The following is a 1,153,433-nucleotide window of genomic DNA, read 5'->3' as shown; positions in this document are numbered from 1 at the left end:
GAAAAAGTGAGTGAAACATACCCAGATAGTCCTAGCAAGTGAAACCCACACACACACTTCAGAGGAGGGCCAAAAAAAAAAAGCCACAAGATAACTGCTTATTTGACCTGGGGGAATATTCTGTCCAGCTCCACAACAGAGCAGAACCAGATAGCTGAGCATGTGGTTACCTTTCCAATGTCCCATCTCCAGCTGTGGCCACCCTGATGCTTCAGAGGAAGGAGAAAACAGAAACAATGGGAGAGGAAGAGAAAATCTCTCTCCAACATCTGAAATTCTGTAGCATGAGATTTTAGGAACCTTAAAAAATGGAAGGGAGTCCCAGGGCCCCCTCCCATTACAAGCAACCCTTTCATTCAATTGTGCTTATAAATTTGTCCAGCTCTCTCTTGAAACTAAATGAAACCAAGTCCTGCTGACTACTCTGATTGGGAGGCTGTTCCAGAACCTTGCCCTATCAGAAACCTTCTTCTAATTTATAGTTTGCATTTGTTCTTGGCTAGTTTACACCCATTTGTTCTTGTGCCAGTAATGAGCTTAAGTAGTTCTTTTCTGTCCTGGGTTTTTAGCTCCACTCTATGCATTTTTAGAAAGCAATCATTTCCCATCTCAGGTGTCTTGTTGCTAGATTATACCAGACATGCCTTTCTAGACTTCTCTGATAAGACATGCCTTCCATTCCCCGATCATTCTGTAGCTCTTCTCTGCATCTGTTCCAGTTTAAATTTATCTTTCTAGAACATGAGTGACAACTAGAACAAAATATTCCAAAATATTCCAAAAGAGGTCTGACCAGTGATTTGTACAATAGCATTAATAACTTCTCCATCTCCGCTGGAAATGCCTTGCCTGATACCACTGAGAATCACATTTTGTCTTTTTTTCAGCTGCATCACTTGGTTGCTTATATTTAGTATGTGACTCACCACATCCACAGGTCTCCTCTCTCCTCTGCCACTTCCAGCTGATTAGCCCCCAACCTGTAGCAGAAGGTCTTAATATTAGACCCAAAAGTCCTTGTACTATTTATTTTCTTTACATTTTTGTTGCTTCAGTTTTCAAGGTCAGTTCTAATCTTCCTATGTAATATTCCAGTTCTTCACTATATTGACTTTGTACCTCAGCAAATTTCATTAGCACAGTCCTACTTATTGTACCAAGATTATTAATAAAAGTGTTGACTAAGTTTTGATCTCAAGACAGATCCTTGAACTCCTCTAGTAAACTTCCTACAGTCCATTAATTCACCTTTCAGCATTCCCTGTTGCTTTCTCCCATTTACCCAGTTCCTTATCCACTTTACAGTGTTATATTGATCTCCATCTGCTCTAATTAATTGTGTTCCATGTGCTACCATGTCCAATGCTTTATTGAAGTATAAGTTTACTGCATCTCTTGCATTTCCCTTATCGAAAAGAATCAGTTATTTTCTCAGAAAAGGAAATCAGGTTAGGGTGGGTTGATCTACCTCTGGTAAACTCATGGGGTACATCTACACTGGCAGCTTCTTGTACAAGAACAGCTGTTCTTGCGCAAAATCTTGCCGGGTGTCTATACCGCACACGCGTTCTTGCACAAGTAAATTTACAGTACAGCGTTGGAAAACAGGGCTCCTTCAGGAAGAGTTATTCCTCTACCCAGTGTAGACGGGCAGCACGAATTTCTTGCACAAGAAACCCCTATGGCTAACATGGCCATCAGAGCTTTCTTGCACAAGAGAGTGTCTACACTACCATAGACGCTCTTGCGCAAAAGCACACCTCTTGCGCAAAAGCACATCTCTTGCGCAAAAGCACATGCCAGTGTAGATGCGCTCTTGTGGAAGACTTTTTGCACAGGAACTCTTCTGCAAAACAGTTCTTGCACAAGAAACTGCCAGTGTAGACGTAGCATGGTGTATTACATATCCCTTGTGGTGAGACGCTGATAGATGTTTGATTCCATGTGTATGTTTCATTTGTGTAATTCTCCAGTACTGTGCAGACACCTGGCACAGCAGACTTCAAGTGAACCACTGGATAACCACAAGGTCTGATAAAGGATAACCATACCTGGCTAGGTTTACTGTTGATGAAGCAGTTAATAGCACCTGGCACACTCTACAAAGTTACTAAGATGTGTATGCCCAGGACAATCGACACAGCTCAGTGCACTGGAGAACTTTCCATTTCCCCACTTGATATTGGTATGTTTTTGTGCAAGTACTCTGGGTATGTCTACACTACCCCCCTAGTTCGAACTAGGGGGGTAATGTATGCATACCGAACTTGCTAATGAAGCCCGGGATTTGAATTTCCCGGGCTTCATTAGCATAAAGCCGGCGCCGCCATTTTTAAAAGCCGGCTAGTGCGAACCCGTGCCACGCGGCTACACGCGGAACGGACTAGATAGTTCGGATTAGGTTTCCTAATCCGAACTATCTATACACCTCGTTCCACCAGTTCGCACTAGCCAGCTTTTAAAAATGGCGGCGCCGGCTTTATGCTAATGAAGCCCGGGAAATTCAAATCCTGGGCTTCATTAGCAAGTTCGGTATGCATACATTACCCCCCTAGTTCGAACTAGGGGGGTAGTGTAGACATACCCTAAGTTGTCTCAGGACTTATTGTTTGTTCCTACTATGTCCCTTACCATTTACTTTCATTAATTTAATTGTTATTTATTTCAAATTTGTTCTAGAATCTTGCAAACCATTGAGGTTAGACTAAAAGGTCTGTAATTGCCTGGATCACTTTTTTTCCTCCTTTTCTTAAATACAGGTACTTTTGCAATTTTGCAATCATAAGATACTATCCCCAAATAGATAGCTTTATTAAAAATCCATGATACTAAAATAGAAATGTGAAGTGCCTGTTCTTTCAGTATTTTGGAATGGGAATTCACCAGTTCCCACAATCTGAGTGTGTTAAACTCTATAAATTTACTTCGATCTGAGATACTGTAATTTCCATTTCTAGACACTCATTTCCATCACCCATATTATCTCCATACACATGTATCATAACATTTCCTTATTGAAAACAGATGTACTCATGCCTCAGTGAGCCAGAGCCAAGAATACCAGATTCAGGACAAACTGCTGAGAAGAAGGGGCAGACTCAGCCTAAACTGCTGGCTCGCACATTACCTTCCACATCCTAATGACTTAACCACCAAACCAACAGTGGAGGTGCTAATTGTTCTTATCAGCCTCTTGTAACTATTTGAACCATCTACTCACTGTCTCTCTCTTTTTTCTTTGCCCCTCCTTTTCTTTCTTTTTTTTAACCCTCTTTTTTCTCCTCTCCCCCCTTCCCTCATTTATTTTTGCATCTCGACTTCTAATACTCGAGTCATCTGAAGAAGTGGGCTACACCCACGAGAGCTCATGATACTATCTGCATATTTTGTTAGTCTTTAAGGTGCTACTAGTCTATTTGTTGTTTGTTTAAGTTTTTCCTAAACTGGTGGTTATATTATCATTAGATTAGACCTGGTCAGTTATAAAAGTAAACTTCTATCTCACCAGAGTGGTTAAGAAGAAGTCAAAAAGGAAGTCTCCTTTAGCATTCTAGTCCTTATCTCACCACCAAGACACTGGATTCTATAATGAGCTGTTACTGAAAACCAGTTTAATTACATATGGGCGATGTTTACACTCGCAGCTTCTTGCGGGAGAAATATGCAAATGAGGCTAAGCATGGAATATCACTGAGCCTCATCTGCATACCTAATGAGCCAGCATTTTTGCAAAAGAGGCTCTTGCACCAGAAGGAGCTGTCTACACTGCCCCTTCTTGTGCAAGAAAAACCCTCTTGCGCAACACCATTATTCCTGAAAATAATCAGCGTAGCAGCATTGCGCAAGAGGGTTTTTCTTGCGCAAGAAAGGGCAGTGTAGACAGGTCCTTCTGGTGCAAGATCCTCTTTTGCAAAAATGGCAGCTCATTAGGTATGCAAATGAGGCTCAGCAATAGTCCATGCTTAGCCTCATTTGCATATTTCTTGTGCAAGTAGTCATGAGTGTAGACATAACCATGGAGTCCTTCTAATCCCAGTAGATCCGACACATGGCTAAGTCAATATATAACTCAGATCTTAAACTATAATCACCCTACTGCCCATCGTTTGTTAACTAAAATCCAAAGGTTTATTAATGAAAGAAGAAGAGTTACAATGGTTAATATACATATAAACAAAATAATTGCAAAGTTTTTACATCACATTGTAGCAATGATGTTCTAGACTGCGGGCTTAACAGAACGTCCTCCATGCATAGTTCAGTATGACTCTTTTAGTTGTAAATCTACAGCTCAGAGAATCATAACAGAAAAGAGATAACATGGAGTTGTCCCAAGGGTCTTCTATACCTTTTATCATGTCCCTGGAAGTTTTCTGTTTCAAACAAAGTTCACAGCCCAGTATGTGTAAAATTATTGGCATAAGATGGCATTCTGGGTCATGTGAGCATATCACAGGTCCTTACATAGCTTGATGACTCATAGTGGGAAGCTATATTGTTCCTGAGGCATTCCCATGAAGATTTATATAGGTGGAATAAGTTTCTTCTGTGACCCATTAAGAATGTAAGAACTGCCACACTGGGTCCATCCATCTCAAAGATCCATCTACACCAGTATTCTATCTTTCAACAGTCACCAATGCCAGGGGCTTCAGAGGAAATGAACTGAACAGGTAATTATCAAGTGAAGTGTCCTTACTGGGCTATCATACTTGAATATAAGAAATTGATACATTCATGGAGGTTAGGTCCATCAATGTCTAATAGCCAGGATGGGTAGGAATAGCATCTCTAGCCTCTGTCAGAGGCTGAGAATGGGTGATGGGAGAGAGAGATTGCTTGGTGATTCCTTGTTTTGTTCACTTCCTCTTGGTGCATTTGGCATTGGCCACTGATGGAAGACAGGATACTGGGCTAGATGGACCTTTGGTCTGAACCAGAATGACCATTCTTATGTTTTTATGTAATATTCCACTCACAATGTGCTGGTTACACTATATGTAAATTAGTTTGTGTGTGTTTCCCCCAGGAACAAACCCACTTAAGATATATAAACATTGCCAATATTCATAACTTCAATTACAGTGACATATGGCTTGAAATAAGATAATCTTATTTCACAAATCATAACTTTTTTGCTCATACTTTATATGATGTACTTTGCACAAGATTTGTTGCAGTTATCTAAAAATGCCAATCTCATTGATATAAGTAGTTATATTTCAATCATACAGCATCACAACTGAGACAAGGTATTCATTTAGTTATTGGGTTATACTTAGACTGTGTTTAATTTCCTTCCAATCCATACTGCATGCTAACCTGTCATCCTGCTTTATTCTTTTTATATCAAGGGAGACATGAGTGCTTCTCAAATTGAGGGCCTTGTCCCAAAAGGGAGTTGCGGGGGTGGATGGGGAGGGAGGTTAGCAAGGATACTTAAGGAGGCGGTCATAATATTGTCACTTTTATTTCTATACTGACTTCAGAGCTGGGAGGCCAGAGTAGTGGGTGTTGGTCAGACACCCCGCTCTGAAGGCAATGCCCCTCCAACAGCAGTGCAGAAGTAAAGTAGCAATACCATAACATGCCACCCTTACTTATGAGTTCCTGTCTTCAGATCTGGGTAACTGGACAGTAGCAGCTGCTGGCTGAGGGCCCAACTCTGCAGGCAGCAGCACAGAAATAAGATTGCAATGCCACACCATGCTATCTTTATTTCTGCGCTGCTGCTGGGAGTGATTCTGCTTTCAGAGCTGGGTTTGCAGCCAGCAGCTGTCACTGTACAGCTGCCCAGACCTGAAGGCAGCGCCACTGCCAGCAACAGCACAGAAGTAATGGTAGTATTACTGCAACCTACCCCTACAATAACTTCCCCCCCCCCCCGCCCCGTAACTTCTTTTTTGGGTCAGGACTTCTACAATTCCAACTCTGTGAAAATTCATGAATTTTGCTATTTAAATCTGAAATTTACAATTTTAAAAATCCTATTACCATGAAATTGACAAAATTGACCATGAATTTTGTAGATCTGTAACTAAAAAAAAAATCCATTGTGTTATTTTATTTTCTCGGCAAGAGCTATTTCAACTTTACTGTTTTCACTTCTTACTTTATTCCTGTATTTACTACTATGTAACTTTTTTTTTCCGTATCAACCCCTTTTTCCATTCCCTGTAGGCTGTCTGTTTACTCCTGATAACTTTTTGTATGTGGTTATTCATCCAGCTGAGTCTGCTGCCTCTACGTTTTTTCCCCCCATTTGCTAGGGATGCATATTGTATAGCTGATTTGAAGAAATTCGAAGCCTCTTCTATATTTAAGTCCTTGAGCTTTCCAGTCTGGCTGACTTCTTTGAGTATTTCCCCAAAGTCTGCCCTTTGGAAATAAAAAAAATCTTAGCTGATACCTTGTTTTTTATTATCCTTTCATTTAATTTCAGCTGAATCAAATAATGATCACTTTATGCAAGTTTATTTCCTAAGACCTGCTCTTCTATGATGTCCTTACTATTTACTGAAACCAAGTCTAAAATTGGATCCCCTCATTTGGTTTGGTGACAATTTGATGCAAACTGTTGTCTAACACATTCAGCAACAACTGGGTCCTACTGGTATTAGTAGCATTTATTCTTCAATTTATATTTGGGAGGTTAGAGTCTCCCACTAGTATACAATTATCATTAAATATTTATATCTCTAAAGAGATTTCTATCCATAGCTGAGTCTGATGCTAGGGGCCTATAGCAGCCCCTAATACAATCCCAGCAGAACCTCTTTTAAAATCCTTCCACAAACTGATTTTGAATCAGATTCTGTTTTTTTCTATATTATCACTTCATATTTCTTTACTGTTACCACTTCGTTGATATACAACACTACTTTTCATCTCTTTCACCTTTATTCCTATTTCACCTAAACAGCACTCGGTTCTATGTATCATTTCACTCCACAGTATCATCCAACTAGATTCATTACAATTTACTAATGCCCTTTCTTTACAATCTTGCATACTGTTTTCAAATCACAGTACAACAATCTTAGGATAATAAAGTCACTATGCATTGTTATTCAGGTAAAATGGCATGAGACAGTATATTACTGCTTTTGCTGAAATGCATAAATAATTCATGTCCTGTTTTCAGTACATCCATTAATTATAATTTTTGTCTAAAAAAGCAGTTGTGTGTAGTCTATTGAAACTTATTTGAAAAGGTATCCATCTAATTGTGCGCACACTAAATGTACGAACACCTGCATGGGATGTAACATTTGAATATACATTCAAAAGATTTACATCCTGCATGTGTGGAAATGTTGCTATATGTGGTCACCATTTTTGTCACTAAGTGTGAGTGTGCAGGTTCCTGAAAGTGCACATATTTTAAAGCAAGCACACAAATACATTTTCACTTTCCAAATATAATAGATTTTTAAACCAGGAGTAGGCCCTTCTGATGATGATCTTGACTGACACAAATTTTGAACATTCAAAACTGTAGGCAAAATGAAAGACCTTTTCCAAAGCCTGAGAGATTTGTCTAATATGGACTCCAAAATATTTTGTGAGTACTCAGAATTTTCATCTCTAGACACATAATAAACACACACAGTGGTAAACTTGAACATTATTTTCAATTATTTCTGTTAATATTCACTTCCAACTGGTTAGGAATACAGCAACTCACAGGGATTCAAATGTAGCCCATGTTTTCTCATTGTAAATTAATTATCAATTTAGTTAATAATGTAAAGCAACATGGAAAGCACATCCTGTATCTAAAAATGTGTTTATAATAATCCCTCATATGTCATTCAGTATTGTTTAAGCACTGCACGAATGTTGAATGTCTGTCAACATCAAAATGTTATTCTTTTAAAGTTGTTTTCTCATTTTGACCTTGCAATTCAGTTGAAATGTCTTTCTTTCCTGGACAGATGTACAAAAGTGTTTGTAAACAAGGTATGGATCAGCAGGTCCTTGAGCTAACACCCTGCTCTAAAACTTTTCAGTTCAAAGCGTATAGCTGTACAGTGTGATAGCTAAGTGTCTCAGGGGTGAGCTCTGAGCAGATTGTGGGTTTTGAGAGGGATTTTGCAACAAATGTCATGAACTTGATGGGATTTGTAGGGGGAAGGGTTTTGACAAACTGTCCATTTTGCATCACTAGAAGAATTGTTGTGAGATTAGAAAACAGTGAATAATCACTGTACAGTGGAAATGTCTTCACATTTTCTTCACAGCCTATGGATAGCTTTATGTTATAGGCAAAATGAAAGAATAGCGTCAAATGGACTAGTTAATTTCTCAGAACTGCATACCAGCAGGAAAAAGTTCTTCTAAACTAAGATACTGTTTTTTCCCCAACATCTCAGTGGCCCTGGTCCTGTTCCCTGGAGGCATCTCCTGCCAGCAGCAGTTGGATGCAAGTACCCCCATGTTCGCTGCCTCTCAGTTGTTTAAGGGATGGAGTTGGAAGCTGGCTGCTGCAGAGAGAGATGGGAAGCCTCTAGGGAGCTGAGGAGGAGGCAGTTCAGCTGTTTCTGTGAAAGGAGATTTCATGGAAATGATTCCCTGGAGGACAGAAGCAGCCATAAGGGTAAGGGAAAGCACAGGGAAAGAACACCACATCAGAGGGAAGGGAAAATGAGGAAAGAGATGTAGCGGGGTAGTCACCCAGTGTATTCAGAAAAGTGTCCGTGATGCACATTTTCAAATGTTGGTAGTTATGCAAAAGTTGAGTTTCATCCCCTTTGCTCTTGCGTGAGAAGAGGATGAAACACATAAGTACATGGATATGGGAAAAGAGTCTAAGGGTATGTCTACCCTGCAACACTATTTCAAAATAACTAGCACTACTCCGAAATAACTTAGTCCATGTCTACACAGCAGGCAGTTATTTTGATATAGTGTCAAAATACTGTCAAGCCGGAGGACTCTTACTCTGACTCCTGTAACCCTCATTGTACGAGAAATAAGGAAAGTCGGAGAAAGAGTGCTTTATTTTGAAATAAGTGCTATGTAGACACTCCCTATACAAAATAAGCTATTTCAAAATAAGCTACGCAATTGATGTAGCTCAATTTGCATAGCTTATTTCGAGTTAAGCCCTGCAATGTAGATACACCCTCAGTAGTATCTACATTTCTTCTCCACTCACCAGAGTCTGAACCCGCAAAAAGCCCTTTTGTGTAGATACCATTTGAGTCAAGTGCAGAGGTTTCCTGTGATTATGGTTCTGAAGTTAGTTTATAATGATAGGAGCAGAAATGAGAGCGAACTACCCTCCCATAAGGAGGCAGAAATCCAGGGGAAAATGGATATGGGAATTAAGGCTAAGCCTGTCAACAATAACTTCGGTGTATGCCTAGTAAACTTCAAACCTACCCAAGGAGAGGATGGCATTGTCCGAAAGGTGGCTAGGGAGAAGAAAACAGTCTGTGCTCAAGGGTACCATGTTGTCAGCAGAGGGGGGAAGCCTATCAAAGAGCAACTTTAAGGGCATCTGTGTGTTTGTTGACTGTCTCTCTTGCCTGTCCATTGCCTATTGATCCACTTATCCAAGACCAGCTAATGTGCAGGGAATTCCACAAGTGAAAACTCAACTTCCCATGTGTCTTTGTGCCTCTGAGAAAGGTTCCAAATTTTTCAGTAGTGACTCATGAGTTCATATAATTGATAACCTTTTATAAACTTCTCCTGAACACTCTCAATCAGAACCTCAGGTAATATTAATTTCTGGTAGTAAACTGAAGTTAATGGAGCTCTACTCATTTATCAAAGCTGAACATCTATTCCATTGTATATTTGTTTACTTTGTGTAAAAATAGGTCCAAACTTAGCAATGGAATGTACTGTAGAGTAGGACCTTAGAAATTAAAAGAAAATAGAATGGTATCTAAAGCTTCGAGTTTTGATCAGTAGATGAAACCTTAAACAATAGATTATCTTTCAGCATTTTTCAAGCATTGAAGTAATGATCTCTCTCTTGTATCTGGCAAAAAGTTTAGTGTCAAGCAATGGAGTGGGAGAAAGCAAATAGTGAAAAATGTTAGAAGTTTATAAAAATAACAACCTTAAGTGGAAATTGAGAAAAGTTGAAAAGATGCTGTAATTTGTCGCATTGAATTCCACCAGAATGAAGACTGATCTTTTCCCCCACTGCATTTGAGCTGGAAAAAAAAAGGATTTTTAAAAGATGAAATTTTTATGCTAGCTCTATAATAGATTTTCCTTGATCCTAGAATGGGACACGTATTTATTCTTGAGTTTACTTTATACTATATTAGCATACATTTCTTTTTCTACCAAACAGGCACACTACAGTTGAAATAATCCCATTATGAGACTGTGACCCCCCCACACCCACAAAAAATAGGGTAGTATAATGAATTAACAGAGAGCATGCTTTTAGAGAAAGACTGTAATTCATTTATAATTTATACCTTGATTTTCCTTTGTGACTGGTTTTATTGTGGGATAATAGTCACTTCAGTAGGCATTATTCAACTGCTATTCATGCATGGAGAAACTAAATGATCTAAAACACTGAAGGTGTTTCAATTTTTTTCCTAATTTCATTTTTACGAGGGATTTTATTTTGCTTTTCCAAGCACAAAAAACAAGAGAAAGAAGCAATTTAAATCAGTAAAGTATTTTGAAATAGTTTCTTCAAATTTGATTTTATTTAATGGTTACAAAAACAGACAATTCTGTAAGTCCATTTGGCTGTTAGCAGTGTCTGCCAGGTACTTCTATCAACATCTTTTCATTCTCCCATTGTTTTTTCCCCTTGTCAATGATCACTCATTTCAGCCACATATCTAGATATCCCTTGCTGTGAATCTGCTTTGAGTTGTATTATTAGAGGATAATGAGGCTAACACTGAAACAGTACAAGCGTTTAAGAGGAAGAAGAAGAGGGGAGCTATAGAGTTGTTCCATCTCCGCCTTGCCACAGGTGGAGTGATTTTTTTTCTCTACCAAGGCTATGAAAGGAAATAGTTCCTACGTAGATAATTTTATTGCTCTCAGCTCTTTTGAGTAGAAAGAGAATTCTTCTTGCTCTGTCCAATCCCCATGCAAGGCTTTACAGCAGTATGTAGGAAAACACCTGACTGCTCCTTCTAAAAGATATTTTATGGTGTGTGTGCACTATTCTATAAATCCTGCATTTTAGAATTAAACCTTTCTGAATTAAGTAAATAAGATACATTGTGCTAACCAAATAAAACTGTGTACAATAAACAGGAAGATGACTAGGTTGTATGAATAATTAAACCTGGTAAACAGCCTGCTTAGGATCTATTTAGGTCAATACTGTATACGACGCAATGACGTTATTCTCCAAAGAAACAGCCGTCTCAGGGACAAACCTGTTATAGAAAGAGATTTCTTCACACCAAAATTTCCTCTTCTTTGGCACTTTGCATCTCTGCTTCTGCTTTTGCCTCTGTTGCTTGTTTATGTAGTGATTAGCAATGTACGTGCACAGCTAACTCCGATAGCATCCCTTGAGGTTGTTTGCTTAAATTAAACACCCATTTGTGCTTAATTTAGATAAAATCAATTGTTTTGTAAAAGCCAGTTGGCCAGTTCATCCTCAGTGTAACTGCTGAAAGCAACACAGGTACACAAGGGATGAGTTGTCTCACAAACCTAAACTTTACTTCTTTACAGCAGCTAATAAGGATGTCTCATACGCCAGTCTTCCTTTTGTCTGTTTTATGTAGAGCATTGTATGAAGATATAACTGATAGAAGCAATAAACAACTTATAAACTAGTCTGCATTTTGTCTTTCTATTGCAATATAAATTTTGGCTTTTTCCATGGCTAAGGTTTGGAAACAGATTTACATCCCGGAGGCACATTGAGATCTTTCACTTTATTCCAGTGGGGGAGGGGAACAGGGCTTCCTTTTTCATATTCACTTCTCTAGCTACAACTCTGAAAGCGTGCAAGGAATACAAACACATGAGCAATGCTATTGTTTTAGGGGGGTTAACTTCCTCTTGTTCGGCCCCTGAACAACATGACAATATCAGAAAAAAATCAAGGGGTGCGAATATGAACTGCTAAATACAGTAATAATGGTAATAGCACAAATAAAAGAAATTCTGATTATGGTATATGTGTGAATGATGCTGGTTAGGGGTGCCAGTGACATATTAGTACTACTATGAATCTAGACATTTCAGCTGAATAGCAGAGTACAGAAAACTTAACTGGAAAATCATTAAACTATTCACGTGGTTACTATATTTTTATTTGTTAGCTGTTTAGGATCAATAACAATATTGAGATGTTAATCTGTTGTATATATAATTCCCTTTTATGTCCTACAAGGCCAGTTCTTTGAAGTCCTAGACCATTTCATTAGCACAACTGATTATTTTCCCATGCATGTTTCTGCGTTTCACCTGTAATTCTTGTAAAAGACAACAGCAAAAACGAAGTAAAATAGAACTAAAGCTTTTATTTTCAATATCCATTTTCTATTCTCTCTGTTCTGCTCCCTGTTATTTAGGTGACTGCACAAGAGGATGCTGACAAATTATTTAAATTAAAGCCATGCCAGCACCAAACTCTGCCTCTTTGTGTTCTGGCTAAATATATGCTAAGCGGCTTGTACCCTTCCTGCCATCTTTGTATATTTTTTATGCCTCTTTGGCTGCTTGATTTATCTCCACACCCAGAGGTCTCCTTTATAAGAATTCCCATTGAATGAAGTGATACTTATTCATATGAGCAGAGCTGATAAACTGCAGGCCTCACCATTGCTGAACACAGTATTGTGCTGATTATTCCTCTACAGATGTCATTTTCTATTAGTACACAAAATAGGTTTAGAAACACATTTTCCCGTTAGGAAACCAGAGCAGAAAGGCTGAGATCCAACAATTGGCTCTTCAGATGATGGTAAATCACTCTGAACAGTACCTACAACACTTGACCTACCTCTATCTAGAAAGTCTCTCCATCTGTAATTGAGATTCTCAACCCTGCCAGGGAGACTCATGCATTACATTTTGGTCTGTGTCATGAGACATTCACTGCACATACCACACTCTCCTCTTCCTCTGACCTGATGCTGGGGAGAATTTCATGGAAAAACCATATAAAAATTGGACCTTGCTAGTCCAGCACCCTCAGGACCTGACTGGTCCCAGACAAGGGGATTTGCCAGACCAGGGGAGATCCCTCCCCCTGGGCCCATGCTCAAGTGCTGCCCCATCCACACACTCCTCCACTGCCTGCCCCACTGCTGCCTGGCCAGCTGTCACTCCCTGGGCTAGAGCTCTCCAGCTCCCACTGGCCCAGCTGCTGCTGGAGATGAAGCTGTGCAGCTGTGGCTGGAGCTTCCTGGCTGCCACCAGGGTCAGAGCTGCATGGTCTCTACTAGCCCCCTACTACTGCCTCATTGCTGGGGCCAGATCTCCCCGCTGTGGTGCTCCCCACCACTATGAGGCTCCTGGGTGAATCCCCGCCCCGCTTCCCTTGCTACTGCCCTGCAGCCAGATCTCCCTATACCTGAACTTGGTGGTCCAGGAACATCTGTGGTCCTGCCAGATCATGGATATTGCTGGACCAGAGAGTCCCGCTTAAGGGAGTTATATTATACAATTTGTATGGCATCTCCCATAAAGGAAAACATCACAAACCACAGCTGATTAGAATCCTCTAAAAAAGCAAAGAAGTTGTTTCAGCAATACCCCCAATCCTGCTCCTTCCCCATCTCTGAAAAGACATCTGTCCTTCAGGCTACCAAGCCAGTTTTTACATAGAATTTAAATCTGTGCTGGCTGGTTTGGGTCTTTAGTCCATAAAATGGAAGGTTCATGTAAAATTGTGAACTCTGGAACACAGACTAATAATCTGCACACATTATCTCTTCTGCCCGAGAAGCTAAAATAAAACTAAATGTTTATCTGTGTCTAGTTCTTTCTTTAATTGAATAGGAGAAAATAATATCAATAGTGTATTTAAAAATTGTGTCAAGAATATGCTTAATGTTCAGTGGAGTCCTGGTCTGTGACAAACTATTATCTATAGTTATGATAATATCTTTGTACGATGTGCACAATACATCCATATTCTTCCTGAGATGTATGTATCAAAACTGGATTGACATCAGCGGTACTTCCATGGCCAAAAATGTCTTGGCTAAAATAAACAAAGGACATATTTTGCAGTTTTAAACTGGCTAGAGAAATCATGTTTTTAATATGGGTTCCAAAATGAGATGAGGTCTGAGAGAATTTGAAAGTATAATTCAGAGTCAGTTTCTGGGCCTTTACTGTGTCAGCCCCAAACCCCTAGCAAAATGGTTTGGACTACCTGGAAATTTTCCTTATCTAAGGGAAATAGTTGGGTATGTAAAGCTAATGTTGTGGGAGAAGAGAGTGTCTGGGGGGAAAAGGTATGCTGGTATAGCTTCATGGGCCTGCAAGCAGCGAGAAATAAGTTAAACTGCTGTAGGATTCCAGACTAGCGTCCAGTTAGCTTTAAAATGTGGGTCTATTTTACCTTTGCCTCCTCTTCTTATCATAGTTTGAATACAACTACTTAACAGGTAATAACAAATACTGCTTATTGTGAAACAAGAATTCTTAGATTGAAAAGCACATTCCAACTGTAGAATTAAAGTTACCAAACATAAACATTATTTTGAAAGATAGGATCAATATTACAATCCAATACATAAGAATTTTAAAGATGTGTCTATAAAATATAGCATAATATGTATGATCTTTTAATGATGTTTAAATATGAGTATCAATTAAAACTGCAATTAATAATGATTATTTTAATCATGATTTCTTTAGTTAATTGTATGAGTTAATTGAAATTAATTATATTGTTCACTAATACAATACCTGTATAAATTTGATAAATGTTGCGGATATTTTTCTACATTTTTAAACGTATTGATTTCATAATCACAATACATAATACAAAGCCCACTGTATATTGTTTTATTACAAATATTTGTGTTGTAAAATGGTAAACAAAGAATTATTTTGGCAAGTCACCTCATACAAGTAATGTAGTGCAATCTCTTTATTGTGAAAGTACAATTTATACATTTAGATCTTTTCATTGCATAACTGCGCTCAAACAAAAACAAAGCTATATAAAAATTTAGAGACTACAAGTCCATTCAGTCCAATTTCTTGTTCAGCCAACAGCTTAGAGAAACAGTTTATTTGTAGTATTTATTTGTAGTAGATAATGTTGCCAGCTTCTTGTTCACAATGTCACTTGAAATAAAGAACAGGTGTTCACATGACACTGCTGTAATCAGCGTTGCAAGATGTTTATATGACAGATGCACTAAAGTCATATGTCCCTTCATGCTTCAATCACCATTTTATCTGATAACAGGTTTTGCTTGATAATGATTCAAAGCGGTATGGATAAGTACATGTTGATTGTCATCATCTGAGTCAGATGTCATCAGAGGACAGTTGATTTTCTGCATTGGTGGTTCAGGTTGTGTAGTTTTCTCACAGGATCCATCCTTTTATTAAGATTTCTGAAAGCATGCTTCTAATCTCACCCCTTCTAGATTTTGGAAGGTATTTCATATTCTGAAAGCTTGGGTCAAGTGCTATAGCTATTTTCTCATATTGTTTCCTCTTTGTGTTTTGTTATATCTGCAGTGAAAGTGTTCTTAAAACAAACAATATGCCTGGTCATCATTTGAGATTGCTATAACATAAAAAATGTCAGAATGTGCATAAAACAAAGCAGAAGACATACAATTCTCTTCCAAGGAGTTCAATCACAAATTTAATTAATGCATTATTATTTAGGAAGTGTCATCAGCATGGAAGCATGCCCTCTGGAATGATAGTTGAAGCATGGAATATTTAGCATATCTGGAACATGAATACCTTGCAATACCAGCTACAAAAGTGTCTCACTTTCAGATGACATTGTAAACAAACGGGCAAAATTTGTTTACATTTGCAGGTGATAAGCCTATTTGTCTGAACAACTAGCTGAACAAGACAAAGAACTAAGTGGACTTGTAGGCTATAACGTCTTACATTGTTTTATTTTGAATTATGTTACTTTATGTACATTTGTAAGTTCATTTTTCATGATAAAGGGATTGCACTACAGTACTTGTATTAGGTTTATTGAAAAATATTATTTCTTTTGTTTCCTTTTTTAAATGCAAATATTTTAAAATAAAATAATATGAAGTGAGCGCTGTACATTTTGTCGTTTGTGTTGTAATTCAAATCAATGTTTAAAATTCACAAAATATCAAAAATATGTAAATAAATAGCATTCTGTTATTGAATAATGGTGCTATTAATCACGATTAATTTTAAGCACACAATTTTTTTAATAACTCAACAGCCCTGCTTATTAATTTACATTTTAAAAAGACTTTTCCTCTCTGGGATAATACACTATTTCTCTTTCATGTCTCATGTTTAGGACTATCATGATTGTCTATTTTCAGTATACTGCTTATTCTGAATCAATGCTTCTCATAAACAATCAGCTTGGCTTAAGTTTTGTGTAATTTCAGATGAACACAGTATTGGATAAATAATCAGTGACCAAATTTACAAAAAAGGTAAAGCAGTGTGTTGACAGGGTAGACCATACAAAGTAGTTCATTGTTGTTTACTAAGTGCCAATGTTATTAAGGCTGGGGTTGGCACCCTAGGTTCCCTCTAAGCTGCATGGCAGCATAGCCCTGAATCTGCTTAATCAGCTCCACCAGGCCAAGCAGCTCCATGCATGGAGACCTAAGCCTTTGGCTGCATAGGGTTAATTAAGCAGCTGCAAGGCTGTGCTGCCATGCATCTTAGGGGGAATGCTATTGGCAACCTTCAGCGTACAGCCCGTCAGGGTAATCGGACAGCGGGCCATGAGACATTTTGTTTATCTAGACCATCCATGGGCCCAGCCCGTCGCAGCTCACATTGGCTGAAGTTCAGCATTCCCGGCCAATAGGAGCTGCAAGAAGCAGCAGTCCACATGTCTGTGCAGCCCGTGCCACTTCTCACAGCTCCTGTTGGCCAGGAATGGCAAACTACAGTCACTGGAAGCTGTGGAGGGCCCTGCCTGTGGACTGTCAATGAAAACAAAATGTCTCATAGCCTGCCAGTGATGGGTCATATGCTGAAAGTTGCCAAACCATGAATTTAAGGAAAAGTAATTGTAAGGTAGGAAAAAACTTCCTGATAATAATCAAGGTTTCAGTATTTTCAGGGGTGCTGGAATTAGAGGTGCTGGGGTGAGGTAGCACTCTCCGGGATTGAAGTGGTTGCCATTATACACAGGGCTTATAGTTTTGTTCTATGGCTTTCAGAAATCCCGCTATACAAATCGTTTCAATACCACTGGATATCTTAAGGATTTTATTTCTGCCTCTAATTTACCTTTCAGTTATGTTCCCTTCAAATTCTTCCTCTGTAATCTCAGAGCAGTGGGTGGCTGATAGATCCCAACCTACTAATCAACTCTTAGAAATTCTCTGCATGTCAGAAAAAATATATATTTACTGGCATCATTATGAGAGTTTTGTGATTACAACAATTCTGGATAAGGTTTTAATGAAAAGAACTTCATTTAGGCAACATTTCATTCCTATGGTAAACATATCCTTTGGCTACATTTTAATACTGACAGCGTTACCACTGGGGAAATGTAAAAACACAGTGTGAAGATAAGTGAATGCTGTACAAAAATTGCCACCACAAGCATCCTGTCAATCTTAACTTGACAAGCCAGACATATTGATCGGCTAGTACTCTGTAGAAGATTAAGCAGACTCAGGACACAGAGCAGGTGCTGGTGGCACACTTCTTCTCAGAAATTATTCACCAAACTAAAATGACTATTGCTCGAGAATGTGAGATTCACTCGCAGTGACTGTAAAATATAAATTGCCTCCAAGTCACCAGCAAAAGTACAATAAAGATGCATTCAGCCTAAACTGTTCTAGGGTAAATTGCTGTAATTTGCAATTGTATTTACAGGCACTGTTGCTATTGCAGGTAAATTAATGTTTTGTGCTGTGTGGCTATTAGAACATGTACATTAAGCTTTATGACTATGGTCATGCCTTTTATGTGAAGTCATAATATTCAAGTCTGACTTCTCACCAAGCCTTTTTCTACATGAGAAAAAGCAATTCATAGGTTGTTCCTCAAGTTTTGTTTACATTTTATTCAATATTCTAGGAAATCCATTTTGATTTAAGAAGATTTAAACAATCTAGAAATGTAAGGCTGGGCTTTCTGTTCGTGTTGGAATGCTTTGATTTTATTGTTGCTGCTAATACCTTAGGGCTGCGTCTAGATTGGCATGATTTTCTGGAAATGCTTTTAACGGGAAAGTTTTCTGTTAAAAGCATTTTCGGAAAAGAGCATCTAGATTGGCATGGACGCTTTTCCACAAAAGCACTTTTTGCGGAAAAGCGTCCGTGCCAATCTAGATGCGCTTTTCGGCAAAAAAATCCCCGATTGCCATTTTCATGATCGGGGCTTTTTTGCGGAAAACAAATCTGAGCTGTCTACACTGGGCACTTTGTGCAAAAGGGACTTTTGCCGGAACGGGAGCAGCGTAGTATTTCCACAAGAAGCACTAATTTCTTACAGTAGAAAGTTAGTGCTTTTGCGGAAATTCAAGTGGCCAGTGTAGACAGCTGGCAAGTTTTTCCGGAAAAGTGGCTGATTTTCCAGAAAAAATGGCCAGTCTAGACACAGCCTAGATGTGGACCTTTGCCGATAAAAGGTTTGAATGGCATTTACTTTACATATGTGTTTCCGAAGGATGTAAAAAAAAAAAACCCTGTTGAACAGTTTGGCAAGAATTCAAGTGCTCTACTGGTAAAACTTCTCCTTATTTCAATTCACTGACGGGTATGTGTAGACTGCGTGATTGAACTTGCTGCTTGAATCCATTGGGAGAAAGGAAAGATGTTTTGGGGGATTTGCATATTAATCTCTAGTTAAGTAATCCTAAATTACTCTTGATACATGCTGATTAAAATCAAATCCAGTATCCATTAATATGTCCTCAGCCAGGGGTTTGAGTCTGATCTCATTCACGGAGATAGACATTCACAGTGGAAGAGCTGTAGCTTCTCCCCCTCCAAGAATAGCCATTATATTCAATGCTTTCCCTTGGGGTGTGTCTAGACTACATGCCTCCGTCGACGGAGGCATGTAGATTAGCCAGATCGGAAGAGGGAAATGAAGCCACAATTAAAATAATCGCGGCTTCATTTAAATTTAAATGGCTGCCCCGATCTGCCGATCAGCTGTTTGTCGGCAGATCGGGGCAGTCTGGACGCGATGCGCCGACAAAGAAGCCTTTCTTGATCGACACAGGTAAACCTGGTTTCACGAGGCATACCTGTGTCGATCAAGAAAGGCTTCTTTGTCAGCGCATCGCGTCCAGACTGCCCCGATCTGCCGACAAACAGCTGATCGGCAGATCGGGGCAGCCATTTAAATTTAAATGAAGCCGCGATTATTTTAATCGCGGCTTCATTTCCCTCTTCCGATCTGGCTAATCTACATGCCTCCGTCGAAGGAGGCATGTAGTCTAGACACACCCTTGGTGTTTTAGCTCTTAAAGAATTTCTTTTTTTTTTCGCCCATCAGTCATGCAACAACAGGGACTCAGCATGGTTAATAATCCCTCTTAAAAGAATTAGCCTGCTTTTTACACTATACACATGACATTCAGTAGGAGATTTGAAGATATTTTTGTCTTGATTTTTGTGTCTGCCAGTTTAGAATGAAGAAAAAAAGGGGGACTTACATGACCACACAAGCCGTTATCTTTTTTTCTCTATGAAATGAACAGTATGTTGCCTTCTTTCAGGTTAGTTTGACCCTGGTCTTAGGGCAACAGAAGCTTTAAATGAACAACTTGATAACCACTACAAATGCCATCTCTTTTCTTATACTCCATCATCCGTAACAGTGTTGAAGCATTTCTGCCACATAGCTCTGTAATTTTGATAGTACTGTTCACTTTTTAAAATACAATGTGTCCAAACAGCCCCTTAACGAAAGAAGAAAATATGACTGAGTTCCTGGGCACCTTTTGGATGACCTTTATAGAAACATTTAAAATTACACAAATTTGTTTCTCCTTCTCTAAAATTTGTAAATTTGGTCCAGAATGAAATTTTTATCAGTAAAAATAGTGAAGGGTCTAACACCTTCAGGAAAATCTGAATGAGACCACACCAGCTGCATTCAAATTTGCCAAATCCATCTACTATATACTTGAGAGATTTTATCCCATCCCCTCCCCCCCACCCCCATTTGTCTATTTGTTCAAGATCTCCTCATAAATGGTAAGAACTAGGACCACAAATTTGGTATGCAGCTTCCTCTTATCATAGCTTAAAGAAAGGTAAGAGTTTGGTTATGCCAGGAAAATGGGATGTGCCTGGAATGGGATTGATTCTCAGAAAAACATAGAAGAGACAGAATCACCAAGCAGGTGAAAGGGGCTGACTGAGAACGCCTCCCCACTCCATGCAGGACTATTGGCCCAGCCCCAAACTCTCACCCTCCAAGTCCACTTTAGGGTGGGGAGAGGGGGCTGAAGCTTAGGGAGTACAGGGCGAAGAGAAATCTGGACCTGCCCCAGCTGAGGACATGTAACCTTTCCCTAGCTGTGTCCACTACAGCTGCAGTGGCCATAGAGAGGTACTTCTCTCCTGGGTCCAAGCTGTGGTGAGAAAGTGCCGAGGTGCTCCACACTCCCTGGAGCATCCTGCCTACTGAACCCCTCATCTTCAGTCCCACCCCGAGCAAGGATTTAAATGAAGCATGTACATTTTCATGTTATTTTCTAAAAATAAAAAAATTAATTGAATTGAGGATCTGAGCAATAACAGGTAAATCTTTTAGTCCTTAGTAAAATTAAGTCTCTTTTGTTGACAGAGGGTAAAGCCAAGAGGTAAAGTATAATCACTTCATGATACTTGTGACATTTACATCAAGATATCATTTTTCAAATATCAAATAACTAGATAGGAAAAGTCACAGAGTCTGGAAGCCTCTCTCTAAGCAACACAAAGTAAAAATACTGGACTTTAGTTTTGGAGTGTCAAGTAGCCATGGATTAGTTTAGGGTGTAAAATTACTAAAGTCATGAATTGGTGCTATTGCTCCACAGCTACATGAAACAAATTATTGAGTTGGAGACTGATGGAGAACACAGACACATTATAAGCTTTGGTTAGTGCAGACAGGTATAACTGAAATAATAGAAAAACAAGAGAGTACTGAAAGTACAGCAAAATGACCCCCTAAATCATGCATATTTACAACTGCAGGCTGATATAAGATAAAGCAATCTCCCAGCGTTGACATACATACAATTTTATAGAGACTGTTACAAGCATAGATGGAAGAAATACTCATTGGAGCACACCACAAGAGGGCTTTTTCATATGCAGGCTTCTACCACTTAGTTATTGCTGGTGTCCCAATTGGGGGTTCGTCTAATCATCTCTCTATACTCCCTTTTCCTCACATCTCTCACAAATGTGGGACTACATTTGATTTAGGTCTGAGCCCCCTTCCCAGGTTTGTCATTCCAGGGCACCATAGCTACAATTTTGATGCTAGCATAAACTATTTGTGCATACTCTTCATAATGGTTTTGATACATAAATGTGTGTTTCCCGTAGTTCCATGTCCCCCAAATCCCCTAGAAATCCATTATGTAAAGGTTCTTTGTGGTATACTTTTTTATCACAAGATGCATATTAGAAAATATTATTACATCTTATAACCCTAGGTTAAGCCTAACTCCTCGACTAATTCAGCTAAGTATCAAAATGTCTAACAGGCCTACTGTACCTGAGCTTAAAAAACAAATAGTCTAGCAGCACCTTAGAGACTAACAAAACATGTAGATGGTATATCATGAGCTTTCATTGGCACAACTCACTTCTTCAAATACCCCTTTGAAGCTCTTATACCTGAACTGATTGCCAGTCCTACATTAATTGTTACACATATTCTTATGTTTCCTTATTTTCATTACAGCTCTAATACCTTTACTATCATAAAGTATTTTAATATGCAAAAACAAACAATACATTAACAGGAGCTTCAAATTCCACATTTGGATGCCACAAAAAGAGTTCAGGGAAATTAAGAGGGTTGTTTAGGTGTCTGGAAATACTGGTTTGAGGATCTTGTCAGAAGATTTTCTGCTAAGGCATTCAGTTTGAATATCCAACTCAGAGTGAAAAAAAAAACTTCCACAGGCAGTGGGATTTCAAGAGCTGTGCAGGACTTAAGTCCTGCAAAGTGGTACCATAACTGGTGTAGATGGCTCATGCACCTGGGTGAATGACAATGACAAAATTCTCATTTATTTCCTCTCTCCTGCTGTTTTCAATGGAGGCTACAGCAAATTAAAGTTTACTGACACACTTTTTTATTTAGTCCACTTAAGTCTTTCTAGAATGTTTCCAATGATTTCATCTTGTTGGTTGACATTTATGAAATTACAGCATATAATTACTTTGGGAAAAACACTCAGTACAATAATGAAACTATGAACACAGTTCTGTTTGCTGTGCCATAAGATTATAGCATTTACTTTCCTTTATCGGACTCAGCCTTTTTAAGAGTCATTTTGTCAATATGATACTTTGGCATTGTCAGTTTCTATTCCACACGATCATCTGCTCAATGTACAAATCAAAACATGTCTTTATAACTCTAAACTGCAGGTTCAATGTCCCTTATGAGCATCAAGCTGTTCCTTTCTTCTTTATATACATCACTGTCAAGAGGAACAAAAAGCTAACTAAAAAAATTTGATTCTATAATGATTATTCTTGGTGATTCAAGATAAAGTATGCAGCAGAGATTACAATCTAATTTCCATAAAGTGTCTATTGTGAAGGAGACTGACAGTGGCAAACTAATGATTTTGACTAGAATGTAGAGCCATCATGACATCAAAATTACAAAAAGAAAGTGATTTGCCATAGATATTGATGTGAAATAGCCAGATGTAAGAAATCAGCAACCAGGGGTTTATTTCCCCCAACTTGCCCTAAGGGTATAAATAAATGAATCTATTATGAAGCCAATATATAGTGAGAAGATACTTTTTTTAGAATCTTCTCTCTCCCTTGATGATCATACTTCTGATTAGCTTTCTCAATTTTCCTCTGGGACTAGGAATAGGTAAGCATCTTCCTCTGAGCATCACACCTCTCCAGTTTGGTGATCAACTAGCCCTAGATATGTTTGCTACCAATGGAGACGGGATTTGAGCCACAAACATACAGGTGAAAACTGGTCTATCCTATTACCAAATCCTCTAAGCAATTTAATTGTCCTATAGAAAAGCCTTTAATTTCATTCCTAATATAGTATTTTAATAAGTAATCCTAATCTTCTGTAAGTAATCACTTTAATTAAAACATTACAGTTGGCTTCTTTCAAACAGTTTTATTCCCCATCATCATTTTTTTCTGTCTTCATATCTCAGCAAAATACCCTCAAGAGAACACAAATTATTTTATCTGTTGGCAGGAGAAGTGTACGTTCTACCTGAACTTGATGAAACATTTAAATAATAATTCATTATTATGGTTATAGTTAATGACCTAAGTCGTGTATATATATATATATAAAATCTTTCCTCACTAGAGCAGAACAAATTATTTCAAGATTTCCATCATAAAACCTATTGTTAGAGTTTGTATCTTTGTTAAAAGTAATGGTTGGGCATTGAAGCTTGATTTTCCTCTATACAGTATTGCAGCAGTTGTTGCCCTATTGCCAAAGATTGAGATAAAATCATTTCTGTACTTCTACTCAAGTTTCCTCAGTGTATTCATCACAGGATCGCATTTACTTTTTAGGCAACAGCATTGTACTAAAAACTGATGGTAAGTTGATTTACTATGATCCCCATTTGAGTCCCTACTTCCTAAAACAGAGTTCCCCAAGTATGGCCTCAACACGTGAATTCTTTTCCAGATTTGGGGGAGGAGGGGGCGGGGAAGGGTTAATAGAAGTTCTTAGTATACAACATTCTGTTTTACATATATAGTTAAAGTATAATTCATATGTGAACAGTTAGTAAAGTTTTCTAGGTTAATGATTTAATAGCATATGAGAAAAAAATAAATGACATGAGATATTTAAACACGAAAAAAATCTGAACTTTTTTAAAGATTGACTCATTAGCAATTTATTCATTAATATTTGAATTTCCAATAGAGTAATGTATTACTAATCAAACAGATAACATGTGTTTTAAGTATTGTGCTAATAATTCAAATGTGAATTTAATCAATTGACTGCATTGGGCCATCCTAACCAACTTATTAAATGTGTAACTGTCATTCATTAACATAATTTTTAAAATGCATGTTATCTATTGGAGTGGTGCATATTGTTCAATACTGGAGTAAAAATGTTCATTCCCAATTAAATGCAATTCTGTCAGGGCTGAATCTGGCCTATAGCTTTATTTATCCTCAAATATCTTAAGAGTTTTTTAAGTGGGTGCACTTAAAGTTCATTCTGCTTTAGAGATTACAAATGTCAGAGTTATGTGTTAAATTTAAAATAAGAAATATTAGTAATCTATCTAGAATTGGAGATAATTTTAAGTATACCCATTTCATTTTTATGCATTTTTAGTTAACAGTTAAATTATTTTCCTTACATTGCAGTAAAGGAAAAAAAAATTCATACATAAGCCATATACAATGGTGCTAGCAGGAAGGTATCATGATGGTGGTAGCTGTCCTAATGATATTCAGAAATGCATTCTGATACTTTGTTTTGAAGCTAGTCTTCTGGGGTGGTAAGTATCCTTAAGTCTAACTTAATTAAAAATAGAGGCACACAGAATAAGTGCTCAGACCTGAAAGTGTTTGCCTAATATGTATGTGCTGATAAGGATAATACTGTTGATGTAGACAAGTTCTCTTCTGTAAGGGTATGTCTATACTGCCACCCTAATTCGAACTAGGGTGGCTAATGTAGTCATTCAAGCTTGCAAATGAAGCCCGGGATTTAAATATCCCGGGCTTTATTTGCATGTTCCCGGGAGCCACCATTTTTAAATGCCCCACAGTTCCAGCTACCTGCCCTCAGCTACATGCGGCACGGACTAGGTAGTTCGAATTAAAGCTCCTAATTTGAACTACTGTTAAACCTCCTTGCAGGAGGAATAACGGAAGTTCGAATTAGGAGCTTTAATTCTAACTACCTAGTCTGTGTTGCGTGTAGCTGCAGGCAGGTAGTTCGAACTACGGGGAATTTAAAAATGGCGGCACCGGGAACATGCAAATAAAGCCCGGGATATTTAAATCCTGGGCTTCATTTGCAAGTTTGAATGCCTACATTAGCCACCCTAGTTCGAAATAGGGTGGCCGTATAGACATACCCTATGGTATTTGACACAACAGTTTGACTAAAAATCTAGAATGATGTATATTATCATGGCAGACAGTAAATGGACTAAACACTGTACAACAGAAAGGTCTCAAAATGGAACTGTGAAGGGAGAAATCATCATGGAATGAGTATGTTTCTAATGGTGTGCCACAGGGATCAGTTCTTAGCTGCACACTAACAATTTAAACAGTGATTTGTAAGAAAACAAAAGCATCACTCAAAGTTTGTAGATAACTAAAATTAGAGGAGTGATAAATAAAGAAAATGACAGGTGACTGATTCAGACTGATCTGGATTGCTTGTTAACTTGTGAAAATAAACAATCATTTTCATATTCACATTTATCTATATTAACCTCTAGAACAAAGAATGTTGGCCATACTTACAGACTAGAGGAGTCTATTCTGGGAAATAGTTACTCAGAAAAAGATTTGGGGGTTGTAGCAGGATTGGACTCAATGCTTCAATGACTCCCACTGGTCATGCTTGGAATTAGCTCAATTGTCCCTGTAGTGCCACCCTGTGGTTGGTGCCTCATTCATTGTTCACTCTTTGCTCTGTTTTCTCCACCACCTTGATCCACAACGCTCTCTAGATCATGTCATCCACCAGTCCTTTCTCTCCTCCTTTTGAGGCTATTGGCAATCATAGCCCTCTGGCTCACACATGCCTCATCAGCCAACCACAACCCCCAAAGTCTAGCCCCTCACCTCACGGGCAAGTCACAGTCACTGGTCATACTCCTTTGTGTCAAGGTGCAGTGCAAAGAGGAAATGGGGGTGGGGGGAGACCCAGTCTTGCCCACTACTCTGGGTCCTGACCCGGGAACCCTTTAGCAGCAACCATATCCTGCCCTCCTTCACTCCCCTTGCCTGCCAGTGTTCCCTGGGCAACTTCCCCTTAGACACTGAACCTACTCAATCCTTTAGAGCAGGGCCCCACAGGTACCTGGCTAGAGATTCCCTCTTCCTGCACCCCTGAGCCTGCCTAGCACTGCTTCATCCAAGGGCTATGCTTCACTGGGAACCAGTACTTCATCCTCACTGGTTAAGGCCCAGATGCCTTCTGCTCTGTTGAGCAGCTCCTTATATGTGAGCTGCCCCAGCAAACTGCTTCCTGACTGGCTCCTAACAAGCTTCTCTCTCATTGGCTGAGTTCTGTTCCAGATCTTTCCAGCCTACTTTAACCCCGCTTCTTTCAAAGTCAGACAGTCACCCCCTTACAGAGGTCGTAGATACACTAGGAACTCATGTTATCCTGAGTGACACTGTGTCCAAAAGAGATAATGCCATCCTGGAATGCATAAACAGGGGACTCTAGAGTAGGAATAAAGAGGGTATTTCATCCACATCTAGGATATTGTGGCTAATTCTGGTGCCCACAATTCAGGAAAGATGCTGATAAATTGGAAATGGCTTGGAGAAGAGCCACAAGAAAGATTAAAGGGTTAGAAAACTTACCACAAAGTGATAGAGCCAAGAAACTAAATCTATTTTCCTTAACAAAGGGAAGCTTAAGAGATACTTAAGGACTCTCAAAGTATCTACATTTGAAAATATTTCATAATGGGATCATCAGTCTAATTGAGGAATGACATGATCCAACAGCTGAAACCTGAAATTATACAAATTTAGAGTTGGAAATAAGGTATACATTTTTGAAAATTATGTTAATTAATCATTGAAACAATTTATCAAGAGTTGTGGTGGATTCTTCATCAATGACAATTTTTAAATCAATATTGGATTTTTTTCTAACAGACATTCTAGGAATTATTTCAGGGAGGTTCTATGACCAGTGCAATACACAAACTGGGGCTAGATTATCACAATAGTCCTTTCTGGCCTTGGAATTTATTCGTCTATAAGCAGACTTACCTGACATTGCCCAGGTCCTTCAAAGCAGGGGGCTGGTGATGTGGGGAGTCCAGGTGCCAGGACAGGATCTTGGGGCTGTGTGGGGAGGGAAGTGCAGGAAGGGGAGGTGTGTGTGAGATTGAGGACTAGACGTAAGGAGGGGCTCAGGGCAGGTGGTCTCATTTGGCATAGGCCTTCTCTCCCTCCAGCCACTCCCCTCCCTCGGGACATTTTTTTCCTCTTCTTTCCCTCCAGTGCTACAGCAAAGGGCCAGGAAAGGGTTTGGGGCAGGGGAGCATCTTACCCAGTGTGCTTGCGGGCAAGATGGCAGAGCCCCAGCCCTGCTGGCCACTCCCTTGGTGGTATGGCTGCCCCCAGTGGATACTCTGTAGGATAGTTCTTCCCACGTATGTCTACACTATTTCGAATTAACTTAATTAATTCAAATTAAGCTAATTCAAAATAACGCATTTATTCACAAAAACTATTTTGAAATAATATTTTGCTATTTCAAAATAGCACGTCCACACTGAGTGGACCCTGAATCGAAGTTAAGGCTGGCCGGAACCAGTGTCGGCAGGGGATCAGGTTAGGACTTAGTGTGTGGGGTTGCTGCCTGAGTCTAACTGAGCTCCGTGCTTAAAAGGACCCTACCCCCACCCTGGACAGACAGTTCTCAGGGTTCCTCGCTTGCTTGTCTACCTTGATCAGGGACAGCAAAGAAGTCCTGTCTTGGAGTGCCCGCACTCGGGACACCACAGCACTCGGCCACATGGAGCCAGAACTGCCTCTGGGCACGTCGGTGCATCTTGTGGGGTCGTTGCCATCAGCCCAACTGCACTTGCTGCAGGCTGCCATCCGGGGGGGAGGCCCTCAGGGGGCTGTCAGGATCCAGGAGGCCCTGAGGGAAAGTGTCCACCCCGAGGAGCCCTAAGTCTCCCCGGTTCTCCCCACCAAAGGCTCGTGCCCCATTCCTCCCTCATGTCCTTCCACTTACTCCTCCCTAGCCCCTCTTCCTGATGTTAAACAAAAGACACGTATGTTCAAAAATAGAAACTAGATTTATTGAACAAAACTGCGGGGGGGATGAACCTCTTGGGAGACTGGGAAAAGGAAGTGGGAGTGGAAAAAAGAGGGTGGGAGAGGGGAGGGGAAAACCTGGGAGGATGGAGCTGGAAGGAGGAAGCAAGGGGAAGAAGTGGGAGGGAAAGTTCAGGGCGTAGGGTTGGGGGTCTTGCCGGACCAACTTGACTTTCATGTTAACCTGCTCCTGGGTTTGCATGTGACCTTTGGTGGCCAGGCTGGCAGCTATCCTGCCATAGATGGCCACGTTCCTCCATCTAGTGTGAAGATCATGGACGTTGGGGACATCCCCCCCAAACTTGAATAAGGTCCATGTTCTCCACTGTGGAAGAAAACATTGTCCTCACTCTGAGTTTGTAAGCAACAAGTAGCCAGAGGCAGTTTTATTCCGAGCTGCAGCAAGGGAAAAACTGGTTCGGACAGGGGGGGGAGTCCCCCCCCCCCCACCGAGGCAGATCTTCGAATACAAGCAATTATGAAGCAGTTTATATACTGTCTATTAAATATAATAACAATAACAATTAGTCTCCTTCCCATTACAAACACCAATGGCTAACAGTTATTTAGTTCCACCCAGATGCTCCTTATCTCAAGGTCCCTACCAGAGTCAGCATTCTATCCTTATCTCCATATGGAGGCGAGAGGCGAAGGCAGCATCTAATTACAGATCTCGTGTTGTCAGGCCACAGACTTAGCCTGACTCTTGCTCTCTTGTTAACAAGACCAAGATGGCTGCACACAAATTCCCTTATTCCCTTTTCCTGCCTCCACTCTATCCTGGACCAGGAAGGCGCCCACCTTCTCCAGCCCCTGTCAGGCTCCTGGGAGCTGGCAGACTGCTCCTGGGGAGCGGTGAAGGGCTGGCTGCCAGTGGCTTGCTGGCTCATGTTTTGGGGCCACTGGGTCAGTGGCCCTGGTGGCCACTGCTGGTTCTGGGCTTGCAGGCTTGGAGCTGGCACAGGCACTGTGGCCAGAGTCTACCCCTTTAATGGCTCCGGTGCTGAGGGAGAGGAGAGTAAGTTTTCCTGGTTGTGCCCAGAGTGGCCACCAGGGCTCACTGGGAAGAGCTGGAAGACCCCTATTTTAAAATAAGTGTCTACAAAGCACTTAATTCAAAATAGCTATTTTGAATTTGGCATTACTCCTCATAGAATGAGGTTTACCAAATTCAAATTAAGGGCTCCGCTATTTTGAATTAAATTCAAAATAGCGGCTTGCATGTTTAGATGCTATTAAAGTTAATTCGAAATAACGGCTGTTATTTCGAATTAACTTTGCAGTGTAGACATACCCCCCTACAGGCTCTCTGCCCCTGTGGACACTCTCATATCAGAACCTCCGAAACAGCTGTCCCTCCCCTTGCTTTTATGGAAAATAGCCCTTTCCCCAGGGATTCTGGTTGCAGTGGCACAACCAAACCCTGAACCTGTTTTAAGTTAGGAGAAGAGGAAGGTACATAACAAAATTGGCTCTTACTATTTGAAGGAACAGATATGTACATATATATTTCTAATTATTTTACTGCATAACAATCTACTTTATAACATTTCTGTAACAATTAAAAAGCTCATAAAAATTACAAACAAACAGTATATATTATTCAAAATGTGTGAGAGGCCCAGGTTGTTTTTTGGTTTTTAGCAGTACGAGTCCCATTTAAATCATAGGGAAACAGATAACTAAAACAAAGTGTGGGCATTATAACAATAGCATAGGAAGTCGGTGTCAAAATTGAGGTGCCTTCATTTTGGTCAGACCTACATAAAACTGTTAATTTGACCTGAAGTTTTTCATGAGTAAGAGAAATAGGATTTGACCCCCTATCCTGGTCCATTGTCTCTTTATTTCAGTACATGTTGTCTTGTCAAGATAAAGAGAGGGTTAGTGGCAGTAGAATTAAACGATGATACTCTGAGACAAGCCAAAGATCCCTATTAAATTTAAGGTCAAAATAAACCCAAGATGAATTACAATGTATGTATCAGAATAAAAGGGAATTTAGCAAGTTTAAAATACCATTTCCTAAAACATGACCAAAATGTACTATATTTATGGATCAGGTAATAATAATGTAGCAACAAAAGGAAAAGAAAATACAGTTTCAATATATTATACATAAATTGATACAGGAGAATATTAATAATGTAGAAAAGGCTATTACATCTTTGTAGCAACAGTTTAGAACCCAGGTTTGTGAGAACCTGGAACAGTTAATTTAAAGTATTAGGTTTAGGTTTGAAACGATTAGATTTGTATTGGTAAATGTCAGTAAAAGTTGCGTTCACTGTATACCCATCAATAATAGAAATTTAGAGATAGGAAAAATGAGAAAAAGGTGTTCGAGAATTTATTAGTTTCACTTTTATTATTGACTTTGTATAGTTAGACTTCTGATGCTGATCATTTATGTTAAGCTTTATAAAGGTTTAACTTTTTGAACCTCAGAATCGACTATAATTAAATAATGATTTCTGATTCTAGGGGGAACCAACAGCTAGGCTGGGTTCCTGGGCAAGGTGTGGAGATTGGCTCTGTGTTCCTAGAAGGGGTAGGGCCTCAGGCAGGATGAGCAGAGCCAGGCATAGCTAGCCCTCAGTGCCAGAGTGTGCTACATTGCCCTCCAGCTCTTAGAGCCGCGTGGATTGTGCCACACTGTGCTCTGGTGGCGATTTCAAGGGCCCAGGGCTCCAGATGCCAATGCTGCTGTACCAGCAGCATTGGCAGACAGAAGCCCAGGCCATTTTGAATTGCAATTGCCCATCAAGGGGCCTGTCTGACACTGCCCATTGTGTGACTCCTTCCAAATAATTTCCTGCAACATTTAAATCAATAAAAATAGAAAAACAATCTTTAAAATAAACATTAATATTAGCTATCACAATTATTTAAAATTAAAAATGAATTCTGCCAACCCTAATTATATTTCAAATACTAACTTTAATTTTCTGCAGGAATCATTATTTGTACCATTCCTAATAGGAAACCGTATCTGAAGAGATTTTTTTTCTGCTTTTGTTTTTATGTTCCAAAATGTACTTTGAACTCCATATTTGTCAATACCTAGGATATTATATTTATTCATTCGGGTTTTTTTATGCAAGCATTTTTCTTTCACTTGGAGTCACTGAGAGTTAAGAGTCTTATCTTGAGAGAAAGTATTATTTCTGCAAATGCTTATTAAACTTTTCACATTTGCTACCATTTGAATGAATATCCAGAAGATATCTTAATACTGAGAGTGGTCAATAAAAAGGACAAAGTTCATACAGAATATTTGTATTAAAAAAAATTGTAGAACATTTGTCTTTTCTTTGAAAAAAAAAACCAAAACCTGAATATTTTCATTAAAATGTTTACTTTTCAGCCACAAAGTGTTTTTCATATTTTTAATGAAAAGTTACAAATTTTCATGGAAAATTTCTAGACCATTTCAGTGAATTTTTTGTTCAAAACCCCAATACTCCATCAAAATATTTTGAATCAGTTCTACTGAATACTCACGAATAATAAATGGAATGCATACCCGTATCATAGTGAACAGAAGAACCAAATGCTTTTTTTCAGGAAAATAGTCTTGGAATCAGTTTTGGTTTTTATTTAACCAATTGTAGAATTACTAGGAGCAATGTAGCATACTCACTACACACACAGGCTAATCTAAACTCTAGCCTCAAACAATTTTGAGAGAAATGTCAATTTCTTGTGTCATATACTAACAGAATATTACTATGTAATGTAAAAATAGCTCTATTTCCCTGGTTTCTCTCCCCTAACACTGCATTATGAAATGTCAAATAATTTACTATATTGATTATTTTTCTGGAGGCTAAGCCTAAATTCAAGTTGAACCAGTACTTTATTCCAGTAGGTACACAGAAAGTAGCCTACTGCTTTGTATTTACATAGTGGGAAATATTTCTAATCACATTAAAAATTGGAACCTTGAGTCTTATCAAGTCTTTCAAGCTCAATTCTCTGTCTTTTCACCACTAGTACTTGCTCATAAAAATTCTCAGGTGACAAAAAGTAAACCTTCAAGCTGCTTAGTCAGGCAGTATTTGATTGCAAGACCATGTTGCATATTAAAACCTTTCAAGGGAGCATTTAAGAGAAAAGACAATGTGGGGATTTGGAATATCTAATTTTTTTGTTGAAACAATAAATGGAATAAAAAAATCCCTTAATACTGGGATGACACAGTTTTAATCCTCTTCATGATTTCACAGAAAACAGGATTTTGAGAGATAAGGAATCATAATTAAATGTGACTAGAAATCAGAGTTATCTGCATCTGCACACCCTGAAATTCTCAGATTTTAATTAGAAGATAATTAGACACCTCTCTCCTTCTCTAGCATAAGCATGTTCTCTAGACTCATTTGAGCAAACATAAAATCGTCGGTTTATTTTATAGTTGAACAGAGATATAGCTCTTGTACGTTGGCAGCTGAGGAATTTAGTACTCTCTACCCTCATCCAGTCTGTTCTGCATAAAAAGGCAATGTCTGACTTCATTTGTGTATGAAATAAAATGCTACCAATCCCTTGCCACTTTCGTTCGCTGGACAATTGATTCTTGAATCTCTACTTTGGTTACCTGATTTGGTTACTTTGGTGTTCTCTCATTAGTGACAAGCTGACAATTACAATAATAGTTACACGGTTTCAGTCTGAATCCATATTTTGCCCTCCTAAATGTAGAGAGTGTCCCTTGACTACTGTAGATTATTTGCAAGATTTTCATGCCAGTTTAAAACATGCTTTAGTGATTTTTCTTTTCTTCATATTGCAGGTTACCGACCATGGCTATGGAAGAGTATGTCTACACTGCAGAGGTTTTTTTGGAAAAATGGCCGTTTTCCCAAAAAACTTCAGTTACATCCACACTGCAATCATGTTCTTTCAGAAAAAAAAAAATCAAAAGAACAGAGGGGTTTTTCTGACAGCAGTAAACCTCTTTCTATGAGGAAGAATCCTTTTAGAGAAAGAGTTCTTTCAGAAAAAAAGGCATGTGTGGACAGGGAAGAGGGAGTTTTTTCAAAAGAAAAGGAAAGAAGAAAAAGCACAGGTGCCCTGGTGGCCACTCCATCCATACTAATCACAGCTTAAATGCGAGATAGCTTTCACACTGAATGGACACTATCTTTAAAATAAATCAGATCACTTTTTCAATGCGCTTTTGCAGTGTGAATGCTCTCCCTCAGAAGAAGTTTTTCTGGAAAAATCTCTTCCAGAAAACCTTCTTCCAAAAGAAGGCTGCAGTCTAGACATAGCCAAAAAGCATTACAGAAAGAACAACCAGACAACTTCATATATACACTATTGGGGGGGGATCGACTCACCACCCTGCCTCAGTGATCCACTATCAGTCTTCATCTAGCCCCCCATCTCAGGGTAAACTGCAGTTTGTAAGGGCCATTCATCACCAGCTTAGAGTGTGGACCTGCTACCCCCTACTTACCACGGCTGGCTCTCTACAGCCTTCCTACCCACAGGCCCCACTTCAGGCCCTATAGCCTGAGAGCTTGCTTGGCCTGAGCTCCCCAGGCCCTGCCTTGCTGCCCCAGAACTCCTTGAGCTCCTAGGAGACTCCTGCTTTCCAGCTGCCAGCTCCTTACCTCTTCCCACCTGAGTGGGGAACTGCTCTCCTTTATATAGCCCGGAGCTGGGACCTCATTAGTCAGAACTGCCCCAGCAGTGTCATTGCTTCCAGTCCTTGCTCTGGGCCTGGGTTTTGCACTTAAAGGGCCAGGGCAGGGCACACGTCCTGTCACAACTATGTATGCTACTTTCTTTAATGGTTTATCTGGCGTTTTCAGCGTTTTATCTGTATTAATGCATATTATGAAAATGAAAATCAGCATTAAACTCTCTTTAATGGCTACATTCATATTATGACTATGGGCCTGTGTCTAGACCACATCCCTTTTCCGTAATAGGGATGCAAATTAGACACAGCACAATTGCAAATGAAGCGGGGATTTAAATCTTCCCCGCTTCATTTGCATAAACATGGCTGCCGCTTTTTTCCGGCTAGGGGCTTTGCCGGCAAAAAGCGCCAGTCTAGACGGGGATCTTTCAGAAAATAAAGCCTTTTCCGAAAGATCTCTTATTCCTCTTAAAATCAGGAATAAGGGATCTTTTGGAAAAGGCTTTATTTTCCGAAAGATCCCCGTCTAGACTGGCGCTTTTTGCTGGCAAAGCCCCGAGCCGGAAAAAAGCGGCAGCCATGTTTATGCAAATGAAGCAGGGAAGCTTTAAATCCCTGCTTCATTTGCAATTGTGCTGTGTCTAATTTGCATCCCTTTTACGGAAAAGGGGTGCAATCTAGACACAGCCTGGATGTTTATATGCAGATTGTCTGACAGCAGTTGTGGGGATTTTTTAAAAAAATTATTCATGTAGTGACTGCACAGATAACTACTGTATAGAGACAATTTATTTTGATTACTGAATTTTAATGAAACATAAATGTCACAGGGAGGCACTTACTCCCATTTCATTGTATATTCAGCCTTTTATTTATTTTGTTTGTATATGTTATTTGTATTAATTTAGTGATTTAGAGCCCCATTCATAGGCAAGAACCCCATAGTTTACATACTGTACATACACAAGAAAAAGAGTTTATAATCTATAGTGTAGATGAGGTGAAAGAATCCACACAACTTTTAACTCTATAGAATGTCCTGTACTACTAGGTATTTCGCCTTCATTTTTTACCTGGATTACATTTCTACAGAAATTTGGTATCACTTCATGTTGATCCAGAGCAAATTAAGCTTAATGGAAAGATTTTCCTATGGATTTCATTGGCTTAAAAATAGACTCTTAATGTCTTTCTGAATTATGCATCAGATACTATTAATCATGAAACAAATAGAAAATATTTGTACAAAGATAAATTAAGTTAACATAATAATTCAACTTAAGGTTTACTAGGACAGTGGTTAAAGGACTCAGTGCCTGGCACTAAAATACATTGTTTGCCACTGCTGCTCTAGCTCAGATCTCATGTAACTAAGGTAATTGTTTAAAGAGTGGAAGTTAAATACTTGTGAAGAAAATAGAAAGGAACATAAATTAAGTGTAAAAATATAAGAAGAAAAGCCAAAACAGAGTTTGAAGAACAGCTAGCCAAAATCTCAAAAAGTAATAGCAAAAAGTGTTTTCAGTACATCAGAAGCAGGACAATAAGGTCATGGCGGAGAAACTAAATGAATTCTTTGCTTTGGTCTTCATAGTTTAGGATGTTAGGGAGATTCCCAGAGCTGAGCCATTCTTTTTAGGTGACAAATATGAGGAACTGTCCCAGACTGAAGTGTCATTAGAGGAGGTTTAGGAACAAATTGATAAACTTAACAGTAACAAGTCACCAGGACCAAATGGCATTCACCCAAGAGTTTTGAAAGAACTCAAATGGGAAATTGCGGAACTATTAACTGTGGTTTGTAACCTATCTTTTAAATCAAGATAGCTAACGTGATGCCAATATTTAAAAAGGACTCTCAAGGCAATCCTGGCAATTACAGACTGAAACAAACAACAAATGGTCTGGTAGCACTTTATAGACTAAAAGAACGTATAGATGGTATGAGCTTTCATGGGCACAGCCCACTTCTTCAGATGACCGGAGTTATGAGTTTAGGATGTGCAGACCCAAAATAAATAGGAGAGGGGAAGAGGAGGGGGAAGGGGTAAAAAGGAAGGGGGTAGAAGACAGGGAGCTAGAGGGAATCAGTAAGTATCTGACGACTGAGTATTAAAACGAAGCAGATAAGAATCAAAGCCAATTGATAGTCTCCTTCCTGACATGGGAATCTACATGAAGAGCTGTTTGTACCTTCATCAGCTGTTAAGTTGGTAGTGCCCCAATCAACCTGCATCACGATTGAGTCCATTAGCATGTGAATTGAATTTGCAGATGAACTCTAATTCCAATGTTTCTCTGTGTATCTGGCTAGTAGAACTGGTTTGTGACAAGACACCTACTTGAAGATCTTTTAAACAGTGATTAGGAAGATTAAAGTGTTTCCCAATAGGTTTCTGTATGTTTCCTTTATGTATATCTGATTTGTGTCTATTGATTCTTTCCCTCAGAAACAGTCCAGTTTGTCTAATATATATAGCAGTGGCGCATTGCTGGCATTTGATGGCAATGATCAGATTACTGGATGGGCAGTCAAATGACCTTTTGATTTGGTAGCTTATGTTTTTGGCTCCAGTGATGAATTCGCTAGCATAGATATGTGAGCAGAATTGGCATCGTTTTTGGTTGCAGGGCTGGGTTCCTGGATGCTTATGATGTGGTTGTAGGGCATGGTTATCGGAAAGAATTCGTTTCAGGTTGGGGTGGTCTCTATAAGTGAGAATAGGATTTTCTCCCAAGGCTTCTGAGAGTGAGGGATCATGTTCCAAGATGGGTAGTAGATTATGTATACTGTGCTGTAGGGGTCTGAATTGAGGACTACGGGTAATAACAAGTGGACTTTTGTTATTTTCTCTTTTGGGTCTGTCTTGAAGTAGTTCATGTCTGGGTACTTTTTTGGCTCTGTCAATCTGTTTTTTTACTTCTCCATGTGAATATTTCAGTTTAAGAAATGCTCTGTAAAGATCTTAATCATAGAATCATAGAATACTGGGACTGGAAGGGACCTCGAGAGGTCATCGAGTCCAGTCCCCTGCCCTCATGGCAGGACCAAATACTATCTAGACCATCCCTGATAGTCATTATCTAACCTACTCTTAAATATCTCCACAGATGGAGATTCCACAACTTCCCTGGGCAATTTATTCCAGTGTTTAACCACCCTGAACTTTTTCCTAATGTTCAACCTAAACCTCCCTTGCTGCAGTTTAAGCCCATTGCTTCTTGTTCTATCCCCAGAAGCCAAGATGAATACGTTTTTTCCCTCCTCTTTATAACACCCTTTTAGATATCTGAAAACTGCTATCATGTCCCCCCTCAATCTTCTCTTTTCTAAACTAAACAAACCTAATTCCTTCAGCCTTCTCTCATAGGTCATGTTCTCTAGACCTTTAATAATTCGTGTTACTCTTCTCTGGACCCTCTCCAATTTTTCCACATCTTTCTTTAAATGCGGTGCCCAGAACTGGACACAATACTCCAATTGAGGCCTAACCAGTGCAGAGTAGAGAGGAAGAATGACTTCTCGTGTCTTGCTCACAACACACCTGTTAATGCATCCCAGGATCATGTTTGCTTTCTTTGCAACAGCATCACACTGCTGACTCATATTCGACTTGTGGTCCACTATAAGCCCTAGATCCCTTTCTGCCCTACTTCTTCCCATACAGTCGCTTCCCATTCCGTATGTATGAAACTGATAGTTCCTTCCTAAGTGGAGCACTTTGCATTTGTCTTTATTAAACTTCATCCTATTTACCTCATCTTGTAGGTGATTGTCTCTGTCTGTGGGGTCAGAGCAAATCTGGTGATATCTTAGGGCTTGGCTGTATACAATAGACTGAGAAATGTGTCTGGGATGGAAGCTGGAGGCATGAAGGTAAGTGTAGCAGTCAGTATAGGGTGCTGGAAATTTGTCTATTATTTAACTATCTTGTAGTGTCCATGAAGTGGATTTCTCATGTGGACTGGTCCAGGCTGAGGTTGATGGTGGGGTGGAAGTTGTTGAAATCCTTGTGAAATTCTTCAAGAGTCTCTTTTCCGTGGGTCCATATGATGAAGATGTCATTGATGTAGCATAAGTAAAGTAGGAGTATTAGGGGGCAAGAGCTGAGGAAATGTTGTTCAAGGTCAGCGATAAAGATGTTGGCATAGAGTGGTGCCACCATGTGAGTGCCCATGGCTGTGCCGCTGACTTGGAGATAGAAATTGTCTCCGAATTGGAAGTAGTTGTGGGGGAGGACAAAGTCGCAGGGCTCTATAATCAGGTGTGCAATGTTGTTATCAGGGATGGTGTTCCTGATGGCCTATACCATCTCTGTGTGGAATGTTGGTGTAAGGAGTATCTACCTCCATGGTGGCCAGGATAGTATTTTCAGGAAGATAACTGATGTTTTGAAGTTTCCTCAGGAAGTTAGTGGTGTCGCGGAGGTAGCTGGGAGTGCTGGTAGTATAGGGTCTGAGGAGGGAGTTGATATAGATAGATAATCCTGTGGGCTACGTCTACACTGGCCCCTTTTCCGAAAGGGGCATGCTAATCTTACAGGTCGTAATAGGGAAATCCAAAGGAATTCTTTGAAGTAGGAATAAGAGATCCTCCGGAAAAGGGCTTTTTTCCGGAGGATCGAGGCCAGTGTAGACGCTCTTTTCCGGCTTTTCTAAAAGCCGGAAAAAAGCGGCGGACATTTTTATTTAAATGCCGCGGGGGATATTTAAATCCCCCGCGGATTTCCCTATTACGACCTGTAAGATTAGCATGCCCCTTTCGGAAAAGGGGCCAGTGTAGACGTAGGTGTGGTGAGTGTACCAATAAGTCTAACATCAGTACCGGGCAAATTAGTTGAAACTATAGTAAAGAATAAAATTGTTAGACACATAGATTAACATAATTTGTTGGGGGAAAGTAAACATGGTTTCTGTAAAGACAAATCATGCCTTACTAATATGCTAGAGTTACTTGAGGTGGGTCAACAAATATGTGGACAAGGGGGGGTCCAGAAGATATACATACTTAGATTTCCAGAAAGCCTTTGACAAGGTCCCTCACCAAAGGCACTTAAGTAAAGTTAGTTGTCATGGGATAAGAGAGAAGGTTCTCTCGTGGATTGATAACTGGTCAAAAGACAGGAAACAAAGGGTAAAAATAAATGGTAAGTTTTCCGAATGGAGAGAGGTAACTATCGGTGTCCCCAAAGGATCTGTCCTCGGACCAATCCTATTCAACCTATTTATAAATGATCTGGAGAAAGGGGTAAACTGTGAGGTGGCAAAATCTGTGGATGATACTAAACTGTTCAAGATGGTTAAGACCAGAACATACAGTGAAAAGCTTCCAAAAGATCTCACCAAACTAAGTGATTTGGCTACAAAATGGCAAATGAAATTTAATGTTGATAAATTTAAAATAATGTACATTGGAAAAAAATAATCCCAACTATCGATACAATATGTGGGGACTAATTTAGCTATAACTACTCAAGAGAGAAATCTTGACGTCATTGTGGATAGTTCTCTGAAAATATCCACTGCCGTGGCAGACAAAAAAACAAACAGAATGTTGGGAATCATTTAAAAATGGATAGAGAATAAGACAGAAAATGTTTTATTGCCTTTATATAACACCTTGGTATGCCCACTTCTTGAATACTGGTCACAGATGTGGTCGCCTCATCTCAAAAACATATATTGGCATTGGAAAAGGTTCAGAAAAGGGCAACAAAAATGTTTAGGGGTTTGGAATGGGTCTCATCTGAAGAGACATTAAAAAGACTGGGACTTTTCAGCTTACAAAAGAGGAGACTAAGGGGATATGACAGTGGTATGGAAAAAGTGAATAAAGAAAAATTATTTACTTGTTCTCATAATATAAGAACTAGGGGCCAGCAAATGAAATGAATAGGTAACAGGTTTAAAACAATCAAAAAGAATTTTTTCTTCACACACCACATGGTCAGCCTGTGGAGCTCCTTGCCAGAGGAGAATGTGAAGACCAGGAGTTTAACAGGGTTAAAGAAAGATATAGATAAATTAATGGAGGTTAGATCAGGAATGGTGTCCCTAACCTCTGTCAGAGCCTGGGAATGGGTTATGGGAGATGGATTGCTTGATGATTCTCTGTTCTAATCACTTTCTTTGGTACATCTGACATTAGTCACTGTTGGAAGACAGGATATTGGGCCAGATGGACATTTAGTCTGACCTAGTATGGCCGTTCCTATGTTATGTTCTCCTTGTAAATCTCACAGGGCCAGATCAAAAACTCCTCAGTAGTAGTCTTACTATATTGCCTTTAATGAACTTTAAACCAGGCCCACAGAGAAGACAAGTATAGAATGAACATCAAGCTACAACTACCACAGAACTACTCACTGATGGACGCATTTCCTCAGGCTAGGACTAGACTATGGGAATTTATCAGAAAACACTACGCAAATTGCACTCCACAATTTGTGTAGATTTTTCCGATCGCCTTTGCGGAAGAGGCTTTTCTGCCATTTGGCCCAGTCTAGATGGGGCCAAACGGTGGAAAAGACTCCTCTTTCAGTGGAGCCCTTATGCCTTGTGAAACGAGGTATATAGGGCTCCTCAAAAGAATGCGTTTGCTCTTCCGCCAAAAAAAACGGCTGGATGTGGCGGGCTTTTTTCAGGATACCTAGACATTGCCTCAAAGACATGGTGTCATAAGGAAACTTTTACTAATTCTACCCATACCATTGCTACTTGAAATCTACATGGTTGTAATTTTAACACCTTACGTAAGCATTATTATTATTTTATTAATGGTAATACTGAAAAATCATTTAAGTGCTAGGATTCTCTCAGAATACATTATTAAGGCTCCTTTATTGACTTCATTTAAATAATATAGGAATTATGTCAATATACAAGCTGATTATTATCTGTTACTACGTAACACCAAAAAAGAATGAGAACAAAATAGATCATATGTGATGCTGTAACAATTTGTATCTTCACTGTCTAAATGAAATCCTAGCTTATTCATTTTTTTATCTGTACCATGTTCTCACTAGGAGGCACGAGCTGAGATTCCATAGTTAAAGCTGAGCACTGTTTTGCACTTAAAGTAGGGCTGGAATTTTTTTTTGTTATGTATAAATAATGCAGCCCATCCTCCCCACATGTACAGCCCTTATTCTTTGAGTAAAAAATACATCGTCAAGAATTTACAAGCAAATCTAGCAATAGGGTTATCAGTATGTTTATTTCCTATTTTAATATAGTACTGTTTCAAAAAGGAAAATTTTTGACAAAAACAAGCATGTGTGTGGTAGTTCCTATTTGGATTAGACTTTTGAGAACTACCTGCACAAATCTTTTCATTTTAGCATCAGAGAAAGAACCCTGAAAATACCCAGGCTTTGGCTCTCTGAATAGAATTCAAAATGTTTAAATGATCTCCTGAAAACAGCATCCCTGTATAAGTTACAATGTGAAAATCAAATGGCAGTTGCTCATATTATTTCAATGTTTGAAGTCCATTTTTTTAAATGATTTGCCCGTCCTGCATATCATTAAAAAACCAAACTATTGCCTGAATATGCAACTGCCCTTACACAAGTTTTACAATTTTAAGCTTAGTCCTGCTAGTCATATTCATTATCAGGGATATTCTCACCTCTGTTATGCTGGGTAAAAAGAAAGGAATGGCAGAACTGGACTTTAAAATCCCCAGGTCTAGCAAGGGGAGAATTCCCCTCCAGCACAGGCACCAGGGAGGCAGTTATAAAGTTTCCTTTCAAGGACCTCTTGAAAGCCCTCCTGTGCAAGAACTTGGTAAATATTCACATTGCTCGCCAGTGATTCCAACCTACTGTGTCTTCATTGCCATTTTTAGCCAGGTGTAGATAGATTAAAGTTAGTGTGGATTTGTCCTCCCAGTCAACATTTCCAGTTGCAGTTTAGAGATATCCTTTGAAGGTATTTTACTCTGCATGTAGTTCCACTGATGTTATATACAGTGTCAAGTACACATGGGCCCCAAGTGAAAGGCCAGCTGGGGAAGGCAAGCACCAGCCCTGTCCCCTTCTGCACATGGTCCCATCTCTTCCTCCTGAGGCCACACCCACTCCGAGCCTGATCCTTCTGGGCCATGTCTACAGCTGCGGCTGTCATGCTGTGGCCCCGACCCGGATCTCCTTGGCAGATGGGGAGCTGTTCTGCCACTCTGCGGTCCCATCCCTCTGTGGACTGCTTCACAGCAGCCCGATGTCTCCTGGGTGGTTGGGGAAAGCTGGGCTACTGCGCAGCAGCTTTGTCCCACCCTGGCCGCTGTGAGAAGCCAGACTGCCACACTACAGCTCATTGCTCCCAGCTGGCCGGGCTATTGAGCTGGGCTGCCTTCCCCAGTGGCCGGACGGAGCCAGGCTACTACACCGCAGTCCCAACCATCCCCAGTGGCGTCTCCAGCCTTAGGCAGTCGGTTGAGTAGGCAATTTTGGGAAGGCTTTGCCTACATTACCAACTGCCCATGAAAATACAGGTTGCACTTCCCCAAACTGCAATTCTCTGGTCTGGCAACATCTGTGGTCCTACTGGACCACAGATGTTTCTGGATCAGAGAACTCTGGTAGCCTAGTGGCAGGACAGCAATCCAGGAGAGGCCAGGCTGAAGCAATGGGATGGGAGAAAGGCTGGGGGTGGCGGCAGCCCCCAACAACCTGCAGCAATGGGGTTGGAGCTGGCAACAGCCTCCAGCAGCCTGAGGCACTGGGAGCAGGTGGGGCAGCCCCCCAGCAGTGCAGGAACCAGTAACAGCCTGGCAGTGTGGGGCTGGAGCCAGAGCCCTGAGCAGTCTGTGGAAGCAGGGCCAGAGCCTACAGGTTGCTGCAGGGCAGGAGCCCAAACCTCAGCTGCCAGCCGCAGCGGGACTGTGGTTCAGGGCTGGCAGAAGCCCCAGAAACCCACCACAGCATGGGGCCAAAGTCCTGAGCAGTCTACAAAAGCAGAGCCAGAGCCCGTGGGCTGCTGCAGGGCTGGGACCAGACCTGAGCCCCTGGCAGCCCCTGGCAGCCCAACCAAGTCTGTGACAGGGAACCTTCTCTGATCGGGCAAATTCCCAGGCTTGGGAATGCTCAGATCCCAAGGGGTATTATTTGCATCTTCCAATCTGGGCGCTATTTTTAAATCCCCTTAGTCCGAACTAACTGCCTGCAGCTACACACAGCAGTCAAATGTTAACTACGTCTTTAGTTTGAGTTAACTGTGACACCTCATTCCACAAAGTGTAACAGTTAACTCGAACTAAGGACTTAGTTTGACTTAACATTTGACTGCCGCATGTAGCCGCGGGCAGTTAGTTCGGACTTAGGGGATTTAAAAGTGGCGCCTGGACAGGAAGATGCAAATAAAGCCCAGGATATTTAAATCCCGGGCTTCATTTGCAACTTCGAATGCCTATATTAGCATCCTAGTTCGAACTAGGGGGCTAGTGTAGACATACCCAAGGGTGCCAGTTCCAACTTGTACTACGTGATGCAACTAAGAGTAGCAGACTCTGATCTTTCAATATCCTCTCCTTAATAGTGAATTCATGAGCATTTAAAGTACAGCACAGTAACAGTAGAGTGGGCCTACAGGGTGAATTGTCTATTTAAGCATGCAATTGCATTTTCAGTGTTATTAGTCACCTAATTATGCATTCAAATTGAATGTATTTGCACATATAAGTGATGATGATTTATTGCAAAACAACATTGACTATGTTTTGTTCTGAATTGTATTCCAAACAAATTGACCCATATGGTTGATTCCTACAGATTGTGACATTTCATTTGAAAAATGTATCGCTTTTTTTTTTTTTTTTTTTTAGGGAAATAGGGTGGGAGAGAAAATTCTCACAACATAATACATTCAGTGGTGACAAATTGCATACACAACAAATTAAAATAAAAGAAGGTACTAATCCTGCCACTCACTGTTTGACCAAAGCCCCTATACCGACACTGAGGCCAGTACAAAGGTGAAATGTAGTACACATTGTGCACTGTCATCCACTGGGTCTTTACCCACAAACCATAATGATCCTAAGGGATCCAGGGACAAGCTCTCTCCCCTATCAATAGTGCCAAGGAAGCGCTAAGAATGAAAACCCATAGAATTTTCTCACTTCCAAGGGCCATAGGCAGTTTGTTTAAAATACAGTCATTTCTCATTGAGTAGTTTTCTGTGGACCAAATTCTGATACCTTTATTTATGCTCCTTACCCCAGAAGCATTCCAATTGAAGTGAATAGAGTTACTTGTGGAATGAGATAGTACAGAGTGGGAATACATGGTGATTCATACTGAGAAAGTAGGGCAATTGGCTAGTTATCTTAGGTGCCTGTAAATGAATAAAAGAAACCTGAGAAACAAACAGGAAGAATTGCAAATCCTGGCACAGTGTGATTAGAATTATAGAGTTGGTGGGGTAACTCACATGACTGGAGCACTGTCATGGATGGGTATATATTCTTCATGAAGGGCAGGTGGGGGAGAAAAGGTGGAGGAGTTGCACTGTACATGCATTATGATTGCTTTGAGCTTTACTATGAAACTGTAGGTAACCCTGCTGAGGGTCTTTGGGTTAAGATTAGAAGCAAGAGCAAACAAGGATGATGTCATGGTGAGTATCTGCTAGATCGGGGTGGGCAATAATTTTTGCCCGGGGCCACTTCAAATATTTTTGAAGTAGCCCTAGGCCACCCTGGACGGGATGGGGCCTAAACAGGAAGGGTCATGGCCTAAATGGGAAGGAGTGGGGCTACCCCACCCCCAGACTATGATTGGTCTAGGGGAGGGGGAGTCCCTTTGCCCCCCCTTCCCACTAGGCACCCATGCCCTGGAAGAGGCTTGGCATGCTCCCCCACCCCCAGGCAAATCACGGGGTGCGCAGGAAACCTCCTTCTGCCCTGCGAGGAGCATGTGGCATTTTGAAGTGCCGTAGGCTCCTCACAGGGCAGGAGCAGGGTGCCGCCAGGGGACTGACCTGTGGGCGGGGGAGCGTGTGAATCCTCCTCCACTCTCCTCACCCCCGCCTTGTGAGCAGTGCGCGGTGCTTCAAAGTGCCATGTGCTCCTGGCAGGGCTGGAGGTGGCTTCAGGCACTCCCCTACCTCCAGACCAATCAGGGCCTGGGGGGCAGGGGAGCTGTGTGAAGCTTCCTTTGCCCTGCCCCGGCCCTGTGAGTAGCCTGTAGCACTTCAAATATTTTGATTTACAGAAAAAAACTGAAATCTTTTCAGTTGGGGGCACTAAGGAAATGAATTAATTTTCCAGAGAAAGGAAACATTTTTGAGAAAAATTTTTAGGATTCAAAAATCCAATTTTCTCTCAAAAATAAGTTCTTTTATATATATTTCTAACATATTAAAACTTGTACTAAAGCTATGATCTTTTGACACAAAGTTATCAGTTGACCTAGTGAAGAAAAATGCATGTAAATCTCTCTTGCCATTACCGTGATGAGTTAACATTTCTGTAGGAGCTGTCTGGTTGCACTGGAAATTCAATAAATCACTTTGTCCATTGGTTCTTGTACAAATGTTGTTTGAGAATGATGATGGACAAGAGGCAGAAAAATATTTGTCAGAGCCTTTCCAATAGGGACATGTGGGAGCTCTAGCTGCTAGCATTGTTCAGGTTTCAAATATCTATTCATCAAAAACAAGGCACATATTTATATTCTAGTACATCAGAATCTTCCAACTACACCCAAACAGTTTTCAGAAGGGAAAACATCTGTGATGTCCCAGGAGATATACTTTAGATAAGTAAATTCAATATATTATTAATTATTTTAGTTAATCTTTCAGTAAATTGTGGTTTGAATTAAATGTGACTAAAAGAATAATGTTAAGATGACTATACATACGGTGCATGACGCTGCAAAGACTTATGCCTCTATTTAACTTTGTGCAAGGTGAGCATTCCTGATAAAGTCAATAGGACTACTTATCTAATATATTTGAGAGATTTTTGTCTGCTTGTGCATCTGTTGTCTTCTAAATGGTAAGAGCTAGGATCACCAAATTCAGTATGCGGCTGCCTCTTATAACTTAAAGCAAGGTAAGAGTTTGGTGTGCCAGGACTATTGGATATGCCCAGAATGCAATTGTTTCTCATAACATGGAAAGGGAAGTCAGTTAGCAGGGCCCTTTATACTGTACAATAACCACAGAGGGTGGCAATGCGCCGGAGATGGGGACCGCTATAACCCCATTGAGGTAGCAGGGGGTAAGGGTGGAGAAAGGGACAGTTACCCACTATATCATTGAGAGGGTTTGTCTTTTTCTGAAGCTATCTGCGTGTCTCTCTGTCCTCCCAGCAGGGAGACATGCACCCTTCCCTGGGCTGTGGTCGCTGCAGCTTCAATGGCCTTGGACAGGTACTTCTCACCTGTCCCCTAGCTACTGCAGCATAGAGGGATGGGATTGTCCTCTCTCTGTCTTGCACAGCTTGAACACTGAACCGCTCAGCCATAGCCCCATTCCAGAGTAATGATTTAATGAAGAAAAACAAAAATTATTTAAGTTAAGGACCTGAGTAATGCTGGGTAAATCTACTAATGCATAAAGTTAAACATATTCTTTGCACAACTAGGATATGGGGTTTAATATTTTGTGGAGTGTTGGAACCATATCCTTAGTTAGGAAGAGTATAAATAAATGAAAATTGTATGGAGAAGGAAAATTTTAACATTAATAAGTAGTTTCTGTGGAGGTTTCTTGACTCCATTCCTACTGTTTTCAAGATATCTTTCTCATTTTATTTTAGGCATGATTGTTTCCAGAAAGGTAATTCTTTCTGTTCCCTGACTGGATAAGAGCAAAAATACTTCCTGCGTGACCAGGATCATATAAACATTTAATTTTCCTAAATGTCAGATACAAGTTTGAAATTTGCCTTCAGTGAACATATTTTTTCCAGATAAATGTGTTCCTTCAATTAATCCTGGAGTGTGAATGTGAAAAGTGTACGGACATAGCCCTAGATTTCATTTAAAATTGAATTCATTCAAATTTGAATAAATATTCGGTTAAAGTGTATGTTTTAGTATTCTAGTGTTAGTCAGAACAAACCAGAACTCATTTTCATTCACTGCTTTGATTTTCCTTCCACCCTTCACAAAAGAGTCAACTTTGTCTTTAGAATATTTTTTTTCTTCTTTTACAGTGGGTCTTTCACACTTGTTGAGCTTCTGCCCAAGCCAAGAGAACAAAAAGACAGCTTTGGTCTTCACACATAAAAATGTTGCAAGATTAAAATCCTTTGAAAAACTGAATATATGTAGTAAGTCCATAGTGAACTGTATCTTTAATAGTGAACTTTTCCATTTTAATTAAAGCTGTAATAGGGACTGTGGAAGTGTCTTCATAATTGCCTTATTATAAACATTTTTAATGATGCAGAGTTCACACGGTGAACATATTCCTCGTTCCATATCAATAGAGCAGAGTGAAATGAACCATTATGAACATTACATAGCCTGAGCATGACAAAATGTTTTTAATCTGCAACTCTCAATGTTTTTTTTCCATTTACTTAGTTTAATTCTGCTTGTTCATTTGCAATCCTCTAAATTTTTAATTGGCGGGATCCGTTCTGCATCCGTTTAACAGAGATTAAGCAGTTCTGCCACTTTGTGGAAATCAATGACGTGCTCTCCCCTTTTTTCACTGCACATTGCTTGCAAAGAATTAGCAAACTATCAATAAGGAAGGGAGTTTCTATAAACATACAGTGCTATAGTATATGTCTCTAAATAGCTCAACCTGAAAAAGGTATCTAAAAGGCAAACATTAAGGCAGATTGCCATCAAAATAAAGATTAGTGAGAGAGATTTTGTGCATATAGTTACAATACTCATAGTATGTGGGATGTAAGAAGGTGTAGCCCTCACATACTTCCCATTTTTAAAAAACTTTGAATTACTATTCACAGAAATAAGACATTTTAAGTGACTTCTATTTTCCAAGCCTGTTTCAACACTGGATCAACCTATAGGGCTAAGAGTCTGGGCATAAGGCCAATATTCAGATTTCAAATTACACTTCTGCTATAGCCTGGTTCAGGAACATACAACTAATTGTTTTTTTAAAGTAGGAAAATAGCAATTACCGGTAACTAATTTATGACTTTGCACCAAAATCTGACCAAGGATCAACATGTAATTGTTCTGTCTAAAGGGAATACCAGAAACAAGATTGTGACTAAGGTCACAAGATTTTGACAAAAATATTTGTTTCCCAGTACAGTAGATGTAAAATTCTTGCAAGAATTTTTGAATTTTTGGAGTTAATGCCCCCCACACACCCTAATCCCACTTGTAAGAAACCAGTGGCTTCACAGTTATTGCTCTTCGCCATTTCACCTTTGCTTGCAATACCTCACATGCTTTTACTCCCAGTCATGGAAGTGCAAACAAGTTTCATAGTTTGGTCTTTACTTTTGGCTGGGGGGGAAAACATGGTCATTTTCAACATTTCAGAAAGATATGTGTATGAGTGTGCAGAAACAGGAAATTATAAGGAAATTATTTTTGTAACTATAACTATAAATGATGTTAGATGTGCCTTCTATGGTTAAAAAGATAAAAATATTTACATAAGTGTAAAGTGGTAACCCAAACTAACAAATGCACTTGAAGATAAGTATATAAAATAGAAACAATGTAATGATGAGTAAAAGAATATCATCCTTATCCTTGAAGTAGACATTTCCTGCATGTTAGACTTGTTGACACCCCAATCATCCAAGAATTTATGCATAGAAGCAAAAAAAAAAACCCTCTACAAATAATTTTTAAGCAAGATTTACTTAAATAGTTGTGAACCAATTTCACTTTACTTTATCTGTGATAAATTCTGCTAGTTCAGAAGCTTTCATTACCTACAGAATTATATTCTCATTTTGCCGTTGGGGGAATGGTGTTTCTTTGGAATGTTTCCCTCCACAGTTACTCGTCCTCCTCCCAGGGCAATTTAAGCAGTAATCACTCAGCCCTTTTCTACAGCAGGGAGTTATTTTGAAATAACTCCTCTTACTTTGAAATAACAAGCAGATCGTCCACACTACCAAGCCCATTATTTCAAAGTAAGGGCCTGGTTATTTTGAAATAAAAACTCTTGCTTTCCACGAGGAATAACTCTTATTTTGAAATAGTTATTTTGAAATAGCGGTAGTGTGGATGATCCACTGCTGCTATTTTGAAAAAACTTCTTCCTATGGTCCATCTATCCTGCATGGCTGTTTCGGGATACTGGAGGTCTCCCAAAATAGCTACCACGTGTCTACAAAAGCCACTCATTATTTTGAAATATTTTTTTCAAAATTTCACCATCCTTGTCAACCTCGTTGCATGAGGGACAAGGGATCACTCAAAATAGTGTCTTATTTTGAAATTTTGTGCTGTGTAAATGCACCAAATTTCAAAAGAAGTTATTCTGAAACAATTTTGAAATAAGATATGTAATTTTCGTAGTGCAAATTGCACATCTTATTTCGAGTTTAGGATGCTGTGTAGACGCATCCCTAGAGTCATTCAAACTAATTACTCCCCAGTGCTTCCTGGGGCTCTAAGTGAATCCACATGAAGGTAGCCTCCCTTAGATTAATTTTGAGGCTTCATTGTAATGTGGACACACAATTTCAAAATAGTTATTTTGGGAGTTATTATTCTGAAATAAGTTATTCCGAAATAATTTCCTAGTGTAGACATGACCCCAGGCCCTAATATTTCAATTTCCATTCTCCTTTGTGGGCTCGGCTCACAAGGCATCTTTCATCTCCCATGATATGCAATAGTGATGGGCTCTGATGGGATTGCTTCCTTCATCTAGAGCAGAGGCCATGGTGTATCATGGAAAATAAAGCCTGAACATGGAGCCTGATGGTTAGAGAACATGGAGCCTGATGGTTAGAGAACATGGAGCCTGATGGACTAGATGATTCACTCAAATGACAGTTCCCCTAGAGTACTAGGAGATCATTTCTCAATCAAACAATTTGGGATTTTGGTCAAAATAATTGCTGTTTATTTTTTTTCTGTGAAGTCGTATATTAAGGCCCTATATAGAACTGTAACAAAGTGTACCTGGCCCTTTGTGGCCCTCTGTGGGAGGGATTATGGTTCTACCTACATCCAGAGGCCTCTAATATATTCTGGATGTTTTTCCCCCCTCACATTTTAAGAAATATTTCCCATGTTTTCATATCTGTAGAAAACTAATTTATGTTCTCTCTCTCTGTCTGTCTCTCTCTCTGTATAAAAATTTTGCCATGGCCTTGGTGTTTTTCATGATTCTATAGTAATGTAAATGTGAATGCTCCTAATAGTAATGACACAAAATTTTGAAATGTATTATTTGATGTAGTTATAAATGATAATGAGCATTTACAGCAACTACCCTTTAGTCAAAGCTGGAAATTTAGAATGCTAATGGAAAAAATATACAAACTATAGACCTCAAATAAGTATATTAATATACATATGTGTTTAGAAATGAATGAGAAGAAAATGTTTTAAAGGAAGTCAGGGGAGCCTTATCTGTCTGAGTGGGTTGTGCAAGATTGGACATAAGGGATTTGGGACTATGAAATAAGGAATGTCATATGGACCTAAAATTACTCATGGGTATTAATAAGTAAATACTAGCACATGACTTTGGTGGGTGCATAAAGGCCCAGATGCACTAGAACCTATGTTGGTTTTTTCCATATCTGGAGAAAAAGCACATTTCAAGAGCCCATGAAGAGGTGTTCACCTCTTGTAGAATATGTAATGGCAGGGAGTCAGTGTGATGGAGCTACTGAGTTCTCTTCAATCCAGAACCAACAGCTGTTGGAACAGTATATTGAGACCACTTTAGTTGTGAGGCATAGTTATGTCTGAAGTGTGGACCTATCATTGTTCCAAAGCTTAGGGCAAGGGGTTTCTTCCACCATGGGAATCTCCCCAGTTTCCAGCTCCACTGATATTCAGGCTAGATACTGGGAACAGGATTTAGCCGTTAGGGAAGGACATAACCACATCTTGCTCATGGAGGGCCTCTTTTGCATTCAAGTATAGTAGTTCCACTGTTAAAAGGCGGTAAAAAGGTTGACTATTCAGTAGATAAGCATTATTGTACAGCTTGTAAACTCCTTTGCCATGGTGTGCAAGAGACAGAAATTGATTTAAACTTCTAAATCTGATGTTTGCACATTTTATTTAGATTACAACTATTTGGTCCAGTTTCGAAACAGATCAACTTTTGCAGCTTTTTCCTCCTCAAAGTTCACTAGATATTACTCAAGTGTTATTTGAAATTCAAAAGCTTTGTTCCAATGTAGATCAATTTTAGCTGAGAAAATATGAAATTTTGTATTTTGATATGAAAAGTACCATTTTGCAAAAGACATTTGAAAAACAACAATGTGGAGCTGCAAAACAACCCAGAATAAAATAATGAATATTTTCTTCTAAAAAATGGAGGGAAATGGGGAGAAGGAGAGAGAGTTGTTGGAAAAATAATGTGCATATGCCCACTTAACTGAAAAGCAGGAAACCTGGGTTCAGTTCATGGTACTGAGTAAGTCAGTTAGACTCAGCTTCTGCAAACTTAATGTCGGGGCAAATCCCTCTATCAGCCTAGAGGTTTATTTTGGTAAACAGGATCTTCCTGTGTATATGAACTGCAGAATTTAATCTCACAGGGGTACTGTGAGGCTAGGTGAATGTTTGTACAGAGCTTACATATTATATTAATGAGAGCCTTAGAAAAGCGTATAAACAATATGTAAATGAAACGGAAAGATCTGTCATTTTCTATTAATAGCATTGACATCAGCAGAACATCAATGTAAAATGAAAGATTTGGGAGGGAAATCCAAATTGTAAATTATGCCCTAGAATTTCCTTGCTCTGTGGCTCCCCCTCCTCTGCATATGTTGACACATCAGTAGCTGTGCATGGGCTAGCCTACATGACTTAGTTTGGCTGCCAGCATGGGTAACAAAACCATGCAGCAGTGTCTTCACTGCTGTTTAGTTTGTAGATAGCACAAGAAACCCTGGGTGTGCTCAGCTAACTAGCCGACACTGACTGTGCTGTCATTACTGATACTGTTATCTTTGCTAGCTGGATTTAAGCCAGCAATTATAGCCCAGTTTGCCCTAATAAAGCAGCAATACTTAGCAGTATTGTAACCAAACTGCCTATAGACTGACATGCAGTTTGTGTTGTAATTTCTAACTGGACAGATCTCTCTTCAGGGTCACCTACAGTGTTGCACAAAGGAAGATTTATGTCCATTGCCAATCTCATGAATAATACTCATTCACAGTATGTTCAGACTTGAGCTAGGAGCTGCTACTTTAATGTTGCTGTCAATGATTTCAACACCTCTCAGCTTCTTTTACAACAAAGCACGGTAGGGGAAAAGCTTGTTTGCTAATCATGTTATCCCCAGACACATGATCTTATATTCCCATTCATGGAGTCACTTGTCTGTCCTTCCTCATGATTTGCCCATGCCATTCTGCATTTGATTCACACCCTCTATACAGTTAGAATCTCAAGTGATTTGTATCATAACTTGACTTTCTTTACTTTTCAAAAATTCTTTTTCCAGAATTAAAACAAACTAATTTGAATTGTTATGGTAGTTGTGACTACTCTGGATTATGACTCAGTTTAGTCCAGCTATTGTAAATTGAGGCAAAATATGCTGGATTCTGACCTGAAAAGCAGTTTATTAAATTATTATTATTAGGCAGGAGAATGAGTGCTTGAATGTCTTTGAATTAATGTTGACTATAGCTTTGCCAGGCTCTATCCATACAGAGCACACTCAATTATGTGATAACTCAGTTCAGCTATAACATGTTGAACAACCATTATTAAACTCATTTATTTAAGGTATATAGAGCAGACTTATGTTTTCAGTCTCCAAACAAACTGATCTAAAAAATAATGATCTCTATGTTATATTTTCTCACCCTGACTTTGTTCAAGTCAGAATAAATAAAATTCTTTCACCATGTTTTATTTTTTCAGGTTCACTGAAAATAGAATTCATTTTTGTGAATCTGCCAATTGACTTGTCATAAGAGTTTTTCCTTAAGGAAGCTTCTATCCAGTTCCCATTATCAGTGCTCCCAATATTCCCCTTACTGTCTAAATTTAACATATAGGTTTGTATAAATCCTTGCTTACAAGTAGATACTCTGTTTTTGTGCTTGTTCTGATTTAAAATGAACTTTTAAATGTTACAGTATCATGGAAGGTGTCTGTTTCCTTTCCTGCTTCCATCAAATGGGACAAGGCCCTTCTGAGACAAGGCACATCGGTACACCTGTTAATTTTTTATTTATGTCAATGAAATTTGAAAAATGATAAGAAAAATATTGACACAAATCTCAGGATTTTCTTCCCTCATTTTTTGATCAATTGAAACTGGTCATATTTTTCAAAAATTCAAATGTTGAGGTTTTAAAGCTTTAAATATATTTAGCATGCATCATCTTAAAAAAAAAAACGAGTTGAGCTCATCAGGTCCTGTTAGCCTGTGAACTGATTTCTTTATTGCTGGCTTGCTTAAGTAATTCAAACATTCTCAAAGTCCATATAGTATGCAAGTGGAAGTGTGACACTTTAATGTAAAGATTTTGGGCCCCTAGCTCTGTAGTTTGTCAAAAAGAGCACAGTTACTCTCAAGACATGTATAAGCAGTAAAGCAAATATTATTAATTTAAATAGTCTTTATTTACATATTCTGCATTACCTTTGTTTTTCATAAAGCTTATAGTTTTGAAGCCAGAGCACACTGTGTGGGGCAGTGCCTAGCTACATCATCCAGCGAAAAGCTATGGAGTCACTGTAGTCCTCAGGATTCCATAGCGATACCATGGCATGCCCATTTATGTAGTGCAAGTTATTTTCACCTTGCTTAGCCAGAAAACTGCTTGTCTATGCTTGAGACAAAGCAATGGCTCACCAGTCCATTTCCATTTACATGCCCTGAATGCTCACAGGTGTAAGGGCAGGAATTCAAGAAGATCTAATACAGCAAAAGAAACAGGGTAGGTCTCTTCTTATTCATCTGTGCTGCTGTATTAAACATGAGCACAAAATAACCATAAATTAATTACTACTACCAGCTCCTGGAGCACCCACATTTTCATCACTTTTTCCTTCTTCCTTGACAATTGTTCAGTTTGACTCCTTAAAAAATATTCATATTTTCACTTGACTATTTCTTATACATTTTTCAAGTTGTCTTAATCTGATTGAATTCTCACAATCCTATATATTTGGCATCATCTTCTTATCAAATAGGTTTTGTAATCTTAATTTATTTTTACATTAATTTCATCCACAATGAACTTTTCCTATCCTTGGCATGTTTATTGCTCCTTTCCATTCAGCACTTTTGGAAATAAAGTAATTGTTCCTTGAACTCTTTCACTCCCCACTAAACATACAATAGCGTTATTCAGTATTTTACAAGAAGATGATTATTTGAAATATTTCAATTAGTCACAACCTTAGAAATATTCAACATTATCATAACTCAAGAGCTTTTGAAATTTTTAATGTGAGGCATCAAGTGACAATACTTCCTTTCAATACCTGACGGTCCTAACAATTATTCACTCTTCAACCTTGTCCTTGATTTACAATTCTCATGAAACTCCTATCAAACAATTATTTCATCTGAACCTCATCACCAAAAAAAAATCAATGGGATCTCCAAGTAGATGACAGCACTGAACTTTCAAACCCTCAGAAGGCATAAAAATCAATATTTTTCCCCTTTCCCCTCTCCCTTTTTTGTGTTGTCTCATTGAGTACTGAGAAGAGTCTTACTGTACTCACGACAAAATGTTTTGGGTTATCACATTCATATGTTTTACTCCATTTAATCATTTACAAATGCTACTTATTAGCTCTTATACATCTCTGTCAGAGATTTTATCCCTTACGTATTATTAGCTGCATTACTGTTTATCACCCAGACCATGGCTTCAATGTTTAATCAGAACTACACTGTTGAAAACAATGGACAAATTCTGTTGAAAAATTGATGGTATGATATGGTCTTTACTTATTAGTGTAAAGCCTATGAATAGGAGTGACACAGGGGAAAGACTGTCTACTCTATTGGTGACAATGGAAAGAGTTGCGATCTGGAGCTTCATTTGCCTACATGTCCTACCCAGTCCTCTAGGAAAATTTGGATACTCACCCTGACTGTACAGAAATTTGGATTTTTGGGGTCAGTGGTCTCTCAGAGAAATTTAGAGAGAGGAAATGAGTGAAGTGCTCACTTCCAAGTAGTCAAGACTCTGCTAAAGAGTCTTACATGTTCTTATCATGAATAAAGCTCGGGCAGCCATGTCTATAAATTAGGGCTTACGTACAAGAGCTTAGGTCACAGTTCAGGAGTTAAAGCCAGGCAATAAGGCTGGAGGCAGAGTCCAAGAACGGAAGCCAGGGATTGGGATCATAGTCAGGATTCAAGGGAAGCCGTCAATCCAGCCTTCTGAAGTGGTATGTCCTGTGGTGTTTATCATCATTGGTCCTATTTGCTAATGCACATGGACCTATTATGGTTGCCAGATTTCAGTGTGAATGTATCAGCAAATCCAGGTTCTGGTCCCAGGAGAACCTCATATTCACTTCACTGCCTGAGATAATGCAGCCTGATGACTTTGCTTCAAGACCTGTTGCTGATTTATGGAAGAAATTTCGCAGTGAACTGGGTGATCTATGGGGATGCCCAGCTCACCCTGCATCTTTATAACAATGAAAGACTAAACTAGGTTAGGTGGTGGCAGAACTGGACAAGACGCACTCTTAGGTCTGCACATGATCTTTGCTCAAGCCTGGTTTCCTTTATCAGTATATGCATTTCCTTTACTAATGTATGCATTCCTCCCTCTCTTCCTCACCCTCCCCGCAGCATGAGAACCATGCTAACCCTAGCATATTCCTTGCTCCTTTATAATAGTGTTTTATAACTTGTTTCTAACAATTTTCAGAAACAAATTCCCTGTTCATGCTGCTTTGCATCAGCTAAAGAACTGACCCAAGTATGCTTAAACCATATAGCTAGAATGACCTTGGTGTCACAGTAAACAATGTTTACCTAAGGTTTTTTGGGGAAAGATCATATGAGTTTGGGGTATCTTTAAAAAAAACATGAAATCATCCTTTAAAAATATAAAACAATGAAATTCAAACCTATTAAATATCCAGAAAAACAGTTTTTAATGTCGGGGAAGGGTATGTTCTGTAGTAAAATGAATGACACATCAAGTTTAGGAAAACTGGATCAAGGCTTTTTAGCTATTCTGCCTGTGGAAAGGAGTGAGTATAGACATGCCAGAAGAAAGTCACAATTTAAGTTTAATGTGATTTTTACATTAATTTGTTTAGACATTTTTCAGGGGGCTTAAGCCCTGAGGACATTTTCTGCCAGCACCCTGCTCTATTCATCTCAGTGCTAAACAAAGCTTGTCACAGTAAAGACCTCAGATCTCTAAAGAAGTTGTCTTATATAAAGATCAAAATTTGCTTTATGTTTCTTTTTAAGGTATAGATAATGTTTTTAGCCAAATGATATACCCTTGAAATCTGATTCTTGCTCATCCCCTCCCTTGTTTGTTAAGCAGAAACTGCTGAATTGCCACATTGGATGGTAACAAGGGGAGCAGAAGTGATTTCAGAATGCTATTATTCAAGTTTTGCCCAAGCTTTTAATGCTCTTTGTAGAGCATTACAATATTAAGTATACTTGGAATGAAAGTAGAGAAGGTATGGTGTAATGTATTATACACAGAGAGATACAGCAATAATGATTTGAAAGAAGATGATTCTCTAAGCCAGGGACAGACAGTAGAGCTGATTTGATATCTACAGACAGTATCACTGTGGTCCCGTGGTCAAAAAATAAGTAGCAGTTACACCAAATAACTGGATCATTAATTATTTACTAAGAAGAGTGGCATTCCTTGGGTAGGCTATGAAACCACCAACCTCAGTTTTCATCTCTAAACTACACTGGAACCGTGTCTTTTAACCAATGTATTTTTCTGCCTTTCTACTATCATCTATGCTTCTTTCTGAATTCAAATGAAATAATGGTAATTAAATAAAAAAATCCATAAACTATTAATTAAAATCCTCATATTGTACATCAACCTGTGTCTGATCTGCAACATGCCATCAAAGGAGAAAACAAGGGATGTTAGGGAAAATACCTCTTCCTTCCCACCACCACATCTTCTTAGAAACAGAAAAGATTCTTACTGTAAAATTTTTCATAGAAAATATGACAGCATGGGATTTTCTCACATCATGAACCCTACAATCTTATTATTCAAATCAATCTGTACATATTATTTAATTATCACATTATAAGCTCAGTGACACAGATTTTATCCTGGAAGAGCTTCTATGGGCTTCCTTTTTTATCCCCCATCTCCCAACCCGTTGAACATAATAAGGCATTGGTTTTGTTGTTCTCTGGTTTAACACTCCTGTAAGCAGTTCATATTTCTTTATTGTAAATGCCAAATCATTACATGTTTTAACAAATGTCAAACAGAGATTATTATATTTAAATAGAATGAATTAAGTGGTAATTATTGAAATTTAACAGCATAAACTATAGGCTTCACTGACAACCCTTGTTAAACTAATACACCACTATGTTATTCTTTCATAAAGTTCCAAAATGCAATAGGTAAAAGTCTGGCAGAGACTGCCTGGCAGAGGCTACGTGTGTGTGCGTGTTTGTGTGGTAGTGGTGGGATGGTTCTCTTTAGTTCCCCTCTTTCCATGGAAAATGTCATGTGCCACTGGGTAGAACAAATATTCCTATAGAGAACATTGAATATAGCTAGAAGACCTTTTTTTCTTCTGTTGGGTTCTGTATCTGCTCCCTCTACTGGCAGGAAATTTTTGAAGCTTCAGAAATGTCTTAGTCTTACTTTCAATCCTCCTGCTGGTTTCATTTGAGATGCCCCTCCTTTCTGAGGCTATGTCTAGACTACAGTCTTCTTGCACAAGAAGCATTTTTCAGAAGAGATCTTCCAAAAAAAACTTCTTGTGAAAGAGAGCATCCACACTGCAAAAGTGCATCAAAAAAGCAATGAGCTTTTTTGAAAGATAGTGTCCAGACTGCCTGGATGCTATCTTGCATATAAGCAATGGTTGCTATGGACAGAATGGCCACTAAGGCACCGCACCTGTGGTTTTTCCTCTTCCCTCTTCTTCCAAAAAACCTCCCTCGTCCCCATCCACACAGCTTTTTGTGAAAAAGCTCTTTCGCAAAAAGGCTTCTTCCTCGTAGAATGAGAATTATCAATTGCGCAAAAAGCCCTCTGTTCTTTCAATTTACTGTCGAAAGAACACAACAGCAGTGTGGACATAACTCAAGTTTTGTCAGAAAAACAGCTGTTTTTCCAACAAAACTCTGTAGTCTAGATATAGCTTGAGTCTTCACTGTACCAGTGCAGAAGAAAAGGGAAATGAGCTCATGCAAGGAATGTGTGACTCACATGTGGGAGACTAACCTTTATTTCTAATAGCAAGCCATTTGATATGTATCTTGGAGAAAAATGTCTTTGGGTCAAAGATTGCCCTGTTCTGTCTTTGTAAGGTGCTTACCTCAATAGGATCCTCAGTCCATAACTAGAGACTCTAGCATGTAGAATAGTGATAGAGATGCAGCTGTGTTAGTCTGGTGTAGCTGAAACAAAAGATGTAGCTTTCAATATTGATCTGAGGAAGTGGGTCTGGCCCATGAAAGCTCATCACCTAATAAACCATCTTGTTAGTCTTTAAAGTGCTACATAGTTCTGTCTTTTGTTTTAGAGACTCTAGGTACTATGGTAATAATAATAATAATAATAATAATAATAATAATAAACAAATAAGTTCTCTTGCACTGTATAATTCAGGTAACTTCATATGCTCTACTTTTTGCCAATAATTTATTTTAATTCTGTGAGTATGTAAAGAAGGTGTGGCCCATAGGCATGGTGATGAAATATTGGTTTTTATGTTCTAGCTATAGTTGAATGGTATTGGCTCTAAATACAAAAGATTATACTTTTGTCATGTGGAAGGGAGTAGTATCCAACAAGTTCAACAGCTGGAGTTACACCACATGCCAGTCATAAGAGATGCAGGGGGTATTTGACCTCTGTGATTACCAAGGACAAACTTCTATTCTCTCCCACTGCTACTTTTACATTAATCCTTCCCTAACTGTGCTTCATCATACAGCAAGTAATTAACCAGCAATTCAATATTTCGTTGTAGTTCTCATAAAAAATATCTAATGGCAATAGAGAAAAACACTTAAACACTACACCACTATTTTACTAAATGAATGTCAAACAAAAATGTTTACTTATTCCCACTAACTGCTTGTCTTTGAATCTTTCCGATATTAGCAGAAAGGGCCAAAGTTTATCTCCCCTTAAAGAATTATCAAGGGCTGCATGTCGAAAAGATCTTATAAAATCAGACCTGAAAACATTCAGAAATTGCACCAAATGGATTTAGTTTCTGGAAAACATTGTACAAAAGCACACCGCTTCATCTTTGTTATTTCAAAATCTCAATCATGCCTCATTGAGAAGTGTAGTAAATATACATGGAATGACCACTATCCTGACCAACATTTAGGGATCCAGACCTAAAAGCACAAATCACTTTATTTTGAGCTAAACATCCAAGCTCTGTAACTGCAACTATGAATGGACCCACATTTTGGAGGGGATCAAGCACAGAAGACACAATACACTCTGACCCCTAGATTAGGAAATCTGAATGCAATATTCCTATTCCTCTGTACCTATGTGTAATAAACTTACACAAGTGCAAACGGGATGAAAATCATTACTATCCTAATTTACCAGTGTTTCACACTCGCCATGCACTGAGAACCTGCAGAGCAATGAAGAATCTAGAATTATTTCAAAGGTCATTCTCAATTTCTTAAGTTAATACATGCCCCCACCTTTCTAACTTGAGCTTCTAACTCATCGGTGCCAAACTGATTTCATCAAGCTTCTCATAACAACAACAACAACAATAGTCAGATCTCATATCTCATAAAAGAAAGCTCTGCCCCACAGGTATTTTTTGTTAACCTTCTAAGAAGGTAAATTTTGAGGCTGGAAATGCTTCCTTAGCTTTGCATAGTTCATGCTATGTATAAAGTAAAAAGCTATGAACCTGTGTGTTTGTTATCCAGGCTATGTCTGCACTACACTGTTCTTCCAGAAAAATCTGCGCAAATTGTGAACCGCAATTTGCATAGCTTTTTCTGCTTCTTTTTTCTGAAGAGGCTTTTTCGACATTTGGCCCACTACACTGGCCATCTATTCTGGCCCATCTACATTGGCTCATCTACATTGGTTCATCTTCATCAATGTCGGAAAAAACCCCTTTTTCAAAACATCCCTTCTTCCTCGTAAAATGAAATTTACAGAACAGCAGAAGTGTTCCCTGTATGTGTCAGAATTTTTCTGGGATACCTCTGGAGTGTAGTGTAAACTCTGTAGTGCAAACATAGACTCAGAAAGGTTGTTTTCAAAGTTCATGTTTCCAATTACTGCATCATTAGATTGTGGTTTTTACTGAAAAGACAAAAAAGAAAATCTCTTATCCCAGAATGCGATAAGCTTGTTTGGTGGAGGTGGGTTTTTTATTTGATTTTTTTTTACAGAGAAAGAAAAATATTTTTAATCACACAGTCAAATAAAAGAACTAGTGTGATTTCAATGGTTGATCTGAAGTTCAAGCCAACAAACAAGGGAACAAATTCCACATTGTCATGATCTGGTTATAACAACATTGAAGAAGTCTGTATATCTTTCTTAGGGTCACCTAATTAGACCCCTGCTTGTGGAATGGTCAAGTAGAGAGCAATACTGTGGAGAGCAATATCTCTAACCATTATGTGTGGTGTTTCCTTCTGGTAGAGGTGGGCATAACATTTGTAAACTTTGTTGGCTTATTCTAGGTGGTCTTTCAACTCCTCCTAGATGTTCAACTACGTTAAGGCTATGGATACATCAGAGACTTGTGCCTTGAATGGGTGGAACTGAAGATGGACTTTGGTTGGCATAAAAAGGACTCTGGTGGGTTGGTCTTCAGTTGCAGTTGTACTTGAATTTGACAAAAGGAAGGAGAGAAACAGTCATTCTGGAGATAACTCAGGGGTAAGTTAATACTGGGCCATAGGCGAGTTCAAGTTCCCCATGGTTAGCGCATTGCAGGCTGCCACTGCTATATTTACTTGTGTCTCCACAGGTATGAGTGACTGAAGCTCCCATTGGTCATGGATCACCATTGGCTGGGAGCAGTGATCCACAGCCAATGGGAGCTGCAATAGCCTATACCTGCAGAGGGGTAACCCTTGCAAATTGACACCATTTTGTTGCCCACACCTGTGACAACTGATAAAGCAACAGACGTGTTGCTTGTGGTTTTGATTCATTCATTCTATGTGTCCACTGTCTGTGGCTGATAAGCTGAGGGCACATGTAGATTCATATGCAGGAACTTGAACAACTCCTGCCAGAAATGTGAAATGAACTGGATTCCTCAATCAGATATAACGTTGGCCATGGAGTTTGAAGATATGGTTGAAAAACAGTTGAGCATGTTACCTCTCTAATGGTAGGGCACAAAATGGGACATTTTTGTAGGTAAGTTGACAATGACTAGTATGGTTGTGTAGTTTTGGAAACTGAGAAGGCCAGTGATAACATTCAGGAAGATTCATGATCAGGATTGAGATAGCATTGACAGAGAAATCAAAGAGCTCAGGGGTCTGGCATAGGAAATCTGTTCAAGTCCATGCCATTGGAGGAAGGCTCAATGAATGAATGCAGTTTTGGTCACCAGAATTTTCAAGACACCAACCTCAGTATTTTCCATTGGCTGAATTAGCCAACTAGAAGCTAATTATGACGTAGCTGGTGTTGTTGACCGTCTGGAACATAAATGCAATCTTTATACAAAAGGATTCCATTCGTGACAGAGAATTTTGAATCAGGACTTGGGTCTGTGTGAGTCAATATAAGTTTCTCTGAAAATGGATCTAGCCATGGAAGAGTCTTCACAAAAGACAGAATATTGTTGCCATAGCCACTCTGACAAGATGGCAGAGTTTCAAGATTGCTGCATGCTCTTGTATCCTATTGAGTTTATCATTGCTGATATCAGAGAATTCTATGAACTGCCATCTACATACCCAAAATAGATGACGAAGGTGATTTTGGATTTAAAAGGCTATAGCAAAATGTCACTCCTATAGGTTGCTGAGCATGAATTGAAGTCTGCAGGATAATATTGAAGGTGCGATTCGAACTCCATTGAATCACTGACAGAAAGCTTTCAGCAGCTGTTGAAATGCACAACTCTGAGAGACAGCCAGGCTCGATAAAGATAATGATAATGATAAACATAGGAAATGTTTAAGTAAGACCATCTACTTAAAATGTATTTAGATTTTGAGTTGCACAGGGAAAACTAAAATCAGACAAGTTTCTGTTTTGATAGGGTTTTTTTGGGGTAGAGGGGGGTAGACTGGGAGTGTTCAAGTTCTGAAAATCCTGCATGTAGTGGAAAGGTAGATTCATATGAAAGTTTGTTCCATATTTGGATCCCCTTTTGTTATTAATACTTTGTCCGTAGCTTTCACATGCTTCCTTCTGGACTTCTGGGCTTTGTGATCTGTATTGTCCCAGATGATCACAACCGTCTCAACACAGTTTCTCTATGGTATCATCTCCATGGTTTTCTTTAAGAGTATGTACATTTGTAAGATTTTCTTGCTATGGAGAAACTCAAAGCACTAACATACAAAAAGAAACTCTTTTACAGTGCCTTGCCAAACGGGGCACTGTTCATTATGTACATAGAACCCAACACATACGTTCCTTGTCCCTAGATCCCAGAGTATATTATCCTTTGGCCTTTATTGACAATGTTGTCTATTTTCTTTTACTTTATTTTATTGCCATCTCTCTACTAACAAGTGGAGTCAGCTTCAGCTTCTTTGTAAATTGCATTTTCCTCTCTAAAGCTATTGCCATACTTTGAAATAACTCTCCTAGGGTATGTCTACACTACCCCGCTAGTGCGAACTAGCGGGGTAATGTATGCATACCGAACGTGCAAATGAAGCCCGGGATTTGAATTTCCCGGGCTTTATTTGCATAAGCCGGCCGGCGCCATTTTTAAATGCCGGCTTGTTCGAACCCCGTGCCGCGCGGCTACACGCGGCACGGGCTAGATAGTTCGGACTAGCAAGCCATTCTGAACTATCTGTACGCCTCGTGGAACGAGGTGTACAGATAGTTCAGAATGGCTTGCTAGTCCGAACTATCTAGCCCGTGCCGCGTGTAGCCGCGCGGCACGGGGTTCGAACAAGCCGGCATTTAAAAATGGCGCCGGCCGGCTTATGCAAATAAAGCCTGGGAAATTCAAATCCCGGGCTTCATTTGCACGTTCGGTATGCATACATTACCCCGCTAGTTCGCACTAGCGGGGTAGTGTAGACATACCCCTATAGACTACATGTAGTACTCAGTGTTATAGTCACAGTTTGAAATTTATTATCTTTATTACATCTCCTGTATAAAAAGAATAGAAGAAATGCATTCTCCATGACCCTATAGGTTCCCATATCCAACAGAAATTATGTGGGTCTGCTGTTCAAAAGTAGATGATATTGGGAGCTTATACAAGGATTCTAAATCCTTGCTAAACTGCAGACTTTAGTTCCATTTGAGTTCCCTGAATGTTTCACACAGGATGGGATTGTGGGTGGGTCAAGAAGAGGTTGGGGAAGGAGTAAAGCTTGTGGCACTGCCTTGGTACAGATCTGCTACTCCAGAAGGAGTCAAAGAATTCTCTCTACTGGCATAATTGATTTCAAAGGAATTATGTCAGCAGAGTTGCATTCAGACATGGCTGGCACTAGTGCAGCCTCTGGGCTGGAAAGCAACTACGAAGCCTGCTGAAGAAAGTATTCCTCCCTAGATTCTTCAGAGCCACAACTACCAGGGAGGAGAGAGCTCCAAACCAAATATAAGAGATTGATTTCATTGTGCCAGAAAAACAGTGAAAATTTAATGAAAAGCAAAATAACATAATACAGTATAATTTAGTTAGCTGATAACATCAACGTCCTGTTTAAAGTAGGGCTTTTAAATATTATACATTCAATAAATGCAAAACTGGCTGGCTTTATGTATTTGCTGTGAATATGCTTGTTGTTTTTCAATTTTTTTGTGTTCCTGACACATTTTACACTGAGGTGTCCTTGTTTTTTTGAATTTTACCTTCTTTTGCATAATGCCAGTAAGGGTATGTCTACAATACAGAGTTTTATCGGAAAAACTTCTGTGTTTCCGACAAAACCTGAGTTACGTCCACACTGCAGTCGCATTCTTCCAAAAATAAATCAAAAGAACAGAGGGGTTTTTCTGTTGTTGGTAATCCTCTTTCTACAAGGAAGAAGCCATTTTCCAAAAGAGCTTTCGGAAAAAGGCGTGTGTGGATTGGGAAGAGGGAGTTCTTTCGAAAGAAGAGGAAAGAGGAAAAAGTACAGGTGCGCTGGTGGCCACTCCGTCCATAGTAATCTCAGATTAAATGTGAGATAGCGTCCATTCAGTGTGGACGCTATCTTTCCAAAAAGCAGATTGCTTTTTTGATGCGCTTTTTTGTGTGGATGCTCTCTTTGGGAAGAAGTTTTTATGGAAGATCTCTTCCAAAAAATGGTTCTTCTGAAAGAAGCCTGCAGTCTAGACATAGCCAAACTGAGGCAAGAGGATTGCTGCAACCCTTAAAAAACTGTATTGGTTTGCTGGAAGAACAGGAAAAATATTGTTGGGCAAAAAGTTGTTCAAGTAATATAAGGGGAGACCAGATGAAAATATCAAAGTTAAGAGTGACTTTGGTATTATTATTTTTTCCATTGTAAAGGGAACAAAAAAGAACAACTTGCCGTTAGGACAGTCTTTACACAGCATTTTAAGGCTTTTGACAGTTAATGTTAGACTTTTAGGAGCATAGTGTCTCCTCATTGTACTTGTTGCTACCATAGGATTTTAAGGCATGGAATGAGGGGAGAATATTTCTTTCAATGCTATTTAAACAGAGTGGGCCATACTTTCAACTGGTGTAAATCTCCATGGATTTGCACCGTCTGTGTATCAGGCCCATTTTTTAATGTTTCTAATTCCCTTAATTTAAGAAATAGCATGAATCCTTCAAGGATAATTATAAAATACATGCTATTTCTGGGAAAAAATGGAAATATCTTTGAGTATTTCAGTATGTTGACTACACATAATTAGTTTTGTAAAATGCATAGTATTTACCCAAGAGACCAAAACACATCCCTGAATATGTATTTAGAATAGAGGTTTAAGCTGACTATATTCCACATTGGTAGCTCTACTTTGGAGATGGAAGAAGACTCAGGAAATTAAAAGAAACATTATGAAAATCAGTGTAAGGAGAATCTTTATGGAAGGCAAAGAATTGCATGATCTCTAACATTTTAAACATGCATTGAGGAGATTTCCACTATCTTGCAAAGAAGTCAATTGTATTTTCTACCAATTTCTTCCATTCAGATTGTCCTCAAATCATTGTAATGCATAGACAGCTTTCCAAGGGAGCAAAAGTGGAAAAAAGCAATGTCCCTCTGTAGTTGAAGCCACATACAGGAAACAAATACCATTAGCAATATGTGGATATTGCAAAACAATATTGGATTGCATCTAACCAGAGTTCCAGTAATGGCATTAGTGATGGTGTCTTTCCCTCAATGGTATTTTATAATTTTCTGGTAATGTATGTGGGGCCGGATCCTCAGCTGGGGTTAATCATTCCAGTTGCATAAAAAACAAGTGAAGACATGACTTGCTCCTTCTGTAGCTCATTTCCTAGTATATCAACCAAAGAGTGTGAGAAAACAGAATCAAGGTCCCATCCACCCATTTTGAATCGTCATGTGGAATTGGCCTTATGCATCTGTCTAAGGTCAGTTCCATTTGAACAAAGGGCTGTTGGGGAGGCCTTCCGACATCCTGAGATAGAATCCCTTTACTAAGCATCTGCTGTAAGAGGACTCTTTGCAAGATTTAATAGGCATGGTATAACCTTGGTTAGTGAAGAGCTTCAAATAAAGCAGCTGAGCAGTTCTTCACTTATGATTCAGCCAAATCCCATGTGAGGTTCAAACATTTCAATTAACTATTTAAAAAGTAATCTTTCTTTTGCATGAATATAGATGAAATTAGAAACAAAGGTATTGAAACAGTGTGAGAAATTAATGTCATGAGAATTTTTTTTGCCAGAGTCAAAGTAAAAATTATCCAATACTACAATTAGTCAAAAAATCATGAAATGTTTACTTGGAAAGATTTTTACCTGTATATCACTTAACACATTTTTGGCAAACACGTTCTTATTGTTGAGTTATCTAGAAAAAAAGATTAAATGTTTTCTGAAAATATCAGGTTCTTGTTGTTAGGTGTTGTGTGTCTTATTGAAAGAGTTTTATAACTGAATGCAAGTTTAGACATGAGTTTTCATGAGGAAACTCAGAAAAATAAGAAATTTTCATGAGGAAGTTTCATGAGGAAACTTCAGAAAAATAAGAAAGGGAAAGTCCGGTTAAGAAAGGGAAGGTCCAATATTGAAGTAAAAAGCAAGAATCAGCCAAACTTTCAACGGACCATAGATTGACAAGAGGTGGAACAACTTATTTTGTTATATTTGCAAGGAAAGGTGAATGCAACAGGTTATGTTCACTAGGATTATGGAATCCTCCTACTAGATAATTTTGCTGGAACTTTTGCTAGGAAATATTCATTAGGGACACTTACAGTAAACAATGCAGTAGTTTTAGGTTACTTATGGCAGACTTACAAATTCAACCAGTTTTCAAGCCTGGGAGAAAATGCTCTAGTCTAGTTTGAACCTTTTTGTGCTGCCATTTCATACCTAGTACTGGCTGAGTAGAAACAAATGATTGCAGAGAAATAGCATGTGTCCTGGGAGTCTTCAATTTTGGATTGACCTTTTAGTTTACAGATGCCCTGAGCTGGGACACAGTGTTTTGCTTTGTTTTTTTGTTTTTTGTTTTTGTTTTTTTGCATCTGTTGTTATGATGACTGTAATTCTTGTCTATTAAGTTTTTTAGTGTAATAAACATGAGTAGGCACAAAGATTGAAGACTGTCATATCTACTGCATTTACAAACCTACCTTAAATAATAAATGCATCCAAACATCCATACTGCAGTCAGGCTAAGTCAGACCTCTGTGTTACCATATTGTATGAAGACCTAGTACTATGTGGTATACATTTTGACAATTACAACAAAGGAAACATAGTTTCTTGTTAGCTGTCAAGTATGTCTAAATATCCATGTGTGGCATTGCTGCCAATCCTGGATACAACAGCATTACCAGCAAAAGGGTTTCATATTTCTTATTGAAATTCACTGAATTGACAGCAATTGTGCACACATCAGTGACTAAAGCACAGGAGAAAATATAGCAAGAGACTTTTCTTATTAATTCTGTCTGTCTTTGGTATGTAAATATTTTCAGCATTTGAAAATATTGCAGCATCTGAAAATCTCACAGTTTTTAATGTGTTTACCTACACTACAACACTATGATGGGAAGGTGCTATTATATCTATTTTACAGATGGAGAACTGAGTCACAGAAAAACTAAATGACTTACCATAGATCACACAGGAGACTTATGAAAGAGCAGGAAATAGAATTCAGGTTTTCCAAGTTCCAGGCTAATACCCTGATAACTAACCATGGGACATTCTTCCTCAGTAGTTTGTCATACATGGGGGATTCTATTTCCCACATTTAGTTTTCCGTGTATATTCCCACATTTAGTTTTCCATCTCAATATACAGAGGGATGTTTGTTTAAAAATTTTGTGCATGATGATACAAGAAATGTGTGAGCCTCAAGAAATTAAAAATACAGTGTTAGGTATGCACAGTGCATGTAAGTCATTTTGAAAATGTAGATAAAAAGATTTCCAACCTTCAGAACAATATTGCTAACATAATTTACTCCCTTTTGTACTATACATAGAAAAAAAGGACATGGTTATTCCTTCAGACAGTTCATTTAAATGTCACCCATACAGTGAAAAAGACAGATCTTTAAGTTATGCTGAATTGAAAATAAGGATTTGCCATTTATGTTTTCATATTACAAGATAAGTGCTACCTTAATGGCATTCTGAGTCGTTCAGAGGCACATAAAACAGGTCCTTGAACTATACTTTATTTTCCTTACATTTTAGCTACTAAATTATTCCCTCTTCATCTGAATAAGTTTCTGTTGAACTACTAACTACAGAAGTTCATGTTTAACTATGGCAAAGGTTTCTAGCATTGCACCACAATTATATAATGAACTTTAAACTTCATAGTACCTTTGTAAGGTTTAAAACACTAGTGAAAAGAGATCAGTAGCAAGGAAAGCTTCTATTGTTCTGACTCTGTACAGCCATGATTAAAATAATATTTGAGTGGAAAATGGTTGATTTCTAGTTTCTTGATTTCAACATGCTCTAATTCTGTTTCCTTTAAAGCTTCTTTGCAGGAAACAAGTTCTCAATAACACGGGCAATTTGAAATCTTTGTCATTAACAGTTTAGACTAAGAAAACTTGTTCATTTTGAATGTCTGCTTTACATAGTTTTCCCTTCTATTTTATCAAATAGAGGCTTTATGTGTCAGAAAAGAGAATTGCTCAATCTATTCATCGCAAACAATTTATCAAGTGGCTACGTCTAGACTGGCATGATTTTCCACAAATGCTTTTAACAGAAAAGTTTTTCCGTTAAAAGCATTTGTGGAAAAGAGCGTCTAGATTGGCACGGACGCTTTTCCACAAAAGCACTTTTTGTGGAAAAGCGCCCATGCCAATCTAGACGCGGTTTTGCATAAGAAAGCCCCGATCGCCATTTTCGCGATCGGGGCTTTTTTAGCGCAAAACAATACCGCTTTGTCTACACTGACCCTCTTGCGCAAAAGCATTTGCACAAGAGGGCTTTTGCCCGAATGGGAGCAGCATAGTATTTCCGCAAGAACACTGACAATCTTCCATGAGATCGTTAGTGTTCTTGCGGAAATTCAAGCGGCCAGTGCAGACAGCTGGCAAGCTTTTGCGGAAAAACTTGCCAGTCTAGATGCAGCCAGTGTGTTTGGTCATTGAGTGTGTTTGTAAGTGTCCATGAAGTGATTGAACACATGCAATAATAAAAATGTTTGTAATTGTTTGTTTCTGTCAGCATGATTAAGCCTGTGGATTTTCATTAACTGTCTATAGAAAGCTCTTCTGCAAAGGTTCAGTGGCAGAGATCCTCATTCCACTGAAGCTAGTGGGAAGTTTTAGCACTGACTTCAAGAAGGCCAAATTTTCACCCAGTATTTGAAATCTGATATTTGATTTGTGTGACTGATCATCTAGGACACATGATGTGATTTCAATTCTGGTTGGATGTCCTAGCATTTTATAAATGATGACAATGTATGAAGACATTGATTTCTGGAGAGCAAGTCTGGGAAGTATTTTCCGGAGATAGTTGGATTAGAGCTGAATGGAACTAGATATTGTTTCATGGAGATCATTCCTGAGTTTTATTTTTTTCCACCATGAAACAAAATTTAGAGAAATTTCCCTCAAATCAAAATTATGAAGGACAAAATAGTCATTTTGGGTGGCTGAAGATGTTTCATTCCAATTTAGACTCTTCATTTAATTTTCATTTTTATATAAAATGAAAAAAAAGTAATTTTAAAATGGAAAAATAAAACATTCTGATTAGACCTTATCAAAATTCTATTTCAGTTATTTTTCTTAAATTAAATTTTGTTTATCAGCTTGTTTCTACTATGTTTTGCTTTTGAAGAACCAGTGTTTTTTGATGGAAATCTTTCTATCAGAAAATTTCCAACCATTTGTTTCCTAGATTTTTCTGAACATCACCTGATATCTGCTGTTGCCTCACATCTATTGTGGCTTTTGTTGTGTCTTGCCCTCTGTCGTTGCTGTTGCTAAGGGTTGCTCATTCCCACTTTCTGCCTGATGATGGGTCCTCTTTCCTATCAACAACTCTTCAGTATTGCATCAATGGAAAATCATACATCAGCCAAACTACATAGTAGAATGCTTATGTGTACTAGATACCTACAGTGGTTCCACAGAGCAGTTATTGCATAGAACTGATTTTTACTTCCTTTCTTAATACCTGACCATAATGCAAACAACTTGCTCAACAAACAAAGTGCTTTGGAGGTTGACTATGTTCAGTGTCATCAGACAAGAGAACTTTCTGATCTTCTCTGATCATCATCACTATTCATGCTTAGTGATAACTTGTTTTTAAATGACTAGCTTTTATTTTTCTGTTCTCCTTCTGCCTCCTAACACCAAATACATACATAAATCAAATATGCAAAAGACTGCCGGAACAAATATTGCTGGTGTTAGTATAATTGTTCCTAAGCAACTGCATTCATTTTCACAAAAATACTTGAAATCATACAAATAGAAAGCTGCTTCCCAAACATTAGTGGGTTCTCCAAAGAGTAACAGAAAAGTTGTTCAATTGAATCATGGTGTAGATTCAGCGAACCAAATTACCAAAATATTTTTCCACTTATTCACCCAGTATAGTAGTTTCTCCTCCTATAAAATGGTGGTCTCACTGACAGAATTCACTGCCAGTATCATACTGATATATTGGTATATCTCCTGTATGAAAATGCTTACTTATGTCATTAGAGAAAATGAGGTTGTGATAAACTGAGGTGCCTGTGACATGGATCACTGTGCTAATGATCAGTACCTCTAGTCTTGTAGAATTTACTGCTCCCGCAAAAGAGATTTGTAAATGCCAATTACAGTCTCACAAGGTGTCAGTTCAAGCCAGTGTACTGCAAATTCTTTAATGTTAGCTGTTCTGAGATATAAATGAAAATAGTCAATAAGTTGATTTTTTTTCTTACCAAATGAGATTTTAATATAATCTGAGTGAAATAAGATACATACTGCATGATTTGTTAAATGATATCGGCATTCTCCTAATGGAGATTTCACACCGATTAATATGACTGCTATGTAAAATGAGTGCTGGACTGCATTTAGTTCGAAAATACACATACATGTCCATACCACCTTATATTCAGGGATAGCAAAGGGCAATATGAGATTTGAAAGGGAAGATTTTTCCCTTTTCAAAGGTCTAATTAGCATGCTTAGATTCTTTGGCAAAAGAAGGTCATGTTATGACACAAGCCTATTATCAGCCAAGCTACCAGAGACATCTGTGACAGCGAGTTTAGCATCTGTGGCAGCTATTTTAGAAAGTCTACTAATAAAAGACTTCATAAAACATTCTCAAAGAGAGGATCAGTGAACTTGGTTGCTTAATTAATTTTATAGATAAAAAATGTTTTTCTAAGGTCATGCTGTGACATTATTTTCCCTGTTACAATGCATGCAAAATAATGTCATGTCAATGCAGTTACACAGAATAGCTACATTACTAATAAAAGTAGGGATATTATTTCCGTAGTTTCATTTCAGTCCAGCAGCAGTGAGATAAGCATTTTACATAAACAACAGAAGGAAAATATTCCCCAGTTTGCCCAGTACAATGAGACTTGCTGTTTCAAAGGATGGAGATTTGAATTTAAAGATAAAGCTTTAACTATGCAAAACCAACAGAGCCTGGACAGAAGCAGGTTAAGGTTTCATTTTACTCATGCAGACATTGTTGGAAATTTGATTCTTTGTTATGACTATTACTGTTTTGATGTCTTCCTTCTCCATCTTCATTGCACTTGTGATGCCATTTTTGTAATATAGATGACATCTGTGTTACTAATTAAAGAATATTGCCAATGTTATAGTTGTCACAAAGCTCCCAAAGTGAGGAACTATTGTCTTGTTTTTCCACAAATATAAATTATAATCAGGGTATGTTTGAATATTTTCCTTCCAAAGCAAAATAACCACACTAATTGGTAAAAATCCACTACCACATAAAATCTAGTGGGATACATCTAATTTATCCCGTACACAAATCCATTAAGTGTCACAGAGGAATGAAAACAAATAGTCCTTTTCCATTATCATGTTGGCATTGCTCATGAGATTATAGTTTTTTTTAATCAGTGCTTCAGTATGAGCTCTCCTATGCACAATGTTATTGGCCTGTTTTTTTTCCCCCAATGCCTTGCTCCTTGCGTAATAATTGATGCTTATATCAAGTGGCCCAGGTTCCTTACCAACTAGAATTGTTCACATCACTTTAGGGCTAACCCCAATATTTTCAGGGAATTATCAGGTTACATAGAAACAGGGTAGCAACTCTGCTCTCTTGCTCCTGAGACAATACTGTTCTGAGGAACAAAGGGTACGTCTACACTACAGTGCTAATTCGAACTAACTTAGTTCGAATTAGTTAATTCGAACTAAGCTAATTAGAACTAACGCGTCTAGAACTAAAAACTAGTTCGAATTAGCGTTTTGCTAATTCGAACTAGCATGTCCACATTAAGTGGACTCTGAACTGGGGTTAAGGATGGCCGGAAGCAGTGCCGGCAGGGCATCAGAGGATGACTTAGAGCGTGGAGATGCTGTCCCAGGCTAGCCGAGGGCTGCGCTTAAAGGGACCCGACCCCCACCCCGGACAGACAGTTCTCAGGGGTGCCTCGCTTGCAAACCAGTCCTGGCTTGGAGTGCCCGGAGTGCCCACACTGGGCACATCACAGCACTCGGCCATCAGACCGGCTGCACTTGCCGCAGGCTGGCATCTGGGGAGAGGGGGCAATTGGGGGGCTGCAGGAAAGCTTCCACCCCCAGAAGCCCGCAGAGTCAGCCCAGTCCTCCCCATCGGGGGCTCATACCCCATTCCTCCCTCAGCTCCTTCCACTTACCCTTCCCTAGCCCCTTTTCTTGATGTACAAAATAAAGGACAATTGTGTTCAAAAATGGAATCTGTCTTTATTGAACAAAACTGGGGGAGACTGGGAAAAGGAGGTGGGAGAGTGGAAGAGAGAGGCTGGGAGAGGGGAGGGCAACTACAATGATCAGGGGTCTGGAACAGGTCCCATATGAAGAGAGGCTAAAGAGACTGGGACTTTTCAGCTTAGAAAAGAGGAGATGGAGGGGGGATAGGATAGAGGTCTCTAAAAGTAGGAGTGGGGTGGAGAGGGTGCATACAGAAAAGTTCTTCATTAGTTCCCATAAAGAAGGACTAGAGGACACCAAAGGAAAGGAATGGGTAGCAGGCTTCAAACTAGTAACAGAAAGTTGTTCTTCACAAAGCAAAGAGTCAACCTGTGGAACTCCTTGCTGCAGGAGGCTGTGAAGGCTACAACTAGAATAGAGTTTAAAGGGACGTGAGATCAAGTCATGGAGGTTGGGTCCATGGAGTGCTATTAGCCAGGGGGTAGGAGTGGTGTCCCTGCTCAAGGTTTGTGGAAGGCTGGAGAGGGATGACACGAGACAAATGGCTTGGTCACTGTCTTCGGTCCATCCCCTCCAGGGTCCCTAGGGTTGGCCACTGTCGGCAGACAGGCTACTGGAGTAGATGGACCTTTGGTCTGACCCAGGACGGCCATTGTAAGCTCAGGGTCGGGGGTCTCAGTGGACCCGCTTGATTTTCATGCACACCTGCTCCCAGGTGGCCAGGCTGGCAGCTCTCCTGCCCTAGACGGCCACTTTCCTGTGCCTAGTGCGGAGATCATGGACGAGGTCCACGATGTCCGCACTAGCCCAGGCGGGTGCCCGCCTCTTGCGGTCCCGGGCAAGCTCCCGGGAGCCGCCAGCCTGGTCCCGGGAAGAGGGGGAGGGCTGGAGGGCATCGGGTGGGTGGCTCGATCCGTGCCAGGTACAGGGTCTGCTGTCTGGGTGCTGGCAGGCTTGCACCTGGCACGGGCACTGTAGCCAGCCCGTGCCCCTTTAAGGGGTCCGGGGCCGGAAGGGGGGCAATAGAGTTTCCCTGGTGTTGGCCCGAGTGGCCACCAGGGAAACCTGGGGAGGGCTAGCCTCCCACTAGTTCGAATTAAGGGGCTACACACCCCTTAATTCGAACTACCTAGTTCGAACTAGGCTTAATCCTCGTAAAATGAGGTTTTCCTAGTTCGAACTAAGCGCTCGACACCTGGACACCGTCGTGGCCAGCTTCACTGCTCTTGGCTTCCCGAACTGTGGAGGAGCACTCAATGGGACACACATCCCAATCCATGCACCACCCCATCGAGCAGCCCCATTCATTAATAGGAAGGGCTACTTTTCAATGGTACATCAGGCCGTAGTCGACCACCGGGGACAGTTTACTGACATTTGTGTTGGGTGATCGGGGCGGGCACATGATGCCCGCATCTTCAGGAACTCGTACCTCTACCAGAGACTGCAGGCAGGAACATTTTTCCTGCATCGGGACCTTGCCTTTGGGGACGTGCACATGCTGGTGTGCATTGTGGCTGATGCCATCTACCGCCTGATGCCGTGGCTGATGAAGCCCTACACCGGCCACCTGGATGCGAGCAAGGAGCAGTTTAATGCTCATCTTAGCCGAGCTCACATGCAGGTGGAATGTGCATTCGGACTTTTAAAAGGGAGATTCCGTTGCTTGCTCACATGGCTAGAAATGGGGGAACGCAACATCTCTGAGGTGGTGGCCGCATGTTGCGTTCTCCATAACCCCATGCAGAGAAAAGGGGAGTCCTTCCTCCCAGGGTGGGGTACAGGTGATGATGGCGAGGGGAGGCTATTTGAACAGCCCTGGACAGCTGCCATCTACCAGGCTCACCAGTCTGGCGTTCGCATCCAGGAGGCCCTTAGGGAGTGATTCTCTGAAGAAGCCCACTGAGGGCTTGTCTAGACTACATGGCTCCATAGACGGAGCTATGTAGATTTGTTTACTCTGCAAAGGGAAATGAAGTGGCAATTTAAATAATCGCCACTTCATTTAAATTAAAATGGCTGCCACGCTGTGCCAATCAGCTGTTTGGCGGCACAGTGCTGTAGTCTGGATGGATGCTCCATGGTCGACATCAAAGGTATTTGTCGACCTCCCCAGTAAACCTCATCCCACGAGGCATAACCCCATCTCCCGAGGGTCTCCTCTATGGGGGGTTGGCCCTGGCCCAATACAACCTTCCCTCCATAACCTCACTCTGACCCTCTTTCTAGAAATAATAAACACCAAGTTTTGTTTGAAAAGAATAAATTCTGTTTTATTGTTATCAATATCATTAACTGAAAGCATCTAGAAATGTTGCTAAAGTATAAAATCTTTTGTTCATTGTACATAGTTTTCTCTCAAAGCATAATTTCTGATTCCAAAATAAACATTTTCTTAAATAACGAACATTCTCTGTAACTGGGGTGGTGGGGGTACTTAAAACCTGGAGAGGGAGGGGGCTTAGAACCTGGAGGAGGGAGGGAGTTCAGGTGGGATGGTGCTTCCCTGCTCGCAAACTCCTGCTGCCTCACATGCCGGGACCACCATGGCCTTGGTGTCGGGTGGGGTGACTGACAGAGTGCTGGACAGGAGAGGGGAGGGGCACTTGGGTCTGGGAGGGCTGGAGGAAAGGAGGGCCAGGGGGAGAGGAGAACTGGGGGAGAGGGAGGTGCAAGAGGAAGAGGGGGTGTGATGGGGAAGAGGGGTTTGGTGGGGCAGGGTCATGGCGTGGCAGAGGAGTGGTAACAGGGACAGGAGCAGGCAAAGCACAGAACTCACGGATTGTGGCACAAATGGAAGTGCACTGCTGTACTAGCTCTTACAGCAGGCGATCGTGCCACAGACCCTCTTCCTCCGTCCTCTCTTTCAGGGTCTTGCTGAGATCCTGCAGGGCTGCCACATGCATCTTCAGAACCTCTGTATAAGCACATCAGTGCCTGCAGCTCCCATGTCCCCGAGATGGAGGTAGGGCTGGGGTGCTGCAACCCTCTTGCACAGGTGGTCCGGCTGTGGAAGAAAAGAGGAAGAGACAATCAGTCATGTGTGCAACAGCTGTCCACGAGGGCATGCCCTCGCTGTAAGGGACTGTCCTTCAGACAGGGGACTCAGAGGTTCTGAAAGTAACACCATGTGTGAGCTGGGCATCAGCCTGAGCATCACAGGGGCCCATAAGTGCCAATGGGACCAAATGCCTCCCCCCCACCGCACTGCCAACCCACCCGTGTGTGTTCTGGAAATGGCTCCTGGCACCACGTGGCACACACCTACGTGTCACACTCTACCACTGCACGTGTTTGCACATGCACAGCCAGCTGCATGATGTCCAGGCTGAGCATGACACATTTCCCTTGTGCATCACCCACTGTGCACCCACTTCCCCAACCCTGAGTGTAGCACAACCTCACAGCACTTATCTGCTGGTTCTTCCCTGATGTTCAAAGACACCCGGCTCTAGGTGAGGGTCATGGTGTTGTCATCCTCCTCCTCCTTTAGCAACAGATCTTGCTCTCCAGATTCCCTGGACTGCTCGTGCTCCTGCTCTGGTTCATCTACCACAGGCTCCGATAACCCAGACTGCACAAGACGCAGTGGAGTCTGGGCTTCCCCCCTGCCAATAATGTGTGCCAGCTCTGCGTAGTATAGGCAGTAGTGTGGGGCTGCCCCAGAGCGGGAGCTCTAATCTCGGGCCTTCACATACCCCCGGTGCAACTCTTTAACTTTGGCCTGCACTTGCTCCAGGGTGCAGGCGGGGTGCCCTCTCCTGTCCAGTCTCTGGGCTATGTGGCTATAAATTTCTGCATTCCTGCAGTGCATGTGGAGGGCTTGTAAGGATTCCTCCTTGGACTACAGCTCGAGGAGACTCTTTATTTCTGGCCCAGACCGTGCCGGTGCCTGGCATTTGGAGCCCCTGGGTGGGTCCTCAGAAGGGTCCCTGAAAGGGCCAGAATGGTCTTGGGGCTGGGACATGCCTGGGATCCTGTGGGACAGGAATAGCCATGTGCTGTGGCTGGTTTCCTGCCACTAATGGCTGGCAGGGTGCCTATCCCTTTAAAAGATGCCTGCAGACAGGAACAATAGAGGTCTAGGCATGCAAATGAACTGTCCACCAGGGCTTTTTCCTAGAGGCCTTTTTTTTTCAACGGAACTGGCTCCCGGCATCCACACACCCCTTTTGTCAACAGATCTTGTAGACAAAGGCGTTCTTTCTCGTAAAACCAGGTTTACCACTGTCGACAAAACTGCTGCGTTCTGTTGACTTACTGTCGAGAGAACGCAGTGATAGTGTAGACGCAGGTATAGTTTTTTTGACAAAAGCCAACTTTTGTCAAAAAAATCCTGTAGTCTAGACACACCCTAGATTGTGATAATATAATGATGCTTTAACACCAAATTTCTTCAGTATCTCTGGTCCTGCATGATGTGTAGCCTGAATGGACCAACACTCTAGCTGCATGTAAGATTCCTAAACCTGTAGAATTTTATATCCACTCTGCATAGGTGTAACTGTCTTCTCAAGAAAAAGCTATTTATCAGCTTGGTTTTATAATTTGTGGTCTGATATATTAAGGCTCTTTTGGCTTAGTATAGACTATCACAGTTTATCCAGTATTTTTAGCTACTTACGCCATGTAAGTCATATTTGCCACATCCAAATTCCTCAGTCAGATATCCTTTCATCTCCAAAGTCTGGATTTCAGGCTTCTTGGTGTTCTTTGTATCCTCCCTACTATCTGCTGCTATGTGAAAGCATTCAGACTTTCTCATGCTGTTTTTTCAGTCTAAGACTATGAGATTTCTTTTAAAATTACCCTAAGGCAGAACTGTATTTCACAGCTAGTTTTATTGATTTTATTGTAAGGCACCTTATGATGCTTACATAATAAAGTGTCATATAAATGATTATTGTATTGTACTATCAAATTAGTGCCAGAGGCTACAGTCCACTTGGTTCTTTTTTCCCCTTTCTTCCTTTGTGTGGCATTAATTCCTAAAATTTTTATTTCTGGCTAAGTAGCAAATACCAGCTTCAGTGTGTGGGTATCTGATAAGTACAGCTGAACATGTGGGACTGCAAATCACAGCCTAGCTTACATCCAGTTGCCCTAGGGTGGGCTGGGAAAAGGAATCCATGAGAGATTGAGAGAATCTGCAGCACAGTGTTAAGAACTGTTTTTATGCTCATTGCTCTGCCAGTTATCGTCTCGCCTTCTGTTTGTGTATTTTTCTTCATTCATCTGTTGGCAGTTTTAGTGAACAGAATACTGATAAGACAATTCTGCTAGACAATACTCAATGAAACCCTCATCCAGAAGACTAGTGAGCTGATACACAAACAACCTGGCTTACTCAATTACAATTATTCACCAAAATACAGAGGCTGAGGGCTGAAAATAATAATAAAAAATCTTCTACGGGATTTATTATTGCTGTGTATTATGTTGCTTTTTCCACATTGCATATGTCTGGCATCAACTGACACCAACATCAATCAATTCACAGTTTACTTGGGAATTTTAAAGAAATCATGTACCAAGTACTAACTTAGTCATCCACAAAGAGACGCATGCCCCCCTCTTCTAAACACTTTCTTCATGCATCCCCTGTTGTCTCTAATCACTGAAAGGAATAATTTACATTAATATAGTACTTTCCTCTAGAATAATTTCAAAGTGCTTTGCAAACTCCTTGCCATAAAAGGATATACTAAATTAGTGATTAGCAAATATAAACTGAGCCTATAGGGTCCGAAGAGCTCAGGGGAAAGCTTTGGGCATTATTAAAATACTCTCCTTCAGGATAGGCTTTCTCTGAGGAAAGATTTGTCTTGTATGTCTAGATCTGAGACTCTAGGGGCTTCCTTTTTCAGGTGTCATCTAGGAGATTCAGGGAAGTTTAGGACAATTTGTGTAGTGTAGAGAGGGAGGAGCAAATGATGATTGCAAACAAGCCCAACTTATGCTGAAACTGTAGAACTGGAAAAATTTAAATATTCAGTCAGGAAAATCCCTGTACTGAGGGGCTGCTATGAAATACGTTTGGCCCAACATGGTCATGACTACACTACAAGAAAAGATATTAGAAATATAACATGGGTGAGGTAATATCTTTTATTGGATCAACTTCTATTGGTGTCAGAGACCAGGTAGAGTAGCCCATTAGCACCTCTGCTGTGAGAGGACAAAAAGAACAAGTTAGTGGGTTAGAGGTTGTTTTAATAAGCCATAAATCCAGTGTCACTGTTCAGTCCATTATTTTTGGTGTTCAGCAGAGTAATGAATGTAAACTCTCAGGCTCATCTTTTGAAGGTGTGCTGGTCTCCTTTGAGAATGAAGACTGATAGGTCAGAGAGCAATTGCTTTGTGAAAAATGTTCAGTCACAGGTGATAGGATATGCTTGTCTTTTATCAATTTCCTGTGCGAGTTCATACAAGAGTGTAATGATTGCCTCTCCAGTTTCATCCACATCGGTGTGACTGGAGCATTTAGTGCACTGGCTGAGGTATACCACATGTTGTGACAGGCCTATGTAGAATTCAGAGTCTTGAACAGTTTGTTGAGAGGGATGTTGATCACTGTAGTTGTCAGACACATAGTATCTTCAGGTTTTGCAAGATCCGGTGCTGCTTTGAATTTGTAATTTCTGATCTGTGGGGAGCTTGCTTCTGACAATGAACGTGGATTGATTGGGGGTTTGTTTGAAAGCTAGAAGTGAGCCCCAAGAAAATATTTCTTTCAGGATGGAGTCCATATCAAGTGTGGCTCAGTTGTTTGATACTCCCTATGGCTTCAAGTGTGGGATATTGCACTACCACTTGCAGTGTGTGTTCAAAAGAGGTTTTATTTCTATATTGAAATAAGTTCTCTTGCAGTAATTGTGTGGCCCATTCCATGATGTGATATGTCTCTGGTGGATTGTTTTTGTTTGGTGAAAACATGTATTAATATGTATATCCTGAACTTTCTCCTTGGATCATATTCTAGGCTGTGTGAGTGCCCAGCTGTAGATAATGGATTTCTTGGTATGTGTGAGGTGATTACTGAATCTAAAAAGGTTGGTGTGGTGATGTTTTATGCATATGTCTGTATACAGGGGTTCCATTGTTGAAGTTCATGTGTCCACGAAATAGCTGCTATTGTGGGAATGTTCCAAAGAGAATGTAATGGATGAGTGGTGGTTGTTAAATTTATTTAAATATATAAGTTGACTCTCCAGAGGATAAAAATATCATAGAATCATAGAATACTAGGACTGGAAGGGACCTTGAGAGGTCATCGAGTCCAGTCCCCTGCCCTCATGGCAGGACCAAATACTATCTAGACCATCCCTGATAAACATTTATCTAACCTACTACTAAATATCTCCACAGATGGAGATTCCATAACTCCCTGGGCAATTTATTTCAGTGTTTAACCACGCTGACAGTTAGGAACTTTTTCCTAACATCCAACCTAAACCTCCCTTTTTGCAGTTTAAGCCCATTGCTTCTTGTTCTATCCTCAGAGGCCAAGATGAACATGTTTTCTCCCTCCTCCTTGTGACACCCTTTTAGATACCTGAAAACTGCTATCATGCCCCCTCTCAATCTTCTCTTTTCTAAACTAAACAAACCCAATTCTTTCAGCCTTCCTTCATAAGTTATGAGTCTAGACCTTTTATCATTCTTGTTGCTCTTCTCTGGACCCTCTCCAATTTCTCCACATCTTTCTTGAAATGCGGTGCCCAGAACTGGACACAATACTCCAACTGAGGCCTAACCAGTGCAGAGTAGAGCAGAAGAATGACTTCTCATGTCTTGCTCACAGCACATCTGTTAATGCATCCCAGAATCATGTTTGCTTTTTTTGCAACAGTGTCACGCTTTTGACTCATATTTAGCTTGTGGTCCACTATAACCGCTAAATCCCTTTCTACCGTACTCCTTCCTAGACAGTCGCTTCCCATTCTGTACGTGTGAAACTGATTGTTCCTTCCTAAGTGGAGCACTTTGGATTTGTCTTTATTAAACTTCATCCTATTTACCTCAGACCATTTCTCCAATTTGTCCAGATCATTTTGAATTATGACCCTATCCTCCAAAGCAGTTGCAACCCCTCCCAGCTTGGAATCATCTGCAAACTTAATAAGCGTACTTTCAATGCCAATATCTAAATTGTTGATGAAGATATTGAAGAGAGCCAGTCCCAAAACAGACCCATGCAGAACCCCACTTGTTATACCTTTCCAGCAGGACTGAGAACCATTAATAACTACTCTCTCAGGGTATGTCTACACTACAGCGCTAATTCGAACTAACTTAGTTCAAATTAGTTAATTCGAACTAAGCTAATTTGAACTAGCATGTCCACATTAAGTGGACCCTGAACTGGGGTTAAGGATGTCTGGAAACAGTGCCGGCAGGGCATCAGATGAGGACTTAGAGCGTGGAGCTTCTGTCTCAGGCTAGCCGAGGGCTGCGCTTAAAGGGACCCGACCACCACCCGAAACAGACAGTTCTCAGGGGTGCCCCGCTTGCAAACCAGTCCTGGCTTGCAGTGCCCTGAGTGCCCACACTGGGCACATCAAAGCACTCAGCCATCAGACCGGCTGCACTTGCCACAGGCTGCCATCTGGGGAGAGGGGGCAATTGGGGGGCTGCAGGAGAGCTTCCACCCCCAGAAGCCCGCAGAGCCAGCCCAGTCCTCCCCATCGGGGGCGCGTACCCAATTCCTCCCTCACCTCCTTCCACTTACCCTTCCCTAGCTCCCCTTCCTGATATACAAAATAAAGAAAACATGTGGTCAAAAATAGAATCTCTCTTTATTGAACAAAACTTGGGGAGACTGGGAAAAGAAGGTGGGAGAGGGGAAGAGAGAGGGTAGGAGAGGGGAGGGCAACTAAAATGATCAGAGGTTTGGAACAGGACCCATATGAAGAGAGGCTAAAGAGACTGGGATTTTTCAGTTTAGAAAAGAGGAGACTGAGGGGGGATAGGATAGAGGTCTATAAAAGCATGAGTGGGGTGGAGAGGGTGCATAAAGAAAAGTTCTTCATTAGTTCCCATAATAGAAGGACTAGAGGATACCAAAGGAAAGGAATGGGTAGCAGGCTTCAAACTAGTAACAGAAAGTTGTTCTTCACAAAGCAAAGAGTCAACCTGTGGAACTCCTTGCTGCAGGAGGCTGTGAAGGCTAGAACTAGAACAGAGTTTAAAGAGAAGTGAGATCAAGTCATGGAGGTTGGGTCCATGGAGTGGTATTAGCCATGTGGTAGGAGTGGTGTCCCTGCCCAAAGTTTGTGGAAGGCTGGAGAGGGATGGCACGAGACAAATGGCTTGGTCACTGTCTTCGGTCCATCCCCTCCAGGGTTCCTAGGGTTGGCCGCTGTCGGCAGACAGGCTACTGGAGTAGATGGACCTTTGGTCTGACCCAGGATGGCCATTGTAAGCTCAGGGCTCAGGGTCGGGGGTCTCAGTGGACCCCCTTGATTTTCATGCACACCTGCTCCTGGGTGGCCAGGCTGGCAGCTTTCCTGCCCTAGATGTCCACTTTCCTTTGCCTAGTGCGGAGATCGTGGACAAGGTCCACGATGTCCGCACTAGACCAGGCGGGTGCCCGCCTCTTGCGGTCCCGGGCAAGCTCCCGGGAGCCTCCAGCCTGGTCCCGGGAAGAGGGGGAGGGCTGGGGGACATCGGGTGGGTGGCTCTGTGCCGTGCCAGGTGCAGGATCTGCTGTCTGGGTGCTGGCAGGCTTGCACCTGGCACGGGCACTGTAGCCAGCCCGTGCCCCTTTAAGGGGTCCGGGGCCGGGAGGGGGGCAATAGAGTTTCCCTGGTGTTGGCCAGAGTGGCCACCAGGGAAAGCTGGGGAGGACTAGCCTCCCACTAGTTCGAATTAAGGGGCTACACACCCCTTAATTCGAACTAGTAAGTTCGAACTAGGCTTAGTCCTCGTAGAATGAGGTTTACCTAGTTTGAACTAAGCGCTCTGCTAGTTCGAATTAAATTCGAACTAGCGGAGAGCTAGTGTAGCGCCTATCAAAGATAATTTGAACTAACGTCCGTTAGTTCGACTTAACTTTGTAGTGGAGACATACCCTAAGTATAGTTATCCAGCCAGTTATGCACCCACCTAATAGTAGCCCCATCTAAGTAGTATTTGCCTACTTTATTGATAAGAATATCATGAGAGACCATATCAAATGCCTTACTAAAGTCTAGGTATACCACATCCACCGCTTCTCCCTTAGCCACAAGAGTCGTTATCCTATCAAAGAAAGCTATCGGATTGGTTTGACATGATTTGTTCTTCACAAATCCATGTTGGCTGTTCCCTATCACCTTACCACCTTCCAAGAGTTTGCAGATGATTTCCTTAATTACTTGCTTCATTACTTTCTTCCCTGGCACAGAAGTTAAACTAACTGATCTGTAGTATCCTGGGTTGTTCTTATTTCCCTTTTTATAGATGGGCACTATATTTGTCCTTTTCCAGTCTTCTGGAATCTCTCCTGTCTCCCATGATTTTCCAAAGATGATAGCAAGAGGCTCAGATGATAGCAAGGGGCCCTCTATCAGCTCCTTGAGTATTCTAGGATGCATTTAGTCAGGCCCTGGTTAGTTGCAGGCATCTAACTTTCCTAAGTGATTTTTAACTTGTTCTTTTTTTATTTTATCTTTTAGACCTACTCCCTTCCCACTAGCATTCACTATGTTAGACATTCCTTCATCAGACTTCTCAGTGAAGACCAAATCAAAGAAGTCATTAAGTATCTCTGTCATTTCCAAGTTTCCTGTTACTGTTTCTCCCTCCTCACTGACCAGTGGGCCTACCCTGTCCTTGGTCTTTCTCTTGCTTCTAATGTATTTATAAAAAGTCTTCTTGTTTCCCTTTATTCCTGTAGCTAGTTTGAGCTCATTTTGTGCCTTTGCCTTTCTAATCTTGCCCCTGCATTCCTGTGTTGCTTGCCTATATTCATCCTGTGTAATTTGTCCTACTCTCCATTTTTTATAGAACTCCTCTTTTATTTTTAGAACATGCAAGATCTCACGGTTAAGCCAGAGAGAGAGGACAGGAGAGAGGTCTTTTGTCATATTTTCTATCTTTCCTATGCAGCAAAATAGCTTGCTTTGGGGCCCTTAACAATGTCCCTTTGAAAAACTGCCAACTCTCCTCAGTTGTTTTTCCCCTCAGTCTCGATTCCCATGGGACCTTATCTATCAGCTCTCTGAGCTTACCAAAATCCACCTTCCTGAAATCCATATTTTGCTGTTCTCCCTTTTATCCTTCCTTAGAATTGTGAACTCTGTGATTTCATGATCACTTTCACCCAAGCTGCCTTCCACTTTCAAATTCTCAACCAGTTCCTCCCTATTTGTTAAAATCTGATCTAGAACAGCTTCCCCCCTGGTAGCTTTTTCAAACTTCTGAAATAAAACGTTGTCTCCAGTGCAGTCCAAGAACTTATTGGATAGTCTGTGCCCTGTTGTGTTGTTTTCCCAACATATGTCTGGATAGTTGAAGTCTCCTATCACTACTAAATCTTGGGCTTTGGGTGATTTTGTTAGTTGTTTAAAAAAAGCCTCATCCACCTCTTCCATCTGGGTAGGTGGCCTGATATATCATCAATATACCTTGAGTATGTCATTGGTTCTACGGTGTATTTTTCTAGAAATTCTTCTTCAAGGTGGTCCATGAAAGGATTCATATATTGGGGAGCTGCCCTAATATTTCAGAAAAAATGTTTATTGATTAATGTAAAATTGTTATGAGTGATGATTAAAAGGATGTGCTTGGACATGTGTTTGCTGTGGCTATCTGGAGGAACGTTAGCATTTGAATAGGTAATGCTGTGTTAGGAAAGAATTGTCAGGGAAGCTGTGTAATGAGAAGCTACAAGAGTACTTAAGAGTATAAGGACACCTGTAGAAAGAACAATGAGTACAATAAATGTGCTTATAATTTGATTCTGATTTCAGAAGTACTACTGACTCCAGTGACACATTAGAATTAATAATACTGATAAAAGTAGAATGAATTACTTATAGAAACCCATGGTAGATCATCCAATTGAATGCTTCTCTTAAGGGTCCTTATCTATATTTTTACAAACCCTAATTAAGGTTTAGTTCATGTCTTTGTAAAACCTTTGTTCTCTGATAGGGATAATAATGTTTCTATTTATATTTGAAACTTTGAGTTAGGATATAGTTATAAAGGGAGCACTAGCTAAATTGCTGTAAAAACTACCACTGTAATAATGAAATGGTCCAAACATATGCTTAAAGATGAGCTTCTTCCTGGGTGGAATTTCTGGACTCCACCTTGTTGAAACAGACAATAGAACTCTTAGCTAATATTGCCTTTCCATGGGAAGAGATCCGGTAACTTAAAATTTACTCTGGAGTGTTCTGGGATGGAATACAGAGGCTATTTTTCCTTCAATGGTGTCTGAGAACAGCTTCATAGACCTGCAGCCTGCCTCTGTCTTTTCAAAAAATGTCCTTGGTCCTGTAAATTGCTTCTGATGAATGGCAATCTAATATAGGGGCTAGCTTGACTATTTCCGTTTCAGTTGGAGAGCATCTTGAAATAACTTAATAACAGCCTATCTCACCGTTTTGTGATAATTCCAGCTTGGTCTTGGCTAGAAACCAGAAAAAAAAGACGGGGGAGTACCTGAATATTTCATAATTTCAATGTCTGATTCTTATTCAGGTCTGTAAGTGGTTTTGGAGAGTTATTTTACTCTAAGGGGTTTAGTTAGGAATCATTTACCCATCTCCTTCTCTGAATACTCATGACAATTTGTTATATTATACAGAGTACCACTTAAACCATTTTGTTTTACTTGCATAAGAATAGCTCTTCTATGTGACTATTAATATTTTCAGTTATTCCATAACCATGCATGACATCCATAACACTATGTCCCTGCTCCTGACTTTATAATCTAAGGATTTATACATGCAAACAGGTTCATGTCAACATACTCTCACTCCAACATGAAGTCTCATTGCATTAAAATACAATGTAATGAGGTTTGATAGCATTCTGTGTATGCTGGGGGAAGCCTGAACTGCGATTGGGAGGACATAAACTAGAGTGATACTCAGATTGAGGCTCGTGAGTAGCAAATGGCTTTTTAGAAAATAAGAATGGCCATACTGGGTCAAACCAGAGGTCCATCTATAGCAGTATCCTGTCTTCTGATAGCAGTCAATGCCATGTGTCCCAGAGGGAGTGAATAGAATAGGTAATCATCAAGTGATCCATCATCTTCTATCACCTATTCCCAGCCCTGATGAACAGGAGCTAGGGACACCATACCTGCCCATCCAGAATAATAGCCATTGAAGCCATTTAATGTAGATTCATATATTAAAATTGTTTTATTTAATTATTAAAAGTCAACTAGGATGCTTTAACTATAAGCTTCCTTATGAAGAACAGTTGAATATATAATACTATAATAAATGAAACAATGAATTCACACTACTGTGGCTTTTAATATAATATAAATCACTAATTTGGTAATAGGTAATATAATATAATAGGTAATATAAATCACTAATTTGGCTCTTGAATCACTCACATCTAAGTATCCCTGGCCTAGAGCAATTGTATATGTCAGGATTCCTTCAGAGCTGGAGGATGATTATCTTCCGTAAAAAGATTGATGGTGACTCCATGGATCACTAATGAGTAACATGTGGAATCCACAGGTCTTGTCACAACTGGGGCAATGGAAGGGATGGATCTGGATTGTTGAGTCAAAATATGGCAATGGCTTAGTTGAGAGAACATGACATTTTTCAGGTGTTGATTTTCTGTCATTCAAACATGGTCAGCCCCGCAGAATTGGTGATACATGATCATAGCTTCAATGGTGAAAGATTTGGGACAACACACTGATATTGGTTCATCAATCATCCCAATTGATTTGGAAGATCTTGCAGAGGTGCTATTGTGGCATCACTCAAGAACAACAGTTGGGCTACGTCTACACTGGCATGATTTTCCAAAAATGCTTTTAACAGAAAAGTTTTCCGTTAAAAGCATTTTCGGAAAAGCACATCTAGATTGGCAGGATGCTTTTCCGCAAAAGCACTTTTTGCAGAAAAGCGTCTGTGGCTAATCTAGACGTGCTTTTCCGCAAAAAAGCCCCGATCGCCATTTTCGCGATCGGGGCTTTTTTGCGGAAAACAGTACTGTGCTGTCTACACTGGCCCTTTTGCGCAAAAGTCTTTCAGAAAAAGACTTTTGCCTGAACGGGAGCAGCATAGTATTTCCGGAAAAGCACTGACGATCTTACATGAGATCGTCAGTGCTTTTCCGGAAATTCAAGCGTCCAGTGTAGACAGCTGGCAAGTTTTTCCTCAAAAGCAGATGATTTTGCGGAAAAACTTGCCAGTCTAGACACAGCCTTGCTGTGTTTTCTGTTTTATCCTTTATCCATTTTGACTGCTGGTGTACATGGAGTGGCTGTTTGTAGAACTTTATGGACCTTTCTATTTTTATATTGTATATCCAAATTTAAAACCAACTCTTTCACTCTGTTGTTTTGCCATATTACTTTTATTTTTGTTTCTCTTTTCAAGTTGGAGTATATATTTGTTTTGAGCCATTATAATGGGTTTTTAAATAGATTTCATGCAATTTTTAGGCATTTCATTCATGATTGTTTCATTTACATTTGTTTGACTAGCAGCCTCATTTCCGCATTAATGGAGTTAGTGGAGCTAATAAAGCCCATACTGATCCCAAGTAGAAAGGAGAGGAGAGACTTCTTTGCTTATAGGTAAATATTGAAATTCTCCAGAGACCTCTTCCACTCACTTCTCCAAGAACTCAGTTCATCTCCAGTTTTGCCAGTCATGTTTCTCTATTTGGCATACAGCAAAGCTGCTCTTATTGATTTCATTCTATGGGTGTGTCTACACTACAGGGATTTTTTGAAAAAAGTGGCCTTTTTCAAAAAATCTTTACCTGTGTCTAGACTGCCACCATGTTCTGTTGACAGTAAATCGAAAGAATGCAGCCATTTTGTAGACTGAGGAAAACCTTGTTTTACAAGGAATAACTCCTTTTTTCGAAAGTGCTCTTTCGAAAAAAGGCACTATGTGATGCAAACTGTACTTTTTCAAAAGAGAGCATCCAGAGTACCTGGGTGCTCTCTTTTGAAATTGCGGCTTGCTTTTTCTAAAGTACTGATTGTAGTCTAGACGCTCTTTTTCGAAGCCTCTTTCGAAAAAGGCATGTAGTCTAGACATAGCCCAGGATAGCAGATGGTAGAGAACTTAACCACACATATAAAGCTACAGAACAAATCAATTCTTTTATATACATTTACTTGTAACAGGTTGGGGGATTGACTTGGTTACACTGTAGGAACTACTTATACAAAATGCACTAACAATACACTCTCCATGTATGATTTACTTTTTTCCTCATCTTACATTGCAGGCTTATTTTATCCATTGTTCTCTTGTCTATTATAAATATTCTATTGTATGTCCACCCTTATTTTAGCTAATCTTCAGACTTTCTGTTACCAGGCTACTGATCCATTTACCCCCCTCTTCCTGTCCTCCAAGAACTGAGGCCTCAACCCTATGCAATTACTCATGTCAAGCCTATATTTCACTTTTTTATTTACTATATTAGTATACACTTTATTTGCATTATATTTCTTCGATTTTTGTGCTTTCTTTTTTAAGTTTACTACCTAGTAACATACCCCACATCAATAGTAGTTATAATCATTTGAAAAACTTTTAATACTAGGCTTAAACTACAAATGAGTGGGTGCTAGCCTACTTTCTCCAGTACAGGACATCAAGGTGTAATTCTACATTATATATTCACTTTGCTTTTAAGACATTTTCTATAAATTTAACTTTGCTTTTATTATGTTATAGAAAGCTGATACAAAAACGTAAAAATCTTTCTATTTATTACTACATGAAATCAAGGTGTGAAACCAAAAATAAGCCAATTAAAAAAATATTCTCTGGGTCCATACTAAATGTGGTCCTATTCAGCCACCACACAATACTTGTAATCATCAGCACAGGCAGTTTTTACTTTACTTGTGTCCCAGTTGATTAGTGTTACTGTGTAATTTGAGGACTATTCACCCAAACCAGACCCACATGCCTACAATTGTCTGTAAGATATTAAACTTGCATATGTAAGTGCATTTAGAGTAGCTCCATCATTTCTTTTAACAAATTATTAATTATAAAACAAATTTAGGATGACACCTTTACTATAAGATATCAATTTAAGTTTTATATTATATAATAAAATGTATTCTGTTTTTGCAGATTTTTAGCTATTGCTTTAATGGCTTAGGTTGTCTAAACACTACTCTAGTCCTGGATGTCCTATAAATTCATATTTTTATTTACTAATTTGCAGTTACTTCATTGTTTAAAAAATAATCTTTGCAAAAGCATTGACATACCTGAAAGGTTAACCAAGAAAGTTAAGACTGTTAGGAGATGTTGTCTGTTGCCCAAAGAATTTGTCAGCTTTGCATTGTGGTATGAAAGATAGGATGATTTTTTGGTGGAACACTTTAAAGGTTAATTTATCTTACTCATACTTTTTTAATGGGCATTTAAAAAAAATATGTTCCCTTAATAAATTGCGAAGTGTTTGTTTATTATGAGATACTAAAATATTTAAATTTGCTAGTGTTATCTTTGACAGCTAAGGATTTGAATATTGCCACTTTCAGGGCAATTCTTCTCTAGATTTTGGTTTAGCCAAGCGCTAAATGATTCACAGCAGACTAAGAAAGAAAAATGCCTCTGAAACATGGAGTATTTAAATCTGAGTGACTCCTAGTAGCTGAACAAGGTATTGTAATCTTTACCTCAGTCCCCATGTACTCTTTATGTTTTCAACTTTGCTAAGTAAGTCTTCAGTTGCTTAGCTGTCCAGTCAATTTACACAGTCAAAAATAGACCCCCTTCAACAAACTCTGTCTACCTCACTAAGTCCTCAGCCTCAGCTCTGAGCTCTTTAAATCCAGTTCTTCACTTCAGCTTCTAAAAGAGCATTGCCCCCTTTTCAAGGCTTAGGTCACTTTGGCAGTAGTCAGTAAGGGAAGCCACCCACTATGTCAAGTTTTAATAGAGGGACCCTATCAATAGCAGCCACATACTGCTTCACTGAATTAGTTGCTTCTACATTCTCTGGGCATCTTCCCACCTGTTTCCTTTACCTAGCCAATTACCTCGAGACTAAAGTTCTCAGGTCCTCCCACTCCCAGATTTACCAAACACAGCCCTGACAGCATTTTTGGTACCCTTCAACAGTAGTCTAGTCCCATCCAGGAGATAATCTTCTAAGGCCCTGAAGCTCATTTTCTCGGAGTCTGCTGGACTCTGACTGCTTCCATGTGTCCTCTCCAGGCAGACTTGGAGGACCCACCGCCACTCTTTCCTGGAGAGGAGTTTACTCAAAGTGTAGGGTCTCCATCATGGGCATCAAAGGTTCCAGATACACCCCATCACAGGCTTCTACAGGTTCACCAACCACTTCTTGCATTATCTTATTTTTTTATTTAAATGTGGAATTCTTCATGTTTCTGTAACTTCCAACATATTTTATTTTACTGCAGTTTTGATTAAGTGACTGTAATGCCTACATGAACTCACACAGATTGGATCTAAGGAACATGCAAATACAGTCATGTATTTATATATGAGCTACACTGTCACAGTCTATTGCAAACTTGCTTGGAGTGGTAATAAATACTCTTATATTATAGGAAGACTTCTAAAGGAATGGAACACCATAAACCAATTTCCCAGAAATTGTGGGAATGTGATAATAAAACCTTTAAGAGTCATAAGTAGACCTTGAAACACATATGGCAGAAGCTCCTTGGGGAGCTATGGTTTGCTCAGGTGCAGTATTGTTTGAAGGAGCTCTGCTGCCTTCTGAAGCAATAAATATGGCATATTTCTGACAGCTGGATATGTGCATCTCTGTCACACTATCAGAATAAAGCAGCACAGCTGTTAAGGTAGTTGCAAATACAGTATGTCCATATGCTGCTGTATGATGAAAGGATAAGATGCAAATATTTTAAGCTTCCCTATCAAAATGTCAATTATTGTGGGAGTCCTATGAATTAGAAATACAGCCTTGTCCTCTGAGGCAGTGAAACTACCATTCGCAGTCAGACAGGCAGGTAAAAAGGGAATTAAGAAGTATTCTCCACAAAGAAGATGCTTGCCTATTAAAAGAGTGGAGGTCTGTCCTTCCTTGTCAGCCACAATAAACAATATATATTTTAGTGGTTATCTACCCTATTCTGCCTACTATTTTTTTCCAGCTGGTGCTATCAAAAACTACTTCCTTTCACTAAAATTAAGGCCCAGATCCACAAAGGGAAGCTCTGTAATTCTGTGTGCTGCAATGCCTAAGTAATAGATGCCTAGAAAAACTCAGGAACACCGTGATTCACAAAAGCCTGAGTTATATGTCTAGGCTCACTGTACAATGAATGATGAGGAAAAGGTACAACAGAATGAGATCCACAGAAGCCAGAAAGCCTAAACTAGACAATGAGAGATGCCATTAAGAGATGTGTGCCCTAAGCCCTTTCACAGAGTTAGGCACATAGGTCTGGACTGAAGGGATGCACACCTATCTCTGTTAATGATCCACAACCAGCAGTCCCTCTCCAGCAGTCAGGTGTCTTAGGTACCTATGCTGTTTTTTGGGACGACAACCTAGGCACCTGCCCTTGCTCTGCATAAGATGGTTGCTGGTGGAGCTCACCTTATAACATTCAGCCCTGTGCTGAATAGGAGTGCTGGCCAGCATTTGGTGATTAAGGGGTTGAACTCAGATGGCTAGCAAGCATTTGGCAGGGGGCCAGAAGAACCAATGGGGATACAGTGCTGAAATTTGAATTATATTTAGATACCTGGTCTTCTTTCTCCTTTGTGGGGATTTCTAAGAAAGTGGGCTAGAGAGAACAGATGCAGGGATCAGAATTACCATGCCTATACGAAATATTCGGCATGAGAGTGAACTGGACCTTGAAGTACAGATCAGGATGTACCATGAGAAGAGGGAAAAGTGGCCCAGGGACATGACCACAATTATAGACTGTGAAACTTGGCAGGTAACTGCTATGTATAGGGTCTCTGGGCCAGGACCCAGAGGAGTGGAAAGGCCCTCCAAGCCCACTGCAAACCACACCTGAGATAGGGGGGCAAAAGTAGAAGCCTGAATCCTGGGTATGGACTGGACATAGACTTGCCCAAAGACAGGCAAGGAAATATTGCCAGACCCCCTTCAGTCACCAACGGGTGCTCGCACAAAGGACTGAACTTGTTACAGGAGGAAAGGCATGGATTCACACAGAGAAGTTTAAACCAAAAAACCAAAATAAAGAAAAGTACCCTGATCATGATACACTTTTAGATACACTTTTCCCTCTACTCACGATCCATGCTGATCTGTACTTCAAGGTCCAGTTCACTCCCATGTCCAATGTTTCTTATAGGCTTAGTAATAATTCTGAACCCTACATTTGTTCTCTCCAGCCCTTTTCTTAGAAACTAGCCAATTAGCCCATCATAAGACAGGATTTTCAGGTCTCTTCTCTCCGTCGGTCTTCTCTTCTGAGCCTCCGGTCTCTCGTTCTGTCTCTCTCTCTCTCTATTCTCCTCCTACTTCCTCCCCCCCCTCTCAGCTCTCCTCTGCCTCCAGCCTCTCTCTCTTTCTCTCTCTTTCACTTCTACTCCCCCTCCTGCCTCTCACTCGGGGGACCGCGGAGCACAAATGGCCGTTTGGGCTCCACACTCCCTGTGCTGCATGAGGGGCGCGGAGCCCTAACGGTCGCTTGCGCCGCTTGCTCCCACATGGCAGCCTGACTGAGCAACGCAGAAGTCAGCCGAGCGCCATGGCAGGAGGCGAAGGGGGGTGGGGCAATGATGTTCACGGCCAGGGAGTGGGGCCTGAAGCTGCTGTCACGCCGCACATCACCACCCCGCCCCCCTTCGCCTCCCACCGTGGCACACTGCTGACTTCTGCATCGCTCCGACGGGCCGCCGCAGGGGAGCAAGTGGTGCAAGCAGCCGTTTGGGACCCGCACTCCCCATGCAACATGGGCCTCCCAGAGGGAACAGCCAGCATTTCGGTGTTACAGACTCTCAGACACTGGGCTACTATATATATGATCCCCACAAACAAAGAGCAGACCACGTATCTATATCCCATTCAAATTTCAGCACTCTATCCTCCTGGGTTCTTTTGGCCCCGTGCCTACACCCTTAATAACTGAATTTAACCCCTTAGTCACCAGGTGCTGTCCAGCACTCCTTCTATCCATGATAAGCCCGCTCTTGGAATGTGGAAGATTCAGGTTCAGTTCTCTTGCCTGCCTGAGGGGTGAGAACTGATGTAACTATGGAGTGATAATGGGATATTCTGATATGGGGCTCTCTCAGTCTCTCCTTTTGAACCTGTTCCACTTTGAATAAATCATTGGTTATTGGAGCAGGGCAAGTGAACTCAACATTATATTATATATATATATATATATTATCTTCCCTCTTTCTGCCCTAGGCTCACTATCTTTGTTGCTGGCCAATGATTTTTTAATTATTTATCCAATAATTTCACTAGCATACAAAAAGGGGCAAGAGGCCCTAGCACTGACATTTTGGGAAGTCTTTATGATGCTCCTGCTCAGCCAGTACATTCACTTTCATATTCTTAATCATCTCAATTAACTCATCCCTGTTAGGGGAATGTAAAGGTTTCCGCACAGGGCTATAGTAATTTGCTGTAATGTAATATTTTTGAAAAACTGATCCAAAGCACCTGTGGAGGGGTTTGTGTCTAATCTGTACAGATCGTTATAGTAATTAAAGAACTCTTTATTAATACCTTTAAATGATGTACATAATTTACCAAGTTTCATGGATGATTGACTCTACACACAGAGGCCTTTTGTCCTAGGCAATATGCCAGCAGATTGCCAGCTTTTTTACTAATTCCATGCGTGAGAGAAAATAGGCTGACGTCAGCCTGAATGTAACTTGTTGAATTCATAGCTACAACTGATAAGGGATGGCAACAATCCGTGCTCTGGAATGAGACAAATCAAGCTCTTTTGCCTTTTTCTCAAGAGCTATCTTATTTTTCTACATTCTATCTTTTTAGCAGGCGTAAAACTAATAATTCTGCCCCTCAGAGAGGCCCTCAGTGTCTCCTACAATAATATGCTAGATTCTGAGGGTTCATTTCTGATAGGATAACAAGCCTTGTGGATAAGGGAGAAGCGGTGGATGTCATATACCTAGACTTTAGTAAAGCATTTGATACGGTCTCGCATGATATTCTTATAGATAAACTAGGCAAATATAACTTAGATAGGGCCACGATAAGGTGGGTGCATAATTGGCTGGATAACCGTAGTCAGAGAGTTGTTGTTAACGGTGCTAAATCTGCTGGAAAGGGATAACAAATGGAGTTCCGCAAGGGTCTGTTTTGGGACCCATACTGTTCAATATCTTCATCAATGATGTAGATATTGGGATAGAGAGTACGCTTATTAAGTTTGCAGATGATACCAAACTGGGTGGGGTTGCAACTTATTTAGAGGATAGGGACATAATTCAAAATGACCTTAGCAAGTTAGAGAAATGGTCAGAGGTAAACAGGATGAAGTTTAATAAAGAGAAATGCAAAGTGCTCCACTTAGGAAGGAACAATCAGTTCCATACATACAAGATGGGAAGCGACTGTCTAGGAAGGAGCATGGCGGAAAGGGATCTAGGGGTCATAGTGGACCACAAGTTGAATATGAGTCAACAGTGTGATGCTGTTGCAAAAAAAGCAAATATGATTCTAGGTTGTATCAACAGGTGTGTTGTAAGCAAAACTCGTGAAGTCATTCTGCCGCTCTACTCTGCACTAGTTAGGCCTCAGCGGGAGTACTGTGTCCAGTTCTGGGTGCCACATTTCAAGAAAGATGTGGAGAAATTGGAAAGGGTACAGAGAAGAGTGACAAGAATGATTAAAGGTCTAGAGAACATGACCTATGAAGCCAGGCTTCATGAACTGGGCTTGTTTAGTTTGGAAAAAAGAAGATTAAGGGGGGACATGATAGTGGTTTTCAAATATCTAAAAGGGTGTCACAAGGAGGAAGGAGAAAATTTGTTCCTCTTGGTTTCTGAAGACAAGACAAAGAGTAATGGGCTTAAAGTGCAGCAGGGGAGGTTTAGATTGGACATTAGGAAAAAATTCCTAACTGTGAGGGTGGTCAAATATTGGAATAAATTGCCAAGGGAGGTGGTGGAATCTCCCTCTCTGGAGATATTTAAGAACAGGTTAGATAGACATCTGTCAGGGATGGTGTAGACGGAGCTTGGTCCTGCCTTGAGGGCGGGGGGCTGGACTCGATGACCTCTCGAGGTCCCTTCCGGTCCTATGATTCTATGATTCTATGATTTATCCACAAGAACAAATCACTTTCTTTTAAAATAAAAACTTGTAATGTGATCTAATGAAAGTGAAGAATTAAATTTGCAACTACATGTCTGTTTCTTATTTGAAACTGTTATTATTCAAAGTGTTATAAGGGTACTCTGATGGGTTGGAATAGGCTTCAATGCCCCCAACGGGATCTTGCTGCACCCCTTCCCAGCAAGAGCAGCAGAGAAGAGGTCCTCCAGGCACGATAGGGTAGATATCTCTGTGACAGCCAATCAGGACCCAGAAGATAGGTATAAAAGAAGCTGTGGGGCTAGGACCTGGCAGTTCCTTTCAGGAACTCCACCCAGCCAGGTCTATATCCTGGCTGGGAGATCAGCAGCACTATGGACAGCTCCCAGTGCAAGCTAAACTCTATCTGGGTAAGGCGCAAGTCCAGGGGCTGATGACTAGCCATAAGCCTACTACAAAGAACCAATAGTACTGTGGACAGGGCTAGTCAGACCCTAGCCTCAGGTCCTTGAAGACAACGAGATGACCAGGCAAAGACCAGGGGCACTCACAAAGTGGGTGGAGCCATTACAAGTATGATCAGAGAAAGCATTTTTATCAATGGAAGAGTCAACTATAAAATTAACCTACTTCCTGAAGATCAAAAAAGGATTTTTAAGGGATTAGCACCAATGTACTGGGGAAAAGTATGCATAGTCCTTACTTGAATGTATCAGCGACCAGATATCACATATTCCTAGGTCTTTTAATACGTTATTGCAAAGTCATTTTTGTTTTGCTTGGTTTTCTGACCCTGAAAATAAGATTGGTCTACAAAAGATCAACCACAGATTTTATATAAAGTTATCAGATGTCTGCAACTTCCAGATCTCTAGAGACTAGGACAGATGATAGGAAATTAATAGGGAAAGTCAGCATTAGCTGCAGCCCTTTGAAACCTGATGCAAATCACAGTCATGGAAGGTGTAATTTTCCTGAGTATGAAGGTCAGGAGGGAGGAAGTGAGAAGAAAAGACAGGGGCAACAAATAGGAGGTATCTAGACTATAATAACCATATGCATCCATTTCCTCTCTAGCCAGTGGACACTCAAATTCCCCTCTAGTAAGAGGGTGCTTGACCTTTCTCTGCCCCAGACCTCAGCCTCATTCCACCCCTTCCCAAACCCCACCTCTTCTCCACACCTACCTCACCCCATCCATTCTTTCCTAGAAGCCTTCACCCCACCCCATGTTTTCCCCAATCCTTCCACAAATGTGCCACATTCCTGCTTTTCCCCCTCTCTCCTGGAGCTTACTGAATGCCACAAATCAGCTGTGCAAGGCACTCTGGAAGTGCTGAGAGGGTAGGGGTGGAGTTGGTCAGAGGGGCTACTGGGAGAGGAAGATAGAAGGGGGGAGCATGGCTGCCAGTCTAATTTTTTCCCCTGGTAGTTCCAGAACTACAGAAAACCCATGGAGACAGTGACTGATAACAACAACAACTAATAGCTACATTTGGATGTTAGTTGCATTTAGCAGTCAGGTAAACAAATATTCTTTTATACTTGGAGGGAAGAGGGGGAGTTGTTTTGGATGAGGAGTTCTCTGAGGAGGTTCATTTTCCAGAGTCAAACAAGTCACTTCTCCGGATATTACCTGAAACAACACAGGAAACCGTTGTAATGGTTTTTAGCCCCTTTTGCTTTGCCAATGGCTTGGTCATGACAAAAGCTGCCCTCTGCTCTGCAACTTTCCTTGCAAAATCTTGAAAATACATTCTTTTATATGGGAATTTGCCTCAGTGAAATTCTTCCCCCCCTCCTTGTTTTGCATAGAATGGGTTCTGTTGTTATAAACATGAAACATCTGATATTCAGGGCACTGTTTTTAGTCACACGGGCAAGCCTGAGGGCCAGAGACCTGTGGGTTCTTTCAATTTTGAATTTAAATTCTTTTTCTATTAAAATTCTGAGAATACATTCCTAAAATTTTCCCTACTTTGTTCCCTGATGGTCTCCTGTGGTTCTAGCAGTTTTTGCCTTTCAGAATAGCAAATTTAGCTTTAATTAATTTTCTATCTCGGAGGTGTTTCTCAGTTTGGGAAGCCATTTCCTGCATTTGAACTTATACTGAAGAAATGCGACCTTTAGACTCTCACTCGATAGTAGCTGCAAGAAGGATTCACTAGCCAACGTTGTTTAAAGTCCAGTGATAGTGTCTGAATCTACTTTTTTGAGCAGTCAACACATTGCACTCTTCTCAGGAATGGCTGTTTGACTGAGGGCAAGGAGAAAGGTCTCTCATCTTCTTCTGGATTTGAACATCAAAGAAGAGATTACCATTGCTGCTGAGTCCCCAGTCAGCATCAGCAAAATTTAGGTGCATGGGTTTGGGTTTGTGGTGGGAAAGAGTGGTACTAGGCAGTGCATGGTAATGCATACTGGTAGATTGTCCTAGAACACTTGGGACTTCATTCTGCTATGTTCTATGACCCTTCACAGGGGGTGTGTCTAGACTACATGCCTCCTTCGACGGAGGCATGTAGATTAGCTAGATCGGAAGAGGGAAATGAAGCCGCGATTAAAATAATCGCGGCTTCATTTAAATTTAAATGGCTGCCCCGATCTGCCGATCAGCTGTTTGTCGGCAGATCGGGGCAGTCTGGACGCGATGCGCCGACAAAGAAGCCTTTCTTCATCGGCACAGGTATGCCTCGTGAAACCAGGTTTACCTGTGCCGATGAAGAAAGGCTTCTTTGTCGGCGCATCGCGTCCAGACTGCCCCGATCTGCCGACAAACAGCTGATCGGCAGATCGGGGCAGCCATTTAAATTTAAATGAAGCCGCGATTATTTTAATCGCGGCTTCATTTCCCTCTTCCGATCTGGCTAATCTACATGCCTCCGTCGAAGGAGGCATGTAGTCTAGACACACCCAAGACCTCAGTACATGCCTACTCTGAATAATAAATATAAATGGATCATTGAGAGCAGGTTTTAAGACGTACACTGCTTTGCAAAGGCTTTCGCTCCCTGAAAACTAATATATTCTTACCTGTTAGCTCCTGAAAAGAGGATTAATTGGCAAAAAGCCACCACTAATGGAGATGTAGAGAAGGTTCTACCTGACTGATCTCTGAGTCATAATAATTCTTGTGTTTGATATTATGGGGACTGGCCTATTAGAGGAAGGAAGGAAGGAAGGAAGGAAGGAAGGAAGGAAGGAAGGAAGGAAGGGTACTACAGGAATAATGGTGAAAGCAGTAACAGCAATAAATGGAATTTCAAATCAGTGAACAGAAGAGGTTAATAACAGAACAGTAAGAGAACACAAATAATCGGTGGCAGGAAGCGTGAAGAGAATAGAACAATAGAGAGGGAGAACAGAGAACAATATGGATTAAACATAATACAGGCTGAAGGAAGAAGACTAGAGGAAAGATTGAATGTGAACCATAGAAGGAAGAGGAGGCCAGATTCGTAAACATGCTGCAAAAGTACAACAGTGTCTGTCTGAGATTGTCATAAAAAAATAACAGCATGCAGAGAGCAGAACACCACAGAACAATCTCTCAGAAATAGTGGGAAACTGATAATGACATTCCTAAGAGCATGAAACATACAGGCTGGAGTCTCCCAGAGGAGCTATGGCTTTCTGAGCTGCATAAAATGGAGGAGATTGTAGATTCTGTCATCTCTGAATCCTTGTCTATACTAGCCATGTAAACTCTGTTAGCACTTTTTTTAGAAAAACATGCTTAAATACATGTCTTGCTTCTGCGGTGCTATATGCCATTTTCCCCCCAGGTTGGTTGGATCATAATCTACAGCATGGTTTAGGAAACAGGTTTAAAGCAAGGTTTTGCCCTATTTAGGCTGACCAAGGAAATGATGGTAATCTAACATTTTGAAAACCAGTTTCAGTTTGCTTTCCTAACCAAATGTTGATAACACAGTTGCCCTAATCTGTGCACATAGAACATTGTACTGAAATGTGGCTCCAGCATCTTCATCTGAATAACCTTGTGCACAGAGCTCTCTGAATGAGTGAAAATAGAAAGGTGAGGTCAGTCAGCATGAGCACAAGGTGTGGGACCCTTAGTGAATGGGGGATGTAACCAACGGTATGTCTAGACTACATGCTTCTGCCGACTGAGGTATGTAAATTAGACATACTGACATAGTCAATGAAGCGGGGATTTAAACATACCCCACTTCATTAGTATGAAAATGGCCACCGCATTGTGCTGGCTGTTTGTTGGCACAAAGAGGCAGTCAAGATGGGGATCAGTCGGCAAGGAAAGCCTTTGCTGACTGATCCCTTATGCCTCATGCAACGAGATTCACAGGATCGGTCGGCAAAGGATTTCCTTGCCGACCGATTCCCTTCTTCACTGTCGCTTTGTGCTGACAAACAGCTGAGCCGGCACAATGCAATGGCCATTTTTATTCTAATGAAGTGGGGGATATTTAAATCCCTGCTTCATTGACTATGTCAGTATGTCTAATTTACATGCCCCGGTTGGCAGAGGCATGTAGTCTAGACATACGCCAAGTGACAGATGATGTGGAAAAATCTAAAGTATGCAGGATATACACAAATGCATCCAAGGGTTCTAAGAAAATTAGCTGATGTGATTGCAGAGTCATTGACCATTAGTTTTGAAAACTCATGGCAATCATGGGAGGTCCCAGAAGACTGGAAAAAGGCAAATATAGTGTCTACCTCTAAAAAAAGAGAAGGAAAATCCAGGGAATTACAGACTAGCCAGCATCCTCAGAAAAATCATGGAGCGGATCCCCAAGGAATCAATTTTGAAGCACTTGGAAGAGAAGGAAGTGATCAAGAATAGTCAACATGGATTCACCAGGGGCAAGTCATGCATGACCAACCTGATTGCCTTCTATGATGAGGTAACTGGCTCTGTGGATATGGGGGAGGTAATGGACGTGATATATCTTTACTTTAGCATAGATTCTGATATAGTCTCGCACCATATTCTTGACAGCAAGTTAAAGAAGTATAAATTGGATAAATGAATAGTAAGATGGATAAAAAAACTGGCTAGATTGTTGGGTTCAATGGATAGCGATCAACAACTCAATGTTGGGTTGGTGGTGAGTAGTATCAAGCAGAGTGCTCCAAGGGTCAGTTCTGGGGCTGGTTTTATTCAACATATTTATTAATAACCTGGATGAGGTGATGGATTGCACCCTCTGCAAGTTCACAGATAATACAATGCTAAGAGGATAGGTGGATACGCTGGAGGGTAGGGGTAGGGTTCAGAGTGAACTAGACAAATTGGAGGATTGGGCCAAAATAAAACTGAGGAGGTTCAACTAGGACACGTGCAGAATCCTGCACTTGGATGGAAGAATCCCAAGCACTGCTATAGGCTAGGGAACAACTGGCTAAGCAGTAGTTCTGCAGAAAAAAGAGCTGAGGATTACATCGGATGTGAAGTTGATTATGAGTCAATAGTATGCCCTTCTAGCCAGAAGGCTAATGGCATATTTGTGTACATTAGTAGGAATGCTGCCAGCAAATCTGTGGAAGAGATTATCCCCCTTTATTCAGCATTGGTGAGGCAACATTTGGAGTATGAGTCTAATTCCGGGTCACTCATTACAGAAAGGATGTGGATGCATTGGAAAAAGTCCACCAGAGGTCAACAAAAATGACTGGGGAGCGTTAGCACATGTATTCTGAGGAGAGGCTGCAGGATTTGGGTTTATGTTTTATACAGAAGAGAAGAGTGAGAGGGGATTTGATAGCAGCCTTCAACTACCTAAAGGGGGGGTTCCAAAGAAGATGAAGAGAGGCTGTGTTCAGTAGTGACAGATGACAGAATGAGGACAAATGGTCTCAAGTTGCAGTAGGGGAGGTCTAGGTTGGATATTAGGAAAAACTATTTCACTAGGAGGGTAGTGAAGCACTAGAATTGGTTACCTATAAAGGTGGTATAATCTCCATCTCTAGAGGTTTTTAAGACTGACCTTGATGAAACCCTGGCTTCAGATGATTTATTTGGGATTGGTCCTGCTTTTAGCAGGGGGCTGAACATGATAATCTCCTCAGATCTCTTCCAAAGCTATGATTTTAAGATGTCCTGGAACTCAGAGAACTACCTTTTGCCCTCTGGCTTCACACTTTATCCGCATCCCTTGTCCCTCTTCCTCCCTATAAAGATACAAATGTAGCTTTAATATGCCAAATACATGTCTTCATATGCTTATTAAAGGCAACAGCTGGACACATTTAGGGTACGTCTACACTGCATCCGTAGTTCGGACTAGGGATGCAAATGGAGATGACTGAAGTAATTAATGAAGCTGGGATTTAAATATCCCGCGCTTCATTAACATGATCTCGCCGGCGCGCTAGTTCGAATCACAGCTGATTCGAACCAGGAAGTGTACGCCGGGACGCGTTAGTTCGGACTAAAGCCCTTAGTCCGAACTAACGCATCCCGGCACGCACTTCCTGGTTCGAATCAGCTGTGATTCCAACTAGCGCGCCGGTGAGATCATGTTAATGAAGCGCGGGATATTTAAATCCCCACTTCATTAACTACTTCAGACGTCTCCATTTGCATCCCTAGTCCGAACTACGGATGCAGTGTAGACGTATGCTCACAGAAAAGGAATATTCTAAAGGGAGCTATCAGCAGTCTTTTGTGAACAACCTGAAATCCAATTAATTTGACATTTTTACACAGCTAATGTGTAGTTATCCAGACAAGAAAAGACAGCACATGCAGGACATCAGAGAGAAATTTAATATTCCAAACAGAGGTCTGCATGTTATTAGTTTCACAAAATAATCTGAAATGTTTGGCATTTCTACTGATTGTTGATGATAAGGAAATAAGGTTAAATGGAGTTTAAGAACTTCATTGTTTGGCTAAAAAGAGTTTGAACAAATACAGATTAATTCATCATTGGTCATGTATTTATAGTATTTCAGTTAATGACTTATTTCCCACTCCCTCCTCTGTATTTTATATTATGCCAAATTGGATCAAGCAATTTATGTCATTCAATATGGTAAAATTGCCATGTCGAATGAGTATTTACAATGAACTCAGGGCACTGAATTGTTTACTTTCAAGTGCAATGGTTATCATCACTTTGATAGCTTTCATAAAGCCCATTAGATAGCTTTGTCATTTTTTTCCTGTGGAACTTACCTCATTTTTATAAGACACAGGGAACAAGCAAGCAACAGACTACATTAATTAGATACTTTACCTCTGTAGACCAGGCAAAGACAAGTGATTTGTGGGGCAAGGCACTTCTTTGAGAAGAGTAGTGATGAGAAAAGAAATGATCCTTCTTGGCATTCAGTTGGATTTTGTAGCATGGGGCTATGTAGTAGTGAGATAAAAGATCTTAGGGTCTGACAAATAATATTCTACAAACAAACAAGGTTGCAATTGAGGAACTACAATACTCTGCAAGCCACATAAACTATGCTTTACTGACATCAAGGAGCATATGGATTCATTGTTACCATACATTCTGGGTCAAAAGCTTGCAAGACTTTACATAGACCTTGATGGCGTATCTCTATTTGGTTGTTTGGTTGTAACATGGTAACTTTTGAATGTTGCCTCTAAGCAATTCCAACATCTCAGGGAATGTGCTAAGCACCAATAGGCAGAATCATCTTGATTTTCTAAAAACCCTGAAAACTATAAGTGGAAAAGAAATGACATATGGAGCCTCTGGCAACTGGTAAACAGTGCTAGCAGCTTCAAGCATCTGTGTAATTGTCTATAGATCAAAGAGCTAGTTGATAGCAGCCAATAACACATTCCTGCTGAACAATCTCTCTCAAGTTTAGCTTTATCCATCTTCCCAATTCAGTTTTAAAATGTTGACTTGCTGACAGAGAAAGAAAGGAAAATTTAGAAATGGGGGGAGGGATGGAGAGGCATGCTCAGTGATCCTTAGACTTGGAAGGGAGAAGAGGAGACTTGCATAGCAGTACATGGACTCTCACAGAACCCTTGATGGAAGGATGAATGAGGAACACAGGCATGGAGAGGAGAGAGAGAATGGGGAAAAGGAGGCCCTTGACATGTGTAGCATGATCAGCGAATGGGAGTCAGAGAGGCCATGCTCCTTGGAGGGATTGTAACTGATATAACACAAGGTGAACAGGGAATGGGTGGAGTAGAGCTAGCCTGGAATCAACTCAGCCACATAGACCGAAGAATGAACAATGATTAATAGAATTCTTGTGGATCAACTTAACATTCAACTTTACAACCTATAGCATGAAACATGGAGGAGGTGGTTCAGCTGTAAGTTGTCTTAAGTGCAGCAACTGTATTGGAAGTTTGGCTATAATGCAAGATAGTCATAGGACACATCCTATATGTGAACTAAAGCAAAGCTAGCATGCACATGCCTGGGACTTTCCACCCAGACAGCAAAGTCAATACTCATTTATTCAGGACTTTTCACCTAGATAAAATAACTTCCAATGGCATAGGGGCTTCCAAGAATACCCTCAAATTTAGCAGGTACATCATTACTTGGAAAAATGCAAAATAACCAGTTACAACCAGACTGAATAACCATGCAGGACAGAAATAACTAATGTGATAGACAACCACAAAAGGCCCATGGTAATGAATTGACCTATATGATAATATGTTGAGATCAATGATATTCTGAACTACAGGGGGGAAAAAACCCGAAGACTCTTCATCTTTAGTAAGTTGAGGAAATACAAATAAGGAGAAAAGGAAACATCTCCTACTGAATATGTATCAAACATAACAACAGTGTACTGTACATAGTATAAAATGACATCCTACCTTAAGGGCAGTAGTGGAAGATGGGAGGTACCAGGATGATGGCCACTGGTGATGATGTGAAAGAAGAAGGTGACGAGGAAGATGATGACTAATACTTCAGGTTGTTCTAGAAAGAATGGCGTGAATATGTGGTATGGAAATATAGATGTACATTCCTTACCTATCTCACGAAATTGGGGTGTTTGTGACTGTGCTAAATTTTGCTAAATTAAATAATAAAGATTGTCTAAATTTAGATGTAAACCCTTTGGGGGCAGGAATCATTTATTTTAAATTTCTGATTATGTATACATGGTGGAACAAGACAAATATTTAATAATTATGTTAATATCCTATCTACTATTCTGAGTGATTAGTTGCCTTGGTTTCTATCATGGATTTAAATGGGCACATTGGCAGAAGTTGCATAACTATGACCTTGTTCTAGCCACTCACAGTGTATCTGTAACTTTAGCTTACAAATATATTAATCAGTTATTTACTAGCTATTTATAATCCATAGAATTTATGACAAAATTGGATGTTTTGAACTTGAAATTCTTTACCATAACTATACAGTAGTAATGAACACCAACTTTATTAGCTGTTAATTCATCTTCTTTTATGGTAGAAAATGCCTTAAATACAGATAACAGTGCAATTCCCATGATGAGTAAATGAACATTTTAAAATTCAATTACAAATGGAGACATGCCCACTTGGCTTTTATAATGTTGTAGCTATAAAACCTACTTTCTCACATGAATTCCTCTGAATATGTTTTGGCAACAATTTTTTTCACTCATATTAATAGTAGCAGACCTCTTCTTTATTACATACTGTCCTACTAATTTTGCAGTTGGGATTAAAGTATTTTAGTAGTTATATAGCCTAATAACACTATGTCTTCTGAAAAAAAGAAAGAAACAGTCTGAGTATTTTACTCATCCCAGAAATTGAACATGAATCAGACTGCTTTGAAAGTGTGAAAATGTTTGGGTGAGGTATTATCTTTTACTGGACCAGCTTCTGTTGGTGAGAGATATAAGTTTCAAGCTTACATCTAGCTCTTGTCTCCATTGTAATTTCATAAATATTCATGATATTTAATCTTGGATTCTCCTTCTGAAGTGCATGCCCATTGCTATGTATTCGTTCCTCTGACAAATGAGACAACTTCAGTTCTCCTTGTGACATCTCTTTGTATATTTCTATAAAGAGCTACCACATATCCTATCAGTTGTTTTTTTGGCCAACTATGAATGTTAATAGACTTAAACTTTCTACTTCAAGTACTTCGTACTACAACTTTGTTTTTGTGCTACTATGTAGTAATTCACTCAATGCTGTGCCTTATTTAAGTTCTAGAATGCAGTGTAGAGTGGAATAATTGTCTAGTATTTTAAATTTACTCTCATTATAACCAGCCAATTGGTATTTTCCTTTTCTTCAACAGTTAATTGTTGAATTGTATGAATTGTTGACTCATATTCAATTCATTATCCACTTTAACTGCCACATCTTACCACAGTTACCAGTTACTCCTTATATGAACTAATCTATATTTTTAAGGAATAGAAAAACATCATTAAATTTATAAATGTGGCATTATATCAATCCTCACTGAAAAAAATGAGATGGGAAAATGAATTATGGAACTTTGTTATGGTTTATCTCCCAAGGAACAGGAAGGAGGATCACCTCATAGTTCCATGGAAGATAATGGATTCCATCCCATTCTTATAACAATCATTCAAGAGGAATCCTTCATCCACTTCTATGAATGTTGAGGTATCTTCCCAAAGAGCCAATCAGTGTTATTCCCTAGGATATGCCTTGCCTTGGCAGCTTGGATCATTCAAGAATTGTTTTTCACTTGAATCCAACCTTTTGCCCTCTCGACCACTAAGGGTGTGTCTAGACTACAGGGTTTTGTCGACAAAATGGACTTTTGTCGACAAAACTATACCTGCGTCCACACTGCCTTTGAGTTATGTCGACATAACATCGACAAAACTCAGCAGTTTTGTTGACGTATGTAAATCTCATTCTACAAGGAATAACGCCTTTTGTTGACAGAGTTCTGTCGATAGAAGACATTATAGCATCTACACTGTCCTTTGTGTCCACACTGTTATGTCGACAAAGCGGCTTGCTTTGTTGACAGAACTGGATGTAGTCTAGACGCTCTTTGTCGACAGAAGCTTTGTCGACAGTATCTGTCAACAAAAACTTCTGTCGACAAAACCCTGTAGTCTAGACATACCCTAAGACTTGAGCAAGGCTTTATCTACACACTATGCGCTTTGCCAGAAGAGGCAATGCAAATGAAGTGCTGATTAGCATTTTGTCACACTTCATTTGAATAATCTATGCCAAGACATTTTTGCACAATGGGTTTTTGCGCAAAACGGACATGTCCACACTTGCGCAAAAACTCCTTGCGCAAAAACAGCTCAGAATAGATTATGAAAATGAAGTGCAATCAGAGCATCATTTGCATTGCCTCTTCCAGCAAAGCGCAAAGTTTAGACATAGCCCAAGAGACCATAGAGTTGGAGTTAATGCTGCAGCAAACCATTCTGTCTCTAAAACATCATTTGCCACTTTTAAGAGTGATCACCTTCTCCTCTCCAGTTCCTGCTGTCTGGAACAGCTGTTCTATATCTCTGCTTCATTGACTATCTATTGAGTTCCACAGTTCAGCTAAGGCCATATCTTTGCTCCCTTGCCTATACTTCATAATTTCTTTTTCCATTGGCAATTCTTTATTATTTATGAATCCAATTCTGCTTTCAGAATTGGGCGCAATTTCAAATTACATGTGAATCTGAGGGGAAAATTCACTCTAAATCTGTAAATATGTAACGTAACTTTGTGAGACATTTCGGGATATAGTCTGTATGAAATGCAATATATAAAATATTGTGGAATTGTACATCATTCATAGTTATCTTGTTAATTTATGCTTGATGGGTTTTGAATTAATCACTAAAAGGCATTTAACCTCTGATCTGCTATTTATCAAATGGTTCTGATTGCTGTAGTATGTCAGCACCCCACCAATATTAATGGCTTTATCCTCACAATATCGTTCCCAGGTAAGGAAATATTATTATCCTCTCATTTTGCAGATTGGTAACTGAAGCATGAGTCTCAGAGGGGTAGCTGTTTTAGTCTGTAAATTTAAAAACAACTTTTGAAAACAACGAGTAATCTTGTGGCACCTTAGAGACTAACAAAATATATATTGTATCATGAGCTTTCATGACACATAAGGAGATTAATTAGAGTCAGATTATGTTACCTCTCCTCATTTTGAAATATAAGATTGACCTGCCCTGTCACAACCAATAGGACTTCTTTCAGACTAAATTACCTATCATTGTCAGTAAGGGAAGATGGAGGAATCTGTGACATACTCAGGAACTGAACCCATGTCTTCGTGGGCTATTCTGGAACCCTAACTACACTATCCTTCCATTGTACATAAGGAATTTAAAACATGACTTGCTATCTTCCACTTAATGGTACACTGATTAGTAGCTTCATTTGCTGCCTCTTAAACTTCTTTTTCCATTGTTCTTTTAAAGAAATATGTGTGTGCATGCACTGTTATGTATATAGAGTAAAAATATTGTCTATGTTTTTTTTTGTTACAGTGTGTGGAATATTACTGAAATTATATATGAGCAATGTAAATGGAAAATGCTCCTACCATGAGGGTACATTTCCTGCCAAGAGCTAATTTGTTCCAGTTACACACAACCCAAATCAAAGACAGATTTAGAGTCACATAAGGAGGCTTTGAGAAACTCCTCAGAAGTACAGTTATTACTGAAGCTCTCCTAATATCCCACAGGAGAATAATTTTCTGCTACACCCATTATGGGCTTCTGCTTGCCTATCATCACCAAGTCAATAAGCAGTAGTGCTGACTGTTATGAGAGGACTAGTAGGTCTGCCTTCTCACTTCACACTACCCTACCTATTTTCAACTCACTTGCTCCTGAGGGTAGCATCTGGCATGCACCCTCTATTTTCCCCCAGCTACCAGGCATGGATATGTGCTAATGCAGCCACATAAGGTGAGAAAGAAATTCTGACTGTTTCCTGTTCACCTACATAGTTGCACCTGAGCTAGGCACAATCTAACCTTAACTTCTCCAGAAATTGCTTGAATCCTATTGGCATCAGCTTTTCAGCTAAAATCTCATGCATAAAGGTGAGACATATATCCCCATTAGTGTGTAATGCTACATAAAATGTAAATTGTTTGTGATGATTTAAAATAAGATTTGCAGGTGATGAGTCTTATGAGACAAGAGAAGACTCCTAGGATGTAGACAATATGATTATTTACTGACTGTAGGCTCTTAATCTTGCTTTAAAATGAAAGCCCACTATCTTCTGTTGAATGTAAGTTTGCAATCAAAGGGAAAGCAAACGGAAGGATCCTTAGTTCAGGAATGCATATAATCACTAATTAGTTTTAATGTGCAAACACAGCACTTTAAATTCACCAAACTAATTAGATGCTTTATGATTCAATAATGTTCCATGTATTTATTAAGCTCATAAACAAGTCTTTTTATTAGAAATTGACGAGTATTGAAATAGCTGCTTTTTTCACAGTACCCCAAAGCTCTGGGTAGATGCCAACTAAGAATGTGATAAATTGGGCCACAAGCATAGTATCCATAAAGTATGCAAGCAAGTACTCTTCATAATTTTGTTTTACTCTCAGGATGCAATACTCACAAATAACTTTGCTTTTGAAATAAATGGAGTAATTTGTTTAAAGTGTGATAGCACAACGATAGCTCTGTATCCAGAAAACACTAATTCTAACATGAATGTGTGTATTAATTTTAGGAATGGCCTTGGAGAAATGTTGTGCAGGCAACAAGGAAGTGGCAGGAAACAAAACCAAGGCAGTTATATTCACTATCACCTGGACTGGGAAGTATTGTTAGAATGATGATGTCTGTCTCTCTTTCCCTCTCTTTCCCACTATGAGCAGAAGCCTGGGAAAAGACATCAGACTGGTAGCAGAGTTTGACCCAACCTTTTAAGCAAAATAATAATACTCACAATTAATGGCACTATATGGACCATAGAAAATCACTAAAGTGTTCTCAAAGGAACATAGGCCTGTTGCCACTGGGCATTGCTACACTAACCAAGAAAATTACAATTATTGATAAAGCTTGAGTAAGGATCCTAGGCTCCCTATACAATGAATGAGAAAAGACAGGCACCTCAGAAAGGAATTAACAAAAGCTAGTACACCAGGCAGCTCCTTTCCTAATCTAGCCCTTGGACGATCCTGATGACAGCAGTGTATGCTAAATCCTGCGCCTCTCAGGGAGTGGCACCATCCTTTGCTTGAGATTCTCAGAGACACCCTTGACTATGATCCAAGGCACTGAATAGATGCCCTAGTGGTCAGCCGTGCATGGGGCTCTCCACCCTTCATGTCTTCTGGCGCATATTTTAGGAGGTCAGTGCACCTTTACCATCGACCTCATGGGCTTTCCTCAAGCAGCTCCTGGAGAAGCGTGTTCTCTGCCCACCTCTTGCCTCTGGACCTCCCCATCGGGACTCTACTTCGTGAGGGCCCTTGGCTGCCCTTTCCTCACTACCCAGCTGGCTGCACAACCTGTAGCAACTCCGTTTCTGACCTGCATGAAGGAAACAACTGTACACTTGTGCTCCATACAATTCATTTCTTCACCCTCATGCCCCACCCCAACCCCAAGAAGAAGAGATATCTCCCACCATTTCTAGAGGGTGATGAACTCCCGGGGGGCCCCTCTGTACGACACCCTGCTCCCACAACCTACTGGGTATGATGGCTCTTTCCTGGAGCCATGAACATAATAGGAGTGTGCTTGGCACAGTTCACCTCCCCTTTTGCAGTGAGTGGGAGAACTATCCCGTGGCTGAGCACTAGAATGTCCAACCAGTCCCTTGTGTCAAGTTGCAGCCCCTTTTCTGGCTACTCCAGCACCTTCTCATCAGATTCTGGATGCACTTTTCCTTGCACATCCTGTTTTATTCACACTCTATCTGTAGCCCCACAAAGTTGTAAGACCTACTCGTCTATCTCCTCTTGGCACTGGCCAAGGTGGCTGTCCACTGAAGTGGGAGAAGGATGCTGGATGGGGAGGTATTCTGTGGCTGTGGGGACTATGTCTGCTTATCCTTGAAGTCATGATTCCAGGTATAGCTCCTCTGGGCCATGTCCACTGGCTCTCTGTATACCTTCAAGGAGCAGTGGGCACTGTCTGGGGTTCTCTACTCACTGGCTCCCTTTTTTTGGTCCTCATTCCCAACCCTCTTTTCTCATTTGTTCCTATTTCATTTATTTGAGACCTGAATCTAATGACTCCTCCCTTTAGTCTGTGAGAGTAGCATTTAGATGTAGGCGGCTTTGAGCCCACCCCTCTCCAGGAATTCAATAAGTGAAAGCAAATCTTCTCTTGGAATTAGGTGTCTACACCATTTTTTTCAAGAAACTGGGAGAGGAGGAGGAAAACCTTGTAATTGCTTAGGGAACTCACTTGGGATAGGGGAGATCCACTAGTTCGAGTCCCTTCTCCTGAGGAGAAAAAGGGGTTTGAACAGGGTGCTATCACTGCTTTGATCAGTGCCTTAGTCACTGGCCTATACGATATTCCAGTCTGGGAGGTGCACACAGTCTCTCTTGTTGAAGCATTATGAATCAATACTTTAAAAAGACATTAGAGCAGGGTTGTTATGGATCTCTGATATGTATGGTGAGTACTTTAACCACCAGGATGCAAAGTCATTCTCACTGTGGCCCAAAAATCCTAGTTATTTAACACCGTGAAACAGCATCAAGAGGAGAGAGCGAGGGAGCTCTACATCAGAATATCACATAATCCAGTGGTTATGTCACTAACCTGAGAAACAGCAAATTCTGGGAGTATGGGTGGGGACTAGAACAGGGATCTTTCCCCATCCCATATAAAAACCTGGGCAATGGCTAAAAGTCATGACCCAAGCCATTTTTGGTAAACTCACCTATGGGCCCTGATGTGGAAGGCAAGCTGTGAGCCCAATCAGGCCCCACAACTTACCTTCCTTGGTTCATGGATCACTCTGGGGCTTATGTTATCTAGATACTTGGTGCAGTGCAACAGGCACATAGGGATCTTTTACAACAAACACTGAAAGAGTTTAAGCATTTATGGGATTGAGACACAGCTGATCAGGGACTCTGTGACTCCAATGGGGCCCAATTCTGAAAGTCTGTGATGTTCGGCACTTAAATCCATTTGTGAATCTATCCCCTTTGAAAGTGAATTAAAATAAATTGAATAATTTCTGAATGGTAGTGTCCACACAGGGGTTTAACTAATCCACTTCAAATTCACAACTTTAGTTAATTCAAATTACTTTTCCTACTTAAGCAAGCCCTGAGGCATTTGTGGCTACATCTAGACTGCAAGCCTCTTTCGAAAGAGGATTTTTTGAAAGTATCTTTCGAAAAAGCCTCTTTCACGAAAGAGTGTCTAGACTACAACCAGTACAAGCCGCTTTTTCGAAAGAGAGCATCCAGGCAGTCTAGATGCTCTCTTTTGAAAAAGCACAGTTTGCATTACATAGCACCTTCTTTCAAAAGATCTTCTTTTCTAAAAAAGGCATTATTCCTCATAAAACAAGGTTTTCTGTGGTCAAAAGAACTGCTATGGTCTTTCGATTTACTTTCAGCAGCTGCCTAGATGCAGGTAAAGATTTTTCAAAAACAGGCCACTTTTTTCAAAAAATCCCTATAGTCTAGACATACTCTGAGAGTGTGCGCAATTCTTGGATGCCATAATGTCAGCATAGGATCCCTTTCACCCCACCTTCATAGCAGACGTGCCAAATGGGCAGAGACACTCACACTACTCTGGATGATGTGATTTATCACCGAGGTAAGATTTTATGAATGCCACGACATCCTGACCTTCTCATGCAACAATGGCCTTGGCATTTACATTTCATAGTTTTTGTCCCACAAATTAAGGGACAATTTGTGACTAGGCCTGAAGTGACCATGTAGAAGACTGGGTGGGATTTCCCCCCCATCCTTAAAGTGTCTGCATAAGGATCAGCTACAACAGCTACACTGAGGGGAAACAACTGACTTGCTGGGCCACTGGGCAAAGTGGTGGGAGGCAGCTTCATACTCCCAGGAGGGGCAGGGCCTCATGCAAAAGGGACAGGCTGGGAGCAGCCAGCCCTTAGCACTACCAAGAGAATGCTCTGCCACACTCCCACATTACCCAACAGTCCTCAGAGCCAGCTAGAGCATGGTGCTCCAGCAGCAATTTAAAGGGCTAGGACTCTGGCTATCGTCACTCCTGCAGTAGCGATGGCAGCAATCCATGTAGGTCTGCAGGAAAAGCATTAGGAGGAGTAGAGAGTCATCTGCCTCCATCCCATCGTACACACACACTCAAACACACACACGCACACACATTGGCAAATAAAGCGCTCATCCTTTCTAGTCAAGTAGTATATTACTTGCACCTTAGCTCTATTGGGTACAATCCTTCCAGGTGCATTTCTGAAGCAGTGCACCAGAGTGTAGAGGGCATATATTCACACAGCATGAGCTACCTTTAAATTTTAAATAATAAATAACTAAACAAAATTACAGGATTTTTTTCAGTTCTTGCTAGAAATAATTTTTTAAAGAGAAGTCAGACATTTTACCCAGATCAATATAAACTTATGAGGATTTGGATAAAAGCCAAATCTAGGAGTCCTCACTTAACCCCCACACTTGGCAGATATCTTGCTACTACTGATGCTACCCATTTTCCAGCAGATGCAACTATAGGTTGGACCATCCTGGTCCCAGATGAGGGATTTTTCCAGACCAGGGTAGGCCATATCTGGGCCCCCTGCTACTGGCCCTCCTAGCCCTGAACATAAGAATGGCCATACTGAGTCAGACCAAAGGTCCATCTAGCCCAGTATCCTGTCTGCCAACAGTGGCCAATGCCAGGTGCCCCAGAGGAAGTGAACTGAACAGGTAATGATCAAGAGATCTCTCTCCTGACAAACAGAGGCTAAGGACACCATTCCTTGGACTGGCTACTGGCCTCCCCACCTGCCACTGCCAGTTCCCCCACCTTCCCTTGTAAACCAGGCAGCCCAGATTCCAGTGTGCTGGGCTCCCAGTCTGCCAGGAGGGCTACCCAACTAGGGCGCACTGGGCTCCCGATCATGCAGGGCAGCCCAGCTGATGCATGCTGGGTTCCTGGTCCTGCCAGGCAGCACCACTGCTGTGCACTGTTCTACAGCCCTGCTGGTCAGCCCAGCTGGATGGCACAGCTATGAAGAGCCAAGCCAGAGAGTCCTAGTTTACTTTGGTGAAGTATTCCACCTGTACATATATTTACTTGAAATCTAATAGCCGTGATATTCCATCTTTCCGGATATTTCAGTAAGTTAATGGATGTGTGTTAGAAGAGGCATGACTGGTTCAGTTCTGTAAAAAGCACGCTTATCCATTGCTAAATACAATGTATTGATTGCTATATAATTGATTTTTATATAACACTACTGCTACACATGATACTTTTTTCCCAGCAGAGATTCGTTATCTGCTAAAAGCATCCACTGTAATTAGAACTAGCCATTAAAAAATTCCTATACACTGCACACATCTATTTGTAATGTAAAAATTACTAGCTTTGTGCCCAGGAGTCCTAGCTTATGAATTATTTGTGAATATGTGTCTGTTCCTCCTTCCACTTATTTAGTGGGTATAGAAATGCATTAATTTCTTATCAGCTGAAATCACAGTCATTTTATTTTCTTTCTTTTTTCTTTTATATTTAAACGTCAGTTTCTCCTGTTAGGTAAGATAATAAAATGGATAGATACTAATCATTCCAAGATATGTTATAAATAGTGAACACTGAGGCTACGTCTAGACTGCATCCCTCTGTCGACAGACGGATGCAAATGAAGCATATCGAAATTGCTAGTGAAGCAGAGATTTAAATATCCTGCACTTCATTATCATAAACATAGATGCCACCTTTTTTTAAAATGTAGCTTTTTTAAAAAAAAAATGGCAGTCTAGACGTGGATCTATAATAAATAAACCCTTTTTTGACAGATCCTGTATTCCTCAAAAAACGAGCGTGGGTCTAGACTACACCTCTCTGTTGACAGAGAGATGTAGATTAGGCACATTGAAATTGCTAATGAAGCAGGGATTTAAATATCCCGTGCCTTATTAGCATAAACATGACTGCCGCTTTTTTTCGAAACAGAGCTTTTTTTTAAAAAAAAAGGTAGTCTAGACATGAATCTGTCGAAAATAAACCCTTTTCCGACAGATCCTGTAAACCTCATTTTTTGAGGAATACAGGATCTGTTGAAAAAGGCTTTATTTTTGACAGATTCGCATCTAGACTGCCATTTTTTTTCAAAAAAGCTCAGTTTCGAAAAAAGCAGTGGCCATGTTTATGCTAATGAGGCACAGGATATTTAAATCCCTGCTTCATTAGCAATTTTGATGTGCTTGATTTGCATCTCTCTGTTGACAGGGATGCAGACTAGACGTAGCCCAAGTGTCATATTATGATGAATGGGATGGCCTTGCCATGGTTCCTTTAGGGCTTCACATTAGAGGGAATCCAGACAGAACTAAATGATATTTATTGCTTAGAGGATCTATCTCTCTCTCATGCTGTCTCTGCCTACTTCGCTTATGCATTGGTATTCTGACTAGCTAGGCTGCTTCAGTTTTATAACTATTGCACATTGTGTGTGTGTGTGGGGGGGTGTTCTTTAGTATTGAAACACAATACTGCATAAAAGCATCCCTCAACTTTGGTGAAGTACTCTCATGCCACAGTTCTTCCTCTTGTTTTTGCTAGCACATTCAGTGTTCAAATAAGCACCCTCCTACTTTCTACTGTGCTCCCTCTCATACTTGGGAGGAGCTGCTCATAAACAGCAAGATAGCTATTACATTCCTCACCTTTGAATCCCTCCTTTAAAATCTCCTTTGCTATGCTGTTTACAAAACATTGACAACCATTAGGCCACTGATGTGCAGACCACTACCCAGGCTGCTGACTTATATTATCTCATTGTTTCCTTGTACTCCCATCTGTATCCACCTCTGGTCTGTCTCGTAATTAGATTGTACATTCTCAGAGGTGGGAGCTGTCACTTTAGTTTGTGTTTGTATGGAACAAATGGGTAGAGGCCTGCAAATCAATGTCTATCCACTTTGTATCTGTGGATGCAAATATGGATTCAGATATCCACAGCTCATTTTTGTGGATATGGATGCAGCTGTGAATACAGATTTTGTATCTAGAATCCTGAAATGTTGCAGCTATCTGCACCTGTGGATGTGGTATCTGCAGATCATTTCTGCAGATAACCACACAGGGCTCTACAAATGGGATCCTGGTAATTTGCCAGGTCTGGAAAGAAAGGGTATTTCAAACATAAGTTCTAAAATAATAAGTTTCATTGACTCAATTCCAATTCAGCTTAAGGAGGCAAATCTCTCATTGAATTAAAGATGAACTAGATCCATCCCATTATGTAGGAAAAACAGCTTCACTTAGTTATTTGTATGATTTTTTCCTCTTTTCATCAAGCAGGTGTGAGAGGAATACTTAGAATGTTAGTACTTTTCCCTCACTCCCTTAGCGTTTGGGGAACAGGAGGAAAAGCAAGGCGCATCCCAGAGCACACAGCTGCTGCCCTCCCTACCCTCCTGAAACTCTACCCTTGCCTCTTTACAGGCCATTCAATGGGTGGTTTTAATGTATTCGCTTTATATTTTTTTACCATCCTTTGGAGGTTTGTTGGAATAATAGTACAGGTTGAACCTCTCTAGTCCAGAGCCCTCAGGACTGACCTGTTCTGAATGAGAGAATTTCTGGCCCACAAGAGGCCAATATTATCTGGTAGCATTACCAACACACTTCCACTGTTTACTGAGCTGTTAAGGGGCATTTAGGGACAAATTAGAGCTAAATAACAGCACAGAACACTGAGAGCTAGGACTGGTGGCTGTAAATAGACTTTATGGGACTGCGGGAAACTTGGCCACACCCATGAAAAATGGACCTCTGGCTAACTAAAATCATTCTGGATGACGGATGTTTCTGGATGAGAGAGTTCTGTATTAGAGAGGTTCAGCCTGAAGCTGATATAATAAGTAATCCCAATAATGTCTGAAAAATTCTAAAATATTTCTAAAATAAAATTTTCTGTCCTACCAATACCTTATGGAGCGGTGTAAGGGTTTCATTGGCAATTTGTTTAGGACAATCTGTATAAGTTGCTTGAGAGTAATGCAGATATTCCTATCAAATCTCTCTCTAAGTACACCTAGGCTGTGTCTACATTGGTACCCTTTTCTGGAAAAGGGATGCTAATGAGACGAGTCGGAATTGCAAATGCCGCGGGGGATTTAAATATCCCCCGCGGCATTTGCATAAACATGGCTGCCGCTTTTTTCCGGCTCGGGGCTTTGCCGGAGAAAAGTGCCAGTTTAGACGGGATCTTTCAGAAAATAAGGCCTTTTCTGGAAGATCCCTTATTCCTCTTAAAATCAGGAATAAGGGATCTTCCGGAAAAGGCTTTATTTTCTGAAAGATCCAGTCTAGACTGGCACTTTTCTCCGGCAAAGCCCCGAGCAAATGCTGTGGGGGATATTTAAATCCCCCGCGGCATTTGCAATTCCGACTTGTCTCATTAGCATCCCTTTTCTGGAAAAGGGTGCCAATGTAGACACAGCCCTAGACTACAGAGATCCTGGAAAAGCTCTACCACATCCAAGGAATGCGTCTGATTTTCTGAAAAAAAATTCAGAAAAGCAGATGTGTTTTTTCAGCATCCCCGTAAACCTCATTCTATGAGAAAGAAGGGATGTTCCAAAAGAACCTTTTTTCCCAACATTTGGCCCAGTGTAGATAGGCCAAATGTTGGAAGCCTCCTTTGGAAGAAAAGTGGAAAAAGATACCCAAATTGCGGTTTGTAATTTGCATATCTTTTTCTGACTTTTCTTTGTAGTCTAGGCACAGCCTCTGTAACTCTATGTTATCTAGCTCTTCTTTGCTATAAAATAAACTTGATATTCAGTAAGTATAAAATGCAACTGAGACAAAGAGAACAGTGCATTTAACAAAGTATGAAATGTATTCTCCAAGAAGTACGTCACACACATATATTTCAACCTTTTTTGCCCCTTTGAAATTTTACATGCCTTTCTTTGTTTATGGCCAAATGCAACCAGAAGCATGAGCATACAGGAAAGCAGCCTCTTCTGATACCAACACAATGATGTTCTGCATATGAACTGACAACAGACTCTTAACACAGCAAATGACAGTTTTATTTCCTCTGTGAAGCCTAAGAACAACAGCTCTGTGATTCCCCTGAGTACAACTAACATGGGGAGGAAAAAGATATAAACTCACTTTCAAACCTCCTTTAGGGTACATGAACCACCGGTCTGCCTTCCAGGCACCTAGATGTCTGAGTAACCTTTTCTACATTTTAAACTTTCAGTTGTGAAATCAAAGTAGCACAGCTCTATTTGCCTATTCCATGTCAGAAACTAATAATTCTTCTAGCTTATTCCAGTGAAATTGGTCCTGTGGCTGTTTTGTAGCAATACATTAAACAGGAGAAAAAGAAATTCTCATTCTGTGCCATCAAGTCAGCTCAGTACTATAGAGTGAAACCACATTGTTGCTGAAAGAATGATTGGCAGAAACACAGCCTTAATCTGGACTCCAGCCATTTCAATTTTTTTCACCAGAAACAGTAATAGATTGCCATGAAGGACACTTCTCCCTGACATGCTGGCTATGGATTGGGAACTTAAAATTTGATTTTCTGTTCTTAATTTTTCTTTTATAAATAGCTAAAGAATTCATAGCATTCAGTGAATCTGGTTCTCTATTCCCAGGGGTAAATTTCAGCAGAGATAACAGAATTATAGAAATATTAAGATTACATGATACAGAGCAGACAGATAGCCTCAGAGCTTGGCTATAAGTAATAAGAAACTCACAACCGAGAATCCCAAGAGCATGATAAATATCTTGAATGAAGCATTAGGTATAGGAAGTGAAAGGTATTAATGTCAAGAAAAGAATAAAAGTGATGTAAAAATTTTATATTAACAGTTAAATTATCCAGAGACTCTAACTTACAATGCAGCAGACCACACAAAGTTTTGGAATCTAGTCTATCATTGTGTTAGACTCAATGACTTTAAGACCAGAAGGGACCATTACAATAATCTAGTCTGACCTCCTGCACATAGCAGGCCACCTGTCCTCACTCACCCACTACAACTATCAGCATCTTAACCTCTAGCTTAGCTCCTGAAGTCCTCAAATCTTAATTTAAAGATTTTGGGTTACAGAGAATCCTTCATACACTCTAGTTCAAACAAGCAAGTGACCCATGTCCCAAAATATATAGAGAGGTGAACAAAACCCAAAATATTAGCTGATCTAACCTGGAGGAAAAATCCTGCTCAACCCCAAATATGGCAATCAGTTACACCTTGAGCATGAGAGTGAGGCCCACCAGCCACACATCTGAGAGAGAATTCTCTTTAGCAATTCCTCCCCACAAAGGGGTTACGTCTAGACTGGCCCCTATTATGAAATAGCCATGCTAATTTCCAACTTTGAAATAGGGAAATCCATGGGGGATTTAAATAAACATGTCCGCTGCTTTTTTTCCGGCTTGGGGAAAAGCCGGAAAAAAGCGTCTAGACTGGCGCAATCCTCCGGAATAAAGCCCTTTTCCGGAGGATCTCTTATTCCTACTTTCAGGTAGTGGGAGACCTCACTGCTCCCTCAGCTGTACAAAGACTGTCCCCCCCAAGACACCTCTTTATATGTATGTACAAACGAGTTACACATCATGCCTGACATTGTCAGGTTACTACCCTCTGATGCTACTTAGGTACCCATCACCCTGTACCTTGTGGTTTGATTATAACATCTCTGTCCATCAGGCTATCATTTTAGACCCTTTCCTGAACCTGGGTGGGTATCTGTGGGGAGTGTGGGTACCAAGATCTTTTGTAATGAGCTAGTGTTACCAACCTTTTGTAATGTACTTTCAACCTATGCACAGTACCAACTACTGTTCTACACCTGGGCCTATTACCAATTAGTGTTTTGCACTCTCAGCCATGTTCGTGCCAGGGTCTGTAAGCAGGGGGCCTGCCTCTTGCTCACAGCTTAGCTTTGCTTTATATTAGCCAAGTTTTGTCTGTTGTTAGCTAAGCCTCAGGCCTCAAACCAGGCCTGTGCTGCATGGAATTTTGTTTTAGGCTCCCATCTTACTACACCCTGGTCTGGAAAATTCTCTCATTGTCCTGACATTGCCAGACCAGGAAGGTATAACCTATATTTCCTCTTTACTCTTCCAAAACTGTAGGAAAGGAAATTTAAAATTATGGCTTCACATTCACCCAATAATTCATGTGACTAGGTACTAGATTGATGGAGTTTAGAAATATTACTCCATGCCACAAGCTTTGTTGCAATACTTCAAGAAAATGGCAGGAGGTAAGATTGGCAACTGCTAATAGCAAATATCTCCAATGGTAGGAGATGGGACGTCATCATTATATGTCGTTTCAGATAGCAAAGCTGAGTGGGAGCCAGAATTTCCATTCCATAGGAAATTTGAACATTTTTTTTAAAAGAGTCTTTTTTATGTGGATCAAAAAACTGAAATATTGAAATTTCCTGTGAAATGAAACATCTGATTTGTTTTAAGGTTGTGACCAACAAACCATTTCATTTTAATATAATAATTTTATTTAATTTTGTTTCACCTTTTGTCATGTGAAAATATTATACAACTCAAAGGTATATAAAAAGGCTTTCTTGGAGTGGGGACATACTATTTCGATTTTGTAAAATAGGGAGTTACTAAGTCAAATATAGTTATTTTGAAATAGTTTCCCAGTGTAGACGTAGCCTAAATGTTTACACCTTGTTCACACATCCCTAAAGCTGTTTTATAATTAAATGTAAAATCTGCCCAGTCTCAAAGCTAAGACTGGGAATCCATTCAAAGGGAGTAGAAGGAAACAAAAAGGGAATACAATAAATCCTTAACATGGCAGATCAGCCTGAGCTAAAGTACAGGTTGAACCTCTGAAAACCAGTACTCTGGTCCAGCAACATCCATGGTCCAGCAGGACCACGAATGCTCCTGGACTAAAGACACAAGGGCCAGCAGCCTGGCTAGGGGCAGCAGGGCCAGAGCCCCATAGAAGTGCTGAGGACAGGCCGGAGAACCCCAGCAGCCTACAGAAGCAAGGAGCTGGAGGAAGAAGAAGCCTGGCAATCTACAGCAGCATGGAGCTGGGGAAATCTATCTGCCTGTGGCAGCATGGGGACAGGGGACTGTGGCAACACAGGGCTGGGGGCTGGAGAACCTCAGATGCCCATGGCAGCCCTGGGCCAGTGGGCCAATGTCAGCAAGGTGGCAGGAGAGGAGGCCAGAGGCAGGGGTCCTGCTGGCTCAGGGCCGGTGGCAGGGGACACTTCCTCTGTATAGTAGGGTGATCAATGTAATTAGTTAGGATTTACTGTTGGGACATCCTGACTAGGGATGTAAGCAACTAATCGACTAGCCAGTAAGCTTCCCCTTCTTGCTACCTCTATCACAAAAAGGCAGCAAGGTGGAGAAAAAGGAGGGAATGCTGGGGGGAAATGGTTTGAAAGCCAGTTCATCCCGAGCTCCATGGGAGGGAAAGAAAGAAAGAAAGAAAGAAAGAAAGAAAGAAAGAAAGAAAGAAAGAAAGAAAGAAAGAAAGAAAGAAAGAAAGAAAGAAAGAAAGAAAGAAAGAAAGAAAGAAAGAAAAAGAATTTAAGGATTCCTTTGCTTCATTGTGGAATGAAAAGGTGCATTCTCCAAATATTACTAAATGCTAGCCAATTGCTGAAAACGGTGACTTCTTAGTGTTGTGCACAGATGGCCACACAGACTATAAAATGAATGTACTGCAAGGATATTGCAGCTGCTCACCTTGATATTTTAGAGGTATCAATGGTTGTTGCACAACAAGGATTATTTTATCTTTCCAGTAAGAGCCACTTGAATCTGAATGTTTGCTACAGAGTTCAAGGAAGAGGGATGGTACCTCATGCTTTCACATATATGTCTATGTCTAGACGGCAAAGAAGAGTCAGAAAAAGATACTGCAATTTGTGTATCTTTTCCCGCTTTTCTTTTGGAGGAGGCTTTTCCGAAATTTGCCTGTCATCTTTTGACACATCCCTTCTTCCTCATGTAGTGAGGATTACAGGGATGGCAAAAGAACAAGTCCGCTTTTTTGGAAAATTTTCAGAAAAAGTATACGCATTCCTTGGACACATCATAGCTTTTCTGGGATACCAGAGGCATCCCAGAAAAGTTCTGAAGTGTAGACATAGCACCACTCTCTGCCACTTCACTACACCCTGGCAAGTATGGACAGGACCATGATGTCTGTCTTCTTGGAGTGTTATATTTCCACACAAAGAGTAGTCCCTGAAGGAAAAGGTGATGGTAATTGTAAAAAACCTCTAGTTCACCTTCAGCACATAGCCAGGCAGGTAGCCCACAAGTAGCTGTAATCTATTTTTACCCACATCATTAATTCAGCCCTGCTTGTGCAATTGAACCACAGCCTTTTAGCAGCGAGGGAAGAAATGGGCTAGATTTGTCTTTTTGAGTTTTTGGACTAGATGCATGGAGGCCAAACCCTCACGTTTATGTAGCTACTCATTATTCTCATATTATTTTAAATGAAAAAGGACTTTTCCGACATTTAGAGCTGTGTGCATAGGCCATCCAATCAACATGAGAAATGCAGGAACCCAGCTGAAACATTATGAATACAGTTCCTCTTTCAAAATCATACTGTGATAAGTACTGAAATGCTCTTGAGACTTCAGGGCCAAGGGAAACCAAGAGGCTTTGCATTTGTTCAGGCCTCTAATGAACCTGCTGGAGCAAGGAAACATGGGGTACATTTATTCTCACAGAATAAGAAGAAAGTATTTCTTTGTATCATGCCACGATCAAAAATACATCACCCAGCTGAGCCTAATCAAACACAGAAGGCATTATGTTCAAGCATTTGTGTGCAGAATAGACACACACTATGAAACAGTGTGAAACAGAATGTCTACCACAGGATTTTCCTTTCCTCAATAGAGTATTAATGTTTAAAGCCCTTTCTTATGGCCTGTTTTATCACATGAGGGTTTTATTAAAGGTTGTTGAGTTGTGTTTCATCTGACTAAAGGTATCTAGTCATGTTTCAGTGATATCAAATGTGTGAGGACTGATTCCCCATCTAGTGAATAAAACACTACACTGGAACCCTAAACACATAAGATCTAGTCCCAAAGTTTGTTAATGACCAGCTATGTGACCTCAGACAAGTTATTTCATCTGTTTCCCCCCTCACATGCTTCTCCTACCTTGTCTATTTAAATTGTGAACTCTTTGACACAGACGATGCCTCCCTGTATTTTTCTGTACAGTTCCTAGTTCAAAGAGGCCCTGGTCTCAGCTGGAGCATCTAGGCACTACTATAACACAAATACAAATAATAATAGTCACTCTCACAGCACAGCTCTGTTTTTCATTTGGTCCATAGTCAATCTGACTAATTGATGAGGAAACTTCATTGCATTCAGGGAGTATGTGGTTCCTTTGTGAGTCTAAGCAGAGTGAACATACTAAGTAGCTTTAACAGTGGTTGCTGAGCAGCAAGCAAGTGCCTGTGCAAATGCAAGAGAGACACACTGAAGATAATATGGGCATAATAAGGTTAGAAAAATAATGTGAAAATGAAGACAGCAAAAGTTAAAAAAAATAAAAATATGGGGTCTGTAGATGTAACATCAATTATTCAAATTACTGTTTGATCTTTTTTCAAACATCTTCAGTATTTCCCTTGATTCTCAGAGCTGATGGGAGGCTTTACTTATAACTGCACAGGCTCTGGAGTAGACATTTTAACATTTCCTCATTCACTCAGTCTTCCATTTCTAATTCCATGTCCTATTAGCAAGATGAGATGATTAGAAAGGAAACTATGTTCAGAAAAAAAAGTAATAAATCTGCCTACTTTTCTTTAGTTTTAGCCTGCAACTGGTCCTATCCTGAGCTTCTTTGTTGTTTCTGTTACTCAGCATGCAGCTCACAGGAAAACCACTTCACAAAGACTATACTGAGGCTTGGAACCTCTATGTTTCCTGCAAGAGATCCTCTTGTGACTGGGGGCAGTCACAGAAGACCCCTTGAGACTGCTTCTCGATGTGCTGATAAAGCCAATGGCAGTTGCTTCTTTGCTCTCTGGGGATTCTCACCACCCTGTCCTGCTGGGCCAGATCTTCTGGGTCTCCCCCAACCAAGGCACAGAGCTGAGATCAATGTGCGTCCCTCCCTCTCCCCCCGCTAAAGAGCATTGCAGACACTGAATCACTTCAAATTTGAGAAAAATGCAGTTTCAGGCACAACATCCAGGAAACACCCCCCCCCCCCCCAATGGGATCAGAACCACAAATAAATTATTCAGGCAAACCTTTTTTAACAGTGAAAGGGGGATGTACACACTGGTTGCCTCCAAGGTAATAATTATTTGCACTGGGCTTCATAGTAAATAAAAGTAATTTTCTTAACTATAAACAGTAAGATTTAAGTGGTTGCAAGTGAAAACAGGAAGTATAAAGTAAATTACAAATTTAAAAGAATAGAAAATGGATAGCTAGTTCTAACACCCTAAAACGTCTTACACACTTACCCTAATACTGTTCTTATTTCAGTTAAACCTCCAGGCCATGGAAAAATCTTTTTCTCACTGGGGTCTCTGGCTCCTACTTGGATGTTGCATGCCAAAAGCTTTGCATCCTAAATAGAGTTCGTTTTCGGAAGGAATTTTTTTTTCTGCATTCCAGCCCTCCAGGAAAATTACCTGGTTAGACTCTACCAGTAAGGGTGGTCACACGTCTTCCTAAGACCAACTCCTGTTTAAACTTAAAGGACAAAGGCTGTTTACAGGTGATCACCCAGACATTGAGATGCCCAAGCATTAAATAACTTTGATGGTTTTCATTTGCACATTTAAATCCATAAACCATTCCCTATCCCGTATCTCTAACTTTACACAAGAGTGATGCATACCCCAAAATAAGATATACAGATCTAGTGGATTATGACATTAAGATTGAGAGGTTATATAAGGTATTTTGTCCAAAGCATCTTTGAGTTATGCATATTTATTTCCAAAAGACAATTTCATAAAGCACTGGGGGGAGGGATCTGTCACACCTCTGTAGCACATAGTTAAAAGTAGAAATTTGTCAAATTCAAAACCAGATCCTGAATTTTCCAATTTGGAGAGGTTTGGATTAAATTCAGTGGTGGTCTCTTCTCTTCTCGAAGGCTAATTTTTTATTTTAAAATGGAGGCACAGCTTTTTTTTCCAAAGGAAAAGTTGAAGTACTGTTCCATTGTAAGCTTGACTTTTTTCCTTCTTACCCTTCTGGAGAATTTGAGGAAACTCTAGTATTAGTGTTGTCAAGGAGAAGTAATTCCTCTTCCAAAATTGTAGTGTAATGTACCTTAACTAACATTTCTATCTATTCTGTTCTGCTATGTTTCTGTTCAGGGCCTTGTAAGCTTGGGTTCATGACAGACACCAAGAAGCTGGTATTTATTTTTAATGTCTGAATGTTTCAAATTTCAGTTCATGTTATCTTCTCGTTATGATTATCAGTTGTAAAGACTGTACATGTGGGGATGGGGAGAGTGAAATGAGTGGCTAAAATCCTGAATCTACTTTGCAGCTTATGTCTGCACTGGCCACCTCCTGTAAACCTCCTCAAGAGGAAAAACTGAGGCAAACCATTGCCTGTTCAAATACATTTCCCCCTTCAAGTAGGTTTTGCTGGGGGGAGAGGGTGTCAAAATGTTCTTCCTTAGGGACTGGATCCATTAATCATTAATTCCTATATCTACACAAGGTTTTTCTTCCTCCTCCCTGTCTGGAGAACTCTGTAATCCCTTCACAACCCTGAAACCTCTAAATAATTGTGCAAGTAACTCAGAATTTAGCACAAGAGCTAATGTATCTAATTCCTACATTTTGAAAAAGAGAGTTAAGTATTAGATCACTCAGCTATAATAGTAATATATTCTCATATTTTGTGTTCGGCTTAACGTTTTGATGTATACTTGGACATTATTTACTAATCCCTGAATACAACAATTGAAATAATTGTAGAAAAATCTAGTTTACTTTCCACTACTTTTTTGCAGTTCACCAAGCTTAGAAGAGATCATTTAACTTTTGGAAACAGTCTCCTGGGGCAAGTCCCCGTGAGTTTATACTGCACCTGCCTGGGGCTTTAAAATACGAGATTAAGTGGAAAATGATTTCGTGTTTTTATTTGCATTTTTCTTTTTGAGTCTTTGGGTCCAATGGTGATCTCAATTTTAAGCTTTCTCCCCAGCCAACAGACTAGAAAGTTCATTTTTCTTTAAGAATTAAGGCTGAAATCATCACATATCTACTCGACTTGCAGAGCTGGAGTTTAAGAAAAACAATAATTATCACAAGATACATGACAAAATCATGAGCACTAGCAACACTGCACTTCTATTTAAAGATTAAACAAAAAACAGGACTATGTAGCACTTTAAAGACTAACAAGATGGTTTATTAGGTGAGAAGTGGGTCTGGCCCATGAAAGCGCATCACCTAATAAACCATCTTGTTAGTCTTTAAAGTGTTACATAGACCTGTTTTTGGTTTCAGCTAGACTAGACTAACACGGCTACATCTCTATTTCTATTTAAAGACTAGTTATTTTCCAGAAGACTCTTAAAACACAACAGTACAGTGACTGAGTTGTACTTCCCACAGGAGAATATTTAAAACCAAACACCAACAAAATTCCAGATTTTAAAGTTGAGAAAAAAATTAGACTTTGGTAGTCTCTCAGGGCCACTGAAAAGAAAAAACGGAAAATCAACAGGTACAGGAGTTCTGGTCAGTTTTCCCTCTTGAAAGAAATTTGGAGGGTCAAATCTCTTAGACCTTAATCAAGTAAGTTTCTATTGCATCAGTGACTCCAAGTACAGTGATTATCAAGTGCTCAGTAACAATTCAGACTTAAATACCTGAAGCATCTAATCCTTTGGCTCAGAGACTGTGTTTTCTGGCATATTCCAAACAGTGTTGAGCTTGCAGATGGTGCCCAGTGAATAAAACAAACCAAGTTTATGGATACCGTGGTTGCCATTTTTGCTCTTTGTTCTGGAATTGGCCTGGATACAACTGAAACCTTAAGAATATGAGGAGTAAACATCCAATATCATACGATACTTTCATTCCTTCCTTTTCTCAATCTGTGAACAAAAAAGTGACAGAGAAAACGACAGAACAAAAACAGCATTTTCAGTTAAAATATAAAATTGCACAGCAGCCATTTCTCTACAACTCAGCATGGGGCACAATCTGCCACCAATTGGGGGTCATCTCCTCTCATCTGACTCTCATTCTCTTTCTTTATCCTTCCTGACTTTTGTGCTGCTTTTCATGCTGTCAAACATGGCATCCTTCCCAACAGTCTGGCACTGTTTGCTGGAGTATCTAATATTCTTAGGTTTGCTCCCGTCTATCAGAGTCTCTTTATTCTCTTCCAGCATGCAGCAGAGAGATGGCGAGTCTAATGGACAAAATGCTAGTCCTGAAAGAGCTGGGTTCTCCCCTCCTCTACATGGACTTCCTACATGATCTTTGGTGGTGCTTTAGGCACATAATTTCAAAGATTTTAGTCAACCAAAGATGCAGCTTGGAATCGAGGGTTGTTTACAAAGCATCCAATCTTCAGCCTTTGGAAATCAGGTCTATGCCTCAGAGTCCCTTCTGCAGAATGGATAACAGTCCTGCTCTACTTCACTGAGGAAGATGTGAGGAAAAATAGGTTACACATTGTGAGGCACTCAAATATTATGGCAGTGAGGCCACATATGTACCATAGGTGGAGCAAAAACCTCCCTGTACCACTGCTATGCCTTTCCTGGGTTTAGACTTATTTTTCACCTATTCTTCATCACATCTCCCCCTTTTCTGAATATAACTGTTGGCTAAGAGAGATCAAGGCCAACGTTTTTCAAACTTGGGTAACAGAGCTGCCAGGGTAAGCTGCTGGCAGGCCTGCAAAACCTTGTGTGTAGCCACAGAGCCTCGCAGCTCCCATTGGCGGGTAACAGCAAACCCTGGCAGCCCAGAAACCCAGATTTCTTCTGAGTCCCGCACACTCTCTTTTCAACATGCCCCCCCCCCCCCATTTCTATTTTTCCAGCCCTTTTTTTTCTTAATCATCATGCTTCTGTTTGTAAACAAAATACTGACTCTGTCCCAGGAGAGTCTCTCTTCTGTACAACTCACATTCCACATTAAAGCAGTACTAGAGTTAAGAGCTCTACCTGAGGACACAACTTCCACATGAAATTCATTAGGAGTCCAGCCCAGCATTCTCCTTCATTGTAACCACTTCCTGCCCTTTATAAGGAATGAGCTCATTCTACCCAGGTCACGGTTGGTTAGCCTCATCCCTAGTTCTTCATGCTTTAGATAGCAGACTCCCTGTTAGAGGGCACAATTCTGAGTACTATCATCCAATTCAGCAAATCATGTGCTTAAATTGAAATATGAGTAGTTCACTTGACATGAAGGCAGATATGTGCTTAAATAATCTACTGGAATAGGCCGTAGCTCAGTCAACACACTGTGACATCAAGTCTTTGGGAAGGATTATCAGTGCCATTTGATTACTCTCACCATCAGTTGTTAGGGGACTGAGTCTTCCAATCTCCAAACAAAAATCTTAACAGACTTACAAATTAAAAAAGCAAATACTTATAAACCAGATATTCACAGCTGAGTGTCTGCTACTTCAGGTTAGTGGGCAAAAATGCTCCAGATACTAGCTGAATTAGTTAGGGGCGTTGAGAGGAAGATCCAGCTGAGAACAATCCACAACATAATTAAGAAACATCAGGGTTTCCTCTGCTGTCCTATTTATTTCTTCATTTGAAAAAAAATCTCTATTGGCTTTAATTAAGCTCACCTTAGGCTCATAAATCTAGCAGCCATGGAGAACCATGCTAAACTGACTACATGATTTTTTTAGACCATTTTACCAGACAAAAAACAAAAGATACATTTCAGTATATAGCAGAGAAAGTTGGAGACTAACGATAAGCTCTTTTGTCTTAATGGCTTTAATGGTTTTATTCAAATAACTATTTCTGTGCTAATGGCAGGCATTTTCATTTAGAAACAGATAACTGCAAGACTGGTGCACGTACGTTGTTATTCCTGTTGATATTCATATCAGACATTAAAACAACAAATAGTTAAAATAACTTTCTGTTCACTTTAGGGAATGGCTTCTGTATTCTTTCTCATCTTCTATTACTTAAATGTTTATTTAAAATTTTCGGTATATTTACTAATTATTTCCAGAAGCAATGTAATCTTAATAGGTCATATATGTTATCATGATTTATATGTACTCTGGATCTCATTACATTAGATGTAAAATGAGATTAATAAAAATTAGGTATGTCAGATGTGCTAGAGCTTTATTTGTACTTATGGTTTAAAAATTGGAATGTGTGTCATATGTCCATCTTATATGATCATATTCACTTAGTTTAAGATACATAATTTAGATATTAGATTGCAACCTCAAAAGAGCTGCTTTTTCTATACCCCCACATATAATAAATCAGCTTGTCTTTATTTAAACAGGGATTTGTAATTTTTTTTCTCCAGAAGGCTTTTGCAAAGCATCTCTATTCAACATCCCAACCAGAATTAGAAATACAAATCCATATTGAAGCAAGTGTTAGCTAGACTTTTTCTTGTTGCTGTAAATATATCAATTATACGGAGAAATGATATGAAAACAGTGCAGCATGAAAGAGTCCATACTATAAGTGTGTGAGATTATACAATACACTTTGAAATATTTAGCCATCTCAAAAATGAGGTTAGTAAAACAGAAATTAAAAGGTACAGTGACAGAAGTAAAATCCCTGCAAGCTTCATGGAAACTTTTCAAAGACACCTTAATAGATGCTCAACTTAAATGTATACCCCCAAATTAAAAAAACACAGCAAGAGAACCAAAAAAGTGCCACCATGGCTTAACAACAAAGTAAAAGAAGCAGGGAGAGATAAAAAGGCATTGTTTAAAGTAGAAGTTAAATCCTAGTGAGGATAATACAAAGCAACATAAATTCTGTCAAATTAAGTGTAAAAATATAATAAAAAAAGCCAAAAAAGAGTTTAAAGAACAGCTAGCCAAAAACTCAAGGGCTACGTCTAGATTGCATCCCTTTTTTGTAAAAGGGATGCAAATTAGACGTATCACAATTGTTAATGAAGCGGGGAAGTGTTCTTGCGCAAGAGGCCAGTGTAGACAGGCAGCCAAGACATTTTGCACAAAAGCAGTCTAAATGGAAAAAAGCCTTAGTGGCCGGTTGGACGCTTCGTACCTGCAGGCAGCTCCTGGACTTCCTGGTAACCCAAGCCCCCTTAAAGGTAGTCGCAACCTGCAGAGGCCACGAGATAGAAGCCCTTCTGCCATCTCTACCAGACAGCTCTGCCGCGCGTCTCTCCTCCCTCCCTGAACTGCCACAAGACCATCAGGATGGCCGTTCCAGGGGGGAACAACCCATACGCCCATCATAGGAGGTCCCAAGGGGCACGAAGCGGTGTGCCCCGTCCTGGTCCTCAGGAGAGATAGAGGCCCTCCTGGACCTGTGGGCCAACAAGGAGGCCCTCCATGATACCCGCTCTTGTCGGTACAACATGGACATTTTCCACCACATGGCCCAGGCACTCTCTGACCAGGGTCATCCAGCCCGGACCCTTGAGCAGGTCCAGGCTAAGGTCAAAGGTCTACACCTGGGTTATGTCCAGGCCAGCGAGGGCCAGGGGGAAGGAGCCGACACCTGCTCTCACTACCAGCGGCTCCACGGCATCCTGAGCAAGGCACTACCCCAGGGACCCTCGGTTCCTGTGGACATCAGCGGGTGCCCCCCCCATCACCAGGCCCAGCGAGGTTGGGGAGGAAGAACAGCTGCCCAGTGGGTTGGAGGATGAGGAGGACCAGGGGAGCAGCGGGACCCTCCAGGTGGAGGCCATCTCCAGCAGCCCCAACGTCTCCCATGCATCCTCAGAGGTCGGGGAAGGATCCACTGGTGAATGTTGAACTTTGCACTCACAAGTGTGGAGGAAAGCCAGGCGCCCGGGGGGGGGGGGGGGGTAGGGGAAGGGAGCATCACTTAGGCATCGTGAGCTGCATGCTGTGTATTAGCAGTATGCAACTCGTGCAACCTCGTGCAGCCTGGTGACTGAGTGGCATGTGGCTGCAGCAGGCAGCTCCAGGGCACGCTTGGGACCGTGCTGCTCACTCACATCCGGACCAGGGGGGAAGGGTGGATGCCGGCTAGAACCAGCCAGGGCTCAGGGGCTCAGGCCAGAGCCCACACCTCCGCAAGGGTACAGGACACACTGTTCCATGCCTGGCTGCGAGGCACAACCAGCTGCTCCTGGGAAAACCGCAATGTCTCAGCCCTGTGAGTGTGGCTCCCACTGAGCCCCTCGCCCACTCCCGGTGCCTTGGCTGGCCCCCCAAGGGAAGTCCCCACTGTGCCCACACATGTCCCTGGGCTACGTGTGTGAGGGCTAGCAGGAGGGGAGGGGGAAAGCACTCGGGCCGACCCTAGGGCCACCTGAGTTTTGCTGCAAGGATGGTACACTCCCTGGTCACTGTCCTGGTTCCGTCCAGGAGATATCCCATGTGATGGGGATCTGAGTGCCCAGACCACCACTGCCAGATGTGCTCCCATGCACTGTGTGGGGAATCATCTCGCTCCCTGTCAAACACCATTGATTAGCCCAAAGCTTCACAGCCTTCACCAGCAGGGAGTTCCACAGGTTAACCCAACACACGCGCCCTCCCACCCCCCAAGGGGCCAGGACACAGACCAGTGGTTACAATACATGGAGGAGGACCCTACTCCAGGGGCGGTCCTGTATGCAAATATACAACATGGAGAGAGGGGGGAACTGCGTGAGCCCAAGCCACACTACTTTGGTGTCACCTGGGCTCAGGGGTGGAGGGCATGGGGTGCAGGGACGATGGCTTGGCTGCCTGACAGACCCATCCTTTCCTCTGTTCCCTGCAGCGGGACCAAGCAGAAGTGGAGGACCCTCGAGCCCTGCAGCAGCACCCCCAACAGCCCAAGCACCAAGCCGGCGGGTCCGGCAACGGGACCAACTGCTTCGGCGGCACATGCAGGCCATTGAACGTGTGGAGGTGGTCATCACCCGGTGGGTGGAGGCTAACCTGGAGTGGCGCCAGCAGGCCTGGGGCCCCTTCTGGCCCAGTGAGTCCGCATGGCAGATGCCATCTCCACCCTCACCGCGCACATTGGCCATGCTGTACATTACGGCATGGCATTGCCCCATCCCTCCCATAGCAATGCCCGTGCCCCCTCCTCCTCCTGCCCACCTCCCCATGCTGCCTTCCCCAACGCGGCCTGACCCCCATGTCCGGGTCCGCCCACAGAGACAGTCGCAGGGGCCACCCCTCCCAGCAGTAGCTCTCCATTCCCAGTTCAGAGCCTCCCCCCTCCTACCCTACATCCCCCCATCCATTGTAAATAAAAAGTTTGAAACGTTGTGTTCCAAAAAAACCTGTTGGTTGTTTATTGGAAGGTAAGGGGAGGGGAGGAGTGAAGGGTTGGAGATGGGAGGGAGATGTCAAGGGAGACAGAGGTGACCGTACTGTGGGGCCTGGGAGAACATCTCCGTTAGGGCCTCCCGGATGCGCACCCCATTACGGTGCGCCTGGCGGATGGCAGCTGTGTGGGGCTGTTGAAAGGCCTGGCCCTTGCCTGCCATCCATGCCGGGAGGAAGGCCTCTCCCTTCCACTCCACAATGTTGTGGAGCACACAGCACACTGTCACTACCTCGGGGACATTCCGCTCCCCCATCTCTAGACGGGTGAGCAAACAGTGAAACTGGGCTTTCAGACGGCCAAAGGTGCACTCGACCTGGTTGCAGGCCCAGTTGAGGCAGTCGTTGAACCCTGCCCAGTTGTGGTTTGTCCGCCCCGTGTAGGTCCGCATTAACCAGGGCAGCAGTGGGTAGGCTGCGTTCCCCACAACATATGTGGGCATGTGCAAGTCCCCGACAGTAAATTCCAGCTGCGGGAAGAAAGCGACCACTTCCAGCCTGCCAAACAGGCCGGGGTTGTGTAAAATGCGGGCGTCGTATGCCCTGCCAGACCAGCCCGTATAAATGTCCAGAAAGTGGCCACGGTGGTCCACGAGGGCCTGGAGTATGATGGAGAAATACCCCTTTCGGTTGATAAAATGGGTCGCTCGATGCTCCAGGGCATGGACAGGGATGTGGGTTGCATCCAGGGCTCCTCTGCAGTTGGGGAACCCCAGGGCAGCGAAGCCGGCCACTGTACCCTCCATGATGCCCTCCACTAATACACACCAGTCCCTCCCCCCCAGCAGGCCTGAGCAAGGGAGAAGGGAGGCACGGCCCAAACCCCTGGGTAACGGGACATTCCCCATCGCCCCAGCCTGGAGTCTTGTCTGCCTTGGTCATGGAGTGCAGCACCCTCCCCCCCCCCAGACTTACCTGCATGACGATGGCACCGACGGTCAATCTGCCCATCCTGAACTGGTGTACCACTGATCAGTAGCTGTCTGGGGTGGCTAGCTTCCATATTGCGATGGCAACCCTCTTGTCCACAGGGATGGGTGCCCGCTGCTGGGTGGTGGTTCTCTGGAGCGCAGGGGTGAGCCAGGCACATTGCTCCAGAAATGTTTGCTCTCGTATCTGAAAGTTCCGGTGCCATTGTTGGTCATCCCATTGCCCCAGGACCAGCTGGTCCCACCAGTCAGTACTGGTGTCCAGTCTCCACAAGGGCCTTTCCATGGTGGGGTGGAGATGCCACAGGGACCCCACTGCCTCCCTGGTGAGGGGGTCCAGAGTGACCTGTGCCTCGAGGTCCTGGATGAGGAGTGTAGCAGCCTGGAGCAGCAGCTGCAGGTACTCCAAAATGGCCAGAAGGGGCCAGAGCAGGCATAAGGCCACCCCTGGCTCCATGGCACAAAAAGAGAGCTGAGGTCCAAAAATCAGCTAATGGCACCAAGGCACAAGGCTGTGGTGTCCAACAAGGCAGGGGGCAACCACAAGTAGAACTGCTATGGCTGTCAGTCCCTGCAAGAGGTCCTAAAGCTTGCAGCAGGAGAGAAACGGTTGTCCGGGGAGATACTTTTAAGCACATGTCTCAAAGGAGCTCCAGCCCCCGCCCCCGGAAAGGGCTGGTACCCTTTTGCCCTCTTCAAAATGGTTCCGGGCTCCTGCTTTTGCGCAAGAGCATCCCGCCAAAGTAGACACGCTTTTGCACAAAAGCGCATCATTCTTACGATGAGTCCTGGGCCAATATAGACACTCTCTTGCGCAAATACTCTAATGCAAAACTCTTGCGTTAAAGTTTTTTGTGCAAAATCATGCCAATGTAGACGTAGCCTGGAACTATTAACTGTGGTTTGTAACTAATCATTTAAATCAGCTCCTGTACCTAATGACTGGAAGATGGTGTTACATTAGCTAATATTTAATAAGGGCTCCAGAGGTGATCCTGGCAATTACAGACCAGTAAGTCTAACATCAATACTGGGCAAATTAGTTGAAACCATAGTAAAGAATAAGATTGTCGGACAAATAGATTAACATAATTTGTTGGGGAAAAACCAACATAGTTTCTGTAAAGGCCAATCATGCCTTACTAATCTACCAGAGTTCTTTGATGGGCATTATTAAACATGTGGACAGAAACTATAGTATACTTAGATTTCCAGAAAGCCTTTCATAAGTTCCTTGCCAAAGGCTCTTAAGTAAAGTAAGTTGTCATGGGATAAGAGGGAAGGTCGTCTCATGGCTTGATAAGTGGTTAAAAGACAGGAAACAAAGGTTAGGAATAAATGGTCATTTTTCAGATTGGATAGAAGTAAGCAACAGTGTCCTTTAAGGGTCTGTTGTGGGATCAATCCTCGTCAACCTATTTATAAATGATCTGGAGAAAGGGGTAGACAATGAGGTGGAAAAATTTGTAGATGATACTAAACTGCTCCAGGTAGTTAAGTCCAAATCAGACTGTGAAGAGCTTCAAAAAGATCTCACCAAACTAAGTTATTGGACAACAAAATGGCAAACAAAATTTAATGTTGAGAAATGTAAAGTAATACACATTGGAAAAAATAATACCAACTATAAATACAATATGATGGGGACTAATTTAACTATAACTATTCAAGAGAGAGATCTTGGAGTCATTGTGGAAGTCAAAAAAAACCAGAATATTAGGAATCATTTAAAAAAGGATAGAAAATAAGATAAATTGATTGGAAAAAAAGTGATATTGGCATTGGAAAGGGTTTAGAAAGGGGCAACAAAAATGATTAGGGATTTGGAATGGGTCCCATATGAAGAGAAATTAAAAAGACAGGGACTTTTCAGTTTAGAAAAGAGGAGACTAAGGGGGGTATGATAGAGGTCTATAAAATCATGACTGATGTGGAAAAAGTGAATAATTATTCACCTGTTCCCATAATATAAGAACTAGGGGCACTGAATGAAATGAATAGGTAACAGGTTTAAAACAAACAAAAATAAATTTTTCTTCACACAGCACATGGTCAGCCTGTGGAGCTCCTTGCCAGAGGAGGTTGTGAAGCCTAGGAATTTAACAGAGTTCAAGAAAGTTCTAGATAAATTCATGGAGGTTAGGTCCATCAATGGCTATTAACCAGGATGGGTAAGAATGGTGTCCCTAGCCTCTGTCAGAGGCTGGAAATGGGTGATGGGAAAGGGATTGCTTGATGTTTCTCTGTTCTGTTCACTCCCTCTGGGGCATCTGGCTTTGGTCACTGTCAGCAAATATGGAAAAGTTATTTACTTGTTCCCATAACTTAAGAACTAGAGATTTCCACATGAAATTAATAGGTAGCATGTTTAAAACAAACAAAAGGAAGTTTTTCTTTACACAGCTCACAGTCAGCCTGTGGAACTCCTTGGCAGAGGAGGTTGTGAAGACCAGGACTTTAACAGGGATCAAGAAAGAACTAGATAAATTCACGGAGATTAGGACCATCAATGCCTCTTAGTCAGGGTGGGAAGGAGTGGTCTCCCTAGCCTCAGTCAGAGGCCAGGTGTGGGTGATGGGAGAGGGATTGATTGAAGAGTCCCTGTTCTGTTCACTCCCTCTGCGGCATCTGGCATCGGCCACTGTCAGCAGACAGGATACTGGGCTAGATGGACCTTTGGTCTGACCCCAGTGTGGCTGGTCTTATGTTTGTATGTGTGTATATTTATAGCACACACATCCATATGTATATTTCTATAAAAGAAAATAATTTTAGAGAAAAGAGTAGGAGAAATAATTGAAAGAAAAAAAAAACACCCGGGGAAAACAAAACAACAACAGCAAAAATAATCCTGCTGCTTGGTTTTCTTTTTTGTTGGAAAATCTGAACTTTCTGAATATTTTGGCATAATATTTTAAGAAAGAAAGAAATTTTCACAATGTTTTGTGAAACACATTTACCAGCCCTAATGCTGAATAATAGCACTCCACGTAAGGCTACAGTGAAGGCTGCACAGGCATACTACGTGATATTCTACGCTTTTGAGGCATAATGGCATCCTCAGCTCCTGAAGTAGTACAGTTCCTTACAGCCCCTATTAACTTGCTTTTTCTTTATATCAGTTTGGCTTATTTCATGGTACTAAACACTTCCTTTACCACTTTGCAGACTTCAGGAAAAATTCTGTTCTCAGTTACACCACTGTAAAAATAAGATAATTTCATGTAAACCAGAAAAGCTACTTCAATAGATGAGAGCACATTTTGATCCAGTCACTTTAGAGAAACAGTGATGATAGAAGTAAGTCTCTTTAAAATTAGTTTTCTGTCTGTTGTGAATTTACTTAATCTATCATGTTAAATACAATCCACTACAAGACATTGCTTTACTGACTATCTTCCCTTGGTTTTTAAGATTGGCAGTGTGCGATCTACCATTCCTTTTGAATACACTGTGGGTCTGTGTTCTTAAGTTCTAATCTAAATTGTGTAGACCCTTAAGGACTAGTACTGAATCTACTATTTTATCCACTGTATTTATTGCCTCCTGAGGCTGCTATTTAATCACACAGTTTACTTTATATATTTGTGCTATTTATTATGTATTAATGATACAAATAATAGAAATGCAGTGCTCAGTGGCCTGAGCAGGAACTCTTTTGAATTGTATTGGACATTGAATAAGCATAAAATAAAAGACAGTCCTTTCCCTAAAGTGCTTCCAACTAAGCATTTTAATTATGATCTTTATTTTGAAAATTTAGGCATGCACCTTTATCTGTAATTAATGAGTTTAGTTAATATAGCACCAGTGGCTGAGGAAGGTTTTTTCTGGTTGCGTCAGAAATATTTTGTCTATATATAAGATGAAGACCAAAGCTTTGAGCAGATCCTCAGCTACTATAAAGAAGTATAGCTGCACTGATGTCACCAGTTAAGCATCTGGCCCTGAGATATTGGTGCTGGGTTAAGACGATAGTCTGCATTCCCTTCTGTCTCTTACTTTCTCAGGGCAATTATTCCCCATATGTTGAGTTCTTCAGGATAGGTACTTGAGAGTGTCCTTTCATGGTTTTGTTTAAATTCTATTAGCGCCTAAGTAGTCATGCTTTAACCACTGCCATCAGCCAAATTATTAGTCCCAACTCTTGTTACTTCACCACTGACTTGTTCTTATTGTCAACTTATACTGTATATGATACTTATAATTTAAGCCTTCAGTCCAGGTCACCAGTCATGTTCTCTTTTATAAGTAGATTAAAGGTATGTTCCATGATCTACACTTACTGCCTTTTGGTTTCAGGATGGATTTTAAGATACAAGTTGAACCTCTCTCATCCAGAACTTTCTGGTCCAGAAACATCCATCATCCAGAATGATTTTAGTTAGCAATATAGTCACTTTTCATAAGTGTAGCCAAGTTTCCAGTGGTCCCATAAAGTTTGTTTACAGCCACTAGTCATAGCTCTCAGTGTTCTTTTCTGTTATTTAGCTCTAATTAAATAAGAGCTGGATGAGGCCTTTTTTAAACAATTAACAAAACTATCCAAAGCCCAAGATTTGGTGGTGATGGGGGACTTCAACTATCCAGACATATGTTGGGAAACTAACACAGCGGGGCACAGGCTATCTAATAAGTTTCTGGACTGCATTGGAGATAACTTTCTGTTTCAGAAGGTTGAAAAAGCTACCAGAGGAGAAGCTGTTCTGGATTTGATTTTAACAAATAGGGAGGAACTAGTTGAGAACTTGAAAGTGGAAGACAGTATAGGGGACAGTGATCATGAAATAATAGAGTTCATGATCTTAAGGAAAGGTAGAAGGGAGACCAGCACAATTAAGGTAATGGATTTCAGGAAGGCAGATTTTGATAAGTTCAGAGAACTTGTAGGTAAGGTCCCATGGGAAGCAAGACTGAAGGGAAAAACAACTGAGGAGAGTTGGAAGTATTTCAAAGGGACGTTGTTAAGGGCCCAAAAGCAAACAATTCTGCTGTGTAGGAAAGATAGAAAATATGGCAAAAGACCAGCTTGGCTTAACCACAAGATCTTGAATGATCTCAAAATAAAAAAGGAGTCCTATAAAAAATGGAAACTAGGACAAATAACAAAGGATGAATATAGGCAAGCAACACGGGAATGCAGGGGCAAGATTAGAAAGGCAAAGGCACAAAATGAGATCAAACTAGCTACAGGCATAAAGGGAAACAAGAAGACCTTTTATAAATACATTAAAAGCAAGAGGAAGACCAAGGACAGGGTAGGCCCACTGCTTAGTGAGGAGGGAGAAGTAGTAACAGGAAACTTGGAAATGGCGGAGATGCTCAATGACTTCTTTGTTTCGGTCTTCGCCGAGAAGTCTGGAGGTGTGCCTAACGTAGTAAATACAAGCAGAGAGAGGGTAAGTTTAGAAGATGGGATACACAAAGAACAAGTTAAAAATCACTTAGGAAAGTTAGATGTCAGCAAGTCACCAGGTCCTGATGAAATGCCTCCCAGGATACTCAAGGAGCTGATAGAGGAGGTATCTGAGCCTTTAGCTATGATCTTTGAAAAATCATGGAAGACAGGGGAGATTCCAGAAGACTGGAAAAGGGCAAATGTTGTGCCCATCTATAAAAAGGGGAATAAGAACAACCCAGGAAACTACAGATCGGTCAGTTTAACGTCTGTCCCAGGGAAAATAATGGAGCAGGTAATTAAGGAAATCATATGCAAACACTTGGAAGGTAATAAAGTGATAGGGAATAGCCAGCATGGGTTTGTGAAGAACAAGTCATGACAAACTAATCTGATAGCTTTCTTTGATAGGATAACGAGCCTTGTGGATAAGGGAGAAGCGGTGGATGTCATATACCTAGACTTTAGTAAGGCATTTGATACGGTCTCGCATGATATTCTTATTGATAAACTAGGCAAAATTAACTTAGATAGGGCCACGATAAGGTGGGTGCATAATTGGCTGGATAACCGTAGTCAGAGAGTTGTTGTTAACGGTGCTAAATCCTGCTGGAAAGGGATAACAAGTGGAGTTCCACAAGTGTCTGTTTTGGGACTGGCTCTCTTCAATATCTTCATCAACAATTTAGATATTGGCATTGAAAGTACGCTTATTAAGTTTGCAGATGATACCAAACTGGGTGGGGTTGCAGCTTCTTTGGAGGATAGGGACATAATTCAAAATGACCTTAGCAAGTTAGAGAAATAGTCAGAGGTAAACAGGATGAAGTTTAATAAAGAGAAATGCAAAGCGCTTCACTTAGGAAGGAACAATCAGTTCCATACATACATGATGGGAAGCGACTGTCTAGGAAGGAGCATGGCAGAAAGGGATCTAGGGGTCATAGTGGACCACAAGTTGAATATGAGTCAACAGTGTGATGCTGTTGCAAAAAAAGCAAATATGATTCTAGGTTGTATCAACAGGTGTGTTGTAAGCAAAACTCATGAAGTCATTCTGCCGCTCTACTCTGTACTAATTAGGCCTCAGCGGGAGTACTGTGTCCAGTTCTGGGCGCCACATTTCAAGAAAGATGTGGAGAAATTGGAAAGGGTACAGAGAAGAGTGACAAGAATGATTAAAGGTCTAGAGAACATGACCTATGAAGCCAGGCTTCATGAACTGGGCTTGTTTAGTTTGGAAAAAAGAAGATTAAGGGGGGACATGATAGCGGTTTTCAAATATCTAAAAGGGTGTCACAAGGAGGAAGGAGAAAATTTGTTCCTCTTCGTTTCTGAGGACAGGACAAGGAGTAATGGGCTTAAAGTGCAGCAGGGGAGGTTTAGATTGGACATTAGGAAAAAATTCCTAACTGTCAGGGTGGTCAAATATTGGAATAAATTGCCAAGGGAGGTGGTGGAATCTCCCTCTCTGGAGATATTTAAGAACAGGTTAGATAGACATCTGTCAGGGATGGTGTAGACGGAGCTTGGTCCTGCCTTGAGGGTGGGGGTCTGGACTCAATGACCTCTCGAGGTCCCTTCCAGTCCTATGATTCTATGATTCTATGATTTTTATGAAGGTGTGTCCAGTACAGATGCTGCACGCTGACCTAGCATGGGTATAACTAGCAATATAAATGGTATAGCCTGGCTTTGCTGAATAGAGTACCCTACATGATTGATCTCCCATGACATATTCCCAACATGGGCTATCTACTCCCAAGCAGTACCTCCCATGGTTACATTGCTATTTTCAGTAGTGTGACATCCAGCGGCCTCCCCACTGCCAGAGCCTTTTTTTGCCAAGTGTAGCTGCACACCATAAGAACAGACATGAACACAACCTCCCATTCACTGGAGCATGTAGCTACCTGTAGAGTTTGTATTCTATATGTTGCTGTAAGTGTAGACATAGCTATGGATATACAGAGTGTATGCATTTTATTTTTTGTTCAAATAAATAAAAATGCTTCCATTTTACTTAATTATATCTTAGTCTCACCCTTTGGTGGCTGTCAAGGAAAAAGAGCCTGCTATAACAGTTTATTGGTTGGTCTTCCTGTTTTGTCTATCTCTAACCTGTACTTTATACAGAACATGTTTAGGAATATGGCATCAAATTTGAATATATCATTATTTAGCCTGCTACCTTGATGCCTGTTAAATAGACCATAAAATGCAAACTTTTGCTGCTTGTTTTAAATTGTTTTATAGAGAGCCTGTTTCTTATTAATCGTGGTCAGTGTACCCAGGTCCAAATGAAGAAGCAATCAGGGTCTCTCCTCTTGGAGTCTTAATATCTAGCATTCGAGGCTCCAAAGCCTTTGATTCCATTAGCTCTAAAGCATTGTTGACTTTCCTGTTGCCCTTAATAGGGGAGGTGGATTTTTGAGTGACTTTGCTCCTTTTTTTTTTGAAATCACCGCAGAAATAGTACTGAACACTTGCTCATCTTCTTGAGATATTTTGTCATATATGAATCTATAAAACTGAAATATCCATTCTGTAGTCCTCTTCTGTATGTATATGAGGCCATGAAGAGAGTTGGTGAGAAGATATGAGCTATGATATCAAATAAGAACAAGATTTTGTTTAAGACCTTTTCATGTATGTTTGTTTTCTTCATAGAGTACCAGTCCATCCACCAGAGTACTTTCCATAGAAACGTAACCTTTCAGTTTTCACTCAGAAGGTTTATCAGGGCCAGGATAGAATTTCTGGTAAAATGAGAAGTAGCTCATGGATTTGAACCTAGGAGTCCAATCTTTGTGTGATAACTACTGGGCTATTGGCAGGCGCTTTAACATTTTTTTTTTATTGTGGAGTGCTGAGAGACATTGAACCAAACTGTAAACTCTGTATATAATGGAAATCACTTCAAGGCAGCTGCACTATCCCCAGCATATGTAGCCCTACCACCTGTGACTATGAAAGGTGGTGGTTGTTGTGTTGTGTGTGTGTGTGTGTGTGTGCTTATGCAGTTTTAAAGTCTTACTTTTATTCCACAGCAAAATGAAAATAAATGACTAAACCTCAATTTTTTTATTTTTGGGGGGTCAGGCCTAATAACAAGGACCTTAGAAGTGCCATAAGAAACTACATGTCATGCAAACTAAAAAAAGAGAGAGAAATGAAATCCATTAAAGAGCATTTCACCTTAGGGGGTACTAAAATTCTCTGCCTGGGAGCTACAATTCTACTTTTTCAAAATCCCACTGGGAACTTCCTCTTGAGGATTTCCTGTCTGTGGATTGATACAGTAAATAACACTGAATTATTGAGTGAACAACACTATCTGCTAAACAAACGGAATTTTAAAGTTTCAGGTACATAGTGGGATAAGCCACGTTATTTCAGCAATAACCCAGACAGTAAACTGTCTACCCTGTTGTATCTCAGGTGTAAATGGGTTGAAATATTCAGCCATGTTGATCTGTATATCCCCAAATTTAGAGTGATTAATAAAATTGGAGTGTTCAAGGAAATTTCCCTATTTCATTGATATACCTTTCTTTCCCCCAGTTTTCTATGAAAATCTGAGCAATAATCCCCTTTTGGGAGCAGTTTTGGGATATTTGTAATGGACTCCAATAACATGGATGCCGGCACAGAACAAATACCTAGCTATAGAATAATGCTAAATTCCTGAGACAGCAGAAGACAAAACCCTGGCAAGTTCCACTCATCTTCCCATCTTTTAATTTTCAATTTCATACATTAAATGAAAAGAGAAAATGCCCATATTCATTTCTTTTCATTGTCCCTTTCTCATTGTGCTTTTGGAAGACGGACTCTCACTTCGAAACAGGTCCATACAGGAATATTTTTTTTCATTCAGTTTTGTCTTTAAAAACATAAAGTGAACACACAACATTTTCTCAAACTCAGAAGCAAAACCCTTCCTAGCAATTTACCTTCTGTCTTCCATGATATACCACTTAATCTGACTCCTCAAGCCACATACATCCTCAGCATCTTTATCTCAAAATTCCAGCAAAAGTCACAGACATAGATATAGGGTCTGACTTTTTTTGAAAGAGCTGAGTTTGACTATCACTTTTGCAAGAGCAACACTGAGCTTCCAAATCTAGTTCTTAGATATTTTGTGTGTCCGCAAAATGCAGACAACCTGTTAAAAATCAGGCCATAATGGACAGAATGAGATGTATTGTGACACTTAAATATACATATATATGTGTATGCCCTTGTTGTGAGACTGCCTGGTTGCTGGTCAGGAATTTAGAGAGAAATTGTAGCAGAGTCATATGAGGGAGTAATTACCTGAGGGATATCCTGCGGGCACAGAGGGAGAAATGACTTGTAAGTGATGTATAATATTACTAAAAAGTACAATACAGCCCCCAAAACCACATTTTGCTTTGGCTAAAGCAGCAAATCTTACATCTGTACTGAACTAAGATACCTTAAACTACAGAGCAGTGTGATCTTGAATTACAGCGGATACTGTAAATAAAACTGAATGTGTAGTAAAATAGGGTAGGTATTTCATTTTTTTAAAAGGAATGAGATAAAGGAAGAACAAGTCACCATTTAAAGTTGAGACATAGGTTATCTTTCTAGCTGCCACAGAAGGATGTGATTGCAGTAGAGTGAGTACTTCTCTACAATACTTTTCTATGAAGACAGTGAATTTCTGGTAGTATAGACTGGTGTGAGCTAGCACACAATGATCCAGTATGACACAGAGGGCAGGTATTCTTTACTGCATATGTGACATTAAATAGAGAGTAAGGATCTAATGTAAATAATTTTGGTAGACATTAAATAATTCTGTTGACAAACAGGTGGTGGCAGAGCAGCAGTCAGGATGTGGAATATTTCCTTTAAAAACAAGGAAATGGATTGACTAAGAGCTTAGAATGGCCATAAACAATGTCTATTCAATGGAGCTATGAAAATTTACAGCAAATGAGGATCTGTCCTTAGACTTCTCTGCTTTATTTCACTGCTCTGGGTAAAACCGCAAAGTGACACAAAAACACCAACATGCTGTCAGGGAGCTCAGGGTGATCTAGTCTTACATTTACAGTTCCAAGTGTGTATAACTAAAGACTGCCTCTGAGCAGTAAGGGCACATAGAAAGAGAAAGAGATCACAACCATAATGAATAAGCATGAGATGATAAAATAGCAGCCTAGCACACAGCAAGAGGTAAGTGATAGACATACATTACCCACATTGCCAGGCCTGGGAAGCAGGGTAACTTGAGCTAATTTGTGTTAGGGGAAAAAATTGAGACAAATACTTCATGGAGGAAAACACAACACAAAGGAATGTCTTGGGTTTTTGCTCAGGGGGAGGGGAAACAGGAGTTTGGGTCTCAATTTGACTTTGCAAATGTATCTCTGTGCTTACAAATGAGGGTTACTTAGACCAAGTAGTACTTGTACCCCCTTTGTATGACACAATAATTTGGATGCATCATTGCTGGTTAAATTGGGACTTGCATGCATTTAATAGCAGACTCCCGCTCTGAAAACATATTAAGAATATCAGAAATTCTTGTGTTAAACTAAAATCCGGGCTGAAATATTTATATCACTGAATGTGGTCTGTCCATTTAAAACCACTGAGCAATTTTCTAAGGATGGAAACATAATTTTCAGGATCACCATATCCAAATGCAATCATTCTGGGAGTTATTAAGAAAAAATATTCAAGAGAATGGTACTGATTTTCAGATATGTTCAGTATTAAGTGATGTGAATGAATTTCATTGGAATTTTGACACAGCACTTCTAAATATTAAGTACAGGAACACCAACAATGCCATTGTAGTTAATTGGAAGTAAAATTTACCAAGTTTTCTGTCCATTGCCAGCAATAAAAATACCAAGCAAAACCAATAAAAACAACAAGTTCATGTTTGATTAATTTTGGCACTGTAAGAGCTGATTTGGGAAATAATATTTGGGCCTTTTCAAATTAAGGCATGCTGGAGGTTAGCATTCCTTTTATCAGCCAGGATGTAATTTTTGCACGAACAAAGGTTCAATCTGTTAACCAATTTCTTAGTTAATCCTCAAATTCTTCTAAGAGACCATAAAAGAAAATAATCTTCATTGCATGACAGCATTCAAATAAGATCCAGTTATGGATAAGCAGTCTAAATTAAATAAATTCATGTTAATAAAACAGATCCTACCCCTCCCTGAAATAGGAATTTTGACTCTCAAATGGAAAGGGAATGGTACTGAAATGAGATATTGTTAATACTGCTTCACAGCCATGGGGCAATAGGACAACCAGCGAAAGGAAATTTCAAATCCTTTTCAAAGGTAGCACTGTGTCTAAATGGTGCACTGTCTCAATCCTCCATTAAGGGAAGTTTAAATAGTTTTAACATTGCCTTTTTATAAACATGATAAAATGTATGGGTTTTATTTTTCTTGAGAAAATAGGAGGCTGTAGCATGTATGCATAGATTTCTCTCTGTTTTATCTTTGCTAGCTCTGGGAGTCACCAATCTCCATCTACCACTCCTGAAATTCTTACAACTATTAGGAAATATTAGAGATTATTTCATGCCAAGCCTCTGCACTTATTTTTTTAGGGGCATTAGATGAAATGAAGCAACCCAACCAGTCAACTTTATCAAAGTCAAAAAGTCCCTTAATATGGAAAGCAAAGGCAAAGTCATTCATGGTTTAAAGGGCCCCCCCACTTGCATAGTTTCACTAGCTGAATTGCCTGATTAAGCATCACACAGGAAATTAAAATATAACTTGAGAGAAGTTAAGTTATTGGGGCAGATTTTAACTGGTATAAGTTGGTGCAGTCAAATTAAAGGTAATGCAGTTTTGCCAACTTATTCCAGCAGAGCATAGGGTCCATTTTTCAACTGTTCCTATTTGCAGCATGGAGAGTTGGTATGAATGAGAGTGAACAGATATCACATTGCCTTATTTTAGGTTTAGAGAGACCAGATTTTCAAGGTGAAAAAAAAAACCAGCTAACTTGTTCTGAGCTGGGTCATTAACCTCCTATGTATGATGGTGATATACTTGAGTTGCCTAAAGGCTCTCAATCACCACAGTGCCCAGTGTCTTGGACTCCAAAAACTCACGACAAAGGGCTGGTGTTAGGGGTAAGAGAGATTATTACTGGGAGGCTTTATTGGATGTCAGGGTAGTAATTTTATAGTACAACAGAACTGGGACAGATTCCTTGGGTACATGCATGCTTGGCCAACCATCTGGCAATGTCACCAGCCCTGTTGCCTGGACAAACCACTGTTTAAAATTTACACAATGTGGGGTTTTCAATACAGGGACATTCCAAATGACATATGGTCATTTTGCCCATTTGAACCACTGGTGCTGGAAGTTAGGAGGCATGTGTTCCCATTAGAAGTCAAGCTTGCCGTAGAGGTAGGGGGCTTTGGTTGGCTGCCCATCCCTCTCAAATGAAGGAGAATGTGAATCCCCCCACCCCCTTGCTCATAAGTGCTTCTGGGCAGGTAGATAAGGAGCAGTGAGAGGCGCATGTAGAAGTTAGGAATAACACCACATTCTGTGCTCCAGCTCTCAGCAGGTGCAGCCCAGGAGAATGGGAAACAATCAGAGCTTCGCTTCACTTTTGCATTTCCTAATTTGGGGCCTACTCCAGGGCCTCACAAAATTGATAGAGTTTTTGTGTTCCCACACTCAAGATGCCCCATCTTTACTCACACAGGAGAACATTAAGCAAAATGCAGGACAATGTAGCACTTTGCTTCAGCTACCCCAGACTAACACGGCTACATTTCTATCACTAGGAGAACATTAACATCTTTAGGACATGTTTACGAATGTCTACATCATTCATATGTATCTCCTGCATGCTGTTGAAACCCCTTTGTGCCACAGCCTAAAGCATCTGCAGCTGGAACCAGAATCTGGCATAGACTACGTCTAAATACAGCACGCTGATCATTGTGGTATCTGCATGCCAGACTGGAGGTGTGGGTAACATAAGACTGGTGACCTTAGATGTGAGGAAGGGAGGATGAAAGCAAGATCTGTGGATCTGTGATTTTGATTTGCATTTTCTGTGTTGTAATATAACAATGTGCCATTGGCAGCATAGTGGATAGAACACCAGTGAACATCATAGTTCCAAAATGTCTTAAGTCTTCCAAAAGGCAAGGACTTGAATGTACAGTAGTATGTTGAAATGTTCTGAAGGTTACCCAGAGACTGATCCATTTTTTCCCTAAATCCTGGTTCCTTTCTTTTACCCTCTTCCCCAACCCCCACCTCCCAAAATCGGCATGGTTGCACCTGTGCCTTTCATCCATGAGACATTGTATAATTCCCTTTTTTATTACCTCTAGTAATTGTACTGCCAAATACAAATTTTATGTTGTTCTACATTTCCACGATCTCATGTATTACATTTTCAAACTATATTCAAGCTCCTCCAGCTGAAACCATGTGCCTGACATCACAAAAACAGCTCTGGAGACCTCTCAGCAAAGAGGTACAGTCTTCACCCCGGGGTTGAGGTTTTTCATTATTTCTCCTTTCTTGCTATGGCACACAGTAATCACCCGTATGTTGGTTTCCAGCTGGTACCCTGGCACAATCTCCTATCATAAATTTGTTGCTGTAAAAAGCAACAGACTGGCTTAGGGCCGTTGCTAAATGCCAAGAATACAATCCTACCTATTGTAATGGTGTAGGAAAGAAGTTGCAAACAACCAGATTTGTCTGTGAGGAGAATAAATGGGAGCAATGAGGATAGTCATCTAGTACATATAAGCACGGTTGTTGATCAATCCCTTATCATAATAAGGACTTAATACTGGCCAAGTACAATTGGAATGATGGTTTAGGGAAACTCCCACCTTCTTTTTAAAAGAGTCTGTGCATCAGCAACTATGCCAGTCTGGGTTTCCATGAAACTGATTGAATAGAAATGTAATTCAACAGACCCTGAATTTATTTGATCAGATTTCTTTAATCCCTGGATAGAGGCCTAGTGTGGCCAGGTCAAGGTATGACAATCTTAACTTTTAGTTGTTCTATTGTTGTAAGTAGGTGACGTAGAAAACAGTATATTTTGTCTTTCAAACACATTTTTATCCCCAAAATGATATTTTTCAATACGACAAATTATTATTTATTTGCTGCTTATAAAAATATTTCATTTATCTTTACACATACCCTATGCCACTATAAATAAACAAATTCTGTTTGTTCAGGGCAGTCCTATGCATTTTTCTGACATTCAATTTGTTTCAGTGACATGGCATTCAGCTTTATAGAACAATGAATGGTTCATGCAGTTCTCTCCCTATCTGTCCCTCTCTCTTACTTTTTTCCTAACAATAGGTTTTGTACAGTGTGCCAGGCTTAGTAATAGATAATGCTTCATTTTTCAAAAAGTTACAAAAGCTATGAAAAGAGAACAAAAAAAACCTTGCTAAAATTTAAAAAAACCTTATCATCCAAAAAGATAGGACCTAAGTGTTTGCTACAGTATGAGGTGTTCATCTGGGATTGAAGTCATGAAAGCACTAAGCAGCAAAGTTAAAATGGTACAGGAATTACTGGAATCAATGCTGTGCAAAGAAAAGTCCCTTTGCTGGGCATGAATTTTAAACCAGTTTGATTATTTATCTGTTTTTCACCCCTTCCTTTCGAATTCCATTTTATATCCAGCTTTGGTTGGGTTTATTTCCACATTCTTATCTAAAATGTGGTACTTCATCCATGCAATGAAGTTGTGAATTTCAATGAAATGAGGCTGCTAAATGCTAATGAATAAGCGTTTGTATCGCTTCATGAATGTCAAACTTAATAAGTGTTTCATCAGAGTCAAACAAAGTGATCCTGTCTAGGGAACATGGCCTGTAACTTGATGAATTACACACAACCACAACATCAAATATTTTGAGCTTCAGAGAAAGAGAGGCAGGGAGGGGGGTGGAAAGGAAATAACATAAAGGAAAAGTATATATGCTAACAAATAACCCCTAGGTTTACCCTATGCCATTCCTGGGAGACTTTTAATTTATGTAGTCCGGTAAGTCTGTGTGGATGGAGTCAAATGCCCAAATTTGACCCTAATGGCAGAATTTTATTCTATTCTGTTGTTGCACTCATAATTGTTTGATGGGATGCTATTTAATTTTCAAGAAATTGGAAAGGACGTATGCATTTGTGGATATGGGCACCAGACTGAAATGAAAATATAGATCAGTTTCCAGATTCATAGCAATGAAACTTAGGAACCTTTAAGGATCTGCACCTCTGTGCATGAAGCCCCCATCTGTAAAATAGGATTATAGTCCTATTTCCCCCTTCATCTTTGAGATGCCTTGTGTATTCATAAGTCCTCCTGGACAGGACTATATCAGCAGGACCTGATCTAGGTTGGAGCATATGTTCTGTCGATCCGTTTTTGCCTAGGGGTTTTGTGCAAAAATAGGCAGTGTGGACATTTTCTTTTTGCACAAAAAACCCTTTTCCCACCAGATTCTTATGCCCCAAAAAAGGAGGTTCACTGATCTGGCAGGAAAACGGGTTTTTGTGTAAACAGAAAATGTACACACTGCCTGTGTTTGTGCAAAACCCCCTAAGCAAAAACGGACCAGCAGAAAATATGCAAATGAGATAATGCCAAGAAAACTTGTAGTGTAGACGTAGCCTCAGAGTATTCCTTCCATATTCTCACTCCCTCTCTTGAGGATCTGGTGGGAAGAGATGAAAGTCTTGCTCAGTCCCTGGCATGCCAAACAAGTCTGATGGTTTGGATCTGTTTTTACACAGTAGTCTGGCTTATTATAAGGACTTGAGATAGTCATGAATATTCATATGAATGCCCAACCTGTCATGTCCATCTCTAACTTTGTCATCCTAATGTTGTTGGGGAATCCTTTACTAATTTCAGCTATACTAAATTAGCATAGTTTTGTCTATCATACATGTCAGTACATTGCCAAGTTTATGGTTATGCATTTACCAATATTTCCAAATTTAGTATCATTTCTGTGCTCCTGTGGTTACTCAGTATTTGCTTTGTACAGACTCCCTGAGGGATGCCTGGAGAAGACCCCCACTTTGTTGCTTAGATCGTCTGAAAAGATTTGGGCTCACCTTAAGGCAAACCAGAGTTAGAGATCAAAGCAGCTGTGTGCCAGACAACATGCAGTGTGCTCTGAATTTGCTCCAGGCATGATATTTCCTCTTTTGCTGCTTTTCCTTCTTATTCCTGGTGTTGATAGTGTAATATTTCTTCTTTTATCTCGCTTGGCTAATTCCACAATCAAAACTCACACTGATTTATTGACAAGTCATATTTTATTTTGTGGGTTTTTTGTTTTGAATCTTGCAAGACGGGAGAGATTTTGCTGTTTAAAGTTAAGGCACAGATTAAGCCTCCTTTGTATGTTGAAAGATGTTGTGATATTAAAGATACCCAAAGCTGAATTACCATTAACAGTGGTGCCTCAATGACTCACACTTTCAGGTGGCATGGGAGCTCATTTTTAACTACCAATAGGCTGCAGCAGTTCCGAATTTCCCCAGATCTGTGGATAGACTAGTGGACTTTTTCTGAGTCCCATAACTCCTACTGAAGGCTATCATCCATCGCAGAGAGACTAGAAGTTTGCTTCTAGCTGCCACAGTGATAGGTGGGTCCTGACAGGTAAACACCCCTTGATCTGCTAGGAAGAACACTATCTGACAAGAGGGAAGCAATTACCACTCTACAGGTTGCTTCTGGTGAGATGTACCTTTTGTAGGAACAGATCCGGTTCAGTCTTTGGAAATATTCAAAGAGTAATTACTATTTACTTGGTTCATTGATATGGGGAAGGGGGTGGAGAACCATTCTGAGGGAGATACTTCCACACTGATAGCTAAATTTGCGCAAATTTAGAATTCAGCTAGCTAGGGAAATTTAATTGAGCACCTTTGAATTAGAAATTGGAGTTGAGTGGAATGGAGTCAGATGAGACTTTTGATGGGGTTTTGTTTTGGTTTGTGTTGTTTTTTTGAGGGGGGAAGGAGCGGGGAGTTAGCAAAGCTATTCCTGAAAATTTACACTCAGAAGTAACATTTTCACCTCTTATTCCTTTTGGACTATAGATGAACCTTGGGTCAGAGCTCACCTCTACAACATCTAGAATTTTACTTATGAACTGTTTTTCTGAGTTTGGTTCAACAATAGTAGGATATATGGTATATTTATAAATCCATATGGTAAATTTGGTCTCACTTAATATTGTAGTTATTGGTCTCCCCAGTCTCTCTCTCTATATCCATCCCTAAATTAACTCAGACCTCTCTGATTCCAAGTTCTGATGAATGGGGGAGAGAGGGTAACACTGTTTTGGGGATGTTCCAGCCATTTAGTTTGCTAAAATATTAGTAGCTGTTAAATCGTAGGCCTAACCCTAATTACGTTGCCTGTAAGGAAGAGCCAATGACAAGAGTGTGGGCTTTTGAACTGGAAGCAGCAACCCTTCATTTTCTTGTTAAGCCCAAGGAAGAGCTCCTAGAAGGACCTGTAAGAAGCCTTACATAGAAAATCCAGACACAGCCATGCTTAGGGAAGACTAAGTCTTGAAACTGTAGATATGTGAGAAGAACAGAGAATGTTTAATCAGGTTATTTCATGATTTCTGGGTTTGCTGGATTCTCAATGCTGAGTACATTTAAATACCTCCTTATACTGTAACTTTCCAAGCTGAATCCCAGAGAAGCAATTCTCTAGGTTTTAAAACTTTGTTCCCCCAGTTCCTCTACAATACCTAGCAACCAAGCTGTGTTTTACCAAACATTTTTTTAAATAAAAATTACCCTTTTAAGAACAAAACTTAAAAAACAAATAATAGACTAGTAACACCTCAAAGACTAACAAAACATGTAGATGGCATCATGAGCTTTCGTGGATGCAACCCACTTCTTCAGATGACTGTGCACCCACAAAAGTTCATGATACCATCAACATGTTTTTTTAGTCTTTAAGGTGCTACTAGTCAATTATTTTGTTTTTTAAGTTTTTCCTGTTACAGGAATAATGCAGCTAACATTCTGAAGCCTCATAAGAACATGATTTGATTCCTCTGTCCTAGAAGACAGGAGGATTTGTGTGGATGTGTCTAAGATTACATAGCCAGCTACTAAGAGAAAGTACAGATCCAGTTTCAGCTGATCCTAGCAGTTGGGGTTTCAAGCTCTTTCCAGAGGGAAGGATAAAAGAGCTTGAGGAAATTCCCAATTTCACCTTCCTGGGTTTTCAAGGGGGATTTACATTTGGGTGGTGGCAGTGATACCAATCCAAGGTCAGGGGATCTTGTGGAGTTTTAATACAAGCCTTTAGTAGCAAAGTATTTTAAAGTGTTTTGCTGGCCTCTACCTTCTCACTTGAAGTGCCAGAGTGAGGAAACAGCCTTGCCGCAGGTCTCATCTTTTTTACTCAAATACAATATTTACTAGACTATTTCAGGGAGGTATAGCTCAGTGGTTTGAGCCTTGGCCTACTAAACCAGGGTTATGCGTTCAATCCCTGGGGGGCCATTCAAGGATCTGGTGCAAATATGTCAGGGCTGCTACTTGGTCCTGCCAGGGGGCTGCACTTGAGGACCTCTCAAGGTCCCTTCCAGGCCTATGAGGTAGGTATATCTCCATATATTGTACTATTTAGTAGGGGCACATGCCAAATAGCTGGTTCTAAGACAACCCTTTGGTCATTAGCAGCAGCTTGTTGAATTTTCCCCAAGGATGAATTTTGTCTTAGATGCTTCTACAGTTGAATGTTCATGTATCATCACACTGCGTGGTCTTGGGCAGTCTGCTTTGCTGTTTTTCAGTATATGAGTTCTGATATTCTGATTTTGGCAGAGTCTTACCTTGAAGCAAATACAAATAAATCAAATTATAAATAAAAAATACCATTGTTCACGTCATGGTTGCTATTTGCCAGCTCCACCTTTGGAGTTCCCACAGAATGTTGTTCACAAGCAAATGTACACAGCATTTCAATGCAATAACCACATTAGGTTAAGAGTGTACCTCCAAGATGTGGTAATTCTAGTTTATAATATGTTAAACTGGTCACTCTTTGCCAGTTTGCCAGTAAACTCAAGAGTGAAAATTATCCTTTACTTACAACAGAACATATTGCAGATGTTGAGGGGCATATTATTTACTTACGGACAGTTTTAAGTTCATATGTATGACCACTTTAGCTATCTGACATTCTCATTGAGTAGTCACTGAGTTGATGAACAAACTAGGTTTTGTCCATGACAGTCAGAAATTAAAGTTTAAAATAATTCAAGACTCTTCACTACTAGCCATTACCACTCCCTATTCCCTGAGTTCACTAGAGTCTATGTGCTTCAATTTGGTTTTTTTTTTTAAACAACCAATACATTTACTTTTAATACCTTATAGAAGCCCAGCAAATTGTATTTTTCATGTAGAAGATATTGTACTGTTTCACTTTAGAGGAAGATAATAGGTGCACTAAAAACCAAAACAAAATATGAATATATATATACACATTTGTAATGCAACATTAATTTCTAAATTCCTAGATACTGGCAAATGTGAGCTATACAAAAGCTAAGAGAGAATAAAATAACATATATATATATATATATATAAACACACTATGCAGAGCAAGGAATAAAGTTATTGTAAATAGAATATGCAAAATGCTCAATATATTACCACCAAATTTAGTTTTTAGCATACAATTGTCTAAGATTTATTTTTTTAAAAAAGGTTGCCAGTTCAGTTAGCTTTAGATAAACCTTGTGTTTGTTAAAATTGAACTAGAAGCCAGAGATTTCTGGTAGTTTCTACTGTGTAGAGGGAATAATATGTCTCATTTTACTTCAACATTTTTGCTTTCAGCTAGGGTCCAGGAAAAGTGAAAGTATGTGAAAATGAACAATAGTATGTATAAAATCTTATCCACATTTTTCTGAACTCCAAAGAAGTTTCAGAAGCAATTCTGAGTTGTAATATTTTGTATCTTGTTTTAATCATGCTGGAAGTACTCAGTTGTTAGATATGTGCTTTTAGTTCTGTATGACAGGCTAACTGCAAAACACATATTCATTATTGCAAAAGAGAAAAGAGTCGTTAGTCCATCTATCCCCTTCAAAAGACCACACAAGATAAAAACAATCCCTGTGTACTAGGGAAAAAAACCAAAGCTAACACCTAGAAAGCTATAAATAAATGTCAAGCATGCATTGATAACAATTTGTTTGCATAATCCCCAGAACCAGATGAATGAGAGCAAATTAGTTTTCAGGGAAACAAGACAGTGCTTTCAGGCTCACAGATGACAAATCATATGACAGGCCCATGGGCAATTCCAAGGATGCTACACAGTTTGCTGGGGAGTTGCCAAGGAACCAAATGCTAAAGCTGGAAAGGGTTTTCACAGCTTGACATATGGCCTCTGTGTTGGCCAGCGAGGGCTCCAGAGTGGCCTCAGGTGCTGCCCCTTCTGCAAAAATGGAAAAGGTAAAAAGCCAGAAGAGAGATCAGCCTTTTCATCATTACCTAAAGCTGTTCTTCAAAAATAACTCTCAAGGTGACCTTTGTCATATTAGAAATTATATTTTGAAAATTATTACTTTTAGAAAAATTAGCTACTCTACCTCAATATTTGCTCTACTGTCTATATATTCATTACATTAAAATATGACATTAAAACAAAAGAAATCAGAATTGGAAAAAAGCTAAGGGCAGCTAGTGGATTTTAGATAGTTTACTAATTATACACTAGTGCTTGTGTCAAATATCTATGGTTTAAGGTATTTATAACAAGGTCTGGAATACAAAGAAGTTCTTAGACTCTATCTTAGTTCTATTTCTCCACCATTTTTTGTTTTTGTTTTGTTTTCAATTTTAGATCTCTCTCACCATTATAGTGCACTATTGTTCTTTTTTTCACTTACCTGGGAATGAAATATTTACTTTTGCCTTTGAAAATTGTCATCACTGTCACCACATTTGTGGAAATAGGAGTCCTTGGTTTTTTTAATGTAACAGAGTTAAAGACTTTAGTACTCAGAATGGTTACATAAGCAATCCGGCCTCTCTTTATGTTTTTTGCTGCCTAGGGCAGAATATTTTTTAATGCCCTCTGGTCCTGAAAGGCCAACTTAAAACCAAAACCAACCAAAAACAAGTTGTCACACACACACAACAGATATTGATTTGATGCCTCCAGTCTCCACCCTGATTAACTGACCCCAGGGCCAGCCTTGATGTTTAGCTCTTAAACCAGCACGGCAAGGTGCAGGTAATTTTGCAAAGTCAATTAAGGCTTGATCAAGAGTCCAAGTAACTGCAAAATATAGAGAGAGGAAATTGTAATACTTTGGAGAATCTGTTTGTAAGATTTTTGTATTTTGTGCAAATTTTTGAACTGTTTATAGGTCTTTTTACTAAGCTGCAAACTCCATTCTGAAAGGGCAGCCATTTGTCTTCTCTGTAGCTCTTTCACTTCCAGTTGGCACCAACATTCCAATGGGATAGTGGTAAAATGTATCATGATCAGTCCCCTCCAGAGACTGTGGTTGATGGGACACCAGGGAAACAGGGAATGCCAGGCAGTTAGACTGAGGCAATGCCTCCATATGGACAGAGCAGTCTTTACAGAGTTTATTAAAGTTCCAGTTTCTCAATTTAACCTGCATTCAGCTTCACTGTCAATGCAACAACAAAGAACTAACAATAAAGGGTTGTTAAATCTTGATTGCCCTCTATTCAAGAAGGAAGCCTCTTTCAAAAGGCTGGCTTCTAGAACTGGTTTAGAAGTGCAGAGGTCACTTAGCAGCAAAAGTCACTTGTTGAGGCTCACTGAGGGTCTTTTATAAAAGAGCAGCAACTGATCTATTTGCATTTTCTTTGGGTCTTTTTTCTCTTTTGGCCATCTTACAATGATGGACACTGCTGTGGGAGCTTCATGAACCCTGCTTAGTTGAACCCAAATCCTGCCCCCATCCCCCCCACACACACTCCCAAGGGAAGGGTTATGTAAAGGCAGAGGGTTTATTATATTTGCACATAGGTATGTCTTTCTCATGTGATTAAATAAAGAACACATGTTTTAGACTCAGTGCAAACTCAGTATGGTAGATACTTCACAATTACATGTGCCCCCTAAAAGAGCTAAACTGTAATCTAGCCCATTAACACCTTTGGTGGGATTGCAGGAGAGGAAGAGGTTACATTACTGGAGATTTTAGAAATCAGTGCTGGACCTGGGGGCCTAAGATAGGTGGAATGAGAGGTTCCATTTCCATAAAGGGGCAGCAGACTGAGAGTCATGCCCAGAAAATGTGTAAGAGGGAGGAAAGAGTATTGTAGCCTAATGTGACCCAGGGATATTTAAAATACATCAAAACAATGTGGTTGAGCTTAATCAGAGGTCCTGCACATAAAAACCTGAGGAAAAAACCAGGACTGAGGAGAACACTCAAGCTAACGTCTATAACTGGAGAGCTAAACACATGGGTGCCATGTGAGCCCCTAAGCTGCTCTGCCACCACACCCAGACTCTCTCCAGCCTGCCTATGATTAATCACTCATGTGGGAAGGGAAAAGTTGCAGTGTCTCAGCAAATAGGAACTGGGGTGCCAAACACACAGGCACTCCATAAGCCCCTTTCCTGCCCTGCCACCATGCTGGACCTCCACTTACCCACTCGCATGTTCCTATGGCAAGGATACATTGCACTTTTTGGTAAAGTGGGAGTGGGGCAAACACATGGGTGCTGCACAAACCCCTGCCCTGCCACCATGACTGGACCCTCTTCCCATCCCATCCACAAACTCGTGCCCTGGCCTGTCTCACCATGCTTGCCACCAAATAGAGTTCAACTGCTCCCCTAAGAAATCTGAGGTGTACCTGCTGCAAAGTGACTGCCTAAAAGCATAACTGTGGCCCTGTACAGAACATATCCCTACTGTCTTTAGACAGACTTTCATGTTGTTCTAACAGATTAGGCTTTATACTCTATTCTACTGTAGGGCTACGACTAGATTGCATCCCTTTTTCGTAAAAGGGATGCAAATTAGACGTATCGCAATTCCTAATGAAGTGGTGATTTAAATCTCCCCCACTTCATTAGCATAAAAATGGCTGCCGCTTTTCTTTGGCTCGGAGCTTTACCGGAAAAAAAGCGCCAGTCTAGACGTGGATCTTTTGGAAAAGGCTTTATTTTCCGAAAGATCCGCGTCTAGACTGGCGCTTTTTTCCGGCAAAGCTCCGAATCGAAAAAAAGAGGCAGCCATTTTTATGCTAATGAAGCGGGGGAGATTTAAATCCCCGCTTCATTAGCAATTGTGATACATCTAATCTGCATCCCTTTTATGAAAAAGGGATGCAATCTAGATGTAGCCTAGATGTTCCTATCCAAATTGATTCCCAACTAACCGGTAGTTGTCTGGCGTTGCAAGCTTCCACGGGGTTATTGCCATTTGTTTCTCCACTGTCAGACCGAGTCTCACACTGGTATTCTTGTGCTTCAGGACAGGGGAAAACAACTCACAAAATTCCATGAAAATGGCCTTATGCATACAATAGTTTTGCAGTCACTGCTGATAGTCCCCCGTCTGCATCACAATCCAGTCCCACCAATCTGTGCTAGGTATTTGCAATTCATTCCACTCAAGTGCTTTGCAGAACAGTATTTTCATGGTCTTCTGAGATTCTTCCTCATTCCAGAAGACTTTAGATATGCTCTGGACATACTCCCACATTAGGCACATGAAGATTAACATCAGCATTATAATATGTGATGATGAACAAGATTCACAATGGTGTCCATGCGCATGCCCTTATGCTATCTACACAGACAACCAGCAAGAGAAAAAAGGACACACATGGACACGCTCTTCCCACCCTCTTGGTTCACTTGACTTTGGGGTTTGAGCAAAGTATGAGTTAAAGGTGTAATTCACAACTTCTGAATTTTCTGTCTCATGGCATTGAAAACCTGTAAACACATAAAATTGGAATAATTTAAATGTACAACCATTTAAACAATACTTTTATGATCCTATCAGCTAATATAAGTTATAACTTTGCAACAATACCTGATATCCTGAAAATTTCCTGTAGCCTTGGACATGTTTTGACACGTTTTTCACCTTGTGCTCTGTGTAGGATCTTATTTTAATATATTATATTAAAACTCCATACATGAATATTGATACCAAAAGAAAAGCCAAATGACCTAACAAGAAGATAAGTTATGTGAGACATGTAGTAGCTGTCAAGTCAGAATATATTAAGTGCCTCTTATAAGTGACTACTCTTACTTCCCCTTAAAAATAATGAATATGGTATCAGGTGGTATTTTCACATCTACTTCTCTGAACAGCTAAAGCATGACATGAAAATATAGAGAACTTTTAAATTCTTTCAGATAAAAAAAAGTAACAGAGCTATTGTCAGTTTCTTTAACATCTGTGAAATAGATGACCTTAGAAAATATCTAAACACATTTTTTTCAGCATTACAAGAAAGGGTTTTTACTCCTCAGTCAGGGCCATGTTCTCAAACTTAACTACCATTTAATTTCCAGAACGGTTTTTGTTAATTTTTTTTTTCATTTTAAAATGTTTGACAAATATTAAGACCTATAGAAGACAGAATGTGAGTTATTCAGCAGAATTCCTAGGAGCTGTAGGTTGGTGGGATGAGGAAGCAAGAACCAGGGCTAGCAAAAAAAGAACAATTCCACTTCACAAAAAAAGGTGGTTCTGAATGTATTTTGTTCTATGTCAGAATGAAACAGAGAACTTTCAGAACTTTGCACAACACCACATCCAAGGACAGACCCACCCTAGAACAACGAACATCCTGATGATTAGTATCCTTCACCTAGGATGTGAGATGCCTAGGTGTGAGTTCCTCAGGTAACTAATTCAACAGATGGTCTGATGATAGAAACTAGTCTTCATATAATATAGGAAATTGTAATGAATAATTTCATATTTTGCGTACTCAGGTTGGTTTGAATAATCTTTTATTACATATTTTCATCCTTTAAATGTGTTATATGTTATTTACCTACACAAGCACCTAGAATACTGACCAGATACTTTTAAACACATTTTGAAAAAATTAAAAATAAAATGGCATCATTTTGATTCTCCTGAATGTTATAATTAAACTGACAACAAAACTATTCTTCAAGCAGAAAAATTCAAATAATTTTCTCTCTCATGGGTGTTTCCTTTTAAAAATTAAAAAAAAATGTTATAAGGTATTCTCACGGGATGGGTGTGGGCAGTTTACCTTTAGTTTTACTGAGCATTTGGCTTGAATTATACACAAATGCAGATTTTTAAAATGCTACTCAGAATCCAACTGAGAATAATATTGTCTCTGTAAGTACAGGTATAAGTCATAAGTTATAAATTGGGTTACATATATATCTTGGAGATGTAAAATATTTTGTCAAACTTAATGTAATTATAATGTCAACGTTTACTTATATTTATCATACAATGGTATTAGAGATTCTGCAATTACTCTCTCCTCTAAAAAGAAATACTGTAGAAATGAACCAACATTGAAGTTTCTTAACATCAGTAACTGTATATTCTATTTATGTTATAAAACAAAGCTAAAAATAAGTATTAAAATCAAGAAAGATGATCATTCATTCATACCATATCAACTATTCCCAGATTTTACAGTACTTTGGGAATTTATTTTTTCCAGTCTGTATCTGTGTCTTATTTTGCATTGGAGATAAAAGGTATCAGCAATTACCAATACATGTACATTGCAAAAGTGTTTCTAGTTAAGATGAATTTTGTTCTGATAATAAAGAAATAGCTAATAGTTTTCTTCTTTGCATGATTCTTTGTGAGAATTGGGATTTTAAACTGACCAGAGAAAAGTTGTAAAGGAAAATACAATTAAAGCAATTTTTCATTTGTTGAGATTTCCCACAAAAAATGTTGCAAAACAAGAGCAATGCCGCATATGTGCAAGTGAGCCTGCAGCATGTTGGCATAATCAGAAGATATTAAAGGAGGCAGTTGCAGCTTTGGTTGTTTTGAAAGGTAAGTGAACAGCTCTTGGGAGTAGAAATGTAACAGTATATGAATAAATAGGAGAAGTTGGTTAGCATGTATGTAGTATGTCTTTCTCTCTTTATACACCAGTCTTCTGATGACAGTTCCGACTCTTATTTCACAGAATTCTGGGGAATAGTTCATTGCTGATGTAGTGTTTGTAGCTAAGTAACTGAAGAAAGAACTGAAATTTTCCAAAGCATTTTAGTCAGTAGGGGCACGTCTACACTATTTGGAAGATTGATGGTGCCATGATTGATCTTCCGGGATTCAATTTAGCGGGTGTAGCATAGACCTGCTAGATCAAACTTAAAGGTTGCCCCATTGGTGCCAGTACTCCTGTTCCTCACGAGGAGTTAGGGAAGCTTATGAGAGCATTTGCTTGTCTATGTGATATAACCAGAATCAGAAGGAGGGAAATGGGAGATACACCATCACTGAATTGCTCTATGCATGATTCTACCTGTCAATGGAGTCAATCAACAAGCAGGCCCTATAGCTAGATGAGGCTGATAAAGAAAGAAAACCAGTAGGGGGATGACATATACTGGGGATACCTGAGACATGGAGGATGGGCAGTGCAATGAAGGGGAGTCAGTAATTCACCAGACCCAGACCATTTTGACCAGATCATGGAGACAACAGAGGAGGCCATCCTCACTGAGGAGAGTCTGTATGAACCTAAATGGATTGGAGAAGGGCAGACAGAGCAGGATCAGACCAAAGAGGTGCCTAGAGATAACCCACCAACTTTGTGGTGCTTAACAAGACAGTGCAGGCCATCTGTCTGGCTCAATTTGGAACAGAGGGCTGCCTGATGAAACAAGAGTAAAGACGGGGGGGGAGGGAGGATGTTGGCAAATGCTTTTGTTGGACAACATGCAGCAGGAAGCTCTTGGAAAAAGTGGGTGGCATGTACTATTCAACCAAGAGAGGGTTTTGACTAAAGAAAGGCACAAATTCACCCTTTTAATAAGTGGGGAAGGGTGCGGCCCAAGGTCCAGTGTGCTTCAGGAACTACAAGTTGTGGACTACAAACTGTGGCATGTTGGGAGAACTTCCTGGTTCCTGCCTGAATGTGTCCTTTGCCCCCATCAGGGTCTCAGCAGGGATTGAGCTGGGGGCACATAGGCTGCAAATTGATATAAGAGGTTGCTGAACTGCAATCCTGTTCTATGTTCTTTATAGATAAAAGGCTGTTCCTGGTGGTTTGAGTGGATCTGGTCTGATTGTGATCTGGTCTGAGGTGCACACACACAGACATACCACACAGAGCGTGCATAGGAGCCTCAGACTTAGTCTCCCAGAGTTGTGTAAAAAGTCACACGGCTTCCCCTATTTTGAATAATCTTGTATTGGGGTAGTGAATAGGAGGGGCTACCCTTTTAAAAAATAAAATTAGAGAAAGTTTAAATAAAAGTCATTTTGAGCTGGAAAACAATCATTTCATTTTGAAAATGTGAAAATACATTTTTTTTTAATTCATACGGTATATAGGTTTTTTTTTATAATGAAACAACTGGGTGAAACTAATTTTTTTTATTTATTTAAATATTTTTACCCTGCCTCCCTATTTGAAATATTCAAAGTGTCTTACAAAAATTTTAAATACAGTCCAAATATATATAAAAATTTAAAATACAAGACCCCAAAGAGTTTTGTATATTAAAACCTGGTAAAAACATATTGAGAAAAGGAACGTACACATACAGACTCAAACATTAATAAAAGCATGAGTAAAAAGGGTGGCTTTAGCCTGACACCAAAACAATGCTAGCGTTGGCGCCATGCGAATATCCTGAGGAAAAGAATTCCATAGTCTTGGAGCAAAAGCTGAGAAGGCCCTATTCCACGAAGATGTTAATCTTATCTCCACGAGTAGGGGAATATGACGCAAAGCTTCCGCAGCTGAATTCAATGCCCAGGCAGGTTCATATGGGAGAAAACAATACTTCAGATATCCCGGACCCAACCCATTTCAGGCTTTATAGGTTATAACTAAAACCTTAAATTGTGCCTGGAAACATACCGGAAGACAGTGCAGCTGCCGAAGCACTGGCATAATGTATTCCATATAATGAATATTAGTTAAGACTCGAGCAGCCGAATTCTGGACCATCTGAAGTTTCTGAAGGCACTTTAGAGGCAACCCCACATAAAGTACATTACAGTGATCCAGTCTAGATGTGACAAGAGCATGGATCACTGTGGCCACGTCATGCTTGTTCAGGAAGGGTTGCAGCTGGTGGATCAGACAAAGCTGCCCAAAAGCACCTGGCCACTGAAAAAATCTGGTTTTCAAATATTAAAAAAGGGTCCAGGAGGACTCCTAAGCCATGTACCTGTTCTTTCAGAGGGGGAGTAATCCCGTCTAGAACAGGTGCCATGCCACATTCCCGAACAGATGGCCTTCTGATCCACAGGACCTCAGTCTTATTTGGATTCAACTTCAGCTTGTTTGCCTTCATCCAAGCCATCACCGCCTCCAGACACCGGTTTAGATCAGTCACCTGGTTCTGATGTCACAGGGAAATAGAGTTGGGTGTCATCTGCATATTGATGGCACTGTCTTCCAAACTTCTTATGACCTCACCCAGTGGCTTCATGTAGATATTAAACAGCATAGAGGACAAGGTGAAACCTTGAAGGATCCCATAGCACAATTGCCATGGGGTTGAATAAAAGCACCCTAGCTCCACTTTCTGAAAACATCCTGACAGGTAGGACCGGAACCACTGCAAAACAGTGCCTCCAATACCCAACTCCACCAGGCATTCCAGAAGGATACCATGGTTGATGGTATCAAAAGCCACTGAGAGGTCTAAGAGAATCAACTGGGATGTACTCCCCCTGTCTATCTCCCAGCGTAAGTTGTCTACCAGGGTGACCAAGGCAGTTTCGGTTCCAAAATCATGCCTAAAGCCAAACTGAAATGAATCTAAATAATCTGTTTCTTCCAAAAAAACTTGGAGTTGCAATGCCACTGCCCGCTCAAGTACCTTGCCCAAGAAAGGAAAATTAGCAATTGGGCAATAGTTATTTAAATCATGCAGGTCCAGGGAAGTTTTCTTAAGTAACTGTTTTATCACTACCTCTTTCAAGGCATAGGGAACCATACTGGATCTAAAAGACACATTAATAATCTCCTGGACCCAGCCAGTCATCCCTTCCCGGCTAGATTTGATAAGCCATGAAGGGCAGGGGTCAAGTGAGCATGTGGTTGGTCACACTCCTCCAAGCACCTTGTTCACATTCTCAGTTTACAATAGCTGAAACTGATTCAGAGAAAAATGACTGGACAGTATGCTCGACACATTCTGTGCACCACTTAAATAGGAGCCAGAGTCCAAATCACACCGAATGTGGGTGATCTTATCTGCAAAGTGCTTCACAAATAGATCACAGTGGTGGGCCAATACCTCCATTTCATCATGAGTGCCAGACTGTAACAGGCCCCGCACTACTTGAAACAGTTCCGCTGGACGGCATTGTGCGGATGCAATACGAGTGGAAAAATCACTTTTCTTCGCTGTCAGCATTGCCACAAAGTAAGCTTGCAATTCAGCTCTAACCCACAATTGATCGGACTCAGCTCTAGTTCTCCTCCAGTGGCATTCTAGCCATTGCACAGACAACTTTGCCACCATCAACTCCCCAGAAAACCAGGGAGCAAATTTGGCTCAACTAGCCCGAAGAGGACGCTTAGGAGCAATCACGTCAACTGCCAGGACTACATAATGTTTCATGTATCAACTAGGACATCTACAGGACCATTTGCCATAATGGCTAAACAATTCCTCGGGGACCCCAGGAAGCCCTCCAGATCCCTCAGCATCCAAGGGCGGATCATTTTAATTGGTCCCATACCTCTGTGGAGGGGAAGGTCAGCAGATAGTCTAAACTTGACCAGGTAGCCACATCCTTTATCCCACGAACTCTATCACCTTTAATCCAAAAGACCAAATCGAGTATATGACCTGCAACATGCATTGAGTCAGCTATTTCTTGCAATAATCCTAGGGTGCTCATGGTATCCATAAAATCTCGAGCCGGACCAGACAGGACAGCCTCGGTGTGGATATTAAAGTCCCCCAAGACCAGAAGCCTTGGGGTCCTCAATGCCATGTCCGAGACCACCTCGGCCAGCTTGAGCAGAGTTTCTGCCATACTGCAAGGTGAACGGTACAGAAGCAGCAAACCCAACCTATCCCAGCTACCCAACATCAAGCACAAACTCTTGAATCCAACACTTCATAGAATCATAGAATTATAGAATAATAGGACTGGAAGGGACCTCAAGAGGTCATCGAGTCCAGCCCCCCGTCCTCAAGGCAGGACCAAGCTCCACCTACACCATCCCTGACAGATGTCTATCTAACCTGTTCTTAAATATCTCCAGAGAGGGAGATTCCACCACCTCCCTTGGCAATTTATTCCAATATTTGACCACCCTGACAGTTAGGAATTTTTTCCTAATGTCCAATCTAAACCTCCCCTGCTGCACTTTAAGCCCATTACTCCTTGTCCTGTCCTCAGAAACCAAGAGGAACAAATTTTCGCCTTCCTCCTTGTGACACCCTTTTAGATATTTGAAAACCGCTATCATGTCCCCCCTTAATCTTCTTTTTTCCAAACTAAACAAGCCCAGTTCATGAAGCCTGGCTTCATAGGTCATGTTCTCTAGACCTTTAATCATTCTTGTCGCTCTTCTCTGTACCCTTTCCAATTTCTCCACATCTTTCTTGAAATGTGGCGCCCAGAACTGGACACAGTACTCCAGCTGAGGCCTAACTAGTGCAGAGTAGAACGGCAGAATGACTTCACGAGTTTTGCTTACAACACACCTGTTGATACAACCTAGAATCATATTTGCTTTTTTGGCAACAGCATCACACTGTTGACTCATATTCAACTTGTGGTCCACTATGACCCCTAGATCCCTTTCTGCCATGCTCCTTCCTAGACAGTCGCTTCCCATCTTGTATGTATGGAACTGATTGTTCCTTCCTAAGTGGAGCACTTTGCATTTCTCTTTATTAAACCTCATCCTGTTTACCTCTGACCATTTCTCTAACTTGCTAAGGTCATTTTGAATTATGTCCCTATCCTCCAAAGAAGTCGCAACCCCACCCAGTTTGGTATCATCCGCAAACTTAATAAGCGTACTCTCTATCCCAATATCTACATCATTGATGAAGATATTGAACAGTACGGGTCCCAAAACAGACTTTGTTGGACCGAGGCCCTAGCCAGTGAGATAGTATCTCAAAAGACAATCACCACTCTGCCTTCCCGACCATTTCACGAGGAGTAACGGTAGTTCGAACTAGGAAGCCTAGTTCGAACTACCTAGTTCGTGCCCCGTGTAGCCGCGCTGCCCGGGGTTCGAACCAGCGGGGTTTTAAAAATGGCGGCTCCCGCTTATGTAAATGAAGCCCGGGAAATTCAAATCCCGGGCTTCATTTGCAAGTGCGGTATGCCTACATTACCCTCCTAGTTCGAACTAGGAGGGTAGTGTAAACATACCCAGAGTTATTAAGGCTGGGAACAGGACCGGAACAAGTAATAGCACATAACTATCTAAACCTCATTCCCCTTGGCTGGCCAGTCTGGATCTTGCTTCCATATCTTCCCCTACCTGTCACAACTTCCACGATGCCATCTGAACCCTCTCCCTTAGGCACCCCATCTTTGCCAAAACACATAACAGGAAGAAAAAAAAGAAACAAACACAAACCTTCAATTTGGGCAGGTAAAGGGAACTTCCTCTCACCAAGAACCATCTCCTGCCCTCCCTGCTCTTACCAGGGACTGAATGGCCACCACACAATCAACAGTGTGCTGCTCTCACCAGCACACACAAACACATACTCAATAATTATAATATCACACAAAACCACTATCACCACAACACACACCCTTGCCCTCAGTCTGCCCCCAAAGGGCCACCCTCTTTGGCTCGCCGCTTCGGGGTGGCCCGCCGGCAGCGGCCCACCACAAGGTAATGGCTGCAGGCAACACCTGCAGCTGAAAGGTCTGAGTCCTAACAGGGCGCGCCTCTTACTCAGGAGATAGGCATCAACAGCAGGGCTAGATCTTTCTTTCAGGAGAGTGGGGACTGGGAAAAATGTTAGTCCTTGTGCCCAGCCCTCACCCCTCCCTCCACCTTCTGAGGTCTTATGAATTCAGAAAACTTGTGATGTCACTGACTCTGGATTTTTTTTAACTGAAAAAGTTTTGTCACTGTTTTACACAACCATATATACCAAAGGGATACAACCAAAAAAATGAACACATATGAAAAGGACAAATCAAATTTCAGAACAGAAGGAGGATGGGGGTGGGGAAGGGGAGGTAAATGTCTGTGAGCTAATGATATTAGAGGTGATAATTGGGAAAGCTATCTTTGTAATGGGTAAGATAATTAATGTATTTGTTTAGACCGAGGTGTAAAGTGTTGAATTTAAGCATGAATGACAGTTCAGAGGATTCTCTTTCAAGTCTGGTGTGAAAAGGTCTTTGAAGCAGCTGAATTCATACTTAAATTCGACACTTTACACCTCAGTCTAAACAAAGACATTAATTATCTTACCCATTACAAAGATAGCTTCCCCAATTATCACCTCTAATATCATTAGCTCACAGACATTTACCTCCTCCCCCATCCTCCTTCTGTTCTGAAATTTGATTTGTCCTTTTCATATGTGTTCATATTTTTGATTGTATCCTTTGGTATATATGGTTGTGCCAATTTTCTTCCACTATTTGATCGGAGGAAGTGGGCCTGGCCCACGAAAGCTCATCACCTAATAAACAATCTTGTTAGTCTTTAAAGTGCTACATAGTCCTGTTTTTTGTTTCAGCTACACCAGACTAACAGGGCTACATTTCTATCACTATATTTATTCTTGTTGCTTTCCTCAACATTAGCCTGTCAACAATGATCTAGAGCTATAAATTAATATGTAGTATAATAACGAATTGTATTTTTTTATTTCATTTTGCTTTCCCTCCACTGTAATGTATTAGCTTATCCTTCCTGACCTTTCAGTCCCCACAAGGGTTAATAGTTGCAGAACCAGCTGATGATGTTCCTGTATGGTAGGTGAATGTGTCAGCACAGACAAAAAAGTCCTATTCTACATATCAGAGACTTGGGGGTATTTTGTACGGCTGCTAATATGACTGTTTGCTTGCTTTCCAAATCATAGTGATTATCTGAAAACATAAAATACATTGCTACATAATAAATATATGTTGCAAAACAAACTGTAGAAAAATCAACAAGAAAGGAAGGGAGAAAAATCAGTATGAAAGTTCAGCAGTAATACTAATGTTGCCTAATTGGGCATATTGCTCATTCAGACTATGTGGTTAACATCATCATACGCTGCGATAGCTCCTGCTCCAGTTGTTGGCAGTTGGGAACTGATTACTGAGCAGAATTACTTTATTTTGTTTCTTATTTGTTAACTCCGTTCTTTCACATATAATACTGTGGTGGATAAGATGCCTTGAACTTCCCCACCCCTGCAGAGCTGTCCAAACACATATGCAGAATACGCAGTTGTGCAGGACACCCAAAAATGTGGGGTCTTAATGTCCACCCACAATGCTTGTTCTGGGGCTCTGCTTCTTCCAGAGAGGATCTAGTGAACTTAAAAGTGAAAAAGGCTGCCAGACATATTAACAGCACATTGAACCTGTGAAAGAGCCATTCAAATGGGAATGAAGCCATTTAACAGGCATTTGCCAACCCCCGGTATATACTGTCATTTTCTGAATGTACTGTGTTAGTCTCCAGGGCCTTAATCTAATATATAAAGGAGAATGTTTGTCAGTTTGTGCGCTAATAACTTGGACACTACAAGAGCTACCACAACCAAACTTTGCATGGGAAAACCTTTCATCCAGGAGTAGGTTTTAAGGTACTTTTGGACCTAATCAGGCCTGAGCTCAAGCAGCAAAAATTAAAAAGTAACCCGCCGCGCTGTGCTACAAGGGCTGCCCCACCCCCCCTTGGTCCCATGCCCACCATTTGCAGCCCCCAGAGCCATCCAGGACTTGCCCCCCTCCTATCCACAAGATTACATAAGTGACTCTCTTCCCCCTTGCCCCCGCGCTGGCATGCAGTGCCCCGATCGCCACGCGCACAACAGCTGGGGCGCCCCTCCCGCATGTAACCTCCCCTCAACCTCGGGTTACACCCCTTCCCCCCCGGGAATGACGTGGACCTATATTTTAATCCCTATATAAATCAGTGCCACTTTTTTACCATTCAAAAAAAACCAATGGACTACTGTTTTTCTACATTTTGTTCCTCTGGTTTCCCAAGCAACGCCAGGTAACTCCAGCTAGTTTAAAATATGTTTGAAAAATATGTCATTAGTGTGTTGCTAAAGATTATAAAATCACATTTCTAAAAAATATTGGCATCCTCTCTCCCCGGCTACTATTGGGTATAAGGTTACTACATAGGGTCCCATAAATCCCAAGGATGGACATTCCCTCACTTCAAGGTTTTTCCCTGGATGGCCTTGAGAATGAGAGAGGATTATGAACTAATGTGGAAATGAAGGAAATGTTGATGGGGGAGATAAATGCATTGTTTGATTTGTTCTAGTTGTCTGATATAAAGCAGAGTGTACATTCAATGGGATTTAGAAAGCAAAGGCTAGGATCTCAGGGTTATACAGATACTTCCTGGAATAAATGGAGAGTTTTGCCTGTAGTTTCCCTTTGGGGAATGTTTCATTAGCCTATCCACAGTGGCAAGTGGCAAAGTATATTTAATATCTATATTTAAAAGATCATGGTGTGGTTTTGAGAACTCTTTTGTTCAGTGTCGGGTCTTACCAATGGCCAGGGCTTAAGCCCTCTTTCTTTTCGAAAATCCTTTAAAAATAAAACGTTATTGCATGTGTCTATTTTTTGTAAACATCAGGTCAAAATCTTGTGTGAGCCTGTGCATTGAAGGTGTGACTGCTGAGGTCCTTGCAGAGTTAACCCAGACAGAGACGTTCTTTTATTCTGTAGTCTCACTTTCTGTCTGTGCTCAGACAAATGAAACTGCAACACAGAGCATGGGCCACAAAACAGATGGCCGTTCAGTGCAATGGGGCTACACAACTGCCAGGAATCTCTTTGGGGTGCCAAGCACCACAGATGTTCATCCCATGAACATCATTGCTGCCTGCATCACAGATTTAGCAGAGTCACTATGTCAGCTGCTAGCCCAACACTATATTCATGCATTCTTTCTATTGGGGCATCTACACATGAGGAGTGAGATGTATCTATCTCATATTTGAGGGAGGGCAATGATCCTCCCTTACTGTGCAAGCTGCTTCAATTTCTCTCTACCACATTCATCACTAAAATGTCTGCACCCACCAGAAGTGAATTAGACTATTCTTTCTTTCTTTGCCAAATTTCCAAATTGTTTTCTTTTTCAGATCACTCTATTTATTTCACTTGTATCCAGACTTTCTCTCTGTAAATGAATGCTCATATACAAATACCGACCAATTCTCATCTGAAATAATGCAAAAAATAGTTATTTTAAAAAATCCATACTCAAATTTTATCTCTTTACTGACTTTGAGTAAAAACATTAATAAAATCTTATTGTTTTTTCTGAGCACCAGAACCTCAGCCCATGGGTGTTTCCTGGATGGCAGGTATGTCCATATGGTACTATCTTGCTACTGTCTGTGATGAAGGATCGTGCAGAAATGTTATTCTATGTAGTTCAGTACCCTGCTTGATCACATATGGAGAAGACAGACAGGGTGCAGGGGACGGTACAGTGTGTCCGTGTGCCCCATAAAGTAAAACACAACTGGTACAGCTAATGTTTGGCCTATCAGCCTTGATGATATCTATTGAAAGATGATATGTTTCATTTCACATCTATTGTATTAATACCTCCCTTCCCATAAATTTGGTATTTATTGTCTGTCCTTGAAAGTAACTCGAGCACCTTTCTCAGTCACTCTTAAATTCAAAAGCATTATTGATCTCCTGTAAAAACTCTCTTGAGGATTTGAGGCACAATTATAATATATGAAGCAATGTTCTAGAGGTTGAGATAAATAATGTATCAGCTAGTACACCTTAAATGATTTGTTAGGTTCGTTTTACATATCCTATGGTGTGAGTAGAATTTTGTCTGTCTGAACCAAAAAAAAAAAAAACACCCCATTTAAAAATCATTTTGGATTGACATGAAATGATTTTTCGATCTGTTGTCTCCACAAAACCAAACCTGGCAGAGGAAATTGTTTCAGGTTGAACAAAACATTTTCTCTGAACTGAAACTAAATGTTAAGGGATTTTGATTAAGCAAAGGAAATTTGGAAATGCCACTCACAAACCCGAGGAGACAGTTGTAGTGCTATCCCTTTTATACCTTATACCTGTGTACTTAGTGTTCAATTACATTGTGGGAGAACAAGGTTCAAGACCCCAATCTCCTGATTGAGAGCAGGCATTTGCACTTAGATCTCCCATGTTGAGACAAAATATGAATAACTATGTTTAATTATTTATACAACATGATTATTGGTTAGGGGACTTGCTAGCAAAATGGGACATCAATGCTCAAATGCCTGTTCTGAATCAAGCAGAGTGAGAGCTTGACCTTGCATTTCCCACATCCAAAATAAGAATTGTAATGATGCGATATAAGGGGCAGAGAGATTCCTTCTTGGTTTTGTAAACAGCATCTTTTTGTGATCTCTGCCCCCTAAAACTAAATTGGGAGAAGGGTACAAAACTATTCAGAAAATTAATGTCAAATTGCAAACAATTTTGGTTGATTCGCAACAGAATTTTGGAAAAATAAATTATTAATCTAAAAATTTTCCCCGGCTCTAGGTCTTAGTAGCTTTCAAACCAGATGCTCTAGTAAAGGTGTTATGGACAGCAATGTCACAAGAACAGATGTTCACAAGTCCTTGATTTTGGTTTGCAGGGTTCATGAAAACATTTTCTTTGTTTTCTATTCTTGCGTTATTTGTAGCCCATTGTTCCACTTAGTGAATAGCTCAGTTAAACCATCAAAGCTGCATGTTCACTTGGTTTTTCTTTGCAACTAGGACAAACTACACATCTCCATTGTTCATGGGAGATCTAAGTGAAACCATAAATCAGTACAGGCAGGCTGCATAAAATTAGTCCAAAGCTTGTATTTGTAAATGTCATTTATATTAATGCCTTAGTATACCTTTCAATGAACTTGCACTAAGGTTTTGACTTTGCAACAGAATGCATACAAGTTTGGGATTAAGATTTCATAATGAACAATTTTTCACAGTTTCTTCACTTGAAGTAATAAATCAAACTTCTCCACATAATTCGTCACTTCTATCTTGCATGGTCCAGTGAGAAATGTGCTGGGACTGTCATTAGGTTGACATATAAGAAAAGGATGGTGCTTCCAGACTGGAGATCAAGGAGGGTACAGCTAGACTCCTGTTCCTTTCAGAGACACTGGTCAGGCCTGACCTACCCTAGAAAATTTGGTCACCATAAGTACACTGCTCAATGGTGTGAAAAATCCACATCCGTGAACAACATAGTTAAGACAGCCCAAGTATCCGTATAGACAGGGCAAGGTTGACAGAACAATTCTTCTGTCAGATTATCTACTACCTCTTGGGGAGATGAATTACCTGTATCAAAGGGAGAATCTTGGTGTACCAATGTAGTGTTTTAAGTGCAGACAAGCCCTCTGTAGCTGCCGCATGCCTCATTTGCAGACAGTGGAGGAAGGTTCAGCAGCATTGAAACAAAGGATGACTTTCTTTGGCTGATGCATGTGTCATGTTACTGGATTTTAAGGGGAGCAGCCAAGATCACTGCTGCACCCATGGGGAGGTGTTCCCAGGCTGATGATGAGAGTGGGCAGTGTTTGTCTCAGATTCATAGGAAGAATGACTATGTAGCTAAGTATGCAGAGCAGAATGGCTGTGTGGTTACTCTCTCTAAAATGCAGGAGATGGCAGTTAAGCTCCCATCTCTGGACCCTTTGAACACTTGTAATCAGTCAGGAAATTTGATATCTGGTTCCATGTAGAAACAGAGGTTAGAGGTGGAAGAACGAGAGACTGTTGAGTCTACAGCTTATTGTTGTTACCCCGCTGACTGAGGGGAAGGAGAGAATGCCATGGCTATTGTAAGCAAGGGAGACACACCTAGCCAGCCCTTTGTCTCTTCTAAGCCAGGTTTTGAGTCCTCAGGAGAAGAGGGATGGGCAGAACTTGCTTTGGCAAAGGAGACTTGCAGTTTAAACCTGAAGAATCAAAACTACAATGGTGTGAAGGCAAAGATGTGGCATGATTGAAGTACTGTCACTATACCCTGGATATGGCATTGTTCCTATTACTCATGTTAACTTTTTTAACCAATGTACTATGGTTGCTGAAAATTGTAAAGATATACAATGTGCATGATATTATGGAAATACCACGTAATCTGTTAAGAAATGTACCAAATGACAGACTGTATGTAAAAGGACCTTGTGATGTTGATATTTCATGGTTAATGCCTGTAACTGGTTTTGGAACTTCATACAGGACAAAGAAGATTTCAGCCAGAATGTGCTGTGTGAAAAGGGAAACTGAGGCATGCCACCATTTTATTTTTGTGGCTAAGTGAAAAGATGCCTACACTATGTGGGATGAGAATACATACATCAATGCACTGCTAATTGGATTTCAGACTGTTGCTCGAGCTGGCCTGGATAAATTCACTATTTTCTTCAGCTCTGGGCAAGATCACCTGACACACATAGGGATCATGCTACAAAAGCAGATCCAATTAGCTATGGTTTTTACCAAGTAAGGACGTGGTTGTTTTTACAACAGACCCTGCAGTGATGAAGCCTATTTTGGGCAAATTTGGTTTTCATACAGTTGTCCAGCTCTGTACTGTTGTTTCTAAAATTGGATTAAAACCTGTAATGACTCAGAGCCAAAACATGGGGAGTCCTATGATGCTCTCAGTGATGTTACTAGCATCACTTCCTGCATCAATTTTGGGGGGGTATCACTTTACTAGATTTTAAGGAAAGCAGCCAAGATCACTGCTGCACCAATGGGAGGCATTTGCCCCAAAAGTGTATACAAGGGGGGACATGTGAGGTGTCAAACAAAAGCTTACCTTTTACTGATCTGTATATGGATGCTGGAAGCTTCTCTGTCTGTGGTTGAACAATGGGTGAGGAATGCTCGGCCAATAGATATGCTAATGAGCGAGGCTCCAGGGACAATAGATATCTAAATGCCAAAGACACACCTGGGAAATCAAGCTACAGGCCTGGCCGCTGACCATGTGACACTCAAGCTGGGAAGAGACTAAGGAGGCATATAAGTGCCATGTGGCATCCCCTATTTTGGGGTCTTCAGCTTTGCTCCAAATCCTAGATGCAGCCTTGCAGGGAACAACAAGCTGGAAAGAACTGTGGAAAGACCTGTCCTGACATAGGATGTACAGCAGAAACTTTTAAGATAGCAGTTTATAACATTTGTGCTAAGAGCCTGCATCGAGAATTGGGATTCAATTCATGTAGGCTGCGTCTAAATTGGCATGATTTTCCAGAAATGCTTTTAACGGAAAAGTTTTCCGTTAAAAGCATTTTCAGAACAATGCATCTAGATTGGCACGGACACTTTTCCGCAAAAGCCCTTTTTGCGGAAAAGTATCCATGCCAATCTAGACGCGCTTTTCTGCAAAAAAGCCCCGATCGCCATTTTTGTGATTGGGGCTTTTTTGCGGAAAACAAATCTGAGCTGTCTACACTGGCCCTTTTGCGCAAAAGCTTTGTGCAAAAGGGACTTTTGCCTGAACGGGAGCAGAATAGTATTTCCGCAAGAAGCACTGTTTTCTTACAGTAGGAAGTCAATGCTTTTGCGGAAATTCAAGCAGCCAGTGTAGACAACTGGCAAGTTTTTCCGGAAAAGCGGCTGATTTTCTGGAAAAACTGGCCAGTCTAGACACAGCCATAATGTATTATTCTTTAACAACCTTACTCTCATGCTTTTCTTTCTTTTAATAATAAACCTTTAGATTTTAGATTCTAAAGGATTGGCTCAACATGATCCTGTGGCTGAGATCCAGAGTGTAAATCGACCTGGGATCTGTGGCTGGTTTCTTGGGACTGGAGAACCCATTCTGGGTAGGTGAGATTGGGTCCTATAATGCCTCACCTGTGTGTTAGGCCCAGGGCTGATTGGGGTACGGATAGAGCTGGAGTATCAGAGGGGTTTTGCTTGTGAGGCATCTGTCTGGCCAGACAGGCAGCTGAGGCACTCTGTGCGACTGGTTTGTGGCCTGTTTGGGAAGGGCCTCCAGTCTGGGGCTGTACAGAGCCCTGAATTTGAGCAATTTGCCCTGAGCAGACACCCTCAGCTGTGCCCAGATCCGGCCCAGTCTGTCACAGCATGCCCATGTGCAGAACAGGATCCAGGCCCAGCCAACGTTTAATCATGCTAAGCAGGATACACTTGTCACTGAGCTATACAATTGTTGTCTGTGGATCTGCTGAGCATGTGTATGCAGTTCATCTCTGACTTATCTTTGCCTGCCTGTGCTGCTGAGGGGTTCCGGCACAAGCCTCTATAAGTATTTTAGTTTATTATTATTTTATCTTGCATTGATTTCCAGTGGCACAGATTCATCTTCTAAATGACTCAAAGATTATCAGCACTCTTTAGTTTTTGATAGCTAGGTATCCATTAAGAAATAAGGGTGTCAAAATTAGAGTTCGCAGACAAACGTTAAAGTGACAGCATAATGTCCGGCAGCTGTAACTTTATAAATGACGGTTTATTATAGAGTATTAAGCCTTCCATAACATCATGTAAATTACTTTAATGTAATAGAAGCTGGTGCTTTTTGCATATCTTGACCATTAAAACAGGAAAGTCTTCAGTTGCCTGGTAATGTATTTTTCCCTTCATTATCTGGCAGGTTTTGTAGCACAATGTATTTGCTGTTGCCTAAGATACCTTTTGCTTTGTAGCCCCATCATTTTTTGTTATTTTTACTTTAAATTCAAAAAATAATGGATGTAAAGATAGATACCGAGTGATGTAACAAGCAAGAGAGCAAATTACACATTAGAAAATCATTTCATTGTACTTAATGGTAATTTCCATCAGCAAAAACTACTGCTTTTGTTATTGCTTAATAGCTTTTTTTCTGGAATGTTCTTATGTACTGAACTCTCATGGATTCAGTGGTTCATGCTAAGGGACCTTAACTATCAAATTAGGTGGACATAGGAAAAGAATGGACACACTTAATTTCCATTCCATTGAGAGTAGTGGGACTTAAGCATCTGTTTAAAGTGAATCACATGCTTAAATGGTTCAATGAACTGGGGTCTTAGCACAGAAAACGCCTTGTCTGGATATGAATATGCCTTGGATTGGGATATGATTTTGGGTAGATTCAATTAGCTTCGGGCACATCTGCACTGCACGTTTATTTTTGAATAAGCTGTTTTGGAGGAAAAATTCCAAAAAAGCTTATTTCAAAATAGCGTGTCTACACAGCAAATGTCCATCAAAATAGCACTGAGCTATTTTGAAATAGAGTGGCCACACTCACTAGACACTGAATCACAATTAAGGCTACCCAGAAGCACTTCAGGAAGGGCATCAGGACAACAGTCACTTACCAGAGCTGCTGCCTGAGACTATCTGAGGCTCATACTTAAAGGGACACCCCTGTACAGCCATGTCTCAGGCTCTTCTCCTTTGCCTATCTCCTTGAGGGACAGCAAAGCCTTTTCTCTATTGGCTGTGGTTGCCCTTGCAGACACCACAGTACTCCTGACATGGAACCGGACCTGCCTCCAAGCAGTCGATGGCTCCTATTTCACATGCTGCACCTCCAGCTGTAGTTTCTGAGGGCTGCTTTCTTGGCCATACAGAAGGAGGACCCCCAGCTCATTATGAGGCACCTGCTCACCTTTCTCCAGGTGCTGCTCATGCAATTCAACCCCACTCACCCTCTTCTACATGTTGTGCACCGCCGCTGCTAGCAACTGGACACCAGTTCCGAAAAGTGGGACCAGATCATCCTGGAGTAGTGGGATGATTAGCAGAACTCCAGAATTTCCACAGCACAAGGACACCTTTATGGAGCTGTGTGAGTGGCTTTCCCCGGCCCTAGGCAACAGGACACCCACATGAGACTCACCACCCTCCTCCAGAAGCAGGTTGCCATTGCTATCTGGAAGCTCACCTCGTCAGACAGCTCCAGCTCCATCGGGAACCAGTTTGGTGTGGTGAGATGGACTTTTGTGGCCATGGTCATGCAGGTATGGTGCTCTTGTGCCAAGAAGGTAGTGAACTGGGTTCTCTTAGGAAGTGGGTGTGGTGGTGGAAGTCACCTCCCCTGGAGGTTTTTCAGTCAGGCCTTCACAAAGCCCTGCTGGGGAATGGGGTAAGTGGGGGATTGCCCCTGGTCTGGGGCGGGGAAGGCTGGGCTAGGGTTCTGGCAACCCCATGATTCTCTATGTGTCTCCTTCTATAGGTGCTGAGAGCCATCAACACTATTTTGCTGCACAGGGTCATCAATCTGGGCCACGTGGACCCCATTGTCACTGGCTTCACCATCATGGGCTTCTCCAGCTTCGAGGGGGGGTGTCTATTGACGGCACCCATATCCATAGCTGGGCCCCCAGTCTCTGGCATCTGCATACATCAACTACAAGGGGTACTTTTTTATGTTCCCACAGACATTCTGTGGCCAGTTCACAGGCATCTACATCAGGTGGTTGGGGAAGGTGCAAGATGCCTGTGTCTTCCAAAACTCCAGCCTCTTCCCAAACTGCACCATCAGGGTCAGGGCTGTGGACATGCCAATGTGACTTGTAGGGGATGCAGCCTACCCTCTGCTCACTTTGACCCCACCAAGGAATGCATTAAAGCCAGTCTAAGCAGGGCCTGCACTGTTGTGGAGGGCACCTTCGGGCACCTGAAGGGGGGGAGGGTTCTGTTGCCTCCTCATTTGGCTAGACCTCGACAAGCAGAACATCCCCCAAGTGGTGGCTGCGTGCTGTTTCCTCCACAACCTTTGTGAACGTAAGGGGGAGATGTTCCTGCCAGGATGGGGGCAGAGGCCAAGCAGCTTGGCAGGGCCTTTGAGCAGCCACACACAGCTGCCATCCAGCAGGTCCATCAGGGGGCTGGGCGCATGCGGAAGTCACCGAGGGACAGTTTCTGCTAGGGCCGGCTCTGAGACACTCCAGTGGACCTCCTCACAAGTGGCCTCTGCAGTGGTCCAGTGTGCCTTTCTTCCCACACCTTCCCTTCCCCTGCTCTCCCTTCCCACCTTTCTCTCCTCAATCCTCCTCCCCTGAAGACACAATAAACCATGCTTTTTGTTTTGAAAGAATAAACTGGTTTTCTTTAATTGGGGGAAAGAACCTTGGAGGGGCAGTCAAGTGGAAAGGGAAGGAGGAGGAGAGGCTCAGGGATGGGGCTGGGACAGGCATCTGACTCTTGTGTGGGGCTCTCAGGAACTATTGGGAGACTAGGGGAGAAGGCAAGGGGCTAGAGCAGGAGCAGGAGCAGGAGCAGGAGCAGGAGCAGGAGCAGGAGCAGGAGCAGGAGCAGCCACCAGGCAGTCGAGAACAGCAGTGAAAGCTGTGCTGCGCTGCACACATGGTAAGGCTCTATTGCAGCAGCTCCTGGTAGGTGTTGTGGCACAGCTGCAGGTCCTCCTGCAGTCTTCAGTAATGCCAGTCCAGGGAGTACTGCAGAGCTCACACAGAAGAGATGTGCTCTCTCTGGTCCTCATGGGCTCGCCTGCATCTGTGGGTCACGCAGGGTCAGGAGGAATGCACAGGAGGTGAAGAGCGTGCCCCTCTCACAGCTGGTCCAGCTGTGTAGAAGAAAGAGAAAGTCAGTCATCCTAGGAGACACTCTGCATGAAGCCTAGCCCTCACCTCTGAGCTGAGGCCAAAAGGTCTTGGGTCAGACAAAGGCAATGTGCTTTGAGCAAGGCCATCTGTGGCCTAGACAGCGAGCCCTTTCCTGCAGGGGCACAGATGTCCCAGGGGGAATGTTATTACCCCCACGTCGGAGGGACAAGCAGGCATGTGAAGATGCTAGCCAGACGGTTCTCTCTCTGTGTGTGTGTGTGTCCATGTCCCCAGCCTCCTTCTAGTGGTGGCTTGTAGTGGGAGGGTGTACCAACTGCTGGTGCCAGGAGTAAGTCAGGACTCTCCAGCCACTCTATGCACAAGAGCACAAGGGTCCTCAGTTGCAGCTTCCTGGGGCTGTGTGCCCCGAACTGGCATTCCACTTGCACCCACGTGCACAGGCTGCTGCGTGGTCCCCAGGCTGTGTGAGGAGTGCACAGCTGCCCTTCACTGCCCACCACCTCCACAATGGCCATCTCCAGCCATGAGTCCATAATGAAGGGGGGAAAGGGACTGACCCACCCCCTAGCTTATGGTGGAACTGGGCACTGCTCTCCCTAGCCTTGGCATAGGCCTGCCTTAGTTCTTTAACTTTCATGCACATGTACTCCTGGGCACGCATGTGGTCCTTATTCCCCAGTCTATCAGCCATCTGGCCATAGACATCTGCATTCCTGTGCCTGATGCGGAGATTCTGGAGGTTTACCTCCCTCGCCCCTCCCCCCATACCTCAGTGAGGTCCAGGATCTCCTCACCAGACCAGGAAGGCGTACTCCTCTTGTTCCCAGACAGGGTCCTGGGAGCTGGCTGCTGGCTCCCTTGCAACTGTGGAGGGCTCAGTGGGAGCAATGGGATTACTCATGGTGGTTGCCAATGCTGTGTAGGCTGCTGCTCTGTGGCTCATGGCTGTCAGGGCCTGCCATGTGCCACAAGCCCTTTTCCCTGTGGCTGCACCTTTAAAGCCGGCAGGGAAAGGGGGTCTATAGCGTTCTGATGAGTATGGACAGAGTGGCCAGCAAGGCACCTTTGGAGGCCTCTTATTTTGAAATAACTCCAATTGCCCTGTCTACATAGGTGTTATTCCTCGTAAAATGAAGGTTACAGAATCTGGAATAAGCAAAACAATTATTTTGATATTCTTTCAAAATAATGGGCTTGCTTTGTAGACGCTCAGATAGTTATTTTAGAACAACATTCATTATTCAAAAATAATGCTGCTGTGTAGATGTGCCCTAAGTGAAGTGCTCTTAAATTGCCCTGACTGTAAAGAGTTTATTTTTCAGTTTCATATATGTGTATATGATATATGGTTAAATGAATGTATATAGTTAAATGAAACCTGAGTAAATAATACAATAATTGCAGTGTTGTAACAGTGTTGGTCTCACTGTACAGAGAGTCTAGGTAGGTGATCTTTTATTGGATCAATTTCTATTGAAGGAAGGAACAAAAAGATACTACCTCACTTACCTTGTCTTTCTAAATAATTCATAGCTAATAATGTAATTGGCAAATTTCACCTTGTTTTGTTTTTAATTTGCCCTCAAGCAGATTATGATATGTACCAAATACTTTCTGCTAATAATTCTTGAGCAGTTCATTGCAAGTTTCAAGTGTTCAAAATTTAGTTGTAGTAGTGTTGAATTGTCCTACAGGTCACATGGTATTATTTGTGTTTTGTTTGGTGAGACATACAACTTCTAGAAATCTCTAAGTTGCTAGTAATAAACTTCAACACTAATTGCTAATGGACCAGGTTCAATGGATTACTGGCCACTTTCCCTGATCTGATGATGGAGAACAGCTGAAAAACTGGTCAGTTATGAAGGATTCACAGCACATTTCTGACTCAAAGGAGATGAAGTACACCAATGTATCTGGCTGTATGGATGGAAACAAACAAATTATTTCATTCAGACTGGGGGAAGTAAGGTGTGATTTTCCAATTGCTTGAATTTACATTGCAATGACACTAATTTTCCCCTAGGCAGGGGAATGTAGTAAATTACCCTTAGTTAATAAATAGTCCCAAAGATTTAACTTTGATTTATTTTATAAATTAAGTTCAGATACTTAATAGAATTTCTTTCAATATATTATAGAGATATAAAAAAATTGAAGAAATCGACATTATGTATCCAATTCATATTACTTTAATATGAACATTAACAGATATTTTTAAAAGGCTCCATCTTCAAGTGACAGTGAAAACATTAGAAGTTTTATCTAATCAAAGGCTGGCCCTTGAGTTAATTTTCAAGAATGAACATTATTTCATTTTGAGTTCCTGATTTCTCTTCAGAATTTCAAATAACTTTATTATATAAAGTCAGTTCTGGGGTATGAAAATCAGATTCTGGTGCCTATCAGGTACTTTTGTATTGTGATTCAAGGTACTTCACGTAGTATGGAGTACTACCTTCCTATTCACCAGTTTCAATGAACTCTGTGCCATTTCTAAGCAAGACATACTGCAGTTTTATTCAGTTTAATTTGCTCTGGCCTGTAATGTTCCCAACATAGATGATACTGTTAGCTTTAATTAACTGATCAGCATATTTTTGTCTTTGTTTACAAAGCAACTGATAATTATACAAATCCAGAGTCTCTGAAAGCAGGAAACTTATTTTGCTGTCTAATATTCAATGTCTACACCAGCTACCTTGCCCAAATATAATCATGGATATTTATCTAAGCTCATGTCATTGCTATTACTACAACAACATGAGATCACCTATTACAGAACCAATACTATAGGTTTAAAGTTTGTTAGGATATTTCTTATATTGGCAGCTGAAACAAAACAAAATCCTACTAAGAATAGTAATAGAAATGTAGCCGTGTTAGTCTGGTGTAGCTGAAACAAAATACAGGACTATGTAGCACTTTAAAGACTAACAAGATGGCTTATTAGATTATGAGCTTTCGTGGTCCAGACCCACTTCCTCAGATCAAATAGTGGAGGAAAATAATCACAACCATATATGCCAAAGGATACAATTTTTAAAAATGAACACATATGAAAAGGACAAATCACATTTCAGAACAGACGGGGGATTCAGGGGAGGGGGGGGAAAGGAAGGTAAATGCCTGTGAGTTAATGGTATTAGAGGTGATAATTGGGGAAGCTATCTTTGTAATGGGTAAGGTAGTTGGGGTCTTTGTTCAGCCCCCTGTAGAGAGTGTCGAATTTTAGCATGAATGCCAGTTCAGAGGATTCCCTTTCAAGTGCAGATTTGAATGTATGCTATGTACATTGGACAAACGTCTCAGACACTTCACCAAAGAATCAATGCCCACAAAACAGACATTAGACAGGATCACAAAGAAAAAACAGTTTCTTGCCATTTCAACCAGAAAGAACACTGTCTCAATGACCTAATCACATGTATCCTACTTCAGAAGACATTCAAATCTGCATTTGAAAGGGAATCCTCTGATTTGGCATTCATGCTAAAATTTGACACTCTCCGCAGGGGGCTGAACAAAGACCCCAACTATCTTACCCATTACAAAGATAGCTTCCCCAATTATCACCTCTAATACCATTAACTCACAGACATCTCCCCTTCCCCACCTCTAATATCATTAACTCACAGCATTTACCTTCCTCCCCCCCCCCCCCCCATATCTCCCCTCTGTTCTGAAATGTGATTTGTCCTTTTCATATGTATTCATTTTTTTTAATTGTATCCTTTGGTATATATGGTTGTGACTATTTTCTTCCACTATTTGATCTGAGGAAGTGGGTCTGGCCCACGAAAGCTCCTCGTCTAATAAACCATCTTGTTAGTCTTTAAAGTGCTACATAGTCCTGTATTTTGTTTCAAAATCCCACTAAGACTGTCATGTCAGCATTTCTTCTGAACAATCAAAAAGGATAGGGGAGAGCTGCATGTGTTCTTTTGTGGTCAACAGATAAAACTGAATTCTACTCTAAAATGTATTGGTGTGATAATAGACTGAAGTTACCACAGCACCAGGAAAATATCCCTGATGAACTATAGAAAATCCAGAACCTGGCTGGAATGACTTAGGAAACCATTATGAAAACTCTATAGACCTCTTCCTTGGTCCTCATCTATTCTACCGCAGAATACTGCTCACTCATCTGGATGCAGAGCTCCCAGTCACCACTTGTTACTTCTCAACTTAACATCATCATGTGGATCATTTTGTGGCATAGTAAAAACAATACTATAACAATGGTTTTCTGCACACGTATGTATCTACACTTACCACATTAATGGGACATTCGAATCCTTTGGGAGTTCCATCATATTTGAGGGAACAAGGATCTTCCAATACTTGGACAGCTAAATAATACGTTGAGATTCTGACTCAAATCTTGGATATATTTTGGCTTGCAGCTCAAAGTGCTAAGACTTAGAATTCTGGCCTAAGGACTGATGGCTACTAATGTTGGTTCAAGAAAGCTAATGTCCCAAATGTAGACCACATCAAAGATCCAACTAAAGACCACAGTAGCTTTTTGCTCCCATGGAAAATAGAATAAACTTCTAATCACATCTGCAGGGTATTGCAGAAATGTTCACTATTTGTGACTGTGGAAACAAACTTCAAACTAAAGAATACATTGACAATTGATGTCCTAAACAATCATATCCTTGTATTATTTCCATTCTGAATCACTTGGAGCTATCAACTGAATCACCAGCCTAGAAGTGGACATCTAACATTGCTGTTTTTAAGCCATGAAAAAGATGGAGAATATGGGCATAGGTAGCAAACTCTAGGCTCCCAAGTGTTAAAATGTTAACCTCAGTATAAGAAGTGAGCACACAAAACCAGCAGCAAAAGAACTCGCGTATCAAAATAAACTGAAATTAGAGCTAGATAAATTGTATATATTTTTCCAGTTTGATACTATCTTCCCCTTGGTGAGGGATAGAAAACTTGTGATATTTTGGGATATTTTGGAAGGCTCTGTGGATTTTTGGGGGCCCAATCATGTGTTACACAGACCACCGCCAACTTATGATGAAGTCCTACTGACTTTACTGGGACTTGGAAGTGCTCAGCTTTGAGTCCTGCACTTCACCATGAACTCTGAGGAAAGAAAGGTGACCAGAATGATGTGGATTGAATTCTACTACTCAATACATATACAGAAGAACCCAGAAGATAATGGATGTTGGATTTTTCATAGAAATTTACCACCCTTACTTCATTCAGAATTAATTAAGACTGGGAGGGCTCGTCTACACTGGCCCCTTTTCTGAAAGGGGCATGTTAATTTCACAGGTCGTAATAGGGAAATCCACGGGGGATTTAAATATCCCCCGTGGCATTTAAATAAAAATGTCCGCCGCTTTTTTCCGGCTTTTAGAAAAGCCGGAAAAGAGCGTCTACACTGGCCCCGATCCGGCCCGATCCTCCGGAAAAAAGCCCTTTTCCGGAGGATCTCTTATTCTTACTTCAAAGTAGGAATAAGAGATCCTCCGGAAAAGGGCTTTTTTCCGGAGGATCGGGCCAGATCGGGGCCAGTGTAGACACTCTTTTCCGGCTTTTCTAAAAGCCGGAAAAAAGCGGCGGACATTTTTATTTAAATGCTGCGGGGGATATTTAAATCCCCCGTGGATTTCCCTATTACGACCTGTGAAATTACCATGCCCCTTTCGGAAAAGGGGCCAGTGTAGACGTAGCCGGAGAGTTTAAGAGCAGACAAAAGAATTCAGACACATAACAGTTCAATGCATTTTTAGTCTCCTGAGGACTAAAATGCTTTACTTTAACTGAAATCATTGGGATCAACATAGGAGGATTTGAATCTAATACAGAATTTAGGTATTTGTCTGTGATATCCAGGAGGTCTGGCTAGATAATCTAATGCTTCTTTTATACCTTAAACTATAAAACTGTAGGTTGTTAAAATGAACAACATGTAGTTATTTATTAACAGTAAACAGAGCTATTTTTATCTAGAATTTAATTGAGAGCAATTTTAAATTGGTGTCTATTTTTCATATATTGTCTCTCTGACCAACAGAAGTTGGTCCAGTACAAGGTATTATGTCACTCACCTTGTTTTGCTAATTTTCTGGGACTAGCACAGCTTCAAATGCATCACATATATTTCAATGTGTGTTAATACATTAATACAAAATTTTGTATTTTTGATGGGATTGAAAAGCATTTCAGTATAACAGCTTAAGTCATTTTTATGTTTAATCTATCCACGTGTCAGGTGATTTGGGGCTCAGAACACTAATGCTTAAATTACTGGAGAATTAGAAGGAATGATTATTTCATGTGAGACCAGAAACACTTATTCAGGCTGGCTATGCACAATATTTAGTTGTTTAAATGAAAGAGGAGAAAAACAGTTAATGTTCAGCCAATTTCATGAAATGGCAGAGATAGACAGGAGGTGGGCAGTCTGCTGAAATAGCTCATGTTTGCCTAAGAGAGGTTTTGGACAGGTAAAATTGAGCATAATTCAAGATATCTGATGTACATTCTTCTGGTCATTGAAAAACTGACAGATAAATACAATGAATTTAAATGAATTACTCTTGTCAAATCAATCGAGTAGTGTTCTGCTTGTATATACCAGCTGCTATGTCTGTTCATAAAATCTGTAGCTCATGCAACACCAAATTTCCATAACCAAACTTTGAATTAGAAAAGAAAGAACTAGAGCAAAATATCTGATGTACATGGCAGATGTTTCCAAAATCTCCAAAATTCTATAGGTTATGGTATTCCAAACCAATAAAGGGCTCTATTTAGTAAAATAAATAGGCCTATTTAAACAACATCTTAAAGACACAAGCTTAACTTTAGAAAGACAAGGTAGGAGAAAAATATCTTTTAATGACCAACTTCTGTTGGTAAGAAAATCAAGCTTTGAAGCTTACACAGAGCTCCAGCTTGTCTCTATAATATTATGAGACAAACATAGTTACAATACTCCATGTTTAACTTTAAGCATGTTCATAAATACTATTTATTTTGTTGGAGACATAAGCACATTCTTAAATGCTCTGCCAAACTAAGTCCTGAAGATATCTGTTTGGGGGAAAGCATGTGGGAGGAATCCATGCTACGGCTAATGAAAATGCTGACATATCCTTCCTGCAGGAAATTCATTTCTTTGTTTATAAAGTGCATTAGGAAAATCCAAAATGGTATCACTCATTGAGTGGGAAATAGGAATATGAAAACCCCAACCTTTTTATTGGCAAATGAACATGGATGTATTCAGCTACTGTGCTTATAACATAGAGATCTTAGATGATAACAGCATTAAATAGAAATTGAGGATTCATTGATCATGTGAATAATTGTTTAGCTACTCTGCTTTCCCCCAAACAGATATCTTTAAAATAATTGCAATTTGTTTCAAATGTTTATGGATACAGCTGAGTGAAAATCAGAATTAACATCTGGAAAATTCTGATATTTCAGCATCTGTATTCCATTTGGAGCAATTTCACTTCTCCTGACTTTGTGGATGGACTAGTGGAAGATATAAAAAAAAATCCTCTCCTGTCTCCACCAGACCATGACATGGGATTTGTGATAAATCTCCTTTCTATAACACATCAGATGCTGGGAGTGTAACTGCCACCAGAGTCACCTGTTTAATCTGTCACAGCTCATCCATATGCTAAGGTGAAGCGTGAAGGCAGTATACAGAAAGAGGTCACTGATATGTAGAACTCAGTGAATAATTTGCAAATATATCAGACTAATGCATATTCTCCTTTCTCTGTTCACAGAATATCTTCAAGCCTATTGAGTCACCTTTGAATGTATCCATTGTTTGAAAACTTGTTTGACAAATTTTCTAAATTGTTTGACAGTTTTTTATTTTTATAGAAAAAGTCTGAAGCAATTTTGAGAATTCATTGCTCCAGACTGTACTTTCAAGCTACACTGGTTAGTTGTGATATTGTCTGTCTCCTGGAAATAAGCACATTTGTCATGGCTACTTTTGTGTGTGAATTTTAATATTATATTTCCAAAACTGGTCACGTATGTGACTTTTATAATAGCCTTTCTGGAAACATTTGTGCTAGTAAACTTGAATAAATTCAGATATTCTCAGTAAAAAGTGAATAAAAAGGGAATGTGGATGTGGCAAAAGTTAATTCATTTTAAAATAGATTAATAGCCACAAATGTTTTAAAATATTCAAACTTTTCTATGCATGAGCCATTGAACTGGAAGAGAACAAAAGACAACTGTAGTCCTATATCATACTTACCCATTTACAGAGTGTAGTGAAGAGTATTATCCCTTCAAAATTTCAGGAACTCATTTGCATCTATTGCTGTCATTAGCGAGATCAATTAAATGTGTCTACTGCTCTGATGGAAGCAAATGCAAGCCCAGACTGTAAAGCACAGAAGGAAGGATATATATTCACTTCTGTTTACTACCCATTCTACGTATGTGCACAAAATGTTTCCACTGATTCTACTTCTTTTGTTTACCCTCCTTAATGGCCAAATGCACAACAGAAAAACTCATATGGTAATGTGACCTTTTTACTAGAGCTAGCTGAGAATTTTTCAACAAAGCATTTTTCATCCAAAAATCCCAATTCGTCAAAACTGAAACTTTTTTTAAACCAAATGGCATCAGTTTCAGTACAACTTTCATTGGAAATATTTCTCAGATTCAGAGAATTGTTTGGTCCAAGCTCCCTTTCCCTCCCCCCTCCCCCCACTACCTATTAGCCCTAGACATTCACTTGGATATGGAAAATACAGGTTCTTGGCCCTCCTATGTAATGAGGCAGAACAGAGGTAAGCCCAAGCTATTGGTTATTCTGGCATGTGTGTAGTGATTAGGGGTGTTTCTAATCTGTGCTCATTTTTTTTCCTTTGTAATTTTCTTGCGGGGAGGGTGAGAAGTGTAGTGGTTTCCAGTTTGCCCCAATGCAGAAAGAGATAAGAAATAAAATAAAAAATTTTCATGAGAGGAGAAAAGAGTTTTCTATCCAGCTCTGCATCTACCATGCTTCTCACCCCATAGCCATAAAATGAACTTGTTCATGCAACTGTGGCTTGTACTTTCTGGTTGACTGACTTTCACAAAATCTGAAAGATGATTTTAAAGAGGGAATTCTTTTTCTGGAGTCAAAAACATGTCAATCTTAGGATTCTGCATGGAAATCAGAATTGTGCCTTTTTAATACTTGCAAAAGGTTTTCAACTGAAACACATATTATGAGATTCTGCCTCTGGTGTTTTTTGAGTTGGTGGTTGAAAAAGATAGTGGTTTGCCATTTGATTGCATGCTTTCTTTTAGTAATAGCAGGTTTGCCTTCTATCTGTGTGTACTTTTCACTATACAAAAAGTCCCTAAATATTACTGTTATTTCAAGCTGTGCAATACTGCGGTATTCTCCACCTTTTAATACTGTAGTTGTTACAATGCAGATGAACAGCAGTCACTGTGTAGAAATATCATTATTCATTCCGTGCAGTTCTTCAGTTGCTGAACAATATGTCCTACGTGCTTTATATGAAAGTTAACACTTTTTGAGTATGATGTATGCTTTGTTAATTTTATTTACAGTTATTTGCCAATGTATTTCAGGTTGCATTAGCAAATTCATTAGGAATGTTGAGATGGCTCTTCCTTTGGTTGATTTGAAAAACTGCCTCTGCTTTCTATGCTACAATTGTGGCTTTAAATATTAAACACTTAAGCCCCTCTCCACTGAAAAATGGATGAGCTCCATACACAAGCTTACTAATAATGTGTTATGTAACAACTGTAATACGACATGAAAGCTTCTTGATTTACTATAGGATGTATGGAAGTATGTACATTGATACCTATTAAAATAACTTTGGTTAAAAGGATGTTGACAATTCTCTCCCCAGCACTGTGTCCTAAATGAAGAGATTGATTGTGCATGGAGGAGGAAGAGATTTATGTTAACCCCTCAGTAAGAGCCTGCTGGCACTGATGCAGCAGTATATGGTTCTGTAATTGGTATCTGAGTCCTATTTCCAATCTACCTTTTCACACCCGAACAGTGTTTCCCTCTTTTTCATGTCAGACAGGATGTTGTGCCACAAATTCAAGATAAACATGGCCAAAACCAAACTTCTGTCTCATCATCTTCCCTATTATGTCTTTTTGACAGTGTACTTGTGATTGCAACTTTGAGTCTTGCATCTCTTTCCTCTTAAACATCCAAGCTGTTATCAGGTCTACCTTATTCTTTGATATTAAAAAAAATCTGTCCCTTTCTGTACCGATGATTAAAATAATTGTCCACATGCTGGTCATATCCTTTCTTGATTATAGATAGCATCCTTCTTTTTCTGGGTTCCGTAAGAGCAGACATACTGTGTTAGGCCAGTGGTCCATCTATCTCAGGCTACATCTAGACTGCATCCGTCTATCGACAGAGGGATGCAAATCAAGCACGTTGGAATTGCTAATGAAGCAGTGATTCAAACCTCAAAAATGAGGTTTACAGGATCTGTTGAAAAAGGGTTTATTTTCGACAGATCTGCGTCTAGACTGCCAGGTTTTTTTCCAAAAAGCTCCGTGTAAAAAAAAAGCAGTGACCATGTTTATGCTAATAAAGTGTACGGGATATTTAAATCCCTTCTTCATTAGCAATTTCGATGTGCCTAATCTACATCTCTCAGTCGACAGAGAGGTGTAGTCTGGACACACTCTCAGTATACCCTGTCTTCTAACAGTGGTCAACTCCAGATACTTCAAAGGAAATTAACAGAGCGATCTGTCTCCTGTTGTCCACTTCCACTTTAGTGCAGTTAGAGGCTAAGGACACCAAGAGCATGGATGTTGCATCCCCAATCACCTTGGTTAATAGTCATTGACATGCCTATCCTCCAGGAATGCATCAAATACTTTTTTAAACCCAGTTAAGCTTTGGCCTTCACAACATCCACCTACAACAAGTTCCACAGGTTCGCTGCATGTTGTGTGAAGAAATACTTCCTTATGTTTGTATTAAATCTGCTGCCTATTCATTTCATTGGGTAACTATGGGTTCTTGTGTTTTGTGAATTGGTAGCAATACTTCCTTATTCACTTTCTCCACACTAGTCACAATTTTATAGAACCCTGTCATATGCCCCATTTAGTCATCTCTTTTCCAGAATTAATTGTCCTAATCTTTTTAATCTCTCTTCATATGGAAACTGTTCCACACTCCTAATCATTTTTTGCCCTTTTCTGCACCTTTTTCAATATTTATATATCTTAATAGAGTAACCAGAACTGCAACCTGTATTCAAGGGTTAGGAATACCATGATTTTATATAGGGGCAGAATGATATTTTCTGTTTTATTTATCCCTTTCCTAATGGCTTCTATCATTCTTTTATTTTTGACTCACATTGCACACTGAACAGTTATTTTTGGAGGACTGTCCAGAATGACTCTAATATCTTTCTTACATTGTAACAGCTAATTTAGATCCATCATTTTGTCTGCATAGTTGGGATTATGGTTTCTAATGTGCATTAGTTTTCATTATTACTACTTAATGTCATCTAACATTTTGTTGCCCAGGCATCCCCTTTCATGAGGTCCCTCTTTAATTCTTCACAGTCTGCTTCGGACTTAACTATCTCAAGTAATTTTGTATTATCTTCAGATTTTGCTACCTCACTGTTTACTCCTTTTTAAGGATGATTTATGAATATATTAATCAGAATTGGTTATTATACAGATTCCCAAAAGATCCATCTCTTTTCCTATCTCTCCATTCTGAAATCTGACCATTTATTATTACCCTTTCTTTTCTGTCTTTTAATCAGTTACTAATGCATAAGTCAGGTGTGTGGATGCTTTTCTCTATCAATGGCCATTGCCCAACAGGAAAAATCAGGCAGGGGCCACACACAGCCCTGTGGTGGGGGTGCAGAGTTCAGGGGCTTTCTCTAGGCTCTGAGGTGGGGCCAGAAACAAAGTGTTCAAGATGCTGGACAGTGGTATTGGCTGAGATAGGTGGCTGAAGTGTGGGAGGAGGTGAGGGTTCAGCCTGGACTCTGGGGTGGGTACTTGGGATGCTTGAGGGGGGTCCAAGTTGGGTTCAAATGGTTTTGAGTGCAGCAGGGAGCTCAGTGCAGGCACAGGGTGTTGGGGTGTGAGAGGGGTTGTGAACTCTGGCTGGGGATGTGGGCTCTTGGGTGGGCTGGGTATGGGTTGGAGATTGGTAAGTGGAAAGAGTTTTGGGGTACAGGCTCCAGGAGGGAATTTGGATTTGGGCTGGGGCTCAGGGTTCGGTGCAGGGTGTGGGGTGCAATTTGGGTACAGGGAGGTTCTGACATGGAACAGGGAGTTGGAGTGCAGAAGGGAGTTCAGGAGGCTCTGGCTGGATGGAACTTACCTCAGATGACTCCCAATTGACAGCACAGTGTGGCTCAGTCAGGCTCTCTGACTATCCAGGCTGGAATCAGTTCTTGGAATCAGCCACCATGTCCAGCTCTTAAGCAGAGGGACACAGGACATGGCCCAGGCCTGCAGGAACCACTCCCACAGCTCACAATAGCCATAGTTCCTGGCCAATGGGAGCTGCAGAGTTTTCCTGATTACCACACCACCTAGAGACTGCACAGATATTCCGGCAAGTTGGAATTAATTGTTCCAGCCCCATCGGGAGATGGAGAGGCTCAGGGCTTCTAACCTGTGCACAGAGACTTTCCTTGGGCCAGATAAAAAGAAGCCCTGTACTGCATCTGACCTATGATCCACTGGTTCCCCACCTTTGCCACATGAACACCTTCCCTCTTTTCCCATGACTGCTTACTTTAAGATGCTTTGGTGAGGACCCTTGTCAAAGTCCAAGTATACTATATCCATTGGACATCTCTTTTCCACATGTTTATTCTCCCTCTCAAAGAAGTCTAATAGATTGGACAGGAAATCATGCAGTGTTGACTCTTTCCCCAACAAATCTTTCTCACCTATGTGTTCAATTGTTCTGTTCTTTATTATAGTTCCAACCAATTTGCCTAGCAGTGAAGTTAGGCTTCCTTCTCTGTAATTGCTAGGAATCATTATTTTAAAAATTAACATCACTTTAGCTGAACTTCAGTCATCTGGTACAAAAGCTGATTTAAATTACAGGTTACATTTCACAGGTAATAGTTCTGCAATTTCATATTTGAGTTCCATAAGAGCTCTGGAATGAAAACCATTTGGTTCTATGCCTTATTACTGTTTAATTTATCAATTTATTCCAAAATCGCTTCCATCAACTTCTCAATCTGGGACAGTGCCTCAAATTTGTCATTTAAAAAGAAGGATTTGTGTATGGGAATATCTCTCTTCTTCTGTGATGAAGACCAATGCAAAGAATTTATACAGATTCTCTTCATATTTATTCAGATTCAAATGACATTGACTTCCTTGAGTGCTCCATTAGCACCTTGACCATCCTGTGGCACTACAGATAATTTGGCAGACTTCCTGCTTTGGATGTTCTTTAAAAAAAATGTTGGTTTTTTTTGCATCTTTTGGAAGTTGATCTTCACCTTTTTTTTGGCTTGCCTAATTATAGGAGCAGACTGTGAAGAGTTACAGAAGGACCTCACGAAAGTGGATGCCTGGGCAACAAAATGTTAGATGACATTATGTGGTAATGTCTAAATCAGTAGTTATGATTATGAACCTTGTCTGTTGGTTCTAACTATCCCTTTCCTATCTTCAGAGCACCCTCCCCCCCCCCCCCCCCATTGGCTGCCATTTACTCTCAGTATCAAGTTTAAGCTTCTTGTTCATGCGTGCAAAGCTCTGCACAACTTGGTCTACATTGTCCCCAACACTCCTGCTCATCTTATCTAGGATTCTCATCCTGAAGAATCTGTCCTATAGAGAACAACAGGTTTTTTTGCTACAATCAATTTAGCACTTATGTAGTAAGTAGTCATCCCTGCTTTCCCTTCATTAGTATATATATTTCCACTGACAGGCAACAGTGAGTCTTGCCCCAGGCTGAGATAATGAGAAAGAACATAAGAAATGCATATCATAATAGATATCACATCCATATCAACCTTACATGATATATCTACTTTCACAAAATTAGCAGGGCACACTGGTGTGTGTGTGTGTGTGTGTGTGTGTGTGTGTGTGTGTGTGTGTGTGTGTGTAGATTTTTAAAATATGTCTCTTGATGTTTTTTTTTTACTGCTGGTGATGTCAGTATATTTGTTTCTTAGTGATTTTGCCTCTGGAGAGGCTCTACATAAAAATAAAAATAGTTCTATATATGTTTATTATCTCATTGGATTGTTTTAGCCATTGAAAAATGTGAATTATTTTGTATTCCACAAAAGTCTTCCTAGGTTTACTGCTCTGTGCATGGAGTTGTACGGTGAAAGTCACCTCTGGAATAAGTATACAAAGTCCATGTCCTTTGCAGAGTCAGAGTCTAAAATTCCAGGTAATTGTATCTCATGTAACATAATTACACTATAAGGATTCCAGAATCTAGGTCTATGCAAGTTGCCCATTATCAAGTATGTACTTCAGTTTTATATTCTTATAATAAATATATATATATTATGTACAGCATATGATTGTAAACCTATATTATAGAATTGTACATGATATTCTTGTTCAGAGAATACAAACTGTGTTGAGAAAACATGGCTAATCCATTTTCTCAGAAAAGGAAAATCTGATATTTCAGAAATAATAGAATACGTATTAGAGGAATAAAATATGGAAAAATTATACACATCAGTTTATCTAATGCACTCTGATGAATCTGAAATGAGCCAGATCAAGAAAACAATAAAAGAGTCAGAGAATCATCCAAGAAAACTCTCCTTACCATACAGACTACTTCCTAGTTATCATGCAATCATGAAATAAAACCCTGAATTGTGTGACTGCTGTGTGTTGCTTCATGAATATACACATACAGCACTGATGATCTTTCCACAGAGGATGTGTGTGGCGGGGCGGCCCCGCCCCTCCCGGAAACCGCCGGGACGCTGCAATCGCGGGGGAAGGACTCACCCCCCGGAGGGGAGCAGAGCACCGCCCGCCGTCCCCGAACGGGGGCGCCGGCACACCGGCCGGGTAACGAGCCGGGGCCGGCAGGCAGTGCAGGGACGGGGGCGCCGGCATACCGGCCGGGTGACGAGCCGGGGCCGGTCGGCAGCGCCGAAAGGGGGCGGAGCCGAGCAGGCGCAGAGGAGCCGTCAGGGGGAGGACGGCCCTGGGAGGGGCCGGAGTCTGACAAGGGGGGTGACGTCATCTGCCTGCGTCCGGCGGGCAGCTTAAAAGGTCGCAATGTAGCAGCCATAGGGGGGGACGCCGAGGAGACGCACCCCCCCCGTGAGCCGGCGAGTGGTCGGCAGTATTGGAGGCCCTGGGCAGGGTCAGAGGAAGGGCCGAGGTGAGCCTATGAGACCCGGGGGGGGGAAGAAGCAGCCCAGGGCGGGGACGCGGACCCTGAGAGCAGGGGAGTTTAGGGGTCTCGACCCCCCCTGCTAGGTGGGGGAGTCTTTTTCCCCGACCTTAGGGCCCTGGGCTGGGGTCCGGAGAGAGGGCGGGCCCGGACCCCCTTCCCCCAACCGCCTAACCAAACCAAGCGGAGTCGGGCGCGTTAAGGCGTCGATATTCAGAGAACCGAGGGGGGCGGACGTTAAGCCCCTCCGCACAGGGGGAGCACCCCCCCTACACGTGGTGGAGAATGTGGGCATAGTGGACCCCGAAACGGGGGTTCGGATAAGAGAAAGGATTAACAAAGTCTTGATTGCCAGGAGACAATGGAAGCCAACAAAATTCTGGAATGGTGGACCGAGACCCAGAAGGTACAACAGCAGCAACAGATGCAGGCGCTGCAACAGCTCCTCAACCAGCTCCAGGAGCGTCAGGAGCAGATGGCGCGAGGCGCACCAGTGACGGTACCGGGGACAGTAGCAGGGTCTGGAGGAGGAGAGGGGGTCGGCACCCAATTGCCCATACGGCTAACGAAACTAGGGCTGGAAGATGACCCCGAGGCATTCCTGGTTACGTTCGAGAGGGTGGCCGCCGCCGCGAAGTGGCCACCCGAGCATTGGGCCACCCTCCTCGCACCTTACCTGTCAGGGCCGGCCCAGTTAGCATACCGAGGGATGTCCGCCAGCGATGCCTTATGTTACTATAAGGTTAAAGAGGCTATTCTGGACCAATTAGGGGTGACTCCCGAGACCCACCGCCGGCGGTTTAGAGAGGCCAGGTACGACTCCCGCGAGCGACCACGGGCGGTGGCACAACGGGTTAAGGAAGCGGGGATGAGATGGCTGGAACCAGAGACTAAGACGGGGAGTTGGAAGGAGACTGTGTAGTCGCCGTCGGCCCTAAGTTAGCGTACCCCCTCCTGCTGGGGCGGGATTGGCCTGGCCTGAAGTGACTCCTAGGACAGTGGGACAGCGGAACCCAGCCTAAAAGGGAGCCAGAAACAGGGCAGGGGACCTTGGTAGCCCAAGGAGAGCAAGATGAGGGGGGGGCCGAGCCAGCAAGGACTCCGGACGCCGAGACACCGCCCACCGGCCGTCTTGACGTAGAAGAAGGGGACTTCCTCACTCAACAACGCGAGGACCCCACACTACGGGCGGCCTGGGAGCAGGTGTGCACTACAAGCGAGCCACAGGAGGGGGACCTGCCCAACCAGCCGGACGGGCCGCGATTTGAGGTAAAAGACGACCGCCTGTACCGGGTGTCTTCGGGGGAACTCCCTGGGGAAGAAAGGTGGCAGCTGTTGGTCCCAAGACCGTACCGGTGGAAGGTCCTGGAATTGGCCCACGAACACCCGTGGGTCGGGCACCTGGGCAGGGAAAAAACCCAACAGAAAATACTCCAGAGATTCTATTGGCCGGGGGTGTACCAGGAGGTTAAGAATTTCTGTAACTCCTGCCCCCAGTGCCAGAGAACAGCCGGGGGCCGGGTCCCGCCAGCTCCCCTGGTGCCCCTGCCGGTGGTAGGGACCCCCTTTGAGAGGGTAGCATTAGACCTGGTAGGTCCGCTCGAGAAATCTGGGCGCGGACATAATTACATCCTGGTCATCGTAGATTACGCCACCCGGTGCCCCGAGGCAGTGCCCCTGAAAAGAGCCACCGCCCCCGCCATAGCGGAGGCATTAGTTAAGCTATTCTCATGGGTCGGGCTGCCCAGGGAGTTACTGACAGACCAGGGGATGAATTTAACGTCGAAGGTTATGACGAAACTGTGTAAGGTCTTGCAGATCAGGAAGCTCCGGACGTCGGTATATCACCCCCAAACCGATGGGCTGGTGGAACGATTCAACCGCACATTGAAGGGGATGCTGCGGAAGTTCGCACAGGATGAACCCCGGGAATGGGATAAGCTGCTGCCTGCACTGATGTTCGCCGTCAGAGAGGTACCGCAGGCATCGCTCGGGTACTCCCCCTTCGAGCTGTTATACGGGCGGCGACCGCGGGGGATCCTGGACCTCGTAAAGGAGGGATGGGAAACGTCAGTGTCACCTGCCTTGGGGGCCGCCCAGTACGTACAGAAACTGAGGGGAACCCTCCACGACCTAGCGGGCCGGGCCCGAGCGAACCTAGAGAAGGCTCAAGAAGGGCAGAAGGCCTACTATGATAGAAAGGCGCAGGTGAGGGAGTTCGAACCAGGCGAACAGGTTCTACTATTGCTGCCCAGCGGGGAGTCTAAGCTCCTGGCCCACTGGCAGGGACCCTTCCAGGTAATCAGGAAACTTGGCCCGGTCGACTATGAGGTTCGGGTAGACGGGAACCGCCGGGCAACCCAAATTTATCATGTCAACCTCTTAAAGAAGTGGCATCCACGGGAGGCCCTCCTGATCGACCCTCGGGACACTGACATTGAACTGGGGCCGTGGGGGGAGCCGGAGGTGAGGATCGAGGGCATACGGGTCGGAGAAGAGCTCCCGGGCCCAAAGCGAGAACAGTTGCACCACCTTCTCGACCAGTTCAGGACGGTACTAACCAGCCGACCCGGACAGACCTCGTTGGTACAACACAAGATCGAGACTGAACCCGGCAGAGTGGTAAGAGATAATATGCGCCCCCTTCCCCGGAAGTTATGGGGCACGGTGAAGGAAGAACTCCAAGCCATGTTGGAGTGGGGGGTCATAGAATCATAGAATCATAGAATAATAGGACTGGAAGGGACCTCGAGAGGTCATCGAGTCCAGCCCCCCGCCCTCAAGGCAGGATCAAGCTCCGTCTACACCATCCCTGACAGATGTCTATCTAACCTGTTCTTAAATATCTCCAGAGAGGGAGATTCCACCACCTCCCTTGGCAATTTATTCCAATATTTGACCACCCTGACAGTTAGGAATTTTTTCCTAATGTCCAATCTAAACCTCCCCTGCTGCACTTTAAGCCCATTACTCCTTGTCCTGTCCTCAGAAACCAAGAGGAACAAATTTTCTCCTTCCTCCTTGTGACACCCTTTTAGATATTTGAAAACTGCTATCATGTCCCCCCTTAATCTTCTTTTTTCCAAACTAAACAAGCCCAGTTCATGAAGCCTGGCTTCATAGGTCATGTTCTCTAAACCTTTAATCATTCTTGTCGCTCTTCTCTGTACCCTTTCCAATTTCTCCACATCTTTCTTGAAATGTGGCGCCCAGAACTGGACACAGTACTCCAGCTGAGGCCTAACTAGTGCAGAGTAGAGTGGCAGAATGACTTCACGAGTTTTGCTTACAACACACCTGTTGATACAACCTAGAATCATATTTGCTTTTTTTGCAACAGCATCACACTGTTGGCTCATATTCAACTTGTGGTCCACTATGACCCCTAGATCCCTTTCCGCCATGCTCCTTCCTAGACAGTCGCTTCCCATCTTGTATGTATGGAACTGACTGTTCCTTCCTAAGTGGAGCACTTTGCATTTCTCTTTATTAAACCTCATCCTGTTTACCTCTGACCATTTCTCTAACTTGCTAAGGTCATTTTGAATTATGTCCCTATCCTCCAAAGAAGTTGCAACCCCACCCAGTTTGGTATCATCTGCAAAATGATACAGGAATCGCGTAGTGAATGGCGAAGCCCCATCGTTTTGGTGCCCAAAACAGATGGATCAACGAGGTTCTGCATTGACTTCCGCAAAGTCAACGCGATCTCGCGATTTGATGCATACCCCATGCCGCGGATAGATGAGTTACTGGGACGCCTGGGGAGGGCCGCCTATTTGTCGACCCTCGACTTAACGAAGGGGTATTGGCAGATCCCCCTCTCCCCCGAAGCCCAGGTGAAAACGGCATTCGCCACCCCCTTTGGGTTGTACCAATTCAAAAACATGCCGTTCGGACTGCACGGGGCCGCGGCGACCTTTCAAAGACTCATGAACCAGGTCTTAAGGGACCATCAGGACTACGCCGCGGCCTACATTGACGATATCGTGATATTCAGTGAGTCCTGGGAGAAACACTTAGAGCACATTACGAGCGTATTAAGGGCACTGAGGGAAGCGGGACTCACGGCCAACCCAAAGAAATGTCAATTTGGGAGGGCCGAAGTTTCGTATCTGGGGTACACGGTAGGGAGAGGGAAGCTGAAGCCTCTAGTAGATAAGATCCAGGCGGTACGGGAACACCCCACCCCAACGACAAAAAGGAAAGTACGGCAGTTCCTGGGATTGGCGGGTTATTATAGACGGTTTATCCCGAATTTTTCCTCCGTGGCCGCCCCACTGACAGACCTCACAAGGAAAGGACAACCCGAGAGGGTGAAGTGGACCGCGGCGTGCGACGACGCGTTTCAGGAGCTGAAAGACCGGTTGATCCGGGCCCCGGTGCTGGCCCAGCCCGACTTTAACAAACCTTTTACCTTGCAGACTGACGCGTCAGAAGTGGGGTTAGAGGCGGTACTGACGCAAGAGGAGGAGGGACAGGAGCACCCCATCCTCTATCTGAGTCGTAAACTGTTCCCTCGGGAGAAGGGATATGCGACAATTGAAAAGGAGGCATTGGCCCTCAAGTGGGCTATCGATTCACTAAGATACTTTCTTCTAGGCGATGAATTTACCGTGGTGACGGACCACGCCCCGCTGCAATGGATGCAGCAGATGAAGGACACGAATCCACGGATCTTGAGATGGTACCTCAGCTTACAGCCATACAAATTCCGAGTCGTGCACCGCCCGGGGTCCGCCAACGGGAACGCGGACTGGCTGTCCCGGTCAGCGGGAAACACAGAGACCAGAACTGCGAGTATGGCACCAGACTTAAGGGGGAAGGTGTGTGGCGGGGCGGCCCCGCCCCTCCCGGAAACCGCCGGGACGCTGCAATCGCGGGGGAAGGACTCACCCCCCGGAGGGGAGCAGAGCACCGCCCGCCGTCCCCGAACGGGGGCGCCGGCACACCGGCCGGGTAACGAGCCGGGGCCGGCAGGCAGTGCAGGGACGGGGGCGCCGGCATACCGGCCGGGTGACGAGCCGGGGCCGGCCGGCAGCGCCGAAAGGGGGCGGAGCCGAGCAGGCACAGAGGAGCCGTCAGGGGGAGGATGGCCCTGGGAGGGGCCGGAGTCTGACGAGGGGGGTGACGTCATCTGCCTGCGTCCGGCGGGCAGCTTAAAAGGTCGCAATGTAGCAGCCATAGGGGGGGACGCCGAGGAGACGCACCCCCCCCGTGAGCCGGCGAGTGGTCGGCAGTATTGGAGGCCCTGGGCAGGGTCAGAGGAAGGGCCGAGGTGAGCCTATGAGACCCGGGGGGGGGAAGAAGCAGCCCAGGGCGGGGACGCGGACCCTGAGAGCAGGGGAGTTTAGGGGTCTCGACCCCCCCTGCTAGGTGGGGGAGTCTTTTTCCCCGACCTTAGGGCCCTGGGCTGGGGTCCGGAGAGAGGGCGGGCCCGGACCCCCTTCCCCCAACCGCCTAACCAAACCAAGCGGAGTCGGGCGCGTTAAGGCGTCGATATTCAGAGAACCGAGGGGGGCGGACGTTAAGCCCCTCCGCACAGGGGGAGCACCCCCCCTACAATGTGTCATTGAGATCATGCCAAACACTCTCAAAGAAACTTAGGAACCAGTGAATCAGCATCCTATACAACAAATAGAAAAAAAATCAATAAGGGGCTCTCAAAACTAGCAACTCTCATTAAAAAAAAGCTTCCACACAAACTTCCATGTGGCTGGACTTTATAAAAACTAGACAAACCACATACAATGTTCACTTCACTTCCCTAGAGTGAAGTAACAAATAAGGACAATAAACTATCTAAACTTCTACATGCCTCAAGGTACTACAACTCCAGTGCCCTTATCTCACCATTTTGGTTTAAATGCAACCCATCCTCCCTATAGTAATTGCTCCTTTTGCAAAATATTCCCCAGTTCCTAATATAGCTAAAACACTCCTTCCTATGCCATTATCTCATTCATGCACTGAAACCCTGCAGTTCTGCCTGACTATCTGAGAATGCTACCATGGGAGTCCTGAACCTCAGTCTGTTATCTAGCAGCCTAAGATAGCTTCAGAGATCCACAGTCTTTACACCTGCCAATTTATCATGTGGTTGGTTCTCCTGCTAGTTACAAACCCAGCTATTACTATTACCTGCCTCAGAATCCCAGCCAAACACAGTGTCATTGTAATTTTAACCCTGGAGGTAGGGTTTGTTTGTTTATTTCTTTATTGTCAGAAGCAATTTAATGATAAAAGAATAAGTCTTTAGGGCAGCAATTCTCAAACGGTGTGTCAAGACTCCTAGAGGTCATAACTCTCTTTTAATTTGGTCACCAGGTCTGGAATTGGATTTGATGTGAAACCTGAGTTCTCTCTCCACCTAGGACAATGGGACTTCAGCTGTGGTGACCTTCTCCATCCACCCAGGATGGTGGGGCTCAGGCTCCATTCCTGCCCCCAGTATCGTGGAATAACTGTTGGGGGGGGGGGTCATGGTGTATTGATGTTAGAGATGCCCTGCTATAATGGCAACCAAACAGATTCTGAAAGGGTGACAACGAAAATATTTTTCATAGTCATACCTAACAGGACATCTCCATATTCTGAACCATTTAAATCTTGGCATTGATATGTGTGACTCCTGTGCACAATGTTCTCTGTGAAACACAGAACTGCCAGAAGAAAACAGCGGTTATACACCTGAAAAAATACAAATTGTATAGCTGGTGAAAATCAGAGGAATAGATAATTAGAATAACTTTGCATTTAAAAAGTCTAAAACCGTGCCAAGGTCCAGTGTGTCTTCCTAGAGGATAGGCAAGATCAGTTGGTTATGGAGACTTAATTATAAAGAATCAAAGTTTTAGCTGCACATAGTGTTACCAAGTGATTGTGCTGAATCAGCTGCCTCTACATCACTACACCAAGTGACCCAGACTCCTGATCAATACCTAGAAGCACTGGAACGTGTAATTTTAAAACAAGTATTTGTTCTGTGTATACTATTCTCCAACAAAATATGGGCTGTCAAGGTCCAGGCCATCATGGAGCTTCATGAATCAGAATGCCAATTGAGAGCTGAACTCATGGAAGGGAACTGAAAAATAAACAGTCCTGAAGCAAAAACTCACACTAAATTAACTTAACCTAGCAAAATATTAAACAGTTCAGGTGCACAACAGAGAAAAGGAGCTGTTCCTTAGCAGGGTCCCGTGAATAATTGATCCCCTCCTTGTTAGAGCACACACACCGAATGGGAAATATATGGGAAATGGTATGTTACCTTTACTGAAAACACATTTTGGTTGGTCTGATTTAACCACTGAAATACTCTTTAAGAAGAGAAAACAACTCTTTTTTAATTTTTAATAAGCTATATCAAATAACAGAGTTGTAACTCACCAGGCTGTATCTAAGAACTCTGCAGCACCTCAGTTATAAAATAGCCTTATTTACAAGGAAAACATCACCACTGAAAAAAGACACGCTATTCTAGCTACATAATGGGAAGATATTGTTTTATAAAGGAATGTGACTAACAGTTGATTAAAGTTTGCAAAGAAATCAGCCTCTGTTATTCAAAATCGTATTTTCTCTCTCTCTCTCTGTGTCTCTGTTTTGGTCTCTGTCTCTCTCTCACGCACACTCTTGGGGATGTAACACTTCAAGTTTACTACAGTGAAACAAATCAGTTATATGTGGCTTGTCTTCATGATCATTTTATTGCATTCTGCATGCAACATTCTAAATAAATCTCACATTCCCAAGTCTGGTTACATAAAAGTAGTACAACAATATGGTTTTGAATTTGTCAGCCTATCTTAAAGAAGTTGTGAGCTGAAGTATCTATGATGAGAAAATAATTCTTCCAAGTTCAATAAACTCTAAGCATTGAAGATACTAGCTTAATAAAGGAAAATATAATACATTGACAGAATCAAGTGCCTTTTGATGCAAACTTAGAGTATGGGGGAAATATTTGTTGTTGGTGTTTGTTTGTTTTTTTGTGTGTGGTGACTAAAATATTCTTGAGGAAAATTAGTAGAGAATCCATAGAAGATATACTAAATAAGGATATTATTGAAGACTGGTTGATGGAAGAAGTCATCATGGGATACAAACCTCACACTAAACAACCCAGGGTTAATGAGCTCAGATGCCATATCTTCCCCTATCACGTCTGTGAAAAATGTTGGAATTGGAGGGAGGAGCTTAAAAGGGATTAACCTGACATACCTGAGGTAAACCAGGGAGGAAAATACACTTCAGTTGTAGATTCTGGAAACAGGACTGGCTTAAAGCAGGAGCTCCTCACATGATTGCTGCCCAATGGCCCTTCCCCATAGGAAGGGACAGTCTGAAGATGACTTACTTGAGAGGGGACCTTTCCTTTCTATTTATTTGTGAACTTGATGTAGGTTCACGTCTTGGGGTACGTCTAGACTACATGCCTCTGTCACCAGAGGCATGTAGATTAGGCTACCAGACATAGTAAAATGAAGTGGCGATTTAAATAATCACCGCTTCATTTAAATTTACATGGCTGCCGCGCTGAGCCGACAAACAGCTGATCAGCTGTTTGTCGGCTCAGCGTGATAGTCTGGACGTGCAGGTGTCGACATCAAAGGTATTTGTCGACCACCCAGGTAAACCTCATCCCAGGAGGCATACCTGGGTGGTCGACAAATACCTTTGATGTCGACACCCGCGCGTCCAGACTATCGCGCTGAGCCGACATAATACCTTCACATTACCATTGTACTAGGTGTACAGCTAGTTCGGGTTAGGAAGCCTAATACGAACTAGCTAGTCCGTGCCGCATATAGCCGCGCGGCACGGGGTCCGACCTAGCCGGCATTTAAAAATGGCGCCGGCCGGCTTTATGGAAATGAAGCCCGGGAAATTCAAATCCTGGGCTTCATTTGCAACTCCGTATGACTACATTACTCCCCCTAGTTCGAACTAGGGGGGTAGTGTAGACATACCCAGGGTTTCTAGGGCCCGAGGAATCTGCACAAGAGGCAACCAATCACAGAAATCCTTATAGGAACAACCAATTAGGGTCAGGCAAGCTCATATAAGAAGAGCTGAAATGCAGAGCAGTTTCAGCCACTACCTGGAGCAGAAATCCTTATAGGAACAGCTCAGTTAGCTGGTTGTCCTCCTGAGTTCATGTCCTCCAGCCACACCTCTCCTTCCTTCTCTCAACGCTTGCCTGAGGGAGAGGTTTTTTATGGTGTGCACATCAGCCTTAATTCATAAAATCATAGAATCATAGGACTGGAAGGGACCTCGAGAGGTCATCGAGTCCAGCCCCCCTCCCTCAAGGCAGGACCAAGCTCCGTCTACACCATCCCTGACAGGTGTCTATCTAACCTGTTCTTAAATATCTCCAGAGAGGGAGATTCCACCACCTCCCTTGGCAATTTATTCCAATATTTGACCACCCTGACATTTAGGAATTTTTTTCCTAATGTCCAATCTAAACCTCCCCTAATTGGCAACAGGTGTCCTAATTAGCCTTCCCCTCAGACTAATGCAGATGGGCTTCAGGTGTCATAGTGGCTGGGCATCATTTTCTGGCAGCCTATTCAGGCAACATACAACCACATATGCAGCTCCCCATATATCTGCCTTCCACAAGGCTTTTGCACCCCCCTGCTCTCAGGCTGCCACACTTACACTAACCAAATAATCTTCACTTTCTATTCCAAATAATTTACAATACTATTGCATGTAGCATTAGAAATCTGTACTGGCAATCAAACAATTATTCTAGGGAAACAAATTATTAAATGAGTTTGGTCTAGTCGCTTGGAAGAAAGTTGCCTGCATTGTCCATTTTATCAAGCTTCATTTAGAAGGTAGTGGCAGTAAAGAGAAAAAAAAGTAACATTGGACCATCACCGTTTGAAGTCATTGAAGAGTAATCCTAGCATCAGAACTGTCAGATCTAATAGAATGTCTTGTTCAGTTGTTTTGGACACTCAAGGCTGTATTGCAGTCTAGCATATTGGCCCACTTGTGCATTTCCATAAAGTTTGCCAGAAAATAAGTTTAGGGACATGTTGTACAGGTTTAACAAAACAGATCTCTTTGAACCACAAAACAAGTTCAGTGGTGTTACTCTTATAAATAAGGTTGAGGAATCAGGTCATGTGTTTGTAATAAATGGAATTTTCCAATGGCTAGGTCTGGTAGAATCACAATCGTATAAGATTGAATTTAATGGATGTAATTTGCACAAATTCACATGGGTTCACAATGGGCTGTAAAGTGATCAGGATATGAAATTGGGCTGGTGACCATGTGATATGACTCAGCTCTTTCAATTTTTCTAATGAAGACAGGCCCCAATCTTGGAAATGTTTAATTTATGTATAACATTATAGATTTGCTGCCTTGCATAAAGTTACTCATACATGTTAGTTTCTGCAGGACTGATGCCTTGGTTTGTACTCAAAATGTATGTCTAAGATAAAAAAATATTCAGTTCCTTCAAGTAATTTCCTAAAATTTAATACTAGTACTACTCAATATCAAACTAGTCTGATGCAGAAGAAAGGTAACAAGAGCCACAGGCAACCAATCTGGCTGCAGAAGGAGCATTTTAACTAACTAAAAATCAAAAGGGATACAGAAAGTGGAAGGAGGGATACATCACCAAAGTATACATGGGAATAGCATGAGCAAGTAGGGAGAAAAATTAGGAAAGCCAAGACAAGGAATAAGTTACAACAGGCAAGAAATGTTAAAAAGAACAAAAAGGGATTCTACAAATATTTCAGAAAAAAGAAAATAAAAAGATCAGCAATGGTGTCAGTCCAGTGCTCAGTGAAGAAAATGAATTGATAATGGAGGATGACAGAGTGAAAGGCTCAATGGTTACATTGCTTTGATCGTCACACAAAAAGTAACGTGTTAGTGGACTACTATCAAAGTTACCATAGACAATAAAGGGGAAGGGATGCAGATTAGGATAAGTGAATACATTTAATTAATTCAAGTCAGCAGAACCTAATGTCATTGACCCTAATGTGCTGAAACAATTAGCTGAAAATGTCAAAGCAATACATAGACAATAATAGAAAACTCATGGATGACAGGAGAGGTCCTACTACACTCTGCACCTTCAAAGAACAGAAAAAAGGAGACAGGAAATTATAAACAATTTCTAAATTGTTATAAAGCCTGATGTATATACCTGAGATGTTACTAGAGCAATGTATAAAACATTCAGTTTGCAAACACCTGGGAGAAGAAGAGGTATTTACAAGCAGCCAGTCTGGATTTAATAAGAACAAATCATGCCAAACCAGCTTGATTTATTTCTTTGACAAGGTAATTGATTTGGTGGCTAGGGGGACATAATATACATGGACTTTAGTAAGGCTTTTGACACAGTTTTACATGACATTCTCATTAGTAAGCTGGAGAAATACAGGCTTAATAGAATGACCATTAAATGGAAGCATTACTGGCTAACAAACAAAACAAAACCATTAATGGAATTATGTCATATTGAAAGAAGGTTCCAAACAGGATTCCACAGGGATCTTTTCTGGGGCCAGTGATATTTAATGTATTAATTTCTTGAAAGTACAAATAGAGAGCATGCTGATCAAGTTGGCAAATGACACAAAGCTAGGGGGTTGAAAATATGTTGGAGGATAGAACTAAAATTAAAAAGAATCTTGATATATTGGGTAATGTGCCATAGACAACAAAATGAAATCCAACATAGACAGGTGCTACAGTTAAGGAATAAAAAACAAATGAACAAATACATAATGGGGAATAGCTGCTGAGGGGGATCTGGGAATTGTGTCGGCTCACAACCTCAGTATGTTGTAAAACGAGCAAATCTGATTTTGTGTTGTATTAACAGAGGCAAATCAAGGCAGGGAATCATACCACTCTTCTCAGTATGGCTTAGGCCTCAACTGCTGTGTCCAGTTTTTGTCACCACTGCATAAAAAGGATGTAGAGACATTGTAAATGTAGAGAAACTAGAAATGATCCAGAGGTGAGCGACAAAGTTGATTAAGGGAATGAAATGCAAGCCCTATGAAGAAAGGCTGCAAGAATTGGATAGCTTTAGTTTGGAAAAAAGAAAATTAAGGAGGGGACATGACAGCAGCCTTCAAAACTTAAAAGGCTTCCATAAGGAAGATGGAAGAAATTTGTTCTCTCTTGCCACAGAGGGCAGGACAAAAGATAATGGGTTTAAACTACAGCATAACAGCTTTAGATTAAATCTCAGGAAAGAAAATCCCAACAGAGAGGACAGTATGATAATGGAACAACTACCTATGGAAATAATGAAATCTCTTTCACTGGAAGTTTTGAAAAGGAGGCTGGATTTGAAAAGGAGGCTGGATCTGTCCTGAATGGTTTAAACACAACAAATCCTGTATCTTGGCAAGGAGTTAGACAAAATGACCCCTGTGGTCCCTTGTGCCCTTATAGTTCTATGATTCCACGATTCAATGTATTATTATGACTTATTTGTACTCAGGCCCATTGCCTAAAAGATCTGATCAGGATAAGAGTGCCACTGTGCAGTATACACCTATGAAAATGCAGTCCGCTCCATAGAGCTTACGTATTAGTTAGATAAGAGACAACAGATGGATGAAATAGACAAAGGAGCAAAATGCAACAGCCAGACAATTGTTGTTTCTGCAGTAACAATGGTCTGCATTGCTATTGAGATCCAAAAAAAAAGGAACATTTGTTCACAAAAAGCTTTGAAAGACAATTTGTAGATTGAAAATGTTCTACAGCACTAAGTCTGGTTCAGGGAGGTAGAATGAACTGGACTCAAGCCTCAATTTGAATGTTCAGAGTAAACCTTCAGCATAACTCCACACATAATTCAGATTTTCACAATGGAGGACTGTGAACCAGAGCTGCTTTCACGAGAGAAACATCTTTCTAAAAAAGACAATTTAAGGATAAGTTCCAGGGATGCCACATTATAATTGTCTGAATCGTTGATTGAATGAATAATCAAATTTTTTCAAAGATGTGGCTCTGGATCAGAGCAGGCAGCCATTCAAATGGGAGATAACAAATCAGGGTCTCTATTGCAGCTGCAACCTTTTGGGTGTTCAGAGTGAACTCTGTTGACCTTAGTGACAGAAATAAATTACATATTTGAAGAATGTGTAGACATACAGTGCTTTATTGACATTTTGATATAGTACTTCATTATCTTGACAAAAATTCTCACAAGCACTGAAAATGGTACAACACACATTAGTCCATGCTTACCATGTATATGAACGAGGGAAAGTCAACAGCACACATTACCAGATCTCTATACAGCTATCAGGTTGCAGTTTCAAGGGATTTCTTCAGTGACCTAACCCCGGGCTATAAAAATGTTGTGTTAGCTCACAGACATGGAAAATCTTGTAAAATTGGCAAAAGATATTTTATTTATATTTTTTATTTGTACTGAGGCATTTCATGCGTTTTCCAATCATCAGTCAAATTGTGTCATGCTAGGCACTGTAGGAACACAGAACGAAAGAATGGTACCTGCCCCATATGGCTTACCTTTATGGTGGGTGGGTGCAGTAAAGCACATTATGAGTGTTAAATTGTAAATTGTAAATTGCTCTAGTGTGTTATATTCAAACCGTCCCATTTAGACTCTGCTGATGCAACCAAAAAGGTACTAAGTTTGCACTAAAGATTAGTTAGTGCCACTAGAGTCCATTCAGAACAGTTTTAGGGTGTTTCTATGCAGAGGGCTAAAGGTAAAATAAGCTACACAACTTGAGCTATGTCAATTGCGTTAAGTCTAAATAGTTTATTTCAGCTTTTGGCGCTGTCTACACAGCAGGAAGTCCATGAAAGAGAACTCTTTCTCTGACTTCCCTTACTCTTCGTAATATGAGGGTTACAGGAGTCAGAATAAGAAGTCCTCCAGCTCAAAATTATTTTGACATTATGTTGAAATAACTGCTTGTAGTGCAGATGCAGCTTATGTATTTTGGAATAATGTCACTTATTCTGAAATAACACTGCTCTGTAGATAAACCCTTAGGCTATGTCTAAACTACATTCCTCTTTCAAAAGAGGAATGTAAATGAGGCCAATCGAAAATTCAAATGAAGCACGGATTTACAAATCTCGTGCTTCATTTGCATAATCACGTGAGAGCGCTTTTTCATAAAAGGGTTTTTCGAAAAAGAAACTGCAGTCTAGACAGGGTTCTTTTGGGGAAAAAAAAAACCTTTTTTGAAAGGACCCATACACCTCAATTTTTTCAGATTTGTAAATCCACACTTCATTTGAATTTTCAATCAGCTTCATTTGCATTTCTCCTTTGAAAGAGGAATGCAGTTTAGATGTGCCTTTAGGGTACGTCTAGACTACAAGCCTCTTTCGAAAGAGGCTTCTTCAAAAAGGCTCTTTCATAAAAGCCTTTTTCAAAAGAGATCATCTAGACAGCCACAAGACTTTTGAAAAATCAATCTGATTTTTGAAAAGAGAGAAGCCAGGCAATCCGGACACTCTCTTTTGAAAAAGCCCTGTTTGCGTTCAAGAGCTCCTTTTTTCGAAAGAACTCCTTGCTTTCAAAAAAAAGGTATTCTTCCTCATAAAAGCAGGTTTACCTCTGTCGAAAAATCCACCACATTCTTTCAATTTAATTTTGAAAGAACGCAATGGCAGTCTAGATGCAGGTGAAGTTTTTTCAAAAAAAGGCCACTTTAAAAAAAAATAAAAACTGTAGTCTAGACATAACCTTAGAGTTCTGTACAAATCACACTGCTCTAATGCATTTGGCTGGCAATGAGTAGACAAGCCTAAAGTGTAGAACTCTTCATGGATAAAAAAATCTTATCTGCATCCACAAAAATAAGTCATGGATATCCACATTTACATCCGTGGATCCAAATATCCATGGCTATAAAGTGAATATTCACAGATTCGCAGGGCTCTACCAAAGTGCTTAACCATTTCCCTTTCTTCCCATCACCTGCAAACTCATCCAACAGTTTCCTACTTCTTCTGCTTCAGCTTTATATTGGGCCTCTTCTAACCTGACTTCTGCCTTTCCTACCTCCTTAAAACTGCTCTCATAATGATATTTAATAAATTTCCTCTGGACTCCCATCGACATTCTCTGAGGGTATGTCTACACTACCCTGCTAGTTCGAACTAGCGGGGTAATGTAGGCATACCGCACTTGCAAATGAAGCCCGGGATTTGAATTTCCCGGGCTTCATTTGCATAAACTGGACGCCGCCATTTTTAAATCCCTGCTCGTTCGAACCCCGTGCCGTGCGGCTACACGCGGCACGGACTAGGTAGTTCGGACTAGGCTTCCTAGTCCGAGCTACCGTTACTCCTCACGGGGTTCGCACTAGCCGGCTTTTAAAAATGGCGGCGCCGGCTTTATGCTAATGAAGCCCGGGAAATTCAAATCCCGGGCTTCATTAGCAAGTTCGGTATGCATACATTACCCCCCTAGTTCGAACTAGGGGGGTAGTGTAGACATACCCTAACTGCCTCATTCCCGCACCAGTTTACTACTTGTCTATCATTCTTTTTCTGACAGCTGGTTTCTATGCTGACCCTCCATATAGATTACATTCCCTAAAATTGTACAGAACACTCCTATTCTCTTCTCCTTTAAATTCCTCCTGGAGCACCACTTCTTACATGAGGCCCACAAATAGTCAACCAGCTAAGAAGATTCTGATGAACAGTTGCACGAGCTGAAGAATATTAATGTATTTTAAATGTATATAGAAATTAAACATACTTTTTTGTATTCCTATCTCCCACCTTTATAAGTTGCCTGTCATCTTAGGCCTTGATTCTGAAAATACACACAAATAGCTATCTCAACATACAAGATCTTTAGGCATAAAAAGGGGGCCTCTACTAGCTGAAAGTCCCAGGAGTCACCAATAAGTGCTGATCACAAAACAATTCTATATATTTGAGTAGTCAGTAATTTTGTTAAGCCCTCTGCAGAATTCCTGCATTCTAGCTGCTCAAATGCAAAATGTTCTTCTTTTTGAAGTTCCTTAATTTCTTGCACTCCTAACATATTATTAAGCTGCTTGTTCATTCCCTTTTGGATCACCCCAAATGCTCCAAAAACCACTAAATCTTTGTTCTAACTGTGTGGCAGTTTTCATACTCCATAGTCTTCTCTTCTTGTTCCTCCTTCCATCTGTTGATATGGTGATATCAATTAATATGGTCTTATTTGTCTTGCTTTTTAGATTAACTACATCCAGGCTGTTTGCCTGCACTGTGACAATTGCCAAATCACAAAAAAATCGTAAGTCTGTTCTCTATAGCAGTTTCAATTCATTGATCTCAATACATATGTGGCTGGCCTATGTCTAGTGAGTCTTGCTCATGAGGCTTGGGCTGTGGGACTATAAAACTGCAGTGTAGATATTTGGACTTGGGCTGTAGCCTGGGCTCTGGGAGCTTGATACTCATAGGGTCTCAGAGCTTTTGTCCACACAAGCCCAAATATCTACTCTGCAGTTTTAAAGCTACACGGCCCAGGTCCACTCCACCTGAGTCAGATGAAATAGGCCAGCCACAGGTGCTTAATTGAAGTGTAGACATACCCATTGTCTCATTATTATTTATTATTATGTATTTTCCTATGCATATCTAGTACAATAACATATGAAATTTAGATAAGTAAAGTGAATTATAATCCATAGGAGTAAAAGCTACTCCAAACTGCAAGAATAAGTCTTTACAATTAACTCACTGATCCTTTCAAAGGTCAGAGGATAATTTGGTTTCCTTAACTTATTACATCCTTGGTGTTTCTGCTCAGACTGCAGTTGAGCTATGCTGATTTGCAGCAACTGGGGAGCTAGATCACAAGTCACGAACTGATGCTGATTTCTATGGATATATTAATTATGTGCAAGTATTTGCCAGTATTTATGGCATACAATTTTCAGCCTACGGATTGCTCACATGCTGTTCATCTCCACTCTTGGTTGTTGCATATTTGCGGTATGTAATTACTCACCTATATCATGTGGCATTGTTTCAACTCCCTCCTTAGATGACAGAAACTTTTTTAAAGACAGCAGTGATGAATAGTGATGAATACTTTACTTTTCTTCATGCCTGGATTCCCCTGTACACACATGAATACAATAGGAGCTATTCCCCAAACATCTCTGCCAGCAAAAAACAATTTACATGAATGTTCACAAATAGTAAATAATGAGGGGCAAAAGCATGATTGAACTGAACCACTGCTTTGAATTCAACACTGTCTTTGCAGAATTCCTCTTGGTCAGCTGCTGGGAAGGCATCTCCTTATCAGTCACTGAGCCCAGGGGTGGATGAGAGTGCAGCAGGGCCCAGGGCAGCGCTGTGGGCCCCTGGGCAGTGAAATTTCGCAGGGCCCCCCCTTTGACACAGTGCATGCACGGGGCCTCGGGAAGCACGGGGCCCAGGGCAGCTGCCCCACTCGCCCTGCCCTAAATCTGTCGCTGACTGAGCCATCCTGAGAGCTCGAGACCCATCCTCAACTTTGCACTCTTTCACGTCTGAAATAATTTTTTTGAGCATAGTGCCTATATTTCAGAGCTGAGGTTGGGAGTATCATGTCACCATATCAGCTCTGTGGGTGGTTGAACAGAGGAGGAAAGCTGCGATCCTACTATCACTTTTTAAATCTCAGTTAGAAAACTGTTCAAGCATTCATGTCTGATATGTGAGCAAGACAGTGCTGATTTTAGAGGATTGGGAGACGGGGCTTGAGGTGAAAGTAATGAGAGGATCTTAGAACAGAGAGAAGGGGCTGTGAAGGAAAGCTAATGCTGAAAGTGCTGCTGAAGGAGCCAGTCCCAGGAGAGCCAACCAGCCCAGAGCTGTAAGCCTGAGACTTTAGTTATTCATATCCACAAGAAGTAAAATATCCTTTTTCTTTTTTGTTGGAAGAAATGCCTCATTACATAATCAGTAATTTTCCAGGAGAAAACTGTCCCACTGTAAATTACCTTACTGCCCTGAACCCTTTAGGATTTTCCCTTCCCTGCAGCTGATTCTTCTGGTCTAAAATATTTTCAAATAGTGAATTTTATTCCTTTCTAATGGCGATTAAACACATATCCTCATCCTGTTATTACTGACTTCTGCTTTTATGTGCAAGCACAGACACACATTCCTGCTTTAGCAATTTCAGTCATTCACTACTACCATTGCAAAGATCTAAGGCTATGTCTACACTACCAGTTTATTTTGAAATAATGTTATTTCACAATAATAACTCCCAAAATAACTATTTCAAAATAAGCTTATTCCTCTTCAAAAGCAGGAGTTACTGTTTTGAAATAACAAGTCCATTGTTTCAAAATAAAAGTAGAAATAAGAGATCCTCTGTAAAAGGCTTTATTTTCCGGAGAATCACGTCTAGACTGGTGCTTTTCTCCGGCTTATCTCCAAGCCGGAAAAAAGCAGCAGCCATGTTAATGCAAATACCGTGGGGGATATTTAAATCCCCCGCGGATTTGCCTATTCCAAAGTGCTACATTAGCATCCCTTTTCCGGAAGGGATGCTAGTGTAGACACAGTCAGTATGTATATTGTGTCTAACTACAGTTGAACTTCTCTAGTCCAGCACTCTCTGGTCTAGCAACATCTGTGGTCTGGAATGACTTTAGTTAGCCAGATGTCCACTTTTATAGGTGTGACCAAGTTTCTCATGGTCCCATAAAATTTGTTTACACCACCAGTCCTAGCTCTCTGCTGTTATTTAGTGTTAGTAATGCTGCTAGACAATATTGACCGGAAAATTCTCTGGTTCGGAACTGGTTAGGTCCCCAGGGTGCTGGAGTAGAGAGGTTCAACCTGTACTTGTGATCAGGGCTCGACAAATAATGCAATCTACTCACCCGTTGCGAGTAGATTGCAACCCGGAAGAGCCGGGTTCGGGCGATCTGTGCATGCGCAGATCACTGGACAGCACGGCTGGCGGGGCTCACCGCGGTTTGGCGAGCCCTGCTTGTGATTGTTTTTCTAAAAAAATAACGCATAGCTTTTGACTTTAGATACAGTGTAGGGCAAAGAGCAGTAACTAAATTGTACCAACCCAGGAATAGCAACAGGGAGGTTTTGTGATATACAGATGCATATCTGAGTTACAATCCTTCTCTGGATAGGCTGGAAATAATTTATTGGTGCCCTCTAGAACAAATTAGACAAAAGTTCTGAAAGCTACAAGAAAGATAAAATGGCTGGAATACCCTTAGGTTGCCAAGAAAGTCATTTTGCAGTTGGTTCAGGTATAAAGAATAAAGTCCCTTCCCCACATGAATATGAAGATGACCTTTTATGTGTAGTAAATGGGTTACAGAATTCCATACACAAGTAATCTGTCAGTAGAGGTGCCATTACTTTAATTTCCGTAGATACCTAAGAAAGGGAGAAAAACTTGCTGCATCCTAAAAGGAAATCAGAAATTGAAATCAAAACTAAGTCCTGCTGGTACTCCTAGACCCCATTAAAGTAAAAATGTCTCATGTGTGCACTATACACAAATATTATATTGATGAGGAATTTGTGCTTCTGTTTTTTGGTTTTAGTCAAACACTAGTCATTCATGCAAATAAAATGTTCCTATTCTAGAAAGAACAATCATCTTTTCCATTGACCCAGAAATTACTGAAAAAAGAAGATTATTGAAGAGAAAAATCAACTACATGGAAATTTGAAAAGTAACCTTCAGAGGAAGGCACATTGGACTGATGTGCTTCTTTGAGTATAGATGCTTATCTGTGCTTTGTTATATGTTGTTCAATGACTGAAAATGATTCCTGAGAAGAGGGGCACCTACTTCCCTATTGTACATAGCGCATCGATTTTTAATTACTTCTTGTTTTAGTTACGTGCTCTCCATTCATGTACTAATTTTCTAATCCTGATAGGAAGGTGACAGAACTGAAGTTCTGTTCAGTTAATTGGTAATGGGAGCTCTTGGGTATCTTTGCTTTTCTGAATGCTGAAATCTCCACAAAATGCATTTGGATTCCTATTGTCAATCTTAGACCTTGTCTCTATGATAAAGTTGTATCGATTGCAATCCTCTGGTGTAGACTTGCTTGCTTTGGTTTGAGAGTGAACGGAAGAATATAAGAACATAAGAATGGCCGTACTGGGTCAGACCAAAGGTACATCTAGCCCAGTAGACTATCTGCTGACAGTGGCCAGCACCAGGTGCCCCAGAGAGAGTGGACAGAAGACAATGATCAGCAGTTTGTCTCCTGCCATTCTTCTCCAGCCTCTGACAAACAGAGGCCAGGGACACCACTTCTATCCCCTGGCTAATAGCCTTTTATGGACCTAACCTCCATGAAATTATCTAGCTTCTCTTTAAACTCTGTTATAGTCCTAGCCTTCACAGCCTCCTCTGACAAGGAGTTCCACAGGTTGACTACACGCTGTGTGAAGAAGAACTTTCTTTTATTAGTTCTAAACCTGCTACCCATTCTGAAATGTCCATTTGGTGTCCTCTAGTTCTTCTACTATGGGAACTAAAAAATAACTTTTCTTTATCTGCCCTTTCCATACCACTCATGATTTTATAGACCTCTATCATATCCCCCCCTCAGTCTCCTCTTTTCTAAACTAAAAAGTCCCAGTCGCTTTAACCATTGGTGGCCCCCATCAGTTTTGATTAAGATGTTTGATTACCAATGTCAGCTAAATCAATCTGAGAATCTCTTAAGCCAAAATACGAGTGTTCACATGATGGGGGTCGAAGCTAGTTAAACCATAAGCACAACTTCCTCTAGAAGCTAAAGCCAGGCAAACTCAAACTGGAAATAAAAGCACATTTTTTAAAGTGAGGGTGATTAACCATTGGAACAAACTGCCATGGGAAATGGTATATTCTCCATTACTCAGTGCCTCCATATCAGTATTGGGTGTCTTCTGGAAGATATGATTTAATCAAACACAAGTTATTGAACTCCATATACAAAAACTAGATAAAATTTAAGGAGCATGTGTTACAAAGGAGGTCAGATAAATGATCTACTAGTTCATCTTCTGGTTTTCAATTCTGTAAAACTATGGGCAGTGGCTGGAGCTTTTGACTGTATACAAGCCAGAGCACCCTAAATCCAAAGTCAGCCTATTCACTCTTTCCCCCTCTGTGCAGGAGCTACACAGGATGTGACTCAGAAGGTTGTCTCTGAATGACAGTCCCTTGCTACAGCTCTTATTGTAGTGTGCAGCTATACCCTACTCACTATACAGGGTTAAGAGTAAATTGTAATCTAGAAAGCCAAAAATAAAAATATGTCTATACATATGAATTTCAAAATTATAGCTGTGTAAATTCAAATCACGATTATATAGCAAAATAGGACACATTGGAAGAAATGAAGAAAGGATTTACAGTGTCTCTTTTGTTCCCATCTCCATCTCCTCCAACACAATTCCTCTCCCTAGTTAACAGTTATTGTCTGAAGGAGAAATACAGGCAGCTCAGAGATTTCCTAATTTGAAATATTCATGATGGGTCACAACACCTGATATAAAAGGAAACTTCTATGTAGATATTGATGAATGAGCTGTGTCCTTGTCTACCCAGTTCGTGGTCACATCTAGTAAATGAGTGTCTGGTATGGACAATCCAGAAATATCTGAGGCATTAACATATTTGCTCGAATTCATGCCAAGCTTTAAAGTGTTTGCTGACACAGTTCGTCATTATATCTTCAGATGCTCAATACTGTAAAATGAAATAGATATTGATGTTGCATTTTACCCCCACCGAATACCAACAAATAAAAATTCTATAAATTAAAGTAATCACTTACTAGGTAATAAAAAAAAGATAATTGGATAGTGATTTCTTTCATTTTTACAATATCACTAGAAAATGTACCTGTGTTGCTCAAAATAAGTTTTATTTTTCTTCATTTAAATCATTGCTCTGTGGTGGGGCTGGACATGAGGGCTTCAGGATTCAGGCTGCCCTGGGGAGAGAGGACAATCCCAGTCCTCTCTCACCACAACAGGCAGGGGCTAGATGAGAAATGCCTGTCCATGGCTGTTGCAGCAGGCACAGCTGGAGGAAGGATGCATGTCCCCAGCTGGGACACAGACAAGACAGACAGACACACAAAGGCTACATGTACACTGCAATGCTATTTTGGGATACTTGAGTATCCCAAAATAGCTGTCCCGCATCTTCACAGCAAACCCGTTATTTCAGTTTCGCTATTCTGACATTCTATGAGGAGTAAGGGACGTTTTGGAATAGCACTTTATGTTGAAATTTGGCATTGTAAGCAGTGCCAATGACAAAATAAGCTATATAGAAATAGCATTGAAATAAGATACGCTATTTGTGTAGCTCAAATTGCATATCTTATTTTGAGTTACAGTGCAGTGTAGACACACCCAAACAGACAAACTCTGAAATATATAGCTGATAGTTGACCCTTTCTGCCTGACCTCTACTGGCCCAATGGTGTTCCTACTGTCCTGGTCTCCATTTCTAGCCCCTTGCAGCCCCTTCATGTTCATTCTGCAGGATAAGTGTCCCTCCTGCCAGATCCCTCTCTTTTCATTGATAGACTCACATTTTAAAAATATATAGTAAGACAAAAATACTGCAAAACTTTACTTGTGTTTCATAGTCATGATTACTAGGTCCTCAATAAATAAAAATAGTCCTCAATAATTCACTGACACTGCTTCCAAAGTAAGGTACCCAACACTGTAAGTATGGGTATGTCTACACTACCACCCTAGTTCAAACTAGGGTGGTAATGTAGGCAACCGGAGTTGCAAATGAAGCCTGGGATTTGAATTTCCCGGGCTTCATTTGCATCTCACAGGGCGCCACCATCTTTAAATGTCCGCTAGTGAAGGAGTACTAGGAAGGAGTAATGGTAGTTCGGAATAGGAAGCCTAGTCCGAACTACCTAGTCCGTGCCGCGTGTAGCCGCGCAGCACAGAGTCCGCACTAGTGGACATTTAAAAATGGTGGCACCCAGCGAGATGCAAAGAAGCCCGGGAAATTCAAATCCCGGGCTTCATTTGCAACTCCGGTTGCCTACATAGGGTTGTAGACATACCCTAAAGGATTCAGGATCTAGAAGATAAGTAGAACTCAGCAATAAAGAATTTCAGTCACACAAAAAAAGCCAAAATGTTGAATTTTTCTTTTATTACAAATACTCTACTTTTTCTGTTAAATCAGTAGAATATCAAAATAATAACCTAACCTAACAGAACAGAACATTTTATGTTTGTCTGTTTGTCCCTCTCCTCCTAAACAGTGAGTGTTAAGAGTTTCAAATTTGGTAGACAGATTCTTCTTATCATTACTTCAACCTACATAATGTCTTGGTTGTGCCAAAAAAGCAGAATGTGCCTGGAATGGGATTGCTTCTTATAAAACCAAGCAGAAATGAGACAGAATCACCAAAGGAAATACAGTCCTCAAAACTGACATAACTGAACAAATGTTGAAACAAGATGAGCCAAAACATATGATGAATCTGGAATGGAATTGCTTCTCAATAAACTTTACAGAAAAGAGATAAAACAGAGAAAGTTGGAATAGTGCTCTGTTTTGGAATCAATGCTTAAGGTTTGAATATTAGAAGAAAATGTTATTGGAAAACAAATAGATTACAGCCCTTTTTTTTGTTAAATCATAGCAAATAATAAGAGTTTATAGAAGAAAAATACACTTGATGGAATTTCCATTTTAAAAAATTACTAAATATAATTCTATGGAAAATGTTTACCATCCCTTTTTAAAGAAATCTGAAATAAAAATTAACTTCATAAAAGGAACAGCATTTGAATAAAGCATGTACATTTTCCTTTTATTTAAAATTATTAATTGAATTATGGACTCAAGCAGCACCAGGTAAATCAACTAGTACACTATATCACACAACATTAGAAGTGAACTTTTTTTGCCTCACAAGAGAAAAATAGTTTGCTTTTGAAAATGTTGATGAAATTGATACTTTGCGCAAAATGCTTTAATTTTATCAAATCAGAATTTTCTGATGGAAAACTATTCCAGAGGAAGAACGTTCAATACTACCTCTGCTCATAACAAATAATATTCCAGATCCTCACTTAATATACATTGTCATAAATCCATTGATGCAAAAGAAGATACATTGGTATCAATTATTAACATTAATGGAGTTGCCCCAATTTAAATCCACAGAGAATGGGATATGCAGACACTGGGCCATTTAATTCTAAAGCTGAGTCATTGGTGTTCCTCATTCCTGAAAGGTGAAGAGTGCTTACAGAAGTGTCATGAATACCTCAGGTCCCAATCTCATGTTACTTGGCACATTTGCCTGTTGTGTAACTCCACTAAAGTAATGTGGATCTCTGAGTTCAGCAGATCACTTCACTTGAGGACCAATCACATTAGGTGCTGAGCATCCACAAAATTGTTTGGAGAGCTGAAGGCACTCAGAACATCCTGGAGCTAAGCCCTGAGTCAGATGAATACACAATACTAAAATCTTACGTTAAGCCCAGAGTTATAACAGAATTAGACTTATAAAATCTCTAGCTGAATTATTCTACCAAAATACTTTCCTGGGGAAGGCATAAAATCTAATGGACACAGATGCATATATAGGCTGTGCTTTGATCTCATTGTGTATGTCAGATAAAAAGTGCTGGATCTGTTCAGTACTAGGGATGGGAAATTCTACTTTAAATCCAGATGCTTTATGAAATAGTACTGGTGATTTCTTGGACAGTATTCTTTCCTTTGTGTAAATAGTGAAACATTCCAGACTGCTGTTCAGCTGAACATATCATTCTGCTGCATGACCATAAAACTGATACCTTGATCTCTTGTGTTTATTTTAAGTGATGATAACACTGTTCTGAAGAGCCTTCATCCCAATCTCCTGGGTAAAAGACAATCTATCACAATTACTTTATGCCTCAGTCCCTTATGTGTTTCGGATGGAAAATGTAGTATAGATTGCTGATTTCATGTTAGCTCTTGAATCTCTAACTGGGTGCCCTCAAGTTGCAGGATTGGGGTCTGAGGTGAGAAATGTGTCATATCTTGTGTGTTTGCACAGTATCCATCACACTCATGATTCGGGCCTTTGACTAGCATTGAAATATAAAAAATAGAGTGGCAGAACCAACTTATTTTACTCATTTTTTAATCCATAAATAGTCCAGTTGTAGAAAATGTAAAAAATTATAGAGTAAAATACTACCCTACATGAATAAGGATGGTAGAATGTGTCGTGAATAAACTAGTAGGCAATCTTTTTTGCATTGTGAAAGCACTGATCTAAAATTATTTTTTATCTTCAAAAGTCAGAGTATCAGCTATCTAATCACATTGAAAGAAAATGTTTTCTGTATATGCTAAATATAGTAATTCTTTATGGGGAAACTTAATTGGTGTTTTTGTATTTGCCAACCATAATCTCAGTCATGCAAAAGGATGTTTTACATTGCTTACTGTTTATTGCTGTCTTTCCTCTGTTATCCATTCACATGCAATTATGTCTTTTTAGTCAACCTTGAAGTAAGTACCTTATATCTTGCACATCCTTATTATTTTATGGTATTTTTCTACAGATGCCTTAATTTCTTCTGTTATTGTTTGTTTATATTCCCACATTTAACTAGCAATTGTCAGATATAAAACTCGGTGGCTATGAATATTACCATGGAAAGTTGAATCTCTATCTTTCTACCTGTCTTTCAGACAAGAACCAAGCACTATGGCTTTCTAAATGCAGCTATTGATTAAGCAGATCTTGTAAAAGAGGAATTCTATGTTGTTCCAAGGCTAAATAAATAAAATAAAATCCTAATGTTAAACTGGACTTAAAGTTGAAAGTATGCATCCATACCTGAAGGATAAAAACATTATAGAGATATTATAATTCTTCTAAACCCAAGCATTATAAAGCCTGAAAATTCAGAGTTAAGGCTACACTTAAAAGAAATCTATGCTTATTAATATAGGGAAACATGGCTGTAACATTCCCAAACAGCCTCAGCTGTGCACTATAGTGACCCTCTGAAGGGGAAGCCACTTAAGAACTGTAGATTTGTGGGGTTATGTTAGGAAGGAAACCATCAGTGCTCAGTAGAGCAAAGGCTGAATGGGCCAGTTCTCATTTGCATTTTAGTTATGTGACAGTTTGAGACATTTTTATTAAAAGACAGATACATTTTTGAGTTTGGGAACAATAAATCACTTACTGATTTTGCTGAGAAATACAACGACAGTGTCTGTGGTCAGCATCCCTGAGACTGTCAGGCACGATGATGGACAGAGCTTGGAGGGAGAGGAAAAAGATTTGCTGGGACTGGCTCTCTGGTGATCAGGACTCTGTAAAAGGTCATAGAGATCACAGGTCTATGTCTAAAAATCTAAGCTGAAATTGCTGTAGAATAGTCGATTGTGCAAAGCTGAGGGTAGCTTTGAAGAAAGACACAATACAGAGCAGCAGCAGCAGCTTTGAAATGATGGAGTGGAACAGCAGTGAATGGAATAGGGTTGAGCCATCTTGGGATGAAATTGCAGAGAGAGAGAGTGACAGCCTTCCCTCTGATATGGGTTTGCTAGAAACAAAACCCAGTTCCAGGTAAACTCACCCATGTGGTTTATCCATTAGACCATGATTACTCACTGGTGACTGATTATACCTCGCTACCCCTAGGGGAGTGACTTTGGAATCTCTCCCTTTCCAGGCCGCTTAAAGTCATAATGGACTCCATATCAAAACTGCTTCTTGTTTGAGGAATCATCATATAAATTCAACTGCAAACTTCTGAAACAAAAAAAAACATGTGCAGGTTCTGTACTCTTTGGACAGCTGATGATTTATGAGCCTTGACAAGTTAATTTACAGTTCTGCTCTTTGTACATTCAGAATCTGTTCTGTGTCTAACAGGGGCTCCAATTAATTACCACGTGAAATAAAGTGATGGTTGATGTTATTCACAAAATATAGAAGATTGCAAAAAAACAGGTTTGAGAGTATATCACAGGTGAATATTACCAGAACCACTGTAGAGGAAATTTGATAATGATATGTCCCAGCTTGTGATTTATAAAACAAGTAGAAATCCTACTTCTCACATAAGCAAGTAAAAATCTAAAAATGGAGGAAAATTAATACAATAACTTACATTGTTTTACAAAATATATCTTGGAAGTTTGGAAGAGATTTAAAGCCTACCTTAAAGCAAATTATGGACCAGTGTTTTCCTGTGTTTTTGTTCCAATATTAATGTTACATAATAAAAGGTATTACTACACTAACATGTTTACAATTCAAGGGAAATTTATGCCTTTCTAATTATGCATCCCCATTAACATTTTGAAAAGCTTTGAAAAAAAAAGAAAAAATTCTTTCAGCCATTATAGTCCTTGCATATTCTCGCTAGGTTTTATGTGCATTCTTTGAATGGAGACTGGAACTGGTAGAATTTTTCATTGTGAGTATGTTATTCAAGGAATGTAGTCCCTTTTCTGTGTATGAATTGGCCATGAACGTATCACAATTATAACTAATTTGTTTGTTATTGTAAATTGTTTAAGGAATATGTTATGTGAACAAATTTCAGCTACACAATTGATGGGAATCGTTCATGGTAAGTTGATTCAATATACAGAATTCAGAATTCTAGATGTGGGACAGATCACAAGAAATTGGTGCCATTTCCTAAATGGATGTTCTAAGTTTTATAAAATACTTCTACTTCTACCTAAATTGTAATGTGTTTTGTTACTAAAAAAATATTGCACTTCATCACTAAAACAAAAAAAAATCTTCTCTGTTATGAAAATCTTGGCAAGCCCCAATATCTGCTTTTACCAAAATGTATCTGTACATCCTGCAATCAGATCCAAGGGATTCCCCATGGATGTTCTCAATAACTTCAAAAGCTGCTGTTGGATGTGAGGATTTTAGAGAGTCAGGCTGCTTATTTAGGTACAATAGTAATAGAAATGTAGCCGTGTTAGTCTGGTGTAGCAGAAGCAAAATACAGGACTATGTAGCACTTTAAAGACTAACAAGATGGTTTATTAGATGATTAGCTTTTGTGGGCCAGACCCACTTCCTCAGATCAAATAGTGGAAGAAAATAATCACAACCATATATACCAAAGGACACAATTTAAAAAAAAAGGAACACATATGAAAAGGACAAATCAAATTTCAGAACAGAAGGGGCTTGCGGGGGTGGGAGGAAGATGAATGTCTGTGGGCTAATGATATTAGAGGTGATAATTGGGGAAGCTATCTTTGTAATCGGTAAGATAACTATATCCTTTGTTTAGACTCAGATGTAAAGTGTCGAATTTTAGCATGAATGACAGTTCAGAGGATTCCCTTTCAAGTGCAGATTTAAAAGGTCTTTGTAACGGGATGCAGGTAGTTAAGTCGTTGAGACAGTGTTCTTTCTGGTTGAAATGGCAAGAAACTGTTTTTTCTTTGTGATCCTGTCTGATATCTGTTTTGTGGGCATTGATCCATTGGCAAAGTGTCTGAGACGTTTGTCCAATGTACATAGCAGACGGACACTTTCGGCACATGATAGCATAAATTATATTTCTGGATGCACAGGAATATGTGTTCCTGATCTTATAACTCACTTGGTTAGGTCCAATAACGGTATCAGCAGAGTGAATATGTGGACAAAGCTGGCAACCCATAGTCTCCTATAGACAACCACCTAACCTCACGATGATTCTTACCAACAACCACAGGACGTACCACACTAATACCAACCCTGGTACCTTCCCTTGCAACAAACCTCGTTGCCAGCTTTGTCCACCGTCTTTCGAGAGAGGGATGCAAATGAAGATATTTGAAATTGCACATGAAGCCGGGATTTAAATATCCATTGCTTCATTTGCATAATCGCGTTATGGTGCTATTTCAAAATAACAGACACTGTTAAGACACTGTTATTTTGAGAGAAAACCCTTCTATCAAAATAACTGGTAAACCTCATTGTATAAGGAATAAGGGTTATTTTGAGAGAAGGGTTTTCTCTCAAAATAACCGTGCCTTAATAGGGCCTGTTATTTTGAAATAGCACCATAACGTGATTATGCAAATGAAGCATGGATATTTAAATCCCAGCTTCATTTGCAATTTCAAATGTCTTCGTTTGCATCCCTCTCTCGAAAGAGCGTCCAAGTGTAGACATAATCTTACTCTAGACTCCCCCAACCCTGAGTAGCTTTTCCAAAAAATGCAGGAAATACATTTTGTACTGTAATTTAAATGAATTTCTCAGTGTTTTGTACAATTATACCTAGCAAGGAATCTGTTTGTCAAAAGAAATTACCATATTCTTTTTTTTTGGTCTGTATTGCTATAGTCATATTTGCTAAAACATATTTTATATACATTACCAAAATCATTGAAACTAGCATGATTTACATTGTGTTATTTTAACAATTCAACACACAGAGTTTTGCAGAATTTAAAAAATATTATGCAAAGAATTTTTATTTTTTGATACAAAATTTTTATTTTTTTTGGTGCAGAACTCATAGAATCATAGAGCTGGATGAGACCTCAGGACGTCATCAGGTCAAGCCCCCTGCCCAAGGCAGGACCAACCCCAACTAAATCAATCCAGACAGGGTTTTGTCAAGCCGAAATGTAAAAACCTCTAGGGATGGAGATTCCACCACCACTCTAGGTAACCCATTCCAGTACTTCACCACAGTCCTACTGAAATAGTTTTTCCTAATATCCAACCTAGACCTCCCCCACTGTAACTTGAGACCATTGCTCCTTGTTCTGCCATCTGTCACTACCAAGCACAACCTCGCTCCATCTTCTCTGGAATCTCCCTTCAGGAAGCTGAAGATTGCTATCAAATCCCCCCTCAATCTTCTCTTCTGCAAACTAAATAAGCCCAAATCCATCAGCCTGTCCTTGTAGGTCATTTGCTACAAGCTCCCTAATCATTTTGGTTGTCCTCTACTGAACCCTCTCCAATGCATCCACATCCTTTCTATCATGGGGGGCACAGAACTGGACACAATACTCCAGATGTGGCCTCACCAGATCCAAATAAAGGGGAATAATCACTTCCCTAGATCTGCTGGCAATGCTTCTCCTAATGCAACCTAATATGCCATTAGCCTTCTTGGCTACAAGGGCTCACTGTTGACTCATATCCAGCTTCTCATCCACTGTAATCCCCAGGTCCTTTTCTGCAGGAACTGCTACTTAGCAAGTTGGCCCCCAGCCTGTTACAATGCTTCGGATTCTTCTGTCTTAAGTGCAGGACTCTGCACTTGTCCTTGTTGAACCTCATCAGATTTCTTTTGACCAAATCCTCTGATCTGCCTAGATCACTCTGGACCCTATCTCTGCCCTTCAGCGTATCTACCTCTCCCCCAGTTTAGTGTCATCTGTGAACTTGCTGAGGGTGCAATCCATCCCCTCATCCAGGTCATTAATAAAGATGTTTAACAAAACTGGTCCTATAACTGATCCTTGGGGCACTCCACTAGAAACCGACCACCAACCTGACAATGAGCCGTTGATCACTACCCGTTGGGCCCGACATACTAGCCAGCTTTCTATCCATCTTACAGTCCATTTTTCCAATCCATATTCCCTTAACTTGCTAGCAAGAATATTGTGGGAGACTGTATCAAAAGCTTTGTTAAAGTCAAGGTATATCACATCCACTGACTTTCCCATATCCACAGAGCCACTTACCTCATCATAGAAGCTAATCATATTTGTCAGGCATGACTTGCCCTTCATAAATCCAGGTTGACTATTCCTGATCACTTTCCATTCTTCCAAGTGCTTCCTTGAGGAACCCTTTCATGATTTTTCCAGGGACTAAGGTAAGGCTGACTGCTCTGTATTTCCCTGGATTGTCCTTCTTCCCTTTTTAAAAGATGGGCACAACATTTGCCTTTTCCAATCATCTGGGATCTTTCCTGATCTCCATGAGTTTTCAAAGATAATGGCTAAAGGCTCTGCAATTACATTTGCCAACTCCGTCAGTACCCCCCCAGGAATAACAAAGGATCTTAAATGTAGGAACTGTTGTTCTAAAATCTTGACCTCAATTTCTTATTTCCTAATTTCTTATCTCCTAATTATATCTGTGCAAGGAGGAGAGAAGGGTAATCTTCTCCTTATATCTGTTTTGAGTAATGGAAGTGGTGATGGGTATATGGGAAGGAAGGTTGCTGAGGCTAGTGAGTGTTACCTGCAGTGACAGTGGCTCCAGAAAGGATGTATCTGGGCAAGCTCTAACGATGTGTGTGTGAGGAAGATGGTGAGGGGGGTGTCAACATTTTGCAGGTGGGAAGGCAGCAATGTGTAAGGTATGAGTAACAAGAGGCACATTTGGGAGTACTTCTGGTCCAGACATGTTAGTTAGTGGCCCCTTCCATGGAATAGCTTTAGCATCACAAGAGATAAAACTGATTCCTAAATCTGTGGCCTGAAAAATTATGCATGAGTATTTTCACTATACTTAAACTATGGCATATTTCACTTCTGTTTATTCTAGTAGATGTCCCTCAGTTTCTATCTCTGCTAGATCTGCAATGTTTCCATGGGTCAATTTGACACAATGGAATCTTGTTTCATGTGCATTATAATAGTTTTCTTTCTCTAAATTAAACCCCCAGAAGATACATTTAAAGCTAATACAGGAGGATTAAATCATTCAGCTGTGTTATACTAAACATTGCCAGATTCAGTTTTTTCTTATTAAAGAATTTTGCTCGTCTAGAGTTGCCAGTGTATGCATAGTATTTTCAATATTCCTTTCAAATATCTAAGTTTTAGTTTTGCCAGGTGCCTACCTATTTTGTAATGTATCAGGCTATTTGCACCCATGCAACATACAACAATTCTCAAGGTTTATGGAGATTCATTTCACATCAAGCTCTTTCTAGGAAGCCTAAAAATCGACATAGGGCACATTAACAATCATTCAGTGCTTTGAATATTTAAACCAGCAGCATTGAAACTTGAAGAGTTGACAGGTTTCAGATGCAACCATGTTAGTCTGTTTCAGTAAAAACAAAAAGCGGTCCAGTGGCACCTTAAAAGCTAACAATCTTATTATGGCATGGGCTTTCGAGAGCTACAACTCACTTAATCAGATACATCTCAATGTAAGCTTATGCCAAAATGCCATTGTTAGTTTTTAATGTGTACCTGGACTCCTTTTTTGTTTTTGAAACAATTGAAGAGAAGATGCAATCAATGAACAAAATCACACAGAGTTACAGAATAATTGTGGCATGTCATCCCAACATGACCCAATCTACATTGATCACAAGAGAGCTCCCCATGCTGCCTGAAACAAGTGGCTGTATGTACACATATACGGTGTGTTTAGACTACAGGCTTTTGTCAACAGAGGCTTTGTTGTCAGATACTGTCGATTAAGCTTCTGTCGACAAAGAGCATCTAGACTACATCCAGTTCTGTCGACAAAGCAAGCTGCTTTGTTGACATGAGAGTGTAGACAAAAAGGGCAGTGTAGATGCAATAATGCCTTGTTGACAGAACTCTGTCAAAAAAAGGTGTTATTTTTCGTAGAATGAGGTTTACCACCGTTGACAAAACTGCTTAGTTCTGTCGACGTTATGTTGACAGAACTCAATGGTAGTGTAGACGCAGGTAAAGGTTTCTTGATAAAATTCCACATTTGTTGACAAAACCGTGTAGTCTAGACACACCGTATATGTGTACATACAGCCACATGTGTCAGGCAGCATGGGAAGCTCTCTTGTGATCAATGTTCTCCTCACTCTTTCTAGTAGCGTGCAGTGTGGGATGCATTTGAGTTACACTTTTGGATTCTATATGAGCCATGTACAGGGCATCAAGGAATGCATGTGGCACTTCAGGCAAAAACGAATCACGCTTACTTGCTTGCATTGTTTAATGTTTCCCTAAAACATAAGGGAAATACTTTCCCGCTGTAAGGAAGAAGATTTCCAGGGATTTGGAGTCTGGGAGTCCAGTCCTAATTAAAGCTGTACAGTGTATTAATTTGAGTAGAGCATATTGCTTTAAAGTTAACTGCCATTTTTACATTGTGACATTACTCTCCCATCGTTTTTAATCTGCATATTATTATAATATTTGATACTGGTATTTGATCCCACATTTATATTTTAACTCTCTCAACAGTCACTACTGGGTAATGCCAGCTGTTGAGCCAGCAGCATGAATGCATCTCAGACACAGAGTTTCCTTTTCTAATCTCCCTAGGGACAGCCACCTGCTTTGTCACTGCTGCATCCAGAGAGATACCTGTATCCTCAGAATAAGCCTTCTGTGATTCTGATTCTCAGCATGTGAATTCAAAAGGAAACTTCACAGAAGTATCCTACAGAGTTACTATAACAATGATATTTTTGAGGCCTATGTATGTTGAACACACAAAATAAAAGTCAGATGGAGATTGGAGAAATGAGAATACTTCTGAAGGAACTAGACTTTTCAGTGAGTTCTGATGCATTCTGTTATGTGGGTGAATAAAAGTCTGAGATTGGGATCTGAGTGGCCATGCCTAGTGTTTAGAGCAAGACTCAGAAGCCAGGAAGAGAAGCCGAGGTTCAGAGCTGGAGTCAGAGGCATGATACTAGTACCAAAGGCCAGAGCTGAAGTCAGAAGTCAGGAAAAGGAACTGAGGATAGTAGGCAGGCTAGCAGGAGTGAGGCTAGGGAGAGGCAGACTAAGGCTATGTCTAGACACCTCCAGCATCTGGGAAAAAATCTGCTGCGTCCAAGGAATACGTCTGCTTTTTCAGAATAGTTTTTGAAAAAGTGGGCACATTCTTTCAGCATCCCTGTATTCCTCATTTTATGAGGAATACAGGATGTTCTGAAAGAGGAGGGTTTTCCGAAATTTGGCCCCATGAAGATGCAATTTGTGTATCTTTTCCTGAAAAAAACCCTTCAGTCTAAACATAGCCTGAGTCTGCTCCAGGAGCAATGGTGGGTAAAAGGCGAGAACAACACAGGAGCAGGACTGGGACCAATGTGGAAGCCAGACGGTGAACAAGGAAGAAACAGAAATAGAAACTATTACAGCCTTGGGCAAATGCTTTGGGCAGTCACTGAACTGCTGCTGCTGCTGCTGCTGCTGCTGCTGCTGCTGCTGCTGCTGCTGCTGCTGCAGGGATTAAAAAGCTGATCTTCTGACTCTTATGAACAGCCAGATCCTCTAGACAATCAGGCAACCTCCTAGAGGCCAGCTGGTTTTATGAGGCTGTCGAAAGAGTACATCTGCTGTAGGCCCTGATTGCTCACATGAAGTGTTTCTCAAGAGGACTAAAGTGAATTTGTCTTTTGGACTAGAAGAATACTTCTCTGCTTAAATCTAGTAGGAAGATTTTGGTTCCAGTCTCACTCACTATATTTTAAACTTCATATATGTTTGTGGGTAAAAAGTGTTGGTTTTCTCCCCTTTATGTGTTCAGGAACTACATTGGGTTTTATTTGCTGCTTCTCTGTACAAATGATGACTAGAGAATGGATTGAAAATACAAAGGATAGATTTTGCAAGGCCACCTATGCAAATTCGATGTTCAATTTCCTATAGAAATGTATGGAAATTGGACATTCATCTCCCCTATGTGAACATATTGCTAACCATTGACCAAGACACCCATAAAAAAAATTAAAAACAATGATGTGTGTCAGAATTTTATGTAAGTTAATATTTATTAACAGGTGTTTTATTATGCAGCTTGTCCATTGATACTTCAGTGACATAAGTGCATGCTACAGCACTCACCAACATATCTTTGCTGAGAATGTCGGATCAAATTTTTATGTGTGCAAATTATGGTTACGTGTCAATTAGTGAGACTCTATTGTTTTAGAAAATAAATTTCAAAAATATTAGATCCATCAATATTGCTTCATCCTGATTGTTCAGTAATAGTCTTCTCTGTTATACCCCTCAATTCTCATTCCTGCCTTCTTCAGTTTCCATAATTGACTTATAGATCACTTTCTCTCATGACCTCCTGCCTAAGAAACCTTAAGACTTAGCATTTCACAAATAAAGTCCCTGAAATACATCAAACTCCCCATGAGTTCCTGATATCACAGGACTATTGGTAATTATACTACATTTACTCTAGTCTTACTAAGTTGTCGCTAAATTTTATCAGCCTAGACACAAATTTGTCTTGCTCACAATATCACGTTAGAGACAATAATGGGAGGGAAAATCCTTTCCAAACCATCAGAAATAATTACTTCCAGTAATTATGTAGCTACCCCGTAGACAAACTGCAATAAATTCTTGTAGACTAATTTGACACTAGATGCATCAAGGAGGACCTTGATCCTTAAGATGCTCTTTTACTCAGCTAACTGTCTGACTGCCTTGGAAATTCACCGAGGCTTTAACAAAATTCTTTGAGGTGCCAGTTTATTTCTCTGAAAAAGAAAAGTGGTTACTATACCCACACACTAGCTCCTGTGTCTGTATGAATTAAATGAAAAAAAGAAAACCCTTTGATATTAAAATTTACATTCTACTATTTAACAGATAAACCCATTGAATTAGATCCGTTTACACCAGCTTTGGGTATGGGCCTTAGATTTTACTTTCACAGATTAAACTGTGCAGTTCAAATAGCGAAACTCATTCCATCTAGGCATATTTAGGCACATGACCTCATCTGTATGTAAGATTAGGAGAATCAGTCTTGTGAGTGACCCACACTACCAAAGGAATTGATGGATTCTTGATATCAAAATTGGATGTAATTGTGGAAGACATACTTCAGTCAACCACTAATTCTTGATCTTGGTACAATATTCAGTATTATAAAGGAGGTTATACTCAGGATCACAGATGGGGATGGGGGAAACTAGTTGCCTCTGATGTTTTGTGTCCTCTGATCATACAAATCGCACAGATTATTGGATACAAAATTCCAACAGATGCAGACAATGATGTATCTTTGATAATCTTTGATAATAAAAATGGTTTTATTAAGTATAAAATAACAGGATTTAAGTGATTGCAAGTGAACACAGACAGATCAAAGTAAGTTACTAAGCAAAAATTAAAAAATGTCAGCTAAGCCTAATACACAAAGAGAAGTTATTGCACATAATATTTTTCACTCTAGTTCTTATTAGGGATATTAGATAGTGGGTAATAGACATATTTATGAGGAAAAATTCCATCAACTGCTGTGAAAATGAGGTGGGAAATTTATGATATCTCTAGCACCCCTAGGTGATGGGATGATGATGACTTGTAATTTGTATTTTAGTAGCACCCATAAACCACAAATAAGATTGGAGCCCCTTTGCATTAGGCATTGTACAAACATAGAGTGCCAGACAGCCTGTACCATGATGAGCTTACATTGTAAATAGACAAGACAGACAAAGGAGTCAGGGCAAATGGAAGTATAGGACAATGAAATGACTTGTGTCATCCAACAGTTATTGTCAGAAGTAGAAATAGAATCCAGGTCTCCTGACTCTCAGTCCAGTGCCTCATTGGTATTTCCTCCAAAATCATAACCTCTGGGATCTCAAGAGCTCATCTGAACTACAAACTGCTCCCTCAGGTTTCTTTGTTTGGACAAGAACTACATGAAGCTGATTAGATTCACATCTAGGGAATAGGTAAAAGTATAATCAAAACCAACATTATTTATGAGCTAATATACACCTTCTATTACACTTCATATCACACACTCTATGATGGATTAATTAATTTTGGGAATCTGTCTCTACCCAGATTATGAGCTTTTCATTCATTCACTACACATATGCTGTCTGTTGGACACCCTCTACATCTCTACTATCTTTTTTCTATTAGCTACATATTTTATATATTTACAAGCTACAAGGCTACTGTGAATTCATGCTTTGTTTACTGGTTCATGTCCTTGGTCACTCTGGCTTCAGACCAGAGGAGCAAGCCAAGGGGAGTGTTATGGAATTGTACATTACAGGGGCATAGACAACAGATTTTTAATCTGGGGTTGTGGAATTTAAAAAGAATATAATAATAGCTGTTGAATACGATTTTTATGTTGTTGAGAGAGAGTCCTTTAATAATTCACAGTTTATTCTCTTCAGATTTGAAGGAGTGCAGAGTTTAGTGCCCATCTTCTCTTCTGTTCCTCAGGGAAATGAAACAACCATAATTAAAATGTTATTTTTTAGTCAAGAATCTGTGCAACTTGTATGATCAGAAGACATTAACATCAGAAGCAACTAGTTTTATTTCTTTTGTATGCTGCCTCTGGAGACAAACAAAATAAAAATCAAGCTGGATTTGACTAACATAAGGGATGTCACAGCTAAAGCCATTTTCTCCTCATCTACTTGACACTTCTATGATTATCTTGAAGTGAGATTAAAAAAATAAAACAATGGTAAGAAAAGTGATCAGAACTGAAATATAAAACAGGTCACATCTGTCTCTCCTAATTTTTACATGCTAAGGTACATCTGTAACTTTACAGAAGAAAACACCACAATGCCAACTTGAGAGTGATAATAAAACTTGCACACATAAGCATCTCTCCCTTTCTTAACTTTCCTGACGCTCTTTGGTCTCCTCGTTTCACTTAAAGAATTTCTTATTCTCTCTCTCTCTCTTTCTTCTTTTTGCTTTGTCTAATGAAGTACAGTGGACTTTGATGAATATTTTGTGTACTGGTTGAAATAATTGAAAACACTTCTAGGGAAAATAAAAGTTGCCATCTGAGAAGGATTCTTCAAGTGATGTGATGTGTTTTTTCTTGGGATATAGCTTATAAACAAGCCTTTACCCTGGATATTGAGTACAAAATACATCATTGTTTTTATGTTGTAATTACCAGAGACAAATCCCTGGATTAGCACATGGACCCAGAGAGTGCCTGTCTGCCAGTGGGGGCAACAGACTTAGTGGGTTCCAGGTCAAGTTGGGAGGACTCTCAGGAGGACCAGGGCCTTGAGTGGAAGGGATGGGGCTGGAGACAGCCAGTCCTCAGAATCACCCGGAATGTGCCGTGCCATGGCTCCCTCCCCACATTCTGGCAGCAGCTCCCAGAGCTGCTTGGAGCCCTTTGTATGGTTCTCTGGCAGTGATTTAAACGGCCGGGGCTCTAGCTGCCGCTGCTAGATGTGGGTATAGTCCTGATTGAATTAGCACTTATGTAACACTCCCATCACTGTAGCTCTACCATCTGATTCTTTCATTTCAAGCATCTGATGAAGTGGGATACAGGTCCTGAAAGCTTATGCCCTAATAAAATTTTTAGTCTAAAGATGCCACCAGACTCCTTGTGGTTTTTGCCAAAACTAACTAACACGGCAACCTCTCTGAAACCTGTCATCATGCAGAGAAAGGGGAATTTGTTCACAGAATATGTAGATATTTTGACATTTGTCTTCATTCCCATTTTCAAATGGAAGTAAACATTTCAAAATTATTGTCAAAGGGGAATGGAGCAGCTCTTGGGCAATCAATCCTGGAAGAACTGGGTTCTTAATTCAGGATGCCTGGCAGGCTGCCCTGCAGCCATGGAACATGGAAGTCTCGAAGCCAGAGATGTAAAGAATCCATGGGGCCTGGGAGCTTAAAATTCAGCACACTCAGGGCTTCTAGGCCTTTGAGATAAGTAGAGCCCTACAAATCTTCAGATATACCTTTTATATCCATGGATATCCACATCCACAGATGTGCATGAGAGCATCTACAGATCATTTTTGCAGATGAAGATGCAGATATAAATTTTGTATCCAAGCAGGAATGTAGCTAAGGCAGCACCAGAAACTTGGAAGCCCTAGCTGAGCTGTGAGTTTTGGCTCTTGAACCAAGGAGTTCTAAGATCCTGGCTTCTTGGAACTCTGCCCAGCAGGAAGAAGGGGAGCTATGAACCTGCAAGCACTTGCAGATGTTGGAACATTAGAGACTGGGAGCTGCAGCTTATAGGTCTTCTAGGCTCCCTGTCAGGCCACCAGCTGAAGGGGAACTAGGAACCTGAAATCCCTGGCTAAGTGGGGAAACTTGAAGCTCAACTTCCAGGATTACAAGAGTTTCCAGGCTCTTTCATCATCTTGCCTGAAAGCCCAACAGATTATGGGAGAACAATGCGGGTAAGTTGGCAGGAAAAGAGGGAGCTTTCTGACAGACCACTGCCTGTACCCTATCACAACTCCATTGAAATCAAACTGTCTTCTGGAAACAATTCAGATTTGACAAATCAGCAATTCTCCAATGGCAGACTGTTTATCTATCAGAAAATTTCCAACCAGCTCTAGTTTTAACATCCAATCTGAAAAGGAAGGCCTTCAGTAGCATAAGCAGAAATAGAGTCTAGAATGTCTCTAGGAAAGCCAAATTATGTTGGAGAACCAACAGACCAAAATCTGCACAAAAAAATTGAAATATTTCTCTGGGCTTGGAAATTGAAATCTTTCTAATTGTTTAAAATGTTTTGTTTCTTGGATTTTTTTAGTGTTTTGTTCAGGAGTGTGGTTGTTGTATTGAATTCTTATTTCATTGGCAGACATTTTAGATTGGATTTTTTTATTTATTCTTAATAATAATTTTGAGTCAAATGATACAAATGAATTATGGTTCCACTCAGTAATCCAATTATTCACTTACATGCTTAAAATATTGGTACATCTGAACACACAATTCATAATGAAAAAAATCTGATTAAAGTTCTTTAATAAGTTCATCTCTCTGGCTATGTCTAGACTGCAGAGTGTTTCTGCCATGTACAGGGAATGTGTCTGCTTTTTCAGAACAATTTCCAAAAAAGTTAGCACATTCTTTTGGCATCCCTGTATTGCTCATTTTACACCCCTTAATTCGAACTAGCTAGTTCAAACTAGGCTTAATCTTCGCAAAATGAGGATTACCTAGTTCGAACTAAGCGCTCCGCTAATTCGAATTAAGTTCGAACTAGCGGAGCGCTAGTGTAGCGCCTATGAAAGTTAGTTCGAACTAACGTCTGTTAGTTCGAACTACCTCTGTAGTGTAGACATACCCTTAGTCTGTTTAATAATTTAAATTAACATTTCCTTTCTTACTGTTTAATTAAACCATTCTCACTAGCTGCAGCACTAGCAAAATGGTGTGGACATACTTATGTAATTAACAGCGAGTTTCCGTTAGCAACTTGTGGCCCATGGAAAGCTTTTCTTTAAGCCAGATAGACCATGGGCCAAAAAGTTTGAGAACCACCATGTTAGAGGGATGAAAGAGCACTGTGTTACGGGGGAGGTTGAGCTGGCAGACCTGGTGTCAGTGCGGCAGGGCCGGAGGATTGGCGCCCCATACCTGTTAGGAGTGGTCCGGGCCCAGCTCCACTGGCTTAAAACCCCACCTGTATTCACCCAGTGCTGGTCTCACCAAGTAGGTAGAGCAAAAGCAGGCAGAGATGGCTGAAGGAGCAGGGACCTATGGCAGCCGTGCTACCCTCCATGATCCCAGAAGGTAATTTCTATAAAACCTTCTTTACTGTATATATTATAGCAAGATCATTTTATGAATCACTGTTTCCACTCAATTTTTTCTTTAACCTCTCTTATGCACAGTCATTGCATGACTAATTTGAACTCCTTTATATTTAAAAATTTGCAGTCCACTTTTCCATAAAGCAACCCCCACAGAAATTCCTGTGTATGGGCCTGTATAGATCTATTTACATCTAGATACAACTACTATACATTCAGCATTATCTAATAACTAGTGTTCCTTCTTGAATGAAATAAAGACACTGTGAAGAAGTTCAAAGGATGAGGATTATTCACATTATTTACAGGCATATCAGGTTTAGTTTTGTTTGAATTACCAAAGAACTGTTTCAATATAATTTTAATCAGTTTGAAAGGAAAATATTACTGAAATAATATTAACATAAGACATGCATCTCAAGCTAAAAGGGAAAGAGTTTTCTTTTAGCAAGATGTGTGGATGGAGACAAAACAGTGTCCATTTCAAATAAATAGGTACAAAAGTCCATTTGGAAAATAACATGGATGGGACATTTGTTCTGTTTAATTTCAAACCTTCTTGAACCTCATTGGTTCAACCTCAAGTACTATTGTATTCATCTGAGATAAACTGAGAAAATAAAAGGAACAGAAAAAATGGAAAAAAATAAATGAATGGAGTTGAAATAGCATAGAATGAAAAACAGATATAGGGAGAAATTGTGAAAAAAAGACTAGAGATGGGGAAAAACAAGCTAATTTAAAAAATAAATATAGGACACAATGCATCAAGGAGATCCAGTGTTTATTCTGAGGATTGGTATCACCCATATCACATAAGTTTCCCATTAGCTAGAAAAGTGTAAACTTGACTTGGGCTTTATTGACCTTCCCTAGTGAGGTTTTGTACTGATTTTAAAATTGCATTTTTGAGTGAGGAAAAACCTGTTCAATTGAACAAAGGGGCAAAGGATTAGTTTTGTAAATTGTGCAAACCCAGAACAATTTGAGAGTTTTGTGAACAGTCACATTTCACGAAGTTCAGCAACCCGTACACATAATGAGCAGTGCTATCCCTGGTGTAACCAATTTCACTTAACATCATTGAAATTATGTCAATGATTAATTTGATCCTGTTTATTGTTTTGCTGGAAGGCATAATACCTGCCACCAGATAAGTCTTTGATTTAAAGACAATCCAAAACAATGGTTGTGGCAGACTCTAAGGGTGTGTCTACATTGGCATCCCTTTCCGGAAAAGGGATGCTAATGATACACATCGCAATTGCAAATCTGCAGGGGATTTAAATATCCCCTGCGGCATTTGCATTTACATGGCTGCCTCTTTTTTCCGGCTTGGGGATAAGCCGGAGAAAAGCGCCAATCTAGACGTGATTCTCCGGAAAATAGGCCCTTTTGCGGAGGATCTCTTATTCCTACTTGAAAGGAATTATTTTCCGGAGAATTACGACTAGACTGGCGCTTTTCTCCGGTTTATCCCCAAGCCGGAAAAAAGAGGCAGCCATGTAAATGCAAATGCCGCGGGGGATATTTAAATCCCCCGCGGATTTGCAATTGCGATGTGTATCATTAGCATCCCTTTTCCGGAAAGGGATGCCAATGTAGACACAGCCTAAGATTTCTGAGCAATGAACTTACCTTCTATTGTTTGTTTCCATTGTGTTCAAGGAAACAGGACTTTGTGTACATTTTCTGTAAATGAACAAGGTTACACCAAAGAATATACAGTCCTTGACTCATATAATCAATTACAGCAACATCCCAAAGAAAAACCCTGAGGCAAACCCTCAGGCCAAAGGGGCAGCTACAATAAAATCTAATGCAGTTCCTCTATTAAAGTGACAAGCTGCTTTCTCAGATTCAAGTGTTAGTAGAAAAAGATACAGATTCTGACTGACCCATTAGCCAGTGAGAAAATCAAGTAGAGGATCATGTTCTGCAATTACATGACCACTCACTTATCTCTTTGTACCTTTCTTTCTGCCTTCCTTACTGTTTCTTACTACAGTCAAATTTGCACACTGAGGCTGTGTCTAGACTACAAAGTTCTATCAGAAAAAGATATGCAAATTGCAATTCTCAATTCCACTTTTCGCATATCTTTTTCCACTTTTCTTCCAAAAGAGGCTTTTCTGACAATTGGCTTGTCTACACTGGGCCAAACGTTGGGGGAAAAGCCTCTTTCAGAACATCCCTTCTTCCTCATAGAATAAGGTTTCCATGGATGCTGAAAAAACGCATCTGCTTTTCCTAATGTTTTTTTCAGAAAAGCAGACATGTTCCTTGGACACGGCAAAGGTTTCTGGGATTCCGGAGGGATCCCGGAAACACTCTGCAGTCTCTATGTATCCTGAGCTGGGCTAACTGTTCCTGGATCATACAGGAGGTCATACTAGATGATCACAGTGGTTTCTTCTGGCCTTGTAATCTATTCCCACCTCACTGACCCCTTAAGGTTAATGCAGGGGTCTCCAACCTTTTTAAGCATGAGATCTTTTTTTTTAATTTAAATGCAATCTAGATCTACCTGAAACCCAAACACTCTTGCCCCACTTCCTTCCTGCAACTTCCCCAAGGCTCTGCCCTGCTCACTCCATCCTCCCTCCCCCATCCTCACCCACTTTTATCAGGCTGAGGGCAGAGAGTTGGGGTGTGGGGGAGGGGGATGGAGATGCTGGTCTTGGGCTAAAGGATTTGGAGTATGAGGGGGTTCTGAGGTGAGCCTGGGTCAGGGAGTTGGGGTGCAGGAGGGGTTCAGGATGCAAGTTCTGGGAGGGAGTTTGGGTGCAGGGGACTCAGGGCTAGGGCAAGGGTTTGGGGTGAAGGAGGGGTTCAGGACTGGGGCCAGGGTTCAAAATGCAGGCTCCAACTGAGCACCGTTTACCACTGGTGGCTTCTGGGTGGTGGTGCAGGGGGCTAAGGCAGGCTTACCCCTACCCTGTCCCTGCACCACTCCCAAAACCAGTCAGCAAACTCTTTCCATCCTTGCCCCCCTGCTCTGTGGAGATGGGGTACAGGGTGGGAAGAAGAGCATCCTGACAGCAGCACCCTCCTTCCTTTTCTTCCCAAGCCTTTCACAGCAACCAGGAGACTCCTGAGTGTGAGGGGCACCTCCACGGCTGAGGGCAGGAATAGCACAGCAGTGTGGAAAGAGGCAGATGAAGTGCTACCACTTGATAGCCACCTGGCCAAACCTGTCAGGATCACCTGTCAAAAGTTCCAAGATTTGCCAGTAGATCCCAATCTACTGGTTGGTGATGACTGGATTAATGTTTTCTGGTAAACCATAGCTTCACTTAAGGCAGAAGAGAGGGAGTAAAGGTCTTTGGAAAGCTGGTTGTGAGTTACTGAATCTGAGGATTGACCCCAGTCCTGGTGTTACTCAAAATTGGTGAAGAGTTTTTAAAGAATCTTAAGACAGTGGAAGCTAGGCATAGTGGACATTGCAGTGCCTCCTACATCAACACTTGCCACATGTTGAGAGGCTGCTGCATAACCATAGAACCAACCCACAACACACTTTTACTTGGAGAGAGTTCACTCGTGGCAATACAATTCTTTGCTAGTTAACTGAAATCAAATTGCAATCCCATTTGTATTACTCAGGTGGTACAAAAAGTCAAAACCGTTCAGAGAATCTTTTCCTATATTTCCTTTTCCTCTTTCATGTCTCAGTGCCTTGATCACTAACCCCACCACAACTGCAGCCCTTTCCTTTCTCTGCTGTACAAAGCAACCTCACTCTCCTGAACCTCCCCTTAATATATTTTTTTTCATTTTGCTTTCACTAGCCACTGACATCAATGGATTTCTTCATGGCATGGTCATCAATCCATGTTTCTGGCTCTGGTCACCTTTACAAGATTCTCTTGCAAGATTGCAGTGTAAAGCCAGGGTTTAGCAGTCATAGAAACAGAAGTCCTGTGGCTTTCTCTAGTGGTAAAATGGAACAACTGATTTCCTATTTACTGCCTAGCTCTTTGGCTCCCCCTAAAGATAAGTGAGGAGAACTGAGGGTATGTCTACACTGCCTCCCTAGTTCGAACTAGGGTGGCTAATGTAGGCATTCAAAGTTGCAAATGAAGTTCCACGAGGAGTAACGGTAGTTCGAATTAGAGAGCCTAATTCGAACTACCTACTCCGTGCCATGTGTAGCCGCGGGCACGGAGTCTGCACTAATGGGAATTTAAAAATGGTGGCGCCCGACAAGATGAAAATGAAGCCCGGGATATTTAAATCCCGTGCTTCATTTGCAACTTCGAATGCCTACATTAGCCACCCTAGTTCGAACTAGCATGGCAGTGTAGACATACCCTGACGTATTTTGAACTTGCTCCGAGGTGCAGATACAGCAGGAGTTCCATAGAACAACTAAAGATGCATAATCTGAAGTCTCCACATTTCACATGTACATACTGTTAGAAATTTGATCCGTTTTTGCAATTAAATGGAAAGGGGTATAAATGTGAGACTATATGGGAATTACCCTACAGGGGTAATGGTATTTCCTTATCTGGAACGCAGTAGACATACACTCAGTAGTCAACCAGCCTGAAGTTATAGAGAGGGTATATCTATATCTATATCTATCTCTATCTCTATCTCTATCTATATCTATATCACCTTGGAGCTTACTTTGGGGAAACAGATACTTTTTGGAGTCCCAGTTTCCAGAAAAAGGCTTGATTTTGTTTTGTGGTTGTCTTCTTACACTAGCTGTAATGTGAGTAGCTCCAGTCAAGTATCCTGAACTATGCTTAGGAGCTGATGGCTAAGAGATTTTTAAAAAGATGCTGGGCTGGATTCAGGTAAGAAAGTGGTTGTCATTTGGAGACTAGAATAAGGAGCAGGAGAAGGGCTGCTCTGTTTTATTGTTTTGTGCTACTTTTAGTCACTTTTTAAGAGTTTAAGTCAAAGAATTTAGATGGCAACTGGGAGGGAGAATGAACAGTTCTGTAACTATAACTTAAAATCCCTAGAAGATTACAGTCTTATTTATTTATCTATCCATTCACCAATGCTAGTTCTTATACTGAAACCACAGTATGACCTGAAGAAGAATTCTGTGTGGCACAAAAGCTTATCTTTCTCGCAAGCAGAAGTTGATCCGATAAAAGATATTACCTCACGCACCTTGTCTTTCTCAGACCCTGAGACCAACATAGCTTCAGCAACATTTTGTACCAGAGTCTCTGATTATCTCTAGGTATGTCTACACTACAGAGTTAGTTCGAACTAACGGACGTTAGTTCGAACGAACTTTGATAGGCGCTACACTAGCGGAGCGCTTAGTTCGAACTAGGTAAACCTCATTTTACGAGGATTAAGCCTAGTTTGAACTAGCTAGTTCGAATTAAGGGCTGTGTAGCCCCTTAATATGAACTAGTGGGAGGCTAGCCCTCCCCAGGTTTCCCTGGTGGCCACTCTGGCCAACACCAGGGAAACTCTATGCCCTCCTCCCGGCCCCGGACTACTTAAAGGGGCACGGGCTGGCTACGGTGCCCGTGCCAGGTGTGAGTCTGCCAGCACCCAGCCAGCAGACCCTGCACCTGGCACAGCTCGAGCCAGCCACCCGATGCCCCCCAGCCCTCCCCCTCTTCCCGGGACCAGGCTGGCGGCTCCCGGGAGCTTGCCCGGGACCGCAAGAGGCGGGCACCCACCTGGGCTAGTGCGGACATCGTGGACCTTGTCCACGATCTCCGCACTATGCACAGGAAAGTGGCCGGCTTGGGCAGGAGAGCTTCCAGCCTGGCCACCCAGGAGCAGGTGTGCATGAAAATCAAGGTGGTCCACTGAGACCCCAGACCCTGAGCCCTGAGCTTACAATGGCCGTCCTGGGTCAGACCAAAGGTCCATCTAGCCCAGTAGCCTGTCTGCCGACAGCCACCAACTCTAGGGACCCTGGAGGGGATGGACCGAAGACAGTGACCAAGCCATTTGTCTTGTGCCATCCCTCTCCAGCCTTCCACAAACCTTGGGCAGGGACACCACTCCTACCCCCTGGCTAATGCCACTCCATGGACCCAGCCTCCATGACTTGATCTCACTTCCCTTTAAACTCTGTTCTAGTTGTAGCCTTCACAGCCTCCTGCAGCAAGGAGTTCCACAGGTTGACTATTTGCTTTGTGAAGAAGAACTTTCTGTTTTAGTTTGAAGCCTGCTACCCATTCCTTTCCTTTGGTGTCCTCTAGTCCTTCTTTATGGGAACTAATGAAGAACTTTTCTGTATGCACCCTCTCCACCCAACTCCTGCTTTTAGAGACCTCTATCCTGTCCCCCCTCCGTCTCCTCTTTTCTAAGCTGAGAAGTCCCAGTCTCTTTAGCCTCTCTTCATATGGGACCTGTTCCCAACCTCTGATCATTGTAGTTGCCCTCTCCTCTCCCAGCCTCTCTCTTTCCCTCTCCCACCTCCTTTTCCCAGTCTCCCCCAGTTTTATTCAATAAAGACAGATTCCATTTTTGACCACAATTGTCCTTTATTTTGTACATCAAGAAAAGGGGCTAGGGAAGGGTGTGACAGACCGGGCCATGTCTGGGCACAGCTAAGGGCGTCCGCTCAGGGCGAATTGCTCAAATCCGGGGTTCCTTACAGCCCCCGACTGGCGACCTCTCCACACAGGCCACGAACCAGTCTCACAGAGCGCTTCAGCTGCCTGCCTGAAGCCTCCCGAGCAAAACCCCTCTGACACCCCAGCAATATCCGTGCCCCAGATGGCCCCGGGCCTATACACAGGTGGGGGGTCCTAGCACCCAATCCCACCTACCCCGAACAAGTCCTGTCCGGTTCCAAGAAACCAGCCACAGATCCCTGGTCAATTTACCCTCTGGATCTTACCCACAAATCACGCTGGGCCAATCCTTTAGAATCTAAAACTAAAGGTTTATCAACACAAGAAAGAAAAGCATGAGAGTAAGGTTATTAAAGTACAGTACGTTACATGCACCGAATTTCCCAGTTCTCGATGCAGGCTCTAGCAGAGGTGTTGCAGCTGCTGGTTTAAAAGTTCTTATTGCACATCCTGAGATCAGGATGGGTTCACAGGTCTTCCGGGCTCTTCAATCCCTGCAGTGCTGCCTCTGGGATGAAGTGCTGAGCTGAGAACAAAATGGCATCGACCACATGGCCTCTTTTATTCCCTTCCTGGCCTCTTCTTGTATGCAGCAAGTCACCTGGTCCGAGGCCAATCTCTATGTTTCCTGCTGGCTGCCCTCAGGTGACAAATTCCATTCTTTGAGTGTGTCCATAGCCTATTGAGAGTCATTGTTCCACAGGGCTTTGCTACTCAGCCTGTCCATAGCCATGCTTAACCACATTCACAGAAATATTCAGCTTCCACACAGATTACAGATTCCTACCTACACACACAGACATTATATACTCACATAAATAGTGTACATAAGATTAACAAACAATAAGCTCCCATTCAATACCCCACATGGCTCCCCCCATACCAATTTCTGGGGTCAACACCCCCACCTGGGGGTGCAGCAGCGATCTGGCTGCTTCCCTCCAATTCAGCAACGTGACAAAGGGTAAGTGAAAGGAGGTGAGGAAGGAATGGGGTACGAGCCCCTGATGGGGAGGACTGGGCTGGCTCTGCGGGCTTCTGGGGGTGGAAGCTCTCCTGCAGCCCCCCAATTGCCCCCTCTTCCCAGATGGCAGCCTGCGGCAAGTGCAGCCGGGCTGATGGCCGAGTGGTGTGATGTGCCCAGTGTGGGCACTCCGGGCACTCGAAGCCAGGACTGGTTTTCAAGCGGGGCACCCCTGATAACTGTCTGTCCGGGGTGGGGTTCGGGTCCCTTTAAGCGCAGCCCTTGGCTAGCCTGAGACAGCATCTCCACACTCTAAGTCCTCCTCTGATGCCCTGCCGGCACTGCTTCCGGCCATCCTTAAGCCCTGTTCAGGGTCCACTTAATGTGGACATGCTAGTTCGAATTAGCAAAACGCTAATTCGAACTAGTTTTTAGTTCTAGACGCGTTAGTTCGAATTAGCTTAGTTCGAATTAACTAATTCGAACTAAGTTAGTTCGAACTAACTCTGTAGTGTAGACGTACCCTCTGACTCCTGAGAAGTGTCTTCTCATCTTCCAAGGCCTTGTTCCTGACATAGCCAGGAATTTCTTGTCTTTTGAGAATAAACTTAACACCGTAGCCTTTCTTCATGTTAAAAATTCTTAAACTCACACACTCTCTGCCTGCTGTATGTTTTATTTGCTCTCAGAGCAAAAATATACTTTCTAGAGCTGATTTCAAGTTTGAAAATGTTTGCCTGACTATAATTCCTCTTTTTACAAAAGTGACAATACTGCAACTTACAGCAGAAAGAGAATCTACTGCAGAAGGTTATAAATCCTTAGTTCAGATTAACTGTTACACCTCATTCCACAAGGAGTAACAGTTAATCCGAACTAAGGACTTAATTTGGATTAACTTTAAACTGCCTCGTGTAGCCACGGGCAGTTCGTTCAAACTAACGGGGATTTAAAAATGGTGGCTGGACGGGATCATGCACATAAAGCCCATGATATTTAAATCCCAGGCTTAATTTGCAACTCCAGTTGCCTGATTTGCCTACCTAATTCGAATTAATGAGCTAGTGTAGACATACCCCTATAGATTAAAGATGGAATGGATCTCTTTTGAGGTTTGAAAAATGAAAACAGTAAATTATATTACCTTTATTTAATAATAGAAAGAACTATTTTAGGTGTGAAAGTTAACATCAGTATAATGTCATTTTATTATATATAAAATGCATACCTTTTACTGCAGAAAGAGATCTAGGCGTCATAGTGGACTACAAGCTAAATATGTGTCAACAGTGTAATACTGTTGAAAAAAAAGCAAACGTGATTATAGGATGCGTTAACAGAAGTGTTGTGAGCAAGACACGAGAAATCATTATTCCACTCTACTCTGAGCTAATTAGGCCTCAGTTGGAGTATTATGTCCAGTTCTGGGCACCACATTTCAAAAAAGATGTGGAGAAATTGGAGAAGGTCCAGAGAAGAGCAACAAGAATGATTAAAGGTCTAGAGAACATGATCTATTAAGGAAGACTGAAAGAATTGGGCTTGTTTAGTTTGGAAAGGAGAAGACTGAGAGGGGACATGATCGCGATTTTCAAGTATCTAAAAGGGTGTTACAATGAGGAGGAAGAAAAATTATTTTCTTTGGCCTCTGATTATAGGACAAGAAGCAATGGGCTTAAACTTCAGCAAAGGAGGTTTAGGTTGGACATTAGAAAGAAATCCTAACTGTCAGCGTTGTTAAACACTGGAATAAATTGCCGAGGGAGGTTGTGGAATCTCCATCTCTGGAGACATTTAAGAGCAGGTTGGATAGACATCTATCAGGGATGGTCTAGATGGTGCTTGGTCTTGCCGTAAGGGCAGGGGACTGGACTTGATGACCTCTCAAGATCCCCTCCAGTTCTAGTATTCTATGAATCAAATAGCAATGCTTTTTAAACAGACATGACATTTATGGTTTTTTGTATATAAAGTAAAAGTTTTAAAATTTTATGTCTGTAGCCTTGCCTCTTTCTTTCACCTGGTCAGATATTCCTATCACATTACAAAAAAAATCTTCATTAAGGTACTTAAGAGGAGAAAGACAGTTGCAAAAATGTGTAATAAATATGCTTCTCACATTATATATAACAAAATAATAAATATCTTCTGTACAATTGTAGAACACAAATCGACTGATTGATTGTTTCTGATTCCCATGCTTATTTTTAACCACAGATCACCCTGTGACCGATATGAAAGTTTCCTGCAATATATCTGGGAGATCTTACTGTGTCAAGTTTATATCTCATTGAGAATCAGGGAGTGTAAGTAATTCCAAAGGAAAGGTGACCACATAGCCCTTCTGATCGGTAGGGCTAATTAGGCAAATTCACTTGGGGTACATCTACACTTGGTCCCTAGTTCAGGTTTGATTCAAACTAACGCGTCCCGGAGTGCACTTCCTGGTTCAAATCAGCTGTTGAGAGGACTAACGAGCGGGAGACATTATGGTAATTACAAGCAGGATATTTAAATCCCGCTTCATTAGCAATTTCGGTCGGTTACATTTGCATCCCTAGCTCGAACTAGGGAGCAAGTGTAGACATACCCTTGGGTTCTAGCACCCACAGAGAGGTATCAGGATCCGGAGAGTCTATTATTAATTGGTTTAAATTGGATTCACTGCTGCATTTTGCTTCAAAATTACATTGTAATCAATTAGAGGCAGGAATTGCATCTTCCTGTGTTTTTGTACAGTACCTGACACAATGGAGCATTTATTCTCACTGAGCGTGTGGTACTGCTATACTAATACTAAAAGGGTGAATATCAGACTTCCCACTGACTCTTCTAAACATGTTAGCAAAAACATGGTTTTCCATCAGTCTTGGAACTATTAGCTACCAGATAGTACAATGATCACACTTAGGAAGCCTTTCTGACCTGAACTGCTGGAGTCCTATTTCCTAAATTTAAAATGGGTTTTAATAGTAGCAACAATATTTCTCAAAACAATAAAAGATGTTTCCAGGCATGCACTGTTCTTGTATTTCAGAATGTGTATTGCAGTATCAGAAATGTTGATTTCCTGAAGGTACAATCTGCATAGTAGCAATCCCATCTAGATATTGTGCTTCTAGGTATGATGTCAGTCTGAAGCGAATACCCATGTGGGGTTGGGATTTAATTTTGATTTTTGCTAGAGGTTTCCAACCCATAGGCAGCCATAAGAAGACAGTTCTGTGTCATATCAATTACAGCAGAATAAATAAAAGAGACAATTCTTCTGTGAATTTTTCATTTTGTATTCTAGTTATAGTCTGGTGGATATGGAGTTTTGTATGTTGATAAGACATAATCATAGAATCATAGAATAATAGGACTGGAAGGGACCTCGAGAGGTCATCGAGTCCAGCCCCCCGCCCTCAAGGCAGGACCAAGCTCCGTCTACACCATCCCTGACAGATGTCTATCTAACCTGTTCTTAAATATCTCCAGAGAGGGAGATTCCACCACCACCCTTGGCAATTTATTCCAATATTTGACCACCCAATGTAATGTAATCATTCTTAATGCTTGTCTTCTCTTCTAGCTCTATTTCTATTCTTTCTGCTGCCAGAGTATGCAGAATTCTGAAGTGCTTTGAGATTCTGGTCATTCCAATTCAATGTTAGTACATAGGGGGATTTCAGTCTCGAAACAAATTCCATGTATCATGGCCTGAAGTGTCATATTTCCAAACCTTGTCAAGATTTGTTGCTGAAATACCAATTTAAAGCTGTTCACACACATATCTCTAGTATCTTTTGCCAATTAGTTTTGTGTTAGTAACATTTTACTGTGTTGACCATGGCTTGTTGACAATTTCTCAATTTTTTATTATGATTAGACAGAGTCAGGTTGTGTCACAGTTCAGGACAATTGCACCTGTTCTCCCAAAGATCCAACAACTTTATCCACTCTAAGCTTCAACCTCCCCTAGACATCATATCTGTTGAGTGGTCTCCCCCCACTTCTGACCAGGCTATTTCAGGCTGAACAGTTCCCTAATTATACTGTGATATCCCAACATGATACTCTACCTAAGCAGACTTGCTTTTGACTTTCTCTTCCAAGACTAATAACAGAATAGTTGACCACCATTATACGATAACATACAGCACTTCTTGTGTAAGTCTGTTTTATTCCTAAATTAAAATAATGACAGAGAAAACATATTAAAATAATTAAAGAACATACTGTACATGCATGCTACCAAGCTTGCAAGAGCCTGTTTAAATCCAGGCTACTTATCAAAAAATCCTTTCTTTGTTGGATAGCCCCTGCCAAACATAGCCTGAACTATCATATGTGAACCTTTCCAGAGGATTTTTTCACAGGGCTGATGACTGGAGGAATTATATTAGCATCCTGCCCTTGCTAGAGGAGCTACATTCAGTTTCACAATAACACATGCAATTTGAATACAATTGATCTCAAACATATTAAACCTAATTTGATAAGTCTTAACTTAATTCAATAATGTTTATCTTAATTCTATAAGCTTTCTCCAGGATATTGCAGGAGATTGTCAGTCTGTCACAGGCCATGACCTTGAATCTGTTCTTTTTCAAAGAGCTTCTGATGTAATATGGCTAATATAAAGTTAATGAATTGTGTGGTTATTGATTTAGGTAATTTTCTATGTGTAGCTCAAGAGGCAGTTGAGAACTTCAGAAAGTTGTGTATGGTTCTAGCTACTGTGAACTTAACTCAAGGGAAAAGGATTTAATACTGACTGCTGTACCTAATTAGAATCTTTATTTCATTTATCAGATGTGGACAGAATGCCAATAATGTTGGGGTTTGTCTATACTACACACTTATTTTGAAATAAGCTATTTCAGACTAATAACTTCTGAAATAACTATTTTGAAATAGCACACCCACACTACAAATCCCCATTGAAATAACTCAGAATGATGTGGAAAATGCATGTCCACACTGATTGCAGTTTGAAGCCTTCCAGAAACACTCTGGCAGGGCATCAGGAAAGCAGTCACTTCCTGTAGCTGCTGCCTGAGGCTATCTGAGGGTATGTATACACTAGCCCCCTAGTTCGATCTGCAATGAGGCTTACCAGCTAATTCAATTTAGGGCTTTAATTCGGAATCCTATTTCACTGCTGCTTGTAGACGCAGGCAGTTACTTCAGGCTAGTCAATTTCTAAAATGGCGACTGTCCGGGAACATGCTAATGAAGTGCGGGATATTTAAATATCCCGCACTTCATTTGCAATTTTGGTCGCCCTCATTAGCCTCCCTAGATCGAACTAGGGGGCTAGTGTAGCCATACCCTATGGCTCATGCTTAAAGGGGCTACCCTCTACAGCTGTGTGTCAGTCTCCTATCCATTGCCTACCTCCTGGAGGGAGAGCAATCTCTTCTCACTGTGCTCTGGTTGCCCTTACAGACACCATAGCACTTCTTCCATGGAGCCCAGACCTGCTGCAAAGCACTCACCAGCTCTTAGACATCCTGCTGCATCTCTGGGTGTAGTTAATGCAGGCTGCCCATATGGCACTTCATGACCAGGACCAGCAGCTCATTCTGGGGCACCTCCTCACCCCACTACACGTGCTTCTCATACCTACTCCTGCACACCACCACTTCTGGCGCTAGGACACCAGCTCCAACTGGGGGGACTGGGTCATCATGGAGTGGTGGGACAACAAGGACACCCTCCAGAAACATGTTCCATCACTATTTGGAAGCTCACCATGCCTGACAGCTACCATTTTGTTGGGAGCCAGTTTGGCATGGGGAGATTGATTGTCAGGAGCGTGCAAGTATAACTCTCTTGCTATTGTCCCAGGAGGGTGGTGAAGCATTGGAATGAAATTCCCTAAGAAGGGGGGGGGGTGGACTCTCCTTCCCAGGTAGTTTTGCGGTCCCGCCTTCACGAAGCCCTGCTAGTGATGGGATTGTTGGGGTTTCTCCAGCTGTGGGAAGGGCCTTGGGCTTGGGGACCTCCTGAGAGCTCTGGCGACCCTGTGATTTCATGATTTTATCTTTCTACAGGTGGTGAGGGCCATCAAAGTCATCCTGCTGTGATGGGTTGGCATCATGGGTGACGTGGACCCCATTGTCGCCAGCTTTGCCACAATGGACTTCTCCAACTGCAGAAGAGAAGCCATTGATGGTACCTATATCCCCATCTTCACCAGACCTCCAATTACATCAACCAAAAGGGGTACTTTTCAATGGTGCTGCAGGCCTTCATGGATAATCGAGGCTGCTTCACTGACATTAATGTCAGAGAAGGTGAACGATACCCAAGTCTTTAGGAACTCCAGCCTCTTCCAGAAGAAGCATGCCAGCACTTTTTTCCCTAACCACATCATTATGGTTGGGACGTGGACATGCGTCTGTGCATCATGGGTGATGCAGCCTACCTCTTGCTCCCCTGGCTAAAGAATTCCTATACAGGACACCTGAACCCCATCAAGGAACGCATCAATGCTAGGAACAGCAAGGCCCACATCATGGTGGAGGGCACCTTCAGTCATTTGAAGGGGAGGTTTCACCTGCCTGGACCTCAGTGAATTGATCATCCCTCAGATCCTTCCGTGACGGCAGGGGACTGGACTCAATGACCTCTCAAGGTCATTCCATGACCATTCCAGTTCTAGTATTCTATGGCAGTTTGCTGTGTCCTGCATTACCTGTGTGAGAACATTAGGAGATGTTCCTGCCAGGCTGAGGGGGCAGAGGCTGAACAGCTCACCAGAGCCTTTGAGCAGCCACTCATGACTGCCATCTGGGAGGCCCATCAAGGGGGCTGTGCACATCTGGGAGTCCCTAAGTCCCCGAGGAAGAGTTACAGACAAGGCTAGCTGTGACACTTTGTCAGCCGATGGTCAGGGCAGTGCGTGTGTGTATGTGTGTTATACACCCAAGTCTTCAACTGCTAGGACATAAGGTCCTGTCACAGTGGGTGGCCTTAGGGGGGCTGACGGGCACCCCGAGAGGTTTTACTTCCGTGTCTTTAGCCTCTAGGACCGAGGTCCCTTTGCAGCGGGCAGCCAACAGGCTGACAGATGCCCCAAAGTTTGCAGGGAGATCTTATTACACCCATGTCTTTAGCTGCTAGGACCGGAGTCCCTCTGCAGCTGGTAGCCTATGGAAGGTTGACAGATGCTCCTATGGATCTGTCCCCTGGAAGCGACACGATCCAAATGCCCAGCTCTCCCTGCGTCTGCCCCTATGACCGGCTGGAGTTCTTTTAAATTGTGCTTGGTTCTGTTACAGCAACTGAAGGAGTCAGGTTAAAGCTTAAACAGTTATGGGTTTATTAAAGAAGCTTATAAATCATATGGTTACAATGGCTATTGCTCTATTTCTTCACTGCTAGCAAATATAGATCTTAAAAAAATGGTTATAAAGAAAATAAAGATAGAAAATAGAAATAATGGTACCAAGTGACAGCTTAATCTTTAAAGAGCTCTAAGTCTATGTGTACACTTAAGACAAAGGACACATGCAGGTACAATTTTTACCCCCTTCTGTGCCTCTCCACTCCAGCGTATCTGGCAAGGGCCAGTCCTTCAATTCCTAGGAAAGACGAATATGAGGTGGGCGTCCCCGTGGAACCTCGGGAGACTAATCACCTAACCCGACCAGCAGATAGATGGTAGATTAATGCTCAGAGTAAGGGTGTGTCTAAACTACATGGCTCCATCGATGGAGCCATGTAGATTAGGCTGATCGGCAAAGGGAAATGAAGCCGCGATTTAAATAATTGCGGCTTCATTTAAATTTAAATGGCTGCTGCGCTGAGCCGACAAACAGCTAATCAGCTGTTTGTCGGCTCAGCGCGCTAGTCTGGATGCTCCCTCGCCGACCTGAAAGCCCTTTATTGACCTCCCCATTATGCTTCGTAGGATGAGGTTTACCGGGGAAGTCGATAAAGGGCTTTCATGTCGGAGCAGGAGCGTGCAGACTAGCACACTGAGCCGACAAACAGCTGATCAGCTGCTCAGCATGGCAGCCATTTAAATTTAAATGAAGCCGCGATTATTTAAATTGTGGCTTCATTTCCATTTGCCAAACAAACAACTCTACATGGCTCTGTCAATGGAGCCATGTAGTTTAGACATACCCTAAGTGTGCTGCTGGGCCCATCTTTTATACCCATAGGGGTCTGTATCCTCTTTCTTATCTAAGATGCCAAATTGTGTTGGTCCGTCTTTGTGATGCCAGTTCTTACAAGGAAGTTTCAAGTAATTTACACTTGTAGGAAAGAAAACTAAATTGTGAGTACTGGACATTCTTTACTGGGCGAGAGATTCCTCCCCCCGGATGAGTGTGTGTGATCGTATCAATATGGCACTTTCAGTCAAGGGCACTCCTCTGCAGCCTCTTAGTCAGAGATTAGCTCGATCACCCTCATATCTCTGCTTATAGTTGTCCAGGGTCACTGTGAGCTAGCATATCCAGGCCTCCTGCCAAGGCTTCAAAGACTATGCTGATTTTACTGCTCTGGGTGTGCCCTGGATGCTCCAGGCATCTCAGAGAGGCAAGCAAGATAGAGGTTACGGGGGGAGGGGGGTTCCTGTCTGGCTACACACTCTGCCCAGGCATCCCCACAAGGGGCCGTTGTATTGCCCCACTGTGCTTTTCTTCCAACACCCCTCCCTTCCCCTGTCCTCCCTTCCCATTCCCGTACCCCCCACTGCAGACCAAATAAACAAGACTTTTTGTTTTAGAACAATCAACTTACTTATTTTAAAAAATTGGGGTAAATGTAACTGGGGAGAGACCAGGGAAAGAACCTGGCAGGGGGAAAGAAGGGGGAGAAAGGACAAGGCGAGACTAAGAGATGGGGCTGGGTCTGATGCCTGCATTGGGTGCTCCCACCGTCTCATGTGCGGAGCCCTTAGTGACTATGAGAGAAGCTGGGGGGAGAAGGTTTCTACAGGCATGTTAGCAATGAGAGGGTGATCAGAGAGGGTGTGGTGCCCTTACTGAATGAGGGTATGTCTACACTACAAAGTTAATTCAAATTAACAGCCGTTAGTTCAAATTAACTTTAATAGGTGCTACACATGCAAACCGCTAGTTCAAACTTAATTCGAGCTAGCAGAGCGCTTAATTCAAACTAGGTAAACCTCATTCTACGAGGACTAACGCTAGTTCGAATTAAGTAGTTCGAATTAAGGGCTGTGTAGCCACTTAATTCGAACTAGTGGGAGGCTAACCCTTCCTAGCTTGCCCTGGTGGCCACTCTGGGCACAACCAGGGAAATTCTTCTGCCCCCCTCTCGGTCCCGGAGCCCTTACAGGGGCACGGTCTGGCTACGGTGCCCGTGCCAGGTGCAAGCCTGCCAGCACCCAGCTAGCAGACCCTGCACCTGGCACGGCACGAGCCAGTCCCTCGCTGCCACCCAGCCCTCCGCCTCTTCCCAGGACTAGGCTGGCAGCTCCCAGAAGCCTGCCCGGGGCCACAAGAGGCGGGCGCCCACCTGGTCTAGTGCAGACATCATGGACGTCATCCAGGTTTGGGGGGAGGCCTCCAACATCCACGACCTCCGCACTAGGCACAGGAAAGTGGCCGTCTAGGGCAGGATAGCTGCCAGCCTGGCCACCAAAGGCCACATGCAAACCCAGGAGCAGGTTTCCATGAAAATCAAGGTGGTCCAGTGAGACCCCCGACCCTGAGCCCTGAGCTTAGAACATAAGAACATAAGAACATAAGAACGGCCATACTGGGTCAGACCAAAGGTCCATCTAGCCCAGTAGCCTGTCTGCCAACAGCAGCCAACCCTAGGTACCCTGGAGGGGATGGACCAAAGACAATAACCAAGCCATTTGTCTCGTGCCATCCATCTCCAGCCTTCCACAAAGAGAGGCCAGGGACACCATTTCTACCCCCGGCTAATACCACTCCATGGACCCAACCTCCATGACTTTATCTAACTTCTCTTTAAACTCTAACTGAAGTGTAGGAGCATAAGCTTTCGTGGGCAAAGACCCACTTCGTCAGATGCATGTAGTGGAAATTTCCAGAGGCAGGAATAAATATGCAGGCCAGGATCAGGCTGGAGATGACCAGGTGGATCCAATCAAGGAGGATGAGGCCCACTTCTAGCAGCTGATCTGGAGGTGTGAATTCCAAGAGAATAGAAGCTGCTTTTGTAGTTAGCGAGCCATTCACAGTCTTTGTTTAATCCAGAGTTGATTGTGTCAAACTTAAAGATGAACTGTAGCTCAGCAGTTTCTCTTTGAAGTCTGGTCCTGAAGTTTTTTTGCTGCAGGATGGCTACTTTTAGATCTGCAATTGTGTGTCCAGGAAGATTGAAGTGTTCCCCTACAGGTTTTTGTATGTTGCCATTCCTAATATCAGATTTGTGTCCATTGATTCTTTTACGTAGGGACTGTCCTGTTTGGCCGATGTATATAGCAGTGGGGCATTGTTGGCACATTCAGACTAACACGACTACCCCTCTGATACTTTAAACTCTGTTATAGTTCTAGCCTTCACAGCCTCCTGTGGCAAGAAGTTCCACAGGTTGACTATTTGCTTTGTGAAGAAGAACTTTCTTTTATTAGTTTGAAGCCTGCTACCCATTCATTTCATATGCTGTCCTCTAGTCCTTCTATTATGGGAACTAATGAAGAACTTTTCTTTATGTACCACTCATGATTTTATAGACTTCTATCATATCCCCTCTCAGTCTCCTCTTTTCTAAGCTGAAAAGTCCCAGTCTCTTTAGCCTCTCTTCATATGCGACCTGTTCCAAACCCCTGATCATTTTAGTTGCCCTTTTCGGAACCCTTTCCAAGGCCAAAATATCTTTCCTGGGGTGAGGAGATCACATCTGTACACAGTACTGAAGATATGGTGTACCATAGTTTTATACTTCCCCATCTTCTTCTTCCCCTGGCTTCCCCCTTCCAGCTCCCTCCTCCCAGGTTTCCCCCTCCCCTCTCCCACCCTCTCTCTTCCCCTCTCCCACCTCCTTTTCCCAGTTTCCCCAGAGGTTAACCCCCCCACCCCCAGTTTTGTTAAATAAAGAGAGTTTCTATTTTTGAACACACATATCCTTTATTTTTTACATCAGGAAGGGGGACTAGGGAGGGGTAAGTGGAAGGAGGTGAGGGAGGAATGGGTTACGAGCCTTCGATGGGGAGGACTGGGGTGGCTCTGTGTGCTCCTTGGGGTGGAAGCTTTCCTGCAGCCCTCCAATTGACCCCTCCAGATGGCAGCCTGCGGCAAGTGCAGCCGGGCTGATGGCCGAGTGCTATCATGTGCCGAGTGTGGGCATTCAAGGCACTCCAAGTCAGGATTGCTTTGCTGTCCCTCATCGAGGTAGACAAGCAAGCGGGAAACCCTGAGAACTGTCTGTCCGGGGTGGGGGTCAGGTCCTTTTAAGCACAGCCCTCGGCTAGCCTGAGACAGCAGCTCCACCCTCTAAGTCCTAACCTGATGCTCTGCCGGCACTGCTTCCGGCCAGCCTTAACTTCTGCTCAGGGTCCACTCAATGTGGACACGCTAGTTCAAATTAGCAAAACACTAATTCAAACTAGTTTTTAAGTCTAGATGCACTAGTTCAAATTAGCTTAGTTCGAATTAACTAATTCAAATTAAGTTAGTTTGAATTAATGCTGTAGTGTAGACATACCCTCAGAGAGGTAACCTAGTGACAGATGATGTAGGAAAAGCTGAAGCACTCAATGCTTTCTTTGCTTCTGTCTTCACGGACAAGGTCAGATCCCAGACAAATGCACTAGATAATGCAGTATGGGAAGGTGGAGGACAGCCCTTGGTGGGGAAAGAACATTAGGAATTATTTAGAAAAGCTAAACATACCCAAATCCATGGGCCCGAATTTAATGCATCCGAGGGTACTGAGAGAGTTGGCAAACGTGTACAGAAAAGGGTACTTCTCCATGGTGTTGCAGGACCTGGTTGACCACCATGAACTATTCATTGACATTTGTGTGGGGTGGTTGGGCCGGGCACATGATGCTTGGATCTTCCAAAATTCCTACCGTTACCACAGGCTGCAGGCTGGAACATTCTTCCCGCAGCAAAACTTTGATTTTGGGGATGTGGATTTGCATTGTGGGTGATGTGACATACCCCTTCATGAACTGGCTCATGAAGATGTACACTGGGCATCTGAATGCAAGCAGGGAACAATTTAACGTGCGCCTTACACAAGCATGCTTGCAGGTAGAATGCGCCTTTGGCTGGCTGATGGGAAGGTTTAGGTGCCTGCTCACTCGCCTCGACATGGGGGAATGCAATATCCCTGAGGTAGTGGCTGTGTCTTGCGTGCGCCACAATCTGGTGAAGAGCAAAGCAGAGGCCTTCCTCCCAGGGTTGGAGACACAGGCTGATGTGGAGGGGAGGTGGTTCGAGCTGCCATCCACCAAGCCCATCAGGTAGGGGTCCACATCCGGGAGGCTGTGCGTGAGAGATTCTCAGCAGGACCCCAATGACTCTCCCCAGGGTCTTCCCAATGGGGCCTATTGGCCTGGGCCCCCTGCCCCAAAACCTTTTCTCCCACAACCCATCCCTGCACCAGTCTCCAGACAGTGAACACACACACACACACACACACACCTGGTTTAATATAAAAAATGTTATGTGTATTAACAAACTATGTGCAAATAAATAACTTTTTGTAACAAAATAAAACTATGAAAAATGTTTTCAAAAATAAACTTTCTTGTGCAACTAGCAAAGTCTTTTTAAAACTGGGGAGGAGGGGGGGATGTAAACCTGGAGTGAGGGAGGGAGGGAGGGAGGGAGGATGGGCGGTTTAGGTCTCAGGGTGTTGCCTGGCCTGCAAAACTCTGCCACCTCCGGTCTGTGGCCCTTAACATCCTCAGGGTCGAGTGGGGCCTGGGACAGTGGTAGGGGGCTGCAGTTGGCTCTGCGCTAGCAGGGGGTGAAGGGTGGCAGGGGCTGAGGGGGAGGACGGGGGGACAGAAGGGGCTGGATCAGGCTGAGCAGGGGACAAGACCTGGGACAGACAGGGACTCTCAGATACTCCCACATATTGCCGTCCACTGCAGGAGGAAATCCTCCAGCAATCGGTTGTGCCACTGAGCCTCTTCCTGCGCCCTTTCAGCCGTGTCTCCTCCATCCTTTTGAGGGCCTCTACGTGCCTCTGCATGAGGTCATTGTAGACCTGCCAGTGCCTGTGGCTTCCGCGCCAGTGCCTGCGGGACCAGGTGGGTGGTGGCACAGGTGTTGCACGGCACTCTGATCCGGCAGGTCCAGCTGTGGAGGAGAAGAGGCTGAAGTGATCAGTTTTATGAATGCACACACTGTCCCTGCTTGTGATCAGTGAGTACGTCCTTAGAACAAGGGATGGGAATGTTCTTACTGCAAGCCCATGTCTGGCCTGGCCCCCAACATACCCTCTGCCCCCTCCTCCACCAGGGCTATACATCCTAGGGAAGTGTGCAGCCACAATGGGTAACACGACGTAGGACAGGGGCCTGGAGTAGCTTGGGTCTCCCAGGGTCCCCACCCATACACTCACCGCCTGCCCGTGGCAGCACTGTCTGCGGGAGCGATAGTTGTGTCGCTTGTGCATACATGCCCAAGTGCTAGGTATGACACTTGCGGTGGTCAGTGTGGTGTCATGCGTGCGCCCTTGTGAGCAGCCTGCTTCCTGCAGTTCCTGGAGAGGGGAGGACAGCCCTTCCTGGGGTCAGACATGTGTGGGGCCCTCCCCGAGCTATGAGCAGCTGCCCATGTGTGCCCTGGGAATGAACATGCTTGCACATGCACAGAGAGGTGCAAGGTGTCCAGGAAGAGCATGACATGTGCAGAATGCCCTGCATCCCCTGTGCTCTCACCTCCTCCCTTCTGTGTGTGTGACCCTGACTGCACTCACCTGATGTTCCTTCACCAGCATAGGAGGATGCCTGTGAGGCCTCCTGGGTCTCGGGAACTGGCTCCAGGGTCAGGGTAACCACGCTGCGGTTGGGGTCGTCGTCCTCCTCCTTCTCCTCTTTATCCTAAGCTGCTCCTCTGGGTTGTCATCAGCCCCCTTCTGGCTGCACCAGTGTCTGCAATCCAGTCTGGACCAGAACCGGGGAAGAGAGGGATTCCCCACCACCCAGGATTCTGTCCAGATCCTGGAAGTATGCGCAATTGTGTGACACTTCCCCCGAGGTGGAGCTGTGCTCGCGGGCCCTGGCATAGCCCTGCCTGAGTTCTTTAACCTTGTCCTGCACCTGGTCCAAAGTTCTGGGCTGGTGTCCTTTTTTGGCCAGCCCCTTGGCCATGCGGCCGTAAATGTCTGCATTCCTGCGATGGGAATGCAGAGCCTGGAGTGATTCCTCCTCGCCCCATAGTTCTAAAAGGGTCAGGTCTTCTGGCCTGACCAAGTTGGAGCTCGCCTCTTGCTCCTGGAAGGCTCCTGGGATCCTTGGGGGTCTCGAGGGTCTCGGGCTTGTGCCATGATGAATTCTCAGAGATGCAGGGAGAGCTGTGTGGTCAGAGGCTTCCTCTGGCTGCCTTCCTGCCACAATGGCTGCCCATGGTGCCTGTGCCTTTAAAACATGGCTATAGACAGGAACAATAGAGGTTTTTCCTGCAGATGGACTGTCCACCAGGACTTTTCCCTGGAGGTCTGTTTTTTCGAAAAAAAAATCTGCGTCCATATAAGCCTTTTTTTGACGGATCTCTGTTGAAAAAGGCCTTATTCCTCATAAAATGAGGTTTACCGCCCTTGACAAAACTGCTGCGTTCTTTTGATTTACTTTCAGAAGAACACGGCGGTACTGTAGACGCGGGTGAAGTTTTTCTGAAAAGAGGAAACTTTTTTTGAAAAAACTGTGGAGTCTAGACACACCCTTAGTGGTAGCTTCTGGTGCGAAGGTGTCGCACCATGGGATCTAGAGGAAGGCAGACTTCTCCAGAAACCCCGTGGGCAGGTGTGAAAGATTATTTTGTGGCAGTCTCATGCAGCTCTCTGCTCTGAACAAGAGCTCCATGTGCACCCACGTACACAGGTTGCTGTGCAATTCCCAGGTTGTGAAGGCTGAGCGAACAGTGTGCAGCCCCTCGCCACCTTCCCCTGCCTTTGTCTAGGGAAAGTAATGAAACTCACATGATGGGCCCTCCCTGGCTTCGTGTGAACCCTTGGCAACATCCTGGAAGAAGGGTACTGGCTTCAGGGACAGGACAACCTCCTGCTTGGCAAGCATCATAACCTTGCTGACCTCAACTTCCTCCTCTTCATTATCCAGATGCCTGACCTCTGAGAAGCTTGGAATGGGCTTCTTCATGCTGATGTCCACAACAAGGTGAGAGGAAGGGACCAACCCCCATTCACAGGATGCGGTGCAGCTGCTCATAAAAGTGACAGTTCTGGGATACTGCTCATGAGTGGAAACTGCATTCCCTGTAGGCCTACCTGAGTTCTTTTATTTTCTTGCACATGTGCTCCTGAGTGTGCATGTGGCCCTCCTGGCCCAGGCTTGTGACCATCCAGCTATAAAAGTCCATGTTCCTGTTCCTGTGCAGAGATCCCGGAGTTTATCCTCCTCTCCCCAGACCTCCATAAGATCCAGTATCTCCACACCAGACTAGGAGGGGGCCCTCTTCTTCTACCCCTGAGCAGGGGCTTGGGAGCTGGATGCTGGCTCACAAGCAGCCCTAAGGGGCTCGATTGGAGCACTGGGGTCAGCCATTGCTGCACAAACTTCTTCTGCAGTGTGGCAGAGGGCTGGCAGGGCCTGCGTTCTGCCACCAGAATTTTCCCTGTGGGAAGGGAAATTATACAGTTTTGAGGGGTGTAGACAGAATAGCCACCAGGACAGCTATGAGAAGCCATGGAGGCCAATTATTTTGAAATAACCACAGCTGCACCACCCAGACTCACCCTGTCTAGAAATTTCAAAGTAGGTGTTATTCCTCAAATAATTTTGAAATAATGGGCTTGCTGTGTGGCCGCTCACCTTGTTATTCAAAATAGCATGAGCTATTTCAAAATTTCCCTGTAGTGTAGACATGCCCTTGGTCCAGAATGCCCTGGGCTCAGATTATATCTTGGGAAGGACACTTAGGGTGTGTCTAAACTACATGGCTACATCGATGGAGCCATGTAGATTAGGCTGATCGGCAAAGGGAAATGAAGCCGTGATTTAAATAATCACGGCTTCATTTAAATTTACATGGCTGCCGCGCTGAGCCGACAAACAGCTGATCAGCTATTTGTCGGCTCAGCTCGCTAGTCTGGACGCTCCCGTGCCGACCTGAAAGCCCTTTATCGACCTCCCCGTTATGCCTCGTAGGATGAGGTTTACCGGGGAGGTCGATGAAGGGCTTTCATGTCGACAGGGGAGCGTCCAGACTAGCGTGCTGAGCCGACAAACAGCTGATCAGCTGTTTGTCGGCTCAGCGCGGCAGCCATGTAAATTTAAATGAAGCCGCGATTATTTAAATCGTGGCTTCATTTCCCTTTGCCAAACAAACAAATCTACATGGCTCCGTCGACGGAGCCATGTAGTTTAGACGTACCCTTGGAGCAATCTCTTCTTCAGTTTTTCTAAAGTCCTGGTCAGATATCTGAGGATATCTCAGCAGGAAGTTCTTTTTTTTTTTCTTGTGTCAGGCTTCTGCTTGACTGTGTCTACATTGGCACCCCTTTCCGGAAAAAGGATGCTAATGAGACACTTCGGAATTGCAAATTCCACGGGGGATTTAAATATCCCCCGTGGAATTTGCATGAACATGGCTGCCGCTTTTTTCCGGCTCGGGGTTTTGCCAGAGAAAAGCGCCAGTCTAGACGGGATCTTGTGGAAAATAAGCCCTTTTCTGGAAGATCCCTTATTCCTACTTGAAAGCAAAACCCCAAGCCAGAAAAAAGCGGTAGCCATGTTCATGCAAATGCTGCGGGGGCTATTTAAATCCCCCGCAGAATTTGCAATTCCGACTGGTCTCATTAGCATCCCTTTTCTGGAAAGGGGTGCCAATGTAGACACAGCCCTTTAGTTTAATGTTGAATTTTGTTTGAACTTTTACAGCTTTCTGAAGCACCTTGTAAATTAAACCTAAGCAAACCATACACTGAACTTTGAAACTTTGAATTATCTTGGAGGTAGGAAAACACAATAGATGCAAGTAAAAAGGACATGTTTAAGACTGAGAAATTTACATTTTTTCTCTCATTTACCTGCATTGTTCCAAGCCTTGTTCAGCTGTGTACAATGTGAATGTAGTCAAGAAATGTCTCTCTAAAAAAGATTTCTGTTTCTCAGGAATGAAGTTTGGTTCAAAATGAAGTCTTTTTAGTTACACTGGCACTGATTTAGCATTTAAACGGGAATTCTAATGCCTGAGACAGCCAGCTGTGGACTGTAGATAAAGTTCAATAGTGCAAAGAATGTCATTACACAGCATTGATGGGCATCCTCTCTGTACCTTTAAGTATTTGGGGATATTTCACATATCCATCATGCAATAGGCCCTGTTTTTTTACAGTATCTATGTCCAGTTTCATTCAGTGATTTCACAGGTCATATGATAAAGATGAAAAAAAAAAGGCTTGGGTATAAAAAAATTGAAGAGCTTCTATAACTTGGTTTTCATTAAAATAAAAAATGACAACCTTTACACTACTCCCATTAATGCAGTCTTTCGTATTTTCTTTTATTCATGTTTAATGAGTCACCCTGAGCTCATTTCAGTTGGATAAACCTCAAGTTTAACATGGAAGTTTTTATTCCATATCCTTCATGTTCACAAAATGCAAGATTTATAGAAGCATTTCTTTAAAAAATGGAAAGCATACTAATTATTTGTATAATTCAGGCCTATATCAGTTTAATGACTCTATCACAAACGTCCAATGCACCTGTACCAGTTATGGCAACTTCCCATGCTAGCCTTGAAAACCTTTATTGAATGAAGTTTACATATCTTTGGAGTCAATTGTACAAACTGCCAAAATATTTATAATTGTGAGCTGGGATTGTAGATAATCTCTCTAGGTGGGGAGATGTGATGTGAACCCTGGAAAGTGTTATAAACTTCAGAGTGCCATTCTGAACAAAGTGCCAAACAAGAATGGAATTTAGGGACAGTGTCAAGTGGTTTACTTGGTGGATCTTTAGGAGAAGTTGAGTGAAAACCTTCCACCTCTGTACATTCAAAAACATTGACATTGGAGAAGACCATTGTCTGCTGATCACCTGTTCCTGGAGTCTTGAGATCAAAGGGCTAAGCTTTTTGAAGGGAAGGCAAAGGTCAGATGTAGGTGGACTAGGTTATAAAAAAGACTGCCAGAGGTATGCCAACTATCTTGAAGGAAGGATTATCTAGTGGTTAGACTATAGGCCTGGGACTCAGGGTATCTTGATGCTATTCATTGTTCCGCTGATAATTTGCTGTGGAGCCTAGGAAAGTTACTTCCTTTTTTTGTGTAATTCACTTTCTCCATAAGGAGAATTGGGACAATATTTCCCATATTTCCAGGTTTTCATATAAACATCATTTTATAAGTTAAGCAAGTATGGAATCCCGTAAGCATTTTTTTTAAGATTAGTATGTTACCCAGATTGGTTTACATGATTAACTGACTACTAGTCTCTCCCAAAAACTTTACCAAAGTGCTAATACCAATGGGGCACTGTTACCAAGCAGGAAGCCCCCTCCCAGAGGTCCGTTCTCCCCCCCACTATTGCTTAGCCCTCCCAGGCGACTTCACGTACGCCTCGTGTTAGCGGGGCCACAGAACCGCCGCCTGGACTGCGTCTGCCACTACGTCCCAGACGACTAAGGCCTTTGGGGCCGGTAAATAACCGGGGGGGGGGGTAAATAGGGGGACTCAGCCTCACCCTCACTCCGACCCAGGGCCCTAAGGACAGGGAATGGGTTCCCAGGTCCGGTTGGTGGGGTTGAGACCCGTAATGCAAGAAACCATGGGCTGATCCAAAAGTCGTGCCCTGGGTCGCTTTCTATCTTCCTCCCCTCCTCACGGTCGCTCTTCCCTGCTCCACCATGCAACCTCCTTTGGCTGCGGCGGTGCCTCTTTTAAACATCCCACTAGTCCTGTGTCTGATGTGGGGAGGTCCGGGCTGCTGCCTTTGGCCTCTCCCCCTTGCAGCTCTCTAGCGCGTGCACCCGCGCCTGCCTCCCTGCCAGCTGCGGGGCAAGCGCGACAAAGCCGGGGTCGAAGCACCACCCCCGCTCCTTCCCCGACCGCCGGAGCCAGCACGGCTGGTGAGCAAGGTGCTGGTGTGTGCCCATGCCCTTCCCCAGCAGCCACAAAGCATGTGCAGCAGAGCCGGGGCTGGGGCAGCGCGGCCTCTTCTCCCCAGAATGCTGGGAGTGGTGCGGCCATCATGCAAGGTACCCAGGCGTCCCCGTCACAGGCACCAATGGTGTAATCTTGTGCAAAAGTGGCTTAACTCTTCACCTTGCTTTACCCTGAGCCTTTTGCATCTATTAAGTGTTAATTCCCTTGTGCTTGGTTACAGTAACCTGAGGACAGCAATACCACCGGCTGCAAATCATCCCAAGGAATCATAAATGCTGCAGGGGATTGAAATTGTAATGAGGCATCTCAGTCATGATCTTTTGCCCTAGCTACATCTTCTTGTCTCCTATGCTGAGCCATGCCTTGTGGGGTAGGGGGTGACCCTTGCTCTGTGATGATCCTTCACAGACTAGTTAGGTAATTCCAAGATGTGACACAAACTAGCTGTACTGCATCAGAGAATCCTGCAAATTATGTTATTTCCACCAGGCTATACTGATAATATGGAGAAATTCTGTATTTGATAGGTGGAAACCTCTGATGTTAAGGGTTCAGATAGAAAAAAGATTTATACAGAATGTCCTAGTGTGTGCATTAATTATCCCCTTGTTTGCTTCACGGGTCTCTGAATATTTCTTGAGCTTCATCAAACCTCAGTTCTGGCAAAGCCACCAGCTTTGGCATATGTTTTTAGAGATATTTAGGGCAGAACTCATGAGACACCAATCCTAATTACTTTTTTCCAAAAGAAGACTTTGGGGAGCCTTTTTTGGATGCCCCAGCAGCACCTTCTTCAGAGGAAACCTTAGTTTCACAGGGAGAAGAATAGCACAATAAGAAGGGGAGGATTATTGCCCTGGGAAATGTCACATGTTAAAAAACAAAGCCATATTCAAATAATAAAGAGAACTTGAGACAAATTGGTCTTTATTTTGACCTGCTTATTGATGTCGATTTATTCATTTGAAATTGTACTTGACACCTTGAATAAATGTGTGCTAAATATTTTGGTCCTTCTATGCTATCATTAGAAGACAGCTCTGATTCTCTCTCTCTCTCTCTTCCCTACTCTCCATGGTTGGGCCATTTAACCAACTACAGGACAAGCTGGAAGAATAAAGGATCAGAGGAAAGCCATAATTAGGGGTATATGTTTACAAGGAAGGTTTTACAATCTCCATCACTGGAGGCTTTTAAGAACATGTTAGAAAATATTTGTCAGAGATAGTCTATGTGTGCTCGGTTCTGCCTCAGTCCCGCAAGCTGGTTTTGATGACCTGGCAAGGTCCCTTCAAGTCTTACATTTCTTTGGTCCTGTGATTCTTGTGGTGGTGAAATGAAGGATATCTCAGTGCCTGTTCCCAGCACTCCTACCTTTATGACTTCCTTTACCCTTTAAGGGTATGTCTACACTAGGAAATTATTTTGAAATAACTTACTGTGAAATAATAACTCCTGAAATAACTATTTTGAAATAGCATGTTCACACTACAGGAAAGCCTCAAAAGTAGTCTGACACAGGCTCCCTTAATGGGGACACGCTACCTTGACTTAGAGCCTCAGGAAGCAATGGGGAGTAATTCCTTTGAATGACTCTGGGGAGTAGTTATTTTGAAATAGCAGCAGTGAAACATCGAAATAACTAATTTGAAATAAGCTTTATTCCTCGAGGGAAGCAAGAGTTGTTATTTCGAAATAACCAGTCTGTGGAGTGTCTAAGGGATTGTTTATGAGACTTCTGACTGCATAGGGTGGCAGCTGACGTGCTTTGCATGACTGGTTTGACACCTTATAGGGAAAAACTCTAGTCTTAGGCTATACGTAGCCCTGGTTATAATCAGTTGCCCTGATTTGACCCTTTCAGTGGTGTCCCAGACCACCTGTTATATTACAGGGCTGTGTCTACACTGGCACCCTTTTCTGTAAAAGGGATGCTAATGAGACACTTCGGAATTGCAAATTCCGCGGGGGATTTAAATATCCCCCGCAGCATTTGCATGAACATGGCTGCCACTTTTTTCCGGCTCGGGGTTTTGCCGGAGAAAAGCGCCAGTCTAGACGGGATCTTGTGGAAAATAAGCCCTTTTCCAGAAGATCCCTTATCCTTGAAAGTAGGAATAAGGGATCTTCCGGAAAAGGGCTTATTTTCCACAAGATCCCATCTAGACTGGCACTTTTCTCCGGCAAAACCCCGAGCCGGAAAAAAGCGGCAGCCATGTTCATGCAAATTCCGCGGGGGATATTTAAATCCCCCGTGGAATTTGCAATTCCAAAGTGTCTCATTAGCATCCCTTTTACAGAAAAGGGTGCCAGTGTAGACACAGCCCAGATGTTCTACTTGTGATTTTGAAATAAGGGAAGTAATTTAGAAATATCGCCCCAGTGTAGACCAGGGCTAAAGGGTAACTGAACTGTGGAAAGATGTACATAGATTTTCACCCAAATTTTACAAACTGAAGTCAGGTAAAATTGAATAAAGGCCATTAGATGGCCTTGGAAAAAGGTTAATTGAACATTTCAAAGATTCAAAAATGATTTTATTTGGATTCGAATTTTGGATGGAGATGAGCTCAACCTTCAAATTCCAAATCTGGGTTTGGATTACAAAGATCTAAAGTTCAGAGTGTTCAGATGTGATTTGTCTTGACCCCAACTCTAACTATGTTTATAGATTTGGGGTGTGCTTATTCGATAAGAACTGGCTTCCCTATTCCTAGTGAATATCTCATGTATCTATTTCTCTTTGGCCGTGTCCAGACTCAGGGGTTTTTTCGGGAAAAGTAGCCTTTTCCCGAAAAAACTTCCCCTGCGTCCAGATTCAAGCCGCGTTCTTTCGAAATTATTTCGAAAGAACGCGGCTTTTCTTTCGATGGCGGTAAACCTCGTTTCACGAGGAAGAACGCCTTCCTTCGAAAGTTCCTCTTTCGAAGGAAGGCGTTCTTCAATGTAAAGAGGCCGTCTTCGAAAGAGAGCATCCAGACTCGCTGGGTGCTCTCTTTCGAAAAAGCGGATTTTTCTTCCAAAAGATCCGCGTGCAGTCTAGACGCGATCTTTCGAAAGATGCTCTTTCGAAAGATGCTTTCGAAAGAGCATCTTTCGAAAGAAGCCTGCAGTCTAGACATAGACTTTCTGAGCACTGTTGAAAAAAGAACAATTAGATGTAACCAAAACAATTTTATAGTATCTTTCAGAAATAGCTGCACTATGGAAAGATACATGCATTTAATAGGTGTGATTCATCATCAAAACAAATACACTTTTTATATTTGTCTGGAAGTAATGAAAAACAATAGCTAAAATGTAAGATTTCATCTTTGATGTGATCAAATCCAAATCATCCTGACAGTAATGAATTTCTTTCTACAGCGCCCACTGTGAAAGCTCACATTAATTATTTAAGCAGTCATTGCAATACCATCACAAGGGCATTGCAGACTTCTCTTTCTGGTATCTTTTCCTGGTACATGTTAGGGAAATGAGTTCATGTTACTGAAATAAGAACGTGCTGGAAGTTCCTTCATTTTTTTTAGTAAAATAATTTTGTTTTTTCCTTGTATAAGGAAATTGAAATAATAGAATCCCATAGGACAGCACACAACATGTTTATCACACCAAAGACACTCAAAATAGAGAGATCCAGGCTGATCCACGAGGATGTGAGTGCCAGTGCTATTTAGTCTATGCCAAGAGTAGTGAGGGTCTTCTGGATGAGACCTTTAAACACACAGGCTATTTGGATATTGAAGCTCTTATGTCACAGTTTGCATGAGTAGAAAATTACCCCTGTTCATTTGGACAATCTTTCCCATTCCCAGTTATGTTGTGTTCGGCATACTTGATGTCTCCTATCTGCTGTCTTTCACCAGAAAGGTGGTTTCATTTCACTGGTCAATAACTTATACAACTGTGACATATTTTGAAATGCTTTGTGATGAGGTAACACCATCTAATGGTAAAATGACTATGAAATGTACAAAATAGAGATTTTGCTACGCATCTCTCTTTGCCACCTCCCTTTCCAAGCTTCTCACCATTTCTACAGGTGTTGCTTATACCAGATTTATTAATTATTAGTATTGTTGTTAATAATAATACTTATAATTAATAACCACTTTTTATAAATATCCCTATACACAAAGGTACCAGCCTAACCATATGTCTCAACTAGATCATGGCTAGAGATTCAGTCCATAGATAGTTGTTATCATCAAATTTCTTTGTTCTGGAGACTAATCAGAGGCATTATCAATGTATTGCTCTCAAATGGATTCTCTGACCTTACTAAAGGTAGTTGTCAAGACTTTGGCCAAGGACACATTCTGAAATGATTCTAACTCTGCAGCTAATGAACTAATGGTGGGCTAGCAATCATTGTGTTATTTTGGTGGTAAAAGTTCTGAAATAGGAAAGATTTTCTGTCGTGAAGAGCTGGAAATGATTTACAGTCAACAAAAAATGTCCAAGGACATTGAATGTGATGTTTTTTCTCCGTTTCATCTGTTTCTTTTGGGCAATGCGAGGGGTCGGGATATTTAACTGACTTGCTACACAGAAAACTTAAAAATGAAAGGACCAGGAATAGCCATCAAATCATTTTCAGTGGGAGGAGGATGTGCAGGAGTAGTAAGTCATGTTTCTTTAATGCTTTGAAACCTACCCTGATTTTCAGCTGAAAGTAGTTCACTAAAGCTATGTTTATGGTCTCAGTTTAGGAAACTTTGAATGTCACATTTTCCTTACCCAGAATTTTAAGAAAATTACATCTTATAATTTAGAGCAAAACACTAAAAAATGGAACAAACAAATACAGATATTTGCTTCCTTCTTAGGAAAGATACATCATACCTAGTTTTAGCCCACCTTCAAATCCTACAACCTTAGTGCCTGATTCTGTCCTCACTTACACCACTGTAAATAAGTTGAAGGCCATAAATGAGGTTTATGCCAGCAAGAAATAGTATGACTGAATAAGATTAGACCCAAGCCCCTTCAGTTTGTATTGCTTTATTTTATATGCCTTGCCCTACCCACTGAGCACAGCATGCTGCTGTTTCCAGAGATACTGCAGCAGTAAGAAATTGTCAATGTGTTTATCAAATGACAGCTGTTATTGTCCATTGGTGACCATTACAAGTCATATTTAAAATAGGCAATTACTGAGGTATCACTGGGTATATCTACATAGCAAAGTTATTTCAAAATAACAGCCATTATTTCGAAATAACTTCCCTAGCATCTACACAGCCAAACCGCTATTTTGAAATTAAATTAAAATAGTGAAGCACTTATTTCGAATTTGGTAAACCTCATTCCATGAGGAATAATGCCAAATTTGAAATAGCTAAATCAAAATTAGCTCTGTGTAGATGCTTATTTCGAAATAGGGGTCTCCAGCCCTTCCCAGGGTGCCCTGGTGGCCACTCTGGGCACAAACAGGAAAACTCTTCTGCTCCCTTCCCCCCTCCCCAGCCCCGGAGCCCTTAAAGGGGTAGACTTTGACTATAGTGCCTGTGCCAGCTGTAAGCCTGCCAGCACAGAAACAGCAGTCTGTGCACCTGGCCCACCATGAGCCAGTAACCCAGTGGCACCCAGCCCTCCACTGCTCGCCAAGAACAGGCAGGAAGCTCCCACAAGCCTGCCAGGGGCCACAAAAGGCGGGCACCTTTCTGGTCTAGTGCGGAGATTGTGGACCTCATTGAGGTTTGGAGGAAGGCCTCCAATGTCCATGATCTCCGCACTAGACACAGGAATGTGGCCGTCTACAGGCGGATGGCTGACAGCCTGGCCACCAAAGGCCACATGCGCACCCAGGAGCAGATGCGCATGAAAATGAAAACATGCCCCCCAGGTAGTCATCGACTCTGGGGCAGAGGGCCCTGTCCATGACACGGAGGAGGAGGAGGAGGATGGCCAGGATCCGCAGAAGCCTGGAGGGAGCGTGCCCCGTACCCAGGACTCCTGAGCTGTCCCAGCAAGCCTGTTGCTGTTGTCATCCGATGCCGGGGAGGCCTCGACATGTAAGTGCCATCACTGTCCCCTTATGTGGGGCGGTAGGGTGGGGGGGAGAGGAAGACCAGGGACCGCACGTGTGGGCCTTGCTGACCATGGAGCGCGCAGCAACCTGTGCATGTGCCATGCCACCTTGGGCATGTGGCCCTGCTGGCTGCCACACAGGGGCCCTGGCCTGTTACCCACATGCATGTATGTATGAAGGCACATGACGTGCTCCTGACCCCGGGGAGGGACACTGCACGATGCCCTCCCTTCACGAGCCCCCTCTACGCAGATATTTCAAAATAATGCTGTAGTGTAGACATACTCCCAGATTTCCCTGTGTCTGATAACTACTGCTAATTGCTAACTTTATAATAGTGACCACTAGACTTCTGGAATAAGTTTATAGCGTATGGTCTCAATATTTCCCTTGAAATTTGTACAGCTATATTGTTTTCTCTAACAGTTGTTTTTTGTTTTCTTGATGTAATACTCAGCTGTTCAGGGAGCCAGAATGGCTTTGCCCTTTAAAGACTGTAGAAGAATATTAATCCTAAGAAAATCCAAAAGGCAGTAATAGTGCAAAGCCCCAGAGAGTACTCAGTCAGAAATATTTTAAAGGACTGTTTATTCAGATCCCTTTTATCGTGCCCAGTAAAAAAGGAAGGAACTCTGTTCCTTCAGAAACAACATAACACAAAATAAGGAGAGAGAGAGGACAGAGAATTATGACCTACTTCATGGAGGCATTATCCCATGCCAATATGTATTCCTGGTAAGGCTTGAAAGAATCTCTTAAATGTTTCTGGAATAAGAAAATATCAAACTGGAAAGGCAGGAGGAATAGCCAATAGAACAGATTTTGTTTTTTCTGTTACATATAGACAGACCAAAGTTAAATCGCTCATGAGAGAATGTCCAATCTAATAAACCAACACACTTTTAGAGTGTCTGTGGCTTGCTATGTTTATTACAAATCCCAGAATGCACAGCATGTATACTGAGTATGTGAACTCTACACAGAGGAACTGCTGAATGTTATCTGGACAAATGGAAACACAGAATATGCAGCTGCTTAGGAATGATGATTACAGTTATTAAACATGAGGTTGTTGTACCAGCAACTCAAACATTGATTTCAGTGAAAAATAAAAAAATGAGAAATATATCTTTAGAGAAGATGTTAATCTGCATGCATATGTATCTTCTTCAGATAGCCACTACTGTAATCCATGAGTATGAATTACCTCTTAGCCTACTACTCTACTTAAAAGTTATAAAAGTTTAATCACTCAAGTGCTACTACAAAAAATATGAGTCTCAGTCTGTATGTCTGTCTATATAGTTGAAAGAATTATGTTAAAAGAATATTATTAAAGTTGCAAAATCAAGCACTCAAATGTTATGGAATGCTAGTTTGCTTAATTCTCATTTTTCAATGTGTGGCTCCAGGCCTTATTTACTGCACACTGTTCAAACCCAGTTCTGAACCCATAATTTCCCCATGGGCTTCTGTGATTGTCATCAGTATAATTTGTGTTTTACAAACATTAATTTATTTTCATAATTTATTTGATGCCTTGCAGGAGGCATAAGGGATCTGTTGAAAAAGGCTTTCTTTCTCGACAGATCCCCCTCTAGACTGCCACTTTTTGCTGACAAAGTGCTGAGTTGACAAAACATGGTGGCCATTTTTATGCAAATTAGGTGCGGGATATTTAAATCCCTTCCTCATTTGCAATGTCAACCTGCCGACAGAGGGATGCAGTCTAGACATACCCTGAGAGAGGACATGATAAGAGTTTTCAGATATATAAAAGGCTGTTATAAGTAGAAGGGAGAACAATTGTTCTCTTTAATCTGTAAGGCTAGGACAAGAAGCAATGGGTTGCATTGCAGCAAGGGCAGTATTGATTGGACAACTTAAACTTCTTTACTATAAGGGTAGTTATGCACTGGTATATTTTTCCTAGGAAGATTGTGAAATCTTTGTCATTAGAGATGTTTAAGAGCAGACTACCCAAACACCTGTCAGGTATAGTCTAGATCAGTGTTTCTCAACGTTTTTTTAATAAAGTACCCCTTTTAAAAAAAATTATAAGTACCCCAGGTACCTACAGTTTTCACACACACACACACAACAAGTTTTCTATCATTGCCACACATTTGTTTAAACAACTTAATTGTAGCTAGGTGGGTGATTAAATTTTTGGGTGTAAAAAGTACAAAAATAGTAAAGTGCTGTAAAACTTAAAGCAAAAATTCAGTTTTCTCCAAAATTCAGTTGTGTTGATGTACCCTCCCAGACTTCTCGCGAGTACCTGTAAGGATACTCATGCCACTGGTTGAGAAAAACTGGTCTAGTTAGTAATTAGTCTTGCCTTGAGTGCAGAGGACACTACTAGAAGAACTCTCAAGATCTCTTCCAGTCCTACACTTCTATGATTCTTTGGGTGTGTCTACACTTCTATTAACTCGAAATAAGCTACGCAAATTGAGCTACGTCTATTATGTATTTTATTTCAAAATAGCTTATTTTGAAATAGGGAGCACTAATTTTGAAATAGAGCACTGTTCCTCCAACTTCCCTTATTCCTCAAACAATGAAGGTTACAGGAGTCAGAGTAAAAAGTCCTCCAGCTCGATAGTATTTTGACACTATTTCAAAATAACTGCCTCCTGTGTAGATGCGGACTAAGGTATTTCAGAATAGCACTAGTTATTTAGAAATAGTGTTGCAGTGTAGACATACCCTATGAGTGCTCAGCACTACTGAAAACCAGATTTCAGGAACTCACATTCTGTATGCAGAAAATGAGGAGCACACAATGAATCTCTGAAAAGTTTAATTAAATGACTTGTTTACCATCCAGTAATAATTTTGTGGCAGAGATAAGAATAGAATCTAATTCTACAGAGCACCATTAGATTGTTCTAATCACAACACTATCCTATATATTCCTGCAATCTCCTGCTTCATTCACTATATAAATACCACTTTCTGAAACAAATAAGACAACACTCTCCACCACTGCATAACCCTGATTCATCCTCAGAATTGAGGCTGTTATACACACTGAAGGAGGCAGGAGACTTTTGGAAAATACAATGTGATCGTGTAATTAAAGAATGCAACCTTTTAAACGTTCTTTTAATACCATTTTTGTGTGTAATTTTGTAGTTTTTTAGAAAAGCAAACTGTCTTCTCCCCAGAAATTCCAGCTTTTGGCCTCTAATTTACAGGCTCATGAGTCACCAAGGGTATGTCTACACTACCCCGCTAGTTCGAACTAGCGGGGTAATGTAGGCATACCGCACTTGCAAATGAAGCCCGGGAAATTCAAATCCCGGGCTTCATTTGCAAGTGCGGTATGCCTACATTACCCTCCTAGTTCAAACTAGGAGGGTAGTGTAGACATACCCCAAGAGTGTTGGAACCTTTAGAGCTATCACAGAGACCTCTGCCACTCATGCTAATGGAGTAAATGCTAATGAAGTAAATGATAGCTGATATCAACAGGAAATGATTCTATAACAAAAGGTTTGCTTTTATGTTGAAAAAAGATTATTACAATAAATCAATTAATCATTCTATTGCCTGTATTAAATATATTTAAACACACAGTCTTCAGTAAATGCCCTAAAATTAATTAAGCAACACTAAACTAGCACACAATCATATTACATTTTATATAGGATAAAGAGTCGGTAAAGTACATACATAAACATAAGAACATAAAAACATAAGACCAGCCATACTGGGTCAGACCAAAGGACCATCAAGTCCAGTATCCTGTCTTCCAACTTTGGCCAATGCCACATGCCCCAGAGGGAGTAAACAGAACAGGTAATCATCAAGTGATCCCTCTCTTGTCGTCCATTTCCAGCCTCTGACAAATATCAGTTAGGGACACCATTCCTGCCCATCCTGGCTAATAGCCATTGATGGATCTAACTTCCATGAATTTATCTAGTTCTTTTTCGAATCCTGATAAAGTTCTGGTCTTCACAACCTCCTCTGGCAAAGAGTTCCACAAGCCAACTGTGCGCTGTATGAAAAAAAATTCCTTTTGTTTGTTTTAAACCTGCAACCCATGAACAGTACACTACTTACAGTCTCTGCTGGCTAGGGCAGACAGCTTCACTACAGGGTTTGGTGATGTATGGCATGTGGTCAGTGGTAGGTACAGAAGGAAGGAGCCTCAATCTGCTTTCCCTCTAGTTTCCTTTGTGCACAGGCAAGGCCGGGCCAGCGTCTCTCTGTCGAGTCCCATCCTGAGACTTGCTGGCAATGGTAAGCATGGATGGGTGATAGGGCCTCCTCCTTTCCCATGTTTTCAGGTTCCTGAGCAGCTCTAGACCTGGTGATTTATCACCAGTCCTGAATGCTGAAGGCCAGAGAAGCCTTGCTCCGTGGCTCTGGAAAAATAAATGCCCTCACACCCTGACATGTTCCGCCTGCTTGGTGCTCCTACCAGGGAGCAGGGGCTGGGGCATTTATCTGTTCCAACCCTGCTCCCCATCATGAGTGCTAAGCGGGCAGAGCCAGTCCTCTCCCTGACAGGAGCACTGGGTATGCAGAGTTGGACAAATGCCCCAACTCCACTCCCTGACAGGAATGCTGGCACCCTAAACATGCTCCAGACTCTGTTTCCTGGTAGGAGCACTGCCTGGGCAGAGCAGATCAAACCTCTGTGTCCTGAAGGCAATTATTAATTGCACTACCTAGCAATACAAGGGTAGCCTGGCACTAACTGAGGATCTGACCCTTTAAGTTTCCTAACAAACATTTCTTGTGAATTTTTAAGAAAATTCTTTCAAATGAAACTCTTTCATAGCACATTTATAAAAGATTTTTTCCTTTTGGCATTATGAAGAACTTCTGTTTCTACCTCTCCAATGTCCCTGATTTCCACAGATTTTAGGCCCATATAATCATTTTACTTCAAAGTTGCCTTCATTCATACAAAAATTGGTATTCTTGCTGTTGAACATTATTTACATTAGAAATAAAGACTCATGTAAGTGAAGTCTTTACTCCAAAAGAATGAATCCCTCAGCATTTGACTGTTTATATATATATATATATATAGGTTGTGCCTCACATTTGGATCCTGGCAGGCTATTTATTATTTGGCCAATTTCAAAAAGTATTCAGCTTCAGTTTGTGGTGCTCAGTATCACTCAAACAGTTTAGACATGAGGTTGGTACATAACATTAAAATGGATAGACCTTGGAGATCTTATAAATATATATTAAATAGTACTAGTGGATTCTTAGAAAGGATAAAAAACTTTAATGCAACCTGAACAGGAACAATTGAAAAATAGATAGGTAATTGACTGTTACACAATTGTTATACATTTCTCAGGATATATAAAGTACTTAAACTTGTTTTATCAATTTTCATATTATTCCCAGCTCCCATCTTCTTTAAGTCTGTAAATCTAATTATGAAAATGTCAATGATATAATTTATTACCAGAGATATCTATCTGGGAACAGATTCTGAACCATTGTAAATCCTATTTAATTATCTCCTAGACATTCTTCCCAAGGTAAGGCAAAAGGCTTGCACAACTGCAAAGACAGATCTCTTTATACCAGATATTGTATACATATTATTATGTAAAGAAATACAAATATATCGCTTGGGCAATGCAAATGTGTCTTTATGAAGTTCTGGATTAATGCTTTATAGACTAATACAGTATTTCTCAAAGTGATCCCACGGGCCCACTTCGGGAAAGCCACTAGTGGGCCCATGCTGCTTTGTTTACCTAAAGGGTCCATAGCCACGGAGCCTCGTAGCTCCAATCGTCTCCAGTTCGCCATTTCCAGCCAAGGGATCCATGGGAAGTGGTAGCCCAGGCCAAGCTGTTTCCCCTCAGCCGGCAACAGTGAATAGGAGCGAATGGGAGCTGTGAGGCTCGGTGGCTATGGACCCTTTAGGACGATAAACAAAGTGGCGTGGGCCCATTAGTGATTTTCCCAAAGTGGGCCCATGGAACATTTTGAAAAACACTGGGCTAATATACAACTATTAGATCACTCTACAAGTGAAGCTAATGGAGAAGAGTAGAAGGCCAATGAACATCAATGTTTCAAAGTTTTACATAAAAGTTGTTTAGCACAAGTGATTCTGTAACCATGATTCCATGGGTAAATTCAGTGTTAAATAACCCTGCAAGTAGCCAAGCCCTACTCACACCTATAGTACTTCTCCAGTGTTAGAAAAAGGGTAATTACTAAGGAGATACTGATCGGCTCATGAATCATTATTGGTTTTTTAAAAATAAATATCAGTTGTTTCTTGTGATAGTTCCTCTGAAATCAGTAGTATGTTATGTTTTCTAAGAATGAGGTGCATCATTTCCTTCTTTATTTTTCCATGTAGTGTGTACTTTAATAAATTAGTAAAAGATGAGTATTACTATGTCATTGATTTAAACACCAAAATATCCTGACATTTGTACTAAAACAACAACAAAGTGGAATTAACCAATGTGTAAGATATAAACTGTACAATTTTTCCACTTTCTTGAGTTTCTTACACATCTAGCTGAAAAGGAAGTAAAGCTGGTTTGACAAAATCTTAGGGGCACCAGATAAAAACATCAGTTGACCTGTCATAAGAACATTTCCTTTGCACAGGAATATGTTCTTTTGAACCTGCTATAAGAAGATTAAGGTGATGGATGATGACACATGGTTTAACTAGTATACAGTTGTTCACCAGACATATGTATAAGGCTGAAAATCACTTGGAACTTTTCAATTCCAATTCCTGTGACTCTGATTCATCTTTCTGAACCTTACCCAAATCATTTGTCAAAGGTAAAACATCAGTATCAGAGGAATATAATTGATTGGTTTAAAAATCTTTCATATCACATAAGAGTAGAGCTGATTGATGACTGCAAAAATTATCTGAGGGTATTCATTTGAATTTTTGAAGATGGTAGCACACATGAGCACACATTCAGTTAACAGGATCACCAAAATGTGTATATGTGACTGCTTGTTCTTATTACTGTCAGTTTATTCTCTTTCTACGTCTTTGTTCACGAACTTCATATAAAAGTAAGCTTCAGATCCTGGCCACTTATTCATTTCTTAATTGTACATACCTGAGTAGTCCTTTTCAAATCAATAGAAATGCTCACATGCTCACATTTATGCAGTTGTACCATTAAGTGTGTGTATAATTGGGATCTTAGATTTCATCCTTTTTTTGCTTGGGACTGTGGTATATATTCTTTCAGTTAAAATATTGTAAATCCAGAGTGTAGCCTATAGGAACAGCAACGTATCCCTTTTAATTGTTGGGACTCCCTTTAGTGGTACTGTTCTGTGTTCCAAAAAGGGACAGAATTCAGCCAGAGCAACAATATCAATGTAGCAAAGCCTTGTATGTTTGTCTATTGTTAGTAAATAATTAGTTGGGACCTATCCATGCTTCTGTGATTTCTTTGTGTTCTTCCTGTTGTGAAAAAAAAGCTAAAACACAACAGAGCATAGCAAGTAATTTTATTGAGTGACAAAAGTGAAAGTAGAATGTAGTCCTATTACTTTGCTTGTTTTGTGAGGTTTCTAGAACATTTCTGCATGCTTGAAAAGTAATAAAAATGATTATGGAAAATAAGAAGTATTTTCACTCCTCTTTTGTGTTTGCATTCCAATAATATTTTAGCATATTAATTTACTTAAAAGAATGTGTGTAGTGACTGAATTTTATGAGCATAGTGAATAATATTTGCCAAATATAAATTTTAATTTTGTATATGTAAATGTTTGCCTGGGAAATTTGATTGTAAGAGTTAAAGTCATCCAATCAGGTAAAGGAAACATTCTCTGTGACATAGATATCCAATCAAAATAGCTCAGATTTTAATACTCATAGTTGTGTGTGAAAAGCCTACAAATAAAAAATTATTCTCAGAAATTGTTCAGTAAATAATTTTGAAAGTATTAATACATATGATAAAACCATGATCTGTTCTGGCATAAGTCCTAAATAGAAAAAAGAGTGAAATTTGTCTAATAAGTCAGTATTTGTCCCTGCAGGTAATTGGAAAACTTCCCACAAATGTTCAGGTTTTTCTTTTCAATCAAAAACTGATTTTGTATGTAAAAATAATTTGAAATTTGGAAAATGTCATCAAGCCCTACTCTTCATTCAGGTCCATATTATGAAGCATTTTCCCATCTCTAGATGATGTTGCTGGGGCATTAGATGCATAATGCATACATTTTACTGTGGGCTTGCATACTTTTAATTTAAAAAAGAAAGAAAGAAAGAAAGAAAGAAAGAAAGAAAGAAAGAAAGAAAGAAAGAAAGAAAGAAAGAAAGAAAGAAAGAAAGAAAGAAAGAAAGAAAGAAAGAAAGAAAGGAAAACAATTCTGAAATGATAGGTATGTGAGCTTTGTGTCTCTTCATGGTTGGTAGTATCTCTGCTGAAATGGGGATTTTACTATACATCGTTTATCTGCAGCTGCATTCCTTTGAGGCATGAAATTTGTTCTTTTTAACTTTAAACAGAGAAATATATTTTGGAAATCACATTACATTGTTTGCTTACAGCTTTGGAATATGCTGTCTGTTTTATCCTATGCTTATGGAGGGCAAAAATACACTGAATTTTTGTGCAGTTAAATATCACTACTGAAAGCTCCTTATTTAAAGAAGTAAGTTTTGATGTTTGCACTATAATTGCACCATAAATGAATTTTCTGGCCTGGTGCAAACATAAATTTGAATACTAGTGTCCCCTGCTGGAATATGATGCTACTTTTACTACCTGACCTAATAGATCTTTCGTTTGTTGTGTAAGGATACATTTGAAAATGAATGGTCTGAATATGAAACTTGTTGGTGCTGCAGAGATGTGAATACTACATGTCAAAGACCTCATTCTGTGAGGTGCTGAATAGTCTCAAATTCCACTGGAGTCAGCAGGAGTTGAAGGAGTTTGACATTTCTCAGGAGACACTCAGCAGGACTGAGCAGGATTTTTTCACCCAAAGAAAAGGAATCCTACCAAATACAATTAACACCATCTGGACAGAGCTCATACAAAGCAACCCTTCTTCATGACTTTACAAGCAGCGGAATGAAAACAGGTAGGATAATGCTATCGCTGAGCAGCTTGTACCCCTTGGGGAAGTGGTGGCATATAAATGCCCTGTGCAGATAGTGCTAATTGAGTTGGAGTATCATGCTGCAGAGGAAGAGAGAGAGAGAATATTAAGGCAAAAATAGAAGAGGAGCAAGTAGCATGGAGAAAAAAATAAAAAGCAGAGGAAGTCAACAACCCCCCAAATTGAATAAGCTATCCTGAAGAAACAGAAGAGTTTGACAAAATTGAATGTCTCCTCAGAGAGGAAAAATAAACAATTGATTTAAAAGGCACAGAATATTATAGAAAAATAGTTTGACAGAAAATACAGTTCTTGACACAGATGAAGGGAGAAATGGAAGCAAGAAGGAAAATGAAAGAAGTAAAGCAAAATTGTCATCCTTAAATTAGCAGCCCCACGGTGCAATAGAGACACTTTGACGTGGTTTATTAATATTCTTTTCTCTAAAATATTGTACTAAAATAACTGCAAAGCTGGAAAGAATGGAAAAGATTGCAAAGACTCTCTTTCTGTGTCATGCACACAAGAATTCTTGGTCTGCTACACTTGTAAATGTAAGACTGTAAAATCCACCTTGTTCTTTTTGTTGATACAGGTTGGACCTCCCTGGTCTGGCACTCTCAGAACCAAAGTGGTCCCGAACCAGGTTTGGGAGGAGGTCAATGCTCCCCTGCTGACCACTGACTATTGGCCTACTCCCGGCTGCCAGCGCTGGCTACTGGTGTCTAATGCTGGTCTGGTAAGGCTCCCTGCCACTGGCCCTCCCTGGTATGATGGCTGTGGCTTCCTAGCCCCAGCTGAGGCTCCCAGCTGCAGCTTCCTGGCCACTGTCAGCTCCCTTAACACCAGTCCATCCCAGGGCTTCCCAGCCTCTGTGACACCATCCTGGCCTGAGACTCCCAGCTAGCCCCAGGTCCTGGCTGCCAATGCTCTTTCATCCAACAACATCTGTGGACCAAAGAGTCCTCGACTTGAGAGGTTCAACTTGCATTATCAGAAAGAATGCACTCTAGTTATTATCGGGTTATAATGAATCTCTGTTAGATTGGAGAGAAGAGACGATGAATAAAATTGTACTGAGCCACACATTTATTGGTACTGGTAGCCAGTTTGGGAAATTACATTCCAATTAGCTGACTTTTTTTGTGGGGCCTGAGCCTGATCTCCATTACTCAAGTTATACACCATTGATTTCACTAGAGTGAATACTGACTTATACCAAAGTAAGTAAAATCATGAGGATCGTCACAGTCAATGATGTATTTGTGTCTGGTAATGGTACCAACATATGGCTAATTCATATTTTATTAGATGACAAAGTCTTAGGGGTCAAGGTCTCAGATTCCATTTCATGTGGTGTGGAGAGGAGTCAATATGAGTGGCAAAAGGGAGGATGATTTAATAGTGGAGAAAAAAATGCTGCAATTGGAGCAGCTGTCTCATAAAACATCTAAATCTCAACTATGATGCAGAAGATCAGCCTTTCATACTTGGTATGGCATGGCAAAAGAGACTGACCATATGTACAGGGAACAATTGTTCCATGCAGCATATTCCTTCCTCTGGTCAGGAAGGAATATTATTCTAAAATAGTTTGTTGCCACGAACACCTTATATCTCCTTTCCCAGATAGCAGGAGTCCAAACAATGTCATAGGTACAAGAAGAAAACTGTAGTTAGTGCTCAGAACCAGGGAGGAGGGACCTGAACATGTCAAGATTGCCTGGGAAGGACCTGGAGCTCTGCATTCTGATCTATTATCTGCCTTTTCCCCCAGAGTGAGTAATAAGGAAAAGATAGGTAATTTTGGAAGGTGGGTTCAGTGATCTCCTTCACATGGTTCAGTCCTTAAGCAGAACATATGGTCTAATCAAAGTGCATAGTTTGGATTTGAAGTTTGTCTTCAGCAGTAAAGCTCATCAGATTTCCACATACTGGGAGATGTCTCAGCTTTGTAGACACACAAAGTTTATTTTGATTTGACAGCCTAGTTTGCAAGATTTTGTTTTGCTCTCACCTAGATACACACATGAGGATGAGATGAAAATTACATTTTGGGAACTTCCTAGTTTTCTTTTTCCTCATAGCACATTTCTGATTTTCATCCAGACAAGCCTGGTTTCAGCTTGTGTTTCCAGGCCTGTTTTCAACTTGTCATTGGACAACCCCTGACATCCAACGTTGTTTTATTAATTATTTATTAATTATTATTATTATTATTATTTACAGGGGAAGAGGCAGAGCAGAGTCAGGTCTTTGGAGAAAGAGGCAGAGCAGATGCAGGATCTCAAAGGTCTGGGTACCAGCCATAAGAAACATGCCAACCTTATCCAAAACTCCCATGTTTTCGTACAGTCAAGCTCTCCTGGAGTCAAAAAGGTTTAATAATGGAGCAGGGAATTTCACTATCAGGCATGGCTACTCATGGAATGAATCGGATGCAATTAGGCTGGTGAAGCCATGCCCAGCTTCTCTGTTATATTGCAAAATGAAGTGAAAGTCAGGGGAATATGAGGTGGGAGATAAGATCATGTTTTTTAGGGAAGTGGGAAAGTGCCTTCATTTCTTTTGAGATCATGGAAATATTCATGATGTTAGTGAAATAGAGTGACTCATAATATGACATTTGTATTGCAAAACAGTTCTGAACTGCATCTGGGTCATGTCCTGAGTGCCTTAACAATTTACTCAGTCTTTGCTTAGATAATAATGTCAATGTAAATTTGATTTAAAACTGAGAGGGTCCTCAAAGTTTGACCATAACCTTATGCAAAATATCACTCACACTTTTCAGTATTATTACACTACTACTTCTAAGTAAATCTGCCAGTCTCCTTACGACTCAAGTAAATCTGAAGACATTCATTATATGATCAAATTTGCAAATTATAAAGATATGTAAAGTTAATAACGAGCATGTCAGTTGCTCTCATACAATGGTATGTCTATGTGAGCAAACACTGGTTTGATTCCAAAAGGAAAAGCAAGAGAAGTTTAAACATTGAACAGATTTGAAAACCTACCAACTCCAAAAAAGAAAAAGTTGTCCTACCCTATGTTCTCGGGATACTTTAAATAGGAATGTTTAAAGTGAACAAAGTAGCCAAATAAAAAACTAGACATTTGAGAGCTGGAAAAGTGGAGACCAAGAGCTCTGTTGATTGTGACCATACATGATGGAAGGAAAATGTTAAATACAGGTAAAATGATATGGAAACTGCAAAAAAGCCACATGGGGACTAAATCAAATGGGTGTTGGCCATGTGTCCATTGGCAGATGGATTGATCATTGTGGTCCACTGACTTAATCAATCTTATGGAAGGGGTAGAACCAGTGGATTTTCAATGAGTGATCTTCCTCAAATGTGAAAATCACTTTCTACATTAGCTCAAATCTTGGCCCCCAACTTGAGTGCTGTACTGAGTGGAGTTTGGATGTATGTATGAGTTTGACCCAGAATGCTTGCCACAGAAAGACTAGTTGCACATGTTCTTTTGTTTCTTTTTTTTACGTCAGGTAGATTCTTTTGATTATTGGGCTAATTTTTAAAAAAAAATATAATCTTTATGAACACTATTGTTGTTACTTAGGATGTGCTTCATGGTTAATTATAAATCTCTTAAATAAGCCAACAGAAACTACACTTGATCTTAGACAAATTACATATTTCAAAAATGACAAATATCTTCTATAGTGGGGTATCTGGTCAATCTCCACTCCACTGCAGTATTGTTTCTGAAGTGGCTGCTTTCATCTGGATGTTTCACAGATTAAACAGTAATGGCCTGAAGCTAATTCCTTGTCTACAAAGCTTCTGGCTTATAATTTGTGTATTCATAGAGCAGTCTTAGTGTTTCTTTGGGGATGATACTTCTCTGTGGAAGATACCTTGTGACAGTTTATGATTACCTTCACTCCCCTCTGATAAAATGTATGCCTCCAGAAAAGAGAACTCTCTCCTCTTTAAAAGCTTGAAATAGTCTTTGTTTCCAGTAAATATTTTGCAATACGATTTTATTTTATTTTATTTTATTTTATTTTATTTTATTTTATTTGTGAAAGATAGGGTTTTTGCTTATTTGTTTTCTCCCTGCAAATTTGATAAGTAATATTGCACACTGTCGGCTTCTTTAAATGCTAAACACATTCTTCCTAATAGGCAGTTTTATCAGAAACCCTGTATAGTGTAAATAAAAAGATGTATAAGAAGACTCTTCATTATGGCTGTTCAATCTCTTTCTCTTACAAGCATTGTGTACAAAATGCTGAGATCTACTCTCAGAGGAAAGCAAATGGTAATTTATTTCATGCTGGAATATCTTATGTCATTGTAATTAAGATACACACCCATTTCATAGAAGTGGCAGAACCCTCTTTATCAACATATTATCTTAAGGATTTCAGAGGGTCTCTCAAGACAGATGAATGGTGTATTGACAGATGTGAAACTGTATTTCACTGAGATTATACATTCATATTCTGAAAAGGTAGCAAAATCAGGCACATGTATTTCTTAATTCTCTAATAATTTTTTAAAAGTTCATGGAGTTAGTTTCAGGTTTTATTATAATTCTTTCTTGAATTTTTTTCTCACACTCACACTCACACTCACACACACACACACACACACACACACACACACCACATGATAGATAGATAGATAGATAGATAGATAGATAGATAGATAGATAGATAGATACTAGCTGGAGTTACCTGGTGTTGCTCGGGAAACCGGAGGAACAAAATGTAGAAAAATAGTAGTCTATTACCTTTTTTCGAATGGTAGAAAAGTTGCACTGATTTCTATAGGGATTAAAATATAGGTCTGCGTCATCGCCAGAGCAGGGATGTGTGACCCAGGGTGGAGGGGAGGTTACACATGGGGAGGGGGTGCCCCAGCTCTCACCCAGGGCTGCAGGTGCTGCAAGGGACAGGGAGGGTGCCTCAGCCATTGTGTGCATGAGGGTCTGGACCAGCGCGGGCAGAGGGAGGAAGAGGATTGCTCATGTAACCTTGCGGGCGGGAGGGAGGGATTCCTGGATGGTACTGGGAGCCGCAGGCGGTGGGCACGGGATCTAGGGTGGGCAGGGCAGTCCCTGCAGCGCAGCGCAGCAGGTTACTTTTTTATTTTTACTGCATGAGCTCAGGCCCAATCAGGTCCAAAAGTACTTTAAAACCTTCTCCTGAATGAAAGGTTATCCCATGCAAAGTTTGGTTGCAGTAGCTCTTAGGGTACATCTACACTAGCCCCCTAGTTCGAACTAGGGAGGCTAATGTAGGCATTCGAAATTGCAAATGAAGCCTGGGATTTAACTATCCTTAGCTTTATTTGCATGTTCCCATCCGGTCGCCATTTTGAAATTCCACTAGCCCGAAGTAACTGCCCGCAGCTACATGCAACAGTGAAACGGTAATTCAAACTAAGTCCTTAGTTTGAATTAACTGTTACTCTTCCTGGAAAGACGTGTAACAGTTAATTCAAACTAAGGACTTAGTTCAAATTACCATTTCACTGCCGTGTGTAGCCGAGGGCAGTTACTTCGGGCTAGTGGAATTTCAAAATGGCGATCGGATGGGAACATGCAAATAAAGCCCAGGATATTTAAATCCTGGACTTCATTTGCTATTTTGAATGCCTAAATTAGGCTCCCTAGGTCGAACTAGGGGGTTAGTGTAGACATACCCTTATAGTGTCCAAGTTATTAGCATACAAACTTACAAACATTGTTATATATATATATATATATATATATATATATATATATATATATATATATATATATATATATATGCAAAACAAACATATTTATTTTTGGAAATGTCTTTATGATTTTGAACTATCAATGTGTTAAAGATACATCAGAAGCTAGTTTTTGCTCATTAATAAACCAAAAGGAAAGGGTATTCTTTTGAGGAAGTGAATATGTGTTTAATGCTGAATATGAGTTTGTATCTTTCTGTTCTGATATACATCACTGTGCTCTGGGTCAGCCGTCGTCTTTGCCCACCTGTTTGAGATTGACTTAACTATACTCAGATACATACACTATTGGTGTCAATGTGAATCAGGCCCATTTCAGATCCTGCACTTCCATGGCAGCCAGAACAGACTCCGCCAGCCAGTAGAATAGAGAGGGTTTATTGCTTCTCCAGGGTACAACACAGCATAGACGTGATGTGGCTACAGGAGTCAGGGCCAAGATGCCTCAGACCACTTGGGATGGGGTGCTTAGGCCCCTAAACTCCCAACGCTCAGCTTAGACTGGTTTCCCCCAGCTGAAACTGACCCTTCCCCCAAACACTCACTTCCTTTGTTCAGTCCCTGCCCTCAACCGCTTGGGTCTTTGTCTACGTGGTACCCCCTCTCCCCCGCTGGGGAGTACTTACAGACACAAGTCAATAGGGGTCACCCACAGCCCAAACACAGCAGCCAGTGAATGCCTGTCTAAACAGAGTGTATTGCCTACCCATTACATCGCACCCCTATTCTAAATTTCAAGTCTGGAACAGGCACACAAACACCTATACCAAATAGTGATAGAGATGCAGCCGTGTTAGTCTGGTGTAGCTGAAACAAAAGACAGGACTATGCAGCACTATGAAGACTAACAAGATGGCTTATTAGGTGATAAGCTTTTGTGGGCCAGACCCACTTCCTCAGATCAATATGTGGAAGAAAATTGTCACAACCATATATATTGTATCACTTTGGTATATATGGGTATGTCTACACTACCCTCCTAGTTCGAACTAGGAGGGTAATGTAGGCATACTGCACTTGCAAATGAAGCCCGGGATTTGAATTTCCCGGGCTTCATTTGCATAAGCGGGGAGCCGCCATTTTTAAAACCCCGCTGGTTCGAACCCCGTGCAGCGTGGCTACACGGGGCTCGAACTAGGTAGTTTGGACTAGGCTGTACTGGTAGTTTGGAATAGGAAGCCTAGTCCAAACTACCTAGTTCGTGCCCCGTGTAGCCGCGCGGCACAGGGTTCGAACCAGCGGGGTTTAAAAAATGGCGGCTCCCCGCTTATGCAAATGAAGCCTGGGAAATTCAAATCCCGGGCTTCATTTGCAAGTGCGGTATGCCTACATTACCCCGCTAGTTCGAACTAGCAGGGTAGTATAGACATACCCTATGGTTGTGAGCTGTAAGCTATGGGCGGAAAACACTATGTAACATTTAGATTATTGCCTTTATTTTGCCTCATGGTTAGCACCTATCCAGGGGGTCTGGGATCTCCCCTCCGCCCCATCACTTCATCTGCCCATCAGCATCTTATATAATCCATTGTAATCTATTGTCTGGCAGTGTTCACCAAGCCTAACAAGCGAAGTGACACTCCACCAGTGCTGTGTGTAATAAACCCTCCTGCTTGCTTCATATACGGTGTCCAGATTCTGTTCCAACAGTTTGGAGGCTTTTCTGGGATCCAGACCTGTGAGCTGAATGGGGCCAGAGACTGACATCCAAGAGCAGTGAGTACGTTTACTTTACCACCTCATTAGGCTAGGGATGGATGTCTTTCCCTTCAGACACATCCTGGTTCTGTTCCAAATTTAAGTCAAAGAGAAACCTGGATGTGTGTGAGTCAAGCATAAGGGTCAGGCTTGAAGGGTACCCATAAAAGGGTTGTGTACTGTTTAAGCTAAGGGGTCTGTTATGGAGGGACTGGACAAACCACCAGGGAGCAATTGAGCCATACATTAAGCCCAGGATTGGGTGGGTACGAAAGGCACCAGGCAGTGCAAACCTGTGGTTCCACTTCCTCATTGCACATAACATTTCAAGTCCTGACGGAAGCCCCCTGAGAGGCATATGATGTATACACCTTCGAATAGTACAAGTCCTCTTTAAGGCTGGCATTGTGTGCACTGTAGAAGCTATATACAGAAGGGGGAGATGTACATCCCCAAAAGGCTGACAACTGATCCATGGGAGATGAAAACACAAGATACAAGGGGGAGACGCACATCCTCATTCAGCAGTCAGGGCAATTAGATGCCATGACATCCAAGGGGGAAGACAAAAGTCCACTCACAGAAATATTTTGATTACAAGTTCACAAATGCCAGCAGGCGGTGATTTTGAAGACACAGTACACCGCAGCCAGAGCAAAGGAAAAGTTGGTCAAATGGTAAAATAATCAGAAAGGCAATAAAACAGACAAAGCAGTAATAGTGATGCTGGACATACTCAAAATAAAGGATTAGGACAATACCACCTGAAAGCTGAAAAATGAGGCATTAAAAAATACTAATAAAAATTAAAAAAACAGAAAAGCAACGCAGACATATGGTTTGCTCGTACAAGTAAAGCAGGAAAATGAGAAATTGGAAAAGGTTGTTAAACACCTGGAAAATAATAAATCAATGTCTCCTGTTATTAAACAACAAACTGCAAGCATTTTTACAATGTCTAAAAAGTAGGGACAGAAATAGAAAAAGGTGGCCCTGGCAAATTTAAAAGATAAAATGGGGTCCATTGCATTGCAACCACAATTATATGAGAGGCAAGTCAAAAGAGAACTAAAATTGGTGCCTCCGTTCTTCCCTCCCTTTAAGATCCTGTAAGGGTCTTAAAAGCATATAACATTGCTAGTAAAAATATAATAAAAATTGCTAGTAAAAACAAACTGGGCACATTGGTGCAAAGATCCAGAAAGAACCCCTCAAAGAGAAGAAGTGAAATATGTTTTGGAGCAAATATTGCAAAAGTTTAGGCATGGCCCATAGTCTGACAATACTTTAGCTTCTGTTTATATTAGGCAGATCTTGAAAGCAAATTGGCAAAAAAATTACAAACCCTTAATCTCAGTCAAAGATACTGCTACAGTCTGGCTGTTGTGGAAAACCCTGTATTGAGGAATTTAAAAGGATTATTAGCTGACTGCAAAAACGAACATTTGGATTTACCCAAGTAAAGGAATCAGAAGGTATAATGGCTAATTAAAGAGCCCCTCTTTCTTGCTAAATGTATAATGGACAAAACCTGTGTCCCTGAAAAGGAGCCACTCAGCAGAAAAACAGGCTCAGGTATAGACAATAAAAAGGAAATAAGTATGTGAAAGGGGGAGGTAAGAGGTTTGGGGCTCTGTGTGTGCATAGTAGAAGAAGAATAAGGAAAACAGTAGTATAGGCATTGGAAAGTTAAATTACTGGAAATGAGGAAAGTTTTCAAATGAAGAACAAAGCAAGTGATTAAAGGTATGAGAAGGTGAGATGTTGACTCTGGGGAGTTTGGAAGGAATTAAGCAATTGTTGTAATGTGTTAGAAGGAAACCTGCTATAAAATAGACTCCTTGTTTCTTTGTGACCTCTTTTCTAAGGAATGTGTAAATAATCCAGACAAAGAGACAATCTAATTTAATAGTTGACTATGGACATTTTTGTTAAATTTTCTAAATAGAAAATAAAGGGGTCTATTAAAGGGGTCAAATTCATAACAGGAACTGCACTGTCAATTTGTAAATCTGTTTGGCAGGTTTCAAATGAATTGGTTTTATTTTGTCTTGGATAATGTCCTCTTACCTAAAATTACAAATTTGCAAGGCGCTTTGCGCCAGACACAAATAACTAGTGCTACTTTTCTTGGGGCATTTAACCCTTAAGTTGTTTCTAAGAAAACAAATTGTTATTTTACATAAAACACCTCACACACTCCAAAGAGAAGCCATAATGGGTTTGTATTCTCTCTCTGGCTGTGTCTACATTGGGCCACTTATTCCGGAAAATCAGCCGTTTTTCTGGAATAAGCTGTGAGCTGTCTACACTGGCCCTTGAATTTCCAGAAAAGCAAGGATGCTCTACTGTACATAACCAGCCGCTATTCTGGAAAAACTTGGGCATAAGTCCTTATTCCGGAACACTGTTCCGGAAAAGGGCCAGTGTAGACAGCCCAGTAGTCTTTTCCGAAAAAGCGCGTCTACATTGGCCACAGATGCTTTTCCGGAAAAAGGGCTTTTCCGGAAAAGCAGCCTGCCAATGTAGATGCTCCTTTTCTGGAAAAACTGAAAACGGAATAGTATTCCGTTTTAAGCAGTTCCGGAAATTCATGCCAGTGTAGACACAGCCTCTGTGTTTTAAAAACAGAACTCTGGAATTTCACTGTGTCTCATTTCAAGGCTAAGTCTTTGGATTGTTGATAACTTTGAATCTGAAAGCAAGTCAAATGGTGTGTATGTGAATGCCTAGCTGTTAACGAACAGTTTTAATCTTCTGTAAATAATAGTAAAAGGATAAAAAGGGCCTGTTATTCAAAATTTTCAAGAGGATATAACCCTCACTATAAGTAAATTGTCCAAATAAAAGATATGTCGAAAATGGCGATCGGGGCTTTTTTGCAGAAAAGCGTGTCTAGATTGGCCACTGACGCTTTTCCGCAAAAAGTGCTTTTGCGGAAAAGCATCCTGCCAATCTAGATGCGCTTTTCCAAAAATGCTTTTAACGGAAAACTTTTCTATTAAAAGCATTTCCGGAAAATCATGCCAGTGTAGACGTAGCCTTGATGTCTGCTTTAAGTACTTGTTTAACTAGATATAAGGTATTCTGTATGGACGGAAAACACTATGGGTGTGTCTAGACTACATGCCTCCTTCGACGGAGGCATGTAGATTAGCCAGATCGGAAGAGGGAAATGAAGCCGCGATTAAAATAATCGCGGCTTCATTTAAATTTAAATGGCTGCCCCGATCTGCCGATCAGCTGTTTGTCGGCAGATCGGGGCAGTCTGGACGCGATGCCCCGACAAAGAAGCCTTTCTTCATCGACACAGGTAAGCCTCGTGAAACCAGGCTTACCTGTGTCGATGAAGAAAGGCTTCTTTGTCGGGGCATCGCGTCCAGACTGCCCCGATCTGCCGACAAACAGCTGATCGGCAGATCGGGGCAGCCATTTAAATTTAAATGAAGCCGCGATTATTTTAATCGCGGCTTCATTTCCCTCTTCCGATCTGGCTAATCTACATGCCTCCGTCGAAGGAGGCATGTAGTCTAGACACACCCCAAGTAACATTTAGATTATTGCCTTCATTTTTGCCTCATGGTTAGCACCTATCCAGGGGGTCTGGGATCTCCCTTCCCCGCCCCCCATCACTTCATCTGCCCATCAACATCTTATATAATCCATTGTGATCTATTGTCTAGCAGTGTTCACCAAGCCTAACAAGCGAAGTGACACTCCACCAGTGCTGTGTGTAACAAACCCTTCTGCTTGCTACATACGTGGTGTCCAGATTCTGTTCCAACAACAGCTGTCCAATAAGAGAAGAGAAACAATAACCTATATCTAGTCACATAATAAAAAATAAATAACAAATAGTTAATACGTGACAATTAATCAAACATCTGTGCTTTGAAAACTTTAGGGCTACGTCTACACTGGCCCCTTTTCCGGAAGGGGCATGTAAATTTCACCAGTCGTCGTAGGGAAATCCGCGGGGGATTTAAATATCCCCCGCGGCATTTAAATAAAAATGTCCGCCGCTTTTTTCCGGCTTTTAAAAAAGCCGGAAAAGAGCGTCTACACTGGCCCCGATCCTCCGGAAAAAGTGCCCTTTTCCGGAGGGTCTTATTCCCGGAACTTTGAAGTAGGAATAAGACCCTCCGGAAAAGGGCACTTTTTCCGGAGGATCAGGGCCAGTGTAGATGCTCTTTTCCGGCTTTTTTAAAAGCCGGAAAAAAGCGGCGGACATCTTTATTTAAATGCCGCGGGGGATATTTAAATCCCCCGCGGATTTCCCTACGACGACTGGTGAAATTTACATGCCCCTTCCGGAAAAGGGGCCAGTGTAGACGTAGCCTATCTGTTATTCAATAAATATGAAGAAATTGGAAATATTCTTCAATGATAAATAAATTGGAAAAAAAACACTATTAATTTAGTCTTGACAAATACTATTTAACCACTTCTACCATCAACTTGGCTCACAGTCCAATGTGAAAATGATGATTTTGAGGTATTTAACAAATGCGTTCTGTGGCAAAATACTATTATTTTAATGTTGAATAAAAAATCCTACATTATTTGGCTTTTGCTAGTGTAGAGGAAAATACTTCTCCTCTCCACACACACCATTTCTATTGTAATAATAAAAATTTTCACTCAGATCCCCTATGCGGTTTACTCTGCCATCCTCCCACAACACTATGTCCCCTCCTAATACAAATCTGTCATATTCTTTGTGAAGTGATGTTGAGTAAAAATGTAAATGTTTGATTTTGGATTTTGAGAAGAAAGGATGAAATCATCTACGATTACCATCATCTACTGATCTATCCATGACTCCCAAAATGCCTATGTACACACAAAGGCCTGGATTGACACAAAGGGTACATCTAGACCACAGGCTTTTGTCGACAGATACTGTTGACAAAGCCTCTGTTGACAAAGAGCGTCTAGTTCTGTCGACAAAGCAAGCTGCTTTGTTGACATGAGAGTGTAGACGCAAAGGATAGTATAGATGCAATAAAGCCTTCTGTCGACAGAACTCTGTCGACAAAAGTCATTATTCCTTGTAGAATGAGGTTTACTGCCGTCAACAAAACTGCCGAGTTCTGTCGACGTTATGTCAACAGGACTCAGAGGTAGTGTCGACACAGGTATAGTTTTGTCAACAAAAGTCCACTTTTGTTGACAAAACCCTGTAGTCTAGACACACCCAAAGGTAAGACATTGGTCTATAATTTGAGCTGTACAGAGGCTGGAATATGGTAGTTCTTAAAGTAGAAAGGTTGCTATTGGAACTCAACAGCCATTGTGAATCATGCAAAGTAGCATATTTTCAAAATTTGCGTTTGTTTTCCAATCTTTACTTGTTTCAAGGATTCAACTCTGCATGAGTACAGATTGTGTGATTTGGATCTTAATTTCTCTTTCTGTTTTCTCATCTATAAAATGGGATAACAACATTGCTGATCTCATACCACTGGATAGAAAGCTGGCTAGATTGTCGGGTTCAACAGATAGCGATCAATGGCTCAATGTCTGGTTGGTGGTTGGTATCAAGAGGAGTGTCCCAAGGGAAGATTCTGGAGCTGGTTTTGTACAACATCTTTATTAATGACCTAGATGAGGGGATGGATTTCACTCTCATGAAGTTCACATATGACAGTAAGCTAGGGGGAGAGGTACATAGGTTGGAGGGTAGGGATAGAGTCCAGAATGACCTAGACAAATTGAAGGATTAGGCCAAAAGAAATCTGATGAGGTTCAACAAGGACAAGTGCAGAGACCTGCACTTGGGATGGAAGAATCCAAAGAACAGTTATAGGATGGGGGCCAACTAGCTAGCCAGCAATTTGGCAGAAAAAGACTGAGGGTTACAGTGGATTGGAAACTGGAGATAAGTTAATAGTATGCCCTTGTAGCCAAGAAGGCTAACGGCATATTACAGTACATTAGGAGGAGCACTGCTAGCAGATCTAGAGAAGTGATTATTCCCCTTTATTCTGCACTAATGAGGCCACTCTGGGAGTATTGCATCCAGTTCTGGGGCCCCCATTAGGAAAGGGTATGGACACATTGGAGAAAGTCCAGTGGAGGGTAACAAAAATGATTACTTACGAGGAGCGGCTAAGGGAGAAGAGAAGAGCGAGAGGGGATTTGATAGTAGCCTTTAACAACCTGAAGGAAATTTCCAAATAGGATGGAGAGAGGCTTTTCTCAGCGATGACAGAAGACAGAACAAGGAACAATAGTCCCAGTCTGTAGTGGGGGAGGTCTAGGTTGGATATAGCAAGCTATTCGATGTGTCGGAAAGATAGAAAATATGGCAAAAGACCACCTTGGCTTAACCACAAGATCTTGAATGATCTAAAAATAAAAAAGGAGTCATATAAAAAATGGAAAGTAGGACAAATTACAAAGAATGAATATAGGCAAACAGCACAGGAATGCAGGGGCAAGATTAGAAAGGCAAAGGCACAGAATGAGCTCAAACTAGCTACGGGAATAACGGGAAACAAGAAGACGTTTTATAAATACATTAGAAGCAAGAGGAAGACCAAGAAGAGGGTAGGCTCACTGGTCAGTGAAGAGGGAGAAACAGTAACAGGAAACTTGGAAATGGCAGAGATGCTCAATGACTTCTTTGTTTCGGTCTTTACCGAGAAGTCTGTAGGAATGCCTAACATAGTGAATGCTAGTGGAAAGGGGCTAATTTTAGAAGGTAAAATAAAAAAAGAACAAGTTAAAAATCACCTAGAAAAGTTAGATGCCTGCAAGTCATCAGGGCCTGATGAAATGCATCCTAGAATACTCAAGGAGCTGATAGAGGAGGTATCTGAGCCTCTAGCTATTATCTTTGGAAAATCATGGGAGACAGGAGAGATTCCAGAGGACTGGAAAAGGGCAAATATAGTGCCCATCTATAAAAAGGGAAATAAGAACAATCCAGGAAACTACAGACCAGTTAATTAAACTTCTGTGCCAGGGAAGATAATAGAGCAAGTAATTAAGGAAATCATCTGTAATCACTTAGAAAGTGGCACAGTGATCGGGAACAGCCAGCATGGATTTGTAAAGAACAAATCATGTCAAACCAATCTGATAGCTTTCTTTAATCGGATAATGAGTCTTGTGGATAAGGGACAAGCAGTGGATGTGGTATACCTAGACTTTGGTAAGGTGTTTGATACGGTCTCGCATGATATTCTTATCAATAAACTAGGTAAATACAACTTAGATGGGGCTACTATAAGGTGGGTGCGTAACTGGCTGGATAACCATACTCAGAGAGTAATTATTAATGTTTCACAATCCTGCTGGAAAGGCATAACAAGTGGGGTTCCGCTGGGGTCTGTTTTGGGACCGGCTCTGTTCAATATCTTCATCAACGATTTAGATATTGGTGTAGAAAGTACACTTATTAAATTTGCAGATGACACCAAGCTGGGAGGGATTGCGACTAATCTATAGTATAGGGTCATAATTCAAAATGACCTGGACAAATTGGAGAAATGGTCTGAGATAAATAGGATGAAGTTTCATAAAGACAAATGCAAAGTGCTCCGCTTAGGAAGGAACAATCAGTTTCACACATACAGAATGAGAAGCGACGGTCTGGGAAGGAGTATGGCAGAAAGGGATCTAGGGGTTATAGTGGACCACAAGTTAAATATGTCAGCAGTGTGATACTGTTGCAAAGAAAGCAAACATGATTCTGAGATGTATTAACAGGTGTGTTGGGAGCAAGACACGAGAAGTCATTTTTCCGCTCTACTCTGCCCTGGTTAGGCCTCAATTGGAGTATTGTGTCCAGTTCTGGGCACCGCATTTCAAGAAAGATGTGGAAAAAGGGTCCACAGAAGAGCAATAAGAATGATTAAAGGTCTGGAGAACATAACCTATGAGGTAAGGCTGAAGGAATTGGGTTTGTTTAGTTTAGAAATGAGAAGATTGAGGGGGGACATGATAGCAGTTTTCAGATATCTAAAAGGGTGTCATAAGGAAGAGGGAGAAAACTTGTTCATCTTGGCCTCTGAGGATAGAACAAGAATCAATGGGCTTAAACTGCAGCAAGGGAGGTTTAGGTTGGACATCAGGAAAAAGTTCCTAACTGTCAGAGTGGTCAAACACTGGAATAAATTGCCCAGGGAGTTTGTGGAATCCCCATCTGTGGAGATATTTAAGAGTAGGTTCGATAAATGTCTATCAGGGATGGTCTAGACAGTATTTGGTCCTGCCATGGGGGCAAGGGACTGGACTCAATGACCTCTCGAGGTCCCTTCCAGTCCTAGTATTCTATGATTCTATGATATTAGGAAAAAGCTATTTTACTAGGAGGGCGGTGAAGCACTGGAATGGATGTAGTGGAATCTCTATCCCTAGAGGTTTTCAACTTCCAGCTTGACAAAGCCCTGGCTGAGATTATTTAGTTGGGGTTGGTCTTGCTTTGGTAGAGTGTTGGACTCGATGACCTCCTGAGATTTCTTCCAACCCTATGATTTTATGATTCTATGATTTTAGATAGTTAATATTTGTAAAGCACTGACCAATAATATTTAGTGATTGTTCATTCAAACAAAAGCTCACAATAGGTGAAATTTGTGGCAGTTTTCATTGTAGCATATCAAAATGCTGAGCACAGGTATTACAAATAAAAGAATCCAAATCAAAACAAACACAATGCCTCGTCTGTGAAGGGGCCTCATTTTTCAAAAGCTGCTTCAAGTTTTTACTTTATTCTCACGTGTTCTGGGTAGTGAGATATTTATAAGTGAAAATGCAGGACACTTTTAAATAAAACATCATTGCTACCAGTGTTCATCTTTGGATATGAAAAGTAAGGCATTTCTGCTTTAAAAAAGGCAATACACTGACAGCTGAACCACACAGGAGACATAGAGCATGATGTGAAACGGGAAGTCCCTAATGAAAAAAGGATTGATATCCTTTGTGACTTCAGTGCACTGAACTCTTCAGGTATTATTGGGATGTGTCTTATGCTAACTTACTTCAGTCACATTTTGACTGACCTATACACTGTCTGCGCGAGTGAGAGAAATACATGATGGCAGGCTCCACTGTAGCCTAACAGCAGCCAGCAATGCAGTGGAATCTCAATTAGTCAGGTGACAATCAGATGCAACCCCAGAGGAATGAGTTGCTTGATCTGCCATGTGGAGCTTTTTATGCTGGTTTGAAGAGCTTAATAGTGACATTGGTTACATTGATGGACATTGTTTCCTGTGTTTATAGTGACTACTTGGGGTTACTTTTTCTGTCACTAAGTTTTTGTTTCAGAGATGAGATCCACTGAACTAGGAATCTTTAAGTATGGTTTAGTTACAAAGAACTAGAGAAGATGAGCTGGAACTTAGCAACAACAACAAAGAACAGAGACAACAGGCTAATGCTTTAGTAACCTTAAATCTAGAGTTGCAGAGATTTTCGCTTTTTATGTAATAGCAGCTTTTTTACCACTAATGATCTTTGGGATTTTGTGGTAATCCACTCAGTGTTTTCATTTTATATTCTTTTCTCCAGGGCTTTATAACTTAGCCAGAGGTTGTGTCAACACTACAAAGAAAAGTCGGAAAAAGATACGCAAATTGCAAACCGCAATTTGTGTATCTTTTTCAGCTTTTCTTCCAAAAGAGGCTTTTCCAACATTTGGCCCATCTACACGGGGACAAATATCAGAATAAAACCCTCTTTAATAACATCCCTTCTTCCTCATAGAATACATTTACAGGGATGCCAAAAAACGCATCTGCTTTTCCAAAAATTTTTTTGGAAAAGCAGACGCTTTCTCTGGATGCAGCAGAGCTTTTCCGAGATACCAGAGGTATCCCGGAAAAGTTCTGTAGTCTAGATGTATCCATACAGCTCAATCCTGAACAGAATTCTGGAAATCTTGCCTTGAGTAATCATTAAAATATTTTTACCAACTTTGATTTGAATTAATTTGGTTATATTATATCTGTAAAAAAAAAATCTATGATACCTATGAGTATTGCACTGAGAAAAGGGCTAAAACTATATGTAAATATACGACTTAGAGATTTCAGAGATAGATATTCAAATCCCTAAGCTTCGCAAGAGTCAGATCCATAATAGAAGAGGTATGTTTTCCAGTTCTGGTTAAAATGCAGACAAATTTTTAGATCATAATGTTGGAAATCATGAGAGATTTCACAACATTTTTACCAACATTTTACTAAATTCACATAAAATCATGCGATGAGAACTAATACTGGTCTACAATTTTTTAGAAGTCGTCTGCTTCAGAGATAAAATGTGCTATTTATTATGTATTTTGATGAGCTGAATTCAAATATGACAATTAAAACAACTGATTGGCTACTGATTCCAAGATATTTAAATTTTTTACATTTTATGTCTATGTATATTGTGTAGATAGTAGAGTTTTAATCATAAATTGTAAATCTAGGTCTTTTCATGTGTTTGTTTGCTTTACATGATAATATTTCACCTGTCCTGTTTATGTAACACTTTAAAAATCAGCAAAAGGGTTATATAAATAAAATTTATTATGAAACAAAAGGCAAAAAACTATTATGTACATAGTTTAGTCCTATTCAGTGTCTACTCGGCGCTTCTTGGCTTGTCTCTTGTATTCATTAAATGGAGCCTCTCTTGTCACTGTCCAGCAATGGTCTGCAAGCATTGATGGGCTCTATTTGCCCTGATAGCATTTCTCCATTGTTGCAATGTCCTGGTGAAATCACTCGCCGTACTTGTCGCTCACTGCTCTGCAGTTCAGTGGAAAAAAATCTAGATGAGAGTGCAAAAAATGTATCTTTAGTGACATGTTGCAACCAAGGCTTTTGTATGCCTTGAGGAGGTTTTCCACCAACAACCTGTAACTGTCTGCCTTGTTGTTTCCGAGAAAATTTATTGCCACTAACTGGAAAGCTTTCCATGCCGTCTTTTCCTTGCCACGCAGTGCATGGTCAAATGTATCATCTCGAAGAAGTTCACAAATCTGAGGACCACCAAAGACACTTTCCTTTATCTTAGCTTCACTTAACCTTGGAAATTTTCCACGGAGATACTTGAAAGCTGCTTGTGTTTTGTCCATGGCCTTGACAAAGTTCTTCATCAGACCCAGCTTGATGTGTAAGGGTGGTAACAAAATCTTCCTTGATTCAACAAGTGGTGGATGCTGAACACTTTTCCTCCCAGGCTTCAAAGACTATCGGAGTGGCCAATCTATCTTGATGTAGTGGGAATCTCTTGCACGATTGTCCCATTCGCAGAGAAAACAACAGTACTTTGTGTATCCAGTCTGCAGACCAAGCAAGAGAGCAACAAACTTCAAATCGCCACAGAGCTGCCACTGATGTTGATCATAGTTTATGCACCTCAAAAGTTGTTTCATGTTGTCATGGGCTTCCTTCATATGGACTGCATGACCAACTGGAATTGATAGCAAAACATTGCCATTATGCAGCAAAACATCCATGACTTCTAGGAATAACACGATGCAATTCATATAATGTATGACGCAATACCAGCTTCAGATTGCATCATTCATTGTCTTGCCTAAAAAGCAAGTACTGTCCAAACTCAGTCATAGATTTATTCATAGATCCAGTCAAAGATGTATTTTAGTCATTTCTGGTTTAAATTGAGATCCCTTCCCTTTATAACTCAGGGTATGTCTACATTACAAAGTTAGTTCGAACTAACGGACGTTAGTTCGAACTAACTTTCCTAGGCGCTACACTAGCGCTCCGTTAGTTCGAACTTAATTCGAACTAACGGAGCGCTTAGTTTGAACTAGGTAAACCTCATTTTACGAGGACTAATGCCTAGTTCATACTAGCTAGTTCGAACTAAGGGCTGTGTAGCCCTTTAGTTCGAACTAGTGGGAGGCTAGCCCTCCCCAGGTTTCCCTGGTGGCCACTCTGGCCAACACCAGGGAAACTCTATGCCTCCCTCCCGGCCCCGGACCCCTTAAAGGGGCACGGGCTGGCTACGGTGCCCGTGCCAGGTGCAAGCCTGCCAGCACCCAGCTAGCAGACACTGCACCTGGCACGGCACAGAGCCACCCACCCGATGCCCCCCAGCCCACCCCCTCTTGCCGGGACCAGGCTGGCGGCTCCCGGGAGCTTGCCCTGGACCGCAAGAGGCGGGCACCTTCCTGGGCTAGTGCGGACATCGTGGACCTCATCCACGATCTCCGCACTAGGCACAGGAAAGTGGCCGTCTAGGGCAGGAGAGCTGCCAGTCTGGCCACCCGGGAGCAGGTGTGCATGAAAATCAAGGGGGTCCACTGAGACCCCCGACCCTGAGCCCTGAGCTTACAATGGCCGTCCTGGGTCAGACCAAAGGTCCATCTAACCCAGTAGCCTGTCTGCCAACAGCGGCCAACACTAGGAACCCTGGAGGGGATGGACCGGAGACAGTGACCAAGCCATTTGTCTCGTGCCATCCCTCTCCAGCCTTCCACAAACTTTGGGCAGGGACACCACTCCTACCCCCTGGCTAAGACCACTCCATGGACCCAACCTCCATGACTTGATCTCACTTCCCTTTAAACTCTGTTCTAGTTGTAGCCTTCACAGCCTCCTGCAGCAAGGAGTTCCGCAGGTTAACTATTTGCTTTGTGAAGAAGAACAACTTTCTCTTACTAGTTTGAAGCCTGCTACCCATTCCTTTCCTTTGGTGTCCTCTAGTCCTTCTTTATGGGAACTCAGGAAGAACTTTTCTGAATGCACCCTCTCCACCCAACCCCTGCTTTTAGAGACCTCTATCCTGTCCCCCCTCCGTCTCCTCTTTTCTAAGTTGAACAGTCCCAGTCTCTGTAGCCTTTCTTCATCTGGGACCTGTTCCCAACCCCTGATCATGTTAGTTGCCCTCCCTTCTCCCAGACTTTCTCTTCCCCTCTCCCACCTCCTTTTCCCAGTCTCCTCCAGTTTTTTTCAATAAAGACAGAGTCAATGTTGAAAGAAACGTTATCTTTATTTTGTACATCAATAAGAAGGGGGCTAGGGAAGGGTAAGTGGAAGGAGGTGAGGGAGGAATGGGGTACGAGCCCCCGATGGGGACGACTGGGCTGGCTCTGCGGGCTTCTGGGGGTGGAAGCTCTCCTGCAGCCCCCCAATTGCCCCCTCTCCCCAGATGGCAGCCTGCGGCAAGTGCAGCCGGGCTGATGGCCGAGTGGTGTGATGTGCCCAGTGTGGGTACTCCGGGCACTCCAAGCCAGAACTTCTTTGCAAGCGGGGCACCCCTTAGAACTGTGTGTCCGGGGTGGGGGTCGGGACCCTTTAAGTGCAGCCCTCTGCTAGCCTGAGACAGCATCTCCATGCTCTAAGTCCTCCTTTTATGCCCTGCCGGCACTGCTTCCGGCCATCCTTAAGCCCTGTTCAGAGTCCACTCAATGTGGACTTGCTAGTTCGAATTGGCAAAATGCTAATTCGAACTAGTTTTTAGTTCTAGACGCATTAGTTTGAATTAGCTTAGTTCGAATTAACTAATTCGAACTAAGTTAGTTCGAACTAGCGCTGTAGTGTAGACGTACCCTCACTTATCTTCCACCATTCACAAGTCAACGGTAGTATATACTGACCCAATAGCATATCTTGAAAACTAGAGCCAATCAACAATGGTAAGCATCATTTTCGTTCTCAGTGACACAGAATTAGTAAAGTTTGATTACATTTATTTCAGAAGCATTTTGGCTGTAATACTGTCCTAAACTAATCCTGTCCTCTTGGAAACTTTAATAGCATGAAACCAATAAAATGTTATTGTGAGTAATGTAAAAGTTCAATGAAATTAGTAACTAAAGACATTTTTTCCAAAGATGTATTTAATTCCACAGGCTAATTTTGTAAAGAATTATATAATCCATTATTCTGATTGCTTAAAACATTATATAAAGCTTATCTTTATTAAATTCTGTAGAACTTTTTGATAAAAAGTAATGCAATATTTGACCCAGATTTCAACTTGAACCCAGCATTAACATAATCAAAATCTAGTTTTAAATGTTTCATCATTGACTCATCAATAATAGTAGTAGTAGTGTTAGTAGTGTTAGTAGTCATAATAATACTCTATTTATAAAGCACTGAACACATTCCCTTTCCCAAGATTCTTGGACATTAGGCCCATCAAATAAAGATTGACATGAATAAGTGGAACTGAACAGATGTTCAGAATTTGAAAGAATGCTCATGAGCAATATTTTACTTCTTTTTGTTTATCTATCCATCTACCAAGCACTAATCCTTGGGGCATTACTCTCTAGCACTGTTTTAAAACTAGTAGACCCTGACAACAACTTCTAAAGGACAGTCTGAACTCACACTAGCATCACTGCAAGATGGACTGGGAGTGCAGGTGCGCTTGAATGTGAAAGGTCACTGAACTCCCCAAAGGGTAATAAATAATAAACTCTCAGCATCACACTATGGTTTAATGAGGGAAGAAAGGAGCTCTGCATTCTGCATATTTGTTGATAATATCAGTCCCCAGAAGAGGAGGTGAATGGGGAAAGACACGTTACACTGTCATTATATTTAGACATTGCATTATAAAAGACATATTACAAATCTGACCGAGAAAGGATAAGAACCAAGTATTATCATCATTGCAAATATACCTGCATATTTGGATCTTGGACTATGCAACAAGCATTAAGTAAACTGATTTTTTTATCTTTGAAAGTGAGGGCCAAGACTCCTTCCCTAGGTATATACAAAAGGATCATATCAATTCTACAGGCAATATTGGCAGAACTATATAATATCTCAGCTTCAAACCATCCAACTTTTTGGTATTAAAATATTATATCCAGAATTATTATTCTACTTAATGATTACAGTATCTTACACTCCCTATAATTATAGATTAATTAAGTGACACACCATTTCACACACTAGTATGTAGTACTGTATTAACAACAAGCTTAGTGAATGTAACTTCTTGGTGCCAAATTAAGATAACAGTGTCTATATTTCATGCCAATCCACTCAAGTGCTAGAAAATATAGCGATGGGTTACTTTTTGTTCCACTAGAGACTTTACCATGTTCAAGGAGGACAACAAGATTACAAATAATAAATTTAACCTTAAAATTACAATGGGAGTCAGTTACATTTGTAATATTTCCCATTTTCATTACACTAATTATCATGACAATAAGCTCATTTTCTGTTTCATAGTCTCATGACAATTTGTCAGAGGACTGCAGTATTAGAATGTCAGTTATACTAAACTTCACTGCTGTGACTGTTTTGAGTATTGAGTGACTTCATTCACTGAGCATTTTCTGTCTTCCTGTTTATTGCAGCGTCTATGGAAGGAGTAAAACTGGCTAGCATTCCGACAAGAGAATACTGAAAAATGTGAAGTACTTGTTCATAAGTCTATTAAATATTATTATTTGTTAATTATATTACAGGACATTACAATTCAGATGTATTATTCTTTTGACAATGATTGTAACAGAGGTGGGAAATCATTTTTTTTGCTAAATCTGATTGAATCTGCTAATATTTTATCTGCCAAAAGCTGACATTTTTTTGTTTCCTGTGAGTTATTTGACAATTATTCATTTTCAATAATCATCCTGCCATAAAGTGCTTGAAATTGTTTTGATGAATATTGTTTTAAAAAACTCTTCAATATCTTCAAATATATTTGAAACTTTTTTTACTTCTGTTACTCCAATTTCTCTTTTTGACCCACTTAATACTATTTTCCTGGCATAATATTGGTGGATTCGTTGAACACTGCTACTACATATGTCCATAGCCGGAGTTATGATTCTGGTCATATAGCTCTTCTAGGCCCCATTTCAGCAAATCACTTAAGTTTGAGCTTAACTCAGCACTTAAGTCTTAATTTCGTTGTTCCGGCATCAGGCTAAACCCACCCTTTTTTCTCGTGCTTTTATTAATGTTTGAGTATGTATGTGTGTGTTCCTCCTCTCTATATGTTTTTAGCTGATTATGTCCCTCTGAGGTCCCATATTTTAAATTCTCATATTTTAAATTTTTATATATATTTGTATTTTTGTTTGTTTGTTCTTATAACCCACCTTGAATATTTTAAATAGAAAGGCAGGGTAAAAATATTTAAATTAAAAAATTAAAAAATTAAATTAATTTCAGTGGGAATTAACCATTAGAGTTAAATTTGTACTTTACTAAATAATGATGGGATTATTTCTATGCTTACAGTTGAACACATACTTAAAAGATTTAGTAACTCAGGGCCTTCATGCCTCATGAGAGTTACTTACTGGAAAAATTAACAAAGAACTAAGAACTATATTTTTATCATTTTACATCATGCAATCATAGAATTATAGAATTTGGAGGAACAATGAGAGGTCATCACTTGCACTCCTGGTAGAACCAATCACCATCTAGACCATCCCCGTGAGATGTTTGTCTAATTTGCTCTTAAAAATCTCCAGTGATGGAGATTCCACAACCTTCCTGTGCAATTTATTCCAGTGCTTAACCACCCTGATAGTTAGGAAGTTTTTCCTAATATCCAACATAAATTTCCCATGCTGCAATTTGAGCCCATTGCATTTTGTCCTGTCATCAGAAGTCTTGGAAAATCACAATCATAGTTCAGAAGGATAGCTATATTAGTCTGTATCTGAAAAAAAAATGAGGAATCCTGTGATACTTTAAAGACTAGATTTACTTGGTAATAAGCGTATGTAGTTAAAAATCAATTCATCAGATGCATTGGCTCAGGCTGAGAGAGCACACTGAGCCTGTACAGCAAGCCACTAGCCAGCCTCTTTCACCCACCTGCCTCTCCTGCCTGCATGCACAGTGTTGCCAACACCAGCCTGCAGGAAGAGCCCCAGAACCCCAGTTGGAAGCGCACACTGCAGACTGCGCTACATTTGCCTACAGTAGTATGCCATAGCCAGCTGTCACCGGAGCAACTCTGCTGTTTCCTGTTACTTAGAAATTTTCTAATCCATTATTTTACTTTGCCTCTCACACCAAGACTGTTTATTTTTTTCCCATAGTCTTATAAGAAGGACGTATAAGTACAGGTAAAGTAGCTAACAGTTTTGCAGACTGGCAGATGTGCATTAAATCTGAAATAGTTTTACATTCTAAAAATTGTCCAGCTCCACTGCAGTAGCTCATAAGAATAGCCATACTGAGCCTTTACAACATCCTCAGGCAAGGAGTTCCACAGGTGGACTGTGCATTGTGTGAAGAAATACTTTCTTCTGTTTGTTTTAAACTAGTTGCCTATTAATTTCATTGGATAAATCCTAGATCTTCAGTTATGAAAGGAGTAAATAACACTTTCTTATTTACTTATTACATACCAATCATAATTGTATAGACAGCAAGCATACCTCTGTTTAGTCATCTCTTTTCTAAACTAAAAAGTGCAGTTTTATTAATCACCCTTCACATGTCAGCCATTCAATGCCCATAATCATTTTGGTTGCCCTTTTTTGAAGTTTTTCCAGTTCCAATTTATTTTTTGAGATGGGGTGATCACATCTGCATGAGGAATTCAAGATGTGAGTGTATTATGGATTTCTACAAAGGCAATAGGATATTTCTGACTTATTATCTTTCCATTTCTTAGTGATTCCCAATATTCCATTTACTTTTTGACTGCTTCTGCATGTGGAATTGATGTTTTTTAGAGAACTACCCACAAGGACTCCAAAATCCAAAACCAGCTTGAACTTTACCAGAGTCCCCTGGATAAATTGTTCACACATTCCAAAAGTTTCTGATCTTTGTACATCAGTGCATATACAGGTTGAACCTCACTAGTCTGACACCTTTGGTACCTGACTGATTCCATACCAGAGAATTTGCCAAACTATAGGAGGTCAATATTGTCTAGCAACATTACTAACACTTCCTCTGCTTACTGGTATCTTAGAAGACATTTAGGGGTAAATTAGAGCTAAATAACAGCACAGAACACTGAGCGCCAGGGCTGGTGGTTGTAAATAAACATTATGGGACTTCAAATAACTTGGCTGCACCCATGATATATGGACATCTGGCTAACTAAAATCATGTAGGCCCATAGATGTTGCTGGATCAGAGAGTGTCAGATTAGAGAGGTTCAACTTGTAGTAGTTTAGTGATAAAATTTGTACCAAAATTAAAAATTTCAATATATGCCATTATTTTATTTTATTTTATTTTATTTTATTTTATTTTATTTTATTTTATTTTATTTTCAATGTCTATCTTTTTTTTAAATGAGCTCATTGAATGGCTGACTTTATTTATACTTTTCCTCCAAAAGTTCGGTGATACCGGTATATTGATATGATAACTTTTGTGTATGTCCTAGAGCTTACACAAGTTAAAAAGAAACAGCAAAACCTGAGTCAGGAAACATTCATCATTTATTGCTAAGATTCATTTCTGAAAATATCAATCACTTTGTTCTAAAATCCATAGTTTTTAAAACTCATTCCGGAATTGAAAGCCTACATTTTTTATAGTCTGAAAATTTGTATAAAATTGTCTCAGCCAATTTAAAAATATATTTTTCTTTGCAGGTGCCAATCCTTTGCAGACTTTGGAAGAAATATGTCACACAAATAGCATCAAGTCTAGATTATATATGCAGCAACTAGAGTGCTAACAATACTCTAACTCGAAAGTTTTATGATTCTTTTAGATGACAGCAGAGAATTAACCTTTATCATGAGCAGTAAAATGAATCTAGACAGGAGATGAACATAATGTGTTCCAAATTATATGGGGGAACTGTGAACACAACACTGCTTGAAATCTCTTAACTGCAGCAAATATTTTACTTTCCTTCCTGTTATGTCACATCACCAGTGCTCCTTGGGTCATCGTGATTTGCCAAATCACTGCCTTCCAGAGCCACTGGATAGCATCCAGAAATTTTACAGCATAGAGGTATTTTAGGAATATAGCATAGAGTGAGTATAATATTGGGTGCCAACTGCACTACCACAATTGTCTGTCTTTCCAAAATAATGACAATTTGTGAGGTGCTACTGATGAAATAATGCTACGCTATTAAAGAGATGTTCAGAAAAATTGGTTTTGGAGTCAAAAAGAGAATTGGTGAGTGATTATTAGTCATGAGAATGGCATTAGAACAGAGGGGGTAATAATTTTGGAAGGGAGGCCACTTCACAAATTTTGGAAGTGACCTCGGGCTGATCTGGAAGGGGCAGGGCATTGGGCGGAAGGGGCATGGCTGAGAACTATCCTGCTGGGAGCTTTGCTTGGCCTGGGATCTCTGTCCTCTGACTTCTGGCCAATGGAAGGGACCAGGAGCAGATGGGAGGGTGCTGAGGGCTAACCTCCTCCCACAGTTGTTTGGGGTGGGGACTTAGGGTTCACATAACATGGCTGGCAGCTCCTGGCCCCACTGCTAACCTGTTGACTGGAAGCTGCCCAGCAGGCACAAGCCCTTTGAATAGAAGCAGTTGAAAGGGCTCATGCAACGTGCTAGGGCAGGGGTCAGAAACTTTTCAGAGGCAGAGTGCCGAGATTTGATTTATTCGCCTCTATGTATGGGTCCAAGTGCCAATCATACTTTTTAAAGTCAATAATAGTCCTACTGACAGCAGCTTCCTCTTTAAATAAATTAAGATACCGCTCTGATCCTTTAGAGCAGGGGTCAGCACCTTTCAGAAGTGGCATATTGAGATTTAACTTATTGACAGATTTGTGTGCTGGGGGAAGGAGTGGGGAGGCAAGGGCAGGCTGGGTACCGGGACCCTATTTTCTGAACCAGCTACAGCTAAGTGAGAACCATCTAATTTAAATTATGAAACAGATTACACATTTTAACTTTCTCATGTTAGTTTATCAAACTTCATTTTAAATGTTATGTCCAACACAAAAGGTTTCAATTTTTTCTTTATTTATGGCAGGGTTGGGGAGCCCTTTCTGGGTCAGGGGTCACTAACCAATAGAAAAATCAGTTGGGGACCACACAAGTGATAAGCAAAAAGACTCGTCCAAAAACCCCCAACACTCACTGATGTGGCCTCAACTGAGATACCTCACTCCTCTGGTGCTCTAGCCTCATGGGGTGAGGGGAAGGGAAGGGAGGGGGGTGAGGCTCAGGGCTTCCCATAGACCAGATTTATTTTTCTGGGGTTCTGGAGTAAGTGGATTTTATGGACCTCCTTAGACTCTGGGATAGGGACAAAAATGAGGGGCACAGTGCACAAGTCAGGGCTGCCAGCAAATAAAAAAGGGATGGGGTACAGGATCTGGGATAGAGGTAGGGTACAGACGGAAGCTGGGAGTAGAGTGTCTGGCCAGCTGGAGGGAGGAGGAACAAGGGAGGGTGCAGTATGTTGCCAGGAGAGAGGGTGCAGGAGCAATGTGGGTGAAGGAGCAGGTGGGGAGTCTGGCCAGGAGAGAGGGTGCAGGAACAAGGGAGGGTGTCAGAGCAAGCAAGGGTTGCTGGGTCCTGTGGGGGGGAGGGAAGTGAGGGGATTGGACAGGGGGTCTGGTCATGAGGAAGAATCATACCTGACTTGGTATCCCCTCGAAGCAATGTCTGCAGCCATGCTGTCCCGGCTGCCCCAGAGGGAGGTCCTGCTGCCACGATGACCATGTGATCTGGGGCTGGCCCTGGAGGTGCCTCTGCCATGGCCATACAGTCTGGGGCCAGCTCAAGAGGCTGGAGGTGCCGTTGCCACAGCCATGTGGTCCTGGGCAGGCCCCGGAGGTCCAGCTGCCATGGCCATGCTGTCCAGGGCCGGCCCCAAAGGTCAGAGGTGCCACTGAGGATCCTCATCCCAGTGTTGCTTCCTTCCACCGTAGCCTAACCTGCTGTAGGAAGGAGGGAACGCTCTCCAGAGACTGCGTAAGGGAGGATGGGTGGGGCTGAGCTCCCTGCCCCGTGCTGCTGAAAATCTGCATGCATGCTGTAGGTTGCCAACCCTTGCATTAGGGGCCGGGGCCTGCATCTTCCTCGTGGGCTAGATCAAAGACCTAGGCAGGCTGGATATGGCCCACTGAGAGGCTTTTGCCCACCTCTTCATTAGAAGCAGAAAAAATGAAAGTGCTACTTATTCATCACTCAATTTACTAAAATATAAATGAATAAAATGTTGATCATATTTATTTGAACTACATGCACTGAAAGCTGTAAACTAAATAAAAAAAGTAAATGTGGCAGAATGATTAGACTGTAGTTAAAATAATGAATAATCAAATATGCTAATATTTTTAAGTAAAGAAATAAAGCTATTTGAAGAATACTGTTTAACTATGGGATGATCTATACGGGAAAAAAAGATAAGACACAAATGATATAATACAACTCTGAATTTCTTTTTCAGGTACCTACATTCTTTCTTCTAATTCATCTTCAGAATATGATACATAATAGTCAAAAGAAAATGGTAGATATTCCTTTTAATAGTGGTGCTATTTTTCTGTGTCTTGCTAAAAGAGAGAAATTTTGAATTCTAGATTACCAAAGACAGGTTTGGACAAAGATCGATTAAACAAAAGCATTTTTCTCTTCTTGCAACTGAAGCATTTCTCTACTTCCCACATATCACACAGAAAAGATTCATTTTCATAATGAAACATCTTTTGTAAAATTGACACAATTATTGTGTGCTTATGTAATTTTAGAGTTTTATAATATTATATTAAGATAATTAAAATGTTCCTACAACTCTGCTCTATATTTTCATTTTATTTTACCTAATCCAATAGATTAACTGGCTTGAGGCCAGTTGTCTCAACAGTACTGAGAAAAATCCTATTGTTACTTTAACCAGTAAGGTGTTTTTTTCTCCTCTGAAGTGAGAGAACAATTAATTGCACCACTAATAGCACATTCTAATTTCTGTTCCAGCTGAGCTGCTCTGAAATAACTCATTCCGATCAGGTGTTATGTGCTCATCCTTCTTGAATTGTCAACTAGCATATGGTAGGATATGCATCATAGAAATACCTGAATGTTCTCTGGAAGAGTGCTTTTTATCAGGTAGCAACACAAATGCTTTTAAAGAATCTAAGGAATGTAACTTTCTTGGACCTTGCTTTTCTGGTAATATATTTTTTCACTAGAATTTTAATTCAGGGACTTTCTGTACACAGCTAGCTGTGGCATAAAGATACTGTATCTTAATGTATTGCATTATACTGATTCCAATTGTGACTTACTGTCATTACCAGTGCACACATTTGACTATTAGAGGACTGACCAAAATGACAGATATTACAGGCTGAGACACGAAATATATTGGTAGGCATTGAATGAGGTGTGAGTAGAAACTCAATGTGCAATTATGTTTCTACTTCACTTCTGCATTTATACAAAATTTTGAGACACTTTTTTGTCTTTCTTTGTATATGTTTTATAGGTCAATTTTGCATCAGAGTAATAATAAATACACAAGAATAATGGCTGTTTCTGTCATATTCATGTCTTCTAGGCATCATTAAATGACTTATTTTTATCTCCTGCATATTTAAAAGAAAGATATCAAACCTGTTAATGACTGACACCATGAGTAACTTCTGTTTGGAAAACCAAACCAATTTCTGTCTTCAAATGGAATAAAATGGTTCATCGCGGAATAGCTCCTTATTTTTTAAAGTAAAAATTTAAAAAAACACACCTCACATGAATAATAATCATCCTAATTTATTTATTTGTATTGCAGCAATACCAGTTCATAGATCAGAACTTTATTACATTAGCTGAGCACTAAACAAACTGATAGCAATGAAATAATACATGCTCTCAAACCCTGCCTCATGGGTTTACCGGAGCGGTCGACAAAGGCTTCCTTTGTCGACTGCACTGCGTCTAGACTGCCACGCTGTGCCAGATCAGCTGATCGTCAGCACCGTGCGGCAGCCATTTTTATTTTAATGAACTGGGGATTATTTAACTCCCCACTTCTTTGACTATACTATTTTACATGGCTCCGTCAACAGAGACATGTATTCTAGATGTGGCCTAGGAGATAAGTCCAAATTAAGATAGACACGTTCAGCTACATTAATTGTGTAAATGAAGTTGAAGTATATTAAGTCAAATGTTGGTGTCACCCACCCTGAGGGAAGTCAAAAGGAGCACACTCTCCCTTCAACTTTTCTTACACCTCATAGAAGCAGGACTAACTGCATTGACAGAAGTGCCCTCTCATTTCGAGTTAGTGTGTCTTCACTAGACTCACTAATTCGAACCTGGAAGATTGACTGTGGCTGCTTTGACCTTATAGACAACGTAGACATGGACAAAGAGTGTACTGAAAGGAGAAATTCTAACAGGGCTTGGGATGAACTGGAACACCTAATGCATGTTTTGAAATTCTTCCCTGTATGTTTCTGAGAGTCAGAGACTAATTTCTGGCAGTTGTCCTTTAAGGCATTTCCATAAACAGAAGGGCTTTTGTTCCTGTACAAATTTCTAATCTGATTAAGCCATACTTATCCTCTGTTTTGACCCACTGTTTGAACATATTTTTGCAGGCAAAAGTAAATTTCACTTAGGCTGTGTCCAGACTCAGGGGTTTTTTCGGGAAAAGTAGCCTTTTTTCGAAAAAACTTCCCCTGCATCCAGACTCAAGCCGCGTTCTTTCGAAATTAAATCGAAAGAACGCGGCTTTTCTTTCGATGGCGGTAAACCTCAATTTACGAGGAAGAACGCCTTCTTTCGAAAGTTCCTCTTCCGAAAGAAGGCGTTCTTCAATGTAAATAGGGCTTCTTCGAAAGAGAGCATCCAGACTCACTGGATGCTTTCTTTCGAAAAAGCAAGCCGCTTTTTCGAAAGTTCAACGTGCAGTCTAGACGCTCTCTTTCGAAAGAGGCTCTTTCGAAAGTATCTTTCGAAAGAGCCTCTTTCGAAAGAGGCTTGCAGTCTAGACATAGCCTTAGTTCTGAGGCCTTCCTGAAATTCTTTTAATCAAGAAATTACCTTTGTCTTGCTCTGAAACAATAAAATGTTGCATTACTTACACTCATATTCTTCTCCGGCTGATTCATTGATACATTCAGCCTAATCAATCCCTGCTGTCTCTGCTAACTTCAGTGGAATTATAAAAGGGACAGATTTGGTTTAAGATGTTTTACACTATTATTGTTATGTAAGCAATCATTTGCTCAGGACCACAAATTTGTTATATTCTCCTCAGAAGGGGGAGAAGAAACAGTCCTTACTGCAGGGAGCTTAGAATCTATAGCCATAACACAAAGACAATATGTAGAAAAAGGGAAAGGTGAGAGTAAGCAAAACACACGAGATGATATTAGTTATACTTCTTAGTTCAATGATCTTTTATTTATAGAATATAAATTCTCTCTTAGACCCCTCCTAACCTTCTCATTCTCCTTAAGTAATTACACATGGCTTTCCAACCCACTTCACCTCCCACATGAACATGTCCTATGCCCTTTTGTACTCTCTTAAGGGAGTCTCTCATAGGTCACAAGGTTGTATGCTTCCTGTCTGGCCACCTCCTTTCTCCCTTACTGTCCTTAGAAAGTAAGCAATTTCCCTCCGTGCCATGTGCAGAAGGAAAATTGGAATGTTCCATCTAGAAATAAGAGGTTTTGCAATTTTCTTCTATCAGTCGCCTTAGCGGAGATGGGACTAAGATCCAGTATTTTCACACTGAGTTTTAACTTGAACTGAGATTTAATGACATCGTAGGTTCAGAGCTGAGGATGGAGCCCTGGGGCAGCATGGGGCCAGAGTCCCCCAGGCCCTGGAGTTGGAGCCCCGCAGCTTCCCCTGGCTGTGCAGGGCCGGGTCTGAGACTGCAATGGGCTGAGGCCGGAACCCTGTGGCTTCCCATGGCTGCAAGGGGCCAGAACTGGAGCCCAGCTTGCAGCTGCTCCCAGCTGCATGTGACCAGGGTGGGGCTGCATGGGGCTGGGGCTGGGGCTGGGGTTAGGGCTGGGGCTGGTGCCAGGGCTGGGGCTGGAGCTGGGGCTGGGGCTGAGGCTGCATGGGACCAGAGCCCCAGCCCTGAGGCTGGTCCCTGCTGCAGGGACTGGAGCCCCAGGGCAGCAGCTAGATCCTGTGCTGCCCAAGAAACTAGCAGTAGCTGGGCAAGCAGTCCAGCCAGGTTGTGGGGGGAGAGCAAGGCAGGGTTGCTTGATGGGGCAGCCTGACAGCAATGGGTGATGTATTTGGGGACCGGCGGCAGGAGACCTCCGCTGGTCTGGCAAATTCTCTAGTTTGGGACTGGTCAGGTCCCAACAATGAAGACCAGGGAGGTCCATCCTGTAGGAATAACTGATTAAAAGCCAAAACATACCAGTGCAACAGCGATGTATCAATCAGTACCCCCACTATAAAAAAGATGTGTCTGCTTGGAGAGGGTCCAGTGGAGGGCACCCAAAATGATTAGGGGAGTTGGGGCACATGACCTATGAGGAGAGGCTGAGGGATTTGGGTTTATTTAGTCTGCAGAAGCAAAGAGTGAGGGGGGATTTGATAGCAGCCTTCAACTTCCTGAAGGGAGGTTCCCAAGAGGATGGAGAGAGGCTGTTCTCAGTAGTGACAGATGGTAGAACAAGGAGCAATGGTCTCAAGTTACCGTGGGGGGGAGGGGGAAATCTAGGTTGGATATTAGGAAAAACTATTTCACTAGGAGGGTGGTGAAGCACTGGAATGGGTTACCTAGGGCGGTGGTAGACTCTCCATCCCTAAAGGTTTTTAAATCTCGGCTTGACAAAGCCCTGTCTGGGATGATTTAGTTAGGGCTGGTTCTGCTTTGGGCAAGGGGTTGGACTTAATGACCTTCTTAGATCTCTTCCAGCCCTGGGATTCTATGACTCTATGATTCTATTATTCAAATTCCCATATCATATAGTAAAAGTCAGATCTTAGTATTGTTTTCACATAGAGAAAATACGGATTCCTGAATGACAATTTGACAAATTGTGCTTCTTCTGTATATATTTTGTAAATCACAAACTATCAGCCCAAAGGAAAAAGGGTCTTTTTATTGAACTTCATTATCCTTAATATATTCAAATTACAATTAATTGTCTTTCTACAACCATCTGTTCTTTTTCTTTTGGATGGATTTTTCCAGGTATCACCCTTCCATTTGATCCATATAATCTGTTGTAGCCTCCAGGGTTTGGACTAAAATTGACAACTGATTACTAATCCAACTTTACTGAATTATTATCCTGATTTAAAGATCTGGTTGTCTTATTGCTACCAAGTGATTACATGATGCCAGGAAAAATTCGAAAAATGTCTGAAGTTAGGTAATTTGAAAGGACATGGAATAGTAGCTATCATTATCTGCATTACGTATGTTACATTTGAGCATTCTCTCTACATTCTCTGTAGCATAATTATTTCTAATGAACATTATGAATGATAAATGAATAATAAAATAAAACAGGTACGAATATCTTTTCTTTGCACACTGCAGATTAGGTAAAAAGGCTGAGCAAGACGGCTTTCCTGAATATTTCAGTCTAAGAAAGAGAAGCTGTTGTCAGCTCAGAGGGTAGGTCCTGTTAAAGACCTTGGATTGAACATAAAACCCCTTCAGGGACTCCGAGTCCCCTCAAATACTAAAGTGAAGGTTCTCAATTCCCTTGGGAAAAAAACAGCTATCTAACAAATTAGTTTTTTTAAGTTTTTCCTATTACAGAATAACTCGGCTATCCCTCTGAAGCTTCTCCACTCACTGTCTCTTTTTTAATTCCTCCCCTCTTTTTTTTCCTTCTTCCTCTCTCCTGTCCCGCCCCTTCCTCTTTCCCCTATTTATTCTTGGATCTGGACTTCCAACACTCTGGTCATTGGAAGAAATGGGTTGTGCCCACAAAAGTTCATGATACTGTCCACATGTTTTGTTAGTCTTTAAGGTGCTACTAGACTATTGGTTAGTTTTAAAAGTTTTTCCCATTACAGAATAACTTGGCTACCCCTCTGAAGTTTATAAATTAGTTGGTTCTGGAAAAGTGACCTCATCCTTCAAATAGTTGGCCTGGGACCCAGAGGAAGAGCTTACAGTACTACAACTCAGACCCCGTCTTGCTTTGAGTACATAGCTTTGAGCTCCATGTTCCCCTCTACAGAGATAGCTCATCTGGGGAGTGGATATAGACACATTTGCCCTGGACAAATTCAAGCAAATCCAGAACTTGATATCCAAATTCACAAGGAATATTAGACCATCCCTAGCTCAGTATGTCCGCCTCCTAGGCCTTCTCATCTCATACATAGGAATTCTGCCATGGAGAAGATTGCACACCAGATGGTCTTTCAGATGCTGAACTGTTCCAGGGAACAACTGTGTAGTCCAAAAAGCCTAACAGAGAAAATTGTTTTAAGTGATAATTACTTTAGGTAGTAATATTTGTATTAATTTTGTTAATGTGATGTGTTTTGAGTTAGGAAGAAGAAATAGTGTTTGGTTGATTTTATGTATAGTAATAGTAAAATTATTTTATTAACAATTTATTAGCTTTGTTTACCTTTGTAAGAAACCTTTGCTTTGTAAAAAGACTTGTTTTTTTTTAATACTTTCCATTCTTTGATCAACATCAGTAAGGGTTTATTTAGAACAATATTCTTTATGGGATGTACAGAGAATGCTCATTATTGAACAGTGATTGCCAGTCTGTTGCTAGACATGTGCACTTACTGAGGTTCTCAACACAGGCCCGGATCTTGTGTGCCAAGTCCTTGCTCAGTTTTTATTCAAGTATTACTCAGTTTTCACACAGGCAAGCTGGCACTGACTTCAATGAAAGTTGGACTAAAATGGAGTAAATATACAGTAAGAGCCTCAGAATTTGTCCCAGAGAAAATAAACAGCTTTTAAATACAAAGTTTTCCAGAGTTTTTGTGAGACACAACTTTGTAGTGAGGATGGTAGAGAAGTAGAATGTTACAGAGGAAGCACAAGGGCCCATTTTCTAGAAGCCATCCTAGTGCTCCTGACCTGCAAAATCAGGGCATTCTTCCGTGCTCCCTTTCATGATAAACAGAATACTCCACTCCCCATGGATGATCAGCAACTTTGGTCATCATGGGTGGAAGCATAGCCTCACATTCTCCTCACCCTCCCTCACCTACTTTCAGATATCTCACACACCCTGGAAGCAGGCAGGATGCACTCTACATATTTTCCTCAGCCCAAGAGTACAAGTATGACAAGCCATTTTGCAAAGTATGCAAGGCAGGGGAAAGGTTATTTTTACCTGCTCCTTTGTTTACCTACATAAGGGACCAGATGCATTCTGGTCCAAGTTGCATACATGTTTAAGGCTTAATCTAAAATGTGTTATGGTCAATAAGAGTCTTTCTATTAATTTCAGTAGGCATTAGCCCAACCAGCTTATTTTCTAGATAAAGACAGATCTCACCAACTATAAAGCCTTGAAACATGAAGAAGGGTAGGAATATTACCCATTTGTTACTTTCTGCTCTCCTGGAGGCACATTCTTTAGTAACTGCCTGACCAGATGCTCCTAGACTATAACATAACCTTACTTCCATCAAAATACGACACCATTTGGATTAAAACAATTCGTTTTTCTTAATTTTCTTTCTTGTTAACAGACATTTAATTTAATCATTTAGTTCAGACCATCCTTGCCATTTTGGAGAAACTTCTAATTAATTACAGAACAAATACTGAATTTAGATAATGGAATATGCAAAGTGGCTAGACATTAATTATATACAAGTGAAAGATCAAATAATGTGTTTTACAATAATATTGTACTCCTTTGATTTCCAGATGGGAAGAAGCATATTTAATTTGTATTCTTTGAGAGCTGTCATGGGTTACCACCACTTGGTCTCTTAGACATTATCATTTGTTATTATTGCTATTAGATACTAATAAAATGTTGTAATCATATATAACCTTCCATCTCAAAGGGATTTTACTAACATTAACTCCGATGTCACCCTGGGTACGGCTAGACTACAAGTTTTTGTTGGAAAATGGTACACAAAATGCGCTCCGCATTTTGCCTTCCTTTTTCCTATTTTTTTGTCGGAAGAGGCTTTTCCAACATTTAGCCCATCTAGACTGGGCCAAGTGTCAGAAAAAAAATCCTTCTTCTGGAAGCCCTTCTTCCTCGTAGAACGAGGAATACAGGGGCTTCTGAAAGAGCGCATTTGCTCTTCTGCAAAAAAAAGTGGAAAAGCAAACACATTCCCTTGATGCAGCAGAGATTTTTTGGAATACCTCCAGTATCCTGAACTCCCCCTCCCCCCGCAGTCTATCCATACCCCCTGTGATATAGATACTGTTATACCCATTTTATGGGTGCACACACTAAGGTACAGAAATGGTAAATGATGTCCTCAGTTGAAGTCAGAGCCAGAAATAGAATGTTGGAGAATTCTAGATTCCAGTATTCTAAACCATAGATACCTTTTCTCCTAATACATGACTTTCTCTTTCATTTCCTCTTATTAATTAACCCATTTTCTGCCAATTTGTATAGGCTGTTTATTTCAGCATGAGCTATTCTAGTTTCTAAAATACAATAATCAAAATTAAGGAGTCCCAAAACCAGATACAAATATATCCTGCAAAAAGGAATTATTATAGGATGACACATATTGATATTACATTTAAACTTACACTGGAATATTTATATTTGTTAACTACCAAGTCATGAAAGACATACCCAGCATTGCAGAAAGGCATGCATGACTTTTCAAATGCAAATATTTGCATGGACAAAAACCATTGATTTAAATATGTATATTGCATTTCCCTACACCAAATCCAAAAGCATAGTTTGAGTAAATAAATGTGGATTGTGTGCAACAGTTTCGGACAGGAAATAAAGGTTTGGTTGTAATAGCTGCTGGAGTAAAATATTACATTCACAAGTTTAGAGGATGCTTGTAAAATTTAGCCAAGTAAGTTTTTAGATTTTTTTTCTTTGGTAGCAAAAAGTGTATCAGCAATGGAGATCAGTAATAAAGTGATGCTGCTAGTCACATATTCATGAATATCCCGCATTTGGCAAGAGGATTGTTCTTTATTAATAGGTTCAGTTCATTCTAATTAGGTGACAATATTATAATATGTTATATTAAAAAAACTTATTGATTTCCAAATATAACTTTATTATTTTTGTCATCTATCAATGAATCATGCTAAAATTTCTCATTTCAGCTAATACCACACTTTGTAAAGATTTAAGAAACCTGGGAATTGAACTGAAAAAGGAGGAAAAAGAAATTCTGACACCCAGGCATCACACTTCACTTAAGGAGCAAATACAACAAGCTAGCTGATAGGAAATAAAATGGAAGGGAAATGCTGGGTGAGATGACACAGATGAATCATATGATGCCACCTATACATATTGAGAATTTCCTGTGTATGGCCATATATCAGAATGGATTAGCTGAGTTTGTAGAGCTCATGTTGTATATAAGGCACTGACATATGAGCCAATACACAGAAAAATGAACCTTGCAATCAAAGTTTGAAGCTCCCCTTGGTGCCATGAGATGGTATGCACTTAGCTTTTCTGTATTATTTCCGAAGTGTTTTGGCACAAAATCATTTTTTGGAAGATCACCTGTATCTTCAAATCTGGATTGCGAAGGATAACATTTATTCTTTCAAACTATACTGATTCCCTTGTGCTTCTGTCTATTTCAATTTTTGCTTGAACATGCAGGTCACTAAAGTACATTTTCCTAATCAACCTTGCTTTTATATTGGTAGCTAGGAACCACACACATATTTTATTGTTTGCTCAATTGACTAAACCAGGAGTTATAGCATCAACAACATTTGCTGCTGACTTGAGAGATCCTTGTGAAAGATAGAGTAAGGATGCATTAATCAAATAGGAAATTTGCTGTAATAGTTTCTTCCCCTTGTAGACAACGAGAACATTAATCTCCAGCAAAAACTTAGATTGATTTTCAAGTATGCAAAAAAGGACAATTATAGCTGATAGCTATAGGAGATGCCTAGGTTTAACTGAGGGCAAAACCTCACCCAACAAATTCACACAACATGATTGTTGTATGTAACATCAAGTGCTTGATTAAAGCATAAGCTAACTAAGCTACAGCTTAGGGCCTTGCAGTATGAGAAGCCTCTCAAATAGAAAAAAAACCTGACTCTATTTCAAATTTTATCAAAATTGGTTGATAAATAAAGGAAATATGGAGAAAGGAAGATTCTAGCTGAATATAGACGTTTTTGTTCGAATATGACAAAAATATTCATATAGGGCCACACAAATACCCTTACCCTACACTAACCATTCACTAATGCTCATTATTGACAGTCAGTTAGCCAGGGCTGAGAAAAATACTATAACTGCACTTGTAAAATTAGTGTTTCTATGAGTAAGTCTGCTAGCAGTGACCTAAGCAGCATTTTGTTGGCCAGCTACTGCTGGTAAAATTCTGACCATGCCTTCATAGCTTATTTAAAGAAATGAATAAATGTACTGCCAATAAAATTAGGAAAATGTGAGGTCAGAGATAGCAGTGTCATGGAGCTAGCCTGCCAACCTCATACTTTGATAGCAGAGATGTTATGTATAGCATCCTCCTTGGCTGGTAGTAACTGGAAGGCCACCATCTTTTGTTTATGGTCCAGCACCCTGAGTCATATAGCGCCTTTGCTCGTGTTTTTCTTCATTTTCTAAAGCCTTAAGGCTACGTCTAGACTACAAGCCTCTTTCAAAAGATATTGTCTAGACCAGTGGTTCTCAACCGTTGACCATATGGCTCCCCAGGGGCCATGCCCAACCACTAGGGGGCCACAAGGCAAAATCGGAACATTAGGTAAATTATGTACCTTTTTTTCCAACTGACAGCGGCTATGAGGGGGGCCACAGAGGTAAACGAGGCTCAGAAGGGGGCCATGAGCAAAAAAAGGTTGAGAAACACTGGTTTAGATTACAAGCAGATTTTTCAAAAAAGCAAGCTGCTCTCTTTCGAAAAAGCACAGTTTGCATTCAATAGCGCCTTTTTTTGAAAGAGGACTTTCGAAAAAAGGCATTATTCCTCATAAAATGAGGTTTACCACGGCAGAAAACACTGCTGCATTCTTTCAATTTACTTTTGAAAGAATGCAGCTGTAGTCTAGATGCAGGTGAAGTTTTTTCGAAGAAAGCCTACTTTTTTCAAAAAAAACCTGTAGTCTAGATACAACCTTCGTGTGTTCTTTCTTCTTTTGATCTGTACAAACTTACAATTGTGCCTTTTAATGTTCACACTGCATTCTGCTTCATGCTCTATCCATGCTTCACATGATTGATGTTGCAGGTAGGTGATTGTCTTATGGACTTGGGTTCAGTGGATCCTGAGAAGGATAAATTTGTGTTGGCTCCGCTCTGCCAGTTTTAGGAACCTTCACTTTATATTTATAGTTTGACAAAAGAAAAATCCCAACAATTAATTGTTTCTTAGAGAAAATTAAATCATAATAAACTTTTGTAAGTTTATTTTATATACAGTCTGGATAAACTTTTTATTTCCCTAACAAAATTAATCAAACATTTTTTCATTCATTCATACGAAAAGTGATAACTTTCCACATCCAAACTGTATAGACTCTGTTGTTTTTCACTGGGACTATAAAGCTTTCATGTTTATATATCCAATGACCTTTCTGTGAAAATAATACATTTTTTTAAATTATATGGATCCTTTTACACTTGACATAGCTTATGGCTCAGAATGTCATAATCCTGCTCAGGTAAAATACTCTTGGTCAGAGCCCCCTTGGTATGCATTTGTCATCAATGCCATGATAAGGATAAAACAGTGAAGTATGGAGTGGGTGGATGAGAAGTTAGTATAAGAGAGACAGAGGGGAATTGGAGGATCGATCCAGGATGAATGTAAAAAATGCTAATTTCTGAGAACAAATGCAGACAATTTCAATGAAAAGTATGAATTAATGGCTCAAACAATGAAAATATACATTCCAGAATAAACATCATTATTATTAAATATTCAGGCTTTGCTGGTCTACAGGAAACTAGCTATGATTGCTGAAAGTTATATAACTTTATACTGGAAGTGATTTTTTTTCCATCTTCTATTCATCATTTGCTATTCATTATTATCCAGTTTAAAAAGTTCATCTATGTAGCTAGGGAGCAAGAACTTTAGTACAAAAACAAGAACAATATAACAAGTAATGCAGAGTGGCCTATTTGCAAACAGGTCATGAAACAATCCATAGTCTGAAAATTATTCAACCAAACAGTTGACCTGCTACTTACCACTAATGAATGCATTAACACTGAACAGGACTGAACAGGACTGACTCACAAACCACTTATGAGGAAAGAATCAATATTTCTAGATTTGTAATTTCAAAAAATGCATTTTGACCACCTCTAAATTTTTAAAAGTCAGGTGTAACCAGGCTATTAAGATTTTGGCATCAAAATGAATCCAAGATGTGTCACATTGACTTAAGAAGCATTATAGACCCTAGGCAAAGCCCACTTAAGGTCAAAGGAAAGAGTCCTACTGAAATCAAAGAGGCTTTCAGTAAGGCTTTATAGAACTAACACTTAGGCTTGGAAGAATTCAGCTTTTTTTATAATTTTGATAGATAATATCCATTTTCAGATTTGTAAATTTCAACTATTAGTGATGGGAAGATTTTGTCAGTTTTTATGTGTACTCTGAAATCGATGTTTATTGGCATGTGCACAGAAATTTAACCATTTTAAGAGCAATATTAATATTTATAAGCAATAGATAACTGGATATTTGGGAGTTTATGTAATTTTTCAAGATTCATACAACTTTTTTTACTTTATTTTTAGCACTCATTTTTAAGGGTTGACTCATTTAAAAATGTGTTTCCAAGTAAAGTGTTGCCTCTCTGCATATAATGAAGGTTCTCCACTGACATTCATTCACGTAAGACTATCCATGGAATAAATATATAAAATGCTCATATTTTTGCAAAGCTAAATGACATTCAAAATTCAGAACAGTAGATATTTCCAGTAAAAATATTCAGATATTGGCCTGGATCCAGATTTTGAACACTTCAACGTCTGAAGGTATTTGGGTTCAGAGTTTTAGATCAGGCCTATCACTACTATAATATTTTGAGTTCTGTTGTAAATTCTGAGCCTAACAATTTCAAGAACAACGAGAAGTTCTGTGGCGCCGTATAGACTAACAGATTTATTGGAGCATAAGCTTTTGTAGGCAAAGACCCACTTTGTCAGATGCATGTAGTGGAAATTCCAGAGGTACCTGCCTCTGGAATTTCCACTACATGCATCTGACAAAGTGGGTCTTTGCCCATGAAAGCTTATGCTCCAGTAAATCTGTTAGGGTATGTCTACACTACCCTCCTAGTTTGAACTAGGAGGGTAATGTAGGCATACCGCACTTGCAAATGAAGCCCGGGATTTGAATTTCCCAGGCTTCATTTGCATAAGCGGGGAGCCGCCATTTTTAAAACCCCGCTGGTTCGAACCCCGTGCAGCGCGGCTACACGGGGCACGAACTAGGTAGTTCGAACTAGGCTTCCTAGTTCGAACTACCGTTTCTCCTCATTTCACGAGGAGTAATGGTAGTTCGAACTAGAAAGCCTAGTTCAAACTACCTAGTTCATGCCCCGTGTAGCCGCGCTGCACGGGGTTCGAACCAGCGGGGTTTTAAAAATGGCGGCTCCCCGCTTATGCAAATGAAGCCCGGGAAATTCAAATCCCAGGCTTCATTTGCAAGTGCGGTATGCCTACATTACCCCGCTAGTTCGAACTAGCGGGGTAGTGTAGACATACCCTTAGTCTATAAGGTGACACAGGATTTCTCATTGTTCTTGCAGATTCAGACTAACACGGCTACCCCTCTGATACTTAACATTTTCAAGTATGGTGTGAGAGGTGATCCCTTGACATGGCCTTGGACGTGGCTGGGCCAAGCTCCCAGGGTTCCCTCTCTTGGTTTATTCTAGCCATATTGTTGTGGTACCCCCGGCATCGGGCAACCAATGGCCCTGTCGGGGCCCCCTTACCGAATGGGCACAGTGACAACCCTCCACCCTTGCCCCAGCAAGGCTAACACCCAAGGTCCTCAGTCTGGTCCCTCGTATGGCTATTCATCTCACTCTTTCTCTCCAGAGTACCGCTTCCCGTAGCCCGGGTCCCACACCAGCCGGTGTGGGAAGGGGTCTCGCATATCATTCCTCTGCAGGGTAAGGGGACCCGGGCCCACCCTCACTCATGGGTCCCAGCCCAGGGTCCTAAGGACAGGGTCAGTGTGGTCCCTGCCTGGCTGGTGGGGGATCCTTCCCTCAACTCGCCAGCCCATGGGGTTTAGCACAGCCTTGCCCTGGGCGTGTCCCACCCCTACTGCTACCCTCTTCCAGCCATATTGGGGCTATGAGTCTGTCCTCGGTGCTCCCCAGACCTGCCCTCTCCCTCCCCCGTCTCCTGTCTTCTCTTCTCTCTGGAGTTCCGGGCCTGCTTTTCATCCCCCCCTCCTCCAAACCCCGCCCCTTGCATAGTGCGGGGCACCATCAGCATGGGCGACCTCGCCTTCTACGTCAGATGGGCCACCATGCCCTCATTCAACCCCACGTCCTCCCAGCTTTGCCGCAACCACTGAGCAGGCAGCACAATGGGTCTGGTGCATATCCTGCTGGGCATACCGGGTTGCGGCGGGTTCTGAGGCCCCCCAGAACACTAGCACCCCGTCACATATGGCTAAACCCATTTTCCCTTCTTTAAATATGACACTAATTTCTTATGTCCCTAAATATTGAAGTCAGGAGATCACACTTCACAATCAGTTTAATTAGACATACATATTTTTAAAAATCTTGAACAAATGTTTGCATTTTATGGTCAGGGCAATAAAAATCCATATTTCCATTTATATTTTACTTTTCACCTCTCCTTAGAAACAATAGTTGTTGTGGGGTGTTTTGCTTTGTTCAGGGGTTTTTTTGAGAGAAAGAGACAGAGAGAAAGAGAGAGAGAGAGAGAGAAAGAGAGAGAGAGAGGAGAGAGAGAGAGAGAGAAGGTGGACGATGTAATATATATTATTGGCTCAATTTTGATTGGTTATGGAGAAAAAAATTTGGGCTTACAAGAATTTTTTTTAAACTCATAATAAACAACAAGAAGTCCTGTGGCACCTTATGACTAACAGATTTATTGGAGCATAAACTTTTGTGGGCAAAGACCCATGCATCTGACAAAGTGGGTCTTTGCCCATGAAAGTTTATGCTCTAATAAATCTTAATCTACAGTATAAGGTGCCACAGGACTTCTCGTTGTTTATGCAGATTCAACACGGCTACCCCTCTGATACTTTAAAATTTTTGTGTCCCTAGTATCAAACATTCATAAATGTGATCACAGTATATCATATTATATTTTGATATTTCAGGTTAAAAGATCTTAGGCACAAGCAAGATCTTATTGTCTTTTTGTGAATAAAACCTGATTTTTCTCATTGTGGCATGTGAAGATCCAAAAGGTGCCTTTTGAAAGAATCCCTAAATGCAGACTCTGAGGTTAACAGTAAAAGATATCAGCACAGCAAGATTTAGGAAATCAATTTAAAGGAGTTAAAGGTAACTTCCAATCAGCTGAAACTTCTGTCACAGAAAGCTTGCTTCTTACTTTGCTAATTGTCATGTTAAGTAGATTCAATTAAATCACTCTACTTAGGTAATTCATCTTTATGGAAACTTAAAGTTGTTAGATAAAGTGATGCATAGCTGTGAACAATATGGTTTCATCATTACTGTGTAGACATGGTACTTACCCCATTGCATGGAAAATGTGTGCAAACAGGAAGTTATGTACAATTATTTCAGTTATTTTATGAGGTGATCATGGTACACAGAAAAGTTCACGTCAAAGGGCTGATTCTTTAGCTTCAGCTTAGATATACTTCAGGATAGCACAGATTATCAGCTATGTTTTCATTACTCCTATTCTGGACCTCTTCTAGGGAAAGGTCTGTCCATGAGGTACCTTTATCAGCCTAATAGCAATAGAGATGTAGCCATGTTAGTCTGGTCTTGCTGAAACAAAAGACAGGACCATGCAGCACTTTAAAGACTAACAAGATGGTTTATTAGGTGATGAGCTTTCGTGGGCCAGACCCACTTCCTCAGATCAAATTGTGGAAGAAAATTGGCATCATGCTTAAATTTGACACTTTACAAATGGGGTATGTCTACACTACAAAGTTAGTTCGAACTAACTTAGTTCGAATTAGTTAATTCGAACTAAGCTAGTTCGAACTAACGCATCTAGAACTAAAAACTAGTTCGAACTAGCGTTTTGCTAGTTCGAACTAGCAAGTCCACATTGAGTGGACTCTGAACAGGGCTTAAGGATGGCCGGAAGCAGTGCCGGCAGGGCATAAAAGGAGGACTTAGAGCATGGAGATGCTGTCTCAGGCTAGCCGAGGGCTGCGCTTAAAGGGTCCCGACCCCCACCCCGGACACACAGTTCTAAGGGGTGCCCTGCTTGCAAAGAAGTTCTGGCTTGGAGTGCCCTGAGTGCCCACACTGGGCACATCACAGCACTCGGCCATCAGCCCGGCTGCACTTGCCGCAGGCTGCCATCTGGGGAGAGGGAGTAATTGGGGGGCTGCAGGAGAGCTTCCACCCCCAGAAGCCCGCAGAGCCAGCCCAGTCCTCCCCATCGGGGGCTCGTACCCCATTCCTCCCTCACCTCCTTCCACTTACCCTTCCCTAGCCCCCCTTCTTATTGATGTACAAAATAAAGATAACGTTTCTTCCAACATTGACTCTGTCTTTATTGAAAAAAACTGGGGGAGACTGGGAAAAGGAGGTGGGAGAGGGGAAGAGAAAGGCTGGGAGAGGGGAGGGCAACTAACATGATCAGGGGTTGGGAACAGGTCCCAGATGAAGAAAGGCTACAGAGACTGGGACTGTTCAGCTTAGAAAAGAGGAGACGGAGGGGGGACAGGATAGAGGTCTCTAAAAGCAGGGGTTGGGTGGAGAGGGTGCATTCAGAAAAGTTCTTCCTGAGTTCCCATCAAGAAGGACTAGAGGACACCAAAGGAAAGGAATGGGTAGCAGGCTTCAAACTAGAAAGAGAAAGTTGTTCTTGACAAAGCAAATAGTTAACCTGTGGAACTCCTTGCTGCAGGAGGCTGTGAAGGCTACAACTAGAACAGAGTTTAAAGGGAAGTGAGATCAAGTCATGGAGGTTGGGTCAATGGAGTCCTATTAGCCAGAGGGTAGGAGTGGTGTCCCTGCCCAAAGTTTGTGGAAGGCTGGAGAGGGATGGCACGAGACAAATGGCTTGGTCATTGTCTTCGGTCCATCCCCTCCAGGGTCCCTAGGGTTGGCCGCTGTCGGCAGACAGGCTACTGGGCTAGATGGACCTTTGGTCTGACCCAGTACGGCCATTGTAAGCTCAGGGCTCAGTGTCGGGGGTCTCAGTGGACCCCCTTGATTTTCATGCACACCTGGTCCTGGGTGGCCAGGCTGGCAGCTCTCCTGCCCTAGACGGCCACTTTCCTGTGCCTAGTGCGGAGATCGTGGACGAGGTCCACGATGTCCGCACTAGCCCAGGAAGGTGCCCGCCTCTTGCGGTCCAGGGCAAGCTCCCGGGAGCCGCCAGCCTGGTCCCAGCAAGAGGGGGTGGGCTGGGGGGCATCGGGTGGGTGGCTCTGTGCCGTGCCAGGTGCAGGGTCTGCTGGCTGGGTGCTGGCAGGCTTGCACCTGGCACGGGCACCGTAGCCAGCCCGTGCCCCTTTAAGGGGTCCGGGGCTGGGAGGGGGGCATAGAGTTTCCTTGGTGTTGGCCAGAGTGGCCACCAGGGAAACCTGGGGAGGGCTAGCCTCCCACTAGTTCGAACTAAAGGGCTACACAGCCCTTAGTTCGAACTAGCTAGTTCGAACTAGGCGTTAGTCCTCGTAAAATGAGGTTTACCTAGTTCGAACTAAGCGCTCCGCTAGTTCGATTCAAATTCGAACTAGCGGAGCGCTAGTGTAGCACCTATTAAAGTTAGTTCGAACTAACGTCCGTTAGTTCGAACTAACTTTGTAGTGTAGACATACCCATGGGCCTTAACAAAGATGCTAACTACCCTATCCATTACAAAGATAGCTTCCCCAATTATCACCCCTAATATCATTATCTCATAAACACTAACCTCCCCCCCAACACCTGCCCTCTGTTCTAAAATCTGATTTGTCAATTTTATGTGTGTTCACTTTTTTTTTATTGTATCCCTTTGGTATATATGGTGATGCCTATTTTCTTCCACAATTTGATCTGAGGCAGTGGTCTGGCCCACGAAAGCTCATCACCTAATAAACCATCTTATTAGTCTTTAAAATACTGCATAGTCCTGTCTTTTAATCAGCCTAAGAAATTCAAGTTATGGTCATCAGCCCACAGTCTCAAGGGGTTGATCTGGTAGTCAAAGGTCAATAAGGATTGATGCCCAAGTCATTGTGCCCATCTATAAAAAGGGGAATAAGAACAACCCAGGAAACTACAGACCGGTCAGTTTAACGTCTGTGCCAGGGAAGATAATGGAGCAGGTAATTAAGGAAATCATATGCAAACACTTGGAAGGTAATAAAGTGATAGGGCATGGGTTTGTGAAGAACAAGTCATGCCAAACTAATCTGATAGCTTTCTTTGATAGGATAACGAGCCTTGTGGATAAGGGAGAAGTGGTGGATGTCATATACCTAGACTTTAGTAAGGCATTTGATATGGTCTCGCATGATATTCTTATTGATAAACTAGGCAAATATAACTTAGATAGGGCCACGATAAGGTGGGTGCATAATTGGCTGGATAACCGTAGTCAGAGAGTTGTTGTTAATGGTGCTAAATCCTCCTGGAAAGGGATAACAAGTGGAGTTCCGCAAGGGTCTGTTTTGGGACCCATACTGTTCAATATCTTCATCAATGATGTAGATATTGGGATAGAGAGTACGCTTATTAAGTTTGCAGATGATACCAAACTGGGTGGGGTTGCAACTTCTTTGGAGGATGGGGACATAATTCAAAATGACCTTAGCAAGTTAGAGAAATGGTCAGAGGTAAACAGGATGAGCTTTAAGAAAGAGAAATGCAAAGTGCTCCACTTAGGAAGGAACAATCAGTTCCATACATACAAGATGGGAAGTGACTGTCTAGGAGGGAGCATGGCGGAAAGGGATCTAGGGGTCATAGTGGACCACAAGTTGAATATTAGTCAACAGTGTGATGCTGCTGCAAAAAAAGCAAATATGATTCTAGGTTGTATCAACAGGTGTGTTGTAAGCAAAACTCGTGAAGTCATTCTGCCGCTCTACTCTGCACTAGTAAGACCTCAGCTGGAGTACTGTGTCCAGTTCTGGGCACCACATTTCAAGAAAGATGTGGAGAAATTGGAAAGGGTACAGAGAAGAGCGACAAGAATGATTAAAGGTCTATAGAACATGACCTATGAAGCCAGGCTTCATGAACTGGGCTTGTTTAGTTTGGAAAAAAAGAAGATTAAGGGGGGACATGATAGCGGTTTTCAAATATCTAAAAGGGTGTCACAAGGAGGAAGGAGAAAATGTGTTCCTCTTGGTTTCTGAGGACAGGACAAGGAGTAATGGGCTTAAAGTGCAGCAAGGGAGGTTTAGATTGGACATTAGGAAAAAATTCCTAACTGTCAGGGTGGTCAAATATTGGAATAAATTGCCAAGGGAGGTGGTGGAATCTCCCTCTCTGGAGATATTTAAGAACAGGTTAGATAGACATCTGTCAGGGATGGTGTAGACGGAGCTTGGTCCTGCCTTGAGGGTGGGGGGCTGGACTCGATGATCTCTCGAGGTCCCTTCCAGTCCTATGATTCTATGATTCTATGATTTTCCCCTGGAATGAGCCCTGTGCCAGGGACCACTGAAGGGCCTGAACAGAGGCATTTCTATACCCCTTGGAGATTACCATTACACAATGGTTAACTGGCATGAAGCATCTAGAATTGGTCTGAAAAATGGGCCCAAAGTGACATACGTTTGTGGTAATGTTCAACTATGTTTTTTGCTTGCTGTAGAGATTGTGATCCTAGAATTCCTTCTGAAATCTCTGACCTAGAATTCTATCATTCATTTGAATAGCAGTCTGCTAGAGAATCACCATTTTAACTGGAACTAGCAGTATGGGTGTGTGTTCTCAAAGTGCATTAAAATGTTAGCTATGATTACAGTTCTGTTTCACATCATATTCAATCTAGAGCTCTCTGAAATTGGTATTTCTTTTAACTGATACCGCAACGACAACAATAACAACAACAGTAACCGACACCAAAGGGTTTAATTCCAGTCCTGGGGAATGACTAAGTTGTAGCCAAACAGCAGTTGAATTTGAGGGTCTCATAGTTCTTAAAATATTTATTTTTTCAGATATGGGGTGAAAATAAAAGGGTAAGAAATATGTGTTTTGAAAATTTCAGCAATTGAAGTATTTTCTGATCCAATGAAAGATATAACCTAGTAAAAAATTGAACAAATAAATCAAAAGAGCCTCTTACATAGAACAAATCTTACAAGCAATTAGAAATACTGCAACAAAATCTCTATCATGTAAAATAATGTTGACTCTAGTTAGCACTGCTGACATGATCTCTGCTTCTACCAGATGTTTCTACAGACAATTCTTGTTTATTTAATTTTAACAGACAATTAATTCCTCATGACTTCTCTCAACAGTTACATACTTTCATGTTTCACCCTAACACATATTTATTTCAGAAATAAAACAGTGCAAGAAAATTAAAAGTAAACCACTTGTTAAACATAGTATTTTAAATAACATAACATGATATTTTAGATTCCTATTAAAATTGCAGTAGCTGTATTTTCATTTGGAATTCTCAAGTAATAAGGTATTTCTTAATGTGGGAATGGATATCACAATGTAACCTATTATGAGAGCATCGAATGTCCTCTTTCAAACTTTTTGCTATTACTTTCCTCTTAAAAGAGCTTTTATATGCCCAATTCTAATCTTGAGAGGCTCAGTCAGCTTCCAAGCATGAAACACACTACAACAGCATTCCACTAGGAATACACTATAATGTAATCAATACTATTGTGAATTATTTTTTAATTATCTTAAATTTTGTACTAGTCCTTATGTAACCCAGAGGCACTGAGACCAAAGACAAGTGAGAGTGAACTCTGCTCTATAGCATTAGCTGAGATCCTGTTTGCTTTTATTTAGCTCATAGCCAAATGGAGCTGTGGAAATGAAAGCAATCTGGTTTCACTTCTTTGTGATCTAGAAGCCAGAGAGTGTAACCATAGCTCTACTGGATTAACTGGATTCTTATCAGTGATGGGAATGGAACTATGATTTCACCCACAGATCTTCCATAGGTGAAAATCCTAGTTCCATTCCCATCACTGATAATAACACTTTCCTTGGCAGATCCATTTCCCAGGACATCTCACGTGTGTCTGATGTAATGTAAGAACTTGGAAAAAGGAGAAAGAGAAAATTGCTTGGCAAGAACCCATCTCTGCATACAAAAATAATAACAGATTGTTCTATATTTGATGAATAACCTGTCACAATTGTTATCAATTCCATTTGTGTTGAATGGATCTCCCATGTGAGAATTTAGAGAACATTAGCTGCAAGCTGGACACATACTTATTGTTAATTATTTATGACTGTTAATTATTTAATATTATTAATTTTTAAATTCTAATTTGATTTTTCAAATTGCTGGAACTGGATGAAAGAAGCGCACTAGTCCATTCCCCTTTGGGAAGTCTGGGTGTCTCTCTTTTCAAACCAAGTTGATGTCATTGCTGATTAGCTTCTTTTATAACCTCACCTTTCAAATCATTCACTCCCATGCACTTTCTATGTAGAAATACCTGACTGATGATATGAGACTACCCAGTGTACCCTTTTAAGTGCTGTTGTTCACCTCCTTGTCTTAAGTCTTTTTAAGTTCTGCAGCTGCCTCCTCTTTCCTCACTTATTGTGCTGTTCACGACTCCTTTTATGAGCCCTGTAGAGGTACCATCCATCCATCCATCCATTCATTCATAAATTTTGTATTTTCATATATTCTTATCACAATAATTAGATAACAAGATTGATGTCTGGACTGAATGCTATGCCTCACCCTCATAGTCACTATGGTTATTTAAATATGATATTTTATTACTTATGTTCTTTCCCAGTTTGGTTCTGCAGTTCATATTTCCTATTGCTCTGCTGTTTTACATCCATCCTACCTCTGTGTCCTTTTTGTTGGACCACTGCACCATATCTATCTTAGGCTCTGGTCTTTCAAGTTGTGTCATTCACACAGACTTCCACTGATTTCAATAAGGCTCTGGGCGAGTATGTGTGTCTGCCTTGTGGAACAAATTGCAGGATTTTTAAGTGTGGATAAATTTGCAGACTTCGCTTGTAAGCACTTCAGAGCAAGATGCTCTCTATGTGTCCACAAAAACAATACAGAAAAATACTATTCACAGTGAGTTGCAATTCATATTAGATTGTAGCTGGATCCATCAGGGGAAGACATTTTCTTATTTTTTTTATATCAAGTCATACTAAAATACTTAATATGTGATTTTTAAAGTAGTTGTGGAAAGTGATAACCAGGAGGGTGGAAAAGACATTCAGGCTATATCTACACTCCAGTTATTTTTCGGAAATAGGTACGCAAATTGAGAACCATAATTTGCATACCTTTTTCCAATAATTTTTTTGGAAGAGCCTTTTCCAACATTTGGCCTGTCTACATGAGGCCAAATATGGGGAAAACCTCCTCTTTCAGAAGAGCCCTTATTCTTCATAAAATGAGGAATATAGGGCTTCTGAAAGAGTGAATTCTGTAGTGTAGATATATCCTCAGATATCCTCAGATTCCTCTGGCTCATAATTAGTTGGTGTTTAAATCAGACTAAAAAATAGAACAGATACAGTATCTGTCTGCTATTCTAAGGTAAACTGGATACAGCAACTAACAAGTAAAGAGCAACAAAATAAGAGAAAAGAAAAATGAAAACAAAAATTTATCTGTCTCCCCTAAAATAAGAGCTAGCTACTTTTCTAGTGGCAAATAATTTATTACTTGTATTTTTTCCCCCTGTGCACTAATTACTCAGGAACTTTTCACAAGTTTTATAATCTTGTTTTTGTTGACAATTCTCTTAACGAATGTCTATGAGGCATGGTCATAAACTGCACCAATAAAGGAATCTATGAAAAAGTCTATATGCACAATTTGATCTTCCATCTGTATGCTAAGTTACCAAATTCACACGGTATGGTTTCTTCTTAGAACTTTGTTATATGAAATAAAATCAGAGTTAAGGATGCCTCAGAAATGTAAGGGTATTTTAAATATTTTCCTGTCCTCTTTGTCTCAACAAAGAGTATATATTTAGCTACATGCCATAGTGGACCACATCCCAGATTTTAAAAGACCTGCATTTCATGTTGACTGATTGAGACAGAAAAATAGAGGCTATCTTGGCTGACTAGCAGACATTTACTGTTCTACTGTCAAGTAATGCATATATATATATCAGAATCAGTTGACAGTACATAACTCAAACATGTGCATTTATTCATGAATGCACAAATTCACACACAAATATCTCTTTAGGCATAAACAAAATTCCCCAAGCAGTTGTGTGAACAAATATATATATAGATACATACACACACACACTAATGTTTTAGAAAAAAAGTGACTAAAACAGAATGAACATAATCAGATCCAACAATGGCCCAGATTTCACAAATATGGGTGTGAACAATGTATCCAATTATTTGGCAAGCTCAGTTTTTAACCAAAACTGAGATTCAGAGAAGAGAAAGCCAAAGGTAACATTGAGACATTGAGAAGTAGATCTAAACATAAAAAAGAACGAAAGAACGAAAGAACGAAAGAAAGAAAGAAAGAAAGAAAGAAAGAAAGAAAGAAAGAAAGAAAGAAAGAAAGAAAGAAAGAAAGAAAGAAAGAAATGAATGAATAAAAATGAAAAGACTGTCAACATAATTACATTAAATTCTACTCATCAACATATAAAAGATGAAACTCACAAATGAAAGAAAAGCCAATTAGACACAGCTGTCAAAGTTAATATCATCTCATGAAAATACAAACATTATTCAAAATCCAGGAGAATAGTTTCCAAATTTATCAGCAGACAAATCACGTCTTCATTTTTATACATATTTTTATTAACATCTTCATTTTTCTCAGATTGTGCCAGAAAAATGTAGTACTGTCTTAGCCATAAAACATATTTTCTCCCTTTACAACCATAAACAAAACCATAGCATTTGTTCAGAGGGCAAACACTGCTCTTTTATCTCCTCTTGTGTGCCTATGTTGTCTGTACAGGAAAAGCCAGCACTGACTCTAGTGGAGAAAGGATGCCGGACTGTGTGGACTGGAGAGGGCAAACTACTTATTCTATTAAGCAACTCAGTCAACAGGATTAAAGCTATTGCTCAAGGAATATTGAAAGACTATGGTGAACATAAGAACATAAGAACGGCCATACTGGGTCAGACCAAAGGTCCATCTAGCCCATTATCCTGTCTACCAACAATGGCCAACACCAGGTGCCCCAGAGAGGGTGGACCGAAGACAATGATCAAGCGATTTGTCTCCTGCCATCCCTCTCCAGCCTCTGACAAACAGAGGCCAAGGACACCATTTTATCCCCTGGCTAATAGCCTTTTATGGACCTAACCTTCATGAAATTATCTAGCTTCTCTTTAAACTCTATTATAGTCCTAGCCTTCACAGCCTTAGGTGCAACCCTAAGGCAATAAAGCTGAGGGCATGTCTACACTACAGTGTTAATTTGAGTTAACTTAATTCGAAATAGTGAATTCGAATTAAGCTAATTCAAAATAACGCATCTGTACACAAAAACTATTTCAAAATAGCATTTTGCTATTTCAAAATAGTAAGTCCACACTGAGTGGACCCTGAACCAAAGTTAAGGCTGGCCAGAACCAGTGCCGGCAGGGGATCAGGTTAGGACTTAGTGTGTGGGGCTGCTGCCTGAAGCTAACTGAGCTCCGTACTTAAATGGACCCTACCAGAAGCCTGGAAAGACAGTTCTCAGGGTTCCCTGCTTGCTTGTCTACCTCAAAGCGGTGCTTTCTTGGAGTGCCCCAAGTGCCCGAACTCGGGACACCACAGCACTCGGCCACATGGAGCCAGAGCTGCCCCTGGGCATGCTGGTGTGACTTGTGGTGTCGTTTCCATCAGCCCAGCTGCACTTGCTGCAGGCTGCCATCCAGGAGATCCTGAGGGAAAGCAGCCACCCCGAGGAGCCCGAGGAGCCCTCAGAGCCACCCAAGTCCTCCCCACCGGGAGCTAGTGCCCCATTCTCCCTCACATCCTTCCACATACTCCTTCCTTGCCCCCCTACCTGATGTCAAATAAAAGACATGTTTTTTCATAAACATGAACTGTCTTTATTTAACAAAACTGGAAAGGGGAATGAAACTCTGGGGAGACTGGGGAAAGGAGGTGGGAGTTGGGAGGAGAGAGGTGGGAGAAGGGAGGGGGAAAACTGGGAGGAGGGAGCTGGAAGGGGGAAGCAAGGGAGAAAAGGGGAGGGGAAGCTCAGAGCTCAAGAGTGAGGGGGGTCTTGTCGGACCACATGTCTCCCAGCACGGCGGGTGCTGGGGCCTCGGCGTCCCTGGGGAGATGGGGAGGAGGATGTGGAGGATGAGGTGGGGGGGGGTGTGGAGATTGAGGAGAAAGAGGAGGTGATTAAGGAGGGAGAAGTGGGGAGGCAGGAGTGGGAAGAGGAACAGTAGCTGAGGGCGCAGCAGGCGCTGGGGCAGCACGGAGCAGCACACTCTGCGGCAGGGCCTGCAGGTGTGAGCACATGGCACGGTCCTGGGCAAGCTGCTCCCAGCAGAGCTGCAGGTCCTCCTGCACCCAGCCCTAGATGGTGCAGTGCAGGGCTTGCAGGGCCCCCAGGTCCTGTTCCCGGTACCCGAGCCACATGCTGGTGGTCCGGAGGAGCCCTCGGGTGTGGGAGCATATCCCAGGTGGGGTGGTGAACCCTGCACGTGCAGCTGGTATGGCTGTGGAGAAAGAAGGGGAGTGGTCAGTTCTCCCTGGGGAGGCAGTGGATGATGCCCAGTGCCCCTGAGAGGTGAGGATGACTATGCCCTGCACCGTCAGAGCTGACGTGCTTGCACAGAGACCATGGTCGAGATGTCTGGCTCTCCATGGGAGTGGGAGCTGCCCCAAGACCACACCCATGCCCCTGTGCTGTGTATAGTGCGGCCAAGGCGGGGGGCAGGGGAAGGAGATGTCTCCTTCCTCTGTGTAGCGGGGGTATGTGAAGGGAGGGCATCCTACTGGGTCCCACCCCGGGATCGGGAGCACATCAGGTCTCTTCACACATGCATATGGCTGTCGGGCCACGGTCCCTGTGTGGCATGCAGCTGAAGCCACTTGCCCAAGGGTGTCATGGCATGTGTCCACACATGCACAGGTGTCTGCATGACTCGAGGGAGGAATGGCCCACGTAAGTGGTCCCTGGTCTCCTTCCCCCACTCTCCTCGGATAGGGAACAGTGATGGCACTTACCTGGTGTGGCTTCCTCTGATGACCCTGCTGACTCCGGTGCTGGGACAGCTTGGGGGGTCCCTCTGCCATGGCACCCTCCATGCTGGCCCCTTTGCTGTGCATGGGGTAGGGCCCTTTGGTCCCTGCTTGCTGGCCCCCAGGGTGGCGCGGACTGTCCCGCCTCCCAGGATGCAGTTGAGGGCGGGGAAGTAGGGGTAGCTGTCAGGCCCTGCTGCGGCACCACCCCTGGTGGCCCTGGCAAACCCCTGCTGCAATTCTTTAATTTTCAGGTGCACCTGCTCCTGGGTGCACCTGTGGCCTTTCTGGGCCATGGTGGCCTCTATGCGGCCATAGACGGCCGTGTTCCTCCTCCTGGTGCGGAGATCATGGACATTGGGGGCCTGCTGCCAAACCTCTATGAGTTCTATGATCTCCGCACCAGTCCAGGCAGGTGCATGCCATCTATGGCCTCTGGCTGGCTCCTGGGTGCTGGGGGACTGGGCAGGGAACAGCTGGCTGGCACTGGCTGCCTGGCTTATCCTGGGGCCACTGGGTCAGGGGCAGCGACTGCTGGCAGGCCTGGCTCTGGCACGTGCAGTCTGGACAAAGTCTACCCCTTTAAGGGCTCTGAGGCTGGGGGAGAAGAGAGGAGTTTTCCTAGTTTTTCCCAGAGTGGTGTAGCCAGACATGAACCCCATCTTGTTTCCACCCCACCCCCCAGAGAGCAAGAGAAAGGCAGTCAGCCTTTGATGCCCTGGGAATGCAGGTGTGGTGCCTGTTCCTGACTCTACCATAAACAGAAACCAGACAGTAAATGGGCTAGCTGACGACTGGGAGGCCTCCCGTTGCCCTGATGGCTAGTATCAGTAATTGACACGCCTGCACTGTCCCAGGAGAGGAATCTTCGCCCATCACATACCAGAGGTGCCCATTGTCTGCATTTTCCCAGTTATGAATTATGCTTTGCACCCTTCGTGGGAAACTTGGTGTTCAAAGCCATTTTTCCTAATTGGCCACTTGAGACCAGGAAGAAGCCTACGTGACCCAAGGGGTATAAAGAGGGGTTTAGTAGCCCACCCCCTTTGAGCTCCAATCACCTACACCTGCTGGCAGGTATTGATTGTCTCCCGAGGTCCGTGGGACGCCCAACTTTGCCCTACTTCTTCCCGAGGGATTGAGAGAGAGACACTGGCCACGCCAAGTCTGGAACGCAGGGGTGAGAATTGTACCTGCAACGTGTTTCTTTATGTGTACACTTTAATTGTCACTCTGTTATAAGTTTAGTTACTTTATTATAGTTTCTTAAGGCAAACTGCTTCATTTCTATTGTAAACTGCCTTTGGTAAGGTGATTTAACTATAAACTTTGGGAATAAGTGGGGTGCCCTCATTCACTTATAAATATATATATACACTGAACCAAGTTTCTTTATTTTATTTCTCTTTCTTTCTCCTATAAATAAGCCAGTGAGTGTCAAGCTTCTGACTTGAACCCGTGCTGCTGTACCCGAACCGAACACAAAACAAAAGAACTTCAGCCGGTCAAAAGGGACAGGTATAGGGAGATCTTGGGCGTTTTGGATTGTATCACTCCCAGGTGGCAGATCCATTGGGGCACCTCTCAGCCTCCCCAGGCTGCCCGCTGCGAAGGGATTTCTGTATCCTAGCAGCTAAAATCTGAGGTGTAATAAGCTCTTTCTATAAACTCGGGGTGTCTGAGAGCCTGTTGGCTGCCCTCTGCAATGGGACCCCGGTCCTAGCAGTAAAGTCACAGACATTAAACTATTTTTCGGGGCGCCCTTCAGCCTCATAGGCTGCCCACTGCAATGAGACTTTGTGTCTCAGCAGTTGAAGACTTGGGTGTAACACACACGCACACATGGCCATGACCATTTTGGCTGACAAGTGGCCACCAGGGGAAACTGGGAAGGGGTGGAGGCCAGCTAATTCAAATTAAATGTCTACACAGCACTTATTTTGAATTAGCTATTTCGAATTTGGCCTTATGCAAATATGCTCACAATCTCATTTGTTTATCTGACAGAGAGTATGATTCATCCAACCCAGATACTGTCAACCAAGAGTTAAGGATAATTTGCATAAACCTTTTTCAGCTCAATATTTCTTCATAATTGTGCAGATTCGCATCTGAGTAAAAACTGAAAAATTCCACCATTTAAAATAGGTAGGAAATCACATGAAAAATAAATAGTTTTGCAATTAAAGAATTTTGCAGAGTGAAAGTGGAAAGTTGTGCTTACTTTTAAATATGATATTTATAATGATGGGCCTGACTCTATGGCCTTAGACTGGAGAATCAAGTACTTTGTACACACTGATTACCACCAGGAGGATACAGACATTAGAGGTTAGCAGTATTGCTATGAGGTAGATCCCAAAATATTGAGAGTTGCTTAAAAATCACAAGAATTTGAAAAAAACTTATTTGTGCGTGAGATTTATTTCAGTTTTGAACATCTAGGTTTTGCTCAACCCAAACCTTCAAGCTGTTTGCTGCATCCAGAAGGAATAGTAACCTACTTATCTTTTTTTTTTAAATGAAATGGGAGACATACATATGTCACTCCAGGAGGTGGAGCTTTAAGAAAATAATTCAAAATACAGATAAAATGGGAAGAGTTGGCAATGCAGGATTTGTGTAACATATACAAAAGAATAATTTGCTGTATAATCATTTCTACTATAAAAATAATTGAGAGAAGAATTTTCTTAACTACTCAAAAATCAGAATCGGAGCCTCCCAAATAAAACATACGTTGTGAACACTGCAGTGCATTTCTACTGTGACCATCTGGAGTAATCAATTCACTTCATTTAATGTGCCTGCAGTCCAATGAAGAGCAGATATTTCACTTCATTTAATCTAAAAAAGATTATTCTTCTTATATTGTAGATTTTGTCATCTTTCTTACATTCCTTGATTTTATTAATTATTATTATTATAATAATCTTTCTCAACCTGCAAGGCCTAAATGTGGGAAAACACAGCATGATAAAGAACCAAAAAAAAAAAAAGACATCAAAATGCCATTCATATAGGAATCAGAAAGTGTTGTGGGATTCACTCCTTTAGTTTGAATGTCTCTTCCTATAACAACAGCAGAATTTGATCCAATAAAAAGTATTACCTCACCCACCTTGTCTCTTTCTATAATCACAGTTTAATGATTTTTCATTTCTTATGCAAATAATTTTCAGCAATAAGACTTGGGGCATGAGTAGGATCACAAATATGTGTGGGATGTAGTTACCTTGGATCTAAACTGATTAATGTCCCTTGAAAGAAGATACATTTGGGAGGTATGACAATATGCATCTATTAATGTTGCCAAAAGTATGATTAGAGAAAATGTTTTCCAGATCTGAATGTCAAGGGCTAGAAGTTTCATGAACTTGCTTTATTCTTGGTGAACAGAAGAATAAAAACTAATGATTAAATAACATGTAAATGTTGGATCAAAATCATATAATCATATTTATAATTTTAAAAAGCAGCAAGTATATGATTTATGGACACCCTTGTTACACACCTGGGACGGGAAGGCAATATTAAGTCACTTTAGAGTCCTGGCAACACCTGATGGTCATGTCATACCAACATACTTCATTTAGAAAACAAATAAGGTACAGTGATCATCTACAATAGCACTGATTGAGTCATTTCCAAGCAACTAATATTTATATATTGGAGCCATTAGTATGCATATTTATCTACCAAAATGTTGCTTTGGACACTGCATTCCTAAACAGATAGTAGAAATGCAGTAGAAGGATAATGAAGTGAGTTTTTGTTCACTTTAAACCATTTTAATTATTGATCTAAAAACTGAGGAACACAAAACCTACATGGAGTTAGTTAGGATCAGGCCCACTCACAGCAGGGGCAAAAGGGACAGTTGCCCCTTGAGGCAAAGTTTCCTGCTGGGGCCAGGGTCCCTGGTCGTCGTTGCCACTACCACAGGAGAGGTGACGGCCCAATCCTGGGCCCTTTACATTGTCGCCAGGGCGCTGCACCTCAGGGTTGGCTGGGGAGTCTGCAGTGCAGTGTGCTCTAGCTGGTGCTGAGGGCTGGCTTCCCTGTCCCTTCCAGAAGCACAGAGCCAGCCCCTTTCCTCCCAACCTTTCCCAGGGATCTGGCAAATCTGTCGGCTCATCTGTTTGGGGCTATAATTTAAATGTTGATTTCAGAATTTTCTTCTAACTTTCTAAATGTTTCAGTGTTTTACTCACTAAAATACAGATCAGCATACTGACTGTAATTTCTTGTCACTGGAGAGGAATAGAAGAGATGCTGCTGCCACAATCATACATCTTATCATGGTAATGTTGGCTAGAATGCATTCCTCGGACTTATTTTATTATGCATCAAGAGGCCATATGTTATCAGGATGAAAATACTGCAGACTCAGAGGAATTACCAGATTTAACACACAATAGCTCTAACAATTATTCTTGTGACAAGAGCAGCATGAACGTTGAAAGTGCCAAATCCTGTTTGTTTGCCTTAGTTGCATGAGTAGTTTCAATGAAGTTGACAGGAATATTTGTGATATAAGGCAAATGGTATTTGGATCTTTGTACCTGCATCGGATCTTATGTTCAGCTCTTTCCCAGCAACTTTTATGCATAGATATCAAAGTGTTTTATGTGGGAGACCAGTGAGGCACGGAGCATCACTGTGTCTGGCCCAGGATCACACAGCAGGCTAATGACAGATTCAAAAATAGAACTTGCATCCTACTCCAATGCTCTATACACACTATCCTCCATGGATACATGCTCTTAGTCACTGATTACTTTATAAATAATTGCACAGATTGATATTTTAACCATTGTTCAAAGGTTCAAAGTGCTGCTGCTGAAAATTTTGAGAATTTAGAAAATATGCATATGCATTTTATTTGAAAATTCATACTGTGGCAAAAATGAATTGTTTTTTTATTTTTAATTCTATGTACAAGTTCTAAATCCACAATGTTTTATGGCATATTTTCTCAGTTTGATTGGGTAGTGATACTAGGCATAATTGTAATGGATAGAAAGCTGTAAAATAAAGGTGGGTTTTTGGTTTCATGTCGGGAGGATTTTTGTGTGTGTTGTTGAGGTTCTTGGCATATGTTTCATGTCTTGAGAATGAATGTGATCTGTCAATGTTAAATGCAAATCCAAATCACCATGAAACAGAAGAAGCTGTTGAGAATAAAGCAAACAGATAACTGACCAGTAGTTAATGGATGTAAAAGAAAAGGACCACAGAAAAAGAAATAACATTAAGAAAGCCTGCTTGAGCAACTTCATTTGGCAACTTTCTTTCCTTTCACACTAATACTGCAAACAAAGGGGAAATATATTTCATTTTTACGTTATCCCATATGTAAAACTGATTTATTTTCTAGAGTCTTCAGTTAAATTTCTCCCTTTCATCACATTAAAAACTTATTTCCTTCCTGTGTCTATCAACAAATATAGGCTGCTGTGGATTTGCTCTAAAATGTACAGAGAAAGAGCTATTAAGTTTTTTAAATAGTAATTCAAATTGAGAATCTCTTTAGTAAATTTCCATTTATCTATTCCAATCCTTTTTTTTAATTGTTCGAGCTTGTGACCTCATGTGCCTTTCCAAACTTGTTATGAATCTGTTTACAAGGAATTACTTGAAGAAGTACATTATTTAGAAGTGTGTTATAGTTATTCAGAAACAGCCAGTTTTGTTTTAAGTATAGCTATTTGAAAGTAAAATTCCCAGCAGTAGCAGTCATTAAAACTGAAATCCATTTGGTTCTAAAGCTTGCTTTTTCATATGACCTTATAGTTTTTTCACCATAGTAAAGGGAAAAAACAGGTTTTCTTTCTCTCACCATACTGAGCATATAATGTCACCTTATTTATCAAGTCTTCAGTACTTGTGGACATCAAGTTCTGAGGAGAACTGTGTAGCTTGGGTTGCCCTTTGGCTTATTATTTTATGGCTGCTGGAGACTCACAGGAAAGAGAAATAATAAAATCATTCAGTCTAATAATCTGCTAGTATTATAGAACTAGTCTGTTATTGCTGTTCTTTCATGCACAATCTTTTCCATTTCAAATAGCAGTGTGTGTCCTACTCAGAAATGTGTCATGCTCATAATTAAGGGGAGAATATAGATGTATTATCAACTAATTGTAAGGAGATAGTACCTTTCTAAAACTTCTCTTAAAATGTTAGAGACACAAGGTGTGAAGTAGTATCTTTTATTGGACTAATGTTTGTTGGGGAAAAAACACAAGGTTTCAATCTTGTCTTCAGATCTGGAAAGATACTCATAGTGTCACTGCTAAATATAAGGTAGACCAGATTGTTTAGCATAAGTGACTCTGACTGACGTCAGTGGAAATTTCCCAATGACTTCAGTGAGAGTTTGTGCACATAATATAGACTTTTCCACTGAGTTCATTCAGGGCCGACCTGAGCTATTCGTGCACCCCAGGTGCACGGCGCCCCCGGGCCCCAGGAGCCTGTCACACACGCGCCCCAACCCCACCCGGTCCAGCAGCTCCATGCGGCACCCCCTACAATGGGGCACCCTGGGTGGTAGCCTGGTCAGCCCATAGCTTGGGCTGGCTCTGGTTCATTAGATAAAGCCCCAGTATTGGCATGGAGATGGCAGATAAAGAAATAGGACACCACACAAATAGTTTTGTGAGACACCGCCAGAAGAGGGTGCTCCAGTGCTGAAACAAACTAATCCCAGGAATGATCTGCAGGAGGTGCAACTCTGATGAATCCTAACCTTTCACACAAGCTTGTTTCATTTTTACGGTAACAGTAATTCCGAGACAGCATTATAAACAATAAAAGAACCTACCCACATACTAATAAGCTTCCCAGAATTTTCCCCAACCCTAACATAGTTTCCAAAACTGTCCTTCAAAACTTTTTGGGGATTTGTTTGTAAACCCAGAGTCATCACAGCATCAGCTCACAACAAGCACAGAGGGCCTCAGTAGGTCCAATCCTTCCTACCTTTCAACAGAGGATTGGAGCTCCTGTTGTCCTGTCCGTTTGCTGGATAAGGAAGAAGGACATGAGCCTGTTTAAAACCAGGATATTTAAAATTTCCTTTCTTTGTCCCTTGATCCTTGAAGAATCCACTTTGACCTATTATATTTGAACTTTTCCATGGGATGTGAATAAAGGAAGTACATCAGCAAACAGAGAAGGCACATGCAATATCACCATAATAAGCATACAATTGCATTAAGGCAGGGGTGGGAAAAAGCCTCTCAGCGAGCTGGATCCAGCCTGCCTAGGGCTTTGATCCAGCCAGTGAGGCAGTTTCAGGCCTTGTCCCTAGCGCAGGGTTCGGCAATCTATGGCACATGTATCATGTGTGCCAATTTTCAGCAGCATGGGGGAGGGAGTTCATCCCCACCCCTTCTCTCCCACACAGACACTGGAGAGCACTCCCCCCTCCCTGCAGCAGGCTCATCAGTGGCGCCTCTGGCCTCCAGGGCCAGCCCCAGACTGTGTGGCCATGGCAGCAGCGCCTCCAGCCTCTGGGGCCAGCCCCAGTTTGCAGGCCATTGTAACGGCGCCTCTGGCCTCCAGGACTAGCCCCAGACCATGGCAGAGGTGCCTCTGGGGCCAGCCCTGAACCTCGTGACTGCCGTTGCAGCTGGGACAGCATGGCTGCAGTCATTGCCACAAGGGGCCACAAATCCAGGTAAGGTCCCCCCTCATGCTCAGACCCCCACACCCCAATTCTCTCACTTCCTTCCCCGCCAAGACCTGGCACCCTTACCTTGTCCGACGGCCTCCCTTGTTCCTGCATTCTCTCTCATGGCCACACGCTGTACTCCCAGCCTGCTTCTGCACCCCATCTCCCTCCCAAATCCTCCACCTCATCCCCAGCGTATTTGCTGGCAGCCCTGTATCATGCACCGAGAATAATTTAAATCTCAGTACTGCACTTCTAAAAGGTGCTGACCCCTGCACTAAAAGGTAAGAGATGCATTTTAATTTATTTATTAATGAAGCTGCTGTCAGTAGGACTATTATTGACTTTAAAAAGTGTCATCAGCACTCAGACCCATATGTACAGGCAAATAAGTCAAATCTCGGCACTCCGCCTCTGAAAGGTTGCTGACCTCTGACCTAGCATGTTGCCTGGGAGCCGGACACACACGAGCCCTTTCAACTGCTTCTATTTAAAGGGCTTGTGCTTGCTTAGCATCTGCATTGCCTGGCAGCCACCTGGTAGGCATAAGCCTTTTCAACAGAAACAATTGAAAGGGCCCGCAGTTCTCGGTCCCACTGGCCCATTGCCTGGGAGCTGCCCGGGAGGCTCGAGCCCTTTCAACTGCTTCTGTTCAAAGGGCTTGTGCCTGCCAGGCAGCTGACAGGCTACAGGTTAGCAGCGGAGGCGAGGAGCTGCCAGCCATGTCATGTAAACTCTAAGCCTCCACTCCAGACAACTGTGGGAGGAGGTTTGCCCCCAGCACCCTCCCCTCTGCTCCAGGTCCTTTCCATTGGCCAGAAGTCAGGGGGCAAGGACCCCAGGCCAAGCAAAGTTCTTGGCGGGGTAGTTATCAGCACCGACCCTTATGGGTCAGACTGCAGCCACTTCCAAAATTTGTGAAGTGGCCCCCCCTTTCCAAAATTATTGCCCACCCCCGCATTAAGGTCTAATTTAATCAAGTGAAGTTTACTGTGAGTCTCTAAGGGTACGTCTGCACAGCAGAGTTATTTCAGTATAATGTCAGTTATTTGTTTTTTGTTATTCCGAAATAACAAAGAGTGTAACTACACTGAAAGCCATTATTTCGAAATAATGCCATGCTGGAGGACTTCTTACTCTGACTTCCGTAACCCTCATTTTATGAGGAGCAAAAAGAGGCAAAAGAAGAGTGTTCTTCCTTCTACTTCCTGCTGTGTAGACAGCGCCAAAAATTGAATGAAGCTATTTTAACTTCTGCTATGCAATTGACGTAGCTAAAGTTGCATAACTTAATTTCAGTTTTGCCCTGCTGTGTAGACATACCCTAAGGTTTATTCAGAGTATTACAATATATTGTTAATCTGTCACAATTGCTTGTTCCTAAAACTTTCCATGCCAGACTTTGCTACAGATTCTAGCATTCTAGCATTCATTCATTCTAAATGTAGTGCTCAAGATTGTAATAAATTACAAGCATCTGTTAATTCATCTCAGTCAATGAAATCTTAGTATTATTTCTAGGCAAGCCTAACTAATTCTTCAAAGAAACTAAAACAAATACACAAAACTAGAGCGGGTCAGAAGTTCTCCAGCTGAACATGTTTCCTTTGAAAAATGCTATTCTTCAGGACAGAAACAAGGCAGCATTAAGATGGAAACCTGCTAGGTTTTCTGTCAGGTTGGCTACTTCTTTAGCTGCTCAGCAGGTGAGCAGCTGAGGAACTTGGGAATGAAGGTTTCCAGGCTTCCCACAGTACTGCTGAGTGGACAGTTGGGGAGCTGGGGATCCTGGGGAATATATTTTCTTTTGGACAACCAAAGCATTCCTAATGGCTTGAACAAGCTATTACAGATTTCAACTTTTGCCAAAAATCAAGTTTTTTGTCTATTTGACCCATTTCAGTATGAAACAAAAACCAAACCAATGTTTCTCATTGAATTTGAATTCCTTTTTCTGGCTAGCTCAAAAAACATCCAGCTACCTATATCATTGGGGATAAATTTCCTCCTGATCCTCTGGGGTGACTCCTTTTCCTTCTATATTTTAGTATATGGGTATGTCTAGACTGCACCCCTCTGCCGGCAGAGGGATGCAGATTAGGCTGGACAAAATTGCTAATGAAGCAGGGATTTAAATATCCTACACTTCATTAGCATAAAAAATGGCTGCTGCTTTTTTCTGGCACAGAGCTTTGTTGGAGAAAAGCGTCAGTCTAGAGGCTGATCTATCGCTAAAGAAAGCCTTTTCTGATAGATCCTGTATACCACATTTTACGAGGCATAAGGGATCTATTGGAAAAGGCTTTCTTTAGCGATAGATCAGCCTCTAAACCCGCTTTTCTCCAACAAAGCTCCATGCCGGAAAAAAGCAGCAGCCATTTTTATGCTAATGAAGCACGAGATATTTAAATCCCCGCTTCATTAGCAAATTTCGCCCAGCCTAATCTGCATTCTTCTGCCGGCAGAGTGGTGCAGTCTAGACATACCTTATCTGAAGAAGAAAGAGGGGTCACTCCTGAGGATCAGAAAGAAATGTATCCGCATTACATACATACACACACACACGGGGGGCAGAATGGTTCTTCTGTCCCCATTTAACAATTATGCTCATCATCAACAGCCAGAGTAAGGAAGGGAAAGCCTCAGTATTAAAATTGACTGACCTTTGAAACATCCAATTTCCATAGCAGGTTACCACACTCCCAATCTTCTGTCAAGACAAGGATGGGATCAGGGCTTCAAGCAAATCATTTTCTCCATGGCTGGTCCTGCTAAAGTCTCATCCTGGAAAATCTGAGTGTTAGTCTTATTAACAGAGATATATATTACAGTAGCATTAAAATACCCTCTTTTATACTGTCTGTTGGAAAACATATTTTCAATAAGTTTTATGTGCATTTATACCATACTTTTAAAGCTATTCACTAGGCTGCACTTAAATTGGCAACCACTTGAGCATAGCTTTTATTTTAGTAACACCCACTAAGAAACTTCAGGATGAATTTTCCTTTAGTGTTTTTGTCATCCATTTAGCTAACATTGATTTCTTTCCCCCCTGTGTTTCTAATGAAGCAGAAAGTAATACAGTTCCCTTCGGTTTACACTTTTGCCTACACATTAGCAATATCAAAAATACACAAAAAATGTGCAGACCTTTGGGAAGAATGTCAGAGAATGTTAGTGAAGGCCATGCCCAATTATAGATTTTGGTGGCTCATAAAAACATTACATAGTTTTTTAAAAAAGCTATTTCTTAATGACATAAGGAGATCTATCTACCTATCTATCTATCTGAGGGTGTGTCTAGACTACATGCCTCCTTCGATGGAGGCATGTAGATTAGCCAGATCGGAAGAGGGAAATGAAGCCGCGATTAAAATAATCGCGGCTTCATTTAAATTTAAATGGCTGCCCCGATCTGCCGATCAGCTGTTTGTCGGCAGATCGGGGGAGTCTGGACGCGATGCCCCGACAAAGAAGCCTTTCTTCATCGACACAGGTAAGCCTGGTTTCACGAGGCTTACCTGTGTCGATGAAGAAAGGCTTCTTTGTCGGGGCATCGCGTCCAGACTCCCCCGATCTGCCGACAAACAGCTGATCGGCAGATCGGGGCAGCCATTTAAATTTAAATGAAGCCGCGATTATTTTAATCGCGGCTTCATTTCCCTCTTCCGATCTGGCTAATCTACATGCCTCCGTCGAAGGAGGCATGTAGTCTAGACACACCCTGAGGGTATGTCTACACTACCCTCCTATTTTGAAGTAGGAGTGTAATGTAGGCATACCTCACTTGCAAATGAAGCCCGGGATTTGAATGGAATGAGGAGTACAGCTAGTTCGGATTAGGAAGCCTAATCCGAACTAGCTACTCCATGCCGCGTATAGCTGCGCGGCACGGGGTTCGAACTAGCCAGGATTTAAAAATGGCGGCTCCTGGTTTATGCAAATGAAGCCCGGGAAATTAAAATCCCGGGCTTCATTTGCAACTGTGGATGACTACATTACCCCCGCTAGTTCGAAATAGGAGGGTAGTGTAGACATACCCTTAGAGAGTCTGTGCATCTGTCTCTCTGTCTGTGAGTCTGTCCATCCATCTTTGAGTCTGTTTGTTCAAGAACTCCTCCTAAATAGTAGGAGTTAGGCCCTCCAAATTTCATATGCAGCTTCCTTTTATCCTAATTAAAACAAGGGCAGGGTTTGGTTATGCTAGGAAAATGGAATATGCCCAGGATTTGACTCATTTCTCATGGAAAGGGAGGGATATAATAGGAGGGACAGTTATACTCCTCAGTGATGACAGGGGGCAGTAAGTGTAGGGGATAGTAACACTGAAGAGTGACCACAGGGGGAGGGGGCAAGGGCAGCCATACCAGAAAGCGTGTGACCAACTGGATTATTATTTATCTTTAACAGAAATTGAATTGGATTGGTATGCCATCCTTGTAGATGTTGTTTTAAGTTTTATTAAAATTTATTAACATTAACTGCTAGCAGACCAAAATCGTATTATCCTTTTAGATATTGTAACAAAGTTAGCAAACTTTATTGGCACATATTAGGAGCACCTGTGAACTACAAGTCTTAGTGGGATAGGTATTAGCTTCTGATACACACACACACTACATGTTCACACAGTTCCACAGTTACCTATCGGAGGCCTAGACCAAACCAGAAACAAATTAGGCTGTACACAAATGGGTGTGTGAGAGGAAGCTGAGTTCTGTCAGTTGTGATCCAATGCTCTGAGGTTCCTTGGCAGGACGATCCTAAATTCCATAGCAAACCAACCCATTTTTATAATAGTTTGTCCCCATTTACATCTATGGGTTTTGCATAGTCATGTTCTAATCAATTACTTCTTAACAAGCCTTTACCTCTAAATTGTTTTTCTCATCATTCAATCGCCCTTCATCTGCATTTTAGATGATATTTTCAGGGAGTTGCCTCTGTTGGTTTCACAAAGATCAGCTTATCTTGTCCCCAAGGGGGTGCTTGCCTCTTCTCCAGGTGGTCAATCTGCTCTTATCACAGTAGGTGTATGGTCATTACAATCGGTATATTCAAGTAACCTTCTAGCATCTCTTTGCCCCTCGCTCCTCCCTAGTACATCTTGGCCTAGTGATGGCCTTTATGCTTATTTAGCTAGCACATATATTCTTCACTCACTCACCAAAATATTATTACAACAGAACGCAAAGCTTTTTTGTAATATAGAAAAAGGTACGGAAATTACAGCACGTAAAAGCATATAATCATTACATTCTCTTAAAGCATCTAACATGTATTTCACAATATTTATCCTTATCCTAAAACAAAAAGGCAATCATAATCAGTCATGAGGACTATTCTAGTATATTCCTGCCTTTACAACCGTGGTAAGCACCAAAGGTACGTCTAGACTACATGGCTCCATCGGTCAATGGTCATAGTCAATGAAGCGGGGACTTAAAACCTCGTGAATGAGGTTTACAGGAGCAGTCTACAAAGGCTTCCCTTGTCGACCGATCCACGTCTAGACTGCTGCCATATGCCGGATCAGCTGATTGTCGGCACAGGTCGGCGTCCATTTTTATTTTAATGAAGCTGGGATTATTTAAATCCCCGCTTCATTGACTATGTCAGGTAAACTAGTTTACATCGCTCCGTCAACGGAGCCATGTAGTGTAGGTGCACTCCAAGAGCCTGTCCAATGTGTCCTTACTAATGACACTGGGCCGTTCCCTTCTGCTAATCAGAATTAGTGGCTGGCAGAGTATAACAAACATAAAATACATTAATACAGTTACTGTTCCTTCTAATCCTAATTATTACATATTCACTACCACTCTGCAGTACGTAAATGATGCTCTTCCCCTCTGCACTCCCTCCTGCACCACACACACACACACTGATACCCTGCCCTGAGTCCCTCCACACACATCTCTCTACACTGACTCCTGCACAGCCCCTACCAAGACCCCACCCACATCCCCATCATTCTGCCCTGACTCCTGAACTCATCCTCACATCTGTCAACCTTGACCTCTGTACTCCCCACACCTGCAGTTCCCTGCTCTGAGCCCCCCGTCTCCCACACACACAAATCCCCAAACCTCTGCCCTGACTCCTGCACCACCCCATATCTCCACCTTCTTCCCTAAGCTTCCATGCCCAGAACCTTCTGCCCAAGCCGCTGCACTCCACCCCCACTCTCAAATTTCTTACAGGTACTGTCATAGAATCACAGAACCATAGAACTGGAAGAGACCTCAGAAGGTCATCAAGTCCAGCCCCCTGCTCTAGGCAGGACCAATTCCAACTAAATCAACCCAGCCAGGGCTTTGTCAAGCCAAGACTTAAACACCTCTAGGGATGGAGACTCCACTACTTCCCTAGGTAACCCATTCCAGTGCTTCACCACCCTCCTAGTGAAATAGTTTTTCCTAATATCCAACCTGGACCTCTCCCACTGTAACTTGAGACCATTGGTCCTTGTTCTGCCATCTGTCACTACTGAGAACAGTCTATCTCCATCCTCTTTGGAACCTCCCTTCAGGAAGTTGAAGGCTGCTATCAAATCCCCCCTCACTCTTCGCTTCTGCAGACTAAACAGACCCAAGTCCCTCAGCCTCTCCTCATAAGTCATATGCTCCAGCCCCCTAATCATTTTGGTTGCCCTCCACTGGACCCTCTCCAATGCGTCCACATCCTTTTTGTAGTGGGGGACCCAGAACTGGACACAATACTCCAGATGTGGCCTCACCAAAGCCGAATAAAGGGCAATAATGACATCTCTGGATCTGCTGGCAATGCTCCGCTTAATGCAACCTAATATGCCATTAGTCTTCTTGGCTACAAGGGCACACTGTTGACTCATATCCACCTTCTCATCCACTGTAACCCCCAGGTCCCTTTCTGCAGAACTACTACTTAACTGGTTGTTCCCCAGCTTGTAACTATGCTTGGGATTCTTCCATCCCAAGTGCAGGACTCTACACTTGTCCTTGCTGAACCTCATCAGATTTCTTGTGGCCCAATCCTCCAATTTGTCTAAGTCATTCTGGACCCTATTTCTGCCCTTAAGCGTATCTACCTCTCCCCCCAGCTTAGTGTCTTCCGCAAACTTGCTGAGGGTGAAATCCATCCCCTCATCCAGGTCATTAATAAGGATATTGAACAAAACCAGTCCTAGAAACGAACCTTGGGGCACTCTACTAGAAACCGACCGCCATCCTGACATCGAGCCGTTGATCACTACCCGCTGGGCCCAGCCTTCTAGCCATCTTTCTATCCATCTTACCGTCCATTTATCCAATCCACATTCCCTTAACTTGCTGGCAAGAATATTGTGGGAGACCGTATCAAAAGCCTTGCTAAAGTCAAGGTATATAACATCCACTGACTTTCCCATGTCCACCGAGCCAGTTACCTCATCATAGAAGCTAATCAGATTGGTCAGGCACAACTTGCCCTTTGTGAATCCATGCTGACTATTCCTGATCACTTTCCTCTCATCCAAGTGCCTCAAAATGGATTCCTTAAGGATCCCTTCCATGATTTTTCCAGGAACCGAGGTAATACTGACTGGACTATAGTTCCCTGGATCATCCTTCTTCCCTTTTTTGAAGATGGGCGCTACATTTGCCTTTTTCCAATCATCCGGGATTTTTCCCGATCTTCACGACTTTTCAAAGATAATAGCCAAAAGCTCCTCAATGACATTTGCCAACTCCCTCAGTACCCTTGGATGCACTATCATATTAAACACCTCCCCCAACTCCTGTCAGAGCCCCTCCCCCGAGAAGGTTGCAATATTATACTACCCATAAGAAATGTAAGTTACTTTCACCCCTACATCTAGTTTATTTAAATATTATTTAACTTGTCCTTCCCCTATTTTTGCATATGTTCCTCTTCTTTCCTATTAATATTACTTGTGTTAAGTATCTGGTCACAATTAACATTTTTAGTTAAGACTGAAGCAAAGTAGGCATTAAACAACCCCACTTTCTTAATGTCATCTGTTATCAATTCCCCTTCCCTGCCAAGTAGTAAACATACATTTGTCTTTCCCTCCCTCTCCTTTTGCATTTATAGAATTGTTTCTAATTGCCTTTTATGTCCCTTGTTAGGTCTAACCTTTCTGTGCCTTAGCCTTTCTGATTCTATCCCTGTGTGTTTAAGGCACCCATGCCTATATTATACTGTCTTGTATTCTGGAGAGCAGTCACTCCTTTTGTGCTCCCACTCACTACACAGCAAGGTGACAAGGCCATATAGGACCAGATGCACCCTCGGCGAATGGAACTATCTCTCCCATCTCCCTGAATTCTCCCTTTCCCTGAACTATGTGCTACAATTTACATTAGCACAATGTGTGTGTAAAGCTCCACTGACTTAGGATGCAGTGGTTTTAGCCACTTGCCACTTAGTGTAAATAATTATACAAGTTACAAGTCAATAAAAAAAATCTATCCCCTGGGTTGTTTGCGAGGAAGACTATGAGTTATGCTCCATTTACACATGCAAAGTCATTGTAACATGGGATCCAGGCATTTACCTGTTCCCCCTCTAAAAAATTGTTCAGACAATTTTTTAAAACACTAGAATTAGATAGATACTGTCAGCTCATAGCACAAATTTAAAACAGAAGTTGTTTTACTACATGAGATAGTAGATTAAATTAAAATGCTGATAAACAGTACATAGATTTTTTTCTTTTATAATTACACAATAAACAAGTTTCCTGCCCGGGTCTCTTCTAAACACTGTGCATTTTCATGTAACTAACGCATTTCTGCTGGGAAAACATATCCCATTCCTACAATCTATTAATATCCTCTGGTAAATATTAATCCTTATAGTCCTTTACTTTCTGTATATTTGATTCATTTATATGACGTTGAATTATAAGGCCCAGGACAGTAGTCCTTAATCAATAATTCCTATTCAGAAATTCTATGTATTAGACCAGAGGTGGGGAACTTACAGCCTGGTGGGGGCTGGATCTGGCCCCTGATGCTTGGGCTCCCCTCCCCAGCACTGGGGGACTACAGGATTGGAGCACCAGTGTGAGCTCCCTGCTTTGGGGGACGGGGGTGCAAGAGCTCTGAGCCTCGGGGGCTGGAGTCAGGCAAGCCGGGACCAGATCCAACCCACAGGCTCTATATGATGGGGAAGGAAGGGGCTCCACATGCTGCCACTCCCCCTTCCCTTCCCTTCCCTTCCCTTCCCTTCCCTTCAGCTGGGGAAACGGCAGTGAAGCATGGAGGCTTTTCCCCTGCTGCTCTAATTGGCTGTAATCACTCCCACTTTGCTCCAGCACCCTCTCTCTTGCCCAGACACCCCACCCTCAGCCTGCTTCTGTACCCCTTTTGTTCCTGCACCTCTGTTCCCATCCAGATCCCAGTCTCAGCCTGCTCCCAGTCTCAGCCTACACTCCCATTCATATCTTGCACCCCCTCTCTGCTTCTGTACCCTACCTCCTGCTTAGCCCTCCTACCCCAACCTTCTCTTGTACCCTACCTGCCTTCTGGACCCAACAACCCCAATCCACTCCTGCACCCTCCCGCTCAGACCCCAAACCCGAAGCCTGCTTCCCAGCAGCTCCCTCCCACATACCGAATCCCTCATTTTTGTTCCCACCCCCGAACCTTGGGGGACCCCACAAAATCTACCCTCTAAGATTTGGTGTGTGAGGGAACTGAGGAGAGTGTCTTCCTGCTTCTTAATCGGGGCCCATGTCACTGAAGGTTTTTTTTTACTTTTTTGCTTCTCGCTTTTATGTGATTTTTCTGTGGGTCAGTGACCTCTGACCCAAAAAAGGTTCCCCACCCCTGTATCAGACTGTAAATAATTATCCTGGGTGCTTCTATGTCCATAGAACTCCAGATAGACTGGAAACAATTTCCTTCACATATACAATGCCCAGATAAAGATATAAAAGCCCGAAAACTGATAAGGAATAATTGTCACAACAGCTAGAGAAGAATAATTAGGAGGAAGAAAGATTCATTCAAATATATCATCCTGTTAGTCCTTTCAGCTGTAAATAGTCATACCTTCATACATACATCAGGCAAACAGAGACTGGATAGAAATAACATTAGAACATGTTTCTTTTGGGAAAGAGGTTTCCTTTGTTTGAAATCCCTATGTAATGACACTGGTGTGAGAAATTAATGGAATGAATCTGCCACATCCCTCCAGATGGAGTCAAGGAGAGACACAGAGTCAACTCATTGTCTGGCAATAGAGAGTGCTCCACTGTTGCTATTTTGAAATAGCTCCTCCCAAGAGCTATTTCAAGTAATTACTCCCCTGTGCCTCCCAGAGCTCTAAATTGAGGTAGCACGTCCACATTAAGGAAGCCTGCCTCAGACTAATTTTGAGGCTTTCCTGTAATGTAGACATGTTATTTCAAACTAAGCTATTTCGGAAAAAAAAATCTAAAATTGCTTATTTTGAAATAAGTGTGCTGTGTAGACATACTGATGATGATCTTTGATTAAATAATTCCATTTGAGCCTGTTATTTGACAGTCTTGAGTCATCATTAACTCAGACATGCAACAAACCTTTAGTCAGGCAAAACCCCACTTCTTTCTTATGATAATGTTTCTCTGTCTTATTATTGTTGTTTTTACATTTCACTGTTTCACAGTAGCAATTGCTACATATGCAACTGACATGTCATATTATGATGTAATATAATAATTGAAATATTCTGCTACTTTTATTTATTTTGTATTAGTAAAATCAGTTGTTACTTGATACTAATTGGAACATCTTATAATATTTTAATGGTCAAGTTATTTCCTGTTTGTATTGAAATGAAACAGTTTGACATTTTTGCCCAAATTCCAAAATCCAAAACAAAATACTCAAGTATGAAATCTCTATTAACATTTTTCAGCACCAAAATTTTGCAAAATGATTTTGGTTTCACAATACTTTTGTGCGCAAAATTCCCTATGAGAGTTTTTATTTTTTTTATTTCAGTAAAATCAACATTTTCTGTCATAGAAATCAACTAAATTTTGTGACCAGTTGTAGGCAGACTATTAAAATAGTTTCCTTGAACAAATTTCACTTTCTTTTCAACTTTGGCAGTATTTTTCTTCTTTTCAAATAAGAATATTTCTATGGGCCAGAAAAGAAAAATGGTAATGTCTTCATGAAAATTGGAAATAGTTCTAAATGAATTGGATCCCAAATTAGCAATTCATTTAAGTATTTAAATATATTTTCAACATTCCTGCAAAATTATTTTAGTATTTTGTAACCTATTTCAGTAAGATACAAAATATTGTGAGGAAATCTACTACTATAACACAACTCTCTGGTGCACCAAGCAAAATTTTAATTTTATCAGAATGAATTAGAAGTATTGCTATTTCAAAAAAAAGTATCAAGTACTTTATTACACAAGAAGTACAAAAATGAATTCTATTCACCTTGGAGTAAACCAAAAATAACGTAATTCAAGTCAAAGAAAGTTAAAATGGTATACTATCAAGTAGATTAGAAGCATACCCCTAAATTACATTTTCAATCCTTCTTGTCCTTCAGCTCCACACTCTAGAGGACATGAATCAAGGACGGGAACTGGGGTCACTAAGCATCTAATAAATTATAAGGAAAAAGAGAGATCAGTGCTAGGAATATAAGTAACTACTCATTTTTATAATCAATTGGTCTGTTCTTTGTCCAGTTAGAAATTGTTCTGTTGGGGCACATAATGAGCAGTTTTAGAATATGGATTCTGTTCTATTTTTTAATTTCCATGAAGTCTACTACATTTGAAGAATGAAATGTTTAGGACTGATTTCACTGGGATTTTTGCCCAAATAAAAGTCAGGATCTGAGATTTTTCTTTTGATACTTGCAGCTCAAAATAAAATAACATTATCTTATAGTATTCACATGAGTTACAAAATGTTGTTTCTCTTATACCAGCTACCAATGTGAACTTTTTTGACATAGCCTTCCCTTCATTTATATTCTACATACAAGTGTTACCTTGATAGTAAAAAATCCTATATCACTTCTTTGCAAAAGTCAAACATTCAATCACAGAGTACCAGGTCGTATTGAAAAACATTTCTATAAAAATATGAGAGAGAAGAAATAAAAAAAGAAATCTTTCTGTTATCAGAGTTCAAATCAGAAAAGCTCTATTAAGCTTACAAAACGAAGCATCTGAGAATATGGACATTCTGATCCAGGATATGAATGAAAATTAAATTAATGCTTGTAATATCTGAAACCAGTTACTGAGAATCATCTTGTAACTTTTAGCTAATGTAAAGAATCAAGATTGTGAGATCTGATATCACCATTTATGCACTGGATGTGGAAAATCTACACTTTAATATTCATGCTTGTTGCATTTCCTTTTGAAAGGGTATAAATGCCTGTGATACTTGTATACTTCCTTGGTTACAATACTGTGAAAGTTGTACTGCGTGTATGTAACCTTTCTGCCAGGTAGTGCCAGCAGCAGCCAGGACTGGGTTCAATATCTAGGGGTCTCTTTTCATCCATCTCACACAGAACCTGCTTGAGCCCCCATCCAGTAGCCTGGGAAATTCACACACCCCTGGGCGCTTCTGAGAGGCAATGCTCCCCCACTTGCAAGCACAGAGTCTAACTGTAGAAAAGAAACTTTTAATGAAAGAGGGAGAGAGGTCACATGGCATTAGCTTAGGAAAATACCATGAACAGAGTTCATAACCCCCCACGAGTAACTGTCTCAGCTCAAATGGATTGAGAATGTCCTTTGTCTCTCAGGCTTACTAGTCCAAAAATGTAAGGATTCTATTCACTTACCCAAACATTCTCTATACCCTACTTCAAACACCCCACTTACAGCTCTGTCACCCTGATGATTCCACTCTTTGAGCCTGAAGCCCTGCCCCCTTTCTGCTGCTCCTGTGGCCCGCTTGCTCCGCCAACCACTTGCTGTACTGGTTGCCTGCCACTGCTCCTACTGGCTGCCCGCTGGTCATTCATGCCAGCCACTGCTCTTACCAGCCACCCACCAGTCGCAATGGGTCTGGCTCCTGGCCAAACCAGTGACTTCAGCTCTCAGGGTATGTCTACACTACCGAGTTAGTTCGAACTAACTTTCATAGGCGCTACACTAGCGCTCCGTTAGTTCGAACTTAATTCGAACTAGCGGAGCACTTAGTTCGAACTAGGAAAACCTCATTTTACGAGGATTAAGCCTAGTTCGAACTAGCTAGTTCGAATTAAGGGGTGTGTAGCCCCTTAATTCGAACTAGTGGGAGGCTAGCCCTCCCCAGGTTTCCCTGGTGGCCACTCTGGCCAACACCAGGGAAACTCGTCTGCCCCCCTCCCGGCCCCGGACCCCTTAAAGGGGCACGGGCTAGCTACAGTGCCCATGCCAGGTGCAAGCCTGCCAGCACCCAGCCAGCAGACCCTGCACCTGGCATGGATCAAGCAACCCACCCGATGCCCCCCAGCCCTCCCCCTCTTCCAGGGACCAGGCTGGCGGCTCCCGGGAGCTTACCCGGGACCACAAGAGGCAGGCACCCGCCTGGGCTAGTGCAGACATCATGGACCTCGTCCACAATCTCCGCACTAGGCACAGGAAAGTGGCCGTCTAGGGCAGGAGAGCTGCCAGCCTGGCCACCCAAGAGCAGGTGTGCAAGAGAATCAAGAGGGTCCAGTGAGACCCCCGACCCTGAGCTTACAATGGCCGACAGCGGCCAACCCTAGGGACCCTGGAGGGGATGGACCGAAGACAGTGACCAAGCCATTTGTCTCGTGCCATCTCTCTCCAGCCTTCCACAAACCTTGGACAGGGACACCACTCCTACCCCCTGGCTAATACCACTCCATGGACCCAACCTCCATGACTTGATCTCACTTCCCTTTAAACTCTGTTCTAGTTCTAGCCTTCACAGCCTCCTGCAGCAAGGAGTTCCACAGGTTGACTCTTTGCTTTGTGAAGAACAACTTTCTGTTACTAGTTTGAAGCCTGCTACCCATTCCTTTCCTTTGGTGTCCTCTATAGTCCTTCTTTATGGGAACTAATGAAGAACTTTTCTTGATGCACCCTCTCCACCCCACTCATGCTCTTAGAGACCTCTATCCTGTCCCCCCTCCGTCTCCTCTTTTCTAAACTGAAAAGTCCCAGTCTCTTTAGCCTCTCTTCATATGGGACCTGATCCAAAGCCCTGATCATTTTAGCTGCCCTCCTCTCTCCCAGCCTCTCTCTTTCCCTCTCCCACCTCCTTTTCCCAGTCTCTCCCAGTTTTGTTCAATAAAGACAGATTCAATGTTGGAAGACACGTTATCTTTATTTTGTACATCAAGAAGAGGGGCTAGGGAAGGGTAAGTGGAAGGAGGTGAGGGAGGAATGGGGTACGGGCCCCCGATGGGAAGGACTGGGCTGGCTCTGCGGGCTTCTGGGGGTGGAAGCTCTCCTGCAGCCCCCCAATTGCCTCCTCTCCCCAGATGGCAGCCTGCGGCAAGTGCAGCCGGTCTGATGGCCGAGTGGTGTGATGTGCCCAGTGTGGGTACTCCGGGCAATCCAAGCTAGGACTGCTTTGCAAGCGGGGCACCCCTGAGAACTGTCTGTCCAGGGTGGGGGTTGGGTCCCTTTAAGCACAGCCCTCGGCTAGCTTGAGACAGCATCTCCACGCTCTAAGTCCTCCTCTGATGCCCTGCCGGCACTGCTTCCGGCCATCCTTAAGTCCGGTTCAGGGTCCACTTAATGTGGACATGCTAGTTCGAATTAGCAAAACGCTAATTCAAACTAGTTTTTTAGTCTGGATCCGTTAATTCAAATTAGCTTAGTTCGAATTAACTAATTCGAACTAAGTTAGTTCGAATTAACGTTGTAGTGTAGACATACCCTTAGTGATTTTAACTCTTAGCCACCACCTAGTCTGGTCAAAAGATTCCAGCTTCCACTGGAATAACAAAAAGACTCCTGATGGAGTTTGCTTTAGGTCTATCCTTAGAACAGAATGGGCGGGGGAGAAACAGATTGAATCAGTCTTACCGCTCACACCTGGCAGGCATGAAGCAGGCTGGCTCAAGCCCTTTCCTCCTAAGTCTGTTCACTCAACTCTGGAAGGGGAAGGCTTGTTTATCTGAGACCCCTTACAATGATGGTGTCTGTCCTGCACGCACTGGTGTCATATTTTACAGTGCCTACATTTGGGGATAACATGGTTTGTGACCCCACAACTGCCAAATTAGTTACAATACACCACATTCCATTCTAACAACTGATCCTCCATCAGCCCTGGCTGAATTGGATTTACATAACTACACCCCAGATTCCTTCCCCATTCTGGCATGAGCTGTATTTACATATCAACTGTTAATTATCTTGCAGGTCTAAACAACTTCAGCTAGCTGCATTGCAGCAGTCCTTCGGTCCCTGCTTACACGTATATCAAAAGTCACAGGGCTACAGACAAAACATCTGGTAAATATCTAACCATTAAAGAATTTCCATCTATTAGTGTACAATGGTATCTGAGGTTGTAAGAGGTAATGGTTGGCATTTTTTACCTTTCCATATTTTGCACTGTGTCTTTTTATAATGCTTTTTTCATCTAGTGCTATCTATTTGATGGGAGATTAAAATATATATTCACTTCCTCTCCCATGATGTGAGAAAAGCATATATAATTTCCTTGCTTTCTCTTCCTCCGTTATCTCCTTCACTACAATGTCAGGGAGCTCTCCTAATTTAAGATGGGACAAATGACTAAATCACTTCCCTTATTTGGCATTCTAGATTAATCTCTGACATTGGTTGCATTGAAACACAATTCAAAAGAGGGATGAATTTGTCCCAAGAACTCCTGTAACACTGAATCTCCCTTTAAATTATTAATTTGGTCTCTATCAGGAGATGTGATTCCACATGGGAAGCTCAAATCAGCTTGAATCTGCTATTTCTAACTTGCAAAATGAAGCAATGGCAAGGAGGCTGCTTTGTGGCAACTCATAATCATTATGGGTATGTCTACACTACCCCGCTAGTTCGAACTAGCGGGGGTAATGTAGTCATCCGCAGTTGCAAATGAAGCCCGGGATTTGAATTTCCCGGGCTTCATTTGCATGAAGCCGGCCGGCACCATTTTTAAATGCCGGCTAATTCGAACACCGTGCCGCGTAGCTACACGCGGCACGGAGTAGCTAGTTTGGATTAGATTTCTAATCCAAACTAGCTGTACTCCTCGTTCCACGAGGAGCCTAATCCGAACTAGCTACTCCATGCCGCGTGTAGCCACGCGCCACGGGGTTCGAACTAGCTGGCATTTAAAAATGGCGCCGGCCGGCTTCATGAAAATGAAGCTCGGGAAATTCAAATCCCGGGCTTCATTTGCAACTGCGGATGACTACATTACCCCCGCTAGTTCGAACTAGCAGGGTAGTGTAGACATACCCTATGTCACTGGAACCTTGATTTCAAAACTTTGGGAATATACAATGAGATACTGTTTAATAGTGTAGCATATTAGTATCTTACACTAAAACTTATACCTGGAAGAAGAGATGGAAATCATACTGGTATTTAACTATGCCAGTAGAACCATCCTATGTTTTGTGGAGTCTCTCTGCCTACCTGTCATGCAAAGGCAAGGATAATGACAAGAATCTCTGTGACCACAAGAACACCAACAAGCCAACCAGAGAAACTTATTTCAATAAGTGTAGGAGCTGGAGATCTCATAAAAGAAGGCACATTAACATTGTGTCTACCACAGCCCAGAAAAGAAGTCAACAAACAAGAGTCACCATTGTAACAGAGTGTGAAGCACCAGAGCAATGATATTAATACTAGCCAATTAGCCCATCATAAAATGGGATTTTCAGGTCTTTCCTTCATGTCGGTCTTCTCTCCTGAGCCTATGATCTCTCGCTCCGTCTCTCTCTTTCCTGTTCCTACTGCCTCCTCCCCCCCAGCTCTCCTCAGCCTCCTGCCTCTCTCTCTGTCTCTCTCTTTCACTTCTCCTCCTCCTCTTGCCTCTCACTCATAGAACCGTGGAGCCCAAACAGCCATTTGGGCTCCACACTCCCCATGCTGCATGGGGAGCACAGAGCCCAAACAGTTGCTTGCACCACTTGCTCCCACGCGGCGGCCTAGCTGAGTGGTGCAGAAGTCAGCCGAGTGCCACAAGGGGAGGTGAAGAGGGGCAGGGCGGTGACGTTCACAGCCAGGGGGCGGGGCCTGGAGCTGCTCTCGCACCACACATCACCGCCCCACCCCCCTTCCCTTCCTGCCATGGTGCTCAGCTGACTTCTGCACTGCTCAGCTGGGCCTCCGTGGGGGAACAGGAGGAGCAAGCAGAGCAAGCCGTTTGGGCCCCGTACTCCCCGTGCAGCATGGGCTGCTCAGAGGGAACAGCCAGCATTTCAGCAACAGCGCCGCCCAGAGGGAACAGCCAGCATTTCAGCATTACAGACTCTCAGACGCTAGTCTACTATATAAATATGATACCCAGTACAAAAACTCTCTATGTATAACAAGGTGGCTTGACATTTGCAGCACTTCTCAGAATGGCTTATACTTCAGGACAATTTTCACAAACTTTCTCCATATTGGTCTAATAAATATAAATGATGTAAATAAGAGGTGCAGTATCTAAAATTTTAAAAGCCATATAGAATGAAAATTTGCTAATTTAGCAATAGGAAAAGCTGATATAGCATTGAGAACTGTAATTAAGGATAGATACGGGTAGTAGTATGTCTATAGATCAGTATAAAATGCACAGATATTTTGCTTGTGCTTAACATTAATGGTTTCATAGAGAATGGTATTTCACAGATTGGCAGATCTGGGTTAAGTAGATAATGCTGGAATAAATGCATCAGATCTGCTGATGGAACCAATATGTATGAATGTGTGTTTGATTCAGACGTGGGATTAGTAAAAGTCACAACAGCAAATCTACTGGTAACTAAAAATGCCGTATTTCAATTTCTGAAATCTCATTTGCTCCTTATTTCTTTCTAAGAACCGTCAAAAAGGTAGAGCGGTGAGTTGGGATGATTTTCAACGGCTGGGACCTGTTCTATTTTTTTTAATTGAAAATACCCAAACACATTGTTTGGTTTCCCTCTGAAAGCTCTGCAGAAGCATCACCATTCTCCTGATTTGAATAACATTGTGGAGAATGTACAGTCTACATCCTTTCAGCTGCAGAGGATTGGACTGAATTCCCTACACAGTCTATAAGCAAAGCTCCTTGATTAACCTATGTGACATTCCTAATTCTGGCAATCAGATCAAAAAAGCAAGAGAGGAGAATTAAATCCAGGTCTCCCAGACAGCACTGCAGGATATTACCTCTAGGCCACTATACTGACCTTTCCATATTTTCAATCGTTATTTTACCAAGGGAAGTTTTTGGTTCTTTTTGAAGAGTTCTAGGTTTTTCTCCCCCTCTTTTAATTAAGTGCTTACAGCCATAATTAAGACATGTGTTAACACTGATGCCAGTTATTCTACTTGATGTGAGAACTTGATTGCTATCTTGGAAAAACAACCTCAATAGGTGAGTTTTATATTCAGAAAGCTTAGTTAAAATGGGAGAGGCAAAAAGTAAAGTAAAGTAAAACAGCCATTGCAGGAAAAAATATTAATGAAAGAAAAGACTGATTAATTATAATTATAATTACACAAATAAGAGAATGGTTTCATTTTAGTAATAATCAATGGTTTATTATATTCTGTTTAAAAAGGGAGTTATTTTGTTATTATGGAGAGTTCTTCATCTTTCTGCAAAAGAGTTTGGTTTCCAATAGTTTGGAAAAAGGAATTATTTAAAGGCAGAGAGATAATCATGAGTGTCAAGCAGAAATCTAAGGTGTTGGAGTGAGATTATTTTCTGATGTAACTGATCCAGACAAGACTATCACAAATTCAAGTGGGATAGAGTAGTGACACGTGATATTTTTAAAAAGGAGCCCCGTATGAAACCAATTCATAACCAGTTAAGTCTACCAATGAAAAGAAAAACTTAAAAAACAGACTAACTCGGTTACCCCTCTGAACTTAATGAAAAGAAAGGATGAGCATCAGCCCAAATATGTGGAAAAGGGAGAATTGATTTCAAATTGTCAGATATGTTTAATATGTTAGGACCCAGAACTTTGGTTTTGTCTCATCTTTTATAAAAGAGAAATACACTGTTATTTGTGGTGATTCAGTTTACTTGGATAAAAGAAACTCAAAGTGTCAGGAGCTAGAGAGATGAAGCCTTGTGAAATTAGATTTTGTGAAGCTGATGATTAAACAAATGGAGTGATAATGGAGTAAAGGAAGTGGGAGCTTAGGTTGCCAAAAGTGTGATGGGCAACCAGTTTAGTGTCAGAGACTCATAGACTTTAAAGGCAGAAGGGGCCATCACAATCATCTAGTCTGACCTCCTCCCAGAAGGGCAGACAGACTTGCTGGGCCCTGGGCAAGGTGTAGGAAGGAGCTCTGTACTCCCAGAAGGAGCAGGGCTTAAGGTGGGAGGGGCAAGGCTGGGGCAGGCAGCCCTCAGCGTTGCCTGGAGCGCACCATGCCACACACTCCCCAGGCAACTCTCAAAACCACCAGGAGTGAGCCCATGGTGCTCCAGCAATGATTTTAAAGGGTCCTGGGCTCCACTTGCAACCATTGCTGCAGTAGCAGCAATGGCAGCTGAGAACCCCAGGACCTTGTGAATCAATGAGCCCTGGGGCAATTGCCCCTTTTGCCCTCCACCCTGTCGTCAGGCCTGCCTCCTGCACATCAGTACCATACACACACACTCATGCAATAGACTCCTTAACTTTGGCTGAATTATTGAAGTCCTATGACTTAAAGGCTCCAAGTAATTAGTCAGGTAGTTTAAAGACAAAAACATAAAATCTCTCTGAAAAGCTCATACAGGCACCAAAGCAAACTCCATATAAAGCTATTATCTTAGCTGAAAAACATTTGACTTCACAGTACCATACAATGCATTTAGAATAGTATATAGTCTCTTCAGTCAAATAAACATCAATACAGTCATTAACACTATACTTTATATGAGTTAATTCAAGTCCCAATTGCATTCAGCTCTACAAATTTGAAGTAGATCTGGTTCAATCACACTGGAGTTAATGGAAGTTTTCCCATTGACTTTCAAGGGGCTTTGGATGAGGCCGAAAGAATTTCAGGTCAATGGAAATGCTCACATGGGAGAGAGAAATTTGGAGTAATGTATCCAGGAAGAGAGTCAAGGGATTCCAGGGGAATTTGCTTCTGTGAAAGCAAGAAAATGTGACTTACAAGTATTACTAGAGTAATGAATTCTTCTAGCTGAAGTGGCCTAAATATAAGTATATCATTAACACTGGTGTTGGATTTAGCAATTCAGGGTTCAAAATAGCAAGTCATTGGTGCTCCGTGATACACATAATTAAGACACTTACACAAATAATCTCTTCTTATAAATCTTTCCATGAATTTATATCCCATGTAAAGTTCTGTTTCAGTGGATAAATAACTGCTTTGAAATATTCTGAAGTGAAAAGTGAGTAAAAGACAGTATCCCTTTCTGTTGATTTTTATAAGGGATCGCCATAATCATCTAAACTAACCTCCAGGATAACAAAGGCCATGGCACTTCCCCAAAATAAATCTTAATGCATAGATTTTAGAAAAACACTCAAACATGAATCCACCATGATCCTTGGCAAATTGTTTCCACAGATAATTACTCTCTCTCAAAAATTTTACTCATTTCTATCTACATTTTTCTCAACTTCAACTTCTAGCCACTGGATTCTGTTACACCTTTCTCTGCTAGATGGAAGAGTCCATTGTTTTCTAATCATTCTCATGGCTCTTCTCTGAACCCCCTCTAATTTTTCATCCTCCTTTTACTGTAGGCACCAGAACTGGATACAGTATTCCAGCTGTAATCACACCAGTGCCAAACACAAAGTCATCTAACTTACTCCTACTTGATACTCCTCTTTTTATAAGTCCAAAGATTGCATTAGCTCATGGAGCCACAGCATTGCACTGGGAACATATATGAAGCTGATTATCCACCATGACCTCAAATCTTTTCTAGGACACTGCTTCCCAGCATATAGTCCCCCATCCTGTAAGTATGCCCCTTATTCCTAGATAAATAAATATATATTTACTTTTAGCCATTTTAAAACATATATTGTTGCTTGAAACTCTTGTTTATCAAGTGATTCAGATCACTCTATATCAGTAACTTGTTCTCTTTGTTATTTACCACTATCAGGTTTAAGGACCTGCAGCCAGTCAGCTTACCTACTTGCTTAGCCCCAGAAGGTCTTATATAAGTGCAGTTGGGTCCCATTTGAGACATCTGATAGGCCAAGCCACTCTATTGGCTGAAGGGATTAGCAGATCTTCTCTGAAGATCAGAAGCAGGATTCTGGTTGCTCAAAGCAGTTTTTCCTGACAGCAATAGCTCCTTGTTTCCAGCTTTGCTTCTGCTTTTGTTCCTGACCTGCTTTCACTTTGCCTCACTCCAGATAACCTAGGTTTGAAACTCAGCACCGATTACTGCTTTCTGATTTGGCACTTACTCCCAGTCATGATGCCTGACTCTAGTTCTTACCCTGGGTTATGACTTCTGGTTCCAGATTCTGTTTGTGACCTTTGGCTCTGAAACCTGACTCCCAACTTCTCCTCCAATCACTAGACATTTCTCCATATCTAACCACTTGGTACAACCATCCATGTCTTGGTCACTAACAACCATTCCCACAATGTTTGTGTCATCTACAATTTTCATTTCTGATTATTTTGTTTTCTTCCAGGTTATTAACACAAATGTTAAATAGACTAGGGCCAAGACCTAATCCCAGTAAGACCTTTCTAGACATGTGCCTATTTGATGATGATTCCCAATTTACAATTACATTTTGAGACCTATCAGTAAAATGGATTTTAATCCATGTAATGCGTATCATCTTGATGTTATGTTCTAGTTTTTTTAATAATCATGTGGTACTAAATAAAATGGCTTTACAGAGCTCTAAGTATATTATATCAATAGTATTACCTTTATCAGTCAAACCTGTAGTCTCATAAACTAAAAACACAGAAAGTTAGTTTGTCAGGATCTATTTTCAATAGACCACTGTTGATTGGTATCAATTCTATTAACTTTCTTTAATTCTTTGTTAATTGGCCATTGCGTTATCTTGCTTGGGATCAATGTCAAACTCACAGGCCTATAATTACCTAGGTTATCCCATATACCTTATCTAAGCAGTGGATCTTTTCTTGAAACTGTGACTTACTTTCTCACCATTCCAGTTCTCCGTGATCTTCAGGACTCAGAAAAAAAATAAAAAGAAACATAGAAAGAAGCAAATATTTAAAAGTTCTCAACTGATGCTGTTTTCATACAAATTTCCATCTTATTGAATTAACCAAAGAATAACAACAGAAAAAGAGAGGTTGTGGTGTTTATATAAGCTTTTTGAGAAGAAATTATTGCCTTAAAAATATTGTTGTCAGCCAAACAAGAGAGGAGGTATAAAGACAAATCATATAATTTCAGACAACATGATTTATTGATTTCTGAATAAATGTTAAAAGTGTGAAGCAGAAGAAGAAAGCAAAACAAAAGAAAAAGAGCCCAAGAAATATTCTTTTTCTCTGCATCCATTTAAAAGAATACTTTTTTTATATTCTTATGAAGAACTATTATCTATACGGTTAAATAAATATACTAAATGTACCAGTTGTTAAATCTAACAATGTATTGTTAATTCAGCCTTTTAAAAGAGAAATAAACAATTCTTTCTGGTTAATTGCTTTTTCAGTAATTTTAGCCTCTTCCTTTCTTTTCACAGATACCCAGGAGCAGAACGTAACTTCCTTGCATTTATTCTGTGAATATATTACATATTTTAAATGTTTGCGGGTTGATTATAAAGCTTTGTGGCTTAGCTTAAGTTATAGAACTAAAATGCCTTATCCTAACTGGATAAAAGAGTGTGAAAGCATTTCTGGGGTAGATATTTGCATGTTAACATTTGACAATCAGTTTCCACAAATGTTCATGATTTTTTTAATCTTGTTTTTGAAAATTAAACATTTTAAGCAGAGCACATCACTTTAATGTGTATTGGATGAAACACAGGGGCTGTGTCTAGACTGTACAGTTTTTCTAGAAAATCAGCCACTTTTCCAGAAAAACTTGCCAGCTGTCTATACTGGCCGCTTGAATTTCCGCAAAAGCACTGACTTCCTACTGTAAGAAATCAGTGCTTTTTGCAGTAATACTATGCTGCTCCCGTTCGGGCAAAAGTCCCTTTTGCGCAAAACTTTTGCTCAAAAGGGCCAGTGTAGACAGCTGAGATTTGTTTTGCGCAAAAAAGCCCCGATCGCGAAAATGGCGATCGGGGCTTTTTTGCAGAAAAGCACATCTAGATTGGCCACGGACGCTTTTCCACAAAAAGTGCTTTTGCGGAAAAGCATCTGTGCCGATCTAGACGCTCTTTTCTGAAAATGCTTTTAACAGAAAACTTTTCCGTTAAAAGCATTTCCAGAAAATCATGCCAGTCTAGACGTAGCCAAAGAGAATGCATGGCAGAACAGGATGTATTAAAAATATCAAATGAATATTTGCAAAAAATACTGTTTTGATGTTCCCCTGTTTATTATTTTAGTACTTATTGTGTTGATAATTCCACACACTGAATGACAATGTTTTTGTCTTGTTATTCAAAGTTACCTGATATGCATCAGGCTATTCTTATTCTACCAAAGCCATTTAAATCAGTTACATGAACCTGATAGTGATATTCTGTGTCTCTTTCACCAGTCCAATACAAAATGAGATTATAGATATTGGTGGGTTTCTAAACACTTTAATCATACATACCTGCCTATTTATATACCTGGCCTTACAGAGGATAAAAGAGTAAGTAGTTTAAAACAGTACCGTATACCTTTAAGTCATCAAATTAAGAAATGCTATTCAATTCAGTGTGTTGAGAGTATATTGAGTGTTTTGGTTTACTTGTGAATAATATGTATAGGTTTTGTTTTGTTTTGATATTATGGCATATCAGTTTCCACTTTTATGTTAAGAAAAGTCAAGCCACGGTAAACAATGTGGAAAAACATGTCCTTCTTAGAAAACATCCCAGTATACTGTAAACCACTGCAAAACATAGTTGTTTAAATTTTCTTGGATGATTTGATTAAAAATACAATTTTTAAAATTTAAATGTGATTTAATAGATGACAGTGTAGACAAAAATCCTATGCAAGGATAAATTATTGAGCTTCATTTTCTATTTAACAACACAGACAGAAATAAAAAAATATGAGGGTGGTAATATGAGATCCCATAAGATATACAAATCTTTAGAGCATTATACCTGCTGAAAAGCATATTTTTTTTTTCCTTTTGGAATCTTGTTCTCTTCCATGTATCTCCAATTAAACTTTGTTAAGTTAACCACCTTTAGCAATAACCAAGACCTGTCTTAGTGGCAGAAAAGGCAACACAATTCCTGTAGCCACAGAAGCTTTAGTTAGATAATTGTTGTTAACAGAAAAGGTTAACTACAAGGTTATTATCTAACATTGTGTTTGCCATTATATACTCTTAATATTAAAAAAGATTTCTGCCCAAGGCAATACTTACTGATGATTTAGAATGGCATACAAGAGATTTAAAGATGTTTTTAGAAAGACAGTCAGCACTACTGACTGTGATGGAACATGCTCGCTTCCCACTGATAGGTAACAAACATCCTTCACTCAACCGGTGCCAATTAGATGCCCTTGAAGAACATATACTACCTAGAGAAGGGGACCTTTACATAGTGAAACACAGTACAGAGAGTGGGAGTTTACTCAGGAGGAGAGTCTTCTATGGACTGCCAATGAGTTCCTATAACAAGGGGAACCAAGCTTGAGGAAGTGATTAGGTTTTCCTTTCCCCCACTTGTTTGGGAGCAAACCAACACCACAAGCCTGATGCAGCTGAGGAACACTGCAGCGTTGCTCCCAACCAGCAACCTATGGTGGGACTTGGACAGTGTCACCAGGGACTATAAGGATATGTCTACACTGCAAGCTTCTTTCAGAATAAGCTTTTCTAGAAGATAATTTCCGGAAAAGTTTATTTAGAAATAGAACGTCCACGCACACCCTTTTCTGAAAAAGCTTTTTCAGAAAAAGATTTATTCCTTGTGAAACTAGGTTTCCCACCATCAGAAAAAGCTGGCTGTTATTTTGACTTTCTGTCAAAATAACAGAATGGCAGTGTGGACATTAGTATTGTTTCTCTGGAATAATGATCTTTATTCCAGAAAAATGGTGTGGTGTAGGTGCACCCTAAGTAATTGGACTCAGAAAGGACCCCAAGATTGAGTTGAACTCCACTGAAAATAGAAAGATTTCCTAAGAGAGCCCATAGGGAACCCAGAGGATCAAAGTGACTATGGCCAAGCCAAAGGCTAATTACAGTGATATATATGTAACCACAACCAGGTGGATTTGATCCTAGGACCTCTGGAGCTGAGTAGAGGAGCCTCTATCCTCTGAGCTAAAAGCCAGTTGGCTCCCAGCCCATGCTGTAGAGATCCCTTGATCTTAGCTGTTGCTGTGGTGTAGATGCCACTGCATTGGTCAGTGAACCACATTTGGGCTATGTCTACACAAATGAGGCTAAGCGTGGAATATTGCCAAGCCTCATTTGCATATCTAATGAGCCGCTATTTTTGTGGAAGAGGCACTTGTGCAAGAAGGAGCTGTCTACACTGCCCCTGCTTGCGCAAGAAAAACCCTCTTGTGCAATGCCGTTATGCCTCAAAATAATCAGCATAACAGCATTGCACAAGAGGGTTTTCCTTGTGCAAGAAGGGGCAGTGTAGACAGCTCCTTCTTGTGCAAGAACCTCTTCTGCAAAAATAGCAGCTTATTAGATATGCAAATGAGGCTTGGCGATATTCCACGCTTAGCCTCATTTGCTAGCTCTGGCACAAGATTGCACCAGTGTAGACATAGCCTAGGTGTGTGGGTTACATATACACCAGAGCAATAGTTTTCTGTTGTTGTTTCAGTGAGCATTTGAAATATCACTGAAAGACACAGCCCACAGGCTAACATGTGACATAGAAATAGATATGTGCTCTAAATTAAAACAGTGAAAGGGAAAGAGGAATTTTATATATTTTATAACCGCACTGTCCTACAGCTCTTTAATAACTAGAAAAGTAATCATTTGTCTCTTTGCCTTGTTAAAACACACTATATAAAGTTAAACAATGCTGAGGTTATTTTAAGAGCCCTTATAAAAATCAATTTTTGAAATCAATCTTCAGTTTAATCCTCATCTGCATGTTAAAGATTGAGATACATCATCTTGTTATGTGACTGGAGGTTGCATATTGTTACCTGCTTCTTGCACAGAACTGTGCCTCTCCATCTCTGGCAGCAATAAAATTGAGTAAACAACCATTACTGGTATTTTTATAGGGTCAAATGCAACTACAACCTTGGAAGTAATGTGTTAAGTTATATCTCAGGGATGTTATGTTGCACTCAACTATTTATTATAGCATCAACATTAGGTCCTCATAGAAATGACTGAACACTCCTCAAAATGGTTTTGCTTGCAGTGCTCTCATTTATACCATAGTGGGTATCTGATAAATCATTACATTAATGTTTTAGACTTCAGAGATTCTCACTCTAATTTATGGTTTATGAAGGTAGCACTATAGACTAAAGAAACAATTTTTCACTTGCAGTAGTTCCTTTGATTAAAATACTGTACTGGAAAACACAAGGTGAAAAAAAAGTCCTATCAAACTGCATCCACTCACATACTACATGTATAGTGGGGTTTGTTTGTTTGTTTGTTTGTTTGTTTGTTTGTGTTTGTTTGTTTGGGGGGGGCGTTGTAACTGAGAGAAGGCAGGACTTGATAGTGTCAAGAATGTGGTGAATGCCATGATTATGATATTAAATTGTAAGCTATTTCAGGGAAAGGAATATAAGAACAAACAAATAGCCTTACAGGCTCAGATCAATGATCCATCTAGCCGAGTATCCTGTCTTCCGACAGTGATCAAATGCCAGGTGCTTCAGAAAGAATGAACAGAATAGATTCAGTGATTCATCAGCTGTCATCCATCCCAGCTTCTGGCAGTTGGAAGCTAGAGATACTCAGAACATAGGGTTGCATTACTGACCAAGTTGGCTAATACCATTGAATGAGCTGTCCATGAATTCTCTAATTCCTTTTAAACCGTGTTATAGTTATAGGCTTTACGATATCCCCAACAACAATTCCCAAAGCTGAACTATGCAATATCTGAAAAAGTACTTCCTTTTATTTATTTAAACCTGCTGTCTATTAATTTCACTGGCTCTTGTGTTATGTGAAGGAGTAAATAACATTTGCCTATTCACTTTCCCCACACCAGCTATGATTTTATCAACTTCTATCATTTATCTCTTTGGAACTTCTCAACTTGCAAAGGAAGCAACTGCCTTTTTATTCTCTCCTCATATGGAAACTGTTCCATACCCCTTTTTTTCCTTATCTGTACGTTTTCCAATTCTAATATATCTTTTTTGAGATGGAATGACAGAATGGACTAGGAATGACTTTCTGCTCTCTATTTTGTACAACAGCTAACACTATGGGGTCTTAATTCATAATCCTAAAGCTCCTAGATGCTATGGTAATACAAATAAAATGGTCTCTCATTCGTCATCAGAGCGGCTACGTCTACACTGGCCCCTTTTCCGGTAAGAATAAGAATAAGTAAGAATAAGAGCCTCCGGAAAAGGGCGCTTTTTCCGGAGGATCGGGGCCAGTCTAGACGCTCTTTTCCGGCTTTTTTAAAAGCCGGAAAAAAGCGGCGGACATTTTTATTTAAATGCAGCGGGGGATATTTAAATCCCCCGCGGATTTCCCTACGACGACTAGTGAAATTTACATGCCCCTTCCGGAAAAGGGGCCAGTGTAGACGTAGCCAGCATGTTTATAAACATGAGACGCTGTACTGTTAACACAAAATTTGACATTCCTGCGTATACATGAGCCTTACCTGACAGTACTGCAATCTGCCATTTTGTATATTCAGACACTGTCAGCTGACATAACTACCTAGCTAGGAAAATCCAGGATCTCTAGGAAAATCTTAGCCCTTTGTGAGCTACAGCTACACACTTGTAATTTGATAATCAGCAGGGAAGATGGGATAGAAAGTTATGGAAAAGAGTGAATGAATAGCAACCTGAGTTTTACATTCGCCTGACCAATATTCGCTCTAATCCCATGGTGTCCAACATGCTAGCTACTAGACACATGTGGCTATTTGGTTGGTTGAGTGTGGCTAGTTCTCTGGACACCACAGCTCTAATCTTTTCCATCCATATTTACATTTTTCCATTCATGTGTGGAATATTTTAGGTGCATTAGGGCATGTGTGAATGTGCATCCCCCGTAGAAACAAAACAACTAGCTGTGGGTGCTCTGCTAATAGAGCTGGGTAGCATTTGAATCTCTCCTGACCGGCTGCTCAAGCACACAACTTACAGGCAACACTGCCCCTGACATATTGTTATGATAGGAATATTAGAAATGTTTTAAAATAATGAGTAGTTTGCTGAAGTTAGGAGAATCCGTGTACTACTTACTATTCACTTTGATTGAAGTTGACTATAAAAGACAAGGTGAAAGTATATGCTTTGGAGCAGTCTGAGGGAGCACATGTTTGGGCACAGAGCTGACATCTAAATTTTCCATCAGCTGTGTGGAAAGCTTCCACTGGTGATCACTCTAAACCATCTCAGATTGTGGGTAACTACCAGTTGTGCATGTTTGTATGTGTGTGCTTAAAATTTAATAAATAGGAATTTTAGATAAGAGCGTGAGTGTTTGTATCAATCATTTATCAGATGGATGAGTTGTGCCCCCAACTGATCTAATCTTGACAAAGCCAGAAGAGGAACAATTAAGTTACCACTATTTGTGTTCTGAGAAATCTCAGGTAATAATACAACATCATCATCATTCATACTTGTTCATGGTTTGTTTTTACATTAAGCCCACCCTGCTGATATCCCTGCATAGGGTGTCTTGCCATCTAGTCAGTGATTCGCCTTTTGGTCAGACTGACCATCGTTATGTTTCCATTATTTTCTTTGGCATCCTACCATTTATTTTTCTTCAGCAGTGTTTCCACCATTGTAATCACTTGGACTGTAGCTTATCCCAAACTCTGATTTAATAGCTTACTATCCTTCATTTGTCTTAAAAGTATTCCACTTTATATCTGCCATTTTTCGAAGAGCTCTCATTTCTATTGCTTCCAGTCTTCTGATGTCACTTTCATTTAATGCAGCTGCTTCCAGAAAATATTGTTAGTACATGGATCTGATAGTTTTTATGTAAGAGCATAAGAACGGCCATACTGAGGAAGACCAAAGGTCCATCTAGCCCAGTATCTGTCTGCTGACTGTAGCCAATGCCAGATGCACCAGAGGGAGGGATCACAACATGGAATCACCACATGAACCCTCTCTTGTCATCCATTTCCAGACAAACAGAGGCTAGGGACACCATTCCTACCCATCCTGGCTAGTAGCCATTCATGGACCTAATCTCCATGAACCTATCTAGCTTTTTTTGAAACCTGTTAAAATCCTAGTCTTCACCATGTGCTCTGGCAAGGAGTTCCACAGGTTGACTGTACGCTAAGTGTGCTTTGTTTGTTTTACACCTGCTGCCTATTAATTTCATTTGGTGATCTCTAGTTCTTATATTGTGGGAATAAGTAAATAACTTTAACTTATTCACTTTTTCTACACGAGTCATGATTTTATAGACTTCTATCACATCCCCCCTTAGTCTTTTCTTTTCTAAGTTGAAAAGTCTAAGTCTTTTTAATCTCCCTTCATATGGGACCCATTCCAAATCCCTAATAATTTTTGTTGCCCTTTTCTGAACCTTTTCCAATGCCAATATATCTTTTTTTAGATGAAGCGACCACATCTGTACACAGTATTCAAGATGTGGGCATGCCATGTTTTTTTTTTTCACTTTTCTATCAAACATAATGTTTTATCAATCCATAATTTCATCAGCTTCTTTAAAGAATTAGTAGCGAAGGAATATCTACTTTTAACTTTATCCTTGATGGAGCCATGGGCTCTGAACAAGCTCTATGTGGTCATAAAAAATGCTACTTGTTCTATCACTTCACCACTGCTGTATTTCAACTCTATCTATTGACCATTTTCCAAGAAGCAACAACTTCATATTCTTGGCATTTACTGTAAATCTAAGTCAACCATACACATTTTCCATAATAATGAAGAATATCATAATTAATTCAAATGTGTCCACCAATTAGACAATGGCATATGCATTAAGAAGTGTATCTCTTGATCGTCCAGTGCTATAATCTTCAATAGTCTACATTTCTTAACATCCAGATTAAAACATAATGAGAAATTATGGTGATTCCATGACTCCTTGTCTTAGACCAAACTTTGACTTGAATCAAATAACTCTTTGAAGTCACAGAAAACTGCAATAATCTTTAAATACTACTTTCCATTTTTTCTCATCAGTTGTCAGAGCTTCAATATCTGACCAGTGCAGCTTTGGCCTGGTATAAAGCCGCAGTGGTCTTCATCTCCTACTTGCTCAAAAATTGGCCTTAATCTGTTAACAGTTGCCTTCATGGTTATTTTTTAAAGTACTGACAATGAGTGTTTACCTCTAACATTATTTGGATCAGCAGGCTCCCCTTTCTTCAGGATTAGTACAACTATAGCCTTTAATTTGTAATCTGCTCCCATACCTTCTTATATATTTTTCTAATCAATGCTTTGAGAGCACAAATTCTGCTGGTTATATTGCCTATTTCTGCTACTATTTGAAAGACTGTACACAGAAACTAGTTTATAAATGGCTCACTGTGAGGTAACCTGGGATTTAACAACATGATGCAATTGTGAAAAAGGCTAGTATCATTCATGGATAGCATAGCAGAAGTGTGATATGTAAGACACAGGAGGTAATTCTGTATTCATCAGTCCAGTTCCAAGTGTTATACTTTAGGAAAATTGTGGATATACTGGAAAGAATCCAGAGGGCAGTAACAAAAATGATAATAGGTTTAGAAAACCTGATCTACGAGGCAAGATTAAAAAAACAAGGCATGTTTAGTTTTATGAAAAGAAGACAGAGTGGGGACCTGATACCAATCTCCAAATATAATAGAGGTCATTATAAAGAGGATGAAGATGATCAGTTATTCTCCATGTGCACTTAAGGTAGGACAAGAAGGAATTGACAGAATCTGCAGCAAGGGAGATTTAGATTAGATATTAAGCCATACTGTCCAGCTAAAAGGGCAGTCACTCTCTGGAACAGGTATTCAGGGAGGTTATTGAATCTCCACCATCGTACTTACATTTCAGTGTAAACATATACAGCAGTATAAACAAGTCATAATCTGTAAGAAATTTTAGTTTATACTGCAATCTTTAGTACTTTTTATATAGCTTGTTGTAAAACTAGGAAAGTATCTTAAATATGCCGGGCTTCATTTGCATGTTCCCGGGCGGGCACCATTTTTAAATCCCCTTAGTTCAAACTGATTGCCTGCTGCTGCACGCAGCAGTCAGAAGTTAATTCAAACTAAATTCTTAGTTCGGATTAACTTTTACTCCTCCTGCAATGAGGTGTAACAGTTAATCCGAACTAAGGAGTTAGTTCGGATTCACTTCTGACTTCTGCATGTAGCTGTGGGCAGTCAGTTCGAACTAAGGGGATTTAAAAATGGCGCCTGCCCAGGAACAAGCAAATGAAGCCCAGGATATTTAAATCCTGGGCTTTATTTGCAAGTTCGAATGCTACATTAGCCATGCTAGCTCAAACTAGGGGGCTAGTGTAGACATACCCTGAATGAGTTGATGTACCCCTTGGAAGACCTCTGAGTACCGCCAAGAGTACATGTATCCCTGGTTGAGAACCAATGCTTTACATCACTATAGTCCTTATATTATTACACAATATTTGATTCAACCCTTCTTGTTTTTCCAAGACAAGTTATCCTCATCCATTGCACTTCTACAAAGTAGTATCAGTATAAGGAAAATATCATGTAATTATTATTTTAATAATAAAACATGCGGAGAATTACTCCATGCAGCCATTAATTGTGAGTATAAGGTGAAAATATTACTGAAGGGGAGAAAGTAAACAATATTTATTATGGACTCCAACAAATTTCTTCCAGGTCTGAACTTTAGCTTCACTCATTTGAAGTAATTTAAGGTATGATAAGTCTTTTCATAGACTTTAATTGGAACTCAATCAGTTCTTTTAAAATGGAAGATTAGTATCCACCAGTGAAAATAATGTCCCTATTCCTTGGTTAATAATATGGCCCTATTCTTTGATTAATAAACAAAAAAAGATGATGGCTATCGCTAATTGAAAATTTTAAAAAATAATTTCCAAGATGACTGTCAAAGCAAATGATACTTTTTGTTTCCTATCAATTACTTGTGGATTTTTCACAAATATAACATTTTTGTTATTTTATTTTGGTATTGAAAAAACAAGAGAAACTTTGATTTTTTCTTAGGTTCCCATTTTTTTGCCAGTAGGAAAAACTAATTCTCCTCTCCATCTTTCATCTGACCCTAACTCCAACTGAGAGAAGCAGAGAAAGTAAGAAAGTGAAGAGGGTCCCAAAACCTGAAATATAAAAACTAAAATAAAAATGTGGGAGTTGCAACTAAACATTTTTTCGCCTTGCTGAGTATGCATAGTAAGTGTCACTGCCATTTCTTCTTTGTCTCTGTGAGAAATAAAATGTAAACAGATGGGGTTTATCGTTTATTCCCGAAATAATGAAATCCCTGGTCATTCTAGTGTATTCCAGGAAGGAATGTCTGGCAGTGACTATGTTAACCACGGAAATAAAAAGAAAGACATTAAGTGATCTAATGAAACAGAATCCTTCCCTGAGGAGCACAGAAGTGCAAAGAACAAAAAACCTTATAGAAGCTGATGACTGCCTTTTCTTCTCATTGCAGACTCCATCCCGCAAGATAACCAACTGGAAGAGGGAACTTAGCACCTATCAAAAGGTGCTCATTGTCTTGCCTGATCAAGCAAAAGGACAACAATTCATTCAGCACATATACTGCCTGCAGCAGCTAGCATCAGCCAGGAGTTATAAATAGAGAATGTTGCTCTAAGATCAGAGCAATAAGCACAGATTATCTTGAGTCTGGGTCCTGGGGCTTTATAGATGTTTTATTGACAGGACTAAAGACATATCAGGATCAATTTTCTTTTTATGTCAGTTTTAATGACTGCTGTGGAGATGTTCCCTTAGTTACACTAGAGAGAAGAGAATCAGGCCCATTATTTTTTCCATTACAATACAGTTTCTATTATCTTTATATTGTAGAGGATATTACAGAAGCTTGGATAGCTGGTGATTTAGTTGGAAAACAGGAGGGACATGATGATGTCTCTGTTTTGGATTACAAAGAATTCTGGATAACTGAGATTTGGCTAACTGGAATAATTTCTTAGATTATTTTAAAAAATTGTTGAGTCCCATTTCAGCAAGATAATTAAAAATTTGTAAAATTCACCAATTTGACAAAATAAATGTGTAAATTTTTGTGGGACTCAGATTCACGCAACTGCATCACTTCTTGTCACTGGCTCACATAATACGTGTACGGGGAGGTCATTCATGATAAAATTCTCTTCTTTTGCACTCTGCTGGATTTCTTTTTACTGTACTACATTTGAGAAGGTCAAGGATTGAGTTGTGTATGTGATGACTGAGGTAGGTTTGTTATGGAACAAGATAAATTAAGTCATCAAGTTCTTATCCATCTAAGTTACTTTTATATGGTCCAGTCACTAAAGTATCCGAGCACCTTACAATTTTTGGTATGTTTATCCTCACAGCATCCCTCCGAGGCAGAGAAGTGCAATTATCCCTATTTGACAGATGAGGGGCCCAAGGACAGAGGGTTAGATTGACAAAGGAATTTAGGCACAATGATGAGTGTCACCATGCCTACCTTTTAGATACCTAGAAAATCATTGAGATTCACAAAACTCGAGCTGGATCCTGGGATTACAAGGGAGATAGCTACCTCAGATTGGGATTGCTGGGCAGTCCTCATCTAAGCTAGTCAGTGGATGATGCTGAGGAAAGGGATGTATGCTAAGCTTCACTCCTCTCCCCTCCCTCACAGAATTTGACACATATGGTCAGGCTAAAGGGAAGTCCCTCTCTCTACTTGGGATTCTCAGCAGCAAACCTTCTCTTTGTATAAAGCAGCAGCAGCAGCAGCAGCAAGAGGAGGAAATCCCTCATAAGTTTTAGCCCAGTTTTAATTCACCTGGGATGCGGGAGATCTCCAGTGTTAGGTACCTCTTGTATATGGCTACTACTAACAGGTCAGATTTCTGTGCCAAATATGGACTGGATACAGATCTTGCTTCCCAGAGAGACACATCAATTGTGTTAATGAGAGATCCATTAATGCACTGCTAGGAATGGCTGTTGTGAGCTTAAATGAGAAATATTAAACATTACAGCAACTAGTGGCGGAATGGTACAATTTAGTGTAGTGTGCTATGGCATCTCTCCCTTTAAGGCAGAAATAGTATTGCCTAGGACATTTTTGTTGCAAAACTGAGGCACTGACAGGGCTTGGTGGCATCTGAGCAAGGGTTCTCTTAATCCCAGTGAGTCCTGATTCTGGGATTTAGGCACCTAATTTTTTGTTTATGATTCTAGCTCAGAGAGGCTAAGCATTTTGCCCAATGCACAGGCTGTAAAGAGAAGCAAATAACTAAACCCCAGACTCCAAAATCTAGGCTAGTGCCCCTATCCCATTCCTTTTCTTGGGTTTATATTTATTTTTGTAGTAATCCCAATATGCTTGTTGCATTCCAAATATATAATCAGATGAAGTCCTTGCCTCAAATCACTCCTATTATAAGCTGACAAGATCTATATGAGGGGTGAAGGAAAATGAAGAAACATTAATTGAATAAAAGGTGAAAAAGTAGCATTAAAATCACCCATTGGCTCTCTACCATTTGCAGTCTGCAATTTCTTCTAGGCACCAGGATAGAAACGGGCTTTGAAAAGGGATTTAAAGGAGAGGGCAGTGTCGTTAAATGCTAGTTTAGGGGAAGTATGAAAGCAAGTGCAGAGAGATGGAGTGATACGCAAAGGGGAGAGACAAATGACCATGATTAGTAAGTCAATTATGCGACAACAAGGTAGTGAAATGATTATATGCCAAGATGGCCAGGGCAACTGGAAATGACATTAAAATGGCTACAAAGAACAGATGCCTGGACTAGGAAGCAATCAGTAAAATGGCAGGGAGTCACAGATGGCTTCATTAATTAGAAGAAATTACCTAAACGTCCAGGAACTTGCATTCAGGTAGATAAATTAGAAACAGTCACTTGAACAGCTAGGAAGTCATGGACATTTGGTTAAAATAAAAGCAGCTAATAGAAAGGTTAAGAAATCACAGATGGGAGGATTAATTAATAAAGGAAAAGAAAACAAAATATGTGAATCAGACACGCACAATAATCTGGGCAGGTAATCAGTAGTAAGTGTTAATGCAGACAAGGATCTGGTGACTTTAGGATGAAGGCTGGGTAGCTGAAGTCCAGGGAGAATGGCCCTATTCAGCTACAACAATAATCAATGGGGGTGAGAGCAAATCTCCTGACCCATCTAGATCCCTAATTTGGCTAATGCCACATCAGGAAAGTGTATTAGTTCTTCTACCACTTGTTCAAGGAAATCAGCATAGCAGGTGTGGGCCAATGATGCTCTAATAATATTTGCAGGAAGAAGGAGCAAGACTCGGTGCATCTAGGTATTAGGAAATCAGGTAAAAAGGCAAAATTCTATTAGCCTTCTGTATAGGAATCATGCATGAACCTTTTCACCCCAGAACCTGCTCTGATCTTCTCTACCTAAAGGTCTAAATGCATATACAGCAGAGAAAAATAGCACTGCTTCATTCTCCAACATATGAATGGCCCAGCACATACTATACCAACTCAGCAGGAGGTGTCATGCCCAGCAGTAGCAGGATCCTTTATTGCCAGATGCATGACTGATTACACTGCTTTGCAGACATTTTCCATAATGGGAGACTTTATACACACAGCCAAATACTCTGCTGGTGTAAATTGGCATAACTCCACTGACATCAGTTGACCAGCTGAATATCTGGCCCTACAAGTGAGAATGATAAACAAAAGGAGAAAGGAAGGAGGTGTGTAAAGGATTACAGGAATGTGGGCCAAGACCCACAAAGGTATTGGTGCTGATAACTTCAACAGTGTAAGTTATGAGCTTCAGTATATTTGTGGATCTGGGCCCTCATTATTCAATAACTCATATGCAAATCTTTGTTGTTTACACAGAATTATTATTTTCAAAACCGTTTTGTTACCATTATTTGTATTGTGATAGCACCTAGGAACCCCATTTATAAGTCAGGACACCATTTCGCTAAGTGCTGTAAAATCACAGATGTGTCCTCCAAAAAGCTTAAAATCTAAGTACAATTAAAGTAATTGTTAGCTTCCTTCACTCCAGCAATATGGAAAAACGGGTTTTCTGGATGGATCTGAATGAGGGGAGGAAGATGGCTTAGCGTACAAATTTTGCTTTGGAGATTCAACCAAGAGTAGGAGTCAACATAGCAGAATGACTGTCAACCTTTCCAGGCTACTATACCCCTTTCAGGACTCTGCTTTTGTGAGCAGGTACAGATTGAGCTTCTAAAATCTAGGATTCTCTGGTCTGGCAACATCCATAGTCTGGCAGGGCCACAGATATTGCTGGACCAGAGAGCCTCGGCTGTCCAGGTTCAGAAGCATAGCGTGGGTTGGCCTGCAGGTGGGGAGTGCGTCCCCAGAAAGGCTGGCGTGGTGGGAAACATAGCCCTGGCCAGGGCTGATGGCAAGGCGTGCAGCCCCAGCTGGGGCTGGAAGCAGCGAGACCAGTGGCCAGGAGTGCAGCTCCACTGAGCTTGGCAAAATACGGAGTGCAGCCCCGCCTAGGGCTGGTACGGTGGGAAACACAGCCTTGGTCAGGACTAGTGTGGTGGGGTGCAGTCCCAGTCAGGCCTGGCAGTGTGGAGCACAACCCCAGCTGGAGCTAGAGGCAGCAGGGCTGGCAGCTAGGAGAACAGTCCTGGCTGGGCTTGGAGGCGGAGAGTTCAGCCCAGACTGGCACTGTAGGGAGTGCAGCCCCGGCTAGGCCTGGAGGCAGTGGCGCCAGCCCATGTCTGGGGCTAGCACAGTGAGGAGATACAACCCTGGCCAGGGCTTGCACAGTGAGGGTCTGTAGGCACTGGCAGGCGGCAGGAAATGTGGCCCCAGCTGGGAGCAGAACCTGGGTAGGGAGCCTTGACCTCCCCTTTTCCGGCAAACTCTGTGGTTTAGGACCGCTCAGGTCTCAAGGGCACCGGACAAAGGAGGCGTGACCTGTAGTTTTTAACTGAGGTAAAACCTGTGGTACACATTTTACAGTATAATTATAAAATAAATCAATTAGGATATAAATATTGCACTTACAATTCACTGTATAAACAAGTATATACAAGTCATTGTATGAAATTTTAGTTTGTGCTGACTTCACTAGGGTATGTCTACACTACAACGTTAGTTCGAACTAACTTAGTTCGAATTAGTTAATTTGAACTAAGCTAATTCGAACTAACGGATCCAGACTAAAAAACTAGTTCGAATTAGCGTTTTGCTAATTCGAACTAGCATGTCCACCTTAAGTGGACCCTGAACCGGGCTTAAGGATGGCCGGAAGTAGTGCCAGCAGAGCATCAGAGAAGAACTTAGAGCGTGGAGATGCTTTCTCATGCTAGCCGAGGGCTGTGCTTAAAGGGTCCCAACCCCCACCCCGGACAGACAGTTCTCAGGGGTGTCCCGCTTGCAAAGCAGTCCTGGCTTGGATTTCCCGGAGTACCCACACTGGGCACATCACACCACTCGGCCATCAGACCGGCTGCACTTGCCGCAGGCTGCCATCTGGGGAGAGGGGGCAATTGAGGGGCTGCAGGAGAGCTTCCACCCCCAGAAGCCCGCAGAGCCAGCCCAGTCCTCCCCATCAGGGGCTCATGCCCCATTCCTCCCTCACCTCCTTCCACTTACCCTTCCCTAGCCCCTCTTCTTGATGTACAAAATAAAGATAACGTGTCTTCCAAAATGGAATCTGTCTTTACTGAACAAAACTGGGGGAGACTGGGAAAAGGAGGTGGGAGAGGGGAAGAGAGAGGCTGGGAGAGGGGAGGGCAACTAAAATGATCAGGGGTTGGGAACAGGTCCCATATGAAGAGAGGCTAAAGAGACTGGGACTTTTCAGCTTAGAAAAGAAGAGACGGAGGGAGGACAGGATAGAGGTCTCTAAAAGCATGAGTGGGGTGGAGAGGGTGCATCAAGAAAAGTTCTTCATTAGTTCCCATAAAGAAGGACTAGAGGACACCAAAGGAAAGGAATGGGTAGCAGGCTTCAAACTAGTAAGAGAAAGTTGTTCTTCACAAAGCAAAGAGTCAGCCTGTGGAACTCCTTGCTGCAGGAGACTGTGAAGGCTACAACTAGAACAGAGTTTAAAGGGAAGTGAGATCAAGTCATGGAGGCTGGGTCCATGGAGTGGTATTAGCCAGGGGGTAGGAGTGGTGTCCCTGTCCAAGGTTTGTGGAAGGCTGGAGAAGGATGGCACGCGACAAATGGCTTGGTCACTGTCTTCGGTCCATCCCCTCCAGGGTCCCTAGGGTTGGCCGCTGTCGGCAGACAGGCTACTGGGCTAGATGGACCTTTGGTCTGACCCAGGACGGCCATTGTAAGCTCAGGGCTCAGGGTTGGGGGTCTCACTGGATCCCCTTGATTCTCTTGCAAACCTGCTCCTGGGTGGCCAGGCTGGCAGCTCTCCTGCCCTAGACGGCCACTTTTCTGTGCCTAGTGCAGAGATCGTGGACGAGGTCCATGATGTCTGCACTAGCCCAGGCAGGTGCCCGCCTCTTGCGGTCCCGGGCAAGAGGGGGAGGGCTGGGGGGTATCGGGTGACTGGCTCGATCCGTGCCAGGTGCAGGGTCTGCTGGCTAGATGCTGGCAGGCTTGTACCTGGCACGGGCACCGTAGCCAGTCCGTGCCCCTTTAAGGGGTCCGGGGCCGGGAGGGGGGCATAGAGTTTCCCTGGTGTTGGCCAGAGTGGCCACCAGGGAAAGCTGGGGAGGGCTAGCCTCCCACTAGTTCGAATTAAGGGGCTACACACCCCTTAATTCGAAGTAGCTAGTTCGAACTAGGCTTAATCCTCGTGGAATGAGGATTACCTAGTTCGAACTAAGTGCTCCGTTAGTTCGAATTAAATTCGAACTAACGGAGCGCTAGTGTAGCGCCTATGAAAGTTAGTTCGAACTAATGTCCGTTAGTTCAAACTAACTTTGTAGTGTAGACATACCCCTAGTGAGTTACATGTAGCCTATCGTAAAACTAGGCAAATATCTATATGAGTTGATGTACCCCCCCGGAAGACCATTGCTTATCCCCAAGGGTACAGGTACCCCTGTGTGAGAACATCTGAAATAAAGGAAGGTAAAGAAAAGGAAGTTGAGCAAGAAAATGAAAGGGGTGATGAGGACAGGGTTCCTGGTCAGCCAGCAGTGAAGAACATAAAAGGAGGCAAAGACAGAGAGAAGGTATGCTACAAAATGCAGAAAGTGTGTATTTGTAGAAGGGGAGGGGAAGCAAAGCATGGTGAAGGAAAATGAGTTGTTAATTTCTATAGCAATGCCCCTTTTATGCTACAAAGAAAATTGCAGAATACCAACAGCCTGAGTCATGCATACCAGATGCAGTATTGTAATCCAAACGCAAAGAACAGTCATTGGGTAAATATTTCTGTTAGGTAACGGAAGTAAAAGTAAATGTCTGAATGGTTCCCAGCAGATGCTAAATTATGTCTGGCCCACTTGAGAAGAACCCAAAATAGCAATGGTATGATGACTGCTAGATTGCAGTGATTGCTAATGTGAATGACTTGCATATTTGCCTCTCCAGTGTTTAATTCTGTACCATCGCACCTTTGATAGAGCAAATAACACTATAGTATAATGATCAATTTAGCAGTTAGGTAACTATAAAGAAGATTAATTATGAGCAATAACTTGCTGCAGCTTGGAAAGTCATAAATACCAATGATGTAAAATATTAGAACTACATATTTAGCTGTGTAATATCTTTAAGAGTGGGCAAGGGCAATGGACTACGGAAATTCATTTTTCATACATAAATTAAATCCATATTTTATGCCTTGTAAAACAGAGGAGGAGACAGAAATTAGTATTCTGTCGTTGCTATGTAAATTGACAATTACAAATTAAATCTTGAGACCATTTTAAAAAAAGATCGAATTCATTTCTATAATTTTCAAATTTTACAATATTATTTAGGGCTGAAGAAGGAATAGAGAAATAAATAATCACAAAGAACACGTTTGGGATTCCTGCCACTTTATAATCAAAATAATTAATAGAACATTTACAATACATTCATCTGATGATATATAAAGGTTTTCTATCTTTACTGGCTTCACTCATTAATTCTCTAAGTAATTATCCTTATTATAATCAAATCTATTTATAACATTCAAATGTTTAGCTCTTAAGGGCACCTGTAGAGTGAAGATGGAGTATTATTAACTTCCATCACAAAGCAAAGATTTGACTATAGAACTTATAAAACCCTTGTAGTAAAGAGCATTAAATGTGAGACAAAGAACCACAAAATCAAAGAAAGTCACTAAGGCTTTTGTATTCATAAAGCATCCATCACAGTAGGTTCCTCATCCCTAATTAGGCACTACAGTAATACTGCTACTAATAATCAGGCTGTTACGATACAGTAGGTAACTTTAATACAGATTGAACCTCCCACATCTGGGATTCTCTGGTCCGGAAACATCCGAGAGCCAGCCAGGAGAATGCAGGGCCTGAGGAGCCCTGGCTGGGCCAACTGTGACTGGGTGGAGGGGGGGTGGCTGCGGGAACCTCAGCCTGGCCTCAGCAGGGCCAGACGGTGAATGGGGAGTCCCCATCCTGTCCAGAGAACCCCTGGTGTCAGCAGGCCAGAAAGCATACTGGCAGACCCTGCCTTGGCTGAGGAGCCCCCTGCAGCCCTGAGGCCAGGCAACGGTCAGAGGAGGCCCCAGGCCAGGAAACCCCAGGGAACGCTGAGCAGGAGCAGGACTGCTGGGTGGCCACAGCTGAGAAACTCCAGGAAACTCCGAGCAGCAGCAGACTGGGCAGATGGGAGGCACTGGAAAGGGGCCAGAAAAGGTCAGGGAACCCCCATTGTCAATGGGTGCCAGGTACCTGGGGAGCCCTAACCAGGGAAACCAGAAAATCCCTAGTGATAGTGGGGCTGAGGTGTCCGAGTAACCCCAGCCAGAGAACATGTGGCAGCAGCGGGGCCAGGCAGCAGCAGGGAAGCCTTGGTCAGGGAGTCCTGGGAAATCCCCAGCAGCAGTAGGGCTGCCAGAGTCCAAGTGGGGCAGGTGGCAGCTGGGTGGCCCTGACAAGGAACCACCCACAGTGGCATCACAAGCAAGAGGGTGGGAGCCCCAGCCTTGGGAGCCCAGGGTGGGGCAGCCGGCAGGGGAGCATTGGCCTCCCCTGGTCCAGCAAACTCCCTGGTTCAGGATAGCTCAGGTCCTGAGGGTGCCAGACTAGGGAGGTCCAAAGTGCAATAGTAATAGTGGTAGTATGTATTTTTATTATTACTGTATGTAGAAGTCCCAGTCATGACCCGAGATCCCACCATGGTAGGCACTGTACAAATAAAGAACAAGATAGTTCCTGTCTTTAATGGCTCACAATCTAAGGGCTTGTCTTCACTATGGCTACGTCTACACTGGCCCCTTTTCCGGAAGGGGCATGTAAATTTCACCAGTCGTCGTAGGGAAATCCGCGGGGGATTTAAATATCCCCCGCGGCATTTAAATAAAAATGTCCGCCGCTTTTTTCCGGCTTTTAAAAAAGCCGGAAAAGAGCGTCTACACTGGCCCCGATCCTCCGGAAAAAGTGCCCTTTTCCGGAGGGTCTTATTCCTACTTTAAAAAGGGCACTTTTTCCGGAGGATCGGGGCCAGTGTAGACGCTCTTTTCCGGCTTTTTTAAAAGCCGGAAAAAAGCGGCGGACATTTTTATTTAAATGCCGCGGGGGATATTTAAATCCCCCGCGGATTTCCCTACGACGACTGGTGAAATTTACATGCCCCTTCCGGAAAAGGGGCCAGTGTAGACGAGCCCTATATGTAAGATGTACTATATGTAAGATGGATGATGCCATGGCCGATCTTCCAGAGTTTGATTTAGTGGATCTAGTAAAGATGGCAGCAGTGGGGAGCCTGGATCCCATCTGGGTACCCCAGGGATCCCTGGCCAGTAACCCAGTCCAGCCTCTGGGTAGCCTCAACCAGACCAGCAGCAGCTGGGCCAGTGGCAGAGTAGGGAGCCCCAGCCAAGGGAGCTCCACAGCCAAAGAGGAGCCTGGGAGTGGGCTGGCAGCCATCAGGGGAGAATTGACCTCTCCTGGACTGGTAAACTCCCTGGTTTGGGACCACTCAGGTCCTCGGGGTGCCAGACCAGGAAGGTGCAACATACAGCTGAATTTGTGTTTGTGGCCAAATTACTCAGAGACAAGGTTCAGAGGGAGACAAAAAGGAGACTAAAGACAGAATCTGTGGAGCCCCTAGAGATAACCGGAGAGGGAATGAGGAGGATCCTCTGAAGGGCATGCTGAAGGAACAATAAGGTAAGCAGGAGGAGGTTCAGAAGATAACAGGGTCACAGAAACAGAGGCAGCACCAGATATCAAGAAGAATTGCATGGACAATGCTATGTCTACACTACATTTTTTTTTTTCAGAAAAAGGTACACAAATTGCCCTCCCCAATTTTTCCAATTGTTTTTTTGGAAGAGGCTTTTCCAAAATTTGGCCTGTCTACACTGAGCCAAATTTCAGAAAAACCTCATCTTTTGGAAGAGCCCTTCTTCCTCGTGAGATGAAGTTTACAGGGCTTCCAAAAGAGCACGTCTGCTCTTCTGCAAAAAATGTCGGAAGACCAGATGCGTTCCCTGGACACGGTGGAGTTTTTCCAGGATACATAGCCCAAAAGTGCTGAACACAACTGAAAGGTGAAGAATGATGAAGCTGCAGTACTGGTTCTAAGATCTTGACAAGATGAGATTATCTCCACCTTCGGTGAAAGTGCCTTCAGTTGCATGAAAGATTCAGAGGAAGATTTGAGAGACTGCAGGATGGAACTGGAAAACAGAATTCCAGAGATTGATAGTAAACACTTTATTTGAGTTTAGAGACTAAAGGGAGAGGGGAGATAGGCCATTATTGAGAGAGACAAGTGAAAGCCAAATGAGAATGAGAAGTTAAAATAATTAAGAGAAAGGATGAAAGTGGACATGACGTAACTCAGGAGATGGGATGGGATTATTGGGACAATTGGAGGGGATAGAGGTCAAATGAAAAACCTTTGTATCTGACACATATAGGTGTCTATCACAGGCTCCAATTCTGGGGACATTTTCTTTCATGCTAAATGTAAAGCATGCAAGTAGTTCTTACATAGCTTATACTGTAAAACTATTTCATGCGGACTATTTTTCACCTACAGATTTTTAAGTATAACTTCAATTTCTCTGTTAGATGAGAAGCCATCCAAGTGACAGTCAATGTTACGCCATTTGATAATGTTTTCAGGGATAGACTATGCTTTTCTTTTAGGGTATGTCTACACTACAGAGTGCTTTTTAAAAAAAGGCTGTTTTTCCTTTAAAAAATATGTCCACACTGCAATCACATTCTTTCGGAAAAAAATCAAAAGAACAAACGTTTTTTTCCATCATTGGTAATCCTCTTTCTAAGAGGAAGAAGCCTTTTTCCAAAAGATCTCTTTCAGAAAAAGGCGTGTGTGGACAGGGAAGAGGGAGTTCTTTCAAAAGAAGAGGAAAGAGGAAAAAGCACAGGCAGCCACTCCTTCCATAGTAATCACAGTGTAAATGTGAGATAACATCCATTCAGTGTGTACACTATCTTTTGAAAAAGAAAATCACTTTTTCAATGTGCTTTGGCAGTGTGGACACACTCTTTCGGAAAAAGTTTTTTTCTGAAGATCTTTTCTGGAAATGCTTCTTCTGAAAGAAACCTGCCATCTAGACGTAGCCTTAGTTGGCCATGCAGAAGAATGAAACCTCTGCCCCATTAATAAGGGTCTGTGGCTGAGCATGTCCCCTGCCCTCCAGATATTTCTCCTTGTGAGCAAGTACATGGGAAATGGTCACAGAGGAGAAGGCAAAATCTTGGATCTGTTTCCTTTCTCATACCCACTTTCAAAGTGAGAAGAATGCCTCTCATTTTTTACAATATCAGTCATTTATTTTTCAAATGAAGCAGCAGAGGAAGAATTTTACCCAGAACAGTGCAATGGCCAGGGTGCCTTCCAAGACTGTTTCTACTATGATTAGTTTTCATACCAGCCTTTGCTCCAGTCTGCCATCTGTTTTATGTTACTACTATAGTTATTCTTTAAAGGATAACATAAGAAGTGAACACAAAATAGTTGTTTGTACTGACAGGATGAAATCCTGGTCTTCCTGAAGTCAATTTCGCTCATAGGATAAAATTATGGAACCTTAAAATTCCACTTGTGCTGCAGTGGATTTCCTGCTTCTGAAGCAAATTCTTTTAAGCAATGCTGAGATCGAAAAACAATACAAAACAAAAAAGGGCACTTTTTTTCTGCAAGAAAAGATCAAGGATTGTAAGTGTATATAAAACCCTTTACAAATAAAGCAAATTATAGTCAAGGAGAAACCATTCTGTAACAAAATATATAACTTTCTTTTTTATCTTTTCTCTTATTTACCTCCTAAAAATAATTTAGATTTTTCTAACTGAATTTTCTGTTTATCTATCTATTGCTTACTTTGGTGCAGATAAAATCATTTATACTGTGGATTTTAATTTCTCTCTTTTTTCATGGATGCTGACTTCTTCTCAAACTCTTTTAGAATGTGGGAGGGTTTTTTGTTTTGTGGGGCTTTTATTGTTGTTTTTTTTTGTCCTGGGACACACTTTGGAGCTTTTAATCCCATGTTGATTAAAACTCTTACATTTACATATTATGGACATTGCCATCTCAGATCATGATTTATTACTAGTATTAATGTATCTTTGCCTTTCATTTAACTTGAGGATAGGTCTACACATAAAAAACGAACCCACAGCTTGCTCATGTCAGCCAATTCAGGCTTCAGGGCTTGGGCTGGGTGGCTGTTTCACTACTATCTAGACTTCCAGGCCCAGGTTGGTTCCCAAGCTCTAGGACCTTGTGAAGTGGGAAGATTTCTGATTTTGGGCTCTAGCCTAATTTCAGGTATCTACTTTGCAGTGAAACAGCCCCACAGCCAATAGCCCATGAGTCCAAGGTGAATGAAACTGGCCAGCCACAGGTTTATCTTTGCTGTGTAAACCAGAGGCTCTCAACTTTTCTAGACTACCGTACCCCTTTCAGGAGTCTGATTTGTCTTGCTTACCCCTGAGCTCCACCTTCCTTAAAAACAATTAACTTACAAAATCAGACATAAAAATATAAATGTGTCACAACACACTGTTACTGAATAATTGCTTTACTTTCTCACTTTTACCATGTAATTATAAAATGAATAATCTGAAATTTAAATATTATATTTACATTTCAGTTTCTAGTACAGATTGGACGCCCCTGGTCCATCACCTTCAGAACTTGACTGGTCTTGGATGAGGGACTTTGTTGGACTAGGGGAGGCCATTTCTGGACTCCCTGCAGTAGCCCCCCTCTGCTCAGCATGTTAGCCTCCAAGCCAGCTCCTCACCTCCTGCTGGCCCCACTGCCCTGCCAACCCCACTACACTAATCCACATGGACATGTAGTTTAGATGTACCCTTAGTAAACAGGGAGAAGAGCAGCCCAAAACTCCAGATGGGGAAATGCTCCATACAAGCAGGAGCTCTCTGTTGGCATCTATTGAAGAACAAGGAGAAATGACTGAATGGGCCAGACTTTATTTACATTTCAATTATGTGACAGGGCATATTGGTTACAATACAGTTATGTTTGGAATATGAGGACAATAAAATGCTATTAGCCTCAGTGAGTACTAAAAGGGAAGAGCAAAGGCGAACTGCACCAAATGTTTCTGAGGGGAGAGGTACCCCGGCTATGACTGTGAGAGGTACCCTGGCATTAACCAGGAAAGGGAGCAAGATAGGAGGAGGGAGAGAAGGGGAATCTATCTTCCAGTGCTAAGAACTTTGTTAAAGGTCCTATTACTTCTGGAGTCCTATGTGATTCCTCTTCTAAGATTCAGCACAAAGAAACTTCAACCCAACATATGGCTTTGACACAATTAAGAATGATGAACTGAGATGACTTCTGGGTAGTAGATAGACTTGAGGTTGTGCTGAGACTGGAGATGGCTCTCAGATGGTTTGGTTGGCTTGGGCTGTAGCTATAGAGACCAGTAGCTCTGACGCAGTCCTTCATATCCAACAATGAAAAGCTGTAATCACTTCAGCTGGATAGAGCTGTTGTAACCATGTGTACCCTGCTGGTGGTCATGAGTGAAAGTTTATAAAATGTCACAACCTGTAATAATGTTGAGAAAAGATGAAAAAAGAGCCAGACTGAATTAGTTTAAACAACAAGGCCAAATGAAATAACTCTGGTAAGATTAAGTTAGGTAAAAAATGGAAATATTGGTCTAGAAATCAATGAACCAAAACTAATTTGCCATAAATTAGACCCAGTTCATGAGGGGGAGGGGAATGTTATTTCTTCCAGTGCTCCTTTTCAACAAGAAACTTTGGGGAGGGGAATACCTGGATGTTGCAACATTTGCTTCCTAAAAGAGAGGAAGGAGTGAGCTTCATCCTCTCAATTCCTGGTACTCCAGGCTACAATGTGACAATATTTTGCCTTTGTTGTCTTGACCCTAAGAGAGATGTCTTCCCCTGACCAAAAAGAGGAATAAAAATGACTTCAGTACTGCTACCGGCTCTGCCTAAATCCCAACCACAACCTAGGGTGTGAGACTTTTACACACACACACAGTCTGTATGTTCTTTTCCCCTCCATCTTATTTTTTCTTTGTTATTTTTCTCTCTTCCTCTTCTTTTGCCATCTGCTTAATAAGAGTCTGGCTTAACCATCCTTGACTATATATTTTGTAAAATTGCTTTGAGTCACTGACTAGAAAGAAACATCTCAAAATAAGGCCTTAAATAGCTTGATGCTAGCACCAGTTTGCAGGTCTTGAAGAGACGGGTAAAAAATGTGCTCTGCCTTTGTTTTTCCAGCCATGAGGTTGAAAGAGAAAGTTAACACCAGAGACAGAACTGCTTTTTCTCTTTGCTGTTCTTTTCTCTCTCCTTTGTGTGTATTTACCTTCTTTTGCTTTTAGGAATTAGTATTGGTATTTAATAACAACAGCTCCATACCACAACATCCAGCTTCTCTTTTTTCCAATATGGACAGTTATCATAATCTTTTATACTATATAAAAAACTTTCAAATAGAGAGAAATGGTTGTTGTTTTTTTCTGAAAAACTGTCTCCAGCTTAAGGAAAAGTAAACAAGGGATGTTGTAAAAATGAAAGCTATAATAACATTTTACGTTTCAAATTCCATAACTCTTTTTTCTCTTATTCTATGTCTTTAATTACAGTTTTCAGAGATTTTTATTATGTGTTTGCCATTTTACTAGGAAGCTTGAGTGTTCTGTACACCAAACCTTGTTTAACGCTGGACAATAATTGGGTCATGTTAACACCTTTGACCCTTCGGGCCTGTGATAGGGCATACTAGGTCCTCCTGGAGGTCTTGCTGACCTATCACATCACATCCCAAGGAAAAGGACAGTGAAGTCAAGTCCTCCAGACCTGCCTGTAAAGGCTACAGGGAAGTAGCCAATTAGAGTTCAGCAGTCTCAGTTAAAAGGAGTTACAGGGCCTCAGTAAATCAGTTCCTGACTAGGACTGGAAGGTTGAAAAAAGAACTGGAATGCTGCGAGACACTCCAGGTAAGTGACCCTATTCACGCAAGGCTCTGAAGCGATCTCTCCCTACTCATCAGAGACAGAACTCTGACTTAAAGGTGAAAGAGATTGTTCCGAGCTCCCCATGGGAACCAGCTCAAACAAAGAACAAACAGAGAACCCAAGAGGGTGATGGGATTGAATGGGAAGCAACCAGAGAATCCAGCAGCAACTACTAAGGGGAAGCAGAACATGGATGCTATTTATAGGGTTCCTGGGTTGGAATCTGGAATTGTATGTGGGTCTGGACTCTCTACCAGCTGCTGAGGAAGTGGCCTAATCATCAAGAAGAGGATACAACTTAGTACTAATAAATCTGTTAAAGTCTAGATTTTAAATGGACCCAGAGTCAGGGTAAAGATCCTAGTAAGGGCAGATCATGTGACAAACTCTTTTTACCCTTGAAGAGCTTCCTTTATGTGTTTTAACTATGTGTGACTTAGCAGGAGACCAAAATGGCACGGGCAACAGTGACAAGAGGCACTGCAGGATTTCACCCAGAAGATATTTCTAAGAGGTCCATGCACTCAATCACAGAGCAATATGTTCTATCTACATTAATACAGAATCCCCAGCACAGCCCAGACAGTATTCCCCTTAGTAGCTGGAGACTGACCTACAAGAATTCTTGGACTTCTTCAGCCCAGGAAAACAAACTGTGAATGGGGAGTTTGGACATAGGAAAGTTGCCAGTACCCATTAGCCAATCAAAGCTGAAGGAGGACTGAGGTTTGGACTGTTGTTAAAGGAGGAGGAGGAAGATTCCTACCTCAAAAATACTGTAAATCAATTATTTGATGAGTTGAACTCCTCTTCTTCCTGTTAAAACAATTTCCTTTGTTTTACACCTCTAGATTCATTGGGGAAATATTGCCTACCAAGGGCACCCAGATTATATTATCTGATTCCCAGGATTCTGAATGTGGGCTTGAGTCAACATTATTTACACTTGCTGAAGAAATGCCTAGAAAATTGAAACCAGCATCTGATGATATTGACGACACCTTGCAGAACTGTTACATATATGCATCCCTCCCTCAGTTGTTTAACCTAAAGGAGAGGTAGTGCAGCTAACTCCCCTCTCAACAATCAACTAGCTCTACAGTCTGATGACATTACCTTTCCCTACCACTTTTCAACTGTATTGTGCCCCCATGAATACATATCCATCAGTTTAGGTTCCATATTGGTGCCCACAGCTGTACAACCAAGAATCAGAAAGTAGCCCCTCTCTTCCAACAAGTGTAAAGTTTGCACTTGACCTTAACCCTGGTATATGGCATTGGGGGCAGGAGAAGGAAATGAGGTGGCATGCAAGCATGCTTGAGTTCTGCTCCTTATTATGCACTAAAAATATAATCTGGCTGCTAATCCAGTTATGTAGCATCTTCAGAAACCTAGGCCTAATTTCTATGCTTTTGATCTTTGCCCTCAAAGGCTCCCCAGCAATTTGTCAGTGAACTAATTCCATATTCATAGCACAAAATGCAATGTTAAGTAATCTTTTAATTTTTATTGAGTTCCAGTTTTTACTGGAATGGGAAAGTACAGGCCTAGGTGCACAGCATGTACCCATGCTCCACTTGTGTGGACACTTGGAACAGGCACAGGGGACCACAGGAAGCTCACAGGCATGGATGTTGCCAAAGTATGAATGGATTTTGAGACTAATGAAATTTCGTGGAGTGGGATTTCAGTCATGTGATGACAAAATAAACTACTTAGATAGACTTCACTTCTGTAACGTCAATCCCTTTGATCTCAGTGCAGCTCATTTTGCAACTCCACATCATTCATTTTTAAGTGTTTAAAATCACAGCTGCAACAATGATGAAAAGGGATTCTTAAGAGCTCTTCGGAAGGAACTGCATATAACTTGTAAAGATACTTTATTTAGTATCTTTAGACTTAGTTGCTTGTTTAATTTTAAACAGATTAATTCTCCATTATCTGCCTCACTTTGGGAAATGAGGAGCTGCATCCTGTTTTATGAAGCACCTCCCTGCTGTTCGCTATGGTTTATGAAAAGCACTTACCTTTCTTGCCTTTATTTTAAATATGATATAGAACATTAAAAATAGTATTTTTTAAAATGTTCTCAAAATAAAGAGTGAAAAGCAACAGCAGGGTTTATGGGCTCAATTTTGCTCTTACCTGGACAAAATTTGCATTGAGACTACTGCCCAGGTAAGGAGAATAGGATCAGGGCCTGTATTTGGATGGTACCATGCAATATACACTATTTGTAAGCGCACAATACAGAAAACTGGACTAGAAAATAACTGCGTACAATAGGCTACTGGTAGTAAAGCATAACATTTATAATGTGATATGTAATGTAATTAATGTGCTTTACTCTACACAGTCAAGAAGGGCTATACATTTTGGTGAAGATAATTTGGCATTGTTTGAGCTCTACAAAAAGCCATGCATATCTGCTTTATATCTATGTGTATCTGCATCCACAGATGTTAATGAAGATATCTGCAGCTCATTTTTGCAGATATGGATGTGGATGCAAATACTAATTTTGTATCAATAACCCTGCAAATTTATAAATACTCACTTTATATCCATGGGTATCCACATCTGCAAGTGTCAACATGGATATCCATGGCTCATTTTTGTGGCTATAGATGTGAATGAGGATACAAATTTTGTATCACTCAGGGCTCTAGGCATTATTCTCCTTGGATATAGAATAATTCCTCTTCTAGTTTTCTGATCTGCAGAGAGAAAGTGAGATCTGATTCCTCTGATATGCCTGTCTTGGCCAGCGGCCAATGGTTTTTTACTCTCTCCTACTTCCAAGTCACCTTTGGATACATGATTAACCTTACAGCAAACAAGCTCAGGAGAAGACTTACTCCAGGGCTATGTCTACGCTGCAGGCTTCTTGTGCAAGAACTTTTTGCGGAAGAGATCTTCTGCAAAAAATTCTTGTGCAACAGCACGTCCACACTGCATGTGCTTTTGCACAAGAGATGTGCTTTTGCGCAACACAGCATCCACACTGCCATGAATGCTCTCATGCAAGAAAGCTCTGATGGCCATTAACAGAATGGCCATCAGAACACATGTGCTTTTTCCGACAGGAGTTTCTTGCGCAAGAAACCCCTGTTGTCTGTCCATACATGCCTTTTTCCGCAAGAGCTCTTGGACTAAAAGTCTTATTCCTCGTAGAAAGAGGAATAACTCATGTGCAAAAAGCCCTGTCTTCTGATGAGCTACTGTACTTTTTCTTTCGCAAAAATGCACTTGTAGCATGGATGCTCCGCTAGTTGTTGCACAAAGACTGCAGTGTAGATGTAGCCCAGGTTTCAAATACACAGATTAATTAAACTCTATTTAAATTCATATGGTAATACCTATGGGTGTGCATATAACTACAGAGGGTTTATGAAGAATGAAGCAGTGACATTTCTGAGGGTTATAGACAGAGATATCTGCCATATCCAGCACAGTTATTATTAGGGGTTTGGTGTCATTGAGAATTCTTTTATTTAAAGAAAACTCGACTCACGTCTTTTATACAGATATGTACATCTATACCTCTGTCTCCTAACTGCCTCTCTTCTAAAGCAGTCTGTGCTGTAGTCTGAAAAAAATATTTTTTTTCCCACAGTTTTTATTTGAGGTTCAAGAGTATAATATTTCAGTGTCACGGTCAGTGAGGTAAACGAGAGGGGCTGTGGGAGGATTGGCAGCAATTTGCGGACTGTGGATGACATAACTTTCAGATCAACTTGAGGAATGGAAGAAGATATTCTGCACATCATACAGTGAGAACTGAAGAAACACTTTTATATCCTTGATTTGGAAACATACAAGAAATGACCTTATGAGGACCCTACCTGGACTCCAACTGGGAGGAAAGTGCTTCTTGTATACTTCAAAAGTATCTAGAGAGAATGGGAGTTAATGTATATTTCAAAGGTCTTGCCTTGGTGAAGTTCATGCCACTCTTACTCACTGGAATAATTCCCTTCTGTGAAATCATAACAGGGCAACATCTTCCCTATGTTATTACAGACATGGTTTCTGTCAGCATCAGGAGGAGCAGTTCTGGGATGATAAAAAATAAGTGAGCTGCTTTGTAGGATTATCTCCCTTGGCATTAACCCGAGAAGAGAGTTGGCCTACGTATTCCCTTCTTACATTATCCTCCCCTCCCAGTTTGCATAGCATCCCATAAGCTACAATATTCGGTATTATGCTCCAATGGATTCACCACAATGTCAAAGCAAGGCAAATATACTTGAAAGACACCTTTAGTCTCAGTAGAAAATATGGGTTTTGAGTCATTTTAGGATTAACTTTTATATACAGAAACTACTTTGTAGCAGATCCTTCCTGATGTTATTAGGATTACTGATTTCCATAGCAGTAAGTTTTTGTTTGTTTGTTGCTTGCCCAGACAAGTTCCAACATATTACTTCAAGAATATTTGCCATTCTGTTGTTTCACTGATTCTAATACTATTATTTTACTTTGCTTTCCTGACTTATAGAACCTTATTAAAGGGAGGGATAATCTAATTAGCCTGAGTGGGACAAGGAGAGGACCAGAGTTGGCTTTGTGGTCAGTTCCTTAGGGAAGTTATGCATTAGTGAGCAGAGGTTTACACCTCAATTCCTTGCTCACTAGCTTGGAATTATACCCTGCTGCTGCCGAGGACATGTGAGCAGCTGTGCTCTGCGCTGAAAGTTAGGTCTGAACCTGGCATCTTCAGTGCACAAACCTGGGCTGCTTGAGCTAGAAAACTAAGCCTATTAGGTTGGCTCTCTAGCAGACTTGTTAACCATTTCTAAGGAAAACAAAGGCTCAGACTCTTTTATAGGGAATAACAGGCACACTTGGGCTATGTATACACTGCAGGTTTTTTTGCAGACGAGGATATGCATATAGCATGCTTATTTGCGTATCTTCTTCTGATTATATTTGTGGACGAGGATTTGCCACTAAAAAGCCCCATGTAGATGGGGCAATTTGTCGGGGAAAAAAACTCTTTTTCACAAGATCCTGTAAACCTTGATTTTTAAGGAATAAGGGATCTTGTGAAAAAGGTTTCTTCCCCCTCTGCTCTCCCCTCCCCCCCCCCCCCCCCCCAACAAATGGCCCTGTTTACACAGGGCTTTTTAGCAGCAAAAACTTTTCCACAAAAAGACTCAGAAGAAGATATGCAAATGAGTGCTCCATTTGCATATCCTCTTCTACAAAAAAAAATGCAGTGGTGTACAGAAGGGAGAAGAAGCCCTGGGCAGCTTTAAGTCTCACATCTGTAATCAGAGTTTTAGTTATTCAACTCTCTATGGACTATCATAAAAGTATATGGATAAACACATTTGGAAGTATGTAACTCCATTCTTCTCCGAGTGACAATCACCTTTGCTGTTTTTATTTTGGAATATACTATAAATAATACCTCTCTGCAACCTTTTTATATTAATATTACTATCAGGCAGAAAAAGGAATGGGATGCCAAAGCTACCTTAATGTAAAAGAAATAACAGGAAAATACACTACTAGAAGAATAAGGAAATCCACACAAAATACGTCAGATTTTCATCAGAAAAAAAGAGAAAATTTCTGCAAACACATTTTAAATTTTTTTTTCAATAAATTTACCATTTGTACAAATCTGTATTATATATTAAAAGAATAGAGGAGCTTTGATGGCTACTACTGATTATATTTATTTCTGGGTAAATCAGAAAATCTAGAGACTGTCCAGATTGATACTATTGTAATAGAAATCAACATCTACTCCGATAAAGGGAAATGCAGAGGTATTTAATTGCAGTAAAAAGTATTGCACAGGCTCCATCAATGTGCAATACTGTTTGAAGGAAGCAAGCATGAATTTAGGGCCCAAAACTGATAGGCCCACTGGTGGTATGTCTACATTATGGGATAAGGTTGAATTAAGACACACAACTTCAGCTATATTAATTGAATAGTTGATGTTGAAGTACCTTAACTTGACTTTTGGTGGTGTCCACACTGCAGGACGTCAAAGGGAGAACACTTTCCTTTTGACTTCTTTTACTCCTCTTGGAAGCAGGACTACAGTCATTGATCAGAGTGCCCCTCTCAGTTCAAATTTGCATGTCTTCACTAGACCTGCTAATCTGAATTTTGGAAGATCGACAGTGGCAGCTTCGATCTTCTCTGCAGCATAGACATACCCTGGCTGTGAAACTCATTATTCCCAGTGGGAGTTACTCATGCTGCAAACATGTACTGTCAGCCCCTCTGTCAGAGTTATCTTCCCAGATGTCTAGGATTCCTTACTATTTAGAACAATTTCCGTAAATATGGTATTCACTAAATATTTTTTAATCCCATATCTACTTTATGACTAATTTTAAACTTTGTTGACAACCAGAGCAACTGGTTGAAAATTAAAGTCACAAGATGAAGTAACTTAGCACCAGGAAAAAATTCTAGCAGCTGCGTTTTGCATTGCTTGCTGCTTCTTAATCAACTGTGTTGGAATGCCAATAAATCAAGGAAATCAAGTATTATAATAATTGATTCTGGAGAACTTGAGAAACATAGATCAAAGTTTCTACATTTGGAAAGGGAGGGGGAAGGGGGAACTCAAGAAATATTTCACCATTGCAGTTAAATGGTAAAGCCTGATTCAATCAGAACATCAACATACTTGACTAAGGGTGATGAATGTATATTATTGCTATCAAAGTAGAAAAAGCATGCCGGTTTAAACTGGTGTCGGGGAAAGCAATTTTAATATTTATTGGGCAACCTTCTATGTCCTCATGAAAACTTCATGAAATGGTAAATAGAGGAGCACTCATGAAAAACCTTCAAATAAACAGACATGTTTGTGTCAAATGGTATAAAAAAATAAAAAATGTTATCAATTCACTCAGGGAAAGAATGCAAACATTTTATAGTAACAAATGTAGGCCTTGCTGGAGCCCTAAGTATAACTAACAATGGGGACCAAAGACTGTGAATCGGAGAAGGGATATTGTTGGCAAAATAACACTAGGTATTAGTAACACCCAATAAGCACATTCCTGATGGAAGAGGATGATACAAACACAGATCTCTCATGTAACTACATAAACACATTCTTAAGAGACAGTACATGAAGATTTTAACCCCTTTTTAAGAATATGTATGTGGGGATAACAGGATAATGGATAAAGATGTTTTCTTCATATTAGCAGCTACAATCAAAAGGATACTAACTAGCAACTTCTGGAACATAAATACACAACCTGTTTGTATCAGTTTATAAAAGGAGATGCCCTAGGGGCATCTTTGGCCAGTGGAGGGGACAGGATCCTGAAGTCCTGAGTCAAACTGCCATGGGTTTACATGTTCCTTTGGAGTGTTAATACCATGCTTTGTCAACAATCATTCTAATCTAGTTCCTTCACTATTGAATCAAGCCTTTCATCTTTCTTATGAGCAATACCGAGATCTGCTAAATTAAGCCACTGCATTGTCTGCTGATGCAGCTGACATCAGTGCTGCAAGAAAAAGGATGCAAGAGCAACAGTCATCCACAGCTCTTAACAGCAGACCTAACAAAGTTTATGGAGGACATGAGCAAAAAAAACTGGGAGGGGGATAGAAAAGAAACCAGCAAAGTGACACAGATTACATATGATCAGATAAATATAACAAAAAATAAAGTAGTTCTGCTTCTGTCAAGCCATGGTCAGATTCCAAAGGATTCAGCATGACTGACATGTTCAGTAATGTCATGAACAGGAACAACATCCTCAGTCCATGAACTGATTAAAATAAATGATGGAGAAATAAATAATTCACAATATTAATCACAGCTGCCTCTCTCTGTCAAAAGAAATTCCTGCAATGTGTTCATGCCTAGTTTGAGAAGAAGTTTCTTCCCGGCCAGGTGATGCAAAAAGCCAGTCCATTCATTTAGGAAAAAAGGTACCATACTCAATACTACAATGGGTGAGCATCTTCCTTTATGATAGAGTTGCCCATACTCTGTTAATTATGCATTGTATTTGATTGATTGCATCCTTGCCACCAGAAATATTGTGAGGGGATAAAGCAGAGTGACACCAGCTATGAACACAGCTGACCATTTGAGGGGAGGCATAACCTGTAAGGTGAGATGATTGGTGCAAACCATTTTATGAAACTGAGCAAGATATGGCAAGTGAGTAACTAGAAAATACGTAACATGCTGGATTTATTTAGTGCTTTAGAAAAGGGGTTACACTTACAGTAGCTGTATTTAATAACTGCCATTTCAGTAGCAGCATCCCAGAGTCATCTAGTTGTCACTGGAGACACCTTGGGAACAGACTTGCTGTGTGTTCCTGGTATATGCTGCCCTCACACAATTGGATACAGCAGTCCCTTCTCATCTCTTCCTCCTTCCAAATGGTGTTGGAGACATGGAGTGCATGAAATGAGGTGATTCAGCTTCTGCTGATACTCTGTGGACAAATGGCCACACTGTGCAGCACTGGATATTGGACAGAATGAGCCCATGATTGACCATTAAAAGCCTAGAAAACATGACCTATGAGGGAAGACAGAGGGTATGTCTACACTACAGCGCTAATTCAAACTAACTTAGTTCGAATTAGTTAATTCGAACTAAGCTAATTCGAACTAACGCATCCAGACTAAAAACTAGTTTGAATTAGCGTTTTGCTAATTCGAACTAGCATGTCCACACAGAGTGGACCCTGAACCGGGGTTAAGGATGGCCGGAAGCAGTGCCGGCAGCGCATAAGATGAGGACTTAGAGCATGGAGCTGCTGTCTCAGGCTAGCCGAGGGCTGTGCTTAAAGGGACCCGACCCACACCCCGGACAGACAGTTCTCAGGGGTGCCACGCTTGCAAAGCAGTCCTGGCTTGGATTGCCCGGAGTACCCACACTGGGCACATCACAACACTCGGCCATCAGACCGGCTGCACTTGCCGCAGGCTGCCATTTGGGAAGAGGGGGCAATTGGGGGGGCTGCAGGAGAGGTTCCACCCCCAGAAGCCCACAGAGCCAGCCCAGTCCTCCCCATCGGGGGCTCGTACCCCATTCCTCCCTCACCTCCTTCCACTTACCCCTTCCTGATGTACAAAATAAAGGACAATTGTGTTCAAAAATAGAATCTCTCTTTATTGAACAAAACTGGGGGAGACTGGGAAAAGGATGTGGGAGAGGGGAAGAGAGAGGCTGGGAGAGGGGAGGGCAACTACAATGATCAGGGGTTGGGAACAGGTCCCATATGAAGAGAGGCTAAAGAGACTGGGACTTTTCAGCTTAGAAAAGAGGAGATGGAGTGGGGATATGATAGAGGTCTATAAAAGCATGAGTGGGGTGGAGAGGGTGCATACAAAAAGTTCTTCATTAGTTCCCATAATAGAAGGACTAGAGGACACCAAAGGAAAGGAATGGGTAGCAGGCTTCAAACTAATAACAGAAAGTTCTTCTTCACAAAGCAAATAGTCAACCTGTGGAACTCCTTGCTGCAGGAGGCTGTGAAGGCTAGAACTAGAACAGAGTTTAAAGAGAAGTTAGATAAATTCATGGAGGTTGGGTCCATGGATTGGTATTAGCCAGGGGGTAGGAGTGGTGTCCCTGCCCGAAGTTTGTGGAAGGCTGGAGAGGGATAGCAGGAGACAAATGGCTTGTTCACTGTCTTTGGTCCATCCCCTCCAGGGTCCCTAGGGTTGGCTGCTGTCAGCAGACAGGCTACTGGGCTAGACGGACCTTTGGTCTGACCCAGTACGGCCATTGCAAGCTCAGGGCTCAGGGTCGAGGGTCTCAGTGGACCACCTTGATTTTCATGCAAACCTGCTCCTGGGTGGCCAGGCTGGCAGCTCTCCTGCCCTAGACGGCCGCTTTCCTGTGCCTAGTGCGGAGGTCATGGACGAGGTCCATGATGTCTGCACTGGACCAGGCGGCTGCCTGCCTCTTGCAGTCCTGGGCAAGCTCCCGGGAGCCATCAGCCTGGTCCCGGGAAGAGGGGGAGGCCTGGGGGGCATCGGGTGGCTGGCTCGAGCCGTGCCAGGTGCAGGGTCTGCTGACTGGGTGCTGATAGGCTTGCACCTGGCACGGGCATCATAGCCAGCCCATGCCCTTTTAAGGGGTCCGGGGCCGGGAGGGGGGCAATAGTGTTTCCCTGGTGTTGGCCAGAGTGGCCACCAGGGAAAGCTGGGGAGGGCTAGCCTCCCACTAGTTCAAATTAAGGGGCTACACAGCCCTTAATTCGAACTAGTAAGTTCGAACTAGGCTTAGTCCTGGTGGAATGAGGTTTACCTAGTTCGAACTAAGCGCTCTGCTAGTTCGAATTAAGTTCGAACTAGCGGAGCACTAGTGTAGCGCCTATCAAAGTTAATTCGAACTAATATCCGTTAGTTCAAATTAACTTTGTAGTGTAGACATACCCTGAAAGAATTAGGTTCGTTTAATTTGGAAAAGAGAAGGGCTAAGTGGGAACATGATAGCTGCATTCAAGTACCTAAAAGGGCGTTACAAGGTGGAAAGAGAAAAAGTATTCTTCTTGGCTACGTCTACACTGGCCCCTTTTCCGAAAGGGGCATGCTAATTTCACAGGTCGTAATAGGGAAATCCGCGGGGGATTTAAATATCCCCCTCGGCATTTAAATAAAAATGTCCGCCGCTTTTTTCCGGCTTTTAAAAAAGCCGGAAAAGAACGTCTACACTGGCCCCGATCCTCCAGAAAAAAGCCCTTTTCCGGAGGATCTCTTATTCCTATTCTGCTGGTGCAGAGATCATGGACCTCATAGAGGTTTGGGGGGAGGCCCCCAATGTCCATGATCTCCACACCAGGTGGAGGAACGCAGCCATCTATGGCAGCATAGTGGCAACCATGGCCCAGAAAGGCCACAGGTGCACCCAAGAGCAGGTGCACCTGAAAATTAAAGAGCTGCGGTAGGGGTTCGCCAGGGCCACCAGGGGTGGTGCCGCAGCAGGGGCTGACACCTGCCCCTGCTTCCCCGCTTTCGACCACATTCTGGGGGGTGGGACAGTCCACACCACCCTGGGGGGCAGCGAGCTGGGACCAGAGGGCCCTGACCCAGGCACGGCAGAGGGGCCAGCATGGAGGGTGCCATGGCAGCGGGACCCCCGAGCTGTCCCGGCACCAAAGTCAGCAAGGTCATCAAGGAAGGCCATATCAGGTAAGTACCATCACTGTCCCCTACCAGGGGGAAGAGGTGTTGGGAGGGAGACCAGGGACCACGCGCGTGGACCATGCCTACCACGGAGCACACAGCCACCTGCGCACATGCAGGCACGTGCCGTGCCACCCTTGGGCAGGTGGCTCCAGCTGCGTGCCACACAGGGGCCATGGCCCGATAGCCACATGCATGTGTGAAGAGACCTGACATGCTCCTGACCCCAGTGCGGGACCCCGCAGGACACCCTCCCTTCACATGCCCCCTCTACACAGAGGCAGGGGACATCTTCCCACCTCCCCCCACCTCGGCTGCACTATACATGGCACAGGGACATGGGTGAGGTCTTGGGGCAGCTCCCACTCTCGGGGAGAGCCAGATGTCCTGACCATGGCCTCTGTGCAGGCACATCGGCTCTGACGGTGCAGGGCATGGTCCTCCTCACCCAACAGGAGGCGCTGGGCATCATCCGCTGCATCCCCAGGGAGAACTGACCACTCCCCTACTTTCTCCACAGCCTCACCAGCTGCATGTGCAGGGTGCACCACCCCACCTGGGACATGCTCCCACACCTGAGGGCTCCACAGGACTACTGCAACATAGCAGGGGTACCGAGAGTAGCACCTGGGGGCCCTGTGAGCCCTGCATTGCACCATCCAGGCCTGGGTGCAGGAGGACCTGAAGCTCCGCCAGGAGCAGCTTGCCCAGGACCATGCCATGTGCTCACACCGAGGCCCCCACACCCGCCGTGCTGGAAGACATGTGGCCCAATGAGATCCCCACTCCTGAGTGTGGAACTTCCCCTCCCCCTTCCTCCCCTTGCTTCCCCCTTCCAGTTTCTTCCTCCCTGTTTTCCCCTCCCCTCTCCCACCCTCTCTCTTCTCCTCTCCTGCCTCCTTTCCCTAGTCTCCCCAGAGTTTCATTCCCCCTCCCCAGTTTTGTTAAATAAAGACAGTTCGTGTTTATGAAAAAACTTGTCTTTTATTTGACATCAGGAAGGGGGGCTAGAAAGGGGTAAGTGGGAGGACGAGAGGGAGGAATTGGGCACAAGCCCCTGGTGGGAGGACTGGGGAGGCTCTGAGGGCTCCTCAGGGTGGACACTCTCCTGCAGGGCCTCCTGGATCCTGACAGCCCCTCAATCGACCGCCCGGGATGGCAGCCTACAGCGAGTGCAGCCAGGCTGATGGCAACAACCCCACGAGATGCTCCAGCGTGCCCAGGGGCAGCTCTGGCTCCATGTGGCCAAGTGCTCTGGTGTCCCGAGTGAGGGCACTCAGGGCACTCCAAGACATGACTGCTTTCCTGTCCCTCATCGAGGTAGACAAGCAAGCGGGGAACCCTGAGAACTGTCTGTCCAGGGTGGGGATAGGTTCTCTTTAAGCACACAGCTCAGTTAGCCTCAGGCAGCAGCCCCACACACTAAGTTCTAACCTGATGCCCTGCCGGCACTGGTTCCAGCCAGCCTTAACTTTGGTTCAGGGTCCCTCAGTGTGGACACGCTATTTCGAAATAGCAAAATTCAAAATAGGTTTTGTGTCTAGATGCGTTAATTCAAATTAGCTTAATTCGAATTAACTATTTCAAATTAAGTTAACATGAATTATCTCTACGGTGTAGACACACCCTAATTGTCTGAGTGGCTAGGCACTGGAATAACTTGTCTAGGGAGGTTGTGGAATCTCCATCCCTGGAAATATTTAAGAGCAGTTTGGACAGATATTTATCAGGGATGATCTAGATGGTGCTTGGTCCTGCTGTAAGGGCATGGGACTGGACTTGATGACTTCTCAAGGTCCCTTCTAGGTGGTTTCAGTTCTAGTATTCTATGATTCTATAAACATTTGAGATGATGAACATGGTTAACCCAGGGAGCAAATGAAAAGCCTCTGTAATCTCAAGAAACAGATGTATTGAATTCTGGGTGTTCAGCAGTTTGCCCATTTGTGAAACTCTTCTGGTTTTGACAACCACAGTGTGTTGGGATCACATCGTCTTGGAAACCTGGGATGACAATTAATGAAGTCCTATGGCAGGTAGAAGCAGATCTTCATGGAGTGGTTGCCATAATATGAAGAGTGGTTGCCATAACTGAAGTCCTTGAAATTATTGCTGGACTTCAAAGGATGAAGTTTCTCAACTTCAAGAGGATAGTAAAATACAGAAACAGAAAAGTTACTATTCACCAGTTATCCGAGGCTTAGTGGATCATAGGGATCAGCAGTGCTTTTTTGTGATTGTACTTCCAAGTACACAGTACTGGCACCTCCAATCAGAGCTTACCAGGAAAGAACAGAGAGTACCAGCACCTCTGTAATGAAAATGGCCGTCAGTGGCTGGGTCTTAAAGAGTACTGGCACCTTTTTTCTTTTAACACAGAAAGCACTGATCAGTAAATGAATGTTAGACACACAGGTAAGGTCCATGACACCAGGATGCTCAGGTGGACCAAACTGTACCAGACAGGAAGAAAATATTTAATTCTCCAGAAATTACATGATTCATTATAGTATTTCAGTGCAACATTTATTTTGAAGGACTCTGCATACCCACTCCTACTGTGATGTTTGAAGTTATACCTGACTTTTTTGACCTAAGCAAAAGGGAATTCAAATACAGACTGAATTGCTATAGGAGAATGATGGAGTAAGTCTTAACTATATCTTAACTATTTAGTTTTAGGTTCCTTCATTGAGAGCAATGAAACATTATTAAAGTAATTTAAAAAAAAAAGCTTTGTAAAGTTTTGGGGGGCACTTCATGCATTTATTTCCTCACAATGTTTTCTGACATTCTTCTCAGAGTATTTATGAAATGGTATGCATGAGTACTCCCATGATGACTGTATGGGGAAGAGGTGGTATAAAAACAGTATTCAGCTATCTTCAATATTAATTTAGTTTTGTTTTCCTTGTCTGTAGTATCACTTAAATCATTACCAAAGCCATAAAAGTGTTCCGTTAACTTGTATTCTTGTCTCCTGTTTTTTCATGCTGTAATTATTTCACAGCATATCACATTGTCATGAACACTATAAAAATAGCAAATTCATGGGTAGCAGGTAGCAGGATTTTGGAAGGCAAGAAATTGTTTGTATTTTCATGGAGGCTTTAACATTCAGGGAACCCTTGAACTAGATGGAGAATTAGAAAGTCACAATTGATGCCCCTCTTCCCATCTCCACTTCACCTTACATAACTAGGGGAGCATGGAATCTGACAGTTCTTTAACAAAATAGTTCAGATGACGGCAGAGATTTTTATACTTTCTACTTAAGAATTATGGCACATAACTGTCTGTGCTAAATAGATTAAATCAGGAATAATATATTAATGATCTAACAATTTCTAATTACAGTTATGTAACCAGCATGCTGTACATTAAACAAAACTCTGGAAAAAAGTATTTTATAGCCCTTTCCTCTTTTAATTATTGTTTAAAATCTTAACCCATTCTCATTTTTACATCTGGATTAAAGTGCTTTGCTTCCATCACATTTCATTGGAAGGCAGCAGATCTATTACAATTTGTATTGAAGGAAGAGTTTAATTGCTCTGCAGGACACTATATGTTGACTCAAGTGACATGATAACTTGCTATAACCTCTTGCAATTCAAAACACACCTAACACCTAACATTGCTTTAACAAACTAGAGGGAATAATTAACAGAAAATAGCAAGCACAGCATTTTGTCACTTGCTAGTACAGTTATATGTGACTATTATACTAACACATTTTTAGTAATAGATTGTCATCAGAAAACACTCAATAAAGAGCCAGATTAAGCTCTAAAGCAAATAGATACAATTTCATTGGCTTCAAGGGAGTTACATAAGGGCTAAATTTGGCCTAATATATATCAATATGTGTATCTTTGTAATAAATTTGAATTATTTCTCAGTCCTTTTGTTTATCTCATAAAGCTGGCTTCCTGTGATCACCATTTTCACATTCAAAAGCTTTGTCTCATTGTTACCTGGTGTAGGGGTGGATTTAGAATGAAACACACTTTGCCCTAGCACAAGGCCCCCACAACAACATGAGGCCCCCAGGACCAGGCAGAGAGGGCTGTGTGGAGTGCAGGAGAGCAGGGAGAACCACCTGCAGGCTGCAGCCTTAGGAGAGTCAACAGGAGAGGACCAGCTGCACAAACATGGCTGGAATGCTTCAGAGGAGCATGGACAAGATCTTAAACAGTCCATGGACAGCCACACAGCCAGCCAGAGAAAAGCAGCTCTATGAAGTGGGAAACCAATGATTCTCTCTCGGTGCAGGCTGTGCAGCTACCCAGTGCTCCTTTGAAGCTGTCTAGACCATGTTCATGCTTCTGGCTGCCACCTTGTGAGTGGCAGGTGCCCACAGAGTAGGGAGGGCAGCCAGCTGTGGCTGCCTGCGGGGGCGGGAGGGGGGGCACAGAGGGATTGAGAGCCCACAAACTGCATAGCCGGCAGGAAAAAGCCACACTTTGAAAGGGGAAAAACACTGCTTCACTTTTCTATAGTAGTTGATTGTGTAGTTGTGCTGCCTCCTCCTCCTGAGTCCTCCAGCTCCTGTAATATCTTCTTCTCCAGCCCCACCATGGTGGCTTTCTCTACTCCTGCACTGGTCCCCCAGCTATGCCTCTTCCATCTGAGGCCACACCTTCTGGAGGGGGCAGCCCTGCCCCCTCCCCATCCCACACACATACTTTGCCCATGGGTCTGCCTATTCTGTCAGCAGCCCTGTCTGAAACCTTAGTTCCTGTGCCTGTGGCCTGTACCCACATCTGGACCTGCACCTAGGAGAGACAGGGTCTGGTTTTCAACACCCCTTTATTATAAATGTTCCAGTGCTACTGGTGTTAAACCTAACTGGTGAATAGGTGTTCCAGACCATGGCCCACCCAGGCCCACCCATTGTTATACCCCTGCTCTTTCAGATATTTTTAATCTTCCTAAAAATCAAGGTCAGTTTTTAGTAATAATGAAACGATACTGAGAGTCTGGCAGTCAAAAGTGCAAAAAAAAAAAAAAAGGCTGGCAGAAAGACGAAGCTAAGCAAAAAGACAGTTTGTCATCTTATTTTAAAAATCTTGAAGTATTGAAAAGAGGATATTCATAAAAAAGTATTGGCAAGGCAACATCTCGTTTATCTGATCACTTGCTGAGTTGTGGGGATACCATGAGAGCTGCAAAAATTGAACAAAGTGGACTCTGAAGTAGCAATGGAACAACAACATATTGGTAATTTTGTCAAAAGTAAGGGAAGAAACCTACCCTGAAGACATTGCATTATGGTCAAAATCTATTTAATTGGATATGATAGAACATTTCTTAGTAAATAAACCAGAAAAACACAGATAATATGGAAAATTTGAGAAAAGAGCATGAGGTTGGAGGATAAAGCTAATTTAGAGATCTTTATGAGGATGAAGAAAAATGGGATCACAGAAATGAGAAACTGGTTGATTTATTTCATAAATCACCAAGGCAGTCTATTGTTATGTTTGTAAATTATTACCTGAACATAGTAAAAGAAAACAAACATTTGTCTATGGATACATATTAATACTATGTGTAAGTTTGTTCAAAGATGTAAATTGTCCAGAAGAATTTATTCTGCATTATCAGCTCAGTTTGAGAAGGAGTATTCTTATTGGAAGAAAGTTCTTAGATGTGTTGTGGCCCCGGCAGAACTGCTGTCTTCTTTGGGACTACTTCTAAGTGGACATGACAAGTCATCAATGTTAAATTGAAAAGGTAAGTTTTTAATCTGCTTTGAATATCTTAGTGAATTTGACAATTTCTCACTGAACATTTGAAAAATTATCAGTATTGTGACTCAGAGAAGACCCAACTTCTTAATAGACCAAACCTACAATAAATTCAGTACTATAATGTTGAAGTAAAGGATGCCAAGTACTATTTCATAATAGTCAATTCAACATCAGATGTGTCATGTAGACCAGTTAACATTAATTTTAAGATAGGTGACCGGCAATGGTGAAGTTGGAGAGCGATTTCTTCATTTTGTCCCACTAAAATTCCACTCTTCTGAATGTCTAGAGACAACAGTTTGGAAATCATTGCAAATTTAGATTTTGACATAAAAAATTGTTATAGGCGGAGCTCTGATAATGCCACTGATACGGCAGGAAATATTCAAGTTTATAGGAAAGACTGAACAATGCAGATCTTTCTGTTTTATTCATACCATGTTCAAGCTATTCCTTAAATTTAACCTGCAATATTACAGCCACATCTTGTGAGGGTGCTACACATTTTTTTTTATTTCGTTCAAAACTTACATGCTTTGTTTGGTTTCCACACATCGGTGGAGTATGCTACAATCATGCTTGGAACATGCAAACGGAAAGCATTTGACAGTCAAAAGAATTTGTGATACCAGGTAGTCTACTTGAGCAGATGCTGTTTTGGCTTTGAAAATATATTATGATGTTATAAAGTGAACCTTATTAGATATAGCCACATCAAATTCTGAAAAACCACATGTGAAAACTGAAGCAAAATCCTTAGCAGAAAAGTTTGAAACGTATGATATTGCTGTTTTTACTATTTTGGAACCATTTACTTCAAAGAATGAGTGCTGCCAGTCAGGGCCAGCCTTAGGCCGATTCGCCTGATTCCCCCGAATCGGGCCTCGCGCCTAAAGAGTCCCCACGCTCTGAAGCCGGAAGTGTGTCGTGTGCACTGCGGAGGGGGCGTTGGGCTCGGAGGAGGAGTGCGGCAGCTGCCTGCGCTACAGGAGGTGAGAGTTGAGCGCAGGGTTTCCCTGCTGTCAGTAAATCACGGCCCTGCTGCCAGTAAATCACTGCTAAAAGTTGATACGAATTTATTACATGCTGTACAATTGTTAGCCTCAGTTACAAATTTTGTCATGGAAGATCGAAATGATTATAGATCTGTAAAAGCAGAGGCACTAACGTTAACAGGAAATATAGGTTCCTCTGATATATTTGATAAGAAGTGTAAAAAAAACCCAAGAAGTTATTTTTCAATGAAACTAGAGAAAATTAAATCAATTTAAAAGGGAAAGAGAAGATCATCGATGAGACCATCAATGTTCTTTGTGGCACAGTAATAGTGCAATTGCAGAGTAGAGGCGAATCTCTAAAGAAAACTGTTGATTAATTTTGCATGTTTTTTGACAGAAGTATGGATGAAGATGCTAAAAGTCAATACAGTAAGAAATTAAGTGAATGCTACTGAGAGGACAGAGACCCAAATCTTTTTGAAGATGAAGTGAAACATTTCATTCATTTTATTGAAAATGATGACATCTGTGCTTCAAGATCACTAGTGGATTTGTATAGACTTGTACATGACAGTTTGCAGGCAATCTTTTTCAAATGTAGAAACCATTCTGAAAATATTTTTAACAATACCTGTCACAAATACTCTGGGTAAAGTTCATTTTTAGTATTGAAATGAGTTAAAATTATTTGTGAAATATGATGTCAAGAACATTTGACTAGTTCAGCAATAATGATTATTGAAAGTGCTTCTATACAAAATATTACTTACAATGACTTAACTGATGTAGAGAAAAAATGTAGAAAGAAAGCTATCTGATTTTTTTTCAAATTGAATACGTTTCTTCATAAGTTAACTTTTATTTTTACATTAATGTGTCATCTATACATTTTATTTTTACACATTTTTCATGTTAGTTTAATGTAAATACAAGCTTTCATCCAGATCAGAATTTCTCAAACTGTGCTCCGAGAACTCCATTCAGGTGGAAAGAGGAAAGGTTATTATGTTGGTTTTTGTATAAAGTGCTCTCATCCAAAGGAATAGTTAGCTTTACAACAGTTTTACAATAACTTTACAATAGTTTGATAATGGTACAAACTATATTGGGAAGATCTTTAAATGGTCCACCGAGACCTTCAGCAATTTTCAAGTCGTCTGTGGGAAAAAAAAGACTACAAAAACAAACAAGGTACCTCACTTTAATTGTATTTACTTCTTATTACTTATAATATAGGAAGAGGAGGAAGAAAAAAGAATTAAAAATGGGAGGGGCAGGTAGAGTAGTTTTTTTTTTCTTGTCTGGGTCCATGAGGGGGAGGGGGGAAATAAAGCTGAGCACAGGGCCCCACTAATTCTAAATCTGCTACTGACCTGGCTATCCCCCTGTCTGTCGGTTGTACCCATCTGTTGTTCTCTTGTCCCAAACTTAGATTGCAACTTCCTTGGATCAAAGACTTGTCTTTTTAAAGTGGTTGTACAGTGACTAGCATAATGAGCTTCGGGTTTATGGTTTGTATCCCTATAATTATTGCAACATACATACATATATAAAATAATAAACAACATAATAAGTGTTATCACCATTATAATTATAGCATTATCAGTTACTTATAAAATAGCATGTATGTATGTATCTATCTGTCTATCATAGTGAAGATTATAAAAGTATGGTTCTTTCTGCAGTTTTGTTCTCATGTGCATTTCATGTAACAGGAAGAATTAGGGATAATTCTAGTATTTTTCTAGAATTAGGAATTAGGGATAATTCTAGTAAGTTGGACAGTAATTTACTTCTCATTGGTTTCAAAGAGTACTGGAATCTTAACTTCAGCTCAGAGCCTCAAAGTATTTAAATGCCTTGATTGATTTCAATGGGAATTAGATGCCTAAATACATTTGGGGATTTAGTGAATAGCTCTTAAGACTAAAGAAGTCATAGATATATCTGGTGATTGTAGCATAAAGCATAAAGATGATTAGAGGCCATCTAACACTGGATATTTACATAAATGGAAGAAATGGCTGGAAAGAAAGAAGATCAGTGAAGATCAATGAAGCCCACTTTCTAAAACTAACAGAAGATCTATCCCTGCAACAGAAATATTCACCAGGGAACCTTAGATACCTTTCACAAGTCACCTGTTAGATAATGGGAATTATGAACATTAGTTGGATTAGTATCACTGAGTGTGTGCAGTGGAGATTTACTGGCACAGAGTGGAAGCTGTGCATGGAGAATGTGTAAAGAATGCTTTGTAAGGAACCCCGTTATATCAGTACGAATGTTTAGGGCATTGAAGTTAAATATAAAATTATTATTGAAATAAAAAGATACTAGGAATGAAACCCAAGTCTCCTAGAGTATGTCTACACTGCATTCCTCTTTTGAGGGAAGAATGCAAATGCAGGAGAATTTGAATTTCCCATGCTTCATTTGCATAATCATGTCTGGCCACTTTTTCAAAACACCCTATTTCGAAAAAAAGAAACGCTGTATAGATGCTGTTATTTCAAAAGAAAACCCTTCTTTTGAAATAACACTTACTCCTTATGGGTACATCTAAACTACAAGCCTCTTTTGAAAAAGAGTGTCTAGACTACAGCCAGTACTTTTGAAAAAGTGAGCCGCTCTGGAACTTTACACCAGTGACTTGAGACAACAATGACTGCTGTAAAGCCTTTGTTTATTTAAAGATTTATCAAATCAAGTCAGTGCAAATGTCAGATACAGTGTATTTATTTAAATAAACCATTTTAATCATGAAACTATTTGTCATCCACATTGTTTAAAAAAACAGGAATAACTAGATGCTGGATGTCTGCCACCTTTTGCCTTCTTTTCCTCTTTTTGATGTGTGTTTCTTAAGATCCTTGTTAGAAACACAACAAATGCAGAGATTACTGCCACTGTTAAATTGGGGCAGAAAATTGCACAAAGTCAAAATTTTCTTTCGAAAGAGAGTGTCTAGACTACAGTCAGTACTTTTAAAAAAGTGAGTCACTTTTTCAAAACAGAGCACCCAGGCAGTCTGGATGCTCTCTTTCAAAAAAGCAGTTTGCATTACATAGTGCCTTTTTTCAAAAGAGCACTTTCGAAAAAAGGCTCTATTCCGTCTAAAATAAGATTTTCCATGGTCGAAAAAACTGCAGCATTCTTTTGATTTACTTTCAAAAGAATGTGGCAGCAGTCTAAATGCAGGGGAAATTTTTTTGAAAAAAAGGCACTTTTTTTGAAAAAAACCCTGTAGTCTACATATACCCTATAAAATGAGGTTTAAGGGTTATTTCAAAAGAAGGGTTTTCTTTCAAAATAACCGCATCTAGATAGCGTTTCTTTTTTCAAAATAGAGTATTTCAAAAAAGCAGCCAGGCATGATTATGCAAACGAAGTATGGGAAATTCAAATCCGTGCTTCATTTGCAATTTCGTTTGCCTGCATTTGCATTCTTCTCTCAAAAGAGAAATGCAGTGTAGACATACCCCAAGACTCTACTCTGTGTTTTTTAACATCTACACATATTTTGCTGTAGAAGGATAGTCGCAAACATAGTCTTTCAAGATCTTCTGACGAAGTGGGTATTGCCAATGAAAGATCATGATACTCTATATATTTTTGTTAGTCTCTAAGGGGCCACAGGACAATTCATTGTTTTTAAAGTTACAGACTAACATGACTACACCTCTGAGACTTTTAGTCACAAACATTTGACTAATGGAGCTTTCAGTCACTACATACCTAGCTCATATAGAATCACAGAATCATAGAGTTGGAAGAGACTCAGGAAGTCACCGAGTCCTGCTAAAAGCAGGACAAATCCCTACTAAATCATTTCAGCCAGGGCTTTGTCAAGAGATGCCACCACCTCTCTAGATAATCCATTCCAATGCTTCACCACCCTCCTAATGAAATATGTTTTCCTAATATCCAACCTAGACCTCTTCCACTGCAGCTTGAGACCATTGATCCTAGTTCTGTCATCTGTCACTACTGAGAACAGCCTCTCTTCATCCTCTTTGGAATTTCCCTTCAGGTAGTTAAAGGCTGCTATCAAATCCCCCCTCACTTTTCTCTTTTGTAGACTAAATAAGCCCAAATCTCTGAGGGTATGTCATAAGAACATAAGAACATAAGAACGGCCGTACTGGGTCAGACCAATGGTCCATCTAGCCCAGTATCCTATCTACCGACAGTGGCCAGCATCAGGTGTCCCAGAGAGGGTAGGCTGAAGACAATGATCAAGCGATTTGTCTCCTGCCATCCCTCTCCATCCTCTGACAAACAGAGGCCAAGGACACCACTTTATCCCCTGGCTAATAACCTTTTATGGACCTAACCTCCATGAAATTATCTAGCTTCTCTTTAAACTCTATTATAGTCTATTATAGTCCTAGCCTTCACAGCCTCCTCTGGCAAGGAGTTCCACAGGTTGACTACACGCTGTGTGAAGAAGAACTTTCTTTTATTAGTTTTAAACCTGCTACCCGTTAATTTTATTTGGTGTCCTCTAGTTCTTCTATTTAGGGAACTAATAAATAACTTTTCTTTCTAAACTGAAAAGTCCCAGTTGCTTTAACCTCTCCTCATATGGGACCCGTTCCAAACCCCTAATCATTTTAGTTGCCCTTTTCTGAACCCTTTCCAAGGCCAAAATATCTTTTTTGAGGTGAGGAGACCACATCTGTACACAGTATTCAAGATGTGGGTGTACCATAGTTTTATACAGGGGCAGTAAGATATTCTGGGTCTTATTTTCTATCCCTTTCCTAATAATTCCTAGCATCCTATTTGCCTTTTTGACCACCGCTGCACACTGCGTGGAAGGTTTCAGAGAACTGTCCATGATAACTCCAAGATCTCTTTCCTGAATTGTCGTAGCCAAATTAGCCCCCATCATACTGTACGTATAGTTGGGGTTATTTTTCCCGATGTGCATGACTTTACACTTATCCACATTAAATTTCATTTGCCATTTTGTTGCCCAATCACTCAGTTTGGTGAGATCTTCTTGGAGTCCTTCACAGTCTGCTTCTGTCTTGACTATCCTAAACAGTTTGGTATCATCCGCAAACTTTACTACCTCACTGTTTACCCCTTTCTCCAGATCATTTATGAATAAGTTGAAAAGGATTGGTCCCAGTATTGACCCTTGGGGGACACCACTAGTTACCCCTCTCCAATCCAAGTATACTATATCTACTGGATCCCCCTTGTCCACATGTTTGTTAACCCCTTCAAAGAACTCTAACAGATTAGTAAAACAGGATTTCCCTTTATAAAAACCCTGTTGACTTTTGTCCAACAAATTATGTTCTTCTACATGCTTCACAATTTTATTCTTTACTATTGTTTCGACTAATTTGCCCGGTACTGAAGTTAGACTTACCGGTCTGTAATTGCCAGGATCACCTCTACAGCCCTTTTTAAATATTGGTGTCATGTTGTCTACCTTCCAGTCATTAGGTACGGAAGCCAATTTAAAGGATAGGTTACAAACCACGGATAATAGCTCAGCAATTTCCCATTTGAGTTCTTTTAGAACCCTTGGATGAATGCCATCCGGTCCCGGAGATTTGTTAACATTAAGTTTTTCTATTTGTTCCAAAACCTCCTCTAATGACACTTCAATCCGGGACAGTTCCTCAGATTCATCACCCACAAAGGACGGTGCAGATTCAGGAATCTCCCCAACGTCCTTAGCCGTGAAAACTGAAGCAAAGAAATCATTTAGTTTCTCTGTAATGGCTTTATCGTCCTTGATTGTGCCTTTTATAGCTCGATCATCTAGGGGACCCACAGGTTTTTTAGCAGGCTTCCTGCTTCTAATGTACTTAAAAAACATTTTGTTATTTCTTTTTGAGTTTTTGGCTAGCTGTTCCTCAAAATCTTTTTTTGCTTTTCTTATTACATTTTTACACTTGATTTGACAGTGTTTATGTTCTTTTCTATTTATCTCACTAGGATTGGACTTCCACTTCTTAAAATATACCTTTTTGTCCCTCAGTGCTTCTTTTACATGGTGGTTAAGCCACGGTGATTCTTTTTTAGGTCTCTTGCTATACTTTTTAATTTGGGGTATACATTTAAGTTGGGACTCTATTATGGTGTCTTTAAAAAGTTTCCATGCAGCTTTCAGGGATTTGGCTCTAGTCACTGTGCCCTTTAATTTCTGTTTAACTAACCTCCTCATTTTTGTGTAATTCCCCTTTTTGAAATTAAATGCCAGGGTGCTGGACTGCTGAGGTGTTCTTCCCACCACAGGAATGTTGAATGTTATTATATTATGGTCACTATTCCCAAGCAGTCCTCTAATGGTTATATCCTGGACCTGATCCTGCACTCCACTCAGGACTAAATCGAGAATTACCTCTCCCTTTGTGGGTTCCTGCACCAGCTGCTCCAAGAAGCAGTCATTTAAGCCATTGAGAAATTTTATCTCTGCTTCTCTTCCTGAGGTGACATGTATCCAGTCAATATGGGGGTAATTAAAATCACCCATTATTACAGAGTTCTTTATTTTGGTAGCCTCTCTAATCTCCCTTAGCATTTCAATGTCAGTATCGCTGTCCTGGTCAGGTGGTCGGTAATATATCCCTACTGCTAATTTCTTATTATTGGAGCATGGAATTACTATCCATAGCGATTATATTGAACATGTTGATTCACATAATATTTTTATTTCATTTGCTTCTACATTATCTTTCACATACAGTGCCACTCCACCACCCAGCCGGCCTAGGGAGGCTAATGAGGGTGACCGAAATTGCAAATGAAGTGCAGGATTTAAATATCCTGTGCTTCATTAGCATGTTTCCGGGCGGTCACCATTTTGGAAATTGACTAGCCTGGAATAACTGCCCACCTCGACATGCGGCAGAGAAGGGCGATTCTGAAATAAACCCCTTACTTGGAATTATCAGTTAAACCATGAGGTAAGGGGTTTATTTCAAAGTAAGGAGTTTATTTCGGAATTGCCCTTCTCTGCCGCGTATAGACGTGAGCAGATATTCCGGGCGAGTCAATTTCCAAAATGGCGACCGCCCGGGGACATGCTAATGAAGCATGGGATATTTAAGTCCCATACTTCATTTGCAATTTCGGTCGCCCTCATTAGCCTCCCTACTTTGAATTAGGGGGCTAGTGTAGACATATCTTTAGTCTCTCCTCATAAGTCATGTGCTTCAGTCACCTAAACATTTTTGTTGCCTTCCACTGGACTTGCTCCAATGTGTCCACATCCGTTTTTGTAACGGGGAGCCCAGAATTGGTTACAGTACTCCACATGAGGCTTCACCAGTGTCAAATAAAGGGGCACTTACATATAAATTGAGTATCTAGCTGTCTGTCTGTCTATCTCTATAGGTAATCTGGAAGCCAAGAGATAAAGCTCCCTATGTGCTTATACCTGTCCCCAGAGCTTTTCAGAACTACCAGCACAATTTATTTTGAATAGTAGGTTACAATTTTTATTAGGACAAACTTAAACACAGCTCATAGACTAGTAGCATCTTAAAGACTAACAAAACATGTAAATGGTATCAGGTGCTACTAGACTATTCATTGTTTTTTAAGTTTTTAACACATTTTTAAGTTTTTACTGTTTCAAACTAACTCGGCTACCCCTCTGAAATTGTTATTAGGTATGACTCCTTTATGCCCTTGTAGAACATTGAAAGTCTTTGTAATGTCTCCCCTACAGATTCACATCCTACTTCAGAAGAGTGTCAGTTCCCATCAGTTGTATTTTTTAACATCAGGAGAACATCAGACTACAAGAAAAGCTACAGTAAATAAGGTTGATTTTATAGTACTCAGTACCATGCCGAGTTAGCTGCAATGACAGCTATGTCACTGCGCCACTGTTGATATGGCTCATGATCTTTCATTCATAGTGCTATTGTCTGTTGGGGAGAATTATTCTGTAGTAAGTAAGAAAGGCACTCCACTTAGAGTAGCATATCCAGTTTGAACTCAGTTGCTTAAAAACTAAGCAGAAGAGTGACTTCTAGGAGCCTCTAGTGGAAATAGTGATTGCATAATTTTACAGCTTCCTTCCCCATCTCCCAAGCCATCAACAAATGGCACTTCCTTACATCTAATTTTTGTGAGATATTATTCTGCACCTTCTTTCTTTTAATTGAATAACTTTATGGGTGTTGATTCATTGCTAGACTTTTTACAAAATACTAAAAGTCAAAAGCTGTTGGACAGCCCTTGGACTCCAGAATGGCTGATCAGAGACTGACTTCCCCTCTGAAATGATATTCAATTATAGACTCACTAAAACCAATGTAAATTAGTAAGAGATTTCAGAACTAAAAAATATAATGAAGATTTCAGTTCCATGCTGAATCTGTTCAATTCCTCATCTAAAAAGAATTATTATTGCTGGTTATGTGGTTATGTCACATTAAGAGAAATAGAACTAGCAGAATCTTGTCTGGGGGATAAGGCAATATGCAGCATTTACTGTGACTGCAGAATTCCTTTTACTGTCCGTAGATACTAAAACTATTCATCACACACAAACACACACACGTATATGCACAATTCTGAGGATGGGATATGACTACCAGACACAGTTGCTCATGCTAGTCCATTGGCCAGGAGATCTAGACATGAGGAAGGGAGCCTCTAGTGGGGTCATGTTAGTGCCCACCGATGCTGAGGAAGATCATAAAATCAAAAGACCCAGTCCTATAATTTTAACCCATCTTTTTATGTTTTAGTCCATAGAGCCTGTTCTGTCCCACTGCCCCCAGGGAACTGTATGACCATGATGTTAATAATAGATGGGACTTAGTTCTTCTTTTCTTGATGGGGCTTTGGCTATCTCTTTCTTGGGTAGGTTCTTTTGCAGTGTTCACTCACATTGTTCTTTGACCACGAGGATGGTGCTGGGAGCTGGTCACTGAGACAGGCTAGTGTCAGAGACTGATCCCATTTCAAACACACTCACATTCACACTTTTAAATGAGATTACAGACACAAACCTAACTGTAAAGAGCTTTAAAACAGTATAAAGTTTAAAATGGGGTTTCAGTTGCAATATGGAGTCACCTTAGTTACGATGTATTAACAGTTTAAAAATGTTGCAAAAAAAGTTACAACAGATTCTTCAAAGGCTATTCTTAACAGGTTAGTAGCAAATTCATCCAGAATTGCTTAACACTGTTTCATTTATAAAATTCCATTGATTTAAAAAAAATGGTCCATAATTCATGAGGTTATATTGGTAGATATAATTCACTGTAAGGATGATTTTATCCTTCTACCCTGCAACTATGATTCACCAAATTACTGATAATGTGTTAATATGAACTTACCAGTTGCGAATATTAGTCCAGTGCTTTTCTTTCATTTTTATTTTTGTAACGTGTCAAAATAAATGTTATGTTGATATATGCTGCTGACATAATTATTGCACAATGGCATTCACAATATAATTGAGTGTAGACAAGGATCTAATGACAAAGTTTAGGCAGCACTGTTTCTGAGTGAATCCATAGCTTCAATGATCCAGTCATAGAATAAGGTTATTTAAGCAATTTGTATACCTTTTTAAATTTATCTAATATAGGCTTGTTTTGGGGTACGTCTAAACTACATGCCTCCATCGACAGATGCATGTAAATTTGTGTATTCGAAAAAGGGAAATGAAGGCGCGATTAAAATAATCACGGCTTCATTTAAATTTACATGGCTGCCGCGCTGAGCCGATAAACAGCTGATCAGCTGTTTGTTGGCTCAGCGCGCTAGTCTGGATGCTCCCCTGCCGACATCAAAGCCCTTTGTCAGCAGCCCCGGTAAACCTCATCCCACGAGGTATAACCGGGCTGCCGACAAAGGGCTTTGATGTCAGCAGGGGAGCGTCCAGACTAGCGCGCTGAGCCGACAAACAGCTGATTAGCTGTTTGTCGGCTCAGCGCGGCAGCCATGTAAATTTAAATGAAGCGGTGATTATTTAAATCACTGCTTCATTTCCCTTTGCCTATCTGTCTAATCTACATGCCTCCGTCGATGGAGGAATGTAGTCTAGACACAGCCTTGATGTTAAGATGTAGGCCTTCTTCCCCCTTTTGTTGTTGTGACTGTGAACAGGATAGAAACCATGCCCTCCCTTGATATTAGACTATTTCTTATTTTAAAAGTTAGAGGAAATCCAGTTATGCCCCAAATGGCAGGTGAAAGAATAAGTGATGAGATCACGTCCTTGTAATCCTCTGTGACTTAAATCCTATTTCTGTTTGGATAAGGGTTATGTATCTTTAAAGTGATCCTTGGTCAGTTTTGACCACCTCATTTCCATTTCTCGGGGTTGTTGTTTTTTTACTGTTATCCATATTTTACCTATCTTTTACCTTTCCTTATCTCTTCTATATACCCCCAAAACAGTAAGGGGGTACTCAGGCTATGTCTATATTGCCAGATTATTTTGAAATAAGTTATTTTGCAATAATAACAACTGAAATAACTATTTTGAAATAAGCTTATTCCTCTTCACAAGCAGGAGTTATTATTACAAAATAAAAATCCCATTATTTTGAAATAACAAGCTTGCTGTGTGAACGCTCCCCTTTGTTATTTTGAAATAACTCCCCAGTGTAGACATGCCCTTAGAGATATCACTCCTAGACCAGAAACTAACAGCGGTCCAAGCAATGACACTATTTGGGTACCTAATAAAGATATATTTGACTCAAATGCTCTTTCTGGCTAATATCATACATTGGGTTTCCCATAAAACCAAAGTGTGTACATGACTAGATAAAAACAAAAAGAATTATCACCCATCTAAACCCACTGAATGCAGATATTGTTTTCCTACAGGGAACCCACTTTAATTACATGGAGACAGAGGAAAGTTAAGAATGGGAGGATGGAGAAAGGGTTGTTTAAGAATTTCTCTTCTATAGTCAAAATGTCACAACATTGTTTCACAAAAGACTCAATTTGCAAATTCTAGATGTCACTTAAGATGAAGAAGGTAGATTTTTTTCCTCTTTAAGGCTAAGATCTCTGACTCATTGTATACCTTGATTAATATATATGGGCCGAAGAAAGGCAATCCGATTTTTTAAACAAGCTTTTTTCCCAAATTATTTACTATCCCACTAGAATCAATAACTGTAGCGGGAGCTTAGATATTGGACCCTTTTTAATTAAGGCTGGCTGGCTCAAGCAAACACAATCACATGCTAGAAACATATAAAAGATTATATGGAAGAATTAGGCATCAAAGAAGTATGCCAGTACCCTACAATGAAGGATGTTACTTTTTTCCTCTGCTAATTTCCACATATACGCAAATACGTTTCTTCCTGACTTGGTGCTTAATAGTAATGATCAAGTGCATCATAATCTCTGATCAGGCAGCAATAATATTACAATTTTACCCCCCTGAGACTATATGGATGGAGACTAACGTCTTCAAAACAAATTAACACAACAGAGATATCCCAATCCACTCTATGGATGCACTACAGTTTTATTAGAAACACCATCATTTCCTACCCAGCAGATAGAAAGAGGGCTTGCCAAGCTCAGCTCTTGGAATAAACCAAACAACTTAAACCTTTGGATTTAGAATGTATCAACTGCTATTCTCAAGGAAATCTTTAAAAAAAATCAGCATCCATATGAAGTAAATAGATTGACGTCTGCAAATAGATTGACAATTTGCTATTTCTAGACTCAAACAAATATACTGGGAGTCAGGGAAAAAGTAGGGAAAATCCTGACACACAGAATAAAAGTGAGAACTCTAGAGTCTCAAATAGCATCACTCAGAATGAGGGCAGTTATTATGAAACAAAAAGAGATTAATAATCCATTCTTGAAATTCTATCATGCTCTTTATAATAATTCACCACTTAACCTAAAAGAACAGAATAATTTTGTTAACACTCTTAACCTCCCACAAATCTCAGCAGAGCAGTATATCAGGTTAGCCTCACCCTTGCAATCACAGGAAACAAGAATACGAGAGAACTGAGTCTGAAAAATCCCCCTGGTCCTGATGGATTGCCAATAGAATTTTAATCAAAGTCTCAAATTCTGGCTTCTAAGCTGTTATAATGTATAAAAGTGCCTTACAGAAAGGCATTTACTATGAAGAAAGCTGTAATTACTATACTAATTAAAATGTGTACGGATGTAACAAAGTGTAATAAATATAGAACCATATCCTTAATCAATATGGATATAAAAATACTCTAAAAAATACTGGCTAAGAGACTTAAAAGAGCAAGGAGAGATATGATTTACCCCCACTTAAGAGGGAAAAAATATATGGTTCAGATAGCACACATCAGCAAGTTTGAAAAAAACATAGATTCTTTAAGAAAGAAATGGGAGGCCCTAAGTCAATTATTCTCTACTAACTAAAACAAATTTTAGACAGTGTTCTGAAGACTCCATTGGACCTTGATTCAAGACTAATCCAGCAGAATATGCTATGGAATATGCTATGTTATTGGATCCCTCTCCAACTGTTTAAAGTTGGCGTTGCTAAATTGGACAACTGTTGTCATTGTGGTTCAGCAGATACTAACTCAACCACTATGCTCTGGGAATGCTCCTCCACTGGTATGTTTTGGGTAGAACTTGACTGAAAAAATATTTTTCCTATCACATAAAATTGAGTTACAAACTAAGCTTAGAATTTTATACCTAATGGATGTTATCTGGAAGCTAAAAAAATCTGAAAAACTTTGGCTAACTAAGCAGAACACTAACAACTGCTAAAAGATTAGCAATACAAAAAAACTAAAATCCAGAAAGTGACCAACAACTGGCAACTGGAGCATAGATGGCATAAGCATGAGCATCATGGAAAAACTCTATACTATCACTGAAATACCCAAGAAAAATTCTCTGTTTTACTGGAATCATCTGAATTATCCTGTCAAATGTAAGGGGCTTCCTTTCACTGCCCCCTCTTCTCTGCCCACTTTTTTCCTTCCACAACTCTTTCCCCCCTCCTCTGAACTTTGCATCTTTTCTTTTATCTAAACTTTTTCCTTAACTTGTTGGATTGTATGAACAATTTTTTTGAGTAATAGATAATAGTTTTGTGTGTGTATTTGTGTGTGTTCACATCTGCCTTTATGTGTATGAGACAGTTTGTTCAAGAACTCCTCCTAAACGATAGGATCTAGGAAGCTAGGACCACCAAATGTGGAATTCAGCTTTCTCATATCCTAATTTAAAGACAGGTCAGGGTTTGATTTTGCCAGGAATATTAGATGTGCCTAGAATGGGATTATTTTCCATGACATGGAAAGGTTGGGGCTGATCAGAGGGGCAGTTATGCTCCTCAATGACCATAAGGGGCAATGACCACAGGGGGTTAATAGTTTGAACTGAACTCTGTGCTTGTTTGAGACTGTCAGCTCCATATTCTTGTTTTAAATGCATGGGGGCGGCCTCACCAGAGAGTGGCCAGCGGGAGCTAAAGCTTTCCATATTGCTGCCCACCAGTCCTGGTAGGTGGTCCTCTTGTCCACAGATCCCTCCCTCCCAGCCCTGGCTTTCTCCCTGCATGGAGCCACCTGCCCACCACTGAGGAATCCAGGCAACCCAGACCTGTACCCCTCCATGAGGAGCCATTGAAGGGGGGAGGCAACCCAGCCCCAGCCTCCTGTAGCAAAGAGCTTTGGAGGGGAGGGGGCAGAAAGCCCAGCCCCATCGTCCCCCTCCTCTGAGGAGCTTCTGGGAAGGGACCAGCTGGCCACCCACCTAGGAGGAGCTGCCAGGGCAGCACAATCTAGGCCCCTGGGAGGAACCTTCATTGTAGCAGCACCACCCTCACTGCCACTTGGAAAGGGAGGCTAAAGAGAACTGTGACATGATATTCACAGTGCCACTGATGGCAGCAAGCATAGGGGAAAGTTATACTGCAGAGTGAGCACTGGAGGAAGCCACACCACCAAGAGTGTGGCCAGCGTGGGCTGGGGCTCATCATCTTGACTGCCACCAGAGAGGGTAAGTAGCCCCAAACCCTTTCCCTCTCCTGGCCCTTGGCTGCAGCACTGAAGGTGTGGTGGGAGAAAGCCCTGCCAGACAGGGGGAAAAGGTCCCTGCCAACTCAAGGAGCTGGGGACAGAGAAAAGTTCCCTGCTGGCTTAGGGAGATGGGAGTAGAGAAAAGGCTCCTGCCAGGCAAGGAGGCTATGGGGGAGAAAGAATGTCCTACGGCACGGAAGCCCCGATCCTGAGCAATTCTTCACCCCCAACCTTCATTCTTGCACCCACCCACATCCCCAGCCTCCTGCCCTGCCCCCGCCCACACATCCCCAGGCCTTGCTCTGACTCCTGCAACCCCTCTCTCCCACATATACAGTGCCAGCCCCCTTCCCAGAAGTACTCAAGCAACACTAGTATATATTAAAAAAATCAATGTTTCAAATATAGCTAAGGTTAGTTAGCAAATGGTTAATATAGTATGAGAAGTTTATGTAGAGTTTGTTAGGTCTGTCTGTCTGTCTCTCTCAAATATAATAAAATTATTAGAAAAAAATTGGCAGAGGTAACAAAAAACAAAGGAACAATAAATCCTGAACATAAAAGCCACCAATATTCCTGTATAAAAGTACAGCAAAACCTGTAAAAGTTCAGCAGGATCAGAAAAAATATTATGTAGTTCTCATTCAGTGGCCTACAAATGTATAAGCAGACATGATCTCTGCCCCAAAGAGATCGCAATTAAGTTGAGTCTTGTCTTGTATCATTCTCTCTGCCAACAATAAAGGCACTGATCATAGCAGTAAGTTGCTAAGTCTGACATTCAGATGTTTCCAAATGAAAGCATATGCCCTACTTTTTTGTCCAGATTTAATTTTCAGTTTTATTTTATGCTCTGATTGTCACCCAAAAAAATGAGGTGCTATTTACTAATGAACTTCTCTTTACTATTCCACACACATTTTGTAAAATGTTCCTGGTTTCAGTTAATAAACTTTACACATTTATAAATGGTAATTGCAAATAATAAATAAAGAATAGGATTCATGAAAGAACATCATGTATACAACATGTATTGTATACAACAGATGGCATAAAATGTGTGGGAAAGATGTAAATCTTGTGGAAATAAAAGTATATTGTAAAAATACTTGTGACAGACTGACAGTAGCCTACAATATCCTAGAAAAACCTTATGGAATTAAGATAAACATTATAGAATTATGTTAAATTATACTGTATTTTATATACTACCTTTGGGGCCATTATATTGAATATGCAGTTGTGTATATGTTATTGAAGGATTGTATATAACTTTCACGGGAGTTGGCCAATATTCCTTCTAATTTGTTCCATTCGTGTGTGGAATACATTTTGTTATGTTCACCAAAAAGTGTAGATATGCACATGTGTACCAGCACTAGAAATGCATTCTGCTAGCTGTGGGAGGCTGTAGGAGCTTTGCTAACCAGTTGGGTAGAATTTGAATCTCCAATGGACAGCCATCCAAGTGCTCATCTTACAAAGAACATTGGACGTGACTAATATAAAGTGTTAGTAAAATCAGTCGATTTTGGGGGACAATGCATCTAAAATAATTTCCCCAGGAAGTACTAGTGGAGTGGTGAAGAATCCAAATAACCCACTTCATATTCATCATTTGGAAGTTAAGGTTCTGGGGAGAGAAAGCAATTTTCTGCTATTTACCTCCTTTTTTTGAAACACCATATCAAAGACCCTTGCACTGTGTGACTAAACATGTCATAAGTGTGCTTGCTCTGAGCTGAAACTGTGATGAACTTGAAAGCAGAAGGAAATCTCTTGGGTGGGGCTTTACAGGAGTACTCCTGCCAAAACTCAGATTAACTCTACTAAGTTTATTAACATTTATGTAAGGCTCTTTTGTTGTTTTGCTAAGTTTCCTTTGCAATGCTTTTATCTTAAGAATAAAGTAGGCTTGCACAGAAAGTGCTATGTGGTAACTTGTAATGGTGGATGGGTAATTACTCTATTATTAGTCCCAGAGGGTATGCCTACACATCAGGGCTAAAGTCGGAATAAGCAATGCAACTTCATCTACGTTCATTATGTAGCTTAAGTTGAAATAGCTTATTGCAGCTTTTGGCGCTGTCTACACCACAGGAAGTTGAAGGAAGAACACTCTTCCTTTGACTTCCCTTACTCCTCATGAAATGAGGGTTACAGGAGTTGGAATAAGAAGTCATCCAGCTCAACATTATTTCGAAATAAAGGCTTGTAGTGTAAACGTGCTCTTTGTTATTTCGGACTAACGTCAATTATTCCAAAATAACACTGCTGTGTAGACATAGCCTCTGGGACTAACACCATCTACACAGCAATGTGCATGTCTACACTACAAACCTTTATTTTGATATAATGCCAAACTTGAGGACTTCTTAAAGCCTGAAAGTGGAATTTGACATACTGTATAAAATACATGTCAAAATGAACAGCACCTATGTGGTTAGGAGCCACAACCACACCCTTGGAGATGGTGCAGAGGCCTACCACCCTATGGGATCTTCAAAAGGAAATGTGCCTTATCCACCACAATTCTTTACTCAGATCCAAGGCAGACAGCTACTATGCTAACCGAGGGTGCAGTTTCTAAGCCTGTCTGCTAAGGGCAAGCTTTATTGGATAAGAATGGAGTCATGGTTCTCTGAATGCAAGAATTCCTGTTCGTTTTAATCCTATTCAAGGAGTGAAACTCCTTTGACCCTCTCCTGATCTTATAAATTCAGGCGGGCTTGTCTACAAACTGACTCCAAGGGTATGTCTACACACAATTTTTATTTCAGGAGAAGGATGCAACTAGCGCTGCACATTTGCATACTTCCTCCAGGGTTTCTTTTTGGAAGATGCTCTTTCCGGTATTTACTCTCTGTAAACCTCATTGTAGGAGGAATAAAGGGTCTTTCCAAATATGGGTTTATTTTGAAATTCGGCTGCATGTAGACGCAAGTAAATACCAGGAGAGTGTCTTCGCCCCCCCAAAAAAACCACAGAGGAAGTATGCAAATGCTCATCACTATTTGCATCCTTCTCCCGAAATAAAAATTGTGTGTAGACATAAAAGAGTTCCCAGTCAAGGATCAGTTCACAGGCAAAATCCTCTTCCATGTGGATTGATGGAAATAAAGTTTGCATTGTAAATATGCAAGTAGACTGGATACTTAGTGTAGTGACTATGCTGAAAAATTGATTGGACCATATGTCCTTAATCAGGTTGGGTATTGAGTTTTTAAGTAGCTGCATACTTTTGCAAATGAGCAATGTGTGTATTTTTGTTTCATTTAAAAATCAATGTTATTCACACTTCTATACATTGACCCACATTGAAAACATGATTATCAAAACCAATGTTTGCTTTGGGAAAATTCTATACTTAGAAACCAATATCTTACAAACACAAATTTAATTAGTACTACAGGCAGTCCCCGGGTTACGTACAAGATAGGGACTGTAGGTTTGTTCTTAAGTTGAATCTGTATGTAAGTCGGAACTGGCGTCAGGCGCTGCTGAAACTGATCAGTTTCAACCACGGCTGAATCTGGATGCCAGTTCTGACTTACATACAGATTCAACTTAAGAAACCCAGTCGTCCCCAAGTCAGCTGCTGCTGAAACTGATCAGCGGCTGATTCCAGGAAGCCTGGGGAAGAGCAACTCTGCCTCGGGCTTCCTGTAGTCAGCCGCTGGTCAGTTTCAGTAGCGGCTGACTTGGGGACGCCTGGGGCAGAGCAGCTGGGGTGCTGCCGGGTTGGTCCGGAGCGGCGCTGCAGGACCAACCCGGCAGCCCCCAGCTGCTCTACCCCAGGGGTAGGCAAGAAAAGCCTGGTCTGCTGGGGGGGGCACTAGCTGCACCCCCCGCCCCCAGCAGACCAGGGAGATGGGGGTGGCGGGACCGCCCAAGTCCTCCACGGCTTTGCTCCGTCTCCCTGGTCTGCTGACCTGGGAGACACGGAGCAAAGCCGCAGAGCACGTGAGCAGCGGGACAGTCCAGGCGCACTTGGGCTGTCCCCCTGCGGGCATGCTCCGCGGCTTTGCTCCTGTCCCCCTGGTCTTCTGGGGGGGGGGTCCAGCAAAGCTGCTGGACCCCCCCAGCAGACCAGGGACACCAGAGCAAAGCCGCCGCCCGGCAGCTTTGCTGGACCCCCCCAGCAGACCGGGGGACAGGAGCAAAGCCGCCCAGGTGGTGGGGGTCCCGCTGCCTGGGTGGCTTTGCTCCCGGGCAAACGAGCAAAGCCGCCCAGGCAGCGGGACCCCCACCACCTGGGCGGCTTTGCTTCTGTCCCCCGGTCTGGTGGGGGGGTCCAGCAAAGCTGCCGGGCGTCGGCTTTGCTCTGGTGTCCCTGGTTTGCTGGGGGGGTCCAGCGGCTTTGCTGGACCCCCCCAGCAGACCAGGGAGACCGGGAGAAGCTTTTCTCGCCCCGGAGGACACAGGTGGCGACCCGCCGCCCGTGAGCTCCGGGGCAAGAAAAGCCCCATTCGTAAGTGTGGATCCGACATAAGTCGGATCCGCATAAGTTGGGGACTGCCTGTATACCTAATTACTGAGATGTACTGCAACCTTAAGTATTATAAAACAATCCCTTTAATACCTACAAAATATATGGAATGTGCGGGCAGACATAGTTGCCTAGATGTTAGAATAAAGGACAGGGAGTTAAGAAATGTTCTCTTCCTCACTTTGCCACAGTGGACAAACAGACAGACAAATAGACAGTTTTTAAAGTGCTACAGGATTACTCATTTTTTTAAAGTTACAGATGAATATTGTTAGATATATGTAACGTAAACATGCAAGTTACATGAAGATCATATCTGACTCTAGACTTCATAGTCAGGTAGAATGAATTTGGAGTTGGACCAGCAGCCAGGCAGCAAGTGGTCTTAATGTTCACTATGTGAACCTGTACAACATCTCAAAGTCTCAGTTCTCCATTTTCAGAATGGGAACACCATTTCTGTACAGTAAGGATTCATTAGTTACCTCTGGCACAGAACTTTGAAGATGAAAAGCTCTAGAAGTTAACATTTAATGTATCATTTTTCAGTGTAAATGAATTTATTTTATGCTAAAAAAGTTTTTATTGAATGCTGTAGATGCACCATTATATCAGGCTCCTGGTTCTCATTATGATTTCCTGTGGCAGGAGGTTCTACAGTTGGTTGCTCCTTACTGATAATATTTTGGTTCCAAGCTCTAAAAAGCTGCCTTCTGAATATTGAGCACTGTTGATCATAATATTCTAGGAAAATTCATGGGGAGAAGTGTCCTTCATATCATTAGGACACCAAAGCCCACTAAGGCTATGTTTACACAGCAGCATTATTTCAGAATAACTGACATTGTTCTGAAATAACATAGTCCACAAATACACAAGAGCAGTTATTCTGACATAATGTCGAAATAATTCAAGCTGGAGGACTGCTTATTCCAATTCCTGTAACCCTCATTGTACGAGGAGTAAGAGAAGTCAGAAAGAAGAGTGCTCTCTCTTGAAATAACTGCTGTGTAGACAGCACCAAAAATCGAAATAAGCTATTTTGACTTAAGCTATGCAATTAGCGTAGCTCAAGTTGTGTATCTTATTTCAAGTTTAGTCCTGCTGTGTAGACTGACGTTATTCTGAAGTAACATAGTCCGTGTCTATACTACAAGCAGTTATTTCAACATAATGTTGAAGTAATGTCGTGCTGGAGCACTTCCTACTCCAACTCCTGCTATCCTCATTTTACAAGGAGTAAGGGACATCAGAGGAAGAGTGCTCTTTCTCAGCCTTTCTGCTGCGCAGACAGCACCAAAAATCGAAATAAGCTATTTTGACTTAAGCTATGCAATTAGCGTAGCTCAAGTTGTGTATCTTATTTCAAGTTTAGTCCTGCTGTGTAGACTGACGTTATTCTGAAGTAACATAGTCCGTGTCTATACTACAAGCAGTTATTTCAACATAATGTTGAAGTAATGTCGGGCTGGAGCACTTCCTACTCCAACTCCTGCTATCCTCATTTTACAAGGAGTAAGGGACATCAGAGGAAGAGTGCTCTTTCTCAGCCTTTCTGCTGCGCAGACAGCACCAAAAGCCGAATTAAGCTATTTCGACTTAAACTATGCAATTGACGTAGCTCAGGTTGCTTAGCTTATTTCAGCTTTAGCCCTGGGCTGTGTCTACACTGGCAAGTTATTCCGGAAAATCAGCCGCTTTTCTGGAAAAACTTGCCAGCTGTCTACACTGGCTGCTTGAATTTCCGGAAAAGCACTGACGATCTAATGTAAAATCATCAGTGCTTTTCCAGAAAAACTATGCTGCTCCCATTCAGGTAAAAGTCTTTTTCCGGGAAACTGTTCCGGAAAAGGGCCAGTGTAGACAGCACAGTAGTGTTTTACGCAAAAAAGCCCCGATTACGAAAATGGCGATCGGGGCTTTTTTGCGGAAAAGCGCGTCTATATTGGCCACAGATGCTTTTCCGGAAAAAGTGCTTTTCCGGAAAAGCGTCCTGCCAATCTAGACGCGCTTTTCCAAAAATGCTTTTAACGGAAAACTTTTCCGTTAAAAGCATTTCCGGAAAATCCTGCCAGTGTAGACGTAGCCCTGCTGTATAGGCACAGCCAAAGGGATTTGAAGAATTAACTGTATCCATGTCTTTGTGAGTAATAGGTTCAATATTCTTGCCAAATGGAAGTGGATGAAGCCTTTTTCTCTCTATCCTGCCATAGGCCCTACCACCAAAACACTATTTCACAACACAGCTGGGCATTCTCACCTACCCTGTTGTAACCTCCATCTCTTCATGCTTTAGTGTCCACTCTTCAGTATATCTAATATTTTAAAATGTAAAATAACAGTCAACAGTGACTGGTAAGTCATCCCTTAAAACTCTCACATTTGGAATGTCCACATTAATAATAGAATAGATGATGGCAACATCAGCATAATATCTCTATAACACAGCCAAATCACACAGGATTCCTGCATCAGAGTCAATCCGCATTAGGGAGACTAACTACTAATAAATGTTTTGGGGGGTTATCATTAGTCGATTAATTATTAATTATTAATTATTATTATTATTACATTACTTCACATGGATGACTAAATGCTTATAAAATATCAGGATCTGTACCTTCTCTCCTTTACGCCCTTTATGTCAACATTTCTATGCCAATGATTTCAGTAGGCCACTTTACAGTGCTGCAACTTTCTTGCTCAGGGGTGTGAAAAAACAGCTACCTTGAATACAGCAAGTTACAGGCTGTAAAGCACCAGGATCCCTGTCAGCTACTCCCCTCATTTTGGTGATTAAAATTTGTTGCTATGGCCAGACTTTTACTTTAAAGCATTGCCAGGGCAGCTATTTAATGTTCTAAATCTATATTTAGCCTTATATCCATATAAGTAGGAGGAGAATCAGACCTCTGTTTAATGTTAAGTAATCATACTAGCTTGAGCTAGAACTGGGCAAAACTGTCCTGGAAAACCTGGATAATTTGAATGTTCTTCCCCTCCACTCCCTCTGAAGATGGAATATGCGGTTTGTAATACTTTTAGATCTGTTTATAAAATGATAAAATATGCTCTAGTCAGAAATTTTCAAAGTGTTTTATGAAATATGGGAGACACTTAATGATATTGGTGATACCAATATTATAAAACTACAAAGAATTTGACTGGATATGCCATGTAAGGTATCTGTGAAAATGTTTTGATCTGCCAAGTATAATAATCTTGATCATATGTTTATAGCAACTTCGTAATGTGAGTTAGCTCTGTGTATGTGTGCATGTATTTCAGAATTTCGATGTGTTTCTAAGTGACTTACTCAGATAGAATGGCATCCACATTAAGCCTGTTGTTGGACCATTGAACGTTATAAACTATGTAATTAACACATTGAAAGGAGAAATGGGATACACCTTATGAATCAGCTAGACTTGTACAGGCATGCTTAAGGATAGGTCACTACACGTTTTTTTCCATACCCTGTTCTGTGAAGCTTATGTTTTGGACTCAGGAAATACAAGCCATGTGTCAAAAGAAATATAAAGGACAGTCACATCTCCATTTTGTCTTCAATACTGCTAAGAGTCTGATATATGGACTTTGAAGTCTCTATATATGTCTGAGTGGTTTATAATTTAACAACTCTTTTCTTGTTCTTTTTCCTTTATTGAAAAGCTTTTGTTTTACACTGGCCACTTATTCCAGAAAATCAGCCGCTTTTCCAGAATAACTTGCCAGCTGTATACACTAGCCCCTTTAATTTCCAGAAAAGCACTGATGATCTACTGTAAGAAATCAGCCACTTTTCCGGAAATACTATGCTGCTCCTGTTCGGGCAAAAGTCCTTTTTCCGGAAAACTGTTCCGGAAAAGGGCCAGTGAAGACAGCACAGTAGTGTTTTCTGCAAAAAAGCCCCGATCGTGAAAATGACGATCGGGGCTTTTTTGCGGAAAAGTGCGCCTACATTGACATGGATGCTTTTCCGGAAAAAGTGCTTTTCTGGAAAAGCATCCTGCCAATGTAGACACACTTTTTCCGGAAATACTTATAATGGAAAACTGTTCCATTTTAAGCATTTCCGGAAAATCATGCCAGTGTAGACGTAGCCCAAGTGATTGATTGGCAGCCTGGTATTTTAGGTAAGATCCAAATTAATATTGGACTGGTAACATGGCTGACACTTTGGGATCAGAAAAACATTTTGTAGAGTGAGGAGAGTTTTTAAATAACTTCCCACTGTACAATAGTGATAGAAATGTAGCCGTGTTAGTCTGGGGTAGCTGAAGCAAAATGCAGAACAATGTAGCACTTTAAAGACTAACAAGATGGTTTATTAGATGATGAGCTATCGTGGGCCAGACCCACTTCCTCAGATCAAAAAATCTGATCTGAGGAAGTGGTCTGGCCCACGATAGCTCATCATCTAATAAACCATCTTGTTAGTCTTTAAAGTGCTACATTGTCCTGCATTTTGTTCCCACTGTACTGGACTTATGTGTTGACTGGGAGCCAGAGAACTGGAATGAAATAAAGGGGGCCATGTGATTCTTTTTTTTGGGGGGGAAGGGGACGGGGTTCTTGATAGCCAGTGTGGTTCAGTGTTAACCACCAGTTTTACTTTATACATTTGTGAAATGCAGTATGTGGGTAAATCAATTATTATCTCAAAGCATGCGAAAATGTCTAGAAAATAGGCATGAGTATAATTTGGGGAATTTATAAATGCCTACTGAGATTATTGCAAATTACAAATTATAATTCCATTGAATTGCTGGTCTGCTTTCTCTCCTACATTTTTACTTAAATTTTGGACTGAAATTTTCCAAGGAACAGTGATATAGGGTTAACAATAGAGAACTGTTATACCTTGATAGTCATCCCTTAAATCTCAACCTTAAAAATTTTTCAATGTTAGGCAGAAATGAGTTTGTATTTTAGACAGTACTTAAATATATTTGTTCCAAATTTCTTGAGATAAGAAGCCTTAATTAAAGTTTGTAACATAGAATATCCTCTTAATTGCCATGAATTAAAGCAAATTGTCTAAATTTTTCAAATAATCAGCAAATAGCTGAGCTCCCACAATTGACCTCGGATTATGGTACATTGAGCTTTCTTTTATTCTTATAATTGCTATTCTAATTGTCAGAAATAATAGACCATGTTGTGGAAAGTAACTATACCCTCACTACAGTTTAGATAAAAGGACTTTTTTCCCCCAAAGGGTATGTCATCGTGTGATTAGGAGAATGCCTGAAGTGATACTGGAGATTTTTTCAGCCTCACCCTACTGAGTCACCTAACAATTGCCGGCACTGCAAATCAAGTATTAATTTGTCATATTCAGTTTTTGGTTTTGTTTTTTGTTTTGCTTTCTCCCTTATTTGTCATAATTCAAGATGTCTCTGACACAGCAAGCACTGTTTTCAGTAACATAGTACAGCATCTAAAAACACTAGCATACTCCATGTATATTCATTGCATCATAAATAATTTTTTTTAAATCACTATCTAGAGGAAATTGTATTTGTCTGGAGGAAACAGATCTAACAACTGAAGAACAAAAATGGAAATAGTTATATCAAACAGTGAACAAAATGCACAGCTCAGTTCCATCTTTGTCCTCTGTCTGTGAAGTATCATTTCCGAGTGAAATACTTTTGTGTGCAACAGTTATTGTTAACTTATCTAAAATGAAATGAAGATGTATGGCAATGAGTGGTTTTGGATACTTAGTTTGTGGCATGTGCTGTTACGGTATATTATTTTATAACTTTTTATTTGTCTAAATAGAATTGTGATGATTGTGCTCATCATCATAATTTAATACTATTTATCCTGTTTCTTCTTCATAGATCTGAAATTAATCCTTGTTCAATCACTAGAAAAGTGTGATTTTTTTTTTACTGAAATGAGACCCTAAATGAAAGTAAGAAAAACAAAACAGATCCACAATGCCTTATTTCTGAGTGCTACTCTGCCAGTATATCCATTATTTTGCTGTTGGATTGTCTTTTCTGGATAAAAATGTGATTGACACTTTATAAATCTACCTTTACCTTCATTGTCCACAGTTACCAATTTTTCTATATGCTATATATTTTAGAGAGTTTGTCTGTTTTTCTGTCTGATTCATCAAGAACTCCTCCTAAACAGTAAGATCGAAGACCACCAAATTAATTATATAACTTCCTCTTAGCAGCATTTAAAGCAACAGAAGGGTTTGATTGTGCTAGGAAAATAGGATGTGCCTGGAATTGAACTGCTTCACATAAAACCAAATGGAAAATAGACACAATCACCAAAGCAAGTACAATGATCACAACTGACATAACTGAGCAAATGTTGAAAGAGATTGAACCAGTATGAGCCAGAAAAATAGGATGAACGTGGAATAGGATTGCTTCTCAACAAACCTTACAGAAAAGAAATAAAACAGAGAAGTTTGGAATAGTGCTCTGTTTTGGCACTACTAGGCAGTACCGGGTAAATCTGCTAGTTCCATATACAGCGGGAAATGAGATGTCTCATTATGTGATTACTACTGGCTATTGCTTACCTTTAAATAGTGGTTTCAGTGTGTGAAAGGATATTGTAGGCTGGTCTTTTGGAATCTCAAATAAACCATCACACTTATTTCTATAACTATATGAACCTTATGGTGAAGGACAATAGCCACATCAAATCTGCCTTTCAGATGATTTAATTTCTTAGCATATCAGTTGTTTGTTATTGGCCATACCACTATCAACCAGAGAATTATAAATTTGAATTTTTTCCTTTACCCCTCAATAATATAATATGTTCAGGATTTAAAATAGCATATGAAATAATCAGGCTCCTTGTTACTTATAAAGCAAGCAGTAGTAAAACTTGCTTTGTGACATGATATTACACATATCCATCACTACCTGTTATATTCTCTGTGTGTGTCTGTTTACTTCAGAAACAAATTCTTCATTTCAAACCAAAAGAATAAAAGATTGTGTTTACAATAGATTCATGAGTTTTTCCCCATCCATTCCTGTCATTGACTCCAACTTTTTTGTTCTATATTTTCAGTAGTTTTAAACATTAGCTGTTATCCTGCTCAATATGCCAAATATCAATCTTGTCACATTTCTTACCACCCAAGAAAATGAATCCAATTATTTTCTCTCTATAATATAGTTTATAATTGGCTTCCCACTACAAAGCAGTTGGAATAGATTCCCCAACACTGAAATAAACTACATTTGCCATGTAGATCATATACTCCTAATCCATATTGTCTCGTTGATGACAAATTGGACAAACAGATAGAAAGTTTCCTGGGTAGCTGATTTTGATCAAAATATAGTGATCTTTAGGTGTGGTATTCACAGTAAACAAAGGTCATTTTAAATATCTGGAGTTATCTGTGTGCTCCCCACAGGTTTTAATATTCCAACTCATATACCTCCTGTGACATTTTCCCTAGAAAAACTCTCATGGAAACATTGGCAATGTTAGTTATTTTGTTTCCTGTAGTGGAATAGCCTGTAAATTTGACAAATCAGGGGCTTAGATCACAGAACACCTGTTCTGCATATCCAAAGGACAACTGTGCTCACATGGGCATTAAAGATTTTCCCCATCTTCCTGGGAGGGATTTATTCATCTACATTTCCATGAATACCCTAAAGTGTTCTTAAAGTGAGATGATATACCCTTAGCAGATGCCCATAAAATGGGACCCAAACAGATCAACTATGTGTGATATTAAACTCACACAAAGGATGATGCCACTTCCTCTTACCATCACAGGATGGGGTTATTTTGCAAACAGTCAATAACTAACACTATTATCAGTATTAACTAATACACATAAAATGCATTCATTTTTTGATATGCAGAATTTGCCTCATAACCTGGAAAGGTTCAAGGTATAAAGTAACTCCCAACACAAAACCTTACAATCATTATTGCTGTGAAAGCACTTATGTTGTTTACCATTTCACAAATATTTTTGACTGATTAAGAAAAATGGTTTGAGGCTGGAGATGGAGGCTTACAATGTTTTTATGGTCATTGTGCTTACTGCAATAACTGTAACACTGACACAGTCTAAGCAAGTCTGTTGCTAGTAATACTACATTGTTTGCTGAGCCCCAGATTACATGAAAATCAGGCACATGGTTTACAGTTAAACTGATTGCATCTTAAACTGAAGAGTGAAAAGACACAAATCAGACTGATCCATCTAGAAAGACCCAGGCTGTAGGCTTTATCATCACAGGAAACTGAACTCAGACTTACACGAAGCTACTCACTGACTCACTAATCTGGACTTTGATATTTTAGTGTTATTCATCACCTCTTTTGATATATGAAAAAATAAAACAGGGAAACTGGGATCTGTCCTGATCATCTGTCAAAGAAGCTTGACTGATTGATACAAGCACTTCACTGTTTAGAGATGGTACTACTGGGGATCTCAATGGCTCAAACTGCTATCACAGATTCTCCATGACTAGCTCATTCATTTCCAATTATGGTAGAGACAGAAGTTGCTAAGCTCATCCTCCATCCAACTGGAAGACAGTGAATAAAGCAAATAGAATAAATTTTGTTTTCTGTAGGGATGAAAGGAGAAGTTTGGGTTCTTCCACAATACTTGCTGCTACCTATAGGCTAGATGAGGTAACAAGTTCCAGAAGTCCTGCTCCATTCCTGCTATCACTTGTGCACATGTTTAATTTTGAATAGGACTTTGCTGGCAAAGATATAAAGGGAGACCTAAACGTGTGAAGGATGAAGGCCTAAACGTATTAAAGTATTGGCGTTAGTAACAGATGTCCCTCTAACTATGGTTCTAAAGATATCACAAATGAGTGGATATTCATGTGAACTACTCTTCCTGTTTGCTCTTAGTAAAATTAATTCAAGGCTCTCTGTCTGCCTGTTTCGTGATGCAGCTGCTCCCCCAAGAAATCTTAAAGATGACACAAAAACACATTGCAATGATTTGGGAGAAACTGCATGATGGGACCTTGCAGAGTTTTCCACCTTATGCCTGTCCTTCGGGTTTACCTGCTATCAGTGACAGAGTCAGTCCCCTGTGAGCACAAAGCAGCACAGCAAAAGAGTAACCATAGAAAAGAGATCAGCCAGAACCTTCTCAACCTGAACAGCTGGCCCAATACACACATGAAAAAAGCCACAGTGGTTAAATAGATGGGCTATGTCTAGACTGCAAGCCTTTTTCGAAAAAGAGCATCTAAACTACAACCAGTACTTTAAAAAGAGCAAAATGCTTTTTTGAAGAGAGCACCCAGGCAGTCTGGAGGCTCTCTTTCGAAAAAGCACAGTTAGCATTACATAGCGCCTTCTTTTGAAAAAAAGGCATTATTCCTCATAAAATAAGGTTTACTGCGATTGAAAAAACTGCTGCGTTATTTCGATTTACTTTCAAAAGAATGCAGCTGCTATCTAGATGCAGGGCAAGTTTTTTCGAAAAAAGGCTACTTTTTTTGAAAAAACCCTGTAGTCTAGACACACCCATGGTGAAATGCATGCACTGTCTGTGGGCTCATTGCTGGCATGATCTGGCCCAAAATATTTTTTCTGCTGTCCTCTGCTGAAAGTAAGCAACATGTCTTTTTATTCCAGGCACATATTTAGTTATAAGAGAACTGCAGAAGCAGTAGGTGACTGATTATGTGTAGATGAAGAAAGACTAGTTCCATAATATTATTAAAATATATATCTGGGAATAAAAAGGGCAATTTCTTTTCAGCTGAAGTACTCTGAACTGGTTGTTATTTACCACCTAGATTCCAGTACCTAGTCTTTGTTTATGTGAGTACTTAGGAGGTCTGTAATCACAAATACAGCATCTTGGAAAGGGTAATTGGGTTGCTGTTTTGAAGCTTGCAATTATCTTCTGTCAAAAAGAGCCTGGTGTTGATCCATGTTATATTTACTGGTTCACAAATAAAATAATATTTTAAAGTATCAAACAGAACATTTCTTTTGGGGTTAAAGTGAGCACACTCTGGTCTTTTATTATAATCTATGAAATGCATTTGATTTCTGGAGGAGAAAATAACATGTAACTGAATGTTTCAGGAGAAATCAATCAGGAAATAGCACTGATTTTGCATGCTAAGACTTACCAAGACCTGTAGACTTTCCACATGCAGCATTTTCATTGATTTCCAGGACAATATGTGAAATGACTGCAGGATCAGACACTGAAGCTAGAGCCACTGTAGTATTTTACTTCACATTTCTCCTCCGTTCTTGTGGTAGGGAGAACTCCAGTGTTCATCTGTCGCCAATGCTTCTTTCTATGGGTACATTTATACCACAAGCTGAGGTATTTTTGGTTAAAAACAGTACTGTAGCTGCAGAGGCATAGTCTTCAGCATGGGCTGTACCAGCACACCAGGGAAACTGGATGCATACTTGTATTGCTAGCCTGCACTGAAGTCCATGTCACAATGACTATACTGCTATTTTAAGTTGTGATTGCACAAGTAAAACTAGCATGGGTATGCCCCTCTGTACTGCATTCACACTTCAGATTGCAGTGTACACATACCCTAAGTGTGCCCCTCATTAACATTCTGTACTGTCACTGGCACCTGTGAGGCTACACACTCACGAGATGTGGGGTATGCTTTGCCTCCTCAGGTCATTCTGAACTCATGGCCCTTCTCAGGGATGATCTGGATGATTATTCTATCAGCTACTTTTAAAATAGGTGCCTCCTGGGAAACGATGGATAATGAACCCTAACAGTGAAAACTGTAATAGACATGTACATGATTCTCAAATTGCCAAACAACTCCAATGGACTTTATATAAACAATAGAAATTATAAACCTAGAAAATGCAAAGAACAAGTCATACTAAATAAATGTATATGACTAGATTTAAAAAACACTTTTGCACAGCTGTCCATAGAGGATCCATAAACCTATTTATTTTTCTTTGGGGAACAATTAACACAATGGCTGTGTCTAGACTGGCCAGTTTTTTCCAGAAAATCAGCCACTTTTCCAGAAAAACTTGCCAGCTGTCTACACTGGCCGCTTGAATTTCCACAAAAGCACTGACGATCTCATGTAAGATTGTCAGTGTTCTTGCGGAAATACTATGCTGCTTCCGTTTGGGCAAAAGTCCTTTTGTGCAAAACTTTTGCATAAAAGGGCCAGTGTAGACAGCCCAGTGAAAATGGCGATCGGGGCTTTTTTGCGGAAAAGCGTGTCTAGATTGGCACAGACGCTTTTCCGCAAAAAGTGCTTTTGCGGAAAAGTGTCCGTGCCAATCTAGATGCTCTGTTCCGAAAATGCTTTTAACGGAAAACTTTTCCGTTAAAAGCATTTGTGGAAAATCATGCCAGTCTAGACGTAGCCAACCACTCAAAGTCTCCTTGACTCCAACAAGTCAACCCTATAACAAGCTTGTCCCACATCCAGGACCCAGACAGTGGTGCAATTGTAGATGTTGCAGGCACTTTTTTTGGTGTATCTTGCTTGAGGAGTCTGATGATCTATAGAACAGCCTGTGTCTCAGAAGTAGCTTTTTAGCTCTAGGGGATAGTCTGACTCCTCTTCACACTGTGGTAACAAGTTTAGCTATAAGGTTTCTGCTTTTCATTCTGGCTGAGGTAACTGTCTATGATCAGGCTGCAGGCTGAGGCAGCTGAGGCAGCCAGATGAATTGTCCAGAAGGCAGTCACTTGCATTATAGTGGTGTGGTGGATACTGCAGGAACCTACTCAACAGTCCCAACTGAGGACTGGGAAAGTTTACAAAAACAATCACTCTGTGGCTACGTATAGACTACAAACCTCTTTCAAAAGAGAGCATCTAGACTGCAACCATTTTTCGAAAAAGCGAGCCACTTTTTCTAAAGAGAGCACCCTGGCAGTCTGGATGCTCTCTTTTGAAAAAGCCCTGTTTGCATTCAGGAACGTCTTTTTTAGAAAGAGCACTTTCAAAAAAAGGTGTTCTTCCTCTTAAAATGAGGTTTACCGTGGTCGAAAAAACTGCCATGTTCTTTCAATTTAATTTTGAAAGAACTCGGTGGCAGTCTAAACGCAGGGGAAGTTTTTTTCCAAAAAAGACCACTGTTTTTGAAAAAGCCCTGTAGTCTAGACACACCCTGTGCGGGGAACTGGATACTCCCCTGTCTCTCACAAGCTCCTCTCTCCCAGGCTTCTGGTTTGCGGTGTATTAAACCATTTAATTCTTTCAGGCCATCTGGGACTGCTGCCTTAGCTCCCTCCCTTCAGCCTCCTCTCTGGAACGAGGTGTACAGATAGTGCGGAATGGCTTGCTAGTTCGAACTATCTAGCCCGTGCCGCGTGTAGCCGCACGGCACGGGGTTCAAACAAGCCGGCATTTAAAAATGGCGCCGGCCGGCTTATGCAAATGAAGCCCGGGAAATTCAAATCCCGGGCTTCATTTGCAAGTGCGGTATGCCTACATTACCACCCTAGTTCAAACTAGGGTGGTAGTGTAGACATACCCTCTCTTACTCCCCTTCTAGCTATACAAAATAGACCATAACCTGTCCTATAGTCAGATACCTAAATGATACCTTATTAACATAGGGAGTTTTTTTTTATTTTTTATAATTAAAAATAAATAAGTTCTTTAAGAGCCCCTTATTAATTACAAATAAAATTCAGTACAATCAAATCAGGAAGTCTTTCATCAGATCTATTGATTTCTATATTTTCAATCCAACACAGTTTTGGTATCACCAATTAGTTGCAATCTCCCTTTGGCTGTTGATGCAGTTATTGAACCAAGCAAACCCAGCACTTGAACATGTTATAGCACATACCTCATAAAACATACGTTGAGCGCACATATCAGGTCTAGATCTCCTTCACCATTAACAGGCTGAGAACTGGTACAATGCACTTAGAATACAACCAACTGTCCTTAATATCTTTAGAGTGTGACTACACTTAAAAATTTACTGAAATGGCTTTTCCAGAATAATCATTTTGGTTTAAATCCCTCTTCCAGAATAGGAATATTCATACAATGGCTTATATCAAGTAACTATAGGAACAGCTATTTCAGTAAATTTTTAGTATAGGCAAGTGCTTAGAGTTACATTATACTAATAATTCCTTATGCTGTTTTCTTTCACTGTAAATGAATCACAAATATAGTGTTCAATAAAATTAGCATATTAGAAGCCTAAAGAAATCCACAAACCTGTTATGAGCATGAATAACTATGTTGTTTTGAGCTCAGGAGGAACTTATGAACATATGAATGCAAATAATTCAATTAACAAACCTTTTAACAAAGTCAGTGAAACAGAAGACTACCATTAATAAAAGACCTGTGCCTGAGACTTTTTTCCAGTCTGAGAGAAAGCTCTGACAGAAATGATTAAGCAGACTTGTTTGTTTACAATAATTATATGGTGAGATATAGTTATGATTTGCAGTGATCAGTCTAAACAATTCTGCACAGCTCAAAACAGAATTAAGGAGGGCGTGAGGGTGGAGGAAAAGTGACTGTTAAAATGGATACGGGTTTTCATGCAGAAATAATATCAAATAAGAATGCATCTTAGCTAATTGAATAGCAAAACAGCTATAACCTGAGATGGAAAAAAATATTAAATTTCAAAGAGTGGAGATTTTACTAGCTGGTAAAAGTGAGTTGCAAGTGCAAACTCCCCTTCCAGTCATTATCTGAATTTCTTAGTTACATAGAGATAGATTAGTAATAGAAATGTAGCCGTGTTAGTCTGGTGAAGCTGAAGCAAAATACAGGACTATGTAGCACTTTAAAGACTAACAAGATGGTTTATTAGATGATGAGCTTTCGTGGGCCAGACCCACTTCCTCAGATGGAAGAAAATAGTCACAACCATATATACCAAAGGATACAATTACAAAAAATGAACACATATGAAAAGGACAAATCACATTTCAGAAAAGGAGGGGGATGCAGGAGGGGGGGAAGGAAGGAAGGTAAATGTCTGTGAATTAATTATATTAGAGATGGGGAGAGTTAGATGTCTGTGAGGTAATGGTATTAGAGGTGATAATTGGGGAAGCTATCTTGGTAATGGGTAAGATAGTTAGAGTCTTTGTTCATTCCTTCTCGGAGAGTGTCGAATTTTAACATGAATGACAGTTCAGAGGATTCCCTTTCAAGTGCAGATGTAAAAGGTCTTTGTAGCAGAATGCAGGTGGTTAAGTCATTGAGAGAGTGTCCTTTCTGGTTCAAATGGAAAGAAACTGTTTTTTCTTTGTGATCTTGTCTGATATCTGTTTTGTGGGCATTAATCCTTTGGCGAAGTTTCTGAGATGTTTGTCCAATGTACATAGCAGACGGACACTTTCGGCACATGATAGCATAAATTATATTTCTGGATGCGCAGGAATATGTGTTCTTGATCTTATAACTCACTTGGTTAGGTCCAATAATGGTATCAACAGAATGAATATGTGGACATAGCTGGCAACGGGGTTTGTTGCAAGGGAAGGTACCAGGGTTGGTATTAGTGTGGTATGTCCTGTGGTTGTTGGTAAGAATCATCTTGAGGTTAGGTGGTTGTCTATAGGAGACTATGGGTCTGTCTCCAAGAGCCTCTTGGAGTTTTGTATCCTGTTCCAGTATAGGCTGTAGTTTATTGATAATGTGTTGGACAGGTTTAAGTTGGGGGTTGTAGGTGATGACAAGTGGTGTTCTATTGTTGGTTTTCTTCGGTCTGTCTTGAAGTAGATGGTTTCTAGGTATTCGTCTGGCTCTTTCAATTTGCTTTTTTATTTCTCCGGCTTGGTAGAGATCCTGAAGCTTCTGGTCTCTGTCAGTGGGATTAGAGCAGATGCGGTTGTATCGAAGGGCTTGGCTATAGACGATGTGAGTTAGCTAATGATCCATGGTGACATTAACAGGAAAGCAGGCCTTGTGCTGGGGAGAACACAGGGGTTATTATCATGGTAGGGAAAGGGGAAAGACTGCTTGAGCCCTCCCACTTGTTTTCCATTCTAGTGTCAGGTCCAAACTGATCTAAAATTTCTACTGCTGGAGATACATTATATTTTGGTGGCTGACAGAGCACTCTCTAGAAAACACAGTACAGTGTTAAAGATCTCAAAACTTCTAAGAGATTAAGATTATTCTGTTCTACATACATGCTCCGCTTCTTCCTCTTTCACATTACATAGCCAGAGGAAGCATTAAAGGGATGTGTCAAAGGTTTGTTCCTAAAAGTTGCATTGTTATCTCTGATCATATTTTAACAGGTCCATTCCATTTTAAATTCATCTTCAAAGATCTAAATGTAATTTCTTCTCTGTCTCTTGATACTCTTTTTTTTTAACTGTTTACAAAACCTGCTCCATCTTTGGCACTGTCTGGTTGTGTGTCTCCCTCTGGCCTAAGAGGGATCTTTCCTTCTTGTTGGAGAGCTAACTAAACTCAAAAAGCCAACTATGGCATGTTGTGCATAGGACTGTGTGCATTATAGCTTTCCATTACAATGAATATATCCTATCCCTGATTAAAAGGCACTGTCCTTTGATTTTGTAAGCATTTATTTCAAGTAAAGAAGAGAAGTGTTTCTTCTGTCTTCCTCCCCAAATCAAAACAAAATAGATTTACCTGCCAGTAAAGGTTAGCAGTAAACATGCATGTTGAATACATATTCATCGGCGTGCAGTTTAGCAAGAAAACAGTAGCTGGCAGAAATTATTTAAAGCCACATCTTTTAGAGGTGATGAGGGTTCACTAAGGTCAATCCATATCTGGGATTGTGACCATAGTGATTAATTTTATCATGCATTGACTAAGCCTACACCTGCCAACACTGTCTTCATATAAGAGACGATGCATTATTCTTTAAAAAGCTATTTGTCAAAATGTTGCATAGCTATAGCAACCATATTAGCAGCCCCAGAAACTGAGTAAGACATGTGGGTGAAATGTCCAACAGATAAGAAAGAGGAATCCTTGCCCTAGCTCTTCACACTCCTAACAAAGCATTCCCTTCAGAAACAAAGCCATAGTCTTTTCCCATTACTCTCAACATAATCCCATATGGATCTGACTTTAGCACAGCAAAACTGATCTATTTTGCTGTCTTCTGATTTTGTGCTGCTCAGTGTCATTTTACACTAAGCTACAATGCTCATCACTGTGTACCTTTACAGTTATCTGGCCATCATCTTTTCCCTGGCAATATATCAGCAATATATTCCACACTATGGTCCTGCATAACTGTCTCTATTTACTATACCTAGTTGCAAATATTTGTTTTGCAAACAGAACCCATACTAGGTTTTATACGACCTTTTATAAAGTAGAACGCAGACGCCCCAGCCCCAACAAGCTCCCTTCCCTCAAATAGCTTTTTTTTTTTAACCTTACATACATTTATAATCACTGTGGCAGCCAGATATAAGTTCCTGGTCTTATATCCTTTCCTTTCCTTTTTGTGAGGCAAGAGACACAATGCAGCTTTATAAGGGTATGTCTACACTACAATGTTAATTCGAACTAAGCTAATTCGAACTAACGGATCCAGACTAAAAAACTAGTTCGAATTAGCGTTTTGCTAATTCAAACTAGCATGTCCCACACAGAATGGACCCCGAACCAGGCTTAAGGATGGCCGGAAGCAGTGCCGGCAGGGCATCAGAGGAGGACTTAGAGCGTGGAGATGCTGTCTCAGGCTAGCCGAGGGCTGTGCTTAAAGGGTCCCGACCCCCACCCCGGACAGACAGTTGTCAGGGGTGCCCCGCTTGCAAAGCAGTCCTGGCTTGGATTGCCCGGACTACCCACACTGGGCACATCACACCACTCGGCCATCAGCCCGGCTGCACTTGCCGCAGGCTGCCATCTGGGGAGAGGAGGCAATTGGGGGGCTGCAGGAGAGCTTCCACCCCCAGAAGCCAGCAGAGCCAGCCCAGTCCTCCCCATCGGGGGCTCGTGCCCCATTCCTCCCTCACCTCCTTCCACTTACCCTTCCCTAGCCCCTCTTCTTGATGTACAAAATAAAGATAACGTGTCTTCCAAAATGGAATCTGTCTTTATTGAACAAAACTGGGGGAGACTGGGAAAAGGAGGTGGGAGAGGGGAAGAGAGAGGCTGGGAGAGGGGAGAGCAAATGATAGAGTAGCTAATATGTGGATCAGGTTAATGCCACCATGTTATGGGAGTCATAAAGTTTGCATGCCTTGAGAAATGTATTGCTTGAGGCACAATTGTGCAAGTCCTTTAGTAATCTGAGGTAGAAATATTTAGAAGTATTATTTAAGAACCCCATCCAAATGTTCTATTCATTTGGGAAGGCTCTCCTGAAGTAATTGTGATTTTTAGAGATCTATTATTTGATAGTTTGAAGGGACTATCCTCTAAAAAATTAGTTAAAAGGGAAGTATGCCTTTGCCAAGGTGATGAAGTCTTATGACCTATATCCTGAAAACCTGGTCACTTTAATGCAACCCATACCAGGGCCAGGGCTGCTGTATTATTGACAAGAACAACTAACATCTGTTATTTAGGGATCTATATGTCTATCTAAGGCATTTGTAAAGCAATCAAACACCTGAGTGATTATAATGAATACAAGATTTTATTTGTTGCTTCACGTTGATTTTAGGCCTTCTAATTCCCTTTCTAGAACAGCAATTAAGATCCAAGAAAACTGAAAGAATTCATTCAAACAGTTGGTCTCCTCTTTCATTTTTATACCCTAAAAAGGTATTTTGCTTGGCTCTTTTTTGCTTCCGCCAGCACTATGAAAAAGTGCCAAAGAGATTCCTCTTATCTTTGGCAGTACTGTATGTATAACTTTTCATTCAGTTCTCCCTCTTTATTCCAATTGATGGCTGTTGGTTTAGAAAGTTGAATCATATACAGCTTGTTACTGCCAGTTGATTTTTATGTTGACTTGACATATTCTGTCTCATATACTTTGAAATTCTGCATATTTCTGTTGAACTGTTTGTTGGGGATGAATTTTACTTCTCCAGTGTCCCATTTTTCCTTTGCTCAGGAAAAGAAAAAAAAAATGTAGTTTCTTTATTTCCTTTTCACCTCACTGAATCCAACTTGTGTAGATCATGATGTTTGGTAACTCTAGGTCTTATTCTTCTAACTCAGTAAATCTTGGCAAGTATTTTTCATCATATGCTGTTATTTTATTTTATTTTATTTTATTTTATTTTATTTTATTGAGCAGGCTTCTATAAAGAGTTAGAGTTCAAATATAAAATATATTTGCTATGTGTGTCTGGTCATTTGTTCAGAGAGTGACTTATAGATTCATGGATTTTAAGCATCAAAAATGCTGTAATGTTTATTGAATCTAAGCTACTAAATACTGTAATACAGGCCATTGTATTTTCCACATGGAGCCCAGTCGTGTATGGTTGAACACAGACATATAATTTGGAAAGACATTAAAGCAGTGTCATTAAACGGTGGCATTTAATAAACTGGATTTCTTATTTGTATCAGTTAATGCTCTGAGGTAGGACATATGGTAGTAGAAGTCACAGACAAGTGATTTCAAACATTCATCAATACCATTGCAAGTTACAGGCAGATACGCAGAGTAAATGGCTTAGGAACTAGGGAAGCAGAGTACATCTGACTCTATATACAATTATGTAAATAGGGGCCCAAAATACACATAAAGATGTATTATTACATTATATAAATAGGAAGTTACACTAACATTAGCAGAATTACATATATCAGAAGTATTAACTGTTCAGTTGTTACATTGTGTGTAAGAAGAGCATTCAGTACATTTCCATTGGAAGTAGCACCGTACTATGTACACAGCAGTACATAGATTTGGAGTTGCTGTGCAAATGGTGGACTAGATAACAACCAGAATAGTTTATGTGCATGATGCCATATATAATCTAAAATAATTGGCTAATTAACCTCATGTATGCTTACCCATAAACAGAAAGGTCAAATATCAAAGTATAGACATTTTGATGCTTGGTTGGCATTCACTAGCTATTTCTTTTCTATAAACACGTGTATTCAAAAACATACACTCTTTAGAGTACCAGCAGGCTTTAAGAAAGAAAAGAGTGCATATCACAAGTCAAATATCAGACACACTATACTAAAACACAGTAAGAGGAAAAAGACATCTCTTCCTTCTCTACTCTAACCCTGCACCCAAGAGAGAAAAGTGATAGCAGCCAGGAGCACACCTAGCCATTTATGACAGAGAAATGGAAGAAGCTGCCTCACAGAGAAGAGATGAGAGTTACATTTCAAAGTTATCATTTGAGAAAGATCCTATAGAGAGGATATTGCAGTCTCCCCTTCAGCCCTCTTAAAGGACCTTGCCTTCAGTTCTATTGATCATATATAATCATACTTATTCTCCTTTAGCTTCTTACCTGATTTCTTTTTCTTCTCCTTTTTTTTCCCATTAGTGCTTGTTTTTTATAATTTGCCCTATTTCTCTCCTATGAGATTTGTATTCTGTCCTCCATCACAAATGGCTTCACTTGCTCTTCCTTTAGGCAAAGGCCTAAGTATCAGACATCTAACTTTTATATTTTATTTTCAGCATGCATTCAAGGCAGTACATTTGATACATTTCTAAGCTATCAGATGTGTACGCAGCTCAGCTGCATTATCACACTGAGGAAATAACCTCCCTGTCCTCTTCTGATGACCTCTTTTTGTTTCTTGCTACTCCTGCTGATCAAAAATATAATGAAATACACCATGCTGCCATAGCAATAATAGAAAATGCATCTCAAAACTTCAAAATCATCTTGTGTGGCTTACATAAACCTTATGAATCCTCTAGCTAGACAGATTTTCAGAAAGAATGAGACCTGGCATGTGCACTATAATGCAAAGGAGGATCATTTTACAGAATTATGGATCAATATGGGGGTATTTGGGAGCCTAAAGGTACAATTAGGTCAGATTTTTCAAAAACGCCTAGAAGCCTAACTCTCAAAATGATGTAGGCATCTAGGCACATTTTTAATCCCTCTAAGTGCCTATTTGCATCCATGGGCACATAAATATCCTTACATTCTGGCCTTATACCTCTACCGAATTGATGAAGAAAGGAAATGGGAAATGAAGGAAATAATACACACTAGGAAATCTAGGTCTTTCCAATCATAGTATCATGGGATTGGACGGGATCTCAAGAGATCATCCAGTTTAGTCCCCTGCATAAATGAAAGTGTTTATGTATAAAATTATTCAGAACAGGCATATTCATTTATGTTGAGGATTTACATTTATTGGTCACCTTTAAATATTATCAAGGAGAGTGAGACTTAATAGAACAATGGAAATCATTTCTAGGATTCAAATTACTAGCATGGTAATTCCTATTATACATAACTCAATCAGTATATAGCACTAATGTTATATTAATTTTTCTGCAAGAATACTTGTTTTATTATAGAATTGGGGAACTAATTTCATTTTAAAATGTGTAAGGTCCTTATTCAACTATATTATGTTTTATATGGTGGGTGTATATGAAATTTATCAACCAAAAATAGCAGAACTGATCATAAAGGCGCATTTCAAATAAGCACAGAATACAACTTCCTCTTTTTTGTTGTTAATATAAGTTATCATTGAAGCTCATCATTTGCTTCTTCCAGCAAATAGAAAAAGTTAACAACATTTTGATTAAAAAACACAGTTGCCCAGTTTTGACTCTAGATAATCTAGCAGAGGTTTCTTGACCAGAGCAGAGTCACATAGCAATCAATGAGAGATTATCCCGAGTAAGGAACCTAAAATCAACTTAATAGTGACTATTTTTTTATCTTCTGTACCTGGAATACTCCAGTATTCAGGCAAAACTGATCTGCTGATTTCTAATCTGAAGCAGCTGCTATTTGGCTTGGAAGAACTTTCAATGAGAAATATAACTGCAAATTATGCCCACTCAAACATAATAACAAAGCTCTTTTGCTAATGATGATTGTTCCTTCAGTAATTGTATGTATCGTTCCTGTAATTAGAACGGTATTTATTATGTTAATTTCCTACAGTATTTCCATTAATTCTTAATAAATGTGATCAGAGTACTTAATATTTCCAGTACTTGATATAGCTGGAGATGCTGTGATCCATGTTTTAATTAAACTGTTATATGCCACATTTTTTGGAATACGGTTGTATTTTAATGAAGTGAGCTGTTGCTTGATGTTCAGAAATATTTTAATCCTCAGAACAGTGGCATTTCCAAGATTAAAAAGAAAAATGAAATTTAGACCTTGTATTTAGCAAATCCAATGCAAACATCTGAGTGCCTTTCTGAATCAGGCCTTAAATCTAATATCTTGCACTTGTGTTTGATCTTTGAGTAGCTGAACAGGGGTAGGAGGTTGGAAAATGGCTCTCATTTCTTTCCGGACAAGCCAGAATAAAAAAACATGACCCACCCCTAATTGTATAGTATTTCCTACTGCCTCCTGGTGCTCCATGCTCTGATGCAGATGCTTAGCTGATTCATGGGACTTAGATTTTTGCACAGAATATAACTGCTAGTTAATTATTTTATATCAAGGTCCAAATTTCTTGCTCAAGGTATAGTCAAGGTCCAGACTGCATAGAAAATTAACATAAGAACATAAGAATGGCTGTACTGAGACAGACCAAAGGTCCATTTAGCCCAGTAGCCTGTCTGCTGACAGTGGCCAGCACCAGGTGCCCCAGAGAGGGTGGACCGAAGACAATGATCAAGCGATTTGTCTCCTTCCATCCCTCTCCAGCCTCTGACAAACAGAGGCCAAGGACACCATTTTATCCCCTGGCTAATAGCCTTTTATGGACCTAATCTCCATTAAATTATCTAGCTACTCTTTAAACTCTGTTAGGGTATGTTTACACTAACTCATTAGTTCAAGCTAGGTAGGGTAATTAGGGCAAGCAGAGTTGCAAATGAAGCCCGGGCGCCGCCATTTTAAAATCCCCCTTAGTCTGAACTCCATGCCCGCGGCTACACGCGGCACAGAGTAGGTAGTTTGAATTAAAGATCCTAATTTGAACTATTGTTACTCCTCTCCACACCACTCATGATTTTATATATCTCTATACTATCCCCCCTTAGTCTCCTCTTTTCTAAACTGAAAAGTCCCAGTCGCTTTAGCCTCTCTTCATATAGGACCCGTTCCAAAGCCCTAATCATTTTAGTTGTCCTTTTTAGAACCCTTTCCAAGGCCAAAATATCTTTTTTGAGGTGAGACCACATCTGTACACAGTATTCAAGATATGGGCGTACCATAGTTTTATACAGGGGCAGTAAGATATTCTGGGTCTTATTTTCTATCCCTTTCTTAATAATTCCTAACATCCTGTTTGCCTTTTTGACCACCGCTGCACACTGGGTGGAAGTTTTCAGTGAACTATCCACAATAACTCCAAGATCTCTTTCCTGATTTGTTGTAGCCAAATTAGCCCCCGTCATACTGTACGTATAGTTGGAGTGATTTTTTCCAATGTGCATTACTTTATATTTGTCCACATTAAATTTCATTTGCCATTTTGTTGCCCAATCACTCAGGGTATGTCTACACTACCACCCTAGTTTGAACTAGGTGTGGAACGAGGTGTACCGGTAGTTCGGAATAGGAAGCCTAATCCGAACTACCTAGTTCGTGCCGCGTGTAGCCGCGGGCACGGAGTCCGAACTAGCGGACATTTAAAAATGACGGTGCCCGGCAATATGCAAATGAAGCCTGGGAAATTCAAATCTCGGGCTTCATTTGCAACTCCGGTTGCCTACATTAACCACCCTAGTTCAAACTAGGGTGGTAGTGTAGACATACCCTCAGTTTGGTGACATCTTTTTGAAGTTCTTTACAGTCTGCTTCTGTCTTGACTATCTTAAACAGTTTAGCATCATCTGCATAATTAAATTAAACATAACAATAACAACAACAGTAATATAAAGATATTAGAATCTGTTCAAAAGCTATTGGTGCTCCGGATATGGTCCATGGTTCACCTCTTGATTACCTCTGTGCTACAGCATTTTTATAGACTGGAAAATATCTATATTCTAAGGATCAACATACTCCTGTATCCATGGATGGAATTACTCCAGATTTACACCCATGTTTCTGAGAGCAGGATTTATCCCAATGGCTTTGGAAAAGTACTTCCAAATTCTAATCCATTGTAATCACCAGAATTAAAAGTTATATCGGCCTAATTAAGACCTTAATTATACCTATTCATTATCTTCACATGGAGCCCTAAATGATACCTGCGCAACCTGATTAACTTAAATGAAATTGCATGCAACACTGAGTAGGTCAATAATGAAAATATATGAAGTGATTCTGATGTTGATTTCATAAGGAACAGAATCCAGTCCACAGTGCCTAAGCAAAGAGAAGCTATGACAAAAGCAAACACACAAAATGTAGACCTTAAGAGTAGAAAAGTGCCATTTTTACACAACATCAAACTTAATTACTATGCTTTTGTCCGTGGCTCACCTACAGGGAAATAAAATTTCCCATGTCCAAAATCTATACATTTGTGTTTGTGGGTTTCTTGCTGTGTGCTGAGCTTGTGTTTATCTGTCTGACATTTGCGGGGGGGGGGGGGGTCCCTCTTCTCCACACACCCCCAGGGAGCATGTGCTGTGGCTGGCAGATGGAAGCTGTGAGCTTCTAATCAAGGTTGGAAATCTTGAAGCCTCTGCTCATTGGTTGAGCCTTAATCAGGGGAATGAGCTATCAGGTAGTCCAGAGCTTTATAAAAGAGTGAGTCAGCAATCAGGGAGCTTGTGAACAGGGGCTGCTAACAGGGAGTTTGGAGAGGGAGTTAGGAAAGGGAGTGGGAAAGGGGTGAGATACACTCACCATTCTTAAAAATCTTTTCACTACACTCCTCCTCTTCAAGGAGGCATTTAGTAACATCTGAGGAATCTCTCAGAAGGAAGGCAGGTATGGATGGTGATAGTGCATATGAAATCCCTTCTTTCTTCTGGGAGGAAAACAAACATGGTGCATGCTGTGCAGGTAACAACAGCAGACCTAAGTGCAAGCTGGTTGCCATTTTAGAAGAAAAAATTAGAGGACCATGTATCAACCCTATGTTTCATCAGAGAGGATGAAGACTTCCTCAATAGAAGGCAGCATTTAATCCTGAAGGCACAGAAGGCTGAAGAGCCTGTGAGGGCAGTGCAGGACAAAGAAGAGAACTGGCAGCATATAACCTCTAGAAGAAGAAGGCAGCCATCTCAGGTATCCCCCATTCCTGTAGAGATAAGTAATCACTTTCAGGCTCTCTCCACAGGCACTGCAGTGGAGAATGCTTTGGTAGGGACCTCTCAGGGAAGAAATCAGAAGGAAACACCGTCTACCGGAAGGCATGGGATGCGTAGTCCTAGGAATGGGGGTTTCACAACCACCACCTCCAAATGAAGAAGATGGGTGGTGGTGGTTGGGGACTCCCTCCTAAGAGGGACTGAGTCATCCATCTGCTGTCCAGACTTGCAGTCTCAGGAAGCATGCTGCTTACTAGGAGATCACATTCAGGATGTGACTGAGAGTCTTCCAAAAGCGATTAAACCTTTGGATTGCTACCTCTTCCTGCTACTCCATGTAGGAACTAACGATACAGCCAAGAATGACCTTGAGCGGGTCAGAGAAGATTATGTAGCACTGGGAAGAAGAATCCAGGAATTTGAAGCGCAAGTGGTGTTCTCGTCTATCCTCCCTGTTGAAGGAAAAGGTCCAGTTAGGGATCGTCGAATTGAGGAAGTAAATGTGTGGTTGCACAGGTGGTGTGGGAAACAGGGCTTTGGTTTCTTTGAACATGGGATTCTGTTCTGGGCATGGGGATTGTTAGGAAGACATGGGATCCACCTAACAAAGAGAGGAAAGAACATCTTCACGTTCAGGCTTGCAAACCTAGTGAGGAGAGCTTTAAACTAGGTTTGTTGGGGGATGGTGACCAAAGCCCTGAGGTAAGTGAGGAAGTCAAATACCAGGAAGAAACTCAAGGAGGAATGAGCAACAAGGGAGGACCCCTGATTCGGATGGAGAAGGTAGGGCGATCAACTGGTTACCTACGGTGTTTGTTCACCAATGCGAGAAGCCTGGGAAAAAGCAGGAAGAATTAGAAGCCCTGGCCCAGTCAAAGAACTATGATTTGATTGGAATAACGGAGACTTGGTGGGATGACTTGCATGACTGGAGCACTGTCATGGAAGGGTATAAACTGTTCAGGAAGAACAAGCAGAGGAGAAAAGGAGGAGGAGTTGCATTATATGTAAGAGAGCAGTATGACTGCTCAGAGCTCCAGTATTTAGAGGGAGAAAAGACTGTTGAGAGTCTATGGGTTGAGTTTAGAGGTAGAAGCAACAGGAGTGATGTTGTGGTTGGTGTCTGCTATAGACCGCTGGTTCAGGTGGATGAGGTAGACAAGGCTTTCTTCAGACAACGGAGAGAAGCTTCCAAAGCACAGGCCCTGGTTCTCATGGGGGACTTCAATCACCCTGAAATCTGTTGGGAGATCAATACAGCAGTACACAGATAATCCAGGAAGTTTTTGGAGAATGTTGGAGATAACTTCTTGGTACAAGTGCTGAAGGAACCAAACAGGGGCCACCCGCAGCTTGACCTGCTACTCACAAACAGGGAGGAACTAGTAGGGGAAGTAGAGGTGGGTGACAACCTGGGTAGCTGTGATCATGATATGATAGATTTCAGGATCCTGACCAACGGAAGAAAGGAGAGTAGAAAAATTCACACACTGGACTTCAGAGGAGCAGACTTTGACTTCCTCAGAGAACTGATGGGCAAGATTCCCTAGTATGCTTACATGAAGGGGAAAGGAGTCCAGGAGAGCTGGCAGTATTTTCAAGAAGCCTTATTAAAGGCACAGGAAGAAACCATTCTGATGCATAGCAAGAAAAGCAAATAAGGTAGGTGACCAGACTGGCTTACCGAGGACATCCTTGGTAAGTTTAAACACAAAAAGGAAGCTTACAAGAAGTGGAAACTTGGACAGATGACTACGGAGGAGTATAAATATATTGCTCAAGAATGCAGGGGACTTATCAGGAAGGCGAAAGCACAATTGGAATTGTAGCTAGCAAGGGATGTAAAAGATAACAATAAGGGTTTCTACAGGCATGTTAGCAATAAGAGGGTGATCAGAGACAGTGTGGAGCCCTTACTGGATGAAGGAGGTAACCTAGTGACAGATGTGGGAAAAGCTGAAGTGCTCAATGCTTTCTTTGCTTCTGTCTTCACAGACAAGGTCAGCTCCCAGACAAATGCAGTAGGCAACACAATATGGGAAGGAGGTGAACAGCCCTTGGTGGGGAAAGAACAAGTTAAGAACTATTTAGAAAAGCTAAACATACACAAATCCATGGGCCCGAATTTAATGCAACTGAGTATACTGAGGGAGTTGGCAAATGACACTGCAGAGCCTTTGGCCATTATCTTTGAGTTGTGGAGATCGGGAGAGATCCTGGATGATTGGAAAAAGGCAAATGTAGGTCCCATCTTTAAAAAAGGATAGAAGGTTGATCCAGGGAACAACAGACCAATCAGCCTTACCTCAGTCCCCAGAAAAATCATGGAGGGGATTCTCAAGGAATCCATTTTGAAGTACTTGTAAGAGGGGAAAGTGATCAGGAATAGTCAATATAGATTCACCAAGGGGCAAGTCATGCCTGACCAATCTGATTAGCTTCTATGATGAGGTAACTGGCTCTGTGGATATGGGAAAGTCAGTGGATGTGATATACCTTGACTTTAGCAAAGCTTTTGATACGGTCTCCCACAATACTCTTGCCAGTAAGTTGAAGGAATAAGGATTGAATAAATGGATTGTAAGATGGATAGAAAGCTGTCTAGACTGTCAGGCCCAATGGGTTGTGATCAACGGCTCGATGTCAGGTTGGCGACCGGTTTCTAGTGGAGTGCTCTAAGGATCTGTTCTAGGACTGATTTTGTTCAACGTCCTTATTAATGATTAATGGATGAGAGGATGAATTGCACCCTCAGCAAGTTCACAGATGACACTAAGCTAGGGAAAGAGGTAGATACACTGGAGGGCAGGGATAGGGTCCAGAGTGACCTGGACAGATTAGAGGATTGGGCCAAAAGAAATCTGATGAAGTTCAACAAGGACAGGTGTAGAGTCCTGCACTTAGGATGGAAGAATCCCAAGCATTGTTATAGGCTGGGAACAGAATGGCTAAGTAGCAGTTTTGCAGAAAAGGACCTGGACATTACAGTGGATGAGAAGCTGGATATGAGTCAACAGTGTGTCCTTGTTGCCAAGAGGGCTAATGGAATATTAGGTTGCATTAGGAGGAGCATTGCCAGCAGATCCAGAGAAGTGATTATTCCCCTTTATTCCGCTCTGGTGAAGCCACATCTGTAGTATTGCGTCCAGTTCTGGGCCCTCCACAATAGCAAGGATGTGGATGCATTGGAGACAATACAGCAGAGGGAGACCAAAATGATAAGGGGGCTGAAGCGCATGACCTTTGAGGAGAGGCTGAGGGAACTGGGTTTGTTTAGGCTGCAGAAGAGAAGAGTGAGGGGGGAGTTGATAGTAGCCTTCAATTTCCTGAAGGGAGGTTCCAAAATGGATGGAGAAAGGCTGTTCATAGTAATAATAGATGGCAGAACAAGGAGCAATGGTCTCAAGTTATAGTGGGAGAGGGCTAGGTTAGGGTATGTCTACACTACCACCCTAGTTCGAACTAGGGTGGTAATGTAGGCATACTGCACTTGCAAATGAAGCCCGGGATTTGAATTTCCCGGGCTTCATTTGCATAAGCCAGGCACCGCCATTTTTAAATGTCCACTAGTGCGGACTCGGTGCCGTGCAACTACACGCGGCACGGACTAGGTAGTTCGGACTAGGCTTCCTAGTCCGAACTACCGTTACTCCTCATTCCACGATGCACTAGCGGACATTTAAAAATGGCGGCGCCCGGCTTATGCAAATGAAGCCCGGGAAATTCAAATCCCGGGCTTCATTTGCAAGTGCGGTATGCCTACATTACCCCACTAGTTCGAACTAGGAGGGTAGTGTAGACATACCCTTAGATATTAGCAAAAATGATTCACTAGAAGGTAGGTGAAGCGCTGGAATGGGCCACCTAGGGAAGTGGTGGAATATCCATCATTAGAGGTTTTTAAGTCTCGGCTTGACAAAACCCTGGCTGGGTTGATTTAGTTGGGATTGGTCCTGCCTCGGCAGGGGGCTGGACTTGATGACCTCCTGAGGTTTCTTCCAGCTCTATGATTCTATTCAACAGTGCTTTAGAAATATTTACTTTCATTTTATGTAACTGCAGATAAATTGTACAGTGAAGCCAATGGGAAATGGCCCAATAATTCTACAGTATGTAAGTTCTAGCTCTGAAAGTCAGATGACTGTATTAGCCTCGTGGGAGTTAAGCGAGGGTCTCTATTAAATATCCCAATCTGAGGGTGAGCTTTTGCATCTTGACTGGTTGTCAATTAAAGCTGTATAAAGAAGCTCATGCCTAAAAGTTCTGCACTCTTCCATGGCTGAGGCAGGCTTTTTTCTGGAAAATAGCCAGGGAATGAATAAGATATTTTAAAAAGGGAGGGGGGGAGGATAATGGAGTCTGAATAAAAAAAGAAAAGTATCCAGGAGAAATGAAGAAAGTAATGACCCTCCACCCTCTCATCCCTATACCATACTGCCTTTATTTCTTTGCTGCCCACTACTCTCTGGCTGCCTAGTTCTTAAGGCAACGCTACTATCAGCAGCAGTGCAGGAGTAAATGTGTCAATACTGCAGCCTCTCTACAATAGCCTTCTACCCACCCCCAACTTTTGGGGGTCACTATCCCCATGATTATAACACCATAACATTCCAGAATGTGAATTTGGTAAGGTCATAACAATGGAATCATGATTTGTTTCTTTTGACTGTTTAGCGAAGAACTTGTAGAGCTTCCCCTAGCCAGGAGATACAAAATGCACAATCAGGCCAGACCAAGATGAAAAATATCTACTGTGGCAATCAGATATTGCATTAGCCAGTTGATTTAGTATAAGATTATTAGCTGTGGCATGTTGTACATGACATTATCCATAACTCTGCTATGGTGTAATCAATAAACAAAACTACAAAAAATTGTATCATACATATTCTTCAGCAATGGGGGATCCTGTGCTCACTGTATAGTATTAAGTATTTAGTACTTCTACTGAAATCATCACAAGCTTTTTCGTAGGCGTCTGGAAGTGTTGACAAAGCCCATCCATTGTATGCTATTTGTTGCTTGTGTGTAGTTGGCTTTTAAGCACTTCATTTTTCATTTTCAAAACAAAACTACCTGTAAGACCATCATTCAAATTCTGAACTATGAAAAAGCTTAAGAATGTGTTGTGTTCTGTACCTTCTGGCATCAGCACATCCTTCACGTTGTCAACATTTTGTTGCCCTATGAAAAAGACATAACAAGCTTATACTCAAAATTTAAAAAATGCATAAGCAGATATTGATCATAGCTTATAAGACCTGCAGGGACCATTCTGATCATCCAGTCTGATGATTTGTCTTGAAGTAAACTTTATTGACACAAATATTGATTAGATTAGTCTGAAAAAAATAAATGAAAAGCTTTTAATTCTTCTGCCTGCTGACTTGCCTAGCCAACACATGGCTATTTATGGTTGCATTCCTCTCCACATTGTTCAGTGATACGCTGCGGCCAGGCCGCCTCCCTGCAGAGTAGCTAAGCCAGTGAGCTGCACCAGGCAAGGAAAGAAAGAGAAGCAGGAGGGGCCGCTGATTTAATTCTTCTACAAGAGGCAGAGGAACAGCTGGGAGCTGCAGGAAGAGACTACTGCTTTCCAGAGAGGTGGGGAGGGGCTGCTGAGAGGGAGGCATGACTCAAGCTCCTGCAGGTACAGGTCATCTTTGTGACACATGAATAGAGAAGGTCTCAGTTAATATCACCTTTACTTATAATTTCTAATACAGTGCCCCAGTCAGAGTTGTATTAGATGATGTACAAACAGAGTAACAAATGGTTGCTGCCAATTTCCAGTCTAAAAAAGAAGTGCTGGACTAGTTACTAAAAGTCTGAATATAGGGAAGATATTACATATTATAAATATACACAGTTTCAATTAGAGAACAGGAACAACAAAGTGAACCATTGGAGCTCTCAAGAGGCTGGTATTTTGGTAGTTGTAACAAACTGTTGTAGTTTTTACAGTGATCAGCACCATTTATTTCATTGTTGGATTGTTTGGATCAGGCTTATGAGTGTTGGGGAAATGAGATGTTTCCTGCAGAGGCTTGTCAAAGACTGCAGGGGGCTGGAGGCCTTTGAGTAAATGGCAACAAGTGAAGCTGACATAAAAGGAGGATTGATGTCTTATTGCATAACATGCTCAGAGGGAACTTGCTGTAACAGGGAAGCTGAGCCAGACTAGATCTGACATTTTTCTAGGAAGGTGCAAACCAGACATGCTGGAGAGAAGGATTTTAGCTAGATTTGCCTAGAGGAAGAAGTCACGTCAGATCTACCTTGATAACAGGAGTCAGATTAGCCCAAGCCAGCTTCTTAGCTGATCTTTTGGAAGAAACTGAAAGGCCTGCCACAGGTCAGCTTTAAGTTATCCAAGCAGATAAATCCCATCTGTGGAGACAGTGGATTATATAGTGCACATTCTATTTGATCTGTCCTTTCTTCCAGGTGTGCCAGGTCCATCCATTGCCAAGCTTGTGTCAGGTAGGAGGAGAGGAGGGCTTGAGCCCTTGATCTCTGGCTCCAGGTACTTTATCCACTGCAGGAGCCACCCCCATTGCTACAATCTGGGCCCCTCCTTATCCTTCCTTAGTTTCAAGGATGCCAAGTCCATGTTGCTTGAGGGCAGGGCTTGAACCCTCAGCTTCTGGTTCCAAAGGCAGCCAATGTGTCCAATGTTTATAAAAACTCTGATGAGGTTTACCTAGTGCCAGGAAGTGATTCACAATGTAAGCATACTTTGCTTTTGAAATGTATTTGTGATAGGGTCAGGTCACAGAAGACCCCTTGAGAGGGCTTCCTGGAGTGCTGACAAGGCCACTACCATGCACCTTCCTGCTTTCTGGGGTTTCTCACCATCCAGTCCTGCTGGGCCAGCTCTGCTGGTCTCCTCCAGCCAAGGCCCCAAGCTGAGATCAGCGCCCTCCCAAGAAGCACTACAGTTGCTGAATCTCTTCAAATCCAAGAAGAATGCAGTGTAGGGCCCAGCTTCCTGGGATACCGCTCCCCAAATGGGATCAGAACCCCACAGAAATGATTTAGGTAAGCCCCCTTTATCAATGAAAAGGAGAATGTACACACGGATTACTCCCCCAGGTAATAATTATTTACAATGGGTTTGATAGAAAATAAAAGTGATTTTATTAAGTGCAAGCAATAGGATTTAAGTGGTAATAGGTGAGAAAAGGCAGAGCAAAGTAGGTTACAAACTCAAAATAACAGAAAACACTTAGCTAAATCTAAACTAAAACTTCAGAACAAACTTATTACAGATTTACTACAAACTCACCCTAAAACTGTTTCTTTCCCGGCTAAGCGTTCCAAACCTGAGCAGTCTCCTTTTCCCGGGGGTCTCCGATTCCCCCTCTTGGATGTGCCACACCAGCGAGTCAGAAGAACCCAGACACCTATTTTCAAATTTTGTTTTTAAAGATTCCCTTACAGCATGGGGAGTCACATGGCCAGTCCCTACCAACCACTGCTAGGACTTTAGGACAAAAGACTATTTGCATATGATTGCCCAGAGAGGGAGGCCTCCAGGGCCGCATTATGACTGTCGTGGGCCCTAGGCACTTTTGCCTTTGTGGGCCCTTCCCACCATAATAATATCAATATTAAAAATTATTTTTGATATAACTTTAAATACTTCAACATTTTATTTTTTTTCTGTTTTATGCAAAAATTAATAGATTTTCGTGGGCCCTAAAAGTTTCATTTTTTTTCTGAAGTGAGAAAAAATTTAAACATTTTCTTCGACCCTAAAAGTTCATTTTTTTTCTTCTGATTTTAAAAGACATTCAAACATTTCCGTGGGCCCCAGGCACTGTGCCTACTGTGCCTAATGGATAAGTTGGCCCTGGAGACCTCCCAGCAATGGAACCACCCTTGATGACTTTCATTTACACATTTAAAACCCATAAAGTATTCCCTACTCCATATGTCTAATTTTACACACAAGAATCATACATTCACCAAAATAAGATAAACAGATCCACCAGATTAAGACATGAAGATTGATAGGTTACATGAAATAATTTGCTCAAAGCACCTTTGAATTATGTACATTTATGTCCATAAGTCCATTTCATAATGCCTGGGCGTGAGGGAGGCAGAGCAAACTGCACAGCATTATTTCTACATTGAAATCCATGCAGAAAATATCTTTGTACTCCTTGAAGGGCATCAGGGCAAAGGTCCCTGGAAGATGGTGATTTAGTGATAATTACAGAGTTTTGTCCTCACATTTACCTCATAGGTTTTTGCGAGTACTCTAGCTGCAAAAACTTCAAGCCCAACTGTAACTATTGAGTCACTTTTATTGACCCAACATTTCCCTAATTTGGGATAGTCTAGGATTGAAATCAGTTCTTTTGCTTTGTCCTCTAACTATGAGGGTTCTAAAATGGAGGCTTCCTCAGGAGGATCTTCCTAGCACAATGCCAAAGTGACTGTTAGAATTCACATGCAGCAGAAATCCTCCACAAGGAAAGAACCTGAAATGTTAAGCACCTGTCTCCAGGCTATCAGGTAAATCATAGCCTGATCTATGCACTCTCCTGCCATGTTGTATCATTAGGATCCAATTAGGGTTAATTACCAGGCTCAGCTCTGTCACATGCCAGAGGGGTTGGTCATTTAAGTGGCTAATTTTCTACAAAGATATTACCAAACTAAAATGCTTGGAAATAAAATGTCTTTTTCTCAAGGATTACATTTACTTTAGTACATAAAATGAAAAAAGACTGAAGAAGAGGGGATATTTATGGAGATCATACCAGGAATACTGGCAGACAGTGAGGGTGAAAATATGCATTTCATTCTCTCAAATGAATATGTGCAGTAATTTCTCTTGAATGGAAAGGTACAGCATATTAAACACAAAATAAATATAACAGGTAGATCTATTCAGAGACAGAGACAATTGCATTTCACCCCAAAAACTTTTTAGTTTTGCTATTCCTAATCTGTTCTTGTTCTGTGTTTGTACAGTACTGATGGACTGGTCCTGGCCTATGTCTAGGGTTTTGAGGCACTATAGTAGTAATAGTACAGGAAACAAGGCACTCAGATAGTTTAGTGATGGGCAGTATTGTGTCCAGTGAGTCCAGGGTTTAGCACAGCATCTTCATGAGCCACCATATGTATAGCAAATCTGCACAGAAAAGAGAAATGCGGGAATTAAAGGATGGATGGAAATATTCAGTCGCTGCCTCAGAAGTACTGGAGCTGTCTGTCTTCTAACATAGAAAAGGGGAGAAGAAAGTTATTTGTCTGATAACAGAGCTCTTCTATTCAAAGACCCGGAAAACCAAAAGGCCACCATTTAAGTACTTAAATCAAGTGCTAGTGAGGTGTACAGAGCACACCTAACCCAGATACGGAAGCAAAAAGAAAAACTGATGCTAATATAAACAAATCTTTAATACATCTCAAGTAAAGGTTAATAGTAAATGCTTACATAAGAACATAAGAATGGCCGTACTGGGTCAGACCAAAGGACCATCTAGCCCAGTATCCTGTCCGCCGACAGTGGCCAGCACCAGGTGCCCCAGAGAGGGTGGATCGAAGACAATGATCAAGAGATTTGTCTCCTGCCATCCCTTTCCAGCCTCTGACAAACAGAGGCCAAAGACACCATTTTATCCCCTGGCTAATAGCCTTTTATGGACCTAATCTCCATGAAATTATCTTGCTTCTCTTTAAACTCTATTATAGTCCTAGCCTTCACAGCCTCCTCTGGCAAGGAGTTCATAGGTTGACTACATGCTGTGTGAAGAAGAACTTTCTTTTATTAGTTTTAAACCTGCTACCCATTAATTTCATTTGGTGTCCTCTAGTTCTTCTATTTAGGGAACTAATAAATAACTTTTCTTTATCGGCCCTCTCCACACCACTCATGATTTTATATACCTCTATCATATCCCCCCTCAGTCTCCTCTTTTCTAAACTGAAAAGTCCCAGTCGCTTTAACCTCTCCTCGTATGGGACCCGTTCCAAACCCCTAATCATTTTAGTTGCCCTTTTCTGAAACCTTTCCAAGGCCAAAATATCTTTTTTGAGGTGAGGAGACCACATCTATACACAGTATTCAAGGGCGTACCATAGTTTTATACAGGGGCAGTAAGATATTCTGGGTCTTATTTTCTATCCCTTTCCTAATAATTCCTAGCATCCTATTTGCCTTTTTGACCGCCGCTGCACACTGCATGGAAGGTTTCAGAGAACTGTCCATGATAACTCCAAGATCTCTTTCCTGAATTGTCGTAGCCAAATTAGCCCCCATCATACTGTACGTATAGTTGGGGTTATATTTCCCGATGTGCATTACTTTACACTTATCCACATTAAATTTCATTTGCCATTTTGTTGCCCAATCACTGAGTTTGGTGAGATCTTCTTGGAGTCCCTCACAGTCTGCTTCTGTCTTGACTATCCTAAACAGTTTGGTATCATCTGCAAACTTTACTACCTCACTGCTTACCCCTTTCTCCAGATCATTTATGAATAAGTTGAAAAGGATTGGTCCCAGGACTGACCCTTGGGGTACACCACTAGTTACCCCTCTCCAATCTGAAAATTTACCATTTACTCCTACCCTTTGTTTCCTGTCTTTTAACCAGTTCTCAATCCAAGAAAGGACCTTCCCTTTTATCCCATGGCCATGTAACTTACACAAGAGCCTTTGGTGAGGGACCTTGTCAAAGGCTTTCTGAAAATCCAAGTATACTATATCTACTGGATCCCCCTTGTCCGCATGTTTGTTAACCCCTTCAAAGAACTCTAAGGGTATGTCTACACTACAGCGCTAATTCGAATTAACTTAGTTCGAATTAGTTAATTCGAACTAAGCTAATTCGAACTAACGCATCTAGAACTAAAAACTAGTTCGAATTAGCGTTTTGCTAATTCGAACTAGCAAGTCCACATTGAGTGGACCCTGAACAGGGCTTAAGGATGGCCGGAAGCAGTGCCAGCAGGGCATCAGAGGAGGACTTAGAGCGTGGAGATGCTTTCTCAGGCTAGCCGACGGCTGTGCTTAAAGGGTCCCGACCCCCACCCCGGACAGACAGTTGTCAGGGGTGCCCCGCTTGCAAAGCAGTCCTGGCTTGGAGTGCCCTGAGTGCCCACACTGGGCACATCACAGCACTCAGCCATCAGCCCGGCTGCACTTGCCGTAGGCTGCCATCTGGGGAGAGGAGGCAACTGGGGGGCTGCAGGAGAGCTTCCACCCCCAGAAGCCCACAGAGCCAGCCCAGTCCTCCCCATCGGGGGCTCGTGCCCCATTCCTTCCTCACCTCCTTCCACTTACCCTTCCCTAGCACCTCTTCCTGATGTACAAAATAAAGATAACGTGTCTTCCAAAATGGAATCTGTCTTTATTGAATGAAACTGGGGGAGACTGGGAAAAGGAGGTGGGAGAGGGGAGTGCAACTAAAATGATCAGGGGTTGGGAACAGGTCCCATATGAAGAGAGGCTAAAGAAACTGGGACTTTTCAGCTTAGAAAAGAGGAGACGGAGGGGGGACAGGATAGAGGTCTCTAAAAGCAGGAGTTGGGTGGGGACGATGCATACAGAAAAGTTCTTCATTAGTTCCCATAAAGAAGGACTAGAGGACACCAAAGGAAAGGAATGGGTAGCAGGCTTCAAACTAGTAACAGAAAGTTGTTCTTCACAAAGCAAAGAGTCAACCTGTGGAACTCCTTGCTGCAGGAGGCTGTGAAGGCTAGAACTGGAACAGAGTTTAAAGGGAAGTGAGATCAAGTCAAGGAGGTTGGGTCCATGGAGTGGTATTAGCCAGGGGGTAGGAGTGGTGTCCCTGCCCAAGGTTTGTGGAAGGCTGGAGAGGGATGGCACGAGACAAATGGTTTGGTCACTGTCTTCGGTCCATCCCCTCCAGGGTCCCTAGGGTTGGCCGCTGTTGGCAGACAGGCTACTGGGCTAGATGGACCTTTGGTCTGACCCAGGACAGCCATTGTAAGCTCAGGGCTCATGGTCGGGGGTCTCAGTGGACCCCCTTGATTCTCTTGCACACCTGCTCCTGGGTGGCTGGCAGCTCTCCTGCCCTAGCCAGCCACTTTCCACGACATCCGCACTAGCCTAGGTGGGTGCCTGCCTCTTGCGGTCCCGGGCAAGCTCCGGTGAGCCGCCAGCCTGGTCCCGGCAGGAGGGGGAGGGCTGGAGGGCATCGGGTGGGTGGGTCGAGCAGTGCTAGGTGCAGGGTCTGCTGGCTGGGTGCTGGCAGGCTTGCACCTGGCACGGGCACCATAGCCAGCCCGTGCCCCTTTAAGGAGTCCGGGGCCAGGATGGGGGCAGTAGAGTTTCCCTGGTGTTGGCCAGAGTGGCCATCAGGGAAACCTGGGGAGGGCTAGCCTCCCACTAATTCGAATTAAGGGGCTACACACCCCTTAATTCGAACTAGCTAGTTCGAACTAGGCTTAATCCTCATGGAATGAGGATTACCTAGTTCGAACTAAGCGCTCCATTAGTTCGAATTAAATTCGAACTAATGGAGCGCTAGTGTAGCGCCTATGAAAGTTAGTTCGAACTAACGTCCGTTAGTTCGAACTAACTTTGTAGTGTAGACATACCCTAATAGATTAGTAAGACAGGATTTCCCTTTACAGAAACCATGTTGACTTTTGTCCAACAAATTATGTTCTACATGCCTCACAATTTTATTCTTCACTATTGTTTTGACTAATTTGTCCGGTACTGAAGTTTGACTTACCGGTCTGTAATTGCCAGGATCGCCTCTAGAGCCCTTTTTAAATATTGGTGTCACGTTGGCTACCTTCCAGTCATTAGGTACCGAAGCTGATTTAAAGGATAGGTTACAAACCACAGATAATAGCTCAGCATTTTCCCATTTGAGTTCTTTTAGAACCCTTGGATGAATGCCATCCGGTCCCAGAGATTTGTTAACATTAAGTTTTTCTATTTGTTCCAAAACCTCCTCTAATGACACTTCAATCCGGTACAGTTCCTCAGATTCATCACCCACAGAGGACGGTGCGGATTCGGGAATCTCCCCAACATCCTGAGCCGTGAAGACTGAAGCAAAGAAATCATTTAGTTTCTCTGCAATGGCTTTATCGTCCTTGATTGCTCCTTTTATAGCTCGATCATCTACTTTGAACTTTGAGATGGCAAAGTTGCACTGTTATCACAGCAGAGAAAAAACACAGTTATAGCTCTGTAGTTTAACACAATATACTATTTGGAAATACCAGTGTCCCCTCTCCTCTAGGTAAAATTTTTCTGACAGCTTATTGTATGAGAGATCAGCAACATCACCATTCCACTGCTTAACTATAGCATGGCCCAGATAAATTGTAGATGAAGAGAGCGCTTCCATAGACAAGCTAGAGAATGCACACAAATGTGCCACACAGAAACTATGTCTAACTTAGTTTAATAGTAATTGAACTTGCACAGGGTCACTGCTTGGTCCTCTGCTGCTTTCAAACAATATAAATGGCCTGTAGACTGGAACCAAAGGGAGACAAATCAAATTTGCTAATAATGCAAAAGTGAGGGGAACTGAGAGAGCATGGAAATTGCAGAGTCCAATTCAGAGGGGTTTGTAAACAGACTGATGCAGCAAATCATACTAAATGCTGACAAATACCATAATAATGAATACTGGGCTTAAAAATAAAAAGGCAGGTGTAGCAAACAAACCATAATGTGTCCTAAAAAGAAACTCTTGAACATGAGCAGGCATTGGATTGAGCAAAGGAGAGAATGAACAGAAGCAGCCAGAAAAAGCTATCTAACAAGGGCAACAAATCATATGCTGTTGATTTTTTCCTATATTATTGTAGACCCTACTAGTTTCAGTCATGGATTAACAGCCTGCTGAACAAACCCATAATAAAAAAAAGTCCCTGTTCCAAAGAGTTTACAATATAAAAGAAAAGACAACAGATGGATACCGACAAACAGGAGAATATAAGGGAACAAAGGCACAATGTCGTCTAAACAGACAAGGCAGACTCAGAGAGGAAGACAAGCTAGCACACATCATCAGAATGAGCAACGTGAGGGCAGCAGATAGCATGTTAGTTGTGTGATGTTGTTGTGGGATTTGGGGGAGGGGAAGTCTAGGAAGGAATCCACTAAACAGATAGGAAAAGGAAAGGGAAGGAAGGATATGAAGGGGACAGGGCATGGAAGGGGATGATGGGAAATGAATCTGAGGTGAAGAGATTGTAAGGGAGAATGTGGGCTGGCACAAACATTCAATTAGAGATGTTTCCAATTAGAGGGAAGACAAAGTCAGAACATTCTGCAGATTTGACTGGAATGTCCCGAGGTCCAAAGGTCTCCACTTTAACTATTCCTGTTCCTAGTAGCAGGAATTTCTGAGTGGCTGCTCCCTGCCTTTGTTCCCCAAGATTATGGAGTAGCGGGGCAATGGAGGCACTACCTGAGTCCCAGTAGCCACACAATATGGGGGGTTTTCTCTGTATTATCTTGAGTCCAAAGGGTGAGAGATAGGCTACATCTAGACTGCAGGCTTCTTTCGGAAGTAGATTTTTCAGAAAAGCTCTTCCGGAAAAACTTCTTTCAAAAGAGAGTGTCCACACAGCAAAAGCGCAATGAAAAAGCAATCTGCTTTTTCAAAGGATAGCGTCCACATTGACTGGATGCTATCTTACATTTAAGTTGGGATTACTATGGATGGAGTGGCCACTAAAGCACCTGTGCTTTTTCCTGGAGGCCTCTTCTTTCAGAAGAGGGAAGATTCTTCATGAAATTAACAATGGGGAGGGTAGCCCTCCGGTTCATTGCCATGGGGAGCAGATAGCCTCTTTGATGTAGATGCTAGTTGGAATTATGTGAGTTGAAGACAAGTTGATTGAAGCATTTTGCCATTATAAAATAGGAAACTGGTATTCAATCTTCCATGGTTAGCTTGTTTGTATATTATGTATGGGGAGGGGGATGGAGGAAGGCAAAAAGACTGATAAAAGCCTTTCATTTGCATTTGAAAATGCATTTTCTTCCACTCATTTCTCTGAACTCTTGTCATTTTAAATTTTCTGAGTGTTGAGTCACTCTGGGATGTGTCACATCAGGTTGCATCAGTCACACCACCTTCCCAAGTACAAAGTGAAGAGTTCAACTGGAGCAGAAAGTTTTGGAAGGTTTAAAAAGCAGCCTTAGGGAGGCAATGGATTTGTCCTTTAAAAATAAGCAGAGAGGTCCCCTGGAAGAGTAGATACTTCCTCTTCAATTTCCCATCGTCCAGGCCAGTTTTCACTTAGTAATTTAGTTGCCTGTATCTCCTATTAGGAAGCCCAAGGATCTACAAAGACCCATAGGTCTTTAACTATTCCTCTTCCTACAATCAGGAGTCACCCATCCAGTCACACTATCAGCCAGGAAATGAAAAAGAAAGGAAAAGCACATGCTAGATTTGGGCTCTCTGTGTAGTAACCAAAGAATGCTATAAGAAGGGACAAATGTGCCTTTTTGGGATGAAAAATATTTTATAAATGAAAGAGCATCTACTGTGCTCAGGTATTATATATAATATAGTGCTCTGCTGAACGAAGTGGAAGCTGCTGCAAAATCTCTCACTGTGAGATATTATTCCCCAGCGAGCACATTCCTACCACATATGCAGCACTCTGGCTTTCCAGATGTCCCTCTCTGTGTTGCAAGTCAACGCTTTCTTGATCTCAGAGAGAAACTGAACCAGCTAAAATGTACATTACAATAGATCTACAAACATGCAGCTATTTTACTCCATTCAAAAGTGCTTTTTCTTGTACATATATAAATGCACACACTCGAAACTATAAGCAGAAAACTCCATCCCACGAATGAGGTGCCTATTTCAGAATATTTCAGAAGACAATATATTGAAATGTGCAAAAATGATAAATATCGAGTCAAGGTCTCAGACAGAGGGGGAGCAGGAATTATCATAGTGCAGATGTGCTAATCCCAGCTCCTCAATGTAATGTAGAGCAGTGGCTTTCAAAGCTGGATCATAGGTAAACTAGTGGGATAAGTCACTAGTGGGCAGTGAGATGTTTTGTTTAGCTAAGCATCCATGGATATGAAGCCTTGCAGCTCCTTTTGGCTACAGTTCACCAAATCCAGCCAAGGAGAGTTGTGGGAAGCTGCAGTCTTGACCACACCACTTCCAGCAGCTCCCTTTGGCTGGAAATAGCAAATTGCAGCTAATGAGAGCTGTGAGGCTCTGTGCCTATGCACACTTAGGGTATGTCTAGACTACATGCCTCTGGCGACAGAGGCATGTAAATTAGACTAACCAACATAGTCAATGAAGCTGGGGATTTAAATATCCCTGGCTTCATTAAAATAAAAATGGCCGCCACGCTTTGCCAGCTCAGCTGATTGTTGGCACAGCGCGCAAGTCAAGATGCAGATCGGTTGACAAGGGAAGCCTTTGTCGACCACTCCCTTATGCCTCATGAAACTTCATTGGCTTCATACCCTTAGATAAACAGAGCATCTCACAGCCTGCCAGCAGCTTACTCAGGCAGGCCTACAACCCAACTTTGAAGACCATCTGGTCTATGGTATCTGTGGCTACGTCTATACTGCAGCGCTATTTTGAAATATCAGAGGTATCCTGAATAGCTATCCTGCATCTTAACAGCGTGTCCGTTATTTTGAAATATAATGGGCTTGCTATTCCACAAGGAGTAAGGGACGTTTCGGAATAGCAGGTTGTTTTGAAATTTGGTACTGTATAGACAAAATAAGCTATTTTGAAATTGACTTGAAATAAGCTACACAATTTGCATAGCTCAAATTGCGTAGCTTATTTCAAGCTACAGGTGCAGTGTAGACACTCCCTTAGGCCAGATGAGAAAGAGTAGAGAATGAATGTACTGCACTCTTGCTTCTCTTACCCACTCTTGCTCTCTACATGACAGTGTAGGGAGAAGTTGCTATAGAAGCTGGCTGTTCTGTTTTATGCTTGCTGGGAACTTCCCCACACTAGCTAGCCAGTGAGTGTCAGTGTCTGCTTTTTGCACTGCCTGAATGAAAAAAGCAGATGGAACCTAGGAAAAGAATTTGGCTCCATGTCTCAGAAGAAATCCTCTGTGCTTCCTTTTTTTTGCCTGTCCTTTCTAATTAAGACAAGATAAAGTTCACATTTTCTGATGTAGTGAAAGCCAAAATTTTTATCAGTTGACCTATAGCTGGTTCTGCACTTTCCATAACTATTCCTAAAAGCAAATACTGAAGAAGTTATCAACATATCACTTGCATATCAATGGAAATGACTGATTCAGTCTGGTCAATTTCTTTACTGAATTGGTAAACATCATTCTAAATCTTATTGCTATATATAATTTTTAAATCTAACCATTAATTCCCATTTTACTGATATGATGCAATAGGCATTCACAGCCAAAACATTTAAAGTGTTACCCACAGGCCCAATAATTTACCTAACTACTTAAGAGACTGAAAACACTTTGGCTGCTGAATGACAATCCAAGTAGATATAGACCTCAAGTAATAAATATAACTGGTTAAATTCTCTGTCATTATGGTGACTTTAATGGAGTGACTCTGGATTTATATCAGTGTAAATCTGAGCCAATGACTTCTGCTAATTTTGTATATCTTGTACCTTTTGAGTAGGGAAGATCCAGTGCATTAAATCTGTATAAAGTAGCTGGCTTTGAGGCCAAAAACCACACTTGCTGGGTTAATTGGTGGACAGGATTATCAAAGATTTAGGAGACTGTTCTCCTGCTTTTATTTTACTTTGACATAAAGGAAAATCAAACCCTAGTTTTTGGTCATATCTCACTGAGGAGACCTGGATACATTTTTCATGTAGGGGTTTTTTTTTTCCCCATAAGGAAAATATTCAATAGAGGATTATAATCTTTTCTATGCACATTTTAAAAAATTCTGTAGGGTTGTACTTATAGCATGGGGAACTATATCCGGAGAAGCAGTGCTTCTGAAAAATACTTGGGTGTCATGGTGAACAATCATGGTGAAACAACTGAATAAGCTGGCAGTGCAACACTGTAGCCCAATGGAATAATGCAGACTGTGAATGTATAAAAGGGGGAGGGAGATTTTGTTATTTCTGTATTTAACTCTGGTTCAACCTCTACTGGAATCCTGCAATTCAAGGAACTGGTGTCAACAATTCAAGAAGAATGTTGATAAATTGAAGAGGATTTAGAGGAGAGATACAAAAATAGTTAAAAGATTAGAAAATATGCCTTTTAGTGAAAGAATCAAGGAGCTCAATCTGGTTAATCTAAAGAAAAGGTTGAAATGGTGACTTTATCACAATCTGTAAATACCTACATGGGGAACAGAAATTTGATAACAGAAGTCTTTTCAGTCTAGCAGACAATGCAATGAAATCCAATAGCTGGATGTTGAAGGTAAACAAATTCATATTAGAAATAAAGGGCAATTTTTCAACATGAATGGTAATAAATTACCGACATAATTTACCAAGGTTTGTAAAGGATTCTCTATCAGTAGCCATTTTAAAATGAAGATTGGATACTTTTTCAAAAAGAAATGCTCTAGTTAGAAAAGGAATATATTCAGGGTAGTCCTATGGCCTATGTTTTATTTAATGGACATCTTGACTAGATTCCCTTTGTGAAGACATTTTGTAATGCATTTCATTGACATGCAAGACAGTCAGTATTACAGATTATAGTTTTTCTTTCTTTTGAAGTGTACTTGTTGATGGATGATTGTTGGTTTATTGTGATGTTGCTTTTACTTCTAATAATCTGTTAGTTGATTCAAATTGACCTTATCTAACATTTGTCCAGTGAGAGACATTTATGCATTTCTTTTCAAGGGAGAAGTGATTACATTTTTAGAGTTTCATAGAAGCATAGAATCCTATGGCTGGAAGAGACCTCAGGAGGTCATCAAGTTCAACCTCCTTCCTGAAGCAAGACCAACCCTAATTAAATCATCTTAGCCAGAACATTGTCAAGCCAGGACTTATAAACCTCTAGGGATGGAGATTCTACCCTAGGTAACTCATTTCAGTGCTTCACCATCCTCCAAGTGAAATAGTTTCTCCTAATATCCAAGCTAAACCTCTCCCACTGTAACTTAAGACCATTGCTCCTTGTTCTGCCATCCATCACTACTGAGCACATCCTCACTCCATCTTCTCTAGAATCTCCCTTCAGGAAGTTGAAGACTGCTATCAAATCCCCCCTCACTCTTCTCTTCTGCATACTAAATAAGCCCAAATCCATCAGCCTGTCCTTGTAAGTAATTTGCTCCCAGCTCCCTAATCATTTTGGTTTTCCTGCAGTGGACCCTCTCCAGTATGTCCACATCCTTTCTATCATGGGGGGCACAGAACTGGACGCACTACTCTAGATGTAGCCTCACGAATGCAGAATAGAGGGGAATAATAACTTCTCTAAATCTGCTGAAAGTGCTCCTCCTAATGAACCCCAATATGCTGTTAGCCTTCTTGGCTAGAAGGACACACTGTTGACTCATATCCAGCTTCTCATTCACTGTAATCCCCAGGTCCTTTTCTGCTGAACTGCTACTTAGCCAGTCAGTCCCCAGCCTGTAACAATGCTTGAGATTCTTCCGTCCCAAATGCAGAACCCTGCACTTGTCCTTGTTGAACCTCATCAGATTTCTTTTGGCCCAGTCCTCCAATTGGTCTAGGTCACTATGGCTCCTATCCCTGCCCTCCAATGTATCTACCTCTCCCCAAGCTTAGTGTCATCTGCAAACTTGCTGAGGATGCAATCCATCCCCTCATCCAGGTCATTAATAAAAATGTTGAATGAAACTAGCCCTAGAACCAATCCCTGGGGCACTCCGCTGGAAACTGATTGCCAGTCTCACATGGAGCCTTTGATCACTACCCGCTGGGCCCAACCTTCTAGCCAGCTTTCTATCCATCTTACAGTCCATTTATCCAATCCATATTCCCTTAAGTTGCAGGCAAGAATATTGTGGGATACCATATCAAATGCTTTGCCAATGTCAAGGTATATCACATCCGCCAACTTCTCCATGTTCCCAGAGCCAGTTACCTCACCATAGAAGCTCATCGGATTGGTTAGGCATGACATGCCCTTGGTGAATCCATGTTGACTATTCCTGATCACATTCCTCTCTTCCAAGTGCTTCAAAATGGATTCCTTGAGGATCCCCTCCATGATTTTTCTTAGGACTGAGGTGAGGCTGACCAGTCCATAGTTCCCTTGATTGTCCTTCCCTTTTTTAAATTTGCCCTTTTCCAATTAACTGGGACCTCTCCTGATCTCCACGAGTTATCAGAGATAATGGCCAAAGGCTCTGCAATAACATCTGCCAACTCCCTCAGAACCCTCAGATGAATTAAATCCAGATCCATCGTTTTTGTGTATGTCTAGCTTTTCTAAATAGTTCTTAATCTGTTCTTTCTCCACCAAGTGTGGCCCACATCCTTCCCATACTGGGTTGCCTAGTGCAGTATTCTGGGAACTGACCTTATCTGTGAAGACAGAGGCAAAAAAAGCATTGAGTACTTCAGCCTTTCCCACATCATCTGTCACTAGGTTTCCTCCCTCATCCTGTAAGGGTCCCACACCCTCCCTGATCACCCTCTTATTGCTAACATGCTTGTAGAAACCTTTCTTGTTACCCTTCACATCCCTTGCTAACTGCAATTCCAATTTCACCTCTGCATTCTTGAGCAAGATATTTATACCCCTCCCTTGAATCTGTTCAAGTTTCCACTTCTTGTAAGCTTCCCTTTTGTGTTTAAGATCCTAAGGATTTCACTGCTAAGTCAAGCTAGTCATGTACCACATTTTCTTTTCTTGCTGCTCATCAGGATGGTTTGCTCCTGTGCCTTCAATAAAGCTTCTTTAAAATACAGCCATCTCTCTTGGACTCCTTTCCCCCTCATTTTAGCATCCCCTCATCCACCTGATCTGGAGATCTATAGCAGACACCAACCAGAATATCATCTCTGTTGTTCCCTCCTCTAAGCTTAATCCAAAGACTCTCAACAGACTTTTCTCCCTGTATATACTGGAGCTCTAAGCAATCATACTGCTCTGTTAGGGTATGTCTACACTAGTCCCCTAGTTTGAACTAGGGAGGATAATGAGAGTGACCAAAATTGCAAATGAAGCGTGGGATTTAAATATCCCGCGCTTTATTAGCATGTTCCTGGATGGTCACTATTTTGGAAATTGACTAGTCTGGAAGAACTGCCCGCGTCTATATGCGGCAGAGAAGGGCGATTCTGAAATAAACCCCTTACTTCGAATTAACAGTTAAACCTCATGGAATGGAATGAGGTTTAGCTGTTAATTCGAAGTAAGGGGTTTATTTCGGAATTGCCCTTCTCTGCCGCGTGTAGACGTGGACAGTTCTCCCAGGCTAGTCAATTTCCAAAATGATGACCGCCCGTGAGCATGCTAATGAAGCGCGGGATATTTAAATCCCACACTTCATTTGCAATTTCGGTCGCCCTCATTAGCCTCCCTTGTTCGAACTAGGGGGCTAGTGTAGACATGCCCTTACATACAGTTTCCATTCCTTGAATGAGACTTTACATTAAAATTATGCTTGGAATGCCAAAATTTAAGATGTCATGGCATTTTTTGCTAAAGAATACATTGTCTGTTGCCTCCAATAATATGTCCATTCTCAATAACATAAACTTCAAATGTTCAAGGCTTTGCTAGCTACTCTATTAAGCATTAAATGGCCACATCTTCAATTAAAGTCTCTTTGTAACCTATAAGTTCCTAACTTGGGGGCAAATTCTGCAATCCTTACTTACATTGATTAGTCCCATAATCTTTGAATATTCCTGTTTATTTTGCTGTTAGAATCTGGTCTTATATTCCACTCAACTTTAATTTTTATACCCTTTTATATAAAAAGCATCCTAAATTATATTATATTAGACTTCTCAATGCAGTCAATGCTAATGCAGTTGAATGAATACAGATCTGATGCACAACTATTACTTTCTCTCTCTTTTTTTCTTTCCTTTGGTATTTATGACAGTGATCAAAATTATCAATCCTTATACACAGTTTTTTTATCCATGGAATTAGATTTACCATAAATTTCTAGTCTATTTTTGCTTATATGGTGTCTGGACTACTATTCTTTATAGTCTTATTATATTCTAAATGACTAACTCTTAAATTTACAATGTAAAATTGGCCTGAATTCCCAGGTGTTCAATTCACCTCTCAGAATGACTTCATTGTCAAGTATTGAATGACAAAGTGTCTGCATGGTAAGAATATAGTACAATCCAACTATGAAGTGTTAGAAAAGGACTGCAAGTATGGGCCCAGACCCCAAAAGCTATTTAGATGTCTAACTTCCATTGGCATGGGAATTTGGTGTCTAGCAAAGTAATCAGGGTCTTCTATCATTTAGTTAGGTGTTTTGAAGTTACAAATTTAAGAGACCAGTCATATCCCTGGGCACACTTATTATTTTTTCTCATTTAGATTCCCAATAGCTTTAATACTTTTAAGTGCCACCTGCTCAAAATATTAGTGTGTGTAAATGCAATTTCTGCTCAGTTAGGGAAGCAATTAACTTTTTGTATAATCACATAACTTTTCATGAATTAAAACATTTGAGGTGCAGGATAGAACTTCCCAATTAAATTTCAGTTGCACAAAGATACAGTGTTATCAATGGCATATGCAAGAAATGTTGAAATAAAACAACTCTTTTACCCACTACTATGGAGGATCCACAGATACATGTTCTCCCACAGACAAAAGAAGTGTGGGAGATCTATATCATAAAAAGAAATACAAATTAGTATTATTAATCAAAGCAACACAATAAAGAGTATACAGTGGACTGTATTAATTTTAGTAAATTTGTTTCAAATACAGACTGAATGCTCAACCAGCTCTCTGATAATGCTATAGAAGAGAGAGAAGAATGAAATAGTAAGAGTGAGGAGAATAGTAATATTGAATAGAGTAACTCAGCACCTGCATAGACTTATCTTATCATTCAAATTGCGTATCTTATCTTGAATCTATTTCAAAATAGCTTATTTTGAAATTTGGAGTATCTACACAATGCCAAATTTTGAAATAAAGCACTATTTCAAGCCATCCCGTATCTCTTGTGCAACAATGCTTACTGGGATGGCAAAATTGCAAGCCCATTATTTAAAAAAATATTTCAAAATAATGGCCAACTTGTGTAGACGTGGGACCTCCTGTATCCTGAAATAGCCATGCAGTGTAGACATACCCATAGACATATAATTCCCATTGACCTGGACATTGGTACCTGACTGATGGGCAAGAGGGAGGTGCCTCCCTCTGCTCAGACTTCTCAGCTATGATCCCTCTCCTAGAATTAGGTGCCTAAGCCAGGTTAACCCTTTCTCAAGAAAAATCACAGCAAAGACCCTCTCCAATTATTACAATTCATCCTGAGAGGAGGGCACTCATTTGGAAAACTGGAGACCTGCCTGATTTGGAGCAGGAGTTACATGTTTTAGTTTAGCTCTCTAAGCACAGTGAAATTGATTATTCTAATGTGGAGTTTTCCATAGTTGCTCTACTGTGTATGAATAATTAAATATTCATTAAGCCACAGCATATATTAGCGTGGTTGACTGTATAGCACTGTTTCTCAAAGTGGTCCACAAAACCACTTTGAGAAACATGCTAACTGCCCATGCCAATTTGTTTACTTACTGATGCTGCAGCCCCGGCTTCTCTTGGCTACAAACAGTGACCTGGAGCCAATGGGAGCCACAAGGCTTTGTGGCTACGGTGCCAGTAAGTAAACAAACTGGAATAGCCAGTTAGCATGTTTCTCAAAGTGGCTTTGCAGACCACTTTGAGAAACACTGATATATAGCTTTGCAGTTGGCTCACTGAGTTTGGATCTGGGAGACTCAGATGGAGGGTCGGAAATGGGAGAGAATGTGGGCTATATTAGCAGAGAAAAAGGAGGGACAAGGCAGAACTGGGAGGCAAGATCAAATCAGTATTTTAGATGCCTATATACAAATGCAAGAAGTATGGGTAATAAGCAGGAAGAACTGGAAGTGCTAATAAATAAATACAACTATGACGTTGGTATCACAGAGACATGGTGGGATAATATACATGGTTGGAATATTAGTATAAAAGGGTACATCTTACTTAGGTAGGATAGGCGGGGAAAAAAGGGAGAAGATGTTGCCTTATATATTAAAAATGTATACACTTCGACTGAGGTGGAGATGGATGTAGGAGACAGATGTGTTGAGAGTCTCTGGGTTAGGCTAAAAGGGGTAAAATATAAGGGTGATCTCATGCTAGGGGTTTACTACAGGCCACCTACCCAGGTGGAAGAAGTGGATGAGACTTTTTTAAAACAACTAACAAAATCATCCAAATTGCAGGATTTGGTGGTGATGGGGGACTTCAACCCTAACCAGACACAGAATCATAGAATCATAGAATACTAGGACTGGAAGGGACCTCGAGAGGTCATTGAGTCCAGTCCCCTGCCCTCATGGCAGGACCAAATACTGTCCAGACCATCCCTGATAGACATTTATCTAACCTACTCTTAAATATCTCCAGAGGTAGAGAATCCACAACCTCCCTGGGCAATTTATTCCAGTGTTTGACTACCCTGACAGTTAAGGTAACAGAGGGTATGTCTACACTACCCCACTAGTTCGAACTAGCGGGGTAATGTATGCATACCGCACTTGCTAATGAAGCCCGGGATTTAAATTTCCCGGGCTTCATTAGCATAAGCGGGGAGCCGCCATTTTTAAATCCCCACTGCTTCGAACCCCGTGCAGCGCGGCTACACGGGGCTCGAACTAGTTAGTTCGGACTAGGTGCCTATTCCGAACTACCGTTACTCCTCGTGAAACGAGGTGTACCGGTAGTTCGGAATAGGCACCCTAGTCCGAACTACCTAGTTCGAGCCCCGTGTAGCTGCGCTGCACGGGGTTCGAAGCAGCGGGGATTAAAAAATGGCGGCTCCCCGCTTATGCTAATGAAGCCCGGGAAATTCAAATCCCGGGCTTCATTAGCAAGTTCGGTATGCATACATTACCCTCCTAGTTCGAACTAGGAGGGTAGTGTAGACATACCCTAACATATGTTGGGAAACAAACACAGTGGGGTACAGACTCTCCAATAAGTTCTTGGACTGCATTGAAGACAACTTTTTATTTCAGAAGGTTGAAAAAGCTACAAGAAAAAGCTGTTCTAAATTTGATTTTAACAAATAGGGAGGAACTCGTTCAGAATTTGAAAGTGGAAGGCAACTTGGGTGAAAGTGATCATGAAATCATGGAGTTCGTGAGTCTAAGGAATGGTAGAAGGGAGAACAGCAAAATAGAGACAATGGCTTTCAGGAAGGCAGATTTTGGTAAGCTCAGAGAGCTGGTAGGTAAGGTCCCATGGGAAGCAAGACTAAGGGGAAAAATAACTGAAGAGAGTTGGCAGTTTTTCAAAGGGACATTATTAAGGGCCCAAAAGCAAGCAGGGAAAGTAAAGTAGGAAAGATAGAAAGTATGGCAAAAGATCGCCTTGGCTGAACAAGGAGATCTTGCATCATCTAAAAATAAAAAAGGAGTCATATAAAAAGTGGAAACTAGGACAAATTACAAACGATGAATATAAGCAAACAATACAGGTATGTAGGGGCAAGATTAGAAAGGCAAAGGCACAAAACGAGCTCAAGCTAGCAAGAGACATAAAGGGAAACAAGAAGACGTTCTATAAATATATTAGAAGCAAGGGGAAGAACAAGGACGGGGTAGGCCCATTGCTCAGAGAAGAGGGAGAAACAGTAACAGGAAACGTGGAAATGGCAGAGATGCTTAATGACTTCTTTGTTTCGGTCTTCACCAAAAAGTCTGATGATGAAGGAATGCCTAAAATAGTGAATGCTAGTGGGAAGGGGGAAGATTTAGAAGATAAAATAAAAAAAAAGAACAAGTTAAAAATCACTTAGAAAAGTTAACATCTGCAAGTCACCGGGGCCTGATGAAATGCATCCTAGAACACTCAGGGATCTGATAGAGGAGGTATCTGAGCCTTTAGCTATCATCTTTGAAACATAATGGAAGACAGGAGAGATTCCAGAAAACTGGAAAAGGGCAAATATTGTGCCCATCAATAAAAAGGAAAATAAGAACAACCCAGGAAACTGCAGACCAGTCAGTTTAACTTCTGTGCCAGGAAAGATAATGGAGCAAGTAATTAAGAAATCCGTCTGCAAACATCTTGAAGAATATGAGGTGATAAGTAATAACCAGCATGGATTTGTAAAGAACAAATCATGTCAAATCAATCTGATTGCTTTCTTTGATAGGATACTGGGTCTTATGGATAAGGGAGAAGCAGTGGAAGTGGTATACCTAAACTTTAGTAAGGCATTTGATACGGTCTTGCATGATATTCTTATCAACAAACTAGGCAAATGATACTTAGATGGGGCTACTATAAGGTGGGTGCATAACTGGCTGGATAACCATTCTCAGAGAGTAGTTATTGAAAGTTCTCAATCCTGCTGGAAAGGCATAACAAGTGGAGTTCCGCAGGGGTCTGTTCTGGGACTGGTTCTGTTCAATATCTTCATCAAAGATTTAAATATTAGCATAGAGTGTACGCTTATAGGCTAGGTCTAGATTGCATCCCTTTTTCGTAAAAGGGATGCAAATTAGACGTATCGTAATTGCTAATGAAGTGGGGATTTAAATCTCCCCCGCTTCATTAGCATAAAAATGGCTGCCACTTTTTTCGGCACTGAGCTTTGCCAGAAAAAAGCGCCAGTCTAGACGCGGATCTTTCGGAAAATAAAGCCTTTTCCGAAAGATCCCTTATTTTAAGAGGGATAAGGGATCTTTTGGAAAAGGCTTTATTTTCCAAAGGATCCGCGTCTAAACTGGCGCTTTTTTCCAGCAAAGCTCCGACCCGAAAAAAAGCAGCAGCCATTTTTATGCTAATAAAGCAGGGGAGATTTAAATCCCCGCTTCATTAGGAATTGCGATACGTCTAATTTGCATCCCTTTTCCGAAAAAGGGATGCAATCTAAACGTAGCCATTAAGTTTGCAGATGATACAAAGCTGGAAGGGCTTGCAAGTGCTTTGGAGGATAGGGTCATAATTCAAAATGATCTGGTCAAACTGGAGAAATGGTCTGAGGTAAATAGGATGAAGTTTAATAAGGGCAAATGCAAAGTACTCGACTAGGAGGGAACCATCAGTCATACAGAATGGGAAGCGACTATGTAGAAAGGAATATGACAGAAAGGGATATAGGGTCATAGTGAACCACAAGCTAAATATGAGTCAACAATGTTATGCTGTTGCAAACAACAACAACAACAAAAAGAAAAAGAAAAACCCCATGATTCTGCGATGCATTCATGAGAAGTCATTCTTCCACTCTATTCTGTGCTGATTAGGCCTCAGTTGGAGTATTGTGTCCAGTTCTGGTCACCACATTTTAAGAAACATGTGGAGAAATTGGAGAAGGTCCAGAGAAGAGCAACAAGAATGATTAGACGTCTAGAGAACGTGATCTATGAAGGAAGACTGAAGAATTGGGATTGTTTAGTTTGGAAAGGAAAAGACCGAGAGGAGACAAGATAGTGGTTTTCAGGTATCTAAAAGGGTATCACAAGGAGGAGGGAGAAAAATTGTTCTCCTTAACCTCTGAGGATAGGACAAGAAGCACTGGGCTTAAACTGCAGCAAGGAAGGTTTAGGTTGGACATTAGGAAAAACTTCCTAACTGTCAGGGTGGTTAAACACTGGAATAAGTTGCCTAGGGAGGATGTGGAATCTCCATCTCTGGAGAAATTTAAGAGCAGGTTAGACAGACATCTATCAGTGATGGTTTAGACCGTACTGGATCCTGCCATGAGGGCAGGGGACTGATCTCAATGACCTCTTGAGGTCCCTTACAGTTCTAATGTTTCATGATTCTATGAAGTCCTGATCCAATATGCATTTAATTATGTATAAGAAATGGAACATCTTCAACAGGAAAGATGGAAGGAATCCTGTGCCATCAGTTTATGGATATAGTTAGGTTGAAGTCCCTCCTTAAAGTCAGATGGAGTAAGGACTGGAAAATACTTTTCCACATTCCAGCTGAGTGCCTTGACCACTAGGCTACGGGATAGACTGGGATACACAGCAACCAAGCAATTCTTAATCCTCTGCTCCCTTGCTGTGATGTTACCTATTGAATTAGGTCCTGCAGTTGCGATGGGTGGGAGAATAGTGAGAATCCTGTCACAGCTCAGGTATGAGAAAAAGGTTCCAAGCAGCTAATTTGTTGCTGGGTTGCATGAGGAGTTAGGGGCTTTTATTCAGTGCCTAGTGGTAGAAACTTAGTTATCTACAGGGTTAAACAGCTTAGCGGAGCAATGGTTTTGAGAAGGTCAGTGGCATATAAATGTTGGTTGTAAGCATCCAAATCCTTTTGTGAAACATACCCAAATTACTCGTCCACCTTTAAGAGCTGAGCAATTGTTTCGGATTGAACTGAACTGATTTCAGTTTTGAAACTGTATTTATTGTTATACACATTTTAGTTTGTTATCCAAAGTCTATAAACAGTGTTCTCTTCACCAGCTTGATTGCCCAGCTACATCAGTGATTAAATAAAATAATTGGAAGTAAGGAGCCTCAAATGTAGTTCAAAATCCCAAAGGTCTGATGAAGAGTTATTTGAAGTCAAGGAGTGAAATTAACCTCTTACATACAGATGATGGTCTTAGAGGTTGTCAAAATATGCTTCAGTCACTTAAAAAAATCCATCTGATGTGTATGGGGATATCTAAAGCAAATTACACCAGTTCATCCAATCTCTTATAACACCCAAGGATTCTAGGGACATTACATTCTGAATTTCTAGATGCCAAACTGAACCTTTTGACATTTTCCAATTACAGTACTAATATTTGGTCAATCTTATCATGTCCTTCTATGTTTACCCACAGCCTGAAATATTCCTGTTTTTTTCCCCTGTGGAATAGGGATTAAGTAAATTTGTTACCTAAAAGCAAGATCTTTTAAGAATGTACAAGATTCATCCATCATCGTCTTTGAAGAAACATTTCTAAGAAAACTCTCTGTTCTGTCCCCCATAATTTTTAATGATGGAAGTCTTTTAATAAACACTGTGTTTTGTAACCTAACCCCATTAAAGTCAAAGGCTTCCGTAGGGCCAGGATTTTATGCTATATACTTATGCCTATTCTAGAAAAATGAAAAAACCTTGAAGTTTAGATTGCAATTTGAAAATGAGTTATAATTTCAAAATCATGCATGAAAGATTGATAAGTATTCCTCTATGAATGAACAAAAACTTTCATTCGAATTTCAAAAAATTACAAGTATTCATCCAAGCAGTCCTTTTTGCAGGCATCTGCTCATTTTGTCTTCCAAATGGTTATTTGGGTATGTGAATGTACGTTTGTACTAAATTTGAAAGGGCCATTTAAAAGACTCTTCTGCTGTGTTGGCTATAAAGATCTAGAAAATAAAGTATGTTACTTTTCCCTTTCATATGAGAGTAATGAAAACAAAACAATAAATAACGTTAAAACTATGCTCACCTGAAATGTAAGTGGGTAGTGGCAGCCCAGCCTATGCCGCTTCCTGCAGTTCCCTTTGGCTGCAAACAGTGAACCAGAGCCAATGGGAGCCACAAGACTGTGTGACGGAGCTGGTAAAAAAACACACTGGAGTTGCCAGTTAGCAGGTTTTTCAAAGTAGTTTCATGGATCTTTCATGTATTTTTCCCTTCCCTTTATTACCAGATTTATTTCTAATAGTTCATTATTTTAAGCCATTCCATTACAATACGTTTATTATTGTTGTTATTGTTATTATTATTCTTAGATGAATCACCATTTGCAACCAAATTTGTATTTGTTTTTTTCAAGTCAGACTATTTACACTGTAAGCATAATATCTTCTTCCTCAACAGATCTTTTCTCTGGAGTATTCCAGCTCATATCCATTTACTTTATTTCACTGAAGGAAGTTTTAGTTCTGTTAGCACTAAAGGAGACAATACAACACTGGTAGAGTGAACTGGCTTTTATTTTGATTTCACCTCATCATTAGAATTGACAGCTTTGGGTCAGAGCATCTGTAATCAGGAGAAAACCTATGAAGGGTAGAGGAAACTGTGCAATTTCCTGACTCAGTGAAGAAAGAAGAATCTTTTCCTCTAGGAATGGCCCAAGATGCTGGACCTAACATCCTATACACCCATGTGTCTACATTCACGTCTTAAGAGTCAGCCCATCTACCTGGATGCCAAATACTTCGAAGCTCAATCTATCCCCTACAGCTGTGTTTCTCAATGTTTTTTATAAGTACCCCTTTACAAAAATGATAAGTACCCCCGGTACCTACAATTTTCAGACACACAATTTTTTTTCTACCATTGCAACACATTTGTTTAAACAATTTAATTGTAGCCAGGCAGGTGATGAAATTTTTGGGTGTAAAAAGTACAAAAATAATGAAGTGCTGTAAAACTTAAAACAAAAATTCAGTTTTCTCCAAATTTCAGTTGTGTTGACATACCCCCCAGACTTCTCTTGAGTACCCCAAGATTACTCATACCACTGGTGAGAAACACTTCTCTACAGTTCCTTTTTAGTACAGTTCGTTGAATGTCATACTATAAGAACCTCCCCAGGCAGCCGTTGGCTATTTAAGCACATCATAGAGGAGAAGCCAAAGCAATGATGTCTTAGTCAATATTTATTTAGTCAATGAATCTCCATAGTGTGTGTGCAGGGCTATGGAGGGATTTGATGGAGGAAAGGGGGAAAGACCAGTTCTGGGGAGTACTTGTACTCCAGGCAAACATCTTCTCCCCCTAGTTCTACTCCAAACTTTCATTTTTAACTACCCTGTCATTACCTGTTTTCTCCGTATTTTAGAGGCAAGGTAGTAGTGTGGAGGGCACATATAGTGCTCATTCATCATCCTAAATCTATCCTTCACTGTGGCAGCCTCCACTGTCACACCCACCTGCCCCTTTTATATCTCTTCTGCTGCTTCATACCCAGTCCTCTCCATAATTCCAAAATAGTTATCCCCAATCATCTAAGGAATGCCTAAAGCAGATCTAGAGAACCGCCATTTCTCGCTTTTCCTGGGTGTGAGTGCACACAGGACTGGCCCGAGCCATTTTGGTGTGCCGCCCCCGGGCACACGGCGCATGTGCGGGCCTGACCCCAGGGCACGTGGCACATGCTCGAGCCTGCCTCCGGGGCCCACGGCGCATGCGCGGCCTGGCCACGACCACTGGCACGCAGCATGGGGCCCGCCCCCGGGGCGCATGGTGCGTGCGCTGCCCAACCCAGCCTGGCCACCTCTGCTGGCTCACAGCCCGGGGCGGGCCACGCCTGGCCATGCAGGGCCCCAGAGCCATGGGCGAAAGGGCACTGCTGGCCGGCGCCGCAGGGATGGGGGGGGCCGGTGCTGCAGGAGCTGGCGCGTGGCACATGATGGCAGCTATAAGGGGCGCCGCATGCCCCTTTCAGCTGCCATCAGGCGCCCCCATCAGTTGGTGCCCCGGGAAGCTGCCCAATGTGCCCACCCCTTAGTCCAGCCCGGAGTGCACAAGAACTCTAGGCTACATCTACACTGCAGGCTTCTTGAGTAAGAACTGTTTTGTTCATGGAAGTGTGGATGCTTTCTTGCACAAGAAAGCTCTGATGGCCATTGTGCAAGAAACCCCTATGGTTAAAATGGCCATCAGAGCTTTCTTGTGCAAGAAACCCCTGTTCCCGTCCACACTGCCTTCTTGCACAAGAGCTCTTGTGCAAGAGGGCTTATTTCTCATGGGGAGAGGAACAGCTGTTCTTGCGCAAAAATTCTGCAGTGTAGACGTAGCCCTAGTGTATGCTCTTCTCACTCTTGTCTTCATAACATGACTATCACCAGAATGTGGTCACATAGTATCTGAACAAGAATCTCACCAACTCACTGAGGCCTGGGAAGATGGGATGCAGCAACAGATCTGATTTTCCATCTTTCTCCAGTGTGATGAATTATCACCCTGTAGTGCCACATGGAACTGGTGTACATTTGAAATGTAGATACTTAGGCAACACTCATAACTTCAGATATAAAAATGATATATGTACACAAATAAGATAATCATATTTAGCATACTTTCCCATCAACACCTGACAAGACATATTTTGTACAAAATGCATCATAATTATGTCATAATTATACCATAATCATACAGCTGTGAAGAATATAGGGTTCAATGTCAGACCCAAGCTCAGGATTTGTTACAATAAACTCTACTTCACCAGCATCCCTATTCTTTGTTCCATCTTCTTCTCAACACCCTTTTCTGCCTCCCTATTTTGATGCACTGAGTTGGGAAGTAACAAGCAGAAGAAGCATTGAAACTGGAGAAAGGGCGTTTTTAGGGGAAGGAGGATTAGTCTTGACTCCTACTTTGCACCAGTTATGTAGTGATTGGTTCTTCAAGGAGCAATAATGCAGCCTGAAAACTGCTCCAACTTGCTCCTGCTGACATTATCCTCAAATTAGTAATAATGCCTGGGGACAGATAATCCCTGCCAATCTCCTTTTCCCCAAGTATGCTCCCAATGCCAAAGATGAGAAGGTGATAATATAGTAACTGATATAATGTCTCTGTGTGCTTTCCACACCTGACAGTTCTACATTGCAGAATTTTGTGCTAGCAGTGTGAAGTATCACAGTGACACCACAGTGTGGAATTTAGGCCACTAAAATCCCATGATTTATTCAAGGGTTTACATTTCCAATACACTGTATGATAAAACTAGCAAATATTGCAACATTACCTAATACACAAAAAATAAAAAATATGTTACCTAATATGCAGTGAAATTGAAATACAGTTCCACATAAAAGTCTAAAGAACTGTATATTCAATATACATCACACAACAAAACAGATCAATCATTCCCATTTATTCTAAAAATACTTGTGAAGTCTAACAAATCATCCCAGTGCAAGACAACAGTGTATTCACAGAGATCTGACATAATGTGTCTTGGAGCTAGGCTCTTTGTGAAATCTTTTAGACTTTTTAATAAAGTGTATAAAATCAACAGCAGATTGAAAAGTAAAACATGGAACCACGTTATGGCAGGGTTGGTTGGATAACAGGAAGTGGTGATGCTGACTGATGATGGATTATAAAACAGCGAGGAACTAGCAGAAGTCAGAGGGCCATTCTCAGATTTTCTAATACTTTAGTTGCTTCTTAAAAGAATATCTTTCTGTAATATACCCTTTGGGATGGTAGATGTGATGAAAGACACTGTAAGCTATAGCTCCTGTCTATTAAGTTTTTTGCTTGAGAAATTTCTAATTTTTGTAATAAGCACCAAAGGTTTAATTCAGCTTGGCATGAAAATTCACATCTATTTTCAGCCCCATGAACACTTTCCCATTTTACTCTAGGGCTTCGTCTACATTGGCAAGATTTTACACAAATACTTTTAATGCAAGAGTTTTTGCATTAAAGTATTTGCACAAGAGAGCGTCTATACTGGCATGTGCCTTTGCACGAGAGATGTGCTTTTGCGCAAAAGCATCCATGCCAGTGTAAATGCTGTCTTGCGCAAGAAAGCTCTGATGAGCATTTTAGCCATCGGGTTTTCTTGCACAAGAAATTAACGTTGCCTGTCTACACTGGCCTCTTGCGCAAGAGGGCTTATCCCTGAGCAGGATGTTATACATTAGAATATCAGTGTTCTTGTGCACTGCAAAAAGCACTGACTTTATATATTAGAATGTCAGTGTTCTTGCGCAAGTACTCGCGGCCAGTGTAGACAGGTGGCAAGATTTTGCGCAAAATCTTGCCAATGTAGACACAGCCTAGATCTCTGTGAGAGGTGTATCGAACCCACCCTGGCCCAATTAGCATTAACCACACCCTGTGGGCTGAAGAGCTCATGCCCCTTGGTAAGCATGCTCCAACAAGAAACAGAGTATAAAAGAGAACGTCTGAGTCTGGACTGACTGAAGAAGAGAGCAGATGTATCAGGAAGTGGATGGAGACTTGGACTGCAGAGGATATCTCCCAGTCAACTCCCAAGTCAGCAGAGAAGAGACCACTGATTCCAGAACACTACTGATGCTGGAAGTAAGGGTAAAAGTCACTGCTGTGAAGATGAGGCCAGCCTCATTGACTCTGGACCCTGCCTTGTGGACTAAGGCAACCACATTGATTCTGGCTACGAGGCCACACCACTATGAGGGCAAGGGATGTGGCATTGATCTAGACATGAGTTCACACATCTGTGAAGGAAAGGGTGGTGGCATTGTCTCTGGCCATGAAGCCACACTTCTTTGAAAAGAAGTCATGACACCTTGGATCCATTATCTCTGAAGATTGCAGCCTTGGTAAGAAAAATCTAATTTACCAATTAGGCAAGGTGTATAGCTAGGATATTTCATTTTATACATGCAACCATTCTGTTTCCATTTATTATCTGCGCTCTCTAGCTTTTAAACTTAGCCTTTGAAAAAAAAACTTATGCTTGATTCACTAGAGATATATTTCAATGCGGTGGTGTTGTAAAGATCCTGAGTTGTACCAATCAAACTGTCCTGGTAATCACTGGCTGTGTCTACACTGGCATCCTTTTCCATAAAAGGGATGCTAATGAGACACTTCCAAATTGCAAATGCCGCAGGGGATTTAAATATCCCCTGCGGCATTTGCATGAACATGGCTGCCGCTTTTTTCCAGCTCGGGGTTTTGCCGGAGAAAAGTGCCAGTCTAGACAGGATCTTGCGGAAAATAAGCCCTTTTCCTTGAAAGTAGGAAAAAGGGATCTTCCGGAAAAGGGCTTATTTTCTGCAAGATCCTGTCTAGACTGGCGCTTTTCTCCGGCAAAACCCCGACCCGGGAAAAAGTGGCAGCCATGTTCATGCAAATGCCGCGGGAGATATTTAAATCCCCCATGGAATTTGCAATTCCAAAGTGTCTCATTAGCATCCCTTTTACAGAAAAGGGTGCCAGTGTAGACACAGCCACTATGTTTAATGAGAGGCTTCAGAGGAGATTAGGAACTAGGGTGCACTACGTGTTCACCTGAAAGGCAAAGTGAGGACTGGCACGCTCCTGTGTAGATTGCTTGAGTGGGTGGTTCATAAAGCCTCCACCAGAGCTATTACTTGATTTACACACACATTTTCTGGTGATGCATTAAACTGTAAGGTCCTGCCAACACATGACTCTGAGAATGACAAAACCTGCTGCTGACTGCATTGCTGTGAACATGTTGAAGGGGGGCAGTTGTCTAAGTCTCAGTCAGATGCTGTGCTCTGGAAGGTATCTTTGTAGCTATTGAGCTTTGAAGTGTTGTACTTGTTTCTTTGTAACTTTCAGCTACCTTGCCTTTTAAATTCTGAACCTTGTAAGATTGTTGAGCTTTGCAACTTTGTAACTCTCATCCACTTTGCTTGTAACTTGCTCTAAGCTGCATTCCACACTGTGATAAGAGTGTGTGAATGGAGCCTGTTTGGGGTAAGGGAAACAGCAAGGCTTAGGGCAGCCAGGAGGTGAATAATTAAAGCGACATGGCTGCCCTAAGCAAACAAAGGATCTGGACTGAGGGAAGTCTGGGCATGCTCCTCAGTGACCAACATGGAGGAAGGACCCCTGCATGAGTGATAGGAGCCACCCAGTTCCAATAAAAAGAGAGATCATGTGGTAGAAGCCCTCTTTTCTGACCAACTCAGGGGCAGGGATCCATGGCTAGAGGCAAACCTCAGGGGTCAATAAGCCTTGGCTTGCTCTGCAACCTTTTGCCTGTGTAAGTGTGTGAGTGCCTGAGGGCATGAATGAATGTGTGTGAATGGTCTAATCTAATTTCTATCACTGGTCTAATTAATGTGTTTGTGTTGGTGAGAGATAGCTCAGTCCCCTTGAGTTTAACCTTGTAGTGGATTGTTAATTCCTCATTTAATAAATCCATGTGAGTGTAACCTGGGGTTCTCTCCAGTGAAATTGGGGATAACATGGGTAACAGGTTGGGGAAGTCAGAAAGCTGCCACCCAGTTTGGCACCAATATGTCTCTTACTCTGAGGATGGAGAATAACATGGTCCTGGACACTCTCAAAGTGTCACAGTCTATCTTTAAAGTTTATTATTATGAGCAGCCTTAGCCAGGGACCACTGTGATAGGTGTTATACAAACACAGAATAAACAATGAACAACTCACTGCCATGGCACCTCCTTCTGGTCTCTTCAGGAATTAGCTCTTCAGCTCTGGAGCGCCTTCTGTGGGCAGGTGTCTCTCCTTCAGTTACCTGTCTTCTGATCTAGTTCAGGCCCTGTGCCCCTTTCTGTCCATGGTGCCCTTTCCTCACGGTACTGCCTGACATCAGTGCTCCCATGCTCTAGGGTCCTCCCTTCTTGGGGAACCCCAGCTTCTCTATACCCACCTTGTCTCAGTGACCAGTCATCATCTAGCCCCTGCCCTAAGGGCAAATTGCAGTCTGAAATGGCCCCTCATCATTAGTAAGTGTGAGGACTTGCTGCTTTTTACTCTCCTGGCAGCCTCCCTGGAATCCTGGTACCCTCAGGCCTTGAAAGCAAGGCCTCAGCCTAGGAATTTGCCTGGCCAGAGCTCCCCAGCTCTGCCTGCCTTTGCCCAATACCAAGTACTCCCTATAGCATCTCTGGTAGCCAGGTCCCTCCTACTCCACAGCTGGAGAAAGAAATCGTCTGTTATTTTCCTCAGTTGCAGGCTCCACAATCTCAGCCCTCTCCCAGGGCTGGGTTGAACCCTTGGTAGGGTCAGTGCAGGGCAGATGCCCTATCACACCCAGACTAAGAAAATTCCAAGGAACATGTCTCTTTTTCAGGCAATCATAGCAGGGTATACTTGAAAACGAGTCCATTCTGTAACATGCTGGGTACTTCCATGAGCTGCTAGGTGCATTCTACTCCCAATGAAGATTTTAGGATGTCTATCACCTTAGCAGATTGCTAGCAGGTTACTGAAGTGAACTCATGAGCAAGAAGCTAGTTTCATCCCTAACTATGGTGCAGTTGCTGCTGGTTCAAAATTTAAGGACATAGTGAAAACTGCTTTGTGGTCTAGTCAGGGCTACTCTGTGAAATAGCCAAACATAATAAAAAACACACATTATAGATATTAGCAAACCATGCCACGCTGGTTCCTGAATTAAAAAAATTAGTATAGCCTAACAGACACTATGCCAGAATATACTGTAACGTTGGACAAAATGGTTAAGATGGCTTTAAATGAAGCACATGGAATTTGTAATGGCATCTATTACATCAAAGGTTTGGCTATTTAGCCTCCCAGAAATATTAGAGCATGGACATTGTTGAAAACTAAAGGAAAAGTAACCCCAAGCAGATTTCAGGGAGCACTTTTTCATAGAAAAAGATCAGAAATGTGGGCAACAGCCTACCAGGCAATGTTGTTAAAGTAAAACCACTGGAGCTATTCAAAAAAACAATTACATTTCATGGCCTCCTGAGGGGACTAGAACTCTAAAGGAGAAATATGTTCTGAGAAGCTGAAGAGGCTACAAGTCCTAAGCTTCATTCCAATAAAACTTGGACAGTGTTAAGTTGGTGAGAAGATCTGAGATGCATACCAAGTTAATACAAAGGGCATTTTTGACAACAGAGTCATAAGCAACTATAACAGGGTCTATCAATAAATGTCAATGCTAGATGAATTAACCTGGCATGGAAAAATGTGGGTTCCTCTTAACAAACATAAAGGCCTGGTGAGCTTGGTATAGTACTATCTATCCTATTAAGGATCTTAATAAAAATGTGCTAATTCCCTCCCCTCCCCCACTTCCTTAGCCACTTCAATCCTGCTTCTGATTGGTGATTGATGGAAGAGACAGTTATTTCTGGAGTGCATGAGGCAAAAACAGTAATTCATCAGTGACAGGATTTTTATTTATGAATAAGGAAAAGCATAATAAAATATACAAAACTACAGCCCTTAAGACCAGTATTTGCCTTCTTGTTTGTTGCATTTTTTTGTTTTTTTAGGCAATGTAGAATGTAAATTTCTCCTTTTATTCACCTGTAAATTGCCAGGTATGCTCGATACCCTGTAAATAAGTAGTGAAGAGTATGGCAGTTTTATAGAGGCAGAAACCACATAAGACACAACATTTTAGTATCATACTTTCCTACAAGGGTCTCTTGAAGAGAAGTTCAATTTCTTGAGATACATTTACATCTCCATCATGAAAGGAACTAACTCTGATTAAGGAACTCCCCTCTAAAATTATCCTATCTTTGGACAGTTGCCAAAATTCTTCAGAATACAGTCACTCCCTTGAAATAACAGCTGTCTTGCACTCCATTAAATTAAACTACCTGAATATAAATTAAATATGGATTCTATGGGGAGCAGGAGGATGGTTTTGTTTGTTTTATAACCCCCCTAATTAAGAGGCACAAAACTGTAAAGTGCATGGAAAGTATTTATAGATACTGAAGTTCTGTCATAATCAGAAATCAAGATTCTTATTAAGCTTTTTCCCAAGCAAGCTTGGATTAGTTTTAGTTACTCCCTGGAATGTGAAATGTAAGAAAATGTGTGTTCTGGGTAGATAAATATGATAAAGGGTAGTATTTTTAAATCACTTAAGGGTTTTCATACACATGTATACACATGTGATACTGCTTTAACTATATCAATATAGTTGAAGCAGGGGAAAAAAAGAAAAATATAGCGTGGACGTAGATATATTGGTACCAAGGAGCTTAAACTGTTATAGCTCCTTTATTTTTCCCATAAAGAAAGGGAAACAAGCTATGCAAGTATGAGGTGCCTTTATAGTGGAAACAGTATGGTCTAGTTAATACAACCCTGGTCTGGAACTATTATTAATTATTGTTATTGTGGTTAAAAATCGCATTCCTCCCTAACATAAGTAAAATACAAGTTCAAAATATGTGTGTAGACTGGTCTAGAATGTCAGTTTCACTCAGCAGCTGCCAGGGCCTGCAGCTCTATGCAAACTGCCCCAGGGCTAGAAACCTCAGGGCCTCTTGATGCAGAGCAGAATTTTTTATCTCAGACCACTGTGAATAGAGCAAAGGAAGAACTTGCATCTGAGTTGTCTATATCTTTGGCTTGTGCCCTATCAGCCCATAGAGTGAGTTAGCTTTTTTCTTCTCATCTGATGTGACTAGAGAGCCCTGGGCCTGGAAAAAAAACTTATTCAAAACCAATACATCTCTGCAAAATGCTTGACCAAAATACCAAATGTTCCAACCAACTCTATATACTGCAAACCTATCACTAGGAAGCATAGCAGCTGTACTTTGGGAGGCACTGGGCCTAACTGCCTCTGATAGCTCATGCTGAGGCAGTGCCACTAATGCACAATTTTATCCAAGGGCCGCATGGAAATACAGGTTTATATACTTTTATAAGCTCCTAAATGCTGAGGATCAAAATATATAGGCTCTGCTTCAGTACTCCTCCGCAAATAGCATGGTCAGAAAGATCAATGATACTATCAAAAGGCATAAACACTGTGGTTTGTAATAAAGGCTGCCACATTGATGCAATAGCTGAACGGACAATTTTGTAAATGGCATTATTCCCATAAAACTATATTGCTTCCAATCTAAATACTGACTTTAAATTATGAAATCAAAAGATTTGTAACAACAAAGCCAATAGAAGCCATTTGGGCTTCTAGCGCATATATTTCGTACATACCAACATAATGGGATTTTGTGAAATAAAAACATTGTACGTAATTCAAAAACACTGTAAAATTTCTAATTACTTGGGTAAGTGAACTTGCATTAATATTGACTAAGTAAGGCCTAGACTATGACATGCCTGTACAAGAGAATACAAAATCCCTTTCTGTGAGTGCTACCTGGATCTGGAGTCTGGGCATTCCACTGCAATGTTCAGGGCAATAGCCCGAGATGGTTATTTACCTACACGCTCCTGCTATTGCTCTAAGCTGCAGCTTGCCTGCTGTGTGACTGCCACACATTGCAGGAACTAAGGGTGTGTTTAGACTACATGCCTCCGTTGACAGAGGCATGTAGATTTGCCAGATCGGCAGAGGGAAATGAAGCCGCGATTAAAATAATCGTGGCTTCATTTAAATTTAAATAGCTGCCCCGCTCTGCCGATCAGCTGTTTGTCGGCAGATCGGGGCAGTCTGGACGCGACGCGCCGACAAAGAAACCTTTCTTGATCGGCACAGGTAAACCTGGTTTCACGAGGCATACCTGTGCCGATCAAGAAAGGCTTCTTTGTCGGCGTGTCGCGTTCAGACTGCCCCGATCTGCCGACAAACAGCTGATCGGCAGAGCGGGGCAGCCATTTAAATTTAAATGAAGCAGCGATTATTTTAATCGCGGCTTTATTTCCCTCTGCCGATCTGGCTAATCTACGTGCCTCTGTCGACGGAGGCATGTAGTCTAGACACACCCTCAGTGTGGGGAGGTCACTGAATACAGGGGTTAGAGATATGGGAAGGGGAGTTAGAGGAATTACTGAAAATGGGACATGTGGCAGAGCCAGCTCCTGGCTGAAATGGGGCATCTAGGCAATTTCTAGGTATCTGGTGCCCAGTGCTCCCCCTTCAAAGATTGATGTCCTGTGCATTGATGCCCCTACTCCCTGCCCACTCAGCACAGTACCTTGTTCTATTCCCCATACCACCCCACCTCAGTGGTCGGTGCATGTGCGCTTGCCTCTTCCCCAAGCCAGGTCTCCCTGCCTGAGCCAGTGATAACTAAACAGTTGTGAGAGGAAAGCTCTTACTACCTGCTCTCTGTTGGCTAGACTGATTTCATGTGCCATGGAAGCCATTCCAGTCCCTTCTTGAGACCCTACTCTCACTTCCACTTTTCCTACCCAAGCCCTACTGTGCATGCACTTGGGAATGAAACATAGTCTGGTCCTGCTCTTGCATGCATGAGATATCAGCAGAGAGAAGGGCAGAAAATACTGAAGAAACATATATCCCCTTCCTCTGACATATTTACATTTTGGTGTCAATAGCTCCTCCTACCTAATCTCCAATTCCACAACCTCTGGTTCACATGGTTCATTTTACACTGTTCTGCAGAAAGATAAATAAGTCACATGCTTTAAATAGGCAACAGTTTTATTAAGTAACACATCTGGAAACTATATGGCAGTCAGTCATCCAGTACAGCCATCCTTCCTATGTAATCCACATCACCTGGTGTAGAGGCTGCCATCAGCCTCCCACCTGCCCCTAGCACCATTACTGGGACCTCACAACTCTTCCCTTATATGAAAGTCAAGGAGATGGGGAAGAGGAGATTGATCCCTGGATATACCATTAGGTGTCTCATTTCTATTACACAATTTATTTAGATGTCTTCTGCTAATCCAACCTAACCTACACAATAGATCCCTGAGATACTAAGAAGAAGGTGAATAAAATCTACAAAGTCCAGTATCATCTGTCAGAGACAGAGTATTTCCTTACAGCTCCAAAAAGGCAACTAACATGATGCTCACAGCAAGCTCACAAAACGTAGCCCTACAGGTTGTATCTCCCTTAACCGGGACTCCCTGGTCTGGCAACATCCATGGTCCAGCAAGGAGCACAGATGTTTCTGGACCACAGAGCCCAGGAACAAGGAGGTCTGGTGGAGGAGCAGACATGCTATAGGGAGCACCTGCAACTCAGCCAGGAGCCCAGTGTTGGGATGGGGGGGAACAAATAGCACAGGGGGAGTTCCGGTCCCATAGGTGGCCAGAGAGCTCTGGTCCCTGCTGCAGAGCTTCGGCCCCAGCCCCATTCTGGCTCCAGAAGCCAGGAAGCTCCAGCTCCCAGCGCAGTGACACCCAGGGAGCTCTGGTCCCAGCCTCATAGCCAGACAGCTGTAGAGCTCCGTCCCGGCTGCGGAGCTCAGGCTGTGGCACTCTGGTCTTGGCAACAGTGGGGCCAGCGGCATCTAGAGAAATCTATCAAATCCCCTCATTCTGAACCAATCAGGTCCCGTGGTGCCGGACCAGCGAGATCCAACCTGTAGTATAACACTAATGACATGGAGGTGGGAGCTTTTCTCTCAGCACAGAATAGCAGCCCCAAGCATGAGGGGTATAAAATTTAGAAACTTCCCCTTTGGCATGCAATAGCACCCTTTTGTCTAGTCAATCAGCCACAGAGTCCATCCGTTAGCCCACAGGAGACCATGTCCACAAGGATAAAAGGGGGGAATGTGATTATTAAAGGTTCTATTTCCTTTGCTGACGTAGGCAAAACTGTTCAGCCTCTAAGGCTGTTGTAAGGCTTTCCCCCCAACCATGAGTTCTAATTTCTTGTTCCATGTTTCCAGGCATTTTCATAACATTCTTGAAAGAAATCTATTTTGAATGACACAGCTAGTATGATGAAGTTTAATCCATAATGTCTACAGCAGCTCTCACTCTTCAAATCACAAGATGAGAGGACTTAACATTAGTTCCTTCATGTTGATCAGTAACATCACCTGTCTATCCTGCACTGAAAAAATTAATAAGTTATGGCTAGAACTTGAATTAATAAACTTGTCATTCTTCTTGATTATTTATGAGGTTCAGCAATTTTTTCCTGCAAAATACAGAAATCATCAAACACAAAATGTCAATGGCTACATGCAGGCAATTCTTTGTGGGAAATGCTAATTATTTATTTTGAGAGAATGCAAGATATTTTGTTTTATCTTAATATAAGAGACTTTTGGCTTTCTTGTAGTGCAGAAATAGTGCCTTTTTTAGGCTCATCTAATTATTCAGTAAGTATCTGGCTGACTGTCAAAGTGCTTTGATCTCTTTATATATGTCAGCAAATAGTTATTTACATAGTACATCTAAACAGAAAACAGCAATAGCATAGCAGGCAGGCCTTTCTAAATAGGGTAACTCAGACTTTTATTACAGAAAAAGTTATGTAAAATTTGCAAGTGCAGTGAAGAGCTGAACTGCAGTTTCCCATTTCACGTACGGCAGGTATATTACTTATGTCAAAATCAGCCTTCACAATTGTAGTTTTAAACTTAATTTGGGTGTAAAACTCACATGTCACAGGATCTATCATAAACTAAGTCACAGACCTCCCCATAGAAGACTCCTATAGACAACCACCTAACCTCAAGATGATTCTTACCAACAACCATAGGACATACCACACTAATACCAACCCTGGTACCTTCCCTTGCAACAAACCCAGTTGCCAGCTTTGTCCACATATTCACTCTGCTGATACCATTATTGGACCCAACCAAGTGAGTTATAAGATCAAGAACACATATTCCTGCGCATCCAGAAATATAATTTATGCTATCATGTGCCTAAAGTGTCCATCCACTATGTACATTGGACAAACGTCTCAGACACTTTGCCAAAGGATCAATGCCCACAAAACAGATATTAGACAGGATCACAAAGAAAAAACAGTTTCTTGCCATTTCAACCAGAAAGGACATTGAAGCAGGATGCAGGTAATGAAGTCATTGAGACGAAGACCTTTTAAGACTTCACTTCAAAGAGAATCCTCTGAACTGTCATTCATGCTTAAATTCGACATTTTACACGCAAATTTGAATAAAGACGCTAATTATCTTACCCATTACAAAGATAGCTTCCCCAATTATCACCTCTAATATCATTAGCTCACAGACATTTACCTCCCTTCCTTCGCCCCCCCCCCCACCATCTCCCTTCTGTCCTGAAATTTGATTTGTCCTTTTCATATGTGTTCATTTTTTTAATTGTCTCCTTTGGTATATATGGTTGTGACAATTTTCTTCCACTATTTGATCTGAGGAAGTGGGTCTGGCCCACGAAAGCTCATCACCTATTAAACCATCTTGTTAGTCTTTAAAGTGCTACACAGTCCTCTTTTTTGTTTTATCATAGTTTTAGTTTTGATTGCAATAATTTAGAAAGAATCTTAATATTTTCTAAGCTATGTATGATTATTTACCCGGTCACCTGAGCTAATGTCATGGGGGAAAGGATAACACCATGAAAAACAGATTTAGGTAAAGAAACTTTAGAAGGTTGAAAATGACTTGGCTTCAGCCTTCTCATTCTCTAACCTTGGAGAATCTTGGTTGGTAACACTAAGGCTACGTCTAGACTGGCAAGATTTAGCGGAAATACTCTAAACACAAGAGTTTTTGTGTTAGACTATTTGAGTAAGAGAGTGTCTATACTGGTATGTGCCATTGCGCAAAAGATTTGCTTTTGTGCAAAAGCATCCATGCCAGTATAGATGCTTTCTTGCGCAAGAAAGCTCTGATGGCCATTTTAGCCATCGGGCTTTCTTGCGCAAGAAATTGATGTTACCTGTCTACACTGGCCTCTTGTGCAAGAACACTTGCGCAAGAGGACTTATCCCTGAGCAGGAGCATCAGAGTATTTGCGCAAGAAGCACTGATTTCATACATTAGAATGTCAGTGTTCTTGTGCAAATACTCGCAGCCAGTGTAGACAGGTGGCAAGATTTTGCGCAAAAGCAGCCGCTTTTGCACTAAGTCTTGCCAATGTAGACGTAGCCTATAAGTCAGTGTAAAGATAGGTTAGTAAAAGTTAGGTTAGTAAATTCAAGTGCTGGAAAGACTTTGGCACGGCAAAAATTCACAATTGTTCTAACAAACAAACAAATAGCACCAACTGGTCACCAAACAATGTTCAAGACCAATTGTTTAATATGCAGGCTTCTAGGCCTCACTGTTGAGCAGGTGTTGTAGATTCTTTCTCTAATAAATTGAAAAGAGGTTGTGTGGCGGGATAGCCAAAAGGATGGCTGTTACACATATATTACCAGCAAAGGCAATAACTAGAGCTTGATACCATATGTGAAAGCAATAACCCCAGATGGGAATAGTTCCAAAAATAATGTTGCCAAACCATTATGTTAGCTTTTCAGGATAATATCAGACAGTAGCTCAGGAGCATTGGCAGGCATCTTGATATTAAGAGGAAAACCTCCAGGCAATGTAGAGGCCCTAGTAACAAAATATTTCTTAGCATTGCTTTCCTTAAGTGTGGAAATGAGATTAATCCTAAAGAGATGTTTCTGCATATATATTCCCATTTCCTGTTCTTGAATATGGTATTTTAATTAGACTTATTATTAGTGGAGATTTTAGCATGACCTTTAAATGAAATTCAAATACAGTAGCCATACATCAGGAGTAAGAATGTAACAGCACTTAGAATGAGAAACAATGCATGATATACATTTTGCATGCAGAACATTCAGAAAACATTCGTTTGTTGTTGTTTTAAATGTGTTATTTGCATCATCTCAGTTATATTTTCTTGGCAAAGCAATAAACATAAGTAATAAATGAATCAAATTAATCTTACTTGCTGAATAAACAAATAGTTTCATTGTTTTCTCCATAATATTTGTGCTGTCATTGCTGAGGCTGTGTTTTTTTTCTCTTTCTGCTTTTACATTCTGCCTGTTTCAAGGAATCACAGTTAATTTTCCTAATTGAAGATATAGGTTTTGAAACACCGTCTTTCTAAACTATCTATAAAACACACTTTCAAGACAGCTGTCCAAAATATTCAGTGCTTTAGGCAATAACTTATAAATTATCATCAGTCTGGCATTTGAAATAATCACATTTTTTGTTAGTTTAGCTTGCAAATGGTACATTTCATAGCTGTCATTCAGAGAAAAATACCCCAAATTCCAGATAAAACTAATCATTCTGTCATTCCATGTTCAGTGTCACAGTGTAGATGATGGTGACAGATGAAAAGTCTCACAAGGATTGATAACCTCTGTATAGGAAAATGATAGCAACTTATTTTGCATTGTCAGATAAGAGCACCAATTGTAGAAATGAAGAAATCAACATAGATGCATCACAAGAAATATCCATCACTTGATTTTTCACTAGTGATGAGTAAACAGGAATGTGGGAGAAATGTACAGAGGCTGTGTCTAGACTGCAGGCTTCTTTTAGAAGAAGCTTTTTTGGAAGAGATCTTCCGAAAGAGAGTGTCTACATAGCAAAAGCGCATAGAAAAAGTGATCTGCTTTTTCAAAAGATAGCATCCACACTGAATGGATGCTATCTCGCATTTAAACTGTCATTATTATGGATGGAGTGGTCACAAGGGCACCTGTGCTTTTTCCTCTTTCCTCTTCTTTTATCCACACATGCCTTCCGAAAGAGCTCTTCCTCATAGAAGGAAGAACATTCTTCCTCATAAAAGAAAGACCGCAGTTACAGTGTGGACATAAGTGAAGTTTTTTTGGAAAAACGGCCATTTTTCTGAAAAAGCTTTGCAGTGTAGATATACCCATACATTTATGTGTTTGTATGTATATAATATGTACTTTATACATACTATATGATTGTATATATTATATACATATAGGCTGTGTCTAGACTGGAAAATCAGCCGCTTTTCCGGAAAAACTTGCCAGCTGTCTATACTGGTTGCTTGAATTTCTGCAAAAGCACTGACTTCCTACTGTAAGAAATCAGTGCTTTTTGTGGAAATACTATGCTGCTCCCATTCAGGCAAAAGTCCATTTTGTGCAAAACTTCTGTGCAAAAGGGCCAGTGTATACAGCTGAGATTTGTTTTCCGCAAAAAAGCCCCGATCGCGAAAATGGCTTTTGCGGGAAAGCATCCATGCCAATCTAGACGCTGTGTTCCGAAAATGCTTTTAACGGAAAACTTTTCAGTTAAAAGCATTTCTGGAAAATAATGCCAGTCTAGACGTAGCCATACAGAAAAAGGTGTAAACAATATGAATCTGAATTCTAACTTCATACTTACCCTTTGGATGAATACATCCTACTGTTTCTTGATATATGGATATCTAAGAGACATATGCCGATGCTGTTAAAGCTGGAAACAAGCTTTTACATTGTACTGTATGGTATGCATATCTTAGTGCCCTACACATTGGTGGCATATAGAACTCATTAGGGATGAGAAGAGGCTAAAAATAAATGCGGTAAATATGATGTGCTTAAAGCATGCTAAAGAACAATACCTTAAATGCAAGTGTCCTTGCTTTTAAGAATTTGTGTAAGTATTTCCCTTAAGCCATATCAACTGGTTGTGAATGATAGTTGAGTTCTGTGGCAATATATATATATATATATATATATATATATATATATATATATATATAATTGTTGCGGCACCCAAAGTTTGAAAATGCAATTTAGCTCATGATAAGCAGCCCCAGAACTTAATTTCTCTCTCCCATTTTCCCTCTCTCCTCTTTGCCTGATGGCATGTTTCCTTTAAAAATAAATATATAAAATCTGGGCTAAGGTTCAAAGGCTAACTCAGCCAGTGTTAATACTCATTGAGAATAGCAGAAGGTGCTGAAGCAGACCCAGCTGTCATACAGATTTATTGTATCAGCATTTGGTGAATTCTATTCTTGTTTATTGTTTGATAACAATGTTTGTCTTTCATGTTAACTCCAATCTCTCACAATAAGGCAATTTCTCAATTCTGTGTCTAGGGTTGTTGTGTGATTTTTTTTTTTTTAAGTTCCAGGGCCTAGTCCACTTTCTGGTCCTATTTGGCTAGCAGTTCCAAAAAATGTGTTCTCTTCTATACTGCTGATTTCCCACTGGGATCAGAATAGTCTGTATTTCAAAGAGAGATGTTGAGAAGAAACACATAGATGCTAAAAAGATGATGCTGTGATTAAGTAGGTGAGCAATTGATATATTGCCACCAATATTTTGGAACACAAAGTGACCCAATATGCTATAGTATGTATAGTTGGGTTTATTTTTCCAATGTGCATTATTTTGAATTTATCAACATTAAATTTCATTTGCCATTTTGTTGCCCAATCACCTAGTTTTGTGATATCTTTTAGAATATCTTCACAGTCTGCTTTGGTCTTAACTATCTTGAGCAATTTAGTGTCATCTGCAAATTTTGCCAGCTCGCTGTTTACCCCTTTCCCAGATCATTTATAAATATGCTGAATAGGATCGTTCCCAGTACAGATCCTTAGAGGACACCACTAATTACCATAGTAGCATACACACACATGAATCTGTAGTTCCATAGACTACTAGATTCAGGGGTCCCTTGTTCAATTATTATTACAGATTACAGGCAGTCCCCGGTTTACATACAAGATAGGGACTGTAGGTTTGTTCTTAAGTTGAATTTGTATGTAAGTCGGAACTGGTACATATTGTAGGGGAAACTCTAGCCAAACATTTCTTCAGAGCTCAGTTTTATTCTCCCACACCTCACTTCCCTCAGTCCTTTATTCTCAAGCTGAGGTGTCTGCTGAGAAAAGCCGCTCCGCGTCTCCCTGGTCTGCTGCGGAGGAAGGTGGGGGGGCGCTAGCTTCGCGTCTCCCTGGTCTGCTGGGGGGAAGCAGCTAGTGCGGGGTTGCCTCACTCCGTTTGTAAGTAGGGATCCGATGTAAGTTGGATACATGTAACCCGGGGACTGCCTGTAATATGGTAATCTGCCAAAAGTGAAGACCAAGTCTGAAGTCTTCTAGTTGGAGCACACTTTAGACTCCTTGGTAATCTTGGTAGTCAGTCACTTAGGATACACCTACACTAGCCCCCTAATTCGAACTGGGGACGCTAATGTAGGCATTCAAAGTTGCAAATGAAGCCTGGGATTTAAATATCCCAGGCTTTATTTGCATGTTCCTGTCTGGTCGCCATTTTGAAATTCCACTAGCCCGAAATAACTGCCCGTGGCTACACGCGGCAGTGAAACGGCAATTCGAACTCAGTCCTTAGTTCGAATTAACTATTACACCTCCTGGAATGAGGTGTAACAGTTAATTCGAACTAAGGACTTAGTTTGAATTGCCGTTTAACTGCCCCATGTAGCCGTGTGCAGTTACTCCGGGCTAGTGGAATTTCAAAATGGCAACCAGACGGGAGCATGCAAATAAAGCCCAGGCTATTTAAATCCCGAGCTTCATTGCAACTTCGAATGCCTACATTAGCCTCCCTAGTTCGAAGTAGGGGGCGAGTATAGACATACCCTTAAATACTTGGTTGGATGCTCTTGAGCTTGTGTCCAACAGAACTGCTTCATAGAAAGACAGATGCACAAATCTATTTATTAATTTATTATATTATATTATATTATATTATATTATATTATATTATATTATATTATATTATATTATATTATATTATATTAATCTGTCTGTCTGTTATGAGTGCATTTGTTCAAGAACTCCTCCTAAACGGTAAGAACTAGGACCACCAAATGTGGTATGCAGCTCCCTCTTCTCATAACTTAAAGCAAGTTAAGGGTTTTGTTGTGCCAAGACAATGAGATGAGCCTGGAATTTGATTGTTTCTAATAAAATGGATTTGGTGGGGTCTGGTAGGAGGGACAGTTTTACTGCAGAATGGCCACAAGAGGGGGTAGGGTGCCAGGGGTCAGAGATGGGGACTGGGACAGCTATAAAGCCATTGGCAGGGGTGAGAAAAGGCCAACCATCTACTAGATATTTTAGAGAGTTTGACTCTGTTTACTTAAAATCATGGCATTTGGTACACATGAACTGTGGCTATAGCACCAGAGTTGAGAATGTTACTGTCTCTCTCCTTTCCTCCCAAATTATGTAATGCCACTAAACATGGGTGAAATCCTGGCCCCTCTGAAGTCATGGAAGACTTGACATTGACTTCAATGGGGACAAGATTTCACTCATTCCAGAACTCTCTGTCTTTAGCTAATATAAATTGGTATTGTTCTACTGAGTTAGTTGAGCTACCCTAATTTAAAACACCTGATGCGAGGTCCTGAGCTCCCAAGACCACATTTCCTAATGTTTTTGCTGCCAATAATTTCACAATGTTCCATACAGTCAGAGTTAGAGCATATTTTGTCACTGTCCCAAAAGTCGCAGTCCCTTTTCTTCTTTGTCTTTGGGGAGGCCGCAAGCATCTTCTCAAAGATCCAGACAACAGCAGTCCTTTAACCTTTTCCAGGGTATTGTGTATGGAAGCTGTAGCTTTAGATTGCAGCACACCTCCAGGAGGTGTTCTTAGATGTGTAACATTGGTGTGTTCCCATAGTAACAGGGCCTAGAAGGAGTATTGCTTCACCTGGTGGTTGTGGCCCAAAGCCCTGATATCTGGTATGTAGGAACGTATCAATTAATAGATTTATGTTGCCTGGGCACAGAGATTTTAGGATGCTGTTTTTATGATGCAGCAAAAACTTTGTAAAGAAAGACACAAAGAGCCTGAAACAATTTCCAAGTGGAATAAATAAAGCCCTGCAGCAGTGTAGGCCCAATCTAAAACTAAAACTGAAGCCGCCACATGCCAGGTCATACATGGATGGGAAAGTGGCAGACTGACTTGGGAAATGAACTGCAGAGATGACATTGGAAAAGAAAGGGTTGCAATCTTAGCATCGGGTTGCAACTTTTGATCTAAGGGTTAAGTGTTGAGGTGAAAGGGTTACAATATGTGACTAAGCTCTGGACAACACTGTAGAATCTGTTCATGCTGCTTGGATACTCCCAGTAACTTTTCTCATTTACTCTCTCAGGGATAATAAGAATGCACCTTCATCCTACTACCCCATCAACCATTAGCATTAATAATCTCCCTCTAATGGTTCTCTTCTCGTCTCCTTTAAATTGTGATAAATTCCAGGTAGTGTATATGGATGAACACTCATGTTCCAGGAAGGTTTGTCTGTCCTTGCTGGAAGTCATTCTGGACCTTTTAAGTTTAACAGGATGCTTAAATCAGGTGGTTTCCAACATTTTGTTCTTTTTTCATTTGGACTTGGTTTGCCACAGCACTGTCACTAGTTCTTTTCTTCTTCTCTTCATGCACCTCTGAGTATGTAACGTTGTTCTACTTCCTCAGAGGTACTTGTCATTTGTGTAACATAAACAAAAGCATACTTTGCCTTCCAGGATGTTGTGGATCCTACCATACATCTCAACCTTGTTTGATTTAGCTTTGGGGGAAATGCCGCTTGCCTTTTTCTTCCTGCTGCCTCACTGTTGAAAACTAAAGTTCCTGGAGCTTACCTCCTGCTGTCACACTGTAATGCCAAGCAAGAAAATTATTCATTGCAGTATGATGGGTGAGGGTATCAACATTCATGGAATGTGTGAGAAATTTTACACTGCAACTTTGTAGGTGACCCTTCTGCACATTTCATCAGACTATTTCTGAAGCCAGCGTAACACACATCTATTGCAGAATTCTTCTTACCATTCTATCTAGCACAAAATTGTGTCTGATTAGATACAGTTTTCTGCTTCCTTTATATTATTAAACAGAAATATTGCCCAGTGACTGTGGTTTTTCACATCAAACACATGCCCTTTGCTTTCACAGCATAAGTAAAGTAATTTAATTCTACTAAAAATATACTTTCCAAAGACCATGATGTAACTCAGACATTTGGGCCAATGAAAAACGTGAAATGGGCCAAAACTGTTCACAACTGCAGCTAATTCACAGTGCATTCCACTTCCTATTCTGAGGAATCATGAAAGTATATAGTGAAGTCATGCGTGAGTCTTGTGGAAGTTCCTTGAGTTTGGCTCCTATGTGAGTATATAAAAAAAGACCCAATTGTAATGGAAAACAGGAAACAATCCTCTCCTTCTTCCCTACCCCAAAAGAGCACTCTCACCATGTAATCTTTGCTTTCCCAGTGAAATAAGTAAATTAGCATTAAGATGAAGCTGGCATTGGAGCAGATGTGGCTGAAGCCAGCAAGGTTATCTCTATACTCCCATTAGACATAAGAGCTAGCTTGTATCAGCTGGTTTGGGCTAAGGGGGTCGGGCGAAGGAACTGTTTAATTGTGGGGTCCCAGAGCGCAGGCTGCAGCCCCAGCTCTGGGACACTTCACTTTACAAGGTCCTAGATCCCAGGCTCCAGCCTGGGCCCAAATACCCACACCACAATTAAACAGAGCTTTAGCCTGAACCCCACAGTCTGGAGTTAGCTGCCACAAGCCAGCCACAAGTGTTTTATTGCAGCCTAGACACCCACTCAAGAGTAGTGATCATGTCCACAATTACTGAATTTTTGGATCTAATTCTGATAGCCTCATCTCAGTGTTAGAGAGTTATAGCTTAGACTGAATTTTGTTAAATACTTGTGTAAAAGAGCACAGTGTAAAACAGGTACAAGAGAAATCAAAGTCAAGCCAGCCGAGACTGCTATTCCATCCCAACCTGAAGCACTGCCCAATACTATTTTTAACACCCACTAGGCTGCAGAGACCTATTCGTTTATTTTAAGCTCATAGTATGGTGAGTAGCCTATTTGCAAATGTTTTACCATATTAAGCCATCTTTCTAACTTAATGACTGACGTGATGTTGCAATATGAAGCATCATACAGGTATATTTTAAAATTAGAGCACAGTAAATGAACACTATAAAACAGACACTTTCTCTTTTATGCATTGTATTATGTCTGCCACTTAGCTATTCTGCTTGCAAGAATGAGGTACATAAACAAGGTAATTGTATTTTAATGCAACATATTTACAAATCTGAGATGTTAGAAATATCATCTATCATTTCTTCCTTTGGTTAGTGCTAAAAATTATCTAGGGTACATTTAGACTGTAGTGATATTTCAGGATACGTCTGGTATCCTGAAATAGTGTTTTCCGTGTCTTTACAGCATACCCATTATTTCAAAATGCAATCAAAATAACGGGCATGCTATTCTGACATCCTGGTAAGCCTCGTTCCATGCGGATTAAGGGACTTGTCAGCATAGCAGTGTATTTTGAAATAAGCTCGAAATAAGTTATACAATGTGTGTAGTTCAAATTGTGTAGCTTATTTCAAGCTAGCGCAGCAGTGTAAATGCACCCCTAGTCTTTGGAAGACAACTGGCGCTATTTATTAAAAACCCCACTCTGCGTACCGGAACTTAGGCATCACTTGAAAAGCAAATTTTTGACACAGTCTAGCTTCTACAGAATATTTAAAGTCTCCCCCTTCTAAAGCCTGCTTCATTTCTGGTTCATTGGCCTGACACATAGCACCATTAGAGTCCATTGTATCTATCCTGCAGTCACAAAACCCCATTCAGGCCCTGTATCTGATTCTCAGTGTCTAATAGTAAAAGTAATGTGTCATGATGAATTAGCTTCTCTGTGCACACATGCATGCACAGTAATTCAGTTTTTAAGCTATGGTCTCTCTCTTTTTCTGTGATCAGAATTGAGACTCAAGTCTGTGTGATAAAGAACCCTTATGGATTTTTTTTTTTTTTTGGCTGAAAAAGTTACCGTACCTATTCAGCAATTTATCTTTTACCCATTAAGAACTCAGATGAGGCGGATAAAGTTTTAAACTCGATTGGAATCACTCAAGACTGAAGTGCTTCGATTAAAAAAAGCCCAAGCAAAGCATGGGCAGCCACAGACTGCGAAGAACGTCAAAAAGGTCTCACCAAACTAAGTGACTGGGCAATAAAATGGCAAATGAAATTTAATGTGGATAAATGTAAAGTAATGCACATTGGAAAAAATAACCCCAACTATACATATAATATGATGAGGGCTAATTTAGCCACAACTAATCAGCAAAGAGATCTTGGAGTCATCGTGGATAGTTCTCTGAAGACGTCCATGCAGTGTGCAGCAGCAGCCAAAAATACAAACAGGATGTTAGGCATCATTAAAAAAGGGATAGGGTATGTCTACACTACAGCACTAATTCGAACTAACTTAATTCGAATTAGTTAATTCGAACTAAGCTAATTCAATTAGTGCATCTAGACCTAAAAACTAGTTCAAATTAGCATTTTGCTAATTCGAATTAGCATGTCCACATTGAGTGGACCCTGACCCGAGGTTAAGGATGGCTGGAAGCAGTGCCGGCAGGGCATCAGATTAGGACTTAGAGCATGGAGCTGCTGTCTCAGGCTAGCCAAGGGCTGTGCTTAAAGGGTCCCGACCCCCACCCCGGACAGACAGTTCTCAGGGGTTCCCCGCATGCAAAGCAGTCCTGGCTTGGAGTGCCCTGAGTGCCCATACTCAGCACATCACAGCACTCAGCCATCAGCCCGGCTGCACTTGCCGCAGGCTGCCATCCGGGGGGGGGGGGTGGTCAATCGGGGGGCTGCAGGAAAGCTTCCACCCCTAGGAGCCTGCAGAGCCACCCCAGTTCTCCCCATCGGAGACTCGTACCCCATTCCTCCCTCACCTCCTTCCACTTACCCCTCCCTAGCCCCCCTTCCTGATGTACAAAATAAAGGACACGTGTGTTCAAAAATAGAAACTCTCTTTATTTAACAAAGCTCGGGGAGACTGGGAAAAGGAGGTGGGAGAGGGGAAGAGAGAGGCTGGGAGAGGGGAGGGCAACTACAATGATCAGGGGTTTGGAACAGGTCCCATATGAAGAGAGGCTAAAGAGCCTGGGACTTTTCAGCTTAGAAAAGAGGAGACGGAGGGGGGATATGATAGAGGTCTATAAAAGCATGAGTGGTGTGGAGAGGGTGCATAAATAAAAGTTCTTCATTAGTTCCCATAACAGAAGGACTAGAGGACACCAAATGAAATTAATGGGTAGCAGGCTTCAAACTAATAACAGAAAGTTCTTCTTCACAAAGCAAATAATCAACCTGTGGAACTCCTTGCTGCAGGAGGCTGTGAAGGCTAGAACTATAACAGAGTTTAAAGAGAAGTTAGATAAAGTCATGGAGGTTGGGTCCATGGAGTGGTATTAGCCAGGGGGTAGAAATGGTGTCCTTGGCCTCTGTTTGTGGAAGGCTGGAGATGGATGGCACGAGAGAAATGGCTTGGTCATTGTTTCGGTCCATCCCCTCCAGGGTCCCTAGTGTTGGCCGCTGTCGGCAGACAGGCTACTGGGCTAGATGGACCTTTGGTCTGACTCAGTACGGCCATTCTAAGCTCAGGGCTCAGGGTCGGGGGTCTCACTGGACCACCCTGATTTTCATGCAAACCTGCTCCTGGGTGGCCAGGCTGGCAGCTCTCCTGCCCTAGATGGCCACTTTCCTGTGCCTAGTGTGGACGTCATGGATAAGGTCCACAATGTCTGCACTAGACCAGGCGGGCGCCCCGCCTCTTGTGGACCCGGGCAGGCTCCCGAGAGCCGCCAGCCTGGTCCCGGGAAGAGGCGGAGGGCTGGGTGGCAGCAGGTGGCTGGTTCGTGCCGTGCCAGGTGCAGGGTCTGCTGGCTGGGTGCTGGCAGGCTTGCACCTGGCACGGGGACCGTAGCCAGCCCGTGCCCCTTTAAGGGCTCCTGGGCCGGGAGGGGGGCAGACGAGTTTCCCTGGTGGTGCCCAGAGCGGCCACCAGGGAAAGCTGGGGAGGGCTAGCCTCCCACTAGTTCGAATAAAGTAGCCACACAACCCTTAATTCGAACTGCTTAATTCGAACTAGGCATTAGTCCTCGTAGAATGAGGTTTACCTAGTTCGAATTAAGCGCTCCGCTAGTTTGAATTAAGTTCCAACTAGCAGTTTGCTAGTGTAGTGCCTATCAAAGTTAGTTAGTTCGAATTAACTTTGTAGTGTAGACATACCCATAGAGCGTAAGACGGAGAATATCTTATTGCCCTTATATAAATCCATGGTACGCCCACGTCTGGAACACTGCATACAGATGTGGTCTCCTCATCTCAAAAAAGATATACTGGCATTAGAAAAGGTTCAGAGAAGGGCAACTAAACTGATTAGGGGTTTGGAATGGGCCCCATATGAGGAGAGATTAAAGAGACTGGGACTTTTCAGCTTGGAAAAGAGGAGACTAAGGGGTGATATGATAGAGGTCTATAAAATCATGAGTGGTGTAGAGAAAGTGAATAAGGAAAAGTTATTTACTTGTTCCCATAATATAAGAACTAGGGGCCACCAAATGAAACTAATGAGCAGCAGGTTTAAAACAAATAAAAGGAAGTTCTTCTTCACACAGCCCATAGTCAATCTGTGGAACTCCTTGCCTGAGGAGGTTGTGAATGCTAGGACTATAGCAGGGTTTAAAAGAGAACTAGATAAAATCATGGAGGTTAAGTCCATAAATAGCTATTAGCCAGTATGGGCAAGGAATGGTGTCCCTAGACTCTGTTTGTCAGAGGGTAGAGATGGATGGCAGGAGAGAGATCGCTTGATCATTACCTGTTCGATTCACTCCCTCTGGGACACTTGGCATTGGCCACTGTCGGCAGACAGGGTACTGGGCTGGATGGACCTTTGGTCTGAGCCAGTATGGCCATTCTTATGTTCTTATGTTCACAGACTGCACAGTGCCTTGCTAATGTGCCTGAGCCCAGAGCTGTGGAGCTATCTCTAGTGTCAGAGATGAGTGCAGGGTCTATGCCTACCGCCTTTGGCCTCTCTGCACAGTCAGCCTTCAGTGGGACCAATTAATAACATCTGTGATGGTTTCAAAGGTTAAAATTAAGAATGGAATGTAGATTGACATATAGGCACATGTGAGTCATAAAGCCTGGGCTGGGAGTGAGGTGTTTGCAAGAGTGGGGCCCTCGTTCATCATGGGCACTCCTTACTCATATTTTGGCTGATGTGGCAGGCTTTCTGACCCAGCTCCTCAAAAGCATTTAGGAACCTATCTGCTGCTTTAGGTATCTAAATTCACAGGTTAAGCACTACTGACATTTTCAGAACTGATGCCCAGCTGCTATCTGGCCATGCAGGTGCCTCTGTCCCGTATGTGGCTATGTTTCCATAAGTCAGCATTTACAACACTGTGTAAGTCCTGGTGCTGCCCCATAGCTACCGAACACCTCAGAACCCCAGTACAAATACTGGCGAGCTCAATCAGTGGTGAGGTGGGGAACTGATGGTTCTTCATTAGTGATGTCTCCCTAGTCAATGGCAGCATTCCTCCTTGCACCACCAAGAGAGCACCAATAGTACCCTCGCCCTAGCACTGCAACCATTCACTTGGGCTGGTGCAGAGAAGAGGCCCCAGAGTGTGAAGAAAATCAGTTTGAAAAGCAAGATGGTTCTCAACTCAACAGACAGTGGTGGCTCTTGTCTCATGAGTATTGTAACTTGAGGCACAGGTTTTGCAGCACTACTCGGGTTTGGCCTGGCCACCCTGCCTCATGAGAGGGGTGCAACCAGGCCACAACTAAGCAAGTGGCATTGTGACATGGTATAGGTAATTACAATACCATGTGACCCTGTGCATCATGGCACAGTGCCCGAGCAGGGAACTAGGCCCAGCCCTGGGTGAAGAGATTGACTTGTATACAGTATATGGATGTGTGGCTTTGCTGGGTCAACACAGGGCAGGCTCACTCTCCAACCCCATGTGAAAAGGCACCACACATACTGCACACCAGCCTGCCTCGCATTTTCTCCACTACTGTCTCAAACTAGGCAGAGAATATCTAGCTCAGCAATGGAGCTCAACTCTGTCAATATGCACTGAGCGCAACTAAAACCTGATACCTATCACACTCTGCAGCACGACAGCTGGATGCAGGGGGTGAGAGGAGGGGTCCATACAGCATCCACACTGATAGTCAAGGGCACAGTGAAATATAGGGTGTGTGTGAAAGAGGTATCGAATGTAAGCAAGAGAGAGAGAGAGAGTTTCAACATTTAGAACAGGGTTACCTAAGCAGAGTGCCTAACACCAGGAGAAGACTCAAGGATGAGGATTTTGAATGGAAGCAGGTGTCTATTTCTAGCCCATCAGTCTAGCACAGTGGGTCAGCCACTTGGGTGCCTATGTCTCTTGTCCCTCTCCTTTCCCTTCTTGCATTTTTATCACTTTGATCCTGGCTAGTTAGCGGCTTCCTGCTTTGCTTGCTGGCATCCTTTTCTTGGGTGCCCACCACTCCCCATATATTGTATGTATGGTGTCCAAGCTGGGCACCAAGCTTGGAGCTGAAAAATCCACTCAGCAGCAGCTGACTCTGGCTTAGGTATTGAAGTGTTGCAATGGAGCAAGGCTTAAGTACTTTTGAGGACTGGGCCTTTGTCTCTGCTCCCCCAAATTGGGTCAGCTAAAAAAGTCCCCCAAGAGGATTTTCAGAGACATTAGCACTTGAAGAACCTAGTGAAAGGATACCGTGCCTCTGAAAATCAGGCCAATCTAAAGAATTAATTTAGCACTCATTAAACACTAATTCACAAGTGTAGGCTTCCTTTTACAATAGGTGCCTCTGACTTTTATTGAGATGATCCTTTCTGATGAAGCCCAGTCCTAGAGACTATGAACCCTGTACTAGAGACTATGAACTCCCATGAACCCTGGGAAAAAAGTAGGGAATAGTGGTTCTTCCAGGCAGAGAGAGAAATGGTGGGCTGCATTTTGGAGAGAGCAGCCATATTGCTGGTGTGGAGCCTCTTCCAGGCCAGGAGTTGTTGGTTAAAGCTAGAGACTGTTACTGAGAGCTGTTGGGGCTTGGTCCTAGCAGGCTGCTTCAGAGGCTGTTGGTGATTGGAAGGGAAAGACCCTGGCTGTGCCTGTGTCTGGGAATGGTCTATACCACCCTGCATAGAAGGTAACTGCATGTAACTGTGGCTCTTTGGGAAAGTGCTGTCTGGGACAGAGCACAGAAGACAAACTGACTCTGGGTCCAAAGAGAGCCAGAGTGATCTGCCCAGTGAACCAGAGCTGCTGGCATTTGGTGGGGCCTGATCCAGTGGCAGAGGGATTTTGTAGATAACTGCTTAGCCTGGATTGATGAACTATGTTGTCTACACTCCAGTTGCAAACCTTCAAGCACTCCCACGCAAGCAGGTGAATCCAGAGGAGTGCACACTCTGGGGTGAGATAAATGATGGCAGTGTAAATGCCAATTAGATAAGTTTCCTTTATTTCTGTGTACTTTGCTAATTGATTTTATTCACTTTTAGTCTGTTAAACACTGTTCTTCAAGTTGTTAAGTAAAGGTCTGTTAATTCTAATTTAATCAATTAGATGTATATAGTTTATAATTGTTTCAGTATTGGATCCAGATTATTACTATAATAATTTTATTTCTGGAGGCTCCCAAGGCACACCATTAAGTGTGTACGGGGCCAGCCAGAAGTAGGCACCACCATTGTATAGTCCTTTAGGAGCAAGGGACTGTAGCAAAGGGGTGGATAGAAAATCTCTAACTATACAACGTCACCACTGGGGTTCTCAGGATCTTCTTTTATGTTAAAAACATCAGGCACCCATACCCACATGTGAGTGAGACCTGCTCCTGAGTAACCAAGGGTATGTCTACACTACCCCGCTAGTTCGAACTAGAGGGGTAATGTAGGCATACCGCAATTGCAAATGAAGCCCGGGATTTGAATTTCCCGGGCTTCATTTGCATAAGCGGGGCGCCGCCACTTTTAAATCCCCACTCGTTCGAACCCCGTGCCGCGTGGCTACACGCGCCACAAACTAGGTAGTTCGAACTAGGCTTCCTAGTTCGAACTACCGTTACTCCTCGTGGAATGAGGAGTAACAGTAGTTCGAACTAGGAAGCCTAGTTCGAACTACCTAGTTCATGCCGCGTGTAGCCACGCGGCACAGGGTTAGAACGAGTGGGGATTTTAAAATGGCGGCGCCCCGCTTATGCAAATGAAGCCCGGGAAATTCAAGTCCCAGGCTTCATTTGCAATTGCGGGATGCCTACATTACCCCGCTAGTTCGAACTAGCGGGGTAGTGTAGACATACCCCAAGAGGGGAAAAAGAGGGTTACATAAGCAAAGGTCTTGTAAACACATATCAGTAATTTATGACCCTTTATTACTCATGTGCTTGAGTAATGGTGGGATCAGCTCTTAAGAATGTGTTTTAGTTTACACAATGTATGGTCATACCAATATTTAATATAGCTCTCTACGTAGACTTCCTAAACACTGGTTTACACAGTATTATTAGGTGAGAAAGCAATGGAGCCTGTTCCAAAGCTATAGAAATCAATGGGGAAGTTTTTATGGACCTGTACACACACACACGCACACAAAATGATAAGCCGAAGAGGAATGGGCAAATGTATCCTAGTATGTATCTTTACATACAGTGTAAAGTTAATTCTTCAAACCATATTATAAGGTATTGGAACATATTTTATGCTAGAATCATTGGCCAACATTCAAATTTTAAATTATTATCACCGTTCATCAAAATGTACTTGGGGAACATGTTCAATGCTTTTCGTTTTTAATCTACATAAAACTTAAATGGAAAAAACAATTATGATGCTTATAAATACAAAGTTTTTCACACCCATTCTTACACTGTACATACCAAGTTTCATCCTGCAGTGTCTTTGTAGGTCTGGTAAATAATACAGTTTATAATAAAAGTTCTGACACAGGTTAAACTACAGCCTTATGAATGGCAAGACTATACAACAAAGAGTAGAATGAGATAGACCAAGAGAAGACGGTTGTTAAAAAGGCAATGTATTTGCTGTGTAAAAGGAACCAGTGATGGTTAATGCCTAGAGAGAGAGACTATAAAAGACAGAAGTGAAATGAAGAAGCTGCATGAGTATTCAAAGACACAATAACCACAGACACTAGGTGGTATTCCCTTATTGTTGTTCATCTTCCCCCAATATCCTGATAAAATGGGACCTGGTAATGTGAAGTGAAAAGTACAGCAAAATCATTTTTCTATAGCTTGTTCCATTCTATTCCTATGTTCCAAAATTGTAGCAATTTTTTCTCCAACCTTGTCATGACATTTCTCTCTTTTTATTTAAACTCTATTTAAGAATAGTGTTTTTACAGTGGTTAAATGGGAAGAAAGAAAGAAATAAGGTGAGAACAAAATAGTTGTTAACCTAACAACTATTGCTATGACAAAAAAACCCACCCTAATTTATTTTGTCTTAAGTCAGTTCACTAGTAATGCTGCTATAGCTATGAGAAAGTTAGGGTACTCTTCTATGGACACTATGTTTCCCTACAAAAATTTCAGTGACTTCATTGTATGTTCTGTATTCTGACACAAGCAGGATCTGGACCTATATCTTTTAGTAATGTATGGTACACTGTGTTTTCGACAGCCATAGTGCTATGAGCCAATGGAGAAGTTCCTTCTTTACTATTGTGGCCTCCAATTCAACAAGGTAAATAAGCACATGCATAACTTCAACTTGACTGAAGTCAATAGGACTACCCACATTCTTAAAGTTAGGCATGTGCCTAAGTAGCCTGTTAGTTTTAGATTTCACTAAGTCCTGCCTCTCCAAGGGCTGGAAGAAGGTGCCTAGTGTTGTTTGGGATTTGTACCCATGAATCCATTCCTGGAATCAGGCATCTAAGCCATTTTTTGCAAGAATGATGCTGATGTTTCTGGTTAATGCAGACGAGCCATTTGAATTTGAGTCTTCTCATTTCAGGAGTGTGCCTGAGCCACTGAGCAAAACATTATAAAAGCCTAACTTCACTTCTCTCATCCAGCCTCCAGAACACATCCCAGCAATTGTCAGTGCATTTAGGCATGTTCTGAGCATGTCTATGACAGCAAGCTGCAAAGCCAGAATAGGCAGGGAGTGGCCAGTTTGTGACTTCTCTGGGGCTGAGGTCCAAGCTGCTGGATAACGTTGTTTTAAGATGGCTGTACATATACTCAGCTGCTAAAATTTAGACTCCTTATGGACTTTCACATTAGAAATTTCAGTGCCTAGGGAATGGAGGTGCCTCCATAGTTAGGCATAAGCTGAGCAGAGGGCTTGTGAAAGTCAGGGGCAAATAAGTGTGGAACTCAGATGCGCAGAGTGGCTGTTAGGAGACCAGGTCCCTTTGAAATTTAGCCTTTCCTATACTTCGGTATTTATTCACTTAGGGTAAGTCTACACAGCACACTTATTTAAAAATAAGCTATTTTTTCTGAAATAGCTTATTTCATGATAAACGTGCTGTGTAGACATACTCTTAGTTCAGTATATTGGGTCATTAACCATTAGAACAATTTACTAAGGGTTCTGGTGGATTTTCTATCAGTGGCAATTTTTAACTCAAGACTGGCTGTTTTTCTAACAGCTATGCTGTAGTTCAAACAGGAATTATTTTCGGGAATTTCTGTGTTATATAGGATGTCCAATTACACAATCACAGAGGTCCCCTTCTAGCCTTGGAATTGAGGAGTATGTCATTTAAATTGTGGGCCAAATTCTGGTCTGAGTTAAAATGTTTAACCCCACTGAAATCAATGGGGTTTACAAAAGTGTAAAGCAACACTTATGTTTCTAAACTGAGAGACACATACAATGCAGAGAATATTTTGCACCTTCACCCTTTGTTTTTAATGCTCTCCTCCACACAAAACATAAGAACGGCCATACTGGGTCAGACCAAAGCTCCATCTAGCCCAGTATCCTGTCTTCAAGCAGTGGCTAAAGCCAAATGCCAGGGGAAGCCAGAGGAAGTGAACAGAACAGGGAATCTTCAGGCAATTCTTCTCCTGTCTCCCATTCCCAGCCCCTGACAAAAGCTAGGGATACTATTCTTACCAATGTTGGCTAATAGCCATTAATGGACCTAACCTCCATGAATCTATCTACTCTTTTTTTGAATCCTGTTAAAATCCTAGTCTTCACCACATGCTCTGGGAAGGAGTTCCACAGGTTGACTGTGCACTGAGCAAAGAAATACTTCTTTTTGTTTGTTTTAAACCTGCTGCCTATTAATTTCATTTGATGACCCCTAGTTCTTATATTGTGAGAATAAGTAAATAACTTTAATTTATTCACTTTTCCACACTAGTCATGATTTTATAGACCTCTATCACATTCCCCCCACCCCCTTAGTCTCCTCTTTTCTAAGCTGAAAAGTCCCAGTCTTTTTAATCTCCCTTCATATGGGACCATGTTTGTTGCCCTTTTCCGAACCTTTTCCAATGACAATATATCTTTCTTTGAGATGAGGCAACCACATCTGTATGCAGTATACATATGCTGGCATACCATGGTTTTATTTAGAGGGAATAAGATGTTTGTTTTATTCTCTTTCCTTTTTTTAATGATTCCTAACATTCTGTTTCCTTTTTTGACTGCCGCTAAACATTGACTAAATGTTTTCAGAGAACTATCCACGATGATTCCAAGATCTCTCTCTCATTTAATAAACTTTTTGCAGAAAAATATTTTTTGTGGACAGCCATAAGATTGGGTTTTTCACATCTCTAATATTAACATGTTTGGGCCCGATTCTGCAAACCCCTCCTCACGAGAGTAATTTGATTGTGAGCAATGGATTGTAGGTTTAGTCATCATAACAACACCTCTTAGTGTTCTCCTTCACAACTGATTAATGGTCTCCTTTTTCAGTTAATTTGAAAATTCACAACTTCAATCAACATTGAATGCACTGAACAACTTCAGGATCGGGGAGGAGGGGGAAGGGTTAGTGACAGACTTCACTGAGACCTGGTCTCCAAGGCACCCAGAAAGGGTGCACCTCCCACAGATAGCCATGGGGCTCTGATGGTGATTTTTAAATGGCCCAGAGACCCAGACTTTTAAATTGCAAAGGTCCAAGGCAACTGTTCCCTTTGCCCCGCACTGTCGGTGGGTCTGAGGATCAGGCCAATTGCTAAGTAAGGGTTGGACCCAGCAAACAGCTGTGCAGATATTTTGAGCAGGTTGAAAGACAGTTCCATTTCATGATGACTTTCAGAGGTTTTTTTTTAAATTCTGCATTTTGCAAACTGGGATTGTGTTGAATGGCTGTGTTCAGCTAGAAAAGGCCAGATTTCTTTCTCGCATCTCCCTGAACTTCATAAACTGTCCCATTGAAACCTTAGTCAAAATTGATATATTTTGGGTTGACACAATAGTATTCTTTCATCAAGAAGTTTCCAAACAGCTCTACTGAATTTCAGAATGTCCATTGGTGCCAATGTCACTACTGATATGCATAATATTAAGTGCATATATGCTTTCAGGGAAGGGATCATCATATCCTTAATGGCTCTCAAAGCACAGTCAATAGAAAATTTAATTTATCCCTGGTTTTTTATTTTTTCACTCATAATTATTTTGTAATTCCATGAGTGGTCACTCATAACCATTCCAATTGCACTTTATTGAATTGTACAGCATCAATAACTCTGGTGTCCAAATATTGGGAGAGATCCTTCCTAATAGTTTTTATCAAAGTGCTTTAAAACACAGAATTTCACTGAGGGGATAGTGGACTGAAAGTAATTTGCTGGCTACTCAGGAGATTAAAATGTGGCACTGTAACATTTAGGAGATTCACTTTAAAATACCTTGACCTTCCCTTATTCAGTAATGCAATCCAGGGTTCACTGCAGCCTCCCTGGCAAAGACATGTTACAAAGAGATAGCGCCTATCGGAAAGAAGAACAATGAGCCACCCAAGCTAAATCAGCAGAAAGAACATTTAATAACAAACTGATTGTGAAGACCCATTTAGTTGATGAATGGTAGATATTGTATAGAGTGGAAAAAGTCTTAAAGCACATCATAGACATTGGTGACAGAGCTGAAAGCCTCGAGCAGTCTGCTTTTGAATTGTCTAGAGTGGCTTATTAACATGATAGATCACTACACTGGTTCCAATCTCTCTCTCTCTCTCTCTTCTCTCTGTCTTTGGTATAACAATTTCTAATGGTTTGGTATCTACTGAAGAGTTTAATTCTGAAAATTAGAAGACATCAAAATTGTATCCAAGAGGTCATTTCCTTTGATTTTGAAAGGTTTGATAAGTTAGTTCACATATCCTCTTTACTGCTTTCCAAATATTCAACTGCTGCCTTTCTATGTTATTTCTAAGGCAGCCATCAATAAGATGTGTTTGCCAGAAATGACACGCCACCACAGTTAGTGGTAGCATATCAGCAACTTAATAGCATTGCGCAGGATAATTAAAAGATTAAACTTTTATTTCAATTTGCTGGCTCTGATTAGGATAAGAAAGTGGAGTTTTTAGTTATACCATCTTTGCTAAATTGTTTGAGAACCTTGAATGATATTTAAAAGAAAACAGTCGCTGAATCATAAATGGTGAGCACAACATCAGGAGTCGTTCATTTCACAAAATCTTATAAAATGTATTTACTTTGGGAAAAAATCCCATCAGCAATTTTAAAAGAGTCACAATTTTTTAAACAAATAAAATCACCCATCTCGGCGAGTACATCCACACACACACACATACAGGCACCCCCATCAACATGCTTATACATTACACAGCATTCCTCTGACACCATTATTATTTTTTTTATTTATACCCCCCTTACTTCACATTCTAAACAAACAATAGACAATACTGTCAGGACTTAAAATATTATTTTTTCTTCCTTAAAACTACAACGAAACAAGTCTGAACATTTGCAAAACATTCCTTTATTATTAGAAATAAATTATTTTGTATAAAAATTTGCATGCGGCAATCATTGCATTTCTTTTAGCACAACCCAGGACTTCAATTCAGTCAGTCATCACAAGAAACAAACTCATCTTCTTATACAAGTTGAACAATGTGGGACAGGAATGGAATTCTCACAATCACAAAAAAGTACTTACAAGTATAACATCAGACATGGTTTATTTCAACAGCATTTTTTTCACAAGCTAACATTTGTTTTCCTTTTGTGATTTGCTTCCTTTTGTGAGTAAACAGTTCTGAAGTTTGTCCATCAGTATGAATGGTATAAAACTGAACTTTTCCCTTCCCCACCCCTCCTGGTTTTGGCTTGTGGTTAATCTTTGTCCAGTAAAAGACTGATTATAGATTTGATTGTAGTCTACTGCTCTTTCCAAGACCGAGGTTTTGGTGGTAGTAAATTCATTGTTTATTTTCACAATACTTCAGGTCTTCAGGTGCATTTAATTTCCCTGCTCAGTTTGCATGATTGCTGTAGCTGACATATGTTGTCTTGGTAGAGGAAGCTGCAAAGCAACCACAACAAAAAATTCAAATTTTGGAATCAACATAAAGCACTTTGTGAACCAATGAAATTCATTTATTGTTTACTCAGCTTTCAGCTGTATAATCAACTTCACCAAGGTCCCAACTGAAGAAACAAATTTTTAACTTTAAGCATACTCTTAAGTGTTTTTCTGAGTAGCTTGCTGGAAACAGAACCCAAATAATGTGCTTTGATTCATTTTATCACTGTGTGGTTTACAGGGTAACATGATGGCCAGTGGGTAAGAAAAAGGCACCCACCTCTTTATTCCCTATTTGATAAATTCCATATCTCTTGCTGGCTCGTTGCGTGCATTTTTTCTAAATCTAATATGTGGAAGCTTGGTATTAATGTTTTATTTGGCTAATTTAGAAAACAAACGAGCAAAATGCTGTAAATTCCTTTTCAAATGTGGGGCTTGAGTCACTCTCCAGTTGCCACTGACTAAGGCCAACTAGGCATCGACTAGGAGGAAGTTACAGGAATACAAGACATCCACAACTCCTGTTACATGAGGGGAAATGGGACAAAGATGGCTGATGCAGCCCTGAAATTGGGCAATGCTGGATGGGGATGGTATGTGACCAGCATGCTCGAGACCCTCCAACATAGAACATCTGTCCTCCAGGAAGTGTCCATATTCTTACTAGAAAGCCCAAGCTGTATGTGAAAGTTCTCCTTCAGTTGTGGTATTTTCTAGGCAGATTAGCAGCATCGACATCACCCCTCTTTCTTAAAAGTGAATTTCCTCTTGAGGCATAAATTCTCCTGCTTGTTTGGAAAGGTGCAATATGTGAAATGAGTCAGCTCCTGGTTTATTGTTAAAGTATAATGGTGACAGTCACTCAACCTAAATACAGGAGTGGGTATTTTTATATAACAGACATGGTTCCTTAGTATTGTTGGAGAGTTTGGGCCCAGTTCTCCATTACGTTGTTCAGACAGAGTGAGCAAGCTGGCTTCAAAAAGCCACAAGCAGCTCCCCGACCCCACCTGCATGGACCCAGCAGAATTTAGAGCAGTAGGGTCTCAATTCTATCTTCTACCACTGTTAGAAGATCTGTGGGCATCAGATTCAGAGGAGGTCAGCTCCACTATACCCATTTCTGTTCCTAGCCTGCCTCTCATATACTCCATTTACACTAGTGGTGGAGATAGCTGGCAACACAAAAATAACTTAGTGCCCTGCAAATTTCTATACACACACCAATTTAAATCATGAGTAATGGCACTGATGTCATGACTCCATAAGACTGCAATTCTGCAAAGACTAAGTAGTCCCCATGAGTAGTCCCACTTTCTTCAGCTGGATGTCTCTCATGCTTAATGTTAAGTCATTCAGGATCAAATCTAAATCTATAACCAGCGTAAAGCTGGTGTGAGATCAGAATCAAGGCTAAAGAAGCATCAGTCAAGCTTTTTCTGTTTTTTTTTTAGTACAATCCTTTGCTAGATAGGACAGGATGAGACTCCTCTGATGTTTTTAATGTAGTTGAATTAGGAAAATAATTAGGGCTGTCAAATGACCCATGTTAATGCCTGTGATTAACTCAGGACAGGATTAATGAGTTAAAAAAATTAATGCAGGCATTAATGCTGTGCAGCCTTTTTGAAGTACTGCTCCCCCACTTCAAAGGGGCAGCGCAAGTGGAGCTGGGGATCTGTTGGAGTCCCCAGCTGATCCCCAGCTCCGCATTGCAAAGCCCCTTTGAAGTGCTGCTCTGGCACTTCAAAGAGGCTTTACAGCAGGGGAGCCGGGGATCAGTCCCCAGCTGATCCCCAGCTCCTAGTGCGCTACCCCTTTGAAATGCTGTTTTGGTGCTTTAAAGGTGCACCACATTAGGAGCTGGGATCAGCTGGAGTTCCCAGCTGATCCCTGGCTCCGCTGTTGCAAAGCCCCTTTGAAGTGTCAGAGCGGCACTTCAAAGGGGCTTTTCAATGCAGAGCTGGAGATCAGCTGGGGACTCCAACTGATCCCCAGCTCCACTTGCGCTGCTCCTTTGAAGTGTCGCTCTGGCGCCTTACAGGGGCAGTGCTGCATGGAGCCTGGGGCCAGCTGACCCTGGGCTCCATGCAGCACTGCCCTGTTGAAATGCCACCGTGGCATTTCAAAGGGGAGTTGAATGCGATTAATTACACAGTTAATCACTATTAAAATTTTTAATCACTTGACAGCTCTAAAAATAATTCTTGACATGGTCTAAACCTGACCTACGAATCTGACGGTGATGCGGGAGGAACAGAAATACAGAAACACAGAAACACAATCTTTTCTTGCCTATCCCATAGTCCCACTACATCATGCATAGAACTGCATTATTGTGAGATCAGTAGGTAGATATAAATAATGAAATGTGCTATGTAAAGTTCATGTTTGTGTTTAGCTTTCTAGGGAATGTGACTTTAATCCTGCAGATGCAGCTTTGGAAGACACCAGGGAACCAGCCCACTGAAATTCAAATCTGATTTGACTTTCTTTCCATTAGGATCTGGGGATGCATAATCATGAGAACACACACATCAAAGAAACTGTCAAACAGCTCGTTGTTTATCATCACACATACAGGTGCCCCCAGTTTTGGAGTTTGAGAAGTGTGACGTCCGGGAAGGTTTGGATCTGAGAAAATGAATGTGAATTCTCAGTTCAGTGAAAACTGGTAAATTGTGTTGCTTACAAAAATAAGAGACTGGTGTCAGTCCCACTTCACAAGAAAGCTATTCTGAGCAGGTGCTGGGCTTGGCTCTCTTAGAACACTGCAGGCCCACCGACAAGGATGGAGGTACAGGGGGCAATTGTTCTGGGGCCCAAAGATTCAAAGGGGCCTGGAGCTTCCATCTAATGCTACTGTGGCAGCAGTGGAGGTCAGAGGCCTGGGCCCCTGTGAATTGCTGCTGGAGCTCTGCAGCACAGTTCCCCACAGCTCTGAGGGCTTGGGGGGAGGGCATACCACAGTTAGAGCGGTGCTAAGGGCTTACTACCCCTTCCAGGGACATGGAACTGCCCTTCCATGCCTTGCCCCAGGGCCCACAATGGCTGTTGGTCCCAGTGGGACTATGCCTAAGATGCAGAGTACTTATTCCCACCAGGGAATAGCCCTGCTCCTGGAGTACCCAGGACTCTTTAAGCAAGTTTAGCTAAATTCATGTTTTTCAGAACTCATGGGATGTGAGACTCCTTTGTGAGTTCTCTCTCACGCTCCCATGGTGCGACTGTTGAGGCAGACTGCTGCCACTCTGCTGTGCATTCTCCCAACTGGGAATACAACAGGGTTGCTGAAACTGGACCAGTTGCTTTAGAACATAAAGGGATTTTGCTCCCAGTAAAAGTATGAGTAAATAAAGCACACATATGCAAATAAGGCAGATTCCTTTTTGTTTGTGTGTGGGAAACTAACTAATGCTGAATTATCTGCCATGCTGAATAAATTGCTTTGATTAATCTAAATGCAGGACAATGTAGCACTTTAAAGACTAACAAGATGGTTTATTAGATGATGAGCTTTCGTGGGCCAGACCCACTTCCTCAGATCAAATAGTGGAAGAAAGTAGTCACAACCATATATACCAAAGGATATAATTAAAAAAATGAACAAATATGAAAAGGACAAATCACATTGCAGAACAGAAGGGGGATGCGGGGGGGGAAGGGGGAGGAAGGAAGGTAAGTGTCTGTGAATTGCTGATATTAAAGGTAGGGAGAGTGGGATGTTTGTGAGTTAATGGTATTACAGGTGATAATTGGGGAAACTGTCTTGGTAATGGGTGAGAAAGTTCAAATTCTTGTTAAGTTCTTGTTGGCAAGTGTCGAATTTTAACATGAATGACTGTCATTCATGTTAAAATTCGACACTTGCCAACAAGGACTTAACAAGAATTTGAACTTTCTCACCCATTACCAAGACAGTTTCCCCAATTATCACCTGTAATACCATTAACTCACAAACATCCCACTCTCCCTACCTTTAATATCAGCAATTCACAGACACTTACCTTCCTTCCTCCCCCTTCCCCCCCCCCCCCCCCCCCGCATCCCCCTTCTGTTCTGCAATGTGATTTGTCCTTTTCATATTTGTTCATTTTTTTAATTATATCCTTTGGTATATATGGTTGTGACTACTTTCTTCCACTATTTGATCTGAGGAAGTGGGTCTGGCCCACGAAAGCTCATCATCTAATAAACCATCTTGTTAGTCTTTAAAGTGCTACATTGTCCTGCATTTTGCTTCAACTACCCAAGACTAACACGGCTACATTTCTATCACTTGATTAATCTAGTTTGTGATGAGTCAAGGAGTAGAAAGTAAAAATCAATAAGCAGGTGTTTTCCTTACAGTAAGACTTCAAAAATAAAATCAGATTTATTCCAAAGTATTTCCATGAAAGGTTTATGTAGTAGCTCACAGTTTGATAACTTTAATCCCTCAGATAGACTGGAAAAATCAAACCAGCAACATAGTCAGCTTTTCTCCTTTTATTTGATAAATACCGTATATATCTATATAGTTTATGATAATGATCCTGCAGCTCTTGTTTGGGAATTAAGAGTCTCAATAGCTAATTTCTTGGTCTTTAAGACTTTGAATATTTCAGAGTTGTAACATGTACCACACTCAGCAAGCTTATCTGGCAGGGAGGACAACAAACTTGACTCAGCATGCTCCTGGAATTTGCCTTTTCAAGGTCCATTTACTACTCTGCTCTTGGAATGAGACAATAGAAGTAAACCAAAACAAAAGGATTTAGAGTTGTAGAGAAACATTGTCATGGAATATCCTGTACATATTTAAAGTATGTGACATAGTTGGTTCTTCGATAGGCCTACTTGCACGTTTTTTTCTCTTCACTTCATGAGCTAGACAGCTGTATAATTTGTTTGACAATGTTAAATGAGGCCATCCTCAACCAGAGGGTACGTCTAGACTACCGCATTTTGTCGACGGAAGTTTTGTCGACAGATACTGTCGACAAAACTTCCGTCGACAAAGAGCGTCCAGACACATGGAGTTCTGTCGACAAAGCAAGCCGCTTTGTCGACAGAACTCCGTAGTCTGGACGCAGTGTTACAGGCAATAACACCTTCTGTTGACAGAACTCTGTCGACAGAAGGTGTTTTGCCTCGTAAAATGAGGTATACCAGCGTCGACAAAACCGCGGAGTTCTGTCGACGTTATGTCGACAGAACTCCGCGGTAGTGTAGACGCTGGTATTGTTTTGTCGACAAAAGTCCACTTTTGTCGACAAAACTAGGTAGTCTAGACACACCCTAAGAGAGACTTGTGTTTCAGTGGAGTTGAAATGAAGCTGGGAAGTGGGAATGGAGAGTCTAGGAGGCCTTAGGTGGGAGATTAAAGGACTTCTAGATTCCTAACTTCTACTTCCTGATTTACTGAGGTATGTTTGGAGGAAATCTCCCAATGACATGTATGAATCCCATTGTTCCTTCCATATGAGCCACAGGACCTGCCTAAACACAAAAGCAGAGGAATTATAAATTGTGGGGTGGTATTTGGACCTCATGAGCCAATCTGGTCCTTAGGAGTCGTAGTAAATCAGAGTGCAGAGTCCAATGATATGTCTTCAATTTGAGCTGGGGGTGTGATTTCCATCCGGAGGAGACATACTAGCTGTGGTGGAGCTAGCATGCTAAAAATATGGTGTAGGAATGGTGACACAAGTGGCAAAGGGGCTAACCATGCCAGGTTTGTACCTGTCTGAGACCCTAGACACATACATGGGCAACTAGCTTGTGATGCTGTGGCTACACTGTAGCGTTAGAGTGCCAGCTCCATCAGTGCTAGTATATGTCTCTTCAGACTGGGAATTTCATCCTCAGCTCAGTGTGGAGACATATCCTTAGAAGCTAGGTGAATAGTTAGTCAGGGTGGCTCGCCTCTCCCACTGCTCCAGTTAAAGTGCAGACATACCCTACACTGAATAGCCATTGTGCTACTTTGGCCTTTCTTTATGGTCATACATTGTAAATATGAAATAATTTTACGGCTTCCACATTATCTTCATTCCAGGCTAATACCACACTGAAGGCAATTATTCCCCACTCTTCATTAAGGGCATAAGCCTGCAACGTGCTGGGGTGCATAATACATTTGAGGCAGTGCTCAGGACCTAGCAGAATTTGACCCTCTGATTCCATGTGGCAACCAACTCTCTAAGGGTATGTCTACACTACCCCGCTAGTTCGAACTAGCGGGGTAATGTATGCATACCGCACTTGCTAATGAAGCCCGGGATTTGAATTTCCCGGGCTTCATTAGCATAAGCAGGGAGCCGCCATTTTTAAATCCCCGCTGCTTCGAACCCCGTGCAGCGCGGCTACACGGGGCTCGAACTAGGTAGTTCGGACTAGGGTGCCTACTCCGAACTACCGGTACACCTCGTTTCACGAGGAGTAACGGTAGTTCGGAATAGGAACCTAGTCCGAACTACCTAGTTCGAGCCCCGCGTAGCCGCGCTGCACGGGGTTCGAAGCAGTGGGGATTTAAAAATGGCGGCTCCCCGCTTATGCTAATGAATCCCGGGAAATTCAAATCCCGGGCTTCATTAGCAAGTGCGGCATGCATACATTACCCTCCTAGTTCGAACTAGGAGGGTAGTGTAGACATACCCTAAGTGCCATTCAAAGTGGAGCTAGTATATCTCAGTGCAGAAACTCTGTATGGCCAGCTCGTGAAATTAGAGCACTGAAAACAGCAAAGCACAGGGTGATGACTAGGGCTCTGGGCTTGTCACAGAGGCTGCAGATTTTGCAACCCCCCTGCGATTTCCGTGACTTCTGCAGCCAGCCACTCGGGTGGCCACTCATCCAGGGCAGTTACTGCCCCACCCGGAGGCCTTTCCCCCATGGATGCTGGAGCATCTCTGGCCCTCAAGTAGGGTTGTTAACCCTCCAGGATTTTCCTGGACCCTCCAGAAACTAAAGATGGCTCTTTAATTAAAGACTGTATCATGTGATGAAACCTTCAGGAATATATCCAACCTAATTTGGCAACCTTGGGTTCTCCAGCAGTTGTCCCCCAGATCTCTCCTCTGTAGATGGTGTCACAAGCCTCCCAGAGCTACTCCCAGCAGCTGGTGCCATGGGTTCCCCCCCTGCAGTACATGGGCTCCCCTTAAGATCCAATCAGGAATATTTATGGTATAAGTCATACATATGTCATGGGCCATGTTTTTCGTTTCTTGCCTGTGATCTATCCATGACTTTCACTAAAAATATCCATGATTAATTTGTAGCCTCAGTGCTTCAGGGCCTTGATCCTGCATGCTTGCCCATGTGTGTCAGTCCCTTGTCTCCTTTGGAATTCCCTGGGTGCAGAGATGTGCCCACATGAAATACCTTGGAGTCACCAACCCATCGATCGTGAACCACTGTAAATCTTGAAGCTCCTGCCAGTCAATCCCAATCCTAGGTAAACTGCCTTTGCGTGGGCCCACAATGGAACCAGGCAGCGGTACTCTCCGCAGCCTGTTCAGGGAAGAGGGGTGAGACAGCTCTGGGCTGCCTGGTAAGCACTGCAGCAATGGCGACTCCCTCCTTCTTGCCCCTCTCCTCCTGGGGCCACACACAGGGGGTGCTTGAGCTCAACCAGCCAGCATTTTCAGGAGCAGCATGGGGCCAGGAAGATGCAGGTTTTCTGAACCCTACAGCACTGGAATGCTAGGTACTTTATATTAATGCTGGAGTGCTGCACAGCTCACTCCAGGCAGGACTGAGGACTGGAGAAGGTGCACACCATGGTATGGACAGTATTGAGGGCAGGCCCCCAGCCCTGCCCCTTCCTCCTGAGGCCTTGCCTCTTCCAGGGTGCAGAGCAGGCCTCTCCGCCCTGCCTTGCCCAGGGTGAGGTTGTCAGCCACACTAGGAGGAATGAGGGATGCTAGCTCTGGAAGAGAGTTTGGGTGCAGGAGAGAGCTGTAGGCTGAGGCAAACTCCCCCCCAGAGCTTGTACTCCTTACTCCTGCTATCCAAAACCCTTCCCCAGCCTGAAGCTCTCACCTGAACCCAAATTCCCTCCTAGAACCTGCACCTCTCACTCTTTTCCTGTACCCAAACCCCTGGACCAGCAAGATAAAAGTGATGGGCAGGGCTTTGGGGAAGAGTTATGGTAGATTCTGGATTGCCCTTAAAAGTGATCTTGGGTGCAAAAAGGTTGGAGACCATTAATGTAAAGTCATCTGTGTGTGAAACAAATTGTAAAACCAACATCTAGGGGTGCACATTTTCCATCCTCTGCGTGCAAATAAGGAACAACAGTATGCTAATACTAGCATGAGTTCAGAGATATGGAAGTGCTTTGTATCAGAAATGTATGACATCTACATTTTTGTTATTCCTCCTGCAATGAGGTTTAACAGGTAGTTCGAACTAGGGCTTTATTTCGAACGCCTGTTTCACTACTGCGTGTAGATGCGGGCAGGTACTTCAGGCTTGTAAATTACAAAAAATGGCACTTGGCCGGGAAGATGCAAATCAAATGCGGGATATTTAAATCCTGGGCTTGATGTGAAATTCCGAATGCCTACATTTGCAGCCCTAGTTCAAATTAGGCTGCAAGTGCAGACATACCCTTAGATTCTGAATGTTTTTAACTCTTTTGAAAGGTAAAATGTAGTCAGACCATTGATATGTGTCCAAATCTTAATGACAACTATAAAGCTGTCTGTGCGGATATATATTTGCTTACAAGATTCGTAGTATAGAGGAATTAATTTACACGTGTGGTTAGCAATGAGAACCACTGTATTATTTGGAAATAAATGTAAAACCTATATTTTAATTAAAACCATGACAAAGAGGATCAGCGGTGATGGCAACTGAGAGTTACTACTACCAACTGTGGGAGAAGATTCTTATATGAGCCGTGTAGAGGGTTTGGATTGGCACAGTATGTTTAATGCCAGCCCAAAAGAAGCTGAACTAGAAGACTGCTTGTCCTGCCCTGGGTGAGAGTGACATGGAAGCTGCAACAGAAATAGTTTAAACTTCTAGGTCAGGGGTGGGCAATAAAAAAACAGCAGCCAACAAGGTTAGTCCCTGGCAGGCTGCCACCGTTATGTTTACCTGCACCTCCACAGGTATCAGAGGATCACAGCGCTGGTAGCTGCAAATCACTGTTTGTGGCCAATGTGAGTGGTGGGAAGTGTTGCGGACAGGGATGCCACTTCCTGCCACTCACATTGGCCATGAATGGTGGCAATTCATAGTCAACCAGAGATGAGATCCTTTGATACCTGTATCAGAGGGGTAGCCGTGTTAGTCTGAATCTGCAAAAGCGACGAGGAGTCCTGTGGCACCTTATAGACTAACTGAAGTGTAGGAGCATAAGCTTTCGTGGGCAAAGACCCACTTCGTCAGATGCATGTAGTGGAAATTTCCAGAGGCAGGAATAAATATGCAGGCCAGGATCAGGCTGGAGATGACCAGGTGGATCCAATCAAGGAGGATGAGGCCCACTTCTAGCAGCTGATCTGGAGGTGTGAATTCCAAGAGAACAGAAGCTGTTTTTGTAGTTAGCGAGCCATTCACAGTCTTTGTTTAATCCAGAGTTGATTGTGTCAAACTTGAAGATGAACTGTAGCTCAGCAGTTTCTCTTTGAAGTCTGGTCCTGAAGTTTTTTTGCTGCAGGATGGCTACTTTTAGATCTGCAATTGTGTGTCCAGGAAGATTGAAGTGTTCCCCTACAGGTTTTTGTATGTTGCCATTCCTAATATCAGATCTGTGTCCATTGATTCTTTTACGTAGGGACTGTCCTGTTTGGCCGATGTATATAGCAGTGGGGCATTGTTGGCACATGATGGCATATATTACGTTGGTGGATGTGCAGGAGAATGTACCAGTGAGAGTATGGCTGATCTGGTTAGGTCCTGTGATGGTGTTGCTGGTGTATATATGTGGGCAGAGTTGGCACCGAGGTTTGTTGCAAGGATTGGTTCCTGAGTTCGAGTTATTATGGTGCGGTGTGTAGTTGCTGGTGAGAATATGCTTCAGGTTGGCGGGTTGTCTGTGGGCAAGGACCGGCCTACCTCCCAAGGCCTGTGAAAGCGAGGGATCATTGTCCAGGATGGGCTGAAGATCACTAATGATGCGTTGGAGAGGTTTTAGCTGGGGACTGTAGGTGATGGCCAGTGGTGTTCTGTTGGTTTCTTTCTTGGGCTTGTCCCGTAGCAGGAGGCTTCTGGGTACACGTCTGGCTCTGTCAATCTGTCTCCTCACTTCCTCGTGTGGGTATCGCAGTTTACAGAATGCTTGTTGAAGGTCTTGTAGGTGTAGGTCTCTGTCTGAGGGGTTGGAGCATATGCGGTTGTACCTCAGTGCTTGGCTGTAAACAATGGATCGTGTGGTGTGTCCGGGATGGAAACTGGAGGCATGCAGGTAAGTATAGCGGTCGGTAGGTTTTCTGTATAGGGTGGTATTGATATGACCGTCACTTATTTGTATCGTGGTGTCCAGGAAATGGACCTCCCGTGTAGATTGGTCCATGCTGAGGTTGATGGTGGGGTGGAAGCTGTTGAAATCATAGTGAAATTCTTCCAGAGTCTCCTTCCCATGGGTCCAGATGATGAAGATGTCATCGATGTAGCGTAGGTAGAGAAAGGGTGTAAGTGGACGAGAGCTGAGGAAGCGTTGTTCCAGGTCAGCCATAAAAAAGTTGGCGTATTGTGGGGCCATGCGGGTGCCCATAGCAGTGCCACTGGTCTGGAGGTATATGTTGTCACCAAATCTGAAATAGTTGTGTGTGAGGATAAATTCACAGAGTTCAGCCACCAGTTGTGCTGTGGCATCAGGAATACTGTTCCTGACAGCTTGTACTCCATCTGCATGTGGGATGTTTGTGTAGAGAGCCTCTACATCCATGGTGGCTAGGATGGTGTTTTCTGGAAGATCACCTATGCATTGTAGTTTTCTCAGGAAATCCGTAGTGTCACGAAGGTAACTGGGAGTGCTGGTGGCGTAGGGTCTGAGCAGAGAGTCCACATAGCCAGACAGTCCTTCAGTAAGAGTGCCAATGCCCGAGATGATGGGGCGTCTGGGATTTCCAGGTTTGTGGATCTTGGGTAATAGATAGAACAACCCTAGTCGGGGCTCTAAAGGTGTGTCGATTTGTTCCTGTGTTTGTTTAGGGAGTGTCCTGAGCAGACGGTGCAGTTTCTTAGTATATTCCTTAGTGGGATCTGAGGAAAGTGGCCTGTAGAATTTGGTATTGGAGAGTTGTCTGGCAGCCTCCTTTAGGTAGTCAGGCCTGTTCATGATGACAACAGCACCTCCTTTGTCAGCCTCTTTGATTATAATGTCAGAGTTGTTCCGGAGGCTGTGGATGGCGTTGCGTTCTGCACGACTGAGGTTACCAGGCAAGCGATGCTGTTTTTCCACAATTTCTGCCTGTGCACGTCGGCGGAAGCATTCTATGTAGAGGTCCAGACTGCCATTTCGGCCCTCAGGAGGAGTCCATGTGGAGTTCTTCTTCTTCTGCTGTTGGTGGGAAGGTATCTGTGTGTCAGTGCACTGTTCAGTGTCGTGTTGGAAGTATTCCTGCACGTGCATTCTCCTGCACATCCACCAACGTAATATATGCCATCATGTGCCAACAATGCCCCACTGCTATATACATCGGCCAAACAGTACAGTCCCTACATAAAAGAATCAATGGACACAAATCTGATATTAGGAATGGCAACATACAAAAGCCTGTAGGGGAGCACTTCAATCTTCCTGGACACACAATTGCAGATCTAAAAGTAGCCATCCTGCAGCAAAAAAACTTCAGGACCAGACTTCAAAGAGAAACTGCTGAGCTACAGTTCATCTTTAAGTTTGACACAATCAACTCTGGATTAAACAAAGACTGTGAATGGCTTGCTAACTACAAAAGCAGCTTCTGTTCTCTTGGAATTCACACCTCCAGATCAGCTGCTAGAAGTGGGCCTCATCCTCCTTGATTGGATCCACCTGGTCATCTCCAGCCTGATCCTGGCCTGCATATTTATTCCTGCCTCTGGAAATTTCCACTACATGCATCTGACGAAGTGGGTCTTTGCCCACGAAAGCTTATGCTCCTACACTTCAGTTAGTCTATAAGGTGCCACAGGACTCCTCGTCGCTTTTGCAGATTCAGACTAACACGGCTACCCCTCTGATATATATTTTTGGTCAGTCTCTGAAGTGCTACAGGACCAATGTTGTTTTTTAAGTTTTTTTTTTTAGTTAGGGTACGTCTACACAGCAGCGTTATTTCAAAATAATTAGAGTTATTTTGAAATAACTTAGTCCACATCTCCACAGCAGGCAGTTATTTCAAAATAATGTGGAAATACTGTCAGGCTGGAGGACTTTTTACTCTGACTCCTGTAACCCACATTGTACCTGGAGTAAGCGAAGTCAGAAGTTGCGTGCTTTATTTTGAAATAAGTACTAGGGTAGATGTTCTCAGTTTCAAAATAATCTATTTCAAAATAAGCTACGCAATTGACATAGCTCAATTTGTGTAGCTTATTTTGAGTTAAGCCCTTCTGAGTAGGTGCACCCTTACAGACTAACACGGCTACCCTTCTCAGACTTTCTGACCACACACTGACATTCACTCTGGTCTGCCTGCTCACTCACTATAGGTGACTGATCAGGCACACTTGGTCCCTGCTTTGGACCAGATCTTACAGACCCTGTGAAAAAAAGACTTTTCCTTCGACTTCCCTTACTCTTCGTGGAAGCAGGACTCCCAGCATTGACTGGAGCACCCCTTTCACTTTGAATAAGACGTCTTACCTATACCCACTAATTTGAACCCTGGAAGATCAACAGCGGCAGCTTCAATCTTCCTCTATAGTGTAGACATACACTTCCTGTCTTCATTTTTGCAATGTGAGTGACACTCTGCTTTTCTCTAGTTAAGACTTACATGCTGGAATTATCTAATAGCAATTTGAGACTCGGTAACAGGTGTCAGTTCAAAGAGACACTTTTCTGTATTTTGGGGGGTATTACGGCTGATCAAGGGGAAAGGATTTATTTTCATGTGTCTTTCACTATAGCCTCAACAACTTTTTGACAACAATTATTTTGGCAGAAAAAAGGAAAGCTAATACAATCTAACATGTATTGTACATTTTTTGAAAACCTAATAGCCCCATCTTTTAGCCAATCCAGATCAATTACATGAGACTAACTCTCTAGAATTTTGAGATTTTTTTTAAATACTTGCCTATTGAGCATAAAGGCACATAGATCAAAGTCTCAAAGAGATGTACTACTCAGGCACTTGGAAACTATATGTGTATGCTAGTGTTAAATCAGGTTTAGAATACAGTAAACAGATACTTCCCTGTGTGTGTCACACTGCTGGAGAAAGCAGACTTGCTTCCAGTAGCAGCTATTTTCATGAATTATGCATAGTCATAGTTAAAAGAATACCAGACCCAGCATCCCTTAATTAAGTACAGTTGATAAATCTCAGATACACAGGACTTTCTTACCATCTCTCTCTGCACCCCACTGTGGAACTATACTTGACCTTGTTCTCTGATGTTGATCATTTTGCCAACTCAGCAAGGAAATTCTCTTTCTCCCCGCTCCCTTTCTATTTTCTTTTGGAGACTTCTGAGGAAGTGTAAAAGATGTAGGGTTTTTCATATTTACACTCTGACATCTGATCTGCTGGGAATTTCATCATTAATTCTTTGTTCTCTGTTATATGTAGTTGTATGAATCCAAAGGGCAGTGACTACATTTCTCTACTGGATAGTTACGGACTTTTGAATGGCCATAAACTTTACAGGTAAATCACTGATAATTTGTACTCGGTATCCTCCAACAAATGAGTTATTGAATAAATCTAAGATCCTTATATAGCCTTTACACTGTAGCTCACACTGCCAAACTTTGATTATTATTAGGGGAAGTTGCATGTGGAAGGAGTACAAACCTCAGGATTCACAATCCCACCGACACTGGTTTGTTTGAATGCAGCTAAGCAAAATATTATTATTATTCCATTTTCCTTCAACTTCAGGAGTAATAACAATTCATAAAATTCTAAAGAACTCATTTTCAGCATAAATAGGAGACATTTGCCTATAACCATAATAGGAACTACCATTTCACTGAGGGTATGTCTAGACTGCATCCCTCTGTTGGCAGAGGGATGCAGATTAGGTAGGTCGACATTGCAAATGAGGCAGGGATTTAAAAATTCCATGCCTACTTTGCATAATAATGGCCACTGCGTTTTGACGACTCAGCACTTTGTTAGCAAAAAGCGGCAGTGTAGAGGGGGATCTGTCGAGAAAGAAAGCTTTTTTTGACAGATCCTGTAAACCTTCTTGCAGGAGGCATAAGGGATCTGTTGAAAAAGGCTTTCTTTCTTGACAGATCCCCCTCTAGACTGCCGCTTTTTGCTGACAAAGTGCTGAGTCAGCAAAACGGGGTGGCCATTTTTGTGCAAATTAGGCATGGGATATTTAAAACCCTGCCTCATTTGCAATGTCGACCTACATAATCTGCATCCCTCAGCCGGCCGACAGAGGGATGCAGTCTAGACATACCCTGAGAATCTAACTGCAACATAGAAACTTATGTTCTATTACCATTGTATTTGGAAGAGGGGAATCTTTGGCCTCATTCAAATAAATAAATAAATGTATATTGTTTTTTCAAGGACAGTTTTTTAGGTTTTATTACTAGAGTGAAGAAAAAAAGATTTTTCAATTTGCTAGTAATTCCAAAAAATTAAATAAAACAATATTTCAGTTGAACCAACAAATAAAATTTTGGTGAATGAAAAAGTAAAATATTTTTGGGGGGGCTGAATGAAACATTTTGTTTTGATAAAATTTAAATGTTTCACTTCAGTGTTGACCATTTTACATGTTTTTAATTATTTTACAAAACAATTAAAGGAAATGCTCAAATGAAAAGTCATTTCATACTAAAAAACTCCAAAATGTTTTATTTAAAAATGTTAAAATTAAATAGTCTGATTTTTTGGGTATTTTTTGAACTTCCAAAGCAATATTGGTAAATCCAATATGAATTTACTAAATGTTTTGGTGTCACTGAATCTGTGATTATCGCTGAAAAAGGCCTACTATAGAAAATAGTCACTCAGCTCTATTTATGTTACACTACTGTCCAGAAGTTATAAACATTTGTCAATTCCAGTGAGATGTGCCAGGATTCAAAGACCTTCCAGATATGGAAAATATTCTCTTCCTACTTCTAGCTTTTTGTAATTCTAAAAATATAGGGTCAAATCTATATGTGCATGAGCACCTAGAATATATATACTTACGTTACATTTTTGCAAACTTAAAAATGGATCCACTACTGTTTGTACAAAATGAGGAACTACAGCAAAAGTTTGGGCAATGGCACCATGTGGTACTTTTATTCCCAAAAGTCTTCATGAGGTAGAGGTAGCCCTTTTAGAGCTATTAAAAAATCATAAGACATGCACAAGATATACAAAAATTTCTAATATAGAGTAGAAGATTAAGGAAGGAATATTTTCCCTGTAATATAGCTGTATTTAAAAAATAATGTGGAATGCAAAGCCATAATTTTCAAAAGTCTTTTAAACTCTGGCTTTCAGTTAAAATGGTTTTCCTAAATATTGCCCAATAATTGTCAATACATAATGAGATAGCAGAGTAAAACAAAGCAGCAAATTAATGCTAGCTAGACCAGATCATTTTACAAGATATTGGTTTTCCAAAAAGTGTTTATATTTTTAATCACCACTTCTGACCCACAAAAAAGATTTGCATGTAGGCAAACTGTTGTTATTCATGTGCTAAAGGTACTTGAATTCTGACACAACTCTATATCTATTCAGTACAAGCAAAGAAAATAATAATATTTACAATGAAGAATGCATTTTTGCAAACGTACATCTATTAGGAAGTGCTCCCACTCTTGACCATGGGAAAGTCTACAGATGACTTACTGTTGGTGTCAAGACTTTCACACAATTCAGTTTTGACCTCGCCATTTGGTCTGTCATTTCCTTTTTGGATCAGTTTGCTTTGCATTGTGGCAGCTGTCACAACAGCCTTGAAACTCCTCTTCCGCTTTTGAACATTCTGCTCTGGATGAAAAATGATTATATAAACCTTGGGCATGTAGAGCATGCCCAAAGATACTGAAGCACTTAAACTCATGGAAACAGTGAGTGTTGTTGTCTGGATGTACATCTGGGGGAGAAAAAAACAACATAAAATCAATGTTTGTAGACTAATAGAAAATAGGCAAATGCAGTAATTACATACTAACTGAACATGGAAATGGTACCATGTGATCACTTGACTGTTTACATTAGGATGCATGATTCAGATTGTCTTTAATTATAGTCAGGTGTTCTTTTTCTTCCACTAAAGAGTTAGGGATGGAAGTAGCCAATGCTTATTAAGGTCCATTCCCTTAAAAATATACCTCTGTGCCACCTACATTTTCCGATTACAAACATATGTGTTTGTGTAGGGATCATATACAACAAGGCTGACAACAAGGTTAGCTTTGTATCGTCTACTCTAATAAACAGAAGTTTCTAGAATAACATGCCATTCACTGATGCACCAGTGCATGCAATACTGTTCTACTGGCAACATGCTTAACACAAAATCTAATGAGAAACATTTGATTTACTGTTTGACTCCGGTGCCTGGAAGAAAATGAGTTTCTCCACAGTGAAACTTGGCTATCACTTCTTTTAACATTTGTATGTTAGCATTGAATTTTAATCACGCTATTATGTGGCACATGAAAATACTCTGATAAGCTCTAGACTTTGCAAATAGGAAATCGGAATGTAATGTCTCCTAGGAAGCAATGTGAAATAGACTTCTATCCCCTATAGACAAACAGGGAGAATTGTTGTCTCAAAGGGAGTGTTCTATCACTTATTACTGAAAACCAAGCGCTTTTGATCTTTCCCTGCCCACACAGAAGAAAAGGTGATTTGGCTCCATGGCAATAAGCACAAAATGCAAATATTATATTTAAAATAACTCATTAGCAATACTGATTATGGTTTTGTTCAACATTTACTTCTCACGGGAGGATTTTATATTATGATACACGAATTTTGCAGACAGTTCTCCGTGGCTTCCTCCAATTTCTCCTGGCATGGCAATACTTATCATTTTACTGGAAGGGACATTGAGCCCACTCCACAGAACAGAATAAAACCTACTCCCCCCTCCTGACAGAGCTTCACCAACAGTTAACCTCAGTGTGTTTACAGCATAGTGAATATCAGCATGAGATACTGTACTCAGAATCTGTCAATAATGTCAACCCCCAGATCAACCATTTTCATTATAGCCAGTGTCCTCAGTAAATCAGCCCTTAGCAGAAAACTAAAGATATAATAAACTGGCCTAGAATAGCCCAAACAGTAGCACATTTTGAATTTTTTTCGGTTCATGAACAAAGTTTTGCTATTAGCTTCTTTACCCTTGGAGACCACAGAGAGTGCTGTCACTTAAAGAAAGCACCATTAGATGAAAAGTGTAACAGATGCGCTTAAGTGGTGTGAAGTCACACCATGGGGACACTCCAGAAATCATCCATAATTCTATATATAATGTGCCAAATCTCACCCAAAAGCCAACAGTGCCCTGAACAATTTACCACTTGGGCAGAGATCTAGCACTTTTTTAAACCTGACAACACTAAATGCAAAGGTGTCACTCTTCATGGCATTGTCTGCATGAAATTGTCAGCATATTCCATCCAGAGGACTTTACATTTTCTTACTGGAAGTGGTCTGCAGCACTTACTTCATTTAAATAATACATCGCTAGAATAGCCCCAAAAGTAGAAAAATCCAAACCGTGTGCTCACACCAGTACTATGCTGATTTTGATCCATTTATTCTGGACTTACATTGATGTAAAAAAAGTCGAGTTTGGCTCACAGACATCCTTAAGATTTGTCCTGGAAACTACATATGATTAAAGCAATAAAGGTTTCTCCAGTCTTGTATGAAAATCTGTTTGCATGAAATGCACTTTTTACATGCAAATGGTGTCAATGCCTGTTAGCTGCTTTAAATAATGAATATAATGTGAAGAAAAGCATATTGCAGACAACTTTTTTGCCAATAGAACCATTCAGCAGCTAATATTTGTTAGTCCCTTAAGATTCTATTTATTTGGTGCAACTAGCGTGCCCAGTGTTTTACCTACTCAGAGGGAGGCAAGAGATTGAATTCATTGTTGGATAAGTTTCATTCCACTGAGGGCACAATTTAAGTCCAAATCATTATAATTTACATTTTGATTATATAACTACCTTATACTACTTAGACACAACCACGAAATGTAAAAGAGGAAGCTCAGGATGAAATGTCTGTCAGGTAGCCATTTTCTTTCCCGAGTTCCCAAATATATAGTGTAGGTGCTCAGGCTTCACCTTCAAAAAGCTATGCCTGTCATCCTCCCATTCCTCCACAACTTTCAGAGGGAAATGTTTACCTCAGGGCCCCGATTTTCTTTTCTTGAATGCTGGTGAAGGGCCAGATTAAATCTACCCATGTATTATTACTTAAAACTGCAGCTTTAGAAAGCACAGTAAAATATAAAATATGTTAAACTTAATTTTACATTCTGAGATAGTTTGTTGTTGATTCATCCAAAGCTTAACTGAAGTAACTATTATTAAGATTAATTCAAAACTGAGCTTCGTCTATGGATTGAAATCATGCAGTTTGTGGTTCCATGTCATTTGTATGTGTAATTAAATGAAACTTGGCTCCTTTCACTGAGTTTTACTGTAAAGCTCTACATTTATTCCAGCCTAAAACACAAAGGCTGTGTCTAGACTGCATCCCTTTTCCGTAAAAGGGATGCAAATTAGACACATCGCAATTGCAAATGAAGCAGAGATTTAAATCCCCCCCGCTTCATTTGCATAAAAATGTCTGCCGCTTTTTCACGCCTCGGACCTTTGCCGGAAAAAAGCGCCAGTCTAGATGCGGATCTTTCGGAAAATAAAGCCTTTTCTGAAAGATCCCTTATTCCTTATTTTAAGAGGTGCTCTGAACTGCTGGAGTGAGGTCCCCTAGAGAAGGGGTGATGGTGGTGGGGATGGTAGAAGACCCCACCCCGCGAGGTTTTTCAGTTCTGCCTTCACAAAGTCCTGATGGGGGATGGGTCAAGTTGGACTTGCTCTTGGTGTGTGATGGGGAAGGAGGGCGTTGGGCTCGGGGGCTCCCAAGGACCCTGGCAGCCTGTGAATCTTTGCTTGTCTCCTTCTGCAGGTGGTGTGGGCCATCAACACCATTCTGCTGTGCAAAGTCATCCACTTGGGCAAAGTGAACCCCAACATTGACGGATTTGCCGACTTGGGCTTCCCCAACTGATGTGGGGGGCTATTGACAGCACCCATATCCTCATCTGGGCTCCTGACCACAAGGCATCTGAATACATTAACCAGAAGAGATACTTTTTGATGGTCCTGCAGGCCCTCATCAGCGACCTTGGACAGTTCATGGAAATCTACGTCAGGTGGTTAGGGAAGGCATATGATGTACATCTCTCAGAATTCAACCAGAAGCTGCACGCCGGCACCTTTTCCCCAGACCATATCATCAGGGTCAGGGACGTGGATATGCCAAGCTATATGGTAGGCAACGCAACCTACCCTCTGCTTCCCTGGCCCATGAAGCCCTACAGTGGACACTTTGACCCCGCCAAGGAACATTTTGATGCCAGACTCAGCAGGGCCTGGATTGTTGAGGCCACCTTCTCCAGTCCTGCCGATCTATGGAGCACTGCATGGCTTTCAGGGCAGTGATAGCTCCCTCTGCAGGGCCTCATGGGCCCTACAGCACTGATGGGTCATGCAAGGTTGGGAGGACAGCACGGGAGGTATTGATCACTTCCCTCTCACAGCTGATCCAGCTGTGCAGAACAAAGACAAGGGCAGTCATCACAGGAGATACAGTGTATAAAACCTAGCCCTCATCTCTGAGCTGAAACTGAAAGGTCACGAGTCAGACGAAGGTGATATGCTTCAAGAAAGGCCATCTGTGAAAATCTTTTTCCTGCAGGGACACAGATGTTCTGGGGGGAATCTCACAACCCCCACGTCCCAGGGACAAGCAGGCATGGGAAGGTGCCATACAGACCAGGAGCTTGCAGGTGGGAGGGGAGCCATGGGGTGGCTGGGCTTCCCTCCATGCCGCACACACCAGGTCTAGAAGTAGTGATGACCCACAGGTAAAGGGGGGAGAGTGTTGTGGGGAGGTTGACCTTGCTGCGCTGTCCCAGGAGTGAATGCTACCCTGAGAGTGCGGGCATGTCCATGTGCCGTGTGCGGCACTGCTCTATGTGTGTGTGTTTCTATGTACCCAGCATCCTTCTTGTGGTGAGAGGGTGTCCCACCCTGGTGTTGGTAGAAAGGCAGGCCTCTTCAGACTCCCTGTGAGCCAGAGCACAAGGGTCCTCTTTTGCTTCCTCCTGGTGCTATGTGCCCGTGACTGGTGCTCCATGTGCACCCACGTGCACAGGCTGCGTGATCCCAGTCTGTGAAGGCTGAGTAAGGAGCACACAGCAGCCCCTCACTGCCCGCACATGTATGTCTAGGGAAAGTAATGGCACTCACCTGAGGGGCCTTTCCTGGCTTCGGATGATGCCTAGAAGACATTCTGGGATGGGGGGGTACCAGCTCTAGGGTGCACATGACTTCCTGGCTGGCAGGCATTGAGCTGGTCCTGGCCTTGTCTGGCTCCTCCTCATCCTCAGCAGCTCTGCCCCCTGGGAAGGTGATAATGGACGTCTCCAGCCCTGAGTCCAAATGGTGGGCAGAGGGACTGACCCATCTCCAAGGACACGGTAGAGTGTAATATGTGTGTAATATGGGCAGGCCTGTGATGCATCCCCGGAGCAGGAGTTATGCTCCCTGGCCTTCGCATAGGCCTGCGTAAGTTCTTTAACTTTCATGCGTACCTGCTCCTGGATGCGAATGTGTCCCTTGGCAGCCAGGCTATCGGCCATCCAGCCGTAGACAACTACATTCCTGCATCTGCTGTGGAGATCCTGGAGGTTTGCCTCCTCTCCCCAGATCTCAATGAGGTCCAGAATCTCCTCACCAGATCAGGAAGGTGCATGCCTCTTCCATCCCCGGTCAGGTGCACGCCTCTTCCATCTTCCTTGCAGCTGTGGAGGGCTCAGTGGGAGCAATGGGGTCACTCATGGTGGCAGAAAGTCCTGGTTTGGCAGCTGCTGTGTGGCTTAGGGCAGTCAGGGTCTGTCGTGAGCCACACACTATTTGTCCTGAGGCTGCAGCTTTAAGGGCTTCAGGTGAAGGGAAGCTATAGAGTTCTGATGAATGTGGACAGAGTGGCCAGCAGGGCACCTGTGGGATTTCCTGGCGGCCTCTTATTTCAAAATAACTCCATCTGCCCTGTCTCTACATGCTCTATTCCAAAATAGCTATTGGTGTTACTCCTCCTACAATGAGGTCAACATTATTTTGAAATAACGGGCTTGCTGTGTAAGCGCTCACAAAGTTATTTTGGAATAACATCCATTATTCCGAAATAACGCTGCTGTGTAGACGTGCCCTTAGAGAAGGGCCCAAACCAAAATAAAAACACTCCCCAGATTGGGAGAGATGTGGATGCAAACTTCATTAACTGGGCCCATCTTTGCTCATATCAAACATCTCTACAGTACTTCATAACCCAATCAGCCCAATTCTACAAACAGCAAAGAACACATAGACATGAGAAAAGAAGGAAAGACAAAAATATGTCTCTGGTACTGCAACCAAAGACCATCAGAAAGCTATTTTATAGCTTCAAAGAAAATGAATAGTGTTTGAACCAGTTCTCATTCCTATTACTATCCTTGGCACAAAAAGAACATTTCCATTGTGCTACTTTCTGTTTGTCTGATAAAGAATGGTGTTGCTGGGGACTGCTGTTGCTGATTTGATTGTACTTGCTTTCTACTGTCACTGCTATCCTTCTCCATTCCCCCCCCCCCCAAAAAAAAATCCAAATCCCAAATTTTGGGTCTAATACAGACCCCATTCCATTCAAAGGGCTTTGGATCAGGTCCCTTTGTAAGACTTACCTGCTGCTAAAATTATGTCATTTTACTAATCTAAGCTTCAATCGGGGGGGGGGGGGGGTATTTTTCTGTCAGTTTGCAAAGATAAGTTTTAATAATGAAGAGTTTATGATGACAATTGTATTTTTGAACCAGACATCAGACATATAAAAACATGAGCACAAAAATTGGTGTGACCATAGGCTATAGAGTATTGTTCTTAATGAAGTACAACCTCTGAAACTTAATTATGGCTACTTAAATGCTGAGATTGTCAAGCAACTTACTGCTAATTATTTTACTAGGGAACATTGAGATGCTGTGATTAATACAACTCTGCTTGACATACCTATCAAATTCTCATGTTCCATTAATAACAAGGCTTCATGTTTTGATTATGGAAATAGCAAATGGGTCTTTAATGACATCATTTGATTATTTGGCTAATGTTAGGAGAAAGATGGTTCTTATACTATCTAAAACTTACTCCATTAACAGAGAAAACTGCCTGGAGCTCTGAGAAGAGGAATCCGTTGAGAACAAGTATGTTGTGCCCAAGATTTGAGCATTGTGATAGCTTACAATTAGTGTCTAGTTGATTTTAAAAAAAGACTTTATGGAGGTGTCCTCTTCTTTGCAGGTCTAACCCTGACAGGCAATGAGCACCAGCTTCCGCTGAAGCCAATGAAAGCTGAGGACGCCAGACAACTTGCTTGATTTGTAAAAGGCATCTCATGATCATTTTACTGCACACCCCCTTGCAGCAATAAGCTCAGCTAGGACCTGCCTGTGGGCTTAAACACTCCGAGCCAGATTCTCTGTTCTTCTGCACCTTGTACCATCATTTACATTAGTGCAAAGCACATGCAAATGACTACACAAGATGAAGGGCAATGGGAAAAAAGACTCGCCATGGAGAGTTCCAGAACTTTCTCTTATGATGGCTTTTCAGCCTTTAGAATTCATTCCGTTGGCACCCTGACAGAGCCCTGGTTTAGTGAGTCACAGAGCATCATACATTTGGTTTAACTTTTGTCTGACTCTTATCTCCTGTTTGATTTTATTCCTGACAAAAGCACATTGGCTTTTTAATCGCTATGCATTGTGGGTAGATTTATCCTTCTTGTGTAAATAAATGGCTAGCTGCTCCAGCAAGAGCTGCTCTAAAAATCAATAAAATAAATGAACAGCATCAAAGACAGTTCAGTTTAATAAGCTGGTAAATACTAAATGATCTCTCCTGTGTATCACACAGATAGCTAACCTTAAGATATGAGTCTGGGGGTTAGGCTGCCACCTCTGGAGTAAATTTAAAAGAACTACACACACACTTATGCCAGGTCTACTCTACCACTTACTGTGGTTTACCTTACATCACTCAGGGGTATAAATAAGCCACCCTCCTGAGAGATGTACCATAAATTAGCATATATATAACCCAGACTTGTGTATAACCCACCCCCATGCATAACCCATGGTTTTTCCTGAATGTGTAAAAAACGTTTTTGATAACCCGTGGATGTGTATAACCCATGGGTTGTATACGCTACTTTAAGGTAATTGCACATACCAGGATAAACTGCGTGATAAACTCACGCCCAGGCTCCATGCAGCCGCAGCCAGGCACAACCAACCCTCCTCCAGGTGGGGGGAACAGAGAGCACAGCGCGAGCATGTAAAAATAAACTTGTATACCCCACGGACATGTATACCCTGCTAGCTATCTAAGTGTAATCTCTCTGGCATTTTAGGAACCCATAGGGTAATCTGTATCATAGTATATGGGCAACGGTTGTATCCCAACAGTATTGGACTGTTTGATGTAGATGGCATGAAGGTGACAGATTTTTCCTGTCACCTCCTAATTGCTATTAGGAGAGGATATGCCTGGGAAGAGGACAGACGTTTGGCCTGTTATAACTGTCCATGTTCTATGCCACTAACTCCTAAATGCCATCTACAACTGCCACAGCATCTTCTGCTGGTGCTCCTTTAGGGTACGTCTACACAGCAGCATTATTTCAGAATGACTGAAGTTATTCCAAAATAACAGTGCGCATCTACACTACAATTTTTTATTTTGAAATAATGTCGAGCTGGAGGACTTCTTATTCTAAGTCCTGTAATCCTTATTTCACAAGGCACAAGGGAAGTTGAAGGAAGAGTGTTCTTCCTTCGACTTCCTGCTGTGTAGTCAGCACCAAAAGCCAAATTAAGCTATTTTGACTTAAGCTACACTATTGACATAGCTGAAGTTTCATAGGTTAATTCGACTTTAGCCCTGCTGTATAGATGTTCTCTTAGTGCCTGAGACTTTTTTCTCCCTTTCTCCTCATTTATCATAGACTGGCTTTATGCCTTAATCCACATCCCTGACTGCTGGGAGTCTCTATGGTTACATCTACACATCAACGCTAACGTTGAATTAAGCTACACAACTTCAGCTACATCAATTGCGTAGCATAAGTCGAAATAGCTTAACTTGGCGTTAGGTACTGTCTACATAGCAGAAAGTCGAAGGAAGAACTCTCTCGTGAAATGAGGGTTACAGAAGTCGGAGCAAGAAGCCCATTATTTTGAAATGTAGACACACACTTTGTTATTTCAAAATAACATGAATTATTTCAAAATAAGCGTGCAGTGTAGACATGAGATATCTGACCACCTCACAGCTGGAAGAATACTCTGCATTCTCTCTCCTACTGCAAACTAGACTTTGATGCAAAAAGAAGGCACACATGTAGCTCGCGGGCACAAAATATAAATCTTTTCATATAGTGAAATCAAGAGCTTCCAACCCCTCATGCAACAACAGAAAATAGACAAGGAAGGGAGAAAAGAACCAAACCAATCTCCACCTCCTCCTCCTTCTAGACTAAGATGAGTACTTCATTCAGCTGAATATGACCTTTTCTTTGAGGCTGTCCTTCATGTTGTGTAGTGCTGCCTACTGCTTGCTCAATTGGATCATAACCTCTAGGAAGACACATTCTGACTGGTAATTCAGAAAGCAATACCATAGCATCAATTTAATAAAAAAGCAGAGATGCAGAAGAAACTGGTCAAGGTTTTATGACCCAAGGTAAAGGTTTTATGACCCAAGAGGCCAGAGATTAAAACCAAGTAGAGAGCAGTTCTCACAAGAGTCAAGTTAATAAAAATATTCCATCTTCTCTGTAGAAATCTCTAAATCTTGGATCTGTAGATTTTTGTTATTTCTATTCATGGCAATGTAAAAGCAAGATCCAGCTTTGCTTAAAAGAAAGCATTACAAAGATATCATGATTTTCATTATTTTGCCCAAAGGTACATGAAAATGGATTTTCAGTACACAAAACCAGAGTCTGTGGATTAGATTTTGCTTTAAATTTCTTTGTGAAATAGAAAATATGGGGAACTATCAATATTTTTATCCATATTAAATATTCTTTGTCAAACCTATCAATTAAAATCAGCCTGTGAGAGAAAACTGAAATCTATCCCACCATGTTATTTTGTTTATTAGCTTGCAATAGTAAACATATATTTGATTCTGTGTATTGCACAGGAGATTGGGGAAAAAAACAATTCTGGACTTTTTATCTATGCATTTCAGTAGCTTTCAGATTTTAAGGGAATGAAAGATCTGAGGATATATTTGAAATTAAATGTGTGTGAATAGTTATAAAGCTCAGGTGTCACAAGAGCTGTGGAAGCTGTCGCTTAAAGGGCACCCATATGTACCTGCATTCCCCAAAATAAATGATGCTAATGGTTTCATGGTTCAGATATTTTCCAGTTAAATGTTCTATCTATAAGCATCCCCTTTCTGTGTGAATATTCTTCTTTTCATATTTTATTTATTATTTTAAATAATGCATAACATAAAGGGCTCGAATTTGCAACCCACTACAGTATTGGAAGGTTGTATGTCCAATAATTGTAGATCATAGAAATTATATAGATCATTGATATAGAAAACAACCATTTTTAACAGCTAGCATTTTCCCTCCAAGTGCCTGGAGTTTCTCTACTATGGGGCTCTCAAGGTAGCTAAAACAGGTTCAAGAAGGTTCTTTCCACTTCAGCTTGACACAAACTCTGGGTATATTTACGCTGTCTTTGGGATGTGTCATTCCCAGTTTGGATAGCTGCAACCCTATTTAAACTTGCAGACTAAAAACAGCAGTGTGGCCACAGTGGCATGGGCAGCAGCATGGGTTAGCCCCCTGAGTTCACATCTAGAATCACATTCAGACAGCTAGCCCAAGCCACTCCCTGCACAACTGCAGCCACATTGCTATTTTGGCATTCTCACTAGCTGAAGCAGGGTCTACAAGGTTAGCATTACACCTCCCAGCATCTGTATAGTTGCATCCATGGTGATCTCCAGAGATAGTTTTGAATGAAGAGGAACCAGAATTTCAGATTAGGAAAACTGTGGTACCAACACACATACGACTCTTAGAACCCAATCAATGAGGGTGTGTCTAAACTACACCCCTCTGCCAACAGAGGGATGTAGATTAGGCACATCACTATTGCAAATTAAGCAGGGATTTAAATATCCCGCATTTCATTTGAATAGAAATGGCCGCCACTTTTTGCCGAAATGGCACTTCGCCGGCAAAAGGTGGCAGTCTAGACGGGGATTGGTCGCCAAGGAAAGCCTTTTACATGTTTACAGGATAGGTCGGAAAAGGCTTTCCTTGTTGGCCAATCCCCATCTAGACTGCTGCTTTTTGCTGGCAAAGTGCCGCGTCAGCAAAAAGCGGCGGCCATTTCTATGCAAATGAAGAAATTTAAATCCCCGCTTCATTTGCAATAGTGATGTGCCTAATCTACATCCCTCTGTCGGCAGAGGACTGTAGTTTAGACACACTATGAGGGACAAGTAAATTCCAGTTCTCTCAGCCCCAAATTTCCAGCCAGGACCACCAGTAGCACTCCTTTTACTGTTCCTCTCTGCCCACTCACAGTCATAGAATCATAGAATACTAGGACTGGAAGGGACCTCAAGAGGTCATCGAGTCCAGTCCCCTACCCTCATGGCAGGACCAAATACTGTCTAGATCATCCCTGATAGACATTTATCTAACCTACTCTTAAATATCTCCAGAGATGGAGATTCCACAACCTCCCTGGGCAATTTATTCCAGTGTTTGACTACCCTGATAGTTAGGATCTTTTTCCTAATGTCAAACCTAAACCTCCCTTGCTGCAGCCCATTGCTTCTTGTTCTATCCTCAGAGGCCAAGATGAACAAGTTTTCTCCCTCCTCCTTATGACACCCTTTTAGATACCTGAAAAATTGCCATCTAATTGCCTCTACAAATTCCCTCATTTCATACACTACCACCCATACCTTGCTTCCGGTAGTCAATTTCTGATAACCTGGCCTTCTGGACACCTTTTGAATGCATTAAAGAAAAGGAGGGATGGCAGGCCAGTAGGCTTTCTCTAACCCTGAAAGCAAATAAGGTAGGCCGTGTCCAGACTCAGGGTTTTTTTCGGGAAAAGTAGCCTTTTCCCGAAAAAACTTCCCCTGCGTCCAGACTCAAGCCGCGTTCTTTCGAAATTATTTCGAAAGAACTCGGCTTTTCTTTCGATGGCGGTAAACCTCGTTTCACGAGGAAGAACGCCTTCCTTCGAAAGTTCCTCTTTCGAAGGAAGGCGTTCTTCAATGTAAAGAGGCCGTCTTCGAAAGAGAGCATCCAGACTCGCTGGGTGCTCTCTTTCGAAAAAGCGGATTTTTCTTTCGAAAGATCCGCCTGCAGTCTAGACGCGATCTTTCGAAAGATGCTCTTTCGAAAGATGCTTTCGAAAGAGCATCTTTCGAAAGAAGCCTGCAGTCTAGACATAGCCGTAGAGGGAAGTCTGGGCTTCTAAGGGCATGTCTAGACTTCTGTGCTATTTCAGAATACCAGAAATATCCCGAAATAGCAACACCATGTCTTTAAACGCTCCCACTATTTCCCAAAATAGCAGGCATGCTATTCCAGCATCCCTGTAACCCTCATTCCATGAGGGTTAAGGGATTTGTCAGAATAGTGCCTTATTTTGAAATCTGGTGCTGTCTACACAGCTCCAAATTTCAAAATAAGCTCTTTCTACTTAGACTCGAAATAAGCTACACAATTTGCGTAGCACAAATTGCATAGAAGGGTGCTGTCTAGATGCACCATAAGAGGAAGGCTGTGCAGGGAGACAGAGTGGCCAATGTTATGACAATTGGTCCCAACTCAGTAGAAACTCAGCCCAGTTTTCATGAGTTCCTTTCATAATGAAACCCCAGAAAATACATTTCCCCTTTTTTGTTGTTGAAGGAACTCTCACAGACCTCTGGTGATGCAGTCTGCAGTTTGACAGGTAACCTATGGTAAAAGAAGCTGAGGAAAAATTAGTGAGATACAAATAGTGTGGTATCATATGTTGTGATGACTGGAAATCTCCAGAAAGAAAGCTAGTTTGCAACAAATATGGTTCACATTTATTTTATTTATAATGGCTCTAATGTTTTAATTAGAAAACAACAAATGTTTGAAGTTAAGTTCTTTAAAGTTTAAATCCCTTGTACAACTATCTTACATTTCCTCTTGGTCCATTCTCCTTAACATTTAAATGCAAACTCACCTCACATTCTCAGAGGAAACTATACACATTGGCTTGTAAAACTCCAGACTCACTTATTACTAAGTGGGAGGTTTGACTTTTCTCCCTTCTCAAGACATAGAATGGATATGACAACATCTCACAGACTACACTCCATGCACCACAACCACTTAAGGTTGTCATTTTTCTAATGGTACAAAAATGAATACTTTTGTTCCACCTCCTTCCCCACCCCTTCCCTAAAGCCCTGCCCTTGCTTCACCCTTTCCTCAAGGCTCTGTCCCCTCACTCCATCCCTCCTGCCCCTTCTTCACTTTCACCATGCTAGGGCAAAGGACAAGGGTTCAGATGGTACTTACATACCTAAAGGTAGCTCCCAGGAAATGGCTCGCAAGTCCCTGTGGCTCTTAGATGGGGAGCAGTGGGACCAGGGAGGCTCCACTCTGCCCATGCCTGCAGACACTGTCCCACAACTCCCATTAGTTTGGTTCCCAGCCAATGGGAACTGTGGAACCAGTGCTGGAGATGGGGACAGCACATAAAGTCTCTCTGCCTCCCATACACCTAGGAGCCACAGGAACCTGCACAGAGTTGGGGCAGGTGGGGAGCCTGCCTTAGCCACTCTGTGCTGCCAAGTGCACTTTTAACTGCCTGGTGGGCAGTGCTGACCAGAGCCACCCGGATCCCTTTTTGAAAAGTCATTCCAGTCAAAAACTGGATACTGGCAACCCTATACCACTTCCATCCATTATACCATCATGAGTTTTCTACTCTCCTGTAATTCATTCACCCACAATCCATATTGTGAAGAAGTGGCACTGTATACCCTGGCTCAAGAGCAATATATAAAACTCCCATTCTATACAAAGATCCTGATATTCATAAGCGATATACACTCAAAATATAAATGACACTCAGTGAGAGGTTATGGTTGACCCCCTTCAAACATACTCTTAAATACTTACCACCTCTGAAAACTCAAGCCACTCTGAAACACTAATCATACCATTGCATTATGGATTCAGATCTGCAGGCCCTCAAGGACAGAAGGGTTGGTGGAGGGTTTTTTATACAAAGGAAGAACATATGTGCTAAAAGGAAAGAATGCCTGCCACTGAATAAGGGATATGCCATGGCAAGAGAGTGGAGTTCTTTGATAATGAACATTTAAGTTTTATTTTAACATAATTGGATTTTACTTGAATAATCTAGAAAAGAAATATATTTCCAACCTTAATTATTTCAAACAGACGCCTTTTTGTCTGGGAAAAATGTAAAGATGATAGTGCCCCTGCTGCCTTAGCAATGGATAGTGATATGAATTTTTAAACTAACAAACTCTCTTCCATGCACTGGAGGGTTATTCTCTATCTTAAGATTCTGTGAATGTTAGATATTCACAGTGGGTGAACCTGAGGAGAAGACAGCATAAGGCATAGACTGGGAAGTAAGCAGTATATTAAGCTTTGTGCTGGCATCCACACTGGTGTGAATTTAACCTTTCGTATTTCCAATTGTATATATGTGTGTATGTGTAGTGCTTTTATAATCAATACTAGAGACTTTCCAGTACAGGTATATTTAAGTTCACAACTCGTTTTTAGTCTGTTGCCAAATATTTAGAAATGTAGACACTGTCTTCTGTGCTGTCTCCATCAGATTTATTCTGTCCACCTTGATAGATTCAGCTAAACAGAACATTACATGATTAAAAATCATTTTATATTTGTTCTTTTGGAATTTAACAGCAAAACATCTTTCAGTGAAGATGCCGATCTGTAGTTAATTCAGTTTGCAGGTATCTTCTCTGAATGCAAAATGTAATAGCTGTCCAAAAGCTAAATCAACTTGCAAATGTGGCAGATGGGCAACTATTCAAAATAAATCCATGTACATTGGCACATCTTCAATTATAATCCACTTGAAAATATGGGAGCTGACATTTTGGGACATTCAAAACTCAAGAAGCCAGTTGGCGACACCAAAATTGTCATTTTCTTATGCATCATTGTCTAGTAATGAGAAAAGGAAAAATGTTTATTTAAGGAGAGATGAAATAAGTGAACAAGTCTATACTGAATTTGATTTAGAATTTTAAAAACAAGCAGTTTACTACCACATAAACTGACCTTTTCATTGACTGGCAAAACCTATGAACTGTGGTATTCTAGCTGAACAGCAAAGAATATGATTTCTTGTCCAATTATGAAACACAAAAAATGTTTCTGCCCTACATGTATTTGCTAACTGACCTAACCAATGCTATTGGAGTTTCATTTCCATGACTGAAAAATGCAGAAAAGAATTTTTAATCCTGACTGCTGATACATAATGCTGTTAACTACTTTTCATTTCCTAATTTCTGATAACTAACCTGCAATATAACTTGACTAAAGACGTAATGGTGAGTACTACAAACACTATTAAACAACCTCAGAGTCTATAATAATTAGCATGTTAGTAAGCTTGGTTTTAAAATGCTTAATTTATTGTAATGCATGTGGCTCAAGTGACAAAAGTATTAAGTGAAGTACATTTGTTCAGAAGATAATTTTATTTAGCATCTTCAAGCAGGGCATAATTAAGTTACTCTGTCATATAAAATGATTGAAACTTGCATAAGTAACAGCTGGCTACCCCAATGGCTGTACAACTGCAGGGCAGCCTTCGGCAAGAAAATCTGTGCAAACACAAACAATGTACTATGCTAATAGGCACAATGTAATGAGCAAGGAAACAGCTAAAATGGAAAGACAAAAGGAAAAACAAACAAGCAAACAAGTCCCTTTAGACCTCAGTCTGCATTTCAATTGTAATTAGTACATGAAAATCTTACAGAGTACTACCCTTATTTGGAGATGTTAGTAGACTCTATTTCTTATGTCACCTGAAGTTTAGTGACACCTCTGCAGCTGCTGCAAATTGGCGTGGGTTATTGACTTCAATGCAATTAGAAATATGCACAAATTGAGCCCAATAACTATAGGGTAATTAGGATATTTTTTCACAACTCTCGTCTCTGACCTTTTAGAAGAAAAATAAACAAACTATATTTTAAATGGTCATAATTAGACAAAACTATGGCATGATAGATTTATGCCTGAAAATCAAAAATGAATCTTGCAAAAAGTGGAAATGTGGACAATTACTAAGGATATATACAGTAGAATAGCACAAGCAAGTATACACAAAATCAAAAAAGTTAATATGCAAAATGAGCTACACCTATTAAGGAACAAAAAAGGTAATATGAAGAAATTCTTTAAATACATTAGAAAAAAAAACAAAGAAGAAGTAAAACGCAGATCCTCTTCTTAGCAGGGCAGAGGAGCTAATAACTGATGACCTCAAGGGTGAGATATTTAATGCCTAATTTACTTTAGACTTCACTAAATAAGATGACAGTGACCAGATTCTCAACACAATTAATACTGACAAGAAGGATGGAATGCAAACCAAAAGAGGGAAAGTACAGTTAGAGAATATTTAGGTCAGTTAAATATATTCAGGTTGGCAAGGCCTGATGGAAGTATTTAGAATATGTTGTATGTTCATTCTATCTATCTAGCTAGCTAACTCGTTAGCTATTGGTAAAACTCCCAGCTATTCCCAGTGATTCTCGTGCTACTGGCAGATAGTGTTAGACTCAGAGACTTGCTGAGGGGTAAAATCCTCTCTGGAGTCCTGATCACCCTTTTCAAAGGCGAGATTGAGATGTTTTGGGGAGGCTTGTGGGGGACCCGGGCCAACCCACTATTCTGGGTTCCAGCTCAGGGACCCTAAGGCATCCATTGTTGGATGGAATCTAATTTATTTACTTGTGGTTTCACCAGCCTCTCCCCACTATATATAAAATATATTGGCCTCTGAGGATTTGCCATAAGGCCAGCTCGTCTAAAAGTATACAGGACCACCTCTACCTTGCCGCCAAAAGTCATTGCAGAATCTTGTGATGCCATCAGTTTTGGCCACCAGCACTATAGGGCTGGACCATTGACTGTGGGACTCCTCAATGATCCCTACCTTTAGCATCTTTTCCACTTCTACTTTTATTTCTTCCCTTTTGGCAGCTGTTACTTGGTCAGTAATTATGTGGTGGAATAACTCTACCATTCAACATAAATTTGCCAAGAACACATCCTGGTTCTGGTGGATCATCTCAGTGACCTCCTTCTTCTGGCCTATCTTCTGGAGCTATCTTTACTTGTACTGAGGGTTCATTCACTGGGGCTGAGTCTCCCCCGGACAGAGGTACAAGCCTTCCTCTCTTGCCAGGGTGTTAAAAGGTTGACATGGTATATCTGTTCTTGTTTTCAGTGTGCAGGCTGCTATACTTTATAATTTACTTCTCCTACAGGGTCAGTTACCACTGGGTCAACTGCTTACTTTGTGATGTGGGCACCAGCACCTTTACTCAATCCAACGCTGGAATTGCCAAACCTTGGCCTGTTGATTGTAGTACACTCGCTGGGCCTATTGGGCCTCCTCCACATGTTTTCTTATGATGGGGTAACTTGGGCTATCTGGGCCTTCATTTCCAATACATGTTCCACTATATTCCTCCCTTCATTTGATTCTTCTTCCCAAATCTCTTTTGCTATGTCTAAGATGTACCAAGGGTTGCATCGATACAGTAATTCAAAGGAAAAAAATCCGGTGAAAGCTTGAGGGACCTCACGAATGGCGAACATAAGGTAGGGTATTAGCACATCCCAATTCTTTTCATCTTTTTCTGCCACCTTTCTGATCATGGCCTTAAAGGTCTTGTTGAACTTTTGACCCGACCATCAGTCTGTGGGTGGTTAATAGAGGTCCATAAGGTCCTTCCTTAACTTGGACATAAATTAACTGTCCTCTGATCAGTGAGGATTTCTTTAGGTAGCCCTACTTAGGCAAAGATTGCTACCACTTCTTCGACAATAGTCTTAGATGCTGTATTTCATGGAGGGATGGCTTTGGGATACCTGGTGACATAGTCCAGCACTACATGTATGTATTGGTGTCCTTGGGCTGTTTTCTCTAATGGCCCCATCAAATCCTTGGCTTTCCATTTGAATGGGAAATCAATGATTGGCAGGTGAACAAATGGGGTTTGGAGATGAGGCTGAGGACTGTGTAATTAACATTTGGAACAGGAGGCACAATACCTCTAGAAATCTTAATGTCCCCCCATCCAGAAAAATTGGCGAAGGATTCTTCTCCACTCATAGAGATGTCCTCCAAACAAGTGAATGTGGGTAAGGTTTAGAATTGCCCTTTGGTATTTTCAGGGTACTAAAACTGGGTGTATCTCCTACTCCTGTAAGTGAATGACCCTGTATATCAGGTCCTTTTTCATTATAAAGTATGGACCACAGCCCTGGATTTTTCCTGCCACAGGTACTCCACCTATCTTGGCCACCTGTTTCCTGACATTCTCATCTCTAGGGTCTTCCACCTGGTCCCATGTAAAAGTTGCTCTCAGGACTTATCAGCCCAAACTCCAAGGGCTCTGCCTGTTCTTTCAGTTGTACCTGAGGATTGGGTTTGGAGCTTTCTTTGAGACGCTCCAACATCTCAGGGTTTTTTCCATCTGGTAACTCTGGGTTTTCTCCTTCCTGCATCTCAGGGTCCTCTCCTACCAGACCATATTCATCTGCCTATGTAGGTGGTCCTTTGGGCCTGCATCAGAATTCGGGTACCTAAGGTTTTGGCCACCCTTCTTTGCTTTTTAGTCTTCCTACCTTTCCCAGGGATGGGAAACAGTTCCTGCAATATCTTCACAAATTTAAGGGAAGAACACTTTCTAGGGTGAATCTGTCCTTGTTCAGGGTGCCCCTCTGGTTCTTGCCCTCCTCCTTGTACCCCAGTGTTTTTTCCCTGCACTTCTATTTTTATAGCTATGCTGGGGTAGTAGCCAACAGTCCCGTGGACATGGGCAACCCCCATGCATTTGGCTTGCTTTAACTGGCGGGGTTTCACTAATTTCCCTGAAACCAGGGTGATAGCACTCCCGGAATCTATAAGCACTGTCATTTCACTGGCCTGGTATACTTTAGTGGAGTAACTGTAATCCCCCCACACTAGATTGAGCAGGGTGCATGAGTCACCTGTCTCCAAAATTACATTGCATAGGCTCCTTGAAGTTGGGGCACTGAGCTTCTATGTTGCCTAATTCCCCACACACATAGCACCTGTAGCTGCCCTTCTGGATCCACGGAGCAAGGGATTTCTCCTTGGAGCTAGCTTCTCTAAAATTATTGACATCCCCGTTGTTCTCCACTGGCCTTTGGCTACCCTTTTCCCTATCTAGGGTTTCCTGGGCACTTGGTTGCCTGAACACCCTGGGTCATCATTGGAGGCCTGTCTCGACGGATGCCTTCTCTAGGTAGGCAAGTCAACTTCCTGGCTGTCACTCATTTCTCAACCAATATGATGGTTTCATTACAGGTGGGTGGGTCATGCTGGCCTATTCAAGCGCAAAGGTCTGGCAGCAACTTTCACATGAATTGGTTGATGATCAGCATCTCTAGAACCTTCTCTGAGAAGTTTGCTTTAGGTCGCAGCCATTTTTGTGCAAGAGAATCAGATCAAACAGCTGGGACCTCAGTGGTTTATCCTTTTGGTATTTCTATTCATGAAGCCTCTGGGCCCATACGGCTATTGTCACCCTGGATTGGGCCAGGATCTCTTCTTTTAGCAAGGGAAAATTAGCTGTGTTTTCAGCCGGCAAATCATAGTAGGACTTCTGGGCCTCACCACAGAGAAATGGGATGATTATGCTGGCCTGTTGTTCTTGGGGCCAGGCCTTCCACTGAGCAATTCTCCTGAATATGAAGAGATACGCCTCTACATCATCCTCTGATATCATCTTTAGTAGACAGCCGGTAGCTGGTTGGTCTTCTGCTGTAAGCATGCTGCCTCTTGCAGTGCCAACCCCGGTATCCATGTGGTATCTTGGGACATGTCTACTTTGAAGGGCTAAAGACGAAATAAGCTATGCAACTTGAGCTATGTCAACTGTGTAGCTTAAGTTGAAATAGCTTATTTTGACTTTTGGCACTGGCTATATAGCAGGAAGTCCAAGAAAGAGCACTCTTAATCTGATTCCCCTTACTCCTTGTAAAATGAGGATTACAGGAGTCGGCGTAAGAAGTCCTCCAGCTTTACATTATTTTGACATAATGTCAAAATAACTGCTTGTTGTGTAGACGCAGACTATGTTATTTCAGAATAATGTCAGTTATTCCAGAATAACGCTGCTGTGAAGATGTATCCTTGTTGGGCTGCTATGGCCTGCACCAGTGCTTCCACTAAATCTTCCATTGTGGTGACAGCCTCTAACCCAATTAAGCTAGAGAATAAAAACCAACACCCTTGTGCACTTCTTGTGTGTGTATGTGTGTGTTTTTGTTTGGGATTTTTTGTTGGTTTTGTTGTTGTTGCTGTTTTGAGGTTTTCTTCCTTCACACTCTTTCTTCTGCTACGCAGTGAAGATTCCACTCTGACACCAGTTGTGTCAAAGCTCCAGCTATTCCCTGTGGGTCTTGTGCTACTAGCGGTTAGTGTTAGCCTCAGAGGCTTATTGTGGACCTCCACATGGCCTCTTCCTTTTGATTAGAGGCATGAGCCACAGCCTACTGAGCCATACTCATCACAGGCTATTTCACAAGTTTGGGATAAAATCCTCTCTGGATCCTGATCTCCCTTCTCAAGGCAGAAGTTGAGCTATTGTGAGGAGGTTGGAGGGGAACCCCAGCCTACCCATTACTCCAGGTTCCATCCCAGGGACCCTAAGGCAGCGGCAACAGGCAGGGTTACTTCCACTCTCAATCTGACAGTTTTTGCCTAGGCCCGTGGTCCCCAACACGGTGCCTGCCCCCTCCCGCCGAGTGCCATGGCGCCCGCGGGGGCATTTCAATGCACCCGCCAGGTGCTCGGGGCTGGCCTGGCCCCGGGCACATGGCGCACGGGCGCTTGCGGGGGGAGCGCGCTTGGCGGGGGGAGCGCTGGGCGCGCGGCACTCGGCGGGAGGGGGCGGGAGGGAGCGCCGGCCCCGGGCATGCGGCGGGGGGGAGCGCCGGCCCCGGGCGCGCGGCACTCGGCGGGGGGGGGGGGGGAGAGCCAGCCCCGGCCCCGGGCGCGCGGCACTCGGCGGGAGGGGGGAGCGCCGGCCCCGGCCCCGGGAGCGCGGCACTCAGCGGGAGGGGGGGAGCGCCGGCCCCGGGCGCGCGGCACTCGGCGGGAGGGGGGGAGCGCTGGCCCCGGGCGCGCAGCACTTGGCGGGAGGGGGGGAGCGCCGGCCCTGGGCGCGCAGCACTCAGCAGGGGGGGGGGAGCGCCGGCCCCGGGCGCACGGCCCTTGGAGGGGGCCCTGCCCCCGGGCACGCAGCTATGGGGTGGCCCTGCCCCCGGGCGCGCAGCTAGGTGGGGCCCCGCCCCCGGGAGCATGGCTCGGGGGGGCCGCCCCCGAGCGTGCAAGTGTCCCCGCCCCCTTGCGCCCGGCAGGCAAACGGCCACGCCCCCTGGCGCCCGACAACCTCAAAAGGTTGGGGACCACTGGCCTAGGCTACTTCCCCAAGCAATTCCTCCTAGTACCTTTTCTTTGATACCTGCTTGTCAGTCTACCACGCCCACACAGCTCCTGGACACAGTACTTCCTGCTTCCTGTGCTTAGCTCTTCTCCTTCCTCCTTCTTTGCCTAAGGGGAGCCCTTTAAACAGTGGACTTAGGCTTTGGCCTTTTTTTACTCAGAGAAGAGAAAGCTGTTTTTACCCAAACTCCAGCATATATTCCCCCCATCAGTGAACAGCAGACGGTTGGTCTGGGTCTGTCACTCTATGTAGAGAGAAATATATCTGCTGTATATTTGAAAGAGTTTGTCTGTCTGTCCATCTGTCTTTTTATTCAAGACCTTCACCTAAATAATAAGATCTAGGACCACAAAATTCAGGATGCAGCTTCCTTTTAACTATACCAAGGTAAGGGTATAGGTGTGCCAGGAAAATGGGGTGTGTCCAGAATGGGGTTGCTTCTCATAAAACCATACAGAAAACAGATGGAATCACTAGGCAGGTGAAAGGGGATGACTGGGCATGCACCCCTCCCCTCCAGGCCTGCCATAGCCCCAAACCTCTTATTGCTCAGACAACCTTTAGGGTACGTCTAGACTACCGCGTTTTGTCGACAGAAGTTTTGTCGACAGATACTGTCGACAAAACTTCCGTCGACAAAGAGCGTCCAGACACATTGAGTTCTGTCGACAAAGCAAGCTGCTTTGTTGACAGAACTCCATAGTCTGGATGCAATGTTACAGGCAATAACACCTTCTGTCGACAGAGTTCTGTTGACAGAAGGTGTTATGCCTCGTAAAATGAGGTATACCAGCGTCGACAAAACTGCTGAGTTCTGTCGACGTTACGTCGACAGAACTCAGTGGTTGTGTAGACGCTGGTATAGTTTTGTCGACAAAAGTCCACTTTTGTCGACAAAACTAGGTAGTCTAGACACACCCTTAGAGAAGAGGAGAGGGCTGAGACTTCCCCTCACAAACCCATTCATACAGGAACACAGTTGGCAGCACTCCTCACTCTGGCTGAAAAGAACAGACAAGTAGTCCTCTCTCCCTGGTGAAGACTGCGTATTGGACATTTCATCCCTAGCCCCATCATTTTATTTTCAAAAAAAACAAAAATTAATTGAGTTAAGGACCAGAGCAACATTGAATAAATCTTCTAGTATATGTATATATATTTCTCTAAAACAATAATAATGATAGGTATGGGTATGTCTACACTACAGCACTAATTCAAACTAACTTAGTTCGAATTAGTTAATTCGAACTAAGCTAATTTGAATTAGCGCATCTAGACTTAAAAACTAGTTCGAATTAGCGTTTTGCTAATTCGAACTAGCATGTCCACACTGAGTGGACCCCGAACTGAGGTTAAGGCTGGCCGGAAGCAGTGCCGGCAGGGCATCAGATGAGGACTTAGATTGTGGAGCTGCTGTCTCAGGCTAGCCGAGGGCTGTGCTTAAAGGGATCCGACCCCCACCCCGGACAGACAGTTCTCAGGGGTTCCCCGCTTGCAAAGCAGTCCTGGCTTGGAGTGCCCTGAGTGCCCTCACTCGGCACATCACAGCACTCGACCATCAGCCCGGCTGCACTTGCCGCACGCTGCCATCCGGGGGGGGTCAACTGGGGGGCTGCAGGAGAGCTTCCACCCCGAGGAGCCCGCAGAGCCACCCCAGTTCTCCCCATCAGGGGCTCGTACCCCATTCCTCCATCACCTCCTTCCACTTAACTCTCCCTAGCTCCCCTTCCTGATGTACAAAATAAAGGACACGTGTTCAAAAATAGAAACTCTCTTTATTCCACAAAACTCGGGGAGACTGGGAAAAGGAGGTGGGAGAGGGGAAGAGAGAGGATGGGAGAAGGGAGGGGGAAAACTGGGAGGAGGGAGCTGGAAGGGGGAAGCAAGGGGAAGGAGGGGGTGGGGAAACTCAGGGATCCGGGGTGGGGGTCTCGCCGGGCCAACCGCCTCCCAGCATGGCGAGGGAGGGGGCCTCCCCGGGACTGGGAGCTGCCCCAAGACCGCACCCATGTCCCTGTGCCATGTATAGTGTGGCCGGGGCAGTGGGGGGGAGGGGGAGATGTCCCCTGCCTCCGTGTAGCGGGGACATGTGAAGGGAAAGCACCCTGCTGGGTCCCGCCCCGGGGTCGGGAGCATGTCAGGTCTCTTCGCACAAGCATGTGCCTATTGGGCCATGGCCCCTGGGTGTCACGCAGCTGGAGCCACCTGCCCAAGGGTGGCATGGCATGTGCTCGCACGTGCACAGGTGTCTGCATGATCCATGGAAGGCATGGCCCACGTGCGTGATCTCTGGTCTCCCTCCCGCTTCCCCCCCCCCCCCCCCGAACTACTTAATTCAAACTACTTACCCGGTACGGTCTCCCTGGACGACCCTGCCGACTCTGGTGCTGGGACATCCTGCGGTGGCCCCTCCGGTGTGCCCGGGTCAGGGCCCTCCGGTCCCTGCTCGCTGTCTCCCGGGCTGGCACGGACCGCCCCGCCCCCCAAGAGTCGGTTAAGGGCAGGGAAGTAGGGGCAGGTGGCAGCCCCTGCTGCGGCGCCGCTCCTGGTGGCCCTGGAGTACGCCTGACACAGCTGCTTGACTTTCAGGCGCACCTGCTCCTGGTGCGCCTGTGTCCCTTTCGGGACATGGCGGCTGCTATGCGGCCGTAGACAGCCGCGTTCCTCCTCCTAGTGCAGAGATCATGGAGATTGGGGGCCTGCCCCCAAACCTCAATGAGGTCCATGACCTCTGCACTAGTCCAGGAGGCCGTGCGCTGTCTACGGCCCCTGGCTGGCTCCTGGGTGCTGGGGGACTGGGCGGGGGACACATCACTGCCACTGGCTGCCTGGCTCATCCTGCGGCCACTGGGTCAGGGGCAGATACTGCTGGCAGGGCTGTTTCTGCAAAGTGCCATCTGGCCAGAGTCTACCCCTTTAAGGGCCCAGGGCTGGGGGAGAGGAGAGGAGTTTAGTTCGAATTAACTTTGTAGTGTAGACATACCCTATGATGGTAAAGTGAGCAGGTTTTATATGAGGGTCCACCTTTTTTGCTCTGCTACATTGCCTTATAATTTATTGTATCAACATTTCTGTGGCCTCAACTATTAAGAAAAGATTATGTAAAACTCATCTAATTTCACATTAAGCCCCTGCCATACATTTTGCTCTATCAATGACATTAATTTTAACACTAGCAGTTAGAATTTTCCCATTCCAATGGAAATACTGAGATTTAATTATTTTCTCAGCCCAATGGCATGAACAACTAAAATCTCAACTTTTTTGGAAAACCAAAAATCCACTCAAAATGTATATTGGATCAAGTGAACTAACACATTTCATTTTGATAGTTTCTAAATGTTTCATTTCCATTTAAACTTTTGGATTTATTTGACTATTTTTTATAATATACATTAATTCAAATTTTAAAAAGTTGCTACAAAAAATGAAAGTGTTCATTTCAAACAGAACATTTTGATAATTTTGAAATGTTTGAAATGGAAAATTAATCAAAAATGATATTTTTTTCATGAACAGTTTCAATTTTGAAAAATTGGCAATTCAACAATAGAAATTGATTGAAAAATTCCTGACCACTTCTATCTGATCTCCCTTTAATCTCCTTCTCTCACAAATACTTATTCTTCCTTATTTTTCCTTCTGTTAGGGACATTCAACTCAAATCTGTTCACTGAACCATCTCCCTGTGCTCATATAAATCTTTGTAAAAAACACAGCTATGCTGTGTCACCTACAAGAAGTTAGTGGTAAGGAAAGGTATCATAAAAATAATAACAAGTCATGATCATTGACTGTAACTATTAAGATTGGTTACTTAAGTTATCACATGGGCTTATCATTGTCAGGTTTGACATTCTTTTTTTCCTACAATCATGTCTTTGACTCTACTTTATTGTGTCTTCTTGGATTGAGAATGTTAGCACTTTAGAGCAGGGAGCATATTTTCTTTTGCGTTTGTGAAACACCTAGCACATTTTTGAACATTCAAATATAGAATAATTAGAAGCAATGATAAAAAATAGTATTCAGCTTCACGTGCTACATTTTGGTTACACCTCGGGCTGCCAAGTTTCTAATAAAAAAAAAAGTAACACCTTACCCTGCCCTGCCCTGCCCCTGCCTGGAAGCCCTGCCCACCCTTCTCTGAGGCCACTCCCTGCCCTACCCATTCTCCAAGGCCCTGCCCCACTTATTCCATCTCCCTCCATCAGTGCTCACTCTTCTTTTCCCCCACACACTTACTTTCACTGGGGTGGAGCAAGAGGCTGGGGTGTGGAAGGTGATGAGGTCTCTAGGGGTGTGTCTAAACTACGGAGTTTTTTTCGAGAAAAGTGGCCTTTTTTTGAAAAAACTTCACCTGCATCTAGACTATTGTTGTGTCCTTTCCAAATTAAATTGAAAGAACGTGGGTTTTTTCAAAATCGGTAAACCTACTTTTATGAGGAAGAATGCCTTTTTTTGAGAGAGCTTTTTTGAAAAAAGGCATTCTTGACCACAAACATGTTTTTTTTGAAAGAGAATGTCCAGATTGCCTAAGTGCTCTCTTTCATAAAAGTGGATTGCTTTATCAAGAGTCTTGTGGTTGTCTAGATGATCTCTTTCAAAAGACGCTTGTAGCCTAGACGTACCCTAGCTGGAGATGTATGCTCCTAAGTGGGACCAAAAATGAGGGATTTGGGGTCCAGGAGGGGGCTCCAGGCTGTGGCAGAGAATTGAGGTGCAGGAAGAGATGAGGGCTTTGGCTAGGAGTACAGGATCTGGGGTGGAGCTAAGGAAGAGAGGTTTGTGGTGTAAGAGGGGGCTCACGGCTGGGCAGCAGGTTGGGATACAGGAAGGAGCATGGGATGCAGGCTCCTGAAGGGGTTCAGGGCAGGGGTGTGGGTGTGAGCTCTATGAGGAACTTAGGTGCAGGAGGGAGCTCAAGCCTGGGGAAGAAGTGTGGGGCTCAGGAAGGGTATCAGGGCCCGGGCTTCATCCAGGTGGTGCTTTCCTCAGGCAGATCCCAATCTGTAGCGCAGCAGAGCTAAGGCAGCTGTACTGGATCTGCAGCTCCCAGAATCATCCAGCATATGCAGCTCCTAGGTGAAGGGGCCAAGGGTCCTGCCAGTGGCCATGCCTGCAGGCGCTGCCTCCACATCTCCCATCGTCCCAGGTTCCCAGCCAATGGGAGCTGCATGGAGCTTCCCTAGGCTACATCTAGACTACATGGATCCGTCAATGGAGCCATGTAAAATAGTTTATTCAGCATAATCAAAGAAGCAGGGATTTAAATAATACCCTCTTCATTAAAATAAAAATGGCCACCACGCTGTGCCAACGATCAGCTGATCCAGAACAGTGCGGCAGTCTACACGTGGCACGGTCGACAAAGAAAGCCTTTGTCGACCACTTCGTTATGCCTTGTGAAACGAGATTTACCGGAGCGGTTGACAAAGGAAACCTTTGTCGACCACACTGTGTCTAGACTGCTGCACTGTGCCAGATCAGTTGATCGTCAGCACAGCATGGTGGCCATTTTTATTTTAATGAAGTGCGGATTATTTAAATCCCCACTTCTTTGACTATGCCGAATAAACTATTTTACATGGCTCCATCGACGGAGCCATGTAGTCTAGACGTAGTCCTAGTTGCCCCTCTACCTAGGGACTATAGACCCAAGCAAACCCCTTGACAGACAAACCTTTTGATTATGATTTTTCAGACTATTCAGAGTGCCTCTATAAATCTGTTGTAATAATTAAATAAGAAGACCCATCACCTCTCAAGGAAACACTGGTTCAGATGTGCTAGTAGGGTAGTGGGTAAATTTCTCCCCCACGCACTAATTTTAAGAAATAATTGACATTTTTCTCCCTATTTATCTGTTTTAAAATTTTAATTAGCACCCTAATTATATTACTGAATATGTAGGGAAATGTTGTGTGCTAACAGTTATATGACGATAACTGTTTACTAAATTATTTTCTATCATTATAGACTATTAACAGTCATCTTTAGAATTATTAGTTATATTTCAAAAGCAGCTAAGTAAAGAATACAAGGGCAATCTTTTCCTTCAATTGCTGAGAAAATCTAACTGCTTTCCTCATTAGTGAATTGCAATCAAGGAGCTGGAATGTAACATGGCCAGACAATGGAGGCAATCTAACCAGTGAGTCAGTTCCTCCAACCAGTCACAAGACTCACCCAAAGACATTTTTCTTAGCTGACAGGCCACAATTCCTAAGTGCAATATTGAGAATGTATAAGAACAATGTCATGACAGAAATGGAATCCCATGTGATGGATTTGCCTATTACTGTAGCCCAGACTTAAACGTGGACTTTCAGGGTTCATGGGTCAGGGCTTGTCTATATGAAGAATAAAGGAACCTCTCCCTGAGTAGAGACCACCATAAGCTTGTTTCAGATTGAAAAGTCTGTGCATATATCAAGGAGGAAGGATAGTGCAGTGATTAGGCTCCTAGCCTAATTCTTTGATTCAATTCTTTGCTCTATTGTGTGACCTTTAAGTAAGTCTCCTAACATCCAGTTTAAATTAGGTGCCTAGTGGGATTTTCAAAAGCACTTAGATGCTTAACTGCATCTTGTGGTGCCTAAATACCTTTACGAATCTGTCCCTGAGTCTGTGGCTTAGTTTACCACCTGTAAAATGGGAATAGTAATAAGCAGCAGAACAGCTCTTGCACAAGAGGGGGGTTTTGTGCAAGAAGGAGCAGTGTAGATGGCTCCTTAGAGACAGAGAAAATAATGAGTCTGTTCTAGCAGCCTTCACTACCAGCCCTCTGGCTTTTAGCTCATGCAGTAAAGGTTCATCTACTAAGCTACAGAAATCCCAAATTCAATTATGCTCAAAGATGACCAGGGTCTGCCTGCATTACGCTTAGTTGATTTCCATTGTGGGTGGGCAGATTGACAGGAATCAAGTGGAGAGGGAGGAGCTTATAAATAGGACAGGGAGTCAGACTGGAATACTCAAAGTGGAGCAGTGGAAGGGGAATCAGAAGGACTTGATGTCAGGATTGTGTTCCAGGGACTTAGACAACAGATTCCCTCTCCCCATGATAGAAGAAAAGCACTAGAATTGCTTCAGGCTGTGGTTGCAGAGATTCAGGGTGAGTTTGTAGGAGTTAGTGGGACCATCATTTGTTTTCCAGATTTTAAGGCTCTTGTGCTATGCAGGGGTTTTGGACACCATTGCACAGAAGCTGAGAATAGTAAATCCTCCCAGAGAAGAGCCCTGGGAAGGCATGTACATGCTCTATTATATTTTGCATTGGAATTTGCAATAATAACGGGTACTGCAAGTTGGAAGGAACTCCCCAAAGTGTTGTCTTTAAAATAATTGTTACTGACAATATTCCCAGTTGTTTCAAATTTATAGCTAAACTCTTTTGTCTCCAGAGGGTGAGACACAGAGAGTGAGTGATTTAGTAAACAGTTTTCTTTAGAGAATTTGGGTAACTCTCCTTCTAACAGAAATTCATTTCTGTCTACTGTAGACAGATAGATATCAAAGTCTTGAACAGACTAAACTTCTATCATTACTTCAGTAGAAAGTAAGCTGAGGTACAAGAAGGGGGAAAAGTATTACATCTGATGATAGTATATTACCCTCCCCCCTCCCCCAACCTATTACACAATGACTGCAGTTATAGTTGTATAGCAGATGCAGTATGGAAAAAATGCTCCTTATACATCCCATTTTTCTCCTTTGTGCACCTGTGCAGAAACTGGCTACAGTCCAGTCTTTATAAAATATGGGTGGAACTGAACATCCATCGTTTAAACCAACAAATTTAAATGCTATTCCTCAAATTCTAGAAAACTCCAGTCATCTGAAGAAGTGGGCTGTGTCCTCAAAAGCTCATGATACCATCTATATGTTTTGTTAGTCTATAATTATAGAATCATAGAAAACTAGGACTGGAAGGGACCTTGAGAGGTCATCGAGTCTAGTCCCCTGCCCTCATGGCAGGATCAAATACTGTCTAGACCATCTCTGATAGACATTTATCTAACCTACTCATAAATATCTCCAGAGATGGAGATTCCACAACCTCCCTGGGCTATTATTCCAGTGTTTGACTACCCTGACAGTTAGGAACTTTTTCCGAATGTCCAACCTTTATTAAACTTCATCCTATTTACCTCAGACCATTTCTCCAATTTGTCCAGGTCATTTTGAATTATGACCCTGTCCTCCAGATTTGTCGCAACCCCTCCCAGTATGGTATCATCTGCAAACTTAATAAGCATACTTTCTATACCAATATCTAAATCGTTGATGAAGATATTGAACAGAGCCAGTCCCAAAACAGACCCCTGCGGAACCCCACTTGTTATGCCTTTCCAGCAGGATTGTGAACCATTAATAACTACTCTCTGAGTACAGTTATCCATCCAGTTATGCACCCACCTTATAGTAGCCCCATCTAAGTTGTATTTACCTAGTTTATTGATAAGAATATCATGAGATACTGTATCAAACTCCTTACTAAAGTCTAGGTTTACCACATCCACTGCTTCTCCCTTATCCACAAGACTCGTTTTCCTATTAAAGAAAGCTATCAGATTGGTTTGACAAGATTTGTTCTTTACAAATCCATGCTGTCTATTACCTATCACCGTGCCACTTTCCAAGTGTTTGCAGACGATTTCCTTAATTACTTGCTGCATTATCTTCCCTGGCACAGAAGTTAAACTAACTGATCTGTAGTTTCCTGGGTTGTTCTTATTTCCCTTTTTATAGATGGGCACTAGATTTGCCCTTTTCCAGTCCTCTGGAATCTCTCCTGTCTCCCATGATTTTCCAAAGATGATAGCTAGAGTCTCAGATACTTCCTCTATCAGATCCTTGAGTATTCTAGGATGCATTTCATCAGGCCCTGGTGACTTGCAGGCATCTAACTTTTCTAGGTGATTTTTAACTTGTTCTTTTTTTATTTTACCTTCTAAAACTACTCCCTTCCCACTAACATTTACTATGTTAGGCATTCCTTCAGACTTCTCAGTGAAGACTGAAACAAAGAAGTCATTGAGCATCTCTGCCATTTCCAAGTTTCCTGTTACTGTTTCTCCCTCCTCACTGACCAGTGGGCCTACCCTCTCCTTGGTCTTCCTCTTGCTTCTAATGTATTTATAAAAAGTCTTCTTGTTTCCCTTTATTCCCATAGCTAGTTTGAGCTCATTCTGTGCCTTTGCCTTTCTAATTTTGCCCCTGCATTCCTGTGCTGTTTGTCTATATTCATCCTTTGTAATTTGTCCTACTTTCATTTTTTTATATGATTCCTTTTTTATTTTTAGATCATGCAAGATCTCCTGGTTAAGCCAAGGCGGTCTTTTGCCATATTTTCTATCTTTTCAACCTATCAGAATAGCTTGCTTTTGGGCTCTTAACTATGTACCTTTGAAAAACTGCCAAGTCTCCTCAGTTGTTTTTTCCCTCAGTCTCAATTCCCATGGGACCTTACCTATCAGCTCTCTGAGCTTACCAAAATCCGCCTTCCTGAAATCCATTGTCTCTATTTTGCTGTTCTCCCTTCTACCCTTCCTTAGAATTGTGAACTCTATGATTTCATGATCACTTTCACCTAAGCTGCCTTCCACTTTCAAATTCTCAGCTAGTTCCTCTCTATTTGTTAGGATCAAATTTAGAACATCTTTCCCCGGTAGCTTTTTCAACCTTCTGAAATAAAAAGTTGTCTCCAATATAGTCCAAGAACTTATTAGATAGTCTGTGCCCCGCTGTGTTATTTTCCCAACATATATCTGGATAGTTGAAGTTCTCCATCACCACCAAATCTTGGGCTTTGGATGATTTTGTTAGTTGTTTAAAAAAAGCCTCATCCACTTCTTCCACCTGGGTAGGTGGCCTGTAGTAGACTCCTAGTATGACACCACCTTTGTTTTTAATCCCTTTTAGCCTAACCCAATAATGTGTTACCAGACCAGTTTTTGTTCTTTAAGTTTATTCTGTACAGACTAACTCGGCTACCCCCCGAATCTTCTAAAATTCCAGTTCTCTCCTACACTGTAGTGACTGTGGGTAAGGTTTTCAATGTTAACCTGGGTAGCCTGTCAGCAACAAACATGTAATTTGGAGCTTGGGCTCCCGCTAATTCACTTTTGTGTTTTTATCGCACTACAGTGTTTACAGTGAAAGGAAAACCCCAGCAAATCACTACAATCAATACTTATGTAACAAAGATAGATTTTAAAATTGTGAACTGTGTTCTCTGGTCATGCTGGGCAGAGACAAAGAAATACATATGTTGAGGAAAACCACTTGCTGTTGGGAGACCTCTTCAATTCCTAAGCAGAGGGAGGAGCGATTTAGCATTAACTTCCCCTCTTGGTTCAGTGTTAATCAAATACTGGAGACAGAGGGAGTGTAGATTTAGAGAGAAGATGGAATTTCCAATTTTATGTGACAAAATGTTATTTGCTAAAAGGCTTAAAGATCAGTGAACAGTAGAAAAATGTATTTCCGACTGTATTCACTTAATCTGACTTTTGATTCAATCCAAAAACCTTTAAACTCTTTTTAATCCACTTTTTTCCCAAACATTTGAGTTTTATTTAAGTATGTTTGTGGCAAAGCATTTAGTCATGTAAATATTAAATATGGGTGCAACTCAGAATCCTATATCACCTTTTTTGGGATGAGGGCTATTTTAAATTGCTGGTATTCTTACAAAAATCAATGCATCATCAACAAGAGTGCTAATAAATAGAAGAGGGAAAAATGCAGACAAAAGAATGAAAATATGAGCAGCAGAAAGGTTCCTTGCCTAGAGACACTTTGTAGAGGGTCCATTTTCAGGACAGTTTGGTCAGAAATGGATCATCACCTGGGGACACTTGTGTCTACCATGACACAGGAGAAGTATATCAACGTACAGTCAGATAGTCACGACAATGTCAAAGAGGAGAATCGTCAGTCTCACTTCTGTTGCTAGTGAGAAATGGGAAGCTGGCAAACAGTAGCACCAATTAAGTTAAGGAGGAAAACTGGATAATGGCATGGCAACGGTAATTAATTGGTGAGAAAGTGACAGGAGAAAATGGAATATAAAGTCTGCTAGACATTTAATCAGGTTTAGATGTTGCTCTTTCTCAGAGAGGAAAGATCTCAGTTATTTTTAAATCTAAAGTTCTAATATATAATCAAATATGCTCTTTCTTGTGCAAAACAGGACAGGAAACAATTGTAGATGTTCTAAATTTTCTTATCCTCTCTTGCTTCTCTCACTCAAAAATGTTCTTTACACTGTTTCTAAGACTCATTTCACTAATGATTTCTTCATTCAATGCTCCTGTTTATATAAATTAAGCCATCCAATCAGGGAAATACAATATCATTCCATATGACTTAGGGTGCATCTACACTGCACTGTTATTCTGGAATAACGGCCGTTATTCCAGAAAAACAATACTAGCATCCACACAGCAATTGCATTATTTCAAAAGAAAATAGAAATAACAGCAGGCTTTTTCGGACATTGGTAAACCTCATTCCATGAGGAATAACGCCTATTCTGAAAAAGCTCTTTCGGAAGAGGGGATGTGTGGATGTTCCACTACTGATATGTCAAAATAGCTCCTCACCAGGGCTATTCTAAATTATTCCTCCCCACTGCCTCCTAGGGCTCTAAATTGAGATAGCGCATTCACATTAGCGCATTCACATAAGCCTGCCTCGGACTAATTTTGAGGCTTCCCTGTAGTGTGGATGTTCTATTTTGAAATAGGCTACTTCAGTGATATCTTCCGGAATAGCTTTTTCCAAAATATGCTTGCAATGTAGATGTACCCTAAGTGCCACTAGACAGGATACCACACAACACCCAGAAGAAGTGTGGGTTACATATGTAGCTTCAAACAGCTCTATCCTCTATCCAGTTTCTTCATAATTCCAGCTCATGCAGTAGAGTCACCCCTCCTGGCTCTAGCAAGTCTGCAGGCAGAACCCAAAACTATGCCTCCTCCCTGCAATGTCCTGTATCTTTTAAGTTTTGAAGAATGCTCCCCATCCCCAGTGCAAAGCTTCATGTTTATGTTAATTTCAGTTCTGCTGCTTGAACAATATAGCTAGCATTACAGCAGAGAGCTGTGTTTCTATCAGCTCCTTCTCCACTGGGTCCAACTATAACACACTTAACTGTTCTGTCCCTTGTTTATACACTGACTACTGCAATGCAAACATGTGGGTTGCATTTGTAGTCACAAAAGATCAAGAGGGTATGTGCCATTGCTGCCATTACCAAAAGGAGTGGCAGGGGGAGACACTAAAGCCATGGAATACCTCACTATCTCCACTGTGTCCAGCACAGATTACCAGTCTTTGCACCCATTTAAGAAGATTCACTTCCTTTGTACATAGAGGTCCTATGAGAGACCTTTATCTAAAATGCTACCCATAGTTCTTACTATGCTATTGCAACTTCATTCTTCCTTCAACATGGTTTAAAAGCATTGCAAAGAAGAAAGAAGCCCTTAAATCTAGATTATTATACTGGCAACCATTTTACATCATTGAAGTACCTGGAAATTCCTCAGTTTCTAATCTTACAACTTGTCTGTTAGATTTAGGCCCTGGCTGAATTCCTATCATGTGCTTCATATTATGAGCCAATCATATGAACGGAAGGGTTCCACTTAAGACACTGTAAATGACCATGACAATTACAGCCCTTAGCCTCGTATTACAAGTCCACTCATAGTTTCTCAATGATAAGAGGGCCTCATCAAAATCATGGTTCTGTCTAAATCCACTGCCATTCAAAAAATAAAATAATACAAAAAACTACCCATCACAAATAAAAGTGCAGCAATCTCCCTTACAATAAACCCCAACCCTTAAACAAAACAAAACTAAAAAAAACCCCAAAACCTCCAAATCCCTTATTATTTCTAAAATCACTTATGAACTTTCTGAAATTGCTGAGTCACAGTTTTCCAAAGTAAGAGATATCATCACTGTCATTGATTACCTGGTGGTAGAAAAATAAAAGTAAACTAGGTTTTGATTAACACTATTTAGCCAAATGATTAAATCAATTTAAAATGAGCAAGAATGGGGAGCATTTATTTTAGCTATGTGCCTTCAAATCTTAAAGTAACCATGGAAGGTTTTATTTATGTTTTAGAAGAACTCTTTAAAGTCTAATCATAGATGACAAAATATTTTAATTTTACACTTCTCGCCTTGCTTCTCAGCCAAAACTTAGGTTACAATACATCTGAAGATTTTTTCCCCCCTAAGAAAAGCGTTCTGTGAATCCTTGCTACATATTCTTTCCTTTGTAGTAAACTAATTTAAATTAATGCAAAGAACAGTAACAAACTGATTTGGGAAAAAAACCCTATTGTGCCAAAATAACACAGCAGACCAGAGTCCTACAAGGAATTTATTATGTCAGTAGATCAAGAAAATGAAAATATAGTGTTTAACAGGAAGTGTGTCCTAATTCTTTTGAGAAAAATTAGAGTTATTCATACTAACATGTCCTTCACATGTAAAATCTACAAAAACCCCAAATCTATGACTAACATAAATGAACAGAATTGGTTTGACATTAGATGTGTTCAAAGAAAGATTGTGTGGTACTGTAATTCTGAGGCCTGGTCCAGTCTAGAAAATTAAAGTCTCAGAGGGGTAGCTGTGTTAGTCTGTAACTTTTAAAACAATGAGCAGTCCTGTGGCACCTTAGGGTATGTCTACACTGCTCCTTAGGGTGCATCTAAACTGCACCGTTATTTCGAGATAACTAATGTTATTTTGAAATAACAATGCAAGCATCTACACAGCCATTCTGTTATTTCAAAATAATGGACATTTTATTCCAAAATCTGTGAATCTCATTCTATGAGGAATAACGCCTATTCCAAACTAGCTATTTTGAAATAAGGCATGTGTAGACACTCCACTGCTGCTAGTTCAAAATAGCCACTCACCAAGGGCCATTCTAAGTTATTCCTCCCCAGTGTCTCCTGGGGCTCTAAATTGAGATAGCACATCTACATTAGGGAAGCCTACCTCAGATTAATTTTGAGGTTTCCCTGCAGTGTGGAATAACTTATTTTGAAATAAGCGTGCAGTGCAGACATACCCTAACAAATATATATATAGTATCATGAGTTTTCATGGTTAAAACTCACTTCATCAGATAATGAGAAAATTAAATCAATTTAACTATGTTGCTCAGGGATATGAGAAATCAACACCTTTGAGCAGATTAGTAAAAGTGACTTAACTACCAGTGCAAACAACAGTAAGTTATCAGAAGAATTCTTCCATCAACCTAGAAACCACTTCTCAAGGAAGTAGATTATCTATGCTCATAGGAAAACCCCTCCCATTGGCAAAGGAAGTACTACAGCAGTGAGATTTCACTTGCTGAAGTGTTCACTTTTTAAACATCACTGAAATGCTTTATATGTGCAGTTACAGCACATTTTTTTTCTATATTTTTTCCTTCCACAACAAAGAACTGTCATGTATTTACTCGTGCATCACAGAGAACTCTCCAGCTGCTGTGCTGACAAAAGCTAATAATTGTGGTTGAAAGTTTCCATATGCTGCAAATACGCAGACAAGAGTCAATGCAAAATCCATATACATGAAACTAGTAAATGTGAAAATATTCTAGGACTGGTCAAAAATGGTATTTTACGAATAACATGTAGATTTTGAGTCCTGTTTTGTGCTTTGAGGAGGTAGTTTCTGGCCAGAGAAGTGGTGTCATTTTTGTGACCCTGTGTCCACATCAAGGGTGAAGACTCACTTTACTATGTGTTGGGCTGTATGGCTGGGAACAGAAAACACATGGAAAAATCTCATTGAAGTTTGGATGGAAATGGGGGAGGATCCGGTGTTCATTGAGGTTCATTGAGGTTCATTGTCAATGTGGTTATTAAAATCAACCAGAGATGAGTTTTTGGTACTCTCTCACAGTTGAAGATAATTTACTTGCTGGCTTTTCTAGAACACATTTTCTTTGGTAGCCTGTAGACCATGTCTCCAATGTTGGCCTTTTCAATTACTCCTACATTATATATCCTAACTTGCAGGACACTGTCTGATAAGACCTGGGTTGGAGTTGGTATAAGTCCAAAAATCAATAATAATGCAGAAAAGATATTCAGTAAATATATCTAAGCTATATCTGGGGGGAAAGTCTCATAATATGCTGATGGTAATATTCTTTCCATTCCAGTAGTATTGCTGGAGGTTGTTAAACAGAAGCTACTAAAGATAGATATTTTTAAATCAGCAGATCCTGATAACTTGCATTCAAGTGTTTTAAAAGTGCTGGCTGAAGAGCTTGCTGGACCATTAATGTTGCCTTTCAATAAGTCTTGGAGCAACAAAAGGATGAAAGAAAGCTAATATTGTGCCAACTTTTAAAAAAGGCAAATGGGAAGACCAGGGTATTCCTAGGCCTGTCAGCCTAACATCAATGTCAGGAAGAAAATGCAGCAGCTGATACAGGACTCTATTAACAAAGAATTAAGCAGAAAGTAATGTAATTAATGCAAATATCAACCTGGGGTTATGGGAAATAGATCACTTCAGAATCTATTTACATGAAATTACAAGTTTGGTGTGAATATGCTTCACGAAATAATCACTCCATATCTGACTTCTCAAGCTTCACTTTCAAAGAAAACTTGAAGAAAACCTTCAAAAGATGAATGTGGGATCTTAAATTAATAACTTTGTTTGACTTTACTTATGGACTTAACAGAGGTACTGGTTTTATATCTCCTTGCAATGATCTGTAACCCACTAACCCTCCTTTGTCCTATGACCAAAGAAGTGTTAATAGACTACTTCAATTTGTATGGTCCCTTACAATGTATAAACTCCTGTGCATATGTAACCCATACACTTAATGGGTGCGGGACACTGTCCCATGCAGTGGCACTTAGACCACTTATAGAGAGAAAGAATGAGGTACATCTACACTGGGATGATTTAGCCATGAAAGTGCTGTTGACAAGCAAAAAGTTGCCAAAAGTGAAAATCGGTCAAACCGGTTTCTCTGCCTCCCATTTGTCGACATTTCATGGCCACATTGCTAGTACCCTGTTGACAGAGTAAAGCAATGTGGGTAACCATCCCACAGTGCAGTGTTGTGGAAGGGCAGAGCTGATTCCCATGATTCTTGGGGTTCCCTCATAGATCGGTGAGATCTCTGACCTAAGGAATGTCAAAGCAGCACAGCAGCCTCTCCGGCTTTCCCTCTGCAGCAGCAGTCTGCCTTCTGCTGTGCTCCTGAAGGACATAACAGGAACATTCCAATAATTTGTTCTTTGTTTGTTCCCCAAATGGATCAGCTTACTTGGCTGCCAGATACTTCCAGGAGCTTTGAAAGGGGAGAGACGCATGCCTGCAGGACAGCAGAGATCAGTAATTACTGAGCAGAGGTGTCAGGGCAGGCATTGTGGGATACCAGCAGAACCCAGTTCTCTCAACAACACAAATAGCAGAGTCCACACTGTTGACAATAAAAGGAGGGGAAAAGAAAAAAAAATCTCTGCCAAGACCAGAAGGAGTGATGGGTGAAAGCTCTTGGAGAGAGCTATAGGAAGAGTCTGGAGGTTGGCATGTGGCCTCCCAACAGGTGGCACTTACCACATGCAGATAAGCTGGCAGCTCAGCAGGGCTGAGGCTGGTTCCCTGTCTACTCTGGCCCTGTGCCCTGGGAATGAGAGGCAAGCGGTACATAGCTCCACGCCTGCCCCTCTCTGTTGCACACCCCCCTCAGCAACCATTGGCCACAGTTTTTGATTCAGCTAATAGGAGCTGTGGTTGACAGTGCTTGCAAGAGGGAGCAGAATGCTGAGACTTCTGCACCCCTATCCCCCACTGTCTCTGCCAAACACACATGGGGTTGTGGAGGCCACACTGGCTGCTTCTGGGAATGGGTCAGCATCATGGGGCTAGGGCAGACAGGGAGCTTGCCAATAGCAATCAACTGGGTGATTCTAAGTCCCCAGGACTGACCAATCAATTGTGATCAACTAGTTGGTGACCATCCCTGACAGGTACTTGTCTAACTTACTCATAAATATTTCCAGAGATGGAGATTCTACAACCTCCCTAGGAAATATATTCCAGTGCTTAACCACCCTGACAGGAAGTTTTTCCTTATGTCCAACTTAAACTTCCCTTGCAGCAATTTAAGATCATTGCTTTTTGTCCTATTATCACAGATTAAGGAGATTATTTTCTCTCTCTCCTTCTTGTAATAATCTTGTAAGTACTTGAAAACTGCCTCTAAGTCTTCTCTTTTCCAGACAAAACAAACCAAGTTCTTTCAATCTTCCCTTATAGGTCATGTTTTTTAGACTTTTAATCATTGTTATTGCACTTTGGACTTTTTCCAATTTATCCTCATCTTTCCTGAAATGTGGCACCCAGAAATGGACATAATTCTCCAACTGAGGCCTAGTCAGCATGGAGTAGTGTGGAAGAAGATATTCTCATTTGTTACTTGCAATACTCCTTCTAATATGGTTTCTTCCACTGACAGAAGTTTAGCATTTTCTCATAAAATAACTTGACACATAATAAATGGATTAAAAAACTGGCAAATTGACAGGTCTCACAATATAATTGTAAACTGGAATGTTGAGTGGGGGTGTTTCCAGCTAAACTCCAACATGGATTGGTTCTTGTCCCTATACTATTTAACATTTTTATCAATAAAAAAACCAAAGTAATCACTGGGTAAGTTTACAGACAATACAAACATAGGGGGAATGGTAAATAATGAACAAGATTGGCCACTGATCAATCTGGATTGCTTGATAAGCTGGATGCACTTTTAATATGGCTAAATGTAAATGTATACATCTTGTTACAAAGTTTGTTGGACATACTTTATAGGATGGGGGACTCCATCCTGGGAAGCAGTGACCGAAAAGCATTTGGGGGGGGGGGGTCATAATGGATAATCCGAAGAACATGAGCTCTCGGTGTGATGCTGTGGCTAAAAGAGTTAATGCAATCATGGGATGCATAAACAAGAGAATGTTGAGTATGATTAAAAAGTTTAATTTACCTCTATCATTAGCATTGGTCTGACTGCTGCAGGAATATTGTCTCCAGTTCTGGGATCCACAATTTCTGCAGTTCCCATTGGACAAAAACAGTGATCCATGGCCACTGGGAACTGCAAGCAGCCATACCTGCAGATGCACAGGTAAATAAAGCACCGGTGACCAACAAGGAGCTAACTCTGGCAAACTGTATCCCACCCATGGGCTGCTTATTACTCAACACTGGTGTATGTGGAAAATAATTTACAAGTGTTTTGTTGTTTTCTGATGAAACCTCCACCACTTTATTCTGTTTTCTGGGGGACATTCCCAATTTATTAAAAACAAAATTGAAACAGGCTTCATGAACTCAAGTTAAAGGCACTTCAATTTTAAAAGAAAAAAATCACAGTGCAAACTGCAGTCCACTTTAGTGGAGGTATAGATATAATCTACCCACACTCAGTTACCTACCATAAATTTTAGGGAGTTTGTGCACTTGTCTGTCTGTCTGTCCATCTGTCACTGAGGGTACGTCTACACTAGCCCCCTAGTTCGAACTAGGGAGGCTAATGAGGATGACCAAAATTGCTAATGAAGCACGGGATTTAAATATTCTGCGCTTGATTAGCATGTTCCCAGCCGGTCGCCATTTTGGAAATTGACTAGCCCGAAGTAGCTGCCCGCGTCTATACGCGGCAGAGATGCTCAATTCCGAGATAAACCCCTTAGTTAGAATTAACAGTTAAACCTCATGGAACAGTAACCATTTACTTTGGGCTAGTCAATTTCCAAAATGGCGACCGGTCGGGAACATGCTAATCAAGCGCGGGATATTTAAATCCTATGCTTCATTAGCAATTTCAGTCACCTTCATTAGCCTCCCTAGTTCAAATTAGGGAGCTAGTGTAGATGTACCCTGAGTCCTTGTGGTCATGAACTCTCCCTAAACAGTAAGAGTTGGAAATTGGTATGCAGTTTCCTCTTATCCGAGCTTAAAGCATGGCAAGGTTTTGGTTGTGCCAGGACAATGGGATGTACATGGAATTTGATTGTTTCTCATAAAATGAAAAGGAGATCTGGTGGGGGGACAGTTATACTGTGGTATGATCACAGGGAAGCAGCAAGGGGCTAGAGATGGGGACCAAGACAACTATAACCCCATTGGTCCAGCAGGGGGCAGGGTGGAGAAAGGGACAGCTATCTACTGTATATTTTGTTTGTTTCTGTATCTGTTTGTCTGTGTGTCTATCTGTCCTCCACCTGCAGCAGCCATGGACAGGTGCTTCTCACCTGGCCCCATTCTGCTGTGCTTAGAGAGGGAGGGGCTTGTCCTCTCTCCCTGGGACAGCCTGAATATTGGATACCTCATCCCAAGAATCACCACAGAACAATAATTTAAATGAAGAAAAACAAAACATATTTAAGTTAAGGATACAAGAAATAGCAGGTAAATCTTCTAGCAATGCTCATAAATTACATTTCAAAGCAAGTCCCAGATTGCTCTGTGAGTTATGTTACAGAACTCAGCGTAATTGTTAGTACCGTATCATTATGTTTCCACTAATGGTCTGAATATATATTCAGTCCAACCAGGTGCTGAGGGCCATGACATTTCATAGAAGTGCTCAGCAGTCAACACCTTGCAGTACAAATTCCTGTATCTGTTCAGTCGAAAGAGAAGAGTGAGAACTATCTTTTTCTTTCTGATGTCTTTACTTCAAAACTAGCAACTAGACAGTTAATTAGTAAACACAGCAGTGCTTTCTGCTCATTTAAAAGGAAAGGAAAGGAAAAAGAGAAAAGAATAGCTCAGAACAGAACTGTACACAGATAGCCTGATCTAAGTGAAGAGGTATTCTGTAAACAGCTGATGCCATTAACAATTATGTCAAATTAGGGAATGTCACTAACAGTGTGAAAGTTAAAAACCTCTATTAGGATGAAAAGTCAGACATTCTGCATTTAGAAGGAATTAAACATTGTGACTTGCATTATTAGATGAAAATAACTTGGTAATTAGAAGAAAGCAAGACACAAACCTGCAGTATTTCTCTTTAAGAAGTACACTGTTGATATGCAAGTAGAATATCACAGCAGGATTATAGATGCAGATTTACTTAGCTCCATGAATACAAATGTATTTAAAACCTTCAGGGACAACCACTATACATGGAGAAACACCTTTCTTGTTATAACCAGTGACACTTAACGAGGGATTTTTGCAGCACCTTATCTTTCACACAGAATAAATGACCAGATCTCTCACATACAGAATAAGTGGAAAAAAACAGATGGAGCACAAGTTTACAAGGTTGCACATCAAAAGGCAGGCACAGAAGCTAAAGAATTGTAAGAAAACTGCCTTGGAGGTAGATCATAGAAGTACCATATTATTATGAAAAGGAAGAGGCCAGAGACATACGAGAAAAAATATTGCAGTATCTGGACCAATTTATTTTTAACAGCTGCTGTTTCTGTTTAGAAGTTATATTAAATATTTTGTTCTTAAAATGTTTAGGAATGTATCGGCATAGGAACTATCAAATTGGATCAGACACATGGTCCATCTAGTCCAGCGTGCTAGCTCTGATTCTTCAGGGAAAGAGGCAAGAAAATTCATCATTCACTAATGGGGTAATTTTCATCTTAATCTGACAATATTTTTTAGAAAAGTGCATCTGTCTGTCTGCCTGTCCATCCATCTGTGAGTCTGTTTATTCCACTCCTCCTAAACAGTAAGAATCGGACCACCAGATTTGGTTTACAGATTCCTCTTACCATAACTTAAAGCAAGGTAAGGGTTTGGTTGTGGGATTTGCCTGGGATGTGATTGTTTCTCATAAAATGGAAAGGGAAGGGGTATGATGGAAGGAGTTATACTGCAGAGTGACCACAGATGGGCAGCAGGGAATCAGAAATGGGGACCAGAACAGGTATAACCTTCATTGGACCAGCAGGGAGTAGGGATGGAGAAAGGCACAGATCTCTACTACATATTTCAGACATTTTTGTCTGTGCACCTGTTTGTCTATGTATCTGTTTGTCCCACTGCCAGGGGACATGCACCCCTCTCCTAGCTGTGCCCACTGCAGATGCCATGGACAATCATGCCTCTCCTAGTCCCAAGCTGCTGTGGTGGAAGGTTGCCTTCTCTTCTTGGGGTAGCCTGCACAGTGAACTCCTTAGCCTCCCCGCCACCTCCCCCCTCCCCCCAGAACAACGATTTAAATGAAGAAAAGGAAAACTTATTTGGTTTAATGGCCCAAGCAACATTGGGTAAATTTTCTACAGGTTGACCCTCTCTAGTCCAGCACTCTCTGCTTTGGCAACATCCGTGTCCATCATGATTTTAGGTAGCAGGATGTCCTCATATTATGGGTGTGGCCAAGTATCCTGTGGTCCCATAAAGTTTGTTTACAGCCACAGTCCTGGCTCTCTCGCTGTGTCTACATTGGCATCCCTTTGCAGAAAAGGGATGCTAACGAGACACTTCGGATTTGCAAATCCACAGGGGATTTAAATATCCCCCGCGGCATTTGCGTTTACATGGCTGCCGCTTTTTTCCGGTTCGGGGTTTTTGCCGGAGAAAAGCGCCAGTGTAGACGCGATTCTCCAGAAAATAAGCCCTTTTCCGGAGGATCCCTTATTCCTACTTTAGTACTTTCATCAGTTATTCCGAAATAATGCTGCTGTGTAGACATACCTTGGCTGATAAAGCCTTGACTACTTGGCAATAGAGGCATACAATCTGTGTTGCCACAAGGGTGAGGGTAGCCCCAAAATAGATGTTGTTGGATGTCAAGGAATGCAATTAATCTATGCATCGCCTCAGCAGCCTCTGCTATGGTAAGTCTTTTAGGGAGTGAGCAGTGAATTTTGGAGCTGCCTCCATTTAACAGAAACTCTAAAGAAGGTTTAGATCATTCCAAGATGCAAAGTGGAGTAATTTCAGAGAAAATATTCACTCTTCAGCATGTTTCATTTGTCTTAACTCACAAAAAGCTTGTCCTATAATCCCATATATTTTCATACAATCGCCTCTACTACAGAAGTACACCTTGTAATTTTTAGACAGCCTCAGTCAGTTTTGGTCAAGAAAGAGGAGCAGGAGGTGAATGCCCAGCGCGTAACAGAAAGCTGATTTCGTTTTTAACAATAGAGGAACGCTCTCTCTTTGTAATACAAATAATTGTGTCGCGAATGATCCTGCAGCATGGCCACAAGCCTGTTGCAAAGATGATTAGTGAAACATGGTGTGAAATGAATGAGACAAACAGTAGTATCATAATACTTGCTAATGTGTCTCCAGGATGCAAAGGTAGGGATAATTGCAGTGTTGACAGCCCTTCTCTCCCAGGGTGGACCTGTGCTGATCTTATATGTTTGCTACATTTTAGTCATTGGTCACCACTCACTGCTGACTATAGCCAGAGGCTGGTGTCTCTCTTTTAATTCATCTGCAGAATAGTATGCATGCAACTGCCCTGGAGAAGAATTATAAGAGAAGAAAAAAGAGTGGCCCTGAATAAAATCCTAGTTAAAATACACACCCATTTGACTGCTGCATTTCCCCCCTTCCACAGAATTGAATGAAATAAAACCTGCTCAAACTGGAAATCAAACACGATCAAATTTACATTATATGGTGATTTGTTTTAAATTACAGCCATGTTTTACAAAGCCAACTGCTTGCTGGTAGCTGTATCTGTAGCATGTGGGGTTGCGGCAAAGTTGTAACCTCTGGCAGTAAATGGTAGGGTTGGGCAAACCTCTTTTGGGGGAAAAGGAACCATAGAAAATCTCAGCCAGATTCTGGGATGTTTCTCATCATCAGTGCCTCTAGAGTTTGCATGCTCATAAGGAGAGTGTGCCCCTTATTCTGTGTCTTCAGGGTATGCTGCATTCATTTAACTCCAACAGAGGCACACTTGAAACTGCAGTACCTCAATGGTGATTAAAGCCCAGTAGAGCTGGCCAATGATTCTTCCTCCCAATCACTCTCTGTGTCATTTTGGGGTTGTTTGTGGCCAAAGAGGCATAAACTGGGGAATCATAAAGACTGGCTTCTTGTGCACTTTCCCTCTTTTGTGCCCTCCTTGCAATATGGGCAATAGTACATGGGCACATTATTAGAGACTATATAGTAATGCATGCATACACTGGGACAGAGTCATGATTGCACACTCAAACCACATCCTTTACAAAGTTGCATTTACCTAAGCTTTTCTTGCACAGACTTTATTCTGTCAAAATGGAAGTTTCCACTGCTACTTATTTTTTGCTATAGAGTGAAATGCAAGCAGGTGCAGAGATTCCCACACGAGGCAACACAGAAGGACTCTGATGGGGTGTCATGGCAGTAATTACAGCAAACATGCCAGGGGCAAAGTTACAATGATGCAAGGGATGAAACTGCACCTGGGATCATAAGGTTATGGAGGCCTAACCACTATAGGCTGCTCTACCTTAGGCACCAATGGGAGCTGTGGGGGCAGTGCATGCAAATGAGGATAACATTTAGAGCTTCCCGGATCTCCACAGATTGGCATTCGCAGCTCCAGCTCCACAGGGGGTTCCAGTCCACAGCGTGGAGTCTTGCTGCAGGCTAGATTAAATTAAGCGAGGAACTTGAAGTTCCCCATCCCTCTTCAATATGTGCATTTATTGCTAATACTTGAAGTCTCATATTTTCATATGTGCAGATTTTCAATTAGCTAGCATATACTTGGAAAATGTTTGTAGTTCCATCGTGAATATGGGTGCATTACCTTATGACGACATCACACATATCTATGTCATGCATGACAGAACGACCAACTTGAGATCAGGTCTGCAGGGTTCCAAGCACTATTGTGCTAAATTTTAGATATGCTTCAACAATGTATGGATAGAGCCTGCATATCATGTCTTTGCAGGTATGCATTCAATGGATATTCTGATTTTCCAAGAGAGTAAATGGAAATAAAAGTTTAGATTTTGGCATCAGGAAGGGAGCCTCAACTTATTCTTGCATTATTTTCCTGAAACCAATTATATGAGGAAGGTGAATGAGACCTGCACAGCCTGTATCGTGCAGATGGAAATCTCTTGTCCTAATATATCTATAATAGAGAAGAAAGACAGAATTCTAGATACAGTTAAAAGCACTCATTAGAAATTACTGTAAAATTTTACACAACATAATAGGGAATGAGATCATTTCCACAGGTGTTATAGTCTGTCCTATCCAAGTCAACAGCAGCATTGGTGTCCTATATTGAATTCTAAAGGCTACTCCAAATCACCCAGAAAAAGTATCTGTTTTAGTTATCCATTGTATAGTTTTCCATAAGGATGTGCTAAATCTGCAGAAGCCCCGTGGCAAGAAAAATGAGTTCATTGAATTTCACTTGCATCACAGTTTTTAAGTGAAAAATTAGCATTGTAAATGTCTATACTTCTGGCCTTAACAAAGCTGAAACCACTAGCTCCTTCCCATGCCTTCTGTTCCTGTTCTCGTCCCACAAAACCATCTCCCACCCAGGACCTGCCCCATATACACCTTTGACCGCTCATATGGCCAAGCCTGTCATCACTCTTTCTTTTTGCTATCTGAAGGAACTGCACTCCTAGTAACCATCTGCATATTCACCTGAAAATAATCAGCCACTAATAGATAGCTGCAGAAAACTGCATTATTTTATAGAGTAAATTTATGAGTGCTTTGCCCGAGGAAAAAAAAAAAGTGAGAATGGCAAAATTGGGCTTAGAAACACCCTTGCACTATTGAGGTCCTTTAATATTCTATGACAAGTATAAGTATTTTATAGTCTTTTCAGAAGTGACATTATCTTTTTTTAGACTTAGTTTGGCCACCACTTACATTTTTTTTCTTCAAGAACTACTGAGTACAGAATGAATACTCCTGTTCACATGAATAGAAAAACAGGTTGTCTGTTAAAATCTGAAGAAAAAAATGCACTGATTCTCCAAAATTAATTGAAGACTGAAAAGCAAAAGAATTGTGTATAAACTGAAAAATGGGTGAAAAGTAATTTCAACATGAAGGCAACAAAGCATTGACCATAAGACCTCCGTGAAAATATTCTTCACCCAAGTGGATGGCTTTGTTGGAGGAAAAGAACATTGCTTAGCAGGGCCAACAAGCAGGCGGCAGGAGAACCTCGTGGAGAAAGGAGAATACTGGTTGCACTGAAACACATAGCTGCTAACCTGACAGGTTAGATCTAACTTACTTGCATACACACTGTCATTTTGAACAGCATGCTAATGCTAACTGCTGTAAAAATAGGTCTTGGCATTGACTTTCAGGCATTACATGTGTTGGAGAGGCGCCCAGTGTTTCATTCTGCAGCCATAGGGATCTATTCTCTGGTCAATGTGAGTATGCAGCTCCCCTTAACATCCACAGAAAATGTGTGTGAGTGCATCCATGGGTGAAGAGCCCCCAAAGAGCTCACATTAGTATTCAGGTAGCATAATTAATAAGGCAGAAATTATAATTTCCAGTGCATAGATAAATGTCTAATACAATTTTATAAAAAGCTTGTATTCAGTGATGCACAGTAGACAGAAATTATTAATTAGGCTCATAGTTAAACAGTAAGATTAGCATTTTCCATATAGCATTAGTGTATTCTATGTGATGAAATCTACATAAAACTTTGCATTTATTAGCGTTTGTCTTATGTACCGCAGTAGCTGATCTACCCTGGATCTTTGAACATAGCTAATCTCTAGTTACTGCAGCTCTCTTGGAGCATTAAGAATAATATCCCTCCATGCTCTTCATTATTGGTGTTTCCCTCAGACTGGAAGGGAAAAACAACCTGAATTTCCTCCTCTATCTTCCATCATACAGAAGAGGCTCCCAAACCTGCAGATCCTTTTGAACCATGGTGCTCTTGTGAGATGTACCAGTGACACGGGCAACTCACACTGGCATTAGATCCTGTATCATAACATGGAGTCCCTGGCTTCCAACAGCAGCTAGATAGTCAGCTCCTTTGGGAGCCATACCAACAGTGGCTTTCCTGACTATGGTGATCTTTTTACTCAGAAGAAAAAGTGTTCAGATTTCAGAGAGGACACCCATACAAGCACTACAAGAAGTTTCTTGGCAGCATGTGTGTAAAGGGAAAGCATAGCCCAAAAGAACAGTCATTTCCCAAGACTTGCCTCTTTACACCTCATCCCATCCTGCTGATATGATTTCTCCCAGACCTCTTATGAAAGGGTTGCCATAGGATCTCAGGGAAGGAACAAGAATGATACCATGAAGCTGACTTTTCTACTTTTGTATGTCTCCCCTCTAAACCAGAGGTTTCTGCTGTCCTACATGTGTGAAGTGGGGAGACACAGGGAACCCACTATTTTAAGGATAGGACACATTTAATTTACTAACAGGGATGTTTAGGAGACCAAATCTGCCTGAAGAGTAATTTCTGTTTTATTTCTTCCTTTCTCAGTTATAGCCAGGAGAATGTCGTATACTAGCTGTGAGCAGAATAACCTCAGGATGTTGCAGTATACTTACTGAAAAAACACAAAAGTATAGCAGAATATTCAGCTAATGCTAAAATTCGGTTATATTAGTCTCAAACTCTTGTATTTTTACTTTTATGCTAGATAAACAATGAAAAATACAACAACAAATTCAACCTTTTCATTATTATTTGTACTAGCATAGTGTCATTGGAGTGCAAAATACTCCCACATAATTCAGACAGATCCTTGCAAACAATGAAAGGATGCAAGGGAGTGGTAGAAACACAGAGGGCAATGACCTATGTCAGTGGTAAAATTGTCATTGGCTTCACTGGGATTTCACTCATACTCTATGAACTGTGGAAGACTAAACAAAAGAAGTAGGTCTTGTATAGCTTTGACCATGGAGATGAAGGATGTTAAGTGATCAGTTTCGTGTCAAAAGCTGCAGAGATTCAACAAGATTGTCAATGATGGACATAAATTGAATATGCAATTAGACCACCTTAAGCAACACATCCCACAGTGATCCAGGTGGCAACTGATTTGCAAGTAGGCCTCATCCCTATGGGATTTGCAATGATAGGATGATAGTAATGATAGATGGAAGGAATGGAAATTGCTTTAACTACAGCATAAGACTAGGGATGAAATTATGAGTTGGCGTTGGTTATAAAAGGAGCATTAAGGAGAGAACATTGAGCATAGGCTTCATGAGGGAGAGTAGGGAGGAAGAAGAGCTGGAAGGTAGGCAATGCTTACACTGTGTAAAGTTTTAAAGGTGAGGATTAGGTGTTTGAACAGGATGGGGAAAAATGAGGAAGCCATTAGCTGATATGGTTAGGACAAGAGCAGAGGTAGATTATTTAACAGTGGTATTTTGGATAAACTCTTCAGAAGGTGGACTAGAAACATGAAGGAAGGATATTAGAATAGCTGTGGTGAGAGCAAGCATCAGGGCTATGACACTGTAGAGGAAGAGAGATGAAAAGTTTCCCTAACTGCAAGGACAGTGCAGAGAAAATAGCAATTTAATCTGTAATTAGAAAATCTGGAAACTTTTATGAAGCTGGATGATTTTTGCAGCTAAGTGAACAAGTATCATAACAAGGCACAAAGGTATTTTAGAACATGTAAGTACATTCTATTGAGTTTTATCTGTCCATATTGTACCTTGCATTGCATGTGGAAGATTTCTATTTCTACATCATCTTTTCAGAGTTTCAACTTTAAAGGAAAACATGTGATACAAGCAAGTCCTTCACAGAGACTGTCTAAAAAGTAATTTCAGACTCTGAGATTGATTTTTGTAGCCTATTCATTCGCATGTCTCTCTCTAATAACTTGGTTAGGAGATGCATACCCTTCTTGGTATGAACTCTTCTTTTGCTATGCCTCACACAATTACAGATTGTAGAGAAAGACATTTGCAAAGTGACTTATGTTTCACATGAAGGGACATCTCCTTACATCTTGTTGTTGAACAGCTACTCCTGAGTAGTTCCTCACTTCTAATGCAACCTCAAACTTTATCAGTTCATACTTTTGCAGCTCATTTTATTTCCTGACACAAATTGCCTGTCATAGGGTTGTCTTCAGATGGAGTAACTGTGGTAAGTAGTTCTTGTTATATATTATCTACCACCCTCAAGTAACCTTAATAGAAATTAAGAACATGGAAAAGTACTTGCTGTAAGGCAGATTATCTGGCACACCTGTAAATGCTGTGGGCCATTACTGTATAGTTACACCAAATTTCATTGTTCATAGTTTCATTGTTCAGCTATTTTTAATTTTATTATGGAACATCTTTCAGCTTCAGTTTGTATACTGAAGGAGCTTTCTGCAAACACTGTATTATGTAGCTGGTATATAACTGATTGCATCACTATGTCTGATGGCAACACTTCACCCCATCTATATACTTCAAATATAGTAAGTGAACATTGACTTTGATTACCAGAAAACCAATCATCATTCTATTCTTGTGAATGGGTATTGCAGGTAAACAATTGACCATGTATATAAGCCATTTATGAATCAGAAGCTCATGATCCTAGAATAACATTCCAAATGACTGCCCATACTGAATGTTCAAGTCTAGGGTTTAAAAGATTTCCATGATTAATCCATCTTTTAGCTAGATAACTTTAAATTTCATATTCTTAATTAAGTGAAATTCTGACCTTCTTAGATTAGGTGCTGTGGACATCTCCACCCTCATTTTATCTCTTCATAAAGGGCTCCAAGGAAACTGATAAAATAAGCTTCATTTATCCCAATTACACTTTTTTTGTTTCCTGGGGGGGTTGCCAAATGTGAACTGGAACTACAGCCACTTTCTTAGCTATTTTACAGGCATAGACTCTTTTCTTCTCTAGTAACAGAGAATTGACTATAATAGTGTAATGTGCAGTAGGAAATAGAAAAAAATATATTCAGTGGTAGCAATTTAATAGTAACTATATTCCTGTGAAGAATTTTGTATTTTAAAAGTAAATCTGAACCCCACAGTGTGAGTGTAAATCATTTTTTTTCATTATTTGACTCTCAATATTACCATTTTTGTAATGAGTCTGAGATGTAATTTTAATGCCTAATATCCTCCATAGCAAACTGTAAGCTTTGACTAGACTTGTAAAATCTGGGCTAAAATAGAGCAACACTGATATTCAATGAAACTCCAAGGATATCACTTGTATTTTAATTGGCTTCCTGTTTTAGCTCTTACAGCTTCTTGAACATATAAACGGGGATGAATGGAAATTCTCAATTAATCAAATTGCACAATATTGACAGAATCTAAGTAGGCTAGTTCAGTATTACAAATCCTACATACAATTAGCATTTTTACTAGGAGTGGATAAAAATAGGAAATAAACTGAATCTCCATGCACAATTAAAACAAAAGCTCTCCTTAATGTTTGCACTCTTATCTGTTTTGCATTGTTTTATGTGTGCTTTTCTAGTTGTGACTAAAGTAAAAATACCAAGATGCCACAAGAAAGGCTATTTTTTGTTCTATTTCCAACTCAGCAGGAACTAAGAATTACCAGAAATATCACAAGAAAGGCTGTTGCAGCAAGATTTTCATCCTGATTTCTATGCAATAATTTCTTTTAAGTTTACCAATTACTATTGCTAAAGTCATATTTCCAGGAGAAAAATCTGTTAACAGGATTAAAAGTAGCACAAAAGAAACCTATTCTTAGCAAGACAAAGAATATGAAGGAATACAGGATATATAGGCCAACTCTTAAACCTACCCCTAAAGATGATTGAGTGGAATAGAATCCTTCTTCAAGATAATGAAGTAGTTTTGCATTACACGCTACACAGGTTTCATCAGACAGTGGATGAAGTGCAGCAGCGTGCTTTGGTCCCAACACACTTTCTGTAAGGCACAGCTGGAGGATTTTACAGGAACGCACTGCCCAACAGGGAGCTCTGCTGAAATGAGCTCTGCACTATGTTGCTGAATAAAAACTCATATCTCCACGCATATCCAGGGCTTGCTTTGCACAACAGAACAGCACTGCTTCTACTACCAAGAAGTAGGGCCTGGATTTGCCCATTAATCCATTTTCTTGATATAGACTCTAAGGTGCACCCTTTATCAGGATCATCTTGAGTCATTCTCACTGCACACATTGAGGCCAGGCTTGCAAATGAGCCTGGGTAACCTGCATTTACTGAACAGTGAAAATCAGACACCATCCTCAGATGCAGAGGCAAGGGCCTGTTTGTCATTCCATGACCACTGGAGCACAAAGCGATTGCAAATGTAAAGTGAGGTGTACTGCCTGGGCTATATTACATTTTATGCAAAACAATCAGCGGCTTTATTGGCCATTCTGCTCAGAAGAAAGATAAGGTAAAGAAACACCTGTCTCTGCTAATATGGTTGTGAAGCTAGACACAATGTTATTACAACAGTTAAAGCTTTTACAAACCACTCAAAACTAAGCAGTGACCTAGTTGTCACAATAAAAAAATCCATTCATGTATTTTGCCACAAAATGTTCATCAAGACTTTCAACAGCTTTTGAATCTGTTTCGCACTTTAGCAAAGCAGCCCCCTTATGGTCCTGCTTCTCAGAAACTATCTGGAGGGAGCTGAGAAGCTGATGCCTATGAGAAGATGATGTCATTTGGGGTGAATGCCATACTTTTGATCAACAAAACCCTGAAGAAAGCCACCCCACTCATTCAAAGAGCATAGTGAAAGGAACAATATATACTACAATATATGGGTACATCTAGACTGCACGCCTTTTTCGACAGAGGCTTTGTCAACAGATACTGTCGACAAAGCCTCTGTTGAAAAAGAGCATCTAGACTACAACCAGTACTGTCAACAAAGCAAGCCGCTTTTTCAAAAGAGAGTCTAGCTGCTCTCTTTCAAAAAAGCACAGTTTGCATGCAATAGAGCCTTTTTTCAACACAGTACTATCGAAAAAAGGCATTATTCCTCATAGAATGAGGTTTACCGCCATCGACCAAATTTCCGCATTCTGTCGACTTACTGTCAACAGAACGTGAAGGTAGTGTAGACACAGGTATAGTTCTGTCAACATAATGTTGACAGAACTCAGCAGTTTTGTCGACGCTGGTAAACCTCATTTTACGAGGCATAACACCGTCTTTCGACAGAGTTCTGTCGACAGAAGGTGTTATTGCATGTAGGGTTCCGTCTAGACTACAGGGTTTTGTTGACAAAGCACCTTGCTTTGTCAACAAAACTGAATGTGTCTAGACGCTCTATGTCGACAGAAGTTTTGTCGACAATATCTGTCGACAAAACTTCCGTCGACAAAACCCTGTAGTCTAGACGTACCCTATATGTCTACGTTGCTGCAGAGTTCAGATGAAAAGGATGTGAATAGCAGTGCACACCAAAATTCTGTGCTTTAATTCCCAATGTCAACAATGCAGGTGCAAACTTAAAAGTTCAAGTTCATATTGAGCATTCCTTTTATCTTATTGATGTCTCTTGTGAGTTTAATAGAATCCTTTGCTCTAATGTAACAAGCTGCATAAGAATTCACCTAGCAGGGAATTCGCCTACACTTTTTGGGTAGACTGATCAGTATACAGAGCTTGGGAGCTTCATAACAACATACCATCCCTTGCTCAGTCTTTTGAAGATATCAAATGTCATTATTGATTTGAGTTTATTAGAAAAAGTTTAAAACTGAAGAACTAATTTAACTAGCATATTTTTGGAACAACCAAAAGCTTAAGGACTAATTCTCTTCTCACTTATACTGATGCAAATCAAGAGTAATGCCACTGAAATCAGTTGAGTTCAACTTGAGCAAAAAAAAAGTGACAGTGACAGGAATATCAGTCCCATACTCTGCTAAATCTGCATACCCCAGCACTGTACACAGATGGGTCTACCAAAAAGTATTCATCATCACTAGGTGAATTCTTATATAATTTGTTATGCTGGAGTGAAGAGTTCTATTAAATTCAATACATACATTATCAACAAGATGAACACAATGGTAATATGATGAGTTCTCTTCCTTGTGGTCTGCTTGCTCTCGTTGATGCTATAATATATATACGATTGACAACTTGTGGAGGCACACCTCTGAGTATCATCAGAATGGAAGATGATGATACTCCGAGATGAAAAAAACTCTCAATTCAAAATGGTTCATTAGCGAAGTCTGAGGCATTTCCAGACATTTTGTTTTCTGAATATTGCCTTGAAATCATTTTGAATTCATCATAAGTGAAATAAAAATTAGAAGAAAAAGATTTCATAAACATCTCCAGAAATGTAGAGTGGGCAGATGGAATTTTTCTTGCACCAGAATTCTCAAGCTTTTTCATCATTTGAACCACATTTTAAGAGTCTGCTGGGGTCATCTCTCTGACTGGAAATTGAATGATATCTTTATTACAAGTACAGCAACAGTTTGCATGGACAATTAGCATTATGAAATAATCAGATGTATTTTTATCTTCTTTTAATGTGACTCAGCAGCTGGTAACAAGTAGGAGAGCCATGTCATGTGACCAGCAAGCTCTCTGCACACCACAAGCTATTGTGTCATCAGTCACCTTGACTCTGCGAACAGCAACTTAGGAACTGCAGATTAGCAAGGAAGTAAGAATAATGATATCGAGGAACACTCACATTACATACATATGCCACATTTTTAATTTGATTTTATGCTTTACTTGTTAGAGAAAAGAACAAAGTTGTTGGCACAGTTTGGAAATATGTGGAAATGTTACTGTCTCTTTAAATTACCCCTTTTCAGTTATTTTATTGCTTCTGAAGGGGTGAAGTGGGAGGAAGGGAGAATGACAAGTGTTTTGAGTGGGTCCTTTTTCCTTATCAAAAAGTTCAGCCTCCTTTGTTTTTACAAAATGGAAAACAAGTATTCGTATATTCACTCAAAACAGCACAGTGCTAGGCTAATAAAATAAATTATATCTTTATTATCTGAATGAACATGATTCATCCACCTGTCAAAACTTGTAAAACAAGTAATGAAAGGAAATTAAAGTAGATCTTTTCATCAAATAGAGATGTATTTTAGACAGTCATTTATCCTCTGCTGATTCTTGTGCAGTCTGCCATTGCAACCTAATTTTACCCAGTGGTTCATAAAACATCTGTTTTAACCATACAGCCAATTTCACTTTTTGTTCTGCAGCATTCCAACCATCACAACATTTTAAGAGGTGAGAATATTCCAGAAGATCGCAACATGTCAACACCCTGCCGTACAAATATGAGGTCTAAGGATATGCAGACTTGAATGCTATGTTGTGCAGTTTTGAGCTAGATTCCACTTCAAGCACCCCAGTGACATTTACTCATGTAGTAAGGATATAATATTTTATGTCTTGAGATCAACATTTTCTTATTGTTCCAATATATCTTTGAAATACCTTTCAGTGCTCTTAGTAAATACATCTTTTTTATAAACAGTGACAGAAAACAGCATAATCATGAAGTGAGAACATCATGAAAGATAAAAAAGCCCAACAATACTAAGCAGAGTCGTTGCCCTTTTTTGCTCCTACACTTAGGCTGATGATGTAAACTGCTGATGAATAAAACCTATATATAGTACTCATCTAAATCCTTGAATCCCACTATTAGCAACAGCCTCCAACCGAAATGCTGCAGAAATAATAAGCAGAAGAATGGCTTCCTTAGGCATGTATGTGGGTTTAATGTTCTTCTGATTGAGATTCAAAATAACTAAAGTGTCTGGAAATTTATAAAAACCATCAGTTCATGGGAGGTTCAGAAGAGTTTTTGTGCCTTTGCTTATTTGCTAAATTATGGCATGCATTCTTTAAATATACTTTTTTCGAGTGTGTTTCTAAATCCTCCCAACAATACTTGACAACTACATACTTACAGATAACCAAAAGGTGAGTAGAAAAACATTTAGAATAATGGGGCTATTAAAAACAAACACACCTCAGGCTGGAAGCTGAGCTGGGGTACCTCAGACTAGCCCTATTGACTTCAATGAAGTTAAACTAATTTCCACTAACTGTAGATCTGACCTACTACGTATAATCTTCAGTACCCACATAAGCCTTTTCTTTTCCTCAATCTTCAGTATCTGTTACATAAGTTTGAGTCCTGTTAACATCAATGTTTAACTGTTGATTTAATGGATCAGTGTCCAAATTCTTTGTACATTTAAACTCAGCTTCATCCTGACCAAAAATTCACAGAACTCTTACATCATCTAGGATTTCTTCAGGTACCAATATGGTTGAACCAGTCTGACCTGACCAGTCCCAAACAAGAGAATTTGCCAGACCAAGGGAGGACTGCCACTAACCCCCAACATCATGCTGCCAGCAGGCTGCCCCAGCAGGTACCCTGCCTCGCCCTTCCCTACAAACTGGCTGGGCTACTTGCCCAGCTGCTGCCAGCTCCCTGAGAGGCACAGGCTCTGGCTCCTGCCATGGTACTCCAGGGGGCTACTTTGGGGGCTCTGGCCCCATGTTTCTGGAGGCTGCCAGGGGACTCCAGCTCTAGGATTGCCAGATACTTTCACAAAAAATCCTGAACATGCAGGGGGAAAACATGGTTGAGCAAAACAAAACAAAACAAAAACAGGAGACAAAACTTGAGTAAAAAAACCCGGGGAACCAGAGTTTTTGAGTAAAAAAAAAAAAAAAGTCACTACCTTTAAATTCCCATGCTCCTTGCTCCAGCACCAGCACAGTGAGTGCTCAAAGCATACCCCATGGTCTCAATAGCCCTACTCTAGACCCATTTCAGCCTTGGACCCAGACTTGTCTCCATCTTTCATCACTCCAGGTTAAGTAGGATCCTGATTACTCTCTCACCCCAGTCCTAACAGTGCCCCAGAACACTTTCAGAGATATGATGATGATGATTATACAGATGCTGTACAATATCAGCTGCGAATAGGTTTGGGATATAAATACTGCCTTATTCAGTATTTCAAGAATTCAACCTTTGCTCTTATTCAGTTGTTAAAGTTTCCCAATTTATAAATAGATGGCAGAACAAGGAGCAATGGTCTCAAGTTGTGGTGGGAGAGGTCCAGATTGGATATTAGGAAAAACTATTTTACTAGGAGGGTAGTGAAGCATTGGAATGGGTTACCTAGGGAAGTAGTGGAGTCTCCATCCCTAGAGGTGTTTAAGTCTCGGCTTGACAAAGCCCTGGCCGGGTTGATTTAGATGGGATTGGTCCTGCCTAGAGCGGAGGGCTGGACTTGACGACCTTCTGAGGTCTCTTCCAGTTCTGATTCTATGATAAGGGGATGGTTGGATGAAATAACATGATCTTGGTAACTAATTGACCATTCATTTCCAGTTGGAAATAGGTCAATGGAGGGATGATAGGAGTTGCTATAGGGAACTTTCTGGGTGTCTGGCTGGTGAGTCTTGCCCACATGCTCAGGGTTTAGCTGATCGCCATATTTGGGGTCAGGAAGGAATTTTCCTCCAGGGTAGATTGGCAGAGGCCCTGGAGGTTTTTCGCCTTCCTCTGTAGCATTGGGCACAGATCACAGCTGAAGGACTCTCTGCATGTTGGGGCCTTCAAAGTATTGGAAGGCTTCAATATCTGAGACATAGGTGAGAGGATTATTCTAAGAGGGGTGGGCGAGATTCTGTGGCCTGCACGGTGCAGGGGGTCAGACTAGATGATCATAATGGTCCCTTCTGACCTTAAAGTCTATGAGTCTATGAGTCTATGAGTCCCTTTGAACAAACTTAATCCATATAGCCAAATAATATAAGGGCTCTGAAATCAACTGCAGATACAAGTCCAGGGTGATGAGCATCTCAGAAACTTCATTTAATGTATCACATCTATTCCTTATCAGACACAAATAGGTGTATAAAAACAATTCTAATTACCATAATTCCAATTACCATATTTTATAGTGTATTCGCTTTCTTTAGAATATACATCTTTAGAAGTTCTATATTAATTGAGAAAACTACAAGTAACTTTGCCTGAGTATATTTGGGCACTTATTATATACATGAGCACTAGTCATTATATTTTTGTGCCATTTAGATAAACAATTTAATTGCATGCATTCTTGAGCTATTGTAATGATGTCCATAAGGCTCAGTGTAGAAACATGTTTTTATTTACAACAAAAAGCAGAAGGACTGAAAAAGAATTATTTGAATTGCAAAACTCCTGTATTAGCATTTTAATTTGCTTTTCCCTCCTGAAAGTCATTATATGAAGTACAAGAATAACCTATCAATTTTTTTAAATGTAACAACTAACCAACAAAGTTTAGTGCCAGAACCCAGAAGATATTATTAGGTATGTTCAAATGTCCACTTTGGTAGTTCCCATAAGAAAAAAACAGAGTGGTTATTATTCTCTTCTTTAGAAGTGGAGAGTGTGTCATCTCTTGTGTCAAATAAATGTGAATCTACTGTGTAAATTAAAAGTCATTGAAGAACCACCAGCCAAGTAGTATTTCTTGATAATAGAAAATGCATTTGTTTAGCCACAAGTGCCATTCCTCACTAAACTCAGGATGCCCTGATGGTAAAACATTCTTTTTCAAATAATAAGCATTGCATCTCTAGCCACACGAGTATATAACATCAACATTTAAACTCTTCATACATATGTTTATGAGATAAACATGTTTCCTTGTTCCAATTATAAGTGTCAGAATTCTTCAACTTTACATACTGAACCTACACTGTGTCACTGCCTGAGTGCTTAATTCTCCATAAAATAATAATGGCCTTTCATTCTGAACAAGGCCATGCAAGTCATGGAAGGTCCAAGATTTTGACTTTGAGATAGTCTGACTTATTCAGCTGCAAGCTTGCTTAATGCTTTGTTTGTTTGTTTGTTTGTTAAGAAAGCTGGTTGAAAGCCACATTGATCTATGAAGTGAAAACGATCATACTAATAAGCTCTGGTCACCCTGAAAATTTTCATGCCTGAATCAGCAGGTGTTTTATTTAGTCACCCAATACCACTTTTTTAATTTTGTAGCCAAGGGGAGTATGCCAGCCAAAAGCATGTAGCTATTTTGCATATATATTGATGGAGATAGACTCTGTAGTCCATTTCCTGAAAAATATTTGGGGTGTTTAAAAATTTTTTTAAAAAAACCCACTCATTTGGAATGGAAACAGAGGGAAGGTCTGGTGCAGGAATTCATATCCTACATTTCTGCTTTTCAAGATTTCCCAAACTGTCTTGGTGATTGATCTATATTTTATTGATCATTCCTACTGGATTTACCATCTTTCCAAAGGTCTTCTGGAGATAAATCCACATAGTTGACATGTGTCTCTCTCTTCCCATTTGAAGCAAAAGAGACAGAATTAAATGTATGAGAGATTATATATGGTTCTCCCTGACTGATATTACAAAAGGACCTTGTCAACTGGACAAGGAAGAGCTGATCTCTGAACATGTTAGACTGAACCCTTCATCAGAAGAGTGATTTCCTCAAGGAGCCATTAATTAATTAACTGAGCCCTTCTGTAAGGTTTATATAAGATAGATAGTCAATTTACTTGGCATTTTCTCCCCATATTAGATTCGTTCATTCATATGTGTGGCAAGCAGGTAAAGGTAATGATTTTCATTCAACCAAATGTTATTCATTATTTTTGACAAGTGTAAGCAGATCTTCATGGAGTTTTTTAAATATATCCATTTGCAACAGATCAGTGCTAGGCAGCAAATGTTTATAGCAGTTCATATAGCAGATTGGAGCATTATGAAAGGATAATAATACACATTGGGTGAAGCAGTCATTTAAGGAAAAGCTGTGTCCAGAAAATGACCAAATTATTATGTCAGTCATGTCATAATCACCTCCCAGATCTTGTTACACAATCTAGAAAACATACCATTCCCAAGACACATGCCATTACCTTCCAATCCTTAATATTCTAGGAATTTGTGTTCACATTCACAATGAGTAATTTATAAAGCCGGATTAATATAATATTACAAATATTGTAATTGAAAAAGACAGGTTAATATTTGATTCTTAATTTTATTGTCACTTACCTTCTCTGCAGACTGTGCAGTACCAAAAAAGATTGGAATAAAAGCTAACCAAATTATGCAGGTGGTGTACATAGTAAATCCAATGGGCTTTGCTTCATTGAAGGTCTCTGGAACCCCTCTTGTTTTAATAGCATAGACAGTGCATGTGACCATCAAGAGAATACTGTATCCAAGAGAACAAATAAGAGAAAGATCAGAAATGTCACATTTGAGAACTCCCCTGGCATTTTCTGGATCAAGTGTCCGCTGCTCTCCATAGTCTACTACGATATGTGGTGGATCGACAGCAAACCAGACGAAGACTCCAAGAAGCTGCATGGATATGAGGCTGAAAGTGATCACCAACTGGGAAGCCGGACTAATGAACTTTGGAGCAGTGACAGATTTTTTACCTTGCTCAAATATTCTGTGGATTCTATTTGTTTTTGTGAGCAAGGCAGCGTAACTGAAGCACATGCCAAGTCCTAAAAAGAGCCGTCGAAATGAGCAGACCACTATGTCTGGAGCTGCGATCATTAGAAAAGTGATAGAATAACAGAGAAAAATCCCAGTCAAGAGCACATAGCTGAGTTCACGCCCAGACGCCCTGACGATGGGTGTGTCATTGTAGCGGACAAATGTCACGATGACAAAGGTGGTTGCAATAATTCCAAGAATAGCTATGAACACAGGCACGATGGCCCAGGGAGAATGCCACTCCAGTTTGATTATTGGGATAAGCTGGCAATCTGTGCGGTTGGCATTTGGTCGCTTATTAAATGGGCACAGTTCACAGGTGAGCTCATCCACTTGGTAATGGTACCCTTCACAGCGTTCACAGTGCCAACAGCAAGGCACTCCTTTTACTGTTTTCTTTCTTTCCCCAGGCTTACAGGGCAGGCTGCAAACAGATGCTGGATGAGTATGTTCTCTGTTAGCCCACTGCATGTCTTCTACCTATGGGTATAAAAAATTAATGAGCCTTCCATTTTCCTTCATTTATAATATCCTGATCCTGGCCACAGGTTTGTCATAAATCACAGTGTGCTGACAGTAGAAATACAGTTTACCATAATAAGAAACCTGTTTCTTTCCTATATATTGACTTTATGAAAGTGTTAAATGATTGTGCCCAATAAATCATTCATGCCATGGTCTTGATGAGTGTCATTAGTTTCTATTTACCTCTTTACCGCTGACCAAATTGACATCTGTAAAGAGATTTATTGACTCTGGGCTAGTTTAAAAGCAAAAAGTCGTACATAAATAAGTGTATAAACTAATCACATGCAAGTATAAATATCAGTAGTTTTCAAACATTTAATTAGGAAATGTTGAATATGTGGTTTTGGAATTAATTTCTGGTACAGGAAAAGGACAGATTGAAATCTCCATGCTTCAACTCTGACAGAGTAAAAAGGACAAGGGAAGGCTCCACTTCCGTTTGACATAATGCCATTTCTTCCAAGAAGAACCTATTATTGGTTTATATTTTCATCCTTTTATGAAAATACATCAGAATATCTTTTTTATTTCATTTCTAATGCATAAAAGGTGAACACACTACAATATGATTATATAATTTAATGAGATGTCACAGCTGCACCTCAGTCCACCAGGTTTTATAGTTTAAAGTACATATACACAGCACAACCTTGTTTCAAAAGGCCCATCAATCCTGAATCTCTACACAATGACATCTAACAAAATAGGAAGTCTCCCCCACAAAAAATATAATAAAGTCTGCCAAGAAAACTCATGGATGTAAGAAGACCCTGGCTTAACTTGTACACCTTGGCCCAGAGTCTACCACCTTTACTAGGTTGAGTAGCACTTTGCTTCACAAGGGGTCCCACTGATTGAAACAGAGCTACTTACAGAGAAATGTTTTACTATAAGGATGGGAGAATCTTGCCCTTTCCTTTGTGCTGCATCCATGCCCCATCTATCTTATATAATTAGACTGTAAGCTCTTAAGTGCAGGGACTGCGTCCTCATACTTGAATGTAAAGTGCCTAGCACAGTTTTGGATTTATAAATCATAAATAAAACAACAATAAAAAACTTTCATGTGACATGAGTGTTTTCACCTTCTACTGGCACAGGACAGAGTAAAGACAGCATGGTGAAAGTGATCATTTTGGTCTCAGCGGTTTTTCCACAAAATTCAGAGAGCAGCATCCCATTAGACTGCCGCTTGACAGCTGAGCACCCAGCTGAGCACCCAGCTTTCCGGTTATACAGCCATGTTGATGTGACAGCAGAACCTCATTTTCCCTCTTCTGTACCATGTAAAACCTTCTGGTTCACTTTATTCTTCACAGCATAAGTGCCCAACTATAGTGATGCATCAAACAAACTCACTCATAACTAAACCACTGGGGCCTAGATCTTGAAAGAGATTTGGGCACTTAATTCCCATTACAATAGATGGGAGTTTAGGTGCCTAAATATCTTTGATGATTGAATCTTTGATGATCTGGGCTTAAGAGCCTGAGACAAAGCTTACTCAAGTCAACAGGAGTATGTCTACACTGCAATAAAATATTTGTGGCTGGCCTGTGTCAGCTAACTCAGGATCATGAGGCTTAGCCTGAAGGACTTTAAAATTGCAGTGTAGACTTTTGGGCTCAGATTACAGCCCAGGTTCTGAGCCCCCATGATTGTGGAGGGTCCCAGAGCCTGGCCTCCAGGCAAAGCATGAACATTTACACCAGTGAAATCCAACCTAGGCTAGTGAGTGGGCTGCATGACTGGCCCTCCTTCATCTCAGTGGGCTGCAAGATTGTCGCAACCAAGATGGTCTCCCAGGATAGGGTAATTCTATTAACTGAGGTTGGGTACCTAGAATTTGTGGGGAGTGCTGTTTGAATCATGGTGGCATCTTGATGGGAAGCAGAGGAAGTGCACGGCTCTCACAGTCAATGTTGTGTGCTACCAGCACACACCTCACTTCACGTGCCTTTTCTTTAAGTATGTGTCACTTTAGTAATATTGGTAGGAGAAAACCTCTGTGGATAAAAAGCAGCATAATTTGGCAACCCTGTGCATGGGCAATGGTAAACACAGTGTCTCCTGAGCCACACATAGAGCCTCATGAGCCTATATCAGCTGACACAAGCCAGCCAATGCAGGCCAGCCACCCTGCAGACATATCACAGTGAGACATATCTTAGGCTGTTATACAGTCCTCCTGATTGTCAAGACCAACAATCATACTATTTAGCTTCGTCTAATGGGAATGAATGAAAAGTGTAGCTATGAATTCTGAGTGCTAACTAAAAGTATGGTATTATTCCTTGTTCAGCTGAGCAAAATAGGTATGGTTTCTTTTAATCTACAACTATGCAGTATTTTACAACATTTCATCCACCTCCTGTCACTATTCTTGAGTGTCCCTCAAAACTTTTACAGTTGGTAAATACTTTAGAATGTCTCACAAGTTACATGATCCAGTGAAAAAAATGGTAATAAATGCCCATCTTGAGAATGTCACTAGTATTGATTCATATTATAGTTTCCATTCCAGCAGATTTGGCACACAAACTATGTTCCACATAATTCATATTATGCCAGTATAATGTTATGAATATTAGAAAAACTCACCATAAGAGCTTCTTTTTTTCTAAAAATATAATGCAATCATTCTAGGCTTTTACACCTAGAATTATCCAAGAGAGAGTGATATTTCAAGGCTCAAAAAATGTATGGAAATATAGGAAATAGTCAATATTTGAGGCGAGGATGGGTTTTATCAACAATCTCACTTTATTTCTCCCCAGTTTTCCGGTCTGATTTTTTTTTAAGATTAGATACATGGGTCCAGATTGCCCCAAACATAGAAAAAAGCTCAGTTGCGGATAGGAAAATCTATGAGTCCCTGCTTATGGGATTTTTATTGAATCCTTAAACCGTAGGAGAAAAAGGAGGTTGTTTCCCAAGTAGTAATAGTAAACAATTGGGCTTTCTAAATCCAAGGTTACCCGATGACTTTCAAAATCCTTTCCCCTTCACAGGGTTTCACATGCAGCACTGTTTCTATAGAAGCCCTGATCCTGTGGATTTGCTGGCTGGCCATCTCTCCATAACTTCTCCTCAGTGTATTTATTGCATAGGTGGGGGATAACTCAGCACCTGGGGACATACACATATATAGCTGATAATTTATCTTAGAGGTGCTTTAGAAATATCTTAGCTATATAACAAACAAGGTTGCATAGGCTGTGTCCAAACTCAGGGTTTTTTTTTGAAAAAAGTAGCCTTTTTTCAAGAAAACTTCACCTGCATCTAGACTGCAGCCGCGTTCTTTCGAAATTAAATCGAAAGAACGCGGCTTTTCTTTCGATGGCGGTAAACCTCATTTCACGAGGAAGAACGCCTTTTTTCGAAAGTGCTCTTTTTTATTGTATCCCTTTGGTATATTTGGTCATGACAATTTTCTTCCACATATTGATCTGAGGAAGTGGGTCTGGCCCATGAAAGCTCATCACCTAATAAACTATCCTGTTAGTCTTTAAAGTGCTGCATAGTCCTGTCTTTTGTTTCAGCAAGACCAGACTAACACAGCTACATCTCTATTACTATTCAGATTATTTGATCATTCTTGGTAAACTTTATTTCTGGTAGCTCATTTTTGGTACTTACATGTGTGTGTCAGTTGCTTAGTGCTCTCTTCTACAATGTAATCACAAAACAAGACATATTACTGTTTTAAAGCCATCCTAATCTATTGCACATGCTAAGTGAGTGCAGAACAGCCTAGCTCAGATTTTATTATTGGTAATACTTTAAACCTGACTATTATTTCAAATTTGGCATCTCCTCTGAATTATCAAACCAAAGTCCTTGATAGATTTATGTGCTACTAAGATGTGTCTAAACTTCCCTTAGCAAAAAAAAAAAAAAAAAGCATTAGATTTGTAATTTTCCACTCTATTAGGCCTGTTCTACACTAGACCAGGAAGGTCATTTTAAGATACAAAACTCCACCTTAAGCCAAGCCTTGGTGGCATCCACACTGAGGAAAGCCAATGGGAGCAAATGCTCTCGACAGTCTTCCCTTACTCCTTGTAAAAGGAAGAGTACCAGATGCTGGCAACAAATGTCCTCAGCATTCGTTTTAGGGGTTTATACTAGACCCGCTAAATCGAATGCCAGAAGATTGACCTGCAGAGCATCAATCTTCACGTAAGTATAGATATGCCCCTAATGACAATCCACATAATAACCAAAAGCAGCATGTATAATTATTTCCCTAAATTTCAATATTGTTAGTTTTAGAACTAATTTGTCAGGATACAGAGACTGTGGCTTCCTTGCTATTTAAATAGGAATAACCATCATAAAAACCAACTATTTAGGAGATGAGTGACTGATGGAAGTGTAATTTTTTTTCAGATTTACAGGCCTAAAACTTACTATATCAGCTAAATAGTGTGAAAACACAGAGCAAATGCAATTTTGTAATAACACTAAGTAAATAGTGCCAACCGTTTTTGAATATTACAATTAAAATTGTTCTTTTACCTCTCATAGCAAAACTAAAAAGTAATGCTGTGAGAGCTGGGTTAATACAAGGCACAATACAGCATACAGCAGGCATATTCACATTCCTGTCACCTACATTCTTTTAGCTAGTTAGCAACTAATTTAATTAGCAGAGTTCTCAGAAATTAAAGGAGACAAACTAGTAATGTTATTAATAGGTTATGTAACAGATTTTTGAAGCAGACTTTCAATTATGAATGACAGCGGACCAAATTCTGCCCTTCTTCAGGTAACACAGTGACCCATGACAACATCAGAACCTGAACAGAGAAATAGAAAGAGAGCAAGATTGATCTTATTACCTGGGCTGCCCCACTGACTTTCTTGAGGACAGAAACTGAAGAATAAATTATGGTTTTATAGAGCTTTCATCAGGCCTCTTTTATGGCAAGGCCCAAAAACTGCTTCAAGATATTTAATATTATAATTAATATCTAGGAAAATACTTTGTATTTCAATTTTAAAAAAATATTAGTTCACAGTCTGATATTTACTCAATGATAATCCAATAACAAAAAGATATTTTTAAGGATAATGCTGTAATGATCTGAATAATACTAGCTATAGACAGAGGAAGTCATACATTGGCAGTTTCTCTCTAGGATATAAATGTTGCATTGTGATGGTATTGATTGAACAAACAGGATAATGTTTTCATTTAGACTGAGGTAGGCAACTTCTGGACTTTTGGAAGTTAACGTGAGTTAAAACATGTTCTAATCCTGACTTATTAATGTGACCAAGAATTAAAATGTTACCTACCACTCTTTCTAAGATTTTTGCTTAGTTTTGCAATTATTATTTTTCTGACTAAAGTTTCACCACTGAACCAAAACAACTATGTGATATAATGCAATTTAGTCTAATATTTAGCCTTTTGCATTCTATAAGGCATCTATATCTCCTAAAGTACAAATTAAACTCTGTTATATACCTTGTCCAACCAAGTAATCTTAATCATTACACTCAGAATTAAACTGAAACTGGATTAGCAAACGTGAATTTAATTCATTATGAGCCTAAATATGACAATCATTAGATTTGGCCTGCCAGCCAATTTTTATAGCTCCCAAGACAGGATGAATATATTTACACTCTAAAAATTACAAATATTTAACTATGGATGTGTACACAGGAAACAAGTCAAGGGCAACCAATCCATCAGAATGCAAACAGTTGGAGATAAAAACTGTCAGGAATCTGGATTGCCAATGGCAGTGTCACGTCAATTTCATTACTAACTTTCCCATGTTTGCTGTGAAATGTCAGTCCCTGACCACACTGCCTGATGCTTTCCTGCACATTGAATATTGGTTGTCATTTCTTGGATGCCCAGGTTTAGACTTCTGCCTAAAGCTTGACAAAAATATGAGTCTCTAGCTGCTCTTTACTGCATATCAGTTATAAAATAATTCAGTCCTAAAACAAACAGACTAGATGAAGATTCTGAATAACAAAATTAAATACAATTATCATTAAAAACCATCTTGGAATACTATGAGGGAAGTCATTATCTCCATTTTAAATCTAGAAAAACAGAGGCATGGAGAAGCTAAATAGTAGAATTAGAGAATTACAAAATAATAGAGTTGGAAAAGTCCTATCTCTGCTCAAATCAGGATCAACCCCAACTAAATAATTCAAGTCAGGATTTTGTCAAACCTCTCCTTTAAAACCTCTAAACATGAAGAGCCCACCACTTCCCTAGGTAAGACATTGCAGAGCTTCACCATCCTCTTAGTGAAATAGTTTTTCCTAATATCCAACCTAGCTGTCCCACACTGTAATTTGAGACCATTGTTTCTTGTTCTGTGTCTGCCACCACTGAGAACAGCCTAGCTCCATCCCCTTTGGAGCCCCCTTCAGGTAGTTGAGTCAAATCCCTCCTCACTATTCTCTTATGCAGACTAAATCAGCTCAGTTCCTTCAGCCTCTCCTCATAAGTCATGTGCCCCAAACCCCTAATTATTTTCATTGCCCTCCACTTGCCTCTCTTTGCAATTTGCCAACATTCTTCCTGTAATGAAGGGTGGGGGGGGCGTAGAAAAACTGGACACAATACTGTAGATGTGGCCTCACCAGTGCTGAATACAGGGAAATAAACACTTCCGACAGTCTATTGGCAATGCTCTAACTAATGCAGCCCAATATGCCATTAGCCTTCTCGGCTACAAGAGCACTCTGTTGACTCATATCCAGTTTCTCATCCACTGTATTCCCCAGGTCCTTTTCTGCAGAACTGCCATTTCGCCAGTCGGTGCCCAGCTTGTAGCCGTGTTTGGGATTCTTCCATCCTAAGTATAGGACTCTGCACCTGTCCTTGTTGAACTTCATCAGATTTATTTTGGCCCAATTCTCCAATTTGTGTAGGTCACTCTGGATCTTATCCCGACCCTACAGCATATCTACCTTTCTCAGCAGCTTACTGTTATCTGCAAACTTGCTAATGGTGCAATCCATCCTATCATCCAGATTATTAATGATGTTGAACAAAATGCAGCCCCAGGCCTGACCTCTTGGACACTCCATTTGATACTGGCTGCCAACTAGACATTGGACTATATTATTATAGTTAATACCTGTTGAGCCCAACAATCTAACCAGCTCTCCATCCATCTTATAGTCCATTCTTCCAAACCATACTTATTTAACTTGCTGGCAAGAATTATGTGGGAAACTGTATCAGAAGCTTTACTAAGGTACATCATGTCCACTGATTTCTCCATATCCTCAGAGCCAATTACCCCATCATAAAAGGCAATTACTTGGTCAGAAATGACTTGCCCTTGATGAATCCATGTTGACTGTTCATGATCACCTTCTTCTCCTACAGTGGTTTCAAAATGGATTCCTTAAGGACCTGCTCCATAATTTTTCCAGGAACTGAAGTGAGGCTGATTGGTCTTAGTTTCCTGGATCTTCCTTCTTCCCCTTTTTAAAGATAATGGCACCACATTTGACTTTTCACATCAACCAGGATCTCCCTCCAGTTGCTATGAGTTTTCAAAGGCAATGGCCAATGACTCTTCAATCTCATCAGCCAATGCTCTCAGCACTCTCAGATCTGGCCCCATGGACTTGTACATCTTCAGCTTTTCTAAACAGATTGTAACCTGTTCTTTCACTACTCAGGGCTGCTCAACTCCTTCTCATTCTGTACTGCCCAGTGCAGCACTTTGGGAACTTGTCTGTGAAGACTAAAGACTAAGGCAAAAAAAAAAAAAAAAAAAAAAAAAAAGCATTGAGTACTTCAGCTTTTTCCACATCATCTACTTTTGGATCTACTATTGCCTTCTGTTACTCACACACCTTCTGAGTGTGGTATACAGTCCCATCTAGTGGCATTGAGACCACCTACAGAGCACTGGTCAAATTTATAAGCAGAGCGTCCTCACTACCAAACCCAATATCTCAAAATAATGGAGCACTAATTTCAAATCTGTACTCCTGCTTTACTCAGGAAATAATGCTAATATTGAAATAGTTATTTCAAAATAACATTAGTGTGGATGCTCTGGTGCCACTATTTCAAAATAACTACTCCCCAGAGTAATCTGAACTAATTACACCCCAGTGCTTCCGGGGGCTCCAAGTTGAAGTAGTACGCACACATTAACAGAGCATGCCTCAGACTCATTTTGAGGCTTCCCTGTAGTAGGCAGATGATATTTTAGTTTTGTAAAATCGGGAATTATTAAGTCAATGTAGTCATTCCAAAATAATTTCCTAGTGTACACACACCCAGAAGGAATAATGAGTCTGCCCTATAGCTTTAGCTTTTAGCTCATATGATAGAGGCTCCAGGGGTCACAGATTCAGACATCACAGATTCAGTTCCACCTGAAGATGACCAGGGTCTATCAGTGTTCTTCCCCACTCAGTAAGGGTCCCACTCTTTCTCTAATGGTCTTCTTGTTGCTAACATATCTATAGAAACCCTTCTGTTATTCTTCATATACCTTCTTCATATTCTTACTAGCTGCAACTCCAAGTGTACTTTAGCCTTAGACATTATATCCCTGCATGCTCAAGCACTGGTTTTTTATTCCTCCCTAGTCATCTGTCCAAATTTCCACTTCTTGTAAGCTTCCTTTTTGTGTTTAAGATCACTGAAGTTTTCTCTGTTAAGCTAAGCAGGTCACCCTGCTATATTTTCTATTCCTTCTGCACATTGGGATAGTTTATTCCTCACTCTCAATAAAGCTTATTTAAAATATAAACATGTCTCCTGGACTCCTTCCCCTCTTCCCAAACTAGCTTCCCAGTGCACCCTGCCAATCAGTTCCCTGAGGGACTAAGAGTCTGATTTTCTGAAGTTTGAGGGCCATATCTGCTGCTCTCCTTTTTTCCTTTTGTCAGGATCCTGAACTTAACCATCTCATGTTCACTGCTGCCTGGGTTGCCACCTACTTCTACAACTCCTACCAATTCTTTCCTATTTGTGAGTAGCAGGTCAACAGGAACATGGCCTCTAGTTGGTTCCTTCAGCACTTGAAACAGGAAGTTGTCCCCATTACTCTCCAAAAACTTCCTGGGTTTTCTGCATTGCTCTCCCAGAAGAATTCAAGGAGTTTGAAGTCCCCAATGAGCACCAGGGCCTGTGAAATCCTCCTCTACATATTCCTCCTGATCTAGTGGTCTGTAGCAAATGCCCACCATGACATTGCTCATGTTGCTCTCACCTTTAATCTCAACCCCAAAACTTTCAATGGGCTATTCTCCAATTTTACACCAGAGCTCTGAGCACTCATAGTTCTCTCTTACATACAGTGTGGCTCCTCCACTTTTTAACCCATGCCTATCCTTTATGAACAGTTTATACCCATCCATGGCAGTGCTCTGGTCATGTGAGTTACTCCACTACACTGACTTGCTATTAGAACCAGGATGAGAGACTCCTATTTACCCACTAACACACAATTCTTTCTAGGCAAACCACTGAACCACTCTATGGGTACATCTACACTTTGGGCTGACTCAGAAGGTCTGACTGAGATACCATTTTGAAAACAGAGGGTAGCCATGGCAGCACAAGCTGCAGCAGAGGAGAGCTCTCCCTAGTACACTCTCTTTGGGAATGTAAGGCATGTTCTCAGGCTGGCTTGCCCTTTTGTGGGACTGTATTTTTAGCACATTAGCTCAAACCACACTGGCATAGGTATGTCTCCTCAAGTTGGAATTTACACCTCCCGCTCAAAGTGTAGACAGACCCTAATATTTCTCAGTTTCACTAGCTATAAGATGGGGCAATAATATTTACTCTATGTGAAATCTTGACAATATATAGGATTTAAGATGTCCCCAAATACAAGTAAATAGTTCAGTAGGAACTATCTATGAAGACACACACAGGAAATGAACTAATAATTTGTGTTCTAATGGAATTTGCATAGGACTGAGAGTCAATTTGTCTTGTTTTATGATACTAGTTTTGACCCTGACTTCCTTTGTGATCTTGAACAATAATGTTACCTCTTTGAACCTCAGTTTCTCAATATGTTCAATGGAAATCCCTACACCTCTAGCCTGGGAGCACTGATGTCAACGTTTGGGACTGGGGCAAGACAGGCGGTCTCAAGTGAGAACCGCTGAGGATGTTCCACATGCCTGCTTTCTTTCCTTACCTCCATTTGCCTTCAGTCTGTGGCGTTATCTTTCTCATCCTTCTCCCTTCTACTGTAGGGAATGGTTTTGGGGAAGAGAGGTCACATATGTCGTCTGGCTCCAGGTTCTGAGACCTGTCCTGCTTGCCACTGCTTTCTTTGGATGGTGGGGATGGGGATGGGTGATTGGCTCCCGTTTGGTGGTGGTGGAGAAGCTTGAAGGAATTGTTACAGTTTTCTGCCCACGTATGGTAACCATTTCATGCTCCCTATTTCAGTTCCACCCTGAATCAACTCAGTGGGTTGCCTGGGCTTAAGTCCTGGCACAGCATTGTATGAAGAGGGAGTGTACAACTATGTTTCACACAGCTTGTGGTTCCCCCCCCTTATTTTATTTCTCCTACCTCTGATGTGCAGCAGGGGATAAGGTCAGGACTCTGAATTCCTATCAAGGTCGCTGGGAAGATCTCAGGGTTATGAAGGAGCACCAAACCTCAGGTTCATAATCTACCCAAGATATTGGTGCTCATTGACATCCACATTGAAAGAACCCTCCTGGGTACTTTGGCAAGGTAACCACAGCTAGATAAAGTTTTAAACAAAGTTGTGGCCTCTGAATTTAAATGTATTATGGTGTCTGTGTCTTATTGTGCCCACATCAATAATAACATTTACCAATTGGACTACAAAATATCTGTAAAGTTCTATATCAGAACAAAGTACTATTAAAGTCTGACAGTGACAGAGTAATTCTGGATTATGTGACTCACTCTCATTTACTTAATATATTAGTCCTCAATGCCTCTGGAAACCACCATCAATCTCCTACTTTTTTCAAAATATTGTTTTTATTTTCAGAACCAAAATGCATTTCAATTTTCTCAAACATTCCAACACAATAAAAATATTGTGCATGAAATTTTGAAATAAAAATTGATTATTTACAATTCTCCAATTTCACAAACATTTCTTAACTTATAAACAGGAAAATGTACAAATGACAACTAACAAGAATTTGTGACAAATATTTCTATCAATATTATCACAAAAGCAGCTGGGATAGATAAGGAAAGTTGTGGTATCATGCCAGGCTGCCTACAGGATATCAAATTAGAATGATAATTGAGTGTATTCATTTGACATATAGACTCATCAGCTATCTGGCATGTTACCAGAGGATATAAGGGGTAAACTGTATTCGGTTGGTGGCATATGTGTTTCAATTTTTTCAATAGATCTATCAGTTAGAAAAAATAATATTCTTTGCTTTGCCCTAAAATAATGAATGCTTCTGCCAATTGTTTTTTTCTTTGTTGCTGCTTGTTTGTTTTACAGTTACATTTGTGTGGGTGAGAAATTCTCTGTATTCATTCCTCCCACAGCAAATAACTGACTGGAAGTGTGCAATGAATATATTCTCAGTGCACTCCACTTGACACTGTATTTCCATAGTGTTTGAAACCCTTGCTTTGAAATCAGTAAAAAATATAAAAAAAAACTCATTTTGTTGAAAAATAGTCTGTGAAAGATAACTTTCTTCCTAGATATTTCAATGGACTAGGGAAAAAAATACTACATTATTCTTCATCAAAAACGAATGCTCCATTTAGCCCAGTATTCTGTGTTCTGGCCAACGCTGAATGTTTCAGAGTGGATGAACAGAACAGGACAGTTTTATTTGATCCATCCCATCATCTAGTCCCACATTCTGGCAGCTGGAAACTTAGGGAAACTCAGAGCATGTATCCCTAAACCTCTTGACAAATAGCCATTGAGGGACCTATCCTCTATGATCTTATTTAATTTTTTAAACCCAGGCATGCATTTGGCCTTCACAACTTCTACTAGCAGTGAGTTCCACAGGTTCTCTGTGTCAACAAAGTACTTCCTTTTGTTTATTTAAACCTGTTATCTGTTAATTTCATTGGGTGACCCCTTAGTTCTTGTGTTATGTGAAGAAGGTAAATCATATGTCCCTATTTACTCTCTTCATACCATTCACAATCGTTAAGATGTCATTTCCTTAAACTGAAAATGGAATGCTGTGAAAAAGAAGGTCAGTGCTCAGATGCTGGCACAAGCCAGGCCACACAGGGCTGACCTGAGCCATCTTGTGTTTCCATTTGCCTAAGCTGAGCCACCTGGCATTATACTTTACCCAATTTGGCATGGACGTTATACCTCCAATATGACCTATTAGACTAGTATCCACCCCACCCTTCCTCATGTTCATTCGCCTACCCCCAGCTATATCCTTTCTTACTTCATTTTCCTCCCTCTCAGTGTTAAAATCTGGCGTAGAGATTACCTGGGCATCTCTCAACCGTCTCCCCCAAATTCCTAGTTTAAAGCTCTCTTAATCAGTTAAGCCAGCCTCCATCCTAGAAGTCTATTTCCCTCCCTACTTAGGTGAAGTCCATCCCTAGAGAACAGTCCTCTGTCCATAAATGCCTCCCAGTGACCATACATCCCAAAGCCCTCCTTATAGCACCACTGCCTAAGCCATCTATTGATCATCATAATCCTGTCACATAATCCTGTCACTATCTGTGCCGCTGCCTGACTAGAAGGCTACCTTTATAGGACCCCTAATCAGTGAAGCCCCGCCCCCTAATCAGGGCTCAGCTTCTCTCCCAGCACACTGCCCCTACAAACAATACAAATACAAAACCAGTTACAAACTTCTCCTCCAACAGAACTCCCACTCAAACTCCCCTGTTTACAGCTCTGTTTGCTTGGCTCCTGTGCCGCTGCAGCTATCCCTAATAAATGTTGTTCTCCTTCTCTGTCTTTCTTTTCCAATTCTAATATAGCTTTTTTTGAGATGAGGTAACCAGAATCTTTTATGTGTTTATCTTTGCAGCATAATAGAGTGATCCTATTTCATCCATTATAAAAATGGGGAATTGAGGCTAAGTGACTGGCCCAAGGATGCCTGTGGTAGAGAAGGGACTTGAAACTGGGTCTCCTGTATCCTTTGATACTGCCCTAACCATTGCATGTTCTTCTTCTTGTGATCAACAAGGATGTGGATCGGTTTCAGTTTCCCCAAAGGTGTATCAAAGTGATGGGAGAAGGAGTGATAAAAAGGCAGGCAATGGCTTAGAGAAGAAAGCAAAGAAGGAAAGGGGAGTGACCGGAGGAAATCAAACCTGCTATCAAGAACATTGGTGTTGCCAGACATGGGAACAGCTCTAAAGAAGACAAAAAAAAAGTAACTAACTACTAAGGAGAGTGATCAAATAGAAAAGGGTAGCTGCCAGACAAATTAAGGATTAGGGATGTGGTGCCAAGATAGAGAATTTCCAAAAGAGGACCCCAGATGAATAAGGTTTACATTTATTTTATTGTATTGTATTGTATTTTGACCCCCTAAGAATTTGATGATTGCTCTGAAATTTGCTTTTTTCCTGCTTCTTGGTAATCAAAGTTTCCCCCACTGATCTGGCATAAACTGGTAGCAAAAGCCTGCAGAAAAGAAAGAAGGAAAGCACATTATCTAATCCTCTTTGGAACTTCTGGCCTATCTTGGCCAGTTTTGGAGTGAACATTTCCTGAGTTATGGCTTGGACATTTGTAGTCAACCTGATAACTTCACACATTTGAGGGAACTGAGCAGGAGAGAAGAGTGAGGGGGGATTTGATAGCAGCCTTCAACTTCCTGAAAGGAGGTTCCAAAGAGAAAGGAGATAGGCTGTTCTCAGTGATGGCAGATGCAGAACAAAGAGCAATGGTCTCAAGTTGCAGTCAAGGAGGTCTAGTTTGATTATTAGGAAAAACTATTTCATCAAGAGGGTGGTGAAGCACTGACACGGGTTACCTAGGGTGGTGGTGGAATCTCCATCCCTAGAGGTTTTTAACCCCAGGCTTGACAAAGCCCTGGCTGGAATGTTTTAGTTGGGGTTGGTCCTGCTTTGAGCAAGGGGTTAGACTAGATGACCTCCTGAGGTCTCTTTCAATCCTAATCTTCTACGATTCTTGGACTCTATGAGGCAAGCATTTGACAAGGGAGCTTCATAAAACAGACACTGAAACCCCAAATGTCAAGTATTTGCAGATTTAATAATGATGTATGTGGCAGGCTGGTGAGACCTAAGATTGAAGTGCTAAAAATTTCCAGGGCTTGCTGAGATCACATTGCTGGTGATATGCAGCTTTTATAACTCAAAGAAAACCATTATATAAACATTGATTTTAACCAATTTTTACTCTTAAAACATGAACAATTATTTCTCAAAAAATAAACACCAGGAACTAAAAAACACTGTTCTAATCAGAAAGACGTGTGTCCTCTCCGCTACCCTTGCTTTCAGTAACCTCTAGCATTAATCTACTCTATATTTGAGAGCATTTGTCTGTCTAGCCTCCTAAATGGTAAGAGCTAGCACCACCAAATTCAGTATCCAGCCTCCTCTTAACTTAAACCAAGGACAGGGTTTGGTTTTGCCCGGAAAATTGGATGTACCTAGAATGGGATTGCTTCTCATAAAATGGACAGAGAGGGCTCTGCCATATAATTACCACAAAGGGGCAGCAGGAGTTATGGGATGGAAAGTTATATTGTGTAATGACTACAGGGGGTAACAAGGGGCCAGAGATGGGGCACTGGGCAGTTATAACCCCATTGAGGTAGCAAGGGGCAGGGGATGAGAAAGGAATAACTATCTACTATATAGTGATAGAAATGTAGCCGTGTTAGTCTGGGGTCGCTGAAGCAAAATGCAGGACAATGTAGCACTTTAAAGACTAGCAAGATGATTTATTAGCTGATGAGCTTTCGTGGGCCAGACCCACTTCCTCAGATCAAATAGTGAAAGAAAATAGTCACAACCATATATACCAAAGGATACAATTAAAAAAATGGACACATATGAAAAGGACAAATCACATTTCAGAACAGGAGGGGGATGCGGGGGGGGGGGGGGAGAGGAAGGAAGGTAAGTGTCTGTGAATTGATGATATTAGAGGTGGGGAGAATGGGATGTCTGTGAGCTAATGGTATTAGAGGTGATAATTGGGGAAGCTATCTTGGTAATGGGTAAGATAGTTTGAGCGTTTGTTCATTCCTTCCCGGAGAGTGTCGAATTTTAACATGAATGACAGTTCAGAGGATTCCCTTTCAAGTGCAGATGTGAAAGGTCTTTGTAGCAGAATGCAGGTGGCTAAGTCATTTAGAGAGTGTCCTTTCTGGTTAAAATGGCAAGAAACTGTTTTTTCTTTGTGATCTTGTCTGATATCTGTTTTGTGGGCATTAATCCTTTGGCGAAGTGTCTGAGATGTTTGTCCAATGTACATAGCAGACGGACACTTTCGGCACATGATAGCATAGATTATATTTCTGGATGTGCAGGAATATGTGTTCTTGATCTTACAACTCATTTGGTTAGGTCCAATAATGGTATCAGCAGAATGAATATGTGGACAAAGCTGGCAAATATAGTGGAGCTTCTCATAAACCAAACAGAAAAGAAACAGAATCTCTAAATCAAGTACAGTCCTCAAAATTGACATACCTGTGCAAATGTTGACAGATGGCTCAGGGTGGGGTCAGGGAGGGCAGGTGCTTAGGGTGGCGGCACACAGTGCCACCTCTGTCAGCCAACCCCAGAACATAGCTGCCACAGCAGCTCCATTCTGGACTGCTGGGGGGATGTGCCTACCCCCAAGCTGTAGCAGCTCTGTGCTGGGGCCAGAGGAGCATGCAACTTCCCTCTACTCCCAGCTGCATCTGTTAAATGCTGGGGCCAGAGGAGAGGGCACCTTTCCCCAGCTATAGCACCCAAACTAGAACTGCCCCAGAGCTGCTGCTACCAGGGGCAGGTGGTCCTTCCATGGCCCCCATGTCGCCAAAGCTGGACCTGACCCAGATGGGGGACATGCACCTCTCCCTCAGGTGTGCTCATTAAAGGCATGGTGGCCATGGAAATGCGCTTCTCATCTGAAGCTACATTGGAGTGACCCTTATCTTATGTTCACAATAAGAAATTATTTTGATCAAAGAAGAAAGCTGGAGTTAAAATAATCTGCACTGGCTGCTTGTTAGCTTCCAGACAGAATTCAAATGGTTGGTTTTAAACTGAATGGCTTGGGACCTGATTATATAAGAGACTGCTTCTTTCCTCATGTGAGAAACAGCTAAGTGAGCAACAGAAAATTTGAATTTACACCCTCTTGGCTTAAAAGTGGGAGCTGGTTGCAGGCCTTTTTCTGGGACTGATCCTCATTTTTGAATTGCATTCCCTTCTTCCACCTGACAGAAGCCAGAGGCCAGATTCATAAACCATCAAGGCAGGCTGCAAGGATCTTTTCCCCCTCAGGATTATAGGGAAAGGGAAAGGTGCAGTGTAGACTGGTGGGATGTCAGAGAAGAAGTTACTGGTATTATTACAGATAATTATAAGTGTGAATTTTTATGGCATTCTAGGATGCATTTTGTGTATGTGTGCGCGTGCGCGTGCGCGTGTGTGATTTATACTTTTGTAGTTATAAATTTTAATTGCTATAAAAGCACCTGGAGAATGGCTCTTCACTTTCAAGAGAAATACACAAAATTACTCTCTTCTACTTCAAGTTTTTATTACATGGAGATATCCTACTCAAGTTGCTCTCAAGACACTTTAACCTAGTACATAACATGTTTCCTGTGGAGTATTTTGGAAAAAAATACATTGCCACAAATGAATCATTAAGGCCAACTGCAAGAATAGCAACATCTTTTCTTTCAAGTTTCTGGGCAGGAATGCTGGAATTGTATATGGGGGTGCAAAAAGCTATTGAATCAAACTGTAAATCCTGTATATCATGGTAACCACTTCAAACCAGGGGATGTGAGAGCACCCCGACATCCTTACTTAATTCCAGCATCTATGCTTCTAGGACATTCTTGGAAATTCATATTCAATTGATTTCTTATAATTCATATTAACATTAATGGTAAATTTGTATTGGCATAACTCAGATAACTAATTTTAATTATTCTTTGCATTTCTACAGTACCTTTCATCTAAGGGACTTATGATACTTTTCAAATGTTAGCGAACTAAGTGTTCATCACATTCCCACCATCTATCAAAGTGCCAGATATGGTAGGAGAACTTAAACAAAACTAAGAAAAAGAAAAGAAGAGAAAAAGAAAAGAAAGAAGGAGGGGGAGGGATAGCTCAGTGGTTTGAGATCAGCCTGCTAAACATAGGGTTGTGAGTTCAATCATTTAGGAGGATCTGGGACAAATCCATCAGGGAGGGTGCTTGGTCCTGCTATGAGGGCAGGTGACTGGACTCAATGACCACTCAAGGTCATTGTCTCCCCCCCCCCCCCAAAAAAAAAAGAACAAAAAGGATGGTGTAGTAGTTGGTTAGTTCAATTGGTGAAGAAACTTAAGTATTAATATGATGTAGCCTTCTCCTTTAAACATCAGAAAATAATCTGGGTCTCTTTTTTATTTAAGTTCTCCTACCATGTCTGGTACTGTGATAGATTTTTTTTTAGAATTTTTTTTATGGAGATATAACTATCTATATCCAGATTATTTTTTGATGTTTAAAGGAGAAGGCTACAGCATATTAATACTTAAGTTTCTTCACCAATTGAACTAACCAGCACTACAACATCCTTTTTGTTCTTTTTTTGGGGGGGAGGGAGAGAGACAATCAAAGGAGGGAATTGGACTGTTTGTTTATATAGTACTTCAGCCTCCCTGCCCTCTCAAAAGGGAACCTGGGGGGTGGGAGGCTGAGGCAGTCCTGGATGAGGGGTTTGAGCCTCCAGCCAGACAGTTTTACCTGCCTAGTGATTCTCTGGTGTGGTTTTATGCATCCACGAATGAACTGGGAAAGGGGGAGCTTCAGCCACCACAACCACACCACCTTTCCTAAAGGGCAACAGCGGCAGTGGGACGATTGGGCTGGAGCAGTCCTGGGCTGGATTGGGAGAGAGGGTGCCCCTAGCCAGCCCCTTTCAACTGCTTGATGGTTCTGTCTCTTGTCTGTATGGATTTAGGAGAATCAATCCCATTCTGGGCACATCCGATTTTCCTGGCATAACCAAATCCTGTTATGATAATAGAAAGCTGCATACTGAATTTGGTGGTCCTAGCTCTTACATTTAGGAGGAGTTCTTGCACAAACAGAGAGATGGATGGACAGACAAACTCTTTCACATATATAGTAGATGTTTCATCTTGAAGCATTTCACTAAGCTAAATCCAGAGATGTATATATTTATATTACTTTAAAGTGCTATCAACTGTCACTATAATGAAAGTCATATTTCTTTTGTTAACTACATGTCAGTTCCTCATAGTGAAAACTCAGTTCTTCCCACTCTAATTAGCTCTTGATGTGTCAGTTCTACATAGACAAAGAAAATCATCTTGGTCTTTAAACATGGGTCCACGGCTCGGTGAACAAACTGGATTCAAACATCTGAAAGTATGAACTGGCTCTGAACTGCCTGACAAATGTTTGTTGGTATTTAGAGACTTCTAGCAGCAGAGGAAAAGCTTGTTGCCAGGTCTGGGTTGCCACTTAGAATGAAGAGTCAATACATAAATTAAAAATTCTACACTGGGACTTGGTGAGCTGGCAGCACACAAAACAAGCAAGAGAAACAAATTTAAGTGAGAGAAATACTGTTGAGAATATTTACAGAAGAAAAATCTTTTTGCTATGGATAAAACACAAACATGAACAAAAAGCAGAGAAGACACAAAGCATAAAACATTTTGAGCTGCAATAAGAATTAAATAACACAGCTAGGGTAGAGAAACAGTAGTTAAAAGATTACATTCTGATGTCACATTGGAGACCCTCCAGTTAAAAGCTTTTAAGCGCTGACTGCTGGGACACTAGAGACCGTATATATCACAGAGGTTAAAAATGTTGTTTTCAAGGGAGAAAGTAAGAGGGGATTCCTGAAGATTTTCTAGCCACCAGGTTATAGAGTGTTGGAGATACCACAAATAGAGATGCTGGATTCATCATGGTTAGCCAGAGTGAAAGTGCTACTCTGGGTGAAAGAAAGGAAGAAATCAAAGTAAATGAGAAAGACCCCAGATTTCATGGATGGTTTTAGCTCTAATGAGGTGACCTGTAAAATTACATCCCACCAAAAATGAGGTAAAAGGCATCAACATGGATGAATGTCTTGGACAAATCTCAGTTTGGGAAACGGTAAAGTGGGTTTCATATACTGCCCCACATGAAGATGCAAAATCGAATCTGAAGGTAATAAAGGCATGGGACACCATACTCACTTCTAAGTTTGAATGCAGAGATCTTGTGCATCTAGCAAGGGACAGCTCTAAAATGCACATTTGACTATTGAAACCTTCTGAAGTTGTATAAGGTGTATTGCAAATTAGCGACTGTATTGGGAAAAGAACGGAAAAGAGCCTCCATATTGAAGGCATTAATCTTATCTACTGTAACAACCATGTCCAATGGATAGAATCATAGAATAACTAGAACTAGAAGGGATCTCAAGAGGTCATTGAGTCCAGTCCCTTGCCCCCATGGCAGGACCAAAGCACCTTCTAGAACATCCCAATATATGTCTGTCCAACCTGCTCTTAAATATCTCCATTGATGGAGATTCCTTATATCATCTTCCTTACATCCCAACTGAGCTTCAATTTTACTTTCTAATCCTAATCTAGAGAAATTTAGAGAATCGAAGGCCAGAAAAAAACATTGTGACATCTAGTCAGTCTTCCTGTAGGACTCAGGCCATAGAACTGCCTTAAAATAATTTCTAATGCTTTTTAGTAAAACATCCAATCTTGTGTTTAAAAAATTGTCTGTGATGGAGAATCCACCACAATCCTTAATACATTGTTAAATTGCTCTCAACATTAAACATCTCTATCCTAGTTCTAGTCCAAATGAGTCTAGCTTGAAATGCCAGCCACTGGATCATGTTATCCCTTTCTCTGCTAGATCAAGGTACCATTATTAAATATTTGTTCAAAATGAGGATACTTATTGACTGTAATCAGGCCATTCCTTAACCTTGTGCCTGTAAAGTTCAATAGATGGAACTTTTATCACTATAAGATATGTTTTCTAATCCTTTACTCATTCACCTGACTCTTCTCTGAACCACTTTCAGTTTATCAACATCCTTCTTGTATTGTGGACACTAAAACCAGACACTGTATTCCAACTTCTGTCACACTAGTGCCAAATATAGCATAATGTCATTAAAAAAAGATATCAAGTTAATTTGATTGGATATAGTATCCAGAAACTCATGTTGCTTTGTATTTATTACATAACTCTTCTTTAGTTCCATATCAGCCATTTCATTATTCTTATCTGGGATCAATGTTAGGCTGATAGACCTATAACTACTCTGATTATCCTATTTACTTTTTTAAAAAATTGACACAAATATAACTTTATTCCAGTCTTTTAGAACTTCCCTAGTGCTCCATAATTTATTGAAAAGCAATGCTAACAGTATAGCCAGCTCTTCCCCATGCCCCTACAGTTAGCTCTTTTAAAACTCTTGGAAGCAAATTACCTGTATCAACTATACCTGCTCTGTGAGATAACCTGTCCAGCGGTCCATCAATGGCTTACCCTGAGAAGCCACGTGTGGCCCATGGATTGTCCACCACCAATCTATAACCTATTAATTAACTACTCTGTTTTTCCCAGTGTTGGGTGTTTTCCAGAAATGTTAAAAGGGATTTCTTTACATATGCTTTAATAAAATTTGCTTTGAGATGTGGATGAACATTGTTATATAAATATATAAACATCAACAATATGTTGTGTCATAAATTAGCTAATTCTATTGTGATGGAATTTAAAAAACCAGGACAGAAAGTGTGACAAAGTAAACAGAAAACAAATACATGAATTAGCAAACAAGCTGCCAACTGATAGTTGTTCTTTTTTATAACGAAATCCCTTTCCAGAATGTTTTCTTCAACAGAATGATTTTTAAATTAGTAGAAATTTTGTAATAGAGTTCATTTAGTTAAAGCAAATGCACAGCCATTAAACTTATATCAATCAACTATTCTGGCTGTTAATAGTAAACATTATACCTCCAGATTTATAGTACAGTTTAAGAGTCAGCAAAAAAAAAAAATTAAAAATGAATCCTGGTGACTTTAGTCTATTTTTTGCCCCATGTTCCACACTGCTTCATCAGAAACAATTTGCTACATACATACTGTTAGCAACAAATTCACTGAACTCCTTATTATATGTAAATAGATGTTTTTCTGTGTCAAATATAATAACATTGACAAGTTTCACAGAGCAACTAACTAAGCACCTGACGGCTCTTAGGGTATGTCTACACTAGCTCATTAGTTTGAGCTAGATAGGGTAATTCCCAGGTGCCACCACTTTTAAATCCCCCTTAGTCCAAACTCCATGCCCGCAGCTACACGCAGCACGGAGTAGGTAGTTCGAATTAAAGATCCTAATTCGAACTACCGTTACTCCTCTTGGCTTCATTTGCAACTCCTCTTGCTCTCATTACCCTACCTAGCTCGAACTAATGTGCTAGTGTAGATGTACCCTTAGTTGCTCTTTCTCAAGTGGCCTTGAGTGTGAAAGAGGAAATGATTATTTTAAAACTGAACAGTATGATTTAATTTATCATATGTCATAGGGGGTTTTTATGTTTCTTGAAATTATCAGAAGTACATAAAATTAATCTGCTGTTTCTCATCCTATGGCTATTTAAAACATAGTTCTTTCAAAGCATAATAGTACCTATATGTAAGGATCACAAAAATGGCACAATACTTACTGCTGAAGCAAGAGGCTTGTGACAAATTCATAGTCAAGTTTTTCATCACACTTCTCAGTGTTGTACAACCCCATATTTCATTTGAGAAACCTGACTTTCACTGACTCTGACAAGGTGGGGAAAATCTCTATTTGTCTTAGTTCTTGAGCAGAGGCAGTTTTATTGGTAATATGGCAATTTTCTAATGATGAACAAATGGTTATCTAAGTTCAGAGCATTTCTTGTGCATCTCATTTCATTTCCTCATCTCCACAGCATTTCATGGAAGTCTCGACTTCAATTTCATTGAAAAAAAAGGACTATTAATTCTGTCATATAGTAAGCGTTAAAGAAGACATGATGTTATTTTTCTGTATCTTTCTACTCATTGAACCCTGAATCAAATGTCTGTTCAGATGTTCAATAATGTACTGTATGCTTTCTAATCTAGTAGAAGTATGTCTCCAAACCAACTGATGTACTTTCTATATCTGTATTCATTTAGCTCTTTTCTTCAAAGGCAAAATGTTTAAGAACATTGGGATAATCTCCCATGGCTACACATGTTCTACTTTTCCCCTTTCCCTAATTAAGCACTCACAAAAGTGCTGCTTTTTAAAATAACCTCTTTTTGGCCCAACCTGTCTATTTCACAGACTGGCCCACAGACTGCATTCATTGTCTGCTGTTATCGATTGGGCTGTGAAGTCTGGCATCTGTACTTCCTGCAAAGAGGCTCCCTGATGTATTCAGACTCTATTAGTGAGGGAGAACACGAGTCACACTCATCTGTCAATTCTATTGAACACCCAGCTCTATTTTAGTGGAGCCTAGCAACTCTCCTCTAAATCATCTAATGGTCTTTTCCTGCCTAGCTTTGAGTTACCATATATACTAAAGAGAAAGTCAGTGGAACTTTTTTCACAACAGCAGAGAAAATGCACTTGTTTGTTCATCCATTCAGTATTATTCATAAGATATTATTCATGATCAACTTGCCTTCTTGGAAAGCAAGGATGAACTGTCTTGCTATGAGATTATTTGCATGCAAAAGCACTCTTATCAATCACCCTGGTTACCCAAAATCTATTAGGATGATGAGTGCTCCAACTTTTTTAGTTTCTAGAAGGTGCTCCAACTAGGAGTTTTTGTTTTGTTTTGTTTTGCCCACTGTTATTCTTTGAGTTTGGATTCTGCAGTTTTTTATACAATCAAATTTATATTAGCCATCGGATGAAAATGGATCTTTTGGGTCCTTTAATGAAATGTAATGCACTAGGGTAAGCCCCAAGTCTTGTTTACTAAAGGTAGAGCAAAGATCCCAAGCTTTTTATATCATTTTTGCTTTTCTACTGTTCAATAGGCAGGAAGTCAGTATAGTTTTAATTCTGACTCATAAAAATTGAGGGATCTCAATGCTGATCCTTTCCTACAAGGTTAGGCTTATAATGTGTGAGGCCTCTAGACCCTGGGACAGAGACTCAGCGCTGACAAACCTCCTTTTCTTACACTCTTGCCAAAAGGTTAAGTTCAATGTGCTCTGTAGGATTTCCAGGCTTCACTAGTTCCCCAAACCTTGTGCTGAAGGCCAGCATGGTTTTACAATTGTTACCATCTCTGTTAGATCTTCATGTCTAGAAAGGTCTAATTTAATCCTTTCTTAGCTGAAAAACAGTGCTAATGAAGATGTTGCTACAGAATAAAATCCATAAACAAGTCACTTACCATTCTTGTATACAGTCTCTGTTAATCTGAGTGACCAGGTTTCTCCTTAATGCTAAAACAATCATGTAAAACTGATGCTTTTTTATTTCCCCAACTTCTATTCAGTGGAGGAGGAAAGAAGTCTAATGTTAAAAAACAAGTGTTTCATAAATTTGGATCTGATCTTCCTGGCTCAGGACTTGCTCTAGTTACTGCAGCTGAGAGAAGCCGTCAGTAAGCATTTCTAGCTAGCACTCATGTTACAACACATAGTGCTAAGTGACCCAAGTTTTAAAAAGGGATTCATTATTAATCATAAAAGGAAGTACATTTGCCAAATCATAAATGCCAAAGACTGCAAGCTTGTTTTAACAGCTTTCCTCCTGTGGAGATTATATGGCTGAAGGCTCAAATTTGCAAAGTCCACACATTTGTTAGGAAGTATTACATGTGACCTGGTATGCAGAGTACTGTAGCTAAATGAATAAAATATGAGGTTTTCGGTGGAAACAAACTACAGTGCTTTATGTGTGTCTTATTTGTTATGAATATCAGCACTTTTTTGAGGCAAATATTATTTCTTTCAAATTTTGCTCTGAAATACCTTGTCTGCTACTTGCAATAAAGAAATGGAAATCACAAAAAGGCACATAACTTATTGTCTAGGATCATATTTTCTAATATCTCCTTTACACCAGTCCGGTAGTTTAAAGGGATTTTAAAGTGTGTGCAAATGTACACTGCCAGGGTGGTGAAATGTAGCCCTCTTGTGAATGAGAATCAGGCCCTTGGGGAATAGTGATAGAAATGTAGCCGTGTTAGTCTGGTGTAGCTGAAACAAAATACAGGACTATGAAGCACTTTAAAGACTAACAAGATGGTTTATTAGCTGATGAGCTTTTGTGGGCCAGACCCACTTCCACAGATCAAATAGTGGAAGAAAATAGTCACAACCATATATACCAAAGGATACAATTAAAAAAAATGAACACATATGAAAAGGACACATCAAATTTCAGAACAGAAGGCTGATGCGGGGGGGGGGGGGGGCGGAAGGAAGGAAGGTAAATGTCTGTGAGTTAATGATATTAGAGGTGATAATTGGGGAAGCTATCTTTGTAGTGGGTAAGATAGCTAGAGTCTTTGTTGAGACCCCCATGCAGAGTGTCGAATTTTAGCAAGAATGACAATTCAGAGGATTCCCTTTCAAGTGCAGATTTAAAAGGCTTCTGAAGCAGGATATAGGTAATTAAGTCGTTGAGACAGTGTCCTTTCTGGTTGAAATGGCAAAAAACAGTTTCTTGCCATTTCAACCAGAAAGGGCACTGTCTCAAAGACTTAATTACCTGCATCCTGCTTCAGAAGCCTTTTAAATCTGCACTTGAAAGGGAATCCTCTGAACTGTCATTCATGCTAAAATTCGACACTGTGTGGGGGTCTCAACAAAGACTCTAGCTATCTTACCCATTACAAAATAGGTTCCCCAATTATCACCTCTAATACCATTAGCTCACAGACATTTACCTTCCCTCCCCGCGTCCTCCTTCTATTCTGAAATTTGATTTGTCCTTTTCATGTGTGTTCATTTTTTTTAATTATATCCTTTGGTATATATGATTGTGACAATTTTCTTCCACTATTTGATCTGAGGAAGTGGGTCTGGCCCACGAAAGCTCATCAGCTAATAAACCATCTTGTTAGTCTTTAAAGTGCTACATAGTCCTGTATTTTGTTTCAGGCCCTTGGGGTTTCTGAAATTCATCTGACAGCATTCAGAATCTGATATCTCTAAGCCAGACAAAATCTGCTCCTGTGTTAAAATGTATATATGGGGACTAAATGTGCTTTAAAATTTTGATTTCTATATTCTGTTTGCCAGCTGCTTTGCTTGAACATTAGCATTGTCAAGTTAAAGAGTTTATTCTTGTTGGTTCAGTGTTGAGCAGTAATAATAAATACCGATTCTGGAAGCCATAGCTGCCGCAGAGGGAAACTGAAAGGTCAGTCCGCCTGAAGGAAAGCACTAACTTTACTGAGATTTAAAGGAAGAAACCCATATCATAGTTAGAAGGAACTCTGAAGCCAGCCAAATCAATTGACAAACAAACCTTTAGGGATTCAGATACAGAGTCTTTATCTAACTAGTTTTAGTATTTTCTTCCCAAAAGAAAAGCCAATATCACACCAATAGAGGACATGTTGACCACAAGACCCCTGAGGAGCTAGTTAAAACTTTTAAAGAACCAAAGTCCCCAGTACACAAATCCTGAAGGTCCAGCTTAAAGTCAGGACCAGACCAGAGACCAGAGAGTGGTCAGACACACTGTAGCATGGGGACTAGCAGCCAAAATCTATAAGAAAAAATATCCTAGACAACCTAGTTCAATACTCCATAACAGAGGAAATATACTAATTGTTAAGTTAACTTAACAATGGCCACTGATCATTCACAGAGAAAGCCCTTAGAGTATATGCAATACTTCTATGAAGTTTCTGTTAAAAATATATAGTTCAATGAAGTACAACATTTAGGGTATGTCTAGCCTACAGCGTTATTTTGAAATATCTTATTTCAAAATAGTTATTTTGAAATATCTTATTTTGAAATAATGCGTCTAGACACAAAACGCATTTCCAAATAACATTTTGCTATTTCAAAATAGTGCGTCCACACTGAGCGGATGCTGAATTGCATTTAAGGTTGGCCGGAACCGGTTCTGGCAGGTCATCAGGTCAGGAGTTACCTTGTGTGGCTGCTGCCTGAGGCTATCTGAGACCTGTGCTTAAAGAGACCCCCCGGACATCCCGTTCTAAGGTTTCTCTGCTTGCTTGCCTACATCTCTGAAGGACAGCAAAGCATTTTTTTCTCTGCATACTTTGGTTGCCTTCATTCAGAACACAACAGCACTCTGCGGCATGGAGCCGGAGCTACCCCTGGGCACTCTGGTGCTTCTCATGGACGTGTTGCTGCAAGCCTGGCAGCACGTTCTACAGGCAGTAACAGTCTCCCTGGTGTGCCCCACTGGGGGCTTGTGCCTCATTCCTCCCTCCCGTCCTTCCACTTACTGCTCCCTAACCCCCCTTCTTGCTGTACACTCAAAGACACATGTGTTCATTACAACTAAGACTCTTTATTGAACAAAACTGGGGTGGGGGGAATGAAACTGAATTGAGACAGAGGAAAGAAGGTAAGAGAGAGGAGGAGGGAAGGTGGGAGAGGGGAGGGGGAAACCTGGGAGGAGGGAGCTGGCAAGGGGAGGAAGGGGGAGAAGAAACTCAGGGCTCAGGGTTGGGGATCTTGCCGGCCCAACTTTCTCCCATTAACATGGGTGCAGGAGTCTCAGAATCCCTGGAGGTGTGGGGAGGATGGGGAGGAAGAAGCAGGAGGCGGAGAAGAAGGGGGAGGAAAAGCGGGAGGTGGGGAGGCAGCAGGGGCTGGAGCAGCAGGAGGCAGCAAGCTCTGCCCCAGGATCGATGACCACTGGGGGGCATGGACCATCCTGCCCCCCAGGATGTGGTCCACAACATCAGAATAGGGGCAGGAGTCTCAGTCTGCCCCTGGTTGGGACCTTCCCCCTGTGGCCCTGGCATACGCCTGCCACAGCTCCTTTATTTTCATGCGAACCTGTTCCTGGGTTCGCATGTGGCCTTTGGTGGCCAGAGTGGCAGCCATCCACCTGTAGACGGCTGCATTCCTCCATTTAGTGTGGAGATCATGGACATTGGAGGCATCCCCCCAAACCTGAATTAGGTCTCTGATCTCCGCACTGGACCAGGAAGGCGCCCGCCTTTTCCAGCCCTTGGCAGGCTCCTGGGAGCGGGCAGACTGGTCCTGGGGAGCGGTGGAGGACTGGCTGGCACTAGCTGCCTGGATCATGCTGGGGTCACTGGATCAGGTGTAGCCACTGCTGGCTCTGGGCTGGCAGGCTTGGAGCTGGCATAGGCACTGTGGCCAGAGTCTACCCGTTTAAGGGCTCTGGGAAGAGGGCAAGGGAGAGGAGTTTTCTTGGTTGTGCCCAGAGTGGCCACCAGGGCACCCTGGGAAGGGCTGGAGACCTCCTATTTCGAAATAAGCATCTACACAATGCTTATTTCGAAATAGCAATTTTAAAATTGGTGCTATTCCTCGTGGAATGAGGTTTACCAATTTTGAAATAAGCCCTCCGCTATTTCGAGTTAATTTTGAAATAGCGGTTTGGCTGTGTAGATGCTAGTAAAGTTATTTTGAAATAATGGCTGTTATTTCAAAATAACTTTTCTGGGTAGACATACGCTTACTGAATAAAACAGCTTTATGAGAAAATTTACAAAGCAGTTTGAAATGAAAATGTCGGCAGAATAGACCAAATGAACTAAACAGGCCTGGTCCTAACCAATTGGCAGCCCCGAGTGACCTCCTGGCTCACACGTAGGGTTGCCTAATGGTTTAAAAAAAAATACTGGACAAACATTTGTCAAGCAAAAAAAAAAAAAGGTTGGGGAGTAACCAGGGAAATCTGGGGGGTGGATTCGTGAGGTTGGGCCAAAATGTGATCGTGGCCCGCCCCTAACAATGGCTCTGTTGGTGGCCCCTTGAAAATGGCGGCCACAGGCGACTGCCTGGCTTGCTCGCCCGCCCCTAATGCCGGTTCTGAACAGAAGTGTAGCATTGTGCATCAAACATTAGAATGACACAGTGGGGACTTGGGTTCCCATTCCTGCCCTGCTGGGTCTGCCTTTGTAAAATGAAGGGTAATAAGGGTATGTCTACACTGCCACCCTAGTTCGAATTAGGGTGGCTAATGTAGGCATTCGAAGTTGCAAATGAAGCCCGGGATTTAAATATCCCGGGCTTCATTTGCATCTTGCCAGGCGCCGCCATTTTTAAATCCCCCTTAGTGCAGACTCCGTGCCCGCAGCTACACGCGGCATGGAGTAGGTAGTTCGAATTAGGCTCTCTAATTCGAACTACCGGTACCCCTCATTCCACGAGGAGTAACGGTAGTTCGAATTAGAGAGCCTAATTCAAACTACCTACTCCGTGCCACGTATAGCCGCAGACACGGAGTCCGCACTAATGGGGATTTAAAAATGGCGGCGCCCGGCAAGATGCAAATGAAGCCCGAGATATTTAAATCCCAGGCCTCATTTGCAACTTCGAATGCCTACATTAGCCACCCTAGTTCGAACTAGCGTGGCAGTGTAGACATACCCTAATATAGTACTTACCTTCTTTGTACAGTATTTTGAAATCTACTGATGAAAAAAGTTAGGTATTATAGATTATATTTGGTTAATAGTTAACAACTGCAGTCACTTAACAACAGGGCTTCACTAGTGTAGCTTCACTAAAGGGAAAGTATCTGTTCTGGGAGGTAAGAAAGATATTGATATAAAAAGGCCTGTATTTTATGTCAGTGATTTAAAAAGTTGATCTGTTATCTTAGATTGGTATATTGTCTTTGATCTATACTTGATACCTCCTTTGCCATCAATGGAAATTCCACCTGGCATCAAAGACCATAATATGGTTTGCAGTGTGCTGATTACCAGTGCTGGTAATTATCAGTAAAGGTTACCCCGTGCCCAATAAATGTTTTTAGTAAAATAAATATGTTGCATTGTTACAATAGGTAATCAGTAGATAAAATAACACCCACACATGTACTAAGCTTGGTGAATACAGAAAAGGAATACAATTATCAGTCATCACCATCATTGTTAATTAATTTATTTCAATTGTATGAGTGGCTAAGAGCCCAAATAAGGATTAGGAGTCATTGCACCAGATACTGTGCAAACAGATTAAGCAGAAATAGTTCCTGCCCCAGAGAGTTTATAAACTAAAATTCATATAATATGTGGCAGGTGAATAACAAATAGGGGAGGGGAGTAGGAAAGAAAGAGATGGGAGCACAAGATTGTAGCAAAGACAGGTGCTTGTATAACTCAGTTGTAACGCTGTTTTCAGTAGCCTCCGATACTTACCAGCTTAGCCATATATGTCACACCCCTCATAACTATCACATGACAAACAAGGATTATATAAAAAAGAACAAACCATCTACAACAGGACTGAAATACTGAAAAATGAACAAGAGCTTTAGTCATCTTTTTTTTTTAAGAAAACAAATGCAGTTACAACTAAATCAAACAGAATGAAGTGCAAATTATGAAAAGCTTAAATATTTAAATATAAATATTTCTCTTCATCAATAAGCTATTTCACATCCTATCAAAATTGTAGCATTTAAGGGAAAATGGAACTTATCCCCAAACTGTAATGAACACAACTTTAGTTTCAAGTTCTTATTCTCATGTTTTCAAGAACTGACTAGTAAATTTCTCCTTATGCTGTTGAGCATTTCTCCTTCACCTCTCCTATTTTTCTTACACTACTCAGCAGACTGATACAAAGAGACACTCTCCCTTTCATACAAGGCTATTGGAAGGAGATAACACAGGCACATAATCCTGTTATCAAAGGCTGCATATTTGTATGCTTCCATTTGAGCCCCCAAAATAAGGCAAAGGCATCTTGCTAAGTAGGAATGGTAGATAAGATGAAGTGATTTTTCAGAGCGGTGGTTGAAAAGGGGAAGCTATTACATGCATCACCATTGGTAGCACTCTGATAATTATTGCAAAGTAATCTCAGAAACAATAATTTGTAAATACTTATAGCTTTGTTTTGGTTATTATGTGCCTCATACTGAAAACAAGATATGTGTAAAGCCCGTCCTTTGAAGTTTGCATGACATCAGCAAACACTGATGGGTAGACCCAGTCATCAGGGTTCACACTTCCTGAAGCCTAGATGTCCTGGGAAGCAGGCCAACCAGCCACTTATTTCCTGAAGATCTGATGGAGCGGGGAAAGACTGTTGGCCTTTTGTTCAGAAGCAGACACCACCAAGTAGGGATGGGCATGAGACTGCCTGGATTAAGCAGGGTGAATGAAGGATATGAAGATATCTGGTATCGATTGGGAGAGTGGATATATTTAGGAGACTAGCATTCTGTGAAGGGGAAGGAGGATCCACAGCAGCTCAAGTCTTTTTTGATGTTCCCTAAAGCTTGGACAGTGGTTTGGATTAATACTAAAACCAGGAACTAATAAAATTGCTAGTGATCCCACAGCCCAAATGAACACTATGTATAACAGTAGTAGAAAAGTATATTTTTATATGGCACCTTAATGCATAAATCCAGGCTATTTATTGTTGGGGTATAATCCAAACTAACAGTATAAAAATATAGCCAGAATGTCATTCCAGGCTCTCCCTTTCTTCTGTTCATAAATTAACAATTTTATCACTCTGGCAGCACAGTAGCCCTGCACTTTACTTTCATGTGGGTGATCTGAGGTCATGAGCGATTATTGGAAAAAATCTGCCTTTTGACTTCAAGAAAGTTGCACCTGTTTGCATAATCACTTGAAGACATGAGTGGTGCACATCCAATTATTTTGGGTAATAGCCTATTTATGAAGAAGAAACTTCCATTACCCCTACCTGGCTAGAGAGAAGATGCTAAAATACAGTATAAAGGAACAGAGGAACACAGGGAATATCTGTGCTAAAAAAATGAGATTTCTTTAGTTTCCTTGCTTAGGAAAAAATTGCTGGGGTTATAAAATTATCAAAAATAAGATTTTTTAAACAAAAGCTCAAATGCTCTAACTCAGGGGTAGGCAAATAGTGGCTCATGGGGCAGATCTGGTCTGCCAAGGTTAGCTCCTAGCAGGCCCTCGCTTCTGTATTTACCCACTAGTACCAGAGATCTCAGCTCCCCTTGACTGCGGATTGCCATTCCTGGCCAATGGTTGCTGCAGGAAACAGTGTCCTGGTCCAGGCTGCTTCCCACCATTCCCATTGGCTGGGAACAGCAATCCATGGCCAATGGGAGCTGCAATCAGTGGTACCTGTTGTTACCATGCAGGTAACTACAGTGGCAGCAATCCACCCTGGGCTAACCCTGGTGAACCGCCACCAAGTTATTGCCCACCCCTGCTCCAGCTTCTCATTAATGGCAACTATGAAATGAACCTGCTACTTACGTTTAAATGAAGTTGATTTGTCCAGTGACCAATTATTTTGTATTCTGTACTTTTGTTAGTCATTTGATACTGAAAAATATCATAGCGTCCAGGAGCATCACCATTTTCATTGAAAATAACAGGCGTTCCAGCACTCCCTACAAAAAAAGATGAACCACAATTCAAATAAAGTTCCTACAAAAACATTATCATAACTCTAACTTCTTTTTTTTCTTTAACATGTTCTCAAAAAAATGAGACAAGATGATATGATCACATCATGCAAGTTTTCGTGCAATGTTGTCTGCATTATAATAAACCTTAAAAACTTGTAAAGAAAAGGCTGTTGTGCGATGTTATTACTCGCATCACAAAATAAACTATCCATCAGTGCTAGCTAACCTACATAAAGAAAGTCAAACCAAATTACAAATATAAATATTCAGTTAGAGGCTTAACATTGATTAGTAATAGATGGCTACTATAAGAACCAGGAGTGAAATCCAGGCCCTGTTGAAATCAATGGCAAAACTCACACTAACTTCAAAAAGTGTCAAAACTTCACCACAGGACTTGAGTAAAGCCTAAAAGTGCAGGAAAGATTCAGGCTTTGTGTCTGGTTAGCTGAGAATTCCCCAGATGTTGGAGAGTTCTCAGATAATGCTGGCATAGCCTGGTCTTGCATCACACACCCCAAGCATATGGGGCATCCTAACAGCAGCAAGGGTTTTGCTTGTGTGCTATTGGACTGTGGCTGCTCTCAGCTAGTGAACAGTCCCTTGGGACCATTGCCAAATGGCATAGGTTAAAGAACCTTAATTAAGTCAACATAGTTAAACCAGGATAAAATGGATATAACTCAACGATGAGTTAAGCCCAGAGTTTCTCAGAAATCACAATTGTCAGGAGTGTTGTACTGAAGGTGTGACAAATTCCAGTCTCCTCTGTTCTGAAAATTCACACATGAGAAGAGTCAAAGTGTTAGGAGGAGAAATCAATACAGGATGCCGCTTGCTATGTATAGTGGCATAGTGGTAAAAGACTTTGAGGCACTGTATCAAATCATGTCTTAGCTAGAATATCTTCAGCAGAGAATCAGGTTGGAGGTCCACATCTGGGAGCTGCCTGTTGATGGACATAGCTGTGTGAAATATCTTCAGTTACTTTTGTGAAAATTTTGCAATATTGCAAAGCTCACACCAGATATCTCTAGACAGTCTGTTCAAAGTATAAACAATTATTATAAGCACCAAATCATTCTGTGATCTTTTGTCAGCAATCACTTAACACTGTATTTTAAAAGTAAGTAAGCAGAGGCTTTCCAAGTTGTATTCACTTATAGTGTAATTAAACTGTAATGTATTATTTTAACCTATGATTTATTCAGATACTTATATACAACATGTCACCATTATAGTTACATAACAGACGATACTATGGTAGAATCCTAAGAATGTGAGAACTGATTTAAATAAACTTAGCAATTAACTGAACCTTCACCTGTCCTCAAACTAAACTTTTTCTGGGGCTCAAATACATGTATGTTTTCTTGCTGTTTATTTCTTATTCACTTTCAAAACCAAAAGTCTCAAAATATTTCAAGAAAGACTGTTCTTGCACTGTTTCCAGCATGCCTGGAAACGGGAAGTACCCAAATCTCTATTTATTAAGGTCTCCAGACAATTTTTATATTTCCAAATGGAAAGTATACATAACTGCCGCCAGTCTCCTCCACATGCCAACCTAAAGAGAATGTGGTGACTATGCTGTACCCTCAAAGAAGTGCAACAGATTACAACTTCTTAGCGCAATCACAATGTTTCCCGATACTTCTGCTGGGAGTGTGGCACTGCACTATCCCTTCTGTAGCACTGTAGTTAAATGCCATGATATAGCCCTAAAGAATGATAAAGCAGGGCAAGCAGATGGGCTGAATATATGAATCAGATTGCTGAGCATTGCACATCATCAAGGTAGTCCTTTTAAGGTATGTATTTGTCATCCCTTTAATGCATAGTATAAGAATTGTGTGGCCTCCTCACGACCTCATGCCAAGTCCCTCAAAGCTCTACAGGCAAAGTGAGGCTAGAACTCTGAACCCCCTCCCCTCCATTTGACCAAAAGGAGAATCATTCTTAACATGGCACATGGCTGGGTAGCTCTGATTCTATTCATTTTGAAGGTAGTTCAATGGAAGGTAGTTCCATTCATTTTGAAGGTATCAGCCAGTTCAACAAAATATAAAGGGAAAGAATGCCATTTGTTAAGGCTAATGTTATATTTTCTTATAATATTATGAAGTAATAATCTAGTTTGAAAAATCCCTCCTACCCTGAATAACTGTCAGCATTATTATAGCAAATAGCTCTTTATGATAAATTAGCATATTAGGTAAACAGTATTAAAATAATGGCCTTCTGACCTCAATTATATGTGAACCCTCCAAAACTGAGATAATCTTAAACAAGCTATCACTGTGAATCAGAAAACAATGGAAGAAAATCCCATAAAATAAGTTATATATATGAGAGAGCGGGGGCAAAGGGAAGCTAATATAATAGAAGGGGCTTAACCCTTTGTGGCAGTTGTTTTACAAGAGATTCCTTTGACATGAAAATGAATGCTAGTAAAGATGTAAAATATCACAGATTAAAAGCATGATAAAGCTGGCTAAACATAATGTCTGACATTATATTCTATAACATGGTCTGTGTTAATATTACTGAATCTTAAAGGAATTAAAGAGTCCTTTAGAGAAATGAATGTTTGTGGCTCTATGTGGAGGAAGCTGAACAACTAGAAAAGTAGACGTTGAGATAGTGTTTGACTCTAATAGACAGGCATTGATTCACCGGTACAGGACCCTAAAATTAGATAGTGATAAACCTTTTAGAAATGAAATGGGCTTTTTGAGGAAGGGAAAATGCTAATGTGTATCAACAGTCCTAGGATTCCTCTTATAGAAATGTTTCATGCTCTGTGTACATGCTAAAATAAATGGCTGTAGTGACAGGCTGAATCAATGCCATGTACTAACAGTTCCAAACTCTCCCATAGCAGATTCAGCACAGTGTTTTCCATATTTCATTAAATCAATACCTCCCCATTCTCCTTACACCAACATATCAAACTATAGCTTTCTTAAAGTAAGTGTTAATACATTAAAGCCTCATTATTGAAATCATGATACTAGAAGTCAATCCACCTGGGTGGATCTTTCTTTCCATTGGAAGTCCCACTGAAAATGAAAATTCATTGTGGGGGTTTGCCCAGATAGATCAGCTTGCAAGACTGAGTCATTCTGATGCATTCAAATATAGACAATGGACAGTCTCCAGAGAAAATCTCAGAATGTAGTATAGCTAAAAATTGTATTAAATTAAGACATATTGGAAGAATGTGGCAGTTTATAAGATCATCAATCATTATAATTAATAATATAATCAGTTTTGAGTACTAAGGAATTTTATAGACTTTCTCTTTTTAATTAACTGTTAAAACGACAGAGAAAAATGTCTGATGTACATTAATTAAAATGTGATGGGAAAGTAGCAAAGGAAATGCTCGTATCTGAACTTACAGTACTTAGAAATCCCAAAAGAGAAGGAAATATCTTTAACATTTAAAAGGAACTATCTGTCACTGATATTCATTTTAAGAAGATAGATAGAAGGTTTAAATGAAATCAACTCAGAGAGAAGAGAGGAGCTGTTAAAACATTTTATACTTTGTACTTAATTAAGGGACAAAAACTCCAAAGAATTATCAGCAATTAAATAGAACTGAGGGAGTCTAATTTGCAAATGTTAGGCTGGCAGACAAAAGAGCAATATGCAGTGTATCCAGTTATGTAAGGTTCAGCGATAAATGCAGCTATTATCTATGCAAACTCCATACAGAAGATCATTTTCAAACAATGAACAGTATGGTCTCTAAAATAGCAAACAATTATTGTCCTACAGCTATTTAAATCTGCATCTTCAAACAAAGATCTTTCATAACACCACTCTAGAATTACTGATTATGAGCCGAAGACACTGAAAGATTCATCCTTGTCATGAACTAAATTCTGGCTGCTTTTTTATGAGTGCAACAGAGCTGGAGTGGTATTGGGGAAGTGAAGGGGATATGATGTACTGATTCTATGTATTTGTGAGATTATATTGTTACTAAGTGGCTGACTCACAGAGAAGATAAGGGGTCAGGTTCTATAGTTCATACTGTAGAAGACTTTGAGGGTTTTTTTAAGAGGTACTACATGAGTCTAGTCCTGATTCCACACAGATGAGTGTAATTTATCTGTTGTCTGCTGCCTTCAGCATAGGGATTCATTAGAAGCCTGCTGCCCATTACATTTCTGCACAAGAGACAGCCCAGAATCCCACTCATTCCTTGTACAAATGAGAAATATTAGTGCCATGAGTGGTACCTGACATCCAGAAGGGAGTTGACTAGAGCTACAGCTTTGCTGCCCCATGCATTATCATTTGTGTCAGCATTATGGTTACATCTACACAGCAGAGTTATTTTAGAATAACTAATGTTATTTCAAAATAACAAAGAGCATATCTACACTACAAGCCTTTATTCTAAAATAGTGTCGAGCTGGAAGACTTCTTACTCCAACTCATGGTAACCCTCAATTCACGAGGAGTAAGGGAAGTCGAAGGAAGAGTTTTCTTCCTTCAACTATCTGCTCTGTAGACACTGCCAAAAGCCAAGTTAAGCCATTTGGATTTAAGCTATGCAATTAACATAGCTGAGTTGTGTAGCTTATTCCAACTTTAGCCCTACTGCATAGATGTACCCTGCTGCATAGACATACCCTATTACTGGTAAAAGCCCTTTGCACTCCATGGGCACACAGTGGCTGATCCACATGTGTTTCCTTCTCCCAGCACAGCTTAAGGCATTCTGGCCATTCTCTCCATAACCTGTATGTGTCTAGTGAATGTCTTGTTCCTTTACATCCACTTTGTGAGTTTCACTTTGCTTAAAATAATATGGCTTCTCTTGAAGTGAGAAGCGTATCTAGCTTACGGCTGGACTACTCAGTCACAGATTAAAATGAAAACATACAGAAGAATTCATTAAGAAGTCAACAGTTTACCATCCACATAAATCCTATTCTATTTAAATAGAAAAACAGTGGCAATATCAGCTACCACGACTATTGGAAAATCACATGGGAACAATAGAAAATATTTAGGTTTTGTGCAGCAATCATATACCTAGAATGCATCAAGCACAAAGTTGCATTTGTGTGAAGGAGTAGACTGGAATCTATCAAAATGTCAATGGGCAGATAATAATAATTTTTAAATGTAAAAAAATACACAATGCACCTTCAGTAATAATTTATATACTTTCCACAATCCTTCTCTGAACAGCGTATGGTCCTGATTTTCTGCTCAGGGAAAATGAGAGATCTTTTGTCTTAAATGTATGTTGGGAACTATGAGAGTGGAAATATGATAGGAAACATCTCTCACAAATATAACAACTTCTTTTGCAGCAGTGTCACCAAAGTAGTAGATGAAGTGCAAGAAAACAGTAACATTATCACTGACTCCATCCTCTCAAAAACCACATGTCCTCCCTTAGTTTTTACTCCTCTTCCATCCTCCCATACTCATTTTACCTGAGCCACATTCTTTTCCCCCCACCCAGGTGACATTACCAAACTTCATCTCCATGGTTCTCTCGCATACAGATCCACCCCACTTAACTGGTAAGATATGCTTATTAAATGTACCATAATTACCTTCTTCACTGTTGGCCCTCTATTGTACATGCTATATTGTCATTCCATTAGGACATTGCTGTCATTATTGAGCAGTACAGCAGGTGAATTCCTCCTAGAACATTTGATACTAATCAGGAGATGAACATGCTACCCTGGGGACTTAATTGATAGCTAACCCATTCTGGATCAGGGGTGTCATTGCAAAATAAATAAATAAATGAAAATGAAAAAAAAAGGAGGGGGCATAAGCATGGAACCTTCTAAAGGGTTCTATAGGAGATTAAATGAGCAACTCGTGGTTTTATCAAACTTCTTCATCTTCTACTAGTATCTGGAGTGTTTCCTCTTAACTGAGCCCTTGGGGTGGGTTGTCCACAATAAGCTTGCAACATCATTTCCATTCTACAACTTATTTCTAACATGCACACAGACCTTTAACATTGCAAATAAGGGCTTATTGAGCTGAAAATCTATAGCATGCTTCTTTGGCCAAGGTAGAATTATTCCTACCAGTTTACAGAGATACGGAATATGGTGAGGAGAGGTCTAGAGTTGGAAAATTCTTCTCTCTTTTTTCCTCATTCATAATTTCAACATTACAAATGGTGCAGACTTGACGCACACCTATCAGAGAATTCCCTTTGGGCACACACTAGTGCTAACTTCAGACCACTAGAATATGGAAGAAAGATCATTCAGATTATTTTGGGGAACTGGAAACGTTAGCAAGCAGGAAATCATTGTACAATTACTGGCAAGATGAGATTTCTTCTCCTCATTCCAGAAAGCATGATCACGTGGAGCCAGGAAAATGGCAGTGTGTGTTGTGAGAAAGTACATGAAGGGCTCACTGGGGAGATGTGGAGCACAAGCAGGGAACTGGATCATTGTATCCAGTGGATCATAGCCCAGTACAAGGGGCCCAATAGGCAGTTGACTGGAATGGGAAAGTTGTAGATGAGATTAAATCCACAAGGTATTGCTCATAGATGGAATTCAGACTCCTGTGTAGTGTTTCCAGACTCATCAGAGCAGAGTTGTTCTCTGGTGTATCTAACCTATGTGACGAGAAGTAAGCATCTTTGGAGTCTGGAAGATTGTTAAGGTAGCAATAATGGGGGGACATAAGGTATGTCTAGACTACATGCCTCTGCCGGCAGAGGCATGTAAATTAGACATATCGACATAGTCAGCGAAGCAGGGATTTAAATATCTCCCACTTCATTAAAATATGTCCACTTCATTAAAATAATAGCCGCCGGGTTGTGCCAGCTCAGCTGATCGTCAGCACAACGTGGCAGTCAAGACGCGGATTGGTCAGCAAGGAAAGCCTTTGCCGACTGATCCTGTAAACCTCATTTCACAAGGCATAAGGGACTGGTCGGCAAAGCCTTTCCTTGCCAACTGATCCGCATCTTGACTGCCGTGTTGTGCCGACGATCAGCTGAGCCGGCACAATGAAGCGGCCATTTTTATTTTAATGTAGCGGGGGATATTTAAATCCTCGCTTCATTGACTATGTCAGTATGTCTAATTTACATGCCTCTGCCGGCAGAGGCATGTAGTCTAGACATACCCTATATGTCCCCCTAACATGCCTCATTTCCACTATCTGAGCTTCTACCCAGTCTCTAGTGATATCAAGACTATGGTTCAAGGTCTTCAACCTCCTTGCCAAATGATCCAGTCTGATGAACCAGCTCTTCAGCAAACTTCTACTTTATCTGCCAGACTATGGACAGCTGTTGGTAACTGGGGACTTGACAAAACTTCAGCTGTCAGGTTCCTCCTCTCCCTCACCCCTGAAAACAAAACAAGGAGCATGAGGGAATGTGTGTGAATGGAGGAACTAATAACAAAATTTGTCAGAGCCATTAGATTCTCCTGAGCCTTGACCACACCCTCTGAAGTTTGTATACAATATTATTTTATAATTTTGTTAGGACTTACATAGAAGGAAGCATGTATCTGATGGCATATTTACTTTCTCTGTCTTGTCACTCCTCTCAAAAATTGCACTGTCAAGATTAAAAAATAAATTCCTACCCTTCCCCTGCACCTCTCCCACCAAATCATGTTGCAATGATGGTAAGGTTATGGCCATTTTGCCCTTCCTCAATTTTTGTTTAAATCCTAGAAATGTCAGGAAAAAAACAAGAAATACTTAGTTGACACCCCCTGCACCAATTCTGTGCAAAGTGTTAGAGATTTTTGTTTTTTGAAAATACAACAAATGTGAGAAAAACAGGAAACTGAGATTTTTATTTTTCTCAAACAGCACTGACATAGCCATAATTCCTCTCTTGCAGGAATGCTCCTACAAAATCAGGACAGCACATCAATTAGTCCATTTAACAAACATGTCATTTTTCTGTATGTCTACCACATGTCCAAATGAGGACTCCTGTTCACATAGTGCAAGCAGATTCCAAATGAGAACAATGTGATACAGTTAATTCATGGACCAACTGCTTCTGATTCAGCAAGTTCACATTTGACACACTGAGCTCTCACTCCTTGTTTCCTGCTGAGCAATCAGCTGTGCAATAATTAACAAACTAACAATACATTAGGGAATCTCCTAATATGATTTTCCAGTAGTTGATATCGGTCACAAAAGGCTCCATGGTCTAACTATGCTGCAGTGAAGACAGGAGAGATCGGATGCTGTTTAATTTGCTCGGCAACTTCATTCCTAAGGGTCAGGGAGAGACCGGACAATGCGAGTATACCATTGGGGCAATTCCATAATCTTTTTCATATACCTGGAAGGGCTGCTCTCAGCCCTCTCTATACCCATTCTGGTCTCCAGCCAATGTGCTGCTAGGAGCTCATCATATCCTCTTAAATGAGGAGTAAGGGAGCTATAAAGGAAGGAGAACTTGACTCCCTGCCATATCAATCCAAACCCTTTATGTTTCTATTCCTTTAAAGAATACCTCATTCAAATCCTTTACCTACATTTTAGCTGTATCCATTGTACCTGCACAATCCACCACAAGGAGACACCAGTAATTAGCTTGGCTGCCTTACTCTTCCTGTCCCCCACACCTAGCTGTATTCCCAGAGATGTAGTAAATCACCTCTTTTATATGGGCCAAAAAATGTGTCCACTCCCAAGTCTGACAAGTTGACCCTGTTCTCTCTGACTAATTCTGGTGCTCTGTACATGATGTCCAGATGAGAAATTACCACACAAATCCTTTGCCAAGGATGAATTTGGCCACCTACCTATTACATGCCTCCTAACCTTACTGACTTTAGGTGGCTACAAAGCTCTCTGCCACACTCATCGTTGCAACATGACCAATCAAATATTTTGTACTACTAGGAAAAGTTCTAGGGTCTGCTCCAAGTCCCTTTGTGCGCTAATCATTAAGTCCACCTCACTAAAGATTCTCAAATCATTCTCCCTATGGTGAACCACAATCGTATCTGGTGTAGGATCAGGGGCCACCTTAGTGTAAAGAAGGAGAAAGAGCTGGTTTCATAACATGCTCATGTGTCAGAATCTGGAATGGAAGCACAAATGAAAATTAATGCTGATTGCCCAACTGTGGTCTCATGTGCATCCAGCATGCTTTAAAATGTCAATGCCCAATTGACTGAATTGCATTAGTCCCCCCAGAACCTCTTCTGAATGATTGAGAATCACATTCAGGTACTGGAAGCCCCAGCTTGATCAGTCTCCGTCTTAAAAATGTAACAATCTGGTATGTTGTGAGGGATCTCCCTTCATATGTTGAGAATCAAGGGAAGACTATCACACCCTGACCTTATTGACATATATGCCTTCATAGCTTTCAGAGGTCACATCTCTGGTTCATTATCCTCCTGTAGAATAATGAAGTTACTTCTGTCTTTGATCTCAGTGAGGTTAATATAACTGATTGTCTCTCCCAATATCTGGTGTAGGATATGTATCCAAAGTCCATCCAGAAGAGACCTGCAGCACCCAGGTACTAGTTTGTTGATCCTAAAAGCTCCAGAAAACACTACAGAAATGCCACCCTGAAGTAGGTTATCTGTTGTTCACAACATATGGGCTCTAGAATCCCTACCATATCCCTAAGCATATTGCCTGTGATGGAATGGGTTTCTTCTCTAGAGCTGGTGCTTCTAGATCATCTCCCTGGGTATGTCTACACTACCCTCCTAGTTCGAACTAGGAGGGTAATGTAGGCATACCGCACTTGCAAATGAAGCCCAGGATTTGAATTTCCCGGGCTTCATTTGCATAAGCGGGGAGCCGCCATTTTTAAAACCCCGCTGGTTCGAACCCCGTGCAGCGTGGCTACACGGGGCTCGAAGTAGGTAGTTCAGACTAGGATTCCTATTCCGAACTACCGGTATACCTCGAGGAATCCTAGTCCGAACTACCTAGTTCGAGCCCCATGTAGCCGCGCTGCACGGGGTTCGAACCAGCGGGGTTTTAAAAATGGCGGCTCCCCGCTTATGCAAATGAAGCCCGGGAAATTCAAATCCCGGGCTTCATTTGCAAGTGCGGTATGCCTACATTACCCCACTAGTTCGAACTAGCGTGGTAGTGTAGACATACCCTCTGTTAGCAACCTCTGAACTAAAATCCACTAGCAGGATCTGAATAACCTTTCAGCCTCCTGTCAAATGTAAGGTCTGGTAGGCAAGTGGATATGCCTGTCAGGTTGTTAACTGGTTGCATTCCAGCACCCATTCCTCCTTAATGGGCCATGCCTCTGACTCTGAATCATTAAAGCTTCTCTTACAGCTCCACAATGTTTATGGAGCCACCAATTTCCGCAGTACCCTGAGGGTGTGTCTAGACTACATGCCTCCGTTGACGGAGGCGTGTAGATTAGATAGATCGGCAGAGGGAAATGGAGACGTGATTTAAATAATCACAGCTTCATTTAAATTTAAATGGCTGCCCCGCTATGCCGATCAGCTGTTTGTCAGCAGATCGGGGCAGTCTGGAAGCGCCACTGTCGACAAGGAAGCCTTTGTCGATCGGCGCAGGTATGCCTCGTGAAATCAGGTTTACCTGTGCTGATCGACAAAGGCTTCCATGTCGACAGTGGCGCGTCCAGACTGCCCCAATCTGCCGACAAACAGCTGATTGGCAGAGCGGGACAGCCATTTAATTTAAATGAAGCCGCGATTATTTAAATCGTGGCTTCATTTCCCTCTGCCGATCTGTCTAATCTACATGCCTCTGTCGACAGAGGCATGTAGTCTAGACACACCCTGAAAGTCATCATTCTCCAAGATTCCACAGTGTTGGTAGCATCTATTCAGGTTCCTTGCTGGCTTCTGTTTCTAGATCCCAATATCTGCAGATCTAAAAAAGAGATATTGCATCTGCTGTTCCTTTATCAAACCTAGGTGCATTTGGAAGAGAAAAGATCTCAAAGCTTAAACACTATAGGACAAATGCCCTCAGCAATCTCAGGCCCTCAGCAATGCCCAGATCAATCTGCATGGTCTGGAGATCTGGCTATTGTTAACATGCATCACTGCCATGTTATCACATCACAAACACATTCTTTTTCTAACAACCTCTATTACCCAAAGGACCAAAATGGAGAAAAACATCCAGAAATGTTAAATCTTGCACTAACTCTTATTTGTATTCAGGTGAAAGATCATTTCTGAGCACACTACTTCTCTTGATAAAATATCCCCAAACCATATCTGCTGCAGCCTCTGAGAATCATAGAATACTAGGACTGGAAGGGACCTCGAGAAATCATCGAGTCCAGTCCCCTGCCCTCATGGCAGGACCAAAAACTGTCTAGATCATCCCTGATAGACATTTATCTAACCCACTCTTAAATATCACCAGAGATGGAGATTCCACAACCTACCTGGGCAATTTATTCCAGTGTTTGACTATCCTGACAGTTAGGAACTTTTCCCTAATGTCCAACCTAAACCTCCCTTGCTGCTGTTTAAGCCCATTGCTTCTTGTTCTATCCCCAGAGGCCAAGATGAACAAGTTTTCTCCCTCCTCCTTATGACACCCTTTTAGATATCTGAAAACTTTTCTAAACTAAACAAACCCAATTCCTTCAGTCTTCCCTCATAGGTCATGTTCTCTAGACCTTTTATCATTCTCATTGCTCTTCTCTGGACCATCTCCAATTTCTCCACATCTTTCTTGAAATGTGGTGCCCAGAACTGAACACAATACTCCAATTGAGGACTAAGCAGCTCAGAGTAAAGCGGAAGAATGACTTCTTGTGTCTTGCTCCCAACCCACATGTTAATACATCCTAGAATCATGTTTGCTTTCTTTGCAACAGCATCACACTTCTGACTCATATTCAACTTGTGGTCCACTATAACCACAAATCACTTTCTACCATATTCCTTCCCAGACAGTGGCTTCCCATTCTGTATGTATGAAATTGATTGTTCCTTCTTAAGTGGAGCACTTTGCATTTGTCTTTATTAAACTTCAGCCTATTTACCTCAGACCATTTCTCCAATTTGTCCAGGTCATTTTGAATTATGACCCTATCCTCCAGATTAGTCGCAATTCCTCCCAGCTTGGTATCATCTGCAAACTTAATAAGCATACTTTCTATACCAATATCTACATCGTTGATGAAGATATTGAACAGAGCCGGTCCCAAAACAGACCCCCGCGGAAGCCCACTTGTTATGCCTTTCCAGCAGGATTGTGAACCATTAATAACTACTCTCTGAGTACAGTTATCCAGCCAGTTATGCACCCACCTTGTAGTAGCCCCATCTAAGTTGTTTTTACCTAGTTTATTGATAAGAATAGCATGCGAGACCGTATCAAGCACCTTACTACACTATAGGTATACCACATCAACTGCTTCTCCCTTATCCACAAGACTTGTTATCCTATCAAAGAAAGCTATCAGATTGATTTGACAAGATTTGTTCTTTACAAATCCATGCTGGCTGTTCCCTATCACCTTGCCACTTTCCAAGTGTTTACAGATGATTTCTTTAATTACTTGCTCCATTATCTTCCCTGGCACAGAAGTTAAACTAACTGCTCTGTAGTTTCTTGGGTTGTTCTTATTTCCATTTTTATAGATGGGCACTATATTTGCCCTTTTCCAGTCCTCTGGAATCTCTTCTGTCTCCATGATTTTCCAAAGATGATAGCTAGAGGCTTAGATACCTCCTCTATCAGCTCCTTGAGTATTCAAAACTCTCCATAAAAAGCACTGAATCATGCCTCTGGGACATTCTGCATGGTGGGCTGCCCCCGAACCTTTATGCAGTCCACCTGACAAGCTTCTGGGGACTCGCCGCGGAGGACGCGGGCGGCGGGACCGCCGAGACATGCCGCGGTCCCACCGCCCGCGTCCTCCGCGGCGAGAAAAGCTTGGTCTGCTGGGGGGGAGGGCACTAGCTCCACGTCTCCCTGGTCTGCTGGGGGGGCACAGCTAGTGCACCCCCCCCAGCAGACCAGGCTTTTCTTGCCGCATAGGACGTGGGCGGTGGGACCGCGGCGCATCTCGGCGGTCCCGCCGCCCGCATCCTCCGCGGCGAGAAAAGCCTGGTCTGCTGGGGGGGGAGGTGTACTAGCTGTGCCCCCTCCCCAGCAGACCAGGGAGATGCGGAGCGGCTTTTCTCGCCACGGAGGAAGCGGGCGGCAGGACCGCCGAGACACACCGCGGTCCCGCCGCCTGCATCCTCCGCAGCGAGAAAAGCTTGGTCTGCTGGGGGGGGGGGGCGTACTAGCTGCGCCCCCCTTCCCCAGCAGACCAGGGAGACGCGGAGCGGCTTTTCTCACCGCGGAGGATGCGGGCAGTGGGACCGCGGTGCGTCTCGGTGGTCCCGCCGCCCGCGTCCTCCGCGGCGAGAAAAGCCACTCCGCGTCTCCCTGGTCTGCTGGGGGGGAGGCGCTAGCTCTGCATCTCCCTGGTCTGCTGGGGGGAAGTGCCCCCCACGCCGCCGGAGGCGGCGACAGTGGGGGAGGCACCCTGCACTAGCTGCGCCTCCCCCCCCCCCCCCCCGTTCGTAACTAGGGATCCGACCTAAGTCAGATTGACATAACCCAGGGACTGCCTGTACAGCTTCTCCTTTCCTGGTAAACATAATGCAATATCAAGATTTTGTTATTACAACCCAAGAAGCTGACCTGTAGATATACAAGGATCCCCCAGTTTGATTACTCTCAGCAATGGGTAAAGGGGATTCTACATGTGCACAACTTTTCTACTGGCTGGCTCTCAGTCCACAAACTAAGCATGCAGTTTTTGTTATAACTGTATAACTATAATTAGAAAGGCTCCAATATACATTCTTCTGCTCTTTTGTTCTGTACCTTTAAGGAAGTAAGCCCCATGCATTGAGAGAACAGATATAGCTCAGATCTTTGCCTCTGCGGCACTCTCTCTTTAGAATAGACCAATTCCTTTTATAAAAAGTAAAACCATGCTGGGCACTTACAGGTGCATTGAAAAAGATGCCATAAAATTTAAAATATGATCATAAGGGCTGTGTCTACACTGGCATGAATTTCCAGAAATGCTTAAAACAGAATAGTTTTCGTTATAAGTATTTCCGGAAAAGGAGCGTCTATATTGGCAGGCTGCTTTTCCGGAAAAGCCCTTTTTCCAGAAAAGTGTCCGTGGCCAATGTAGACGCGCTTTTCCGGAAAAGAGCTCTGAGCGTCATTTTCGCGATCGGGGCTTTTTTCCAGAAAAGGCTACTGGGCTGTCTACACTGGCCCTTTTCTGGAACAGTGTTCCGGAATAAGGACTTATGCCCGAGTGGGAGCAGAATAGTTTTTCCGGAATAGCGGCTGATATTGTACAGTAGAGCATCGTTGCTTTTCTGGAAATTCCAGGGCCAGTGTAGATAGCTCGCAGCTTATTCAGGAAAAGTGGCTGATTTTCCGGAATAAGTGGCCCAGTGTAGACACAGCCTAAGTGTTTTTATAGACCAAACAGTACAAATACAACGAGACTGGTCTTTTCCAATATGCAGGGTTCAACACTATTCTCAGATATCTGCTGGCTTCAATCACAAATGCACTGGTTTTTCTAGGGATAGAATTAAGCCCAAATTGCTCAAGATTTATGATTTGTTGATCCCACTGTATATATATTTCATGCAACTTTAGTTAATGCTTTATCACATCAGTATCTGAGAAGACTAATATTGTTAAGGTGACTTTATAAAATGATATTCACAGGGAAACTATGATAAATTACAAAGGATGAATATAAGCAAACAATACAGGTATGTAGTAGCAAGATTAGAAAGGCAAAGGCACAAAACGAGCTCAGACTAGCTACAGATGTAAAGGGAAACAAGAAGACTTTCTATAAATATATTAGAAGCAAGAGGAAGACCAAGGACAGGGTAGGCCCATTTCACAGTGAGGAGGGAGAAACAGTAACAGGAAACTTGGAAATAGCAGAGGTGCTTAACGACTTCTTGGTTTCAGTCTTCACCAAGAAGTCTGATGAAGGAAAGTCTAACATTGCGAATACTAATGGGAATTGGGTAGGTTTAGAAGATAAAATTTAAAAAGAACAAGTTAAAAATCACTTAGAAAAGTTAAATGAATGCAAGTCACCAGGGCCTCATGAAATTCATTGTATAATACTTAAGGAGCTGATAGAGGAGGTATCTGAGCCTTTAGCTATCATCTTTGAAAAGATGCTTTTGGGTCCTTAATAATGTCCCTTTGAAAAATTGCCAACTCTCTTCAGCTGTTTTTCCCCTTAGTCTTGCTTCCCATGGGACCTTACCTACCAGCTCTCTGAGCTTACCAAAATCTGCCTTTCTGAAATCCATGTCTCTATTTTGCTGTTCTCCCTTCTACCATTCCTTAGAATCATGAACTCCATGATTTCATGATCACTTTCACCAAAGCTGCCTTCCACTTTCAAATTCTCAACCAGTTCCTCATTATTTGTTAAAATCAAATCTAGAACAGCTTCCCCCCTTATAGCTTTTTCAATCTTCTGAAATAAAACGTTCTCTTCAACGCAGTCCAAGAACTTATTGGATAGTCTGTGCCCCATGTCAACCGATGGTCAGGGCAGTGCATGTGTGTGTGTTATACACCCGAGTCTTCAACTGCTAGGACACAAGGTCCTGTCGCAGTGGGCGGCCTTAGGGGAGGCTGATGGGCGCCCCGAGAAGTTTTACGTCTGTGTCTTTGACCGCTAGGAGCAGGGTCCCGTCGCGGCGGGCAGCCAATAGGCTGACAGACGCCCCAGAGTTGACAGAGAGAGCTATTACACCCATGTCTTTAGCTGCTAGGACCAGGGTCCCTCTGCAGCGAGCAGCCTATGGAAGGCTGACGGATGCCCCTACGGATCTGCCCCCTGGAGGCGACACGGTCCAAAACGCCCAGCTCTGTCTGCATCTGCTCCCTATGACCAGATGGAGTTCTTTTAAATTGTGCTTGGTTCTGTTACGGCAACTGAAGAAGTCAGGTTAAAGCTTAAAGTTACAGTTATAATAAAGAAGCTTATAAATCATATGTTTACAATGGCTATTGCTCTATTTCTTAATTGCTAGCAAATATAGATCTTAAAAAATGGTTACAAAGAAAATAAAGATAGAAAATAGAAATAATGGTACCAAGTGACAGCTTAATCCTTAAAGAGCTCTAAGTCTATGTGTACACTTAAGACAAAGGACACATCCAGGTACAATTTTTACCCCCTTCTGTGCCTCTCGACTCCAACGTATCAGGCCAGGGCCGGTCCCTCAATTCCTAGGAAAGACGAATACGAGGTGGGCGTCCCCGTGGAACCTCGGGAGGCCAATCACCTAACCCGACCAGCAGATAGATGATAGATTGACGCTCAGAGTAAGTGTGCTGCTGGACCCATCTTTATACCCATAGGGGCCCGTATCCTCTTTCTTATCTAAGATGCCAAATTGTGTTGGTCCGTCTTTGTGACACCAATTCTTACAAGGGAGTTTCAACTTAATTTACACTTGCAAGAGAGATAACTAAATTGTAAGTCCTGGACATTCTTTACTGGGTGGGAGATTCCTCCCCCCCCCCCCCCCCCCCCCCCGCGGACGGCTGTGTGTTCGTATCAATATAGGTGCCAGCCAAGGCATTTCTCGCAGCCTCGAGGTCAACAATTGGCGTATCTCTGTTTACAGCCATCCAGGGTCACTGTGAGCTAGAATATCCGGGCCTCCTGTCAAGGCTTCAAAGACTATGTTGATTTTACTGCTCTGTGTGCCCTGTATGCTTCCAGGCAAGCAAAGGTGGATGTTACAAGGGGGGTTCCTGTCTGGCTACACCCCACTATGTTAGTTTCCCAACATATATCTGGATAGTTGAAGTCTCCCATCCACCATCAAATACTGCACTTTTGCAGTATAGACATGCCCTTATAGACTAACTAAAGTGTAGGAGCATAAGCTTTCGTGGGCAAAGACCCACTTCGTCAGATGCACTTCTTGGAATAGTATCCCATGGTCAAGGAAGCCAAAGCCCTCCTGGTGACACCATCTTCTCAGCCAGGCATTCACCTCCAGAATGCACCTATCTGTACCTGGGCCCCTACATTTGACAGGAAGGACTGAAGAGAATACCACCTATACTCCAAACTCCTTCACCCATACTCCCAAAAACCAGTAGTCACTCTTGATCCATTCATTGTCACACCTTGCAGTATCATTAGAGCCCACATGGATGTGTAGCATGGGGTATATTCAGAAGGATGGATAATCCTTGACAATGCCTCCATAACATCTCAGATACGGGCCCCTGGCAGGCAGCATACCTCCTGAGATGACATGTCAGGGCCACAGATGGGCACTTCCATCCCCCTCAGAAAAGAGTCTCTGACCACCATTACCCTACGTTTCCTACTCACAGTGGTGGCAGCAGACTTACCAGCCTCAGGGGTATGAGGCTTCTCCTCCTCAGCTGTAGGGGGTGATTCCTTAATTCCTGCATCAAGAAGAGCATAATGGTTTCCCAGTACCATGGTGGGAGGGTTGGGAGCAGGGGTGGAGCGCTGCCCACTGCCAGAAGTGACCTGCTGCCAGTGTTCCCCTTGAGCCATCTCCTCCTCCACCAGGGGTGTGTCAGCAGTCTTGTGTGGTGGGACAGCTACCTCAGCTGTCTCCATATGAATACTGCCCAGGAATTTCTCGTGGATTCGGATGCTCCTCAGCCTAGCCACCTCCTCCTGTAGCTCTCCCACCTGCTTCCTGAAAGATCCCACTAGCAGGCACCTATCAGATTGGATGCCCCACCCCCCTTCCTATCCTGGATTTCAGTAAGCGGGAAATGCTGTTCACAGTAGTGACGGATGACAGAACAAGGAGCAATGATCTCAAGTTACCGTGAGGGAGGTCTAGGTTGGATATTAGGAAAAACTATTTCACTAGAAGGGTGGTGAAGCACTGGAATGGGTTACCTACGGAGGTGGTGGAATCTCCATCTCTAGAAGTTTTTAAGTCTCGGCTTGACAAAGCCCTGGCTGGGTTGATTTAGTTGGGATTGGTCCTGCCTTGGGCAGGGACTGGACTTTATGACCTCCTGAGTTCTCTTTCAGCTATATGACCCTATGATTCTATGATCTGAAATCTGATTATATTTTTTCCCTGAAAGCATTATGGACAATTCCTAAAAAGTTTCCTCTGTGAAACTTCCAGCTGTTCAACTGCCAGATTGAAACTTGCACCTCTCTTCAACCTAACTGCATGCTGTGAATACCCAACCAGAGGCCATCTGGCAAGGTGCCAAGATTCAACCATATTGGTCCCACCTGATGATCCTCTGGAGATACCCCTAATATATTCCAGACAACATAGCATAGTGTAGATTTCAAAGGTCATGTTCTGGTGTTCTCCTTTTGCTCCCTCTTTCTCTTCCTTGGGATCTATTTATTCAGTATAAGACTGAATACATTACTTGATGATTTTATTCCTTTTAAGATGCTCTCTCAAATCCATTCACTCCCCCCTTTCGGAGTGAGATTGCTATATGTCACCAAGAATGGCTCTGAGTGAGAAGAAGAAACTCTGATCAAGGAATGAAATTTAGCTTTTTAAAAAGTATTTGAATAAAACCACAGATGAAGACACATAAATGATGGGCCAGATTCTTGACATTAATTCTAAATTCACTAAAGCTCTGCTAGATTACACCAACTGAGAATTTCACCAACATATAGACCTGAAGCAGTAAAAAATGCAATGCTGCTACTTGTAACAAGGCAAGGATCCCAAGCCCTGCTCTATGGACCACTTGTGATCACCCTATCATAGCTGATGTTCTGTAAAGATGGGTGGCCCTGTAAGTTATTTCCTATTCCTAAATCATATTAAAAGAGAGCTAAAAATATACCATATACTTTCCAATTACTAGAGCCCTGCACATCCACAGCTATCTGCTTTATATCTGTGGATAGAGGAGTGGACATCCATGCATGGGGGGGCACCAGCACAGGCTCCTGCACTGCTGGCAGGAAAAGGATGCAACAAACTCTGTCCTACAACTCCCTGCAGGATGGGGGCTGAATGCTGTCCCTGTGTTTCTGCTTCCCCTTACTTCCAGTCCCTGCTTTTGTGCTGCCTGACACTTCCCTGCATGATCCTAAACCCTCCTCGCTCATCTGTGCTCCCTTCTCCTCCCCTCCAGATGGTTTCCTGTGCAGATGCAAGTAAAATTTGGATTGCAGGTTGCAGATCAGATGATGAGTTGAACCTGGCAGATGCAGATCCATATTTTTGTATCTGTGCAGGACTCAACTGATTATGATACATGTGTGTAATTATTGTAATTGTCATCGGCATGTTATGAGATTGTGAATGAGAAGGATCCATGAGGCAATTTCTCTCTCTCTTAACATGTGGTCCACAGTATGAAAATGTTTCAGATTTCTCGCTAAAGTTCTAACCCTCAATAATCTTCATAGGGTTCATCTACACTGCAGGGCAAAAGTCGAATTAAACTATGCAACTTGAGCTACATCAATAGAGTAGCTTAATTTGACTTTTGGCGCTGTCTATACAGCAGGAAGTAGAAGGAAGAACATTATTCCTTTGACTTCCCTTACTCCTTTTGAAATGCAGGGTTACTATAAGTTGGAGTAAGAAGTCCTCCAGCTCACCATTATTTCGAAATAATGGCTTGTAGAGTAGATATGCTCTTTGTTATTTCGGAATAACAATAGTTATTCTGAAATGACGCTGCCGTGTAGATGTACCCATACTGGCAAATCCCTATTGACTTCAGTTGAGCTTCACAAGGGTGCAGGAGTCTACCTGTGCAAAGGTCATTGAAGGACTGGAGCCATAATGAAATAAGCAACACTTTGAAACAATGATCTAGTTGCTTTTAAATATCTCTATAGAGAGGTCCAACTTATTATATATGTCTGGAATGATTATTTCCTAATATAGTGACCTAAATCTAAATCAGTGCTTTCAGATGATATAAGAAATCAAAGTCCCGCTCACTCACAATCTCTCATAATTGTTCATAGTAGAGTTAGTAGAGTTGATCCTAATATCCTGTCCCAAATCAGGTTAATCATAATCTGTCCATCTAATCAATTCAGTTTTCATTGGATACTGTATTTTTCCAGGATGAAATGCTGTCCTTGTTGAAACCAATGGAAGTTTTTTCATTGACTTCAATAGGTCAGGATTTCAGCCAAAATCATTAAATGTTTTGTAATACTGCTATGCTAATCTTTGTGTTTCACATCAGAAGTGCCTGTATGAAGGAAATGGTTCTTTATAGAACAAAATCTATAGTTGCAAAGCTTTTTGGGGGTGAAGGTACTGTGTAAAAATTATTAACAGATTTTTTTATTCACCTTTCATGTTTCCTGTTATGATTCCACTGTGAATCTTTTCTGACAACATAAAAGTTACTATATTAAAAAAAACAATAAAATGAATCATAAATAGTTTTTCAAAAATCAATCCAATTTATAAAGCTGAAATAAATGTTTTATTTTCTTGGAAAACAATGACTTTAATTAAAATGATTTTTTTTAGATTTTCTTCAGAAAATTTTCATCTTTTGAGTTTTCTACGAAAACCATAAAAAATTATTATATTTTGTAACAAAACTTTTATTAAAATACAGGCAAATCATGTATTTAAATGTATCATTAAAACATCATGATTGAATGATGGTTTGGGAGACTGGTTAGGAAAAACAAAACAGAGCCCTCTCTACCCAGTGTGTGTACCTTTCTAGCAACATAAAGCAAATAAGCCCCTTTGAAATTTTAAATATGTTTGGATACTTCACTTCTACTTTGTGGCCATAAATAGAAGATACAATTTTAGGAACCTTTTTAAAAAGCCTTTTCGCTCAAGGTTTTCATACCAGTTTTTCAAAACACAGAGGTTTGCAGAAATTCTTGTGGAGCAGCTGCACCTTTAGAAGCTTATTTGAACTAAATATGATATCTAAACTTTTAGAGGTTTATGTATTACTAATTCTAACAGCATTAAGTTGCTTTAGGATATGGTTTTCCCAGCCCATTAATACACCTCAAATGGTTGAAGGCATGAAGCCATGTTTATCAGGTTCATAAATGCCTCCAGGATATGTATTAATGAATCATTATTGTATGCCTGTTATGACTCATTACATTTACTCGCTTTATATTAACAAGGATCTCATATGTACAGTACTTTTGTAAAAGTTCAGAAAAATCAATTTTTAGTATTATCCTAGCATTGTGGAGGTAGAAACAGTACAGGACATATGTGAAATATTTTCAGAAGTGGCTCAAACAAATCATTCTGTTTCACCATATGGCAATTATACATTTACAATTTGCAGTAGTAGCCATTGTAGGGAATTTTAATTGAGAAATACAATTTAAGGAAGGATCTTTAGTACCTTCATTACATGCAGTGGAAATTTAAATGTGAGATATATATTTTAAATGGTCAGCTAATTATAGACATCATTTATTAATATTCCCCCTGTGAATTATACATAGATGTAAACAAACAGTCTCCTACACATATTCATTATTCTGATATCACTAAACTCATATTTAATATTAAATTGGATTGAGAGACCTATGAAAATCTATGCAAGATTTATGTAGATACAAAACAAATGAATCTTAGAAAATTTGAAGGCGGACAGTACCTACTACATTCAAAACTGTGGGATTGTTCAAAGGTTATCACACAGATATGATTTGCAAATGAATTCTTGCTGTCTTGATGATATGGAGATATTGCCTCAAGAAGGAGCACACATTGCAAAGATACCTTGGGAATTTATATTTGGATACAGAAAGGAGCATACTGGCATCTTCTGGATTATACTCTCTGTGGCATACAGTTCAATCCAGAGGATATTTATAGGAGTGCTAGCAGCTGGGAGAAGAACAAAGAAGCATGCCTTGGACTTTGTAAAAGAGACCCTTACACTGACAATAGGATGCTGTTCAGTCTGAGGCTTGGTCAAGACTAGACCAGGCAGGTCAACTTAAGGTGTGCAACTTCAGCTATGCAAAATGTGTAACTGGACTTGGTTTATCTTAATCTGAGCCGTGGTGGCATCCACACAGCAGAAGGCTAACAGGAGGAGTTGCCGGATGCCGGTGGGGGCTGCCCTCAGCATTCGATTTATGGGTCTATACTAGACACACTAAAGCAAATGCTAGAAGACCGACCTTCGGAGTGTCAATCATCTGGTAAGTATAGACGTGCCCGAAATGAGAAGGGTACAACAAATCATTATGAATTTCCAGGAGAAAACTATTGGTTCTTAAACATAGTCTATATCATGCCTGACCAACACTGCTGCAAATGACACACAGCTCTTCAGAGAGATAAAACATTGAAAGATACAATGAAACTGGATATGCAGAAAATTGTACTGGCATGGCCGTACAAACTATACAAGCTTGAACAGGATATAACATATACAAAATACATATATGTAGGCTTCAGGAAAAATACTACATCTTCAAAAAAACCCTCATTACAGATACACTAAATGCATAATATAACTATTACTATTAAGACCTATAGGTGATTGGAGTACATTGGTTATTGTGGCAACATCCTGATCTAAGAGTGAGAAAAGTTGTGAAATTTTACCCAAAGCCAGGTAGGGTCATAGAATCATAGAACCATAGAGCTGGAAGAGACCTCAAAAGGTCATTAAGTCCAGCCCCCTGCGCTAGGCAGGACCAATCCCAACTAAATCAACCCGGCCAGGGCTTTGTCAAGCCGAGACTTAAACACCTCTAGGGATGAAGACTCCACTACTTCCCTAGGTAACCCATTCCAGTGCTTCACTACCCTCCTAGTGAAATAGTTTTTCCTAATATACAACCTGGACCTCTCCCACCACAACTTGAGACCATGGCTCCTTGTTCTGCCATCTGTCACTACTGAGAACAGCCTCTCTCCATCCTCTTTGGAACCTCCCTTCAGGAAGTTGAAGGCTGCTATCAAATCCCCCCTCACCCTTCGCTTCTGCAGACCCACGTCCCTCAGCCTCTCCTCATAAGTCATATGCTCCAGCCCCCTAATCATTTTGGTTGCCCTCCACTGGACCCTCTCCAGTGCGTCCACATCCTTTTTGTAGTGGGGGGCCCAGAACTGGACACAATACTCCAGATGCGGCCTCACCAAAGCCGAATAAAGGGGAATGATGACATCTCTGGATCTGCTGGCAATGCTCCTCTTAATGCAACCTAATATGCCATTAGCCTTCTTGGCTACAAGGGCACACTGTTGACTCATATCTAGCTTCTCATCCACTGTAAACCCCAAGTCCTTTTCTGCAGAACTACTACTTAACTGGTTGGTCCCCAGCTTGTAACTATGCTTGGGATTCTTCCGTCCCAAGTGCAGGACTCAATACTTGTCCTTGTTGAACCTCATCAGATTTCTTGTGGCCCAATCCTCCAATTTGTCTAAGTCTTTCCGGACCCTATCTCTGCCCTCAAGCGTATCTACCTCTCCCCCTAGCTTAGTGTCATTCGCAAACTTGCTGAGGGTACAATCCATCCCCTCATCCACGTCATTAATAAAGATATTGAACAAAACCAGTCCTAGAACCAAACCTTGAGTCACTCCACTAGAAACCGACCACCATCCTGACATCGAGCCGTTGATCACTACCCCCTGGGCCCAGCCTTCTAGCCATCTTTCTATCCATCTTGCTGTCCATTTATCCGATCCACATTCCCTTACCTTGCTGGCAAGAATATTGTAGGAGACCATATCAAAAGCCTTGCTAAAGTCAAGCACCTTCTTCTTGTTAACATGCCTGTAGAAACCATCACATTCTGAGCAAGTTGCAATTCCATTTGTGCTTTCGCCTTCCTGATAACCCCCTGGCATTCTCAAACTATACATATAAAACTCTCCCTAGTCATTTGTCCAAGTTTCCACTTTTTGTAAGCTTCCTTTTTGTGCTTAAATTCACCAAGGATTTCCCGGTCTCCTACCATGTTTGCCTCTCTTGCTACGTGTCGGGATGGTTTCTTTCTGTGCCTTCAATAAGGCTTCTTTAAAATACTTCCAGCTGTCCTGGACTCCTTTCCCCTTCATGTTAGCATCCCAGGGGTTTCTGCCCATCAGATCTCTGAGGAAGTCAAAATCTGCTCTTTTGAAGTCCAAGGTGTGTATTTTACTACTCTCTTTTCTTCCTTTAATCAGGATCCTGAAATCTACCATCTCATGATCACTGCTTCCCAGGTTGTCACCCACCTTCACTTCCCCTATTAGATCCCCTCTGTTTGTGAGCAGAAGGTCAAGCTGCGCATGGCCCCTGGTCAGATCCTTCAGCACTTGTGTCAAGAAGTTATCCCCAATATTCTCCAAAAACTTCCAGGATTGCCTGTGTACTGCTGTATTGGTTTCCCAACAGATGTCAGGGTGATTAAAGTCCCCCACGAGAACCAGGGCCTGGAATCTGGAAGCTTCTCTCAGTTGTCCAAAGAAGGCCTCATCTATCTTATCCACCTGATTCGGTGACCTGTAACAGACACCAACCACAACATCACTGCTGTTGTTTGCTCCTTTAAACTTAACCCATAGACTTCCAACAGGTTTTTCTCCCTCTTTATACTGGAGTTCAGAGCAATCGTACTCTCTTACATATAGTGCTCTCTTACATATAGTGCAACTCCTCCTCCTTTTCTCCCTCGCCTGTTCTTCCTGAACAGTCTATACCCTTCCATGACAGAGCTCCAGTCATGCGAGTCATCCCACCAAGTCTCTGTTATCATAATTAAATCATATTCCTTGGACTGGGCCAGGGCCTCCAGTTCTTCTTGTTTGTTGCCCAGGCTTCTCGCATTAGTGTACAAACAACTCAGGTAACCAGCTGATTGCCCTATCTTCTCCATTCGAAACAGGGGTCCTCCTTTCTTGCTCGTTCCTTTCTGCATTTCTTCCCGGTATCCGACTTTCTCACTCTCCTTAGGGTTTTGGTCACCGTCCCCCAACGAACCTAGTTTAAAGCCTCTTCACTAGGTTTGCAAGTCTGCCCACGAAGATGCTCCTTCCTCTCTTTGTTAGGTGGATCCCATCTCTTCCTAACAATCCTTGTGCCCGGAACAGAGTCCCATGGTTGAAGAAATCAAAGCCCTTTCTGCAACACCACCTGTGCAACCATGCATTTACGTCCTCAATTCGACGATCCCTGCCCAATCCTTTCCCTTCAACAGGGAGGATGGACGAGAATACCACTTGCGCTCTGAATTCTTGGATCTTCATTCCCAGCACTCGTTAGTTCCCACATGGAGAAGCAGGAAGGGATAGCGATCCGAAGGTTTGATCAGTTTGGTAAGCCTCTCAGTCACATCCTTAATGCAAGCTCCCGGTAAGCAGCACACCTCTCAAGATTCCAGGTCCGGATGGCAGAGGGATGGCTCAGTCCCTCTTAGGAGGGAGTCCCTGACCACCACCACCCGTTGTTTTCTTTTGGAGTAGTGGACATGGAACCCCCATCCCTAGAACTACGCATCCCATGCCGTCCAATAGATGGTGTTCCCTTCCGGTTTCTTCCTTGTGAGGTACCTTCCAAAGCATTCAGCACTGCAGAGCCTGTGGAGAGAGCCTGAAAGCGATTACTTACCTCTATAGCATTGGGGGATTCCCATGCTGGCCTTTTTCCCCTTCTAGAAGTTACTTGCTGCCAGTTCTCTTCCTGGTCACGTACTGCCCTCTCTGGCTCTTCCACCTGCCGTGCTTGAAGGATTAAACGCTGCCTTCTATCGAGGAAGTCTTCATCCTCTCTGATCGAGTGTAGGGTTGACACGTGGGCCTCTAGTCCTGGCTACGTCTACACTGGCACCCTTTTCCAGAAATGCTTAAAACGGTACAGTTTTCTGTTATAAGTATTTCCAGAAAAAGCGCGTCTACATTGGCAGGATGCTTTTCCGGAAAAGCACTTTTCCCGGAAAAGCGTCCGTGGCCAATGTAGACGCGCTTTTCCGGAAAAAAGCCCCGCATCGTCATTTTCGCAATTGGGGCATTTTTGCGGAAAAGACTACTGTTCTGTCTACACTGGCCCTTTTCCAGAACAGTTTTTCCAGAAAAGGACTTTGGCCTGAACGGGAGCAGAATAGTTTTTCCGGAAAAACACTGACAATTTTACAGTAGATCGTCATTGCTTTTCCGGAAAAGCAAGCGACCAGTGTAGTCAGCTCGCAGCTTATTCCAGATTGATCTAGACAGATTAGAGGATTGGTTCAAAAGAAATCTGATGAAGTTCAACAAGGACAAGTGTAGAGTCATGCACTTGGGACGGAAGAATCCCAAGCAGGCTGGGGACTGATTGGCTAGGAAGCAGTTTAGCGGAAAAGGACCTGGGGATTACAGTGAATGAGAAGCTAGATAGGAGTCAACACTGTGCCCTTGTACCAAGAAGGCTAATGGCATATTAGGGTGCATTAGAAGGAGCACTGCCAGCAGATCTAGAGAAGTGATTATTCCCCTTTATTTGGCACTAATGAGGCCACATCTGGAATATTGCATCCAATTCTGGCCCCCCACTACAGAAAGGATGTGGACACATTGGAGAGGGTCCAGTGGAGGGTGACCAAAATGATTAGGAGACTGAAGAACTTGACCTACGAGGAAAGGATGAGGGATTTGGGCTTATTTAGTCTACAGATGAAAAGAGAGGGGGGATTTGATAGCAGCCTTCAACTTTCTGAACGGAATTTCCAAAAAGGATGAAGAGAGACTGTTCTCAGTAGTGATGGATGGTAGAACAAGGAATAATGGTCTCAATTTACAATGGGGGAGGTCTAGGTTGGGTATTAGGAAAAACTATTTCACTAGGAGGAAAATATCTAATTAAGTTTCCTAATTTATCTGGGCAACTAGTTTCTCTGCATAATACACAATGAACATTTTATATAAAAAAAAGACCCAAGAAGCATCTTGCAAACAGATATTTTTGACAGTGATAATTTTGTTAGCTTTACTTTAAAAGACTAATTATTATTATTATTACTAGGTTCTACATTACACATATGTAAGTGTAATAGATTTAACTGATATTGATAGAACTAATGTAATATACTTGTTTTCTTCACTTTTACTATAACTTATAATCATCAAGAAACAGACTGGAATGAAATAAAACATTCAGTGCAATAAACAATTTAAATAACTGGATTATTCAACATTTTGTATCACTTAGCCTTCCAATATAGATTCATGTAATGTACTGTATACAGAATATGCATATTACTGGGCTATTTTTATACCAGAGCAAGTTGGGAAGTCAGCTCATTAAAAAGTTTCACAGGTTTCCAAGCCTAGGGCATGTTTAATTACAGCCAATGAATGATTTTAAAGTGAGAAGAAAATTAAAGTAGTAATAAATGGGGGAAAATGTCTACTAATGCATTTGAAAGTTGTCCAGAGGAAGTCAAAAGGATCAGATGTTAATGGTCATTAATTAAAAGGATGGACTATGTTAAAGGTAAGAAAAGGGAAATGGAAACTATTCTGGCTTTAGAATGTGTTATTGGTTTGGGGAACCAGCGGAAAAGAGTAAAAGTGTAAATTGTATTGGCTAAGAAAACTTGTGTATATAAATATCTAGTGCTTAACCCCACTGAAAGAAAGGCCAAAAGTACTACAAGATCTTGTGTGTTTCTTATGATTTACCATTGTGTCCCTTGGGTCTAATCATGATCACTTTTGTATGTAGAAAATAAAACTCGCGAATATGGTGGAAAAACCCAAAAACAAAACATAAGTTAAAACACACAGTTAATTTGAAGTTAGTTTATTCTGTCTATTACCTATTCAGTGTACTATGCTATAGTCTTCTCTGAAAGAGTAGAGTTCTTTAATTCTATTCTCATATTTTCAGAAGATTTAATCAAAAGTGTTTATTTTGAACTGAAATGACACACTCTCCACCCTCATCAGTATGGGCACCTCTAAACTACATTCCCCTTCCAAAAGAGGAATGTAAACGAGCCCAATCGTAAATGCAAATGAAGCTTGGATTTACAAATCTTGCACTTCATTTGCATAATTGTATGAGAGCACTTTTTCAAAAAGAAACCGCCGCCTAGATGGGGTTCTTTTAAAAAAAAAAAACACCTTTTTCGAAAGAACCCGTACGCATTTTTTCCCCAAAAAAGCGAGTTCATGCGATTATGCAAATGAAGCATGAGATTTGTAAATCCTCACTTCATTTGCATTTTCGATCAGGCTCATTTACATTCCTCTTTCGGAAGAGGAATGTAGTTTAGACATAGCCTATGAGAATCCATTTCACCACCTGTGACAGTGTAAGTAGCCAGAGTTATGTGAAAATATTCTAATCCCATTAGATCTTAAAATCCCATTATCATGGTTTCTCCAAATTGTTTTATACTTCAGTTTTGCAGTTTCTCCCCAGATATTTACACTGCATTGTACAAAATAAATGGAATTTTTCACAGGTGAAAAAAGAAGTGCACTTTGTTCACAAGGACAGATTATGAGAAGACAAACTTTATTCATGAGAAGACCAATATCAATCACATACATTTAATTCTGCTTCTTCTTCATGTGGCGATAATAGATTTGATAAGGACAAAGAGAAGCCTGTTCAAGTGATGTTAGTGGCACACTTCCATCCATACCCATGTATATTTTATTTTGCATGAGAAGTCCATTGAGTGACTGTCAAAGCAGGACAACAGTGCTGGTAGGTTAGCAATCATCTATTGTTGCACATACCAGTGGCCAAGTCGGGTATTTCAATCATCAGTGGCTTCTCTCATCTGTATTGCTTTTATCTAGACTCTTGGTTTGGTAGGTAGCAAGCTTTTTATGCTTTCTGATAATTTTGATTATTTTTGCTAAACTGCATGCATCTGAAGCCTAAACCCAGGCTCACCTTTGAAACAGCCATTGATAATTTATAATCCTTAATCCCTCTTAGTCCAACATTAATTAAAATGTCATGTTGTATTATGATCTTTTTTATGAATTTCATACTATTTTAAACCCTTGTTCCTGAATAAAAATTGCTGATAAATATAAATGCTAGACCTACTTCATGAAAGCCTGGTCTCTGTTTATTAGCATTCCCAGATGTGATTAAAATTTCCTCCCTGACAAGGCATTAATTTCAACAGCTGTAATCACTTGTTATCAAGGCACAAGATCCTAATTCTTTTAGGATCCAGGCAAAGGTTAGATTTCATATTGCTTTAAAGTAGTCTTTCACCACCCAGTTCCAGCACAATATTGCATATTTGCTTATGTGCTTTAATGGCAAACAGAAACCTCATTCTTTTGAAGCTTCAGAGGGGTAGCCAAGCTGGTCTGTAGACTATAACAGGAAAAACTTAAAAAACAACAAATAGTCTGGTAGCACCTTAAAGACTAATAAAACATGTAGATGGAATCATGAGCTTTTGTGGGCACAACCTTGAAGAAGTGAGGGCATCATTTGAGCTCCCCACTTCAGGTGCCAAAATGTTGTGGGTCGGCCCTGATAATCTGGCTATTTAAAACGTTTATTGCATTGAATGTTTTATTGCATTCCAATGTGTTTCATGTTGATTATAAGGTACAGGTGCACAAAGCAGTTATATTACATGAGATGTACATGATTAAAGTTTTCTGTTGGGTTTTTTGTATTTCACCCAATCCTGAAAAGTTATAAGAAGACAACAACACTGAGATGGGATAGGGATTTAGGCCATTAGCAAAGAAGCCTCCAAGAGAGGACTACCTTTGCCATAAATTGTTGGGGAGTAATCCAGGACAGTGTTAAGAAATAAAAATGCTACGATTTTTTTCCTTCCTTCCTTGGCTAATCCATTAGAAAGTGTATTCACTTTTATCTATTTTTTTTTCTCTCGTGAGACCATATGTTGAAATTTCTAAGGATGAATGCTACATACTCTTTCTCTTTTGCTTGCTGTGATTAGCACTTGTGATCCTGTATAAATTCCTTTACAAATATAAACCTGATGGGGAATTTCTGATGCAATCTTCAGGTTTGCTCACCTCTTTCTTTTATCCTGGAGGTCTCATTTTCTCCTGCTGTCAGTGAAGATATTTATTTATAATCACAAGGATTTATCTTTTTTTTCCATTTTGTAGTCCATATGCCACATTAATTGTGATTGTGTTACTAGTACCCAGTAATAGTAACAAAAATAAATTGTTAAATAAATTTCAAAGAACAAAATATTAAAGTGTTTTGTAAAGCTGCACTTGTCTTTTCTTCTTTTTGACTTAGTTCAGACATATGAGAGGGCAAATGTACCTCCTAAAGTTTATCAAAATTTTTATTTTCGTGGTCAGCTCTTGCACTCCTCTTATGACCTATTTCATCTCTTTCTGCTCCTTATATGTTATTCTGACTATTGCTTTTATAGTTCACCATCTCTGTTGGTTCCTCTGCTTGGAGCAATATGAATTTCCTGCTGGCTCCAGAGCACAATTTTCATTGTCTCTTTAGGCTCTGTCTTCATCACAAGTTTAACTAACATGCTTCTACATGCTTGAGAGGAAAAGTAAGTCTGCCATGCCAATGGCAGTAAGCCCATAAGGGGCTTGATAACCAGAGACTGCTGCTTTTTTAGTTTTTATGTTATTCATTATAAGGAGCAATATAAATGTGAGGCCACAGAAGACTATCCAAGAGAAGTAATGGAAAATATGCTTATCCCATACACTTGATCTAATTCTGCCCAGAGACAGAAAGAAAGATGTTTTTCATACAGCATATCATCTGCGTTGACTAGTGAGAGGAAGCAGACTCTACTGTGGGGGGAGGGAGAAAACCGGTATATAAGCAGTGTTATGACATCATGTGAACACCAATCTTAATACCAGAGCAGATAATATCCAGAGGTTTGCAATGGCAGTTTTGCTTGACATGTGGTGAACATGATTAGATAGATACAAGCAACGTAGAAAAAGAGTGTAGCGTGATTCATGCTTTTTAGACAGATGGGTAGAAGGGAGAACAGCAAAATAGAGACAATGGATTTCGGGAAGGTGGATTTTGGTAAGCTCAGAGAGCTGATAGGTAAGGTCCCATGGGAATCGAGACTGAGAGGAAAAACAACTGAGGAGAGTTGGAAGTTTTTCAAAGGGACATTGTTAAGGGCCCAAAAGCAAGCTATTCCGATGTGTTGTAAAGATAGAAAATATGGCAAAAGACTGCTTTGGCTTAACCAGGAGATCTTGCATGATCTAAAAATAAAAAAGGAGACACATAAAAAATGGAAAGTAGGACAAATTACAAAGCATGAATATAGGAAAACAGCACAGGAATGCAGGGGCAAGATTAGAAAGGCAAAGGCACAGGATGAGCTCAAACTAGCTACGGGAATAAAGGGAAACAAGAAGACGTTTTATAAATACATTAGAAGCAAGAGGAAGACAAGGAGAGGGTAGGCCCACTGGTCAGTGAGGAGGGAGAAACAGTAACAGGAAACTTGGAAATGGCAGAGATGCTCAATGACTTCTTTGTTTCGGTCTTTACTGAGAAGTCTGTAGGAATGCCTAACATAGGGTGTGTCTAGACTACATGCCTCCTTCGATGGAGGCATGTAGATTAGCCAGATCGGAAGAGGGAAATGAAGCCGCGATTAAAATAATCGCGGCTTCATTTAAATTTAAATGGCTGCCCCGATCTGCCGATCAGCTGTTTGTCGGCAGATCGGGGGAGTCTGGACGCGATGCCCCGACAAAGAAGCCTTTCTTCATCGACACAGGTAAGCCTCGTGAAACCAGGCTTACCTGTGTCGATGAAGAAAGGCTTCTTTGTCGGGGCATCGCGTCCAGACTCCCCCGATCTGCCGACAAACAGCTGATCGGCAGATCGGGGCAGCCATTTAAATTTAAATGAAGCCGCGATTATTTTAATCGCGGCTTCATTTCCCTCTTCCGATCTGGCTAATCTACATGCCTCCGTCGAAGGAGGCATGTAGTCTAGACACACCCATAGTGAATGCTAGTGAAAAGGGGGTAATTTTAGAAGGTAAAATAAAAAAATAACAAGTTAAAAATCACCTAGAAAAGTTGGATGCCTGCAAGTCACCAGGGCCTGATGAAATGCATCCTAGAATACTCAAGGAGCTGATAGAGGAAGAATCTGAGCCTCTAGCTATCATCTTTGGAAAATCATGGGAGACAGGAGAGATTCCAGAAGACTGGAAAAGGGCAAATATAGTGCCCATCTATAAAAACGGAAATAAGAACAACCCAGAAAATTATAGACCAGTTAGTTTAACTTCTGTGCCAGGGAAGATAGTGGAGCAAGTAATTAAGGAAATCATCTGTAAACACTTGGAAAGTGGCAAGGTGATAGGGAACAGACAGCATGGATTTATAAAGAACAAATCATGTCAAACCAATCTGATAGCTTTCTTTAATAGGATAATGAGTCTTGTGGATAAGGGAGAAGCAGTGGATGTGGTATACCTAGACTTTAGTAAGGCGTTTGATACGGTCTCGCATGATATTCTTATCAATTAGCTAGGTAAAAACAACTTAGATGGGGCTACTATAAGGTGTGTGCATAACTTGCTGGATAACCGTACTCAGAGAGTAGTTATTAATGGTTCACAAACCTCCTGGAAAGGCGTAACAAGTGGGGTTCTGGAGGGGTCAGTTTTGGGACCGGCTCTGGTTCAATATCTTCATCAATGATTTAGATATTGGTATAGAAAGTACGCTTATTAAGTGTACAGATACCACCTAGATAGGAAGAGTTGCGACTAATCTGGAGGATAGGGTCATAATTCAAAATGACCTGGACAAATTGGAGAAATGGTCTGAGATAAATAGGATGAAGTTTAATAAAGACAAATGCAAAGTGCTCCACTTAGGAAGGAACAATCAGTTTCACACATACAGAATGGGAAGCGACGGTCTGGGAAGGAGTACGGCAGAAAGGAATCTAGGGGTATAGTTAAAATATGAGTCAGCAGTGTGATGCTGTTGCAAAGAAAGCAAACATGATTCTGGGATGTATTAACAAGTGTGTTGTGAGCAAGACACGAGAAGTCATTCTTCCGCTCTACTCTGCGCTGGTTAGGCCTCAATTGGAGTATTGTGTTCAGTTCTGGACACCGCATTTCAAGAAAGATGTGGAGAAATTGGAGAGGGTTCAGAGAAGAGCAACGAGAATGATTAAAGGCCTAGAGAATATAACCTATGGGGGAAGGCTGAAGGAATTGGGTTTGTTTAGTTTAGAAAAGAGAAGATGGAGGGGGGGACATGATAGCAGTTTTCAGATATCTAAAAGGTGTCATAAGGAGGATGGAGAAAACTTGTTCATCTTGGCCTCTGTGGATAGAACAAGAAGCAATGGGCTTAAACGGCAGCAAGGGAGGTTTAGGTTGGACATTAGAAAAACGTTCCTAACTGTCAGGGTGGTCAAACACTGAAATAAATTGTGGAATCCTCATCTCTCGAGATATTTAAGAATAGGTTAGATAAATGTCTATCAGGGATGGTTTAGACAGTATTTGGTCCTGCCATGAGGGCAGGGGACTGGACTCGATGACTTCTCGAAGTCCCTTCCAGTCCTAGTATTCTATGATTCTATATTACACAGAAGTTCTTAGGATTACAGTCACAGTTGCCCATAGCAGGAGGCCATCCTCAAAGCTTGAAAGGGAAAGTGGGTAAAAGTGAATGACTCCAATGTGTGGAGCAAAGGGGGGAATTATATTCATAGGTAAGCAATGGGTGACTTGAACCTGCATGGACAGAGGAAGGGTCCTGCAGTTACAGATGGGCTGGTGGTTGTATGAGATAAGCATGTTCAGGGAAAAAAGAAATTGGATTCCCCAGGATGCACAGGGTAGGTGTGAAAGGAGAGTATTCTTGGGATGGGGATTGCATATGAAACCACAACATGTCATGTTTCAAAAGGGATGTTTAAATCCCTAACTAATTGGCTGCTGTCTACACATTTGAATATAAGAACAGAAGAATGGCCATACTGGGTCAGACCAAAGGTCCAGCTAGCCCAGTATCCTGTCTGCCAACAGTGGCCAATGCCAAATGCCCCAGAGGGAGTGAACAGAATCACTGTCATCCATTTTCAGCCTCTGAAAACAGAGGCTATGGACACCATTCCTACCCATCTTGGTTGGAATCGATGGACCTAACTTCCATGAATTTATCTAGTTCTTTCTTGAACTCTGTTAAAGTCCTGGTCATCACAACCTCCTCTGGCAAGGAGTTCCACAGGCCGACTATGTGCTGTGTGAAGAAAAACTTCCTTTTGTTTGTTTTAAACCTGCTACCTATTCATTTCATTTGGTGACCCCTAGTTCTTATGTCATGGGAACAAGTAAATAACTTTTCCTTATCACTTTTTTCCATACCAGTAATGATTTTATAGACCTCTATCATATCCCCCCTTAGTCTCCTCTTTTCTAAGCTGAAAAGTCCCCATCTTTTTAATCTCTCTCATATTAGGAATGTTAAATTCTGATTAATCAACTAATTGAGTTGTCGATGGAATTTCTATCGACGACTCAATTAGTCGATCATGGAGGTCTTCGCTTTCCCACTGCTCCTCCCCCTTTGAAATGCATAAGAGTGCCCATGGCTCTTGTATATTTCAAAGTGAGTGAGGCAGTGAGTTCCCTCTGCCTCTCTCCCTCCGGAATGTACAGGAGCTGCCTGTTGCTCTTGTAGATTTCAAAGGGTGAGAGGCAGTGTGAACCCATGCCAGCGGGGAGCAAATCAGTCCCCATTGGCACAGGTTCCCCACTGTGCCTCTTCTTTGAAATGCACAAGAGTCGCAGGTAGCTCTTGTACATTCCAAAGGGAGAGGAGCAGCAATGGGACCAGAGCAAACAGGATTGTTTCAATCCCTGCTCGCACCATTTAAGCCGGCCCCCCAGCACTATCTCATTCTCCCCTCCCTGCTGCCTCTCTCTGATAGAAGCAACAAGGGGCGGGGGAGTGACTAGTTGAGTTCCTACTCAACTACCCGATAAGCATTTGTTTATCGGGTAGTCAACTAGTCGCTTACATCCCTAATTATATGGGACCTGTTGCAAACCCCTAATGATTTTTGTTGCCCTTTTCTGAGCCTTTTCCAATGCCAATGCAATGAATTAGTACACAATCATGATGATTCCTCAAACAAATATTCCGTGTGAATTTTTGCACAAAATCTTAAAACTGGGCCCATGTATTACATTTGCTCAATCCTGCTCTATTCAGCTTGTATTAATGGTTTAAAAGACATAACAATGTATTAAGAAACCAAATCACGATTACCAACGTAAATTTCCCATGTATTAATCTGAAAAACTTTAAGATTTATCAGGATGTCTGGCTTTTAAATCTGAGCAAGTGGAATAGCCCAAAGTAGACATTAAATTTATCACTGAAAGAAAAAAAATTAGATAAAAAGACTATTATTTAAAATAGTGGAAGAAAACATAACACTGATCCTAATTTTGATGCCATTTAAAGAATTATTTGTGGGAGGCAGCAGCTTGCAGGAAACAGCTGATGATTTTGGCCTCTTATCCCTTTTGTTTGAAACTCACCATGATACCAAGAAGAGTATATTAAACTTCATATTTGGAGAACATCATAATTTAAAGACAGCAAGAAGTAAATGTTACTCATAAATACTTTGCTGTTTTATTACTGGACCTACCAAATACTGTGAAAAGTGAATCATACGGGAGCTATTTTTTGTCTCGGGAGCAAGAGAATTTTAACTACTCTAAATTCCCCTACTCAGTAGCCAAAATATGATCTTGGGTCATTAAGACGGCTATTCGTATCAATAAAACTGCATCTAGCTTAGAGTAGGCAATAACAAGGCAGCAATTCACCAGGCTTAGCCCCTGGTGGGTCACCACGACTATATTTACCTGCACGTCCACAGGTACTGGTGATCGTAGCTCCTGTTGGCTGCAGATCACCGTTTCTGGGCAGTGGATGTGGTGGGAAGTGACACGGGCTGCGACACCGTTTCCCACATCTCCCATTGACTGAGAACAGTGATCCATGGCCAACAGGAACGGCAATTACTGGTACCTTCAGCCATGTAGATAAATAAACCATTAGGGGCCCACCAAAAGCTAACCCTGGCAGACTGGATTTGGTCCACAGTCCGGTATTTGCTCTCTCCAGTCTAACTAATAATTTGAATATCCGGTGCAATAGCCAGGTTGCTGCTCTTGAATAAGACTGCTCTTTCCAAATCTAAACTACTGATTACCAGGAAAGCTAATGGCCCAGCTCTGGTTTTGTGTGCTACATATATCTTGTTAAGTTTACACTCATGAAGTGAATAATGTGGTTTCATTTTTGTCACAGGAAAATACTTGAATTGGAAAGACCTTAGCAGTTTCTTGAATGGTAAAACACATAGTAAAATATAGGAAAGGAATGAGCCAGAATGCTGCTTAATTAGGCCTGATTCTATAGCATGTGCACACTATTCCCATTAAAGTCAAATGCAAAAGTACTGCAGGCACAGGCCCCAAAATGCTACCCTACATTGAAACCTATACTTTAAAGTGGTGTCACTACATTGACTTCATCAGCATTACTCCTGATTTACAGTGGTCCAAAATCAGAAGCAGGCCCACCTATATTTTCTCTGTCACTTTAAACAAAGCTTACCAATGCTGCAGTCAGCACTGACAGCTGTGCTACAGCTCTGTCCTGGGCAGCTCAGTGCTGGAAGTATGCCTCAATCTTACTAGACCACCAGGCAGCAGGGAACTTGATTATGGAGTGGATGCAGCTTTTCCAATGGCAGCTGCTAAGATAAAAGGCAATCTCATGCCCGAGAAAAAACTGAGGCAAAACATGTTTTTTTCTTTCAGTTTTACCAGAAATGTCTCCCCCTCATCTGGGTATGCTCCTAGGTACCTTAAACTTCAATACCCAGCTGGTGATTTATTTATAACATTTTCTTCATTGCTATCTCAACATTAATTTGTCAAAATATCCCTAACTTCATTTCATATACATCATGTGCAATCAATAGCCATTACAAGATTCACATTATCTTTTTTAAATGCTTAGTAAGCACTGCAGTGACATCGCATTGTACATCAGAGAAGGAGAGACCTTACTTTCAATGCAATGAACTAATTAACCATAAGTGTTGACAACACACATGATTTTTGCTTAAGAGCATAATTTTTTCCAACAGGAAGATAGAGGGAAAGGGGAGTAACAGCAGTTGGAAAATCAGAAAAATGCATCTAATTTAATGTGTTTCTAGAGAAGACATAGTCAGAGGAAATACCATTGGCACTGTGGAGATCTAGACTGCATTCCTGGATTTAGTAGAGTTACTCCAGAGTTTAAGTAGAGTTACTCCAGATTTATACCAAAGTGAGATTAGAATCAGGTTAGTTGAGACTCTATAATCAATGTGAAATACATGTGAATTCAGTGTAAAATAGGTCTGAAGAATATATATTTTGATATGAAGCACACACAAGTCTGTTAACAAAATAAACTCAGAGTTAATCTTTCTCTCCTTTCACTCATCTGTCTCTTCCATCCATGACTGGTCTCATGTTTCACTTTGGAAATGCAACAAGACATCCTGTAACACCTGAAAGACTTACAAATGTACTTGGGCATTAGCTTGCATGGGCTGCAACCCACTTCATCACATGCATCTGACTAAGTGGGATTTTGCCCAAGAAAACTTATGCACAAATACATATGGGTATGTCTACACTACAATGTTAGTTCGAACTAACGGACGTTAGTTCGAACTAACATTCATAGGCGCTACACTAGCGCTCCGCTAGTTCGAATTTAAATCAAACTAGCGGAGCGCTTAGTTCGAACTAGGAAAACCCTATTTTACGAGGATTAAGCCTAGTTCGAACTTACTAGTTCGAATTAAGGGGTGTGTAGCCCCTTAATTCGAACTAGTGGGAGGCTAGTCCTCCCCAGGTTTCCCTGGTGGCCACTCTGGCCAACACCAGGGAAACTCTATGCCCCCCTCCCGGCCCCGGACCCCTTAAAGGGGCACGGGCTGGCTACGGTGCCCGTGCCAGGTGCAAGCCTGCCAGCACCCAGCCAGCAGACCCTGCACCTGGCACGGCACAGAGCCACCCACCCGATGTCCCCCAGCCCACCCCCTCTTCCTGGGACCAGGCTGGCGGCTCCCGGGAGCTTGCCCGGGACCGCAAGAGGCGGGCACCTTCCTGGGCTAGTGCAGACATCGTGGACCTCGTCCATGATCTCCGCAATAGGCACAGGAAAGTGGCTGTCTAGGGCAGGAGAGCTGCCAGCCTGGCCACCCAGGAGCAGGTGTGCATGAAAATCAAGGGGGTCCACTGAGACCCCCGACCCTGAGCCCTGAGCTTACAATGGCCGTCCTGGGTCAGACCAAAGGTCCATCTAGCCCAGTAGCCTGTCTGCCGACAGCGGCCAACCCTAGGGACCCTGGAGGGGATGGACCGAAGACAGTGACCAAGCCATTTGTCTCGTGCCATCCCTCTCCAGCCTTCCACAAACTTTGGGCAGGGACACCACTCCTACCCCCTGGCTAAGACTACTCCATGGACCCAACCTCCATGACTTGATCTCACTTCCCTTTAAACTCTGTTCTAGTTGTAGCCTTCACAGCCTCCTGCAGCAAGGAGTTCCACAGGTTAACTATTTGCTTTGTCAAGAACAACTTTCTCTTACTAGTTTCAAGCCTGCTACCCATTCCTTTCCTTTGGTGTCCTCTAGTCCTTCTTTATGGGAACTCAGGAAGAACTTTTCTGAATGCACCCTCTCCACCCAACCCCTGCTTTTAGAGACCTCTATCCTGTCCCCGCTCCGTCTCCTCTTTTCTAAGCTGAACAGTCCCCGTCTCTGTAGCCTCTCTTCATCTGGGACCTGTTCCCAACCCCTGATCATGTTAGTTGCCCTCCCCTCTCCCAGCCTTTCTCTTCCCCTCTCCCACCTCCTTTTCCCAGTCTCCCCCAGTTTTGTTCAATAAAGACAGAGTCAATGTTGGAAGAAACGTTATCTTTATTTTGTACATCAATAAGAAGGGGGGCTAGGGAAGGGTAAGTGGAAGGAGGTGAGGGAGGAATGGGGTACGAGCCCCCGATGGGGAGGACTGGGCTGGCTCTGCGGGCTTCTGGGGGTGGAAGCTCTCCTGCAGCCCCCCAATTGTCCCCTCTCCCCAGATGGCAGCCTGCGGCAAGTGCAGCCGGTCTGATGGCCGAGTGCTGTGATGTGCCCAGTGTGGGCACTCTGGGCACTCCAAGCCAGGACTGGTTTTCAAGCGGGGCACCCCTGAGAACTGTCTGTCCGGGGTGGGGGTCGGGACCCTTTAAGTGCAGCCCTCGGCTAGCCTGAGACAGCATCTCCACACTCTAATTCCTCCTCTGATGCCCTGCCGGCACTGCTTCCGGCCATCCTTAAGCCCTGTTCAGGGTCCACTCAATGTGGACTTGCTAGTTCGAATTAGCAAAACGCTAATTTGAACTAGTTTTTAGTTCTAGACGTGTTAGTTCAAATTAGCTTAGTTCGAATTAACTAATAATTCGACATACCCTATGTTAGTCTTTAAGGTGCAATAGGACTCCTTGTTTTTGCTGAAACAGACCAACACGACTAACCCTCTGAATTTGGAAATACAGCCACCATATACTTCTTAAATCATCCTCCAAAACAGCCTTTCAGTGTATGCACACTGATTTTGTGTAAGTAGTTGTGTATGTAAATTTGATAAGAGTGTCACATTTCCCAATCAGCACACACAAACTCTTGTCAATCTAAATCCTCAAGTCTAGACTTTCCTCATGCAAGGAATGGTTGCATTTCTGAGGTTCTAAGAATTAGACGGTACCACTGGAAATATGACCCCATGTGGCTATGCAATTTAAATAAAAAGTTTTAAATGTGCCACCTATGCTGGGCTTTTAATTTTGATCTTCGTGCATCCACTGCAACCACAGAACTTGAATTTGTTCACCTTGTCAATAGTTTGCATGAGTGAATATAAATTGTAAGGGTGCATAGAATGAGGGTGCAAGCAAATTTGAAACACACAACTTCTATGGATATGACTGAAATTTTGGATCTAAAAGTCCAAACAAGAAAATAGGAAGAAGAAAGAGTGTGATAAGGTAAAGATTCCAGTATTCAGGATAAAAACATCAGCGGGGCACTTGGACAACAAGTCTTCCCCATATTAAAGTAGTGGGAAAGCTTATAAAATAGGAGTAAAAATATTGATTTATTTCCCTTTTTCAGATCACTTTAGACAAATCTTGTCTGGTCAGATTTCTTGCCTGAAAACAAATAATAAAGTTACATCACTCTTATTCTGTCAAATAAATGGCAGACAGGATACAGAAGCCCAGAAAATTGTACCAGAGATTTTATTAAAACCGTATCCCACCCATATTCCTGCACAAAGAAAATGTTCATTCTTTCCTTTAATTTGTTATGCAAGTAAGAGGGATCACATTAGTTTTTTACTACCCAAGTTCAATTAAGCTTGACATGTCTCTAGTAATTCTTATTTCATGAGAATCTGATTTATTGTGACACTCACAGCTAAACTACTCTATTTATTCAGATTGCTTTATTGATATTAGGTTTAAAATAATTTTTAAAGACCCTCTGTACAGCTGTACTATGGCTCAAACTGTTCAAGTAGAATGCTGAACCCACCCAAAATCAGAGAAATGTTTGGGCTCATAAAGTAATTTAAAGCGTGATCCCAATCCCACAAATATTTGGCAGACAAGAGTGAATGCTGTTCCCAGAGCCTATACTCCTTCCCTTCAGGAAATGGCCAGACTCTGGATAGGTGAGTTCCCCAACCTGCTAGCCCTTGCTGAGACTCTGAACACAGATGTTTATTGCCTTAACTGAGACCTGTAGTCTGACACCCTTCTTCAAGTTCCTGGTTTTCATGGGGTTTTGCATGGCTGATCTTCATACCTTGTATCTTCAGGATGACTACTTGGTAAGGGACACTACCTCACCCATGCAAAGCAGAGTTTTCTCAGTAGCAAGAAGAAGCATGACCTTCATATTCTTAGGACAGCAGAAGAAATGCTGGATGCACCTGGATCTGTACTGAGTTAAACAGAAAGCTAGATATCCCATAGTAAGTATGTGTCACAAACTGGACTGATCCTTTAAAGCAGGGATGGGGAACCTAAAGCCCAGGAGCCAGATGCAGCCCCAGTTTGCCTGGTTTCTGCTGCTGAGGCTCAGGGTTCCCCCAGTATTGGGGAACCCATGCTGGTGAGGCCTTGGGGGTTTTTTTGCTTCTCACTTATGCACAGCCCCTGACTGATTTGTCTGTGGGACAGTGGCCCCATCCCAAAAAAAGGTTCCCCACCCCTGCTTTAAGGGAGCTGGACTTGGCCCCCACCGCAGTGCCTTCAATAATGACTTTGAGGCTGGGGTCAGGTGATCTGGTCCTCTGCTAGAAGACAGGAAAAGTGGCCAAATTAAAGAGCGGGGGAAAGAAAGGCTCTTGCAGGAAACCCAATTACTGGTGGAAAGACCCGGGGAGAAGAATTCCCACATTATCTGGTTTTGGAAGCTCTGGCTGGAGCTCCTTTGTGTATGGGCAGGGGCAAAAGTCTAATCAGAAAGAGGGTATAGATGTGGCAGGGAACCTGACTTATACATCAGATTTGAGTGGGCTGTTCTCTTTTGGAAAATGAATACATTGCAGAAGACTGGGTCTTTGACACTACTGCTGTTGACTACCTCCTTATACTGTACAGGAAATGTAGTCAAAATCTACATCCCCTAAAAAAAACAGCACCATCCTTTGATTTTCCAAGTCATGCCAAGCCACCTTCCAGCCATTAAGAACTTCTGTGTCCTTCAGGAATCCAAGTGGCTTGACTTCCACCCCTCCCCCCAACTTCTTCTTTCCTAGAACCTAAGGCTATATCTACACCACAGCTTTTTGCACAAAACCAGCCATTTTTGCACAAAAATTGGCAGAGCGTCCACCCTACAAGCACCAAAAAAAAAAAAAAAAAAAAATACAGTAAATTGACAGGACAGAGGGCTTTTGCGGGTGGAGTTATTCCTCTCCCTACAACTCTTGTGCAAAAAGGCATGTGTGGACGCTCTGCAGGGGTTTCTTGCACAAAAAGCATGGGTGCTCTGATGGCCATTCTGTTAATGGCCATCAGAGCTTTCTTGCACAATAGCGACCATGCAGTATGGATGCTGTCTTGCGCAAAAGCACATTACCTTTGTGATGCGCTTTTGAGGTGTGGACACACTTTTGCACAAGAAGTTTTTGCGGAACATCTCTGAGCCACTAGCTATCATCTTTGGAAAATCATGGGAGACAGGAGAGATTATAGATGGGCAAATATAGTGCCCATCTATAAAAACAGAAATAAGAACAGCCCAGGAAACTACAGACCAGTTAGTTTAATTCTGTGCCAGGGAAGATAATGGAGCAAGTAATTAAGGAAATCATCTGTAAACACTTGGAAAGTGGCAAGATGATAGGGAACAGACAGCATGGATTTGTAAAGAACAAATCATGTCAAACCAATTTGATAGCTTTCTTTAATAGGATAATGAGTCTTGTGGATAAGGGAGAAGTGGTGGATGTGGTATACCTAGACTTTAGTAAGGCATTTGATACGGTCTCGCATGACATTCTTATCAATAAACTAGGCAAAAACAACTTAGATGGGGCTACTATGAGGTGGGTGCATAACTGGCTGGATAACTGTACTCAAGAGTAGTTATTAATGGTTCACGATCCTGCTGGAAAGGCATAATAAGTGCGGTTCTGCAGGGGTCTGTTCTGGGACCGGCTCTGTTCAATATCTTCATCAACGATTTAGATATTGGTATAGAAAGTATGCTCATTAAGTTTGCAGATGATACCAAGCTGGGAGGAATTGCGACTAATCTGGAGGATAGGAATTCAAAATAACCTGGACAAATTGGAAAAATGGTCTGAGATAAATAGGATTAAGTTTAATAAAGACAAATGCAAAGTGCTCCACTTAGGAAGGAACAATCAGTTTCACACATACAGAATGGGAAGCGACTGTCTGGGAAGGAGTACGGCAGAAAGGGATCTAGGGGTTATAGTGGACCACAAGTTAAATATGAGCCAGCAGTGTGATGCTGTTGCAAAGGAAGCAAACATGATTCTGGGATGTATTAACAGGTGTGTTGTGAGCAAGACACGAGAAGTCATTCTTCCGCTCTACTCTGCGCTGGTTAGGCCTCAATTGGAGTATTGTGTTCAGTTCTGGGCACCGCATTTCAAGAAAGATGTGGAGAAATTGGAGAGAGTCCAAAGAAGAGCAACGAGAATGATTAAAGGTCTGGAGATCATGACCTATGAGGGAAGGCTGAAGGAAATGGGTTTGTTTAGTTTAGAAAAGAGAAGATTGAGGGGGGACATGATAGCAGTTTTCAGATATCTAAAAGGTGTCATAAGGAGGAGGGAGAAAACTTGTTCATCTTGGCCTCTGTGGATAGAACAAGAAGCAATGGGCTTAACTGCAGCAAGGGAGGTTTAGGTTGGACATTAGGAAAAAATTCCTAACTGTCAGGGTGGTCAAACACTGGAATAAATTGCCCAGGGAGGTTGTGGAATCCCCATCTCTGGAGATATTTAAGAGAAGGTAAGATACATGTCTATCAGGGATGGTCTAGACAGTATTTGGTCCTGCCATGAGGGCAGGGGACTAGACTCGATGACCTCTTGAGGTCCCTTCCAGTCCTAGTATTCTATGATTCTATGATTTTTTATTTTCCTTGAAAAATAAAAATCTTCAAGGTCCTATCTACATGCACACTTGGTAAGCTAGGTTTTTGGGATAACAAATACAATAAATCTTGTAAAAACTATACAGCACAAAAAAGGAAAAGCAATAAAGGGGGTTATTAATGGTGATGGCAGCCTAACAGTAAACATGCATCTGTTGGAAAGCACTCCCTACAGAAATCCAATATGTTATTTAAGTAAGTCTGTCTCTACATCTGCAGAATAAAAGCAAAAGTCTCTTACACTGTCCACTAAGAACAATTTGATGCTTCTAGGATATCTGAAATAATTTCTTTGCAATTAAATAAGATCTTTTTGTTTGTTTCTTCTTTGTTTTTAATGCTACCTTCCTACAAAAAACATATTTAAAATGTAACACATGCTGTCAAGACTGAAGTGGTCTTTTAATGATACAGTAAAACACAATATATTAAAAACAATCTGTTGCACTGTATAGAAGGGAAATAGTGCATGATTATATTTTCCACTATATCAGCATTATCAGGATGAAGTCCAAAGCAATGTTTCATATGGATGATTTCACAGACAACTCATTCTTAATTGCTCTTGTAGCAAACTCTCCAAATATTCTGGCGCTATGTACTTAGAGGAAGTGCAGGTCAAGCATAATCTAGACAAATAGAAATGCTATTATGGACACAATCATTACCTCTGTCTAGTCTTTGTGAATTTTGTTAAACTGATGGATGAGTGTCGCTTCACATTTCTCTTTTTCTTCCCCTTCCTCAGACATGTGCATATTCAGAACTTTGTCAACTGCTTTAAAATTCGGCTGTCACAGAGACTGCCAATATTCAACTTGAAGTGTTTTTGACAGGAGGATTGACTTTAATGATTGCAGCCCTGATAGCTATGAACATGACTTGAAAGTTATTTCCTTTTTTTTCCCATTTCAGCCTTCTTTTTCCACAGTAGCCCCATTACTCCACATACACTAAATGATATATGAAAAGTATAAGTCATCACCACTAGAGGGCCTTTCACTAATGAACTGTGGACCATTAGGGAAATTTACAAGCCTGGAATAAATACATGCTACCTTACTTGGTAACGTAATAATATTTTATGTCACTATCAAGCTGCAGTGTTTTTTACCTTACAATTAGATTCCAGAGTAAACAAAGGTGGAGTTAGGAAACATAAGTTTTCCATTTTTTTCTTGCTGGCAACTTCTAGCTGGAGAATTACAGTTAAGAACAGCTGATCTGTGCAGCTAAAATAGAGTGTGCTTCTGTGCATTTGGTTTCATATTTAAGTTAAATAGACTTTGAACATTGAGAGTATTTTAGGCTATTTGTCAATGTATTTTATGTTCTCCTTTGTGGTGGAATGATTTTAACCAACCTTGAGACATGGAGTTTTGATCTTGGTGAATTAACATAAAAGTGTTTTCTCTTGTCTCTACTAACAATTCAAACTGTAGAAAGCATTTTCCATATAAAATGTAATTACCTGTGCAAAAATACATTCCTAAATTAGGCAGCATCGTAAGTGTAAGTCCTTGAAAATAAGTGAGTCATGCTAAGGGTAATTTTTTTCTCTTTAGTCATAACTCTAAGATTCTTGGTGATCTATTTGCACAGGGAGATCATATTGACATCACAAAGGGAGCCTTTGCTCTAAACACCTATTTTCAGACATATTAACAACCACAACTCTGTCTGAAGTCAGAGAGAGCAACAAGAGTTCTGCATACCAGACAATCAGGCCCTTATTATGTTATCGTCATCTCTAAAGATGTCTACCATGCCATTCCCACCATTGCTACTTGTAAGAGCCTTTAAAGAAGTTCAAAAGACAATTTAAGCACAAATCTTAAGCATTTTTCAACTCATTCATCATGTGCATCAATTATTCTGAATTAGATTTAATGAATTAATTTATTACTTGCCACCTATATAATATTTATAAAAATAATCCAAACATTACCCAGAAGAATACGTAAATAAGGTAAATATACCTGAACTGAAGCACTTCGAAACACGCAATTGCAAATAATATATATTCTATGCAAAAACACCTGACATGAACCAATGGACAGATTTTTGAAACAATATTGATAATGCCGCACAATTAGTTTACTAAAACTACCTTGTTTTATTAAAATACATCACTCTATACTACCTATTGATTATATATTGCTAGGTGAACAACAGCTCTAGCAGATTACAGGGTACAGCGAACAAAGCAACCTATTTTTGAAACATTCTCTAAAAGCTACTCAGTCTTTTTACTATGCCCAGTTATCTGCTGATATTTGACAACAAGGTTATTTCCTGACTGTACAAACCATGAAAACTACAAAATGAGTATTTGAATTTTTAATATAAAAATAGACTCTAGTGTAACCATTTGAACCCAGGAGCATATTCAACAGATATTTCATCTAAAGGATATAACTTATCAGTTAAAAAACTCATTCTCCCTTACAGTCAGGGTCATACATTACAGTTTAATGTTCCGTAATTCTGATCCAATGAAAAAAATCTTGACTATTTTCAGTTTTAAATATTTGGAGACTCACAATGTAATGTGCCTTAAATGGAGATTGATTTGCAATACATGTGCTATTAAAATGTTCCACTTTTCATATCATACCCAGCAGAAGTCTGTCTGACAAGTTTTAAAAATGATCCTGGCTTAGACTTCAATCATAATCACATTGAAAACCCAAATGCTTCAATGTGTGAGGTAAGCCCAGGGGAAATATATTACTCTGCACAAGTACTGGCTTTCCTTTGTGTGAGAATTTAAGGCTAAAATCTGTGCATTTATGGCCTTTCATAGTTATTAAATTAATTCATGTCCCTGCTTTATGCATCCAAATTTTGTAATGGGCTTCAAGTTGCTTTTCCATTAATAATAAATATATTAAAGTACTTGTATTAGAGAAGTACCCAAAGACCCAAGTTAACTTCAGTGGGAATCTGCAGGAGCACATCGGCCTGGTCATGTAATTCTCTTTGAAGGATTGGGACCTGCAAATTCAACACTATCAACATAATGTTGTGAAGGCCAGGACTTTAACAGGGTACCAAAAAAAAAAAAAAAAAAAAAAGCAAGATAAATTCATGGAAGATAGGTCCAATAATGGCTATTAGCCAGGATGGGTAAGAATGGGGTCCCTAGCCTCCGTTTGTCACAAGCTGGGAATGGACAACAGGGATGGGATCACTTGATGATTACTTGCTCTGTTCATCCCGCTGGGAGAACCTAGCATTGGCCCTTATTGGAAGACAAGATGCTGGGCTAAATGGACCTTTGTTGTGACCCAGTATTATTTATATTCTTATGCCTGAATAAGGATCTCAACTTATCTGGTTAGTGCATTACAAAGGCAATTTCTCCCCTCTAAAGATTTACATCTACAGACCAAATGATATGAATAACCCACTTCCACTCTGCCTTGATTAGCTTCATTAGCTGCTTCTTCCTTATACTCCTGCTTCTGTAACTTCCACTCCATTTCATCTAATGAAGTGGGTTTTACCTAGGAAACCTTATGCCCTATTAAATCTGTTAGTCTCCTACGTGCTACAGGACTCCTCATTGTTTATGGATCATTACACAGGTATATCTTTTACTGTATGATTCACACTAAAGTAATGCGTGTGAGACACCATGGCAAAACATAGTTTTGTTTGCTAGTCTGTCTATTTAAATATAAATAATTATTTATAATCATTTTAGTGTATTAACAACCTCCATTTATTCCCACTAGTCGGTGTGTGCCTGCATGCACACTTGCAAACTTTAGCTATCGCTGTTGATTCATACAACGTTTGTTATTTAAGTGTTTCACGTGAGTCTTGAGGTGACTGTTTCTAAAACCACCTAGGAAGCCTTAAATATTGCCTGAACTCCTCCACCATGTCCTGTGTCATCAACTTATTAAAATAATAGTAAAAGTCGATTTTTCAGGACTTGCTAACAAGCTCACTACTTGAATGCTAACTTACAGTAGCACTAAGGTCTGGATCCAAAAAATCACTTGAGCACGTGTGTAACATAAAGTAGGTTCGATGGGTCAATGGAATACACATATGATTATACTGTATGCAGGTGTTTAAGAGCTTTGCTGGATCAGGGTCCATGAACTTGGCTTCTCAATCTTCTTTAATATTACCTTTCAGTTCATTTTGCATTACCATTGAACATTAAAGCTATTTACAAATGCTTTCAGACAAATGATTTTACAGAGATAATGGTGCCAGACTCCAGGGTTGCCTAGGAAGTGCTGGGTAGGTAATAATATCAAGTGAGTGTTTTTTCTTTTCTTTTTAATTGAGATTTTAAAAAAATATTACACATGAAATCTTCCCTCCAGTCTCTCCACGGACAAACTATCATCTGGACCAATGAGGTTTTGTTTGGGTAAATCCAGGATTAGGCCTATAAAGTATTTTGCCAAAATATCCAATTTAATATCAACACTTTTTTTTTAACAAAACTCAGTTCCCTCACCATTTAGATTGAAATATAATTATTTTGCAAAGGGAAAAAAGGGGCAGGATTCGGCTCTTTTTAACTGAGTAGCACTTTACTTGGCAATTAGTTCTGTTGAAATCACCAAACCCAGGATTATTAATGATGCAAAAGGTTGGACTACTCCGATGCCATGTGAATACAAAATCCACATAACAATTTCCTGTGACATACTGATGTGATTATATTTAAATTATTATTTCTGTACTTTCAATATTTTAAAAGTACTGTCAGCAACACAATAAACTATTCAAACAGCCCAAAATGGGCTGATAAGTATTCTCCTCACATGGATTCCCACCTCCCTTCAGAGTAAGGGGCATATTAGAAGTAGGAAGGGCTTAAGAGGAGGCAATTCAGGACAGGAAAGAGGCAGGGCAGAAGAATGATAAGCTTCAGTGATTCTAGGCTGCTAGAACAGTCCTGAGATGATCGTCCCATGTGATATAAGTAAGAGCAGCAATGTGGCTACTCAAATACATACCAGGGGCCAAGCCCCAGGAGAGGGTAGAAGAAGCCACCTTGCTAAAGCACTTGCTAAAGCTTAAATTAAAGGGTTCAGGATTTGGCCCATTACTTTTCCAGCTGAATCGCTCATGTAGTTTCTATGAGGATGTTATGTAATTACAAATGGCAATTCAATGTGATTTACACAATCACAAATGGGAGAGAAAGTGGCCTATGAAACCCACTCTCTGTGAATGAAGATATTGCCTGCACCATAGAAAAGTTTAAGAACCTTTCCGTTCTCTATTTGAAATCTTAATGCATATCAGTTATTCAAGGTGTAAGAAGTTCCACCGCTATTTAAGGACACTCTTGCATATTCATTCGTGATCTTTGCTCATGTTCTGGAATACTTACAAGTGATGTTTCTGCTTTCAAAACAAGCATAATTAGGATGGGGACTGGATAGCTCAGAGAACTAGTACAAAGAAACAAGTCTATTCATCTAACAATTTCAAGTCTAGATCAGGCTCAAAAATCCTCACCATCTGATGGTAATGAACCAATCCATGTGACATTAGCAGGCAGACTCCATTCCGGGACATCAGAAATATTTCTACCAAAACTAGAACTAATTGGCATGCCCAATAGCAATTTCAGCAGAAGTCAGTGAATGAATAAAAAGACCCAGCTAACATCTCACTTATAGGATTGAACCTTGAAAGTAAACTTTAGGTCATATAAGCAGAGAGTGAGAAATCTTCACTGCCTCTCCCAATACTGTATCTATTATAAAAATGAATAGAAAAATATATCTTCCTTACCTCTCCTTAATGCACTGCCCCCAAATACCACAAAATACTTTCAGGGATATTAGTACATCATCAGAAGCAATGGTAGAAAGTGGCATCTTTTCAGGAGGTGCTACCTTTCAGAGGCCATGCTTTGGGAATAACAGCACAGTTCAGTACAGTAGGCAGCAGTGCTGGAACTTGGGCTGCTGGGGGTGTATCAGCACCCTTTGTCTTGAAGTGGTGTCCATCATATATATGGGTTTACAGTTTTCTTGAATGGCTTTTAGCATCCACATTATAAAAATTGTTCAAAAACCACTGACAGCAGGATAATATTTCAAGTTCAATTGTACCTCTTTGGGGAATATCAAGTGCTGTTGGCTATCCAGTATTACTGTAAGAGCACCTACTCTTGTTTGTACTAAACTGTGCTTTCAGAATTAATTTAGAAATTAATTACAGCCTCCACCAGATATTATTACCGCAACAAAAATCTAAATCTCAGATTACGTTTTGCCACTGCATAACAAGGAATCATTGGCAGCATTTTTTTGTCACAGTTCTAATGTTGGCTCTCATATTAATATGAAATTCATTAAGATGTCTCTAGATAATACCTGTTACAGGCAGTTTGCTAATAGTCAATGCCAGCTCTGCAATTAGGGCTTTTCACAAATCTTGGCAACTGCCCTATGTGACCAAAAGCACGTCATTATTCACACCCTACACACCATTGTAATGATTTCATACAAAATATGCCTTGTGAGGTATCATTTGAAAACTAACAGCTTGCTGGTGAATATTAGCATGGTGAAAGGTATATAAAATTATATGTAAACTTTTTAAATCTGCCTGACAATGTTACTAGCACATGTTCAAAACTACACAGCATTTCCCAGGCAGAAGTTGTTAAACAGGTCTATCCTAAACAGAGATTCTGAGTTTATGTCAATTTATATATAAGTAGTAAAGAGGATACTCAAGAAAGCAAGGGGGAGATTCAGGAGACTATTCAAATTTGCATTTAAGCAAATACAGGTAAGACAAAAGAACATAGAGTCTCTTTCACTACTAGATTACATCTCAACTTCTTTACTGCTTGAATAAGCTTCATTCTGAAGGATAACACGCAGAATCCACTTCAAAGGTTCACTAGAGGAGCAAAGAATCCCAAATTATCTCTCTTTTATCTGAAAAAAACAATGGCACCAGCACATTTGTGCCTCTGGAAAGACTCTAACCAAGGAAAGATCAGTCACCATCTTGCTGAGGGGTAAAAAAGGCCAAGCCTTGAATCAAAAGTTTAGACTTTTAGATGCATGTTTTCACTTTTATTTGCTTGTAACCATTTCCAGGTTTTTTTTTTCTTAGACTTGAATTCATTTAAAATCCTGTTTTCTCTTGTTAATAAACTTGTTTCATTTTTTTAATCTAAACCACTTCAGTGCTGTTTTGAAACTGAACTATTTGGTAATTCCAAACACAATAACTAACTTGTCAATACTGACTCTATACAGAAGCAACAAACCTTACTATCTGAGTGGTCCAGAAAAGGGCCACACATTTTGGAACATAAGTTTGGAGAAAATTTGGAACTGGGACTGTGTTGAGGTCACTTTGCAAATAGTAACCATGGCTGGTAGAAACCAGAATGTGACTGCTTATTGCTAAGAGGTGCTGGGGTCAACACTGGTGGTCCAGGACAGCAAATATACAAAGATTCTAGGGCTATGTCTACACTGGGAAATTATTTCAAAATAAGTTATTTCAAAATAACTCCCAAAATAAGTATTTTGAAATAGTGCGTCTCCACTACAAAGGCCCCATCGAAATAGCACAGAATTCTATTAAAATAGAGCATCCACACTCATTGCAGCTTGATTCGCATGTAATGCCCCCCACAAACTCCCCAAGGAGGGCATCAGGAGAGCAGTCACTTCCTGTAGCTGCTTCCTAAGGCTAGCTGAGATTCATGCTTAAGGGGTCTCCACTGTACAGTCAAGTCTCATAGTCTGTGTGCTCTGGTTGCCCTTTCGGATGCCACAGTACTCTTATCATGGAGCCAGAGCTGCTGCAAAGCAGTTACCAGCTCTTGGGTCTCCTGCTGCGCCTCATTGTGCAGTTCATGCAGACTGCCCATGTAGCACTGCAGAAGGATGACAACCAGCCCAGAATGACAACCAGCAACCTGCGAGACTTTCCAATGGGTCTCCCCACAAGGGGCCTCTGCATTGCTCCTGTGTGCCTTTTCTCTCCACCCCTCCCTTCTCTTCTCACCTTTCCCCTCCCCTGATGACCAAATAATAAAGCCTTTTTAGTCTGAAAAAACAACTATGTTATTTTTATGTGGGGAATATACAATGGGGAGGGACTGGGGAAAGAATTTGGGGGGATAGAAAGAAGGAAAAAAAGAGGAGGTAAGGAGAGAGGGGCTCAGGAATGGGGCTGGGACTGGCACCTGCCTTCAGCTGCCAGGGAGGTCCAACCACCACCTGTTCATAGGCCCCTGTGACCACTCGTGGGGAATAGCAGGAGTTGCCAGGGGGTAGGTGCTGGGAGTTGTCAGGGCAGGAAGTTGGAGGGCAGGTTGTGAGGAGGTGGTTAGTGGATCACTCCATAACTGCGACCAAGTGCATCATGACTGACGTTAAGGAGGAGCATGTAGCCTCATAGAATACTTGGACTGGAAGGGACCCCAGTACTGTCTAGATCATCCCTGATAGATATCTGTCTAACCTGCTCTTAAATATCTCCAGAGATGGAGATTCCACAACCTCCCTAGGCAATTTATTCCAGTGTTTAACCACCCTAACAATTAGGAACTTTTTCCTAATGTCCAACCTAAATCTTCCTTGCTGCAGTTTAAGCCCATTGCTTCTTGTTCTATCCTCAGAGGCCAGGAAGAACAATTTTTCTCCCTCCTCATTGTGACACCCTTTTAGATACATGAAAACCGCTATCATGTTCCCTCTCAATCTACTCTTTTCCAAACTTAACAATCCCAATTCTTTCAGTCTTTTTTCATAGGTCATGTTCTCTAGACCTTTAATCATCCTTGTTGCTCTTCTCTGGACCTTTTCCAATTTCTCCACATCTTTCTTGAAATGCTGGTGTGACAGCTTGTCCCACATCGTCCTCCTCAGCTCATGGTCAGCCAGGGATTCCTGCCAGTCCTCATCAAAGTTCTGGTTGGGGGAATGGAGGCAGTAAAGGTGTTCCCACACCAGGTCTTCATGGGGTCACCTTCACCTGCAGCCCTTGCAGGGTCAGGAAGATGGCACAGGAAGTGGTGGATGTACCACGCTTGCAGCTGGCCCAGCTTTGAAGAAAAGTGACAAGGGCAGTCATCCCAAGAGACACTGTGCATGAAGCCTAGCCCTAATCTCAGAGCCAACACCAAAAGTCTCTGTTCAGTCAATGGTGATGTGCTTCAAGCACGATTATCTGTTGCCTAGACAGTGGGCACTTTCCTACATGGGCACAGATGTCACAGGGGAGCCTCACTATTCCCACATCCCAAGGACAAGCAGGTATGGAAAGGTGCCATCCAGATCAAGGAGCCTACAGGTGGAGGGTGGGGGAGAATGAGGCACTTGGCTTCCTTCCATATCCCATACACGCCAAATCTGGCAGTGGCAGCATCCCACAGAAAGAAAACTTCTATCTCTGCTCACTGGAGGAGAGAGGGGGAGGATGCTGGGGGCGGGATTTGTGAGCAACAGAGGTCGCTTTCTGGAGAGAGTGTGACTGGGGGTCCCCTCCTCTTCTTCCCCTCAGCAGGTTCCCATGCAGGGGGAATCAGCGTCCTCCACATCACCACGCTTGACTGGGAGCGTATGCTGCCCAACAGTGTGGGCACAAGCGCAGCACTGCTGTGTGTTTCCAAGTCCCCAGCCTCCTTAGTGGTGGCTTGTTGTGGTAAGATGTCCCACCACGGACTCTGGAATAAGGCAGATGTGTGCAGGAACCTTGAGCCACTGTGAGTGGTTCCTGTGTGAGAGCATCATGGAGTGGAGTGCCCTGGACTGCTGCTCCACATGCATAAGCTGCTGTGCAATCCCCAGGCTGAGAAGGTTGAGAGAGGAGCATGCAGCCCCTTGCCACCCGCTACTTTCATGTATATAGGGAAAGTGATAGAATTCACCTGAACTGCCTTCTCCTGGTTCATCCAAGCCCTTGGAGACATCCTGGGAGGAGGGTCCAGCTCCAGGCAGAGGACAACTTCTTTCATGTCAGGTATAGTGTCCAGGCTTGCCCGCTCCTCCTCCTCCTCCACAACCCCACTCTCGTGGAGGTTGATGACAGGCATGTACTGTCTGGAGTTGATGATGTGCAGGGGAAGTGATCAGCCCCTCTCCCAGGATGGCATCCTGTTGTTCATACTAGCAGCAGGTCTGTGGTGCCTCCCTGGCTTCAGTGTAAGCATGCCAGAGCTCCTTAGTTTTCATCCGCATTTAGTCCAAGGTGTGGCTGTGCCCCTTCTTGGCCAAGCTGGTGGCCATGCAGTCATACACTTCAGCATTTCGCCTTCTGGTGCAGAGATCCTGGACGTCTCTCTCCTTGCCCCAGACCTTGATGAGATCCAGGATCTCTGCAGCAGTCCAGGCTAGCGCCTCTTTTCCCCCTAGCCAGCATTTCAAAGGTGGCTGTGGAAGTGCTGGCAGCTGTGGTGGATTCAGAAATGGCTCAAAGACAAGCTACTAAGTGGTGCAGGGCTCACATTGTGCCACAAATCCTTTTCCTTCTGCTTGCAGCTTTAAAGTCTACAGGAGAATGGGAGTGTTGGAGTTGTCAGGTGTATGGCCAGAGTGGCCACAAAGGCAGCTATGAGAGTCCGCTGAAGTCTAATTATTTTGCAATAACAGTAGCTGAGCATCCACACTCATGCTATTTCGAAATAACAATTTTGAAATAAGCATTATCCCTCATGACAAGCAGGAGTTATTTCAAATAACAAGCTTGTTATATCAAAATCATTTCAAAATCCCCTCAGAGTACGACCTGCATGGTGGCAGGCTTTTTATGAGTGGTCCAGTTTGGGGAGCTATAACAGCAAATCATTTTAGGCACCCAAAGGATGCTTTACAAGGATGGCAATACCATAAGCCCTTACTATCTGGATTGCACCCCACAATGTGACACCCTCAGGAGCAGCCCTAGACTAGCGCCCTAGGCTAAATGCACTATCGGTGCGCAATCAGCACTCCCGCCTCCAAAACCCTCAACAATCGTTTATTTTGGTGCCCTAGGCGACCGCCTAGCTCGCCTGTATTGACGAGTTGCCACTGGACACCCTATTACCAAAAAAAAAAAAAAAAAAAATCTACAATTTCTGACACACTGAGTTGGATTTAGCAAATGTTCCTTCAATCATTTTGTTCTCCACAAAAGCTACCGTGAAGACTGTACATAAATTGCCCTGGCAATAAAGAACCCTTCATATTCTCAAGAATTTTAATATTTCATATTATCCCTCTCTTTACCATACTGTACTATTACTATCTTCCATCCCATCTTTCTTCGACATTCAAGGCATCCATAAAAATGTCCCATCACAGTCTCTTTCATTCAAGCTTATTCATATCTTATGACTTATTTCCATAATTATGTCAAAGTCTTTCTCCTCTATATTTGACTCTTTATTTGATAATTACTCAGGACTTCTTTATATTACCATCATATCCAAATTTACTTTACAAACTCTCCTCCTTCTGCTAGAGTACATAGCCTTGGGAATATGTTGATCTAACTCTTCCTCAACTTCCTAACTAGGCCACTGAACTAAGTCATATCAGACGTTTCACGAAAGCAGTAAATTCGTCTCTCTTAAAACCATCTTCCGGTCTTACACACATTTTCAATATCAAGGGAGTTTTACATACTTTTCTCATAATATATTTTATTCTCCATTTAGACTGGATAGACAAGTGCAATTATGATAGAGTGTGACACCACTACAGAACTATGAATTATATAACTAATTTTTTCATCTCACTTCAATAGCCAAAGTTGTCAGGATTTCTCTCTTCCTCAGCAATATGTTGACAACTGTCAAGCTGCTGACAACTAAAAAATTAATGTCTCATGCCTTTGGCTTCTGAAGAGGCTTGAGAATTAAATGAAAAGCATTTCTACTTCCTTCTCATTCTGTTTCTCAGATAATATTCCTAGTATATGAAATTCCTGAATTGCAAATAATCTGACAAGTACTATCTCTAGATTCCATAACCTACCTCCCCTTTTCCTAGCCTTATTTCTCCAGTCTCATCAATATCTACAATTTATTGCTTGACTTATTCCTGTAGCTATTGTAACTTTTTTGCAAAGACCTATTGCACTTACGAGGTTCCCCTCCTCAGATGCTGCTGTACTCATTGATCTTTTTCAGGTTCTTTTCAAGGGTATAATTTTTAAATTAACCTTTTAAGATTGGTCCTCTCTCACCTCCTCCTTGGTACTTTTCTTATCTCTAACCTTTACAATCTACATCTACCCTGTCAGAGGCTCTAAAAGGAATGTTCACACTACTACAATTTAAAATAACTTTTAACCAAACCTCTATATTTTCATCAGCTTTGATGTCATTGCAGAGTCAGCATCTTATCTCTTATGATATTATATTTCTCAAATATATTTTAGTTAAAATTAACATGTTGTAAGAAGGTGTGTATTTTTAGGAAAGTGAGTGAGAAAGGAAACCAGTAGAAAGACACCCTCCTTTTCACTTAAGCTGCAATTTGTAGTCAAATATTTTTCCCATTAAATACTAAACTAACTCCATGTCTAATTAAGTTATATTAGTTATTTCTCTCAATAATTTGATTCTTATATTAACCTAGTCTCTATTCTTGTTGTGACTGTTTATACCATATCTTAAGTCCATGCCCTTTTGTCTTTTATGTAGCAGATAACTCAGGTGTCTTATAATATCAATATTCTGTATTCCCTTCAGTGTGATATGCACCTCAATGACATCCCTGCTTAATCTCCTCCACCCCCCTTCAAGAATAGTTTCTCCAACCTTTATGAATAACTAAGATCCTCATGTCCCCATATCATTCAGGTTGCCCTCTTTTGTGCCTTATCCTTTTTATAATATCCTTTTTATAACAAAATGAACAGTATTGCTCAGAGTACTCCAGATAAGATGTTTCACAATGCTAGAATAAACTAAGCCTTACAGCCTCTATCTTTGTTTATGTATCTGAATATTGTTTGCTCTTTCCTATTCTGTTAAGCATTATGATTAAAGCGTTAGAATTTCAACCAGGATTTACCCCAGATATATCTAGTGTTCAATACCTGCAATATGTCACTTGTTGAGGGCATAATCCCTTCCTCTGCTGTTTGTATCTATCCTTGTTACTTTACACTTCTCTAAGATGAATCATGTAAATCAAGTACCAGCCTCTGACCCTGCTCTATGCAAGTCATGCTCGTTTGCTCACATCCTTTGAGCTCTGCACACATTTTTGTATTATCAAGTTTCATTATCTTGCTATAACTCCTTCCAATTATTAAATATCAATCTGGCAATTCAGACCAAGGTCTGTGCCCACTTTTATAAAAACACTCCATTGCAAGTCACTAGTAAGTCATGGCCAACTACACAAAATATTTTATATTTTCAAACATATTCTGTAATATTCTAGATGTTATGCATTGTGCCAAAATGATCTCCAAGGGGGCACAGGAAAATAAAGAAGTAATTGTGGCTGTATCTAAAAGCATACATAATTTTTATAGCTTTATGATACAAGAGGAGTAACAAATATATAAAGACAAACAGGAAGAAATTTAAGTGGAAAGTTATATAAATATAAGTGGAAAGTGTTTTTCTGAGCATCCCTCAGTAATGGACAGTGAACTGCTGCATCACTCTAAGGGTAGCCCTAGAAGGCAATGCACCTCACAGTAACTGTTCCCTCACATGGCCACTACATTAGGCACAATCTACCTTCAAGAATGTTATGATCTCCATTATCACAGTATCTGAGTGCCTCACAGTCTTTAATGTATTGATCCCCACAGTACTCCTGGGACATGGGGCAGACAGTGCTATTATCTTTATTTTACAAATGGGGGACTGAGGCACAGAGAGGCCCAGATCAAATGGCAGAATAGGGACACAAATACAGGCCTCCCAAGTCCTAGTCAAGTGCCTTAACTACTGGACCATCTTTGCTCTTTCTCTGAATATGAATACCATATTCACTGTGAATAGTTTCCCAAACAAACCAGTGAGATTTCTGAATTTTAACCTATGCCAATTAGCAAATAAAAATTAAGCTTATTTTTTAAAAAGTGGCATATGTAGCTATTACACTGGCTATTGACTGATTATGAAGTTTACAGATTACAATTAGGTCTGTAAGAAGACTAGTTGAAAGCTGAATCATCAGTGTACCAACACATTACCATTATGCCAATATAAGTTCACTGGCAGGGAGCTTATGCTGCAGCAAAAAAAGGCAATAACTACACTTACAGATTTTTTTCAATAGGTAAAAAATGTGAGTGTCACAAGATCAGCCAATACAACTGATTACAATTTTTGTCATCGCAAACGATTATTGTGTGTGATAATTTATTTTCTAGCTGTATAATATTTACCATAAAAATGGAGAGTACAAGATATTTAGGGGCTTGTTTTTAAAACCTGAGATGCGCAGGCCATGCAGGAAAGCACACATGTACCTGCATGCCTCATCTAAATGTGAAATTACATAATTACATGTGCAAATTGCCATTTAGTCATTTCACTAGCAATTTGCAAATTCAAATACAACTTGCATGCAAAAACAAGTCAGATTTATGTACATTTTCCAAATGGTCATAGTTGTCTCAAGCCTATTCATCAATACATTATAGAGATGCAATACTATTTAGACATTTGTAGTATTTGATTTTCATGAATGTAATTCATATTTATTGGTATATTAAGAAGAGATAAAATGGATATGGAGATTTCATTACAATGACTCTATATACTCTGACCAATATTTTTATTAGATTCGAAACACATAATAATTTCTGACATGGTAATAGAAGCATTTTTAATACTGAAAACTAATGGAATTCATAAGTGTGTTAGTAATGGAAAATCCCATAAACCACAGGCATGAAAGATAGCTTTTTATATATTCTCTGCTACCAAACCTAACATCAACAAAATACATTAGAAGCATATATCTGATCATTGCATGCACTCATGGCTATCTCTTTACGTACATTTCTCTGACCCTTACCATGAGATATGAGTGTCAGAAATGAGCAGCTTACATCTCAATTCAAATGTCATTTCTTTTGCAGTCTTTTATTTATGCCCATCTGAAACCATTGTTTCTACTTCTCCTCTGGCACTGGATTTAAACTTTTAATATTTGTGAGCTAATTAGGGATCTATTTAAAAATTATTCAATTAAAGGGGTGCATTAATTTTTCAAAACTGCCAAATTAAACTGATGCAGATAAGTCTTTAGTCTAGCACCAATAAATCTACTTTGTGCTGCTCAAGAGTTGCAAAACAGATTAAAAGGCCATTTTCCTGGTATGGGATTATCCTCCAATACTGTAGAGGCCATCCAATACCACCTCTTGTTGTGCCCCCAAAATATTGGAATCTGGATTATTAACACTTCAAGTCAAGGATTTCCTTTTGCCTACATGTCTGTATAGCACCTTGCATCACCTCTGATTGGTGTCTTTACAGGAATAAACATAAAATCTAATAAGCATAAGCCCATTGACATTCATTGTAGCTGGCTATAGTTGAAATATTACGACTGACCCAAGGACGGGGGAAGACAAAAGGCATACAGTCATCTGTGCCTCAACCCCTCATGTACTGCACCAAGGTGAGCTTGGACAGACCTGAGATCTGAGTGCATGGTGCTTATGGGCACTTGTGATTAATTAATTGAACAGCCTTCGGCACCTAAGCCTGCCTTGAAAAGCTATGAGGTTGTCTTGAGGAGTGTCAAAATATAATTAAAATGAAGTAATGTGACAGTGTGTGACAGTAATCCAGTGACACAGAATCACCCAGAGACCAACTGAACCTCAAAGAAATAACAAGTATCAGAGAGGTAGCCATGTTAGTCTGAATCTGCTGAATCTGCAAAAGCAACGAGGAGTTCTGTGGTACCTTATAAACTAACAGATTTATTGATGCATCTGACGAAGTGGGTCTTTGCCCACGAAAGCTTATGTTCCAATAAATCTGTTAGTCTATAAGGTGCCACAGGACTCCTCATCGCTTTTAAAGAAATAACAGTGAATCTCAGAACTTTAGGGTTAGCTGTGAAGAAAACCAGATAATATAAGAAGCAACCTGGACCCCAATCCAACATCACTGGAACTACATATATTGCCTGAATATTTTGTTGTTGTTGTTGTTGTTTTTTTTCAGTTGCCTCTCTGTTCTCTGAGGGTATGTCTACACTACCCTCCTAGTTCAAACTAGGAGGGTAATGTAGGCATACCGCACTTGCAAATGAAGCCCGGGATTTGAATTTCCCGGGCTTTATTTGCATAAGCGGGGAGCCGCCATTTTTAAAACCCCGCTGGTTCAAACCCCGTGCAGCGTGGCTACACGGGGCACGAACTAGGTTGTTCGAACTAGGCTTCCTAGTTCGAACTACCGTTACTCCTCATTTCACGAGGAGTAACGGTAGTTCGAACTAGGAAGCCTAGTTCGAACTACCTAGTTCGTGCCCCGTGTGGCCGCGCTGCACGGGGTTTGAACCAGCGGGGTTTTAAAAATGGCGGCTCCCCGCTTATGCAAATGAAGCCCGGGAAATTCAAATCCCGGGCTTCATTTGCAAGTGTGGTATGCCTACATTACCCCGCTAGTTCGAACTAGCGGGGTAGTGTAGACATACCCTGATTTCCATCATGATTTGGAGGCTAATAGTCAAAATACCCCAGAAAGGCTCCCCTCACATTATTTTCCATCTAGTTAACAATAAATAAAACTTCCTATCAGTCTTTTCTCATGAGATTTCCTACCTAATTTAGTAGGCTATGGAAAGGAGGGGAAATCCATAAAGTTTGAGTAAGGTTTAGAGATATAGTCAAACTTCTGTTTATCCAAAGTGTCTAGAATCATAGAATAATAGGACTGGAAGGGACCTCAAGAGGTCATCGAGTCCAGCCCCCCGCCCTCAAGGCAGGACCAAGCTCCATCTAATTATTTCCCTCAAAAGTCCTAGTATTGCCATTTTATCAAACACAGAGAGAGAATTTCTACGTAAAGGGTATGGTCGATAATATATGGCAGACTTCCAGGAAAATAAACAGCCACAGGGTAGCAGGAAATGATGCAGGAAATGGCGTAGCATATTTCCCTCCATTGTATTTGTACAGAAACAATACCATACAAAGCCAAGCCAAGATCCTTACTAGACTATCTTTCACTATAATTTTAACAGGACCTAGCACAATGGGGCTCAAATACTGATTGTGGCAAATACATACTACCAGGTCACAAATAACAAATACAGTACCACTAATATGTGATAGAGCAAATCTCTGAACAGTCATATTCTGAAGCCCACAGATTGGTCATGTAATTATTATGCTTCTCTAATCATTTCCAAATCAGTGTACATTGTATTCTTATACTGACTTGTCTAAGCATTAATTCTAAAAGTGAAATTACAAGCAGAGCTAGAAGACTAAAGGCAGGTGAACTGCTAATTATGAGCAATATAAATTATACATTTTCCCCTTATTTGGTTAGCAAATGACCTTGATTGTCTTTAAATTAATTCATTAGCAATATTTGACCAAATAGCTGGAACAAATTACCTTCAGACTATGGTTTATTTACTTTGTCTGTAAATTATTCATAGTGGGTGATATTTTGAGCCAGAAAAGTTAACAAGAACCCTTCTACTGATTTTGCTGCAGGCAAGATTTCACCTGGAGTGTTATTGGTCAAGTAAATTAAATGGTATTATGTCTTTTCCCTGACAGGAGGAACCTTATTAATCAAACAACAAATAACACAGTTTGGATATGATTTTCAGACAAGTAAGCATTCTTGTTAAAACCTGTGACACTCGTAGGACTTGCAAACATTTTTACACACTCTCGGTGGTTGCCAGAATTTGATGCTTTTATTTAAAACAACATTTTTAGTTTAACAAGCTCTAATCGCAACAATGGAAAATATGGATTGACTTCTGTATTAATGTACAGAATTAATCTTTAAAAGCATAATCTCAGAGGAAGTTCTTTCAAAATGACAAAAACTTTCCAATTCCCATTGGTTAGGAATGGTTCTGGAATAATACCAGATTTGGCCAGCACCAGAGAACATCTGCCAAGTACCCTGTATGATATTTGCAGCTTATCTATAACTGTAAGTTTAAAAAGTGTAGACTGAAGATCACAAAATTATGGAATCACAGAATATTAGAACTGGCAGGGACTTCCCTGGAACTCTTGGCAGGACCAAGCACCACCTGAATCATCCCTAACTAACCTGTCTGTCTAATCTGCTCTTAAATATCTCCAATGATGGACATTCCACAACCTTTCTAGGTAATTTATTCCAATACTTAACTACCCTGACAGTTAGAAATTTTTTCCTAATATCCAACCTAATCCTTCCTTGCTACAATCCTTCCTTGCTATGTCCCTTAATAAAAACAAAATAAAGATCAGATTTCCTATTATGTTATTTGTATCTGATAGTACTGAGGAATGCAGGTGCAATTTTTAAAAAAGAAATTACAAATCCTCCAATATTCAAAATAAACTAAATTATTTGGAGAAAGTTACAATGAACAGGTAAAGAATATGAAGAGTGAGTTCCACTTGCAAAATAGAAGTAGTGCAACTGCTTTTTCATATACAGTGCAAAGCAAACATAGCTTCTAAAAATTCACTTTTCAAGTAAGCGTCACAAAATGGACTTACCTAATGACTTCTATTTCTGATTATATATTCACCAGAAAACTGTGAAAATTCTTTCAATCACAGTGCTATCTAATCAAGCTGCATTCCACGCACTGAGGGGTGTTATAATAACTTTGAAACATGATGATTTTTTGTTACTGTGGCATCTAACATTTTATTACTCATTAAAACAAAATAACAGAAGTTGAGGGAATAATCAGCCATCATTATTATAAAAGAACTCTCAAAATGCTCTGGTTTAATTTGTATTTATTTATTTAATGATAAGTTTTAATTTTCTCCTTTAGGTTCAACATCTGATCATCATTTTACCTTGACTGAATTAAATTTTCCTATGGGACAGTGAAAATAGATCCTCAAATCATTTAAATATAGCAATCACTCTTTCTCAAGCTGTAACATGTCCGAAAGTAATTCTACTGTTGTAAAATGTAAATTATATATTTTAAGTAGACTGTAAACCAAAAATATTCCAGGCTTCATTGGGTTTTTTGTTCTTTATTTTCACATATTGAAAATGAAGGGCACATCACTCATTGTTTATAGTGAATATGCATTAATATCCAACCTTAAAGCTAGTCAAATGCACAAATGGCAATTAGTTCACGCTTTTGTCTATGCAAGACAGGTGAAAGATCTTTTTTCACCAGATGTCTGTACATTTACAGTTTTTATGTTTATGTTAACTGAAGGTAGAAAGGAGGGAATGGAATCTAACTGATTCCCACCTCTGTTAGGATTCTACTTTCACAGAATTCTAAATGCCTTGTGTGGACAGTATTGTCTCCAAACATCTTCATAACATATAGTCCCATTTTTTGTGACTTCTCTTCCCTCCTCCCTCCCCCTAATAATGTTAATTAATTGTAATCTTGGATGATGTCACAAAAGTATAAAATCCACAAAGGGACCCATGTGTTGCAGTGCCAAATTTTTAGTTGCTTTGCCACCTCATAGAATCATCAGCTGTGAGTTATACTCTACCCACCCCACCCCAGTCTACCCCACCCAGGCTCCCTTACAATGCATGGGAACAGATGCCTAAAAAAGGGATTATCAGAAGCCAGAAAAATAAGATGAGCTATCCTAGGCTAGTTGGGAAATGCTGCCTATCTCCACTCAGGATTCAGAGGCATAAACCATCCTCGCTTACAAACAACCCCCTAACCTCAAATAAATTCTTTCCAGTAGCCACACAGCACATCTCCATCATAATCATCCAGGAACCCACCCCTCCAATCAGCCCTGGTGCTAACTCTATCCACACATCTACACAGGCGATTTCATCACTGGACCCAATCACAGCCACCACGTCAGAAGCTCATTTAATGGCACATCCACTAATCTGATCTATGCCATCAAATGCTAGCAAAGCCCCTCCGCCATGTATAATGGTTACATTGGACAATCTCTACAGGAAAGAATTAATGGACACAAATCAGATGTCCGAAATGGCAACACACAAAAACCTGTTGGAGAACGCTTTAACCTGCCTGGGCACTTATTAATGCCGTGTTTCTCAAACTGTGGGTCCTGACTGCCTGGGGGGTCATGAGCAACTTAGAGGGGGATCGCAGTATCACAAAGTTTGAGAACCCCCGCATTAATGGATCTCAAAGTCACTGTGTTGTTTCAGGCCAATTCCTCAAGCAAAATAGACAGAGAAGCATTGGAACGTAACTTCATTTACAAGTTTGGAACCCATCACAAAGGTATGATGCCAAGTTATTGGATTTTAAAATGAGCAGAGAGATCACTGTTGCACCCATGGATGGTGTTGGCCCCAAATTCTGTACAAAGTTGGCCATGTGAGCTGTCAAATGAAAGCTTATGCTCTACTGAGTCTATGTATGCTACACATGTACTTGTATGATTTTTGTATGTGAAGTTATGAATATGGGATCAGTTCTTGTATTGTAAATGTTCTCTGTCTGGGAGGGAGCAATGGGCCAGGACTGCCTATTTGAGGAAGGATTGTTCAGTGAATAGCTGTGCTAATTAGCACTGTTCCATGGACAATGGCTCTCAGAGTGGGCAATACACATCCAAGGAATGCATCTGGAAGCCTGCATACCAGCCAATGCATAATGGCTACTTTCATGTGAAACACAGACAGGTCACTTGATCATGTGACCAGCTCCTGTTTTGGAAACAACAGGAATATAAAAATCCCAGGAGGCCGTCTCCATCTTGTCTTCAATCTTGCTCTGATTCCAGATGCTTTCTAGGAACAGAGCGCCAGGAAGGACTGCTGACCCGTCCACTACAGAATGTTCATCAGAGACTTTTAAGCTAGCAGTTTGTAACATCTTTGCTAAGAGCCTGCATCAAGAACTAGGTGATTGATGTATGTAATGTATTCTCTTTAACAATCTTACTCTTAACCTTTTATTTCTTTTATTAATAAACTTTTAGATTTTAGATTCTAAAGGACTGGCCCAGCGTGATCTTGTGGGTAAAATCTGAAGTGTAAATTGGCCTGGGACTGTGGCTGGTTCTTCGGGACCAGGAGGATCTATTCAGAATTGGTGAGATTGGGTTTTATAACCTCTAACCTGTGTGTAAGATCTGGGGCTGATTGTAGCACAGGGAAAGTTGGAGTGTGTGAGGGGGTTTTGCTTGTGAGGCTTCCTGCTGGCCAGATTGGCAGCTGCAGTGCTCTGTGTGACTGATTTGTGGCCTATTTGGGAAAGGTCTCCAGTCAAGGGCTGTAAGTAGCCCTGGTTTTGAGCAATATGCCCTGAGCTGACACCCTCAGCAGTCCAGACCGGCCCGGTCCATCGTATATGAATAAAGACATTACCTGACTAGCACAATACCTTCAACACCCTAATGAATTAACCAACCAAACAATGGATACTTAAGAACAATTTGCACTTTCTCTATCTACTTCATGTAACAAGAACACTCTAATTCACTATTTTTTCCCTTTATTCTCCCCCGCATCTCCTATTTATTTTGGAACTAGACTTTTAATACTCCATTCATCTGAAGAAGTGGGTTGTACCCACGAAAGCTCATGATACCTTCTACATGTTTTCTTAGTCTTTAAGATGCTGCTAGACTATTCATTGATTTTCCAGTTATAAACTAACTCAGCTATCCCTCTGAAGTTTTTGCCCTGGAATTAGGTGCCAAAGCTAGGTCAGCCAGAGGAAAAGTTGGGCGTCCCATATGCCAAGGTGAGTTCACTGACCAACTGCACTATTGAATATTCTGGAGTGGGTCTCTCTTAATCTCTAGAGGTACGTCTAGACTACATGCCTCTGGCGACAGAGGCATGTAGATTAGGCTACCGGACATAGTAAAATGAAGCGGCGATTTAAATAATCGCCGCTTCATTTAAATTTACATGGCTGCCGCGCTGAGCCGACAAACAGCTGATTAGCTGTTTGTCGGCTCAGCACGATAGTCTGGACGCTCCCCTGCCGACATCAAAGGTATTTGTCGACCACCCAAGTATGCCTCATCCCAGTCGCCAGAGGCATGTAGTCTAGACGTACCCTGAGATGTTCCACTTGGATAAAAATGACTTTGGAAACAGGTCTCCAACAGCCCAGGTAAGTGATTTTACCATCTTCCTAGTGGATATTCTGGTTCTCCACAGGAGTACACATACTGGAGGGATTATACAGAGCTCTTCTAGGGGATATATCAATTCATCTAGATATTTGCCTAGTTTTACAAGAGACTACATAAAAAGCACCAGTGAAGTCAGAACAAACAAAAATTTCATACAAAGACTTGATTATACTGCTCTATATACTGAACACTGAAATGTGAGTACAATATTTATATTCTAATTAATTTATTTTATAACTATATGGTAAAAATGAGGAAGATAGCAATTTTCCAGTAATAGTGTGCTGTGATACTTCTGTATTTTTATGTCTGATTTTGTATGCAATTAGTGGTTAAGTAAGGCAAAACTTGGGGGAATGTAAAACAAAGCTGATTCCTGAAAGGAGTACAGTAGTCTGGAAAAGTTAAGAGCTAAAAAGTTAAGTGCTTTGAAACACAGTAATGCAGCCAGCTGCCAAAACTCCTGAACTGCACAGCCTCTGGAAATGTAGATGTCTAGGGAACTTATGCATCTAGAGAGTTAGGCAAAAGCTGAGCAGGGGTTTTAAGGCTCTTAGTGGCTCTTAGTGGCACCCAAATATTGGACTGAAGTGCCTAAATGGCACTATTGAGGATATATTTCTAAGGGTTCAGGCCTGTAATCATTGTTCACACTAAGGCAAAAGTGAGCTTTCCCAAAGTCAAGAGTTCAAATCAGGGCCCTTAATTTATTCTTATTTGCATAAACATTTCTACTTTAGATTTGTGGACCAAAGGATGGATCAGTTATGCTCCATCTTAATGAGAATGAAATAGGATATCTTGTTCAAAATTAGATAGTTCAATGCAGCATGACCAGAGTTAGGATGAAACAAATGACCTTGAACTCCAGCATTCTGATGTGGAATACTGATTCCCTTAGGCCACTATGGCCTCCCCAACCTATGGAATGTATCCATATAAACATATTTCTTATCAAGAGCAAGAAACTGAACAGAATTGTGCCCCCACCAGCCAACACAGACTAGGACCTCTTGGAGAAGTAAAATTAGCGGGATGAGACTACACAGCCCATAACCACACTTGCAGCTTCTGAAACGGAGCCTCATGAACAGGGTCATGTATGTGTTTGTGCCCACATAATCCAAAAGGGCCAAGAATGACTGCCTAGATGTCCTGGCCTACACTTGAACTTGCCCTATTAGTCTGCTGATGTTTAGAAAGAGATTATCGATCAAGTTTCACTTGACTAAGCATATATCCAGCTGCACCTCAATGAACTCTGTGGTAGAGTCAGTTCCAGAATGGGATTGTCCAGGTTCACTTAAGGCCCAGTCTCCCAAAAAGGCCTACGAGCATGACCATTTCCTCCTTGGCTTTTGGCAAGCTCATCTAAGCCTCCATCTTGGGGTCAATGACTGTATCCTGCCAGCAACAAGTGCATTGTTACCAAATGCCTATTGGGGAATACCCACAGCAGAGTGGAGAGCACCACACTTAAGGCCAAGTGCTCAAAGAATAACCATTATTTCTGAAATGTCCATTTCTGAATGTGCAGGAGTAATTATGAGTTTTAGAGTTTTACCCATTAGTTTAAAGGCTCTCAAAATTTTGCAACCCAGATAAGTAGAATAGTATCTCTGAGGTTTAGAAAACAGAGTCCTACAAGTCAGCACTATACCACCCGTTTTATTCCTCTGACAATCTTATTTTTTCCAAAAAGTCCAACTATTAGCAAATCAAAGTACCCTTGGTATTGTAACCGTGAAATTGACAATATTGTCACTTAATAGCTGAGCTGTAACTAACAAGAAGTGCCCTTTTAAAATTCACCCAGCTATGCAGGTTTCAATGGCAGAGTTTGAAAGACTTTGGGCTTGCAACTATAACTGCTAATGAAGAAGTCTCTGTATTTCCCACATTTCAAACTAATTTCTTAATTAAACTTTAACATAATTATAAAAGTTAATAACCTTAAGAAATTAGCATAGATCAAGTCACGCTAAAGTGAAACTCACTAGTGCATAATTATCATGAGCATGTGCTACCCGAGAAGGTTTTGGAATTATAACTAAATCCTTGCTTCAAGATGATTTCACTTTTAATCATGTAGTGTAACATAAGGCAGTAATAGAAGATCTTAGTCAGAAATCTTCTCACTGAAATGGAAAGCTTCAAGGACTTGCTTCAGTATATCATTTTTATTTCATATTTAAGATGATCAGGCTTTCCTACATCTATAGGGCTTAATCTTCAGGTCTTGTCAAGCTATGTTCAGTACAGTTCCCAAGCAGGAAACCAAGTTTATAAACCTCCAGTCATGGGGAATGACAAGGAATGCTTTCTCCCGTGAAGTACATTAGGGTATGTCTACACTACTCTCCTCATTTCACGAGTAACGGTAGTTCGAACTAGGAAGCCTAGTTCGAACTACCTAGTTCGTGCCGCGTGTAGCCACGCGGCACGGGGTTCAAACGAGCGGGGATTTAAAAATGGCGGCGCCCCGCTTATGCAAATGAAGCCCGGGAAATTCAAATCCCGGGCTTCATTTGCAATTGCGGTATGCCTACACTACCCCGCTAGTTCGAACTAGCGGGGTAGTGTAGACATACCCTTAGAGTAGATTCAAGGATGTTCTAATTCACCTTCAGTTACAACATCCCCATGTAGCTACTTCAACAAAGAGGACTCCCAGAGCAAAGCAGTACTCTGGCCACACCATTGGAAGTTGCTGTATAGAGGATGGTGGTAGCATCGGGTCAGCGATGCTGATTCTATGCCAGTTAGAACATCTTATACTAGGGGAGTTCTTACCCTAGAAGAATCCTCAAATGGCCCCAGAATCCAGGTTTCAGATACTTTTTTATAGCTAGAGCAGCAAAAATCAGACTTAATGTAAGCCTAGATCCAGCCAATAGACTCTTGGAGATTTTTTTTCAAAAGCCCTTAAGTCACTTAGGAGCTCTTGAAAATGTTATTGTTGCTTCCTGGGTGGTCCAGGATGTTCAGTTAGGGTGTCTTCATTAGGTGTCAGTTGAGATTATACCTGGTAACAAGGTTAGCTGAAATTGGGTGAATAACTGATTTTTCAGTTCACCAGCTGTTCCAAAAATGAAAATAATTCCATTCAATCTGAATTGATTCTAACATTTTTTTTTCAGAATTTTCACTTAATTAAAATAGTTTCAGGTTGAACAAAATGTCACTCTCTCCTGTTGAAGCTATTTCACGTTGAATACATAATTTAATATTCATTGGATCAGGGACTTGAACTTGGGTATCCCACATCAGTCACTTAATCAATAGGCTAAGTAGTCTCACTCCCTTTAAAACCCAATCACCATTTAGGCATTTAAAACAATGTGGAAGAGCCTCAGCAAGAGAGATTCAAGTAGCTCCACTCTAGCTTACCCTATGACCAATGGTTAGGATACTCACCAGGGAGAAGGTGGGTCCAAATCCTGCTTCACAGTGGGTATTCAGAATTGACTCTCCTGCTTCCTAGATAAGTGCCCCAAACATAGGATAAGGAGAGTAAACAACCTCTTCCTCTCCCTTCTCCTTGTCTTGAAAATAGTACCTAACAGTATGTCTATACAACAAAGAATAACACACAGCTGGACCAGGCTTGCTTTTGGGGGTTATTTCATTATTGTGTAGACCAGGGGTGGCCAACCCACGGGTCATGAGCCGCATGAAGCTCTTTGATTAAAAAATTGAGGCTCCTAATAGAACCACTCAGGCCGACCGCTTTGCACAAGGCTGCTCATGGCTGGGCTGCTCTGAGCTGTGTTTCAGTGCATACTCACAGCCCACCGCTCTGCTCACAACCCCTTCCTTTCCTCCGCACATGGCATCCCAGCCAGCACATGCTCATGGCCAGCCCTCTGCACTCAGTGTCTCAGCCAGCACATGCTCACAGCCCCACCCCATGCACATGGCATCCTAGCCAGTGCATTCTCAAGGCCCACCGCTCTGCTTACTCCCTGCCTCTGTGCACATGGCATCCCAGCCAACGTATGCTCAAGGCCGGACACTCAGTGCATGCATTCCAGCACCTGTAGGGAGACATGAGTGGCAGTAGCAAAGGTGGCTCCAGGCCTTAGTTTAGAGTGGGGGAGGGGGAAATTGGATTGGAGTGGGAGAGGCTGATTCTGGGAGAGGGGAGGGGGATTGGATTAGAGCGGGTTGAGTGCCTGGCTCTGGACAAAGGAAGGGGAGGGGAAGGAAGGGAGCATTGGGTTCAATGGGGAGTAGGAGTCAGCTCTAACTGCTCAGAAAGAGCGTGGCTGTCATGGGGAATGAGGAGTACAGTGTGCACTTCCTGAGCATTTGGAGCTGGCGTAGTCCTGGGACTTCCACTCCTCCTCCTCCCTCTCCCCACAGGCAGGTAGCAGGGGAAGGAAGTTGCTGGTGTGCCACAGACCTAGCTGTTCAGGAAATGCACCAGCTGTTTGGGGGAGGGGGAAGCAGTGCATGTGTCTCCCGAGACCCCAGGTACTGGGCACACAGCTTTGCCCTTCCCCTGACCAATCCCCCTCCCCCGCCATGAGTCCCTGCCCCAGCACCAGCACCCTGTCCCCAGCACCAACACCCACCAGCACCCTGTCTCCTGCCCTAGCACCCGGCCACCTACCAGCACCCTGCCCCACCACCCTGTTCCTTGCCCCCACTAGCAGAGTTGAGGTTTGGGGGTTTTGGAGGGGTTGTTTTTTTGCATCTCATTTGTGTGGCCCCGACTAACTTTTCTGTGGGTCTGTGACCCCTGACTGAAAAAAAAGGTTCACTGCCCCCTCATAAATAAAGACAACGCTGAAACCCTTTGTGTTTGACATAATATTTTATTTTAAAATGAAGCGGGATTAAGGATGGCCAGAAGCAGTGCCGGTAGAGCATCAGAGGAGGACTTAGAGCGTGGAGATGCTGCCTCAGGCTAGCCCAGGGCTGCGCTTAAAGGGACCCGACCCCCACCCCGGACACACAGTTCTCAGGGGTGCACCGCTTGCAAAGCAGTCCTGGCTTGGAGTGCCCGGACTACCCACACTGGGCACATCACACCACTCGGCCATCAGCCCGGCTGCACTTGCCGCAGGCTGCCATCTGGGGTGAGGGGTAATTGGGGGGCTGCAGGAGAGCTTCCACCCCCAGAAGCCCGCAGAGCCAGCCCAGTCCTCCCCATTGGGGGCTTGTGCCCCATTCCTCCCTCACCTCCTTCCACTTACCCTTCCCTAGCCCCTCTTCTTGATGTACAAAATAAAGATAACGTGTGGACAAAACTAGAAACTCTCTTTATTTAACAAAACTCAGGGAAACTGGGATAAGGAGGTGGGAGAGGGGAAGAGAGAGGGTGGGAGAGGGGAGGGGGAAAACTGGGAGGAGGGAGCTGAAAGGGGGAAGCAAGGGAAAGGAGGGGGTGGGGAAACTGAAGGCTCAGGGGTGGGGGTCTCACCGGGCCAACCGCCTCCCAGCACAGCGAGGGAGGGGGCCTCGGCGTCCCCGGGGGGATGGGGTGGAGGGTGCGGAGGTTGAGGTGGGGGGTGTGGACATTGAGGAAGAGGTTGTGGGGGTTGAGGAGGAAGAGGTGGGAGGGGGGGCAGTAGTGGGAGGAAGGACAGCAGTTGGGGGGGGCAGCAGGTGCAGGACCAGCACGGGGCACCATGCTCTGCAGCAGGAGCTGCAGGTTGGTGCTCAGCCCTCGGACCTCAGCCAGCAGCTCGTGGCGTACCTGCAGGTCTTCCCGCATCCAGGCCTGTAGTGTGCGGTGCACGGCTCGCAGGGCCCCCAAGTGCTGCTCCCGGTACTCCTGCTCCATGCTGGCGGTCCGGAGCAGGCTGCGGGTGCGGGAGCATGTCCCGGGTGGGGTGGTGCTCCCTGCACGAGCAGCTAGTGCAGCTGTAGAGAAAGAAGAGAAGTGGTCAGTTCTCCCTGGGGACACAAAGGATGATGCCCAGCCCCCTCCCCAACTCCGCAACGTGAGGGTGACCATGTCCTGCACCGTCATAGCCGCTGTGCTTGTACAGAGGCCATGGTCAGGATGTCTGGCTCTCCCCGGGACTGGGAGCTGCCCCAAGACCGCACCCATGTCCCTGTGCCTTGTATAGTGTGGCTGGGGCGGCGGGGGGGGGGGGGGGAGGGGGAGATGTCCCCTGCCTCCGTGTAGAGGGGACATGTGAAGGGAAAGCATCCTGATGGGTCCCACCCCGGGATCGGGAGCATGTCACGTCTCTTTGCACAAGCATGTGTCCATTGGGCAATGGCCCCTGGGTGTCATGCAACTGGAGCCACCTGCCCAAGGGTGGCATGGCACGTGCTCGCACGTGCACAGGTGTCTGCGTGATCCGTGGAAGGCATGGCCCACGCGCTCAGTCTCTGGTCTCCCTCCCACTCCCCCCCCCCCCCGGACTACTTAATTCAAACTACTTACCCGGTATGGTCTCCCTGGACGACCCTGCTGGAACAGCTAGCGGTGGCCCCTCCAGTGCACCCAGGTCAGGGCCCTCTGGTCCCAGCTCGCTGTCCCCCGGGCTGGCACGGACCGCCCTGCCCCCCAAGAGTTGGTGGAGAGCAGCGAAGTAGGGGCAGGTGGCAGCCCCTGCAGCGGCGCCGCCCCTTGTGGCCCTGGCGTACCTCTGCTGCAGCTGCTTCAACTTAATTCGCACCTGCTCTTGCGTGCGCCTGTGTCCCCTGCTGGCCATGGTGGCTGCTATGTGGCCGTAGACGGCCACATTCCTCCTCCTAGTGTGGAGATCATGGACGTTGGGGGCCTGCCCCCAAACCTCAATGAGGTCCATGACCTCCGCACTAGACCAGGAGGCCGCGCGCCGTCTATGGCCCCTGGCTGGCCCCTGGGTGCTCGGGGACTGGGCAGGGGACGGCTCACTGCCACTGGCTACCTGGCTCATTGTGGGGCCACTGGCTCAGGGGCAGAGACTGCTGGCAGGGCTGTCTGACTCCAGTGCCGTCTGGCCAGAGTCTACCCCTTTAAGGGCCCGGGGCTGGGGGAGAGGAGAAGAGTTTTCCTAACATCCGTTAGTTCGAACTAACTTTGTAGTGTAGACATACCCTAACAGATTGGCCATCCCGGTGCAGACTACCAGTCTTTAGCTGGATCCCAAGTATAGGAACCCTTTCACCTTAGAGCAGGGGTGTCCAAACTTTTTTCCACGAGGGCCAGATTTGATGAAGTGAACATGCGTGAGGGCCGACCATTTTGCCTGACATTCTTTGAACCATTAAAATTAAATGCAAATTAACTATTTTATGCAAAGTTTATTGCACACAGCATACTTTTCATTTCATCACATGGATGACAAATCTAAACAGGTGTTAAATCACTCTGCCTTTCATATCTGAAGGCCAGATGAAAAAAAAAATCCAGGAAGCTGAAATATATGTCAGGAACATTGTAAAGTACATTACATATTATTGGTAATAAAGGTTGTCTGTCAACTTTTAAGTTAAAAAAATATGAACAGGAACATAACACCAAGTATACATGTTGTGTCCAAATATATTTATAACTGATTTAGACCAACTGACATTAACTGAGATTTTACAATGTATTCATCTCAATACATATGGATTCGTTGGGGGCCATAAAAGATAGATATTGCCAAATTACCTGGGGGGCCGTATTAAACCGGAACACGGGCCGCAATTGGCCCGCGGGCCGGACTTTGGACATGCCTGCCTTAGAGGATCCTCCTACAAGCCAGAAGTCTACACAGCAATGAAAAAGTCCTACAAACCTGAGTCAGCTAGCATGGGGCGGCCACAGATTCTTCTTCCCTTTTTAGATATACTCTTGTAAATCTAGCCCCACCCAAAAAAATAAAGAGGCAAAAACTATTTAACAAATGTGTGTCAAAGTCATGACTTGTTTTGGGTAAACCAAAATTACATGAATAAATATTTTTCTGAAATAGAAAAATACAGATCTAATACATTTCTATCTTGCTGTCAAGCTCAACATTGCTTTGATTACTAGCCTGAAACTTAGTTTACTTCTAATAAAAACTTAAATCTATTAGCGCAGTAAAACTTAAATAATATCCAATAATATAGGCAATGTCTATTAATTATATATTTATTCTAGTCCCCTCTGTAATTGTTGCTCAAGAGAATTAAGTCCACTGATTTCTCTGTCATTCACTTTAATATTGAGAAGCTGCAATTTTCCTCTTCGGAAGAAAACCTCCTTGAAGGATGGCTATCATTCTTATTGAAGTAGTCACCTCTGAGTTAATCAGTTGGGGTATGTCTACACTACCCCGCTAGTTCGAACTAGCAGGGTAATGTAGGCATACCGCACTTGCAAATGAAGCCCGGGATTTGAATTTCCCGGGCTTCATTTGCATAAGCCGGCCGGCGCCATTTTTAAATGCCGGCTCGTTCGAACCCCATGCCGCGCGGCTATACGCGGCACGGGCTAGATAGTTCGAACTAGCAAGCCATTCCACACTATCTGTACACCTTGTGGAATGAAGCGTACAGATAGTGCAGAATGACTTGCTAGTTCGAACTATCTAGCCCGTGCCGCGTGTAGCTGCGCGGCACGGGGTTCGAACGAGCCGGCATTTAAAAATGGCGCCAGCCGGCTTATGCAAATGAAGCCCGGGAAATTCAAATCCCGGGCTTCATTTGCAAGTGCGGTATGCCTACATTACCACCCTAGTTCGAACTAGGGTGGTAGTGTAGACATACCCTAAGGCTAAATCTACACTGCAGAGCTATTTCAGAAAACCAGAAGTATTCTGAAGTAGCTATTCCATGTCTTTAAACATGACAGTTATTTCATAATTGATTTCTAAATAACAGGAGTGCTATTCTGGCATTCCTGTAACCCTCTTCCCTCATTTGGAATAGCGCTGTGTAGACAGTGCCAAATTTCAAAATGACCTCCAAATAAGCTATGCAATTTGTATAGTGCAAATTGCGTAAATTATTTGGAGATAAGGGTGCAGTGTAGACACACCCTAACATTTTATATAAATGACCTATAAATGAAGGTTTATTTCTATTACTTTATGTTCTTAGCTAAAATCCTCATTCATTTTTATTGTGATTTCTCTTCTCTCTAACACGCATATCACTATTTTAATGCATAAGTGAGGGAGATTTTTAAGATAATGAAAAGGCACTTATTACTCTGTCACATAAGGAAATACAGATATTGAAAATGTACATTCCTCTTGTGACTGCCTTACTGTCTTGAGTAAGTGTTGTCTTCCCAAATGGGAATATAACAGACAGAAGATATGATAGAGTTCTTTAAATTCATGACTGGTGTGAAAAAAGTAAATAAGGTAATGTTATTTACTCCTTCTGATAACACTAGAAAAAAAGGGTCACCAAATGAAATTAATAGGCAGCAGATATAAAACAAAGGGAAGTATTTCTTCACACAACACACAATCAACCTCAGGAATTCTGCCAGAGGACATTGTGAAGGCCAAGATCACAGCAGGGTTCAAAAAAGCTAGTAAGTTCACTGATAATTGGTCCATCAATATCTATTTGCCTGAATGGGCAGCAATGCAAAACCATGCTCTAAAGTGTCCCCAGCCTCTGCCAGAAGATGGGAATGCATGACAGGGGATGGATCACTTTATGATTTTATGTTCAGGTCATTGCCTCTGAATCATCTGGCATTGGCTACTGTCAGGAGAGAGGATACTGGACTATATGGACTATTGGTCTAATTAAGTATGGTAATTCTTAAGTTAGTATTTAGATAATTATGGAAAAGGTAACATACTGCATCATCTCTGCTTGCTTGACTCATGGGATCAGAGCTGATTGTTTGAAAGGATTCTTCCAACTTAATCTATCACTCAGGTGCTTGGCTAACAATAAGTTCTGAAACATCTTGAGGACTCCATCACAGCATGAAGGATGTTCAACATCTGTAAAGTGCTTAGCACCTCAGAGAATTGTGCCCTACTGAATAAGATACTTTAAACATTTACCTAAGAAACAAGAGACAGAAAAAGATGTTTTTATGGATACATTTCTTTCATGCTCAAAAAATCTTCTCTCCAGATTTGATGCGATTAATGTTTGAATCACAATCTTCAAAATGCTGATAGTATAGGGGCAACATATTTTAACCTGTCTGCATCCCCAGTAATGACTGTGGGAGATATTTCAGGTTTTGCATGCTCAATCTCTCATTTCTCCTTTATGCATCAAAAATTAAGCAGCTGCTGAGAGAGGTGACACTGTTCCTCCATTGCATGAAATATCACATGGAATATTTAGTTAGATAGATAGACGGATAATTATTCTGCATATAATTAATGTTGCTTCTCATATTTATCTTTAAGAGTTAATTTAATGTTTTATGCTGTAGTCCTCTATCAGAACATATTGTTCTAGCCATCTTAATTCATTAGGTATCTAAGAATCACAAAATGTTTCCAATCTATGCCTGCTGTATGAACTTACAGCCATACATTGCATAAAATCAGCAAGAGGGATTCAGACCACTGAACAATATTAGCCTGTTGTATAATCAGCTGGATTAATTCCATTAAAATAATTAGCATGTCAGAACTGAGTTTATCTGGAATCACCTGCTGCCATATTCCCAATAAGGTTTTAAGAGATCTAATTATTCCTTTTCCAATTTAGCACAGAAGGACAAAAAAGCTGAACATCAGGCTTCTGTATTATAAGCTAATAATTATAATAATACCACCATGTTCTTACACAGTGAAAAGGAAAGGCTGGAACAGAATTGTCTGTCCCAAGCACTCAAAAATAAAGTCAGACACACACAAACCCAAAAAACCCCAATGAGATTTAAAATATTAATAAATAGAGAGTCCTTTTTTATTTGCCCTCTGGTTTTTGTGCTTTCAGTTTACATGCCACTCATACTTTCTGACATTTCTCTGCAACCATAATGGCTAAGAAACTTAAAAAACAAAATAAATAACCCTAAAGTTAAGATTCTTATGTAAGCAACAGCCATGAATCTCATCCAGGTATGTGTTGTGTTCTGGGGGAACACTATTCCTCCACAGGCGGTCTGAAGCCCTGTCCTGGCATGCTGTGTTCTAGGATTTGGGAGACGCTGCTCTTCTTCAGGTGTCTGAATTCCTCTACCTGTCCCTCTACATGAGCTGAAGATCTGGGGAGTTCTGTCTCTCAGCAGGTCTCTGAGCCCTTCTCCTTGTCTGAAACTCTAGATTTTGGTGGTGGGCAGCTGAAGCCAACTGAAATTTAAACATGTGAAAATGAATGGTTAGGATACACTTTGAACATGTGTAGGATGAGCAGCTGGTCATAATGTAGAAAAGAGCCCAGTTAGGAGAAGAGGCAGATTAGCTCGACCTGGGATGTGGCTGGGAATCCTGGCTGAGGAAGGAGCAGGAGTCCAAGTTGTTGGTGGGTAGTAGGAGACAGGGAGACCATACGGTCAGTCTCCAGAACCAAGAAAGCCTATGAGCCTCCAATAAGCTGCTCCTGGCATATAGGTATGTAGCACCAGAGAGCAGGAGATAACAAAGAGCAACTTCTTGCATGTGGCTGCTATAAGGCCAGCTAATGGATTATGGGACAGAAAGAGGAGGGAGAGCCAAAAATATTGATGGGAGATTTTGTTGTCGTGGGACGGTAGCCAAAGGAGGACACTGACACACCAGTATTTTCTTACATGCTTAAATCTACTGTAATCAAATAGTAATAACATTGTAAAGATTTTGGGACTAAAATCACAGATGAGATTTCGCTCAGCTGCCCTGTTAGCATCTACACATTGGAAACACATGAAAGCATGACAATTAGCCTCATTGCATTATAACAAAATATACAAGAAGAGGAAAGGGCATTTAGGAATAATATTGCAACCATGTGGCCTAATGAAAAAATGACAAGAATAGAACTATTCCTAGCTCTACCACTGACCTGCTGGGTGACTTTGGCCAAGTGACTTCACTTCTCTTTGCTTCAGTTTCCTATCCATAGAATGGGGATAATGATGTAACATTATCTACTAATGGAAAGCACTATACGAAAGCTAGGTCTGTTGATCATTACTAAGTCACAGTATGTGCACAGTAAGTTATGTATAAACTTAAAGAATAACTGCCTAGATGGCCACTAACTTCTACCAATAAACTTCTTGTTTAAAAAAAATAGGAAATTAAAATGGAAAAAGCCTCCATCAACACAGAGTTAAAGCTGTCTGGTGATATCCTGTGGCATTGCAGAGCTCTGAGTTATGCAAACCTCAAAATTCTGAACTCAGGAAATACATAGGGTAAACTCCCATGCAACTTAAATTCTGCCCTTCTTGGGCGTGTCTACACAGCAAAGTTATTCCAGAATAACTATGCAAGTGTCTACAAAGTAATTCCGTTATTTCAAAATAATTTCGAAATAATGGGCAGCTTATTCCAACTTCTGTAAATCTTATTCTATGAAGAATAACACCTATTCCAAAATACTTATCCTGGAGCTCTAAATCGAGATAGCATGTCGACATTAGGGAAGCCTGCCTCAGATTAATTTTGAGGCTTCCCTGTAGTGTAGACAAAGTAAGCTATTTTGGAATAACTATTCCAGAATAATTTATTCTGAAATATCTGTGCAGTGTAGACATAGCCCTGGAATGATTTCCCGAAACATCCACAACATATATATAGTCACACTCTGCCTTTTCACAGTAATAGACAGGTGCTACCTGCACATGCTCTATGCCCAAATACTGAGCCTACACCCCTGATAAATTACCACTTTTGCAAAATTTAACAACCACTTATGGGCACAAGCTGCCACCAGGCAATCTTAATTCTGTTTTAACTAGGGTTGTTGGGTTTTATTTGTTTTGTCATTTGTCATTTACGTGCCTAATTAAGAGTAGAATGCATTCAAATAAAGGCCAACCCTTTAAAAAAATAAAGAAAAACCATTTCAAAATATATTATTTACTTTGGAGCAGAAACTGTGGCAAGAACAGTATTTGAAATTTTACTTTTCCATCAAAAACTGGACTGGGTTTTTTACTCTGTAGAGGAAAAATTTATATAGGTGGGGACAAGTTAAGAGGCTCAGGTAGCCTTTAGGAGGTTCTCCTTACAGAGTTTTCTGTTAATTGTTTCTCTGTGGGGATTTGACATGAGGACCTGTAATAATCACAAACAATGAGAACTTCCAAGTTTGGCTCTTAAAGAAGTCATTGGAAAGGACCCATCAATTTATGAGGACAAAAGTCATAGGTACAGATAGTGTCTGCTTCCGCTTATCTTGTTTGGTTCCACCTTTTATTGCAGCATGTTTTTTACAAGATAAATACTGCTAGTGAATGGGCTACAATAACCCTGGAGAGGACCCTGGGGATATATTGTATAAGTTGGAGCTGTATTAGTGCCTTCCCAAATGTATGCATAGACTCACACGTTCAGGGCTCAACCTAGTGTGCTAAAAATTGCTGTGTGGATGTTCCAGTTTGGGCTGGAATTTGGACTTTTCAGCCTAAAGGGTCAGGTGGGATTGTGAGCCTTCATTTCTTCCTAAAAGGGCTGGAGCTTTTCGTGGCACCATGACGCAGGTTCCAGAACCCTCCAGAATTCACTAGTCAAAAAATTCACCAAAGTTGGGAACACTGCAATAGTTTTGGCCTGAAGATAAAACAAGGCTCTTAGGATTTCCCCAGCTTACACAAACTATGTTTGCAGATGACACTACAAAATTCTATACAAATACAGCTGTTCAAGGTTCCTCCATCAAACCAAATTAACTACTAAACTGCCATTATATATGAAAAACAATGAGGAGTCCTCTGGATCCTTAAAGACTAACACATTTATTTGGGCATAAACTTTTGTGGGCTAGATCCCAATTCAACAGATGTATCTGACTAAGTGAGCTCCAGGCCATGAAAGCTTATGCCCAAATAAATGTGTTAGTCTTTAAGGTGCCACAAGACTCCCTGTTTTTGCTAAAACAGACTAACATGGATACTCCTCTGAAACATGTATATGAAAAAAATAATTAATTTTGTTTGCAATCTATCTTGTTTTGTTTTACTGGTAGGTGTCCCAGGAACAATAAAAATAACAATAAAAACCCACATTGCACTTCGGAAAATGTTGAACAAGTCACTGACGTGGATTCATATGCAGAAGCTGACCCATCCATCAAATTTCCTTGTCCCCGTTACAAGTGTAAAAATGTTAGCCCCAATATAATCACATTCTGCTATGTGATATTCTGGGTTTAAAATGATGTGATATTCTGGGTTTAAAATGTAGCTTGTGGAAGTTCAACTAAGCAGAAACTAATGTCATATCAATTACATCAATACTCTCTACTTTGGAGATTATGATGACCCTGCTGTCATGAAAGTGTCACAGAATATTACATGGATGAATCCTCAGGAGAAAAAATCTTCTTTGCAAATAAATATAAGTAAACCAAGAGGCATAAAAGCAAGCACTTTCAAGATCGATTACCTGCATTCAAAAGCGAAACAATTATCTCCAGCTAACATAAAGTTACATTCCTTACATCAAAGCTTTCTGGGTGCTGTGGAGGTGCTATTCATATCATTCATTATGTTTAATCAATTTTAACAAAGCCATATCTATAAGACTCAGTGTGATAATACACTAATAGCAGTTACACCCATGAACTCCCACTGAAATCAATATGGCTGCATGGAAGTAATAGAAGAAATTGACTCAACCTCTGTGTAAACAGTCTGGACAGAACAAAGCAGGGTTACTCTGAGGCTCAGCCAAAACAAATCAACTTAGCTGGTAAAATCTTCATTGTCCCTGGATATTGAATATTGCTACATTCTTGTAACTCAGGGTCTGATTCAGTCAGCCTTCCCAGTATGAAGGACCATCTGAAATCAGTGAGAGCTCTGCATGGGAGAGCTTGTAAGATCAGTCTCTTACTTTCTGCCTTGTTTTCCTAATGTTGCTTTCAGGCATTTATATATTACTTACCACAAGAATTGTGGCAATTTTTATGAACGTAACTAAAGCACCACCTTTTATGCTCGTGGATCATCATGGGAACACAACTCTGTGGCTTATTTCCTTCGCATTTATATGCTGTATTTTGTCTGAAGGGGAAGGTACATGTCTGCTCTCCCATGACTGCCTCTCAGATAAAAGGCTAGAAAAATTTCCCTAGAAATATGTGCCATTCCTTTTCTTTACCATTTTTCAGCCATTTCCTTTTTAAAATATTTATCAACTTTCAAGTAGGAATAAGAAATCCTCCAGAAAAAGATTTATTTTCCAGAGAATCACGTCTAGACTGGCGCTTTTCTCCGGCTTATCCCCAAGCCGGAAAAAAGCGGCAGCCATGTAAATGCAAATGCCGCGGGGGATATTTAAATCCCCCGCGGATTTGCAATTGCGATGTGTCTCATTAGCATCCCTTTTCTGGAAAGGGATGCCAATGTAGACACAGCCCTTGTGTTTACAACAACAGTTACAGCAGACCAGAGATATCACAAAAAGTATTATTAATCAAATACCACTTGGACCTTTCTGGTCCAGCACCCTCAAGACCTGACCAGTCCTGAAGGAGGGAATTTGCCGGACCAAGTTTGCTCCAGCTGCTCCCCTTCCCCGCACTGCTGGCCTGCCATGACCCACCTCTCTTGCAAGGCAACCCCAGCAGCCCAAGCTACCACATCCCTTGATCTGCTACTTGGGCTGCCATGTCCTGGCCCTGGCCCTGGCCCTGGCCCTGGCCCTGCTGCCAGGGCTGCTGTGGCTGCCACATCTCTGGCCTTGGATGTTCTACTGTGGCTCTGGCTCTGGTCCCAATCCCGGTCCTGGTCCCAGCCCTGCTACCGCCAGACCAACCAGGCTCCCACTCCAGCAGGGCTCCCAGCTGCCAGCCCTCCTGACACAGGGCTCCCAGTCAGAACTCCCTGGTCCAAAAACATCCTACCAGCAGACCATGGATGTTGCCAGAGCAGAGTGTCCCGGTTTTGTGAGGTCCAACCCGTATATTAATTTTAGGGTGAGAGTGAGGATAAGCTGAACAGTTTATCCTTTTATGCTTAACTTTTACACTAAGCAAATGAAAATGGATCACTTTCTTTATGGCTTAATAATTTAAAGAATATTTATGGGAAGCACAAGAAACATCACATCAAACCTTACAATATGCTGCATTCCTTGTCATCATAACATTCCCTGTTTGTCAGCTACCTATTTTGCTCAAGGTTTTCTTTACAATCATTAAAGAATCATTCAAACACATTTGAATGAGACAGGGATTCCCCCGCCAAGAGAATTTCATAGGATGAAAAAAGAAAAGCCTTTCAGGAAAGAATAGATACATTGCAAACTATGGACAATGTTCATATCAACCAAATGGCCTGGTTTATTACCTGAAGCAAAAACAGCTTCCACTCGGAAACTAAATTGAAAATGACCTTGTGCTGTTTTATAAAAGGCTGGCAGCTGAGGTCATTGGAGTATATTGTGATAGACAGTGCTACTCTGTGTATAGTTAGAAGGCATGTCTGGTATGTGGATTACAGCCAAATGGTATGGGCAGGGGAGGGGGAGATTCAGTAAAAAAACATTGTATCAGTTCATCTGAAAATAACGGCAGATGTTATCAACAGCAATTATAACTTTCATGAAAAAACATATATTTTCCGTAACTTTGTTTTGCCATGAAGTATGTTCTGCTCTTTTCAATTTAATATCTATGAATTAAGTATATTATTATCAACCTCTTCTAACAGTGGCATAATCAATTGCAACTATATTTCCCCCAGCAGGCAGACATTAGATTCACAGCATTTTTTTCCAGTGTTGGTTGGTATGGTAGTGGGTTTTTGTTTGTTTGTTTGTTTATTTGTTTTTAACATCGTGCATGGCTTAAACTTAACTAAATCATGGAGTCTAAAACAGTGAAATAGAACAGTACCCAGCATAGATTTCAATTATTTAATCAAATGTTAAATATGTAAATACAAAGCAGCCTCCAAATTATTCATTATTGTGGGAAAATCATTAAACTGATTTTAAAAGAAAATAATTTGCAAAAGGACGTGTTTTCTGCAATTCATTCCCTAGCGAATACATAAACAAGTACCATCATAGGAATTTAATTTGTCAGTAGGATTGCATGAGTCCTCTAGGTGTTTCTGTAATAGCAGTTTTCCAAAAGAATAGTCTGATTGACAGATTCTTATTTTTAAACTTCTGTCTCTTTTAGCGGCAGCTTAATGTTACGATGGGATTTCAAAGCAGGTGGAAAAACTCACACTTCTGATTAAAAAGAGAACTGCTTCTAATCCTGTGTTTTCCACTGTGCCTGAAAATGTTCTATATATAGAAGAAACCCTGTCACTTCTGAAGCATTTAGGAAGAAGAAAAAATGGTTATAACTTACCATTGAAGTTTACAGCCCGGATATAACTAAGTAGCTCTTTACCATCAATCGTGCTCATCCTTGGACACAGACCAATATATCCAGGACAGAGATCTTTATGCATGCTGTGTAGTGCATAGGCCATGGAATATACAGCATCGATTACAAATTGGACCTTTCCTTCTTGCTCATAGGCTGAATCTCTTGCAATTCTTTCTAAACCTATGGAAAAGAAAGGAGGGGGGAGGGGAAGAGTTAGATTATTTTGTGCTTGTGCACAAAAGCACATGCATATTCCTAGAATACATCATAAATAATTAGAATCAATTGACAGATCAAATTAGGGCCCAGATATCCATCAGTGGAACAAATTAAACAAGATAAAATATGGCCATCTGGTTTTACCTCTAATCATTATACACTAAGCCAGATTTATAAACTATAGATTGAGTTCTGGGATGGAAAGGAGGAGAAAAAATTAATTACAAGAGGAACAAAATATATATATAAATTTGCATTTCCATAATATCTCATCCTGGCTTACTGACTCCCATTGAACAGCTGGTTGCTGTTATTGATAGGGCACTTTTACAGTGGTCTGCCATTCTGGTTTAAATTAATTTTAGCAAATACCTTGATTTGTATCTATATCTATTGTTTGATAAACAATATTAAAACATGTAAAAAAGAAGGTGAATTTTTGCCAAGTTCTGCTGCCATCTGTGTCTGTGTTTAAAAATGGCTATTATTATGAGGTCTTTTCCCTATATTTAACACTGAGTTATTCCTCAAATTGAGAATCATGCATCTTATTTTAATTTATTTGCTTCTTTTTAGTCATGAACCCATCATTTTCCATAGGAAAAAAAATACTGACCAAATAAGTGCTGCATATGAATCACATGAAGTAGCTTGAGACATGGGTACTTAGGGTGAGCAAAGCACACCTAACCAAGCACAAACAAAATCATCCAAAACACAGAACTTCGTTATGGGGGACTTCAGCTACTGAGACATCTCTTAGGAAAATAACATAGGAATGCACACATTATCTGATAAATTCTTTGAATGCACCAGAGACAATATTTCTTACAGAAGGTTGCGTTAAAGGTAGTTGTAAAGGTATAGCATGTGAACAAAGATTAAAATAGACAAGGTTTATATCTTCATGTCTATATTCCAATGAATCACAAGGTCCTGCAATGCAATTTTCCCATGGTCCATGGGCTACTGAGAAAATTGTGGAAAAAATTATAATTTGACTATCATTGGTATTGAGGGCCTACTTGTCCTATAGACTTCAATGGGAATTGTAGGTACTCAGTAGTGCTGAAAATCAACTCACTATCTTCTTTCTCCACTAATGGAATATTAGGGTACGTCTAGACTACATGCCTCTGTCGCCAGAGGCATGTAGATTAGGCTACCCGGCATAGTAAAATGAAGCGGCGATTTAAATAATCGCCGCTTCATTTAAATTTACATGGCTGCCGCGCTGAGCCGACAAACAGCTGATCAGCTGTTTGTCGGCTCAGCGCGGCAGCCATGTAAATTTAAATGAAGCGGCGATTATTTAAATCGCCGCTTCATTTTACTATGCCGGGTAGCCTAATCTACATGCCTCTGGCGACAGAGGCATGTAGTCTAGACGTACCCTTAGTAAGAACATTGCAGTTTCTTCAAATGTATAAAATTATTTGAAATAACATACATTTTGGGCATGTTTTGGATTAACTATAAGCAATCAGACACTTTTCAGGCTGTTACTTAATGACTGAAGGAATTAATCACATGGCTCTGCAGCTGTTTTCTGAATGGATAAGTTTATAAGTTCTTCCTTGTAAATTCTCAAGCCTGCACATGTAAAATTCATGTTCTAGAAATAAAAATTAGGGCATAAAACATTTAAATTTGAAAACATTCATGTAACTAAATCAATAGCACAAATTCATAAACAGCAAACTTTTTTTATAAGCAATCTCAGAAAAATAGGTAGTCAAATTCCTCTCTTATGTTACAAATGTTCATTATTCAGAAAATTATTATTCTCACCAGTGCACATGATATTTATGTAAACAGCCCTTATTTGAAATAATTTTTCATTTTTATTCCTAATAACTATGTGGTCATAAATAATTTTACCACCGTAGATTTAGAAACAGTTTTATTGCTTTAGTAGAACTGTATGAGTTTTCTTAATTAACAGGTGGCAGAGTGACATAACAGGATTACTCTGTTTCAAAGATGCTAAAGACCTTTAGCAATCAGCTCTTAAACCAAATATTTTACATCAAGGTTTTCCATAATTAAGTGCAAAAAGAAAATTGGAAATCGGGTTTATGTGTGGGTCATTCTTCTTGAGATTTTCAGGAGTTCTCATTGTAGCACTTTCCAACATCTAAAACAGTAATTTACAAAGATGACAGTGACTCATCAACTTAATTGGCTGTAAAATTTGATTATGCTGCACTTCCCAAAGTAAATGTTAATGTATAGCTGCAAAATGGTGCATATCGTCAATGCCATGAATATGGAAACCACCCACAAAAAAGTCATACCTTTAAGAGTCATCATTATCAAGCATTATTTTTATTTTGTCATATATATATCAAGTTCTAACATTTTCAGTTATAGCTTGAACTTGTCTACAGCACATCTTTCTACATACAATAGAGCCTTAATGAAAGAATGCAACATTATACATCTTGCAATGGAATTTTTTTAAATTATTTCATTAACAAGCTTACAGTTTGTAATCTTGCATGGTATATTCAGGCCAAATTCCCATAGAACTCAGGAGGACTACTGAACTTCATATAGACAAGACAATAAATATATCCTGAACTAAATTACATAACATATGTAGGCTAGCATATTAAGTTTGTTCATATATTAAGGTGATGACAATTATGTGTGTGTTTTCTAACAACATATATTGTAACAGAATTAGTATTTTGGCCGCGTGAAAATTCACAACCAGCCTATAAAGTGCTAGCTCCTTCACACAAATAAGAAGCCAAATAAGATACAAAAAAACCCTTATAAACCAACAAAGGTGGGTTTGGGTTGTTTGGTTTTGTTGTTGTTGTTGCTTTTGTTATTTGGCTACAGATGAATATGGCTACCCCTCTGAGACCTTTATATAAGAAATAGTTCTGAAACAATGTTAAGGGTTGAATTTGTTTTTTCTGACTCATTGAGAGGAAAATTGTGGAAGTAACAGCAGTAATGATGATGGTGCTCAAGCGTTGCCGAGTATGATTATCTTCCATAAGAGCTGTGGACCCTCAGGTGGCTGACAAGGTTGATCCTTGAACCACGAGTTCTAATACAGTGAGGAAAGATGTTTCCAGGTACAGCTGTTGACCAGGACTAGAATCCAGTGTCCCCTTCCTCCTCCACCTTGCCTCCTCTTCACCTTGTTGATGGGCAAACATGCAGGGAGCCATTGCCTAGGACTTCTCTCCATTTTGAGTGATTCTGGGTGAGTGTCTCCCAAGTTACAACATTAGTGGTGCACTTCTTTAAGTTATCCTTTAGCAAGTCCTTATATTGCTTCCATTGTCCTCCCACATTACTGTATCCTTCTTTCAGCTGAGAAAACAGGACCTGTTTTGGGAGGCGATGGTCTGGCATGCAAACAACGTGAGCAATCCAGCAAATTTGTTGCTGGATAATCATTGTCTCGATGCTGGTGGTCTTTGTCTATTCTAGAACATTGATGTGTGCACACCTGTGTTTTCATTTGATCTTCAAGATCTTGCAGGCACAGCATTGATGATAACTCAAGGACTTTAAGTCATGTCTGTAGGTTGTTTAGGTTTCAGTCCCATACAATAGTGTTGGGAGACTGACAGCTTGATAGACAAGAAGTTTGGTTGATGTTCAAATGTCGTAGTCTTCAAAAATCCTGTGTCATAAACGAGCAAAGGCTGCACTGGCACAGCTTAGATGATGTTGGATTTCTACATCAATATCTTCCTGGGATGAAAGATAACGTCCAAGGTACAGAAAATTATCTACATTCTCCAATGAAATCAAGACATTTGTAAGCATCAGCCAACACATTCAAGATATTTGAAGAGTAAAATCAGGAGGATGTGAAAGGACTGAGTATTCTCCATCAATCAATCTCCATCAATCAAGATAGATGTAGTTCTTCGATGTAATGAACTTGTATCTGCTGAAACTTTTCTTTTCTTTCTTTCTTTCTTTTTTTTTTTTAAGTATTGTACCTGTTTCTGCAACTTCACAGGAGAGCAGGGCAGAAAATGTTTTTCCTGTCCTGTGAATATTTTTTGAAATTTTCCCTATTCTGATCAAGACAAAAGATTCAAATCACAAACATTTGACCTAGACATTAAAATCTATTCAAGTCAAGTAAAATGTTTCCTTTGGATGCATTTGAAACTTCATTTCTATTCTGACTTTTTTATTTTTATTTTCATTCTAGAATTAGCTTAAATTGCAATGAAAAATAGAATTTCTCTTTAAAAAATTTCAAAATGAAATATTTTATCCATTTCAAAAATTATTTTCTAAACAAAATTCAAGTTGAAAAATTCATCAAAGCCAACTTTTCCTTTAAAAAGTTTTCATGCTGATAAATCATAATTTTACATTGAAAAAGTTTTGTTGAAAAATTCTTGACCAGTTCTACTTAGTGGTATATACAGAAGTTGAGTAACATGGTGTACTTCTAGTGACATAGCTTTTATTGTTTTTAACACTGTATGTGGCATTACATTAAAAAGTTCACATTTGGTAATCACGTAGGAACCCATAGAAATTCAAGTCTAATCACCGAAGTAATTATTTTTTCCAGGTTCTCCTCACTCCCTGAAGACACATTCTATTCTCTAGTGTGGAATTCAGAAGATCTCCCCTTCTCTATTTATCTGAGTTCATTCTTATTTGCAGCCATTAAAACACTAAACTATTGATTAGATCTGTGATGTCCAATCAGTTCATAGCAAACAAGCCACACTCAACCTGTCAAATAGCTACATCATTCAAGCAAACTAGCCACACTCAACTGGTCAAATAGCTACACATGGCTAGTGGCTAGCGTGTTGGACACTATGGGATTGGACTGATCATAATAAACAAGGATATAATCGTTGGTGTGTTCATCAGAGTCTCTAACTTTCTATTAAAAATGCATCTATTTTACCGTATAAGCAGTTTAAATGCTGTGAAGAATAGTGATCTATAAATAGGAAACTCACTAGGATGCATGTGCTATTTCTAATCATAATAAATGTCTCCAAACAATAGTTTGACATCACAGTATCTGATTGATACAATGTTTTGAGTGTGAACAAGACACACTCAGTTGAACACATTATACATACATTGTCTGTTGTTTTAATTGCAATGGGTCACACTGGGACACTCTTATTCCCATTGATTAGCTGTCAGTAGTCTATTTTCTTCAAGGGAGTTATTCATGGAATAAATTACTATTTACTCACTGAGAGTAAGCAGAATCTTTCCTTTTGCATAGTACTGTAAATAATGGAAATGTGCTTGTCATAAATAAATTGTAACTATTGAGTGAAGGCATAATGATAAAGGTATCTCCTGCAGATGCCTCACAAAAGGAATGTTCCTCTTGAGTTTATTAGTATAGTGTTCACTTCTTAGGTGGGAAATACTGAACATGAAACAGCATATTCACTCCAAAAATTTGTACAGAAGCCATAAAAAATGCTGCCGGAATGAGAATAAAATAGAGGAGAAGCTGGGTTGCACAGAAGAGAGTCATAGTACTAAAATAAATCTGATATTTTAGAGGGCATTTATAGTTTCTATGCAGTTATTAAGTCAGAGAGCTAACTATCATCAAATCTGGTAAATTGTATTTTTAATTCAATCCATGCACTTTGCAGCTTTCATAACTATTTACATAATCACTTAAACATCACTGAATCCCATCTTGCTTCCTCCATTCCTGAGCTAGGAAAAAAGACACTCAAGTCAGAGATTTATATCTCCATTATGATTAAGGGCCTTACTCTGGCAGATTTTACAGACCAGGACATTTCAAAGAGTGTTAATGATTCATGGCCACTTTCATTTTCTCTTTATTCCAGGGCTTAATGCGCATTGAATTAATATGACTGATTTGGATCTATTTTATCATAGTGCTACAGTTCCTTAGCCCTCCAGTTACCACTGCTGCAACTTCTATGAACATAAAAGTTCAACCCAGGGTTATAAATTTCAATAAAAACTGAATCATGTTTCACAACTGTCATATTTAAGTATATTATGGAGCAGCTGCAATCATGCTATACTTAGGTGGCTGTAACTTGAGTTTCCATTATAAGCCTCAAGTTGAAACTCCTTTCTCTAATAGTTACCAAAAAACAAAAATATTGGCCTCAAACTTGTTAGGTTTGGCATCATACTAAGGTCCTTTTTTAATGAAATATGAAAAGAAATAACCAAGGAGTTTCTGAATTAAGATAATCTAAAAGTAGATTCTTTCTTTCTTTCTTTCTTATTTATTAAGAAAGAAAGAAAGAAAGAAAGAAAGAAAGAAAGAAAGAAAGAAAGAAAGAAAGAAAGAAAGAAAGAAAGAAAGAAAGAAAGAAAGAAAGAAAGAAAGAAAGAAAGAAAGAAAGAAAGAAAGAACCTGGTTTATTAATAGTGCCCAGGATAAGTTGATTAAAGACAATTTTTAAAAGAAACCACAACAATGTAGAGGCAAGGATATTACCTCACCTACCTTGTCTCTTTAATATCTTTAGACCAACACAACAATAACACTTCATACAAGTAACAATGGCTCCACCAAGCTTAATAATTATGGAGTCTTTTAAAAATTCTCAAACACAAAATACACACCTCTTTATTAATAATGGAAGATGGAATTCCACAGAAACATTTGCTGAGTCTCATCATAATTAGTCTTATCTAAAATGTAACCAAACATTCCAGTACTGGGCCCTCCATTCATTCATTTTTAGAAGAAAATGGTGCTGCAGTACGACGAAACACCATTTTCTAAGGCTAGATCTACACTGAGGGGGGAAAGGTACTGAACTCCGGCTACCTAAATAACTGCTAAGCTAGATTCATAAAAGGACTTAGGTGCCTATATGTCATTGTAGGCACCTAAAATTCACAATCAGGCCCCCTTGGGATTCATAAGTCCTCCTCTCAGTTGAGCAGGGGCCTGAATGCTGCCTCCCAGCTCAGTGCTCTAACTGCTGCGTTCCCAAGTCATACAGTTCAAAGTTTCAGTCAGAAGTAGTGAAGAAGTCCCATCAGAATGTCCCATAGTTCCAATGGTTAGGGTAGCAAAGCCTTCTGCCCCCTCAGTTGGAGAGGGACTTGAACCATGAGACACCCACATCCCAATTGAGTGCTCAAACTACTGGAAGAGACTGGGTAATTCTCTTATTATCACAACTGATTAGGGTTTTTTTCTCCTTCATGGCATACAGCTGTGCTCATAATAGGACAAAGATTCAAATCTCATATGTGATATATAGTCAGGGTGGTTACACAGGCTAATTGTATGATTACCATGAGAAAATATAGGATATGTCTAGACTACATGGCTCCATTGATGGAGCCATATAAGATAGTTTACCCAGGATAAGCAAAGAATCAGGGATTTAAATAATCCCTGCTTCATTAAAATAAAAATGGCCACCGCACTGTGCTGACGATCAGCTGATCTGGCACAGCACGGCAGTCTAGACATGGATCTATTGGCTGGGGAAGCCTTTGCCGACTGATTCCTTATGCCTCGTGAAAAGAAGTTTACAGGATCAGTCGGCAAAGGCTTCCCCAGCTGACAGATCTGCGTCTAGCCTGCTGTGCCATGCTGGATCAGCTGATCGTTGGCACAGCGCAGCGGCCATGTTTATTTTAATGAAGCGGGGATTATTTAAATCCCCGCTTCTTTGTCTATGCCGGGTAAACTAGTTTACATGGCTCCATCAACGGAGCCATGTAGTCTAGACATACAAACACTATAGACACTGTTGGTATTAACTTTAAGGACTATACGCTATTGTTATGGAAACAATAGCTTGTTATTAATGCAACTTATTACAAAGAATTGCAGCAAAAATTGCAATAAAGGAGCCCAAACAAAACAAAATAGAATCTCACTCAGTCCATGCAATTCCATTTGGTCACTGATCTGTCTGTCTTAAAATATATGCTTAGTCCATATAAAGCAGGGATAGGGAAACTTTTTTGAGTTGGGAGCCATGAACCCACATTAAAATCAGTTGGGCCGCACACAAATGCAAAACAAAAAAACCCACTCCCTCACATGGTCCCTGACTGAGAAAGACAAAGATAATCCCCACATTCCCCTCCCATACCAGAGCCTGGGAGGGCTCAGGCTAGTGGATTCTGTGGGTTTCTGTGGATGGATGAAAGGGGGCTGGAGTCTCAGGAGTCAGATCCAGGCAAGTTGGGGGCCAAATCCAGACCCAGGGCCTTAGGTTTCCCACCTCTGATATAAAGGGAGAATGATCTCCAGGAGAATGACATCAGTCAAAAGGCTCCATTTAGCAACTTGGCAGGAAAGAAATGTTAGGGAGAGAGTTAAGATGCTTTTGTCAGGAGGAAGCAAAGGGAGGATGAAAAAAAAATGGTCATATGCAAACAGGACCACAAAGAGGTTTTGGAAGGACTGGGGCAGAATCTGAAATGGAAGTTCCCCATCATTCCAAAAATATTCACATAGCAATGAAAGACGCAGGAGTGGGATGGGAGTAAGGTTGGAAACTGAACTTGTCCCGTGTTTACTCCATAGCAGTGCCTCCTGCCCTACAAGCCTAGGCCTGAGTCTGTGGTCCAACCTTGCGGTCCAATGAATGGGTTTACAGTGCCATGCAGGTTTGGCCCAGACACCTTGCTATTGATAGAGGGATAAGCTGGGCCATGTTTAAGTGACTGGCATCGTGACCTGGCACTATGCCACTCAGGTCAACAGAGGGGCTGCTGGCCAAACCTGAGTGGTTCTATACCAGGTCGCAAAGCCATTAACTCAAATTCCATCTGCTTGGGAGCCTTCTCATATGGGGAGCTTGGGCAAACGGCCCCTTTTGCTCCCCCTTCTCCCCTCTAGGCTGTCTCTGGCTGAACATGGAAGTAGGAAGGATGAGTACATGTCAGGAGGCAAACAGGAGCATTGGTACTGGTAACTTCATTATAAAAATATTAGATGACAATTATTTACTCACAATGTGGTAGAAACACTGATAAACACAATTATAAGATAACAGCTTTTCTGTGTACCAGAATCCTCTCAGTCCTGACTCTAGGACCTTAGTATTTTATAAAAACTGGAGAATAGGGAAAAAAAGGGCATGTCTATACAACAGGGCAAAAGTCAAATTAAGCTACACATCTTCAGCTATGTTAACTGTGTAGCTGAAGTCGAAATCGCTTAATTCAAGTTTTGGTATTGTCCACACAGCAGGAAGTCAAAGAAAGAATGCTCTTCCTTCAACTTCCTTTACTCATTGTGAAATGAGGGTTACAGGAGTAGGAGTAAGAAGTCCTTCAGCTCGCCATTACTTCAAAATAGTAGCTTGCTGTGTAGACGGACTCTTTGTTATTTTATAATAATATCAGTTATTGCGAAATAACCCTGCTGAACAGATATAACAGTTTTGTGAAAATGTAAATATTCTGTCCTTTCACCTCATCTTTATTTTACCACTTTCCATACAAAAAAAGGCAATTTCTGAAGGCCAAAATAGGAAACTTTGTAATAAGAGCTGTGAAGGTTTCTAGGATATGCTTTCATCACTTATTGCAGCAAAAATAAATGCATCTCCTTTCCTGGAAATGCAAAATATGAATCACCTGCAATCCAAATTAATACATTTACACAAAAACTTCTGAAACGTGAATATTCACTAAGGGAAAATACATAATTTCCTTACAGCTCTAATGAAAGATTTTTCTTCATCTCTATTTAAAGTTATACTTCTGACTAAAATCTAATGTACTTGATTCAGTGCCACAGACTGCATGTCTCTGGTGGAGGAAATTTTCCTCAGATGGTACAAATTAGTGCAACCCACCCTTTGGTGCTCTGCCAAAGGGCCTGGAGCCAGCTAACACTGCTCAGAAAGTAATTAGGGCTGACTGGGAAAGGTTTAGGGTGAGGACAAGCAGGAGATGTGCTGATTCAGTGCACCTCCTGCACTTTACACTGGCAGAGATCTTATGGAGCAGTAGCTATAAATTTAATCTGTCTTTCCCTGTACTATTGCCTGCCCTTCTTGGTATAAGATATAGCAGGGACAGTCTTTTAGTTCTGGGTTTGCATAATGCCAAACAAAACAGGGATCTCTGAAAATAATAATTAGTGCAATATACAGAATACTGTTACATGAAGTATGATTATTCATTGGTGCAATGTACCCACATTTTGCATACTGATACCAACAATACCTGTAAAATGAATTATAGCCAGCTGCACCATTATAAACTGCTATACCAGTATACAGAGCATTACTGGATTGTAGCTATATTTTTATCCATGACTTCTAGAGCTTGTATGAACTAAAAAGGCTAAGCTTTTCTGGCTTATATATATTACAATAAACTTGAGGTAAACATATAATCTTAGTTTATGGCCAGCTTCCATCTACTGGTTTCTTCTGATGCATGGAGAAATCAAATTAAAAAGGACATGTCATTTAAACTTTCTGATGCTTATGTCTAATGGAAAAACAGCTTGTTTTGTCAATCTATTATATATTTCAGAGAGACCATCTGTCTCTCCAAGAACTCCTCCTATTTAGTAAGAGCTAGAATCACCAAATTTGGAATGCAACTTACTCTCATCATAACTTAAAACAAGATAAGGGTTTGGTTGTACCTGGAATGGGGTTGCTTCTCATAAAACCATACAAGAAAGAAACAGAATCACAGATGAAAAGTGATCTGTAAGGGAAGATTGCTGGCTGTTCCCTTTCATCAGGGAGCGACGGGAAAGTGCATAGTTTGCTGCATTCCTCACTCTAGTTGGGTAGAACAAGGGGCAGATGAACCTAGACCTGTCCCAGGTAGAGTACATGCACCCCTCCCTAGGCTTCTCACCTGTCTCCAACCTGGGGGAGAGAGGGCTGAGGCACCCTGCATACATAACTTCTCATCCCCAGCGCACTCCAGAGTAGTGATTCAAATGAACCATGTATATTTTAACCATATTTAAAAAAAAAACATAATTGAGCTAAGGACCTGAGCCACACTACACCAATCAAAGCTGGTTAAAAGTAAACTTGCAGCTCGTTCCTGATCTTATTTTGAAATATCTCTTGCCATGTTCATGTAATGCATTTTACTTTTACTAACAGTACTTTCTAGAACTCTTCAATACAACAGTGTAACCCTATACAGTTCATGTTCCAGTTTAGTAAGTGAAACTTTGTCTCATTTCAATCTTCTCTCTTTACCTGTCACTTTACTTCCTACCATTCTAGCCTTCCATCTTGTTTGCTCCTACTTCCTGAACTCCCACTGCAAAATCACCTATTCCAACAAGAGAAATCCTGAACTGGCTTGTTTCTGCTGGCTAGCTGCCACAGCTACGCTCCAGAATTCTTTGATCCTGTCTGTTGCATCAGGAGCATGCTGACTTTAAGCAACCCACTTGCTGTGCTGGAAAGAAGCAAAGTATTCACACACACAATAGCTAATCCAGCTTTGGAAAACATACACAGGCTCAGCAATACAGGTGGGAAAAGTTAGATAGATAAACGAAAATAAGAGAAAATGACAAGTAGGGGCAAATGTACACACCAGTTGTACATCAGGGCAGTAGCCCCAAAGAGCTGTGCCACTGTGGTGCATTTGGTGAAGACGTACTGTGCCGATGGGAGAACACTCTCCTGTTAGTAAAAATTACTCCACCTCATTGAGAATAGGAAAATTAAAAAACAAGGATTTTTTGGAGGCTCTGATTCATGATTTTTGAACAATTGCATTTGTCAAGACAAAGGTCTTTAGCTAGAGTAAATCAGTACAGTTAGATAGAAATCAATAATCCTGGACTCATTTACTCCAGCTGTGGATCTATCCTCAGACCTCCCAGATTACACTACTGTGAGCATGTCTGAAATGTCATATTCAGAACTCTAATTTTCAGGGTAGATGCATTGCAAGACAGAGGAACAATTTCTTCATTTTCTTGATTGTTTCTTTTAAAATCAGAGGTCCAAAGAGACAGGAAGAAAGAGAAGGGATAGAAATTCAAATAAATTCAAGTACAATAACCCGTCCTCCCCCAAGATAAGATAACTCAGAGAAGTTTTGGTGATTCCTCACTTAACACCCTAAATTCTAATGTATATGTGCATTTAGATATTGATATATAATAACGAAAACATAATTCACAATACAATAATCATTGTAAACATGTCAACCAGATTATACTTATTTTGTAATTTCAGCTTTTTGAAAGCTACAGTAAAGCCCAAAATAGGTCTAGTAATGTTCAGAAAGAACAACAGAAAAGAATGAGAGTGGAACACAATATCAAAATAATTGCTATTCAGGGTAGAGAACAACTGAGACATTTTTCCTAGTTGTAATCATTTTATAATTACAATCCTGCAAACTAGACAACACAAAGAAATAGCTAGAAAGTACCAGCCATCTTCCATGCTATAAATTTATAGTCTCTTTAGGCTCTTTATCTTCAATGCCATGACAGACAACTGGAAATCTACAGTTTTGGGACTAGTGCTCTCTTCATTAGTAACAGCATCCAGATGTACAGGTTAATGTTCTGAAGAAACTAATTTATAAAAAACTCTATGGAGTATAACAACATACACTTTTTAAAACATATATATGTAGCAAAGCATGAAGAAAAAAAGAGATTTCCTATTTAATATGTGACATCTAACAAGCCAGAATAAAATGAAAAATGTTTTTCACAAGATTCTGCTATTAACAGCAACAATGAGCTATTGTAACTCATTCAGTACAGTTAAAATGGAAATGATATGCTGCCATTTTCTATCAATGATATGAACTCCTTCAGTGTCATGACTCTGAGGGTATGTCTACACTGCCACCCTAGTTCGCACTAGGGTGGCTAATGTAGGCATTCGAAGTTACAAATGAAGCCCGGGATATTTAAATATCCCGGGCTTCATTTGCATCTTGCCGGGCGCCGCCATTTTTAAATCCCCCTTAGTGCGGACTCCGTGCCCACGGCTACACGCGGCACGGAGTAGGTAGTTTGAATTAGGCTCTCTAATTCGAACTACCGTTACTCCTCGTGGAACGAGGTGCTGGCTGCTGGCATGTGAAACACAGATAGGTCAACGAGAAGTCCTGTGCCATCTTAGGGTATGTCTACACAGCAAAGTTATTTTGAAATAACATGCATCTGACGAAGTGGGTCTTTGCCCACAAAAGCTTATGCTCCAATATATCTGTTAGTCTATAAGGTACCACAGGACTCCTTGTTGCTGTCTACAGATGTTACATGACTAATCACTGACAGAATTAATCTCATTGAAACCTAATTGGCTTTCCTCCAAAATATCTTAATGGGAGAATTAACTAGTAGCAATTGCAAAATCAGACCATTTTAGTGGGGGAGGGAGAAGAAGTTGTTTTGTTTTGTTTTGTTTTTTACTGACCAACTCATTGCTGGCTACCATTGTTGAGTTAATATCACCATTGCTTACAAAAGTTAAAAAATGACAAATATATAGGACATGAAGTACATAGGAAGTGTACATGGATGATTACCGGTAGTTAAAAACAAAGTTTAGTTACACATTTATGCATTGCTATGAAAAGTAAATTATAAATTCTATTATTTGCATTGTAAAAATATGAAGTAGGATTCAAAGTTTAAATATGCCTAGTCTGTGTTCCACAACTGGCTAAAAAATACATGGTGAATAAAGTCTTTGAAGATTTTTTTTCTCTTTCAGTTTACAAACTGTCTGAGAACCAATAGAAAACCAATAGAAATCTTCTCAAAGTTCCAGATTTTACCACCCTTAATCTAGATCTAGATCTTCAGCTAGTGAAATGAATGGAGCTATGTTTACACCAGTTGAGGATTTTGCCTTTTCAGTAAAATTTGGTAACAAATCATCCCTTTGAAATAAATGGGACCACGTGAGTAAGGAACTACTCTACTTGAGTAAGAATGCCAGAATCTGGCTTTTTTTTTATTTTGAGATTTTTTGCCAAATAATTTTCAGGAAATAATTCTTGGTTTGTTCTTTATGCAGAAGCTGTTCATTATAAGAGCAAAGCATATTTAGCAGAACCATGAAGGAACCAGCCAAAGTCAAACTGTGCAGGAAGGCATGGGATTAGTTACACAGGCTGATCTGATCAAATGGACTGAAGAGGTGAGCTTCAGATGAGCACCATAGACAATAGAGTTTCCCATGTTAGAAACAAGAGCCAAAGCAACCTAAAACTTGCTAATGGTAGGATTTAAGGGCCTAGGGAAATGCCTGGACAGGAAATTCAGAAGTTTATATACCATTCTCAAAGTTAATAGAACCAACGCTCTAGCAAAGAGAGATCAGACTGTCCCTATTCATGTAATATAGAAGTCTACTACATTTGAAGGAAAATCTCTCTGGGAGGCTTATTTGAACAACTGATACATCTCAAATGAACGGATTGAGACATAAACAAAAAGAGTATTATATCTTCATTATGGGCAAAGCCTCTCAGCCAGCTCTGATGAAACAGGCTGTCATCAAGCTAAAAGAGCAACACTTCAGAGTTACCCCACAACTTTTGCTTAAAATGAGGTGGTGAAATAAGGATAATGGTAGAACAGTAGGAGGAGCCACTGTGGCAGCCAAAGCCAGGGTCCCTTTAAATCACTGCTGGAGTCCCAGGCAACATGCTTCAGGCAGCGCACCAGGCTGTGTGGAGGAAGGAGGAATGATGCAGACTGGGCGGTGCTGAGAGTTGGTTGCTCCAGCCCTGCCCCTTCCTTCTGAGGCCCCACCCCTTTCAGGAGTGCAGAGATGCTTCCCACCTTGCCCAAGGGCCTGGCAGTTGTGTCACTACCCCCTGCCTGTTCTGAAACATAGAATTTTCATATTGGGATGGGATCTAAACAGGAAGTACACAGGAGGATTGAAATGTGAATGCTAAATGTGCTTCTTAATTTGTCTAAGTTCCTAGTAGTTCCCTTAGTGCCTTCACTGACTGATTAAGATTGCTTCTGCCTTGTGACATAGAGTTTAGCTTATTTTTCACTATTATCCTAGTTTCTCTCAGACATTAGCTCAGCATTAGCAGTGCTAGCATGAAAGTGATGAAGCAATGGGCATCACCAAAATACTAGGGCTGTGTCTAGACTGGCAAGTTTTTCCAGAAAATCAGCCGCTTTTCCGGAAAAACTTGCCAGCTGTCTACACTGGCCACTTGAATTTCCGGAAAAGCACTGACGATCTCATGTAAGATTGTCAGTGCTTTTCCGGAAATACTATGTTGCTCCCGTTCGGGCAAAAGTCTTTTTCCGAAAGACTTTTGCGCAAAAGAGCTAGTGTAGACCGCACAGTACTGTTTTCCACAAAAAAGCCCCGATCATGAAAATGGCTATCGGGGCTTTTTTGTAGAAAACCGCATCTAGATTGGCCACAGATGCTTTTCTGCAAAAAGGACTTTTATGGAAAAGTATCCTGCCAATCTAGATGCTCCGTTCCGAAAATGCTTTTAACGGAAAACTTTTCCGTTAAAAGCATTTCTGGAAAGTCATGTCAGTGTAGACATAGCCTAGTAGAATTATAATTCACTGCTTCTCACAATCTTCTTCAGCAGCCTCGGATGAGTGTCCCTGTGGGTGCTCCACTCTAGTTGATTGAAGAGCAGTGCCCATCTAGTGTTGCAGAGGCTTTGGAGTTGGTAAAAAAAACAAACAGCTGATAGTACAATTTGACCAAACTGAATACCTGCTTTTGTTCCTTGCATGATGGCATAATGTTTAGCAAAGATTTATTCAGAGGCCCAGGTGGAAGCATTGTGAATGTCTATAAGAACATTGTGTAGGAATGCTACTAACCAATATGGATCAATTAGAGTGTGTATTGATCCCTGTTGAGGTAGAATGCCTTTTAATTGACAGCATAAGTGAATGCATCCAGTATCTATTTAGAGATCTGAGTGGATATGGAGTCACCGTTAGAACATTCTACGATATGAATAAAAAGCTTTGGTGAAATGCTAAATGGCTTGGTTCTGTTCAAGTAAAAAGACAATGCTCTCTTAACATTGGGGGTGTGCATCATAGCCTCAAAAGTTTGGTGTGTGGTTTAGCAAATAAAGTTGGTAGCTGTATCAATTGGTGGATGTAGGAAGAAGAATGTATTTTGGGAAGGAATTTGTGATTAATTTATCATTATAAAAGATGGTGGGTCTGCCAGGAAAGCTCTGATTTCTCTAATGTGTCTGGCTGATGTGATTGCTATTCAAAATGCCACCTCCATGGATGGATATTCAAAATGCCATCTTCATGGATATATGTAGTATTGAGCAGTTTGCTAGTAGTTCAAAGTATTTATGCGTGAGGGCTATTAGGACTAAGTTAGGTCCCATATTTGCATAGGTGGTCTCATGTCTAGATAAAGGATTTGAATGCTCTTAAGGAATCACTTTGGGATTGGGTGAGAAAAGAAAGTAGTATCACTGATTTTTTTGGTGAAAAGTAATGAGATCCACAAGATGTACCTTCAGCTGATGGAGAGAGTGAATTGTTTCAATTGAAAAAGTGAAGGTTTTCAACGAAATTCAACTAGATTGCTGAGCTCCATCTCAGGCTGGGAAAGCTAAGAAGGAATTCAGGAGTCTGGGTGGCGCATACACTATTGAGGTGCCAATGGCATACAAGGTAGACACTGTGCGTATGACACACACGGGCACTGTTGCAACACTCTCTGAGCAAAGGTGCAGGGACACACTTTCATGTGGAATGGATCACCCACAGGGACATCTCTTGAAGAAGAACACAGCAAACATGGGAGAAATCAAACAACGGATGACAGTGTCCTTTGACAGCAGTCTTTTTCAGCCTGCACTTTGTGCTCAATAGCTTTCTCTCATAGCCACATTATACTACTTCTGTTACTTTCTTTCTGCTTCTGTTTCACATTTATACCACAGTGGAAACTTCCTTCCCAGCTTAGATAGACAGGCCTGAACTAGCTCTTCTCAAGTTACTGCACTAAAAATATGAATGTAGCCAAGTGGTAGCTCAGGCTAGCCATGCAAGTACATATCCAGGGTGTCCCAGGTTTGTACTCAGATGAACCTGCAGCCCATGTTACTCTCAGCTGCATTGCTATTTTTAGAACACCAGCTAATGTAAAGCTAGTGCATCTGTTTACCACAGTGGGAAACATGCTCCCAGCTGCAATTTAGACATGCCCACAGACACAACTATTTCCACCAATCATGGGCATACCCTCTGCATTAGAAACCTTTTAGGACAAATAGTTCAGCTTCTTACTCAAGCTTTTCCATGTCTGTGTCTAGACTACATACCTCTTTCACCAGAGGGATGTAAATTAGACATTTCGAAATTGCAAATGAAGCAGGTATTTAAATATCCCACGCTTCATTTGCAGAATTGCGTAATGGCGCTCTGTTGAAAAAGCACCATTTTGAAAGTAAAACCTTGGTCTAGATGTGGTTCTTTCGAAAATGGCAGGCTTTTTCGAAAGATCCTGTACTCCTGTACTGTATTTAAATCTCTGCTTCATCTGCAATTTTGAAGTGTCTAATTTACATCCCTCTGTCAAAAGAGGGACGTAGTCTAGACACAGTCCATGTGCCTGTGTTTTGGATGCATTGTTTCAGGTACTTCTTTACATTTATCTAAATAAAAGACAGTGGTTATACTTAATTCACAATGACAAGGTTTAGCTCAGACCACAATAGTAATAACTTGAAGGATCTGGTCCATCGGTTTGGGGAAGGGTTAATTTTAAAAGAAACATTAAACCTATTTGTGTCCATTTGTTCTACCTCAGCTTCTGCTCCTACTTCAGTGATTTTGGATCTGTGACAGAAGAACATGAGGACAACCTGCCAGATCAGATGGTGTCAGAAAACAAAGACATTTGACCAGACAGAAGGCGCTAATTGTTCCTGCACCACCGCTATTTTATTACATTAAAATGTACTGCATTTTTTTTATTTGAACTCCCATAATTCACAAGAGCAAGGAGTCTCAAAAGAGAAAGTCTGTTTAGTCTCTTTTGTCATCATAATGACACCAGATACATAAAATAGCCTGTGGTACCAGCTGACTTAATTATCTACATTTTTTCCCTAGGAAACTGATTTGAAGAACCAACACATTAACCTTGTAGACTGTTTTCTCTTAGACCTTCTGTCCAGTATGTGATTACTATTAGTCCCAACTGGTTAGTGTCAGTTTTCCTGATCTCCAGGGTAATTCTCCTCAGTGATAAAGATTAATTTCCCTCATAGGGACAGGCTAAGTTCAAGTTAACAAACACTATCATTTAACTGAAGACACTTATTCTGAAAGTAATACCAGATTCCTAATAAACAATGGAACAGTACCTGTTACTGTGATTATTTTAGTCATTAAAAATAATTGATTCCAAATTAATTTTTGTAAGTGTCAAACATTACTTTGGAACAAAAATATACACTCTGGCACTGGGATTTAATATATACAGATTCTGTATACTGCATTTCAGAGTTCTGATGGCAACTGACAATGACAGTTAGCAAAACACAATTCTGTGTCTGAATTGAAAAAAGTGAATAGTTGCAAAAGAAAAAGAATAATGTAACTGAAGCCCCAGGGCTGACCTTGCAACATGCTGTCTGACTTTGGTTTCCACTTCAGCCAAGAGGAATTTAAGGAATCCATCATCTCTCAGGATTGGGCCCTGTCAGGGGGTATGCCCCTGTCCAGGGGTTCAGCCCCCCTCCTACCGGGCCTATACAGTACCCCAAAGTCCCAACGTAAAAGTCCTGGCCCCTCTATCAGGGCATATACGGTACTAGAGGCCTCGCAGCTCTGAGAAGCCTCCCCTGGCCCAGGGTTTGCTTATCCAGGGAAAATGGGTGGTAGGGGGACCCGGGCCCTTCCTCTCCACCAGGTCCCAGCCCAGGGCCCTTTAGGCAGGGTCTATGGCTCCTGCTGGCTCGGCGGGGGATCCGGCCGATACACGCCGAGCCAAACTTTATATCCTTTGCCCTGGGCTGCTTCCTACCACGCCCTGGTTCCCCCCGGGCCCCTTCGCATCTGAGGCTGTACCTGTCGGGGTTGTGGGCGCGCTCCTGCCGCCCTGGGTCGGCGGCTGCTTTCTCCATGTCAGGGTCCGGCGCGGGCGGTGACTCTGGTCCCAGCGGCTGCAGGAACACTGGCCCGGCCTGGTCTCCTCCCTCACCCTGCAGCCTCCCTGACTAGGGCTCCTTCTGCCTTTATACCCGGCCGCTGCTGGGATCATGCCCAGCAGGGTCGGAGGGGCAGGGCTTCCTCCGCCAACTGGGCCTGGGCTATCCCCTGTTCGTCAGTGCGGGGCCTGTCCGCCCCGTCACAGGCCCTCACACAGTACCTTGAATAAACTTAATTCTGCACCAGTGCCTCACAGTAACTGTATCATTTCACTCAGGTGACTTGGGCACCTCAGTTAGTGCAAGCTGGAATTAAGCTGATTCACACAAATTAAAGATTTGGCCAATGTTTATGCTTTCCTCTCACTCCATCAACCAGACTAATCAAGATAAAATTTATTAGAAACATTTAAAAGAATATTTCCCCTATTTTAATATGATAATAAAGGTAGAAATACTTTTCAAACTAATTTCATTATTTTCATTTACTCTGTTTTATCTTCACACTTCCTTAAGCTTGTATTCTGAAAATGAATTAATCAATTTCACACTTCGGTTTTTGGTACAAACACAGCACTATTGATTGAAACCCTGTCCCATTGCAGTCATTGGGAAGTTTTGTTGGTGACTTGTATGAGGCCAGGATTTCATCCTTTCTGTTTTTTCTATCTTATAATGGTCAAATGTTTTAAGAACATCTGCACTGATTATTTAAAATTATCTTTCATATTTTTAAAAAAACTTTTTAAAATATAGAGAACTTAATTTTTATTTGAAATTGGTAGCATCCTTTTAAGCAGAAGCTCTTTACTTTAGATTAAGCTAAACTCCAGGGCTGCATCTAGCCTGGCATGATTTTCCACAAATGCTTTTAACAGAAACGTTTTTCCGTTAAAAGCATTTGCGGAAAAGAGCGTCTAGATTGGCAGGGTTGCTTTTGCATAAAAGCACCTTTTGCGGAAAAGCATCCATGCCAATCTAGGTGCAGTTTTGCGCAAGAAAGCCCCGATCGCCATTTTCACCATTGGGGCTTTTTTGCACAAAACAGTTTTTACCTGTCTATACTGGCCCTCTTGTGCAAAAGCATTTGCTCAAGAGGGCTTATCCTTGAGCGGGAGCATCATAGTATTTGCGCAAGAACGCTGACAATCTTACATTAGATCGTCAGTGTTCTTGCGCAAATTCAAGTGGCCAGTGTAAACAGCTGGCAAGTTTTTTCCACAAAAGCAGCCGCTTTTGCGGAAAAACTTGCCAGTCTACACGCAGCCCAGATGTCTCACTTTTCAGTAACCTATGAACACATCTCTTGGGGTATATCTTTACTTGCCCCTTAGTTCGAACTAGGAAGGCAAATGAAGCATACCAAAGTTGCTAATGAAGCTCAGGATTTAAATATCCCGTGCTTGATTAGCATATTCACAGTCGGTCGCCATTTTAAAATGCTGGTAGCCCGAATTAATTCACCACGTTTAGATGTGATAGTCCGATCCAAAACCCTTCCCTCGAATTAACTAACTGTTAGTCCTCATTGCATATGAGAAGTACTCCTCATTGCATGAGAGGGATATTTAAATCCCACGCTTCATTAGCAACTTCGGTATGCTTCATTTGCCTCCCTAGTTCGAACTAGGGGGCAAGTGTTGACATACCCAGGATATTTGAGTGGAAACTTATTGAAAACATGCCAATAATAGATTTGAAAGTCTCCTTAAAAAATCTGCAGAATATTGTCCCAAGCCAAACGTATCATCTTTATGAATATGTCATGGGAGGATTTATTCAAGACATCTCACTTTTTAAAAAGTGCTGAAATATGGAAAGATATGCATAACAGTCCTGACAGTGTCACAATGAATGAAAATGCCTTTGCAATCATCATAGGCTATCATTCCCTTTTTGCGCACCCACCACCCCCACCCCTCCATACACAGGCTCACATAATTTCTGGGGAATATAAGGAAATAGATACACTTTGCAAAAGAATTGAAATTTCACACCCTGACCAATGAAATAATTTGGGCATAAGAACATAAGAACACTCATATTGGATCAGACCAAAGGTCCATATAGCCCAGTATTCTGTTTTCCAAGAGAGGTCAATGCCTAATGCCCCCGAGGGAGTGAACAGAACAGGGAATCATCAAGCAACCTCTTCCCCACCATCCATGCCCAGCCTCTGACAGAGGCTAAGGACATCATTCCTTCCCCTAATAGCTATTGATGGACCTAACTTCCATGAATTTATCTAGTTCTTTCTTGAACCCTGTTAAAGTCCTGGTCTTCATAATCTCCTCTTGCAAGGAGTTCCACAGGCCAACTGTGTGAAGAAAAACATCCTTTTGTCTGTTTTACACCTGCTACCTATTAATTTTATTTGGTGATCCCCTAGTTCTTAAGTTATGGCAATAAGGAAATAACTTTTCTTTATTCACTTTTTTCATACCAGTTATGATTTTATAGACCTCTATCATATTCCCCCTTAGTCTCCTCTTTTCTAAAATGAATAGTCCCAGTTTTTTAAAACTCTCTTCATATGGGACATGTTCCAAACTCCAAATCATTTTTGTTGCCCTTTTCTGAATCTTTTCTGATGCCACTTTTCTGATATCTTTTTTTGAGTTGAGGTGACCACATCTGTAACCAGTATTAAAGATGTGGGTATACCATGGTTTTATATAGAGGCAATAAGTTGTTCTCTGTCTTACTCTCTATCCCTTTTTTAATGATTCCTAACATTGTTTGTTTTTTTGACTGGTGCTGAACATTGAGTGGAAGTTTTCAGAGAACTATCCACAATGACACCAAGATCTCTCTCTTGAGTAGTTATAGCTAAATTAGTCCCCATCAGATTGTATGTATAATTGGGATTATTTTTTCCAATGTGCATTACTTTACATTTATCAACATTAAATTTCATTTGCCATTTTGTTGCCCAATCATTTAGTTTGGTGAAATCTTTTTGAAGCTCTTCACAGTCTGCTCTGGTCTTAACTATCTTGAACAGTTTAGTATGATCTGCAAATTTTGTCACCTTACTGTTTATACCCTTTTCTCCAGATCATTTATAAATAGGTTGAATAGAATTGGTCCCAGGACATACCCTTGGGGGATACCACTAGTAACCTCTCTCCATTCTGAAAACTTACCATTTATTCCTACCCTTTGTTTCCTGTCTTTTAATTAGTTATCAGTTGATGAGAGGACTTTCCCTCTTATCCCATGACAATTTATTTTATCTAAGGGCCTTTTGGTGAGGGACTTTGTCAAAGGCTTTCTGGAAATCTAAGTACACTATATCTACTGGATCCCCCCTTGTCCACATATTTGTTGACCCCCTCAAAGAACTCTAACAGATTAGTAAGGCATGGTTTTCTTTTACAGAAACCATGTTGACTTTTCCCTAACAAATTATATTCATCTATTTGTCTGACAATTTTATTCTTTACTGTAGTTTCAACTAATTTGCCCCTTATTGACATTAGACGTACCAGTCTGTAATTGCCAGAATCACCTCTAGAGCCCTTTTTAAATATTGGCATAATATGAGCTATCTTCTAGTGATTAGGTACAGAAGCTGATTTATAGGAAAGGTTACACACCACAGTTAATAGTTCAGCAATTTGACATTTGAATTTTTTCAGAACTCTTGGGTGAATGTTATCTGGTCCCGGTGACTTGCTACTGTTAATTTTATCAATTCATTCCAAAACCTCCTCTAATGACACCTCAATCTGGGACAGTTCATCAGATTTCAACATGAACACCCACATATGGCTGATAGATGAAAAAGTGTATACCCAGCCTTTCAATTTTTGGAACAAGCACAATTTTAGCTTCTATGAAGTCCTGTTCTGCATATTGTTTTATTGCTGGTCTGTGTCACATCAAAGTGCTGCCTAGTCTCTGCTGTGCCACAATGTGGACACTAACAAAGTCATAGCCAAGCCAAAGTGTCATGGATTAGATAACAGAACAATTAAAATCATAGCAATATGAAAATAAAAGCCTGTACTGAGAAGCCACTTCTGTCCAGTAGGTGTGATGTGTAAGAGGTTTTATCCCTTCATGAACATCCCAATCCAATTATATACCTATTAGAATGTTCATCATTGTTATTCATGGTGAGCTTTCTGCTCACTTTTGTACTGACAGTCAAAATAATACTTCCAAGTTTTAAGAAAGCCAGTTCAATTAAGCTTTTTTTGTTTGTTTTCTTTTGCTTTGCTTTGTCCTGAAGGCAAAATCAAAAGGTTGGCCAAGCCAAAAACAACTAGATCTTGTATGAAGAACCTTTATAACTGTAATTCTTTGACAATCTACTCAGCTAATTTGGACAGATGAGTAGGTGGAGGTTAGAATGTTTATGAGTTGCAGGATCAAGTAATATATTATATATAATATATTAGTATTAGCAGTACTAAAGCAGGAGATATATTTAATCTTGAATTTTTGTTATGTAACAAAAATCATTCTGACTGATAATCTGAAAGATCTCAAAGTGGTTCTTTATGAAAAAGTAGATTTAATCAATATTTTACTTAAGTGTCCCAATGAATAACTGTGCTCCAAAATGTTCCTGTGAAGGAGAGAATTTAACAGTTAAAGACTGGTTTTTTTCCTGTCTAAACAGCATATTATTAATATTTGTACTTTGGCTGTGTAGAATTCAGGGGTCAGATGCTGACTCAAGTTTCACAAACGTAAATCCAGAGAAATCATATTGAAATAAATGGATTTCTACTGGTGTAGCTGTAACCAGAAGCTGCCCTTTCTATCTATATCCTGGTAAATCAGAAGATATTGTGTATGAAGGTGGCATAACATTAATGCTCCTTTCTTGCTATATGTCCCATGTCTCCACCTCCTGAGAATTCAATTAAGAGAAACTGAACTTTTAAAGATGGGTATTCAGGGGTGTTTTTTACTATTCTCCTTTGCATTTCTTCTCATAATGCATGGTTTCATTTTACTTAGGTGACTGAACTGCCTTCTTGAAAGGATTTAGTGCAACTATTTTGGAATTATTCAGTTTACTTGGTTCATTTGTTGCACTTTCCTGGACATTCCTTTTGGCAGAGTTCCCTTCCATCTTCTACAGTACACTAAACATCAGATTCAGTCCTTTTCATGCCTTATAGCAAATAACCCTTTAGCTTCCAGCCCTCCAAATCTTCCGACAAAACCTTGTGGGAGTTCAATGTCTTTGTTCCAAAAAGAAAAAGAGGGTATGTCTACACTACAAAGTTAATTCGAACTAACAGATGTTAGTTCGAATTAACTTTGATAGGCGCTACACATACAAACTGCTAGTTCGAACTTAAATCAAACTAGCGGAGCGCTTAATTCGAACTAGGTATACCTCATTCTACGAGGACTAACGCCTAGTTCGAATTAAGCAGTTCGAATTAAGGGCTGTGTGGCCACTTAATTCGAACTAGTGGGAGGCTAGCCCTCCCCAGCTTTCCCTGGTGGCCACTCTGGGCACCACCAGGGAAACTCTTCTGCCCCCTTCCCGGCCCTGGAGCCCTTAAAGGGGCACGGTCTGGCTACGGTGCCCGTGCCAGGTGCAAGCCTGCCAGCACCCAGCCAGCAGACCCTGCACCTGGCACGGCATGAACCAGCCACCCGTTGCCACCCAGCCCTCCACATCTTCCCGGGACCAGGCTGGCGGCTACCGGGAGCCTGCCCAGGTCCGCAAGAGGTGGGCACCCACCTGGTCTAGTGCGGAGATCGTGGACCTCATCCACGACCTCTGCACTAGGGACAGGAAAGTGGCCGTCTAGGGCAGGAGAGCTGCCAGCCTGGCCACCCAGGAGCAGGTTTGCATGAAAATCAAGGTGGTCCAGTGAGACCACCGACTCTGAGCCCTGAGCTTAGAATGGCCGTACTGGGTCAGAACAAAGGTCCATCTAGCCCAGTAGCCTGTCTGCCGACAGCGGCCAACCCTAGGGACCCTGGAGGGGATGGACCAAAACAATGACCAAGCCATTTGTCTCGTGCCATCCATCTCCAGCATTCCACAAACAGAGGCCAGGGACACCATTTCTACCCCCTGGCTAATACCACTCCATGGACCCAACCTCCATGACTTTATCTAACTTCTCTTTAAACTCTCAGAGGGGTAGCCGTGTTAGTCTGAATCTGCAAAAGCGACGAGGAGTCCTGTGGCACCTTATAGACTAACTGAAGTGTAGGAGCATAAGCTTTCGTGGGCATCTGACGAAGTGGGTCTTTGCCCACGAAAGCTTATGCTCCTACACTTCAGTTAGTCTATAAGGTGCCACAGGACTCCTCGTCTTTAAACTCTGTTAGGGTATGTCTACACTACCCCGCTAGTTCGAACTAGCGGGGTAATGTATGCATACCGCACTTGCTAATGAAGCCCGGGATTTGAATTTCCTGGGCTGCATTAGCATAAGCGGGGAGCCACCATTTTTAAATCCCCGCTGCTTCGAACCCCGTGCAGCGCGGCTACACGGGGCTCGAACTAGGTAGTTCGGACTAGGGTGCCTATTCCGAACTACCGTTACTCCTCGTGAAATGAGGTGTACCGGTAGTTCGGAATAGGCACCCTAGTCCGAACTACCTAGTTCGAGCCCCGTGTAGCCGCGCTGCACGGGGTTCGAAGCAGCGGGGATTTAAAAATGGCGGCTCCCCGCTTATGCTAATGAAGCCCGGGAAATTCAAATCCCGGGCTTCATTAGCAAGTGTGGTATGCATACATTACCCCGCTAGTTCGAACTAGTGGGGTAGTGTAGACATACCCTTATAGTTCTAGCCTTCACAGCCTCCTGCAGCAAGGAGTTCCACAGGTTGACTATTTGCTTTGTGAAGAAGAACTTTCTGTTATTAGTTTGAAACCTGCTACCCATTCATTTCATTTGGTGTCCTCTAGTCCTATTATGTGAACTAATGAAGAACTTTTCTTTATGCACCCTCTCCACACCACTCATGCTTTTATAAACCTCTATCATATCCCCCCTCAGTCTCCTCTTTTCTAAGCTGAGAAGTCCCAGTCTCTAGCCTCTCTTCATATGGGACCTGTTCCAAACCCCTGATCATTTTAGTTGCCCTCCCCTCTCCTAACCTCTCTCTTCCCCTCTCAAACCTCCTTTTCCCAGTCTCCCCGAGTTTTGTTAAATAAAGAGAGTTTCTATTTTTGAACACACGTGTCCTTTATTTTGTACATCAGGAAGGGGGGCTAGGGAGAGGTAAGTGGAAGGAGGTGAGGGAGGAATGGGGTACGAGCCCCCAATGGGGAGGACTGGGGTGGCTCTGCGGGCTCCTCGGGGTGGAAGTTCTCCTGCAGCCCCCCGATTGACCCCCCCCCCCGGATGGCAGCCTGTGGCAAGTGCAGCCGAGCTGATGGCCGAGTGCTGTGATGTGCCGAGTGTGGGCACTCAGGGCACTCCAAGCCAGGACTGCTTTGCAGGCGGGGAACCCCTGAGAACTGTCTGTCCGGGGTGGGGGTCGGGACCCTTTAAGCACAGCCCTCGGCTAGCCTGAGGCAGCAGCTCCACGCTCTAAGTCCTAACCTGATGCCCTGCTAGTACTGCTTCCGGCCATCCTTAACCTCGGTTCAGGGTTCACTCAATGTGGACATGCTAGTTCGAATTAGCAAAATGCTAATTCGAACTAATTTTTAGGTCTAGATGCACTAGTTCGAATTAGCTTAGTTCGAATTAAGTTAGTTCGAATTAGTGCTGTAGTGTAGACATACCCAGAGAGAATTAGAAATAAAGCAGGAGCAAGACATTCCTCTAAGAAAACTGAGAAACTAATTATTAATTGCTTTGCATATAACATTAGTCAAAAGGTAGGATTAGCAGGAATTTCTCAACTTCCACTATCATCTTCCAAGGCTCTGCCCTAGGTAATGCTTTCCCTCCATTACATTCCAGGAAGCATAATTTCAGATCCTTAGAGCAATGTCAAGTCATTAAACCAATTACACCTAAATATAATTTGCTATATGGTATAGGCTTAGTGCTCGATTATCTTTGTACAGTTCATAACAATGGCTCTTCAAAGATTTACCAGGACCAAAGCACTACAAATGACATGGAAAGGACAACCTATGCTCTGTTATTTTCACTTAATGGCTTTTTATGCTATTTGTGTCAATGAAATATAATTATTTCCAATTTTTTAAATAAAACTAACCAGTGTGCTATTTTTTCTAGCATGACAAATGTAAAGATATTTTTGAGCATGGGGGTGAAAGAAAATCTACATGGTTGCCACTGATCTAGTTAGGCTCCCCGCATCCCACCAGTTTCCCCCCGGCAGTGGTAAGAGGATTAAGAAATTAAATCTCATGTGGTCTTCTCTGGATCTCAGCAGCACTGTTTCTTCCTGTGGCATCTCTGACACACTTTCTGCAAACCAGTTTGCAGCATATTCCCTCAGCCCACCTCCCTTAAGCACTCAGCACCAGAACTGACTTCCAAGATAGCCCTAGAGCTTAAATACAATCCCTCCCAGACCTCACCTGAACAAGGGAAGCTTCTGATTTACCTGGTTGGCCATGTGGTAAGAATAACGTACACCATAAAAAAAACCTAAAACAACTGTTCATGAAGCTCCCCGATATTGCTCAGGACCAAATTTACACAAACACAAAAATTCCCCAACCAGGAATTTTCTATCTTCTACCCATGATACACAAACCTGGAAATCCCAGATGACCATCATCTCAGGCATTGGCATACTTACAACAGGATTATCAGGCTATATTGACTCTCTCCTCAGACCCTATGCTGCCAGAACAGCTAGCTGTCTTCAAGACACCACCACCTTCCTGAGGAAACTACAGACCATCAATAATCTTCCTGAAAACACCATCCTGGCCACCTAGATGTAGAAACTCTTTACACCAACATTCCACATGAAGATGGATTACAGGCTATCAGGAACACCAACCCTGATGACACCACTGCATACCTAGTTACAGAGCTCAGAGTAGTTGTCCTCATCTACAACTACTTACAATTCAGAGATAATTTGTGTCTTCAAGACAGCAGCACAGCCATAGGTACCCATATGGACCCACAATATGCCAACATCTTTATGACTGACCTAGAACTACATTTCCTCAGCTCTCACCTTGTAGCACCGTACTCTACTTATGCTACATTGGTGATATTTTCATCATATGGACCTATCAACCGTTTCACTTACATTCATGCCTCTACCTTCTATCCAAGACACATTTCTCAATCTATTGTTGACATCCAAGCCCTAAGATACAACTGGATTTGCTTCAGTTCCACATACAGAGACAAACACCTTCAGCATCTATATAGATCATTCTTAAAACTGAAATACCCACCCGGAGAAGTGGAAAAACAGATTGACAAAGCAAGAACAGTACCCAGACATGAACTACTTCAAGACAGGCCAAGAAGAGAAAATGGCAGAATTCCACTTGTCATCACCTACAGCCCACAATTTAAACCCCTCCTATGTATTATCAACAATCTACCTAGCCTGGAAAATGAGCCCTCACTCTCACAGGCTTGGGGGAAAGGCCAATCCTCACCTATAGACAACCCCCTAACATCAAACACATTCTTTCCAGTAACCACGCAGCACATCTCCATCATAATAACCCAGGAACACACACACTGAACACATTTCTGAGCAGCCTCTCCTTCTAAACTTCTGTTGGGCAGGAGCTGACCTTTTGTATAGAGTGATAACATTTCAGTGGTGAAGCATTTAAGTCAATTAACCTCTGTGATTAGCCCTTTGCCACCCACCTTCAGAACTTCAGTTGAATGTAAAGGCAGACGCACAGCTCAAGTAGACATACCTGAACTAGCTCTCTTTGAGCTAGTGTGCTAAAAATAGTTATATTAGCTGTGGCGTAGGCTAGCTTTACAGAATACATCCCTCACAGGTGCTAGAAGATTTGTACATGAGGGAACTAGCTGATGGTACTGCTCACTTCTGTAGGCTACACTATTACCTTTAGGGTGCTAGCTTGAAAATTGTGAGCCTGGGCATGTCTTCTTGAGCTAAGAATCACATCAACTCTCCCACAAGAGTTTCTAATCTGATAGGTGAATTATGCAGCTCAATATCTCAAGTCATCATAGTAGCTTTTTCACATAAAATACACTAAAGTAGTATACTCCTTCTGATAATGAAATGCACATTCTAGAAATTGTGACAGGCGCACAGAATTGGCAGGATTTGGAAAATCATAGTATGTTTCCCAGACATGAAGAAGAGTTTTATATAAACTCAAAAGCTTGTCTCTCTCACCAAAAAAATTGGTCCAGTAAAAGATATTACCTCACCTTATCTCTCTGACTCTTGAAAGTTTATTTATGTGACCCTAACTTTAGTCATGTTTTGCATCAGTTGTAAAGTGTTGTGTTGATCTAACAGGGCCTTCAAAAACACGAATCAATTTTGCTTTGTGAATTTCTAACTCTTGCCAATGTCTAATATAGTCATTGATAGTCTAATATAGATTGACTGTAAGGCACAATCTCAGATTGGCATTTATCAAGGAGGATTCATTGCTTGCTAACTAGCTTTCCCTTATTTAAATTAAAGGCAGATTTATTTTCACCAACTTTCAAATTATTTAATTAGTATGCTGCAGGGAGGGTTAATTTTCTTCTGTATTTATCATTTATTATTAATTATGGTGGTTATTATTGTAAAATTCTGCAATATACTGTTAAGCTGATGCAAATCTTTAAAATTAATTGTACACGAAGGATCAGGCATTTTCATACAAAAAACTCCTATGAATTTCATTATCCAGTATTCACTGTTTTCCAGCTTCAAACTTTGTGTGTAACAATCCAGTCATTAGATCCTAATAAGGCATTTTCTTTCTCTCCTAACATGTTATAGACTCATTTTTCTTAATCTACTTGTAAAAGACCCTGTCCTGCTTCCACTGAAGTTTTGACTCTGATTTAGGCCAGGTCTACACTGGTGGAGAAAATCGATCCAAGATATGCAACTCTAGCTACATGAATTATGTAGCTGAAGATGACATACCTTGCACCGATTTTCTGAGGCCACCTCAGATCTGTAGATCAATAGGAGAAATGCTCTGGTCGACTTTCCTTCCTCCGAGTACCAGCGCTGATGGGGACACCTTCAGCATTTGATTTAGCAGGTCTTTACTAGACCCACTAAATCGAACCCCAGAGGATTGATCACAAGAATATGGAAAGTGGAGACATGGTCTTAGATGGGAAGTGGCTTGAGACATAATTTTGGACAAAATTAGTTCTTTAGATTTGATCTAGGGATCTTTCAGCTGCAGTGTAAACCATAATGTACATTCTACACTTGATCCTGAAAAAGAATTTCCCTGGAAAGTCTATTGTCTTTACAAGAGAATATGGAGAAGGGACAATTGCTCCAGCAACTAAAATGTGTCATTTTAAACAAAAGCATATAGTGATCACACTGAAACATCTCTTCCTCCTTAAGAATTATCTCCAGTTACAGTGATATTGCCGTTTGAACCATACAACATCTGTGATACCATTTTTTCAAAGTTCCAGGAATATTCAAAATAATACCTCTTGTACATAAAGGCTTTCTCCCTTTTCCCTCATCCCCCTCCACTCTGCCCATGCCAAGCACCTAACCACCCTTTTTATCTCTCCCACTCTCATTATCATTCCATCTTATCTTTGATCTCCTTTTCCTACCATGCTTGAAACTCCCTTTCAGAATCAAAAATGATTCATCCTAATATCACTCTTCTCTATAAAACCCCTAGTTCCTTCAGTTCTCCTCCAACGGTATCTTAGCACTCATACATGAAGAAATAACCTCCCAAGATGCATGCATTGGTAACCAACCAACACAATCAGGTTACCTTGTCCTCCTTTTCCCCTTCTAAGTATTTCAAATCAGCTCTTTTTGTGTCATGTTTTCTTAAGTTAGGACTAGATCGTGCTCCATTGGAAAGCTAGTGAGAAAACTCAGATTGACTTTAATATGACTAAGATCAAGACCTTAGATGTAAGCTGTTTGTAGGGTGAACATTTTCTTACATTGTTTGTATATATCCAGACTCATATATTCCACTGTTAAAGTAATGCATTTGACTGCAATGTCACTATGCATTTCAACTAACAAAAGATGTAAGCTGAGATTTACAAAGCAATCTACTGAATATGGACACCCTGTTCCCATATATTTTAGTAGGGATTGGATATTCAAATCTCCAAAATAGCTTTTAAAATCTCATCCATAAATCACAGATAGTTATAGTGGTTGTTATTTCCACCAATGCACCATTACTGTAGCTTCGGAACAAACTAATGGAAATGAATGTTTAGCAGATTGCATTTCAACACAAGAACTAAATTGGGGGTGTAATTTTTTTAATAATCATTATAAAAGCAACAGAAATAAACACAGTGAATCTACCCTGCTTCTCAGAGCCTCACTCTCTGTCATTTCAGTGATACAGGCACTGATGCAATTCATAGTGTCATCTTTACATTACTATAGAAGATCATATAAGATCATAAGTTCAATCACCAAAGGAAAAGCAGGAATAAAGATAAAATAGAAAAATATGAGATCCAAAAAACAATGATAATTTGGAAATAAGATACGGCAAAAAGAAATAGCAATGGTGAAATCCTAAGTGCTACAGTATCTGAAGGTCAAACAAGAATTGCTGATCCCCTTGGCACCTGGTAATATCAGTACTAGCGCCCAAATACTGAACATTTAGGAATTCAAAGTGACAACATTTTAAAAAACCACAGGGCTAGCTCTGTCTCTTTGCATCACTGAGCATGATTGTTGTAACCTTCTCTGCTTTCACTGCATATGATGATTTAAGCAGTAGGTACAAAGGAAGCAGGATAACATTACAAAATCTTCTGCCAGAAAAAGAGAAATTAAATCAAAGATCGTCATGTTAGAAACTATCTGACCAAGGGAGCAGTCTATTAATACCTTAGTCTGTCTCAGTTTAGCTGATACCTGACCATCCTGCCTTTATCCACATTGCAATCCACACAAATTTACTCACATAGGCTATCTCTACATTAGGGAGTTATTTCAAAATAACAAGGTGAGCGTCCACACAGCAAGCCCATTATTTCAAAATTAGCTTATTGAAGCTATCTTGGTTTACTTAACTGACTGACTTAAATGTAGATTAAACTAAGAGACTCTCTCTCTCATCCTGTCTCTGTATATAAGCACAAGGTCCAGTGTGCTTCAACAGCAGCCCTGGGAACTACAAGTTGTGGACTACAAACTGCGGATTGTTGGGAGAACTTCCTGCCAGGATGTACCCTCTGCTCCCAGCAGGGTCTGAGCAAAGACTGAGGTAGAAGTAGCACGCAGGCTGTATGCAAAGAGGAGGGTCTGCTGAACTGTGATCCTGTTCTATGTTTTTTACAGAATAAAGACTGTTCCTGGTGGTTTGTCTGACTGGGTCTGGGGTGAGGTGCACACACATAATACACAACACAGAGCACACCAAGAAGCCTAGCCTCCCACAGTTGTGTAAGAAGTCACAAGGCTTCTTACCTCACACTGGTCTAGTGGGCAGGGCCTTGGAGATATAAGGGATGGTGGGTTCAGGAGGCCAGGAGGTTAGGAGAAGAGGAAGCTGTATACCAAATTTGGTGGCCTTAGCTCTTACCGCTTAGGAGACATACAGATTCATACAAGCCCCATACAAGATCAAAACTTAAATTTCACAAGGGAGCTTATGTCCCATTTTCTAAAGGGACTTATTTAACGCCAGAGGTTTAAAAGTATTTTGATACCTAATGAGGCAAATAAGTGTACACTGAGATTTTCAATAATGTTTAGGTGCCTAACTCCTGGGGGGCTTAGCTAAGGTTATGCAATGGTGTCAAAAAGCAAACGTAGGTATCTCAAGTTCCAGACCAGAACTGTACTGATCTGACTAGTCCAATTAGTTCAAAGGAGTCAGGTGACTCAAGTTACACATGTGCATCACTGTACATAGAACAGAATCCTATACATGAACAAATGTAGGTGGTCTTAGTACTGCTCATGCTGTTTGTGTGTCTATTTTTAAACAAGAATCCAACATCACCTCTGAGAAGGCAAATGATATGATTTTCTTTTAGAACATATTTCAGGGGGGAAGACAGTTTCTTTGATTTATTGTTTATAATTTTACCAGCTAGGTATTGTAGCAGATAAAACAGTCAATTCAAATATTAAAAAAAAAAGTGGTGCAGGCCTATAAAAATCAGGTCACAGAATTAGGAAGCTTTAAAATGAAAAGGTTGTAGAACTGTGTAAACTTGCTAAACCCCTCTTTGTTATTGCACCACATCAAAAAACTGCTGATGGTGGAGCTTGTTTTTAAAGTCCCCAATATCTGAACTGAAGGAATAATCATTAAAACCAATTTACCCAAATAAAGTAACCACTAACAAGGGCTTTTCTGGGGCTCACAAACTCTTGGCATGGCACAATAAAATTATCAGCAGACTGGGAAACTTTACTTTGCTTTGTTTCCTGAACATTTTTTGTGTTGATGTATATTTTGCTACTCTTGTTGCTTCTAGGTCCAAGCCTGCAAGGTTCTGAGCATCTGGAAAGAGGAGCGGAGACTGTCGCTGCACATAAACTAGAGTTTTAAGATAAATGTAGTTATAGTTGTTAATACCATTAAGGCTATTGGGATGTCCAAGTTCTGAACATCTTGCAGGATCTGGTCCTTTAAGAGGAAAACAAACACTGAAGACAAAAACATGAGTTAATTGAGTAGACTTGGCTTTTGGCAAGAGAAAGATAGATCTGTACCTAGCATCCCAGATGCTGGCATCCCATAATGAGATCAGAATCTCAGCTTTCATTAAAAAACTTCTTTTGAGTCTTCATGGATACAAAGAAAAGCTTGAAAACAGTGACACAAGTGACTGAGTCTGCAGATATCCTGGAATAATAGCTCCAGCCTGTGTGAACTGACTCATTCATTTTATTGTTGAAATCAGCTCCTGCCCCAAAGAGAAAGGAGGGTCATGCCCAAGAGGATCAGATCATGGAAAGGGGCAGAGCTTTGGGAGTCTACTGTAAAGGATTCTTAGAGCCTTGCGTTGCCTTAATTTGGTTCTGCCTACATAAGTCATTCTGAATTCAGTCCATTCCTCTCTCCCTCCTCACCATTTCTCTATCTCCACTGCTTTTATAACAGTAATTGCACTTGAAAGTGCTATTTTCCATGTTCTTATTCTCAAAGCACACTTCTTTCTTCTCTTTCTCATCTGCATAGCTTTTTATTTCTACATGTCATAGCTGAGCTGGAGACGGAGTAAGCTTTTAAAACACAATTCTTTCTGTTGTTTTGGGAGAGAAGGAAGTTATGGTACTGTAGAGGGTAGAAGGAAAAGTGAAGGTTGGGGGATGATAGCGGAAACAAAAAGAATCCCATGAAATGAACATGGGCAAAGAACTAACAAAGACAATAACAAAAATAGGAGAAGAAAATAAAAGTGCCCCAAGCCCTCAAAGTGCCCCTGGTCAATAAGAATAAGCAGCAGGTGCAAATTTTAGCAGCAATAACTTCTGTCCTCATTCTGAATCACAGCATGGCAAAATGCACTGAACTGACCCATATAATGACATATATCTAGGTTTGCAAGAGCTAGTGTCAGTGCCACACATCCCAAGAGTGGCATTGACTGCCATTGCTTTATCTGACACTGTCATTTCACAATTTTCAATTGAATTTTACTCCAATTTCAAAAATTATGTCTAAACAAAACTTGTAAAAATTATTTTAATGAAAAAGCTCAGGGGATATTTTCACTTTTAGCAGTGCCTTGGATACTAAGTAGTAGCAGACAGTCAGAATTTTATGAGATTTCTAAGGTTTCATCCTTTCACAGACTGGTGATTGTGTTTAATTTTCCATACTATGCGTAGACCCATTGAAGTCAATGGAACTATTTACAGAGCAGGAAGTTAGGAAGTCATTGCAAGGCAGAGTCTAAATGGGCCCTATGTGGCTAAACCCTATGGAATTTTTGGAAATGAATGCACCAGAGACAGAGTAAAGCACTAATGAAAATGGTGCAGGGTGTAGAAGGAAATGTCTAAACACCATTGAGTCAACAGACCTGTCTCAACCAACACAACGAAGTGTGATATTTGAGCATGATGTACACCAATAATGAAGACATGACAGGTTGTGCCTAGTGGTTTCAGTCAGGAGTCTAGGATCAAAACCAGGACCAAATGCCAGAGAGAAGGTTCAGAGATGAAGTCAGAAATCAGAGCCAAGGGTCACGACTGAGTATGCAAGGCAAAGAAAAGTCTGTAGCCATAACAAGAGTAGAGCTGGGAAGAAACTGACTCAGGTGCTATCACACCTATGGGCAAATGCTTTGAGTACCCACTGAACTGCTACAACTGCTGTGCTTAAGAGCTGATCAGCTGACTCCTACAACCACTCAAAGAGCGAAGCCAATGAGGCAACTACTACATGCCAGCTGCAGACCCTGCTTCCAGACTGCCTCTGAGATGACCCTAATTCCTGACAATGTATGACATTAAATAGGTACCACACAAAGGAACTGAGCAGAGCATGAAGGGGATTTCTGTTCTCCCTCTATACATCACAGAAAAAGGTTTGGTGGTAATCTCACATGAGCCAGGAGCAAAAGGCCATATAGAAAAAGACTGACCAAGTCTTGAGATCCATATTTATAAGCACCCAAAAGTTCCAACACCTCTGGTACCTTTGCGTACCCTTTGCGTGGGGACATTCTATCTTGCCAGGCCTTCTAACTATGAAGAGGCTGAATATAAGCAATCTTCGACTTTACAAGGTTCAATTTACAATGAATGGCACTTACAGCATTTCTGAATTGATCCTCTGACTTGATTTATGGCAACTGGTTTTGATTTTATAACAGAGTGTATTGCAGTTCCAAGTTACAATGTTTTGACTTACGATACAATTTTTAGGAACCAACTGTGTTGTAAGTCCTCAAACTGCCTGAACTTAGCATTTATGCAGGTGGACTGGATTTCATCCATGAAGATTTAACTTAACTGCCATTCTTTATTACTGCATGACTAACTGGGACAATTTAAAATCAATAATAAACAAATTCAAGTAAATGAAACCAATGAAACCTTAGGAATGGACAATATCCATTAAGTTTCCCTCTCCTCTTGCCTAAAGCCAGGCAATTGTTTACTTGTGAGCTCTTGGATATCCTGGATGTGAGAGTCCTTTTCATTATAAACTAATAGGAAAGCCTTCTGAAAAGGCTGGTTTTCTCAAGCAGCTATTTATTCAAGTAACGGAAAATTACTTCCAAAGGAAAGCAATATTAGCTTTGTGTTAGCATTCATTTTGAAGCAATGAGATGTACCAAATGAAGCTTACTGCCTGCTCAGGACAAGGGGAATTAACTCAATTTTTCATTTATCTGCTCACCTAAGTAGATATATTTATTGTTTTTGGAGGAAAAATAAGCTTAATTTGCCTGAATCATTAATTATTTTACAGCAGTAAAAAATGTTCTAGGAAACACAGATAAAAATACATGGTCCCTGTGTTAATAAATTGCAAACAGTCCTGACTCAATGAAAGAAGGAAAAAAAATAGTAGGGTAGGTTGGGAGGTAACACTACTTTTGATTTTAGAAATATATGTGGGATATAACCCACATCCCCTTTTGGTATACAGAGGAAGAGATCCATCTGTCAATGTCACACACACCCTCCCCCAGGAACATTAAACAAGTGGATTAATGGCTACATTGATAAAAATGTCCACATAATATGAACCTGGCATATCTGGCAAACACAAATTATAAATCATTTTCAATAAGAGATAGAGGGTGCAACTCTCAATCCACTGAGTTTAATGGAAATTTTATCATTGACTTCAGTACAGCCAGGATTTCATCAAAAATGATACAGAATCATAGAAATGTAGGGCGGTAAGGGACGTTGGGAGATTATCAAGACCACCCATTCTCCATGCTCATGCAAGAACTCATATACCTAGACAGCCTTGCCAGTTATTTGTCCAACCTGTTTTTAAAAACCACCAATGACAGTTTCCACAACCTCCTTTGAAAGCTTATCCCATTGCTTAATTGCCTTATAGTTTAGAAAGCCTTTTCTAATATCTAACCTAAATCCCCCTTGATGCAGATTTAAGAGAATTACTTATTCTCCTATAATCAATGAACATATAGAACATTGGAGCACCTCCGCCACTTGGAAACTGTTGTCAGGTTCCCCACTTGATCTTCTTTCATCAAGATTAAACACACCCACTTGGGGGTTTTTCATCCAGCCACACAGATCAGGTTTCTAGACCTCTTATTATTTTTGTTACTTTTTTTCTGACCACTATTTTTCAACTTTGATACCAGGGACTGACTTATTGCCTTCCTAAGCCATATCAGGGAGATCTAACAGATGAGTGTCAGTACATGGGTGGGTCATTGGGAAACTCCACATTAGACGTTCTCCAATTTCTTCACATTGATCTTTACATGTCGCACTCAAAACTGTACTCAAGCTGCACTCAAGCTGTGCTCAATTCTCACCACTGCCGGATAGAGCAGTTAGTAAACTGAAGAAAGATATTTGCCTTTTTTTTTAATGGTGTCACATTTTTATTTAGATTCAATTTGTGATCTATTCAAAGTAGAGTTTTCAGTTTTAATCACAAACACCAACGAAATACTCCTGATTAAATGAAATCAGTATTTATCTACAGTAAAACTCCAATAGTTCGACATCCAATAGTCCAACACTCCTGATAGTCTGGCATCAGAATGGCAAGAGCCTAGTGAGTGAACTTCGGCAAAATATGAGTCACAAGCTAACAGCTGCAGCAGCTGAACTGAGCGAAAAGGGTAAAAAATGGTTAAAAAAATTAAAACATTACAGTATACCGTATACAGTATGAACAATAAAAACAGTTAAGAACACTTTATATACAGTATATACATAACCATCTTATAGTACCTCCTGATACTCCGGCATATCTGAAAATCTGGCACCACCTAGGTCCCATAGGTTCCGGATTATCGGAAGTCTACTATAATAAACACCACAAAAACACTGAAAATGGTTGCTTGTATCTAAGGGCTTCTCTACACAGATCTATTATATGCGTAGTGTTTAAAGAGTACTAATGTGCTATGCATGAACTGCCCTATAAATCTCTGCTTGTGGGCACTAAAGATCACAGTGCATTTTAACACAGTACTATATAAAATATGTTAAAGTGCACTGGGGACCATTATAAAGAGATTGCTCATTACAGAGGCTAGTACTGTAATGAACAATATATATAATATACTGTATATATAAAGAGAAAGATTCAAAAACCCAACTTTTGGACATTCACATAAAACTCAACTATTTATGGGTATGTCTACACTACAAAGTTAGTTCGAACTAATGGATGTTAGTTCGAACTAACTTTAATAGGCGCTACACTAGCGCTCCGCTAGTTCAAATTTGAATTGAACTAGCGGAGCGCTTAGTTCGAACTAGGTAAACCTCATTTTACGAGGATTAAGCCTAGTTCGAACTAGCTAGCTCGAATTAAGGGGTGTGTAGCCCCTTAATTCGAACTAGTGGGAGGCTAGCCCTCCCCAGGTTTCCCTGGTGGCCACTCTGGCCAACACCAGGGAAACTCTATGCCCCCTTCCCGGGCACGGGCTGGCTACGGTGCCCGTGCCAGGTGCAAGCCTGCCAGCACCCAGCCAGCAGACCCTGCACCTGGCACGGCTCGAGCCAGCCACCCGATGCCCCCCAGCCCACCCCCTCTTCCCGGGACCAGGCTGGCGGCTCCCGGGAGCTTGCCCGGGACCGCAAGAGGCAGGCACCTGCCTGGGCTAGTGTGGACATCGTGGACCTCGTCCACGATCTCCGCACTAGGCACAGGAAAGTGGCCGTCTAGGGCAGGAGAGCTGCCAGCCTGTCCACCCAGGAGCAGGTTTGCATGAAAATCAAGGGGGTCCACTGAGACCCCCGACCCTGAGCCCTGAGCTTACAATGGCCGTCCTGGGTCAGACCAAAGGTCCATCTAGCCCAGTAGCCTGTCTGCCGACAGTGGCCAACCCTAGGGACCCTGGAGGGGATGGACCGAAGACAGTGACCAAGCCATTTGTCTCGTGCCATCCCCCTCCAGCCTTCCACAAACTTTGGGCAGGGACACCACTCCTACCCCCTGGCTAAGACTACTCCATGGACCCAACCTCCATGACTAGATCTCACTTCCCTTTAAACTCTGTTCTAGTTGTAGCCTTCACAGCCTCCTGCAGCAAGGAGTTCCACAGGTTAACTATTTGCTTTGTCAAGAACAACAACTTTCTCTTACTAGTTTCAAGCCTGCTACCCATTCCTTTCCTTTGGTGTCCTCTAGTCCTTCTTTATGGGAACTCAGGAAGAACTTTTCTGAATGCACCCTCTCCACCCAACCCCTGCTTTTAGAGACCTCTATCCTGTCCCCGCTCCGTCTCCTCTTTTCTAAGCTGAACAGTCCCAGTCTCTGTAGCCTCTCTTCATCTGGGACCTGTTCCCAACCCCTGATCATGTTAGTTGCCCTCCCCTCTCCCAGCCTTTCTCTTCCCCTCTCCCACCTCCTTTTCCCAGTCTCCCCCAGTTTTGTTCAATAAAGACAGAGTCAATGTTGGAAGAAACGTTATCTTTATTTTGTACATCAATAAGAAGGGGGGCTAGGGAAGGGTAAGTGGAAGGAGGTGAGGGAGGAATGGGGCACGAGCCCCCGATGGGGACGACTGGGCTGGCTCTGCGGGCTTCTGGGGATGGAAGCTCTCCTGCAGCCCCCCAATTGCCCCCTCTCCCCAGATGGCAGCCTGCGGCAAGTGCAGCTGGGCTGATGGCCGAGTGCTGTGATGTGCCCAGTGTGGGTACTCCGGGCACTCCAAGCCAGAACTTCTTTGCAAGCGGGGAACTCCTTAGAACTGTGTGTCCGGGGTGGGGGTCGGGACCCTTTAAGCGCAGCCCTCGGCTAGCCTGAGACAGCATCTCCATGCTCTAAGTCCTCCTCTTATGCCCTGCCGGCACTGCTTCCAGCCATCCTTAAGCCCTGTTCAGAGTCCACTCAATGTGGACTTGCTAGTTCGAATTAGCAAAACGCTAATTCGAACTAGTTTTTAGTTCTAGACGCGTTAGTTCGAATTAGCTTAGTTCGAATTAACTAATTCGAACTAAGTTAGTTCGAATTAGCGCTGTAGTGTAGTATAGTGTTACCCTATAACAGTAACCCCCCTAAAAAGGAAATTAATAACAATCTCCCCATTTTGAAGTAATACAGTTGATTTTTCTTTTCTTAGTGTAAGACTTTGGACTTGCCTTTATTTAATTTTATCTTGTTGATTTCAAGCCAGTTCTGCAATTTATCAATTTTTTCATTTATAATCCTATCCTCCAAAGTGCTTGCAATCCCCCCCAGCAAATTGAATGTTTATCCACAAATTTAATAGGGTATTCTCCATTCCAAGATCCTAGCCATTAATGAAAATATTGAGTAGCATCAAACCATTTCCTCCCTTTTCATTACATTAAAAAGTCATGGTCTAGAAATTATTATTATAGCTTGAGCAAGACTGGTAAAAGATCGTTAGTGCAAATGGAAGATTTGTGAACCTGAAGATATGAATGTTCAAACCAAACCATCATCAATATTTTATTACTAATGTTTTGCTATCATTGGTTGTAAGAGATAGGCAGACAGAACCTTTGCTGTGAGGACTGTAACTATTTTCTATTTGCTGGGCTGCCTTAAAAAATACTTTAATCTATCAGGCTAGTCTCTCTGCCAAACATTGTCCACAGGCAATTCAAACAGATGAATGCAACCATATTATACTAGATTAAACAAAAGGAAAGCTATAACTTTGAATATAGTCCAGAGGAGAAGTAATAATTGAACTGTCCCCCAATAACATATTATGATCACAAATGCATTATTCAGCTTTGTTGCAGCAAAGTCCCTTCTTAGTACTAACCATTCTAATCTTAACATTAAATGAAGTTGATAAGCTTTCTTCAGATATAATAACTGTAATCTAATATTTTATTTTACAAAGGTAGAATACTGGAACATCAATTGAGATCACAGTGCTTCTGGAGAAAACTGAAATAGCTTCCAAGCTCTTTGTGTATTTTCCTGTGAAAAGTTCAAGTTGTCCTTCAAATCTGAGTGGTTGAAGTGGTTGTTGTTTAAAATAAATCCAAAGTGAACAGTTTTATTTGTTGTACTACTCAATATTAAAATATATAGGTCTTTCCCTGCACTTAATAATGTTTTAGAAAGCAGATCAATTAAATAAAAGCAATTGTTCAGTACATGCACAGGTAAGCTAGTTGTTCTTCAATTGCATCCTCAGCTAATCTGAGAACCAAAGATTCGTTCTATAGAAAAGATTTTCTATGAAAAGATTTGATACACTCAATGAATGAAAAGGAAGTACATCAGATAATGATACTAGAAAAAGGATTTTCTGTATGTCTGGTTAGGTAATAGAAAACAGGACACTAGCTAATGTACTTAAAATTAAAATAGGTATTAAAACAATGAAATAGTGAGGATTTTTATTCAATAAATATCACTATTATTTTAGAATTTGGTATATTAAAAATATTTGTGGTATGCGCTATAGAACATGACAGGTTGCTTGTTAATGAAAAATGAATACTGTCCCATAGCCTCAGGAAATTAAACAATGAATCCTTAGGATACAAAAAAAAAAAAAAAGGGGGGGGGGCATGAGGAACTAATTTGTTTCTCATCTAACTACACTGAGTTCATAGGTTTTGATCCTTTCAGTTGCTAAACATATTTTTTAAAAGAAGGTTTCACATAAGAAGTTTCCTTGTGCAGTGTGTTCTCAATTTCCTAAGACGGTAACATTTTAAAAGCAGCAGGCATTGCAAATCAATATTTAAATTTATTCACAGTCTATAAAATAGTACTTTTCACAATAACAATATCCCCTTTTCACAATAACAATATCATCAAAAAGTCTGTTTGCTTGTTTGTTTTGTGGCAAAGTTTCATTTTTATCTGAAAATCTAAATGCACTGGCCAAAAATGTACATTTTGATGTGCTGCAGTGGGACTTGCTGGGAGCTGTAGTTTAACTGCCTCATGTTCCCCTTCTTCTCTCTGGAATGGGCTACCCATCTAGACATTATCTCCCATCATGGTCATTCAGATCCAAGACTACACTCCCTCTCCTTTCCAAGAGGGGAGACCGTGTTGTAGTTCCACCATAGAACTCATTGCACAGGGGAGAATGGGAGCATGAGGCATCCGAACTACAATACTCATGAGGTACCACTATGGAATGTCTCTGATCAATAAATTTCTGTTATTAACTGAAACATGTCTATTTCTATTGTTCTGTTTCACCAATAAATCAGATTTTTCAGGGGAAAACACAACATTTTATGATGTGTTCTAATGTCAGCACTACATTTTCTTCTGGGCTGAAAGAGTTCACCCTTTTAGTAGAGTTATCTGAGGAGAGAATTTTGAGTAGGTTCTGCTGACATATGCAAGTCATTTGTTACCAATGGGTCTCAGAAGCATGAGGGCATGTCTACACTACAGCACTAATTCGAACTAACAATTCAAATTAGTCAATTCGAACTAAGTTAATTCGAATTAGTGCATCTAGAGCTAAAAACTAATTCGAATTAGCATTTTGCTAATTTGAACTAGCATGTCCACATTGAGTGGACCCTAAACCGAAGTTAAGGCTGGCCAGAACCAGTGCCAGCAGGGCATCAGGTTAGGACTTAGAGTGTGGAGCTGCTGCCTCAGGCTAGCCGAGGGCTGTGCTTAAAGGGACCCGATCCCCACCCCAGACAGACAGTTCTCAGGGTTCCCCGTTTGCTTGTCTACCTCGATGAGGGACAGCAAAGCAGTCCTGTCTTGGAGTGTCCTGAGTGCCCACTCTCGGCACATCACAGCACTCGGCCATCAGCCCGGCTGCACTTGCTGCAGGCTGTCATCCAGGAGGGTCAATTAGAGAGCTGTCAGGATCCAGGAGGCCTTGCAGGAGAGCTTCCACCCCGAGGAGCCTGCAGAGCCACCCCGGTCCTCCCCATCAGGGGCTTTTGCCCCATTCCTCCCTCATCTCCTTCCACTTACCCCTTCCTAGCCCCCCTTCCTGATGCAAAAAATAAAATCTGATGTGTTCAAAAATAGAAACTCTTTATTTAACAAAACTGGGGGTGGGGAGGATTAACCTCTTGGGAGACTGAGAAAAGGAGGTAGGAGAGGGGAAGAGAGAGGGTGGGAGGGGGAGGGGGAAACCTGGGAGGAGGGAGCTAGAAGGGGAAAGCCAGGGGGAGGAGGAGGAGGGGAAGTATAAAACTATGGTATGCCATATCTTCAGTACTGTGTACAGATGTGGTCTCCTCACCTCAAAAAAGATGTTTTAGCCTTGGAAAGGGTTCAGAAAAGGGCAACTAAAATTATTAGGGGTTTGGAACGGGTCCCATATGAAGAGAGACTAAAGAGACTGGGACTTTTCAGCTTGGAAAAGAGGAAACTGAGGGGGGATATGATAGAGGTCTATAAAATCATGAGTGGTGTGGAGAGGGTGAATAAAGACAAGTGCTTCATTAGTTCCCATAATATAAGGACTAGAGGACACCAAACGAAATTAATGGGTAGTAGGCTTCAAACTAGTAAAAGAAAGTTCTTCACAAAGCAAATAGTCAACCTGTGGCACTCCTTGTCAGAGGAGGCTGTGAAGGCTAGAACTATAACAGAGTTTAAAGAGAAGTTAGATAAAGTCATGGAGGTTGGGTCCATGGAGTGCTATCATCCAGGGGGTAGGAATGGTGTCCCTGGCCTCTGTTTGTGGAAGGCTGGAGTTGGATGGCACGAGACAAATGGCTTGGTCATTGTCTTCGGTCCATCCCCTCCTGGGTAGCTGGTGTTGGCCACTGATGGCAGACCAAAGGTCTGGGCTAGATGGACCTTACTGGGCTAGATGGACCTTTGGTCTGACCCAGTACGGCCGTTCTTATGTTCTAAGCTCAGGGCTCAGAGTCGGGGGGTCTCACTGGATCAACTTGATTTTCATGCAGACTTGCTCCTGGGTTCGCATGTGGCCTTTGGTGGCCAGGCTGGCAGCTATCCTGCCCTAGACGGACACTTTCCTGTGCCTACTGTGGAGATTGTGTACGTTGGAGGCCTCCCCCTAAACCTGGATGAGGTCTACAATCTCCGCACTAGACCAGACGGGCGCCCACCTCTTGCAGCCCCAGGCAGGCTCTTGGGAGCCGTCAGCCTGGTCCTGGGAAGAGGCGGAGGGCTGGGTGGCAGCGGGTGGCTGGCTCATGCCGTGCCAGGTGCAGGGTCTGCTGGCTGGGTGCTGGCAGGCTTGCATATGGCATGGGCACTGTAGCCAGACCGTGGCCTTTTAAGGGCTCCGTGGCCGGTAGGGGAGCAGAAGAGTTTCCCTGGCTTGGTCCAGAGGGGCCACCAGGGCAAGCTGGGAAAGGCTAGCCTCCAACTCGTTCGAATTAAGTGGCTACACAGCCCTTAATTCGAACTACTTAATTCGAACTAGATGTTAGTCCTCGTAGAATGAGGTTTACCTAGTTCGAATTAAGTTCTCCGTTAGTTCGAATTAAGTTCGAACTAGCGGTTTGTATGTGTAGCGCCTATGAAAGTTAATTCAAACTAACGACTGTTAGCTTGAATTAACTTTGTAGTGTAAACATACCCTGAGATAGATACAGGGGTTCACAGCAGCCGTTGACTATACAGGATTAGGTGTGAAGTGAATAGTCCCAGGAGCAGACAAGACTGGATAAAAGGTTTATGCAGAATTTTATCATATTGTTAATTCTAATTTTAGTAAACAAATTCCCTAGAAATAAGATGAGTTGTACTCTACGTAGTGTATGAAGTGTCAGAAAGCTGTAAAAAGCACTTGTTCACATGCCAGTTTGAGGTTGCAGCCCTCCAACAATAATTGAGTTATGCTGCAATGTAAGCCCAGCATTAGAACTCAGGCTCAAGCCTAACTCCTCCTTCCTTCAACATAGAAATCATGCTAAGCCAGAGCTTAGACCCAGGGTTTCAAGAACCCACAGGAGTGGAGGGTCTAAGCATGAGTGTAACTGGGACCCAGGATTGATATGCAGTATTGATGCATCCCCACTGTACTCATGCTATAGGAATCTATCCTATAAACCTACTTTCTTTGTGCTCTGGACTCTCAAGTTTGGAGGACACTCAAGTTTACCCCCACTGCATCACCAACAAAGGGCTAGAGCCACCACATTTTGAGTGTTAGAAAATTTGGAACATAAGTGGCTGGACTCAGGCCTGTATAATGCAGTGTATATGCTGCATCTTCAGGTTAGGTTGCAAGGTTCCTAAACTGGGGTTACACATGAGTGTAGACTCTCAGGCCCTTTGTTAACAAACCTAAGGTCTACTGACTCAAGTTCTACTATCAATCTGCTTATGTTGTGATGGAGAAATAGCCATTGGGTACATCTATGCAGAAATAAAAACAGCTGCAGCACTGAATGTCAGAGACCAGGTCAACTAATTTGGGTTTGTGGAGCTCAGACTGTGGGGTTAAAAAGTGCAATGTGTAAGTCGTTCAGGCTCAGGCTGAAGCTCAAGCTCTGAGAGTCAATCCCCCTCAAAATGTCTCAGACCAAGGTTCCTGCCCTGCCCAAATGTTTCCACCGCAATTTTACAGCCCTAAATCTGAGACCCACAAGTCCACGTTAGCTGACCCACACCATCCATGGCCATGCTGTGGGTCTTTTACTACAGTGTACACATACCCAAAATGTTCTGACTAGTGTCAGGTGTTGCTTTTGAAAGACAAGCAGTCTCATTCTGCCAAGGGAAAATTATTGCAAACTTATTCCTGAATGGTTTCCTGTAAAACCTAGGTGATGAACTATTGAACATTCAGTTCATTAGCTGTCAACCAGCCTGACATCTCCATCTTTCAAGCAGTATTACAGAAAATGAAGGACCCATGGGTTCACACTTAAAAATCTACAAAGGGAGCCATCTCTTAAAGAAAACGAACTGTGAAGGGTACGGGTGCTGGAACAATATCTATAATGGGGTACTGTGAGCCAGTGAACCCAACTGCAAATCCTATATAATGGAAATCACTTCAAACAGGGCATGCTGCAGCACCCCCTGCACTTCTAGTTCTAGCCTATGGTGAAAGCTAATGAACTGTAAAAGATAACAGTTACCAGGTAGAAATCATGACAGAATACTGACTGCAAAACTACATGTGCCCATGTGACTCCAGAAAGTAACCAACACAAGTAAATACAAACAGTGAATTGTTTCAAAGATCTTTTTCTTATTCCAGTGTTGTGCTATGGAACTGTTTAATTATGGAGGTATAATACTTTATATCCATGGATACCATAGATACCATGACAATTTGTAGATAGCTTCTTGCAACAGGCAACTCTAAAAGATTATTCTTCATCAACCTACAAATCCTGCATGGAATGATTCTCAGAGTCTATTATGACATATAAACAGAGGAAATGATTAACTGTTCACTCTTTCTGGTGGGCTGCCTACACAACATCAAAGCTCTTCAACTCTTATTTGTATATTATGGAGGCTTTTTCCTCCTCTTGATGTGCAGGCAAGCCTCTAGTTAAAATTAATGAAAAATTCTGCATGCATGTTTAAAATGATCTGTCCCTTCTAGAATCAGGCAAAAGATGCTTTTGATAAGGTTTAATAGCTCGCTTTCCTCAGCACCTCCAGCTTTCAGATCTGATCACCTTATTCACAGCGAGTAGAATCAAACTCCAATATTAATTCCATGGACTCCAAGGGGACAGTTGGTAGAGTATTTAAGATGAGCAGAGGCATCAGAATCTGGCCCTAAAATAGTGGGCAAAAACATATCTTATCTTTCATGCAACTATAAGGTCTAAAACATGTACAATGTCTCCTCTTATTCCTGTATATCATATTGTTGGTCCCTGTACTTGAAGGCTAGCAGGCCCTGCAAAGCCATGGCACCCCAACCTTGCACAGGGGAAGCAGAAGGAGGCCATGAGGGGTTGGAAGTTATGGAAGTGTAACTCATACCTGCTTGGCATGGCACTTGGTTCCCCTCTAGTGGCACCTAGACTCTAGAAATCAATGAGCATGCTCCAGCCTCAGTTAACAGACATACTTCTTTTAGCTCATGTAGTAAGGGCTCATGCATTAAGCTCCAGCAGTATTAGATTTAATCCCAGCTGACAACAACCGGGATCTGTCATAAGCACATCAGCGGTCCTATGCTGTGCCAAGTATACACGTGTTGCAGTTTACACCTTCCCCAAAGCAAATGGAAACAGGCAATGAGATTGTTGACTTTCCATGTCATAGAAAAAAGAACAACAAGGCTGTGTCTAAACTACATCCCTTTTTCGATAAAGAGATGTAGATTAGGCACGTCAATATTGCAATTGAAGCTGGGATTTAAATATCTGGTGCTTTATTTGCATAATAGTGGCTGATGCTTTTTTTCAAAATGGGGCTTTTTTGAAAAAAAATGGCAGTTTAGATGGGTCATTTTTTATAGAAATGCCCCATTTTTAAAGATCCTGTACTCCTGAGGCCACTGCACAAGTCCCCCAAACTCCCTACATTCTGTGCCCCCCTTATCTTTCCTTTGCCCCCAGGGTGCCAGGTGCATCCATCACCAAGCTGACAGTGTCTGTCCCTGGGGGGCGGGGGGGTGTTGTAAGTCTTGAGTCCTCCACCTGTGCCTCCAGAGGCAGGTACCTTAGCCATTGCACCTCTGAAGGAGCCCCACAGCCTCCCTACATTCTGCCTGCCCCTTATCCTTCTTTTGTCTGAAGGGTGCCAGGGTTGGCTGTCCCCAGAGGGTGGGGGTGGGGTCTCGAACCCTCGACCTCAGGCTCTTTGAAAATGGAGCATTTCTGTCAAAAATGCCCTGTCTAAACTACTGGTTTTTTTTTTTTTTAAACCCATTTCAAAAAAAGTGGCAGCTGTCATTATGCAAATGAATCCCGGGATATTTAAATCCCGGCTTCATTTGCAATATTGACGTGCCTAATCTACATCCCTTTATTGAAAAAGGGATGTAGTTTAGACACAGCCTAATACACTGCCCCCTCCTAGGGGCTAGATCATATAGGGTATGTCTACACTACCACCCTAGTTCGAACTAGGGTGGTTATTGTAGTCATTTGACGTTGCAAATGAAGCCCAGGATTTAAATATCCCGGGCTTCGTTTGCATCTTGCCGGACGCTGCCATTTTTAAATCCCCCTTAGTGCGGACACCGTGCCCGCGGCTACACGCGGCACGGAGTAGGTAGTTCGAATTAGGCTCTCTAATATTTAAATCCCGGGCTTCATTTGCAACTTCGAATGACTACATTAACCACCCTAGTTCGAACTAGGGTTGTAGTGTAGACATACCCATACTAATGAATTAACTCAGTATAAGCAAGGCAACTATTCCAACATATTAAACAAAGACAAACGAGTGACTTTTCCCCTTATTAACTCAATTTCTATTTTATGCCAAAAGCTGTTTTCTTAAATATCATTTTAAGTATTTTTAAAAATGATTCCATATTTAAATAATTGCTTTCTTGTTAATAGTTATTTTTATATGAAAACTATATTTATTTGCTTTTGTTTAGTCTATCTTGATAATTCATTGTTTAAACTAGTTGGTGCCTTGTGCTTCTCTCTGATTATAAAGTTGAGTACTTTATTATTTTTGGAAATTCAATATAGTTTTTTATTACTTAAGCTTAGTGTCTTAATCTTTTTTGTATTGGGGCTGGGTGTATCCACTCTTCAATGTGTATTTTCTTCGTCTGTACAATATGTTCTCTACTTGTATATCTGGTACACATTAATTTTTAAATGCCTTTTTTTGTTTTATTTTCAATTAATTGCTGAAAAAATTGTTTCCTCCAGAAAACAATTATAAAATTCCTCACTATAGACTTTCTCACATAAGCAAATTGTCCTTAAAAACCCTTTCTATTTTCATATAATAAATAAAATGGAATACAATTCTAATAGGTGTTTTACAATTTTTCCTTTAATTTTTATAATGTAAGAAAGCTCACTAATTTTATATTTTAAAGGGAATTACAAGACTTATTTATGTATTACCCACAAGATTAACCAAGCAATTTCAGGGGGAAGAGCTTAGAAATTTAATGTAGAGGGTATACATCATTTTTAGTGAATATTCATGTGTGAGATTATTAAGAAGACTGCAGTGCATGAAAATGAAAATTTTTGTTTGTAGTAATTGTCTATATAGTCATACTGGGTGATATTTATAGAGATGTGATATCCCATTCAAAGTTTTCTATATCACTTGTCTGTCTGTCTACTTACTGACTTCTCGATTTTGTAAGGGACCTACCAGTACAATATTCAAGTGAAACTGAATCTCCAAGGTGTGGATCTGTGGGCCTGCTACACATGAGGTAAAGCCCTCTGAATCCCTGATATCCATGCCAGTCCATGCCAATGTAGAAAATGGATTGAAAGGCAGGTGAGAAGAACGAGGCAACTGCATCTGGAACTACAGTCTGAACCTCTCTAAACCAGGACTCCCTTGTCGGGCAACACCCGTGGTTTCTGGAATGGGGACCCCCAGTGACTGGGAGGCCAGTAGTGGCAGGAAGGCCATGATGACCTCCTCTGGTCCAGCAAACTCCCTCATTCGGGGCTGGTCAGGTCCCAAGGGTGCCGGACCAAGGAGGTCCAGCCTGTATATATTTCCAATTACCCTAGCTCTCTGGGTCAGTTAATGGGGTGCCTCCTTACCTAGCTACAGGATGCCTAGACTGCTGCCTTACTCCTTAGTCCACTGAAGGACCCACCCCAGCACCCTTGCTGTCAATGGCTACCTTATCTTTCTTACATTTAGCTGGTGTCAGCTTCAGCCCTGGGAAAGCTGGTGCCTGCTTACTTCGATGAAGGAATGTGATGAAAAAGCAGCTGCTGCTCAATGCACTGGCCCTGGTGCCGTTTATCCCATAAAGTCTGATTATCCAAGTTTTAGGGGATGCATAGTGTATTTAATCCACCTTGTATGCTACAGCCTCTTAGCCTGTACTCTAGACATCACACTGAACAGTGAAAATTGACTCATCTTGTACATCAGCTCAGTGCTGGACCTTTCCTTACTTGAGACTCTCAAATTAATTGTGTGGTCAGCAGCAAATAGTATTCCCCGTTACATGTACGGCCCTCCTTTAAAAATAGAGTTAATATTGGAAGATAACTACATTTGGTAACTCAGCCTGAACTCTAGGCTCTGTAGGTCATGCAGTTGTCTATATGCTATTCTAGCTAAGGCTGAACCCAGACTAGATCCTTTTTTCCAAACCCAGCAAATTTGAGTGTATAATGGTATATAGTATGACTTAGTAACCAGTTTTGACTTTGATTCCACAAGATAAACTTCATTAAACTAAAACCACAATTCATTCACAAGTTTAATTCGCATGCCAATGGTTTGAATTGAGATACTAGATGGCTGGGACATTATCAAACAAACAAACAATGATGGTGCCAATGGTTCTTTGTCTGTGTAGATTCTGGTGTTAGTACTCTTCCTCTCTAATTGCTAACTAATGGTCCTTATCTGCTCCTTTTAACTATCCAGTTTTTAGGTGCTTATAGACTATCAGTTTTGCCTATTACATATCTGCTCGGTTTTCCCATTGATATTTATATTCCCACAGCCTCTTTTTGTCGTTCCCCCCCCCTTCTCCCCTATTTATTTTGGTTCTGGACATACATCTGAATTAGTCATCTGAAGAAGTGGGCTGTGCCCACGAAAGCTCATGATACCATCTACATGTTTTGTTAGTCTTTAAAGTACTACCATACTATTTGTTGTTTTTTAAGTTTATCTGTACAAACTAACTCAGCTACCCCTCTGAAATTCCCAGTTATGTCCATCATATCTAAAAGATATGTTCACACTGTAAACGTATCTTCCATTTTTTGTCTGGTTAATGCGACTTCTTAAGGCCTCAACCTTCTCTCTGATCTCGTCTGCTTTTCATGTGCTAGATGTAATAGAGAGGGGAGACAGAATATGAAGAGGTACTTCTGTAGGGACTATGAGCAGTAGTGTAACAAAGCAAAAGAATCATCAACTATTTCCAAATGAATTTTGCCTCTTAAGGACAGAAAATTTCTAGGTGGGAACTTCCTTTGTTCATGTACAACCTTCCTGTGTACAAGATCTTGGACACTGAACATTATTCATTTTTCATGGCCTGAACTAAAGAAAATATAGGTATTAAAACTATAAAATCCTGATGGGAAGCAACAGAGTTTCATGTTAGATATGAATTATTTTTAATCTCTTGCTAAATCATGAAGCCAACTCCTTTAGGTCATGCCAGCAATTTTTCAGGAAAACAACAAAAAAGAGGTAGAGATCAACTCCCACCCTTTAAAACTGTTTGTTGGATTTTATAGCAAACATGTCAGCCATAGTAAACATTGTCTGAGTAAGATATGTGAATGCGAGATCAAGAATTGTAATTATTTACTAATACCAGAAATACCCAGCATCGTCCAGGGAAAATATAGTAAAAGATGTGATGAATGAACTAGGTCAATTACATTAACATAGCATATTTTATTGGAAATGCTTTTCTCATATATATTACTTTAAGAAATTAACATAGCTAGTACTTTTTCTGTTAACATAGTGAAAGGATCTAGTGGTTGCAGTTTATGTGACATGCTTAACAGAAGAGTCCAGAAAATGCCTTTGATCAGGCGCTACTAAAACCTAATTAGTGACCCAATTGGGGGAACCAATTTTGAGATATAACCAATCCAGTTATTTAACTTAGGAAATCAGTAGTATCCGTGCAAAATTTTGTGTTTCTAGCTCTTACCTTTTAGGAGATCTTTCAGGACAAACAAACAAACAAACAAACTTTCAGAAATATTTATAAGATAAATTTACTGTCCTTTTTAAATAGATGAGATTTGGTATCACTGAAAGTATCTACACACACACACACCTTATACACAGTACAGTTCATGGGAGGTGGTAAGCTTGTAATTTCCTTTTAGTTCAAGTGCCAGGTGATAGGTTCCACACTCAAAGAGCCTCATCAGCTCACAGGGCCATGGACAAACAGAATTATGGATTCACTTCAACACAGCGTCGATTAGGAATAGTAGCTTTTAATAATTTCTCTGCGTCATACTGCCAAATGGTTACATAGCTACTGCAAAGTGACACATCAATAAGTGCAGGCAGAGCAATGCATAAAAGAGTAACAGGCACTTAGAAATGTTTACATCCCTCCAGTCTGCGGGGAGTCCCATCCCTGTCACCTCACACCAGGGCTGCAGTGTATGTGACCCCAGCTGAGGGAAATTCTGGCACCCTCGAGGTTCGGGTCCCGGGAAAAACTCACCAGAGGTGGGACTCCCACTGATCTTATACTTTTGCTATTTACCGAGTGTGTGCACACTAGCCCAATGCCATATTCAACATTCTCATGGAACTGAGAACTGAGGTCAAGTTATTTATTCTATAGTCGGTTCTCAGCTAGGAATCATAGGACTGTGGCTGACGAAGGCCGTCTGACGAAGAACACCTGGTGGTGTTTCCAGCAGGGTTCATGACTGGCCTAGAGGAATAGAACTTTAACCTGCAGGCCTACATATGGCTTACACTACAGGACTAAATTCCATTTTCAGATGTGACTTAAAGCCAGATTTTTCAAAGGTATTTAGGCACATAAAGATGAAAGTAGCATCTAGTAGTATTTTCAAAAGTACTTAAACCAGTTACATGCCTACTGAAGTCAAGGAAGACAGAATCTTGTTATTCAATGTATTAGTTGCCTTCAAAACTCAGGGAAAACATAGTCCCTACTTAGAGTGACCAGACAGCAAGTTTGAAAAATTGGGACACTTTTTGATGGAAGGGGAATATAACTGTATGTATTAGACAAAGCCCCTAATATCAGGATGATCCCAAATGATACCAGAATGCTTGGTCATCTTACCCCTACTCCAAAAACCACATGATTGAATGATTTTTGCTCTAGCAGGACTCAAACACAGAATGTTTAAAACTGTAAGCTAGAAGCTTTAGTATTGATATTGATCTGAAGTAAGCAATTTTATTTCTGGTGGATGACGTTCAAACAATTATCTACTAATTTTTTGATCCTATACATTCAAACAGTAAAAAAAAAAAACCAAATACAACAAAAACTACAAAAAGCTTTATTTTGTCTGTTTTTAAACAGAAAACCTATGTTTATGTTTGCTTCAGGCACGAATAATGACACCTGCTACTCTTAGAACCTTGACATTTGTTTCTTGTTAAATGGACTCCTATTATCAACATCTCAGTAATAAGGTATTGTACCCAAGCACTGTTACCATGGATTCTAATGCACCCAGCATTCCACAGGGAATTTAGCACAGCAGAACAATTGAGCCTATTCCTATGTAAGCTCTTGCCAAGTCCATGGAACTATTACCCTACACCCTGAGTGTTTGTGACAGCTGGGCATAAATACTATTATTATTGCTAAAATATTTATTAATAAATTTTAATATTGAGTTGCTGAATAAGAGAATCAAATCTGCAGTTCTAAACATACTGGCAGAGTTAATAGGAAGCAGTCACACAGTCAATCTGCAAAAGCGGATCCAACTAATCAAACATACCTCATATATTAGCTGGACACCTGTAAGGGTGCAATAGGCCAAAATATGCAGCATTCTAGAGCTATCTGGGAGGTTGTTTCCTCAGATAATGGATACAATAAAACTGGTGCAATGTATTCATTTCAACCATGTATTATTGTACTTAGAAGTATACTATATTCATGGTATACAGTTTGTCTGGTATGTGCTAGAGCAGATCTAACCCTAGGGACAAAGTATCTGCAGAGGGGCACTAAAAAGCCACATATAAGTCAGCTCTAAAGAAAAAGGGAGTGATGGAGAAAAGAAAGTAATGGGGAGAAATGCCAAAGAGGAAGAAATATGAGAAATGGCAACAATGGTTGTCAAAAATATTTTCCCATGCTTGCTAACTTTAATAAAATATAAAGAAAGCAATAGAAAAGTTCATACCAATTGTGCTTTCTTCCATGACTATTATTTCTTTCTGTCTCTCTTCTTTCCCATTATCCATGGTTATTATTTCTTTCTTTGTCTCTTCTTTTCAATAAAGGTTATGTGATGGTCCACCTCTGTCCTATCCATATCAGAGCCAACCATTCCATGGCACACAGTTCTTTCATACCACAACGAGACTGGGTTCACTCTTTCCTACTCCTCAACTTTGACCCCAAGTTATGTCCTGATTCTTCCCACAACCTGTTTTCACAAGATCCTTTTCCCTTATCTGCTTCCAGGTGACTAACCTTCCATTGCATCCAGTTACTCGCTGGAGTATGACCACCACAAGAAAAGCTTCCCTAATAATATTTAGTTATTCCAATTCTAACGCTGCTCAGTTGAATGAACTTCAGAGATGTGAGAACAAGAAAAGCCTTTTCAGACTTAACTGATATCTCAAAAGGGATATATTCACATGGATAACTTCAGGTTCTCAGTTAAATGCTGGCTTTAAATTATCTAAATGGCTTTGCCATTGTAGAACTCAATTTTAATGTCAATTTCTTCATCCTAGCATAATGACAATTCACTGTGGCTAGGCATATAGTTTTTCTCAGTCAAGGGAAGACCCAGTCCTAAGGTTGAAGGGGCTTGTGATTTCAATCAGCAACAAGCAGCATCACAAAATTGACTGGGTTTCTGGTGGTAAGTCCATGGGTGCTCCCTCAGGTCATGTCATGTCTTAATAAGAAATATTTAGTGTTTATATGATGCTTTGCACTTTCAAATCACTTCACAAAAAATAATTAATCTAACTAACATGTCCTAAGGGAAGAGACAGGGAAAGGACTTTATATGAGTGACTCAGCATAAGAACTGACTCACTGTCTGGAAGCATAAGAGAAAGGGACTGAATCTGGGCATTTGTAAAACCAACATCGTCGGTCACCATCAGGATTGAACCTGGGGCATCTGAAGCTTGTGCAGGAGCTTCTACTACGTAAGCTAGAAGCCAGAGCCTTAGCCAGCACTGTAGCAGACTCATCAATCTCTTCGTGCCACGAGAAGAGGACAGAGCACCACACGCAGCAGGCATGGATTGCATACAGTTTTAATCGACCCTTGCGCTCAGAGGGGAACTGATAAGAGAGGGAACAAGATATACTTTACTTTGAAAGTCAAATATCCTTTTTCTGACATGCAAAAAAATAATTAATGAGCAGCACTCTATAATGCATGGTATGATGTAGCTATCGAACTCTGCTGGTACAAGTAATTACGTTAATAAATATAATGTCCTAATGTATTTCCATTCTGGGCATATCTTTTAGTAGCTCTTTATAAATCTGTTGTCACTTTGTAATCTTGAGGGGACGCCTACATCTTAATAATCAAATGACTGAAGTTACAGTGGAACAAATGTATGACCATAGTGCATACATTTTATATATGTTTATTTCCAAGCTGTCCTTTCTTGAGGTAGCTGTCACGGCATATGCACACCCAGTTTCTTGAGGTGTGGGTGCCCAGGGGTGTGAACACCACCTGGTTGGCTACTGGATCATCAGCAACCTCTATCAGCCTGCACCAACATCTCTAGTCCAGGGAAGTACAGTCTATGGCTAGATTAGATAGTAACAAGAGTCAGTAAGGTAGCCCTTGGTTCAGGGCAACACAGCCTAATGGCTGGAGTCAATAATTTGGGGCAATTTCCCAGTAGGGGGGTCTGTGCCCACCCTGCACCACCAGGCCCCAACCCTGGACCATGTTAGTGGCAGAGTACTCTACTACTCACTCAGCATGGAATCCAACTGCAACACGCCGAGCTCACTCAGGTGGGAGATATCATGCCAGCACCTTCCAGGATCACTTCCAATCACAGCTGGCACTGTTCCAAATAGTCTCTGGGTCATCCAGTTCCCCAATGACAGTATCTCCCTGGGACTCCTCTGGTGCTGGCAATATGAGGTCATCTTTTCGGGTCTCTGGATCCCGACACTGGCAGGAGCATCTCTGGAGCTCCTGCAGGAGGCCCTTCTCCTCCAGTGACCAGCCCAGACTGAGCTGAGCTACTCCCTTTTTATACTGCTCTAGCATTTGAAGCATGCCCAGTCTGGGGTAGGACTTCCTCTGCCCACAGGATTTTAACCCCTCCTGTCTCGGTGCAGGTTATGCTCACCCCATCACAGTAGCAAAAATCCATACAGATTTGATAATCATCTTCCCCCTATTTGGAGCTTTGAGAGCAGAACTCAGCCCTGTCAATCACTGGATTCTCCACTTCCACTGGAAAGCCGGCCAACTGAAATAATATCACAGATGTCATGAAAACTGTGCCCATTGAACTGAATAAATTCTTACTTTGGGTAACATATGAATCGTATGAACTTGTCTGTTGAATAGCATGGCAACTTGATTGTTCACTTAACTACTGAAGAGCAATATCTTATTTTCCCCAGTGTGTGTTGGAACTTTGGATCTTACTAGTAGGGGAAAGAAGATTTCTAGTGGCCATTGTATGACATTCTAATGGCTTGGGGTAATCTGTCACAACAAGGCTCTCCATCAGAATGAAGAGATAGGTTTTGCTCACTGCCAAAATAAAGCAATTGTGTGTGTGTACAAAATGAAAAGAAAAAGATTGAGGGATTTCCTGAACAATAATACTTTAGGCTATGCCTACATTGCAGAGGAAGATTGAAGCTGCTGCTGTCGATCTTCCAGGGTTCAAATTAGCGGTCTAGTTAAGAGGGGCACTCTGGTCTATGCCAGTAACCCTGCTTTCACAAGGAGTAGGGGAAGTCGAAGGAAGAGTGTTCTTCCTTCAGCTTCCTGCAGTGTAGAGTGCGCCAAAAGCCGAGTTACCCTACTTCAACTTCAGCTACACAATTAACATAACTGAGGTTCCATAGCTTAATTCAACTTTCTCCTACAGTGTAGGAGTACTCCTAGGTTGCATTAAGAATTAAAAGTATATCATAAAAAGCACATTTCTCTGATACATGTCTTCGTAAAAGCCACAGTAGAATTAGAAATACCCTTTTCATGTAAAGGGCCATGCTGAAGTGACATCTCTCTTTGATGATGGGATGGTAACTCATCTTTGTGATTCAGCTACAACGATTTATCATAGTTTTCCTGTGCTATTTTTTCCTGGGGTTAATAGAACTGAGATAAGAAGAAAGGCACTGATGCAGCAATTTTTGGTAATAAATAAAAATGTGCCCAGAGTACCCTAGCTTCCCTTTGTTATAGACATAACTGGATTTAAGGAAATATACATGTATTATCTTGTGTGCATTGCTACCCTTTCCCTGACATGATTCTTCTCAGTACCCTCACTTTTTTACTTCCAAGAACTCAAACTAAATTAATTAGGTATTTTCTTATGAAAAAAAAATGGATAATGATTCTTTGAAATGTAGTTATATAGACTTGAAACTTTCAGCATTCCTTGGTATATCAATTTTTGGCATGTGATTAATCATAATAATCTGTAAATTTATTATATATATATATGTATATATACATATATAATTATAGTATTATTTAATCTATGCCTCTCTAAATATTAGTATATAAACACCCGTACTTTAGGAATATCTGATGCAATGATCATGTAAACAATGATTTTTTGTGAGCTTCAATGCCCTTCTTCCAGTCTTGTTATTGTACTTTCTTCCTTAGCACTGTCTAATTCAGAAAAGGTCTTTCTCCTGAAGTGTCATACCATTTAGCACCCTTTCACATTATCCCTTTAAGCAAAATGCTTTTAATTGGACTTTCAGCGATTTCTCATAATGATTTTTGTACCAACTCATGTTAGTATCCTGATTTAGTTAGGCATATTTTCAGTGGGGGTTAATTATCACAAGTTAATTGATGTAATAGAGACACACCAATTTACACCAGCTAAGGATCTGGCCATCAATACATATAAAATAAATTATAAATTCCCTGAGCTAGAGTTCTAAGCATACTGTCAGAATTCATAAAATAAATTACAGTAATAAAGATTTAATTTAGGGATTGATTAACGAGTTCAGATGAAATAAAAACCTGAACCATCACCCAAAATTCAAACAGGAACTTTTTGCTAGAAAACCAAACTGTGGCATGTGATCATTGGCCCAACTAAAGAGTTGTGCAGACCCACATTGCCTCATGAACAGCTTAACAAGGGTGTGATGGGGTGTTCACTTCAAATCCAAATGTAAGACTTAAGGTAGGTCCAAGAGTCCTATCATATCCTTAATCCGGAAAGGAGCAGTGTAGACGAATCCTTCAAGTGGCATAGGTAGGCTGCATAGAGAACAACCAATCAGTGAAGGGTTGCAAAAATTACCCAGGCCCAAGTTAGCAGACCCATATAAGAAGAGATGCAGTGCAGAACAGAGGTTGTTTCTTCTGGGAGCTCAAGGAGTAAGTGCTGTGCTCAGAGACCTGCTGAAACTTGGACAGAGCAACTGTTGGTAGGAACTGGGGAAACAGCTCCTGGCTGATTGCTGGGTCTCAGTAATTGCATTCTGTGAGGCAAGGGTGAAAAAGGTGCTGGCACCATGGGGAAGTGACCCAGGGAGATATAGCAGTACTGGGGGAAGTTATAGTTGCAGTAAGAGAGTGTTATTTATAGAGTCCGTGGTTGTGACCCACAGTAGTGGGCAGGCCTGAGATATACAAGCACCACTACTTGCCACTGAGGAAGTGGCTGGGCTATTGGATAGTGATACACATACCACCCCCAACAGAGGGGGAAAACACAGAATGACCTAGATGGATGACTGAGGTGTGAAGAGGAAGCACTGATTCCTGAGACTGAGGGCATGACGACACTACAGCGTTATTTCGAAATAAGCTATTTTGAAATAGTGAATTCAAAATAGCTTATTTCGAAATAACACATCTACACACAAAATGCATTTCAAAATAGCATTTTTCTATTTTGAGATAGCACGTACACACTCAGTGGATGTTGAATCGCATTTAAGGCTGCTTGGAACCAGTTCCGGCTGGGCATCAGGTCAGAAGCTGTCTTGTGACTACGGTGGCCAGCAGGGAATCCTGGGAAGGGCTGGAGGCCCCTATTTCGAAATAAGGGTCTACACAGCGCTTATTTCGAAATAGCAATTTTGAAATTGGCACTATTCCTCGTGGAATGAGGTTTACCAATTTTGAAATAAGCCCTTCACTATTTCGAATTAATTTCAAAATAACAGAATGGCTGCGTAGATGCTACGAAAGTTATTTTGAAATAACTGCTTTTATTTTGAAATAACTTTGCGGTGTAGACATACCCTGAGAGAGGGGCTACAGAAAGCCAGAGCGGCAGTGTGCAAACTGCAGATGGGGAGCATCAGTCTCAAGCTAATCCCCAGAGTGACCAGAAGGAGGTCTCATCCTGTAAGTGAGAGATTTCCCCATGACAGAGGGTCTAACCATGGGAACAATGAGAGTGACCCAGTATGCAGAGAAACTGTATTCCTCATCTGTTATGATACTACCACATGTTTCCTGGAATGTAGCTGAGAAACTTCCTGCCATACACACCTCAAGGTTCCTTTTTTTCCCTACAGGGAACTGTATATCAACATTGTCTACAAATGGTATAGCCCTCGCATTTCCTAATACTCTTCTTATTGCAGAAACTGCAAATAAAAATGGTCATCGCATAAGACTCAGAGCACATTCACCTCCAGCCCTAGGAACCCATGTAAAGGCCTGTCCTTGATGAGTCCAATAAATGTTGCCTGTTTTCAGTTTAAGACATCAGTGCAATTTCTTGGTTTAATTCAGAAATGCCAGCAGAGGCGACAAAATATTGTGACACACATCACTCTTGTGGTACTCCTCATCAGATCTCAAATCTTCCAAGAAAATCAACTTGACAAATGCCCAGGCTTGCTGTTAGTTGCAAGAGATTCAGATTTTGTATGTTTCAGGTTCTAGAAAACTCATGACAAAATCTAAAAAACTTTTGTGGTCCATCTATCAGTGAACAATTCATAGTGAATAATGTATTTAATGAATTTAGTCCTTTTCTGTTCCCAAATTGCCTGAGATGTTAATTATTACTCGTATTTATTACTGATTCAGATTTTTCACCAAAACAGTATAAGCCACTTGTGATCTGCACATTGTTTTTTTCTCATCAATATTTCTCTGACATTCAAGCTATTCTGTCTAGTTAGAATCAGTTTTCAGTTCTAAAAACAGGTTACTGCAAACATTTTGGGGATATGCCAACTTTTTCATGTCCAAAGTGAAACTTGTGAAAAATCAAACACTGCTTTCTGCATTGAAAATTCCACAAAAGCCCGCACAAACCTTTGTTTTTCATATATTCAGGTTTTGTAAATACTGTACATTGCAAAGCTTATTTGATACTCTCTAGGGCAGTGTTTCTCAACCTTTTTTTTATAAAGTACCCCTTTTTCAAACCAGACACACACAATTTTCAGACACACAAATTTTTTTTCTACCATTGCAACACATTTGTTTAAATAACTTAATCACTGCCGGACAGATAATGAAATTTTGGGGTGTAAAAAGTACAAAAATAAAAAAGTGCTGTAAAATGTAAAACAAAAATTCAGTTTTCTCCAAATTTCAGTTCTGATGACTCCCCTCCCCACCCCGACTTCTCTCAAGTATCCCTAAGGGTACTCGTTACACTGGTTGAGAAACACTGCTCTAGGGCAATGCTTATATTATGAAATTCCTAAATACACTTTTACACTCTTCAGTATTCTTTGATAACTTAACAGGCTACTGAACTAGAAACAAATTCATAAGAGACAACCAATAGCCATAGAAGAAGACAAAACAAACAAATTATTTAATAATGCCACGTTGAGTCACTGCTGCAGCCGCTGATAGAAAGTATACCTCTTGTACTTTGTCTAGATGAGTTTCCTTAAAGAAATTCTCTGTTGAAGATTTGTCACAGGATGTTCTTTTATTAAGAGCTAAAATTGAACAGTGAGAGTGAAATGCACTACTCTCTGTTGGAAATAGTCAGCATAGGTCCTATGTATCACTTAAGTCTCATTTGACCCATAAATGGATTTTAAAAGCATTTGACTAGAGGGACAACATATTATCGCCATTCATTTGAACTGTGGTAGAACCTAGGTGTTCCAGTCATAGACCAAGACCAAGGCTCCCCCTAAGCTGTGTGGTAGGGGCTCCACACACACACTGCTGCCTGGGAGAGGGGCACTTCTCTCTCAGTAACAGCAGCAGCTCCTTGCTGAGAACAGAGCAGCAAGTGTCTCCTAGCTGGTAGGGAAGAGATGTGTCCCTACCAGCTGGGAGAAACTTGCAGCTCTGTCCTCAGCAGGGAGCTGCTGCTGAGGGAGAAACACCTCTCTCCCAGCCAGACAGCTCTGTGAGAGGAACCCTGAGCCCCTGGCTAAGTGGGGCTCATTAAGCAGCTGGGGGGCCATGCTACCGCACAATTTAGAAGGAACCTTGACCCCATTGTACTAGGTGCTATACACACACAGAAGAGATATGTAGTTCCTGGCCCAATGGGCTTACAGCTTAAGCCTCAGACAAGGCACAACAGATAGATACAGACAACAAATGCAGATACAAAGAGGAAAATGAGGCAATATTGGTCAGTATTACAAGGAATGGTCTCAGAATACTACCTGCCTAATCACTGTTGAGTTTTTTGTAGACCAGTAACCTATGGACTATTTATATCTATTTTAAAACCTATTTTGAAGGCTCAAGGATGGTGCAGGTGGCCAAGATTCCAACCTGTATTCTAAAGTTGACCAAGTTGGGCATACTTTTTTATTAGATTCAAGTGCACATGCACAAACATGCTGTCCCTGTAGGATTAGAGCATTTCAAAACTTTTATAGTTAACCAAAGTTAAGAAATGGTTCTGAGGGTTCAGCATCAAGGTTTTCTGCGGGGGGAGTCCTCTCTTCCATCCAACTGCTGGGGAACTTAGTTATCAAATCCTTGCCTAAAGACAACTTTCTCAGCCAGCTCCAAAGCATATTCTTTCACCTAATCTTTCATAGCTCTCTTAAAGCAATGCACACAGCCTGTAGCTGGGTTACAATTGGTTCACCAGTTTTCCAGTAATTTTAGCGAAACTACTCATCTCTAATCATCACAACATTTAGAGTCATAACAACAACGTGTTAGGGCACTTAAAATCAAGGTGATAATTCACTTATTCTCTTTCATACTTGCTGTCCCATCCTCCCATTCTGATTAAGTAACTAAAAGTATGCAGCTGTCCAGGTCTGTTGATGGCAGAAGGATGGGGAAAGCAAGGGGAAGGGAGAAAATGCTCCAGGGCCAAATGATTTAAAAGGGCCAGGGGCTCCCATCCTCCACTGTGGCAGAAGTGGCAGTTGAAGCCCTGTAGCCTTTAAATCACTGCCAGAGCACCACATGACATGCTCTAAAGCCCTAGGTGCTGCTGAGGGAGGGAGGCTAGCCCCAGCCCTGCCCCTTCCATCCAAGGCCTCCGCCCTTTCTGGGAGCATGGAGACGGGCTCCCTCCCCCAACCTAGCCCAGAGGCCTGGAAATTCTGTCAGAGTATGTCTATACTGCACAGCTATTTAGGAATATTGGCGATATCCCGAAATAGCTAACCCACGTCTACACAAGCCATCTGTTATTTTGAAATATTTTTTTTAAACAACAGGCATGTTATTTCACCATCCTGGTAAACCTCCTCGCATGAGGGTTATGGGATGGCTCAAAATAGTGTGTTATTTTGACATTTGGCACTGCGTAGATGTACCAAATTTCAAAATAAGCTATTTCAAAAGAGATTTGAGATAAGATATGCAATTTGCATAGCACAGATTGCGTATCTTATTTCAATTTTAGAGTGCTGTGTAGATGCACCCTCAGACACCATCCCCCGTCCCCCGTCCCCCCTCCTCCCTCACGCAGCTGTCTGACCTTAACTCACAAAGTCCTAAGATTTTCCCAGCTATGTGATGTTTAGTTTTTCAGCAGGAAGTAGCTGAACGTACAAATGACCAATTGCAGTACTTTTAAATTCTGGGGAACATGCAGGCATGTCAATAACAGTATGTCTACTCCACCAAAACACACCTGTTGCTGGCCCATGTCAGCTTATTCTGCATCACAAAGGCTCAAGTTGTAGGGAAATAAAATTACAGTGTAGATATCCAGGTTCAGACTGGAACCCGAGTCCCAAAGTATAGAGTGCAATTTTATAGCCCAACCGCCCAAGCTCCATGAACCTGAGTCATTTGACATAGCTCAGTCACAGCTGTTTTATTATAATATAAATATGCCCTGTGTGGACTATCTGAACCTCGGGTCCAGGCATACAGGAGTAAATTGCAGTTATTCCAGAGAGGTAAGTAGAAAGTACATGAGGATGAATTGGGAATGGGTTGGGCCAGGGGCTACTTCCCTTCTATTAGCATCTGGCCAGAGCACCTGACAGCATACTGGAAGAGAGGAAGCAATTTATTACTTGCCCCCAGGAGCAAGGGAGCCATTGTGAAATTTGTCTGAACAACAATGATTCTCAGGACTATGCCTGAAATGGCAGACTTACCATGCTGGCTCAGTACTGTGCTTCAAGGAACAATTGACCCACCTTTTATCAGTCTTGCGGACTAACTCTAGAGAGTACAGCTGGAATCAAGCATTCCAGTCTTTGTGAAGTACTATATAAAGACATGTTCTAAGTATTCAAGCCACAATTTGTCAGTAAGAATATCAGTTTAAATTGGTAAGACCAGTTGTTTTCCAAATGTTGGTGTAATGGGGCATGACTCAGAACGGGGCTGCGGGGTGGGGGAGGATTCCAAATCTAAAAATGACACATTTACTGACAAACTGAGCCTCAAATTCTTGATCCTTAATACAAATTGCACAGAAACAAACAGCAACACTTCATTTCATGTTATCATATTAGAAAAGCGACTTTTTTTAAATGTTACCATATGTAACTGAACCGGAGGCTTGAATACTATTACAATTAATATATATAGGACTGAGACTAATCAACCTTTTCCCAAGTAGCCCCATGCAAGAGAGTTCCAGAAAAAGAGGCCAGTAAATGGTGGGCTGATGATCACTGTAGAGGCTAGGTCACTGGAAGCTGTGAATGTTCAACATTTTTCAGGGCAGCACGTAATATTTTACTCACAATACCTGTCCCTGGTATTAAATACTACTCAACATGTGTAACATTTGCACAATCATGCTCTGGGGTTGTCACTCAGGGTATGTCTACACTACAGCGCTATTTCGAATTAACTAATTTGAAATAATGCATCTAGACACAAAAACTAAATCAAAATAGCATTTTTCTAATTCGAAATAGCGCATCCACATTGAGTGGACCCTGAATCGAAGGTAAGGCTGGCCAGAACCAGTGCCAAAAGGGCAGCAGGGTCGGACTTAGTGTGTGGGGCTGCTGCCGCAGGCTATCTGAGGTCTATGTTTAAAGGGACCCGACCCCCCCATCCCAGACAGACAGTTCTCAGGTTTCTCTGCTTGCTGGTCTACCTCGCTGAGGGACAGCAAAGCATTTGTGTTCGGAGTGCTCTGCTTGCCCTCACTCGGGGCACCATGGCACTCTGCAACATGGAACCAGACCTGCCCCCAGGGACTGTGCTGCATCTCGTGGAGATGTTGCCAGCAACCTGGCTACACTGTCTGCAGGCTGCCATCTGGGAGGACCATCGAGGGGCTGTCAGGATCCAGGGGGCCCTGCGGGAGAGCTTCCACTCTAAGGAGCGCTAACAGTCTCCCTGGTCTGCCCCACTAGGGGCTTGTGCCGCATTCCTCCCTCTCGTCCTTCCACTTACCCTTCCCTAGCCCCCACTTCCTGATGTCAAATAAAAGATGTGTATTTTCAAAAATAGAAACTGTCTTTATTTAACACAACTGGGGAGGGGGAATGAAACTCCGGGGAGACTGGGGAAAGGAGGCGGGAGAGGGGAGGAGAGAGGGTGGGAGAGGGGGAAACTTGGGAGGAGGGAGCTGGAAGGAGGAAGCAAGGGGAAGAAGGGGGAGGGGAATCTCAGGGCTCTGAGGAGGGGGTTTCATCAGGACACATGTCTCCCAGCACAGCAGGTGCGGGGGGCCTCAGCATCCCCGGGGGGATGGGGAGGAGGATGCGGAGATTGAGGTTGGGGATGTGGAGATTGAGGAGGAGGGTGTGGAGGCTGAGGACGAAGAGGTGGGAGGGGGGCAGGAGTGGGAGGAGGAACAGTAGCTGGGGAGGCAGCAGGCACAGTACTGGCATGAGGCAGCATGCTCTGCAGCAGGGCTTGCAGGTGCAAGCACATGGCACGGTCCTGAGCAAGCTGCTCCTGGCGGAGCTGCAGGTCCTCCTGCATCCAGGCCTGGATGGTGTGGAGCAGGGCTTGCAGGGCCCCCAGGTGCTGGTCCCGGTACCCCTGCTGCATAGTGGTGGTCCTGCTCAGGCCGCGGGTGCAGGAGCTTGTCCCAGATGGGGTGGTGTGCCCTGCATGAGCAGCTGGTGCAGCTGTAGAGAAAGAAGAGAAGTGGTCAGTTCTCCCTGGGGACACAATGGATGATGCCCAATGCCACCTGCGACGTGAGGTTGACCGTGCCCTGCACCATCAAAGCTGATGTGCTTGCACAGAGGCCATGGTCAGCATGTCTGGCTCTCCCCAGGACTAGGAGCTGCCCCAAGACTGCACCCGTGCCGTGTATAGTGCGGTCGGGGCGGGGGGGAGGGGAGATGTCCCCTGCCTCTGTGTAGAGGAGGCGTGTGAAGGGAGGACACCCTGCTGGGTCCTGCCCCGGGTTTGGGAGCATATCAGGTCTCTTCACACATGCGTGTGCCTATTGGGCCACAGCCCCTAGGTGTCACGCAGCTGGAGCCACCTGCCCAAGGGTGGCATGGCATGTGCTCACACGTGCACAGGTGGCTGTGTGATCCATGGGAGGCATGGCCCACGCGCTTGGTCCCTGGTGTCCCTCCCCATATCCCTCCCGGGTAGGAGACAGTGCTGGCACTTACCTGGTATAGCCTCCCCAGACAACCCTGCCGACTCTGGTGCCGGGACAGCTGGTGGTGGCCACTCTGCTGCACCTGGGTCAGGGCCTTCAGCTCCCAGCTCGCTGCCCCCCGGGACTGCGTGGACCACCCCGCCCCCGAGGATTCAGTTGAAGGCGGGGAAGTAGGGGCAGGTGTCAGCCCCTGCTGCAGCGCTGCCCCCGGTGGCCCTGGCATAAGCCTGCCACAGCTCCTTCACCTGGCCATGGTGGCCGATATGCGTCCATAGACGGCTGCGTTCCTCTGCCTAGTGCGGAGATCATGGACGTAGGGGGCCTCCCCCCAAACCTCAATGAGGTCCATGATCTCTGCACTAGTCCATGAGGGCATGCACTGTCTACGGCCCCTTACTGGCCCCTGGGTGCTGGGGGACTCGGCAGGGGGCATCTGGCTGCCACTGGCTGCCATTGTCTGGCCACTGGCTGAGGGTTTGTGGCTGCTGGCAGGCCTGGCTCTTGCACATGCCCAGTGGCCAGACTCTACCCCTTTAAGGGCCCCGGGGCTGGGGGAGAGAAGACAAGTTTCCCCAGGTTTGTCCCAGAGTGTCCACCAGGGGAAAATGGGAAGGACTGGAGGCCCCCTAATTCGAAATAAGTGTCTACACAGCACTTATTTAGAATTAGCTATTTCGAATTTGATGTTATTCCTCATAGAATGAGGTTTACCAAATTCGAAATAAGGGCTCCACTATTTCGAATGCATTTCAAAATAGCGAGTTGTATGTGTAGATGCTATTAAAGTTAATTCGAAATAACGGCTGTTATTTCAAATTAACTTTGTAGCATAGACATACTTTCAGAGAAGAGGAGCTGATGGTGTATTTTTTACGACTGGTGTCAAATATGTCTTTACTGTGGAATAAGTATGTTCTCATTTAATGTGATATATTTCAACATATTCTGTTCTACTCAGGCTTTTACAGAAGATAGATGGTAAAAACCTATGCATCTGAATTCCACTGTTTAATTCTCCACTCTCATGAAAGAATATGAACTAAATAAATATTCTGGTCTGAAGGGGGTTATGGGGGAGCCCACATTTCAATCCTTTTTTAATTTGGACAGAATGCTATTGTCTTAAATATCAGCCTCCACAGTTGGACAGCAACCTTTCATCTGGAGTTTACTGCCCAGACTTTTGAAATTGGAAGCCAGGAAACATCTGCCAAGATGGTGAATTTATGACCCAAAATATAATGCAGTAAACAGATTAGACTCTAATTAGACTATCAGAAAGGTTGGCAGGGCCACCAGAGACATGATCTGTTGTTGAAAAAGCAAAGTTAAATGCTTTCCAGATCTATACATTACATGACACATTTCACATTAGTCGTTTGATTTAGTGTTACATTAGGCAGCAAGGGACCTCTGCACTTTAAGAGCCTCTGTCTAACACTTATTTTTTAAAAAGTCTGAGATAATATCAAAACAAGAGTATCAGGCAGTTCAGATGAATCCAACAAATACCCCAAATACCCATCCTGCTTATTGTGATACAGTTATATGACAAATATTATTAAGTATTATTTCACAGCACACAAAAGTGTAATAGTCATTTGCAGAGAAATAAAGAAAGGGAAGTCCTACAAAGAACTTCCCATTTGAATGTCAGACATGATTCCCGAGAGATGACAATGAATAGGTGAGGAGGAGGAGGAGTAAGAGCAGACACAAAAACTGATCAGAATAGCTAGGCACAGCAGGCTAAGTCAGGCAAAGCAGGAAAGCCTTCCCCACAATGCCTCTTGAGCAAGACCACTCCACAAGTTACACACAATTTAATCCTTATTGAGTGACTATATGGTGCTTTTCACATTATGGGTGATCTTCATTCCATTGAAAAGTGCATTTAAGAAAGGTACATTAAATAGGACTGGGACTATTACCCAAGTTAAATAGACAGCAACTGTTTAGTAAGAAGGTTTGTATTCTCTTAGTGAACTTTCTAATTTGTCCTATACATTTTTCAGATCATGGCTCAGGACTATGATACCAATGAGTAAATCTGTTTCTTTTCCATTAATATTTTCAGCTTGAAATTGCATTAAAAAAGAACTTATTTTAAAGCAAGTAGGATTTAACTAATGCATGTCTAAAGTTGACAACTCTACAATAAATAGATTTAAAATCTATAAAACTGCATTGAATTTTCAGTGAAACCCCAGTTTGACACATCAAACTCAAATTTGCCTAATTTGCACAGGTCTCTGTAATCTTTTCTCCCATCTCTATTTTTAGCTGTGCAGTCAGTCATTATAGACATTTAAAGGCTGATTAGGTTTGTGGAGTAGTTAAACAAAATGCTAACCATAGAGAAACAGAAAGATACTTCTTCTCTAACAGTAAAAGTTATGCATGAAAGAATCCTTTTAATTAACATTGCTGTTGAGATTTGTATTAGTGAACCAAATTTCCCTGTTCAGAAAGACTTAAGTAAATGCAGGCCTGCAAAGGACAAATTCAGATCTAATCTCAATAGTCTTGCAACCTCTTATGTCATGTATTAATCTGGCTTTATAATTCTGTGTATTGAAACATTATACACTGCCTTTTACATTAGACTACATTGAATTTCTGGATATATGCACTAATGGTTTCAGTTAAAGCCATAACCTTGCCAAACTTGTATCGCTCTCTACAACTGAATCAAGCCTTAATACCAATTCCAGTTAAACCAAATCCCTTACCTCAGCTGTTGTAGTTCATCTCTTGCCCATTAGTGATGCCTAGGATTGCCAACCCCAAGCAAGTGGAAATCATGAGGCAGGTTTCCCCAAAATCATGAGATTGGATTAAAAATGGTAAGATTAAAAATAAAATTCAGAGCGTTTTATTGCCTTCTGGATCTGGATCTTTTAAATTCATGTTTTCAAGTTTCAGCAGCCATCATGCCATTAGAAAGTTCAGATTTTCAAGTAATAACGTGACTCCAGAAGCTGGGATTTTAATCAGTATATCAGATTTCATGACACCATGATGTTGGGAACATCGGACACCTCACAGTCCGTGTTGCTTCAAGTTGTTCTAAGTCTTGAGTTACCTGGGACTTCTCTGTAAAACCGTAGCCTTCCAGGTATTTCAGTTGGAAAAGATCCAGATTATAGTATTCAAAAGTGGGGCCTTCGGTCTATTATCTCTGCCACTTTCCACTATTGTTGTGGAGAGGCACAAAGCTTTCTTTTGAAAGATGTGGGTGAGAGGAGGATACAAAACCTCTCTACCCTAAAAAAGATAACCTGTTTACAGTTACATTCTGAAATCAGGAAAAACTTAAAAAACAACAAATAGTCTAGAAGCACCTTAAAGACTAACAAAACATGTAGATGGTATCATGAGCTTTTGTGAGCAAATCCCACTTCTTTGCCCGTGAAAGCTCATGATACCATCTACATGTTTTGTTAGTCTTTAAGGTACTACTAGACTATTAGTCTGTAACAGGAAATGCTTAAAAAACAACAAACTCAGCTACCCCTCTGAAGATTTTGAAATCAGTCAGTTTTTAATCCATTTAGTGGTTTTTCATGTTAAATTTATTAATACCTATTTATCATTCTATTTAGCATAACAAAGAAAAAGTTAAGGGGAAACTTTATTGCAGTCTAAAAGTACCTACATTGGTAAGTTATGATTTGTGCTATACCAGAGTTAAGACTAGATGATCACAATGGTCTCTTCTGGACATAGAGTTGAAAAACTCATTGAGTCTCTCTCTAGCAGACATGTTCTCTAATTCTTTAATCATTCCCATGGCTCTCTTCTGAACCCTCTCCATTTTATCTACATCCTTCTTGAACTGCTTGAAAATTTGAAAGTGAAGTCATCGGTGAAAGTGAACATGAAATCACTGAGTTCATGATTCTAAAGAATGGAAGAAGGAAGAACAGCAAAATAGAGACAATGGATTTCAAGAAGGCAGACTTTAATATACTTAGGGAGCTGTTCAGTAAGGTCTCACGGGGAGCAAGATAGAGAAAAAACACTTGAAGACAGTTGGCAGTTTTTCAAAGGGACATTATTAAGGTGCAAGAGCACACCATTCTACTGTGCAGAAAAGATATGAAGTAGAGGAAGAGATGGCTGTGGCTTAACCAGGAAGATCCTGAATGATCTAAAAATCAAAAAGGAATCCTATAAAAATGGAAACTAGGTCAAAGTACAAAGGATGAATATAAACAAAACACAAGAATGTAGAGGCAAAATTAGAAAAGCGAAGGCACAAAACAAGCTCAATTTAGTTAGAGACATAATGGGTACAAAGAAGAGAACTATAAATATATTAGAAGCAATAGGAAGACCAAGGATAGAGTAGACCCATTGCTCAAAGAGGGAAAAACAATAACAGAAAATGTGGAAATGGCAGAGATGCTTACCAGCTTCTTTGTTTTCACCACGAAGGTTGGTAGTGATTGGATGCCTAACACAGTGAATGACAGTGAAAATTAGGTAGGTTCAGAAGTTAAAATAGGAAAAGAACAAGTTAAAAATTACTTGGAAAAGTTAGTTGTCTGCAAGCCACCAGGGTCTGATGAAATGCATCCTAGATTATTCAAGGAGCTGATTGAGGAGGCATCTGAACCATTAGCTATCATCTTTGAAAAGTCATGGAAGACTGGAGTGATTCCAGAATACTGGAAAAGGGCGAATATTGTGGCCCTCTATAAAAAGAGAAATAAAGACATCCCAGGAAATTGCAGACACATCAGCTTAACTTCTGTGCCAGGGAAGATAATAGAGAAAATAATTAAGGAATCCATCTGCAAACATCTGGAAGGTAATAAGGTGATAGGTAACAGCATGGATTTGAAAAGAACAAATCAAAATCATGTCAACCAATTTGATAACTTTCTTTGATAGGATAACAAGTCTTGTGGCTAAGGGGAAGTGGTGGACATAACATAACTGGACTTTAGTAAAGCATTTGATATAGTCTTGCATGACATTCTTATCAATAAACTAGGGAAATACAACATAGATGGGGCTACTATAAGGTGGGTGCAGAACTAGTTGAATAACCATTCTCTACTTCACAGTCATGGTGGAAGGGTATAATAAGTGGGGTTCTGCCACGATCAATATTGGGACCTGTTCTGTTCAATATCTTCATCAACAATTCAGATAATGGCATAGAATTTATGTTTATAAAGTTTGCAGATGATACCAAGTTGGGAGGGGTTGCAAGTGCTTTGGAGGATAGGGTCCTAATTCAAAATGATCTGTACAAACTGGAGAAATGGTTTGAGGTAAACCGAATGAAGTTCAATAAGGACAAATGCAAAGTACTCCACTTAGAAACAATCATTTTCACACATGCAAAATGGGAAGTGGCTGTCTAGGCAAAAGTATTGCAGAGAGGGAAATAGAGGTTATAGTGGACCACAAACTAAATGAGAGTCAACAGTGTGATGCTGTTGGAAAAAAAAGGAAACATGCTTCTTGGATGCATTAACAACCATATTGTGAGCAAGACATGAGAAGTTATTCTTCCACTATATACTGTGCAAATTTGGCTTCAGGTGGAGTATTTTGTCCTGTTCTGGGCATCACATTTCAGGAAAGTTACGGAGAAACTGAAAAGGCCCAAAGAAGAGTAACAAAAAATATCACAGTTCTAAAAAAACATGACCTATGAGGGAAGACTGAAAGAACTGGGTTTGTTTAGTCTGGAAAAGAGAAGACTGAAAGGGGAATGATGACAGCTTTCAAGTACCTAAAACTTTGTTACAAGGAGGAGGAAAAAATAGTCTCTTTAACCTCTGATGTTAAGAAAAGATGGAATGGGCTTGAAGGAAAATTTAGGTTGGACGTTAGTTGGATATTAGGAAAAATATTCCTAATTTTCTGGGTGGTTAAGCACTAGAATAAATTGCCTAGGGAGGTTGTGGAATCTCCATCATTGGAAATTTTTAAGAGCGGGTTAGACAAACACCTGTCAGAGCTGGTCTAGATCAGAGGTGGGCAAAATGGCCTCCGTGGTCCAGATTCAGTCCACCAAGAAAGCTGATCCAGTCCATGGAGGCCTGGGGCTGAGGGAAAGTGCATGAAGTTTTCTTTGTCCTGCCAGAAGCGTGCGGCTCCTGGCAGGGTGAGAGGAGACTTTGCACGATCCCCCACCCCAAGCCCTGATTGGCCTGGGAGTAGGGGGAGCGCACAAAGTTTCCTCTGCCCTGCCCCCACACTGCAAGGAGCGCGAAGTGCTTTGAAGCACCACATGCTCCTGGCAGGGAGGGAGGAGGCTTGGCACTATCAGGAGCAAAGGGGGAGAACTCGAAGTCTCCTCCCACCAGCAGGGTCATGGATGCCTAAGGGAAACTTCTGCGGGGAACACAAGTGCTTCCCCACCCCCAGACCAATCATGGTCTGTGGGAGGGGAAGCAGGGAAGTATCCTGGCCCTGCCCCTTCCAATTGAGGCCCCGCCCCTTATGGTGCATCCCGGGGCCACTTCAATCATTTCTGAAGTTGCCCCCAGCAAAAAAATATTCCCCATTCCTGATCTAGATGGTGCTTGGTCCTGCCATGAGTGAAGGGGACTAGAACACTTCCAGTTCTAGTGTTCTATGATTCTATGAATTGTGGAGTCCAGAAATGGACACAGAATTCCAACAGCAGTCATACCAATGCCAAAGAAACCTCTGTACTCATTGACACCCACTTGTTTATGCATCCTATGATTGCTTTAGTCCTTTTGGTCACAGTATTGCACTGGAAGCCGATGTTCAGCATATATATAAAATATCTTTTATATATAATAAAACACAACATTGAGAGTGATTGCTTCCCAGACTGCATTAAGTAAGTACAGACTGCATTATTTGTTGTTAAATGTATACGTTTACATTTAGACATATTGAGATGCACATTGCTTGCTTGTACCCTGTTTACAAGAAATTCAGATCACTGAGAATGAGTGACCCATCTTCTTTATTATTTACCACTACCCCAATTATTGTGTCATTTACAAACTTTCTCAGTGGTGACTTTAGTTTGCTACCAGGTCATAAATAAAAATGTACCATGAAGGGCAAAGAATTGGTCCACATGGGAACTTTCTAGATGAGGATTTCGTGTTTACAATTTCATTTTGGGACCAATCAGTAAGCAAGTTATTAATCTATTTAATTTGTCTTTTGTTAACTTTATAACTTTCCAGATTTTGAATCCAAATGTCTTGCAGCACCAGGTTAATTGCCTTATAGAAATTTAACATTATTACCTTAATCAACCAAACTAGTAATCTCAACAAAAAAAGATACCAAGTTAATTTGACAGCCTCTATTTTCCATAAATCTATGTTGATTGGCATTAATTATATTATCTTCCATTAAAGCTTTATTAGTTGACTCCCACATCATCAGCTTCTCCATTATCTTGCTCAAGATCAGTTTCAGACAGAGGGGCAATATAGTTTCCCAGGTCATCCCATTTACACTTTTTAAATACTGGCACAACCTCAGATTTTCCTCCTGTCTTCTGGAACAATATGGGCATTCCAAGATTTATAGCAGCAAGAAGCAGCACAGGCCACAGAGACTCTCTGGCCATTGCTTTCTTCAGCTTGCATTGGCTGGGAATGGAGAACTGAAGCCAATGGGAACTGCAGGCAGTTATGCCTGTGAACACAAAGGTAAACAACCAGTCTGGAAGCTTACCTGGGCCAAGGTTGCCCATCACTGGTCCAGACAGTTCTACAGCCAACCCTTTGACAACTCTTGGGTGCAAGTTATCCAGCCAGGCTTATTTAAAAGTGATAATTTTAGTAGTGTCTGTTTAACATCATCTTGAGATACTAGTGGAATGGAAATAATATTATCATATAATGTGACTATATCATCTGTTTTGTCCAAATACAGAACAGAAATATTGATTGATCACTTTTGTCTTTTCTGCAGTACTATGGATAATAGTAGTGGAGCTTACCCTTACACCATAAGTGCAACCAATAACTCCTATGTGCAAGAGAAAGGGCTGCCAAGCTTCCCTGACAGCATCTTCCCTTCCAAAATATTGTCTTGTTGGGAAGGAAAAACTCTGCTACCTTCATGAATATGCAAAATGGTCTCCATATAGCCTCCACGTGTAGATACAAAATGTACATCACTTCACCACATTAAATCACACCATCAGAAAGAACCATCTTTCTAAATGATTTTCCTTCTTTCATTGAAAGGATTTAAGTATAATTTGGGAATTGTTTCATCATACAAAGATAACAGTCTGACTTTATAACATTTTTTATTCCAGAAAGGTTTTTACAAGAACAATCTCATATCCTTCAATATACCATTCTAGCCAATATCTCTTTATTCCTACATACAAGCACTTAGAGTCCTGTTGCTAAAGTTAATAGCAAGAAAATACAACTATTTTTGCAGCATTTAGGTGAATGATTGCTGAATGTGAGTTAGCCAAAAAGGACTATGTATTATCAGGAAAACTTGAAAGGGAAACTCCAGTAATTTCACTCAGCTCAGAAGCCTAAAATATTAAAAAGTAAGAAAGTAAGACAAAAAAAATGTATAAATAGTGAAGTGCATTTGAAAATGAAGGTTATTTTTTAAACTTCACTTGTCATTAAACAGAATGTGATCTAGTAAACCATAACAATAATTAATATAAATAATTAATATTGTTAGAGGCAGGAAGCATTCTGAGTGATATATGGTCTTTTGAAATCCTCTCTCTACATCTGAGTGGACATGTGATTTTTCAGTTTGCTTCCAGTTCTGAAAAAAGTCTACAATAATTTGTTTCCAGTCAAACTGAATACAATTTTGGGAAATATTCAGCAACTTGTAAAAGTTAAAAAAAAATTAATTTGAGATGAAAACAAAACATTTTGATCCAACATTTTTTTTTCCCAGACATAATGAGGTGCTTGGTCCCGCCGTGAGGGCTGGGGACTGCCCTTGATGACCTCTCAAAGTTCCTTCCAGTTCTAGTATTCTATGATTCTATAAAGGTCTTCATTCACAAAATAGAACAAGTGGTGGAGGAGGTGCTACCTTCATCTTCTTTTACACTGTAGCACTATAGGGCTACGTCTACAGAGCGAAGCCATTTCAGGATTCCTCCAGTAGCCCGAAATAGCTATTCTGCATCTTTAAACGTGCCTGTTCTTTTGAAATATATTTTGAAGTAACAGGTGCACTATTCCAGCATCCCTGTAACCCTCATTCCACAGGGGTTAAGGGATTTATCAAAATAATACTTTATTTCGAAATAACCTCAAAATAAGCTATGCAATTTAGCTAATTTTGATATAAGGGTGCTGTGTTGATGCACCCTGGGTGATTGGTACCAGAAGGAGGAGATGGTGCAGGGAAGGCCACTCAGAGGAATGGGGAAGGGGTATGTGGGGGAACCCCATTTAGCAATTAAAAATATGGTGGGAGCACAGGAGAGCAGTGCACCTCCCAACTTCTACCACAAGTCACCTAAGTTTTAGTACAACATTTAGGATGCTCACCTTGGAAATAAGACACTGAGTTTCAAATCCCCACTCCACATCAGGGATCTGAACCCAGGTGTGTCTCTTTTCAGGGAGAGAATGGAAGTGCCTGAACCATCAGGCTATTAGCTATTCTAGCACAGGTTTCTCAATCTTCCCTGTGCAGTTGTTCCATTTTGTACTAATAGTTATACAGTCATTGGAGCATTACACATTGACATGGCTCAGAAATTGGACTGCTCCCTTTGATGGACAGTAGACAGCGATCACATACATACAGCCTACATTTGCAACGTGGCAAACTGTACCTTCATGTGCTTGTCTCCAATTTTAAGGGACAGCTAACTGAAAAACACACAGGAAAAAGTTTCTGTGGAAATCCTAAGATTTCCAAAATTAGAATTTGTTCTTTTTGCAAAAGATGTGTTCATACATTTTCCTTTACATTTTGATTCTGTAATAAAACTTTACTTCTTTAACTTTTACCACCATTGTATCAGTGCACACTTGACCTTTAAGTATTGTTAACACATCTCTAGACCTAAAAATGGATGGATGAAGTCATGCTTCAGGCACTCTATTATTCTTCAATCTCAGAGAGGACCTAGCTATAGTAATGTGAGATGATTTGTCTGCCTCGAGGACTCTCTTACAGGAGGGAACAAAAGATTCTTTTCTGCCTTGCTTCTTTTGCACTGTTCATGGGAGGCCATGATAGAATGAAATAGTGTTGGCTGCAGTGCCATCAGGAAGCTGTTCTATCATTCATCAGATCCAGATGGACTGATCATTCAGCATTCCCAGCAATGTTCCTGGACACACACAAAAAGTTCTTCCCCCACCCACCTCCTCTGGAGAGACATGCAGCAGCACTCATGCGGCAGGCAGCTTCTCCAATGGGCAGGGATGGTTGAGACAGCATAGTGAGGGAGCCACTGAAGCAAGGGAGCCAGGACCTGCCACTTGGCGGGGGAGAGGCCTGCTTCAGTGGCCAGGGCTGCCACGTAGCAGTGGGAGCTGTGGCATATTCTGGCAGCTGGGCCAGGAACATGACCTGCCGCATGGCTGAGGGAGGGGTGGGGGACATCTGATCCATCTGATTAACGTGTGTGTGTTAATAAATTAGGTGGCACACATCCAAACCAGCACACACTACCTCAATATTGGTGCACAAGCCAAAACTCACTCTGCTCATGGTTGGAAAATCTTGGAGGGAACACTGATTTCCCGTGGGAGGTTCCAGAGCAATAATTTCCACGTGCAGCATATTACAGCTGTGCTGTCAAGACTGGACGGTCACGCAGTTTGTTTCCATTTGCAATTTAAAACATGGATTGGGATTTAACAAGACATGTATACTTGTATCCTATGCATCTCAGAGACCAACCTATGGTGCTTCAAATTCATAGATGTGATGAAGTGAGATGCCTTAGCTGAGTCCCTGGTTAAAATTAGAACCGTGCGCAAGATGTATCAAGCTTTTGTTCAGTGTTCAGAAGAGCATATCAGAGAATGAGCATTTCCTTCCAGCATAGAGCTCTTTATTTAGTTGTTACTCAGTCTCTAAATAGAGCATATAAACTGAGTAAGGACTTCAGAATCGGACCAAGAGTGAAGAAGACAAGTATGCTCACTTGTAGCTTACATGTGTCAAGAGTGAAAAAAACATCAGTTTTGTCTTCACTTTCATTAAGCGCATATATAGAAAGCATACAGGTTGGACCTCCCTGGTCTGGCTCCTTCAGGACCTTACCGATCCCGAATGAGAGAATTTGCCAGACCAGGGGAGGTCCCTTGCCACTGCCACTCAGCATTCCTTGTCCTGCCGGTTTGCTATCACCCCAGCAGTCACCGTGCCTTTGTCACCACAACCCCCACGTTGCTACCCTGGCTAGGCTCCTCACCTAACTACTGCTGGCTCCCCAGACAGCCAGGCTGCCAAGGAATTCTGGCCACAGTCCTGCTTGCCATGGGCTGCCATGGGGATCCAGCCCCAGCACCTTGCTCCTGGGGGGGGGGGGGGGGGGCTGCTGCAGGACTCCAGCTTTGGCCCTGGGTTACCTCAGGCTGCCGGGGGCTGCTGCAGCATTTTGGCCTCAACCCTGCACTGCCTCCCTGACAGGCTGCCAACCCTGCTGCCCTGGGTCCCAGTTAGCCCTCCTGCCATTAGGTTTCTATGATCTCTGGTCCAGAAGCATCTGTGGTCCTGCCAGACCATGGATGTTGCTGGACCAAAGTGCCAGTTTTTGGAGATTCAACCTTATTTTCACTGAACTTCTGTTCCACATAATATACTGTGTGGAACAGAAGTTCAGTGAAAATAAAAAGCACCCTGAACTACAATCCAAATATTTATCCAATATTATCTTTAAATGTGGATAAATTAAACACCCCTTTTGCTCCTAACAGGCTTCCTTTTTTATTATTATTATTTTTTCACCTTTGCTTAAACTCATCACATTTTCTCTGAAAGTATAGCAATCTCTGCAGGCTCAGTCTTCAAATCTTGTAAGTGCCACAGAGTTGAAAGATACAGTGCTCTTCTAAAGTGAGACTCTCTATAATTCTGGCTAGCAAACATGTGACTAAGGTGACCTCCTGATAAGTGTTTGCATGCTCCAATAGAGACAAGAAGGTATTAGTGTTAAAATCTTAAAAAATATATTTCAAGGTAGAATGAGAGTGGTATATGAATATAATTAAATGTGTCTCAAGCAACCACTCAAGGGACCAAGCAAATTCCTTACCAGTCCATCTTTTAAGAATTACAAAGTATTTCAAGAAAATATTTTATTCTAGGATGATACCTGTGCATTTCTTGATATTGCTGTTTCTTTTTCCATGTGATCCTAACTTGCATCCAAAATTCTCTTCCCAAAATTCTGCAAACCACACATTTCTTCGATTATTAGCAAGGGTACGGCTCCGAAAATATCTATCAAATCCTAAACAAAGAAAAAAAACATAAAAACATGACAAGGGATCCAGAAGAAGACATTTAGAAATTTTTGGTGGATCTATTTGGATTGCATAACAAGAATGCAATGCATATCTCAATGGGGTAGAGATATAAACTAGCTGAATACAGACTTTTTTAAAGAATAAAGTGATATTTGGAAAATGAAAATAATCACATTTGCTATTAATATCTATTAATAATTGTTATAGGAAAAATGTTCTTGAAACAGCTATGCAATTATTTGACGAAATCAAATCTATAATGCTTCTGTGAAAACTATAACTGAAGAAAATGCAATGGAGGAAGGTCAATAAACTCTCCAATCCAAAATCAATATACTGTAAAGGTCCAATCTTGCAAGTTGTCACGTATCCTCAATTCCCATGGAGGTCTGCGTTGCGTTCAATACCCACTGAAATAAATGTGAGACTCTCATCAACTAAATTCAAATCTTACAATGCATCTTTTGTGTCGTTATTATATGTTCTTACCATCAATAGAAGCTCTTTTGGGCAGAATGGTGACTGCTCCTTCTGCAATCTCTTCCTGTTGGTAAACAGGTGAAATTTTTGACCCCCAACTATCTGAGCCAATCCAAAGAAAATGTCCAGTTTGATTAGTTTTTTTGGCTGCTTCCAATATCCGCCTGTAAATAAACAAATGACTAATTAGATACAATGCGTTTACCAAGAAATGCTACTGACGAGAGATCCCTTGCAGCATTGGTTCTGGCTATACATAAATAGGCTGTCTTTAACCAATTAGTCAATTGTTCTGACAGTTTAAAGCATATTTCTCAAAAGAGACAGAGTTCAGGATTCAGGCTACTGTACTGTAAATATTAATTTACCTCATCCTTAAACATCATATTCTATCATTCTTATTTGTTTAATCTCTTTCAGTGCTCAAGTTTCAATGCACAGCGTCTTCATTATTAAGAAGTAGGAAGTCCCTGGCACAATGGCATTGTGAACTATGTAATGGCTACCTGGTTCCCAAGAATATTTACATTGGATTGAAATCTGTTAGGAAATCAGATATAGGCCACTAAAAAGGGACTTCTTGCAAAGAGGGCAATTCTTCAACATAAAACTTAAGAGAACAAGCACCTAATATCATCCTCGTTTGCAAACATGATCACTGCTCGTGCATTAGGAGTTTCCAACAAGCGCTTGATGATCTTGTCATATTCTCCCAGTCTTGGTTCACGGGGGATTTTTAGCGACTGAGCGATGCAAACGCCACCTGCATGAACACACACACACACACACATGAAAAAAAAGCAAATAAAATTAATTGAGGGAAATGCTGAACTGTTTATTAATACTTAAGTTAATAATCCCATGGCAAAATAGACAAGGAAAACAAAGACACTAGTTTGATTGGAGGAGACAGCTGAGCCAAAAAGCTATCTTGTCCACAGGGAGCATCTAACTCTTCTAACCTCTTGCAAAATCAGCAACTAACAGCTTAAACATTATGACACCTGATGCAAGTTAGTGTTTGCCATTCACTATCTATAAAACTTAAAAGAACAAATCATTCCAGATCCTCAAATGCGGCAAATCAGCATAGCAGTGATTTGTATCTGGCTCATCACTTTGTCACAGAATTGCATTTAACCTAGGAAAATACCTGTGGGTTCAAAGTTATCTTGTGTTCAGAACTTCTTTTCCAAGGGTGGGTGCTGTAACATATCTCTGCTTATTAAGCAGGACAATGATTAACAGTAAATATTGTGGTTAGAGGAACGAGATAGCAAACTTGTAATCCTGGGATCCAGACACTGAATTTTTCCAATTGCTATTACAGCATTTTTAATTAAGTTGTCTTAATCATTTAACCATCTGTGTTGTCAATGAAAAGTCTAAATTACTAATCACTGAATGAACACACACTCAGAGGCAATATTTATGTTATTTTCCCAACAGATGCAGGAATTTGAGCTAATTAAAACCTTAACATTTTAACTCTTCTGCAGGAAAGGATACTTAAACTCAGTGTTATCCAATGGAATGAATCCTGCTGTTTTGGAAACTCTTTGCAGCAAAGGTGGAATTTTAAGACACCTTACATACATTTTGTGAATACTCGACATGAAATGTATTGAGAGCCTGTCTCATAACAACCCTTATTTCGAAATAACTTTCCTAGCGTCTATACAGCCAAACCACTATTTCAAATTAATTTGAAATAGCGGAGCACTTATTTCAAATTTGACAAACCTCATTCTACAAGGAATAAAGCCAAATTCAAAATAGCTAATTAGACATAAGTGCTGTGTAGACACTTATTTCAAAATAGGGGGCCTCCAGCCATCCCAGAGTACCCTGGTGGCCACTCCAGTCTCAACCAAGAACACTCCTCTCCCTCCCCTCCTTCCTGGAGCCCTTAAAGGGGTAGACTCTGGCCACAGTGCCTGTGCCAGTTCCAAGCCTGCCAGCCCAGAGCCAGCAGTCACTGCCCCTGACTCAGTGACCCCCAAACATGAGCCAGCAAGTCACTGCAGCCAGCTCTCCACCACTCCCCAGGAGCAGTCTGCCAGCTCCCAGGAGCCTGACAGGGCCCGGAGAAGGTGGGCACCTTCCTGGTCCAGAGTGGAGTTCATGGACCTTATTCAGGTTTGGGAGAGATGCCCCCAATGCCTATGATCCACGCACTAGATGGAGGAATATGGGCGTCAATGGCAGGATAGCTGCCAGCCTGGCCACTAAAGGCCACATGCAAACCCAGGAGCAGGTGAGACCCCCCCCCAACCCTGAGCTTCCCCTCCCCCTTCTTTTCCTTGCTTCCCCCTTCCAGCTCCCTCCTCCCAGGTTTCCCCCTCCTCTCTCCCATCCTCTCTTCTCCGCTCTCCTGCCTCCTTTCCCCAGTCTCACCAGAGTTTCATTCCCCCCTGCCCAGTTTTGTTAAATAAAGAGAGTTTGTATTTGACATCAGGAAGTGGGGTTAGGGAGGGGTAAGTGGAAGGACGTGAGGGAGGAATGAGGCACAAGCTCCCAGTGGGGCAGACTAGAGAGGCTCTTAGTGCTCCTCTGGGTGGAAGCTCTCCCGCAGAGCCTCCTGGATACTGACCTCCCAGATGGCAGCCTGCAGAAAGTGCAGCAAGACTCACAGCAACCTGTCCACAAGAAACACCAGAGTGCCCAGGGGCGGCTCTGGCTCCATGCTGCAGAGCGCTGTGGTTTCCCAAGTAAGGGCAATCAGAGCACGCAGAGACAAAATGCTTTGCTGTCCCTCATCGAGGTAGACAAGCAAGCGGGGAACCCTGAGAACTGTCTGTCTGGTGTGGGGATTGGGTCCCTTTAAGCACAGCCCTCGGCTAGCCTCAGGCAGCAGCCACACAAAGTAACTCCTGACCTGATGCCCTGCTGGACCTGGTTCCAGCTGGCCTTAAATTCGATTCAGCGTCCACTCAGTGTAGATGCGCTATTTTGAAATAGAAGAACATCTAGACACATTATTTCAAAATAACTTATTTCAAATTAACTATTTTGAAATAATGTTGTAATGTAGACATACCCTCCTAGATCTTCTCAAGCACATTGCTGTGAAAGAAATACAGTCCAAGAACAATAGACTACAAAGATGTGCAGATTCCAACAGTGACAGTGAAGCTTTTCCCATGTTAGTGATTTTTAAAGAATAATTTTAAACCTTAAAAATGATTTATGAACTGGTGTCTTTTGCTCAAACATAGGCTCTAGATTTGTATTTTGACCATATGCCCATTACATTAGGGACAATCCTATTGACCTCAATTGTTCTCCACTCAAGTAGATCACTGTGTTGGGTCAGGATTAAAGCAAGTCACTAGCAGCTAACAGTGTGAAACAGCATGAAATTCAGTTATCATAAATAAATACCTGTATCAAAGTTCTCATGAAAATCAATGGATTTGGTAAAGGACAAAAAGTCACATTTTTCACAGACTCCTTTATGACAACAATCACACTTTCAACAGTTTGGTGAAAGCAAAACATTATATTTTACCTTCAACTTTTCTCTCTTTCACATGAAGATAATACCATATTTTTGCAAATAAAAACATACTGCCATTTTACTGCAAAAATAATGTGATAATGTGAAGATGTGATAATTTACAATTATTCTATTTGTTTCCAGTGAGGAATTCCCATTTTTGCTGGAAACAAATTATTTTGTCCCACAGCCATATTAAGAACCACATTCTCCACAAAAGATTGTTATTTTGCCAGTAACAACAAGGGAGAGCAAACATTAGATAATCCTAATATCTTCTAGGTATTTATGATGATCCAATGGTGATATAAGTGACAAGCTGCTATGAAAATATTTGGCCAATATTTCTAAAAATAAACTCATGTAAAATAAGCCCTCATTCTAAGCTATTTCTAAGGGCATGCCTACAAAGCAGAGTTATTTTAGAATAACGTCCGTTATTCCGAAATAACTTTATGTGCTGTCTACAAAAGAAGCCCGTTATTTTAAAATAAATTCAAAATAACGGGCTTCTTATTTTGACTTCCTGTAAACCTTGTTGTATGAGGATTAAGGAATTCAGAAGAATTGAGATTTATTTTGAAATAAGTGCTGTGTAGACAGTGCCAAATTTGGAAAATAGCTACACAATTTGCATAGCTCAAATTGCGTAGCTTATTTTGAGGTACACGCTACTGTGTAGACGTACCCTAAGCGAATAGTATTGCACCCCTGACAATGAATGCTAAAAGAAATATTTAACAGATGTATTGTAAATTTTTGTCGTTTATATAAGAACTTTCTGGTTTTAAAAAAAGAAAAGGCTTGAAAAAGTCATCCAGGCATGGGAATGACAAATGACATACAATAATAATAATTTGTTACCTCATAAATTTCTTGAGTATAATTTTGAACCACTTTTACTCATGCAGTGGCTCTTAGGAAAATAATATCTCTACATGAAATGCAACTTCAAATATTACCAATGCATACATATTATGCACTGTATATTGCCATCTACATGGAATGGGTATCAAGAAATGAAAAACTACAGCAACTAAGAAGTTATTTTCCTAGAGTCCATATGGTGAAGCAGAAAACCCTTTTCCATCATTATAGCATTACATTCAATCATGGCTGCACTGTGCAACTTAACATCTCTACACTGATGATCTATTAAGTACAAAACAAAATGCACTTCAGACTTATTATTACATTTATAATGATTTCAGCAAGCTATCTTCTGACATGTAAAACATTTTGTGTATATCCTTATCCATTTATTACTTATACCCTTGTGACAAACAATAACAGCATATCAATTTACAGTTAATGATCAAATTTCCAATTCCTAAAGAATAACAGAACAGCATTACGGTGACACCCAGTTGTGTATAAAATGCAAATATTCACACTTCATTGATTTAACTCCAAAACAACATTGGATCAATTTAGTATTTTGATATATTTCTTATATTTTATTATGTTTTAATATCTTTTAGTTATGAAAATATCAGACTCATAATGGTTGAATGGCCAGAATCTTGGGGTGATTTGTGCACTGAGTTCCCAACAGTCTCATTGATGTCAAATGGAAATCTAATGTCCTCAGTTTTAGATAAGCATATGCTCAGAATGCAAAAAGAATGCCTACTGAGGTCTGCATGTACCCTGGAAAAGAATTCAAACTACAGTTATTAAAGTGCACAAGTCTCTTAATTTCTCCTAACCAACTGTCGCCAGGCAGAAACTATACTGTGAAATTGAGTTACAGGTCTTCACTCCCGTCATGATCAGGTCCCAAATAGGTTAGGGCTATTCTGAGGAAAAAGCTGAAGGAGTAAATTATCTAGCTAAGGCTATGTCTAGACTGTAAGCAGATCTTCCAAAAAAAACTTCTTCGGAAAAAAAGCATCCACACTGCCAAAGAGCATTGAAAAAGCGATCTGCATTTTTGAAAGATAGAATCCACACTTAATGGATGCTATCTCGCATGTAAGCTGTGATTACTATGGACGGAGTGGCCACCAGGGCACCTGTGCTTTTTCCTTTTTCCTCTTCTAGTGAAAAAACTCCCTCTCCCCCATCCACACATGCCTTTTTCCGAAAGAGCTCTTTCAGAAAAAGGCTTCTTCCTCATAGAAAGAGGTTTACCTATGTCAGAAAACCCCTTCTGCTCTTTCTTTTTTTTTTAAGAACATGATTGCAGTGTGGACGTAACTGGAGTTTTTTCGGAAAAACGGCCTTTTTTCCAAAAAAAAACCTTCTGCAGTGTAGACATACCCTAACACAAGCAGTAATTTCAGACATATGTTTAACCCTAAATCATACAATAAGGGGGATCCAAGCAGCACTCCAATGAAGTCAATAAAAACACCCTAGTGGTTTCTAGTGCAGAACTGATTATTTAATAAATGCCAAACCACAATCTGAGAGAATTATCAGTACGGTCAGCAAATTGCAGCTATTATGAACTCAAAAGAAACTTGGGTATTTACCAGCCCAGACCCATAAAGGATTTAAAGGTGCCTCATGTCTAATGATTTCAATGGAACTCTAAATACATTTTGTGTATCTAGGACTTCCTCTCCCATTTGCTAACTATTGTGAGGTACGTAGTTGCTAGCTCTAATGTCTAAACCAGTGTTTCTCAATCTTTTTTTATGAAATATCCCTTTTTCTAAAAAATTATAAGTATCCCCTTTTTATATATAAAAAAAGAAATATCCCCGGTACCTACAGTTTGCAGACACAATTTTTTTTCTACCATTGCAACGCATTTGCTTAAACAACTTAATTGTAGTAAAATTTTGGGGTGTAAAAAGTAAAAAAAATAATAAATCGCTGCAAAACTTAAAACAAAAATTCAGTTTTCTCCAAATTTCAGTTGTGTTGATGTGCCCCCCAGACTTCTTTCAAGTACCCCTGAGGGTACTTGTACCACTGGTTGAGAAACACTGGTATAAACCAGTGAATTATCTTCCCATTTTATATTTATTAAAAGCATTTGTGAAGAAAATGTGAATAGTTACAATTACTACTTGCCACACTCAGGAAAAGGCCATTTATTCAATAATGTTTCTTTTGTGACATAGGCTGATTACTTATATATTGGTATGTTAAAGTCACTCTCTTTCTCCAAGAATTCCTCCCACACAGAAATCCTCTCCTCTCTAGGGAGAGATGGAGTTATATTTTAATTAAATTTACAACATAATATGACAAACGTGATTTACAATATGGCCTTGAGAATGCTTTTCTTAGAACAAAACCGTGATGCCTCTTGATATACTGTAGTTGGCTGTAAATAAAGCTGGGTGCATAACAGATTTGGGCCTGCTCGCAATTCTGAAAAAAAAAGTTTAATGTCAACTCAAAAACAATTTAAAAAAAAAATTTCTGTGACTCAAAATGTTAAAAAAGTATTTGGGGTCTTTTTAATTGGATTTTGAGCATGTTTAATACACACACACACACACACACACACACACACACACACACACACACACTGTAGAAAATTTAGAAAAGTCTTTCTGAACTGAAAAATAGAAAGGTTTTGTTTCAAATTTGTCAATTGGCTCTGGTTTCTTCATGCAGGGACAGGCAAAACCAGTAGGCAGTTAGCTCTGGTCTCTTGATTCAGAGACAAAGCAAACTCCACTAGAACTGGTCACTGGAGGCTGCCACCTCAGGGTTGGTCGGCAGTGGTTACTGCAACATGCTGACCACACATCAGGTACAGCTGTAGTTAGACTAAGGTTGGCTGCCCCTGAGCCACTTCTTCCCCTTATCTCAGGGTTTACTCGTGTCAGTGGAGCGTCCTCCAACTTTTCTTGGTAGTGGCCCATGGCAGTCCTGGCAGGTCTGTGGCAAAAAAAAAAAAAAGTTCTCCATGTGGCAGAGTGTCGTTGGGCTGAGCCTCAATGTCGGCAGCCTAGAGTGAGCAAGATCTACTGCCTTCCTTAGTGTCCCAGCTCCAACTGAGCGTGACGTGCCACCCTTTATAATTCCTGTCCTGGTTACATACTTCCAGTGGGCCTGGCTTCATCCCTTTGGGCAAATGCAGAAGGAGGTTCCTTCTCCTCTGGCTCAGAGGAAGGTCACTACAGTTCATCCAAGGGATTGTTAAGCCCAAATTCTTCATGAAACCTTTTGGGCTCAATGAATTGGCATTTTCTGTAGAAACTCTTTTTTAGAGAATTTCTGTGAATAGTATAGCTGGTTAATGTTTGAACAGCTCTGTACAAATGATAATTAGTCTCATTTTGTCTTTCACTTAACAGCTAATAATCTGAGTGCTTTTAAACATAGGATACAGTTAGACCTGGGTTTCCAGACTATGCATTGTTTAGTTGTTTTGTTTGCTGTGATTAAATATCATGTCCTAAACAAATTGTTCAGTGCAGACTTAGCCAGCTTACTGGAACTATGTATAACAGCTTTAGGAAACAAGATATCAAAACAAGCATGTATGTTTATGAGATACTTTGAGTATTGGAGATTTCAGAAGATAACACCAGTACTTGGGATCAATAGTTTTTGACTTTGTGATTCTATAATACTGACCAAAAAAAAGCAAAACACTAATAAAATGGCAGCACAGCATTTTGGAGGTTAATCTTATGGTGGGTTAGAATGGCAAATGTTCATTTTTCCTCTCACGGATAATTTCAAGTTGGAATTTTCACTGTAAACAAATATTCAAGAAGGTTGAAGTAGATATTTGTGGAATTGACACTGAATGGGTATTTAGAAAATAATAGTAGACATGGTTATAAACTTTTAATAGTAAGTGACCCCCAAAAATGAACAGGACACAGGGAACAAATTGAATGGCTAAGGAGCACATTCTACTACTCTGAGTTGTACCTAAGTGCTGCATATTTCAGACAAATAGCGTTGAGACCAATGGGAGTAAGCTATTGCTCCAGGTAAGCGTAGCAGAATATAGTCCTGAAGTTCAAGCTTATTTCATTTTGGGATCACAGCCATACAGAACAGAACTACTTAGCATTTAAAACTATTTTATTTTCCCATTTATACAGTCAGCAGTAACACTATACAATGAAAAAGAATAGATCAAGATCTGTACTTGCTTTGGCATAACTTTTCTCAGAAAAGAGAGACATTTTCTCATCAGTTTTCACAATAGCTTTGCAGTAATCCATATTGTTTCTTACAGACTCACTTGAAAATAATAGAAACATGATTAAGGGCAATGCTAACCTTGTATGGTCATCCTTATTACCTTCAATTACTCCTTTTGTTACTAAAAAAAATTTATAGATCATAGAATCTGTTTAGCAATAGGCAAAAGAAGCCAATACTTTTTTAGAATGTATTTATGGATAGATTCCAGGGCATTCTTCATAAATATATAAAGTCAAATTCCAAAGTCTTTTTTTCCAATTTGTGGAACTGGCAGCAGGAACTTGGAATAGGCCTCAGCCAGACACCCTTTTATGAAACAATTGGTCCCCTATACTTGGAAGCTTATTACTAGACATCATTGAATGGGAATATTTTGGGGCAAAATGAAGTCAATAGGATTGCATGTAGGCACAGAGTATACAGGTAGCAGGATGATGATTTACAGTGACCAAAAAAAGTGGGAGAAAAAAAAGGATTTGTGACACAGAGACGGTATGACACTCCCACAATCAGAAAAGTCCTCAGCAGAGCCAGGAACTGAACCCAGATCTTCTGAGCTCTGCATAGTACAACCTGGACTGAGAATTGATTTGCCAGTGAGGTATGGAAAAGAAGATCGGTGATCAACAGCAGCTGTGATACTTATCTTCATAGTAGATGCCTCAATTGCTCTTGAGATTTATATTACTGAGCAGAGTGTTGCCTTAATTTCTGTTTTTAAAATCCATAATTTTAATATATACAATTAATTTTCATTTTTCTATGGGTTCTATGTACAGACTTTCATATTCTTGAAAATGGACTAAATCCACTTCCCTACAAAATTACCCATGTACCTATGTTTTAGGTCACACAGGGTCAGAACTGCAGGAATAATCAACTGTTGTAGCAAGGCTCAGGGTTACCCTAAGCAATGATCTTGAATTGTATGGCTTTTTTAAGGTCTTCAGTTTAACCAGGTTTATCAGACCTTGAATTGTTAGGATGCTTAGAATGTGAATACTGGAAGGAGGGCAGGCAAGTGACAGTTCAGGATAACAGCTATTATCCCACTTTCACTGCTGCCAGGCAGGGTACCTTTAGGAATTCTCTTATGGACATTTAAGTTGCAACCCCTTGGCTAAAAATCAACTGCTTGTATCTATCTTTGCTAACCACAACCATTTATCATTGCAATTTAAACTCGCAGTTGTTGAAGTCTAGATGGGTGAATTTACAAAGTAAGGATTTAAATTTACAGGCTTGTTTTTCAAAATAAGTGTTTTGCTTCTCATAAAGCCAAAAATCTTGGGTCTTATCATTCCCACAAAAACCTACACAATACCTCAGCAGACGGCTATGACATTAGCTGATTCTGCAGTCGATCATGGCAATGTTCTTTGATGTAGGTAAGAGAAAGAAAAACGTTTAATAATTTATAATACTTTGCTTTGAAAGCTCCAAACAGCACTCAGTGTCCAATATACTAAAACATATTGTGTTTTGATGGATGATGTAAGATTTCAGTGTGATCTATTTAAAGGCAAAAAGGGGGAGCATGTTTTGACCCACATCATTTTGCTAAGATTTAGTGAAAATGCATGTATTCTATTGCAAAAATCTTTAATTGCTGAATGCTGAAGTGTTCAATGTGTACATTTAGTCATTAGTTCTCCTACTCATAGCAAACAACAGAGAGGTCAAAGCTTGTGTCAGTTACTCCCTCTCATTGTTTCAATAGATTGTCTTTTAAGGATGGCTTATTGGCTTTTCCATCCTATTTTATGACTTGTGGTATTGGAAAATGTTTTAAAATGTATTTGCTTAAATTGCATTTGGTCATCAAAGAGCATCCACATTTCTGATAGCAGGGAATAAGAACACAGAAACTGAGATATCCATAGCTGTATCTATCCATCTATATCTATCTACATAGATATAAAATAATAGGAAAAATCAGTTTTAAACTCACGATTTAAAGAAAGGAGGGGGGGAAATAGAGGCTCAACCTTGCTCCCATAGAATACAATTTACTATTGACTTCAGTGAGCAGAATCAAGCTCTAAGAGAACATGAGGAAAAGGAAAGTCTTTTGCTTTGCATTTTTATTTTGAATAGCAAAAGTTTCTGCAGCAGCAGTATTAAAAAGTGTGACCCGCACCATCATCAGCCCCCTCAATAGAAGAGAAATAACTTTAAGGGATTTTATCACCATAAGTGAAATTAATGAAAAATCTCATTTCGCAGGTTTGCCACCAAAAAAAAAAAAAAGGCAACACATTTTTTATTCTTGCTTTGACTCTTCAGTGCTATTTGTGAAAATGAAAGCCAGCTTTTACAGTCCTGGAAGTGAGAAGCTCAGAAAAGAGCTCATCTGTAGTAAGAATACTTATGAATGGGTGAATATTACATAACCTTAAATGGGTTTTTCAAAGGGTTGCAAGATTGTAGGCATGGAATTTTCCCTACAACTGTGAATCAGGGTCTGGAACATCTAAATAGCTGGACTATCGTAGACACAGGATGCTATGACAAACTCAGAGACTGTGGTCAATAGATTCTGATTGCTACTCATTTTCAGTTATAATTAATATTAATTGGTTCCTTTTGTTTATGAGTCATATTATTTTAGTAGACATCATAGCTGATATGAATGCTGATATTAGCGTAGTTAAAATTGCATAGCTTATTTCGAAATAAGGGTGCAGTGCACACTTGGGGTCAGTATCCTACCAACTCCATTGGCTACTGGACACTCCTCAACATATATATTAACTAATTGGTGGGGCTTGACACAGCTCTGACTAATAGAACATGCAAATGTGGTATCATAGGCCTGAAAGTGGGGGCTTCTAGCATTCCTAGATCTGTTGACATGTGGGGTAGGATGGAAAGAGGCTTGAGAAGTGGCTAGATTTTGCCCAGTCTTTATAAAAATATACACCTTCCCTCCTCTAAACTAATCTATTCCCTGCAGAAATCTTTGATTTAACATTTTTGAAAATTTCATTCCCATTGTGAGCTGGCATTCATATGCTTTATGAAAATATGCTTATGATATGATGTCATAATCAAGGTTTGTTTTATGTGAGATGGTTCCTGTGAGATAACATTGGAAAGGTTATAGATTACTGAATATGATTATCCCATGTGTATGCACGCATCACTTGTCTTTCTGGAGTTAGGAATATGGATTGTTGATTTATATTACCAATGTGTTCTTGTTTAGTGAAGCTAGCTATACCAAGTACAACAATGAAAAAGCAGGTAGTGCTGATTGCCTATTAGGAAGAGACAATGGACTGTAAAGAAGCTTAGTCTTCCTGAAAACAGATGGGTCGGCCTGTGAAGAATGGCTACAGAGACACCTGACCATGCTACCTGATACCAAAACCCATCTTGAATTCTGTACTTTTCCATGGAGGGGTGAGGAATCAAATAAAGATCCCCTGCCTTATGGTAATTTATATAAGGCAGAGGAAGGAAATTATGATGGCCTTTGGCCTGCATTAGCTTTCCTTCCCCAACCCAAAAAGATATTTGAAAACATCTGAAAACAGAAGAATGACAGAGGGAGTCAACAGTTGCTGATCTGGGAAAGGAAAGATTTGTCTGGCCTGTAAAAGAATCCTCCTGCAATAATAGTTAGGGTGAGAAATGTTCCTTGTAGCTAATTTCTGTAGTGTGCTAAGGATAGCAAGCAAGCTCTGTTTGTTTACTGAACTCATCTTTGTTCTGTTTGTTACCACTTATAACCACTTAAAATCTATTTTCTTATTTTAGTTAATAAACTTTTCTTATTTGTACCCCGGTTTATGAAATTTCTAAGGGTATGTCTACACTACCCTCCTAGTTCGAACTAGCGGGGTAATGTAGGCATACCGCACTTACAAATGAAGCCCGGGATTTGAATTTCCCGGGCTTCATTTGCATAAGCGGGGAGCCGCCATTTTTAAAACCCCGCTGGTTCGAACCCCGTGCAGCGCGGCTACATGGGGCACAAACTAGGTAGTTCGAACTATGAAATGAGGAGTAACGGTAGTTCGAACTAGGAAGCCTAGTTCGAACTACCTAGTTCGTGCCCCGTGTAGCCGCGCTGCACGGGGTTCGAACCAGCGGGGTTTTAAAAATGGCGGCTCCCCGCTTATGCAAATGAAGCCTGGGAAATTCAAATCCCGGGCTTCATTTGCAAGTGCGGTATGCCTACATTACCCTCCTAGTTCGAACTAGGAGGGTAGTGTAGACATACCCCAAGTGGGGTGAGCAGTAAGAAACTATGCATACCTCCCTTCACATTGAGGAAGGAGGCAAACTTCATATAACTTTGGGCTTGTACCCCAAGGGGAGGTGGAGTCATCTGGGTGCTGAAGTAAATCCCTGAAACTGATCCTCCCAGAGCTGATCTCAGTGTCAGTATCTGCAGCTAAATGTGGCCTTCCCTGTGGGTTTTTCTAGAGGAGGCTGGAAAGCCTGGCTCAGCAAGACCAGGGAAAAGGGGGCCAGGCTGGCAGAGAAGGGGAGGGTTCAATGGTATCTAAGCACCTCAGTTGACATACCAAGGGTCCCAGCCCATTGCACCCACCCCACACGTTTTGTTGTACATTTAATATTTAATCATTTGTAGCTGAAGAATGTGTTGATTTCTTAAAGTCTCTGGACTGTGTATTGTCAATGGGTCCCTGAGGACCCATTTTTCCCTGCATGCTTCCTCTTGTTGAGATGGTCAAAGACTGGCCTCACATTGCCTGTTGTATTTTGTATTTTTTCAGTCATCCAGACCCACTTTTTTGATGCTTTTAGCAAAAATGACTTTCATGTTATTTTTTGGTCTGTTTGGTTTGTTTTGCTCTGCCTATTATTTCCTTCTGGAAACAACCACAATGCTCTTCAAAACCAAGATCTCTGTCTCCATGGTCTTACTCCTGTCCTTACCAAAATAGCAGGATTCTAACAGGTGCATTACTTATAGTGGGTTTAAAGTATTGCAAAAAATGTTCCTTTCTCTCACTATGTCCAGTTCCCAATTAGTCATTTCAGGCATGCAAAAATACAAGATCAGACCCACTGTGTTTATTTGGTTTCAGAATGTGCATGGGTGAAGCCACTAGTGGTGAACTATTAAAAAAAATCATTGTTTTATAGGAGTTTTTAAAATCAATTCTGCCCATTACCACCGTCCAGATGACTTACTGGTAAGGATTGTCTTCATCTAAGCAATTCAATCTTGGCAAGTCATTTAAAAAATGGTCCAAGCAAGAATTGATCTCGGTTAAAATGCTTCTTGTGTCAGTATTTGAAATGGGTTGAAATAGATGGTTTTGTTTTGTGCTCAAACATTTCCTTCCTTTCATTTCAGTAAGTATAGGTTTGTATTTGCACTGTTGAGTTACATCTGGAGTTCAAATTACATTCCAAAACTCAAAGTAAAACTTGGTGAAAACCACTGAGTTTCATCTGGTTTCCTGTCAAAGTCATACAAAAACAAAACTGCATGATTTTGCCTCCAAATCATCTGACTTCATCATCAGGAAGTCAAAGAGTGATCGAAAAATCTTTTCACAACCATGGATTTGATTTGAATTTGAATTTGGAACAAAATCTGTTACCAGTGAGGCAAATTTCTCATAGTTGCAAAGTTTGCTGTGAAATATTTCACATGGGGCTGAATGCTGCCTGTATATGGTTTCTCCAAGTAGCATTGTTAGTATGCTCACTTACACGCCTGTACCCAAAGGGTCCCATATGCTTCAATTGATGTTATAGTCAGACAGGATCAAGCCCTAATTGCTCTTCCATGTCATATTTATCTCCAGAAATGCTGACATTTAAGCCATAACTGTACTTCTCTGTACACTTATTGGAATAAAAAAATCACATATTTTAAGACCAGACAGGAGTATTGTGATAATACAACTTGACCTCCTACATAACTAGAGCTGGCTGAAGAATTTTTGACAGAAATGTTTCCTGATAAATGCAGTTTCATTGATATTGAAATGTTTCATGAAACCGTTTTGATTTTTTTTTTAAAAAAAATGCAACAGAAAATAGCAAAAATATCATTTTGAGTTTCTTGTCTTTTTCAAAATGTATTATATTTCAAAATTATCAAACCTAAACATTTCATATTGCCTTCCTACAAATCCATGTTATGCACACTTCTTGAATACTGCATGCAGTTTGCCCTGTTTAAAATGAAAGACATTGGAATTTAAAAGGGTTCAGAAAAGGGCAACAAAAATGTTTAGGGGTATGGAACGGCTTTCGTAGGAGGACAAGTTAATAAGACTGGGACATTTCAGTTTGGATAAAGAATGATTAAGTGAATATAAGAAAATGAGAAAGGAAACGGATAAAAAGGTGCTATTTATTTCTTCTCATAACACAAGAAGTAGGGGGCACCAAATAAAATTTGTTGTGTAAAGCCTCCCCAATGTAGTAAAATGTAAATGCAATTCGCAGTATAATGTGAATGTAAGTTTTGTAAACTTTTGAGCTCTGTAATATTCCATTATGTGAGAGAGATCAGAAGGATTCTTGTGATTCAGCATGATCTCACTCTTGCTCTTAGAAATAATTAGAATATAGATTGTGTTATAAAGAAAATATGATGAATGATTCTTGTATTGAAATAGATTGGTACTTTTTGTATGGATAACTATAACCCTTTTTCCATGTGTAAAATGATTATGTGGTTCCTGGGGAGGGGGAGTGAATGAGTTTGGAATGTTTTTGGAGAAGAGGCATAAAGGGGTACCATAAACTGAGGTCCAAAACAAAGCACATTGATGCAGAATATTATGGACAGCCTTGTAGTGCTAAAATCAAGCACCCTTTTACAAACAAGACCACCTTGAAATAACACTGGGAAGGAGGCACAAACATACAGAAGTCAGTCAGTAAAGAAGAATGACTTGCAGACAAACAGATGTTAAAATGGTGATTGATTAAGAACTGACACAGCTAAATGTATAGACTTGAATGGGAGAAAAGTCTTATAAAAGATAGGGCATCATGCATGAATCTCCGGGTACCGTCTTGTCCAGAATGGAGAGTTGGTCCAAACTGAGAGAAGCCCCCCCTCCACCTCCTCGCATTTAACTCACCTGACCAGTGAGTTAATGTGAGCTCCAGACTGGTAACTTTAAGTAAAAGCAAGATGGGGTTGGGTTGGTTTGTTTGTTTGTTTGTTTATATATGAGTGTATGGCTGTATGTTTGTGATCAGGTTCAATCCCTTTTCCATTTCATTCAAGAGCAGCATTCAATAGAAGCAATATATGTGTAACCCTGGGTTGTTCTTTAGTGAAAATAAGATAACATTAATAGACAGCAGGTTTTAAACAAAAAGAGGTCTTTCTTCACAAAATGCTCAATCAGCCTGTGGAACTTTTTGCCAGAGAATGTTGTGAACTCCAAGACTATAACAGGCTTCAAAAAACAACTAGATACATTAATGGAAGATAGGTCCATCAATGGCTGTTAACCAGGATGGTGTCCCTAACCCAAGGATGGGCAATAATTTTTTATGTGGAGCCACTCCAAGAATTTGGAAAGTAGTTGAGGGCTGCACTCTTCCATCATATTAATGGTGGAGCTGAGGGATTTGGGATGGAGGTTGGGTGCAGAAGGGAGCTTGGAGTAAGGGAGGGAGTTTGGGTGAAGGAGGCAGTTGTGACCTGGGGCACTGGCCTGGGGTGCTGGAGGTTGGATTGTGACTTAGGCAGAGAACTGGAATACAGGAGAGGGTGCAGGGATTTGGGTTGTGAGCTAGGGCAGGAGGGGATTGTGGTCTGGAGCAAGGGATTGGGGTACCGGATCTGGGAGAGGGTATAGGGGGCAGAGGATTTGGTATGTGAATAGAGGGGCAGGAGTAGGGAGCAGAAGGTTGGGGAAGGAAGGCGCTGGGGTGCCAGAGGCTGCCTCTGGCCAGGAGACTTACCAGCCAGCAGCAGTTCCTGAATCAGCCTCCCTGCCTGCCCTGCCCCCGTTCAGGCTGCAGCCATGTGTTCTGTGAATAACTACAAGCCCCTTGTGTTTCCTGGCTGCCTGTTATTGAAACAGGCAGCTCCCATTCAGGGCCGGACAGAGGAATGGGTGAGCCGGGCAGCTGCCCAGGACGCCAACTGATGAGGGGCGCCTGATGGCAACTGTAAGGGGGGGAGCAGCGTCCCTTACAGCTGCCATCAGGAGCTGCGCACCTGGCTCCCGCAGTGCCGACCCGCCCACATCCCTGTGGTGCCGGCTAGCAGCGTCCTTCCCCCCATGGCTGCGGGGCCCTGCACGGCCCGGCACGTGCGCCAGCAACGTTGGCTGGGCCAAGCTGGGCAGCGCATGCGCCGTGCGCCCTGGGGGGTGGGCCCACGCTCCCTGGGCGAGTGGGCCCACGCTCCATGGACGGGCCCACACATGCGCCGCATGCCCAAGCCCAGGGCGCCAAAAGGACTCGAGCCGGCCCTGTTCCCATTGGCCAATAGGTTAGTGGTGGGGGCTCCTAAAGCTTTCCCCACTCTCCTCTGGGCTCAGTTTTAAAAGTAAAACCACCCTGCAACTGCATTTCTAAGTGGCGTGTAGATGAGGCGAGGCAATCAAGGAGTCTGCCTTCAGCTCCCCACTGTGTCCACAGGCCAGATCCGGTAGTTTGGTGGGATGGATCCGGCCTGTGGGCGTATTATGCCCTGGCAGCCCTAGCCTCTTCTCGTCAGAAGCTGGGAATGAGCAAGAGGAAACGGATCTCTTTATGATTACCTGTTCTATTCATTCCTTCTTGGGCACCCAGCACTGGCTACTGTCAGAAGACAGGATACTGGGCTAGACAGACGTTTGTTCTGACCCAGTATGGCCGTTCTTATGTTCTTATTTTCACATTACCAAAATGAAATTATTTGACATCATATAAACAAAATAGTTCTAATGTCTCATGATGAAATTTGATGAAATTTGCAGGCATTTACATTTTACAGAAAAATATAAAATGTCAGCTTTTTATTTTGATTTGGAACAACTATTTTCTATAAGTTCTGAATGTTCTGTATAATGGAACCAGCCCTTTAAAACAGTACAGAGCAAAAAAATGACACAGTAATTTCTCTGTCAAACCCATAACTTTTCTTTGATCTATAATCATATATTTTAGGAAACTACCTAGTTGTAATAAAAACTTCAAGGGACAAAAAGTCCACCACATTACTACATAAATGTTACAATGGTTAACAACCCTTACTTCTGAAAAATTGGCCTTTATTTCCAATTTGATTTTTTCCATCTTCAGATTCCAACCACTGGATCTCATTAATTCTTTCTTTGCTAGATTAAAGAGCAATCTATTCTCAGAAATCTGTCCCCAGATTGTTACTTGTATACTATAACCAAATCATTTCTTTACTTTTTCCTGGACAGACTCAATAGATTAAGTTTCTTTAGATGCTCACTGTAAATCAGACTTTCCAGTCTTCAAATCATTTTTAAGTTTTTTTATAAATTCTTTCCAATTTTTTGAAGTTTGAGCACCAGACTATACTTTACTTCAGTTTATAATACTTTGGGAGCTGAAAATTTGGGTAAGAATAACCCCTTGAATCTAAATGGGTAAATGTATTTTCATCTCCCCCCTTTTCCCATTGTCAGTTATAACATATGAACAGAATAAAACTAAATCTTGTATATTGTTTCATTCCTTCATATTTCTAGGCACCATCTGAGAATGTAATAATATTAAGAAACAGCAATACTTCTTCCATAACACAACAAGGAAAGAGAGGAATGAATTACTGACTGGGTAAAGGAGGCATTCAGAATCCTTTCACCTACATAATTCTATTGAAGCCTAACATATTTTCTAAACACATAACCAAATTGGAGCAGGCATCATCATCATCACTGCAGTTTTAAGAGAAGCCTGCACGGCTTTGTTATGAGTTTTGGTTCAGAGAGTAAAGTTTATAAGCAGGTTTTGGTTTTGATAAAGCTATATTTACACTGCCTTGCCATTCAGATTATGGGGATGTGAATAGCAGTGCACACCAGGTGCAGCACTTTAACTCTCCTCTCTGGAAACTGCAGGCACAAACTACAGACTGAAACCGCGTTAAACTGGGATTCTCTGGTCTGATTAGGAGTCTGGGAGAAGGAGGGCAAGAGCCTGGGAGCCCTGCCATGCTAGTGGCAGCAGTGGGAAGCCTGCAGATGGGAGCCCTGCTGGGGCTGAGAACTCAGCTGGGCTGGTAGCAGCAGGGCTAGCGGCCAGAAAGGGAACTTGGGAGTGGGGGCTGGAGGCCAGCAGCAGAGGAGCCTCCCCTGGCCCAGCAAACTGCCTGTTTCAGGACCGATCCCAGTGGTGCCAGACCAGGAAGGTTCTACCTGTTAAAAGTTCCTACTTTGCACTAATATAATCCTGTTTGAAGAGTAGTACCTTAACATGAACTTGGAACCTTTTGATTTGATTCCCTCAGGGAAGCTACAGTGAAGACACTGTTAGGCACTGCTATTCAAACCTCATAGTCTGAATTGCAGGGGAGAGTAGACAAGCTCTGACTATTTAATAGGAGGTAGTGAAATATCTCTGGAAAAGAGGTTTAGAAGTGAGTAGATCCACTAATGAGACTTCATTATGTCTTGTTCGGTTGAATGATTAGCTTAATTAATAAAGCCCTGAGGTTTGAAGGCACTAGTTGAATGTGGGAATGTGTTTTGCAAGACTATTGTGATTTAGAGGCAAATGCATTAGCATAGACGTTTCAGGAACTCTGAGCAAGGTCTCTTTAAGAGAGCTTGTAGGCTAGAACATGTGGTAGTGTGCTGTAAGCTGTAAAGTGACATTTTAGAGAAACAAGGGTTTAGATCTGGTGAAGTGTTTTTAATCATCCTTATCCCTAGATGAAAAGCACTAAGACCCAGACCATAAATCAATGGAAGTTAGTAGCATAGATACTTTTGTGAATCTGGGCCAAACCGCAGGAGTGAGAATGGGGCAAATATAGAACTGTTTATTCAGATAAGGAAACAGTTTGTTTAGTTTGGAAAAGAGAAGATTGAGGGGGACATGATAGCAGTTTTCAGGTATCTAAAAGGGTGTCACAAGGAGGAGGGAGAAAAATTGTTCTTCCTGGCCTCTGAGGATAGAACAAGAAGCAATGGGCTTAAACTGCAGCAAGGGAGGTTTAGGTTGGACATTAGGAAAAAGTTCCTAACTGTCATGGTGGTCAAACACTGGAATAAATTGCCTGGGGGGGTTGTGAAATCTCCATCTCTGGAGATATAAGTTAGCTAAATGTCTATCAGGGATGGTCTAGACAGTACTGGGTCCTACCATGAGGGCAGGGGACTGGACTCGATGACCTCTCGAGGTCCCTTCCAGTCCTAGTATTCTATGATACTCCTAAATGGAGCAGTGTAAGTCTAGAGTAACTCCAAGCAAAATACATTTAGGAGGTGACAACTTAGCCCCACAAGATTACAGGAGTGGACTCAGCCTGCCTTCCTAAGAAGATAGTAAAGGTAGAAAGGGATGGCAGAGAAAGACAGTGAGAGGGAAGGAGGAAAGCAGAGTTTCTATCCAGCTGGCCAAACTGCTGTTCATGAAACTATACTGACAGTGGTTGATTTAGCAGGAATGCCCTGGCCTCAAGGGAATCCTGCCAAACCCTTTCAATGACCTCAAGTGAAGGTGAACAACTGAATGCAGGATTTGACTAAGTAATATTACAGGTTGCACCTCTGAAAACCAGCACTCTCTGGTGAGGCAATGGATGCTCTTGGCAGGAGAGCTGGCTGGGGCCAGGGGCAGCAGGACTGGCAGCCCAGCTGTGGCTGGAGCCCAAGGCTGGAAGCTCATGGCAGTCCCTAGCAGCCTGTGGCAACACAGGGGCAGTGGCCAGAGCCTTGCAACAGCCCCCAGCATCTGGGGTTGGGGCTGGGGTTGGGGCCAGAGCCAGAGCCAGAGCCCCTGGAAGCCCACAGCAATGGGCCCAGGACTGGAGCCAGAGCCTCGGGCAGAGTAAGGGCAGAGCCCTGCAGCAGCAGACCCCAGCAGCACAAGTCCAGGGTTGGAGGCCCACAGCAACAGCCTGTATCAGCTCGGGGCTGGAGCTGGAGTCTGCAGCAGCCTGGCCAGATTAAGGAGCCAGCAGCAGTCTAGGCAAGCAGTCCAGCTGGACTAGAGATAGGGGTGCCAGAGGCAGGATGCTGGCTAGGGCAGTAACAAGCCAGCTGCACTGACCAGACAGTAGGCTTGGGGGCCAGTGGCAAAGGACCTCCCCATGTGTGGCAAATTCTCTCATTTGGGACCAGTCAGGTCCCAAGGGCGCCATAACCAGGGAGGTCCAACCTGTACTTTTATTGTGAAAATACTACAGGTAAGTCTTTTAAATGCACAAGAACAATTGGCTAAAACAGTAGAGGTGTAATTCTGAAACTGCCGCTCCCCCCTCTATTTTTGCATTTTAATGTGTTAGACTTACAGAGACAGGCAGGAGAGTGGCAGGTGCCCTGCTTTCTCCATGATAACGGTGGTCCTACTAGAAAGCACATCTCTCAGTCGGAAGAGAGCAAGACCACAGTTTGTGTAGCTATGCTGTGGTAGGCTACAGGCTAGAGAAGCAGCAGGGATATAACAGCAAAGAATCCTGGTGTGACCAGTGATTGGTCAAAGATTCCTGTAGCTCTGCTGCATTTATTAAACTGCTAACCGGAGCCATAATACTCTGTGGACAAGGAACTCAGAGAAGAACTAAGGACCTGAGAAGCCTGCAATCACTAGCTATACAATTACTTTCAGAATAGAATGAAAACACTGTGAATTAGTGAACACAATTTTTCTTGTAATTCAGGCTGAAATAAAAGCCTATTTTCCTGTGACCCTAATCTCCCAGTTGATCTTTTTACCAACCACTCACCTTTTTTATACTCATAATCAGATGGATAGACAATTCTCCATCCACGTTGCCAGGCTACTCAGCTATGTACAATAATTTGACATTTCTTCTTTTCTATTATACATAACACTTGCCAAGCAATCTTATTTTAAAAGAAAAATCTATCAAAAAGTATACCACACAGAGGCATATTGTATACATGGAGCACTCACATCCTGTTTAAAACCCCATCCATTTTTCAAGGCAAAAAAATGCGGAACTGCATTTTTTTTCCATGCATAAGTGCTGGAACTATGGGTGCTTGAAGTGCTGCTACATCTCCTGGCTTCAAATAATTTCTACCATCTATTGCAGGGGTTCCCATCCTTTTTCAGTCCCCGTACCCTCTTGGCTTTTAGTAAACTTTCCCGTACCCCCTATTCAATATGAAAGGAAATAAATTCTAGACTCTAGAATCCACAACTTTTTTCACTACTACATATGGAATATTTCAATTAAGATAATCTAGTTATTTACCAAATATTCCCCGTACCTCCTTGACAAGCTTCTTGTACCCCCCCGGGAGTACGCATACCCCAGGTTGGGAACCCCTGATCTTCCGGGTTTACAGTTTGGCTCGGTAGCTCTCAGCACCCCCACTATCCAAATAATTCCAACACCCCTAAAGATATGTACATGTTTACAGCATTATTAATTCTACAAAGGTATTATCCATTCAACCTTGGCATAGAGGTAATGGAAGAAAAAAATCAAATACTTCAATTTGCCATGTATAAAGAAATATGACTAGAGCGATGGACTCATAAGAAAGAAGTTGTATGTTGCAAACAGTAATAAAAGTCTATCCAACCTTATGAGATGAAGTTAGGCGGTGGATATGAAAAATGAGGATAACAAAAGAAATAAAAACAACCAGAACTTTCAATGTTCTGAATAATGTACAAATAAAGCACTGATCCTAAAATAAAGTCTTCACCAAATGCTTAGCATTCCAAACTAAAATATCACCATTTGAAAGATTATGCATTTGTTTGTAATGCATTAACCTTAATCACTGTCAGATTTTGAAGTGGAAAAATATTAATTGGACTGAGTCACCTTGTTCTTGAAAAAATTCTACATAACTTTATCCCTTTGCTTATTCCAGTAGTTCCATACCATAATGGCAACAAATTTGTTCAATACAAAATACAGAAAAATGAGCACTGCCAAAGTGTATTCACCAGTACACTGGCAGCTAAAATTTGTCTCATCGCTTTGTTGACATTTGCGGCTTTTTTGATTGTTTGTTTTGTTCTCAGGTTGAGTCAGCGCAAATGTTCAGAATATAGAAAATTTTACCTAAAAATCCATCCATTTTTCAAATCAGATCAACATGCAAGGGCACTCATCAATAGTGAAACATTTACAAATGCTCCTGTGAAATAATATTCTAGAATATTTTCTTCTGAAGTGCTCGTCGTCACTATTTTGAGAGCTTGTGGGTTAGAAGATGGAAGGGCAAGAGAGGAATGAGGCTGTCAGAGGACTAGGAGACAGCATTTGATGAACAAAAGCAGAGAGGAGAGCAGATTATTCTCACCCATCTTTTTCTTTTAAGATCATACATGCAGACGGATCTAAATACTGTGCAATCAAACACAAAGATATGGTTTCTAGGAGAAAGTCAACCTAGGTTGTCTTTGGGTGATTTCACCTCTGTGCAGAGAACCAACATCAGGCTGACACACTACATTAGTCCCACGTGATTCCTCTTTCTGAATGCATAAACAAATCACAGCCTTGTGAGGGCTCTCAGTAGAGGGGTAATGTAACCCAATGTTAATAAAACAATCACTGGCAGGTTTTCAAAACAAGCAAATTTTGGTTTATGAAGTTATCAGTCCAAATATGTTCACTTCCTCCCCTCTTCTGCATTATTATGGTCTTCTCTGTCACTGCTAATCATATGATTTGGCATTCAGTTACTACATGGAGTCAGATGTTCATTCATTCTAATGAAGCCCAACCACTCCACATTATACTTGTTGGAAACAATAATATCTGAGACTGAGGCTTCTGAATGGCCCTTTAATGTGTCTCCTGTGGCTCTTTGCAGCACATGATATTCAAGCACTCCGTGATATAATTATTAACCAAAGTTATTAACCAATCAGGATGCTTTTCCTATATTATAAACCAATTGTAGTTAATAAAATAATAAAACTAAGTCAGTTATTTTGCTGTGAGAAATATGACAGAGTGATGTCATCACGTCACTCTGAGTCCACAGGCACTCCCCCCACCAACTAATCTTGTCCCTGATGTGGCGGGGAAAGTTTGAAGGAGTTTGGGGGAAGTAGAGACAGGAAGCTTCAGCAGGGAGGGAAGCCCACAAACAGGGAGGGGAGCCCTGGGCTGCCTCTGCAGCCCGTGGGAGTGGGGGAGGAGATTGTTTTCCCGAGAGAGGTAGTGGCTGTGGAGGGAGTCCCTGCGTGCAGCATGAGGCTGGAAAGACCAGGGAGCGCAGAGACACTGCCCTGGAATGCCACGAATGCAGAACAGTCTCTGCTCCTGAAGGGCCTGGAGACATTGGGGACTTGACATGTGCAAAGTAAAATCAAAACAACAACAACAAAAGCCTGGAATGAAGCTTGACCCAGGGAGAAAGAGGAGGGGCAGGCTCTTGTCAATGCTGCCTGCTGCCTCCTGCTGCCAAAGTTGGGGTAGCAGGACTGTGCATTTCCCCTCAGAACACTCCCTGCCTGCAGTCCTGCCACTCTCCCTTGCTTGTGCGACCACCTCATGAGTCTGTGTAGACAGGCCTGAGGTATGGGCACAGGGAGCAAGGGGCAGCTGGGAGGCTGAAGAGGCAGGACAGAACCCAAATGGCAGGCCCCAGTGGCAGCTTCCTGCAGGGGGAAGGGAGAAAGCCCAAGGCCCCCCCGTGTGCTGCCACTTCCCTTCCCCCTCCCTCAGCTGAGGGAACGGCATGAAGAGATGCACTCCAAGGAGGCTTTTCCCACTGCTCGGCAGGGCTCTGAGTGTGGGGTATGGAGGTGCAGAGTTTTGGCTTGTGGGGGAGGCTGCAGCACCAGCGTGGCCCCAGACCACTCACTCAGTGCCTCGCCGAGACCCCACACCCCTCACCTCCTAAGTCACCACCCTGCCAATATCCCACAACCCCAGCCCCCTCACTCACCTCCCTGCCAATATCCCACAACCCCAGCCCCCTCACTCACCTCCCTGCCAATATCCCACACCCCCAGCCCCTTCACTCACCTCCCTACCAAGATCCCACACCCTCAGCCCCCTTACACACCTCCTCCACCCAGACCCTGCACCCCAGCCCCCTCACTCATCACCCTGCCAAGACCCTGCTACACCAGCCCCGTCACACATCTCCTCCACCGAGACCCTGCACCCCCAGCTCCTTCATTCACTGCCCTGCTGACCTCACATCCCTAGCCACCTCACACCCCCTCTGCCAAGACCCCACATATTCAGCCCCCTCATTCACCACCCTGCCAAAACTCTGCACCACCAGCCCCCTCACATTCCTCCTCCACTGAGACCCTGCACCATCAGCCCCCTCACACACCTGTTCCACCAAGACCCCGTGCCCGCAGCCCACTCCTACACCTCCCCCCTGGCCAGACACCTACCCCCATCCTGCTCCTGCCCACTCTCCCCTGCTATACACCTTCTCCCAGCCTGCTCCCTCCCCTGCTCTTGCACCCTCTCCCTGGCCAGACACTCTATCCCCAGACTGCTCCTGAACCCTCTTCCCTTTGGGGCAGACACCTACCCCTAAAGAGAGGGGGTTTGGTGAGTGTAGCTCTCACACTATCTGGCCATGAAAGCCACCAGCGGGGAGGGCGAGCATAGGGAGCAGGGAGGCATAGTCCCCTAGAGTGAGTGAGTGAGTATAAAGCAAAGTATTTCCCCAATAATATACAATAGTATAGTAAATGAAATGACTCTTTTGGGTAATGCTGATTGCTAGTTTGATTTCTGAACCACTGTGAGTACAAAGCAATGTGGAATAGAACCAGTTACTGATATTTTTTGAGATGCTAGTACAGCAAAGGATTTGTATACAAAAATAAAACAGTAGTATCCAGATAACCACCCGCTAGCTGGTCAGCTCCTAGCTTCAGCTCGGTCCTCTAGGAGATGGAAGGCAGCACTATCAAGGCAAAGCACTAGAGACTTTTCCCAGGGCCTTCCCCACTCAACCCCTGTGATGCTGAGTTGCATGTCTCTTCTTGGAATTGGGAGGTGGGTTCTGGCAAATGGGCAGTAACAGCATGATTTAAATCTAAATCAATGGATTTAATCCATATCTGAAATACATGAAGGCTACGTCTACACTGGCACCCTTTTCCGGAAATGCTTAAAACGGAACAGTTTTTCCGTTATAAGTATTTCCGGAAAAGCGCGTCTACATTGGCAGGATGCTTTTCCGGAAAAGCACTTTTTCCGGAAAAGCGTCCGTGCCAATGTAGACGCGCTTTTCCGCAAAAAAGCCCCGATCATCATTTTCGCGATCAGGGCTTTTTTGTGGAAAAGATTACTGAGCTGTCTACACTGGCCCTTTTCCAGAACAGTTTTCTGGAAAAGGACTTTTGCCCGAACGGGAGCAGCATAGTTTTTCCGGAAAAACAATGACGATTTTACATTAGATCATCATTGCTTTTCTGGAAAAGCAAGCGGCAAGCTGCTTTTCCAGAATAAGTGGCCCAGTGTAGACACAGCCGAATTGTTTGCTGTATATAAGGGAGAATGCACATTGCCTGGCCAGAGCCCTAGACCAGAAGTTATTAAACGAAAAAGAGAAGGATCTAGTAGTTGAAATCAGGATCATATGTAAAATCTGATGGATAGCCAATAACATTAGCTGAGAGACAGTTTTTGAGAAACACCCAGGCTGGAAGTTATTTTTACCAAAGATTGATTGACCAGTTATGAATACCAAACAAATGTATAAACATAAAAACCTATTTATAGATCATTTGCACACAGAAATAAGGATAAATTCACTAAATAAATTATTTGTGGTAAATTGCCCTCCTCTAGTACAGAACCACAGCTTCCAAAACATTTTTAATAAAAGCCTGAATATTAAAAAAATGTCCCTTCAGTTTAAGGTGCATGACTAAGACCACAGAGGACAGAAGATTTGTTCCCTCACTAGTGATTCTCTTCACACAAGGCAGTTTTCAAGAGCTGACAGCTTTTCTGTGTAATCCTTGTTTGTTTCCTTTTTGAGTCTCATCATAGGGATTTGGCAACATGTTTCCACTCAGATTGGTTGTTGTAACACATTTGAGTCCAACAGTTCCATGACTGATGTCAGTTTGGTTCAATCTTCCTGACAAAACCCCACTCCATTCTGACAGGGATGCTCCAGACTTGAATGTTTCAAAACACTCCAGTTTTCATTCCACATCACAAAAATTCTGAATCAGGCAAGGCTTTAAGGATATATTTTCTACTGGCTTATTATAATTTTCTGCTCTACAGCTGCCAGTCACTATTTAACCCTGATCAGTCAGTGATCAGATCTGTCAGTTTTGGCAGATAGTTTTCAGCTCTCTCTTTAAAAAAGGTGGTATCCCATGCATCCTGTACGTATGTATTACATTTCCTTTAGAGAACACATATGCAAAGTGTACATATTTTGAAGCATTTCTGTGGATTGCCTCATCAAAATATCTGAGTAGGTCTAAAAACAGGAGCATAATTTTCTGCACCCCTTTCTGAGACCATCAGATGAGTGACAGAAGATGGAAAAGATCTAATAAATTACTTTTTGGATTCAAGGCTACTCAATCACTTTGATCCAAAACTGGACTTTGCACAGTGTCTGTGTCAATGATCAAGGCTGATGGTAAAACATGTTTGACCAAGAATTCTGGCAAAGATGAAAAGAATACTATGAGTCCACCTTTAGCCAACTTGAAATGACTCCATGTCCAGATCTGGATGCTTTAGAAGTAGAGGAACCAAAATGTGTATATATGCACTAATAATGGAAGACTTTCACTCTACCATATAGAAATGTGAAGTGAGGTACAGCCATGTCCAACAGCATAAAATCCAAATTTCTTAACTGTTCCACCACAGACCCCATAAGTGTAGCATTGCCCATACCTTTTTCTGTAGGCTTAGATTACTGGGAAGGTGCCAATGGACTGGAAGGAAAGAATCGTTCACTGTGTGCGGTGGCTATAGGCCAATAATACTGCTTTCTGTTGCCGGAAAAGTCTTCAGTCACAACCTAGTTGCTATCTCTGCCTTTTATGTGAGATCCATTGTGAATTTAACCAGCCTTTGATAGCAACATAAGTAGATTTCCAGGTAGCCTTTGAATCTGTTGAAAGAGCTGCCTTATGGAATGCTCTATGAAGTATCAGTGCTCCCAACATCTTCCTAGGATGAATTCAAGATCTCCGTAATGACTCAGGGTCGCAGGTACTTTGGAGGATCCTTATAGCCAACAGGCTTTATACTAGACCTGGGAGTACCTGTGGCAGCTTAGAGACCAAGGGTATATCTACACTACAGCGCTATTTCGAATTATCTTATTTCAAAATAGTTAATTTGAAATAAGCTAATTCAAAATAACGCATCTATACGCAAAAACTATTTCAAAATAGCGTTTTGCTATTTTGAAATAGTGCATCCACACTGAGTGGACCCTGAACCGAAGTTAAGGCTGGCTGGAACCAGTGCCGGCGGGGCATCAGGTTAGGACTTAGTGTGTCGTGTTGCTGCCTGAGGCTAACTGAGCTCGCTGCTTAAAGGGACCCTACCCCAACCCCAGACAGACAGTTCTCAGGGTTCCCTGCTACCTTGTCTACCTTGGTGAGGAATAGCAAAGCACTCGACCACATGGAGCCAGAGCTGCCCCTAGGCACGCCGGTGCATCCCATGGGGTCATTGCCATTAGCCTGACTGCACTCGCTGCAGGCTGCCATCCAGGGGGTCCAGTGGGAGCTTTCAGGATCCAGGAGGCCCTGCGGGAGAGTGTCTACCCCGGAAGCACTAAGAGCCTCCCCGGTCCTCCCCACCAGGGGCTTGTGCCCCATTCCTCCCTCTCGTCCTCCCACTGACCCCTCCCTAGCCCCCCCTTCCTGATGTCAAATAAAAGACACATATGTTCAATAATATGAACTGGGTTTATTGTACAAAACTGGGGGGGATGAACCTCTGGGGAGACCGGGGAAGGGTGGCAGGAGAGGGGAGGGGAAGCTCATTGCTCAGGGGTGAGGGTCTTGCCAGGCCAACTGCCTCTCAGCACCGTGGGGGAGGGGGCCTCAGCATCACTGGAGGGATGGGGAGAAGGGTGGGGAATGTGGAGATTGAGGAGAAGGGTGAGGAGGGTGAGGAGAGAGAGGTGGGAGGGGAGGGCAGGAGTGGGAGGAGGAACAGTAGCTGGGGGGGCAGCAGGCACTGGGGCAGCATGGGGCAGCACACTCTGCACCAGGGCCTGCAGGTGTGAGCACATGGAACTACCCAGGGCAAGCTGCTCCAGGCAGAGCTGCAGGTCCTCCTGCACCGGCCCTGAATGGTGTGGTGCAGGGCTCACAGGACCCCCAGGTGCTGGTCCTGGTGCCCCTGCTGCGTGCTGGTGGTCCGGAGGAGCCCTTCGGTGCAGGAGCCTGTCCCGGGCAGGGTGGTGTGCCCTGCACGTGCAGCTGACAGTGGAGAAAGAAGGGGAGTGGTCAGTTTTCCCTGGGGATGCAATGGATGATGCCCAGCACTCCCTGTGACGTGAGGACGACTGTGCCCTGCACCGTCAGAGCCGACATGCTCGCACAGAGGCCATGGTTGGGATGACTGGCTCTCCTTGGGAGTGGGAGCTGCCCCAACATTGCACCCATGCCCCTGTGCCATGTATAGTGCGGCCAAGGTGGGGGGGGAGATGTCCCCTACCTCTGTGTAGAGGGGGCATGTGAAGGGAGGGCATCCTGCTGGGTCCCGCCCCGGGGTCGGGAGCGTGTCAGGTCTCTTCACACATGCATGTGGCTATCGGGCCACGGCCCCTGTGTGGCACACAGCTGGAGCCACCTGTGTGATCCGCGGGAGGCATGGCCCACGCGCGCAGTCCCTAGTCTCCCTTCCCACGCTCCCCCTCCCCCTCGGGTAGGAGACAGTGATGGCACTTACCTGATGTGGCCTTCCTGATGATCCTGCTGACTCCGGTGCTGGGACAGCTCGGTGGTCCCACTGGCATATCACCCTCCATGCTGGCACCTCTGAAGGGACCCTTTTGTCCCAGCTCACTGCCCCACAGGGTGGCGCGGACCATCCCACCCCCCAAGATGCAGTCGAGGGCTGGGAAGTAGGGGCAGGTATCAGCCCCTGCTGCGGTGCTGCCCTTGCTGTCCCTGGCATACGCTTGCCGCAGCTCCTTTATTTTGAGGCACACCTGTTCCTGGGTGCGCCTGTGGCCCTTTCTGGCCATGGTGGCCGCTATGCAGCCATGGACAGCTGCATTCCTCCACCTGGTGCATAGATCATGGACATTGGGGGCTTCCCACTAAACCTCAATGAGGTCCATGATCTCCGCACCAGTCCAGGCAGGCACGCACTGTCTACGGCCCCTGGCTGGCCCCCGGGAGCTGGGAGACTGGGCGGGGGATACCGGGCTGGCACTGGCTGTCCGGCTCATGACAGGGCCACTGGGTGCGGGGCTGGAAGTGCTGGCTCTCTGCAGGCAGGCCTCTGGCTTGCACGTGCCCAGTAGTCAGACTCTACCGCTTTAAGGGCCCCTGGGCTCGGGGAGAGAAGAGGAGTTTTCCTTGTTGTGCCCAGAGTGACTACCAGGGCTCCCTGGGAAGGGCTGGAGGCCCTCTATTTCAAATTAAGTGTTTACACAGCACTTAATTCGAAATAGCTATTTCGAATTTGGCATTATTCCTCGTAGAATGAGGTTTATCGAAATAAGCGCTCCGCTATTTTGAATGAATTTCGAAATAGCGGTTTGCATGTATAGACACTATTAAAGTTAATTCAAAATAACAGCTGTTATTTTGAATTACCTTTTCTGTGTAGACATTCCCCAATAGATTTATTAGGATATAAGCTTTTGTGGGTAAAACCCACTTCATCAGATGAATTCAAGTGGAAGTTAAAGAAGCAGGAGTGTATATATAAGGAAGTTGTTGCTTGTGTTAATGAAGCTAATCAAGTCAGGGTGGAAGTGGGTCATTCATAACATTTGGTCTGTAGATGTGAATATTCACAGAGGAGAAATTGCCTTCATAAAGCATTAACCAGCTGAGATCCTTATTCAACCCTAAATCAACACTATCAACTTAGGACTGAATAAGGTTCTCAAATGATTAACGCATTACAAAGGCAATTTACCCTCTCTGAATATTCATATCTACAGACCAAATGCTGTGAATCCGTCTCCTGGTGACACAATAGCTGCTTGCCTGGAATACTCTCATGAATTCCCTTTCTGTCAGTAAAACTGACAAAAATCTTTCTTGGATGGCTAGCTCCAAGGATGGAGAAACCAACAAGCCAGACCACTCAACCTCCCTTTCAGTTCCAAGGGGTGGAGAGACAAAGAACCTGGACTTCCTGGCTCTAGCTCCCAGTCCTATAGGCTGAATGCTTAGGCACTTTGCTGAAGGAGATTGGAAGACTCTTGTCAATGTCACAAAGGAAATTGACTAAAGCCTTGCAGTGGTTTGCCAGCCTGGTGGATATCCAGGAAACTGAAAAAGTCTATTTAGAATCTCCTGAAAATGATTTATTTTCTTTCAATCTTTTTGACAGACAAACAGTGTTTTGGCAATTAATCCCAATTCAGGATAATTTTTAAAAAAATAAAAAGCGTATTTTTGCCATAAAGGAATCCTCTTTTTCAGCCTGCTGTAGAAGAGACCATATTTTCCCCACCATTAGAATAAGAACAATACAGCAGAACACCCGGAGGAAGCAGAGAAAGGAGGATTGATAGAAAGCTTTTTTTCCAGCCTCATGCTTCATCCTATCCTATCCTTCAACCAATATTCTCTCCCCATTGGAAAAGGAGAAAATCCAAGGAGACAATTTTAACAGGCCTGAAAGCATACCACTTAAATGCAGAGATTCCTGTGCCAGTTCATGGAAGTTCTGCCTATCTTGCTGAGAGAGGGGAAAAAAACCCATTGCTCCACTCTTGACCAACCTGTTCCAGTGCCGGGAACAATCCTGTTTCTGAGATAACCAAGTGATCTCAATATGGACCTTAGCTGTGTTTGTGAGTACCTTCTCATAGTCACAGCATATGCAGCTGCAGCCATAGGTCTACTTAATTAAGGCCTGATGCTTCCACTTTTATTTGCACTGAGAGGTACCCCGGTCCTTGAGTAGTCCTTATTCACAGTGCAGTATTTTAGAGTCTTTTCAGCAGTGTCCCAAGGATCTTTACTCAGATCAGTGTTATGTAAAATAGTCATTATAGATAACAGAGAATAGGGATACATAGTATGGAGGCAAAATTTGAAGGTGCCAAAAATAATTAAGTTCTCAAGACTAGAGAAGGCTCTGCAATCCTAAATAAGATAGATGAATGAGCAGGATGGTAGCAGATTAAATTATTTCTTTTTCATCCCTTCGTTGGTGTAATTAAAGGCTCGTTGACATACCAACAACACTGGTTTTAAACTCTTAAATATAATGTACAGCTCTCCCTAAAACAGTCATCATACATAATTACCAGGTGTTCCCTGCAAGCTGAGCAGTTGGGCAGCCACCTGGGTGAGACTCAAATGCCACCCAGCTGATTAGCAGAGTTGCCACAGCTGGCAGCATGTTTCTACTGGTAGTTCACATCCATACCTGCCTAGGTGCACATCCAAATGATTCTTCATAGGGATTGCAAATATTAGAGGGAACATTGACCATGACCACCATTATTGTATTAAAGATCAAATACCTTGTGTTGTGTTTTGCAGGTGGGAAGCAAGATGAATTCTCTTTTCCTCCCAGATGTGTAGGGCGGATGTAGATGTGCCATTTGAATCGAAGTTAACTTTGATTCATCTTACAAATCACACCAAACAAAATTATTAAAGTTTGCATCATCATTTTATTCCACAAGAGTCATAATTCTAGGAAATGTACAGTACAAGGAGAGAAAATCTTATGAATAAATAAATTCAAACTGAAGCTCTAGAAGTATATTGATTCACAATCCATTTATTCCGAATTTGTTCCACGACAAACACAATAATTATTGGAGCCACGTATAACCCAGTTTTAAATTGTTAAGTTTTACATTGTCATAATACATGAAGGAAATCCAATACAGTAGCTCTGCTTCTAAAAGGCCGTTGGTAAAGTCATATTTTAGAATATTTGATTTATACAAACGGTGTTTAATAACTCAAATTCCTAGTGCACTGAAGTCTTCTTTAGTAAGTGCTTGCTCAGAACACTTATATTTTTTAATAGCTATCATTAGAAAAAATCATGCCATCTACAGTAACCCACTGTGCTCAGCCCTACAGTAAATGTCCTCATTTGAACCACGTGTATCATCTCTGTCCCTTCATGGATTTGGCAGGCAAGGAAAGGCATCGTAGATTTTAAACTAATTTACATGAAGACTGTCCAAAACACACAATACAGGCATTCACAACGTTTTCAACTGACTTCTTTGCCATTAGCTGCTCAGATTCCCATTTACCTCTACTGTCCATAATATGTTGGCGTTATCCTAGATTCTGAATTAATCTCCTCTTCCCAACTCTCCCTATATATTAATATGGAATGTAACTTTAACCATGTGAATAGTCCCATTAGCTTCATTGGGACCATTGGTGGGCTTAAGGTTATCTACATACTCAAGTTTCTTGCTGAATATGCCTAAATCTGCAACCTATCTGTGATTGAATGACAGTGCCTCGATCTGATTTGTGTTGAAAGCCTGTTCTATGCCTTCATCTCCTCTGATCATCGTTACTGCAACTCCTTTTGCAACGGCTTCAGCAAGTCCCAGCTTTACAAACTCCAACATATACAAAGTGCTGTTTCCTACCTTCTCTTCCTTATAAAAAGGAAGAGCAACCACAAGCAAAATCCGTCTTCTAGCAACATTTCTAGTTCTTCATTCATTTGACAGGCCGGGACATTGGATCCGTTTGAGGGAGGATGGACGTTTTGTGTTCTATCAGGCTTGGCAGTTAGGTGATTTGGGTTATATTTTTACTCCTGCCATACATGTCCCAAGTAATACTGGACAATCACAATAACTTTAGTGTTTGCTTCTGTAAAAAGGTTGTAATATGTATTTATGACTTCACAGAGGTATTAGAAAGTAATACCTTAAAGTTTGTAACAATTTCTGATGCTATAGCTATGAAGATTTGCCAGAGAATAATGAATATAAAAATTCAGTTCAAAAACTGGCTACTGTGTTTTAAAACCCTTCACACGTTTTCTCCAGTCTGTTCTGCAGATTTTTGCCCAGACCCGCTGCTATGCTCCAGCTGCTTTAAGTCACAAGATAAATTGATTAGATGATCCAGATTGATGGCTGTTTGCATCACCTGAACAACGCAAAGCATAGCAGTGAATCTGGTCCCTTGGTTTCTGCCTGCATATACCAAGAGGAAATTTGGATAAAGTATTCATTATTCCTTGACAACTCCATTGCCCATCTAGCACAGGCGTTCTCTCTGCCCCTTCACACAGACTTAGCACTTTGAGGAATAAGTGCTCTCTCATATTTCTGCCATGTTTAAAAGATATCTTAGCCCATAACCTAATTTCTTCTCAAATTTCAATTCTCCATGACTCACTCCCTCGTGCATGCACTTTATTTCTTTTAATTTTTTAGCTGTAGCACATAGTGCTCGTATAAACTGCATTGCAAAATGCACTGTAAAGATGCTATACAATACACAGCCCCGATGTGCCAAATCAATACCGATGGACCTCTATAATCCATACTTCCCTTGTCTGGCAACATCCATGGTTTGGGACTGAAGCACTCCTGGGAAAAAGTCAGAGGCCCAGCAATCAGCAATGCCTCCCTCACCCTCCCATTGTATCTGAAGCACCACAAATTACTCATATGCAGTGTTCAAGCACAAGACAGGAGAGGGAGTGGGAACGGGAACAGAGGGAGTGCTCAGGGGAAAAGTCAGGGTGGCTGCAGAGCCACAGCTGGCAGCAGCAGAAGGGCCAGCATTGATCATGCTGGTCTGGCAATTTCCCTGGTTTGGGACTGAACAGGTCCTGAGGGCACTGGAACAGGGAGGGTCAACATGTACAAGCTTTAACAATGATTTCAAAGTGAGCAGGATCGTCTCTTAATGTTCACATTAGCATTTATTATAGGAATATAGATGGCCCCTTTTTTAAAGGAATGGTCATGACTCCCTTACCCAGCTTTATGATCTTGTGATGAACTGAGAATTCTGTCTGCACCACTTCTGAATAGTGGATAATTTAATTGATCTATATCATGAAATTACTGTATTGTGGAAAGTCTATATGACTGTCACTTCACATGGTTGTGCCATGTCTCTTCCAGGTCAGAAACAACAGTGAGTGATCAGAGCTCAGTGATTGTCTATCCCTGGGATTATAGGTTTGCTTTAGCTAGAAGACATTCCCTTCTCTTGCCTGAAGGGGGGGGGGGGAGGAATTTGAGGAATAATGGAAAGCTCCCAAGCCAAGAACAAGAGAGACATGGTGATTAGGAGGAACTTAAAATAAAGAAACACATAGGAACAGAGACAGGACATGTGAGGCAGGATACATCAAGATCATAAAGCTAGGTGAGGGAGTCCATGAGGGAAAGAGGCCAACTATCATGCAACAGCCTGCATGAAAAGTGGGATACCTTGTCTGCCCGATTTTCTAGATCCAGATGGTGTGCTAAAGACTCCCAAGAGAAGAATGAGCTAGTGGGGGGGATGTTGCTTTGAAGACAGTTTACTGAAGTGATGGGCAGCCTAGGTTAGTAACTGGGCTTCATTAGTGACCCTCCTAGGGTGAGCCATAAGATTGTCAAAACCAAGATGTTCTCCCAGGATAGGGTAGTTTTGCTAACTGTGCTTTCATACCTAGAATGTGTCGACTGTACTGTAGCAGCATTGTGATTGGATGCAGAGGGAGCACACGGCTCACATAGTTAATGTTGTGTGCAATCAGCGCACACTTCACATGCCCTTCTTTTATGTGCATGTTAAAACGAGTAGGGAAAAAACCTACACAGCCAGAAACCAGTGGAATCTGGCAACCCTGCACATGGGCAACAGTAAACAAAATGTTTTGTGGGACACACACTGAACCTTAATGGGCCACATGTAGCCCACCACTACTTTACTGTTATATATGACCTGTACTCTGCTGTGCTTAATCTGTTAAAAATCATAAAAGTGGTTAGATTTTTGAGAGAGAGAGAGAGAGAGAGAGAGAGTCTGACTAGCTTCACAACTGCTCTGTATCCATGATAGAGAAAGCTGTACACCAGATGCTTCACCCTTTTGGGTAGAATTCCAGAATGGTGAATCCAAAAGCTCAGTGCTTTGACCAGACAAGCTAGACAGCTGAACCACCAGTTCTAACGCACTCAGTGGTGGGTCAGATGAATGGCCTGCACTCTGGGGCCTGGTGTACACTACATGGGAAGATCAAAGTAAGATACAAAACTCCAGCTATGACAGTTATGTAGCTGGAGTCTCCATATCTCATATCGCATTTCCGAGCCATCCACACAGCAGGAGGCTGATGGGAGTAAATGCTCCCATCAGCTTCCCTTACTACTCATGAGGAGCAGGAGTACCTGCACCAACGGGGGTGGCCTTTGAGTTTGATCTAGCAGGTCTATACTACACCTGCTAAATCAGTAGTCACCAACCAGTAGATCTATCAATAAATCTTGGTGCCTCTCACAGGTGATCCTGACTAGTGTGGCTGGGAAGCTATCAAGTGCTGACACTTCAGTTGTCTTGTTACCCACCAGCTCTGTGATTCTGGGGAAACCAGAACATGGTCACCTGTCAGCCTTGTGCTCTTGGGGAGCCAGGGAGTGACATTCATGGAAAACCATTCCCCTCCCTCAGGCCTCTGCTAGAATCAAAGACAAAGCAAAGAAAAGGCCGGGGAAGACACACCTAAACTGCTTCAGACAAGGGTAATATAATTAAGGAAACACCCCAGCCTCATTTGCATTAAAGATGGAACAGAGGGACATCTCATTAGCATACAGAATGGAGAGCAGCTCTTCCAAGGCAGAACCGCAGTGAACTATGGGACACCGAAAGCAGAGAAGCACTGCCTGATGGGAAATCCCTGCTCCAGATGCTAATGAACCTAGGCCTGCTCACACCCAAATTAGTCATTATCAGACCAATTCTAGTAACGATCCTATTGACATCTAAAATACTGAAACTGCCTAGTTGCATTGTGAGCTCGTTCAAGGAACATCACCCATAACCAGGTGTGATCAGTCTCTATTCTCTCTCCTCTTTCTCTTTGAACTATCCCTATAAAAACTCCTATCCTTGTCCCAAGAAAACTGTTCTGATACCTGGACTTAAACTGCATCAGTTCCATTGAGACTTCATCTCCTGTCTGATCGTGCTGGGGGCTCTGTCCTGCTTTTCTTCTGCCCTCTGGACCCCCGGCTACCATCATCATCTGGGAACCCCGATCAGTGCAAGCTCCGTGGAGTGGTGAGGTCTCTCTCTCTTTCTCTCTCTCTCATCAACTATCTCTCTAAGCATAGCCTCCTGACCCTGCCCTGTGTAAATTGTTATATGGTTACCTAACATTTTTAATCAGTTTCAATTTAGATTTAATATTGTAATTGTTAGATTTAATATTGTAACTTTGATATCTATTCACTACTCAGAAATATATCACTTTCATTGTTAAGCTGGTTGCTTCTCTCTCTTTCTTTCTCTTTTGCTCACTCTTCCTTAAGAGGTGTTGTTTTGGCTTCCCCATTCGCTCTGCAACAACGCTTCTTGTACCCAAGCAAAAGATCCTTGTAGTGCCCAAAATCCTGTGGGGTTTGCTCATCGTGTGGTTTACCAGTGAATGACTGTGGTGTGAAAGTGGGGATAGGGGGTGCTGAACCTGGGGGCTTATGAGGATGGCAGCTTAAAGTGCTGTTTAATCCAGTCCACGGAGTCCAAAGGCACATGAGGGTGCAATGTGGCATTGCTGTGAAACCCAGCCAGCTGAGTCCAGGGACATATGAGGGGGTCAGCTTGTGAGTGCTGAGTACCCAGTCCTCTCAGACGTGCTCTGTTAGTGGGTATGAGTGTCTGTGTGTGTTGCTAAGGTGGGAAGAACCTAGTTCCTGCAGGAGAGCTCCAGTGGGAGGGGGAATTGGCAGCAGGGAGAATTCAGCTCCATATGAGAGCACAAGTAAGCACCAACAGCACACTGATAGAATTGTTAACCTTCCCCCAGTCCCATAAGGGAAACCCTGATAAATGAGCATACCCCAGAGTATTGGGCAAATCTGGTAGCAGTCTCTCCAACCACTGTCATGCTCTCCTGCTCTCTGCCTTGGAGTTGCCCCACACCCTGCAGGAGGCTCCCAGGAGAAGGGAGAAGAGCGGGGAGGACGCTGCTTTCAGGAGTGGTGCAGAGCCAGAGCAGGAGTAAGCCTGCCTTAACCCCATTGCTCCACCACCCAGAAACTGTCTCAGTGAAATAGTGCCCAGAGAGATTGTACACTCTGAACTCTTGTCCCAGCCTTGAACCTTCTCCTGTAGTCAACCTCCTGCCCCAGAAGTGAATCTCCCTGCATCCAAGTTCTTTTCCAGAATTTGCACCCTGAAACGCCTCTGAGACCCCAAGCCATATCCTAGGCTAAGCCTGGAGCCCCTCCAACACACTGAACCCCTTAGCCCAAGACCAGAGCCTGCATCTCAACCCCTTACTCCAGCCTGGTGCAAGTGAGTGAGGATGGGGGAGGAAGAGGGATGGAGTGAGCAGGGTGAGGCCTCAGAGAAGGGGTAGAGCAGGGGTGGGACCTTAAAGAAGGGGTGGGCAAAGGGTATTTGGGTTTGAGGTAGATCTTATATTGCACTTACTAAAAAAAGTGATCTTGTGGTTAAAAAGTTTAAACACCACTGTGCTAAATCAAACCCTAGAAGATCGCTGGCAGCAGCATCAATCTTCCATGCATTGTAGATGTCTCCTGGGAGTCTGACTAAGGTCATGAAACTGGGCAATGTCTAGACTTCATTTGGATTTCAGAAGCTTGAAACTCCAGTGATCCCAGTACAAAGGCTCCCCTCAGAGCAGTTCTAGTGAGTCTAGGAAAGGACATTCGGTAGGATCCATGACACATGTAAAAAGCATTCACAAACCTGTGGGTTTCACAGGAAATGTGTCTTAGCGTAGTCTGCAGATTCTAATGCTCCTGATGCAACCATTTCTAATGCCGACTAACAGTTGCATTAAATGCTGTGCTGTCAAAACTCTTGGGAAATAGGATCTTCCCACCATAAAGATAATCTACCTTTTTTCCACTAATGGTAGAACATTCTTCCTTGACAACACCAACAATCACTAGAGTATTAAAGAGAGATAATCCTCCAAAAAAGACAGAAATGTTAGATTCTGTTCTCCGTTATTACACCTCTTTGATTTCCTTCCCTCTCAAAACATCCACCAGGGCAATAGTGTTTTGCTTACATTATCATTAATAACTGTGTTAAAAAGAGGTGGGAAAGACATGTCTGATCAGTGTTAAATAGAAGTATTGGCTTCCTGATTAACTGGAGACTTATTCAGAACCAGTCAAGCAATATAAAATGGCCTTTGAGGATCAAAGTGATATGGTTTAGGGGGCTAACTATTGCTCACCCTATGCAGGAAAAATGCCCACTTTTGTGACATGATTTGGACTGTGGTCACCAGCTCACTTGGTGGTGGTTATACACCTGTGAAAACAATCTCTAAAATAAACAATTTTCACATCAGATTTTTCTCAGCATATCAGATTTTTATGGCCCAGATTCCTCTCCCTCCACCTCCCCCCATTGCCTTTTCTTCATCTCCTTTTGATTATATTTTATTCCCACCTACCCCGCCTCAATCATTCCCTTCTCCTTTTGCACAGTATGCAAGTTACTTGAAATGCACACAAAATCCTAGGAGAGTGAATACTAGCACTGCATAATTTAAGATAGGCAGTCATTACACTGCCTCTTCATAACAACTGCTTCGGTTTCTTATGCACCGCAAGGCATATGTGGGATCCAAATCAAGACTTAACAGTACTGCTTACATTATATTGCTCTCTTTTGAAAGAAATATCTTGATACCAACATCCAGAGAGTTAAACTAATAAATAATAATCAGGAAAACATAGTTCTCAGGGAAAATACCTTGTAAATTATTCCAGCTTTACAGTTTTGTATCACATATTTACAATAAATTTTCTCTACAGTATAGCTATATACCTGTGTCTATGAAGAATCATCTTTATTTTCCAGAAATACTTATTAAACGTAAAATAACCACTGTCAGCAGCAAGCAGTGCAAGGTATAAGACCTCAGTGCCATTTCTTATGTTCACTGCCAAAAGCAGATTAGAGATATATGTGTTCTGTGTGTTGTACTCTCTTTTCCCTACCTCATTTGCTTTTTGATAGTCAAACATTTAGGGGTAGAATAAATACATTTTAGTTATTAATGGGTGGCTAAAAGAGACCAAAAGCTTTGACACTGCTATCAGAGCGAAAAAAAAGATGGCTGCAAAATATTCAGTGTCTCCTATTAACCTTTTGATACCAATGCTTTCTGCAGGTCATCTGCACAGAAAGCATCCTGTGTTGGAATTATCTCACTCCAATCATAAAAAAGGATTTAAACATCAAGCCAATGCCCCTTGATGAGACTTTTTAGGAATTGGGAGGCCAGAACCTCAGCTGATATAAATTAGCATAATAATCAGCATAAGTTAACACAGCTACATTAGTTCACACTAGATGAAGACCTGCCCGAAGATTTTTTTTTTTTTTTAACTATGGCAGGCATGTCCAAAGTCCGGCCCGCGGGCCAATTGCGGCCCGTGTTCCGGTTTAATACGGCCCCCCAGGTAATTTGGCAATATCTATCTTTTATGGCCCCCAACGAATCCATATGTATTGAGATGAATACATTGTAAAATCTCAGTTAATGTCAGTTGGTCTAAATCAGTTATAAATATATTTGACACAACATGTATACTTGGTGTTATGTTCCTGTTCATATTTTTTGAACTTAAAAGTTTACAGACAACCTTTATTACCAATAATATGTAATGTACTTTACAATGTTCCTGACATATATTTCAGCTTCCTGGATTTTTTTTTTCATCTGGTCTTCAGATATGAAAGGCAGAGTGATTTAACACCTGTTTAGATTTGTCATCCATGTGACGAAATGAAAAGTATGCCGCTTGCAATAAACTTTGCATAAAATAGTTAATTTGCATTTAATTTTAATGGTTCAAAGAATGTCAGGCAAAATGGTCGGCCCTCACGCTTGTTCACTTCATCAAATTTGGCCCTCTTTGAAAAAAGTTTGGACACTCCTGAACTATGGAATGGATTGTATCAGTCATGGCTTTCAGAAGTAACTAGTGATTAGGAGTAACAAAGGATTTGAAAACTGAGGCACCAAAAATCACCAGTTACTTCTTACAATCTTAGCCTCCTTAGCCTGTGTGATTGTTACACCTGAAAAAAATAGGCAGGATGCATAGGGGTCAAATTTGAAGGGACTCTTTCTTGAACTTCTGGACTCTGATGAGGGGAGAGCTAAGTATTGCAGTAGGTATCATAGGGATGTCATGATGATTAATGAATGCTTGCAATGTGTTTTGAAGAGAAAATATCTCCAAAAATGCTCAGGCTCAAATTCTCACTAAGTTAAATCAATTTAGGTCACCAAAATTACTTGGAGTGCCAGTATTTGTCCATAAGTAACATGACTAGGAGGTTGTTTGATGCTGCAAGTGGAGGTAGGAATGGATGCTTGGCCCAGTGCTTAAAAGGTGCTAGCTTGAGACTTGAGAAACTTGGGTCAGTTGCATGATCTACCTCATGATTCCTGTGGGAGGTTGTGAGAATAAATGTATTGAAGATTGTGAGGTATTCAGATTGTGGCAATAGAGGCCTGTCCTGGGGCAGACTCACCAGCATAGTGCCTCCAGACAGCAGTCCTGATAATTAGCTTGTTTGGCTGGCTGGATGTGCCCTCTAGCTGATATGTCCCCTTGTTTCTCTTTGGCCATGGCACCCTCTTCAGGACACTGCCCTCCAGCAGTGGCCAGTCCAGTGTCTGAGCCCCCTTTCCAGGGGTTGATGTTTATCCTGCTTGCACTAGAGGGTCCTCCCTTCCCCAGGGCACCCTGTTCTCCTCTCAGGGAACACCCAGTTCCCCTGTACCCACCTTGCCTGAGTGACCCACTGCCAGTCTTCACCTCGCCCCTGCCTCAGGGGCAAACTGCAATCTGTAATGGACACTCATTACTGGCAAAGGGGTGTGGACCTGCTGTCCCTGCCGACCATGGCGGTCTCTTTACAGCCCTAGTAGCAGGCTACTGCAGCCTGGGAGCATGCTTGGCCAGAGCTTCACCAGCTCTGCCCTCTTTCCCCAGAACTGCTCTACCAACAGGAAGCCTCCTACTTCCCTGGCAATCAGGTCCCTACTGCTCTCTGTCCAGACCAGCAGTCAGTTCTCTCTCCCCCTCCAGGAATCCTTTATATAGCCCCCAGCTGGGTCCTCATTAGCCAGAACTGCCTCAGCTGGGGCTTTTCTCCCAGACCTCACTCAGGGCTGGGGTTTTTGCCCTTAAAGGGCCAGTGCAGGGCAAACGCCCTGTCACAGGGCCAAATAAAAACCTTAGCTACAAGTCCCATATTGCATCAGAAATGTAGATTTAAAACTAAAGTCCTGTCCATATGAAGTCATTAAAGATCCTATGGTACTTTTCTAATTGCTAGCTGTCCTGACCAAATTCCTGTTTTAATAGTTATTACTCTACCCATGTAAATTCCTCTTGTAACTTTACTGCTGTATTTTTCTTCACTTGTTTCCCAAACATTAGCTAGTTTTACTGTATATTGTTAAATGCCACCTGTGTTTTACCTAGTGGTATGTAGCTTGGGATGAATGGCACTGTGTTGGGGTGACTGCCCCACACTGGCCTGAAGGGGTTAAAGCAGCAAGGAGGGAGCCTGTGCAGAGAGAAGTTTTTATAGGGCCAATCAGTGTGTGGCCATAGCTAGTGAATTGGAGAACTGCTGATACCCTCCTGGGAGGAGGGTGTGTTTCATACAGACTGTGGTGTGCCCCCGGGACAGAGGGGCTAGGCTTGGAGGCCACAGTTGGCCACACTGGCAGTAGAGACTAAGGACTGCCAATAAAAACCCCAGAAGGGGGACAAAAGACCACTGGAGTGGGCACTGCCAAAGGGCAGTGTCCTGAAGAGGATGCGACCATCTGGAAGCAAGAGTGTAGAGCACAGATGACTGAGACAACAGCATGCAGGATTTGCCTTGTTGATGGACTAATTTGCTGGAGCAACCAGTAGGAAGTGCCACAGTAGTGAGCCTGCCCCGTGTCAGGCACCATAACTAAAACAATAATAAAATGTAAATTGTGATCAATAAAAAGCATATTGAAGAAAATCGATATTCAGTACTGTCAGTGGGTTTTATTTTACTTCTAGGGTAGAAAATGAATATTGACTAACATGTAAAGTTTAAATAGTAGTCTTGTTACTACATTTAGTAGTCCTTGTCCCTCTTTTTTTCCCCTTTAGGCTGCAAGTCTTCTTGTATTTTATTCATTGAGTTTTCTTTTTATACTTCGTTGAGAATAGTGTATCTACAGCTTGTTAGCTTAACATTTATAGAATGGCTCCAATGGTAACTTCCTCTTTTAACAGCAGGCTCAGGTTTTGGCTTATTGTAGAAGCAGCACTGGGATATTTCAAAGGATAGTTCTAAATTTTAGTACAATATTAAAGGACAACTTATTTTTAAGGAAGCTTATACATGGGTGGCGACTGGCAAACAAGGGAAGGCATTGGGAAATGCAAGAAAATATACTGGATTCAATAGTCTCCAGAACAGAATGGAACAGTGCATTTACATAGTGCTATATACAACAGATAATTATTCAGACTAGAAATAGTCCAGACCCGTACCTGGGTCAAAGAAATTGAGGTCAGTTGAAAATTCTTAGATCCAAATTCCTAGGTTCCCTCCTCTTCAAAAAAATTCAAGGATCTTGTGGTTTTGGTTTAAGCTCACCTCTAATTAACATCAGAGTTTAGAAGTGTGCATTGTGGTAAATGCAGGGAGCAAATCCTTTCAACAATCAGTTGCAAAATGGTTATCTTGGAAAAATGTCCCCTGTTGTACTTTGCTAGAGTAATTCTCACAACAGGATGGTTTTCCTTATTGGAATCAAAAGTCATTTACCCTGGGCTCTGTTCTGTTAAGTGCTGCTGGCGTCCTCAGAGGTGCTTGTCCTGAACATGCAAAACCCTCCTCACTAACAAGTGGAATCCAAGTATCCAGTATCTTGAAGAATTTGTCCCTTTTTTCCCCTTAATCACCTGAACTCTATTGACTTTTTTAAATTTGGCTTAAATAAGCAATTTCTTTGTGCGACAAAATTCTGACTAACTACTTTAATCAGCTTTTGTTCAGAAGCTGTTTATTGCCATCTGCATTAAAATGTAGGATTTAAATGATCTCTCAACACAGCATAATGCAGCTAGTGATCTTGTCAGTTTGTCCTGTCCTCTCAGGGATACAGATACTATATTCTGTACTTCTGAAGAAAGAAATTAATAGGATTAGAAAAACACTAAGGTCAAGAGGTTGTCAAACAAAAGAAAGCATACTGCAGTTCTAAAGCATTCTCATCCAGTACTGGGAATTGTAATCCATTTGTGCTAAAGACTTTGCCTCTGCTCATTATACAAAAAACATGAAAGCCTGCTGTATTTTGATACTGAAGTTTGGCCTACTGGGAACCATAATTAATACATATTTGAACAACTGAAATTTTAGTCATTATTAAGCAACCAAAAGTATAGTCAACCTAGCTAATATGGCATTAGTTGAGTATTCCAACACGTGAGACAGCAATCAGATAACCTTCATAGGGTCTATATTTATACAGCATAGCAACTATCGCTAATATATAATGCCCAGGTGGCTTACAAAAGCACTTCCATGCATCGATGAAAGAAATGTAAAAATGTAGTCAAGAGCATCTAATTTTTAAGTGCACTTACAGCTATTGTGTAGAATTCAGTTCATTATGCAGATAAATAGCCTCCATTATTTTGCATAAAATTTCAGGCAAGTGTTTTATATCTATATATCTAAAGTCTTCTTTTGTAACTTTAATGGACAATTGTTTAAAAAAACCTATTTAAGCAGCAGAATAAGCACATAGTACATCAGATATTCATTATAACGCTTCACAGAAGCTTCTTACTCTCTGAATTTCTTTATTCTTTAGAGATATGTATCAACAGTTTTGTTTTGACATCTTTTTTACCTTACTCCAATTTCACATACCAGACTAAATAAGCATTTACTTGAATCTCCTTTTGTTCTATTGAAACCGAATGAAAATGAGAACAGAAGTCCATGGCATACAAAAGTCTAAGCAAGAAAGATGAAAAATGTGTTTAACCTTGTAAAAGACTCTATTTTTAATTTAAACCACTCATAAACAAGCTCAAAGTTGGGGAGAAATTGAGCACAAACAATTACTTACTCTATTGAAGTTTTGCCCTTCTCTCTGATACATTTTTAACCACCAAGCTCTGCATGACTGAGCTGCATTTAAGTACAAGTAAAAGAATCATTTAAAAAATAAAGCCACCCACATTAAGATTCTGAAATGTTTAGTTAAGCATTTGTGTTATTTTTCCTCCCAGTTCTGATTCCCTGGCAAGGTCAGAACCAGAGAAATGAAATACTACAAGAAAGATTTTACCATTGTAATTCTGCCCATGACTGGAGCAGGCATGCTGAAAGTCTCATGAGACAGTCTCTCCTTGTGGGATGTTCAGCCCAATCATAGAATCTCTAAAAGGTTAGTAACTTAGATGATCATCCACTATTTCTGAGGTTACCTAAACTGAGCCCAACACTAAACCTCTTGATATCACCACTATCTTTAACCAGGCCAACATACATATTTTAGAGGTAATATTTATTATTCTGAGAATGTATTTTGCCTTGTGGGCATTGGCCTATGATACAGTGATGCCGATATGACTGAGGTGAACTTCCTTAGTGCATATTCAAAGTGGGCTTATTAAGTTGTGTGTGAGACATTGGCAGACCAGCTCAAGCCAAAGACATAGGACAATTCACTTGCATGTGAATATAAAAAAAATGTTACATGTATTAGTGTGCATTCAGACTAATTCATTTGTATGCTAATAGAAATCAAAGCTGAGTCAAAAGGTATTATAGTGTAATCAGGTCAATTCACATGTGTTTGTTTAGTTCAAAGGAAATGTTAATGGTATTGCCTTTACTCATCTATAACCTGTTGATTCACTTAAAAACAATGACTAGTCTAGCAGCACCTTAAAAACTAATAAAAGATGTAAATGGTACCATGAGCCTTCCTGGGTACAACCCACTGACTTCTTCAGATGACCAGAGTATTAAAATCCAGAACAAAGAATCAATAAGGAAAGGGAGAGGAACGAAGGGAAAAAGAAAAAAAAAAAGAGAAAAAAATAATGGATTAGATCATTCAAGTTACAAGAGGCTGAAAAGAACAATTTGCACCTCTAAGTACCCATTGTTTGGTTGGTTTAAGTCATTAAGACGTGGAAGCTATTGTGGGAGCCAGCCAATAATATGTAGAAGGTAATGTGTGAGTCAGTCAGTTAATGCTTGGAGCTCTGATAATAGAGTCCTAATTATGAAGATGTGAGGTTTTGCAGAGCAGCATCACCGTGGCCTCTGTTTTTACTGTTTTATGTATTGCATAGTCATGTCTGTGCAAAATGAGTGCAAATCAGAATGGTAGCATTTTGCAATTTAGACTTTGCACAGATGTGGAAAACTGCTCAAGAGCCAAGGCACTGGAGAATCAGGCCACCCAGATTTAGAGTCAATCTTCCCCAAAATATAAGTATTGGTGTTCAGAATGTTGGTCCAGTCTATTATAGACACAGGAGACAATGGGGATGTTCCAGGTCTGCATAAGAACTTTCTCTGAGTTCAGGAGCATGTATGTCTACAGTTCCAATCCAACCTCAAATTCTCAGAACCAGATCCTCAGTCCTGCTAAAGTTGCTTTGCATGACTCCACTGATAAAAAGAAGTCTTAAGTCAAAGTCTCTGATGATTCTGCTGGTGAGAATGCTGGACAAAGCATGGCTAGAGGAAAGAGAATGTGACTAGTGCTCTCTGGTGACCAAAAAGTCCTTTCAGGCTTTGAATTATGCTTGAGAAGTAATGTCTAGAGACCTGAGTATCAGGCAGAGCAAAGGTTTTGCATTTGCCCTATCCTGAGCTGCTCTAAGTACAGAAGAAGACTAGACCAGAAGATCTGACCTACTGTATCAGCAACATCCTTCCAAAACTCTCAGCAAGTTTCTTGTTTATATCTTCTAATTGGTAGGATCTACATCATCATTTAACTCAATTTCAAAGCACCTATTTTGTACACCAAGGTCATTTGAAACCTTAACTACATCTTATGACCTCAACAGTTCAGTGAAAACTAAATGGGCATATCCCTGCACCCAGGGCCAGCTCGAGCCATTCCTGTGCCCTGGGCAGTGGGCACATGACGCATGCATGGCTCCGCCCCCAGGCGAATGGAGCATGACTGCAGCTCTAAGGGGCACTGCGCGGTCCCCAGCCCCGGGTGTGTGGTGCCTGATGGCAGCTCTAAGGGGCGCTGTGCAGCCGGGCGCGTGGCCCCCCCTTACAGCTGCCATCAGGCGCTCCCCATAGGTTGGCGTCCCGGGCAGCTGCCCGGCTAGCACCCCCCTTAATCCAGCCCTGCCTGCACCTGCATAAACCCCCTTTGCCAAAGATCTGTCTGAGCAACTGTGACTGAAGGACAAAAACCTAAATTACTCGCCTTTACTTACTCATGCTACTGGAAGCCTGAAAGAAAGCTCCTACAGTCTCTCTTCCATGGGACACTGAAAGAAGCCAAGCAAAAGCCAGACAACTGCTTGACTACAAGTTCCTAATAACACTTATTAATGGGTTAATCTTTTCTGACATAGTGATTTCAGTTCCAGTGTAGCTATACTGCAACTATCGTGCAATTACTTTACAGTTTTGAAACAAAAAACAGGACTATGTAGCACTTTAAAGACTAACAAGATGGTTTATTAGGTGATGAGCTTTCGTGGGCCAGACCCACTTCCTCAGATCAAATAGTGGAAGAAAATTGGCATGACCATATATACTAATGGATACAATCCAAAAAATGAACACATATGAAAAGGACAATTCAAATTTCAGAACAGAAGGGGGATGAGGGAGGGAGGTAAATGTCTGTGAGCTAATGATATTAGAGGTGATAACGGGGGAAGCTATCTTTGTAATGGGTAAGGAATTAGTGTCTTTGTTAAGACCTAGGCGTAAAGTGTCAAATTTAAGCATGAATGACAGTTCAGAGGATTCTCTTTCAAGTCTGGTGTGAAAAGGTCTTTGAAGCAGGATGCAGGTAATCAAGTCATTGAGACAATGCCCTTTCTGGTTGAAATGGCAAGAAACTGTTTTTTCTTTGTGATCCAGTCTATTATCTGTTTTGTGGGCATTGATTATTTGGTGAAGTGTCTGAGATGTTTGTCCAATGTACATAGCAAACGGGCACTTTCGGCACATGATAGCATAAATTATATTTCTGGATGAGCAGGAATATGTGTTCTTGATCTTATAACTCAATTGGTTAGGTCCAATAATGGTATCAGCAGAGTGAATATGTGGACAAAGCTGGCAATGAGGTTTGTTGCAAAGGAAAGTTCCAGGGTTGGTATTAGTGTGGTATATATGATCTATCACTATATTACAGTTTTGCTTTTTGATCCACAAGATTAGCTCTGCACTACTCACACTTACAATACATCTGACCATTTGGAATTCTATTGGAATTCCTCATTATTGGCCTGATTTTTCAGAGGTACTGAGCACTTAGAGCAGTGGTCACCAGGATCTAACAGTAGACCTTGGAGCCTCTGACAGGTGATCCTGACTGGTTTGGCCAGGAAGCCATCAAGTGCTGGCACTTCAGTTGTCCCTCTACCTACTGTCATGCGACTCTTGCCCTCTGCCTTGGAGCTGCTCCCCTGGGAGCCTCCTGCTTGCTGTGCAAGGTGTGGGAGGGAGAAGTGAGGGAGATGCTGATGTCAGGGTGTCCCTCCTCCCCCAACTCCTGTACCCTGTTTCCACACAGAGAGAAGGGGATGGAGGGAGCTTGGCAAAGCAAATCTCTGTTACTCTCACAAACACACACTATCCTTCACTCATCTCATGACCCAAGATGTATGTGAGGGGTTGTTCTTATTGCATGCAAAGGGTGGCATTTTTGGTTTTTCACTGGTCTGTGCATTTAATAATTTTCATTTCTCTCTTATGCTTAAATTTAATTCTTTGGGTAGTGAGATCTAAATTGCTAACCTGGCATGGCTGAAGTAATTATCATCGTGGTAATTGCTGCTCCCAGACATGGCTGCAGCCCCTGAGAAAGACAGAGACGGGGTTCTCCACATGCTGTCCTTACCTGCAGACACCACTCCTGCAGCCCCCATTGATCAGTAATGGGGAACTGTCGCCAATAGAAGCTGTGGGCTCAGGGCCTGTAGATGAGGGGCAGCACATGGTGCCATAGAGCCATTGGTGTACAGGACCAGGGCAGGAGTAAGCCTGCCTTAGCCCCACTGCTTCACCACCCAAAAGACATCTTAATTAAATGGTGCACAGCCAGAGCCTGCTCCCTGAACCCCTGTTCCTGCCTTGAACCTCCTCCTGCACCCAACCTTTTGCCCCAGATGTGAGTCCCCCTTCACCCAAACTCCTTCCCAGAGCTTGCATCCTGAAACTCCTCCTGGACCCCAATCCCCGAACCTGGGCTAAGCCCAGAGCCCCTCCCACACTCTGAACTCTTTGGCCCAATACCAGAGCCTGCACCCCAACCTCTACCACAGCCTAGTGAAAGTGAGTGAGGATGGGGGAGGAAGCAGGATGTAGTAAGCAAGCTGAGGCCTCGGAGAAGGGGTGGAGTAAAAGCAGAGCCTCGAAGAAGAGGCAGGAAGGAAGTGGGGCAAGAATATTTGGGTTTGAAGTAGATTTTACATTGCACTTACATTGAAAAATTGATCCTGTGGTTTAAAAAAGGTTGGAGATCACTGACTTAGAGCTTCTGCTGACTTACACTGGATTTTATAGGTGCTCAGCAAGCCTCAAAAAAAAGTCTTTAGGGCTGCGTCTAGACTGGCAAGTTTTTCCGCAAAAGCTCTTGCTTTTGCAAAAAAACTTGCCAGCTGTCTACACTGGCCGCTTGAATTTGTGCAAGAACACTGACGATCTGATGTAAGATTGTCAGTGTTCTTCTGCAAATACTATGATGCTCCCGTTCGGGAAAAAGCCTTCTTGCGCAAATGTATTTGCAAGAGGGCCAGTGTAGCTCAGGACTGTTTTGCACAAAAAAGCCCCGATGGCAAAAATGGCGATCGGGGCTTTCTTGTCCAAAACCGCATCTAGATTGGCACGGACGCTTTTCCACAAAAAGTGCTTTTGCGCAAAAGTGTTCGTGCCAATCTAGATGCTCTTTTCCGCAAATGCTTTTAACGGAAAAACTTTTCCGTTAAAAGCATTTGCAGAAAATCGTGCCAGTCTAGACGCAGCCCAGATGTATATGAAATATGTCTTCAAATAAAAATAATATTGTGTTGTCCAGTTTAAAAAAAGAGAGACTGTGGAAGCTTTGAGAGATGCCTGATCCAAAATATATGAAAGATCCCAGCCACTTCTGGCTAGTGAAAGTCAGGTAATAATAATCAGGCTTAGTACTCCCCCAAATAACATTGGCCCCTCTTTCACGGTAGAGAATGTACATAGTATTCTGAAACATGCAATAGTCCACCTGAAACGCAAACCTGTTGCCAACAATCTCATCATCTACCATTTAGTCATCACTGTCTCTTTCCTAGGGAGAATCACAGAGTGCCAGTGTCCAAAATCCAAAACCATCTGATCTGTCAGTGTCTGTATCAATGTGTTCACAAGCCACAACAAAGTCTGAAAAAAATGAGACTGATCTGAAGATACATGTGGGGACTCATGGACTTGAACCTTCATACGCAACATTCCATTTAGGTGGAGCATCCAGGGTATGTTTAGACTGCATCCCTCTGTCGGCAGAGGGATGCAGATTAGGCAAGTCGACATTACAGATGAGGCAGGGATTTAAATATCCCGTGCACAATTTGCATAAAAATGGCCACCACGTTTTGCCATCTCAGCATTTTGTCAGTAAAAAGCGACAGTCTACAGGACGATCTGTGGAGAAAGAAAGCCTTTTTCGAGAGATCCTGTAAACCTCCTAGCCAAGCCTCTTCCAGGGCATGGGTGCCTAGTGGGAAGGAGGGCAAAGGGGCTCCCCCACCGCTTCCTATTTAGGCCCCACCCCTTCCTGTTTAGGCCCCTTCCTGTTTAACCCCCCCCCCCTTCTGGGTGGCCTGGGGCTACTTCAAAAAAATTTTAAACGGCCCCCGGGCAAAAATTATTGCCCACCCCTGATTTAAATCATTGTGTGGGGACGCGCTTTTGCGCAAGAAATTTTTGCACAAGAACTCTTCCGCAAAAAATTTCTTCCCCAAAAATCTTTCAGTGTAGACGTAGCCTGAGGGTTACAGGAGTCTGAGTAAGAAGTCCTCCAGCTTGACAGTTTTTTAACATTATTTTGAAATAACTTCCTGCCGTGTAGATGCAGACTATGTTATTTCAAAATAATGCCAGTTATTGCAAAATAATGTTGCTGTGTAGATGCTAACTGACCCAGTTTTCCATCCCATTTCTCCTGCTACCCTCATGAGGTCATTGTATAGCAGAGCCCTCCCCTTCCATTTTATAAGAAACAATCCCATTTCAGGCACATCCATTTTCAGGGCACAACCAAACCCTAACCTCGCTTTTAGCTATGATAAGAGGAAGCTGCATGCCAAATTTGGTGGTCCTAGCTCTTACTGTTTATAGGAAGAGTTTTTAAATAAAGAAACAGACAGACTGGCAGGAAAACTCTCTCAAATATATAGATGCAAGTGAAATATTTCTTTCTGGTGACCAGGTACCATAGTGGTGGATGCAGTAGAAACACAGCAGATAAAACAAAGTGGGGAAAACAATAGAGGAAAATTTAAGAAAAGCAAATAAAACTCTAAGGTGGGATTCTCAAAAGTGCCCAGCCTTGGTCAAATTCTGCTCCCACTGGAGTCAAAGGTAAAACTTCCATTGGCTTCACTGGAAGTAGTTAGGCTAACTCTGAAGATATGTCTATACTGTAATGAGGAGGTGTGACTGTGGCATGGATAGGTGTACCCAAGCTAGCTTTGATTAAACCAACTCACTAAATATAGCCACAGTTTAGCCATAACAGCATAAGTTAGTCATCCAAGTACATACATACCCTGATGGGATTGTGTCCAGGAGGCTATCCCATGCCACCTCCGGTGCCACTGAGACTACACTGCTATTTTCAATCAGCTTACTGAAGCTAGTCTAAGTGAGACTAGATACACAGTGTACACATACCCCAAGGACTCTGAAAAATCACTCCCAACAATAAGGTGCTTTGTTTTTAAAGAAAGTTACAATATTTTGAGATGGGAAGGAGATAATAAAATAAGAAATCATACAGAAATACAAGACACCAAATCTTTCTCTCCTACGCACATGCCAATAGGTCTGTAAACTAACATGCTAAAAATCAAATTAGCACGGAATCAACCCACTGTCAAGCAAATGCAGCATATAGTGTAAAGTTGCACAGTGGTGCTACATCTTTTCAGCAAAATAAGATAAATTTTGTATAAAACCAGGATTGTTATTTTGTGCTTTCTGTAGCATCATCATTAAGTGTCAGGACGCTATGTAGGTTTTCTGCAAAACCCCTACTGTGGGTGTCAGGGAAAAAGTTCCTCTTCTTCATTATTCTATATCATTGCAAAAGATCATTAATAGCCTGTACAGGTCTGTTGTTCAGCATTACTCAAGACAGAACTGGCGGAATTTCATCCGTCAATAGGTTGGCACCTATTGTATCCTGTCTTTGAGCTGCTGCACAGGCAGATCATTTGCATCTGTAGTTACTGGAAATGGATAGGATAACAATGTAAATGGGGGATGTGTCTATACTAATTTTAGCTCCTGCAGTTGAAAATACACTTTTTAGATCTTTTTCTAATAAATTTCCTAGTCTCTCCAGTTTCTCTTCAACCTTGTCTCTCCCACATGAATATAAACAAAAGTCTTTTTCTGCTAAATTACTCTGCTCACAGACAAAAGCAGAAAACTCACAAGTTCAGTTGTAGCTTAACTAATCGTGTGTGTTTCTTCTGATTCGCACCCCCTGAGGCCACTCTAGTTCCCACGTAAATCACGATCTCTCTGCTGAAACAGCAAGTGTTGGTGATTATTTCCTTTCACATTTAAATATTTTATAATCCTTCTGCCAAGGGAGTCACTAGCAACAAGGGCCGGGTTTAATATTTAGGCGCTCCTTTTAATAATACAAAACAGAACTGACTTGAGCTATCACCCAGTAATATCTGAAAATTTAGCACCACCTTTGGGCATCTATAAAAGGCAATATTTCCCCACCAGCAAGCACTGGTCTGTGTATAACAAAAAACCATTTTAATTAACGAGAGAGAGAGAGAGATCTAAGCAGTAACGTGGGAAAACACCATAAACACATTGAAAAGCATGTGATCGTAAGTGAAACCATTCCCACAGTGCATTGGCCAGTGTGCTTTGCCTCAGTGACCCACCTTGTGATTGGAAAGTCTGATGAACAAATGTTCCTTTAGCAAATCACTTTCTTCTTCCTCCCCTGCAGACCACTCACAGCTGTCTGTCCTTGGTTAGCAAAGATCTGAAGTTCAACAGTGAATTTGCAGAGTTTACTGTAGAGAATCAGCAAGCATAGTGCTTTGGCCGCATGACAGAGCGTCCCAAGGACGAAACCAAGTAAGAGTCCTGAGCCAACAATAACAACATCTGCCTGAGTCAATGACCTTCGAGAGTGCTGTGTTTGGGACTGGGAAAAAGCAGTTTGTAAACTTTTAAGAGTATAAAGGTAGTTGTGATCTTGCAATAAAATGATTTCGTGCTTGCACCGGCCGGAGTCCGTGCCTTCATACACCACAAATGGCGCCCGATACAGGGCTTGAACTGAATGAGTGATTCAAACCGGTGGTGTACCCGCGGCTGGATGGAGGATAAGTTGTTGAGAGGAGCTCCCGAAATTACTGACATCACCATTCGCAGGACGAACAGGTGAGCAGCCGCGGACAGAATAACAGTATGGGGCAGTCTGCCACGAAAGAGCAGCTTGAGATCTTGCAGCGCATTGTGAAGGAACAGGGGTTTAAGGTTCCCCCTGTACAGCTGGTTCAGCTGTTGGTTTGGATACGAGACCATTGCCCGTGGTTCCCGGAAAGGGGTTCTTATGATTTGACCTTCTGGGAGAAGATGGGCAAGGAACTGAGAACCTCTGAACATCTTGCATTATCCCTCCCAAAAGGGATCATAGTAACGTGGGGAACTGTTTATACAGCCATACGGGCATTGCATCCCGCCGAGCGGGTCCTGAAGGGAGCGTCGGCAACATTTGATCCCAGGCCATATCCGGACCCAGAGGATCCCTCGTCCCCTCCCCCAAAACCCCCCGGGGAGGATTGTGAGCCAGTGTACGCCACGGTCCCGGTCTCCCCGGAGCCTGATGACTTGTGCCTCGGCCCTGAGGACAGTGAATCTGAGGACGGTGGGCCCGAGGACCCCTTTGACACACGGACGGCGGCGGTCGGCGTAGGGCCTGACTCGTACCCGTCGCTCGAGCCCGTCAAGGCCCTGGCGGCATCTGCACCGACGGCGGAGCAAATTTTACAGACTCAGAGGCTACAAGCTGTTTCTCAGTCCTTGATTGTAGCCCTGCCGCCTTTTGGCCCAGCATTAGCTCCCGCTTCTTCATACAGGTCTGCAAGCCACACGGTCACTCCATATGGGCCCCCCTTGGCGGCACCCTCGCATAATGAACAGGCAGGGGTTTTATCTGAATGCCGACGTGAGGCTCTTCGGCGAGGAGATGTGCAGCTTCTACAAGCCTTTCCAATTGTGTATGCCCCCCAACGGCCCGCCCGACATGAGGCTTTGCCATATGAACTTGTAAAAGAGTTGCGCAAATCTGTGAAGGATTATGGATTACAGTCTTCTTATACGATGAATTTGGTTGTGGCTATTTCGGAGTCATATGTTATGGCCCTGCATGATTGTCGCACGCTATTACGCCTGCTACTTAGCCCGGCGCAGTATGCAGCTTAGGACACCGAGTATCGTGACGGTGTTACGTCGCAAGTTATGGATAATATTACCAATGGGGTAAACGTTGGCATAGATGAACTTATAGGGCAAGGCCAATATGCTACTCCCCAGGCTCAGACTCAGATGAATCGCTTGGTATTTACACAAGCCACATTGCTGACCCTTCGAGCCTTATGACAGGTCCCTGATGCGGGCCAAAGGGACACATCTTTTGCTACGGTCCGCCAGGGCCCCCAGGAACCCTATGTGTCATTTTTGGATAGGCTCCAAACCGCCATACAATGACAAGTAGACTCAGAGGAGGCTCAGCACCTGTTGCTGTTTCAATTGGCTATTGAAAACACTAATATAGACTGCAGGAAGGCTTTGGACCCCCTGCGTAACAAGGCGAAAACTCTTTCAGAATTGATAAATTTGTAAAACCTGCATCCTAAGGGTTAAATGTGTCTTCCAAGGAAACTAATTATTGTTTTAAGAATCCAAACTCTGAAACTTCACTGTGTTTCTTTTCAAGGCTGAGTTGATAGCACTCTTGGCTTGCTTTCAGACCCAAGGTTGTGTGTGTCTGCAAACTGCCTGTCTGTTCTGGAAGGGGGGGGGCACTGTCCCCCATGAGTAAGCCTGTAAAATTGCATGTGATTCTTTTCAGGAAAAGAAAACCTTTTTGCTTGCTGGAATAGTAATTAGCAAGCACCTTGTTCTAAGAGAGTTTCTGTGGCAGTAAAAAAAGCCTGGTCTGCAGTACAAGAGGGAAACTGAGGCATGCCACCTTTAACTTAATAACTAAACAATAAAGTAATTTACTCAAACCCTCTCAAGCTGGTGTTCAAAATAAAAGTATACCATTGGGTAACAGCAGGCTGATCAAAAAGTAGCAAAAATCTGTAAAGAAAAAGTGTTCTAAAATATAATGCACCACCCCAATGTGGGTAGAAATGTTTTCTTGTCTTTCAGATCATCAGAAAGCGCTGGTGCCAGCTGAAGCAAAACAACAACAAAAAACCATGGTTCTGTGTCATGACATAATAAGTTTGTGTTCTGTGTTCTGTCCAGATTTGTCTTGTGTGTCTTGTTTGTGATATATGTATTTCAAACGTTGTGTGTACAATATTGTTGTTTTAATGAAAGAATAATTTAAGTCCCTTGAATAATCTTAACTTTGTGCTTTACACAGATGGTTTTTTTGCTTTTATAATTCTAGTGGAGTTTTAATAGCAGGCTATGCAGTTTGTACTGTCTGGAATGTAGTGAAATCTGTTCCTCTACCTGCTGTTTTTCCCTTCTCTCCTACGATCGCCGGCTCCTTTGCCATCTCTTTTGGAACTGGCCCTCCTGCAAGACCAAGCCCCAGAATCGGGAAAGCAGGAGTGGAGACTGGCAGGGTGCACTTTGCACCCAGAGCACTACTGGTGCAGCTCTGTTGGCCACATTGTTGCCCCAGTGGTCTTGCTACCTCACCTTGCCTCCGTGCTCCCTGGATTGTCGCACGTTGGCAAACATAAAACAAAATTGGTTTGCTCCCAAATTCTCCCAAGCAGTCAAAGATTACTGTCTGGCTTGCCATGTCTGCCAAGCCCACAACATGGGTAAACCTGTAAAGACAGTCCCGGCAACCTCCGCCTTTGGGACCATTTCTGAACTTACAAATGGACTTTATTCAATTGCCTAAATGTCATTTTTTTAAAATACTGTGCTGGTGATTGTTTGCTTGTTTTTGAGATGAGTAGAAGCTTATCCCTGCAGGAAAACATGCCATCACAGTGGCAAAGAAACTTCTAAATCATTACATCCCATCATGGGGAATACCCCTTGTGATCTCCAGAGATAAAGGTACCCACTTTACTGGACAAATTGTTCAAAAACTGGCAAAGCACTATTCTACCAGACAAGCACTGCACTGTGCGCGACACCTGGAGAGCGCAGAAGCAGTAAAAAGATGAAACAGGATTTTAGAGAACAAACTTGCTAAAATATGTCAGAACTCTGGCCTGTGTGCACTCTGGCTGCCCTCTGCGATGGGACCCCGGTCCTAGCAGTAAAGTCACGGACGTTAAACCTTTTCTCAGCACACACACACACACACTGCCCTGACCGTCAGCTGACACATGGGTAGAAGCACTCCCGATTGCCCTAATGAGCATGAGAGCCACTCCTAATCGGAAAACTGGACTCAGTCCACATGAAATTGCATGTGGCCGACCTATGAAATTGTTAAGCAACCCAAAATTAACCTGGCTGATGCCACACTTGTTAAAAGAAGCCTAGTCAAGTATTGTCTGGAACTTATGAGGTGTGTACAGTCTTATCATTCACAGGTTAAGGACGCCTTCCAGGAGGACCCGACTGAGCCGCGCCATAAACTACAACCAGGAGACTGGGTATGCGTGAAAGTTCACCAATGAAAGACTGCCCTGGAACCCAGGTGAAAGGGTCCCTACCACGTCCTTCTGACCACACATACTGCTGTAAAGTGCAAGGGATTGCCCACTTGGATTCATGCCTCTCACTGCCAACTGGTTCCAGCGCCTACAGAGGTTAGCCCCAACAAGGATCACTGCAGACCTGGTACCGGAGACCCAGGTCCAGAAGTAGACAGAGATCAACGCAGGCTTGGTACTGGCAATCCAGGCCCAGAAGCAGACGAACCTGAGAGACCAAGGCCAAGGTACCAGCTGCAGCCCAGAAGAACCTGCCAGCGATAGGTGAAGCAAACTACGAAGTCCTGAAGAACAGCCAGCATGAGGCTAGACAAACAATTCATGTTGCGCTTATGCTTAATCTTGTTTTTAATATCTAGCAGTTATAACCTATATGGTTCAAATGTGTTATGATAAGCACGACTTTCACATGATTTTTTTCACCAGAATGCTAGATCATTAGCTCAGCAATTTTCCCTTACTAAACAGCAGGCGCAAGATATAGTTCGCGCCTGTCCGGATTGCCAGCGTCTATCCGCCATTCTGGTACCTAGCAGTGTTAACCCGCGAGGCCTACGGGCCAATGAACTTTGGCAGTCTGATGTGACCCATTTTTCCGAATTTGGCAGATTGCACTATGTACATGTTACTGTTGATACCTTTTCCCACCTTATTGTTGCCATGTGGGAGAAAAGGCTCGTGATGTTGTTCGGCATTGGTTACATTGTTTTGCTGTTATGGGTGTTCCAGTTTCTGTTAAAACTAATAATGGTCCCGCTTATATCTCCCACAAAGTTCAGTCCTTTTTGCAGGATTGGGGTGTAAGCCACACCACAGGCATTCCACACTCCCCCACGGGCCAGGCGATTGTTGAACGCACGCACCGCACTCTCAAGACCCTTCTTGATAAACAAAAAAGGGGGAGTCCAGTGGGAATGACCCCACAGGAGCATTTGGACAAAGCTATGTATGTGTTAAACTTTTTAAATCTTTCTGATTTGTCTTTCATGGCAGCACAGTGCCACTTTGGGCAAGACTCTGCATGGCCGGAGCGGCCACAAGTTTACTACAGACATCTGGAATCCGGACAGTGGCAAGGTCCCGTACCATTAATCACGTGGGGACGTGGGTATGCATGTGTTTCTCTTCCCTCAGGTCCCTATTGGCTTCCTGTGCGATTTGTTAAGCCAGCCAGGATTGGTAAGCCATCAGCGCAAGATATTCAACTCGAGAATGAAGGGACCGCTGCCGATCCGTAGCGACAAATCCGTGACGGTCACCGCTGCGTTTCTGTGTTTCCTGTGGAGCGGTTTCTGTGTGCATACTGCGACAGCACATTTGTATTGGGCGCACATCATTGATCCCCCCCGTATTCAGGCCTGTGACGTGGTGGGATCCCTCACCGCCCATCAGTAACAATGGTACCAATTGGGTAGGAGGGGTGTGGATACCCCTTACAGCGGAGCAAGAAACCGAGGTCGTTAATGTTACCAATGTCACCTTTGTCACTGACCTCCCACCGCTTTGCTTTTCTACCCTTCATGACTCAGGTTGCGTGCCCGTGCAGCCACAGTTGCACCTAGTGGTGTGGGAGCACGACGGAAGGGTTAACTATACCTTACTGAGCATTCCCGGGATGCACGGAAGCGGCAATGACTCTTGGGAGCCGTACGCCCCTGATTTGCCCCGCTGCATGATAAAGAGGATATCAGCGGACGCGGCACCAGTTTGGCAGGCATGTCGTGGACGCAGCCCCCTGGTACTCCGGGGCGAATTCAGCACAGTTGTGGATTGGGGCCCGCACGGTATGCTGTGGGATAAAGTGGACAATCGCACTGTCCCCTTCGGCCAGTATAATCATAGCCTTTCATGGCATGGGGGAGGCTCTGCCGGACCTGTGTTACAATTTATTACTAATGGGGATAATGCCACGGCCTCCATGTTACATAAGGGGGTGTGGCGGATAGGGTTAGCATTTATGGGTTATAGTTTAGGGAGTTTGATTTTGGAGAATTATGCATCTAACTATACTAAGCAGCAAGATAATAGTGTTATGGTTTGTACTTCACATCCATATGTTTTTGCCTTGGCACAAAATGCAAGTTTTAAGAGATGTAATTTTTCCCATTCTTGTTATTCTGTTATGTTGTCTGAGGTGCGATATAAGACCTGCATTTCCATGAGTGATAATGTAACCTTTGTGTTCCCTCTTCGACAACGCCCTGAGTTATGGATTCCTGTTAATCTCACACGAGACTGGGAAGAAGATAGTGGTTTTGGCCATCTTACAAGGTTGCTGCAGGAGGAGATTATTAACACTCGTAGGCGTACGAAGCGATTTTTGGGGTGGCTGAATTTTGCTCTTGTCGGCAATTATTGTTCTTGTTTCTGCCACTGCTGCTATTGCCTCTTTAACTCAGTCGGTTAAGACTGCGAAAATGGTAGGGGAAGCTCTAATAAACGTTACACGGGAATTCCAAACGCAGCAGACCATTGATGAAGAGATATTGGCGCGGCTTGAGGCCCTAGAAGCCGCAGTCATTTGGCTTGGTGATAGGCACGCAGCCTTAAAGACTAGGTTGTCTCTGCATTGTGATTGGGAGCACACTGCTGGAGGTCTCTGTGTGACATCCCTCCCCTGGAATTCATCAGTTCATGATTGGAACCTTGTTAAACACCATTTACAGGATGCCTTTGATGTTTCTTTACGTTCTCATGTTAATTCTTTGCATGTTCAATTAAAGAACCAAATTCAGCAATTGCAAGAATTAACCACACAAAAGGCTTTTGCTACTTTGCAATCTGACTTATCTTGGCTTAATCCTACTACGTGGTTTTCTGGATTAAATTTGCGCATGTGGGTGTTTATTGGACTTGCTAGTGGGCTTCTTATTGTGCTTTTTATAATTCTTTCTTTACTTTTTTCTTGTATTCGTTCTGCTCAGAAAGTTGAGGCTCGTGTAATGACAATGTTACTTACTAATGGTATTGCTTTGTATAAAAGAGGGGGAGATGTAGAGAATCAGCAAGCATAGTGCTTTGGCCGCATGACAGAGCGTCCCAAGGACGAAACCAAGTAAGAGTCCTGAGCCAACAATAACAACATCTGCCTGAGTCAATGACCTTCGAGAGTGCTGTGTTTGGGACTGGGAAAAAGCAGTTTGTAAACTTTTAAGAGTATAAAGGTAGTTGTGATCTTGCAATAAAATGATTTCGTGCTTGCACCGGCCGGAGTCCGTGCCTTCATACACCACAGTTTACCTCCCCCTTCTTGGGGCAGGAAGCCTCTGCAACTGATTCACAGCTGCCACTGCCTCTCTGCCACTGCTAGCTGCTACCACTGGCCACAGCTATTTGCTGCCCTCCCCCTCAAATATCATGTTCTGAGGTGCAACCACTTAACCCAGCTCTTTATGATTTTAGTGTGCAGGGAAGAATCTCCCAGCCATAGTAGTCTCTTTGTCATCTTGCACTGTGCCCCATGTGCTCAAATGCTTAGCTCTTAGACCTGCTCAGCAGTGATATCCGGACCAGAAATCACCAGCCAGAGACAAGGAATCTCAATTGAGTCTAATCAGCTCTATATAAAAACATGAATATGACCATATTGGATCAGACCAAACATCCATCTAGCTCAAGAGTTTTCAAAGAGGGGATCATGAGGTTATCAGGCAGACAATCATGAACTTTCAGCCTCCACCTCCACCCCACTTCACCCCCAGCATTTATAATAGTGTTAAATATAAAAATGTGTCACACTCAGAGGCCTGCTATGTCAAAAGAGTCACCAACACAAACGTTTGAGAATACACTGTCCTCTGACAGAAGCCCATGCCAACAGATAATTATCAAGTGATCCATCCCCTGTCACCCTCTCCCAGCTTCTGGCAAACAGAGACTAGGGACATCATCCCCAATGGTCACTGATGGGCCTATTCTCCATGAATGTAGCTAGTTCTTTTTTGAGCTCTGTTTTAGTTTTGGCTTTTCACAACATCCTCTGGCAAAGTGTTCCACTAGTTAACTATGTGTTTGTCATTAAACACCGGAGATAGGCAGGTCAAATAACATCTAGGATTCTTTAGGCAAAGTCCATACCAACCAGTAGGAACACCTGTTCCTACACACTTTCATCTTCACTGGGCTTTGGCATTCCTACACGCTGCTTAGAAAAGGATGTTCAATTTAAGGCAGTGGTCCCCAAACTGTGGAGCATGCCCTTCTAAAAGGACATGGAGAAACATTCAAGGAGGCCCTGTCATGCCTGGGTAAGCTCCCACCAGGACAGGGAACGAGCATCACCCAACCCCACTCTGCTCTGAGCTCTAGTCTGGCCCCAGTTGTGAGCCCGGCCATAGCTCTGCTGGTTTAGAGTGGCACCCACCCCCCAATCAGAGCATGCTAAACACAGTTCTGCTGCTCTTTACTCAGACAACAAGGATAACAACAGTCCGTTACTCCAGCACTCAAATCCTGGAGTGATTTGTAACCCCAAAGCAGGCAAAATTGATTACTTTGGCAAAGCAGCTCCCTCTGCTGCATATTTTAGTAAAATAGGCATGTCTGAAGTCTGTCCACCAGTTCTTCACTAGATGTCAGGGGGAGTTCATTCAGACCCTGCTTACATTTTTCTCACAACCACTAGTTCTCTCCAAAGGATCGAAGGACAACTATTATGGCTGCCTCAAGCCTGCGAGCTAAGTGTATTTGTTTTTGTTTTTTCACTAACCATCCCCCATGCATCATAAGTTAACCTAACTACTAGCCTTATAACCATGTCATGCCTATTCAGTGGTCATTGCAAGGGATGGAGGAACTTCTTTACCCAGAGATGATGAGAGTTCCCTTCAGCTACAGCATCTCCTGTTGTAGTATGGAATGATTCAGGGTACCAGGACACCTTCTCTTCAACAACCAAGTATGTCCCATCTCTTCAACAACCAAGATGTGTTATAGACCTGTCTTTTTTCAAGGTCTGCAAATGCTGGTGGGCCAGACTCATCATTCCAGGATGGTGTAAATACTTATCCAGATAAAATAGAAATGCTCACTATATGACTGCACCAAAGAAATCACAGAGAACTTTCATCACCTGTCTTGGATTTAGCAGCTACTAACAGAGCAGGTTTGTGAAGAATTATTCTACCATTGTAAAGCCTCCCGATGGGGACAACAATCCAGCAAGAGCAAATCTAAGACCAAGGGTATGGGGAGGTCCCAAAACCTTCCTGAGCAGAAATATATCAGCCTTAGCTTACGTTAAAAAAAAAACCCACACACATTTTTTGCTGGCAAACAGGATCTAAAGCAGGAAATAATTGTTTATTGCCTTGAACATCTGCTTAACAGCCAGGTCATACTGTGAGCGCTGCTAAGGATGAACAGCTCTGGAAGAAACAGTGAGCTGTTGCTACCTCTGCCGGTGCTCTCAGAGAGTTCTAAACTAAGACAAAAAATTAAATGACAGATATCCAGCATGCTACTTCAGCTTTCATCACAAAACTAATTTTGGTCATGGGCCTAAAATTCATGTTTGGTGAAAAATTATACAACAACTACATTCTCATGAATGTCTCTGAAAAGCAACACAAATGGTGAGGAGTGTTCTCTGAAATGCTTGTGAAATGGTTTTCCTACTCTGGTAATTTCTCCAGTTCAACACAACTCCCACTGATTACACATATAACTGTACAGTAACTAGCCCATTCAGTGGGAGAGTTGATAAGACCAAGATGTTCAAGCCCAGTTTCTGTAATATACATGCCATATAACAGAGTTATCAATTAGAGCATTACAGGGGAATGGAACTAGATGACTTCTTGAAGTTCCTTCCAGACCTAGCTTTCTATGATTCTCTTATACTAAGAAATGGCATCATCTTATTTTTAGCAGCTTGCACTCTTTTGAACTTGTACATCATAAGACTAGAGTGTATCCCTTGAGCTACAGAAATTTGAGGTATCCTTTCAGTGCTGATGGATAATCTTAATTATCACTGTTATCAACATGTCAATACATTTTTCATGTTTTTATTAATCTGTTCTTTTATACCAATTGATCTCTACATTAATAAAAGCCTGGTCAATAGAGGCAACACCCTTGTGATTCTTTCAGAGCAGCCACATTTCTCTCCCTAATACACTAACAAAACATATTGATTCTTAAAGTACTTAGAGCACAGCGCTTCGTGTTGAGGATAGAGACACACACACACATTTGGATGCCTCAAGTCCTGTCAATGTCTGGTTTCAGACGGATGGGTGTGCAGAATTCAGATTTACCCTTCGCATTTTGGATGGGAAGCAATTTTGCCAAATGCCCAAGTCATTACAGTAACTCAATGCATCTGGAAATATTGGATTTGGATGTGAATGATTCTGTGCTGAGGCTGTGAGGCTTCCTACCTTGGATCCTGCTGAATCAGCACTATCTCAAATGACAGTACTTGTCAGAGGCAGAAATGTTTCTACACATGCTGATTCACCATGACAGGGAACTGAAAGCCCAGGGGCACACATAGGAGATCTTTAAATAGTATTCAGTGACTAGTTTTATTAATTAAAATGGCAAACATATTTAGGAGGATTTAGCTCATAGGCAAGGGGAGAGATTCACTGAGGAAAGGAGTATCTCACTGTACTATATCCTTATTTTGCTCCAATGCCAGTATAAAAATCTGAATGATACATAATTAACAAATTCTACTTAAAATAATGATTTTTTTCTCTCTCAAGGCTTATGACTTGCATATTTTCCTTTCGATGGAGAATCACTAAATAAAGGACAGTATGGACGTATGTAGAACACATTTGCCAGCACTGTACTAGAACAGGGCAGCCTGGCAGAAAGATTCCTATGCTGTTCATAGGTGCTGAAATTGTTCTTCATAGGTGCCGGAATTGCAAATCAAGCCCGGGATTTAAATATTCCATGGTTGATTTGCATGTTCCCGGACGGTCGCCATTTTAGAAATTGACTAGCCCGAAGTAACTGCCCTACTTCAAAGTAGGAATAAGAGATCCTCCGGAAAAGGGCTTTATTCCGGAGGATCGCGCCAGTCTAGACGCTTTTTTTCCGGCTTTTCCCCAAGCCGGAAAAAAAGCAGCGGACATGTTTATTTAAATCCGCGGGGGATATTTAAATCCCCCGCGGATTTCCCTATCCTGACTTACCTGATTTGCATGGCTTTTCCGGAAATTGTGGCCAGTGTAGTCGTAGCCTAACAGATTTATTAGGGCATAAGCTTTTGCAGGTAAAACTCACTTCATCCGATGAATTGGAGTGGAAGAAATAGTGACGGGTTATCTATATGAAAGTACAGCAAAAGAAAGAAGTTACTTATCAAGTGTTGATAAGGCTAATCAATTCAGAGTGGATGTGGCTCATTCACTGCAACTGATGCGATGTGAATATCAAGAAAGGGAAAGATGCCTTTGTATTGTGTTAACCAATTGGAATCTTTATTCAGGGCTAATTTGGATTGTATTGAATTTTCAGATGAATTGTAATTCAACTATTTCCCTTTGTCATTTAATTTTGAAGTTCTTTTTTAGAAGAATGGCTGCTTTTAAATATATTACTGAATGACCAAGGAGGTTAAAGTGTTTCTCTACAGGTTTATGTGTGTTACCTTTCTTGGTATCTGTTCTGAGTCCATTTATACTTTGTGCAGAGTCAGCCCAGTCTGGCCAATATACATGGCACAGGGGCATTGCTGGCACTTGATGGCATATTTCACATTAGTGGAAGTACAGGTGGATGAGCCCCTAATGGTGGTTAGCTTCTGTGATGGTGTCACTTGTATATCTATGTGGACTGAGTTGGCAACCAGGTTTGTTTCAGGGATACGTTTCTGGGTAAGTGTTTCTGTGGTGTGCTGTGTGGTTCCTGGTGCTTCAGGTTTGAGGGGCTTTTGCAGGCAAGGACTGGCCTGCCACCCAAGGCCTGTGAGAGTGAGAGATCATTTTCCAGGATAGGATGTAGATTGTCAATGATGCACTGGAAGAATATTAGTTGGGGGCTGTTATTTTCCTCGTTGGGCCTGTCTTGAAGTAGGTGACTTGTGGGTACTGTTCCAGCTCTGTCAATCTGTTTCTATACTTCCCCAGATTTTATAACGTGAGGCTTTTGCAATTTGTTTGAGGATTCCCCCTCCAAAACCAAAATGCATACCAAAACCCAGTTAATGAAAGCTACTTCGGTTCTTCGTATAATATTTTCATGAATTAATTATTTCATTTCAAACTAGGGAAATCTGACTCTCCCTTGGCTGAAGTGCTGCCAGCACAGCTGCATAAAGCATTTCAGATTAAATGTGAGCCACAGCTAACGGAGTGAATTATCCCAGCAGAGATTTTCCATCCAACACCAACAGCAAGTAAACAATTGCAAACTTCCACATTTTTTCTGCAATGTGAAGTCTATGCCCATGACATTATGATGTTATTTATGTAGCAATGGACGTCAAACGCAATATGTCACGTCAGCAAAAAATGCAGAAATAGTGCAAAAAAAACCTTTCACAGACTATTTTCAGCTTTCACAGGAAAATTGCTGTGAAAGCGTATGGGAGAGTTCACAAATACAGCAGCTTGCAACCTACCAATCCTAAGGCCATAATGAAACAGTGCTATTTAATGAACAGCCTTTCAATCTTTAGTTGCACAATAGTTCAACAGAACAGAAGAAGGCCTGAGAATTTCTATTATCCCTCAACCAATGGGTATGACTAATGAGATTACTCCATCGCTGTTTTTTTTCTGTACTTTTTTCTCTATGCAGCTCATGTTATTTCCTTAGATCTTGTCTTGCATCCAGAGCAAAAATGACAAACTTTTCTTTCTCCAACTTGCTCCTCTTGATCTAGGTTCATCAGTTTCATTCCTTACTGATAGCAGAAGCAACAGTCTATTTGCCAACTATTGTGAGCAGGGAGTAAGGAAATGACAGATTTAGGTAAAGCTTTTCTAAATGACAGTAGCCAATGTTGTCATCAAGAAATAGACAACAAGAAAATAACTCAGAAGAATAGTAATGGACTATTTCAGCTTTCAAAGACTGTCTCCAAACTATCCCTGATCTGTCATGCCTGAAAGTAATTACCATTTGATGACTGTATCAAATGAATTGGTAGTTCCAATTTAGTGCTTCTTGAACACACCACACAACATCTCCACCATCACTATTATTAGTCATGATTTTATGGCTGTGCCTACGGGGCAACCAAGAACAGATTTCATTGTGCTAGGCATCAGACAAATCCAGGATAGGTGGCAGCTCCTGCCCCCAAAGAACTTACAGTCCAGTAAACAATACTGATATTGGGTGGAGTAGAACACACAAGCAGAGTGACTAGCAGGATAATGGCAAATGTCTTGAAAAGTTCGATAATTATATGTTTGGTTGGGGTGGCTTTAGTTAGAAAGGGTTTGACTAACTGAGAAGGGAAGCATCATTGCTGGATGTTTCATTGGATGGAATAAGTGCCAAATGGATGAGAAACTTGTCTACATAGCCATGCAATTCTGCCTACAGAGGCATGAACTGCAGCGTGCACCAAAGGGCTATGCTGTAACTGCCTCTTGTAGACACTGCTGGTTAGAACTAGAAAGTGCCTAGTTCACATGGACAGGACTACATTAATGTGAGCTGGGTACCTTTCAGTTCACACCAACAGTGTCCAAATAGTGAATACTGCAATTCATTCCCCTGTATAAGCCCTGCATGCACAGTGTTGACATAGCCTGAAATCCTACTTTCTTCTCTAGAAAGGCCCACGGTGTGCTACTCCTGTGGATATGACTGAATTGTAGTTTATTTTAGAAATATTATCTGAGAATCATTCACAATATTTAGGTTTACCAGCTGTCCTGTTTTTAAAAGGACAGTCCCATACCTAAGTCTTCCTGCAGATGTCCCTACTTTTTCTTACTAATGGGTATTGCTGCTGGCTGAACCCTTGTTTGCCAGTTGCCCATCCACCAGCAGTGAGTGAGGTGGTCCAGTGTCTGATGATGAGGTAGGTATGTAAGTAAGGTTGGTGGTCAGACAAAGCTGCAATGTGTGGGGACAGCTGCTCCCCATTCTGGTCCATCAGTGCAGTCCCTGTTCAGGACCTCCTCTTGGTCAGCAGAGCTCCTTGTCTCCCTGTCCTGTTGGCAGCCAGCACTGGCTACTTGCTCTGGTGGTTGGTGAGAGCTGGCAGGTGGTGGCTGGTTACATATTACCTCTTCTGCCCACCAATGAATCCTTTCTATTCTCTCCCTCACTATCCTCCCCCTGCTGTTTCTCCATATCCTCCCTAGAAGGGTACATCCTGCTCATTGTGTGGAGAACCAGCCACTGCTCATAGAGCTCAGCTCACCAACAGCCGACTTCTCCCCCCCCCCCCCCCCTGTCTCTGGCTCGGCTGGCACTCAGGAAAAGCTCAAGACCCTCTGGCCCAGGATGCTAGCAAGGAGACACCAAGCCCTGCATGTGTCAAAGCCCCACACAGCATGAGAACTTAGCTTCTCTGCCCTTCAGCTAAGCTCTGGAGTGGTAGGGAAGAAGCTATTTCCAATCTGTTTGTGCTCCAACCCTGCAGGGTCCATAGCAGCCCTCTAGGCAGAGACTTAGCATTCTCTGCACATACTGCCACCTGCTTAGGTCCTGCCTCCAGGCAGTGTAGGGCTGCCCTGTCCTCTTGGCACCCTCCCCTGCTGAGCCTCTTTTCTAGCTGGGCTCATTGAAGCCACTGCAGCTTGGGCCCCGGTGCACAAGGTATCCTTAGGGGTTAACCCCTTCCTACCCGTGCTGTAGTTCGGAGGACATGGGGTGGCTGGGTTATGATAGAGGAAGGGACAAGCTACCTCTATCCACAGAGGTATAAAGAAGGAGGATGGAAGAGATGATCCCTTGAAAGACATGGGAGAAGTCATCTCTACCACTTCTGCTCCCATCCCCTATGGCTGGAAGCAGCTCCTGTCCCTTCCCTTCTACACAGTGCTGAAAGACGGCTCCTGGCCATGTTCTGGTGTGAAATCTGGGGCCAAGACGATAGCAACCCAACAGAGGAAGCCTGGCCATGCCGCATCAGCCTGGGTGGTGACAATGGCAGCAGCATGATTGGGGCTGCCACCCGCCCACCAGCAGAGCTGAGGCTGCGGCCAAAGCAGCCCAGGTGGGGAAGTCGGCCGGGGCCATGGCAACCCAGCAGAATCAGCGCAGCAACAGACAGATCAGACAGCGATACTGGGACTGGCCAGCAGGCAGCCCAGCCAGGCTGAATGAGCCAGCAGCGGGGAGGGGCAGCAGGCTGAGGGGCTGGTGTCAGAGGACTCCCATTGTCCAGAAAATTCCCTTATCCGGGACTGGTCAGGTTCTGTGTGTGCCAGACAAGAGAGGTCCAACCTGTACTGCATACATTTGATTGATTGCCATTGAACTGACTTGAATATGAGTAATTTTACCAGGTGTCCTGTATTCACCATAAGGAAATATGGTCACCCTCACAATATTACATGCCACATTTAAAACAAACAAATAAAATAAGGACTGGTAGGAAAAAATATTTATTTAAGGTGATTTTCTATTGAATTATTATAAAAATAAAGACAATCTGTGATGTCTGCTGAAAAGTGAAGAAAATCAATGCTATCACAAAGATCTTACACACATAGGGACATTTACATAGAGGTGAGTGTCATGTTCAACCTGTGGGCTATAAAATGGCTTATTCTGTTATCTGATTTATTATTTTAAATCCATCTCTAGCATGTGCCTAGTTTAATTTTCTGAATGCCTGCTAACAGAAAACATGCACCAATGGGACTGATGCACCAAAAGAAGGGGAGGGAAGATAAATTGTGTACTACAACTGATATTAAATTCATCTTTTACTTCTTCCTTCCACCTCAAATTTGATCTCCTCTGGTGATCTCCATATAATTAGCTAAGACTTTTGTTTTTTTTTTAAACTGAAAGGAAACAAAGCAAGTTGAAACTTCCTAAACACCTCAAACCCCTAGATATGAGGAAGTTACTGTACGGAGATAACTCACTACTATAGGAATATTTTAGCTCGCACTGTTTCTACTAACATGGAAAGCCTGCCTTGATTTTATTCCCTGTAGAGGAAACACTTCTATGAAATATCCCTTAGCATAATACTTTTGACTGTTTAATACTTTGCTCTTGCATCTTTTTCCTCTCTATGTATAATACAAATTTCAATCCCCACTGAAATGAGTCTTTATTTTTCCATCCTGCCATCCTTCTCTTCTTTTTTGATTACTATTCTTTAATTCCTCCATTTACTCTTAATTTCTGCCCTCTTAAAATTTCTGCTTTTGTTACTGGTGAATTTTCATTCTCTTTTCAGACCACAGCATAACCTGGAAAATTACAGTTTACAAATATAAGGGCCACTAATTTCTTTCTGAAAGTAATGTTCAGGGCCACATGATCTGCTTTACAACTACAAAGAAATTAGCAAAAGTGTTTCTGATGTCAATTACAAAAGAAGCAAGAGATACTGTTCTTCAAAACTGCACAGACAGAATTGTTGAACACTCTCATATATGGTACCTTCATGTTAACTTCCCTAATTAAATGTTGGCTTTTCAATCATCAAAATTATCAGATTAAAAATGGGGTGATCAAATTTAATTTGGTTACTACAGAATACGAGAGGCATGTGGTTAAGAATACAAGTACATAACATTCAGGGCAGCTTAAGAAATTCCACACCACATTTCAAGCCACAGTCTGTTCTACTGACATTACCACTCTTATTTAGAGAACAATTCTGCCCTTTTGAAAAAAAATGCATATGAGAAAAATTTCTGCTGATCTCTGCAGCCTATGAGAGCACTAAAAGTTATATAGTATCTTCTCCTTTGAATTTTTGCCAGTCTAATTGCAAGCTATAATCTCATAGCCATGTGTTGGACCCATATGGTTTTACCTAGACTTATAACAATGCATTTACTTAATCTTTTGGGGTGAAATATATCCCTTCACAGGGGATCAGTCCAAAGTCTAGGCACAATTAAGCCCCACTTAAAGTCAACAAAAGAAGACTTAAATGGAAGACTGGGCTTGTGCTGGATCTCTGCACAGTGGAGACTTTCACCCTTGTATGTCAACCAACTCATTGTTCAATGTATAAAATATCCTCATTAATGTATGCAGAGGATTTTTAAAGGGATACTCAGAATACTTCAGCATTCCTGTCTCGATTTAGCTAAGTATCTATACAATAGTACAATGTGCAGAGTACATTATAAAGGATGCTCTTCACTTGAAAACATTCAATGGTGACAGAATTTTAGACCCCAAAAAGACCTAAATATGTATATTAACTAATTAGTGGGAACCGGATTTGGCTCTAAGTAAACAAATGATCAATTTAGTCCATCCATTTTTTTTCCAAATACCACATGGACTTAGCTTGACTGTGTAATTGGTATACTTCACAAAAATAATTTTTCCATTATCTTTATATTGAAGATTTGATCAAAAGCTAATAATTTTCTTGCTCGTGTTCTCAACCCAATGAAGTACATGTCAGAAATCATTTCACACCTATTTTAGATTCCCTCACTTTTCTTTTTTTGAAATGATACTACAAGGATCTATTCATTTCATTCACTAAGGACCTGAACTTAAAATTCTATTGAAGCTCAATGGAATTGTGTGAAAAAAAAGACTACTGAATATAAGTAAGAGTTGCAGAATATACCTTTCGGAGTTTAACTAGAGATGAACTAAAGCAGGAAAACCCGATCTTAATAGTATCAAAGTTTGGAAGAGTTCAGAAACAAATCCTTGGATCTGAATCCACCTTTCCACTGAATTCTGGACCTGATCCAAAAAAGAAAAAGAACACAAACCTGAATGCTAGATCTGATAGGGCATCAAACTCAATCCCAAAAACCTGATCTTGACTTAGTCTCCATTTGTATAAATGCAAATATTTCCCCTGTCATAGAATCATAGAATTCTAGAACTGGAAGGGACCTCGAGAGATCATCAGGTCCAGTCCCCTGCCCATTGGTAGATGTCTATCCAACCTGCTCTTAAATATCTCAAGTGATGGAGATTCCACAACCTCCCTAGGCAAATTATTCCAGTGTTCTAGAACCTCCCTAGGCAAATTATTCCAGTGTTCCATGACCGCCCTAGGCAAATTATTCTAGAGCTGAAGAATGATTTCTTGTGTCTTGCTCACAACACTCCTGTTAATGCATCCCAGAATCATGTTTGCTTTTGTTGACTCATATTTAGCTTGTGGTCCACTATGACCACTAGATCCCTTTCAGCAGTACTCCTTCTTAGATAATCACTTTCCATTCTGTATGTGTGAAACTGATTGTTCCTTCCTAAGTGGAGTACTTTGCATTTATCCTTATTAAACTTCATCCTATTTACTGCAGGCCATTTCTCTAGTTTGTCCAGATCATACAAGTAGTAAGAATATTGAAAGTGCACGAACAGGAGTTGTGCAGGCAAAATTCCACAAGAAGTGATGGAGACCATTTTTTTTTAATTGCCAACTCTAATTTATCATATATTGTTTCTTAAAGGGTAAATGTGTATATGTGTGTGCATGCAAATTCCAAAAAGACTGTTTTCATTAAATAACTTGTTCATGAGTAGTCAAAAACGGTCTGCTGGCCAAGGTTAACGTGGCTTTTTCATTCTACAAAATGGCATAACTTGAGTTCTCAAGAGGCCAGAATTTCTAGCCTTTGCTCTATGGTTCTTTCAAGGGAAAATATTGAAGTAACAGTAGAAAACCATAAATCCTCTCAGAAAATGAGAATTGCGAGTCTTGGGAGGTAAAAACAGCTATGTGGCAGATGTTCAAATGGTAAAAATTAAGAGCTTTATTATGTGGCAGCAGCTTGTTTTATACTGAAATCATATATCATATAGTACATTTTCTTTCCCTCTTTACCGTCCCATCTGTCTCTTAAATTCATCATTGGTTACTGGGCATTCTTGCTTAGAAATTTTCTGTGTCATTATAAATTTTGTACAACACTCAGAAACCTATGAAGTTGAGCCCATTAAAAAATAAACATTTATTTGCATTCTTACTATTATAGTACCTAATCCTGAGAGGTTGAGCGTGCTCATAGAAGCTTGAAAAACTGTGAGATTGTCGGGCTGAGTAGGGTGGTGGAACATCTAAGATCTCGTGCTGTGCATTCTTCGTTCATTGGAATGTGATGGAGATCTGTGCAGCTCGTTGTGGAGTAGGAAAGACTGTGGATATTTTGAGATTGTGGAAAGGGGTATGGTCAGGGGTTCATTCATGCAGAGACCTGTGCCAACAAAATATACATAGGGAAAATGCAGCCAGTCATGGTCGCCAGTCTTCCCCATGCCTTGTCATAGGTAGCTGTGTGGGTGTGATGTACAAGTTAGGAGGTGAGGATTCTATCCCTTTCAGCACCCTCAATTACCATAAGAGAGAAATTATAAATTGGGCTTAGTACAGCGGTTCAGACTAGATACACTGTCGTATTATTTTATTGTTTCCTTCCTCGCTTTCTCTCTCCCTCCCTCCCTCCCCCCCCCCCCCCCAAACCATTCCTCTTCACTGCTAAACCAGACTCATTCCACCCGCTTTTACCAAAATCCACACAGAAAAACCCTGGACTCAAGTTGCAAGGGGCTTAAAGCCCAGGCTACGTCATTACAAAAAAAAGTAGAACAATAAAATTGTAACTGCTGCCCTCTCTTGCAGTCCCATCTCATCTTCCCCATATTACTTTGTTCTCCTTTTCTTCTCGTCCAGAATTATCCCAAGGATCAGATCCATAGGCAGAAGACAGCCAAAAGGTGTTGAAAATCACTACTATAAACAAACAGTTGTAATATACAGTAGACTTCTGATAATCTGAAACCTATGGGACCTAGGTGGTGCCGGATTATCAGATATGCTGGACTATCAGGAGGTACTATAAACTGGTTTATATATAGTATATAATGTATACAGTGTATATATATAAGTGTTCTTAACCCTTTTTATTGTACATACTGTATACTGTAATGTTTTAGGTTTTTTAAGCCTTTTTTACCCTTTTTGCTCAGTTCAGCTGCTGCCGCTGTTACCTTGTGACTCATTTTTTGCCGAAGCTCACTCACTAGGCTCTTATCATTTTGATGCCGGACTATCAGGAGTGCCGGACTATTGGAGTTTTACTGTATACTGAATATTGCAAAATATAACAATTATCGTTCCCATCATTTTGAGATTATTGCTCATGAATCTTCCTCTGATGAGATTTTATTGTTGTACTCTTTGCTATAATCTAAATAATTGACAATTGTCTTATTTGGCATGTTTAACATACGTATGCTGTAGCAATATATAGTACCCATGGGAAGCACAGGTTGGGGGGCTGTGGCACCCCTCAGGTTTGCACCCTGCTTTCCCATGCCTGGGAGCTGGCCCCACTGCCAACCTACTACTGGCTTCACCAGCCCTGGATCCTGACCTTCATGCTCTGGTGTGCCTCATGGTCCCATCACCTTCTGGCACTGCCCTGCATGATCTGTGGCCCACTGACTCCAGTGTCCAGCCCATTGACCACTGAGGCTCTAATGTCACCTAGGGTTTTTAAAACATGGCAGCTGTGGCTCCTCTGTGGGCGGTGAGAGGATTGAGTTGCCAACTCTCCTGGACCATATAGACTGGGTGCATTGCCATGCATGGTGCCCGGTTAGTTCAGGCTGGGAGAGTTGGCAACCAGAGGGGCTGCTTTTCCGAAATAAGCTGCGAGCTGTCTACACTGGCCCTTGAATTTCCGGAAAAGCAACGATGCTCTACTGTACAAAATCAGCTGCTATTCCGGAAAAACTATTCTGCTCCCGCTCGGGCATAAGTCCTTATTCCGGAACACTGTTCCGGAAAAGGGCCAGTGTAGACAGCCCAGTAGTCTTTTCCGGAAAAAAGCCCCGATCGCGAAAATGGCGATCGGGGCTCTTTTCCGGAAAAGCGCGTCTACATTGGCCACAGATGCTTTTCCGGGAAAAGGGCTTTTCCGGAAAAGCAGCCTGCCAATGTAGACGCTCCTTTTCCAGAAAAACTGAAAACAGAATAGTATTCCGTTTTAAGCATTTCCGGAAATTCATGCCAGTGTAGACACAGCCCATTAGTATAGTGACCTAGCTGCCAGGGGAAATGCAACTAGATGGATAGAATGTGTCTGTCAACCTAGATAGTGTCATTTGAGGATATGGTGTTCCTACAGTGACTGAAAACCCCATTCCATCAGTGTAGATTTTTTTTCCGTGAGGTTATGCCATCATAGCTATTGTGCCATAACTATGCCATTACATGTCTGTACAGTAGAAATATCTTATGGATACCAAATTTAAAGATTTTAACTCAATGGGAATATAGAAATATACTGCAATTAAGTCAGTGACCTGTTATAAACATCCCTCTACTCTTAGATACACTTTTTAATCAAGATTCACATAATTAGAAAATCTGCTTAACTCGGGGTATCTCTCAGCAAACACATTTAAGCTCAATGATACTTATTGATAATGACTGCTTCTTAATGGGGACAATAACCCAGCTTAATTGAGAAGCATTTGGATGATTTAGTATTACTGAAATCTGTGTAACCATATCAATCTTGCATTAGTTTCATGTGCTGGGATACATACAGAAAGCATATGAAATGTTTCAGCATTATTTCCTCCCTGCCACTAACGTGTGTGATGAGAACAAAAGTGGAGCAGGGGTTAATACAGCTGACCATACACTAGAGAAACACCAAACAAAGATAGACTTGCAGTAGTCATGCAGGGTGAGCAAGAGGATTCCTGATTTGGACGGGGATGGGGGACTGAAAACATTAAGTTAGTTTTGGACTGACAGGAAGCATCACAACTTGAAGACTGATAAGTGAAAGGTAAACTATGCAAGCATCCTGGAAGTGTGCATAGAGATCGTTTTCTGAGAAATACTAGGTTATATTTTCCCTTTTTTTATTGTAATTAATTAATGATTTGGAAGGGACCATTATATATAGCTTCTACTACTTCAAATATGTTATTGCAGAGGTTCTCAATCTATGGTTTGGTATTCCAAAGTGGTCGCAGCCTGCCAGAGCTTGTATTAGACTTGCTGGAGTGTGGAGTTAACACCTGAACCCCACCACACTGAAGTCTGAGCCATACCTCCTACAGCCAAAATCAAAGCACCAAAGAGTTCAGGCCTGGCTGGTGGGGCCCACTTCCAGGCCCTTTGCCTGGGTCTGAAGCCTTTTGGCTTTGGTCCCCCTCATCCAGCACATTGGGTCTCAAGCTTTGGCATCCTGGGGAACAGGATTTGGTGCGGGGAGGCTCATGCTTTGGTCTCTCTGGGGTTGTACAGTAATTTGTGTTGTCAGAAGATGTTTCAGTGCAATGAAGTTTCAAACTCACAGACCTATTGAGAACTACCGTACCATTCTTCTTATGTAAGTCTCTGCGGCCGATAGTTGATTCATTGGTTATGTTTATTATAGTAAAAAAAAAAAAAAAATCAAGATCCTCTTTCTTTGTGTCTTATTTCTCTCCATTTTAATAATTTAGACTTCAATATTGTCTTGGGATCAGACTGGAAAAAAATAAGTGGTGGTATTTTCCCACACCCCACCCATTCACTGCACCAAAATGAAATGACACAGTGAGTAAATTGTGAAGTTTTTCATCCCAGATCTTTTCTGAATGTTTGATCAGCAGTGAAATAGGAAGAATACTGACATTAAAATCATCATCATCACGATTCAGAGTTCACATCTAAAAAGATTAATAGGACCAGTTCACACCTTTTTCTGCACTATAGTTTCAGTCAATGTGTAGAGCCAGGCAGGCATAAAGCAGCAGTAATCACTTCATGCTTACAAGTTGTTTTGGTGAGATGGATGGCTTCCTTGTTTTGGTTTGTTCTTTGTGAGGCAGAGCCTGAACCACAACCCATCTACCTCAGCCCTCTCTTGAAGCCACCTGCACCCAAACTCCTCCCAGAACTTGCATCCGACACCCCTTTCTGCACCCTGACTCCCTACCCCATGGTCACCTGGGAGTCCCCTCCCACACTCTGAATCTGATGGCCCTAGACCACAGCCCTCATTTCCTCCTTCAGCCCAGCCACTTGCCCCACACAATGGAAGTGAGTGAGAGCAAGTAGCAGAAGGAAGGGGGAATTGAGAAAGCAGGACGGAGCTTCAGGCAAGAGTCGGGGTAGGGCAAAGCTGTTTGCTTTGTGTAATTAGACAGTTGGCAACCCTACTGCTAAGTGACTAGCACCTGGGCGATAGTGTTTCAATGGTAGAAACCTGAGAAGAATTTGCACAAACTAATCAAGGTTTCATAGTAATGACAAAAAGAGCTTCAATTTCAGCTGCTCAGGACTCTCTCCTGTGTGTGGTGCTGAGCATTCTTATTTACAAAGGCAACTGAGGGTGTAGAAGGTTCCAGAAGTATTGAACATCTCACAGGAGTAGGGCCTACTTGGCAAAAATACTTTACCAAGTGGATTGTGCCCACGAAAGCTCATGATACCATCTACATTTTTGTTAGGCTCTAAGGTGCTGCAAGACTAGTTGTTTGGTTTTTTAAAGTTTTTTCAGTTACAGACTAACATGGCTACCCCTCTGAAACTTCCTTTACAATACTAATCCTACCCTATAAATATTGACTCCTTCAAATTGTATTTCCCAAAGTTCTTCCAATTTAGGGGAACCTTTTAGTAAAACAGCAAGATAATTTGAATAGGATTCCTACAGTTGCTTACAAAGGTTTACAGTAGATCAGTGGTCACCAACCCATCAATCACAATTGAGCAGTCAATCGCAGCAACACCAAGAGTCAATCTTCAGTTCCCTCTGAACCGCACGCTTGCACACAATAAATTTTAGGTCTCCCCTCCTCATTTGCAAAGCATAAGGTAAGTGGTGGTAGTGATTTGGTGGGTTCTGCTTGGGCAGTCTCACCAGGTTGAACGCCGTGGCCAGCTGGCCAGGCCACATGGCTGCCCCTCTTTGCTCCAGCCCAGCTAGAGTGCAGCACAGTGTCAGTGGGCTGAACATCCTAGCCAGCTGGCCAAGTGGCTGCCCCTCTTTGCTCCAGCTGGAGTCAGGGTGCAGTGAAGCTGTCCTTGCTGGGTTCTAGCTATAGGGGACTATATACTGACTAGCATGGAGAGATGTATATTTGCCTGTTTCATCCCTTGCTTTCATTATTTATTTGTGCTTGCTAATGAACCCATGGACTTATTCCATAATTACGGGACTATGGCTAAAATTTTAAATCAAAACAGCTGTAAAAGCTGTCTTCAGTCTGACCTTTACAATATCACCACCACACTGAACCAAAACACAAATATCACACATTTGGTAGTTAGTGCTCTCTTGCTTTTTATTTTAGCTATACATCTCTGGCTAGCGATAACGATGAGTGACGAGTCTGAGCCATCTAAGAAACTGAAAATATATAACTTCCATGTGGATTGGGGAAATGAATTTCTGTTCACGAATATAAAAGATAAGAATTCATACAACATTATCTTAGGGGTAGATCTTGGGTTGCACATAAATTCAAAAAGTGATCTGGGGCTGAAAAAGGTTGGTGACTACTGCTGTAGATATTCATTGGCTTGTTTACACCAGATTTGATTTCTTATATATTATTTATAAACGTCATAAAAGCTTACTTATTCCTGAGTTAGTTATATGATTGTAACCCTTCTGTCAGACCGAGTTAATAGCAGCAAGGGCCGGGTTCAGTATCTAGGGGGTCTCCTCCCAACAAGGTAATACAACACTGGCTCAAGCCCCCACCCAGTGACCTGGGAGATCTTACATATACCTCTGGGTGCCTCAAAGAGGCAATTCTTCCCCTCTCGCAAGCACAGAGCTTCAGTATAGCAGCAAACCTTTAATAACATGAGATAACCGACATCAGCATTAACTTGGGAAAACACCACAACTCGGATTCATAGGCCAAACATGAGCAAAGACCCTCCCCCCAGCCACGAATCCCCCAAAGTCTCAAAAGTCCAACACCCCAAGAGTCTTTTAAGTCCAGCAACCCCAAAAAAATCACCCAAAGTCCAACACCCCAAAACTCTCTGCCCCGGGTCAGTGCCGCCCCAGGGTTCAAAAGTTCACCCAGCAGTATTTTACCATCCCAACCTGGCGGGGCGGGGATTGATACACCTTACGTGGTCTGCCAATGGCTCCACCTCTCCATAGGGTTCTGCCACTGCCGTCAACGCGAGTCACTCCACTACACTCCACAAAGCCTGTCAAAGTGTGCATGCTAAATAAGGCTAATATAGTGGGCCATAAGTGTCTGATACTTAGCTTTTGTTGTCATTTGGGTGTTGAATATAATGGCTCATCCAAGAAATATCTTTATTCAGTTCCTGGCTAATGGTGTCAAATTTCCATTTGAAAGTCAATTCCACATTTCTCTCTAGTTGGTTCCTGAAATGATTTTGCAATAGAATAGCCACCTTTAGATCTATTAGTGAGTGACCAGACAAGTTAAAATGTTCCCCAACAGATTTCTCCGTGTTACCATTTTGAATGTCTAATTTGTGTCCATTAACCCTTTGTTGTAGAGACTGTCCAGTTAGGCCAATATGCATGACAGAGGGGCATTGCTGGAACTTGATGGCATATATTGCGTTAGTGGATGTGCAGTTGTATGAGCCTCTGATATGGTGGCTTATGCGGTTAGGTCCTGTGATGATGTCGCTAGTGTAAATGTGTGGACAGAGTTGGCACTGGAGTTTATTGCAGGGGTGGGTTCCTGGGTGAGTATGTTTGAGGTGTGAAGCATGGTTGCTGGAAAGAATTTGTTTCAGGTTTGGGATAAGGATGTTAAGGACTAGTTGGTTCTCCGCCCCCCCCCCCCCTTTGCTGCCTTTATCAGCAAGGGGGGGGGGGGAGAAGAGTGGATTCCCAGCTGATCACAGGTTCTGGGGAAATGCCTTGGGCTCCACGTGGCATTTCAAAGCAGCAGCACCTCATGGAGCCCGGGTCAGTGGGGGGGGACTCTGAGTCTCCCACTGGTCCCAGGCTCCATGAAGGTGCTTTCACTTTGAAATGTGGAAGAGCCCTCGCTGGGGTCTCTTGTACATTTCGAAGAAGGAATGCGGAAGTGCCTGTCGACTAGTAAATTACTCACCATTTAACATCCTTAATTAGGGGGTTTTCTGTAGGTGAGGGTTGGTCTGTGTCTCGAGGCCTGTGAGAGTGAGGGGTCTTTTTCCAGGACAGATTGTGGATAGCAAATGATGTGCTGGAGGGGTTTAATTTGGGGGCTGTAGTTGATGACTAATGGTGTTCTGTTACACTGTTTGTTGAGACATTTACAGCCTACTCTATTACCCTCATTTAGCCTGGTTACTTTAAATGACAGGGGGTTTTCTCTCCCTCCCTTCCTCTTTTGCTACTTTATATTTGTCCCTTTTATTCTATATGTTACCTGAAGAAGTGGGTTGTGCCCACTAAAGCTCATGATACTAGCTGTATTTTCTGTTAGTTTGCAACTTCAAAAAAGAAGTTTAAAAAACTAGAGGTTGTATAGCACCTTAGAGACTAACACGGCTACCCCTCTGAGACTTCTAAGTAGTCCTAGAGTAAGTGCTGGATCTAAGTTGAGTCCATACATGACATTTATGAAATTACAACACCACATTGCATATATGAATACATAATCATTTAATAAAATATTTGTATATTTGACACATAGGAACATATGGCCCATCTACTAAACATGCTGCCTCAGCAGAGCCCTGTATTTGATTTTAGAAAACACAAAATTCCATGACTGACTTGAGCAACTGATTTTATCTAAGAGATTCTTTCCCATCTCCTTCAGATAATCACCTTAAGCCCTAAAGCAGATTGGTTGTGCTCTAGTATCATACTGAACTAACCGAGGGTCTTTGTTTAACTGCTTACACTATAGTAATTCACACATCCATCCAGTTCTTATTAAACTGTTTGATTCTATTTCCACATGGAAATGAATTCCACCCATTAATTAAATTGTGTAAAGTATCTTTTCTAAATTGGCCTGTGCTAAATTTGCTACAGATCAATGTCAAAGAATGTCCACTAGTAGAATGGAACTGAAAGAAGAATAAGTAATCTGTCTTAACTAAACCTTTCATCATTTCAAATTATTGCTATTATATCACCTTTTAAACTCTAAATTTCCAATTGTCTTTAATCTGTTCTCCTGTATAATCCTGGCCTAGCCTTTCACCATCATACTTGCCCTTCTCTGGACTTCCTGAACTTCAGCCATGTCCTTTTTTGAAGTGAAAGGGCCAGGCCTGCCAAAAGGGTGGGATAGGTGTGGCAGCAAACAGGCCCATTTGAATCACCAAGTCCCAGCTCCTGGCTGCTGCTGCTGCTGCTGCTGCCACAGGGATGATGGTGGTGGCCAGACCCGTGGGAGCTTTAAATTGTCACCCGAGCACTATGCTGCGTGCTCTGGGCAGCGCTAAGGTCGGGTGAGGGTGCCACATGCTGGGTGATGCTCAAGGCTGACTGCCCTGGCTCCACCCCTTCTGCCTGTGGCTCCTCCCCTTCCAGGAGTGGGAGCCAGGCTCTCCCACACACACCTTGCCCATGGCCCCGGAAAGGCTGTTGGTGCCCCTGGAGAGGGCCTTATTTTCATTCTCAATAAGGCTCATAAAGCAGTGTTTAAAGTCAATATAAATGTAAACAATACCCATTTTAGAGCTGTTTAGGCTATGTCTTCACTGCACAGCTAATTGGGATAATCAGAACACAGGTCTGAGCACTGGGATTAGCCTAGCCTTGTGCGAGCATCCATCAGTAAAGTCCTATCCTCTTTACTCTGTCTTCACTGTTTCTGCACTCCACTATGTGTGCCTGAGTGCATATTCCATGTTTCTGGGTGCTGAAACACTCTAGGACTATGTCTACACTGGTGGCTCCTTGCACAAGAACTTCTTGTGCAAGGGTTCTTGTGCAAGGAGTCCTGCGCAAGAACATGTCCACACTGCCATGTGTTAGATGTGCTTTTGTGCAAGAGCACCCATGGCAATGTGGATACGTGGCAGGGGTTCTTGCACAATAATATTCTATAGCTAAAATAGCTGTCTTGTGCAAGAGCTACGCTCTTTTCTTACAAGTGGAAGCTGTCTTGGCAAGAGATCTTGTGCAAGAGAGCTTACACTTGTAAGAAAAGAGCATAGCTCTTGCGCAATAAGCCGTCTCTTACCACACCGTACTGTAAATCTTCTTGCGCAGGAGCGGGTGGGCAGTGTGGATGCAATGCGGATTATTGCGCAAGAACAGCTGTTCTTGCACATGAAGCCACAAGTGTAGACATAGCCTAGGGTTGGAGTAATTATGACACTGACGGAAGAATTTGTGAATCCTTCATAGGGACTTATGAGAAAGCCATTGGAGGACTGTCAGCACTCAAGTGCGTTAGCCTACATCTTCACAACAAAAACAGGCATGTTGTAGCCCAGGCATGTCCAAAGTCCGGCCCGTGGGCCAATTGCGGCCCGTGTTCTGGCTTATTACAGCCCCACAGGTAATTTGGCAATATCTATCTTTTATGGCCCCCAACGAATCCATATGTATTGAGATGAATACATTGTAAAATCTCAGTTAATGTCAGTTGGTCTAAATCAGTTATAAATATATTTGGACAGAACATGTATACTTGGTGTTATGTTCCTGTTCATAATTTTTTAACTTAAAAGTTGACAGACAACCTTTATTACCAATAATATGTAATGTACTTTACAATGTTCCTGACATATTTCAGCTTCCTGGATTTTTTTTCATCTGGCCTTCAGATAAGAAAGGCAGAGTGATTTAACACCTGTTTAGATTTGTCATCCATGTGACAAAATGAAAAGTATGCCGTTTGCAATAAACTTTGCATAAAATAGTTAATTTGCATTTAATTTTAATGGTTCAAAGAATGTCAGGCAAAATGGTCGGCCCTCACGCATGTTCACTTCATCAAATCTGGCCCTCTTAGAAAAAAGTTTGGACACCCCTGTTGTAGCCCAAATTAAACAGAAGTATGGGCTCTAATCTATACCCCCAGCCAGGAAAGTTAAACTGGTCTTAAAGCTCCTACTAAATCGAGTCAGTTGTTTGTGTGTGTGGACGGGCGGAGGGGGGGGGGGGGGGGGGGAAAAGGAGGGAAGGGAGAGTGGTGAGTTTTGACCAAAACCTGGGTCAGAGCCTAGTTCAATCATGCATTGAAGACATAGCCTGCCCACTGCCAAAGCTTCAATCTAAATGAAAATCACCCACGTTGTCTCACTTCTTTAAGCAGCTTGAGACAGGTGCCAAGAAGCCTTGCTGTGTCTCAGACAATGATTCTACATTTAACTATTCTGAGGGTCAACACACCAAGCTCTGCTTGGTCCACATCCCGAGGATACTGGGGAAGTTCCAGATCCACCAGGTAAAGCCAGTGGCAACAGGCAGCAACATCTGCTCTATTCTGCACACTGCAATGTGTCCAACTGTGGGGCATATCCGGGCACTTCACTGCTATGCATGTGACAACTGCTTGCTCCCCTATGTGGGCACCTAGGGTAAATTACAATCTCATACATAATTTGTTCTGTTAATTAGAGACCTAACCATCACTGGTCTTTCAGTCCTTTTGAAATTCCTGTCACCCAATTTTGTGGCCACCGTAAGAGATCACAGGAACAATTACCATAATTACCATCAGATCCTAGAGGAAACTTGCAACTTGAATACCAGGCTTTCCAAATTAGGTCAGTGTGCAGAGCTGTGTGTGAAGAAAATTACATAGCATGTTCCTCAGCACAGCAGAGAAGGAAGCAAACAGCTGTGTTACATGCATCAGTAAAAATGCCTGTATTATTCATAGCAGCCTCTGACTTTCTGAAACACTAGAAACAGGCAATTTTTGAAAAAGGAAACAAGATCTTCAATCCTTGTGCACATGTCTGCAAAGGCCATCTCTGTGAGCACTACATCTAGGGTATGACTACATTAGAGCTTTTTTTGAAAAAACTGATTTTTCCGAAAAAAACTTCACTTACATCCACACTGCAATTGTGTTCTTTTGGGAAAAAAAAAAAAAAAAAAAAAAAAAAAAAAACCACCTAAAGAACTGAGGGGTTTTTCCGACATTGGTAAACCTCTTTCTACAAGGAAAAAGCCTTTTTTCTGAAAGAGCTCTTTCGGAAAAGGGCGCATGTGGATGGAGAAGAGGGAGTTCTTTCAACTCCCTCTTAAAAACAAAGGGGATTAAAAACAAAGGCGATGTCATGCTAGGAGTCTACTAAGCCACCTACCCAGGTGGAAGAAGTGGATGAGGCTTTTTTTAAACTAACAAAATCATCCAAAGCCCAAGATTTGGTGGTGATGGGGGACTTCAATTATCCAGATATATGTAGGGAAAATAACACAGCGGGGCACAGACTATCCAATAAGTTCTTGGACTGCCTTGGAAACAACTTTTTATTTCGGAAGGTTGAAACAGCTACTGGGGAGAAGCTGTTCTAGATTTGATCCTAACAAATAGGGAGGATCTGGTTGAGAATTTGAAAGTGGAAGGCAGCTTGGGTGAAAGTGATCATGAAATCATAGAGTTCACAATTCTAAGGAAAGGTAGAAGGGAGAACAGCAAAATAGAGACAATGGATTTCAGGAAAGTGGATTTTGGTAAGCTCAGAGAGCGGATAGGTAAGGTCCCATGGGAATTGAGACTGAGGGTAAAAACAACTGAGGAGAGTTGGCAGTTTTTCAAAGGGACATTGTTAAGGGCCCAAAAGCAAGCTGTTCCGATGTGTTGGAAAGATAGAACATACGGCAAAAGACCGCCTTGGCTTAACCAGGAGATCTTGCATGATCTAAAAATAAAAAAGGAGTCATAAAAAATGGAAAGTAGGACAAATTACAAAGGATGAATATAGGCAAACAGCACAGGAATGCAGGGGCAAGATTAGAAAGGCAAAGGCACAGAATGAGCTCAAACTAGCTACGGGAATAAAGGGAAACAAGAAGACTTTTTATAAATACATTAGAAGCAAAAGGAAGACCAAGGACAGGGTAGGCCCACTGGTCAGTGATGAGGGAGAAACAGTAACAGGAAACTTGGAAATGGCAGAGATGCTCAATGATTTTTGTTTTGGTCTTCACCGAGAAGTCTGTAGGAATGCCTAACATAGTGAATGCTAGTGGGAAGGGAGTAGTTTTAGAAGATAAAATAAAAAAAGAACAAGTTAAAAATCACCTAGAAAAGTTAGATGCCTGCAAGTTACCAGGGCCTGACGAAATGCATCCTACAATACTCAAGGAGCTGATAGAGGAGATATCTGAGCTTCTAGCTATCATGTTTGAAAAATCATGGGAGACAGGAAAGATTCCAGAGGACTGGAAAAGGACAAATATTGTGCCCATCTATAAAAAGGGAAATAAGAACAACCCAGGAAACTACAGACCAGTTAGTTTAACTTCTGTGCCAGGGAAGATAATTACTTGTTGCATTAAGGAAATCATCTGTAAACACTTGGAAAGTGGCAAGGTGATAGGGAACAGCCAGCATGGATTTGTAAAGAACAAATCATGTCAAACCAATCTGATAGTTTTCTTTAATAGGGTAATGAGTCTTGTAGATAAGGGAGAAGCGGTGGACGTGGTATACCTAGACTTTAGTAAGGCATTTGATACAGTTTCTCATGATATTCTTATCAATAAACTAGGTAAATACAACTTAGATGGGGCTACTATAAGGTGGGTGCATAACTGGCTGGATAACCATACTCAGGGAGTAGTTATTAATGGTTCACAATCCTGCTGGAAAGGCATAACAAGTGGGGTTCCGCAGGGGTCTGTTTTGGGACCAGCTCTGTTCAATATCTTCATCAACGATTTAGATATTGGTATAGAAAGTACGCTTATTAAGTGTACAGATACCACCAAGTTAGGAGGAGTTGCGACTAATCTGGAGGATAGGGTCATAATTCAAAATGACCTGGACAAATTGGAGAAATGGTCTGAGGTAAATAGGATGAAGTTTAATAAAGACAAATGCAACCTCCACTTAGGAAGGAACAATCAGTTTCATACATACAGAATGGGAAGCGACTATCTGGGAAGGAGTATGGCAGAAAGGGATCTAGGGGTTATAGTGGACCACAAGTTGAATGAGTCAGCAGTGTGATGCCATTACAAAGAAAGCAAACATGATCCTGGGATGCATTAAAAGGTGTGTTGTGAGCAAGACACGAGAAGTCATTCTTCCACTCTCCTCTGCACTGGTTAGGCCTCAATTGGAGTATTGTGTTCAGTTCTGGGCACCGCATTTCAAGAAAGATGCGGAGAAATTGGAGAGGGTCCAGAGAAGAGCAACAAGAATGATTAAAGGTCTGGAGAACATGACCTATGAGGGGAGGCTGAAGGAATTGGGTTTGTTTAGTTTAGAAAAGAGAAGATTGAGGGGGACATGATAGCAGTTTTCAGATATCTAAAAGGGTGTCATAAGGAGGAGGGAGAAAACTTGTTTATCTTGGCCTCTGGGGATAGAACAAGAAGCAATGGGCTTAAACTGCAGCAAGGGAGGTTTAGGTTGGATATTAGGAAAAAGTTCCTAACTGTCAGGGTAGTCAAACTCTGAAATAAGTTGCCCAGGGAGGTTGTGAAATCTCCATCTGTGGAGATATTTAAGAGTATGTTAAACAAATGTCTATCAGGGATCGTCTAGACTGTATTTGGTCCTGCCATGAGGGCAAGGGACTGGACTTGATGGCCTCTCGAGGTCCCTTCCAGTCCTAGTATTCTAGGATTCACAAGAAGAAGAAAGAGAAAAAAAGCACAGGTGCCCTGGTGGCCATTCCACCCACAGTAATCACAGCTTATATTCAAGATAGCATCCACACTGAATGGAGACTGTTGAAAAAGCAGATCGTTCACACTGTGAAAGTGCATCGAAAAAGCGGTCTCTTTCAGAAGATCTCTTCCAAAAAAAAGTTATTTTCCCAAAAGAAGCCTGTAGTCTAGACATAGCCCTAGAGATATAATGGCCCATAGAAATACATGGCCCATTGACAATCTAAGATATCCAAGAGCTTATTGATCCTTAATCCTTTTCCTCAGCTAAGTAAAAAAGAGCGAAAGATAAAAGAGTTGTTATTCAGATTAAAGAACACTAAAAAACATAGCGTTAGACATGGAAACACTGAGCATATGATTATCTGTGCTGTGAATCAAGTTACAGATATTCTCTAGGCAACATTTAGGCACGATTTTCCCCATGCTGCCAGTGCTGCCTAAATAGGTCTGCTGACAAGATAGCAAAGTTAAATCAATTATGCACTGAGATCCCATGAGTGTCATTGCTGATCCCCAATTCTGATGTTGGGCTACAGATTCATCAGGGAATACAGAGGCCTGGATTCTCCTTTCACTTAAGTCCTTGCAGAGTGTAATGCCAGTAAAGGCAATTGAGTTGCACCTGTGAAATTCAGATGTAAGTAGAACTGGGTGAATAACTGATTTTTCTGGTTCACTGGTAGTTCTGAATAACCAGAAGAATCAGTTTGTGTTGAACTGAAAATTCCAAAAGCTATCAGTGAATCAGAAAGCCTATTTCAGACCAAACAAAATACAGTATGTCATTCCACCCAAAACATTGTGTTTTTGGCATTTTTTGGTCTGGATTAAGAAAATATTTGGAGGATGACACACATGGGCTGAAGGAAGCCACGGTTCAGTCCTCTCTTCTGTCTGATATGGACAAGGGATATGGGCTGTTATCTCTTCCATAGCAGAAATGGACCCAAACTGGGCTACAAGATAGTCCAGGACATATCTCTTCTATGAAAGCTTCACTTTGTGAAGGTAATAAACTATTCGTCAGAGCAGCAGGGACTGGACCTGGGTCTGCCACCAAAGTGCCCTCCCCACCAAGCTCTCCCTCCCTGAGTCTCAGGCTATGTCCACACTGCACTCTAAACTCAAAATAATCTTATTTTGAGTTTTATTTTGAAATAAAGTGCTATTTTGAGACATCCCTTAACCCTCAAAATATTTTGAAACAACAGGTGGCTTGTGAAGACACGGGGTAACTGATGTGTAGACATACCGAGTGACTATTCAAGTATTACACACAAAGTGAGACATCTTCAACAAAAGAGACTGAGCTAGGACATGCACCTAGGCTACGTCTACATTGGCAAGATTTTGTGCAAATACTTTTAATGCAAAAGCTTTTGCATTAAAGTATTTGCACAAGAGAGCATCTACACTGGCATATGCTTTTGTGCAAGAGATGTGCTTTTGCGCAAAAGCATCCATGCCAGTGTAGATGCTCTTGTGCAAGAAAGCTCCGATGGCCATTTTAGCCATTGGGCTTTCTTGTGCAAGAAATTCATGTTGCCTGTCTACACTGGCCTCTTGCACAAGAACAGTTGCGCAAGAGGGCTTATTCCTGAGCAGGAGAATCATAGTTCTTGCACAAGAATCACTGATTTCACACATTAGAATGGCAGTGTTCTTGCACAAGAACTCCCCGCCAGTGTAGACAAGCAGCATGTTTTTGTGCAAAATCGCCTGCTTTTGCACAAAATCATGCCAATGTGTAGACAGCCCTACAGTGTAGGGAATCCAACCTCAAAGCCTCTCTCCCCTAAATAGGCAAAGCAGCTTCCTCCATAACTATCCCATTTATCTGGCAAATTCATGACTAGTTTTGGGTTGACCAAAGTGCATTTTTTAGAAAATAAACTATTCATGCAAAATATTTCTCCCAGCTCCAGGCATAAGTGAAAATAGCATCAGGACCAATAGCATCTGCAGCATGTATTTATTCATCTCATTGTTCTTCTGTTCCATTTGTCTCCTTTTCTAGTGTCTGTTTTTTCCCCTTCACTTTACCGTAGTGGGAATGAATGCTGATGACACAATATATGATCAAATTCTGTGCACTGATGTTTGAGCAATTAATACTTGGCAGCATATGAAAGCAGCACTTAATGGTTCTGATATTCCTGACTAGGAAATAAATGACTAAACCCCAACTATAATATTTAATTTACTGTCAAACTGTATTGGGTTTTTGCAGAGAGATTTGCTGCAGAAGGGCCTAATCCTGCTAAGCACTTCCTAGAAATGTACCAACAGTTCTCATTAGTCTCCATGGAAGTTGAAGATGCTCAGTATACTCCAAGAGGTGTTCATTCCTCAAGAGAGATATTGGAGTCATTGTAGATAATTCTCCGAAAACATTGACTTCATGTGCAGTGGCAGTCAAAAAAAAAGTGAACAGAATGTTTGGAATCATTAAGTGATAGAGAATAAAATTGAGTATCTTATTGCCTGTATATAAATGCTTTATTTAAATGATTATTTTTGAAAAATAGTGTTATTTTTATGAAGTTAAATTTTATTTCAGATATATTTAAAAAGGGAGTGTTACATTTTTTCCATTTAATTTTTTTAGTAAATTTTTTAAATGGGAATTCAATCAAGTGTATTTTTTCCTTCATCCCTATAAACGCTCGAAATTTGCTATATTTTAACAAAAGCAAGATATAGCCAATTTGGTTTCCAATAACATTTTCTTCTAATTTTCAAACCTTAAGCATTAATTTAGCTGTGCCAAAACAGAGCACTATTTCAAATTTCTCCATTTTATATCTTTTCTGTAGGGTTAATTGAAAAACAGTCCTATTCCAGGTTCATCCTATTTTTCTCTCATACCTTGCTTCAGTTTCTTTCAACAGTCACTCAGGGTACGTCAACACAGCAACATTATTTCAAAATAATTAGCGTTATTTTGAAATAACTTAGTATGCATCTACACAGCAGGCAGTTATTTCAAAATAGTGTCAAAACACTGTCAAGCTGGAAGACTTCTTACTTTGACTCCTGTAATCCTCATTGTAGGAGGAGTACGGGAAGTTAGAGGAAGAGTGCTCTATTTCAAAATCAGTGCTTTGTAGACGCTCCCCATTTCGAAATAAGCTATGCAATTGACGTAGCTCAATTTGTGTTGCTTATTTCAAGTTAAGCCATGCTGTGTAGACACAGTTATGTCAAGTTTGAGGACTGTACTTGCTTTGGTGATTGTGTCTCTTTTCTGTTTGCTTCTCATAAAACCGATCTCCAGGCACATGCTATTTTCCTGGCACTGCCAAGCCCTTATGTTGCTTTAAGTTATGATCAGAGGAAGCTGTATACTGAATTTGGTGGTTTTAGCTCTTACCATTTAGGAGTTCTTGATCAAGCAGACAAACTCATTATATATATCAGATTCTACACAGAAAAGAAAAACCTGCAGCTGGCCCATGCCAACTGCTTAAGGGACATATTGTTGCTGTACAGGGTTTCAGGCTCAGGACAGCCACAGATTTTAGAGCTCAGAGTCCAACCCAAGCCTGGAAGTCTACACTGTGGTGAAGCAGGCCTGCAGCCCAAGCTCCACAAGCCCAAGTCACCTGGCATGGGCCAGCAATGGATTTTTCTTTGCTGTGCAGACATACCCAAAGATTTTTCAGTTTTGCCATTTTGTTTTATAAGGTGAAATGTGGAGAGTCAGATTTTTCACCAAGCATCATTTCTTCATAGGGTGATTCACATATGCAAACATGTATATGTATGTTGTACTTACGTACACTAACATTTGTAGGCAACTATTATAGTTCCCTTTCTTTTGGGCAGAAGGCAACATTTCTATACCCATTCAGGACCTGAGTGAGTTTACAGGTACAATTGCAAACACTTTCTTTTGCACTGGTGTAACATAAGTTAGGAGGGCAAGCATAGAGCTAGACATTTTAGCAAGCACAAGCTTATGCATGCATATGGTGAACAGTATGGGGAGAAAGTGTTGGTAGAAAATGTCTCCATCCTCACAAAAATTTAGTATTAACAATGTTATTTTTGAGCACTTAATTAACAATGTTCTTTGAGTGTTCAACATTGAGCATGCAAAAGAGACGAGCCAGTGTCTTCCCAAATTATATAAATATTTAAGCATAACCCAGGTCATCTTAATGAAAGAGAAAACAAGTTACAGGTAGGAGGTAAGATGAAGAGACTAGACCAATTACAAAAAACATACGTAGCAATTGCAGACAGTGCTTGTAAAAGTTGTTGGTGGAGACAAGCAAAAGTCCACCTGTGAAAAGGGACTTTTGAAAGTGTAGCAAGATGATAGAGTCTCCCACCTTTGTTTCATATATAAAATGGTTCCGCACAGTCCCAATTCGTGAGAGTATGGAGCAGATCTTCAGCTGATATTAGTAGCCATAGCTCCATTTCTTTCAGTGGAGCTATGACAATTGATAGCAGCTGAGGATTGGTCCTAATATTTTGGGAATTTCTGTTTTGAACAACCAGATTAGATCATTTAGACTCATAGGCTACGTCTACATTGGCCCCTTCTCTGGAAGAGGCATGTTAATTTCCAACTTCAGAATAGGGAAATCTGTGGGGGATTTAAATATCCCCCGCGGGATTTAAATAAACATGGCCGCCGCTTTTTTTCCGGCTTGGGGAAAAGCCGGAAAAAAGCGTCTAGACTGGTACGATCCTCCGGAATAAAGCCCTTTTCCAGAGGATCTCTTGAAGTAGGAATAAGAGATCCTCCGGAAAAGGGCTTTATTCTGGAGGATCGTGCCAGTCTAGATGCTTTTTTCCGGCTTTTCCCCAAGCCGGGAAAAAAAGCGGCAGCCATGTTTATTTAAATCCCGCAGGGGATATTTAAATCCCCCGCAGATTTCCCGATTCTGAAGTTGGAAATGAACATGCCTCTTCCGGAGAAGGGGCCAATGTAGACGTAGCCATAGACTTTAAGGTCAGAAGGGACCATTATGATCATCTAGTCTGACCCCCTGCACAGTGCAGGCCACAGAATCTCACCCACCCCTCCTAGAATAATCCTCTCACCTATATCTCAGATATTGAAGCCTTCAAATACTTTGAAGACCCCAAGATGCAGAGAATCCTCTAGCTGTGATCTGTACCCCATGCTACAGAGGAAGGCGAAAAACCTCCAGGGCCTCTGCCAATCTACCCTGGAGGAAAATTCCTTCCTGACCCCAAATAGTCCATGTCTATCAAGTCATGCCCCAGCCCGTGCCACTTGCTACAGCTCCCAGTGGCTGGGAACAGTGAACCGTGGCCAACTTGAGCTGCAAGCAGCCATACATGCAAACATGCAGGTAAATAGAACATCTGGCAGCCCACCAAAGGCTAATCCTGGCGAACCACATCCAGCCCACAGGCTGCTTAAAGTTATTTTTCATCAGTGCCTTAAATCATTCTCTTCTCTGAGTTTCAATTTTTCAACATCTGTTATAACACTATGGACGCAAAAGCCGAACACAATATTTGTGTCATGGTCTCATCAATGCAGTATCAGGAGTAATACCACCTTGCTGCTTCTACTGAGTTACACTGTTTATACATACAAGGATCACATTTGCCCCTTTAACTCCAGAATCTCATTCATGGCTCATGTTCAGTTGGTTATTTACCATGACCCCAAAGTCCTTTTCAGAACTACTGGTTTATTTGATACAGTCCTTTTCCCCCAAACTGTGATTTGCATTTTAATTTAGCCAAATGTAAGGTCACACATGTATAGGGTGATAATATTTCCCTATTCTGAATTATGGGACATCTGATAAAAGTACTTGTATTCAAGCATATTGAATAGCAATCAATCATACAAATGTTTGAAGTAACATCAAGCTGACTGAATGCCTGTTAAAAATTGTATTGTATACTTTTACTTGAAGGCTTTATGGTTCACACAGAGGGGTGACACACACATACCTCTACCCCCAAACACACATGGGGAGAGGTGATATCCCTACACCTCTCTCACACAGGGACAGGGACAGGGACTAGTGACCCAACCTTCCCATCCAGAGCTCTCCATCCTCCATGACTGACTGTGCTCCTGGGATGGACCTACCTCTCCTGGTACTTGGCACTGCACCTTCCTGAGGCAGCACATGGGCAGAGGGAATGCAGGGTCACATACCTCCCCTCCTCAGATTTCTGCCAGGGTTCACACCAGAATGTGTCCAGCAGCAGCTTTTCAGCTCTGTATGGGAGTGAAGGGATGGGACACAAAAACTGACCACAATATGTCCGTCATGGTCTCATCAGTGCTATATGCAGACGTAATACCATCTTGCTGTTCCTACATAGAGCTCTCCCTTACAGCTGCAGGGGAGGGATAACTTGGCCCATGTCTTTCTAGAGCTCTTCTCCCCCCCCCCCCCCCCCACACACACATATATATAACAGAAAGCATCTTCTCCCTTCTTGCCAGCAGCATGCCAAAAAGCAGGTAAAACCTGTAGACTGCTGCTGCGCACCAACATAAGTCGGCCATCTCCTGTCCCTCTCCTACAGTGCAGGCAGAAAGTGGCTAAACCCTAAGGATGCATTGTGCACCAGGGAACCTGACTGGAAGGCCTTCAGCAAACCCAGCCAAAGAAGTGGTTCAGCATGGGAGGGTACCTAGGAATGGAGCAACCTCTCAATCTCTGGGGGCAATACCCAGGATAGGGGTAGCGGAAGGCGCATTTGATGCTAAATCCCTGTACTAGGGGTTGCTGTGGAGCCTTCAAGTTGGAGATGTGAACAGGCTGGAAATTGCTCCCTCTTCCCACTCCAGAGCTTAGCTAAGGGTTGGAGATGCTTCCACATGCCCGTGCTGTCTGATGCTCTTCCTGGCCAGCATTGCAGCCCAAAGGTTCTTAGACTTTCCCAGGGTGTTGGCCCAACCAGAGGCAGTGAGGGAAGGAAGGAAGGAGCCTGAAGACCAGCTGTTGGTAAGGTGAGCACTCCAACCAGGGGCTGATTTTCTATACAGGACTGGGAGTAAGACATGTCCCACTACAGGGAATATGGTGGAACAGTGGGGCTAAAGGCAACTGAAGGGGCAAAACATGGAGAAGAAAGCATGGGGGTAGTGGGTGAGCAGCAGAGGCAAAACATAACCAGTTGCCATCTGGTACCTAGCCACATTCACCAATCACCACAGTGCACAGCCAGTGCCACATGAAAATAGGACAGGTATGAGGCCCTGCTGGCTGAGAGAGGCATGCAGTAAGCACTGTGCTGACAGACCAGCATGGGAGACAGTCAGCCTCACATGCTGCATTTTCACTGCAACCCTAGCCTTGCACACCCACTTCTATCATCAGCCCTGGAGCCCTCACTTACAACTAGTGGCAAGCAGGGATCCAGCCAGCGGAAGAACTTGCCTGTTCTAATGGAGTGAGACAGAAAATATGAGACAACTTTCTCATTTTTAAGAAGTCTAGACGCTTGCTGGAGGGCTTAAATACAGAACTGTCTCTTTAAAAATGGGACGTCTGGTCACCCTACAGGTTCAGGAACAAAGAATGTATGTTATTTGATTGTGCCCATCTGAATCATGTGATCCAGATTATCTTGTAGACTTGAGCTGCCTTAATCAATATTGACCACTGTGCTCATCTTTATCTCATCCTCCAATTTTCTCAGCCTTCCAACTTAAAAGTTTTAAATTATACCATTTTTCCTTCTGCATTTGGCAAGTATCTTTTCTGTTTCCAGTGCGACTGAAATTAAAGTAGCTCTTTAAAGAAACAACAACTTCTTGACTTTATTAGGACTATTAATCTGAATGCTTTGGATTTGGTCCTTCAATTTATATATAGTTTTCCTTACTCTGACAAAGCATCTCTGTAAATTAGTATCATCAGGTGATGCCAGCATGGCTTTCCTGCCACTGAATAGCTAGCCATGAACGCACTACAGGACTAGACATCAACAGGCCCTTACTCAGGTGAACATGCCTCTTTTTGTAGGGCTTTCACAAAGGTCTGTCAAAGTCGCAGTTCCCGTCCTAAGAGAAATGCAGGCACTGCACTAGTTTCTGAAGAACTATGCCTCTCCTGCACTGCCCAAGACAACACTGGTAGGTGGCTAAGACCCACACAAGCCCCTTAAAGTTTTTGTAAAACTGGACATATTTTTGCACCCGTTCCTGAGCCAAAACATTTTTTGAATTCAGTGCATGTGTCATATGAATGACCAAGTGCAAGTTCAGGTTTCAGCTGCTATTAAAAAAAAAAAGCCTTGCACTGGACTGATAGATTTAAAAAGACAATATCAATGCCTCTATCTATTCAGTACCAGGAGATTTTCACCATCAGATACACCAGGAGTGGGCAAGAAACCTCCCACCAAGCCACCAGATCCAACATGTGGACCTCCCTGCCAGGACCCTCCCTGCCAGGACCCTCAGGCACAACTGCCACTGTTTTAAGCACAGGGCTGCTTCCTGTGACTCTACTTCTTGAGGGAAAGGGAAGCTTTGGGTTATCTCCCTGCCCCATGTCCAATCTTCAGCTCCTATTGACCAGAAACAACCAGCCAATAGGAGCTGAGAGACTTGCTTGGGGGATGTGGGCAGCACAAGCCTCTCCCCCTCTCGGAGCTGAGAGCCACATGGAGGGAGCAACCTGCAACTATAAGCAGTCTAGGGCTGCAGCAGGCAGGGATCTGCCTTCAGTAAGCACCTCCCAACCAGAGCCTGTCTCTAGTGCTCCTTCCCCTTCCACATGTTTATGTAGTTTTCTGAAATAAAGGCACTTCTGAGGACACCTGTGATTTTAATAAACCTGCCTACTTTCCTCATCAGAGCAATTCAGGTTGTGGAAAGCAATTGCCGTATGAAAGCTCAATCCTGCAAGGGGGCTAACTACCTCCTGTGAGCAGATAAACATCCTCAACTCTCACTGAAGTCAATAGGAGTTAACGACGCTCAGCACTTCGCCAGAAACACTCAGTATTGTGTAGGATTGGGCCCCGTCTCCCCTGCAGCCTCTAGTGTGGATATACAGAGCTAACAAACCAAATATAAACAACTGTAAATAGAAATATAGAAGGAAAGACTAATCAGAAAAGTTAGAAATAATATCTGGAGGATTCATTATTATTCATTATTATTCAGTATTTGCCACAGGATTCACTGTGACCCTCCACACAGCATCTTCTTTTCTAAAGGCAAGGGCCTACTGAGCCATACTCATCAGAGGATAGTCCAAGTTTTTTGGGGGGGAAAGCTCCTCTATAGTTCTGGTCTCCCCTCTCAGGGGAAGACTCTGTAATGTCATGGGGAAGGATGGGGGGAATCTGGGCCTGCCCACTACTCCAGGTTCTGGGCCAACAACCCTAAGACTGCAGCAACTCTCAATCTGACAGCTTCTTCTCTGACCACTTCCCCAAACAATCCCTCCCAGTACCTTTCTTCTGGTACCTGAGCAAGTCACTCCTGCTCCTCCATGACACTCTGCCTTACTCTCAGCTCTCACTCAAAACACCTCTCACTCTCAGATCTTGGGCTACTCTGCCCTCCCTCCAGGGAGTCCTTATAAACAAGCCCCAGCAGGCCTTAATGGGCTATGGGTGCCCTCATTAGCCTGTTGCTTGCAGCAAGCTCTTAATTGACTCCAAGGGCCTGTCTGATTATACTGCACTAGGCTCAGCCCTGTTAACTCAGGGAGAGGAAACTGCTTACTCGGAGCCCAGCATACCTTCCCTCCATTAGGGCGTGGCAGTCAGCTGGTCTGGGTCTGTCAGAATATATATAAACACTAATGCAAAACAAAAATTCTAGGTTTTTATTCACTTATACATGCTTCTAAATAATCACTTTTTAAAAACCAGTAGCACATTCTAAGAGTAATATATCTCCTGACATGTTTCATCCCTTACCTTGCTGCTTGCTTAATCAATTTAAACTTTTGCCCTACGCTACTGGCATTTCCAAAAGCAACATATGTAAAGACATATGTCCATTTCCATTTTATTATCTTAACCACACTAGAAACTGGCCACAGGTTGTGATGAATAAACACCTCCACTCCAACACCTCAGGTAAGTGCTAGGCTAGTTCCAACTTAATCCACAGTGGCTAGAAGATGTTGTGAGGGAGGTAAAAAACAACAAAAAAAAAAACTTGGTCCTTTGCCAATGAACAAGTGAGAGAAAAAATTCTTTCCCTGACCCTCTAATCAATTAGGCCCACATCTTTTGTCAGATTGGGTTCCCATTCCTAATTCAGGTGGTCTGCTAGAATGGAGCCAAAAGAGGCTCCACATGGCCCCCATATTGGGAATGCTAACCAATCAGTAATCTTCTCCCCCCAAAAAAACTGGCAACTGGATGCCAGAGACTCCCAGGGGAGGGAGTTACCTTCTGTCCTTATCACGTGTCTCCCTGCCTTGCTTCTGGGACTGTCACACTTTTATCATTGGCTCCATCAGGTTCCCGAACAATTAATGCAGGTGGGTGGCACTTGGTCTATAGATAACATATCACATAAAACACTCTTGCTATTTTAGTACTTTAAAGACAATTAAATCCTATGCTCTGTTAATGTTCATTTAGTACCTTAATTTTGAGTACTTAAAAAATCAATAACAATCTTAATTCTAACTACAGATAAGTAGTCTGGGTCTTTAAGTATGTCTGAACCTAAGAAATTTAAGAAAATATATAAAACAATTTGGGTCACTACATCTTACTCCATTTTTAGTATATGTTTCCCCTTGAGGCAGTCCCGTTTTTTTCAAAGAAGCTAGTGTTTTTAATTAACAACTTTGCATTGTAGGCAATTCTACACATTTCTGAGCTGCAATTCAGAGTGGTGAGAGAAAGTACTCAATTGTTATGCTGAAAAATAATAACTTCAAACAACTGTCTCAACTTATCTGGATACATTATATAATCTTGGTGCATTAAGATGCCTGGAGTTCCATAATACCTTGAAAAGTAAGTTGCAATCTTCCAGCATTGTTATGATATTACAAATATGTTAACTCCAGGAAGTATGTGTTCTCACTTTCATTTATCCAGAAATATTAGCTTTTACACTGCGAATCAGTCAGCAGTATTACTGATTCATCAAAAAGTGACATGAAAGATTCCTTAAGATAACTCAATTGAACACTTAACTTTGGTGTCTTGTTTATATGCATTATGATAAAGATTCACAGTTTGATCTATGGCGCTTAATTTTTCAAGGTTTGGATTCTACTAAACATTGAATATTTCTGGAAACTTTCTATTTGACAGTTTTTGAGTATGAAAAGAGTTAGATGGCTTCTTGTAGAAAAGGTATAGAAATTGCTCTCATTTTAAAGTCCTTTTTATTATTATAGAATCATAGTGTTAGATGGAACTACAATTATCATCTAGTCTCATGCCTTGTCAAAATGCAGGATTTGTTGTGTCTAACCATCCAAGACAGATGGGCATCCAGTCTTCTTTGGAAGACCTCCAATGAAGGAACTTCCCCAACCTCCCAAGGCTGTCTGTACCATTGATCTAGTATTCTTACAGACAGAAAGTTTTTCCCTCAGAGTTAAACTAAATTTGCTATGCTGTAATTTGAAAGCTTTGCCCCTTGTTTTGAGTTTATGGCAAGATAACAACTTTTCTCCATCTTTTTATGCCAGCCTTTCAGGCTATCGCAACTTTGTCTAATATAAGAGGCTTCATTGTATGAAATGTTTTCCTTTGTTGTGTCACCTAAGTGCTTTTTAACTTACCCTTTTCAGGCATTTTATTCAATTCCTCACCCTCTTGGTTTTAAACACTTAAGATTTCAACCTCTCAGATAGAAATGTGATGGAAATATGTTTATTTTGTAAAAAATCTTTGACCAGCTGTCATGTTATTGGATTTTAAGGGGAGCAGACAGATCATTGTTGCACCCATGGGTTGTGTTTGCCCCAAATTCTGTACAAAGTGGGCCATCTCAGGTGTCAAATGAAAGCTTATGTTCTACTGATTCTATGTATGCTATACATGTACTTGTATGATGTTTGTATGTGAAGTTATGAATATGGGCTCTGTTCTTGTACTATAAATGTTCTCTGTCTGGGAGGGAGCAATGGGGCTGGACTGCCTATTGTGAGAAAGGAGAGTTCAGTAAATGGATATATTGCTTCATGGACAATGGCTCTCAGAGTGGCCAATACACACCTGAGGAATGTGTCTGGGAGCCTGCAGACTAGCCAGTGCCTCATGGCTGTTGGCATGTGAAACACAGATAGGTCAATGAGAAGTCCTGTGCCATCTTAGGGTACGTCTACACAGCAAAGTTATTTCGAAATAACATGCATCTGACGAAGTGGGTCTTTGCCCATGAAAGCTTATGCTCCAATAAATCTGTTAGTCTATAAGGTGCCACAGGACTTCTTGTTGTTCTTGCAGATTGACTAACATGGATACCCCTCTGATACTTGTCACAGATAGGTCACTTGATCATGTGACCAGCTCCAGCTTGGGAGACACCAGGAATATAAAAATGCCATGAGGGTGTCTCCATCTTGTCTTCAATCTTGCTACTGATTCCAGATGCATCCTTGCTAGGGACAGAGAGCCAGGAAGGATTGCTAACCCATCTTAATATAGGATGTACACCAGAAACTTCTAAGCTAGCAGTTTGTAACAGCTTTGCTAAGAAACTGCATCAAAAACTTGGTAATTGATGTATGTAATGTATTCTCCTTAACAATCTTGCTCTCAACCTTTTCTTTCTTTTATTAATAAACCTTTAGATTTAGATTCTAAAGGATTGGTTCAGTGTGCTCTTGTGGGTAAGATCTAAAGTGTACATTGACCATGGATTGTGGCTGGTTCTTCGGGACGAGGAGGATCTGTTCGGAGGTGGTGAGATTCGGTTTTATAACCTCTCACCTGTGTGTAAGGCCTGGGGCTAATTGCGGCACAGGGAGAGTTGAGGTGTCTGAGGGATTTTGCTCTTGAGGTTTCCTGCTGGCCAGACTGGCAGCCGAAGCGCTCTGCGTGACTGGTTTGTGGCCTATTTGGGACAGGTCTCCAGTCAAGGGCTGTAAGTAGCCCTGGTTTTGAGCAATTTGCCATGAGCTAATGCCCTCAGCGGTGCCCAGACCCAGCCCGTTCCATCACACCAGCTCTAGCAATAGATGAGTTTGATTATTTTATATTTTATTCCTAAGCCAGTCCCTTAAGTACCTGAGGGTATGTCTACACTACAGCGCTAATTCGAACTAACTTAGTTCGAATTAGTTAATTCGAACTAAGCTAATTCGAATTAGCGCAGCTAGACTTAAAAACTAGTTCGAATTAGCGTTTTGCTAATTTGAACTAGCATGTCCACACAGAGTGGACCCTGAAGCGGGGTTAAGGATGACCGGAAGTAGTGCCAGCAGGGCATCAGATGAGGACTTAGAGTGTGGAGCTGCTGCCTCAGGATAGCCGAGGGCTGTGCTTAAAGGGACCCGACCCCCACCCCGGACAGACAGTTCTCAGGGGTTCCCCGCTTGCAAAGCAGTCCTGGCTTGGAGTGCCCTGAGTGCCCACACGCGGAACATCACAGCACTCGGCCATCACCCTGGCTGCACTTGCCACAGGCTGCCATCCAGAGGGAAGGGGCAATCGGGGGGCTGCAGGACAACTTCCACCCGGAGAAGCCTGCAGAGCCAGCCCAGTCCTCCCCATCGTGGGCTCGTACCCCATTCCTCCCTCACCTCCTTCCACTTACCCTTCCCTAGCCCCCCTTCCTGATGTACAAAATAAAGAAAACGTGGTGTCAAAAATAGAATCTCTCTTTATTGAACAAAACTGGGGGAGACTGGGAAAAAGAGGTGGGAGAGGGGAAGAGAGAGGCTGGGAGAGGGGAGTGCAACTAAAATGATCAGGGGTTTGGAACAGGTCCCATATGAAGAGAGGCTAAAGAGACTGGGACTTTTCAGCTTAGAAAAGAGGAGACTGAGGGGGGATATGATAGAGGTCTATAAAAGCATGAGTGGGGTGGAGAGGGTGCATACAGAAAAGTTCTTCATTAGTTCCCATAATAGAAGGACGAGAGGACACCAAAGGAAGGGAATGGGTAGCAGGCTTCAAACTAGTAACAGAAAGTTGTTCTTCACAAAGCAAAGAGTCAACCTGTGGAACTCCTTGCTGCAGGAGGCTGTGAAGGCTACAACTAGAACAGAGTTTAAAGAGAAGTGAGATCAAGTCATGGAGGTTGGGTCCATGGAGTGGTATTAGCCAGGGGGTAGGAGTGGTGTCCCTGCCCAAAGTTTGTGGAAGGCTGGAGAGGGATGGCACGAGACAAATGGCTTGGTCACTGTCTTCGGTCCATGCCCTCCAGGGTCCCTAGGGTTGGCCGCTAGATGGACCCTGGACTAGATGGACCTTTGGTCTGACCCAGTACGGCCATTGTAAGCTCAGGGCTCAGGGTCAGGGGTCTCAGTGGACCACCTTGATTTTCATGCACACCTGCTCCTGGGTGGCCAGGCTGGCAGCTCTCCTGCCCTAGACGGCCACTTTCCTGTGCCTAGTGCGGAGGTCGTGGACGAGGTCCACGATGTCCGCACTAGCCCAGGCAGGTGCCCACCTCTTGCGGTCCCGGGCAAGCTCCCAGGAGCCGCTAGCCTGGTCCCAGGAAGAGGGGGAGAGCTGGGGGGCATCGGGTGGCTGGCTCGAGCCATGCCAGGTGCAGGGTCTTCTGGCTGGGTGCTGGCAGGCTTGCACCTGGCACGGGCATCGTAGCCAGCCCGTGCCCCTTTAAGGGGTCCGGGGCCGGGAGGGGGGCATACGAGTTTCCCTGGTGTTGGCCAGAGTGGCCACCAGGGAAAGCTGGGGAGGGCTAGCCTCCCACTAGTTCGAATTAAGGCGCTACACACCCCTTAATTCGAACTAGTAAGTTCAAACTAGGCTTAGTCCTCGTAGAATGAGGTTTACCTAGTTCGAACTAAGCGCTCCGCTAACGTCCATTAGTTCGAATTAACTTTGTAGTGTAGACATACCCATAGATCCCTTCGGCCGTGGATCGCTATTCCTGGGCAATGGGAATCTGCAATCACCTGTACCTGTGAAGGTGCAGGTAAATATAGTGGCAGCGGCCCACCAGGGCTTAACCCTGGTGAACTGTCACTGTGCTATTGCCCACCCCTTTTAAGAGTATGGGTGTAAATGAGGGGTGTGTGTCAGCTCTCCCCATGGGCACCCTAAAGCAGGGTTTCCAAAGGTGGGAGATCTGCCAGCCCTTTCAAGCATTGGAACTGAAGCCATGATCTCCAGCTCCTGCTGTGAGGCTTGAAATCTTGATCCCCCCCCCCCCCACACACACACACACACACACAATGAATTCCCAGCACCCCCAGGTTGAAGCCCTGATCCTTAGAATGCCTCTCCCCTCCTTGATAGCAGCCCTGATCCCCCCCCCCCCCACACCCCTCACCCAAGGGCTGAAGCCACAAGCCCTGGGAACCCCTGTGGGGCTGAAAGCAGGAGCTGAGGGGCTGAAATCCCAGTCCCCACTTGAGCAAAGCTGAAGCTGGGAGCAACGGGACTAAATCCTGGATCCCTGGCGCTCCCCATGCAGCAGAAGCCCCCAACTCCATGGGCAGAGCTGGGCGGCACTGGGAATGTTGCCCACCTCCCCCACAAACTTCAGTGGAAGTGCAGTGCAGTCCTGGGGACAGACCCACCCCTCCTCTCTCCCTGCCCTCTGGCCAGTCTGGAGGTGGGAAGCCAGAGCTGGATAGAGCAGGCCAGCTGCTCCCCTGGCTGGCGCCATGGCACAGATATCTGTGCTGTTCCCTCCTTTCCTGCCACTGCTGCTGGTGAGGGGATTGAAGCTGCCCCTCAGCTCCCAGCCCCCTTTACTCACACAGCCAGTAAGAGCCACAGGGGTGGAGGACCCATCTCCATGGATGGCAGAGCCCTCTGGGAACAGGGGGACCACAAAGCCTCTCTTGATACCCATTCTCTGAACCCTGAGGTATCCCCCCTGTCTACACACAGCCATTTGCTACTCCCTCCCTGCCTCCTCAGCTACCCTTTGAGCACATGATCCCTGACTGCTCCCTCTGATGGGGTAAACACAAACATTATTGAGTTTTCTTCTCTACCATGTGAAACTTCTGATACGCAGTGCGGATTCCTATATCGATTGAGAAGCCTTCTCTTAGTAAAAAGCATGTTGGGCTTTGTGCAGACAATACCAATACAAATTCTGATGGTGCTAAATGTGCTGGGGAAACAACGTATGGTGAAAACTGCAAGTCAAACTAGAGGAAAGATGTTTGGTCTTGGTTGCAGTATCGTTCATAACTGCTGCAACCAGCAGCTGGCTGTCTTCCAGTTGTTTTGGAATCCTGTGCTGGGAAAGTTTAGGGCAGGGGGTAGGGAGGTGCAGGACTCAGGGCAGGGTGTGGAGGTGCAGGCCAAGGGACTCAGAGCAGAGGGTGGGAGGTTTGGGGGGCTGAGGGCCAAAGGTGGAGGTGCAAGAGTCAATGCTACGGGTCGGAGACTCAGGGCAGGGGGCTGGGAGGTGAGGAAGTTACTGGGGGGCTGGCCATGGTGGCAAGGAAGTCACTGTTCCAGCTGCAGCTTCTCCAGGAGGGCAAAGGGGAGCAGCTCATTGCAGGAGTTTGGGGATGTACTGCCCAGCACCCCACTGGCTGGTGGCTCCTGGTGGGGGGGGGGGGGTGGTCTATCTGGCTTTGCCAGCCAACCAGTGTGCCCACCCCCCTGGTGGCTCCTGGGTCCATTGCAGTGAGGCTAGTGGCCATCGTGGCTCCTCCCCGCCCCCGCACTGTCTGGTGCTGCAGCAAAGTGCAGGGGGGAGGGTTTTAGAGCAGGGGAGCTACTTACTGGGTCTAATGACTCATAACATGGTGAGCCCCAGCCCTAGCTGGCCACTGTCTTGATTGGGGTGGGCAAGAAAACAACAGCAGTTCACAAGGGTTAGTCCCTGGACTGCTGCCACTATATTTACCTGCGCTTCCCAAGTACAGGCAATCGCAGCTCCCATTGGCAAGGATCTGTGCCCAATGTGAGTTGCGATCCCCCGGACCTGCGGAGGTGCAGGTAGACATGGTGGTATCGGTGCCTACTAGGGGCTAACCCTGGCAGACAGGATCCAGCCCATTAGCTGTTATTTGCAGATGCACATTATAAAATATATAGTCAGATACTAATGCAATGTGTCTTTTAATGGGGGCTGATTCAACTTAATGCTATTTTGAACATTTGTACTGCTGAACTCACTTAAATCAGAGCAATTTTACCAGGTTTTCTGTATTTGGCATATGGAAATATGGTCATCCTATATATTTGGGATTTTTTTTTGCCCTGATATAGCCAATATTATTTTATTTCCTGCCCATATTTCATAGCCTCCCTAAGATTAAATAAAATCATGTGAAGCGCTGTATCAATTGTTCTGCACAACCACTCCACATTTTTTTACCCAAGTCACCGCTGTTTAAAATGATTATTATTGAGCTCTTTGCATGAAAAATAAAGATGATTGGCTGTTGCAAGAGCAGCAGCTGTGAAAAGTGACTGATTTGGGGCCATATTTTGCCATCCTTACTCAAAGTAAGTGATTCTTATTCTTCAAGTGGTTTCATTGAGATCACGGGAATTATTGCAGGTGTATCGCAGAATGACAGAACCGAAAGGCAGAAGGGACAATCAGATAATCTGTTGTGACCTCGTGAATACAATAGTCCACTATACCCAACCCCATTACCTCTCCAAACTAGGGTCATGCGCCATGTTTGTCAAAATTTCTCTGGGGACCTGATATTATATGACAATGATAAATCAGAGTTCCATTTTTTTGTTTCGGAAGATTCATTGAATGTTATTTTGTGGCTGTGCTACATACACAACACATCTTGTAGCAATGTGTTTTTACCTGTAGAGTCCAAGAAATGACCATTCTGGGGTTTATTTAATCTGTTGCTTGATGTGGTAATGGCACTTTATCAGGGTGTTATTGTGGTCAATACTGTGGGGCATCAATCTTATTGTATTTGAAAGCTTTCTATTCTTACATCCCCTCGATGTGTGACCTGAACAAAAAGGTTAATTCTTTCTCCTTTGTTTCCATTTTTCATTTTCCTTTGTAACTTGGAGGTCTAGAAATTATTTTTCAATAATAAGGTTTCAGAATTTTCCATAGGAAATCATATTTCTAATGACCAAAGTTTTGATTTACAAAGCAGTATGAAAATTTAGTGCAAGTAATTTTCATTCAGATTTCTATTGTGAGGATTCTGTTATTATTCAAATCATTTTAAGGAATGTAATAATAATATTAGGCCAGATTGCGACTCCCTTATGTCAAATATGGTACTTCTCAACATAAAGGGAACAGTCTGTTCCATATTGAAGATTGGTATTAAATTATCATTAATAATATTGCATTAAATACTGAGAAACTCAGTCTCTGAAGACTGCTTTCAAGAGGCTTCCGTTCAAAAAGAATATATAGAGGAAGTTTTTTACTCTATTATCTTCTATGCCTCCCTGCACATGGGACCCCATCCCTGATTTTTTTAAAGGTGTGTCTTCCCTCTGTTCCCTCAAGTTCCTCCCTGAAACTCATTTTCATATTACATATTAAGGAATCAGCGAGCGATGTGCTGGTTGGGCCGCTCTTGGGGACTAGACGATTTTATTTTGCCATTTTAAAAAAATCCATTATTTGGAACAATCAAATTGTGAACATAATTATAGTTCCATGATATCAGCTGCATAGCCTGCATATCATTATCCTCATCCTCCTTCCCTTGTCATTACAATTTCCCTATTTGTTACACTTACCTCTTTTCTGTTGTTTCATGAGAAACTGAAAGCTCTCTGTGCAAGAGTTGTGTCTGTGAATGTGTATAGTGTCTAGTATGAGAAGAGGCCAATCTTGATTGTGCCCCTTGAGCACTGTTAACAATAAGACTGTAGCTCCTTTGCAGAATTGAAATGCAACAATGTGCAATTATACTATTATAAAGCAGCGTAAGAAAAAGACTGAATTGAGTGGCATGCTAAGGTTCTAAGATGAGCTGATATGGAACAACAGGCACAGAACTCCTTTCTTCCTTGTGGCCAGTCCACAGGATTGCTCGGAATAGGTTGGAAGCAGAAGGGAGAGTATGAAGAGCTTCCATTCACTTCTGGTCTCTTACTGCTGCATTAATCTCTTCCTCTCCAGATTCCTTCCATTTTGATTACCTTAAAATGTTGATTTCTGATCCTTCTTCCAAACCAAAGAGTCAGGGCTATCATAGGAAGGTATTCTTTTAATAAGTCCCAAAACAAAACAATTAAAGTACCAATATTTGCGAGTCACCATCCTAGGGTCCTACTGTCTACTGAAAGTATTTTTAAAACTTCTTCAACCTCAGAGTCTGATTTCCACTCTGTTCCCTGATTGACCATGATGGCAAAACCAATGGAATTTCAGCAGTGTAGAATTGCTGAAACACAACAGAGAAGAGGCCCCTTTGGTATCTAATCTGAGAGATCTGATAGGATGACATACCACTTTAATGGTAAAAATATAATTCTTTGGATATCTTTGTGAAGGTTCCTGAAGTCTATCATCTCTGCATCAGAAACTTTGAATGGATGTGACAGCACAGATGGGAGCTTTGTGTGATCGGAAGTAACATTCTGACAAGTCTACCAGATGTCTTCAATTGCCTAGGATAACCTAGGAATAATAGCCACTATTCTGGGAATATGCAGGGTAGGCCACATCAGTGTCTTGGCGTTTTAAATAACTCTTGCTGCAACAGAGACACTTCTGTGCCTAACAACAAGCCCTGTCACGGTAGCTGTTCAAAGAAGAAACCCTGTAGGTGGCCATACAAAAAACGATTGACAATTATGGTACACACAGGACCTGAAATGCAGATGGGTTGGGCACCTGCAACTCCCACTGACCTAACTCAAGTGACAAAATGTTATAGGCCTAGAATATTATCCCTGTAAGATGAAGGTGCACTCCCTTTGCAAAGCGTAGAGCTGGATCCAGGTCTAGCAACATCTTTCACAAATACATATTTTAAACTGCAGAGGTATATGTAGCCTCTCAACCAATCTTTTCCATCCCCCAGGCAACATCACCCATAAAAATGATTAAACGATTACTTTTAAAACTTTACAACAGGGACTCCTAGGCAAAATCTATTTTGCCTGTAATTCATTTTTCTAAGTATATTTTAAAAGGTCTTTTTAAAAAAAAAATGTGCTTACAATTTTGCTTTCTAGGCTCCATTACAGGAAGAATTACGCTTTTCATTACATGGTAACAGAGGTCTATTGCCTGGAGGATGCATCATTCAAATCAGCTTTACCTGGATGATGAGCCTGAGCCTGTGCCCATGTCACACCAACTCAGCAGTGAGAGCCCAAAGCTACCTCTACACACTATGCAGCTATCACACACTTTCTCATGCTAGTCTATTTAGTAATGTAGCCTCTGGAAATATGAGCAGTGACAGCACAGCTTTGCCACGCCGAGTGTTTATCCACAGGATTGAGGTGGGTTTGCATTCAGCCCAGCTAAGCCATGCAGCCTGATGCTGAGCGCCCACTACCGTGGTGTCATAGGGTACAACTTCAACAGATGATCCTGTATGGATCACAAAGAGTTCAGTCTCATGCTGAAAATAGTTTTGAGTGAAATGAGCCCACTTTGAAGGTGGAAACCAAACTCTGAGGGACCAATTTTCAAGCTGAACACTAAAAGTAGGCCTGCAAATTTTGCATATGCTCCCAAATGTTTGAGTAAATGAGGTAAATGCATGTCTAATGCCTCTATTTTTATATGTAACAGATGTGGATTCACTTGTGCCATTGCTCACGGTTAAGAGTCCCCTGATGTCAGGGGTGGGGGACCTCAGGCCCGGGGGCCAAATGCAGTCCTCAGCATGACTGGATCAGCCCCCCCAAGACTTAGAGCCCCCATTACCATTAGGGAGCCTGCCCTGGTGCTTCAGCCCCACCACTGCCCCACTGTGGGGCTGGAGCACACAAGAACTCCTAAGTTGGACTCCCCTAGGCTCTGGTGTGGAAGGAGAATGTGGGGAGTGTCTTCTCACTTGAGGATCACATCAGTAAGGAATATTTTTTTCTTCTTCTCACGTGTGTGCAGCTCCTGATTGATTTTTCTGTGGGTCAGTGGCCTAAAAAAGGTTCCCCAGCCCAGCCTTAAGTAGACAGGTGGGAAGGGAGTGGTAGTTGTATATGGTATGGAAGGGTATTATTATTATTCATTTGTGTCACTGTAGCACCTAGGAGCCCCAGGCATGGAAGGGTGGTATATTACATTGCTTTTTTGACCCTGTTCAGTGGCATTTAGAATAACCTGCATATCTAAAATATCAGCATAGGAAAAGCCTTCTGGGCCATCATCATACACTCAAGTTGTGCAGCAGTTTTCTAAAGTCAGTAAGTGCTCAAGAAATTATTCTCACGTGGGCAGTACCCCGGCATGCTGTCACTGTATCATGAGACATATGCAAACATCTATTTTAACATGATCTCTGCTCCACTGACCTCATCTAATACAAGGCAAAAAACAAACCACAACAGGCAAAGGGTGACATGAGAGGGTAGAATATGCATGTGAAGTAATTGGTGTGTGGATAGCCCTTGTGTTTGTTTTATATAATTAACATGCTTTATTCCTTATTCAGACCCAAGTGTAAAGTGTCGAATTTAAGCATGAATAACAGTTCAGAGGATTCTCTGTTTTATGTGCATTGATCCTTTGGTGAAGTGTCTGAGACCCTTGTCCTATGTACATAGCAGCCGGACACTTTCGACACATGATAGCATAAATTATATTTCTGGATGAGCAGGAATATGTGTTCTTGATCTTATAACTCAGTTGGTTGGGTCCAATAATGGTATCAGCAGAGTGAATATGTGGACAAAGCTGGCAACGGGGTTTGTTGCAAGGGACGGTACCAGGGTTGGTATTAGTGTGGTATGTCAAGATCAAGAACACATATTCCTGTGCATCCAGAAATATAATTTATGCTATCATGCACCGAAAGGATCAATGCCCACAAAACAGATATCAGACAGGATCACAAAGAAAAAACAGTTTCTTGACATTTCAACTAGAAAGGACATTGTCTCAACGACTTAATTACCTGCATCCTGCTTCAAAAGCCTTTTAAGACTGCACTTGAAAGAGAATCCTCTGAACTGTTATTCATGCTTAAATTCGACACTTTACACTTGGGTCTGAATAAGGAATCTAATTACCTTACCCATTACAAAGATAGCTTCCCCAGTTATCACCTCTAATATCATTAGCTCTCAGACATTTACCTTCCCCCCCGCCCCCATCTCCCTTCTGTTCTGAAATTTGATTTGTCCTTTTCATATGTGTTCATTTTTTTTAAATTGTATCCTTTGGTATATATGGTTGTGACAATTTTCTTCCACTATTTGATCTGAGGAAGTGGGTCTGGCCCACGAAAGCTCATCACCTAATAAACCATCTTGTTAGTCTTTAAAGTGCTACATAGACCTATATTTTATTTCCTCAGGGGATGGGGAGGCTCAGCTGGATCTCTCCTTGCTTCTCACAGGGGCTGGTTCGAGGAGAAATGAAAACAATGGCAGCGAAGCTTTCAGTGCTCCACTGCAGAGAAACAGAAGCCAGCCATGCTAGAGCACTAAGAAGAACATTTAAAAACATATTGGATGTTCTGTGCCTTAAGTGCTGTGTCTGTGCTCTCCGTGAGAGCGGAAATGGAGCAGTGGTGTCCAAGAAGCTTAAATTCCTGCCACCCATGGTAACAATTTCTCACTTCGATTTCACATTTTCCTTTGCCTCCTTTGCAATGAAGGATTTTACTGTACGATTACTGCAGTGAGATGAAAATAAAATCTCTGGCCATGGACAAAGCTCACAGATGGCAAAGAACTTTCATACAATGCAAAAATGTATATTTCTTCTTTCTTTTCTTTGTTACTAACTTCATGATATGTGGCTGTGCTGTCAATGCTGTGAAATTAAAATGAAATTAATAGCAGCTACCAGTGCACCAAGTTGTCCAGTGTGCACCTGTATACTGCAGACCTTTAAAAAAACAATCACCCAATAAAAATAATCTATTCCCCTTTACTTTGTATTAAAGTATAACTAGACTTCAAGCAGCCACTGAAACACCACAATGAGAAATACTTGTCTGGAGAAGAGGCTACTGGTGGTACAGAAACTATGCTGTGTAAATGCACGATTAAGTGGTGTGAGCTGAGTTGCTGATGTGGCCAAGTCTGGCACAAAATTTAATCTGGTTAATTTTTTTTCACTTCCTTCTGAATATTTGATTTGATTTTTAATTTCCCCCGAAGTGAACAATACACTAAATTCAACATAAATTCATGGAATGTTTGTCACAATCTCCATTTTTATGAAAAAAAAGTGTCTCCAAAATTTCCCCCCATTTTTACTTCTGAGCTTTTAAAAACATCTTTTGTGCAAAGTTCTCCTACTGCCAATTAATGCATATAATCCATACCAACAGATGTAATAGCAGCGTAGGATACACTCACACTAGTAAAATATCCTTTTGATCTAGACCAGGGATGGGAAACCTATGGCCTGCAGGCCCATGGCATGCCTTAAGATAGCCCACAAGGATTTAATCCTAGCCCCAGGAAAGTTAGTTTAGTCCCGGGGTAAGCCCTGTGCCTCCGCACTCCTCCCACTCCACCCCAGGGCTGGAGTTCAAGGGAAATAAGAAAAGTGTCTCTCTCTTTTTTGTTCTACTTCTCACCTGGGGGCCAGATGTGTGTGTGGTTTTTTGCTTCTCACTTTTATGAGACAATTTTTCTGTGGGTCAGTTGCCCCTAACCCAAAAAAAGGTTCCTACTCCTGATCTAGACAAGATTATGTTTAGATTTGCCCAAATATTTCAATATGTCAAATCCATTTTTAATTGAAACTATGTCTCGTTTCACCATCCAAACCTGTAAAACTCTGCTTCTCACTTTTTAAACACGTGTCTTTAATATAACATTTCTTAGGCTATGTCTAGACTACACCTATCTATCGGGAAAAGGTACGCAAATTGCAGAGCACAATTTGTGTACCTTTTCCCGATAGTTTTTAGGATGAAGCTTTTCTGAAATTTGGCCCATCTACACTGGGCCAAATTTTAGAAAAGTCTCCTCTTTTGGAAGACCCCTTCTTCCTCGTGGAAGGAGGAAGTCAGGGCTTCCGAAAGAGTGTCTGCGATTGCGCAAGAAAAAGCAGAAGAGCAGACATGGTCCCTTGACATGACGGAGTTTTTCTGGGATACCGGAGGTATCCTAGAAAAACCCTGTAGGATAGACAAAGCCTTACATGCTAAAACAAGAAATCCCATAGTTACCCTGGGTTTTCTTTGCATGTCTGATTCATTCTTTGTAGCCCTTATTCATTGTCCAGCTGTCTACTTTAATAGCTCTCTTGAGTACAATAGTCTTGATATTACAACTAATACTACATCATGAGAATGGGAATTACACTATTTGTATTCTCAAATATATTTAAGAAAAAGATCATAAATAAATCTAGTGAAGATTGACAAACAGCAAAAATTATGTTAGGTTTAAAAAAAACCTGGTTGTGTAAGCTAGATTTTGTTTAGGGAAGACAGTCTCAGTTAATTAACAATTTCACTAAGTTTCAGAGAACTCCAAATCACGGTTTCAGACAATTTATTTTTGTATAGTTCCATTTTAGTTCCACTGTAGATATAACTTGTTCTGGTTCTTGTCATACGACAGCTTCTCTAGACAGTAGCCTTACAGATGCTTCAGAACTGCTTGACATTGGGTAGAAACACAGCCCCCAGATTTGAACTTGGGTGGTTGAAATCAGGACTTGAGGCTAAGTCTAGACTACACGGTTTTTCCGGGATACCTCCAATATCCCGGAAAAACTGTTCCGCGTCCAGGGAACGAGTTTTCTCTTTTGCTTTTTTTGCGGAAGAGCAAATGCGCTCTTTCAGAAGTCCTTGTATTCTTTGTTCCATGAGGAATAAGGGGGCTTCTGAAAGAGGGGTTTTTCTCAACATTTGGCCCCATCTAGATGGGCCAAATGTTGGAAAAGCCTCTTCCAAAAAAAGAATCAGAAAAAGCTACACAAAATGCAGAGGGCATTTTGCGTAGCTTTTTCAAAAAAAAAAAAAAAAAAAAGTGGCAGTGTAGACCCAGCCTGAATCTTAACTCTCCCAAATTTCTGTGTGTTCAGATTTGGTGTGAAGGTTTGACTCAATGTATGAGGTCCCGAGGGAAGCAAACTTGGATCTCAACTGAGGTCAAATCAGGCCAACCTCTAAAATAAATTTAAAGTGATCTCCTTAGGTCTAAAAACTTGTGTTTTGAATTGACCAACTTCCACAAAAATCAACAGTTCAAGGTCAACATAAGACTTGGATCAGAGAAAGATTCAACTGAATCTTTAATACCTTTTTTAAGGTCACCAGGACATACAGTTCTTGATCATACCATCACCTACAAAGAGCTGTTTTTACAGCTCAGTTATAAGTAAGTCCCCAGTTCAAAGTTTCTATTCATCACCTCCGTTTTGTTCTTTGCATCTAAACTACATTGTTTTAACTAAGCAGCAGCATTATAGGGACTGTTTATTTCGCATAATGAGGTCCTGATCAGTGTTCCCTATAAGTTGCGTGCTCAAGTGGCCCCTCAGAGATTCAAATACCACCCAGTTGATTAGCAGAGAGATCACAGCTGGCAGCATGTGTTTCTGCTGATGGTGCACATCCCCAAATACCTCAGTGCACAAAATGTATTCCATACGCCTGCACCCTCCCTCCTAGCCACACACTGTGCACCCTTTCTTGCTCCTGCTCCATTCCCCTAGCTAGACACTCTATTCCCAGCCTGCTTCTGCCCTCTACCTCCCACCCAGACCTCATAACCTCTCCCACTTTTGCATCCCACCTCCCTCCCAGATCTTGCATCGTATCCCTATCCCATTCACTGGAAGCCCTGTCACACACACTGAACCCCTCATTTTTGTCCCAACTCCAGAAACTAAGGGAGTCCATAAAATCCACTAACTCCAGAACCCCAGAAAAGTAAATCTGGCCTAAGGGAAGCCCTGAATCTCAGTTCTTCCTGTACCTTCCCCACATGCTATGGGGCTAGAGTGCTGGAGGAGTGAGGTATCTCAGTTGGGGGCCCCCTCAGTGAGGATGGGGGGGTTGGAGGAGTTTTTTGCTTCCCACTTGTGTGGTCCCCAACTGATCTTTCTGTGGGCCAGTGACCCCCAACCCAAATCCCTGCCATAAATAAAAAATATTGAAACCTTTTGTGTTGGACATAAATTAATATTTTACCTTGTTTAAAATGAAGTTTGATAAACTAACATGAAAAAGTTAAAATTCTTAGGGTGTGTCTAGACTACAGGGATTTTTCAAAAAAGTGGCGTTTTTTCAAAAAAATCTTTACCTGCATCTAGACTGCAGTCGTGTTCTTTCAAAAGTAAATCAAAATTGAAAAAAACACAATTTTTTTCTGGTGGTACCAGCTGAGGGAAGAGGAAAACTTGAGGGGTGTGCCCCTGCCCCAAAGCTGTATTGGCCCCTGGGCACTTGCGTCCCTGGAAAGAAGATGAGGGTTCCATGGAACAGACCCCCACAGGACTTCACCCCCAGCCGGGCTGGACACCCTGTGGTCACCCACCTTCCCACCCACACCTCACCCATTTCCCTGAACACCCCTGAGCTACCCTGACCCCAACCTGTGCTGGTGATCCAGCATCACACCCCCAGCAAGACTGGAGCCAGCTCTGGCTTGCTGCGGGAAGGAAGCCCCAAAGCTCCACACTACATCTGGCTTGCGGGGAAGTGCACACTCTGCTCCTCCCTGTATGGAGGGTACGGCCCAGGGAAGGAGGATTCAAGCTTGGCATGCCACTCTGGAAAGGTTATCAAATCCTACTCTATAGCTTGAGCTATAAAGCCAGCTGGCTCTCAGCTAAGGCTGTAGCGCTCACTCATTCTTATCTCCTGCTGTAAGTGAACCACATCCCTGTAGGTGTGTGGGATACACATGCAACAAAAATCATTTCAGTCTTAATGTAGGCATGGTTGTGCCTGCATTATCATCACCAGATATTGAGAGCTGTGCTGATTGTTTGGCTGCCAAGAAGCAACAATTGATCACTTTTTATTTTTCTAGATTCTGTTTCAGTTCCACATTTAAATTTAGTCCTAGCTCATGCTTTGTAGTCAAAAGAGAATTTGTTCTCAGTGACTCCATGTGACAGCTGCTGCACATGAAGGCAAAGTGTATTCTGACTGCTGTAATTGCCCACAAGAAGAATAAATGCTAAGAAATGACACAAATTTGCAATTTATATAATTGGCCATTTGTATGAAAGACAGAAGCATTAAATGCAATGAAATGGCTGGAATTTGCATTTTATTTAGTTCTACAGCTCTGTTGCTCTCAGTTCTACAGCAGTTTTGCCCCACAAAACCCATAGTTTAACTAAATTGGGGAGGCCCCACAGCATCAGCTATATAAATGGTACTGAAACTGTAACAGTCACAGTATGTGTCATTGAATTAATCCTCAGGAAGCCACAAAATAATCAAATCACAGTGTTCTGACAGCATGTTGTGATAACTGCATCCTAACATTATGTCCATCAGTAGAGCTGGACAAATAACTCTTGAATATCTCAATTCCTGAGGACAGGTTTTCTTCTGCCACGCCAACAAGAAGCTAGCTTATACCATGATATATTCACCAGTGCATTTGTTTACCCTATAGATGAACTGCCCAAAACTATGAAGGAGGGAAGGGGTGGGGGTGAAAGAACAGTGGAGGTGCCCAATGCTTGGCATTGATGTAAGGAAACAAATGAAAAGGGTCAGGATTGAGTGAGGAGAATTGAATCAATTCAACTTGTAAAAGTTACTTAACAACAAGTACATAGCAAATAAGGAATATGCCTGCCACCCTGATTGCATTGCCTGTGTGTTATGGCCCTTCCTCTTTTTTGTTTTGTTTGGTTTTTTACACTGGATGCTCGGTAGGACAGGGACTGTATCTTCTTCAGTGCTTAGAAAGCACCTAGCACATTTTGAGTGCTATCGCAATCTAAATAATTACGAGGTATCATTTATTCACTGAATTTTGCTTCTTTTTATGTTTGAATACTAATATCACCGCATTTCCCTGACTAATTGTTCAAAATGAGGCACCCACTTGTGTTCTGTGAATAATTCTCAATGGGCAACTTGTTCATGAGCAGTGCCCTGCAAGTATCAGAATATCAGGAGTTCAAGAGGAAGACAGAATGGACAGGCTATTCAACGCTCTTTGAGATAAAATGTTTCCAAGATGGTCTGTTTAAAATATGTGATAACCCCTGCAATGAACAGTCCTTCATGTCATTCTTACTGTCATCAAGATGCCATATTCAAAAGTAAAGCAATAGAGGCATCTGCATTTTGATATGCATATCAATGGGAAGGAAAATTAACATCATATACCCCTTTTTTGGCTGATTGCAAGTTAAGTGATGGTATTCCTAGATTCTTTACCATTGCATCTGAGAAGCAGCAGCTATGGGACATGTCTCATCTCAAAGATATGCAAGGCACTAGTCATGAAATACTCCAAAACCTCTCAGTTTTTATTCACATTAATGGGTTCATCTCATGAACACAGTGGAATTCTTCATTTTGGAGAAGATATCAAGATACCACATTGGCATAGCTGAATCCCAGTCATGAAAGGCCTAGCCTCATACATACGACAACTACAAATGTTTTTGGTAGCTGCTAAAGCATAGAACACAATAAATGACTTAGCTAGAAGCACAAACTATTTCATGTGTTACCACCATATTCCTGCACACTACAAAGTAAGAGGATAATTCAGCCTTGTGAGTCTAAACCACAGAAGTTAAGAGAAGGAGCAGCATTGCTTATTTTAATACCTATGTCTACAAGCATAATGCCGTTAAATGTCCTGGACAGAAAAACATTTACGAGCAACACTTCTGCCTAGAAAAAGATGACAAAACTGCAAAAGGATGTTTTTACTGACATCACAAAGCTAATTATTAACCACTTGGCTTGTTGAGGCACAGAGTTCTTATTCAGAAGACAATCCTCACCCCTCTAAAATCTCAGGGTACGTCTACACTAGCCCCCTAGTTCGAACTAGGGAGGCTAATGAAGGCAACCGAGGTTGCTAATGAAGTGCGGGATTTAAATATCCAGCACTTGATTAGCATAATCCCGACCAGTCGCCATTTTGGAAACTGACTAGCCCGAAGTAACTTCCCGCGTCTATACGTGGCAGAGAAGTGGGATTCCGAGATAAACCCCTTAGTTCAAATTAACTGTTAAACCTCATTCCACAAGGAGTAACAGTTAATTCGAACTAAGGGGTTTATCTCGGAATCCCGCTTCTCTGCCACATATAGACGCGGGCAGTTACTTCGGGCTAGTCAGTTTCCAAAATGGCAACCGGCCAGGATTATGCTACTCAAGTGTGGGATATTTAAATCCCGCACTTCATTAGCGACTTCGGTCACCCTCATTAGCCTCCCTAGTTCGAACTAGGGGCTAGTGTAGACATACCCTCACTAAAGAATCCAAAACAGACTCAGTGGTGGTAAAGTGGGCATTAGTGAGCTGGTCCCTTTGCCTGGCTGTTCCAAGACAGAGAAGCCCACACCTGCAGATCCTACTTAAATCCATGGCTACATGGTCCAGCTCCACCAGCTCAATTGCTGCCCAGTCTAGTTTGGTCCCATGAAGGTACTTCGGTCACCATTGGTTTGGTCTTGCTAAATCAACTCTGGTATTGGTACAGTCTGGTCCTTCTCAGACAGCTGTACAAAGAATTCAGTATTTAGATAGGAAACCAAGAGCAGGACAAAACCATGAAGAGAAGCTCAAGCTTTTGCTGTTAAATATGAAGTCTATATCCAACCTGAGTCCACTCCCTATCAGATAAACATGACCTCATACTTGCAACATACCATAGATTTCCAAACCAGATAAATTCACTCCTGCCAATTAGAACTGGCTGGCACATTTCTGACAAAATGGGGGTTTAGGTAGAAAATACTGATCCACTGAAACTAGTATGTTTTGTGGTAATCTTTTGGTTTTGAGGGATTGCCTTTGAAACACTAACATAGTTCTATGCCGGCTCACTTGACAGGATACTAAGGAATCCAGGCTTCAAAGCTCAGTAGCTCTGGGGCAGTCATGACATGCAGATTGCCCTTGGGCTTGGGACCCAGGGCTTTTCGGACCAGAACCAATTTCTCAGGAGATTGAAAGCCCTGGGCCTCCAGACAGACCTGGGGTTCTGAGGATTTTTATGCTCCCTGTCCTGCAGTGGAGGGCTCTCTGACTATTGGAGACTTGCTGGGAGTGGGGACAGCCTCCTGTTCTTTTTTTGTTTTGAAAATATATTGAAAATCCTTTGATCTTTTCCAGAATTTCCTTCCTGCGGGCTATTTCAAATTTTCCTTCCAAATCAGAATGAAGAACCTTCAGAATTTCCTGAAAATAATCAAATCAAAGCAACCAGCTCCGTTATCTATACAATAAGACACAGTTCAAAAATGCATTAGCGTACAATTGTAATTCATATAAATGAAGCTTAGCCACTATTTTTCTTCCTACATGAAGAGTAAAGTTCCTCTTCCTTCAAAGCTTCTAGCTCATTTAATTTGCCACAGACACATACACACCCTCTTCCACTGAGAACAGAGTCTGGCCATTTTTTGATGTAACTGAAAAAGGAAACCCGCATCTTCTGCATTACCCTGCATCTTCTGCATTACACGTTACACAAATTATTAGTCTATCAGACTAGGCAGAGTTGTTTATTTTCATTCATTTTTTAAATCTCAGCATTTATTCCCTGATGTGGTTAGATAACATGAAATACAATTAAGTGGTGTGCAAAACTAGTAATAACATAATTTAAAACAGGAATAAAAACCTCTTTAAAATGCTTACTTGAGAAAACTGATTGAGGTAATCGATATTTCTTTGACTCACCTGAAACAAACAGATTTCTCTTGAGAAATTCTAATGAAGCTGGTATATCTGACCAAATCTCTCATGCTTGCCAGAAAAATTGCTGCTATTTCACTAAGACCAGTACTGTATCATCATGGCATATGGAAAACAATATTACTCAGTTGTGTTTATTGGTTTGTGCTACACCGTATATTGTGAAAGTATAAGGTTCAGGTTGCAAAAATAACAGAAGTTCATTACAATATCTCATGTAGTGAAACAAGGAAATAAAACCACTTGGTTACATATTGCCTTTGGGATTAACACTCAACAAGCAGGTGGGAGGCAGAGAGGAGAGGCCAGACTGTGCATTGTGTCCTCCTGAACCCAGGGACAGAAAAGAAAAATGAAGGGGATATGAAGTGCAATTTTGGAAATGGACTTACTAGTGCTGCAAAAGTACAGTTTTGTTCTGTGATGCTAGAGGGTTAAAGGCAGGTGGGAAAGCGATCCTACAAAAATGATCTAGATGGAAGGCAAATCTGATTCTTCAACAATGACGTGCTGGAACAGATGGGAGGTAAACACTAATACAAAAAAAGTGAATTCCAGCTTATCTTACATAGGTCTCAGCGAGGAAGCGCACTGAGCTTGTGCTTAAGATATTGCTGAAATTGTTCCAGAACGGTGTTACTCTATGAAAAATGTGTCCCATTTCTCAGAGACGTTTGAAACTTCTAGCTTCTGTGTAAACAGTGCCGCTTAAGACAGAACTGGTAATGGAGGAATTTGTCAAACCTGTCCTGGTCCAAATTCTGCTCTTTTATATTCTTTGAAAAATGCATTTATAAAAGCATTATATTTGTATCCTGAAGACTTTGAGCATAATCAAAGAGAAAATCATAATATTTCACATTACGACTGCAGCAGTGAAAATCTATTCAATTGTGCTGTTATTATTACCACAGAAAACCATTTCTCCTCTTCTTTGTCCTTGTTCTGTATCCCACATTCCTTGTTGCATATCCCAACACTACCTACTAACTACTTCATTCATTGAGCAGCATCAGGTAAGCTATGTTGATGAATCCCTTCATCCTGTAACTTCCTGGGAAGATGCTAATTACATACTTGTTTCAAAGAAGCTATAAAAACCCATGATATTATTGGTGCAATTAAAACTTGACATTTACCACACTTCATAGGTAAAGTTACTGTGGTACAGTATTTACAGTATGCCACATTCTGACTTTAGAGAACACCACAAATACCATGAGAAAAGTAAACATCTCAGTTCTCCAAATTTGATTGTAATGAAACTCAGGATATAAATGGTGCATAATTTATGATTGTCAATTCCTAAATTAGGTTCCTCTATCCTTCCTTTATCTGTTAACTTTGGGTAAAGAATTTAGACTCTTTTTCTTCCCCCAACCATCCTTGACTTCTAAGCAAAAAAAAAAGAGCAATGAACATTTTGAATCAATCTTTCGTTTTCTACTGAATAGTTTGGACTTGGGGTGGGAGAAAACGGATTAAAAAACGGTTGTTCCTATAACACTGCAAATTGGATTTTGACACTGTCTTTTGCACACATTGATTACATTAATTGGTATTTCTTTAATGTTTAAAAATAGAAATCAGCAGTTTAGCAGACCCTCAAACCATTTATCTGCACTGTCTCAAGAGCTAGTGAAAACACCTGATGATTGTTCTAATCAAAATGGTTTTTCACTTAACACATCCCTTTCAAACATATTATATAATCTTACATAACAATAACTTAGGTATATAGCACCACTTTTAAAACCATATCATTTCTGATATTTCAGATTCATATTTATGATGTTTAAATAATCAATTTTCAGTGGATTCAGCTACAAGTCCTAAAGGAAGGACTAACACGAAGATTTCTTATTCTAGCATGGAGTTCATAAGATTTCTTATCCTAAATCATCTATTTTTTCTCTTTTGTCCTTATTCCTCTCTCCTTGCTGTGACCATCACCCCATTCTCATTTTCTCTGCAATAATTCAATAAGCAGCTCTCTCAGCAACAAAAGCTTTAATTTCCCACAAGAACCTAATGATAGGCATTTACACCATCAGTGGCACTGCAGTTTCACCAGGTGTTTTTTCATCATTCATGGGATTACCACATCTACATGCATCTAGTCTCAACAGGTGCCATCCTCCCCACCCACCCTTATTTTAATGATTTCTGCAATAGTGACACTGCATCTAAATCATTAATTAAAAGTATCTTACTCTATAAGAAATCAAGAGTTACATAGTGCTTAGAATACTTAGCAGAAGATGCTGTAATAAAACACTTCACTAGTTCTGAATGCTGGAAAAAGCTCATTCAACAATTAGCTTGATTTATGAAAATGCTGCAAGTTTAAAAAAATATTTTTCGTTTTCCTTTCAGAAGACTGCCTCAATGCATGAGTACAATACTTCAGCTTTATGCTTTACCTTTCAGAAGTACATTTAATGTAATGCTTCCCCTTTGTTTTAAAGACATTAACCTATATTTCAAAAAAACCCTTCCTAACTATCAAGGTAGTTAAACCCTGGAACAAATTGCCTAGGAGGCTGTGGAATTTCCATCACTGGAGGTTTTTAAAAATAGGTGGACGAACTCCTGACTTGAATGGTCTGCTTATAATTTGGTCCTACCTAGAGTGCAGGGGGCAGGGACTAGAAGACTTATTGAGGTGCTTTCCAGTCCTAAGCCTCTATGATTAGATGCCAGCAACTGAAAATGCAGCTAGACAAAGCTGGCATTTTATAATGAACCTAAATTCAATCAAAATTAGAAAAGAATCGAATGTATTTTAGCATTTCTAGCCCATCACCTTACCCTCTAGGGACCTGAATACAGGAGCAGGGCTCATCTGTATTAGGGTTCTAAGTATTTATCTTGTGCAAAAATTATACCATCATCTACTACTTGAGGCTGGCTATACCATGGACTGATTGCTTTCTCTTCATTTTGATCATTGGTGAAAATCAACTTGCTAGATCAACTTTTTAACTCAACAGTAATGATTAGCAGAGAAGGCTGGGGATTCTAATCTGCTGTAGCTTAGATCCATCAGTATCTTTTCTATTCTTTCTATTCCATTCCTGTACATGATAAATATATTTATACAGAGATGTGAGAAGGAGTGGATTAGGAATCTGCATCACTTTGTTGCTTATGGAAATGGGGAATTAATCATTTTGGGTATACTGAAAGGATCGGCAGCATATAAACTTTCCCATAACACCTTCAATGATTCCATGCTGAATTGTGCTGTGATTTTATTATAAGAGCAACTATCCAATCCATCAGTAAGGCTTGGAGAATACCAAAAACTGTTGATTTAGCACCCATAGGGGATTTGAACCCATACTCAAGCTATGTCTAGACTGTAGGCTCCTTTTGGAAGAAGCTTTTCCAGAAGAGATCTTCCGAAAAAACTTCTTCCGAAAGAGAGCATCCGCACTGCCAAAGCATGCCGAAAAAGCAATCTTCTTTTTCGACAGATAGCATCCATTCAGTGCACATGTGCTTTTTCCTCTTTCCTCTTCTTTCAAAAGAGCTCCCTCTTCCCTGTCTATACATGCCTTTTTCCAAAAGAGCTCTTTTGGAAAGAGGTTTATAAATGTTGGGAAAAAAACCCTCTATTCTTCTGATTTTTTTGTCGAAAGAATGCGATTGCAGTGTGAACTTAAGTGAAGTTTTTTTGGAAACAGCCACTTTCCCGAAAAAACTCTGTAGTGTAGACATAGCCACAGAGATAAAAAAAAGCAGTGTACTAAGTAACTATCTATGACAGTGGTTCTCAAAGTGAGGTACTGTCTTGCAGGTGGCCCACGGGCTCAGGGCTCACCCCTCCTCCTCACTCCCCACTGCTGCAAGGAACTCACAAGGTTGGAGCACTAGTGCCGGTTTCCTGCAGTGGGTGGGGAAGAGGGGCGAGCCTTGTGGACCAGATCCTACTTGCGAGGGAAGGAAGTACTTCCATGTGCTGCCTTTCCATTGCCCTGCAGCTGGGGGAATGGCAGCACAGGAAATTACTCACCAGGAGGCTTCCCCCGCTGTTCCCATTGGTCAAAATCATGGCCACTGGGAGCAGTAAGGGGCAGTGCCTGGGAGTGGTGGGAGGCACAGAGCCAGGTAAGTACCACCCATCCTGTTCCTACCCAGACCCCCAGCCCATTCCTACACCCTAACTTCTAACCAGACACTGTATCCTCACCACTCCTGCACCCATTTTGACATCATGGATGGTTGCCTGGTGATCTTTGGAAAAGTCTGCGTTGAGCGGGATGGGCTATCGGCCAAAAAGTTTGAGAACCACTGGTCTATAACACCAATTAATTCCTTTTTTGGTTTAAGCCTTAACCTCCTATCTGTCCACTTCTTCCTCAGGCACTTCCACCATTTCTCCCAAACAGCCCCCAAAACATGGGGAAAACTACTTATCAAAATTCATATCACTACCTTATCTTTCCTCCTCAAACTTTCTATTAGGATGCCTACAATTCACTCCCATCTGGCAATAGCTGGGCAAGTAATGAGTTCTCATTTCCTGCCAAACTATCAGTTTTATCAGTTTAGCCATCTCCTCCTCCCCTCAACTCATTCCGACCCCAATTTGTGTGCTTCATCCACCTCTGGAATCCTGTCCCTGGGGCAGGGACTGTCTTTACTAGCTGTCTGTACAGCACCTTATACAAATGGATTCTGATTCTTGATTAGAGTTCCTATTATGCTACAGCTCATGACTACTGCTACTCAGCTAGCTGGTTTCATCCTCTCTACTGTGAAAGAGATGTTATGCAAAATGAATTATCCTTAGGAAATCAACAAGATAAAACTGATGAAAATAAAATATTTAAAAGTTATCAAATTTACCACCACCATTCCCTTAGATAAGCACTAAAATGAATTAATGCAACAAATATCTCAAAACCACAATGGAAGTAAAATTGTAGGGTTTGGCAACTCCTGCCAATTGAGCACTATGAATATCTGCACCTCACTGTGTGCATTAACTTGTCCGGTAAAAGCACTTAATGACATACCACCCAATATAGTAGACTTACCAAATGCTGCAACATATCTGATTAGAGATCTATGTTAAGAAAAACTTATTAAAACAACCCTGCTAAAGTCTGCCTATTAGAGAGACTTGCCTTTAATGGCTAGAATCAGAGCTGTGCAACTGCTAGGCTCTTGTGGTTTTGAATCAAAGAGATATGTGTTCTATCCCTGGGAAGTTCCAAATAGCCATTCCTTGCAACAGCAACAACTACGAAGACCTAGAAGTGGAGATTTGTTACATTATTTAGCATTCCATTTTGCAATGTAAGGTGTGTTTGGTTCACAGTATCCATGTGGCATTTGAGCTCTAAGTTTAATAAAAACTAAGGCTTTTCATTACTTTGGACCACAAAATATCCTCTTCTTGTCCTCCAAGAAGATTACCATAGTACATTTCTCTTCATCTCAGAGAGTTTGAATTTAGTTCTCCCAAACATCACAGATATGATGTTTGACTCTATTTCAGAGGCTAGTGAGTTCACATGTTGCTTGGGGGGGGGGGGGGAGAGAGAGAGAGAGAGAGAGACTTACAAAATCAGTGACAATTTTGAGAGACAATTAGAAAGAAAACAGTGAAGAGAGCTGGCAGAGTAAAAGAGAAATATTAAGATGGAAAGAAAGGGAGAGAAGGTGATAGAAGTAAAAACATAGAAAAATATAGTACCAAGTAGCTAGAATTACTTAGCAGTTAAAATAGATAGTGGATAAATAGGCTGTCTTGTACCCTATTGTTTTGATGATAGTGGTTATCATAGAATCATAGAGCTGGAAGAGACCTCAGAAGGCCATCAAGTTCCATCCCCTGCCCAAGGCAGAACCAATCCCAACTAAATCAACCCAGCCATGGCTTTGTCAATCCAAGACTTAAAAACCTTTAGGGATGGAGAGTCTACCACCTCCCTAGGTAACCCCTTCCAATACTTCACCACTCTCCTAGTGAAATAGTTTTTCCTAATATCCAATATAGATCTCTCCCACTGTAACTTGAGACCATTGCTCCTTGTTCTACCATCCGTCACTACTGTGAACAGCCATTCTCCATCCTCTTTGGAACCCTCCCTTCAGGAAGTAGAAGGCTGCTATCAAATCCCACCTCGCTCTTCTCTTCCACAGACTAAACAAATCCAAATGCCTCAGTCTTTCCTCAGAGGTCATGCACTCCAGCCCCCTAATCATTTTGATCATCCTCCGATGGACCCTCTCCAACTGGTCCACATCCTTTCTATAGTGGTGGGCCCATAATTGGACACAATACTCCACAATATTAGGCCTCACCAAAGCCTAATAAAGGGGAATAATCACTTCTCTGGATCTGCTGGCAATGCTCCTCCTAATGCACCCTGTTTCATTGGAAGAAACCAATATGCCATTAGCCTTCTTGGCTACAACGGCACACTGTTGACTCATATCCAGTTTCTCATCCACTGTAATCCCCAGGTCCTTTTCTGCAGAACTGCTACGTAGCCATTCAGTCCCCAGCCTGTAACAATGCTTGGGATTCTTCCATCCCAAGTGCATGACTCTACACTTGTCCTTGTTGAACCTCATCAGATTTCTTTTGGCCCAATCCTCTAGTTTGTCCAGGTGACTCTGGACTCTATCCCTGCCCTCCAGCATATCTATCTCTCACCCTAGCTTAGTGTCATTTGTGAACTTGCTGAGGGTGCCATCCATCCCTTCATTCAGGTCATTAATAAAGATGTTGAACAAAACCTGTCCTAGAACCGAACCTTGAGGCACTCCACTGGAAACCAACCGCAAACCTGACATTAAGCCATAGATCACTACCCATTGGGTCCGACAGTTTAGCCAGCTTTCTATCCATCTTACAGTCCATTTATCCAATCCATATTCCCTTAACTAGCTGGCAAGAATATTGTGGAAGACCGTATCAAAAGTTTGCTAAAGTCAAGGTATATCACATCCACCAACTTTCCCATATCCACAAATCCAGTTACCTCATCATAGAAGCTAATCATATTGGTCAGGCACGACTTGCCCTTTCTGGATCCATGTTGACTATTCCTGATCACTTTCCCCTCTTCCAAGTGCTTCAGAATGGATTCCTTGAGGATCCCCTCCATAATTTTTCCAGAGACTGAGGTAAGGCTGACTGGTCTGTAGTTCCCTGGATTGTCCTTCTTCCCTTTTTTAAAGATGGGCACTACATTTGCCTTTTTCCAATCATCCAGGATGTCTCCCAATCTCCACGAATTTTCAAAGATAATGGCCAAAGGCTCCACAATGACATTTGCCAACTCCCTCAGAAGCATTAAAACCAGGCCCATGGATTTGTGTATGTTACCTTTTCTAAATAGTTCCTAACTTGTTCCTTCCCCACCAAGGGCTGTCCACCTCCTTCCCATACTACATTGCCTAGTTCATTTGTCTGGGAGCTGACCTTGTCTGTGAAGACAGAGACAAAGAAAGCATTGAGTACTTCAGCTTTTCCCACATCATCTGTCACTAGGTTACCTCCTTCATCCAGCAGGGGCCCTACACCCTCTCGGATCACCCTCTTATTGCTAACATGCCTGTAGAAACCTTTTTTGTTATCCTTCACATCTCTTGCTAGCTGCAGTTCCAATTGCGCTTTCGCCTTCCTGATAACTCCCCTGCATTCTCGACCAATACACTTAAACTCCTCCCTAGTCATCTGTCCAAGTTTCTACTTCTTGTAAGCTTCCGTTTTGTGTTTAAGCTCACCCAGTAAGTCAATCTGGTCACCTACCATATTTGCTTTTCTTGCTGTGCATCGAGATGGTTTCTTCCAGTATCTTTTAATAAGTCCTCTTTAAAATACTGCCAGCTTTCCTGGACTCCTTTCCCCTTCATGTAAGCATCCCAGGAAATCCTGCCCATCAGTTTTCTGAGGGAGTCAAAGTCTGCTCTTCTGAAGTCCAGGGTGTGTATTTTGCTATTCTCCTTTCTTCCTTTGGTCAGCATCCTATAATCTACCATCTCATGATCACTGCTTCCCAGGTTGTCACCCACCTCTACTTCCCCTACTAGTTCCTCTCTGTTTGTGAGCAGCAGGTCAAGCTGAGCATGGCCCCTGGTTGGTTCCTTCAGCACTTATACCAAGAAGTTATCCCCAACATTCTCCAAAAAATTCCTGGATTGTCTGTGTACTGCTGTATTGGTCTCCCAACAGATGTCAGGGTGATTAAAGTCCCCCGTGAGAACCAGGGCCTGCGGTCTGAAAGCTTCTCTCAGTTGTCCAAAGAAAGCCTCTTCTACCTCATCCACCTGATCCGGTGGTCTATAGCAGACACCAACTACAACATCACCCACGTTGCTTTCACCTATAAGCTTAACCTGTAGACTCTCAATAGACTTTTCTCCCTTTAAATACTGGATCTCCGAGCAATCATACTGCTCTCTTAGGCTACGTCTAGACTACAAGCCTCTTCCAAAAGACTGCAACCACTTCTTTTGAAAAAGCAAGCCGCTTTTTTGAAAGAGAGCACCCAGGCAGTCTGGATGCTCTCTTTCGAAAAAGCCCTCTTTGCATTCAAGAATGCCATTTTTCAAAAGAGCACTTTCGAAAAAGGAGTTCTTCCTCATACAATGAGGTTTACTGCGGTCGATAAAACCGCCGCGTTCTTTCGATTTAATTTTGAAAGAACATGGTGGCAGTCTAGATGTAAGGGAAGTTTTTTTTTAAAAAAGGCCACTTTTTTCGAAAAACCCCTATAATCTAGACACACCCTTACATACAATGCAACTCCTCCTTCTTTTCTTCCCTGCCTGTTCTTCCTGAATAGTTTATACCCTTCCATGACAGTGCTCCAGTCATGCAAGTCAACCCACCAAGTCTCCATTACTCCAATCAAATCATAATTCTTCGACTGGACCAGGGCTTGTAATTCTTCCTGTTTGTTTCTGAGGCTTCACACATTTGTGTTGTAAGGGGCTGTTCTTCTAACCCCAATTATAGCAAGTAACTAGCTCATTTTGTTTACTTTCTTAAGCAAGTTGGGTCTGACCTTACTTTGGACTTAATCCTATAAACATATGTATCAATGAGACAGCTCACATGTGAAAGCAAACACAAGTGGAATAAGGCCATAGTCTCCATTTCTGGAAGGGACTATGGCATCTATTTTTTCCATTTGTTGTCATTACATATAATCTGGCTCTGCATTCAGAATTCAGTGAACTATCTCACTTTAGAAATGAGCAATTTCCTCGTTGCCATCATTTCTGTACTTAAAATTTGCTCAGCCTCATGGGGCACATCTTATTTTTGTAAAGTAGTAATGGCAATGCAGTAATACCAATTTACTTAAGCATACTATATTTGTTACAGACAATTTAATATATATTAGGATGTTGTCAACATACGCGTGCTCCAGTAATGCATGGGGACTATTCTGGATGACAACCAGATATTATTTTGTAATTCTGCTTCTTGATTAATTAATTCTATAGTCCAAATGCACTGCTTGGGTTACTGAATGTAAAAGACACAGGCCAATATTTTTAGGAGAATTTCTACAGTTGAAACAATTAGTTCCAGCTTAATTTCTTCTAAACAGAAATCAGAAGTCACTAATCATTCCATAATAATGAGACACTAAAGAGAGAATAAACAGAATAGCCATAGTAGGAACACTAAAAGAGAGAGGATTTTTTGACTAAAGAAATCATTTGTGTCCTAGAAAGGGATAAAAGCACTCTCCGTCTTTTTTTTTTTTTAAGTTCTACAAAATATGCATACTGCTGCCATCCCGATTTATAGTGATGGTATCAAAGCTTGTAATTTGCATTTAAATCAGGCATCTTTAAAAAAAATAGGTATAGCAGTCTTTCCGAATATTACTGAAGCACACACAACTGTCCATTTTTCTTCAATGAGTAATGATAAGTGATGCAATTATTTTAGAATTAACCATAATTCTCTGAAGTTCCATGTATAGTTCAGTAGGTAATGGAAATTTGAGGGACATCTTGTAGTTAAATGCCAATTCTCTCTCTCTCTCTCTTTGTCTCTCTCATGTACACATACTCAGAGAGAGAGAGAGAGAGAGAGAGAGAGGACAAGAAGTGGTGTTTACAAGCACCACAGTAAGGCCTAGACAGAGAAGTACTGGACCCAGAAAATTCCACCCTTCAAGCACCGATGACCCTGCTGCTAGGGAAAGAAGTAGTATAAGGGCAGTTCCAGCAGCCCAAACTGGGCAAGGAAAGAAGACATTTCCAGAAGACCTAGCTGTGATTCGCTCTCCTACTCCTTTAGACATCACCCTAATCATGGGAAGAAACATATCCATGGCACTAGAGCATCACGTGCATCAGCCCCAAAACTCGGCATTTGGAGCAAAGGGCTATAATTGAAAAGCAGGCACTTCCAAATGGTGGCATCAATTGGGTAGGAAGTGATGTAGGGGAACATGAGCAGGAGACAGGCTATTCTATGCTGTCACTCTTTCAGGATCTAGTGGAGCTCGAGGGCCCAGATCTCCATACCCATCCCAGATTGCCCTACAGCAAGCCTTGAGACACACACAGAACTAAAAGACTGTGGCAGCAGGTCCTGACCACTAGGACTGCTAATTGAACAATCCTGCCACAGCACCACACACATAATTGAATTCTTCTATTAATTGAAGTGGGTAACTCCATAGACCTCAATAGCAGTCTTTTGTGCCTAGTCTGACTCAGGCTAGAAATTGGCCTCTTGCCCTTCTTCATAAGAAAATAAACAAAATGAAATGGAAAACAATGTTGTTTTGACATTTTCAGTCAAACACTCTAATCTTGTTATTTTACAAGAGTATTGTCATCGCTGCAGCATTCAACTCATTCGGCTGTTTGTATCAAGCCGATGAGCAAAACTGAAGTGTCTTGTATTAGCATACAATATTTAAAAAAAACACGCAGTGACAAATTTCTGCTAATCCCTACAGGCCATAGATTCTTATCTATTGTGTGTGTGAGTGCGAGTGCGAGTGCGAGTGCGAGTGCGAGTGCGAGTGCGAGTGAGAGCGCGTGCCAGAACCAGAACGGGTTCAGAGAGCCACAAAGAAAGAAGATAAGTTCTGTACAACCAGGAGTGCAGATCCCAGTGACAAGGCTGGACACTGTGAGTTCATTAAGGAAGAGCAGTGATAGCTATGTCCTTTGGGTAGGTCATGGGTATTTTTGTTTTGTTTTTATTTATACTATCGGTCCTTATCTGTCAGATTAAAGAACACTAATGAAGTAATCAGGATGGGCTTGTGCCAACAGATTCGGTCAATCTTGAGGCAGCTGCCAAGCAACTCAGTCACTGCTGGCTGCAGCAGTTTGGCTATGGTACAGCCTGTTAAAGAAGACATAGCCATATGTCACTACACAACACATGCCATGTGGAGATATTATGCAACTAACCCTCAGGGGTACATTTCCTTTTTTGTTCTAGTTACCCCATGAAGGTAAATAGTTATCTGAATTAACAGCTTCCTGGCTCTTAAGACTAATAGTTTTGTACTGAAGAGGGAATGACATACTAGAGCCACACACCAAATTTATTCATCATTCTACAACCATAATTTTGCCCATGATAAAGAGAGGAAGACTGGTCCAGTGGTTAGGGCTGGGCAGAAATTTAGGATAACAGCATTTTCTGCCTGTGACAGCAAATGCACTTAAGACTGTAAAGTGCTCATATACTGTGGTAATGGTGCCATATAATCACTCAAGGTACATGTATAATGCAAGTTCTTTTGAATTAGAATAGGAATGAATTAAATTCAAATGTAAATTATGTAATCAGTGTTTACACAGAGCGTACAAGTAAGTCAAGTTGTCTTTAAGAAATAGAATTTCCCCTCCTTTGTCTCATAGGGTATGTCTATACTAGTCCCCTAGTTCGAACTAGGGAGGCTAATGTAGGCATTCGAACTTACAAATGAAGCCCGGGATTTAAATATCCCGGGCTTTGTTTGCATGTTCCCGTCCGGTCGCCATTTTTAAATGCCACTAGTCCGGACTAACTGCCCGCGGCTATACACGACAGTTAAACGGTAATTCGAACTAAGTTCTTAGTTAGAATTACCTTTTACACCTCATTCCAGGAGGAGTAACAAGTAATTCAAACTAAGGACTTAGTTAGAATTACCGTTTAACTGCCGCGTGTAGCCGTGGGAAGTTAGTCCGGACTAGTGGCATTTAAAAATGGCGACCGGACGGGAACATGCAAACAAAGCCCGGGATATTTAAATCCCGGGCTTCATTTGCAAGTTCAAATGCCTACATTAGCCTCCCTAGTTCGAACTAGGGGGCTAGTGTAGACATACCCATAGACTCGTAGATTTTAAGGTCAGAAGGGACCATTATGATCATCTAGACTGACTCCTGGCACAACGCAGGCCACAGAATCTCACCCACCCACTCCTGGAATAATCCTCTTACCTATATTCCAGATATTGAAGCCTTCAAATAGTTTAAAGACCCCAAGATGCAGAGAATCCTCCATCTGCGATCTGTGCCCCATGCTACACAGGAAGGCGAAAAACCTCCAGGACCTCTGCCAGTCTACCCTGGAGGAAAATTCCTTCCCGAACACAAATACAGCAATCTCCTTACACACACACAGTCACGCGCACACACACAATGTAGAACTTAGAAATAAAGCTTATGAAGAAACGGTGCATTTTTAATATGGAGAAGGTTAATAATGCCCCAAAGATCCATACTATGACCAGTGCTGTTTAATACACTGATGATCAAGAACTGTGCAGATTTTGCCTCACTGCAAAGTGCACAAGATTATCTGGGATTTATGATAGAGAAAAGTGAGAAATTCTAAAGGGCATTCACAAAGCAGGTAAATGAGCACATGATAGCAGATAAAATTCACCATTGACAAATACTATGTGGTACACATCAGAAGGAAAACAGAACTTTTCATATGCACAACTTAGTTATAAATAGGCATTCAGCAAATATATGAGTGTCATTGCAAACAGCTCAGTGAAATCCTTTGCTCAGTGCTCAGCAGCCAGCAGAAAGCTAACAAAGTGCTAGATATACAAAGAATGAAAAAGAAAATTAAAATGAGATTATAATAGCATTATATACCTCGATAGTATGGCCTCATTTTGAGTGCTACTTTCATTCCTGGTCACTTCATCTCAAATTATATAAATGAAAAGCAGAAGGGGTCCAAGAGATAGATAATAAATTATTCAAGGTATGGAGGAAAGTGCTGTCTGTAGAGAGAATGAAAAGGTTGGAAGAATGTTTATTTGGAATGGAGGCATATAGGAAGGAATGTTATGGAGAAGGTAAATGGGCATTCCTAATTAACTCTGTCTTGTAACACCAGAATAAGGGAATAACCAATTAAACAGAAAGATAACACCTGAAACTGATTAAAGGAAACACTTTTGTGAATAAATGTATAACTGACTTATAGAATCATTGCTGAAAGATTCAAGAGTACTAGACACATATGTGATTTAAATGAACTTCCACACTTTTTATTAGTGAGATAAAAATATGTCAGGGGTATAACCTCTTATGCTTCAGGGGAAATACTAATCAAGCACTATGGGCAGATTATTCTTTAACTGTCATTACTGAGATTGCATCTTCCTCTTGTATTTAGTCGTGGCCACTGCTACAGAAAATATATTAATCTAGATGGTCTATGTCAGTCTGTTAATGCCCATATCCCATTGTACAGTTGTAGATATTGATAACTAAAATGTAATTAGCAACAACAAATTATTCAAATTAATAATTTAACCAAGAAATCTTGTCCCATTTATAACATATGAAAGCAGGTATTTTCCTGATTTGACCATGGCATTGTCTGGAGCAAAATTCCAAAACTACTAAGCACAACACTGGGCCTTTTCTTTCTTTCTCCCTGCACAGGCTCAAAAGGCGTGACATCTAATAAGTTTATCGACAGATGAGACTTCTTTGGTACCTACCTACAGGCTCCAGGCTAGTGAAATCTAGCTGGGACGGTAATAGTTGGAACCCTCTGAGGAGTTAATAAAAGATACAATGTAAGTGCAGACCAGACCAGTGTCTTATGGTCCTTCCTGCTGTCTGTGCTCTGGCAGAGCACTTAACCACAGGTGCACCTGACAAAAACTTACAAGGCATGAAAGCTAACATATTAGAGGCTATATTGCAAAGGTTCACTCACACTGAGTCTGAATAAGGCTGTAGTGGCTTGTGTATTGATCTATAACTTTAGATGTACTGCTTCAGCAATTATTCATATTTGTACAATACAAAAGATTGAAACTTGCTGGGAATAAAAAAACCAAAGGAGCTGTTTGCAAGCCCTTGAGGAAGGGAAACAAATCCCACTTAAGAAGTAGTACAGGTATGGGAAGCTGCTGGGACTAGTTATTCCTGGAATCTCTGAACAACCCCACAACCACAGTGAAGACTGAGCTGTCAGCACATATGGCAAAGTCCTGCATCCCCTACACCATCAGCTATTTGGAATGATAGAAACAAGGCATAATATTGCAACTATTATATTGTCAACCCTTGATGCTTTACCCTGCAGTGTTATCTCTGGAAGTCTCTGGACGTATGATAGGAATATCTACTCAGATTAACATGGCATGACTTCAATATATTACATCTTGTAATCTCAATTCTTTGTCTACACTACATTAAAGAGCCCTTCATTTTCAAAATCATTTTAGAAAAACATTTCAGTATTAAATACCCACATAAGGTATTTAAACTAAACCACACTGTTAATCTAATTGCACTGTTTGCTTAAAATTATCATTAATACATGGTTAATTTAATGCCATTAAGATAAAGAATTTTGAACTAGTTAAAAAAGATAAATTACCAACAAGATATTGCATTTAAAGTACTGCTAAAATAAATATTTGCTTTTTTTCTGCTTGACCTATCTGTTAAATTTTCATTCCTAATTATCATTGTGTTATCTGATGTTGAAGTGACTTAAAAAGAAAAACTATTGCTTTGATTCTGCAAACACGTACATGCCTAACTTACTTACGTGAATGCCTATAGCTCCAGTTCCATTCACATTAGTCAAGTTCAACACATGCATACATTTTTGCTGGAGTAGACACTTCTATATCAACATCATCATCTAATATTTATATTGTGAAAGATCCAAAAAGGCATAATTAAGTTGGACTTCATTGTGCAACGGGCTATACAAACATAAGTGTCCTTACTCCAAAGAGCTTATATTTGTCATATCAGAAAATCCTGATTTGACAAGATCAAAATTGTTTACAGGAGTATACAGAAGGATAGCTCTGAGCAATGGAAAAAATGTATATAACAGTTTCTAAATTTGTCATAATAGTATGTTTTCCTTAGGTAAAGAACCCATGAGAAAATCCTGTAATCAATAAACTTGTAAGCTTGTCTTTGGAGTTTTAAACTTGTCTTTGGAGTTTTATTATTGGTAAGGCATCTATTTTCTCCTGTAATTTTCAGAAAACATTGCTGCATAACTAGAATATATATAAAGTTGGTTGAAAAGAAGTAAGCATGTTCAATTGAACATAATTCTTTAAATCTTGTCAGTATGTCCTAGAACGTTCATTTTGTGTTTTTTGTTCGTTTGCATTAGGCCAGGGAAATGGGATGTACAGGATTGGTTATGTTGCCTTTATCAGTAAAGTACAGTACACAATTTTCTGTTTTGGGGAGGTATAAGAACAGTCTAGCAAACTCCAAGTGTAGTTAATGAGCGTACTACATAAAATGCATAGCATTTTCTTATGTTTATTTATCAAACCAAAATTCATCAGACATACAAAAAATAAAATTTGAGTTTATTGTATGCATAATTTTCTCTGGAATTGAAACATAAGAAAAACACATTCAGCTTAGGAACTAATGATTCCCACAAATAATGTTATTTGGTTTTTTAAACCCCTTAAGCAACTTCTAAAATCTTAGGCTATGTCTAGACTGCAGGCTTCTTTCGAAAGAGGCTCTTTCGAAAGCATCTTTCGAAAGAGCCTCTTTCGAAAGATCGCGTCTAGACTGCAGGCGGATCTTTCGATAGAGCAATCCGCTTTTTTGAAAGAGAGCACCCAGCGAGTCTGGATGCTCTCTTTCGAGGAAGCCCTATTTACATTGAAGAACGCCTTCTTTCGAAAGAGGAACTTTCGAAAGAAGGCGTTCTTCCTCGTGAAACGAGGTTTACCGCCATTGAAAGAAAAGCCGCGTTCTTTCGAAATTATTTCGAAAGAACGCGGCTTGAGTCTGGACGCAGGGGAAGTTTTTTCAGGAAAAGGCTACTTTTCCCGAAAAAACCCCTGAGTCTGGACACAGCCTTAGTTACAACATAACATTAATAGAATGTATCATAGAATCATAGAGCTGGAAGAGACCTCAGGAGGTCATCAAGTCCAGCCCCCTGGCTGGACCAAGCCCAACTAAATCAACCCAGCCAGGGCTTTGTCAAGCCGAGACAAAAAAAGCCTTAGGGATGGAGATTCCACTACCTCCCTAGGTAACCCGTTTCTGTACTTTACCTAGTGAAATAGTTTTTCCTAATATCCCAACCTACACCTCTCCCACTGTAACTTCAGACCATTGCTCCCTGTTCTGCTATCCGTCACTACTGTGAACAGCCTTTCTCCATCCTCTTTAGAACCTCCCTTCAGGAAGTTGAAGGCTGCTATCAATCCCCCCTCACTCTTCTCTTCTGAAGACTAAACAAACCCAGGTCCCTCAGTCTTTCCTCATAGGTCATGTGCTCCAGTCCCCTAATCACTTTGGTCACCCTCCGCTGGACCCTCTCCAACAGGTCCATATCCTTTCTACAGTGGGGGACCCAGAACTGGACACAATACTCCAGGTATGGCCTCACTGGAGCTGAATAAAGGGAATAATCACTTGTCTTGATCTGCTGGCACCCTCCTAACGCACCCTAATATGCCATTAGCCTTCTTGCCTACAAGAGCACACTGTTGACTCATATGCAACATTTCATCCACTGTAATCCTCATGTCCTTTTCTACAGAACTGCTACTTAACAATTCACTCCCCATCCTGTAACGATGTTTGGGATTCTTCCATCCCAAGTGCAGGACTCTATACTTGTCCTTGTTGAACCTCATCAGATTTCTTTTGGCCCAATCCTCTAATTTGTCCAGGTGATTCTGGACCCTATCCCTGCTCTCCAGCATATCTACCTCTCACCCTAGCTTAGTATCATCTGCGAACTAGCTGAGGGTGCAGTCCTTCTCCTCATCCACATCATTAATGAAGATGTTAAACAAAACCCATCCTAGAACCGATTCTTGGGACATTCCACTAGAAACTGACCGCCAATCTGACATCAAGCCGTTGATCATTACCCGTTGGGCCTGGCAGGCTAGCCAGCTTTCTATCCATCTTACAGTCCATTTATCCAATCCATATTCCCTTAACTAGCTGGCAAGAATATTGTGGAAGATCGTATCAAAAGCTTTGCTAAAGTCAAGGTATGTCACATCCACCGACTTTACCATATCCCCAAAGCCAGTTTGGTCAGGCATGACTTGCCCTTTGTGAATCCATGTTGACTAGTCCTGATCACTTTCCCCTCTTCCAAGTGCTTCAGAATGGATTCCTTGAGGATCCCCTCCATGATTTTTCTAGGGACTGAGGTGAGGCTGACTGGTCTGTTGTTCCCTGGATTGTCCTTCTTCCCTTTTTTAAAGATAGGCACTACATTTGCCTTTTTCCGATCATCCGGGATCTCTCCGAATCTCCACAAGTTTTCAAAGATAATGGCCAAAGGCTCCGCAATGACATTTGCAAACTCCCTCAATATCCTTGCATGCATTAAATCCAGGTCCATGGATTTCTGTATGTTTAGCTTTTCTAAATAGTTCCTAACCTGTTCTTTTGCCACCAAGGGCTGTCCACTTCCTTCCCATACTACCTAGTTGCCTAGTGCATTTGTCTGGGAGCTGACCTTGTCCATGAAGACAGAGTCAAAGAAAGCATTGAGTACTTCAGCTTTTCCCACATCATCTGTCACTAGATTATCTCCCTCATCCAGTAAGGGCCCCACACCCTCTCAGTTCACCCTCTTATTGCTAACATGCATGTAGAAACCTCTACTTCCCCTTCTAGCTCCTCCCTGTTTGTGAGCAGCAGGTCAAGCTGAGCATGGCCCCTGGTCTCTTCCTTCAGCACTTTTACCGAGAAGTTATCCCCAACATTCTCCAAAAAATTCCTGGATTGTCTGTATACTGCTATATTCGTCTCCCAACAGATGTCAGAGTGATTAAAGTCGTCCATGAGAACCAGGGCCTGCGATCTGGAAGCTTCTCGCAGTTGTCCAAAGAAAGCTTCGTCCACCTCATCCACCTCATCCGGTGGTCTTTAGCAGACACCAACCACAACATCACCCCTGTTGCTTCCACCTCTAAACATAACCCATAGACTCTCAGCAGTCTTTTCTCCCTCTAAATACTGGAGCTCCGAGCAATCATACTGCTCTCTTATATACAATGCAACTCCTCCTCCTTTCCTGTTCTTCCTGAACAGTTAATACCCTTCGATGACAGTGCTCCAGTCATGCTAGTCATCCCATCAAGTATCCTTTATTCCAATCAAATCATAGTTCTTTGACGGGGCCAAGCCTTCTAATTCTTCCTGTTTGTTTCCCAGGCTTCTCGCATTAGTGTAAAAACACCTTAGATAACCAGTTGATCACCCTACCTTCTCCATCCGAATCTGGGGTCCTCCTTTGTTGCTCACTCCTCCTTGTGGTCCCAGTGTCCAACTTCCTCACTTACCTCAGGACTTTGGTCACCGTCCCCCAAAAAACCTAGTTTAATGCCCTCCTCACTAGATTTGCAAGCCTGCCCACAAAGATGCTCTTTCCACTCTTGGTTAGGTGGATCCCATCTCTTCCTCTCTTCTCAATCCTTGTGCCCAGAACAGAGTCCCATTGTCAAAGAAACCAAAGCCCTCTCTCCAACACCACCTGCGCAACCACGCATTTACTTCCTCAATTCAACGATCCCTACCCAGACCTTTTCTTTCAACTGGAAGGATGGATGAGAACACCACTTGCATTTCAAAGTCTTTGATCCTTCTTCCCAGCACTACATAATCTGCTGTTACCCGCTCAAGGTCATTCTTGGCCGTATTGTTAGTTCCTACATGGAGAAGAAAGAAGGGGTAGCAATCTGAAGGTTTAATCACTTTCGCTGATTAAGACTCTCAGTCACATCCTGAATGCAAGCTCCTGGTAAGCAGCACACTTCCCAAGATTGCAGGTCTGGACGGCAGATGGATGACTCAGTCCATCCTAGGAGGGAGTTCCTGACCACCACCACCCGTCTTCTTCTCGTGGGGGTGGTGGTCATGGAATCCCCATCCCTAGAACTACACATCCCATGCCTTCTGATTTCTTCCCTGAGAGGTATAAATATAATTGGGTATGTCTACACTACAGTGTTATTTCAAAATATCTTATTGAGAAATAGTTATTTTGAAGTAGTTATTTTGAAGTAATGCATCTAGATATAAAATGTATTTCAAAATAGCACGTCCACATTGATAGGACGCTGAATCACATTTAAGGCCGTCCAGAACCGGTTCTGGCAGGGCATCAGGTCAGGAGTTAGCTTCAGGCAGCAGCCACACAGAGGTATCTGAGACCTGTGCTTAAAGGGACCCCGCACCGCCCTACCCCTCCCTCCAGACAGCCGGTTCTAAGGTTTCCCTACTTGCTTGCATACCTCTCCAAGGGACAGCAAAGCATTCTTTTCTCTGTATACTCTGGTTGCCCTCACTCAGGACACCACAGCACTCTGCGACATGGAGCCAGAGCCACCCCGGGCACTCTGGTGCTTCTCCTGGATGTGTTGCTGTGAACCTGGTAGCACATTCTGCAGGCAGTAACAGTCTCCCTGGTGTGCCCCACTGGGGGCTTGTGCCTCATTCCTCCCTCACATCCTTCCACTAACCCCTCGCTAAACCCCTTCCTGCTGTACACTAAAAGACACGTGTTAATTACAACAAAGCCTCTTTATTGAACAAAATTGGGGTGAGAAGAGAATGAAACTGAGGTGAGACTGGGGAAAGAAGGTGTGACGGGGAGGAGGGAGGGTAGGAGAGGGGAGGGGGACACTGCCAGGGGAAGGCAAAGGGAGGAAGGGGGAGGAGACGCTCAGGGTTGGGGGTCTCGCTGTCCCAACTGTCTCTCAGCACCGAAGGATTGGAGGCCTCAGCGTCTCTGGGGGTGTAGGCAGGGTGGGGAGGAAGAAGTGGGAGGGAGGAGGAGGAGTGGGAGAAGGAGTGGTAGCTGGGGAGGCAGCAGGGGCTGGAGCAGCAAGCTCTGCCCCAGGGTCGATGACCACCTGGGGAGCACGGACCAACCTGCCCCCCAGGATGCGGTCCATGGCATCAAAATATGGGCAAGGGTCTGGGTCTGCCCCTGGTTGGGAGCTGCCCCTTGTGGCCCTGGCATTCGCCTGCCACAGCTCCCTTATTTTCATGCAAACCTGCTCCTGGGTTCGCATGTGGCCTTTGGTGGCCAGGCTGGCAGCCATCTGCCTGTAGACGATTGTGTTCCTCCATTTAGTGCAGGGATCGTGGATGTTGGAGGCATCCCCCAAAACCTGAATTAGGTCCCTGATCTCCGCACTGGACCAGGCAGGCACCCATCTTTTCACGCCCCGGCAGGCTCCTGGGAGCTGGCAGACTGGTCCTGGGGAGCGGTGAAGGGCTGGCTGGCACTGGCTGGGGTCAAGTTGGGGCCATTGGGTCAGGTGCAGCGACTGCTGGCTCTGGGCTGGCAGGCTTGGAGCTGGCCCAGGCACTGTGGCCAGAGTCTGTCCCTTTAAGGGATTTGGGAAGGAGGGAGAGGAGAGGAGTTTTCCTGGTTGGGGCCAGAGTGGCCAGCAGGGCACCCTGGGAAGGGCTGGAGGCTCCCTATTTCAAAATAAGCGTCTACAGAGAACTTATTTCAAAATAGCAATTTCAAAATTGGCGCTATTCTTCGTGGAATGAGGTTTACCAATTTCAAAATAATCCCTCCACTATTTGATTTAATTTTGAAATAGCTGTTTGGCTGTGTAGACACTGGTAAAGTTATTTCGAAATAACAGCTGTTATTTCAAAACAACTTTGCTGTGTAGACATACCCATTAAGTTGGCCACAAAAATGTCTTGTATATTGTTTTAATAGAGAGGTTATATGCCCAGCTCCATACAATTAAGAGAAAAAATACTTTATATTGATTAGTACCAGTGAAAGTAAGGAATTAAAATGGGACATGCATCATAAGACTTTAAAAATTACGTTGTACTTTATCAGGTTCTTTAAAAAATGTGTGAAAGTATTAAACATTTCCTAGAATCTTTTTAAAGAGTCTACAATATTAATGTACTTACAGTCATATTTTGCAATCTTCCAAACATTGCAAGTTTTTGGTGACAATAACATGGTGTTAGTATTACAGTTTGGAAATTGAAATGCAGTATTATCAGTACAAGTCAGCTGCATAAATATAAATATAACATTTACAATTGAATTAAAATATTTTCCTTTTGTGATAGCATGGCAGAATATTGCTAGTTTTATAAAAATAATTTAAGCTTCTATCCATTTCTAAAATAGGAAAATTCTCTGAGATGAAATAACACAATGTTAAATGTAACCTTTATGTCTTTGCACTGTCCTTTTAATATAAAGTCAGCCAGTTACTTACCAAGACAAAAAAAAAACCCTTTATATTAAAAGATGATAGCAGAAAAAGTAAATGCATGCATTCTTGTTTATTTCTAAGGTACTTGTTGCCATGGTCTCTAAGGGCAGTAAAGTGAAGAGGTGTGAGCGATGGATGGGGGAGTAGCCATTGAAAGACGTATGAGAGGGGGCAAGGAGGCATTGTGGGAGGGGGCTGAGCAGCACAGAGGTTGAAACATGTGCAGAACTTCAGCAGGGAAAGATTGAGTGGGAAAGACCTCAGGATGGGGCATGCCCAGCCTCCCCAAATAGAAGAATCACACACTGGCCATGTTTGATCCTACTTTTCTCTGTCTCTCTCCCCCTTCTCTATACTCTCTCCTTCTCTACCCTCTCCTCCTGGCTATATATATATATGATATTTTGCAGTCTGCAGAGCAAAGGGGGGAAATTATAAAAGTTTTCATCTTTCCTTAATAAGCTACAGTTTTCTGCTTTTATCATTGTTATCATCTCCTTTAATAGTCTCTCATAAGAGACAGCCACTTCCTATCAAGAGGCATAATGACGCTTCATTGGCCACTAGTGGGAATAATATTCTCCAGCATTCCACATCCCATTAAGGCATCTGCAGAGGTTTAGCAATTTGAACGTGGCAATAGCTAAACCAAGCAAGAAGCCTGACCCTAAAAGAGATTTTCTATAATCAATCCCCACAGTGTACTGCCATACTCTGGAAAATGTCCCCCGCAATGTCTGTTCAGTTGCCTCCCTGGTGGTGGATTTGTGATCTGACTAAGAGAGCACTATGCCTGAGTTAATCCAGCAGAAAAAGAAAACTTAAAAGAGAGAAGAAAGCCTTGATTTACCAACAAACATTTTGACAAGCAGCACTGATGTAAAAAGAAATACAAAAAAGAAGTACTGTACATGACAGCTGAATGGGAACTTGGTAAAATATATTTGCTTTTGTAAACTTGCCGTAAGCATGTCATTGATTTCTTATATTTGTATATCCGTTTATTCTTGGGGCAAATATACTAACATAAACTGAACTCAACAGCTAAATGATAATAATATCACTGGGAAATGTAATAAAAGAACCAAATAATAAAAATCTAATATAGTGTCTTTAGATGATAAAGTACAGTAAAGGAGATTTAGAATTACTACCATTTCCCATTCCAATCATTGTCATGTAACATATTTAATTTTCAGCTATGTTTTGAACCAGCTATTATATTTGTCATTAAAATGAGAGAGGATTTTGATGCTTACTATATTCTGTGGTATGAGTGTGGTAGCTCTTTAACATTTTTAGTCTTTTTCATTTCGATTAAGAGGCCATTAACCCCTCTGCTCAAGATAGTGAATATGGAGCAGAAACTGGATGGACAGTCAATCAAATTAGAAAATAAAAAAATTAAACTAGGTGTAGGAGGGGAAGATTTTAGGTAGCCCAGAGCCCAGTAACATGTTTACGCCACTACTAGCAGCTGGAATATCAGTTTTGTTATGATTATTGCTAAAACAGCTGGATAGGCCATTTCTGAGATTTTAGCATGACTAACCAGGCTGGTAGGGAAAAATGAGTGACCATGAGCATTAAATATGACCCTGTGTCCTCCTAACTTGAGCTTTGCCCTCAAGCATGCAGTTGTGCAGGACAGGAAGTCTGGCATTAGCTAACTATTACTATATGAAATGCATCTCACTAACTGATGAAAAATCCTGCCTGACAAGCTGGAAAACTCAGCACCTAACCTGTGCTCAGTACTTGGGATTTTGTTTTGTTTTGTTATTAAGGAATACACTATGTAATACAAACAAATTGGATTTAAAAGGGATGAAGAATCTGAGGGTATGTCTACACTAGCCCCCTACTTTGAACTAGGGAGGCTAATGTAGGCATTCAAAGTTGCAAATCAAGCCCAGGATTTAAATATCCCGTTCTTGATTTGCATCTTCCCGGCTGGTCGCCATTTTTGAAATTTACATGTCCGGACTAACTGCCCACGTCTACACGTGGCAGGGGCCCGATAGTTCGAATTAAAGTCCTAGTTTGAACTACCTGTTAAACCTCATTCCAGGAGGAATAACAGGGAGTCCGAACTAGGGCTTTAATTTGAACTACAGGGTCCCTGCCGCGTGTAGATGCGGGCAGTTAGTCCAGACTTGTAAATTTCAAAAATGGCGACTGGCCGGGAAGATGCAAATCAAGAACGGGATATTTAAATCCCGGGCTTGATTTGCAACTTCGAATGCCTACATTAGCCTCCCCAGTTCGAACTAGGGGGCTAGTGTAGACATACCCTGAGCTATTGAACACTTGGGACACTGGAGATTTCTTGGATACCTCTCAAATTTCCTTGCAAATGGAAGGCTGGCCACTGGAAGTCTACAAATATCTATTCAAGATCTCCTCAGGACTATAGATAAATATGGAGTTAATTTGTAGTGCTCTCCTAACCTATTGCTGATGTATGTAAGTGCTGTGGACTAAATACAGTTATAGATTTGAGTGAAAGCATTTTTGTTTGCATGCTTGGCTAGATGTGCCATGTCCCCATTGATTTATTTCCTGTCAACATCACACAAAATGATTAGTTACCAAGTGCTCTGGTTTCAGCAAAACCCCAGGTAATATAGTGACAAACAAAACACTGTTATATTAAATAGATATGCAAAGCACTGAAAATATTTTCTACTTTAAAGAGGATAAAAAACCAACCCCATCCCGGCACTAACTCCATTCTCATTATGGTGATGCCTACCCAACTGAAGAAAATTTTTGTAAAACAAATTGGAATTTATTCCAGTGTAAAGTTTGATGGCTACAATCTTACACAACCCCTCTGATGCGGAACTTCTAATAATAATGAAGACAACAATTTGTCTCACATTCTTTCCACAAGTAAATAATTTTTCACTACTGCCTAGTAGTCTTATTACTATTAGTCTTGGTGTCCTTACACCCACTTTGCCTCCTGCTGCCAGTAACATTTGCCTGTTTTAAGTTAGAATATGTTATTCCGGGTAGGAACTGTGCCTTTCTGAATTCATCCAGCATCCAGCACAAAGGGCCTGTACAAGAGTCACTATCCCAGAGTGCCCTCTTGCAGCACACTGTGGCATTGCAGCTGTTCTGTGTCAACTTCCCTACCACACTTTTCAGTCAACTCCAGCCCTAAAGATGACTTGACTCTCCACCAAGCCATCTTAGAGACTTCCATTCCTTCTGGGGCAATGGAGTCCTTAAATGAAACCCAACAAAAGCCCAAAACCAAACGATTTTTTTGCCCAAGCAGGATCAGTGTTCAGCCCCCTTTTTATTGTCCTAACACCACCAGCAGGTATCTGAGCTCTAATCAACCAATTCAGTCAAGGCTTACCATCCTAAAAAGGGGGTTCTGGATAGCCACAGTTCTCAGACAGCTCAACCTGGCTTCTTGCCCCCAAAGCATGAGCAACGTGTCCATTCTCCTTCCCAGATAGCTGACAGCTTCTTTCTTTACTATTTCTTGAATATAATGGTGTAGCACTCAGATTCTATGGGCTTCAGGTGCTGGATTTTATGATACATTGTTACAATCTCTCTTTTTTTTCATGGTATATATTTTTAAAAATCGTGATACTGCTTTTTTAATGGTGCCCCATATTCCTAATGCTTCTACCAAGTATTCTTGTGTGGACTTTGTCATTTTTTAGGTGTTTGAGTTTCTCATGCAAAATCCTCCTATCCCTATTGAACTCATTACAACCCCAAAAGCTTGTATGCCTATTTATTTGGCTTTTTATGTCTCACATACCCCATTATTGCATCTGTTAATTAAGTCTATGTTTAAGTTATGTTTAAATTGGTATTTAGTAACTATTCAGAGTAAAGCTGGCTCATCCTTGCTAGGGAATACTTCATGGCATCTTTTTGCCTTGTTTCTTTTCTCCACATTTTCTGTCATTCCTCTCTTAGTTCATTTTAATTAGATTTTTGTTGCACATTTACTTAGAGAAATTTCTGTCAATTTTTGCATTTTACAGCATTTTTGCTACCTTTACAGCCATGTTCTTTCCTGATATTCCAACACATGATAAGATCCATGTTTTTTAAATGTTTATTCTTATCAGTGCAAGTTTTATTAGTAGAAATGATATTGCTATCTGAATCCCATTTTTCATAGCCAGTAGTCCTGAGAGTGAATCTGACAAGATGACAGCTGAGGTAGGTGGCACATCTAGTATCCGGTAAAATGCCAACATTATTCTTGCCACTTTGGCCACTCTAGTGATTACATGCTTGATAGTTCTATGAATTCCTTTATTTCAAGCTCTGAGACAGAGAATGCTGACCCCACTTCTGTTTTAACCCTCTTTTGACCCATCTGTACATTTTTAGCAATGTTTACCCCATTTAGAGGGGGAGGAGAGAGATTCACTAAATGTACACATTTATCTCCCTTTTTAATTTGATTATATATTTTCTCATTTAGCTAAGGTGTATGATTGTACACCCAGAGAGCCATGAAAAAAGTATTATATAGTAATTTATATTAGGACTTTCTTTTCTCTTAGTTCCTTTGTCTCTGTTTTAATCCTGTTCAAATGAGATATATTGGAGTGTTTCCACTGTGTTGTCCACTGAATTTCCAGCATTCTTCATATATTTGTTTAGTGTTGCCATCTTCCCTTTTTCCCATAACCTTTTGAGCAAAAGATTAAGTCCAGTAACTTTATTATTTATGCAGACATTTCACCAACTCCTATTTGCATTACACAAAAAACATGTTGTGATCAGAGAATGCTTGGGTTTGGTTTAAGTCTACCGTCTCAGGTTCATTTTTGATGCTGAACTACATGTGTGCCATCCATATACACTGTTTTTCTTACTACGTTTTACAAAGCATTACCCGTTGTTTTCTTATCAGTGCCCCGGGTGATTCCAGAATCACTATTAAGTAGATTGAGTTTACTTTTACATTTATCTTCAATATTTTCAGTATGATTCTTCCATGTTGCTATCAAATGTCACACTCAGCTTTTAACTAAACCAAATTGCTGTCCATAGAGACAAAGTTTTCAGTCTTTTTTAATTTCCCTTTTACTGAATCTCATTTCTTTTATTTTGTGTACTGAAAATGTAAATGCCCTCTTGTTTCCCCATTCCACACTTTCCCTAAGTACTTCATTAATTTATTTTTCAGTGATTTCCTTGTTCCTGTTTTAGTCCCTATAGCACAGTCATCTGCAAACAAGAAAAACTTTTCTGCATTCATCTTTTTTGGAAAATTATTTATGACTACATTGAATAAGTTAGGGCTGATGGCACTCTGCAGGGGAGTGCCAGTTGTGAATGTTTATATGCTAGAGTAAGATTTCCCTACTCTGACTTGCATAGCTCTTTGCCTTAAGAAAGCCTTTATCAACGCCTATATAGCCCTCAGCGGAAGGGCTTTTTTTTCTTTTAAGTCCCACATCCTGCACAAGTGTAGTGATGAAGAGCTAACTTAACAGAGCTGACTGGTCTAATATCGCCTCTTCTGAAAGCTGCAGGCCACCCTGTTGCAGGCTTTCTATTCTGATCAGGGCCTCTGAATGTCACCATATCAGGATTATTATTACAGTTTTATTATCCCTCACCATTATATGGAGATTCTCATATTTAATAGTTTTCTTACAGCTCCAGGTCCTGGAGCCCAGTAATTCTGTGAGCAGCTGTGCTTTCCTTTAAAAAGAAAAGATGTTATGGTTATGGAGAAAAGCCATCATCAGTAGCAGAAGTAGAGGTGTCCAAGGGAAAGGGTATTTCTATCCTGTGGGAATTCCATATTTAATTTTTTTTAAATCATGTGATTAATCATAACAAATTGATAGATTTCCCTGACCTTATCTAAACATTTCATAATGATAAAGACAAAATAAAATGTGTCAAGTTTAAAAAAAACATTTTCATGGTTTCCCATTGACAAAAATTAATATGTTTCTATGAAATGTTTAGCTTTCGTCTAATCAGCATTTTCTGACAAAAAATGTTCTATTGGAATTTTTTTTTACTAGCTCTAGGTAGTATTTCTATTTCAAGCTGAATAGATTTTGATCAAGAATTTTTTAACTCTTGTGCTGTGGCTCTATTGAAAGCCAAAATGGTTTCTTCTCCCTAATAGCATCCATTAAATCTTGAACAACAGATTTAGTAGGTAGTAAACAGCCTGATGAATCTGAATTATCTTCCCTTCATTACAGAGACAAATGTTTATCAGCAAGAGATTTCTGTATATTGTGCAAACAAGATATCCTGGACGTGGAATAGTTTGTTAGCTTCTGTGGTAATAGAGCTATACTTGGGTTGGACAAATGTAAAGTCATGTAAAAGGAAGACTGAGGAAGATATTCTGAGGCAGCTCTGTCAATACTGAAAGTCAACAGAATTTCCTTTCAATCTATAGAATCACAGACCTCAAGAGGTCATCGAGTCCAGCCCCCCGCCCTCAAGGCAGGACCAAGCTCCGTCTACACCATCCCTGACAGATGTCTATCTAACCTGTTCTTAAATATCTCCAGAGAGGGAGATTCCACCACCTCCCTTGGCAATTTATTCCAATATTTGATCACCCTGACAGTTAGGAATTTTTTCCTCATGTCCAATCTAAACCTCCGCTGCTGCACTTTAAGCCCATTACTCATTGTCCTGTCCTCAGTAACCAAGAGGAACAAATTTTCTCCTATCATGTCCCCCCTTAATCTTCTTTTTTCCAAACTAAGCAAGCCCAGTTCATGAAGCCTGGCTTCATAGGTCATGTTCTCTAAACCTTTAATCATTCTTGTTGCTCTTCTCTGTACCCTTTCCAATTTCTCCACATCTTTCTTGAAATGTGGCGCCCAGAACTGGACACAGTACTCCAGCTGAGGCCTAACTAGTGCAGAGTAGAGCAGCAGAATGACTTCACGAGTTTTGCTTACAACACACCTGTTGATACAACCTAGAATCATATTTGCTTTTTTTGCAACAGCATCACACTGTTGACTCATATTCAACTCATATTCAACTTGTGGTCCACTATGACCCCTAGATCCCTTTCTGCCATGCTCCTTCCTAGACAGCCGCTTCCCATCTTGTATGTATGGAACTGATTGTTCCTTCCTAAGTGGAGCACTTTGCATTTCTCTTTATTAAACCTCATCCTGTTTACCTCTGACCATTTCTCTAACTTGCTAAGGTCATTTTGAATTATGTCCCTATCCTCCAAAGAAGTTGCAACCCCACCCAGTTTGGTATCATCTAGTTTTATACTAGTACAAGGCAGGGAGACTGCACTTCTATCTAATACACACACATGGAATATAGGACAAACACCCAAACTGTTTCACCAGAAGCCTTTGATACCACTGACAGAGATAGGTGCTATTAATATGCCTGTGGCCAATGGCAGATACACAATAATGTTTCAGTAACTTTGTACTAATCTTTCTAATAGGAAGTATTAAATGATTATGAGCTTCAAGGGCTCTCTCATGTGGCAACCCTGCTGCATTTTTAAGTGATAGAAGTCCACATTCCATCACTGGAAAAAAATGTTCAGCCATTGGTACTCGGTGTGCAAATTGCAGTATTGTCTTTTAAAAGCAGATCTTACAAAAATCAACCATGCCTTGATCCTTTCTTGGTCAAATAATTAAAAGGTACTTTACTTGAGTTGACATATGAAGACCACTTGGTATACTGAATGAAAGTGGTGTAATTACTTACTCAGAGTTCTCACACAAATCATTATATACTGCATAGAATGCAAGGGATCCATTTCAGGTTGTTGATTTATAAGGCCCTCTATGGTTTGAGCCTTAGGTTGGAAATGCCACTCTCTTTGTGTCTTATCTAGACAACTAGGGAAGTCAAGCTGATAGTCTCTAGATCTATATGAGGAAGTTGGAGACAGATCTGAGCATCTGACTCTACAATTTTCTTTTCCCCTCCAACAACTTGTCCTGACAAAGTAAGAGTTTGTTGACCTTCAAGGCATGCTGCAAGTCCATAAATTAATCCATGGTGTATAAGGAGGAATACCAAAGCTGTTTGAGGTTTTTGTAAAGTAGGGAGCTATTTGTGTTAATTAACACTGGTTTAGTTGGCGAAATATCAGTACCTGATATCTACTCCTCCCGCCTTCAAACTGCCTATTACTCCCCTCATTGGATCTAAAATTCATTGTTCCTGAAAAACAGCCAATTTTTCATGCCAGAAATAACTACTGCACTGAGAAAAGATGAAACAGACCTTAAAAATACTCCTCATAATATGCCAATGTTTATATAACACATTTCATGCTGAAATAAAAACAACCAGGGTATGTCTTTGTACTTTATAGAATTTTTAGAGCAGCAAGATTAAAAACTCCATGAACTACAGTGAGAAAGATTTGTCAAGACTTTGTCATCACAAGATTAGAATTTTCTTAAAACAACTTGATCATAACCACTCTGGCCACAGTCCAACTGCCATTTTTTAAAAAAAGATGACAATTCACTAGTATAAGTTTCAATCTAAAATGACTATATTACATGCCATTTATCAAACCCTTAGAATCTCTAATTTGTCAAAGAGTGTCTCCTTTCCAAGATGGGTAAGATCTTTTTGAATTTCTTGATTTTGTCAGGCACTCTTCTTTCTGAATAAGCACCAAAGTGTCACCTTGACAGATTCATGAACAGCAAAATAATTCATAATATACTCCACTTCTCTCCAGAATACAGTCTAGGTCATGCATCTGTAGGAGTTCTAATTATCCCTCACAGACTAGACAGTATTTAGTGATGCTTAGACTTTAGTAACTTGTCAGCTATAAATACAAAATCTGACAAATGTACACTTACCAATTTCCCTCGAGATCTGAGTAAATGCTTCTACACCGCTCTCCCCATAGTTTCCCTCGGAAGCCAGCGTTGACACATAGTTCCATCCAAGTGCTGTCACAATATCGACCATGGCTTGGGCTTGGTATGAGTCAGGTGGAACCACTCGAGAGAAAAAGTCATACCTAGTATTATCACTTAACTCTGGAGCTGTAGATGCATAGCTGATTTGAGGTATCTGCAAACAAAATGATAAGTAATTCAAGCCAATCTAAAATAATTTTCAGTTTAAAATAGATTATACACAGGAGCAGCATAGTACTGAATATCTTGTTATAATTAAAGCAACTAATCAGAAACCATTTCAGATATTGTAAAATGTCAATTAAGTTTCATTGCATAAATTCCCCCCTCCCCACCAGTGAATAATGAATTATGTTTTTCCCCAGATATTATGAGTCATGACTCCTGACATACCAGAACAACATATTTCCTCATTCCAGCCACACTAAGAATTGATGCAAAAGTGAAGATAGAAAGAAGGACTTGTACAAATCACAAATCAAGAAAAAAGGTCATATCTTTCAGGAACTTAATATTTCACTGTTACTTTTATACAGTACTGGGAAGAAAATTAAGATTTCTCTCTTTCACATTTTGTTTTGATTTTTCATGGTTTTAACTGGGTATCCTGCATAGCAACACACAGTAATACAAAACTAAGCAATTGGATTATGCCAGAAGATTTTTTAGAACTATATTAGCTATATACATATATAGGAAAAATTAATGCCTTAGTGATAAGCTATATAAAGTCAGTTACTTTGCATGCAGACAACAGAAGTGATTTTAAATAAATACAAAGCAATATGGTTATACTATTTCTGAAGACTAATTAAAATATTTAAAGAAATATCTGCATTGCATTTATGCATCTAGAAAGACCACAAAATAAGGAACCTGATAGGGCTCAGTCATAACTTTGCTTTCTGGAATAAGTAAAATTTGGAAGGGTTAAAAGGTTATTGCCTAGAGGTAACATTTATTGTCAATTTTGTGCATATTGTCAATTTTGTATTTCTTCGGTGAAACAAATTATAAAATGTTTATAATAGTTTGTAAAGAGTATGATTTCAAACAATGGTGAAGGGAAACACTTGAAATATTTATCAACTAGTCATGAAGATTACCACAAAATACTTTGATGGGGAATGTAGAATGCCAACTAATTATCCCAACATTATTGTCCAATGGCCAAGGAAATATTGTGTCATTAGCATAAAGAAGGAAAGATGATTTTGTAATTAAGGCAAAAGAAATGGGGTTTAGGAACACTGGTGTCTTATCCCAGCTCCGGAGCCATCCTTACCCTTATGCAGAATAGGTGACTGCACAGGGCACCCAAAAATGTGGGGCACCACTGAGTTTTAATGTCCACCCACATGCCACTTCCTATTCCTGTTCTGTTGTTCTGCTTTCTCTGGAGAGGATCTAGTAAACTTAAAAGTGAAAAAGATTAGCAGACATTGAAACTGTGAAAGAGTCATTCAGGTGGTAATGAAGCCTTTTAATAGGCATTTGCCAACACCGGGTATATCCTGTCAATTTCTTAATTTAACGTGTTAGTCTATAGGACCTTCGTTTAAAACGTGCTTTTAAAATATTTCATTAGAGGGTTGCTGAAGATTATAAAATCACATTTCTAAAAAAATTGTCATCCCATACCCAGGTCTGCCATTAGGCATAGGAGCACCAGTTTAATAGTATGGCTTAGGGCTCCGTAAATCCTAAGGACATCCCTACCCAGCTCTGTCAGAGACTTTCTGTGAATTTGAGCAAGTTATTAAATCTCATATATCCTTAATCATTAGTTTTGTCATGTTGGCTCACAGAATGCCACTTTGCAAATCTTAAGGGGAAGTTTCTTCACTGAACAGTTACTCAGTGGTGTTCACCATAGCATCAGTCATTTTATCCCAGCAATGGCTTTATTGTTACAGATTCTGGAAGCAGGACCCATGCCACTTTATAGCCATTAATTTCCCCAGTTTTGGTTTTCTTTCTGATATAAGGCCAGTGGCAAATCTTAACAACATGTTTATTTGGGAGCTAATAGTCTCATGCAGTAACAAGCCGCTTCAACCTAGACAAAGTAGGTATGCTTTGTGCACCCCTGGTTGAGGCACTGGAAAAGCCAGAACAACATTTTTTCAATGCCAAACAGAATTTATTTTAGGAAAGGGACAAGACTAAGCAAACAATGAGACTGTCCAGAAAACATACATGAAAAATGAACTGAAATTAATATACTTTGTCCATGAAAAATCTGATTCAACTTTTATTGACGTCAACAGGACTCTTTCCATGGAATTGGGCCTCGTGTCCATTGTCTAACTGACACAGAAGGGTACGCTGCAGTGTTGCACCATAAAACACTCATACTGAGCTTGATTCTCCACTGCCTTTCATCATGTGCACCCATTTAGTTTGATGCAAAATGGGTGTAAAATGCCACCACTTTGATTTGGCATTATTTTAGTGACTATGAGAGCTCAAAGACATGGGATAACTAGGCCATGCTAGTCATTTAACCATGCAGACAAAAAACAGCCTTGGAGTCAAGAACACTTAAATAAGACATTCTTAAAAAGCCTTTTCCTTAATCTTTGGGTGTTTCCATTGTTTCTTTTTCTATTCTATTTTGCTATTCATTATGTCTGTCCAGAAATACATTATAGATTTTCCTTTATAAAAGTCTATGTTGAAGATACCAGGAAAAAAGAATTAAATGCTTAGCTTCACACTCTTATTTTCCAAAGGAAACAAATTCATTATTTCTTGTAACCTGAACTTCTGTAAGCAGAAAGTCCATGAATGTGGGCTAGTCAGGCCGGGTGCTTTCAAATGCAGAATTAAGAGGTCCGGGGTTTGTGGGATGTTAAAAGAGAAAAAAATATATAGCTAAAGAGATACAGTAGCTCTTTTTCAACAATATTCAAAAGAATATTCAGCAGACAAGTTGTTTGAATGCACTGGATCAATAAACCATGAACTAAGAAATTATTCTTTAACTGTAACAACTCTGATTATGGACTGTAAACTTAATAAACCATATTTTAAATATCCCTAAATACATTTTTACATGACAGAACACAATGTTTCCTATGCAAAGGAGCTTTTATGGTCTATCAGTTCAGTAATATGTGTTTTCAAAATGCCCTAAATATGGCCTATATTGACACCAGAGGTTCTCAAATTTCATTGCACCATGACCTCCTTCTCACTACAAAAGTTACTGCAGAACCTCTGGAGGGTGGACTGAAACTTGAGCCCACCCAACATCTACTATGCCAGGTGAGGGACCAAAACCAAAGCTTGAGCTCCATCTACCTGGGCAGGGCCCCAAAGCCTTCATCCCCAGATAGGGGGCCTGTTATCTGAGTCCTGTTACCCAGGATTGAAGCAAAAGCCTGAGTCCTGGATAGTGGAGCTCAGGCTTTGTCCCTGGGCAGTGAAGACTGAGTTTCAATCCTGGGCAGTTAGATTTGGGGTTTGGTCTCAGGCTCCAGCAAATCTAACGCCAGTCTTGGTGATCCCATTGGTCCAGATATAGGGATGCTATCTGGAAATACCAACCACCTTCACATCAGCATGGGCAGGATTACAGTAATGCCTACAGGACAGATAGCTGTTTAATGGGGGATAATTCAAATATGTATGGACCTGATGAAAAAGAGCTGCAGATATCTACCTTCAGCTGCTGCAAGATTGACCATCATTGTTGCTAAGTAAAGGTGGGTGATATTTGTCTTCAAGCTAGATTCATGCCAACAAACAAGAAGTCAAGTGGGATTTCATCTTTTGATGTGTAGTGTGGGGGGAGGGGACTTTTTGCACACATCAACAGTTTTGCTTACTTAAAATGATGCAGCCTTCTGGTAATCCCCCATAGAGAAGCCAGGAAGATTTAAAAGCTGCTTCTGGAGATCTCCCCTTTCTGACAGCTGGTTCTTGGGTAGTGATGGAGCAATGACTAATTTCAAAATCAATTTTCTGCAAGATACAATTGACTGCCCCAGCACTTGGAACCATATCTGCTTCAGGCAGCTAACAGAGATACCAATGAAAGGTCTTATCCTATTACACAAAGAAAGCACATAAAAAAGAAGCCTCTTCTCAGTGACAGAAGGGCTAGTGACTTGTTTATTTTCAGGCAAGTGATAATCCACGACTATTGGCCTCCACAGAAGATTCACCACTTTATGATCCAGGGAGCACCCTACCCCCTAGGCCTGGGTTTTCTCTGGCATTCCAAGAAATTCAGTCTAAGGGAGACCCAGGATATAGAAGAATAGTAGGGGAAAATGCATGATCTTTAATTCTTCAGTGCAAGTGTCCAATAGGCACATGGCTCCTAAAAGTCCTTCAATTCAAGTCTTGGACAAATACTCAAAGGGTTCTTGCCCACTAGAGCTGTCAATTTTAAATATGAGCCACATGTTTCATATGAAATCTCTCTATATCCTTCCAGGCAAAGACAGATTACTTGGGAGCAGTTCACGAGATATAGGGAAGTGAATTGAGTAGAATAATCATAAAAGCAGGCATCCAAGATTCTTGAAAATTGTCAATGAGGAGTTAAACTAAAAGCTATAATATTCACTGATGCAGCTAACTTCCAACCTGCCCCAGTATATCAGCAATGACATTTAAAAAATACTTATTATAGCTGATGTTGTTGGCAACAGTTCAATTTCAAATGGCATTTTGCCATCTAATAATAAACTAAACAATTTTGCTAAGGAGTATAAATGCTTAGAAAGAAGTTTGCATAGTCAAACTATTTCATGTCAGTGATTTCTCATGTTTTATGTCTATCCTTAATCCTTAAAAGCCTTGTGTTTTATCACCACCTCTTCTGTAGAAAAGAGCTCTTTGTGAGCAAAAAAGCGTCACCTATATGAAATAGGTCCTTAGAGTCTGGATATAGAACACTTCTGAATGAGAACCGAGGTCGCTGTCTTCAAGCTATTACTCACATCTACAAATTGTCATATCTTTGTCTTAGTCTGCCATCACTGAATAAAAATTTGTGCCCATGGTAGTGTTAAATTCACTTGGTATAGATATTCAAGACTCAAGTGTTTGATTGGCCTTAATACCATCTCATGCTGTGATCAAACAAAGTAAACAGAGTTGTGTGTTGTTTTACTACCTGGATCATAAATCTCAAATCAACATTTTGGAGATGCAGTAAGTTTACTAGTGATTCAATAGTGGACATTCTTCTCACTCAGTACTAAACCATTTTCCCTGGGCAGCTGCAACAGTGTCCTCTCACTCACAGCTATACCTTGATAGCAGGGAAAGAAGACAATTCTGACATCTGTAAAAGGTTCAGCTCACCACTTCTGAGGAATCAGCTTGTAAACTGAACTCTTGAGATGTCAGACATGTATAGTATAGACTCTTTGGCTGTGTCTAAACTACATCCCTTTTTCAATAAAGGGATGTAGGTTAGGCACGTCGATATAGCAAATGAAGCTGGGATTTAAATATCCTATGCTTCATTTGAAAAATGGTGGCTACCACTTTTTTTTGAAAAGGGGCTTTTTTTAAAAAATGGCAGTTTAGACAGGGCATTTTCGACAGAAATGTCCCATTTCGAAAGATTCTGTACTCCTCATTTTTTGAGAAGTACAGGATCTTTTGAAATGGGGCATTTCTGTCAAAAATGCCACATCTAAACTGCTTCTTTTTTTTCAAAAAAGCCCCATTTTGAAAAAAAAGCAGCAGCCACTATTATGCAAATGAAGTGTGGGATATTTAAATCCCAGCTTCATTTGCAATATCAACATGCCTAATCTACATCCTTTATCGAAAAAGGGATGTAGTTTAGACACAGCCTTTAATTAAGAGGTTTTTCAACACCTGAAAGGGCCTTTTTGCAGGCCATGACCAATGCCCTCACCTTGGGGCTCCTGTATTAATTAGGTCTGTGAGATGGGCTGCTCTTCTTGAAAACTCAGGCACAAATCAGAAGTAGTAACCTGTGAGTCCCAAAAACCTTCAGACTAGGGTTATTTTTTGTTTTTAGGGTTTTTTTTTCATGATTGAGTGTTGGTATGGTTTGAGAGACTGGACTTTGTCCACAAGGATATTCCACAAATTCCATCCCAGGTAGGTGCTCTCTTTCCCAATCTTGCACTTGGTTGGATTTGCAATTAGCCCAGTCCCCTCTAGGGATCAAAGCACTGTGGTGAGTTATGCTAGATGTTCCTCCCAAGCTCTCAGCTGTATATGACCATATAATCTAAATAGGCTACCATATGAGCCAAGAACATGATCCATGAACCGTTGGAACATGGCTTAGGTCCTGTGGAGGCCAAAGGGCATAGGTCTAAATTGGGAAATGCCAGATGACAAACCAACCATAGTTTTCTCCTGGGAATGGGATCTGCCAGTATCTCTTCTTTAGATCTAACATGGTGTGCCAGGCTGTACCAACCCCACACTGGGGCTGCAGGAGTTAATCATCCAAATCCTTACTCATCCATAGATCATCACACCCATAGATTTACTTGAATCATAGAATACTAGAACGGACCTTGACAGATCATCAAATCCTGTCCCCTGCCCTCTAGGCAGGAACAAGCACCAGCTTTTAGATCATCCCTGATAGATGTATATCCAACCTTCTCTTAAATATCTCCAGAGATGGAGATTCCACAACCTCCCTAGGCAATTTATTCCAGTGTTTAACCACTCTGACAGTTAGGAAGATTTTCCTAATGTCAAACCTAAACTTCCCTTGCTGCAATTAAAGCCCAGTGCTTCTTGTCCTATCAACAGAGGCCAAGGAGAACAATTTTTCTCTCTCTTTCTTGTAACACCCTTTTAGGTACTTGAAAACCACTATCGTGTCCCCTCTCAGTTTCTAAACTAAACAAGCCCAATTCTTTTAATCTTCCCTCATAGGTCATGTTTTCTAGAACTTTAATCATTTTTGTTACTCTTCTCTGGATCTTCTCCAGTTTCTCCTCTTCTTTCTTGAAATGTGGTGCCCAGAACTGGACACAATACTCCAATTGAGGTCTAATCAGCATAGAGTAGAGCAGAAGAATGACTTTTCATGTCTTGCTCACAACACTCCTGTTAATGCATCCCAGAATCATGTTTGCTTTTTTTGCAATGGCGTCATACTGTTGATTCATATTTAGCTTGTGGTCCACAATGACCCCTAAATCCCTTTCAGCAGTTTTCCTTCCTAGACAATCATTCTGTATGTTTGAAACTGATTGTTCCTTCCTAAGTGGAGCACTTTGCATTTGTCCTTATTAAATTTCATCCTGTTTACCTCAGACCACTTCTCTAATTTGTCCAGATCATTTTTAATTTTGACCCTATCCTCCAAAGCACTTGCAACCCCTCCCAGCTTGATATCATCTGCAAACTTAATAACCATACTCTCTGTGCCATCATCTAAATCAGTAAGGGTCTGCAGGATCAGGCTTTCCAAAAAATGAACATAAACTTATTGGCTATGTCTACACTGGCCCCAAATTCCGGAAAAGTCATGCAAAGCAGGTAAGTCAGAATAGGGAAATCCGCGGGGGATTTAAATATCCCCCGCGGATTTAAATAAACATGTCCGCCGCTTTTTTTCCGGCTTGGCTGGCCCGATCCTCCGGAATAAAGCCCTTTTCCGGAGGATCTCTTATTCCTACCTTCCAAGCCGGAAAAAAAGCGGCAGACATGTTTATTTAAATCCGCGGGGGATATTTAAATCCCCCGCGGATTTCCCTATTCTGACTTACCTGCTTTGCATGACTTTTCTGGAATTTGGGGCCAGTGTAGACGTAGCCATTGAATTTAATATTGGTAATTGTTTTGCAAGCTGTGGGTCGCAGAAATATCTAAGTTACCTAGCACCATCTGAGTTTTAGCCAGGAAGTACTTTTTAGCAAATTCTCATAAGTAATTTCATGGCTCAGTATGTTAGTTTTCATCATCTGCTGTTCCAAAATGGTATAATAGGATATAACCATGTAGCTTGTCTTGTGCAATATGAAGTGTTAACATTTTAGAAAATATATTTTTTCCTAGTTGGCTGAAGTAGGTCAGGGACTCATTTGAAGTCATTATATATAATTACACACAAGAGATACAACAAAGAAGTATAATTTGATACCAGAATCTTGAATCTGTAAGATGTAGCATCTACAAAACAAATAAACCTGCTCTGAAACATAGATGTCTCTATTCACTGTGATGTACTTCAGGGGGAAATATTAAAAAGATTCTTTTGCATTATGCACATTTTTATATCTGAAGCAAATCTTATCACACCGTGCACTGCTATGGAACTCCAGGAGGATGAAAATCTTAGGACAGCTTGAACTGTCAGTGGTATATGCAGCAAAATCTATTGATAAATGTTTAATAGTGGCATTTCCCCAGTAAGGGATCTCCACTCTGATGTATTCACGTCACTTTATATCATGTCTTTTGCCTCTCTGAAAACCAGCTCCATTAAGTTATCCCATCATCTGTAAGCAACTTTCTAAATATTTTAAACCCAACTGCAGTTTAAACCCAGCCTCTCTATGATGAGATGAAGAAACTCTAGATCAAATGGACAATATTCATGCTGAAATCGGAGCACATGGGGAGGAGATTTGAGCTTGGGAATGACTTAGTTCTTCTTTTGCCATTTCACACATTCTCCAATCAGTAGATCAAACAGGAAACTAAGAATGGCTAGATAGCTTTAGGGACTTCTTAACCCATTACAATTCCTTTTCTACTTATTGGGGGGCAGACTTAATTATGTGTATCAGTTTGTTCATCTTGCTCAGAACTCTGAGCTCAGTGTGAGCTCTGATATTTCAAAGCCTTCTTAGCTGTATTTACTTCATTAGGGTCTGTCAAGTTACCCATTTTTTCAAGAAGTGTAATTGCTTGTGATGAATTATGAGAATATATAAAGAGAGATCAGTCTCACAATGAGCTAGCACAGCTGCTTTTTTAATTCGGTGACAATAAAGTTTTGTGATAGCTAGAAAATTGGATTCAGCTCCAGTCGTTTCTCCCTTTTTAAATTCATTCGCTAGCTGGTACTACAGAGTATATTGCTAGTAATTTAAGGGATTTAGGATCTCAGACCGTCACTAGGCAGCTTATTGACATCATGAAGAAGGGGAAATCCCTTGCTTTATCAGAAATTCTGTTCCGTTTAGTTCATAGGAGAATTAACTGCCTCAGCGGCTCTACTCACCACGGGGCAAACTCAGCTCTGAAGTAACAAGGTAGATTCTCCACTGAAGTCAGTAGAAGTTGCACCCACTTATGAATTGTTGCATGGACCTTCTTCCTGCTACAAGAGCCTTATCAGAGACTGGAAAATTTCTGGTGTTAATCATTAAGATGACAGTCCTTTCTCTTCCCCCGCCCTCACCTTTTCTCCCACCTGATAGAAGTGAAAACAGATTTTGTGTCATGTTTTACATACTTTTGATAATGAATTATTGGCTAAGTGGCAGTTGTGGAGGTACAGTAATGATAGAATAAAACTGAACTGGGGAAGTTGGGAGAGAATTATAAGTGAGGGTGAAAAATAATGTGTTCATACTGAACCAAGTCAGATCTCCCACTTTAAAAAAAAGTATTTGAATTTTAATGGACAATATATTCTATTAATGTATTGCACTGTAGTTGCCTCCTAGCTTCACAGCTAACACATATACAGAGATATAGCAACCATCATCTTGGCTGTTGCCATGGATCAAAGAACTAAAGTATGAACTTCTACTGTTTGAGCTACAGAACTAATAATGGACAGCTGTTCAGGTACCGAAAGATTTCAGATATCAACCTTGATAAATCCCACTAGGCATTAAGCAGGTTAGGTGCCTAACTCCCATTGACTTCAATAAGAGTTAAGTGCTTAACCCATTTAGGTGAGTAGGGGGATTTTCAGACATGCCTGTCTTCAGGTCCCTAAATATCTATGTAAATCTGACTCCCAGTCCTCTGACTGGGAGCAGTAGCACACTGTAGTACAGCTAATAAAATTAATATAATCCAGACCAAAATTGAAAATGTTAGTTTCTTTTGTGTAATTCAAAACTTTTCTTCCCCTTCAAAATATCCTTACTCCAGTGACGAGTAAGCATTGAGTGAAAAGAAAACTACCACCAAATAAGAAAGGCAGCACTTCACACACAATTCAAACTCATTTCCCTGAGAAAATTATTACACTATTGTGAGGGTAGAGCTGTACCGGAAGGAAAGAGTTAATACTTACCAATCCAGTCAGGATAGCAGAATCTTGCTATATATATTCTGAATTATCTGAATATAAAATGTGGTTGTTAGAGATTCTATATGTCACTCAAAGATAAATCCACCCATCAGTTTTGTCTAGTGTTTTTCTATATCAGCTTGTTCTTTCTTAACTCTGGTTTGCATGCCACATTCGAGGCACCAAGGGTCTATGAAGCTATTGCCCGCTTGTACCAGAATGTAGAAAGAATATATCTTGTCTCTGGCAGGTTTAGTATTGGCCACTGCCAACATCTGGATTAAACTTTACAAAAGGTTGTGGGACATATACCTGAGCTTGGGTGAGCAGGTGTAAACAGCAGAGTGAGGGAAGTATAATACAGTTCAATGAACACAACTACCCTATATTCATATATGGCGTAATACTGGGCTACTAAACATGCAGCCCGTTTATTTGCAGCCCACGGTGTGGTTTGGCTCAGCAAGGCTCAACATGCGACCCATGGGTGGGATCCTTTGAATGCGGCCTCTGCTGGGAATACACTTCACAATGACAAGGCATCTCCCAGGTAGGGTGATCATTGAAAGACGCAAGTGGACAGGCTGGCTGGAACAGATGTGTACAGGGTTTTGGTATTTCTAGCCCCCAGGGAGGAGGTGCTGGGAGCACCAGGGCATCATGGGAAGTGCTGGCTGCTTAGCACAGTGGGCAGAACCTGAGAGGTGCTGACTGGCTCAAACCAGCCATGTTTGGGTCCGGCACTGTGGCTAGGCAGCCCTGCCTCCGTCCTGCACAGAGAAACGGACTCCTGCATGGGGACGCAAGCTCTGCTGGGAATGCAGGACAGGGCTCCTGGGCACTTGTCCTTTTTTGTCTCTTGTGCCCAGCCTGACTCACCCAGCTCACTGCTCACTGCAGGGTGGAGCACTCTGTCTTGGAAACTTTTTCGGAGTAAAATCACTCCAAGAAATGCAAAATCTGAAGCTTCATGCTAAATACCCAAAACATTGGCATACAAAGAGGCTTTTTTTTCTACATTTGGCCCATCTACATAGGGTGAAATGTCGGGGAAAAACCCACTTTCGGAACATCTCTTCTTCCTCATGAAACGAGGTTTACAGGGAGGCTGACAATATGCATCCACTTTGCCAATATATTTTTCAGAGAAGCTTTCCTTGGATACCGGAAAAGCTCTGTAGTCTAGACATACCCTCAGATTAGAGAGAACCTCATTATTTGAGATTGGGTTCAGAATAGCCACAAGCAGTGACAGTGAACTGCATGGAATTCCTTTTCTCTGCTTTTGTTGAACTAGGGGTTGTTCTGGCCCGGTCATGATTTAAACCTGCTGAAGTCTACAATATGCTTTAACAACCTGCTAAAGATTTTGATGGATGAAGAATATCCAGATTTCTAAGCACTTATCATCACTCTCACACAGGGTCGTTTATGTCTGGCTTTGCTAGTAGACACACTGTGCCAACAATCTGCATCTCCCTAAAGAAGTATTTCTGTAGTCCAGTGCACATTTGATTTGTATTGGGGTACATCTAAACAGTAACATTATTTCAAAATAACTTAGTCCACGTCTACACAGCAGGCAGTTATTTCAAAATAATGTCAAAATAATGTCAAACTGGAGGACTTCTTACTCTGACTCCTGTAACCCTCATTGTATGAAGAGTAAGGAAAGTCAGAGGAAGAGTGCTTTTTTTCAAAATAAGCGCTATGTGATGCTCCCAATTTAGAAATAAGCTATTTTAAAATAAGCTACACAATTGACCTAGCTCAATTTGCGTAGCTTATATCAAGTTAAACCCTGCTGTGTAGATGCACTCTTAGGGTATGTGTACACTGCACGCTTATTTCAGAGTAAATATGTTCCAAAATAGCTTATTTTTAAATAGAGTATCCACACTAGAGGGAAGCCTCAAAATTAGTCTAAGCCAGGCTCCCCTAATGTGGACACACAATATTGATTTAGAGACCCAGGAAACACTGGAGAGAAATTAGTTTGAGTGGACCTGGTGAGGAGGTATTTCAAAATAGCAGCAGTGGAGTATCCACACTGCAGCTATTTCAAAATAGCAATTTCAGAAGAGGAGTTATTCCTCATGGAATGAAGTTTACAGAAGTCAGAATAAGTCACCCGTTATTTCGATATTATTTCAAAATAATAGAATTGCTGTGTAGATACTCGCATTGTTATTTTGGAATAATGCTAATTATTCCAAAATAACGGTGCAGTGTAAATGCACCCTTAGTGATTCTATACCATATCGTTTCTGAATCCACAGCAGATTTTAATCAACAAACTTCTTTTATTTTAAAATGCTCTTCTTTCAGTCTGTGACTGCATATACTAAAATAACTAATGATAAACAAGATTACACCAAATCAAGTTTTAAAATGCCAAGAAAATGGAATAAATATTGGAATAATCAAAAACCCAAGTGGTGGCTTCTGAGATACAATTTTGGTTAGCAATGCCAAAACAACCTGTGTCAATGCATATACAATTTGATTTTCACTTGTTAATATAAATTAACCCAAAAGCATTTTCACGTATCTGCTTCACTTTTCCATCTTTCCGTAGTAACCATATAAAGCTGATTGGAAACTGCCTGAAGAAAGTTTTCCATCAGAAGATCTTGATTTGATAAGATCAAAACTGTTTACAGGAGTATACTGATTTAATAACAAAAAAAATGATTTGCTTAAATTTGAATTCTTCGTTTGATTTTTGCATAAACAATCATGAAAAAGCCTCAATGATGCATTTCAACCTTATGAAAACTAAAAGGTTCAATAAGGTTACTTCAATAAATTTGAAATGAAACATTTCTGAATTTTCATTTGGCAGGAAATTTCAATTCTTTGATTTTTTGTTTCAACTCAGGACAAAATTTTTAAAATGTCAGAAATTTCTGCAGAAATTTTCTGTAGAAATTTTCCAGCTCTAGTCAGTCAATTCTAGTCAACAACATACACCACAAGCCTCGCCATTCACAAATCAAGTTGTTTTCCATAGTCTTTTACATCATTCAGGCTTTATAAATGAATGTTACTACTGATGCAAGTCTTTTCACACTCCATAATACATATTCTTCAAATGGACTTAATTTAGCTTCATTATACGGAAACAACTATTAACAATAAAATTACTAAGGAAAGATGAAAATGTTGGCTTTATAGAAGCAGATGTCACAACAGTCGGATACTAACAAAAAGACTGGCTGGTTTCAAACATACTCTTAGCATTCAGTTTCAAAGATGAATACATTGTGCCAGACATGAGAATAAAACTAAGGCTGTGTAACAATAATCTCATTCCATTCACTCAATTGCTTGCTACATAAATGGCCTCCAAAAGATGAATAAATTAGTCTGTGATGTAGATATTTTAAATACATTTCCTTACACCTAATTGTCGCACATAGCCATTGTGATTCCAATTTTCCCCAGCTCTTGGTAAACCTTTTAACTAAATTTCCGTCACAAAGTTTTTTTCTGTAGAGGAAATTTAAGAGTTTTTTACTTTTACATCTACTGGTATTCATAAGTATTTTATAAGAATACAAAAATATATACTTTTCCCCAAAAAAACTAGTATTCAATTCCATCTGAAAAGAGCTTTGACAAAAGAATGTAAAGTTTGCATATTAATGCACTGAAAGTGACAGAAATGTACAATGGGCAATCTTGATTCTGCCCAGATCTCTTATGAGAGTTATGGATAGGTGAACTGAATAAGAGTATAAGTATTATGTAATAGTTTTTAATTACATGATCACATTTGTCATATACTACAGTAGAACTTCATATAATTCTTTTTTTAGTTTGATTCATATGTTTAATATCTTTTTCGTTCTTTTGTATTTATTTTTATTGCCATACTGGTACAAAGTATCTTTACTGTCCTAGGCCAAATTTTCAAACATATGTATAAATGGCCTCATATTCAGAAATAGAAGAGCACCCATGAATCTCACATGAATCCTTAAGAGCTACAAGAAGTAAGAAACTTTGAAAAGTAAATCACTTATATTTAGGCACATTATTGTGGATTTAAGATACTAAATTTATAGCTTTCACATTTTGAATGTGTTGGCATTATGGTTATTATGATACACTCTCTCTGCACTAAGGTATATATTTTACCATAGTTCTCAACTTTGCCTTGTACTGACCCATTTTGACAGAAAAGTCAACAGCCTAGCTAGAGATCTGATTTTATACATATGTAATAGCTACACAGACATCATATGATATATATTATATAAACATATAATAAATAAATACTAATTATATTATCTGTATCATTTGATACATATAAATAAATATATCATATTATATACATCAGTATCATCAGCACAATCACAGTGCTCTCCTGAGACCTGTCGCAGTAAAAGGAGCAGAACATGGAGCCGCCACACCCTGCAGCCAGAGCCCCACAGCAGTAGCTCCTCTAGAGTGGCTGTACCTCCCCAACCCTGCCCCTCCTTTCTACCTCTCCCGTCTGGGGGCAGGCATCCTGCTTGAACCCAAGAGCACGACCAGGGTCAGCTACTGGTGAGCCTGGTGCCTGCCCCAAAGGGCTGTGCAGAAGAAGCTGTGCTGAAGAAGCCGCCGTCCATTGTGTTCTTCAGCCACTGCAGTTCCCAGGATAGCCCTGCAGAACTACAGTTACCAACTTCTATCTGTGGATCTCTGCAGCCGCAGATATAAATTTATATTTGTGCAGGGCTCTATTCACTAAACTTTTTCCTGTGCATCTAAGGTAGCCACACTGCACACCCGGGTCTTTCTGAAATACTTGAAGTCCCTTCCGCCTTCCCCATCAAGGCGTTTTCCAACTATCTATAGCAATTTCAGCACTAGAACTGTTAAAAAAAAAAGGTTTTAATAACATGAGACTATTCCCCCGCCACACTCACCTTTATACTCCTTGAATAAATTCTGCTCAAACTTTGAAACAATAATCTTCCTTAGAGCAGATAATAAAGGTGAGTAATCCTTTCCACTCTGAAACCAACAAAAGCTTTGCAATTATTTGGGGGGGGGGAGTGGGAGGGTAGGATTTAACCACAAGGCTGGAAAATCGTAAGATGAATATTTGGGGGAAGTTACAACAGATGGATAAAGTGAAAACTCTTCACTAATATTCTGGTTACATGCCATTATCACAGGAAGAATCTGAAGTCCTGGTGCAGTCGAGGAACTATGATGTGATTGGAATGACAGAGATTGGAATGACAGAGACAATAACACACATGACTGAAGCACTGAAAGAGATGGGTATACACTGTTCAGAAAGGACAGTTGGGGAGAAAAGATGAAGGAATTGCATTGTGGGTAAGAGAGCATATGATTGCTCAGAGCTCTAGCATAAACTGAATAAAAGCCTGATGAGTCTTTGGGTTAAGATTAGAGGTGAGAGCAACAAGGATAATATTATGGTGGGTGTCTGCTATAGATCACGAGACCAGGAGGATGAGGTAGATAAGACAATCCTGGACATTTTGGAGAGTGATGGAGACAATTTTGTGGTGCAAGTGCTAAAGGAACCAACTAGTGGTCATGCTCCTCTTGACCTGCTGCTCACAAACCGGGACGAATTGATAGCAGAAATAGAAATGGCTACGTCTACATTATGGAGTTTTTCCAGGGAACGTGTCTGCTCTTCTGAAATGTTTTTGGAAGAGCAGATGCGCTCTTTCAGAAGCCCTATAAACCTTGTTTCACAAGGAAGAAGGGCTCTTCCAAAAGAGGAGATTTTTCTCAAATTTCGGAAAAGCCTCTTCTGAAAAAAGAATCGGAAAAAAGTATGCAAATTGCAGAGTGCAATTTGATTACCTTTTTCAGAAAAAAGAAGTGTGGTATAGACATAGCCAGTGAGTGGACAACTTTGGTAGTAGTGATCATGAGACGTTGAGTTCAGGATCCTGACAAAAGAAAGAAAGTAGAATAGCAGAATACGGACTCTGAGCTTCAAAAAAAAAAAGCAGACTTTAACTCCCTCTGCAAATTGATGGGCCTGAAACCCTGAGAGGCTGATATAAAGGGGAAAGGAGTCCAGAGAACTGACTGTATTTTAAAGGAGCCTTAATGACAATGCAGAAACAAAGCACCCCAATGTGAAGAAAATATAACAAATATGGCAGGCTATCAGCTTCATTTAACAGGGAAATCTTTGGTGAGCTTAAAAACAAAAAGGAAGCTTACAAGAAGTAGAAACTTTGACAGATGACTAGGGAGGAGTACAAAAAATATTGCTAGAGCATGCAGCAGTGTAATCAGGAGGGCCGAAGCGCAAATGGGGTTGCAGATAGCAAGGGATTTGAAGGATAACAAGAAGGATTTCTACATATATGTTAGCAACAAGGTCAGGGAAAGTGTTGAACTGTTAAATTATATCTAGACTACAGGCTTCTTTCGGAAGAAGCTTTTTTTGGAAGAGATCTTCCAAAAAACTTCTTCCGAAAGAGAGTGTCCACACTGCAAAAGTGCATCAAAAAACCGATCTGTTTTCTCAAAAGAGAGCCTCTAGACTGTATGGATGCTCTCTCACATGTAAGCTGTGATTGCTATGGACAGAATGGCCACCAGGGCACCTGTGCTTTTCTTCTTTCTTCTTCTTCCGAAAGAACTCCCTTTTCCCCGTCCACACTCGCCTTTTTGCGAAAGAGCTCTTTCAGAAAAAGGCTTCTTCCTTGTAGAATGAGGATTACCAATGCTGGAAAAAAACTCACTGTTCTTTTGATTTTCTTGCGGAAGAACACAATTGCAGTGTAGACATTCCTCAGGTTTTTTCAGAAAAACAATTGTTTTTCCAACAAAACTCTGTAGTAGACATACCCTAAGATGGGGGAAGAGGTAGATATTCTAGGGTGTCTACACAGCAAAGTTATTTTGAAAAAACTTTACCAGTGTCTACACAGCCAAACTGCTATTTCGAAAGTAAATCAAAATAGCGGAGGGCTTATTTTGAAATTGGTAAACCTCATTCCATGAGAAATAGCGCCAATTTTGAAATTGCTATTTTGAACTAAGCGCTGTGGAGACATTTATTTCAAAATAGGAGGCCTCCAGCCCTTCCCAGTGTGCCCTGCTGGCTACTCTGGGCACAACCAAGAAAACTCCTCTCTCCCCAGAGCCCTTAAAGGGGTAGACTCTGACCACAGTGCCTGTGCCAGCTCCAAGCCTGCCAGCCCAGAGCCAGCAGTCATGGCACCTGACCCAGTGGCCCTACCATGAGCCAGGCAGCCAGTGCCAGCCAGCCCTCCACCACTCCCCAGGACCATTCTGCCAGCTCCCAGGAGCCTGCCAGGGGCCAGAAAAGGTGGGCGCCTGCCTGGTCCAGTGCAGAGATCAGGGACCTAATTCAGGTTTGGGGGATGCCTCCAATGTCCATGATCTCCACACTAAATGGAGGAATGCAACTGTCTACAAGCAGATGGCTGCCAGCCTGGCCACCAAAGGCCACATGCGAACCCAGGAGAAGGTTTGCATGAAAATAAGGGAGCTGTGGCAGGCGAATGCCAGGGCCACAAGGGGCAGCTCCCAACCAGGGGCAGACCCAGACCTCTGCCCCTATTTTGATGCTGTGAACCACATCCTGGGGGGCAGGACAATCCGTGGTCATCGATCCTGGGGCAGAGCTTGCTGCTTCCTGCTGCTCCAGCCCCTGCTACCTCCCCAGCTACCGCTCCTCCTTCCACTCCTCCTCCCCCACCCACTTCTTCCTCCCCACACTCCCAAGGGATGCTGAGACCCCCACACCCGCGGTGCTGGGAGACAGTTGGGACAGTGAGACCCCCAACCCTGAGCCCTGAGCTTCTCTTCCCTCTTCCTCTCCTTGCCTCCTCCTGCCAGCTCCCTCCTCCCAGGTTTCCCCTCCTCTCTCCCACCCTCCCTCCTCCCATATCCCACCTTCTTTCCCCAGTCTCACCTCAGTTTCATTCTCCCCTCACCCCCATTCTGTTCAATAAAGAGACTTTGTTGTAATGAACACGTGTCTTTTAGTGTACAGCAGGAAGGGGTGTTAGGGAGGGGTAAGTGGAAGGATGTGAGGGAGGAATGAGGCACAAGCCCCCAGTGGGGCACACCAGGGAGACTGTTACTGCCTGCAGAACGTGCTTTGCTGTCCCTCAGCGAGGTAGGCAAGCAAGCAGGGAAACCTTAGAACCAGCTGTCCGGGGGGTGAGGTCCCTTTAAACACAGGTCTCAGATAGCCTCAGGCAGCAGCCACACAAAGTAAATCCTGACCTGATGCCCTGCAAGAACAAGTTCCGGCGGCCTTAAATGTGATTCAGTGTCCTATCAGTGTGGATGCGCTATTTCAAAATAGCAAAACACCATTTCGAAATGATTTTGTGTCTAGAATAAGCTATTTCAAAATAATGCTGTAGTGTAGACATACCCCTAGGCTACGTCTACACTGGCCTCCCTTTCGGAAAAGGGATGCTAATGTAGCACGTTGGAATAGGCAAATCCGGGGGGGGATTTAAATATCCCCCGCGGCATTTGCATTAACATGGCTGCCGCTTTTTTCCGGCTTGGAGATAAGGTAGGAAAGTAGGAATAAGAGATTCTCCGGAAAAGGGTTTATTTTCCGGAGAATCACGTCTAGACTGGTGCTTTTCTCTGGCTTATCTCCAAGCCGGAAAAAAGCGGCAGCCATGTTAATGCAAATGCCGCGAGGAATATTTAAATCCCCCCCGGATTTGCCTATTCCAACGTGCTACATTAGCATCCCTTTTCCGAAAGGGAGGCCAGTGTAGACGTAGCCCTAGGGTGTAGGGATAGGGTTCAGAGTGACCTACACAAATTGGAAGATTGAGCCAAAAGAAATCTGTTGAGATTCACCAAGGACAAGCGCAGCATCCTACACTTAGGATGGAAGAATCCCATGCTACAGGCTGGGATTGACTGGCTAAATGGGAATTCTGCCGAAAAGGACCTGGGGATTACAGTGCATGAGAAGCTGTATATGAGTCAACAGTGTGCCCTTGTAGCCAAGATGGCTAACTCCATTAATTTTCATTTTTCTTCATTTAAATTATTTAAATTATTACTCTGGGGTGGGGCGGACTGAGGGGTTCAGTATGCAGGCTTCCCTGGGAAGAGAAAACTACCCCAGCCTTCTCTCATCACAGTAGTTTGGAGTCAGATGAGAAGCCCCTCTCCATAGCCACTACAATTACAGCGAACACAGCTGGGGGAAGGGATGCGTGTCCCCTGGCCCTGGCTCTATTTCCCAGCCAGAGTGAGGAATGCAGCAAAATGTGCACTTTCCTCTCACTCCCTGATGAAGGGGAACAGCCAGCAATGTTCCTCTTATGAATTGCGGGAGAAGCTTCACCCATACCCAACCTCCCTAAAAGGTATCTGCAACATAGCAGACTTGGGGCTGTGGCAGTCTCAGATGAGGGGCATACCCCCACCCAGCCCCTTTCATATGTGTGATGATTCTGTCTCTTTTCTTTATGGTTTTGTGTGTCCCCATGCAACTGGGGGGAGCTGCAGCCTCCTTCCCCCTCCCCCTGCACAAAGGGCATGATCCCAGCCATTCCCTTTCACCTGCCTGGTGGTTCTGTCTCTTTTCGGTATGGTTTTAAGAGAAGAAATCCCATTCTGGGCATATTCTATTTTCCTGGCACAACCAAAACCTTACCTTTATTTAAGTTATTATGAAGCTGCATACTGAATTTGGTGTCCTAGCTCTTGTATCAAAACATAAAGTTGCATCAATTCTCCCATTTCATCTCACCTCTTGTTCACACCTATACCTCAAAACCTACCAGGATATCATCAGATCTAGAAGGAGTTATTGAGCAGACAAACTTTCTCCAATATATAGTGCGTTTTTACTTCTAAATACACTCCCTCAATTTCTCAGGAAAAAAAAGCCATTTGACATTCTTCATAAAATACATCAAAACACAAATTTTCATCAGTTCTCCCATGTCATCTTAGTATTTGTTCACACCTATAGCTGGAATGAAATTTAAGAAGCCAAAAAAAATGTCAAAACCTACCAGAATATCATCAGTTTTGCTTATATATCATGAATGTATTAATTCTATTCTCTAAATAGAATATTTGGAGCTTATGCTCCAAACACTTCTGTTAGTCTATAAGGTGCCACAGTACTCCTCGCCACTTTTGCAGATTCAGACTAACACGGCTACCCCTCTGATACAATTCTATTCTCATTACTCTAGACTTAGAAAGCATCAGGTGAAATAATATTAAATATCTTATTCCTTCGATTGACTATCCAAGAAACTGTTACAAGGTACACTACTCCAGCTTTGATAAGTCTATGTATAACCGCCACCAGGCAGATTTGAACCTAGGACCTATGTGTGTGGGTTCCATACTTCTCCTGGGTGAGGAAAGGCATCCCAAGCTTCAGAAACCCAGTTGAGATCCCGAATGAGCCCCCACTTGTAACCACCACCAGGCAGATTTCAACCTGGGACCTTAGTATAGGAACCTCTACTCTCTGAACTAAAAGCCAGCTATCTGTCAGCCCATGCTGTAGAGGTCTCTTATTCTTATCTGTTGCTGTGGTCTAGGTGCCACTGCATGGGACAGTGAACTACATTATCGGTATGTCTAGACTGCATCCCTCTGTTGGCAGAGGGATGCAGATTAGTCAGGTGGACATTGCAAATGAGGCAGGGATTTAAATATCCCGTGCCTAATTTGCATAAAATGGCCGTCACATTTTGCCGACTCAGCACTTTGTCGGCAAAAAGCAGCAGTCTAGAGGGGGATCTGTTGAAAGTGAATTCAATAGACGGTTAAGAGGTGACTTGATTGCTGTTTATGCACACCTAGAGGGGAACACGATTTTTGACAGTAGAGGGTTCTTTAATATTGTAAGCAAAGTCATGACTTGATCCAGTGTCTAGAAAATGAATCTAGAAAAATTCAGAATAGAAGATGCAATTTTTAACAGGGCGGATAATGAACCATTGGAACAATCTTTTCAGTTATCAGTCACTTAAAATTTTGAATTCAATCTGGATGTCTTTCTAAAAGGCATGTTTTAGCTCAAACAGAAGTTATGTGCCCTGATGGATTTACTGAAATTCTAAAGTTTGTGTTATTCACACAGTCAGATTAGATAGTAACAATGGTCCCACTTTATAATCTATGAATCTTAATCAACAGTAAGTCTTTTATTCCTATGAAGAGTCCTAGAAAAATGCCATCCTATTAAAGAAACCTGCTTATTAATAGTAGGTCTTTTGTGGGGTTATATTTATATTTTGTACTTGTATTAATAAAGACCAGGTAGACACATTTCCTACATAGAACCTTTCAAATATTGAGTCACCTACCATCAGCCACCCAATATCTGGCTGGAGTCACCAGATTTAATTTTGGGCTTTTTTTAAGGCCATGTCTCTACATGCAGGAAGATCGATGCTATAGCAGTCGATCTTCTGGCTTTCAATTTAGCAGGTCTAGTAAAGACCCACTAAATCAAATGCTGAGGACACCCCCATCAATACCAGTGCTTCTACTCCTCTTGAACAATAAGGGAAATTGACGGAGCATTTCTCCCATCCACCTCTTGCTGAAGCTATGTTTTTCACATAACTGGAATTACGTACCTTAAAGCCAACCTTCCCTTTTAGTGTGGATCTGGCCTAAATCTTTACTATAGATAATACATATTAGTAAGTGTAAACATACTAGATTCAGTGGATCAGCAGGATCTGTGTCAACAGAGGAAGCTGTATTTGTGATGTCCCTCATTCTTGCATTTATAAGGGCATTTCCTCTACATCTGTCCATACATAGAATAGTACTTAAATTTTAATTTAGCAAGACATGAAAATTCTAGAGGAGAGAGTCACAAAATGTTGCCAAGTTGCTTTATAGCTTGTTACACCTAAAAATAATTAACTGTGAAACAAGGCCATGTGCTCCATGAAAAAAAAATAGGAACGGCTCAGCAACATGTGTAAGAAACTCATCCTGAATAAGCACAGCAGGTCATGTACTGAAAGACAGTAGGTGCATGTATACACAGAAACAAGCCAGGGAGAAAGGAAACAGGGAGAACTGGTCTCAAGTGATCCATTATGTTAAATCCCTTTTTCAATGCTCTGTTGGTACAAGTCTCATTGAAGAGGACAAAAATACACAGTCTTAATCTGATACCTAGGGAATATTCCCTGTGTAAGTGCTCTCCTTTGCCAATGTACTGCAGCAGACCGTTACCAGCCCTGCTCCTCCTCAGCACAAGGAACATATTGGGACAGACCAGGGACATATTGCACTTTGCATCTTTAGGGCCACTGGGGACTGCACCAGGAATGCAGGGAACACAACCCATCTTTCCTAATCCCTCTGTGCGCAGCACAGATATGGATATACTGAGAATCAGGGCTCTCTCCTACAAGAGAATTCAAGACATTTTGACAACATCTATTCCTTACATATCTGTAACAGAGTATCTAAAGTGCACATCCGTTCCATTAAACAGCTAGAAAGGTCAGTGTCACTTCAGCAGAGAATGATGAAAAACCCTATCTGCATTTCTGCCCTTTCCTCCAGCTTTTTGAAGACAGTGCCTTTTCACAAAGTCCATCTCCTCTAATCAATTTCTTTTGCTGAACACAGCTACATTAAACAACTTTCAGAGAACTTTTTGCATGTAATTAACTTTCATTAGCATTCTGTTTTTAATGAAGACTAAATATTTATTCTTCAGTTTTATTCTGCTTCCTAACAGCAGCCTCTGTTGCTCCTATTCTGGAACAAGTATTGGTCCAGTTCTGTCCACTGAGGCATTCAAACCACGTATCACAGCCATTGATAGATACTGTAGATGTACATCTATAGCTTTCTGAATAACTCTATAGACAGAAAGGTGTTCATGCTAATTGACATTAAAGGGAGTAATTATAGCTGGTTTTGCCCAGGTGCATTGGAGTGGAACCCATAATTTGGATGCACGTGCTGAGTAGTGCAAAGGGAGATGGGTTAGCTCTGCCATCAGCACTTACTAGCTCAATAGGGGTATGACTTGTTGGCAGGCCCGCCAACATGAGGGAGGTGAAAAGGCAGCAGTTGCCCTGGGGTCTGGTGATTCAAATGGACCTGGGGTTCTGGCCATCATGGCTGTGCCAGAGCGCTGGGCCACATGCCCTGGATATCACTAAGGGCTGTGGTGGAGGGAGGGTGGCACACTCTAGACAGGGTAGAAGGCTGGCTGTCCTCAGCCCTGCCCCTACCACCTTTGGCCCCACACCTTCCAGGAGCATGGAGTCAAGCGCGCACACACACATGCACTGCCCAAGGGTTTGCAGAGGCTGTTGGCTCTGTGGCTTGTTGGAACACAGACACGGATGTGACCCCATCCACCTTGAAAATTAGGAGGCACTGGCAATTCTGAACTGTCTGGCACAAGCTACATTTTCATAAAGGTGCACAAGAACTAATATTCATGATTCTACCTACCAGCAGCTTTTATTATGAAGACTTAATACCTTCTCTCCCCTTCCCCCCTTGCAAATCTCTTAGGAATGATAGATGTGCCCTGGCAGCACCCATATTGGCCCATAGTAAGGATATTGTGTAAGAGATGTTTAAAGAACTTCTAAAACTTTACAAATTTCTTGTATTTTTTCCATAAATCAACTTATTAAGTATGCTACGAATAAAGCTAATAAATTACCATTTGTAATTAGGCATAACAAACAATAATTAAACTGATGACATTTAAAATTAATTTTCTCTCCTGGAAAAAACACTGTTGATTTCAATGCTAGCCATCGAGATATTACTTCAAAAACAATGACATTCAAAACAAACACAATATTTCCAGACAGTTTTTTTCCAATTTTGTAGCACTTGAGTTACATTTTAGGCCAGGTTTCAGCAATTACCAAACTTTCTATGAACTGCTTCTCAGTTTTGTAGTTTCTGTTTGTCTCCATTGTAAGTAATTGCTGAACAGCTGCACGGTCATACTAACCAGTGCTAACAAGACAATACAAACATCTTAGCAATGATATTCAAATCACATAGTATTTGAGGCCTCAGAAAATCAGTAGTACTTCAAGGCCAAGTTCTGAAAATAGGACAAGAGAATCCTAAGACAGACTATAGTAAATGCGGTAGCAGTAATGAAGCATGCAGCTGTCTGAAACACAACACTCGTTGAATATATTGTTAAATTCCTTGATTTTGATTTTACTATATCCCTTAAAAGCATTACCTCCAAGTGACTGTTCCAGTAAAAGGAAAAAATACTGCTCTTTAAGGCCCCAATTCAGTAACATGCTTAACTCTGAGCACATAAGTAGTCCCGTTGACTTCATATGCTTAAATACCTTCATGAATAAGAGCTTAAAAGACAGTCTAGGCAGCCAGCAGAAGTGTGTGGGTGCACTCATTTTCTAGTTCTAAAGACCTTAGCTTGATGCACCATTCATACTGGTTTATATCACAAAGGGCTCTACTGAAGTTAGGGGCGATAAGCCCAGTATGGGAGGAAAATCAACGGGATTGCACTCACATGTTTTCCTTAGTAAGAATTATCAACAAACAGTGCAATTTTTCTGGACAGTACTGAATGCTAGAAGCAAAGCAGTAAAGTTTCATACTCACTAAAAAATTACTAACAAATTTAGAAACATTGTAAAATGTAATTGAGCTTTCCACTAGCTAGCAACGAAGAAATATGATGCCAAAAAGCGGGAACATTCATCTAATTTGTGTTCCCCTGGTTGAAAGAACCAAATATAGGGTGCTATACTCCTCCCTTGATTATATGCACAACTCCCTTTAGCGATAATGGGAATAATGCATATCTGCTGGGGGAGGGGAGAATAATTAAATAGTGCACTCAAAGTATATGCTGTTTGGAAGGGTTATTTTCTGTTTTTGTTGAAGTAATTGATGAACTGATGCCACCACTTTTGTTGCTGGTACACACTAAAAAATGCTAAGTAGAGGAGACAAGGTGGATGAGATAATATCTTTTATTGGACCAACTTCTGTTGGTCATAGAGACAAACTTTCAGGCTTACATTGCACACCTACTACTCTACGCTGGAGCCCATAGAGTGTGTCAAACAACAACCCATAATGGATGAGAACCTCATCCAGAAATATATCTTCCCTGAGCCCCCTTTTCTGGCCTTCCAACAATCCCCTAACTTCTCCAAGCACATCACCAGAATCAAGCTGCTCGCTGACCAGGACATGGCAACTCAAAGCAGCACCAGACCCTTCCAGAACAACAGATGCAGACACCGCTGCTACAATGATCAACACACCCCACTACACACCTTTCAAGATCCACGGGTCCTACACATGCTTATTATCACAACACATGAAATACTTCCTTCAGTGCACTAAATGCCACCAACAACACCTATGTGGGTGAAATGAGATATTCACTACACTCACACAAGAAAGAAAATGACAAAAGACTCTGAAGAGGGGATCTTGTAAGCTAGACATTTGTCTCTCTCTCTCTCTCTCTCTCCAACAGAAGTTGGTCCAATAAAAGCTACTAGAGAGACAGGGTAGGTGAGGTAATATTCTGAAACCAACATAGCTACACCACCACTTCACACAACTAAATAGAGAAGGACACCAATGTGGCATGGGGTAAATAGACACTTTCAGGCTATAACTATTCTGTGCTGCAACATTTTTCTGGCAGAAAAAGCATGACATAAATCATACAAAAACAGAATATGCTTTGAAAACATCAAAAATATTATGCCATAAATAAGTCCCCTGCCAGGGAAGAAAGCCTCAGGAGAATACTGAAAAACCCCTGAAAGAGAAAATGCTTCCAGGGAATGCCTCCCTAGACAAATCTCTTGCTAAGTAAAATGCCTCTGGCAAAACGCTCTTGGTAAAATGCTTCTGAGGGTTGCCTTTTTTGACAAAATCTGTGCTAGCTCACTGTGACCTCTCAGAGTAAGCGTTTCATCACTGTAAGCAGATCCCCAACAGTCCATCACTGAACAAAGCCTTCCTAATACACTATCTCAATGGGGCCCACAAATCAAAAATAGACCCAGATGCTTTCTCAGTCTGACTGCTATAATCATTGGTGACTAGTATGCCACTATGATTACAGCAGCCAATCAAGCAAGTGATTTCCATAGTCATACAATGGTTATTCAGCATAACCCTAAAGTCATTATGCAAATGACAGAGCTCTGATCGGCTAAAGAAAGCAAAAAATCCAGAATTAACAGGATTTACATACAATAGAGTTATTGGGAAATAATTGTGCAATTATGCAAATCAGATGCTTTCAGCCAATCTGGCTGCAGGAATTTGCATAAATGACAAAAGATATACAACTATACATCAGTAAGTGTATAGTAACCTTGGGCTCTGACTGGTTGAGACACTATTACTATAGTGTAAAGCTGAATTGACTGGACAACTCAATAACCCTAGTTATTCTTGTACTGAAATGCACTTTTTCCTCTCATCTCTGCTTTTAGTAGCTATCATAAATATGCCTGTTAATATGTATACTGACCTAAGAATTACATATGCCCCACAACAAACATGGCTACCTCAGTTCAATCTTCACTGGTCAGTCTTTTCTCACCTCTTCTCTTCTCCCTCTTGGAAAAATGAAATAAAAAACAAACAAAAAAGGCTAAGAGTCTAAGAGGATTCCTTTTCTAAATTCAAATTATACACAAGTAAGAACACAGAGTGGAGAGACAGTCAGAAGTTGGAGAGAGCCATGTTTATCATGGGCATGTAAGCAAGGAGTTGTGAGTACAGGGGCATATGCACTCTATAGCTGTTTAGAAAAATGTTATTTAGTCTTTACTTAGTAAAATCATACCTCATTAGCTAGTTAGATTTCAGGGCATTGAAGAAATTTGAAATAAGCAGCACAATAACAATTAAGTACCCTGGTATTACATTTACCTAAGGAGATTCAATTTCCATTTAATAATATAGGCTATACTTAAACATTATACTTAATAAAAGCTTCTATATTCAAATTAGAGCTGGTAGTAAAATTGAAATCTCTTCCCACAGAAACTTTCAGACCAGACTTAAAAGACCATTTTGTCTAATGGAATGGTGAAAATTGCCTGCCTGAAAGGCCATCAGTATGTGTGTGTTTCATGTATGACAAATGGGATCTGATTTTCATGAATACTGAGCCCCTACCACTTCAGTGGGAGTTGTGTACATTCAGCACCTCTGAATAATCAGGCCAGAGTGTACAATGAGATAGGATAAAGCCATTGGTTAGATATGTTTTATGAGTCTGTTTTTCTTTTATCTGGGTTTCATCTAAAATACTTGAAAATCTCTGAAAAGGTTAAAAATCTGCTGACCATAGTTACCCACTGCTATTTCTATGAGCTCATTTTTGAGATACTTTTCTGTGGCAGATTGTCTCTTAAATCTTGATGCTAGCATGTGATTTGTTTACAAGACAGATTGTATCTTTGTTTTGTTTCATGTTCTTGTATAACTCTTATTGCATTCCAGATAGAATTTCAACTCAGACATAATAATGCCTCAAATTCAAGTTTGAAAAATAAGGTAATGGCTCATCTGGGACATTACACTGATCATTCCAACCACTGGAAATGAGTACTCATTCATTCAGACATCACACGTGAGAATCATTTTAATGGGTGCTCTAGTAATAAATAAATTAACAAGTCCTTGTAAAACCTTCCTTTTAACTTCATCCCAGATGAGTTCACTATCCACTGGGTTATAGGGTATTCCTCAGCTATGTCAGCATTTTGTGAATAGTGCCTAAGTCTCCTTGTATACTCTAGGGAACATCTGTTCTAGTCTTTAAGTGTTTTTAATTAAAGGTTGTATTTTCCCTTCCTGCTGAATGTTTTCATGTGAACTTGACTGCTGCTGAAATAGCCAACAAGGGTGCCAGCTGTGGGCCTGTATTGTGCTGTGGACTGTCCACTGAAAATTGGACTGAGGTCACCATACTCATTTCATATCTGCCACCAAACAGCCAACAGTTAACTTTCACTCCCTACTGTAATAAATTGAACGTGAACTTAGAGGTAACAGTGTCTATGTCCCATTATAAAGCCCTAAACAGGGGTGGAGAACCTCCAGCATGCTAGTCGCATTAGCCACTGGCAGGTCACCAGATTTCCTGAGCATCCACTAGCACAGACGCCCACAGTCCCAATAGCCAGAGTTCACCATCCTTGGCCCAGCAGAGCTGTGGGGCTTCATGAGTGTGGACACTTACATAAACAAACCATCTGATGGCCTCCCAGTGGCTAACCTTGATAAACCTCATGCGCCCATGGACTGCCCTAAAACAACCTTTTCCTTGTAATTCTTTGTCAATCTCTACTGCATTCCTAGAACAATATGTTCACACTCCAGTGGCAAAACAACACCTTTAAATTCTTGGAGGATTTTAACTGTAATCAATGAGTCTGTCACTGAGGTTTTAAACCCTTTTTGAGGGCACTTAAACATTTTTAAAGGAGGTGCAGATGCCTTTGGAAATAGGATAGCCAGGAGTTCACAGATTACTGATAGAAAACCACTTGTCTAGCAGTTACAGGATCAAATACTGTTACATAAGTATAAATGTAGCATAATAATAAGGACATCTGAGTTGTTATTCTGAATTAACACCTGGTATAAATAATAGACAAATCTCTTATGTTTCAAAAGTATTCTGCCCTCCATTGCATGTGTGCCGCTCTCACTTAGTACGATATAGGGATGGCACCCATGTGACTGAGGCAGATTTAGGACTCTACAATACTAATCCATCTAGAATATTAATGTTACACAACCTTTGCCCCTCCATACACACACACAACAGAAAAACACTCACAACCTATGTCATCCCAATGACAAGTGCAAAGCATATTTTTAGTACTTAATTATCTCTATAATCAAAAATACTCCATTTAAAAGAAATCATTGTTGATTTTCATGCTTGGAATGTTGATATTTTCCATGTAAAATCAAATGATTGATTAGGAACATGCATATTTTAGGAACGGCCATATTGTGAATGGTTCTTCCACAGAGGATGGCCACACAAATAGTGTCCTCACCTCCTTCATATGTTATGGACAAGGGCCAATCACATTAGCTGTCTCTGTGATGCAACACACTGCTCAGTCTTTCTTGCCTCTAGAAAACAAATTGCATGAAATGGGACCAGAAGGAGGGGATACTTTTTCCCAGATGAATGCATTGTTCACAATCCACTGCCATATCAGCATTTTGTGAATGGTGCCTGTCTACTTATGACTCTACCCTGGAAAATCCAAGGGTTTGTCTAGACTACAGAGTTTTGTCGACAGAAGTTTTGTCGACAGATACTGTCGACAAAGCTTCTGTCGACAAAGAGCGTCTAGACTACATCCAGGTCTGTCGACAAAGCAAGCCACTTTGTCGACATAACAGTGTGGACACAAAGGACAGTGTAGATGCAATAATGTCTTCTATCGACAGAACTCTGTCGACAAAAGGCGTTATTCCTCGTAGAATGAGGTTTACATACATCGACAAAACTGCTGAGTTTTGTCGACGTTATGTCGACATAACTCAAAGGCAGTGTGGATGCAGGTATAGTTTTGTCAACAAAAGTCCACTTTTGTCGACTAAACCCTGTAGTCTAGACACACCCCAAGTGTTTAATTTGATCTGAAACATCATGTTTTTTGGTTCACTGCCAGTTCCAAATCAATAACAATACTTACTCACACAGCTATACTGAGCAGCTCCAGAAAAGACTGTGTCTCATGAGATAACTAGTGTCCTCATGCTGGTGTCCTGGTGTTCTCATGCTGCCCTATGGGTGGTGTGGTTTTGCATTGTTCTGTGCCCAGGCCTTTGCGAAAACTGCACACTCTAGTCGTTTATGTCTACAGTACAATGTTCTCTAGAAAACAGGCATTAGTCTTTGTTTGGGGGCTCCCCACTCCACCTCCCACCCAACACACTGAATAATGAAGCTTGCCCTTTATCAAGGGAGAGGCAAGGAAGCAGATACAGTACTCATGGAAATGGCAGCCACTGTTCACCATGAGTTTTCTAGAGCTCATAAAGGCAAACCTGGGGTCTGACCAAAAGCTAGCTGAGCTTTTGGAAGTCTCTCCATTGTGTTTTGGATCAAATCCATTGCTTCTAGTTCAGATACAGACCCTACAGAAGCTGCTGTGTCAATGGCTCTCTGTCCCTCCACATTACAGGGTTGTGCTTGAGGCATCAACTAAACCCTAATGCTATAAAGTCTACAGTTTTATTAATGGATCTAAATGGGCTTTCCCTAGCAGCTCATTTTAACCATCCGACTTTGACAATTTTGATGCTCTCATTTCATTGCACTCTCGCTTACTTCTTTTCTGCATCACTGCAGTTACAGATCCTTGCCATTATTTTAAGTAAATAATAGAAATGATAGATTAAAATATTTTGTAAGTTAAAAAAAATAAAAATCAAAGAAACAGCAATTCAGACATGGAAAAATGGGCACATCTACAAAAGCATATATGTTAGCCATTTCAAAGGTTAAATTAAACAAGAGACAACTAGAGCTAAGGAGGTCTTTTCTCATCTGTTCTAAGCTACCAACAGTGACAGTTAAAAATAGATTGAAATAGGATCACCTTCTTCCAAGGAAAACTAAATGTCTATCCTCCAACCTTAGTGCTTATTCTCAAAAGTTGCATAATGACTCAGTGGGAAGATTTGCAACAATGGTTTGTATCTGAATCCCTATTATTATATTTTCTCTCCATATAAACACCTAACCTTTTTTAACATGGCTTTTCTTGTCATTATATGGATGAACTGTTTTGGGGTCCAAGGTCCTAAGTTGGTATAAATCAGCACCTAGTATATCAATTTATACCAGATGGAGATCTGGCCCATGGATTTTCATTCACGAAAAACATTTTAAATCAGTGTTGTGTATGTCTGGATGCAATTACTTTATAAAAGAGCCATGAATAGCCTAGGAATAAAACAGAATTACAAAGTGAGAGTACGTAAATTTTGTGAACTTTCAGTGTTTATAACAAATGAATAATTTTGCATTCAGCTGAGCATTGGATAAAATATTACAATTGTCATCTTTCAGTGCCATTCATTACAATGAGGAAGATAACTTTATTTCACTTTGAAATTCAGTTTTATTAATATCTTTTCACTGTATTACTTAGATTATTTTCTTTTGTCATTCCAGCATAAAAGCATGTACTGCTTCTATGTCTGCAAAGCACTGAATACTATACAGTATAGCAGATTTAAAGCATGAGCTGTGACAAAAAGAATAAACATTCATGTATGTAACTCATTAAATTCTGCCATACTGCAGCTACTGCTCTATTAATCAGAGCAGAAGCCCTGAACTACTACAAATGGGATATATAGAGTGATAAGCTAAATAAATACTAAATGTAATAAAACATACAAATCATTTTTGTAGCTAAAAACTGGTTCCCATAATACAGTGCAATACTAGATACTTCAAATGGTCCTCTTTTTATTCTGACACATGAAAGATGGTTCCATGGCCAGGGCATAGCCCATTAAGAAACTTGGATATTTTATAATACTTTCTTGGAATCAACCCAAAGGCAACAGACATTTTCCATTGACTTCAGTGGAAGCAGGATTACACCCACTGAAACACTGAATACTTTGAGAACTTTGAGTCTGCTGAATTCAGCAGCATTTTCTGCTCTTTGTAGTAGTGAGGTCTTGAATCTTATGGAAATTTGTTATCCTAGTCTCTTTATGCAAAATCAGAAGACTTTGTATTTATTATTTACAAGAAATTTTGTTTCACTTAATGCTAATAAATCCTCATCCATTCTTTGGAAGTGTTCTCTATTTTTTATATTTCCCAGTAGGAATAGAAGTCAAATCCTGAAGTCCTTACTTAGGGCCAGATTCAGATATGCTAGTTACATTACATAGCTTATTTCACAAGCAATTCCACCGACATCAATGAGAGTACACATTATGTAATGTACTACTTATTTGGAGTAATGGTATCAAAATGAGGCCCTTAGCATTTGTTCAGTCCCTATTCAGGCAAAACTCCAACTGGTTAAAAAAAATTAGGATTTGGCCCAATGAATAGGGTTTTTTAAATGTCTGTATAAATGTTAATCACTCTCAAAATGGCCAAACAAGTGTCTTTACTAAGGTCTGATACAGATTTTAAATCGATATTCTTCCCTGACCCCCAATGAATTGTTTTCCCTCAAACTTTGGAAAAAGATGGAGTGGCAGATATAGATTCAAAGACCACTTCAAGCTTTATTCTTCTTGACAGAGTGGAGATGACAATTTCATTAAATACAGTAGGCATACCAAGAGGTCACTTTTGGGAGACTGTCTTTCTGAAAAATACATGGGCATAGTCTCCTTCAAATACTTGCTATATCCCTTTGAATACCAGTGAAAGCCTTCCTCATTTCTGTCCTGATACAAAATGTGTTCAAATCTTTGCAAATGACTCAAATTGACTTCACTGTGCTTTGTACCAGACCTGGGATGAGTAGGTTCTAGTAGCAATAAATATATTATGGTAGCCCCATGCTAGGCTCCAATCACAGTCAGAGCCCCATTGTGTTTGGTACTGTAAAAACACACAAAAGAGCCAATTTCTGCCCTGAAAAGCTTACAGCCTCCGGTGGAATCTATTGAAGTTTTGGTCTAGGAATTTCCTTTGAAATTATTGCTGGAATTATCTAGTCTAACCTGCTGTGAATACCAGTGCATCCTTCTTTAAAAGTGGCATTATCATTAGTGGGCAGACTAAGCCTCCAAAATCCTGTACTCCTTCCTCAGGCAAACCTTCCACTGAAAAAAAAAAATCACCTGAATAGCAAGGGTCTAGTGCATTTTTGTAGCTGAGTCTCCAGCTGAGATCTGTGTGGACCACATCAGGTGGCACTTGCAGATGACACAATTTTAGCCGTCTAGTTAAGGCCATGACTACACACTAGACAATTATTTTGAATTTACTCAGTTCAACTTCTGGGCACCGATTTCACAAATTCTAAGTTCCATGCACTGACTACAGAGAAGAACTGAATGTAGTTCGAGGTAGCGCATCCATATTCGGAGCCGGCTTTGGTTCAGAGCCCCAGGAAACACTCTGGAGAGCTGTGGGAGGCCCCCTGGAGGCCAATTAGTTCAAATTCATGGCACCGGAGCATCTACACTAACATTATTTTGGACTTACAAGTTCAGGAATAGCATTACTCCTTGTGAAAAAGCAGGACTACAGAGTTGAATTTGACAGCCCCTTATTCCGAAATAACGAGCTTGGTACTGTGTAGGGTTGCCAGGTGTCCGGTTTTCACCCGAACAGCCTGGAAATTGTGTCTTCTGTCCAGTAAAAAAAACGAAAATACCGGACGGAGGAAACGGCGGGAGCGGGGAGGTGCAGTGTTCTTTTTTTTTTTTTCCCTCTCAACAAGTTTGGCCTCTTGGTTTTTTTCTTCTTTTTGCTTAACAAGTTTGGTTGGTCCTGGTTTTTCTTCTCAACAAGTTTGGTGTCTCTCCCCCTCCCCTTTTTTTTTCTCAACTAATTTTCCCCCGCCGTGTTCGGAATTTTTTGTAAAGGTATCTGGCAAGCCTAGTGCTATGGACACTTTGCTTAGAAAATCAACTTTAGAGGGCCAATTTCAGACTAAGGTCCTAGTGTAGACCAGGCCTAAGTCATTAAGAATTATGCTAAACTGGTAGTTGTTCTTTGCATATTATTCAACAGTTGTGTGGTTTAGCAGATACATAATGGTTGTGCTAGATACCCTTTATTGCAAACAGATAGTTAGGTTACTCCTGAATGTAATCTGTTCCTTTTAAAGAATGATTATTCAGAATGTCAAACGAGTTCCCTGTAAGACTGTTTCTTAGACAAGAAACTAAGTTTAGCCAACCCAAGCAATCCAGAACCTTTTATCTTCTCATAGTTGCAAGTGTATCTGCAGCAGCAATTCTGAGTTTTAAAATGCATTTCCTCTGGATGCATTGGCTACATCTGATGTCATTGAAGGAATCCAGTTCTTAGAAGTACATTCTCAGGACATGCAGATAAATGAAAGTCAGGTACTGGAATAGATTTTAAGCAGCAGGTCACAACTTTTCTAACTTAATGTGAGGCAAACAGGATATGCACTATCTCACCTAATAGGCATTTCACTGGTTCCAGTGCAGATTTACAGGGCCCATACTTTAAAACCAATATCTCAGAGTAGATCTTCCTCAGTTTACTACTCCAGAACTTAGCTCACTTCCGAGTCCTCTAGCCCTGACCCTCACACCAGATGAACAGAGAGTATTGAGGGAGGCCCCTGGTTCACAAAGACTTCAGGGCTCCCCTTAGGTGCACAAGGTTCACCAATGAAAATCCCAGGTCTCATTTATCTCTTTTAGCCTTTACCTGTACTCAACACTAAATATTCCCATATGTTCCCATTAGGTTTCTAAATCCTATTCTTCTTTATCTCAACTGTGCCTCCACTGTGCAGTGAGCAAGGCACAAAAACGCAGCAGATTTCAGCCAATTTGACCCAATACAAATAATTTCCCTTTGATCTTGCAATACTGCTCATCTATCAGGCCCATAGAATCCTGGAAATATAGCTCACTATGTCACATTTCACTGTGGGATGGCAGGGTAGCAAAAAAAGGCAAGAGGTTGGAGCAGCACAAGAAAAAAAATATATTATTGGAGGGGGTGGAAGGACCGTGGGAGCCAGTCACCTACCACCCTTCTCCCTTTGATTGGGCCATGGAGTGCATTGTTACCTGAGGGGAAGGGTGACTTCTGCAAGTGCTATCTACTTCCCCATTAACTCCTTCCTGGTAGTAGCACATCCCCTTTCTTGGTCCAGCCCAACCCAACACAATCTCCTGACATGATGTGGCAGAGGGAAAGCATTTTTCAAGTGTAGGTTCTCCTTCCTCATATACGTTTAATTTCCAGAGATAATATATTCTCCCTGCAGTCTGACCAAATGCCTCCACTCATGAGTTAGAGAAAAGAGTACTGTTATATCATTTAACATAAAAAAGGCCAAATGAGGTGCATTTTTAGACCACCCACAGATGATATTTCTACTCTCTAAGCTGAAAGTTTTCTTCAATTATAGCCACTGAGCAATGTAATGCTTTACAGCTGATCTAAGCAACTTGAGCAGGAAGATCATTCAACTTTTGCCTCTGTTTTCAGCTCTAGACCAAAAGCAAAGCCACACCCTGCTTTTAGTATATATGACTACAGTGTCATCTCTCTTAATTCTCTGAGAAGATACTCCTACTTATAGGACAGCGGTCAGGAAGTTGTAGAGTAAGATTGCTTCAATAACAGAGTTGGAATTCCTTCCTTCTCCTTTTGAAATCTGTTGTGATCGATAGAAATGCTTTTATTCACATCTTCTCTTTTTCATTAGTTTTTTTATGGTGTATAGAGCTTCAAGCCACTCAGATTAGGAAATTTAAAAGGCTTAGGTATTAACTTCTTAAGAATTAACTTCTTAAGGTTTAAATTCTTAAGTCCATATAAATTTAGAGCCTCTCCGCTTTAGCGCTACCCTAACAACTCAAGTAAATGCTGTATCTGAGTTGAAAAAAATCAGCACAATTAATAATGTGCATTATCCAGCAATCAGTTACTCCAGTTATGCCTTCTAGTCTCTTCCTTTAAATTTACATACATGATGCTATATAATTCATCTCTGATAAAAATCTCTGATTCATTAGCAAGATGAACGAACTTACAGCAAAGCTGATCAACAATCGGAGTCTTCCAGATTTTGTTTTATCCACAGCTTTGTATACTGGTTCATTAAACAGAAATGCAGGTCAACCATCTCTTTCCCTTTCTTATGATTCACAAATTCTTCTCTAATCTACTACTCACATGTACTACCTTCTGTAAGAAACTACTGTTGGCATGCTGGGAGATTGTAACATGAACAAGACCCCAAAACAAATTTGAAGGCTCTGAAATTACAAGTAAATTAGCCCTTGTGCTGTTTTCAGATGCAGAGGCAACCGGTGAAAAGCATTTTAAAAAGAAGTGGTTTATTTTCACATAAAATCCAAATGTTTAACTCATTTTCATTTCCTGTTAGAGATATTTTCCTTGCTGGCAGCAGATTCACACAATTTCCTCTTTTGAATCTAACTCTTAAGTCTTGAAGTTGTTTATATACAAGATGAGAAGGATGTGCTCGAGCATGATTGAGTGTAAACAACGTGAATACTGAGGCACCATGCCTGAACTGAATGAGGGAAGCAAACTAGACTCATAGGAGCTGATTCCATCCTTAGATATGCAGGTACAATTACTTCTGACTTATCAGAAATATCATGTTTAATTGTAGAATCAGGGACATAGAAATTAAATATGAAAAGATCCATCAAGTTCTCTTTCATAAGCAGATCAAGCATTATTATTATTAATAAAATAAGTAGTATTATAACTATCCAATCCACACCCACCCACCCCCAGAAATATAGGTTTATTCCCCACAATACAACTTCTAATGCTTGGTCCAGTGTAGTTGTAGATGTCTTAAAAGAAATTGGATTTCCATACTGTTTGGGAAACTTGTTTCCCCTTAATTACATTGTGAACTTTAATATCAATGTTCCCTTTCAAAATGTCATCTCATTATTCGGTATAAACTCCCTACCGCATTAAATAATAGTTGGTTATATCCAACTATATAATAAGTGGAATCCTGTTTCCACTGAAGTCAGTGCAGAAATTCCCATTCTCCTCAGGGAGGTCAATATCTCATTTTGTAATTATCTTGGGAAAAAAACTTCTCTCCTTCCTGCCCTCCTTTGCATTTACACCTTTCAAATATTAGACAATCATCCTCCCTAACGCTTCCCAAAGTCATCATCTTGGCAAATTACAGATGAGCAACGTTCAGCACTGGCATACTACGCTTTCCTTCTGTGCAGTTGTATGGCTGATACCAGGAGTGAACTGGAGGCAATACGTTTTCATTTTTTTAATAATTTTTATAAATGTTTCTTCTCATCTTCTCTGAATTGTTCCTTATCTATAAATACCTTTTGGGATCTGAGGAACCCTGAGCTGAGGATAATGCTGCATTTGTAATAACAACACAATAGAGAAATGGAATTATTATTCCCCTGCTCTCTGAACTGGTGCCTCTGCAAATTAAGTCTCCAATTGCACTGGTCTTTTTTGTTCCCTCGCCACATTGCAAGTTCATTTCACATTTGCTCCTCTCTGTCACCCTGGGTTTTTTCCTCCTTAAAAATGTGTAGGTTTCTCTCCTCCTCTGGAACATTTGTGCATTTGAACATATTCCCTGAAATGAGCTAATTTTCTTTTTTTAATCAAATGACTTTCAATACATTTTCAGCAATTAAATTTAGACTTCCTAGGTCTATTTGCATTATTTCTCTATCACCAGTGATTTCGTAAAAGGGCTCGTCAATAAGTTCCCATCAAAACTTGTTAGTAATTTTTGACAGAAAATGGCTCTTCTGAATAAATAGAAACATTCATGAAAAATATCTGTTTTCCTTGTGAAAAAGTCAGGGTTTTGTCTACATTTTTGTTGAGGAAAAAAAGGATTTTTCAGCCATCTCTAATTGTCTAGCTACTGGTATGTATTACAGTGAAACTTATTGTGATATCTGAATGCTTCCTAAATCCAGAAATGTCCTGTGGCATTATTCCCCTATTTCGTTCCACACAGCAATTGGACAAATATTTCTATTTGACTTCTTGTTTGTTTTATTTTTCTTCAAGTTCTTATTTCCATCTCTCTGGCATGACCCACAGGACTCAAACATGGGTTTGCAGACACACTCTCCCTCCAACCCTGGAACCTTCCCTTGCAACAAACCCCGTTGCCAGCTTTGTCCACATATTCACTCTGCTGATACCATTGTTGGACCTAACCAATTGAGTTATAAGATCAAGAACACATATTCCTGCTCATCCAGAAAGATAATTTATGCTACCATGTGTCGAAAGTGTCCATCTGCTATGTACATTGGACAAATGTCTCGGACACTTCGCCAAAGAATCAATGCCCACAAAACAGATATTAGACAGGATCACAAAGAAAAAACAGTTTCTTGCCATTTCTACCAGAAAGGGCATTGTCTCAACGACTTGATTACCAACATCCTGCTTCAAAGGCCTTTTCACACCAGACTTGAAAGAGAATCCTCTGAACTGTCATTCATGCTTAAATTCGACACTTTACACCTCGGTCTAAACAAAGACATTAATTATCTTACCCATTACAAAGATAGCTTCCCCAATTATCACCTATAATATCATTAGCTCACAGACATTTACCTCCCCCCCTTCCATCCCCCTTCTGTTCTGAAATTTGATTTGTCCTTTTCATATGTGTTCATTTTTTTGATTGTATCCTTTGGTATATATGGTTGTGCCAATTTTCTTCCACTATTTGATCTGAGGAAGTGGGTCTGGCCCACGAAAGCTCATCACCTAATAAACCATCTTGTTAGTCTTTAAAGTGCTACATAGTCCTGTATTTTGTTTCAGCTACACCAGACTAACATGGCTACATTTCTATCATTCATCTGAAAATGTTATTAGTTTGCTGTTTGTCCCCTCTTCTAGACATTGATGGAGATAGTACAAAAGAGAGTGTTTAATATCATTCCCCGTGGCATTTTGGTAGACAACTCCTCAATTCGTTACATTGCCAATTATTATTGTCTTTTGTTTATAGTATAGCAGACGAGTCCACATACCATTTCTCATGACTTCGGACCAACTTGAATTTGCTTTGAAAGTAAGATTTCATTGTACAAAACGCTTTACTAGCATCCAAACACATCAGGTGCCACATTCCATGTATCCCTTCTGCAGTTCTATCAGAAACAGCAATCAGCTTTGTGTGCCAATTCTTGGGGATTGGAGGGGGGACAGTTGTTAACCTGAGCAGCAAATTGCTCATAAGATAATAATCTAGGTGTTTAGGGCTAAACTTTAGATTTCACTGCTCAGCAAGAGTAACCAGGCTCTGCAATGGACATCTTCCATGTGTGTTGGGTGGAAGGAATCAGCCTCCATATTGTGCATATGGCTGCCGCCACTGCCTCAAGGAAGATGGGAACTGAATGAATGGTGGACCTGTTTAGGTGCAGATACAGCTGCCCCGTCCATAGGACATAGATACCCCCGCCATGGAATAGGGACTGTATATGCTGCAAGACATGGGGGCTACGTCTAGACTGGCCACAAATTCCGGAAAAGGGATGCAAATCAGGTAAGTCAGCATAGGGAAATCCGCGGGGGATTTAAATAAACATGTCCGCCGCTTTTTTCCCGGCTTGGGGAATAAGAGATCCTCCGGGAAAGGGCTTTATTCCGGAGGATTGCGCCAGTCTAGACGCTTTTTTTCCGGCTTTTCCCCAAGCCGGAAAAAAAGCGGCGGACATGTTTATTTAAATCCGCGGGGGATGTTTAAATCCCCCGCGGATTTCCCTATGCTGACTTACCTGCTTTGCATCGCTTTTCCAGAATTTGTGACCAGTCTAGACGTAGCCGGGGTGTACAAACCCTGCCTACAGTTTGGATTAGTATCATACTAGTTCTAATGATTCTATTAGTCTAGGACTCACTTAAGCTCCAAAACTGGAAATAGGATTTAGTTGGTGGTTTGGAGATGTTAGCTGCCTTTCTACACTGTGCGGGCAGGAAGAGACAAGCTGCTTCTAGCCACAGGAAGTGGGTGAAGAGGAAAAAGGTGACATCTGGAAAAATGTGGGCCAGGTCATCCCAACCTCCACTCTCAACCCCTTCGGCAGGAAGCAGCCTTCATCCCACCCCTCCTGCACAGAAATTGGGCAGGAGGGGCATTCTGAATCTACATTCCCCCTACATGTTACCAGGTAGTAGGAGTGGCAGGTCCATCCCTGGAGCTCAGCCAGGTATAGAAGGTAGAGAGCACTGGGAAGGGAGGGTAGGGTCAGGTCAATCAATCACCTCTATCCCCATGTGAGAGAGGTGTACAGGAATGTGTGTCACCTCTCTCCATGCAAACCTTGAAGATAAAGTAAATAAGAGGACTCCAGCTGCACAGTATTTCTTTTTAACAGGGACTCAGTCAACTTGATGTTAATGTGAACGTTTGTACTGCATACATCTGATTGATTGCCATTGAACTTGCTTGAATACCAGTAATTTTACCAGGTGTCCTGTATTCAGTATAGGGAAATATGGTTCCCCAATTTAAACATAGTATACATATTTAGTTCTTTTAATCTTTCCTCAGAAGCCTGTCCCTCTAGACCTCTGATCATTCTTGTTCTTTAATTTCCCTCCAATTTTTCAATATTTTTCTGATATGCTAAACAAAATATATATCAACAATTATAGAAAAGTATAGACACAGTAATGTTTGTCATCTTAATGTATAGTGTAAATGCTTTGCATGCAGACCAAAAATGACACGAGCCTTTTTCTGTAGTTTTATCACAGTGAAGCTGTCCTTATTGGGTAGTTTTTGCCATTATCACTCTGCCTTCTTTGTCTTTGGGGAGGGAGATGGGGAGGGGTATTTTTTTTCAATCTCTAATACCTCCCCATTTCGGCGGGGGGGGAGGGAGTCAGGTGTACAGCGAGTTTGTTTGCTAATTCCATAACACGCTACAGTTATGTAAACAGGAATGTCTGATTTGCAACTGTTTAAATTTCCAGTTTTCCAAGTATTTGTTTCCCAGCCTTTTAACAAAAGCTATTTTATATAGTCTTCATTATTTACTATCTAAACCTCTTTTCTTTATCTTTCTTAAAAGCAAAATAAGAAAAATAATGAAATATCTTGGTTATTTTTGAGTCGTCATTAATTGCATCCTCATTTGTTAATGGCTTGATTTTCTCACCAAGCCTTCTTTTCTGCCCACCGGATATTTCCTACCACATTTAGCTAATACTATGCTTTCTAACCTCCTTTCCTCTGAATACCTCATGTGACTCTGGCCGTGTCCAGACTCAGGGGTTTTTTCGGGAAAAGTAGCCTTTTCCCGAAAAAACTTCCCCTGCATCCAGACTCAAGCCACGTTCTTTCGAAATTATTTCGAAAGAACGCGGCTTTTCTTTCAATGGCGGTAAACCTCATTTCACGAGGAAGAACGCCTTCTTTCGAAAGTTCCTCTTTCGAAAGAAGGCGTTCTTCAATGTAAAGAGGCCGTCTTCGAAAGAGAGCATCCAGACTCGCTGGGTGCTCTCTTTCGAAAAAGCGGATTTCTCTTTCGAAAGATCCACCTGCAGTCTAGACGCGATCTTTCGAAAGAGGCTATTTCGAAAGATGCTTTCGAAAGAGCCTCTTTCGAAAGAAGCCTGCAGTCTAGACATAGCCTCTGTGTCCATTCTGATGACTGACTCTTGCACTGCAGTCTCTACCTTTGAGACTCTCAAAATCTCTTTCCAGTCTTCTCTCTCTCATTCACCTTTTTCTCTGACATGAACCAAAGACGTCAGTACTATCCAGAAAGCGTTTTCTTCCTCCCTGCCCCCTTCACTTCTCATGTCTTCAGTCCTACTTTCTATCCTCCAGCCTGATCACTGATTCAAAGGTTTCTCTTATGCTGTCCACCTCTTCTAAGTCATCAACATCTGCCAGTGTTTTCTTCTTGCCGTGTCTCATCTCCATTCTCCTAGCCTGTCTTCACTCCAAGCCCTGAACTTGGTAGAATTACCTTAATACAATCCTGGTTTGGACCAGTGCTATAAGAATACACTAAACTATGTATTTTCAATGGCTTGCCTGTCATTCCCTAACCCCCATATTTCCAAGTCTCATATTACAGAACCTCATCCCCTGTTAAATACCTCCATGTGTTCTCAGAAGTAATGTTGTCACCAGTGACAAGGAAATCAGCAGCACATGTTGGCTACCTGTGCTAAAGGATCTTCTGAGCTAGATGAGAATTGTGTGTTTGAAAATTCCATCAACAATGCTATAGCAGGAGTGCTTTTTACATTGGTTTGGCTGGGCTTACTTAACAGGATCCAGATCCTTTGCCCCTGGATCCCATCTCAACTAGATCTCCTCATAGACATATAATCTGCACCTACCCCACCACAACCCCGTAGAGCATGCTTTTCTCCCACCAAATGAGGAAGGTGAACACTGGGTCAGCTGAGGGGATGAGCAGCACACATTCTCTCCCCCGTTGTCAAGAGACCTGGTCAGAACAGGAACTCAGCGTAGGAGTTGAAATCCAAAGGCCAGAGCCCAAGGTCAAGGTAGAGCAGGGTGGGGGCTCAGAGTCAATCATCAGAACTGAAATCAGAGTCCAAATCCCCTCATAGCCAGGAATCAAAGCTAAGGGTCAGAAACAAATGACCTAGAGCTAGGGTCTAGACTTGATGTGGGGCTAGTTTCAGGAGTAAAGCAAGCATAGAAAGATGCCGAATCCACAAGTATGCACTGAATAGCCACTGGCCCTCTGCTCATGCTGGGTTTAAGAGCCAGCCACCTGACTGTCTTAGGTGTTCAAGGGGTTCTGTTATGGCACCGCTATGTTTGTTGGCTGCCTGATGACTGAGCAGGTGTAGCTTCAGGCCCTTGTTCCTGACAGGCACCCTTTGAATCTTAGGTGAGAAAGTTAACAATCTGAGGTCTCTTAGGCTACATCTACACAGCAGATGCCTCCGAAATCCTAAAATTGCAATTCTGTGTCTTAAGAGCAAGCCTGTTATATTGAAATATAACACGAGGGATAAAGGATGAGGGATAAGGGACATTTTGGAATAGCACCTTAATTCGAAATTTGGTGCTATGTAGACAGCACCAAATTTTGAAATAAACTATCTCAAAATAACACTGAAATAAGCTATTCAATTTGCATAGTGCAAATTGCGTAGCTTATTTCATGGTAAGGGTCCTGTGTAGATGCACCCTTAGTAATTTCTGCAAGTGAAGAAGCCACAGATCTGCCTTGGCTAGATAAGGGTTCAGCGAAAGTGGGGCAAAATAAAAGTATCATGAGCAAGGTGATGATTGATTAAAGTCTTGTTAGAATATTCTTTTTCTCCCCTGTTTTAGTCATGATACAAAAGTGCAACTGTTGTGGGGGAAAACATATCTTTTATCTGATCGAATGCATGTTGGTAGATGTTTATTGGAGATACATCAGAAGCAATAAATAAAATACTTCCCTTAAATACATAGCAGGTAATCACCCTATTTGTACAGTATACAGGAGGCCCCCGACTTGCAACTGTCTGAGTTCCGACCCCTCACACTTACAACCATTTTTGTAAGTGCCGAAGGGGGAAAAAAACCTGATTTACATCCCTGGCCTCCATTTACAATGGTGCATGGTGCCTGTTGTAAATACGGGTTCAAGTTATGACACTCCTGACTTGCGACACTTCCCCTGGAACCAGTTGTGTCACAAGTTGGGGGCCTCCTGTATTGGCCTGATCCAAATTCTCCTGAAGTCTTTCCATTATCTTCAATCAGCTTTGGACCAGATACTATACACATAGGGTATGTCTAGACTACAGGCTTTTGTCGACAGAAGTTCTGTCGACAGATACTATCGACAAAGCTTCTGTCGACAAAGAGCATCTAGACTACATCCAGTTCTTTCAACAAAGCAAGCTGCTTTGTTGACATGACAGTGTAGACGAAAAGGACAGTGTAGATTCAATAATGCCTTCTGTCAACAGAACTCTGTCGACAAAAGGCATTATTCCTCGCAGAATGAGGTTTACAGCCGTCGACAAAGCTGCTGTGTTCTCAGACAGAACTCAGCGGCAGTGTAGATGCAGGTATAGTTTTGTCGACAAAAGTCCACTATTGTCGACAAAACCCTGTAGTCTAGACACATAAACGTATGGTAAATATACCTGTTAAAAAAATTGAAGAGACATAACAAATGAAGGAAGTACATCAAATCTGAAGATTCAAGATAGATCAGGTTGGGAAGATATGGAGCAACATGGCCCAAAACCCAGACATCTAAGTAATATGTAGTTTTGGGGGCTGTCATGGGAGCTTTTATGGGCCAGGATGTATTAGAAAAGTTCAGGAAGACTTTTTTTAAATGACTAGGGAGATAAATATAATTGGTTTATTTTAGATAGACAGAAACCAGGGAATGAACCAGCCATTATGTAAAGTAGAAACTGTGGAGTAACACAGTGCTGCTAGTTCAGAGAGAAATTCTTTTGACAAAAGAGGCCCAGACAGTTCAGTGAATAACATTTCACGATGAAATGATACATGTTATTATTATAACACAGTCTCTCCTGAATGCTTTGGTACATTTCATCTGCTTTCTGCTTAGCAAAGACAAATCTATTTTCAGAAAGATACTTTTTAAAGGAAAAATATACTCATGTCACAGCAGTCAGTAATTTTAATTTCAGATCTGTGCTCCATCACTACCTGAAGGATCAAAGCAACTCTCCTACCATTGATGTCAGAATTCTAATATTATCATTTTTATTATTAATAATAATTATTATCATGAGAAAGAAGTAAACCAAAACCCCCTTATTTTCCTTAACTTTTTGCAGACTGTAATCTCTCTCTCTTTTTACTGCAGTACCTTGTCTAATCATTTCCCATCGTCTCTCTCTCTTTCCCGCTATTTCAATCTACTTTGCCAAGAAAATACCCATCAAAACCCTTAAGGCTGGTCTTGTGACATTCACCTTTTCCTGCCAGTTGCTGCTCAGCAAGTAATCTGTAACAGCTAGAATTTCAGTGCTCTACTCATCCAACAGCTAAAAGCCCTAAGTATTCCCATGTCTCTAAAGAGGAAAGCTGTCTTTGACTTGTACCTTTTCCTAAATCATCATATGAACACTAAGATTGAAAGCGGCTGAAAGCAAGCATTTTGTAACTCCTTCTACATGAGCTGAATCACCAAATTTCTATCTCATTTCCAAAATTGCCAGTACCAGTGGCATAAGATTTGGAAATGACATGGCACACTTCCAGGAATGCTAGCTGTCTTTATGGCATCATCCTTGAAAGTAATACTTTCCTGCAACATCCCAGAACAGTGGCTTCAGAAGTAGCATTTTCAAGATACATACAGATATCAGTAAAGAGTGGCTATTTTCTGGCTGATTCAGCTCTACAGGTTGGTTTCTTTATTAACTGCAAGGAACTCCAAAACCTTGCTACTGGTGATGTGTTCCATAAACAACTGTAATTCTCAGTGCCAGATCTGTGTACATGAAGATTTCTCTCAGAGCACCAAAATTACTTTATTTAGAATTAGCCTGGAGAAAGGGGGTGTCATTTTTTCAAGTCAATAGGAAAGGTCTATGACATTCTGTCTCATCTCCTTTTTCTGGCATGTCTGATTCTGTTGCTTCATTCTGCAGTGATTTGTGTTCACAAGTAGTGTGTCAAATGCCCTAAAATGGATACTTTTCTAATTATCCTAATATGTTCTTTTAACTCCTGCTGACAGCCCTGCACTCACAGTTGCTGTCAGATAGTAAACCACTTTGGACAGATAACACTGGAGTGAATTTTTTGCAGGTACTTAGCAGGTCAAGTAACCTTTCAAAGTTGGTAATATCTTCTAACAAGTGGCCAATTCAGAAGCTATTTTTACTTCAGCACATCTGCCAGGTCGAGAGTAGCACATTAAAATCAACTTCGGGGCTTGCTAAAGGGGAAAATATTTTTGCAACTTGTTTTAATGAATGCTTAATATAATGCAGGCTACAAATCATCTTTCTTAACAGATAAAAGAATATTTGAAGTGATATCAGGTTTTTTTATTTGACTGGAGTAAAGAGGAATTAAAAGCCTATGTTTTAACTATTTTCTGTGAAGACACTACATAGTCTTTGGGATGAAGGATTGTAAATTTGAGATGGAACTAGTCTGGCCTGAAGCCTTGAATATATAGGCTTGGAAACTCCAGTTCAGTCCCAAACCTCAGCCACCAGGCAAAAAAATCATGCAGTTAGATTTACATAGGAGGAAAATTCAGTTTAAGGTAATAGGAAAAAGAAATCTCTTCTGACCAAACAAAACTACACATGAGACTTCCATGTGTGATTTCATCTTATTTGATTACTTTAAACACTGATTCCACTGCGGGAAGAATAAATATGAGAACAAATGGAGAATTTCAATTTCCCATCCTCAGTCTTCTTGACACTATGTCTTCACATAAAACATAAACATATATAATAAAAAGGATCAAACTGTAGCTAATTACACAATTAACTGAAAAATCGCCTTTATTCCTATTTATATTTAAACCAATAACTTACTGTCAATATCATAACCCTGGAAACTTAATCTCACAATGGACATTTACTTGTTTCAATACAATTACCACAACCAGTAAGTTAATATATGTAGTCTCATAATGCAGATGCCATCATTACACAGATTTATGAGCAGAGCACTAAACTCAAAATTGAGGTAATTGCTTGTGTGCTTCCCGGCTATTTTGCCAGTTAATATAAATAATATAATTCTCAGCATGAGCCACTGAAAGGACATCATCCTTAAAACTAATTCCTCCCTTGCGTTTTCCAGGTATTCTCACTATAAACTTGACAAAGAATGTGTTGCTAAGTGATACTGACAACCATATATTATCAGAGAGAGGTTATTTTCTCAAGAACCCCAAACAATCTGTTGTTTTGGTTTGTTATCACATAAAATTGATTTAAGGCTGCAATTTTCCATTCCTCTATGGTGCACAAGATGCTAATTTATTAGTGTCACATATACTAAAATTTCTACTTTTTCATCCATGCAAAAATTTCCAACAACAAACTGATCAAATATGTATTTTGTTTTGCTTATTTTAAGACACACTTAACCAAAGATTATGTAACCACTGCTCCTGGTATTACTGTACGTGCTAAGCAATGTAGAAAACTATAGAGCTGATCCAGATTGGGAGATGCTATCTGGGCACACAATATGTATGTGAAGTGTCTTTTTCTGCACCCCCTCCCCCCCATGAAGATTTACAGAGCACCAATACATAAAAAAAGAGGAAAATGTGTCTTTTTTGGATAACTATGCGACATTATTTTGAATGGTTGACAAAATGCATTTAGAGAACTGGCATTCCATATAAATCTGGCTCCTAACTTTTCTACCTTGCAAGGTTGACATAACAAGTTAGTTGTGTTGGAGTGTTTTGTTTCTTTCTTCTTTTATTCCAGAGCTGATGCTAACTGTAGCAAAACTGGACCCTGAGAGCTCATGAGCTTTCATCTGTGACCTCTCTGCTTTTTACCTGGCAGGTTCACTATTTATCATGAGTCTCAATGAGTCCATTAGGGCTCACAATGAAGTGAAACATAAAACACTGTAAAAAAATTGTTGCCAGAGTGTCAGGGGAAATTTCAGACTTTATCAAGAACAAGGGCCAGTGGAGCTGCTGAAATGGAAGATCACTTTCTGAACGGGATCACTGTGGCATGTTTTAATATGTTTAGATAAGCCTAGAGCTTGCTCCATGCCTGTGCTAAAATAATAAATAATCATAACAAATATTGAAAATATATTTTATCTGTCTTCCAGAGGGATCCCAAAGTGCTTTAGAAAATAATTAATGTGCCGCCTGGCTGCTTCATCCGCCTGTGATGTGCAGCTGCCTCTGGAGTTGTCCATGGTGCTTTACCACACAACAGCTTTTAGGAGAATAAATACCTTTCATTAAAAAACTGTGGATATAAATTTGTAGGGGTCCTTTGACTCCACTGGGTGCTAGATTGGGCTCTATGTAATTACTCAGTCCGAAAATGGGTAGGACAGTGCTATTGATAATACCCCAATCCTTGTAAATTATCCCATGGGGGCTTTATTGACCAGATGTTATTTAATCCCCAATTTTACTTGGTAATGTACGTCCTCAAAATCTCCCAAGTAAAATGTATAGTAATAAAAATAACACCTCAGAAGGATACCATTGATTCTTTCAGTAAATATGCCTCAATTCAAGGTAACTAATTTTCAGTGAAGTAATACATCTGCCCAAAAATGTAACATTGACAGTGTTTACTGGAAACATTAAGTGCATATGTTTATATCTACCATGTAGTTTTTCATAATATTGCTTCTCAATAAATAAGCACAGCTTCAATGCAATTTTGGAAATACAGTTTTCCCAGCCTGAGAAACCTTTTCAGAAACATTTCAAGTGCCAAGAAACATAGGTTTTATCTGTCCAAGAGTCAAGAAAGTAGAGGTAGGATTTCAGGTAACAAATGCATTATGGTCACATAATCCTCTAATAGGAGCTACGGATTGGAAACTGCATGACACAATTATTGTGATACTGAGGTACCATAAGGTCATGTTATATATCCTGACTGAAAAAGTTTTGAACTATAATTGCAGCTCCTGTTCAAATAGTGCTAATAGCCACTTTAACCATGCCAACCCTCTTTCTCTGCTCCCTTCTTCCCTGCCAGTCTTCTACCATAGAAAATATTCTTATAAAACAAAGTTCCAGATCTATCTCCTGATTATTCCTCCCCAATCCTGTCTCTCCTATTGACCTTTAGGGTCAAAGCATTAACTAAGCAGCGGATAATCTCCTAATCTCTTGATAAACAATCACGTTTTCTGGATGAGCTCTCTTGAGGACAATTTGAGCACTATCTTTCCCGTCAAGCCAGTTTTTGCTTGATCAGTTTTTTTGAAATGCAAGTAAGATAGTTAGGTCATTATACCACATTCAGCTGCATGCACTGATATAGCATAAATACTCCCAGCTCTTAAATCCCATTTCCTCAGGCATATAGGGTGTTTCTCTCTTTAAACAATTCAGAAAACTCAGCGCTCTGGACTCAAACCTAGGAGACAATAAATTCAAAGATGCTAGGGAATAGCTTCCTGTGTCGATACAAAGTATCAGTCACAGTCATATGAAAAATAAGTAGAGTGCATTTTTCCATTAACAATAAGTTGAATAGAGGATGAGGCAGTTCAGACAGTATGTCTATAGCTTAACCACATGGTCCAACCTCAAGCAACTGCAGGATGTCAGCACAAGTACTTGAGGATTCTGCCCAGGAGATAGCTGTTCCTGATGTAAGAAAATATTGTTTCTGGGTTTTATAACCAACCCAAGGGAAAGACTCAAAATGGAAAATACAATGAAAAGAAGGGGATAAAATAATACCTGACTTGATAATTTTGACTTCAAGGACCAAGGGAAAATATTTTATATATTTAATATGAAGTTAGATCCATTTTAAAAACACATAATGGCAATATGTTAAAAATAATGTTCCATCCATTGCAAATTTGTCATGTGTGTAATTTCTTCATTAAAATTTGGGCAGACAATGACACTGATAGATGATGCCCTTAGCTAATGTGCACTTTTCAGAGTTGGTTGCATAGATTACATGAGATAGAAAATGAGCACTTTTTAATGAATTGTTATGCTTATATTTGAAATGAAATGAAATGAAATGAAATGCATGAGACTGGAGCATATGTAGGTTAGCTACATGTTCAGCAAGTTATAATATTGCAGATCACCAAAAAGATACCACAAATGTATTCCTCCTGTTCACAGTACGGGAATTGTAATATTTTACTCATTCATTTTTTATGTTTCTAAAAATTATTTTTTTATTCCTCGCTATGTTCAGTAAAACTGGATTGGTTTTGTTAGAGTCACTGTCCTATTTTTCTGGGGTTTAGAGCTTGGGAGACGAAGAAAACTGTAACCTGTAGTAAGGGTTTTTTCTCCCCACATATTTATTGTCTCTCTTATTTTCTCCATTCTTCCCTAGTGTGTGTGTTTCTCTCTCTCTCTCTCTCTCTAACATGTGGGATTTTCAAGCGACGTTTCAGTCTCCTTCAGCACTCATCCCCATGCCTGTTTGTCCTCTCTCTTGCAGTCTCCAGAGACACATTCTGGGAGAGTTTAGCGGGAAGTCTAGCTAATGCAGATCATCTACTCCAGCCCCACATCCCTGAAAAAGGCTTCTGGTGACACACAGCTATAGGCAGACCCCACTGCCTGCCTCTACACTGAAATTTTTTTTATATAATCTCCCTGGCTGATGTAGCAAAGTGTTAAGTAACTGTGAAATATCTACACTAGATAAATTAGATAGATACCAAGAACCCTGGAACTCTCAAACCCCAAAACACCATCTGGCATGAATATTGGAGAATGGCATCCAGAAGGCCCAAGAATGAATAATGTGATGCTCTTAGATCAGGGGCAGGCATCCTCATTAAAGTTCAGGCAGATACTGACATAGACACAATGATAGCAGAAATACAGGGCAGGGCAGTTTCCAGTGTGACCCCCTAAGCAGAAACTTAGTCAGCTAACCCTAAAGCCATCATTGATGCCATTGCTAAGAACTGAATAAAATACCGGTCATTAGGGGTTTTCAGCTGGGTGCTGAGAGCCCTTAAGGCAGCAAGGGCTAGGATTAGTTCAGCACTTCACAAAAATGCCATGTGGAACTAACAATGCCCTAGAGAAGCCTAAGTATTTCATGTCAACACCTTTATGGCCAGAAATATAATCTCCTCAAAAAACATTAATTTCATTTAACAAGAATTACATTCCATACATCCAAGCTGACCAGCATTCATTAAATGCCCATGCTTTAATTCTCTATTGAGAGCTCTTCCATCATCTGTTCCATTATTTTGTCCAGAACTGATGTTGAGCTAACCAGCTTATCTATATCTTAAGTCATTCCTTTTACAATGTCTATATACTTGATTTCTTCCAGTCGTCTGACTTCAGCTGAACCATTTCTGAAGTAAGCTAATACTCAGCCAAAGTAAAAGAGTAAGAATCATTTCCTAGGTGGGTAAGAGTAGGAAAAAAATTCCATAAACTATACAAAATTACTGAGTAGTTTGCCCCTTTCCACCATGCCAGCATCAAAAAAGGAGTAACAGCTCCTGAAACTCCCAGCTGGAGATTCTCTCTCAAATGAGCTTAGAGCCAGCGCAGCCTGCTCCTATGCCCCACATGTAGGTGAAGTGGTGCAACCTAAACATGCCACAACTCCAGAAGTCTCCAATGGGCACACTGTCACTTGGGGACTACAGCCAGTTCAGTTAGAGCTGTTTGGCTAGTGCAGATCAACCCAAAAGCTCAGGAAACTACAACTCTCCTCTGTTCCTGCACCGACTGGATCTGAGCACTAAAAAGTGGGTCAAAACATTGTGGGATGACAGATCACTAGTTTTCTGCAATATAAGTCAGAGTACAGTTTTCTCAACTAAATTACATTGAACATTGAAACGTATAGGGCATAAATGCCAAGAGAAAAGGAGCCTTATTATTTGTATTACTCAGCCTCTCGGGTGAGTAATAAAAGAGCATGATAAGCCCCTGCCTCATTACATTTGCAAAAAGTAATTGAAATGAAAGTGTGCAAATTGTGTTTATATATCTAGTTCTTTGCTTTGCAAATGTATAATAATTGATATATATCTACATATGCCTCTGGTAGCACTGATTTATATGGTTACATAAGTATGTTCTCACTGTCTTAGTGAAAGAAAGGTTCTAATGGAATAAGTGTCAAGAAGATTGCTTGAATGTCTGCTCACACCAGGATCTGATCTCTTACTTATGTTGTTTAATATTCATAAATTATGGCATATGTTTCAGGAGCAAGTAATTACCCTCATCATTCTGGGTGCTAAACTTGCAAGTACTCTGCAGTGAACTCTGTGATAGATGGCCAGTTCAATGATCGTTTAGTGTAATGCCTTCAGATAAGGGACAAACACATGTAGCTCTGTAAAGTGGTCAGAGATGTATGGAGCTATTGCTGCTGTCTGCTTCCCAACTCTTTACTAGCAAGAGAATTTTATCCCCAAGGGGGCTAACAGAATTGCCAGGCTCCTAGGCAAGCTGCACGGGTGGCTCTGCACTCCTAGAAGGGGCAGGGCCTTGGGGGAGAGAGACGGGGCTGAGAGCTAGCATCCCTGGCCAGCCCTTCAGCACTGCCCCAGTGTGTGGTGCCTCCCCTCAGTGCCACCTAAGGGTGCTGCCCAGGGTCTGGTAGCAATTTAAAGGGCCCAGGCTTCCACTGCTGCTGCCACCACAGTAGCAGCAGCAAGCCCCGGGTCTTTTTGAAGCACTGGGCCCCAGGGCAGCTGACCCCTTTGCCCCCATCAGAGGGCCTCTGTATGGCAGTGTAACGTTAAACTACTGATAATAGCTATTCAATACTCCCCTACTTAACAAAACACATTATTCCTGAGCCTTACTAGACCAAGTTTGTATAGCTGCATATTTTCCAAAATATGGTGATGTTTTTGTAGGAATGCTGTCAGTTGTATTATTTGTTCACTTGCTTTTACATGGATTTTTCAAGTTTCAGAGAATGAAAATCTGCCCTGCTTAAATCCTAAATTGGATTAAGATGTGTATAGGTCTTGTACTCTCATGGCTGTCCCTAGAGAAGTGCAGGGCCAGGGCCATAGAACCACAAATCTTCTGGAGGAGTATTCCCTCCAGTTCTGATCTCTAACTCTACTCTACCCCCACCCCTACCCCCAAGGTCCCACCCCTGCTCCACTCTTTCCTACCACTCTGTCCCACCCCACCTCTTCCCCACTTCTTTCTACCCCTGCTCTGCTTCTTCACTCACTCACTTCCACCCCTACCCCAAGTGTGCTGCCCCCTCACTCCTCTTCCTTCCCCAATAGACACTGGAAGGGAGGGGGAGGTACTGATTGGTGGACTAGAGGCACTGGGGTGAGGGGGAGGGTCTCGTGGGGGTCTGTCGGTGGATGCTCCAGTAGATGTTTTATGTGTTGTACTAATCCAGAGCATGAATTTCATCCAGACTTTACTGTATTTCTTGAGGCACTAGATCAGATGCAAAAAGTTACTTCTTAATTTACATCATTCTGAAACACTTTTGTAAACTACTTCTGACACTAAGTAAATGAAGAAGCAATTTGCACACATGGACGGCCGTATGTTTTAATGGACCCCACTCTGCCCTCAGAGCTACTTCAGAAGTTCTCTCTGATTTCCATGGGAGTTGTCTAAATGCCTTTGTAACCCACACAACTCCTGGGTGTGGTACTCGGTCCCCCTCTAGTGGCACTGCAACCACTTAGAGATTAATGAGTCTGCTACAGCCTGAGATAAGCAGCATATGGCTTTCAGCTTATGCAGTAGAAGCTCATGCATTTAGCTCCAGAAGTCCCAGGTTTGATCCTCCTGATGACAACCAGGGTCTGTCAGCATTATACTTTCAAAAGCAGAACTAGGCTCAAAATACTAAGAGCTAAATCTTGTCTTGAACAAATCTAGTAGTATAGTGCTGAAGATTTATCTGACACACAAGACAGCCTGCCATTGTAGGCTCAAAATATCAAAGAACATATAGTGCTACTTCTTTGAATAGTAGCAGTGTCCGTATTTGATATTCAGCCAGACAGTATTTGCCACTAATTGTAGCACATGCACAGGCTGGTTTACTGCCTAGTATCTTTCTGTTTCTCCTATGACCACTATGCCTCAGTCCATGGGGCTCTCCATCGTGCCAGCTAGATCTCTTAGTGCTCTCTTAAGGGATTCTGGGTGGCAGCAGAGACTATGTACAGCTCTGCTTGCGCGCTGGTTTGCAACTACCACTATGATGCTCCCTCTTTCCCAATATGTGCTCCAGCGCAAGCAAAGAACAACAACTTGGAATAAATATGTACACTTTATACAGCATCATTTAGTAATTTTTTCCTTAATCTTTTCAATATGAGTTTTTAGTAAAATCAGTGAGATTCATTAGTATTGACATGTAACACTGTAACTCATGCTTGTAGTCACTAGGCCAGAAAAAAGATCCCAATTAAAGTCACAACTACTATATTCTTTCATTAGGGCTTCCAAGATGATGTTAGTTACTGGGAATATCTTTGCCTCCCCATGTTGCTGTGTCATGCTGCCTTCTGAGTTAAGAAATGCCACAGACTTGTGCTGTTTAGACAGGCAAAAGCCTCCTTTATGTGAAAAAGCATTTGGCACAGCCCAATTATTTTATTTATTTGACATTATTTTGACGGTTCACTTGCTTTGTGTTTTAGTATTTTAATGATTTTAACTATGTTACTTGGAAGTACCTGGAGTGCTGCAGCAGATATGCTACGTTTTATAGCATGGTGCCTTATTTATTATCATTATTACATTATTCAACCTAAGTGACTTCAGTAGCAACAGAAAGAAAAAAGAAGCTATTTATTGCTCATCCATGGAAGATCATATAATACTGCATACTGATAATAGAGATATCTGTATGGTCCTTATAGAAAGCTATATTTAAAAAACAAAAACAAAAAATTGTAAAGTCTTATCCAAGAGCATGCAACATCTACATTTATAGATGAGGCAGTTATGTAACGATGATTTGACAATGCAAGGTGCTAAGCACTCTGGCCGTGCTCCAGCAAAGCATATCAGCAAATACATTGCTATACTGAAACCATGGAATGACAGTCTTATGGTTAAGCAAGTGCTTTAATGCTTTCCTTGATTGGTACCAAAATGCTTGGAATTCAGACTGAACCCCTTACACAAAATGTGGTCTTCAGAAATGTTTTTCAATATTTTCAGCTGAATACCATTAAGACTAATGAGTAACTTCTGGTGAGCTTTTAGTATTCATATAGAAACATATTCTTTTTATATATTTTCTCTATAAAGCTTTTACCTCAGAAATAAATATAATAGTTCTGGTCACTAAAATACCTGAACACCTCTCATGTACTCATGAATTTATCTTAACACACACACCATAAACTTGTAACTAGTGGCATATACAGTTTATAGCCCTCGAAAGGAAAAGCAGTGCACTGGCATTATCCTTTTGTAAGACTGGCTTGCTAAGGATATCACGTGTAAGGCCACAGGTGATGCATAGCAGGGGTATGTGGGTCTCGTGCCCACCTAGATTTTAATTACTGAAGGCAGGTGCCTTCACTCTGCCCTCCCATTCCCACAGCCACCAATTGTCTCTGCATGGAGCTATGCAGATTTATTAACCCTGGTCTGGAGACAGACACACACACACACACACACACACACACACACAGATCTCCCGCCAAGAAAAGTGATAACTTGGAGCCAGGAGTCCTAAGTGGGTGCTCTTAAGGGAGCACAAAGGGTGGATGTAGGTTCAGTTATGCTGAAACTGTGACAGATGGTTGTGATCCTCTGAACAGATTCTGCTTGGTTACTTAAGATTGAACAAGTCTTCCTCCTCCTTAGGTTCAAACACAGAGACAAATGATAGTGAACATGGGAAATGCAGTTACTGTACACAGGTAATACTGCCAATGTTTCTAGCCTCCTCAAATGAGTCAGGGTATGGTAGGTCATATCGAACTCTCTCTCCAGTATATGCAGAATGATTCTGCTGCAACACTCTCATCCTAAAGCCCTGAGGAGGAAATCTGGCTAATTGAAGTCTATGGAATTGAACATGCTTACGCCAAATCTCAATTCATCCCAATAGTCCTACTTAAAACATCTGTGACAGCCAATCACCAGGAATTTTTAAAAGGTAAGATGGTTCCTAGTTACTAGATTTTGCAATTAAAGTTTAATTAGCATAGGATAGATCCATTAAGATTTTTATAAATGGTGAAAACAAGAAAAAATAGAATTGTCAGCCTTTTATTTTTCTAAAGACAGGCATTCATAATGTTCTACAGCATGGATAGACTATAACATTCACATCTGAAAGCACACCGACAATTAGCAGCCAACATTGTAAAAGGCCCCCTCACCTGCCAGTGGCAACATATACAGCAGCTTTAAAGTTGTGCACCTGCTCTTTTGAAAGCTATTTCCTAGTTTTCTCTCTCTGAATAGTATATGATTAAGGGCCTGATCTTGCAAAGGCTCTGAGCACAGAACTCCCATCTGCTTCAATGAACATTCCATGCACAGTAGATTTGTATGATGAGATCCTAATTGGACAAAAAGAACTAAGATGCTGGAATTTTGTTAGGAAGTTTAAATCCTTACTACACTCACCTGGTTTCAGATTTCCTTTAAAAAAAACTTAATCTAAGAAGCACATTTTCTGCTGGTATAAATGGGCACAGAACCATTGGACATTGTAATTGGTGGCATACAGATGGCTCAGAACCATCAATGGACTTTTCATTGAGGATTTGTTTGTTATATTTGAAAGAATATCACAGGCTCTTTTTAGAGGGATAAGACAAAATGCTGCATTTATTGACAATGTAACATTCTGTTAGATGCATATTCATGCATCTCTACACACACATAGCCTCCTTCACCGTCTTGTTGTTGCTTAAAGTTAGTCCATTGTTCACATTAACTCACTGGCCAGGCAAGTTAAATGAGAGAGAGAGAGGAGCAGGGACTTCTCTCGAACCGGACCAATGCTCCAAACTTGGAAGATAAGACCCAAATATTCATGCAAGACAACTCATCTTTTATAGGACTTTTCTCCCATTCAGATCTATACATTTTGCTGTCAGCTTTTAATCAATCACCATCAATTCTGTTTAACAGCTGTTTAACTGGAAGTTGTTTTCCTTTGTCATCTGACATCAGTATGTTATTGCCTCCTTCCCAGTGTTATTTCAAAGCTGTCTTATCTGCAAAGGGATGCTTGCTCTTAACTCCGAGGCTGTCTATTTGTCCTGCACCAGTCTGTCTTACATTGGCCCCAATTGATAGTACCTTGATACCCCTGAGTCTTTCAGCTCCTTTGACCATCTGTGCTCTGAAATTGCTGCATCTACAAGTTGTTATCTCTCTCTAAACACATTCCAAACTCACTCACTCCCCTTCCCCAGGAACTAAATAATTGATTCACATGGGGAAAAGAGATACAATTGCTTTAGTATGATATCAATCTACTTTTAATACAAAGCTTTTATTAGTACAAACATTTAATCATTCATCGTATTTTGTTTATAACACAACCTGAATTTTAATTACTCCTAAGAGCCACAGTGTGATCATGCTGAATCACAGGGATCCTTCTGATTTCTTTCTGCTTTAACATCATATTCAGCACATGCAGTCTGCCTGATGCATCTTTACCAACAGCCTAAAAGACTGATAACCACAAAAGGGTGACCAGCAGAGTTATAGTTGCTTAACATTTATTCTCACACTACCAATTAAGCACATTAGATAAGACATTATAAAACTCTGTTGCATACATGGTCTTGAATATTTATTATGTTCCTCCAATATTTTGAATAAAATTGGGCCAACTAACATTTACTACATGAAACTGAAGGAAATCGCTCTTTTAACAGTTTCATTTTGAGTTTCTGGTTACATTTAAACCTCAAACTCTAAATAAAATTCAAGAGGTGCAAATTACATCAATTGAAATTGAAAGGAAGGTTTAAACTAGCTCGTCTGAACTGCAGCAGCACTGCTTTTTAAATAGCTCTACTCTGACATCCCACCCCCCCCAAACCTGAATAAGGTCCACGATCTTCATCCTAGACCAGGAAGGCACCCGCCTTCTCAAGCCCCTGTCAGGCTCCTGGGAACTGGCAGACTGCTCATAGGGAGCGGTGGAGGGCTGGTTGCCAGTGGCTTGCTGGTTCATGTTTTGGGGCCACTGGATCAGGGGCCCCAGTGGCCAATTATGGCTCTGGGCTGGCAGGCTTGGAGCTGGCACAGGCACTGTGGCCAGGGTCTACCCCTTTAATGGCTCCGGGGCTGGAGGAGAAGAGAGTAAGTTTTCCTGGTTGTGCCCAGAGTGGCCACCAGGGCTCCCTGGGAAGGGCTGGACACCCCCTATTTCGAATTAAGTGTCTACACAGCACTTAATTCAAAATAGCTATTTCAAATTTGGTGTTACTCCTCGTAGAATGAGGTTTACCAAATTCAAATTAAGCGCTCCACTATTTCGAATTAATTTTGAAATAGCGGTTTGCATATATAGACGCTATTAAAGTTAATTCTGAATAATGGCTGTTATTTCAAATTAACTTTGCAGTGTAGACATACCCAAGCAGTTGTACCTATTGCTCTTAAGTGAAGATGCTGCCTATGCTAACAAGAGAGATTCTCCCATTGGCATACATACTCCGCTTTCCCAACAGACTGTAGCTAGGTTGCTGGGAGAATTGCTCTGTTGACCTAGCATTGTCTACACTGGAAATTAGGTAGTTTAACTGTATCTCTGAATTAGGTGGACTTTTTCCACTCTGAGCGATGTAGTTATATTGACCTAATTTCCTCATGTAGACCAATCCTTAGTTACTGATGCATTCCAGTCTCAATAGATCAGTCAGTCATTTGACTTCCAGGGGCTATGCCCAACAAGAATTCATTTCCCAAATACAGAAAAGCAAACAAACTTTTAGTGAAAACAAAAAACTCTTTTTTTAAAAATGCTTCCTAAGGCACAAGAATATACTTGAATAATTGTCGTGCAAGTCTTTTTCAAATCCGATTTGGCTGTCATCTTTTTCAAGCATTTAAGAAAATAATAATCCACTTGGCTAGGTAGAATTAATGTAAATGCCAGTATACCTATCTTAATCTTCTTTTATCACATAGTATTTAATATCATGCTTTGTTGTAGTAATGACAGCCATTTGTTCTTCTAGTAACTATAATATAAATTTCAGCACTGAGTTTTAACAGTTTTAACTTTACAGGGGCAGTAATCTGAATATTTTTTCCTGTCAGTTGAGATCTTTCTTTGACTGTCATGCTTTTCTCATGGGGATATACAATCTGTAATTGCAGTCCAGACAGGATTTCAAAATTTGTGCATAGAAACTGATAATTTGCACATTAAACCCCTATAGTGGGTCAGATCTTCCCTTCCCACAAGAAACCCTATGGCAGGAATCTCAGTTAGGAGTCTCTTATCAAGATCTATCTATTTAAGGTACTGATATGGCACTTGTCACCATAGTTATCTGAGCACCCAACATTCTTTCATGTATTAATGTTCACAACACTACTCTCAGATTGGGAAATTTTACCTCTGTTTTGCAGATGGGAAACTGAAGCAGAGAGAGAGAACAGGTGTCTATGGGTATGGCTAGACTGCAGGGGGGTTTCGGGATACCTCTGGTATTCCGAAAAAACTCTGCCACATCCAGGCTTTTTTTGTGGAAAAGCAAACGCACTCTTTTGGAAGCCCCTCTATTCCTTGTTCTACAAGGAAAAAGGGGGCTTTCGAAAGAGGGTTTTTTTCCGACATTTGGCCCAGTCTAGACAGGCCAAATGTCAGGAAAGCCTCTTCCGACAAAAGCATCATAAAAAGCTATGCAAAATGCAGAGCTTTTTGTGACAAACAGACATAGTCTAGACGTACCCCAGGTGGTGAAGAAAGGAATTGAACCTGAGTCTTGAGTCCCAGACTAGCACCTTAACCAGCCATACCATCCTTCCTTTCTATATACCAAACAGGAGGTGGTTTTCACATTCATAGTAAAGGCTGGAATGCCTAGCATCAAAGCAAGTGGATCCTTTAGGACCCATGAGCTATCAACAGGACAGTCTTGTGTTTCCTTGTGGCCTTCCCCCTCCCTTGTCAATCATTCCTCCCTTATCAGATATACAGGTTTGCAACTATAAATTGATGTTGAAATAAAATAAGTAAAGCTTGAACAGTGGTTTTCAGATGCTTATCACCGAAGTGTCCTTTATTGACAGTAAATGTTATATGTCCACACACAGAAAATAATGCCTTGATTTCAGGACATTTTTATGCCACTTTCCAGATAGGCAGGTCTTTTGTGGTTCTTCCCCTCCCCACGTTCTATGATTAACCATCCCCTCTGTACTCTGACAGTTCTAGTTATGTCTGGACATTTTCCAAGAGCAGCCCCTGGTGTAACGTACAGCACAAAGCATTGAAAAATCTTCCTGTTATCCACACATTCTGTACTATATTTTCCCCTCTCAGGTTACTATTCAATTTGTCTTCAGTCTCCTACATATCTGTTTTTCATACAGTACTGTTGTTCAGTTGGTGTTAGAGACAGTGCCTCCTCACCAAAATGGTGATTTTTTTTGTTTTTCAGAAATTTCTAGATATAGTTAACCAAATTGTTCCTAGTAGGATAATCCAACACCATAAACTTCAGTGAGGTTGCAGAGGTTTAATTGAAAGAATACAGCCCTTTCTTGTAACAAGGAGAAAAATAAAGACATACTGTTAATGAGATCAGTGTATAGACTTAAATGTTCAAAGGGCAATATCATATTCTATCCAGCAAAGAACTTACAGTACTGATTTTTTCTTTCTTTTTTATAAGCATTTAAATTTTGCCTCAACAAAGCATAAACAGAATCAGTACCTTAATCTTCCAGGCAATATGTATTGCCTTCTGACTTTGGGGAGTAAATTTTGCAGCTGATAATTTTTAAGTACTGAGTTTTGTTATGCAAAGAATCTCATTCAGAACCCAAGTATGAATGGAACAGACCAGTAACACACCTAGTCTGTTTTCCTGCCAATGCAAGAACATTCCCTACTTGGATTTTGTACTTCTGCTTAGTCTAATTTTAAAGATTCTAAGCAAACAGATTCCTGCCAAATCTCTTGGGATGCTTTCCCACAACCTATTGCAAATGAACAAAGCACTAGACATTACAATATGGAACATCCTGGCATGTTTTTCCTGATATTCAGCCCAAAATTCTCCTTTGTTAACTCATGCACAGCTTATTCCTAGTCACTGCTGTATTCTGCACTAATTCTTCTTCTTTTTTAGGATTATACCTTTCAAATATTCATAAGACCCAGTGCAAAATACAAGAGATAGAGACACCACACACACACTATTAGATTGATGTGAGCTTAATTTTGCTGTGAATCACAGATGGAGCTCCCTATGAAATAAATAAGGTCGGAACATAGGCCACACATCTTCTAACTAGCCAGCAGCGCAAAAGCCATTTCTGAGGTGATATGTCCTTGAAGCATACACTAGTCATACTACTATTTCAGGACCACCAGCTGACCTTCAGAAATAAATCATCATCTGATTCCAATGGAAGCATTTGTATCCCTTTCAGCGTAAAATAAAAGGAGAATTATTAGATTATTAGCTTGATGAAATAATGAAGGGCCTGCTTCTGCTATTACTAACTTATTCCCAGAGTAGAGCCTGACTATGCCAGTTGTCCCCCGCATTGAAAACAGTAGAAGTTGAGTGATATTTTTCAGTTATACAGCTTGATTCAGTTACCCTGATTTCTGTCTCAAATCCAGTTTTACATCAGTATAATTCCATTGGCTTCCTTGGGGTTACTCCTGATTAACAAGAGACTCAGACTCCATATTTGATTTGACAACCCAGAGTTTAAGAAATTACTGTTCTATCCAGTCAAGGAGGAGCTGAGGTTTAAGTGCTGGCTGCTGCTGCTGTAAGCCAGGTACTCTGCTGAGGTGCCCTTCTTGCGGTGAAAGGCTGGACTGGAAGCTCAGCAGAGAAGCTCTGACAGCAACAGGCAAGGAGAAGAAGACTGATTGCCCCTATCCGTCTGGAAATCTGCTCCTCCTGTGGAGTGGAGTGAAGTCAATTCTGCTCCAATTCCACCATTCTGGGTTAGGAGGTAAGAGACAGTGTATGAGACAATGGAAGTAACTGTTATTTCCCTAACACTCACCCGAGCTGTTATGCTGTTCCTCAGAAGCCCCTAATAAAAGTAATTCTCTTTTAGTGAGTGTCAGAGTAAAGTACACTCCTTAAGTTGTAAATTAGAGATGTCAGATTTCTCCCTTCTTCTTTTCTCCCAATTAGCAGTATAATTTTGATCCAACTCTCCAAGGCAAGCCTACGTGAAAAACGTTTACCTCTCTGTCCTGTGAGCACTCAATCTCAACAAGTATTAGCATTTTCCCTCACTCCCCACAAGATTGCCTTCCCAGTACACTCTACTGCCAGCCTGACTGCAGCACATATGTGGTCCACCTCATTACCCAAACTCCAGTTTCTCCTTCCGAGATTCAGCACATGACTGTCTCCACAAGCTGAGACCCGGTAGAACCTCATCCGTTTATCAAAGTGGGGCTAAGGAAAATTTGTCAAAATGTGACTGGAGAATGCTGACTGGAGTATTCTCTCGTAAACATGCTGGGAATGGTGGTGATAAAATACAATGGAAGAAGGACCAACAGGAATCTTCTGATACAGGAAATGGAGGATGGAATAAGAAACAGGCTCCCATGCCCCATGCTCAGTGCATAACCTTCCAGATTGGAATACAACCTTCTGTGTCTTTCCAAAGAAATATCCATTTTCCTTTCACTCACATAGCAAGCATTTCTGGTCAGGGTTCATATGCAGAACATAGCCTAAAAAAGCATTTTGATATTCATTGTTTATTTAATGAAACCAAGTAGAAATTGTGCCTTTCTAGGTGACTTCTGTATGGCTGACTACTGTTCATTGACAAATGCTACCAAAAGAAGAAACATTTAGCTAGTTGCAAGTCAATTTATTCCTAAAAGCATGATGTACTTGTGGGGAAAAATCCTCAGTTATTTTACTAGTTGGCTGTAGTACACAGTAGGCTTGTTTTCCAATGATTGCCAGAAACCGGGAGGTCAGTAATAATATTGTATAACTGTCACTCTATTACAGCAGACATTCTTCAGAAAAATAAGACTTCATCTATATCTATCATTTGGGCTAATAAAAATAAAATCATTGCACTAAAACACTGTCACAGGATCAATGTCTCCTTTGAAAATAAATGTCTTGGCTTCACCTCACTTTTATATAGCAGCAGGAGACTTCTATCTTGAGAAAATGTGTATTCTATTGACAATGTCTCTTAAAAAGCTTCCACCAGGGGATTTCTGTTCCAGTTTAGAAGTTGGCCCTTAGTGGACTCTTAGCCTTTGGGCCTTGTTTTTAAAACTCTTTGTGCAACTAGCATTTATTTGCACTGTTAAAACAAATATAAGTACCTAGGGAAATAATTCAATGAATTGTCCTGTATCTATGTATTTATGTTATCATGGACAGGCTCTCAGGGGGAAAAAGTCAGCTTTGAAGGGGTAAATGATGGTGTGACACTCACCTCTCATGAGCACCCCCGGTCAACTGTGTGCATGCCTGCACTTTTCTCGGCTCACTATGCCCCTTGTTGGACACTGCACTTGTCAGCTGCTCTTTGGTGACTCCAGACAAGGCACCCACAGTCCAAATGCAAGAAAATTAAAACAAACCCATCCTGTAGTATACTGTCCAGCATGTCAGTATCCTTTTCTGGGCTCAATCCTTTAACAGTCAAACTGAGCCCATCATGGTACCCCTCTGTTGGCAATGTCTCTTTAGTACTCCTCAAGCGCTGATCCGCAATCTGACCACATGGTCTGTGGGCCATGGTTCCTGCTCTGGAGCTGAGCAGCATCCCACACAGGGCTGCCTCCTCGGAGAGTCTTTGCCTGCCCTCTTGTTCCTTGACTCCCTCTTTGTGAGTCTCAGTTCAGTCCACTTCCAGGGGGATAACAGATCCACGTAAAAGCCTGTCCAAATGTCCTTCTCTCAGGCACAGCCACTTTCCCGATGGCTGTTAGTGATGAGGGGATCCAGGCCCACCCACTATTCTGGGTCCCAGCCATGGAACCGTCTAAGTAAAAGGGACATAGCATGTGGCTGCAACTAGCTACTTTTCTCTGGGCCATCTTAACTGAGTCCTGACAGCTACCCCCTAGCTTCCCTGGTCCCTGCCAGTAACTACCTGACTTAGCCCATGCAGAAAGCCAGGGGCACAGATGCAAAGGTCATGAAATGATTTAAAAACCGAACAGTTTAAAGTTCATCTGCAATAACAACAAAACCATGTTACAAAAATTAATGAAGCATCCCATGACCTTTCTATACTATTATCTGTAATAGAAATTAAGAAAGAAAGAAGTTTAGTAATTTGCCCCAAGAATCAGTGGCAGTCCTTGGAATAGAGCCTAACAGTCAGGAACTTTGGGTTATGTCTACACTCGCAGCTTCTTGTGCGTAATATGCAAATGAGGCTAAGCTTGGAATATAGCTGAGCCTCATTTGCATACCTAATGAGCCATTTTTTTCAGAAGAGGCTCTTTCACAAGAAGGAGCATCTACACTGCCCCTTCTTGCGCAAGAAAAACCCTCTTGCACAATGCCGTTACACCTATTACTTTTCAGGAAGAACGGCATTGCGCAAGAGGGATTTTCTTGTGCAAGAAGGGGCAGTGTAGACGCTCCTTCATGTGCAAGAGCCTCTTCTGAAAAAAATGGTGGCTCATTAGGTATGACAATGAGGCTTAGCGATATTCCACGCTTAGCCTCATTTGCATACTACTCGCGCAAGAAGCCGCGAGTGTAGACATAGCTAGGCTTTGTGTCTCAGCACTACTCATTACTACCTTCAGCTATTGTGATGGATAAGAGGAGTGCTGGCCAGCACTCGGTGACGAAGGGGTTAAACTCAGGTAGCAAAGGGGTGTCAGGAGAACCAATGGGATACAGTGCTGAAATTTGAATTGAGGTAATATGCCTGCCTGCTCTCTTTGTGGGAGTTCTAAGTTCAGAGATGGAGAAAGCAAAATGAAGTAATCAAACAGAATTACCATGCCTACAAGAAATATTGGATCAGGGAAAAGACTGGGCCTTCAAGTACAGATCAGTAGGATGGTGAGTAGATAACGAAATGTATGTTTAGTCACAATCAGGGTATTTTTCTTTATTTTGCTGTTGGGTTTCACACAGAGAAGTTTAACCAATGTGCTTCCCTCCCCCATTCACCATATCTAAACTGCAGCCCAAAGAGACTGTGTTTCTTTGTGTTTTGATCTGTTCTTTTCTTAGTTGCTCTGTAACACCTAGCAACCAAGTATGTTTTATCAAGCATATCTTTTTGTCTTATTAATAAAAATCATCTTTTTAAAGCAAAGATTTGGTTCTTGTGTCCTGGAAGGTAACAGGAGACATGTGCCTGCCCAGCCTGAGAGGTCAGCTATCAGATACACAGTTTGGCTGTGTCTAGACTACATCCCTTTTCTCAAAAAAGGGATGTAAATTAGACACTTCGAAATTGCAAATGAAGCCAGGATTTAAATTTCATGTACAGGATCTTTTGAAAAAGGGTTTTATTGTCGAAAGATCCCAGTCTAGCTGCCGTTTTTCTATTGAAAAGCCCCGTTTTGAATAAAAACGTGGCCGCCATTATGCAAATGAAGTGCAGGAAATTTAAATCCCGGCTTCACTTGCAATTTCGAAGTGTCTAATTTACATCCCTTTTTTGAGAAAAGAGATGTAGTCTAGACACAGCCTTTGTTTTCTGTGTTTATTTCTTTTTTCAAGTTCTCTTATGGCAAAAGAGCTTATGGTACCCCTTGGGAAGAAGTTAAAGTGTTTCTTCCTGGTTTTCAGAGTTTTTCTTAATTCACTTGATGGGAATCTGTAACCTTGGGGAGCTTTTTTAAGCAGAAGCCTACAACGGCAAGGTATTTAAGCTCTCTTGTGGGCCCCTACCTTCTGCACTCAGAGTGCCAGAGTGGGGAACAGCCCTGACAGCTATGGATAAAAAAACATTTGAACATAGGGAGCATATTTAAATTACTAATATAATGTAAAATATTCAGTGTATCAGCTTGATTGCTCACTCCCTTGCCTGAAGCATCTTAGCACAAATTAAAATTGATGCTAGTCACTGGAATCTGGAAATCCATTATTTCCTCTAGCTGCAGTTAAAATATTTCCAAACTGTTTCATTATTATTAGTAGTTGTAAAATATTTGCTTTACACTTCAGTTATCCATGCTGCAGACCTGGCCTTTGCCATGGCACTTAAACTTGTCACTGACAGCATAGGCACCATCTCAGTGGGTGCCCTAGAAAAATTAGCAAGTGTTTAGTATCCACAAGCAGGCAAGCTCTCTTCCCTCCCCGCATCCCTCAACTACCACCTGCTGGCAGCCCCCACCAGTCAACTCTTCCCACTCCCTCACAATACCTTGAGCACTGCAGAACAGCTGTTCCATAAGATACAGGAGGCGTTGGGAGATGGAGAGGAGCAGGGATAGGGCATGTTTTGGAGAGCAGAGAAAATAGGTAGGGACGAGGCACGAAAAGAGTGGAGCAGGGTCAGGGAAAGATGGGTGCTTAGAAGAAGGAGTGGAGTGGTGGAGAGTCCTAGGGCTGAAGTGGCGGTGGAGTAGCCCAGAGAGAATTAGAAGCCAGCACCTGTGACTGACAGCATAATTATAGTTGAATCATAGTGTTTTAAGGTAATCCAGGTATCTATTATCATGCAAACATAAAGAGATAGAAAAGTTGTTTTATCTAATAGCAGCAGAACTGTCAAAAACAAGTGGGAAACAATCACATGGTTTTCAATGGCATGTTCTAACCAATAATAGGCAGGATGTTCAGGCACTAAATAAATATGACCTTGTAAAAAGGTAGTGAAAATACAGTAAAAATAAATGAGAAGTGCTGGTAATAGTTTCCCTTTATAATTAAATATTTTCAGAAACTGAAAATACATTGAACCTCATTTTTTGAGGAGTAACATTAGTTTGAACCAAGGGGTTTGATTTGAACTAACGCAGCCCGGAGCGCACTTCCTGGTTCGAATCAGCTGGCGATCAGAATAGCGCGTGGGCAAGATTATGCTAATGAAGTGCAGGATATTTAAATCTCCGCTTCATTAGCAATTTCGGTCACCTACATTTGCATCCCTAGTTCGAACTAGGGGGCAAGTGTAGACATACTCGTGGATTCAGGATGAGGACTCACATAATACAAATTGCCATCCAAGTGCATCTGTTTTATTCAAACCAACTTTTCATGGAGAACATACACACGGAACATCAAGATATAGACACCATATTGACATGGGGGCAATATTGAGCAGGGCTTTACACAGGTGCAGTTCCAGTGCTCCATTTAGTTCAGTGACAACCACTTCCAATTGTTCATTGGGATGCTGGCCAAGAGATCTGTGAGGGATTGAGAAACTGCCCTGATTATTGTTCCCATTGCAGCTATGTGCCCAGTGCAGACAAATGGTAAAAAGTCACACATGAGTCCTTTAAATACACACACACTCACATATCATGCATGTCTTTATCAATGTCACAGTATGAGCAGCATACTGACAGCTGAGGGTATTCATGCGAAACAACACAAGGCAAAAAAATTGTCGGAACATGCTTGAAGAACTACAATTTCAAGCTTCCTGTTTATTTACAAAATAAATCCCCAGAATTTTCTGGACAATTAGATGTAAAACCAAAACAGAAGCTTTGGAGGATCACCTACATTTTATAGATATAGATGTATGTGTATATTATATTATACATAAGGTAAACAAGCATAAAGTAAGTATAAATTCTCCTGTTTCAAGAAGCAGCAGACAAAGTCAATGAGGTTGGACTAGGCTAACAAGGAAAATTTGACCAGAGTAAGTAAGGATTCCATTGTTTAAATAAAAATACTTTAAAGTTATATCTTGGCAAAAAAAAAAAACAACAGAAAGCCTAACACTTCAGTTCTCCAAGTATACTGTTCACCCTTCTTGATTCACATGCAAACCATTGCCCCTGGGCTGCTCCCACAGTGACACTGACTAGGACATGTCTGAAAGTGACAGAGTACCATGGGGGAGATTGGGAATAGCTTGGCTGCATATATGGTAGTCAGGCTGGGCTGTCCTCACATGATGCTTCCAAAGAGGCCAGGATTCAGCCCAGTCTGACTACTGTACATGCAGCCAAGCTCTTAGAGAGGCAAAGTCAGGAGAGGCATTGAGCAAGAGCTGTTTCCTCCAGATGTTCCAACAAAAGCAGAGTCCCCCTGGTTAGCTGGCAGTCCGCCCAGGAGAGAGGCAGACACTAAGTGATCTTTACAGACTGCACAAAAACCTCCATGGCAGACAGCTGAGAAATGGAGAGTTTGTCCTGGAACAAACAATGGACTCAAAGGTATCACCTCCCATTAACCAGGGGAACCTCTGACCCATCAGAACAATGGAGAGACCCTGGGCTCATCTCATGTCCTGTTTTCAGTCACTACCTATGGGAAGCTGCAAAATAGTTATTCTAAGGCTGCAGGAGCTTTAGTGGTAGCTTCACTGGGGAATACCTGCACTGGGATCCATGTAGGAAAAACTAGTTGAGTGGCTTATTTTTGCTATTTTCCAGAGCAATTGTCTCCTTTCCCCATTGCGTCCATCCCCAGCATGAGTTTATCCTGTCATGTTGAGCTATCAAACTCCTTACTATGATGGAAACCAGGCGTAGGATTTGACCCATTGCGTGCAAGTAACACATGCAAACAGCCACACAGATATTCTTTGAGACTGGTGATGTTCTAAATATTCCCCACAGCTTGCACAGAGATGGAGTGACAGAGCACCTCTCGGCCAAACAGAGGCTCTAGAAAGGGGGTATTGAACATTCTCTGTCTTTACAACAGCCAGAAAAGTCTGGTAGTGGGAAAAGGAACCAAAAGTTCTTTCTTGTTTACAGCAGTAAGAATGAGATGGCGTTTCAAGCGTTTCCAATACCGACCAGCAGAGATTGATAAGGGAGATGGAGCTATTCTGCAGGATTCTAGACAGCAGTCAGATGGAAAGTCCAACATCTTTCCCTACTCAGCAGCTATAGGTGGCAGGAGGGATTCCGTCCTTGGTACATGCTCTACCCTCACCTTTTCCATCTCCCTACTTCTGTCTGATTAAATCTGCCTCTATATAAAACTATGGTATGCCCACATCTTGAATACTGGGTACAGATGTGATCACCTCATCTCAAAAAAGATATATTGGCATTTGAAAAGGTTCAGAGAAGGATAACAAAAATGATTAGGGGTTTGAAACAGATCTCATATGAAAACTTGGACTTTTCAGCTTAAAAAAGAGGAGGCTAAGGGGGGATATGATAGTGGTCTATACAATCATGACTGGTATGGAAAAAGTGAAAAAGGAAAGTTATTTACTTATTCCCATAATATGAGAACTAGGTGGTCACCAAATGAAATTAATAGTTAGCAGGTTTAAAGCAAACAAAAGGAAGTTTTTCTTCACTCAGCGTATAGTCAACCTGTGGAACTCCTTGCCAAAGGATGTTGTGAAGACTAGGACTTCAACAGGGTTCAAAAAAGAGCTAGATAAATTCATGGAGGTTAGGTACATCAATGGCTATTACCCAGGATGGGTAGGAATGGTATCTTTAGCCTCTGTTTGTCTGGAAATGGATGACAGGCAAGGGATCACATGATTACCTGTTGTGTTCACTCCCTCTGGGGCATGTGGCATTGGCCACTGTTGGCAGACAGGATATTGGGGTAGACAGATCTCTGGTCTGACCCAGTATGGCCAGTCTTATGTTCTAATGTGTGCAAATTTATTTTCTTCCAATATAAATTTGAGTTGACACCTAGACACTGCACATCAGAATTCTGCAGCTACTCAACCAAGATGCAGAACCCACACTTTTATCTGTTGGAATATAGGGGATGTTGTTAGAAGTGCCTTCCTTATACCTCTAGACAGTAAAAAGATCTTCCCTTTCAACCAGAAACCCTAAACCTTAGAATAAAAAATAAATGCATGCTGTACCCTAGCCTTCACTCAGGAGTCAGGCCATCATATTGTTATAATCTACCCTTCCACTCCCTACCAAACCTAAAAATTCTCTTTAATGTTGGCTATCTTCCTTTGTCACATCATGTCCAAAATTAGATGGCAAGGTCTTTGGAACAGGAGCCAGGGGTAAGATCTTCACCAGTCCAGAGATTTTATATTCAGTAAAAGAGCCAGAGCAGACTACGGTCCAGAGAGCGTAAAGGGGGATTAAAGCCATTTTAGAGCAACCTCCCCCTGGGATGAGATTTCTGTGTTGTACCTCTCAGAGGTACAGTTTAGACTCTCACCTAATGTCTTATTTGTACTGTGAAATTCCCAGCCACTTTCAGGAATTGCAAAGGAATAAATAGATAATTAACCCTAGGCTAAGAAACCAGATGATATATTGGATGGAGTTCCGAGAAGAGCTAAGAGAATGACAAAAGGATTAGAAAACGTGCCTTACAGGGATAGACCCAAGAAGCACAATCTATTTAGCATAACAAAGAGAAGGTAATGGGATGACTTGATCATATTCTATAAGTACCTACATGTGGAAAAATATTTGATAATAGGCTTTAATCTAGCAGGTGAACATATAATAAAACCAAAAGGTTATGTTAATAAATATTAACCTTTTATGATTTCTGTATGTTCAACCCTTAGAATTCTTTTATAGTCTAACATTCTTTTTATGTTGTCTGTCTATAAATTTATTCCCCTGAATTTCTGAAGCTGAAAAGTTTAGTCTTTAAACTGAATTTATGATGTGAAAATGCTCAGGAATGCATGAAATTAAGTAATGGGTTTTACTTAAATATTTCCTATATCTTTAAATTTGTGAGAATCTAGACAAGGGAAGGAACCCCACAAAACTAATGAAGGGATCCTACAAAAATATATTACAGTATACAAGACAAGGTCATTATTAAGAGGGTATTTGTAATTGATAAGGGATATTTGTTACTACAGATGTTTTATGCAATTTATGAAATAATGATCCATTGAAAAATGTGAGGCTATAATATCACAACAGGTGTTTTGAATAAAAATATAATTGGAAATCCCTTTAGCCTATCAATCACAAGCTAAGCTATAATAAAAGAAAATCCATTGGCAATTGGGTACACAATAATTGAAAACAGTACATACTAAGGAAAAGTGATTTTTCCCTCCAAAAAGAATTTGTCTCACACTCTATCAAAGAAAAGAGGTTTGGAAAGTTAGCTTGAGACTGAACACTGAGAAAATTCCACCAGCAACAAAGGGAAAGAGCAGAATATCATCCTTTCACCATTCAAAGAAGGTGGGAAAGTATTCCTGTGACCTGCATAGTGCTATATCAATCTTTGATCAATAAATCCATCTAAGCCTGTTATTTTTGACATCTCATATTGTTATTAAAGTCAGGCATGCAACAGTTGGAAGTTGAAGCTAGACAGATCCAATCTGGTAATAAATGGCAAAAGATTGTAACAGTGAAGATAGTTAACTGCTGGAACAGTTTGCCAGGCCCATGATGGATTCTCCATTACTACTGGGGGAGTTCTTTGTTCCATGATGTATACAAGGTCATTCTCAATTAGTGCTCCTTTCTGGCCTTGGATTCTATGGGTAAACCTACACTTTGAGCTGGAGGTATAAAACTCAGCTGGAGTAGACATACCCTATCTAGCTGTCATCACAAGAATGTCTCCTTGGGTTCAAAAACATGCCTCGAAATGTAAGATGTGCTTCACATATTAACAGAGTTTGCACCAAGCACATTGATTAGTATAGAGTGTACCAACAAGCAACCTCATTGCAACAGATAGGGTTTAAAACCTAGTCTTTAGAATGAACAGCTGGTGGGGAGAGGGGAGAGAAATACCCCCATATGGTGTTGGTGGAAACATAAAAATCAGAACTGTAACTTCGTCAATTTGTTAGGAGAATGGCAAGGATCAAGGTCTCTCTCTTTGGCCTCCAATTTTCATGCTTCTTGAAATTCAGACATAAGGATCCTCTGAATATCAATCAGTTTATGTTACCAACCAAATTATCAATTAGGGTTGTCAATCCATGTGTTTTATGTTCATGAATATTTTGGTAAATTAAGCAACAATAGCATAAAAACCCAGCTACTGTTTAGAAACTTTTTAAACTATTATATATATGGTAGATGACATTTATCTATACACACACACACTTGGATTATCTAATATATGGCTCATAATTTCATCACAGATTCCCATTTCTAAGATCCACATGTAGATCGAGCAAAGTCTGCAATTCTTGCATTTAGTAACTCCATTAAAGTAATACTGGACTACAGACTGCTGGTTCAAGGTGTTAAATAGAATGGTTAAGGTTGGATGACACTAAGCTGGGGGGAGAGGTAAATACACTTGAGGGCAGAGATAGGATCCAGAGTGACAGACAAATTGGAGGATTGGGCCACAAGAAATCTGATGAGGTTCAACAAGGACAAGTGCAGAGTCCTGCACTTGGGATGGAAGAATCCCAAGTATTGTTACAGGCTGGGGACCAACCAGCTAAGTAGTAGTCCTGCAGGAAAGGACCTGGGGGGTTATATTTTTATTTTATTTATTTAAATATTTTACCCCAACTTTCTATTTAAAATAGTCAAGGCGGCTTACAAGAATAGTTGATCAGAAGCTGGATATGAGTCAACAGTGTGCCCTTGTAGCCAAGAAGGCTAATGGCATATTAGGTTGCATTAAGAGGAGCATTGCCAGCAGAACCAGAGATGTCATTATTCCCCTTTATTCGGCTCTGGTGACACCACATCTGGAGTATTGTGTCCAGTTCTGGGCCCCCCACTACAAAAAGGATGTGGACGCATTGGAGAGGGTCCAGCGGAGGGCAACCAAAATGATTAGGGGTCTGGAGCATATGACCTATGAGGAGAGGCTGAGGGAGTTGGGTCTGTTTAGTCTGCAGAACAAAGAGCAATGGTCTCAAGTGGTGGTGAGAGAGGTCCAGGTTGGATATTAGGAAAAACTATTTCACTAGGAGAGTGGTGAAGCACTAGAATGGATTACCTAGGGAAGTAGTGGAGTTTCCATCCATAGCAATGTTTAAGTCTCGGCTTGACAAAGACCTGGCTGGGTTGATTTAGTTGGGATTGGTCCTACCTAAAGCAGGGGGCTGGACTTGATGACCTTCTGAGGTCTTTTCCAGCTCTATGGTTCTATGGAATGAGTGAATAACATGTATCTTGAAAATAGCATTCACGCAGATTTGCATGGTGGTTATCACTGACTTTAATCAAGCTATAGAAACTTCATCAGCTAAGCACCTAGCCTCATATGCACCAACGTCTAGTGAGAACTAATTTCTTATCTAGAACACAAACTTCTTGGGACAAGGACTATGGGCTTTAACCGCAATTCTGGAGCTAAACTGAGTTTTAGCAGCTGAGGATCTAGCCCCTATGGAGTTGTAGAAATGTTAAATACTAATCATTTTTCTGTTCTGCATGCTTGCATAAAATCACTAGGAATATTTCCTGAAATAGCTGTGAAGTAGGGTCTGGTCCTGAAGCTTTTCATCAAGCAAGTTGACATTCATTTCAATAGAGCTACTCATGTAAAGTTTGCAGAATTAGACCTTTTGAGTCCTGTCCAACATGCAAACATTAAAAAGCATTCTATGTAATTTGTATATTAAGGGCACTTGTGCAGGATCTGTAATTAAACGAAAGAGAGATGTCTCATCCTTTCACCAGCAACTGTGTTACATCAATTAAATGGGTAAATAAGAGCTTTCCCCAGAGGGGTACCATGTGATGCTATATTGATTAAGACTGCAGCGGAACGGTATTTGCAATCTTATTGCATAATGGAAATCAGGAGTTAGCTGTCATGGCTTCAGAAGACAAATTACTGGCATCTGAGTCAATTCATAGGCTTCTTTCCTTCTTGCTGTTCTCAATTCCCAGCTAATGCATGTCTTACAAGCCTTAAGTCTGCTATATTGTCTTATAGTAAAGAGTGAAAGTGGGAATCTAGGTGACTATGTTAAGAAAGGCATTGAAGTGACCATTATTTCAGAGTTATGCATTATTTAATAGGTTAACAACTTCCAAAAGGGCATCAATTAAAAAGAGATCCATTCAGCAACTAGTGATTATGACCAGTAAAGACAGGGATTCAGCTAGGCATAACTCATAAGAACAGAAGACTGCTATCACTGTACATTTAAAATCGCATGCATGTTTTGCATACCTTGACTTTCACAGCTAGCAGATAAGTTCACTGGTACAAGTCTCATGCTTTCATAGAACCTGGCCTAAGATCAACCTTTGACTAACATTCCAGACACCCATGCCTGTGCTGAGGGCAAAACAAGGCACAGCCTACTCAAAGCTGACCTGAGCTGTGCTGCCCTGGCCTCGCCCTGCCCCTCCTCTTTCTGCCTCCAATTATCATATGCGGGTGCTGTGGAATGCTGTTAGTATTGTTCAGGCAAGTGCCAGGGTGGCTGGGAAGGCCGAGAAGCAGGGAGCCTCCTCAGCAGCCTGCCCTTGACTCTGCATGGGACAGACACAAGGCTCAAATTATAGTCACATGGGTTCTCCCTGCTACTGCTGCAACACATATGTGCATGTTTGCTTTTTTTTTTATCCCTTTGGTATATATGGTCATGCCAATTTTCTTCAGCAATTTGATCTGAGGAAGTGGGTCTAGCCCACGAAAGCTCATCACCTAATAAACCATCCTGTTAGTCTTTAAAGTGCTGCAGTGTCCTGTCTTTTGTTTCAGCAAGACCAGATTAACACAGTTACATCTCTATTACTATGACACTTTGTTTGATTGTGTAAAGAAAGGACACAGACTTCTCAATTAGCTTCAACTGGTGCTTTCCAGTCTGTGTTCCCCAGGATCAATAAAAGGAGTTTAGGGGCATTTGCAAGCTGCCTGCACATCAGCTATGAGGGTATCTAATAAACCTGTGACTAATATTTCCTATTCCCAAATTTAGTTCTATTAATTAGGTACCTTCTGCATATCTGGCATGTGGTACAGAACATGCTTCATTTTGTTGAGAAAAATTGCAGAAAAGTGGAGAGTTTTTTCCAAAAATAATTTGCTTGGATTCAGGGATTTGGCTGGAAAGGGACAAGCATGCAGTGAGCAGGGACACAGGATGTGCAGGGAAGAAAGGCGGGAGATAGTGAGAAGGGGGCAGGGGCTGGGGTAGAAGCTACTGCCTTCCCGAGTGGAGGCTTCACTAACTGCCCATGAGCACAGACTTAAGTCTCCAGTGCATTGGCCGCTGAAGTATAAATCCAGAAGAAAGGACAGAAAGAAATCCCCCTTAAAATGATTTAAAACATACTTCTATGCCAGCTTGAGAGTACCCCAGGACAACAATCAATCAAGTTCTACTAGGGTGACCATCCCTGCTGATGTGGGGAGAGGGACAACTGTCCTGCGGCCCAGTGATTCAAATGAGCCCAGGGTTCCCAACTGCCACTATTGTGCCAGAGGTGTTGCCTGGAGCCTCAGGCCCTTTAAAATTGTCACTGGAGCCCTGAGCAGCATGCTCCAAATGATGCATGGGGAAGACTGCCCCAGCCACATTCCTGCTGCCGGAGGCCCCCCCCACACACCTTACCCAGGGGCCTAGCAAGTCTGTGGCTCACCTGAGTGTGACCAGATGTCCCAAACTTAGAGACAGTCCCACTATGTGGGGCTTTGTATTATATAGGCACATACAGCCATCCACCCCCATACTGATTTCTCACTTGCTAGCTAGTCACTACGTTTTCCTCAAATTCCTTCCATTCTTTTTACGGTTTTTTTCAAGCAGTCAGACATGCACCAAAAATATATAACTAGGCAGAGGATAGTTTCAAAACTGTTACAATCAAGTTGTTGTCCCCCTGTTGGTCCACAGATATTAGAGAGACAAGGTGGATGAGGTAAAAATATTTTATTGGACCAACTTCTGTTGGTAAGAGACATAAGCTTTCAAGCTCTTTAGGGCTCTTTGTCAGGTCTGGGTAAGATACTTAATATGGAGTGGGCTCCAGCCAGAGCCTGAATGTCTATGCTGCAATTGTATAGTCCACTGCCTGTGACACTGTGGTATGTCTGTGCTGTGATAAAGACTTGCAGCACAGCCACACAGTCCCAGGTCCACTGGCTCCAGGGCTCTATTGCTTCAATATAGACATTTGAGAGCAATAGTCTTGATAATAGGCAAGTGCCTGTTCCTTCCCCAGTGAACTCAATGGATTTATCATGGGTTTCAATGGATAACAAGTCTTAAGGAAATGACATGAGACCTTTTAATAGAAAGAATCAGAATGAATATTAACAGGCAAGGAGACAGTAACAGTGTCTGACAAACTACAGCCAGTACTGAGAGCATCTAGTGCACAATTTACCATTACCTATTTACAATCAAGCAGCATTTAAAATTAAATGTTAGCTGCCCAATAAGCTCCAACTGAATTTATTGATTAGAAGTCATCCATCCAAATTGACAATGTAGATGTGGTAGGCTCACCTTTCAACTGTTTCTACTCTAGAACTTAATAAAACACAGTGAAGACAGAGCTGGTTTGTCAACACAACTCTTGGACTGAAGAAAGATGCCAAAACTGTAACTAGTCTGAATGGAAAGAACATCACCTTGTGAAATCAATGGAAGAGGATAAGAGTTCACAGGAGTAGGTGCTACATTTGATTTGACTAGACCTAGTCACTAGTTTATTACAAATATGTTTTCCCGTTTGGAGAAATTACTTGGTCCTCCTACAAATGGATTTATATTTAAATCTTTCATTTGACTGTCTTGGAACTATGAAAGTGGGTCAGACCTAGTAGTGAAGAATGTAAAGTTAAATACAGAAAAAGACCAATTTAGCAATGACCAAAAATAAAAATTAATATGTATGACCAATATGCCATTCTCGCCTCAATCCAACAGTCTTTATTTTTCGATCATCATCAGTTTGACAAAGTACTACCTGTAATATTTTGGGTGCACTTGTCACCTTAACACATCATAGGCCTTACGGTCCATTGTCTTGCAACTTTGTGTAATCATTTATACATATGCAGTGTCAGTGCAAATTGGTACCACATCAGCATGGCAGCATTTTACAACCACTTTGCACATACATACATAACACAAGTGAATCTGGCCCAAGTATAACTTTAAAGTTATTTTTATGTTTAACCTCCTTTTTCACTAAGACCAAATTGAAAATATTTCTACAAAGGCCATCATATCCCATTAGGTGAAGATATGTTCTTTGTTTGCATGTTGGGCCTGACCCAAATGCTTTGAAAGCCACAGAAGCAGGCTCATTTTTCATGAATAATGTATAGCCCGTTATATTTTCAGACATTCTGGGTCAAATTCATCCATGGTACAGTATAATTCTATTTAAATCAAGGGAGTTAAAGGAGGGATCTGGACAGCATAGTGTTTGCAACCAGTTAAACAAAAATTAGACCCATTTTATCCATCCATGACTGAAATTTCACAAGTTGATGAAACAGACTTCATGTGAGAAGGCACCACATTAGCACTGGCATGTAGTCTCTCTCATTGAAGCTAAAAGGCACAGTCCTCAATTCCCCAAGGCACTCCAGTACATGCTTAATCATGTAAGTGACTGGATAGCTATTAACTTTAAGCATATGCTTAAGTCCCATTAAGGACTGAAATTTTATTGACATTAATCACTTCCAGTGCTATTATGAGTCAGACTATAGTGAATACCTCATTTTTATATCAACATGTACATGTCAAGAGAATTTTTATCACTGTGGAGTTTAATAAACTGTACAATATCACTTTAAATAGCATGGATGTGGACATAGTTGTGAAACAAACTATGTTAAACTAAAGTACTCAAGTGTACGTGCCAAGTATATCTTTTACATTCTTGACTGCAGCTGCTTGTGTTTTAATGAAGACCTTTATTTTAAACCAATATATGTCAGCAGATTTGGATATGCAACATTTAAACTAACTACACCACAGCTCAAGGTGAGAAGTGCTTCTTGCACAGTGTTCCAAACTGCCTTGGCAATATGCTACACTTGTCCCCTTTTTGATCAACACCCTTCCTAGATGAGGATCCATTTGTCCCACATTGGAGCAGGTACATATGTAATACAAAACAGACTATAAGAGTATCCCAGGGATTTCCTGTTATACCTTTCAGCTCTCTTATCCCATGATAAAAATAGAACTGATAGCCAATTTATAAAACTTTTTAAAAAGCATTATTTGGGTATGAAAATATCTAGCATGATTATCCTGATTTAGAGTCTAGTTACTTGCCAGAACAGAAGAGATTGTTTCTTTTTTAAAGGTCATATTTAATAATGTTCCTAGCTCCTAACATCATATATGGGTGTAACGCATTGTTTTCTTAGAAGGGAAAATTCTGCAGTTTCCCTGAGATGAAATTTCAGGATAAAGTTCTAAACACTTGAAAATGCCAAGTTACAAAGGAAATATTGACAACCTGGAGCCAAATCCCAGGCAACCTACACATGAATATTCTCTTTCACTCTAGAAATCAGTTGTACTAAACATGTAATCTGTCTCCTGGACTATACAGTAGGCCAGCCAGGATGTTAACAAGTACAAAGTTCGGGTGAAGTCTCACAGGACTGATGTGATTCCTGCAAGATGCTGAGACCTCACAATGCCTAGCATAGCTAAGAGAGAACTGAGGATGCTCAACACTTCACAAAAGACATCCAGCACCTCAAAGAATAGCACCTTCCATCACTGCTCAATGTTTTTGTTTGAGAGAGCTAAGCAAGAACTTCTGGTTTTGGCCTTTTACTAGGACTGTGGTATTTCTATTTTCATAAATGCTTATTTTCATGATAGTTGGTATTTAAATGAAAAGTAGAAAACTTTACCTACCTTAAAAAGTCTTAATATATTAGCAACCATGATGGATACAGAACTTGCAGCAGCACCTATTACACCTGATATCTTGTCTGGCTTAGTGAAAATAGGTGGGTCTCCATTAGCACATTTCACGTCTGAGCCATCTTTCTCTATCAAAGCTTGAACAAACGTTAAGGACTGCTCCAATGCATAAGTGTCCCTGGAACAAGTATCTAGGATCCGGACACCTAACGTGATATTGGCAAGAAGATCAGGATCCTTATTGATCTGATCTATTGCATATAGCATTGCCTCTAATCTGTGAATCCCCTTCTCTTTCTTCAGCTCCCCACAAGGCACGCCTCTATCCCCTTTTGCATGGACAGGGAAGAGTCCTCCCAAGATGATGTCCCCATCCAGTCGAATAGAGTGGGCATATTCCTGGCCATGAGTTCTTTGCATCATAGTGAGAATCCAGTAGAATTTGGCTGTTAATAGGAAGAAACAATGGCAGGAGGCAAGTCGCTTTCTTCCGTATACCATTTTTCCTGAAGATGTCGTTGTTATCCAAGACCCAAAGTTCCTTCTTTCTAAAAGAGGATGTGGAACATTTGAAGCAGCACCTTCTGAAAGCTACCATCAGTGCCCAGTAAGTAACAATATAGAATTGTGCCACAAGTAGAAAATAGATATCAACAAAAGTTCTTAAAATATATTTTACAAAAAATGTCCATCAGTACCACGGGTTAATTTGTTTCGCTGTGTGGTGTTTTCAGCTATTGTAGATTGATGTTCATTAATTAATATCTGTAGTTCTGATGCTGGGAGGAAGTCGATGATTCATGTCCTTGTATTGTGCCCTGTGACTAAGGTACTCCTGAAAAAAAATCAGTGAAAAATACCATTTAGTTCAGCAGTTTTGCACTTGTCAACAATACATTTAGTTTGGAATACAAGTTACATTGCCCTAGGTTTTACTTTCCACATTCTGTTGGAGACTAATTTTTGGCCCTCTGTGAATTTGAACACCTGGCTGCACTGTACTGAAAGCTGAGAGATTGATGATACCAGCAAAGCGGAAGCAACACTGAGGTAGCAAAATCTAGTTTGGTGCTCAGAGTTTGATCAGTAATTTTTATTTACGATTGCACTGCAAGAAACATTTATGCATACAAAATGGTACATACCATTTTGGGTTTTGTTCTGCAATCTATTAAATCTCATAATCTATTGTACAGGACCCATTCATCCTATTGCAGTCCAAGACTTTTGCCCTCAAAGATTTACACTTAGTGTCTTGACTTCAGTGGGACTTCTAATGTGCATAAAGTTAAACACACATTTGAGTTTTTGAAGTACTTGATAGTAACTGTGTTACTTCTCCAGCACAACTCACATTCTCTTCTGTTCCGTGTATATCTATAGTGCTCCATAAACAATAATTTCAAACTCTATATTCATTTAATGGGAAAAATAGTTTGAGCAAAAGTTTCACAATGTATTTTACCTGATAAGGTATACATTTTCAGTTATATTTTATCTGAGGCCCAATTTTAACAAGGCGTCTGTTTTGAGGTTGTGGTTCTACAGTGCAAAATCAGAGTGAAATCTTTATTTCAAGATCATCAATGGAAAAATTCCCATTGATTTGAATGAGGCTACCATTTCACCCTGTATCTAAAAATTTGAGTGAAATTATCTTAAATAATTTGAGTGAAATTATCTTAAATATTTCAAAGGCACCTATCATCTTGGTATCTAAGCACCAATAACTAACTTTGTTAAATTAACAATCAAGGTTTTAGACATTTTATGTTACCTAACTTGCACCCATATTTTAAAAAGTACATTCTGTTACAAGTACCAAAGATATCATATTGGGGGAGGGGAAGAATTAACCCCCCCCCTTTGTCTTAATATGACCTACTATAATATTATAATTCAACATGTGATTCCATATTTTTAACTGATCGTCTTTCATGAAATATGTTTTTATTCCCCAATTTTCTCAAAACAAATTTTACTCAAATCACAGAAGCCACATAAGAATTATAAATTAATGGGTGTTTGAAGACATGTGAAAAAGATTTGTTATGGAGTGTCATCTATGCAGAAGTATCTCACTGTGATCAGGTAACAAAACAAAGACTTGAAATTGAACCATACAGAGCTGTGAAGAAAAGCACTGCTGTTGGGAATACTGAAGTGCCAGAGTGTATAAAGCACAAGACTTTCACTGCTTCTGAATATTTCGTTTGAACTTCGGTGGGGATTGAATCTAAATAGAAAAAATCTGTGCTGACTGACTCAATCTCATAGTCCTCTGTGTAAATATACACAATATAAATGTGTAGTTTTAGCCCATTTTACTTCTAACTTTAAAAACAGTGGACAGAGTATGCTCTCAATTACCCAAGTACAAATCTACATTAACCCCACTGTCTTCTGCTGAGCTGATCCTGATTTATGTCAGCATAACTGAGCAGAATCTGACCCAAAATATATTGATGAGAACAAAAGCACCATTAACCAATCAGAACTGAACATCTTTACCCGGGGCAGATGAGAGTTTTGCGGGGCCTATTGAAGCATGGGGCCCAGGGCAGCCGCTCTGCTAGCCCTGCCCTATATCCGCCACTGTCTTTACCATCCAGTGACAAAAGCTTATCTACATTTAAAGTAATCCAGAGATACTTCTTTAGGGCACATCTACATAGCAAGCCAAAAGTCAAACTAAGATAGCAACTTCAGCTACATCAATTGCATAGCTGAAGTCAAAGTAGCTTAATTCAACTTTAGGCACTGTCTACACAGCAAGAAGTCAAAGGAAAAACACTCTTTCTTTGACTTCCCTTACTCCTCGTAAAATGAGGGTTACAGGTGTCGGAGTAAGGAGTCCTCCATTCCAACATTATTTCCGAATAATGGCTTGTAGTGTAGACATGCTCTTTATTTTGAAATAACGTCAGTTATTCTGAAAGAACGCTGCTATGTAGACATAGTCCTACTGATCTCGTGTTCATTATGAGCAGCTAAGTCTATAGACAACACATACTAGCACCACTTTAGAAGGAATTGAAGCTTGGAAAATAGGCATCTATCATAATGAACATGTACAGTAGTAACTCAAACACAGTGGGTTGACCTCTACAAGTGAACCTGAAGCTTGTCTAGGATAAGTTTAGAATGATTGGAAGTTTAAAGAAATCTCATAAGTATTTTGTAAGATTAGTAAATACTTGATTATTGGTCATCATGCATTTTTCAAAAAGCATTTGTTTCATCAAGTTAATGGTCATAACATACTATGAAACAGAAGGGAAATTATTTATAAAGCATTCATTTTAATTTTTAATAAATTTAGTCATATTTTTGTCTTCTAAGAAATCAAAACTTTTATTATACTGCCTAAATGTTTGATAACATCACATTGGCTATATTGATTCATTGTGCAAATATGTTGTTGTAAGTCTGTGTAGCTAAGTAGAAAGTTCAATCTAATTTCATTTTTATCAATGAATTCTTGGTCTATTTTTCATTTAACCACTGTGCTATCTTTCAGGACAACTGTTTCAAGTTGAGTTTCCATTAAAAAAAAAATCTGACTGACCATAAACCTGGATTAATCCAAATGTGTTCCCAAATTTACCAGGTTTCTATAGTGGTAGTCAGTGCTCCATGAGAAATAACTTCAGAAAAATGTACACACCCCCTCAGCTTGGACCATGCAGAGTCAAGAAGAAGTGCATCCCCGAGCTTTACTTCAAGTCAACATAAAAGATCACACAGGCTGCTTACTGTTAATTCCTTTAAAATTGCATCTGGCAGTAACAATTTAAATCCTTTATAAAGCAAAGTTTACAGTACACATTTCCATTGATTATCATTTACATTCATGAATGGGTGGGTTTAGGTCAGAGGGGGATGCAGAAGCTTTTATAATGAAACAAGGATAATGTTTAGCTTCTGAAAGTACTTTAATCAACAATCACCCACATCTTTAAGATTATTACTATTGTTTGGCAAAGCATAGTTAGAGAAGATTTACAGGCTCGGTACATGTTGGAGTTCAATGTTGTACTAAGATCTCATGAATACTGCAATGACAGTGTGCATGTGTATGCACCTATGTAATAGGAACTATTCATTATTCTGATCACAAACTCATTGTTACTACAGGAGTCAGTCTTCATACTGGAGTTTTGTATTAAAGAATTCTAAATAAGATTAAATTATAATTAAATGGGGTAGGCAATGGGTTTATTTTGATAACAAAACTACTGAGTGACCCTTAATTTACAGTGGTGTCAGATGCTATCAATATCTTGAAGAGATCCTCCCACAAATGTTCTTTAAAAATCACATATGCACACACATGCTGTGATTTTAATTGGTGCTCTTTGCTTAAACTGGGAAATATGTTTCCTCCAGTTTCAACAACCTCTCTCTCAATGGCCTGTTTGGCAGTTTAACAAACAGGACTCTTTACTGGATTGTTGTGAAGAGAGCACAATTTTTTCTATTAAAAATATTGGCAATTATGTTTGAGGCCATTGAACATTTCCCCGATTTCATTTTTTCATGATATTTTGAAAAATTGCTGGGGTTTTCATTAGATCATATGGAATTGTGCATAGCTTAACAGAAAGCTTGATCACAGAATAAAATTTAAATATCACACTTTTTTAAAAAAAGAATGTTTTTGAAAAAAGGTACTATTTTTGCTCAAACTTTTCTTTTTTTTTTTTTTTAAATGGTAACCCAATAAATTGTTCAGCTTATTGAAAAATTGATTTGGTTTCATGAAGTGAAAATGTAAAACCTTCCATTTCAAAATTTTGCAAAGAAGATGTTGTGGATATTTTGGACTTTCCGCTTTAGATAAGGAAAATAAGATATTTTTAGTTAAGATTATCATCTTGCTAGATTTCATGCTAACATTTGTATTTTCCTGGGAAATATTTTCCTCTGTTCTGTACTATATTCAGTGATGAGAAAATATGTGAAGAGGATTATATATATCATGTAAAGTATTGCCAGTTGAACACAAAAATTTGAATGTCATATAGAAGCAGATGGATTCCTTTTAACAATGTAAACAGACTGTGGAAGTCTTAGACCCCAACTCTGAAAACCCTAACTTGAAAGAATACTGGTGTTGGAACATGGGTGCTGCTGCAGCCCCTGGCTTGAAGTGGTTTCCATCATATACAGAGTTGATAGTTTGGTTCAATGGCTCTCAGCCCCAGCCCCTACAAATTGTTCCAGCATCCCTAAGGAGTACCCCTTATTTATAGACGTAGTCCCATTTACTTCGATTTTGAGAGTAAGGATTCTATCACTTTTTCCTACTTAGAGAACCCTTTACAAAATAAAAACAAGGCAAGTCACCATCAGCATCCAGTCCACATGAACCATTTCTTCATTGTACAGCCTGGGAAGAAAATCTCAGATCAGTCTATTCAGACTCTTGTCAAGGTAACGTCAAGGATTGCCAGAGCTTCTGCCTTCACATCCTACCCTGTGAATTTCCATCTCTTATACCAGCTATCCTTGAAAGACAAAAAAATCCTCTCCAAGTGTAGGCCTAATAAAAGCCCAAAGCTAGTAGATAAACCTTTCAAAGGCAAATCATATGAACCATTTCGGTCTATCCTTGACTTGTCTTGCAACTAAAACTCTAGCCATATTCACATCTTTCAGACTTGATTGTTCACCCCTGGTCTAATAGCTGAAGAAAAGCAGAAAGATTTTCCAGGTCAATCTAGACAGATTTCCAATCCAGAGTTCCAATCTAGACTGTAGTTATAGTCTAAAGCAAGATTCCATGCTTCATCCAGGACCTGGTACCACCCTAACAAGGATAGTGGGAAACACAAATGTATGTGCAGAATAGCATTGGCTTTGAAATGGCTAATCATCATTAGCAGCAGTGCTATTTTACTACTAACCAATCTTCCTTAATCTAAATAGTCCTGTGCAAGGTAGGTATGCAAATGACAATATTAGAACTCTGTGCTCCTATTGTTCAGTACAGTTAATTATTTACCTTTAGATCTTTTCAAAAATTAGGTGGCACAGGAAAGTTAATATTAAAAGGAAAAAGCTGTGCGTACTACACTGTCATAACTACTCAAAAATGTCATCCTAATCGAAAGATTACCAGCCTAATACTTCCAAGGTCATTGTCATTTTGGGTTACTGGCTGTATAAGTACCAATGCACTGTCAAAGCTGCCTATCAGCAGCTTTAACTTTCACATACAGGATCTCAGGAGAAACAGTCATCTTACTCATTTGCTTCCTTTGTGGCAGATTTTCCCTTTCTCTAGTCTTTCCTGGCTGCCTTTATATTAATAAAGATGCTCTGTACTTCTGTAGCCTCTCTCATCTCAGTGCATCAAAATGCTTAACATTAAGTAGATCTTTTAGACTTGTTCTACCTGGAAAGGTCCTCTCCTGCATGGTGAAAAGGTCCAGTAATAATTTTATCAGTGAAACAGGAAAACCTGCTTTTCACTAATTTTTCCTGCTAAACTACACACACAAGCAACCATTATCTAAGGTATGCACCTTCATACCAGGGAGCCCTCTATTGTTCTCTACTTTTATTTAACTAAGCCATTTTTAGCCCTGCATCCTCACACCTCGCATGCCAATGTGCTTGTTATTGGGGAATTCTATTAAAACCACGACGTTAAGCTAGCCCCGCTACTCCAGACATCTTTCACATTACCATTAGCAGCTGTGCTCTTTGAATTATTTTACTACCCACCAATGTTCCTTAACCTAAATAGTACTGCGCAACGTAGTTATGCTGACGCTCACATTAGAACCCAATGCTCCTTTTGTTCATGACCGTTAATTTTAAAAAAATCTAAAGCGAAATAAACTTTCTGCCATTTGGTTATGTATGATCATTAGCTTCTATGCGCCGCTCCAGGCGATTTCCTTTTCTCCTTAAATTAAGTGGTCACTTTTAATGAGAGAGGTTTTTATTGAGGAAAAACAAATATGCGTTTAACGAATCCCCAGTCCCAAAGGTCAGAAGCTTTCCAGCGGCAAGTGGCAATGCCGTGCTGGGTCTGCATGCAATTCGGATCCGTAATCGACTTTGATCTGTGTGCGCGTGTGAGGGGGGTTAATGTGTTATCCACGCGACCCTTGCAAACACTTCCGACTCACAGGAAACACATGCCCAACGCTGTGAAAAGCCTCATCATCCAGTGGGAGAATTAGCACTTCCCGAGCAGAGGTGAGATTACTTTGGAGAGGTGCAGATTCCTCTCTATTAACACCCTTATTTTTGGGTTGCGTATTGTGAGAAACCATCAAGGAAGCAGAGGGATTCCCTCCCTCCCCCCCCCCCCAACTCCCAACCGAGTACTGCCCTCTTCCCACCAAACCCTTGGAACCGAGTTGAAATAATTTGTGCTGGCTCGCAGAGGGATCTTGCGCAGCGTGGTGGCTGGTAAACCCCGCTCCGTTTCATTGACACAAGCCGGCACGTGTCAGCCAAGCAGCATCTTGTGGGATTCTAGTCTAGATTTTCACTAGCTTCCAACAAGCTGCGAGGGAGCTTCAAGCTGTTTCGCTGAGCAGATGGATCTGGGCTCCGTGTTGCTAAGAGGGCTCTCGGTGTTCTCACAATCAGAGCGCCTGGCTCCTTTCTGGTGTTCCAATTACCTAGCACTTGGGAACGGGGAAGAATCCGCCTGCTTAAAAATACAGGGAAGGAAGGAAGGGACGCTTTGGTGCCCTGATCGACAAGTCCCAGCCCTGGCTATCCCCACCCTGCTATCATCAAAGTTTGTGGCAATAGCTCCCTGCACTCCCCCAAGGCTTATTACTACGCATCTCATAAATAGGTTAAATACTTAATGCGATTTTATTCGCCTAGTGCGCGGAGACTGAAGCAAAGAAGGTGGAAGGTGCTTATCAAGGAAAATAGCTCCTCTGTCTGATTTATAATAGGAAGCATTTAAATGAGGAAAGGAGGGGGTCTTGGAATTCCGGGTTGCAAACGCTCTTGCTATGATGGTACTTTGCTCATTGTCTTTTAACGCGCTGTTTAATTGGAGCTGCTTTTAGGAGGAAATTGACAACAAAAGCCCAGGGTATTTCGAGCCCCACAAACCTGGCAGATACTATCCCTAGAAGAAAATATTAACTAGGGCAAAACTTACACCGATGCTTATTTGTTGACCGTCCTCCCTTCATCAGTCCTTCCGCCCCCCACGATAAAAATACCTTAAGCCTCCAATCGATCACAAATAGTTGCACATCCGTATTGCTGAGACAGAGTCCCGGGGATGAGTGGATGGAGTCCCGGGGATGAGTCAAAGCCGCCCTAACCTACCGTCCAGAAAGAGCGTTAGGTAATTTCGCTACACTCCGCGTCTCAGATCTCTTCCCCAGTCGCGTCAGCTGAAGGGGCAGGAGCTCAGGCCCGGCCAGGTAGCCAGGAGAGCGATTCCAACGCTGCTGCAGGATACCGCTGAGCAGCCAAGCAAAGCCAGCCCGACTGTCTCCTCCCCACCAAAAAAAAAAAAAAAAATCCTCGGGAAAAAAAAACTTTTGGGGACCGCTTAGAGCTCAAGCCTGAGAGCCCAACTGCTCTGCCTTTCTCCCGCCAGGGCAGAGCTCTGGGCTGCTCCCTCTTGGCATTTTAAATAACCCTCAGTAAAGGAACATCCCTTCCCCCCTCCCAAATCGCCACCCTGGATGCACCAATGCATCCCCTCCCCCTCGCAGTAAATCCAATCACCAAACACCGAGAACGGGCCAACTTGATGCATCCAACACTGGGACAAATCGCTGCAGCCCCCGCGGTCACCCGCCCCCCCATTCTTACCCTGGCTCCGGAAGGCGCTGCTGGGAAGGAGCTGACTCCGTGGCTCTCCGCCCCATCTCAGCGCATGGTGCCGCGCGAGGCTGGTGGGGAGCTGCACTTGTAGCTGCTCTTGGTGCTGAAAGAGGCAGCGATCCCAGAGCCCGCCGCGAAGCCTCTTCCATGTGAATAACAAATACACCCACTGGCAGCAGCTATTGGTCTGTCTAACTCTCCTCCTAATCCACCTCTTATCAGGCACTCGCTGGCCGGGGGCAAAGGGAGCTTTCCCTGCTCAGGAGCTCGCTGGCTAATCCCCCGCAGTTGAGCGCCAAGCAAATCACAGCGGGGATGCGGAACAAACCAAGCCCGCTGGTGGGAAGCCCCCTGGCTGTGGCAATGAAGGCTCAGACTCGGGGACCCCGCCTCCCATGTCTTACAAGCTTACGCCTCCTTTTGCACACACTGCAGTTAATCCGCACACACCCTCTCCCAGGGCGGCGGCCCGAGACCGCCACGTTCAGGTAAACAAGTGTTTCCATCGGGCTTGATTCGCAGTCAAAGCCAATTACGGTGGAGGGGGGGAGGGTGATGAGGCGGGGGGAACATATGGGCTCCCGAGGAGCGTGGCTGCTCGCGCCAGCCCCGGGAAGAGCTGTGAAGCCAGGGAACCCTCGGGGCGGGGCTGTGATCAATAAATAATAATCAGCGGGCCAGCCAGGAGCACGTGGCCCGCGCGAGGCAACCGAACAAGTAATCGGCCGCCGGGGGCGTCGGAACAGCGCTGCTCTCCGGCTAGTTCCTCAGCAAAGTTTGCAGATAGAGGCCTTAAGTGGCTGCTCCCTTGTCTGGACCCGGAGGCTCAGGGGGTTCCCGCAGCACCAGCGTTAGCGAGGGGGGGTTGGCTCTAATGGGGCAGAGAGACACGGGAGTCCTCTCCTTGCAGCGCGCCCTCTCCCGCTCCGCTGGTGCTTATGCGCTCTGGAGGTGGCGGGCACTAGGGGGAAGCTCCAGCTGCGCTTTCCTCTCGGGATCGGATTGCACAGCTCCCTGGGGAGCTGGGCTACTCGGGAGGCGTCCGCTGGAAGCCCCATCCAGCTGGTCCCCGCGCGGCCGGGTCTGGGCCGGGCCTGCCTTGATGAACAGGCTCCATCTGGAGGCAGCTGCTGGTAACTGCACGCGCCGGAATTGCCGGGCGGAATGTGACGCAGGGAAGATCCACAGAGCCCGAGGATGCTGCCCAAGGCAGGGGTGCAGAGGCAGAGGATTGGAAAGGCGGCAGCACGGGAACTAAAGGGCGGAGCTGGGCCGGGGCAGAGCAGGGGGATATGGCAACAGGACAGGAGAGCGCAGAGCAGGGGAGGAGCACGACTCCTTTATTAAATGCCGGTGCTCACACGCCTGCTGGGAACGAGGTGCAGGGCTCCATCCCGTGGGCAGGATCTTCCAGATTGGTGCTGGGCGGGAGAGGGGAGTTTATCGAGCTGTGTATGAGGCCAGCTGATGCTGCCATCATGGGCTTTGTTGTTTGCTGCTGTTTGGCTTTGTGCAGTAGTGACCTGCCCCAGGCATGCTGGAGGGCACTGCTAGCCTTTGCTGGGACTTCTGAGCTGGTGATTGCTATCATACAGTGGTTGACAGATGTCTCCGCTGGAAACCTCATGCGCTGTTATGCTGACTCTGTTGTGCCAGGCTGTCATTGAGGGTTTGGGTATTGGCAAGTGTGTTAATCCTCTGGGGTACGTCTATACTACCACCCTAGTTCAAACTAGAGTGGTAATGTAGGCAACCGGAGTTGCAAATGAAGCCCGGGATTTGAATTTCCCGGGCTTCATTTGCATCTCGCCGGACGCCACCATTTTTAAATGTCCGCTAGTGCGGACTCTGTGATGCGCGGCTACACGCGGCACGGACTAGGTAGTTCGGACTAGGAAATAAGGAGTAACGGTAGTTCGGACTAGGAAGCCTAGTCCGAGCTACCTAGTCCGCACTAGCAGACATTTAAAAATGGCGGCGCCCAGCGAGATGCAAATGAAGCCCGGGAAATTCAAATCCCGGGCTTCATTTTCAACTCCGGTTGCCTACATTACCACCCTAGTTCGAACGAGGGTGGTAGCGTAGACATACCCTTGCTAACTAACCAGAACCGAACGTGGGACCTCAGTGCATGAGCCTTTAGTCTACACTTCAAGCTATAAAACCAGCTGCCTTTCAGCTAAGGCTGTATAGCTCTCTTGCACTCTCTCTCCTCCTCCCCCCCATGCAGTGGCACTTACAGGGAGTCACCCACATCCACTAACAATGAGAAAATCAGGGTGATTGCCTTGCTTCTTTAAGTGATGTAATGTTAGAAATCTGGCAGGCTAAACTAGCATTTCTCAGACTGGGGGTCCTGACCTCAAAGAGGATAATAAATGCTATTGTAGGGGGCTTGAAGTATTGCCACCCTTACTTCTGTGCATCTATTGGTGGCAATGCTGCACTCCAAACTAGGGCAACTGGAAAGCAATGGCTGCTGAGCGAGAGTCCCACTCTGATGGCACCAGAAGCAATCACACCAAAGCAAGGGGTGGCATGGTATGGGGGGTGTCATCCCTTTGGGGGTTGTCACAGCCTGGAATATTTTCGAAGGGGGGGGGCTCAACAAAAAAAATTGAGAACATCCTGGCCTAAACCCACCAATCTTGTCATTACATGTTCAAAATTTCCATTGCAATCAATGTCCATTTTGCCTGACAATAAGCTGTAATCTGTGTGTGAGTTATCTGTGTCTAATACAGGTCAAGCCAATTTCTGACCTCATTGATATTCTGGCCCAAATCCACAAAGACATAGGTGTTGGAACTACGGATGTTAGAGTGTAACAGACTAATGGTTTAACTGATAAGCATCATCTTATCAGTTAATGATGTCAATTACACTCAGCCAGCTTCTTAAGAGACAGCTTCACTGTGGCAGGGCAGTGAAATCTTGGGTTCCTTCTAAACTGCAGGGCAGCACAGCTTCACAGGTGATTAACCAGCCCCGCCCACTTAGTCAGCTCTGTGCATGGATCCTGGTGACCCTGCTTCCAGGGAGGCTTCAGTGTGGGCTCTTCAGTATAAAGCTTATTTAAGTTTTATACTGCAGAGCCCACAGTGTGAGATTTTCAGCAGTTACACACAGGGGCGGATATAGGGCAGGGCGAGCGGGGTGGCCGCCCTGGGCCCCGCGCTTCAAGAAGCCCCACGCATGCGCCGTGGCAAAGAGGGGCCCTGTGAAATTGTGCTGTCCCGGGCCCCGCAAAATGGTCGTCTGTCCCTGGTTACACAGTTACCTATTTAATGAACTTTTAACATCCCTAGTTGGAACAGATGTCGCCCCTATACCTAGGTGCTAGGACTGGGGATGCTGCCACAGTCCCTGGCTTGAAGTTGTTTCCATCATATCCAGGGTTTACAATTTGGTTCAATGGCTCTCAGCACTCACACTATAAAAATTGTTCCAGCCCCCTTGCCCTTATAATGTTTAGGCCAGTTGAACTCATCCAGGCTGTGAGAAGTCCCAGTTCAACTCCCCCACTGCCAGGTAAGGACAGACAGGGAAAAGAGGGGTACCTTTCATAACTGGTGTTCTTCGAGATGTTGCTCAAGTCCATTCCAAATTAGATCTGTGCATGCACAGTTTCCAGGAAGATTTTTTGAGTGATTGTTCATGTGCATTCCAAATTAGGTGATTCCCAAGCAGCTGTCCAGTAGAGGGGTCGGAGATCACCAGTCTGCAATACTGTCCTTCCAAATATGGCATCCTCCCTAGCATCCTGCCACAGTCCCTGGCTTGAAGTTGTTTCCATCATATCCAGGGATGTTGAGTGGTGTAGTGAGATGCAAACTGGAGTACTGAAGACTATGTGGCCAGTCAGCAAATATCTTAGAGAGGGACATGTGCCTGGTACAGGAGTCCTCACCAGATCGGAGCCGAGATGAATGGTTCCATCTCAGTGAATAGTTCAGAGGTGAAAGGGACCTTCTTAACATTAGAGCAGTGGTCCCCAACCTTTCAGGGTGGCCAGGCATCCGAGGGTGGAGCCGCTCACGCGCCAGGCATCTGGGGGCAGGGCCGCCCATGCGCCGCATGCCCGGGGCCGGGGCTGCCCATGCTCCACACACCCGGGGATGGCACCGTGCATGTGCCACGTGCCTGGAGCAGGGGCCACCCATGTGCCACACCCCCGGGGCCAGCACCGTGCGTGTGCCGTGCACCCAGGGCCAGCACCTCATATGTGCCACATGCCCGGGGAAGGGGCCGTCCCGGATCATTTTGCAGGCGCACATAAATACCCCAGCAGGTGCCATGGCACCCACGGGCACTGCGTTGGGGACCACTGCATTAGAGGCTTGTCCCTTGACTGTACTGGGCCTGGTACCAGCGATAGTGACAGTGGAACCCCTGGAGACTCATGGGGGGCACTGACTGTCCAGATATCAGCTCCATCAGGTCATGCGGGCAGCTTCATACATTTCAGGAGTGGATGGCATGTCCAGATCTCCCATGTGGCTCTCCCAGGATGGGGAATCTGCTTGCACCAGACTTGATGGGACTGGCAGAGGTGCCGGAGTCAATGGCACCATATGGCCAGGTTGCTTCGAAGGGTGCTGCAGCTTAGGACATGACTCTTTATGCTTTTTAGCTTTTGAAATAGAGGACCAGCCCCTTTCCTGCCTCTGTTTCTTTTTCTGCATAAGAGAATGGGATCAGTGCCGAGAGCTGACCTTCAGTGAATGGCGATATCAGGGTGCCTTGTCTGATTTCTTCTGCAGATCCAGCACATTCCGCAATGACCAAGGTGCACTGTGCACTGAGGCCACCAATTCCAGTCCCATAGCCTGTGGCACAGGATGGGGATCCAAAGATGCTTCCATTAACAGATTCTGGAGGCATAGCTCTCTGTCTCCTCTAGTTCTTGAGGTAATGGCCCTATAGATCTTACACTTGTCTGCTAAGTGGGGCATTCCCAACACTTTAGTCCGGAGTCATACGTATCACCCACGGGCATAAACTTCATATATTGTCTACTGTTTGAAGCCAGGGAGCTGAGACTACCCCACTTGGGATCTGGGGCATACCAGAAACAGAGTCTTCACTGCGGACTTAACAACCACTTAACACTTTAGAAAATTAATTATGAAGCAACTAGGGAAAGCATGCTTGCCTGAGGCAAGAGATGCTAGCTCCAACAACTGTCACTGACGATAAGAAGGAACTGAGGGAGGGGGCGGTCAGCAGGGTGCTATATACCTAGCCATACCGATGCCACTCTAAGGGTCTCCCCTGCCAACAGACAGTATCCAGCTAATGAAAATCTTCCCAGCAACAGTGCAAGCAGCATGTGCATACCTAATTTGGAATGCACACGAGCAATCACTGGAAGAAGAAACAAAAAACAGGACTATGTAGCAATTTAAAGACTAACAAGATGGTTTATTAAGTGATGAGTTTTCATGGGCCAGACCCACTTCCTCAGATCAAACTGTGGAAGAAAATTGGCACGACCATATATATCAAAGGATACAATCAAATAAATGAACACATATGAAAAGGACAAATCAAATTTCAGAACAGATGGGCGATGAGGGAGGGAGGTAAATGTTTGTGAGCTAATGATATTAGAGGTGATAATTGGGGAAGCTATCTTTGTAATGGGTAAGGTAATTAGCATCCTTGTTAAGACCTAGGTGTAAAGTGTCAAATTTAAGCACGAATGACAGTTCAGAGGATTCTCTTTCAAGTCTGGTGCTAAAATATCTTTGAAGCAAGATGCAGGTAGTTAAGTCCTTGAGACAATACCCTTTCTGGTTGAAATGGCAAGAAACTGTTTTTTCTTTGTGATCCTGTCTAATATCTGTTTTGTGTGCATTGATTCTTTGACGAAGTGTCAGACTTTTGTCCAATGTCCATAGCAGACAGACACGGTCAGCACATGATAGCATAAATTATATTTCTGGATGAGCAGGAATATGTATTCTTGATCTTTTAACTCAATTGGTTAGGTCCAATAATGGTATCAGCAGAGTGAATATGTGGACAATGCTGGCAACGGGGTTTGTTGCAAGGGAAAGTTCTAGGGTTGATATTAGACTGGTATATCCAGTGGTTGTTGGCATTTAGCGCGATTGGCGCCCCCGCCTGCATGGCCGTCAATGGAGTGACGTCATCATCGGGCGCTCCATTGAAGGCAGTGCCCTAGGCAACAGCCGAGTCGGCCTATAGTCACAGGCCGCCCCTGAGAACAGGTTACCATCAAATAATCCATTCTCTGTCACTCTTGCCCAATTTCTGGCAAATAGACGGGGAACATGACCCTTGTCCATCCTGGCTAATAGTTATTGATGGCTCTATCCTCCATGAATCTATCTAGTTCTTTTTTGAACCCTTTTATAGTGAGCTTCACAACATCTCCTGGCAAGGAGTTTGACAGGTTGACTGTGCATTGTGTGAAGAAATTACTTTTTGTTTGTTTTAAACCTGCTGCCTATTAATTTCATTTGGAGACCCCTAGTTCTTGCATTATGTGAATCAGTAAATAATACCTATTTTCTTTCTTCACACCCGTCTTGATTTTTAAATCTCTACCATTATCTCTTTTCCAAACTAAAAAGTCCAAGTCTTATTAATCTCTCCTCATATAGAAGCTGTTCTATGCTTAGAATGCGCTAAGCATTTTCCCCTTTTCTGTGCATTTTCTAATTCCAGTACATGTGGTTTTTTAGATGGAGCAACCCGCTCTGCACACAATATTCAAGATGTGGGCGTACCATGGATTTATATAGAGGAAATATAATACTTTCTGCCTCATTAGCTCTTCTTTTCCTACTATTCCCAAAATTCTGTTAGCATTTTTGACTGCTACTGCACATTAAACAGATGTTTTCAGATATCTGTCTGCAATTATTCCAAAGTCTGTCTTGAGTGTTAACAGCTAATTTAGACTCCATCGTTTTATATGTATAGATGGAATTATATTTTCTAATGTGCATAACTATGCATTTATCAGCATTAAATATCATTTGCCATTTTGTTGTCCACTTGTGAGATCCCTTTGTAACTCTTTGTAGTCTGTTTTGGAACTCATTATTTTGAGTAGTTTTACATCCCCTGCTAATTTTGCCATCACACTGTTTATCCCTTTTTTTCAATTAATGATCATAGTACAGACTAGTGAGGGGACACCACTGTTTACTCCTCTTCATTCTGAAAACTAGTCTTTTATTCCTACCTTTTATTTGCAGTCTTTTAATCAGTTACTGATCCATGAGAAGACCTTCCCTCTTATCCCATAACAGCTTACTTTGCTTAAGAGCCTTTGGTGAGGGACTTTGTCAAAGGCTTTCTTAAAAATCTAAGTGTACTATATCCATTGGATCCCTTTGTACACATGCTTGTTGAGCCGTTCAAATAACTCTAGTAGCTGGGAAAATTGCAACAGGAGCAACCAAGGCCTGGTCTATATCTAAAATATAGGTCAACTTAATTACTTTGCTCAGGAGTGTGAAAAATTCGCACTCTGTGAGACATAGTTAAACTGAACTAATCCCTGGGGGGTACATCTACACAGCAGAGTTAGAGTCAAATTAAACTACATCAATTGCATATTTTAAGTTGAAATAGCTTAACTTGGCTTTTGGCGTTGTCTATGCAGCAGGAAGTCGAAGGAAGAACACTCTTTCTTCGACTTCCCTTACTCATAAACTGATGGTTACTAAGAGTAAGAGGTCCTCCAGCTCACCATTATTTGGAAATAATGGCTTGTAGTGTAGACACGCTCTTTGTGATTTTGGAATAATATCAGTTAATCTGAAATAATGCTGCTGTATAGACAGACTGGTATAGACACTGCTAGGTGGACAGAAGAATTTTACCATCTACCTAGCTACCCCCTCTCAAGATGGTGGATTTCCCACATTGATGGAAAGCCCCTTCTTTTGCACTAGAAAGTGTCTACACTATAGCATTGTCATTGAAGCACATATAGTGTAGGTATACTATATACAGCAACCATCTTAGACTAGCTTATAAGACAAGCCTGGAATATAGGATACACATTTGAGACAGAGGAGATCTGAATTTCTATCCAAACTGCACAACAGGGATTCAAACCTGGGTCTCGCACATCCCAGGCAAGTGCCCTAATCACAGGATTCAAATGCTGATGTATACTGGAATATATCCATGCCAGAATCCCTGGGTTTTGCTTTTTGTTTTAAATGTGCATCACTAGAGTCAGACTTTCTGTCTTGAGAACTGTGACAGAACTTGATGCATTTTCTTGCGACAGAAGTGAGGATTTTAAACATATGCCTCTCCATATGGTTGAAATCTGAAGGAATGACCCCTCCAGAGGTAGAATACAGTGGGATCGTATGAATTCGAGTGAAAGACTCAACGTTTATTGATCAAATCTGTTCTTTCCAGAAAAAAGAGTGTGTTTATGGATCAAACCTGTTCTTCACAGAAAATGGGAGTGTCAAACCAGCCAACTCTTCCCAACATAAGCCAGAACACTGCACTGTAATTTCATTAGTAATTATCGATGTTAAAATAAGAATAAATAAGAGCCAGATTTTGATGCTCTTGTTTCTTTTAAATACCGCCTTCCTCTGCAGAAGTCCTATTGAAATAAAGTTGTATTGCAGAGGTTCTCAACCTTGAGTCTATGGCCCTCTGGGGGACCATGAGCAAGTTTCAGGGGGGCTACTAAAATAATCTAGAGACTAGGCCAATGTTAGATTCCCTACAGCCCAGAGCAGGAAAGCCAAAGCCTGAGCACTGCCTCCTGGACTTGAAGCCAAAGTCTGAACAACTTTGATCTGTGGCCCTCATCCTTTGGTTTAGGGCCCTGCGCAGTTGTTCAGCTTGCTACCCCCAATGCCAGCCGTGCCTTTTAATCTACTGCATATGCAGGAAAACAGTTGTTATGACACAGATAGACCATGGAATTTTTATAGCACAATGCAGGGGACCCAGAAAGTAAAAGGTTGAGAACTCCTCTAGCATAGGGTGCTGTTCAGTAAAAGAATCCAGCCCTTGTTAAGTACATATTATACCTATTTCACAGTTCAGTCCAACTTCCTCTAGGAGGGTGCCAATGTAGTTTTAGTATGCCAGTTTAATAACTTCTCTGTGTCTGAAACAACTTCCGTAGCTCTGCAAAAGTTTCCCACTTTGTTTTTATGGTAGTGAAAAAAACAAATCATGTTGACATATTGATTGCTCACCCCTGAGCCCATCACAAAATGGTATAAAACTAGAGAGAGTGTTTCACTCCCCATTAAAATGCAGCCATCTTTGAGGCTAGGCACAACCATTTATAAATCAGAGCATAATGGCATGTGACTTTTTTCTTACATGTAGAGTCTAATCTTCTCTTTTAAATGGCATCACATGGGCAGTATTCCAGTCCCTGCCCAAAAGAAAGTCACTGACACTGTACATTGCTGCCCTTACTGGTTTCCTCAGCTAACATGCACTCAGCTAACATGCACTGGACACTTGACCCTCCCAGCAAATGCTACCCCGAGTCACTGTTCCTCAGTGGTTCCAGCTGCCACTTAGAATATGGCCTGAGTGTGGCTTACTTCCCACTGAGATTAGGGGTATGATTTGGCCTGTAAGGGCATGAAGCTACCTAATATTCAAGCCTTGCATTCCTGTAAGTCATGTATATAGTAGAATTTATCAGAAGATTGTTTGCTACACTAAGTGCACAAAATGCCATGTTCTTTCAAAATGGAAAGTGTACTTATCTCAGTGTGAAATAAACTAGGTTCTACTTTTATTACTGCCTATTCAATGGCAAGAAATCTAACATAAATCTGTCAAGTACAGTTCGATGCACTACACTGCAAAACCAAACATCACTTTTCATGGCTTAGGTGGGCGAGGTAATATCTTTTATTGGAGCAACTTACTGTAAGCTCAAAAGCTTGTCTCGCTCACCAACCAAAGCTGGTCCAATAAGAGATATTACCTCACTCACCTTGTCTCTCTAATATCCTTGGACTAACACAGATACAAAACCACTGTGTCTTTGTGGATTTTCACACAAGCAGTAGAATTGTAACTTCAGGTATCATTCACACTCAGGAATTCAGATTCCACTTAATGCAATAAAATACTGACTGTGATTTTTAGTTAAACAGTACACATCTCAGTCACTTTAGATCACAACTGTATTCAGGTGTGAATCTCTCTCAGATTTTTAGATCTGGTCTACAATAGGAAATTAGGTCTGTACATCTACATTGCTGAGGAGTGTGAAAAATCCACATCCCTGAGTGACACAGTTAAATCAAACTAATCCAAGTCTAGACACAGCACTAGGTCAATGGGAGAATTTTCCTGTCAACCTAACTACCACCTAACAGGGAGGAAGAATACCTATTCAGACAGAAGAGTCCCTCTCATTGGCATAGCTAGCGTGTTCAATAAATCACTTTAGTTGTGTGATCGGAATGTTTTAAGTGTACACAATCTCTTCGGCTACGTCTAGACTGCAGGCTTTTTGCGCAAGAAACTTTTTTCGGAAGAGATCTTCCAAAAATACTTCTTGCACAAGAACATGCATCGAAAAAGTGATGTGCTTTTGTGAAAGAGAATGTCCAGACTCATTGGATGCTTTCTCTCATAAAAGGCCACCCAGAACCACTTCAGCCAGAGCTTTAGGTCACCAGTTGCTTCCGAGTGCTGCTGCCGGAGACTTGCAGAGACATATGCTTAAAGGGACGCCCTGGGACAGCCGTTTCTCTGCTTCTGCTGCATGCCTGCTACCTCTTCGAGGGACAGCAAAGCTCTTGCAGTGCCTGCTGTGGTTGCCTGGCTTTTTTGGATGTCACAGCTTTTCTCTTGGTGCCATGGAGCCGGAGCTGCCCCTGGGCATGCAATGGCCCCACACGGCCATGCTGAAGTTTTTGCAGTACTTTGTGTTGGCTGCCTTCCTGGTCCTGCAGGATTTGGACCCCAACATCATTCTGGAGACACTCTCCCTGGCTGTGGCTGCTCCATTCTAGCAACCACACCCCACAATGGAGATGTGTTTTTGGAGGCTTGACACCAGTTCGGACTGGTGGGACCTGCTGGTCATGGAGCAGTGGGACGACCAGCAGTGGCTCCAAAACTTCTGCATGTGAAAGGCCACTTTTTGGAGCTATGTGCCTGGCTTGCCTCTGCCCTCCGAAGACGTGACACCCACCTGTGGCCCACCATCCCCCTGGAAAAGCGGGTCACAATTGCCATATGGAAGCTTGCCGCCCTGGTCAGCTACTGGTCGGTGGGCAACCAGTTCAGCGTGGGAAGTCCACTGTCACGAAAGGCACTCTGGGGCTGCAGTCCCTGGGGGGGGGAGTGTTGCATAAGGCAGACCCTCGGGAAAGGGAAGTTGGGGGCTGTAGGGAGTGGAGTGGGGGAGAAGCCCCATCCCTGGGGGCTTGTGCCATCTTGCCCTCACACAGCCCTGCTGCTGGGGGGGCACCTCATAGCGGGTGCTCTTGGGGTGTTTTGGGTGGGGAAAGTAGGGGAGCAGGCTCAGGCACCCCCTTTCTCATTCTCTGTGTTGTGTGTTTCTTTGTCTCCTTGTGCAGGTGGTGAGGGCCATCACCTCCCCCCCTGTTGTGGTGGGTCGTCCCTCTCAGAGACTTGGATGTGACCCTGGCCAGATTTGCTGCCTTGGGGTTCCCCAGCTGCAGGGGAGCCTTTGATGGGACACACATCCCCATCCGAGCACCGGACCATCAAGCGGCCCAATATATAAACCAAAAGGGCTACTTTTCCGTTGTCCTGCAGGCCCTTGTTGACCATCAGGGACAATTTACGGACATTTCTGTAGGGTAGTTGGTCAGGGCATACGATGCCTGAGTATTCTGAAACTCAAGCCTGTACTGCAAGCTGGATGAAAGCACATTTTTCCCCTGCTGGGACTTTGCTGTCAGGGATGTGTACATGTCTCTGTGCATAGTGGGGGATGCGGCATACCCCCTCCTGCCATGGCTCATGAAGCCATACACCAGCCACCTGGATCCCAGTAGGACCTTTTTAATGCCCACCTGAACCGAGCCAGGATCCAGGTGGAATGTGCCTTTGGCTACCTCAAAGCATGTTTCCGCTGCCTCCTTACCCTCCTGGACATAGAGGAGCACAACATCTCTGAGGTGGTGGCAGCATGTTGCATCCTCCACAGTGTTGTGGAGTGGAAGCGGGAGGCCTTCCTCCCGGGATGGGGGGTAGATACCAGCTGCGAAGGCCATGCATTTGAGCAGCCCCGGACAGCTTGTCATCTGCCAGGCCCATCAGGCTGGGGTGCGCATCCCGGAGGCCATGAGGGAGAGGTTCTCTCAAGGACCCCAGTAACTCTGCCCAGGGCCTCCACAACAGGGACCTCTGCCTTCCTGCTCTATCCCTTCCCCAACACAACCCCTACCTTCTCCCTTTCCCTGACCTCCGAATAAACACACCTGTTTGGTTTTACAAAACATGAACTCTGTTTTAATTAAACAATACGGGGGAGGGGGGGAAGTCTCTCCTAGGGGTTGAAGTCTTTTGTCACGAAAACTGAGCATTCATTTTTTCTGACAAAAATCCCATTGTAGTGTATATTCTCTGACAGTGTTGTTGCCAAAAGGCAGGTTTTGATGTAGTGTAGACAAAACCTTAGCCTTTAAGCTGCCACAGGACTCCTAATTTTTTTTAATTAGTGCTGAGGCATCTGTATGTCTGGAAACTAGAGGGGGGGGGGGTTAAGAAGGAAAAATTATTTCTTGCAACAATGCCAAATATCAGACCAGACCACATATGTCCCACCACAAACAAAGGAAAGACATTCCTGCAGATATGCAGTGGAGAGCCTCAGATACCTTCACTCCTTCAGACTTCATACTCAACTGAGGGTATGTCTACAGTTCCGGAAAAACTACACTTACACCCATACTGCTATTGTGTTCTTTCGACAGAAAGTCAAAAGAACGGAGGGGTTTTTCCGACAGTGGTAAACCTGCTCAGTTTCTACGAGAAAGAAGCCTTTTTCCAAAAAGCTTTTTTGGAACAAAGCATGCTTGGACATGGAAGAGAGTATTTTTTCGAAAGAAGAGGCTTCCAAGAAAAGGCATAGGTGCCCTGGTAGCCACTCTGTCCACAGTAATCACAACTGAAATGTAAAATAGCATCCAATCAATGTGGATGCTATTTTTCGAAAAAGCATATCACTTTTTTGTTGCGCTTTTTCAGTGTAGATGCTCCTTTTTGAAAAAAGGTTTTCTGGAAGATCTCGTTCGAAAAAGCTTTTTCCGAAAGAAGCTTGCAGTCTAGACGTAGCCTGAGTGTCATCATGAGACCACTAGAAGACATCTACCAGGGAGCAGAGGTCACCACATTGGCATAAGCCAACTGGCATTGTCCTTTTCTCTAGGCTATATCTAGACTGCAAGCTTCTTTTGGAAGAAGCTTTTCTGGAAGAGATCTTCCAAAAAAGCTTATTTCAAAAGAGTGTCCACACAGCAAAAATGCAATGAAAAAGTGATGTGTTTTTTTGAAAGATAGTGTCCACACTGATTGGATGCTATCTTGGATTTAAATTGTGATGAGCACCTATGTTACTTCCTGGAGGCCTCTTCTTTCCAAGGAACTCCCTCTTCTGCATCCACACACGCCTTTTTTCTAAAAAGGTTTTTTGGAAAAAGGCTTCTTCCTCGTAGAAAGAGGTTTACCACCGTTGGAAAAATCCCTCCATTCTTTCGACTTTCTGTCGAAAGAACACAATAGCAGTGTGGATGCAAGTATAGTTTTTCTGGAAAAATGTCAGTTTTTCCAGAAAATAGTACAGTGTAAACATACCCTCTTTTTATATGATCTCTTGTTTCTTTTACATTCACCCAAATACAACTTTATAATATTTGTGTCTAAAGCCAATATTTAATCATTTCATCTAAGAGCAATAGGATTAGCTATTGAAAGAGAAAAAATCTTTGATTTTTTTTTATAAGTGTACAGACTGACCCCAGTTGTAACTGACTAGTCCAGACTGACCAGAAGCTACAGCAAAAAACTAGTCTTCCTATGGCCCCAAATTACTTGCAAAACAAAAGTATTTGCTAGATACCTCAAATCATGAACTGAATAGAGACACTAGATTTATGGTTTATCACAACACTTTGTGACCACTAATACCCCCCCACACACACACCATTCACTTTCCCCCAATTTTTTCCCTTCCTTATTTCACTCTATGACTGTAGAGGTGTTAACAGGCCACTGAAATAGTCCCCTTGAAATATGAAGAGCTCTGTGTAAGCTTGAAAACTTCTCTCACCAGCAGAAACTGCTCCAATCAAAGAACAGATTGAAAAGTTTGTAAAGCCAATGTTAAAAATATTTGCATAGTATACAGGTTAAAGAAAAGGGGATTCTGTACATTTGGGAGTCATGTTTGGATTATCTACAGACCAAAGTTTTGCTTAAAAAGTCATGATACATATAGTACACAATCAGCATCCCAAATTTAGGAACATAAATTTAACAATACAGTTTATATATTTTAATAAAATGTTTAGATACATCACTCATAAGAAGTTTTATGGAGAGTTGGTTGTGGGAAGCACATAAATTGATGAGTGGAGATTGTCCCTCAGTCAGTCAGAATTTAGGGCAGGTTACCTCATCCACTTGTCTCTCTTGTAAAACAAATGGCTCTTTCTTGCCTTCAGGTGAACAAGTCTCACTTATTCCTTAAAACTATAGAGCCAGTGACTTTCACAGCCTTACTTGTAAAGCTCAAAATCCCCTTTCTTAAGAGAATAATCATCTCCAAACCTCACTTAGGCCCATTCCCAGCCTCCACAGTCTCTACAACGAAGGCAAATAATTTTTAGACTAACTTTTTTCTCCCTTGGGGGTCTCCTGCTCAGGGATAACATTTTAAAATCTATTTCTAGCCAGATAGAAGGGTCTAGATAAAGTATCCTCCCCCTTAATTCTTGTCTGATCTTCAAGAGAAAGGGAGAGCCATGTATCAGATTAAACTTATTTTCTTCAAACAAATTATATTGTTTCTCCTGTGTAATTTCTACACACAAAGAAGGTATCTAGCCCAGTAGGGCACAGGACTGGTACGCAAGACTTGCTCTCCATTCCCGGCTCTGTTACTGACTAGCTGCTGGGTGACCTTGGGCAAATCATTTTCTCTCTCTGTGCTTCAATTCCTCATCTGAAAAATGGAGATGCCTTATCCCCTCTGCAGATCTCTTTGAGATCTATGGATGAAGAATGCTATAAGAGAGCTATGTACTATTACTACTGAAGGGCTAGCATGAATACAATCCTATCTTAATCCTTCTTTATTCCAGTCATGGGACACACACTTCACGTATTCATTGTCATTCTTGACATTTACTGTTAATTTAAAAATGTGTCTACACAAGCGTGGCCCCCTTCCCTCAGTGGTCTGATCTTTCACTACCTTGTTTTACCTTGGACTTGGTGAGAGCAGGAGCAGGCCCATAATGAGGCAAGACTCAGCTCAGGGCCACAAAATTGTTCCCTGTTCGAGTATGCTCTGTAGCCACAAAACACTTTGATTACTCTCATTTGTAACAATCTCACAAATTCATTAAGCTGATTGTTTTGTACTTAAACTTTGCTTTAAATACAAAACAATCAATGGCCAATTGTAATAAATTGCTGCAATACAGGTATTTTTTCTTCTGACAAATTCACCAAGGACATTTAAAAGCCACTCAGTCTTGTGGTTGGTATTAGGGCTAATGATTCTTGCCTTATTGTGTTTTGTTGCTTAACTGTTGTCTAAAAATGGTAATCACCAATAGTGTAATTAAAGACAGACTCTACAGCAGGAACTCTTCAGTGGTGGAAACATTAACAATTCTTAACTATTACTTCATCTGTCATCTTAACATTTTATGGCTGAAGGTTGATATGTTGCTGTTTGATATGAACTCTGTCTACTACTGCAGTACATTAGATTTATATTTTTTCAATGCACTTTAGCATTCAAAATTATATTTAGCTAGGAAACAAAGAAAGCCCCTTGGGCAAAGTCTTCATTAACATGCTAACAGAAATAGCTCCAAGTCAGTCATCCACTCAAACCCAAAAAGGGAGACCGAGGATCCTTTAAAAAACCTGGCAATTTTGTACCCATTTGAAAGGTTTCCTCCCTTAAATGGGTTGAGAGAGTTCTTTTGAAATGTCTGAAAGATTTTTTAATACATAGAAATATGCAAACTTCTAATCCATATAGGCTACATCTACACTGCAGGCTTCTTGCGCAAGAATGGCTGTTCCTGTGCAAAAACTTGCAGAGCATCTACACTGCGTGCATGTTCTTGTGCAAATAAATTTACAGTAAAGCGTCGGAACAGAGGGCTTCTTGCATAAGAGTTATTCCTCTCCCCATGAGGAATAAGCCCTCTTACACAAGAGCTCTTGCTCAAGAAGGCAGTGTGGACAGGTAACAGGCTAAAATGGCCATCAGAGCTTTCTTATGCAAGAGAGCATCCACACTGCCATGCATGCTCTTCCGCAAAAGCACATCTCTTGTGCAAAAGCACATGGCAGTGTGGACACGCTCTTGCGCAAGACTTTTTGTGCAAGAATTCTTGCACAAAACAGTACTTGCACAAGAATCCTGCAGTGTAGACATAGCCCTCGTGTATCTGAAGCAAAAGTATAGTCAACCTAATCAAATGCGTCATAAGCTTAACCTACAATTTTACTTGCACAGTGTTATCTGGACTAAATGATTAGAGGTGAGTCACATTTTGAACAAGTATTTTATGAAAAGCATTCTATTTTCCAGCATTGACATTTTTAATGAAAATTTAATTAATATATTTCATTTATTTTTTACTCTTTTATGAAATGAGAAGAGATCCAAGTACCATGCAGTGGATTAGATCTGGTTACAAATAATATATCTAACCATGAGGGGAAATCAGCAATCACTCAGTTGATTAAATAATTGATTTGTGTGTCCTTTATTCTTGCCCTTCAGAAAAAATATTCATCACAATATCATCTCACCATAAGGAGTAATTGTAGCAGGGTCTCCTTCAAAACCCCCATTTGTATCTATCACCTCACACTCCAAATCAGGGGTGAAAGGCCTCACTGCATCAATCTCTACGTGACACACATTTTGAAGATTATCAGTGCTACACAAAGGACTAGAGAGTAGAGCAAGAAACATGTTTGAAATGCAAGTTTAAACTCTAGAGCACAAATGGGTAGCCTCTTCTTACAGTCCCCCTCCATCATCCCTGAAAAACAATTAACAGAAGTGCCATAAGCCAGCCTAGTGTGAGTCTTGCTGAGGGGGAAGAAGATACTGAAACACAATCATTGGGGATGCCTCTAGTGCTTTGTCCTGAAACCTTGTACTAGTTTATGGGTTCTCAAACTGGAGGAAAGCAAGGAACTTCTAGAAGCAGTGCTGAATAATGGGCCAGCATAAGCATGTAATAATGACACTTCCTAAGTTTCCTACTTCCTGCCCAGTACAGTTGGCTGAAAACCAATCTGAGGGATGACTGAGAAGGGAAGAATTCTGCATTTTTCCCCTTTTTTGGTCAACACTTCGTAATTAAAGGTTTGACCACTACCTACACTCCAACCACTTAACCAATAGACTCCTGGACTGAGGGGCATAGACTATAGCGTGAAGATATGTTTTCCCTTTCCCTCCCATGACAAGGTTCATTATTGCAAATAGGGAACCCAATCCTTCCCTTTACTCCAGGCTTCATACACAAGAGCAGTCATCTGCTCTGGCTTCCCTCTACTACTTCTCACTTTATTTCAGTAATCCCTCCTACCCCAATTCTGTCACAGACCTCTTTCTTCAGCTCAGTCACATGCCTACCACAGGTCCTCCTCAAACCCTGACCCCTCTCATGCTCTGACATCTTCCAACAGTCTGCTAGTCCCCTCCACATCCCCTCCACACGCACTCAGAGCACAGGCAACTTCCCCAGCAGGTGTGTGCTCATGTCCAGGCGCATGCTCTTGCTCAATCAGGTGCCATCTCTTTTAACTGAAAGTGCTCTCAGATGTTGGTTTTAAGAGGGCTGATGTGCTGTCAGGGTCCCTAAAAGGAGGTAATGAAATAATGCAGCTTGCCAATTACACAGTAGAGTATAAATGTGGGAAAGAAGGATTACTAGCCCTGAGCCAGTAAGAAGCTTTGTGTACGCAGCCCTATGCAAATGCACGTTGCTCACTGCAGCTCAGTAGTATGGCTGAACATCTAAATTGCCATGTCACTTAGACTAATGCAGAAATGAACACATGCCCTGCAATTAAAACAAAACTGGTTCCATTTTTATACCCCACTTGGCACATTATTTAACCTGCTTATTTCCTGTATGAATGACAGCATACATTATAGTGATACGGAAAGAGTGATTCACATGGATATTATCAGATTTCTTGTCAGAAATACATTTATTAGTAAGACTTATAAAAATAACTTCTTTGAATTAGCAAGTGGATTGACGCCTCCAAGAATGGTCAGAAACATCCAAAGCAGTTTCAGGCTGACATTGTGGTAGGAGTGCTAGCAAGACACTGGAAAGACAGGCTTCAATCCCCTGTTCCTCTACCTCATGTGACCTCAGGCAAGTGATACAGAAAATGGGGGAGTTACCTAGCTGCTGGGAGTTACCTAGCTCACAGAGCTGCTGAGAGACACTATACTATGGAAATGAGACCCATAGAAATATTGAAGAAAGGTGTCTGATAAAATGGATAGTCATGTTCTAGTAATGTTTATACAATCAGTCAATTATCATAGTCCACTTGGCCAGAAGACATGGTCAGTATCTATAGACAGAGCACTACCAAAGCAGAAAAAAGAAAAATATTCACTCTCATTGACATTTAGATTGTATCTACAGATCCCCTTTGAAGTAAACAAATACTTACATTAAACTGCAACCTCGAATCCTGTGCCTTCATACATATACACTTGTGGGTAACAAGCCAAGGCCCTTGTTTGGCAGCCAGCTGGAGCCACGTGCCCAGGGTGGCATGGCACATGCACAGGTTGCTGTGTGCTCCATGGTCAGCAAGGCCCATATGAATGGTCCCTGGTATCCCTCTCCCTCCAACCCTCACCGCCCCACATAAGGGGACAGTGATGGCACTTATATGTCGAGGCCTCCCCAGCCTCAGATGACACTGGCGACAGGTTTGCTGGGATGGCTCGGAGGTCCTGGGTGCAGGGCATGCTCCCTCCAGGCTCCTGCAGTTCCTGGCCGTCCTCCTCTTCTTCCTCCTCCGTGTCATGGGCAGGGCCCTCTGCCCCAGGGTCAATGACCACCTGGGGGGCACACACCATCTGACCCCCCCCCCCAGGATGCGGTCCAGGGCATCATAATAGGGGCAGGGGTCTGGGTCAGCCCCTGGTTGGGAGCTGCCTCCTGAGGCCCTGGCATAGGCCTGCTGCAGCTCTTTTATTTTCATGTTCACCTGCTCCTGGGTGCGCAGGTTGCCTTTGGTGGCCAGGCTGTCAGCCATCCGCCTGTAGATGGCCACATTCCTGTGTCTAGTGTGGAGATCGTGGACATTGGAGGCCTCACCCCAAACCAAAATGAGGTCCACAATCTCCTCATTAGACCAGGAAGGCGCCCGCCTTTTGCGGCCCCTTTCAGGCTCCTGGGAGCTTCATGCCTGCTCCTGGGGAGTGGTAGAGGGCTGAGTGCCCCTGGGTTGCTGGCTTATGCTGGGCCAGATGCACGGATTGCTGGCTCTGTGCTGGTAGGCTTGCAGCTGGCACAGGCACTGTAGCCAAAGTCTACCCCTTTAAGGGCTCCGGGGCTGGGGGGAGAGGAGCAGAAGTTTTCCTGGTTGTGCCCAGAGTGGCCACCAGGGTACCCTGAGAAGGGCTGGAGGCCCCCTATTTCGAAATAAGCATCTACACAGCACTTGATTCAAAATAGCTATTTTGAATTTGGCATTATTCTTCATGGAATGAGGTTTACCAAATTTGAAATAAGTGCTCTGCTATTTTGATTTAATTTCGAAATAGCGGTTTGGCTGTGTAGATGCTAGGGAAGTTATTTCGAAAATAACTGTGTAGACATACCCCGAGTCTTTGCCAGACAAAAAGCTATCAACCTAATTTTCTTTAAATCTTCTAGGCTCTTCCCTTTATCTTAGCAGTGGGCAATCATTTTTGACGAAGGGCCACTCCAAGCTTTTGATAAGTGGTCAAGAGCCACTCTTTCCTATGGAGTGGGTGGAGAGTCTGGAATGGAGGTTGGGTGCAGAAGGGGCTTGGGGTAAGGGACTGGGATGCAGGAGAGGATGTGAGGTCTGAGAGGAAGTTTGGGTAAAGGAGGGGATTGTAACATGGAGCAGGGGATTGGGGTGCAGGGTCTGAGAGGGAGCATGGGTGCAGGAGAGCAATCTGGCCTCGGGGAGGGATGTAAGTAGGGGTGCAGGGTATGAAAGGGAGCTGCAATCTGGATGTTATTCTAGCCAATGGGAGCTGATGATTGTGTTGCGGGCAGGGGTAACACGTGAAGTCTCCTTCTCCCACAAGAGGCACGCAGCACCTAGAGGCACATGACCCCAGCTGCTGGTCACTTTGAGCAGCTGGGGACTACAGCAGGCAGGGAGCCTGCCTGAGGGTCCCAGCGGGATATAGGCCTGAACCAAAGGTTTGGCTGGTCAGATCCAGCCTATGGGCCATATTTTGCCCATCCCTGCTTTATCTGGAGGTGATAAATTGGATTACCTTCTAGCAGCCCAATGCTGCCTTATTTCAGTGTGACTGGTTTGGGATGTGTGAGGATGTCAGCATGCATTTCCCAGCTTATGGCTGCCCTTGATACTTAGCAAAAGGCTTTAGCTTAAGAACAGGGCCTCAGATTATCATATATAGATAGACTTGTGATTTTGTTTCTTTGTTTTTATACCTCTATAACTGGCTGAATTCTTAACATATTGGCTTTTATAGGCAGGCCTGAGTCTCTATATGCTCACACTGTTCATATCCATAGGTTCTAGGATTTAAAACTATAATCACGGTCACCATAATATTATACCTTCTTCATTCAATAGACACACAGGTGTCTTGGGGAATGCGGTAACATAACTACTTCAGCTAGTAGAACAAATACATTGTTAATTTAAAAAAATGAATTAAGTAGAACACCCAAATTATGCAGGAGATATGGCAAATTCCAAAGCATTTGTTAGAGCTTGATCACTGGGAGGCCTCAAGTTCCATCTCAACACAAAACCTCCACCTAAATTTGACTCACTAACCCCAATTTGTCTTGGCAGCTAGGACTCTTATTGATGGAACATGAGGCCCTGGACATGGTCTACTGAGAACTGCTCTGGTCAGCCAAAGTCAGTTCTGATAGGTCTGCCTCCACCCAAAGAACTTTTCTCTGGTCCACCACTGCCAGCTTACTTCAGTCTGTCACTGTCCAATAAAAGATGCCACCTTACCCATCTATTGTCCAGTCAAACAGCTGTCCAAGAGGACTCCGACTCTTCTTGAAGGTTTGGAAAGATGTCAGCCTTCTGGGGGCCTGTGATTGGACTTACCTTCCCAGGTGTGGGGCATGACAAATTGAATTATTTCCCTTGACTTGCAGGTGATGGTGGTTATGTCTACACTACCCCACTAGTTCGAACTAGCGGGGTAATGTAGGCATACTGCACTTGCAAATGAAGCCCGGGATTTGAATTTCCCGGGCTTCATTTGCATAAGCGGGGAGCCGCCATTTTTAAATCCCCGGTGGTTCAAACCCCATGCAGCGCGGCTACACGGGGCTCGAACTAGCTAGTTCGGACTAGGTTCCTATTACGAACTACCGTTACTCCTAATGAAACGAGGTGTACCGGTAGTTCGGAATAGGAATCCTAGTCCAAACTACCTAGTTCGAGCCCCGTGTAGCCGCGCTGCACGGGGTTCGAACCAGCGGGGATTTAAAAATGGCGGCTCCCCGCTTATGCAAATGAAGCCCGGGAAATTCAAATCCCGGGCTTCATTTGCAAGTGCGGTATGCCTACATTACCCTCCTAGTTCGAACTAGGAGGGTAGTGTAGACGTACCCGGAGTGATTAATTGCTTTCTGGACAGAAAAGGCACCTTATAAGTAGACTGTGGAAGGTGAGCTGTGGAGAGAAGAGGAAATCCCCCTTGAGATAGGCAGAGATTGAGGCTCTGGCTGCTATCTCTGCCATAATGGAGGTGGCCAAGAGCCACCACCTTTTTAAATGGCCGGGCCCTGGGACTTTTGCCTCTCTCTCCCATCCATGGCCCTGGTTGCTGACATCTATACTTCTTCAATCTCTGGACATCATATGGATCTTGACTGCCTAGGAAAGCGTATTGTGGAAAGAGATCTGGAGGTGATCGTGGGTCACAAGCATATGAGTCAAGATACTGTTGCAAAAAAAGTGAACATCATTCTGGGATGTATTAGCAGGAATGTTATAAGCAATACATGAGAAGTAATTCTTCCTTTCTACTATGCACTGATTCAGCCTCAAGTGGAGTATTGTGTCCAGTTCTGGGCAGCACATTTTAGTAAAGACGTGGACAAATTGAAAAAAGTTTAATGAAAAGCAACAAAAATAAAGATCTAGAAAATATGACCTATGAGGAAAGATTAAACAAGCCCATTTTTTTCAATATGGAAAAGGAGAAGATAGAGGAGAAATAATAACCATTTTCAAGTCCAGAAAAGTTTGTTACAAGGAGAAGGGAGAAAAAAATGTTCTTTACTTCTGAGGATAGACAAGAAGCAATGGATTTAAGTTTAAATCAAGGGAGATTTAGGTTGAACATTAGGAAAAGCTACCTAACTGTCAGAGAGGTTAAGCACTAAAATAAATTGCCTAGAGACGTTGTGGAATCTCTATCACTGGAGATGTTTAAGAGCAGGATAAACAAAGACGGTCAGCGATAGTGTAGTATAATACTTAGTCCTGCCATGAGTTCAGGGAACTACACTAGATGATCTTCCAAGGCCCCTTCCTGCCCTACGATTCTGATTTTATATACGTACCAGTTATTTATGTCCTCCCCTTAGCTCAAACTTATCAATTCAGGGTTTTCCCACTTAACTAGTCCAAAAACACTGTCTCAGCACACAGCCTGTCACACTGTTGTTTACCATTCAACCTTTCACTCAAATCAAGCTGCCTGTCAGACCCTTGTTTACAGTTTAATTTTGTGCTCACATCAAACTATATGCAAGTTTACTCGTGCCAAGTTCTGTGCCTACATGGTGGGACCTGGACAGGGGAGGCGATCCAAGGAGAGACTGCAGAGGCGGCAGGATTTCCCACTACACACACACACACACACTCCCCACGAGGAGAGTAGGCTTCTATGGGAAGAGGCCATGAGTTAGTTGAAGTAGAAACAGAAGACTTCAGTGTAACCCTTCTGCCAGCTGGAGCCAAAATCAGCCAGGGCCAGGTTTAACATCTAGGGGTTCCTCTCCATTCATCAAACACAGAACAGTCTAGAGCCCCCACCCAATAACCTGAGAAATTGACACTCCACCCCTGACAGGCAATGCTTCCTCACTGGCAAGCATAGAGTCTGAGTATAGAAAAGAAACGTTTTTATTAAAAGGGAAGAGAAATAACTTGGCAATAATTTGGGAAAACACCACATGGTTCATAAACAAAAACCACGAGTAAAAGTCCTACCCCAAGTGGGTTGGGCAGTGTCCTTTTCCTCTCAGGTGCTTAACTCCAGCAATCTAAATGTCCCTTTCATGTGTTCAAACCCTTCTCTGTACCCCATTCACAGTTGCTGCCCTTGGTCAGAGCAGACCCAGAGTTCAAAGGTGCATCTGCAGAGTTCACCTCCCATCCTGAATGGGGGGGGAGAGAAAGAAGCATCTTACTCACTTTGCTGATCACTTGCCATCCAACTGCACTCTGCTGTCTGGCGCCACCTTGCTGGATACTCATTGCACCTCTGGGCCACCACGCCAGCTGCACTAGCTGCTACAGAGATCAGGGACAGCCAAGAAAATCACAGAATCTGTGACGTCTGTGACCTCCAACAAACTCATAGCCTTATTCCTGATACCTCAAAGGAGATTTGAAACTTACATAACTTGGCTGGAAAGCGGAGCCACAGAAGACCCAGAACCAGCTGCAGATAGGTTTGCACAAGGTGCCAGAGCTGAACATACCACTGATGCATAGATGCAAAAGGAGTGCTCCAAGGGCTGTTCCCTTTCAAAGTCCCCATAAAGCTGAGTGGTAATCTCTGTTGAGCTTTAACATTCACATAGGGAAGTTTATTGTTTCTGTATGTTTTCTCTATAATGTATTTTACTTGGAATATAAGTGTGCTTGCTTAGCATGTGTTATGTTGTAACTGGTAATTGCTGGCAATACACTAGTCATAGCCCTTAGAGCAAAAGCAAACACAGGTGCTGGTCTTTTAGGTCAACTGGCTAGGTGGGTGTGATGAGGCGCCTCAGTCCCACACCTTAAATTCCCTGGCACCTGCCATGTACAGGGCGCGGCGGGACGCAGGGAGAGTAGGCACGGTGCGACTGCAAGCCACGCCGGGCGGAAAGCCGCCGCGCCGCATTTTGAAACCCCCTGCCTCAGCCAAGTGGGGGCGGAGCAGGGACAGAGCATTCACCAGCTGGACCGAACCCAAACAGGTCCACGTCCTTAGGGCCCTGGGCTGGGGTCCATGAGTGAGGGTGGGCCCGGACCCCCCCTCTCCTTGCTGTCAGAGGTGGTGCAAGAAACCTTGGGCACATTTGGGTCAGGCTGGCCCCCAGAGCAGAGCACAATAAAAAAGACTAAGACAAGGAGTCTTGGTACAGGTCAGACTCTTGTACCCGCTTGGGGGGTGGGTGGGGAGAAGTAAATAAAGACACAAGTGGGCTAACCAAGGTCTGCACTTGTACAGTGGCCTACAGCCTTAAAACTACCAATCATGATAGGGTGAGACACAGGTCTCTTCCCAGGAGAGGAGACAACTGGGGACCAGAAACCTTTAAGTAGCTGCCCTTGAATGACATCATCAGGGAACTACAGGTATTGTTACCTTGAAACTGGGATAGCCTGCATTGGTGGAATGTTTGAATTTTATACCCAGTGGAGTGCAAGATTCTGGGTTGGCCCTTTCTTGCTGGACTAAGAGTCCACATCAAAGCAAGATTTTTGGTGAGAGTCTCCATTCTCTCTTTTATTACACTTGGGTTCAACTATCCAATCTGGGTCCTTGTGTTATAAGAGCTGGGTGGGTTTACACATTCTCCTTATGTATTGAAGCAAGCAATAATTTTACAAATTAAACCTCCAGATATCTAGATGCCTCTCCCATGTCCCTTTACTCCTTCCTTTACTCCTCCAGGGGACTAAAAAAAGCTTCCATTATCTCTAAGCTTCCTACCCTAAAGTGTTTGAACCTTATGTTACTTGGTCAGAAGGTTGAGCCACAGAAGATGCACACCCAGATGAGGATGGTAGGGCAGGGGGGTGGGGAGAAGGGGAAGTGGGAGCAAAAAAATATTGTTTCAAGACTGAGCTTGATAGGTTTATGGAGGTGTAGTATGATGAGGTTGCCTATGGTGGCATATGATCCATCCATGACTATTAATAAATATCTCCAATTGCCAAAGATGGAACACTAGGAGTAAGTCTACACTACGAGACAAAGTCAAATTGAGACACGCAACTTCAGCTACGTTAATTGCATAGCTGAAGTTGAAGCACCTTAATTCAGCTCTTGGTGCTGTCTACACTGAAGGAAGTCAAAGGGAGAACATTCTCCCTTTGAATTCCCTTACTCCTCATGAAAGCAGGATTACCGGCATCAATCGGAGCTCCCCACTCCATTCAAATTAGCTGTTTTAAGTAAACCTGCTAATTTGAACCCTGGAAGATCAACTGCAGCAGCTTCGATCTTCCTCTGTAGTGTAGACATACCCTAAATAGGTACATATGCACTGAATTTGGTAGATGCAGAGATAATTTTTTATTCCATAAAGTTTTGCTTTGCTTTCTATATGCAGTATCTAGGGGAAAGTCAGCCCAATCCATACATCACAAGGGAAAAGACAGCTCCAAAATGGAGAATTGTGGACCTGCTCAGAGGTTGTGTGACTGACCTTGGCTTCTTCCATGCATTGCAACTCCCAAGCCTGCATCCCTTCCCAGAGATTCCCTTCATAACTCATTAGGGGCTGAGCTTGACCCCTCACTCAGGAACCTACCAGGCTCCCATATAGCACAAATTTGTGGATCCCAAAGTATATGCAGGATGCCACAGTCCTCCATGTGGAGGCTCCATATAACTATCTCAGGCTTCCCACTCCCCTTGGCCTCCATTGGAGCCATAATTCCATGGCTACTCCTGACTACACTTTCCTCCAAGATCTGGCTGGTCATCTCTTCCTCATGTTGAGGTCCTAGATTTGCATTAGAGGTTCCTGCTGGATTTTGAGAACAGTGTTGGTAGGGCGATATAAAGGTCTCTCTCCACACACATGCACCTGCAAAATACCTGTATATGTTTATGTGAGTGATTTGAACCAGAAATGATGAGGCTATACCAGATATGGTCAAGGAGCTGGCCATATTCCATTATTTTACTCAGGTGCTATTCTGACCCTATTTATGAGATAAAACAGGCTTGCACTGCTGCTTAAATATGGGCTTTCTATGAAGAAAAAAATAAGATGTTTGACTAAATGGTAAGTCATCAAAAGAGACAGCACCAATATAATCATTTTTAAAACATTTAAATGCACAAATTGTTTATGGAAGGAGTTTGAATCTCCTGTAGCTTTTGGCTACATTAAGGATAATTTTTGATCCTTTAAAACATTTCAAAGAGCCTAGTCATTTTAATTGTAGTGGGATTTTTCAAGGGATTGCTCTTTGTATTTTGATTATATAAAGAAACTAATCTCTTACCAAGTATTCATATTACTGTTTTGACATAAAATATATTATCCCCATAAAAGGCCCATAATATTGTAAGGCACTTTGCATCAATTAAGGGAATCAGAAAGGAGACTTAAGATTTGCAAACAGTGTAACTCTTTAAAAAAAGATATCCAGTGTTACAACTCCATGGCTGAGGGAAGAGAAGCAGAATGGAGAAACTGGGAGGTTGAAATAGGCTAAGGGATATATTTGTACTCACTTATTCCCTGCTGTCAGCCGACGGTCAGGGCAGTGTGTGTGGGTATGTCTCCTAAGTCTTCAACTGCTAAGACACGAAGTCTCGTCGCAGCGGGCAGCCCAGAAGGCTGAAAGGAGCCCCGAGTGTTTAACGTCCGTGACTTTACTGCTAGGACCGAGGTCCCGTCGCAGAGGGTAGCCAAACAGGCTAACAGACGCCCCAGTGTGTAGGAAGAGCTTATTACACCTTAGATTTTAACTGCTAGAACACAAAGTTCCTTCGCAGCAGGCAGCCTGGGAAAGGCTGGAAAGGTGCCCCAACGGATCTTGTCACCTGGGAGTCACACAGATCCAAATGCCCAAGCTCTCCCTATGTCTGTCCCTTTATGACCGGCTGAAGTTCTTTTAAATTGTGCTTGGTTCTATTACAGCAACTGAAGGAGTCAGGTTTAAAACTTAAACAGTTACAGATTTATTAAAGGAACTTATAAATCATATGGTTACAATGGCTATTGCTCTATTTCTTAATTATTAGCAAAATATAGATCTTAAAATGGTTACAGGAAAAAGGTAAAGATAGAAAATAGAAATAATGGTACCAAATGACAGCTTAATCTTTAAAGAGCTCTAACACTATGTATATATACTTAAACAAAGGACCACATCCAGGTACAATTTTTACCCCCTTCTGTGCCTCTCGACTCCAGCGTGTCAGGCCAGGGCTGGTCTCTCAATTCCTCGGAAAGACGAATACGAGGTGGGTGTCCCCTCTGGAATCTCGGGAGGTCAAACACCAAACCCGACCAGCAGATAGATGGTAGATTGACACACAAAGCAAGTGTGCTGCTGGACTCATCTTTATACCCCTGGGGGCCTGTATTCTCTTTCTTATCTTAAGAGGCCAAATTTTACTGGTCCATTTTGTGGTGCCAGTTCTTACAAGCAGGTTACAAGTTAATTTACACTTGTAAGAGAGGAAGATAACTAAATTAGGACTGCCGGATGTTCTTGTTGGGCGGGAGATTCCTTCTCCCGTGGACGGGTATGTGTTTGTATCAATATGGGTTAAGTCAAGGGCACGATGTACAGCCTCTTGGTCAACAATTAGTTTGACCACCCTCCTATCTCTGCTTACAGTTGGTCACGGTCACTGAGCCAGCATATCTAAACCTCCTGCTCCAAGGTTTTCAAAGAATATGCTGTTTTCCTGCTCTTATGTGCCCTGCATGGTTTCAAGCAGACAAAGATCGATGTTAAAATGGGGGGGGGGGGGGGGTCACTTCTGGCTACACCTGCTCGGATCCATTAATGATAACAGAATTGCAGGCAGTGCAAGTTGCTGAGAAGAATTTGGCTTTGATTTGGTTCACTGCTGAATGTGGAACTAGCTAAGCTAGACAGTTGCAGATACCAAGGAGAGTGGTGTGGCCCCTTGACCCCTCAAAAGAACTTGGACACCCAAGTCCAGGTTGAAGGCAGGCACCTATCTCCAAATGGTTTTCATAGCCATGAATCCTCCCTTTCAGAGTTAGGATTAGGTGCCTAAGCCCTTTCTCACCAAAACAGGGTGGTGGTGCCTCCAGACCCTTTATAACCTTTAGCCCCAATGGCTAGAACAGGCTGTGGGAATCCCAAGCTCATGTTTCCATTCCAGTAACTATTTCATTATTCATACAAAGTGCAACAGCTTCAATGGGAGAGACTGAGGCACACCTCAAAGTATTTCATAGCCCAGTGGTCAGGAAAGGAGGGGTTCAAATCTGTGCTCCAAATCAGGCCAAGGACAGATTTGTAGCTGGGTCTCCTACATCCCAGCTCTCTCCCAATGCTCCTGGCCACCAGGGAAGACTGAGGCTGTGCCAGCTCCGGCTCTCTCCCCTCCCAGAAAGATGTAGCTATGCTCATCTAAGTTTTCAATGTAGAACAACCTTTAATCTAGAAAAATCCAGTGAGGATACAAAAATTCTTACAGAGCTGTTCCTCTTCCCTGCCATGGCAGAAAAAGAACATCCAATTTTGCATTGGAAACAGACTGCTAACCTTATTTCACACAGAAATCATACTCTTTGTTCCAAAGGTTTGATTATGAAAACCTCACTACTTGTATTTAACTACTTCTCTGTTTCTCCCCTTCCTTTTTATATTTTACACACCAATCCTTTGAAAATGTCCCTATACACAAACCTAATAACAACACTGAAATTTAAGTAAGCTGATATAAGTGGCTCATGTTTTTAAATCTCTAGGTGATTGACAGTGTGGCTATGTCTACACTGCGGGTATTTTGCAGAAGAGGAAATGCAAATGGAGTGCTCATTTGCATATTTTCTTCCAATCCTTTTTGTGGAAGAGGTTTTTGTGATAAAAAGCCCTGTGTAGAATGGGCCATTTGTCAGGGAAAAAACCTTTTGCGCAAGAGCCTGTCAATCAAATATTCCCATGATAACCCATAATAAAACCTAAATACAAGGTAATTGGGCTAATTTGAATATTTTTTGAAAATCTTTACTTGGTGGAGCCCATTTTAATGTTTTGATTCAATGTATGGCTAATATAGCCATTCAGATCTTTTTCCCCTCATACAGCTGATGATCACTGAGGGTATGTCTACACTACCCTCCTAGTTCGAACTAGCGGGGTAGTGTAGGCATACCCTTAAAGACTACATAAGAATTCCATATGTCTAGAATTAATATTTAAACTATTTGTGACTCATTAAAAACATAAATGAGCTCTAGTTTATATTCATGTTTATTAATTCCTTCTTTCAGAGATTACTTTGCTAGAATAGTGTGTTTTCATCTGATGACGATACTTGCTGTGATAATAGCTACAAAGTATTTACAATCAGCAACTATTATCAAAATGCCAGCAACTAATACTATTCCTATAGCTCCACATTATCTTTTATATCAAAGCACTTAGTATCCATAATATGGAGTAGGAATGTCAACATGTAGTAAAGTACATAGTTAACCAATAAGCCTAGGCTTACCAGTTAATTTTATTGACTACACACATTTCCCCCACCTTGCTGCCTCTGTATCCAAGACAGCACAGAGGTGGGAGGGAGTGGAAGCCAATGCCATGAGGAGCTCTTTTTTAAGCCGGCTCCCCGTGTGCACCAGATTTGCAGGATCCCAGCTCAGCCTCTGTCCATGGGGAGTTCAGGCCCCCGGCGGACAGAGATTGCTTCCATCCCACACTGCTGACTCTGATACAGAGGCAGCAGTGGAGGATAGCCAGGGGCTCCTTGGGAGTGTGGTCGGGAGTGCACTGTCTGCTGGCCCTGCCACAAGGGACTATCAAATAGTCATGTAATCGAAAATATTTTGTGCTATTACATGGCAATTCAGTTAATCGCTATCTAACATCCTTAATGTGGAGATTTATTAGGTTTAAGGAGGCATTGAACCATCATGGTGTACAAGAATGCGGGGAAAGTGAAAACTTGTTCTGAGGACATTCGTTGTTCTGAAAATTATCAGAATGTTCCCACAGAGAAGAACGAATCTTGCCTTTTAGTAACATTTTCATTAAAAACACCCACATAAAACTCAAGTTAGCTGAAATATCTCAGAAGGCTGAAGAGTGGAGCTGATTCAGGCATGATTTATTTTCTACATCCAGTACTCAGTAAAATGGTCAGTTTCTGAATAGCCAACCACAGTTAATGAAAAATCATGAAGGACATCAGAATTATGAGAGTTTTTTTTTTAAATGGGAGTTCATTTTGTTTGTTGTTCGGTTTCTGGGCCTTTTAGATTTACTCAGGACACATTTTCAAGCTTTTCTCTGAAACTATGAAGGCTAGAAACTTATTTTTTTTTAAAATGAAACCTGTGATTCTCACAAATACTAAGGATTGCTAATACTACAATGTACTCACTTCTCTGCTCAATTTTACATAGTGTCCAATTACAAATTAGATAATTTAATCATTAGAAACTTTAAATGAATGAGCTGTTATTTTATAATTCATGAATCTGGACCACGTCTCCATTTACCGGAGGATTGACACTCTGACAATTGATCTTCCAGGGTTCAATTTAGCGGGTCTAGTAATGACCCACTAAATCAAAAACTGAGGGCACCCCTGTTGGCACTGGCACTCATGGTTGTTGTAAAGGAAGTCAACAGGAGCATTTCTCCCATCAACCTCCCACTGTGGAGATAGTGCCAAGCTTGGCTTAAGGTACATCAACTCCAGCTATGTTATTTACATAGCTGGAGTTGCATACTTTCCCCTGTAGTGTAGATCTGGCCTTAATCAATGGTGCACTGAGAAGCAGAAAGAAGGAAATTTTTTCAAGTTACAGCATATAGAGGGCACTTAAACAGGGTCCAGAGCCAATTGAAAATAATCCTGATCTTCCAAGCTATACAAGATGAGGAAAGCTGCCAATGCCAACTAACAGTGAAAACAATTCTAGCTCTGCAGCTGCATATTATAGGCCTGGTGTTAGGTTGATTTGATAATGAATTTAACGTCTACACTGCCAATCCCCTTCTGATGACTTTAAGGGCTTTTAGAATTGATTGCTGTACTCCATTTTGACAAAAGGAGTAGTGCTAAAGTCAACCTTCCGGGGTCAAATTTGGGGTAGTACAGATGCATCACTGTTCAATTTGACATTCTTGGACTCTGGAAAGTGTTCTGCAGTGCCCCAATGTGACCGCTCTGGCCAGCACTTTCAACTCTGCTGCACTCCCAGGAACACAGGAAAGCCCCAACAACATTTGAATTTCATTTCCTGTTTGGTCAGAGTGGCAAGCTCACCAGCACACCTGACCCTGAATGCCCAGGATTGCAAAGGAGCACCAGCATAGATCCTGGATCTGATTACTGTGTGGAGAGAAGAATCTGTGGAGGCAGAACGCCAAACCAGCAGAAGAAATGCTGATATCTATGCCAAAAATCACAAAGGCATGATGGAACCAGGACACAGCAGGAACACCCAGCAGTAATGCGTGAAATTTAAGGAACTCAGGCAAGACGACAAAAGAAGCAAATGGTCAGTGTCTCAGACATGCTGCTTCTATGAGCAGCTGCATGGTATTCTGGGGGCAGGGTCTTGACCCATATCCGAAAACTGTCCATGTATAACTCCCAATCAACTCTTCAGGCTGCCCCGGACAACAAGGAGGGTATTGTGTATGACCGTGGTCACCAACCAGTAGATCGCAAGCTACTGGTAGATCTCAGGGGCTCTAAGAGTAGCTCTTGAGGCCTCTCTGAACTGCATACCTGCTACATTAGATTTCCTCATTTGAGGAGCAACTACTCACGGAGCAACAACACAGGTGAGTAGCTGCGAGGAATGGTGGGAGCTGGGAGGTCGGGAGAGCTGAAACACCCCAGCCAGCTGACTGTGGCTTTCACAGCTGGAGCTAGGCACAGCCTCCCTGGGCTGAGCGCAGGGCAGCCGGGCTGCAGGGAAGAGAAGCAGCTGCCCGGCCAACTGGCCATGGTGCTCAGCCAGGGTGCACCACGCTCCACGTGGGCTGGCGCAGAGGAGAAGCTGCCTGGCCTGCTGGCTGTGACGTTCAGCCCAGAGGAGGCTGAACCGCGCTCCAGCTAATTGGGCAGCTTCCCCTCTGCGCCTGCCCATGTTTTTCAGGATTCTGGAGTTATCCCAGAAAAACTTTTCTGCATCCAGGGTTGCGTTTGTTCTTCTGCTTTTTTAGTGGAAGAGCAAACAGGCTCTTTTGGTCACCCCTATATTCCTCTTTCCACAAGGAATAAGGTGGCTTCCAAAAGAAGGGGTTTTTTTTCTGACATTTGGTCCAGTGTAGACAGGCCAAATGTTGGAAAAACCTCTTCCTACAGAAGAATAAAAAAATATATATAAGCAGCAATATAAGAATTGGGGATAGCAAGTGATGGAGAGGAGTAGAATAGAGAGGGCGGGGTTTCAAGGAAGGGGCAGGGCTTCAAGGAAGGGGCAGGGTGGTAGATCTTGGCTTGGTCTGTCATTTAAAAAGTGATCTTGGGTGAAAAAAGGTTGGAGACCACTGGTATATGAGGATGTGGAGAACACTCAGCAGGCAAGAGAAGGATCTATTCTCACAGACAGCCAGAATCTTTTCCTAACTGTCCTCCCAGGATGTATTATTGCTGGACCCTGATGGGGGAGAAGGCACCTCTGGTTAATGTACATTTGTAATTATGCTACTGTGGTTAAATGTAATTGGATTTAATCTTGGATCTCCCCTGAACAACTGGGATACAGTAGCAGCCAGTCCACCTACATAGCAGGTGCTACGTGGAAGAGTTTGTAATGTGCCTGGAGATGGGCAGGAATCTTTCCTGCACATCTCTTCTAAGCTCTTATGGAGGTACTCTGCAATCCTTCTCAGAAAGTCTCTGGAGAAGGCTGCCTTATTTCAGCCCTGTTTGTGATACATTTGAAGTGATCGTCCCAGAGAATAGCCATGCTGTGTGGGAGAGACCACCTCCATGCTGACTGTGCACATCTGTGTCCCTCCACCCCAAACCCACAGCCCCCTCCTCTTCCAGACTGATGTGGCAAATGAGGGCTGCAGGTGGAAGCATGCTGTGCAGGTGGAGGACCCAGTGAACAAATGTACTCTCAGCTGTCCCCCCACCTTGCAAATACAAATACATGAACAACACTGGGGGCAGTAATTTGAAAGGGTCCTTTCCCAAGTTTTCCAATTGGAAGTTAAAGGCCTCTCCTAACACATTGCTTATGATGCCTGCCTGAAATCTGAGTTCTGCTGCCCAACATTCTGCCTTATTGATAGGTGCTCAATTTAAAATGAAAAATTCAGCTTTGTACAAAACACATGCACTTTGTGCTATAAAGTGTTTTATTCACTGTAAAAGAGATAACCTTCTGGTTTTTACAATGTAGCTTCTGTAAAGTCTACCCAGGTTGGGTTTTTTTCCAGTGCAGCTGTCAGCTTATCTGTGGTACCTGCCCCCACCACAGCTGTTAGGCTTTTGCAGCTTAGAAGGTGAAAAAAAAAAAACATACGCACGACAAGTTCATGCAAACTGCCCACACTGAAAAGGCACAGCTCAGTACTCTAATGTGCAGTGCATCTCAACATGCTCTCTTTATTGACCAGGTGTCTGCCAGCTCATTAGTGGCTGCCACGTGATCTGCCTCAGCCTTCCACCTTGCCAGAAACTTTTCACTCTAACTTTCACATATATTATGGAGCACACAGCAAGCAGCCACACCAATGAGAATATCGCTTTTGCTGAGATCTAACAGAGTCAAACTCAGAAAGCATCCCACCCTAGAAGAATTGCCAAGGTTTACCGAAGATCTCCCTCTTTCCATTAGGAAATTCCTCAGAACAGACTAGATCTGTTAATTCCCAGGAGAACATGTATACAGCCTTCTGCTTAAAGGATTGCCCCTCAGGCAGTACTTTTCCAAAATAAGGTCATTTTCTTTATTTAGTATAACCAACCTTTCCTAATGCAATTAATTTAACCCTAAATTAAAACAAATATCAATCCCTTATTACAGGTATATAAGTTAATGTATCCAAGATGTTATCATGCAGTTGGAATAGCTTAAATGATTAAGTAGTGATCAGTCATATGCAGGCCACTGACAGCAACCTTAATAACCCCAGGCCTGAGGGGAGGGGATGAACAAAGGAAGCAACTGTCTTGGAGCACTTCGTGGCATGCTGGGGTGAGGGAGTGGCATGCTCTGAGCAGGACTGAGAGCTGGCTGCTGTCAGCCCTGCTCCTTCTACCAAAAGCCCCGCCCCTTCCAGGAGCTAGGATGGCTGTCAGCTCTCCTGAATAATTCCAAATCTTTTATATAGTAATACACACAGACCACAGACAGATTCATCTTTCTTAGCCAAGCATACACATTCATGAACTCTATTCTAGTCTACATCCTACACTATTGCTGGCATACTTACTCTCTGTCATCTTCTCGTCCTCTGTTTTGTCAGAGTCCTCACTGCTTCTGCTGCTTCTTCTGATTGCTTTTCTCTTTTACATTTTGTCTGATCTGTTTTTTTGGTTCTCCTCCTGCTCCTAACTTCACTGACTTTTCTGTGTTTGCTCTCTGCCTTAAATACAGTTCTTAGCCTGTTCCGATTGGGTTATTTTTCATCATTAGCATGCCTATTCCCCATTCATCTTCAGTATTATGCTGATTGGTCCATACTTACAGATCAGTTACAACTACTAAGTCTGTCAATTAAAGCTGTTACACAACAAGTTTTATTATTATGGGGCGTTTTCTATTATGGGATATTGACCTTAGCTGGTTGTGGACTGAGTATGCCTTACTGACCCTGCCCTGCAACTTTTGGGGTGACCTTTTCCTATCCTCTAACTGCTTAAAACTGCCATCTTACTGTCTTTAGCTAAGTGCCAACATTGTATGCATGCTTAAGTTACCAAACTTTTAAACTCTAAGCCATCATCTTATTTCTTTAGTATATACTTAATTGTTAACTTATGCACCTGACTGTTATGCTCTACTGCTGCCACCCCGTTTCCAACCAATTTAATTAACTTTGCTTCATTTTCCCCTTTGGTCAATTAATGTGGCAGAGCAATATTTTCCAGTGCTGTGCATGAGAGATAAAATAGAGCAGCTCAAAATCCTTTGTATCATCCCCACTCCCCTGCCCCTCAAGACTCAGCATTCTTTGACAGCTTCTCAAAGCAGACACAAATTACATATAGTTACCATTTATACTTTTCTAGTCAATTGGGGGCTGAATGAACTTTTTTTTTTCATTTCAGATTAGGGATAACCAATGTGGAAAGGTTGAGAACACTCCTGTAAGGACAAAGGCATGTCTTCAATATACTATTCTGCTACAAAACCCTCTGAAGATCTGCATCTTTCATAAGAGAGAAGCATTATCCTTTGTTGTTCAGGAAGGGAAACAGAAAGCTTAAGGGACTTGCACAAGGTCATACTCCCAACCAGTGAAGGAACTGGAATTTGAACACAGGTGTCCTGGCTTTGGTCCATGTTTTAAGAACTCAACAATGCTGCCTCCCTTATGTTACCTTTTTTCTCTTATCTCTGCCAACTGCTCAAGCACCATGAACATGAAAGGATTGTGGGCAGTCTTGCAAAGATCACTTCAGGAAGTTCAAGGTGTTAGAGTTTAATCCATTTTTTCCAAATTACAGTCAACTAAGTTTAAAGTTCCTGTGTCCTTAGGAAAGTTTTTCGTGAACCACATTTCTGTACTTTGTATAGCAGAGTGAACTGTGGCTATCTGATAACACCTGTGAGAACAATTCATAAGATCTTGGACTTCCTCCTGGATTTGGAAGCATCATTTCGGGGTCTACACAGCACCCTAAACTCGAAATAAGATATGCAATTTGCACTATGCAAATAAGATATGCTATTTCAATTCTATTTTGAAATAGAATATTTTGAAATTTGGCACATCTATGCAGCACCAAATATCAAAACAACACACTATTTCAAGACATCTCTTAACCCTTGTGGAACGAGGGTTACAGGGATGCAAAACAGCACATCCATTATTTCAAAAATATTTCAAAATAACAGGCAGCTTGTTAAGATACCTCTGCTATCCCAAAATAGCCACACGATGCAGACATACCTTCAGAGAGCAGACATTTTTAGGGCAGAACTTATGCTGATTTTTAATAAAGCTTGGTATAGCAGGGAAGGAAGGCAGACAGGGGAAAGTTAAGTTTGCTAACTTGGTTCCAAGGGTGCCCTCAATCAACGGGGACCTGGCACACTTGGAACCAAGAAGGAGAAGTGGATGGAAAAATTCCAAGGGAACATTGGTCCTAGCTATACCCTGTCCAGGAGATGGAGTGTAAATAGGCCAAGGGTAGGGAAAAGAAAAATGGAAAGAGCTTCCTACCCCATGGTCCCCATGGAACCTTTCCAACCAAGGTGGGAAGTCAGCAGTCAAGAGAGCAAACAGAATGTTGGGAATGATTAAAAAAGGGATAGAGCTTGACCTTGCTCTTAGACAAAATGATGAAAAGACTGAAATGGATGCAAACCATAAAATATCACTTTTTATTAGATTAAAAATTTGGATGGTAAAGGTATCTGACAATATAATTACTTAGGATTGTTGTAAAATACTTAATTTAGTAAGGCATGACTTTATAGTTAACATTATGCAAAAAAAAAAAATCACTGTAGCACACGTGAAATGGATTAAAAAATGACAGATCTCAGAAAATGATTGTAAATGGGGAATCACCATCCATTTAAGTGGTTTTAATGTGGTCCCACAGCAATCTGTTCTTGACACAGAGATATTCAATATCCGTATTAATGATCCGGCTATAAAAATCACTATCATTACAAGTATGCAGATGCCAAAAAATGATGGCATGGTATATAATAAGGACAAGTCAAGAGGACGGCTATCCTGATTACTTGGTAAGATGGACTCATTAGAACGTGTTTTAACTCAGCCAAATGGCAAATCAAATCTAGAAACAGAATGTAGACCACACATTCAGCTGAAAAAACTTGAGTTCACAGTGGACAGCCAACTGTGTAATGCTGAGTAATACAATGCAATGCTGTAGCTATGAGGACTATTGTGAACCTTGGATATGTAAAAGGTGAATATTGTTTAGAAGCAGAGAATGTTCTGTATTCAGAATTAATGGATGGAGCTGACTGGGCAGTTTCATGAGAAAATAATGATTTGTTGAAATCAAAACTGTACGTGGAAATGGGATGGTTTTTAAAAATCTCCCAATTTTAAAATAATTGAATAAAAGTGTAATTTGTCAAAACATCCCATTGTGATATTTTCTAAAGTTTCACTTTCTGCTTTGAAACAGCTTTTCACTTCACTAATTTAATTAATTTATATGAACAAGATAATAAAGGTGGAAATCTTAATAAAAATATCAAAATTATGTGTAAGAAACATTTTCCTTTACCCAAACAAGAAATGTTTCCTAAGATCATTTAATGAACATTTGAAATAGATGGGGGAAAACTGAAAATATTATTCTTGCGAGGAGGAAAACTGTTTCCCACCCAGTTATTAATGAGAACGGGAATATTGGAAGGGTGAGTCCACATTTCAGGTAGGATGTTGAAAATCTGGAGTTTAGAACAGACCTGAGATCTGACTTATCCTGGAGAAGAGTTAAGAGGTGACATGATCTTTGCCTGTAATTCTGCATGGCTGATTTCTAATAGAAGATGGCTCCAATCTAGCAAAATCAAATCCAACACTGGGAAGTTGAACCCAGAAAAAGTCAGACTAGAAATAAGGTTAACAGTGAAAGGAATTGGCCATTAGAATAACTGATCCAGGAATAGTCTGGATTCTCCATCACTTGAAGTATTTTAGAGTGGATTTAAAAAAAAAAAAAGTGATGCTGCAAGTTCTGCAACTCAGCTAGAACTCTGGGCTTGATGGAGGATTTTACTGGATGAAATTCTGTGGCTTGTTCTAGGTAGGAGATCAAACCAGATCATCATAATAGTTCTTTACAGCCTTAGGATCAATGAATGTAAGATTTAGGAAACAGATTCATCCTGCCTTTAAGATAATCCCTCTGGCTTCTGAGTGCACATCTTTAAAAATAACCTGCTGCCACCCAGACTTCCAATGGCTCAGAGGTGGTAGAATAGGGACTGCACTACTCCAGAAGCCCAGAATAGATGGGGCCAGAAGGAACAAATCAACAATCCCCAACTTTCCCCCATTTCAAATGAAAGGGATAAGCTAGGCAGGCTTTTGGCTCTGCAATCCAGGGGGCAGCTGGGAGAGAGCTGCTGTGCAGGAGGAGATATTCTGAAACAGGGGCAGCATTAGTTCTGCAGGAAGACAGTATAGATAAAATTGGGGGGCTGTATCTTCAGCCCATGCAAAATCAATGACAAAAGGCTAGCCATATGCTTTTAAATGTTTATACATCAAATATTAAGAGCTACCCTCTGAAAAGAATCACAGCATCTCAGCAGTATGCTGAGGAAGGGAATGGCAGAAGGAACAAAGAACTGTATTTTTTAATAAAAAAAGAACCCAACAAAAACACAGCAAGCAGTAGGCATGCAACAAAAGAGTACAGCCCCTTGAGATCAGCATTTTCTCTCCCAGGTCCCACTTTGTATAATCACCTGTTCTATCTAGGTCAGAATTATTATTTATTTATTTAAGTATAACAGTAAGCTTGAAATTCCTGGCTTTGTAATCTTTTTGAACAGCCCTGCAGTGTTAATCTTAACTCCATTTTAATGTGTGTCATGGTAAAGTTTTCCTAGATTTTAAATACATTCAAACTAGAGGATTTACCAGGTGTTGCTCAGATATTTAACTGAAATAATTTTTGTTTTTCTTTATTAAAACCATTGCTCTGGGGTGGGAATGGAGCTGAGGGGTTCAATATACAGGCTGCCCTAGCGAGAAAGGACTACCCCAGACCTCTGTCATGGCAGCAACTTGGGGCCAATGAGAAGCACCTCTCCATGGCTACTGCAGCAGACACAGCCAAGGGAGGGATGCATGTTCCCCAATTGAGGGATAGAGACACCGAAACAGACAAATTATTTCAACTCTATAGTAGACAGCTGTCCTTTTCTATGCCTCTTTTCTCCACTTCTGCTCCCTGCTGGCTCAATGAAGTTATAGATGTCCCCATCTCTGACCCCTTGCTGCATTCCATATGGTCATTATACAATATAATCATGCCCGCTAGCAGCCCCTTCCCTTTCCATTTTATGAAAAACAATTGGATTCCAGACACATCTCATTGTCCTGTTACAACCAAACCCAGGCCTTGCTTTAAGTTATGATAAGAAGCAGCTGCATACCACATTTGGTGGTTCTAGCTCTTACCATTTAGGAGAAATATTTGAACAAATGGACTCTCAGACAGACAGACTCACATTTCTAATATTTATAGATTACTCCCACTATAATGTACATTCTGGCTCTGAAATAGAGAATAGATTCATCACTATCTTTGTTGTGTAACTTAAATTATCAGCAAATTCTAATTTAAGGCAAAAGCTATTCTGGAGCAGATTAGACTCAAACAGACTTTAACATTTCAAATACCAGGTAAACAAACTTTCTTTTGGATCTAGCTGAAATTCAACAAATATCTCTAATCTCTGTTTACTTGTCCTGTCTGGCCAGAGTCTGTGTGCTCCTCACCAGGGAGTGTTCCTACCTGAATGTCTCAAAAATGTTCAGCACATTGTAGTCACTGCCATAAATAAATAATTTCATAGTCCTCAGGAACAATTTAAGGGAGACTATAACTTTCCTTAAGTATTACATTTCTCTTTCCTAACCCCAGGAACACAACACAGCTCAGTATCTTAGTTTGCATTCCATTTGGTTTTTTGGAGGGCCATACTGCAAGACACTAGTGCCCGATGGGCAGACTATGACCTCTATCCCCCATCTGGCCCATCTAGCTAGCCCTCAAACTCCTTCTGGGGAGCGGAGTCTGGAGCTTACCCTGCCTCATACATGTGGCTCCTGAAAGCAGCTGCATGTCCCCACCTGTGCCTCCAAAGTGTGGAACATCCAGAGGAAAGGGTGAGGATCTGGTGCATTGTCCATCCCCGAGCACTGCCCCTGCAGCTCCCACTGGCTGTGGTTCTGCAGAGGTAGCACCTATGGACCAAGAAGGAGCAGCTCACAGAGATAGCTCACTGTGCCTCCACATAAGAGCTGACCAAAAGGCCACTGCTTCTAGGAGCTACCTGAAGAAATAATTGCAGCCCAGAATGTACATCCCTGAGTCTCTCCCCCTGCACTCCAACCTCCTGCACCAGCCCTGATCCCCCTCCCTCTCTCTCAACCTCTTAGTCCCAGCCTGGAACACCCTCTATACCCCAAACTCCTCATCCCCAGCCCCACCACCAGAGTCTGCATCTCTAGCCAGAGACCTTACACACAAACTAACCCCCTGCCCCAGCCTAGAGCCACTTCCTGAATCCTGAACTCATCTCTGGCCTGACCCCAGAGCCCATACCACCATCTAAGACCTCCCCCACCCCCAGTCTCCAGCCCTAATTTTGTGAGCATTCATTGCCCTCCATACAATTTTCAGACTCTGATGTGGCCTTCAGGCCAAAAGTTTGCTCACCCCAGCACTAGTGCTACAAAGAAACTGGTGTGGTGAGTAGTGTTCTACCACGATGGCTTGCTGTTTTAAGGGTGACAAATCAGACATTTTCCTGGTATTGCTCAAGAGAGAAGATATAAACTTCAACAGAACCACTCTGCATAAAATAATCAGCTGCTAACCTTGGTAAGGAGAACATGAACTAGCATCAACTTTTTAAGATCTAAAAATAGTTTACTAGACATGTCACCAATAATCATTTATAGCAGTGGTCACCAACCAGTAGATCAGGATCTACCAGTAGATTCTAGAGCCTCTGATGGGTGATCCTGACTGGTTTGGCTAGAAGGCTATCAAGTGTCAGCATTTCAGCTGTACCTCCTCCTCTCCTCCCCCATGATGCTCCTGCCTTCAGCTTTGGAGCTGTCTTCCCCTCCCCCTTCCCCAGAGCTTCCTGTTTGCTGTGCAGCATAGGGAAGGCAAAGGAGGAGAGTACTGATGTCAGGGTGTCCTTCTCCCCCCAACCCTATAGCTCATTGCCACAGAGTGAGCAGGGTGGGGTCCCAGAGAAAGGACAGGAAAGAAGTCAAGGAAAGGGAATTTGGGTTTGAGAGAGATCCTGGATTGATTTAAATTTTAAAAAGTGATCCTGTGTTTGAAGAGCTTGAAGACCACTGATTTACAGATTTTTTTTTTTATTTTTTGGGGGGGTAACCATCTTTGGTCCATTTACTATCCGTACAGCATGAAACCTCATTTTTCCTCTTATGTGGTCTATTACTTACAGACCTTTAAAATACTTAGAAGCAGCATATATAGTTCTAAATACCATATAAATAACTTAAGCAGATTACAGACTCTAATACTTTCACTTTTATTTATTTTAAATTTTCAGTGGGTAGGGACAATAGATACTATTAGAGAAGCAGGAAACTGCACCAGAATCAAAAGACAAGTCCTTTGCAATGCAGGCTCAGCATACTAGGCCACCAGCCCTCATTTTTCAGCTTCTAATGGATGCATCCTGTCTGGCATGGAAAATAATTTTAGTGTGATTTTGGTTTATAACAGCTTCCTGTGTGCTTGACATACATTGTATCTTAAATGCAGTATTCTCAATGTTCCAATGTAGAGAATAATGGATGTTTTCTCTCTAAACATATACACTGAGCTTAATTAACACACAATCCTTTTTCCACACTAAAAAAAGAAATTTCCAGACCTTATAAAAGGACAGCAAAGTAATTAAAGATTAAAGGAACTCCAAAGAATAGAAGGTAATAGAAAGTGACAGGAGGGGCAAAAGAGATAAAAAAAAAGAATACAACAGAGCTGGAAAATGAGAACAATGGAAATACAGGCAGTCCCCGGGTTACGTACAAGATAGGGACTGTAGGTTTGTTCTTAAGTTGAATTTGTATGTAAGTTGGAACTGGTACATATTTTGGGGGGGGGGGGGGGGAGCTGGAGTTAGGTGGAAGAGACACTGATTCTTATACAACTTCCTTATTCTAAGAAAAACACATTCTGTTTTGATATGAAGGTTTTTTGGTTGATATTTTAATTAAAAATTGATCATAAGTTTCAGTGTTTCATGCTATATCCAAATCTTCCTTTTGGGGTACCTGAAAGATCCCAGTTATTCATTTAATAGTCAGAATCTTTGTTTTTTATAACTAAAAAAAAGTTTATTCAATGCATATTACTGTTCCAAATAGAATTTGCTACAGATGGTTCAGTGAAATGGGTATTAAGTGTAATCAATAGTCATTGGAGAGCACAGTGAAATATTGATACAATCAAAGCTGTTGTATTCTGCTGAGCAGAAAATGGAAATCCCTTCCTGTGAAGTGTGTGTGTGAATTTATCCACAGGATTAATTTTAAAGAAAAATTCTGTGTTGGGAACAGGAGTTTAGCCACAGGTGGGTCCTCATTGTCCACTCACCCACTTTGCAACCAGACCCATCCCCTCGGGGCTTACCCTGCTCCGCTCCAGCCAGGGTGTGGGGTTGAGGCTTATCCCCTCTTCCCTTCTGTCCTGCTCCTCCCCATTCTTGCCCACCCACACCACTGGGTAATTTTTCAGCTTCACCTCTGCCAGGCTGGAAGGGCCTTGTTAATTTCACGTGACGCTAACAAGATACTTGCAGCTCTAGTGCTGAAGAGGGAAAGAGCTGTTGCTCCCAAGGTGGGGACTGTAACACAATGGGTCTCACTGCCTGCTGCTCCTGCTGTTCCCTAGGAAATTAATTTTTCCACTCTGGAGTGCCCCCTTTTGGCTGGTGTCTTGTTCCCCCCAGCAGACCTGCGTCCTCCGCGGTGAGAAAAGCCGCTCCACGTCTCCCTGGTCTGCTGGGAGGGGGCGCTAGCTCCGTGTCTCCCTAGTCTGCTGGGGGGGAAGAGCCCCCCACGCCGCCGGAGGCAGCAACAGTGGGGGAGGCACCCCGCACTAGCTGTGCCCCCCTCCTCCCCCGTTTGTAACTAGGGATCCCACATAAGTCAGATTGATGTAACCCGGGGACTGTCTGTATTAGTCTTTAAAGCCAGGTTAGATGTCTGTCTCAACCAAAAACAATGGATCTGAAGAAGAAATCACTTGATGAAATTCTTTGCCTGTGCTCTTCAGGACTAGGATTATTAGGATAATCATAATGGCCCTTTCTGGCCTTGAAATCTTCGGGATGGGAATACCAGCGTGAACACAGAAGGGACGATTAAAATAAGGCATAAACCAAGAGACAAAATCATGAGGAGTTAATGAATTGTTACCATGATAAAACTAGGGGGTAGCACAGATAAGCTCTTTGCACATGGGTTCTCCCTTTTCACCCCACTAGCTCTCTGAGAGCCAAACTCTCATCCCGCTTTACTTCCGGGATCCTGCAGAACTCTTCCATTCCTAAGGCTCTCCCCAGCCTCTCAATTGCCTTCTCTGCCATATACCAGGAGCTTCATGTGTCTTCCTCCATCCTCTCCTCCCCCTTTACACAAGCCACTATATGTCTCCCTTTTATATCATCTTACCCCCAGGCCAGGAGCTGTATCCCCCATTCCAGCCTTTACTCAGACTGGGGTCCCCATTGTCCCCCTTCCAAGGTCCATCCATGTCCCCACTTCCTTCCCTATCCCTGCCAAGGGTGCTATTTCTTCCCTGCTCCCCCTCTATCCCAGTTCCCAGATTCCAGGGTTCTGTGTGTTCCCTTCTCCCTCCTTTATTTCTTCACTTTTTTATCTGGGAGATTATCATTCAGGGAATCGACATGTTAAATGTCGGTGGAGTGATGGGCAAGGCTTGGATGGGGATACTGTTATGGTGGTAGGTGTTAATGTGTGGTGCCTTGAACATTGCCTCAATTTTAGCAGTGATTGGGTGCAGCATTCAAAAGTTGTCACATTACAACCAAACAGCACTCAGAACTGGCTTTGCTTGGCCAATAAAACAGAGGTAATAACTGGTAGTAAAAAACAGAGGTAGTAACTGGAAACAGGATAGGCTGTTATTAGGTGCAGGAAGGAATTAAAATATCAGTACACAATATAAGGAGAGAAACTCAGGCTGGTCCACACTAGAAAATTAGGTCATTTTAACTATGTCACTTAGAGGTGCACAAACTCCAAATAGACAGCACTAAAAATTCTTCTGCCACTTGAGGAGGTGGATTAGCTACACTTATGGTAGAGTCTACAGTAAAGCACTACAGTAGCTGCATCACGGCAGCATGTAAAGTGTAGACAAGCCCAGAGGGTTTGAAAGCATGAAGTGAGTGTACAGTAAGGAAATGAAGGTATGAGTACGTTGTGGGTCTCAGGCTTTGACCCTGGAAGGTGAGGATTGATTATCAACCCAGGACAACGGAGCTTGGGCTCTGGCCCCCGCCTGTGTAATACTGGCCTTGGTAGCCCTATTAAAAGGGGCTCATGACCCACTTTGGGGTCTTAACCCACAATTTGAGAACTGCTGATTAGAGGACAAGAGTTAATCACACAGCTAGCTGCAAACATGGATTTCCTACCCCACAGTTAAAGTGGTCACCATAAAAAAAGCAAAACATTTGCCAATAGCCTAGATACCACCTCCTTAGAACACATAATTATTGGAAGTCCCCAGTATTTCTTGGTAAGTGTCAGTTTCTTAATGACTACCATAGTAAATACATCCCCACTTAACCCACACGAGTACATAAGAACATAAGAACAGCCGTACTGGGTCAGACCAAAGGTCCATCTAGCCCAGTATCCTGTCTGCCAACAGTGGCCAGCACCAGGTGCCCCAGAGAGGGTGGACCAAAGACAATGATCAAGCAATTTGTCTCCTGCCATCCCTCTCCAGCCTCTGACAAACAGGGGCCAAGGACACCATTTCTATCCCCCGGCTAATAACCTTTTATGGACCTAATCTCCACGAAATTATCTAGCTTCTCTTTAAACTCTATTATAGTCCTAGCCTTCATAGCCTCCTCTGGCAAGGAGTTCCACAGGTTGACTCAACGCTGTGTGAAGAAGAACTTTCTTTTATTAGTTTTAAACCTGCTCCCCATTAATTTCATTTGGTGTCCTCTAGGTCTTCTATTTAGGGAACTAATAAATAACTTTTCTTTATCGGCCCTCTCCACACCACTCATGATTTTATATACTTCTATCATATCCCCCCTCAGTCTCCTCTTTTCTAAACTGAAAAGTCCCAGTCGCTTTAACCTCTCCTCATATGGGACCCGTTCCAAACCCCTAATCATTTTAGTTGCCCTTTTCTGAACCCTTTCCAAGGCCAAAATATCTTTTTTGAGGTGAGGAGACCACATATGTACACAGTGTTCAAGATGTGGGCGTACCATAGTTTTATACAAGGTCAGTAAGATATTCTGGGTCTTATTTTCTATCCCTTTCCTAATAATTCCTAGCATCCTATTTGCCTTTTTGACCGCTGCTGCACACTGCATGGAAGTTTTCAGAGAACTGTCCATGATAACTCCAAGATCTTTCCTGATTTGTCGTAGCCAAATTAGCCCCCATCATACTGTACGTATAGTTGGGGTTATTTTTCCTGATGTGCATTACTTTACACTTATCCACATGAAATTTCATTTGCCATTTTGTTGCCCAATCACTCAGTTTGGTGAGATCTTCTTGGAGTTCCTCACAGTCTGCTTCTGTCTTGACTATCCTAAACAGTTTTGTATCATCTGCAGACTTTACTACCTCACTGTTTACCCTTTTCTCCAGATCATTTATGAATAAGTTGAAAAGGATTGGTCCCAGGACTGACCCTTGGGGTACTACTAGTTATCCCTCTCCAATCTGAAAGTTTACCATTTATTCCTACCCTTTGATTCCTGTATTTTAACCAGTTCTCAATCCAAGAAAGGACTTTCCCTCTTATCCCATGGCCATGTAATTTACACAAGACCCTTTGGTGAGCTGCTGTTTGTCGGCTCAGCGCGGCAGCCATGTAAATTTAAATGAAGCCGTGATTATTTAAATCGCGGCTTCATTTCCCTTTGCCAAACAAACAAATCTACATGGCTCCATCAACGGAGCCATGTAGTTTAGACATACCCTCTTTGTCGACAGAAGCTTTGTCAACAGTATCTGTCAACAAAACTTCTGTTGACAAAAGCCTGTAGTCTAGACGTACCCTTAATTATCACAGGGAGAGGGAGTGAAAGGAAGCACTAGGTATAGCAGGGAATAGATACACATGTGTAGACTAGGTTAAGCTGGCTTTTAAGATAGCAAAGCAGAAGTTTCTAGTTGAGGTTTTTTAACTTCCCAAAAAGAAAAATGTCTGCCTTTTGAAAGGGAGATGTAATTTTGCTGTCACTAAGTATTTTGTTATTTTAAAATGCAGAGAAAAAAGCTAAATGAAGTTTGGAGGTGGTAACAGACATTGACAGAGCACAATTCATATCTGGATATTCACTAAAGAATTATGCAGCCCTATTACTCTTAAGCTGAAACACAAAGGTTCGATGTGTCTATTTCAAATGGGCATCCAAGCAGATAATATCTAACAATGTAACACTGCATTACTCCCAAGCATCTCACAGCACTGATGACAGAATGAAAGTTGTTAATGCCTGCCAAACATCCCATACAAAAATCTTGATTCGTGGAGAGATGTCATAAATTTCAAATGCCAAAAATCCAGAAAATGTTTTCCATAAACACATTAATGGCCCCTTGTTTGTCAGACTAATGCACCACTGACCTTTCTACAGTAAATTCTCTTCCCTGCTAGGCTGCTATTCTTATAACACCAACTATATTAAAAACATATACAGTGGAAAAAACCTGTAGGAATTACATATGTCTGATAAACATGAGGAGTGCTGCCACCTTTTGGATGAATAAAAGTGTGATGTATTAATAGATGGTTTATGTGAACTAGTCGTATAGCAATCTACTATAGGAATTTACAGGCTAGCAACCTTCGGGGATTCTCAGATGTCACTTGTCTCATTGTCATTCAAGGCCAGGATATTGGCTTCATCTTTGACTCAGCCCTCTTTCAATAATGCATCCAAGCCATTTCTAAATCTTTCCACTTTTCCTGCAAAACAGCTTCACAGCCTGATGTTTTCTCTCTATTCACACAGTCTTTGTCTACACTGCAGGGTTTTTGCACAAGAAGCTTTATGTGGAAGAGATCTTCGGCAAAAACTTCTTGAGTAAAAGCACATCCACCCTCAAAAGCACATCACAAAAGTGATGTGCTTTTGCACAAGAGTGCGTCCTCAGTGCATGGACACTTGCACAAAAAAGCTCTGCTTGCCATTAACAGAATGGCCATCAGAACACCTGTGCTTTTTCTGATAGGCTTTTTTTGCACAAGAAACCCCTGCAGAGCGTCCACAAATGCCTTTTTGCACAAGAGCTGTAGCACAAAATGGAGTTATTCCTCGTGGGGAGAGGAATAACTCTATTGGCAAAAGTCCTCTGTCTTGTTAATTTACTGTATTTCTTTTTTTGCGCAAAAACGCACTTGAGGTGTGGATGCTTCACTGGTTTTTGTGTAAAAATGGCCGGTTTGTGCAAAAAAACTTGTAGTGTACATAGCCACAGTGAAATTTCTTGTCCAATCCCTAATTATCTCACACTTCAAGATTCTTCTATTCCAGTACCACGTGCTGGACTACAATACCCTGAATATTAATTGTTCTTATACTAAAGTTCAGAGATTAAGCATTGTTGGGATGGTGCCAAATTATTATGAATTGTTGTGATTGATATGAATTAATGTGGTAAATATGTGTTTGGTATGACATGGTAAGTCTGAATTTGTTAGAGGATTCTGGGAACAGGATCCTCTTTGCATTAGATAAATGATGTGAAAAATTACTGGAAGTGCTGAAACTTCACTTACCTGGTTAATAAAGGCTCGATCTGCATGTATGTTTTAACATCAAGCTTTGGAACTTACCGGCCAGGGGAACCAGCTCACCACAGTAAAGCTCACCATGCAGTCAGTGGGCTTAGTACAGGCTGACCTGGGTGGACATGACCTTTCTTGAATAGCATCATGCTAAAGGCTTATGTGGATGATTGGTGAGAAAATACGCACTGAGTTTTGGTCTGTGTCCATTCTGCAGCCCCCACCCCTTGTATGAGTGAAAAACAGCAATGAACACCCACAGGGATTACTTCTGGGACTTGTGACTCCTTTAAGAACAAAAGTTATAAATACTTAGTAAAATAAATTAGTTGGCTTTCCAATTAACATCTGAAGAAGTCCATGAGGCTATGAAACAGAAGGTCTCGGGGTAATCCTGCTAAAAGGGATGTTTGTAGAACATTTGACAAACCAAGTACCTCAGAGGGAAAAAGAACTGGTAGCTACACCTGTTTTGTTTGCTAATCAGGATACTGTATAAGGCCAACATAGTTCCTGAGGGCTCATGCTTGAGGAACTGAGGCTTATTAAGAAGTGAGTTATGTGACTTTACTGCTAGTGTGATTCTCTCTCAAATAAATTGCTGTGCATTAAACATACTGTACCTGAGTTTTTCACTGATACCAGTAATTATCCACCCATCTGCGAGCCATTAAAAATTCCTTTCAATGGACACCAGACGTTTTTCTTTAAAGAATCATGTAGAGTAATCAGACAAAATATAATTGTTTTTACTCCTGAAATAAAAAGTAAGACTTTTTAAAAAAAAAGTCTATACACATCTGTCTACCTTCCCCACCCATCTTTTAATGATGATCTAGCTAGTACTAACTTCTCCAGAAATACCAGTGGAGTTCAGGGAGCAATTATTCCTTCTCTCTCTTTAAGGACCCTTTTAAGCCCATGGGAGTTATTTCATTCTTTCCAAGTCTTTTCCTGTTCCGGTCTAAACGAATTTGTAGTTTGACTTGACAGGAAGGGAAATCAAAGCTAGTAGTTGTGGCATTATCCCTTAACAACTTAAGTGTTTGAGTGAAGATATGTCACCTCAGTGCTCTCTTCCTTTCTTCCTGTTTTTCCAGTTTCAGTTTTGGTGAGTTATCATACAGAAGACACCCCAATGACCAGGCCAGCATTCAGTATTCATAAATTATAGGATCTCAGAGGGGAAGCCATGTTAGTCTGTAACTTTAAAAACAATGAGTAGTCCTGTGGCAATTTAAGCTATGTCTACACTACAGAGTTTTCAGAAAAACGGCTATATTTCTGAAAAAACTCAAATTACATCCACACTGCAATCGTGTTCTTTCGAAAGAAAAATCGAAAGAACAGAGGGGGGTTTTCTGACAGTGGTAATCCTCTTTCTACAAAGAAGAAGCCTTTTTACGAAAAAGCGTCCAAAAAGCTGAGCAACCACAGCACGCACTGCAAGAGCTTTTCTGTCCCTCAAAGAAGCAGGCAAGCATGCAGCAGAAGCAGAGAAATGGCTGTCCAGGGGGTTCCCCTTAAGCACTTGTCTCTGCTAGGCTCCCGCATCAGCACTCAGGAGTGACTGGTGACCTAAAGCCCTGCCTGAAGTGGTTCTGGTCGGCCTTATATGCAAGAGAGCATCCAATCAGTGTGGACGCTATCTTTCCAAAAAAGCAGATTGCTTTTTCGATGCACGTGGCCAGTGTGTACATTCTCCTTTGGAAGAAGTGTTTGCAGAAGATCACTTTTTTCAGAAGATCCCTTTGCAAACAGGGGCAGGTAACAGGGAGTTTTGAGAGGGAGTTCTCCAGGTGAAGGAGGAGCGAATATGGGACCCTTGAGGTAAGTGGCTGTCTGTAGTGTGTGTTTGTGTTTGGGGTTGCTTGCTAGTTGCCTGAAAGACACTGTGTGCTGAGCTTGTGTTTGTCTGTCTGTTTGGTTGGAGATTCAAGTGCTGAGTTGTTTGTTTGAAGGATCATGAGCTGTGGCTGGAGGTTGAAGGCTGTGAACTTCTAAACAAGGATTTGAAATCTAGAACCCTCTGTTAATTGGTTGAGCCTTAGTCAGGGGGTGGGGCTATCAGGAAAGGCAAGGCATTATAAAGCCTGTGAGTAAGCAACCAGGGAGCTTTGTGAACAGGGGCAGCTAACAGGGAGTTTTGAAGGGGAGTTCAAAGGAGTGAGGTACACTTGCTAGTCTTTAAAACTAAACTAAAAACAAAACTTCCTAATTTAAATAAAAACCCTATCAATAAGCTAAGTTGCTGTAGGAGAGACTGCAGGCAGAAGCCCAGCAGCAGAGTGGGGGCTATCCTGTTTATTGCACTCGAAGTAGCATGTAGGATTACCTGCCCTGTGGGTGGGTAGCATATGTGCAAGGAGCTCCTGGCCCTCAGAGTGCGTATGGGCTTTGGAGGCCAGGGTGGTTGAATCGGAGCAGCTAAGGGAGGTTGAGTGGCACGTAGATGAGGCTTTCCGTGACACTGTAGAACTGTCCCACCTCTGGTCAGACAGCCCCTCTGCTATTAAGGTGGATGAAAGGCTCAGGGAAGGAGACCATTCAACTGGAGCAGAGGGAAATGATCCCATAGTTGGTACCCTCCTTCCAGAGAATGTTATGGAATCCTCTCGCACTGAGGATACATCTCCAGGGGATAGAACTCCAGTTGTCAGGAAAAGGCAGGTGTTATTAATGGGGGATTCAATCATTAGAAACATAGATAACTGGGTTTGTGATGTCTGGGAGAACCGTATGGTGATTTCCCTGCCTGGTGCAAAGGTTGCGGATCTCTCGAGACCTCTAGTTAGTCTTATGTGTAGTGCTATGGAGGAGCCGGTGGTCGTGGTACATGTAGGTACCAACAACATAGGGAAGGGTAGGAGAGAGATTTTGGAAGCCAAATTTAGGCTGCTAGGAAAGAGGTTGAAATCCAGGACTTCTATGGTAGCATACTCTGAAATGCTTCCAGTTTCACGCGCAGGGCCAGGTAGGCAGGCAGAGCTTCAGAGTCTCAACGTGTGGATGAGATGATGGTATAGAGGGGAGGGGTTTAGATTTATTAGGAACTGGGGAAACTTTTGGGATAGGGAGAGCCTATACAGGAAGGATGTGCTCCACCTAAACCAAAACGGAACCAGACTGCTGGCACTTAACATTAAAAAGGCTGTAGAGCAGTTTTTAAACTAAAGAGCTGGGGGAAAGCTGACAGGTGCAGAGGAGCACATAGATTGGACAGAGACATCTATTAGGAGAGGTTCTATTAATAGAGATGCTCTGTGTTCTAGTCGGGAGGAGAGGATGGAAGTATGGGTCAGATTAGATGAGACAAAAATCAAATGAAAAAGAGTCTAAGACATCAAAAAATGGTAGACAGAAAAACAGTGACACATTATTAAAGTGCTTATGCACAAATTCCAGAAGCCTAAATAGTAAAATGAGAGAATTAGAGTGTCTAATTTTAAAAGAGGATGTTGATAAAATAGGCATCATGGAAATTTGGTGGAATGAGGGACACAATCATACCAGGATACAAAATATATCAGAAGGACAGAACTGGTTGTGCTTGTGGGGGAGTGGCACTATATGTGAAAGAAAATGTAGAATCAAATGAAGTAAAAATCTTAAAATGAGCCAAAATGTTCCATGGAATCTCTATGGATAGTAAATCTCTGCTCCAATAATAAGAATATAACAGTAGGGATATATTATCGACCACCTAATCAGGACAGTGATAGTCACTATGAAATGCTAAGGGAAATTAGAGATGCTATCATATTAAAAAAACTCAATAGTGGGGGATTTCAACTATCCCCATATTGACTGGGTATGTGTCGCCTCAGGACAGGATGCAGAGATAAAATTTCTTGATACCTTAAAATGACTGCTTCTTGGAGCAGCTGGTTCTGAAACCCACAAGGGGAGAGGCTATTCTTGATTTAGTTCTAAGTGGAATGCAGGGTCTGGTTTAAGAGGTAAATGTAACTGGACCGCTTGGAAATAGTGATCATAATAAGAAAATTTAACATCCCTGTGGTGAGAATAACACTGCAGCAGCCCAATACTGTGGCATTTAATTTCAGAAAGGAGAACTACACAAAAATGAGGAAGTTAGTTCAACAGAAATTAAAAGGTATGGTGACAAAAGTAAAATCTCTGCAAGCTGCATGGAAACTTTTCAAAAACACTATAATAGAGGCCCAACTTAAATGCATACTCCAAATTAAAAAACACAGTAAGAGAACCAAAAAAGTGACACCATGGTTTAACAACCAGGTAAAAGAAGCAGACACAGATAAAAAGACATCTTTTAAAAAGCGAGGAAAATAGAAAGGACCATAAACTTTGTCAAATTAAGTGTAAAAATATAATAAGAAAAGTCAAAAAGGAGTTTGAAGAACAGCTAACCAGAAACTCAAAAAGTATCAGCAGAAGTATGTCTACACAACAGTTATTTCGAAATAACAGCCCTTATTTTGAAATAACTTTCCTAGCATCTACACAGCCAAATTGCTATTTCTAAATAAATACAAAATAGCAGAGCACATATTTTGAATTTGGTAAACCTCATTCTATGAGAAATAACGCAAAATTTGAAATAGCTATTTTGAAATAAGTGCTGTGTAGACACTTATTTTGAAATAAGAGGCATCCAGCCTTCCCAGGGTGCCCTGGTGGCCACTCCAGCCTCAACCAAGAACATTCCTCTCCCTCTCTCCCTCCCCGGAGCCCTTGAAGGGGTAGACTCTGGCCACAGTGCCTGTGCCAGCTGCAAGCCTGTCAGCCCAGAGCCAGCAGTCACTGTCCCTACCCTGTGGCTCCAAAACATGAACCAGCAAGCCACTGGCAGCCAGCCCTACACCACTCCCCACGAGCAGTCTGCCAGCTCCCAGGAGCCTGCCAGGTCCAGGGTGGAGATCATGGACCTTATTCAGGTTTGGAGGGGATGTCCCCAACATCCATGATCTATGCATTAGATGGAGGAACCTGGGCATCTATGGCAGGACAGCTGCCAGCCTGGCCACCAAAGGCCACATGTGAGCCCAGGAGCAGGTTTGCATGAAAATCAAGTTGGTCTGGCGAGACCTCCAACCCTGAGCCCTGAGCCTCCCCTCTCCCTTCCTTCCCTTCCAGTGCCCTCCTCCCACGTTTCCCCCTCCCCTCTCCCACCCTCTCTTCTCCCCTCTCCTGCCTCCTTTCCCCAGTCTCCCCAGAGTTTCATTCCCCTCGCCCCAGTTTTGTTAAATAAAGAAAGTTTGTGTTCATGAAAATACGTGTATTTTATCTGACATCAGGAAGGGGGGTTAGGGAGGGGTAAGTGGAAGGACGTGAAGGAGGAATGAGGCACAAGCCCCCAGTGGGACAGACCAGCGAGGCTCTTAGTGCTCCTCAGGGTGGAAGCTCTCTTTCAGGGTCTTCTGGATACTGACAGCCCACTGATGGACCTCCCGGATGGCAGCCTGCAGAAAGTGCAGCCAGGCTCGCAGCAACGCATCCAAGAGAAGCACCGGAGTGCCCAGGGGCAGCTCTGGCTCCATGTTGCAAAGTGCTGTGGTGTCCCAAGTGAGGGCAACCAGAGCACGCAGAGACAAAATGCATTGTTGTCCCTCATCGAGGTAGACAAGCAAGCAGGGAAACCTGAGAACTGGCTGTCCGGAGGAGTGGTTCCTTTAAGCACAGATCTCAGATAGCCTCAGGCAGCAGCCCCACACAGTGGGCTCGTCTACACTGGCCCCTTTTCCGAAAGGGGCATGGTAATTTCAGAGATCATAATAGGGAAATCCGCGGGGGATTTAAATATCCCCCGCGGCATTTAAATAAAAATGTCTGCCGCTTTTTTCCGGCTTTTAGAAAAGCCGGAAAAGAGCGTCTACACTGGCCCCGATCCTCCGGAAAAAGCGCCCTTTTCCGGAGGATCTTATTCCTACTTTGAAGTAGGAGGCGGAAGAGAGCCGAGAGAGGGGGGGATAGGCAGTAGGGGAGAAAGAGAGAGAGAGAGAGAGAGCGCACACGCGCGCTCAGGAGAGAAGACCTGAAAATCCCGTCTTATGATGGGCTAATTGGCTAGTTTTGAACTGACACTAGTGTAGACATACCCCGCATGTTTTTTAAGTACATCAGAAGCAGGAAGCCAACTAAACAACCAGTGGGGCCCTTGGATGCTAAAGGTGCATTCAAAGATGTAAAGTCATAGTGGAGAAGCTAAATGAATTCTTTGCTTCAGTCTTCACGGCTGGTGATATTGGGGAGATTCCCACACCTTAGCCATTCTTTTTAGGTGACAAATCTGAGGAATTGTCCCACATTGAGATGTCACTAGAGGAGGTTTTGGAACAAATTGATAAACTTAACAGTAATAAGTCCCCAGGACCAGATGGCAGTCACCCAAGAATTCTGAAAGAACTCAAATGGGAAAGTGCAGAACTATTAACTGCGGTTTGTAACCTATCCTTTAAATTGGCTTCCGTACCCAATGACTGGAAGATAGCTAATGTGACGCCAATATTTAAAAAGGGCCCTAGAGGTGATACTGGCAATTACAGACCAGTAAGTCTAACGTCAGTACCAGGCAAATTAGTTGAAACTACAGTAAAGAATAAAATTGTCAGACACATGGATTAATATAATTTGTTGGGGGAAAGTCAACTTGGTTTCTGTAAAGGGAAATCATGCTTTACTAATCTGCTATCGTTCTTTGAGGGAGTCAACAACATGTGGACAAGGGGGATCCAGTATACTTCGATTTCCAGAAAGCCTTTGACAAGGTCCCTCACCAAAGGCTCTAAAGTAAAGTAAATTGTTATGGGATAAGAGAGAAGGTCCTTTTGTGGATTGATAGCTGGTTAAAAGACAGGAAACAAAGGATAGGAATAAATAGTAAGTTTTCCGAGTGGAGAGCGGTAACTAGTGGGGTCCCCCAAAGGTCTGTCCTGGGACTCATCTTCTTCAGCTTATGATAGAGGTCCATAAAATCATGACTGGTATGGAAAAAGTAAATAAAGAAAAGTTATTTACTTATTCCCACAATATAAGACCTAGGAGTCACCAAATGAAATTAATAGGCAGCAGGATTAAAACAAGCAAAAGGAAGTTTTTCTTCACTCAGCGCATAGTCAACCTGTGGAACTCCTTGTCAGAGGATGCAGTAAAGGCTAGAACTTTAACAAGGTTCCAAAAAGAGCTAGATAGTTTCAGGGAGGTTAGGTCCATCAGTGGCTATTAGCCAGGGTGAGTAAGAATGGTATCTGTAGCCTCTGTTTCTCTGGGGGTAGGTGACAGGAGAGGGAACACGTGAGGATTACCTCTTGTGATCTCTCCCTCTGGGACATCTAGTATTGGCCACTGTTGGCAGACAGGATAGTGGGCTAGAAAGATGGACCTTTGGTCTGACCCATGTAGGCAGTTATGTTCTCTTCCAGAAAGGCTTCTTCCGAAAGAAGCCTGCAGTCTAGTTGTAGCTTTAGAGACCAACAAAAATATATATAGTATAATGAGCCATCTGAACAAATTAGAGAGTAAGTCCAAATCTGTCACAGTGACACTGATAGGGTATGTCTACACTACAAAGTTAATTCGAACTAACAGCCATTAGTTTGAATTAACTTTCATAGGGGCTACACATGCAAACTGCTATTTCGAATTTAATTCGAACTAGCGGAGCGCTTAATTTGAACTAGGTAAACCTCATTCTACGAGGACTAATGCCTAGTTCGAATTAAGTAGTTTGAATTAAGGGCTGTGTTGCCACTTAATTCAAACTAGTGGGAGGCTAGCCCTTCCCAGCTTGCCCTGGTGGCCACTCTGGGCACAACCAGGGAAACTCTTCTGCTCCCCTCCCAGCCCCAGAGCCCTTAAAGGGCCACAGTCTGGCTATAGTGCTTGTGCCAATTGCAAGCCTGCCAGCACCCAGCCAGCACACCCTGCACCTGGCACACCATGAGCCAGCCACTGCTGCCACCCAGCCCTCGGCCTCTTCCCAGGACCAGGCTGGCGGCTCCCAGGAGCCTGCCCAGGGCCGCAAAAGGCGGGTGCCTGCCTGGTCTAGTGCGGAGATCATGGACCTCATTGAGGTTTGGGGGAGGCCTCCAATGTCCACGATCTCTGCACTAGGCACAGGAACGCGGCTGACTACAGCCGCATGGCTGCCAGCCTGGCCACCAGAGGCCACATGAGGACCCAGGAGCAAGTCTGCTGCAAAATCAAGGACCTGCAGCAGGCCTACTCCAGGGTCTCCCAGCCAGGGGCCGACCCAGAGGCATGCACCCATTACGAGGCCCTGGACCGCATCCTGGGGGCTCACACAGTCCATGCCCCCTGGGTGGTGATCGATCCTGGGGCAGAGGGACCCGTCCCTGACACAGAGGAGGAGGCTGCCGAGAGCCAGGAGCCTGCAAGGAGCCTGCCCAGGACCCAGGACCCCCCAGGCACCCCACAGAGCACATCGGCTGTGTCGTCTAAGGCCGGGGAGGGCTCCACATGTGAGTGCCATCATGCTCCCCGTATGTGTATGGTGGGGGTGGGGGGAGAGGGAGCTGCATGTACTGGCCAGCCATGAGGTCAGCCTCAGCCATCCAGGCTGGCAGGAAAGCCTCCCACTTCTGTTCACATAAATTGGGCTATGTCTAGACTGCAGGCTTCTTTCGAAAGAGCCTCTTTCGAAAGATCGCGTCTAGACTGCAGGCGGATCTTTCGATAGAGGAAATCCGCTTTTTCGAAAGAGAGCACCCAGCGAGTCTGGATGCTCTCTTTCGAAGACGGCCTCTTTACATTGAAGAACACCTTCTTTCGAAAGAGGAACTTTCGAAAGAAGGCGTTCTTCCTCGTGAAACGAGGTTTACCGCCATCGAAAGAAAAGCCGCGTTCTTTCGAAATAATTTCGAAAGAACGTGGCTTGAGTCTGGACGCAGGGGAAGTTTTTTCGGGAAAAGGCTACTTTTCCCGAAAAAAACCCCCTGAGTCTGGACACGGCCTTGTGCAGCACACAACATGCTGCCACTATGGGAGGAATATTGTGCTCGGCGAAGTCGAGGCGGGTGAGGAGGCATCTAAATCGGGCTTTCAGGAGTCCGAAGGCCCCCTCGACCACAATGCGGGCCCTGGTGAGCCTGGCATTGAAGGTCTGCCGGGAGAGGTTGAGGTGCCCCGTGTACAGTATCATCAGCCAAGGCTGTAGGGGGTAGGCCGCGTCCCCCACCAGGTAGACAGGCATGTCCACGTCCCTGACCTTGATGTGGTGGTCAGGGAAGAAGGTCCCGGCGTGCAGCCTCTGGCACATGGAGGAGTTGCGGAACACCCTGGTGTCATGTGCCTTGCAGGATGACGGAGAAGTACCCCTTGCGGTTGATGTACTGGGAGGCCTGGTGTTCCAGGGCACGGATGGGGATGTGCGTCCCATCCATAGCCCCCCCTAAGTTGGGGAAGCGGAGGGCGCCAAACCCCTGGATAACTGTGTCCAAGTTGGGGAGGCGGACCACCCTGAGTAGCAGCAACCGGTTGATGGCCTTGACCACCTGCAGAGAGACCCAGCAAACCACGAATCACTGGGGCACCCCGCTGGCAGGGAGTGTTCGTTCCCTGGCACTGCCCCGCACCCCACTCCCAGAAGCAACCCCCGCTGCGATTCTGCCCACTGCGGGTGGCATGTAGTATGGCCGGGTCAGACCGAACCTTCCCGTGCGGGGCACGTTCGCCTCCTCCCCCCATTTTCCCTGGGGCGGCCCATTCCCTCCTTGCAGCCACCCTCCCCCCCGGCCCAGTGGCTGGTGAGTGTCGTACCTGCATGAGCACTGCTCCGACGGTGGATTTCACCATGCCGAACTGGTTCCCGACGGATCGGTAGCTGTCCGGCATGGAGAGCTGCCACAGGGCGATGGCCACACACTTCTGGAGGGGGATGGCGGGCCTCATGCGAGTGTTTTGTCGCCGCAGAGCGGGGGCAAGCCACTCGCAGAGCTCCAGGAAGGTGTCCTTCCTCATCCTGAAGTTCTGGGTTCACTTTTGGTATCCCCAGCACTCCAGGACTATGCGGACCCACCAGTCACTGCTGGTGTCCAGACGCCAGATGCGGCGGGGCACGCTGGCATCCGGGCATTGCTGCAGCTCCTCCACGACCCCCAGAGAGGCCAGGGGGAGAGACAGGGGGCTGATGTGTACCAGATGGTACCAGGCAGCCTCCTGCCATTGCTGGCAGGCTTGCAGCAGCAAATCCAAAAACTGGAGCAGCATGCCCAGGGCAAGCTCTGGCTCCATGGTGGAACTGCGGCAGCGTCCCCAATGGGAACCACCGACACAGACGGCGGAGAGGAAAATGCTTTGCTGTCCTTCAGCGAGGTAGGCAAGCAAGTAGAAAAGCTGAGAACCAGCTATCCAGGGGGGTACCTTTAAGCACGAGCCTCAGACAACAGCCACACAAAGCAACTACTGATCTGATGCCCTCCCGGAACTGGTTTCAGCTGCCCTTAAATATAACCCAGCGTCCAATCAGTGTGGATGCGCTATTTCGAATTAGCAAAACGCTAATTTGAATTAGTTTTCGGGTATAGATGCGTTATTTCGAATTAGCTTATTTTGAATTAACTAATTCGAAATAAGTTAGTTAGAATTAATGCTGTAGTGTAGACATACCCATAGAGACTTCAACTCTTGGGAACTTTGAACAAAAGCATAGTACGTTTGCTCAGTAATACTTTTAACAGTAATTATACCTGAGAAAATTTTGTAATTTTTAAAAGAGCAAATCTTATTCATCAGCTAAAACATGAGTGTTTAATCATAAAGAATCTTGTGTTGCTGTACATTTTAGAGCTTTTTTGTATCATTTTGCTATTAGGTACTAATGTCTCAAATTTCAATTCATAACATTTAAAATAGAAAACCATAAAAACTTTGCCAACTAAGAAGTTTTAAAAATTCATATATAGAACTTTTTTAAACATTTTCTACTGAAGTGAGAAAGAGGTAAGTGTGGTTTAATATAGCTACACTACAGTGAAGGACAGTCAGCATTAGGGATGTAAGTGACTCGTTGACTATCCGATAAGCAAATGTTCAAGTAGTTGCTCCTCCCCCTTCCTCTGGCTGCCTCTATCAGAGAAAGGCAGCAAGCGGGGGAGCAGGATCCAGGGCTGGAGTAACCAGCTTAAAAGCCAATTCTCCCCAGCACCATCTCCATGGGGAGAAGGGCCAGGGCTGCAGTGGGGAACTAGCAGCACTTCCGCCTTTGAAATGTAGCAAGAGCAGGGGTCTTGGTACATTTCAAAAGCAGAAGCGCTGCGGGGAGCCTGGGGCGACCTGGGAACTCAAGCAGTCCTTCACTGACCCCGTGCTCTCTACTTTTGAAATGTACAAGAGCCCCAGTAGTGCTGAATAGTGCCTGCACTTAGAACATACGACTCGCCATGCTAGGGATGTAAAATCCCATTTCATCAGTTAACCAATAAAACATTATGTTTAACTGGTTAACCTCTTAAATGGGGCTGGGCTGAGGGCTCGCCTCCCCCACCACAGGCAGGGCCTGCTGCGGGCAAGGGCTGCTCTAGCCATGCTGGAGCATCCCCTGCCCATGGCAGGCTGCTCCAGCCAGGCCTGCCATAGGCCCAGCTGGATTGGAGCAGCCCCCTGCCTCCAGTTAATCATAACTGGTAAGCATCACCTGCCAAGGTGACCATTCACATCCCTATACCATACTGGGGGTCATACCAAAGGTCCATCTAGCCCAGTGGTCACCTACCAGTCGATTGGGATCTACTGGTAGATCTTGGAGCCTCTGATAGGTGATCCTGACTGATTTGGCCAAGCGGCTATTAACATGTGCAGTACTTCAGCTGCCCCTCTCCCCACTGCCGCGCACCTCCTCCCCTTTGCCTTGGATCTTCCCTCCTCCCCCCGGGAGCCTCCTGCTTGCTGTGCAGAGCAAGGGAGGAAGAGCAGGGGGTGCTGAAGTCAGGGTGCCCCCTCTCCCACTCTGTATTCTGTCTCCACAGAACAGAGGGAGGAGGGCGCAACAGGGCTTGGGATGGAGGGAGTTTGCTGGCTGCTTTAGGGAGTGGTGCAATGGGCTAAGAATGGGCCTGTCTTAGCTCATTGCACCACCACCCAGGAGCCACCCAAGGTAAGCAGTGTCCAGCAGGAGTCAGCTCTGAACCCCTGCCCCAGTCATGAACCCCTTCCTGCACCCCAAGGCCTTGCGCTAGCCCTGAGCCCCCTGGACACAAACTCCCTTACAGAGTCTGTACCCTGAACCCCCTCCTACATGCCAACCCCCTTTCCTAGGCTCAGCTCTGAGCCTCCCCACAGTCCAAAACCCTTAGCCCAAGACCAGAGCCTGTTCCCCAACCCTCTGCCCCTGCCTGGTGAAAAGGAGGAAGAAAGGGAGGATCGAATGAGCAGGGGCAGCTCCTTGGAGAAGGGGTACAAAGGAGGCCCAGCAAGGGTATTTGGGTCTGAGGTAGATCTTACATTGCACTTAAATTCAAAAAGTGATCTTGTGCTTAAAAAGGCTGGAGACCACTGATCTAGCCCAATATCCTGTCTTCCAACAGTGGCCGACGCCAGGTGTTCCCAAGAGAACGAACAGGTAATTCTCAAGTGATCCATTCTCGTCACTCATTCCCAACTTCTGACAAACAGAGCCTAGAGACACCATCCCTGCCCATCCTGACTAATAGTCATTGATGGACTTATCCTCCATGAATTTATCTAGTTCTTTTATTATAGTTTTGGCCTTCACAAAATCCTCTGGCAAAGATCCCCACAGGTTGACTGTGTGTTATATGAAGAAATACTCTTTTATTTGTTCCAACCTGCTAACTATTAATTCCATGTGTTGCCCATAATTCCTGTGTTATGAGAAGTAAATAGCACTTCCTTATCTACTTTCTCTATACCAGGAATGATTTTACGAACCTTCATCATATGCCTCCTTAGTTCTCTCTTTTTCAAGCTGAGAAGTTCCCAGTTTTAGTAATCTCTCCTCATACAGAAGCCATTCTATACCCCTAATCATTTTTGTTGCCCTTTTCTGAGCCGGCCTAGCCTTCAACATCATATTTCAGTTACCAACAAACAGATTATAAAACTGGCTCCAGGATATAAAAACAAACTTGTTTCTCTGAGTTAAGCCATTTTAATGTCAATGATGCTAACGGTACTTTTGTTCACTGGCCAGTTTCTGCAATGTTTAAATCCATAGCTTTCATGTGTACACTCAGAATAGTGTACACAAAGAAATAACTCCGTATTTTCCATCTCCTTTAATTTTTTAAAGGTGACGCCATGTTGTTGCAACCAGGCAACTTTCTCTGAAATTAGAAGCACAACAGAGGACAAGGGAATCAAGTATGAGAAATTACACTTTTTTCAATATAATTGCACCTGGCAAGCAACTGACAACCAAGAAAATACTTTTTTCAAAAGCTAAAGTTTTAACAAAAATTGTCAAATGTATATCCATTTGACTCCAATACAATCTCAAGTAGCAAGGCAGCATAGACAAAGCAACTCTTATAAAATTAGGACTCTGAAACAGTAATACTAATTAAACTGAGTATCTTGGAGCACTGACAGAGTAAAATTAAGTGCAATTTATGAGGTGTTTGCAATCTGACAACATGCAACAACGGTGCCTAGCACAATGGAGCCCTAATCCTTGATTGGCACTGCTAGGCATTATCACAACAAAACAAAACAAAACAATCCATTAAATCTTTAACGTGTGAAAGAATGCACTGCTTGTGAAGACTGGAAGAGTTAGTAATTTTCCCCATTTACTGTAATTTGTTACAATTTCCAAGCATATATTTTACCTGCTCTCCACAGCAATTATGCAAATATTCTCACTTAAGGATCCACGATGGCAAACAATTTGTTTGGCTTGGGGTTTTAGAACAGTAATGGTGTTTAGAAATCCTTCCCCATTATGAAAATCATACCCTGAGCTCCATCCCCAAAAAAAAAAAATCAAACATCTTTTGCAGGGTGCCTGAATGGTCACCAGATATGGGTTCTTTTAGACTGGAGAAGCAGGTTTCAGTGCACACCTATACTGTGTACTTCTAGTGGTGTGAAGAGTAAATATGCTGAGTGTACACCCCCTTCCTCCAGCACACGCATAAGTAGCACTGTACATAAAACACTGCATGAGCAAGTACAGACATGCCTGAACCCAGTGAGGACTCTGTATATGCCCAAGCAGCATCTCCCCCATCTGAACTGATTTCAGTAGAGTCCTTGTGTCAGAGCCTTTCACCGTGTCATGTAGCTACGGAGTGTGCAATGTAGACTTAGCTTAGCGTTCTTAAAACATGCTGTCAGTCACATCCTCTCTTTTGTAACCAAGAGAATCCTATTCAGACACTCTTGCCGAATGTAGTTGTGGTACTACATCATGCAAAAGGCGGCCCATCCTGTAGGCCAGTCACAGGCATTAAGGCTGCATAGGGCTTAACATCTTAAACCTCACCAAAAAATAACAAGCAGCTAGTGCAGATCTCAGAGCACTGGTATCACATGCTCCTAGCAAAATTCCCTGCTCAGTAAACCAGCTGTTACTTTCTGCACCAGCTTCAGTTTCTGAATGGTGTAATCCAAATAAAGCCTACTGCAATAGTCCTGTCCTTAGGTAACAAAAACATGAACACTGACAAGGACCACATCAGAAAGGAAAAGTCTCAACCTTTTAAAAAGGTGACAGTTACATTTTAATGCTTCTATCAAAAGCAATATGTGTCATTGGTTCTCTCAAGCAAGGGTCCCAGTAATTCACCAGCCAGGAAGAGCATTGCTCCAAAACACACACTGCAGGACAAAGTTCTTTCAACTTCTCTAGGGCCTCAAGGAGCATCATCAGTAGAAAGTCTTGCAGGCAAAACAAAACTATTGTTCCTTCAAGATTTTCTTCTTCCACCGCACATGCAGTCAGCCTATCCATAATCTTTTCTGCAAAATGACTAACAATCAAATTAGTTACTGAGCTGAGACTCTGGATTCATCAGATTACTGACTGTGAGGGGGGTCACTCACCACCTTAGCGGGGGTCCGTCGTCTGTCCCCGGAATCAGTCCATTCCGCCCACACAGGACTCCGCTCACATGGCGTTTCCCCTCTGGAACCCTCCGATCACGTCGTTCTCTTCGCCACACTGCCCTCCAGCAGTGCTCAAGTCACTCGCTCTGAGCCCCCCTTCCGGGGGTCGGTGTCTCTCCAGCAGGCCTTGCCGCAGGCCTAGCAGGCTGGCCGGTTGGCTGTCCGAGCGCCCTGGCCCAGCCTGACTCTCTAGCCCTGCCCTCCTGCTCCCTCGGCAGCCAGGCTCACACTCCCTTTGCTGAAGCAGCCCTTCCCTTTTATAGCTCCCAGCTGGGCCTTAATTGGCCAACGCCGCCCAGCTGGGCTGAACTCCCCGGGCCTGCTCCAGGCTGGGGTTTGGCCCTTAAAGGGCCAATACAGGGCAGCTGCCCTGTTACACTGACCATCCGAGACAAATTTACAGTGTGAGATTTTGTGGGTATTGTGGGGAAGAAAATAAATGTATTTGCCAGGACAGTCACACAAGAGTTTTTAAAAATTCTTTTATGCTGAAACTGATAAGCCTTACCATGAGACTTCCAACATCAGTACCTTAGCCATCTTCTCTCTCAGGCTATGTCTACCCGGCAATGTTATTTTGGAACAACTGCCATTATTTAGAAATAACAAAGTCTGTGTCCACACTACAAGCAATTATTTTGACACTGTCAAAACAATGTTGAGCTGGAGGACTTTACTCCGACTCCTGTAACCCTCAGGGTATGTCTACATTGCATGCCTCTTCCAAGAAAGGAACGCAAATGCAGATGAGCGAAATTGCAAATGAAGCACGGATTTAACTTTCCGGCACTTCATTTGCATAATTGTGTCCGGCCACTATTTCGAAATACCCTATTTCAAAATAAAAAACGTTGTGTAGATGCGATTATTTTGAAAGAAAGCCCTTCTTTCAAAATAACCATTAAACCTCATTTTTTGAGGAGCAAGGGTTATTTTGAAAGAAGGGGTTTCTTTCAAAATAACCGTGTCTACGCAGCGTTTTTATTGCGAAATAGGGTATTTCGAAATAGCGGCCGGACGTGATTATGCAAATGAAGCGCAGGAAATTCAAATCCGCACTTCATCTGCAATTTTGCTTGTCTGCATTTGCATTCCTCTCTTGGAAGAGGAATGCAATGTAGACATACCCTGAGGGTTACAGGAGTCGGAGTAAGAAGTCCTCCAGCTCAACATTGTTTTGACAGTGGAATGCAATGTAGACATACCCTGATTGTATGAGGAGTAAAGGAAAGCTGGAGGAAGAGTGCTCCAAAAGCCAAAATAAGCTATTTCAACTTAAGCTATGCAATTGATGTAGCTCAAGTTGCTTATCTCATCTTGGCTTTAGCCCTGCTGTGTATACGTGCCCTCAGTGATCAGTCACCTTTATTACTGAATGGTCACAAACAAGGGTGACCGATGAAAATAAAGTAATCAAAGAGAACACCTAGAGGTTACCTCATTAATGGTAGAAGACAAAAAGTATATTGTTCCACCAGACCACAGGAAGGATCTTTCAGTGAAATAAGATACTACCTCAAATCAATCTCCATCTTTTCTTGTTCTATTAATCTGAGGGCAAACAATCAAAACAGGTCCTTCCCCTTGACAGGAAATGAGCTTCCACTTCATCACAGGAGTTCATTTTTGATCCTTGACATAAGGATAACATTCAATCTCAATCAAAAAAGCAGATCCAGAGTGTTCCAGTGATATGAATTGAGTATGTGGGACGAAGTCAAAGTAACCAGAAAAAAACTACAGCAGAAGAGCCATCATCTACATGCAGGTTGAAATCAGAGAACTATTACATTTTGCCATTATAGGAATCAGTTTAGTCAGTGCATAATGGCATAGCAGAGCAACAGGTCAAGCGATAAATTGACACCAGTCCCATCTTAATCCCATGTTGGGACTTTCTATGAACTGCACACTATCAGATCCAGTTTTGGAGAAAACCGCCTCGTTAGACTGGATGCAATCTGTATAGCCATATTGCCTCCCTGCTGATCCCCACCAGGTATATTGATACACAAGGTTTTGAGGTGTTTTTAACTTCTCTAGTCCTACATAATTACTGGCAACACTCAAGGCAGAGGTATATAACTGCATCTGCCTGAAAGGAAAAAAAATCTCAGAAAACATTTAAATTACTGCATAATGCTGCATATAACTAGTTAATTTTCAAATTAAGCCTTTAAAATAGTAATAATTAATGAAAGTTTGAAGCTAAAAATCCAAAACAGTGGACACCAATTTTCTATTTAAAAATATCAAAAATAGAGGACAAGACTAAACTAACCCATCACAAGAAACAAAGGTTGAACAAAGTTCAGGAAGTGGGTACTCAACTCTCTTCAAAACGCCTGCAGGAAGGGGTCAGGAAATGATGTCAGGGGATGGCTTTTTGACCAAACAGTTGCCACTCACGCAGGGGAGCTTTTAGCTAGAAAAGGCAACCGATCAGAGGAGGCTATAAACTGAATACAAGTCTGGCCAGATGTAGGCTTGGTGTGGGTGAGAGAGTGGAGCAGAGCAGAGAAGAGAAGCAGCAGCAGCAAACAACATACTCGACAAATCAGTAGGACCCTAGATGATTCAGAGGGATGGTTGAAAGAGTATAAGTCTGAAGTTTATGATAATTCTTGGAAAATTACTGAGTGTGCCTGTAAATAAAACAAAATGTTAGGTTCTGAGTGTGATCAATCCTACCCTACTTCCTGACTAGCTGAGCACCACTTATGAAATGGTAATCTTAATGTGAGAAAATCTTTAATGTTATATTGTAATGCTATTTTATACACATGTGCTACGTCTAGACTGGCATGATTTTCCACAAATGCTTTTAACGGAAAAGATTTTCCGTTAATAGCATTTACAGAAAAGAGCGTCTAGATTGGCATGGACACTTTTCCGCAAAAGCACTTTTTGCGGAAAAGTGTCCATGCCAATCTAGACGCGGTTTTGCGCAAGAAAGCCCCGATCGCCATTTTCGCGATCGGGGCTTTTTTGCACAAAACAATACAGCATTGTCTACACTGGCTTTTGCCCGAATGGGAGGGCTGCGTCTAGACTGGCAAGTTTTTCCGCAGCTGCTTTTGCGGAAAAACTTGCCAGTTGTCTACACTAGCTGCTTGAATTTCCGCAAGTACACTGACGATCTCAAGTAAGATTGTCAGTGTTCTTGCGGAAATGCTATGCTGCTCCCGGCCGGGCAAAAGCCCTCTTGCGCAAATGCTTTTGCACAAGAAGGCCAGTGTAGACAACGCAGTATTGTTTTGCACAAAAAAGACCCGATAACGAAAATGGCGATCGGGGCTTTCTTGCGCAAAACCGCGTCTAAATTGGCACAGACGCTTTTCCGCAAAAAGTGCTTTTGCGGAAAAGCATCCATGCCAATCTAGACGCTCTTTTCCGCAAATGCTTTTAACAGAAAAACTTTTCCGTTAAAAGCATTTGCGGAAAATCATGCCAGTCTAGACGTAGCCGAGCAGCATAGTATTTCCGCAAGAACACTGACAATCTTATATGAGATCGTCAGTGTTCTTGAGGAAATTCAAGCGGCCAGTGTAGACAGCTAGCAAGTTTTTCCGCAATAGCAGCTGCTTTTGCGGAAAAACTTGCCAGTCTAGACGCAGCCATGCAGTATTTGATTGTTACTTTGCAATAAGCCTAATGCTATTGTAATAGAGGCTCTATGCATATGTATGAGAAGGTCAATGTGTACCATGACCACAACATTTTAGGTCTTACAGTCTGTATTGTGTCTTGTACTATTTAAATCTATCATTCTTAGCAATAGTTCAGTTGTGTCGTACTACCTGTTATACAATGTAATTTTCTTCCCTTTTCTTGCTTTACTGAATATACTGTAGTTACCTCATTTTTTCCTCAGTAAATAAGACTTTGTTTTTGAAGAACTACTGCTTGGATGACAATCCTTTGAGTGGAGGGCTGTATCTGTGTCCTTCCAAGGATTACTCTGGGAAGTCCCGAGGGTCAGAGACAAGCCCTCTGATACAACCCTAGCAATTCCTTTAGAGCAGGTCACCATCTTTCTCCCCATTTGGACAAAATAAATGATCAATTTATAATTATAATAAGGCCAGCATTGGAGTGTCTTGTGTCTAGAACAGCAACATAATGTATCAAATACCCAAGTGGTGGTACCCTTCTGGGAGCAGGGTAGGACTGGGGCAGGCAGGGAACCTGCCTCAGCTCAGCTTCACTGCGCCACCGCCCAGGAGCACTGATTTCACACATTAGAACGTTAGTGTTCTTGCGCAAGAACTCCCTGCCAGTGTAGACAGGCAGCATGTTTTTGTGCAAAAGCGACCACTTTGGCGCAAGATCACGCTAATGTAGACACAGCCTGATAAGTCTCTTACATCCCAGGGCCCCATTTTATGCCTCCCTCTCAAAACATAAATCCCCCTCAGCACTACTTCATATTGTCTCCCTCCACCATAGACACACTCTTTGCTGATCAGCCAGAAGCCAGAAAGTAAGGACAGTGCCATTTGTTGACTGCCCTGCAATGAAACCTGGTTGTTCTTGATGATTGTGTTTGTTAAGGAGCAAATGTGTGGAACCAAGCAATCCATGAACAAAAGAACTTTCCAAGGACTGATAAGAAGATTGGCTTATAATTGCTACACTTGATGCAATCAAGATACTTTGGTTTGCACAGGGAGATTATAATACGATCTTTCCAGTTTCTTGGTACTTCGTGCTCGAGTAGTCTAGTTCATAGGTTCCCAAACTGGGGGGCGCAGCCCCCTAGGGGGCATGAAGAAATTTCAGGGGGACACGAGGAAACCCAGCCCCCCTGCCCAAGAAAGAGTCCAGTCTGTCCAGTAAAAAAAATTCAGAAAATACCATGTGACATGTCCAGTATTTTCTTCTTTTCCTGGCTAGGGCATCCACCGGAACACGCTCCAGTCGGGCTGGCTGGGGAGGGGTAGCAACAAGTCTTGCTGCTATTTTTGAGGGGCGGGGGGAGAAGAGGGTTTCTCAAAAATCAAAAAAGGGACGTGATATTGAAAAGTTTGGGAACCACTGCTCTAATTTCTAGGTTAAAACATTGTCTGTGCCTTTGGGTAATTTATATTTCAAGGTCCTTTTGTTAAGGTCCAGCTATTTTTCTAACAAAACAGAACTTAATATAGACTCTCCTGTATTAAGGTGTATGTTAAAAAAGTAACACCAAATCCTTAAAATCTTTCTGAAGACTTCAATTTCTTCCCAAGGCATACATGAAGTACATGGCACATGAAGTAAAGCGCACCAGAAATGTACAACTGTAATGTAACAATCAAAATTAAGGTTCTCAAACTGGGAGGAAACGCTTTAGATAGGTTTTGCAATGGTAAAAAAATATAGATTTTGATTTTTTATAAACACTAGTTTAAAATATCAACCATTTATAAAAAGAGTATCTAGTGTTCTATGATTTGAAGTTAGAAAGATGTGATGCCACTCCACAGTTTGTTAAGCTGAAGCGTCATTAAGTCTGGTCCTGCCACTTTTGAAGATTTCTATTTGTACTTCGTGATGGTTTTATTACAACTTCAGAATAAATTCTAATCCCCTTTCACTAAGTTTTAGATGGGCACACAGCCTAACTACAATGCATTGGCTCTAACATCTGGGGAATTTTCATGCAGAATGATAAGGTGATACTAGCGCTTTACTATTGGACCTACAAAATCCAAGCAGAACCAACACAGTCAGATTTAGATTTATGTTCATGGGCTATTTCAATCAAGACAAGGAAAAATCCAAAATGAGGTATACTATACCTAGGACTAGATGTGTACAAGGCAACAGCCTCATCCATCTCTCACATCCTGAGACAGTAATGAGTATCTCAGGACACCACAGACAGTGATAAATACCCACAACGGCTATCAATCATATTCGAGACAGCATTGCTAAAAGCACTGGACTGCTATTTCAACATTAAGTAGTAAAAAATACCTCAGCAAAATATGACACTTGTGACCTTCTGTCCCAAAATTTTGAGTGGCAATATAAAAAACCATGATTCAGTAAGTGCAAAAGACAATTAGCTGTTTCTGTAACTTGTGTTCTTCAAGATATGCTGCTCATGTCCATTCAACATAGGTTTGCCACATGCACCAGTGCCAAAGATTTTCCATTAGCAGTACCTGTAGGGGACCAGGTCCAGTGCTCCCTGTAGAGGCATGCACATGCTGTGCTATATAGGGCACCTCCACGGCCCTTCCCTTCTTAGTTCTTTCTTCCCAGAAACTCCAGCAGAGGGGAAGTAGGGTGGAGAGTTGAATGGACATAAGCAACACATTTTGAAGAATACCAGTTATGGAAACAAGTAACATCTTTTGTTAGAATGCTTGCTCATGTCCATTCAACATACAGGCAGTCCCCGGGTTACGTACAAGATAGGGACTGTAGGTTTGTTCTTAAGTTGAATCTGTATGTAAGTCGGAACTGGCGTCCAGATTCAGCCGCTGCTGAAACTGATCAGTTTCAACAGCGGCTGAATCTGGACGCCAGTTCTGACTTACATACAGATTCAACTTAAGAACCCCAGGCATCCCCAAGTCAGCTGCTGCTGAAACTGATCAGCGGCTGATTCCAGGAAGCCCGGGGCAGGGGCTTCCTGTAGTCAGCCACTGGTCAGTTTCAGCAGCGGCTGACTTGGGGATGCCTGGGGCAGAGCAGCTGGGGTGCTGCCCGGTTGGTCCAGTAGCGCCCAGAGTGGCGCTACGGGACCAACTGGCAGCACCCCAGCTGCTGTACCACAGGTGTCCGGAGCAAAGCCACGGAGCACGGGGGCAGCGGGGCAGCCCAGACGCGCCGTGGCTGTCCTGCTGCCCTCGGGCTCCGTGGCTTTGCTCTGCTTTGCTCCCCGTCCCCCTGGTCTGCAGACCAGGGGGATGGGGGGTGGCAAAGCAGAGCCAAGCCGCGGAGCACCCGGCCAGCTGACAGCCCAGACGCGTCTGGGCTGTCAGCTGATCGCGCGCTCCGCGGCTTGGCTCTGCTTTGCCCCCCCCCCGTCCTCCTGGTCTGCAGACCAGGGGAAAGGGGGGGGGGCAAAGCAGAGCCAAACAGAGCCAAGCCGCGGAGCGCGTGATCAGCTGACAGCCCAGACGCGTCTGGGCTGTCAGCTGGCCGGGCACTCCGCGGCTTGGCTCTGCTTGGCTCTGCTTGGCCACCCCCCCCCCGTCTCCCTGGTCTGCAGACCAGGGGAAGGGGGGGGCAAAGCAGAGCCAAGCCTCGGAGCGCGTGGGCAGCGGACAGCCCTGTCCGCTGCCCACGTGTTCCACCGCTTTGCTTCCTCTCCCTGGTCTGCTGGAGACCAGGGAGAGGAACGGCCCCATTCGTAACTGCGGATCCGACATAAGTCGGAGCCGCGTAACTCGGGGACTGCCTGTAGTTGCCTCTAGGATGGAGCAGACTCTGGCATTAGGAAGGCAGGATAAGATATGCCCTGAAGTTAGGGATGTAGGGTGGGTTCTGGAGCGGCCTAGGGCATTATCCTGGAGAGCAGAGGGTAGTGGATTTGCGTCCTGCTCTGCCCACCAAGGCAGCTACTGGACAGCCATCACTAGCTGCAAGCACTATTTGCAGAGATAGGTAGCAGTTTCAAGAGCATGCAGACTGCTCTACTAAATGCCATGTCATCCTAGCATGTTACATGATAGCATAATGGAACACGAAGGTGTGCACTGAAGACTACATTGCTGCACAGAAAATGACCTGAATCAGGAGATTGGATGAAGAGGCTTGGACCATGGTTGAATGAGCTTTGACCAACTTGAATGTTGCAAAGCCTGATTGATTTGTGTAATATATGTGAATGCAGGTGGTGATCCACCTGTAGATCCTCTGAAACAGCACTGGAATACCTTTCATCCCATCAGCATAAGCCATGAAGAGTTGTGTGGATTTACCAAAGGGCTTAGTGAGCTATGGTGATTCTTTGATGTACTCACTATTGAGAGCCCAGGATAAGAGGGTGATCAGGGTAAGCAGACAGGGGACTGCAGATAGGGGAGTTGAAGAGGGAGAGCAAAGCAACCCCACCGCTGAAGAGGCTACCCGGTGAGAGTACTAGCTGTGGTGTGAGTGTGTGTGTGCCTGACTGTTTGAATTTTACAGTTTGAAGTGTGAATTGAGAGTCTGATTCCAGGTGAGTACTAGCAGTTTCAGTTTCAGCTTCTGTGGCAGTTGGGACTGAGAGCCTGCCATTGTTCCCTTGATTGCCTCTGATTAGCCTCAGGCTCAGCCTTCCCCTGTGTGACTCAGAAGGGGGCAGGCCTGACCTAGGAAAGCAGGCTTTAAAAAGCCAGAGCAGTGCGACCAGGGGACTGCAGACAGGGGAGCTGAAGAGGAAGTTGAGCAGAGGGAGTGACTGATGGTGATGAAGACCCGAAGCGCTTGTGCCAGTACTTCTCCTGTCTCCTCCACCTGTGCCTGTATCCAGACAGAGAACCTGAGCATGGATGCCTCTACCCAGGTCCTGGTGTGGTGTTGCAGTATTTGTGGCTTGCAATTCCCACTGACTGATATCCAGGCTGGGGGAGACAACCATTGTGAAAGGTGCCTGCTGGTGGAATCTCTCAGGCAGCAGGTGGGAGAGCTACAGGAGGAGGTGGCCAGGCTAAGGAGCATTCGAGGCCATAAGGAATTTCTGGACAGTATTCCTGTGGAGTCCACTGAGGTCACTGTCCTAGGATGTGGGACTGCTGACCTACCACTTATGGAGGAGGAGGTGGTGCAGGGTGAGTACTGGCAGCTGGTTACTTCTGGCAGCAGGCAGTGTTCCACCCCTGCTCCTAACCCTCCCAGGGTATGTCTACACTACCCTCCTAGTTCGAACTAGGAGGGTAATGTATGCATACCGCACTTGCTAATGAAGCCCGGGAAATTCAAAATGAGATCAAACTAGCTACAGGCATAAAGGGAAACAAGAAGACCTTTTATAAATACATTAGAAGCAAGAGGAAGACCAAGGACAGGGTAGGCCCACTGGTTAGTGAGGAGGGAGAAGCAGTAACAGGAAACTTGGAAATGGCGGAGATGCTCAATGACTTCGTTTCGGTCTTCACCGAGAAGTCTGGAAGTGTTCCTAACAGTGAATACAAGCAGAGAGAGGGTAAGTTTAGAAGATAGGATACACAAAGAACAAGTTAAAAATCACTTAGGAAAGTTAGATGTCAGCAAGTCACCAGGTCCTGATGAAATGCATCCCAGGATACCTCCTCTATCAGCTCCTTGAGTATCTGAGCCTTTAGCTATGATTTTTGAAAAATCATGGCAGACAGGGGAGATTCCAGAAGACTGGAAAAGGGCAAATATTGTGCCCATCTATAAAAAGGGGAATAAGAACAACCCAGGAAACTACAGACCGGTCAGTTTAACGTCTGTCCCAGGGAAGATAATGGAGCAGGTAATTAAGGAAAACATATGCAAACACTTGGAAGGTAAAAGTGATAGGGAATAGCCAGCATGGGTTTGTGAAGAACAAGTCATGCCAAACTAATCTGATAGCTTTCTTTGATAGGATAACAAGCCTTGTGGATAAGGGAGAAGCGGTGGATGTCATATACCTAGACTTTAGTAAGGCATTTGATACGGTCTCGCATGATATTCTTATTGATAAACTAGGCAAATATAACTCAGATAGGGCCACGATAAGGTGGGTGCATAATTGGCTGGATAACCGTAGTCAGAGAGTTGTTGTTAACGGTGCTAAATCCTGCTGAAAAGGGATAACAAGTGGAGTTCCTCAAGGGTCTGTTTTGGGACCCGTACTGTTCAATATCTTCATCAATGATGCAGATATTGGGATAGAGAGTACACTTATTAAGTTTGCAGATGATACCAAACTGGGTGGGGTTGCAACTTCTTTGGAGGATAGGGACATAATTCAAAATGACCTTAGCAAGTTAGAGAAATGGTCAGAGGTAAACAGGATGAAGTTTAATAAAGAGAAATGCAAAGTGCTCCACTTAGGAAGGAACAATCAGTTCCATACATACAAGATGGGAAGTGACTGTCTAGGAAGGAGCATGGCGGAAAGGGATCTAGGGGTCATAGTGGACCACAAGTTGAATATGAGTCAACAGTGTGATGCTGTTGCAAAAAAAGCAAATATGATTCTAGGTTGTATCAACAGGTGTGTTGTAAGCAAAACTCGTGAAGTCATTCTGCCGCTCTACTCTGCACTAGTTAGGCCTCAGCTGGAGTACTGTGTCCAGTTCTGGGCGCCACATTTCAAGAAAGATGTGGAGAAATTAGAAAGGGTACAGAGAAGAGCGACAAGAATGATTAAAGGTCTAGAGAACATGACCTATGAAGCCACGCTTCGTGAACTGGGCTTGTTTAGTTTGGAAAAAAGAAGATTAAGGGGGGACATGATAGCGGTTTTCAAATATCTAAAAGGGTGTCACAAGGAGGAAGGAGAAAATTTGTTCCTCTTGGTTTCTGAGGACAGGACAAGGAGTAATGGGCTTAAAGTGCAGCAAGGGAGGTTTAGATTGGACATTAGGAAAAAATTCCTAACTGTCAGGGTGGTCAAATATTGGAATAAATTGCCAAGGGAGGTGGTGGAATCTCCCTCTCTGGAGATATTTAAGAACAGGTTAGATAGACATCTGTCAGGGATGGTGTAGACGGAGCTTGGTCCTGCCTTGAGGGCGGGGGGCTGGACTCGATGACCTCTCGAGGTCCCTTCCAGTCCTATGATTCTATGATCATTGGTGCCAGGATTGGGATCTATAGGACATGCCACCATGCCTTCAAGAGCTTGATGCCTGTGAATAACAGTGATGAGGAAATCAGTGACAAGGAAGCTGGAATTACCCCTGGTGTGGCAGGATTCATATGAGAAGCAACTCTCTCTACAATGCCACTGCAGCCAGGGGACATGTGCCTCAACAATCTATGCCGTGACCCCTGCGATGCTGGAGACTCAACATCTAGTCTGAGTGGGGCTATGAGGGGCTCTCCTGTCCAAATGTGCCAGATAATGGAAGAATTGGGCACTTGGTGACCAGGAGGCAAACAGTGGCTTCCCGCTGTACCAGAGCCCAACAGATGCCAAAGGAAACCGTACCAGCATCATCAACATGTGCTGTCTGCAAAGCCTCCAGCATAGAAGGGGCTTGCACATCCATGATGGGAAGAAGGGAACCAGCAGGACTTCTGCATTCAGCCTGCACCAGGATCTTCTCCTGTGGATGGTCTGCCATGCAGTCAGCCTTCTTGGCCTTCTCCTTGCAAGAAGCTAGGCACTCACTCTTGCCTCTCTTCTTCGCTCTCCTAAGTCAAGCGAGTGCCGCACCGACAGAGTGCTCTGCACTGAAGCACTGGTGCTTGGTGCCAAGTCTGAGTGCTGGTCCTGGAGAGCCAGGGCAGACTCCATCAGCAGGACTTTTAAACATATATCCCTATATTTTATTATCCTGGGTCGAAGAGACTTGCAGATTTGGCACTTGTCTGAGATATGTTTCTCCCAGACAATGGAAGCAGTCAACATGCACATCACGGACTGGCATAGGCCTACAGCACACAGAACAGGCTTTAAAACCAAGAGAGTGGGGCATGTCTACAGGAGACTAACAGACTGCTAATTATTATCTAGTTATAGTTTCCCTCTAGTTAGAGAAGTATTTACAACTGAATAGACACATGAACTAATACTACAGCTAAGGCTGGAGCACACTGTTCCAAGCACTGTCACTGGCAGCAAGAAGGAACTGAGGGGGGCCTGGAGGGTGCCCAATATAGCATGGCGTGTGCGTTCCAAGAGACATAGACCTAGTCTCCTACAGGTACTGCTGGAGGGAAAATCTTCGACACCAGTGCATGTGGCGAGCACACACACCTATGTTGAATGGATATGCACAAGCACTCAAAAGAGCACAATTCTTTTATAAACCTAGGCATACTTATTTTGTTTGAAATGAAGGCAAAAAAACCTCTGTGGAATCAGAAGGAAAAGGAGAGTTAAGTTTCTGAAAGAGCCAAACAATAGATCTGACCCCATCACAAGATAAAAAAATAATCAATTGTTGACACAGTAGAGAGCAATTTAGTAAATCACCTATGAGGGTAGGCCAACTTTGACCTATTATATATATATATATATATGGACACAAAAGTGGAGATCAACCAAGTCTTAACTTTAGCAAAGACGTAATTCCACTTTAAGTATTTCAGCAGCAGACTTCCAAGTTACTTAAGATAGAGTCAGCAGAAATATCTAAAATTAACTGTGTAGCCTCCAGTCGTTCTGCCGCCACCCCTGAATTTTATTTTCCTTATCTTAACAGAGACATTCAGGAATAGATATTAGGGAGCTGAACATGTAAGGATATCTATTTTTAATATTGGAAAGTCATAAGCAAACTAGGGGTCCTCTGTGCATATTCGAACTACATGAAACCATAGTTACAAAAGCATTCTAAATATAAGGATCCTACTTTTCTTTAAAAACATCAATATTCAGTCTTCCTGAGCATCAGTGTTTAAATCACAATTCTATTAACAAGAACTATAATGTTAAGCTTTACTTAACTAAAACAAAGACAAAATTTGTTTGTTTTTTTGCCACTTGTAAAAACTTCAGATTAGATAATGATGTCTTAATTACATAATGAAGGTCATAAGTATGGAAGAAAGGGGTTCACTCCAACTGTTGACTCTCTCATAAGGCAAAAAGTATTTTTAATTGTAGTGGAATAATACAACAAATCAGACCCAACGATAGAGAAATAAAGTTTATAGAAATGTAAATATTAAAGTATAGCTGCTGATAGTAACTGAGCTGGTTTATGACTGAGGAAAGGCATTCTAGTTTTACTACAATTCACTTTTTTGTCTAAGCACACTTGTTATAGTAACTTCCAGTCTGATTTATTTCCATCAAATACAGTACATTAATCCAAACAAGAGCATGTACATTCAATACAGAACATTTTTAGCAACAGTTACAGTCCAGTTCCCATTCACAGTGTATTTTATTTTTAGTGCAAAGCACTAAAAAGGCCAAACATTTTTCTATTCATAAAAGCATATTTTTTAAACTCATGACCTTGTGATCAACATTTTTAGATTTTTTTTTATACAAAATGTATATATGACACAAGGCACCTCCCTAAATAAGAGAGTGAACCTGTATAAAAACATGGTATTTCTTCTGATGTACAGTACCTTTCAAATTGTGGCAATTTGACACAAATCACTCAACAAATATTTTCTAAAAAGTAAAAATAAAAAAAGACACACATTGATGCACAGAAGCCTGCCAAGATTTCCATAATGGTAGGTGTGCTACTGTTTTGCTAAAATCTTGATTATAAAATAGACAAAAGGATCAGTAAGCATTTTGCAAATCCTACAATAACGGCAAGTGCTACCTAAAGTGGTCATTTAAAATCTTGTGAGAAAAAATATTGAGTTTCTTTCACACTATCCTCCCTTTAAATGACATTAAAAGAAATAAAACTAGCATTTTAAGAAGTGGTTGTGCATGGATTGTCTGTCTATAAAACATCAGAAAATATTCACTACCTTCATATTAACATTAGTGTGTTGTTCTTTTAAAACGGTAACTGAAAAATTAACTGCAACTATTATTAAAGTGCTTGTGTATAATATTTAAACACAAAATTAAGGAATAAGGGAATGTGTGGTTTTGTAAACTTCCTAGATGTTTACAAATGAAAGGTTGTCCTATGAACCATGCTTGAAAAAAAAGTATTGGCAATATCACTGCAGCAATTTCAGAACAGTGAAATTCACTACATCCAAAAGTTGGAAAATTAATCCAACTGAATGAAGTTATGGCAAATACTAAAAAAATAGAATATTTCAGCTAATATACACTAATATGCTGTTTGCTCTTATACATTCATTTGTAATAAATTTAAAACGGTTCATAAAGCAAAAGTTTGCAAGCCAAGCAGAATACCACAAAGGGTATGTCTATGGAGAAGATTGACCCTCCGGAGGTCGATCTTCTAGCATTCAATGTAGCAGGTCTAGTGTAGACCCCCCAAATGGAACACTGAGGGAAGCTTCTGCAGGCATCCTGTACTCCTCATTCTGCAAGGAGTAAGGGAAGCTGATGGGAGTGTGTGCTCCCGTCTGCCTCCCGCAGTGTAGACGCTGCCTCAGTTTAATATCAGCTGAATCCAGCTATGCATTTTGCATAGCTGGATGTCATACCTTAAGCTGACCTGCCTGGTCTAGTGTAGACCAGGCCAAAGAGTCACAGAATTGGTTCACCAGCATTAGCAGTACTAAGGCCAGTATCTATGGTGACCTCTCAAGCTGATTTCCTAAATGAAAAAAAAGCGTTTTTATTAAGAAAATTTATTGTAAAGGGTTTTGTTTTTAAAATCACAGAAAGTTCATTTTCTATTATAACTTTGCTGAACTGCATAGAGACAAGAGTAGTTAACCACTACAGATGCATGTTGTGCATTGCAAGTCAACAGTTACTTGACAGTGTTGGGATGAGACATTATCATATAACAAGCAATCAGAATTGTTATTAATTTAGCAAGAAAACAAGAGTTTGTAAAAGTATTTCCTCATTTTTCTTATGGTACCATTTTCAAGATATTAGTGGTTCTAACACCAAGTTAAAGTCTTTTCACTCAAATGAACTCCAAACTGTCCGTACATCACTTGATGTTATCTGAGGAGAAATGGGAATAAATTAATATTTTTAGTTTACCAGTACAACTTCTCTTACTAGTATTGCAACAGTGAAATCACTTTTAAATGCAAGGTAGTACTTAACAGTTACCAAAAAAAATTTTAACTCCTCTTTTCCTCTCAGGCAAGATTACTGTAATTTTAAGAGCTAACCCCACACATTTTTAAATTGTTTTCTTTAGCAGAGAGTGGTTATCAGATCACTACAAATCCACCCCTCTATACATGAGTGGTAATCAGCTGGTGAAGGTGAACCAAGACCTAGTTGCCTTCAGGAAGAGAGCATTTCTGAGTTGAAGTCAATAGCAGGTGCAGGACAAGGCATATGTATTTAGCCTTATTTTCACTTAAAATATATTTATTATCAGGAGAGAGTTCTGAAGTAATAATTTAAATACTCCCCTCCACACATACAGCCCCCCCCCCCTTTTTTTTATTACAAATCTCTGCAATATCCAGAAATCAGTCAGGTAAAAACTGTAATGATTCTGCAACTTAGGATGGCCATTTATAGGTTATTTTTATTTAACCAAGAAATAATATTTCATAATTAGAAGACTACCTGTGCCATATTTTGTATGAAACAATAAAAACAATGAATCATAATGATAAAGAAAAAACACCAAATTTAAGGCCCTATCCTAGAAACTCTTACTCATGAAAAGAGATTTTTTTTAGGATTATACTATTATGTTGACACAGTGAGGGAAACAATGAAATAAGTTAAAAGAAAAAAAAAAAAGTTTAAAGCTGTCTGGTTATTCCAAGTTAGATGTAGAGATTTATTTACTCTGCTGTAATTCATTTTTACATCAACTATAGACATATGGTCATAATATATTTTTGTAACTATCCTACAAGTGTGTGCATTGGCAGGATAAACCATGTGAACAAGTACCAAATAAGTGCAAAACTAAATTTAAAACATCTACTGTAAACATAAGCCAATGTAAATTGTTTAGAAGACCTGTACAGCCGAAATATATTAGGTTGCAACTTCCTGCAGAAGGAAAAAAGATTAGAAATTGACTTCCAAGCCATTGAAAACATATTTTACTGAAGAAGCAAATGTAATATCTACATTACTTTTGCATTTCCTACACCATCAAGTCTATTGGAAAGCATTTGTTCAGCAACAAAATAGATTTAGAGGAGGCGTGGTTTGTTTGTTTTTAAATAGAGGCGAAACTAGTTTCTCACCAGACAAGAGCTTTTGATCTTGTACTTCTGCCTTTGGTTTTGGTTTCTTCTGGTGAATGAGACGCATTTGCCTTGTGAGTTTTCTTATGGTGTTCTAAAAAAGTCTTTTTTGCAAATGCCTTTCCACATTTATTGCATCTGTGAAGAGAAAAGTTTTTTGTGACTTTTACTTCTATGCCAACATCAGCTCCTTCAAACTTTTTACTGGGTGAGTTAGAGGCAACATCCTGTTTTGAACCAATCTGTCTTGCTTCATCCCTCTGAGGGCCTCTTTTTGCCACCTTATTTAGAACAAAATCAATAGGCTTTTTTATTGCTCTGATTTCTAAACTTGCAGTTATTTTACCAAGGTAACGTGATGACTTTTTATGAACTACAGTTATATGCCTTATTACATCACGTTTGCGACGTGTTTCATAAGCGCAGAGAGGGCACCTGTAGAATTTAACATAAATGTTATTTCCATCTGTGTGCAACTCTATGTGTTTTGTCAAGTTCTGTTTAGAAGTAAATTGGCGTTTACACAGTTTACAGTAAAGCTGCTTGAAGTCAAAGCCAGCTGAAAGTTTTGGCTTTCTTGTTTTTTGTTGACCACCTGCAGGTGGATTGGTTGATTTAGGGGTTTCAAGGTCTCGTTTAACTTTATTTTTCTGTGCTGCTGGTGTATTCTTTTTCTCATTTGAATGACTTGTTCCCTTTAATTCATTCTGTGGAGAAAGTGTGATGGAAGGGGTTGAAGAGTCTACAGAATCTGCTGGTTCAACTTTTACTTTTATTTCTGTGCCATTGGCAGTATTATTGGGTCCTTTCTCTCTTTTAGAGTTCTTTCCAGAAAGTGTTATCTTGTGAACAATTTGCATGTGTCGTTTAAGCATTATTTGGGAACTATATTTTCTCTTGCAAAGAAGGCATTTGCATGCAGTTAAATTGTATTCAGCCTTTGAAGAAGACTTTTGTTTTCGAGTCTTAAAAGATTTTTTAGCAGAAACTGTATCCAAGAACAAAGGCTGCCCAGGCTTTGTAGCTATATCAGGAGTAATGGAATCCCTCCTTAACCCCCTATGAACTTCATCAAAATGCCTCCTCACATTGGCTTTTGTAGCAAATGATTTATAACATACAGGACAACTTCTACCTAATGTTATAAGCACATTCTTATTTCGTCCTTTTGTGGAGCGCTGATTTGGTTTCTTCTTTGTTTCTATGTACTTCTTTAGCTCTTCCATCTTTTTTTTGTGTACTTTTCTAATGTGCCGACGTACACTACGTCTGGAATGAAATTCTTTTCTACACAGACAACAAATCAACTGGTGGCCAAAATCAGAATTATCAGAAGAGTCCAGTTCAGGATTTAATGCTGGAGGTTGTTCATCAGGAGTAGGCATTACATTTATTACAGCATTAGCAGGTGGTGACTCTAAAGTTTCTGTATCTGGAGTTGGAACAGTTTTGGGCTGCTCAGTAGTAGGTTCTTCTATTTGTGATGGAGCTTCATCAGGAGTACTGCTGATCTCAATGTTCTCTTCTGGGTTGTCAGTTCTTGAAACATATTGAAACACAGCATTCTGATTTGTTTCTATAGGTTCTAGCTTAATTACATATTCTTGTTTGTCCATTCTTGGATAAATCGCTTCCAGGAGATTATTTACAGCTTGGCTTTGTTTATCATTTACATCTGGGAGGTCTGTAAAAATAAAAAACATATAGTTTAATCTAGAAATCTCAAATTATTTCAGTTTTCATACTTTCATGTGAACTTTGAGTATTGGCCTAAACATTGAATTATGTGCCCACAAATTTTCTTTTTAATTCAAAATTCATGTTTGTACTACCTTCCAACACTTGCTATAATTAGAGCTAACCTAACAAGGAGGAATCTTGCTTAATTTGCAAATTGAGCCACCAGTTCCTATTTCCAGTAGTGGATTTTCTCTGGATAATCAACATAAATATTTTATTACGTTAGGATCAATGTCCATAAAATTATTAAGGATTTTGGTTTACCTCAGAGATTAACTATCGCCTTCTGGTACATTTGAACTGGCAGCCCCCAGTTTAACATGTGCTTTGTGAAAGAAAAGGAATTCCTTTCCAGGAAAATAAATCAACTACTGACCAAGGTCAAAATTATCCAGATGTAAAACATGACCTTGTTCTTTAGGAGTGTTACCTAATGTACAATATCATGAGGGGGAGATTTTTCTGGGGCTACAGTTAGCGTGTCTCAGTGAAGGACCTGCAACTCTGGCTGTTACTTCTCCCTGCCTCCCTCCACCTCCCAGCTTTGTCTATCAGATCCCAGATTTGCTAATTTTTAGGAGACACTACAAGGCCTATATATAAAACTGCAAGCTTTCCAGCAGGGAACATAAAAAGGGTTCAAGGATAAAAGAAGAATTTCATTTGTGGTGGGCTGGGAGTTTCACTGGCAGAAAAATGTTTTTATAAAATGGGAGGTGCCTAAAGTGCAAGATGGGTGCTTGGCAAATTGAAATAGAAATACATAAAAAATATTCAATCATTATTTTTCAAAATAACCTTAATACTGTGGTCCTCAAAGTGCGGTCCACGGACCACTACAGGTGGTCCACAGCTTGAGCTCAGTCCCCCCCCATGCAGCAGGGAGCCCGCACTGCTGCTCCAGCCTTGTGGTCACCATGTAGCTGTGAGGCTAGAGTACCAGCTCTGGCTTCTCGCTTTGGGGGGTTGGGGGAAGAGTGATAAAAGCCCTGACCTTCCCCACCAGACCCAGCTCACAGAGAGAGGCAGTACGGGCTTCCCGCTGCGTGGGGGAGGGCCGGGCTGTGCTTCCCTCCCCCCCACCCTGCCCTGTTGGGGGAATGGCAATGCAATGATTTGCTGTCACATGCTGTCTGGTGGCTTTCCCCACTGCTACCATTAGCAAACCAATGGGAGCAGCAGGAGGCAGTGCTTGGGAGCAACAAGGGTGCAAAGCCAGGTAAGTGCCCCACCTCATACCCTGGCCCCCATACCTCAATCTCCCTCTCTCATCCCGCTCCCCTTGCCAAGACTCTGAGTAACCACCACCAGGTAGATTTGAACCTGGGACCTCTGGAGCTTAGTATAGGAGCCTCTATCTTCTGAGCTAAAAGCCAGATTTCTCTCAGCACCTACAGTAGAGGTCTCTTGTTCTTCTTATCTGTTGCTGTGGTCTAGGTGCCACTGCATGGGACAGTGCATTAAAGCCCATTGCTTCTTGTACAGGCAGTCCCCGGGTTACATAGAATCATAGAATAATAGGACTGGAAGGGACCTCAAGAGGTCATTGAGTCCAGCCCCCCGCTCTCAAGGCAGGATCAAGCTCTGTCTACACCATCCCTGACAGATGTCTATCTAACCTGTTCTTAAATATCTCCAGAGAGGGAGATTCCACCACCTCCCTTGGCAATTTATTCCAATATTTGACCACCCTGACAGTTAGGAATTTTTTCCTAATGTCCAATCTAAAACTCCCCTGCTGCACTTTAAGCCCATTACTCCTTGTCCTGTCCTCAGAAACCAAGAGGAACAAATTTTCGCCTTCCTCCTTGTGACACCCTTTTAGATATTTGAAAACCGCTATCATGTCCCCCCTTAATCTTCTTTTTTCCAAACTAAACAAGCCCAGTTCATGAAGCCTGGCTTCATAGGTCATGTTCTCTAGACCTTTAATCATTCTTGTCGCTCTTCTCTGTACCCTTTCCAATTTCTCCACATCTTTCTTGAAATGTGGCGCCCAGAACTGGACACAGTACTCCAGCTGAGGCCTAACTAGTGCAGAGTAGAGCGGCAGAATGACTTCACGAGTTTTGCTTACAACACACCTGTTGATACAACCTAGAATCATATTTGCTTTTTTTGCAACAGCATCACATTGTTGACTCATATTCAACTTGTGGTCCACTATGACCCCTAGGTCCCTTTCCGCCATGCTCCTTCCTAGACAGTCGCTTCCCATCTTGTATGTATGGAACTGATTGTTCCTTCCTAAGTGGAGCACTTTGCATTTCTCTTTATTAAACCTCATCCTGTTTACCTCTGACCATTTCTCTAACTTGCTAAGGTCATTTTGAATTATGTCCCTATCCTCCAAAGAAGTTGCAACCCCACCCAGTTTGGTATCATCTGCAAACTTAATAAGCGTACTCTCTATCCCAATATCTACATCATTGATGAAGATATTGAACAGTACGGGTCCCAAAACAGACCCTTGAGGAACTCCACTTGTTATCCCTTTCCAGCAGGATTTAGCACCGTTAACAACAACTCTCTGACTACGGTTATCCAGCCAATTATGCACCCACCTTATCGTGGCCCTATCTAAGTTATATTTGCCTAGTTTATCAATAAGAATATTGATCCCTTCCATCGGATCCCTACTTACAAACGGGGTGAGGCAACCCCGCACTAGCTGCTTCCCCCCAGCAGACCAGGGAGACGCGAAGCTAGCGCCCCCCCCTGCAGACCAGGGAGACGCGGAGCAGCTTTTCTCAGCAGATACCTCAGCTTGAGAATAAAGGACTGAGGGAAGTGAGGTGTGGGAGAATAAAACTGAGCTCTGGAGAAATGTTTGGGTAGAGTTTCCCCTACAATATATACCAGTTCCGACTTACATACAAATTCAACTTAAGAACAAACCTACAGTCCCTATCTTGTATGTAACCCGGGGACTGCCTGTACTTGAAAACTGCTATCATGTCCCCTCTCAGTCTTCTCCTTTCTATACTAAACAAGCCCAGTTCTTTCAGTCTTCCCTCATAGGTCATGTTTTCTAGACCTTTAATTATTTTTATTGGTCTTCTCTGGACCGTCTCTAGTTTTTCCACATCTTTCTTGAAATGTGTTGTCCAGAACTAGACACAATACGCCAACTGGGCTTAATCAGAACAGAGTGGAATGGAAGAATTATTTATTGTGTCTTGCTCACAACACTCTTGTTAATGCATCCCAGAACCATGTTTGCTTTTTTTGCTAGTGTGTCATACAGTTGACTCATATTTAGCCTATGGTCCCCTATGAACCTAGATCCCTTATTGTAGTACTCCTTCCTAGACAGTCGCTTTCCATTCTGTATATGTGAAACTGATTGTTCCTTCCTAAGTGGAATACTTTGCATTTGTCCTTATTAAACTTCATTCTATTTACCTCAAACCAGTTTGTCCAGATCATTTTGAAGTATGACCCTATCTTTCAAAGCACCTGCAATCCCTTCCAGCTTGATATTATTTGCAAACTTAATAAGCATACTCTCTATGCCACTAAATTATTCAAGATATTGAACAGAACTGGTCCCAAACCAGATCCCTGCAGATTCTCACTAGTTATGCCCTTCCAGCATGACTCTGAACCATTAGTAACTAGTCTCTGAGAATGGTTATACAGACAGTTATGCACCCACCTTACAGTAGCACCATCTAGGTTGTATTTCCCTAGTTTATTGATAAGGTCATGAGAGATTGTATCACATGCCTTACTAAAGTCTAGGTATACCACATCCACTACTGCTTCCTTATCCACAAGACTTATCTCATCTAAGAAAGTGATCTGATTGGTCTGACAATTTATTCTTTACAAATCCATGCTGGCTGTGACCTATCAACTTATTATCTTCCAGATATTTGCAGATTAATTCCTTAATTACTTGCTCCATTGTCTTTCCTGGCACAGAAGTTAAACTGACTATTCTGTAGTTTCCTGGGTTCTTATTTCCCTTTTTATAGATGGGCACTATATTTGCTCTTTTCCAATCTTCTGGAATCTCTCCCGTCTTCTATGATTTTTCAAAGACGGTAGCTAAGGGCTCAGATATCTCCTCTATCAGCTACTTGAGTATTCTAGGATGCATTTCATCAGGCCCTGATGACTTGAAGACACCCAACTTTTCTAAGTAGTTTTTAACTTGCATCCACTGTTGCTCCTGCACCCTCCCTCCAGGTCACACACTGCACCCTCCCTTGTTCTTGCTTCCTCTCCCCTGGCTAGACACCCTACTCCCAGGCTACTTCTGCATCCCACCTCCCACCCAGACCTTGCACCCCCATCCCATTCCACCCGCTGGCAGTCCTGTCCTGCACACTGAACCCATTTCTGTCCCCATCCTAGAGCCTAAGGAGGTCCACAAAATCCACTAACCCCAGAAAAGTAAATCTGGCCTATGGGAAGCTCTGCACTTCAGTCTCCCTGTTCCTTCCTCTCACCTGTGAGGTTGGAGTGCCACTGGAGTGAGATATTTCAGTTGGGGACCACATCAGTGGGGATTCTGGAGGAGTTTATTGCTTCTCATTTGTGTGGTCCCCAACTGATTTTTCTGTAGGTCAGTGGCCCTCTACCCAAAAAAGGTTCCCCACCCCTGCCATAAATAAAGACGACATTGAAACCTTTTTGTGTTGGGCATAAATTAATATTTTACTTTATTTAAAATGAAGTTTGATAAACTAACATGAGAAAGTTAATATCTGTTTAACAGTTTAATTTAAACCATTCACCCTAGCTACAGCACTATCAAAATGTCTCAGGTATAATCACATAATTAATGGTGAGTTTCCATTAGCAAATGGTGGTCCTTGGAGAGGTCTGCATTGAGCCAGGTAGTCCACGGGCCAAAAAAGTTTGAGAACTACTGCATTAATAGGACTAGAATTCAGAATATCTAAATCTGTGTAAATAAATCAAGATTTATTTTAAAGCTACTTATATTTCAATTTTCAACAGTGATATTGATATTAAAATATTTGCAACAGAAAGGTCAAGGCAGAATAAGGTGTTTTAAACTCAGATGAGATTGTTTGTTGATGTTTATGACAGACTAAAAAGGATACTTATTGATCATTTCCTCCAAGTGAAATGAGTTCCATTTATAATGAGCCCTCAAACAAAACACTCCTAATGTGTCACTCAGGATGAACTATCCTGAGAATCTTAATCACCAAAACAAAATTAATGGGACACATTTTCCCTGTAATTCCAATATTTCCAAGATATATTATAAACTGTCTCTAAAGATAACCTTAAAAGGAGTGGTCAATAACTTTGCAGTTAGCTAGAGATAAAGAAAGCCCTGTTAGATCATCCAGACAAGATGCAAGTATACTGTGCTTGATTTGGAATGTGAACATTAAACCAATGTTATGGTTTTTGGTCTCTCTCAACTAAACTGAGTACCTAACATTTTTCCTAAAAACAATCAAGTTTACTAAAATAGTTGGCTGTGACAAGAGACCACAACAAAATGGCTGTCTGAAGCCCATGAAGTGAGGTAATAGCAAAGCAACTTGTCTTCCCCAATTTCCAAAACCTACTAAAAACTCCTTAAGAAAACTAAGCACAAAGTGGCAGAGGATGGATTCTCCAGGAAAATATGAAAATTAAAAAAAAACCTTACTCAGGAGAGTGTTTCTGACTAGCAGTGTGAAGGGATTTCTAAGAATTCAAATGAACACACGGCAGGCAAATCAGACAAATGCCAGGGCTGAAGAAAATCAAATGGCTATCAAAGCAAGCATACTGTAGTAGGGGATCTCTGCCAATAATTCCATGAGATATATGAGGACCAAGCTTCTTTTAGTCAAGAAGGAAGTTGCTGACTTGGAATAACGTGTCATATGCTAAAGACTGGCCTAAGAGAAGCAAGTAAGAGTATATATGTACATTGCAGTTGGATACTCAGGCATGGCTGGCCTGTGCCAGCTGACTCAGACTAAGGGGCTGTTTAATTGCAGGATAGATTTCCAGACTCAGGCTGTAGCCTGGGTTCTTGGATCCAGAAAAGGTGGGAGTTTCCCAGGCTATATGTACACTATGCTGTTTTGTGCAAGAAATATGCAAATGAGGCAAAGCATGGAATATCACCACGCCTCATTTGCATAATTAATGAGCAGCTGCTTTTTGTGCAAGAGGCTTTTGTGCAAAAAGGAGCCGTCTACATGGCTCCTTTGAGCAAAAACCCCCTCTTGCACAAAAGCCGTTCTTCCTGAAAAAAAGCGGAAGAATGGCTCTTGTGCAAAAGCCTGTTGTGCAAAAAGCAGCGCTCATTAATTATTCAAATGAAGCACAGTGATATTCCACGCTTGCCTAATTTGCATATTTCTTACGCAAAACAGCACAGGGTAGACATAGCCCCAGAGTTTGGTGAGTAGCTCAAGGCCAAAAGTCTTCAATGAAATTAACTGGTGCCTTAGCAAAGCCCTGCAAACCCAAGTCATCTGGTTTGAGCCAGCAACTAATGTTTAAATGCAGTGTAAAAATACTCTCAGAACCAGATGGAGTATAGTTTGATTCTGCTTATACTGGATTACATAGAAAACAGAGTGAAAAGGAACAACAGAATGAAGGAACGACTAAAAATGCTGAAGGAGGAAACCTAAACTGGTATGTCAAAAGTTTAATTGTGAAGTCATTACAGCTGAGCTGTCTGTAAAGCACACAAAACATAACTCCCATGAGACTATATAAACCCCAGAGACCTAATGTTGAAATGTCACAGTTATCAGCAGAAAAAAATAATTATGAAAAAATCAGAGTAGCCAGAGCTCAAACTCAAAGACAATAACCTCTCGGCTCTAGCTTTAAAAAAAGCACAAAGCGCTGGGGAAATTATAGCAGCACTCAGGTGGGCAGATATCAGCTGAAAAAGATTATTCCCATTTAGCTTTTAAAATCAGTGTTGCACAGAAAAAAACTTTAAAGAAGGAAAAAGTACACTCAAGATGCTTGGGATAGAAATCAAAATCTCAGATGTTCAAGATGATTCTCCAGAGGTAGTAGCTACAGATACACCACTGAAAATCCCTTGGCAAATGGTAAAACCCAGGAAAAGGGAATTAGGAAAAGAACAATCTAATAATCTAGGGGGCAATACTGGCAATGGCAGAAGTGAAACTGAAAAAAAAAAAAAAAAAACTGTGATACTAGAGGTGTAACCTAAAGACTAACCAAGAGATTTCTTGGGAGTTTCCAGGAAAGACCAACTGAAAAGTAATCATGTTAATGTTACCAAAAAAAAAGTATGAAAAGTATGCTTTAACTGGGATGATCAGTCATAGCTCTATTCTACAGTTTAAAACAGACCGAGGTGGACAAATCACCACTCGTGAGCCATATATGGCTTTTTCCACAGTTAAATTGCAACTTGTGGAGCCCCACCCCCCATTCTCCACCTAATCAACTGGGTGGAACAAGGGGCTTCTCCCAGGGTATGTCTAGACTACATGGCTCCGTCGAAGGATTACCCAACATAGTCAATGAAGCAGGGATTTAAATAATTCCCGCTTCATTAAAATAAAAGTGGCCACCGCACTATGCCAACAATCAGCTGATCTGACACTGTGTGGCAGTCTAGACACAGTTCGGTCAAGAAGGGAAGCCTTTGTCGACCACTCCCTTATGCCTTGTGAAACAAGGTTTACAGGAGCGGTCGACAAAGGCTTCCCTTCTTGACCAATCCATGTCTAGACTGCCACGCTGTGTCGGATCAGCTGGTTGTTCGCATAGTGCAGTGGCCACTTTTATTTTAATGAAGCAGGAATTATTTAAATCCTGGCTTCATTGACTATGTCGGGTAAACTAGTTTACACGGCTCCGTCGACGGAGCCATGTAGACTAGACATACCCCCAGAGATGAACCATGCCCCACACAACTTCTTGAATCAGGCCCCCTTCCAGGTGCACATACCCTTTTCCTTTAAAGCCCCTCCCTATAGCTCCCAAGTATTAGCTCCACTTGGCAAGGCAGCAGCAAACAGGTTAAAGCTGTTGCTTTAGCTCCTTGTGAAGAAGCAGCAGCAAAAGCACTGGCTTTTCCTGCATCTCTCAGCTGTAGCCTCTACCCTTGGCAGAGGCTCCCAGCTTGCTGGTTCCAGTAGCTGCTGTGCAGAGAGGCAGCCCTATGACACCATGTGACCAAGTGGGGACAGAAAACCCATGTCTCACCCTCTCACCCCTTCTGCCCAAGGCTCTGCCCCTTCCAGGAGTGCAGAGCTAGTCCCCCCTCCCCCACCACACACACACTTACACACACGCATTGCCCTGGGGCCTGGCAATCCTGTTGGCTCCCCTGGCTTTTCCAAATAATCTACGGTACTATCAAGCCAGCAAGCTTAATACAGTAGCGGATTGGGGACACTCTAATCCAACCAATTTGTCTTTATTGAACAAGCCAACACTAGGTTACCCTGAAAAAAGCCACTGCCTCCACAAATGTATATACACCCTTTAGCAAAGGCTACTCAACGAGTTTAGAATAGAATTAGGTGGTAAGAAATTCTTTTCCTTGCCAATTATGCTCACTGTAAATAATCCTGATTTTATCCCATATCACAAAACAGGGAACTTCATAAATTGGAGAAGCCATGGAATCCCCATGGGTGGCCAGCTATGCAATAAAGGAACTATTCTAACGTACTTGGAAATAAAAACTAATTTTAACTAGTCTGCTCTCTCCGGGTAGCAATTCTTTCAAATCAAGCACGAACACTTTCTAGAAAACCTATTTTACAGAAAGAGCTGACTTTAATAGAAGTGATGACATCTGGTCAATTAGAAAACAAAACACATAAGTAATTAATATCAATCTCTATAGACTTTACCAACAACAAAAACAACAAAGAGTCCATATATGACACACTGGGAAAAGGATGTGGCCAGACAAAATTACCACAGAAAAATGGTGTTTGAACTGGAAAAGAGAAGAAGACAACCTCAGTCTGTAACACAAGAGAAAGAAAAATTCTTTCAGGTAGTGTTTCAATGATATTTCACACCAGTTAGGGTAAAAAATGAATACTGACTGGTAATTAATGTTGGATAAAATGTGATGAAAAAGGAGATTTTTATATGTATGGTTGACATGTCCAGTCATTAAAAAGTATTAGGATGAACCCATAACTATGGTCTACTTAAAGCACAGAGCGATGACAATTTCCATGTGTTCGTCACAGCATAAGTAAAACACACCTGTAAAATTTGCTATTTATGCCTGACTAACCTATGAAAAATGTGTGATTTCTCTGCAGCATTTCTCAGTCTAGGAACACTATTAAAGCATCATAATATTGCCATTCTTACTTCTCCCGCTGCTGTTGGCAGGTGACAATGCCTTCAGGACTGGATGGCCAGAAATGAGATTTTATGGAGGAGACCAGTCTGTGACAAATTTCACATCTGTGAATTTGATAGACCCTATCCATAACTAAATATCATGAAGTGCTGAATATTTATTACCAAATAATCCTTCTGTAATCCTCCTGGGGCTTTCCTAATGAAAATGGTCACAAAGAAAATAAAGAATCAATTTCTCATTGTTTAGTACCGTGGTCACCAACCAGTAGATCACAATCTACCAGTAGACCTCAGGGGCTCTAAGAGTGGCTCTTGAGCCCTCTCTGAACTGCGCCCCTGCGCAGTACATTTACATTAGATTTCCTCATTTGAGGAGCAGCTACTCACCGAGCAACACCACAGGTGAGTAGCTGCAAGGAATGGTGGGAGCTGGGAGGGCTGAAACACCCCAGCCAGCTGACTGTGGCTTTCAGCTGAAAGTCTGCCCTACGCTCCAGCTGATCTGCGGCTTTTCCTCTGCGCCTGCCCACATGGAGCTTGGTGCACCCTGGCTGAGCGCCACGGCCAGCTGGCCGGGCAGCTGCTTCTCTTCCCTCCAGCCCGGCTGCCCTGCGCTCAGCCCAGGGAGGGTGCGTCAGGCTCCAGCTGTGCTGGAGCAAGCTTCCCGGGCTGAGCGCAGGGCAGTCGGGCGGGAGTGAAGAGAAGCGGCTTCCCAGCCAGCTGGCCATGGCGCTCAGCCAGGATGCACCAAGCTCCACGTGGGCAGGAGCAGAGGGGAAGCCGCCCTATCAGCTGGAGTGCGGTTCAGCCTCCTCCAGGCTGAAGGCCACAGCCAGCTGTCCAGGCAGCTTCTCCTCTGCACCAGCCCATGTAGAGTGTGGTGCACCCTCGCTGAGCTTCAAGGAAGGGGCTTCAAGGAAGAGGCGGGGCGGTAGATCTTGGGTTGGTCTGTCATTTAAAAAGTGATCTTGGGTGTAAAAAGGTTGGAGACCACTGGTTTAGTAAGTGCTTGACTATTAGTAGCCTCTTACTGAAAAAAAAGAAAATTAGCTCAACTGTACAGGAATGGTTTACAAAAAAATAAGGGAGGTTATGTTTATGGAAAAGTTAAACACACAAATAACATACCCAGCAAAAGAGAGAGGGGACAGATGGGTATTTAGGTATCTGGTTACTTTTACCTCACATTCAAAATACATTCACCTACCAAAATAAAAAAAAATAAAAAAATAATAAAAAGAAATAGAACTCCTGACCAATTTTGGGTTGTTTTTTTTTTACTATTAACATTTGTTAGACAAACCTGGTCTATTATGTGTGCACAGAAATTTCACTCAGTTTGATCAAACCACCAGAATCAACACATAGGTGCTGCAATGATGCTCACTCTGTAGCACACTTGTAAATAGAAAGATCAGATGATCTTTAATCAAAAGCTAACTGTTGTAATGGTTGTTTTGTTTCTGGTGTTTGCATAGCAATGATTTGTAAACTTGTTAAAACTTTGTACATGAATACAGGTTGCACCTTTGAAAACTGGCACTCTGGTCTGGCAACTGGACCACGGATGATCCTGGACCAGAGAGCCCAGGAGCCTAAAAGAGCTGGAGGGCCAGCCGGGACTGGGGACTGCTTCTGACTCCGCTTCTTCCCCAATTGCACAGCGAGGCTCGGAGCTTTCCCTCTATGCCTCCCCTCACAAAGCCAGTGCTGTCGCTTCAATACTGTGGGGGGATGGCAGGAGTGCCAGCACAGGCTCCCCATTGGGAGATATGCTCGAACTGCAAGCCATATTTGGCTCCGTACTGAGACATATTTGGCTTAGGAACCGCAGATTGCCAACCCCTGCCATGGATCATGGAGCCAGAGCCCTGGGTCAGCCCCATGGAGCATGGGCCAGAGCTGGAGCCCCACAGCAGTCCATAGCAAGCAAAGCCGGGGCCCCACCTCATGAGCCGGAGCAGCTGGGTGAGCAGTCCAGACAGGGGGGGGGGGGGGGGGGCAAGGTGCTTTCTGGGGCAGCCTGCAAGCAACAGGCAATGTGTTTGGTGGCCAGTGACAAGGGAACCTTGCCTAGTCCAGCAAATTCTCTCATATTGGACAGGTCAGGTCCCAGTGGTGCTGGACTAAAGAGCTCCACCCCGTAGATTTTAAAAACAGCTGATTGAAGGTTCACGGATGCTTTGTATTTTTATTATACCTTCATACTCTCTCGTAACAGTAGCTTTTGAAGTCTGTTTAAAAACTGAGTCCCTGTTTCATTTTATAGGTATACATATGAACAGCCTCAATCTATTTAACAGATCCAATTACCCAAAAAAGCTTGCTTTTCCTTGGACTGTAAGTGCTGAAGTCTTGCCTGGGCTGCTGCTTTTATTTCAATGGAATAACAAACAGTTGTACATAAAATGGAAGAGATAACATTTAAGTTAGTTGGACTAATTTATACTTTTCTAACACTAAATTCAACACAGCACATGCAAGATGTTTGTTAATGACTTCCTCAGTATGGACAGATCAAGAGAAAATTCCAAATGTGGATCTTGCTTATGTATATTTTTCTTCCCATACTTTCTCACATGATTTTTTTACTTGCATGCAAGGACTAATTAAAAAAAATTGTTAGTTGATTAAATTCTGTTCATCAGAACTTTAGCACTGTAGATACTGTCCAAATATTGTGAAATTAGTTTCTGCATTATGACAGATTATTATTTTTAGCTGACACATGATAAAGGTCTTTCATATGCCTTTATTCATAGAACATAAGTGATGTCAAGGCTAATCCCCTCTGGATTCACAAATAGAGGACAAAACGCTAAGGGTTAAACTATAACTTTATAGCCTGCCCTGAATAAAGGGTGATGAATAGCTGCATCTCCAAGCAGACCAGAAAACTAATGATGACTCAGTCACAATTTCTCTCCAGCTCAGAGGAGGAAGTAAATTACTTCATCCTTTTTCATGGAAAAGTTTATTCACTTCCTATGACTGACCAACTACTTTGATCAATAATTTAAGAAAAGGAGCCAAGAGTGCTCTGAGCCCTCTCCCCCACAAGAAAGGGGTGAAGTGTATCAGAAACAGCCACTACTGACTCCCTAACTTCCTCAGGCATAATTTGATGGAGGACTAGTAAGGGAGGCCTTAATCCTCTCACCTCCTTATACAGTCAAAAAATATGGGCTGTGGTGGATGTCCATACTAACCTCCTTCCATCTGAGGTGCAAATCCTCACTTAAGCAAGAGTCACCATTCAGGAGGGGCAGTCTCTGCGGGGAGAAGCTGGGGGAATGCTCCACCCAACTCTGGGCTTCTCACCTCCCTGTGCAGGTAGCCGGGCTCACTCAGCCCAGATGGGAGTAAGGGACAGCTGGGCTCTAGCTGCCCCGCTTTCGCATCAATTTCATGACTCCAGCATGCTCAAATTTGAGTACATCTAACATTATACTCTTCTAAAATTTAATATTTACAAAATATGTGCCCATTTCATCTAATTCAGCAAGAAGGAGATGTGCAACAAACATTTTTAACCCAGGTACACTGAACTGCATTTATTCAATATGTTTTCAATTTGAATTCAAACTCTTGATAACATGATTTAAAAACATGGTTGGTAAAATATTTTTAAAAACTGAAACTGTCAATGTGTTCATTGCTGTAAAACAGGGGTGAGGAACCGTTTCTGGGTCAGGGGCCACTGACCAACAGAAAAAACAGTTGGGGGCTGCATACAAATGAGAATCAATCCCTTTCCCCCACCACAAAATCAAACCCTTGACTAAGACAGACACTCCCCTCATTCCTCTCACACGCCAGATCCCGGGGGAGGGGGAGCGGGGAGAAAACAGGTTAGTAGATTTTGTGTGCTCTAGCACTGTGGTGTGGCAGTAGGGGTCTAGAGTACGAGAGCAAGCTCTTCAACTTTGGGGGAAGACCTCAGCTTCGGGGGCCCAATCCAGGGGCTACATCTGGCCCCCAAGCCTAAGGTTCCCCACCCCTGCTGAAAAGAGTAAAGATATGGCCCTTTTCCAAAAGGTTTTAATAAACTGTTAGACACGTGAGCTACAAAATTTGAATAGGTCACTTCCATATAATCCTATGGATAAAAAAATAACACAGAATACAGATATTAGATGGCAGAGTCCAAAAACGTGTTCCTTCCTATACTTTTCACCTTTCTCCCTTTATTTGTGCCTATTTTTTTCCAGTTCAGACCAGCCAGCAAGTGTAAGAGAAAGTTAGGGCCATATTCTTATATGGTAATAACAGAACTGCTTTATCCACATCTTCAGTTGCTAAATGAAATTTATTAGAATCCTTGTTGCTTTAATGGAACAAGTAAAACTTCTGTGCAGGAACATAGCTTTAAAGTGAGATGGAAATGAGGGAGTAGACCATTAGCTGGTCAAAAAGACACTGTAAATCAATAGCTAGGTCATAAGACAAAAGCTTAGGCCTGGTCTACACTAGAAATTTACTTGGGAACAGCTGTGTCTGTCAGAAGTGTAAAAAATCCACATATTTGAGAGATGGAACTATGCTAACCTAATTCTCAATGTAGACCAGTATTAGCTCAATGGAAGAGTTCTTCCATCAACCTAGCTACTGCCTCTCAGGCAAGCAGATTACCTATGGCAAGGGAAGAAGCCCTCATTGGCAGAGGTATTAGCATTTACACAGAAGCACTACAATAGCTCCACAGCAGCATTTTAAGTGTTTATCTCCGGTTAAGAAACCTGGATTCAATTACCAGCTATCATTAACATGTAGTGTAATGCCAGGCAAAGCAATTTTCTTCTCTATGCCTTCATTGCCCCTTCCAATCTTTGTCTCTCTGTGCTATTTAGGTTAGCACCTCTTGGCTTCAGGAGTTTTGTAGTACAGGCAGTCCCCGGGTTACGTACAAGATAGGGACTGTAGGTTTGTTCTTAAGTTGAATTTGTACGTAAGTCGGAACTGGTACATATTGTAGGGGAAACTCTAGCCAAACATTTCTCCAGAGCTCAGTTTTATTCTCCCACACCTCACTTCCCTCAGTCCTTTATTCTCAAGCTGAGGTGTCTGCTGAGAAAAGCCGCTCTGCGTCTCCCTGGTCTGCTGGGGGGGAGGGGGCGCTAGCTTCACGTCTCCCTGGTCTGCTGGGGGGAAGCAGCTAGTGCGGGGTTGCCTCACCCCGTTTGTAAGTAGGGATCTGATGTAAGTCGGATCCATGTAACCCGGGGACTGCCTGTACCTAGAACAATAATCTGATCTCAACTGGCCTCAGATGCTACTGTAATACACATTATTACTATTTCTATTGAAAGGGTTTTGTAATTATCTTTTTCCTTCCTCTACAGGTCACTAAATAACTTTGTGTAAAGCTTGCCTTTACTCAGAAGTATTGTGTCCAGGTGTTAGAGTTGGAACTTCATTTGGTATAGGCTATGAAATTAGCAAGTTTGTCTCCCCCTCACTTCCATAAGAATAAAATCAAACTCAGGTCGCCATCGTGGTAAGCACTATTTTCAATTACTTTGTACTCTGTCATAATATACTAATAATTTTTAACAGCACATAATGTGTCATGTCCATCCATAATCCTGTGTTTTTCCCACTTCATAAAGGATTGGTTAAAGGAAAAATAACAATCTCAAGAGTTAAGCAAGAAAATGTTAACAAGAGGCATGTGTAAAGATACAAGTGGTCAACTTTTAGATCGTGAAAGTGTCCTCTTCAAATAATTAATAAAATACCACTTAATGTTCAAGGACAACTTCAAAATTACCTAATGCTGTATAGCACATCACAATGCCATGGCCCTATATCCGTAAGGGAGAAATCTTCAAAGTCATCTTAGATCTAACCTCGTTTATATGCTCTCACTCTTTTTCCTATGGAAATAGAAAAGTTTTCGACTACACTAAATTTTATGACTTGGATCCTAATTCTGCAAAAATTTGTACACTCACGTGAGTAAACTTACATCCTTTGCAGAACCAAAGTCTTAAGTGGTCCAAATTAAAGTCTTTGGAGTATCATTTGCCCTCATTCTCTACATAAAAAATTCCTATTTGACACAAAGGGAGTTTCAGACAGATTGAAAGAATGAGTCCAAGTGATAAACCAATATAAATGAGGTATTTCATTGTTTTACTGATCCTCTAATTTACCTGTTATATTAGTTTAATCTGGTTTCTGATGGTGTTTTTACATACGATACAGAAAGGTAAACTCCCTCAATTCTAGATTCTTTGCTTAAATATTTCAGTGAATAAAACTTACTGTCATCCATCTGGAGACTTGGAGGACAATAGAACTTTTTATGAGTAATTAAATTTGGTAATCCTCTGAAGAGACTGCGGCATATTTTACATTCAAAAATGGTGTCCACGTCTTTTAACAAGATATGTTTAAGTTGTTTAGTTCCTGGAACAAAAGAAATGTTGCACTTAAAATAAGACACTTTTTTTTTAAACTCACACTATTAAAACAAAAACACTTTCAAATCAAACAAATTTCCCTGCTAAAATAGGAAATAATGTAAAACAAAACACCATTATCTATTTCATTTTAAGTCAGCTTCAAACATTCTGGATTACTGGATAAAGACTAAAGAAAACAACAAGATTACATAGTATAAAAAGCAAAAGTATTATGAGCTTAAATATTAAAACTAATAGCTAAATTCCAAAAGAGGGTTTTGGTTAATGAGTTATAATTGCTTACCAGGTGGAAAGCACAACAGCCACCTAATCATTTAAATCATTATTTGGTACCTTTTCAAGCTCCTCAGAAAGCATTAAGCATGTACAACAAAACACTTTCACTTTAAAAGACTATCAAACGGGAGGGAAATGTAAAGAATACAATAAAAATAAAAGAGAATAGGAGATAAATTCTAGAACGTTGCATGAGGGTACCAAAGATATATGTAGTTGCGCTTATATTAGAAAACAGAATTTGGACCCATATCTTTCGTCTGCCTATGGTCTTCCTTGATAAAGAAAAATATAAATTTTAAAATTAGTTTTGAATTATGTTTTGAAAAAAATCTATAAATGACTGAACATTTGAGCCATCTAGTCTACTATAAGTATACTGTCCCTTTTAAAAATATTTTTAAATGTTGGATTGTGTGTTAATATTTTAATTCAGGAGGAGGGAATCCTTCTGTTAAAAAAATGGAAGTGTAGTTAAAACTATATACCTGTTCTGAAAATATATCTTAGCATTAATTTATACAGAAGATACAGAGATCAGATGCAGACCAACTAATATCTACGGCAGCTATGAGAAATTGAATTAAAATAGCTGCCATAAACACAAAAAGTGAAACCTATAAGAGTCACTGAAAGACTTACTTTGAGACACACATTTAAAATCAAACAAAGGATAAATTTAACCCTTGCTTTCTTCAGTGGAAGTTAAGAGCTCAACAGTATTTCCTCCATATTTAGGATAACCAAATTATTTCTGATAGTCTATAAAATTAAACAGCTAATAATAATAATAATATACATTTTTGTGCAATTTACACATCATCTTACGTAACTATGAAACTAGAAAAGAAACTTGCCATAATCCCAATTTAGCAGAAATACACACGTTTTCATTAACTGACAAGAAATATCCAAAAGTATTTTTGACTGAAAAATTCTTCTGCATGTTTGTAATCCAGAATATCCAACTTTTTTTTTGAGTTTTAATAACAAACCAAAATGTTGAAGTATGATATTTAAAGCTATGTTGATTTTTAAATTTTACCATGTTTAATCAAAATAGCAAGTTTATTTTAAAAAAAAATATATGAACTAAACAGTGTATCAACAGTATTTTGAGCATAAGATTGAGATATTCTTAACAGATTTCAAAAATAGATGGCACTAACTGCCCTATAACATCTAAGTGCTTTGAGCATTCAAAGACTACATGATTCTAACTCAAAACTCAAAGTTCAAAGCAAAAGGAAAGGGCCCCATTTACCCTAAGAGCCTGTGGGCCTGGCATTACATACACAAATCATTAACTTTATACTAGGATATTGAGTTAGTTAGAATTCACATAAAATTTCTGTTTTCTACCTTATCTATCTAAACATATCAAAACTGTCATTTTATCTGGAGATCACCACTGCCTACATACTGAAGGTCATATGAAAAGCACAAGTATCACTCATTGTTGACATCCCCAGTTCATACTATACATACATATTACAATTTCATCTAGGTAGACAATTGAGTCACAGAGGTTCATCTACATGTCTTAAAAGGCAAGAGAAGGGCCTCTACAACCCCCTGCCCCCTGTCCCCATTGCCCCATTCCCACTGCCCAGGTCCCTCTTCCCAGCCACATAACTCTGTCCCCACTCCCATCCCCAGCTACAGAACTCTGTCCCCATTCCCATCCCCACTCTCTGAACTCTGTCCTCATTCCCCTGTCCCGAACCACAGAACTCTGTCCCCACTGGCACCCTGTCCCCTGCCAAAGCACCCACTAGCACCCTTCCCCAGTACTATGTCCCCTGTTCCCACCAACACAGTTGGGGCGACATTAGTGAAGCTTGGGGGGGGGGGGGGAAGGAGGAGGGGCTTTTTTGCATCTCACTTGTGTGGCCCCAACTGACTTTTCTTGGGTCAGTGAGCCCTGACTCAAGACAGGTTCCCTGCCCTTCTCAGAAATAAAGACAATGCAGAAACTTTTTGTTTGACACAATATTTTATTTAAAAATGAAGCCTGGTCAAAAAACCACAAATTGGGGCCAAGCCCCAATCTGGCCACAGTATCGTAACACTCCTGCGCTCCCCTTTCCCCCAGACCCTACATCTGAGCCTATCATACACTGGAACCCCCTGCCCTGAGACCCTCACATACCCCAACCCAAATTCCTGAACCCTCACATCCAGAAGTCTGTGGCTTGCTTAGTACCCTAACCCTACATCTGCCCGGCCTGGCACCCTCTTCCCGAGCCAGTATCCCCTTATCCACCTTCTCCTGCATCCAGATTTCCTCCCAGAGCTTGCACCTCTCACCCCTTCCCACACCAAATCCCTCATTCACACCCCAGAGCCAACACATCCTGTCTCAACCCAGCAAGGTTACGGCTAGACTGTAGGAATTTCAGGATTCCAGAGATATCCCAGAAAAACTCTTCTGCATCCAGGGATGCATTTGTTCTTCCACTTTTAGTGGAAGAGCAAACATGATCTTTCAGTCACCTCTATATTCCTCTTTCCACAAGGAATAAGGGGGCTTCCAAAAGAAGGGGTTTTTCTGACATTTGGTCCAGTCTAGACAGGCCAAATGTTGGAAAAACCTCTTCCTACAGAAGAATTGGGGGGGGAAAACAGCAGTATAAGGGCTGGGGATAGCAAGTGATGGAGAGGAGGAGAATAGAGAGGGCGGATCTTCAAGGAAGGGGCGGGGCAGTAGGTCTTGGCTTGTTCTGTCATTTAAAAAGTGATCTTGGGTGTGAAAAGGTTGGGGACCACTGGTGTAACAGATCAAAAACAGGATGCTAGGCTGTTGGATTTGTCATTATAGGCATTAGCTACATTTGAAGCTTGAAAATAGGAATAAAGCAGAACTAATTCAAAATAATTAGGACAGGGACCAGTTCAGACAATCAAAAATTTGGAGAACAGAGAAAAAACACAGCTAAGCCACTGCCTGCTATTTTTTCCAGGGTACTTCAATAATCAAGCCCACAGGCTTTACCCATTTTCAGTGATTTAACTTTCCCTTCATCTATGGTGAAATGCTAGAAGTCTTTCTGTAAAAATGATGAACAAAAGAAATAATATTTTTCAATTCCCCTTATAGGAGTACTGTAGTATGATTTCTATTGTGAAAGTGCAACTTACAAATATAGACTATAAGTTATCTGCACTCCAAAATAAAACAATATAAAACTTTGGACTTGTAGGCTCTATTCGGTCCTACTTTTTGTTCAGCCAATCGTTAGCAGAAACAAGTTTGTTTACATTTATAGGAGATAATGCTGCCCGCTTCATATTTACAATGTCACCTGAAAGTGAGAACAGACATTCACATGGCACTACTGCAGCAGACACTGTAAGGTATGTGTGCCAAATATGTTAAATATTCATATGCCCCTTCGTGCTTCTGCCGCCATTTCAGAAAATATGCTTCCATGCTAATGATTCTTGTTTAAAAAATGCATTATATTTGTGACTCATCTCCTTGGGAAAGAATTGTACATCTCCTACTCTATTTTACCTGCGTTCTACAGAATATCGTAAGAGTGGCCATACTGGGTCAGACCAAAGGTCTATCTAGCCCAGTAACCTGTGTTCCAGCAGTGGCTAATACCACATGCCCCAGACGGAATAAACAGAAAAGAATCATCAAATGATCTCTCCCCTGTTATCCATTCACAGTCTCTGACAAACAGAGGCTAAGGACACCATTTCTACCCATCCTGGCTAATAAACACTCATGGACCTATCCTCCATGAATTTATCTAGTTCTTTTTTTGAATCCCATTGAAGTCCTGGTCTTCATAACATCCTCTGGCAAGGAATTCCACAGGTTGACTGTGGAAGAAATACTTGATTGTGTTTGTTTTAAATCTGCTACCTATTAATTTCATTTGGTGACCCCCCAACCATATATTTTGTCTTATTGCTGTTGTGGATGATAACGGAACACACCTCGTTGCTCATTTTAAGAGCACTTTTGCAGCAAATGACCGAAGGCAAAGAAGGTATTGATATAAGATTTCTAAAGATAGCTACAGTACTTGACCCAAGATTTAAGAATCTGAAGTGCCTGACAAAAATCTAAGGGACAAGGTATGGAACATACTTACAGAAGTCTTAAGAGCAACACACTGATACAGAAACTACAGAATCTGAATCACCTAAAAAGAAAAAAAAATCTGCTGATGATCATTTTCTTAATCTGAATTAGATGCTATCAGCTAACAGAACTCATCAGCAGCCTGGCCACATTGGTTATGGAATAGTGACTGAAGCATGAAGGGATATACGAATCTTTAGCACATCTGGCACAAGTATTTTGTGATGCATGGCACTGTTGTAGCCTGCAAGTACCTGTTTTCACTTTCAGGTGACACTGTAAACAGGAACCTGGCAGTATTACTTCCCACAAATGTAAACAAATTTGAGTGAATAAGTAGCAAGACTGAGCAGACATGTAGGCTCTAAAATTTTACATTGTTTTATTTTTGAACGCAGTTTTTGGTACATAATTCAAGTTTAACTAAGTTTAACTTTCATGATAAAGAGACTGCATTACAGTACTTGTTTTGAGTGAACTGAAAATTTTCCAGTGCAAATATTGTATTAAAAATAAATATAAAGTAAGACCTGTGCTCTTTGCATTCTGTATTGTAATTGAAATCAAGATATTTGAAAATGTGGAAAACATCCAAAACACTTTTTTAATGGCAATCTATTGTTTAAAAAGAGTGATTAATCTGGCAATTAACCACAATTTTTAATCACTGGACAGCAGTAATTAGTATATTAATACTTAGAGACTACCTAGAGACCTTTTTTGGAGTGGGGGGGAGGGGTCAGACTTTGGTATTGAGGAAGACTGACCCACTGGTTAGAGCCCTAGGCTAGTATGGAACACCTGAGTTCAATTCTCTGCATCATCGGAATGTGTGTGATGTTGAGCAAGTCATTTTATTTCTCTGTACCACAGTATTACATAAGCCATAATGAGTCAGTGAAAAGGTCCATCTAACCCAGTGTCCCTTCTTCCAACAGTGGCCAATGTCAAGTGCCTCAGAGGGAATGAACAGAAAAAGTAATCATTGAGTGATCCATCCCCTGTTGTCCACTCCCAAGCTCAGAGGTGTTAGGAGGATGAACACATTAAAAAATGTTAAATGCTCAGAGACTATGATAACAGGAGCCATATAAAATTTCTGTACTTTAATCCAAAAGTAAACGGTTGACATTAAATATCCAGTGGGGAGGAGGACCATGAGTTTACTTAAACTGTTGGCTTAATAAAGCAGTATTGTAGGGTCAATCATCATATTAAGCAATAGGTTAGCAAAATACATCCCAAGTCCAAAATACTCAATGTGGTCAGATAGGTGTTCTATGTCAATGTGGAGAATATAATGCCAAAAAAAAAAAAACCCCCCACAATCGGGGTCCACCATAATACTGCACAGTATTCCCTTTACATAAAAATTCTAAATTAGGAGTCCCCTTGAATCAAACTTCTTCAAATATTTAAATATTTTGGTATCACCTTTGTTCTGGCTTGCCCTCATCGATCTCTCCACAAACCCAAGACAAATCCACACCATTCCATTTTGTTGAGGTAACTCTCTTTCCATTTCTGGAGAAAAAAGTTTTGGCATTGGATTGGCCCAGCACATTTTCCATCTGCCCAACAGTTGTTTGAGATCTCTGGGGATCCAGTCAATATTATGGGTTGTCCACATATTATCTTGCATGCAGTTTACATGACCAGTCATCTCTGCTTTGTGTCATATCACAAAGCACTACATTGGTCACCTATTTATGCCTTCTAATCCCATCATTCTGTATGCCATCATGAAGCTCTCTCTTACACATTCACCTTTCCATTTCTCTTTGGGTGGCAGCGAATTTTTCTTCTTCCACTTTCATTGTTGACTTGCTTTCTGCTCCATGTGTCATTGATGGCAAAATAGCGGAGTTAAAAAGTTCTTTGCTTTTCTTCACACAGTTCATTACCCATTAGGATATGCCATTATTTGGAAGAAATTTACCTAATCCACCTCTCTCCTCCTACTGCATTCCCCTTTATATTTGACAACTTCCTTAATTAGTTTTCCATTTACAGTAATGACTGCTGTTCCACAATGCTCCTTCCATGTGTACTTCATCTTCAACATATTCAGTTTCCACCTGATATCCTGCGAAGGTGTGTGCTCCAGTTCTATTGTGTTCTTTACCAGTATTACACAGCAAAGAGAAAAAGTTAAATGTCGTCCATCACTTCTAATTCCTTCGTCCTAGTTCAATTTCTTTAACAGAGACACCAGTACTGCTGCAAACAATTTAAGTGAAATTGTGTCATCTTGTCTGACTCCTCTATGTATAACATCATTCAACGTCCCATTCACTGATGTTATCTTTATCGAACAATTGTGGTTGATTTCTTCCAACAGGTACCTCAGGTTGATTCTGATTTAGTTGAGCCTGTTGAGTGCAGCGTTAATCTCCACCAAGTCAAATGCTTTTTTGTAGTCAACAAATGCAGGACACAATGGTTCTTCAGAGTCCTTGCATTTTCCAACGAGCTGCCAAGCTGAGTTGATTTGATCAACTTGAATACCTTGAGCTGAAACCCAGCTTGTTCTCTATTTTTGTGCATTTCAAGGTGCTTCTTAAATCCAAATGTGTACGACATGGTTAAGACCTTATGCACTTGTGAGAGGAATGTATATTTTTATATACCTATATTTGTAATGGCAGAAAAAAAATCACTGCTATCATGTAAACATTTTGGGGATGGATGTGGAACATAGAGAGTGTGGTTTAAAAACAATAGGAACTCAAACACAAGAGTTGATAGCAACTTCAAATTGAAAAAAATGTGCAAAGAATCCCTTCTGAGGGCAAACTGTATACCTGGATCTCATCCAGAAACACTTGGGCTGTGTCTAGCCTGGCCAGTTTTTCCAGAAAATCAGCCACTTTTCCAGAAAATCTTGCCAGCTGTCTACACTGGCCGCTTGAATTTCCGCAAAAGCACTGACGATCTCATGTAAGATTGTCAGTGTTTTTGCGGAAATACTATGCTGCTCCTATTGGGGCAAAAGTCCTTTTGCGCAAAACTTTTGCACAAAAGGGCCAGTGTAGACAGCCCAGATGTGTTTTCCTCAAAAAAGTCCCGATCGCGAAAATAGCCATCGGGGCTTTTTTGCGGAAAAGCGCGTCTAGATTGGCACGGACGCTTTTCCGCAAAAAGTGCTTTTGCGGAAAAGTGTCCTTGCCAATCTAGACACTGTTCTGAAAATGCTTTTAACAGAAAACTTTTCCATTAAAAGCATTTCCGGAAAATCATGCCAGTCTAGATGTAGCCTTGAATTTTTGCACAAAGAAGAACCATTAAGGAAAACATACCTAAACATATTTGAAAATTCCCTTTATACAGACAAATTCCACTGTGTGCACTAATTAGTTTTAGAAGGAGGTCCCCAATTTGCTAATGGCATTTGACAAAAGATTTTCTGGTTAATACAGGTAGCAAGCCTCTACCACTTTAGCAGCAAATGAAATTTATAAGGAAATACTCAATTTCACTTATACTACTGCCCACATAAGAGTGAAAATAACTAGATTCTTATGAGTTTAACTGTAAAGTTTTGGGAAACTGTCAGCAGAAGAGAGGCAATCTCCCTTGCCGCTGAGTCACACTACAGGGGAAGCGAGGACAAAAGATCTCATCCATCATTATCAGAAATAGGGATGGACACAATGAAAACTAGTCTTCTCACGAGGATGCTCTCTCAATTCCACTGAAGCCTCTCCATCTTTTATATTTATTTCTGGCTAATAAGCTATTGACAGCTTCTTAAATCCCAGCAATATTTTGAAACTATGAAACTAGCTTATTATGAAGACTATAGAAAATTGGTGCAAGACTTAAGCTAGAGCAGATACCCCACTGACAAGAAGCACTGCAGAATGTTTGTGTACCATACGTGTAATTTTGTCTTTCGACACTCCAGCAATTTTTTCTCCTGGTATAGGAGCATTCAGCATGCATACCCCCTTAACAATGAGGATAAAACCATGTATATTTTTATGAATAATATTACTGGTATGGGAAAAACCTTTATTGGAACTTCTTAATGAAGATAAAAATATTCTGCTCACTTGCCTTATTTCTTTTTAAAGCTTACTGAAAGAATCAAAGGTTTCTTCCACAATCAAATTTTATTTGTTCGAATGTGGCAAACAGTAAAATCCTAGTCAAAAGTTGTTTTTCTTTCTGACCAATTCTTTTGATGCAAACAAGAAAAGAGGGAAGTAAACCATGAATTTATGACGTGCTAAGTAAAGATATTCTGGAATGGCCTGGGGACAAAGCACTTGAAATTAGGTCACTCTGCTACCCAAGGAGATTCCAACTAATCTGCTTCAGGTGGGAGAAGAGCATACACACAAATTTGAGGCCTTAGGCATTTCCATCCAAATGTTCCATCTTCTTAGAAAAGGTCACAGATGAGAAATTTCACATACCATTTTCCCTCTGGTGACTGTACTATATGTTTCTCAAATGCAAATGAAGAGAGAATACAGAAGTCTCGGCAAAGACCTTTTCCCCCCACCAGACATCATCCTCGTAATGAGGATAGCCAATGATGGTCATTTAGATCTGCAGGAGTTAGCACAGCCATATTTCTTGGTAATTATATAGTAAGAGAGCCAATTCACAAATTTTTCAGCTCACGTAGCTGTGTTGCCACAGATCTAAAAAGAAAATCTCTAAATAAATTTAGATTTTAACATTAAAGAAATTTCCTAACACTAACACTGGTATTGAATCTCTGTTTTTATATTGTGAACTGTGGAAATAAAAATATACTTGAGTTCATTTCAGATGGATCTGCCCTCGTCATGAGTTAAAATCTTCTAACAATTCCTATCTTGAGCATGCTCAACCAAAACTCATTTTTATTGTCAGATACAACTATTGGTTGTCATGTACTGGCCAGGGCTGGCCTTACCATGAGGCGAACTGAGGTGGCCGCCTCAGGTGCCAGACTGTGGGGGGGCGCCACTAGGACCCAGAGTGTAGAAAATTGTGTCTGCTGCTGGTGCATATGTATTCTCTCTGGTCTAGATGCACAGAGATGATGAAGTGCTGTGCTGGAGAAAGGAGAGCACCAGATACATAACAGGCAGGCAGGAGAAAAGGTGTTATGGGGGCATCATTTAAGCTCCCCACCTCAGATGCCAAAATGGTGTGGGCCAGCCCTGGTACTGGCACTTGAGACAGGTGTACCAAGCCCCTAAGGGTGAAACAAGAGTTAAATAATTACTTTTGGCCCAAGAGACCACACCCTCTGCTGGGCATGATCACAGTGGAGGGAGCATTTAAACAGAAGTAATACAGCTCAGTCTAGGTCGACTGAGGAGGAGAGCAGTCAGGTGCAGTAACCTCTTGCTGGAAAGCCACTGGGACTTTACACTTCCGCAACAGAGTCTCAGAGCCAAACTGCTGGAAGTCTAAGTGCAGGAGCCCAGGATGGTGACTCAGTTGGCCACCAGAAGAGACTCTGGAGACAGATCAGAAAACAGACAGGACGCCAACTCCAACTTGTGATAATATCAGCGGGACTGAAATAAGGCTAGGAATTGACTCAGAAAGTGTACTTAGAGGCATCAGGCCCTGCCTGTTTTGAAGTCAGAACCTAGTGGAGTAGAGTTGGCCCAGGTTCCCCTATCCAGTCTCTATCAGTTAGCAACAAATTACCCTGAAGAATAGCTATCAGACCAGTGGCTCTCAACCTAGTTACCACAGAGAGGTGATTGTGGGGCCCACAAGCTATTAAGTGGGACACATTCACGCAACATATACACCACTGTCTGCTGTGGCTGCCCAGTTGTGTATATGTCCCTCAAGGGTAGCAAGACAGAGGCAAGAGTGACTCCATCCACCAAGCCATGGGGGACACTAGCTGAAAAGCCCACCTATAGGATAGGTCCCCCCCAAACAGAGATGGGACTTACAGGTCAGCCTCCTGCTCTATGAGCTCCAGGTCTGTACATGGTCAGCAGAGGACAGGCAGGTGGGCACTATTTGCTGCAGGCAAACCATGTTGCACTGCAGCCTACATGTCCCTACAGAAGCGATGCACAGCTGTGACTAGTGGAGCAGATGTGCCCCCTCCATTTCTCTGGATGCTTCTGCCACAGACACCAAGAAGCAAGGAAGCAGCGCTCCCCTCCAGTGGCAGCACTCACAGGCTTTCCTTTCTCTTCCCCGTGCCCCACAGCACTATACCCTTTCCTCCCCACTGCAGTTCCCTGCTCCATTCCACTCTCCCATTTCCTATCCCAGAGGTGGCCAACCCATTTAACAAAGATAGTCAAAACAGCAGTGGAAAAAATGTGAATTGTCAAGCAAAAAAAAAGCCCCCCAGAACAGAATTGTTGAGCAAAAACAAAAAAAAAATTAATTTTTTTTTAAAGGAGGCTGCCCCTTTAAAACAACCGCCATCTTGGGCACCATTTTTAAAATCCTGCAGCTCCAACCCAGTAAGCACAGGGAAGCCAGGGATTTGGGGGGAGAGGGGGATGAAGAGGAGGGGAGCCGGCGCGGGCCGTTGGGGAGGGGGGTGCGCAGGAGCGGCCTCACGAGCTGCACTTTTGGGGGGCAAGAGCCGTGGGTTGGCCACGGCTGGCCTATCCTGTTCTTTTCCCCCACACCACCTCTCTCTCTCCATCCCATCCCCTTTCCTCTCCACACTGTCCTCTGCCCCTCTCCATCCTGCCCCATTTCCCCATCCCCGTCTCCACTGCCTCATCCTACCCCCATACTGGCACTCACCATTGCCCAGAAACAGGACCGAGCACATACAGAAGAGGATGAAGATGAGAACTATGACCCAAGAGGCAGTATCTCAGAATTGTTCTCTCAGTTGTGGAGAGTTGTGAAGCAAGATGGCACAGCATGGGAAGGACAGAAACTTCCTCCCATTCCTTAAAGGCTGAGTAGAGCAAACCCTTCACAGCAATTGTAGAAATCCAGGGGGAAGAGGAGGGGCATGCCCCAAACTGGTTCCACAGATGGCATGGGCTGATGGGCCAGCACCTCCTTCTACCCTAGCAACCCTACAGTGTGTCCCTAGAGCTGTGGTCCCCAACATGGTGCCCGCGGGCGCCATGGCGTCTGCGGGGGCATTTATGTGCGCCCGCGCCGGCGTTTTTAAAACTACTCACATTTACCCCTGCTTAGAGCAGGCTCGGCAGCCTGGGGCCCACTAGGGAGCCCGACGCAGCGTTTTGGAGGCTTGAGCCCCGCCCTGAGGCACAATCCAAACCCCTGGCCTAATCTCCCTCCTCCCCTCAGTAAAATGTCTGGTATTTTCAGTTTCTCAGATGGAAACCACTTGGGACAGTCTTCCTCTGCCATGTGGAAGGGAGTGTGAAATTTAAAGGTGCCATGATTTTTTGGGGGGTGGGGTGGGGGAGGGGTGCTTTTTTTGCTCCACATTTGGACATCCCCCACTTTATATTAATGCAGAATTTTGTTTAAAAATGAATTACAATTAAAATAAAAATTATCCAATTAAATTAAGTTTCTATCAAATTTACCCAATTCACATTTAATATGAAGATAGCCTTCAATTTCACATTTGACTCCTTTTTTCCATTTTTTCTCCAATTGGGAGGGGGCTCACAAAATTGACATTCTTCCCCCTGCCATGGTGGGGATGGGGAGTGTGAGATTTAAAGGTGCCATGGGGTTTTGGGGGGAGGGAGAGGGTGCTTTTTTTGCTCAACATTTGGACATCCCCCTTTTTATTAATGTAGAATTTTTTTAAAAAATAATTACAATATAATTAAAATAAAAATTATCCAATTAAATTAAGTTTCTATCAAATTTATCCAATTCACATTTAATATGAAAATAGCCTTCAATTTCACATTTGACACCTTTTTTTGCTGGCGCCTGCCACACACTTCTGAAAACATGAATGTGCTATTGACCACAAAAAGGTTGGGGACCACTGCCCTACAGCATGGGAGCTCCTCCACTACCAGAGGGTTACTTTCTCTTCCCAGCTGGCAGGGAGCACTCCCACAGAGCTCTGTGAAGCCATCTCTTCCTCAGCCTCTACCTCTGCAGAACACAAGAGCAGCAAACCTCAAATTGTTTTAGCACACAGCTGGGCCATATCTGTGTGCCATCTTCATCATAAGCTGCCATTGGGCTGCAGGGTAAGAACCGCTGCATTAAATAAAGCAGCCTTTGAACTCTTGCCACTGGAAGACATTACTGTCAACAACAACTTCCAGAGAAATCAACCCTTGGAATCTCAGTGCAATCTAAAGCAGCGTTGGTGCAGTCCACTGGAATTCTATGTGCGGTCCATGAGACATTTTGTTCACAACAGCCCACGCACAGGGTTGCCAAATTCTGCTGGTTTTCATCCATCATTTTTCCCTATCAATATTACAAAAGTAACACGCACTTAAAGCAAGTGCACATGGAGTGAGGTGCTTGCAGATTGTACGCAACATCGTGAGAGCCACGTGCTCTCTCTGCATCCAAAGTGCTGCTCCAGTTCAATCAGCACACCCCATAAATTCTAGGTACGCAAGCACATTTAGAAAAACTACCCTTTCTAGGAGACGGTTTTGGTAACAACGATCTTGCAGCACACTGAGATGAAGGAGGACCATCCATGCAGCCCACTCACTAATCTAGGTTGCCCCTCACTGCTCAGGAGTATTACCATTAGGAAAAGTTGCCAGCCCGGAGCACACAACCAAGCCCTGACACCACTGGAGAAGACAACATGCTATCTATGCAACAGCACAATACAAATACTAACATTTTTTCTTCTTTCAAAATTTGAGGAAAAGCGTCAAGAAAATATGATACATAGACACGAACCCTTAGCAGAAATTACAACTGGCAGAATGACAACTATGCCACAAAAGCAAAATTCCTTGAAAATTTTTGAACTTAGCAACTTAAAAAATACAATGGTTTTAAGAAGATAGCATAAAATCAGACAGTCCCCGGGTTACGTACAAGATAGGGACTGTAGGTTTGTTCTTAAGTTGAATCTGTATGTAAGTCGGAACTGGCATCCAGATTCAGCCCCTGCTGAAACTGATCAGTTTCAACAGCGGCTGAATCTGGACACCAGTTCTGACTTACATACAGATTCAACTTAAGAACCCCAGACGTCCCCAAGTCAGCTGCTGCTGAAACTGATCAGCAGCTGATTCCAGGAAGCCCGGCGCAGAGCAACTCTGCCTTGGACTTCCTGTAGTCAGCCGCTGGTCAGTTTCAGCAGCCGCTAACTTGGGGACGCCTGGGGCAGAGCAGCTTGGGTGCTGCTGGGTTGGTCCAGTAGCGTGGCCGCTCCTCGGCGCTACTGGACCAACCCAGCAGCACCCCAGCTGCTCTGCCCCAGGCGTCCTGATTCAGCCGCTGCTGAAACTGATCAGCAGCGGCTGAATCAGGACGCCTGGGGCAGAGCAGCTGGGGTGCTGCTGGGTTGGTCCAGTAGCGCCGAGGAACGGTGCTGCGGGACCAACCGGCAGCGCCCCACCTGCTCTAGCACAGGCCCCGGGCTTTGCTCCATGTCTCCTTGGTCTGCTGGGGGGGGGCACTAGCTGCGTCCCCCACCAGAAGACCAGGGAGATGCGGAGCAAAGCGGCGGAGGACCCGGGCCGGACCCGCGGCCGCTTCCAGATCAGCTGGAAGCGCCGTGGGTCCGGCCGGGTCCTCTGCGGCTTTGCTCAGCGTCTCCCTGGTCTGCAGACCAGGGAGACGCTGAGTAAAGCCGCGGAGGACCCGGCCGGACCCGCGGCGCTTCCAGCTGATCTGGAAGCGGCCGCAGGTCCGGCCGCGGGTCCAGCCCCGGGTCCTCCGCCGCTTTGCTCCCCATCTCCCTGGTCTGCTGGCTCCCCCAGCAGACCAGGGAGACGGGGAGCAGCTTTTCTTGCCCCGGAGGAGGCGGGCAGCAGGACCAGGCGTCCCGCCGCTCCAGTCCTCCGGGGTGAGAAAAATCCCCGTTCGTAACTGCGGATCCGACGTAAGTTGGATCCGCGTAACTCGGGGACTGCCTGTATAGTTGGGACTGCATCTTCATCACATTGTATGAAAATGCTTCCATTAGAACCTCATGATCTCACAAGAACAAAGCCTAAACCTCAGCCAAACATTTGCAATTATGTGTATTAAATTAATTCTATGGAATCAGTAACTTTACTGACACACTCGTAGCTTCATATCTTTAGAAGCAAGAAACAACTACACACAAATAATCATACCTGATCGAAAACACTCAATAATTTGTTGAATACCAGATTTTGACATCTGCAGAGGTTGCTGTAACAAAGGAGGATCACCAGGTTCCAACAAATACACTGAAAGACATCAAGGATGACAGTTAGAAATGACACACACCAATAACTGAGGCTGGTTGAAAAACAGGACAAAGTCATCAGGAAATATTCTGTTCCTTTTTTAATGGAAGCTGAGAGCTAAAAGGTGACTAGCTGTATTCTTTGTAATTTGGAATTTTGCACTCTTCCCTCCTTGCTGTTGAAATTAGTTTGAACAGGGGCAGATTCTATAGCAAAGATGCTTATTTCAGGCAATATACTGATATTGATTATTTTTTTCTGAATATTCATATAGTCCTGTGTATGTTTTGTAAATATAGATATGAATATGTATATACACTAAAATAGAATTGTAGATAACTCAGTGTCTCTGTCAACACAGGACTGTCTATTAGATTGACATTACTCAGGACACTTTGTGCCTTCATAAAATCCTCGGCTCATTTTTCAGTGCATGCAAAAACATAATAGGTATGAGAAAACAATGAAAATACTAAATTCCACATCTGCATGCATATAGGGAGATCCCAGTAACTAATCAAAGGTGCAGATTTATATGCAACCCTTAAGAGAACTATTATTTAGAACAACTGTACTAAAAAGTAGGAACATATCTAGTTAATATTTACTGCAAACTGTATACTCCAATTATTATTATTATTATTATTGTCATCAAGATGGGTTTTTTTTTAAAATCAGGCCAACTTCAGAAATGATATCCTATTAAAAAAGATACTTTCTAAATTTCATTTAGATTCACCTCCCATTCTTTGTGAAGAATATAAAACAAATTTATAAACTAAAAAGCTCAGACATACCCAGTGATCAAGATACACACCAATATATCATACTCAAAATATTACTAGTATATAGCCACAAAGATATGGACACCATAACCCTGATCCTGGAAACACACAGATGAATCATTTTAAACACACGAACAGCCCCATTTAACTCAATGAAGTTACTTGAATGAATACTGCTAATTATATAAGTTTTTGCAAACACAGGGCTCAAATCTCCTTAGGTACTCCCAATTGTCACAGTGGTTAAGCACTGAAATAAACTGCCTAGAGAGGTTGTGGAATCTCCATCATTGTCTAGCCTGCTCTTAAAAATCTCCATAAACCTGTCAGGAATGATCTGGATGGTGCTTGGTCCTGCCATAGGTTCAGGAGACTGGACATGATGACCTCTTGAGCTTCCTTCCAGTTCTATGATTCTAGATCTATACAGCAATTCAACACTTGCAGCTGATCTGTGCCAGATGACTCAGGCTCACAGGGCTCAGACTGCTTAACTGAAATGCAGACGTCTGGGCTCAGGTTGACACCTGGGCTGTAGGGCCCTGTGAAGTGGGAGGGTCCCAGAATGCAATTAAACCACATGTATTTGTATTAAATGGGTCAATACATAGACTAATGCTATTTTGAACATTTTTAAAACATTTGGAAAAGTTTCAAAGATAAAAAGAAATACTGCTCTAGAATATGAGCACTTATAAACAAATTCAAACTGCAAAGATTACTTAAAGAAAAATAGCCAAAGTATGCTTGACTTTGTATTCTATTCAACTATTCTCATACCATAAACACTGTTGAACACATACACATGTAACAACCATCGCAAATCAACTAATTGTTTGGTGATATCTAGCATAGTGTATCCTACTAACTTACTTGCAATTCTTAAATAAAAAAACCCAACACTGTAGGCTAGGGATTTTAAAATGTATTTAATTAAGTAATCATGTCACCACTGAAAATTTCAGCAGTTACACACAGGAGGCAGGCAACTCCCCAGAGCTGGCGCACGCAGGGAGCCGATTTTTAAGCCAGTTCCCCATGTGCAACAGCTCCCACTTGCCCCTCTCTACCCACACTGAGATGGAGCCTCTGTATCAGAGGCAGCAGCACAGGGCGGTGGGCAGCTCCCCCAAGCCAGTGCAAGCGTAGAGCCATGTTCTAGGCTGGCTCCCACGTGTATACCACCTGTGTATAACCATGCATGTTAATCGAAGAGCCCAGGCTTATCAGTTAATCATGTACACAGTTACATTTTCACATCCCTACTGTAGGCAATATATTGCCTCTGATGTCCATTTGACATCAAGGGGAGTTTCATGTGTGAAGTGGACAAAATGCATGGCTCTAAGGCAAGAATTGCCTATTAAATCCATTTTTTTAAAACATTACAGTAGTTATTTAGATAGAAAGGTTTATTGTTAAAACTCTTCAATTTATTTCTCAAAATATCTTTAGTTAATGATACAGTTTCAGAGTTGGTAGACAATACTTTCCCTCATAAGTCCCAAAAATTCATACCATTCATACTTATAAAAAGGGGTATGGAGAAGAGGAGATAGACGAAACCTCATAACAATAGATAAAAAGAAGAAATTGGTGAGGAAACATTTCGAATTGAGATTTCTCAATACAACTATTAAACAAAACAATAACAAAAAAGTCTCAATGAAAAGATGCTTGGATCCACAGTGCACACTTACACTTTATATATATAAAATATGACATATTATAACATATAATAATATTTTCAATGTTATTATTCAATTCTAATTTCAAAACACCACTACTGGTAGTGTGGGGGGTAGAGGTTCCATCAAAAACAAAAGCCATGACTTTGTGAATATTTAACAAATAAGGTGTAAAGAAAATACATCTTATATCGGAGCACAACAAAATACAAGAGAACTTAACAGATTAGTAAAAAAAACCAAAACACTACAATTTTTTTAAAATGCAGATACAATGTGACTGTTTCTAGTATCTTGCCTTCCCCTCAGCTCAGTGCTCACAATGCCCAAATGAGCTTGGAGATTATTATGCGCCCTGTAAGAACTGAGAAACTGATCTTCCTGAAGTAATTTATTGTGACAGTTTTAGGATATTTAAAAAAAAATAAAAACTGAAATCAGGAAATTTCTTATTTGCTAATGTAATGGCTTAATTATTATTCACATTTCTGATGTCACAGCCAGTTTATGAAAGTTTCTCAGAGAACAGAATAAATTAAAAAACAAAGCATTACATTGCACCATACCTGGTTCACAGCATCCATGGTGATGATGGTCAGTCTGACAACACTTATCCCTTAGAGGCATTTTCTGTGAGCACGACCTATTTTCCTTCTACATCCAGCAGCTTGTTTCTGCTAAAATAAGCAAATTCTCTGTCACCTCCTACACCATAAAACTTAAACAACAACAACATCATCCCCGCATTTCCTAAAGAGTAAAATAGCACCAAAGCCACTCAGAAGTCAACTGTGCCTTTTTAAGGTGGAAAGTCTATAGTGTTTAATAACCATTTTCAAATCTAAAAAAAATCTGTTTACTTCAGCACATTTCAGTGAAGGTTTAAGCTTCAAGAGCTATAGAATCGAGGAAATCCTTCTTCTTCCCAAATTCCAGACATACCGCTAGATGAAAAGATTTCTCTCTCTGACTCTTACAAGAATCAATGTTAGCCACATATAAAACATAAGGCAGCATACAAAACAACATCTGTGGCAGCCCTTACACTTGTCAACACCAGCTTCCCCAGCCGTAGGGATTTAACCCATCTTTCAATTACTATTGTTTGTACTGTCACAGCACCTACTACTGTTGTTAAAACCCACCTACACTATTACTAATTGAGATTCTTCTGACTCCTCCTAATAATATCTAGCACCCACACAGTCATGAAAATTAAACTGAAACTCATACAAAGAATCCTAACCTACATAGCTGCCAAATTTTCACCTCCATAGCTGCTCAGTTCTAGGTGACACAGGCCCCATATACTGTATAAACAAGCAGTAGTCTTGTAGCACCTTATAGGCTAACAAAAAATACTAAGCTTCAGAGGGTAGCCAAGTTAGTCTGTATGGGTCACACTTAAAAAACAACCAATGGTCTGGTAGCATTTTATAGACTAACAAAACATGTAGATGGTATCATGGGCTTTCGTGCGCACAGCCCACTTCTTCAGATGACAGTGCCACCACATGTTTTGTTAAGCTATAAAGTGCTACCAGACCATTTGCTAGTTTTGAAGTTTAAAAAATACTAATTAATCCGAAGAAGTGGGTTGTGCCCATGAAAGCTCATAATACCAGTTTTGTTAGTCTTTAAGGTGCTGCAAGACTATTTGTTTTTTACATTTTTAAAAAATACTATCTATATAGTATCATGAGCTATTTGCAAAACCCACTTTGTCCACGAAAGCTCATGATACTATTTCTTTTTTGTTAGTCTTTAAGGTGCCACAGGACTACTCTGTTGTTATAAAGTTACATACTCTCCAAGCTACCCCTCAGAACCCCATACACTGCATGCAGTTTAAGGAATGGCCCCACCATAGCCTCTTAACACTTTCCCACTAGAGACGGGGAACCCTTGCCCGGAGTCAACCCCTAAGAAGCTGCCCCACCCCGCCCAACAACAGGAACCCCGCCTTGCCCCTCACCAGGAACCCGGCCCGACCTCCCGCTCCCCGCCAGGAGCCAGCGCAGTGCCCAGCCCGCGGGAGAGCGGGCCAGCCGGGCGCATGAGCTGGCAAAGCCCGCGCGGCACACGGGGCAGCTGGCGCTCTCCAGCGCACTGGGCAGCGGGGGCCGGGCGGCACTTACGGAAGCTCCGGGGAACTGGGTGCGCAGCAGCCGCCAGCTGCCTTCCCGGGCGGCGCGGCGCGGCTCACGCAGGGGGCGCGGGCAGCGGCCGGGGCTGAGCCGAGCGGATCCCGCGCGGAGCCGGCAGGTGACAGCGGGCGCCAAAGTGGCGCGGCGGCAGGAGACAGGGAGCTGGGCGGGACGCAGAACCCGCGCACGCAGCCGCCCCACCAGCCTCCGCCGGCCGGACTCTTTCTTCCCCCCGCCCCTCTCTCTCTCCGAACTAAACTTCACTGTCCCGTGTCCCGCCGGCACAGCGGGAGCGGCGGCCACTGACCCCGGAGCCGGATGGGCGCACGGGCAGGAAGTGACTGCGGCCGCAGCGGCTCGGGGCGGCGTACTGCGCAGGCGCCGCACCCGGCTTCCCCTTGCCCCGCCCACTTGCACAGGTGCTTGCAGGGCGCGCGGGCGGGCAGCGCTGTGGCTGGAAGAGGAAGCCGGGCTCGCGGCTGGGTAGCCCCCCACGTGTGGGGAAGAGCGAGCTGCCGCCCTCACGCGCCGCTGGCCACCGCTGCACCATTGCAGCCTCTTGCGCCGTTGCCGAGCCCGAGAACAGCCAGCGGGCTACGCATTTGGACGCACCGCTGCAAGGGGCTTGCTAGCCTCAGAAAGTGCCCAGCCGCGACAGGCACGCTGCCCAGAGCACTTTGTGCAGGCAGCGTATAATGTGCACGCTCGTGGCACCCCGCTCGCCTACAGCACCGCCTCCTGCACTGTTGCAAGATAATGTACAATTGCTCTCTGGCACAAAGCCTCGTGGCACGTGCACAGTAACAACTGGACTAAGAAGAGGAGTTAGGAATGTTTCCTTGTCCAAAAAAAAAAGGGAAAAAAAGTAGCAGCCGCCCCAACTCCTCTCCCCCCATTGCCACCTGCCTCACTGTGGGCTGTATTCCTTAAAGACAGAGGCAAGGTGCGTGACGTAGTATCCTGTAATGGACCAACTTCTGGTGATAAGAAAGTCCAGAGCTCTCTTCAGCCTTATCCCAAATCTCTCTCCAGTTTTGAGCCTTGCCTTATCTACAATTTGCTGAAATTCTCTCATTCTTATGCAAATACCACAGTCAGTTCCACCTCTGCAAGAAATGTGGGAAGCCTGGGTGTAGCCTGACAGCTGGTATTTCTAACCTTGGGTCATGTGGGGCTTCTCACAGCAAGGAAATGGCAGTGGTTAATGCACCATTGTCAGGGTACTACTACTCTCAATATTAGTGGCACCACTGAGAAATTTGTAGACTGCCCTTATGGGCTGGATGATTCTGGCAGTTATATTAAAAATATTGGGAGGACCAGTCTGATAGATTGCAATGAAGAATTGTGCCAGTTTGTGAATCAGCCAGTCAGATCTCTACAGACTGTGCTGTTGAAGCTGCTGGAATATGGGTTTCTGTAAGTGTAGCATTCTCGACCACCTTAGTGCAATTTACAGGTTATTATTTTCAGATCACAGTAAATGAGAAAATCAGATGCCCTCTGTTTCTGCCAAAAGGAAATGAAATGAGCAAATCAGCAGAAATATCCCTATGTGCACAGTCCTTGCTGCCATTTCTGGCTGTGATGAGGAAATGTGTACTATAAACAACCTGCTCTCCATGCCATTAGGAAAGAGAGAAATACTGCTTAAAGAGGGGGGCAATATTGAAAATGGAAACCATCTCTCAGACAGTTGACTTGATTAGTGGCTCAGTCACTTCCTGGGTAGAAGGTCATGAAAGGACTCAAGGACATAAATCAAGTTTCTGAGTTACATTCAATATAGTAGTGCCATTCTTCAAATCAAATGGGTTGGTAAACAGCTCTTGTATCCATCTCTGGCCAATATATTTTATACAGCTACATTTTATTTTTAAAAATATAGATATTAGTTTTTCACCAAATTATTATTTCAAGAAATTGTATTAGCATTTATGAAAGTGACCAGGTGCCTTGGCTGGCATATGTTCTATGTGTTTCCAACCTAGGGATTCTCTCTTCTGTTCACATCTCCAGGCTCCATTCCCCACAGCTGTAAGCCCTCACACTTCACTTACACTACACTGAAGCTACCGCTCTCTGGCTCCCTGCCCAGCTTCAGGTCCTCCACCAAGTGCTCAGTCCCCAACAGTTTTCTCTCCATAAGACCTTAGGCCCCTGCACCTAAGATTACTTCCTTGCTTCCATTTTCCTTGGCCCATTCAGTTTCTTGGCCTGCACCTTCCAAGATTCCCACTATTAATGCTCCCAGTCTAACTTGTGCATTCAGATCTTACATTTCCTTGAGGTTTTCCATTTTGTGAAATGGGCCTTTCCTATACCATTTATTATATATCTGTCAGCTCCCCCATTGTCTGTCTCCTCTCTAAACAATTTAGTACTAATTTTAAACCTGATTTCCAAATAAATTTTGCAACTCAGGTAAACCTATGGTAATTAGTATGCTTTTCTAATGCTAGATTAGCCAGATTAATGAGTATATTCCTTCATCATAGTGTCAAACATTTTTCTAAGCTGCTTCTAAAGGCAATAGTGTCTCGAAAATGGTTGAAGTTCTTTATTTTCTATAAAAAAAATCTTGTGTTTTAATCAAGTTTCAAAATACGGAAAATATCTTAAGGAATATTGTATGAAGGTGTAGCCACTAGAGAATCTTGATTGACTTATTGTGCCTGCGATTTCTTAGAGAATCAGTATAACAGAAACTCATTTTTATGTTTTTCATAAATCCAGTGATTTCATATAATCTATCATCCACATTGAGTACAAATTTTCGGTTTTAATTGTGTAAGCAGCCATTTCAGAGGAACATGAGACAGTAACCAGTGCAAATGGTGCCCCAATTTGGTAAAATCTACAATTGACTGCCAATTTATTGCTAAGCTCCCCTCTGTTACAAAACAGCTTTTCTCTAAGGGCAGGAGTTTTCTGTGAAACATTGTAGAATTGATGTAAGACGTTCTACTCTTCATTCTCTTGCTCTGCTACTCTTTCTTCAAGACCCTGTTCAGGGGCATCTAGCTGAAGGATGTACTCATCATGAAGTCTGGTCTATACAACACTGTTCAATGCAGAGGCGCTGTTTGAATTCCCCAAAATAATTTGCACAACTGGAGCCAATGTCGTGTTCCTCTTTTCAACCGAAATGGCTAGTCAGAGTTTGAGCCCCTATGGATATTTCAGTTGGGGGTTAAAAAAAAGATGGTGTGTTATTTTTTTATTTACATTCCTGTTTATTTACTAGAAATATATAATATACACGTCCTTCTCTGACACAGGAGGAACTCTTAAAGAAAAAGTTTAGCATATGGCCCCAAGCCTTATTAGACAATATCAGACTCTCTAGCTTTTTAGCAGGGTCATATGCTGAGTTTGCAGGCTGATGCTTGGCTAGGCTTTCTTGCTTTTTACTTGTCTCTGTCAGTTTCTGTTCTCTAATCCCTCATGCACAAATACTTTACCCAAAACAATATTCAGCAAAGCTCCTTCACCCACCCAGTCTAAAAACTCCTGGACAGGTTCACATAGCCCTTTTGTCTTATGTGGGTGTTCATGATTTTTAGCTTTGAGTTTTCCTACTCAAAGGATATGTTCACATACATCAACCTCACTGAGGTTTTTTTAACTCATCCCAAAACAAGATTTTATTCAGTACCTTTTGGGGTAACTTATGGTGCAAGAGATCAGTTAAGGGAGTAGCTATCATGGAAAACTGAGGCATGGAGCAACAACCATACGTCACTAACCTCAGAAAGGATATGACCTACCATTTCATAGTGGAGTCTAAAGATTCTAGAAGGATTGTAAACTTCCTGGCCAAAGATTTGATCTGCCCATTCTCCAATATGTAGTTCTAATATTTGGTCTTTGCATTGCCAATCAAATATTTGGTTGGGCTGGCTGTTAATCTTGTTGCCCTAAGTGAATGTAATAGTGCTGCACCCTCTCAAGATGATCCAACGAAATGGTTAAATAGATCATCACAGAGAGGCTACTTCATAAGATTGATGAGATAAAATCACCTGATACATCAGCCACTGAAATGTAGCTTGGGCACCATAGAACTTGAATGGAAGGGTCTCACATTTAGTGTAATACAAATGATGTTATCTCCCTGGACCCAAGGCAGTGGTATCTGCCAGAACCTCTAGGTATAGCCCAGGATTGTTATATTTGTAGTAGCCTTTCCTTGTCTGTCCAACAAGTTGTCCATGGAATAGGTGTCAAACCTCAACACTTTCCTGAAGTAAATGCTGAACCAGACACAATTATTTGGCTTGGGTCCAGCACGTTCAGGGGCTTCACTTTGGGGCTTCTTACTGCTACACCAGTACTGACTCCCTTATAAGACATCAAACAGTAAGAAACTCAGAGAAGCATGTGAGACCTCTGTGAGTGTGAACAATAAAGTATGGTATTGTTTTACTCCAATTTTAAGGTTCAGTAATAACAACATTTTACAACATTCCTTTTATTTTAAAGATGTATTGCTCCGTTAGCCCATCTGTCTATGGGTAGCAAGCAGGTTCTTGACAATCATACATTGAGTGGACATATCTCATAGATTAGCCAGCACACGAACACTAAGTTCTGATATGACTAAGATCCCTAAGGGGGAAAATACTTTAAATGCTTAATTATTTATATCCTGTGCTGGTAACAAGCACAGGAGTGCATAACCTCTGGCTTTCCAGAAGCATAGTCCACAGTTCCTAGGGTAAATCAGCAACCATTCAGATTTGGCTCTAGGGGTCCCTAGGTTTTCCTCAGTCTGATTAAACAGCTCTTAGCAAAGAGAAATGAGACTTGTGGGCATGTCTGGATGCCACCAGCTGGTACTCCAGTCAAGAAGTTTTTAATGTCTTGGTAGATTTCCAGACAAATGAATCAAACTGCCACCCTCCCTTGGATCATTTCTTCCCCTAAATGGCTTGACCATAGTGTATGACAGGCTAAGTTGAATACCTTTTTCTGGTCTTAAGGTATTAAGAGAAAAGGAGGTGGATTCAGCTACTTCTGACTGGCCTATCCAGACTATTCCCTTGAATTCACAGGAAGAGCACCAGGAGTCCCAGGCAGCATTGACAGATACACCATTCACATTAACCAGTCTTCCAGACAGTCAACAGAACACTGCATCATCCCTTTGGCTTTGACTGACTGGACTGATCATCTACCCCAAAAGAGGGGTTGGAGGGGTCCTGTCCTTACAAATGCAGAATGTAGGATCCAAAATTATATTACCCTATTCTGCCTCTCCCAAAGGCTAATGGCCTCAAAAAAGCCTCCCTCTTTGTATGATGACATTGCCATAGAGTCTTGGCCAGGGAAGCAAAGGATCCAAGATCAGAGAACAGAAAGAACCCCCTGATGGCCAGTTCTCAAGGTGTTGATGATGGTTCTGGATTTATCGCAACTGATTCCATTCAGAGACTGGCTATAGGGCAACTGTCTTGGGCCAACTCCACTAGGTAAGCTACCTCTTCGGCTACAATATTCCAATATCCCATGAGCATCCAAACCTTGGCAATGGGATAGAGTTGGATATTCACATGGGTAAAACCTATGAGTCAATGAAATTATCAACCAGTGCTACACAAATGTCTCCCAGAAACCTGAATCCACCAGGACTAATCTCTCTGTTCCATTCTCTGTGAGAGAAACTATGAAGGTCTTGGAAATAATCACTCTATGTGGCAATGAAGGGCTACCTAGGCTAGTGAGTGGGCCACATGTGTGACCCTTCTTCATCTCAGTGGGCTGTGAGATTGTCATAATCAAAGTGGTCCCCTGGAATAAGGTAGTTTTGATAACTACACTTGTGTAACTAAAACTTGTGGGATGTGCCAACTGAACCAGAGTAGCACTTTGACTGGATGCAGAGGAAGTGCATAGCTCTTACAATGTGTGCAAATAGCACCTATCTCACTTCATGTGCCCTTGCTTTCAGTGCATGTCACTTTTGTAATACCAGTAGGAAAAAAAAAAAACGATGTGGATGAAAGCCAGCAGAATCTAGCAACCTTGTGCATGGACAATGGGAAACAAAATGTCTCAATGGGGCACATTCAGCCGTCAGGATTGTTTTGATACTGTATGGGCAGAAAGTAAATTAGGGGACTCCCGAACCCCAGCTTGGAACCTCTCCTTCCCTTTAGTCAGGGATCCCTTACCAACTCCAGACCCAAAACTGGGGTCTAATCCTGTGTAACACTCTCATGTTCACTATTTGCATATGGTTATGATATATTTTGTACAAAGTATGCCATATGAGATTTAATTTGAAAAATCATAATCTGCTGCACATCATTGTCCAGTTAAAATGTATATACCTTGTACATGCAGTTATAAGATTTTTGTATATGTCTATTACTGAAATTTGTGCAGTTGTGAGGAAGACCCACAGACTATTTCTTACATTTATTATTTATTTAAATATTTTTACCCCGCCTTTCTATTTAAAATATTCAAGGTGGCTTACAAGAACAAAATATATATATATATATATATATATATAAATTTAAAATGAGACCTGAGAGAGACATAACCAGCTAAAAACATAGGCTACATCTAGACTGGCATGATTTTCCGCAAATGCTTTTAATAGAAAACTTTTCCGTTAAAGGCTTTTGTGGAAAAGAGCGTCTAGATTGGCACGGACGCTTTTCCGCAAAAAAGCCCCAATTGCCATTTTCGCGATCGGGGCTTTTTTGCGCAAAACAAATCCGAGCTGTCTACTGTGGCCTTTTGCCCAAACGGGAGCAGCATAGTATTTCCGCAAGAAGCATTGATTTCAGGCAGTAGGAAGTCAGTGTTCTTGCGGAAATTCAAGCGGCCAGTGTAGACAGCTGGCAAGTTTTTCCGCAAAAGCAGCTGCAGAGAGGAGGAACACACACACACACACACACACACACACACACACACTCAAACATTAATAAAAGCACAGGTAAAAAGGGTCGCTTTAGCCTGACGCCAAAACAACGCTAGCATTGGCGCCATGCGAATATCCCGAGGAAGAGAATTCCACAGCCTGGGAACAAAAGCTGAGAATGCCCTGTTCTGCGTAGATGTTAATCTTATATCCACAAGTGGTGGAACACAAAGCAAAGCCTCCCTAGCTGACTTCAATCCCCGGGCAGGTTCATATGGGAGAAGACGGTCCTTCAGATACCACGGACCTAACTCATTTAAGGCTTTGTAGGTCATAACTAAAGCCTTAAATTGTGCCCAGAAACATACCGGAAGCCAGTGCAGCTGCTGAAGCACTGGCATAGTGTGCTCTGTATAACTAGTGTTAGTTAAAACTCGAGCAGCCACATTCTGGACAAGTTAAAGTTTCCGAAGGCTCTTTAGAGGCAGCCCCACATAAAGCGCATTACAGTAATCCAGTCGGGATGTAACAAGAGCATGGATCTCTGTGGTCAAGTCGTATTTGTTCAGTAAGGGTTGCAGCTGGCAGATCAAACAATGTTGCCCAAAGACACTCCTAGCCACCAAAGAAATCTGATTTTCAAATGTTAAAAAAGGATCCAGGAGGACTCCCAAGCTATGTACCTGTTCTTTCATGGGGAGAATAACCCTATCTAGAACAGGTGACATGCCACATTCACGAACAGATGGCCTCCTGATCCACAGGACCTCAGTCTTCTCTGGGTTCAACTTCAGCTTATTTGACTTCATCCAAACCATTACTGCCTCCAGACACCAATTTAGATCAGTCACTGCCACACCTGGTTCTAATGTCACAGGGAAACAGAGTTGGGTGTCATCTGCATATTGATGGCACCATCCTCATGACCTCTCCCAGTGGCTTCATGTAGATATTAAAGATCATATGGGACAAGATGGAACCTTGCAGGACCCCATTGCATAATCACCATGGGGTCAAATAGCAGCCCCGTAGCTCCACCTTCTGAAAGCATCCTGACAGGTAGGACCGGAACCATTGCAAAACAGTGCCTTCAATAACCAACTCCACCAGGCATCCCAGAAGGATATCATGGTCAATGGTATCAAAAGCCGCTGAGAGGTTTAGGAGAATCAATAGAGATGCACTCCCCTTGTCTATCTCCCAGCATAAATTGTCTACCATGGCGACCAAGGCTGTTTCAGTTCCAAAACCAGGCCTACAGCCAGACTGAAATGGATCTAAGTAGTCTTTTTCTTCCAAGAAAGCTTGGAGTTGCAGCACCACTGCCCGCTCGAGTACCTTGCCAAAGAAGGGAATATTAGTAATTGGGCGATAGTTATTTAAGTCATGTGGGTCCAGGGAGGTCTTCTTGAGTAACAGTTTTATCACTGCCTCTTTCAAGGCAGCAGGAACCATACCAGATCTAAAAGAGGCATTAATAATCCCCTGGACCCAGCCAGTTATCCCTTCCCGGCTAGATTTAATAAGCCATGAAGGGCAGGGGTTAAGTGAGCACGTGGTCGGTCACACTCCTCCAAGCACCTTATCCCCATCCTCAGTCTGCAATAGCTGAAACTGATCCAGAGAAAAAAGACTGGGTGGTGCACTCAACACATTCTGTGCCCCATTTACATAGCAACCAGAGTCTAAATCCAACTGAATGCGGGTGATCTTATTTGCAAAATGCTTTGCAAACAGATTGCAGCGGGGGGCCAAAGGCTCCTCTGTTTTGTCATGAGTGCCAGACTGCAACAGGCCCCGCTCTACTCAAAACAATTCTGCTGGACAGCATTGTGCAGACACCATATGGGTGGAGAAGTAGCTTTTCTTCGCTGTCAGCACCGCCACAGAGTAAGCTTGCAGTTCATCTCTAACCCGCAGTCGATCAGACTCAGCTCTAGTTCTCCTCCAGCGGCGTTCTAGCCGTCGCACAGATTGGTTTGCTGCTATCAGCTCCCCAGAAAACCAGGGAGCAAACTTGGCTTGACTGGTCCGAAGAGGGCGCTTAGGAGCAATCATATCAACTGCCCGGGCTACCCGGTGTTCCATGTATTAACTAGGGTATCTACAGGACCATTTGCCATAATGGCTGAACAATCCCTCAGGGACCTCAGAAAACCCTCTGGATCCATCAGCCTCCGAGGGCGGATCATCTTAATTGGTCCTCCGCCTCTGTGGAGGGGAAGTAAAGTTTAGACATAGTCTAAACTTGACCAAGTAGTGATCAGTCCATGACAAAGGGAGTGTAGCCACATCCCTTATCCCAAGAACTCTATCACCCTTAGTCCAAAAAACCAAATCGAGTGTATGACCTGCAACATGTGTTGGGTCAGTTATTTCTTAGGATAATCCTAGGGTGGTCATGGTATCCATAAAATCTTGGGCTGGACCAGTCGGAACAGCCTTGGCGTGGATATTAAAGTCCCCCAAGACCAAAAGCCTTGGCGTCCTCAATGCCATGTCCGAGATCATGTCGGCCAGCTCGAGCAGAGCATCTGCCATAGAGTGAGGTGGGCGGTACACAAGCAGCATACCCAACCTATCCCGGCCACCCAACATCAAGTACAGACATTCGAATTTGACACTTTGTTGGACCACAACCCTAGCCAGTGAGATAGTATCTCGACAGACAATTGCCACCCCACCTCCCCGACCATTAAGCCGCAGCTGATGCTGTACTGAGAACCCAGCCGGGCACAATTGGGAAAGGTCAACGCCTCCCTCCACTCTCAGCCAGGTCTCAGTGATACAAGCCGGGTCAGCCCCTTCATTCAGAATTAAATCGTGGATGACAGCTGTCTTCTGAGATACTGACCTGGCATTCAGCAACAGCACCCTCAGGGCTGATGGCCAGGTATTAAAGTTCCCAAAATTTTTAAGGCTGGGAATAGGACCAGAAAAAGGAATAGCACATAACTGTCTAAACCTCATTCCACTTGGCTGGCCAGTCCGGATCTTACTTCCATATCTTCCCCAACTGTCACAACTGCTACGATGCCATCTGAGCCCTCCTCCTTAGGCATCCCATCTGTGCCAAACCACATACTGATGATGGGGGAGGGAGGGGAGCAGAACAAACACACACCTTCAGTTTCGGTAGCTAAAGGGAACTTCCTTTCACCAAGAACCCTCGCCTGCCCTCCCTGCTCTCACCAGGGACTGAACAGGCCACCACACAACCAAGCGTGCTGCTTTCACCAGCACACACAAACACACACTCAATTATAATCTACCATCACAGCACACACCCTTACCCTTGGTCTGTCCCTTAAGGGTTCCCCCAAAAGGGTAGTCCCTTTTGGATCACCCCTTCAGGGTGGCCCACCACCAGTGGGCGGCCTCCTAGCTTTAAGGCCACCCCGGTAATGGCTTCAGGCAATACCTGCAGCTGAAAGGTCTGAGTCCTAACGGGCAGGCCTCTCACTCAGGATGGTACATGTCAACAAAGGATTGACCACACGTATTAGAAAACTATTAGCTACTGAAGCACCCGTTTGCCATTGTGGTGACTATAAATGAAGGATTTCTATGTCATTCCTTATCTATGCAGAAGGTGTGCATAAGAAAATTAAAATTCAGTTGGAAGTTTTAAATTTCATATATACCACAGATGGATCATCAGCACTGCAGTGGGAGGGGAATAAGTAATCCTTAAAGAGAAGAAAAGGTACAAAATAAGAAACAATGGCTTACCCCATACTTCTCCTACCCCACCTCTATTCATGGCAGCAAGAGTGTTTGAAACATTGAACTCTTTTGGGGGATGGCAGTCAGGAGGATGGTTAGTATGTTCTGCTGAAAGTTTTAGTGAGTGCTACCATTTTGCTCTCTAATCTTACATAGCATGGTAAAGTTTAGGAATTAGATTGCAGTTTTGTCTTATTTCTTTGGTAACCAATTCTGACTTTTGCTTATATCACTTAAATCACTTAAATTCTGTCTTTCTATTTATAATCACTTAAAATCTATCCTTCTCTAGTTAATAAACCTGTTCAATCTTGTAGATAAACGAATGTGTTATGGATAAAGTGTTTGGGGGCTCTCTGTTCCGATTTACAAAGTCAGTTACATGTTCGTTACCCTTTGATGGAATGGCAAATTCTTAATGGGCTTACTCTGTTTTGGGTGAGGGTCCTTCAGAGTGTAAGATGCATATTTCTGGGGTGCAAGGCTGAGGCTGGGAAATTTGTGGGTGTTGTCCTTTGTGTAGTTCATGAGTGCCTCTGTGAGCATTCATGTAATTCATCTGGGGGTGACTTTGCATGCTTGGTAGCTCATAGACTCATAGACTTTAAGGTCAGAAGGGACCATTATGATCATCTAGTCTGACCTCCTGCACAGTGCAGGCCACAGAATCCCACCCACCCCCTCCTAGAATAATCCTCTCACCTATAGCTATGAGTGAACAGAGCCTGAAAGGATTTGCTTTTCACTGGGAAAGCATTGGAAAAGAAATGCTGGCCTGGAGAATTAAAGAGACACAGCAGTTAATTCAACAAACCACATTGCACTCAGGGGACTGTAACACCCTGGTCTTTATCTTGCTGGGGATAGGCCCCAGGATTCACTGGGATTATCTCAGTGGAAGCCTATGTATTTCCTGCTCACAGGCTCAGTATCAGGTACTGCTGGCTTCACTCTCAAAAGGGGGGCTTATTTCAAAGGTCTTTCAGTCATCCCACAGTTCAGTTCTGCCACCAGGAAGTTCTGTTTGAGTCACGGTGTTTCCTTCAGGTGTGTTATTTGGTGGTGGTAGATCCACTTTGGGAACCTTCCTGCTAAACTATCTTACAAAAAAGTCCATTGCCACCACCTCCACAATGTCCTCAAAGCATCATACCTCTTTTACCACGAAGAGCATAAATCTCACAGTAACTGTCCCACCAGTTGAGGCTGAAAATTTAGGAAAAACTATTCCCTTCCCCGATGAGCCTAACATAGCCACAGTTGTCTGCTTTCAGCACACATAGCCCTTGTCAGACATCCCAAAGCACACTAGGCAGCCTGGGACTTCTCTGTCAAGCATGGAGCTTATCTTGATCATCTATATTTCTTGGGGCAATTGATGACAAGCGGCCACCTGTCCCAAGGTCTCTAGAAAGGCCTCCAGACCTATATTAGTGAGAAATCCTCCTTCATCCAGAGGTAACTAAGAATATGTCTACACTGCTATATTAACCCAGGATCAAACAATTCACACTAACCCAGGGCTTAGATCCAGGATCTCAGGGAACTACAGGGATGGAAGGTCTGAGCCTGAGTCAAGTCAAGACCCAGGATTTGAACCCTACCGCTTTGCAATATAGAAAGAACCCCACTTGACTAGTTTCCTGAGAGTCCAGCAGAAGTATCTCACAATCGTACGAACTAACTTCCTTAGTCCTCTCTATCCCGACAATTTCTAATCAACTCAATTGAAAATGGAAGCCACCTCCTTTGGTGTATAGGATCAGCTCAGTGAGTCAGCATTAACCGTTCCATTATCTTGTGATCACTGAGCTTCAAACATACCATCGGAGAATGTTCTGTGTTTGCAATGGAGACTGAACAGGACAAGCCTTTTGCAAAGAGCACTGCTTCATGGTCACAGGAGCACAGACAGATTTTGGTAGATTTCTGACTGAAGTCCGTAAAACTATGAACTTTTGCAAAAAATACCAGCAATGACCGAGCATGCCCAACAGATAGCTAAAAAGCTGCCAGCTTTGCAAAATTTCCAGACCAGTGACCAGTGCATGAAGCAGATCAAGAATGAGTACCAGAAGACCAGGGACCAGAACTGCACCCCAGGCAATACACCAACGTCATGCCTTTTCTACCAAGGAGTTTGACAGGTGCTGGACACTACACTCGGCACAAAGCCAGCCATGGTACATGATGACTTGATTAATCGAGAAGGTGCCAGGCTGACCCCCAGAATCCAGCATGGACACTGATGAAGTCAAGCAGCAGGCTCCAATTGAGGAGCAGGAAGTGACTCTATTGCTGATACCAGTCCCAGAACAGGCTGTGGGACAGGATCAACAGTAAATTCAACGTCCCATACCCAGGAGAGCTCTTTGATTTTTCCCTGGCACATCCCAGCTGCCCACCCTGCAGAAAACCAAGGGGAGACAGAAGTGGCCTGGTAGTTTTCTGAGTCCAATATAAAGTTTATTACTACAGTAATGGAAGGATTTCCCATTCTAAAAAACAATGCCAACGTGATGAGAAACCCATGGCTATGACTGCACTGCAGGCTTCTTGCACAGGAACTGTTTTGCGCAAGAATTCTTGCACAAAAGGGATTATTCCTCGTGGGGAGAGGAATAACTCTTGCGCAAGAAGCCCTCTGTTCCGAAGCCTTACTGTAAATTCACTTGCGCAAGAACACGTGTGCAATGTAGATGCTCCATTCTTGAACACGCGTGCCGTGTACACACTTAAGAATGGAGCGTCTACACTGCACGCATGTTCTTGCGCAAGTAAATTTACAGGAAGGCATTGGAACAGAGGGCTTCTTGCGCAAGAGTTATTCCTCTCCCCACGAGGAATAATCCCTCTTGCGCAAGAGCTCTTGTGCAAGAAGGCAGTGTAGACAGGCAACAGGTGTTTCTTGCGCAAGAAATCTCTATGGCTAAAATGGCCATCAGAGCTTTCTTGCGCAACAGAGTATCCACACTGCCATGGATGCTCTTGCACAAAAGCACATCTCTTGCGCAAAAACACATGGCAGTGTGGATGCGCTCTTGAGCAAGACCTTTTGCACAAGAATTCTGGCACAAAACAGTTCCTGTGCAAGAAGCCTGCAGTGTAGACGTAGCCCATGTGTGTCTGCTATTGGTAGATTGTATCCTAGCGCCGCCTCCTCTCCTACACGTGCTCCCTCCTCTCCTACACATGGAATTGAAAATGGTGATCAGGAAATACAAATGGTAAAGATCAGCTTTAAACAGTATTTTTACTTAAAGGGCCACATATTCACCAGGGCCATTAACTGTTTCTTAATAGCCTTACATTGCCATGCCTGTAAGGACTGTAACTGTTCAACAGTCTATGGAGCCAACTAGAAACAGTGAAGTGTGTGTGTGTGTGTGTGTGTGTGTGTATGTGTGTGTGTGTGTGTGTGTGTGTGTGTGTGTGTGTGTGAGAGAGAGAGAGAGAGAGAGCAGTCCATTGGTAACAAAATTGTTTCCCCCAAGTACAACTAGAGTGTTTGATTTTTTGCTCTGAAATGTGCCATGAGCAGCGAGGAGGAAGGCTCTGGAGTCCTGCAGGTTGCATGCAGCCATAACAAGCAAAGCCACTTGGAAGCATCCTGTTCATTCCCTCACATATTCTCATCCAATCCTGGTTGCTGATTGCTGTAATCTTTTCCTGAAGCAAGAACTCCAAATAGGTAGTCATATTTTGGAGAAGAGTGTATTTCCTAGGGCCACCAGGGTAGCAGACCAGCCCACTCTACTCAAAGACGCGCTGTTCAGTCACTACATATTTGAATACTATTTCCCACCAGCAGCTTGGAATATCATCTCCCTTTGTCGGTCAGGCATCACAAGAACATTAATGTCTTGCAAAATGGGAAAGGCCTGAAATGATAGAAAAAGACTTTTTTTTTGGCAAGGCCATTTGCCACCCCCACAACAACTCAAGTACTTATGCAATTTTATAAAACAGAAAAATCTTATAATTTTAAACTTACCAGTGTCTCTGCACTTTTGTATCTGCAATTAACTAAGCTATCTCCAGAAAGAATCTGTGGACTGAAGCATACCTTTCATAATGTATTTTGCTTCAGTTTTGAAATGTAAAATTTAGGTCCTTGAGATTCCACAAGAATTAATTCCGTGCTCTTCCACTGAGCTGTTTGAGACAATAACTTTCAGTTTCTTGTCCTATTTCAAGACCCTGGACTTCCACCAGCTGCTGTATTTCCAGAACTCGAGCCCTGGCCCAATGTAACTTCATACACTTTTCCAAGTAAAAGGGTTTCCATGATGAGGTTATAGCTGAAGTCCTTGAGAAGGTTGACATACAGGTCAAGTACCAAAAGCAGTAAGACTTAACACTGAAGCAATGGCATGCTGAGAAGCAGGAGAATAGGGTGAGGCTTGTTTTCCAGCTGGAAGATGAGGTTTCAGCAAGGAAGCAGGCACTTACAACACAGTTCCTGGAGCAGGAGCAGTGGTTAAGGGAGGTGGACAGAGCACAACAGGGAGAACTGTGAGTGACTCATCTTCATTATGGCTGGTAAAGCACCAACCCCTGCTAGCTCTCCCATATGATGGCCTGATTTCCCTGCAACATACTCTCACTCCAGAAGTAACTTGAAAAATTACATGTTATCATTCATGGTAGCATTCAAGCCCCATGATTGTCTGAGCAGGGCAATTAACACTCAAGCAGCCTTTCTTCTTAAACTCATCTCCTGTGGGTACCTCTATCCCTCCTCTCCTGGCACTGAAAATGGAGAATGAAGGGATGGGAAGGGAAGGGAAGGGAAGGGAAGGAAAGGGAAGGGAGAATGTGGGGATAGGTGAAATGTTCTTTTGTTACTTATTCTGGAGTATTGTAATGGCAGCTGGCCTGCATAGCAATGGGTGACTGTTGTATTGCTTGAACATAGGTTTACAAATAAATCCTTTTATGTTATCAAGAAAGCTATCAGAGCACTAAATCATAAAACTAAAGCATGTTTAAGAACAATTATACATTACTAAGCAAACATTATTTCTCTATGCCAGCGGTTCTCAAACTTTTTGGCCCATGGCCCACCTGGCTCAATGCAAACCTTTCCGCAGGCCACCAGCTGCTAATGGAAACTCATCATTAATTATATAATTATGTCTGAGCCATTTTGCTAGTGTTGCAGCTAGGGAGAATGGTTTAATTTAACCAATAAGAAAGGAAGTATTAATCAAAATTTTTACACAGACTAAGGGCTTTAACTTTCTCATGTTAGCTTACCAAATTCCATTTTAAATAAAGTAAAATATTAATTTATGTCCAACAGAAAAGGTTTCAACATTGTCCTTATTTATGGCAGGGGTGGGGAACCTTTTTTGGGTCGAGGCCACTGACACACGGAAAAGTCATTCGGGGACCACACAAGTGAGAACCAAAAAACAAACCCTCCACTCAAGCCCCGTGGAAGAAGGGAAGCAACAGGAGAGGTCTGAGGCTCCAGGCTTTCCATAGGCTAGATTAACTCTTCTGGAGTTAGTGGATTTTGTGGTCCGCTTAAGCTCTGGGATGGGGTCAAAAATTAGGGGTTCAATGCGTGGGGTAGGAATGACAGTTAGTTGAATAGGGATGAGGGTGCAGGATCTGGGTGGAAGGTGGCATGCAGGAGTAGGCTGGGAGTAGGGCATCTAGGCCGGAGGAGGGAACAGGAGCAAGGGACTGTTCCTCCTGTTGGACTGGGCTATGCAAATCCATAATTTGAAAACAGAAAACATCTCTGACTTCTGTGCAGCATGTTCAGACCACTTCAGCTGAGGTAGGTGCCCTTTCAGGCTGAGGCTATTCAGCATCCCTTCAGAGGGAAATGGCTCACTTCTGGTTTCACAAAGATTGCAAAGAGCACAGCTAGTCACAATAATGCAAACAGCATTGATGTTACTGCCATCCAACAGGATTTCAATCTGTCAGAAGCACATTCAACAACCATTCTGCATCTGCTAAGAGTATAATTAGACCTTCTTTTTCTAGGGTCTCTGAAATCAGGATACAGTTTAATAAGCCTAAGCAAAAGGGAGTACATGGAGTCCCCAAAATAATGAGGGAAGGGGGACAAAAAATCTATTTGACAATGTCATATGATGGGATTAATGTCCCAGCCTGTCTATGAATGTAGATTCCTGATTTGTGAAAAATGATTGCATCACACTTCCTAAATCAAATGTAAATCTTTTGGAGATAAGCTAGAACTTAAAACTTTTGGTTTCTTCCTTGCCCTAAATTGATAATTCAGACAAAATGAAACCTATGTAAGAACCACCCCAATGTTTTTATTTAAGTAAACTTGAAACCTGACTAGGGATGTGACTAGTCAAGTACTTGGCTACTCACTCCTCCTTCCTGCCGCCTCCATTTCAGAAGCAGCAAGGGGGGAAACAGGAGCTGGTGCTGCTGGAAGCTGGCTTAAAAGCTGCCGTGGTGCCGCAGTGGGGGGAGGCTGCTAAGAAGCAGCCTCAGCCCGCAGTGGGCCAAGGCTAGCTGCAGGCAGAGGCTGCTCCAGCAGCAGCCCCTGTGAATGTCCAGCTCCGGCCGCTGCAAACAAGGGCTGCTCCAGTAGCAGGCCCTCTCTCCGGCGGCCCAAGCTAGCTGCAGGCAGAGACTGCTCCGGCGGCAGCCCCTGTCCGCAGCCAGAAGCCAGGGCTGTGGACAGGGGCTGCTAGATCTGGCGTGAACCAAGCTTGCACTGGTCCAGGCCCGCTACGCATTTGCCTTTTAAATGTAGTAAGAGCCACAGAGCTCTTGCTATATTTAAAAGACATAGGTGCAGCAGTCTGGGACTCAGCACGAGACAGGACTGCTGGGTCCCAGTGCAAAAGTTGGATCCTGGACCTACCTCTGCTGCTGCTTGTGATTTAAATGTAGTAGCAGCTGGCCGGCCCACCTACCATTAACAAGTAACAGCTGGCAAGACACTGGCCAGAAGGGGGTGCTCCAGCACTGAAGAGCTAATTCCCAAGTGACCAGCAGGAGACCCTGTGGCATGAGTCCTGCCGTGTTACAACATGATAGAGACTATATAAAACTAAAGTTTTCTATCTGAATCCACATTTTCTCCTAACTTCAGCCACTCCCAACAATGACTTAAAAAGTGATAGCTTGGATACCGGAACCTGGCTCCAAAGTACCCTTGGTTTTGAGTTTGGTTTTTAAAACCATAACACAAAAGAAGAAGTTTCATAATATTAAAAGAAAAATACCAGCTTCCTACATCAACCTGAAAAATTGGTATGTGCTAATCGTAAAAGTGTAT

The 1,153,433-nt window shown here is 41.6% G+C and overlaps 2 protein-coding genes and 2 long non-coding RNA genes across 12 annotated transcripts; 1 reads left to right on the top strand and 3 right to left on the bottom strand.

The window, feature by feature from the left end:
- Positions 1–124,572: 124,572 nt before the first annotated feature.
- On the bottom strand, positions 124,573–127,945 carry LOC142826524 (uncharacterized). The gene is made up of 3 exons (XR_012900716.1): positions 127,850–127,945; positions 126,649–126,766; positions 124,573–124,918 (listed from the first exon to the last, which is right to left on the bottom strand). It is a non-coding gene; the product is annotated as an uncharacterized LOC142826524 (long non-coding RNA).
- A 384,299-nt stretch (positions 127,946–512,244) lies between these two features.
- Positions 512,245–1,083,080, bottom strand: GRM8 (glutamate metabotropic receptor 8). Of its 6 annotated transcripts, none has more exons than XM_014573390.3 (12): positions 1,019,227–1,020,299; positions 1,018,623–1,018,727; positions 1,010,407–1,011,250; positions 931,650–931,866; positions 784,318–784,453; positions 783,700–783,854; positions 783,057–783,194; positions 704,281–704,481; positions 620,754–620,890; positions 588,136–589,071; positions 528,727–529,028; positions 512,245–512,810 (listed from the first exon to the last, which is right to left on the bottom strand). In XM_014573390.3, the coding sequence occupies exons 3-11, from the start codon at positions 1,010,914–1,010,916 to the stop codon at positions 528,732–528,734; spliced, it is 2,727 nt and encodes a 908-aa protein (XP_014428876.1). In that variant the 5' UTR covers positions 1,010,917–1,011,250; positions 1,018,623–1,018,727; positions 1,019,227–1,020,299; the 3' UTR covers positions 512,245–512,810; positions 528,727–528,731. The 6 variants fall into 6 exon arrangements, with proteins under 6 accessions (XP_014428876.1, XP_075784474.1, XP_075784486.1 ...); XM_075928359.1 differs by having other exon boundaries at positions 528,782–529,028; positions 1,019,227–1,020,297; XM_075928371.1 differs by lacking the exons at positions 1,018,623–1,018,727; positions 1,019,227–1,020,299 and adding an exon at positions 1,082,822–1,083,080.
- Positions 880,359–893,118, top strand: LOC142829262 (uncharacterized). The gene is made up of 3 exons (XR_012903700.1): positions 880,359–880,495; positions 880,822–880,982; positions 892,607–893,118. It is a non-coding gene; the product is annotated as an uncharacterized LOC142829262 (long non-coding RNA).
- Positions 1,083,081–1,095,117: 12,037 nt separating the features above from the next.
- Positions 1,095,118–1,136,266, bottom strand: ZNF800 (zinc finger protein 800). Of its 4 annotated transcripts, XM_075928341.1 has the most exons (6): positions 1,135,543–1,136,266; positions 1,133,971–1,134,081; positions 1,130,836–1,130,931; positions 1,116,101–1,116,244; positions 1,098,779–1,100,462; positions 1,095,118–1,097,558 (listed from the first exon to the last, which is right to left on the bottom strand). In XM_075928341.1, coding segments are annotated over exons 2-6 (1,986 nt in total). In that variant the 5' UTR covers positions 1,134,032–1,134,081; positions 1,135,543–1,136,266; the 3' UTR covers positions 1,095,118–1,097,557. The 4 variants fall into 4 exon arrangements, with proteins under 4 accessions (XP_075784456.1, XP_075784446.1, XP_075784450.1 ...); XM_075928331.1 differs by lacking the exon at positions 1,095,118–1,097,558 and having other exon boundaries at positions 1,098,775–1,100,462; XM_075928335.1 differs by lacking the exon at positions 1,095,118–1,097,558 and having other exon boundaries at positions 1,098,775–1,100,462; positions 1,133,971–1,134,078.
- Between the last annotated feature and the right edge of the window lie 17,167 nt (positions 1,136,267–1,153,433).

The sequence above is a fragment of the Pelodiscus sinensis genome, chromosome 1 (genome assembly GCF_049634645.1).
Source record: "Pelodiscus sinensis isolate JC-2024 chromosome 1, ASM4963464v1, whole genome shotgun sequence".
Taxonomy (NCBI): Eukaryota; Metazoa; Chordata; order Testudines; family Trionychidae; genus Pelodiscus; species Pelodiscus sinensis.
The sequence above is the reverse complement of the archived record's forward strand: the minus strand, read 5'-3'. Positions and strand labels throughout refer to the sequence as shown.

Coding starts and splice junctions, on each gene's coding strand:
- GRM8 (XM_075928371.1), bottom strand. CDS start 1,010,916: ATGGTATACGGAAGAAAGCGACTTGCCTCCTGCCATTGTTTCTTCCTA. Junction 784,454..931,649: donor TCAGATCTCGAGGGAAATTG/GTAAGTGTACAT, acceptor GTGTTCATGCAG/GTGGCGTTTGCATCGCTCAG. Junction 529,029..588,135: donor CTGCACAGTCTGCAGAGAAG/GTAAGTGACAAT, acceptor TTTCTCCCCCAG/ATGTACATCCAGACAACAAC.
- ZNF800 (XM_075928331.1), bottom strand. CDS start 1,134,031: ATGCCTCTAAGGGATAAGTGTTGTCAGACTGACCATCATCACCATGGA. Junction 1,130,932..1,133,970: donor CCATGGATGCTGTGAACCAG/GTATGGTGCAAT, acceptor GATGTCTTTCAG/TGTATTTGTTGGAACCTGGT. Junction 1,116,245..1,130,835: donor TATTGAGTGTTTTCGATCAG/GTATGATTATTT, acceptor CTTTTGTTCCAG/GAACTAAACAACTTAAACAT.